Below are 1,153,433 nucleotides of genomic sequence, written 5' to 3' on the forward strand. Positions count from 1 at the left end.
TACTGGATCACAACATCTACTCAGCATTGTGTAAATACATTTCCTCACCTTGACATTTGTGACAGCAGACGAATCACCATGTCATCACCCACCCCAAACCATTATAATTCACAGTTTTGATTGAACAGTCTGATTTCTTTGCCTTCACTCACTGTATGAGCATGGCTGAGTGCCAACTGAACCACAACGATGCCCAAGACCCAGAGAGATTATGTGGATAAAGCACATACTGCAGCTGTGATGATATACAGGAAGGGGCTGGATCATGCTGAGAATCACTTCTGCCACACAGTAATTCAGTAGAATAAACAAATAACGCTTTATCTTAAGCTTTGTATGCCCAGTGCTTTCACAGATATGGAGGGAGTTGGGAGTCTTTTGAGGCTGTTGAGTTTGGTATGTTTTGTGCCTTTGCAAAAAAAGAGCTAAATCAGTTCATATAAAATGCCTGTCTGCATCATTTCTGAAAACATGGTTTGCAACAAAGAAGAAACTGCATTGTCAGCACAATTCTGCAAAGCTGTTTCAAACAAATTATCACTGTATCTTTCAAAGCTTCAAAACTTTTCAATTTCCACTGCCTTTTGTCTATTGCTATTACCTTCAGAAATGCATTCACACCCTGTTCTGAACAGGCATTTGCTGCTACTGTAAATTTGTAAGCAGCAAATGGTCAGAGTCAACCCTATGGGACAGATGCATTACACCATAGCTAATAAAATGAAAGCAAGGGGATTCTGAGTACAACAGCTACAGTGTCCAAGGGGGTTGATACATTGCTTATCTGAATCCAAGGCAATCTTTCTACTGACTACAAGTGGCTGCTGGCGCTTCTGAGCCAGCAGGCAAGAAGGAAGCTATCTACAGAGCAGCTACAGCATCAGAAATAAGTGCAAGATGTATCCACTGGCATTTAGGCTTAAGGAAAGACCATGAGAGGAAAAGATTTTCACAGTAGGACATTCATATCAAATGAGACTACTTTCAGAATTAGTGTTCGGCACAGCTGAGTGAAATGAAATATTCTTCAGAAAAAAGCCGTGATGTTATAGGCATTATGAACTGATGAAATGTATACTGCTGAGAGAAGGGAACAGCCTAATTTAGCTATTAAATTAAAAATTTAAAATTAAAAATTACTTATAAGAGAAACTAATTCATACAAAGGCTTGAAAATCCAAATAAAAATGTTTTTTAAATGAAAATGCATAATAATTCACCCATAAATGAACTTAGTATTAGATGAACTATGATGAACTATGAACTATATTTCTCAATCTCTGTTTTCACTAAGATTTGAAGAATTTCTCACATGTGATTTCCATCAGCTGGGTTAAAGCGGCTTCTCAGAAGCCACATACTTGTGTGCAACGTGGGATATTTGTACTAAAACTTAAGCACAGAGACTCTTTTGGGAAGAGAACTCATCTCTTGGATCTGTGTTTTGAAGTTCTCTGCTGCACCCAGCTTTGAACATTTAGTAGAATTAATGTACTGTACAAAGATACAAGGCTCCTACAGTAAGGAATTAAATGGCCACACTTTTACAACAACATTAATAGTACCTATCTGTGACTTAGACACGAACCTAAACATATTCAAATTGGCAGAGCACAGAAGGGTTAATGGGTAGCAATCAAATGCAGTGTATTATTAAAGAATGAAATTAAGCTCTTGTTTAAATGATAGTAGTCCATCAGTATATATTTTAAGTCAGCCAAAAATTCAGGGTACCTAGATATCTGGATTGCAGGATATTTGTAGACATTGGGTAACACAGCTGTGTGAAGGTGAGGTCAGAGATTTCCTGTTCAGGAACCATGAACACATTGTGACTGATAAAAAGCCTAATGAAGTCCTTGGAGACAGAAGGAGATGAGTGAGTGAGACAAATATTGGAATATGCACCTTTTTTCAGTGAATTCTCCATGGCAGATGTAGAAATGTTAGATACTAAATGGAAGATATGTTGGATGTGAGACAGTCTTTCACATTCACCTAGGTCAAGGCAAACATATGCACGAATGCAGGTTGGAAGGAGAAAGGACTGAGGGTAGATGTGGGGAGAAGGACTTGAGGATGATGGTAGATCAGAAGCTTAACATGAGCCATCAATGAGTGCTTGCAGCCCAGAAAGCCACCTCGGTCTTGGGCTGCATCAGAAGAAGTGTAGCCAACTGGACAAGGGAGGTGATTCTCCCCCTCTACTTATGAGACCCTACCTGGAGACTGCAACATAAGAAGGACATAGAGGTCCTGGAACGTGTCCAGAGGAGAGCCACTAAAATAATCAGAGGGCTGGAGCACCTCCCCTATGAAACCAGGCTGAGGAAGTTGGGGTTGTTCAGCCTGGAGAAGAGGAAGCTCTAAGGTGACCTTATTGTGGCTTTCCAGTACCTGAAGGGCTCCTACAAGAAAGCTGGGGTAGGGCTTTTTATATGGGTGTGTAGCGAGAGGACAAGGGGAAATGGCTTTAAACTTGAATAGAGGAGACTGAGGTTAGACATTAGGAAAAAATTCTTTCCTGTGAGGGTGGTGAGGTGCTGAAACAAGTTGCCCAGGGAAGACCCCCATCCTGGAAATGTTCAAGGGGGGGCTCTGAGCAACCTGATCTAGTGGGAGGTGTCCCTGCCCATGCAGGGGGATTGGAACTAGATGATCTTTAAGGTCCCTTCCAACCTAATGATTCATTGATTAATTTGTTTTCAAAAAGATTAAAATCTTATAACATCTGTGAAACCAAGAAAGTAAGGAAAGTGATCCTACTGAAGCTGCTGGTGAAAGGATGCAGGATGGGTTCAAGTGAAAGTAGGCTTTCAAGAATTCATATCACAAGGCCCTCTTGTTTCAGAAACTGGTGCAAAGTCAAGGGTAATACAAATGGTCAAGTACATGACAGAACATCTTCACTTCTAGTGCAGACCCCGAAGAGAGATTCTGATGAAGTTGAATAAATCATGTGCTATCAGTACATGTCCCCTAAAGTCTGCTAAATTTAATCACTTTTTGAAAAATGATATATTTCTTATATATCTCAAGGATTTGCCACAGAATTCAGCAATGACTGGCATACCTGACAGAGTTAAAAATATGTTGGATTTATATATATCTTGAACTGCATTTCAGGATAATATAAAAGGTTTCCTTGTTTTCTTCTCAGCCAGGAAGTAACTGCTACAAAGTGCTAGTGCTTCTTCACTTTCTTTGTTATTTCATCATGAACAAAACCTTGCTGCCCCAGTAACAATAATAACAATAACAGTAGTGATAATAATTATAGTCCAATAAGATTCAGCTGACAAGATGATAACCAAACTTTTTAACAATAGCAAAGATAATGTTTTCACTCCTCACTGTTATCTATAACAACATAAAATTGCTTTAAGTTTTTCCTTACCAATTTGCTTTCTCATATTGAATGCACACAATGGTTAGCTAGAGAAAAGCTGCTCATTAGTGCTGAACTGTTGGCAATGATCACTGGAGCATTTGTGTTTTTACTAAAATAAATAATTAGCTACTGTGCTGAAGATATTGGATGTAGGAGAAAACAGAACAAAGGAGGATCATGATGTTAAATTTTTGAGAAGCTCATACGCTGATGAATGACCTCCATAGCAGAATACCATTAATTGCCTTATAGTATAGTTTATATGGGTTGGGGCTTACACATCTGCTAGTGGAGAGAAAGGACTTTTAAGAAGACAGGAGCAGTACAAAGTCATAGACAAGTCCCCTTCCACATTAGGTATGTCATTAATTTGACAGTGCTTATTTTCTGTCATAAATGCCTATGTCCTATTTTCTGAGGTGATAGTAGTGTGTCTGAATTACTGTTTTTAAGATTAGCAAAACTCATTCCTTGAATTCATTTTCCAGAAAAATATCTGAGAAGCAAGTTGAAATCAGTGCTGAGCACAAGCACTGCTAAGCCTTAATCTTTATTTTATTTTTTATTTTTTTTAGATCTCGTGGGCTGAGGTAATTCTTCTGGATGTGCAGAAATGTAAATGTCTTTTCTTCAGCTGAAACCTAGACACTCCAACCTTTTATCCGTCTCTTTCCAGCTGACAAGAAACACAGTGTTCTCTGACTGTATTTTAATCACTGCAGCAATTTCCATCCACATCTCAGTTACAGGAGGCTTGGAAGACGATTATTGAATGATCACATGTATAATCTCTACATGAAAAAGGAATGGCAACATTTTTGGGATAATCCAAACTTGTTCAATGATTCATTTCCATTTGAAAGGGGGAGGAGAACATCAAGTAAATAATCTGATATATAGAAGCAAAAAGAGTAAATTAAGCAAAAGAGCTACTGGGGAGATAAAAAAGAAGAGGAAGGCTAAGAGGAAGGAAAAGAAAGAAAAGGGAAGGAAATAGCCTACCAAACATCTGTCAGTCCTTTATACAATGGAAAAACAATATTTGGAAACAAATTAATCCCTCCTTTCTTAGCTTTAGGTTTCTTAAACTTAGATTCTAGCATTTTATGGACTACTATGGTGACAGAATAAATATACCAAGTACACAAAACCTAGTAAGACTTTGTGTAAGTAACGTCTAAATAAGACAAGCAGATGTTTTGATCCCGTATGATACCACTTTCTAATTGTGGTTTAATACTAAAAAGTAAAAAAAAAAACAAAACAACCAAACCCCTCCACAAAAACAAAAAAATCCTCAAACAATCAAACAAAAACAGAGAGAAAGAGAGAGAGAAAAGAAAATTCATTCTCCAGGAGAGACCAGTGGGGCTTCTTGGCCATGACCTGCCTATCATTATCAAGTCTGTATGCAAGTGACATAAGAACCTCCTTTCCCTTCCCCCTCTTTCCTCTGCTGTGTCTCCTAGAAGCGAGATTACTGTGAACATAAAAGTCTCCTTTCCTTGCCTGAGAAGTCAGTGAACAGCTTCCTCTGAAGCTTATCAAGAGACTGGGTAGGAGACCAGTTTTGAGCTCTGAGCCAATCCTGACAGAGAAGCCTCAGAACTTGATTTTTGTAGCTGTAGGTCATCCCCAAGCACGCACATTCTGCCAGGCATGGGAGCAAGAGCCCAGAAGCCATGATTCTGCTGAACTCCCCTTCTCCTCCAAAGCAGTGCTGTTTGCCAAGCTGCAGTGCCAGCAGAGTCCCTTTCAGACAAACCGTAGTGTTCTCTCTGTCAGCTGCCAGTTCTCTGAATTCCTCATTATCTACATATGAAATCCAATGGGTGCCTAATGCCAGCTTGAACTATAAATCAGCACGTTCTTAGCAACAGGGTAAGTAGGTATCTTGAATGTATACAAACATGTCATCATAGGCAGGCATCTGCTCACACTTTTGTGCTGTTCTACTGTTTTTATCTCTGTTACATACACAGAAAGCTAGAGAGCCAGAGAAAACTAATTTTCTACCTACAAATTGACAGCTTGCCTGCTGCTACCCCTGCATAGGCATCACCAGTCACCCTATTTGTCTTCCAGACAGAAGCACCTTTCCCCAGTATTTTAATTAATTCTTATACTTCATATTCTTCAGGAGCTTTTGAAGTGTTTTAACTGAAATAAATGTGAAATGACCTCATTCTTTAACATAACCTTGCATGAGGACTTTCCATTGAAATGGTACCTATTCTTGTTCCTGTACATAAAGTTCCAATGCACGTTACTCCCCTGGGTCTCTCTCCAAACTGCATTTCAGCTCTTATCTCTAAAAGAGCAGAGGAGTGGGGTAGAATTACTCTCTGTGAAATATCTGTATTTCTTGCAATTTTATATTGTTCACAGATGCTCCCATTAATTATATGTCTTAAAAATACATTAAAACTCTGCATTAAACTGCAAAAATGTAGTTTACACACAAACACAAGGCTTCCCTTTACCAATAAAATAAACCAAAATCAATAAAATGCTGTATCTTGTGCCATGTTAGCAGTTAGCTAATGGGCACTTCACTGACTAACTGCTTTGAGAGTGATTTTGCTAGTCTCTGCTTCTCTTGCTTCCCTCTGTGTTTTACCTCATTTAAATTTTGTCTCTCTTTCTAAGCAGATTAAACTTAATCCTCTTCTATTATTTGTGCCAGAGCGTGCACAAAGACAGACCCATAAACTGTTTTGCTCTGGTATCCCCATTTTTCTCTCTCCCTTTTTACTGACAACTCTGGGATTCTTCTTAGGCATCTGAATAATACCATTGGAAATGGAGAAACCAGGGAATAATCTTTGCCACAGATACCTATGACACCAGAAAATTTATGACCTTTGTGACCTTATCCAACAAGTACCTATGCTTTTTAGGCCTTTTTCAATGCTAATTTCCAGGTTAGATACTAATGGTGCTTAGCTTTTCTTATGAGAGCAGCAAAAAGATGCCATGGTATGAATTATGAAGCAGTTAGGGCTGATAAAAGCCCTTCTAGCTCCATTTACAAAGCTCACTAGGCACTACAACAGACACAAAACCAAAGCAGGGAAAAAAGGGGAGCATCATTCCACTTACCTATTCCATGAGGAAGAGCTGTGTAGATAATCTGTAGCCTTTTTCCATGTTGCACAGTGAGCATGATAGCCATAGACAGTCTCCAACATGGGACAACTAACATAATGCATGTCAAAAAATAAGATAGATACATCTTGCTTTCATGGTGAAATTTTAATGTGTGCTTAACAGAGCAGATTTGTAAATGCTGATCTTCATCCCAGGATTTTTATATACTTGGGTGCTCAATAATCAACATACCCAAAATGAGTCATTGATGCCATTGTTTACTCAGTAGAAGTTCAGGAATTCACTTCTCATTGCATAAATTCCCCATTCACAGGCTTGTAAAGCATGCTTTCTCTATCCTGTGTAAGAGAACAAGCTAAGTAAATGAACAAACTAAGCAAATCTCTGGCTATGATTGTGGAAGCTTTCATATCTGGATTGAAGAAAAAACATCTGGATTTCAGATTTAGCCATTCAGATTGGGTAAGGATCATTAATTTGACTTGGAGTCAAAGGAGTGAGAATGACAAGACCTTCTTTAATGTGTTTTTCTGAGAAATGGTTGAAGTAACGTGGTGAGTACTGTTGCTACATTCACTCTCATCCCTTTCCTCATTACTTAGTAATGCTTCTCTCAAGAACCTTGTCCCAGATCTGTCTTTTTTTTTGCCAAAAGGAATAGGACAATCTTCCTTCCCAGTTCACCTTCTCTTAACCCACCCTCTAGTCCAACAGCCTTTTCCAGACCGTTTACTCCCACAACTTCATCCCACCCCTGGGCCTTGGAATCTGTGGCTTCTTTCCATTTCTCTTTCCCATTCCCTCTCCTGGAATCAAAAAAATCAAAAACCAAATTCTCATTAGCAGTCCTGGGACATCTAGAACCATTTCAGCCCCTGACAAAATAATGGGATATTCCCATTTACAATAACACACAAAACAGTTGGAAAGACTGCCCACATTCTGACCTCAATACACATTGCATTTTTCAGAAGAAAAAGTTACCATGTGGAGCTGCTAAGGGCATTTGATATTTTTTTCAGTCATGGCAAAACCTTAAAAATTAATATAAACTTAACTTTACCTTAATTTATTAATTTAATTAATTTATGCTTAATTAATTTAACCTTAATATTTTTCCTCTTTTATTTTTTTTTTAACTGTGGGGTGAGTAAGGTAACAGAGAAAAAATGGCATATTTTCTCTATTGATTTTTTTACAGAATCTGGATAATGTTCAGATTTCCATACATTAAGTGCTGCAGGGGTTCCTGTCTGGAATCTGTCATGTTTATAGCAATCATAGAAGTCTCTGAGGGTCTCCCTTGATGAATAATTTCCGTATCTCTTTCATTTAAAGCTTGTTTATATACAGATTCAAATTAACAAGAAACATGCCAATTACAATTCTATATCCTTTCCTCTAGTTCTACTTCAATAGGGTTCATTGAAAAAATGCATACACAACAGTTAAAGGCTACTTTTTATATCTGATGAAAGAATTAACTTTTGTTCTGAATTTTTCAGCAAATTACTGGAAAAATCATGAAAATCATTGCAAATATCCAGAGCTAATGGAAAAGTAAATGCATATAGTTTCTTGAAAAACATATAAACCCTCTTAAGAAACACTTCTAAAAGATCAAGAAGAACCCATAATATTTAAGCAATGGAGCTGGGAATAATAAAAGACATCCTTCAAATAGGCTGGGCCCTATTATTTAAAACACAAAACAAACAAACAAACAAAAAATCAAACTGAGATACTCAACAGAAACATGCAACAAAAACCAAATAATAAATCCTTCCTCCAACATATGAGGAATAAGAAACCAACAAAAAGCTTGTATGACCAATAAATGACAAAGCTATAAAAAGTGCACTCAGACAACATGCAAATATAGCAAAAAGAACACATCTATTTTTTACACCACCATTCACTATGGAAAATATTGCAGACTCCCATGCTGTAAATTCTTTTGCCTGGGAAACTTGTCAGAGGATCCATATGAAATTGAAATCATTGTAGAAACAGTCATGACACAAATGGAGAAAATGAACAGTAGGAGCTCACCAGGACCAGATGGTGTCCACCCGGGAGTTTCAAGGGAGCCCAAGGATGAAGCAGACAAATGATAGGTTATAAATTCCTGGCTAAAACTGTGCTGGTACCTGAAGATAAAAAATGTAATGCCATTTAAAAATAAAATGAGATGAAAGCAGGAAAAAGATGCCAATGGAACAAGATTGGAAGCCTGATATCTGCACAGGAGCAGGTAGTAAAAGCCTTAATAAGAGGCAGGATTAATAGAAACGTGGACAAACATGATGTATTTGCAAAAAGTCATTGCAACTTTTCAAAGGTCAAGCAATGCCTTTAAAACCTACTGAGGCTCTCAGTGCTGGATTTTAGAATGCATTTAGATAAAGATCATCAATTTAGACCTAGTTGGTCTTCAGAAAAAGTTTTTAATGCATTCTTCGCTTACATCCTTTGGAAAACAGATGACTATATGCAAGGGAAAAAAAATACTGGCTCGATAGTTGGCTTAATGATGGGAGAAAGAAGATGCAACATGACTGGGTCCCAAGAAAAGAAGCAAATCATCAATAGAATTTTACTGGGACGCCCCTTCACTTGTATATGGTCATAAATATAACCTCTCAAAGGCAGTGAGGTAGTGAGCTGACAGTTTTTTGATGATACTAAGTTATTAAAGTGGGAAGGACAAGACTCATGAAAAATTGCAGGAGGATCTTACGAGACTGAGGCCGAAAAATAAAATGTCAGATGTTGTTCAATATAGGTAAAAGTGCAGTTAGTAGGATGGAAGAAAAATAATCTCAATTCCACTTTTAAAGTGATGGCTGCTGAGCTGAGCATTACAGCTTCAGAACATGATCTTTGGATTTTGATCATCAGTTCCATAAAAACACCTGCTCACTGCTCAATAATAGCCAAAAAAAGACAAAACAGATGTTAAAGCCTTTTTCAAAATACGAGCAGGTAAAACTGAATAATTTCATTATGCCATTGTATAAATCCATGATACACCCAAATCCTGTTGTGTATTTATTAATCTTGGAACAGATATAGTAACATGAAATATGAGCAGAAAAGCAAAGGTGTAGGACAGTTTTGTACAGGGCACAGCTAAGTAACAACCTCTGGCATGGAAATTAAGTAACTGAGGTACCGTACAAGAAAAGTTTACAAAATCATGACTCGTATAAAAAGAGTGGGTAGGGATGAATTGTTTATTATCTCATCTATAGTATCAGAATTAGGGAGCATCAAATTAATATAGCAAGAGCCAGGCTCCATGCACAAAAAAGGAACTGCATCTGGGTTCAAGCAGAGAGAGCACAAAGAAGAGAAATCCACCAATGTCTAATACATAGAAGGAAATCAGACTTGGCACATAGAGTTCCCTGACCAAAACCAGTTCCTCAGTTGTAGAAGACTGTGTTACAGACTGCTATGGAGTCCAAATACAGCATTAGATGGACCTTTGGCCATACCCACTGCGACTGCCTTTATGAGTTTATAGTTTTAGGATATAAAGCAAGTGTCACCTGCATGGAATAAATGTATTACAAGTGAAGAATGTTATTTGTAACTTCCTCTTATACTCTTGGTACCCAGGTCTGTTCCATATCCAGAGTTCAACCAGAGGGAGAGCAGGCTCAATCTGCTGCAGCTGTTAATCTGATGTCTTTATGTCAGACATCATCCAGCAACCTTAATGACAGATCTCTTTAGTTTTTACTAGCATCAGGAGAAACACAAATATAATGTTATTTTTGTGTGGAGAATGTCAGAATATTTCCTTTCCTTTTGCTATGTAATGCAATGGCCATTTAGCACACTGCAAAGAAAGAAAATGTTGGAGATCACAGTTGAACTAGTTTTCGAAAAGAGATGGACAAATAAAATATTTATATTTAATAGATTTCACAGAGCCTGGGATTTGGCAGCAGGCATTACAAATCATGAGGAATATAGAGGTTGCAGAATTTAATTAACAGAGATAAAGATGGAAAAGAAAGCACCCTGAGATATGTAATATGGCTCTCAGTTTCAATATTCAGCAATAAAATAACAAGCCAATGCTTCCAAACCAATCTGAAATGAGTAAAAAACAGACGCCACATTGTTGGAAGGTTATATTTCAAAATGTAATTAGTGTCAGAATATTTCACAACTACTAAAAGCTAGTAAGTCACCAAGTTCAATGCAAAGGCAAGCACACATGACAAAGGAGTAATTTAGAGAAGGAAACATCCTCATTATTTTCAATATTTAAATCTAATAATCATCACATTAACTTAGAGAAAATTAAATGAAGGTAAAATACTACATCTTCATATTGCCAAATAATCGGTGTCAAAGAAATTTTAATTCATTGGAAACAATCCTTTCAGTGCAATTAAAGACAAAAAAAAACTATTACAAATGTTAAATAGCATCTTTCTCTGTAAAACATTATCCAAGGTTTAAATGAATGGCCACAGAACATTATTTCCTACATTTTATCTTCATGAAATTAAACAATACTCTGAATAAAGGCCTGCATGAGTATATTCAACAAGAAAACTGAATTTAAATTTATTTATAACTGTATACTAAGGGATCTTTTGGACAAAGCTAGTATTTTGTTGTGTGAAATATTGAGATGCACTTTCAAAAAAACACATGCTCCGGCACCACTGCTGGGTGGGTGATCACTTTAAATCAGAATCCAAATATTTCCACAATGTTCCCACAAATCCCTAACACAGAGCATTACCACGCTGTAATTTCTATAACCAAGCAAGAAGTACTCCCTCCTTTTGAATCTGATATGCAAAGTGGACACATCACCAAGCTTATGCAGACATCTGAGTATGATGAGGAAACACTGGCAACACCACATATGGCAATTTTCAGCACTCCCAGGCTAACATCCTCTGCAGAAACTTCACAGACACTTCAAAATGTTTTCAGAGATAGTGATGTTACTGGCAGCTTTCTCTTAACTGCTACAGGTTGAATACTCTGAAATGGAGATGGGCAAGTGTTCAGATATTAGATATGTGTCTGGATTCAGAGAAAAATGTTTCTTGTCTTGAAACATGTCTGGTGATAGGAAGAGGGACAAAATGACCTTCTTTCTTTCCAGTTATCCAGAAAATGTGCCATTTGTGCATTATGTTTCACCTGTTGTGTTGCAATCAGGAGCTACAGACAAATGTTTTATGTGTAAGAGTAAAAATAATAATATAGCAATTTGTATTGTTTTGTCCCTTCCAAATCAGAGCTTAGCTTGAGGTCTGTGCACAGTCAGACCAGTAGTTATGTTACCCTAACCAGTTCATCCATCCCTAATCAAGATGCTAGCAACCAGCTGTGTTGATCCTCTTGTATTCAGGGTACAGCCTTTCAGTGCTCTGCAGAAAAAAGATCTCACTTTAGACCCCACTCAGTCAAGAGGGTTTTTCCATTAGAAATCCACAGGAGCAAGCTTTCTGGCTTTGACTTGCTCTGCATGAAAGCTAATTGCATGCCCCTTGGATGACCATTCAGACCTGTTCCTCTTAACCTCAGCACCACTGAGAATAAGCATCATGTTTAGCACTATAGCACAGAACAGGAGTGAACTCACCTAATTATCCATCCACAGTTCCATCTATTGCGATGGCCTTTCGATGCACTGCTCCCTTCTTTGGCCTCAGCCTGACATCTTCCTTCTAACTACTTCTTCCTACCTCCACAAGGGAAATGAGGTCCCTTTTGCCAGTCAAAAAATTAATTGCACACTCCTTTCCTCAGGTCCCTCTTTTCTTAAACCATGGGTGGCTTTCTGGAATAATACTGGTTCCTATCCCTAAGGCTTCAGTCAATTATCCAAAGGAAAAGCATTAGCAGCTGGGAAGAAGTGGATGATGCAAGACCAGCAGGTCTACAGACAGCTAAGTGATTGTGTGAAGGAGCTGATCCCAATCAGCTGAATGGGATTTGGTATAGGGGAATATATGGGGCACACAAGGGCTGGGTGACACACGTGCACCACAGCATGTTCAAGGGTCCTGGTAATTCATCATGTAAGTGAGGACTTGAGCAGAGCACAGAGTGCCTACCATTCAGTCTGGATACCTTGTAGTTAGGATTCAAAACACCAATGTATACTGACCCAAGAGGGTGAAATTGTCCCTCCCCTTTACACTTCATTTAGGATAATCTGAGGAATCTGGATTTAATGTATTACCTGGTTACACTTAGCAGTAGAAGTTCATCGTGAATGTCAATTCTTTTTGGGGGCAAGTATGAGGTTTTTGCTTTGCTCTTGAATGCATGCAGTCCTCTGCAGAAAAGGAAAACAACCGGTCTTTAAACCAGGGATTCTTTTCTGGTTGCTGTCAGCAGACATGGCAAAGTAAAAGGTGACCATGCCCTCATCACACTTTCAATTACAAAAACAGATAAAAAGATTCACTACCCTTTGAAGGGAACTATGCCACAGAAATTAAATTTTTCTGGTTTGCATTGTTAGACTGCTGTAAAATTCACTAAAAATAAGGTTCCTCTTTCTTGGCACCTGTTAAGAAAATGTGACAAACTCACAAGATGGTAACAAACAAGAAGGAAATGAAGGAGTTGGCTGTGAGTGTATTTTAATATGTACATATTATATACATGCTATAATGTATATATATAATACAGGCAAAATTGCCAAACAACAATGGACTCAGTTCATCATTGCCTTTTTTTTTTTTTTTTTCCCTTATTATTAAGAAACCAGAAGGTAGTATTGTCCAGTTAATGCACTAATGAAGGGCACTACTGTGTTAGTGCCATAAAAGCAGAAAGAATGAAAAAAACAAGCAACCTCAAAGCTGCCTTGGGGCTACAGAAACTGAAAGCAGAAGTCTGCTGGGCGTTTTTCTGCAGCAGAGCCTAGCATGGCCCTACAGTTGTGTTTGATTTACCTGAATTTCATTTAGATGTCACAAGCATCCACTGCCCTTGAACAAGGGTCATGTCATGCACCAAACTGACAGCTTCCACGGGGGTGTCTGAAGTGTGTCTTGGAGCTTGGGCTCCTCCAGCAATTACATTGTGATAAGAAATCATACTTTGTAAACTTCAGCCCCAAGTAGCTGAGCATAGTCCATTTGTGACAGTGTTTGTTTTCCCTGCTGTAATTTTTGAGACAGTGTCATATTCAATTTACTCAGATTGCTCTGGCTTTTGGAAGACTTAATTTTCATTGATATTTTACTGTTCCAAGGTAATTCTACACTATTATTCAAATAATAGGTGCGTACGTTGTTTTTGTTATAAATGTATAGTCAGGCACATCTGCTATAATACTGACTCCTCTCAAATTAAGTTTTAGATATTTTTAATGGTAAAAATATCACTAAAGCATATTTATGGAAAGAAATACATAGCTCAGCCTCCACATATCTGAAATAACCTATTGTATATTCCTTAAAACTATAATTTCCCACAATTTCTATTAAATCACTCAATGTCTCTGCTCTGGGGATAGCTTTATTTCCCTTTGTTGGTTTGGTTTGGTTTTGTTTTTCTTTAATGTTGAGTAAACTCTGATATTTCAGTCAGTTTAACACAACACCAGTAGGTGGAGTAATGGTAAAGCAAATATCTGCTCCAGTTATTTATATTTATAAGCAGCCATTTTTAATATATTTTGCTGATATTTACATAAATCAGTTGGATACATGTCTGAAACACCTATAGATATAAATACATATTAGTTACATAAACATATTGATTAAAAGAACATACTTAATACCTAAGTTACGAAGCACTTCTAAATCTAACTGTACAGACAGTTTTCTTCAATTTCTCTAGATTGGATAACACATATTGTGCAAATTGTGCTAGAAGCCTGAAACTCTACCTCCTCATTCACTTAAAAAGAACTGATCAGCGCCTGAAGGGAGTAGGGACTCACTGGCAAGTTCCACTTTGCTATTGAGGTCAGATGAGATTTGAGAGACAGGTTTGGTTAATAGTGTCGTGCCCTTGCCAACCTAGCCTTGTGTAGCGTGCCCAAACCCTTCAGTACACTGGATAGGAGCATCATTAGCAAGACCTTTGTCCTGTATCAGGGTGGAGGGTGGTTGTTGAGGGTGAATGCACTTATGTAAAGAAAAATTTTATACGAATGCAGCTTCTATTCTTCCTACTCTCCACTGCCTAACATTTTGCTGTCTACTCATCTGGACTCCAGAGAGAACACCAGTAACTTCCAAGCATGCATATAGGCAAAAGAGGAGCGCCTTAACAAATGCATAACAGCTCAACATCACTGCAGCAACTTAGTCTTCTAAAGCAGCAGTTATAAGCTCAAATGTAAGTCATTCCCATATGTGCTATCAAAATATAGAAACTTTAGAAAATGAGACAGATACGCAGTGAAAGAAAACTCCTTTGGACTGCAGCTTGTAGTGGCTGTTCAAGTAAAATTCCTACCAGTCTGCTGCAATCTTGCTTTCTTTTTTTCTGATAAAGCAAGCAGACACAAGTCTCTTTGTCACTATAAGAAGCAAAATGACCAGTAAGTATTAATGTAATTATTGTAATTATTTCACTGCAGTGATATAAGGAGGAGTGTAAGTACACTTCTATATAGCTATCTCAGGCTGATGTCTGAACCATAATAATGACGATGCATTCCCTAGTTTCAGTGTTAATTTTATAAAAAACACAGTTGAAACTGAGCCTTGATTGTGTGCAAAAATTAAAAACTTGTTCAGGTTATCACCACAATTCTTTAGCTATGAGATTTGCAAGAAAATATATAAGTGCAGGAGCTTCAGTTAGCTCCTAGTAATCGTATTAAATTGCAAATACCAATACAAAGGTGAAAAAAAATGAAGAGGACAAGATTTCCTCTATAAAATTAATGTAGGTCTAAAGAACTCTAAACATCAGTCTCAATATATGCACTACTGAGTATAGGTAAGGTTATTTCCCCTATCACAATTTGTTTGATTCAGCTATCTGGAAATCATTAATATTAAAGAAACGCATTCTCCTCATCAAATTCACAAGTTCAAGAAAATAGTTCCTCCTATTAATTTTAAAACACTGAATCTATCTCTACTACTTTCTTCAAGACTGTTCAAGCCTATAATCATTTTACGACAATTCTGTTTGTAAATTACATTTGATAATACATTTGGTATTTTTTTGTCCTTTTTGAATGCAGTATTCAGTAAACCAAAAATATAAGTACTCTTTCTCTTGCTAGTACAAGCATTGCAGTTAGATCACCTTCCATCTCCCTGCTATTCTGTAGAAGAAAGAGGGAGATGTGTAGAATAACAGATATTCTGAACTAACCATCTATTTTCTGTCAGACAAAATATAGTCATATCCCCAAAAACAAACATAACCTCAACTTACACCAGAGAAAGCAAGTGAGCAAAAATGAGTCTAAAATATACCACAATCATTCAATGAAAAGAGCTGTAAGATTAAGGGAGTCAGGAATTAGCATGATCTCAAGAGATCACACTTGTAATATCTGGCATGTTTTGACACACTTGGGAAAGGTAAATGAGTTTTAAAGCTGAAGAAGAAAGGAACATTTTAACAGAGCTGATGCCTAATTACAGCCACATTCTTCGAGCTGCTGAGCATCTCCCACAGGCCCTGTGGCTTTGCCAACCAGGGGAGTGGGTGCTGGGGTGGTGAGGCAGCCCCTGGCACCAGCCCCATTTGGTAATCAACAAAGCAGAAGATGAGAGCCCTCCCAAAAGCTGAGGCAGCACAAGAAGGTGCAAGGCTGTGAGGAAGGAGCCATAGGAGAGGTGGGGGTGTTGCACATGGTCTGCATCTCAGAAGGTAACCCCAGTTTGCCCTCTGCCTCACTGGCTAGTACGTGGGCTGTTCATTTCTTCTTGCTTTGATACAGTAAAAAGCATGACTGTCTGGGGAAAAAAAGAAAAAAAAAAAAAAGAAAAAGAAAAAGAGAAGGAAAAAAAAAAAGAAGAGCCTTGCACCTTTTTTAGCAGCTGAGCATATGAAATTCAGTTCACATCTAAGCCTTTGGAAACAAGAGGTGTGGAGGGGAGCACGCTTGTATCTCTCACACAAGTCTTCATTCTTCTGCTCCCTTCCATCTCATACATCTGGCAGAAAAGGATCTACTACCTGAATTTCAGATTGTCTTTTCCAAAGGAGATAAAAACGGTTTCCTTTTCTTCAGTCTCTGTTTCTATCTTAATTGAAACCAAAATTATTTTCTGCAGAGGCTTTTATTTCCAACTAAGGAGGATTTAGACTGAACAGGAATTCCTCCAATTTTCACAATGATTGCTTACTGTTACTCAAACATTACAGGTTAAGAGCCCATGAAACAAAGATAATATTTTGGCAAAATAATTTTCTGCTCTAATTTTCTAATTAGGTTTTGGGTTTGGTTTTTTTTTTTTTTTTTCCTTCTTATGAGCATAGTTTAGGTTTTCACAGGCTGTTCAGGAATATGTCCCTTACTCCCTTCACTGCAGCCTTCTTTGTGCACACAAGGAATCCTGCCCATGGCAAATAAATATCCTGTAACACTTATGGCTAAGGCATACTTCACTGATCACAAAAAAGATGAACCAGGTCAGTTTTGCACTTGTTCTTAATCTGACTACACAGTTTTCAGATTAAGTGCTAGGTCGTCATTCACAGTTACCCACATTATAGGGCTGAGAGATCTGACATTAGGGGCTAGGGGAGGATTTAGTGCATGAACTTTCCCTTCTCATATATTTCTTGATATTTCTGAGTCTAGAGAGGCCATCTGCATAAATCTAATCTGATGCTTCCTAGAAAGGTAAGCTTACAATATAGTCTCTTTTGCTAGTATTAATTTATAAAACTGCATCCTGTTGCAGTGATTGCTGGGTTCAGCATCTCTGAGTTACACTTTGAATCATTTTACACATTAGACACTGGGCTCAGAGCCATGGAGAAGAGAGAGTTTGGAAAGCAAAAGCAGAAGGGGAAGTGAGTCTTAGTCAGATTTGCTATGAGGCAGAAAACAAGGGCAAGTCTGGAAGCCCTTGACAGAAAAGGAGACAAGAAACTAAAGTGGTGTCAGAGGGAAAAAATAAAAACAGACCACTTCTGAGAACTTGAATATACTGCAGGTGAAATACAGTATTTAGCTGAAATGTTTTGCTTCTCTAAAAGAACTGTAAAAAACTAACAGAGAGATCTGCATGCAAATGCTAGAATTATAGATTAATTCAGGTTGGAGGTGACCTTGGGAGGTCATCTACTCCGACCTCCTGCTCATAGCACTATTAGAGATGAATCTGTTCCTACTGTGCAGATGTGAACAGGCCTGTAATGAATACTTTACCCTCAACCAAGTGTCCTGCACTAAGAAAAAAATCAGGCATCGCCTCCTAAAATAGCTTGATACCTGAAAGGTGAAGGATATATCCAGCAGTAACTAACATAGGTATTCATTACACTATCACTTCAAAGCACAGACTTCACATATTAGCAGCAGCCTTGTTACAGCTTTGCGTTGTCTGCATTAGCACTAAATCTCAAGTAACATGCAGAAAAATGAACTATGGTGGTAGTAGTTCAGTGGCAGAGGGATCAGAGGAAACATAAAGAAAGATGTGAGGAAAACATCTTTAGAGCCTTCCTAAATTTTCTATATAAAACTGCAAAGCATGCTATAGCAAGAATAAGATCCCCACAGAGTTTCTGAAAATGAGATCTCTAAAAATGTATGCTAGGTACCAGAGGATTTGTTCCTTATTAAACTTGCACTGTGTTTACCTGTGTAGTGCAAGATTGAGGAAGACTTAATTGCACACTATGTCTTTGCCCTCTGACCTTCCTGTTAATTACATTTTGCTATAGTAAGAATTAGATGCACCATTTTCTCTTATTTCCCTAGGACTATGACAGTTATTAATTCCTAATAAGCTTGCTTTTTCCATCTGCAAGAGGCTATATTTTCTTTTCATTGCAAGCACAGTACTCCCAGAAGCTTTTAATTTGCATATATTGAAGATCACTTCACACATTTAACACTTTCAGAGTAAACGTGCTTAGAGCCACCATGTGACTGTGCTCTAAGGTTTAATCTCCTCCCGCTCAGTAGTCATAACATCCACAGAAATTAGCAAAATGAGAACATTTATATATATCTATGTATATGTATATATGTATATATATACTTTGTCACACCAATATTGTGAGTGCAAGTGTCCATGAGGCGCATAGCTGCCTGGTAGCTCCACTGAGATTCATTTTTTGAAGTGTTAAATGTAAAGACTGATCTTCAACATACTTCCCACTTTCTCTCTTATGGAGCTGTTATTGCCATATTGTACGGCTTAGTTTCCAAGAAAGACGAGGTTCTTTCCTGAATAAGTGATTATTTTTTTTAATCTTTGAGAATGTTCATTTTATTTCAGATGGGATATTAATTGAAATTATATTCTACTCCCATCCTCACCTCCTAGCTTAATAGTCATCACATTGCACAAATTATTTTTAATACCTTGAAAAATTCATTAAATGAACAAAAGATCCTGACATAAGTCATAAGATTTTTTCCTCAAATCTAAAGTTAATAATAAAGGACTCTAAAATATTAAGGTCTGCTTTTTAAGACATCTTTCTTCACATTTTAAAGAAGGGTCTTTCTTTCTATTTCCAGCAAATTTAGACACTTAGCTCTGACCAAGGATAATCATTAAACCAGAGGATTTTAACATGCATGAACCTTCCAGCAATAAAGGAGATTTTCAGAATAAGACTTGTTTTCTTTGTTACGAGACTGAGCACAGAATGCAGAAGTCTAGCCTGTTCTCAGATTCCAAGCGGGGTAAAAACTGGCATCTGTAAGAGGATTCCGTCATCAGAGAAATTTCTGCCACAGAGGCAAATTGGTATGGATATATTAGTATGGATAAAGAGGAAAGAAAAAGTATAGACTGTGAAAGAAAGAAAAGAAAGTATAGACTGTGAAAGAAAGTATAGACAGTGGAAGCATTGCACCCTACTGGAGAATGTGGAAGTGCTAGAAGGGCCAAAAATTATTTGATATCACAAGTAAAGCTCAATTTCTCTGGACTTTCAAGCATGAGGAATGTATCCTGTCTTCCTCAAAGTTCATGGATGTTCTCCGGTGCTGAGGCATTCATCTGGGATTATGTCCACATGTGTTCCATCTCCTCATCCCAATGAATGAGAGTATTATCAGGCTACCCTAGATAAGAAAGAATTCCTGACTTTTACTTCAACTTCTCTCACTATTCCACTCCCATGAAATTTGGAATTTCAAGGAATTGATCTGCTGAAAGCCTGCAATAACATGAATTTGGTGAGAGGGACAATTTCTGTTTTGTGGTTATCATCGAGAACAAAGAAGCAGAGTAATGGACAAATCCATCTATTCTCCCACAAACACATTTTCTCCAAGCCTTTCTAAGCTCAGAAAGCAATTTTAATAGTTTCCCTCTCCCTGCTCAGTGGCACTTCTCACACTGAAAGGATTTGTGGTCAGAGACAATCATCACACAGCAAACAGGAAGGCGCCTGGTACTCATTATTATTTTGTCCAGCAGGAAACAACTGGAGTGGCCAAGCTGTGCTCTGATATGGCATATCAGTTCAACCTTGGAGAAGAATCTTGTGAAAAAATAGCTAAGCCAAGAAAAAGAACAGGGGTAAGTCTCACCTAGGTTTCCCATGCACAGGATGCTCTTTGGCTTTGGAGCTGTGTTTAACAGATCTGGTCAGCCTCCCACTGAGGGGAGGCTGCCTCCCTAGGCAGACACCAGCCAGGCCTGGGGTGGCACTTGGGGGTGGCCAGGCTGTGACTGACTCTGTCACCATGCCCTGTCCCACACAGCTTGTCTTGCTTCGGGGCTGTGGGACAATACTGGCAAGAGAGGGAGGGAACCTCACCCGCAGGGCCCCATCAGCGGTGCACCCAGCATAGTCACAGCTCTGTGCACTATTCAAACCCACATTAGTTCATTTTAGTCATTTGAGAAATTACGGACATCAGGAATTTAGTGCGGGCTTAGTAGACTTACAAAAGTAAAAGATAAAAACCAACATTTTTTACAGAATTTTGTTTCTGTTTACAGTTAAGTTTGGATTTGCATATAGCATAAGTACCTAAACCTTCCCATGCCTGTTTGAAAGGCCTTTCTTTTCTACTTAGTTGAAAATTTCAAAGATTACTACATTGGTCAGAAGTCACCAGGAGCTCCATGGGTGGATGTAAGTCATTATGTCATATCTGCTTGTTAATTCTGATGCTATTTTTCTCAATTGTTCTAGATTCACTAGAATCTACTAGTGTACTTGACTGCTGTGTGAAATTATCCTTTCCAAGAAGTCCTGGACAACTGCAACAAAAAACTTCTCATTCTTTCCAAAACAATGCACTTTCAGTACATGCTTGACTTGAGTCTAGTGGGATTGACCATATGTTTAAATGCTGTTTTATGTGAACTTGCACCCTTGGTAGCTCTCAAATTTTCACGGGTATGTACTTAGCCGGCTGTGTAGAGCAGAAGTGGTGGGAGACTAAATAAACTGAAAACATCTGAAAGTTCTTTTCCTTTGTTGCATTTAATGGCAATAAAAAAACAAAAAAAACAAACTCCACTTCAATGTAATCAAGGCTTTCATAAAATAGTCTCTGGATGGCTGATTCTGACATTGCCATGAAAATCCTTCTACAGCTCATTTTAGCAAAGCACCATCTGTATTCAAGGTATTTATCCAACACTGCTAAACACCCCATCTTAACATAGATGGATAATTAACCAAAACCCTTTCTAATGTGGTTACACCCCAGCCATGCTCTAGTGGTAAGGAAACACATGATGCATTGCAAGACCCTGCAGAAGAGTTAATAGCTGTTCCTAAAGAGGTAACAAAAATAGCAAGTGTTGGCAATGAAAAGCTTTTAGACACATAGGGAGAAGGGAAGTGAAATACAGTAAAGTTTCTAGGGTTTCTACAGAGCTTACTGAGTAAAATAATCTACTTCAATAAAGCATGGTACCTTTCACTCATTGACAACTGCCTTTCAGAAATTTTCAAAGCATGTATACTTCCATTTAAATCTGTATTGACAATAAAATAAAGTAATTCTACAAGTCTTTGAACACATATGATGAATGTACAGGGGTTTTAATTTGTACTTGACTGTTGTATGTATATTTCACATTGTAGAGGACTATCTAGCAAGCTAATGGAAACCCAATTAGGTGATCCTGCTCTGGCAGGGGGGTTGGACTTGATGGATCTTTTGAGGTCTCTTACAGTCCTTAACATACTGTGATTCTGTGTGATTCAGTGATCTTGAAAACTAATTAAGTTCTTAGCCTTTCTACTCTGACTTTGTTATTGTCTAAAGCACTGATCATATTCTGATATGTCAATGAAGGAATTAACTTTTGTTTTACACTAAAACAAATGTCTGCATAGTTAATCAAAACAGGTACACACAAAGCAGTTTGTTTTATTTAGCCTGCCGTCCACAATGATGTGTGAAAGTTTAGATTTAAGAAATGGAAAATGAAGCTGAAGCTATCAGTTCAAATAGACAAGAGAATAACAGAAAGTTTGGTATTTGGTACAGCAGCATAGAAATTACTGAGCATGCAAACATACTGCTACCATTATAATCTAAGTCCTCCAGGCTTTTTGGGAGGGGTTGGATTGGTTTGGGTTTGTGGTTCTTTGTGGTTTTTGAAATTCATTCATGGATGGAATCACAGACTTTGCAGCTGGAGGCTTCAGCACCAGGATAAGAATTGCAAAATGTAATCAAAATTGTCTCTACCTTTGACATTTAGTGCACACAGTCTTAAATCTAAACAGGATTGTTAAAGATTAAAAGCAAAACAAATGGTCTTTTAAAGTCAGATAAGTTAAATTATTAAAAATTATACATGTCTTGCTTCAAAATCATTAATAGCTCTCAGAGTAAAAGATTAAAAGACAAAAATAACCTAATTAGAAAGGATTTACAGTGGGGAGTTGAATTATTTGTGCTCAGAGCAAGGCAGGATTGCAGCTGAAGCACAAGACCCAATGCATTGGCAGTGATGATGATCAGGAATGTTAACTAGTACAGCTCTGCCATAAGCCAGTCAAAATTGTGTGAAGAATCACAGAAACAATTCAGTATCTTGTTATCTGAAAATTTAGCCCACTTTGCATTCTGTGAATAAAAGGAATGGTTAATTATGAGCTTTCAGATATTGCTTCCATTACACCTGTAGTATGTAAAGTAGCTATTTTCAACAGCAATTTTAAACTAACGCATGTATATTTATAAGCAACCCTTACCTGGCATTTGTGAAGGGTATACTCAATAAAAGGTAGCTATACTACTGGGGTTGGATAATTTCTTATCCATCAGAGGGGAAACTTCATAATAATTTTAACTGAACTGAGCACTCAAGGGTAACTTCAGCTTTCAGTTACCCATGTGTAATACTGGTGATTTGCATTCAAGAAACTGAGTAGAATTTGGCCTCAAGGAAGTAGCTTGTGTTAGTGCCATAACCTTTGTTTTACAGGGAGTACATTAGGCCTGGAGGAGAAATACACCCCTTGTAAACCACGTAAGCAAATGGGAACAAACAAGCCATCACCAGCATAAATCAGAAATCATTTCATTTCTATTTAAAAGGAAACTAACACTGAACTAGAAACCTTTACATATTTTCTCAGATTCTGGTCTTACAGAAGGATTTTGTATTGCACTCCTTGGATGGGTGGCCCAGGGCATCTTCATTCGTATTCATTTGCGGTTTATCTATTAGATGCTGATGAGTGTAATCTAAAGAAATTTTTGCTAGATTTTCTTGGAGAATAAATTCCATAGTAATCTGCTTCACCCAAATATGGCTACAGCAGTGCTAATATCATCAATATCTCTGCTTTAGATAAAAATATGAGAATGGTGATAAAACTAGTCTCTTTCCTGAATCTTTTTAGCTCCTTTAGTGAAAGAAAAAAGGTTGTATTTTTTTGCAGAACAGTATATCTCCTGAGGGGAGGATCTTGGTCCAGGTACAGCTCACACCATAGTGAAGTACCTCCCTCCAACAAAAGGGAAAACATTCCATATGGGTCAGGGTTATGCATAGGGTACTCTATAACATCCAGCTGTGGATTTCAAGGTAGTTTCACTTTGAAAGAAGAACCTATATTGCACACTTAACTGCTATAGTAAGCAACATAACAAACTTTTGCTTAATTTGTATAGGATTTACATAAGACTATCATCAGCCTACCAGTAACGTCTTTGCCTAAAAATTATTTAAATGTGACACTGTCAAATAGAAAATCACAGGGAGCACATAACATATCCTTAAGATTAACACACTAAATTATCAATGCCAAAATTGTGTTCAGAATACATTTTTTTAATTCTAGTTTAGCTCAATATTGCTTACATTTCTGGTGGTGTCTAGATTTTCACCATTATTATTCTGTTCTGCATTTTCATAGGTTCAGTGGGTCATCTGCAGCCCAGCTTATCCCCACTGAGTAACACTAAGGTAATAAAAGACTTAAGAGCAAAGCTGAAGTTGCTCAGTGTACTCTTTGCCCCTGCCTAGAGCCAACTGGCAAAATAACTTGCTGGTCAGAGGACAGCCAAGCTGCATTAAATCTATTGTGTATTTTTATTGCTAGGTCTGGCCAGAAGGCAGTTTATGAAGATGACATCCATTGCCTTATTTAAGTGAAGCTCCATTAGGAATGAGTAACAGAAATACCCCTGTGGGCACACTTCCCCTTGCTAGCGCACTGCCTAAAATTCCAACTCAAAATTTAGCTGTTGTCACATGTTGAATGCAAATGAAATTCTTATCTATTCTAGCACCTCCTCCTTACTTCCTCTGGATAATTCATCTATAAGAAGGTAAATAATTCTCTGATCATTCTCTAGTCTTTCCTCTAACACTGCTAATCTGTGCAAGCATATCACTCAACTGTCACAAGGATTTTATGCAACCTTAAATGCTACTGCATGTATCTGTCTTCTTTCCCAACTCCTACCTGATTTACATGTAAGGCTTTAGGTACTAACACAAGGAATAAGATTGGAATCACAGGGAAAAGTGAAAATATTCCAAAGAGGTGTTAAGATTCAAACCAGTTTGAAAACAGTGAAAATAGATCTACAGCTATTGTAACTTTTTGATTTTAAAAAATATTTGGACAGCAAACAAATGAGCATTCTATCTGAACATGGCTGAGCAGCCATACAATGGAAAAATAAATAAAATCAGAAATCTTGATTTTATTGGAATCTCTAAACAAAAAAACCAAACCAAACCAAAACATAATCAATACTTCAATACTTCTACTGTCATGCTAGAGAAATAAAAATAGATTACTTTCAAGTTACACTAAAGGATACACCAAATTGACTTTGTTAAAGAAGCTTTAATACTTGCATCAATATATTCAAGAATGAATGAACTTAGGGCAAACAGAAATAAAGTTTGCATCTCAAGTTCTAAAGCAAAACTCACAAAAGAAATTTTTCATAAAATTCCAGCCTTAGAGCCTTACTAGATGCATACTCTTCTGCTAAGATTTTTTCCTAAGCCAAAGGCATATCTTGCTTTCAAACTTATGAATAAAACATTTTAATGACTTCAAATCATAACCATCCAGTCCTTGAGAATTAAGGAAGCATCAACTAGGCTTGTTTAGTCTATTCTAAAGCCATCATATTCCCACTCGAAGGGGATGCATCATCTGTAAAGAGATCATGTTGTCCCCAGTTAGTTAATCATTCAAAGACACGAGCAACCTTCCATTTGAATGAAGTTTCAGGTTCTCACACAAGCTGTGCAATGCACTTCTGTGAAAGAAAAGTTTGCCATCAAGATTTGTGTCCTACTGAAATGGTCATCTGCCCTCCACTAACAAGTTATCTTTGTACTGGCAGAGGAACATAATTTAGTAGGGTTTTTTTCCCCATTTGTAATTAGTACAATGCCATGTGCTTCACCACAAAGACTGGAAAACACAGTTGCACCTGACAAGGGGGGCTTCAGCTTGGGAGTCTGACTGGTTCCATCAGCACACAGCATTTATCTTTAAGCAGTCAAGTGTACATTTTGCCAAAAGAGCTTCTTTGTGTGCAAGGAAGATGAACAATGCACCCACTTTTTCCAAAGCACATTGAGATAACCATTTATGAGTCTGGGACAAGTGGATGCTGTCAACTCAAATGTGAGAAACCAAAAATGAATGATGAGATGAAGGCAACTTCATTAAATGTATTATGAATAGCCTCTTTCAGGTCACAGTCCTGAAAATCACTTTTGAAAACTGCATTTTGATGATTTTTAAGGACATTTATTTAACATTACAATTTAAAAAAATTGTTTTGGATTATTTTTCTGTTTTGTTAGTTTAACATTGCTTTTAGAAAACATCTCATCTTTGGTTGAGTTGCCTTTATCTCAACTATGTGACTCACACACTTGAACTCCCCTACATATATGCCAAAATTCTTGAAAAAATCAGTGCACTGTGAACAGACCTGCCTCCTCCTCAGGGTTCTATTCATGGTGCTGAAGAAGTACCACCCGCTGACCAGTGCACTGTGGGCCAGGCAGAGAGTTAGAGTTGTAGAAGTGTCTGCCAGCAAGCCAGTGGCAGCCAGTTGTCCCTGTCTTCCATTTATTGCTCAGTGCCCACCTTGAAAGCCCAGCCCTGGGGTGCATTTCCAGTTAGGAGGCAACCTGGGTGCCTGGTGTCTGGGATGGCACTGTGGGGACACATTTCACCTCAGCATTTTCCTTGCTGATCTTGAACCAAGGCAGATTAGCTCAAGCTGAGCTCTGGGAGGTTGTAGGTGACAGAGCTGGCTAATGTAAAGCCAGTGGAGGCAGCTCTGTCTTGCAGCCCACTCGGGCACCTGCAGCGCAGTTCTCTGCAGACAACTGTGGTTTTCAGGGTGACTGTTAGTTTTCTATTCTGGTCATTGATACTTAAATGAGAATTAAACATGAGACAAATCACTTCAAGACCAAAAAAGAAAGCTATATATCACTTTTATTCAATGCAATATATACAATTAAAAGAAGCTATTGCTGTCTCTCTTAGTTTTCCCTCATATAGATCAGCTGTCATTCTTTGAGCTTTAAAGTGCTTGAATAATAAACCTGCACAGAATTGAATTACTTCAGTAGCAAGTTGATTAGTTCCCACATCCAATAAAATGTCTGTGGTATCTCATATATTTGGCATTTAATGTCGTAATTAATAAGTCTTGATCATGTGCCTCTTACAGCCACAGGTCAGTGACAACAGTGACATTCCCTTTCTCAGAAGGAAATTGAGCCTCTAAGACATTTTCCTAACACACTTTCAATTATGATAAATTGTCAGATTTGCTTCAGTCATTTCAGTAATTTTGAAAACTACTTCAAGTGTATCTTCCCAGGTAAAAGGAGTATCAAGATACAGAGCAGCTTTTTACTTTGTGCAAGTCACATTTGGGGGCGTATCTCAAATTCTTTAGGGTCATTATAGATTCCCAAATGAAAGACATGCTTGGAAATGAGCTGATCTCAAGTACAAATCTTTCCAACTGAATCTAGCATTTCCAATAGAGGACCAAATACCAATTGCTTAAAATCTGTATAGCTCCACTGATCTCAACGGGTACATGTTTAACTTATTCCACAAGGGGATTTGTCCCTTTAATTTAAAATGCTTAAAAGGATATGTTACAAATATCAGGATTTAAATTGCTCCATTTTTTTTCATAATCATGTGGACAGTATGCAGGGCTCGGCTGATGATGAAAACTTTTGTGGACATAGAAGTGTGGAACAGGTAGTGGTACTTTTACGACTTATTACCTACAACAAGTGACATTTAATCTAGAAAAAAGGTTCATAAAAAAAGGAAAGCAAAAAGTAGCAATAACATGAAACCAACATTACTGTAATTACTTCTTTGGCACCCACAGTAAAGGTACACTGGATTTTCTTATTTGAGATATTACCAAGGTCACCTTGATTACACAAGTGAAGTTTTAAAATATTAACCCTGTATATAAAAAGAAAAACCAACAAACCAAAAGCAAAACTGAAGGTAATTAATCTCTAATTGCTAGTAAGAGTAAAAAATGTAATAGAAAGGGGGAGAAAACTCTGCACCTAACCACTCTGATGCAATATGCCAAGATAAGAAGCAGAGGGAGAGAAGGAAATAAAACATCCATAAGGTTTGTTTCTCGTATTTGGAACTTTTTCCAGTTACATTCTCTGACCAAGAAATGTTTTCTCTGACTTGAAGAACTGAACCTTTCTGTTTATGCATGTAATGCAGCCAAACCTGGTATTCACACAACCAGGGCTTAGTCTTCCAAGATATTACTCATTTAAGAAGTAACATAGTTTGGGTCCTCTTTTTTTGCCATTGTCCTCCAGTGAAGAAAGTAACTGGTTGACTTCAGTAATTCCATGACTTTCCACCTCCTCCATATTCTACAGTCCTGAGAGGCTGTCATTGTACTTTATAAGTGTGAACTGTAAATAATTTAGCAAATTAAAAAAAAAAAAAAAGTTAATGTGCTGCTACAACACTTTAAAAATAATTATATTTGTATTATGTATTAGTAGGAAAGAGTCAGAAAAAAAGTAGGGAGACGAAAACCAAACATCTCCTTGGAAACTATCAGTAAAGAACATGAACACAAACATTAAACAATTTGAAAGAAATTAAAACAACAAAAAACTTTATAATGACAATTGCAAAAATGATTAAAAAGGAAATGAGATAAATATCATAGAGTGGATACAATATAGACAGAGCATAAAGAGATGAAAGGCAAATGAGGAAAAGAGAACAATAACATGGAAAATATGCACTATAATAGCAGGAAAACATGAAGAAGATGCAAAATTTACTTTTCCACCCTAATCCTTGCAGGTAAACAACCTAACGGTGTTGATAAGATCCCACAGTTATTGTCTGCAGCAATGATATCCAAAGGTGTAATTAATGGAATTTCTATTCTTTGGCTTTATAATGTACATTCAAATCTGTATGATTCTTATTAAATTAATATGGCAATCTGACTTGTTTAATATCTTCTGTTTCTAACACACAGAACCTAGTAAATAATTCTTTATGTTATAAACTACAGAATCTAAGAGAATCTCCACCTTCTAACTCTCTAAATTTATTGGTTATTTGTTGTTTAAAAAAAAAAACCCAAACAACTCATCCACAAATGACAGGATTTCTTGAAAGTGAGGAAATGATCTTAACCAGATCTGGTTTCTGCATGCAGACAAGCTCATTAACTTATAACTCCTCAGAATTAAAAGAAATGTGGAAAGGTGGTACTTGAAAATGTGAGCAATCATAATTCTTGCTGATTGTGCACAAGAACTGCCCTTTGTTATACAAAAAAGCTATTCCTGGTGTCATTCAGGCATACATACTTCTCACAACAAACTTTGTCTACACAAAGTCATTTCACACCCATTTCACCCACATCAGAAATAGCCTTTGTCACATCAATCTTCACTCACTGTTTTGTCATAAAAATCCTGACTCATCCCTATTCATCTCACTTGTCTGACTCACTAACTAGCAGGGACTGGGAATTTTACTGTGACAAGCTCATTCGATGGATATCAAAGCATCTTGCTTAACCTACATGCTTCATGTAGAAAAATCTCTATTATGCCAGTGGTTTATGTTTTTGTTTTCAGGATGGAAGCAAGGCAGATCTGCTCTGGAGGACACTTCTGAAAGAAAGAATACAGCATTGTCTTTTTAAACCAAACCATGATAAACCAAACCATGACTTTGGAGGGGGGATGGGGCTGGATGCATCACTGTGTTCTCTGGAGCTCCAACAGTATCTCATGGGAGCAGCAGTTTGCTCCATCAAGAGCTCCCCTTTTCCTTGGAGGCACCTTTGTTAAACTACAGCTACATTTTCACACCACAGCATCCTCTCCAATTAAACTGCTAAATGCATCATCTGAGTTACAGGACTACACTGCCTGATGAAGGATGTATTTTGAGCCCAAACCTGAGCCAAAGGAGATAAAAAGCTGAATTTTGGTTTTCATAGAAGCACTGGCCCCACTCAGGCAGTGTAACATCCAGCCTAAACACTTCAGAAACTTCAAGGTTTTTTAGAATTTTCTATTCCAATTTATGGTTTTTCCCTCTCAATACGAAGGGAAAAAAAAACCACAGATTTTCAAACTCTTTTACACCACTTTGGTTACCATGCAACATTCTTGCCTCCACTGCCATTCACAATGCTCCTGAAGTCACTCATCCTTCTCTGTCCCTTCTGCCCTCCCAAAATCTACCCCTCCACTTCCCTTCCTCACTAGCAAGGCTCCCTGGGGGATGAAGCAGCCATGTTCATCCACTGCGACTGTCCCATGGCCTAAGTTAGGTCTTCAGGTCTAAGAGATTTCCAGATCTTGGTCCCAGTCTGCTGGGAGAGAAGGGAAAACTGTCTTTGTTGTCCACCCCCTCACTCCTCCACATTTTAGAAGATGAGTTGAACGAAGGAGCCAGAGTACAAGGCAACCTATTAGAGGTACTCTCACGATGAGGAAGCAGATGTCCTATGGACCTAACCTCAGCTGGTTGCAGCATGAAGAGAAACTGGCACAAAGAAGAGGCAGGAAGGATGAAGTAATTGCTGATCTTTACAAGCCCTATGTAAAATACCATTCATAATGGTGATGACAGTCACTTTCAGCACACAGGCACAAAGGGCTTTTTTCTTCCATGGCACTCTGACAGCTTAGGCAGGAAGAGAGAGGTGGCTAGTGGAAGTAAATTGTCAGTGATCTGTCAGTGAAGAGCAGATTGCTTTTCCCCTCCTGAATTTTCTCTCCTCAGTTAAGATTAGTCTCTATTGAAAGTTAGGGTTCTCTTCATCACTGGCCAGCACCCACAGAGATAAAATTTCTTTATCAGATCTCTCTAAATTACTAGTTGAAGCTCAAATCATTCTGACCTTAGGAAGAGGAGGAGCAGTTGTTGCCAAATACTGAAGAACAAAGCATGCTGTAAAATAAAGCTCCATAACTAAAAATCATTAAACTTATTTTTCTGCATGCAGGCTGCTGTAGTACAATTTAAAGCCAATGCAATCACAAAGGAATTAAGGCCAATAAAATTATCATAAATAAATTACTAGTCTTACAACTACTTCGATTAGTTTATATTTAGCCACAGGTACAATAACAGAAATTAATCTGAGTAGAAAAGATTCAGTTACACATGAAATGCTGCAGAGTACCAGGAGTTCCTGAAAGCAAGGGAAAGTCTCCTTTGTTTTATTTGACTTTGTTTTGATAATCACTTTGCTGTTTACCCAGGTATAATGTCATCTTCTTTGCAGAATACTAAGATCCATGAGGAAAACAGAAATGTCTGCTAATTATTTCCTTCTAAAAGCAAACAAGAGAATGAAATGCCTTGTATAATTGAATTTGGAAAATGCCAAGAAAGTTTTTCTCTTTACAGACAAAGTTAAAGAGAGCTATTTTGGTGAGGGCTGAAAGAGGGGATGGTGGGAACTCAAGTTTCCATTTAATTTACAAGATGAACACACATTTTGTCTTTAGTCATCAAAAGGCAGCCTTTCCATAGCAGGCTAAAATAAATAGATGAAAGAAGTAAAGCCTCTGTCACAGGGACTCTGCCTTTGTTCTGTATTTGTGCAATGCCCAGAACTCTGAAGCTCTGGCTTCTAAGCCAGATATAAATAAACATGGTAGGAAGTACAAGAATAACATAAGAGAAAAAAAATAGATGGGTAACTTGAAAGAAGAAATAAAAAGGTACTTATGCTGTTTAAAGCTTACTTGTCTAGCTCTTTAGCTACTTTAGACAAAAGTAATTTTATTACAAGTCAGCAACATTTGCAATAGTCTTCTTTACAGTACTTTAAAGATATCACCAATGAAACATTAAATACATATATATTTATATAGCAATCTCATTCTGTAACATAACAGCTCAATTTTTTCCCCATGGAGCATGGCCCACTTTTACACAGCAGAGTCCATGACAGCCCTGAGTTATATAGGTCAGCATGCTGAACTTCTCCCAGTATTGACAAGGAATCTTTGTCATTTTTTATTTCCAGGGAGTGTGGCAGTCTTTGATATAAACTTATAGGCTTCAGAACCACAAAAAGTCTACTTGATCTTTAGGACACAAATGAGAGCAAGGTGCCAGCCCACCTGTAGTAGAAATCTCTCCTGGTGGCCAATGAGGGTCAGTAGCCCCTGCTCTTCAGCCTCTACAAATGATGTGTCTCACTCACTAGTCCTTGGAAAGCTGAGTCAGAATCTTGCAGGATGGTGCAAATAGGAGACACCTTTCTACTAAAATATGCTGTTCCTGTGTCCTTCAACAGAGCAATAACAATAAGGAGAAAAAAAAAGGCGATAATAATCTTGAAATGAAAGACTCCAGAAGCAGCAACAGCATTCTCCGAAACAAGACCTAGCAAGGCTTGCCTAGCTGGCTGCTTTACAGAGGTGTTTGCCTGCTATGTAATAACACATGGCAATTGGATATATTTACATACAGATCTGTGTAACCAATGAACCATGATGTACTGTAATGAAGGAGGTAAAAATAGTTACACATACACTAACTCCATTTACATTTAACAAGGAATATTATAAACTTAGATGCAACACAGAAGAACAAATACTGCTGATCCAGTGAAGAGTTTGTGCTATGTATGATCAATGGATACACATGTAAAAAAGTACTATCTTTTTTGATTAGTACTTTTCAATGGGAAATAGCAGAAAGAATTCATGGGATGGCTGTGGTCCTCTGCATATTCTTGCATGTCAGTATCTTAAGCAGCAGCTCCAGATTTTGCTGTGCTTTAGCTGCTTTGCAAAAAGGGTAACGTGAAAATATAGACAAAAGAATGGAAGATGGCTGCATTCAAACAGCTTCATAGATGATTTTGTGAAAGCATGTCAAGAAAACTTTGTCAGTTCATTGTATCAATGTTGCTAAGGAGTAAAAATATATAGGTTTTGCTCTTTTACAATGCCATGTCCCCTGCTCCTTGACTAAGAATTGCATTCATGACAACACACAGAAGAGATGGAAAAAAAAAAAGAACAAGATAGAGCAATGTCTCTGATATCACCAGATGACTGGAAGCCTACAAAAAGGAAAGGTTAAAATGTCACAGTAGCATTTTTTTTTCCGCAGAAGAACCTGGCAGAGGAACTTTTGCTATTGGTACAATTGCTGATGTGATCTGGAAAAACTGACATGAGGTTCCAATGGAGTTATTCTCAAATCATCCATGTGCAAAGAGAGCATCTGTGTTCTTTTTTTCACTAGACCACAGTGATAGTAAGCTAAGCGCCAAGGAAAGGAAAAGCTGTAGCATCATCGTGCTACATTGAAGACAACAAGGTTATTTCAGAAAACAGCCAGCCTGATATTAGTTCATATTATAATCAAAACAAATCAAGCATGGACAATTTGGAACACCTAACCAAGCTTTATACACACAAGAGAAAAATTTGGTGGTAGCTATGATTGTGATGTGCTGTGCTGAATAGCTACATTTGTCATTTAGTATTCAGATTTCCCAATCTCAAATTCTGCAATGTCCTGTGACTGCTGATTGTTTCTATAGAAATGGTCAACAATTTAGCTAAATAAAGAGATTGTAATCCAGGAGTTTTTCAAGATTCAATTTGTATTGGATTTCAAGAATTTGGGATGGAAATCCCAACATGTTTGCTGCTGTTGCATTTGTTGAACAGTATAAATCAATAAAGAACAGTGTGACTTGTAACTATATAGCAACAACAGAAAGCAAAGTGTCGTATTTAAAAAAAAAAATGCAATTTGTTGCAGAAATATAAAACAGCCTAAAAATCCTGAATCATGAAACAGTACAACAGGCATAGTTACATAAACACAGACAAAAAAATCTTTTATACAGAAAGAAAAAGAGACATATTTTTATGTCTTTAATAAATGTAGGTCTCTGCATTGATCTCAAATTACAGCAAAGAGAATAAGCCAATTATTCTGGCCCTGTGGCTAGAAGGGGAGTATAACAAATGGCAATAAAATAATCTATACAAGAAAAAAATAGAACTAAGGAAAGAAATTAAGATAGACACATAAGAGATGAGATAAGAAGGTGATAAATGAAAGAAAGGGCAAATAGAAAACCTCCACATAGATCTTTTAGCTTAGCAAATTTAATGTATGTCTTTGGGTTTTCTGTATTTACCATGGAAACATTTCTGAACATCTGAGATGAAAAGGCTGCTAATTTGAACAGGGCAAGTGTATTAGAGGACTAAAGAGTTTGAAGGAAACAGCAGCGGAAGCCAACAGAAATCACCAAAATACACACAGAGTCCTGCTAGGAGCTTGTAAATGGAGCTGAACATGTGAGCTGATGGCCACAGCACAAAGGCCTTAATCCACATTTATTGATGCAAGCTTTAAATTCTGAGTGGTAGAGGCACGGATCATTTGTCTGGCTCTTGAAATTTTCCGTGCCAGGCTATGGGCCTCTGATCAACCAGGGGCATTTTTCCCTCTGAATAGCCTAAGCCAATAGCCTATCATAATGTCAGGGCTAGGGGGGGGGGCTGGTGCTGATGGAAGGTATGTCTGTTTGGATTAAAAAAACCAGCAATTTCCCCTCAAAATAGATACATTGGTCCAAATGTTCTGGCTAAGTGGAAGTACCGTTGCATTATGCCTAGCTCAATTTTCCCTGTGGTTTTAATTGAAAGCTATATTGCTTACTGTCCATCCTAAAATGTCAACTAATTCTGTCCTGCCTTGCTGGACAGCTGCTGTGTGATGGCCCAGAGGTAAGTGATGAACAGATCCCTCAATACCCCCCACTGGCTATTTCACTTGGGTACAGAATGTCTTACTTAATGCTTGTAAAGCACTTGGAAATCCTTAAATGAAAGGCATAGGAGCACAAAATACCATCATCATTAGCTATAAGGGCCACTGCAGAGCAATGGAAAATATTCCTTTTCCCTGCCCATCTGGGGTTTTGCACACTGCCTAAGCAGTGCTCCCATCCCCTGCCAGCTCAGAGAGCAAGAGATCAAATCTGTGCCTCTGGCATAATAGTGCAGAGTGCTAATTACAGAACTACCATAAAACATCTGCTGTAATGCATAACTATAATTCCTTGGCATGCACAAACACAGCACCTAGGTGCTCGGAGCATAGCTCTGTAAGCAAATCCTATGAACCAGACTGTAAGCAGCCCTCAAGTGAGTCTCATCCCAGATGAAAGGAGGCAGAAGAGCATGGAAAGGCACCAAGGCCTCATGCCCTCCTCTCATACAAAGGAGTTGCAGCTGCAGGATCTGCAGTCACAGAAATACAGGAGCAAAACCACTGAAGCTGTCATCTAGCTCCTAGAGTAAGGTCAACTACCTAAAAGGAAAGGAGGGCCGTACTCAAGAGCACAGATATGCACCTTCCTTTCATGGCTCAGGGTGACCCAGAATTAATTGTTCACGAAACACTGAAGTCTCAGCTCACCAGAGGCAGCTTCATACAGGTTATGTCTGAGACGTAGTTATCCCCAAGACACAACCTCTCCAAGAATTCCTGTCGGCAGGCACAGCTTTTCCCAGTGCTTCCTTGCTGCCATTGCAGAGCTGTGCATGAATGGGATGTCCACTCCAAGAAAGTGCTGGCACAAACAAACAGGACATTAAGAATTAAGTTTCTGTTCACACACATTTGGAAAGGGTCAATTCTCATTTATGCTTTGGCTGCAGTTACTGACTGCAGGAACCACTGTTCTCACACACCAAATATTACATTTTACTGTTCTTTAGGATTGAGAGGATGAAGATGCTGTCCTTCTAGCATGGTCTTAAAGGACTTGGGGTGGTCTGTCTAAAAAACCCATCCAATATATCCAGATTGTAAACTGGATTATAAACTTCATTAGGAGGGAGTTTCAAGGAAAGACAGCAAATGTTGCATCATTCCCAGCTGATGTGCATGGACTTAAAAAAGTGACACACAGAAAGTGTTTGTGCTCTGCACCAGGGTCAGAGTCACTACCTGCTGGAAACTTTTTGTTAGTGTGAAATTTCTTCATGTTGCTTTCTGATGTGTCACAAAATATGTTCTTCTGTGCCTGCAGGAAATATATGTCCTAGTCTATCAAATTTCTCTTTTCACCAAAGAGGAAACACTTGCAGTAATCACTGATATAATTTAAAAATATCACATTTTGAGCACCAACAGGGAAATAAACCCATACCAGAGACCAAATCCAGACCTTGATTTCAGGGAAGTAAGGTACAAATTAAGCCATTGATTCCATAATAACAATAAATGAGCTAATGTGACTAACCCTGAAGAAAATCAGGCCAAAATGAAGAAAAAAGGAAAAAAAAAAAAAAAAAAAAAAAAAAAAAAAAAAAAAAAAAAAAAAAAAAAAGAAAAGCCACTAAAAGGCTCTGCAGAAGTTTGATGAGCAAGATCTATGGAAATGCAAAAGTTCACTGAGCTGTCCTGCTAATACCCTTACCATAAAACTGAAATTGTAGATACTTGACTTATTCATCCCCAATGTTACTAGGAGAAATGCATGACTCTTCAGCCTGAAATGTATAAAGCAAGATGAAACACTCCTTTTGATGCAAGACTAATCGGAGAAGTTGAAAGCTTTTGTGCTGAGTTGCTAGGATTTGTTTTGTCTGCATAGAAGCAACTTTAGAAATGTCAATATAAAAATAAGCAGCTTTCATAATGCCAAAATTTAATATCAAACAAGACTGGCATGTACATTCTAATCTCTGTGCTGGCTGTATCATGTTCATCTGAAAAATCTAACTATAAAAATTCTGCCAACAAAATCTGAGGAGCATACCAGAGAGGTGAACAGACTCACAACTGCAGTACACCATTAGCACACCTAGAGGGGAGACACTGTAGGCAAGATAGGAAAATTCAGTAATATGTTGAAACTATATTTACAATGTAATCAATTAGGCAAAAAACAAGCTTTCTGTAGTTTGCTACATGATGTTTATTATTTTCATTTTCATTTCCATTTCTCTGACAAGATTTCTTAAGTGAAAGTAAATTTATCTTTTCTTTCTCTTTGCATGGGTCAAATATTCCTAAATACTGGAGACCTTAATCCAAAAAGAACTAAAGGTTGCTATTCAACATGTTTCTACCATCCAAATGAAAAGTATGCAGAAAAAATCAGGCACCATCTTTGTAACCGAAAAAAGCAGCTGTAACATTAATGAGTGTAGACAAAAACCAGTAAATTATAAATGCATTTTTCTACTTCCCTGAGAGAATTTCTGGTGTTTCCTGACCAGTTTATTCTGCTGACCCAAGGGTCTTTCCCTTTCATCTTTTAATATTAGATTTTGGGAGATTCAATTGACCACAATGCTCTGTTGCCTAAATCAGTCAGCAACCTAGCATGAAAGAAGTAAAGAGAAAAAAGTATTTTAAAAGGTGTTGCTTCCATAAAAGCCAGAATTAAAGAGATTTATTGCTTCTGTCCTCAACACTGACCTGATTCGATCGAAGACTGGATATGGTGGTACATGTGTGTACATGAGAAAAGTAAGCAAGCAAAAATATCTTGTCTTTGATAAATATTTGTGTAAGTATACAGAGAAAACACATTTGGAAACTAGGTCTGTATAAAAAGCCATTTGGGACTGTATGGATTTACAGATGTCACTATATAACTTACTTTTTAAAAATTAACAATGAAATTCATTATGTTCTTCCAAATGAAAGAGCATACATAAAAGAAATAAGAGCACCATATAAGATGGCTGTGTTAGAACAGAAAAAAAAAATCTGCTTAAAGATTATACCGTAGGATCTGTTGACACCATATTATGTCAAGGCATTAAGGCCATGGACCATGCTTTGCTTGAGGTCTTTTGTATTCATCCAGACACAAGGAATTTAAGCCTGCAGAAACTGCATATGCAGCTCAACTGTGAACCCTGTGAACTGCTGAGTATTAAGGAAGATCAGTATTTTTCTTAAAGTTACTTTTGTGCATTTTTAAATTTCTTTACAGAATATAGAACTAAAATGGTGTTTTTTAAAATACAGTTCTAGCCAGAAAGGAAAATCAGGTAAATAGGGATTAATTTGGGACAGGACAAAATAATAGGATTAACTGTTCTTAGAAAGGGAAACATTAGGAAAAACAACAAGATTATTAAATCAGTGATTTTCATGAAGGAGGGTAATATATTCGGAGAAGTGGTAGACCATCCCCTCACAGTGAAGAGCTAAGCCTAAAGAAATTTTGAAGACATAACAGTTCCTTAAAGAAATTATAACTAAGGCACAAAAGCAAACTAACCCTTTGTAAAAGAGGGACAGAAAATTTAATTAGACCCCCATTAGCTAAATCACAAGCTCTTCACTGACCTTCTTTTAGAGGAAGCCATTTAAGATTACTAAGGATGGGAATTAAAGAATAGCATTAGTATATAGGGTTGAAGCGAAGCAAAGCTTACTAACCAAGTTGTAAAAGATAACAAGAAATCAACCTAGATGTACACTAGTGTGAGTAAGGCTTAAAAAAAAAAAAAAAAAGAAAAAAATTTTAAAAAATTACCTCCTTTTCAGAGAGAAACGATGTACACAAAGTTGAAATACTGCATGCCTTCTTTTCTGTCAGTCTTCACTAGAAAAATTAAGTACAATTTATATCAGCAGCAAAAGTCTTAAATAGGAAATAAAAAACTCAGAAAGACATATGATTTGTTTTCAGACTACACAAGCCTGATAAAGTTCATTTTGGGAATATGAAACATCTGAAAGTTATTTCATATTAATGGCTGCTTTTGAGAATCACTGAGAAATGGGCAGAACTCTAGAAATCTGGAAGAACTACACTAAAAAAGTGTAATTGTAGAAATCATTAAACAGTTGCCTTTACCTAGTACCTGAAAAATTATCAGCATAATCAAACAGCTTTTAAAAACTAGAAAGGAAACAAGGACATGAGTAATTGTGAAGAATGATGTTTCTCAACTCTATCTTCTTATGGTGGGATAATCTGTCTTCTGACCTGAACGCTTTTTCTGAGAGAGAGACTGGCAAACAGCATGCACTGGTTCTTTGCTGGTCCTGAGGAAGTAGACAACAACAAGGAAAACACTTCCTGGGCTTTCTTCAGAGTACTTATCAGGTGTTAGATCTCAAAAATCAAACGATGCATCAGGATAAGTCCAATAGGTGCCAGTTTTGATATATTTTCATTAGTGATTTGAGTGATGAAACAGAACTGGTCTATTTGTTAAATAAAAAGGTTATCACCAACATGAGAGAGGCAGTGATCACAATACCAGAGACCGTGATTTTCAATTATTGGTTGGTTGGTTGGTTCTTGGTTTGTTTTGAGGATAGTACTCCAGACAGCCCACTATAGTTACCAAAAAAACCCCAAACAAACAAACCAAAAAAAACCCCAACCAATCAACCAAAAAAACCAAAAACCAACAGTTGCACAAGTACAGGCTGGAGCACCACTTGCTAAATCCAGACAAATACGTGGTATTACAGAGGGCCATAGAAAGAACATGAATCAACAGTGCCATTCTCTGGCAAAAAAAAAGGTAGACATGGAAGCAGGATTATACAACAGCATAGAGTGCACTGCTTCTGTGTTTCTTAGCGCTCATCCATTTTGCTGTAGTAACGGGTTCAGCTTTGGACATTACACACCAGAAACATAGTTGTTGTTTGCTGAGATTCCTGAGGATCACAGATCCAAGATAACCTGCAAGGAAAGGCTGAACAAATTGGGCTAGCTAACTGCAAGAGCCTTCAAGTGTATTAAAGGCTTTACAGAGACAGAAAGAGGAATAATGTCCTGCAACGTCCTCCATGTCCATGAAGGGAAGAACAAGAGATAATAGGCTGAAACTGCAGACAGGGAAATCCACTTTCCATCACCAGAATTTTTTAAGAATAGGCAAGATAAGCATTTTTAGTTTGTCTTGTCATTGTCTGCAGTGCCTTCCCTCAGGGTATCCTGAAATTCCTTTAAACCCTATAATCTGTGATTTGAAGACAGTTTGCTGCCCATACAAAATCTTTACTAAGTCACTATATTTCCTTTTACTACCCTGAAAAAATGTGGTGGAAATATTTTTGAAAAAGTTATACTTTTTGGTAACTGCTCTAGTTGTCTGATTTTCCTCTAGCTGATCCGATTGTCAGATATAAGACAATATTTTTAGGAAGCATAACTTAGGCTTGTGATCTCTTTGTGATGACACTTTCCATTTCTGAAGTGATATTTTCTAGTGGAGAAAAAGCCAAACTTTATAAAAATGAAAAAAAAAGCAAGCAACATCTTTGATCTCGGGATGCCTTTTGCTCTTTACAGACATAAAAACATTGGCCGTTTCACCTCCTGTAATGAAATATTTCATATCTATTGCAGGTAATAGTTTATAATCAACAGAATTTTTAATTTCTCTCATTATTTAAAAAAAGTTCTCCTAGTTCTCCTCCTGTGTTCCATCTTGTGGTAATATAGCCACAGAAGCATTTTTTATTTTTTTTTAAGAAATGCACAAACAGGCAGGTCTACCCTGAGCACACCACTACTAGTTATCCAGAGATCTGGTAAACAAAATAAAATCAAATTTAGAAGGAATGGAAAAAAAGGAATACACCATATGCCAAATAGTTTACTATACCACTTGCTACCATGTCCAGCTTCTAAATACCGGTTTTAATTATTAACTTATTGGTCTTTAACATTACCTTGCCCTTCCCCCAAAATTTGTCTTAATATGCATTGGTAAACATCTCAGGAGAGTTTATTCAATATATTCCTCATGTGAAAGAAGTAAAATTAAAGAGTTCTAAAAAGAATGGAGTCAGCTCTCTGGACAAGAAGAAGTGTCTTTCATACAAGCGCAGATATAATGCACACATACTTTTAAAGAATTCCTCATTTAAAATGTTCTGGAAAAGTTAGCACATCCAATGCTTTCTTAGAAGATAAATATTTAATCAGTAACATCAGCATGAAACTTCTTCCAATACCCTTCTGCCCCAAATGTTCTGTTTTAACAAAGTGACCTATTTTACCATGGCTTACCTATGAATACACACCATTTTTAAAAACATAGTACATTCATGTATTTGCAAAGTACTTTAAACTGTGTAATTCTAAAGATCTTCAAAAACACTTGAACAACAACAAAAAAATCCATTTAATTGCAGCAAAATCTCTGTTCAGCCCAAAGGAAATGTACTGATTGAACTGTCAGTCATTTAAAAATTTTGCTTTGGAGCTGGAGAGTGTGCAAAAGCACTGAAAAGGAAACTGTATTGTTCATATTCACAGCTACAAAGGTATCAGAGTGCAAATTCTGAAAATGTACCAGTGTCAAGAAGCTCTCAGGCAAGTATAGCAGCTGTCTTGAGTCATATAAGATGATTGCAAGATGGTGTTGACTATTGGAAGACTTCTTATCCTGCCTGTTATAGAAATATAGATATATGGGGAAGAGGTCTAGAAAAAGGTGCACTCCTACATGAAGAGGAGCTTCTGCTCCTATTTGTTAAATGAGTAGCTCTTCAGCTGGTTATTCCAGCCAGGACAAAAGGACTGCATCTCCTGCCTCTCAACACCCACAATGGTACTGTGCTGAGGATGTCTCTATCAGAAAGTCAGTTCAGCTGTCTTTATGTTCTTGTACCTTATTGCATCTTAAGGCACATGAAGGCTGCTGGAATGCAAAGACATGAAAAATCAGCAGGACAACAAAGGTGATGACAACCAGACTGGGATGAAACAATGTGAAAATTTGTGAAGCCAGTGAGCTGTGGTGGAACAACACTGGCAAATGCTGACAGAAGAACATATTTGATGAAAGGATATGCTTGCAGAAACAGTGAGTGACGGGACTGCCAAGGTGAGTTGGATGGCTGGGTCACTGACAGAACAGGAAAGTTTCATGGCTATAAGATTATGCATGACTAATGCTGAGACAGGAATGGAATTTGTTCAAGAGGAACAGCATTAAACTAGCAGGAAATTAAGGAGACAGCGATGGCACACACCTGTTCAAGTTGCAGGCTCAGAAAAACATCAACCAAGAATTTATTACTTGTTTATATAGTAGAAGAAGCCAAATAATAACCCGGAGGTACTCAGATTAAAATCAATTTGCAATGAGTTTCTAGTCTCAAGAAATTGTAGACAAGAAGAAAGAGATGAAGATTAATCTGCCTGCTTTAAGAATGAAGAAGTATTAAACAGAGAAGGGAGATCAAGAAATACCAGACTGTAACTGAAATAGCCTACATCCATCTTTGATATAAACCACTATTAGTTCTGCCAATGTCAGTGCACACTGGCTATGGTGCTCCATTGCCTCTTACTGCCCTGTTAAAAGTCCATCAGTCAGGCTCTTCTGCCAGTGGCTTCATGCGAGGAAGAAGCAAAGGTTCTGGTTTAGCTGCAAAAATTAGGCATATCAAAGACAGAAAGTATATAAAGAACCTGTACTTCCTTTGAGACACAGGAAATGAGAAAAGCTTTGAGCTGGGGCTTGTGCTAGTGCTAGAGGTGGTTTGCTTCATTAACCCCTCAATGATGGAAATGGTGGGCAATCATAGAAAATATGTAAGTTGAAACAGCTCAAGGAAAGAAGGCAAGAAATCAGAATTATGATGAAATGTGACAGGGAAGATTTCAGAGAAAGGAGAAAAATAGAGAAGGAGAAGATGCAAATAGGAACTGACAGCAAGGAACTGCTTGGGATCATAAATGAGCTCAGTGGAAAGCAGCGTGGCACTCACCAGGCTGGAATCACTGAATTACGAGATTATACCCCCAGAACTCAGCACCGCAGCATCCTCTCCCAAATACCTGAGCAGCTCTAGATTTATTATACTGTACAGCTCCCTGCCTCTCCTAGCCTGTCCTTGTAAAAGCACTGAAGTCAATGCTGAATGGAAAATTAACCAACCCCTCTCTCTTCTTGTCATTTAGTTTCTCATTAAATTAGAGGGAAAATGTAAATGTTATTTTCTCTCCCTCGGTCTGTCTCTTCACCAATTGTTGACATGTCAGGAGCTAACAGTGAAAAGATTTAATTCAGAGCTTTGTGCTCTTTCTTCAGAAGCCAGTGGCCTTCACAGGTACTAGTAGGAACTATTCAAACTGCAGCAGTTTTACTTTCAACTAGTGTTGTGACCCATGTCCATAAAACACAAAGGAAGAACTTAAAATGAAAGGTAACAGTGTGCTTATGAAGGCATTTCTTTCCAGGGTTCAGTAGTATTCTATGCTAATTTCACATAAGGGCAAACCTTTCCTCAGATAATTTCGTAAAACTATAACATGGAAACTCTGGAAACATAAATAGAAAATTCACAAGGCTGCAGATGGAGTTTGCACCACATCATTCAGGAAAAACATTGGTGAGCCTTTTTTTTTTTTTTTCCAAGGAGATGGGAAGAGGAGAGGGAGTTTGTCTTCTTTGGCTTTCAGTGGGTTTCTTTGTTTCAGTATTTATTACTGAGTTTGATTTTAAGAATCCAAAATAAAGATAGCAGTGGGTTTTTTTAGGTCCATATATTGAACACAAAACATGCAAGGGAAGATGAGGACCGACCATGCTTGCTTTTCTCTCATCTTATTTCTCCCTCTATTTCATCAGGTTTTTCCCTCAAAAAAATAAAAAGAATGGACGCCGCCTGTGTGGTTCTTCAGTTTTAATATATTACGTGACCAGGAAAACTAAATAGCATGAAATAGGTTTCATTCAGCTGGCTACTTGTATTTTCACCAAGGTGGGACCAGACCACATATTTGGGCATGTAATTTTGGACCAAGCATTCTCACATTCATTTATCATTTTAAGGAATCTAGGAATAATTCAATGTCATTACTTTCAGACTCAATATTGAGGTTTGTGTGATGTCCTGGCTCCTCCTCCTCCTTCTCCCAAAGGATCACATGCTACAAGATGTTTTAAAATAGAGGTAAAAACCTCATCTTTCCCAAAGCAACATTCAGCCCTTACAAAAAAGTGCTACATTTATTGGAATGCACTCTGAGATAGCCATGGGGCACAGATTTCCACAGCAACTTGGCTTTCAGCAGACACATCAGTTGGGTCTGCTGTCATCCTTCCTCTCTTCAAAGTGCTTGAAGTAATGCTGTATAGACTATGGCAAACCATACTTTTTGTTTCATGGCTTTTCAGGATGAAGCATCCCCACTCAGAATTCAGCAGAAGCCTTGGTGCCCACAAAGTTTCTACAAACAGAGCAGACCCAAAGCCTGTAGGGGCAGAGGATCCCGGTGTTGCCAAGGCAAGGCAGGTTGCCTTATCCTGGCTTTCATGAGCCCAGGTGAGACACCTGACCCCCTATTTTTTTGTCACAATTCATCACCCTCTCTGAGAGGAAAATACTGCCATGGAAACCCTGATTTTTTTAGAACTCAGTGTCCACTTTGAACAGCCTAGGATTTTGGTTCTTGTCTCTATCATGATGTTTGAAATAATGCCCCCTAGATAAGAAGAAAAAAGCCTCCTGATCCAGTTCTTCAGCAGCAAAGTTCCCAAGGTGATAGAGCTGGAAACAACTCAGCACTTCGCGTCTGACCCTACACCAGGCTGGGCACCTTTCCTAGATCTTATCCTGTCATTGCCTCGAAACTGTACAGTATTTTTCTCTGCTCTATATTTTCCCCTAAATTTATAAAACTTCTCTTCCCTCTTGATCTTCTGCAGAACTCTGGTAGGTTTGGGCCTATGCTGAAGCATGCATAGTGACATTCTGGTACTATGAATGTCAACAGCAAAACATTCAGTGGTTAATTAGAAGTCCCACATTCTCTTCAGTTTTATTTAATCTTTTGTTGTTTGGGGGTTTGGTTTGTAGCCTTTTGTTTGTTTCTTTGTTATGTTTTGGTTTGATGTGGAGGTTTTTTGGTTTTTTGGTTGGCTATTTGTTGTTGGTTTTTTAGGGGGGGTGTTCGTGAGGGCTTTTTTTTTGTTTTTTGCGGGGGTTTTTTTTGTCTGGTTTTTTTCCAGATTGAAAAGCCTCTTCTAAGTAATCATAAAAGCTCTTGAAGAGTGAGACCCTCTATCTTTCCACAGAATTAGTATAGCACAGGTTGCTTTGCTGTACAGCTGGAGGCATCCACTTACAAGTAGAAGACTGGTTCCTTCTCCTCAACTAGTCAGTTCTCAGCCAAGAATTTAACAAAGGGAAATAATTGTTGTGTTTATTTGAAATGTTATTCCTCACCCTGCTCCAGGGAAGTTAAAAATAATGTTTTAACACTTTTCCCTCTCCCTAGGAATTTCACACTACTTATTATAGAAAAACATATTAAAACTGCCAGGGTTTGAGCCTGGCCGATAACAAAGGACCATGCAGCCACTCATTCCCCCATTACAGGATAACAAGGAAGAAATCCATCTAGGACTTCAGGGGTCAAGAGAAGGGGTATGAGATTTTAACTCACCAATTGTGATCAAAACAGATTCAACTTGGGGAAACAATCAATTTAACTTATCATTAATAGAATCAAAACAGGGCAAAGAGAAAACATAAACCAATGCTTAAACACTTTCTGCACACCCCTCCCTTCTTCCTGACCTCCAAGTACTTTGTTCTTGATATCTCTACCTCCCTCCAGTGACACAGGGCACAGGGAATGGGGTTCACACTCCAGATGTCCTAGGCTGTTCTCTGCCACTCCTCCCTCCTCATGGAAAAGGATTCCTCACAGTCTTTCCCTACTCCAACATGGGGTCCCTCCTGTGGGAGAAAGTCTTTCATGAACCCCTCAAGCGTGAGTCCCTCCCTCCAGGTTCAGTCCCTCAGGAGCAAACCGCTCCAGCACAGGCAGCCCACAGAGCCATGGGCTACTTTGGGAACAATCCCCTCCATGGCTGCAGGCCCACAAAACCTGCTCCTCAATGGTCCCTCAGTGTCTCCTCCATTGGTGCAGGGGACAGGCTGCCATATCACCAAGGGATGTAGAGAAAAATCTTTTCAGGCACCTTCTTCCTCTACTTCCTCACCAGTCTTAGTCTCCTTGCTCCAGCATTGCTCCCTTATCCTGTTCTCTCTGGTGGTGCTCGCACTCTTGGTGTTGCTTTCTCTCACCTCCCCCTTCTCCTCTTCCCTGCTCTTAACTACCATGTGTTTACCTTTCTTGAATATGTTAGAGGCAGAGGCACATTTTTTTGTTCACTGATAGCTTAAGGCGGGCCAGGCATTTTGGAGTGGGGAGAGCTCATCAGCTACTTACACAAGCCACCTTGCTGGGGGACCCAAAAAATGGCACCTCATCAACACAAAACAAAGATCTTAATATTACAGAGGGGAATCAGGTTGAAGAATAATGCTTTTTCCACTCCCCACACAGCCTTTTCTTCTTCAGGGACAAGAACAGATACTACCATCTCTTGTTGATTGTGAAGAGGAAAGAAGGGATATAGGAGGGAAACAGTCTGGGGGATGAACACAGCTATGCTTTCTTCTCTGAGGTACAGAGGGGCTGCCATGGTCAAGAACTGTGAGGCAGCTACAGAGAAAACCATTTGCCAGAAGGTCCCTCCCTGACTCTGAGCACTCCTGAACCCAGTGTGAGAGCTGGTGCCTGAAGGCACACACAGATCACCAGCAGCATGGGAACAGAGGCAGCAAATCTGCAAGGAGCATGAGGGAAATCCTGTGGGAAAGCAAAGGTGAAGAAGAGATTTAGGGCAGGGGAAGGACAGCAACTGAAAAGAGCATTAAGTCTTTCAAAGTTAAGAGAGCAGAATGGACTGAGAATAGGGGGGAAAAAGATGAGAATAAGGATCTTGAAGACAAAATATGAGAGTTGGAAGAAGAAAATACAATAAAGCATACCAACAGATCATGAAAATATTTCTAAGAGTCCAAGAGCTTTCCATACTACCTACTCACCCTTTTTTTGCTTTATTTAAGAAGTCATTACAGGAGGAAAAGGACAACCTTTGGGAGACTGAGTAGGAGAAAACTAAATGCCACAACATAGAAGAAGCCGAAGTATGAAGGGTCAAAACATGGCTTTCATAAAGATGATAGTGAAAAATAAACTTGTGGACTGCATCAGTGGTCCAAGGGCTCTTTTTACATATGAACATTTCAGCAAAAATCACTCCACTGATACAAAGTGGTTTGTGTGATAGCTGATGTTATCTGCATTAAGGTCAAACACTTTAAGGCTAGCTAGTCAGCTGCAATCATGCAATGGATAGGAACTTATGTGGTTGGAGCAGTGACTTGAAAATGTTGAAAGTACAATGACAGACATCTTTATACCTATTTTCCTGCAGACTAAGTAGTTACATATAGCAGCAGCGGGGGATTTCTTTTCTAACTGGGCAAAGAAAAAGAAAACAACAAATAAAATCTGTAGGAAAAAATACTGTCCTGTACATTATCAGCTCTTCTTATTTTCAGAATAAAGGAGTAATAAAACACAGTCATTTCTGCTCTTCGGAACATCTTATAGTCAAACTCAATTCTGTCTCATGTTGAACAGTCACACAAGGGAAATCATTCTTGAGCTACTTGGCTTATCAGCATGTTTAAGAAGAGAAAAGACTACTTGCTTACTGCCCCTTTTGCTTCACCTCTCCAACTCACTGATGAAAGCAGCTGAGCAAACAGGATTTGGAAAGAAGTTTGCAATTTACATGGTAAATTCTTATCCTCTCCAAACAAGAAGAATGAGAAATTATTCAGAGAACTATCTAAATCACAGTGATTCCTTTGTAGTCACACAATGTTTCAGACTACCCCTAAAATGTAGCTCTTGCTTGCTGAGCATTTAGATCAGTTCCATTAATATTTTCTTGAACTGAGATAGATCTGTATGTTCTTTGATTTCCTGCGTCAGGCTATTACTGCCTATAAAGAAACTCTGTATAACTCAAAAGGCAATGAGTCTGAAGTTGTTATTGAGATGCCAGAAGTAACTAAAGTTACTAAGTCGGCATGTATCTTAGTCTTATTTTGAAAATGATAAGCAATTTCATTATGCTTTTTTGCAGCAATACATGTCAGCTCTCTGCTAAAAGGAATATTCACTCTTATTTTCCTTTTTTATTAATCTGCGATTGAACTTAACTGTCTCAAATTTGTAAATTCTTTCTGGATTAAATTTATTATTAACTCTATTAACAAAACATTCACTGTTACATGTTAACTGGTCAAACTAGGTTCAAAAATAAATTTGTGGAGCTTTGAGCTTTGGTGAATAAACAAGCAGATTTCCAAAAAAAAAAAAAAAAAACCCAAACCAAACAAAAAAAAACCTCTGCAAAATAGTTATCAATTGCAATTAAAAATATCAACTAGAACCAAAGTAATGAGCCTTCAGATCCAGCTAATGTATGCTGGGATTAATTCACAATATTTTTAGTATGCAGTGCAGTAGTTTGCTAATGCTTTGTGGTACATTTCAATACAAAAATATATATTGAGATGACAGATAAAAGTGTTACATGGTGTTTGTCCTTGGATTAAAGGTTCCTTATTTGTTTGCAAGGCGACAAGAAATAACAGCTTCTGAAAAACTGATAGAGCTTGTCATGTTGCAGGTCTATTGAAATTTTCCTCTATTCTCTAACTTTTAATAGAAATGGAAACATGAAATTGCATAAATCAAATCTTAGAAGCTTATCTTAAACCTTAAAAACAAAGCAGCTGACATAACTCTTGGTAAGTTTTTAGATCAGAGCAGAGAAATACATAATAAACAATGTTTTGAAACTTTTATTCAGTTTCTAAATGACTTGAAGGACAGTCCTATGATGTATACATTAACATTTAACCTTCAAGTAATAAAGGCATGAAGACTTATTATTCAAAATCAGCTTGGAGGGCAAGATGGTAGTTGTCATCTTGGAAGGCAAAAGTGGAAAAATTGATATATTAAGCATGCAGGATCTCCCACTCTTAATCAGTAAAAATATATGCTTAAATTTCCATTCACCCTCCCATGCTGGGAAAGAGCACTCCAACCTCATTAATGCTGACAGGAAAGATGAAAGACTAGTAGTGCCTAATCTGGAAGACCTACACACTGCAAAAGTATGGTATTTTCTTTTATGTAGGAAAAGAGTGCAAAAGAGTGGCATTTTCTTTTGTGTAGGAATACAGTAGTTCAAAAGGAAAAGTTAGGATACTGAATTTAAAGCCAAGAGCACTGAATTAATCTAAACAATTTATTGATATACCTGGAAGACCCTGTGAACAACATGTCCCATAACACAGAGAAATGTGAGACTGGAATTTATTAATCTAAATTGGAAGGACGACAAACACAGTCTTAATGGCTACTCATTTTGACTTTCTGACTTTTGTGCTTTTTGTTCCTCAGTCTTTGCTTTTCTAAACATCCAGAAAACTTAGGGCAGACATGTGGAACTGAAGGCAGGTGTGTTTTGGCTCAGTTCCAGGTATTTTCTTCTGTATTTGCTTGCAAGCCTCAGGAGTTGCCCAAAGCACTACTTCAGACCGCACAAATTAACTTTTGGCTACTTAATTATCTTTTGTCCAAACCCTCATCAGGACACTATTAAATTCCCTCTACCAGCCTAAATACAACAACTTGTATGCTCAAGTTTCATGTCTGTCCCTAAATGCTTCTACATTACATATGCCTCTAGCAAGAGAAATCTATTCTATTGTAGTATCTCAAGAGGGTATTTTGGGAGAGGTTGTGAAGAGTGAACCCTGCTCACAGCTGCTTTTGTAATCTCCCTGGAAGAAAAGAATATAAAGTAAGAGGTATCAGAAATGAATTGTTCCAATACAGCTAATGAAAGATCTGCACTAGCATTTGCAGGCATACAACAAACAAAAAATTAAATTAAAAAAAAAAAAAAAATCACCCACACCATATCTACATGTGCAAAAAAATTATTAAAGCGTGGCCATTTTGTCCCATAGCTGCTAAGTTAGCATAATCTTCTCCATCAGGCCATTCTATGTATTTGTAGAAGCAGGGAAAAGTAATTTAAAAAATGCAATTTAAAAATAGTATCTTTATCCAGGCAGATTCTTCTCAGTGATACAGCCACACAAAAAGGAGATGTGACATAGAACAACATTTTGCCAGCCTATCAGCTGGCAAAACAAAAATCCAAACTATAAATAAGAAAGGGAACAACTTCTTTTGATAATGGCAGACATAAAACTAAAATGATTTTGCTTTTAGTAGGGTAAATGTCAATACTCAAAATGACCACTCTGAAGTAGTGGGGGGAAGAAAGGGGGAAAACATGTAACAACAGTAGCTGGTACATTTGCATTTATTCCTGCAATACTTGCAATGCAATCAGACAGAAAATTCCTCTAAAATATTGGAGATAGTCTGAACTTTGTGTTCCATGAGCATCCACACACTAATTAAAAAAGACTGCAATTAGACAAACTATTCAATGAAAGTCAATCTGGAAATCAATTATAGGTAAAACAATATATTACTTAAGGAAAAATTACAACTTTGCACTGAGTTGTATATATTATACCTGGATTAATATCTTAGAATCGGAAGTTTCTTATTTCATAAGTTCACAAAAGCTCTTGTCAAAAAACCTTCTTCGATACTATAAACTGTGCTACACACTATAATGAAAAAATCCCAAAACAACTCCAAATAACCAAGATAAAGTGGAAAAAGCCCTCAGCAGTTTAAAATTCATTCTTGATTAAACAGACATTTTGGAGGTTCACTTATGTTGAAATTATAATTGAAATTTTTAGTCCCAGTTTGTCTAAAAATCACGCATGCAATTAAGTGCGTTGTTATGATACCAGAAGTTGCATTTTAGGTTTTAAAGATACAAAATTAAGTCAGAGTCTGGAAAAATAAACACAACAACAACAAACAAAACAAAACCAGAAAAACAAATACCCAGACTTATACTGAATGCTTATTTTTTTCATCTTGGTTGTATTCATTTTTGTTTCTTAAAACAAAGGTTGTGCTAGCTACATGAAATTTTCTAGAAAGAGAATGAAGAAATAAGGAAGAAAAAAATCAACAACAGAGTAAGCCCTGTTGAACATCTATTTATCAACCTGACCTAAGATAATATTACTCTCATATTCTCTCCTTTCCTTGTTGAAAGTTGTTGGGAATGGCTCTAGTTTGTGCCCAAATGTCAATGACCCCTAACAGATGTTTTAGTAACTGAGAACAGCAAGAGCACACTATGAAAGCGACCCAGTCATCCTCCCTGCTGGGGATGCTGATGAATGCTGATATAAAACTGCTTTAGTCCCACTTCATCTGAGCAGCACAGAACAACAATACTCTACAGACTGATCTCACTTTTCTACTTCCTGAGCTCATAATGCCCTTGCTTTATATTCCTGTGTTTTCGAAAGGGCAGAAACAAAAAACAAAGTGGGGGAGGAGGCAAGGTGCAGATAGAGCAGTGGACTAAGGAAATAAAAATATTACTCACTCAGACTCATGAAAGTCAGGACAAGACTTGAGAAAAAAAAGCTTGCTGAAGTTGGGGTTTGATGGCTGTGAGCTTTAAGCGTGCCCTTTGTATGAGGCACACAAAGTTTCCTGCTTAATCAATAAAATAGACTCAAGCAATGGGAAAGAATTTATTTGCTCAAATATTACCTGACTCTGAACAGTTTGTGCCAGAAAGGGTCTCCAAAGGTTTGCTCTCAGAATCAGTTTGCAAGGGCTATTTCTGCCACTCTCAGATGGCTGCTGCACTGACTTCTCTACCCAAGGGCTGCCTCTGCTGCTAGTATTTGTGACAGTATTTGGACTTCTATGACATCAGGACCCTCTTTGAACAGTTAGGGGACTGACAGGATGCCCCTGGCAAACCAAGGTGGGAATACCCTGGCTGAATTGGGAAATCCTGAGGGAGCCCAGAAGGGAAAATTAAATACAAAAAAGTCAGGTTGAGAGAGAGGCTCCAAGGGAAATATCAGCCGTATGCTGATATTGGATATGGGACAGGCAGAGCTTAGCTGGAACTGAAACAGATGAGAGCTGAGCAGGGCAACATGGAGAGGGTCTACAAGTACCTTGGCAGCAAAATCAAGACACAGGAAAACATGAAGCTGCCAAAATGGGGAGCTGACCTATATAGGAAAAGCATGGAAAAGACCAGGTGCTTAATGCCTGCTTTGCATTAGTCTTTACTGATGAGGTCTTGTCACAGTTCCAGTGTCAACTGGAGTAGACAGGAACTATCAGACAGAAGAGATTCAAATTATGAAATATCTGAGTAAGCCAAATGCATGGCCTGGAACAGGATAAAGAACACCCAAGCATGCTGGTCACTATCTAATCTTCAAAGGCTGTGCTGACTCACATGGTCCTCAAGGACTATAAAAAGGTAAATGTCATTGCTACCTTAAAAAACAACTCCCATCAGAACAGCAGGACTAGGATTCAGGGAACTACGAACTACTGAGGTACCCTGTAGTCCCTGGGAAAATTATTTATTCAGCAAGCCCTCATGAAAGGCACTTCAAGGCACTTCAATGCGTATGAAGGACAGGAAGGTAATCTGGAACAGTCAGCACAAATTTACAAAAAGGCAATTGAGCAATGTGATTACCTACTATGATGAAATGACTGGCTCTGTGAACCAAAGGACAGCTGATAGTGTTAAATACCTTCCCCTGTAAGCTGTATGACAGCCTGGACTGACCCCTCAGGCAGTTTGTGAATGGCACCAGAGGTGGACACACTGTAGTGCTGGTGTGACAAGTTTGGAGAAAGGACCAAAAAGAAAACTCAGGAGTTTTAACAAGAACAAAAGGAAATTTCTGCACCTGGGGCAGAATAAGCTGAGGCAACACTACAGGCTGGGGGCTGATGGGCTAGAAAGTGGCTTTCCAGTGGAGGCAACTTACCTTATTTAAAGCATACCAAGTTCTTCCATCTACTAGCAATAAAGCAGACCTACCTCATACAGCAAATTCAACTTTTCATTCAATTTCTCAGCCTAAAAATAAGTTGCGGTAATCTGAAAAGGTGTCAGAAGGAAAATGAACATCAGAAAGAAAATCTGTCATGGAATAGAACTAGGGCAATATACTTCTTAAGTTTTATTCTTGTCATAAATTCTGCACCTGGTCATCCAAACTAGTCAGAAAGGGGGACAAAAAAACCAAAACCAAACACAACCCCAAAAAATTGCAAGAAAATCTGATGACCCATGACAGTCAGAGAGACAATGAACATGATGTGCCAAGCACTAGACATCTCATACTTGTCTGAAAGAAGGATCCTGTCCTACTTTATTCCATTAATGTCACCACTTTTATAATTTGGCATTACTATTCAATAGTGATGTCTTTTACTTTTCTTCTGAGAAATTTAAATCAACTTTGATATTTAAAGAAAAAATACTGGGATAACCAGTTTCCCGTTCATAACATTTACTAGGTTTCAGTAGAAACTTTATATGAATTTATATCTCTCTTGCACTGAATTTTGCATGCTAGACAGATTGAGTTCATGTTCTGTAAGTATTCCAGAAAGCAGAACTAACATCAAAGTAAAATTGCCCAGCTTTCTGTTCGATTTGTAGTAGGTTCACATTTTCACATGATGTGCATAATATAAGTGAAAAAATGGATGAAGTCAGCCAGAATTATTTTTGTAAAACAGAAAATTATACATAGAATTTCCATTATAAGCAATAAGGAAAAAAAAAAAAAAAAGAAACCACAAACAAAGCAAATGACCAAAATGCAAAATGCAGGTTCCTGTGTTCTCTCTCCCAGCCTACACCCAGGGACCACCAAGAGAGATGCCAAACACCTCTGGCCCAAGGCTTGATCCTTGGCATGCCAATTGCCCAGCCTGGATCAACAACACAGACAGTAGTCGGGTGGGAGATATCAGCCCAGATGTTATCTGCTGCAACTCTGGGTTTCAAGGGACAACTGATCTTTTCTAAAGCATCAAATGCAGATTTCAGATATTTCTCCTGAGTAAACCTAGCAGAGTTTTTTTTCCCCTTATCACAGAATTCCTGTAGCTTCTCAATGAGTTGCTCATATTTAACTTACTTGGAGGAAAATCCTGTGGTTGTCCTAGGAACGACATATATCATGATGTGAAACTTAAATGCAGATACACACCTACACAGTAATCAGTCTTAAGCAGATGCAAAACCTTCAGTACAACTCCTAAAGTCAGAAGTTATATGCAGGTGAAGACAGGCTTTATTCACACAAAGCAGTCCATCCATTTGATGGGCAGCACTACTGGCTCTCCTCAGAAGTCCAATTTGGTTCAGTCTACTTGTATTTCATTTTGTATGTGTTGGGCCAAGTCACATTTAAAGCTTCAATTACTCATGTCAGTTTTTATTCATGTAGTCAAACGGCCCTTTTAACGAAAGGAAGGCTAGCAGTCCAGAACACACACTGAATATTTAACAGTCAGAATCAACTCAAGCAAAAGCATGAAAAACAATTGAGGAAGCATTGTAGATTCCCCTTATGTGAAGAACAGGAGTTAATAGGAGAGCAGCTAGAAAAGCTCTCCAGGCACCCCAGTTACATGCAAGCACAGAAGGCAGCAGAATGCCAATACCTCTGGGTGCCTGCCCCAGGGGCTCCACTTGTGAAACACACAGCTCAGATCATGGGAGGTGAAGCTTTCAGTAGGCAACCATGTCTTTTTCCAGAGTATCTTCTAGTCCCCAGAGACTCAACTTCTAAAACCCAGGTTTACACGGCCCAAGTAATGTTTACTGTATGACATCTTGGCTGCCTCGGCCTCAGGCCTGTTTATCTTTGTTTTCCTTTCTTGCCTAAGGAATTGGACTGAATACTTTCCCAGTAATGGGACTTCTGAGAGCTTGGTTTCAAACAAATAATAAAATTCAAAACGAGCTTTTCTGATTTCTTTCTTTGGTATAGTGTTCCTGCTTCAACTCCTGCCAAAGCTCCCCTCCCAAGGCAGACAAAAGTTTCTTCCAGAGTACCTTCCTCCCATATATTAATAAATCATTACTCCCAGGTCTGTACTTGCAGGCTTTTTGTTGTTGTTGTTGTTGTTCCACTGACCACAAGGTAATTCTATACAGATTTCCAGCCAAGCACTGTTGCTAGCTTAATTTTTGTTTTCTCTACCTAGGGAGATCAAATTCACAGAGGTTAAGCCATGCCTACCACATTAATACACACAGTACACTACAATTATTCTGCTAAAATTTAAGCAGCATTAGCATATTAAGCAGCATTGCTAATTATAATTAGCAATCTCTCATATTACCATGTTACAGAATTAGAAAACAATGTGTAATCTAAGAATTTTTTTTGTCTGGTTCTTTTCACCCTCTAGGTGTTACAATTAATTATGCCAGTGTTGTTTGTTTTGGGTTTGTTTTTTTTTTGTTGTTTTTTTTTTTAGTTAATGGTGATCAGTGTAGATAATTTTGTTAGATTCCCATTTTCTAGCTGAGGGGTATCACTTTCATTCTAAAGTGCTGATTGCTTCTTATCTAAGTTTGAAAATGAAATTAGATACATTTAAAATCATGTTTCTTATATTGTCTGACTATGTAGATTTGTATGGTAATTTAAAATCTGATAAGCTATGAGTTGCATAAGGCTGTGTAATAAAGCAATCACAACAGTTGACACTTCAGAGAGAATTAAATTGAGTTGCGTCAAAAGAGAGACAAAAAATTTGTACCACTGCACACTGGGGACCAGAGTGCTGGGGGAAACATTTAGGACTAGAGAGTCATTACTTAACTTACATGCAGTGCCCTCATTTTCTCTGCATGACTGGACAGGTGCATCCATTATATGTTATTTCAGGAGGAAGAATAAAGGAAATAAATGGTCAAATACCAGGAGCTTCCTTGACTGAGATTGACTTGCTGAGGATTTCTGTGATGGGACTTAGATTACAGGCTTCTCCTAATGCAGTTCTCTTTACTTACTTTTGCACAGGCATGGAGGGAAGAATAATAAGCTAGGAGTGACCCCAATCCAGTGGATGCAGGTTCTTCTAGAAAAAAATTCACATTCTCCTTACAGGTGGAGCAGAGCAAAAGAAACTCTTTTGCCTTCAGATTTTAATGTAGCTTCAAAAACAAAATTGGAAACGGAATTATGCATAAGAAATAAGAACTCTGAAGAGAAATGCCCTTTTCAGCACAAAAAATAAAAAAGGGAACCAAGAAGTGAATTGGGTGCTTTTAGGGAAGGATGATGCCCCTGGAGAGACTGTTAGGCAGCACTTGATTTTGTAGGATGGCAAGCTTCATGCTGATTTTCTTCATAAAAGAAGCCACCCTAATATACACTTCTAGATGGTAAGTCAGGGCTGTTACGAAACATGCAGAAACATGGTAGGACAGAAGAGGTGAAAAGCACAGTCTGTAGCACGCTAGGAGAAATTTCTCTAGAGCTCTCGCACACTTGAAAACACAATCTTGAAGCCTCCAACAACTACAGCAGGAGCTGCTCTAAATAGGTCTGGGCAGGTAGAGCAGAGGATCACCACTCCCAGACACTCCACAGGAACCATCCTCCCCTAACAGAGAACATGAACCCCTTTCTTCCCCTTTTAATTCTGCTTCTGAAAAAACTGCCTTTCATTATAAGCCAACTTCATTGATACACTTATGCTATAGCCAAAGCACCTCATTAGAGCTGGTGACTGGAGAAGACTTGAGAAGCAACATACACTCCTCCTGTAATACATATTAGTGGCATTTCAAAAATCTGTATTGTGATGGCATGGGTTGTGGCTTATACAAATGTGGCTTTTTTAACAAGACAAAGATATATATATATATGCTGAGACAATGCACATTTAAGAACAGATGAGCTTTTGTCTGAAAAGCAGAGCTGTGAGCTACTTGTTTTAGTCATACTATCCATACTTTATGGCTGGATCTTGATCAAACAGTATTATAACCATTGTTCTTGCAGATTTCGTACCTGAGTGGTAGACACTGCTGTATCATCAGACAGCAGAGCCACAACACAAGACACATCCCTTGCCTGGCTGCACAGCATTATTAGCTATCAGAAATAGGATGCAAGCCCTGGGTGAAAGGAGGCAGTAGAGAAACTTTACTCTGAAACAGGACCATCCTGAGTTAGCAAGCAGTGTTTCCACAGGAACCAAGAGATAATATTCTCCTGTGCTTTTAGAAGACAGACTTTAGCATTTCCTACTCTCCTTCTTTCATAAAGTCCTGTGCATGGCTGGAACAATTTGGAAATGGGCCTAGAACATGTTGCTGAACTACAAAAGAATTCATGAACTCTCTATTTCCTTTAACTGTATCAAAAATTGAGTATCACAAATACATCAAGTGGTAATTTTTTTAAAAATTAACAAATAGTGTCTTTTCCACATCTGAAAGGGTTTAAATGCTTCTGTGCTGCTATCTTCCATTAACCAGAATTTTCAGATGTGAATGCCTGCTGTTAAAAACAAACACACAATATTTTATTAGCAAATATTAGCTCTAATGGCTCAGATCAGCTGGTGAGAGTTTGCTTGGCAAATCATCTTCTTCTCGACTTCTGCACAACGCCCTTTCTTAGGCTGGGCTGTTAGCACAACTGTGCTTCTCCTTTCCTTGCTTTATTTTCTCTACTTCTGGCCACAGCTTGCTCTACACAGTCCACCTCCCTCCAGGCAGCTCAACTGGTCATCGGGGTGAAACAGCCTCCCACTTGCCCTCCAGAAACCATCCTGGTGACACAAAACACTGCAACCAGGCCAGAATTAGCACCAGGCACCTGCTTCTCACATTTGCATCTTCCCAAATCAGAAAGTGAAGCATGAGCAAATAAAAACAATATCTTCCCTCATTGTCCCGAATAGTTTGTGAGCAACCAAAATATAAGTGTTCTATCGGGAAACCCAGAACTGAGCAGCAAATGTTACCAAGAAAGGAATCAGCCTCAACCCTTAAATCACTTAATGCCTTCCTTGACATGGACTAGGGAAGCCAAATCTCATCTGCTTCAAGGGGTGAAGGCAAGGAGGGGTACTGCTGGCAGGACTTAACTTCTTATCATGCCCTTTTATCTTTAGTATTCCTTGTTTCTCATCTGACACCTCTCTGCTATAGACTGCAGCACATTTAATGCCAGAGATTCACGCTGGATTTTTTCCCATGTCAAACCTATAGCAACAGAGAATTCTGTCCATTTCTGTGAAATATTTCTCTATCTCCTTCTTCTCCATCAAAGTCTCTTTAACAGTATCAGTTTAATGAAGCTGCATAAGTCCAGTTTAATTCAACTGTTATTAATCTTGGAACTTTAACGTTATGTTTTCACACTGCTCTAACACAGCCAAGCATCAAGTAGTATCTGCTATTAAAATGCTTTTCTTGTGAGGTATTAGTAGAATATCTCTGCATAATCAAGAGCAAAAACAATTGCATCCCTTCTTTTGGCAAATGATCAGCTAGGCAAGATTCTTAGACTAACCAAGCAACTTATACTAACACCACATGCTCAAGAGTATTCATAATCATGCAAATATCTTTGGCCCATTGGCTGAGTTTCCACAAGTGAACAATTAGTTTCTCCTCTATAAATTTTAATAAGCATAGGGCAAACCATCTATGCTGTAGCTTTCTCCTCATCTCATTATTACAGAAAAAAAATGATTCGGCATTTGTCATCTTTCTCTACATATTCAGAAGAAAATTGTTCTTGGTATTTGTCAGCTTCCTCTTTTAATAAATTTTTGTAAACAAAACCACACATTCATTGCTCTTCAGATTTCTCTGTAGGACTTGAGAAGAGAAAGTTTTACTTGGCCAGTTGTCATTCTTCAGGATATTTTTCATAACCAAATTACTCACCATTCATCAGCTTTATGTGGATCTACTAAAAAAAGGAAGTGCTTGCTCCACTTTTCACTGATGCACAGATGCAACCTCATTATAGTCCAAGGATGAGCAACTCTAGATGCATAAACTCATACACAATTAGCATTATGGGTAGATCTTCTGTACATCAAAAATACAATTTGTGCAAGCAGCTAGGGAAGACTTCCCCATGGTTATTAATTAGAGTGGGTAATTAAGACTATTAATCTTACCATTTTTTTTCTCCTAATTTACTGCAATTTACTTGGTAATAAATAACTATGATCTTTTGGACGATTTGTCTTATAGCCCTGAACAAGAAATTCCCTTTCAGGAAAACAGCTAAGCATGGAAAGTGTATTCTCTGTAGCCAGTACAAACTACAAGTAGCAGAGGGAAACAAAGCCCAATTTAAGCATCTGAATCAAAGACAACTGAAGTAATTTAAATTACACCTGGACCAAGTGAGTAGCAAACTCTTCACTGCTCTCACACTCACACTTGTCCATTCAGTTGGTCACAGGACAGACAAAAGTGACAATGAGGAAGAAAGAGGAATTCCTTAATGTTGTCAAGGTAGAGAGGAATCTAGTGCATAAATACACTCTACTGCTCCTTTAGATTTGCAACTGCTGCACTGGCAAGAGCTTCCTAGTATTACACTGCTGACTGCTGTAGAGCTCTACTGCCAGTTTTCCAAGAGGCCAACCACTGTCTTGTCCCATATGGAGACAGGGCTATCGCAGCACCCAAAAGCAAAAATTTTTTTTTGCCGTCTGCAGTTAGCAAAATTTTCCATCTGATTTGTGATATTTTTCATACAAGCCTTGTACCTCTGTAATGTTTAATACTTTTCAGAAGCACACAAAGCACTGTCTGTCACAACCAGCTGTTTCATTCCTACACCTTCCCAAGAGAGCTCTGAAAGGGAATTTTATTAGCTGGCTCCAAATGCAATAGGCCAGGTGTGCAGAGATTATGACAGCAGACACTTTAACTAATTTAGAGAAACAAACAAAAAAATAAATTGGTGACAATGAAGACTTCTGAAGATAAGTTTAAGACTGCTGCTGCATAGGTAGGAGGGGTGGCACAGAGTGACCTGCAGCTCTGGGTCCATCACTCACTAAAAAAGGTTAGGATAACACATTTAGGTACTGGACCCTAATCATCCAGACTAGTTGTTTCCTAACTGTTTTGACTATTTCAGCTATCCTCCTCCATCATAATGTCCAAGTCCATTAAACAGATACAGCTCACTCTGGAGGTGATACAGATGAGACATCACAGGATCTGGATTCTTTCCTCTATATGGTTATTTATTACTAACCCGGAAGGTTCACAACCAAAGAAAACTACTCCGGTTGCAATGAAATCTTTGATGTGATACAAGATGTTTCAAAGTGAGAAAACCACACTAAGTATTTAATAATAAAGTGGGCTTCAGGACTCAGAGGAATCCCATGCTCAAGGACAACTTATGTGCAGATTTGGCCAATCTGCTCATACAGGCTGGACGTGAAGTTGTGGGTTCCATATGGCCTTGAGGTGACGGACAAGGTCCCTCTGTTCAGAGCTGTAGATGTAGCATGTACACTCATATACCATCAGGGTGGATGGCGGTTAGTTACCTGTAGATATTCCCAGTGCTTTATAGACACATATTAAGCCTGAGCTCCATCTCCATGGGTTTAGACTCTGAAAAGCATTTGAAGTTTTAAAATAGAATCCAATAGCCCTGAGTGAGGCTACTTAATTTTCCTTTCAAGGTGTTTTGAATTCATATTTAGTCCCCTTCTTAAAAGGCCATTTTTGACCCAATGGGCCATGATGGCTTCTTCAAAGCAAGCTACAGTTTAACAGTCAGCTTCTGTTTAGTTCACAGATCATTGACACAATGGGATTTAACAGCTGTTTGAGAGCTATTATAGTCTTTCATGTCAATCTGGTTGTCAAGGGTGTACAACAAATATCAAAAATCTTCAAGAATAGTTTTAATTGATATTTACTGACCATACACAAGTAAGCCTTTATGCTCTAGTTTTTCCTCCAAAGGGTAAAGCCAAAATACCCCACAACATGGGAATTAGAGCTGCCAGAACAAATTGGTCAACACAGTAAACATGAGATATACTCTTAAGCTGTAGGAGCTTAACAGCACATTTACTCAATAAATCCCTGCTCTTCGTTTCACTCCTATAAAGCTAGCTAAACTTGAAAAAGTTTAAAAAGGGAATACTTTTTATTAAGTCTTCACTCTGTTTTACTATAGGCCTGTTTTTACTATCAGCACTTAAAATCCTATCCTCAAAATGTCATGAATGCATGAAGCCTCAAGAACTAAAAAAAGTTGGGTTATGTAGAGGAGCCAGAAAAAAAATTTGTGAGGCCAGATGTATCATTCAAAGCATGAAATATAAATACATACATAATGTAATTACTGGGAAAGAGAAAATCTGAGTCAAATAGAAATGAAAAGTCATCCTTGAATATCTCAGATTGCATCCCTGAAATTCAGCTCTCAGAAATCACCTAAACTTGCAGAACTTTCTATGACAAAAAAGATCTTATTTTTTTAAATTACCTAAGTCCTAATCTTTCACATGATTGAAAATGCAAAGCCACAACTCCTTCTGAAGATGCCCCTTGCCAAGCAGCTGAACAAGTTCTTCTGCTCCTAAGAAAGCAGCCGCATTCCCATAAGCCCAGACTGCCTCTACCCCTTTTTCCCTGCAGATAGAAAACTCTCCCTCCATTCTGTGATGTAGTTTGGGCAGGTCCATTTTGTCACCACAGAGGGCAAAGGTAGATTGCCTAGACTCCACTTACTACTGTCACACAGAAAGTGAGCAGTGCAGGCATTGAGCAGGCTGGAGAGAAGCATGAGGAGGAGTCATCATAAAAAAGGTGAGAGAATGATGCAGCCCCAGGAAAGTCTCCTAGCTAACTGGCAAACACCAGCCTGGAATGAAGGGACATTCAGGGACACACATGGCATTTGCTTAGGAGGAGCAACTGAGGTTGTTTAGCCTGGAGAAAAGGAGACTGAGGAGAGATCTTATCACTCTCTAATCTATCACTAGCTGAAAGGAGGTTGTACCAAGATGGGGGTTGGCCTCTTCCTAGTAACAAGCATTAGGACAAGAGGAAATGGTCTCAAGTTGTGCTTGGAGAGGTTTAGATGAGATACTAGAAGAAACCTCTTCACTGAAAGGGTAATTAAAAACTGGAATAGGCTGCCTAGAGAGGTGGTTTGATCACCACCCCTGGAGGTGTTTAAAAGATGTGTAGATGTGATTTTTAGGAATATGGTTTAAGCTCTGGACTTGGTAAAGTTAGATTAATGGCTGGTAGACTCAGGGTAGTGGTTGGACTTGATGACTTTACAAGTCTTTTACAACCAGAACAATTCTGTGATTCCATGAAAAACATTCTGCATATTTCTGCTCAACAGATGGAGATCAGTGGAGGTTAAGAGGGGCAAAGAGAAGGGCTGGAACATGGAAACACGGGACAACAGATATCTTCCTCAGCTTTATCTATGTTAGAAGGTTAGAAGCCTTCAGAAACTAATTTTTAAAAAAGGTAGCCTCCATCTTGTTTTTTAAAAAATAAAGGGGTGTGGGGTAATTAGAAGAAAGAGTTGTACCAGACTAGTGGCTAAAAGACTCACAAAAAAATGCTTCTGCACCTTCCTTTTGAAAAACAAAACAAAGAAGTCCGCTGTTTCCCTAAAAAGTATCCTAATCACTAGGTTCTTGGCTTGGAGTCAGCTGAACCTGAGACACAAGCTGGAACACAATACTTGGAGTCACAGGAGAAAAAATTACAAAGATTACTTCATCTTTTAAGGCTCTTAAGAGATGAGCTTACATACATGTGTGTGCATGGGTAAATCCATCTGTACCTTGCAGTGGAGGAAGAGGAATACAATAATATCTTCTCAAAAGAGAGAAGATATTTCATGATATGTATCAAATGGCAACCACCACCTCGCCAGGGACCTAGGTCTTCCCACTTCCAAGAAATACTTTCCCATAGACTGACAGGGTTGTTTTTTTCCTGACCTAATGGATTTTGGAGATGCTTGGAAAGGAATTCAAAAGGAAGAGTTGCTATCAAAGTAGCATTGAGGTAAAGGGTAGACATCGGTTTTCATTCCCTCAGACAGAGGATGACAGCCCATGAAAACTCACTATTACTAGGGAGTAATACTATTCACATCTTCCTCTCCTCTTTGATAGATGCAAGTTAAAAGACATAAAATCTTATACAAGAGCTGTAAACTAAAGGAAATGGAACTTGGTGGTCTGTATATAGATCACTATCCTTGCTCTCTCAGACGTGCACATGACACAGAAGGGCTGGGACATAAGGGCTGATCATGTCTTCTGGGGCTTTCATTTGCTAGCAAAATGCAGCTGTGTGTCCAGCATCCCAATTTTAAGTGGCTCTAAGAAGCACAGCTTCCTCTGTGCATCGTACTTTGAATAAGGCAACCTTCTCAGATTCTACTATCCAGACACCCACCACAGAGGTCTAGACTATAAATTCAGAGCTGAGGAGAGGAGAACATGCTTTTTTTTAGGCATATCAGTTATTTATTTGATTTAGCCCTCTGTTCCTTTGCAAAGAAAAAAAAAAAAAAACAAGTCCTTGCTGGGAGACAGCACCCCTTGCAGAGAAATTGAAGATTAATTAGATAACTAGGCCAATTTATTAGGAGGAAACTGAAAGCTCAGTCAACATTGCCTAGATGAGAACTTAGTCTCGGAAGAATGAAATTAATTTGAGGCAAAAGAAAAGAGAGAAAAGGGGAAAAATTACAGGTTAGGCAGGAAGGCATTATATATGCTTGATACAAAAGAGTAACTAATAAATTGGGAAAAAAAAATTCTTAAATGCAATGTTTTTCTAGTTTCAATGTCTGAGTGGCTGTCCCTCTCCTTGAAGGGCAAAACTGAGATGAAGTACCTGAGCAATCATTGAAGATTAAGAAAGAATATAAACCCGCTTCAAAGCATGTCACTTAAAAATAATAAGACATTAGCTATTAAAAAAAAAACAAACCAAACTGTGGGTTTCTAGAAAAAGCTACCAAAGAGCTTATTCAAATAGTCAGATTGCCATGGATGCATCACAAAAATGTTGACCCATATTAATTCACATGTTCTCTTTCCAAAGTCAGAAAAACTGGGAATTTTTTCATGTAAATTTTTTTATTATTACCTTGCTGTGCTGCTACATCCCTCTTGATCTAGCAGGCAAGAGAAAATGTTTGCTTAAAAACTTGAGTGCTCTTCAAGCTTATTCATGCATACAGAAGTTTCACATATATCTAAAATGTCTAAGCTAAAAATAGAGATTCTTCTGAATCCAGAAACAAAAGATTGATCTTGCCAGTATCAAATCATGAGGAGAAATTAATAAGGAACAACAGCTGAAGACTGAGTAAAAACTTAGTATTCACATACCTGTGCACAAATGGATTGAAGCAACATTAAGTATCAGGTAGCTATTAGATCAGAGTTACCTGTAAGACATGCTAACCCTGTGAGAAAGCTGCAAAACATCCATTACTTTCAACTTCATGAAATCTACATCTTCCAAACTGGTTGAGCACCTACTTTCTGGCTTAGTAGTTTCTTTTAGAGATGAACTTCTGAATCGTTTCAAAATCAACAGGATGTTATCATTGTCCCACATTTGCATCTCATTTCCCCCTAAAGGAGCAATTGTCTGGGAGGAATCCAGGCCTTTTGTGTCAGCCCTTCATTCCACATTATCCTCTGCACTTGACAGGCAGGAAACAGCTTTGATTAAGTAACCTGTATTCCTTAGAGGTTTAATACTGCCTGGGCTCACACTGCAGCCCTCAAGCCCTGAATAGAAACATGTGAACAACTGAAAACAGTTCTGGCTGTTATTATGCCATTAAGGTACAATGATTGTCTTAGGAGTACAGAACAGCAGTGCACATTTCACTTGGGCAGCAAAGCCTTGGCTTCACGTTTCTCTGCACCAGAGAGAGCTCTGATGCGCACATAGAAATCCTCAGTAGGATGCCAAGTCCTAGACTCTTCGCAGTTTACGCATCTGTTACTCCCTTTTAACTTGCTCTCAGCTTTCAGAAATGCCCACCAAATGAAAACATTTAATTAGGGTTTTATAGCATGAACAAAACAAATAAAATGGGCTGGAGGAGCCAAAGTAGCAGCAAGAACAAGTTTCTACGTGAGCAAATGGAGAGGGGGCAATGTGTACTACAAAGGTATAACAAGACAAAGGGTCTATGCAGCCACCTAGGACTGGCTGTGGCTTGTAAAGCTGACTCTCCAGAAGTCCATCCTTCTCTCCTAAGGACTTCCTGTCCAAGTTAACCAGGTTAGACTTTTTTCTAGCTCACTGATGCTACTTCACTTTTCTGCATCCTTGCTGGTAACATGGCTGAGGATCATTGTAAACACATGTATGACTTTTTAAATAAAAAGGCAAGTAAATAACTGATAAAAATGTAGTTTTCTTTTTATCTTGTTGCTTAATTTACAGGTGCCCTTTGACAGAATTTAAATTTAACAGCAGAACAAGCAAATATGGTAATTTGATGAAGTGGATGAGTACCAGTGTGCCACTTCTATGCAGTACTATGTTTAACTAGTTTGAAACAAAAATCTAGAATTATTTCCAAAATGCCTTTTTTTCCTTATTCCTTTCCTTTTTGAACGGAGAAAATTATAAACTCCAAATACATTCAGGGCAATAGCTAATTCTGTAAGCAGTTAAAGGAAACTATGGGACAGAGAGTAGGATTTAGAAACTAACTAGGAAAACCTTGATAGGTTTCCCTGCAATACTTTTCAAAAGAAATTTCACATATGTCATTAGGCTCATTATTTCTTAAACACTACAGATATTAGCATCAGAATAATACCACCATTCAAACAGCCTCCTTTTTTCTATTTCTTTTCTAAATTTGCTATCCTCTTCAAAGCAAAGTTCTTGCACTTTAAAAAAAGATCCTTTTCTCTTGTCAGTAAAGCATTCTTATTCTTTCTTCAAATCCCTCCATATAACCTATATTTCACTAAGATTGGCAGTCGTGCTCTAAATGCTGTCAGCTTCCAAACCTATCTTAAATTTTACTCTTATCCTTTGCATCATATTCTTCTAAAATCAGATTCTGAATTGCTTAAAGATGCCTCTACTTTGCTATATCTTGATTAATTCAAAGGACCAAGTGCTTCCCATCCCAGCTGGTCAATTTGTAGTAGCTATGCCACTTTATAACAGCTAGAAAAACAGCATAGGTTACTCTACCCGTGAACTAGGAATCATCTGAGCACATAATACTCCATATTTTCTACTCCAATGTACAACATCATTGGCATGGGACTGGTTACATGGCATTTGGGAAGCAGATCAAGGTCAGTTTGTGTTATTCATTTTCAGAACGGAATCTTGACAGTGTTGTGGATCTGCTTGAATTTACTTCCAGTTTTGCAAGCTAACATTAAAAAAAACTAAACAAACAATGCAGTGACTTCTAATTACGGATCTCACATATATGATAATGTCCTTAAAATAACTGAAAAGGAAAAATTATAATCATAAAGTCCCAACAGCAAAGGATCTAAGCATGGCAAGTGAACCGAGACTCTGAAAAACAAGATGCTCTGTGATAAACAGGTGGTGAATATTTACAACAGCAGAGTACGGCAAGGACTAACTATTTAAGACTCTAAAATAGAGATCTTCAGAAATAAAAGAAAAAGAAAAAACAAAATTCAATGTTGATGTTTAGTGCAATAAAATGTTAAGCTTTTTAAGAAACAAAGGAAAAAACTTTCTTTGGTGCTAATTATATGGAGTTAATAGAACTTCTTCCTGTCAAAATACTAAACCCAATCCACCGCAGGGGTCCTGACTACCTAAAACATACATTTCTTTACTCTTTTGAAGTATCAGTACATACCAGCAAGCTTTCTAATTGACAATTTTTTTAAATATAGCAAGTCTTCAGAGTAGACTGAGCAGAGCTCAGTGGTGCACCAGTGAGGCTCCGTGCTCTTAACCAGACGCTTCCTGTTGGCACAGGGGACTGAAGCCCACGCATCAGCGCTGCTGGGAGCTGCTCTTTGACCCTGGGAGAACCACAGGCCAGAGAGCTGTGACCACTTCATGACACTGAGGTGGCACAGGCAAAATGGGAAATAAAATCTCTCTTCTTGTTTTCATAAATTGCAATTCAGAAGGAATAATCTATTGCTCTTTGCTTCGGAGGAAAAATACATGCCTAAATAGAAATTAGACCGCCATTTCTTTCATTTAAAAAGCACAGAAGAGGCAATTACAAAATAAACCAAACCAACCAACAAACAAAAAGACATCAGAAAAAAGAAGGGATATTACTTTCAACTTTCAGCTGGAGGGTCTTTGGTGAGGCCAATCAGCTGTTAAGGGCTGTGAAGGGCGCGGCCACCACACCGGAGAGAAGGTATTTAAGAGGTTTCCGGGAGCGCCAGCGACCCGGAGCGCGGCGAACAGGAAGGGACGCGGCAGTTTGCGAGGCAGTTCGCGCAGGCAAAGAAAGCAGGAGTAAGCACGTGGCAGCGCGGAGCAGAGAGGGGCAGCTAGCTTCCAGAGGGCAGGCACGTGGCTAGACAGGGAGCAACTAGTAGATAGATACATCATGGTCACAACGCGGACAAAAACCACAGTGAAAAAGAATGTGGGGACTCAGACGGAGCTCCCAAGCAGGCATGCAGCAGTGCAAGTCTCAAGCTGCAGTGAATGCCTGTGCCTGGCACTGGTATCAAATGGAACCGGTGACACCGAATGAGTGCGTTGTGAGCAAGTAAATGATCTCCTCAGGCAGGTGGTTAAACTGACAGAAGAGGTTGAGAGACTGAGAACCATTAGAGAATGTGAGAGGGAAATAGACTGGTGGAATCACACCCTGAGGCAGGGGCAGACGGGAGAGGTTGAGGAGATGATGGATCCCCACCCCTCCTGCCACCAGACAGAAGGAGAGGCCTTAAGAGACATGAATGAATGGAAGGAGGTCCGGCCTCGGAAGGGCAAGAAAAAATCCTCCCAACCCCCTCCTCCCTCCCAATTGCCCTTGAAGAATAGGTATGAGGCCTTGGAAATTCAGGGACATGAAAATGTAGTTACAGAGGTAGACTCACCTAGTGAACCACCTAGGACTCGTCAGTCATCCCGTGTCCTTAGGACTTCTTCAATCAAGAAGGAAAGGAGAGTATTTGTGGTGGGTGACTCCCTTCTGAGGGGGACAGAAGGGCCCATCTGTCGACCGGACCCATCCCACAGGGAGGTCTGCTGCCTCCCTGGGGCTCAGATTAGAGATGTTAAAAGGAAACTCCCTAATCTTGTGGGTCCCTCTGATTACTATCCACTGCTGATTTTTCAGACTGGCAGTGATGAAATTATCACAAGAAATGTAAGGGCAATGAAGAGTGACTTCAGGGCCCTGGGACGGCTAGTTAGGGGGTCTGGAGCACAAGTAGTGTTTGCCTCCATCCCTCCTGTAAGAATGGGTGGGGAGGTATATAGGAAGAGTCTACAGGTCAATGAGTGGCTAAGAGACTGGTGCCAAAGACAGGGTTTTGGTTTTTTTGATCATGGGATGCTATATGAGACACCTGGCCTGGTGGTGACAGGTGGGATGCACCTGTCCCAGAGGGGGAAGAGGCTTTTGGGGCAGGACTTAGCAGGGCTCATTGAGAGAGCTTTAAACTAGATGTGAAGGGGGAAGGGGAGAAAACTGGGTCTGTTAGGGACAAACACAAGAAGAACAAACCAGGGCCCAAAGGCAGTTGGTCTAGGAAGGATTTAGTCCCACCAGTGTGCTCTGTTTGTTTCCTGAAATGTCTGTATGCTAATGCACGCAGCATGGGGAATAAGCAAGAAGAGTTAGAGGTCAGTGTACGGGCTAAGGGTTATGATCTGGTAGCGATAACAGAGACATGGTGGGATAGGTCACATGACTGGAATGTGGCCATGGATGGCTATGTGCTTTTTCGGAAAGATAGGGCGGGGAAGCGAGGTGGTGGAGTTGCTCTTTATGTGAGAGAGCAACTAGAATGTGTTGAGTTTTGTGCAGGGGCTGATGAGGGGCAAGTTGAAAGTCTGTGGGTAAGAATTAAGGGGCAGGCTGGTGTGGGCGACACAGTTGTGGGGGTCTACTACAGACCTCCTGATCAAGGCGAAGAGGTTGATGAGGCCTTCTACAGGCAGCTGAAAGCAGCCTCACAACTTCAGTCCCTAGTCCTCATGGGGGATTTTAACTACCCCGATATCTGCTGGTTGACTCACACAGCCAGCCTTTCACAGTCTAGGAGGTTCCTCCAGTGCATTGATGATAACTTCTTAATGCAAATGGTGGACAAGCCGACTAGAAGAGGAGCGCTGCTGGATCTTATACTAACCAACAAGGAGGGCCTTGTCGAAGAAGTGGTGGTCAATGGCAGCCTTGGCTGCAGTGATCATGAGATGGTAGAGTTCAGGATCCTGTGTGGAAGGAACAGAATACCCAGTAGGACCAAAACCCTGGACTTCCACAGGGCAAACTTTGGCCTCCTCAATCAACTGTTAAGAGAAATCCCATGGGACAGGGTGTTAGAAGATAAAGGGGCTCAAGATAGCTGGTCAATATTCAAGGACCACTATTTGCAAGCACAGGATCAGAGCATCCCTATGGTTAGGAAATCTAGTAAGGGAGCTAAGAGGCCAGCATGGTTAAAAAAGGAACTGCTGGGAAAACTTAAGTGGAAAAGGAAAATCTACAGATCATGGAAGGGGGGGCTGGTCACTTGGGAGGAATACAGGACTGTCGTCAGAGGATGTAGGGAGGCAATTCGGAAAGCTAAGGCCTCCTTGGAACTTAACCTTGCAAGTCAGGTTAAGGATAATAGAAAGGGCTTTTTCAAATACATAGCTAGTAAAACTAACGCTAGAGGCAATATTGGCCCACTAAGGGATGAGATGGGAGCCCTGGTGACAGAGGATATAAAGAAGGCAGAGGTGCTGAACGCCTTCTTTGCCTCTGTCTTTACTCCTGCAGGGTTTCCACATGAGCCCCAGATTCATTTAGCCCCAGAAGTAGTCAAGATAGATAAGGAATTTGACGTAGTAGATGAGGATTGGGTTAGGGATCAGCTGAGTAATCTGGACATCCATAAGTCGATGGGTCCAGATGGAATGCATCCAAGGGTGCTGAGGGAGCTGGCGGAGGTCATTGCTAGGCCACTCTCCATCATCTTCAGTAAGTCATGGGTAACAGGAGAGGTGCCTGAGGACTGGAGAATAGCAAATGTCACTCCAGTCTACAAGAAGGGCAAGAAGAAGGACCCGGGTAACTATAGACCGGTCAGCCTCACCTCCATCCCTGGAAAGGTGATGGAACAACTTGTTCTTGTCACTATCTCTAGGCATATCAAGGACATGGGGGTCATCAAGAGCAGTCAGCATGGTTTTATCAAGGGTAAATCATGTTTGACTAACCTCATAGCCTTCTATGAGGAAATTACTAGGTGGATAGATGATGGAAGAGCGGTAGATGTGGTTTATCTTGATTTCAGTAAAGCATTTGACACCGTCTCTCACAGCATCCTTGTAGATAAGTTGACCAAGTATGGGTTTGGTGATCAGGTAGTGAGGTGGATCAGGAACTGGTTGAAAGGAAGGAGTCAGAGAGTTATAGTCAATGGGGCAGAATCTGGTTGGAGGTGTGTGACTAGTGGAGTCCCTCAGGGGTCGGTACTGGGACCGGTGTTGTTCAATATCTTCATCAACGACTTGGATGAGGGTATAGAGTGTACCCTCAGCAAGTTTGCTGATGACACTAAGCTGGGAGGAGTGGCTGACACACCGGAAGGCTGTGCTGCCATTCAGAGAGACTTAGACAGGCTGGAGAGTTGGGCAGAGAGAAACATGATGAAGTTCAACAAGGGGAAGTGTAGAGTTTTGCATTTGGGGAAGAACAACACAATGTCCCAGTATAGGTTGGGGGCTGACCTGCTGGAGAGCAGTGTAGGTGAAAGAGACCTGGGGGTCCTGGTAGACAAGAGGATGACCATGAGCCAGCAATGTGCCCTTGTGGCCAAGAAGGCCAATGGCATCCTGAGGTGCATTAGAAAGGGTGTGGTTAGTAGGTCAAGAGAGGTTCTCCTCCCCCTCTATTCTGCATTGGTGAGGCTGCACCTGGAATATTGTGTCCAGTTCTGGGCCCCTCAGTTCAAGAAGGACAGGGAAGTGCTTGAAAGAGTCCAGCGCAGAGCTACTAAGATGATTAAGGGAGTGGAACATCTCCCCTATGAGGAAAGGCTGAGGGAGCTGGGTCTCTTTAGTTTGGAGAAAAGGAGACTGAGGGGTGACCTCATCAATGTTTTCAAATATGTAAGGGGTGAGTGTCAGGGAGATGGAGTTAGGCTTTTCTCAGTGATGACCAGTGATAGGACAAGGGGTAATGGGTGTAAATTGGAGCACAGGAGGTTCAAGTTGAATATTCGAAAAAATTTTTTTACTGTAAGGGTGACAGAGCCCTGGAACAGGCTGCCCAGGGGGGTCATGGAGTCTCCTTCACTGGAGACATTCAAAACCCGCTTGGACACGTTCCTGCACGATGTACTCTAGGTGGCCCTGCTCTGGCAGGGGGGGTTGGACTAGAAGATCTTTCGAGGTCCCTTCTAACCCCTAGGATTCTATGATTCTATGATTCTATATAATAGGGACATGCTGTTGGGAGAGTAGCTGAAATGCTGCACATAGCAGTTAATACAGCAGCCTCAAAGCACCTGGGCAGCACAAGGCACTAGCAGCCTGTTGCCAGACAAGCAAAACATACACACCCCAATTTCCTGCTCTGTGTTCATCTCACACTGTACCTCACAGGAGAAGAGATTTAAAGCCTCAGCCCTCAAGAACTGCAAGCACTGAATACCAAATCTATTCACAGACACATGCTAACAAAGAGCATCTGCTCTGTTGTGGATGAACATGCAGCAGTAAATTTCATGTGCAAAAATACTGGAATACTGGAATATGGTCCACAAAAATATCACCTTGTTACAATTTTCCTATAGAATGCAAGACCTGCAAAGGATGTTTCAAGAACTAAAACATGTATCGATATATGAAGCTTGATATGCCCTTGAGATTAACTTGCTTGCCTGTGCTCATTTGCCCTTTTAATCATGTACTCCAGGCAAAGCTTCATTTCTACAGCACGGAGGCTTCAGCTTCTCGCTCTATGGGGGAGTTATGATTCTGCAAAGCACTTTTAATAGAAATATTGTAGCATAGGATAACAGTAAGAAAAAATCTAATCAAGACACTACATCTAAGATGAAAAATTATTGACCCTACAACAGAAAGCAAGTCAAGAAAGTTATGGTTTAACATTCTCTTTGATATGTGTATGACTTTGCCATTTAATTTCCTTAAGCTTGAAAAAGCTGGAGAAGGAAGAAAAAGTTTTATGAAAGAAAAGGTTCCACAGCAATCCAACTTCATTTGAGACTTCTGAAAAGCATTAACTTAATTACTATAAATCTGTCTCTCTTTGAGACTTTTCCCCTCAGTTTAACACAAAATGAGAAAAGATGTTTTATATCCATATGGCCCTTGAACTGCTAGATCATCATGTTATACAGGACATGTGCCTCACTAAGGTGAGATCCTTTTGAGTAAGGTTACTAATCAAAGCCTTAAAACTGCAAAATTTACACTTAAAATCATGTCTGTATTTGTGATTTTGAAACAAACGGGAAACTAATGCAAAATGGACTAATAGGGAACAATAGTAACAGCAAGCCCTTGAGATATACTGCAAACATTGCATAATAGATCTGGGTAGTGCACAACACTGGCCAGAGGATTTTCAATGATATACTGAGCAAAAGAATACATAGTAGCTTTACCAGTAGCCTGCATGTCAGAAGGATTTGGACATCTGCCTATGAAGGTATTGGGATGACCTCATGTTCCTGCTTGCAGCCAAGCTTGTGTAACACAGCTTTGGAACTGATGGAGCAACTTGAGAATGAGACCAAGGTCCCTCCAGCTTCTCCAGTACACCATCCTCTTGGGTGCAGACCCTGACAACACCCATCTTTCTTACTGCTTCGCCACTTGCCCTGAGCACTGATCAGCACCACAAACGGGGTTGGCTTTCTGCCCAAGAAATTATAAGAAGTCACCATAGGCAATGTGGTTGTGTGTAGCTGTGCTTTGCAAGCAGGGGTGTCTCAGAGGTGGCTCCTGTGAAAGGTTGCTGAAAACTCCCCTGGTTCCAATTCTTGCCCCACCTCTGCCCAAGGCCAAGCAGATATGGGAAGCTGGATGTGCCTCTGCGAGTAACATATTCAAAAACCAGAAAATAAAACTGAAAATATAAGAAAAAGATCCACAGAGCAGAGTAGAGGATGAAGTAAGAAAGAAAAGCCAGAGACAAGACACCAAGGTCAGTGAAGAAGGAGAGGGAAAGGTGCCTGAGCAGAGATTTCCACAGAGAGATTTCTGTGGTGAGATGGCAGCTGTGCCCCTGCAGCCTATGGAGAACAGTGGAGCAGTCCCTGCAGGACCACGATGGAGCAAATGTGTAATTATAGCCCCTGAAGTGTCACAGGTGGGCAGACATGAAGCAGCAGCCTGTGCAGGATCATGGATAGGGTCAGATGTGGGTCTGCAGCCAGGGAGGACCCCGTGTCAGAGGAGGTGACTGCTCCCGCAGCAGCAGTGACTCCGTGTGCAGCCCAGGCGGGAGCAGTCTGTGCCTGAGGGACTGCACCTGTGTGAGGGACTCGTGTCCCAGGGGTTCCTGAAGGACTCTCCCGGGAGAGGGACCCCGTGTTGGAGCAGGGGAAGAACATGACGAGTCCTCCCCCTGAGGAGGAAGGAGCGGCAGAAACACCATGTGGGAAACTGACCCTAAACCCCCCCTGCCTGTCCTCCTGTGCCCCTGAGTTTGTCTGTTCTTACCCATTACTGTAATTGGGAAATGCAAACCTCCCTAGCCTTGTCTTGATTAAAAAACCTTAAGGTGGATTTTCTCCTCCCTGCCCCACAGTGGGAGTTGGAGGTGAACAAGCAGAGACCTGGATCGTACCATCTGGGCCTGCACCATGACATTGTGCTTTCTCCCGACTGGTTTCCTTCAGTTTGTCCCTCAAGGCAAGTGGGATAAATTAGATATAATTCAGGAACTGGCCACTGCACAGTTTTGGGGCACTCCATTCTGGCACAGTCCCAGCATTGCGTACCTACTGCCTCCAGCGTAGTGCACAAGCAGCAGCTCTGCAGCTGTGACACTTTACTCTCTTTTACTAGACAACTTGACAGACAAAAATCACTAACCTGATTTTCTCTGCTGTTTCTTCAAATATCCTTTCTACGAACCTGATGCCATTACTAACCATAGGAAGGTGTCATTTGATCCCCCAAACTCCTTTGATCTCTTTTCTTCCTTCAACCTTCCAGGTAAAGAGTGCATCCTGAGATGTTATTGTGTGCAGGTTTTTTTCAGAGGAGTCAGTAAAAGCTGGTCCCATGGTCACATTGAAGGCCCCAATGTACTTCTTGTTAGAAGAGAATAAGAACTTTTTTTTGTGCTCTCTTCAGCCAAGTGCTCTCCTCCCAGGGCAATGTACTAAGTACCTGCCAGCTGTCTTCCAGCTAGCAGAGGCAGCTAAATGTCTTTTTGTAATGAAGGCCACTATATACATCTAAGCTATTAATTCAAAGACAAACAGGCACTTCTTTGATGAAAAGATCTGAGTCTGTGAGGTAGAAATGGGTTAATAAATGTGAAAATGAATCTTCTAAGGATAATGTGCCAGTGTCAAGTAGCAAAGCAGCTGAAGCACAGTTCTGACATCTCCTCAGGACACATAGTATTCTCATAAAATCTGGGCAGGGGAGAAACATTTTATGTCTGGACCTACCATTTATATTTTTAGAAGGCTACATAACAATACTCTGACACCCCCTGAGGTATCTAATGGTTCAACAGTCCTGTACAGCTAGGTTCTGCCTCCTTTCTGAGGCACACAAATCCATAAACCTTCACTGACCTATGGTGTCAGTATGTTCCTGCCTGCAGCCCTTTTTTTCTGCTGTGTTAGAAAGCCCGATGAGACTGCTTATTGAATTTCTTCCTTTCAACATCAAAGATATAGCAATGCTCTCCAATTATTTAATAGATTCTGCTACAGTGGAGATCACTGATTCATTTTCACTAGTGATATCCAGTTATAGTAAAGAGCAATTACATATAATAACAGTCTAGCAGTTCTCAAATGTTCTTTTATCAAATACACAGTCCAGTGATTACTGAGATGGGCAACAATCTGATATTGATACTAAAACTTAATGTCTTTGGTGTTAGCTTTACCAAAATATTAGCAGCTTTGCTCTGTGGACCCTGGCACTCAAAATGCAGAAAGACTGTTTGGAATGCCTTCTGCTTTAGCTGCTGTATTTATTTCATGGTCATTCCTTTTAAGTTTCACAGAAAGGTGCCTCTGATTTGTTTTTTTTATTTTTTGCTGCTTGGCAGTGCTGTCTGGAGGAATGACACAGGAAGATGGGAGATGCTGACTTCTGAAGATGACTCTGTCGCCAGGCAGCCTCGAGCAAGATGTTTTGTCTCAGTCTTCCCATCTGTAAAACTTTCCTACTTAACTGCACACAGGGGCTGAAGATCAATTTGTTAATGGCTGTGCATTAGCACTGTGCACAGTGCTTTGAACATGTAATACATCCTAAAAATACTAACCCTTTTTGCCCTTATTCACAGATTACTTTCCAAATCTACAGATTAAAGTATTCGTTTTCTAAAACTTTCTCTGAAATAGAAACTCAGTGATAGCTACTTACTGAGCCCTATCTTTCAATTGCTCTGAGATGAAAGTCCTCTACCTGAAGTAAAAACTTTTCCTAACCATTTTGCAATTGTGATAAAACTAGGAGCAAAATTAGACTGGTGAGGTTCACATGGCTTGCTTGACCTTGCAGCATAAGTTGCGAAGAACACAATTAGGGCACCCATCTTTTCCAGACTGGTTTTGAATCCAGGTAGGTGAAAAAGACTGCAGTGATGGAGATAATCAGAGTCATGAGCAGGTTTTACACCCCCATCGATAGCAGGCAGAGGAATGCATACAAGTTCCCAGCTCTAGAAAGCTATTATGTCCCACAGGCAGTTTTCATGCATTTCAAATAATCCTTCTTTTAGTTAGACAACATGGTCCTCTGCCTTTTATATCCTGTCCTTTCTCATTTGTAGGGCTCCCATAGATACAAGTTTCCCTTGACATGTTCTCGTTTTCTGCCTTAAAAGTCATATCCAGGCAGTCCACGGCCATTTGTCTGCTGTATAGGACATGAATACAGCTCCCACTGGGATAGGGATTGCAGCCATCGCAGATCCTGCCCACAGCATGTGCATAGGAAACCCTCAGAGCCATTTGCCATAAGGATAGCATGCTTGTGCAGTGCAATAAATTTACCTAGGGCACTTCAGCTGCCTAGAGCACTCACCATTCATTCACTGGATCTGGGAATTGCTGGATACCTCTCTTCAGGCTCTCCCAGGCAGATGCCTTAAGGCAACAAACTGACTGGAAGGTGCTAAGTACACACGTTAGCAGGGAATAAAGAAGAAGAGCTCTCCTGGGAAGAGTGGGTAGGGATGCATCTATTCTGTAGGTTAGTTCAGACCTAGCACTTAGTCCAGACCCCTACACAGTCTGCCGGCTGAACTTCCGTCTGCCTTAGGGCTGAGACAGGTCAACTCTTTCATGAAGTCATATGGGCACAGTGTGGGGGTTCCAACTCACATTATTCTGCCTGTAATGACAGCAAGTCTGTGGAGGAGGACCGAAGAACACATTATGGCTCTACAATCTTTGTAAAAAAATTCAGTCCCACAGATGAAGGAGACTATAGCATGACCACCAGACACCATTCTCCTTGTGGGCAGTCACTGCACAGGGCCATGCCCAGGGTTCGTGGGGGTTCAGGGACTGTGCCATGTTGCCAACTGAAGCACTCCTAGCCTCCATTTCAGCCCTGTTTTGGCAAAGTAATTGGCGTAGCTTACCTATATTACTATTGACTGCTACAGCTCTGCTTTTTAATTGGAATTCATATCCTGCAAAAACTAGAGCCTGCAGCTAACAGATACAGCAAATTTTTCAGCATTAACCAGCATAATCTGCACTGGTTTTCATGGTGCTGTTTCCCACTCCCCCCCAGTCATGCACAAGCTCTCTCTGTGGGCACAATGCAGCACATGTGGAGCAGCCACAACAGCTGTAATGGCATCTGGGGTGGGAAGGAATTCTGCATGTCCACATGGTCTCCCTACTTTATATTCTAACTCCACATTGTTTTTACTTTTTCCCCCACACCAGACAGCTGTGATGTTTTTTGTTAATACACCACCTGAAATCTATTTTCATCTAGCATTCAAAACATGAGTGTAAATGGTTTATTGTTGTCATACTTCTAGATTACTTTACCTTTCGGAGCACTGCCTTTATCCTTTTCATTTTTCCTGGCAATACACACTGTTTCTCTTCCCTGAAAGGTGAAAGATGTATAGACTGCTAGTTGTCAGTGCTTCCAAGTAGCCATTTAAAAGCAGATATTTTTTGTCAGCATTTTTATTTGTGAAGCTTCTATGACAGATTTGGAAATTGAAGCCCTTGATTTATCTCCAGGCTGAAAACTAGACAGAGGCAAGGACACCATGAGCCTTAGGAATGAAATTACAAACATGTCATTACCTCCTTTAATCTGCTCTTGTTTCTGTGAAATTGCTCCAAACAGCCCCAAAAATCCATGCTATGTTACAGCAACAACAAAAAAAAAATCCTCTTTTCAAACTATTTTCCATTTATATTGAGGCCACTCACTGCTCACTTATATAAAAACAGAGGCTAGTAAATATACTGCTTTTTAACATGTGTAGTGAGCTGAACCAAGAGATCCAACCAACATGCAAAATATTCATGTCTAAAATCACCCCCACCAACCCCTTTTTTTTTTTCCTTTTCTTTTATTAAATCTTGTTTGGCTTACAGGAGAAGATGGTTTGATGGTGAGTCACACTAGCACTGAGTTCAGTCCACATTTGGCATAACATAACATCACATCTGGCACATTGAAGCCATGACTGACAGACTCTGAGCAATATTCGTGTGATGGGAGTATCAGGGGTTATTGCAAAGCAGAAGTGAGAGGCATCAGAGGGCCTATAGTGAGAAAGTGGCAAAAAGCCCAACTCTCCTTAGCCTGACCAAGCATTTCTATTAGTTCTTATATTTCCACTACACTATAATCCTACACAGAAATTAGTAGAATGACTACATGTATTAGTTTGTTTTGCTACCCATGTGACAACATCCATGGATGACTGAAAAGGATCTACTGAGATGAGAAAGGCTTGAATAAGGGTGCAAATTGCTGTATAAAACATAGCCACTATCCTGAGCCAGCCTCTGAAGTTGATGCTGGCAGTAGCCATAACTCCTAAGCGAGCAATTCCAAGTGGAAAATTGCAGCTGCCCGAGCTGGGTGTATAAAACTTCCTTCTTGGCAGGCTGGTGTGTTCCCTGTGTGAGAAGTACTCTGGTCTCCCTTAAGCTATTTACCATGGAGATGGACATCCAATGCCAAGAGAATGGATGGCATTGTGCTTTGTACATTTTGCTGAGGTGGAGAACCAGTGTGTGACAGATCACATTTTTTCTCAAAAATCAGATAGAAAACTGCAGCAATGGTACCTTCACATCTTACATAGGTCTGCATGGGTAAAATAGTCACCTATTGTGATCATCTCATTTTGCTTCAGATCTGGAAGAAGGCCACTCCACTTGGGTAATTCAAGCCCACATTTTCCAGCACCTGTGCAGCTACCACATAGCTAAACCAGCAGCAGTGCAGGGAGGGAGGAGTTCATTTGCCACCTCCTTTGACTTTGCAGAAGAATGGGCTAGGTCCCTAGCTGTTAACCTCAAGAGTTATTCTTATCATCATTGACCCAGTAAAGTTATGATCTTATTCTTGCAAGAGTTGGCAGTGGTGACAAACAAACCCTGAATCAAGTGTGGGTGTTTCTGCAGCCACATCACTTTACAGGAAAGTACTCATGCCAGAACGCTAAATGCTGATGTTGGGGGACCATATAACCCCATTACCCTTCCCAGTGAATCTGCCATCTGATATGATTTCTGGAAGAGGTTCAGGTAAAAATGTTCCAGCACTGAGCCCAAATGTATAGTTGATTTATTATAGGCTCAGGTAGTTTGGCAAAGCTCCAGAGAAAGGTGGAAATTCAGACATATCCCTTTTGTAATGATCTACTGTTGTCTAACATTCCAGATTGATTTTATATATGTCTGTTTTCAGTGGGCTGAGGATCCACATCCTAGGCACCCAAATCCACTGACATTAATTTAAAGCAGAACTCTAGACTCTATGCTGACAGGTCAACACTGAAGGTTAGATACCACAAGGTTAATCCTTTCTAGTCCACTTGTCTGTATTCAGATTCCTCTCTGTGATATGAAACCACTACCCACCCTTTATCATAGATTTTTGTGAAAATAAAAGTAGCAATCTGAAAAATGTTGGATATTGCTCTGAACACAAATTATTTATACTTACTGCCATGATGCTCTGGGGCTGTTGTCTGTCTTCAGCTGTACTGTCTTCACTGGAAGTGGGGCAAAGTGAGTCAAGAAGGCAGAAAGTAAAAAGAAACTGAAAGAAAAAAAAAATAAACCCCAAGGACCCAGTAATGGTGTAAAAGCAAAAAAGACAGGGAAGAGGCTTTTCCTCTTGTAGAAGCCTGTAGTGAACTGCAGGTGAAAGGGAGGAGGCTGTAGGCAAAGGCAAGAAAGAAACAACTCCTTTTGCTCCCTTTTCTTTTCCCTCCCATACCTGCTTAAGACTCAGCAAGGGCAACAGCTGAAGTCAGTGATAGCCAGGTGCTGGGCAATAGCATGGCAAAGACAAAACCATGCCTCCTGATCAGAGAAACCAATCAGTCAAACAAGCAACTGATGGGCAAGTCCTGTGTGGGAGGAAGGCAGGACTAGGAAAGCAGTTACCAGTGAAGAGATACAATGCCCAAACTGTAAATTCCCCTACTTTAGAAATATTTAAGTGCTAACGATGGGTCAAGCTTCTTTTGGGAATTCTAATCTGTGGAATCATCAGGGGAAAAAAAAATTGTTAATAATCGAGGATTAGCAAAAGCCACACTAACATGAGACAGTGGGTCCTTCTTAATGATGTTTTCTGTTATTAGGTACTTAGGCTGGAAGTTGCTTTCCCACGTAAGTTCTGTCTTTGTGATGAATGTATCAATTTGCTTCATAACTTGACCAGAACAAAGCAGAATTCTAGCTGTAAATTATTGCTTTAATCTTTCATTTATGGCATAAATACTCTTCGCTGCATAATATGCATAGTTTTGCCTATTAACTATCTAGTGACATTTTACTATGGGCACATAATTTTGCCATTTAGATGGTATTTCATAGTCTTGGGGAACAGATAAATGCAAAACACATTGTTACATAATCCCCAGTTTGGAGGAACTCTTTTGAGATAAATACATCAGACTAATTTCAGTGCTTGGTGCTAAAACTGAAACTTCATCTGCTTTAAAGTATGGATTGTGAGTGTAGCAGAACCATTTTCATGTCAGTGAGATGAGAATTAAGTACACAGTATGGAAAAATTACTTAATCTGTGATTTTATTTTTTTTTTGTTCTAGAATTTGTGACTGACAGACTACCTTATTACTCTTCCTTTTTTTCTTAACTAAGAATATCTAATGAAATTAATCATAGCCTGGAGGAGACAGTTTGAAACTTGTTAAGAATTATATATGTCAATGCAAGCTTTAAAACTTGCTTGGACTAATTTGCTGCTAGAAAATATATCACTGTCATACACTTCTGTAAACTGCACTTGCAGTCTTTTGAACTAACCATACAAACTGAAGTACTAGTTTTATAGTCTACGAGTCTAAAAGAAGTCTTGATGCAAGGTTTCTAACTCGGCAGTAGCTCCAAAAAAGATGTATTGTTACATTCCTATGTTTTCTAGTAATACTTATTGTTTAGTCCATATGAGAGACACAGAGTAGGAAAAAATTATGTGACTGTTTCTAAATAAGGCAAGGAACAGTTAAAGTAAAAAAAAAAAAAAACAAACAGAGAAATGGCCTGTATTGGAACTCCTACTCTGTGCAACCATGCTGTACATTAGTATCAGGCAATATCTTGAAAAAAATTAGTATTATTTTTAATTAATTCACACATAAATTTATTTTTCTTGAGTGGGCAAAGAATTTTGCATTATGCTATACCCAGACAACCCAAACCTCTTATAGCAGCAGGAAAATCCGAGTAAAACCTTCAGTAGTTTTTGTCGGTTCAATACCTGCTGCTACTCAGAGTTCCCTCTAAATTATTGTTTTCTATTTGGAACAAATACTGGGAAGAATTTCTAATAGCAATTCTATGCTATTAGAACTCCTGTGCTAAGGAGAAACCTGAATTATGACTTTCTATTCTCTCGACCCATCTGACTGTCACACATCCTCTCTGTTTCCAAAGTTGTTTTACTTTACATTCCTGTAATTGCAGTAGATATTACACCAGGACATGAGTTTGCCTGTTGAGAACACACCTTTTCCAGTGTCAGGATTCAGAGATACCTGCTTATTTTTAGTCTAGGTACTACAGTTCCAGCTCTGTCAGATACCTAATTGTAGATCCTGCTGAGTATCAGCCACCATATCAAACATTCACAGACATTCACTTTCCTGATACCAACCTAACACAACTGTAAATCTAATGGAAAGTATAATGGGAGTTAAACTAACATATTAGTAAGAGGCTAATTCTTAGGACAACAATCTGAAAGGACTTTCTAAAACTGCCTTAAGTATTACCTTTATTTTATAGATGGGAAACATGAAGTGGATACCAGGCTTTCTCATAAACCCAGACCCCAGTGAAATCCAGGTGGTCTAAAACTGATTTTGCTCCTACCAGTTAAAGGGCTCTGAGGAAGAAAATACCTCCTAACATAACTCTTCCTCCCCCCCCAAAAAAACCCTATCAATAAAATACATTTGCACACATATACAAAGAGAGTCTCAAAGATTTTTTCAAAGATGCCTAGGGATTTGAATAAATATATTTAGACATATCAGTATATATATCTCAAATACATTGTGAGATCAAATCTGTTATCTGTATTCCTTAGTCATGCTGCCATGGTACTTCTGGTTAAAAAGAGGCACAGGCACATAAGTAAGTGAGGCAGATTTTGGCTTCATTCATCACAGCTCAGATGCTGTTTTGAAACATGTTTTTCAACTGTATGAATAGACTTTCTTATTCATTACTCTAGGAAGTAATGAGAAAACCAGGTTCTTCCAGATTTTATTGTTTTAAAAGCAAGCAAACAAACAAGCAACAGAAAATAAAACAAAGCAAAATTGTGCATGCCAGTTTTCTTAGGGTTCTGAATATCAGCTCTTTCCTAGAGAATGTTACCTGGTACAAATAAATTTAGAAACAAACAGTGATTATCAAGAAGCTAACCTCAAGGATTTTTTTTTTATTATTTTATTTTTTTTAAGTCTCTTGGAGATTGATGATTAGCAAAGGGACCTTTCACACAGAAGTCTTAGAGAGACAGTTTTTATTTCAGTTTGCACCCTGGTTCTCCACTACATAAATGCCACAGTAATCCTGTACTAGTCAGATGAAGTTGTTAGATCAGTCTCATAGTGCAAGATTTAGCTGGTTCTTTGTGCCAGGTCTGCACCAACAAAGGAGTTAGTTTTTCATAGCAAGCTGATAATCAGAATGGCTCTTTGGCCAGCAAGGAGCAAGGGGATATGGGTTAGTCACACTGTATTGGGCTATGTGTTCCTCAGAAATAAGTCATTTGTATTTCTTGGAGCTTAGCACAGCTACTGAAAGCAGCTCTGCCAAGTGAATTTTATGAGGACATTTAATTCCCAGACCTTTCCCTGCAGGCCCACAATTCTCTCCTATAACAACCTCTTCTTAGGAATATCTGCTCGTGTTTTTTCTCTGTCATATTTACTAAATTCTTCTGTAGTCTACCACAGCCTGCTTTTCTGTGACTTCCAGTATATATTTTCAGGTTGTTTTTTTTTTTTCCTTCTTTTTTTTTCCCCCCTGTCCAGCTGTAATTGCACATTTTATAACTTGAAAAATGGACAGTCTCTACTAGTATAGTACTGTGCCAGACACTCATCTTTCCCAATATCCTCCCACTCTCAATTCCTATGCATTAGCTTAGAAACAAGCTGTATAGATGTCTCTGCTTCTTGGAAAAGGTCAGTGCATTAACATGCTACTGTTTTTTTCAGAGGCGAGATGAGGTGTGGGGGCAGAGCCAGCAGGACTGTAACACTTTATGCACTTTTTTCGGATGTCTCTCATGGTGCCTAACAAGAACTTTGACATGAGGTAATTCAAATAGAAAAAAAAAAAACCCAAAACAGAACTAAACCTTTCTCTGTTCCTTGCCCCAGGATGACACTACATCCAGCTCTTTTCAAAAGCAGTAATTGGGTTCTGTGCTTACTTAGATTTACTTGAATAAGGAGTAATTTCAGAAACATCCAGGGAATAAGGCTGATTTTAAACGGACGCAGCTTTGATATAAATCAGATTTATTTCTGTTGTTCTGTTTCACCTTGTTTCATATGTATGTGATGTCTGCCAAGTCATTGTTGGTTTTTTTATTAGTAAAATTAAATAAAACTATAAATTAGTTCACTTGTGGGCTTATGGGACAGCGAGGGCTTTCCTTTATATTCATCTATAATGATCCCAGTTTCTGCAGTCTACTTGCAAGAGAATTTCATGACTGGTACAATGAACTCTGAGGCTAGTGAAACTCTGTCAATGATCTTCATTCTTTTGGTTAATTGTCACAAATTTCATTGTCTTGACACAAAAGAGATTATTTCTGGGAAGGCAGTTCCTGCCCAAGGTATACAAGAAGGTGAGAGATTGCCAAGATTTTTCTCTTGAGCATGTTAATAGTGCACCAAGGTTTAGCCTCTTTCAGTATGAATTTAAACAGGGGAGGTTAGAGTTCCTTTCAGCTGTAAAGAAGTGAGAATGCCTCTGCCATTGTCAGAGTGATTGTCTGTCTTTCTTATTGGCAAGCACCCCAGTAAGTGGGTGGCAGCTGGTGACAAAGGCTATGACTGAACTTGCCATTTTCTTCTTTCTGAAGCAGAGCATTGGACTGAAGCAACTGCTGCCGAGTTCCTTACGTCTCCAGTAGGGATAGGGAGGGGAGTTATGCAGATGTAAATATTTATAACAAATATGCTGGTTCCAGTTGAAGTTGCTAGTATACTTATACACCAAAAGAACAGGGAATGCTTTCGACAATGTTACCAAGTCCCTTCATTTCTGGAGAGGGGGGCTCTTGTGGCTATAGGAACCCCAAGCAATTGCCTTCTGCTTTATTGCCCACTACATACTGTATTCTGAAGGTGTTGCCTGTAGCCAACTTGCTCTCTCGGGCTCAGTGTGTGTTTTTAGCAGTACCCTGTGATCAGTTCGAAGGCCACATGTGAGTGACAGTGGAAGTCCTTTCTGTCGGGAACCTGATGTGATGCCTCCTCAGTCCCAGCTCAGGGGACTTTAAGGCATATCAGCAGTGCTGTGTGATGCTCTGTCAGTCTGCCATCATCTTATTTCTTAGGCACCTCTCTCTCTCTCTCTCTCCCTTTGCTTTGGAATTTCTATTTAATTCCCTTCCTGAGCCCTTAACAGTTTTTGTAGTCTTATCTGAATCTTTTGCTACATTCCCCTTCTTTAATTGTGAACCTCATGAGACTTAGAGTGCTGGGCGAAGTATTGCAGAGTTTCCTCCTGCCTACACTCTTCTTATTCTCACATTTGTTGTATTTCCTGTTCTTCTCCATAACATCCAGCCTGTAAAATTCTCTACCCCTTATTCCCAAGTCCAAGGAGCAGCTATTTGTTAGCTTTGTGCATTAAAGTAAAATACCACTCTGTTTTTGCCCTACAGCAAGGCAGGATGATCGTGATTCATTAGCTGAATCAAGGCCCCAGGGGCATTGAAACAAGCCACACGATTTCCTTCCCACTCTGAAAGAAATAAAGAATTATGTTGGCAGAGAAAAATATGTGATTTGGTGGTCAAATAATGCCCTGATTTGGTGCTCATGCTGACACAGACACTCTACTGAGCTGTAGCAGAGCCAAAAAGCAGTAACATGACCAAGAGTTTCCTCCCCTTCCTGGGTGCAGCCATCAGCAGCTTCAGGGACTAATGTTCAGGGACTCTCACTTCAGTGAATACAGCTGAGCTTTAGTCAGTACGGTGCGAAAATTCAGAATGTTTTCCCCCATCCCATTTGTATACATGTAGGCCTCTTCTAGAAAGTCTGAATATGCCTCCTGTTGAAAAACTTTCAATGAAAATTGGTGAGCAATGAGTAAACTTAAAGTCAGTTTACCTGTGCCACAGAAAGCATCATGGGCAGCTGTACAGATATAAATCAAACATGAAAAAAATGTGTCCTGATAGACTTTGGTAAAATCATGAGCTTGGAGTAGTAAAACACGTAGAAGATTGAGGTAAGAAGGAGGCATAGAAAAATACATAGAAATATATATGTGTGTGTATATTTCTGTGCATCTGTGTGCTTTGTGAGCTCCTATAACCTGAAAAATTAAAACCCCAAATTACAGCCCACTGCGATTTTCAAACAGAACCAGAACCATGCATTCATGTTTCAGTAACTTTTGATATTAGATGTGAATAGACTTCTTACAGCCTGTAAATCACCCATCAGAGAAGAAGCTTCTGATGTGCAAATGAGTCTCTGTAATGACCTAGTGACCCTTTTCCCTTCTATTCTGTGAAACAAGCTAGCTCTCAAAGAGGTTTTTGTGTGCTGCATAAGGGTTGCTGTAAAAGGGAAAGGTACTGACATCAGTTTTTCTGGCATGAAGCACCCAAGAAGTTCTGGAAGACCATACTTTCATCTTGCAGATGTCCAGGCCCATGGGATAACTCATCTCCTACATCAGCTTTGGTTTCCTCATGCAGACAGGAATCTGGGTGGTTAGATGGAAGAGGGCACCAATCCCAATTGTACTGAGTAATAACATTTAGGCATCAGTCTGCCTCTGGAAAATGCCAGCCACAGCCCTCAAAATGACACAGGAGCATTGCTGCCCTTTTCCACAGCAGCAACCATTATCATTGTTTTTCTTACCACTTTTAGGCAATAAAAGAATTTGAAGGTGGAGGCAGCAATGCATCTGTGTCACCACCCAGGTGGGCTACAGCAGTGCAGTATAGCTGGCCATAAAGAATGTCCTCAGGTACCCTCAAAGGCATGCAAAGCTTGGATGCACCTTCTTAGTAACAAGCAAGCCCCCCTGCTCCCTGCAGCCTACATTCAATTCTTACTTTTCAGAATTTAGTCCAAGGTCTTGGAGTTTATTTTAAAAGCCAGAGTTGAGAATAGCTGAAAGGCTCCCTAGAGCTCTTAAATGTAGACCATCATCAATAACTTTATTCCCCTATCACAATGAAGGTTTTATAGGGAGAATTTTCTAAAACTGGAACATTGAATCTCACAGGAAGAAGGGACCATCACAAACTGTATTGGGTTCTTCTCCAAGTATGAAGGGCATTTTTAATCTAAACTCCTTACATAAGCATAGGGGAAATACAAAAATAGATAAATGAATAAATAAATAAACCACAATGCTTCATTGCACTCACACTCCTCCACGGGGAGTGGATGAGAAAATAAATATGACAGCTCTTACTCATGTTGCTTACTGCTGTTCTGGAGGCTAATCTCATAGTATGTTGGTGAGTGCAATGTAATGAGGTACTTTAACTGGATCACATCATGGTATATGCACTTCTGTCTCAGAGGTTAGCATTAGATGCTCCAAAAAGAGTGAAAATGCACTGGAAAATTATAGAATTATATGAAATATGTTCTTTTTCCTGAGACAGTGCTGGCTAGTGCTCATACATAAGTAAAAGCTGTTGCAAAAGGGGTTTTTTTCCATTTTTCACTTGTACTTTCTATCCAGCTTCATCTGTCTAGGCCCAAATCCTGATCCGCTTGTTTCTTCTTTTTTTGTATCTTATAAATTCCAACTTCTTTATAAATTCAGCCAACTCAAAGCCTGTTTGCCAGGTGTTGGTATCAGGGTTTTAAAGAATGCTTCTTGCTGTTCAGTAGCTCAGTGATTCTGCTTGTTGGACAAGTTTCTTTTTGAAACCCTTGTAGCCAAAGCTCTAGAAGTGAATACAAACTGAAAATAAGACTAACAGGCTCCCCTGTGGTCCCACACCTAGGCAGGGATAAACCCATCTCCTCTGCTCCTGGCACATGCACAGCTTTTTCTCCTCTGTCTGCTCACTCCCTCTTTCACCCAGCCAGCTGCCACAATCAGGAGGATGTACTCCCCCCACCACACACCAAGCAGGGATGGTTACTTTCCTTACCAGCTGACATTAGTGCTAATTTCCTGTAAGTTGCCACAGAATAAAGAAGAGGCCTCTTTCTAAAAAATCTTTCCGGCTTGCTTAAAAACACTCTCTGTCTTCTTTTCTTCCTGCGTGCAGCTTACAGAATCAATAAGGCCCTTGCCTCTTAGCCTTGAGCAGCAGAGAAGCTATTGCTACCAACTCAGCAGGAGCAAGAGCTAGGGCAAGGAAGTAGCCCAGAGCTAATCAAAAGTGCCCTCCCGTGGCTCAGGATGTTGCCAAGTGCTTGAAGCAGAAGCAGAAGGCAATGTAGTATGACTCTTGTCAAGCAAGGAATCCTCTTCATTATCCCCACTTGATTAGCTTGGAATTTCACTAACAGCACTTACCTTTACCTTAAACTTAACAGCAGAGCTTGGCCAAATGTTGCTCTGTAACACTACTTTTGAAAAGGTGTATGCATCTTCATATAGGGGCCTGACGACTATTAAAGGGCTTCGGCAGACTCTCTTTCACAATAGTGTATAATGCAGTTACCACTGTGGTACAGAGGCTCTGTTGGTCAATGAAATTACTCTCAGTATTCAATGAAAAGTTCAAGGAGCCTTTACAGTTTAAAAAAAATCATGATTTTTTCCCCCCTTATAGTATTCCTATAGCAAAAGGACCCTCAACCAAACTAAAACAAGCAAACCCAAACAAACAATCCAGACAAAAAGGGACTGATGTCTTTTACTACTTACTAAAGTTGGGAGGAGTTTGTTGGCTATTGATGAAAGACATCTCATACCAGTGTATATAGATTTAGGATCATTTTTCAGAAAAGAACTATGTGAGTGACATACCTTGTTATGGAAGTCGCTGTAAAAATACACCTTAGCCAGGGAAAGGCAGAGAGCATTTAAAAAATTACAGCTTAACTGCAGAAAACTGTAGATCTAGTAGTGTATTGTGTCATTTTTTGTGCTGTGTCATTTTCATTTGGTACATTGTACATTTCTATCATGCTTTGCCCTAAATCATGGACATATAACTTCAATGATCTGGTGAATCATACATCATGGCTGTATTTAAAAAGTATGCTATTGCACATCAAAAAAGGCTTAAAGGGACATCTTTTGCTCTAGTGAAAAGGACTAAATAAAGAACAAATCCGTTGAATGTAGCAGTGCTGTCCATTTGTTGAATATGTGCTTCATAGAAAAGCTCTGCCATCATAGCATAGAAAAAGCATCAAAGCATAGAAAAAGCATCAAAGCATAGAAAAGCTCTGCCATCAGAGATGCACAACAACACTGGGGTATCATCTACAGGGATGTACCAAACTCTGTTGGAGTCTCTGCAGCTGGGACTTGCTTCTTTTTCATAAACACAAACCCTCTCAGAATTTCCTCTTCCTTGTGACATTTGTCTCTCTCCCTTTGAGACCAGTGACCTTCTTGTCCTTTATGAGACCAACTCAAGTGTGGCAAGACATATAGAAAACTTTCTGTGAATTTGCTAGCTCCTTCAGGAAGGCTAAGCCACCATTTAAGTCCCACAGGCTTCAATGCTTTTTCAGAACTTGACCTCTTCATAGGGATAAATTTCTGCTACAGTGAGAACAGCATCCAAAAGTTTCTACTTTGTCAGTCAGGAGAAACCATAAAGCAATACACAGTAAATAGTATATAAACATCAAATAAAATAATAGAATTTGTAATTATCTGTCAAATACCAGTATATTACAGATTTCTTCCTTGGATAACTGTTTAAAATATCAGAATTAATATTTGGAAAAGTAGATGATTATGACACTTCTACTAGAAACAGCAAAACCTGCTTAGTGAACTGTCTGTGAAGAGCCACCGGTCTAAATCAACTCCACTGCCAAACTGGCAAGCACCAGCAAATATATGAAATGAATAGACAATTCAGAAATGTCCAACAGATAACTAAAATTGAAATTTTATTTTTTTTCAATAATATTCATCAGACATTTTTCTGACAAGACTTTTCTGAAAGATGAAGTGCAAATGGGAACCCTGTAAGAATGTTTAGAAGAATTGTACATGACATTTTTTAAGCGCCACTAAGTACACATTGAATACTTTGTAAGTATATAGGCATAGCAACATGCAAGTGTCATGTACCTGACATTACAATATGCATTTTGTCTGCTTAAAGTTATTAAAGATGTCTTTAAAAGAAGAAAACGTGTCTCTTCATCAGTGCAATATGTTTAATTCCATGGATTTTGTTTACAGTTTAGCGGTTGCATTTCTGAACCATTCAAATACATCCTTCCCAAGGCCTTAAACTGCCAGTGTAAGAGCAGAGTACATTGGAGTTCCTGGGAGAATATTCTTACACTGACTATGAATAGATGTTGTTACAGGCCTTTTACAAATTATGCCATATTATTTATTCTAGGAAACTTCCTGCTGAACTGAAGGTTTTTTGTAATTAGAAAGTATCTAGGCTAAGAGTAAAGGATGCACAAGGAATGCTTTATAATTCTGTTGGAAAAGATCTAAATAGCAACTCAAACATGTGCCTTAAATGCTTGAGCCTTGTTCTTTTGAAATCAATAGGAGTATTGTACCAAACTTTCATGGAAGCAGGACATATATGAATCTAGTAATCCATGAGTTCACTCTCTTGGCTCACTGTTTGGGAAGATGATTGTAGGTCACATTTGCATATTTCTATGGAAGTTATATAAGGGATATAAAGAGATCTGCTTTCACTGAAAAAGGACAGCATGTGCAACTGCATATTTACTAACATTAATCAATATGCATAGCAAGGAGAGAAAAAGGAAGTGATAAAGAATTCAGTCCAGCAATTAAAGCTTTTCCTCTTTATAACAACATAGACAGTTGATGATGATCGTTATTATTTTCTTTACAAATCATTACTTTAAAACCCCTCCTTTTGAACCTATTATGAGAACCATTCAATGAATTCATCGTAGAATAAGACTACAGAAATCAGTATCTTTAGAAGAAAATAACTTCAGTGATTTTTCAGCACTATGCATAAAGGCAGAGTAGGTCTGTCTGTAGCTTGTACTGATATGCAAGCTCAGAGCTCACACACGAAACACTGCTGGCTTCACCCTGGACACAGGAAAAGTGCTAAACCCAACAGGCTTTGCTTTACATCTAAAATATTTCCTTTTTTTTTTTTTTTAAATAAATAATAATAATAAAAAAGTAAAGATCTTTGAACTTTTATTTAACAGTAACACAGACTGTGCCTTTTAGGGGAAAGATATTCTTAGATTTTTTTTCCTGCCTTCCTTCCAATTGGACTGCCTCTTTTAGCCCAGCAGAGAATAAATTATTTAAGACATAGAACATGGAGGGTAGATTTATAGTAAATACACAAGCCATGAAGATGTTTTTTTGCCATTTACTGAGAGGCTCTGGAAGCCCCTAGTACTGTGGGTACATTAAACGTTGCTGAAGAAAATGAACATAGCTTGGCAACAAGATGATTCCTAGATGCTGGAAGAATTCCCTTAAGGGCTGCTGGAAGCGCACAAAGCTTGGAGCATCCCAAGAACGTGAAGTGATACGGAAGTGTGCTGTTAAACCATGTTTATACCCTTATTTCCTCCTGAGTTAAAACAAGTGCAGAGTGCTGGGTTAGATTTATTGATAACAAGAAGGAACTGTGCTAGCTTCTCTTAATGCCAAGCAGACAACTCCATTTGCTGTAGAGGTACTACGTCCATTCTGGAAAAAAACATGTAGGAAGTCCCACTCTCAATTAGAGTTTCTGCTCTGCTCTGTTGATATCAAAGGCTGCTCGACCCATTGAATTTACTCTTATTGTTTGCAACAGTCCTTCCATGTCCCCCATGCATTAAGTGTTTTTAATGTAAACATGTCCTGGCAATATGTCTAAATAAGTAAGAGACATGTCAGAATACTTCAACAGTATTGATATTGCATATTTAGTTCAAAAGCTTGCATGTGCTTTTAAAAGTGTCTCTTCAAACTTTCATGCCTTACTGGAAAGAATCGTGATGCAGTTGGATTACACATCGTCATCTAGTGATGACTAAATATTGATGTGTTATAGCAGTTTATTTTTAAGATGTTTAGGATGAATCCCTAGCCAGTGTAAATTGGCCCACATTTAAGGCAACAGAGTGAAGCTGATTTATACCAGCTGAGGCTGTGTCCTTATGCCCTGTTTAAAGCTCAAACTATATCAAAATTATTAAAGAACAGGGCAATAACTATGAACCCAGGCAATATTTTTCCTATTTTTAACAGAAAAAAAAATACAGTGATCTGATTTCAAGACTACACCAAGGATTCAGTAGTATTCTAATATGTATACAAATATCTCATAGCTAATATTCAGACCAAGAGGTAGATGTCCTATTCTAGGAATAGTATAGTGTGGAATGATGCTAATGGTAGTTGCTAAACACATCTGTTTGCCTTTTACACAGGACACAAAGGAGGGGTATAGCAATGGCAACCACAAGAAAGCTTACAATATTTTTTTTTTTTTTTGCTATTCTATGTTATCTTTCTTTCAGTGCATTCCTTCTGGTAGGGTATGATGGAAAGGTAGCAAGTAAAATAATCAGTAATACAAAACTGCACATTTATAAACTGTTAGCTTTATCGTTAAAGGCATCCTCTGCATTTTGATGGAAGCATTTTGTACTTACAATTTAAGATTACCTGGTGTTACTGAGCAAGCAGTAGAAATTCCAGGTGAGGTGATTCAGCAAAATAGGGGTCAGAAGAATGCAGTTCGTTCTCTTTCTCTGCTGTTCATGCTAAAAATACCAGGACATATGGCAGCATATTTCAGCATCTTAACATACTAGGCTCCCTTGAGGACAGAAAAAAGAGGAAACTTGTGCTGTTGAGCCAGAAATAGATTAGAAAACACTGCTGCCAGACTTAGAGAGTGTTGGCAGCAGAGCCATTAATGGAGTCAGTGTCTTACTTTGCCTAAAGGTGTTTCAGTAATGGGCCTCAAAGAAATGGAAAGCAAAGCTAGTGAGAATGAGGAGTGGTATAAGCAGTCTTATAAATTAGTTTTCATTGCAAATAGAGGAATTACACATATTGCATTAGGATATCCACTGCTTGTACATGTACCTTCCAGTTTCTCCTTGTGACTGTTAGGGGTTGTCCCCCTGCTTGAAATAATCAAAATGCATATTATAATTACACGGTTTTCCAATATCCATACACAGAAAGTACAAGATACTTACATGTAAGTACACTGTATTTACCTATATTTTTGCATAGTTTTTAGTGTGTACTTTGTGCCACTTAATAAAAAGCATTACTTGTATTGTTGTTTGTTTTTCGCTGTTCGACAGCTTATTCAATTAAAGTTGAAGTAGCTGGATTTTTGGTTTGTTCATCACAGATTACCATTTCCTAGGGGTGTAGAGATTAGACACTTGGAAGAGTCTGGATAAGTGTTGGGGAAAGCTGCACTGTGAACATGAAGTTTTATATCACCTCCTTAATTAGCAAATGCAATATCAGATTTACGGTGCTAATTTCATAAATTTACCTTTAATTTCAATGGAATTGTAAAGGTAAGATCTCCTTTTTCCTTTTGGTAACACTTTACAATAAGTGGCACTAAATTACACTATAACTGCGATGTTACAGGGAATTACATGTAACTACACTGTAACTGTTGAAATAGCTACTGTACATGTGCGTACATGGTAAGTTCAGTGCTGTTACAATAATGAATTACATAATTACAGATGATTCTGTCCTTTCTTTTCATTGAATACTTATATATATATATTATACTGTAATGAAAATACACAAGATGGTAACTTTCATGTCTTATTTAGAAAAGTTGGTTTTCTTCACTTATTCCTTTATAGAAGGAGTCTCAGTGCAAGACGAACCATCCTTAAGTAATGTGGAAACTTTTTCCACTTTTTCCACTATTCTAGCTTAAATTCCAAGCCTCAAGTTAAACATCAGGTTCCTTAAACTGTTTCTTGGTTTGTCAGATGACAGTAAAAGAGCGGGAGGATGCACCCCTTGTCCTCTGATGCATCGCTTTCTTGCTCAAATCATGAGAATGTTCAAGCATTAAAAAAACCCCGAATACTTAAAAAAAAATCTACATCAAAAAGTTTAAAAATAATCAGCAACCAACACTGTAAACAGTACACTGGCAGAAACTAGCTACCTGGTCTTGAGAAAACTACTCTGCAAGTGTGTGTGGAAGAGGATGTCACACACATTTTAGTGAGGGTGGTTCCCATTCAGAGCCTCTGTTTTACACACTGGCTGGATACCTCACACAATAACCAAAGTGGTATTTCAGAATGGGATCATGGACAAAAGGAACAGATAACTGGCTTTTAACCTACAGAATGTCATTAGCGTTTAGCCACGGTTCTGCTCACAAAAAGAGGGTAAAGACCAGACAGGCCTGGAAAGTGCTATTCAGGCAGGAAGCCTGGTGTGGGTTTTTTCACACCCGGTTTGCACAGAGGAAAGGGACATCACCAGGTGCAAGATAATGGAAGATCAGCTTCATTAAAAGCAAGCACATGTGAGAAGTTTTAAACAAAAAACAATTCAATAACCTATGTTATCAGCACAACTTATATCTCTTTTTACCAAGTTTAAACATTGTTTCTATGCCACTGGAGAAAATGGTTTGAAATGATAACCCCCAAGGGCTACCTTGCTTTTGAAGGTCCTGCCTGACCTTGATTGGGCAGCAGTTCAAGTAACAACCCTACTATTCAAGCAAGCTGGAGTTAGAAAGAATGAGAAAATGGGTAAACATGATGCTGGTGGGGAATTCCACTTGACCAGATAAGGCTCTCATCCAGGGAAGAACTTATTTTTAAGTGAATGAATAGTGCCTTGTAGTCCCAGGGAACTTCTCCCGCAGCTGAAGCTTAAATGCTTAGCTGAACCAGGCCCTAGATCCTGAAATAAAACCTTGTCACATGTGATGTCTTTAAACTGCAAGAAGGTAGAATTAGGTTAGGCTTCAGTATGAGAGTGGTGAGACACTGTAACAGGTTGCCCAAGGAAGTTGTGGATGCCCCCTCCCTGTAAGTGTTCAAGGACAGGTTATACAGGACTTTGAGGAACCTGGTCTACTGGGAGATGTCCCTGGTCCCTTCCAATCCAAACCATTCTATGATTCTATGATTCTATATTGTTCTGTAGCTAATGTAACCTGCTGTTGTGACAAGAACCCATATTTTTGGTATTAAATTGAATTACTTCCTTTGCCAGCCTTTTTACATGTGTATGTTTTGAAAGACATGAATATCTTGTAAACCTATACTAGTTTTCAATGTGTCTAGTAGCACCTACCTGGTTCTCTCAAACTACCATATTATATTAACATATTATTGCATTTTTCCACAGATGGGTATGGAGTGAACTGTAAAAACAAGCATGCAATCACATCAATGCAGACTTATTTCTTTAAAATGTCATACTGTATATGATTTATTATGTTAACACTCAACCACATCATATTATTTGTCTGTATATTTCGAAAAAGTGCTGCTTTGATTGAAGTCACCTTTTTTTTCCTTAGAAATTAACAAGATAAATGTTCCAACAAAAACAATTAAAATACTCTAATATTGTCCTTAAAAGGTTTATACTCTTCTGATAAATAATATGACACAGCACCTTTGTCTTCCATTTTACCATACAACATGATGTCATATTCCAAACTCTCCCTTCCCCACACAAAAATAAAATCCCAGGAGAAAGTTCTTTACAGCAGACCATCATGCTTTTAGGCTTCACAAACACAGAAACCAGAGAGAAATACTCTTTTGTCAAAGGTGCAAAACTTCAGAGCAAGACAAGCTCTGGCTAGACTAACTTGCATTCTCCAGTGTAGAATCATTTCCAAGAGCTGTTATAGCAGCCTTTTTATTTCATTGGAAGAGGAAATAAGCCAATGGGCTTACAGTGTTTTGTTGTCATATTTAAGAGCATGTGATTTTCAGCTGTCAATTACACAAAAAAATTCAGAAATAATCCAAACAGAGACTTTCACTGTGGAGCTAAAAGCATGGCAGGAATTCTCTATCATTCACGGTGACATAAGTTTGTACCTCACAAAATGCATAGACAGGAATTTAATATAAAGAATTAGTCCATTTACTGTATACACAAAACATATATCTTTTGTTTTAACACTTCTATTTTTTAGGGTTTTTTTGTGGGTTTTTTCCTTTTTTTTTTCTTTTTTTCCTTTTTTTTTTTTTTTTTTTTTTTTTTTTGGCAAATCAACATAGACAAGCAGCTCTGGAACTGCCAAATTAAAAATTTGATAACTTTAGCAACTCAAAAGTATTTTTTAAGGATAGTAATCAAATGTGGTTGTAATTTAAAACCTGAGGCTGTGCACTGGTTGTTAGCTTAAAACTACCTTTCCATATAACATTGTGCTTCCATTGTATAACAAAGAAAAATTAACAAGAACTAGAAAAGTTTGCTGTTGAACAGTGCTAGGACATACAGACAAAAAGATACTAATACATGTTAACTACTCAGAATATTGATTTGAGTCATATCTAAAGGGATATAATGAACATTAGAAAATGTTTACGTGTGACTGACTTAGCTACTACCAAAAAAGTTAAATATGTATCAAATAATGCTTAACTGAATTTATTATATGCACTATATACAGATACTAAAATGCCTTGCAGTGTGCCCATGAACACTTCAAATTCGAGTAGGCAGGTGAGTTTATGTGAAGCAAATAAATTATGAAAACAGAAATTACTCAGAAAGTTCCCTAATCTTTGCAATTCCAAAAAGCAGTAAAGGGGCAGGACAAATTTTATCCAGATGAAGCACTATTATCTAACTTTGCAGAATCCGAATACCTATTTAGCATGGTTTTATCACTGAAACGTGGCACTGTTGTCAAGGTACCATTTAAAATATAACAAAACAAAGCAAAACAAAACAAAAAATTCAGTGGACAGATTTTTTTTTTTTCCTACCAAATACAAACATACAAGAGACTACACTAAAAAGATTTAATTTTGTGTTTTCTAGGGCATATGTTTCAAAAACAAGTTGTTTTTTGAATTATAGATAGACATGTATAAAACATTTTTTGTAAACCACTAATCTTAGACTTAAAATTTTATGTAAGTAAATTAGGTCCTTTACCTAACACTATTTGTTATGAATACTGTTCTATGACATACTCGTAGGGACATGATAAAAGAAAAAGGAAAAAAGAAGAAACCTGCATAACATTTAAAAGTGTAGAAAACTTGGATTAAGATGATGATTAACATTGTTAAGGCTGTATATTCAAGCACTGTATGTTAAGAGAGCAGTGGATATGAATTTTAGGCAATAGGAAATGTCCTGCTTTATGCATGAAACTGTAATTATAGAATGATGATGTCAAGAGCTGATTGTTGGCATAAACTGGCTACTTAGAGGAGGTGTGTGAGTTAATAAAGATAGCAGAAGATGGCAGAAATGAATTCTGAGAAATGATAGCCAGTTTTTTCCAGCAGTCAGCCTGATAAGTAAAACTCCAAGATTCTAGCTCTGCATCTAAATGAAATACTCCTTTTTCTCCTCTGCATTGACTTGGCTGCCTTCTGCATTGATAATGGCTGTGTCGGCATCAGGTGCATCTTCAGCTCCTTTTGCTTCATTTGTTAAATATGTTCCTACAGGAGTCAGTACAACAGGAAAAAAAAAAAAGAAAAAAAAATTAGGATTTTTTTAGTTTTATGGTGCATCATAGGATGTACATTTCTAACAGTGCTCCAATTGCTTCATGAATGGAGAAATATCTTTACAAAGTTTTAGTGTACATCATACAGGTATGCTCAACTTGCTAATTTTTCTCAGAAATATAGCATTAATACTAATAATGCACAGACACAAATTCAAGGATATCCACAGTACATTAAGGAAATATTTTAATAAAAGTCCACTTTATCTAACTGCGGTAATATGCAATGTATTTTGCAATTACAGAGTAACTGATGAAATCTTGGTTATTTCATGGAAGAGCTACCCATAAAAAACAAGCCAACTTTGAATACTTAGATATTCGTAAGTCCTTATTTTCTTAAAAAATGGCTTCTGATTATTTTTGTATTTCTACTTTTTCATTGTCATATCTATACTTTCATTTCACAGAATAATATCATAGTAATTTCCAAAAATTTACAAAATTGGGGTAGTTTTATTAACTGAACCAACACATTATACTATCACAGATATTTTTATGCTCAGGATATGAATAAAAAGAATTATGCCCAATATTCACCTTTCCCTTTGTGAAAACCATTATTTATATTGGCATAAGATGCGTAAGTGTTCATTCAGGGAAGTAAAGCAAATGAGACACCTTCACCGGCTCATTAAAAAAAAATTCTTTGTTTTCCCTTACACATTCCAATAAAATAAAAACATGCTTTTACCAGTTTATGTCTGCTATTATCTTAATGTTATCCTAGTTAGTATTGATTAATTGATTAATCCCCTCTTAATTTTTTTTCTTTTTTTTTTTTTTTTAATCAGGGTGAGGAAATCAACTGAGTTTTAACAACTGGTCTACAAGTCAATTAGAGGTTAAATTGTAAGAAATTATTTTGGAATTAACTGGGTCAAAAAAGAATCACACAGAAGCTTAATAACAAGTCACTGTCAGCATTATTATTACATATAATATCACATCATTATTTCTAGAGGCAGAGGTGACTGAAAATGAAGGAAGTGGAATTCTTAAGGTGAGAACTCTGAAGAAAGTAAAGCTTTACCTGGGAATGAAAGACTTATTCCACTGGGATCATTGGTAAGAGAGTCAAATATCTGAAAACTCATCAATGGCTTCTAATATTATCTTTGAAATAAATACTATTATCACACTTAAAAAAGAATAAAAATCTTGTTCACTCAGTGTATATATATTCTACTGAGTTGTTATGCTAGTGAAACTATGAAGTCATGTAATCAAGTTTCTAAAGCTACGGGCTAGAGACAAGGGCCAATCTTATTTCTCATTCTCTATAGATCACTGACTTACGATATGACCTTGGGCATATAACTAGATGTCCTTTGCCTTAGCCAGTCTGGAAATCTGTGTAAAACTTCCCTCACGAATGGAATGTGAACGGAGCTTTCTTGTCCAAATCACTTATCAGATGGGAGAAAATGAAAGGGAAACAGCACTCCCAAGTGAAATCATACCTTGTTTTCAAAAGTGACTGAACTTGTACTAAATCTGTCTTACCTTTATGTCTTGCCAGGTATCGACCAAGGAGAATTATAGAACATAGTGTTACAAAGACAACTACAGCCACAATTCCTCCTATAAGAGCGTGGTCAGGTCCAGTCTGTCCAGTCAAAGCATTTGGATCTAGAGGGAGAAACAAAAAACAAAATTGTCCTACACAGACAAAACTTGACAGGAAAATTCACAATACCAGATTTTACACCAATCATCCTGAAAATAGGGCATATCCCTCTTTAATATTCAGCATGGTTATTCCCACTTTTACTACCAGTATCTTATCAAGAACATAGTGCTGCTTATGTTCCCAGATTGTTAAGTCCCTGAGGACATTAAAGTTATGAAAAATACTACTCTATTCTTTTGCAGAGGTTATTAAATGGCAAAGGTTTCTGGTTTTGTCATTGTCATTTTACAACAGAAAACCTGGCCATAGCTATTTATAGATGGAAAAACAAGGCACCGAGAATTGGGGATCAGATAGCATCAGCAGAATAGTGTCTGCATAATACATAATTTATAGAACTGATTCTCAGTGGGGATCCCTTATATATTCTCTTCCTCTCATTCCTACCCTATTGCGCGAGAAATACAAAGGCAGATAAAGTGCAGTCATGCCAAGTTCCTCTGCACATGGCTGAGTCTGCATGAATTTGGTCAGATAAAGGTATCAGGCAACCGGAAAGATCATAATTCAGTTTTAAGCATCCGTTTGTGAATTTACGATGAACACTCAATTAACACCTAACATGAGCAATCTGTAATAGATATAACAATATATTCAAAGGTATGTTTTACTAACTCTGTGAAAAGCCCTAGGAATACTGTCAGATTCAAGCTTTCTGTGCTGGTCGTTTGCCTGTTCTGTTGCCTGGTGCTTCACAGAAGTTGCAAAGAGGCAATCACGGGAAGTGGCACTACTTAGGATTGAGTAATTCTTTGGAGCTTTTGAACAATGAACCAGCAATCTGTGATTGTTGACTTATCTGAAATATGCAAAAGAAGGTAAAAATCCAATCTAAGGATCATGGCAAGTTTTCTATTTTAATGAAAATACCTCTTCTATGAGGTAATAGTAATTCTCTCAAGATGCTATTAGCATGTACTGTATGCTGCAAGCAGAATACCTTCACTGCTTCAAGGGCATTTCCCTTCTAGGAGCTGTTTATAATCTACAAATAGCTTGTAAACAACTTTGCTTTGCAAAAGGGAAAGGCAGGAAAAATATTTACACAGAAGGAGGGCAAGTCTGTAAAGACTACAGAAGGGCCCCTGATAACGATGAGGAGGCATGATTCCATGATACCATAATTACATTCTGTTGACCAGGATCACTGTAGAGCAGTAAGATGTACAGATGCACCAACATAAAATCATAGAATCATAGAATCACAAAATCACAGAATCATATGGGTTGGAAAGTACCTCTGAGATCAAGTCCAACCCTTAATCCACTGCCACTGTGGTTCCCAGACCATGGCACTGAGTCACACATTCAATCTCTTCTTGAAAAGCTCCAGGGACACAGAACCCACCACCTGCCTGGGCAGCCCATCCTAATGCCTGATCACCCTCTCTGTAAAGAATTTTTTCCTAATATCCAACCTAAACCTCTCCTGGCAAAGCTTAAGTCCATGCCCTCTTGTATTACTGATGGCTGCCTGGGAGAAGAGACCAATGCCCCCCTGGCTACACCCTCCTTTCAGGGAGCTGTAGAGAGTGATGAGGTCTCCCCTGAGTCTCCTCTTCTCCAGACTGAACACCCCCAGCTCCCCCAGCCCTTCCTCACAGGACTTGTGCTGGATCCCTTCACAGCCTCCTTGCTCTTCTCTGGACCTGCTCCAGGACCTCCGTCTCCTTCCTGAACTGAGGGGCCCAGAACTGGACACAGGACTCAAGGTATGGTCTCACCAGTGCTGAGTACAGGGGAAGAATCCCTTCCCTGGACCTATTGGCCATACATACACACAAGGGTAAATAAATATAGCATTGTAGAGATGAAATACAAGAATCTTGTTTTCCCCTCCTTTTGTAAACTGTCAGGCATTCTGAAACTACACTTCAGGTTTGCTGGAGCAGAGTGATACAGCCACTGTCACAGGTACAGTTCTGCTTTTAATGGTCACCACACCTGTCAGGCCTGACTTTTTCATTCACTGCTGGCTTTATGGGCTCCCATATCTTTCTTTTCTGGCTGCTGAGAGGACTTTGAGGAAGCTGGCTAGAGCACTTCTGTGAAGATGATGGCAAATAGTAGATACTAACCTCAGAAAAGCTAGATATACCTTATAAAGGCAGCAGTGAGTGTCTTCTCCTCCATCTCCATGAACTTCCTGGCATGATGATAGTGTCGGCTGCACTAGACCAAGCATGCAGCATCAGTCCAAGGGGACAATGAGCATTATTTTGGTGAATAAAAACATCCCTGAGCTCTGTGTGCCAGCAGCCTCACAAGGAAAAGCAAGATGGCTGAAACCTCACCTTCCCAAATCAAGAGCTTGGAGCACACAGCCATGCTTTCCCATGCCTTGTAGAGGCTGTTTTCCGAGGGGTAAGGAGGAGGTGACTGCTCACTTGAGGAGATGGAAGGTGACAGCTTACTGCAGGATTGTCAGCCTGTTTGATCTGTCCAGGAAATCCCTTCTTCTCTGGAGCCTGTTGCAACGTCACCATAAACCTCCCCCCTGTAGCAAAAAAGGCAGCACCCATTTGGGCACTAAGGAGCAGCAATGTCCCCAGGTGCTGTGTGTGACCTGCAGGAGATGCTCTTCCCCAGCGCTGGGCCAGGAGCAGGATGAACATGTTTTCCCACTAAAAGCTACTCCTGCTAGTATATGAGCAGTAAAGTTTAAGAATAAAAGGAGATATGTTAAGGGATAATATACTCTCTGATGCAGAGTATAATCCAGAGCACAGCATTTTATCTAGAGGCATTTTTTTAAAAACTGATTTCAGCATACAGTCTCAGCTCACTACCCAGCTTTACAATATATCTCCTCTGTGAGCTTTAATAAACATTATAGATAAAAATCCTCACAATGCACTGAGATGACTACACTTCTGTGTTTCTATCCTCAGGTGATTTCATGTATATAGCTACTCACTTCTTTTCTGATATACCTGATATGACTGCATGAAGTGACCTAAAGCCAGCCTAAATGCAATGTCCTCACCTCTTAGTGTGGATTAATTCTACTTCCATTGGTTGAAAATTTAAATTTGAAATTAATGTAGGTGTTCATTAGAATGCACAGGTAGTACTTAATCTCTGCTGTAATCTCTTAACCTTGGTATCAAGGCCAGATTATACTAATAAGTATGACTAGGAAAGTTTGTCCATGAAAAAAACTTGTACATGACCTGCTACCATTATATTAGAACTCAATTGTTTCTTTGTTAAAAAGAAAAAAGCAAAGAAATGAGAGGAAGGAAGAAATGAAAGGGAGATAAATAAATATCCTCAAAAGTGCTCAGCATTTTCTTGGGAAACAAGCATTCTTTCATCTCAAAATGAAAATCTGAGCAACATAAACAATATTCTGACAAGGGAGTGTGCCTCACATAAATATCCTCTTCATAGAAAAATAATGTTAGCATTAAATATAAATATGCTTTCCATTATGCATACATAGTAACGTATTATTCTTTTGCCTTTCATGAGAGGACCTAAGCCCCAAGAGTGAATTCTAGATCTGAGGCTATCTATCATTGTATAAATAATGACTATGTCAAAATAAGCCTGAACAGTTTCTGAAAGATAGAAATACATGGGTTTGGAAGCTATGTAATTTTGTATCTTAGGTATTTATACAGTGAACATGTATAATTATCCAAGTGTTGTAGGCATTTATATTAGCAACTCCCATTAAAGTTCCTGAAAGTCCTAAGTTTCTATTTGTGCACTGACCATTCCTCATTTTTACTTTCCAAAAAAATAGAACATATTCAGATTATTTTTAGATTCCAGTTATAAGCTTCATGGGCTTTACCAGGTAAATCCTACCCTGCCGCACACATAACTCCAGCAAATGAAATGTTAAGTATGAATCTGTGCAAGAAATACTTACAATCCAGCTGATTCCACTGAAAAAAATATGAAATATTGGATTATTCTGTTCCTGTTTTAAATGTAGTCTGGTTTTTTTATTGTATGAGCACAGGTAGCTGCAGTAGAAACTAAAATTTTGTAATCAGACTAAATCTTCTTCAAGGATCAGGGTTTATTCTCTTTATTTCATCCTTTGATGAAACTAATGAACTCTTATAGCAACCTCCTAATTCTCTTTTCTTTGCCTTTGTCCTAAATTTGGGAAGCCTCTTTAAAGTACTACTTGCTGATGTTGTGAAGTTGCACCCATTTTCAACTTCTGGGATTTGCCTGTTACTGTTTGTTCACAAATGTACACACTTAAAATGACAAAATGGCAAAACAAACAAACAAATAAATAATTTATTAAGAAATGAAGCACATCAGATAAATTTTAGACCTACTGAATAAGTAGATATGTGCTTTTTATGACCTGGTAACAAAGTCTCAGTGTAGAATACCTTTACATGAATTCACACATTAGTTAAACTGAAAAATTCTGGAACACTTTTTAATGCTTTTGCATAAGGTATATGTTAATTATTCACCTAATTTCATTTTCTTCTTACATAAGTTTCCTTATTTATGCATAGTTGACTTGACTGAGCAGGCTGCAGGAAAGGTTCCTTTTCCTGAGCATCGGGAGAACAAGCACATTTGTGAATGCTGACATGGCATATTTGAGGGAATATATGCTGAATTAACCCCCTTTATTGCAGAGATCTATTAATAAAAGTGTGGTTTGGGCAAAAATTTTTTTTTTTTTTAAAAACTTCTCCAAACATGAGATGTACCCAGGTTTGATACTAAGAATTTGTTTTTATCATTTCTATTTAAAGACAAATTGGAAAGAAAAGTCCTAATTTGCTGTGGAGCTTAAACAGCATTCACAAATGAGGACATATTAAGCAGATGCATTATTCATAAATTACTGTTCTTTAAGGCTTGGAAAAGAGCAGAGATGTTCATTTCTCAGACAAGTACTGAAACCACCAGACTGCAGTCACTTTTACTGATTTAAAGAACAATCAGTTGCTGAGGCATATTAGAACTTCTCCAGCAAGGAATCCTAGGGCATGGGTCCACATTGCAATTTATGTGGCAGAAAAATACCTTCAAGTGGCTTCTGCTTCTTTTCCCATATCCAGGGACCTGTTATCACCCCCAGTATAACTTGCCAATATTTCATGCTTTTGCAAAAGGAATTGTTTAAAGTGCCTGGCTCAACATTGGATCAGTAAAAATCTATGTGCATTCTAGGGTGGGGAAACCCAAAACCCACAAAAGGTAAATAAAATAATCTGTCATATTTGAAGGGATGTTGAATTTCTGCAGATTAGGATAGGGTGAAAATGAGTGGTGGGAGCCAGTAAATAATTCTGGAGAAATCCTAGAGAGAAATCAGGGACCATGTTTTAAGTATCTTAGCCAGAGGAGAGAAAGTTGAAAAATAATGGGAAGCAAGTAGCTTTGGGTACTGTGAACTCCACCTGTGAATGTAAGTTAAATTAGAATTATTACTCATTAAAATTTCTCTGCATTTCAGCTTCATTTCCTGAGACAAAATAGCTTGTGTGATCATACTCTTTCAGGGTCCAAATTACTTAAGAACCATGGATTCATTACAAAGGATTTTAAAAGAGAGTAAAGATCTAAAGATTATTGTTGTCCTAGAACTCATCTGAGAGAACAGTTTGCTGCAGGAACTCAAACCTTATTAGACATCATAAAACCTAAAGGTTAGAAAAACAAGAGACAAAAACTTCAGTCAAAATCTGTGCCCAAGAATCAGTTTTCTATCAGAGGTTTCTCTCCATTGCAGCTACTTTTGTGTCCCATATGACATGTGAAGTTTTTCACGTGGTTAGGTGACATTTAAACCATCTGAACCCTTCCCACCACACCTTTTCCCTCTTGCCCCTATAACTACTCTTCCGTCTTTTCCTCCCTTCTGTCTCATAACAGCTCACACTGTAGTATGTGTGTAATTCAGTAAATAGGCAGTCAACCATGAAGCACAGTCTCATTGGAAACCAGATTTCTTTCTGCAGTTTATGGAACAAACTTGTTTTTTAAAATGTATTTAATTTGCCAGATTGAATCAGAGAGTCTATATAATTTTTAACTGTCCCATATAGGTAAACTCTGGGGAAAAACACAAAACAAAACAAAAATTATCTCCTCCTCCCCCCAGCCTCAATGATTTGTCTAACATCAGTATGGAAAAAGGGCTAAACCAGGAATTTACTCATAACAGGGATAGGAGATGGGACTTGAGTGATAAATGACAAGGTATTTGCTTTAGGAAATCTGGCAGTAGTGCTGTCTCTAATAAAAACTGGTAAGTAGAATTTACCCAGTTTATCATCTTAGTTTGAGCACCCCAGAGTTCAGTTTCCCTTACCTGGCCTGGAGTGATGAAACAGGTATTTTTAATCTCATTTTGTAATATACCACTAACTGTGAAAATACATGTACATGAAACTTGTGAAAGTATTGTTAAGCGAGGAAAAAAAGTTTCTGCACCTTCATTTAAATTGCAAAGTGTAGCTGCCCAAGGGGGCTGGTTGTGAAATTCCTTGAAAACGTGTTTTGTTATTAACCAACTCTGAATTTAAAATATGTGACAAGCATCTTTTTCCTTCTGTGCCTGAAGGAAAGAATAACAAAAGAGTGTACTAATATACAGCATAAATAAACTGCTGTTTTAATAGTAGGACATCATAAACCATAAAGAAGACACGTAGGAAAAAGTTTACTTGTAAACCTTCAAAAGAATTGATACCCTTCTTGTGTTACTGCAGTAGCATGCTAGGCACATTTTGCCTCTTAAGTGTTTATATATACATATATATGTGTATATATATATATATATATACATACACATTCCCACTAAGAGGAGCTCACATCCGAGGGGATAAAAGTCCGTGGCCAGTATTTCCACAGCTGAACCTAAAGCTCTTTTGAAGAGAATTTTTGTGAATCTAAGATGTCTTTCAGTGGTGAGAAAAATTCAAATGTCTTCTGATGTGTATTTGTGAGTAGGCAGCCCTTGTAATACAATACCCCTACCTATTTATCCTGTAAATATATTTTTTGCAATGCTAATAAGAGAGCTATATACCCACAACTTTAAATGAAAAGTTTAAAAATATTTTTCAGGGTCCTTAGAGCCTCGTTCCAGATTTTGTATCTTGTGTCATTGACACAGTTTTTCAGAAGTTGGGGTGTTTTTTTGCTTTTTTCCTTAATACTGCTGTAAAAGCTCTAGTTTCCTGAAGGGAACAGTTCCCCTAATTAGAGCACATGAAAGACTTCTTATTGACAACATTATATTTTTGTCCATCAATAAACTCATTATTTGCTTCAGATTTCGTCTTAGGAAAAAAGAACTAAAATCTGCAAATTTTTGTCTTCATCTTATTTTCTATAGAGAATAATTAAGTCAATTCAGGGTTTGAAAAAATACTTGCAGCTTATCCAGCTATAACTTCAACTTCAAGCTACTGGAACAGGAGGCTTTAGGGAAAGAGACAACTGGCACAGATGACTGTTGAATTTCCCTGTTAAGATTCTCTCCCCCAATGAGGTGACTGTGGGCTGCAGCCACAGGCAGGTAATAACTTTGCTTCCAGCATTGTAAATTTTGTCTTCTTGTAAAGTTCTAGAAGTCTCAGTGCCTTCAAAGCAGAAAGTAAAAGAAAGCGGATTGAAGTTTGGAAACTTCAGCCTATTAGAAACTTAAACAAAACAACCAACCAACAAAAGGAAGAACCCATCCCTACCTAGAAAATCAAGATGCATGACTCCCTGCTTTGTGAGAAAAAGCACGTTTTATAAGTGTCATCTTTCCCCTGTTAACTTCCTATCAATAACTATAGGAAAATTTCAGCTCTTCTTGATTTTCTTCATCAAAAAAAGGACCGGCACCAGCTGGAGTAGGTGTATATGTGTATACACACAATACTTTCTCCTGTCATCGGAAGTTAATTACCTAGACAAATTATGAATTATTTCTAATTAACAGAGAGGCTGGAGATGCCAATGTACTCTTGTCTTCCCTTTCTTGTAGCAACTATTAGTTGAGGGTTTTGGTCCTATAGCACTCCCTAGAGAGACTTCAATTTGCTAGAGAGAATATAAATGTGACCTTCTGGGAAAGGACCATGGACTGTGTGCTCAGAGTAGGCATCTCTTGCTGCCTGCCTTTGCAGGGCTTGGGGCCAGGCACTGCTGGTCTCTGACAGCCTTTAATATGCCTTGAGAAAGCAACACATTATCACCACCATGACCCATGGTGAGACTGCTTCGATACTAATCGCTCAAAGTGTAGAAGAAAGTTATCCTGCTAACCTTAAGGAAGTCTCAATATGTTGTGTCTATTAGAAAATAGAATAAATGTTTCTACTGTGACCTCTTTGACACTTTGTTTTTCCACTATCTGTTATACTTCCCAGATTGCTTCTCAGAGCTAATCAGTGCCACTGCAGAGCTCAAGTAATAAATACTACCTCAATTAGCAGTGCTGGAAAGACATGCTTTTGACTGAGAAATGGTATGAAAAAGATGAAGTGTAGAGATAGAGACAAAGCTGTTCCCAAGGGCAGATGCTAGGGAGAAGAAGGCTTTCTCACCAGTAAAGCACAGCCAGAGACCTAAAATTAGCCAAGAACATTCACGGTAGCATAAGGATCAGAGAAGCATTAACAGATTCACAGTTGCACAAGGTACATTGTACTGAATATGTTCATGAGATTTTTAAAACTAAGAAGGGCAGCCTTAATTTAATTGAGAACAGCTCTAATTAAAACTTAGTCTGTGATGGAAGAAAAGCTATTGTTCAAATGAATTCTTTATACTTGTCATACTAAATTTTTCTTACCAAATCAGATTAGAATAATTATAAGCCTATAATGACATCAAAACACCCCAGTAAACCATCCAATTACAGCCAGAATATGACACTTTATTCATGCTGAATAGCAATTTAATCTATTGTGGGACTACTCAGTATGAGTAATTGAAACAGAATTTCCTCTTCAGCAGTTAATAGCATATTCTATCTGTCAATATATCTCTAGATGATTTGCTAGGCATACTTGCAGTTAAAGTAACTGTTCCAAAAGAGGCTGTTGACTGACCCAGCTCATCTGCAAAACAGAGATGAGAGACAATAGCAGAGACAGTCTGTTGCACTGCACAGAGTAACAGAGAAGAAGAGTAAATTTTTGATAGGGTGGTAAGCACTCCTGGTAATATGTGAGGCATCTTTTATAGCTGGTTTAATTAGGGCATAAAATCTTATGTAAATTCTTTTGGACAATGGCAATCTCCATTAGTGAATTTTATGTCCAAGCAATAAAAATACCTTCAATTTGTTTGAATTTTTGCCCCTGGTCTAATTGAATGCTATCCATTCTTTATGCCAACTCTTTACTAATGGAAACATATATATTTTCCCCATTTAATAATGACATGCTTGATGGAATTCAATATCTTAACCAAATTCTCCTCTGGGAACATTAAGACTTTGTTGTTTTCAGATGCTTCAAAGTTAAATATCATCCAGATATCAGTAAGACCCTGTTTGCTCTTGATGTCACTGATTGGTAATGCATTTACTAAGAATAAGGCTGATCTTTACTTTCCTAAAGGCTTCTTGTATTCATTAAAAAAATAAATAAATAAATAAATAAATGCTATGCATTTTCTGGTCTATGGGCCTAAATTTTTTTTGAACTCAGCAGCAAGCTTTCATTTCCAACAGCACTCATGATCTTTATTTGTCAATATTGCTAGTTGCAATATATCCGGATTCTACCAAGGGGGTCACATCCATATGAGTTTGTAACTGACAGATTAATTTCCTACCTTCTCTTGAGACAGCAATGAGGACTGAAAAAATCAGAGGTCCACTGAAATGACTATATATATTTGAGATTAAATAAATGTGATAAAAGTCTCCATCTGGTTGTTGATCAAACATTCAGAGGCAGGCTGATTTTCAGTGACATATTACAATATGTCTCTTGTAACAGTCCCTAATGCCATCCTGTAAATTACTTACATTTGGGATTACATTGGGCAGGCAGAAGTATTACTCACTGCTTAAGTGCTGCCTACTGGGAGTATAGGAGACATGGTCTAATCTTAAAGTTGTTAAGCAAGGCATTAAGAAATAATGGGGGCATGTTTATTTTACTAAATGCCAATTGTTCTTGCACTATTTGAAGAAGGAAAACCCAATTTAACAGTAGCCTTAGCCTGTTCCTGATGCTGAAAAGCTGTAAAAAGTCTATTGCTGAGAAAATAAGTGTGACTGGTGTGCTGGAACAGTTCTTAAGAAGAATTTTAAAAGTTAGAAAAGTCTTGGAAAATATGTCAATAGTTTCAAATTATACTCTGACACTTATATCTGCTGAAAAAAAAAATGCAGGTCTCTCTCTGAATAGAAATTCAGGGCCTTTCATTAAAGAAAAGTCCCAACCAGCTACCAGAAAAAGAAACAATAGAAATCTCAAGAGAAAAACAGAAAATGATGCTGCCATTTCTCCATTTACTTTACATCTCTCCTTGCAGTGGTGGCTGCAGTATGTGGAGAGTCAAAACTTACTCCATTACTGAAGGTCTCTTAAAAAAGAAAGAAAGGTTGGGGAAAAGTATGTGTGGGATAGTCACAGAGCAACTAATTGTGGTTAAAAGGGCTGTTTTTATGATTTACAGCCCATTGAAGTTTACAGCTCACAGAACAAAACCAAAATCGAAAATACCAGTGCTTATTTTATAAAGAAGTTTTGTCCCCTTGCCAAACTATGGCTATATCTGGTCTACAGTATCATATTTGAACTTCTTGAACATTCATTCTGCCCAGAAAGTGTACCAGGACACTGTAATGGGCAGGTGCTGCCCATTAGGGAGAGTTGTGACCCTTTTAAGTTTTTTTTCCAAAGCCCATCAGAAAGCCCCTATTGCTCTACAGCTCCTAAAGGGACAGCATATTTCAATTCAGTGGTTAAAACTGGTTTTCTTCTAGTCATTAGTTTGGGAAAAGTTCTTCATAGTATGCACGAGCCTAGGAAACACCTCACGGTATTTTTTGCTCTATAAATATTCTGCTCATCTCCTGTTTATCACTCCAGCAAGTAAGTTTCTTTTCCTTTTCCTGTTTGGTTCTTCTTCTGTTTTAGCTGCATGAAATGTTCCATACAATCCCTTCACCCCCAGTTGTCTCATTAGCCTACCTCACTTGGCATCCACTCTTACTTAACTGAAGTGGTTCATTAAATGAAATTTCCTCTTGAAAGGCTGCTAAAACCTTAGTTTTTTCTTTAGTGAAGGATGAACACAGAATATGAAAGCAAAAAACAATATTCCAAACAAAGCTGGAATTAACTCTATTTTAAATGACACGGCTGAGCAACTTTTATCTCTTCCATTCTTCCCTTCTTTCCTATTAAATCTGATCCCTTTACATTATAGCCATGTAAGGGACATGGTGTTTATCTTTGAAGTATCTTATGTGCTTAAACTGATTAAAAATAAAGATGCTGTCCAAAAATATGATTCTGACCATTATGACATCAGTTTTGATGAAAAAGCTTTTTTTCAGTCAGCAAAATTTTAGTTACGACCATCTCACTATCAGCTGTAACAACAGCATTTGCAATATGAAGGTAGTAGATACTACAGTCAGCGGAAAAATAGATTCTTTCCAAAAGCTTGGTCATGTGGATAGTTCAACTTTGTGGTGTTACAGCCCTTACTTCAGTAAAACAAGAATGTGACAAATGAGTCTTAAGATCAGGTGCTTTTTTTTAGCTGGAACTGGATTGTTAGATTCCACGTTTAGTTGACAAGACATTGGCTACTGAACGAGACACAGATAATCAAAAGAAGGAGCTAGGATTCCTCTACCTAAAAGAAGCAGCAGTTTTAGCCTTCCTTGCCCTCTGGAAAGCTTTAGCTAGCTTCTTCTCCTCCTCCTCCTGCTAAGGTGGGATGAATGAATTTAGAGCCCGTTGCAACAGCTTCTCTTCAACACCAGCATGTCTGGGTCTGATGCCAGAAGATGAGCTGAGCCCACAGCACTGGGCAGCACATAATCAGAGTCCTCCTTGTTAATAGCATCCTCTTATCAAAGTGCTGCTCTTGTCACCTGGGCCAAGGAGGCCGCATGTGTCCTGTTCCTGAAAAACGTATTTCAGTACTTAAAGTGGAAAGCTTTTTTTTTCTTTTTACACTTTGCTGTCCAGCAAAATAATAAAAATGTACACTTGATCTTTCTAGTGGTGACAGTCTGTTCACAGCAACATCTAAGGCCTCGAGGCTGTTGAGGTGTCCATCCAGGACACCATCCTGGTAATACCCCTTGAGAGGAAGGTTAGTTTTTCCAGAGATAAGCACAGAAAATCAGGTTTAAATCCTTGTCATGCAGGAAATATGCAGGCATGCATGTTGGGAAAATGTTTTCTTTTCATGTGTCTCAGTTTCCCTAAAATAAATTAAGACTCATGAAAAATGAATGATCTTGACTCATAGAACAACTCAAAGAACATGGATGATTTCGACACACTTAAGCATAGGGGTAAGGCAGGTACTTCACCTGGCCTTATAGTAATCAATATAACAGTATTTTAAAACAGTATTTCAATTTTTATAACAGTGTTTTAAAACATTTTAAATGGCCTTTTGTGTATTTAATTTTTATTAAGCTTTTATTGAATTTTTTTTAAACTTTGGATAAAAGGAAACTGAGCATCTATTATGTGTTTGCATAATGAAGAAATTAATAGCTGGATGCCTTTATTTCTGAGAGACTGAACAAGATAGCCTTACACAGCTACATTACTAAAAGTTATTAACACTAGGTAGCAAATGAAGGCAAAAATAAGCAGAAATATGTGAATAAACCAGAAATAGGATTATTCTACTTCCAGATTATGGGAAAACCCCAGAAATATTAGGGAAATTGTTGAAAGTTTTTAAAGAGGTCAGCATGAACCACTGAGTTCACAAATAGCCTTGAATTAAACAGGACAAGTTACTCCACTTTAATAATAGAATTGTTGGAGGTGTAGGTCAGCTGATACAAGAAGTAGCAGAGACTTAATATTTAAAAAATGAACAACTAGTTTCATGGCTTCATGTTTCATTTTCATCCTTGTCTACCTTCTCTTAAGTGCTTATAATTTATGCATTACAATTAAACTAAAAAAAAATTATTAAAATATCTTTATGTTTAGTTATGCTAACTGTCTAAAATCTCAAGTGACCATTTAAAGGCTAGATCCTCTATCTGTATATTATTAAATACAACAATACCATTTGGAACTTCAAAAATTACACAAAGCAAGCAAATGTGCATCTAGCTGTCAAGGTTACAGTGAACAGTATTACAAAGTAATACTACAATTGTCATGACAACTGAGCAACAAAAGCAATCACAATAATCACTACAAAAATTCACGAAATGTTGTTTAAAAAAAAAAAACATGAACAGGTACAGTGATTTCTCTTAACTTCCGTAACTTCAAGAACATGAACATATTTGGTATTTCAAGAGACATTTGTGCCTTTCATTACTGTCACAGGGTATCAGTGGTTAACTCTTCATGGTACTATAGACCAGTATTGTTCAAAAAAGTCATGATGGCTCTGCAAATATAAGGCATAATACATTATATTATGGTTCATATATGTTATGACAGTCCAGGTAAATGATACACAAAAAATAAAAGACAGCAGCAAATTCACACCCTGAAGATATCAGCTATTAGTAGCTGCCCACACACACATCAAGGTGGTTGGAGTATGAAGCACATAGTGTATAAGAAGATGCTGAGAGAATTACTTTTTCTCAGTTTTGAGACAGCTAAGAGAGGAAATATCATTGCTATCTTCTGCTACTACAGGAAAAAGAGAAGAGATGACCAAGCCAGATTCTTCCTATAGGTATGCAGGGATGACAGGCAATGATCACAAGTTCAAACATGGGAAATTCAAACCAGGTTTTAAGAAATTCTTCTTGACCATAAGCATGGCCAAACACAGAAACAGGTTACTCAGGGATGCTCTGGTCTCCTCATCCTTGGACATAATAAAACTCACCAGAATGAGGTCCTGAGCAACCTGATGTATGGTGGCCCTTCTCTAAGCTGGGCTTGGACTGGATAATCTCTAGCGGTCCCTTACAATTTACATTATTCTACAGTTTAAGTAGTAAGTCACAAAATTAAAGATTATATGAAAAAAACAATAGATAAAGATGTATTCCAAATACATACAAATTTATGCATCTTAAAAAGAGTTAATAATAAACCAGCATCCTGCAAATGGACGCTTAAACCCTATTACTGCTTTAAGATGTATTGTTCTTTCTATCTTGACTTACATTGTTGCCATCACTTTTCCCCTATCTTCTCGTAATGGACACACTTGATTCAGGGAGCAGTAATTCACATACAACCTTTAAAATGATACAGCAGAAAGCAGCTTTATTTTGGCAGAGGAAAAACCTATCTGATATAAAGGGCCTTGTCTTCCTCTATTTTTTTTTCTTTAAATATTTTTTTCTTTATCTCAAAGACAGGGTCACAACAGCCATTCTGAAAAAAAAATTCCTTACCAAATTATTTCAAATTATGTTTTACAAATCATTATATGTAACAAGAATGTCAAGGATCAGAAAATTATTCCAATGGAGTTTACATCAAATTATGTTTACAACTTCCGAGAGGTTAGATTTACAAAGAAATAATGATAAAGAAATGACATTTCAGCATTGTGTGGCAACTGCAATATTTTCAGTCTGAGGATTTCAGTTTTATGGCCATCTTGAAAAAACTCATGTAATTCTGTTATTCTCACGTATAGATAGATTTATTTATAACAAGATCAGTGCAGTTGAAATGTTTTGTATCCCTTTACTCATTAGATAAATTGTCGTGCAAAAAAACCTGGGTGGTGTTTCTCTGAAATAGCAGGTGGTAAGAACCAAAAACCACATAAATTGCTTCTCTGTCTGTCAGACTCGATATTTAATACACAAAATATTTCATAGGTAAAAAATATACTTCATCTTATCTCCATGTAATAGCAGTGAGGATGCATCTTTCAAAGTACATTGTGGGCCCCAAACATGGCAGAGGCTCATATGTGACAGCTACACAGAAGCCCTCGTCTAACAATCTGACAGCTAAATATACGACCCGAAACTGCACAAACCTGAGGATGTAAAATCCTGGCGCAAAAATTCTGATCTGAAATTTCCCTCTACCCTCAAATTCTGGAGCTTATCAGCCATCTCTCTTTCCCTCCTGCTCTCCCCAATCCTTCCTCTCTGGTAATGTGACTTCAAGGGGAGGAGAATTTCTGAGCAAATCTGCTACTGATACAGTATCCCAGCTATATTTAGGAGTGTGTTTCCACATAGTTTTCTATGTCTCCTGCCTTCCATAGCTCTATTATCATCCTTCTATGTTACTTTTTCATTAAAGATGTTCATACAGCTTCAGCAAAACTGACATTTAAAATGACCTCCCCAGTGCCACACGCATCTGCATAAATCCTGTTATTGCCTTGCTATCTATTGCTCTATTTCTCCCTGGTATTGTTTTGGAAATTTAGTTTTCCTTGGTCCAAAAGTAGGTCCCCTGAGACTCCTTGCATTTTTTTTTTTATTCGTTGTTACTATGTACTGAGAATGACAACCAAATGTACAGTCAAATATGTTTAATACATCTTGGGTCAAATTTGAGCAACAAAGTCTTGAATTATGTTCATAAAAGCAGGGCTTAAGCCATTTAAAGGACAGGGAGACAAATGTGTCTCTGAACACATCCTTGGATAACTATTGTACTGTGCATGCCTAGAGGATGCACTGTTTTGGCTGAGCTGATCATCTGGTACCTGCCTGTCCCATAAAGTTGTTTAAAATTCACAGTGTAGTTGTCTCTAGCTCTCAATTGCCAAAAAATTCAGTGTCAGTGTCTCTAGCCCTATGTTGCCGAAGGGCCCAATTGATTTGTTTTACCTCAAGAATCTTAAACACATACTTGAAAACACTGGATTCAAATCAAATTGAACTAACCACAGACAATTTTATTCAAGATACAACACGAAAAGGAGTAGAATATTTATGTCTCACTAGGGATGTGGAGATTAACAGGGAATACTAAAATAAACTCTGGCATGCGCAAAAGAGGGTGAAACCCCCTGAAAATTGTAAGGACATCACCACAACAAAATTGCATTTCATGGCCATGAATATCTTCACACTATGAGACAGAATTTAAGTCAAGTCTCTGGAAGCTGATAGCTATGTTATCTGAGAGGTAAGGTTTTGTGACCTTAATTTATGAAAACACCACTTTTGAATGGAACTGTCTTGGAGCACAGGTAGAGTGAACACCTCGGTTATTGCACCCAAAGAACAGCTTGATATAACTAATCCAGTATTGACCTCGTCTTCTATAGCTGACGGCCTAACATTATGCACTGAGTATTAGATTGCCTTTTCTTTGGCCTTGCTCTCTGTTGACTAGGTGTCCTTAACAAGGTAAATTCCTCCTGGGCAAATAACTCAGAAGATGGATGCAGTGACACTCCTCTTGACTCACCTCCCTTTCACATCTGAGCAAGTGCATTCTGACCAGTAATGGTATCTTTTGGCCTTGGGCAAGATCAAAATGTTCCCACGTTCCTAATGAGATATAAACTACTCTCAGCTCAACAAGACCTCATCTGGAACTCTGTTTTGAATGCACCATAATTGAAGGGCATGGTGCCACTGATATGTTCTGCTGCTTTCTGTTTATGCTTTCAATAGAATGTAGACAGTTAAAATATCTCTCTTCATCTTACATCTCTACAGAGGCATGTAATTCTGACACAGGATTGATTAGGATACAATGCTTTTAAGCACATTTATATTTAGTTGATAGGATACATTACTCATTTGCGTTCATGACTATTCAATTTAAACAATTTCATTTTGGCATCTATGACAGGAATTTATAATTGTCTAATTTTCTATACTGTGAACATTTTTATGAGAACAGAGAAGAAAACAGTGCATGTGAAATTTTGAAAAGTTTTTTTTCTAAGCACTGCTTTTTTTACTGTTCTGGTTATGTTCTCGTTATTAATTAATGTTCTGGTTAGTAAAAGAAAACCTATAAAAGTTAAGAAGCACAGTTAAATGTACATCACACTGTCTAGTGTTGCTTAAATTCTCGCTTTGAAACAACTGCTTTATGTACCTGTCAGGTGATAGTCAGACAAATTACTGCAAGACTTTTTTTGCCAGCAGAGATGTCTGTCATTTCACAGAACAGATGCAGAGAAAATAAGTTGACTTGCCTTTTCCTGAAACATGCTGGAAACAAAACTTGCCCAAACAAAACAAATGCTTCAGTTTTCCAGTATTTCCATGAAGAATAACACTAGCCAAACCTTTAGACAAATATTATCATGACTAAGTCCCTCATCAGAGGCTTAACCATGACCAGTTTAACATTATCTATGCTTCATGCTTGCTTTACTTCAGTATCTAAGGATACAGTCTCCCATCTGGCTCAATGCACATTTCAAGCTTTTAAATATTTTAAACAACTTAGAACTACAAAGGATTGTTGGCTGACAGAAATATTTCTCAGCCAATACAGAGCACTTCTGGGACCTTCTTTGTGCACTGTGTGGTCAAAGATGTGTTTCTTCTTAATACAAAGAATACAGAAGCCATTATAAAAATCACAGAACAAGTATTTATCTTGTGCATGTCTACATTGTGGCCTGGAATGTATTTAAACACAGTGTTGTCAAGAAGACTTCTTGAACCAGATTTATAAACTTTAATAGAAGTCTGTCATATTATCTCAGAGCAGAGACCAAACTCAAGGAAATATGTGCAACCTGATGGGAACGAACAACCCTCGTTCTGGTGCAAATTATTTTGTAATTCAAATTGGATTTTTTTGAGTTATGTTTTTTTGTGGACTGGTGATTTTATAATTCAGGTACTAGAGAAATCATTGCTTTAAATGATGACATGAAAGAAAATACTAAATATTCAAATGTATTTTGTCCACAGACTCACACACACAGTCAAGTGCTGAGGGAAGAGCTAGAGAAAATCTCACCTTTTAACTCCCTCCCAGTTCTCAGATTCTGACTTCATATTATTCTACCTCTTCATATAGCACAAGCAATATAGATAGAATTATTTGACCAGTAAAATATGGTTTAAGAACTTAAGAACTCAAAAACTTAAGTATTGTCCTTTAAAGAAGCAAGGATATGTGTGGGGTCTATGACACACTGAAAGTAGCAGTTCAGGGGGTTGCTTAAAGCAAACAAAATTAATGTTGTGAAACACTCCAATACAACACTTTGAAATGTCACATATGTGCCCTTTGAAGAAGCAGAAAAAAACGGTGTCTGTGATTGCTTTCCATAGCTGACAACAGTGTTTTGATATCAGATCTTCCTTTTTGAGGTAGAACCTGTGTGAAACAAGCAGCTGTGCATCAAAACCAAAATATTCTTCCAAAGAGCTACAAGAAAGACTTGAAACATAAAAAGACCGATAATTATAACAGCACTGACATAATGAGCTCTGACTGTAATGATGGTGAGTTGAACTGTTCTTTTAAATAAAAAAAGCAAACTTTATTTACAAATTGTTTAGGAAGAATTATTCTAGTTCTAACACTTTAATAGTGTTTTTATACCTAAATTGTATGGTAATCTTTTATTCCTGGATCACCCTGAAAACCAGGTGATTCATTTCAATAGGTTACGCATCATGAAACATTTTAAACAAGCTTGAAAATCAATTAAAAAGGAAGAGATGTTATGTTAGTTGTGGAAATTTTGGAAAGAAGCAAAGCCATGCTTTTCTTTACAGTATTATGTGCTTATTAGCATCAGTGATACAAGAACATAAAATATTTTAAGTTATTTTAAAGAAACTGGAGAAGAGACTGGAAAGACTGGGAAAGGGGTAAAAGAATCTGCCCTACAAAAACAAATGCCTTTCCTTCCATTTCCCTAATTTCATTCACTTTTGTTCATAAACAGTATTGAATCAAAGAGATGCAGCCATACTCACTGATTTGTGGTACTTCTTATATGACAGAAAGATGCAAAATTCAGCAGAAACAGTTACTGTGCTTATGGATGAAACTAACCAGGACCAAGAACTACTGGACACTTTTATTCTCTCTATGTGGTAGGGATGGGAAAAAGAAAGGCAGATTTTCAGAGGTTCCTTGACAGAATAATGAAATAAAATAAGCATTCCCTCCTAATAGATATTGCTGTTGCTATTAGTAGCAGAAGTAGCAGTTTCATTTTAAATATATATTTTTCTTTATCACTTAGGGGTATTAGAATTAGTGTTATAAACTGGCCTTTTGCTTCCTTTCTCCAAATGCTGTCCCTTTACACACCACTTAAAAGAAACTGTTAGGGATTCTTTAAATAGCGATAGGAAATAAGAAACATCTTTTCACGGATAGCACTATTGCCCAGTTCTATTCTTATGGCATTCTTATAGCAACAGAGGAATAAAATACATATTTGCATATGCCTGTGCATCTTTTTTTTTCTACATGAACATCACTAAAGAAGACACTGAGCTTTAGGAAATGCTTGCGTGACCTTGATGGGTAAAACAGCCTACTGGGGCACAGAACTTCTGGTTCCCTGTCCCACATTTCAAGAGTTTGCTCCTTCTAGTAGGGAACCAGCTCTGAACTTAGCCCTGTTCATCACTCATAACAATTAAAACAGTGGTGTCACAACAGAGCTCACGGGTTCATATTTTGTCTGTGTTCCTGTGCATTTAATGTAGTCAAAAAGGGGATGTAGAGAAATGAAATGGCACCCTCTTCAAGAAGAGTAAGGAGAGGAATAGCTACTAAAGTGAAACTCAGCCATTACTAAGTCAGCAGTAAACACAAACTAGCAAAACCAGATTTCAAGCTAGAATATTAGCCAATGTTCTATTGCACCAAAGAATCAGAGGATCATTCTGGTTTCAAAAGACCTTTTAAAAAAGCAACCATTAGCCTAACTCGACCAAGTTCAGTGATAAGTCATGCCCCTAAGCACCCTATCTACATGTCTTATAAATACCCTCAGGGATGTTGATTCAATCACACCTCTCTGGGTAACCCGTTCCAGTGTTTGATAACCCTTTTGATGACAAAGTTTTTTCTGATGTCCAATCTAAATCTCCCCTGGCACAACTTGAGACTATTTCCTCCTGTCTTGTTGCTTTTTATTAGGGGGAAGAGACCAACTCTCACTTGGCTACTACCTCCTTTGAGGTAGTTTTAAAGAGAGATAAGGTGTTCCTCCTCCCCCCAAGCCTCCTTATCTCCAGGCTATACAGCACCACTTTCCTAAACCATTCTTCATAAGACTTGTTCTCCAGACCCTTCACTAGTTCAGCTGCCCTTCTATGGAGTTGGTCCAGCACCTTGAGGTCCTTCTTTTCGTGGGGGGGGCCCAAAACTGAACGGAGCATTCGAGGTGCAGCCTCACCAGTACCAGAGTACAGGGCACAATTACAATAAACAAAAACAGGAGAGGCAAACAATACAGACTTTAGGATGTTTTCCCCTTTCTTTCCTTCACCCAATTAGCTGGTTGTTTTTCCTTTGCTAAATTCCTTTTGTTTTCAAAGAATCTAATTTTCTGTCCACTGAAGCAAAACTAAAGAAAAGGAGTGAGAAAATGATGGAGCAACAAGGCAGGTAAAATCCTTGTAAATCCTACTTCGAACTGCTTAATATTCTGAAGCCATACTTCAGGGAGATAAAAACCCTGTTGGCATAGCCTGAGTTGCACTGATGTCTGAGCAGGAAGAGTTTAGTGTAGATTTGGAAGCTTGACTTGTTAAAAAAAGGAAAGAAAGAGCGAGAAATTAAGATTCCTCTGTTATGCTGGGATTTTCTACAACACAAGCCTCACTGATAAACAGAAATATAAACAAACAGAAATTAGAAGCATTACAAGTGGTCACAAACTGCGGAAGGTCTCCATTTAATTAGTATTCAAACTACTAGCAAACCATCCAGCTCATTTTGATTCATTATGAAACATTATTGGAGAAACAGAAAAATAACATAATTCCTAATGATTAAGACTGCCATTATGTATATTTGTATAGGCATCAGATTCTTTTCAAGTTGCTGGGATGGAGCCAGGATTCCAGTTTTTGCCTGAAGCAGCAAGAGACTGCTGAAATGAAACTTTAACATCCCTATTGCAAACAAAAGTATGCCTTGAGAGTGTGTGCTCAGTTCAATTGCCTGAATATCATAGAATCAGTCTTCTCTGCATCACCTGGTGGAAGAGAAGTGTTGTTATGTGTGCTATATATATTTAAAATACTTCAAGCGCTTTATACATTATTCCAGCTGTAGCACTGTATTTAGTTGCGAAATCACTTTTTGGGGTTGTTTTCCTTTAGCAAAAGAAGATATAATTAGGATATACTTAAGGGATGGGCCAGGAACTAACGCTGTGCCTTCCTCACACACCAACCCTAATTCCTCTGAGAAATCCAGCCCTGAATATTTCTTCACATATTCAGATGCAACATGCACAATATTTCTAACATGGAGTTACCAGGTTAGATTCACAGGGCTTGAGTACTTTAAGCTACTGTTATTTAAAAGCCTTCACTGATGTGCAGTAGCAGGAAGCCTGCTCAGGGTACCTAAAATGAGATCCTTGGGATGAAAATACCTACACAGATCATTAACTTCTACCCGTTGATGTCTCTCTAACTGCTTGCAAGTGAATCTTCTCTCACTCATAAATGGCTGAATACAAAGCAGAGTAAAATCCAGAACACTTTTAAGTTTTCAGGGTTAAAAGTAACTCTTTCTTATTTATAGATGGATACGATTTCACTGTACTTTCTCTTGCCTACTTATCAGAGAGAGTAGGATGCAGTGACCAGAATATCACAGAATCGGCTGGGTTGGAAGGGACCTCAGAGATCAAGTCCAACCCTTGATCCACTACTGCTGCGGTTACCAAACTATGGCACTGAGTGCCACATCCAGTCTCTTTTTAAATATCTCCAGGGATGGAGAATCCACTACTTCCCTGGGCATCTCTCAGCAGCTAGAGTTTGACACCCAGTATTTCAATAAAAGCAGAAACTGAGAAAGGCCATTGGGCTAGTGAGTGACAAGGGCTGAAGCAGCTTCAGTGCTGGTCTGCAATGGGGATACAACTTGGAACCTAGACAGCAGCAGTGCTCTCTCTGGGGAAAAAAAAAAGAAGACAGCTCAGCTGGGTTCAAATTTCCAGTGCTTACACTTTCAAGACAATAAACTTTTTATGAGCTCTGTTGCTGCACCTCAGGTCCAAACAGCATCACCTTTGCTGTATGATCTTCTTAGGAATGCTCAAAACCATGAAAATCAGCATGACTTTTATGCCTATCACCAGAAGAAAAAGAAAAAAGAAAACAAAACAACATCAAAACACAAAACCCCACCATATTAATTATCTTCCTTAATCCACTATAAAAGGATAACCATTTTTATGGCTTCATTAATGAAATTTGTAGCTTCTGAGTATAGAAACATGCTCAGGATTTTGGCTGGAAACACAATTATATTCACAATGTACTTCATGCTGATATAAATCTGTCCTCACTGGTGCTACATACAAATTTAGATTTGCGTAATGGTCACCAGCTTGTTCTGATTTCACAAGAACTGTATCAAATATTTTACCTATATTTGCTGTGGTAAATGAAGTCTGATATGCATAGCAGCACATTTACATGTTTTGTACATCAGGAGTGTTTTAGCAGCAAATTATATTGCTAGTAGATTTCCTTTAAGTACATTGGATCAAGGTAGAGGGTTATTATCATTGTGATTTAATCATCTTGCAATTTTTAGTATTTTTATCTGTGATTAAGAATCTGAACTTGTGTTACCCCTCTATATGCTTTATGTTCCCTATTCCTACTATTATTATAACATATGGTCTTCAGTAGCTTTTCCCTACTACTTTGATTAACTGTGAAACTATTACTGCTATTACAACTTTGAGCCACTCATACAATATTTCTTTACACATGTGGTATTTGAGACTTCTAGGTTTATAGAAGTATGATTGCCAATTAGTTTGATGGTCATTTTACCACTGAATTCACATAGTAGCCATGAAGAAACATTATTTTATCCTTATAGTAGTAAGAGTCACATCTGATGAGCATACTCTGTGATGTGGTATCTTCTTTTTTCAGATAAAGTAAATTTCATAGTAAATGTTTTTTTCATTTGTAATTTCTATCTGCAATATCAGGAAGGAGGAAAACCCATAACTTAGTCTTTATTATTTTATAATTTAATTGAAACTGTGGGACTTGGCAATGAAGAGGCTAAATATGTAATGAATTTTGTTAAGATGTACCACATCACTATTATTTGTGGCAATAACAGGGGGATTAAGCTGCACGTTCAAGCATCTCTGTTTCCATTAGACTTTCACTGGGGCTACTTACAAATAAAAACTTAAATTTAGGGGGAAAACTTGTTAATTCTGTAACAGTAAAAGCAAATCTTCTTTCTTGACGCCCAGTCCTCATATATTTATACACATTAATTAGATCCTCTCCCAGTCTTCTCCTCTCCAGACTAAAAAGCCCCAGGTCTCTCAGCCTTTCAGCATCAGTCAGGTGTCCCTTAATCATCCTCACAGCCCTCCATTATACTCTCAAGTAAATCCCTGTCCCTCCTGAACTGAGGAGCCCAGGACTGGATGCAGTACTCTAGATTAAAGTCTCACTTGTGCAGAGTAGATGGGGGAGGACAACCTCCCTCCATCAGCTGGTTATGAGTACATGTACAATAAATTGCTCATTCATTTTTATGTTTTCAAGGTTGAGGCCCAATTAAAATACACCATGGCACCTTAAAAAATATTTTCAGCTACAAAAAGTTTTAGTATCTGCTGTTTTTCACATGCCTTCAGAGTCACCCTTGCTCTAGCCTTTAAATTCTACAATGGTAAAAATAAAATAGTCTTTTATTTTTAAAAAGAATCCTTCAGAACACTGTAGATTACCTAAACAAGCTGGCATTTCTAGTTTATAGCAAGACACACTCCAGTTGAAACCATAACTGCTTTTCTTTGTACCAGGCAATAAGAGAGCAACAGTATTGGTTTAGACTTCCAAACAATGTACTCAAATCAGAGATACATTTACCAGGTAGAGCTAGAGCCACAGCTGGCAGGATGAGAAAACGGTTCCATGCTGCATAAAGATATTTCTCAAGCAGCTCTTTTTCCCTGCTAAACCTAATTTTGCCTCCAGAATGATAGGAAGCCTCTCCTAAACATACCACGAGTCAATACAAATTTCTGAATGGCCAGTTCATGAGAAAAACAGGGGCACAGTAGTTCTTGAAATTTTTTTCTGTAAGGATCACTAACTATGGTAAATAAACTCTGTTAAGGATAGCAGTATACGTATTTTGTTTGTACATCAATAAGGTTTGAACAGTAACTATATTTATAGAAAATTTAGTTTAACTGAATTGGATTAAGGTAGGGGCATATTGCAGTTATAAATGAGTAATTTTGTGATTTTTAGGATTCTTATGTGTGATCATTAACTTAAAATATTAAAATTTACTTTTCTTAACATTGCAACAAAAATATTCTTGTAGTCTGCAGTTATCTTAGTCAATAAACTAACAATAATGAAGATCTATTTTGATTAAACAATTATATTGTCTTAATAACAACTGTACCTATGATTTGAGGATGATATGTCTTTATTCAGTGAAATGATGTCAATATAAAATTTGTAATTTTTCTCCTGTGCAAAAGTACCCTTTGAACATAAGAATGGATTTACTAGATCAGAAAAGAGCACCAGCAAGTTCAATTTTGTTAACAACTGGATGAAAAATGTAATAATGAAGTTCTCCTTGATCACTCACCCATTTTCTGACTCCACAGTCTAGAAACTTTCTGCATTTTTGACTGTATTCACATCGTTCTCTTTTTTCATGGCATTTCTAACTTAATTACCACCTGTCTTTCCATCTATCTCTTATCCAAGTTGAAGATTGCTACTCTGTTTAATCTCTCTTAGCACAGACACCATTTTCAAGCATGAGCCATTCTTCTCACATTTGTTTTTTTTTCTCATTTCTATCATATCTTTTTGAGGCTGCAAAACCAAAATGACATGCAGTATTTCAAATGCAGAGGTGCAATATTAAGCATGTAAGGGCATGATAAGGTGCACTATTTAAGACATTCTGTAGTTTTATGCAATGATGATGGAGTAATGATTTACATATGGGTTTCTACTCCTCTGCTGCTGGTGCCATGATTGTACTTGCCTTTCTGTATCATCACTGAATCCTGACTTGTTTTTGAAGATGTCCTGGTTTGGGCCAGGATAAAGGTGATTTTCTGTCTTGTACTTTTTGCTTTTAGCTAAGTCTCTTGTAAGTAGTTTCATTTGCTGAAATTAACAGCAAGTTTCTCAGACAGTGTGTGCTTCTAGGATTGATAACACTTGATGTTTATAGTTACTGCTAGAGACTGGTATGCAGAGCCAAGGACACTGCTCAGCTCTGAGGAAAACATTTTACTGTCCAGGAGGATAAAGAGGTCCCACCTGAGCCCTCCTTTGGGGAGGAACAGACAAGATAGATGCCAGAATTGACCAAACAGAGTATTCCATCCCATATACATCACACTCAGTATAAATTTGAGGCATCACGAGGGCCGAGCCAGATCTTTTCCAGATTTCCAGATTTCCAGACTTCTGGATTTCCTGATATCCCTTCTTCCCTTCCTTCACCCGGCATCCTGGAAGGATCCCGTCCGTTTGTCTGCCTGTGGTCCTCATCCGTGCCAGCCCATATCTGTGTGTTCCTGCCTCCGGTTCCCGACTGCTGCCGACTCCAGGAGTCCAGCCTGGACTTTCCCAGGGCTGCCCTGCAGCCTCAGTGGTGACGTGAGAGTTATTGGGGGAAAGGAGGGAGGAATGTGGTTTCCATTTTCCTGTATATTTGTATATATTTAGTAATTTTTCCTATTTATCATTACTGTTCATTAAAGTTGTGTAGTTTAGTTTCCAACCCATAAGTCTCTCTCCCTTATTCTCTCTCCTTTCTTTATCAAGGAGGAGAGAGACATTAATAGAGAGTGTCTGTTATTCGGTTTAATTGCCGGGCCAGTGTTAAACCGTGACAGAAGAACTACCTGCAATGGCCTCCAACATGTCTTCACAAAGCACCTCACTCAGCCCTCACATTCACTGCTCAAGTGTGTACAGCTAAATCAGTTTTCTAGAACCGATGCATCACTTGCATTTAATGCTTTTAAAATTTTCATTAGATCACTTCTGCAGCTTTACGTTAGGATGCTACAAAATTTTTAAATTAGTTAAATTCCACATGCACTTTAAGGTTCACATCATTTTGTTTAGTGGCCTCTCCCTGCAGAATGCAATCCAGCTCATCCTCCTCCCTTCTCTGCTCCCTATCAAAGAGCAAGAGCTCTGTGGGGTCAAATGACAATGAATCAACAACTCAGGTTCTTATGACTTCTTTCTTGGTAGTGGAATAATTAGTATCACTTCAGATAACAAAAGAAAAAAACCAATAATTGTACTATTCAGTCTTGAAATGCCTCAAGCTTTTTTTTACAAGTAGCTTGGGAAAATAACATTACTGAGTAGGAGGGTAAGGGGGGGTATTCTCTCCTCAGTATGTGAAGGAAAAATATGCAAAAAACCTGAAAACCATAGAAGTGATTTCAAAGGTTATGTGAATTTCCAGCTAATTGTGTATTTTTGTTAAATACCCTTACTACATAAATGATCAGTGAAATGAGAATGGAGACCGTTCAGCATATTAATTCATATTTTTCATTTACTTTAAAGTTCTGTAATAAAAGCACAGTTGCACTCCTACTGTCTAGTAGCAGTAATATGTACCATTATGTACTATGGTAATGCAGATGTGCATATATATATATACATATATAAAATGAGTAAAAAATATGAAGTTCTATTACTTTTTCTTTCTTTGAAGCATGTTCTGTGGACACTTCAGACAGAAATTCGGTCTTATCTTAATATTCACACCTTATAGAAGTTGTGAAGTGTTATGTAAGATAAGCGAAAGAGTAAATGCTTGATAAGTGCTTAACAATATAAGTGCTTTAACTTTATCATGAAAATTATCTATAATAACACAGACTGAGTGCCAAAGAAAAAAGAACAAATAAAAAACCTTCATTTTTGTTCTACTTGTCTCAGTATGCAACAAATAATTGAAAAAAACCCATCAAATTAATGGAATACTTGAGCATAACCATGTTGCAATGCTTTTTACACTAATTCCCAAATAAACTTTTATTAAATGAAGCTCAAAGAATGAGTTTTTGCCCTAATATTAAACATGGTCCTAATCTCCAAAAGCCATGCATGCATTTGACTTAAAAGACAGATGCAGCTTCCCTGATTTCTATGGGATTGTTCATAAATGCATAAAGTGTGCAGGTAAGCTTCTGCAGGACTGAGCTGTTATCTACAGCCTGATTAATGACCAGGAGATAAGAAAGCACAGATCATAAGAAGGCATGTATCAAAGTGCTAATGTTAACAGCATACTGCGTGATTATGTAGCCATAAAACTAATTAAATGAACATGTAGTTATGTTTATTGTCATGTAAAACTGATGAAGAGTTACTGAGATTTTGGTACAGTCCTGACAAAAAAATCTCATCTGTAAAGTTTAGACTGAATAGCACACTGCTAGATGGCAGGCCCTATTCTTTCTAATGATTTTGCCCTACTAAGTATGTAAGTAGTGCTTCCAATGCAGCACAGCTCTGCTGCTGATACATCATTTTGGTTTTGATTGCTGAAAGAATAGCTGTGGAATGAAGTCAGGATTCATTCACATTCCTTCAATGGTTAGTTGTCATCATGTATTTTATAGAACGTAGTGCCACAATGTTAAAAAAACCCACTTTTTTCAGTGCTACATAGTTTTATTTCAATTTTTTTAACTGTATTTTTCTTTCACTATGATACAGTCAATGCAAAGACAGGAATTAATGTGAAATATCAGAGGACAAATATCAGAGGACAAAAAAGATCTTAAAATATAAGATGTTGGTGGAATAAATTTGACAAGGGTCAGTTAACTTAAAATTAAATAAAGAACAGGCTTTCCTGAAATAAAAGAGAACACATCCACTTTCATCATAATCACCCTGGAAAATGCTAACACATTTACTATATTTACTAATAAATGAATCATCCACATTTATTGTTAAACAAGTGCTCAAATTAGAAGTTAAGTTTTAGTTGCTGTTCAGGACTTATAAAGTTGATCGTTGGAACTCTCAAGGGACCAAGACTAACTGAGAACATCTGACTGCTAATTTTTTTTTTCCTCTTTCCAATAGACTTCCTTTTAGCATACCGTTAATATTTCAATATGACAAAAATAACTGCACTTTTTCAGCATTACTCCTTTGACCATACTATAAATTATAATATTCCAGCCCTTACAAAGAGAATTAAAATAGCTTTTTGAAGCACCGAGTTGCCATATATTAAAGGAATCCAGCAACCAGGGGGAAACCTGTGACTATAACACTTCTAAACGTTTGTATGTCTTTTAAAAAATTATATTATGTTCTTTTATAACTTGAATCCTTTGATTATAATTTATCTGGAAGAAAAGATGACCTAGATTTTCATTTGTGATATTAAGTGTAAAACTTCCATCTTTTCAGGGACCTATCTTGACCAGAGGTTTGCAAGTCCTAGCGCAACATCCGGTACCTGCTGATGTTGCAGGCATGGATTGAAGAATAATAAGGTAGGAGTGACCTCAATCAAGCTTCTTCTAGAAAAAAAATTCAAATTCTCCTCACAGGTCAGACATAGCAAAGGAAACTTTTGCCTTCAGTTTTTAAGGCAGCTGCTAAGACAAAATTGGAAACTGAATTATGCATAAGAAATACGAACTTTGCACAGAAATGCCCTTTTCAGCATACACAAAAGGGAGCCAGGAAGAACTTTTATGGAAAAATGATGCTCATGTGGACTGTTAGGTGGTATGTGATTTTATAATATGGGAAGCTATATGCTGATTTTCTTCAGGAAAGAAGTTGCCCTAGTATGCACTCCTAGATGTTAAGCAAGGGTTGTCATGTTGCTGTAGGAATTTGGAAGGATGGAAGAAGCAAAAAGCATGATCTGGAGCTGTGGATCCCATGATATATATCTCAAGGGAGAGTGGAATACAACAGAATGGAACAGAACAAGCAGAGCAGAAGAGAACAGAATAGAATAGAATAGCTGAGGTGGAAGGGGCCTACAGTGGTCATCTAGTCTAGCACTCCCTGAGTGCTTCAGGGCTCACTAGAAGTTAATGTGTGTTGCTGAGGGCATTGTCCAAATGCCCTAAACACTGTCAGGCTTGGGGCATTAACCACCTCTCTCTAGGTAAACCTGTTCCAGTGATTGACCACACTCTCAGTACAGAAATGCTGCCTAATGTCAAGTCTCAGCCTCCCCTGATGCAGCTTGGAACCATTCCCAGATGTCCTGTCATTGGATCCCAAGGAGAAGAAATCAGCATCTCCCTCTCCTCTTCCCCTCCCCAGGAAGCTGTAGCAAGCAGTGAGTCTACCTGTTAGACTCCTTAGCCTCCTTTTCTCCAAACTAGACAAATCCATAGTCCTTAGATATGCCTCAATTTGATGAAATAATGACAATCTAAGACTGTGAATAAACAGAGAAATTTAAATATGGGCATATATAAGCAATTTCAATATAGGCATCTCCCCAAGTAAATTAATTCCTTTTTAAAATTTGTTAAACCATATTAAAAGTGATATAAATAAAAAGTATGTGATAAAAATAAAAAGTGTGATAGAGAAACACTAGACTGAAACAGACAACTGTAAATAATCAATAGGGAATTAGGACAGATTAATATGCACAGAAGATTTTCATTAATATGAAGACACTCATATTATCTCCTTTTTCCAGCTTAATTTCTCAAGCTTCTTTTCTCTTATTGCCTTCCTCAACCATCTAGTTGGCCAAAGACCCATTCCATTTTAGACAGCTGTGATTTTAAGCACTCATTAAAAGTTTATCCAGGTTCTCCACTAACATTTGTGACAACATAAAGAATTATCGGCACCATTCTGTAGCCACCAACTTAAAAGAGGGAACGGTTCAAGATGAAACCAATCCTACAAAATCCTAATCATATGAGCCCTGAAGGAATTAAATCTGTATTGTAAATGATTTCTGTTTAAAGCACATGCCAACTTTTGAGCATATTTAACTTTCATTTACATTAAGATTAAAAATATGTGTTAGGCTTATGCTTAAATGCAGAACTAAGCTCAGATGCCATGTATCAACCACAGATTCATAGAATTTTTCAAGAAATGGTTTAATAGGTTAGGATATTGATAATTGTTCAGACAGACTAGAACCTGGGACAGTATAAACAGGATTAGTAGATGGCAACATGAGACAAATGTATTTTCAACAGTAAAACAAAAAGCTAGAAAAAACAAAACCTTAAAGTATTTTAGCAGCATACAATGCTCTAGAATCTGCTCCATGTGTTCTGACTTTAAAACAGCTTAACAGTTCATCACTTTTTTTCACAAAACAGACACATTAGAAAGTGTGCTTTAGACTGACCCACGTGTCATTCTTACTATGAACATTATTTATTCTGTTAGTTTTTTCTGATTTTACTATTTCCTGATATTTTTAATTGCTTGCTAATACAGTAAATACACCAAGAGCAAGATGTTTTGCACTGCATACAACCCATCAATTTTGTTATGGTACTGAAGGCAACCACATGCTACTGTCAACTTCTCTTGCATATTGACTATTCCCTGCTGTTTGTTTGGTTGAGAAAGGTTTTGAATTATATAAAAATCCTACCGTTCATTTGTATCTCTTACTAAATATAGAATAGCACATTCTGCACACAAAATCAAAACTAAAATCTCTGAGTGTCATGGTAGCTGTTTTCAGCAAGTTTTTCCACAGAAATGATTTAGTAAGAATCAATGAAGACTGCTCAAAAGCACCAGGAAGTAAAAAAGCAGACATTTCGATCACACAAAAACAATTAGCACACTTCCCAACAGCCACGTTCTGATACAGAAACTTAGTATAACAACACCAACAAAAAAGTCCCATAGGGATAAGAAATCTATAAAATCAGGCACAAAAAACTTGGCCAAAGTTCTTGTGGTGAAGAGCCAACCGATTGTAATAAAAACTGATTTCTACTTAATATTGCTATCTCCAGAAATATTGGGAATAGATTCTTCAGAGATGAAGTGGAAGGGAAAAATTAAGCAGTCTTTTACAACTTAAATAAATTTGGGTTTCTATGTTTTTATAAAACACACAATTTATCTTAAAAAAACTATACATAAAAGTCATCTCTTCTCTGTAGGGTGTTGAATACAGTTTATGACCAGATGTGTATACAGTAGAGACTTGTTAACCATGAGAAAAGAAAATGTATAGAATAAGTAGAATGAAGTCCTTAAATTGTCTGTTCCTTAAAGTGTCAGTCTTGGGGATTTGTCTTCAGGGAATTTTTTTTTAAATTTTATTTTATTACCTATAGTATATTCCCATAAAGTTTTATATTCTGGTCTTTCTCACCTAAGATCCTTGTCTCTTACCCTTTATGCTGGAAAAAAAAGGAAATAGCACATTAACATAAATTGCTACTCTTGATACTCCTTTCCCCTGACAGGAGGTTTTCTATTACAGGCTTGTGAGAATTCAGGCTGGAAAGAAACCCAAGCATCTTGATTGAAAGGATTTGATGTATTCCTTTCAAATTCATGCTATCTAAATCACAGCAGGATGACTTGTAATCAAAGTTTTTAAAAAATAACATAAATTTAGGGAAAAAGGAAAAGGCTATTCAGCCCATTGCAAGTCATCTTGGTTAACACAGTTTCTCCAGAATAGTATCTCCCTTCTTCTTTAATGACTGCAGTGCCTTCAATTCCAAACTTGGCTCAGTAGGCTATTGAAAAATTGTATTTCTCTCTGAGTGAAAAGTACTTCCTTGTGTTCATGCTGAATTTTATTTTTTCAGTCACTTCCATTCGTGCTTTCCTGTTCAGTCTTTTATACTCAGCCAAACAGTGAGTCAAGTGTTATTGAATGAGGTTTTCCACCTTGTATTTTTCAGGGTAGATGAGTATGTAATTCTGCCTCTTTCTCAATTTTTACAATGAAAAAAATGAACTCAGCTGTGATTAGGTACAGCCATTTGCGATACCATACACATTAAAGCAGACTTTTCTTCCTCTTCTTTCCTCTAAGGTGTTTTGAATCTAGTTTTTTAAAACACTGGTCTTCAATTTATTTCACTTTTTTTCACTTCGGCTTTGTCAACTTTTCTGCACCCGATGTGATGTCTCCACTGCAGTAAAATATTAGCTTTTAAAGATTTTTGGGTTGGAGTCTTAAAGTAATAGAACTGCAGCAATGCTCTCTTTGTCTTTCTAATCTCTCTCCTCTTAGTTGTAACAAGGAAATGCACTTTACCCCAGCTGTCAGAAATCCAATGAAGCTGAGATGCTCCACAGCCCCAGCAGGCCCCATATCTTGAGCATTTTGGAATGGTGCACTAACACATTTGGTGTTCTGGTCTAGAAACACACCTGGGTAGTGCCATTGATCACTTTGTACACCGTGCATGGAAAATAGCCCACAAAAAGTCCAACATCCTATGCAGGGGCCCCCAGATGGGTCTGAAAGAATATCAAAGTCAAGCACTAAACTGTACTGATGCTTCTGACAGCTCCTGAGAGAGCTGCTCCTCTGAAGAATACATGCAAGACAGCTGTGGCACCCGGTTTTCTCCATGGCATGGGCTCCAAAGTCAGCAGAAAATGCAAAAATATTACCTTAAGAATACATTTTTTTTATTATTCACTATCTAAATAACCTCACATACAAAAATTAATAGTTCAGATTCAATAATCTCTGAAGTCATTCTTGTTGATTTTGCTTTTATTTTATTGTTCTGGGGAATGCTGTAGCTTTGAGAATGGACAAGGTCATCTTTCATCCAAAAACTTAATATAATTAGTAACAATTCTGTACTTGGTGAGGCACACACTGGAAGTTATTAACTGTGTTTCAAGTGGAGTGTCAGAGAAACCAAGGGCAGACAGAGTAATTTTTTCAGCTTCAAAGGCACACTTCATGACTTCAGTTCACTGGTTAGTGAGAAAAGATGTGCATTTTTTATTAAAGCAAATTTGAAACTACAAGCATTTTTCTCTCTTTTACTTTCTTTTCCTCATTTTTAGAACTTGTAGTCTCCCTTTTAGGTTGTTGGTTTGTTTTAGTTTTTGGGTTTTTTTTAACACCCCACACCTCATGGAAACAATTTCTTTAGCTGCTCTTGTTGTTAACTGTAACATTATTTAGTTGGATACTTTTGCTTTTAACAGTGAAACACTTCATCAGTGTTCATCATCCTGACAGCACAGCACTTGCCAAAAAAGCCTCATTCAGTAACATCAGAAAATAAGATCTTGTTTTTTGCTGGTACAATCTTTAGATACCATAAATATCTCTCCTAAAAAAGGAAGACTCAGCCTTATGATTTGATAGAAATACAGCAAGAATGAAACATATTCAGTAAAGAATATCTGCCTTGTTATAAGAACTTTATTCTATTTCCCTTAAAACTCATCACTGGAGATGTGCTTGACAACACCTTTAAGACAAATCAAGCAAAAAAGTCTTAATAAGGTCCTAAGTATCATGGATTCAGTTCTTTCAAATAAGTCCAATAAAAAATTCTGAAGCTTATTTCCAGTCAATACTTTTGAGAAGAAAATACATATGAATCAAGAAACCTTTTTACTGGAGAAGGGTTTAACTAGAACCAATGAATGGTTGTTAACCTCAGAGAAATTTAACTGTGAAGCAAAGCTCAAGTTTGTCATAATAAGGATAGTTAACTCTTAAAGAAAAACACCAAGGCAAACCATGGATTCTCCATTTCCTTAGGTCCTAAATTAAGTTTACATATGTTCTAGTGGATGTTCTTTAATAACACATAGGTTTCTGTTCCTTGTTATAAATCTGTGAGAGTGGAATCAGTACAAAAATTTAGGCTAACTGACCTAGTGGGTCCCTCTGGATTTAGCAGATCACAGATTTTCTCTATGAATACCATACTAAATTACGTATAGTCTCACTGAAAATTAATGACCTTATGTATATGTAAGGTATTGCATAGAGGAAAGGATATTACAGCCTCTTCAACTATAAAGGAAATTCTTCATGCAACTGCAGATCATTTGCAAACTTCCCGGGCACTGCAGACAAAAGTGACAATACCCTAAAAATTGTGTCTTTTGGACTGGAAAATCCAGATTCATCCAAACCTCAAAATGACCTGTCAGCCAGATAAGATAAACTCATTTAACCCATTTGCAAGACAAACCACTTGTAGATCTGAAAATACTTGATTCCAAAAGTCTCTTGAAATCTGGAACCCTGGCTTTTAAAGCAGCAGGTACAAATGTCTAATGTTATTTTTTTAAATTTATTTTGAAAGACATGAAACTACTGAGTATGACTAGAGTATGAAATAAGTACAAATAATACAGGTGACATGTCTTGTTTACACTTGACTATTGAAAATGAATACACATCAATAAAGTGGAGGAAACATGACCGAGGTCACCACTCAACTAGAGCCCAGGTGAAAATGGTCAGTATGGTTATAGTCTTTAGTACATGTTGATTTTGATCTTACAGTTTACATAGAGCTGGTGATACTGATGCCTTCAGTCCTTTCCCTCTTCTTTCTTTGAAGGACCTGTATTTCTTTACTAGCTACGTGTGGAGACTGGGCAGATGGAGTGCTGATACCCTACAGCCTGTGGCACTTGAGGGAAAGTCTCAGGATTAATTCAGAGAAAAGGGGTTTCCTTGATAGGCACTGAGTGTGTTCCCAGCAGAAGGAACTCTTAATTTGTAAAATCTTGTACCGCCAGCTCACAATGAAGACTGTTTCACTGTATAATTCAGATGCAGTATTAAAAAAAAAAAACCAACAATGTGAGCAGAGCTCAGGTTAGAAATGTTTGAAATCTTGACACATTGCTGAAATCTCTCTGGAGCTCTGATGTTTAATGGAATCTTTATCAGACCATCAACCAATTGTGATTACTTATCTGTATAGCATTGCATTTTAGGCTAAGTGATAATCCATCAACAATGGAAGCCATTGTGTACTTTTAAAATTACATACTACATTACTGCAAGCTGACAGCTGGCTGGATTTGTCATCACTGGAAGTATTTGTTCCAGACACAAAGAGCAGGTTCCTAATATATGACATTATGATACTTCCTTACCTTTCATGTATTCAGAGTCATTCTGTTGTAATCTGTGTCTCATTTATGATGTTCATCTACATGGCAAACTATTCAGTGTGATATCTATCTTTATTTGTTCCAGAATGCAACAGCCTCATTTCACGAATAATATGACAGAATGACAAACAATAATGACGACAGTCTTCATCTTACGTCATAATATCTGTTAAACAAACTGCAGTTTTCTAAATTGCATACTTCTTTGCTTTAGCTTTTAAAAGATGAAAATGGAAAAGCTGAAGTACTGAAGCACCTTTTGTGGCAATCAAGGTAACTAGCGTGTTGCCAGAATTTTTATTTATAGCCATGCATGTCCACTTGAGGATATTAACTCTTCAATATTACAACTATGAAGTATAATTTTAAAAATACTGGAGAACTGAGAATTTCACATAGAAACACTTGGCTTTGATACTGGTCTGCTCACAATATAAATACAAGGATATTTCATTTTTCAGCATGCAAGTGATAATGGAGTTTCATAATTAGTTACACTGCATGAAAAGGTACTTCTTTTCATAACCACAGTGTGATGTTGCTTACTACCTGTTGTCCTATTTGCTCTGAGCCGCAGGAAGATATCTTCTCTGCATACAATATCCAAAATTTCTAGTCTTAACCTCAAATCATGTAGATTGTTTTCAAACCAGGTGTGTAAAGCCTCTTGAGTGAGCTTGCATGATTTTTGGTCTATGATTACTGTCGACGTGAGTATGTAGTTTGTCATGACTGATTCTCTGTGGACATACTTAGAAGCCTGTAGGAATCTAGCCAGTGAAGTAAGAAACTGCTTGAGTGAGGGGTGTTTGTGGAGGTGCTTTTGGTTGTATTTTGTTTGGTTTGGTGTTTTGGTTTTGTTTGCCTTTGTTGGTGTTTTTTTTTTTTTTTTTTTTTGGTTGCTATATGGAGAAAACCTTATGCTATGAGGCTAAAGCATAAGAGAATTCCTAACTGAGGATTCCTATTTTTTTTGTTTTTTCATTTAATAATTTTGTGTACATGGTCCACCACATTAACATTATCATAAGCCACTTTCATTGTACTATAAGAAAGCTTTTTCCTGGTTGTGTATCTATCAGACCTAAAAAACAAAGTGTTCTTTGAGTTAGAAGAGATGCTACAATTTTCTCTGTTGATCTAAATCTTATAAGTTTTGAGAATTTGCAGTGTTGATTGTACCACCAAGTATGAATAGTGGGATGAAACCCTAATTAGATATTGTTTACTGAAAGGAAAAAATACTCTTATTTTCTCTAAAATGGGCACTGCTTGATCCTAAAATCTTGCCATCTTGCTGTCCAAGCTCCAGGCCCACTGAATCTCTGCTTTGGGTTTGTTTTCCCTGTTGCAAAGAAGCCTAGAATTTGGCCCAAGGAGCCACATGCCTGCTGATGAGCTGAGGCCATACACTAATCACAGCTGTGGAGTTTTTGTTTCAATGTGAGAGCCTTTGGTAGTGGAGACTGCACAGAAAAGGAGGCAGACAGTCTTACAATCTTGCATCTTCCCTCTGCACCCTGGGCACCATTTATTTCCCTAGTCTCATGCATTTAGCCCATACAAGTGCCAAGGAATAGGAGGGCCCTTTCTATTCCTGGCTTCTTAATCAGCTGGTTGCAGATGCTGGCTAGGGAAGGCTTTCCAGCTACTACTCAGCTGCTGCTTGTGGATGTTTTACCTGGGTAACAGATAGCTCTTACCAGCAGCAGCCTTGGAGGTTTCAAAGCTTCAGGAAAGGGGCTTGTAGAATAGATTTGAGATTTTATCATCATCTACTGTAGGTTTGCCATGATTTATTAGCATACCTTCTAAACAGCTAGGAAACAAGAAGAATGAAAAATAAAGGTAATGAAAGAATTCCTTATAAAATCAAGAGATGTCAGTTTTTGCAAGATGGTGGCTAAAGGTTTACTTGAATGTCTGGGGGGGAAGGGGGGGGAAATAATCTACAGAACTGTTTGTTTGAATCTCAGGTAATCTGGCCTCTTGGGAAATCTAAAAGTTAGAGAAGCTAACTTTTAGTTAGATTAGTGCAAGAGAGGGGAAGATGAGAGAGAAGAAATAAAACCCAGAAAGTTGTAATTTTTTAACTGGTTTGAGTAAAACTAGACACAAATTAAATTTATTTAACTGCTGCAGATATAAAGTAGTACATAAACCAACTAGTTTTTAGCATGCTGTCATACTGAATTTTTTGAACATTAGACAACATTCATTTTATTATCAGATCTGAGTGCAAGTAAGCATACACAACTGTATTTAAGATATAAGTCTACTATTATGTCCCTTGTCCCTCTCAGATTCTATATAACTTTTCCTTGCCCTGTTATTTCTTTGCCTGTAAACATCATAGAGTGCCAAATTATTTTAATCAGATTATGTGAAAGAAAATATAAATCACAAGGAAAGAACTGGTAACAAAACATTTTTTTGGTACCAAAAAACCTGAGAATTACAAGTACAGTTCTAGGTAGTTTCTGCACTGAAACTGCCTATAATGAAATAGGTATTAAATTATTTTTCTTTTTTTCTCTTCTCATATAGACTCCAGAAGAAAAATGGACGAACAAGAAAGTGATGTCATTTTTTAGCTAAGATGGCTGAAACCTATGCTATTCACACTTAAATTAGATTCACAAGTTTTCAAAATTATGAAATCCTCCAACTTTTCCTTAACTCACTGTAAACTCTTCTAAATTTAGCTTCACAAATCTCCTTTAACAAACCTTTCTTTTATACCTGAGTCAAAACCAATGTAAACACAGTGGATTGTAATAAACCAGGGATTTCATTCATATACAAATATGCACATTTATTGGATTTCTGGTCACTCTGACTATTAAATAAACTTTTGAACTTCATAGCACTGTTGCCTGGTAGTGGCATCCTATCTCTGTTATATGCAATGACTTTTAGAGATGTTTCTAGGCGTTTCTATATACAGCTTTGAACATTCTGGCATAGTCATTATATAAGTGAGTCAGCTGAGACTGAATCACCCTGATATGCTCAGTCAAGCTGAATGTATCTATCTTTTGATTTTGGAATGCTTTTGCGATGTTACTTTTGTGTACCAAACTGGGGGGTGATCTTATTTCAATCTTCAATAACAAGAATATGTCAAAATCACCAAGTTTTAGAAATTCTCCAGCTTTTTTTTTTTTTTTTTTTCTTGACAGGAAAAGGATTCAAACTTTAAAAATTGCATGGTGTGTGTGTGTGTCATTAATATAATACCAGTCTGTGGGATGACTTTATGTACATATGCATGCACAAGGTTGTCTCCTTTTGAATCCAGAAACACAGCTGTTCTGACTTGAAGTGGCTTCTCCTAGACTGTTTATCACACTCCCTTGCTACCTATAGGACTTTGATGGACTGGCAAAGAACCATATAAGTTAACTTTATGCTAACTAAGAATTTCTCCCAGGATATCATTAATTTTTTTTAATACTGGGAGCAAATCCACAACTCTTTTGCATCCCTTCCCAGTCACAAAGGAGAACACTAGCCTGTATTCATGCACAGCTTTCACAAAAAGCATTACAGAAATCTGCTAGAAAGGAATCTGCTCATATAGTGTGTAATTATTCTTTCCATAGTCCTCTAGAATTGTTTCTTCTGATACATTTTATTGTCATTTTGTCACATATTCCTCACCATGGTTATTAGGCTTTAAGATACCCTTGACAAATATATAAAGGGCAATAGTCTTCACTGGCATCAAATTGTGTTTAGATTTTTTGAGTTAGTAGGTAATGTACCAGCAAAAGAATAATTAATTCCTGAAGGACTGAGCACAAAAGCAAGCATATGTTTGTCTGAGAGAGTGAAAAGTTTGACTAAACAGGATGTTTATAAATTATCATGCTGTCATCCAACAGGATCAGTAGCTTTTTTTCATGTTGTTTACGAAATGCCATATAAATTTAGACAGTGATGGGTCACAGAGTTCCAGAATTAACTGATGATGGTTTGAAGTTTTGTTTTTTCCCCATTAATCCAGGCTTTTGCTAATCATGAGGTACAATCCTCAAATGTAAAATGCCTTAGATTCACAGAATCTCCGGTCTTTTTGTATCCTGTATCAAATTCCTTTAAAGACATCTCTTGTGACTGGATATGAAGTCACATCTCCTCAAGGTGGACTATGTTTACATGCAGAATAGAGGAATATATTGTAAAATTTACCTGAGATGACTTGCAAGTATTGAGTCATAATTTTAGAATAAAAATAAAGGATATCCATCCAGCAAGACTATATGTCAGCACTTGGAAATCCAGTTTAAAGCTATTATTAATTAGTAAATACTACCCTACAAACACTACAAATTAGTAAATACTACCCTGGAAAAAAAAATCTGTTTCTTTAAGGCATGATCAAACAGTATTTGATAAAGTAAGATAAGGAAAAATGCTTCGTTCAATGTCTGAGGAAGCCAAAACACAACAGAAAAAAATAGTTTTGAAGGATGAAAATACATAAATAGCTTCTCAACTTTATGTCCTTATATACTACTTGTTGTCATAAATCTTACTGGAATAAGAAGTAGAAGTGTCAAAGAAAAACATGTTTATATGTATGTTTTTTGCTTGGCCAGATACAGATACAACTGAAAATCTTATCCATTCCAAAATGGTTCTTATGCAGCTTGTATCTCTGGTGTGTAGGTGCTCAGACAATCTAGATAACATTCAGTCCAGTATTTCAAAATGTCAGAACTCTGCCTTCATGACATTCACTGTAAATTTTAAAGTATTACTTGTTTATGGGTCCAAGAGAGGAAGACAGTTCTAGAGAGAGGATCATGTCCATTTCGCTCTGACATGCAAATCAAGCTTTTCTAAAGAAAGCAAGGATGAAGGACGTCATAGAACTTCAATAGCTACGCTGAGTCACTGCCTCCCATGCATTTAGAATGTTTACTCACTAAATGTCTTTGCCACTAATTCAGTGGATACCTGTTCCCCACTGAACTTAGAAAATAACTCTTTATTAGATTCATACTGACTTTTCCTTTTTAAAAGCAAAACCAAACAAACTGATGCCTTCAAATTCCTCACAGAGCATATTTCTGAACTCCCTGTCCTTTCTGTTCCACCTGAGAGTATTGGGGGAGCTGGGAGAGAAGCTCACCAAGCCTCTCTCCCATCATTTACCAGCAGTATTCCTTAACAGGAGAGGTCCCAGCTTACTGGAGGTTTGCTGATGAGATGACCATCTACACAAAGGACCAGAAGGAGAATCCAGGAAACTATAGGCTTGTCAGCCCAATGTCAGTGCCCAGAAAAATTATGGAGCAGCTCATATTGAGTGTGCCCACAGGGCAAGTGCAGGACAGCCAGGGGATTAGGCCCAGCCAGCATGGGTTCAGGAAAAGCAGGTCCTGGTTGACCAACCTGGTTTCATTCCCTGACCAGGTGACCCACCTAGTGGATGAGGGGAAGGCTGTGGAAGTTGTCTACCTGGTCTTCAGTAAAGTCTTTGAGACTGTCTCCCACAGTACTTGAGAGAAATTGGCAGCTCATGACATTGACATGTATACTCTTCACTGGGTTAAAAACTGGCTACATAGCAGTATATACTGATATACTCTATGACTTATCACAGTAATCCTCCCTTGTTTTCACATTTTTTTGGTTCTTGATTACTTAGATTGTAAGACGACTTAATTATTCCACTACATGTATCTTATTTTTCCTTTGTACTGGGACAGACTTTCATTTAACTTTCAATACAAGCTTTTCAAGAAACAGTCTTCCTACACTTCTTTGTCTCTCAGATTATCTGCCCCAAAGACCGTATCATAGAATCATAGAACGATTTGGGCTGGAAGGTACCTTGAACATCATCTAGTTCAACCCCCCCTGCATGGGCAGGGACAGCTCCCACTAGACAAGGTTACTCAAAGCCCCATCCAACCTAGCCTTGAACACTTCCAGTCATGGGGCCTACACAGATTCTCTGGGAAACTTGCTCCAGTGTCTCACCACCCTCATTCTTCCTAATGTCTAATTTAAATCTCCCCTTTCCCAGTTTTAAGCCATTGTGCCTTCTCCTCTTGACCTTGTCAGACGCTCCTCCCCAGCTTTCCTATAGGCCCCCTGCAGGTACTAGGAGGCCACCATAAGGTCTCCCTGGAGCCTCCTTTCCTCTAGATTGAACAACCACAGCTCAACCTGTCTTCACTGAAGAAGTGCTCCATCCCTCTGATCATCTTAGGGCTACCAGAACCTATCAGTTCCTTGAGGCTGAAGTGGTCTCATCTTCTGAGCCATTTTGCTGGATTCTTTTTTTTTTTTTTTTTTTCTGGAAAGGGTGAGTACTCATGATCACTTTCACCACAGTTCCTTCTTTTACTTTTACTTTCTCTAAAAGAAGTATCTCTTTGTTATGAAAGAATCAAATTGCACACTCTCATATGTATTAGAGCAGAAGCTCAGAAGAAGGTTCTCCTTTTCCAGATCTTTCTCTAAATGCTGGGCACACAAATGAGTAAAGGAAGAGGAGGTCCTAAACCACACTTAGGAGGTAACAGAGTGACTTAATAAGATTGGTACACTAAATATGCAATCACATCAGTGACATAGTTTAGTTATGACCACATAACAAGAAGAAAACAACTCATTAAGGACAACAAACACCAACATGGTACACCAGGCACTTTGTTCTTCCAGTATCCAAACCCTCAGAAATCTGGTAAGCTTCTGCTGCTTGACTCAAAACATTCTTTTATAAACACATGATCATTCCTATAATTCTGTTCCTTTTCAAGATGTTCCTCTTGCAGCTACTCAGACCCATAAGCACTGGGCTGTTTTCCATGGTCTATCCCTCTTTTTTTTTGTAAAGGGAAAGGACTACTGTAACTATGTCTTTTTCACTAAAACAACAATATTTTTCACACTGTAAGTAATATTAATGTTTTTAAAATGTTTTTCTAAAAATGTAATACTAAAGCTTTTAAAATTTCAGGTTTGATGTTTCTTTATTAACTGAAGGCGACGATATTAAAGTACCAACACCCTATGGAGGAAGCAGCTGGGTGACCTGATACTATCACAATTTTTATACAATGGACTTGCATTTAGTTCAGCTAACTCTTGCAAGTTAGGCAGGTCACTACAACTGACTCCTAATGATGCTTCCAGAAAGAAAAGATTTCATAACTCTATCTTAACTTTCCTGGTAGAATCACACCTCATCATGTCAATAGCTGCAGTGTGGTAAGTAATTTCTTCTCCCCTTGCATAATGAAAGCCTTTAACAGGCCACATAGGAACCTTCTGCCATTTCACACTCCATGAGAGATTGCTAACTACCAAGAAGTTGATAACCTGCAAAACCTGACACACACATCTGCACTATAGAACAGTTATCTGACCGGTCACTGAATACAATAGTAAAATCAAGCTTTATATTTTGTTCATAAGACAAAGCAAAGCATCACTAGAAACATTTAAAAAGCTATAACAGCCAAAAAACCCAATTGGGTGGGGACGGGGTGGGAAGAGTTTATTTACTCTAGTTCTGGTAAGATAAAGACACCTCAAATGAATTCCTTTAACTGTAAACAATATAACAAGGGTGGTGTAATGTAATGCCTTTTTTTTATCAAGCAAAACTGAATTAACAGTAATTCCAGTGCTCAGACACCTATCTTTTTTTAAACATTAGCACCCAAAATAACGAGTCTTAAAAGGTCATGTTTATTTAAAAATAGCTTGCCTGCATTTTACATTAAAGTTAATTTACTAACCTTAAAAAAATTAAATGCAAATGTATACAAATAATTTAAGCATCCTGTCAAAGTTCACATACACACTGCTAGAGCAACGAAAATATTCAAGGTCATATGAAAACTCTCTTAACCATGCACCATCATGTGGATTATTCTATTATATCTATTGAACTGAAGTGTTTGAACTCTCTCTTTAGCAATTTCTATCCTTTTTAAAAATTAAACCTATAATTTCCTATTTATAATGTGTTTTCCAGGCCATAATAAAGAAGCATACTGTACCTCTGGTGCTGATGGCTGTTGCCGATGTGGTTGTGCTGGCTGTTAAGGCTACAGTGGTTGGGACTGTTGCAGTGGTAAGGGAGGGGATGACAGTAGTGGGAAGCAAAGTGTTGAAAACATCTGGTGAGTGGAAAAAAAATATAAAATAAAATCATATCATGCAAACAAAGGAGAACCATAATAGTGGTTTAATTTGTAAATACAAGTATGTTGAAAATGACTAAATTAAAACATGATTAACATAAATTATTATAGGTACACTAGAGTACCTTTAAATTCTTGACATTATATCACTCTCAATATTTATAGTCAATCTTCAAGCATACAGAATTTAAAACACTGTTAAAATGACCAAGTTTCTATAGATCTGGAGAGTGACTGTTTAAGTGACAAGAATCCATTTCTTCATTGAGCCATTTAAAATGTCTCATATAGTAGAAACCATACACGGATGAAACATGCTGTGTCAGAGTGGGAGATGAAAAAAACAACACCATCATGCTAAAATAAACACACATATGTTAACAAGAAATGGCTGTATGTTAAAACACCCACTTTCAGACAGACTCAATGGAAGGAAAAAGGGGAGAAAATGCTACTAACGATAAGAGCTGCTCTTTCCGGATTGCTTTTCTTCTTCTCACACATGTGTTTAAGACACAGTTGTCTGCTGAGATCCAGAGCAGAGTATATTTCAAAATCTTTGCCCTAATTAGCAGGCACAGTAATCTTCCAGTCATCCTTAACACTTAAAATTTGTTGTTAATATGCACATTAGTATTTCTCTAAAACAGCTTAGAACTTAAAAGCAGAAATGCTAATAATATTACTAGTTAAAAACCTGTGCATATAAGTGAAAAAAAAAACAAAAAAACCCCATGGCTCTAATGACAGTATCCTAAAAATTCTTTCAGCTTTTGACCAAGTAATTGCAGGTATGCCAGGATTCAGTATGCTGCTGCTTCGTTGCAGAGGAACCAATAATGCCTGTTGCAAAATGCTTCAGTACAGAGCAGAACACCGCCAGATGTACAGATAGAAAATACTTTGATTACACTGCCAGAAGCAATAAAGACCAGTATCACTTTGCTTATAAGGTGATTGCAGGTTTTATAGAACAAACAAAAGGCCTGAAGAAAACTAAAAAAAAAAAAAAAGCACTTCCATAAGGACATAAAAAGTATCTGACATTTTTCAGATTATTTATCCCGCAGGTTTAAAAGGAAAGGACTAGTTTCTTAGCAGTTGATGGCAAGTAACCCATTCCATACTCTTTTCAATGAAAGTATTTCTGAAGGGTGCTATTCAATGCAATAAAAGAGTAAAAATCTGACCCACAATCTGTCTTCCCGTGCTGTGGAAAGAAATGCAATTGGTCTCTGAGTACCATCAATTCTGACTAAAATCGATGGAAGCTGAAGTAGCGCAGAGCTTTACAGTACCAGGCCCTGCAGAACACATTTCAGGCACAGTCCTTGAGTTCAGCACTGTATAATTACTTTCTTAAAACTTCAGCTTAACATGTTTACCTCATTTTTGTACTACATGACAGATTATTTTGCCACTCCAAAAGTTTCCTTGTCAGTCAAAACCCATGAGTCACCTACAATTTTCTGTATTATTCTTGTTTTGTCAACTCGCACTGTTCTCTCTGGAATATATACTTCAGGGATTTTCCACTTACACATCAGAAAGTGGCATGGGATCCCTCTTTCATCTGCTGTACTCTGACATGTAATCTGTTTCTCAGAACAAAATACTACCAGGCCAAAACAGGCTTTAACTTGTTCCCTTCTATCCCACAGTGTGGCCACATTAGTCACCAGGAAAAATAGTAACATTACCTAGAGTGTGAGTACAACAAAAATTAAACAGAAATGAGTATAATAAGCCTTATAAAAACCCAAAACATGTTAAAAAGATATGTCGCATTTACTGACCTATGCAATTGGTTTTTATAAAGGGAAACTCCTTCCCTGATTAGGATGTGCTAAAAATTAAATCAAACAGGAAAAAACCTACTTCATAAGGACAGCAAAGCCTTGTTTATTAGGAAAGCTTTACAAATTAGTCCTCTATGTAAAACCTAATTAGTGTGATCTACAGTTCCATTAATTAGCTTTCTTAAATATGCCATATACTTAAGACTATACAATGGCAAGTTAACTGCAACTGGCAAATACAGTTATGGTTTTATGACAGTGTTTTTCATTCTGCAAACACACTGTCTGCCTATTTTACCACATAGAGCTTAAATGAGTCACTGGTGAATTTACAAGCTCATTGCTTTCTGTTTTCTCTTCTGACTGAATTATTTCCAACAAGATTTCTTACTTTCAAAGAAAGGCTATCTAGAAAACAGTCTAGTTAACAAGAACTAAGATGTATCAGTGTTTTACTACAGATGTTATAGAGTTATCTCTTCTGATTAGGAATCTTTCTGATTCTTTTCAAGAATAATGAAAACTTTTACAGAAATTGGTCACAATTTCTGATGCCAATCACCAAAATGGCATCTTGTCAGAAGCCTCAGAGAAAAATGCATGTTCTATGCATGTTCTCAAAAGAAATGTAAATACAACCGATAGCATTGTCTTTGTTTCTGTGCTAGAAGAGGAAGGTGAAAATTGCCATGCAAATGATGGCAGTTGGTCTGCTTTGCTCACAGCACTACAATTACCTGCTCTCAAAGGCTGCAGTACCAGATAGCAACCAGGACTCAGCAGTCTGAAGAGCACTGCATTGCCCAAGCAATGAAATCTAAGTCTGCTCTGGACTCTAGAAATGCCTGGTTCATACCTGCTTAGATTTAAGAGTTTGCCAGATAGAGTTGCTTCTGTAATGGCATCAGAGGGTGCAAGGGAAAGAAATGTGAAAAATATCAAAATAGTTCACAGCTCTCACATGTTTTTGAACTCTTGGGCCATATTATGTCCTTAAATTCTACTTCAGACAGCCCAAATCTGTGCATAGGTGAGCATTCTGAAAAACACCCCTGCCCCATTTTCAAAAGACCTAGGTCTTTGAGCCCCCCAGTCCTACCAATTCTGACAGAAAGGCTCCTTGTAATTTCTTCCAAGGAGATTTACGGATTCTCATAAAAAACTTTACTATTCTTTGCCTTGAAAAGAGCATGTAGAACATGCACTTCAGAGACAAGAGATGTAAGGTGCAGTGCCTCTCATTCTCTCATCATGTATCTTAGGTATAGGAGGTAAGTGAGTTTGGTAGGTCCCAAAATCAGACAGACTAGAGCATAAACTGATATTCAACAGCACAGACTTCTGTTTAAGGCATGTGAATCACTGTGTTTTAAAGAGAGTGTACTGTTTCATTTGCATGCCTGAAATGGGAATTATGACTTCACTTATTATTAGGCCTGTAGCACTTTTTGGTCATTACTTTTACCGAAGGGCACACCTAATATTACTTGCAAGGCAGAAGTTACTTTATCTGGAGATCCCTGCTGGCAGTTGCTCAGAAACATACTACCAAAGGGACTACAGACATTTTCCTCTTTATCCCTCTGTCAAAAAGAATCTTAACACAATGGGTTTGCAGTGTTTTTTCCCAAGAAAGCTCTGTTGGAGTGAAACTTAATTCCATTTTTCTGGCTTTGCAGTTTCTGAATCTAGTTGGACACAACGTTCAGCTGAAAGCAATTTTTGTTTATGACTTTTACACCACTAAATACCACGATCATTATGACCAAGAGACCTTGCAGAATAGAACTTTTTTATTTCAAGTAGGCATGCACAAATCAATGCACCAGATCACTGTTTCAATAATACTAAAGTATTAAGCCTTAGCCTCCCATGAAGTGGAAAATAGCTATATTTTGCAGATGGGGAAGGAACCAAAGAGGAAGAAAAGCCATGCTCAGAGATCTAGAAGTCATCATCAATTTTGAAACCTCATTCCTAAAATGAACATTTGTTAACAGACAGACATTCAGTCAAAAATCCAATAATTTATTTCAGCTGGTACCTTGCTACCTCTGAAAAGCAAACATTTCACAGAGAACTAATTTTTTCCATAAAAGTTACTGGAAATAGAAAAAGACTTACACTTCATGCCAAGGGGAGTTGCTGAGTCCAGTCTCAGCTCTTTTTCATGTGTTCCCACAAGTTATACTGGTAGGATCTGAACTGGATTTTTGGTGAAAGAGAAGGGCTCCTAAAATCTCCATAGTGACCCAGAAAGCATTTAGCTGAGGCACAAATGCTCAGCCAAGAACTGCTTTTTTTCAGTGAGGACCTGTCATTATGTCACAGTTCAGTGGATGCAGAGAAAAGTGTGGGGAAGGTTTTAGAAAGGTGTTCTTCATGGCCACTACTTTCTGTTAGCTTTCCAGGCAGACAGCAGCATTAATTGATGGCTGATTGTGAGCAGACAGCAGAAAAAACAGGAGGAGAATGCAATGGTTGGCTTGGTCTGAAGGCTGCTCTTTAGAAGAGGCATAGATATAGTCTGAAGAGCAGATTAACATTGTACAAGACTGGCTCAAAACACTGGCAAGTTCTGCCTGATCAAAATTTCCTGTTTGTCGTTCCTTCTTTCTTGAACTGACGACACATTCTTCTTAGGAAGGCAAAAGACATTCATCCATTTAAGTGCAAGAGCTTGGACAATTTACTCTCACTGCCGATTTGCCCCTAAGCATTTTTAGTCTCCATTTCCGAAAGAAATGAGAAATGGTTCTGTTTGGTTTAGCAGGCTTATGTGAAAGATAGATCTGACCTATTGAAAATATTTGACTTGCTTGGTAAAAGCGAAACCGATATTCTGAAATGACTGAGCACAATTCAGACAACAATAGCTGCAGTTGATAAAAATGTAAAGGCTTTTGTTTCTAGCTTGACAAAGGCTGACAGAAAAATTAAAGAACAAAGTGATAATGATGGATGGCCCTTGCCGTATTTTGACTGCGAATGAAAGAAATTTTAAGTGGTAAACTGAACTGAGTGATGACCTACCTGGGAAACAATCTCACTACTCTGTGCAAAATTTAATCAGTCTGTGGTATGTAGTACTAAATAATTTAGCAAGGTTTTAAATTCAAAGGGAGCTGCATTTAGCCTTGATCCAAGAAAACAGGATTGAACAAAAAGATTGTTCAGCTTGAATATCATGTGCCAATAGCTCCTTAGTACTTAGACTAAATGATCATCAAGGCTCATGGACATGAGGTCAAGCGATTATTTTTACTAATTGATTCAGATTTATGAAACTCTGAAATGGCAATTATGTGCTTGACATTTTTGCTAGCAAATCAGATATAATTAAAAAATAACCAACCCTTTTAACAAAAGCTCCATGTACATCTAGATCCATAGTTAAAACCATTAGAGACTTCTGGTGAATGAGTTGATAAGGCAAGACATAAAGTTGGTCTAAAATGGCAAGGCAACATAGAAAGAAAAGAAAATAGACTCACATAGTCCCCTGATTCTAAAGCATTCATGGCCCTGTAGATAATATTAAATGCTACAAGATGTGGGACATCTCATTAAAGTTTGATTGAACAGTTTGGTTGCAGACAGAGGAAAAGAAATCAAGTGTTAAGAGACACTAGGATTTGAATCTCATTGGTCTATTTTCTGAAACGAGTAATGGAAAGAACAATAGTTCTCTCTGAAGTACTACAAAAGTACAGTCATAAAAAGGCATTATCTCCTTTTGTTTTCAAAGACCCAAAGAAAAAATTATTATCAACCATTTCAGCCCAAATTCTATCCTTAGAAAGTTAAAAATATAATTTAAAACAACAAAATCCATTTCAATGTTAGTACTTACCACTGGCAGCAAAGTGTCATCCTATATCACTTCATAAAAATGAGGACCTGATATCACATCATGGCACGTTTTACAGCACATGCTCTGATATCAATTGCTTATGATGAAATAAAAAATGTGATGAATATGAAAAAAAAAAGGTGTAGTTATTTGTGATTATGCCATCTCATTTGACATTGAAACATGAAGAAAACTTTAACTGCCCTTAATTCTCTTGAAACAGCTCCTTTATTGAATAGCTCATTAATTTTGTGCACCAGAGAAACAGCAGGACTAACAAAGACTATGGGTGTATGAGAGGCTGATTTTCCACCAGTAAAGTCAAGTCTGGCTCAGGAAAAATGTGTGAACTGTCAAAAAATCAAGAAGCTGTGGCTCTTAGGCAGGTGACAGAAAAACAATAGAGAAGTGTCTTAATGAGGTGCAAAGGACATGGCAAGGGAGGCCAAGTTCTGAGATGAGCTCAGTGACCAGGTCTGTGACTTCCCTTGCTGCCTTTCCCTACATCTTGTTGTTTGGGCTCAGGCCATCTGTCATGTAGTGTTTTGGGGTCATGGTTCAGTCAGACTGGGGTTGGGGTGGATGTTTAGATAAAATCCTCATATACCACCTTCCACAGGGACTCTAATAAGCAGAGCATGCTGAGCAGGAAAAGCTCCAGCAATCTTGAATTTCTACCCTTGCACAGAATGGTATTTGGGACTTAATGGGCACTGAGTTTTACAATCACAGAATCATAAAATAATTTTGGTTGGAAAAGACCTTGAAGATCATCATGTCCAACCATTAATCTAGAACTGCCAAGCTCACCACTAAACCATGGCCCTTAGTACCATACCTACATGTCCAAATGGTGAATTGATCACTTCTCTAGGCAGCCTATTGACAATGCTTTCTGTGAGCAAATTTTTCCTAATACCCAATCTAAACCTGCCCTGGCAAAACTTGAAGCCACTTCCTCTTCTTCTGTCACTTGATATCTAGGGAGAAGAGACCAAACTCCACCTCACTACAATCTCTTTCCAGGTAGCTGTAATGAGCAGTAAGGTCTCCCCCCTCAGCCTCCTCTTCTCAAAACTGAACAGCTCCAGTTCCCTCAGATACTCCTCATAAGACTTGTACTCTAGACAGTTTACCAGATTCCTTGTTCTTCTCTGGGCACGTTCCAAAAGCTAAATGTCTTTATTGTACTGAGGAGCCTAAAATTTAACACAGGATTCAAGGTGCAGCCTCACCCGTTCTGAGTAGAGGGGGACGATCACTTCCCTTCTTCAGCTGGCGACACTATTGCTGATACAACCCAGGATGCCATTGGCCTTCTTGCCCAGCTAGACACACTGCTGGTTCATATTCAGCAGCATTCACCAATCTTATTTAATAAGCCTCAGTCTATGGTTCCAGACTGTCCAGGTCCCTCTGGAGAGACTTTCTAGCCTCAGGCAGATCAACACACCCGCCAAGATTGGTCTCAAGTGCAAACTTACTGAAAGTGCACTCAAGCCTCTCTTTCAGGTCATTGGTAAAGATACTTAACAGAGCTGGCCCCAACACTGAGACCTGGGAGAACACCACTCATGGCCAGCTACCAGTTGGATTTAATTCCATTCAGCACAAGTTTCTGGAGCTGGCTGTACAACCAGCTTTTCACCCAATGAAAGTAGCCATAAGTAGCCATAAGTAGCCATATCTTCAGGAGAATGCAACGGGAAACAGTGTTGAAGGCTTTACAGAAGTCCAGGTAGACAGTATCACAGAATCACAAAAAGTTAGGGGTTGAGAAGGACCTTGAAAGATCATCTAGTCCAACCACCCCTGCCAAAGTAGGGTCACCCACAGGTGGTCACGTAGGAATGTCTCCAGATGGGCTTTGAATGTCTCCAGAGAAGGGACTCCACAGTCTCACTGGACAGCCTATTCAAATGCTCTGTCACCCTTACAGTGAAAAAGTTTTTCCTTATGTTTATGTGGAACCTCCTATGCTCCAGATTCTACACATTGCCCTTGTCCTATCATTGGACATCACTGAGAAGAGCCTGGCTCTGTCCTCCTGGCACTTGCCTCTTACATATTTATAAACATTGATGAGGTCACCCCTTATTCTCCTCTTCCCCAGGATGAAGAGATCCAGCTCCCTCAGCATTTCCTCAGAGGGGAGATGTTCCATTCCCTTCATTATCTTGGTGGCTTCATGCTGGACTCTTTCAAGCAGTTTCCTGTCCTTCATGAACTGAGGGGCCCAGAACTGGACACAATATTCCAGATGTGGCCTCACATCTAGAGGGGGAGGGGAATCTCTCTTGACCTCCTAACCACACCCCTTCTAATGCAACCCAGGATGCCATTGGCCTTCTTGGCCACATGGGCACATTGTTGGCTCATGGTCATCCTTCTGTCCACCAGGCTCCTTTCCCATTCACTGCTCTCCAGCAGCTCAGTCTCCAGCCTATACTGGCACTTGGGGTTGTTCTTTCCTGGATCCAAAACTCTACACTTGCCCTTCTTGTAATTAATTATATTTCTCCCTGCCCAATTATCTAATCTGTCTAGGTCCCTCTGAATGGCAGCACAGCCACAGCCTTTTGCTCCTCTGCTGAGGTCATCTTGTTACAGAAGGAGATCAGGTTATTCAAGCAGGATCTGCCTTTCATGAATCCATGATGACGGGGCCTAATTACCTGGTTGTCTTACACAACCTTCATAATGGCACTCAAGATGATCTGTTCCATAAGCTTCCCTGGTTATGCCCATGAGTACTTGCTAAAATTCAAAGACTAGCAGTAAACAGACACAAAAAAGGGAATTTTGCTTTCTTTCCTTTTCTGGATAGAAAAACACTACCTTTCTCCACAGTAAAGATGTTGTCACAAATATAGCTTTGTCACCAGAGACCAAGGTAGTCTGATGCACACACAGTTGGTGGAGTTGCAGAGTGGCACCACAGGAAACCTGAATGAAGTACTTCACAGGAAAGCACCTAACATGAACATTTAAATATTGCAGTAGTGGCTGGTAACTTTCAAAATGTTGGGTTTGACCTTTGAAGGCCTCAATGTTTACTTTAGGGATCATTTTGCTCCCTGTACCACTTCACTGAATTTGTGATCAGCAAAAGCACTCTAGCTGCAGCTCCCTTGAAACAGAAAGAGAAGTTTGCAATTAAGGACCTGAGATGCTGCAACACGCTCCCATTTCATTGTCCATCAAACTCATTGTTTGTCCCTCATCTAGTCACATAAAAAGATCACAGTTCTTGCTCTCAGTGAAGTAGATGAATAAAAGGTGACATAATGTAGTATCTCAAAATGCATTTACCTATTACTCTTCAGTTTTGGTGGGGCAGATCATATGAGTCACATTTGTAATGTGGAAAAGAAATATGTTGTAATGCATTATTTCTTAATTGCACTGAAACCACCTGATACACAGAAAACATACAAGGATAAGGCTGAGAAGATAGTAACTTGATCTGATAATTACATATTGAAAATTATCTTAGGACAAGGAAAATCTAAATTCTCAGCTATACATACTCCTTAATACTGAAGAATCTGTTTTCAAGTGCTCTAAGTTTTACTTTAATAATGGCTATTATTGCATGATGCACCACCAAGGACACATGAAAAAAGCATGTGATGAAAGATTCATCTTCCATGTTCTGGATTTGAATACAATATAGTCTCCTGATTACTCCAAAAGTAAACTATAAGACCTATTTTTCTGTAAGCTACTGTAAGTTTTGCTAGTAGTTAAAAAAGCCCTTTCCAATTTAATAGTAGTAACATTAATAAAGCCTATTATTTTAAGAGAGTCATTCTACCTTTTATAAAAGCCCATCTTTCTAATTAAAGTGGTTACAAATATTGGACTGAGTTAATCAGTGAAGCTTATACAACTTGCCTGAAAGAAATTAAGTAAAATTTGCAGAGCATGCAATAGGCCAAGAGAACAAATCTGGTAATTCAACATTTGAAATGAAAAGATAAAGTTTTAAAGCTTTGTTGGAGACTGGAGCCTCAAACAAAGTACCTTTTCTTACAATACATGTCTTAATTTTGGTCACAACTCTACATTAACAAATATATATGCAATAAAAAATGGATCGCCACCTTGAGGTTTTGTAAGATCATTATTAAGACAGTACAGAACAAATGTTAGGGAAAAGGAGGTAGTATTATTCCCATTTCACAGCTGGGGAAATGAACACAGAAGATTTAAACAGAATGTGTTATATTTTACAGACTTCTGAGCCTGACAGAAGAGTTCAGAACAGATCTCCTGACTTCCATTTTAATCCTCTTTAAAAAAAAAAAAAAAAAAAAAAAAAAGAAAGAAGAAAAAAGAAACCAACCAGAAACACAGAAGAAAACAGTATTTCTTAAAATTGTATTTTAAAAAAGCAGTTTTCCTAATACCTGCATGTAAGACAAAAAATTGTTACCACAAAACCCACCAAACACTCTATGCTTTGCCTAAGCAGGGGGGTTGGAACTAGATGATCCTAAAGGTCCCTTCCAACCCTGAAAATTCTGTGATTCTGTGAAATATCTTGTATTAATACAAGCCACCATTATTTTCCCTAGTAGCAGAGCATTCTGTCATTATTAATACAGTGTACTAGGCCCATTGGTATTGCTTAAAAATCACATTAAGGCTATGATGCTCATTTTTATTCTTTTTAAGTAAACAAACAAGCCATATTTCCTTGTTTCTTCAAGACATAAAATAGGAGTATTCAAATTAAATTAAGTAACAGCTGCTGGCCTTGAAAGCCTGTAAGAAAAAACTATGTACAATACAAACTCAGACACCAGCAGCCTTGGACAAAGATGACAACTTTCTCAGAATGACATTTGACTCCTTCTTGTGCAAACAAATTTCAGAAAGTGCAGACTGAACTGCACTAGGAAGAAAAAAGAGGCCAAACGGTATTTTCTAAATTTCCCTATTAAGGAGACGAGTGTTGAAACTAAATGGAAGTAAAACGATTGCTGACCTCTATTTTATTATGGTTGCTACTTTCATTTCTCTGAGAAATTCAGGACAAATCACAGAAATCATTTAAACAACTCAAAAATCACTGTAGTAATTTTTAGGTTAGGAAAAAGAGATAACAGAGAATGTTATTTATTTTAAATTACTTTACTTCAAAATAAAATCAAAGGGGTCTAACAGTAATCTGAAATGCTTTATCACAGTGGGATAGCTGTAACCCATTGAACACTACCTTGGACAAGTTAATGGCATCTTTGCAACCTAAAACATAGTTCATTGTACTTCTTGGCACTGTCTTTGACTAATACACTTAATTTTCACATTCTTATCACCATAGTGCACTACCTGAGAAGACAAGGCCCTATCTTTCTAGCTGTTTCTAGGTGTCAAGCTTTTATGCTTTTTTTTTTACCCCTCAAAAGAGCTCTTTGTATGTAGTTGAATTCCCCCCAGGTCTCTTTTATCTTTGTAGAATGCACTACTATGAATGGTGGGACACATGCAGTATAGTCAAGACTTAATTTCATTAAAATTATCCAGCTTCCCTTAAGGCATTCAGACTTTTGTTACCTTAACTTCTAAGACATCAAATAGGACAGTTCACCAATGGAATGCAACAGTAGTTGTTATAAGAAACACTTGGCAATATCTGTGAATTTATTTTAAGCAAAATTCAAAACACAGATGAAAAATACAAAAAAACCCAACCAACCAAACAAAAACAACACAAAAACCAAATCAGTATAAAGAGATTTCAGTTCCTGCATGTGAATGATGAAGTCCATCCAGAGTTCTCCTTAATCAAGCAGCAACACTAGGACTTCTGAATGTCAGTCTCCTCTAACTCTTTCCTCCCTCCTACCAGTTAAGGATCAGAAAATTTGCAGAAAATATAAATCACAGAAACCAGGGAGGAAAAACCAATCCATTAGAACAATGCCATACAGCAATATCTAAAGAACATAACACTTCACTCACTCCTACAGTTTTGCCCTGCTAAACTTTTTTCTGTCCTTCCCCCTCTCCTTTGGTTCATTTATTTCTTCACTTGCCGTGAGGATTAATATGTTTAGTTTCAGGTGAAAGATATGCCCTCCTCAGGCACAAGGTTACTATGCAATAGCAATTTTTTTCTTCAAGGGCATACTTGGGGAGTAAACAAGCTGTGTGGTTTGTGTGGCTTCCAGTGAAAGAAAAGTAATGGAAATGCATGCCAGAGTATAAAGTAGATAAAGAAAAAATAAATAAAAACTTCAATTTTTCTGTTGTCAGGCCTTCTAACAAAAGAAAAGTAATCCTTACTGAAAGTTGTTTGGACCACTCTTCTTGCAAATGCCACATCACCTTACACCATAATCTGAACTCCATCAGTTACAGCAGATATTTGGAGACCTGTTCACAAGCACTTGCCAGGTGAGTTTCTTTAAAAGGAGTTACAGCTTGTAAAAAGGGGTGCTAATGATAGGACCACAGCCTTGTGGAAGAAGTCAGGTTGTTGTGGGAGATCCCCACAGGGGACTGGCTATCCCAACCAACTCTATCAGCTTTGGTAGATCCATACTCATACTTGCTAGCATTTTTTTTGTGTTTTGTTGTTTTCTTAATTTTTTTTCTCCCTGCAACTTGAGAATGGTTTTGAGATATATCCGTATTGTCCTGGCTAGTTTTGGTTTCCCCCTTTCAGCAGAAATCAGCCTGAAAGATCAATGCAATGAGCTTTCTCAAAAACTGTCAAAACAGTTCTGAATCCTTGAGACAAAGTCAAAGTGATTCACAGTAAGACACAGCAAGACAGAGAAAGAGACAGTGAATATTTTTTTCCTTTAAACAGCATAGAAATGCAGGCTAAAATAAACTCCAGAAAAAGCTCACAAGTAACTGATAATAAAAATTACAAATAGCAAAAATAGAATAATTGGAACTAATAATTATTAACATCAAATTACAGTTGTTAGAATGGTTTGAGGTGAGCAAAAATTTAAGTATCTGTATCTTTCTGAGTCTCTATACTCACCTTCACATGTTATTAGAGACCTTAGATAAGAAGCTTTTCAAAACTCTCTCTGAAAGATGCTTATTTTTTACTGACGCTTTCCCTATCCCCTCTCAAACTCAGGATTATGTCTGAAAACTCCCCAAAGCATTTATATCTATCTCCATGATTTGTATCTATCTTCATTTCAGAACCAATGATTTGTGTTGGATCCTCAAGGTTTGTAACAAAACATGGTACTTACTGATGGATCACCAGGCCAGCATCACCAGTTGACACTTAAAGCAATAGCACAGAAAGCTTAAAGCATAGCACAGAACTGGAAGCCATCATGCAGCAGGAAAACTTTCATCACAGAAACGTGGTGGGATGACACAAATGGCTGGGCTGCCACAGTCATTAACTACAAGCTCTTCAGAAGGGATAGGCAAGGAAAGAGAGGTGGTGGGGATGGCCCTGTATGTTAGGAAGTATTATAAATGCCTCAAACTTAATGATAGTAAAACAAGGGTTGAGTGCTCAGGGGTGAAAATCAGGCAAAGGCCAACAAGCAGACATCTTGGTGGGAGTCTGTTACTAACTGCCCAAGCATGATGAAGAGACAGAAAAATATTCTATAGGCACCTAAGAGAACTTTTTCCATGTTGGAAGAGTTTTTGAAAGAAAACAGACATGTGAGTAATCCTTACTATTTAGCATTAGCCAGAGTGAGCTAAGGGCCTTGAGGCCCAGCTGCAAGGTTATTAAAAGATCAGCTACAGGCAAAAGATAAGGGAGTTGGCAACAGAAAAGAAGAATGACAGGATGGGAAAGCACCCCATAGACAGTGCATAAACAGTTGTATTGAACCAGATAGATAGTGCACTGTGGCATGTGAAAAATGTGGTGTACCAATCAACAATATGCTTATATTATGTTATCAGCCTGGCTGTGTATAAAAGGGCTACCACTACTCTCAATAAACGGCAATACTTCGATTACATTAATCTGTGTGTTGTCCACTGTCACTGGGGATCTCAACTTCCCAGGCATCTGCTGGAAACAATACAGCAGAGATGGAACAGTCCCAGAGGTTCCTGGAGTGTGTAGAGGTTAACTCCTTAACACAGCTGGGGAAGGAGCCAACTAGGAAAGGCTCCTGATGGACCTTCTGATTTTTAACAGAGATGGGCTTGTGAAGAACGTGATGGCTGGAAGTTGCCTTGTGACCATGAAATGGTAGAGTTGTTTGTTCATGGAGAAGTAAAGAGGAAGGGTCAGCAGGACTGCCACCAGGGAGACACCCACTTCTGGCAGGAATACTTTGACCGGTTTTGGACACTGATCGACAGAGTCCCTTGGGAGGCAGTCTTGAAGTTCAAAGGAGTCCAGGAAGTTCAAGAAGGAGCTTTAAAGGTGCAGGAGAAGGCTGTCTCCCTGTGCCATAAGATGAGTCAGTGGGGAAGAAGATTGACCTGACTGAACAGAGAGAACTGGTTGGAAATTCAAGGCCACACCTTGAATCCTGTGTTGTTTTAGGCCCTTCTCTACAAGAGCAAGACATTGAGCTTCTGGAATGTGTCCAGAGAAGTGCAATGAAGCTGGTGAACTGTCTAGAGTACAAGTCTTCGGAGGAGTATCTGAGGGAACTGGAGTTCAGTTTGGAGTGAAGGAGACCTACAGTTACCTTCATAGTGAAAGGACATTGTGTTGATATGGTGTTAGGTCTCTTTTCCCTTTTATCAAGTGATAGAACAAGAGTTGTGCCAGGGGAGGTTTAGATTAGAAATAAAAACAAATTTCCTCACTGAAAGGGTTGTCAGAAACTGGAACAGGCCTCTCAGCGAGGTTGTTTAGTCACTATCCATAGAGATGCTTAAAAGACGTGCAGAAGTTGTATTTAGGGATATAGGTTAGCACTGGGCACAGCCGAGCTAGGTTAATGGTTGGACTCAATGATGATAAAGGTCTTTTCCAACCAGAATGATTTTCCTTTCTGTGATTTTCCTTTCTTGTATCAAAAACTGAGCAACCTATTCTCAAAAGAAAGGTAAGATATAGAAGCACTGTATGGGATACACAGGAGCAGGACACCCTTATCTACATTCCAGAAAGCACCTAATGACACAGGAAAGATTTCAATTTAGGAAATTACTAAGTCACATTAATAATTTCTTTATGGTTTGGGTTGTGTGAATAATAAATTATCTAGATGGAAACAGAAGATGATTAGCAAGTGTTAGACTATAACTTTGTCATCAGTCTCAAGCAAAATTTTTCTGTTAACAGTCACATTTTCTTCATTAAGATTGCATCTGATATTCATAGACATAGTAATTTTGCTGACCCCTCAACCAAAAAAAAAGTTCAATTGAAATATAGTTCAAAAATAAGCAATAGCAAAGCCTGAAGTCCGGAAAAATTAAGGGGGCAAGCTGTGCTACTACAGCAAATCAGAGTGATAATAAACTCAACTGCACTACTTTAGAAATAGGCATCAGCTAAGATCAGGTAAAATGGTTCTTTTCAAAAGATTAACAGCTTTATAACTCATATATCTAGTTCAAGAAGTACTCTGTTGTAGGTATTCTACCCATATGCAAGTATCCAAAATAATGAGTTTATGCAATTAGTGTGCCTGGAGAAAAAAAGGTCATTATAATTCAAAAATAATATGCAATATTTTCCTTTACAGAAATCACATAAAGAATCCAAATGAAGAATTATCACATTAGCCAACTATATTTGAATATAGAAAATTAAATATTTTCAAGTGTTGTATGTTATTAAAGACATTATCCAAGGATACAGTTGTTGGGTTTTTTTTCTTCTTCTATTCAATTAGGAATAAGCTATATATGTTAGAATGTGTTGTTAAAGGTTAGACCTGGATAGAGCTTTTGCTGCATCCACCAGGAGAGAAAAAAGCAATATAAATTAAAACCAGGACAAATTCAGATCTAATTCAATTGAAATATTCTGAATTCAATAATTTCAGTAAGTACTCCAGTATGGAAGAAATGAATTAAAATCTTACATATGTTATCTAACCAAATTAGCATAACTTAAAAGTTCTTTATTATTATTTTTTTCATTAACGGCAGTATTTTAGTGTAAAAACGTATAAATGGCAGAGTCCCCAAAAGTGCTAATGTGACTCGCAATGTTATTTTCTTGCTTTCCAAAATAATTTTGATATCAACTGAAAAAGAAATTTCAAGTTATTTTTCTAAAGTCACCATAAATGAAGAAATATCAGCTCATGGAGTTCAACTATAGACCTAACTATTCAAGTATTTATCAACAAAAAGCAATTTCAAAGTAGCTGCCTTGCAAGTGTTCAGGGATAATAGCTGGACAATTCATCCATAAAATTAAGTCAACAATTCCACAATATGTTTCTTGACACACTCCTTATACCTGAAATTCCAACTAAATGTTATTCTTCTTTAGTCCAACAATAAAAGCTATTTTACACAATTGTTTCTTAGTTCATCTGATTGTGCAGTATTAATCTGTGTTGTGCTTTAAGGTCTGAGCCATCTCAATTAGAGTAAGCAAGAGCTGTCTGGAGAAGTTAAATTTAATGTTATAATAATGCTTTAATACCTTAATGTCACCTTAGATGTATACTCAACATCAAAAAAATTGGAACCTAGTTTGAAGGGCTATGCTTTGCAGAATAAGATGTAAATGAAATTCTCTCTGCGTTTAAAAAGCTGCCTTTAACTCAGGGTTATAATGAGCTACTTTCTTAGGTCTGCTACAGTGAAATCTCACTCTTCCACACATCAGCTTTTGCAAGAAAACAAGCCACTTGTGGATTTCAAGAGACCTCTTCCTGGATAAATTACCAGGTCCTTGCTTGTTTGTTTTTTTTTTGGTAAGTGTATGTATGTCTGGTCTGCGTCTGTGTGGACAGGAATACATACTGGGGAAAGAAGACAGAAAAAGGAATCAAAAAGATTGGGGGGGAAAGGCAGGATTTTGAGAAGGAGAACGTATTGAAGCGCATTCCTTTCTTTATTCATTTTTCAGCTGAAAGCTCAGGTTCCTCCACCTGTTGTTTTTTTCTGTACTTTTTAATGTTATTTTTACTTTTAACAACATGAGAACAAGAGAGACTTTTCACCTCTTTTTTTAAGGACTCAAAGCTGAGACTCCTTCTTTCTTCTAATTCAAATACAAATATCTCAAAACTAAAAAGCACGGAAACTCACATGCACAGAATTTGAAATTAAGTCCTAAGCAGTCTTCTGAACCTCATATTCCCAGTATTCCTTGATTGTTGTAAACACAAAACTTTTTTTTCTGTAGTTGTTAAAACCACACTCTGTTGTAGTTGTACAGGTTATTATTGTTCCATTACATCACAGGTCTGCTCAATATTCTTTTCCCAAAGCCCAAGCTTTGTTCAGTCAAAGGGTAGGATTTTCCCATTGGCAAGGAAAATATTTTCTCTGAGCTGTATGTGTAAATGAGATGATTAAGTACAGGAAGAATTCAGGAAGTACAGAGGACAAAACTTTAGAAGTTGTCCATCTGCACCAATGTAGTGTATCTTAACATCAAAACTGAAGAAGTTTAGATTACTGATCAACATTCTGCTCTATATGGATGCTGCTTCTGATCCTTCCAACCTCTCCTCTCACCCCTTAAATGAATCTTTGTGGTTTTTCAGACTTGTTTATGAGGCTAATATGTCCAAAACCAGTCACAAGATTTATCAGAGGCCTGTAGTGGAAATATTTGCAAACCAGGAGATATATTGCCTAACCAATGAGCTCAGTTTTCACAGAAAACAGAAAAAGAAATCTTACCTGCTTGGTTTTATTTCAAACTTCTGCTCTACTCAGTTTTTACTTTCATGAAAGACGTGCATGAAAGAATTACAGATATAAAAGAGAAGAGAACATCACAAAGGAAATGAAACATAATAAAAATGTGATAGTGGGCAACAGGACAGACAAAGATAAAGCAATCTAAAGCAGATAGAGGTAGCGGAGTTGGTTTCATTTCAGGTATGTTTTGCATTCTATAGACCTCCTACTCTTAAAAGGAAACCTACATATAGTAAAAGTGCATGACATTGGAATTGTGGGTGGCCACAGAAGGTGAACTTTTATAAATGTATTTGGAGGCAGGGACTAATAAACTAAGGTGTATGGTGCAAATTTGGCATAGTGCTGTTCCAGATCTGGAACATAGTTAATCACAGAGATTTATTACAAGACCAAAAATAAAGAAAAAAGTGAAAAAGAGACCATCAAATAAGGACAGTGGATGCAAGGGACAGGAATCCAGGAAATGCAGAGTATAAGATCATAATTAGTGAAGAAATTTGGATTGAGGTGGAAATACTTGAGAGGATGCAGCATGAAAATAAAGTGATTTTAACTGCAATGCAGCAATAAGACTGAATAATGGCAAAATGAAGGTTGGAATGAGAACATTATAGCAATAACAGCTGTGGGACTTAGAAGATACAAACCACTGGATTCAGGGGAAGAATTTATAACATGAGATGCATTGGGATCTGAAAGAAACTATGACAGGAATCGTAAGAGGGAGACAATACTGTCAGAATGCAAACAAGTGAGGTTTTCTATCCTTACAGCACAAACAGCAAAAGAGGCCAAATAGATTGGAAAGTTTGGAAGTTAAGAGATTAAGCAGAAGGCTTAAAAAAACAAAAGAGAATACTTTTCCCTCAAAGCACATAATTCAATTCAGAAACTTGTTGGCACAGGTTATTGTGAAAGCTAAGACGATAAATGTTTTGAAATGGGACTGGACAAGCAGGTGGAAGATAAATACATTATAATCCAAAGGAAAGGTGCAGTGGGACCTTTGGTCTTGCACATTGTAGTAGAACTGTTTGAAAACATGTTTAAAAATATTAGAAGAGATGTAACTCAGTCTTTCAGTCACCTTTGTTTGGGGAAAAAAGAAAAAAAAAAAAAGATTGGCCAAGATTATTATGTCATGCCACTTCTTATTCTGCAGAGATACTGAGTTACTGGCTCAATCAATTTTTAATGTATGTCTAAATGTAAGAACTGCCTTGACCATCTCCAGATGCTTATTCATGTTAATTCGCATACTCCTTTGATAGATTATTGATATTCAACACATTACAGCTCTGAATATTTCGTTCAATTTATCGAATGTATGTCTTTGGATTGGCAAATCTTTCAGGATCAGGATATTTCACTAAGGTACTTTATTTCAAATAGGTCTGCAAATTATTAAATTTCCCAATGATGTGGATTTCTGTCACCCTCTAGATATGAACTAAATCTTTAGCAGTGAGATCCAGAGGTTATGAACTGCTGCTACATACATAACAGCCATGTCTTCAGTTTGATGATGATAGACCACTTCCTTTCTCAGCTCCAGCTAAATCAATGTTATTACCTAAGCTCTATGAGTAGAATCTTTGTCTTTGGGTTGAACATTGTAAGTTTGACAGATAGCTCTGTTTACTGATGATTAATGACTAGCACTGGGACAAAGACAAACAAAAATTCTTAAATTGGAAGAGAGTGAAAATTGCTTGTGTCCCATTACCAAAGAAAAGGTGTAATATATCTAGCCAGCATGTGCACTTCTAAAGCACTAAGCTTGCCAATTAGAATACAGAAATGACAACAGCTACAGACATTTAAAGCACGTGGCTTTGTTACTGCATGAGGTAAATGTTTGAGCAAACTTGCCTTTGTCCTGTTGCCTGTAAACTCTGACTTTGTGCCCACCTTCCTGCTTCATGAAGTGTTTTCTTGGCATTTACTATTAATAATAAAAGTTAAGAAAAATGAAATTAGCAGCCATATTGATTCAGCAAAGCAGCATGAGCATATTTAATAGCTCATGCCTCTTACATGATTTAAATATATTTGATTTCTCTGAAGTTTTTATTCTTTAATTATTCTACAAATCTAAAAGGACTTTTCATGTTTTCAGCTGCTAATCACATTAGATTGTCATTTATCTGCTTATAGCGATATTTATTTCCACTGCGATCACTTAGCATCAAACTGGTATTACCTCATCACCATTTACATTGGAAAAAATGCCTCTGTAAAATTTTGTGTCTAGATTTGGTCAGTCAAAGGCATGAGACACTCCTTGCTTGGTTTATATAATGAATATATATAAATATTTATAATATATTAATTTCTAATGATGATAAACTATACCTTACATTTTAAGGTAAATTTCTTTCTATACTACAGCTGTCTAAATCTCTTCTGAGTTAGGAAGATAACTGCAGAAACTGGAGAAAATTAATAGATGGAGTACCAAGGAGAAGGGAATTTCATAGAGGAAAAAAGGAATAGAAGCCAGATGAAACTTTTGCAACCTTAATAAACATAAGGACAGATAATCTATTGAAGTAGAAGTGAAAAAAAGGGAAACAGCTGTAGAGGAAATCACAGTATGGATAAGAAAAGAAAAGCTATGAATCAAGTTACATTGCTCTGCCTCTGCAAAGGATACTTTCCATTAATGTTCTCTTGTCTTTATACGCCGACTTTCCTGGAAAAGCTGAATCAGTCTTAGTATCTCTCTAAACATGAGCACATGATTCATCATTCTTTTCCTCCATCACTGCAGCTCATCTAGGCTAGAGTTTTCTAGAAAGACTCTTAGTTGTTTAACAACCGTGGAGCTGGACTTCCAGAGGCTCCATTAAGGCAGAAGTCAGGGAACTTATGCATTACTCATTACAGATCTGGCAGGTCACTTTTCCTAGACCTTACTTTCTTGACCTGCAATTTAAAATAATTTCTTGTAAAGATATTCTCTCCTCTCACAGTTTCTTCTTTCATATCTTTGTGGACATAGTTCCCCTTATGTTAAATCTGGCATGTACTTGTATTAGAAGCCTAACATTCAAGGTAACAAGGCATACTGACATGATAAATCAGGTCTAACAAAGGAGCAGGACAAGAAAATTACAGCACTTTAGGCACAGGGGAAGGCATGAGAAATCAAAGGATGCTCCCAGATATATTTAGGAAGATGTGGAAAAAATACATCCTCTATTAAGTGGAAGAATGCATTTCAGAAAATTATGAAAAGTAGGTTGCTAGCCCCTAGAAAGAGAGAGAATGAGAGAAAAGAGAGATAGAATATTGTATAAATTGGGGAGGATTATGTTTCACCAGAAATACTCATGAATGTAATCAGCTATATATTGGGTAAGACATGGTCTAAATTGGTCTACACAACTTATTGTGCTACATAAATATAATTGTGTATTTTCTTTAGTTAAAAGAAACTTAAGAACTCTGAAATTCATTAAGTTGTTAAACTCTAAACATCATCACATACTCTGTCACACTACTCTCATTTTTGCAGAAACCTCAGAAGCACATGACATTTACCTTCTCTAGTTCTAACACTGGAATTGCAGAAATGCAATTAGAAAACTCTGGTACTCATAACAGAAAAGGTCAGCAATGTGCAAGCTAAACCTGATAACATGTCTAATGTGCTGCCAAACATAACAGAATGCCTTCCTGATAATGAATGATTTTACAGACTGCCATGAAGTTGTTGCAAGATAATCAGATCAACAGGGGGCATGCCACTGTGTGAAACACACATCAAAGATCTTGAAATATTCTCTGATAAAGGCCACCACCGATAGAAAAATCTACCATTATGAAAGACCTTGTTTTCAAAATTAATCACATAAATAAACTGAACAGAAAACACAAATGTTAGAATTTTCAACATTTTGGTAACTCAAGAAGCCATTACCTGATTAAAGGCAGTGCACTTTGTGCCTGCATCCAACAACCAATACAACACCACCTCCAGGATGTAAAAGACATTTCTTTTCTTGTAGTAATCAATGTAAGTAGAGGTTAGAGGGTTTAGTTTTGCTGTTTGTCTTTAATACAGAAATACTCACGCAGCAGTACAGGATCTGTGTTCCTCATGCAAAGACCTCCTCCTTACTTGTGCCACTAATCCTACATAAACTAACAGTGAACTTTAAGAAAAATGAAAAGTAAGCTAAGGGGTTCTTTTGATAAATGACATTTCATCAACAGTGCCAAAAAATAGCTCATTACTGAAAGCTGAAAGTTGCACGTATTAGAAATTTTCTGCCAAAAACCTAAAGGCAAGTTAAACCTTTAGTGAAAAATGTTTTTGAAACCTTACAAACATCAAAGAAACATATATGTGTTATACCCGAATTCATCTTGAGAAAATGAAATCTATATATTTCATATATCCATTTATAGACTATAATTTGTATTAGATTGTTCCATTTTATTTTGTTGTGGCTACAAGTTGCATTTTTTTATAAACTGGAGGGAAAGTACCACCATGAAGTGCAGTGGACATTTTGCCTCTGTATACACTTAGAATCTATCCTATATGCATCTGTAATAAAACAATATTATGTTTTGAGACTGCTAGATCCATATTGCAAAGCTGCATTAAAAGCAAATCCTCACTTTGTGTTATAGTTTCTCCTACACCCGAGCTATATCAATGTATCTCATGATCAATATAAAGCCAGCTGTTCTTTCCATGTGACATTCTTTCCATATTGTTGCCTAATTCATTAAAGAAAACAAATTAAATGTGAATCTTCCTTTTTTGTTTTTTTAAATTTTATTACAAGAAGCATCATGAGCTTAGGACATGACATATTTCTGAGGAATACCTGTAATGATAGATCAGATGATGACAAGCTAATTTGTATAAGCTCAACTTTCTCAGTAGCAGGCTATAATTTGTGTAAAGAAAAGTAACTGATGTCCTGTCTTTGGTGGTCTATAAAAATACAAAACAAAACAAAAAACTCAAGCACCTGTCTGCTATTTCTCCATTTCACTTCACATATCCCTTGATAACCAGCTTTATCTGAACAGTGCATGCCTGAGGCCAGCATACAGACATCACGCACAACATTTTTACAGCTGTTTATTTCGCAAAAAAGCGCAGAACTTAAGTGAGAATATTTTGTTTAAACTGTACAAAAAGAGGTGTGCTAGTAAGTAAACACACTACCCACAACTAGATGACAGAATCAATACAAATGCAATTATACTTCCTGCTTTTTCTTGCTGTTCTTTTGGTAATGATCCTAAGCAACTGATTGCATCTTCATGAAATGCTACATATGCCTATCATGCACCAAAAAATTAACAGCAACACACTCACCATGTACTATCAGGACATATTCTGTGCTGTTCCGGCCAATAGGATTTTTTGCTTCACACCGGTATGTGCCATTGTCTGTTTTGTTTAGGAAACTGATGCTTAGGACCCTGCCATTGACAACCATTCTCTCTGGATCCGGTAGTTCTCCACCATCCTTTGTCCACAGTACCGGTTCTGGCCTGTTGGATGCAAACCAATGCATTGAATCAGTCATGTGAAGCATGCATATGCAACGTAGAAGTGAGGAACAATAGCATCAGAAACTTAGAAATAGTAATCTGCCATCAAAGAATATTCAATGTTCATTTGACTTACAGGGTATAATGAACTGTCACTATTACAAATTCACCATCTCAGATCTGAGCTATTAAGGAAAGAACAAGCAGGGGAAATAAGAGAAACAAAAAAGTACATAGAATGGTACTGGAACAGGTCAAGATCTTTCCTAAATTAAAAATTAGTTCTCAGGAGGTTTCAGGGCCTACAGTTAAGCAAGATGCTTGGCAAGCTAAGTGAAAACAATTTTCCATTTGTGTGATAAACAACATGGTCCTCTGTGGCTGATAGGCACCAGAAGCCATGCAAGCAGGCTGAGGTAGATATAAGTGGCTTGTAAATTAATTCTAAAATTGTTTAGGCCACTCACATTCACAAGTGCATGTGCTGAGTGTTTTTCCTGAACCAGGTATAGCAGTCTCAAATTAGCACATCTTACAGGCAGTCTATATTTGTTTCTGTTGCTGCATTGTGTCACGCTCATCCCTTCCTCCACCCCTTCTGCATTCTTCCCTTAATTGTGTGTTACGCATTGCCACAAGCAGTATTAAGAGCTGACCCAAAAGACTGGATTTCTTTCTTTTGTGAAACCTTCCCTCTTGTGCCTCATGAACGCTGAAGGCAAAAGATTGTCAGCAATAACCCCCTAGACAACTCAATGACACTGCAAAGAAAGGATCTGAACATCTTCAAGATTCACATACACCTTCCCACTGGCAAGAGATACCTAATTCTTTCCTAAAGATTCTCAAGAAGCTTCACAGTTCATGAGATCTTCCTGACAGACAGTGGGACATTTCTATTGCTGGTATGCAGTCTTTACTCACATGTACTGATCTATTTTCAAACATACATGAGTGAAATCCCTCCAAAGACAGGTCTGTAACTGGGAATGAAAGGTTGGCTTACTGAATCCTGACTATGTCACAAACAGACAGAGCAGCTCAGGTTGGTAGATACTTGTCACTGAAGATAGCTATGTATAGGTTGGGGATTCACTGCTATGTCACTTGTATCCTGTAGCTTGGTACACTATAACCCAAATATCAACCCCTTTCTTTTGGTTGCACTACTTATGTAATTTCAGTCAGAAGTGGCTCCAGATTTGCATTTATTTGGTAGGAGAATGTTACATTATATTTTCCTATCAAAGTATGTGGTTTTGTGACTAAGTAATAAAACAAAACAGAAAATACTGTTACCAGTAGATATCATATTAGTTGCTACTGTTACTCAATAAACAAATGTATTAATTTGAGCAGGTGTTTAAAACTATTAAATTGAATAAGTGTTACGAAAAAGAACTAAACCTAAATAACTAAGGAGAGACACTGCCCATGGACACATATAGTCCCATGCACAGAAAAATAGTCCTAATGACTGCAGTGACATGTTTTTCTTGTAAGATAGATAAGACATGCTAAGAAATGGATTTTTTTCTTAACTGCACTTACAGCTATATAATTTATATTAGTTTCTAAAGTAAAAATACTATAACTTATGTTTCTCTCAAAAGCTGATGGAGACTTACACAGATTTTAGTAAATTTGGATGACACCTTGTTAAATTGTTGAACTTTTTACCTAGATTGGCTATTCTATGAAGTTATGATTTTTTTAGGAAATCATATAGTGAGGGAATAAAACAAGATTCACATAATTTTAAACCAAGGATTAAGAACTGTCACTATAATACGCCTTATTTGTACCTTACCATAAAAATATGTCCTGATACTCTTTCAAAGTGCGCTTTCAGGTACTGGCATCTAAATACACATGACACACAATATACACTCTTCCTTTCTACTTAATGCAAACAGGGAACCTAGATGTCCATGCTGTTGCAGAAACATTACCCTACGGAGTTCACCACATTAAGGAACAGTTTGCTTTGATATGTTAAGGTGGATTTGTTCAATTTTCTAGCAAACTCTTCATTGTTCCCCATTTACCAGCTTACTGTGAATCTGTAATCCCAGGAGTGGAAACTCTGAAACACTTCTGCTACCATGTGCACCATTACCTTAATAAATGGCATGTTAAAGCAACTTCTGTGGTAATTTATGGAACTTAAGTTTTAAATTGAAATTAGATGGCACATCCAAGGGGAAAACCCACAGGATAACAAATAAGAATGAAATGGAGACTTTGATATAAATTATTCAGTGAGCTTTGTCACACTGCAATATAAAAACTCTGGTCTTATAAACAGAAACTATGGTTTCAAAATGATAGTGCTGGAAAAAACATGCTTAGAGGGAGGCAGATCTACATACTTTGGGTATCAGGGAAGCTTCTAATTATCAATTAATATTAAGCCATCTTGTGCTGGCTTAGTGGCAGTAGCAGAGCAATTCTTGGGCAGCTGGCCCATGGTAAACACATCGTGGGTGCCCAGCACAGCTCTCACTCCACCTCTCTGCTCTCAGGAAGTATGATGCCTAAAGCAGCAATTCTGTCACAGACATGAAACTAAATTTCAGCTACACTGCTGGGAAGCTTTGAGACATTCTGTTCTAAACAATTCATTAGTTAGGCAGAAGTGAGCTAAGAACATGAGACATGCTCATGCACCCAGGCCATCCTGCTGATCTGGTCAGTGACAAGTGGAGCAGCTGTTTTAAAGAAAGCATGAGTGTGCCCATTTTCCATGGCCCAGTATCTGGCACACCCATTTTATCAAAGATGTTGGAGAGCACAACTCCTGTTCTCTTTTGTATCTACTTAGTATTTAAAAGCGTTATCTATGAATGCCTCCAATCTCTTTTTGAAACTGCTTGTACTTGCTCTACCCAGCCTCCTGTGGCAATGAATTCTGGAAGTCCCCTACCTACTGTGCAAAAAATGTATTTACTATTATCTGTCTTATACTGATCTCCTAGAAGTGGCAATGAATATTGCAGGATATGGTAAGTAACACTTCTGAATAATATAATGTTAATATAAGTTCTGATAGTTTTGTAGTTACTAGACCTCTCTCTCCCCCTCTTGCTCTGAATTTGATACTGTCTGAGATTATTGGCAGTGGAAAAAATCACAAGAAGAAGGGGGAAAAGAACTGTAAATTTAGAGCATACTGGCTATTCCCTGATAATTACTTTAGTATCTTCATTGTCCAAAACACAAATGCAGATCAGATGAAACACTGATGGGGAAGCTTTTCTGTAGCACAACGCACAGAGAACTGTGAGTTATCCAGAGTTTACCCTACTGAAATCTCTTCATGTGTGCAGATCCATTTAGAGGTTTCTTCTCTCCCCCAGTATTTTGAAAGGATTCTGGCTCAAATGACGGAAATTTAGGTTTGACATTCTAAAACACACAGAAAATATTCAAACTCCTAATATTGCACATTTTTCTCCATTGCATACATCTATAATATTGCAGATTTTCAGTTTTTCTTCACATACTAAAGAGTTGCCATAATGCTATCTATTGCTCTGTGCATTGGAACAAACAGGGTATCCCTGTGCCTTGCATTTGTGCTTACTTCAAGTTGAATCACACTTCCTAGTTTAATCCCCATTTTTCTCAGACAATCGTGAAAACATTTTTCTTGAAGCACTATAGCTATAAAGTCAGAACGAGTACTGTGTCCACTAATGCAATTGCACATTATTACCTTCACACATCTCAGGGTACAAACAAGCTCATGGGCCAGCTCTGTCTTAACAGGAGCATATAGCCTGAAAGTGCCAATGCAGTCACCCAGAGAACAAGTCTGTCCTACCACTTTTCCCATCTTGGATGAGAGGTTTCATCCCTGCCATGCTGATGCAGTTAAGTGGAAATGTTCTGTTCTGAGACCCATCATTGAGTTGAGGGAGGTAGCAGAGCTGAAGGAACAAGATGCTCTTTTCTATCTCAAAACTATGCCCCTGGTTTACCTATTCTGATTCACTCTGAGTGCAGCACCTTTTAAAACAACCAAACACATTAAGCTGTACTGAACAAACCCCAAAGACAGCTCAGCTGTGACATCCCATGCTATTTCTTTGGTTTGCATGTTTTACTGGGACTGTTATGGCTTTGCATGCAGCTACAACCAGTGGCACTATCAGGACTGCATTAAGCTGAAAGAAGCCAGAGATAATAACCACAAGCATATTAAAAATCCTTAATTATGACCAATGACTTCTCTGCCAGCCCCTCAAAAGAAATTTGAACTTTATACTCTCCCTGAGGAACTGCTAAGCAGACTTAAATTGTGGTACAGTTGATGTTTAATCCTAGTAGAAAGGCCCAGAAGCTTCCAGTAACTGACTTGCAAAAAGGAACTGTTTTTTGGTATAAAGAAGTGATTTTCTAAACTGCCTTTATGTTAGTCCCAAAACCTAGCATAAAAAGAAAAATAATTTGGTATTCTTTTCAGACAAACTGAAATGGAACTGCAATGATAATATAAAGGGATCCTGTTCCAGGATGATTCATCTTTTATACCGTGGAACAGGAGTTGTCTTGCAAGTAACTTAAAAAAGAATTTGTAAATAAAGTGAAATTATTTTTGAAGAAACATTTTCTTCAAAAAGAAGTCAGAGAGCAAGCTAAGGGCAAACTGGAATGTCTTGGGGAAAAAAAAAAAAAAAAAGGAGAAATTTAAAAAAACAGTTATTAGGAAAAAATACTTAGGTAAAGACTTTCCTTTCCAGCTAAGTGTTTATGTAACAAGAAAGTCACCATTAAAATCCACATTATTTTTTTTGTTTTTTAATTCTAGGCTTTTAAGAGTTATATGGTATTATTTTAAAACAAGTTCATCAATTTTGCATCCCTTTCTCAATCCTTAACCAAAACACTGTGATGTACAGTGCTTTTCTATAATTCTCCTTTCTAGAAATACCTTTACATCTAACCATTATTTTAAACTTAACTTAGCTTTTATTTTAAAATTAAATATAAAACTATTGTGCCACCTTTTCTTTCTGAACAAAGTGAATTTAAGCAATGCAATCCATTATCACTTTTATGTTCTTGGCTCTTGTAATTTTTTTTTTCTCTTTTCTTATCTTTGTGTACAGAAAGGTCATGTACAAAGTGTACAACATTGAAACCTTAGGAAAGAAAACTCAGATAGATTTATGGCCCATCATACTACCAAACAATTACCTTTTAATTTACATTACTTTTCAATTTACAAAAAAAACCCCACACCAACAACACTGACAACAGAAAAGTCTTGGCTTTTTACAAACTCAGTCTCATTAATCTACCTGGGCATCTAAGAATCCTGTCAAAATTTTGTAGCCAATGTGCATGAAAACAAGAAAGATGAAAAGAATTGTGCAACCCTAACAAGACAATTAAATTCAGTATTTTTAGTATGGCCCTCTTGGGCAATACTTATTACTTCTTCAAGCAGGGCCACTCTTATATTCTCCCAAGTCCATAAAACCATAAACCAGTGGAAATTCTCAAATGAGTAATGGAAAAGGTATCACTACATTTATCAGCCTGGTTTTTGTTGAAATCCTGGTGCAATGTTATAAGTCATCTAAAGGAATAATTGCTTCATTAACTTGAAACTTCTAGATTTTCTCTGTATCGAGAATCTGGAATTTTAGCTTTGTCAGTTAGTCATCCAGTTGAAAGTTTACATCCTAAGGGAGCTTCTTGTTTATATAAAGTCTCAGTCTGATGAGTCATGTTGGGATGAGCTGGTTTGGGAGCATTTAATCTATCAAAAACATCAACTCTCTGATTTTGTAGTTCTGCAAAGCTTGAGTAACCTTCATAGAGTGCTTTTCTCTTCAGAAGAATTAGTCAAGAATATCCTAAATATTTTTTATGAAGTTCACTATTTTTTAGAAGGAAGCTTTGAACATCTGAACTTACTATTATAATTGTCTAAACTTTTGTCTTTTAAGCATAAACCTAAGAATATTTATGATGTCCTATACCAATGTTTTTAAATGGTTAAGAATTAAATTATCAATATGTGTTAAGAAATAGATTTCTAATTTTTACAGTGTCAGGAACTGTCAGCTAAAAGACAACAGGAAATGCTGACAACAGTTGCAGTGAATCATCCCTTTGAAAAAGTTGCCTAAATGATAAAGATTTGACAAGAATCTCAGTGTTACTATTTACCATTTATAAAAAAAACCAAAATAAGCAAACATACTATATCTTCTGTTCTGGAAAGTCTTTCTTTTTTGTCCATCAGAAATACAGTTGGATGACAGGCTGCCTGTAGCTTGCTTTGGATGAATCTGGCAGATCTTTCACCTTCAGATTGGCTTTCTAGATTACAGATGCTAACCATGTTAATATGATAGACTAAGTCTGCAGTCATAAATCTATATCCCTCTGTAGTCTGTGAGAGTAACTGCTTAAAGAGACTCAACAAGGATTTTTCAAAGTAAAACTGGTTATTTTTTTGCCCAAAGGTACAAAGAATGTATGAAGAGGTCAAAGAGTAGTTTCTCACATTCATTTTTGTCCCTATCTACACCCTAATCTTTTATTGCAACCATTTTTAAGGTTCCTTGCAGGTCTGTTAACACCTACTTTTGCCTGTGAGAACCAGACTGTTCTCTTTCTGTCATAATTCCCTTTCCTTCTTTATCTCCCTCTCATCAGGCTGAAAACTCACTGCCCTTCATCCTTCAGTATCTTGAGCTAGATAGCTATTACTTAATAAATCACTAACCCATTAAAATGCTAGCTTCTTTGCAACTATTATCTGTGTGTTTTTTTTCTTTCTCAGAAAGACAAGGAAATATCAAACAAATATATCCTGACAAGTATGTAATCCATATGTATATATGAAGTTTCCTACCTAATTCTACTATTATTCACAGTCTTCCTGAGGAAGTATAAAAAAAACCCTGCTGTGAATATTGATTGGGAGACTGGCTTTCTTATAGTCATGACACAGATCAACAAGTGACAGCTCATCAGTGAACTGCATCAGAAATATTCCTTGAATTCTACTATTTTAAGCACTAGCGAAGCTAGAGATGGAGAAAAAGAAATTATCTTAAAAAAACCCTAAATTTGTGAGGGAGATTCCATAGGGATGTTGTCCAAAATTTGATTTAAACAAAGTCTAAATCCATTGTCAAATGAATGCAGATGCAGCTGGGCAGTCCCTTAAGCTTGTTCATGAAGTACCATCCTCTCCAAGGAAAGTTTAAAGGGGGAGAAAAAGAAAGGCACCAAATCAGTGTTGTCACTGCTGTGAATGATCAAAACTAGAAGTGAAAAGAATAGTTCAGAGAATTATAATTCGTTATCAATAGTCACTGTGTATGCACTGTGAGAGAAGCACTGTTTTGGTCGGGATTAATTTGGTTGTGCCAGCACTGTCAGATCTACAACTTCGAAGGAAATGCAAAAGCAAAGAATTCACAAGTGTGTAACATGGTTGATAGCTCAGTGTCAGAAAAAAGCTTCATCATGATATTGTACAATACATCAAAACTGAGGGCAGATCAGCACATTTTCTCATAGGAACCCATCTTGGCAGTGTCTGAAAACACAGTTACTTATTTAAGTGATTTCTTATGCCCCTAATACCAGAGCATGCAAATGGCCAACTCAGAATACATGCAGAGAGACATGAAATCCAACTGTGCTCAGTTGATTACTAATGCCATTTATCGCCACAAGTACCTCTAACAATTAAGTCAGGAAAAACACCTAAAAATGCATCTTCTTAAAAATCGTTGTTATGGAGATTTCTAAGTAAATACTGTAATCATTCAGGCTACATATTTTAATTTGACAGTTTCACCATTGTAGTCCCTGATGCTATTAAATTCTTTCAAGGTTTTTATCTGAACACTTACCTGCTCTGATAAGATTGTGCACTCTTTCTGATGGAGGAGGAGGAATCTCCTTTTTCGCTAAACTCACCTTGAAGTAAAATTACCATTGCATGCCATATAACAATGTGCTAACTTCTTACAAATATCATCTGTCTTTAAAGAATGCAGCCAAACTCTTTTGCCTTACATTTTTTAATAAGTTCTGATGGAGAGCTCTGTTAAAAGTTCCTTTATGTTGTCATCATAAACCAGAAAAAAAAAATTCTAAGCAAGACTTCTCTATCTGGAAGAGAAATACAGAAATACAGTCTATTCTGTATTTCTCAACTTCAGTGATCCCTTCCCCTCTCTCTAGCTTCCCTTCTCTCTTATTAGAAGCTACCCAGTGTGAGGTTAGGTTTGACTGTCAAATGAGCAAGAGAGAAGACAGCTGCAGAGTTCCTATTTCCCTCACAGCCCCTTATTACTTAGGCCAACACCATTAGCAAAGGTACCAGCAAATCCCGATCTACATTTCCATGGTGACAGACAGCTAAATCTTGTTCTAATAATGAAAGGATTGCAGAGAAGCTCAGAAAGTCAGATTTTCTAATTGATATTAACAATTTTAAATCCATATATCAATTTATTTGAATTGTACCATATAAAGTGAAAAGATTATTTTTTTCCTGATTAACATGAGAAACCCTATTATCTTCAATTTACATAAGAACTACAAACCTTTTTGCAAAGTTCATAGCCTCTACAAATCACACAGATCTCCTGTAGAGTGAATAAATTCAGATTTTATGTCTTAAAGAGCTTGATTACTCTTAAATGGAAATTAACTATAAACTCTTGAACTATTGACAAAAGGTCTTAACTGTGAGCCGTTGTGCAAAGATACATCAGGATTGACAGGTATCTGCTGTCACTTCAGGCTGAGTTCATGCTGACTATTTAAATTATTCAGCCTGTGTTTTTAAATAATCTTTCTATTTTCTACTTTCTTCCATCTTTCTGAAATTATAATTTCTGCAAACCATTTTCCTTTGAATATGATATATTGAAAAACTGTTTCAAAAATATTGAACCATACAGTGTGCTTTATGTCCTGAGTCTAGAACTTCCATGCCACAATGGTTCAGATTAAACATTAAAACATGCAAATGCATTAAAATCCCAGCCATCCAAATCAACTGTATGCTCACGAGTGAAGCCCTTTCTGATTCCTATGAATGATACTTAGTACATTGATCAGTGAATTATTCTGTCACTGTATTAATCAAGAATTAAACTGTTTCTACCATAATGACTCGAGAGTATTGAAATGGGTAAATGCTGTGTGTGACTATCTAAAAATTCTTAAAAAAGATATATTAAGTTTTCACTCAACATACTTTTTGTTAGTATTTAGCAACAGACCACATGCAGAATCCTTTGTGTTTGTAAGGTATTAAACTCAGAATTGTACTGAAACCCACTTTGACGATCAATATCACTACGAACAAAAGTCCTTCCATTTCCATGACAGTTGCCTGCTTCAGATACCACTACTGTAGTAATGCAAAAATGTAAAAAAATTCCAGTCCATAAAATATATTTTCTAAGAGCAACTTCTAGATAAAGCACATCTATGAAGTATTCTAAATATCTAATCTTTTCAACCTTGTATTGGATCAGACATCTGTGTTTGAGGATAAGTGGTAGCAAATTATTTTTAGCTCTCAGGGAACTTCAAAATGTTTTTCAGTTTTTACAGCTCTTTTAAGGATGTTTAATTGCTTACTGATTGCCAGTCTTATTTTGGTACAATGAAATCTCTGAATAATTTCAGACTTCCTTTCCAAGTTTGTGCTTTAAAACAAGAAATAAATCCAATTAATGCTCTTCTAAGACAGTAGTTTTACCACTTATACCTAAAAATAATTTTAAAATACTCCTCTTTTTATTCTTTTGATGAAAAATACTTTCCAGCTTGAGTTTCATCTTAATACCTCAGAAATCCTTTGTTTCTTCATTCTGGTTCTACTTTTAAACCAGTTCATTGTGATACTGAATATTTCTCCAAGAATACACCCAATATACTCTTCCAAGCCTAACACTTTTTTCTGTAGGCCTAATTTTATTTGGTTGTTTAATTCCATAATTATTTTTATTTTTATTTTTATTTCTTTTATACTATTTGAACTCTTCAGGTGCCTTATAAAATTTCCTATGGTCTTTAGGTGTTTTATTGTTTTTATTTTTATCGGTATCCAACTAATTTGCTAATTTCTCTAAGGGAACAACTTCATCAGATTAAGTGGTAGACCTTGGGGTTAATTTTCTTCAAGAAATTCAAATCACATTGTCTTCAGGAACAGATTTTTTTCCTTCATTTTTCCCCTTGATATTTAAAACTGACCACAAGTTTCCTTACACTTGCTAGGCCCTGGCAATATTTTGATGTGGCAGTACTTGTGGGCTGAGATCTTAAATTCAAAATTGCATGCTTTCTGAACAATCAGACTAATACCATAGAAATGGCTGCACTTTAATTAGCTGTGTGCATGATATATTATCCCATATGTTCACAATTTTTAGGTCAAGGCTGCCAGTTTCCATTCTACAGCAGCTTTTATTCACACACCAGTGGGATACAGTCAGTAAGCCTTTTAGCCCAGTCTGAAATATAAAAAGAAAAAGAGGGTGGGGGGAAAAAGTGTTGCAGATTTGTGTTTTTCTTCCACTGGAGCCGTGGGCTCCATTTTCCATACACAAAATGTTAGCAGTGAAAAAAGAATATAAAAATCTTGTGCTTATACCCTCCGCCTACTTGATACAAAATTAAGATTTAAAATATTGCATGCTTTCTAAGGGGCTGTTGATTTTCTCCACTCTTTCTCTTGGCCATCTGCCTCTGCTACTTCTTCAGTAAGAAAGTGGGACTACTGCAGATGTGCTAATTCTAATGGGCTTTCATAACAGTGAAAAATAAGTGCCTTCAGCCACCTGGTTTGTATAGTGTCCTTTTTATAACCTCACCTTCTGGTTCTCCATTTTGCCCAGATCTCTTCCACATTTGTTATATACTCTATATAATTTCAAACTTTTGGTGATTGAGTTCATCCCCCCTCCAATTTTATCTTTTGCTGAATCTGACAAGCTTCCCAAACAACAGATTGGGCATTTCTACTCCTTTATACTTTCTCAGATCTTTAGATGTTTCTGCAGGCAATTACTCCCATGAAAGGCAAAATTTGCTGAACTGCTTTATTTCTGCTTTCCATCAGTTGTGAATGCAGAAACACAAAATGGAGGAAGAGAAAAGAGGTTGCCATATTTCCAAACTTTTAAAGCCAGACCATCACTTAGGAATGATCAGGGAATGGAAGAATACAGGCATGCTGATGTGTACCATAAACAAAAAAGGTAAACCTCATTTAGATACACTTAGGAGGTCAGGGAATAGGTACTGACTTCATGTTTTTTCAGATTTATTCTGAAAGAGACCTGGATAGTTGAATGAATTTTTAGAAGTTAAAATAAAAAGTGTTTAGTGTTTTAGAACTTTTTTAGTAGTCAGCTATTAACCACACTTTTTACATCTATTTTAAAGGCTGAGGCTTAAAACATCTTAAGTTCAAAGAAAATACTGTAACTTCTATGTCTCACAAGTAGCTTTCATAAAAAGTGCACTTTAAAATCTGTCTGTAGAAAACAATGGTATGTATGGCTACATACATAGCATTGTATGGATACAATGCAGAGTAAAGAATTGTGTTTTGCCAGTTTATAAATAATTTCTATTTATTTAAAATTTTAAGCAGGAAAAATAAGTCCTCTGTGGAAGTGTAGCATCTCTTTCAAAAAGAGTCTCGAGACTAAAAAGGAAGAAGGATAGGAGTAAGCCAGTATAGCAGCAGAAAAAAAACCAAAACCCCAAAACAAACAAAAAAATCCACCAACCAAAAAAACCCCCAAAATTGCCACATTAAAATCTCTGATGTCTTAAATTTCACCTTACTTTCTGGGGAATGGAGGCCTTGCAGAAGTGACTGCCACAATCAGCTGACATTAGCTCAAGGACAAAGCAATAGGTAATACTTTGCAGAGAATATTTGTGGGTCATCCTTAACCACAGAGTAGATAAGGTGTTTTCCAATTTCCATAAAGAAGAAAAGATACTGCTTTTGTATCAGAAGTTTTGTATTGAAGGCTTGCTACGGACAGATTGCACAAGAATGAGATGACTGCCACTTAATAGCTCTCACAGGCATTTGGTAAGATATCCCTAATGACATATCCATAATTAAGGGCAAGTGACAGATTTGCTTTTAGGAGACCGTGCAAGACAGTGAAGGGGGAAGGGATATCTTCTCCATAAGGTGCTTCTTCCTTACTGCTGCAGGCAGAGGGAGAAGGCAGAGTTGGTGAAGCTGCCACCTCATCTGGAGAATAAAAAGCCAGGAGAGCTCAAGCTTCAGACTGACAGCCAGGTAATCTCACACAGGGAAAGAAGAGAGGTCCTCTCAAGACTACAGCAACATTCTTCCAATCAGAGGAATGGGTAAAAGGTGAAGCAGTGTTGCCCCAAAAGCTCCTTTTTTATACCCCAGAGCTGGAAGTACTTTGGATCATCACTGAAGCACACTGGTAATATAAGCCCTTCTCCTGCTCTGTCTGGGATCAGTGCCATATATTGATGTGCAAATTAGAAAGATATATTCCTTTCCTTTCAGCCTCATAAGATAAGACCTACAGTCTCAGATAAGAGTGAGGAGGAGAGCAAAAGGAGAGGAGAAACTATATACAGATAAGTGAGCAATCGGTATACCTTGTTTAAATATTTTATTGCTGTTTCTAGGGGCTTTTCCTTTTCTGTCAAAGTGCAGTTGAGATGATGATAAATGTCATGTAAGAATTTCATTCCCATGAAAAATTGTTGATTGAACACAGAAATTTGAATGCCTTGGTTTCACTATAATTCTGGCTCTATAGGTTTCTAATTATGCAGTCTGTGTTCAGACAGCTAAATCTTTGGGCTTTATATACTGCTGTTTACAACTTATTGATTCCTTCTTAACCTTTAAGAGCTATTGAGAAATTAGTAGTTATTCTTTTTCATCAGCTGTAAGTAAAGCATACCTAAGAACAAAGAACGATGGAAACTGCAGTGGATTAAATAGACAATATCTGAAAAAAAACTTATTTCAAAGACATGCAAATGTCAGCAGTATTAAGATAATATGGTGCTCAAGTGGATGCATCAGAATGGCTGCTGAAAATTACTGAGATTAACCAGGAACTATGCTACTAATGTTAATGAAGTACTGCTGGGGATAAAAGAGCAGCAGAAAGCATAATGATAGGATGCGCACACCTTAGTTACTTTGCATTGCATACAATAGAGGAAAATAACATCTCAACTAGCGTGTCTTCAGATCCATTTATAACATTGTGTTTCTTCACACAAGTTTACAAGCATACTGCATCTCCAGCTGGGAAACAAAAGCTGGGGAAAATACTGATTTATCACAATTAACAGAAAACTAGCAGAAAGAGATTCACCACCACTTATTTAAAATGTTTTTCATTTTCATACAGCAGGCTTAAAAAAAGTACATTTTCTGAAACTAGTTTGGCTCACATAGGCTCTACTGAAATGCCAGAGTTAAAATGGTGGAGACTGCCAGAATGAGGAGATGTAACTACCTTCACACCAGATTTTCAGTTCCTTCTTCTCTTTTTTGTTAATTGACATTCGGTCTGTAAGTGACATCCCCACCGCCAGCTGAAGCCTGAAGAGTATATCATGCTACTAATGAGAAGAGATTATTATGAGCTTTTTTTGCCTTTGATGAGTCAGGATTTTAGACTGCTTAGACATTTCAGCCTCAGACACTGATGGATATTCATGTGCCTAACTTGCACTGTTTTCAATAGGAACTCAGGCCCAACATTCATGAGAAAATCTTTTACTGTTACTACAGTAAGCTTAGATAAGAAACGCCAGCTGCATTTTTTGAGCTAAGGTCAAATGCTTGCTGGCATAAGATTTAAAGAGGAAAATGAAGAGTGGCTGTTTTGCTTCTACTTTTTTCATTAAGTCAATAGTCTAAAATATCACCCACAGCTACTTGGTTGTCCAAATATTACTTGTTTAAAATCATTTGCTGTTGATGTAAGACAAAGTCAAGGAGAAGCCCCAGGCTAAAATTCCTTCATGCATTTGAGGTGCAGTGACAACATTCAGAGAGCTGATAAAAGTATCGGTGCTGCAACTGGAATGACAAGTGCAGACTACACAAAGTTTTCAGTACCAATCCTCATTAATCAAGGCATGCACCTTTCAACTTTCAGTGCATGTAGGAACATCATGAAGCTCAGCATATGTAGCAGAATATTCTCTCTTCAGCAGATAACTTTAATAACTAGCCATAACAACTTTATAAGACCTTTAGTTGAATTATACATTCTCCTCAATCAGTAAGTGAATATTTTTGGGTTCTATAACAGTTTTAGGAGCATCAAAGGAATGGAAATATACCATACAATTTTTGTACCTCAGTTATATTTTTTCACCAGTGTCGAAAAAGCTGATGTTGAAGCACATTGTATGAGTTCATAATAAATAATAAAATGCTTCATGCTTTCAAGATAATATAGTGAAATCTTAATAACAATACACTGGAAATTTATTGTTGTTTATATTTCAGAGCTAAGTTTCATACCATAGACTGTGTCAGTTTCTTTTACATCTAAAAATAATTTATGAAACAGTAATACAATAAAGGAAAAAAAGAGACAGACATTATTTGGTTTCAAGAGTTTGCTTTTCTTCTCCCAAATGTATCATTATCTCCAGACAGAGGGGAGTGCTTTAGTTCACACAAACTTCTCTCTCACAGAAAATTATTCATTAGTACCTTCATGCTAATAATTTTAGCACTGTAAGGAGGTATCCTCAAGCTCTCAATGGGATCCAGCTCCATTAGCATCTAGTTCTAGCAAGTCTATGTTCGATGTTTAACAGCATAGAAACATCTGTCCTGGATCAGACTAAAGTTCAGCTAGCCCAGTGCCTTTTCACCAGTATCAGTGATAAGCAGATGTCTAGGGAACACGTCAAGCACAGGTGTTGCCTCCCCAAGCACACCTCTGACCTAAAATTATCTCAGGAACCTCTGACACCAAGCACAGTTCAAAAATATTTTGTAAGCTTTAAACATTTTTCATTCCATAAATTTATGTATTTTTCTTTTAAATTAACCTTGAATTTTTGCCATCTGCTATATCCATTGATAACAAATTCCCAAAGTTTATCAGTCACTGTATGAAAAATAAACCTCTTTGCTTTGCAACAAACATGTTTCTAACTAGCTTAATTTAACCTTAAAGATTTCTGTTTGAAGAGGGAATAAACCATCAGTTCCTAACAAATATCTCTTTGCTGTTTACAGTTTTGGAAACAGCTGTAATACTTCCCCTCGATATCAAATAGGCTACCACAAGGCATATTTGCTGTGCCCTTGAAGTAACTCTAATATGTTTATAAAATAGGATGCTCCTTTTGCAAGAGGGATTCCCCCCAGAAAGTTTGTTTTCATTCAGAGTTCTGTTATTTTTAGTTTTTTTTTTTTTTTTTTTTTTTTTCTATTTGTAAAGCCCAAATGTCACTTCTACAGACTTGCACATTCTGGGATCTCTCCTGAAGCCCTGTTATCCCAAGTTAGCAAGGTGGTTTTAAGCATGAAGTTTCCTGTCACTGTTCATAATTCATCAATCTCATCCTTGAATTCCCTTCAAATGCTAGGGTGAAACCATCTGGTCCTGCTGGCTTGTTACTGCTCATTTTGCCCATTTGTTCCACAGCCTCATCTACAGTCCATTTAAAAATATATCTTGCTGGTGAGCACCTCAGAAAAAAGAGAATCAATTTCCAATATACCCAGTTTCTTCCACAATAAGTACAGATTTAGCAAATTCATCTCTCTCCCCCTTATACTTTGATCCCGTTGATCTTAGAAATGTACTGGCACACTTCCTAATATATTTCAAGAAAGATTAGCTATTACTCTCAGTTCCCTTTGGTGGGAAAACAAATTTTCAAGCTTTTCAAATCATGGCTTCTCCAGTTTTATCTTGCTTTCTCTCCTTCTTAGTCTATCGGTTTTTCCTTCTGTTGACCCTGTGGTTCTAAACTTTTTTTTTTTTATTTTTCTAAAATAGTCTTCAGGCTACCTGGAAAGATTTAATTCTTTTAGCTGCCCCTTTTAGTTTCTTTTTACAAGATTCTTCATTTTTATGTAGTTCCTTTTTTTTGATGTTGACTTCCATTTAACTGTCTAGAGTTCGGGTTTTTTGCCTCTAGGTGCAAACTGCAAGTAAATACATTTTAAGGAATGAACTGAATGTAGATGGTGCTGAGTGCTCCCTCAGACTATCACTCCCCAGGACAAACTGACTCCATTTGGAGCATCCTAGAAACTGCACTATGAGGCAGGAAGATAGGCTAGAGCTGTTTGAGAGCAGTACAAAGTAAAAAACCAAAACAAAACTAAGCAAACCAACAAAATTACAGTTAAATAGCAATAATAAGTGGAAACACTGAAGTTCCACTTGTATCCCTCCTATCATTATCCCCAAGAAGCCCCACTCCATTGTGCCCCATCACCCTGCCCAGCTCTGGGGTGAGCCCTGCTGCCCACAGAGCTGCTGTGGCTCCTTCTCCCACTGTGGGGATATCACAGGCCACTGTAATAGCACTCCTTAGTCCTTGCTGAAATCTTTATAGTCTCACCTTAAAAGTGACCACTATAGTACTTCTAAGCAGCAATAAAACAAAGCAATGATGACAACCAACCACGTAAGGAAAACTGCCATGTTTGACGAACTGGATCCCTATTGCTCAGTTAATCAAAGAAAACTTGTGCACACACATGCCTGTGCAGCAGCCTTCAGCAAGGATTTAGCTGCTTGTCCCCAAGATCACTGAGAGGCTATATAGGCTATAGGTGGCCCAGTGCTGGCAGGGGCAGCAGGGACCCTGCAGGGAGTGACCAGAGCTGCCCCATGCCAGACACAGCTGGTTCCAGCCAGCTCCAGCTGGGCCCACACAGGAGCTGGTTTCATTTTTTGTCTTTGTTTTTCACCATCCAACTCTATTTTAACTTCCTATAAAATAAATGAGTTTTCCCCAAGCCAAGTCTGTCTTGCCTGTGACAATAACTGGTAAGCAATTTCCCCATCCTTATATTGATTCATTTTCTGCTGTGGAGCGTGAGTGTGAGGGTCCAAGGGGGCATCTGGAAGCAAGCCATGGTCATCCCACCACAGATGGTCATGTTTCAGCTCCTGCTAAACATAAACAGGTCCTTTACTAGGAAGTAGACATTTTTTCTATTTTCCAATGTGTAAACTCATAAATACTTTCATCTTGTTTGTATTAGTTTGATAATTAATAACCTGTGCTGTTCTTTCTTTGTACAAGACTGTTCCCTCAGGCCTCTGCTTCATGATGAACAAAACCAGGTATGCATATGAAATGATGAAATTTTCTATTTAGAGCCCCACCAGCCAAAATACAGTAGACTCATCATGCTCTCCTAGTTAGAGCATTCCCTGACAAGGTCATTCACTATTAAGAGCTCTGGCATGGCTGTTCAGTCTCTCAGCTACTTATAGCAGGTTCTTAAATGAGGGACAAAACATCAGCTATAAGAGTTTCTTGGCAGTTCTCTTCTCCTTGCAGTTCTGCACCCTTCCAGCCAGACATTTCTGCCTTCCTGTGCAAGACTACAAATCAGGCTCAATTTTTATTCAGGTCTTATAATACATAGTTTGGAAACAGTTTACAGTGGTACTTTAAATACTGAACCTTGAACCTGGAAATTTAATTTAAACTGGCCAAATTTAGGTCTGAGAAATCTCTGAAATTTTCCTTGCAATAGAAAGACAAAGACTATCAAAAACAAACAGTGAATAATTTGTATTTTACACTAATAGGAAATGGTGTTGTTACTCATTCTCTTACCTTTTTTCTACCAAGCCTGTCAGAACCACAATCCCACTTGCCTTGACACCTACCTTACTATTTGTTCTGGAGCTATGCTCACACACCATAGTGCTGCTTACATTTTCACACCTAAAAAAGTTGTTTGGATATTTTTTCCAACCTTTGTTTTCTGTCCCTTAGCAGGTGGCTTAATTGTCACAAAGGTGCTTGTGTGGAGAGAAATGCATTTCCTTCCATCCATACAAATACCATATATTTTACAAATAAGCCAACTATTTGGCATATTTGTCAAAATATGTGTCAGCACAACTGAGAACAATGCAATGCTGTGAAATTCAGTGGGTTTGTGAGCAATGCCTATTTAGTGGCAAGATAAAATCTCTTTCCTGTGCAGTGGAACAATTTAATCACCTTTCAAAACAGTGCTCTTGGGTTGTCCTGTAGCAAAGAGAACTGCTGCCTATATGGACTATGAGTCCCAGTTTTGTGAGCAAAGGAGAATTCCCAATATAGTCTTAGAAAACTGTGTAAGCAAGTACTGGATGTACTGAATGGGTGTCTCTGATGCAAGTGCAGTAGGAGTTCTAGGGCTCTATTAGGTAGGAATGGTGTGGCTATAGGCTTCAGTACTCACATTAAAAAAAAAAACAAAAAAACCACCAAACTAAAACACAACTCACTTGTGGCTGCATCTTTCACATATGAGACAGCCACTCCCAAATTACGCCAAAAGACCTGACTGTAATGTTATCCTCCCATAGTCACCCCATTTACTCCCTTTTAAAATTTGCAGACTGCCTGAGAATTTGTAACTCTGAATAAAGACAATCAGGCAGAAGGCTACAGCTGAGTTTATCAATTAAACCCTTTCTTCCAGTGTGAATTTTCTGCACCTCATTTCCACATTAATTGTACATAAGCCTCACCTTTGCAATGACTGGTAAACAGGACAAGACGTAGCAATTTTAAAAAAGGTTCTACTAAGCTTGAGTTCTGAATGTCAAGAGCATGAGGTCATAGTAAATGTACAGAGCTGATGTATAGAAATGTGACAGAAACCTACTTCTCCCTGTTTTCAGTGCTTTAAAAGTAGGAACACAAAGATAACAGTAATTTAAGGAAAAATATATCTTCCATAGTCCCAGAAAGCTAGGGAAGTATAAAAAATACAAGTAATTTTTGTATTGAAAATAATGAACTGAAAAAGGTGAAGTAACAGTGGAGAAAGAAACAATACAAAGTATTCTCAACTGAGGAAAAGTAGTTATTCCAAAATCAGTGTTCAGCTTCACATAGAGATGTTATGTCTTCAGAACAGGAGGTGAAGGGTTTTGAATGAAAGAATATCAAATACAAAGAAGAAATTAGAGCAACTGTTATGAAATCCTAATTTGATTCTAAGCTGCCCTCCTTAGGCTGTTCTTTAAACACACACTTCTTTAGAAGGATGGTGTTTTACCCTGCTATCTTACAGCCCACACGTGTTCTCAGGGTACTATGCCACTATAAATGTGGGATAAAAACGCAGGTAAGAAATGAGTTGGTGTTCTCCATGACACTGAGTGTTCCAGAACACATCTGCTATAAAGGGATAACATTTTGTTTCTCTAGTTGTGTATTCTGTAGTTGTGTAACAGAGGAAATACCATGATCATGAATTGCACTGAAGGAGTTATACCACTGTGTCTTCTTGTGTTCTGCTGCTAATGGCTGATTCAAGACTGCTGTAATTTTACCTGTGAGTGTAGCTCTTACCTATAGAAACTGAAGTATGTAAAAGACTGAGTATCATATCCTCTCCCAAAACTTTTTTCTCATAACTACCAGTCCAGTATTCAATTATAATTACCCATGCTGTATTTCAATTTTATCATTTATTCTATTCCATAAGCCTTTTTATTTTAGAATGTGTTCCCACCTGAGAGCAAGGAAAAGAATTATTTCAAAAGACATACACATACAAAATGGATTTAATGGGCGCTAAAAATGCCGCATCTAGTTCTTTTTCATGCTGTACTTTCTGCACCATTTTATGTGTAAACACTGTAGAAAAAGGACACTTTAAAAAAGAGGAAAAGCAATTATTGAATTGAGTCTATTAGGCAATGTGCTCACTTTACAGAACACTAAGGGGAAATACTTAAGCACTGCAGGAAGCTTTATTGCAAAGTGTAATTTTCAGAGAGGCACTAATGCTCTCACCTGCTTCTTTTTGTGCTTCAATTTATAACACCAATTTCCTTATTCCTTGCAAAATATTGGGGGGAAAAAAAAAAAAAAAAAAAAAAAGAACAACATAGAATGTCCCAGATTCAAAAAGCAGATAAAATCTTCCAGGTGACTGGGATGTTTAACACAAATCAAAAGTTAATCTATTAAATATACATGCTGTATCTCAACAAAAATGTTACCTGCCTCTTAATATGTTACTTGTTATATCACAGAATAATTCTATAGTGGGGGTGTAATGTCAATGAAATATTGGTGTAGAAGGTTACAAGCTGAATATTTACATAATCCTTTAAAATAATTGGTTTTCTCTACCAAAAACAAACTACCTGTCTGGAAAGTTTCAAGAGGCAGATTTTTTTCTACAATTCATATGACAGTCTTCATAAGATATTAGAACATGTTACTAAAAATGAGCCTCATTTGACATAGCATATAACAGATGTCTATTAAATCAAAGCAGGAGATATCATTAGGATGATTTTCTTCACAATGACAATAATTTAAAGATTAGTCAACTATTCAAAGAAAGCAAGTACAGCAATGATGTTAAAATTCTGGCAAACATTGCCAAGTTTGGCTTCAATAGAGACTTGGGTGGGCATTAATGACTATGAGCTAGAATTGTTTTAAAAATAAACCAAGCATAGAATTTAGATACTGAAAAGGTCCCCCAGTATTAACATTTCTGTATAATCCAATCTAAAAAATAGAGTCACAAGCTACATGATCAGTCTATGTTGCACATGACATATTTTCTCCTTATCTTCCTGACTGAAAGAGCTTGAAATGAAATGTTTAATATTGATAAGCTTTCTTTACATGTAAGCTCCTGCCTATTTGGGTGGAGAATTTAGATGCTTAACTTAACAAACCTGCTTGATTATAAGAAATTTCTGCATGGTTGATAATAACTATGGTGCAAAGAGTGATTAACATCAGAGGTTCACACTTCACACAGAAAAGAAAAGAGAGAGAGCCTAAATAGGATAAAAATACAAAGATGAAAAAGTATTTTTTTAAAAAAAGACATAGAAGCAGGAGTTGGTTCTATAGAACTGCTGAACCAGCCAAATGCAAATAATAACAACTTTGACTGAACAATACAGGAATGGGAGCACCTGTGAGCTCCTCTTAGAGTGAATCTCCAGTGGCAAGGAACACAGGGCTGAGAACTATGAGTAGAGGCTCTCACCTTTGTCCAAATATACATCAACAGTTACAGTACTTTGTCCTATATACATAAGGATTTAGTAAAAAAATACATTTTCACAATTTTTCCAGAGCCATGTGTGACATGTGCTCCAGGAAACAACTGTACAATCATAAATCTGATAAACAGAACAGTGAATGCTAGTTCTGGGATCAAGGCATTGGAAGCCACAGAGACTCCCAGTTTGGTAAATGTATAACAACACTGAGACAAAATTCAAACACATCCACTTCTCTGCTAAGAGAGGGATTTTCCAGATCTAAACATAGTGGAACTCTAGTATCTAACTGTCCTGATTTCTTTTCGCCTGCTTGATTTCCGTTGAAGGTAGTTCCTTTCAGAGAAACCTGGAGATAGACTTTTAGACTTCAGGATCTCTTATGAACAAAAATGTATGAAGTCTGTGGGAGAAATGCTTTGATACCACCTTTGTATTTTGCTAGAATAATAGCTCATCCTGGATAGCGAAAAATTGATGCAATTTTCCCAATAATTAATATTTATTGATATTGCCTGAGCATTCAGCTTGGGCTGAATTCATTCCACAATGCTTTTCCACATTCAGTGTGACAATTCATACAGGTGGAGCTGATAGGCTACTAGGTATTCATGGCACAAACCAGGTACTATTCCGCAGTGAATAAAAGTTACGCAGAAAATGATATCTTTTCTTACAGAACCTTCATCTCATCTGCTAAAGAAGCTGGGAAGCATATCATGTCACTGTAGGAAAGAAAGAATTGTACATGGACAAAAAGCTGGCTGTTAGACTAATGATTCAGAATCTAAACCTGCCATTATGTTGTAGTTTCAAAGCAATATTGGCAAACTACTTACACGAAAATGTTAACAGCTGAATGTCAAGTGGGTTTCTGCAATTTTCTCCACTAGTTTCTGATTTCATGCTCTTGATCATAGATTTGTAGATGTGCTGAGAACTCTTTGTTCCAATTCAAACAAGTGATGAGCTATCTCAAAATATGATGCTAAGTCATGTGAAATACTCTTGCTAGAATGGGGACTGTGTTCAGTGTTAGACATTTATGTGTTCTATTAGTCAATTTTCATTTTAGATTTTTTTTTTTCAATTCTCAGCTGTAAATTTAAGGCAAAGGAATATCCTAATTGTCCACAGGTGTGATAAAAATATGCAGTTTAATATTTGTCAGGTTCTCAGATAGTAGAAGGAAGAAACATATGAACATCTAGGAAGAAATTATTTCAATTCTCTGTTCTGGGGATATGCATCATATAAGACCTGAGTCATACAGATCATTCATAGCTGCCATTCACAATTACTATTCCACTTAAGGAGTCGTGAATTCCCTTCAAAGGTTATATCCTGCCCATAATGCCACAGTTTTCGGGAAGCAGAGTAATATGATGGTTCTCATCATATAATAAAAATCATGAAAAACAATTTAACCTTTTATTATTTCTCAAAATACCTTCCTTAGGTTCAAAAGTCTTTCCACTTTGAATTAGTTTGGACTAAGGTACCTATGCATCAGGGCAGATTTAAGTTTGATACCAGGAGAAACTTCTTTACAGAAAGGGTTGGTAAGCACTGGAAAAGGCTCCTCAGAGTGGTGGTTGAGTCACCATCCCTGAATGTGTTTAAAAAACATATGGATGTATCGTTTGATGACATGGTTTAGTGGTGGGTCATCAGGAATAGGGTTATAGGGTTCGAATGAGGTTTGACTCGATGATTTGGAAGGCCTTTTCCAGCCTAAGCAATACTATGATTCTTTCTATGATTCCATTCTGAGGAAGAGTTTTTCTAGTCTTTTCTTTACAATACATTTTATTCTTGAACCTATGACAAAATTATAAATTTAAGTTTCTATAATTCTCCAACTACCAAACATGTGAAAACTCCAAAGAAATTACAGGAACTGTAGACAAAAGAGGACTGTACGTTGTGCACCTTGACTTCAGCAAGCCTTCAGTCATTGTCTTCAATGGTATTCTTTGTATCGAGGCTGGGATGTTACCCTTGCCCTGGATGTGTGTACTACTAAATGGGTGAAAAACTAGCTAGACCATTAATGAGGCTGAAGGCACTAGTACTTGGTTCCAGTCAGACTTCTTCAGGAATCTGTCCTGGTTCCTGTTCTGTTTAATAACAAAGATCTTGCTGAGGTTGTGGAATGTGCTGCCGTTGAGGAGGCTGTTTACACCAAACTTTGGTCATCCCAAGTATACTTGAGGGGAAGGCCATTATTCACAAGGACCTCTCCAGGCTGGAGAAAAGGGCCTAGAGAGGCAGGAAAATACAGCAATGGCAGATGAAAAATTCAGCATCTAAGCTAAGAAGGGGAACCTGGCTGACAAGAGGTTAAACATGAGCCAGTATGAATCCAGCCTCTGCTGCTTTCAGGTGACTGATTCCTAGTTAACTCTCTTTAATAAGTTTTCTCTTTCCACCTAGAGCCCTGACAGGTCCTTCTCAAATGAGAACAATGAGTCACTGGGGTCACTGACAGAATTATGTTATTTATTTCTCTGTTATCATTGCTATAGTTCCATCAGCCTTTGCAAAATGTTTGTCTCACTCAAGGGAATCTTCATCTTCCAGAAATAGATACTACAAAAGATAGAATTTTCGGTGGTGATACCATGCAGATAGTGTACAATAGTTTATAGTGCAAGTTTGATTATTTGGTGTGCTGTCATTATTAAAACTAATCAATTTTTCTGATGTTAAAATATTTATTCAACTATATATTACTGAGTACATACATTAGTGTTTATAACTGATTATGCTTTTATCCATAACTTTTTCATGACCTTAAGAACAATGTTATTCTTATGAAATATCCATATATGACTGTTCTCCTGAAAAAAAATCTACCCTATGTATTTCAAACAAGGCCAAATATTCACTTTATATTAGTCAAATAACTATACTATAATTCCCCTGAGCTCCATGAAATGGAAAGACATTTCTCTAAAGCACACAGGAGACAGCCAACTCTCTCTTTGTTTCCTATGCCCTAATTATTCCATTATATTTTGACATCCTTTCTGCTGAAATGACACTGACTTAAAAAGCCCCATATCTCATGCATGCTTTGGTGAGAGCACTGACTACAAATATTAAATATTGAACCTTTCATTATGGAGCAGTTTTTAAGTTCACTTTTGGGTTACTCTTGAGTCAATAGACTATATTGTTAACACACAATAGTTGCTACAACTTGCAATTAGAAAACATTGGCCTTTCAAATCTTCTGTAAGCACAGAGGACTGTAAACGATCATTTTGTTCTTTGACTTTTATTTTTTTTTTACAGCTCTCTTGTTTATTTTAAAATACCTAACTACTGTCAAGGCAATTTGAATTCAGAAAAGTCTAGACAAGACACGTGGGCTTATAAAAAGGATGTCTATAATTTCGGAAGCTTGATTACGTTTCTTTCTTTGTAAAACCTGGGTAAAACAATACTATGGTCAAAAAGAAATAAATTAAAAAGAGCCATTGACACCTTACAGACATATTAGGCAAGTTCATTTACAAGAAATGTTATAGCCTGACAACTGCCTAGGCATCCAGCCAAAAATATTGGAAAAGACAAAATAACTCTTCAGGATTAAAAAGACAAGAGAATAATTTCAATTTGGTTTGAAACTATACAGGAATATCTCTAGAAGTGAAATGTTGCTGAATAGGATTGTGAACTAAAGAGTGTCTTGACTAAGTTATACACAGAAATGTCTAAATACTTTTATACTTAGAACATACAAAAACCCAAACCCTGAACATCAATATTATTAAAATTGTCAATAAGGAGAGCAAACCATCTACTGAGTCTTGTATAAGAAAACACTCAGCTGGCACAAACATACCTACTAAGTTTTTTCCAAAAGAAAAGTCTTAAATTTGGTTTACTGTGACATTGGTCAATCACAAAACGATCCTCATACATGTTACCTCAAGGTTCCTTAAACTCTTGCAGATAATAGGGTATGTTTCTCCAGGGAGTTTAAAAACAATCTCTGTGGTAAACTGGAAAATACATTTCCTCTTCTTACTTTACAAAAATTTTAATTGAAAATGCTATATCTTTATGCATACAGTATTACAAATACCAGCCTTCCACACTTGTTTATAATTCATGCCCCAAGTACTACACAAGTTGGATCAGAAACTGATTATATCTAGAGGTCTATATCCAGATTTTTTTTAGAGACTATTCCGTGCTATATCCTAGGCAATAAACTTAGCCTGAATTTTACATGAAAGCCAGAGATAGGCCTTTTGGAAGGCAAATTATGAAGAAGTCTCCTCCCCTCACCATCTTATTCCTCCCATTCTGGCTCAACACTGTGGTCACCATGTATTCCTATCATGTGGGATTGATGTCAGGACAGATGTCCTAGAAATTTCCCAGGGGCAAACCCAAGGACTGCTGGCAGTCTATAATGTTCTGTGACACTTCATTAATCCCTCACATAGACTGCGTCTGCAAAATCATCACAGAACAGGCATGAAACCTGGCCTGATCTTTTTATTGGTGTCACCACACTTGTATAGCAGCAATACATGCATACCCAGAAGAAAAGGTTGTGCCTCCAAAGTAATTCCCCCAGTATCAACAAATGCAGGATGATGACCAGAGTCAGAGCTATGCTCACAATGATGAGCAGAGGGATAAAACAAGGCACTTGCAGAATTTGTGCATCCCATCTTACACCCTCTCATTCTGCCTCACTGGATCATTCAAAATGGCTCAGCCACATTTCTATCTTCCTCTACATCCCCTTTCTTACTTCTCCCCTCCTCCCCCCCCCCCCCCTCACAGCTTTTTCTTCCCCCTTAGCCCACTCTCAGGACTACTTTTCCAACTTTGCTATCTCTGCACCAAGACCAGAAATGTGAGGTGACATGAACCCATTCATAGCAACTCTCAACCAATCAATGGGCTAATTCCAGCCCATCTCACATATTAAAACAATCGATGCTGCACACATGAAAGTGTCTGAGGCCATTTTTTCTCTGCCAAAAGTCATGCCCTTTGACTGATCAAGCCAAATCTTATAACCTATGATACGAAAATTTAGCAGGGCCTTAGATCTCCAGTTTTAAGATCTAGTAAAGAGTAATTTCTCATCTCTCTTCTGTATCTGTGGAGGATGGTCTTTCAGCAGGAAATGCAAAGGGCAGTTGATTTTCCAGTGGTGTTGGTCTAAACAAGGCAACTTCCCCATTCTATCTGCACGACACTAAGTTGGTAGGGATTTTCTTTAGGACTGAAACATGGAATCTGGTCTTCCATACTGTACATGGCTTAAGGGACAGAAACCCTGCAAAGACTGGCTTGGTGATGAAGCATAAGATAGGGCAAGTTCACTGAAATTTTAGCCTCATTGCACTCTTCCCTTTTGGGAAAGAATTACTCTGCAGCAGCTATCAGTATCATGAATGTCACCACAATCACAAACTGGCTTCATTCTTTTTCCATTTTCATCTCAAATGTAATTTTGAAGCTTCTGAAAATTGCTCTGGGATAAAGGAGAAATGTACCTGTAAGTATTCATTTGCTGGTATAGCCACTGCTGCCTACGGGAAACAGGAGATTGTTGTAACTGTGACATAAAGTTGACAGTGTATAGAAATTAACCCATGTTGTGTAAATGGCTATGAAGGAGCATGGCTGGCTCCGAGCTCTCCATGAAGCCCACAGTTCATCGCTTATCATCTGACACTGAGGTATTTGGGCTCTGTTGACCTCTCCAATTTCTCTCTCTGCCAGCCAGAAGGTAATCATAACGTAGGTTGGGAGCATAACATTACTCTTTCTCATGCGAAGCAATTCCAAACTGCTTCCAGAAGGATGCCTATTTATTACTGGCTCTGTGCCGTGAAAGAATGACCTAATGATGCTGGCAGTTCTCATGGCATAGACAATTAGAGGTGCATTATTTTGCAAGTACTTGTGCCCCTAAGGCTACCGCATACTGGTGCCCTGACTTGATAATTCCATGGTGTGGAGTTTTTATTTGGCTGCCCTTTCAAAAGCACATGCAAGGTTTGCATTTGAATCCGTTATGAATGTAACTGAGTTTTCTTTTAAAAAATAAATAAATCAGTAAACACCTCAATTGAACTTATATTTAATTATTACATTTTAGCTAGTGTCTCCTAACGGTAACATTTGAAGTATACCCACAATAGTACACATACCACAAAAGAAATATTGTGTATGACAAGATAAGCCATAACATTTGTATAGTTTTTTTACCACCTTCAGAAATTATTAACAAATACAGGGGTCTAGAGGAAAACGGAATACTTGAGAGGACTGCCTCTTTTTTTTTTTAGAGTTTAACAAGTTTGTCATGTAGTTATTTCCTATAGAAAAAGAACAAGATGCATCTGACCAAAATTAAAAATGGATATAAAATTCAATGTAAATTTCTAAATTTAGACATCAGTTTTTGCTATCCCAAAATATAGGGGTAGATATTGATAATACAAAAACTCTGGAGTATGCTTTGACACTGGAAGCAAAAGCCCTTTTCAAATGTCATGCAGAACCTCTAGTTCATGATGCCAGCTTTCCTGTCCCTGTTTTTCCCCTAACACTAAGAAGAATACTGTTTTTTTCACAATGAGAGCAATCAGCCATTGGAATAATCTTCTAGGGAAGTATTGGGTTCCCCAACATTGGACATCTCTAAGATTTAGCTGGACAGGGTGCTGGGCCATTTTGTCTGGATGGCACTTTTGCCATGAAAAGTTGGACCAGATGATTTTTGAGGTCCCTTCCAACCTGTTATTCTGTGATACCCTATCATATCCTATATCTGACTGAACTAACTGTCAAAAGTCCCTGTAGTTAGTGGAGCGAAAGTAGCAGAGGTATGATCTGGCTCTTTCTTCTGTAATCGTCTTATGTAGAACAGACCAGTTATGTCACAGTAGTGCCTAAATCTCTCCATTAAATTCCCAAGTGAGTGGCTTAGGTGTAAATATCCACTGTGCAGGTTTTTTAAGACAGATGAAATGGTTTCCACACACTCAGAAACTGAAAAGCACAGTGCCTCCTCATTGTAATACTCAGAGGTAGGTGAAATCATTGGAGGACTAGAAGCCCTAGTTGGTTTAATACAACTACTCCTCCTTCCTCCCCACATACCAATTACATCCATTATGTCAAATTATCCAGCTGTCTCACAAAACTAAAAAGAACAAAAAGAAGAAATCAACCCACAACCTTCAGACCTTATTATTTAAAGACCAAGGGCCAAACTATTTCCCCTAAAAAACAACAGGTAATTACAAATACATCATGACTGCCTTATTACTAATTTTTATCCCTGTGGTGAATGATAGACAAGTAGTGAAAATCAAGCACCTTGGGCTAGAATGCCTGAAGTCTGTATGACAAAGAGGGCACCTGGCATGTGACTGTTACCTGTTAAGTCACGAGGAAAACACTGGGATAGAGAAAAGCCTTAAGTATCACTTAGCCAACAGTGCACTGGGCAGTCCAAGCTGACCCTTCTCCTAAAATTAAGCACTTGCATATCTTCTGCTGAAATTGAAAATAATTGAGCAACAGACTCTATAACTCCCAATACCTAGGGGAATACTCAAGGGCTATTAGATGGATAATTCCTTCTGCAAGAAAATAATAAAAGTAAGAGATGGTTTATAACTGTTTTTTGTGAGTTATCTACAGAGGTATCTTCTGTAGAAACATGTATTACTTCAGAGGTACATAGGTACACAGAAGATGAAATGCATTGAGCACAACACAAGACTAATTGGATAGACTTCCAGTGTTCTGGTCTCAAGCCGGGTGCAAGTCTGATCTAGATATCAAGTTGCTCAGCCCAGTCAAGATCTGGACAAAGCAGTTGCTTTAAAATGGTACAGGCATATAATATGAAAAAGAAAAATACTTATGGAGTTTAAATGCTGCCATGCTAAACTCAGAAGAGCTTTTAAAAATAGAAATTCTGGAAGTCGATGCCTGACCTGACTGAAATTGGACTTCAGGTTCCTATAGCAAGCAGTTCAATGAAGTCACTAAAGTTAAACTAGTTAGAAATTCAGCTCTAAGTGATATGATTTTTGGTGTGTAATTTGCACCTTTTCTAGACCAAAAATGTTATTGCACTATCACTTGTAAGACCACTCTAAAGCTGTGTATCACCACGGCCTAAAACACTTTACATTAATCTTTTCAGCAGTAGGTAAATATTTTATAAAATTGATTCATGTTAACTTAATTTTAAGCAACTGGATTACTCTGTATCTTTAAGAGTACATATAGAACAGTTTAGCTGAGGAGACAGTGTTTTAAAGAGTGAAGCCTATTTAAACAGCAGATTCAGTGAAAGAGTTAATCTCTGCAGGTCTGTCTGTAAAAAGTACTGATGGCAGAGGTGTTAATTTCCAAGCAAAACAATTTATATTCGTAAAGCAGTCTACTTCTTTTCCAATTCTAGTTGAAACAGGCAGCCAACTTGCACATATCATTAAACTTCAAATTCCCCTGTAAATGACAGACAAAGCATCCAGAGAGTTCAATATTATCTTCTCTCAGGCTAGTTGACATAGAAGATTTTCATGAGACATTTTCTTCTATCATCAGTTCAGTGATGTAAACAGTGACTGATTAAGCCTGCACTCCTTGCAGGTTGATATACCTGACTGAAAAAAAAATAATCTCACAGCTGGAATTTTTCCGGAAAACTAAAACAAATGACAAAGTAAAAGATGAATCCTCTATAGACACTTCAATCCTCTATAACAGGCTTCAAGGGGCTTTCTATACCAGAGATTACTTTACACCCCAGGACGAGACAAAACCAGCAGATTTTTCCAGCTGAAGATTGCAATCACAGCAGAATAAGGAAAATAACAAAAACATATTACTTGTTAAATCACTTACACTGGTTTTCCTTTGGATTCACAAGTCAAAATTATAGATTGTCCTTCTTCAGGCCATGAATTGGAAGAAATGATTTTAACTAAAGGTGTATCTAGAAAGAAAAAGAATAGACATCTTGTTGATACACATAAAAAAGATTTATTATCTAAGAGCATATTCTTCTCTATTTAAAAAAGATTAAAAGAGATTATACTGTAGATTTAATTCCCATTTGGAGATGCTTTTATGTGGAGCCTTATGCAATTTCCATTGTCTTCAGGAAGGCAACAGAAATGACCAACGGAACTAAACTGGTAATGTTTATATGCCAAGGAACACAAATAGAAAGCAGATGTATACTCAGACTCAGAGAGTATAATTGTTTTCTTTCTGTATTCAGAACAAATACTCCATACAACTATTCCAAAGTCTGATATCCATCAACTAAATAAAAAATATTGAGCATGAATAACAAGTACTCTGTCCAGTTGTTTCTTAGTCTGATTATGGGCTGATATGATGGAATACTGCTCCTACAGGAATGAATGCAATACTATACATTTGAATAAGAACACATTTATTGCTGCAGAAGCTTGAAACTCATAAGAAATCTACAATGTTTTCTCAGGTAAAATACCTTGTTACAGGCATTTTACAGGATATTATTTCTGAAATACAATAATACTCCCCCTAAAATGGAACATTCTTTTTTTATTTTTAGACAAAATTTACAAAGAGAGCATTTTGAAATATCTGAAAAATCTGTCAGCTGCTGTAAAAAGGTAAAAATATTATTCCTATACATTGGAACTAAATGCATAGTTTTATTTGCAAAAAGATACACAATACAGCTACTGTTAATTCATGCAGAATAAAACATCTGTGCTAGACCTTTTCACTCTAAAAAACATCACCAGCTTGCTAGAAAGGATATGTTCTCATAATCAAAACATTTCGCATGAGCTGGAGGGGCACATCTCACAATTAAAAAAAAAAAAAAAGAAAAAAAAAAGGTCTATTCAAAACATGTTTTTTTTTCCTTAGGAAAAAAAAAAAAGAGTTCAAAGCCATAGAGAGAAGACCTTCCAGACTCAATAGGAAAGTATAAATCCTTGTTTCTTCCACAGTTTCACAATACAAAGAACATAGCATCCATCCATAGCAAAAAAAAATACTTTGATCTGAAATCTGGACTAAGATTTGTCTCATCCAATTTACAATTACTATTTTCAATAGCAAGGAGATAGCAGGGACTTCAGAGATAACCTACTATCGAGCAAATATGAAAGAGCATGACAATATGACCATGCAAAATCAAATGTAAAAAAATTATATGCTATAACAATATGATTTCTTATTGAGATGCTAATAGTCCTGTTGAACACTTAATGGCATATGAACAATTAAAAATGATGGAATCATTTTTCTAACATTAAGTCCTACTTTCGGTATATCATAATGTATCAGCATGGCACCATACAAGAAGAGGGAGAAATTTTGTGTGGACTTATCATAATTCCACTGAAAGCATTGCCAGCATAATTTAGCTTTCATAAATGCTGCACTTTACCTTACACCAGTAGCAAATATGTTCCACAAGTTCATATTTTTAAGAATCCTGCAAACCATTATGCAGGTGACTAATCCTTTGCAGGTCATTCCGGCATTTGCTTCACTTTTAGCACATGCTAAAGGCAATGACCTCAAGTGCCTTAATAAATCAGGGCATCAAGTACTTCTATGATTTCAGCAGTGCTATTGAAGATGAATAAATTACTCTCTTGACTATTGAACCAGAGGAACAAATGAGTATCAGATAGAAATACATGAAGAATTTAACTGAGAGAGGCAACTAATGCAATGAGATCAAGAGGTTTCGAGAGAAATATGAAACAGAGTTAAACTTTGACGGACGTAATCATGATAACCATAGGTGAAATTAAAGAAATTAAAAGCTCATCTATTGAGCATTACTGGCTTAAATATTTAAGAAATTATCAGCATTCTACGCATTGCTGCAAATGACCTGCATAATACAGAAGAGGGGACTTTCATTTTCATGGATCAATGAAGTGCTGTTTGCCCCATCTTAAAGTTTCCATTCCTACGTTATGTAATGCAATAAACAGCTCTCAGTTCTACACACTTCTAAACAGAGCATACTCTCACCAAATAGAAAAGGTCTTATATTCATATTTCTATCTCTAGTGCTCCATGAAAGAGTGTAGGAAATATATTCCCTTGTGGTTTTCCTTACCAGTTGGCTTGTACAGTGACTACTTGTTTCTTAAAAAGAGGAAACACAGGGATTAATTCAATATATAGTTTAGGGAAGCTTACAATTGACCTTTTTTATTTTTTATTAAGTCCTTTTTCAGAAATTATTTGATATTCTATTTTGTGTTCTTTATTCTCGGTGTTACTATTTCCACTTTATTTTCCTGCTGTGCTTGATGTCTCTCCTGAATTAAAGTGTACACACAATGGAAAACTTCTCAGACAAAACTTGTCATCCACTTTTGCATCCACATCAATATTTAAAATGAGAAGGAATCTTTAGAATAAACTAACTTAAACATGTTATTTTAACAAAGATAATAAAACCCGTCAGACTGGTATTTTTCTAGAACACAACATGGTTTCACCAAATACTACCTCCTACTAGGACTGTGCATTTTAGAAAAAACTGACAAGTATAAATGTACTCTTTCTACACTGTGAGCTTTAACCTGTCACCCTCAGAAATATCAATCATAACAACTGGAACATCATCTAATCGCCAGCAAACACCACCACTACTAGGAAACTAAATCCAAAGAAAGAAAAATATACTGAGAACAGTAATACAGTAGGGGAGGTTGATTTATTTTCAGATATCCTCACCAGCTTGTTAGAAGTAATGTAGATAGTGAAAAAAAATCTCTACTTTTACAAGCAAAACAAATAGAAGGAGTAGGATCAAGGATTTTTTTGTGGGTCAGATTTTCTTTTGCTCCTCCTTTGAAGTCAGTAGAAGTATATAAATTTACATCAGTTAAACTTTCAAGAACTTTAATAATTTGTGTCTTGTTTAGGATTTGGACAAGTAGTAATAAAATACTATTGATCAGTAATTTCAATCAGAATTGTTATGAATAAGGGACTAGTGATTAAATTTCTTTACAATACCTACAAATGTGCCACTAACCTAAGTTCCAAGGACACTATAGAGGAGAGAAATATCCAAAAAGAATAAGAGTTGGGAAAATATAATTTTCAAAAAAACCAACAGTGGTTGATGTGGCTGTAGGTAATAAAGCAAACCTTCACAGTAAAACACACTGGTTTCAAAACTCAGTGACTTATTTATTTACATGCAAGTCCAACAGTGCAAGAGCTGTTTGGTCTTTAGCTTGAATAATGAATTATGAGCTGAAATGGACTTTTGTCATCAATCTGAACTGAGACTCAAACCTGTCTACACATATATAGCAAGATGTCTTCACCCCCACATGCCAAGAATCTGCCCTTTTGCTGGAAATAACACCTAAGCAGAGGTTACAGATTAAAACTATGGCTTGTTTTTTTGTTTGGTTTTTTTTTTTTTTTTAATATATATATAACATTTCCTGTTTCAGCAGACTGAAAGCAAAAGTTCCACTGAGTAATTCTATTTCATCCATCTTTCTAGAATTTTGGTATATCTCATTACACAAGACCGGGGAAGTAATTTCAAAGCTTTGGGAAGATTTATCTATTTTGATAGAGCAATATCAGCTTTATTCAGCAACATACAAAATCAGTGAATGCATGTGGAAAATTGATTTCAGTTTATACCTGTAATTAATGTTATCTGATATATGAAGAAATTAAACACTTCAGCACATGATTTTTGTTGTACTTTTAGCTATAACTAGTGGCACTAGCTATAACTTGTGGAACAGCTTTGCTGATTGATTTAATCTCTTTGAAGCTATTTCCAGTTAAAGGTGGTTCTTGTCAGTCACCAGACCTCTGCTGTTAATCAAATCTTCAATGCTAAAAGGTGTGTGGGTTTTTTTCATATTCTCTTTCTATTTTTACATTGCTCAAAGTAAGAAAGATTCTATTATGTGTTTGTTATTTTCTTACCAAGCCCTTGTAATGTTACATTCAAAGATAAATTTCTTCATAGAAATGTCCTCACATAAATTTCCTCCCATAAAGTAATAACATGGAAGCTGCTGGAAGATTCCCAGTGATAAGTTATATTGAACTGTATGTGTTCACATTGAACCATGTGATAACCATGGTGTAAAAGTGGAAACTGAATTGATAGAAGTAAACAAATTTGCTTAAAGTTATAAAGCAGGTCACCAACAGAATAAGAAAATGAATCTCAACTAGATCCTTCTTAGTGCTGAGACTGTAAAGAAATTTGTCTTTTTTCTGGTCTGCTTTAGAAGCTCACGGACCCTTCAGTCCTTAACACACCAAATTACCAGAGCTTCTCTGGATAACTTTTCATGCTATTTCCAGCTACTGGTTGAGTAACCGTATTAGCATATGACCCCTATGCATCCTAGGGCACTAATCAACAAAACTTGTATGGAAATAACCATAATTCAGAAGAAACATGATTTTGTGAGTCAAAAGAATAACATTAGGATAAGGTTATGATTTCATTATGTTATCGTACAAAATAATCTCTCCCTAATGTAAGATCTTCAGTGAACTTGATTGCAATCCTAAAAACAAAAAATAAACCACCTCTTGGGGAGATGTCAGGGTGGGTGGAGTACATATGTCTTTTTGAAACTTTAAAGAATTTACTATTGGAAGTAGTAGACTCTTCAGGAGTAGAAACACCAGTGATCTCACAGTCGTTAGAATTCAACTAATGCTGGAAATGTATCTATCCAAAGATGCATGCCTCAGTCTTTCCTCTGGAGAACTGAGATATTTATATGTATGTTTATATGTAATATAAACAGTAGTTGGCACTAGACTTCTCTGCACATTTGGTTAAAAGGTAAGTCTTTATGTGGCTCAAAATTCAGCCTTCACTCAGATTCCAGTGAAATGAAGATTAACAGAAAAAGCCTTAGCAGTTCTCCTCTGCAGAAACTTACAAAGAATTATCATATCAGATTTAGAGATCAAAATCTGGGATTATAATTTTTCAAGTTCTCTGCTGAATTAGAGACATATATATTTTTAAAATAAATGCAATCACTTATTATGAAATTCAAAGCTAGCCCCCTCTAGCAGGGGGGGTTGGACTAGATGATCTTTCGAGGTCCCTTCCAACCCCTAGGATTCTATGATTCTATGAAAATATCTTCCAATAAGGCTAAAGATTCAGGAAGCAGAACGGAAGAACACCTTCCTTTTGCTTACAGAGATATTGTTATTAATCCCTGAAGAAGGGTCCTGTACTTCAGTATTCCGAATTTTAGAGGTCTTCTATCATTCCATGTCTTGGAAAACCATTTCTATACTCCCTTACATACAGGTCATTTTATTTTTATGAAGTGGTGATCAGCTCACTAAAACTAGTTCTTTAGACAAGTTATTAGAGTTTATGGAGGTATTTATGGAAAAAAGAGGTTTCTTACACAACTGTATTCACACTAAGTAGATCAGATGCAATAAAATACTTATTTGACAGTAATTCAGTGGTTAGAACACTCAACCCTTTGGAGTCTGTGGATCAAGGAGCTGTTGGCTGACCTCCCGTGCTACGGCAGTGGGCTACCAGGGTCCTAATGTTTGCTTTCCACTCAGGTTTTAACCAGGATTTCACTTTGAATTTGAAAAACTCTTTTCCTACCTATGTCCTAGTTTGGATAAATACGATTTTCTGACATACTAAAAAAGAACAGGTATTAGGAGATTCTTAATGCATTCCACATTATGAATTACATTTCCACAAGTAATTCAGTACTGTTTAAATCTTCTCTATTTACATTCAGTGCCACCATAACACAGAAGCTACCACTCAACTTATATTTTAAAAAGATTTCTCAAGCCAGATCACTATAGTCATAAAAAGAAGAACCTGTAAAACTTTGAAGATCCCTACTCATTTCCTATGACACTTAATTGAATGTTCTGTCAACACTTAGCATTAACTGTCTTTGGTACAACTATTTTTTGGATTACATATTACAAAATTACTGAAGAGTTTTCAGAGGGCTTTGAGCTGGTGCCCTCAGAGTATCATTCTTGCTTGTTGAAGATGGCAACATTTTTAATGTTTTTTAAAAATTAGAAATCCGTAAATGTAACCACAATGCCAGAATCAGATATTAGATATTTTACTAATACCATCCAAAACTTAAGAAGACATCTTTGGAAATGGTGATGAATATATTCATCTACTGTACTTATGCTTGCATATTATTATTTAATGTGAGTGCAATGCCCCTTCAAGTCTTTTGGGTTTTAAATGTGTTTATTGCAAGAAATCTGTAACTGCTACTGCTCAAAGAAAAATGGCACAAAAGAAGATGTTGGATTCTAAAAAATTGCAATGACAGTCTCCTGTAATAGTACCCATTCATGGTTTTGCATGTATACAGTGATTTTTGCAAAAATGTTTGAATCTTCTTTTTGTACATGTCTACCAGGTTTTTGTCATGATCAAAGCAGTCCAATAATAAATATAAAACAAGTTATTTGCTGTTTAAGTAGAAGTCCCCACTGAACTTACTGTTTGAGTGCAAATTATGTATATATATAGCAGGAAATACAACGATACAGAGAGGGACCAATACATCACATGTTGTGTTGGTCAGAAGCAGGAAGTGCTCATAATATATCAAGATGTGCTACAACTGTCACTCAAATCCCTCTTTCTAAAAACATTGATACAGCCTTCTTATTTAATCCTTTATGATGACGAGTAGATTTTTTTCATTACCTTTTGTCACTAGTAGTTTTCTTTTACACACAATGATTGGATCCTTTCCTTTTCTTGATTACCCTTCTCAGGTGGGAAGAGGTTATTGGGTGATAGAACAACTGACTAAAAAATAACAAGAAGGAATGTGTCTTATTAACTACTTGCTAGTTCAGAAAACATTCACTTGAGCTCCAGGCAGCCCACAGAACAAAATACATTGGCACTACCTATCGTGTATCCTCCATGTCATGGCTGCCAGATCATTTGGCAGAGCCACTGGGATGAAGTTTCTCTCCTCTAGGTGAAATTTTGTTGGGATTTCTCAGAATAGTAGAAGGATTCTCATCTTCTCAGCAAACAGGTTGTGCTTTGTTGCAGGATATGAAATCCTGCCTTGGTTGGTTGTTTGGTTGGCTGGTTGGTGAGGCTCACTGCACTTGTGTCTTGCCATACTCTGCTGTATTATTTCTTACAAGAGTCCCAAGAGCAATAGAACATACTACTGCTCAGATGAGTAGGTAGGTTTCTCTCCCTGTTACTGTTTCAAGCTGTCTGTATGGCCAGCAATTGTTACAGCCCAAGAGAACTTACAAATTTTCCTTTGTCAACAAAAGGGACAGAAATGTATTGGCCCCCCACATCCCTGCTGCTGCCCACTGACTGTTCCCAGACCAGTCTAAGTTCTGATGTAATCATCCAATTATGTACAGAAGAATCTCCTGACTCAAAAATCCAAGCATCCTGACTAAAAACCATTCCCCCTGTGTATGAGAGTTCAAATTAGTATGATTGATTCCTTACAACACATTTTCCTTCCTACAGGTTTTGCTAAATTATGAGCTACCAACAGCATGCCTTTATTATTTTATGACCACAAACTTTCTGAATATTGAAAACTCCATAAATTTCTCTGATATTGTTCACTCTGGCAGTGAACAAAAACAGTTTTAGTGCTATCATTTTAAAAAATGTTATAAAAATCTAAGTCTAATAATAAAGGATTATTGCTACCTGGTAATATATGACTGCCAGATGATAAGATTTAAAAAGTATTTTCTGAGAGACTAATTCATCTATTTTCTACCTGGTTTTATCTGTTTTTGCTAAAAGCATGTTTGTGAAATCTATTTATGTCACAGCTTTCTACATTTTTCATCATGTTTTTTCTCTCTTATTTCCTTGGAACCTTTCCATCATTTACAGATGCAAAGATAAAATAAGCAGATACCTCTGAAAATGATGATGTATATAGTTTCTAGGTTAATTAGCACTGGATAAGCATAGGATAGTTTAAAGTTTGGTTGTGGTTTGTTTTTTTCCAGAAACCATGAGAATTTTCATATATGAATAGTAATTACAAAAGTCCTTGAGAATTCTGTACTCATACACAACTTTATTCCTATTTGTAAAAAACATAAGTAATGAAGCGGAGAAAAAAAATTAAAGTAAATTCCAAGGACAAACAACTCTACCACGTACAAAAATAAACATCATATTGGATATCCCAAATGAGATCTGAAAGAAGAGAAAGGAGTACTGTAATCAGCTCTATGAAAGTGCTCACCAGAATAGCTTTTCCACTTAACAGCTGTGTGCATCTTACAGCTGTGAATCAGCATTCCCCCAGACTGGGTTTCTTTTGTAAATGACAAGTATCATGGCTTCTGCCTATCCCCTATTGCTTTGAATGAGCACACACAATGCAAGCCTCCATTGACAAACTTCATCAAATTACCCTGGGTGATACAGTAGGTTTGATGTTCTGCTTCAGAATATAATGAATTAATCATTGCTTAAAAAAGAGAGAAAAGCTCAGTATTGTATCTAACAAATTATTTCATTATTAGTATTTGGGGGTGAGATAAACACTAGATCAAATGATTAAGTCATGGTAATGGTATTTCATTTCAATAAATGTATTACACCATACTACACAAAGAAGCGTCATAGTATTTTTCAAATACCTAGCTTTGATAAAAGAGAATATTTGGCACCATAGCCACCTGGATATTCCTGTATCTTCTTTACACTCTCAAAAAAACTACTTTACAGTCAAGCAGGATCTGAAACAGCATATGGTCCCTTTGTTATCGGAGATTCTTTGCTATGTTATCCTTTATCTCCTCTCTTTTAATTTAAAAGCATGTTTATTGAAGAAAAAAAGTAATAAGAGTTTGTAGCAGAAGAGCATAAAAACACTCTCCTGGATGCAAAACAACTTACCAAATGCCACTGTGGGTGAAAAGAAGGATGAAATATTCCCCCCTAACACTCCTTATTTTTGAATGCCTGAATTCAAGAATAAGTCTTGAAGGAAACACTTTAAGTTACTAATCCTGTGAAGACCAATTATCTGGTGCTTTGTTAAAAATATTCATTGTACCTATTTCAACATATCACCTGTCAGTCTTAAAAGGCTCCTTCATCACAACTGCTAAAATAAAAATAAAAATAAAAATAAAAGTAAAAATAGAGTAATTAAAATGCTATAGTAGCTTGGGGTTTTGGGAAGGTGAAAACAGAGATGGAGGTACACTACCAAAGCTCCACAATTCCTCTCTGCTCCATTTAAAATGTTTTAAAACCATAACCTTCCTTTGTTATCTTATCTGGTCACTGATCATTCTTACCTACTTTATTGTTGGTCTTAAAACTAGCAGAGATAAATGCAAGCGTAGTGTTTAATGTATTGGTAGACCCTGATGAATTAAGTGGTAGACAGAGCGGCATTGTCACCACAGTTCTAAATGTGCCACTTCATGAAGATAGCAAGCACCAGATACAGGATTTCCCTTTAAATGACTTTGCAGAATGGGTCACCGGTGTCTTAGTTATCCATTAAGTCCCATGCATGCATGAATAACAGTAGAAATTATTTTATTTGTCAACTCAGTTCTGTTTTCTTCAATGATTCAAGTGATGAAGCTTAGTTTTACAACTTTTAGCTTAATTATTTCCATCATGCCACTTCTCCAGCCTAAGCAATCCCCATTTTGCCTGTCTTTGCAAATATGTAAACCTCTCTGTTCCATATAAAATCTCTGTTGCCTTACTCTGTGCTCTCTCCTACTTATTTATATTTTATCTCATTTTTGCCACGTCACCTCAAAGTGGTAAAGAAAAAAGGCAAGAGAGAAAAAAAAAAAAGAAAAAGCAAGAGAAAAAAAGTCTTCTGTCTAACTCATATTTGTTATCAAGAAACACCTAACTTAGTCCCTGCGTGACCTCTCAATGTAATTTTATCTTCTGTATCCTCAGTTTCTTTAGCTTAAAGCCTTCAGTTTCATGGTGTCTGGCAAATTGTTTTGAATATGGCTTGAAAACTGCAGCACATTCAAAAATGTTGAAGGAGTAAAAAGATATCTGGACACTCGGCATACCCAAACACCCCCTTGAGACTCTCTCTGCCATTCGTATCAGATATTGGACACCATAAAAGTTTAATCTATAAAAAAATAGCTAAGTAATGTTTCCAAGTCATGAAAATTGGAATAATTTATTATAAACATACACAACACCCTCATGAAGGGCAAACTATTCCTTGGTAAGTCATCCTCCTAACAATCGCTATATATGCTTTCCTCTAATCTGTCTCATCTGTTTGCTAGTCTTTAGTTTTGAAAATTAACAGCCCCCCAAATGTTCTATAGGGAAGGCCTGGAACAGCTCAGTCCTTCTGTCAATTTGCTGACTGGCCTAAGGTGACCAGATCTGTAACCTGGGGTGTGAAATAAACAGATTCCATAAATTTATGTTTCCTCCCAAGATGATATAATTTGAAATAGCATCAAAACTAGAGTAGTTATGTCATGTACCTGAAAAATTCTTGCTCCAATTGGAACCTCATATGGAACTTCTCAGACACTGAACTGTGCCACTCTGCTTTTATAGTTGTTAGTGCTACCCAATATAAAGTACTAATAAAAGGTACATTTTAAAACTTCCTTTCTAGTTTTCCTGTAAATTCAACTTCCCACTACAGTGGGGCAATCAGTCAGGCTTGGGGATGCTTCTGCCAGGCTGTTTGTACTAGATCATTATTTCTGAAACCTACCTCGGCATGCAGGGAAAAGTTTATCATTTCAGGGAATGAGTGGCACTGTCTTTTCTGCTCTACTATGCTAGTTTTCTGGTCTTTTCAGGTATATGAACTAACTTGTTCTTCTATATCCACCCAAGAATATCCTTCAGTGGCCTAAGTAGCACACTGTGGGGATTTCTCCTGATGACGCTGGCACGTGGCCAGTTGTGAGCAAATTAACTATGTGACCTCAGAAGCACACACTTAGATTTGAAAGTATCTGTCCCTAGCCTCCCTACCAGACAGAAAACAGTTGCTACTCCACTGGTGCTCATTAATTTGGAAACATCACCACAAGGACTGAAGATAGCATCTCCATGTGGCAAAACACTGTCTGGTTCAAACACATATTTGGAACAGGTTCAGGGATGACTTCACTGTGCACTGTTTACCACCATAGCCATGCCCTCTGTCTTTCCAGTCCTTTTACTACAGGTTGTCTTTTTCCTATGCCTAAAGGCTTATTCCTCTGAAGTGGAATTATATTTATTTTATGTTTATTTCCTAAACATCCTACTTTTAAAATTACACATTCCTTCCCAAAGTTCCTTTGAAACCTTGAGTCTTCTATTAAACACACAACAAGCAAATGCAATAACCTCCCTATACCATATTTTCAGGTTTTTCTGCAGAATAGACTAGAGACTCTATGGATTTTCCGACAAATTATTTTAGAAAGAAATAAATTATATTAGATTATATTTCACTTGTAAACCACACGAACATATGCCTCCAGATGGGAAAGGTCAGGATTTTACATTAACCCTTTGAACTAGATATCCCCTTTGAAAGATGAAAGTTTGGTAGTAAATGGACCCACAAGTTTTTGAATAATTTTTCATTTAAATAATGGATTTCTTATTTTCATCCATCATTAACTTAATTGATCTCATTTAAACATGCAAATTGTGGCACTGAACTTTCATGTTCACAGATATGATTCTTTACTGTTTACAGTAACCTTTATGTTTCATTTGTTTCAAGCATTCACTAATATGAAAAGCTTAAACAAGATAATTTTAGTTATTAACATGGCGTTTACATAATTATTGAGCTAAATAATTAAACAGAGTAACGTCTTATTTACTTTTCATTCAATCTGTAGAGGTGTACATGTACTGAAGCTGTATCTTTTAATTTGGATTCTTACCAGTACTATTTTTAAATGCATCTTACCCTGGCAAATATGGAAATATTCCTCCTTTAAGGGAGACAGAATGGAAAGCTGGTAAATGGAGTACTGAAATAACTTTGAGACATATTTATTACTCATATCATGGATCAGAAAACCCAAACAAAGCTGCTTTTGTAAAACACCAGCAGAGTATCTCAACACAAATGAGTCTTGGGTGGAAACCTGTACATATATAAACAGTAAATTTATCTCACAATATAACAGGGAATCAACAGGAAGACCTTGAAATTCTCTCATTCTCAAGGTCACAGCTGTCCAGCAGAACTTCATCTTCATTGAAAGAGAAAAGCAGGAACACCACTCAGAGAGTTGACCTCTAAATGACTGGAGCACAAGTCACAAGACATGGTGCCTCTCTGTCAGATTCAAGAAGCCATTTAAGAAAATATCCAGCTTTTCCTCATAAGCTTCTGGAGGATTTAAACAGCTGACAGATTTTCTCTTAAGTGAAGGAAATCCTTGCTTGCTTAGGCCCACAGAGAGAGGGAGGTTTTGTGAAGGACCAAGGTCCTGTCTGTACACCAGAAGGCTTCTTGTCTTTTAAGGAGGGGCAAAAAGTGCCTTTAATCACAAAATCATCTAAGTTGTGAGATAAACGTTGGGCAGAGAAACCTATTTGAAAAGCTGAGATGTAAGGATCTAAGGTCCAGGCTTCCTGTTCTGTAAAGATGGAGCAAACAGTACTGCTATAGCCAAGCCCAAGTGTGGTATACATGTGGAACTGAAAATATAAAATATGTCTCTCGGACCAGTTTTTTTTCCTTCACCCGGCTGGTAAATTACCATATGTTTATCTCAAGGAATGCCTGACAGACACCTGGTCGCCCAAACCTAGCAGGGTTCCAGGACACAAAGATAAGAAATGACTCATCCCAGGAAGCCTGGAGATATGTATATATCAGGGCCACCTTGAATGAAGTGACCCCCCCCCTTTCTTTTTGGGGGATAAATAACCCTAGGAAAAGATGGGAAAAGTGCGCGCTTCTTCGGCTCGACGTCTCCTCAGCTCGTCACCCCGATTTCCAGCTACGAAAAGACAGCAGCGACGCAACAGCGAAACCCAGGAGCAGCCCCAGCCCGAAGAACCAGGAGCAACTTTCCAGCCCGAGGCCTGGCCCTGCGCGGACGGTGATATTTTCTCTCTTTTGTTTCTCCTTTTGTAACTCTTAACGACCCTCGATTAAGGTGGTTACTTTATACAAAAGGTCTTATTGCTAGTATAACGGCTTTCCCTGTTTAGAAATAAACTTTGTAACTAATTTTAAATCCAGCAGTCGGGTTATTTGTCAATTCAAGCGTCGTCTCTGAGTCAGTGGCTGAATTTTCCTCGCAATCAAAATATAAATAATAACTCGGATCGTAACACCAAGTGACCAAGATGCTATGGATAAAAGACACATGCAAAAAAGAGTCCTGGGACAGGCCAATACTGGTGCAAAACCCAGCACTCTGGTGTCTGAAGCAGAGATTGCTCTTCCAGCACACACAGTCCCGACAAATCACTCAAAAAAAAAAAAAATTGTTCTGGGTTTCCCTCTTGAGGCCTATTATTCATACCTGGCTTTGTCAGATATGCTTAGCACAAGGACTGATAAGAGAGAATATCTTATAAACTTCCAAAAGGTTGGATCTAGGTAGCTATATGATGGTGACAGCAGACTTGTTTCCTCAAAAAAAAGAACACATACCCTAATTTTGCCTCATTCAGAGAGATGTCGAAGAACTGGTAAGAACAAAGCATTAAAGCCAACAAAAACATTAGGAATCTATCTGTTTGGAGAAAAACAATTCTGTTTCTTCAAAGGGAAATGTTCTTTGCCTTTTGCTACACAAAAGGATGGCTTGTGACAGAGAATATGTTGCTGCATCTGTGGCATCATCTTATTCTTGAAAGATGGCTTAAGCTTGAGCTACTGCCTACATTCCACAAGTTCCACAGGTCTCTGAGGTGTCACAGCTCCCAAACACTCAAACTATTCTAAGATTAAATGGTTAGAGCAAAAGAGAAAATTGTGCTATTTTGGGATAAGGAACTGCAAAGTCTTGGATGTGCAAATATCAAATAAATTCTTTCTTTTATGGCCCTAAAGAATTGTGCTCTTGGAAAATATGGGTCTTTTCACTGTATCAAAATTTATAGAGGAGTTGTGTACTTAAGCTTATTGACTAAAGATACAGTTAGATAAACATTTTCTCTCAGGGTAAAGCCAAAACAAGTTTCAGTTCTTATAAATGCTCCAGCTGTTTTCACTCTTGACTACCAGCCTATCTGTATCCATTTGAGATGGCTCAATATTTTTGGTGTCTGTTAAAAAATAAATGAAAATTGGAAGGCCGTGACACTTCACTATCCTAGTTAGTAAACCATTTCCTGACTTGGGGATACATCTCTTGCCAGACTGTCCATAGAAAGATCAAGGCAGTGTGTGATCATGCTAAATATTCCCAGATTTTACTTCTAGCCAATGTCTCATTGAGATTCTCATACAGAATACTAAAGCGATGGTCACAAGCAAAGAGAATGACCAATTATTTTGTTGACTAATCAGAAACCAAAAAACATACATATTAGTGAAGGATTAACTATCATATTTTCTTCACTTAGGAAAAACATGTTTTCTAGACAGTACAAGCTACTTCCATAAAAGGGAAATGTACCTTTGTTCCTAAAGCATGGGTACCGCTTAACTCTTTAGGAGAAATATCTCATGTAAAGAAAAAATAATAAAAACAAATAATTAAAAGAAATAATCCGAGATCAAGGAAAAAATGAGATATCTCATGACAAAGTGTAAGATTAAAATAGTTTTTTTAAGCACAAGCTGAGGAACATAAGTAAGTAAATGGAAATCACACTAAAAGAAACTTCAAATCTTATGTTGAACAACTTCAAAAACACAAAAGGTCTGCCTCAGCCACAAAGTTGAAAAAGAAAACTTTCCTTTGCCCCTCACGCTAGGAGGTGTCCAGTTCTCTATGGTTTTTTTGTAGGTACACATCTGACCCTTCTGAGCCAGAAATAGACAGGAAGTCCATGGTTGAGATAGTAATCTCAAGCAGTCAACTGCAGATATTTAAGCTTAAGAAAAATATCCTTTTTCCCCTTTAAATACTGTTCTGATGTATAGCTGTGTTTTAGGCATTCTCGATAGACAAAAGGTCATGCACGACCCTTTTCTTGCTTTTTAAAATAATGCCTTATTTCACACAATATTATATTAATGTATATTATAATATACACTATATTTCACATCTTAAATACTCACAGACACATATATATAATATTTTACATGTTTTCATTTTTTTTGTTCAGAAGTTATAATTTTAGAAATTGTCTTCTAACAAAAGCACAAAACCGGCCAAGTAAAAATATTGGACTAAACTCTCTTAGTCATCAAGAGGTAATATAGCTCTTTAATAAAATTACTCTGCTTTATTCCTGCAGAAATTCTTCCCCTGTCCTGTTGTCAGAGAAACCTCCATTTGTTAATTCATCAGAAATCACAGTAGCAACTGTTGGTACACACACACACAAACACACACAATTTTCTACATGTTTGCACAAGTTCATTGCTGATTTGCTCATCTGTAGTCTGCTTGCTGCATTTAAGTCATTTTGTTTACTTAATTCAAAATCAATAAGTTCATTTCCCAGACAATAGCTAACACTGTCTTGGAACAGCTGCCTAATTTTAAAGTCAAGTTTGGACATTTATTGCAAAAGACTCTAATACCAAACCCCAAATGAAGCAACAGCCTGTTACACAAACATTGCTGGAATAGCCTGCAGTGGATGGCTATAGGCTTGTCAGCCTGACAATTCACTGCACATCTGTGTCTGCCAATATAGAATTTACCCAAAATTGCCTCTCCAGACACTTCTTTACATAACACATATTTAGCTTATTAGTGCTGTCATTTGGGACTGTGGTCAGCTTTTGAGCAAAATCTCATGGAGTCTGCTAGCATGGATCATACCACCGCTGCCATTTTAGAATCATGATGATTAGGTTTGAAGTTCAAATGATTTGATTTCACTTTAAAGCTTCAAAAGCAACACTCAGGGCAGACTTACACAATTAATTTTTTTCTGAGGTCTGATGGGTAATTTACTGTAGTCAGAGAATCTTCACTAAGTAAAGTAATTACCACTGGGTAATTTTATGGCTTTCTGTACATAAAGAAGCAGCATGTTGAATGGTGTCTGCTCAGATAAGATCTAGAGGAAAGTGAAGACATGAAACAACATATGTCTGAGTAGGGCTGAGCAAAATTCACTCATTTCCCAGATATGGACCAGAAGTTGCACTTGTCCTCAAAATGTCTTTCCAGGAGTGCACAAAGACTTACAGTATACAATCCCCTAAATATGGCACTGAGAAACTTTCAAAATTGAATTACTGCACCTGTGTGATCCTTCAATAAAGGAACGAAGAACACATTCTTAGTTTAGTTTGAAGGCAGAAGTAAACAATGAAACAAAATAGCCCTTTGAGATTTGTATTTACCACTTACAAGAAGCACTTGCTAATAATCAGTGGCAGCTAGGCTGACAAGCAAACTTGAGAGTAAAGCCATGGGGGATCCAAGTCTATTCTAGGTTTACTGTTGACAGTAAGGGTCAGAGGAAAAATCATCTCAGCAAGCAGTGTCATGCTACCACAAACCTCTGCTGGCCGAGCAGAAACTAAATTACAGCCAAACCTTTCAGCACGACAGAAAGACCTGGGCAACCGGGCTGCCCCGCAGTGCACAGAGCACCACACAGGTCACACAGATAGGACATAACATAAAGTAGTGATAAATAATGCTCCAAAGATTGGACAAGTTAATTATCCCACAGTCTGGAGTGGGGTAGTATATGCTTACTCCAACAGCATCCTATTACTTTAATAACTGAAGTCTGCAAATCCTGGTGTAAACAAGGACTGGTTAGGGTCTCCGTCAAGATATACTTTTTTTTGGTCAAGCTACAATTAATATGGGTAATTTTTACTTCTGGACATACCATTAAAGGAGGAAAAAAAAAAATGAAAGAAAGAAAAAAAGGTAGCAGAAGGATGAAGGCATTCTATTTATAACAGACATGTATCTATATCAGAAGAAAATAAAACCTTTTTATCCTAAAATTTAGTCCTCATGTTCATTTCATGGACTGTAATTCTATTGGGGAAAGTTGATTTGATTGCTCTATCACACTAATAAAAGCTAAGATTTGTGAAAGGGGAAGAAGAGGGAATAAAATATATCCCATATTGATATTGCTGGTAAATGGCATTACTGGCTTTTGAGCTTTTGTTTTCTCAAGTTTACTCCCTAGTAAAGTTGATGATAAAAGCAGCTGTGTGGACTCATAAACACCTCTATCTACATCTCCCTATGGACTCATTACAAATATCTGTTTCATACAGTCTCATTGTCTAGGACAGATTTAATTTTATTCTCTTTCAATAAGCATAAATAAAAATCTGTCATTCCAACCGTTGTGTTGCTTTCCTTTTTCTCTACCTATCATCCACTGGATGCAAAAAAAGTCCTGTAATTCCTACTGTTATGTTGTTTTCCTTTTTTTTTTTTTTTTTTTTCTTTTGATTTTTCTTTTTTTTTTTGGTTGGTTGGTTTTGGGTTTTTTGGGGTTTTTTTTTGTTTGGTTTTTGTTTTTTTGTGTGTTTGGGTTTGGCTTTTTGTGTGTGGTTTTATTTTGTTTGTTTGTTTGTGTGTTTTTGTTTTTGATGAAGCCACGAAAGCTTTGTCCATTTTCAGGAGCTATTCGCTTGAAACAAAAAAGATTCCCTTTACTTTCAAGCCTAATTATACAGGGTAGAAATGGTTATTTATTATTGTACTGTTTCTCTAACCTGTGATGATACGCTGATGATTTGTAAAGAACATCTGTGTACCACAGATAAAATTCTTTAGATTTTACAAAGGTGTTTAAAAAGCAAGTGCAGTTCCAGTGGGTCATGCCTAATCACTGTGCATTTGTTCTCTCCCAAACAAATGCTCATTCTTGCTGTTCTGTTTGACCATTGTAAGGGACTCACTTATCATTCTCCCATAGCTCTCTGCTCTGATGAAATACCCCTGAGACATTCAGAACAAGTGCCCTGTGGAGCAATGCCACACTACTTCCTTGTGATTTTGGAGCCTACAGGTTGTCAGAATAACAAATCTTCCTGACTTTTCTCATGGGGTACCATAATTCATCTGTTTTGTCAGCACTATTTTTGAACTCCTGTCAGGTGGCATTGAGAATATATTGGGTCAGCTCACATTGGGTCCTGTGACTGCCTCTCATTAATACAAATAGGATGCTTCTTATACTTTTGAAGTCTTATGGATTGATGGAAAAAAACCAGCAAGTTTCAGTGACTGCAGCAAAACCCAGGAGGATGGTGAGCAGCACCAGGAGAATAAAATCAAGGGCCCCTTTTCCAGGGCTATGTACTCCACTCATAGTCTTTAGGATTTCTCTGGTAAATCATCCTTCTCCTCTTTTTACTTCAAGGCTCTCTTGAGTAGTTCCCTGAATCTTCTTATCTTTTTATGCAGTTTCCTTTAGAAATCTGGCCAGTATTAGACTTATGAGTATGTAGACCATGGAGATGGAAGTGGTAAGGAGGACAGTAATAGCCTGTTCTTAGTCTCCTTGTCACCAGTAATAAAATACTGCTTTCTCCATCATTTTAAATTATACTTTCACCCTTTCTTCTAAACTTGAGCTTCTTTGGGCACTTTTCCCGCTTATCTTTCCATGCATAATGACTATACTCATGCTGGAGAGTGGCAAATTGATTGGTGGAAAATTAAGAGCAACCAGCAACAACAGAGAATAAATATTTGTACATTGTGATTCTTGATACGCTGGCAGTCTTGGGGGGGAAGCAACATAAAGCACATTAGTAACCGTAGTTGGCCTGTGCAGTTAGAGAACTTTGCTGACTGCACAGAAGAGAGAAGAGTCTTGTTTGAAACATGAAGCAACAGGCATAGGGGAAGGTGCACCCTACAGCTATTTAGCAAAGAAGCATCTTGCTACCTAGGATGCAAATGAGAGGGAAACAAGCATTCAGTAAGCTTTATTTATGAGAGGCCACAGCAAGGATGCTTTGCCTTATGATCTTCTGGTGCTCATGCAAACCAGACCTGCCTTTACCTTGAATCACATTAGACTGCAGCCACTGTGACTAGGTTCAAACCTTGTGTAGCCAATCCTGTTTATGTATGTATCTACACAATTCAGTTCATCTACTATAGTGCCAATATCTTGAGCAGGGAGCTGGAGGAAAAGCAACCAATTTGAAAGGAATGCATGGGCCAGATCAGTGGCTGATGATTGTGGGATTTAGAATTAAAGGAAATAAAGCTCTTAAGGATTCATTTCTAGTACAGATGTCATTAGAACATGGTAGGGGAGGCAGGTGCTTCATAGCAATTTAGTGAAGAAAGGCTTTGATCTACTTCAGTAAAAGGATGTGTAGAATGTTTTAGAAAAGAGTTATTTCCAGTACATATTACTTGTGCATGCTAATCCACATCCTCCTAATTTTCAGACTTTTTTCAGATGGCATTTTTAGCAGTGCTGTCAGCTTTTACGCATGAAGTGCTGCTTTCGCCATTAGTACATTTTATGAGTGCTACAAGTCTTATATGCACACAGAAATATCCCCGTTTAGAAGCAAGTTTTATATACCAACAGTCCTTGACATGGTATCTCCTTAACAGACACACTTATCTGCTTTATAATGGGACCTAAGGCCTTTGATTTTACCTACCCTAGAAACAGATCCATGAAAGGTCTCTTCTCTTTACTTGGTCTGCCTATTTTGCAAATGTCTGTTTTTGCCAGCTGGCAATCAAAAGCACAGGTGTTCTGCAGAAATTCAAACAGCTGTACCCTAAAGAATGGTGAGTATAATGCAAGTGAATATGAAAATGTCATCTGGTGGTGAAAAGGCATTCTCCTGAGTATCTCACAGTTTGTAAGTGAAAAAAAAGCTGACTCAAAGACATCATGACTTTGGAGTAGGGTACACAGGCAGGTGCATTCAACACTGAAACAATACAATGAGCAAAAATATCAAGTTTACAGAAATCCTATATGAAAAAAATAACTCAGTATCTAAAGATAAAAAAAAAAAAAAAAAGTTTTGATTATCAAGATTAATATCCTGTATAATAAAAAATAATTCTAAAGGGTGTTTCTTCCTGGAGCTGTGTTACTAACACTATTACAGAGAGTTTCATCAGCAAGATTGAAAGCTACCATGGCAGTCTGCTGCAAAATTTGCTTCTTCATTGCCTTGTTTTAAATTTTTAGGAATTTTCAGGGAAAACTGTGAACCTGATTTTCAGAACTCTTTTGCAATGCTACAATGATAAACAAAACAAACAAATTCATTTCCTCTCTACCATTTCTTGAAGCAATCTCAAAAAAACCTGTCTCATTGTTTTCAGTGGTAAAGCTGTCACTATATGTTTCAGATTTATTCCTGTAAAAAACAAAAAATAAACCCCAGCCAAATACAAACCTGAGATGTTGGCTAAACAGAAGATGTGATCTATCTGCATAATACCATATATTTTTATCATTTTTCCACAACAGAATTTCTGAAACAATACAAAATTACAAAAGCGAGCACATATAACATGTTACTTACAGTGTATTTCTAGAACCTGCATTGCTATCTGAGGTGTAGAATTTAGGGACTCATGATCTACTCTGCAACTTACAACTGCACCATCATCATTGCGATCTGCTAGGAAATCCAGTGTGCTGCTGACTGTGAATGTTTTACGATTTGCATCTTCTTCTTTTAAATATTTAACATCTGAAAGAAAAAGTAAACAATTAATTACCAATATTTTTAGGAAAAGTAGTTGAGCGTTAGACAGCAAAATATTTCATCATGCCTATTGAAAAAACACACCTTTTATATATGTTTTGAGCTCTCTAAAAAAAAAAAATTAATTGGACTGTAGTTATTCCTCAGTTTGCTCCAGCTGTCAAAGTAGGAGATATATATTGAAAATTTCAAAATTAATTACATGATACTGTAGTGACAGGGAAACTCCTTTCATCATTACCTCCTGTATGTTTAGGTCTGAATTTGATATAAACTTTCTCTGCAGTTCATTAGAAAAATGTGGTGTCTTCCAACCTTCGCTTCCTTTCAGTGGTCACAGTGTTACTAAATATTAAATTTTCTAAGACCATGCCTAAAATATTTTAAAGTTGTGAAATACAGGGATATTACTGAAACCATGTGAACTAAGGGTTGCATGCATACAGTCTCATTAATGCCGTGCTTAGTTTACTCATTCCTTACTCTGTTGTTTTGCTAGAATTATACTGATTTATGAATCAAACTAAGCCAAAATATAAACAATCACAGAATCATAGAATGGTTTGGGTTGGAAGGGACCTCTAAAGGTCATCTAGTCCAACCCTCTCTGCAGTAAGAAGGGACATCCTCAACTAGATCAGATTACACAGAGCCTTGTCAAGTCTCACCTTGAATATCTCCAGGGATTATCTCCTAACATGCCATCTAAATCTACTCTAATTTAAAACCATTGCCCCTCATCCTATCACTACAGGCCCTTGCAAACAGTCCCTCTCCAGATTTACCATAGGCCCCCTAAAGGTACTGGGAGGTCACTATTAGGTCTCCCCAAGCTGAACAACCTCTGCTCTCAGCCTTTGTAGGAAAGGTGCTCCAGCCCCCTGATCACTTCTATGGCCCTCCTCTGGAATGGAACTGCTCTATCAGGTCCATGTCCTTCCTGTACTGAGGGCTCCAGAGCTGGAGGCATATATATAAATATATATATCAATTGTAATATACTACTGTGAACAGAGCACATCATAGTATTTATTGGACTCTACAGACAAGTCCAAAGAAGACTGGAAAAAAAAAATTACTTCAAAGACACTTTCCACTCACTGCTTTATATCATGCTAAACTGGCCTACTGCTTTTGTGCAGATTCAGTAAAAAATCTCTTTGATAGTTTTCAGCCCAGTATTAGAGCACAGGGAGCCTACAGCTATGCTTAAGAAGTATTCAACTCAGCTCAGGGTTAAGGTTCAGATTGAGAAAGGACACACACATCAGATCAGAACTGAAGATCCAAAAGGCTGAGCATTCATTTTAAAAAGTTTTAACGTATTAACTGCAACATGAGATCTTCTTTCACATACTTTAGAATTGTTTTACTTGGCTTTCAACTACTTATAAAACTTATTGAATTTAATTTATTTCAGAAATTAGTAAGCTTGTTATATTGATTTGTTACAAGGAAATCTTTAAAGGACATATATAAATATATAAACATATATGTATTAAATGACACTAAAATTGCATGTCCTCTGTGTCCTAAAAAAAAAAAACAAAAAAACCGAAAATATAGGAGTTTTCAGCTTTACAAAATATACTAAATCCCCTTAGAGAAGAAGGTGACCTAAATAAAATTTCCATGAAACTGCAGTTTTAGCAAGCAAATCTTAAATGGCTTAAGCTACATCTTTTTAGATTAAAAATATTGCTGAAATCACACAGGTGTTCTTTTTTGTTGTCCCCAGATAGATGAAGACACCACATAGTTATTTGATTTCCATTTTTCTCTAGGAAATCTTTATTTCTTGCATACAAACCATTTACTGCTGGTTGGTTGCTAAGCTTTAAGAGATTTCAATTTCTGTCATGGAGACTATTAATATTTAGGGATCAGCAGGTGAGAGATATATTGATAAGGGCTAGAGCCCTTATAATCAAACAACAATTGTCTTCACTAATATTTAAAGCAAATACATGAGAATTTGTTCTGAGAGTTCGGTTTCCAATTTTAATAGTAAGCACCTATATAGAAAGCCTTCTGCTTATAAATAATGTACACATCCCTTTGCTTACTCACTTCAGACAGAAGACAGATGTCTCCTGAAAACAACAATTTAATTTCAGTGAGAGGTTGCGGATGCTAACCTTTAGAAAAACAAAAGCAGTTTATTTCCTAAATGGATTTTTAGAAGCTTTTCTCTAGACATCTATCGCTTGGAAGAGTTTAGCACTTAGATTTAATTATCTCTATTAAAAAAAGATGGTGATGTTATTCTATAAATTGTTGACATCTTCATCAACAGAAATACTTGTCCATTTTATCATCTGTATTTTCTTAGATTTTTCTTCATAGAAAAATGAAGGTGTGGTTGTGCTATATGCTAACTGAATATAACCCCACTTGGATGTAAAGTGCAGTGAAGACCAGGTATTGAATATGGGATCACATTCAGAATATTTACCCAGGTTTTTTACAGAATTCTACCATTTTGAAAAAAAAAAAATTAAAATAAGATCCAATACAGAGGCATATTCTCTGGAAACAACTAGAAACAGGTTAGGGTTTGACTAGGTACAAAGTAGCTTTATAGAGAAGGAATTGTATATCTTGAGAATAGGTTAAATGTTAGTCAGTGTGCCTTTACAGGGTTGAAAACTAAAACCTGGCTGTCCTTCATTAACAATAGCACAACCAGCAAGCCAGGAAAAGTGACTTCTTCTCTGCTCAGCACTTGCATGGCTGTATCCAGAGCACTGGACCCAGTTTTTATCTTTCCAGTACAATGAAGTTGTCAAGAAACAATAGAAGGCAGAGGTGCTGAATGCCTTCTTTGCCTCTGTCTTTACTCCTGCAGGGTTTCCACATGAGCCCCAGATTCATTTAGCCCCAGAAGTAGTCAAGATAGATAAGGAATTTGACGTAGTAGATGAGGATTGGGTTAGGGATCAGCTGAGTAATCTGGACATCCATAAGTCGATGGGTCCAGATGGAATGCATCCAAGGGTGCTGAGGGAGCTGGCGGAGGTCATTGCTAGGCCACTCTCCATCATCTTCAGTAAGTCATGGGTAACAGGAGAGGTGCCTGAGGACTGGAGAATAGCAAATGTCACTCCAGTCTACAAGAAGAGCAAGAAGGAGGACCCGGGTAACTATAGACCGGTCAGCCTCACCTCCATCCCTGGAAAGGTGATGGAACAACTTGTTCTTGTCACTATCTCCAGGCATATCAAGGACATGGGGGTCATCAAGAGCAGTCAGCATGGTTTTATCAAGGGTAAATCATGTTTGACTAACCTCATAGCCTTCTATGAGGAAATTACTAGGTGGATAGATGATGGAAGAGCGGTAGATGTGGTTTATCTTGATTTCAGTAAAGCATTTGACACTGTCTCTCACAGCATCCTTGTAGATAAGTTGACCAAGTATGGGTTTGGTGATCAGGTAGTGAGGTGGATCAGGAACTGGTTGAAAGGAAGGAGTCAGAGAGTTGTAGTCAATGGGGCAGAATCTGGTTGGAGGTGTGTGACTAGTGGAGTCCCTCAGGGGTCGGTACTGGGACCGGTGTTGTTCAATATCTTCATCAACGACTTGGATGAGGGTATAGAATGTACCCTCAGCAAGTTTGCTGATGACACTAAGCTGGGAGGAGTGGCTGACACACCGGAAGGCTGTGCTGCCATTCAGAGAGACTTAGACAGGCTGGAGAGTTGGGCAGAGAGAAACATGATGAAGTTCAACAAGGGGAAGTGTAGAGTTTTGCATTTGGGGAAGAACAACACAATGTCCCAGTATAGGTTGGGGGCTGACCTGCTGGAGAGCAGTGTAGGTGAAAGAGACCTGGGGGTCCTGGTAGACAAGAGGATGACCATGAGCCAGCAATGTGCCCTTGTGGCCAAGAAGGCCAATGGCATCCTGGGGTGCATTAGAAAGGGTGTGGTTAGTAGGTCAAGAGAGGTTCTCCTCCCCCTCTATTCTGCATTGGTGAGGCCGCACCTGGAGTATTGTGTCCAGTTCTGGGCCCCTCAGTTCAAGAAGGACAGGGAAGTGCTTGAAAGAGTCCAGCGCAGAGCTACTAAGATGATTAAGGGAGTGGAACATCTCCCCTATGAGGAAAGGCTGAGGGAGCTGGGTCTCTTTAGTTTGGAGAAAAGGAGACTGAGGGGTGACCTCATCAATGTTTTCAAATATGTAAGGGGTGAGTGTCAGGGAGATGGAGTTAGGCTTTTCTCAGTGATGACCAGTGATAGGACAAGGGGTAATGGGTGTAAATTGGAGCACAGGAGGTTCAAGTTGAATATTCGAAAAAATTTTTTTACTGTAAGGGTGACAGAGCCCTGGAACAGGCTGCCCAGGGGGGTCGTGGAGTCTCCTTCACTGGAGACATTCAAAACCCGCTTGGACACGTTCCTGCACGATGTACTCTAGGTGGCCCTGCTCTGGCAGGGGGGGTTGGACTAGATGATCTTTCGAGGTCCCTTCTAACCCCTAGGATTCTATGAACTCAAGGTGGCTCAATCAAAAGCTGGACAGATGGTCAGTGGCTGGAGCATATGAAGTATAAGGAGAACTTAAAATAGTTGGGTTTGATCAGGAAGAGAAGACCAAAACCAGGACAAGCTGCTTGCTGTCTTCAAGTAACTAGTGCATGGTCATAGACAAGAGGTCAGAGCCCATTCAGGTTTACAGCAAAAGTTGAGAGGCAATGCACATAGATTACAGCAAGGTTTTGCATCATGAAATATCTACATACAATGAAAATTCTCCACCGTAAGGGCTGTCAAATACTGAAACATCTAGCCCAGAGAGAGTATGGAACCTCTGTCTTTTAAGAGTTTCCAAAATCGAACCGGAGACCTTTTAGCAACCTGATTTAGCCTTTCAACAGAGGATGGGCCATATGATTTCTAAGGCCCAACTCTGGGAATGCTTATATGACTATCAGATGAGCACACATATAGATATGCTCACATTAACTAATAATAGTTAATATCTCATAGGTATATATGTTTGATAGTGAAAATAATCAATGTAAATGATAGAATTTCCTATCATTCATTGTTCATTGTCAACTATTTATAAAACTTCATACATACGACATCCAGACAGAAACACTCATCTTTTAAAAATGTAGTTTTGCTGGTTTACAAGACATTAATATATTTTTTACATTTTACATTTACATTTTATATTTTTATTTTTATATTTATTTTATATTTTTACATTTATATTTTACATTAAAGTTCTGCCATGAAATTGTCTTGTTATCTAAAAATATTTCAACTAATTTTTAAAGGTGTATCAAGACAAAATGTTCAGTACCTCTATGACTCATTTGTTTATACTAAACATACATAAACTAAATCAAAAGGCCTTAATCTGTTGCAACAAAATTAATTGCTATTATCTTTTTTTATTACTGAAGCTAAATTTTGCTAGGGTGTGTGTGGGAGAGAATCCATTAAAATATATTCCTAAAATCTAAAATTCTTTTTGTATGTATTTCTTTTTTAAGCATAGTATTTTGGCTTTACGAAAATGTATTAAGCTTCTCCCATATTTTTGCTTTTAATAATTTTCAGAACTGTCACCTGAATATGAAACTGCAGATTGCGTTGTTAATTTGGTGCAGAGAACAATATGAGACAGAACACTTAAATAAAAGGTAAGGTACTCAGTGCTCCACATTCAGTTTCACTCATTACTAACACTTACCCTATCAAATAGTATTCCTATACTAGATGATGATTCCTTTTTTGAGTAATAGCAATGGAGCTACAATTTTAGAATGGCTTTTTCCCCTCTGGTGCAACTGTGAACTCATGCATCATTTATATTCTTTTGCACTAGGTATAATACACTGTAACACAATTGGATTTACTGGTGCTAGACAGACGAACTCCTAACCTTTAATGTCAGCTGCATTAGCATATAATTTCATATCTATTTTCTCTAGATTTATCATTTCACCTTTTACAGTGCACAAAGCTAATGTAAGTTCTGCTGATACCCCTGAAAACTGGTGAGGTTATTTTATTTCTAACCTTTGTGAAATGGCAATGTGCTCTTCAGAAGACCTAGAAAACTAAACTGAAATGAATGTACTCAGTAATTTCTCCTAATTTCTGGTTTTGTCTCTATTTTTCTCTTTACTATTCTTTTTCACACATCTTCTTTGTTCCTTCCCCATTCCCTTTTTTAAAAAGCATCCATTTAGGAACTGTTGAGATGAGAATTAATTTCAGAGTCAAATATAAAACTGCTTGCTTGGTTTCAATTATATGTCAACTGAAAGCAAGGCAAACATAATTTTAAAAATTACATATTTTCAGATGTGTTGTCTTGTTAGACCAACTGTACCAGTGATTCTCCTTAAGTATTGACACTGCTAAGTGTGATTTTCAATCTTTACATGTGTTGAATACATATATATTCATCCAGTCTGTGTCATATGTGTTAGTCATCTTTTTAATTACATTTGATGGGGTGCTAGTTTTGTTTCAGCAGTCTCCTCAAACTGGTATTGTTTCCTCACTTTCCATCCTTGTTACAAGAGTTCAAACACATTTCAAATTATTCAAGCCTAAAATTCCTGTTTTCTTCAACACTATGCTTTATCTCATCAGAAATGTAGAGAGGCTTCTAGAATACGCTCTGTATCTTGGAAAATCAACGGTAATCTCCTTTATTTACCTATTTTATATTACTGCTCTGGTTGTCTATATTAAATTGTGGTAGAGAATAGTAAAGTAAGATTAATGGATCCTCTTGCAATATACACAGAGGCAAAGAAGGTGTTTAGCAAATCTGCCTTCTTCATATCCTCTTTCACCATGGCACCCACCTCATTCAGCAGTGGGCCTACACTTACTCCAGTTTTAGTTTTATCTGCTATGTATTTGAAAAAGCCCTTTCTGGTGTCCATTACCTCTCTTGCTAGGTTTAATTCCAAGGAGGCTTTAGATTTCGTAGTTGCCTTTCTGCATTCTCAGATACCAGTCTTATATTCCTCCCTTTTACCTTTGTTTTAGTCACTAGATGATTTTTCAGTTACACCAGACTTTTTCCTCCTCCCCTGTCCCTGTGAATCCCCTTTGAAGTCCACCTTTCCCTGGCTCCTCACTGCACACTCTGTACCCTCAGATGCAGGTTCTCAGCTTCCCAACCACGACTCCTTCAATCCCTACATCCCAACTTTTCCCCACCAGAGCAGGCTCCGCAGCTCTCTCTCACAGTTCAGCTTATTATGATGAAAAGAGTTTACAATCCATTAATTACCTTTGTAGTATCACTGATTCATTTAACAATTAAACATGAGAAACTTTACAAAAAGAATGAAATATAGAATAATTTTAGAAGTAATCTAATAACAGAATAATATTTAGAAATAATTCTAAATAATGTAAAATTCTGACAATCGGACAAAATTATATCAAAGTCCTTTTAAATACCTTTAACTTCTTTGTCATTCTTGAACCATCTGATATCAGCTGCTGGTTTACTACCAGATGTCTTGCAAGTTAGCTGCATCCTTTCTCCCTCCATCACTGGTGAGGTAAATCCAGTAATTTGTGGTTTCTCAGGAACACCTAACAGGCAAACAAGCAAAATGTCTCTCATAGTGTCAGCTACTGCCACAAATATATGACCAACTTAAAGTTCACTTCTTTATATGCTCTACATTCTGGAAACAGAATAATGAGTTCCTTGCCTTCTATCAAAATTGAATGTCAGTGAATCCTGCTTCCTACTGCAAATAAACTGTCAATCTGAACTGTAATTGATTCTAAGGAATTAAAGAAAACAGAAATTATCTAGTTTTCTAAGGAAAATAGGCTGTATTTAAAATTTTTTTTTTTTACATATATTCCACACGCACATCTAATTTGACCTGGTATTATAAGTTTTAATCTGGTCTGCACAGCAAGCAGGGTGTCAAAGTATATTAGAAGTACAGTTGTGAAAATAAAAGGTTGCTGGCAACAAAAAGCCAGTTTGGATACAAATCCATAGAAAAGGAGGGCTGATAATAAATATCAGTTGTTTTTACAGAGAATACACAAGTAAAAAACTTACAGGCATAATCATAATTCCAGTGTCTATGGTTCATTCTTCAGCTGAATCAGGTTTTTTGTATGAACATGACATACTACACACATAATTCTAAATTTGGAAGTAGCTGTTTTTTAGTGAACCATATAAGATTTAAAAAAAAAAATTTAAAAATTAAGAGGATTTGGAAAAAAATGATCCCTACATCTATAAATCCATTTGACTTCCAAAACCAAAGAAAAAAATTATAATTTTAACCAGTTTTATAAGTTATACTGATTACTGCAATTTTAAATCTCTGAAAATGTCATTGTCATAACTTGCCTCTGCAGCCCTTTGATGCATTCATATTTAGTGGCTAGATAAAGGGATCAGTCACAGTAATTGATCCTGTGCCCTGTATTTCACAATGGTTTGTTTATTTTTCTTTTCCAAAATGACAGATCATGTACATAAAAACCAAGCAGCAGTACTTACCACATAGTACCTTTCTGTAATAAATCTGCTCCTCTTAGAGGACAGAAAATGTCTATAATACCTTAACACTTAAATCTATAACACACCAGTCAATGAAGAGATTATTAGTACACAAAAACATAGTTTATCTGATTAAAACATGTAATAAATTTCAATGGAAAATATCCCCTTCTCAGACAGAAAGTATTCCAAGGGTTTGTAATGTAATTTTGAAATAGAAAATTACAAATATTAAATGAAAAAAGGCATCTTCAACCTCGCAGCTTTCTTCCTTGGAAGGTAAGTGGCTGATGCTCAGAAAATTGCATTAAGCCCTCCCCCCACGAAGAAGATAAAACTAAAAGGACTTTTCTGTGTCTGTCTGCCACTGAGAAGGTATAACTGGTTTCTGTCGTTTAGATCATGAGATGCCCCTCTGTAGAAAAGAAAATTAACCACAGGCAGTTGTTATTCCAGAATATTCTGCTTTGATTGGATATTGTTTTGTCCTTAACAGCAAACTTGTGAAGATTTTTGTAAAACAGTCTCAGAAGGACTGAAAGGGAGATGTATTTCATTCCTATGCACAAAACCAATTCCCTGGCTGGATTAATGTGACTATTACTGGCACAGAGAACATCTTACATTAGTCCTATTAAATTCCACTGTCTTCCTGTCTACCTATAAAAATAAAACAAAAAGAAAGGAAAAGTCAAGTTCAGGGACAGAAATGGGAAAAAAGAATAAAAATCAATCTCTAAAACAATAAAACCTTTTAGGTACGCAGGTGTGTTTCAATGAACTATAGCAATTTCAGCTGATTGGGCTACTGACATTCATAGAATCATATACAGCTTCGAGCAGAAACTTTATTTTGTGGGCATCTCTCAAAATCTATTTCTTTTCTATGTGTATCTTTAACCTCTGGGGAAAACAGCAGAGCATTTTAGAGGCTAGAGCATAAATGAAGCAGCAAACCCAGTGAAAATATGCACATTACAGCCAAAAAGGAAAGCAGAATGAGCCAAGACAGTTCACAGCTGAGGAAAAATGACAAAGCCCTGAAGCCTGCTTGATTTCATGCTTTCTGATTTTCTCCCCTTTGCCCTATACAATACATTGTTAGGAGATGAACACATGCCCCTTCTTCACACTTCTGGTGCTTGGGATGTAGAGGTTGAGCCCATTTTATGGAGCCCTCATATTTGTGTGCTCCCTAATTCATTATCCTGCCACAGAACAAATGAAAAAAGGCATGTTATATTTCAGTACAGAAATACAAACAATCAACTACAGGAAAACAAGATCTGACATTTTCATGTATCTTCTTCCAGGCATTAGAAAAGTTCATTCTTATCACAATTTGCCAAAGCCTAAGAAGTTTAACACTTGTTCCTCTTGGCTCAGCTATTTATACTTACCGAGAACTGTAAGAAAAGCCTTGGAAGTTTTGACAGGCATAGTAAATAAAGAGCAGGTGTACTGCCCTTCATCCGACAGAGACACATCACTGACACTGATACTCAGTTCATGCCATGAAGCTCGGACCAGCTCAATTCTGTTGTCCCTCAGAGCTGAAAAACAAAAAATTCATGTTATAAGGTAGGAATTGGAACACTGACAAAGCATGGCATGTCATACAAGAGGTTCTATAAGGCAGGACAGTGAAATCACACCCTAGAATACAGGAATATCGACACAGCTGTCTTTAGGCATAGTAGTTTCTTCTCTCTGTGAAATAAAACACAGGCGTGCACGAAGTTTATGGATAGTGTACTGAGTGACTTACAATGCACATAAACCTATAAAGAAGGGATTTTAGTTACCTTTGATCTTCATTTGAAAAAAAAAAAAAATAACATTGACTATGATTTCTGCTCCCTAGCAGCTTTGCTCAGTACCTAAAATAGGTCCTTTCTAAAATTATTTTTTTCCGTGTAATAATAAATGTGGGCAAATATTGAGAATCCTCTTTCACTTCCTAGCAAACTGCATTTTCAGTTGAGAAGTCTAACACTGCATAGCTTGCCTACAGACTTTTTTTCCCGTCTATTACTACACATATTGAACAGGAATATCAGATTTCTTGAGTGTTGTAAGGGTATTTCTTATTACGAATATATTGAAATTTTCACTTCCACTTGAAAATGTAATACATTTAAAGTTTTTAGTGGCTTTATTTTTTTTAATCATGATTAAAGATCTCATTATCTATCAGAAAATACTTCCTAATAATATTTTTTTTTTGCATGAAATCACTGAGGGAAGAGCAGGAGGGAGATCTTCTTCAATCAAAAAAGTCACTTTAGCTGATGCTTTAAAAATTTAAATAATTTAAAGCTTATATTTAGATTAACCCACATTTTCTATTTATAAATGTCAAGAACATTCCCAGAAAACATTGCATTTCTCTGGAGTAAGGCTGTTTCAGAAAACTACACATATTAATTGACACTTTCTACAGCACAGAAATGCAAGTATCAGAAATAAGTAAGAAAAAGCAGTAAAAACATTGATTAGGCAGCATTTTCCTTATTGTCCTAAGTAAGCAATACAAAAGCCTAGATAACTCAGAAAGTTTTACTGTATACCTCTAAATTAAAAACTTTGACCTGGAAGTATTTGAATATTCAGTGAGTCTCATTTTACAGGAAGCCTCTGAAAGTCAAAAGGAAAATGGGACTACTCTAATTACTGGGAGAGATTTACTTTGATTTGTGAGAAGAACCAAGATGCTCAAGTCCCAGTTGCTGTTCTCATTCATCTCTTTCTGAAGTCCTCAAAGATTCTTGTATTTGTTTCTTCTAACATTTATGTCTTCCAGTGATAAAAATGAGCTTTACTGTGGTTCTTTATTACTAAAACTAGATGTTTCTGCCGCACTGTAAGGCTCTCCAAGTGTTGTCAATACAGGAAGATTTACACCAAAATAAGCAGCTGCAATGAAGATTCAGCAGAAATGTCACTTGAATTTGTTGTCTTTTAAAGCTGCCACTTAGGTTTTTTTTTTTGCAGCAATCTCAAGATGAATTTGGTTATTTCAGGGTAGGCCAGCTAAAGCTTGACTTATTCTCTGCAAGGTCTGATGCCTGAAAAGTGACAGCTTAGGCAGATCTACCATATAAGCGTGCCATGAGATGCTCCAAGGCACAGCAAAGTGCCTGAGATTGTGCATAACAGACACATTCCAAACATAACTGAGACATCTTCTGGCAAGGACAGCAATAAATAAACAATTATGTAGTATATAATGTAAAGTGCATACGGAAAATAGGTGCAATGTTAAAGCAAACAGGCAATCAAAACAAAAGCCACAAAATTAAAAGCTATGCTTATACAAATATGCTAACATAACAGCCAAGGAAAACAAGTTCAAGAAAACAAAAAGTCTATAAAAGCAAGCTTCTACCAACCCAGAATAGCAGGCAAAGCTAAAGACTGTGGCTTTACTAGCCAAAAGTCCTCAAAAAAAATGAAGCCACTCCTATCTCTTGATGAAGCAGAATTCATGCCTCAGCTATTCAATTCTAGTCAGATGCAAACTGAGCAGACATAAGAATGGTATTTTATTTCACATTAGTGACCTTTAAAAAAAAAAAATTTAAAAATGATCAAGGGCTTCCAAATGGTTTGACAATCACCACACCCATATATATAATTTGGAGGAGAATACAGGAAACACAAAGAAACCCTCAGCACCCCATCATTTGAAAGTAGTGATTTTTGCCTCCCCTTAATCAGAATTCCTTTTAAAAAATAATGCCGTTCATCACCTTACATCATATTTTATTTTGCTATAATTTTCAATTGCTACTGCTTCATGATAAAGATTTATGTAGCTGTTGAAATATTTTTCCTATAGTTGGGGCAATGTGAAGACTTTCATGCATGGAAAAGAACTGTAATGAACTCGACCAGGGCAGAAATGGTCTACAGACGATGCCAACATATTCTTTCAATCCTACCGGTAGAAAAAAAAAAAAAACAAACCCTAAAAAACACACGACCTTCCCCAACTACATCTCTATTGCTACCCTCTCTGATTTCCTCCCCTGCACACCTTTTTTAACCTTTGTATGACATAGAAACCTTAGCTCAGCCAGATTTCTGGAAAACTGGCAAAAACAACTAGTGATCAAGAGCTGAGATCAGATATTCTGTGTTTCAGCCTGGATTGAGTTTTTATTGAAAGAACAGGAAAAAAGAAAGAGCCCTGCAAAAAAACCTGCAAGTAGCACCAACATAATACTCCTTTGCAGAAAATCTGTCAGAAACATTTCTTTAAGTTTTAAGTCTAAATGCAATTATTATCTGTGCCAGTGATTTCAAACATAAGCATCTGTAAGCATTTCTCTCGATGTCAATTTGCAAACAAACCAAAACTACTGCTATTGCTCAGACAAGGTTAGCACCCACATGGAGTCTTGTTAGAACCTTTTTCTCAAACTTTATTCCTACATCTCTGACAATATGCTTATCTGTATCTCTTTAGAAAGACACCAATTCCTTCTATTAAATTTATACCTGCGATGGAGGCCAGAGCTGGTTTGTTTCCATTTTCTGTGTTAGGTATATTTTGCTAAAACAGTAAAAGTGGATGAGAGAAAACATGTCTGTCTAGCATCCTAGCCCTGGCTCCTGCACCCTGGTCAGGAGGAATCCTCTGGGAGCAAATGTGGCATTGGAGGTGCCAGAGGTACCTCTAGTAAGCTTGCAGTCTCTGGGTAAGAGACTGAGTGGAGCAGCAACGGGTGGCAGAGTAAGCCCTTGCCAAGCCTGGCAGATGGAGTAAAGAAGCTTGTGGAGCCTGAACAGAAGCCAGCTACTGAAAGGTATTAACTAGCAAGCAAAAGCTTAAAGGAGAACACATTCTCCTCAGGTGGATGGGAAGGAAAGTTATTTACTGTACTCTGTATTTTATCCTTCTAGCAGATCTGAGTTCCACTTGTTTATAAAGGGATCTCATCTGGTTCACTCTTCTCTATTTAAAGGACATGAGCTTTGAAAACTTACTCTAAGCTTCTTGATCTTTCTTTCTTTGAAGTCAGAATTGCCCCAAACAAGGCAATTTTACCACAAGGATCAAGCCAACTCGAGGTTCCACCACAGTAGTTTAAATAAAGCATCATAAAGTAAAATATAAAATGTTGTCTCTTGTTTAATTAATAGCTGAAAACAAAAAGTAGAAAATGTATGGAGACTTTCTGCATGAATATGGAGTTTGATACACATTAATAAACAGATTTCCTATATACTGAAATGCCCATGCATAGCTCAATGCAAATGTCAGTAAATAATTCCCAATAAATAATTTCCAACAAAAGAAAACGAGAAATACCAGGCTCCTCTTTCAAGTGCCTTGTACTGAAACACAGCTGCTGTGTTGTATTTGGGTGATAGTATTTATTCCCTCACTCCTAAAGAAGGTAGTACTAATAGCTCCATTTGTATTCCATGGGTAGTTTCTGAGTACTATTTATTAGTTGTTTTGTGGTAGAGAACAGACATTCTAGGAGAGCAAAGAAAGCTTTGTCCTTAAAAATTCTACAAGCTCCATCCTCACTTGACTGTCATGGTTCCCTAGCCCACTCAGAACGTTCTCTGGAAGCTTCCCCATTTTTCCATTTCACTTTGTTAGAACTTAATAAGAACTTTTTGGCCTCTTTCTGGGGTTTTTCACCTACGTTCCTGAGTTGTTACCTTATCATTAGTTTGCATAACTACATTTTTCATGATGCAGTGAGAGTAAACAAGCAGAATATGTATTCGGCTTCTGGGAAATAAGCCTGTGTGAAAACTGTAACTGTAAAGAAAATCACCACTGACACCTCCTCCCCAGGTTCTTATGTTGTAAGCACTTTAAAAATGCAACACGAAATACAATCACACAGTAAATTTCAATATAACCTAGTATGTTATTTCAGCTTTGTGTAATTTCCAGGCATATATGATGCAGTTAATTTGCAAAGTATGAAATAACTATACATAAAATACTTATTCCTAAGCAGACACACTTAGCTTACTTTATTTTTCATTTTTTTTTCCGTGGAGAAGATTTCCTTTCTGAAAGCTTTCTGACACAGAAACAAGCAACCTTGGCAATTTGCATAACATACATTATTAGGAGTAAAAGAGCAATGTATTTCAGCCACATTAATTAGAAATTTTTGAGATTATGACCATTGCAATAAACTGGTCACTTCTCTCACAATCATAAAAAGCTACATTTTTTGCACAAAACAATATAACGATCATGTGCAGGAATGTAGTGAAATCTTGCCATAGGTATTATATCAAAGAAACTTAGAAACTCACACTGTTCTGGGAGAAAATCCACATTTCATACTAAGTGGAAAACATAATAGCATCCCTAATCTTATTTCTGCAAATGACTGCATCTTAGTAGCATTTGGTGTCATACATTTGAAAAATAGGTAAAAAACAAACAAAACCCCTGAATCCTCTAGAGTAATTTGCATATGTTTTGACAATACTAACTTGACATAAGCTTCCATCCTGGGATTCACACAACAAATTTTTCTTCCTTATGTTAGAGTTGTTCCCTCTATCATGGGAATAATGTAACCAGTAGTTGGAACCAGGAAGATTTCTGATACTCTAGAGGTCAAGCTAAGCTCCCACAAATTTAATACTTATGAAACTGAAACAATCCCTCTGAATTTCAGATTCCAAGCTTCTGAATGCAGAATCATCAAATCCACAATAGATTTCAAGGGAGTTATATTTTGTCTCATATATACATATATATATATACACACACATGCTTAGATACCCTGTAGAAGGCTTTTTGCTTTGTTCCTGATTAATTTAATATACGAACATGCCTACAGGGACAATCTACAGCATTTGCCAACAGTTGTGCATCAAATCTGTCAGCTCACAGACTGCCACCGGGGAAAATAAAAAAAGAAAGGGAGTAAATGGGAAAAAGCCCCAAACCTATTACTGTGGTTTTGTGTCTACTCATCTCAGCCTTCATACTCTTTTTCAAGACATTTCAATTTTCTTTAAAGAAATAATGTACTCATTTGTCTGTTGGTGTATTAACAGCTTGCCCATTTACAGATGATATAGTTATTCTAGTGGAGCCTTACCTATCTAGTAGGTTCTTGCATGGTATCTGAACTCCTAGTATTTTAAAATCGATCAATTATTTGTATGTAGAAAGAAAGTTCTTTTTCTTCCCCTTTAATTTCCAGTCAGACAATTTTATTACTTTTGTACAAGGAGGGATAAAAGGCTAGGGTGGCAGTTTGGATATTTAGCAACCAGGTTGGCTATTTATGTGGTGAGGCCATTTTTTCTTTTCACTGGAAATGAACTGCTTAGAATTGTGTCTGTGAAACTGTGGCTTCTGCTCTTATTAGCTGGTCATGACTCCAATGCAGCCCAAAGGTCAGAAAGCCAGATTACCTTTTAATTAGTCTGGAGTCCTGACAGATTTATGAACTGGGACAGAAACATTGAAACTGAGTTAACTTTCACAGGTACTGCTAATATAGAGGGAAAAATACTTCCTAATATATCTGGCATTTCTATGCAACCTATTAGATTGATTGATGTGTACCACTGAACCCCTTTCAAGATGACATAATTCCCATGTAAAGTTAGCAGGAATAACAAAAATTGAAGGTCACAATACTGTGGACAGATCTTTTCTATCTGTGGAACAGTATTTTGGCCAATTTGAAGATATTTGGTGATTTTTTCATCATTAGGAAGTGATTAGTAGCACAGATGAGTTCAAATAGACATTTCAAACATCATATTTCACTGTTTTGTGTCAGCTGTGGATACTTCACTGAACTTTACAATCCATTCATGTACTTAATCAGTTCAGGGCATCACCGAGTTTTGTAGAAGGTGCTAAGTAAGGCTTTTGAAATGGAAGATGATAACAGTCCTTGGAGATTAGTTTTACTTTCATTCCAGTGCATTTCTATTTCTCTTTAAGCCCTTCTAAAGCACTTGGTAACCAAAAGGAAGAAACAATAGGGTCAATAGGAACACACTTCTACCTCTATTCATCTGGTCAGCTTGTACTTTGTGCTTCAGCTTGCATTCTGCTAAGAAAGGCTAGATGGTTTTCATCTGAGAAATTCTATCAAAATATTTGATTATCTTATATAGAGAACAATGCTGAACAGCAAGCCTTTCTCCTTGTTAAATTCTTCAATTTTTTTGCTTATTGGATAATGCATATTTCAAGGAGCAAAGCAAACTCCTGTCATCAGAAAAGGTACTGACAGTCTTACTAGCAAAGGCATCTTCTCTGTGCTTTCTTTACTGCTTTGAAAAGGCCAGAACTTGTTTGAACAGTGTTATCTATTATTTATCAGGGTGGGTTTTATTTAAAGAACAGCCTTAGATGCTTATGAGGAAAACCCTCACAGCAAGGTAATTTCTTCAGGGAAATTACAACAGTTCTGCATTTCTTGCAATTTCTATAAAACAAAAGCAGTTTAAGGTGACTTACGATGACTTAAAATCTTGAATACATCTGCAAGCAATCAAGAGAGGGCCACAATGATCATATGCCCACCATGAATTAAATAAATACACTAAAACCTTCCTGTGTGCCAGATTTTCTGCACTAAATGACATTTCTCTTACAATAATTTTCTGTATTTCTGTATAGTTTGTCTCTTTTTTTCAGGGCATTCAAGAAACAGGACAACATGCAAAAATAGAAGAACTTGCCTTCAATAGTTGTTTAAAATGCCTATTTCTGGTATTAAAGAGAAATTGTACTTGTCTTTTGATTATCAAAGGATGACATTTACTATCTTAGAGGGTGTGAGGGCTTCCTCACTTTTAAATCAGAAATTTAAGTTTCAAATCCTTCCAAAACATACAGGTTTTGAACTCTGAAGATGGGCATTTTATTGTGTTGGAATAATGTTTAATGGTAACTCCAAAAAATGAAACAAAATTCACATTAGCCAGGATAGTAAGTCCTTGTCTTACATGGACTAATCATCTGGTTCCATCTGCAATGAGGAATTGCAAGATCCACTACAATGCCAATGGAAATGGACATGGGCCACAGCATGGTAGTCTAAAAAAAAAACTTTAAAAAAATTATTTCTCAAATATGCAAATGCAAAAATTAAAATTGCAAAATTATCTGGCAAGGTTAGAATCACTGAGGTTGGAAAAGACCTCTAAGATCATCAAGCCATCATGAAGTCCAACCATCCACCCTACAACCTCTAACCACGAAGCCATTCACTGTAGCACCTCATCTTTTACCCTTCTTTTGAACACCCCCAAGGATGGTGCCACCACCACGTCCCTGGGCAGCTTGTTCCAATGCTTAACCACTCTTTCTGTGAAGAAACCTTTTCTAATATCCAACCTGAACCTCCCCTGGCAGAAAAGAGTTGGACAGAATTAAAGTTGGATGGAATTAAAATAAATGAGATTCAATAGTTAAAAGTAATTGGTAAAACTGTAATCTTATGTACCAAATTGGAGACTGATATTTTGAAAGCAGTAATGCAGGAAAGAAGCCCTGAGGATTATAGAGGAAATTATTTAACTAAAAGTTCAAATGCAGCAACACTCAAAAAGATGAATCCTATTCTGGGTTGTAATGATACTGGCAATTATGGTAAAAGCAAAAAAATAATGCTACAATATTCCAAAACTGCATATATCACACTGTGTCACATATTGTAAATTACAGATAGAAACAGGCCCTCAGTTGGGAAGGCAATTTCTGAAGGTCTACTAATGGAATACTGCTGCATAAGTAATAATAACAAAAATGAAAATAACATAATGGAGGCCTGTAATAACAGCCCACACCTACCTAAGAAAATACTAATAGAAGGTAGAAAGATATTTATTTTTCTTCAGTTTTTAGGGTAATACTGAAAATATGAAACAGTATGCTTCAAGCCAAATGAGAGTTCATTGTAAGAGAGAAACATTAGATAATTAAATTATTGAAGTAAAAGGAATAAATAAATCCTAAAGCTTTTGCAAACTAAGAAAAAGCACACTGATTTTCCAAATTTTTTCTCATAATACTGATACTATTATTTTGTTCACCGTACTTAAATGATTGCTGATCAAGGCAGAGTTGAGTTTAAGTAACAAACAGCACAGAGTTCTGCCAAGACAGTCTACATATTTTGAAGAAGATCAGTTACAGTATAGTCACTTTTTCCTCTTCAAAAGACTGCCTTTTCAGTCACTGTTGGTGACCCTTTGCATTTGCTTTCGCCAGCTTTGGATGCAAGTAATCCTGGAGGTCAAGGAACACAGAACATCTTGGAAAGATTTTACACTCTTAGCAGCACTGGAAATCCAGGTTCTCCATAAACCTGCCCATGTGCAGAGTGTTTTTCATATTCTTCTGCAGGTCACCATGTTTTAAGAAAGCTGCAGTAGTGCATTATGCCTGTATTTCTCTAACCTTGTAGATGGTGGCATTACAGTGCTGTTCATTCACTATGTTTCATGATTCCATCATAGTGAAAATGTTTTTAGTGGCAAGACTGAGTAATACTCAGGTAGAGTCATGTTTAAAATGTTTATAATATTGCCTCATATATAAATATATTAAATAATATAATAAATATAATGTTTATAATATTGCCTCATATTTCTTGGAAAGTTAGTCTTCTAAAGAGTGTGGTCCTGTTCATACAAATTATTCCAGCAGAATTTGGGGAGACTTTCTTACTTATAAATGATTTTTTATTATTTATGTCATTTATTAATGAGATCTCTATTTATGTGAGAGCAGCTATGAGATATCTGTGTTCTTTCTTTACATCTTGATCATTCAAGTAGCTACATAAATTAACATCATTCTTCCTGTAGCAGATGGCTACATTGGCTGGACATGCATCAGGAATACTCATGCATCCTAACTCTATCAAGAAGTCAGACTCCCTGAATTCCCACTGCAGTCAACAGCTTCCTTCAGAGGCCAATTAAGAACAGGTAACTTCCCCGAAAATATTAAAAAATCTAAACAAAACAGCAAAGAAATAATCAATAATTGATGAGTGTATCTGCAATCAATCTGGGAATTGGTTCCAGTACCAACATAAAGTCTAATACGAACATATATTTCACTATTGAAGATGTTAGTGCTGTTAGTGATGACTCACAGATTTCACCACTGAGGGAATTTAAATATGGAACAAAGTCTCAGGAGAGATAGGAGATGAGTCTAGTACAATTCCAGAGAGGATTCCCAAAAAGTTCTTTGGTGTTTTTAACATCTTATATGATAGAGCTCTTTAAATTTTTATTATGCCTCTCATATAGCCTAGCAGCAAGCAATCTGCTTCTCAGGCACAAGTACACAGATGTTTCCTCTTTTGTGGGATTTGTCTTAGTTTTCCAGAAGCAGGTGTGCTGGAAACTATTACTGAGAAATGCTCACAAAAACCCAGATAATTAAAGGATTTAAGAATCTCTCACACATAGAGAAGCTGAGAGACCTGGAATTGTTTAACGTGAAGAATAAGCAAATCATGCACTTAAGTTCATTGATAGCATTTACCCTTAATATCCAACATTTTTGGGGCCACTCACACAGACCTAATACACTGAGTATAGCAGAAGAAACTTGGCCATGCTTAACATAGATGTCTAGACAAAAAACAGCTGAAGGCATCCTGGCTTTTTCATTTTATAGAATCCTAGACTGGTTTGGGTGGAAGGGACCTTAAAGATCATCATGTTCCAACCCCCCCCTGTATGGGCATAGACACCTCCTACCAAACCAGGCTGCTCAAAGTCCCATCCAACTTGGCTTTAAACATTTCCAGGAAGGGGCATCCTCAACTTCCCTGGGCAACCTGTGCCAGTTTCACCACCCTCACAATGAAGAATTTCTTCCTAATGTCTAACCTAGGTCTATCCTCTTCCAGCTTAAAATAATTACCCCTTGTGCTACCACTACATACCCTTGCAAGCAAAAAGTACCTCTCCACCTTTCCTGTAGGCCCCTTCAGGTACTGGAAGGCTGCTATAAGGTCTCCCTGAAGCCTCCTTTTCTCTAGGCTGAACAACCCCAACACTCTTAGCCTCTCTTCATAGAAGAGGTGCTCCAGCCCTCTTATTGTCTGGACATCCTCTGGACTCTATCCAACAGCTCCACGTTCCTCCTGTATTGTGGGCTGGACACATTACTCAAGGTGGAGTCTCATGAGAGCAGAGTAGAGGAAAAGAATTACTTCCCTCGACCTGCTGGCCATGCTGCTTTTGACAGCCCAGGACATGATGCAAGCCTGATGCCATGTAGGCTGTCCCCTTATAAAAAACAAAACAAAACAAATAAATAAGCCATAAAACCCCAAAAAAACCCCCAAAACGCCCCCCCCCAAACCCAACAAAACAAAACAAAAAAAACAACCAAAAAGCCCCCCACAATATTTATTGCAGTAATTTTCTTTTTTTAAGATATGGGGATATCTACTCTTCTTGTTGCACCTTTCTGCAGTTCAAATTGCTGCAGCAGGTAAAGACATTAATCTGAAAAGCATATATAGAGAGTAGCTGGCATTTACAGCTACGTAGCTAGGGAGTGTTACTTACTGTTCACCCTGGCAAATGATTATTAATAATATTGGTTCTGACAGTGCACTTTTATTAACTGGTATGGTCTTAAAACTTACTCAGAAATGACCATAACTAACCTGTCTTCAGTTTATTACTTTTAAAGGATAAATCAGTATATCATTTTTGTCATATGAAAGGAAGCACTGAATATGTAAAAACAGTAAGGAATTGTTGCAGTGCACACTGTTTTCTGTGGATATTTTTATTAAACTGTAAATCAATTAATTATTGGATATACAGTCTAAGAAGAAATTTGGAATTTACTTTGTACTACTGAGTTGTATATAATGGTTCAAAAGTGACTTCTAGTTCTGCTTCACAAGCTGGCTGAGACACAGCACAAGCAAAGGAAGTATATGGCCTACAGGGCACTGAAAGTTACTATACTCTGTCTTGGGTTTGTCAATAAAGTGCCCGTCAAAGGACGTTAATTGCTCATTTGGATGATAATGTGTTCACAGGATCAGATATAATAAAGGGTGCTCTAGTAATAATCTGCAACACTTGACACATGAATGGTTTTGGTATCTAAACTATAATATCCCATTTTTAATTATACCATGTTCTTCACTCCTTCTCTCTCCTCTGTCCACTTGAAAGCTGATTCTCTTGAATTCTTTTTACCCAGCATTCAGCTACAATTTCCTCTTTTCCAGGCACAAAACTTAAGACCTCTTTTTTAAGAAGTATTGAGAAAAATTCAAAATCTGTTGTTTATACACCTGAATGTCCTTTTCCATCCTACTCAGCTCCTGGTAGACTCAGCAGTTCTGGAAAAAAAGTGCAGATAACAAACCCACTTCCTCTGGCACACAAAGTTTTAATACTACCACTTCTTTCTTCTGTTTTCGGTTTCACTTGTAAACTCAGTTTGCCAACTTCAATTTTTTTTCAGATACTCCTCTTGCTCTTCTTTAATAAGCAAGTTTCCAAGTTCTCCAACCAGAACTTGCTGATTTTATATTTAACTCTTTGCCTTTATTACACTCAATATATGCTTATCTTCCAATAAACAATATTTGTCCTGTGTCATTGATCCCATCCTTTCCTCATTCTTTATTCCTCTTACTCTTGATCCTTCTTTTTCTTTGAAATTTTTCATGACTGCACATATTTGTGCTTGTCACCAAAGCTTCAGATAAGTTGTCTTTGACTCTACTTGTTCCTCTTAGAATAACAGAATATTTTGGCTTAAAAGGGACCTTTAAACGTCATCTAGTCCAAGTCTCCTGCATTAAATAGGGACATCTTCAACTACATCAGGTTTTTCAGAGCCCTGTCCAACCTGCTCTTGAATGTTTCCAGGGATGAGGCTTCTACCACCTCTCTAGGCACCTCTCTCTCTCCTGCATTTAGTCTCTTCCTTTTATCCCCATCAATCTTTATTTGATTAAAAAAACTGTTGGCATCTCTCTTAGTAACACTTTTCCCATTTTCTGTAGTAAGTAATTTTGTTTCTTCTGTGTGATAGAAAATTTCTCCAGGAGAATGAGGCTGCTCAAAGAAATAAGAAAATAGGAATGGGCTAAACTAATTGCATATGAAACATCAGGAATACTGACTAGTAACTCTTTAAAAGTGAAGAGTACATGAAATTAATTTATTTTTTAATATTTACAAACATAAATTCCTAAGTACATTTTATCTGTTCACTAACAGAAGTGCAAAAATGTAAGAATTGCAAAAATGTAAGAACTGCAAAGTCAAATTACTTTACACTTATCAGCACCCTGAGCTGCATTAAGAAGAACACTGCTAGCAGGTCCAAGGAGATGATTCTTCCCCTCTGCTCAGCACTGCTGAGGGCATGTTGGAAGTACTGTGTCCAGTTCTGGGCTCAGACAGTAAAAGAGAGACAGGAACATATTGGCGTAAGCACAACATAGCCATAAAGGCAATTGGGGACTGGAACACTGGTTGTACATGGAGAGTCTGAGTGCTGGGACTGTTCGCCCTGTAGAAGTCTTAAGGGATATCAGTATTCATAAATACCTGATGAGGAAAGCAGAGAAGATGGAGCCACTGACACTGCACACTGACAGGCTGGGAGGCACTGGATACAAACTGAAATGTAGGAATACATCTTAACCATTAGAAAATACTGTGAGGGTGGTCAGACACCTGAACAGGTTGCCCATAGAGGTTGCAAATTCTGCATACTTGGAGATACTCAAAACCTGACCGGAGACAGTCTGATACAACCTGCCCTGTCTGAGCCATCTTGCACAAAGTGATGGGACAAGATGATCTCCAGAATTTCCTTCCAGACTCAGTTATTCTATGATTCTCTGATTCATACAGTTTTTACTTATATTATAATACTACAGAAAAAGAAACAAGCAAAAAAATCAAGCATTCCTTTTCTCTTTTTTGGCTTTTAAATTGTTTTCTTATAATGAACAACTGATATCCTGAATAGTATTCTGCCAAATTGTACTGAAAACAACTATTTGAGTCACAGTATCCATCCATAGAGATAAGTTATACCTCGCATTGTTAAAATGTTGACAAAATAATGTGATCTCCTCTGGAAATGAGTGCTGTGTTGAGTAAGCCCTTCCATGGACATGTCTTTCACCAGAAAAAAAAAAAAAATTGAACCCGTTGATTGCATGAGTGACAATGTTTCTAGTTAGGACACCAGAAAAGGAGGAGATGGAGAGAAGGGAGCCTGACAGATGTTTGCTCTGAGTACATATGGATGAGATCTTGAAAGCTCCAGGATTGTTTTCTAGGTGGCTCTGTACTTGTAAGATACCAAAAGCTTGAGTCCCCAAGAAAACCTTTTGAATAAACACTGCATTACAGCACCATGGTCAGAAATAACAATAACTATGGAGTTTTGGTATCTCTGGAGACTTAGATCTTTTGGAGTTAATGAAAAGACCAACAAATTACCTCTATACCTAGGGTTAATTTCCACATTGGAAAAGGAATTACTCAGTACTGCAATTTAAAATGTTTCTTCCTCAGACCAGCAATCCCATGGTACTATCAGGATTCAGTTGGAGGTAAAGAAATCTATTTAAGATAATTCCTAGTAGACAAAAAAATGAGTTCTATTATCCAGTTATCAAAGGTGCAGTCACAAAGTACCTGCAAATGCTGACTTACTGAATACACTTTTCAACCCTCCATGCTTTATAGACAAGTATCATACTGGATTACTTCATTTCTAATAAGTCCATTCTGAGAGTAGGAAAAAAAAATCCAAATCATATAGCACATACTAACACAGATTCACAGAATCTTGGTTGGAAAAGACCTTCAAGATCATCCAGTCCAACCATTAGCCTAAGATTGACAAGTCCTTAACTAAACCATGTCCCTGACTGCTATGTCTATAGGATCCTTAAATACCTCCAGGGATGGCTACTCCACCACTGCCCTGGGCAGTCTGCTAACCCTCAATAAAACTCTGAATTAAAAAACCCCACATAATAACTTTGTATGATAATGCTCATAGCTGATACTCTCCCTAGTGTTTCATAAATTTTCGACCTTCTTTGGAGATTTAATTTTCTATAGTTTAATCCTGGAAAGTAAGTGATTAAAACAAAGCAACCGTCCCTCACTGCCACCAAATGAAAAAGGAAAAAGAAAGAGGAAAAGAAAAGAACAATCAAACAGTTCTAGCACAGAAAACTACAATCCTATCAATTTAAGAATACCAGCAGATTTCATTTTAAAGCCAGGCAGAGGAGGGTAATCAGAGCTATACGGATTAATACTAACTCAAAGGCACAGCAAAGTTCTGTAGAAGACCATAGGGAAGCTCCTACTGTAAAATCTAGATCATGAGCTTTATATCAATAATTAGCAGAGTCTGCAACCAGACTGATCTCCCGGGGATGAAGATAAAACAAAATTCTCATATGCAAATCTGTCTTCCTAATTTTACCTACAGACATAAAACTTTTAGTGGTTAAAAGCCACAAAGGCAAAAAAAAACCTTTGTCTCTCTCCATAGCACTTTGGAGGATAAACTTCCTTGGAGACTGCTTAAATTCAGAGAAAGGGGAAGGAAAGACTGTGGAACTACTGGAACTACTTGAGGATCTAGCCCCAGTCTACCTATATCCAAGACAGAAAGCTACATATGAGCCTAGATATAACATTACTGACTGCGACAGACAAAGTAGAAGAGAATGATGATTATACTGCTCTGCAATGTGAACTGCTGCAGCCAAGTCATGTTCTGAAATATTCTACCAGTATAGTCACTGATCGTCCTTTTTAAAATTAAAGATATATTGTTCCCTGTGAAAATGAAATCAAAGAAAGACTTGACTCTGATCTGTACCCTTACGGAACAAATCAGATAATGGAAATCAAGTGTAATCTTGTAGTAAGGTGAGCTCTACTGGAATAAATTTGGCAGCTGAGACAGACTTGTCAAAAAGCCACTACAGCAACATCCAGGACGCTTGCTGGCACTCTTCATTGGTACTTGGTTTCTGATATTTCTGACAACTTATTAAGTAACAGTATCTAGCTCTACTTCTGCATGAACTACAGCAAACATCACAGGCATGAATCTTTGTCCCTAAGGAAAACCTTTGGGCACTGCTGAAACCTTTCAATTATGCAATCACAAGTACCTAGCCGAGTTGCTGTGCTCAAGTCTCCCAGGGTGTACAAATACATAAGGGCAAGTGCCTGAATTCTTCTGGGTCACTTAACTGCACAGGAAGTGGAGGGCACATCCTGTGTCTGCATAGGAGAAACTCTCAAACAAGGTGGTCCTCTTATTTATCAAACTGTAGTTTGATCATATGTTAAGAAGTCACCAACAAAAGCCAAGTGTTGACTCTTCAGTCTCCAACCACACCTACTTGACTATTTTCAAAAGCTAAACACCAGGCAAGATTCACTTTTATTTCAACATATAATAAGCAAAATAACTAAAGTTAGGTTCTGGGCACTAGGTATCAATGCACATTGCCATAGTCTATACAGATTACACAAGAGAGGTGTACAGAATGAACTTACCTAAATAAAGCTTTTTTGTTCTTGTTACTTGTAATGTTAATGCAATTGATACATTAATGTGCAAATTATGAAAAGTTCTGTATATAACAGAACTGATTATGTGAGGAAGAAGCTTATTTTTCTGTTTCCACTCTGGTGGTGTCACCGGGAAAAAGGGTGACAATTCCATGGCTGAAGTTAAAGACATCTCTCAGTCTGAAAAATTGATTCTAGCAACATCAACAATATACAATCTATATGGGTATGTGTATCAACTTAAAGGAAAAAAATGAGGAAAACAATCATTAAGACAAACAGCAGACTAAACTAAACTTGACAGGCTTGAGTGATGACATAATACCCTCTTACTCTGTGGTGGTGACACAGAAATGCCAAAGGACACAAAGCTGTCAGTCTTGTTGTTTATCTTCTATCTAAGACTAATAAAAGAAGGTTGGTGATTGACAGAACAGAAACAGGCACAGTCCTAGGCACACAGTTTGCACTCTGTTTGAAAAATGTATTGATGGTTTTGGGAGTGGCTTATTTCTTACTGCCTTTTTGGCATTACTTTCGCAATTTTTCACAAACTTTTAATATAACTTCTTTAAAGTAAGCATTGCTTTCTTAAATTAATTATTTAGAATGGCTGATAGAATGGCCCTAGAAATTTATTAACAGTATCAGTGTCTGGACAGGTGTCCAATTCAGTTACAAAGAAAACTAAGTTTTGCAAAATCCAATATCATGGTCAAAAATGGAATATTATCAAACATTTGTATTTTTAACTCTCTCAAAAAATAAAAACTAAATCCAACTATGTCAGCTCAGAACTACTAAAAATGGAAAACAACAGGTCTCTAGAGAGCACAACAATGAAGCAGCACCATTTAATTTTAGTACACAGATCTTGTAAGGCAGGTAAAGCTACAAAGAAAGCAAACAAGGAACAGCTTACATAGTGAAGCTCAAAGTGACTTATTTGGTTATTATTTGGTTATTGCCCCAATTATTCTGTAAGAAGCAGCTGGTAGAAAATATCCTGAAATGAACTAAATATGCTTCAGAGTTCTGCAGAATAATTCAGTGAGGAAGTCTGTGTTATTAAAATCATAGGAGGTAGCATTTTCTGAATATTTCCTTAAATAAGAGTGTGTGTGTTCACATGAGGATGCAATGCCTGTAAACCTCAAATTATTCTGCTTTATTACTCAAGAACCTTGAACAATTGAAGAAGGAACCCTAGAGTCACACTGCCCTGCAACTCATTCCTTTCTCTGGAGGAGCTACACAGGCCTGATTTACACTTCCTCTCATACAGAAAATAACACTGAGAGGCACAATACTGAGAAGCAATATGTGTTTCCTCCTAAGGCTACCCCGCTATCCTGCATAGACTGGTTGTATGGCTGAGAAACACATGATCTGCTTCTGCTTTGGGTCCAGGTTTGTTGTTTGACCCTGTCTGGAGTCACTTTAGCCCAGCAGGCCTATGCTTTCAAATCCCACACAGTGACTTTTCCTTCCAACTAACATTTGCTGTAAAGTACCACTAGGTACCTGAGAAAAATGGAGATTCAGTTCTCCTTCCAGAGTGGAAAATATTCCCTTTCTTGACACAGAAATATAACTTAGCTGAGTTTCTACTACTCCATTCATCTTGGAGTTACAGAGTGTTGGTGCAGCAGAAGCTGGGACAGAAAGAAAACCTTTGGCTGGAGCAGCTGAACGGAACTGGCATTTCTATATGCTTTTTAAGTCCCTCCATTTTAAGTCCACACAATTGCCACCATGGCATTTGATATAGAAGGTTCAATTCTGACCTTCTCACTGGCTACTAAAAAGTACAGCTTCCCTTCCCCTACTTGAGTGGCTTTGACTGATGACAAATATATTTTCCAAGTTTCAATAAATCATTTTGCTTTAAAGTTGAGCTTTGGCAGTATATTTAACACTGGTCAATGTAGGCACAATGAGTCATAAAGTGAAGAAAACTCCCCTCTCTTTCCTCTATTACAACTGCATTACAATGCATTTATATATATAATCATAAGACATGTGTCAGTGTACACCACTGTGCTACAGGCCCGTCATTCCTGCTGTTAAAATTATTTGTCTTTGGATCATTCCTCAGTACCTGAATCTGCCCCAAAACTCAGAAATGCACACCCTAGCACGTCTTATTGCTTTGGTAATATGGAAGACCGCTCTAGCCAGTGAACTTCACAGCACATTTCCAGTGATAACAGAGTATTTTATTGTTATTTCAGGTGCAGAAATCTGCCAATATTTCGGCCATCTTGTCTTCCTTGGGGCAGGATAAGAATAAAGTATGTGAATGAAGTACATGAGTGGAATAGAGGCTTTTTATATTTGCTGAAGTGTGCATTAGCTGAAATGCTTCTCCTTATCACAGTATAGCTCTTAGCTTTCTTAAAGAGATCAGTTCCTTTTAAGAGCACATCCTTAGAAATTTAATATAGAAGTAATTACATTTTATTATGAAAAACTGTCCTTTTGTCTGCATTTTTTGTTCTGAAAATAGAGACTTCTTGCCATTGTTAAAAGTATAAAAAAAATCTGATAACATTGCATTGTTTCAGCACGATATATTTAAAGTGGTAGCATGATACATATACTGTCATTTAAATGTACAGCCACAATACCATGTCATTACTCTCCATGTCACACTGTAGTGAAATCCAGCACAATTAAGGGGAGGCATTTAAACAAATTTATGGTTTCAAGGGCAGCCTAAAAACCTTGCAAGACAACCTGAAAGCACCATGTTCTTTATACCCTGATGTCAGCCTCCTGTCAAAGTAGTTTATTCCAGCTATGAAAGAATGTGATCTTGACCGAAGTAACAATGAAGGGAAGCACTCAGTCAGAACTGCTCAGCTGGAATTCCTACTCTAACACATTCTTTGTTGTAAACAGCTTCTCAGATGACATTGAATAAGTTAAGTTTCTACCTCAAAAATTTAAATTCTGAGCCAAAGTAACATCCTTATATCTTTACAACAGTAAAAATGGAAATCATGCTCACACAGCCACATGTCACACCCTGAAAAAAAGCACTGGGAAGAGCATAGCTCTTAGCTGGACTAAAAGGCTTTGAGAAAAATGAGGCATGAGCAAAATACCTAGGAGGCACAAACAGTAGATGATTATCTCAGAATTTATACCAGCCTCTTCTCAGCCTTTGATAAACCAGGTTAACTTTTTACCTTCTACTCCCATTTCAGAAATGCAGATGACACTTACAAGCAGCATGGAGATACTGAAATCAATAATATATAAGGTATTCAGTGGAAAAAGCTAAAGAACATAACTTCTCATTATATTCAGAAAAATAAGTGACATTCCTAATTCAGTTCTTAAAATTATAGTATCATTAATAAAAGCATTCATTTTGAACCAAATATACTACCAGTTCCAGAGCTAATCAGGAAAAAAATAACAGCATTACAACCATCTCAGAGCTCTATATCTTATTTTCTCACAGGTAAAAATATGAAGATGGAGGACAAAATATAGTTTAGCATATTTTAAGGATTAGTAAATCTATATTTTTTTCTAGTAAAACCTGGGACTAGTTTCCACATCCCAGAGTTTCTTGGGGAAAATCTAGAAACGTATATTCCATTTTTCAACATTCTGTGCCTGAACAGAGCAATATACTGCAACTGCCACAGATTTGCATGGTGTTCACAAACCTGAGCAATCCATCTGTACCCTGTGGACCAGCTGTCCTCTGCTCCCCAGCCATTAACAGCAACATCTCGTATAAACACAGCCCCAGAGAAGAGATTGCTTCTTAGTTTATACATACTTGGGATATGAAATCCACAATATTATGAGATGGTGCTGCCTCTGAAGGCACATCACCTGAGGAGCAGTTTATCATCGTAGACTTTCTTAGATGGCCAAAATATGTACCACCTCATGGTCTTCTATGGATACACATGGAGGACACACACTGCAAATGTGGAATCTCACTGAAAGTAGCTGATTGCCATTGTACTAAGCTGAACTAAAAAGAAAGTTAGACTAAGCTCTATCCAGAAGTAGAAACAGGATACAATACACAATGAACATGTGCTTCCATGTGCAAATATACTACTTGATAGTCACTGCTCAAAGTAGTGACTTCTTGAATAATCTCAAAGTAAAGCACCACAAAGCAAATGTTACAGTAAGGAATAGCAGTATAGTCACTACAAAAGGTCATTGTACAGCAGACAATATAGTACCACAAGAGGCACATTAGACCTATGATTCTATGAGCTAGCATGCATCTGATTGCATGGTGCAGAGGCATCTAAAACAAGTCCAGCTGCATTAGCTGGGCTCAGAAGCTGTAAAATAATCTCAGTCATATGGCTTTTACTAGTCATAGAATCACAGAATGACAGAAAGTTAGGGCTTGGAAAGGGCCCTTGAAAGATCATCCAATCCAACCCCCCTGCCAGAGCAGGGTCACCTACAGCAGCTAACACAGGAACGTGTCCAGGTGGGCTTTAAATATCTGCAGGGAAGGAGACCCTACAGCCTCCCTGTGCAGCCTGTGCCAGTGCTCTGTCATCCTCACAGGGAAAAAATTCTTCCTTATATTTATATGAAATCAACTATGCTCCAGTTTATAACCATTGCCCTTTGTCATGACATTAGTCACTCTGAGAAAAACTTATCTCTGTCCTCCTGGCTCTCTCCCTTTATGTATTTATAAACATTGTTGAGGTCACCCCTCATTCTCCTCTTCTCTAAGCTGAAGAGCCCCAGCTCCCTCAGCCTTTCCTCATAACGGAGATGTTCCACTCCCTTCATCATCTTGGTTGCTCTATGATTTACTCTTTCAGTTCCCAGTCCTGGAACTGAGAGGCCCAGAACTGGACACAAAATTCCAGATGTGGCCTCACCAGGGCAGAGCAGAGGGGGAGGAGAACCTCTCTCAATCTACCAGCCACCCCCTTCTAATGCACCCCAGGATGCCATTGGCCCTCTTGGCCACAAGGGCACATTGTTGGCTCATGGTCATCCTTCTGTCCACCAGCACTCCCAGGCCCCTTTCCTCTTCACTGCTCTTCAATAGCTCAGTCCTATACTGGTACCTATACTGGTACCTGGGGTTGTTCTTTCCCATATGTAAGACTTTACACTTGTCCTTGTTGTAACTCCTTAAATTTCTCCCTGCCCAACTCTCCAGTCTGTCTAGGTCCCTTGAAATGGCAGCGCAGCCTTCTGGGGTGTCCAGGGACCTATGCTGGTATTTCTGCACAATGCTTTGCTTGGCTGCATATCTCAGTCAATATCTTTGCTACTGAGATATAGATATTCTTCCAAGACTTGCTACGTTTTTGTTACCATAACACAGCAATGCTGAATTGACTATGGGAAATTTCCAAGTTTGTCCTATCTATTGAGTTGAGCCAGATTTTACTGGCACACTGATTGCTGTACAAAACCTTCAGAAAACAGGATTGTTTTATTCTTGCAATTAATAATGTGTAACCTTCAGGTTAAGGAAACCTTTATTTCTCAGATACTCTACTATGCCATTACAAAGTGGATAATAATAATTTGTCCAGCAGGACTAGCAAGAGTGCATCTGAATTCATAGTAACGATTTACAGGACCATTGATTGCCTAAATATTTGATCAGTCTGCATTATTCATCTATTGTAATATTTATTCTAGATTTAGGCAGTTTTCCTGTGCTCATTATCTCCACAAATCACATTGGGAGTTGTAGTTCTTTGAGTAAGTTTTTATAGCATAGGATAGAATAGAAAGTGGTTCTTAAGTCTATAAGCAGAAAAATAAAACAGTAACAATCTTCTATTTTTTTTTTTTTTGTTGTTGCAAAGTAATGTTTTCACTAATCAGAGAAACAGAATCAATGCACCATGAAAGATTGCTTGGCACAGAGAATATACATCATAGATAAACTTAATTACTTTTCAAAAGGGGAAGAAAACTGTTCTGTGAAATAGCAGACAGGTCTTATATTGACCTGACATAAGCAGACAGAGCTGATTGCTTCTGTACTGTAGCGCAGACATGGTTGTGTTTTGTAAAACTGATGTCAAGCACAAGCAAGTTACCTACCATAACAACTCTGGAATTAGTGGCTGTTTTCACAGGTGTCTCTTACTCTACACTGCTAGATCTAGTGCAAGAGAAGGATCAAAGCCCTCTTAAACTGATACTAGAAGCTTACAGTGAAACACTTTTAGTCAAGACCACGTATGTCACAACTGTATTCAAACTGATAAACACCTTAATTGGAAGTAAACTCCACTGCAATTATTAAGAAGCAATCCCTGCCTGTGGTTGCCTTTGGTCTGAGTACATCACAGTTTGACTCCGAGAGACACTTTCACTCACCTCCTGCTCCAAAGAGGAGGATGTAGTATTTCAGCAAACTTGTATTCACAAGGACTGGTAGCAGACCCCTGGTCATATCAGCACCATGTGCATGATTTTCCTTTTCTTAGCCTAAGGTAGCCTAGCTCACAGAGAAGCAGAGACAGGCCACACAGATTAGAAATAATAGATATGAGAGACTACGTAGCTCTTCATTTAACTGCCGAGATTATGTTCTCCTTTCTTGAGCCATAAGGAAGTGGAAAACATACTAATGACACTGTTTCATTTTTACTGACGTTAGGATAAGGGTATGGTATTAATGAGCTGTAATTAGCTTAACTGATGGACAAACAATTTGCAAGATCTGCCTAGTTTGTAACCAAGATGGAGACGTGTGCTGTAAATTTGAAGGGCCACTGAGGCAAGCAGTGCATGCTTGAGTCAGAAACCTCGGAGTAAATATGACATTATCTTCCAAATTGTAAGGCATGGTAGCTACACAGTCTCTCAGATGAGTATATATATATATGTATGTATATATATATATATACATAAAAACCCCACAAGTATTTGTAGGTGTACTCAAAACAACTTGTTTTCTTTAAATTAGTATCATGACTTCCATAGTTCGCATTAAATCTTGGTAGTACGGATTTTGAAAAAAAGATAATCCTCAAAACACATCTCAGAGGTATACAAGACTATATTACTTTCACTGAAAAGGAAGTTAGTAACATAAAATCTTTCATCATTCAATCCTTAGGGTAGTCCTGTTCTATTTCAATCCAATTTTTGCTGCTCAAAAGCTTTCAGACAACTTTCTCCTTGAATAATGATACCACTGCTTTTACCTTGCTCTTTGTGGCTTGCACAAAGATAAATCAAACACTAAAATTTTATGATTATTTCCATTGTTTCAAGATTCCTTTCCATATACGGCTTTCCTTACATTCTCTTTTCCTTTCTTATGATACTGTACCTCATGAAAGCACTTGGTTTTACAGAGTTTTACTAGTTTGCCTTTTTGTGCTGTCTCTTTATTACATTCTGCTTCTGTTATATCTTTTGTTTTCCCTTTATTTTCTTTCATGTCTCTGTATTGTTATGGTTTGCTGACGTACACAGCAGGAGCAAAGCTACCACACCTTCTAAAGAGGATATCTGAATTTAGAGGGGAAAGGAATCAGCTCAAACTTGGGTTCAGACTCTTTTTTTTTTTTTTTTTTTTTATAGTAACAGGGTAATTACTAAACGTGCTTCCAGATTCTAATTATATTAAGTATTGTTTCATTAGCCTTTTCTTTTTATTAACCAGTACAGCGTTTCAAAACTCTTTTGTACCATTGTACCCAATGCAACAATGGCCGTGGCTTACACACTCTCTTAAATAAATTTTAAACTGCTATTTGGACACACCAGGCTGAGAGGCAGATTAAGAGATAAGTGAAATAAGTAGCAAATGACTCTGTTTTCTAAGACACTTGCATTACATACTAAACACATTTGAAGAATGTATAACCTGTCATATCTGAGCTTCTCTTTCTCCTCATACTTTCCCATGCTCTTATTCCCTTTATTTCATTCCTTATATTGAAAATACAAATTAATGGAAACACTCTCTAACAACCAGCTAGCTGGAATTTAAAGTCTATGGCTTCAAATGTTAATCAAATCTCTTTCTGCATGTCATAGGAATGTTATGGAGCAATGCATTCAGAGCCATGCTGCCTGCATGAGGTGTAGTCACAGTCATGGCACAGAAAGAGAAGTTTTCCACTCTCCTGGTCCATGCAAGAGCACACAAATGGTAGGACCCCAATAGTTCTGCATTTTCTCTTTAAGAAATTTTAGATACTGTTACTTAAAAGAATTGCTTCCTAAACCTGCTTAATTTTCAGAATTTACAAAAGCCAACCACTACCTATTTGGCAACAAGAACAGCAGTACATGATTGCTTGGCAGGTATTTTAATGAATGTTTTCTCACTCCTGTTTTATTTCTTCCTATTTTATTCCTATCTTTCTTTCCCCCTCAAAAATATATATTTCTGTTGACTATTTTGTACCTATTCAAAATTTGCGTACCTGGAACTGAACTCATCTAGACATGAAGTGAAGATGGAGTGGAAAGTAATTCTGATATGTGATTTCATATTTACATACAAAGTAGCAGGGTGTTTGTTCCCTTTATATAATGACACCATCTCAGAGGTATAATTCTACAATGCATACTTAATCTAGCAAATAATGAAACAAAAATGTTTATTTATCAGTTTACAGAACCAGTTTGTGTTATTTTTTGACTACAGCTTCTTCACTATCATCTGCTTTTTTAATGATAATTGTTTTGGAATGCCATGAATCTATAGTTCCACCAGACTGCTAAATCACTGTGGGAGGCAAAATCCCAGTTCTCTCTCTCATTTAACTTTTTTTTCCAGACTTTGTAAAGTTATTCTTGAAATGTTAAGACAATTTACAAGTTTTCTTTTTCTGATGATACTTATTCTAGTAATCTAATTAGTTCTTCCTGTTCTATGATTGTTATGCAATTATATTATGTCATAAAAACAGCATGTTGTGTCAAATTGTTCTTTGTTTCTTCATAAAGTTTTAGTACATTAAAAAAAAGACAAGAAGCATTCTCTGTAACAAATCCATAAATAAGCCCCAGTATCACCAACCTTTTTTTTTTAAATATATCCATATATTTATAAAACTCTTATTAACAAAAAAGACCTTCAATTTACTGAAACATATTGAGTATATGAAAATAAAATCTTGCCTCATAACACACTATTTTGAAATATTCTGTGCCAATCATACCAGATTTTCTCATTGATTCAATAAGGCATAATTTAATCATAAATAAATTAACTTCCACTATCAGAGTAAAAATAAATGCTTGATTCATATTCATTCCTTTAAAATATTTGCTTGTATCCACAGTCATATAATGGTTAAGGGGCTCAGCAGGCCTTATGCTGAAGTGATGCCTTTTCAGCTTATCCTTTGGTCTATTTCACAGTATTTCAAAACATACAAGACATTATGTACAATAATGGATGTCTTTTTGGCTAATGACACTGAGATAGTATGAAATGGCCACCTGATAATATCTCTTTCACTGCAACTGTATCTCTATCTAAATGCCAGTTCTTTGTTTTAGCTAACCATAGCTAAAATGAAGACCATTTTCTTGGACAAACTACCAAGAACAGATGTTTTCCTAAAAAACCAAAGTGAGTTTGACAACAGAGTAGTTTCTTTACAAAAAATGGCAGATGACGCTTTGTGGGTAACTTTCAAAATTAAACTGAATAATACTGTATTCAATAGAGAACAATCCTGAACCAGAAGGGAAGTAATCTCCACTGAAGAAAGAGATTTATCTTCCATCTGAATATCAAAATGTTACATTCATGTGGGTAAAGTTTTCAGTCTCACCAAGACTGTCTGACAATAGCACGGTTTTTTGCCTTTGTCTAGCCTCACCTTATGCCACAGGCTGCTTAAGACCATCAAAGAGAATTATTCAACAGACTACATCTTTTCGTTGTGCCTAAGGCTCCTAAAGTCATGACCAGACTAAAAGTATAATCCATGAGAATAAGGTATGCTTGTAAATCAATATTTAGTCATTCTTTCAGATTAAACATGTAGCTGCCTCAGGTCATACAGAGTATGGTCACAGCAATCTCCATCAGACTCCTGGACTGGCTATTACAAGCAAATATATTACACAAATGCAGGAATGAGGGGGAGCCTCATATGAGATTAAAGAAAACACTGGAACTGCACAACACCAAATGAGCTGCTGTCCTCTAAAATCTTTTTGTGAAGAAACAGACTTGATTCATTCTATATCAGCAAAAATCGTCAAATGAATGACACACTTGGGCATTGAGCATTCATGCTTCACATTGCCAAATGAAAGAAGATGAAAAAGTCCATCTCCATACATTCAACTCTTTCTCTAATGGTTTATATAATGATAAGTATTATGCATCGAGCAGATGGGAGAATTTAAATAGAGGTGACATTTGATGCACTTGTTAGCATATCTTGTAAAAAGTGCTCCACAAAGTGGGAAGAGAAAGAATGAGTTGGTTTTGTTTACCCTAAATATAATTTCTATGTGAGAAATCTCTCATACAAGGACACTAAATGAACAGCTTATTTGATGGGGAAGACTATGATAATTTAGATATAGAAACTTGCAGCCACTTTCATAGATTCCCTTTAGCCAGTAACTTGGATGTCGTCCTTATCTCAAAACATTTTCCTAGGTCCCAAGGCCCAGAGATGCATAACCTTCCATGGATGCAAGACCTTTGAAAGACCTGATACTGTTGTCTCCCACAAAGTGTATAACCATGTTTTTTTGACTGCACTGAGAATTACAAAGTACAGACATGTGACTTGTATGTATTTATAAATACTGTGAATCCTATTTTTTGCTATTAGCAACCTAGAAAGAAAAAACATGTGATTTTCTCCTTAGCCTTTATAAAAACTAGAATAAATAGTGCAGGTAGGCTTGTAAATAAATAAAAGACGTGTTCTTTTTTATACTGCTTTCTTTCACAGAAACTAGGAGAGTTCACCAGCTAAGCTGTTTATCAATTACAATTTCAGTAGACTAACATTTGGTGGCTTAGTTCTCTGAGGCAATGAGAAGGCAGTTTTACAGGAATGCTTTCTTCCTCAGGTGCTCTCTCATACAGAGCCCAGTTCTCATTCACAACATCTATCAATCAATATATCTACATTTCCCTATGGAATGTGCATTTAAAGTGAGGGCAGGGGCATTTTACATGTATGACATTTAGTAAACCTTTAATATCTTGCTTAATTTAACAACTGCTGCAAAGTGCCTTACCTCTTCTTTGGAAGAGGGCCTGATTATATATACTTCCTGTCTTTGTAGCTTTTGTATTTTGTATTCAAAATTAATATTAGATTGTTTGAGTACCCATTAAGGTAGAATACCTGAGTCAATGTATAGTCCAACTGGATTTTTCTTATTTTTAAACTGTAACTGTATCAAAGTTTTGCATACCCGGTTGTTAGAAGCACACTTAATTTCTGTATAAATTAGGGTGAACAAGAGGGACAAATATAAGTTATTCCTATTTATCTGAATTTAGAAACAAAAATTTCTATTAGTACAATGGCTGCTACTTTTTAAAGACTTACTTAATCATGTAGGTTTTATTGACACAGAATGTAATTTTTTAAAAATCCTTACAGAAATTAAATTAATTATTCCTGAGTAATTCAGGGGCCACTATTTTCAGCTGAGGTACATTAGTGTCATTGATGCAATGGAAAAAATTAAGCTTTGAAAAAGCCTATGGAAGAGTCTTCATTTTTAATCTCAGGCAGCTGGGAAGCAGATTTTTTAACAGCTCTTAAATGGAAGACAATAAGGTCCAGACTTTCTAGGTACATCATGCAAAGATTTACTCATATGTATGGTACATAGGTTATAAAAAAAATAGTATTTCCATATATATATATGTAGACATTATTTAATGTTTAAAGTTTATTTAAGTTCATAAATTATTTAATTTCCTAATGAAATTATTATTTAAGTTACTAAAATGAATACACCACACATAAAATGAAAAAAAAAAGTATTTTTATAGAAAAATATTTGAAGATAGTATCCAGTATGACTTGTATGGCTCATTTAATAACCAGTGCTATCAGTCATATGGAGTTTAAAATGGCAACAAAACATAAGGAAATGTCACATTCAAGTGATTATTTTCCATGGCAGAAGAGAAAAAGATTCAGATAAAATAGCTTGTGAGCTCAGGAAAAGATAGGAACTGAGTCCTGCAACATGGCATAAGACATAAGCAATACTCTGAATTCTAGGTTTCAACCAACTTCCAAATTTCAGACAGTTTGCCATCTACCAGTCCTGGATGGGTGAAAGAACAAACTATTTTGTAATATTATTTCATTTTGATAGAGTCGGGTTGATAGAATGAAAAATGGCACCAAGAATATAGTAAATATCTCAAATTCTGAATACTGCTATAGTGCATCAGAAGAGACTGGAAATGGAGGCCAAGGTGTGAAGCTTTTGTTATAAGCTATGTAAAGGTAATCAAACGTAACTATCAGTCAGCTTAAGAATATTGTAAAGCCAAGTTAGAAGGACAGCTAAACCTCGAAGCCACCTGAGAAAGAAATCCTTCCCAAGATTAACACTTCTAGAGACAGAGACCCATGTTGCTTGCAGCTTTTACTTGTGGATTTTAACAAGGTCACAATCTACTTACAGCAGCAGCTGAGAGGACATTTCTCCTTTTAACCGTTTCTCTTTTAATTATCACTTTTATCACAGATGCTACTTTTCATTGTGGCAGTATATAAAAATAACATAAAATAAAACCCAAAACCCAAAAAACTAAAAAAGACCCCCACATAAGAATGAAATGGGTTAGTTTATCCAATGTTTAAAAAAATTCTTTTTGTAGTAGAAAATCTTCAGTATTATTTCATGCATACTGTATTCTAGCACCTTCAATCTGCCCATGTTTCTTTTTAAGCCAAAACCAAGACAACATCCCCCCTTAAAGACCTGATTATTTTGAAATAAGAATACTAGAAGCAATTCCTCTAGGTTGTACTGACAATTATTAGTAGGACCAAATATTGAAAGTGTGGAAGAAAAGAACTTTTCTAAAATGTCTGCTCTAATTCATTACTTTTTCAATGAGAGACATTGCTATTCTCATCACTGGTGATGCAGCAAGCTTGACTAAGCATGAATGCTGCCCTTCCTACTTTTGGATGCCCTATATATCCAAATCTTGTTGACTCTATCTTATTCAAAGTACTCATAAAATTCAAATTTTACCAGATGAAAAATGGAATTTTTCAATATAAGAAGGAAACACGCAACACATGTTTGAGTTTACTGAGCTTTCATCTCCCATGGACTTAACATTCTAGAGATCCCATTGAAAGAATACCATAAGCAGCAGCTGAAAATATCAAGTGCTGCTGTCAGCACAGAACTCTGATACTGTGGCAGTCACTGAAGTTAAATCAGTTCCTGACCATGGGCATAGCTAAATTATACCATATCAAACTCATCCATGAAATGATGTAGAGTATGTGCATTTACTCATTTCCTTTGCACTGTGCATCCCTGAGCACATCATTAACAGCCAGTGTGTACTGATTTAGAGGAAGGATACCAGCAGGGCTTTTAAAATTTTATTTATCTGTTTGTTTATTTATTAAATTTTATATTAACAAGGAGCAGCACTGAAGCATTGATGTTTAGTGCAAGTTTAAGAACTCTAAGTAATCACAGATTGCAGCTCTAAAAATTTAAACTCCAAGAACAGGCCTGAGGCTGGCAATTGCTGCTACCACAGTTTTGGCTGAATGAACAATCATTTGACCCTAAGGCACATGTCCAGCCAAAATATATTAAAGAATGGATAGCAACAGCTATTTCAGCAGTATTTTCAGACAATAACAAATCAAGAGTCAATAGTGAAAGTAATAAAAAAGGCTAAATTTTCTATTACAAATAAAAACCAAGAAAACCTTTCTGATCCCGTTTGTACAAGATACCTATGTAATGGCAAGGCTTAGAAGTGAAGGGGGAAAAATAAACTCCACACATTGTGACTCAAGACATGGACCTACTGGACCAGGTTCAGAGGGGGACTACAAAAATGGTCAGAGGGATGGAGCACCTCTCTTGTGAAGAAAGGGTATACTAAAAAGACAGTAGACTTCATATAAGGAAGAGTTTTTTTACATTGAGAGTGGTGAAACACTGGAACATGTTACCCCAACAGGTGCCCTACCCCTGGAAACATTCAAGACCATATTGAATGGGGCTCTGAACAACCTGATGTAGCTGAAAATGTCCCTGCTTAATGCAGGGGACTTAGACTATATGATCTTTAAAAGTATCCTCCAACCCAAAGTATTCTAGGTTTTAAATTATTAGCAACCTCAAAAGCATGCTGGAAAAAAATGCTAGAAAACCAATGAGCTAAAAAGGTCTTTCAGAAACACAATTGAAATTACATAATAAGAAGCACTCAGTCTCCTGTATTTTATCATTAGTTAATATTGAATTATTGAAATTGAGTGCTCACTGCAAAGTTGCACATGACAACCTAGTGTTGGCTGGACAATATGAAAATATTAGAATCAAAAATACCATAATGATTGGGTTATAAGTTATGGTTTTATATTTCAGAAATCTTAATTTCAAGTGTTTATGAAGAATTTTATTATAATTAGTTTAATCTGAGCAGTTTGCTGAGGAAACAAAAAGATTTCTCCACACAGTATTTTAAAGCAGTACAGTTGAATGTATCACTCCTTATATTCCCACATTACTTTTCAGACAAGACAAAAGTCTTATTTCTTCTAGATGTGGTTGGATTATACAATATTAAACCAATAACAAGAGTGGAATGAAAGACTTGTCCAACAGGGCTAACTATGTCCAAGCTTATCCATCTATTGCTGCATGCCACTGGATAAGGAAAAACAACTGCATGGACACTGAAGAGAATGGTTCTCTGACTACAATTTCCACCCTATGCTTCAGGTGCTAGATACATTCTTTTTTTTATACTTTTACTCAATGCAGTTATTAATGACTATGACATATATCTCTATTGCAATCTGAATGCAGGTCTGAGCTTGCACTGTGGTCCATATTTATTTAACCTTCAACATAACCGTTCCCAAGCACAAATCTTGAGATGAATCCTAGAAAAGAAAGCAAGCAGTAACTTGCTATCATGCTGTTGCTTAGCACAGAGACTCTTAGTTCCATAGGGGCATATAGCTGAAAGGGTTTGGCCTTGCCTTAGATTTTAGGAACACTCCAAAATCTTAACTAGCAGGATTCCCTAGTCCACTACCATTCAATTTGTTACCTTGTTGAGGTTTTTTTCCAGAAACACCCCAATTACTAATCTCCAACTATAAAACATTCAGTATTTAACTACCACTTGTTTGTCTCCATCAAACAGCAGTGCATCCCATCACCTAGTTTCTTTGCATGTGACCTGCAAATTTCTTCTTGCCTTAGGAAAAAATGTTTCGGTGTCTTTCAAAAAGGAAACACTGGCCCAATATGTAAACAAATAAGAAAAATCTCTGATGTGCAAGGAGCTGTGATCTTTTAACATACATTGCAAACACCAGAAGCAGTGCAATTAATAACTTTATCAATGCTGCATTAAAATAGCTACAAATTATTTATTCAATTTCATAAACAAAAGAGAATTTGTGCAACACACAGCCAAAAAAACACCCGCTCAGAAAAAGACAGCATGCTGTCAGGCCAATGTTACAGGCCCAATGAGCCCATTTAAAATTGAAAGGGGAAAAAGTAGAAAATTAAAAGTACTGTGACTGAACCTAGAAATCTTGCTGATAGAAAGTGATCACATTTCAAAAAGGCTATGATAGAGAAACTGTCATCAAGCAACACCTATGTGATATCAGGACACACTAGGAGTTAGTAACCTGGAATTAGTATTTTGAGAAGGAAATCTAAATGACAAGTACATAACGATATTTTTTTAAAATATTATTTATTTTTACTGTTATTTATAGAGTTATTGTTATTTTTTTCCTACTGCTACCTCTGGAGGAACATACACTGCTATTAAGCACTGTGCAGGTCACTCCCACGTGGCTGATTACCTCCTTATTTGATTTATAGGGCTGTTGCTAGACATATAATGAAAGCTACTGTGAATAATCAGTTCATTTCTAATAGAGTTGTCTGTTACAAAATGCTCTTGGGCTCTGGAAGCTACCAGAAGTTAACTAAATTTTATGGTAATAGTATGACTTCCTGAACATTTCTACACTCGAAATATTGGGTCTTAGAAAAATGTAGGTATTGTTCAGAATAAGTCAGTGATCGGAAACAGTGGCAATAATTTTATAGATGGTGTTGCGAAGGGAAAGGATATGATGGAAACTCATAAATTCACAAGAAAAGAAGGTTACTTGTGAAGTCTTGTATACGGAATAAAGAATATATCTTTTCTGACTCTAGCTACAGAAACATTGAAAGAACCTTCATAGGAAGCAAACCAATATTATTAAATTTGCTACAGGTTATCCAATATAGTACCCACTTTCCACTTGAATAAATCAAAGCAACCTGAAAGCCCACTTCTAGGAAAATAACAATTACTACTTGCTTGGTTATACAGCTACCTAGAATATATATCTTTAATTTAGGATCACTGTACACTAACAGAGATGAAGAGACCGTGCCTCCAAAGGTCTAATAAGTATACAAGGCAAAGAAGAGATAGAAGGGAAAACCTGTATTCTCTAGGGCAAAGGCAGCAAAGAGAAGCTGAGAAAGATTAATGGTCATATTTCCAATAGTGTTCCATTTGCCAAAATGGAAATGACACCTGAAGACGCTCTCCTTAAACATCCGTAGAGGCAGTGGTTCCTAAATAGCTATCTAGTCCCCATCCATGTGTTTATGCTGAAAACACATAAAAGTTTATGAAAACCCCTGAACAGTCATTCTCTCTGCACCACAATTTTATGAGGAACAGATGCAAAAGTACTTGTTACTGAAAACAGGCAAAATACTTTTTTCTTAAAGAACTGATAAATACCCTCATAAGCTTTTACCTGATTTTGGAGTCATCTAGACTGAAGATAACATTGAATATGAAATCATTGAGGAAGGAATTTTTTGATTCTTCTTTAATGTTCAAACAAGGGAAATGCTACAGAAATATGGCCAAGCAGTACAAGTGTCTATATTAAAACAAAAAAATGGGTGAGAGTTGAATACCTGATGCAAGGATCTTGTTTGCTTATGAGAGTGAGAGAGAGAGACTGGATACCCAGAAAACTTAAACTTGGTTTTGGATACTGGTAGGGATCAGCTGCTTTAGCTGAGGTATCTCAGGACATGAACAAATTTAGAAACCTACTGATCTTGTGAGCTTTCCAGTAAAAAAGGTGTGCACAAATCCAATTCCGGATATCTAAAATTTAATAAATGCTATTTCATGGTCCTGGTTAAGCCTTTCTAAACATTTAACTTGCTTAGGTGTCTCTCCTCTCTCTGAACCCAGATATTTTTAAAAAATTATATTCCATTTTACTTACCAAAGGTTACATAAGAAGCCTTTGATTGAAAGAGAAATTAAAACCACATTTCACAAACCCTAACCCAATGCCTTAAGCACAAAATTATTTTTCTGTAATTACCAGTTTCCCCAGAGCCAGTTCCTATCCCCAAAGTATCTTAAGACATTCTCTTACTGAATCCTAAAGTAGTTGAAACTAAATTAAGACAATATCTTTTCTTGTCCTGTAGTGTTCTCTTAGATGTTCTTCTGAGCTTCTTTGAAGCCATCTATGTTCCTTTTTATTCCTCAGTTCTTCTCTCAGATATGGCTTCTGCCTCCTTTGTCACTTTGAAATCATCACCTTCTACAGAGAGAACTGTACAGAAATCTCACCTCTTGCTGATACTCGAGGACTATTCAATCATTACTAAAAACCTTGAGTCCTACAGGAATCTTTAGTGAAACTATGAAAAATAAAGAGTAATAAGGAGTACAGAGACTTTCAGAGGATGCTAGATGTGAGATTAAAATTATATTTTTCCACCATGCAGTAGGCTAAATGGAGTTTAAAAAGAACCACCTTACAAAATGAGGCAAGAAAACTAGAGAATGTCAAGGGTCTAGTTCTAAGTCTATGCATTTGAACTTAAGTTACTTAGGAGCAGATCAGGGTGGGAACTGCTGGTCCTCATGAAGTGTCCTATCACTCTCACCACAAAACATGGCCTACCCAAAAGCACCTGATTATACCTAAAGAATGTCATGGACCTGTCACTTTCACAACAGAGCTAAGCAGTTCACTCACAGTTTTTTATCTTGATGACATTGGTTTTGTTCCAAGAACTTAGGAGGAATGTTGCATGTAAAGTTTGCATCATGTTATTGTTAGATAAATTTGAAGAATTCTGTTCCAGATGTACTATAAAAATGCACTGTAAATTGCATCATTATGCAAAGCTCATTGGTGACCTTTCTATCTTGCACCACATTCATTAGAGTAGCCTGGTTAGACACGAGCACTCTCATAGATCTGGAGAGAGGTTCGGTGATCAGAGGTTCTTTTAATCATCAACATCTGAATCAGTGACTCAGAGGTACACTCAGAAAAAGAAGCTGTGGGGGAGTTCCTTTAAAAAGAGCAAGCAAGCAAAATAGAGTAAGCAAAGCACAAAACTAATTAAACTTGATACAACAAAAAACTAAAGCATTTTTTATGCAATTTATTAAGGAGAAAAAGCTGTGAAATTAACAGCAATCAAAACCTAATTAAAGTTGATGCAATAGGAGCAGCCGAAGAATGCCTGATAACATTTATTGAACCAAAGAAACATGGCTGTCAAGTTAAAAGAAATCAACCAAACTTTGTTTTTGAATAGTAACGCAAAGATAATTATTCTCTGGGTGACACATACAGAATAAGATTCAAGTCATTACCTCAAAAGACAAAAAGACTGACATGCTGTGTTTAACTGCCTGTGAAAAAAAGAGCCTTAATACAGAAACTGTAAGAAATTTCTAGGTCTTGCATAAAAATATGACTCATCAATCAAAAACAATACCCTATTATTGTTAGATCAGTTACTGCTATAAACTAATATTTGACATTTAGGAGAACACCTTGTCTAACTGGGTGCTTACAAGCCAAAGACTCCCGTTGTTTTTATCTTAGCTTTGAAACTCATTGCCGCAGCACCTTGGGCTAGTGATTTACATCTAGGAGCCCATTTGTTTTAGGATTAGGATGCAAAACTCAATTCCTGATGTCAAGCATCATTTAAAGTATGGCCAACTGCCAGAATTTCTCCTCTACAGAAACTCTTAGTGGCAAACATGAAATGGGTCTGTCTGCAGTGAGCACAAAGCGTTTGTATTTTGTAGTTGTACATCTTTTGCATCATGGTCTCAGTTTTATAAAAATAATTCAGACAAAACCAGTTGTTCACCAAAATAGATCTTCATATAATCATAGAATCATAGAATTGACTGGGTTGGAAGGGACCTCTGAGATCATCAAGTCCAACCCTTGATCCACTACCGCTGCAGTTGCTAGACCATGGCACTGAGTGCCACATCCAGTCTCTTTTTAAATATCTCCAGGGATGGAGAATCCACTACTTCCCTGGGCAGCCCATTCCAATGCCTGATCACCCTCTCAGTAAAGAAATTCTTTCTAATGTCCAACCTAAACCTTCCCTGGCACAACTTGAGACCATGCCCTCTTGTCTTGCTGAGAGTTGCCTGGGAAAAGAGACCAACCCCCCCCGGCTACACCCTCCTTTCAGGGAGCTGTAGAGAGTGATGAGGTCTCCCCTGAGCCTCCTCTTCTCCAGGCTGAACAGCCCCAGCTCCCTCAGCCTCTCCTCATAGGGTCTGTGCTCGAGTCCTTTCACCAGCCTGGTTGCCCTCCTTTGGACCTGTTCCAGGACCTCAATATCCTTCTTGAACTGAGGGGCCCAGAACTGGACATAGGACTCGAGGTGTGGCCTCACCAGGGCTGAGTACAGGGGCAGAATCACTTCCTTGGACCTGCTGGCCACGCTGTTCCTGATACAGGCCAGGATGCCATTGGCCTCAAGTACTTCCTGTCAAAAAATCCTAAAGTACATTAAAAGCTTACCTTTAAACTAAAAATTCATCTTGTAACTTCTGTAGGAAGGCTCACAGTCAGAATTACAGTTAGGTTCATCTCATTCAAACTATTAATCTTCTAAAACCTTTATTGTGGAATCATGGTTTAAAAAACAATTTGGGGAATTCTTCCCAGTCTACCTCTAACATTACTATCATCCTACTAAATCACCATCACAAGGTTTCCATTTGTGCACTGAACAAATAAGTCTACCTTACAAAACATGATACCAGATCCCAAGCAAACAATCATGTTTATTTTAATCTTATAATTTCCTTAGATGAGAAGTGAAGTTTTCCACAATTAATTTTAATGCCTTTAAGTATCACTTATAAAAACCTACCTGTCTCTTGTGTACAGTACATAAAAATACTGCTGAAGCCTATTATTCAATGTCGAAGAGCTGCAATCTGGTATTACTAACATGCCTGAGGAAGATTTCCATGTCACAGTATTCCACTTCTTCATAAATCTGTTTTAAATCATACAATAGTAAGTTAGTCTGTTTAGTTGATTTTCTCCTTTACTTTTTACCCCCAAGGTATTTTTAGCATAGGGAAAGATCCTCATTACTCACACAGTCTTTCAGCTCTACTTTTTTTTTAAAATAAAAATGCTCACATTTCCATGATCAATACACCCATTTCACTTTGTGGATTCACTTTACATAACTAACATGGATATTTAGTGGATTATTTTTTCATACCCTGTTCAGAAATAGCTAAAAATTTCTGAACAAAAGTTTTTGTTCTCCATTTTTGTCTTCTTTACAGAGAGTCAAGGTTTTAGACTCCTTTTTACTTGAAAATAAATAATGGCTTGCAGTGAGCACTTTCTCATTTTCATTTCAACAGCAGACCAATAAAAGTTCCAGTTCAGTTCCAGTGAAGAGAACATTTTCATTCCACCTAGAATCAAGAGATCAAACTCCTTATATAAGAAAGTTTAGGTTACTGAACAGAGTTGTATCTGCTATACCACATTTGGCCTGTTACAGACAAAACCTGTCTACTATGCAACTGTTGGTATGTATTTATCCTTGGGACTGAGCTTGGAGTTCAAATTGCTAAAATTTTATTTCTGGAAAACATAAAATTTTTAAGGTGATTAATGACTATTTAGTAAGTTGTTGAGCAAAATTCTAGGTCAAGTCTGAAAAACCACACTAACAGTACACATTTCAAATTAAGAAATCAATCCTTTTCACCTTTACTACATCTTGAAAAATTATTCTGATCTACTGCCCCTTGATCAGTTTGACATAAAAACATAGCTCTTTATTGTCAGCAGTTAAAAGACAGGAGAAGAAATAGGATCTCAATAGAAAATATGACTGTCTAAAAATCTTTGTTCAAAATTGTTACAAATCACATAAACTGACTGCAAGCATTTTCATATCATTGCCACTTTTCCTTTGCTCTTTTCTCCTATGTTTGAAAACATAAGCATAGATGTAAGCTATCTGTCTTAGGAGAAAGGGGAAGGTTCCATCACAATCTGATAGAGATAATATGTATTAATAGGGGTGTGAATTTAAATGCAAAATGGGTTTATTACTGACCAGTGTGAGAAACATCCTCTTGGGAAGCTCAAATACACTGATAGATTGCATTCAGACTCTTTAACTTACTACATTACAAACTGACAACACCACTGCCAGCACATTTTGTTAAACACAGATGAGAACTGCACCTCTTAAATTCTTCAGCAGCAAGACTGACACTTTTTTGACAGCAAATCCTCTCATTTTTGAAAAAAAAGAAATGATACACACTTTAGGACACATCGATCTGGAGGATGAATCCAAGTTCATCCAGGCTTAAAAATCTGGAAAACAGCACAACCTGACCTGAGTTGCATTAGCTTTTCTGAATTCCTCTACAGGCTCTCAAAAGAAGTGGTTTGAACATAAGATGATAGGAAAGTGTTTATGACTCTCATTGGGAGTCTCAACATTGTGTGTTGATGCGGCACCGCATCAACTTGTGGTGATGAACTCCAGCTCAAGTAGCAGAGACAAAACAGAAAGAAATAACATTTGGAATGAACTCTTGTTACATCACCTTAACTGGAATACAGTCAGACAGAGAATAATGTGAGTAATGAAGCAAGGATGTAGTTTGCAAGACTGGGTAAATATGTCTTTCTGCTTAGCACACTTTCATCTGTAAATGGGTAAAATTATGCACCTCTTTGGTAACTTCAACACTAAGATAGATTTTGAAAGTCTAACATTACAAAACTGAGCTATTTTATAAAAAGTCACAACATGTTTTATACAATAATTCTAATTTCCTTAGAGCTTAGGAGTAGGAGAGTTAAGCAAAAGAGTAGAGCGTCAAAACAAAGATACATCTTTTTTTTTTCTTTCCTCCTATTTTAGAGCACAGATGTGACCTAAGTCCGTATCTGTAGCGATCAAGGAGAAATAAAGACTTGTAAAGTGTACCTTTCTTTGCCACTGATGTTGCTGCTTTTTTCTGGAAAGGAAAAAAAAAAGAAAGCAATGTTTCTGAAAAAAAATTAGGAAATTAGGATGTTCCAGTGAACAAACAGCAACCATCTTTTATGCTTCTTTTTCCACTAGGAACAAATCCCACCAGAAAATGACACAAAGAGAATCTGAAATGGTCTGGCTTTACTACTGCCAAACTTTTTCACAACATGAAGTGATGCTATTTAGCAACACACCACCTTGCAATGCCATCCCTTCACTATCTACAGACAGGTATTTACAAGTGTGCCCTAACCCTCCACAGCTCTGTGATCCAGTGAGAAACTGAGTTTCCAGCTCTCAAACCCAGCAGCTTCACCTCCCTTCTGTGAGAATTAGATGCTGTTCTGATGGTAAGGTTAATGCCTGTAAAGAAGAGCCATTCCAACAAAAAAGGGTTGAAAGGGTTGTTCTTCTGGCATTTTGCTCTATAGTGTCACAGTTCATGCCTTGCTCCTGTTTCCTGAAGGAATGAAATTCAGTTTTTTAGTCAACTCTTACACATATGAACCTGATTCTTGAAGTGGACCTTTCTACTGCTCCAACATACCATACCTCTCATGAGTGTGTGAAGTAAGTAATCTATATTAAATTTTGTTTCCAATTCAGAGCCAGTGAACAGAGAAAAAAAAAAAAAAGAAAAAATTGATTGATGCTTTATCAGTAATCCATGCAGATGAACTGATGAAGTCTTAACAAGACTAGAAAAAAACCCACATTGTCAAAAACATAGTATTAATTAAAAAAGAAACTAATTTACTGACCTAATAATGCCTCACTTTCCACTTTCTATTTTAAAAGAAAAATTAATTGTAATGATAGGATGGAAACATAGGTATAGAGATAATCTAGACAGAAATAGAGAAAATAGAAATTTTCATTTAAAAAGTAGTTTCCATTTCATATGTAAAGGAAAAAAAATATATATAAAGGGCTGAACTGAAATGAAAAAAATTCTTTAAGTTAAAAAAATTGTTTATGCTGGCTTTTCCCTAAAACTTTAAAAAATAAAAGTTTGATACTTGGTGTTGCATTTTTAAAAGAATATTAAAATGGTGACATTTCCTTCAAAATATCAAGTCCAGATCTCACTTTACTTAAGTTCTGAAGTAGGATAACTTTAAAAAAAAAGGTGAAGATTTCTTTATTAACACTCTACAGCTTCAGGAAAGAAGCTTGCAGTTCATGAATACACAGCTATGCTTCAAAGGCAAACAAAGGCCTGATGACTAAGGATGCCTGTTACAAAAGGTAGCAGTCTGGTACTTTTTTTTCCAAAACTTTCTTTTCTTCACTGTCAAAGATGTTTCCTTTTCACAGTCATTTACAGACATTAACTCAGATACTTATCCTCTGCTAGGTGAAAGATCAAGCATGCATCACACACCTGAAGCTTTGATATTTTGCTTATAACATAACTCATACTGCAACTAGTAAACAAAATTTTACCTGCAAAACATATATGGAGGACTGGCAGATGCAAGGAATCAGAACCCATGAACTTTCTCAAATGCTTTACTAAGAACAAGCGAATAGAAGCTGATGTAGGTATATAAGAACACCACAGAATGCACACACTTGGGTGTGCCTCTTGACTCAGATTAACAGCAGGCTGCATGATTTCAAGGTTCCTACTTGCCTCAGCTCTAAAGTGATCCTTCCAGTTGAGTGTGAGAACAATTTCAGTATGAAATTGGACCCTGCAACAAACAAAGGAGTAAATCTTCCCTTTTATTACTCCCCCACAATCCTATTCTAATAGAAGCTCATTTGCAGGAAGAGTCATATGTCCAAAAAAAAAAAAAAAAAAAAAAAAAAAAAATTACCAGGAAGCATCAAAGCACTGTGCATTGTGAGAAAGAAAATGATAAGATTTTTTTTTTTTGTATTATTAATAAGTGGATACTGAAGTCTTCAATGGGTCTGAAAATATACACGTCCTGGCTTATCTTCAGAGGGAGAAAATTCCATATATGTGAGTCACTTTTTAAGAAAGCTCTGACTAATGCAGATACAAGTCTGACTTAAATTGACATTTCTACTTTGCCAGTGGATCGGAACTGTCAGGAGAGTTGCCCAGGCAGACTGAAGGATTGCAGAGGAGAGTTATTCAGTAGCAGTCTAAGAGTGCTATGGTGGAATGAGGAATGGTTCTTTAAGAAACAGCCTTGGACTCTATTCCCAGACCTAGCAATTACCACTCCCAGAACACACTCAGAACAAAGGAACGGAATCAGAAGGAAACCAGCTGCAAATTTTCCTGTTTAGGGCAAGAGCTAATTCCCTTCTGCTGCTGCTTTCACAATGCCTCTAGCTAACATCTGTCAGTGGGGCAGGTCAGACATCTGGAGAAAGGAGCATTGAAAGTGTTGATACTAGATATACCAAGAGCTCAGCTGTCAGAGTCCCTACACTGCCCTCATGCCTCTTCTGGTTTTCTCACACGATGTGACTATAATAAACACATATTTTCAAAAATAAAAAATTATCAAAGATTTCTTTTATCAAATATATCAGCAGAATGCACTGTGCATCTGTAGAGTATTAAAATAGGGATTAAATATTAAATATTTTTTGCAAGGTAATGGATGAAAGAAGTATTTAAAGACAGCATTTGGCATGGGTTAATCACCTTTTTCATTAAAGAAAGGAATACGTACCGAGAGCATCTTTCTGCCACCTGATTAAGCAATGAGCCAATACAATTGTAAATCCTCCAGAAATTCCCTATGGTTGAACTCAATGGAGGCAATGATTTACTTCCCAGACCCTGTCCCTCATTTTCAGATGATCATTGCATTAACTGTGTACAAACACTTTCTATCATGCTGTTAAAAGAAATGGAATGTGACTGTTCTGTGATTCTCCTTAGGAACCTTTGACAATTAAGAGATCGAACTATTCATATATATTTTTAATGTTAATTTTTAATGGAGTTTGCTCACGACTCAATTGTTCAAACAGCAAGTAAAACCAAAAGTGATCGATTTTAGTACAAACACTGCAACTGTTCATTTTCTGCTGCTTTATTGGCTGGTACAATTTGTTCTATCCGTAACAGGGATAAAAAGGATTTGAGGCTACTACCCCTTTCCCACAATCCCATCCTATGAATTGCCTTGCGAGTCATTGTAATTTTTTTCTCCCTTTATATAAGGCAGATTTTAAGTCATGTCTGCACTTATTTGTACTATTTACAATTATTGTAAAAACTAGTTGTGTGTAATACCCGTATTATGTATAGTTTCATGCAAGTTCAATCATGTTTGGCGTATGCATTCAATATGGTTCAATTCAGACAGGGTTTTTTCCCCTGTGTTAGTAAGCAGCAGAACCATGGTATTAAAATAGAAATTATGGTATTTGTACTGAGACACATGATAATTTCATTCAAGATGGGAAAATTACAGATGACAGATGCTTTGTTTGAAGGCTGCAAAACTGACTAAAAAAAAATCTAAAGAATATCAGAAGGGAAAAGACGCCCTGTATGAAGTAAAATGAATACATGTGTGCTAGACATCACGTTCTGATGTACATTTTATAAACCAAGGTTTTGCTCACCAGTGTAAACTGAATCACCACCAGATAATCTATATGGGGAGAATGATCTAGTAAAATGTCATATTTTTTCCTCTAGATGTTATTTTAGATAACAAGAAATTATATTTAAGTTGGTTTTACTTTAATTTAACATAAATTTGAGCTGCCAGTGTACTTGTATGGTATTATTCTCCAAAGCTGATACTAGATAATAAAGATACAGATAGAAATAAAATAATAATAGCTTGTGACAGGCTACATTTAAAGTTTGATCAGGCTGATCAATGGGCCTTTTGCTTCAAAAGCTAGCTTGAGGTTCAAGGAAGGAAAAGATAATTGTTGTTCCAACAGCTTGCTCATATCACACTGAACTGAAAGGCATTTGGGTTGCAGTCCCAGCATTAATAAAGCTGCCACATACAAAAAATGCCTTTTTGCTCAGATGCCGTGATGGAAATTCGCATCTGTCTTTTCCTTTCAAAATATACTTCTGCTAGAGTACACGCACTTAACTTAGATCTTGGTTTTATTTAAAATTTTAGAAGCTCAATTTTTATTTGCAGTCTTCTAGCTATTTTACATTCTTTAAGTATCACTCTAAAAACCTGTTAATATTTGACAATTAATATATAGACAACAATTATCAGTCAGTTACTGTATATTAGCTGTTACAAGCATGTTTACTTATTTATTTATATCTATACAACATGCCTTCAGCTCACTGTGTGCTGCAGCTTTGTTGGGTTTCTTTCTTCTCCATTTACACAATTGTCTTTGGGTAAAAGAAGCTTGAGGAAACACAAAAACCATGAGTACATACCTCTGAAAATAATCTCATTCAAGTTGATTCAGTTCTCTTTTTTGTTCAATTTAAAGTTATTTTCTTTGGCTCACAGGAGAACATCACAGTCTTTCACTGAGTTATTGAGAATTTTCACCCCATATCAGCAGCTCATCAGCAATTACTTTTCTGCACACAGATCCTTAAAGATCCAGGACATGATGATTTGTTACACTTTCTGTGCTGAAACAATTGTGAATGGAAGCTCCTTAAACAAGTTGCTACCAGAAAGGAATTGGAGAGAATAGGGCTCCTAATAATAGTAGATCCTTCCCCTCCAACCCCAAAAAATGCAAATAGGTGCAATCACTATGGAAGTGTACATTTACCTCCTTTATTTAAATCTTTGGCTAAATTAAATTCCTTAGCTTGCTTATCCTTAATATTGTGGTATTCCTATAAAACAATCATCTAGCTTTAGGACTGGCTTCATAATGTCTAATGTTAGAACTCATCAAATTTGCCCTCGATTTGTTTCCCACTGTCAATGAAAATTTAAATACACTCATCTATTTTTAGTGAAATAATAAGATTTTTATTCGCATGATAAGGTGAGACCACAATGCATGGGACATATTAAAAAAATCATCTAGATTCAGGAAGCATTTTTACAAATTGTTTCAGTAGATATATTTGCATATTTTAATAATTTGTTTGGGGCTTGGCTTTTTTTGTTTCTTTTTTTACAAGCAGCTCTTCATCCTAAACAAAATTAGGATTTCCCATTTCATGCCCTTATATCACATGGTGCCACTAAACAAGGGCTTATTTTTTTAGGGTGCATATTTAAAAGATAAATGGCATTCTGTTTTACTGTAGGCTGTAAATATAAACAAGTCTTTTACCATTAAGTCTTCCTCTAGTATACAAAGCAGCTGAAAGTGAGTTTCTAGTAGTATCTTCTCCATTTTTAGGTTCAAGAAAAGCAAATTGATTTTCTTTTTTCATGCTACCAGTGGAAACAGACCCAAGCTACCTTCATCCTTGCTAAGCACGAAAATAGAAGTGAAGGAAAGCATACTGCAGAGACATTCACACTCACTGTATGCCAGTTAGCTCTAACTCAGAATTTATCAATCCCTGGCCAATAAACTCTTAAGCCCTGCTAAGGCAACATTACAGAGACTTGCCACCTTGGATCACAGATACCTTTGGGACTTCTCTGCCATGTTCGACTGAGCAATGCGGAAGTGCTCACACAATCTGGTAAACCTTCATCTTCTCAGAGAAGCTGTAATTTCAGATATCTGAGAGCTGAATTCCATAGGTACAATTTTGCTATCAAACCACCTTCTGGGAGGGGTTTGGAATACAATTGTCTCAACTATAGTTAATCCAGACTGGTATTTTTGATTCATGCCAATAGAAGAGGCTTTTCCTATTACTTTTCCATTATCTGACACAGTAGCCACTGTCCTTCAGTCATATCCTCCAGAGCTGATTGCCATCCATTTGGGTAAATTTCTAAAAATGTGTTGTTGAATCACTCTTCCGGACTACATTTCTCCTTGACCTGCTGTGTTTTTATTCCTCCAGCATTTGCTGACTGATAGTTAATCTCTGCATCACCACTTCTAAAAGGAGCTGGAATGGCACCTGCTGTTAATCTGGGGTTGTTGTGATTATATGGCATTCAATTCCAATTTCTGTTTCAAAGTCAGCTTTTGACTGATTGTTTCCAGGATCATGTTTAAACATTCATGCTTATAAACTATGTGGAAGCTGGACAGACCTACCAACAACATCTTAGCTAGTTTAAGTGCTAGATGCCTCTTCATAGCACTTTACTGTGCCGTGCAGATATTGTAAACCCCCTCAAAGGTTTCTCACTCATTAGAAGATTCTATGTCATTTAAAACAAAAATAGCCACCATTCTGAGCATCATGAAACTTCGTAACAGAAACTTCATATTGCATCTGTACTGACCAGAAATAACCCCAGTGAACTCAAGACAGCACAGGTATACAAAGAGACAGAATCTGGTCCAAAGAGAAACAAAACCCTTCCTACACAGATGTAAGACAGCAAAATAAAGAGACAATGACCCAATCTTTAAAAGATTATTCCTCTTTAACTACTGACCAGTTTTGCACTTGATGTATCTGGTGGTCACTGGATCCTGGTCAGGTCACTGAAACCCTGAGAAAGGGATTCCCCCATTGCACTTTCAAGGTCATCTTGCCAACAAGGAAGGACAGCTTAAATCAAAACCAGATTAAAATCAGATGTGATGACATCTTAGCACTGTCATCACATCAACTGTTTCACTTCAACATATTCCAATATATCAGCTTCATTCTCCATTTAGCTTGAGTGCTCACAAACTTAATTTCTGCACGTACCCACACTTCAGCACAATATAATGCAAACTCCTACACTTTCTAACCATCTCTATAATATGCTCACTTACTCCCTTAATACTGCTAAAAATGAAAAAAAGAAATGCTGTAAGTAGGAGTAGTTCTACTAATTTATTGCAATGAAATAATAATCTAATGCATTGTAATACATTTTTAAAATGTAATTTTCATATTCATACAGACAATAACTGTCAAGATATTTTAACAGAGTCCTCTTTTATCATGTTATCTTTTTTAAGATGGATGAACACAAGCATTCCAGCTTTCAAAAGTAGCAATCTGTTTTTAAAACCTTGGGTTTTAAGGATCAACTGAGACAGTTATTGATCTCAAAAGCTCCATGAGAACTTCTTTATATCTTTATGATCACTAAGCCACAACTATCCAAAATAATTTAAGCTTGTTTCATACCCATGGCTCAGAGGTAATATATAGTGGGTTGAGATCGAATTGCCTTCAGAGCAGCCTGGCTCGTACTGTGGTTTGGATTTGTGACCAAAAAAATAGTGATAAAACACCAGTGCTTTGGCTACTGCTGAGCAGTGATTGCAAAGAGTTAATGTTTTCTCTGTTTCTTACTCCATGAGTAGGATGAGGGTAGACAAGAGATTGAGAGGGAACATATTTGGAATGGCTGACCCCAGCTGATCAATGGGATATACCACACCATATGACACTGTGCTCAGGAATAAAACTTGTGAGTTGTTTTCCCAAAGTAGGATTGCCTGGGGACTGGCTGGGCATTAGTCTGCTGGTGAGAAGTGCTGAGTAATTGCCTTTGCATGACTTCTTTTTTGTTCTTTCTTCTTCCTTTATTTATTAAAAGTCTTAGCCTAGAACCAGTAATTTTTCTCAGTTTTGCCCTTCCAGCTCCCTCTGCCACTGCAGAGGAGTGAATGAGTGATGTTTGAGTGGGACATTATAATGTTATGATACTGATACAAGGACCTAGAGAGAGGGTATTTAGGATCCCATGGGATCTGAAGGGAAGAACAGAGAGGGGTCAGTATTCCTTAACATTTTGTGCCATACTCTTCAAAAGCCAGGAGGGTAGGAAGCCCAATCCCCTTCCTGATCCCTTCTTCCTTGCTGCTGCACTTGGGAACCCTCTCCCAGGTCAGCCCTGCTGCAAGGGACCCTCAGACACCTATCTCTGTGATCAAGACCCAATGGTGTATATTTGTACATATTTGCTCCTCATTCCGAGTGTTGCTCTTTCCCTGTTCCAGTAAAGCTGTTCCAGTTTTAATTTCCAACCTGTTAAGTCTTTTTCCTTTATTCCCCTTGTATCTTTCCTTGAGGGAGTGTGGAGGGGGGTAGCAGACAGCAATTCTGTGCTCTGTTTTTTTGTTCTCCCTAACTTCTAAACTGAGACAGTGAGAATAAAAACCCATTAGTAAGAAATGAAATTGCAGCTGAAAGATGTAACCCAGGTTATCTACCCCTGTATGTCATGCCATGGGCCTCAAGGAAAGATAAGACCTCCCCAGATATCTACTCATAGCCATGAAGCGTAATTATGAAATCAACAGATCTGACTGACACAAAATATTAAACTTAACCACAACTCTTCGAAGAACTATTCTAAAATATCATCATGGGAACCTCTCTGTGAAAATCAGATTTTTATCTCCTCTACTTTTTTCTAAATGATAGAAACCTCTTAAATATAAAGTATTTGCAAGCCATTTCTACTCAGTTCAGGGAAGAAAAAAAAAAAGAAAAAAAAAAAGAAAAAAAAAGAAAAAAGGAAAGCCTGTGTCTGCGTACTTTCCCTTCACCTTTCCCTGCTCTGAAGTCATACTTCAGTATTTGTATAGTTTTCCTGCATTTTAGAATTGCTTTTCATGCTAAGTCATAGGTTTACTACAAGCTATTATCTCGTTGGAAAGGTATATTAAACTCTAAGCAATAGTGAATCTCTAATTTATGTGTACCCTAGGATGTATTTAAGCTTGGTCATCATCTGCTGTCCGATACCATCTCTACTCAATTATGTAATAGGAAACAGAGCATGTGAAGGTATGCATTAAGTCCATTCAACATTGCTACTCAATTTCATATTACCTAAATGCTAATGCACTCAGTAGACTCAACAACACAGCTTGCCCACCACTGTGTCTGCCTAACTAAGTATTCTCTACTTTTCTTTCTATTGAAAAAAAATATTAAAAAAATTACTTTGTTTCTCTGACTTTTGTTTTGTACAAGCCTATTCCTTCTATGTGAGGATTATTTGTCCACATGTATATCAGCATTTAAATTCAGCTTCTTACTAGAATTAAATAATTCTGGAAGGATGTCCACCATTTCCCCTCATCAGAAATATTCTCAAATGATTTTTGTAACTCACAAGAGCCTCTGTTTGTTCAAGTAGATTGGAATTTTAAGCCTACACCAGAGTGGTGTAAGCTGGGTTTGAACTTAAATTCTATGTCTGGAGCCTGGTTTCCACAAAACAAGGCAATGGGTAAATACAGCTAAGCCCGGTGGAGCTGCATGTCTGCAACATCAGAAAGACTTTGTTTTCATGTCTAAAAGTTCCAGTCTTTTGTATGGCAATTATATCACCAATTAGTTTTGACAGCATTACAGTAAAATTCTCTGAACTAGTGACTCGTCAACTGGCATACATAATACTGTAATTAAAATCCTATATCTTGTTTACTGTGAATTTCAGTCTACCTCTAAATATCTTTATATAGAGAAAGAAAAAGGAGATGTTTTCATGGAGTTGATAATACAGCTTGGGGGGACAAAAAGCTTGATGTTTTGATTAGAGACATGTCTTTAAAGTCACACACAAGCTCTAATGTAATAGTGTCACCCCCAAAGGGGAGGAAATACAGAACCTTAGGGACAGCTGCAATACCCAACCATGTTTCCACAAGCGCAGCTGAGGCATCATGCCTATCAGGGAAGCACTGGGGAGCTCTGCAAGTACAGTGCTCTCTCATAACCCTTGACCAGTGAGCCAGTATCTTTGAAAGCTTTCAAGCTGATAGGGAGTTACATAAATGCCAAGTAGTCTTACATGTAAAAAATCAAAGGTCATCTAAAGAAGCACATTATGCTGCTGAGGGATGAATAATCCTGAGGTTGGAGTATGCTTTTTTATTTTTTTTGCGAGACATGAAAGTCCTACTACTTGATGAAAGCAAAAGCAACATAAACCCATTATGACTAGCATCAGACATACATCTTATCAAAATCTGGTGTGTTAGCTGGTGACAAACTTATCTTTATCAATGTAAACACAGCATTTGTTTTACTATCAACAGGCCTGCAAACATCTCTGTTAAGATGAAGAGCAGATATTTTACACTTGCACTTGCATGACAGAGAAAATCAGTTAGGTACGCATATAGCAGGTCCAAGTTTTCTTCTTTTTTATAGTCTGATTGCACAGTTTTATATTTATGAGATTAAGCACCTTTGACATCAACAGCCATCTTTCAGTTGTACACATCTCCTTTATAACTCAATATCCTGCTCAATACGTATCTGTATCCCCTACCAAAAGGGAGTATGAGGAGACAGGTGCTATAGCATGCTGAATGAAGATTCTTTTCAGCCTTCTCTTTATCAACCGTCTCTGTGATTCCATGCCATACCACTTTTGTTATACATCTGCATTCATATTTATGCTTCTCTGTGTTTATTGCTCTCTCAAAATCCTTAAGAAGCATCACTGGTGAAGATGAAATAAATAAACTATATTACTTTAACATTATATCTCCTTTTTCTACATTGTTACACATTGTGCTTCTTCCAAAGGCAGCTATCTAATTATAGGTACTTGGGTGCATAAAGCGATATGGAGGTTTCTACTGCAATTATTCATTTTAATTGAAAATTGTGTAGGGAAAAACCCATTTCATGTGCAGCATGCATTTTGCATTTGTTTCCAAAGAATCTGAACTTGCACAGGGTGAGCTGTGAATTCATATTTCCCAGCAAGACATAATCTTTAAAATTTTACTGGGGGGGGGGGTGGGAAGCCAAGGGGGTCTTATTAATGTTGTTAAGCCTACTTAAGAACATTTCACCATTTATGCAACTAGGTATTTTTATTCTTTTTTCAGGTGAAGATTTAATGCTTCCAATGAAAGAGGATGAGTTTAAAATTGAAATAATACACAATGTCCTTGAAGCTGCAAAGTAGAGGAATCAGAAAAAAAGTACCAGGACAGACAGCAGAGACAGCATGCTAAAGGAGACAGGACATCAATGAGACCTAATCCACAGCATCAAACGTTTGCATTTTCACATAATTTAGTGACTATGTCTTAAAATAATACTAAAGACAAAGCTAGTTCAAGCTTTAATATATTTTAGAGTGTCAAAATAAGAGTTGGAGGGAAGCAAGAGTTTTACCTTGTTTAGCTAATAAAATAAAGCTACAACTTATTTTCTTCTAGGAAAAAAACTTCTTTCTTTCCTCAGTGCCCATCACCACAATGAGTCAAACACATTTCATGCCTAAATTTACAACAAAAAATAAATCAACTACTTCAAGTGACAAGCATCTGAAAACAAAATCTAAACCATAGCTTCATAATCACTAAATATATAGCTTTGAAACAAATGCTATATGAAACAGAACTCTACTGATTTTCTACCTATATCATCAGAAGACTATATAGGCTAGGTGCTAAATTAGGTCTCAAATTAAAAACAGTCTTTGCTTCCTTCATAAATATGAAATTAATATTAAATTGGTGAAAGGGTGGGGGAGGAATTGTTCTTTATCAGATACAAAATCTTTCTGAGAAAAATCTGTACTTAAAACCATGTGGTTATAACAGCATCTGAGAAGAATCAGTAGAATGGTACTAGTGAGTTTGGCTCAATGCATTCCCATGCTTATTTAGAATATCTAAAACAGAAAAAAAGAATGAATGAATCTTAACTTGAAAGTCAATTATTCCATCACAGTTTCTAAGAAAGCCAAACAACATGAACATGCTTTTCATAATATATGTCATCCGTTTTGAATAAAATGGATACTAACTAAAAACCTCTTGTTGAAAGGTATGGCACTGGGCAGCAGATATTCCCTTGGTCTGACCTAGCAAACTTTTCCTGGACCACAGCAAGTTCTATTTTGGTCATAAAATGTTTTTGCAAGACAGGGGAATTAACTTACTTGAGGAAGAAGCATGAACACAAAACATGAACACTTCCAAGGACAATCTAGCAGCAGAGGGCTTTTTCCTGCATGGACACTCTGCTCTGGATTTGGCACCTGTTCTGCCATATGATGACAGCTGGTACCTCCCTCATCTACTGCTTCACTTAGGACACTCTTGATACTTGACTTCCTTCATTTTACTACCTGACTCATAATTATTAAAATATAGAGCAAGAAATAGAGAGGTTTCCTGATTTTTTTAATCCTTCCTGACATAAAATAAATATACTCTAATTCCTGCATGTCATTCCTATGAGTACATATATAGAAAACAACACTGAAGGAATTTAAAGGCATGCGAATTTGACTTACTTTTGAATGTGGTAACAGCCACAGTTTCTCAGTGGTGTACAAAGGCTACTCCTTGTGCTTTTCTTTTAAGGTTGTTTCCTACACAGTACTTTACACCATTGTGTACCCTACACCTGCTCAACAGTTTTAATGAATTTTCAGAAACACAGCTAATAAACAGCAATCTTCATGGTGCAAAAGGGAGAAATAAGATATGAAGTTGCTTTTGGCTAACATTAGGAGACAGGTTTGAAAAGACTGTCTAGGGCACTTCTCTCAAGAAATTAAATGTAACAACTGAAAATAATAGAAAGCTGCTTTTTATATAAATTTATAAATTGTATGCGTGGTTGGGAGAAATGGAGAAAAATCACGCCAACCAAACAAAGAACAACAAAAAAGAGGAAAACTTTGCAGTTGTGTTTGCAAATATTTACTGATAAAACCACCAAGATATCAGAGCTATAAATACCTCTCTCCATTTTGGCTCAAAAAATGTAAGCATCAAAGGAAAGGAAAGGAAATCTCTTTCTTACTTATGAGAAAACACACAGATACACATAGAAAAAATTGCTAATTAAAGCTATACTTTCATTTTCATAAATGGAAGAATGTTTTCCATGTAGAACTTGGATTCACTGCTCACTCCTCTCAGTATACTCAAGTCTGGAAATGCCACACAGAATGCAAAGCTCTGCCAGCATAAGACTAAATATCTCTGATAGAAAACCAATTTTTATTTCCTGTCTAACATGAACATTAATCCCTCATTAAAATGTATCATCAAGTATTCCTTGGGAATAAGGAATTGGGACAATTATTCCTTAAATGTCTTGGGACAAGCTAAAAGTTCAATAGAGTGTGGTCCTTTAAATTTATACAATTCATCTCCCCACCTTTCCTGTGGGGAATATAAATTGCTTCCAAGTACTTAATATGCTGTATGCCATTCAAATTCTGTTGCTTCAATTCATTATATTAAAAAGTAATACAAATTTGAATTATTAATTGTAAAAGTACAGATTTAGCTAAAGTACACAAAAAATTCAATTCATAGCAAAATGGCTACAAAGTTAAAATTAATCTATTTGCAGTCCTCCGATGTCCTTCTCAGAATCCTTTAAAATGCCACTTATTTTATAAAAAGTACAGATTTTGTGTGTATTGATGTGCTCTAGCAACAGAAAGGTTCTCTCTGCCTTCAGTTTTTTCTGACATTATTTACCCATTCCAAATCAATCATTGATTACAGCTAAAATAAAGGGGTCCATTTGAGTAAATGTTACAGGACTAGACTTACAGCTCAGAAGTTTGCACCTTGTAAGACTCTCATCTCCAATCCTACATTCAAAAGGTACTTATGATTTCAAAGAAATTGCAAATCAAATGATTAAACCCTACAGGAAATTAGATAAAAGAGAAAGGAACCACTTCAAAACCATAAAGAGATTCTATTCAGCTATTATACTAATAGCAAACCCCCATATTTTGATTGTAGCTTCTGCAGGTATAAAATGACAGGGTTTAGAATCTATTTTCATTGAAGTGCATAGATCCACAAAGCCTTTTCAGTCTCACAAGGTGTTTTAAAGTCTTGTAATTATTCAGCAAAGCATTTGGACAGCACTTCTTTAATTTTAAGCAGAGTAACTGCACTTGGTAAAATATGCTCTAGAGTTGTAGAATCTTTCAGAATAAAATTGAGCAGTAGAATTAAGTATAAAATGCTGCTGAACTTCTTTCGCCACTGAAATCAACACAAAAGCTTTTGCATTTTTAAATCAAGCTACTAATTCATTAATAATTAAACTCAGTTTTAGTTTATGGAATCTAATGTAATCTTGACATTAAATTCTATTACGCAAAACACAATGCTTTTTCATTGCAGATTAAGATAAATGTCTTAGAAATGTATCTTACTGCAGTAATAATGCTCTTCTTTTTGTAAGGAATAGACATTTTCAAATCTTTTTTTCCCCTCTAATTTAACTACGATTAAAAAATCTGCATATGATACAGTTCGAAAAATAAGGACACTAATACAGCATTTTTATTAGCTGTTACAGTAAGAACACCTAATACAGCAACTGCATATTGGACTAGCAGCCAAGCAAAACTACGGTACTCTTGAAGCAAATAGTGTGATTATACACACATATATATAAATATATAAAATATATACATACGTATATACACAAGCACACACACAAATAAAAGCAAGTCACAGTTTATGGACTACTTCCCTTGTCAGCCTCTCACCACCGTTCAATTATTCTTCCAAGATATTTTGCAATAATGTTTTCCAAATTAGATTGAAGCAGGGATTTGAAATATTCTTTTCCTTTAATAACATAATTTTATACACAAGAGTGCTTCAGTGAACCCCCTTCCAAAAAGGATTATCTAAAAATAATATCTGCATGCATATATTCCTACTAAATATTTTAATTTATTAAAAAAATTAAAGGGAAATTACTTTGAACATTGTTTTCTTAGAAAAAATAATGCAGAACCAAGAGTTCAGGAAATGACTTACCTTTCTTGTCATCAAAGTACAGTGTCTGTTGAGCTGGATTCGACCACTGGAGGGAGGTGTTATCATTTTGATCGACCCTGCAGGTCAAATTTGCTGTTCCCCCTTCAACAACAGTGACATTCTGTGTAAGTGGAAACTGTCCTTGGCTTCCTGAGAAGGAAGGGGGGGGGGGAGGGACGGAGAAGGATAAAGAGAAAAAAAAGAAAGATTTGAGAGAAAAAAATTAAAATATTTGAGTTGTAGAACTGAATTTACTGCAGCAACTTCCCACAGATGACAGTATAGATTCAATGTGATCTATTCTGAAAAAAAAAAAAAAAAAAAAAAAGTAGTAGAATAGATTAAAAAAATATTTTTGCAATATATTCTCTGTATCCATAAAACAGATAGATGAAGAAATAAGGGATTTTTTTCCCCCTCCTTCCCCCCCTGTAACTCATACTAGTTAGTTACAAGAAATAATTTTTATCTCCTCAGACATACCCGTATATCTATGATATGCCTCTGCAGAGGGCTCATGTATTACACACCTACCTACACAGATGTCTCAGCTGAGACAATATAGTTAAATGGTGGCTGAAACCATCACTCAAAGCATAACATAAAAATCTGAACAGGATTTTTAAAATTGAGGCACAAGGCAGCCTTGACTCCCTCTTTCTTTTTATGCTTATTAAAGATTTCTTAGGACCATGTTTTTCCTGCCAAGTTTAGGAAGCTGGTGGAGAGCAAACGTAGTGTGAATCTAATACTCAATGCACCTTCTGCTGAAGGAATATAACCCAATCTCATTTGGAAATGGAAGTGATGATGTAGGAGGTCTCTCTCACATCTATGATTCTATCCCAGAACATTATGAATCACATTAAGCACTTGCTGAAAAGTCACTGGGAAGATTTCCAAGTATACCTATACAATACTGGAGCAGTTTCACTCAGGCTCCCAATCACAAGCATTTTCAATGGCATAGTTAGACTGAAGTGTTTATGTAATGTGAGAACAGCACACACTTTGTCAAAAAACACAACACATTCTTACACAAAGTATTGCAACAAGGGAGCACAGTCTAACACGAGTCAGGAAAGAAATAATAAGCAAGGCCCTTAAAAATAAAAAGGCAAGTCTCTTGACCTGGGAGATATATTAATTTATTCACAGATACAATGCAAAAGAGAGACAATCTACAAGTCTAAATCAAAAATACCTTTCTTTGTTCTTCTTTTTTTGTAGGTTCTATTAATACAAGAAGTACTCAAGGGTAGATAGAGCTGCTAGCATAAGTGTAATACCAAGATTGACACGCAAGTGGGATGTGTCAGAAGTGAAAAATCTCTCTGCAGTCCCTACAGGAATGAACAATCTCATTGACATGTCATAAGTATATTAAGGAAATTATATATACAATATCCACTAATTATACTAATACAGAATCAAAAAATTGGCACAAAACCTTCATAGAAATGTCCTGCTGTAGTGGCTCATATCAGAGTTATTCTTAGGTAAGTAAAACTGAGGTCTGCCTCATGGAAGACATGATAATTTAGAAGTCTATCATCTAGTATACAGGTTTTCAGATGACCTGAGTAAGGTACTACTAAGTAAGGGATTAATAACTGAACAGCTATTTGACATATTGAAATTGCAATAAATGTAATTCTAGGTAGGATTTGATAGCTGTCCATTTTCCAGTGTGAAATTATTTTGACGGCCTTTTGCCCTAGCACATAAGCATCTCTGGCACTGAAACTATTAGCATTTAGGTAGTTTAAAATTCTCCACAGATACTCTACAGAAAACTACTCTATCACCTAAGTGCTTAAGAGGAAACTTCTCAACGAATGAAATTGAAATAAGTCTTTCACTTAAACAAAAATTCTTCCATGTCTTGGTTCAAAAAAAAAAAAAAAAAAATTCACATTGAATGCCAAATCTAAATAACTGGTATAATTTTTATACAAATATAAACTCCTTGTAGATGTCTTAAGATCAAAATTCAGTATGTTCTGATATTTCCTATAAGGGGGTATTTACTATTTACAGAATAACAGATTTATTAAATAAAAAATATGGAACAGTGAAACCACGACTGCTAATTTAAATGCTGCAAACAATAAATGCTAAAATGCTCATGAAATTCTCTGACACTTAATTAATCAAACCCTGCTTCTTGAAAACCACATGTTGAGAAATACTTGATGAGTGAAAAATAAGGCTAGGGAAAAAAAAAACAACAAAACCCCATCCCACCCACAACAGAAAAGATTTGTCATTTCCTTCTATTTCTCCTCTTTCAATTCCAATGTGTCAAAGAACCTCAAGATACTGCATAAATTTCTTATCACTTAAATTAGAATTTTAAAAATCCATAAAAATGCACACAGCCTGTTATTACTTCCACTAAATTACAGGCATCTTGCCAAAGAAATACCCTTCTAAAGTATGAGTTGTGGATAAGAGGCTATGGGGCTAAAATATTGTTTTCATACAAGAAGCATTAAACAGCGCCAGAGATATAACACAGCAAAATCTGTCATTCACATTAAAGAATGGAAGATAGTTTGATAAAAAAACAGCTTTAAAATTTTAGTACCCCATTAGCATGATGTAGGAAATTTCTTCCTGTATTTTCTTTCTGACATTGTAGTTCTCATTGTAGGAGAGAGTGATCAAGCATTGGAATGGGCTGCCCAGGGAAGTAGTGGATTCTCCGTCCCTGGAGATATTTAAAAAGAGACTGGATGTGGCACTCAGTGCCATGGTCTAGCAACTGCAACGGTGGTTCAAGGGTTGGACTCGATGATCTCTGAGGTCCCTTCCAACCCAGCCAATTCTATGATTCTATTATTCTATGATTCTTCTTATGAAGGCATCATTGTAGTCTATCAGTTGTGACTGTCAAGTCATGGACCCATCTGACCAGAAGAGTATATAGTAGGCAAACTACTGACCAATCATTTAAATTGAAACTGTACATGCCATGATCTGAAAAAGGTTAGGACTTTCTTTTCTCTGGCCACTCTATTGTATTCTGATGTTTGGAGCAAGAATTGATCTAGCATATAAGAGTGAAAGCAAAGCATTCATCCTACCCTGTACTAATATAGAAACTGTGTGGTTCTAGAGAAAAGACATATAGCTTCATAGAAAGCTAGGAGTGGAGAAAGGTGTACAGAGAAAATGAGTCATTTAATCTAGAAACTAGCCCAAATGGAAAGAAGGGAGCCATTGTGGAATAGGAATACTAAAAGAATGTACTCTGAATAATAAGGGATGGGAAAACTAAGAAAAGAAATATTTATGAAAGTGACCTAATTGTTTTGTATCAGTATATAACTTAGGTTATTGAAGTAGGAGCTTTGGGGCTGGAAGGGCCTGATAAGATTGTAAAAGCCTGCAGAAGACAGATGAGCATAACATCATGCCAGCATTGTGTCAGAGAAGAGTTCTTATGGTGCTGAGGATTAGATCTGGTTCTGGGGCAACTGATGGTAATTTGTGGGAGAGGACTCATTTCTGTTAAACAAGTAGGTAGCATGGTCCCATCAATGGGATGAGGAACACGGGCCATGGATGATAAAGATAAAGGTGTTCTCAGCTAGATCTAGGTGTCACCATAGAGTTAAGGGGGCAGAACAAGCTCTCACTGCAGCACAGTGAAGAATCACTGACTGGAATCACAACATCATTCCCTGAACTACTTGCTCTGGAAAACATACTTATACCTGGGATAACTTACCACCACTGCAATAAAGCAATCATATTCCCAGCATTGCCACATGAATAGTCCCATTAAATCAAGAATGTTGTGTGATGAGACTTCAATAAGCAGGCTCTGCCAGGATGTCAAAAGAAAGTTTTCATCAGCATTTCAATAACTGAGTGGAACTACTGTGGTTCTCTAGTATGAATGGTTCTTAAAATAGTTATTAAACTTGAATTTCTGAATTTCTTAATTTCTTCCTGTACTCTGAGAGTACAGATTGAACAAGGCGATGTACTCTAGCAAAAGCATTACACCTTGACTTAAGCAGTAGATGGAAAACTTCATGGCACCTTTGGTAACTTAATTCAGAGAGCAATGGTCAAAATTGTTTAAACAAGACAACAGGATTTTATTCCTGGTATGAATTTGTCTTATTGTATCACCTATTAACCACTGGATGTTTTTATATCTTTTTTTGTTGTTGTTGTTGGTTTTTTTCCTTCTCTGAAGAGCCCTCTGTTATCAAATTCATCTTTCTTTTTAGGTAGCTTGAGATTGTGATCATATCACCCATTAACCTTCTCTTTGATAATCTAAATAAATTGACCTCCTAAGTCTTTCTGTAGAAATCATGCTTTTCTAATCTTTTAATTAGTCTGTGTCTCTTCCCTGTGCCCTCTTCAATTTGTCATCTTTTTATCTGAAGCATGGAGCCAGACCTGGAAACTTCTCTGTAGCAATCACAAAAGTGACGCCACTTCTCCACCAGCACTTTATATTCCTTTTTGCACAGCTAAATGATTCCCCTTTGCCACAGAGTCAGACAGGGACCCAAATTTGATTGACAGACTTCAAGTGTCAGTGTTTTTTCTCAGACACCACTCCAAGGAAAGGTAACTCTTTCTATTTCTATAGAAAGACTATAGACTCCTCCTGTGACTCTTAGATGTATAACCCTATGTTTCACTGCACTGAAACATGTTTCTCTGAGTCCAGAATCTTATTTCATCATAATTGTCATCATTATTATAGAATGGTTTTGGTGAAAGGAACTTTAAAGATCATCTATTTCCAACCCTGCTGCATGAGCAGGGATACCTCCCACTAAACCAGGTTGCTCAAAACCCCATTCAACCTGGTCCTGAATGCTTCCAGGGATAAGGAATCCACAGCTTCTCTTGGAAACCTATTCCAGTGTCTCACCACCCTCACACCAATGAATTTCTTCCTGATGTCTAACCTAAATCTACTCTCTTCCAGTTTAAAAGCAGTACCCCTTCTCCTTCCACTGATGCTGGTGATGCCCTTGTTGATGCAGCCCAGCATCCTGTTGTCTTTTTTTGCCACTGCAGCACACCCTTCACTCATTGAGCTTGTTGTCCACCATGACACATAAGTCCCATTCCACAGAACAGCTCTTCAGCCCAGTGGACTCCAGTCTGCGCTGCATTCATGGGTTACATTTTCCCAGATACAAGACCTTACACTTGTTCTTGTTGGACTTCATAATATTCCTCTTAGCTCACTCTCAGCCTATCATGATCTTTCCTGCAGGATGGCTCATTCTAAAGCATCTACTTCACCACTTAGTTTGGTATCATTAGCAAACTTCGTCAGGGTGCATTTAATCCCATCCTCCAGAACACTGCATGTGACTTATCTGTCAATAATTATATGCTGAATTTCAACATCCAGTTCAAAACCTCTAAGCACTTCCCACATTTCTCATTAATGCATTAAGCACTTCCTAAATACATTATCTTTTAGACTGCATTTTGCTGGCTGGACAAATGAAGATGATTAATTTGCCTCTCAATGGATGGTCTCTCAATTTCCAGAGAACTTGGTAGCCTTTCTATTTCTTGAACTCGAGCAGTCCATAGATCTTATCAGTACATTGTATACTACTACTAGCAATTCCTTATTTCAGGCTGCAGGAATGGAGAAGATGCCTTAACTTGGTACTTTTACTAAAGGCCATATACTGAAACTTGCTTTAGGAGATGCATCAGGCGAAAAAGTATCATATGAGATTACATGATGATGATGGGAAATTGGGCTTGCAAAGTTAGGTTTCTCTTTGAAGCAGACACCAACATGCACCTCAGGCTTTTGATGTTTGTCAGCTTTTAGAGAATGCAGAAAAAAAATGTAAGGCTGATCAGCTTCAAGTATGTGGGAATCATCCCTGTTTATCTGAAGAAATAGAAGATAGTTTAAGTTGTGGGGGAGAGAGGAATAAGAAGGAAAGATGGGGCAGGGATGGGAGGGTGGAAGTTATATATTTCACATTAATTTAAATCTGCACCAAAGAGAATGCTACTCAAATGCCTCAAATGCTACTTAGCAAGCATTTAAGGGCCATTCTATTGAATTGATTCTATTCTATTCTATTCTAAATTGCCTCTCAAGGCAAGTCAAACAATTTTACTGTCTGTCTGAAGTATACTAATAAAGAAAGAAAGAAAAAAAGTACTGATGGACCACATTACAATTGCCTTGCATGTAAAGACAAAGTTTCATTGGAAAACACCACAAGGCTATACAGAGATAAACAACAAGCAATGAAGCTATTACAAAAGAAGGTGACATCTAGATTTGACTGCCAACATGCTGGTTTCTAGCCCTCTCCTTATTTTAGGAAGCTTTTATAGCAAAATTACTACAGCTATTTTGCCTAGATGGAGCTATAGTTCAGTACATTTTATCACAGGTTGGTTTTGTGGAAGCCCAATACTGTTTTCTAGTAGAACTGATGTGTTCATATCTCATTAGCCACAAGCTGTTTTCAGTTAAGAAAGGATTTTTCCCCCCTCCCCAGAAATTATGGCACAACTGCTTTTACATATTTTAAAACTGATTTTTATCTCATTATGTAACAAGATTATGCAGAATAATTGTCATTATTTGGTCCAGTTTGGAAACGTTCACATTTTAAATTTATTTCATGTTTATTTGTTCATGTTTGGAGGGATTTTTTGTAATTTTTGCAATTAAAATTAAAGATCTTTAACATTCAACACTTCCTTTGATGCTTAGATTATATATTCTAATCAATTTACCAGGCTAATTATAAATATGACTTGGTGTCTGTAAGCACCAAGAAAACATAATCCTCTCTTTACTTTTGTTTCTGCAGATGTCTATCTTTGTAGGAAACAGTCACATTATAAATTAAGACAATTTCACAGTATTATTGCAGAAATCTTGACTATTCACATCACTGTGTGTCAGAAACCCATAAAAAGTGATGGGTGTGGAAAGAGAGGAGGGAGTGGACAAAAGATGACAGCAATGAGTTAGCAATTTTTTGGCACACTGGCTCTATTTTCTGCAAGCCTGGCTGCCCAGGGTCCCTGTGAGGTAATTTAAGTTTATCACCATATGCAGGGGAAAAAATAGAGCCTATAGTTCTATTCATTCTCACACAGAAAGTCTATATCAGAGATTTATCCTTTTACAGTCTCGCACAGAACCAAAAGGCCTTTAATTTGACACCTTTATAGCATATCAGCCAAAACCAGAGCCCATAAACTATTCAAAAATCTACGAGAAGAAATCAAGAAAATAAATCTTGAGCAAATTATTTTTCAAATCAGTCAGATTTTTTAATTATGAGTTCTATAGGACCAAACCTCAAAGGAAAACAAACAAACAAACAAAACAGAATAAATATTTGGGTAAGGAGGCAAGCAACTTCAAACTTCTAATAGCAGCCTGAATTTGTAGGAACAATGCATTAATTTTGTCCTTCCTTCTTAGCAAAAGAACTAAAAGATTAGAAACAAAAGCCAGTATGATGAAACATCTAAATATACTGAATCAGCTTCCTGGCTTTCTCTCTTAATTTATATATGAAATCATGCAAACATCCCTCTGCTGAGATGAAGTGTTATTAGCTTGTCTTTATCTAATTTAAGGAAAAATGATACTGCGATCTACATTTCACATGAAAATGAAATGGCATGAAATGAGGTCTTCATTACTGTGCAATTAGTGTTTCCTCTAACTTTTCAAGAGGGATGAATTGCCTCCTTTATTCTTTCACAATGAATACCCTATAGAAGGTTAGTGTCCTGGAAAGTCTGAAACAGGAAACCACAAAATAAATTCATGGTCCTATTCTTTTATTTCATTTCTATGAATGGTTTTAAGAGCGTAAATATTGACTACAGACTAAAGAAGACAGTTTAGCTATTGATACATAACCACCTGCTTTATTTTATTCTAAAAGACAAGAAAGCAATGTAACTTGTGTGCTAAACTGTATTCATGCAGCAATTTTAAGGAAAGATAAATTTGCCTGAGCATAATTTGAAACATTGAGAGTCTCTGACTGGGTCTATTTGTCTTTTCTAACTTGCTGTCTTAAATGGCGTATCTGTATAGCATATACTTCTTAAGAGTTGATCCTCAGAGAAAACATCCTGTAAATTGTTTGCTCACTGAGGAAACATTGTTTAAAAGAGAAATAATGAAAAAACCAAAGAAAAAAAGCTCTGGTAACAATTAAATGATCCAGTAACAAGATCACTTGCAAACAAAATTGGGAGTTAATGACAATACTATGGAAATTTACTACAGAATGACAGATTTTTAGGAGAGAGAGAAGAAATAACTCAGAAAATAGCTGTTATCCCCAAACTGTGCATTCTGGGTGCATGTGGAGAAGAATATTCAGTGACTGATTGATTGATTGATTTAGAAAGGGGGAAAAGACATTCTCCTCCATCACTCTGAACTGCCAACAGAAGTTACAAATCCAAAAATAACTGATGTGAACTTTGTCTTCCCATGACTGTGGTAAAAGACTGCTTAATGTCTGATTCACAAATATGGTTTAGAACTTTCTGTCACTTTTCCCTTTAAGGTGCTGTTCTCAGTGTTTTTTACTTCAACAAACTGTAAAGCACATTTAGAAATGTAGGAAGGTATCCAGTTCTAACACGAATAAGTAACTGGGCACTTACAATTCTTTGGGGGTCTGGGGCTCATTGTTACCACATTTCCATTCCTAATCATTAAATGAGAATAATGGTATTTTCTTGCTTCACTTCAGCTTTCCAAGAAGAAAATTAAAAAAGAAAAAATAAAAAATTATTACATAGAAGCCAGATAATAGGGTAAATGGAAGAAATATACAAAGCTATGGTGGAGATAAATACTCATACACGTACTACCCTATCAAATCTATCTCTTACTACAAAGCTAGAACCTACCCTATGCTTTCTTCTCCCAAAATCCAAACATTTCATCAATCCAGAGCTTTTTGCAGTTAACATAAACAAACAAACAAAAAAGTAAAACACACCACCTCCGATAAAAATCACTCTAGAACTGCAATTAGTTTAAGATGGTATCAGGAACTTCATATGAATTACATAGTTGGCCATTTGTACAACTGAAGTTACTTTTTTGTTAAAATTTATTACTTGTATGTTCATCATTGTCTGAGTAACATGAAATGACGTTCTGAACACCTAATTTTAAGATAAAGACCTCTAAACACACCTTTCCACACTTGAAGGGACTCACCAGCAACCACATCACACAGAGGGTTTCAGGCTTTGACTTTGTGTGAATGCACGCTACTGCTTAGATGCAGGTTTTGGACACAGGTGACTTAGTGACAGAATCGAAGATAGGACTGAGTTTTCTAGAAACTGAAGAATGTATAAGGGGTCTAAGGAAAAAGTGCAGTTCATATTTGGAAGTGTAAAGCAGATCAACAGAAACAAATCAGACTTCATAAGCTAATAATGATGTTTCTACAGTAAGTAATGAAACTAATGCACATAAGAAATTTAACCTATATTTTTCCAGTATAAATATATATGACACTCAAGCAACATTAGCCCACCTCAAAAAAAAAAAAAAAGTGACTTTTGAAGAAAGTAGAAGAAAGCTGCCTCTCCCAGTGTAGGCCGTCCTCTAAAAAAACTAAAATAGGTAAACCAGTAACCAGTCAGTCCATACTGTTCCATTTGCTATGCCACAATTCCATATTCTAGTTGAGCATCATGAGTGGTTCATACAATCAGTTCTCCAGACTGCTTGTGATTTGGGGATCTCAAAAACTGACAACCACACTGCAACATAAAATGTGGAGGAACCATTCTGCCTGAACATTTATTTCTATCTTTTGCTTAATTGCTTATCTATGATAAATAATGAATCAAAAGTATAAAAGTATAAAATACTCTGCTTTAAATGCTCCTCTCTTTCACTGTGGAAAGTCCATAGTATAACAGCCAGGTACAAGGAACAACGAGCAGTTCGAAGCAAATTCTAGTTACGTGCACACAAATCTGAGCAGTTTAGTCAAAGGGCTTCCAAATGGAAGACAAGAACTTAATGTTGCCATTTATTTTTTTGGTATGACTGTGACAGAATCAGGGCTCTCCACACCCAGCATCTCATTAGTGAGCCAGCAGTTCTGCAGTGTGTACCAAAATAATTTTCACATCAATACTCTGATATGCAATGGGACAACAGAGAAACTTTCTGAGATCAAACATTTATCATGCAGATGTTTAGCAATTATAAAATTTTAAGTATACTGTCAGTGTAATTTGAATGCAGTGTATTAATAATACAAATGATGTAGTTCAGGGTTCTAAAATTGACTGCAGTGAAATGCAATCTAAACCACACAATTCTCACATATTTTCCATCCTGTCTCTAAGCGATAACTCATTGTAAGCCACAGCTGTTTGGCACTGTGATGACATGACCCAGCCTTTTGCCCTCAGTCTACTGCACTTCAAGAAGTGCAAAAAAAACCCAACAACCATGACAACAGAAAAGAATAAATAAATAATAAAAAAACAAACAACAAGCAAACATAAAGTGTTATGATGCACTCCAGCTTTGCATAGCTCAGTTCTGCTTTCAAGAAATGGTTTCAAGGCATATATGAATATTTTGTGTGAGAGATCTCTAGTTTTGTACATTCAAAATATTGAGAAAATGCTGATAAGCATTCAAAAACTTATATGTTTACCTGACTGTACTGCCAACTGTGCCTGCTCTTTAAAGAGAATACCATTATCATGTTATTAATGCTTTTTTTTTTCTTAAGCAAAAAGCCAAGAATCCTTTAAAATGAGCTCAATCTGCATCTGTAGGTATATCTTTTAATACTCTTAAAAACTTCTTTCAGTATCTAGACAGCAAATACTGGGAAAAGTGACCTGAAGGAATGCCCAAAGTTTATAGGAATACAGATAATCGTATTTCAAGAATGCTCCATCCAGAAGCCATTTTACAGGTAAATAAGGGAGGTAGAGAAGAAAATTATATTATCAGCCACAGTTCTGCAAGAATTATAAAATGGGGAATCTAATCATTCTCAAAGAAGGAATTACCAGAACACAGACACATAACATCAAGAATGTACCCAAAAGTAAATTATTACAGGCCCGCAAAAACTCTTTATCTTTCAGAATGTCATTTGAAAAGTTGGTAATCAAGAGAAGCAGATGTCTTTCTCTACCTTGGCAAGAAGAACAGCTGAAATGCAAGCACTTAAAAAGGAGAAAACTAAAGTAATATTTTAAGATGTACACAGGATTGATCCAATTATTTTTTCTCCTTATTTTGTCATAATTCCTTTCATAATTTCCTTGCTCCCATCTATGAAATATTTCAAATCTCTTAGCAAAAATGCTCTATCAGGATTTCCAGCTACTGAGGTATTATAAAAGCAAATATTCCTGCATCTCTACAGAAATACTGCTTTCCTTCTTCCTTATTTCTTAAAATAGATAATGGAGGTTTAAGTCCAACATACAGGTAACACATCTGGCAAGGATACAATTTTCGTCTTTGCACTTATCTATGATCTCTGGTCAATCACTCTTTCCATCAGAGCAACGCACAATCAAGGTTTTAAATCCTTCCACTTATAGCTTTGTGAAACTTCATCCAAGAGAGATATTAAAAGACAGCAGAGGACAAAGCTATACAGGTCAGCTCCAAGTAGTTCTGTCCTTTGAATGTTCGTGTCCTTAAAGAGTATTCAGGAATCTTCTAATTGCACCATTACTGAACTTCTGAGCCTTGTTTACAAACATCCCTGGCAATGACTCGTTCATCACTTTAAAACTTTTGCGTTTAAACAGAAGCTGAAATTTTTCACTGAGCAAAAATAAAAATGAAAACTGAATAGGGAAAACTATGAGTAGGGAAAATGTGGTCCCACTGCTGAATGGGGTGGGAGCCTTGATAAAAGAGGATGCAGAGAAGGCAGAGTTGATGAAGGCCTTTTTTTCTTCAGTCTTTACTCCTAGGAACAGCCCTGAACTCCAGACCCTGGATATAAGAGAGAAAGCGTGGAGGAGGGAAGACTCACCCCTGGTCAGTGAGGACTGGGTTAGAGATCAGTTATGCAAACTGAATGTACCCAAGTTCAGGGCCGTGATGGGATGCACCCAAGAGTGCTGAGAGAACTGGCTGATGTTATTGCCCTAACACTCTCCATTTCTGAAAGATCATGGCAAACAGCAGAGGCATCTGACAACTAGAGGAAAGCCACTGTCACTCCAGTATTTGAAAAGGGCAAGAAGGAAGATTCAGCCAACTACAGACCATTCAGCCTGATCTCCTAGAAAAATGATGTAGCAGCTTGTTCTGGAGGACATCTCTAATCACATGGAAGACAAGAAGGTTGTCAGGAGTAGTCAGCATGGATTTACTGAGGGGAAATAATGCTTGACTGATCAGATAGCCTTCTATGATGTTGTGACTGAATGGGTAGATGCAGGGAGATGAGTGGATGCAGTCTACCTTGACCTTAGCAAGGCTTTGGACACAGTCTCCCATAACATCCTTGTGAGCAAGCTCAGGAAATGTGGGATAGAAGAATCTGCAGTGAGATGGATTAAGAACTGGTTATACACGAGAGCCCAAAGAGTGATCAATGGTGCAGAGTCCAGCTGGAGACCTGTGAGTGGTGGAGTCCCCCAAGGATCAGTGCTGGGTCCAGTCCTGTTCAACATCATTATCAATGACCTTGCTGATGGGACAGAGTGTCTTCTCAGCAAGTTTGCTGCTGGCACAAAGCTGGGAGGAGTGGCTGACACCCCAGAAGGCTGTGCTGACATTCAGAGGGACCTGGACAGGCTGGAGAGTTGGGCAGGGAAAAAGTTAATGAATTGCAACAAGGGCAAGTGTAGAGTCTTCCATCTGGGTAGGAACTACCCCAGGTACCAGTGTAGGTTGGGGACTGAGCTGTTGGAGAGCAGTGTAGAGGAAAGGGACCTGGGGGTGCTGATGTATGGATGACCACGAGCCAGCAGTGTGCCCTTGTGGGCAAGAAGGCCAATGGCATCCTGGGGTAAATGCAGTACTGTCTTAAAGATGGGAAATAAAATGTCTGCAGATGGCTTTGATCTGAAAAGGCACTCTCCTAATGACTTTGTATTGATCAATATGCAGAGACATCCAGATCAACTGTGAACATTCTCTGAAGAAATAAGTTGATTCTCACAGTGAAGGCCTGAATGATTAAGAAAAGGTTTTCCACTTGTGATAATCTATATGTTCAAAATATGAAGTTCTTATTAGTGGTAATTTCATTCACCATATCAATACTAACCTTCTCTGATGGTTACCCTCTTTTTATAGAATAGAGAAGATTTCTGAAAAACAGCCCTGCTTAAGCAAAGTGAAGTCCCAATATGAAACAACAGCTTCAAACCTGAGTTAATGTTTTCCCCCTCTTTCAGTTTACATAATAAAATAATACCAGGAATTCCAAACAGTATGATGACTATATATGATTCTAGTAGCCCTTTTAAACCAAAGTTGCACCAAAATATAAACAACAAAATTATTTAGGACAAACTCCACTTTCAGGCACCAGAGACCAGACTTCAGCTAAAGAGGTGAAAGGCAGCTTACACCACATGGCTATGTATATTCTCTGTCCTCTAACCCTGGTTGCTTCAACACTTGTTCTTTTTCTCTGTTGTGTGTCTAATTTTGTGTGGCTCTAACTTTGTGCAATTTAGGTATCAGTTTATACAAAACTACACAAGATTTTGGTGTATTTTAAAAGAAAACCACCTACTCTACTGACTTTCTTTTTTCCTTCCCTACGGTCTATGAATTATCTATTGATATGGCAATGCTGATCTGCAGCAGTTGTCCCTCCTGACTTAAACCAGCAAGCTGCTCAGGAATCTAGCAGATGTTTCAGTTGTCTAGGTCAATGGAAACCTTATGGACCCTTTTTTCTTCATCTCCTCCCAGAAGCAAATGTTAGTACAGCAGATATCTGGATGTGTGCCATGTAGCAACAGAGACAGGAAAAAGCTGCTGTGGCTTCGCTAAGCATGGTGTTGTATACTGATTGCGTTTTTTCCAGTCCTCTCTAAGAGGGTTATTTACAAGTACCACACTCCTCATTCACTACCATACAATCAAATCAGTTGTTTTTAAGGTATCTCTAGACCTCCCCTGTTGTGCTCTTGAGCCTTGGATCATTAAACACATACAAATCAGAAAAATACATTAATTCATTATATGTTTTTTTCCCTGCCACTACAAATTTAGGGCCTAAATACAGTGCAAATTGCATTTAACACCATGTCCTCAAAGCGTTACAGAAACTGTCTCAAGGAAATTGTTAAGGGGATTTAGGCATATGAACAAATTCAAGTTTTTAGATTTAATTTAAAATAGATTAATTAAAAGGAAACTATATGCCTGAGTTCTCTAGCTGCCTTCAAAAATAACTATATGGAAAAGCATTTTTGTATTAGTTCTTGACCTTGCTTTCACAGTAGATGGATGAACAGTCACTTTTAAGGTTTAGTTATTCTAGAGTCAATTTCTCTAGTTTCTTCAGGTTTCTTATTATTATTTTTATTTTTTTATTGTGACCTTTGAGTCCCTTTTATTTGTGATAATTTAACATGGGGTCTGTCACTTCCTCTGGCCTATGAATAAAAAGCTTCATTCCAAATATCATATTTGCCTGAAATTCTTTTCTTTACTGTTCTTAAAGCTAATGAGTTAGTATAACAAAAGGAACCAGAAGAAAAACATTTTACAAATTTTTTCAGTTTATGCATTTACAAGATGCATCTTTAGAAAAAGGCATTTGTTGATCCTCTCATGAGACAGTTATATTCTGACTATCCAGAAGTCATGATGGGACAGGACAGGTGTACCTGTGTGAAGCCAATGGCAGAATAAGGAACTGATTTTTTTTAATTTTGGCAAGAGGCAGTAAAATATTATTATCTGGGCCAGTGCAACCTAGACTCAAATACTTGTCTGTTTTTTTAACTGAAAAAGTGTTTTGTATATCAATAGGCCATCAGAATAACTCTATTAATAGATTATTTTTGCTTAGAAAAATAGCATGTCTTAGGAAGTAATTCCAACTAATCAACAGAGAGGCAATGTTGGGAGATCACATCCTACAACAGGGATGACAATGAAACAATGCAAATTTTCTGTCTTGCTTCAAACTGTATTTTGGTATGTCCTCTTACACAAAGAAGCACTTACAGGTCTGAAACTGGAATCATAGTTTAATTTGATTTTTTCTTTCTTTTTTTTTTCCCCTTTAAATGCATTTAATTAATGAGCTGCATATAAACACTAATATTTTTACAGCTAAGTTATTATTAAAGATTTATTAAGTTCTCTTTAAAAAAAGGTAAACCTATGTAGCTACAATAGATGTATTATTGGTTTAGTACAGAAAAGTTTTAGTGAATGTTACAACATGTCAAACATAAGGGCGCTCTGAATTACCATTTTTTTAAAAATGCACTGAAATGTAAGAAATCATCAAGTATATTAATATATGCATTAAAGTAATTTTCTAGATCAGTGAATCAATCTCAGTAATGGTTGACTACATTTCTTATTTGGCTGTAAGAATACTTTAGTTGAAACCTTTTATTTTATAATTTACTAAATTATTCTAAAGATATTTGGTACCTAATAAAATGAATGAGCTTCTAGAAAACTATGAAAAACACTCATTCTTCACATGGTTGAGACAATGTTTGCTTCTGTCAAAATTTACAAATTTACAATAGCCAAAAATTCTGTTTTGGCTGGTCACATTGACGCTACCTTACTTCTTCCATTTTACACAATAAATTGACATAAATGCAGTTTGGGGCTTTTTGCCTGCTTAAACCACAGCATTATTTTCTCATGCTCAAGAGGCAGGAGAACTAGCATACATACCTTCAAAACTAAGCTGGAAAGTGGCTGTGGTGTGACCACATATCAGGAAAAAAGCATGGTGCAGATGGAGGTTTGCTTACTGAATTACAAGCATTTAGAACAAGCTGTAATCTTGCTGGCGTGGGTGTCAGTAGATCAGATGACATATTCACACATGGTTATTAACTAAATCAGAGCTATGCCCACGTGCTCATACGAAAATGAAACTCCAAGTTAGAAAGTAGAAGAAAAACAGCAAGTGAGGATAAGCAACCACCCCTTCTGTGGCTCATGAAACAAGAAGCAGAGACATTCACAAAAGGGACGGCATATGGGGCAACCACAGGTGTGCCATTTCTTTAATCACCCTGAAGGATGAAACATTTGAGAAACTAACAGAACTGCTGTTATGCAACTAGGGAATGCAAAGAAAAGAATTTCTCAATTGTACCTCTGATTACATAGCTGTCAGGTTAGCAAACTGGCAATTTGTGAACTGCACAATCATATCAACATTTATGTGGTTCTACACACAGTCAGTTCTACTCTGTGTTTGTTAATTACATTAGTATTAAGTGTTGATGGGTTTCAGTCATAAAAAGCAAACAGACCAAGTGCAATTTAAAATACCTTAAAATATATACAAACTCATTTTTTAAAATGTAGAGGGACTTGCCCATGCTCTGGTAGAAAGAGAAATCGCCCACTTAGTAAACATTTCATTATGTGGGACACCTGATAAAATTCACAAAACTGATTTATATTCTTCAACGTGGAGATTATTTTTTAAATCTCAGAAGTTACCACAACTAGTGTAAACACACACATACCTATATTAGACAAAAGTAAATTCCATAGAACACAGAGAAGGGCAGGAGAGGGGGAAGAAGACACAATGATGAACATCTGTTGCACGGATTGAGACAACCAGATTTTTCTGGACAGCAGAATATTTCTCCAGTGAAGAACTGTAAGAGCAATACACTGACAATGCAATTTAAATGTGAAGTTTTGAACTTCTGATTTTTAAAGTAAAGTTTTTAAAATACATTGCATACAACAAATGCTTGGGTTTAAGTCTTCAGAACGAGTGTAATCGTTTTATCAGCTTTCAATCACAGTATGTTTTATATCTGAGTAAAATAAGTAAACTTTTTCTAGCTGGTCTTTGTTGCTGTATTTTTTTGTAACCTAAACTGCAGAAAACGTAATACTCGTATTTCTAAATCTCGTCTCCTGATGACATTTAACTAATTTTCTTTCTCTTCATACAAAGCACCTCCTTGTCACTCGTCAACTCATCAACTGGTATCTCTGCCTGAAAGACTATATATGAGAGGAAGGTAAGAGGACAACTGATTTCCCTCACAATTCCCTTTGTTTTGAGTATCAAGGTTTCTGTATTCTCAAGACTGCTTAGGAAACTATTTTATTAACATCAGTACAGCGATTATTTTTACCTACACATATCTAAATGTTGGCTGCACAAATTCCTTTGACTGCAGCCAGAGTAGCTGTTTTTCTTCTAAGTAGTTAGCTAAGAATATAAAGATCTGCAAATTGTTTCTTTGGGAAGGAAAGCAGATAATGTGGGCATTTTCTGTTATGAAGTCATACCAGTTTAAAAAGAGTGCATAGAATTCTACATCTCTGATCACAGAGCACATGAAATAACAGAAAAGGTGACTTTGCCTGTGATTCAAATCTTCTCTCCGTTAACATTTAGCCTCAAGGCATTTGTCACAATTTTTTTCTAGTCTGTAGTCCAATGCTCACTTTCTCTTCAGAACAGGCTGTCAGAAGTAGCTAATTGCTATGGTACCAAGTCCTACAAGGGCTTGTTTATGCTGTATCTCCATTTGTCACTTAGAGCAAGCAGAGCTATCTCCTTACTATACCCCAGTCTGAAGTGAAAGCACCGGTTTATTGATCTTCCAGAGCTTCTTCCACAGAGCCACAAAAAATGAAACCATACTATTCCACCAACTAAATTATGCCTGTAAACTAAATTGTATCATCAATGTGTGTCTTCCGTGTCTCCCCTTTGGGTCAGGCAGTTGTAGAAGTAGAGACTGTGGGGGGTGAGGAGGGTAATAGGGCTGCCATCCAGCGTGACTTGGAAAGGTTGGAGAGTTGGGCAGTGAGAAACGTTTTGAAATTCAACAAGGATAAGTGTAGGGTGCTAAATCTAGGGAGGAATAACTTCATTTATCAGTTCAAGTTAGGGACTGACCTGCTTTGAAGCAGCTCTGTGGAAAAAGACCTGGGATTCTTGGTAGACAACAGGATGACCATGAGCAATCGATGTGACCTTGTGGCCAAGAAGGCCAATGGCATCCTGGGGTACACTGAGAAAAGCATGGCAAGCAGGCTGAGGAAGGTTATCCTTCCCCTCTACTCTGCTCTGCTGAGGCTGCATCTAGAATATTATGTCTAGTTCTGGGCTCCCTCAGTTCAAGAAGGAAAGGGAACTGCTAAAGACGGTACAGTAAAGAGCTACGAACATGATTAGGGGACTGGAGCACCTCTCTTATGAGAAAAGGATGAGGTACATGGGTCTTTTTAGTCTGGAGAAGACTTAGGAGTGGACATTAGCAATGCTTATGTATACTTAAAGGGTGGCTTTAGATGATGGGGCTGGTCATCTTTCAGTGCTGTGCAGTGACAGGACAAGAGGCAATGGGAACAAACTTGAACATAGGAAGTTCCATCTACAGAGGAATTTCTTTGCTTTGAGGGTGATTGAACAGGAGCCACTGGAACAGGCTGCTTTGAAAAGTGGTGGAGTCTCTGTCTTGATATATTCAAAACCCACCAGGATGCCATCCTGTGCAACCTGATGTAGGTGAACTAGCTCTGGTAGAGGGATAGGACTAGATTTCCAGAGGTCCCTTCCAATCCCTGACATTCTGCAATTCTGTGATTTCAAGAAGATACAGAAAAATCTGTAATAATATCTTTCTAAACCCTTAGCAAAAAACTAACTCTTCTATAGGCTTGTACCCTCCTGATATTACATGTGCTGTTCTACTAACTTTTGGATGTAGCTCCTGGTGGTTTACTGTAAGAACCAAACAGTAAAAAATCAAAGTAAAAAAGAGACACCTTTTTGCATCAACGATTTTATAAAAAGTCTGAGTGAGTTCTACTGAACACCATGGAATTACAGTCTATTACAAAGACATAAATCTTTCTTATATCATTTGTTGGACTTCCCATTCTTCACTTTTTTCCAGAACGCTGTATACAGATGAAAAAAGATTTCTCAACACAAAAATACCAATAAAATTCAAGTTACGAGAAATGTATCCCACTGTAAAATAATTCACTTCTAAAAATAATCAGAGACATAAAAGAAGATTTGATCTTCTCAGTTAATCAGATTCATAATTAAATCATGTCTAATTGAGATATTCTTCTATTTATCACTTATATTTTGTCATCAAAAGCAGTTGCCTTGAAGTTTTCTGGCAGGCAGGCTTCTCATAAGTCTACCTTACTTTTTCCTCTACGTCAAACTCCTGAAGATCTCTGCTGCTTTTCTCTAGATGCTTATTTCTCTTGCCAAGTTCTACTTACTTTGTCCTGTGTGCTGCTGTAGTGCTTCAGCTGTCAGGCTGTCCAGACCTTGAACTGAATCCAAGAAATGATCCAGTTTAAACAGTCCCAGGCTGGCAGGTGAACAGGTGAATCAGTGTAACCAAAGTCGTGAGGACTGGGAAGAACTATTCTGATATCAACTCACAAGAGAGAAAATTGGCACGAAATCACATTCCTATGATTTTTCGTCTACAAGAGAAACTCCTATGCAGGCAGATATACACACCAAATACGGGCTGGATAGCAATATGCCTATAAAAGATTACTTAAAGCCCAGCTGGAGACTTCTTTTACTTAACTTTACACTAAACTCACTTACACAAGCAATTTACAGTAATATTTCATGAAGTTCACATCTTTAAAAGACAAAGAATAATAAGCTGGCTTTTACTAAAACATTAATCTGCCCTGTGTTTTCAACAGAACAAGACCAGACAAATGCTTTGCTCCTTAAACAAGCCACTGTTATAGTATCTGTTCCCCTGAAAGACTATAACATTATTTACACTGCTTCTGGGCAATTATTTTGAAATAATAAATTAGCTGTAGCTAGGTCATCTCATTACCCATGCATGGAAGCCTCCCTTTCCAGGACTATATGCAGGTTCTTAGAATATTCCCTCTGTATAAACAGCTTTTAATGGCTTTGCTTTGGGGCAGCAGGGAAAAAAAAACAAAATGACAAACAAAACCAGACCCTGCTTAAGTTTCCATCAAGAACTGGTTACGTGCAGTTGTTGCAAATCTGCATTTGCCCACACAGAGAACTTTTTGTTATTCATCTAATTTTTACAAAAGATAGAATAGCTCCATCCAAATATACCATCAAGAAAAAAATGCTTAGAATAAGCAAACCTGCTCCAAGAGAGGATGAAAATAATAATTAAAAAAAAAAAAAAAAAAAAAAGGTAACGGAAATTATATCTAGGATCTGCATAAATATTTAGAATTCTTTAAGCAGTGCTGTATGGAAAAAAAATTATATAATTCCAAGACCTGGATTTTCAAATAAAAAAAGATAAAAATCACTATATCAAGCAACTTGTCACAGTACAGCAAGAAAAAACAACTCCCTTCTTCATATAAAAATGTAAATGTGAAAGAAACAATTGTGTCTTGCACCGCTGCTGCACTCTGATTCTTTTATTCCAAAAGCCACACTGAATCCATGAAGCTTGTAGGAGAGCAGAAAAAGAACAAAAGCTCTATGGCAGTCTGTAATTGAGCAATAGTGCAGGATACAGGGACACAGAAAACTCACTTGTTGCTTGCTCTAACTACTGCTGTCACAGAAACCTTTGCTTTGGGCTTCACATATACAGAAGGAAAACATCCCAGGAAAGAAAGGGGAAGGGAAAGAGAGAGAAAGGGGGAGGAAAAAGCAGAGGGAAAGAGAGAAAAGAGAGAAAAAGAGAATGAATTAAAAAAAAAAATAGACAGAAAGATGGAAAGAAAAAAAATTAAAAATCCTAGCAGCCACCCTCCCCCATCCCACCTGCTCCCCAAAGCAGTATCGCATTTGTATATGGGAAGTTCTGTTCCAAAAGACTGTAAGAAAATGAATAGCAAACACAGTGCTTGCAGAAAGGCCTCCAAGCCTGTGCAAAGCAGATGCTCAGCTCACATCCAGCCAACGCAAGGCTTCTGGGAAATGAGTACTATATTGCTTGTGAACTGGTCCTGCACATGCTTACTGTGCATGAATAGAAGGTCTGCTTGGGCCTCTTCCTGGCTCTGAAGTGAGATGCATGGCCTAGCCTTCAAGAAATGTCTAAAGTGAAGATATAGTGGGTAGGGGATTTCTTTTTTGCTGCCTAGAACACAGGAGAAAAATGTTCCAATACCTTCATTACAAAAATAGATTAAATAATATTTTTTGTTCCCAAATTACAGAAACCATAGTCATCTAATGAAAGATACTACAGTGTTGTAAGAGCTATGGTGAAACAGCTACAATAAGACGCTAAGGCTTTTCTCTTCCCCTTACTACTGCAAGCAACATTAGCACACTCTGCCAGCCACAAAAGTTAGCCAGAAAAAATATGGTTTTTCAGCCTCATATGCTCATAGATGATCAAAAGTATTAAAATACCAAGGAGGGGTAAAAAGTAGAAGGTACTCTTTCTAGTACTCATACAGCTTCCCTGTGTGGTTGTGCTGTTAAAAAGGACACAGAAAATCTGTATTTATCACTAAAAGGAAGTGCAGTCCTAATAAGCCAGAAAAGCTTTTGGTGGGATGTGATAATCCACAGATTCATGACTATAGAAGGTAAGTCAAAGAGACAGCAAAAGAGCTAGTTTTACTCCATTCTCTTACCTTGCATCTATGGTGTATATGTAGCCTTCATTTAATATCACTGAAAAACACCCAGGCGATCATATTGCATAAAAAAAATAAACATGCAGAACATTAAAGTACAACAACAGTAATTAAAGAGGGACTAAAATTATATGATGCATTTCAGCCAAGTCTACAGAAATGGAGTAAGAGTCAGAAGACTGGTATAGAGGGAAGAAAAAGGGAGCAACTGAACTGGATCGCAGACAGACAGAATACTTAAATCATTGCTTTGGGCAATATACCTGAAGATGACTGAAACACCAGGAAGCTGGAGAGAAAAAGCCTATGAAAAGATATCTGAACAGCAATGAGCAATATGCCTAATTTGATATGAATAAAAGAGACCTAGATTCTAAAGGGCAGATCTTAGTACTTGCTGAAAAATTGAAGACCACTAGCTGATTCTAAAATTTCTTGCTGAAATAGCTTGGAGGTGAGTAAGGCTTTTAAAAACAAAGAGTGGTAGTAGGTTGAAGTACAGTGAGAATTGGAAATAAAAATAAAAAAAAAAAGAAAAAGTGCAGAGAAAATTGGATTAACAGGGAAAAATGTGAAAGAGCAAACTCCATCAGAAAGCATTGGTATGGCAGCAGTGACACATTTCACAGAAATGCATCAATTCTGATGACATTCTGTTTGGAAAAAAATAACATGAGCCTTTGAAACAGCAGAGAGAAATACAGTGAATTTCTACTTAGAATTGCATTTTTGGTTGTTATTTTGTTTTCAAATATTGCCTTTTACATTTGATGCTGTTTAAAGTCAGGTATAAAGTATGTAAACAAACTAAAGACAAAGTATAAAAGAAAACATTAACATTTTAGCAAATCAAAGCATTTTAAAGAGGTTTTTTTTCTCCTGATACCTTACTGAATTTGAAAGATGGATTTTTTTTGTCTAACATGGATTAATTTAATGTGAAACTTGCCTCCAAAAATAAAGTTAGAGAATTTCAATTCATTTCATGTTCATTTACATTTATGCATGGTCTCTAGATGCATCACAGCATCAAAAGACAGATTCACAGAACATAAAGTCTATCTACATTGTCCTCTTACAGGTCACAAAAACCAACTGTAAATTCTTTAAGTAGAACTATAGAACAGATTATACTGAGGTTTCTAAACCAATTTTCATTCTACTTCAAGCTGGGTGTGGAGGGAATTGCTTAATAAAAAGTCTTACACACAAAATCCATTATAGAAAGGTTCATTTCCCCAAAAGTGGGTCAGAATCAATTTCAACCTTGTTAGCGGGATGTGAAAATGAAGTGTGTTGAAACAAGCAATGCAGGGAAGAGATTTTAGTGTCTTTGTTTTGTACCCAGCCTCTAAGTTTAACAAACAAATTTTAAGGGATCAAAGCTAGCCTATTATGAAGCATAAAACTACTTCTGCAGAAAACCATAAATTATGTATGGCATTATGTATGGCATATTTACTAGTGCTGCTAGTAACGCAGAACATCTCTGAATGAGCACTGACTGCTGAACGCCTCCTGTTTCTTTATGATGAAATATGCAGAAAGCTCCAGCTATGCTAAGGTGATAGAGTTCATGTACATGAGTGTTTCTGAGTCAATCAATAAGCAGGAGACAAAAATATTACCTTTTTCCTATTCTTCCTTTTGTCCAGCATTTTGTAAAAAGTAATTATTACTAATACAAGAGTTAATATATTGGAAAGTGTCAGATAAAATTATTGTGATATCCAACTCCCCTCCCTTTTTTTTTTTCTTTCTTTGTTCTTCCCCCCTTCATATTCCTTCTTTGAATGATGCAACTGCACAAAAGTAAGTACTGATTTGAGTGATGCATCAAATTCCATGAACAGAAACGGCATTTGAGAATATAACAGCCAGCATGCCAATTTGAATATTTCTTCCATCATGAACAGTTCTTTTCATTTACATGAAGATAAATTAAAACACTAGTGAAGTGTGGGGAATGTCTGTACTGCCCAATAAGGCACAATGCATCCCCTCTTCCCCCTGCCCATAAGGTAGTGACAACCAGAAGCCATCTGTTATGCTTCTACCAATATGCCTGGGTTGTTGGGTTGCATACCTATGCCCTAGCTACATACTCTTTCTGACTTAAGTCAGTATTTATTTCTGATAGCCTTGCTGAACTCTTTGAGCTGGTGTGTGCGCAAGGAATTTTATTAGACAGAGCTGAAATCAAAGCAGAACAAGTTCAGTTTTCCTCATCCAAATCTGGAGCACAGAAGGAGACAGTGGCCTGCTGTGGAGAAATATGTGAAGGGCAAAGAAGAATTCATTTGGCTTGTTCCAGAAGACCCATAAAGTCATTATGAGCCTGCTTGCTTACCCAATATAAGTGTGGACAGGCCACATGTGGGTGTAAACAGTTTACAATTTCCTAAAATGGAATTATAAAAATCTGGGGGGAAGCTATCAGATTCAACTGGAAATAAAGTGAAATATACTTCATATTCAATTGATCTTAATATACTACTGCAGGGACATAAAAAAAGCTAGTAAACAATGCAGATTTCTGATTCTAACAAAAATAAGAGAGTATATTTTAGGGTTTTTTTGGTATTTGCAGAATTCAATGCATTTTAAAATTAATTTAAACTTACAAAGAAGTAAAAATGCATAATTTTCTTACTCTTTTCAAACTGATGAAAATGGTTTAGCACACTGCAGTTTTTCACTTTTCATTTAAAGCAGAAGGTTTAATTTTCAGATCTTCAGGGAAAAATATCCATCTTGGGCTGAAAGTTTATCTGTCTCATTTCAGCAGAAAGGATTCATTTTTTACTCTTTAAGAACGTTATAAACCTCATCCTGAAGTCTTTGAAGATGAAATGTATTTTCCCTATGCTCCTAACTTCAGCAATGGCCTAGAGATTTAGCAGGAAACTAGGTCATTAGAGTCCCCAGTACTTTTTTTGACATAGCTAAATGACATCTCTTCTGGAATCCAAATGTCATTTTTGCCCTTTATTCTTAGAAAAATAGATGTCAATTCCCACTAGAAAACACTGTGATCATTACCTTTAGAAAGAAAATTTAAATCAGTTGGAAATAAAATAAGGCTGAGGTGCTGGTTCTTTACAGCTTCTGTTTCAGATCAATTTTCTAGGCTTCCTGAGCTGTGGAAGCTTCTCTCAGCATGGCAGTCTCTTCTGATTGAGAATGAATCTAGAGGTACACAAGGCAGTATCCATGTATTTGGAGACTGGCTCATGGAGTTCAGGATCAGAAAAATTCTGCTTCATTTCACACCGGTTTAGAGAAACTGCAAACCTTGTATTTTAGTGAACTTTCATGCTACCATCTGACTTCACACTGTAATGCATTCAACAGCAATACAAAGCAGAATGAATACATTACCATACTGTAGATAAGTGAATTGCAATGGGTGAAACACAAAGTTCAACTGGTTTTAAGATTAAATGGCTTATTCCAATCATAAGTCACACTACTTGTGAAAGCCTTGTCTATCCTTTTATTGGCATCCTCCTGACACCAGCCTAGATCTCTCACTCCTCCAACTCTTCCCTCTCCCTCCTCCTCTTCCAAGAATTCCCACCTCTCCCACATACATGCTAAGCACAACTTTAAATTTTACAGATTAATTGGCATTTTGTGTTTTTCTACCATGCTCCTCCAAGGCACACAATTTATTTCTAACAGAAGTACACATCATACAATCAAGGGAATAAAGCAGAAACACGGAAACAATGTGTTGCAAGATAATTTGCCCTGAACAGCCCAGCAAGTACCATTATGGAGAACTCTAGAGCCACAAGGCACACATTAAAAATGGGAAAAACAAACAAACCCTAAGGCCTGGTGGGAGGCCAGGGGATAGCCTACCAGGGAAAGGGATGAAATTCACTTCATTACAGAAGCTGAAAGATTTGAGTACATGCAAAATCTGGTTTTGCATTCAATTCAAAATCTGATTTTGTTTATTTCAGAAGTATCCTGAGTTCTTTCTTCCCATCATCTTTCACACAAGCCCAGAGTGTGTGTGTGTGTGTTTGTGTATATATATCTCTACTGTAACACATAAATAATATGTATACAAACATATAAAATAAATGTATATATTTCTGGTTTGCCTTGTTTTCTCTAACAGCTTTCAACCTCCAGCCCCACTATAGAGAAGTGAAACACTGGCACTAGAGGCTCTAACCAGGATCCAGGGAAGGGACTCAGAAAACCTCTTAACTCCCAGAAGCACAGAACTAAGTAGCTGCAAACCAGTGAACAAAATCCACATGGTCAGATGCCCTTTGCCTTCTGTGTAACTAGGATCCTGTTAATGAAAATGCAGGAAATTCCTTAAAATGCTTCTTCTTCTAAGCTCTCTCTTTAGGTTGATATATTCCATGTTCTAATGCTGAGCTACTAACTTTCTGGAAATTGGTATCTTCAGTCATCCCAAGAAGCTAAAGACATTAGGCCCACAGTTTCTCAAGGAAATGCCAAATTTGACATCAGCACAGCACATTCAAAGATCAGACTGAAATTTCAATGACCCATGTCAAAAGTGGCACTGCAAAAGTATTCAAGTGCTCTGTTTTGCTAAAAAACAAAACCTCCTCTCAGCTTTGACTGTATCACCTTTCAAGGAGACTATGAAATAAGATTAAAGAGTACTCCAAAGCAGCACCAAGCTCTTTGGTCAAGTGCATGTAGGGCTACAGTATTCCCTTGGCCAAGAAGTTCAAGGGTTTCAGCAGGCTCAGCTTGTGAGCAGCCTCCCATTATCACATCTGTGGGGTTTCAAATACTAAAACTTTAATGTGGTGAAAAGACTTTGGCAATCTGTGCACTTAGAGGATTTATTTTTCACTATGGACTTTTCACTCTGAGCTGTCTCTCCATAATAATTTAATTCTGTCAGTGTGTAGGATACCTTTTAAAGCTTTGTACCTGATTAACATTTTGCGATATGGGATAAATAATGATATCAAAATGAATGTAGGGCCTTAGTTTGCTTGACCAACATAGTCCTGTTGCAAATATTTTTTGCAATACAAACCCTTTCCTTCTTTCTGCATTTTATCTTCAGCTCTGATTGCAATAGATCAGTGAACACGTGGAAAGGAGAATGATACCTGACACCATTAAGACCTAGCAGTGCATGTGCCTGCTTCTGTGATGCATACCACATTATTTTTTTCTACAGAATTTTCTTAAATAAAAATATGGATACTTGTAAAATAATCTTCCTTCAGATCTAGTGACTGACTGGCCATCCATCTGCCCATGCTAAGAAAAAAAAAAAAAAAAAAAACAAAACAACTAAGACAGCATGTAAGGCATCTGTATAATTTCTGATTCACATTCACCTTTCTCCTTAATAGCTTTTATGTTATATTATTGCCATCATATATTAAAAGAAAGAAACTAGCTACACATACCAAACACAGATACTTGCAGATTCCTGAAATTTCACTTGTGGTCTGTTCCATCTTGAGGTGCAGAGTGGAAACATTATTACTGATAATCTGGCTCCATATACCTTTATACTTACAGTGATTTTTTAAAACCATTTGTATTTACCTACTTTTTTCCCTTGGTCATCTATTCTTTTTTTAATTTAGAAACAAAAGAGAGAAAGGAGATTCAAGCACAAAAAACCATCTCAACAGAAAAACATTGTAAAATGTTTAAGTTTATACAGTTTTTAAAGTATGGGGCAAATTTAATTCTTTTCAAGACAGCAAGGAGACTAAAAAAAAAAAAAAAAAGGAGAGAAAGAAAAATTATACCACATTTTTACATGTCCCATGAAAACCAGGAAGACATAGAATCTGTTTTTGTAGGAAGAAACTAGAAAAGAAACATTAGATAAATTCTAAGACATTAAAAGAAAAAAGGTTTAACGGCTAGCTATTAAATGGGACAAGTAGCCTTCAACTGTGTCAAAAAAAAGTAGGGGTATAAACCCAGGAAAAGTCTTGGGAGATATTTCCATAAATTCATTTAGCATAAGAGAGGAATGAACAAAAGAAACTGACAAAAAAGAGTACAGTTTAGAGTCATGTTTTGATGGCTTAATTCAAGTGCAGATTTCTCAAGAAGAGCATACTGTGGTTATCTTACAATCAGGCTATAAATCTGCTACTAGGTGACCAGGATTCCAGTTGTCACTAACAATGCCAATTTTGTCAAGACTACAGTACATAATTTTATGAGGCACAGGTGTTTGTTGCACCTTGGGCTAACAGAGAAAACTTTTGAGGGTCATTACAGGGCAGAAAAGACTTCGATGAATTCTACTTCTGCTGTCTGATAAAGTATTGAGATACACCCAAAGGTATGAGCTGCTTCTCTTTAGTGAGCCAAGAAAAATATCATTCAAGAAAAAAAGCAAAACAAAAAAAACCCAAACAAAAAAACCCCAAACCAAAACAAAAAACCCAAACAAAACCCCCTCCTTGAGCTACCTCTGCAATAAAATCTTGCACTGCATGGCTATTGGAAAGCACATCTAGCCACGAGGCTTCTACCAAATAAGTTTCAGGTAATCTTGTGCGAATTCTGATGCTAATTTGAAGGCACTCATACTACTGTTTGAGCCTCTGTTATTAACCCAACATTGTTATTAAGCTAATTATTATGAAGCATTTCAAAATAATTCTGTATTGTCCCCAAATTGGCCTGGTTTTATTTACAGAGGAACAATAAATCCCCCTCAGGAGTCCTATCTCTGTGGCCTTTTTTCTTTTTTTTTTTTAAAGCAGATAAACTCACCGTGAAGATAAATTTAAATACACAGGCGGACTCACTGACTTCAGGAGAATTACAGGCTTAACTTTAAGCACATAAGTAAATGTTTACAGGATCAAGTTTCAAACATATAATCTGTACAAGCTTGACGCTTCACTCCTTTACGTGAGAAAACTGACACCTTCTTCAAATGAAATTCTCTGCACAGTGTAGATGACTGCAGTGCCTTACAGAAGGAATTAGAGGTTTGTGCTAGAAGTTTAATGCTGAGAATGAGAAAGTATACATACCTTAGACATAAATACTGACAAACTTGTGTGTTAACACTAAATTCCTCACTTTTCATATGGAACTTGGTTCATGGTGCTGCAAGATAATATTTATACCAGAGATGTTTCCTAATTTATAATGCTTTCTGCTTTGTAATAAGTTTTTGAAAAGTTACGCAGTTTCCTTTCTGACAGAATTAAAACAATGAAGAAAAAACCATAGCTCTCCTAAGTTTACTATTTTTAACATGCAATAGTCAGCATTCCCCGCTACAAAAAACACTTTCCAAAACTTTATTATAGCTAGCAACCTCACCTCTCTGCACCCTTCCTCATGAAACCTCAAGTCTGTCAAAAGCCCACATCCTAAATCTTTCTCTGCCAGTTCTCTAACAAATATTTTACTGTACTGCAGAACTTCATTCATTTCCACCATCCTATCACAACCAACCAGCTCTCCCCGAAGGCAGGACTAATCCAATCTGTCATGTCTTACACAGACACATACCTACTTTCTAATTGTGCCCTATTCCTGCATCACTGTCATGCAACCAGCACCCATCACTGTAGCCCCGAGAATCCACATTCCTTGGAATCCACAGCCTTTCCACCCAGAACCTGCTGTGATTCCAAGTACCTTGCCACTGGCTTGTGGAGCTTCTTCTAAAGGCTTAGAGCAGGGACATTTTTGGGGACTTAACTTTTCATGCAACATACAAAGCATGATCTGCTGGCTGGACATGTCTGGCACTGGGACCTTGAGGCAGAAGAAAGGGAATCATGCTGTTCTGGAGACAGGATTTAGATTTCCCTAGAAGACATTTGCCCATAGCCCCCATGGGCCACTCAGTTTCCACTGTGTCACTTAATACTCTGCTCCCTGCCTCAGTTATGTGGCTTTGCCTCTTTTTAGTATTAATAAATCTGAGAGCACACAAGCATGTAGAGATCATTGAAGGTCATCCAGGGTGCCAGAAAGTCATCGATAACTCAAACTGCTGTTTGAACACCAATTCATCCACAAAACTATTTTCCATTTAGCAATCTCCATAAATCAAGGGACATACAAAATTCATCTGAAAAAACAAAACAAAAAACCCACCACCAAGCAAACAAACAAAAAAACGACCAACCAACCAAAAAAAAATGGCCTTGCTATTTTTATTATGTATATATTATGTTATATTATATTATTATACTATATTATTACATTATATTGTTAATGGTGGGCATTATAACAATATTAAATAACAATTATTTTAATATATAAACTATTATAGTATATTTATATATTTATGTTAATAATTTACTATTTTTATTTATTTTACACATTAACATGACTGATATACCAAAAGACTTTGAAACCTTACAAGCAGTGAAGTTTGGCATAAGTATGATCCTTTTTTTTGGACATATTAATCTCCTCCTTAGTTCCCATATCACCTGAGAGATTAAATCCTATTCATGGGGAAAGGAAAATGCTGGCAATTCATAAATGCATGCACTTACAGAGAAGCAATTCAGAAGGCTGACTGATACACTTTTGGTTATAAAATAGCTCGTAAAATATGGAGAATTTTATCAAGCAAGTGAAATTTATGCTCTTGTTTTCTAACAGAAGAGTATTCCTGCTTTACTTCAGAAGGAACCAGTGACATGTCCTTCTATAATCATTCATTTGACAGTTTTTAAATTTTTTTCCTATGCTTACACTTTAAGCTCTCAAGTAGTCACATAGCAGAAAGTAACACAGTTAAATGTAACAAACTATCACTATGAAAAGAGAAAAGGAGGAAAAAAAAAAGCCCACAAAACCAAAAAGATGTGTAAAGACTGAGAAATCTGTCATACTTCTTCGTGTTTTGTAAAGAAAATACAGAGAAGAAGCAAGGAATATAACAGAGGCAACCCACAACATTAAATGGCTCCAGGACTAGACAAATTAAAGTAAAATTTTGAATGCTTTTACTGGAAACACATCTCTATCTGAAAGGACAGAGTGACTTAAAATTGTTTGCTATTATTTAGGCTGAACTACTCATCAGGAAGCAATTCAGACTACAAAATTAAGTGGTTGGGAGATTCTGTGCAATCTCCAAATCTTGTTTTAGAACACAGAAAGAGGGAAGTAAGGACATCACAGTAAATTCAGATTTATCACTGTAGCAGTCTATACAGAAGAGAAAAACACTTTTAAAGGTAGGTATGAAGACTACTCAGATGCATGAGATTCTTGTGAACAGATGTTCTAATTCAATTAAGGGATAGGTAGGAAAAAAGTTAAATATTTACATGTTAATGAAAGGAATACGGACAGCAAAATGCAGGAACTGTATAAAAATGCTTCCTGTTACAGGAAGGAGAGAAGAAGGAACAGCAGTCATGGTTAGAATACCACAAGACCATGAGTTATTCATGAAAGATGAAAATAAAAGTAAAGTTAAGTTTGTCTTAGGGGTAACTGCATGGGAAAAAAAAAAAAAACAAAAAAATTAGAAATCAATCTGTACAAATCTTGCTGCAATGAGATATTTCAGAAAAAGCACATGGTTCTAACAATGGCAAGACCTTGGAGTACCTAGATGCTTAGAAGACTTCCTAAAACCAAAAGTGGGACTGATCAAGATGTTCCTAAAGCAAGGGGTTTTTTTTTCCACAGTTTCACCCTGTCAGTATTGCATTCAACACAGTAACAGAAGAAAGGAAGCACCAATGGATCTGTCTAGAAACTGCATTTAACATCTCCCGTGATGTGATATTTAAGATTTATTAACATTTTGTAATGAAGGCTGGTGACACCATTGTAAATCAACAGCTTTTCAGAGGGAAGAAGGATGCTCCAAGTAACCTCAGGAGTGCTGAATGCTGGTAGCAAATCTAAGGAAATAATTCTTATCATAAGGAAATTCTTATCTTCAGGAAATAAATAAAAATTCTTATAAAGACGTTCTTATTTATAAAGAACTACCCAGTGGATGTGCCAATAGTTTTCACTCTTGCCCTTATTTCTGCCTCAGGAATGGGGAAGATATTTTAAAAGTATTCTAAGCAGAAGATAGCCTATATCAAAGACCTATGAGAGAAAAAGACACAAAAGCTAGCTAAGCCAGCTCGTGTGGGTGTATATCTGTCCATCTTTTATATATAATATTTTTCAGTATTATATTATGTTTTCCTCTTTCATAACTTTGTTCCATAAGAGCAAAAATCTCTCTTTCTAAGTGAACATACCCTTCTACCTATAAGATTCCATTATGATAAGCTCAGTATGTGGTCTGACAAACAACATATTAATCACTCCCAACTACTGGGGCACTGGAAAAGGTGCTGAGCTCACCATGGCACCACACCAAATTATTGACAGAGTAATGTTTTCGAGCAGCTAGTCTGGTTGTGAGTGCACTGGACTTTTCAAGCAGTTCCCGGTCCTTCTGAAACGGAGGGGCCTAGAACTGGACACAAAATTGCAGATGTGGCCTCACCAGGGCAGAGTAGAGATTGGCACCCCAGGATGCTATTGGCCTTCTTGCCCACAAGGGCACATTGCTGGCTCGTGGTCATCCTTCCATCCACCAGCACCCCCCAGGTCCCTTTCCCCTTCACTGCTCTGCAACAGTCCCTAACCTATACTGGTACCTGGGGTAGTTCCTACCCAGATGGAAGACTCTACACTTGTCTGTTGCGGGAGGAGCCATTCTTGCTCCTGAAGCTCGACGAGCTGCTGGTCTCTTCCAGGACTCCAGCCACCACACAGCACTTCCAGGGTAGAAGTGTAGCGGGAAGAGCCTTTCTTGCTCCAGAGGCTCGACGAGCTGCTGGCCTCTCCATGCCTCACACCAGAGTTGAGCTGAGCTCCACTCTGTGGGTGTGTGTCCCACCTTTATTTGCTCCCTGGCCTTGCTCATGCCCAATAGGGGCCTGTCCTAATCAGGCACAGGTGGACTCACACCCACTCACTGGCAATTCAAGGCACCTGATTTATCTTATTTCTCTACACTTGTCCTTGTTGTAAATCATTAATTTTTTTTCCTGCCCAACTCTCCAGCCTGTCCAGGTCCCTCTGAATGGCAGCACAGCCTTCTGGGGTGTCTGCCACTCCTCCCAGCTTTGTGCCAGCAGCAAACTTGCTGAGAAGACACTCTGTCCCATCAGCAAGGTCATTGATAAAGATGTTGAACAGGACTGGACCCAGCACTGATCCTTGGGGGACTCCACCACTCACAGGTCTCCAGCTGGGCTCTGCACAATTGATCACTCTTTGGGCTCCCTTGTGTAGTCAGTTCTTAATCCATCTCACTACACATTCTTCTATCCCACATTTCCTGAGCTTGCTCACAAGGATGTTATGGGAGACTGTGTCCAAAGCCTTGCTAAGGTCAAGGTAAACTGCATCCACTCATCTCCCTGCATCTACCCATTCAGTCACAACATCATAGAAGGCTATCTGATCAGTCAAGCATTATTTCCCCTCAGTAAATCCATGCTGACTACTCCTGACAACCTTCTTGTCTTCCATGTGATTAGAGATGTCCTTCAGAATCAGGTGCTCTATCATTTTTATGGGCATGGAAAAATATGGCCAGCAGAAAATTATGAGAAGAAAGATGCATAAAGCCATAATATCCTATAAGGATATTATTATGTATGAAGTATACCTGTAACTTATATTAGACAATTCGTATCTTTTATTCTCACTGCTTGCTGTTTTATCATCACTGCACATCACTACATTACAAAATATCAGTTGTCTAGACTAAAAAATCCTAGGTAATAAAATGATGATCTTGTGAAGCTATATTGTGTAGATTGGCAATGATAATTGAATTTGTTCTCTGGAAATGATGACAAAGAACTGAAAGAAGGGATCATAAACAATAGTGTAGCCAACTGAGATCAGCAAATTAATAACAAAGCTAACAAACATAGGTCAACTGAGTCTAATCTGATTGCTGGCAAACCATAGAAATTTAGTACTTTAATCTTTCTTTAAATGGGCTAGAATGAGATGCCATGAACACAGCCTGTAAACTAGGCAGTAGACACCAGTGCAGGAAATGTGGGAAACATGATGAATTTGATACCAAGAAACAGAATCAATCTGGAGCTGAAAGGAAGAAGAGGAACTGGGGGAAGTCATTAATGTTTGGGCCTTTTTCAAGGACTCCTCTTCACTCTTTCTTTTTAATGTTAATAATAATTTTAGTAACAGCATGAGTAAGTTAAAAAAAAAATCTTTAAATGTAGCATTCAAACTGAAGAGGACTGGAACATCTCACAGAAAGTGGTAGGCAACTTTTAAGACTATGAAATGAAATGAAAAAAAATGTACATGGGGATTTATAATTGAAACTTCAGCTGTAAACTAGAATCTCATCAGCTGAGAAAAACTGACCTGGAAGAAGACACATTTTCTAATTTATCACTGCAAATGACCAATATGAAAGAGCCTGAAAGAAAGTAGCCATAAGACAAGCTAATTGAAGTATTTCTGGTATATGTGTGAAGGCTTGCTAGAAAGGATGGGGTGAACACCAGGTAAAATTCTGCTCACTTCATTCAACTCCAGTCAGTTAACACCACAACACACTGGAAAAGTATAATGTAACCCAGGACATCCTGGAAAGAGAAAAGACTGAAACATATCTATCTGTCTACAAAAAGGAAGACTGAAAGTGTACATGCTGATTATCTGTGTACTACTCACAAAGATAAAAAAGAAGGAAAAAGAAGATAATTAGTTTACTGTTAAAGATAATCTTGACATAAGAAATAGTTACATGAAAAATGGCCGGGGTAATGTGTGGTGCCTATATAAAGAGATGGGACTTAATGATCAAGAATATCTCATAGTTGTCCACAGTCCTGAATAACACACACAATTTACTTTTAAAAAGCAAAGGGCTAGAATACTGTACCTCAAAACTTCAAATTAATGTCCTTTGGTAAGCATGTAACATTCTCAGGTTTGTCAGGTAAGACTGACAAATTTCCAGCCAAAATTTCTGATATGACACCTTATTTTAAGGAATTGTCGTGGGAAATAATGCTCTGGTCTTCACAGAAGCACTAAATAAATTAACATTTATTTTTTTAAAGGTAAAGTTCTTAAAATAGTTGTCAACAACCTTCACAAAAGATTGCATGTATTTTGAAAGGTATTTAGATAAAATCAAGATGGTAGCTGAATATAGGAGAAGTAATAGTTGAAGATCATGAAACTGCCTGCTGGGTTACAGGGACATACCATAAAGACAATACTATGAGGCACACATTTTCTCCCAAGGCTCTGTAGAGAATAAAAGCCAAAGGTCAGAAGAATTTTATTATGCTTTCTCTGGAGAAGCATTTATTTTACTAGTCTGCCTCGTGGGGAACGTTTATAGTTGGAGTGGGCTGGGCAGTCCATTACAATAATCATTGCAAAAATTAAAATTCTGCAAGAGAAGCCTAACCACGAGAGGAAAGCCTATTCATCCTATTAATTTCTGTACATAACAGTATCTGAAAAGAATATTTAATTATTAACTCATTGGTTTTATACACTTGGAAATTACTAAAATGTAAATGGACGTCAATAGAGGGATTGATATTCTGCCTTCATTTCTGAGCTGCTACTTGTGAAGCATTAGCTGACATACTTTACACTTTCAGAAATCAGTGGCAAATAAACAGAGTAAGTACTATTCCTCAAAACAAATGAAAACAAATACATCTGAAAGAAAACTAAGGAAAGAAACAAAGAGATTGCAGATGACAGACAGCATGAATATGGCATGAAAAGCAAAAATTTCTACTCTGAGAAACATGGTTCTGCACAATTACTTCTCAATCCAATGACAATAAATCCTTTAAGTACTTCTCCTGATGCACAGCAAGCAACAACTATTAAGTGTGTATATAGAAATAACAATAATTATTAGAAAAAAGCCCCACATGAATAGAAAAGTCACCCATCACAAATGAAAAAAGGGTTGCAGTACTGTCAGCAACAACTAAAAATTCAAAAGGGAGCCTATGGGAAACCAGTTGTATGTATTGCATAGTGCACAGGCACTAGTATAAATCAGGAGTCTTTAGTAATATCTTTGCTTACACAATCTAAATCTACAAAGTTAGGAAAGGCAAAACTTGACAAACTTATAGTGACTTCTAGTAGCAGCTGTAAGGCACATTGGGACCTGCAAAGTCTAGGTAGAACCTCTGCTGCTGGCTGCTGCAAAGGCCCACTGGATTCATAGACACCATGTGTGATTCCTCCCCACTGCTCTCTTTCCAGTGTTTGCCTCCCTCTGATAGCTTCATGTAATTTTATTTTGAACTCCCGAATTCTCTTGCTCATCTCCCTTTCAAAGGCTACAACTTACAGCATTTTAAATTATTATATTTTAGAACTCTACAAATATAGAAGGTTGTTATGTTGGAATCGTGACTTAGTTTGTTATTAGCCCTTTATGCAGCCCATGACCAACATGAAAGGTCCAATATTTAGTGTTTTTTCCTTTATTACTAAACCTTTTATCATTTTCAGAGATATTAAAAGTGTTTTATTTCATTATGTGTTCACCATGAAAAAAGAAAATAAATTACATATCATCACAATAGCTTGTGATTTCATAGAATTAAACTCCTAAAAAGAAAATCCTAAGTTTTTTGTCCTTGCTTGGGTATTGCTACAGTTCCTATGCCTAGACAGAGAAATCAAGCCAGTCTTAATATAAAGCACCAAACAGTAGCAGAGCGAATTCAATGTGTAGAAACACCACGTATTTCACTGACCACTGTGAACTCAGGTAAAACAGATTCCCTGAAGATTTGATCTTACACAGAGCTTTAAAAAGCAGATCTTGAAAACTAAGCTAATATGGAGAAACAGTGTAAGTTCTGTTTTTCAAAAGAACATTAGAGGAAAAAAAAATTTTTTTATTTAAAATCACTCTTCCCCCCACTTTCTCTGGTTAAAAAAGCACATTTGAACAAAGCCACACCTGAAAGAAAAGCCTATGATTTAAGAAGCAACTTTAATTGTGATTGGAGAAGCAAAATCAATTATTATGGGTTTGTTGTAACCTATAACCCTGTCATTTCACTAATTTTAGGTATTATTTTATCAGAAAATATAATTTGTCTCAGAAGATGAAGAATTTAAATATTTGAGACAAAGAGAAATACACAGCCTGCTTCAGACCAGCAGCTCCATCCAGCTGCCAGATATTTGGAAATCTTGCCCACCAAGTCCCACGTGCATGAAAAATGGTGAGCATGTCTTGGGTACTCACGATATCCTTTTTATTGTGTCTAATTAAAAGTCTGGACTCTGAAGCAAAGTGTTTTGACTGTCTGGAATCTGAAAATTGATTTCATTGAGCCATCATACAGCGATATTTGTCTGTGTGTTTTGTGTTCACAATACTTCTGCATTTGAAATGCAGTGCACTGACTATAAAAATTCTTTGTAGATAGCCACAAGGGCCGGATGCTCTATAGCACAGCCAGATTTACAACAGTACATCCATTCAGATAGGAAATAAAGCAACTCAATTTCCAGCAGAGATCTATTCAAGTATGGCAAACTCCTATAATATGCAGCTTTTGACAGTCTGGTCCCAAATACTAAGTAACCAAAGGAAGGCAGACAAACTGAAAAAAAAACCCAACAAAACAATCAGAATTCCTACTATCCATTGGGAGGGAAGAGTTGCCTATCGGAAAGTTGGGGAATAAGAACTATTAAAATGCTTTAGTTGATGATAACTGGGTCCACCTCATAAGAGAACATCCTCCCCAGGATGTTTTCCTGATTCATTCTCCCTGAATCTTATCCCATAATTGTGTTACACTTCACAAAAATGAGAACAAACCTTATCTTACTCCATCTGAAACTCTTCTACAGTGGTTATTAAACTATTTAGTCAATAAATGACTGCCATGTTGGCTCAGGATAGTTGTCTCTCAAATGAAAAGGACATGTTCCCTTTGCTATTTCTGTGTTGCTAGAGTTGCTTTATTCCTACACGGTGACCAACAAACAGTTTTAATGAACACATTACTTTACAAAACCATTAACAATTGCTGTATTTATATCTATCCTGGAAAACATAGTAAAATAAAATGCATTTAAAACTGTAAGGAGGACATACAGGTTTGTATAAATGCCTTTTCCAGTGCTGCTAACGTAGTTGCTCAACCTAAGAAAGGAAAAGCTGATTCATAGCTTGGCAGTCTCCTTAGTATGCAGCAGAACTTGAGACTCTGAATGGCAGACAGATTCTGGCTGGAACTACAGCGATGTGCATTTGGACGGTGTACACACAATATTATGTGAAAATCTCATCTGCCTCAATATTGGAAAGATCTTACAGATGCTAGGGCCAAGTGTTTCCCAAATATAAGGAAATATTTGCAAAGGGAAAAAGGCAGCCAGAAACTTTGTGAAGTTATCATTACGACTCCAGCTTTCTCCCTCCAAGGATCAGCTAGAGCTGCTAAGGAGAAAAAAACAAAACAAAACAAAACAAAAAGCATATTTTATAAATCATGGGTATATGTAAAAACACAGGCACGTGCTTTCTTTTAAAAAACACTCCCTTAACAAAAGGCATATATCTTATACTGAATTAAATATTTATGATTTGAGATTGTAAGGTAAGTTTTCATGTTGAAATTATAATGTTTGGGACTTGATGATCTTAAAGCTGTTTTCCAACCTAAGTGATTCTGTGATTTCATATTATCTGACAGAAAACTGAAACTCTGAAATAACCTATTATCTTGACCTAACATGAAGTTTTGCACTTAGGAGGATTAAACCAAATCCCAGAAAAAAATATAAAAATGTGTTGGGTTTTGTGAGACTAACCATTACATTGAAAATTCCACATTATTTTCATGAAAACAGAACAAGAATTAAAGACACACAGTAGCAATTGCCTACTTAAATTCATTTCTCAAATATCTACTCCTGTGTTGTGTTGACGGCATGTATGCCTTCACAGTCCTTTTGCACTTTTAATATGGTCATGGTCATTTTCAAACCTTTTTCAAACCTTTTGCTTGCTTATTTGTTTTGTCTTTGTGTTTTTTGTTTTGGTTGGTTGGTTTTTGGTGTGGTTTTTTTTTTTTTTTTTTTTTTTTTTTTGTTCTGTATTGTTTTTACTTTTTCTGTGCTCTCTTCACAGACAAGAATCAAATTTTGTTCCTCAACACCACTTTCCAACTCTTCAGAATCACTGAGTATGAGAAAACCTTGGCCGTAAGTACCATGAGAAATCACAGAGGAAGAACAGACCTAGGAATGAAATCCAGACCTTCCAGACTCAGAGGTTTAGCCATTGGACATGATTTAATCAGCAGAGAAAAGCAATGGACCTCAGAGGTTATGTACTGGAAGCAGTGCCTAAACCACAAGAAAGGGAACATCTAAGAGACAATAAAGGAATCATGGCTTCATTAGCTTTGCTGTTCACTCCTAAAAGTACAGTCATTTATAAGTACCAAAGGTGATTTTACTACCTAAAAGTGACATGTAAAAATTCTAACTTTATAGGGTGAAATTCAATTTTAATAAAAAATATCAGGATAAGATTTTTTAAAAATAGGCTTTTTTTTTTTAAATTTCAGTAGCACTGAAATGCCTGAAAAATTTCAATCAGGCTTCAGATCATGTCCTGCTATTACAACAACCCTGGCAATTTTTTTGGTAATGACCTTGCATTAAAGGTGGAATCTGACAGGTGTTCATTTCTACATGTCTCAGTGCTGAAAGTATGTAAAAATAAATAGATGTTCTTTCAAACCCTAGGCTCTATATCAGATTCCAAATTTCAACATCTATGCACATCCACTACTTTGTATTTTTTGCCATGATGTTTCAGTGTGTCATTTTTACACAGATGATACCCTGATTTACCTGTTCCTCAATAAAGAAAAGTATGTGACAGCAAAGCTAATACCTGACTGATATTAATAACTGAATAGCTCAGAACTTTGTGAAGATAATGCAAATAAGACAAATAGCAGTATTTGGGTCTCCTTTGTGTACATTTATTTCATCCTGTTCCTAACATAGACAGCTGCTGTATTGTTTGATTTCAGGATAATTTTACTGTGAAAGTGAAATATGCTTGGCTAATTACATCTACTGAAAAAAGGATCTAAACCACAGATACTGGTGTCCCATACAGGGAATTCTGGTCAACACAGTGTACCCTGGTTTGTGCAGTTTTCAGTGAAACCAATGTGATGAATTAATCCTATTATTTTCCAAGGTGACAAATACTTTTGTCAACCCATGCAATAAAATTTATTGTAATTTATCACAAGAAAAATCAAAGAAGCTGGTTGTGTAGAACATGATCATTGATGAAGAACTGGGCAAATTTTGATATCCTGATTCCTAACTAAACAGTAATATGAATCATTGCACAGTTATCCAGGAAACAGTGTATTTGTACAACATTCTTCACATGATCCCTCTGGACTTAAATTTCAAATAAGCTGATACCTTCTCCATTGACATAATAAGAACAAACAAAATCAATCAAGTGAATAAAGTCCAGAGTCATCTTTGGATCTTAGATAAGATGCATTTTGACAGTATATCAACGGCTATGATGAATTATGTTAGAGATGCATGCTTTAGTAGCATTGTTAAAGCTAAATTTATCTTACATTTCTGAAGGAAAATCAGCCTTCTCGTTTAAAAGCAAAACAGAAACAACATACAACTACATTTGTAGATGATATGAAAGAAGAAAGTGGTTTTCAACAACTGGAAAAATAAAGGCAATTTATTTGGGACACAGATGCAAGAAAGTCAAGAAAAAGATGCATCTCAAAAATCTAGATCGACAACAGAAAATAGTAGTCTAAATATCAAAATTTGAGGAAAGTGGAATACTGTTGAGGCCATTTAAAGTACTTAGAAGTAGTATTAAGTCAGAAAAAATGTTTGAAGGTATCTCCCATCAACACAACATCACCTAGTACCCACAGAATTACAGTTTTTGTACCAGCTTTGGAAAGAGAATACAGCATTGTGTATATACAGGATGAGTAGGTGTAACAGTCATATTCTGCTATGAGAAGCAGTGGCTCTATGTTTTGAATATTATTCCTCCATGAGAAAACAAAAAAATAAAATTTCATAAATAGCTAAATAAAAAAAAGAAGAATGACAAATAGCTACCAATCCACTATGTTTTTATTTAGATTGGATAGTATGAAACCTGCAATGTTAAGGCAGGATTTTTGCCTCTGCAAAAAGTGTCTTCTTTGGAGTCTTCTTGGGACTTTGAACATTTCCAATCTGTGGATTTTGGGAATCTTAGGAACAGAAAGGAACGTTGACCTTCTCAACAGGCAGTCAATAAGAGATCTTTCTGGAGGACTTGCATTCTCCTCCTGCAATACATGTTGGTCTTCATAATCTCCTTTTTTTGGTTGGCATATCTATCCACATTGATCTCCACATGAAAAAAACAAAAAACAACAAACCAAAACCAAATAAAAAAACAAAACTCCAAACAAAAAAAAAACATCCCGAAAATTCCTATTTAAGCTTTGAAAGGTTATAAAGCTGAGTACCTAACTGCATGAGATTAGTAGGGCAGCTCTGGAAATAATTTTTTCTAGTAACACCTGACACAGAGTGTATCTGAGAAGTGAAAATGTAGAGCACAGAACTCCATTTCTCAACTAATTTCTCCTGAATGAAGACACTTGGTCTGTCTCTTTCACCCACTAACTGAAAACTGACACATCATTAGCAGCTCTGGTAAGACCACTGAGCCTGGAAACCATTCTTAACTGCAACCAAAGACACTTGCAACAATATTGTCAGCCTGAAGTCCCAACAGTTCTTAAGAGGTCAATGGTTTTAAAACTGGTGCTTTGATACAAGAAATGATGATTTATAGAGCTCAAGTGGAATAAATCTCATCTGGTGCACTAAGGAACAGCTCTTAAAATACTCGTGTGCTGAAACAACTCTGGACAGATAGTCTGAGATTTTCAGGTGGAATTTTTGATCTCTGCTTCATCAAACTGAGTGTTATAAATAACAATTTTAAGGTTTAATTTTATCCCTCTTTCAAATTCTTCTGAACTAGACTTCTTGGAAATATCATGAGTATTCTGTTCAGAACACAAGTATCATGTTGCAGCATCTGCCCAAGGTAGTCCTAAGCAAGATCCTTTTGGGACAATACTTCCTTTTAAACAAAATCCAAATCTTCAGCTTTCTGGAAAACACCAAAAATTTTCAGGCAGTTTCTTCAATAACTACAACGCAGTGCTAAAGACTGGGAGAAGAGTGTCTGGAGAGCAGTACAGTAGAGAGGGACCTGGGAGTACTTGCTGACAGTCTATTGAACATGACCCAGCAGTATGCTCAGGTGGCCTGGAAGGCCAATGGCATCCTGGTCTGTATCAGGAACAGTGTGGCCAAGAAGTAGAGGGTTGTAATTCTCCCACTGTACTCAGAATTGGTGAGGCCACACCTCACGTACTGCGTACAACTCTGAGCCCCTCACTTCAACAAAGATATTGAAGTGTTGGAGCAGGTCTAGAGGAGAGCAACAAGGCTGGTGAAGGGCCAAGAGGGAAAGTCTTATGAGGAGAGGCTGAGGAAGATGAGGTTGTCTAGCCTAGAGACAAGAAGACTCAGGGGTGACCTGGTCACACTCTTCAACTACCAGAAGGGAAGCTGTAATCAGGTGGTGGTTGGGCTCTTCTCCCAGGCAACTAACTAGTGACAGGATGAGAGGGCGTGAAGCTATGCCAGGGAAGGTTTAGGTTGGATATCAGAAAGCACTTCTTCAGTGAGAGGGTGATCAGGCATTGGAATGGACTACCCAGGGAAACGATGCAGTCACCATCCCTGGGAAGAGACTGGATGTGGCACTTAGTGCCACGGTCTAGCTGATGCAGTGGTGTTAGGTCATAGGCTGGACCTGATGACCTCAGAAGTCATTTCCAACCTCTGTGATTCTGTGATTCTAGGTAATGGAAAATATAAAAAAGACACAAGAAAACTACGGTAAAAGAAAGAAATATAGTGTAAATCTGAACTGGAGCTGTGGAATCTACCCTCTGAGATATACTTTGATTTGACTGGAAGACTCTGTGCTATCAGATATAAGTGGGCCTTACTTTCACAGTGGCTAGGTCCAAATGACCTGTCAACAAGACGACCTTCCAACCTAAATTGCTTCCAAGTACCACAAAGTAAGGGTAAACTCGAGTTCGACAGCTATTTTACAGCACTTAATACAAACAGTCTTTGAAAAAGTCTGAGAAAATACTTAAGAAAAAAAGCACTGAATGCAATGTTTCAGAACAAGAGCTGCCTGTGGACAATCCCCAAGGAGGGGGAAGTTGAAGGCTGATGAATTTTCTCATGCTAAGAAAGTGCAAACAGAATTTCAAGGCAGGTGGCCTCACTGAATTTCAGCTACTAACATGTTCTGGAAAGAGCATCAACTTCACTTCACCTTCCTGAAAATGCCACCAAAAATTCCAAACTTCAGAAAGGAAAGATGAAGATCCATAAATAGGAGCATAGACGTAAGCGTCCTGGATTTCAGGGAGGTAAATGCCAAAAAAGAAGCGTCTCAGCAAACCATTCCTTCATTTGTTAGTTCCCATTTCCAATTCAATATTAGACAACTGCTTGCCAGCTCTGCTAAATTGTCAAAAGGAGGAACATATGCTTCTTTATTACTTAGAAAAGGCATTGAGAAAAACAGTAAAATGTCAGATACTTTATGCCTTCCACCACAGGAGATTAGGAGATTGGTTCTAAGCTGAGAATTATTGCAGGACTTTGCAGAGAACTATTTGCAGGATATTGTGTACCTTCAACACAATGCTGTTCAGCACCAAAGGAAAAGCTGATGACTTCTTGAAGGCACTGTGCAACCGAGCAAGAGAACTCCAAAGATAATGCATACCTACAGATTATGAGATTTTTCTCTTAGCACAGTGTCAAACCCAGTTTACTATATATAGTTTCAGCTGTTTATTCGATACGCATGTGCACTTCTGAAATAAGGGTGTTTTAATGCTCACAGATGAGTGAGGCTCATTAATACCTCTGACTCATTTTATATCTCCTGTGGCCCCAGGGCAGTTCTGTTTGACAGGCAATATATTGGTACATGCAGTAATCACTGAATACTCATTATATTATTCTAATTCATGTTCAAAGTTTGCTTCCATGGATGTGCTTGCTTTTGTTTGGATTTGTTTTTTTTTTTTTTTTTTGTTTTGTTTGCTTGTTGTTTTTCTTTTTTATTATGAAGGTCTTAAACTCTTGATGAGTGCTACAGCACCACAGCCAAATATATGATAGTACAGAGAAAAGCAAACTTAGCAGCATGCATTGACAATCATGTGAATTGGACTTTATCCACTCCCCTTACTCATGACATCCAATGCATGCAAAGTTTCCAAGAAAAAGATTTTAGAAAAGGCCATGCAAGGGTATCAAAAAACTGAGCTGTATTTAAATTATTATTCTAATATATAAACACCATCAGTTTTCTGTGATTATTATTATACAATATCTTCAAGATAGACAATGTATAACAATAAACACTGTCAGAGTTCTTAACTTCCAAACTACATGTAACAAAGCATAAATTTGTTCCTTAAAATGATGTTCAACTTTATCTAGCAAAAATGGCAGCTAAATTTTAATAAAATATAACTAACTTTTCAGGATTTTATATGAAAATGCATATTCAGACATATACACACATGTATGCATATGTGTATATGCAAGTAAAAACACACTTTTCAGGTTATATTTGCTACATGACTGCTTCACTGAAATTTAGGAGTTTGAGGCACAACTGACCTTACATGATTATTTCTGAAAGGTTAACTTCTTTGTCACACTGATTTGTGGTAATCACCCTGCTTCTCTGAAGCCATAAATCTCAGAATAGATTATAGTTTGCTTCTGTATATTGGTATGCTATCAGAAACACTGCTAAAAAAACATTTTATACCAGTGTGAAAAGATGGGGGAAGCTTAGGATACACTTATGTTCATTGTTCTCTGTTCAGATATTTATGACTAAGTCTAGACATAAAAATTATAATTTACATTTACATATTTGTGAGCATTTTTATGTAATATCTCAATTTTTATTAAAATGCCATCAATATCCCTACATTGCTATAGTGCAAGTCAGAAATCTAACTTCAATGCATTTGGTTTTATCTTTTCCCTAAAAAACTCCCTAAATTAAAATAGTTTAAAAAATAGAGTATTTGTAAGTGATGAGTAATGAACAATGCAAATAGACTGCACTTAAGGAATGACAAAATTGTAGAAAATTAATCACACCATAAGATCTAAATATATCCTTCTTAGTTCTGAGAAGCAGAAAATAGGTGGGCTGCGGAACCATGCAATGCAAATTGAAGAGTGCAGGCACAAACTCACCTCTAGCTCTGTTCTTTGTAGCAGCCACTGGAAGCAAGGAAAAGATTGCACAAGAAGAAGAGAACAAAGATAGATTAGACAGAAGTCTGAGCAAGTAAGAATACAGAGAAACTTTATCACTATCGAGCCAAGGGTAAAAACACCATTTCTAGGATTATTTGACCTAGGATTATTTGACCTATTTGAGACACTATTGTTCTATGAGATAGATCAGATCAATGATTCTGTCAGAAGACCCACGTTGAGAGTATATCAGAAAACACACTAAAAAAGCATCTCAAGGAGATAAAAAAAAATTCACAAACAATTAATCACAAGTAGTTGAGAGCAGATATACAAATATTTGTGAATTCTAAAACATACAGCACAATTTGCCTTGCCAAAAGTACATTCAGTAGTACCTAGATCTTACATCATCCCCTTTCACCCATATCTTGAAACTTAATTCTCCTGTGAAGCTGACACAAATAAACATCAGGTAAACTGCATGTACTCCAATTATTTATACTCTATGCTATATTGCCATTGTTTTTCTTCATTGAAGCCTATGTAATCAGATTGCTCTTGTGGCCTGACAGAGCATGCAAAGCAGGAAGAGCAGACAATATTTTACCAAACAGTGATCAGTGTTCAAACTCAGAGAAAAAGCAGCACAGAAGGAGCAGACAACACAGACCTTCCTTTGGTATCCAGAAGCTGTTCTGGATACTGAACACGGTTTCATGCTGTTAGTTCTAAAGGAGTAACAGTCACAAAAACAATAGCAGCTTAAAACGTCCTGCTAACACCTGCCCTTGTTTCATGTTTTGTGAGGCTCATGGATAAACTTGCAGCTATACAATATTAATCAGAACGCAAAATGAAAACGGAATCGCTCCATTAGCTGTAAATTACACAAAAGATACTATCCACAAGCCTTGAAACTCCCAGATTCACTCTGAAAAAAGCATTCATTCAAGAGTACCTTAATGAAAGAAAAGCATCTCAGGAAAAAAAAAAAATAAAGTAATTCCTCTTCTGTTGGCCCTTGTTATAAGGCAGATTGACATTAATATATTTAAAGGCAGCTTAGCTTGTGACCTAAAGAGAGGGGAAAAAAAAAAAAAAAAAAAAAAAGAGAAAGACCAAAAGACTAAATCCTCTTTTTACCTGAGGGGTTTTAAGCTAGTGATTTTCCTGTTGGTTTGCTTTTCAATTCTTTCTTTTTTGTCTAGGTGTCCTCACCATCAGTCTTCACTAAGACAAGCAAGGAGACTATGGCAGTGAATGCCAAGTCATCACAAAGAAAGAAATTGTTGAAAAAAAAAAACCCAACAAACCTTAACTTGACAAATCCACAAAAAGTCATTTTTCTAGCATCTCTCTCTACTTTTTTTTGTTTTTTATAATTTGTACACTAATACCTCCCTCTATTTCTAAATGTATTTTTCTGCATTACTATCCTTCTCCAGGCAATGAAAACAAAAAAAAAATAAGGAGGCTGAAATCAGCATTACTCCATAGAGCACCTCTGCTTTGGTGAGATACAACAAATGCTTCTGCAGAACTCTTTCCATAAGTCTATTTACCAAGACATATTCACCTGTAAAACAGCCAGTAAATCTTATATGAACAAAAGATTATTCGTGTAGTAAACAAAATTAATGGTGCCATTCTAATTTCATAATAAGTGAGCAGTTTCCCCTTCATGCAAATAGAAATTGATAATGAATGCATTGACTTCATCAACCTATTCATTCTCTTATGCTTCCTTTTCTTTTTCATTCCTGAGAATTACATCTCCATGAACAGATTATCACTTTGAGACAGAATAATAATTTAAACTTAACAAAGTTCTGGAGGAAGCACACCTTGTAATCTAAGAGTAACAGAAGACTTTATGTTTACATTAATAATTCAGAATAAAAAGAGATGTGATTATGTATACATATATGAAAAATGACATGTTTTAATGAATATATATAATATAGATATATACACCTACATGCGTATGTAAATTATATATAATCTATGTGTATGGGTACATATATACATGTATATTAAAAGAATCCAACCATCCCATTATTAGACAACTTTTTTTCAAGCATGAGCATTAGATGCAGAATGACTACCCATCATGTATCAGTAAATAAAGAAAAGATATAATTAGGTTCTACATTATAATTGGAAGTAGGACAGGTTACTAAGCTTGTTAGACCAATTACAACTCTCTGCAAATCCACTAATAGATGACTAGATGACAGTAACCTTCTTAAAAATGTCATGTTCAATACTTCTAAGTTTTTCCATTGACAGCACGGTCCAATTACAAGTCAATTCGCAAAGTTCAAACTTCCCAACAGCCAAATTAGCTGAAAATGGTCTTTCAAAATAGAATTCTTCTTAGTGAAATAAACTAGCTGGAGCTGTTTCCATCAACAACTCATCTTTTTTATACCTAGCATGAAGAAAAATTTCCTTTCACTGTTATCACTGGGGTTAGCATTCCTTTTTCCAGAGGTGAAATTTTTTTTCACCCTCCTCTCTTTTCTCTACTTGTTCTTCTGCGTAAAGAGAAGACAATTTTCAACCCATATCCTGTATGTTTGAAAAATTTACCAACTTCTTATTACTGCATGGAAAGTCATAGGAGAGAAACAGATAAATGTTTCCAATGGCCATCAGAACTGAAAATTAGCAGAGGGTGGATGATCTCTTGGTTATAGCACCAGATACAGGACAACTCAGATTTTTATGCCTCTAAAGCCAGTGATGAAAGACCCTTGGGTTTCAATAATCAATGGTGAGGTGGAAAGACCTACGTTCACTTTGTGTTCTCATGCAAATCAGTTGATTTCTCTGCATTTCACATTCTCTTTTTCCCTTCCTTTCCCTTCCTTTTCCCTTTCCTGACTTTAACTTTGTTAGAATTTAAGACAGACAAAGAGGGAGAAAGAACATATTTTCAAAAATCAGGCTTAATGGCACGAGAGAACAACTAGTTCTAAGTTAGTCTGAAGGAAAAAAAATAATCCCTTCTGTTTATCCTTAGTTTTACCATGATGAAACAATGTTTAATTTTCTGAAGGCTCTTCTGGTCAGAGCACATTAAAAGGGTTGGCTTTTAGGGGAATATCTGGGAGTGAGGGAAAGAAGCAGCAAGAAGTAAAGGCCAGAATTCTCAGGGGAGTCCACCCTGGGGTACCAGGTAAGAGAAGGAAAATTGTGCCAAGTCTTGAATCAGTTAATTGTCACAGAACTATAGCTTTTAGGCCATTTCTAAATAAGAAAATACTTCTGCTGTAGCTGCTTTGCTGAAACAATGCTTTTTAAAAAAACTTTGCCCCAATAGAAAAAACTGAATTAAAATTTCAAAAAACCCAGTATACGCTTGCTCTCAAACACCAACAATATATTGTGTGTTATTTTTCTGTGATACATCTTTCAGACTTCTTGCTTTTTATATGCCAAAACCTGTTAAATTACATTCTTTGATAAATGGTGCCTACAAGTTCTTCAATATTTTCTCCACACTCAGCTGTCTTTATATTGTTCAATTTTGTGAACATTTTTAGACAGATTTGATATAGCATTTATTATATGTTTCTCTTATATGTGATTCATTATTAGATTTGGGGCTTTGTCTTTTGTCTTTGGGGAAAAAAAATGTCCAATTACTTCAGTATCTCAATAAAAATGGGACAGATTTGAGGCTAGTGTCTTGTTCTCATTTCACCTACTAGATGTACTAAGAACACAGGCAGAAGAAAATCAGTACAAAAATGTGTTTTATTGACTAAATAGGTCTTTACGAATGTGACTTTCAAATTTTCTGGAAAGTACAGTACACTGATTTTCTTCTGAATATAGTAACCAATGCTTCTAGAGGTCTCGTCTTCAATTAAAAAAATCAAATAAATAAATAAAAACATTTAGATATCAGCAGAGTACCGTATGGACATATTTCCTCAACTATATTTTTACTTAAAACCTTTTCTGATCATACCAAAACCTACCAGAGAAGAGACATACAATAAAGAAACCCAAATAAAACCAACTTTTGTTCTCTCACTAGTACCCTCAACATATAATGCAGATTCCCAGTATTCAAAAGAAAATTTTATTTTACACTTCTTAAATTTAGAATTTTCTTTTTAATTTGATTATTATGACAATGATCACAACTGTATTTTTTTCCTAAAGATACACTGATGGATTATCACTGGTCATTTAGGTCACCTAAATGCCAGCTCTGATTTTCTGACTGGAAAAACTCCTCTGTGTGACAGAAGGCTTAGCAGGATCATTTCCTCCAGAGAATAATGCAAATTAATAGGCTCTTGCAGACTAAGAGGCCCATTCAAAGCAAGGATACCCATATGTGCTGTAATGCAGCATGGTTCACCGCCTCCTTTCAACAGTGTTTTCCAAAAGGCACTGAAGGAGAAAGAAACCACTATCATCACCTGGAATTCTTAGTGGAATTTTAAAAGCCTTACACTGCTGCCTACCCTTGAAGAGGGGCCAGCAGATGACAGAGAACCTTGGAAGTTCTTTTAGATTAGGATACAGTTTAAAAAAACTAAATACATCCTCATAGCTAAATTTGTTTAGTTCTGATTTTCTGACTTCTCGTTTGATTGAATTTATTGAAACGCCTTTGCATTTTATAGTGGATATTCATTTTTATATGTAAGATCTGAACACTCTTCTCATGAAAATTTCTAAAATATCAGATAGTGGTACTTGCAGATGTAATCGGAATGAATACATTCTTACATAAGTCTTCATCTCTTTATTTGTATAACCATTACATATATGTGTAGTTGTGCATATATAGTTATATGGAATTAAAAAAATGCAGCCTTCTAGTATTTATACCTTTGAACATTCTAACCAGCTGTTCCTAAGATGATGAAAACCCAATGATTATAGGATAACCCAGTTGTTATTTCCCTCAGAAAGAAATAAATTTAACTTCCTCAATTCCTTGAGCAGTCAGAAAAAAACCCAAAACTTTTTGGTTCTGCAAGCATAACACATTTTTCTCCTCAAGTTTTGAGGAAAAAACCTACAAACTAGTTTATGAAAAAAAAAAAATTGCAGCTACAAGAATGGATTAATTTCTTTTATTGCAACTACAGCATTAAATGTGAATAAAATATAATTTTTTATTTTATATTTAGAAAAGCAAATATTTTTATATTTTATATTTAGAAAGTAAAATATGTTCCTGAAGATAAAATTAAAGAAGGGACAAAAATGCGAATGTGGAAGGGGTCAACTGCTGCATCCTCTGGGTTTGAAGCAGCATGAATTATGTTTGCTCCTCTCCTACAAGATTGCCTACCACATTGTTAAAACCTTTGATGAGAAGGACTCCAAAAACTCTCCAGGTAATCTGGTTTAGTGTACAGTTGTCCTCTCGATGGCAAATTGTTTTGCTGACATACAACCTATCATATGTAGGAGACTTGACAAATTACAGCCATTCACACATCTGCCATGAGTATAAACAGCAACAGAACACACTTCTTTAAGGGGATCCCCTCCATATTTGAACACTCCTTATTTCTCTTCTGTGCCTAAACAATCACTTTCTTCCGCTTTCTTAATGTATGGTTAATGTATTTTTTGTAATGTATCCAAATTCTTTTTTTTCCTGGATCTTCAACAATCTACACTGATCTAAAATGAGGCAGGATATTCAGAGGAGGTGGCTCTAGGGCAAAGTGGGTTACGTATTTTTGATGCCTTCCGCCTAGCTCTATGGCTGTGGACTCCAAAATACCACTTAGCTCAAATGGAACAGCAGCACAGTATCTATAGCACACAAACTATATAAACTTATGTGCAGATCCAAATGACAAAGTTCTGCTTTATACTACTGCATTTAGCAAATCTACAAACTGACCATACATACATCCTGGGTAACAAGAGTCAACTGTTATATTACTAAGTGACAAACACAAAATTAAAAGGCAAACACATCTGCCTTTAAAGCACACTTTTCTGAATAAAAAGTAGCAACTCTAAAAATCATATTATACTATATTTTACTTGGTGAAACTTTGAAAAACAATGTGATGAAGGAGTATAGGCTCTAGCATTCCCCCATCTTATCAGTCTAGAATTCAATGCCAGGAAATGACAGATTATTTTCTCGTTCTTAGAATCTTTATTTTTAACCCAATAGAATATGGATTTGTGAAATAGTAACTCCTGAGCCAGATAATGAGAAGCAATTCATAGACTGGAATGGAAAAGCTAAGTTTACTCTAAGTATCTTTGAAACTTCCTAATATGCTGCTAAAGACATTAAATATTTTAAAACTGCAACTAGATGATCACATGCAATGAATTTTATTATGTGATACTAATCACAAAATATTGAAGAACGTGCATCTGCATTTTCTTTCTGAAAAGTAGAAGCTAAAGATAGTAATTTTTTTCTCAATACTCATTATAACTGACATGATGGAGATCAGTAGAAGCATCTTATAGCCTAAGTATCACTAGATTTCAAGGTTCCAGCTGTAGCTGATTCACATTAGCAGCTGGAAACACACTAACATATTATATTACTGTATAGTGAAACTAGAAGATTAGCCTAATCATGCCCTAAAAGCTCCTTTTAAAGGCATCCAGATAACATGATTTGCCTGTCCCAAAATGACAGCTATCTGCATGTTATAGTATAGAGGAACATGTAGCTTCCTCAAGGAATGCAAGAAATGCAAGCAATTTTATCAAACTGGGTTTCCATAAAACTTCACACAAATTTCACTGGCAAAGAAATAATATAGTTTGTGAGAAGGAGTAAATAAAATTTTTATATTTCCTTTTATCAAGGTAACAGAATGTTTTAAGAAGTATGTACAGAAACAACTCCAAAGTAGTAGAATGAAAAACTCCATAAGGTTTCAGTGTGATTATGTCAGGCAGAGCTGCAAGAACAGAGTTCTGCTCTCAGAGCTCTTTCACAGATATTTCAAAAGCTTTGATATTCATTGAACACCTCAGACAAACTATCAAAATTGTTCATCATGCAAAATGTGTGCACCCACATATTTGCCTAACTCCCACATTTGTCAGGTATCCAGAAAGAGCAGAAAGGAAAAGATATTACTGGGATACACTTAGTAAACAACATAGGAATAAATCAGCTGTCATCATGTAACTAGTTTGAAACAAGTAGCTATAAGCAATGAGGTTTTTTCCTACACCTTCAGATTAATGCATGCAAAGCACCTCAGTTTATGCCTTGTCCATTTTGTTCAACCCAAGAGCAAATTGCAGGAGTCACGTCTCATGTAGGACTTTTTGTTTGGGGGATTTTTTTCAAACATATATACTATCCTACATTATTACAAATAGTCTACTATGCTTACATATATTATTTTCCACTCACAGCTCTGATAACCCACAAACTTTAAGAGTTCTTGTATTTGGAAAGAAGTCCTTACACAACCAACATGAAATCAGAAAAACTGTAATAGCAAGGAGGTGGGTAGGTAGACAAACAGCCAGGCTTCTCCTTATGTTACCTCTTCAAACAACTAATTATCTACTGTAAACAGTAAGAAGGGTTTTGAGAAGGCGACTGTCTTTTATCACATGATTATTTTCCTTATTTACTTATTTTTACTATCAAAGCCCATGGGATATCTATATAAAAAACGTTACATCACACCCATAACATTCCATCTGAATGAAAGGTTTTCTTAAGTTAAAGTATGTATTAAGGGTCATTTGGACAGCAATTGAAACACATGGAAACAAATACTTATCCTGAAGGACAAAAAATGAAACCTTGAACAGAAAAAAAATTACTTTATTCCCCAAATATGATCAATTTAGGCTTTACCAGACATTAGAAGACAAACTTGGGGAACTGATGAGACTAATGAAAAACTCCTATAATAAGTGTAGAGCTCAATCAAGAAATGAGTAAACTGTAGGACAAAAAATAACTAAGACTGCCTACTATATCTAAAGATACAATATTAGTAGCAGATTAATTACAGTCTAATCACAATAATGCCCCAAATTAGACTTTTTATTAATATCTGGCTTCACAAAAAAGGAGTCTGCTTCAGTGATGGAAATAGAAAAGACATTGCCACTCTATTTTGTCAGTCAGTATCCAATTTGCTGCATACTAGGTGCTGTTAAGGCAAGAAGTTGCCTTGGCAATATTTGTTAAGACAGACTTAATTTTGGTATCTTGAGTGATACATGAGAAATTATTTTTATAAAGATGCATTCTTCAGAGATAAGTTTCATCCTTACTATTATTCTTTATAATTTCATACCATCTTTCATTGCATGTTCGAAAATTCACCAATCTCTATTGAATTCACAATCAACTAATCATATTAAAAACTCATTACATTTCCTGTATATAGTTCTCTTCTCCTGCTATGGATTTAATGTGTTGACCACCATACAAACTAAGACAATAAAAGTTGTCAGTCATTCTACAAATTCCCAAAGTTATGAGAACTACATCTGAAAATTCACAAATTCAAACAATTCACAATTCCTACCTTAAGATATTACACCCACCACCCACTTCTTGTACAAACTGATAGTCCTCTGTAAAGAGAGATTAGAAGAATGAACACACAAAATTGACAAGCATATGCCTGAATACTCAAATCTGAAAATTCCCAGGCAGGAAATAAAACATTAAATTCATAATTTAAAACTTTAAAGAAGTTTAAAAAATAAAAATAGCTTTGGAGAGATATAATTGTTCAAAATTATAATTAGTATTGATCTGACCTCAAATTTTATTTGATGTGAGCATTGAAAACATTTCTATTTCTATTATTCCTTTAATTATATTGCTGTCCTACTGAAAATGCTAATAGGCAAGATTCATTTAAGAGCTGATATGCATTTAGAGCAGTTCCGGTTCTCCATATCACTCTCAGGTTACTACATGAAATAATATACCTAAAGTATTGGTATATAAAAAACTGGAAGCACTATAGTAGAATATATGTAATCTGGAACCTGTTTTTAGCAAGGAAAAAAAAAAAAAAGTGATTTTTAGCACTGGGAACTAAGCTGATGGGCTGAAAAGCTCCGCTTAGGTGGTCAGAAATTAACATTAAAAAATCACAGATATTTTAACTCTCTTCTGCTTGCATTTCACTTGAATTAGTTTAAAAAGAAGTGTGTCCCAGCTTGGCAGTCTAACAAGAACAGCCACAGACTGCTGACATGAGCTGTTGATTTGGTTGTTACAGCTTTGTCCTGTACTGAGGCCTTCCACCATCTGCCTTTTACTCTTGGCCTTCCTAAGTGCACGTTGGCCATACCTCCAAAACACACCAGATGCATTTAATGAACTGCTCAGTTATATCTGTGAGTCATCAATATAAGGATTTATTAGAGAATATCTTTTCCAGGGTGTGTGTACGCGAAGTACAGTGAGCATATGCAGCACCTGGCAAGCAGCCTGACTAATGATGGTGCAGCATCCACTGTAGAGACAGCACCAAATGAGAGTCTCCAAATGACTGCTAGAAATAACTGAAGGGAGGAAAACAACACTCGACAAGTTCTCCTGATTTGGAGGAATAAAAAAAGAAGATCCTGAAGCACTGTGGCCTGTAGGTAGCACAGAATCTTTAAAAATTGAGCCTAGGAAATGTAGCTAGTTAATATTTTTAAAAAGTGATAGATGAAAAAAGTTGTTTAAAATCACCAAAAAAGGAAAAAAAAATAATCAAGCAACCAACCAACAACCAAAAAAGAAAAAAACAAAACACCCACCCTAGAAAAAACAGAGATAAAAAGATGAAGCCAGAGAAAGGAAGTTAAAAGAAAACCAACAACAACCATCAGAAAAACAGGATTAAGTGAAAAGAAGAGGGGAAGATTAAATTGAGAGATCCACATCAGAAAGCTTGGAGAATCAAATGTCTATGAGACACACTAACTATTAAAAAAATCTCAAAAATTTGGACTCAGCTGTATTGTCAGCAATTCAATATTGAGAATTAGTTTCTTAAGTGACAGAAGATCTATAAGCAGACAGACTAAGACTATGAACTAACTTTGAGTGAATTCTTAGTAACAAAACAGGAAAGTTTTCATGTCTTAATAATTACTTCTTCATTGTCATTATTATGGTCTTTTTCTGTACTACTTCCTTCTAAGACTGATGCAAAGTCATTATATTCTTCACCTTAAAAACCTCAATAAACTAACAACTTATAGGTTGGAACATATTGGTTCCAACAAGATATAGGAAATAAGAATACTTCTTGTATTTCCCATATTTCTTTTTCCTTTCACATCAGTGAATAAACTCCCAGAGTTTAAAAGAATATTAATGTATACCTACATAATTTTTCATACACATATATTTCATAATATATATACACACTATATTTCATGAATACACTAAATTAACACATTCTTTTATATAAGATATCCATATTATATAAAGACCCATAGCTTTATATAATATATAGCATTCATTTTTCTATTCTACAAGAGGATATAAAAAGCAATATATGTGTGATGTATGTATTAATAGTATATTAAGATATATAAAAACATACATTGCTGTCTGTAAAATATATAACTATTACATATAAATAGATATATTATTTATATTTCTGTTTAAAGCAACTGTTTGCAGGAAACGATGCAGTTCTTGGGGGAATCATCTTATATATAAATTCTGAAGTAAAATAATCTTCATTCTCTTATGTTGAAAGAAGCTTTATACTAAATAAATTATGAACCCTGTATGCTTCTGAACTGTGCAACAACTGTATGTTGCACCTTTATATTATGGTGATTTATAATGAGAGTTTTATAGCATCATGGAAGACCATTCACGAGACAAATAGTTACCCAAAATATTTCAATGTATACTGAAAACCTCCTGAAATTAAAAACAACGAAACCAAAAACCAACCAACCAACCACAAAAAAACCCAAACCAACAAATGAAACCCCAAAATAAACAAAAAACACCACAAAACAAAACCCCAAACCAACCCCCCAAACTGTACACTTGCCTGCACTACAGAAAAGTTATTACTGGGTATTTTTAATACATTCCCTGACATGTCTGCAAACATGAATCTTCTAGACAACATCATTACACAATTACAATGAGCTAAACAAGCACACAAACTCCCTTTATAGCAGAAGTGTTTATACACAGTGTTGAGCTTCAATCATTGCTGGAATTGGAGGCAAGAGTTTGAAATGTCATCCCTTTGTTGCAGAAAAAAAGCCCCAATGAAACAAAGCAAATCCTCTACCGTTCTAAGTGAAAGAAAACAAGAAGGAGGGAGGTGTTGGTATTTTTGTTTTATTTTGTTGTGGGACCACAGCCAAGAGAAATTTGTAGTTCAGTGACTGAGTGGCAGAACAAGCTCCAGCTGGGAACATGTGCTCTGTAAGATTCAATCAGGTCCCTAGCAGCTAACTCACCAAATTACACTGACATGCTCTTGCCTTGCCCACCTCTTGGAGCATGCCAAAGCAGACAGTAACAACAGAGACATCCTTGTCCTTATCCTAGGACATCAAAGAAACTTTTCATGGCCATTCTTGAGAAGTTCATGCACACACATCTTTTATATTCAGTACAACTCTTGCAGTTTATAAGAGGTTTGCACATGTAGTCAGTCACAGTATAAACAAAACTGGCAACACAGGTTTGACTGCTCCTCCTTAAAAACCTCATATGCTTTCTTTTCAAAGAGATTTATGAATAATGAGATCTAAATAATTCATGGCACTGCAGATGCCAGTCCAAATAGCCTCTTATTTTTTGAGGTTTCAGTTTGTAGATATGTGATCAAAAGCCTTCATCAGTCATGATAGTGGCATTTGTACTCAGTCCAAACAAACCATATTTGCATCTGAATGTTTTTCATTGAGAGACACAATATGCAAGCCAAGTTCCAACTAAAAGGTGTTTTATGCTACTAGAATTCAGTCAAATTAAAGGCTGAATGCAACCTAAAAGGTCTACTCTCAGAACAGTAATTTGACACATCATGAATAACATTTCTTGGTTAGAGTACCACAGCAGTTGTCTGAAAATTTTACACATCTTAACAGTGCTGCCTCTTGAGGAATAAAGAAGTCCTGCACATAAAGTAAACAGAAACTTAACAGGCTCACAACAGATCAAAGTCATCATTTACTTGCAAACATTTACATAAACCAAGTACATAAAAGTAGTTGTACTGTGAAGGCAACAGTAACCTGGAAGAACTTGGTATTTTTTAGCAAAGAGCTACGAGTCTCATACATCAAATTCTTACTGTTTTATTAATCCTGCTTGTTAGTATGGTGAGGATTATTTACCACTGTACATTGCTCAGCTTTACACTACTATATTTACAAGTACTACAAGCAGTCCCTCAAAAAAATAACAAAGGAAAAAAAAAGTTCATAAAATTGTAAATTATTAAATGTGGAAGGAATCGAGAATCTCACCTTGGCAAGAGAAAAAGATGTAAAATCAGATTAAAATTCCTGTTCTTGCCAAGGAGAAATAAATACATACTCAATTGAACATAACAGTAATTTTAGAAAGACCCAAAAGATACTAAAATATCCTTTTCTCATGAACCTTGTTGAGTATATATAATTTTTAATTGTCATGAGGGTTTACTGTAAAACCCTTACTTTTAATCTTTAGAAAATCTAACTATTGTATTTAGCAATGATACTAGCTGCTAAAAGAATATATATATGCAAATTAGATACTATGTATGACCCTATATTGAAGCATATGACAGGTCAGTCTGCATATGAATTACCTCTGGATTGGGTTTTTTTGGGTTTCCTGTTTTTAAAAGTAAATTTTACATCAGTTTACTTTGCAGAAAAAAAAAAAAAGCTAATTAATTATCGAAAATATATTGAGTCTAAATTTTAAAGTCCTTTTATTTAATGAATTAGTATAAGCATCACTCTTGAGATAAACTATGATGATACCAATGATATTTATGCTCATGTATATAAATTCAACCTAAAAATTTGGAGGATACATGATTTTAAGGTATCACTGATTTTGACACACAAAGAGTTTGCATGACTAAAAGTTAATAAAAAAAAAGAGGAATGCATTCTAGAAAGCAAGGCTACCTCAGAGCATGAAGGTATTTCTCAGACTTCTCAGGAAAATAATAGGGAATGACTTAGACCAGCACAACACAGAACCATCCCTGTGAATACTAAGGAGCACAGCTGAGGAATCATGCTGGAGCACCATAGACTGGAAGAATACAGTGATGAGGGCAGATGTAGAGGAATGATTACCAACTTCAGCCCCCTAGAGCAGCATGACTGAAATCACATCCTTGTGTCCTGGGAAACAAAACAGGCGACTTGGATAGAAATAAAGACGGCCTTTAATTATCTAAAAGTAAATTGGGAGTAGCCCGTGATAATTCAGAAGTGGCATTATTATAGAACACAATGCAGAGTTAATTCAGAAATCAGTTTGCTCAAAAACATCAACAGCTGGGTTTAATAATAGACACAATGAATCAGAAATTAAGAAAAGCTTGAGACAGCAGATTATTGAGCAATTCCAATTACATCATTAGATTTACAAGTAAGCCGTGGCAAATAATCTGTATGTTAGAATTATTTAAATAAAGGAAAACAATAATTTATATTGATAAACTGCAAGAGTGTCAAAAAACAAATTTTACACCATAATTAAGTCTAGTTATGTTCAGGAATGTTTGGTTATGATTTTACCATGGCTAAAGGTAACTTTCCCATTCCTTCATTATTTTTCAAATAAAACAAACACTTTCTTGACACAGACCAAAATATGATTTGCATGAAAAAATACTTTAATTTTAAAAATAGGTTTAATTATACAGTGTTAGATTCTGATATTTCTGTGTATGTTCAGTAGGGCCTCCTGTAAATTCTCTCATTGTTTTCATAACTCCCATGGCATTTGATGCTTAAATTCATTACATTTGGGAAAGCCTGAGAAGAGCACAGTCAGACTATTAGATTATTAAAGCCAGTACTACTGGCAAAGCAAAAATAGTGTCTTACTGCAAGTTCAGTTTGAATAATTGGTATTTTATTTGCCAAATTAAAGTTTAACTTTGAACATCATGGGGTGAAATTTTACATATAAAAAATAAAAATGCAAAGTAAATATTGCAGTGCCATATCTTGTTCTGCAGACAGTAGAAATGAGTATTTTTAAAATTTTTGGTTTGTTTTGTTAGGGTTGTTTTGTTTTGTTTTGTTTTCAAGGGAAGAGAAAAAGCTGTGCTGTTTGTACAAATCTCAACAGCTTTACATCTTTCTAGTTAACCAACTAATCAGTAATATTTTCAGTTTTATTACCTTGAAAAATATTTTTCTGTATATATATAGCTTAGCTTTCATATGTCATCTTTGTTTTATTAGTTAGTGAAGTTCTTTGAAATAGCAAATAATAATGTCTTTCTTTAACTTTATAGGGTTTCTAATCAGAACTGTAACCTGGCATTCAATGAGAGAGGAAGAGGAAGGAAAAGTTTTGCCCTGTATAGCATGAGCAATCTTTAGCTTGCAATTGAAAAAATATTTTAAGCAAAAGATGCACATGCAAGAAACAACTCAGTCTGGCAGAAAAAAACAATCTAACACCCACTGAATATGACAGGAATATTTCTATTGACTTTAGTAGGCTATGAATCAAGCAATAATTATACCATTAGATTACTGAAAGAAAATAATAGTGATTTAGGGAAAATAAAGGGAAAAAAAGGAAACAGCCCTAGAATGAGCTGTATAATCTGATATCAACCTTGGCTAGGTGAAATTGCATTTTTCTACATCTTCTAATGCAGCAATTATAAGTAGTCACATGGATGAATTATGATATACTTATTAGCTAAGATGGATACTTAATGTTCTATATAAATGACTGATAAAATAAATTAACCAATAAATTTTATCAGAGAGCATACTCACAACAAATAAAAACACTTTCTTCAACACTTGCTACCCCAAAAACATGAGGACTTCCTTGTACAATACAAATTCATATGCAACCAATACTGCCATAGGAAACAGCTTCCTCATGAAATTAATCCAGTAAGGAAAAAAAAAAAAATATCTTAAGAAGCAGAGCAAACAGGCATAAAATAGTTTGGCTCTTGCCACGTGATGTGATTGGTTTGTTGTTCACATCAGGTGTTGAGAATCAGTTCAACTAAAAGGGAACTTCCAAGAAGGTGACAATTGACTCTAAATGACATATAACCTCTATTTTTCAGTCTAGATTTTTGAAAGGAGCAAACCATCTGCCACTGAATAATAAAGGGTCTTGTATACATATATAATTATATGCATACATATAGACAGATGAAGGTCCTCTGCAAGCTTAATGCCAAGCTGAGTGCACAGCCATCAAAAGTCTATGAAAAACTACATTTGCAATACCAAGAAATATAATTTAAAAACAGGAAATTCAGGGTACTGGAGAATACATTAATGACATAAAAGTAACAAAGAGAACTGTATATATAATCTTGACATGATACATATTTTTTAACACTAAGACTTTTTATACATGAATTATTGAATTTTAGAAAGACATTTAGGTTTATTTAGATTAAATTGTGAATTATCACCATAACTCTAGACTGAATGTTTCTGTTCTCTGCCCATCTACCACCTACTCACTCCCCTTCCACTCACTTTTATACCAGGAAAGTATGATTTCAGCTATGTGGAGAGTCAGATGAAGAAACTGATGCAGATAAAACTAATTTATTTGCATTGTTGAGTTTTGGACTCGGTTGTCTCGGTGGATCTACTTATAACATACGTTTCTTCTATGCATGTAACTATTACTGGTTTATACTCTACTCATAACAAAGGTACGCTGCCTTCCCTTCACATCTCTAGTATGCAAATATTATAAAACATGATTTACAGTTAAAATCAGGAATACTGAAGAGCCAGACATTATCTACACTGCATCTCATATACAAAAATTAATATTACCATGAGAAAAACGAAAATAGTACACAACTTGAAACTTTCAGCATCTGCAAAACAGAGATACTTAAGTGAAATTAATTAATCCAGTGAATATGCTAAATTTGACTGACATTTAACTGTAAATTTCTAGCTTTAAAAGCAAACCTCTAGACAAATCATAAATATACTAACAGTAATAATGCTACTTTATATAGATCGTAAGATTACTAACATTTTTAGGCTTATTACATACTTAATTTTGGACTGATGTGGTCCAAAAGAAGCTTAGGGGCTGGAAGGTATAGGAGGAAGCAGCCCATTTAATATATGCAATAACCCAATTAATTTACGTACTGGGAAAAAGTATAATAAAGTAACAAAGGGCATAGTGAAAACTAATGGATTTCTATTGAACCTTATTCCCTGAGTGTGGAAAATGTGCTACGATGAAAAGATACTAAACTTTCAACTGCAAAAAGAAGCCAAGAAGTTGGATAATTTTCTGATGATAACACTGGCAGATTTGTAAGCAAAGACAATGATTTAAGAGTTACGGAATCTCGTGCTTTGAGGTATAAGTAGAATCCCTCTTCCCCAATTACAGCATGAGCTATTATTAATAACGTTTTCTTCATACTATAGGCATGAAGGTAGGTAACTCTTAGGTGAATTATGTTATTAGTCTTGCTTCTTATTTGCCACTGCCATGAGCAGCATATGAGAGAAGAAAAATTCATGGACTGACTTGATGTGTCAGTACCTGGGTTGATATGTGAAGTGTTACAATTCCACCATGAAAGTAAATGCCGAACTAAATCGTCCTCCAGCTCTCTACTACCAAATACCCTTCCATCTAATATAACTCTAGAAAAGTAGACTGTCATCAGTATTCACATAATGTCAAGTTACTCATGATAAATAAAAGTGAGAATGAAAAACTGGGCAAGACAAGGAAATGCAGTCTGAATGAATTTTATATTGTGCAACTATCTTCTTGAAACACATATACTGTTATTTTTGATAGTATAACTGAGAAGATAGCCAAGGAAGAACATTATGCAAAAAAAAATAGTGTTGGACATGGAAAATGTACATTGCACACTTACCAAATACTTAAATTTAATTGCTAAAAAGAATTATAATTTTTTAACTTATTTGGGCAGTGCAACATGCATGCATTACTTCCTGTTGCAATATTTCTATGCCTTCTTCTGTGCACAAACACTTCAATAAGCTAAAAATTTAGAAAATGTGAATATAAGCCATCAGTACATAAAAAAATTCAAAGGGAAGAACGGTGGAAGAAAACACACATAAGTGGAAAGCCATTAAAAACATACATGAAGTTTGAGTCTCCTTTAATTTTTCAGATATTTAGCAGAAAACTTAAGGCTTTAGAAGAAGTTTTATCAAAGAAATATAATGTCAAATAGATTTATGCTTTGATCACTTTGTGGCACCAATTTATATGTGTGTGTATATATATCCACACACACACAGAAAAATATAAAATAGCTAAACTTAAGATATTTTTGGTAGAAGCTGTTTAGTAATGTTGCTTGAAACTACTGAGACCTATAAATATACCTTCCCACAAATGGCAAACATCATTAGTAAAGGAAATGCTGAGGAAAAGAACATTAAGCCAATAACATATGTAAAGTACAGGGTCATATTTCTCACTGAAAAAAAAAAATAAAAAAAAAATCACACTTTGCAATACAGTAATTCAGGACAGTCTGCAAAGAACTGCAACAGCAGCTCATTTACACCTGAAATCCAGGTAGCTGCATTATTGATTCTTTTCACATGCCACAAGTAAGGCACTCATCTTCAAGCAATCAAAACTAAAAATTCTTGATTGTCACTGGAATTTGTCATGGAGGCTGCTGAGAATGGGCTGCTGAGAAACTGCTGCTGCTGTTTTCTCTCTAATTACTGCAAAGAGCAGTGAGGAGAAACCAAGCTGCACTGCCCACAGCCCCAGCTCATTTCCAGAGCAAAAGCACTCGCTTCCTCAACCTCTCACACTCCTCTCCTCTCGCAAACAAGTGACAGTGGCAACACTGACTACAAACAGGTTGCAGAACCCTATAACAAGGACCTGAGTAAACGCATTTCAAGTTAGATCCAATATTCTCCCATGCCCTCAGGCTTTCAGGACGTGCCATCCACAGCCACATCAGTATAATGTGCTTTTCTGAGTTATTTTGTCTGCAGTTTCTGTACTCAGTGAATACAAGTTATTTCTGCATTCAGAGTTCAGGTAGTAATAAGAATACAAGCAGCTTCTTCCTTGACAATTTTCAACGCTGCTACATAAAAAATACAAAAGTGGAATACTAAACTATTGAGGGCTTTTTTGAAAGAGCTTTCTCTATTTTTAAATCCTGAAATAGAACTTGTTATGCACAATTAGAACCCCCCAAGTCAAACCCCCCCCTCTTTTGTTAACAGCTTTGTGTTAATAATGATAGATTTAGTTAAAATAGATTTAGAGTCATCCCATCCACTTGGGTATGAGAGGGATCTTCAGAATTACTAACAGGGCTATGATTATAGAAGACTGTTTTCAAGAAATACCCTTATTCAGAGATTTTTCACTTACTTTACCTGTTGGCAATTCATGAGCATGGTCAAAATATTTTCTGTTATACCAGCTGATTATTTCATTTTTTTCTAGGATTCTATTTATTGTTATAATTTTTATAATAGTAATTATTATTATTGTTGTTGCAGAAGGAAAACTACAGACATTTTTAATGTTTAAACTTAGCATTACCTCTGACAACAGCTTCACAACTTAATATGTTCTGACTAGGGGCTTAGGCCTGATGTCCTCCAGAGGTCTATGCAAATCTAAACTGTTCTGTGCTTCTGATTAATTCCTGTTACAATGCAAAATAACTTGTGGGAAGAGACAAAATCTTTTATTAAATCAGTTGGCAGGCATGGAAGAAGTAATACGAATTTACCTTGAAACAAACACTAGGAAATAAAAGTAGAGTGGTAAAGTGGATGTAGCTCAGAGTTTCCACTCTCTCTTCCAAAAGCTGAGAGGGCTGGAAAAAAATATTTACCAGTGTGCAGTCAGCATAGCGCAGTAGAATACCCAGGCTGCTCTGGGGCTCAGCAGAAACACTGACACTCATCTATCTTCACCTCGGCTTTATAACTCTTGCTAAAATTTGAACTTTATTTCTCTTGCACTGTATGATGACAGACATGCCAACTTCAAGCCTGGCACCTAACACACAAGGCTAGGAAGTCATTGTAGTGGAACAAAGCAATCAGACGCCTCTGATTACCGAGAAGTGGGTGTGAGCCGGTATCAAATCCACCTGTGCCCAATTAGGGCAGGCCCCGTATTAAGCATGTGCAAGACCAGGGGGCCAATAAAAGGTGAAACTCCAAGGTGAGGCTCTCTGTGGAGTCTCGAACCCTGGGCTTTCGGCATTGCAGTAGTGTGTCTTCACCAACTGCGCCATGAGAGCCTCACCTTGAAGGCGACGAGCGCTAGTGGCGCAATAAAGGTAATACAGTGCTTGAGAGTGAGCTAGTCTGTGGCTGTGAGTTTTTCCATTAGGGTAGTCAAACACTGGAAAAGGGTCCCAAGAGAAACTGAGGAATCTCAGTTTCTTGGAGATGTTCACAATTTGTTTAATTAAGGTCTTTGTAACACTACCTAACTTCAGAATTGCAACTGCTTAGCTCAGGGAGTTGATTACATGACCTTTAGAGGACCCTTCCAGCCTGTTACTCCATCATTCACTCCAAAATGAGTCACTAATGTTACATGCCAGAATCTCATCTTCAAGTCTGCAATCCTAAACTTCAGCTTTATCTTGTGTATTTTACAAAAATAGTATGTTGTGCACATTGAATGACCAAAAGGACTTGCAATCACAGTAGTAAAAAATGCTTCATCTCACCATAGAATTACACCTATAATATTTACTAATTGCCCTCATTCTTGGATCACCTAGAAAAAAAAGTTAAAACCATCCCTGAATTATATTAGGAGTTAGAGATGGAATTAAGATTTAAACTGGTGTGGCACCTCAAAAGGGGACAGATACAAAAGGAATAATAATTCCTTTTTTCCAGTGGTTGCAAATTAAGAATTTTAATAAGAAGAATCATAAAATCATCAAGATTGGAAAAGACCTCTAAGATCAAGTCCAACCATCCACCCTGCAAGCCCTAACCACTAAACCATGCACTGTAGCTCTTCATCTACCCATCTTTTCAACATCTCCAGAGATGGTGGCCCTAGGCAGCCTGTTCCAATGCCTCACTACTCTTCCTGAAGAAATGTTTTCTAATATATAGCCTGAACCTACCCTGCAAGAACTTTACCCCATTTCCTCTTGTCCTATCACTGATCACCAGTAAGAAAAGGCCAGCATCTGTCTCAGTACCACCTCCTTTAAGATAGTTGTAGAGAGCAATGAGGTCTCCCCTCAGCTTCCTCCAAGCTGAACATCCCCAGTTCCCTCAGCCTCTCCTCATAGGACCTGTTCTCCAGACCCCTAACAAGCTTGGCTGCCCTTCTCTGAACCACTTTGATGTCCTCATAATGCAGTGCTCAAAACTGCACACAGTACTAAAGGTGATGCTTCCTTAAGGATTAGTATAGGGACAGGATCACTTCCCTGGTCCTGCTGGTCAGATTGTTTCTTATGCAGGCCAGGATGGAGTTGGCCACCTGGGTACACCCCTGGCTCATTCTCATGTCTGTCAGTCAGCACCCCCAGGTCCCTCTCTGTTGGGCAGCTCACCAGCCACTCCTCCCCAAGCCTGTAGTGCTGCTGGGGGTGGCTGTGGCCAAAGTGCCAGACCTGACATTTGGCCTTGTTGAAACTCGTGCAGTTGGCCTCAGCCCTTCCATCGAGCCTGTCTAGGTCCCTCTGCAGAACTTCCCTAACCTCTGAAGGGAGAAAGAAACCTTTAATCTTGCATTACAAACAGGTTATTAATCTGGTAATACATAGTTGGAAACACTTAGGTAGATTATAATGAGAAGTTACTGTCTAATGTTTTGAATACTGGCCTAATCTAGCCAGTGTCTCAGACACACACACAGACCAACCCTCTCATTCCATACTGACTTGCAGCAGTCCAGAACAGAACATTGCTTAACAGTACTTTTGTTTAGCAATTTTGTAAGATGTTGTTATGCTCATCATCAAAAGCTTTTGTAATATATATAATACAGAGTACTTTTTTGTTGTTGTTGTTGTTGCTGTCAATACATTTCCTAAGATTCATCAATATACTTGATTTTCACAGCTACATACAAGGTGTATAGTATCCAACATGTAATGAATTCTCTGCCCTTTACTCCCTTCCCACCATAGGGCCAATTCATGTTCTCCCTAAGAAAGAACATTCAAGTTCCTAACCTTCAGGGCTGCGAACTGTATATTGCATCATGTCACAAGTTAGATTACAGGTGCTAAAACTGTGTTCATCTTTCCACATAACTGTAACTAAAAAAAAAAATACGTTTTTAAAGGAATTTATAAGAGCAAGTACAGTAAGATCAATATTTTCCATTTGAAGTTATTACATTTCTACTGAAGATCCTATTCATCAAAAACATCTACACATGTATTCTCCCCATTTTTAATCTCTTAAGACATGCATGGCATTATACCAATAAGTCAGAAAATCAAAGAAAAATATGCCTGCAAATGGTTATGGGTGTCAGTTTAACACTGGTATTGATTAAGCACCTTGAATATATTGGAACGTGATAGAAAAGGCTCCCAGCCCTAGAAATCAATGCAAGATGAATCTACTTAGACTTTCCTTTGCAGATTAGGGAACTTCTCTTTTGAGTGTAATGAGAGGCTCTCAGCTCTACCATGGGGAGGGAGTGCTCCTATGTGCATTACAAAGCAGGTGGATGCTCAGCACTGAGTGCACCCAAACGTGACTTCACAGTTCTGCTTCATCTTTCAGCTTCTTACACATCCCTGTGTAGCCCCACTCTGGCTGATGTGGAGCAGGATGCTCAGACTGGGCCTGTTTAGGTCCACAGTACAGAAAGAAAGGGAAAAGAGTGTTGAGTGATTATGGTACTCAAACTTAGTCTCATCACTGAGATGTCTCACTTCAAAAAAATGGACTTCATCAGTGGAAAAGCAGAGGGAGTATAAAGCATTTAGGTTAGGCTTCCTCTCTGACTTACTCTTTAGAAGAAAATCTCTTATTTATTATGGAACCTCTTAAAACAGGTGCTCATGGGTAGGTTACAGGTATTCCCCTACACATACTTCTGATGTTACATTTAAGATGTATTTTTAAAGATTCTACCATTCAATCACAATACATTTGCAAGAAGAGAAAACTTAGTCTGTTGCTTAGTATCAGTACTACTCCTGAAAATCTGACTGTACAAAACATGCATGCAGCTTAAGTAGCTACTTAAACTAGGTCACAACTTTTAAATTACCTTGAGAGCAGCAACAAATGGCTGGACTGTACACTGAGATTTGCACAAACACTTCGATGACCAGAACCAGAGTTCTGTAGGATTCTCCTATGGGTACAAACCTTACCATGTGGAGCACTATATAAACACTAAAACACATTACTTGTCCAGGGAACTGTTAAGCTGCTGGACAAGAGAACCAAATCAGCAAGGAAATTTCATAGGCCCTTAGCCATGTGTTGTATGGCTTTACAAGAAAGGAGAAGAATGCATGGCTGGTATAATGAGAAAGGTATTTCTGAGAAAAGGAGGAGTGGATAAGAGCAGAAGAATACTACAAAGCAAAGCAGAAAAACAAAAGCAGAGACAAGCAGAACAAAAGGAAGAATAACATAAGCAGGATAAATTAGACTAGAGGCTATTCTGGTAAAAGGATTAGAATGAAAAAAAGACTGCATAGTATTCAGATTCTATAGTGACAAAATAATGAGAGGAAAAATCCCTCCATGAAATCCTTGACTCATGTTAGTGTGAACAATGCCTGGAAGCTCCCTTCATGCTGAAACAGCTATCGCTCTACCTATGATTATGAAAAGTGTTAGACTGATCTGGGAGAAACTTAAAATCTTTTCTTTTTTCTTGGGAGGACCAGGGTAAGGAGGGTGGAAAACAGAGGTCAGAATAACAAGAAGCACAACTCCACACAGTTTCTACTTAACTTCCTGACAATGTCTTCAACTCTTATCAGAGGAAGTAAGGGCAGTAGTATCAAAGCATAAATATACCAATCATCTGTTAAAATATGACCTTTTCTCTGTGTTATTGCAGTGATTTGGACATACTGTACAAATTTTCTTAGAGAACACGGGTCATGATATTCCTGAAGCTTCTGGGAAATTGTGTAAAAATAATGGATACAAGTGTAAGTGATTGTGATTTCCCTGTTTTATAAATCAGTTTTTACCTGACTAGTGTCTTATAGTCTAAAACCAACCATAGCTAGTATGTATTTGGTTAGTTAGTATGCTACTACAAAATTATCAAAAGGAATACACCAGTTAGCTGATATTAATCTGCTGTTACAGAAATTCTTAGAAATTCATGCACTTTTTTATTATTTCTCCCCTGAAAGATGGATGTTGACTAGAAAACTCAAGAAGCAAGTTTACATGTACCTCTGTAGATGGTCTGTCTTACATAACAAATTTTTTCCTATAGGTTTGATTTAATCTGCAATTATTTTCAAAACAGTATGACATTAGCAAGGAAATAATACAATAAAACTATGTAATTCAAGACATAAGTAAAAAGCACGGTATAAGGAGAGATTAGAAAGAACAAGTTCTAGACTTACTGGGGAAAAGGGCCACAGTCACCTTTGTGGGAAAGGAAGCAGAGAGGTCACTATAGTCTTCCACTATAAATATCACTTCATCAATAGGTCCAATGTGTGCTCATCAGCAGGAAAAAAAAAACATCTCAGGAAGAATATACTCCTTTTCTGCTCATTTAAGAATATTCTTTTTAGGAAAACTGGGAGTATTATGCTTCAATGAGTTGCATTTAGATTTTGTAATTTTACTTAATGTATAAATAACTTTTATATCTCCATGTAATAAAAATTAAGAAATAAAAAGAAGATACAGTGTTATTTTCAGATGCTCAAAATTAGTTTTGGGCAAGGTTGGAATGGTTTGCATCTGATGCAAGCTGCTTTTTCTAATGTGGTTTTTATTCCTAATTTAGAGAGAAAGAAGTTTGCAAAAACATTCAAAAGAAAGGGGAGGAGGGGAAGGTATTATGCCAGTTCAATGAAACTATGGGGATTTTTTTCCAAGATAAACCTCCACGGTTGTTTTGCTGTACTATAAATGTTTGCATCACTTGGAAGCTTGAAGGTATATCCACATAATGAACCCAAACTATATGATCAAGCTGTTATGGAGTCAAAATTAGTATTGTTGACACGAACAATGTTTGTATATCAATGGCACCATGACTTCTGTTTGGTGGCATATGTACATATTTCTATCAGGTTAAGGAGGTAGAAGGAGCAAGTAGTACCTCCTTGCAATGGTTTAGACAGATGCACCTTTGGAAAGTTTCTACTCCCTGGATTAAGAATTATTAAATGTAAGTACACATCCATTTTGTTGGCTGTACTTTCCTTTACTGCACAGCTAGCCCAGAGGATAAAAATCCATACACACATGAATAAGCCTTAAGACAAAAAGAAAAAACAAAAAAACCCAACCAAAAACCAAAAAATGCTTGTTTTAGAAATACACAGCAGTTTATGTGGAAATTTAATTTAACCATTTGTTCTATCAAAAAAATAAATAGCTAGCAAAGCTTGGGATTTTCAAAGAGCTTTCCTTTTCCTTCAGCTGCATTATAAGGGTTTGTCAGTTTGTTATTGTATACTCACTCCTCTTAAGACTGTTAGTTGTGTTATTTAATTTTTCTGCTGGCCTGTAGATAACAAATCTGTTGTCAGCCTGTCTATATATGTCTGTCAAATATATACAGGGAATAAAATCACTAAAACAGGAGACAAAGGACTATTTCTTTAGTTCTGCCTGAGAAAAAGCAGATTTACTAGCAGCTGAGGCTATTTATACCTTGTATAGTGGTAGCAGGTTGAAGAACGTTTTCTATTTACAACAATTATGAGGCATGTATGAACAGACATTTCATGACAGATTTAACTGTATAGTCTTTAAAATAAGCTGTTGCATTTTTCAAAATGTAATTTGCAGATACTGATATTTTAGTCACCCACAAGGTGAAAAATAAAATAAACGTACAGAAAATAAAAAAGTTTATGAAAGAAAAAATGTAGAAAACCCCTTACATATTTTCCTTTTGCTGAAAGAGCATTCTCTTCAATGACTGCTTTGCAATGCATACAAAATGGGAGCATCTGAAATGTTTTGTTTTGTTGGTTGGTTTTTTTAAGGAAGAACAGACTATCACACAATGAAATCTATAGTACCTCCAGTGGCTAAAACTCTCATGTACTCATTAAATATCACTAGAACTTTACAAGTGGAAATGCCTCTCACTTCAACTGCAGCACTTAGCTGGCAAAATTAAATCAAAAGCTCACAAAAATATGCTTTCAGTCACATGGAGCTTTGTGGTCTTCTTCATTTCCCAAACTGATCAGCATTTGCAATGGACTTATGACTCTTCCATGAACACAACATATTGTAATAACATTGACCATGATCGATATTCCTTCATGTGTGCTTGTGATTAATAAAATTATTTATTATGTACTTCTAGAAAAAAAAAAACAAACACACAATTTCATGTATTAGCACCTCTAAATTATTTCCACATGCTGTAGTAATTATATTATGAAAAAATATTTAATATCTATACTTTGCCAACTCATTTTTTAATACTCAATACAAGCTGCAAAAGGTATGCTGAATTGGTTAACTCTGCTATCAACTATTTTGTTAGCAACAAAAACAAATACTGTAATTAAAAAGAGTATTCATAGCTGGGTTTAACCTGATGAATATATAACATTCACACACACTTTTATTGAGAAGTATCTAGAAAACAAGTGACAGGTATAAGTATGGGGGCAAATATCAAGGGATATTAACAAAGGCACTATCAGACTATTTATACCCAGAAAAAGGAACTAGTAGGACTAGTTATTTTCAGACTCACAATGTTTGCTATTTCAGTTAATTCTTACTTCCTTAAAACTGTGTGATTTATAATACATCTTCACCACTCATAAGTGAGAAACAAGGATATACTACTGTTTCAATAAATAGGAAAAATCTATTTCTGTCACAATAACTATAGACAGCAAACTTATGAAACCATCTTTTGGGCTGGAGAGAATGTCAAGGGCTTTTCATAAAAGAAAGAAAGAGTGAATTGAGTAGCTATCATCACAAGTACCAAATTCCATCATTTCATTATATATGCTCTTCTGAAAGAGCACAGAGCTCTTTCAGTATTAGCAGAAAAATGTAGAAACATTTTAAGTACATCATAGAGAAACAACATGAGGAAAGAAATAAACATTGGAATGAAAGAACCATCAACCTTAAAACAGTAGCAGGAACATCAGGAAAGCACAAAGCTAGTCAGAGAAGTAGTAGCCCACAGCCAGATGGAGACCAAGAGAAGCAGCTTTCAAAGATAACAGCCTGGAAGGATTTTAGAGGGGAAGGGAACGTGTGCCCCTCTCATGTCCAACAGACATGAGGTCCTCACGCAGATTTAGCGAAGAATTTAAGAAACAGTACCTTAAGCAGTGCTGACACCACCCCTCAGCCCATGCACTCAGTCAAGAGAAAGAGAAGAGCAAGAGCTGTTATGCAAAATCTGACTGATACATTTGCAAAACAATTTCTAGTCTCTGCTAAGAAAGCACGGGCAGAAGGGAGCTAAACACCACTGGAATTGAGCCCAGTGAGGAGAAGATGCTGGGGCCTGAGGTATCAGATTTAACAGCTGATATAGGAGAAACAGTCAGCAGCAATGCCCTGGAGCAGGAAAACAATTTGCTGCTCTTATCTGGAAGGCTTGGGACCCAGTTGTCCCACTGTGCTACAAAAACTAACCATAGGCCTAAGAACTGTCTGAGAACAAGGAATCAGAGGCAAGCTGAGAATTATAAAGATCCATGAAAGTTAAACCACTTCAGACATCATCTAAAGTTCTCTCTTCACTTAAGTGTTTGGACACTAAACAGTAGGATACAAAGGACTCAGTCCTTAAAAGAGGAAGACCTTGAGAAGAGACAAAATATTAAAGGCTTATCCTCCACAAAAAAAAATGATAAATTGATTAAGGAAAATTTTCTTTCCTGAAACTGTCATAACGTATCATGTCATACAGATGATATGACAATTCACATTTATATTAAAAGATGTAATCAATTTGGACTCCTTAGTATAAGCATTTCAAAGAGACCTCTGGAGTTTTTTTCCCCACTTTTGCTGGATTACAGTAGTCTCAATCCAACCGATTCTAAATTCCAGAGCAGTCTGTGGTGGAGAATGACCAAGGAGATGGATCAAAGAGACACATCAGACTTTACAGTCATGCAAGGCGTGCTCAGTGGAGAATATCACAGGCAGCAAAGTGGGGCACAAGTGACTACGTAGTAACAAGTTCACATCAATCACCCTCTGCCTAAATCTTCAGCCTAGCTCAGGTCTGCTGAAATCTGCACTCAGCTACACTACAGTGGCTTTTCGACCACCAGGGAGTTTGCAGGGGTGCAACACTGAGTCCACCATGCAACAAGGCCAAAACCAGTGTTGCCCGAGTTTAAGCAGCTGTTTGGATTCTTACATGGCATTTTAGCCTTATTTCAATATCTCCTAAGAAAAAATATTTTTTAAAGTTTGTTCTACTTTTGATTCTTTGTTCCAAATTGATTTTCAATGTGTTAAATATGAAAAATAGCTTCTCTGCATCCCTGAAAATAGGACACTGAGAATTTAGACAGGAAATTTTATGGGTCTTATGAAAGGAAGAATATTAATCAATATAATGATGACATTTATTCAAACAAATTACCATAACACAAAGCAAAGGTATTAGCTACCCTAACAAGTAAGACGAAGGACACCACTGAATAACCAAAGGTGCACTTGGTTCTTATATGTGACTGCAGGATCAATTATTCTCAAAGGAAAAGAGATGGAATTATTTTCCAAATTCTGACACTATGGACACCTTTTATACCCACTGGCTGAAGAATGGGTGTGGTGGGTTCACCCCAAGCAGCATTTAAGCCTGTCAATTCCTTTTCTCCCCCAGTGGGAAAGGGAAGATAAGAGGAAGAAAAAAGTAAAAAATGAAAAATAATAAAAAAAATGAGTTGAAATAAACCAATTTTAATAAGTAGGAAGTAAAAAATGAAATTGAACCAATCAAACAAAAAATCTCTAAATTAATCAGAAACAAGTGAAAAAAACCCAAAACAAACAAACAACAAAAAAAACAAATTGAAAAGGCTTTGTGTATTGAGCAGTTACCGACCACCAGCAGACAAATGCTCAGGCAGTCTCTTAGCAATGGCTGCCTCTGAAAATCTGCTTTTAGTGTTAAGTATCTCACTATATGGTATGGATTCTTAATGGAGAGATTACAAGAGTCTGCACCATAAAGACTTGTGTCCCCAGAACATACTTTTTGCCACTGTTTTCTCTGCCATTCAGTGACACAAAGAAGCCAGAAAGAATGACTGTTTTCCAATGGCAGTATCTACAGTCTAGTTACAAGACATCTCAATACAAAAATTTCTCCTTCTCTTAAGGGCAATGCCTCCTTCCAGGTGTAGGGAAACAGCTGTAACGTTAAATTCTAACCTTAAACTCCTAGTTAGGCTACAGATTTCTTTATTCAAGTAACCAACTTAATTTTGCCTCTGATAGCAGCTCCCTACTCAGATCTTCCCAGTACCTTCTGCCTAAGAGGTCCCACTATTCTCTTCTGCCTTTTCTTCAATGCTATCTACTTGTGCCTACACCATTACTCTTTCCCTTGGCACCACCGTGCTACACAGGCCTTTAAATTTTTCATGAAACCAAACATTTATGAGATCTAAAGAATTACATAATGTCTGTTTCAGACACGACTACCTTTCATCTTCCTGGTCACCAAAATTGTTGCTATTGATTCTTCTGCTAGTACCATGTCAGATATAAAAAAGAGACTTTTCTCCAGATGCTGCAACAGCAGCAGCAAGACAGAAGCCATAGCATACTGCACAGAATTTCTCCATGCATAAAATATGCAACAAGTTTATAGTTAATCAAAAGGTCATGTTAAATGGCTTCTGGCAAGGTAGCCTAGTATATAATTGATTATTTTGAAGGAGGCCCTAGCTTCACAGAAGGTTTTAATAATAATGTAAAAGTTTTGATGACTATCTGCACAAGATAACCACAGGATTTAACGAAGGCCACAATATTATAGTATTCTATAAATTACCTGAATTTTTCCCCAGTAAACTGACTACTGATATAAGAGCTCAAGTCACTTGATAGTTTCTTCTGTAATACATTTCCAAGAATACCAGTGCCGTCATGACCTAAATAAGCTTGCAATTAAGAAATTTAAAAAAAATAAAATTCTACTGGGTGTTATGAAAAGTTTCTTTAAGAAAAAGAAATACACTTAACCACTGCTACTCTCAGAATCTGAGTGAAGGAAATTTAAATTCCAATTTGCACTGGCCCTGTCATCTATGCTAGATACCAGGAAACCCAATTACATTTGAAGAAATAAAATCCCTCTCCACCAAAGAACCAATTTCTTTACATATTGTGTTAGTTTCTGCTGCGGCAGTCTTTTGCTAATAGCTATTAGAAGTCTGGATTCCAAAACATCAGGTGGACTGCTTAGAACATCTACAGAAAAGTTTGCTTTTTCTGACTTAAAAATCAAAAAGGCAACAGATTATTTGAGAAAGTTTGACGTTCTTTCTCAGGAATAAAAAGCAAACTTTTCAATAAAAAATACATTGATTGAGTATACCCTCAGGAAAAAAAATATCTATGAGTGACAGGAAGCTGACTGCTGAAAACAGGTATCACGCTCTCTTTAATCTATATACAAACATTTCAGAAGTTAGAGACAGGCTATGAAACCTAGTGGGGGTATTAATTTTCTGTTTTCTTCTGAAAACTAACTCCTCCTAGCAAGTATAAGATCATAAGCATACCTTTTTTCTGCTTGACGTAGGGTAGCCAGTGTATGGCTCATTGATTTCTTCCTCCAAGTTGGAGAAAATAATTTTCCTGGAGCCCAATGACAAAGGAAAAGAGAACTATGGGCAAAGGACTTGGGCAAAGATTTAGCCTCCCTCTTCAGTGCAGTGAAACATCGAATCACTGCAGTTACAAGAATGGTCTGTCTGTGAGATTGCTCTCTCTGTGTGAATGAGACTGGAAAAGGCATATTTTGAGGTATGTTAAACACACTCTGTTTTGGGACAGAAAAAAAAAATTGGAAAAATTCTGATATTTCCAGCTCCAGTAAGAAACAACCGGATATCATCAGAAAATTTTGACTTGCCCGAAGACAGCATTAGATTATGAAGTAATTTTCACGCTCCTGAGTCAAACTTACATTACAAACTGAAAAACAAATTAAAAGGAAAAAAAAAAAAAAAGTAAAGCCAGTAATTTTTGTGACCTAACAATATGGTAATAATGACCCTAAACTGCTAGAAGAGTTGGAAAGAAAACACTGTATTCGAGAAAGGGCAAGGTTCTTACTGGGGATAGTAACTCAAACAGGTTTTAACTATTTTGTAAAATAATTGAAAACTCAGAAATGTTTACCATTAACATACTAAGCCAAACAACTACTTAAACAGTAGGAAATCTGCACCAGCATTGAAGCAAAATTGTCTGCTGTCAAAAATCTCAGGTAAACAACTCTAGATGCAGTTATCTGACATGAAAAGGAATTCTCAGTTCTAAAAGCAGAAGTTTCAGAAAAACTGGATTTACATCATGCCAGCTGTACTGGAGTGGTTGAAAATATTCATCATAATCAAATTTGAAAAAATCATTTCTATTGCCTTTTCTGACAGGTGTTTTGGATACATTAAGACGAGTTTTTAAATTAAGTGTATAATAAAAAATTAATCACTGTCATACTTTAGAAATTTTACATTTATTCATTATTTCAATTTTGTCTCTGAAATTGTAATTTTTACATATCTGAGATATTGGAACTGAGAATGCTGAAACATTCACTTTAATGAGGAAAGTCATAGACCTGGCAAGTTGTTATTTTTCTGTAGTCTTTGTCTTTTAAATATGAGAGATTTTACACCTACAGTATGGTACATACCTATACATTGCCCTAAAATGAAGATTAGTAGTTACTAGATTTTAAGAACTTTCAGAATACTGAATGAGATGCAAATTCATACCTAGACCCTGACAGAATGCTTTGCAAAACAAAGTCTATAGTTCATTATTATTGAGGGGTTTTATCTGAACAAAGTATATTACAGAGTGAATGGAAAACAACAACAGATGAAAACATTTTTTTAACACTTGCTCAAATTATATTTAAAACACATTTTATATAGACTTATGCATAAATTGACAAAGCTTTGTGAAACTGAATTATAGAATGTTATTTAAAACACTAGCAGGGAAACAAGCAAATTTCCTATCAGTCATATCCAAGTTATTTAGAGGCATCCTTTTATTATACAAGCATGAGTCTTTGCAGCAGTAAGAATTGCTGCATATAAAATATGCTGCCAATAAAAATAGAAATGGAAATTTATTAGAGAAATACAAATATAAAAATCAATGATACTTTGCATTCTTAATTAAAAAAAATAACTTTCTGGATACATTCTGGCACATATTTAAAATCTATGCACGATTTTAAAAACATGAAAATTCCTCCTTAGTCCATAGAAAATTTAGTTTCTTGACAGGATCTTAAGTCCTTACAGATTTATCTTGCTCTTATTTTGAAGAATGCAGAAGGCCATGAAAGAGCTCCAAGGTCTGTCTCTGGTAAAGGATATTTTGTATTTGCAGTCTTCACAGAAAAGATTGAGGCAGCTATTCTCCTTTGGCTCTCTCCTCTCAAACTTTTATTTGTCCTTTCAAACTTTTTAAAGAACAAATTCAATACATTCTTAGTTGCACTGACTTAGGCCACTACTACATTTCCTATTTTAATTCCAGCTGTGACCCTCTGCTCTAGATTTCTGAGTCTAACTAATCTAAATTTCAGATTTTTGTTTTTTTAAACCTTGTATCCCTCTTGGTTTTTAAGGTCTTCTTTTTCTTGTGTGTACTAATTTTTCTTTCAGTGACCTTCAGCAATGCCTCTTGATTTCACAGCTCTCTAAGATTTGAGACCACTGCAGTTGACATAGGTCTCATGACTGCATAATCCCATCCACAAATTCTAATATGTTCATATAACACCTCTAATTTTCTGTTTTAGCAATCCCTTTATTCTAGTTCTGTTCTACCGTGTCAAAATTAAAATCCCATTAGCTTCTTCCTCTGTCTTTTCTTAATGATGTCTTGCTTACATCTAAGATATATTATGGCTCTTCATTCTGCACTCTCCCTTTCCCCCCTCTTCTGTTTTATTTATTCTCTTCCATGACTACTGCCTATAGTAATAAACACCTGAAACTCAGTCTTCTAAACTTGACTTAAATCAGTGTACTGATTATATCCCCTACTGAATCCTTCACCTTGTTGTTCCACAGATGCCTTTTGCATAGCATCTCTAAAATACAGGTCTTCTCATCTGTTTATAAGGAAAGAAAACTCATCCAGGCTTCTGCATGGCAGCACTCCTTGATGTGGCCCAGATATGTGGGGTTTTGCTTAAATCCATTCCAAATGTGGCTGCCACCAAAGAAAAGGTTTATCAATGCAGATAAGCATCCTGCACTACCCCATTAGCAACTGAGACAATAGGAACCCTCTGGATCACCTCAGAGAAGTAGCACACTGATGCACAACTTAAAAATATTTCCATCTCTTCATTCTGAACCCCAGTACAACTATATTAAGCCTCAAGGAAGCTCATCTTACTCTACCAGCACTTTTCTAAAGCCATTTGCATAATGGTCTTTATTGTATAAACTTGTTTCTTCATTTCCACAGCCCTCTTCGTCCTATCCCATCCTTTACCTCAAGATTAAGATATCAATCTCTACTTCTCAATCCACGCTGGGGACCTCCAATCCATTTAATCCTGAAGACACTATGAGCTGGCAAACCTAAATTGTCTTTTTGAAACAGCCCTTTAAAATTCACCTTCTGCATGCTGTCAGAATCACAACAAAGGCAGTTACTATACTGAAACTACAGCCCACTGTGCCAGCTGGGATCACGACACCATCCGACTGCATCTTATTACTGTTGGATTCTAGTTTTATTGCTTTCTAGTTAGCTTTTCTATTCTTGCAACACATGGACCTTCTTCCACCTCTGTGTTTACAGATCAAGAACTACAGTACAGAGTTATCACTTATGCATAAAAAATACTAATATAAATGAATTGCAATAAAAAAACCTTACTGTGGCTATAGCTTTTTAAAATCTCAATAAAAGGCACAGCCAGTCTGGGAAACAGCTAGAACATGATGTATGTTAGAACCACATTTTAAAAAATAAATATTTTATCAAAATCTTACATATATGAAGATTTGCAGGATGGGGCAAAGAGGGTAGAGGTTTTTTTTAAATCAGCATTATGCTGTAGTAAAATTACCCTCAAAGATTTTCATAGAAAAGCTGTGTCTAGCTGACAATGTAACCAACAGTTAGTATTTATGCTCATGCAAGAACTTTCTTTTCCAAGGAAAAAATCATCATAACGCAGTTTTTATTCTGGTCTCTTGATTATTTAGACATTCATCATCCATAAATGAGTAGTTTATCCATGAGATCATCTATGTGATACCAAGATTAATGGACCCTTGAGAAAACTCCTTCACAAAAAAAACCAAAAAAAAATTGATTTATATGCTTATACGTTGCTTAAAGCAAAGTTGACAAATGGCGCAAAAAAACCAAATGTCTCTTAAGGCCTCATATTTTATAACTCCATGGATAAAAGCAACACTGTGTATTTTTGGTAATTTAGCTGCTTCATAAAGTACTGATCATGAAGATACAAGTCTGTCTAGTATCAGTGATAAATATATTTTTTCAAATGTGGTAACTGAAAAGAAACCAAAACAACACAGAAGCTTAAAGCTTAAAACAGTAAAGGCTAAATTGTTTCATAAGCCATTGCCAAAATACTTCATCTTAATACATCAAGCCACAGTTCTCAGTTGCCAATGCTACCTACATGTAACCACATACAGAGATATTAACACATGTCTATCTTAAGCTAAACTGCTTCTCAAGTCAGTCATTTAAAACAGCAAATAAGCAAAGACAGCACACTTACCCTTTCAGCTTTTCCTAACTCTGCAGCCCAGTGTTTTCTATACCAAATAGCACATGGCTTCACTTTCAAACAGTACCCTTACTTATTCTTATCACTTTTCTGCAGATTTGCTGATAGAATTTATAACTAGCACTTCAAGCATTTTCTCCCCCTCGTCCACACTCGTTTAACTTCTTTATGATGGCAGATAATTGTTTTGGCCTTAGGCAAAGAATGTGCTCCCTGCTTAGGAGATGGCTGCACAGCATCTTTATAAAGAAGCAAAATGAGGAAAAATGAGATAGTTGTAGAACATTACATTTCTTTATCTTATCAATTATGGAAGAAAGACTTTTTTTATTTAATATGGTAAGAATACTAATGGGAGGTCAAAATATATAGGCTCTTGGTATTAATGGTGATAAGAGTAATGATGAACAATTTAAGAAACCCAACACATTATCTAATAAACACAATAGCAAGACTACAATTTAACTAAACTTAAACTACAATAAAACAAGCATTGCTATTAAAAGAATGAAAAGACATTAATCCAAGTACTTAAAGAACTCATGGAAGTCCATCTTCTGTAAAAGTTATATCCTCTTCTTTACTGAACCATGAATATATCTTCTTTTTATAACAGTTAGTGTAATCTGAGATGCTACAGCAAGGAAAAAAAATTAACACATATAACATGCATCTGTAGTTAAATATTATTTACTAAAATGGAAAACAATCAAATTGATTCTCCAAATTCTGTGTATCTGAAATGAGAGACAATTTTTCAACACAGGCTAATACATATCAGACAATTTCCCAGTCTAGATATAGACAAGAGAACAAGCAGCAGAAGAAGCAGATGCTTAAAACCTTCCTTCACAAATGAAACTGAATGTGGATTCTTGGAATGCTGAGGGCTCCAGGTGTGCTCGTCTGTATGTTACCCAAAATTGCATACTTCTTCATTTTGCTTCCTGGTTTATTATGATATTAATAATTACCAGACATGATGGACTTTTTTCATTTTTATTTTTTTAATTATTCTATTAAACCCAGAATGAGGAAGAGAAAATGTTGATCTCAAAGCTAACATATAGAAGAAGAAATTGCCTAAAAGATTAAGAGCACTGGAAAAGAAATAGAAGCAAAAATACTCCTTTTCATCACCTTAAGCAGTTCTATCACCACAGGTATTATTCTTTTTCCTTTTCCCCATAAAGATCAGCACCTCCCACAGACAGCAAATATCATTATAGGAATACTTGGGAGAAATCTCTCCACTGATACTAATGTTTTATTTCTGTAGTGGTAGCACCAAAAGCTAAACTTTACAATGGTATGTTGGAACATCTAAACCCTTTAAGTTTCCTCTATTTTGATCATATTGCTGTTCCTTTTTTTTTTCTTTTTTTCTTTTTCTTTTTTTTTCTCCATTCACTCAATATTTGGAGTCCTTAAAGTTACTAAAGAAAAAAACAGCAGTTTGAATGCAGTCATACTCACAGCACTACTATATATTTTAAAATTTAATTCCCAGTTTGTTAGAATTACTTTGTTAGAATTACTAGATGCTCATGAAAACATCAGCGACATTTTTTTTTGTACTGTCTAGTGTTTTAAATAGATGAGGCTATTCTTAAATTTCTCAGCTCCTTAGAAGCCTGCCCTTTTTGCTGGTATGTTTCCTGGTTTTAAAGCAGAAGTTTTTAAAAGAAGACAGCTTGATTTTATAGAGAATAGGACCCAATAACCAAACTGGTTATTGTTAAAATTGGTTCTTCCAGCATCCTCTCTGAACTTTCTCTTGTACAGTCATATTCAGAAACACCACACTAGCAGCACCTGACAAAGAAAACATGAGCTGTCCATTGGAGATTACTGCTGGCAGCCAACTGTTTGATCTATTTCCCACTAGTGCTAAGAATACAATAAGGCGGCAGCAAAACAAAAGATGAAAAAATATGGCTTAGCTGACATCTCATACTTTAGATTCAGTTTAGAAATTAGGATTTTTTTCCAAGGAAACTTTCTAACAAGTTTCACACATATTTAATCAAGTATCTCTGCTTTAGATAGAGAGAAAAAGATGCACAGAATTCATACAATTCAAAATTGTGGCATCTTCTCAGTCATATATATCAAAATTATAATATGCCTAGGATATTTTAATTAAGAAGAGTTTGCATGATTTTCATTAGTTCCTGAATAACTGGTAGGTCTAGTATTTAATAAAGGGATGCAATGATATCTAAGTGGCTGAGTGGCTGACATATAAACCTCCAGAGGACACACTATCCTGAGGCTGGCAAGCATCTTCTCTACTGCTTTGGCTGAATGACCTTTTACTTGACCTACAAAGATTACTATTGCTAAAGAATATCAATAAGAACTGCAAGTAGCCAACTCTCTACTACAGAGCTTCCCTGGTATTCCCTTCCACAGCTGGTACAGAAAGTAAAATTTAGGCTTTGCTTTTTGGATATCTGTATTTATTCTTCCTAAAAATTGAGAACTTTATCCCCTTATTTGTCCCTCCCTCACCCTATACCCCACCCCCCAGTCCAGTCTCCTTTTTAGAAGTTAGATTTTTCTAAAACTACTGCACAGAGAAACAAAATATTGACATGGCTGCCTGATTGCTGTGGAATTACTCCACAGAGGAGAATTCTGAATTAACATGAAACATCATTTTAGCTTTAACATTTTGTGATTCAGTCACTAGACCTTGCAGTTTATTGCTTCTGTGAACTGCATTTGCTCCTGCCAGAAAATAACCTTCTATTTAAGGCACCTGAGGTTGGGAAAAAATTATCCTCAAGCAGATTTCATTAATTCAGGCAAGAGAAAGTTAATATCCCATGACACAACTGATTTGTTTGTAGGGGTGTTAAATGCATCATTTCCCTAATAAACTAAACCACTAGAGGAATGGGTAGAGGTTGGTGTTCCTTCCCTCAACTCATAAAAAAGCAGCAGTGTGCCAGGTGAACTCTGAGGAAAAGTACAGAGTGGATCACATGGATAAACATTTCTAAGGAGGTATACGGATTTATGTACTTAACTCAATAAGAGAAAGAAAATAATTCTGTTTTGATTCTTTTGAGTTGTCTTTTCCCAGAATTCAGAAGCACCCCAAGTGCATATGCACCAACTTACAATATATTGTGCCCTCAAAAGAAAAAGCCTATTCTACCAATGTGGTACCTGCATTAGAGTTTGAGGACTGAGACATGGAACTACAAGTCCTTGCATTTCCATGTTTTTGGTAACCACTTGATAAAGAATGCTTATTTGTGTACATGAAATGAGAAATATGTCCTTTCATCTTCATATGCCCCACAATAAGAGATTAGGGTGTTATTCGATGTGTCCCATCCTAGATGCCACAGATCAACTCACTTCTGAACTATCTTTTCAAAGAGAGGTTTGAAAGACTGCAAAGATTTCAGAGGTTCCCAATCTCCTCCTCTGTCTTGTGGGAAGCAAGTGAAAAAAAAAACAAAACAACAAAAACCACAAATCAAAAACCATCCAGACTACGTCCATGCTGCTGTCCAAAACCACGGTGCCCAGACCTTTTAATTTAAACAGCCCCTTCTCATGATGGGAAGATCATAGTCCTTCAAAAAACTGAATAAATATAAGATGAAAATTAAGTTGTTTTGACATGTCAAGATATCTTTGAAACATATTATGCAAGACAATTGCCTAATAGATCACCATAATTTTAACATCATCACTCAAACATCTCTGCATACACGAGCAAGGAAAATATCAAGCTTCCTCATTTCTAGGGGAATATGGATGGAAAAACAATCAGCCCTCCTACAGTGTTCTGCAGACTGTTTTGATCTCTACTGAGAAACAAGACCCCTCCTTTTTTATTGAACAATAGATAAAATACAAATCTAGTTGCCTAGCAAATTCTTACGCACTTTGAAGAAGTACGTTCCACTGCAAATGCCTAAGAAGACCAAGATCTTGTGCTCTTGCATTGCTTCTCAGAGGAATACAAGGCTGGTCTCAAAGAAACCAGAGACATCATTTATACTAAAGAATTTTGTATTATGTAAGATTGGACTTGGAAATTGTTAGCATGTAGGCACTGGAATAGGCATATTCAATCAAGAGACTTTCATCCGTAAGATTATTAAGTTCTGCATGTTCAGACTCCTGGACCAATGTGCATTATAATAATCTGTACAGATTCAGGGAGATTGACTGCAAGTGCTTACAAGTGCAACAATAGAAAGCCAGATTCATAAAAGATCAAGTAAAACTATTAGAAACATTCCCATCCATTCCTTTTTAGCTGGTGCTTCAAAAATATTTCACATGGAATTACTGCATTACTTGTGAGACAGTCACAGTCAGCAATTTACTTCCACCAACATGCTGAGGCATATCACTGACTGCAGCATCAAATGTTCAACTTTAACTGTGAGGAATGGAGACTTAAGTGTGTCAAAATGTTCTTCAGTGGGCCAGTTTCATCCCAATGCTGAAACCTCCACAGATAGTACTGATACAATGTCCATATGCCCAGGAATCCAGTGACTGCTCAGGTGCCAGATAGCACCCCTCCCTGTACATGAGCAGAAGCACAATTTAACTCCATATCACTTTATTCAAATGTTAGGAAGTTCTTTGCATCATAGTGGTATTTCAGCCAAAATGCATAATGTAGTGCACAGATACTTCCTCTGCTGGGATGGTTTGGTCAGGAAAGTTCCAGCAACCTTGCTGCTCTGTGTCTGCCTTTTCACCATTTAAAGAACTTCATTTAAAACTTGCAGCAAGGTTCACAAAACAGGGATAAGTCCAGGAGCAACACAAGTATAGTTTCCCTTAGGATTTTAAACCATACAATGATATGGCAGGAGCTACTTCACCCAGGTACAGTTCATGCCACTTTTGAGAACTGAAGCCAATCAGCACAGAGACACCTCATGTCCTGTGGGATGACAAGGATCACAAGAAACAGTTTCTTGTGAAATAAAGATGGCATGACAGAACATTTTGCAGCAACAGTCTAATAGCCAGTTCACTTGGTCTGTGGAGTAACCAGGACAACCATAGCCCCAGCAGTACTTTCCAATGATATTGTGTGTTGAAGATGTGTATGTTAAGGTCAGATATGGAGGTGTCAGCATAGTACAGAGGGGAAGTGGAGCACATGAAAGGAGCTTGGCACATAGAGAAGCTAATCCCAGTCGCAAAAAGAGTAAGATATAGGAAGTGATCATAATGGAGAATATAGACACAAGTTGCTGTTTCAGTCCTCAATTACAGAATGTGTTTTCAGCAAAACTTGCAAAGCTCAACATATTAAAGAGAACCAGAAATTTTTGTTCATCATCCTGCAAGATATTTAATGGAACCAAGTGATTTTTTTAAACACATGATAGCAGGCACTGGAAGGATTCCTGAATCCACATGCTGAATAAAAATTTTGTTTTAAAAATATGTACTTAAATATGCACATTACAAACACTAGCTCTGATCTTGCATCTAATCTTACTTTATCTGTATTTAATTGTCATCAAATCAGGAGAACAAAAGAATAAATTTATCAACAGCGTTGCAAATCAAAACATGTTTTCAAGGGCATGGATTGCGCATCTTGAATCATTACATTGTTGCCCATGAACAATGTTTGACACAACTGTGTGATCCCCAGGGCAGAAATCCAACTTTTAATACTCCTGTGTTACCAAAGCGGTAAATATTTTGCTGTCAGTGTCAGTATTAACGTTAAGCATCGCTATAATTTCTGCCCTAACCTATGAACAGCTTTAAGTATTTTTTGTCTCTTAATATTTCAACTGCTGTAATTACAATTGTTTTTATGTGCGGATTCTACTATACAGTAAGACTCTTTCCCCAGAAAAAAACAAAACGAAAAACAACACAAAAAAAGGGTACTCAAAGTGCAAATGTGCAAATCGAAATTCCTACATAAATTAAGTAAATATTAATTACAAGACTCAGATGCACAATCAGAAGAGGACTATCAAAACTTGCAAATTATAGGTCAGCTTCATAATTATTTTAGTAACTACTATTTATCTGACAGACCACTACACTACTATAACCTGTATACTGTGTAAAGATAATCACAATTAAACAGGAAGCAACACATCATACCAACAAGCTTAATTGAAAGTGAGAAGATGGAAAAATCCAATTACCTCTGCAAACCAGTTTTCCCTTTGTTAATTACCTTAATTGTACTAGTGCAGTACAGGTTACAATCTCCACTAAAATTTGAATTGCGAGGACATGTCTGAAATCTCTGAAAGGAAAACTACTTCTACATGGTTTTTAATTATAGCAACATGTAGCATGAAGCAGCGTCACATCTGTTGAGATATAATGCTTCTAAGGTTAAAACCTCTTAAACTTTACCTACCTACTCAACTGGTGTAAATATTGGAAAATTGGAATGTCATTAGTGATTAGCATTTTAATGCAATATTTACAAATAGTTTAGTATTCACTAAAACTTAGTTGTTAACAGTAATCTAATTTCACAAAGAATTCACAATTAAACAATCTAACAGACAGGGAAAAGATACAAGGGATTTGGCAGGGCACTGCTGTAACAGTAGCTACCTGAGGGTCAGCAAGAACAGACGAGACCTTTTTGCAAGTACAACTTCATGGCTACAGCTACAGCTGGTGCTGATGATGGTTAATTTGCTGAAGAGGGACTCAGCTGACACTGTGAAGTACATATTGAAAATATGCTAGAATCAAAATAAGTCGGCGACTCAGAAAAAGAACTTGGAGCTGCACATCTGCATTACCTCTTCTATTTCAGAGGCTTGGCAAATGTAACTTAAGGATGGGAAATAAAAATGGCAGCCCAGTCTTGAGGAAAAGAAATTAAAGCACAAAGCAGTTATTTTTTTTCCAATTTCAACTCCTGACAGTCCCTCAAGTTGTTTCCTGCCTTTGAGTTTTCTTATTGCTGAGCAGCACTTACACAGCACCAAGGCCTTTTCTTCTTCTCACACTACCCTACCAACAATTGAGCTGAGGGTGCACAAGAGGTTGACAGGGGACACAGCTGGGACAGCTGACCCCAGTGTCCCAAGGGATATTCCATACCATGCTCAGCAATATAAGCTGGGGATGGGTACGGAAGGAGGGGGAACGGGGGTGTTGAGACTTGGGGCTTTTGTCTTCCCATATCACCATTACACATGATGGAGACCTGGTGTCCTGGGGATGCTTGAATACCTGCTTGCCAGTGGGGAAAGTGAATTAATTCCTTGTTTTGCTTTGCTTGAATGTGTGGCTTTTGCTTTACCTATTAAAGCGTCTTTATCTCAAGGCACAAGTTTTCTCACTCTGATTCTTTCCCACATCCCAGCCTGGGAGAGTGAGCGAGCAGCTGGGTAATGCTTAGTTGCCAGAGGAAGTAAAGCTATGACAAACATAATTTAAAAAAAAAAAAATCAACAGGTAATATATTCCTCTGTATTCAGTTATGTATTCCTATTCCTCCTGTCAAAATAATATCTTTTTGTTTTGACAAAAATATATTTTCATCAAAAGTTGCCTTTCTCACTGCAACACTTCTGAGCTAAAAAGGGAACTCCACAACCCTTAAGTGAAAACTCAGTTTTCTGTAACTAAAATAAGCCTTAACACCAACAGTTACAACAGATCTATTGCTTTCACATGGAAAAGATGGATAATTTTGTCTTGCTTCTTCCAGTAAGAACCTCAGCAAACAATTATGAAGTCTAATTTATCCCCTGCTAATTTTATTAATTCTATTAATTATTAATAACTATTAATAATAATTCTATTAATTACTAATAGCTATTAGTCTATTCCACTCTTCAGTTCCATGACAGAAAGGCTTCCTAAACAGTAGATGTAGGAAGACGAGAGAAGAAAATAACTGCAGGTTGGATCTGCAGGAGTAAAGGAATCAGGGAAGATAAGCATGGTGCAGTTCTTGATAGCTCAAGAAAAAGTAAATAAAGTTTTTGATAAAAACTATACAGCAGTTCATTTAATAGTCCATACAAGTTTGAAAGCCCAAGAGTAATGTTTAAGGCTACTGACATCCCCTAGAGAAAGGAAAATTTTATGGATTAAATACTTTATCTGAAAGAAATAGATCAGCTGCCATACCACAACCTTGCAGCCTGAGGCAGCAATACTCAATACATGAAATTGCAATATAAACAACCCATGTCTGAGAATAAAGTGGCCTAAAAACTCAAGGGAAAAAAAAAAACAAAACAACAAAACATCCACAGAAAAGAGCATCCATTTTTTCCTGAAGTTTACAGGAACATAGTGTGAAATTTATACTATACAAGGGATTCATTTGGCTTTCAGATATACAATGATGATTCATTTTTCTTTAGTTAGTGTTTCATACTTAGCATCTCAGAGCAGAACTGTGATCCCTAAATATCAGCATTTCTGCAATCCTTTATACCGTAATATTACTATATATTAAATTGTACTCTCATCTCACTAGTCTTGTGTTTAATTAAAGTGTACTTTTTATTTTTAAGATAGTGGCATAGCAGTTCCAAAAATTTAAGCACCTCACACTCTGTTTTGTATTGCTTCAAACCTTTTCTTTTTCTAATGAAGCTACTTCAAAAAAGTGAAGTTTTAAGGTATTTCAATGGGATTACTAATGTAGCCATTAAATTAATTCAGTGAAGCTCTCACCTGCAGTTACTTCTGTAGTAAATAAGACTGAAGTATAAAAGATGCATTAGAACGTGTTGGTCACAACGTAAGTGGGGAGATGACTACAGTCATCTAATCTCAAGGAGAAGACAAGGAAGACTGTAGCAAACTGCATACTGAAAAAAAAAAATATTTATTTTTGGCCCCACAGAGATTGGGGAAAAAAGAAAAAAATCTATCATTTTGCATTTGCTTTATGTAGCTAGGGGGATATCTATTAGGACATTTTAGACTCCAGCTATATTTATTTTTTCCTTGGGAACTCGAAGTTCAATAAGATGAAAGAACAAAATAAATGTTACCTGTTCCACAGAAAACAAAAAACCACAGCATTTCACAAATGAAACAAAGGCAAATGTCCCATAGCCAGCAGGTGGCAGAGGTGGAAAATGAACTCCAGCACTGTCAAGATCACGCTCCCCTTTTAACCTTGTCTGTATCATTACAGTGCAGGCACCAATTAGATAACTTACTTTATTACAGAACCACGTTCATAACCTTCACATTTTATTAATTCTTTAACAACACTGAAGCACTTTGTGAAGGGAGAAGAGTACTGGTAATGAAAAGTCAGATTGTCTGGCTCATATATATTCCAAATAAGTCTCTCAGCTGCTACTCACAACACATTTACTTCAGAGATAAAAAGTCTTCTCTTATACAGCATCTTTCACCGCAGTAACAGTGCTAGGGTATTGAAGTAGCCAAGTCCCATAAGCAATGATTCTCTTCCCTTGCTCGACTAATACAAATCAGTAGACTACATGTACAGAAGACACATTTCCCCTCCCCCATCATTTAAACTGCATAAACTGTAATTTTAGTAAATCAAGCAAAGAGCTAATCAAGTTTTGATTTGCTAATTACTTCTCAATTTGATTAGAGCTGGCAGCTAATCAGATCTGGAAATGTAAAGTCAATCTCACTCATATTTGCAAATCAGGACTTTAGTGTAAAGAAACTGGGATTCTGTGCTGTTTGCAGCTCTGGTATCACTGAGCATGGAATCCTTTTCTTCTGACTAAGCCTACCTAGTCTGAGCCATTGCTACTTCTCTCAATCTTTCCCAATATGCAAAGTAAGAAAGGAAGTCAACGATGAGCAAGTATGAGGCTCTCTCCAACTGCTGTGGGAGCCCAACATCTCTGCCATGCAGGCTGTGGTCCAGTCTCCTTCTAGACACCGTACACTCTAATGCCACGTCTGCAGCACTCTTTCTGGACCCATATCTTCCTTATCCCTAAGCTTTTATCCATAGAACAGTCTTTACTGCCTTTCCTGCATTTCTTCAGGCTTATATTTGATGCTTAAGGTGAGTACTGCAGCCACGAGACTGTCATTATTCAAGTCAACCACTGTCCTCAATGATTATTGCTCCAGAACCCCATCTCCCTGGCAATAGATTGTATCCAGTTCTTTGTGTTACTCAGACTGCCTTAAATTCCAGTATTACCCTGACACCTTGGGAGAGCACAAGCAAGAATGCAGAAGCAGAGAGAAATAAACAGCAGTCAAAGACACTGAGGGTTGCTTTAAAACATTTGGGAGACAATGCAGAGAAGGCTACAGATGGGTTTAGCGAAGTGAGCTTCCAACTATGGCTTTCCTCCTTTCTTTCCAGTTTCAGACTTTAACACCTGGAGATCTGCATTGTGACAGAGACCCACTGAAACATAACCACAGATGTAGGGAAACTGAGAAAGGACAAAGTGGTCTGAGATGACACTCCTTCAACTCAGATTAACAGGGAAGGGGACACGCCAACAGCCATTTATATCTAATTTACTAAAAACCAGTCTTGCCTACCTATCCCATTGATACAAGGACAGAAAGAATACAAACTTAGAAACAACTGAAGAGCTGTCTCAAAAGTACAGCTTAAGTTAAAAAAAACCAAACCAACATTGAATGGGCTAGTTTGAGAGAAATCATGTGACAGAAAAAACATGTTCAGCTGTTTATTGCCTCTCAAAAACTCTCATTTTACTTGGGGTTTTCCTACAAAACTTTGGGTTTTTTTGTTTTTTCATTTTTTTTTAACATTACTTCTCATTTAACATTTTTAAACAACTTGTGTGCTTTAGAGATTTTTGAAAGATAAGAGTTAACCAAGATATTTACTATGAAAAGAAATTCTAAATATTTCATTTATAAATGCCACCTGTATCTAGCAACCAAAAGTAGCCAGTAATAAAAAAGGATGTAAAAATTGTCTCTGTCTCTAATCTTTGTCTATAACAACTTTCTCAAATCTGTTGATATAATTGAATTACTACTAACACCCCACCCTCCCTTTTTTTTTTTTTTTTCCTAAAAAAGTCAGCCACTTATCCATTCTGACTAAGAAGAGTGAATATTAAAGACTCTGTTGAACAGTGTGACCAGTTCTTTGGTGTAAGAGATTTCAAATTGAGTACCACCTTTGCTTTACAGTATCTTATTACAAAAACGCTGATCATAACTGAAATTACTGTTAATTTTTCCAAATGTAGCATAAGGATAATAATTCCAGGAAACAATTAAAGATTTGCGACCGTAGCTTCAGCAATGTAGTATTTATTGCATTTTAAACTCTATTTGTTCTTTACCAATTGCTATGAAATCATAGAAAGCACATCCCTATTCACCATTCTTCAGCCTCCCCCTGTAAAATAGTTATGCATAAGATGTGTTCTAAATTATCCTGAAATTGGATTTGGGGCAAGAAACTAATAAAGGTAACTATGAAATGTTCTAAAACATGGAAATGCGGACTCTGACATTTGACATACCCCATACAATACCCTGCAGCAAAATACCAGCTGTCTCCCTGTTAAATAGTGCAAGAATATTTTTAAAATATCAAGAAACTAAAACTAAAGATTGTTTCTGTTGGAAATTCTGACACTACCATTCTTTTCCATCAAAAAGGAAAACAACTCTGCAATTCAGTTTGGGTAGTGAGCAACTGGGTGCCAAACACTCACTGCAAGATTTTTAAACACCAATGGTTCAAATCAGTCCATCCATTTGACCCCTGCAACTTTATTCCTCCTTTAGAAAAATGAAGGTCTTATGAAAACCAAAGAATTACAGACACACAATGAAATGGGAAAAAAAAAAAAAAAAAAAAGGAAAAGTAATCTGGTGGCAAACTAGCAAACGTAATAGGGCTTAAGTTTTTCTTTTAGAAAGCCAGAATAAAACAGAAAATCACAGGTTACATTTCCTGGGAAAACTAATTTTCCTAGGAAAGGACTTAAAACAAAAAAAACCCATAGAAGTCAAACACAATCAGTTTATGCAATAGCAATGAAATTTTTAACAATCAAGTTATCAGATTACAGTAAATTTGGACAGGGGTAAATTGACATTCTTGCTTTTGCTAGGTCATGGGTTTGAGGTTTTTTCCCTACACACAACAATTCCCACAACAAATAACAGGTTCTCTGTAGCAGGAAATTAGGAGAGTTTGAATACTTTTACTTCAGCTGTAGCAGTTCTCCCAATAAGACTTCATCTTGGTTTTGCTTACTTCTTAAAAGACATGGAAGAATATGGTGCTGTGATATTGAAAACAAACTAACAATCTCCTCCTTAAAAGAGGAGATCCTTAAAAAGAGATATTTACCTCTACAAAGTCATTTTTACCATACTTGCTAACATAAGCCATCTATTTCTTAGCAGTTGTATAAACCTCTTGCTCACACACACTAATGTTAATCTAATGTTATCCAGCAAGATGCCTTATGTCAAAACGATTCAATCATACAATTAATTCCTGATCAAAAGTATTATGGAAAAACATCACAAATATTTTAACTTGACAAAAATACCATGTCTTTATTTTCCATTTAACAAATGCACAAAGGTCTGTGCTACAGTAAAAACAACTGTTCTAATTAACATGTGACAAGATATTCTGAGTTGAAACCTGTTGTAATTATTCCTTTGTATAAAAACTATGTAAAAAATTAAGATATACATAAGGAGAAAAGGTTTTCTTATTCTGTACTGACACTGAACAAGAAGCTGTAACAATATCTGCTTCACTGTAAAATATATAGATCACCCAACCTCAGCATACTTGAAAACACAACAGTTAGAACATTCTCTTAAGAGAGCACAGATTCAGAGTTTTTAGTAGCTTTAGGAAAGTGAAACCTGAAATTGTTTTAAATTGTGCTGTCTAGTTGAGAAAAAATATCTTTCAATTAGTATAAAAAAATTAACTCTTAAAAAATGTTGTATAACTTTAAGACACAAATACAAACAAGACACAAAAGCAATTTTAAGCACAGGTTTCTTGCAGAATTAAAAAGAATTACAATATTGATGCTTCGATCAGTCTTACCATCTTACACTCCTTTCTCTTAGGTTTCCATATACATGGCTTCAATTAGAAAACTTGCAGGAGTCTGGAAAAACATTGGGTTCAGTGGACATGAAAATTTGAGGACAGATGTATAACCCCTATGAGTCAAGAAGTTGCACTGACAAAAAGGTATATACAGGTAGTTGGTGGAACTGAAGGATAAGCCAGGATGGTTTTTGCGTTTTTTTTTTGCTTTTTGTGGTCAGCTTCTGTGGTACTTCTAATGACTTTTTTCTTTGCTTGCACTGAAAAGGAGTTCATAGATTTGGAAGACTAAGTGTCTTAAAATATTGATGTGCATACAATGCTTGTAAACTATAAGACATAGCTTTTTCTGACTGTGTTTCGTGACAAGAGAGTACTACTGAGAAGACCCTGTGAAGATATTTCAGGCATGCCTAGAATTAGCCTGAAGCACAAGTAGTAACATGGCAAAAGAATAATGGAGACTTTTGGACATATCTGAAGAACCTAAAGATTAAGAAGTCAACATATATTATTTTTACATTGTCAGGGGTAGAAAGTCTCTAAACTGTGACTGTATATGATTTTGGAATAACTGATATGTACGCGTTCCACTGAGATAATTATATATAGTTTTGCAGTCTGCAAAATATTCTTAGTTGGGTATCTATTTCTTTTATTATGATTCAATATAATTTAATCAAAAAGTGAAGTGTATTCCAGTAGGAAGCTGAAAATGAATCTTGCTTATTCAAAGTTGTACTTGACATTGGACAAAAAGCAACAAATAACTATGTGAACAAAGACAGAAATTGGAACCTTGCTTTAACATCGAACATCAATTAAAATTGTCATAATCTACCTTGGAAATCCCAGAGAAGTTTCTATATTCAACAGAAGGAATTTAAGTGCCTTCATAAAATTTATCAAATACCACAACTGAATAGTGTAGTGATCTCAAAAGCCCACATTTTTCCCTTTATATTTGTGAACAGTATCTGAAAAAAGCTGCCACGTTCAATTAAAGGTTTAAAAGGTGAATGTTTTTCACTGGATAGCAATGCAAACACAATATTTAAAAATCTAACTACAATTATATAGCTCTTTCATGGACTTCCAGTGCAAATATTAACACTTATAAGCCACATAATCATCTTATATTTTTTACTGCCTTTTCTAAAAATGAGGTATTACCACTAATTTCTTCTGAGAAACATTTTTAGAGATTGTATAGAACATGAAGTGAATGTCTGTCATTCAGATGCTAGCACTGACTGTCATTCCAGGAACAGATCATGTGATGTGATCTCAATCAAACTAGTCTTGCAGGTGAAAAGATATTTCTTAGGTTTTTGTTTTTTGCTTTTTTTGTTGGTTTGGTTTTTTTTTTTTTAAATTGTGTAGCCTAGAGCTACACTGATGGCTTGATTGTTCAATGGCATAGCAGCCTCAAGTCAAAGTTGCTTTTTTTCTTATTGTCTCAGAAAACAGGAGAAAATGTTCCTCTACATCAACATGGTTTCCTGTATGGCACTACATAACACGTAGTGGGTGTGATCATACATACTAGGTAAATTAACAGAAAAAGGTGTTATAGCTTTGAGGCTTTATGAAAAAAAAAATAATTCACCATTTTAAAATAATGCTTATCTCTAAATACCCAGGACAAAATGAAACTGATATGAAATGGTTATGAAAAAAACTAGACAGGCAATTCAAGCTGGATGCACAGCATTTACTAAAAGACAAGAAGCACAAAAAAACCTGCAAATAAGTTAATAAAAGTATTCTCCAATGTACCTGCAAGTTCCAAAGGGACCCATCAATCTAAAAGATTTTTTTGAAGGAAATAATTTATTGTAAGAATGAGGCAACCATAGATTGCTTAAGTTTACTATGAGAGTCTTTTTTATATGTGCTGAATATTTGTCTGGACAATTAAGAAAAAAGCTTAAAAGCTACATCCATTATTATAATAAGTCTCCCAGTATTATTTTTAAAGTTCTCCTTAGCCAACATTTTAAAGAATGTTTTTAAAATGCTGAAATGTTTGTTTTGTCATATATAGAAGTAGTATCTGTTACTTTGCAAGTATGAAAAGAAAAATCTAGAATGGAGCAATAGTTGATAAAAGGAAAGAATTATCCTTTACGGGTGACATACTTGATTTATTCCAAGATACATTTCATTTGACTGTAAATTACACTGTTTAGTTCAATATTTTGAGCACCCAGTATTAGAGGTGACACTTGGGAAGACCTAGTAAGAGGGCTGCCAAAGAGACAGCAAGATCTTTCAGTGAATTCCACAAATTAAATACTATGTCTCTATTTGCATTGGGTGAGTTGTTAGTTTGACATCATCTCATCTCTTTAACCATTTCTGACCTGTTATTCCTAACAGCAGGCATGTTACAGGCATACGATTTCTTAGAGAATGTTTTATCAAGAATCTGTTTTTGTTGTATTTTTGAGTATTAGTTTTTGTTATAGAAGTTCAAGGTCAGTATTATCGAATACAATATTATCGAAAATACATCAAAATAAAGTCTGATATCAGGACCCTTCCTTCCGTTGATAGAAAAATAAAACCAACTAAATTAAGCTTCAATTTTTCCTTTCTCATACAAAAAACTGTATTATAAATTACATATGACAGCTTAACACCCTAAAGAATCTCTTTGGGTGCATGACAGCTTAGTTACATATTATCTAAATATGATATAATAAAGTGTCACTTTATATTACTTTCAATAAAACCGATGAATAGATTAAATTAAAAAAAAAGTAAAAAAAAATCACTGAAGTGTCCATCTAAATTGACCAAAGTAAAAAATGCAGTGCTGTGGATGGCGTTCTACTCATTTTGCAGTACTTAATGCTTCTAAATATTGCAAACAAGTTAAAAGTGAATAGCAAAACCATAAACCTAACATTGCCAGGTTCACCACTGAACCATGTTCCTTATCACGACATCTATGCATCCTTTAAGTATCTCCAGGCATGGAGATACTAAACGCTTCTCTGTGCAGCCTGTTGAGTGCCTGACAACCTTTTTGGGGAAGAATTTTTTCTTAATGTCCAACCTAAAGCTATTTCTTGCCCTTTCAATAATTATTGCCACACAGATCAATCATAATGCATGCCCAGAATGTTTGAAAAATTTTTTTAGCAATTTTTTAAGGACAACACAAATAATGTGCAAAATACTAGTAGTATCAGTGAAAGTTCTGAAAGCCATATGCTTTAGATACTCTGCATGGATTTTTTGTTCCTAGAAACACTGAAGGTGGCTGCTAGCACAAAATGTTTTGGTTGGAAAATTACATAACAACAAAAATAAGACTAGCAAGTTTGCAATACCTGGTTCTTCAGAGAAATAAGCAACTGGACTTCAGTGAAAACATATTTGATAACAATCCCTATATTCAAGAAGTTGTTTGGAATATAACATTACAGAGATAAATGAAATCTTTTCAGAAATAAGAATCTAACTAAAATAGGTCCAGACTGAATACCAGACTTTACTTGTTACTCAGCTGCTGCTGACAACCAGTGCAGAATATAAGGCTGGTATGTTTCAGCCATAAAATATATGGTTGTCATGCTACCAAATCATTTCATATGCAGTAATGACAAAGTTAGAACAACATGAGTTACTCCATGCTGCTTTTTAAAAGCTTAAGAGAGCACTCTGCCCTCTCACACACAGATGAAAGAAGTCAGATGAAATAGGGTTTTGCATCTCTTGGAAAGAATACAGTAAACACTTGGTGACCTTGTCTGTTGCTTCAAAAGTTACACACATCAGCCTAAGAGCTGCACTATGGGCAACAGTATCATCAAGAACATTAATGTGGTCACTTTGCCATTACCCATTAACAGATAAAAGCTCTTTGTGTTCCCAGAAGAATCTTCATACTGAATGTATAAGTTTTTAGATTTGGGCAGAGGTAAGGAGAATCACAGGAAACCTCTTCAATATCTCTCTCTCTCTCTCAAACAAGAAGAAAGTAAAAAAAAAAAAAGTTAAAAAAAAAAAAGTAAAAAACAAAAAAATAAAAAATTAAAAAATAAAGTAAACTTTGTTATAGCATGAGTATGCTGGAGAAGTCACAAGATGGGAAGATCTAACAGAACGAGTTTAAACTAGCTTTAATACATTCTTATACTGGGTAAGGTAATTAGAGGGGAGCTAATTTAACTGTTTAGATATGCAACATCATTCATGTTTGCAGAATTAAGAACAAGTTATGAAAAGCAGGCCATTACAGACATGGTCATCCAGTGGCTTTCAGTTTTCTTCAAATGCCTTCTAGAAAATCTATGTCTTCTGCTTTACACTTGTTGGAAATTGAGCTCTAAAACAGCTTGCAAATTTTAGATAAAGGAGATCACTGTTTTCTAGAATAAACATATATAGAAGGGGGGACAACAGGAGCCTTCTGATCTCTAAGGACTTGCCTAGCATTTGGCACAGAAGAAATCTCTCATAAGCATCACCTTACTCCTGGGGCAGACCTTGCTGTAGACTATATCTTACAATAACTATAGAATCTCATACAGAAAGATTTTAGGTTTTTCCATTTCTAACTGTAAACATGTAATGCATAGTTTTGTGTATTTACATTAAAGTTAATATCAACATCTCTCTAACATGTGATGATGAGCCAGCACAGTAAAGATTCTGGTGAAAAAGATGTGTTAAATTTATTAGCAGGAATTTATGAAGAGGTAGAAAGATAGAAAAGTGCAAAGAAGATACCTCTTTTTCTACTTTGAAGACAAAAATTGTATGCAAATTTTAGCCTGTCTAAATGCAACTATATTTGATACTTAGAAGCCAAAAGTAGAAAAAAGAGAACACCTCATCCTGTTAAAGTAAGTCTCTAAATATGATCTAGACATTGTCAATAACTTCACCTATTCTGACAGACTTCAAATATTCAAAATAGGACCTATGATCAAGTTGATGCTTGCAGTTTAACCAGCCTAGCTGAGAGAACATTTAGAGGGCACAGTAGTGCTAAATAATCAGAACAATTGAGAGATATTAAATGATTGTTAATACAATGATTTTCTTTGATGCAATGTATGTACCAATAAACCATTGCAAAAACTGTACGGTTGGAAACAATGTATTTATAACATAATCTACAACATAAATATCAAGGTAGATTGTGGACAAGAATTTTCAGTCTTTGGCTACTGGAGAGGTTAATTTGCTGTACTATTATTTTACTAGCAATAAACTACCAATTCTGGTGTTGCTTCTACTATACTGGAAACCCAATTGATGATTCTGATATGCAGCTGAATCCAAAACAGAAGTCTGGCCCGGTTGTACATGCAAGATACATACGTATAAGGAATAAACTCATACTAAGAAAGGACATATGTTTAAGCAAGAACCTTTAACTAGGAATTTTTCCCTACCTAATTTTACACAAAACTGTCACCTGTATGTAGAAGAACACCACCACCACCACCACCACCACCTTGGTCAAAAGTATATTCAGGCATACTATTTTATTTACAGAAGAAAAACAAAAGAAACAAGAACTCTGGAGGGGATCACCTACTACTATAATTAGATGTAAGTGTTCTGTTTGTCTGAAATATACAATAAAAGTAAAGACTTTTGTTTGTTTTCTGAGAAAGTACTGCTAAAATATGTATTAAGTTTACAGGGAGTGAGAAAGGCTCCTTCAAAAATAGCAAGTTTCCTATAACAACTGATAAGCATATGTAGGAAGTTAACGGAGCCAAAATCTACCAAAATTCCTATAATAAAAATACAGTCTGGAAAGCATAGGCCCAGACACAGCTAACCTGTGGTGCAGAGCACTGTAAACCAGCTGGTTTTGGGTATGTGACTGAAGGCAGTGGTGTCTTGGAGGCTACCTTAAATATAGCTACCATTCATTGAGACCTTTTTGTAGAATTTTTTTTTTTTGTCTCAATGCTTGTCAAGTTTCCCACAACCAGCTAAAACAGCACATATTATTGTCAGAAAGACCGCAAAGATAGGAATTTCATGAATTAAAGAGCATTTTGAAGCCACTACCACCAAGAACAATTGAACACAACAACTGAAATAATTAAAATTGGTGAAAGCTGCAATATAACTCGTAGGCCAGAAATAATAGCTAAAATACACATATTGCTACACACTCAGTGCACTTTTTAATTAGGCTGTTAAAGTTTGGGATTGAGCATAGTGAATCAGAAAATAGAAATTGTTCAACAAAACCATTTCAAATTCAGTAGGCTGACACTTGCATAAATCAAGACTTAATTGCTGAAATCAGATGGATTCTCAAAGTAGGGGAATGAGGATTAAATCAGCTTTCAATGTTCCTTATTTGTGGCTTGATGACTGTCTGTTACCATATGCAGCAAAATATGTACGTTCCCCTTCCATTTTGGCAGCTTTTTACTAACACAGAGCAGACATTTACTCTATGTGAGGTATATGGTTTTCCCTGAATAACATATAACACTATCTAAACATAAATGGGAAACCATACAGGAACAAGGTTTCAAAAGTTCACATAGGTCAAAAACTGTAACTCAAAGCAAAAGGCTAAAGGAAACCTGGTTTTTTTTGTCTCTCATCAAATGCTTGTCTTGTGCACTGATTGTAGGTTGCCAATATAGAAAGGGTTGTGAGAACAGATGGAGGACATGAAGAGATGGACTCAGTTTGCAGAGAAACATTCACAAGTTGACTATGAGGACAGCACAAAAAGGAAAATGTATATATAAAAGAAGCAATAGAAGAGATTATCTCAACCCAATGTGCAAGCTCTCTTATTGAATGTTCTTGAAAACCAACATACAGGTTCTGCACTGATATATATACGTAAGTAAACAGTTAAACCCTATCCAACCCTTTATTTTTGTGAATGAGGAAGAGTTTCAATGTTTGGAAAAAAAGCTCTGGCAATATCAGACATCCACCTGAATACCAATCCTTTTTGTTATAAGAAAAGTTAATGCTAATTAGCATTCTACCTATGGATATCAGTATTAAAAGATACAGTAAAATAAGATCATTATTACTATGGAAATGCAGATAGAGAATGCACATAACTTTGTTGGTTGTATTTAAATATTTTGCTGCTTTGCTTTGTTCCAAACTGAATTATCGGCACTGCAATTACATTGGGATTCTTTTTGTCTTTTAATTGCTCCATACTTTGCTTATTTCTCACCTTGTTGTTTACAGCATATAAAAAAAAAAACAAAACCAAAAAACAAACAAGAAAAAAGAAGCAGGTGTTGCACATAAGGCTGACACTCTGTCAGCCATAAGCTGCTCTCTGGTCAGCATCTGTTTTTATATAAGCATTAGAAGAGGTTTCCAAAGAAATTCTGAAGTAAATTAAAAAAGTTACCCAGCTGGTGAATTTAATACACAGGTAAAAATAATGAGAAAAAATAATCAGACACGGAACATCATTTCATTGGAAGTACTTTCTGATTTTTGTAAGCAAATAAAGCATGCATTTTTAAGGTTAAATAATAAAATGGTGTCCATCGTGAACTTAAAAGTAATTTACTGCTTCTTTGATCTAAAACACAGCACTCTTATAACCACACTGTGCTGAGGGTGGGGGAACATAACAAAAAACTAATTTCTATTGCATTCCTGTAGATGCCATTTCTAGAATACAAAGTATGTTCTACCAATAAATTGATAGGATGAAATTTATCAGAAATGTAATTAAAATAAGTCAAATGTGTAAAATTAATAAAAAGAAACACAAAATCTGTCCAAGCTCTTCTTCACCAAGTTAAACAGTGAAAAAAAGACCCAAACTGACTAGCATTTAGTATTATTGTTTGTATTTCCTGTGTAAGCATAGCATGAGTTACTTTTCATCTTGAGAATCCTTACTGCATTTAAATTGTGTCCTAGCACACAGCACCTTATTGAAGAAAAAAAGATGTGGGTTCCTAGTGGACAAGTCAAACAGAGCCAGCAGTGTGTCTCTGCAGCAAAGGAGGCCAGACAAAGCCCAGGCTGTGTGAGCAACAGTGCAGCTTGCTGCTTTAGGGGAAAGCATCTGCTTTCCTCTCTTAAGGCCTCATGAGGCCACATCTGGCTAACCAGGTTCCTCAGTACAAGACAGATATTTATGTAAGAGAATGAATCCAGTGGTGGGCCACCAAGTTGGTCAGGGTGCTAGAGAACCCCCTACTAGGGGATGCTGAGAGAACCGGTCCTGAAAAAGCGATGATCAGAGGATAAAGAGGAGATGCAGGGAGACTCTTCAAGTGACAGGACAAAAGGCAGTGAAGAAACTGAAATGTGGGAAATTCCAATTATATATTATGAAAAAAGGTATTAGGGTTTTCAGTTCATTTGTTTAAACCATGAGAGTGCTTAAATACTGGAACAGGTTTCCCAGAGAGGTGGTGTGATAACTTTTCTTGAAGGTGTTCAAGACTTGATTGAACAGGACCCTGAGCAACCTTACCTAGACATATCTGGAGGAGACACTTGCCTCACTCTGGCTGCAATATGTTAAAGGAGTCATGGCTGGCTTTCAGATCCGTGAGAACTCTGGACCAATGCACATGCTCTCCCTGGCATTCCCGTACTCCCATCTGAACAGGACGAGACCACAAGAAAGAGTTTGATGTGGGGAGGGCAAGAGAAAGCTCTGCTCCCCTCATTAAACTTCAATCGGTGCCTCAGCCCAGCAACACTGCGCTCCTGTTATTAACACAATCCACAGCATCAAGTTTTCTCTTTCTGTTTTGAAGGAGGAAGAGGAGAGAAACCACATTCCAAACATTTGGCACAACAAACTTCCTCAGCTATCCTCTGGGAACAAAAAGGGAGGAGGGGGGGAGGAAGGCTTGTCACCACACAATTTAACATGACCCTTCTTGTTGGATCTCACCAGTCACTACTGTAGCCTTCTGCTGTTGGTGCCCCAGGCTTGACTGTGGAAAAATCTGGAAGGGTTATGCCAAAGATGTCTGGTCTGACTGTTGCAGACATGACCCTAGTTGTTAAAGGGGTGTTTTCATGCCTCAGAAGCACACAATGTCGTGACTATGTCCTTTGTTCTTGTGGGGTCTCTGGCACCAGAAATGCTGGAGTGAAGTTCCTCTAAGCTTGGCTGGGTTTTTGGTTGCTCAGAATATTCTTGCAGGAGTTGCTGCAACATACAGGATTAAAATGACTGGTTTGCTGGGTTGGCTGGAAAGGGGAAGATAAAAAATAGAACAAGGTCACTGTGCTGTGTATGTTGCCTGATCCAGGATCATGGGCCAGTTTGGTTGCAGTGTTTGCCCGTTTGGTAGCAATGCCAGTGCTGAAAAGCTCTGTGCTTTGTCCCTGAGGGTCAGAGCATTTGGTGGCATTTTTGTGTGTGATCTGCTTCAGCTTCCTTTTTCTTTCACTCCTGTCAAAGGCCAAAACCAAATCCTTAGACACCAAGATTCGTCTTTCAAAATCAAGTTTGATCCAGAACCAGGAAAACAGGATTAACAAAACTGCTTTAAAAGTAAACAACCATTCAAACCAGATCACACAAAATGCTAACTTTAAACAAATAAGTTTTCTATAGTGTGGGCAGTAAAAGTCTCTGGGATTACAATAGGACTGAACAAATATAAGTTAATCAGCCTGCTGCAGACCAAAACATATACACATGGGGGAAACTGTGTTCTTCCTCTAGCACATTCATAATATTTCATACTTCTAGTTACATTTTTATATTTTCCATGACTGGCTGAACAGCACTTTATTTCTTCAGCATTCTGAAACTGCGTAAAACCATTTTTCTTAGAAATTATTCTCCATCAGGAAAGAGGGATACTCTCCAAGAGAACCACAAAATATCCATTTTGCTTTTAATCCTTATCTTGCATTCTTGCTGTTTCCTACATTGTTGGTACATTTCCTGGATTCCCAATTCAAAGAAAGCAAATTTTTAACTAATAAATTACATTAAAAACCCACTCTGTACAAGACACTCACTTGAATTTGTGACTGCCATTTCAAGACTGAGAACTGTTCACTGGACTGGAGATTAAAGTTGTTCAGACTTTTCAAAACAGCTTTTCTTTGCTTTCCCCAGAAGAGGGAAAGAGACACGGATAATTCATCTGGCAGCTGGTCTCCCTGTTGGCAGTGTGCTGCACAGACATTTCATCATCATGCTAAATAAATATATTTAACTTTCACATTATAAATTAAATGGCTACTTTAGGAATAACCAAAGTATAATATTATCTTATCTAATAAAAGCCTTAATCAAAAACCACAGAAGAAAAAAAAAATAATGAAAAAGCACTGAAAGTATTTGCACCATATTAGAAAAAATATATAGCCATAAACTTTTAACAAGTCTTGGTTTTCCTGACACAATATTTGACATATTGTTCTTTTAAGCTGCCTAAATTTACTTTTTTTTTAAAATCAGTATTTGCTTCTTCTCACAAGTTTGTCTCCATTTATTCCCTAGTACCACGACCATCCATTGCAATCTGCATGCATGATTACTTTCCCACCTATGCATACCACTAGTCAAAGAGGGAAAATAAGCAGATGAATCTTAGTATAAAAGAAAATAAGCTTTCTTTATACTCATCAGCAATATTGATTTAATGAAACTTTGGAGAAAATGAGCTAGAGTATTTTTATTATTTTTTTCAGCCATTAACAGCGATCTGTCCACTACAAAAAAAAAAATCTTCCGACATAACTTTTTTATTCTAATCTGAACAACACAAGAGTTGGGTAGTGGCTATTACCTAACAGACTTCACAGAAACTTTACCTCTGTAAAGATACTGTCTCTTTAGTATCCTTCTCATTCCACTGCCCTCTCAAATACTCTGTCAGCAAAACGAATAAGAATCATCAAGGTATGGTTGCCTGGTGAAGGTGATTCAAGGTAGAGTAGATTAAAAGTTATACTATCCTGCTTACTGTCTGCATCATGCATCACAAAATACAAATTAATCTTCTGGAACAATTGTCTAAATTATGCTTATTTTGCAATTAATAGAAGACTATGATTAAGCACTTTCAAATACAGTGAGACTTGACTAAATGCTTATTTCCAGTTCTAATTACTTGCAATGTTGTGGTTTTGTTTTTTTTTTTTAGTTTCTTAAAATGAATTGCTACTCAAAATCCTCTTTACATCCTTCTTTGTGCTATCATTGTTGTATTTGTATGCAGAAATCTACATATCATAAATGTATGTAACAGAGAAGAATAATACATTTTTCTATTCAGATGTTTTTCCTTTAGCACATTCAGACAAACTCTCCTGCTCTCAGGGGTAAGTAGGTAGACAGAAAAATAAGTTATGGCTTTCTCTACAATCATTATATTCAAGAGTCAGGTCACACCTCAAAAAATTCTCAGAAGCTAGTTATATTTAAATGCACTTTAAAAACAGTCGATTTTTTCATTATCGATTACTTATGAAACTGATCTAACAGTTAATATCTATTCACACAGGGTCTCCCCGTTCATCATCATTACACTTTTACTAGTTTAGAACATGGGTTCTTTAGAAGAAATGACTACATTAGAACTTAAATTACAAACAGTACCAAGAAAAAAATTGAACTGAGTCCATTTTTTACTTTGTAATATAGCTCTTCCTGAGCAATTTTTTCAAATCTTTGCAACCCATGGTGTTAAAATACAAATTTACATGATTTGAAAACAGCACGTAATATGTCATTATTTTATGCTGTACTGCAGGAAGATAAAGGATCTGAAACTACTATCTGCATGTACAAATGTTTTTTATGTTTTTTATTGATGGATTCCCATTATATTAAATTGTTGACCGTTACGACTCAGAGTCTCAACCCAGTGCTTGTTTTATTTTCATCTTGTTTTCCTGGAAAAAAAAAAAAAATTCTGGAAAAAGAAATAGATGCCTCATTAAAATAATGACAATGCCTAATACAGCATTACTGAAAATAATAAATAGTTTTAACTTTCAGATAAGAAAACTGCTACCAGATTCACCAGTAACTAATTGCCTCCTCTAGAGATGAAGAACAAAGGTGGTGGATACTATTTCTTTCTGTCCCTATGACTGGATGAGTTTTATTCTGTTATACTTCTTTCAAGTTTCTACAGCCACAGCTTCCTGCCTTTTTATGCATTTCATTCTGAATCTTAAGGAATAGAGATAAGAGATATGAAGTGGATACGAGACGAAAAAGAGGTTCCATGGGAGCAGAAGGGAAAGGGAAACTTTTGGGGTTAAAATATATTCTTGTCTGTAGTACTCAAAATATTGTACCTCTGGTTCAGTATGTATTATTTTCTCTTCTTTCTGCTGTTCTTCTATGAAGGTCATCCTCCAACTTCTGATTACATGAAAGAATGTATTCCTACATGGATGAACAGTGTCCCACCTAGAACTTGACTCTCAAGGAAGGGTCAGAGAAGTCAGAAAAGAATCTAAAGAGCTTAGCAGTTTTATATAGCAAGATCCATCTTTCATTAGAGACAATATTGGGAAAAACTCCCAGAAGATAAAGTCTGGCTTGCTTGGTTTTTTTATATTTTTTTCACAGATTTTCCTTTTTTTTTTTTTTTTAATCTAAACACTATAATCTGAAATTTCTAACATACACAATTAACACACAAACATAAACCTGTATATTTATAACCAACAAAAAACACTAATGAAGAAAATGGAAGTGATAGCTCTTCAGATCTTCAAAGCTGTTAAAGTTTTCAGTATAATGCCAAAGAGTAATAAGTATATATTTTTTTAACATATGTAAGAAAAGAAAGGAGTACACAGAGTTATGTGAAAGAGACACTAAAAGTGGCCATCCCTCTTCCAAATGTAATTTCCATATGTAGTAGCAATAGTAGCAGCCAGAAGCAACTTGGTATCAAGCTTCTTCTAACAAGATGCCCAGTGCATGATGTTTCTCCCATATGTTGCTAAATTTTCTTATAACAAGGGTATTAATTTCCTAAAATAAACACTGAGTACTAGTCAGAATGGAGTCAAAATACCATATTTCGAACTTATTTTTCTGGAGGCATTATAGATCATGCAAAACTTTATCTTCTTCCCCCTCTACTGCAGCCTTCATTTTCTCCCTCATAAATTGTCCAATATGTGCCAGCTCATCCCAATCCCCTGCTCTGCAGTTCAGAAAGAAGCTCTAATTTAATAGCATAGAAAGACCCTAACATAGTGGCTCTGGATAAAAAAGATGGATGTCCATCAGACACAATCATCAGGTTTTTCTGTGACTTTTTTCTCTGCCTTCCATAATCCTGATAAAATATCATCACCAGCTGCGAATAAAGTTCGAAAGACCATGAAGTATTTAGAGATTTGCAATGTGACCAGTGGAAAGGGCCAGAAATATAATCCAACATTGAAAAATCAGCTCATCAAATAACTTGATGTTAAAGTTGGTTCTTGCATCTTCCTTTGTTTCTGAGAATGTATAAAGTGTTAAGTGAAGCAAAAAAAAATTAAAATTAAGTGTTTGCCATTTCAGTTCTCATCTAAAACTTCTCATCCCCCTATGTAACCTTTCCTTACTTTATATGCAATTCAATCGTAGTGCAGCTATCGGCACTTCCTTCATAATAAATGATACTATTGCAGTGGTATAGATAGTCCAAATGTCAGGGGGCTTAAAGAGATTTTGGTCAAGACATGCTAAAGACCATTAGACATTGCAACAGAAATTGTGCAAACCCATATTGCCTATTTAGGATCCCACCTAGATAGTTTCCAATATACCAAGCAACCTGGAGTAAAAAAAATCTAAAGTAATATTTAAATTATCTGTTTAATAATACAACATTGACAGGTCTTTGCAATTTCACTGCTTATATTGATACTGATGGTGTTCCTGAAAAAAGGTGATGTGTAATTTTAAGCACTAGTAAAACAAGTTAGAAAATGTTTCTGATCAACAACCTATTGCATTCAGATTTTACAAAAGGAAAAAATACTTGCATTAATTGGTATAGAAATCAATACTTTCTGCATGAGATGAGTTTTTACATAAATTAATTTTCAAAAACACTCAAGTTACACCTCCTTTAAAAGCGAAGGCTTTAGAATATTAGTTACACTGACACCTGAAACAAACACTGCCTTTAACAAGCCTTCTCTGCACATATTTAATCTATTATCAAAATTTTACTTCATCAGATAAGAGCTAAAAGTAAGCATACATAGAAGATGTGAACTTATTTACCACTCTAGCCTTCCACTGATATTTTCATCCAAATTTGAACTATTTTCAATATGGATAAGCAGTATTCCTCAGTATTTTTAAAACTTCCTTGTCTAGCTTTGTCATAGAAGAGTTCTCAAAAAAGTCAGTTGAGTCAAACAAAAATAGGTAAAAAAACCCAGTTAATACTAAATGAATCTCACTGAAGAAAAATATATTGCTAACTCACCCAAATTTACATTTAAGGCTCCAAATATATGAGCAATGTAAGTTGGTTTCTCCTCGAAGACTTTTCCAGCTTCTCTTTCCTGTTTGCATGTACTCTTTATACGCTACGAAGATATGGAAATTTTAAAGAAATTTGAATCCTAACTTTCACAGTGATGACAGGAAAATGTCAGCAAATAATAGTCACAGTATTGCTCCCTGATAGCTAATCTGAAATATTTGCAGCTCTTGGAAGTTACCACTTGTAAACATGTGCAACTGCAATGCTAGATAGCTTGCAGCCTTCCCCTTGAAGGCTGAGAGATTGACTGTTGTGGTCTTATCTTGATCGAGATACTTCCTGATTGAGGCTGAGCCAGATCTCTGGCAGTTTCGACACAGTACATTATCCGGAATAAAACCCCTTCTCTTGCCAGAATACACTGTGCTACACTTCTTGCAGCTGTCTTATCTATTCCAGAGTATAAGAAGCCTTTTCATGAGTCAGGCAGGGTAGCAATTTGGAAGCTTTCTCAAAAGCTTGAACTTGTAGACCCACTAAATAAGGCTTAATGTTTATAAATGACATGTCTGAGTAACTCAAAGCCTCTGGAAGAAGCTTTCCTGTCTTTTTGTTAGAGAGACAGTAGCTTTTCAGAGCCTGGCTACAAAAAAAAAAAAAAAAAAAAAAAAAAAAGCAGCCATCAATTGACTTCACAATCTGGAATGGTTATGAAAGGGGTTTGCAGCACAAGACAAAACCCTCAAATATATGTTTCTTCTACATAAAAATCCCAGGTTTTTTTTCTCCGCTATGGTTGAGCTGAGGATAGTCATAAAAAAATAGAATACAATTCATCTGAAAATCATCACTCAAGTCAATGGCATATTCTGAGGACCCCTGACATTCAGCCATCTAACTCTGGAAAACAGTTTCCACGCTAATGTTATCAACAATAAAAAAATGGTACAGTAGAGCCACGGACAAGCTTAGTTCTGAATTTCTGTGAGAAAATCATTACAACTGCTTGCGTATTTCCTTTGATAAAAAGATAAAATGCTCTTTTCTATGTTCAAGGTAAACTTTCAGTATAGAAGTAGGTGGAACTACAGACTGCTGTGATTCAGTCAATTGTCATAATAACAACCTCAAAGTCTAATTTTTTTGTGTTCAACCTTATGTGACTGTGGGCCTACCTCTACAGTGCTCATACAAACCCCTGAGCCACAACATCAAATTCAAGCTGCTTATCAGACTTTCCAGTAAATAACCAATTCATGAACATTCTGATCCTCTGGCTTTAAGATGTATAACTTTTCTATTTGATTATACCATAATTCTAATCGGTATTTTATAAAACCCATGTTAAGAAAAATGCAACAAGTGATGAAAAATATTAATGAAAACTAAGCTCAGTGAGTAAAAATCATTGGTATACCATAATATATTGCAAATGCTTAGCCTTAATCAGCCAGCTTACAGTCACCGGTGTGCATTAGAAATTTACCTGGTGGTTTTGTCTAGATACATATTTTGAAAGAGATCCAGACAAAGCAGGTTGGTCTCTGATAAAGTATATGCTGTATTTTTTCAGTATGAGAGAGTACAATTTCCAGGACTTCTTCACTCCAACCTTTGCACTTGACATACTGAATATTTGTTCCCTAGTTTTACTATTACTAATGATATTCCATAGCTTCTACTTGTTAGCCCTGTAGAGTTGCGCTATATCGCATCAGACGTATTTTGCCCAAATTTCTAATGATGAATCTAATAGTGAATTATAATTGTGACTCTGCTTTTGCAAAACATCTTCCAGTTTTTCCTTCTTTTCTGTACTAAAACACATTCTCAAAAGTAATTTAGGAAATTATTTATCACCAGTTATTTGAGAGAGATTTCTTCATATAAGTACATCTGAAGAGATGTACTAAGCTGACCCAAGCTAGTTCAGTGGCTGACCAGTTATAGTTTAACACAGAAATTGAGTAATTACATAAAACAAACAAAAGATCCTGTGGTGAAAGTGTCACATGAACAAGACAGGCTTTTGTGGTTTGCCTAGGAGCAATGGGGAATAAATAAATAAAAGGAAGAGCTTGCTAGTGTCATGTACACAACTTTGCTCAAAGGAGTTCCCCTGTTCTGTTTTACGCATTTTCTGTTCGAGTAATGAAACTGGCTCCAGTCACGAATTTTGCAAGCAGCAAGGTCCTTTCTAGTCTGGGCAGGCAGACCTGTAGCTTTTAGCCATCAATGGCACTGAAATTCTGTTTAAGTCATCCTGGTTTTTCTGATGCTTTATGAAAGCCACTGTTGAAAAGAAGTAAGAGCCTGTAAAACAAAATGTCGGTCTATTGTAGTCTCCCTTCTTTTCCCTCTCACTTCACTTCTGCAAGTTATTTGATATAAATGTATTATTTGGATATTGGCATACAATAACTGTCAATTCAAAGATTAGAGAGTGATTAAAAACAGCACCTTATTGTTTTCTAAAAAGGAGGATAATGCTCTAAAGCAGGGTCCATTGCACAATGCCTATGCTTACCTCTAACAAGGACGTAAAAGTCAGAAGGCAGAGACCTTAGAAAGATTGAAATGTGAATGGTCTAAATGGCTATATCATAGCTGTACTTCTAGAAGACTTTCAAAAGATACACTCATGACAACAATATCCTATATTTTTTTGTTGCCAGCATCTAGATATTTTTTTACTCCCAGTAGGATTCTGTAAAGAAGGTAGTCATATAAAGTGTACCCAAGAGTATTAAAAACAAAACTTCCTTTTTTTGTGTTTGCATGACTTCAGCACTGGATAAATTCACCCCAGTTCTTGCCAGTGCAGGTCAGTCCATTATGAATGTTTTCTGCTATAGCTAGATGAATACTTGCATTCAAATAGCTCAGAACTGCATGATGATGCAGCTACCATACTTGAAATATCTCACAGGCACCCTTTTGTTGGCACCTATCCACATTTTTGAGCCCAGTTTTCAAAGGTCCTTTCCAAATTAGCAGTATTGAGAAAAATCTCAAACTTCACAATATTCAAGGTAGAAAACATCAAAAAACAGCTTCAAAAAAAGTAATCACATGCTTGTTACTTGTTTCATGGTTTACCTAAGCTTCAAAATAGACTGCAATAGTTGCAGACTAATGTACTCAGCAAGGCTTATAAAATATTTGTATTACTCCATCTGAGCAGATAAGCAATCTTCCCCTGATGTGCTTTGTTTCTTTGTGCTGAAACATTTCAAACAGCTAGGAAGTATAAGTATTCGTATAAAAGCAGAAATAAGTCATATTTAAGAAAAATTCTCAGTCCTATTTCTAAAGAGCTTACTAAATACATGTATTATAGAAATCAGAGAGTTACACTGTACAAACCAAAGGGTTAACTATCAACTTTAGGTTCTCTGAATATACAGTAGACTGTGAAATTATTCTCTATACTGAGGTTATAGTAGATAGTTAACTGAATTAGTTTCATGAATTCTGAAGTCTTAGCTTGCCACAACTTCTTTATTTTGAAGTTTCTTAATGCTTTAGCATTTTTAGCAGTTTTTGCAAGTACTTTAGTAACAAAAAAAGCCAAAGAACAGAAATAAAGCATTAGTGCACCCACAAATATTATGAAACTCAGAGAGGGACTGCATTGTTTTTTAACCAAGGGATTCTTCAGTCCCAGTATGATTCCAGCCTCAGCTTTCTGTAGCATGCTTCATTCACCATACATGCAGAATGCACTTTAATTTCATCCTTGGATTGTATACACATATCCCTGGTATTTTTAGTAGAACTTTAAAAGTATAAAATCTATTCCCTGTGCCCTCTTCAATTTGAAATTACCATTTTAAGGCTGATTAAATAAGGATTACTGCCAATGTTCCACTTATTAGTCTGTGTTTTCAACTGGAACTGATGATGTAGTATTTGTCAATAAACTAGTTCACAGCCTTAAACTCCACAAAACTAAACCTCTGCAAGACAGTCCATCTGTCAGAAGATTTTGTAGCAGGCTCCTGTGTAGAAGAAAACCATCTATTATAGGATGATACAAGCTTAAAGTGGCATGTATCACAGCTGTTTGATTACTACCAGGAAGATGACTTGCATTCCCCTTACAGCCCTGTATCAGAATCCAGCAGTGATGGATTGAATTTCCCTTGCTTTAGCATGATGATGGATTACCTCAGCAGCATGTGCAAGAAAGGTAAAGTCTGGTCCAAAATTAACATCATAACTAAAAGATGCTGGCCTAAATGGTAATTGCCAGCACATGTGAATAGTTAGAAAATTTTTTAAGACCTTTCAAAAGCCTAAATGATGATATAATCTGTGAATTCTCCATAGTGATAGAGATTCTTTCCTTATGCAGGTACCTGGAAGACATGAATCCAGCAGCAACTACAGATCAGTTGATCAGTTTGCAAAGTCTGAACTGAAACATGTTTTACTGTCCAGAATCACACCATTTCAAACACTTGCAAATAGTATGTTGCAACAAAGAAACCAGCAGAGTATGAACTGAGACCTAAATTATACCATTGGTCTACTGAGTGAAAAAAAAAAAAAAAAAAAAAAAAAAGTATGAAATACAATTTGTGTTACTATAGAATAAAAAAGAAACAAAAAAGCCCCAACCATTTAAATCTTGCACTGAAAAGTCTCTTTTCACCAAAAATCATGATGAATGCTAGTATTTGAAGCATAAATGCTACTTCTTCGGCACGTCCCTCAAACTCAAACACAATTTGGCCTGTGACATTCTAAAGCATTTGGGGTTTTTTCTTTACATTTTAGGGTTCTTGGTGCTATGAACCTACATACATTGTAGCACTAGAGAAAACTTTGACTGGACTCCCCTCACGGAGCACTTGTAAGTTGTTAAACGCAACTAGTTCATTTAAAGCCTTCTCTAAATTGTATTGCATTATATTTCATGTTGTAATTTGTCATACCATTTTATAGTAGTTAGCAAGGTAATTACATTTTGAGGCAAGGTTTGAAAAGCAGGAAACATAGCAACATTAATTAAAAGGTTCTTTAAATAACCAAATTTATTTAAATTCCCAACTGTACTCAGTTAAACAAACTTACCTTTTCATCTAGAGCAGGTGTATGCCTACATTTTAATCAAAGCCTAAATTGAAAATTTTGACCTGCAATTGCTTTTGTTTTTCAAATTTGAATTTACATAAAGAAGCTCAAAAGAAAAGGTCTGAAATTATGCCCTACTGACAATTTAACTTGGTAGGAGCTTGAGTGGAGAGGATTGTTTTGTTTTAGCTGGGTTCCAGTGTAGGTGAAATTTACCAACATTTCTTTCTGATTTCTTTAATGGATTTCTCTCTCTATAGGCGTGTGAATATGGAACTAGAGGAATTTAATTTAATGTGCCTTTTACTAAGGAATATTTTCATATGCAAAAGGTACCTTAACAGTTCTCAAAACTGCAGAAGATATCTTTAATAGTCATTGGTTCCCAAACTCCACTGAATCCAAACAACAATATCCAGGCACTAACACTCTTTGAGCTGGAAACGTTTTCCTCACAGTTCAGACAAGACAGCAGAAGCAGCCTACAACAGCCAGGAGCCATCTCCACATCTAAAAGGAAACACGTTGGTGAGCTTCAGGCCAGGTAATATTAATCTATGAAGTAGAAATCATAAAAGCATTATAAATCATCCTACTATTTGGTTTAATAAAAAATAAATTTTGTGGAGCGGGTATAGCAAAGGGAATGAACTTGTGCAATCCATCTCACTTCATTTTACAGGTTTTGATCAGACAGCTAAAGACTTTAGAGAGTCCAGGGAAAAAAAGGACAGCATTTTGGTTTCATCCATCTGACTTACTTTACTGCACAGTATTGGGATGACTTAGATGCTAAAAATGGTTGCTTTCTACTAAGTATTAAGGCCTGAATAATGAATCTACAGAAGGAAATGAGGAATGGTAATGAAGAATGTTCCCTGCTATCTCGACTACTATTCCATCAAACTATAGTGGATGGGCAAAACCCAAAATGTGGCTCAAGTGGAAACAATTAGAATGAAAACTTAAACAGGAGTTTAATTGGAAAACATTAAAAAAGACAAGGAACAGCCTAGCCTTACCACAGAGGCTGCAAACTGTGGCATACCTCAAGCTGTAAACAAATTGTTCAGACTTCAAAATTTACTGATTTAAGCACATTATAAAATATATTCTGAACCAGACACCTCTACAGAAAATTAATGCTAAAACCTGCATGAAATATGGTAACTCAGAGTTCTGAAGAGGAAATGCACTTGCTAAATCGTTGGTGTTCTCTGAAATTCATATATTCTTTTCTATTTCATCTCAAATCAAGAACTACCATTGAAAAGGATAGTCAGCTACATTGGGTATGCTGCTAAATGCATTTTCAGCATATTCCCAAGTCTGAAGAGAATGCTTAATACTTACAAATTATGTGCTATCTTGTATACTGCTGTGATTGGTTATCATAGCCCTGGGCTACTGCACTGTCATCAGATGTATCCAGGTATAGAAACTTGCTCTGGAAACATAACATACCAAAGTGACCTATGTCCCATTAACCAGGAGGTAGAAACAGGTAACAAAACCTAATGGACATTTCAAGTGTTCTGATAACATTCTACAAATCTTTCTGAAAAAGGAAAAAAAGTTAATGAGGAGAATACTACAGACAAATGGCATCCTTAAGTCCAAGAAAGTATTTTCTCATCTTTTAGGATTTTTAAATCCATGCGCAACTTGAACTAAGTATTCAGAAGAAATAATTTTGTAAGTAGCAAACCTAATGATTCCTGGTTGTCTATGCATTATAGTCTGTAACTCCAGATTACCAGACAGTAAACATCTTTTATCTCCGGTCAGACAATTTCTGCCATTCTTCATCTGCTGCATTAGAGGTAACAGCTTCATAAACAGTAGAAAGTTAATTTTAACAAGTCAGCTGATCTGCACATTCTCTTTTTTTTTTTTTTTCCACCCTCCGAAAAAGTTTTAACAGTCTTCTGACAAAACCTGCTCAATTTCAGTGCAGGTACAATTTTAGAAGGACAGCCTGCCACTGTGCACAATTTTAAGGACTGATACTATGGAGGTTTGCTTACTCCAGCCATTTGGTGGACAGAGAGCAATTCACCTTCTAGATGGCACAAAGCTGTTTATGGCAGAATGTCAGGTAACTCATGCCACCCCACTTGCCCTATCCCAGTCAGGAAACACCTGGTTTAAGTCACAGTAAAAGCAAGGTGGTTAAAGAACATATGGCTGTGCAAATACAATGAAGCACCTAACTGTCCAGATTTGAGCCAGGATAGAACCCATTTTCTATGCTTCTAGTAATGATAATGGTTGATGTTTATGCTTTTGGCTAGAAACTATATGCAGAACCAAGGCGACTGTTAGAAAAACATCTTATGCTTAGGACAAGGGCGTTAAGGGGTAACACCTGTGACATTTCCTTAGGGAGCAGTGGACCAGGCAGGTGGCCTAAACTTATCAAATTGAGTATTGCATTCAGTATGCATCATACACAGTATAAATTTGGGAGATCACAGGGGTCAAGCTCTTATTTGTCTGTGGCCAACATCCTGGAAGGATTCCATGCATTCATCTGCCTTTGATTCTGTGTCCTCATGAATCCATGTGTTCCTGCATCCAGCTTCCATCTGCCACTGGCTCTAGAAGCCCAGCCTGAACTTTTCTACCACCACACTGGTGATGTGAGTGTTACTGGGGCGAGGGAGGAGGAATTTAATATCGTTTTTGTATATATTTGTATGTATCTCATAATTTTCCTTTTCATCACTACTGTTTCATTAAAACTGTGCAGTCCAACCCATAATTGTCACTTGCTTATTCTCTCTCCCTTTCCTACATGAGATGGGAGAGGGGGTTAATGGAGAACATGTCTCATTCATTTAATTTCCAGCCCAGAGTTAAACTGTGACAATAACACACCATTTTTTTTTAGTTTTTGCATACTTTTCCTTACTTACAATTTTGATATGAGACAGGAGAACTGTCCCTGAGAAATCTGCATGCATTTCAGAAAATAGGCAAGACATATCAAACTTCTGATTTTTCTTGGCACCAACAGCCAAGACATATAAGCAATAAAGCAGTTAAGATCACTTTCCTAAAGAAAAACAGAACTGGAAGGACCCATCTTCCTCTTGTATATGATACTCCTCTTGTGTCATATGGAAAACAGTGACCATGTAGCATACGCTTACTGCTGAAATTAAGAATTTATGGGCACGTTTCATGGGGCAACTTAAATGTATTTTCCAGTAGCAATACAATTGTTAAGTTGGCTACATTCATATTACTGATAATTCTAACACAGGGAAAGATGATAAAAGTTGTCCCTGAAATTGGAAAAAGCTGTAAATGTTAAGTGCTACAATTTGATTTTTCCACATGCATAGCCAGCAAGACTTAGTCTTCAAAGCATGGTGAACATGTGAGCTTAAAGTGCATCTCAGTAAGCATAAAATACATGAGAGGTTCAAATCTTACTTTCATCTCTTAAGCGTGTTTTTGAAAACCAGGATGATTTATTTAAAAGTAATTTCCCTTGCACTTATTGAATACTTAAATTTCCAGGAAAGAAAAGAACTTGGCAGCTTATCTACCTTTATCTATGCTTTTCTCACTTCTATTTGACTTTTATTTCCATGCCTTCTTATACTCAGAAACTAAACTAGATGCATTTAGAATCCATCAATGCTTCATGATTCAGTAACCTTTCCAGTAATTTTTTCCCATAAATTTGTTACTTTATGTGTAAAAATGTTTCAGTTGAGCTGCCTTTTTCTCATTCTTTCCTAATCTGTTTCAATTTTCACCCCTCTTTCTTCCTGCAAGAATAAAGAGTCTATTTAACATTAGCCATCCTCTCCTGAAATATAAAAGTTTTGCTAAAATCACCATAAAATATATTCTTCTTTTTCAGTCAAAATAAGCTTCTTAATCTTTTTTCATAAATGAAACCTTTGAAGCCTGGTATTATTTTTGTTTCTCCTCTTTGACCACTTAGGAGAAATTATCTAAGAATCAGTACTGAAAACTTCAGCCTGGGATTTGGTCTAAACATTACTTCAAATAAATTAAGAATTCTGCCTTTTGAATATGTATAATGCTCAAAAGCATTTTTTTCCCTCTTACAGTGCTATGTTCTTTATATTGCTTTTGCACTGTACCAGGCGGGCAAAGAAAAACCCCATCATTTTCTTCAAAACTGCTACAGTCCATTGCTGCTCAGTTAAATATCTTACAGGAAAGAAAAATTCAAAAAAGGTTATTCAGTGTATTTGTCCCTATACCACCTTGCCAAAACAACATAAGAATTTTGTTCTTGTGGAGTCCTTCATTTTCAGCACTCCTTTCAGCTTTATTTCTTCTTCAAGGAAGTTGCTGCATTTCAAGTTTCATCCAAATAATTCAAATATTACTCTTTAAAAAGTCATAATACACTTCTGTTAATCTAGGAGCAGCCATAGTACGACATGTTTTCCCTGGAGCTTTAATTTGATTGCACTGTATTAGAAGTTCCAGTTGAGAAACAGTTAAAAGCAAAGAAACTCTGCTTATATTCCCATTAGTACAAGTTTTTGATCGTGATCAAGCCCGTGGGCACTACCATTATATAATATGTTAGATTGTATCCACAAAGAGATGGTTGCTAAGCAAAATACTCAAAAGAAGGCAAAGCCAGACTCAAGACATCCTATAAAATCCAGTTCTCATATTTATGATACGATTTCTAAATTAAACAGCAAAATATTACCTTTCATTGTCAGTTCTCCTGCATATTGCAATGGAAGATTTCACTGAGAACTTATTTTCATCCTTATGTTCATTGTATTGCCCTATAACTTAAAATACAAGCCAGTATCTAACTACTATCTGGTACATAAAATAATTGTTTTCTTTGTGAACATTTCTGCCTTATTTCACTGCTGTATTTAAGGACCACAGAAACACAACCAATTTATCTGCAAGCTCCCTTAACCTAATGAAATATTATTCTTAGTGTTACAGCCACATTCAAAGTCTCAGTGGCTTGCATGATGGAGGAGCAGCCACAGGGAAATTCACCTTAATCCTACATTCCCAAATCTAGACCTGTTCAGGACTGAAAGTCTCTTTTGGAAGCCATTGCCATCAAAACTAGAAATCCTACATGTTGGTGCTTATGAGACCTGCATGATTAACTGCTTATATATGTAGACTATCTCATTTTGTCTTCATTCATTCTCTCTCTCATTATTTAATTGCAATATCATGGATGAATTCGTCTTGTTTTAAATACCAGAAAACAAAATAATTTTGAACACAGAGCATTCAAAAAGTCTTACTGTGGAGCTCTTGTGAAGTTATCTTCTGAATAGTGCAAAGCATGTGTATATAAATTCACTCCCTGTTCAAGGACTGAAATATTTTTAAGCTTTATTGAATCACTTTACAAGACATGTCTATAGAGATAGTATATCACCCTTTAAAGCAAAGGCAAAAGAAGGATAAACACAAGTGATTGGTTTCCACATCATACCATTGTAATCAATATTACTTTAACATTTGTCTTTGCTTCAATCATACTTTGCAATGTAACAAACATTGAAATCTAGATAACAATTGTAAACTAAACAGATGCAAATTCCATAAAAAAGGATTAGATAGTATTTGACTACCCACTAAGAGTGTTAGGAATTCACAGATGTTTAAAACAAATGAAAATAAACTAAATAACATTACTTTTTAAAGCACAATGAACATACTAAAAGTATTCTCAACTTCCATTACTTCTTCCTCATAATTTTTTATATAGATTTTATATAGATTCTGAAGACTTCACTTGTGCAACTGAAGGTGGTAGCTGCTCTTGGCTCTTTTACAGAAAACTTGGACAGACATGACTGTCACAACTCTGCAGTCAGCAAAAGTAGATGTGAACCTACTTCTCTTTGGTATATTAAACTGTATTAGCCAGCGTGCTGCCCTCCATCAGTAAGCTCCAGGACAATTCTGCTAGCAGTAAACTGTGGCATTTCACATCATCATTGCTAAAGTTATCAGAAATCATGCTAGGATCTTTAGTCATGGTAACAATAGCTATGCTGAGTCACAATAACCTAACTGTGTGCTGGACTTGGAGAGTCTGGGGTCTATGATCACTTCCAATACAACTGCAGCCAGGTAGCCTTACTTCACTTTGCATTTGGTTTCTTCTCTGTCGCTTGGTCTGTCTTTGTAACTTAGATGGCTTCAGTTACTGAACAGTTATTGTTCTAGAAAACATTTTATGGAAATGTTTTAGTAATTAAAATGGATAAAAGCTGTACTGGGCGAAACCAGAAGTTTGGGTGATGAAGAGTCTTAGGAGGACCAACCGAGGTCGAGTTACTCCATGCCATCTGCAGCCAGCTCCAACACTGGGTCAAACAAACTAATGTGTCTAGAAATGATGCTCATGGAAACCTAGAACTCACAGGTGGGTGCCAGTGGCTACTACAGGGGCAAGAGACACATGAGGAGAGGTTCTTAGGTAGAAAACCTGAGCATACACTCAGAACAATGCTCTCTGATGCACACAGACAGAAAAACTTTGGTTAAAGGAGATACCTGGGGACATCTAAAAAATCCTGAGGTATGTAAGAGAACAAAAGAGACTCCCCAAAAAAAAGTGCCCAGGGGACCCTGTCACCATATATTCAAGCTGAACATATTACAACATGCTGATGCACCAAAATTCTCTTCAAGACCATTATCTTGCCTAAAGGGCACAGAAATCCTTTAGCTTGTAAAAGTGACCATATGTGATTAAAGTGTTTTGGCATCAGTCTCCACACTCTCAACGTGGTAAAAAGCCACAACAGCATAAATTCTGAAATACATGGAATCTCACCTTTTAGTATTGGTCAGATTATTTCTACAGGGCAAAAAATTTCACTGCCATCCTCATTACAAAAAAGGGGAAGATGTAAATTTCCCCCATTTAAATTACTTCTTCTTGAAATACAACACTACCTGTAGGGTTCATGCAGGTTTTATGCACTGAAAGGGTCTTGGCTCTGACATACAGATCATCCTGTTATCTTAAGGGCTTGGGGGTGTATTTCAGATAAAAACAAGCTGGCAAATTTCAGTTCTCATGACAGAGATCCTGCTGGCACTGTCATGCAGCTAACATGGATGCATTCCCTCTAGATTTCCAGTTGTCTCTGGAGACTGCTGTGCTTGTATGCTTCACTGTTTAGTATTATTACCTAGTGAGACTGACTTTTTGTGGACTCTTTCAGTCTGCCAGACCAAAATGTGAATATAGTGCCCCACCTAAAACAAGCTCTGGCTAAAGACTGCCTGCAGACTGTATTAGTTCAGACACAGAAGTTTAATGCTTTTCTCACAGAATATTATTTTATTTGAAGACTTAATTGGAAGAAATCCCATTCTTCCTAAGTACCTGTGAGTGACACACTAGAGAAGACCAATTTTAAACTTTCACCATGATTCTCCCCTCAAAGAGAAGCTTGGCCCAAAGCTACTGTCATGTGACATGTCTCTTACAGAGTCCTAGAAACAGAGGAAAAGTTTTCCACTACACTGAGGCACAAAGAAATAAGAAAGTATTTGAAAGGCCCTGAGGAATATCACTTACATAAGATGATCCCTGTGTCATCTATGACTTGGATCAAACCTGTCAAATCCAAGCTTCTGCCCCTGGGATAGGGAAACTGGGAGCAGTCAGTTCTCTCTTATCACACATTCTTTGCTTCCTATGGCCCCAGACTCTTGTTTTGGGCTAAAGCAAACACAGCCAAAAGCTTCTCCTTCCCTACCTCTATTCCTGCACTATGCAGAGTAACAGAATAGAGGGAAAGCACTTTGGCTTCATCTAGTGACCTTGCATTTGAGATTTTTTTACTTGTTCTGGGGGAAAGCAAACCAACCAAAAAAGCAAAACCAAACAAGGCAAAACCCTCAGCACATATTACACACAGCAAGATATTTTTGTTATTTTAATAGGAAAAGGGAAAAGAGAAGGGAAATTCAAGACTCAAAATGGAAAATGGTAGAAAGGATGAATATGTAAAGTCAGATTTTTACAAGTTGAGGATGCAAGAGGAAAGATACATGTTAGATTCTAGTTTACAGGAGGAGTTGTTCCCTAATTCTATCAATATTGTCAAAGTAAACCCCCCTGAATGTCTGAAATAGGTCTAACTACCATCAAGACAGTTTTCTGACAGCTGGAGCACCAGCAGATACATAAAGGGCAACAAATTCCAAAACCCAGAATAAGCCTCTCAAGTCAAAAATAGTTAAGTGACTTGTGCAAATCCAGGCTTACATCCTTTGTTATGAGCCTTCTCTGCTAATTGCTCTCAAAAAGCATGAAAAAGATCAGTGCAGTTCTTACAGAAGTGATATGTTCATCTAGATAAACTGAGAAAATGCTCTAGCTAGCAACTTTTCAGGTATATTTTCCCAGAACATACCTGATGCATCAATTCATGCTCCAATATTTACCCAATTACAAAAACTTGTTCCTTATTAGAATACAGAATTTGATTAGAATCAAATATCATATATACATGTTTCTGGGTGGGTCTTAAACAACCAGGTTATAGTTTAGCTTAGCAACACTTTCTTAAAATAAATATTCCTGCTTATAATGGTTTAGTTTAGATCTTACAGAAGTCTTGAAAGGCACAAATAGATTCTCTTAAGTTGAGATTAAATTAGACGTACTCCAAGAATACCTCTAGCACTCTCCAACCACCAACAGGTGCTCCAATCCACTAGACTAAGAGTTAACACAAAAACTGAGCTTTCAAATAGGCACACAGAATGGGTGTTGGGTTCTCAGCATCAGCTCTTGCAATCTATAGCTCCCTTCTTGCAATACCATACCACTAGATAATGCAGAGATGGCCCTTGATTTCACAAGAATAATGTGTGTATATATTCAGTTTGGTCTCTCCTATATGGTGCTGGAAATAAGCTTTCTAATATGCACCTCCTCACTTAAAATGCGTGCCCTACAGAGAGTTATTGAAGTACATAGTACTGGAAGAGCAGAGACATAGGCTTTGTGATCACCAAATAAAGACCCATTTCCCCAAAACTAAATCATGATATTATTCAAAATGAACTTACTAGTAAAACTAGCCCACCTTGGATTACATTAAAAAAACCTTTATTTCTATTCAGACACTTATTTCATAATACATTCAACACAATTCAATTGTTGCTAAATAGGACATTGGACAAGCTATGAAAATTAATCAGTTCAGCCTTTTCATCAAAACACATAAATAAAACATGAATTATTTTTAATAATTTAAATTCAACCAGATGAAGGTTTAGGAAATTGTGGAATATCTTAAATTCTAGAACACTCTCCAATTTCATCTAAGTGACTGTTTAACTATTTATGCCAGTTGCAACCTAAGAAAATTCTCTCATTTTCCTCCAGGAAGATCCAATAAAAACAGCTGCCCAGTGACAACCTTCCTGTTCCTGAACTAATTCATGTTAAAAAAACAAACAAACAAAACCAGTTTCTGTTGTCTGGAGTTCATAACTGAATTTTTGGATTTGAAATGGGCATGAATCAAATCATGCCCATCATTATGTTGAAATTATTATGCTGAAAATTGTAATTTCTTTAACCAGGAAGTGAAGAATTGTCAAGAAAAACAACAGCCCCACACCATAAGACTGAATGCACTGATTGTATTTAATAGGATAAGAAAGTAAATCTGAATATCTTCCTCATGCTTAGCAACCAGTATTGCTTTCATTCTCATGCATATTTTCATCAGAAAAACTAATTGCTTTTTCATTGATGATTTGGATACTTTCATTTCTATTGTTTTATAAACAAGAATTGACATTCTTTTGTAATTTGTTTTGCATTTGGATAAAGCAGAAACAAAAGTAAAATTTAGTAGAAATGTTCTCACCTGAAAGTTTTCCAGAGACTCACTATTACCTCCTATCATTCCTTACCATGTATAAACCTTAGAACAAAGATGCACTTTGCAACAGTCTAGAGTCAAAACAAATTTGCAGTTAATGGATATGGCAGACTTGACATCATGCCTACATTAAAAACACATCTGCATTTTGCTTTTTCATACAATACATGAAGAGATGATTTTCAGCTCATCATCTGACCTTTGTTGCTATGGTGTCAATCAAAGAAAGATTCTTGCTGGCTGAGATGCTTCCTATTTAAAATTTCAGGAGACACCTTGAAAACACAGCCTGGCTTCCAGTCACGGAGCTCATCTGATCTCCTTAGAAAACGTGGCTAAATAAAGATGTATTTATTACTTGTTTTTTTCATACTTACAGTGAAAAAAAGAAAATCTAGACACTGAGCAGGATTAGATATTTCTTGCAGACAGTCTATGAGTTTTCCATATACAAAAAAGTGACAACTCTATTTTACATTGCTTGTTTTTCTTAATTTTGCCTTATTCATACCAACATCTAATCCCTCATCTCTAGAAACATATCCATTTACTGCTTCAGGTTACGAACTGCTTAAATACTGCTCTTTAGGAATGCCTGTAAAAATCAAGCAGGAGGATGCAGCAAGCTCATGGCCATACAGTATGTACATCCTTTGGACACTGGATTTGAGAGTAAAGGCAGACAAATATTTGAAAACCTTCACCAAAAGTTCTAGCCAGAACAGTATTTATTTCTTCTTTAAGGCTCCGTTCTACATTTGCTAATCCACAATTGTATGGGAAAAAAATAGCATTCTCTCCATCTAGGTTGTCTAGTAAAGCATGACTGAGAAAAAAAAAGTATCTTCAGATGAACTCTCAACTCCATAGAGCCCTTTGAATAACGAAAACAGAGACTAGTCAAAATGGAAACAACTCAACAAGATGTGTTTATATACAGGCATCAGTAAAGCCCATCTTGCTAAGAAAATTTTGGTTTTCCTGCAGTTTATATTCCCATTGTACTATTAGACATTCTGGTAGATACACACAGCACACAGAACTGCGTTATTTGCCTCAATCTCCTCCCAGATGCATATGTTACTTTACTAAAATGCCTTTACTAGTATGCAGCTGTAGAATGGACAAACAATTGACAGGTAAGCAGCTTGTGAAGACAAAGATGCTTGCTTCAATGAACTGGGTTTCAAGGTATTCTGTGTGTGTCAAACTGGTTTCAGAGACAGAAGAAGGTAGCTGCACAATGGCTTGTTCTTTTTCCAGTAGTTTCTGTCCACATAAAATTTAGCAGTATTTGAGTATCTACATTACTAACTTAGCTTCTAGTTGGCCTCTGGGATTTCAGAAGTGAGAGGGTTACTACTTGGTTTCAGTTGACTATTGCAGCATTTTCTTTTTTATTTGAAGAGCTTTGTGATTGTTAAAAGCAGCATCTTGACTAAATTTCTTTTGAATACATTTACTTCCTCTCATAGAAAAAAGTTGTAAGATTCATAGCATTTTAATGAGCCACCTAGCATGTACACTGTGTACTTCTGAAGGACATGTTTTCAGGATCTTGGAGAACACTTTTTCATGCTCCTGAAACACACCTGTCACTACACACACAGGAAAAAAAACACCCACATGTTCTGTATATAAAGCAATAGTCTCCATAATTTCAAAACCTTAACATCTAGCTATTGTGGCCCTGTTATTTCAATTTCTGAAATACAGACTAAGTATGGAGGATAGAACACTTTCACTAGAAGTGGTTCTTTTAATTTTATATTTGACATTCTGCTGTCAGGGATAGAAATAACCATTTGTGTTTAACAGTGATGAGAACTAGATTAAGTGTCACAGCTTAAAACACACCCAGAACACCATTAGCATACTCTTAGATTGTCAATGCAGAACTCACTGCTCCAAAATCTTAAATCATCAACACTCATGTCATTAGGAAGAAAAATAAAAAAAACAACCAAACATCTCTTATACCTACAATTCCAAATTGATAAGATTGGCTTCAGTCTCTTTGTTTACACAGAACAGCATAATATTTAACTGAGCTTGGAGAAAAGCAGAACTTGAACAGGAGTGATGAAAAGGGATTCAACCTAGAAAATCCTGTGGGCCAGTAATGAAGACAGCCACCTCATGAGTGACACAGGTAAACAGAAATTTGCTCCATCCCAGACATGGGACCCAAGTTTGCCACAAAAATTTTCACCTTTCAGGAAAACACAATGAGTAACAGTACTCCAATGTGAGTCTTTGCATTTTACCAGAAAGCAAAACCAATTCTTTAGAACCTGCCAGTGAATGGGCACTTGATCTCTGCACCTACATTGCCTCTCTATCAGCTGAAACAGGAAAGCTGGAGATAAACCACAGCTGATCTTTCCCTTCAAACTCCTTTTTGGGGATGCTGCTAGCAAAACAGCTTCACTACATGACCGATGCTGGTTTATGGTCCTCAGGATGAAATTTTGATGGTATCAAGTAATTTTTACTACAAGGACACCAAGAAAGGGAAGCAGCAGCAGGTTCTAACCTCTCTTTGTACTAGGGCGTGCCAGGTACCCATACCAGAACTGCTGTGAACTACGACTGCCTGGGGACAGCAAGAGAAGAGAGAAACCATTAGTCTTTGCTGCAATGCATAGAAAACTCACCTGCAGTGCCTGACATCACTAGTATTGAAATAACGTTTTGGCATCAATATGTAAGAGTATCCACTACAATAACCCATCCTGAAAACAGGCATCCATTAACAATTCACAAAATGCATATTGTACTGACAAGTTCTGCTTTCATAGTTCCTGAAACTCCAGGCCTTCTTTGGCATGTCTTTCTATGTAGTGTTCATTCCAGTAGCATCTGTGGATTTTTTTTCTCCAAACCAGATTTTTCAATAAAATTTCTTAAGTGATCCATTTAATGCAAATCCCTTACCTTGTATATATATGGTACTAAATGTGTAAATAAATATATCACTAAAAAACCCCAAAACTTTCTGGTGTGAATTGTGACTACAGAAGAAAAAAAACTAGGCTACTGATGCCTATAATTTGATATTGTAGCTGAAAAAAAAAACAAAACACAAAACACAACCCCATAATATAATCTTAATATCTGAAACACAGAAAAAGGGTTCTGTGTGTACACAGAAATGTCTATGCTAAGGTAGGCAAGTTCAGAGAACTAAGAAAAGAAATAAATGCATACACAAGAGTCTTTATTAAGTAGAGCTAATCCCCAAGTTTTTTGTGGCACAGACAATTTTTTGAGTGTCAGTTCTCAAGGGAGTAAAAAAGACCAAGTTTTAAGGTGCACATACTGCATCCATGAAGGACATTAACCTTAAGAGTTCATGACCAGACCACATGCAGCATTAAGTTTCCTTTAAATTTTAAGGTCTTTTGCTTTCAGAACTGACAGCAGAACAGTTTCAGAAGGAAAGCTGAATAGATTTGTTAGTGCTGCTTGGCAGGTTTGAGTAGCATTTTTTTGTGCTTTTAAATCTCAGTAACTATATTCCTATAGCATACATATAATCATAGTGGGAGAAATCTGTTCTTCAGCACAGCAATTTTTCAACAGTTGTGCATAAGCGTAGCACTGCAAAAACATAAGCATTCAGGTAGAGCTGGTGCATTTATTATTTCTTCTCCCAATACCATAATTTCTTTCAGCATAAAGAGGCTAATTTGCCTCAAATAGGACTTCATTGTCATTCACATAACAAGCTAACTTGATTTAACAAACTCTGCTTAATCAAAAATTAAATTATTCAAAGGGCAAAAGAATATACAGTCTACAGGGTCTATTCCTACATAAGCAGCAACCTCACCTCCAACAAGGTCAGAGAAAACTGTTCCAGAAAAGAGAAGCTATGTGCTACACCATTTACTGGGAGGATACTGATTATTACAGATGTATTCAATGTTAATGAAGTGTCTGACAGCAAGTTGTTTCTTTCACCAGTGACACTGTCAGAAGTGGAAAGACAGTTTAATGAAACAGAATCACTGGGAAGAGCTCAAATTAAAAAGATGCTTTATATATATATATATATATATTTCTGTATTTATTTGGCCCTACTCCCATAAGCTTGTATGCTTAGAGCTTTCCTTCAGCTTTCCTTCCTTCCTCCTGTCTTTCACAGGAGAAAAGAGGCATGTGATGCATTTGGTAGGTATAAGACTCAGAGGATTTAAAATTCTTATTCCTTCTTCCCCTCCTGCCCCTCTGATCTTTTCTTGGCAAACATATATCTTGTTTGGCAGTTTATCACTGGTCAAAATAATAAAAACTTCTCACTGGCCAAGAAGGTCTTCAGTGATACTTGTGGCCCTATTTGCAACAGCGCATCTTGTGCAGACACAAATTCAAAATATTATAAAATTTAATCTGTTTTAGGAAGTCATCAATTTTTTCGTATTCTCTGTCACAGTGGCAGACCAGGACACAGATCAAAACTTTTCTTCTATGGGTTACAGTGCCTTACTTACTAAATATTTGTCCATTATAGGCAGGTTGCCCGCTCCTACTGTTGCGCCCTATGTTTCCTCATTTAACTGAAGTCAAATTTACAGACCTGTGTTCTCCTAAAAACAGATGAGGATACCCTTAGGATATCTGATGCTTAAGCCATTAGAATTTATTGCCACAACAACACAGTACAATAAAAAAGAAAGCAAGCAAAATCAACATCACTATGCCACACATGCACTAAAACCATGACACAGTAATGAGCTGTAAGTAACTACTAGACCTCACTTTCCCTGAGGCTCATTTTCTACTGCAGGGAAACAGTTGTCCATCTATTTGGAATTCATTGAAAGATTAGGGCCAAAACACTCCACAGGCAAGACAAGGATGCTAATTCAACTCAACTCATACCTCACACACAGTTAGCAATCATTTCTTCGGCTTTTGCAAACAGCTCTGGCTCGAAAAAATCAAAATTATTGAATGAAAAATGAAGAAAATTAGTTTCTGGCAAATATTTTAGCCTCATGAGATCTACTTTATCTTAAAAAAAAAATCAAATTTTAAAGACCACCTCTTTCCAAAAATTATTTGGTTCCTATGGAGGCAACAGACCCAGAGGGATGCCCTTGAAAGGACAAGACATACTGGTAGGGGTGAAGATACCATCTGTACGCTACATGAGACATTGTAAATGTCTTTCTGTTTAGTTATATATTTTACTACAGATACTTAAAATATTATGCAGGATATTAAGCCTACTGAAACAGAAGAACAATTATATTTTATTGTCATATCTTCAAAATATTCTGTTTTGCTTTCTCCAGAAATGCTCATACAAGCCACACTCCCCAAAAATCTAACAACAGCAACAAAAAAATTATATAAAGCTTTATCAGAAACTATGCATTCTACCTGAAACTATTTATTCTAGTTGAATAAATTAATTTCTATGATCTTTTACACAGATTTTACATCTGTTGAGATGAGACTTTACTTTTGCCTTTATACAGTGTTTGGACAGCAAGCACATAAACACAGAAGTTAGGAACAGTGAGAAGTGAATTACAAGGGACTATATATCTGGTAAGAAAGCAAATTCTAAGTGATCCATCTTCTTCCTTCCCACACACTCCACATAAGTTTGTTGACTCAAAGCCCAGAAGCACTGTACACACTCTAAGGCTTTCAATAATTCAGTATCTAGCTCCCAGGAAGACTTTACTGAGATTCATGAACTTGACATGTCCTACCCATCCCATTTGAAGAGTTCAGCCTGCAATGTGAAGACACTTTTTACAGGGCAACCTCAACAGGAGTTGTCCTACAAGCTGTAACAATTCTATTTAAACACTGCTATGGCCTGTTTGTCCACCTATTGAAATGCTCAATGTAAAAGAGATACCTAGATCTTGGAGCAGCAATAGAAAATCAGTTTCTCACCACTCTTGTTGCACCATTATAATAATTTTCCCTTCCTCCCCTCTGACCCAATGACCCTTGGATTCTGAGAAGGCACTTAGGTGGCCTCAGTCCAGGAATACCTGCAGCAGCTATCAAGGCTGGAATTCACCATCTACTGCTGGAACGCGCCAACTATTGCAACAAGAAGAGATGCAAAAACATTCTTCTTTCTGTTTAAGAAAAGCAACCGAGTAAACAAACCCTCAAATCATCAAAAGACACATAACCAGCTTGTCAAGGGAGGTCATTCTTCCCCTCTAATTCTGCTCTTGTGAGACCCCACCTGGCGTACTGTGTCCAATTCCAGAGTCCCCAACATAAGAATATAGAGCTCCTGGAACGTGTCCAGAGGAGAGAGACTAAAATGATCAGAGGCCTGGAGCACCTCCTCTACGAAGACAGGCTGAAGAAGTTGGGGTCTTTCAGCCTGGAGCAGAGAAGGCTCCAAGGTGACCTTAAAGAAGCTTTCTAATACCTGAAAGGGGCCTACAGGAAAGCTGGGGTAGGGACTTTTTGCATGTGTGTGCAGCAAGAGGAGAAGGCACAATGATTTATATCCCCACTGAAGAGGGGATATAAATCCTCCTTAAAGAGGGATTTAAATTAAATATTAGGAAGATATTCTTTACCATTAGGGTGCTGACATTGGAGCAGGCTGCCAATCTAGATGATCTTTAAGGACCCTTCCAACTCTAGCCATCCTGTGATTTTCCATTTTGACTTGTGCATAAGTCTTAATGTTATATACATTAGAGTATAAAACAGTAATTGCATTTTTTCAGTTCAGTTTGCATTAATTTTGAGATTTATTGTTTGAGCAAAAGGACATGTATTGTAATCTGTTTATACTTATAAACATATGAAGAAATATTTGTGAGTATGAATATAAAAGCAGGAAGTCAAAAGGAAAATTGCATCATTTTACTCTTGCTTTACAGCCTAAAAAGTTTTTCTTAACTTCCAGATTCTTCCCTGTTTTTCATCTTCCATGTCCCTCACTTTTCTACTAGATGTTCTTCTTGTATGTACAATAGAATTATCAGGTTCCAAGAGTGTTTGGGTAGCAGTTACTTCATGCTACATCTCAAGTTAGAGAACATCCAAATAAAAATTTTCTCTAGAAAATACATCTAATAGCGACTAGGAAAAGAATCATTTTGGACACCCTCTTTTAAACAATAGAAAAGTAGGATTCATCAATATAAGTTTCCAGTACAAGCTTAATCAGAACAAGCAGAGGGTGCCTAATTTCACCTTACTCACTATTTGTCTGGAAAAAGATAGATGGGGCAGAGCAAGGAGAAAGAACACAAGATGTTTAAGTCATTTACTGGCTGACATTGATAAGTGTACACATCCATTACATTATTTCAGGGAAAGGTTAGGGAGACTGAGAAGAGTGCAAGTTGAACGTATTTTCAAAATTTATTACCTCAGGAAGAATATAATAATTAAAGATGTTTTAATCAAGAAAAGAAAGTAGAATCTACAGGGTTGTTTTTTTTTTTAGTTTCAGAGCAAAGAAATTCCACACATTCTTCTGTGGAACTCCAATTCTAGTTTAGGCTACTTACACATACCGAAAATGAAAATTTTCATATAAAGTAAATGCTTCAGGATTTTCTTTCCTGTGTTTAGTGTATTCCAGTATATTTAAACAGAAATTCCATAAAGAACAAATTGTATCCATTAGCCGACTTTATTGGACATACTTGAAAGATAATATGATTGCTATAATTGATTTTTTTTTTTTGCATTGCTTCAATGCAAGCCAATTTAGTATTGCATTCTCACTAAAAGAATTTCCTTATTTTAATGGCACACACTCTGATAATTTTAAAACAAGTACTCATTAAGTCCATTTATCTAAGATTTTAATAAAATATGAGGGACCATATCAGCATGATTTATGTTCATTTTGTTAATTGGAAATTGCATTCTGGCCATGCAAGATTTACATTTATATTCAATAGAAAGTATATTGCAGAAAGCTGCTACCCACTCATCATAGAAATAGCCTTAGAACAGAATAAGTGATTAAAAACTGAAAAAATCTAGAGGGAAAAAAAAAAAAAAAACCAACAAACTTCAATCTTCTTCTATCCCTGACACTCAAGGTGGAAAAGTAGCATATTAATGAAACACGTGAAAAAAAAACAAAACAAAAAAACCCCCACACACAACCCAAAAAACATCACACAGAAAAATGCACTTTATGTCATATTTGTAATTTAAGTGTGTATTTTATACGCATTTTATTACAAAGTAAAGTTTTATCAACAAAACATGTCCTGTCTCCTTCAAAACTTCTCAAGAAATGAGCACAGAGGAAGAAATACCACTCATGCAATATCACTGTAATCCTAAGATCTCATGTTTCATATAGGGTAACCTTAGACAAGGAAGACATTATAACTAAAGTCAGTTTGATTTTTTTTCTCCTGTTCTAGCCATCACCACTTTGAAACCTCAGAAGTTCCCTGTGTTATAAAAAACATTCAACAGTGATCCTTTATTTGCAGGCTGGGTGGCAACCTAGTGAAGGATATAGTAAATAATGTAACCCTAAAAATTCAGGGCCAGAACTGTCACAGCTCAAAATAAAAAAGACAGGCAAAACAGAAGGAACCACAAAAGCAATTTAAGCACACATATAAGCATTGCTGCTTAGAATTGCGCAGGTCTACTGCCTTGCACATAATGTTTTTATTTGGTAACTTTGAGAATCTTACTGAGACTTATTTTATGTCATACCTCTGCTGAATTAGAGCTGGAGAAACATTCTACTCTCGTAATACTTAAAAGTGTAAGCAAGGCCAATTAAAAGGAAAATTAATTTATCCCAAAGTTAGATCAGTAGCTGAATGGCCTATAGCTGAGATGATAGCTGTCAATCTACATTCCTACATTGTTGGACATGAGACCAATCTCTTTAAACTTATCAAAGTTATCATAACTAATTTTCAGCTCCTACCACTTACACCCAGAGTTGGGTACTGGAGTGTAATAAATACCTTAAAATATCAGAGAGTAAAAAAAAACTTACTGAACTTACATGAACAATTGGTCAAACCATTAGCAATGTATTGATCATGCTAGCCCTTGAGCTTTTATAAAAAATAACTTCGAAAAGTTTATTTAAAAAAAAATTAACATCTAACACTATAAAATTTTAGGTGCTGCCTAGAAGGAAATAAACATTAAGTTCAGTTTTAATATACCTACAAATTCTTTAGCATAACAAGCAGCTTAAATGCTTGTGGGGTTTTTTGTTGTTTTGTGTTATTTTTTTTTCCTCTCCCCATGCAAGCCAGCTGAGGTCTGATTTATTCAAACATTCTTCTGTCTACTGTGACTATCAAAATCTTGAAGTGCAATACTAAACATTCAATTTCTGCATGACTTTCTCCCCCACCCTCCCCTTCCTTTCTTCTTTATACAGTTAATGATTACAGAAGCTGAAAAACACATTGAGTGAAACAAAATTAATTGACTTGCTTATTCACTCAATATCTTGCTGAGAAAAATGGTCTAAAATAATTACGTAGCAGATTACATTGTGTAAGTGCACACAGTTCTGATCAGGTTTATATTCTTGCAGTGCTAACAGATGTACAAACAGAGGTTTATACCCTGAATAGATTATAATCTGATGTAACAGCTATGTACAGCAAGCAGCCATAAATAAGCAGAGAGAATGAAGTAGTAAGGACAGGTAAGTGAGCAAGTACCAGCAAGGACAAGCAGTAACTATATATGCTTGTTTTACAAAGTAATTTTTCTTACAGTTCATTATGATATGAACATCTTGGCAGCTGATATGCATCAGCAACTCCCTCAGGGAAGTATCAGTTACCGCAAGTTTCTTTTAGAATTGCCACAGCTGCATTCGGGGAGGAGAGAAAAAAGGATGTGGCTGTGATGATGTGTTCACACATGGAATTATACCAAGGAAGAAAGGAAAGCCTAAAATAAGGGGGCTGAGGGGGGCGTGACATAGTCAGAAGGAAATACTATGAAAGCTAGTATTGGAAGCATTTCATATCTGACAAGATGTGCAAATGGACAACCAAGACAAAAAACTCGAGGCAGAGGCTGTAGAAATGAAGCGAAAGGACTTGAAACCTTGGCTACGAAGCAGAGAAGCTGAGACAGAACAAGAGAGTGAGGAAGTGCATGAAGACAGAAGGAGGGCCTCAAGCATGAAGCCCAAAATTTTATCATTTTTATTATTTTGTCAGGCTGTGGAAAAAGCCCCGTTTCAGAACATTTTCAGTTGTGCTGGCAAACTATGCTGCTCAACGTGACCAAAACCTTTTAGATTTAGTATTGGATCCCCATGAAGAGTTCTGGGGATAGCATAAGCCAGTGGGTGGCAGCTATTTTGATTCTGAATAATGCATGTGGCCCCCATGGAACATTATGTAATCATGGCCATTACTCAGAGCTACCCTCTAAAAAAGGCCATTTAAAAATACATGAGTTAGGAGAAATAGGCATAACAACCTGAAAGGGAGCACATGCATAGACACACACAAAAAAGTATTAGCAACCCAAAGCAATTGTTTTCATTTTCCTGCCCTCTTCGGCATGAAAGAACAGACTCTGCAAGCCCCTAGATCTTTGCAACAGGGAGGAGAAATATCACAGCTTAACAGAAATAGTTTCCACTTAGCTCTAACTCTGCATTCAAACATTGTGAGATTGGCAATCATCTATATTCAAGTATATGCTGCAAGATTAGTGCATACTTTGATTTTGAAAAGATGCTTTCCTTTATTTACAGATACCTCAAAACAACAGTCTTAATTAATTATGCATAATTTCAAAACAAAACTGCCAGTTACTTGTCAGGGTTGATATAAACCTTTCAGCCATTATAACATTTCAACTTTTATCAACCCCAGCTTGTTACAAGATTGCATGAAATCCAAATACTCAAAAATCACATTGCAAAACCATACAGCCAGTCCTGCTTTCTTCTCACTTTTTTCTCACAGACACTGTGTTTGTCAGCACTGACAGCCACAGCTATCTGTGCATACTGAGAATGACACCTAGGAAGGGAGAGGAAAAAAACTTTGTTGTCCTGTAAATTAGGCCTTTTATTTGCTAGATTAGTATTTTCGTTTATAGCCAATCATTTGATAGTTCACACACATCATCCATAGAAGGGGGTTAATTATATTAGTGCTATGCACAAGCTGAACACACAAGTTCTCTGCATCTCTAAATATACACCAATTAATATTTTCAACAAAATCCTTACCTTGATGTGTACTGCTCCTTCTAGCTTTATTCTTGGTATAAGTAATATGCATAAGTAATATGCTGCACATGCAACAGACAAGATAACTCCTACAGTATATAATTTAATCCTCTAATAACAAGCGTCTAGATCGTAATTGCCAGCACTGAAACATACAATAATGATGCCTTGCTAGTTTATCTCTGTACTGAAGAACTTTTTCTGCTCTCCTGGTAGAAATGAAATCCCTGTCTAATACAGTTAAAACAATGTCTATTAATAAAGACTAGTTTGTGCTTTTAATTTTCCTGTTTAATATAGTAAAAACATCAATACTATTCACCTATAACAAACACCCAAGTAACTCAAGTTACATGAAAACCACAGATGTGGATAATCAATCTTTAACAAGCTCATCAATTGCAGTAGGTACATTCAGCTAATTACCAAATGCAGGCCCATAGAAGAACAGAAAATACATGCCTCAAAATTCTTCTGCTTTCAGTGCTGCTGTATAAAAGTTTAATAGTATAAATTGCTTCAACCCACACACATTGTGGGTTTAACCATCTTACTTAAGAAGAAAAAAAGGTTCTATCCAAGTCTTACCTTTGGCAGTCATTTCTAAAATGAAACAAATGAAACAGAAACCCACTTCATTAATCTTTCAAGAGATGCTAAAGATTAAAACCCAGCTACAGATTTTGGTCCCTGTGAAAGTACTGCAAAAGCTTAGAAGAAAGACTCCCCCTTGTTCTTTGGGGAATGCTGTCCTATTTCACAAGAGTTTTGTGGATATGTTTTGGTTTTTTTTCTAAACTAAGGGGCACACACTGCTTCTTATCAAACAAATCATAGATAATTTTAAGTAAGTTATTTGTAATAATAAAGCTCTTACTTACACCATTACTAGTGGACACAGGCAGGCAAAAAAAAGGATGGACATCTATAACCAAATTTAATAAAACTGAAACTAGAAACAACAGTTTATGCTGAACTTGGCTTCTATGGGGAAGATACAATTCATAAAAAATAAATTGTGGAAGAGAGCGTAAATATTAACTAAGGAATGAAGAGCAGAGAATCTTAAAATCTATGCTTTCATCTCTTTGGTGTACAGACACCTAGGCTCCTTTCAGAATAGCTGGCTGCACTTGATTTTTTCCTCTCTGTAAAGAAGAACTTGTCTGATACCAGCAAGTAGAAAGCAAATACACAGGAGAAGAATGCAAGAAAGCATAGCTTCTAGTAGCTTCCACATAGTCTGATGTCTAAGGACTACTTGGAACAAAATGTGTTTTGGTTTTTTTACTGAGAAACCCTTCCTACTTTTCATTTCCATTCTGACTTATACTTTTGCAGGGCATCTAGATTTTTGCCATCCACAATATGTTATTGGAAGAGGTTGTAACAGTTCACTTGGAATAATGGGAAAAAGTATTCAATTTTTCTCCCTAAATTACAGGCTTCCTAATTTATCAACAGGCCACCATTCAGCACTTATCTATTGGTACTGTAAAATTTAATTCTAACACTATTACTTCTTTAGGACTCATTATTTTAACATCACTCTATTTTCATAGTCCTCCATGTTCAACTCTTGCCTCAGTCAACTTTAATTTCCAGTCTATTCAACAACAACAACAAAAAATATTTTCCAATATTTTCCCATTCTACAGCTTCCTCACCCATAAGCACACAATACATCTAAATCTATATTTCACTTACAAAGCATTTAACCTCCAGAACATACAGATTAATTGCAACAAAACCCTTAAAATTCAAAGTGGCTCAACTCTTACCCTAGCATACACAAAGCAGCGGTGAAAAGAAGTTAATGAACTTCTCTTAAGGGTGCATACACCTTTTTATACTAAGCACGTAAAGGCACTAAGTCCAAGGGCATAGTCCTCCCAGGTGTTTTATATCACATCATGATTCATCAAGCTGTTGTAACTCCCCACCACCATCTTGTCCTGGGAAGCTTCACACAGAAGTGGCTGAATTGCTCACAGGTGCTTTCCATTAACTCCAAGAGGCACAGAATTAAAACTGCAGGGACTTACTTGCCTTTTTATTTTGTCTTCATGTTGAGTTTTATTGAGCTACACATCCAGAAATGCCTATGACACCATTGGTGTTAGTGAAAGCTGGTTTTAGGATTCTGTCTGGGTAGTGTTGCCACACATGTTACAGAATTTCCACAGAGAAAGTTTCTGGGTTGTTTATTGGAGGGAGAGCTCTAGTCTAAGTGCAGTCAGCTTGAGACAATTGAAACCACTGTGAAGGCTACCTCAAATATCCAATTATTTCTTTCAGGCTCTACAGAGGGACTACTGTTCCAAGGTATCACTGCCGTGACTTAGCAGATAATCTATTAATTTAAGTTAAACCAAAACCAGATCTACTCCCTAAATATTTAAAACACACCACAGAATAGGATGGGGAAAATCCTAATAACAACCAGAATTGCAATGGGGGGAAAAAAACCAAAACAAAAAACCAAAAAACCACAAAACTGCAAACAGAGAGAAAAGGAAAACATTTGATTATGCAAGTTAATGATGTAATCATAAAAACAGTAATACCAAATGGTAACACTGGTTTCAAGTCACTAAGTTACTGTGCAGCTCTGTAACCCAGTAAAATTGTTGAGCCTGCTACAAACAGGTGACAAATTTTGTTCTAACTCTGCAAGGCCTCAAGATAGGGACTTTTCAGCTTTTGTCTAGACTTGTTTTAGCTAGCCTAGAGCATTATTTTGGCATAATAAGCTAAAAGGATGGTTGCTGTAGTAGCAATCATCTAATTATTAGGTAACTCTCACCTGACCTGATTTGTCTAGTTTTGTAGAACAGCCTGGTGCAGTGTAAACTAACCTGTTGTTAGAATTTTGATATATTTTCATAACTAATGGAAAACAGCAGCTAGACTTAACTCTGTATACAGCAGAGGCATTTAAAGTACAGACAGTAAGCCCAGGTTTGCAGAAAAATCTTCAGTGGTTACTACTGCTCGCTGAAGAATGCAACCCTGGGAGCCGGATCATAAGTGGAAAAAGAGCCAACACCCAACATGTGCAAAACATAACATCTCGTATGTAGTGTGGGGTTGCAAGCCAGTGAATAAAAAGCAAGGTGCTCTACATATTAGAATATGACAAAACATCCACAAAGGACCCCTGGAGTGAGGAGGGAATAAAGCATTTTTAACACACTCATCTTAGTAAAGAACTTAAGATGCTGATGACTCACTGTAAGCCAATTTAATTCCATTCCTGTGTGAGCATTACTGAAACTGCCAAAGCTCCAGAGAGAAACTGGAAGGTATATATATCATCAAAGCAAAGAGACAGGTATTAGGAAGGGTATGTAACAACTTTAAATGTAGTATTATCAAGACCTTTCCTGTATTGTCATTCTTCTACTTCGTTTGTAAGTAAAAGAGATCAAATAATAACTATTTGATTAGACTGTTCAGGTTTCAGTTAGATTAACAATAAAATCCTTGCTTTTCACACAAGAAGCATGGGGGTTTTGTCCACACAAGCTGCAAAAACTGCAATGCAAAACTCCTCCCAGAAATCAGAGGAGATTGAATTTCTTGAATTAGATGCCACAACTGCTAGCAACTAAAACAGAATTTCGCAGGCTTCCAAAAGTGGGATAAGTCTATTTCCTCCTTCCTCTCTACCTTTTAAACAGTTTTAGGTGTCTTACAAGTACATTAAACAAATGAGAACTGTAGGAGTTTTAGCACACACACAACCACTAAATGCTTAATTAGTCTGTAGAAAGCTCTCTGATCTGAATTTTTTTAGAGCACTGGTCTCTTTGCCATGCATTTGCCTTGCAGGTGAGCCATAGGCCTAGCATCTCAGATTGAATCAAGTATCTGTAACGTCAGCACACTCAATGCTTCAATTCCAATGAAAAGTAATGAAACAGAAAACTTTACACACAAGGGATACATTTGAGTGTCAGGATAGGTAAGCAATATTTTTGTTTTAATAGTATTATATAGATGTTCTGAGAAACACTGCCTGTATCTAACCATCATTTTAAAAATTCAGAATTAGACACATGTATTTTTTTAGCTTCATAGAGATTTTGCTTGTCATATATTGAGTAAGTGAAGTGAAATATATTTATGAGAAAAATGCAGAATATAACTCACTTCTTCTCACTGGTTACCCACTGTAGGGATAAACTGAAGCCATCTGTTTGTTACTATTCCTGCCATCATGAGACCACATACATACTATGTTGTTTCCTATGTACAAAAGCAAAAAATTTTCAGACACACTGCAGCAACAGTTTCTCCTTAGTAGAATATCAGGCAAGCAAGCAATGAAATTCTATATTAGAATGGGGCATGTCTGAGATCAGCAATGGAGAAACATAAGTACAGTTGTGCAGCCTGTGCCCTACCTGGCATGTGCAATGAAATGAGCCTTCGTTTTTCATCACTGATTTAATCTTCACAGGTTTAATTGCAGCATTCCTCACTAATGGTAAATACAAATTATACTCTGTTCTGCAAGACAAAGATAAGCTGGTTTTTATATTTTGACAAAAATGAATGTATAATTGGAATTAAAAAGATATTTATCCCAGCTTAAATATTAGCATTATATAGTAAGATTTAAAATACCTCCACAGAAACTGATTGTTCTTCAGATCAGCATTCTAACAATAATCTTATGAAACTGCAGTGGAGACAATGAAATACTTTTTCCTTTAGTTGCAATACTCTTTCAGGGCTACAAAAGATCAGACATGAATCATTTATACTGCTTTCTTTTCATTACAGTGTATCCTTGTGATACAGAAAATTATTGAAATTGCACCTCTCTGATATAATTTCCCATTACACAAACAATAGTTTCATGAAGTCTTCACTGTAATTTGAAAGTGTGTGTTAAAGACAAATAATGACAATCTATTTACAAGCTTAATTATTTGAATAGTTCACCTCATATTTTCTTGGTTAATTACTAACTTCTATACTTCTGTGTAATTGAAATGATAAAATGAAAAAAAAAATAAAATCCATAGTGTCTGAAATCACCATGTCAGAAATCAGAAGCCTTTTATACTTAAGATCAAGCAGCCTGTTCCTTAACAGGTTTTTTTAGAAACATCAAGAGTTTGCTACTGCAGACACAGCCAGCAAGAAAGAAACTTCTGAATTTGAAACTCAGGAGTGTCATGCTTCCTTCCAGTATTATTCAAATGGAGATTTGCCACAGTTTACAGTTTATAAACTAAATCCCAAGAAGTCCTACCTAATCCTCTTTTTTTTTTTTTTTTTTTCTCCTATAGCTAGCAAAACAAGTTTCAGTTGTGGTAATGTGGTTACAATCTATTTGTATATATTGTTTATCACAACAAATAGATTTATAACAATGCATAGAGCAAGAAAACTACATTTTGCACTAGTTTTATGTGTTTATTCTTGCTGAGACAGGGAGTAATTCACTCTGCCTCGCAGAACATTTAATCCTTTTCACCATTCAGATCCAACAGGATTTAAGAATGTACAACATGTCATGGGGCACGACCTGAGAGAATTCCAAAAAACCCCTCTCTTAACCAGCTTCTGGATTTATTTTATCTGTTCTTTTTCTAACAGATAATTACTTATGTTCACATACTTACTTCAAAAAGACTGCCAAACTTTGATTTTTTTTTTGTTTTGTTTTGTTTTTCCTAATAGTAGAACAACATAGGACTGTTCTGTACAAAAGACAGAATTTCTTCACACTGTAAGAGCTATATACACCTTATTTGGCCTCAGTATACTTATTCCTTCTTTCTCTGCATGTGAAATGCAAGTTTTTAAGGACGTAGACACACAGGCAAGGGAAGTGGTGCTTTAAAAAAACACCATCTAATGATAAAATCTGTCTGTGGGTCTGCTGCATTTGATGTGAACCACCTACTGTGTACCTCCTGTTTCAAACCTTTGGTACAGGTGTTAGTTAATTCTCTCTGTTGTGTGTACTTTTAGACAATATTCTATTTGAGTTTGATACTTGATTTTGTATTCAATTTTCTAAACCATAGCACTGAGTATATTTAATTTGTCTTTATTTTCATTCTATTAAGAGACAGGTGTCTAGTAGGCACAGGCTGTCTCACAAGGAGGGGCAAGGAGGACAGTCAAATTAGTTTTAGCTCCCTTGTTGAACTGAACAACAGAAAAAAAGAAGTAGGCTATAATATAGAGAAAAATCAAAGTAAAAATCCTAGTGTAACCTCAGTAAATCAGCAGGTGTTTAATTGCTTAAAAAGAATTAGGAGGTGACAGACAACAGATTTATACTAGACTTTCCCAGCATGGCACAGAATTTTGAAGAACACCTTTATCAAATCTCTTGTGTCAGGCAGGCCAATATTAAAAGGGAGAATGTTAAATTCTGAGCAGATGTAAGGAATACACAATCCCTACGCCTTCAAGATGTAGTTTTTTTCTATGAGACACACGCTGCTGCATCTCCATCCCATAGAGATTATCACATCCTATCCTAGCTAGCTTCATGTGTGGACCTTGTGGCATATTTGCTACTGGTGAGGGGAGCATGAGGAAGGAGGGCAGAAGACATCTGTCTGCCACCATGCAACAGGCTTGTGTCCTGCTGTTAGTCTTAAAAAATCATATTGTGCTTACTCTAAGATATAATAGCTTAGAACCAGAAATCTAGGAATTGCATATTTCCAGCCATTCATTCATCAATTGCTAAATATTTCATCTGAAAGGGTCCCAGTACACACTATTGACATTACATTGTACTTAAAGTCTTCCAGATTTTGATGCAGAAATCTGCTGGGGTTTGCAGAAATCTCTTTGGCTAAGAAGACTTCTAATTCCTACCTTCCTTTTTTAATTACTCATCACATTAAAATAACTATTTTTTTACACAGAAAGTCAAAAACAAAGCATAAAAGATATTTACATAATACTTTACATAACAAGCTCTTGAGCAATAAGAATATTAAAATTTCAAAAGTACAGTCACAGCAAGTGGTAGGCAAGCAACAAAGATAAATCAAATCCTATTTCTTGCCATGCTGTGAAAAGATGGCTGGCTTTTAATCATCATGATGTGCCATATGTAAATTCCATCAAAGAAGAAGTTTGGTAAATGTTATATTTCATAAGGACAGGGAAGGAAGCTATTTATAAACATCAATTAAATGATATAATATAGTCTAAAAATGTTAAAAATAAACTATTAATCTATGTAGATTACTCCTATGGAATAGTTTTTGAAACATACTTTTTCAAATGCATTTTTAACCAAGAAAATATTAATTTTTTTCTTCTTAAGATCATTCTAACCTGTCTCATAGTTTATTTTATGTGAGTATATTGTTCAAAAAAAATAATTGACTAAGCAATCATAAACATAGAATCACTTTCTCAAAAAAAATGAGAATCATCATCACCATTCAGTCATCACCTATGTTTATATGCAGTCAGAAATCTGTATATGTATGTATGAACCTTAAATGCTAAGTCCTGGGTTTTTTTGCCAGTCTCAGGAACCTCTGGAGGTGCAAATGTCTTCAGCAGGAGACAGCACTGAGGCCTAACACTGTAAGAAATATATTTGTAAGCCACAATCGAGTAAAGAACCCATCACATAGTAACAGTATTATACTAGAATTGTAGATTACTTGCATTGGAAGAAAGAAAACTAATTTGAATACATTAAAAATCCTTACTTTTCACAAAATTCCTAGGAATGCTGTAACCATCTATATCATAGTAAGTAAAGCTTTGGCATTAAATAGATTATTTGCCCAGTCCCAAATGAGTATGATGAACTGAGATTAGATCTTTAAGCTGTAAATAGTTGATCAACATTTTAAAACACTCTTGTTTCACACAGAAGAAGCTAAATACAACAGGTTTCAAACAGATATTCTACAGCAAAGCATGAAGGATGCCTAATGACAGCTGGAAGAAGCCTTCTTGTAGTAATGGAACTGACAGGCTAACCACCAGATGCCCCCGGGAAGACTCAAGGATACAGTACTTCACTTTTCTATGTAACAAAGACACAAAGGAATTTATTTCTTCTCTGTAGACACTAGGCTTCAGAAACCAAATTTCTAAAAGCCCACAGCAAAGCACACCATAAAAAAAAAAAACAAAACCAAAACCTAAAACCAACAAAAAGCAAAGCAAAACAAAACAAAAACAAAAAACACAATAAAACCCCAGAAAACCCCAAAACCAAACAAAAAAAGCCCCCCCACAAAAAAACCACAAATGCAAATACTCCCAGAAGATATTCTGTACTTCATCTATATTTTTCTCTATTAAAAAATCAAATCTAGTTCACAGTCTCACCAGAAAATTTAAAGAACTCTAACTGTTTTTCATGGCACAGGAATAAATGTTTTCAGTTACATGTTTAAAATCAAAGGTTTTATTTTAATGAGTTTTGTGAAGGGAGAAAAAATATCTCCATATTTTCAGCATACTCAGCAATGTCTGTGTGTATTAACTGAGACCTGTCACATCTGCAGTATGATTAGGAGAAAATTAACACTTCACCTTTGTAATGTTTGTTGTTTTAACTGGTTTTTAGATTGAATGGCAGGTGGCATTTCAAAAGATTTAAATGAGGTAAGGAATAAATCACATCCTTTTCCATAGAATAATGTTGTCTATATATAAAATGGAAGAGTCTGTAAATACAAAATGAAGTCAAAACAGCAGATGACATAATGAACTGCATTTCTTATACTTTAAAATGTATGTGTCTATATACATATAAACATGTCATAGAGTAATATGTATAAGCAATCATGGCATGGAGCTCCATATAGAAAACTAAGAGATGGTAAATTTACAGAACTACCAGCTCTGACAAGAATAAAGAATAAAACACTGCCTAAGCTGTATTAAAAAATACCACAGGAAAGTAGCAGTTAGATATATTGAACAGCAGGAGTTTTAAGGCTACAGGCTACAATGTTGCCAGTGTATGCAGTGAAACAAAATAAGCTTTTTTTGTTAGTCAGTTATTGAAAATCTATTTGCCTACAATTGGTTTACAGTGCAATAGGATTTAGCTACTGTAATTTGGTACTCTTGTCTACAAAAGAAAGGACAGTGGCTTATATATGATCTGAAGAGAGGTATAACTTTAATATTAAAGATACACTGTAAAGATGGAAAACAGGGACTCTAATATACAGTATGAATTCACATAAATACAGCAATTTTAGCCAGTTGGAGCCGAGCTGTAGTGCTAACTGCACAGTGCTCACTTTGCACAGGGGATTCAAGAATTGTCACTATTTTAATTCACATAGTTGCATACTTAGAAAAAGACAACATTCTATCTTCCAAAAGGAAAAGTAAAGTTAGGTAAAGAGGCTATTAAGTGCTACAGAAAGTTATAAAAATAAATAACATTTTTAGAAAGCAAGCTTTAGGCAGAGGAATAGTAAGACATGCCCACAGGTTACCTGCAGGAATCCTGGACTTTCAACACTTGAGACCTGAAATCAAATTCTCTATTATCTTAATTCCCTCTGGTAGCAAGTGCATTCACCAGTCATTGTGCATACACTCTATGCTAACAGGATGCTTAAAAGTAAGACTTGAGTATGCCCCATTAATCACCTGCTTTAAAAAGAAGCAATCTTCACATCCATCCTGGTGGCAGAAGAGCACTTTAGCCTGTTCCCCCTTTTTCTCAGTATTCCAAGAACACCACTGGTTTAGTAGTCTGAATACTCAATAAAGTTACAGCATGGATATATTCTCCTTGAGGATATATATTTGACACCCTCAGTCAACCAAAGCAGAGGAATAGCAAACACTGAGTAACCCCTTACTCCATTCTACAGTCTATCTGATCATACTACAACCTTAGACAGACATGTAGGCCAGTGCAGGAGTAAATGGCTTCTAAATCTCTACACCAGCCTGACATTCTTTTCCAGTTGTTCAGGATGTTGTGTGACGCAGTAGGTAAGGCGCTTGGAAGTTGAAGTCCATGCTTGCCTCTAAATGTAACCATTACTGTAAAGCATAACAGGTCCTCTCTCAAGAATGGTTACAGGACTGGGACCAAAATCAGTCTTGCACACAGCACTGTTTTTTTTTAAGGGTACTTTATGTGTGCATGTATAAGCATAAATCCATGTATGCTGTCCTGGTTTGGTCACGGTTTAACACTGGCCCGGCAATTAAACTGAGTCACATATGCACACACACGTATGTATAAGATTATTTAAGTATTAAAATAGTAGTTTGAAAATAGTAGCTGAATGGCCTAGCACTGAGGAATTTGCTTATCCATTTGAGCCAGACTGCCAGCTAATGCTTGGGGTCTTACAAACATTTTCTGCTTGGAAGCTCAAGAAAGGATCAGTATTTCTTTGATACAGAAATCATTGCTATTTACAAGAAGTCTATGACAAAAATCTTTGGAACACAATAGAGATCTTAGATTTGGACTTTAAAAACATGAGCCTATCAGAAGTATCACTTGAAGAACTCTTTTAATCTGCTTACAGTAATGTTAGAAGTGTTCCTGTGACACTTTGCCAGGCTTCCTTACAAAGTCTTTTCTACTTCTTCAGTATAATTTATATGTCTCCGTCAACATCTGCTTCTATGTTTTCATCCAATCTCACTATTATCTCCATGTTACATTTTCTCCAGTGGCTATTATTTCAGCTCTCTCCTCTACAGTGAATCTCAATTTCATTTCAGGTTTCTTCTCAATGAATAATGACTGGCTCTGTCTTCAAGGAGATATGAGAAATGTTTATTCTTTGTCTGTGTCTTTACTACTTCCTTCCTATTCCTATGAGTACTCACAACTTTGCATATTGCTTGCTCTCACAGAGTTAGTGGTCCTTGAAGACTTCAAATTTCTCTCATTTTTAAGCATCGGTATTCCACACATTTGCTTTTGAAAGCAATTTTTTTCCCTATTATTATTTTAATTCTTTCAAGAGATATGCAGCATCTCAAGTGTATCTCTATTAGTCCTGAGAAAAAGAGACATTTGGTGGAAAAAAGTGAGCGTAAACAGGAAGGACAGGGGGAGAAAAATAGTTATATGTCTGCACAGTGGGGATAGAAGCTACAACTCTATTAAAGTCTTAATAGAGGTGTTTCTATTAAAATACTCCTTTGAGTGAAATTTTGCACTAATCTATGTTACCTTAGACTTCCCCTGCCTCCTTTCTCTCATCCAACCAATGAACCCTGGGAAAAATTTTAACCTCCTGTAGTGTAGTCAGCAATCCATCCCATGACTGATTGGCCCATATCAGGACTGAAGCAGACCCTGGGGGTCAGTAGCATGTAGCAAGGGGAATGATGATACACTGAATCTGTGCTTGATAGGCAGACAAGAGAAAAAATTACAGACATGGTAACATAGACAACAGGCTTAGCTTCTATCACCTCTTCTTGTGAAGATTCCCAAACCAAAATATTGTTAGGAGTTCTTTTTCATGAATTAAATGTGAGATGGGGGGATAGATAAATTGTCAAAGTCTGAACAGCTCAACCTCCAACACTTTCTTCAACAGAAAAGCCTCAATGAGAAAATGAAGCAAACAGCCTTAGTTTTCTTAGCAAAAATCAAACTCACACTTCTTTTTTCCCCTCCTTCACCACAGTAACAGACATGCACACAAAGGGTGCTCATCAGTACCACCTATCCTGGTGTATAATAAAGGAGTGGAACATCTCCCTTATGAGGAAAGGCTGAGGGAGCCGGGGCTCTTCAGCTTGGAGAAGAAGAGAATGAGGGGTGACCTCATCAATGTTAATAATATATGTAAGGGATGAGCACCAGGAGGACAGAGTCAAACTTTTCTTAGGGGTGACTAACGATAGGACAAGGGGCAATGGTTATAAACTGGAACATAGGTGGTTCCATATAAATATTAGGAAGAATTTTTTTTACTGTGAGGGTGACAGAGCACTGGCACAGACAGCCCAGGGAGGCTGTGGAATCTCCTTCTCTGGAGATTTTCAAAACCCACCAGGACATGCTCCTACATGACCTCCTCTAGATGACCCTGCTCTGGAAGGGGATTAGGACTACATGATCATTTGAGGTCCCTTAAAAACCCTAACTTCCTATGGTTCTATGATATTCAAGTAGTTTAGACCCACAATGAAAAACAAAGGCCACTCAAGAACACACAACATTCATTTCCATTAGAGGACTTTTCACTGCAGGAATTACTTTGTTTTCATGAACAGACATGCTAAATCTACTATTACAAGGTCACATAATTTTTCCAAAGAACAAAGTTGCTGCTTAAGTTACTCACACCTATGTTTCTCTGATGGTTCACTTTCAATTTGCTTTTATCATTAAAGCTTGGTGTCAGCCTTAGCGCAGAAATAAATGACTTAATGGATGAGAGCTGAATGTTATTAAAACACGAAAGTATTCAGCTGTGGCAAAGAGGAATTCTTTAATTTACATGCACACTTCAGATCATGACAGTGCCACTTTTTCAGGCTTAGCTTGGTATCTGTCACTGGTGCAGACACAGTCTGACCAATAAAACACGTGAGCAAATGTTTGTGCACTTCTGCTTATTCATATGGGCACTTTATAACCAAAGAAAGAAACAAGCAGTAAAAGCAGCAAATTATAAAGCTTGTTTTCTTTGTAAACCATAAAAGTTCTATGGTCAAAAACAGGAATTGCAATGCACTAAATGCTCTGCATTTGAGTAATGAATCACTTCAGTATTTCCAAAAATCAAAGGATGTTCTGCATGTCACAAATAGAAAGCAACATAAACAACAAACAAGTCAGGAAACCAGAATGACAAGACAGGTGACCTCTATTAAAGCCAAACAAAAGTATTTACTAAAATCCTATATTATTAGCAAACTCTTGACAACTTCACTAATTTGAAAAATGCAAAAATTACACCTGTGAAACATGTGAGTAAAGCTTGTTTCTATAAATCTAAAACAGTTCTATGAATGTATATTTTCAACTATTTAACATAGAAAGAAATCATTAAACACATTAAACACTCTGGTTTTTATCAGGCTTTACATTTAGTTGCCTTACAACAGGCACTTAGCTATGAGGTACTGGCAAGTCCCAGTAAATTAGGATGCCCAAATTCCTTTCTTCAGAATTACATATCTGCAAACAAGAATGACTTAAATCCTTTATAATTTCTCAGAAATTACAACCCAATCTTCATCTTAATATATGCTTATCTTGTAGATGTTCATCATTTTAATAAATCACAATTTCTAGGCAATAATCTCAACTGAAAACAGTACAAGACACTCCATTTTTATATATTCATAACATGTAACCATTTCCTCACTGTTTATTGAATTAAGTATAACAAAGGAGCATGAGAAGAATCCTATGTATACTTAATTTTCAGGGTATTAAATTAAGGAGCTGTATTTTTGTCTACTGATCCCGTGATCAGAAGTTCTCAATACCCAGCATAATTTCAAATTAAGCATTTAAAACACTAGCACTATTAAGTGTATAGTAAGAAAAGTGATGCATCTTTTCCTGGAATGCTTTGGTCACAACTGGTGCTGCCACTCATTCTCCTGATTCATGCAAGCTGTGCCAATTAACACTAAATGGAATTTAGTGAAAAAAAGTGATAGGCACTTTAGGCAGAAGCAATAGCATTCAAAAAATCTACCAGGATTTTCTAAAATATATAAATAAGGTTTATGATTTTGTACTGAATGAAGAGACCTAGCAAAGATAACCAAATAGTAGTTTAAAAATTAAATTAAACATAATTAAACAAATTAAAATTAAACATACTACTTAAACAATGAATTTTTCTCTTAAAAGCTTCTAAATGAAAAGGATTCTTTACATTTTAAGTAGCACCTTAAGGGACAACAGCTGGCTTCGTAATTTAACTGTGTATGACACATATGACACTCTTACAATACACAAGTGTGTATATAGAGATTAAAAAAACCAAAAAAAGTTATTCTTTCAACAGACTTGCATACCCAGATCTCCCACTGTTCCCAAAGGCTCAATCCCTTTTTTAAGCCAGCTGCAGGTTTTGCAAATCTCCAGCTTTTGGCAGAGGTTCATTTTCTACACCAAGGAAGCTAAGGAGGAAAAAAAAAAAGAAAAAAAAGAAAAAAAAGAAATGGGAATTTTGAGATCTCCAAGGAAAAGCAGAGAGATGTCTGTGCCATGGGGAGCTGAACACTTGGGATACAGAGGGTCTCAGAGACACTGGTTTATAAATCAGTTAGGCACAGGGCCAAGTGCTGCTGCAGAGTTGTTCCCCTAAGATGACTGTGGATCTGGCACCACCCTTAGTTTCATCCTTCATTTGCAATAGAAAATTATGTGATAGTTGAGAATGTAAGTGCAAGGTAGAGTGTGATGGGTGACTAGACGGCTGAGCGGGAGATTCCCAAGTGGATTTCCTTATTTCCTTGCATCTGCATCTATAAACTGACCACCAATGAATCAAAGACAGAGGACACAAAATGCCCCATAAAGAGCCTGTACTAGTAATGCTAATGGTTAACCGAACATGCTGTTTTGTAGCATCCTAAATTTCAAATAAAATCACATATTATGTTGAAATGTCTTTCCAAAATCGGCATGCACAAAAAGACAATTTGTATTTCTTTGCCTTCTCCAGCTTAAGTTATTTTTCATTGCTGTTTCTTCCTACAGTTAAGTCTGAAAGTTATGGCGCTTTGCCAAAGTGCATATTACATCTAAATCCATTTAGATACATATTCTATCTAAATAGAGCACCTGAGGTATTTTGAGGTAGTTTCTTTACACAGAATATTCCTATTTGGAATCCATATGTGCTTGTGCAAACATGCTTAGAAGAAAACAGAAAAGATGTGGGGCAAAACAAAGACTTTATATGTGGGAACAAATGTGGATCTAATACATCACTCAGGAAAAAACATATTATTTGGTTTTTGGCATAGGCTTTTTTACTCATCTATAAAATAAATTTTCAAAAATAGTGTTAAAAACCATCTAAATATATGGATAAGGCCAGGTAATGGTAAAGAGAAGGACGTCTGATTATAGAATTATATATTGTCTTTTAAGTATTTTTTTTTATATCACAGAATACGCAATAGTGTTTACTATGAACAGCTGTCAGCCCCTGAGAGTTTGCATCACTGTAAAAAACTTCACTTCTATTTGTTATTATTAAACTGAGTCACAGCAAAATTAAAATTACAGAAAAAGACAGGTTTAAGGATGCAACAGGTAAACATCTGCTGGACTCACAGAATCATGGAATGTCAGGAGTTGGAAGAGACCTCTGAAGATGATTGAGTGTAACCCCCCCAGCCAGATCAGGACCAAAACTAGGGCAGGTCACTCGGAAATACATCCAGATGGGTCTTGAAAGTCTCCAGAAAACGAGAGTCCACAACCCCTCCGGGGAGCCTGTTGCAGGGTTCTGTAACCTTTACAGTAGAGAAATTCTTCCTTTTTACATGTAAAAAAACCTGACTGTTATACAAGCTAGGAACCACCATGACACGTACCCACATTACATGTCTAACCTGAATAGTTTCATCTCAGATCCAAGCCTTCACAGTGTCACCTATCCAGGACTATATTATCAATGTCCAACATAGCTAAAGTGCTAGAACACATTATATTTTTACACTGCACTCTGTCAAACCAAGTACTGGGAAGAAAAAGAAAAAAGAAAAAAATAAAGTATATTTGACAGTAATGGAATTTTTGAATAGTCAAATCAGGGGGAACAAAAAGAGCACTGATGAGAAGTTGAATGACTCAGATGAGGAAAAAGTTAGTTGACTGCGTTCCGCCAGAACTTCATTTTGGTTCAAAACCCTACGATCTGGAAAGGAACAAATTTGCATTTACTTTTTAATGCATTAGTAGCAGCTTAATTTTGAAGGCTTCTTGTTAAGTAACCTAGTTAAAAATTAATTGGTGTTTGATTGATATCAAAACAGTTTTGACTTAGCTTTCTAGCTTTATTTCTAATAAAACTGTATTATTTGCAAAGTCATGTATTTGTCTTTAATTATTGTCACAATAGTAGAGTAATTTTGCTGCCTTTTCTACTGAATAATTTGATTACTACAGAAATGAGTTTTGCTTCAGCTTGCTATTGATTTGTGTGTACATGCATTAAGATTTTATGGTCCGTCATTATAAGCTAAAATATGAGATCATAATATCAAGGACACTGAAATGTGGCATTGCTTTTGGAGTAATTCTGAAGGAAGCTTTTGAATTACTCTGCTAGTAACCTAATGACTAGGTAAATGATTTCAGATTGCTTTCCTCACAGCCTATATTTGCACTTTCATATCCTAATAATATTATTTACCACTACAGAAGATATTATGTTGCATAAGGGAAGGAGTAATGATTTATTAGAGCCCCATCATAATTGCTAAATATAATTTTTGGGATGTAATTATTTTTCACATTGTGCATGATGTAGGCAATTTGGAACTTGTTTTTTTCCCTTTTTAATTGTTTGTCAATTTAGAGATGAATTTAGGAATTTAGGAAACACAAACTACCATATAAAAATGGTAAATTTTGAAAAATAAAGGATAAGCAAAATATTGCAAAACCTAAATTTTTCTACATAATCTCTTATTTGATTCCACATGCATATTTAATACAAGTGCATGCTTTAACAATTTAATTTTATATTACTGTTACTGCATAACTCTCTCCTCATTCATGTCATTAGGCAGTTTAAGGGGGAAAAAATCAGTATGCTTTTAAACTGATAAATCTACTTAAAGTCCTAAATTTAATTTAAACCTTGAATTGGCAAGAAAACTCACTGACTGAAGGCACTTTATTTTACTAGTAAAGTCAAGTCTTCTATTCATTTACTTTTTCCAATACTAGGGATGCAGAGGTAAAAGGAAGGATTATCTATTATCCTTATGCATTTTATCACAAAGAGACCAACCTCCATCCACAATGGGTACAGACACTAAAATCCAATTTGCCCTAATGTAACCTCACGCTTAAAAAGGCTGCTTATAGCATCGTAGTTGTATGCGAAAATGATATGAAAAATCAAGAATCTCTGCAATTCATGTAATAATTTACCACACATACTGTTGTCACAACCTGAAACTGACTGAAAATTGCCTTGGAAATTATGGCTAATGGATTATAATAGCCTTTGCCACGAATTATTTAGAGTAGTTTTAGTTAAGCATTATGTAGCTTAATACAAACCCTATACTGCGTTAAAATGTTTATTATTAGCTATTTCATCAAACTGCTCAGAAATCTCTATTAATCTTAAGAGATCCAAATAAATGTAGCTCTTTAGAAATCTGAGAATGTCTCTTTCAATGTAGGTGTGCTGGATTTGGCTGTGGTAGAGTTAATTTTCTTCACAGTAGCTGGTAAGGGGCTATGTTTTGGATTTGTGCTGGAAACAATGCTGATAACACAAGGATGTTTTTGTTACTGCTGAGCGGTGCTTTACAGCAGTGTTAGGGCCTTTTCTGCTTCTCACTCTGTGCCACCAGTGAGGGGGCTGCAGGTGCACAAAAAGCTGGAAGGGGACACAGCAGGGAGAGTTGACCCCAGCTGATGACAAGGGTATCCCATGCTGTATGACATATCCCATGCTGTATGGCAGCATGCTCAGCAATAACACTACAGGGGAAGCTGATAGCGGGGCTGCTGCTCGTGGACTGGCTGGGCATTGGTCAGCTGGTGGTGAGCAATCTTTTTCATTTGCATCAATTGTCTTTCTCGGGCTTTATTTCTCTCTTTGTTATTTTCCTGTTGCTACTTCAATTATTCAACGGTTTTTATCTCGACCCCACTTTTACCCTGGAGCAGCTGTGTGGTGCTTAGTTTCTGGCTGGAGCTGAACAACACTAGATATGGTAGAGCACCATATGGTAAGCCCAAGAAACTAGACCTTATTACTTAAAGCACATAGGTACTTGACAGAGAAGCAGAGTAAATGTGGGTCAAAGAAATTTCCACGTGAAGCCAAATAAATTCTAGAATTTTCTACTTCTTCACAGAAACTTTAGAAAAATAAAAGTTTCAAAATAGGTATTGCAAATATACTGATGTGAAAATTCAGGGTGAAGCTAGAGACAGAAAAAGAAACTCCAATATTACTTTATACAATTTCCTGTGTTCTCTTTGGGTAAAACACAAGTAGAATTATTAATGCTAAAATCAGGAAAAAAAACTTCAGACTGCATGCTGGTTAAATTGCCACCAATATGCAAGCAAACATCTACAGCTACCCAATTTTTTTGTCTGTGTTTGTCTTAAGAATTTTAACAGTATTGAGCAGATGCTGTCATTATGTGAGATTCTGTTGATTGCTGCAGCTTTGTCACAGAAACCAGGATTTGCATACAAGTAATAGTATGCTGCTCCTTGAAAGAAACAGCACTCACAAGTGGACTTGTTAATACCAAGAAATATGGAATGCCTGCTGTGTAAACATATTTAAGAGCATTGCATTGTACAATATTCTGGTCTTAATATTCCAGTTTTAATATTCGTGAAGAATATTAAAGAAGCATTTTTAGCAAAATTTTTCCTTTGACTACAGAGATACTTGATGATACCACCATTTTATTAATGCACTTATATCAACTAAGAAACACTCACTGACTTAAAATTATCTTTGTCTAGATTGTTTGCCAGCCTGTTTACATGCAAAATCATGCTAAAAAATGCATGCAAAGACATGCAAAATCAAGCTACAGATTCCATGACCAGACATTTTTCTCATTATAACTCCTCATTTGGTGTGGCAGGTAAAAACACAGTGACAAACTTTGGGAAATGTCTTCTAGTTCTGTTAAGATAATGTTCATGCATTTTCATTCTTTCACCAGAGACAAAAAACCTTGGCTAACTAGAGGCACGGAGAGATAGGAGATAGGGAAGAGGTAAAAGAAAAAAAAGGAAAAAAAAGAGAAATTGCTCTACACGACACGAGCACGAATTGCTCTACAGACAGAAGAATTCTGTACTCCAACTTGTGGAATAAATCAGAAACCATTCTAACTGCCATCCATTCTAAACTTAATTATGTTTTGTACAATTTGCAGATATCAATTTGACCATGGTTTCAAAACCTTCACTGCAACTTTACGACTAGTCATCTGCTACATGTAAAATGCTCTAAGATTAAAACAAATAGCATGTTACATTTAAAATAAGAACATCTGCTGGAGGTACCTCACAGAACAACAGATGTTGCAATATGAAATAACTATCAATCTTTTGCTTATCTAATGTTACTGGCAAGACTTTCAAAAATGTAGCTGGACAAGGAGAGACACCCGTATCCCAATGTTATTCATGAGAGAATTCTGGGTGGTTTCAACTTCAGCTAATAATCTTGAAATCTCTGGACATCTTACAAAACTCTACCTTTACAAACCCATTTAGATGCATCACAGCATTCTGTCTAGCAGTGAAGTATTGACACTTTACTTGCCATTGTGTAGCTGTAGGATATTATGTATCCCAGTATCCAACAGCACATATACTGGCAATGGAAAATCTCAGTTGCTGAAATGTGAATACAACATTTTCAAGAATACACCAGCACTGCCATTCTTTCTAAATTTACATTTAAAAGATAGGATACATAAATGAAAGAAAGATGTCTATGAATGACCCGAGTGCTTTCAAAATGCTACATAATACTCTTGCTTGAAAACTACCATATCATGGACTGCAAAACTACCTGTTATTTGTGAGGAGGAAAAACGGGTATCAATTTTAATTAGTTTTTCCAGGAAAATCTGAAAAAGTTCTAGGTGACAGATATTCTAGTACTGAATCTTGGCGAAAACTACCACTGACTGCTTAACCAGAGGGAAGCCATGGTATTTTGCTTCAATAATCAGGCTGATAAATATTTTTCAGTTGTCTATTCAAAATACAAGACTCTTACAGGAGTTATATCACAATTCTAAACACCAAGGATGTAAAAGGAAACAAAGTTGTTTGGGTTTTTTAATAAACAAACAAATAAACAAACAAAACCTGAACTGGAAACAGCTGAACACAGAAAACACTAAGGAACACAAGAAAGAATCTGGCAATTCTTTTTTAACTGTGGTTTTTGTTTTGAGTTTTTTTGAGACTTAAGAGATTACAGCTTTTGCTAATAGAAATACTTCAGATGCTTGAGCACATTATTCTACACAGTATTGCAAATTATGCCAATCTGTATACTTAGCAAATTGCTGGCCTATATATACAATCTACAAGCAGAAGCAAGTATGAAGTATCCTGGCTATTTAAGAATCTTACTACTTTAATATTTAATACTGTGAACTACCTATGCTACTCTGTACTTTTTCAGCTTTTGCATCAGACTATTTTTCACTTTTTTCTTTATTTCTTAAAATTACTTCACAAAGTGACCATATTATTCACTTTGTCTTATTTTGCAAGCATACAAACATGCAAAATAGATCCAAGTATGGTAACAGCATGAATCAAATAGTTTTCACAGAAGTAAAGTAGCACATAACCTAAGGAAACTAATGGAAATCAAATCTTTTGATGATTCAGATATTTGTCATATGCAAGAGAATCTTATGTCCACATACATGCACACACAATTATAGTTCCATCATAGGCTTCAGATACCTGAAATCTGTTACCTTGATGTAGTCTGATTATATTGCGAAACCTGATATTCTCTTACCTAGAACAGAAAAAAGAAATAGTTTTAGGTTAATTCATAGCATTCTTGAAACCATTCATATTTTTGCAAATTAAAGAAGAACGAACTATATATACAAGTTAGGTATATTATTTAGTTGTAAAATGGTCTTTCATATTAATACAGTCCAAAAGATTTGACAGCATGTTCTAAAGCAGTCTTATAATTTCCATCCCTTAGATGACTCAAAACTGCATCTTTTCAGTCAAGTAAAGTTAAAAGCCCTATCTTGCAACAAAAATCCAAGATTCATGTTTTGTATGTTTTGGTATAATTCAAGTTCTTATCTTCCAAATTTTGTCTAATGTGCATGGAACACCACTTGTGCAAATGGACCTGCCTATACAATTTTTCTTGGAAAGTATAAATTCAAGGGTAGTTTTTATATTCCTCACACCAAACAGATTTTTTGTGTAATGATACTACACCAATGACTTGGTGTAATTTTGTCTTCCACTTTCTTTTCTAATAACCAGCCAGCAATGACAAATATACCATGAGATTTTTCTTCAGAGGTAGAAAGCATTTTGTAACTCAAAAGAATGTTAGCTCAAAGAATGTCTGAAGAAGTAGTGGCACCTTCCATTCATACAGTGTATGAACTAGAAAATATATGTATTTACCAACAAACTGACCTTTAAAGTATTCGCTTTCTTTTATGCAAATTAATTTTAACAATGTCAGCAACAGAGCAACTGCAAGTTACTTCAGCTGCTTGAACTATGGAATATATGGATTCTTAGGATAACTGAAACTTTGTCCCTACAAGTTGTCCATCTTTTGTGTGGATTACTGGGGCCTCAGGCAAGACTACAAAATAATTCACTTCTCACCAGAGGTCACCTTATGAGAAAAATAAAACTATGTATACTTTAATTTAGAGCTGTAGGCATAAACTATCAGGGCTCACTGTGCTAGAATATACACTTTAAGGTGAGGGAGATTGGTTACCAGAAACAGATTACAAAATATCACCACATTTATGTTTTTTTCAAAAATTTGCATGAAATGCTACCAAACTTTGAACTCAGTTTGACTTCTCACAGTAATTAATACATAAACAGACAGCTAAGTTATGTCTTCAGGACACAAATATTTAGATGATTTGAACACTACCAGATCTTCAAGAACCAAATGCTTATAGATAACTTGAAACCTACCACCACAACCTCTCCTCTCTCAGGTCAACAGAATTTGTTAGGAAAGCTACTTCAATTCTTTTGTTTTCATTCACATTGTCCTTGCCCTTCCATTTAAACTAACTTCACTGATGCTATGAAATCCTGTCCACCACTGCCTTGCTGCTGGTAGTTTTCAGTTCTGTTTACATCTCTTCTTTCTTATTATGTAGCTTCTCTGCCCACTTAAAGATACACAGAATGTCTTAACAAGCCATCATTTCTCACAGAAGGAATCTAAACTAATATTGACCAACTGCTTAGTCTGAAGGCTTTTAATACTTTTCTGTCCAACAGCATGATAGAAGTTTCCTTAACTATCCTGAGAAACTATTACTATTTCTTATTCAAACATGCTCTGTCACGGTTTAAGAGCACATAATAAAGTGTGGAGACTAAATGAACTCTGATACAAAAGTACCTTCATAACAGATATACATGCAATTTTACAAATTACATAACATCATATCCCACAGGAGAGACAGCAGTCCGGAAGGGATGTGGGTCAAAATAGAAGCTCTGGCAACACTTTGTGCAGCCCAGGGTAGGACCACAAGGTCCCCTGGCTGCCTCCTCCAGTGTCTCTCTTCTTGACAATTTGAGTTCTCCCTCATGTACCCCAGGAGTCTCTCATCTAACTCTCAAATCTCTCCCTAATGGGTTTCCAAGAGCATCCCCGTGAGTATCTACTTCACATGACTTACTAGAAGTCTCTCCTGCCACTAATGGCTGCTACTTGTCCTTCAGCATGTCTAAGCAGGTGCAGTATGGACACTCTGACTGGATGAAGCTTTGGCAGGTGATGAGGTGTTTACCTCTGTTACAGAGCCAGACGGGACTAGCACAAGGCAGTGCACTACTTTCTCCAGCACGAGTCACCAGCACAAGTCCCCTGCCACCCTCTCTATCATTAACATTCAATATTTCATACCTTCCCTGTATGAAACAAGTATTTTAAGGACTGTTTGAATGTATATCCTTTTTAAACTCTACTTTTGACATCATTACAATCTTAAATATTACATTTATTAAATTCCATCCTTTTCCCTAGGGCCAGATAACAGAAATTAACAATGTACAATGCACATAAACACTCAGATTACAGGGGTTATCATCACAGTTTGAACTTTTAGTCATTACCAACTCCACACCAGGGTCCTGCAGGTCAGGTTGGGTATTGTTCCTGACATGACCAGCCCAGCTCCTGTTGGCAATTTGCCCACCTGACAAATTAACACAGATTTTTGTTGCATTGGATGTGCTGCCCAGATGGGTTTAACACATTCCCATCTATGTTCTTCAATACCACATATCCTTCCCCACACAGCACTGTTCATAATCCAGTTCCATTTTGTTGCCACTTTGCACTGCAGCTTGAGCATGTCCAGCATCATCCCCGACTCTGACATCCTCACCACAATATCAGCCTCATGACTGCTCCTTTTATCTTTTGTGCTACTTACACACCCTTCTCAAATTACACTCTCCTGGTATGGGGCTGGGCTTCTGGGAGGGCTGTTGCTGGTGAAGACACCTCAGTCAGCTTTACCACTTTGTCCCACTCCCTCGCTCATGGCCCCTCCAGGGGATCCACCTGCCCTCCTCCTCTTGTTTTTCTTCTCACCCCCTAGAAAAAGAAACAAGTCCCCACCATCCTGGGAGGAGGAAACATCAGAAGTCCCAGAGCCTTTATGCCCAGATGGGAGCAATTCCATTGCTTCCCAGGTTTTCCAGTTTTTACACTTTTTGTAACACAACTCAAGCTGCAGAGGCACAACCCCACATTGAGGCCTATTATCTGGGGATAAGAGGATTCTTCTTCCTCCTCCTCTTTATTTTTGTGCCCCAAAACTTTGCTAAGTCTTGTCCAGACACTAACCACTCAGTCTTCGGGGCTCACCCCAGTGTTCAGGGCTATGAAGGCCCCCACCTCACCAACAGGATCGGGCTTACCCTGGGGATGACCAGGCCCTGGGGCAACAGCTTCCACAGGCACAGCCCCATTGTACCCCCAACCCTGGGACCTACAGCCTGCCCTCCCCCATGCTGCTACGTGGCTGAGGCACAGGGTGGCTTGGCCTCTTCACACCCCATTGCCCTGTGGCCCTGTCCACCAACCCTGGGCCAGGAAAAGCCTCCGATAGCAACAAGTCATTGCTCCAAGTCAACGCAACAAATAAGAGTTTCTATTTAGGAAACCACCAATTCATCAGGAAGAAAAGAGGATCCACTGCTCTCCTTGTTGTTGTACTTGAACACTGCCACTGGATTTCAAAGTGAAGGATTCAGTGAGGTAGCAATGCTGGGTTCAGACCAGCAGGGAGGCTGGGCAAGGGCACCCAGGCTGTTGGCCACCCCACTGCCCAGAATCTCTAACATAGCCATCAAGCATAGGTTGCCATTTCTTTCAACACCAGCAAATATGTATCAACTTATTTCTTTCTTCCCTCAAAAGATGCATTTTCTTCACACATTATTTATGTGAGCACACACTGACCCAAAACTGTTTGGTGACATTCCCCACTCTAAACGTTAATCACTTAAAAACTGTTTTGGTTTGGTTTGGTTTGGTTTTTAACTGGATCATGTAGACAGATCTGGGTTAGTTTCTAGTAATAGCAAAGCTTGAAATGGCACAAGAGAGAGTATGATAACTCTCAGTGGGGAAAGAAAACCAGCTTCGCTGGCAGAGGAACCCAACCTTTTCGTTAACCTAATTCTCTTTATTCATTAGGCAATCTAAATGATTTTGTCAGTAAATGGATGTGGGAGAGGAAAGTTAAATTCTCTCCTGTTATTTAAGCCTGTGGAACAGAACTTTCTTTAAAACCACTTCTTTCCCTGTTCCCTCTGTTGAATTCATAAATTTTTTTAATCACTACTGAAGGACTACTTGTTAGGAACATTTTTTTTTCTAAAGCTACTTTTTTATATTTTTCTTGATAATTGTGATTAAGAGGTCAGGGATAAGTGATGGTCCGGGGTGGCAGGAGGGGGAGAACAGGTAACTTTCACAACTGTTTCTGGTGTTTTTTCTATTATTTTATTCCAGACAAAGGCTGTTTGACTTCATCCACATAACTTTCAGTAAGAACTTTACTACACTGGAAGAGTTGTAGAATATTCTGACAAGAACATCAATTGTTAGGGTTTTTTTAAAACAATTAAGTATTTAGATTTTAAAATGTCAATGGATTTTATTTAGAGGTTGCTAAATACTATGAAAAGAGATAAAATAGTACAATAATCTGAAAACATTTCAAGATTTAAAAAATTCTAAAATATTTATTTTTCTCTCATACTATCATAGAGTGGTTTAGATTGTAAGTGGCCTTAAAGATAATCTTGTTCCAAAACCCATGAATGGGCAGGAACACTTCGTACTAGATCAGGCTGTTCAAAGCCCAATCCACCCGGGCCTTGAATAATTCCAGGGAGAAGGCATGATGGTGAGCCTCTAGATGCTGCTGTCAGTGACACCTCCTTACAGGGAACATCAAAGGGAATTTTCATGCTGGATTCATACCAGGGCAAGCAGCACAGGTTCTGAGAAAGGATGCTTTCATTACTCAAAAGTACTGATAACCTAAAGTGCTGTCACAACTCTAAACATCCTCCCTATTCAAACAGTGGTCATAGCATTTTTATAAGATGTAAAATACAGAAGCTCCAGAAAAATATTCTTTCTACCCTTCCTTTTGTACTCCTCCTATTAAATTGCAGAATCAAAAATCTTAGGTTTTACATGTATTATTCAATTCTAATTAATGACTATCACAACTGCAGTCATCTGCACTGTCACGTCACGTGAGAGAAATTTTTAAATGGTGTTTACAAAAGAGAAAGAGATTCTAAGAGTCTATGTGGGGATATATTACATAGAACTGAAATACAAAAACATCTGCAGCTTTTAGTAGCCAGGACACATTGTATAGCAAGAAAAAATAATTAAAGCATAGGATAGAGTATTATACCCTATATTTTCACCTGAGAAACTGAGCAGCAGATGTTGGTGAGCAGCAAGTAATTTAGACAAAATAATTAGTAAGGAAAGTGTTTTAGTGTGGGATACTAAAATGACAGTGACGTGCTCTTATTTGATACAGTCAAAGGGAGCAAAGAAAACTAAACCGAGGAAGAATTCTGTCTAATGTAGACTGAATAGGAAGGAAAGGGAAACATTAGAGATTTCTATAAAGATTTAGAGTTCAAGTCTTTACAATTTAGAGGGATCAGAGCTTTACAACTGAGATGTAAATTGAAAGTTAAAGGTTTTATGACCATATAGGAAAAAGATGAGATCAGTAAATATCTGACCAGTTAGCAATCAACATCAGTGCTTAGGGCATGGCACAGTATAAACTAGTAGTCATGAATAAACAAATATATTGTTCTTAAACCCATTTGGGAAAATCCTTTATAAAATACTCCACAGTAGCAAAACTAAACATCAGTTTAGTTGTTATCACCACTGATGAAGCAAACTACTACAATAAATCACAATCTACTCTAAATTACCTCCTCTTCACACAGATGCTTGAAGATCTTAAACCACATCATTTTAGATATAGAATGTTAGCAATCTCCTCCTTGATTTCTTACCATAGATTAGTACTTTGAGTTCTACCCCAGAAGACAAAAATAAATATTTACACCTTTACAACAGTTGTGCAGACTGCATAGATACCAGATTTGATCACAGTCCCTGGACTAATCAGGTCTGCTTTTATCATATGAATCCTCCTTGAGCTTGACTTTGGGTTGACTTTGAAATTTATGAGCTGAAAAGCAGCTAAATTAAGCAGAACAAAACAAGCAAATGACAGCTAAAGAAGCATTAGACCCAAGTCTATCCATTCAATTAATTTACAGCTATACCCACTCTTCTGTTTAAGTGCTTTGTTAAACTTTGACTGAAGAACCATACGACTGAATAAATGCTATGCAAAATAATGAGCTAAATGTCTGAAATAAAGACAAAATAGATAATTCTGCAAATGACACAGTCAAAAATAAAATCCCACTCAAACTCCTACCATTTAAGTTTTCTTTTCAATGTCTGCATTTGCCCTTTACTGGCAATTTTCAGCTTTGCTATTTTATAAAAAAAAATAAATCAAAGTAAGAATTATAAAGAGGCAGTAAACTACAGAAGAACTGAAATATGGAGTAAATGTATAAATTATAAAGGTCTTCAAGAGAAAAAGGCATTTGAACTGTGGGATATCGACAATTCTTCTGTCTCATTATTGTATCTGATAGAATTCATCAACCCAAATAACACATGAACTCAATTTTAATATATGAAATCAGTTCCAAACAGTATGTCTTTTCAATCTTTCAATTCACTTTTCCATTTTAAATATCATCTGAGATGTATTCTGATGAAAGAAGAACACCAAAGATCGGTATAAAGACTAAAGACTTTTTTTTTTCCATACTTTTCTAAAAATTATGGTGAATATATGTCATCAGTAGAGATAATAGCTACTGTAGCCACACAGTTCTAACAGAGAATCCACATTGAGAACCCACTTCTAACTTCACAAAGCTAGCTAAGAAAAAAGCTATGAAAAGAGTAAGATGAAATGTGTTCACAAAGTTTGAAGAAAATCATTGAAAGGCCTTTGGGAGTATGTTTATTTAGAAGAGTGTTGAGCAGTCTTGAGTCCTATAGAGACAAAGATACTTTGCTTTTACTTTATCAGAAAGATAGACTACAGTGCCTACACAGGATACACTTCAAATTTCCATAGTGCAGGAGGAACATTCAGCCATACTTCTGCAGCTGTATTACTATTGACAGAGTGAACACACACCACGGATCTGTCTTGCAGCTTCTTATAGCGAATAAAAAAGCGAATAAAAAAGAAGTTTGTGTTGTCTTTGTGCATCTTAGAAAAAAACAAACAAACATTATAACATTCTACTTAAGTCCCCACAGAGCTCCCTGCTGTTGAGGACAGATTCTTCCAGTAATCAAGCTAACTTAGTAAAAAAAATATAGCTTATAACTTTGTGAAAAACATAGCTGCAGCATTTTAGCTGCACTGCTGCCTCTAGCACAACTTAGCCATCTTTGTTGTCTGCTGAGTTGCTATGACTGAGTACACTTCACTTAGAACACAAAAATTAAAGATCTTGAGCTAAAGAACTTCCAAGAAACCCATCCAGATGCAGATTTTTTCAGAGGCATGTTTGTAGCAGGCCTGGACAAATACTTAGGGTGACAATAAAATGTCTTTTGATACAAATACAATCCCACTCTCAATCTCCAAATCATAGAAGCACTAGAAAAATTCAGAGAAAACAATAAGGGAAATATTGGCAATATTACTCCCGAATTAGCTGACTACACATTCTGATAATTGCATATTTTAATGGGATCACCGTGCTCCCATCAGGACGCTGAGCACTTCATGGACATAATGTTGCACAGCACATCCAATAACAAAATCTTATTTTCCGCAATTTAAATTTAAGTAGTGACAGACGTAATTCTTCTTTTGAAAATTATTTTCTGACAAGTTTTGAAAGCTCAAATGCAGATGTACTTATCTGTCCTCTAAAGCCAAGATAAACAACAGCACAAGCTTTTTTACATGCATGGTTGATTTTCAAATCATGCCTTGAAACAAAATAATAATTACATATAACTAGAAACAGAAAAATGTCCTTAATTCACATTACTGACTGGAAAACCATTGCCAATGACTAAATCTGCAGAATAGCAAAATATATCTAAAAAAAAAAAAAAAAAGAAAGAAAAGCAACAAAAACGTTGATGTATGCATAGTGAAAAATGTTTTGCACTTACAGCTTGTGTTCAGCTAAATTTCCATTACTTACAAAAAAACACCATTCGCTTAATAATCAACTTACTATGCCACAGTCTTATAAGACATTTTAGTGGATATCAAAGCGATATATATTTTGCTTAAAGGCTATAAAGAAAAAAGAATAAATTCAGAGTATATTTAAAGCATATGACAAGTTGGTGGGGTTTTTTGTGTCATTTTTTTTAAATGCTGAGGTCATACCAAAATATCTAATATGTCCAACACTATTGGGATTTTTCTCCATCCAAATTTTACTCTTTTTCTGTTACCCAGATTTTGTGTCCTGACAGATAGGCTTCTAGTCTTGTCTCTCAAAGCAAGAAAGGTCAAATGCATAGTCTAAATTGTAATTTAAGGTAACAGCCTAATTTACAACTTTACAGTAATCAAACGTTTGGAGTGGGATTCCTGATATTTTCATGCTTAGATAGTAAGATGGGCATATCAGGGAATGACAGGTTAAGAAAGCTCTGATACATTGACTAACCAATCATATATTGCACTCTTGTGCCATGAGTATCTTTTGAAACGTAAATAGTGAACATTATTGTGTCTCACCTCAAAACTAAAAAATATTTACTTTGATAAATGGTAGCTAAAAAGTCTGAATATTATTTCACATTGCAGACCATACTTTGTTTACTGTAATTGCAAACAATTGAAAAAAAAAAAAACCAAACAAAAAAAGCAGAAAAATGTGTGTGCTAGATACAGACCTGGATTGACATGCTACATCAAGACAAAAACAAAACAAAAACACAGAAAAACTGTGGTGGGTTGACCTTAGTTGGATGACAGACACCCAACTGCTCTCATTCACCTTCCTCAACAGGACAGACAGAAGAAAATAAGAACGCTCATTTGTATTTTGGCCACTGGTAAGACAGACTTGACTTGAGGAAAATTAAGTTATTACCAGTTAAAATAGATTTAGACAGTGAGAAACAAACATACAAACTGAAACATGTTCACTTCTTCATTCCCAGTTGCTCTGCCTCCCCCCTGTACCTGAGCACCTGAGTGGAAGAAGAGTGAGAAATGGGGTCTGTCTTCATTCCATAACAACCCTTTCTGCCATTCCTTCCTGCTCACACTTTCCCTCTGCTCCAGTGTGGGGTCATTTGTGGGTGCAGTGTGGATACCTGATCCTTTACAGTCTCTCCAGAGGCCACAGGGGATCCCTGTTCGGACACCTGGAACACCTCCTCCTCTCTCAATGCTCACAATGCTGTTTCTCACACTTTCCTCCTTAACACCAGGCAGTGTTTTTCCCTGCCTCACCCCAAGGCCCTGGCATGGTGGCTTCAGAACCCATCTGTACCCTGTGGGGGGTTGGTTGGAGCCAGTTGGAACCATCCATGACCGGCACTGGGCAGCCCTGGCCATGCCCACAGCGGCCCCTGCAGCACCAGGGCACCTACATCTGGTCAGCACCCACAAATTAGCTCTGTAACCTGGACTGTCAAAACTGCAGAGATCCCTTGGAAAGCTGGGGAACAAAGTCTATTGTAATCTGTAAATGGGCAGATGTGTCCCATCTCAATTTCTCTGTCAGCCTCTGTGCCCAATTCAGGTACTCTAAGTTAGTGCTGTGACTGATACTCCATCATGGAAGAAAGCTGAAGTTTGCTATTTATAAAGCATTTTTCTTTAACTAGACCTCTTTAACTGAGTGAATTACAAAAGTATGTGTATGTGAAATTTCTATCAATAATATTAAGAAGACAAAGGAAGAAGTCATACTACAGGCGACACAAAAGTGTTTTGTTAGTGATACACAAAATAATTGATTAGGTTTCTCAGCTTCTATTGCTAGAAATTCTGATGCATTCCACTTGGATTACTAGTTAGCTTTCATTTCCTTTCAACTTTTGCCTCTGGATAAGCTCAACTATTCTCAAGAAGAAACACTGATCAAGTACATTTGTCATGCGAACAACTATAATAAGGTAATTCATCATAGTCTGTCAGAGCCTTATTCCAGAAAGACTGCTACATTTTTATCCTTACTTAAAAATCTGCTGTCACTCCTGCTGAAAATTTTGGTAGACACTTTGGACATGTTTAAAAGCCCTTCCAAACTGATAGTGGCAGATAATTAAGTTATCAGCTATCAGTCTTTTTTCACTCTCTGCAATGTTTATGACACCATGAACCTTTCTGACTGGTTTAATCTGACCTGTTCAGAGTGTGTGATCCCTTGTTCTTTCCCTTTTCCCTTCTTAATGCTAGCCAGTGGCCAATGTAATTCACTACAACAAATGAAGCTCTTCTGGAAAGTTTAATTGAGCAATTTTGTTTTCTTCTCAAGGTCTGAACTCAACCACATCCTGCAATCCATTCTTCTGCACTGCAGTGGTAAAAGAGTGACTTGAAAGCAAGGCAAGCTAGATTTTAGTTTTCCAAGCAGAAGAATAAACCAACAGTGGATCAGAGCTGTGTGTGGGTGAAGGTGGGAGTTGTGATTTAGGCTGTCAGTAATACTTAACTTTTTTGTATATTCTCCAATCAAAATTGAACAATTTCTTTTTGTAAGCTTGGCACTTCACCACCATGTTGGGTGCAAAATTTTACAGATTCTAACTGTATTTTTGCTTACAGTTCTCTTACATTATCCTGTGGATATTAATATTATTTTCTAAAATAAAAAATCTGCTTTTTTTTTTAACAAAAAGTAAAAGGCATGCAGTTTTAGCACTGGTGAACAATCTCACAAATGGAAATGCACTGAAGGAAAAAAATACTGGAAAAGAAGCAGGTCCTATTTTCATCTTCCCAAACAGTATTAAGAACAGCAAGGAGAAAATGAACTCAATCTCTCAGATCTATTGCCTTGCATACAAACACAACGGGGTATAGTTTTAATCCTTGCACCTCATTCATCAGCATCTTTTATCTGAGACTTTTCAATATAGCAATGCAAGCCTAATGGCAAAGTGATCTTAAAAAGCTAGAATCAATTTCTACTTCAGTCACAGCTGTCAAAAAGGCAGGGACAGAATTAGATCTGGTAAGCAAAATCAAAAGCAACAACAGTTAAACATTCTAGTAGATACATGCAATAGACTTCTAGCAACACCATGCAATCTATGTGTAACTGGTTTATTAACAGCATTTCAATAATGAAAGACAAAGCAGAATAACACAAGCAGAGAGGCTTCATCAAGTGCAAAAGATGGAGATCCAGCATCAGAAGATAAATGAGCACTATTCCTCATATCATGGAAAACAGTTCTAGGTGAAGGAAGGAGCATTCTTAATCACTTCTATTACTAAGTCTTCTGTAGGTCCTAGATGAAAGTGACATGTATTACAACTAAAAAGTCTAGGCATGCAAGAAGCTAAATCAGTCTGCAAAATATTCCACCTTCCAAGCTGTGTATTTGTCTCATAGGGAAGAGATAAAAACAAAAACAAAAACAAAAAAACCAAACAAACAAACAAACAAAACCACAAAAAACAAACAAACAAAAAACCCCACAAACAAACAAGAAACCACAAGCAATCAAAAAAACCTGCAAATCCAGAAATAGACTCATACACTCAAAGATTTTCTTGTGATAGGAATTCAAAACATTTGTAACTATTTCACATGGATTTACAGCTTCTCAAGTTTGGTCACTGAGAAGATTTGAGGAAAGGGACACATAAAGGTTAAAAAAAACATTATTTTTAATATCAATATTTAAGCAGTATCATGCTTAGGTCCTTGTTCCCAAGCTTTTTACATAAGTTACACATAGGGTTGCTTCTAATTGTGACTGAAGAGCTACAGAAGCATTTCTAGTTAAGATCCTAAAGCAACTGCACATTGAAGAATGCGGCTCATGTTGCTTATATTAATTCTAAATCAATGTCAAATATAAATTACTTCATCCAGCACTTTAAAAGTTTGAGGGATAAACTTTTTATTTCAGGGCATCAGCAGAACTTAGTCTTTTCAGCCACGTATTTTTCTCTGTTCAGTTTCATTACCCTAAAGCAGTGCTAAAGTGTAAGAACCAAGAGGCCTCTTGGTTAGAATTTATCTGGCTGTGGAGAACCCAGCAGAGACAGATCTGCATCAGCAGCCAGGTGTGATTAGGTGCTCTCCACAATCAACTTCATCATCACTCGCCTTTGCCCACACAGCAAATGTGAAAAAGAGAGCTGCTTATATCTGATGTGTATGTATTGTATGCATTACTTAAGAACAGTAGTGTGACTTAGAAGACTGAGAGGGGATCTAATTAATGTGTAGAAAAATATGAGGACTGAACATCTAGAAGGAAGGGAAAACCTCTTCTCACTTGGGCCCTGCATTAGGATGAGGGGTCAATTCAAGACAGCACACAAAATTCCACTTCAACATGAGGAAGAATTTCTTTTCTGTAAGGGTTACAGAGCCCTGGAACAGGTTCCCCAGAGAGGTTTTGGAATCTCCAGAGCAAGAATCCTCTGGATGAATTTCTGAGTGATCTGCCCTAGTTTTGGTCCTAATCTGGCAGATCAGTTGGACTCAATGATCTCCAGAGGTACCTTTCAACCCTGTGATATTCTATGATTCTGTGACTGTCCAACTCTCGTGCTAACTTTTCTCCCACCACTGTCCATATTCTCCTGCCACAAACTCCACACCTGGACCACTGCTTGCCCATCCTGTGATTCCAGGCTTTAAGCAAACAGATCTGACAGACAAGCAGATGTTCTAGAAAACCTGGCTGTAAATTTCAGACTCTGGTTTTCAGGTCTCCCCAATCCCATGACAAAATGCACTCTCATACTTCTCTCCATGGGGCCACTCACTAGGTCAGGAAAAAGTTCAGAGGTTCAAATGAAAGCATCCACTGAGTCAGTGTAAATGGCCTTAGCCCAGTATTTTCCTTTAAAAAGGGCAGTGCATCTCATTTGCATTTCAGAGATTTTCTGGTTGCGTTTTAATCATCTAGCTCCCCTTTCCAGTCACAAATACCGTGTGCCACAGGCAGTGCTAAAAAACAGAATCAGTAATTTCAGGGAAAGATTTCAAAAGACTCTAAGAAGAGCTGAGTGATCATTTTCCACCTGAAGACAATATCTTATTCTAATTTATTCATATCCTGAATAGAAAATCTGGCTTCTACTATGTTGTAACTATTTAGTATTAGGAAAACCTTATTACTCAGATGGCTGTTATGAAAATTTGCCATGACTCAAATGAAGGAAAAGCTGCTGGAGTACATACAACGAGTCAGGACTGAGAAGAATCCCAATTTATGTTTTCAAATAACATTAACTTTTGGTGTAAAAGCCATATCAACATTACAGCAGAGCCAAGCATACTTCTTATTGCCAAAGGGATCTGGGGACCATGACAACAAATTTCAGGACACTGGATTTTAAATGGGAGGCACTCTTATCTCCAAACAATCATTCTATCCAGGGAGTTATAAAGACAGCCTAAACAATGTGAGGCCATAAAATGTTTGACCTCTTTCTTACAAACCAATAAATCAGGGTGCCAAAGAAGCACAACACTATCAAACTGATAAAACTATGAGACTGATGAGAAGGACTCCTAATACAACTGGGAAACATTTAATTTCATACTTCCAGGGGGAATTTTCAATACTACATAGATTGAATTCCTATTCAACATTTCTTTGTGTGTGGCCATCATTAGTTTTAATTATTTCTGACATTTTGTCTATCATACTGGGTCCTTGGAGAAAAGTAATGAGTCTCCTCATGTAAAAGGTGAAAAGAACGAAGATGATATTAGGATGCCAGAAATTATTAAACCACATGATCTTACTAACTATAAATGCCATGAAGGATCCATTAAACCACTTGCAACTATCAGTGTGACTGCAGAAATCTCCTCATTAGCTATAAAAGCCAATGAGAAGCATCTTAATTCTAGGATTTCAATTTCATTAGTTGATTGTGTATGCTTGTTCCAGATTTAATATCAGCAATTGTCCATTGTCTGATAATAACAAGTATGTCAGTAGCAGTCAATTAATGAGGATTACTTACCTGAGGACCTGAGCCCAGTAATTTCCTAACTGTTTTTTTTCTGGTGGTTGGGAAAGTATTTTGTTAAAAGATATTTTTAACCTTTTCCTGAAGGTCATGTTTGTACTGTACTAACTTACTCAGCTTTTTGGAAAGCGTATACCAATCAGTTCAAATCAAAAGCTTTGGTAAGTACAAATTACACTCTCCCTCTTCCCAGCTTACTGTGATAAACACTGTGTGATATTCTCAAGAAAAATTAAGGAAAGAAGTCGAAAAGTTTGTATTTTCTTATCTTAATAGAATTTTACAAGAGCAGTGAATGCTTCAGAAACCAAGGAGAAAAGCTAATTGGCAGAAGATTGCATTTCCATATTCAGCAAAATAAGTACAGATATTTTATTATTATATTAAAAACTATAATTCAATGGGAAGAGGCACAAGACTGAAAAAATAATTTTAAATATATTTCCTCTGAAAAACTTTGTTTTATGAAATATTAACATGTCAATAAATTTCATAAAAAACACTGGTACCTTAATGTTTTCTCACTATTTCTATACATAATGCATTTATTAGGCAACGTTGTAGCTATATGCACCCACCTGTATATGTGAAGTAGTATAAAATATGCAAATATGAACTCAGATTTCTACTTCATTAACTAAATTCTCTACCTTTCATTGGCAATGTTCATACAATATCTCTTTTCTAAGGTATTAATAAAGGTACATAAACACATATCTAAATGTGTTTAGATGACTATCTTTGAGCCATGCTACTGATTTTGGTACATTGAGTTGATCGTATCAGTCTCAGCTGATGAGTCTGATTACTTGCCTTGTCCCTGATATGACAACAGATTGATAAGAAATAAAATATCATAGTAAACATCTTGTATTTCTAGAAGACAAAAGCCTTAGAACCCAAAGAGTACTGAGTTCATTCTCCAGGCTCTTTTACCACTCATAAGTTCCTTAAGCCGTACTTCTGTGGACCTTTGTGTCAGAAGAATATATTAGGCAAATTAAATTGTTATATTTCTCCTGGGGCCACTAGTTATGCCATTTACAATAAAGGGGTGATTATGTTGCCATTTTGTTATTAACAGGTTTGGTATTAAAATTAAGCATTATTTGACATGTGCTTTCATAAATGTTGTTAAACTGAATTAAAATAATAGACTCTAAAATACATAGCAGTAGCTATAATACAAGCTAAAATACAAGCAGTAGCAGAGAAACTTCATGGGTGAATTGTGACTGCAGTTCTCTTATTGGTACCTATAATTGTAGTACATTTTTAAGATAAATTTTATTTCAACTTACTGGCATCAGAGACAACCTGGGATCAAATTTGGATGACCAGTTCATGTGAAAAACATGAAATAAACTCCAAGATACTTTGTAACTTCTTTGCTCTTCTCTTATTCACTGAAGTTGTCAGCAGACACTTGACTTAAGTGCTTAGAAGTAGCATAACTTAGCCAATACTGGAAGGAGCTTATAGCAATTTATACAGAGAGTTATAGAGTCTATAACTATGGAAATAAAAATAAATACTAAAATGTAATTAAAACAAAACCCAAACAAATAAACCCCCCAAAAACACAACAAACAAAACAACAAAGAATTCAGAGGAATCATTCTGAAAATTGTCAGGTAGAGGGCCATTGGAGCACTGCAGAGTAATTTTATTATCAAACTAGAAATGTGCAAATGATTTGTGTCTGTATAAATATTTCTGTCTGTGAGAAAATAACCATCATATATTCTTGTCAGCCAATTTCAGTAGACAGGCCAAACTAAGTAAAATGGGCAACTAAGCACAAAAATCTGAAGTTTATACTAAAATGTATACGTTTTCCTTTCAATGACCTTGAGAAACATTGAGAAGTAATATATATAAAATTAAAGATCTGCAAACAGGAAGCAAACAAGTCATTTTGGATTATCTTGGATTTTAATATCATGTGCAGTAATTGCTACAATGCTCATCAGATATTCTGACCGTAGTAAGAAGTGGTACAGTCACAAGCCCTGATTTTGCAAAATTGCCTTTTCAAGAAATTTACTGAAGCTAAATATACATTTTTTTCTTACTTCACACTGACATGAAACCATCCTCTGTGTTAGAAAGCACAGTTTTTCCACAAACCTCATAATTGCACAGCTCTTAAATCTCACTTTGAAGGAAGAGGGAACAGCTATTTCAAGACTGTTAAGGGAGGAATCACTGAATAAGGTGTTGGTGGCATGGCATATTTATTATAAATTCTCTCATCATGTATACATGCGCAAAACAATTAGCATTTTTATAATCTGCAGTTAACATTTACCATCATAGAAGTTAACACTTTTTCCTTAAAAAAAACCCCAACCTTCTCTTAATTTTTCTTTTTAAAGTTGCAGACACCTGAGAATTCCATTTTACTTATTAAGCTGCCCTTGTGTGACTTCTAAAAGATATAAACTGAAAACAAATAAATAAATTGACATTTTAAGCCCTTGTATATCAATATTTACAAAGGCAAGAAAAGCATTAGTTTTTTCCATCTTTGACACTTAGCATTAGGAGGTGCAATCTTCAGAAGAAAGCAAGAATAAAAAGAAGAGCATGCCCTAATTGTTGCAAAGTAATTATTAAAAGTACGCAATTATTTAGAAAGAACAGAAAGAAAACCTGCAACAGTTTATTTAGTACGAATGAACATGCAAAGTGATTCAATTAGAACAAAAAAAATTAAGTATTTCCAATCTCTATACTTTCTTCTTATCAAACAGGGCTTCAGAAGTAATATTCTTATTGAACTATATTTCAAGATCAGAAAGATCTTTATTATCCTAATTGCAATTTGAGACAGATCCACTTTGCCAGAAATTACCATTTTGTCTGTAAAGATATTGAACTCCAGAAATTATTCTAACCAATAGTAAACAGTTATTTTATGACCTATGCTCCCAGTATAGAAAGAGTAATACTGGTTCTTGAAAACAAATAATCTCATTAAAGACTTTACTGAAAATGGGTTAGTGGCCAGTGGGAAAATTGCATCATTACTGACTAATTCTTTGTTTCAGCTGTCAAGATATTAATTCAGCCATTTTTTAGGAACAATATTTAGTTGCTGCTGTAGTGATTAATAGAAAAGGGACCGTCTTTATATTCTGATGCTTGATTTATCCTCTCAAGTGCACTGAATTACCACAAGGGTTTCACTGCTTACTAAACTGAGAAGTGCCATCCTTTCACAGCACAGAAAATAAGATCACCATCTGTTTCTTTGCAAGTACTTTATCTGAAGAGAAGCAAAATAAGTTGTAGAAGCAAAATAAGTTCTGAGAATAAAATAGGAAAAATGTAATTTGAAATTGTAACAATAACAAAAAATAGAAGATGAAGATGGATGATGGGTGGTCTGACAGCCTGTCTGAAAACACATGGTTTGATCCCATGAATTTTCACCCAGAGTAGTTAGGAGTGGTTTCTGGTTTCCTAAAGAGACTGCAGTTCCAGCAAGGACCTATGTAAGTCATATTGGCAGAAACAGACTCATCTTGTTACCACTGCTTGTGGGTTGGGTGTGGGGTTTTTTTGGTTTCTTTTTTTTTTTTTTTTTTAATGGGAATGGAAGTTTGTTTTTCAAATATTGAGACATTTCCAAATACATTGTATGTTACCATAAATTCCAATTTATAGCAAAACAAACTGCTTCAAGCTGTGCTCAGTGTGGTAAATGGAAGCTGAATGTGTCTAAGGAGTAAATGAATGTCAGCTTGTTAGCTGAGGGAAGAGTGAGGCAATGAACGCTGTGAACCTGTATAATGAGAAGCTGGGTTTCAGGGAAGACTGAGAGATTCAAAAGGCATAAGAAAAAGGAGTAAAAGCAAAGGTAATTTGTGGTTTTGAGAGGGTCTGGACATATTAAGATAAAACAAGAGCTTACAGTAAGAAGCTGGGTTTATGGAGGCACTGACAGAGGGCAACTGGAGCTGTTGAGTCATTTGGCAGTAGCCAGAAAGAACAATGTGGAGGTGGTTTGGACATCAGACAATAAGAACTCATGGATAACCACCAGTACCAGATTGCCAGTCTGCAGGACAAGAAAATTTTCAGAGCCTTTTTAAGAGGAGGGGGAAAAAGGAAATGCTAACAATAGACTAATTACTAATAACTATTTTTAGTGTGAATGCTGAATCCTGGAGTAATGTTTCCCAAATTAACTCTTCAAAAGGAGTTGCTGCTTCTGTTTCTTCTTGCCCTCATAACACCACTTCCTTTGTATCAGTATGAGCACTCTCCAGCTGCACACTGAATACCAGGGAATTAATTTAGCTGAAAAACAACATTTGCATTCAGTTCATAATCTTGTCATGTAAATATTCATTCTAACTCAAGGCAAGGCATGATGCAGAGGTATCAATGCCTGAGGCAGCAAGCACTTTCCATGGGACATACATAGAGTGACAAGTGGGTGTGTAATGACTGGAGGAAGAGCCAAAAAAATCCTAAGGAGTCAAGCCTCCTCTGCTATCCAATAAAGATAGCATAGACTACACTGTTTTCAGGATTGAAATGTAAGTGATCACAGGGATTCAGTGATTGTCTTTTCTATTCAATATGATTTGCAATTTCAATATGATTAGGCCTTAGTTCATATAGATATAGATATATAGCTACATAGATTATATATAGATATAGATATATAGATATTTTCCCTCAACTTGAATTAAAAATATACTTTAGGTCTAAGGTGATAATTTTGTTAAAAGAAATGAACATTATCTTTGCCATGTGACCATTAACCAGTCAGTCAATCAACGGTGACCAGAACCCTCTTGGATTTTTGCCATAAATAAGTGCCAACTGTAACACAAGTTTACATTATAAAAGTGCTCTCTTGTTCCACAAGAGCAGATAGTGCTCAAAATGTGTATTTATTTAGACACCTAGATGTCCTTGCCACTTAGGCAAAGAAAAAAGTATCACTGCATTCGGTATTAATACTCCAGTGAATTAAATCATTGTGTTCACATTTTAAAAAGTGAGGTAGAGAAACACAAAATACCTGGCCTAAAGCTAAAATCCTAAATCCTTATGTTGTCAACCGCCTGTCAACAGACTGACTTCCTGCAGTTTGAGTTTGTTAAAATCCAGCCTGATTCATATCACAAATTCCCTTCCTCAGCCCTGACCCAAACAAACCCCAAACCTTTTAACTTTACCAGGTCTCTAATTACAGTGATTAATTCCAGCTACTTAAATTTTCACATCCTGACCAAAGCACTTTTAACATCATAGAGAGGTAGTGTGCATTATTAAATGAAATGCATGACACTGTCCTTCTTGGAAAGAAGGATGTAGAAGAATTAGTGTGTACATAATTAAAGCATGGAAGGAAGATCAAGAAAGAGGTCCTAGAATAGCAAGTCTATACAGCACTGCAGAAAATTATTCCTTCTGTTCTGGAAGCAGTCTGGCCACATTAACATGCTGCTGTGCTATGCCAATAAACATTTTGAGGCTAGACTGCCCTGAGTGTAACTGGATAATAAGTGACTCAGCTCAAGTTGGGAATAGACAAGCCTCAAACCTTGCATTTCTGAACACTGTTCCAGAGCTGAAACAAGTAGTTTAATTCCACTTTTGCCTGATGTTACTTGTAGTAAAGCTTTTCTGTGATCACAACTGGTTGCCCTGCTATGCCTGTATCCCAGATAGGATACATTTATTGCTAAGCTTCCCTAGTATGAAAAGAGATCAGACACAGTGTCTCACTTTAGTTTTTCTAGAAAAGGTTTTAGGATGACATTCTCTTGGGAAAGGATTCCACAAAGATTTGAGTGTTTACTTTCTTAAAGCATCAGGGAAAAATAAAACAAAAAAAGGCAATAGATTTTCTGTACTCTGTGTATTTACTTACAAGTCTCAGGTACCTAAGCACCACAGATCAGAGCTCCAAGTCTGTAGTTCACCTTTTACAAGCCTCAACTGAAGCAAAAGACAGTAATTTTCAGAACCGTTTATCTCAGTTATACTTAATCTAGCCCTAATAAGCAGATGTGGTCAAATCATATCACATCTGCACGTGCTTCCTTGGTGTCACTCATTACTCCTGACTGCAGTGTAATATGTGGTTAAAATCACTGTATTCATTCTCATCCTCTACATACAGATTCTGGCTCCTCTTCTAAGACAGGAGGCTCTCTTATCACCTGCAAATTTGTCCAGCATTTACCCTTCCCAAACTCTCTGTGTCCAGCCAATGTCAAATAACCAGGCAATCAGTTTTCTCAAAATGCCTTTTGTCAAAATACCAGATGATCTTTTAGCTGGTCACTGTCCCACTTGGCAAAGCTGTTGTCTTGCCTGGCCAACTTTTTTAATATATCCACTATACTGCCCAAGTGGACCCATTCAAATGCCAATGAGGCTATTTATCTTTTCACTGGCCCCAAGGAGTTATTGCCTATCATAAACAATGCCTATGGAAATGGAGAATACCACTGTAAAACATTAACCCTTGGAGGGTTAATGACGAATAAGAAGCAAGAAAAGAAGCAATGCATACACACACAAAATAATTATGTAATCCAATTTGTGTTATTTCATAAAATTAATGCAAAAACAAATAATATAGTTTTGAGACTTTGGTAACACTAAGGATAAAATCTGGTACTGTTATTCTTCTAAGAGAAAACCAGAAGGCTTTGTGTGCCTTAGAATAAAGGAACACATAAAACTTCTACATAAACTCTTGGGATACTATAAAAAAGCAAGTTTTCAATTTCTGACCCTGAACACTCTCGGTAAGTATGTCCCAATTGTTCAGCCTATAAATTTTCAAGGTTATTTGGAAAGTGAAGAACAAAAGAAGTGTTCCTCATGAGAAAAAACTCCTTCGTAGCAACAAGGAAGGATTTTTTTCTTTTGGAAATCCTCCAGGCATTGTTACTGATAGAACTTAAAAAGTTAAATAGGCTAAGGCATTAAATGTATAGTAATTTAAAAATACATTTAAAATTCAGTTGGATTAAACTCCAGCATGCAATATTTTGGAATAGAGACATAATTTCTCTTGCAGTTTTGAAAGATGTTGCTAGATATGAGCTATGGAACCAATTGGAGTACCAGTTCAGTCTGAGGAAAAATAAACCTTCATTAATAGAGTAGCTGTATCACATAAAAGAAAAAGCAGGCATACCCATAAACCCAATCTAAAACATCAACACAGATATGAAACTGGATTTTTAAGGAAATATGATATAGCCAAATGAAATAGTTGCAAACATATTGTGCAGAGGATTTTACACTAAGCATTTCAATTACCCAACACAGGCACTCCAGTAACTAGTTTACAGATGATGCACTACACAAAATATAACTGTACTATCTAGAACCGGTATAAAAATGAAATTAAATCTCTCAATTCCTTTCCCCCCCTTAGAGGATTCAAACCTTTCAAATAATTTATCTATACAGACTCTCTGCTTATATGTAACTCCGTTGAATGAAAAAGAGACAGTAGAAAAGAATGGAGACATGACTGAAACCAAAACTGTTCTTTTGTTTCTGAAAATACAAAAATATGATGGTGCTACAGTGAACACAAGAAACAAAATAATAATGGTGGTCTAAAACTGTTTAGACCAATTTTTATCGGAATATCTATTCTTAGTTCAATTACCATCTAGATCACTTCCCTCAGAGTAATGAAATATTATGCTGCACCTTTTGCTTTCATCAGTGGTAGCACTCCAGCATGCTACAAAGACAGCACATTGGTTTTCTAATATCTTCTTAATTTTTTCTTTTTTTTTTCTTTTTTTTTTCTTTTTTTTTTTTTTTTCCCTTCCATTTATAATCCTTCTGAGCTTGTTTTGAGGTACAACTCAGTTCACAAGGAGGGCTAATGACATCATTAGATTGCTCATAAGGGCAACTGGAATGAAAACTTGGCACAAGAATTCCAGTAGTTTTTTAATTAATTCAGTATTTTTCAGGAGACAAAATCAAACTACATTCAACCCTCTACCCACAATGCCACTTAAATAAAAACACAAAACACCTCCTTTTTTGTTGTCACTGTCTGAAACATTAAAAACAAAATCTCTTGCTTGTCTGTGTTGATCAGCGAGAATGAAAAAGGCTTTTACCAAGTTGGAAACAAGTCAAAACGCCCTTTCTGACTTGTTAATGAAATCCTTCTGATGTACAATAGGCATTTATTCACCACCTTAATAGTCTCACTGCAAGTAGATTTTATCTGACTAGAGACTCATTTATTTGAATGAGAAACTAATCTCTTTTGTGGGATTCACATAAAGGATTTGAATTTAAAAATAAATAAAAGGAATTGTTTACCTTCACATAGCTAATAATATCTTTGAAAATGCCATCTATGGATATTGACTGCTGAATCATGAAGCATTAGTCTGGCACATTTAAAAGACTTCACGCTATAAAAGTATAATGAGTCTATGCACTAGACCAGCACATAACAAATGAAGACTAAGTTAAAATTAGATTCCAACCACACTCAGGAAAATTAACAGAAAATATTTTTAGATAATGGTTTTGAAAATGTACAGAAAAAGCTCCTGCTTGAAGCTTTAGAAATTGCATTTGAAGGGACTGACCTGACATAAGGTTGGCAATGGATGCAACTGGAGCTTTAATTGAATAAGCTTGGACATCTGTCTCAGCTGTCAATCCTCCTAACAGTAAGATTGATAGATGCAAGCTAATCGCCAATTAGAGGCAGTTCTTTTAGATTCAGGCTGTGAGTCAAGGAGCTGGATGAACTCATGTGGAGGTGGATGAAGCAATTGTGCAGAAGAGAGAGTGAGATTTCTGTCTGTTTGTTTCCAGACAGAGACCAGGAGATCTTCTTAGACTCAATTCACAGAGCAAAGCGTCATCAGATGAATAACAAAGGAGAGGGAGAAACGTGGGCTCCACAACTGCATATCCAGCCTCCATCTCAAGAGAGTTTTAAGCAAGTACTCAGTACAGTTTTACTTACACAGTCATTAGCACCCCTTTCCTTTTGAAATTCAAAATATTTCAGCATTATATAGTAGAACTTCATTAGCTGTCTGCCTTTCTTCCTCTCCCACATACACACACATTATCTGGTCCTTGTATCTTTTCCACGTCCATCTTAAATGACTACTAGTTGTGATGAAAATCATTAGGATTTCTTTTGTTCCTAATATGTTTAAACATATTTTCAATTTTATGTCATTCCTAGTTTTGGATATATAGCCCTTCCTAGTTTAGAAACTGATTTTTCATTTTCATTAACCCAGACTTAAAATCTTGTTCTTCTCTCCCCTCTCTCTCCTCCAGACTGTGGAATTGCACTTTTGTGAACTCAGAATGTGGGGTCTTTTTTTAGTTTATAGTTAACAATGTTAATTTTCTTTTTAAACACTGTGTTCCCATCATTTTGGGATTCACATACAATGCCACCATAGTAAACCTTAAAAGCCCTTTAAATTACTATAACTATTCCTGGGACACAAGAGCAGCACAGGGAATTCATTCTCCTTCTCCCTCCAGCATTAAAAATTTGTTCTTCTCAAAGCAGAAGCTAGTTTTTTAAAATACCACTTTTGTAAGCACACCTGCACAACTAAGTGCTTTGATCTGGATTTATGTCCTTTTAGAGCAAAATTGATAATAAATATGGTGACTATTTGAAGCAAAAATTTGTTTCCAGTCTTTATCTCTCTATGCTAGCCTTCATGCTGATGGGAAATTGCTGGTGGGGGCAATAGTTGAGGTTATAATGCCAGGTTTCAGAAGCAACTGCTGCACAAAACCTCGAGTGTGCCAAAGAAAACTGCCTGCTCCTAGTTCAGTGTTATTTTCCTCAGCAAACCATAAATGGCTTCTGGCGAGATTTAGTCACCTGTACTAACAGGTAACTAGACACTAACAGGTATGCCAGTCTTTCCAGCTAGATCATGAGGATGATATTCCACTTTGACCACTGGAGCTGTACCTTTTCCAGTACCAAATGTTGTTTGGGTATTTCCCAATGTTTGGGTATTTCCAACCCAACATTACTCAAAATGTTGGGGTTTGGGTATTAGGTACATCCTATTTCCACTGTTCATTATAGCTCACAGAAAAATATCCTAATTTGTTATGCAGTGCTTAATGGGATAACAGTACATTTTTTTTTTTATTTTTTTTTTTTTTTTAGAGGAGGAGGGGGCTGAAGGGGAAAGTGAAAAAACTCAGGCTTCTATTTTTATATCTCAGTGGACAGAGCAGTTTTCACTTACCAAAAAGATCCATGAAGCAACCTCCATATATCTCTGTCTGTAGCAAATAAGTCCTATCTCTGGCACACAAATATTTTGGAGTGGAAATCAACCGCACTGCTATTTACTGGGAATGGAAAAGCCAGTTTTACTTGAAGTCCCCAGGGTTAAATCATTTCTACACCAATAATGACCAAACCATTAATTGTACATTAATGTTTAATTTCAGTTGTACTTAGTTCCATGCTTAATTGTCAAAACCACTTTGCTAAGAATATGCAAAGACATTATCTATTTCTCCTCATTTATGTAACATCTTCACCTCCAGATTTAGGACAGGGAGTTAAAACCACAAGGAAGCTATTTTAGTCACTTGTTCTGATAGTTCATTTTATCATGCGATAAGAACTAGGACTAAGCGCAGTTGTGACACCATCCAGTCTCCAACCCCACCCTTTCTTTTCACCCTATTTTTCACATTTTTCTCATGATCTATTCAAAAGAATTCCTCTACAATCACTTGGCCTTCTCACCAATGTTTTTTAGTTGATCCAGAGATATCTCTGCTGTCAAACCTCAGGCTTTCAAAATATGCTTGCATTCAAATCGCAGGACTAACTCAGAGCTAAAAATGGAAATTTGGAGTGTAATTTGTTTCAAACATAACATACTTTCAATGGCACTATTGAAAGTGCCCCTCTACTTCTCCAGAAGCTGTCAAGCCATTCACTGCATCCTGCAGTGTTGGAAACATCACGTACTCTGGCCGAATGAGTGACTACTCCATGTAGATCTTTTATCTAGAAGAGCTATACAGTTATGAAAAGCAGCAGGGGCTGGCACATCACATTTAAAAATAAAATAAAATAAAAAACTAGTTTATTTTTAATTAGCTTTCTTCTTTTTTGAAGAAAAGTGGCAGGTTTTTTGGTGAGTTTACTTTGTCAGGACATGCAGGGATGAAAGATATATAATTATACTACTTACTGGAAGATTTTAAAAGCTGGACAATTAGCAGTTACTGGAAGTAAAACTTTAAAAAATCAAACTCAGCCATTAGTAAAGAAAGGTGCAGAGGACTAAGTGCTAGGTGTGGTGAACAAACCCCAAGAGACATGCGACACAAAATGCAAGCCGAATAGTTGTTCCTTTGGGCAAAAAGGCTTAATTCACTGAGTAATAAAACCATTTTCCAATGATACATGCTAGAGGCCACACAGCCAGAGAGTGTTTTCACATACCTTTTTATAACTTGGCAGTGCAGCTCGCTGTTATAACTAAATACATTTTAATAGTGTAAATGAAGTTATTTGTCTGTCATTGGCAGAATTTCAACTTCACCAAAGTCTAATTGTTTAAGATACATTAGTTATTTTAGAGTTGCATATAGTATGTTCAAAACCAGCCTTAAAATTTAAAACAAAATACTGCTGCAGATGAGAAAAAAACAACAAAGATTAATCTTTTTCATTAAAGATTTACTGTTGAATGAGTCACAAAAAATGGTTTCATTCAGCTGGTTTAGAACTGTGATCGACTTTGGGCTGGTATCATGGAGGCTTTATGTATGTCTTAAAGGGATAATGAGAACATCATCCTCTTCCACCCTCACCCCCACCACACATACCTAAGGGAACAGCATGTGGGAAATGCTTCAAGTAGAACCATATTAAAGGGGAAAGTGGGAATAACCCAGCCCTAGAGTGCTTTTGTGATTATGGAAATGTTGTGCCTAAGAAAATCTGCTCATTCACTAATTCACTAACAGTACAGGGAAGATTTTTCAGGAATACTGAACTTTTCACACTTTCCTTTATGTTACTACATATATCTAACTGGTACAAGGGTACATTACCACGATCTTTTTCTTTTCAGCCTAAGACACAAAGAGAAATTAATGCAACAAAGAAACATATAATGATATGAATTATTCTCTCATTTGTTTTCTAATGTTCCTCTAAAGTAAAGCAGGCATGGAAAACAATATACTCCCATGTCACCCAAGTAATGCATAATTCCAATGGAAATACTTCTGAAAATTGTTATACAGTGTATCGAGAAACAGACTGCCCTATTTTGCCTGGAAATCACATACATGCAACTGAGCTTTGAGAAAATATGGCGCTCATTGCCCTCTTCTCAAAAAGAAACTTCCATCTCAGAATGTAAACAAAAGGCATCAGTTCTTGGCCAAGCTACTACATTTCAATATTTTATGTTTCCAACTTTCAAAAGAATGGATAGAAAGTTAGATGTGCCTCTCTGCATATCCTCAGATCTTTCATGTGTTTAACATTCCTAGTGAAGAGGTTAAAAAGCTAAAAAGGCAGACTTGTCACAAGTTATTAAGTTATTAGATAAAAAGTCAAAGGAACTGCTATGACGTTAGTGCCTGGACACTCAGACTTTTTTTTTCTTTTTCATTTTTTGGTAGTTTCTGAAATTTTTCAAAACACAAACTGTGTTATTTAAATGTCAGTAATACGAGCTTTGATTTCTTTTTTTTTTTTCAGGAGGATGCAGTTTTTTACTTTATAATACCTATTATTCAGAAGTCTAAATATAAATGTTTGGTTCCTAAGTCTTGGGACATACGTATTGTTATGTATTTACAAGTAGTATTTGTGAACAAAAAATAACATGTTCTCTGGGAAATTATAGTAAATTATTACTTCCTGTGAAATGCAGCTTACCTATTGTAACTCTAATAATGCAGGGAATGAATAATCAAAATTAAATAAAGCAGCAGGAAATGAAACAATAGTAACCTTCCCAATTTCCTCCACTGGCATCACACACACTTATATTTAGCAAATAAACAAATAAAGCAGAAAAACAGAAAAACAAACAAACAAACAAAAAAAGAAAGCAAGGATTGGTACACATCCTTTTTTTTATTTTATTTTTTAATCTGGAATGTAGTAAATGAAAATTAAAAAGCTGTCAAAGCTATTTACTTTTAAGTGACAAAATACATTGATGACCAAACTAAAATCATGATCACCCTATGTTGTATCCTATAAAGAGCTACTAGAGACGAACCCCTTTTTTATTTTAGCTACAGCTTAAGAACCTGAAAATGCCCCCTAAAAATTCACTTAATATGTAGATACATGTCTTTCTTGCTCACTGAGGAAGGAAAAGGGTCCTATGGTCTGAATTTTGCATGTCAATGAAGCTACACAAAAACACCTTTATGCAAAATAAACATAAACATTCATTGAAGTAGGACTGGGAATCACAATTCCTGTCACTCCCAAAGAGTCCTAATTCTCAGCATTATTTTCATATTTTTCCTATAAGACCTTCTGCAGAGTGGTTGGGATTCAGTAGTAGAAAGTAAAAAAGCCCAAACCCAGCCCCACTCAGCTACCCAGACTTCAGCTTAAGGTTAGGATACTCATTTGAATCTACACCCTGCTTGCAAATACTCATGTTATGAAAGACTTAATGAAAAAATGTCCAAACATACTCTGAAGTAAGAGGTAGATTTGAAAGGAGGGAGGATGACAAGGAACATAGCTGTGGTCTGCCATTGAGCCCTATACACAGGAGAATAGTAGTCATTTTGTAGCAACACCTCAACATGATTTCTTCTCCTTTTTCTTATCATTCTCTACTCTCTGCATTGTTATTCCCATCCTGAGCTTATACCAGTGATGGCTCAACAGCTGACTTCAGTAGCAATGATATTAAACTCAAGCTAACTGCTCTAAAAAACGTAAGTCTGGGAGCTCTGTGTAGATGCCCTCAAGCAAGCTAAACTGTGCCCTAGCCCCACACAGAAAAGGTTACAAAAACTATTTTTTTCCCTGTTCCCTTCACCTCATGTTCTCTTCAACACTCAGAAATATTAGTGTTATCCACTGACACTGAGATGTATTTTATTGCTTAATATGGTGCTTGCCTTGAATTTGATGCTGTACTGTCCAACTTCTCTGTTTAATGTGTAGGGAATTTAGCCCATCGTTACGTGGGAAAGTACAAATACATTTAATCCCAAAATTCTCTAATCCTAGACATGCACTTTAACCTTGAAATCTGCTTTTTTCTGATTTAAGATATAGCAGTGCAGAATATGAGTGAGTAAAAAGTGAGATCAGTGTTCAGAATAATCTCATGACAGCCTGAGACCTATCTCATCACCCATTCCAGTGCTTTCCCATGCACTTTAGTAACAGTCTCAGAAAACTAATCCATTGCGCAGCAGGAATGGTAAAGTAAAAAGAGAGGTCTGTGGCTACATAAAAAGGAAAGTTATTTCTAAAAGACTAAGATTTGTCACATTCTATACCTGTCCTAATAACACATACCGCAGTCCTGAAAACAGAGAGAATAGATGTGAGCAGAGAGTCAATCCTGCACACACAATATTTACAGCTCCTTGTACAGTTATCAATTTTAAAACACTATAAAATTTTTTCCAGTAATGAACAAGTAATACAGATCATGTGATACGTTCTCTACAATGAAGAGAACTCTACCGCTGCAGTAATATTGTAATACTTTTCTTACGGCAAATATAGATTGGCCTAAGTTCCTACTATTTTTAAGCTATATTCCCCTGCAGTTCATAGCACTATATCAGAATTAGGAAGGAAAAATAAAATAAGATAAATTAAATTAAAAAAAACACAAAATAACAAAAAAGCCCCAACCAAAAATAAAAAACCCAACCAAACAAAAAAAACAACACAAAAAACCCACAAGAAAAAATAATAAAAAAAAAAACCCAAACAAAACACAGCCAAAGCCTCTCCAACTCAACTCACAAGGTGAAGTTTGCATGGAAATGTAAAGGTTGCATTCGTTTATCCAACACTCAGCTATCTGCACATAAAGAAGAAATCTACAAATTACTTCCTCTAATAACACCAGATAATTCATGTGAGTTAAAAATTCCTGCAAGTAAAAATAGCAGCAGAGACCTTAGATCACTCATGCAGCCACACTGACAGAAGAAGAAAGCCTGGTCATGACCAGATTCATTGAAATACAGTTACAGCTCAATGTTCACAATATTTAACATTTCTTACAGATTCTTGTGAAGAGGAAAAAAAAAAAAAAAAAAAGGGAAGTTTGACCCAAGTGATTCTGGACATCTCATTCATAAAAGAAAAAAGTATGGTAGAATTACAGGGGGTAAATGGGTAAATATTTCTGACACAAAAAGCAGACAGGCCCAAAGCTACTGGTTTTTTTTCCAGTATGTTTTGTTACATTTATAAGATCAGGTCAAAACTTTACACACAGATTAAATTTTGTTGGTCTTTTTTTTCAGAAAAGACCCCTAGCTTTGAAAAGCAGACTTTTCTGACAAGAGCTACAAGGAACATATAGATACACAAACATGAAGCAAAACAAGACAAGAGATGTTTTGGAAAACAGTGGCTTCCTCCTTTTTGCCTCATATATTTGTAGTAATAATATCAATCTCCCCCTCAGGATATGATCTGCATCATCTTCTGCCTCTGCACAGTCAGGTTAGGATGGCTTTCTTTCTCATGTGTTTACCAAGAATATTCCAGTCAGTAGGAAGAATAAAGCTAACAACCCTTTTATTAATCACTGGTCAGTTTCTCTAACCCCAAACCTCCTCTTCTCTGTGTTTATAATTTGGTCTGTATGTAGGTACCACATTACCACATAGTAATATAGCTTGTAACGAAAGCCTTGATTTTGCTGCTTTATTTCAGGCAGCGGGCACAAAAGTGTCCAAACTGAATTAACAGTATTTCAGTACAACCACAAAATATAATTTCTCTCTAAAATCATCATAAAGCTCAAGGAGAGAGACTTTCTTTTTTGATTGATTGGTGTTGGGAATTAGAAAGGTATACTAGTCAAACGCAAGGAACCACAGTACATGTTTTCAAAAGCAAAAAAAGTGCATTGCAAAATGTAGTGCTACAAAGAACAAATCAAGATTTTAGGAGTTAAGTAGCTGGAGCTCTGAATAGATTTAGATTGAATGCCAGATAATTTCTCTTTAAATCAAAATTCTTCATCAAAATGAAGCTGTTGAGCATGCCTTTAATTTCTAAAGGCAATCTGAGTATAATTTCTGTTTGCCACATGACAAGAAGGAACAACCGTTAGCTACTCACTTGTAGCCTAATTTTTATTAAGCAGTTTTTTAATAGTAAAGGCTAGCAAGTTATCAGCTGAGCAGAGGTTAGTTTTCTTGCTCTTCTGAATCCTACACATATCTCCTTTCCACAGTAGATGGAGGAATTTCCAAAGCTGAAAGCTATTTTGAGCAGCTTCCAGAGCCTCTCTTTGTAACACCTTCTTAACTGTGATTTCCTAATCACTATGCAGAAGATTTCACTGACTAATTAAAGGACTGGTGCAGTGATGAAGATAAAGAATACAGAGCAGGGCTGCAAGCTAATCTACAAGCAAAACACAGGAGCTACTTGTCAAGAGTAAGGGCATATTTTATCGACAGCTGTGTCCAGTAAGGATGAGTTATGTAGTGAAGGTTTAATATTAATGTATTTCAGTCTTTCCCATTACTTACTCATTATACGTACCTAGGGCATTTCTAGTTCTCTCACTATTCCTTCTTATTGTAATGTAATTAACATTGTAACCCCTCTAAAAACTCTTGGGTTTACATCACTGCAGACTTTTACAGATTGTGCTCAACAGTAACGTTGGTCTCAGCAATTCAGTTTTTAGCCTGTAAGATACAGGTTGTGTGTGTAAGTCTTGGTGATGAGTGAGTCTGAAGGCCAAACCCACTATTTTCCCCTTTGAAATGCTATTTTCCTTTTTATGTCTCTCCCTATATACGCATATATGTCTAATTATATGTATCTAAGTACAAATGCCTAAGTATATATGTCTATTTATAACATTGCTTACCAAGGGGATATAAATATTGAAACAGCTACAGATGAATAATATTATACACCAAAGACATCACGTAGTGTTATATAAAACAGGTATTTTTAAAGAATATGCGGTTAACAGTTTAAACATTAGCATTATATTCCTTTATGCAAACATGTTTCAGCTCCCTTGAGAGCTGAGTGGCCTCCACTCAAGTCATCCATTCCTCCCACGAAATCCCACCCATTTACAGCAGAACTGCCACCTCAGAAAGACTCTTCCTGTACCATCCACATCACACTTAATCATCACACTCAAAGCTGCCTAGTGAGGAGGGAAGAGGCAATAACCATTGAAAAATAACCTTATGGCTGAAAATGGCAGGTCTATCCTAGCTACACACTGTACTCAAGAAGTGTTAAATCAAATTCTTTCTCATGGCTATTTGCCTGCTCTTTATTTGGGGGCAATTAATTTGAGACATCTGGGACATAATCTGCAGACACGGAGCATTCACAACAGCAACAAAAACAAGGGGAGTTCTGTTATCAGCACATAAACCTCTACAAGCCATGCCATAGGCGTGTCAAACTGAAGACCCACATGATGCTTTTATATTATAGGAGTTACATATCATGCCTGAGTTAGCCCTGTACAACTTAATAATAAAAGTAATATGACTTGTTTTCACACTAGTGTTTTAAATCTGAATTTGATAGTTTATAATTCATTATGGCTTAAATAGATAAAGGAACATATATTTTATAATAAAATTCTTTTTGCAGCAGGAAACTCAGGTCTGCTTCCACACCTGTTTTGAGGTACTCATGCTCTCTCACCTCCCTTTCTCACACTTTGAAGTTTTTCAGTGGGAACAGAGCAACCTGTCCGGACCCTGAGTGCATTCTGCCTCCTAGGGCCTTGGCTTGCTGGGCTCTGGGCCAGCTCAGAGCACAGCTGGTGACCTTGAAGGCTGTCACTGTGAAGAAAGTAAGAACAAAGCTCAGTCAGGGCTGCCCTCTGCTTCCCTTGCAATCTGCTTTTATGCTGATCCTCTCAGTCTGGATCCCTGCCCGAGCTCTGCTGCTCCTGTGCCATAGCCCTGCTGTTGCCTGGCATGAAATCCTGCTCAGCTGGACCCCAACCTGACCTGGCCTTGGCCCTCCTGGTTCTTACAGCCAAACCAGATGATCAAGACCCTTGGTTGAATGTGGCAACCATCACCCACTGACTGCCACAGGACAGGGCCATGCCCACTGAGGGCACTGCCTGCTGTGTTGCCCTCAGCATGGGACTGACACCCAGCGGTTAACCTCAACTCTAGCACCACGGGGCAAGACCCCAAAACTCTTTCTGACCCTACGCCCCAGTCCACAACCCCATGGCTACCCATAGCTCTGTTGTTGCCTGCCCTCCCACATACTGACTGCCACAATGCTGCAAGGTACATCCAGCCCAGTACAGGTTTGGCAGTGGTCTTTGGTGGTACCTGGCAAGTGTTGGCAAGGTCCCTATCTCAATATGACCTGGCTGGTAGTTACAAAATTATCCCCCAAAGGCTGTATTTGTGCATAGGAATGTTCACCCCCCAAAAAGGTGTCCCATTGCCTGAGTATCTAACTAAGAGCTAGCAGATAAGAGGTAAGCAAGAGGATGGTGGTTTTACCATCCCAACAGGAGAGAATCCAGAATCATCCTCCTTTCTAGGAGATATATAAAAAGACTGAAGGTAATCACCCCATATGTGTTTTTTGTCAATGAACCAGGATCAGCAGAAGCACCTGGGTTCAGACCTGACACATGCAAGCATCCCCTGTACAAACATCCATGGTCAATGAACAGTCAACCTGTGGCAGTGGTCGACTGCCTCCTGACTGCCATGTAGAGTACCAGGAGCTATTTCTAATCATGACAGAGTAAATTAGACTCATGCTGACAAGCCTTGACTACTGCAAGTATTCATCTCATCTAAATGAGCAGAGGATTCCCCATTCTGTACAGATGCCTGTAGCAGCAATACCCCAAGGTGTCAGTGAGCTGAAAAGGGAATTTAACTCAGCGTTTTACAAGCTAAGCTGAGAGTCAGACACCTACATATTAGGCATTAGAATGCTGAATAGCAAAATACCTTGTCCCTTTGTGGATCTAATGGTAAGATAAAACACATGAAAGATCTGGAAAAAGTACATGAGAAAATTAATATTTCTGTGTTCAGTGGGAGTGTGCTGTAAATACTACATGCAGTCATGAGCCAATGGTGAAGTCAGAAGGAAATACTGAATAGCAGCTCATTGGGTACTCAGAATAAATTAAAAGTTGTGCAGAAATACTAGTCTGTGAGCAGATAAGCAAAGAGTGTATTAGTGCACCTGCCTGCAGAGGACAGATCAGTGTTGCAGAGGTAGTCTTCATCACAAGAGTTTCCTAGGCTGCCAACTGCTTGCTTTGCAACTTTGAAGTAGCCTTAGTATGTGATAATTTTCATGCCTTTTAACGTTATAAACAATCCCTGTATTAAGGCTGACTCCAGATATTTGTATTAAAAAAAAAAAAAAACAACAAAAACATCCTCTTTGTTTTATGAAGGATGGATTATATCACCTTCCCTGATCAAAGGATGTAATCTAATTAAAGACTGAATTTTCTCAGGATTTTAACTAAATCTGTCACTTATCTTATGAGTTAAAATTAAACACAGGGTCTCACAAGAATAGTACTTCTGTGCCTGCTCACTTCTATCTAAGTCTTTTCACTAGCAAATTGCTAGTTTTCCATTGGTTGCAATCGCTGCATAATATAGACTTATTTTGAAATAATTAATGCACATGGGAAAATCATATTGTGCATAAAACCAATTTTTCCCCATTATACTCAGAATTTTGCCTTTTTAAGAAAAAATAGTTATTTTACTCATGTCCACAGTTGAGGAAGGCAATTGCTTGTCTAAAAGAAATTTTGTCAGGGTGCAGCATTTGTCCAACAGACAGTTTTGTCCTCTTAATTTCTAATAATAATTCAGAAGACGTGGAAGGTCTTTGGGAAAGATAGCTGCCTTTCCACTGAAGCTTAGTATTGTGCGTACACTATCAGTGAGGAGGAATGGCTGATATCCCCACTTTTCAGTGCCAGATTGCTCTGGAAAATGGCTTCCATTTCAAGAAGTCCCACTGAAGAGCTCAGTTATGAAAAGTTTCTTTCATTTCACAAAATAAATTATTTAATTAACATGGAACTGCTGAGATTTACTATGTGCTTCAAATAACATAAAATAAATGAATGCAATATCTGCCCTGGATACTTTCTTACTATGTGAATCACCTCTATTATTTCTCCATGCATTGTACAGAACTTTCAGCACATTTAACCCAGATAACCTCTCGCCCTAGATACTAGCTACCAGCAGGATAGCAGATGACCTTACTGCACCAAGGTGGATGTTCTGCTCCCTTGGCTGCTACTACTTCCCTTTAAAATCTCAAACAATCCAGGTATTTTATGGTTGATTATTTCAGCAATAGCAAAATGAAATTAAATTGTGACACAAGAAGGAAAAACCATACAAGTGTTTTCTCTAGTTTCAATAGAACAAGTAAAGAAAGAAAGGTTCAGAAGTACTAACTATATAGAACTTTTGCGCTATTAGTAAAAAAAAAACAAGTGATTTGGGTTGGAAGGGACCTCTAAAGGTCATCTAGTGCAACTCCCCCTACAGTAAGCAGAGACATCCTCAACTAGATAAGGTTGCTCAGAGTCTTGCCAAGCCTCACCTTTAATATCTCCAGGGACAAGGCCTCAACTGTCTCCCTGGGCAACCTGTTTCATTTTTCCACTATCTTCATAGTAAAGAAGTTTTTCTTGACGTCTAATCTAAATCTATTCCTCTCTAATATAAAACCATTGTCCCTCATGCCATCACTACAGGCCCTTGAAACAGTCCCTTTCCAGCCTTCCTGTAGGATCTCTTAAGATACTGGAAGGTCACTATTAGGTCTCTCCTGTTCTTATATCCTCACAATGAGTTAAAGTTTTGCTTAAAAACAAAAAAGTAAACAGACAAACAAACAAATTACTACCACGCATTAATCGCTACATTCTCAACCTGTGCATACTGTATAAATTCTAAAGATTTACCTGAGGCCTCCCCTCAGTCTCCTTTTCTCCAGACTAAACAACTCCAGTTCCCTCAGATATTCCCCATAAGATTGGTTCTCCAGACCCTTGATCAGCTTTGTTTCTCTATTCAGCCAGGATGGTGTTCCTCCCCACTGGCTCACCTTTCAGTATAAAGGAATGGTCTGCTCCTGTACATATAAGTCTTCCTTGAAGATCTCTACCCTTCGGGACTGTCTCCTAAGTGACTCCGTTGACCAGTCTCCAAAACAGGTCAAAGTCTCCCCACTGAAAATCCCAGGTGGCAGTTCTGCCAAACCCAGCATCATCACAACATCACACAAAGTATGCAATCAGAAAAATACCGAATTCTGAGTGTTAGAAAAAATATACCACTTTTAAAAAATAAAAATTATTCTTCTTTCAAGTACTGTCTTACTTCAGGAATACAGTTGATAAAAAAGTCATCCTCTATCTTATTTCTTATCTCTCTCCTATGATGAGCTAATGATGTTTTACAGAAACTGCTCTAACTTTTCCCTTACCTCTGCTAAAACAAGGACAAGCAGTGGAATGATAAAAAGTCCTTGCTTTCCTAAATCCTTATGCCTATTAAATAATATTTATTTCTTCAGCTTAAGAGTACAAACAATTTTCTATAATCTTCACATATGCTTACACATTTCCCTCCTTTCCCAATATAATTTCTTCTCATTTCCTTGAAATCGCTATTGCAAAACAAGAACAAAAGTTCCTGAGGCAAATTTATGATAGTTCAAAGCTTGGTCTTTCTTTTTTTCCTGACAGTCTATCTTTATGAAATTGGAAGAAATGTAATTACCTTGGATACCTCTAGCTTTCTGTGAAATCTGTCTCAAAACAGCCAATAGCTTTGGACATTTTCAGAGGAAGAGACCTACAAAGTGATAAACACTGAGTAATTGTACAACTCTTTTTTAAAAAACAAAACCAACCCTACTAAAAACAATAAACCAACCAAGCATACAAAACCAGTGTTAACAAATAAAACGGAAACTGTCTCATGTCTGAGCTACATTTCAGAAGTATGTATTTCAAAAATTGTCCTTTCTTCAGGATACAGTTTAATTTGAATTCATTCAATTTTAATGAGCGCTATGAAAAGACTATGAACAAGATTCATTTTCATAAACCAGTCTGAACTTCGAACATTTCCTTATGATATTCTATTAGTTTTTACGTATGTAATACTATTTTAATAGTCTTAAAAAAAAATCCTAACCCAAGCCCACTATTCTGCTAGCTTCTAAAACAAGACTGTGTGTAATTAATTTTCAAGGACTTTTTTTTTATAAATTTGAAGTTAAAATATTTTTGATGAAACTACCCCCAAGATGAACCTTTTTACCTTTTTTTTTTTTTTTCAAATCGTAGTACCTTATATAACAGAAATACCCTAAAATCTGCAAAGACAAATCTTGTCTTTGAAATTACTGAAAGCCTTCCCTAAGTCGTAATATATGCTGTCAGTTTTAAACTAAATAATAGATGAGATTTTAACATCATCAGGAGAAAACTGCTGGTACCTGCCTCTGTTACTGTCACAGTTAAATTGACATGGTAATTTAAAAATAACGCCTTCTCTAAGTCAGTTACAGATGGAGAAGCTCCCACCATTTAGAAAACTTTTTTCACATAAAGAAACACCTGACTATGAATTCACTGGTAGGAATGAGCAAATATCTTTTCTAGTGGTCTACCATGGGAGTAAAACTTGTGTGGCTGCTTTAGATAAACAAATAAATCTGAAAAAGTCATACATAAGATTTCTCTCTTGGAAAAATATTCTTTTTTTACAGTAATAATTTGCATATATTTTATTATTTGGTTTTTTTAATTCATGGCTGCATAGAAAAATATAATTTTAATTAAACGTGCTTTTGGGGATTAGACTGGTATATTGTGAGAAAAACCTAAAGTTAGTGGTCCACATACTGTGAGAAAGAAGACAGGATCATACAGGCAAGTAAACAGCAAGAGCCTGAGGTTACTCTCTGTATCATCTGGTATCCAAAAGGCCATGCATAGTTTATAAGGGAAACAAAAAATCCTGCTAATCTCCAGCCACTGTAGGAGTTCCAGCACACCTGCTGGTTTCAGCTGTGCTTCTCACCTTCTCTCCATAACAACATACAACCTAAGGAGAAGAAAAAATTGCTCTGGCTTCCTGAATGATGGATTCAGCTGTCTGCCATCACATCAGCCCAGCCTCTTTAGATCCCTCTGTGCTGGACTGGCTGAGTGTTGCCATGCAGAGCAAACATCATATCTGAATTCTTTACAGCAACACTGAGTAGTGTATGAGCTCATCTTTCTCTATGGAGTTTTCACCATCTCCATAAGTGAGCTCACCAGTTGATATCCCCATTTACCATTTCTCTTTCCATCCTCTGACACCTATTTAAAATAGTTCTGGCATTGCCTAGGTAAGAAATCAATGGCTGGCAGCTTCTAATGATGGCTGGGCTGGATCTCCATTGGCCTGAAGTACTCCTAAATTTGTCTTATACAACAAGTAAAAGCTTTTATCAAACATAGCATTGAAAAAGACTTCCTGCATTGAACTTATTGATGGCAAAATAAAGTGACCAAGTTGCAGTGAGAAAGGAGGCATGACACCAATGAAAGTTTGATTTAGAAGGTGCTGCAGGCACCTGTGGAAGGTCACCAGGCAATGGTTTCAAAGTCTAAGACAGACATGTTTTGTGCCTAGCAGCTGTCACTGATACAGACACATTTCACTATTTTAGCTGCAAAAAGGATTAAAATGGGATGTAATCATTTCAAGTACTTCAGAAGTAGCTCAGAGCACTAGTTGCTGGATCACTTGATAAGACTAGAGAAAATATTTGAACACTCACAGAAGGTAATAGCACTATGGATAATAAAATGCCATGACTCATAGTCCTCTAACAGAGTTTGGTTTTGTAAGATAAAACAAGAAATTTACAACTGAAAACACCTGCAAAGATTTCAACTCCTCTGGGTTGAGTCAAGCCTCCCCTGGCTATGTCTGTGGAACCTGACCAGACCTGGAAGTCCTCCCCTGGCTATGTCTATGGAACCTGACCAGACCTGGAAGTCTAGAAATTCTTTCAGGTCATGCAAATGCTCCAGACATTTAGGCATGAAGATATCTATATAAACAAAAAACCCCACAAAAACCCAACCAAACAAAACAAAACAAGAAAAAAAAAAAAAAAAAAAAAACAACCAAAAAAACCCAAAAAAACAAAAACCCCCCCACCAAAACAAAACAAAAAAAACTTCAAATAGAAACAAACTCCAGAGTCTATTTATGAAATGAAATTTATTTCTTCACCCTCCTGAGGATTTATGGGTGATGACAAAACATAGCATAGGCTCATTTCTCTCTTCAGCTTCCAAGGAAAATAAACAGGACTAACTAACTGGAAAGCAAAAAGAGAGTTGTAAGTCAAGCTGTAGGACAGAGGTGTAGTTATACACTTGTACCGAACTGTTCCATGAGCATAAGAAGCTAAACAAACCATTAATGACCAAGATTCCTCCATGATCAGAGGGCCATGCCATTCCCTTGTAGAGAAAAAAAACCACGCAACTCTAAGCACGCAACTCTTCATTGACTTGAATGATTGGAGAGATGGAAGAGAGAAAGCTGGTGTGCACATGTATCTTTGTGCATCTGTATTTGTGGGCACATGTGTGCATGAGTAGAGAAGCCTCAGATGCTTTATTTGTAATAAACTTTTATCCTAAATCTGTATGCAAAAGTGGAGTGAAGGCTCTTCTGTTCTTGTTGTTGCCTCCTTATAGTGAAGTCTTGATTACTGCTGTTGTTTCATGTCACATCTATCCATGTGGCACATACTGCACATATCCAGCATTAATGTTTCATGAATATTGGCAATGTGAGATACAATGCATACTTCAGATGACACATGACTGATGTGTTTTGAGATCTGGATTCATTATGTACTTGCAACATTCATCTACTACCAGAAAGCTGGTATTTCCCTCTATTGCACTGAGTAAAGTCAAAGAAGGAAAACAAATGTGCATTTTGAATATATCTGATCTTTTAGTGAAACAATGAATTAATGTACTGTCATGTTTGTTTTCTACTGTCTTTCCCCAAAGACAGAGATAAAAAACAACAACACAACTCTTTTATATTTGCTTCAAAATATGGAAGTTTCTTTTAAATAAATTTTTCATGCATGATACTGACACAAATAAATTAAAATTTATTTTAATATCACATTTTAAAAGTAGGAATTTTATAACAGAAATAATTTTATTCTTTCATTTTGTATCTCCAGTTCTCTAAAATGTGTCTTTATTCTCTTACTATCTCCAAATGATCAAGAAGTTCAAATTTAAAAGCAGTGACCTAGAATCTAGTTAGCAAATGGTTGTTGCTTGAGAAGATGTCTGGGCCATCTTAATGGCTTCTCACTGCAACCCAGTGTGCAGATGTGAGGAACTTCAAGGACTGAGACTGGAAAAGGCAGCCTGGGAAGAGGCAGTGCCTTCCACATCACTGACACACAAAGATTTCAAATACCTTTTTTATTTTTTTTTTAACAGCTTCTGGTTTATAGCTCATGAAAGCTATTCCCTGCTTGAGGTGAGTCCTGCAAGAGCTGCTGCCTCCTGGGTCTCCATGGTAGGGAGGAGTTGGATGGATGTGCTCTGTATGTTTGTGGAGCTGTGTGCCTTGCAGCTCCTCACCCACTAATAGCACTAGGAACCACTAAGTTCTGCCCCTATACAGAGTCTGCTGATCCTTAGATAGGAATTCACAAGAAGTTGCACAGGAAGTTTGATCTGTCTATGAGTTAATTTAAGAAGTTGATGAAAAAACTATGAAATCAGACTCCATCTCAAACTAGCTGCTGCTTTCAGGTAACAATTCAGAAGGTAATGCAGCTGTTCTATAGTCTCTCCACATTTTCACACTGCTAAGAGAAAATTTTACCACCTGCAGAGATGGTTACTTGGTAGAAAAATGTCTGGACCTTGATAAATTACTAAATGGAAAAAACTCTACCACAACTCAAACCCAAACATATTGCTAAGTCACCTGGTCTAATTGTGAAACTCCCTTACTAGTTTCTCAAGCTCAGCTGTTTCATATTCAGTGTCACCACTGGACATTACAGGTTCTGTACTTTCATTTTCAGGACTTATTTAAAGGGCATGCTTTGCAGAGTAGAAAACACTACTTTTCTTTTGACTTCTTCCTTCTTTTGGTAGATGTTGCAGAGAGGAAATCAGAAAGCATTTAACCTGCTTATAATTCCTTACATTTATTTATCGTATTTTAAGTACAGTGACTGCAATGAAAGAATTCTGTTACAAGGGGTAATGTTTCACAGTCAGATAAAAGAAAGGATCCAAATCAAATAATATAATTCATATTATGCACAGATTCTGCTGTAAAATCAAAATCGCAGCACTCAAAAAAAAAAAAAAAAAAAAGTTTCTTAATCTTTCCATAGCAGACTTAATAAAAGAATTGTGTGCATTGATAAACAAAAACAGATTTCAGAAAAAATACATGATATAGCTATCTGTTAGGAACTGCAGAGAAAAGTAAATTAGATATAACAGCTAATTCTAATTTTAAATGAGGCCTTAGGTGATAGGTTACCTAAATGCCTTCCTTTGTGGCAGCTGTTTGTTGACTGTGTTCGGTGGACAGTTCTGCACATCAAGGAGCCCATCACAGTTACTGCCTTTGCTGGCAGTCTTGGCAGAAGCCAAGAACTGAACAGCCATCTCTGCTCTCTCTGATGTGCAGCATGTTGAGGAGGTTTGCTCATGCTGGACTTACTTGTTCAGTGGTTCAAAAGTCAATTTCAGATCCTGCACTTTAGTATACAGCAAACTTACATTCCCTTGAAAATATATATTCTTATCTAATCTTGTCTGCCTCAATTAATCACTCTGGCTTTAGACAGCACCACAGTCCTTGAAACTGAAAATGGGAGATGAGCATCCACAAATCTCAATTCTTACCTCAGAAGTCACTTTTTTTTTTTATTTTATTTTTTTTTAAAAGACAATGTGGAATACCTAGCACATCATAAAAAGAGATGTGAAGATATTCTTCATCAAGAAAGGGCAATAATGAATCATCTGTAAACTAAAGTGTCATGACCATGCAGATTAAATAGTGTTTTCCTTAAGACAGATGCTGTAATATATAATGCAAACGCCCACAGATAATGGAAGAAGGAGAGAAAATTAAGGAAGATCATTATCTTATTTCAGGAATGGAACAGAAAGAACATTAGGGCTCAATCTAGAGACAAAAATCTGTTTAAAGGCTGACTGATCTCTCTTCCATATTGCTGTTACCACCACTTTAATATCTACACTTTTGTTTTCCTAAGTGGTAGCATGTAATCTTTTTCCTATACACAGTAATAAAATACTGTGTACATAGAGCCATACTATCCATACATACAGTAAAGAGCAGCATATGAAGAATTGTGTTATGGTCTTGAATAATAGTTATGAATTTTCTTGCCTTCCACTGAAATCCATCCTTGCCTTTCACCTCATTCTCCTTACACTGAAATCTCCAGCAGAAATCTAATTTATGTGTAAATATAAGAATGCTAGGTGACTCTGTTCTGTTAATAGGTGATTCCAAGCAATCGTTTTAAGGCATTTCTAATGTTCCCATTATCAGAAATATCCAGTCTACGCTGTTTGAAAAAAAGATATGAAATATAAGAAAAATATATTCTCCTGTGGTATGTCTCAAACTTCTCTCACAGAAGTAAAGAATAGCTCTCAGAATATATAAAAGAAGAAAAAGAAAAAAAAAGAAAAAGAAAGAAAAAGAAAAAAAGAAAAAAAAAGGAATCACATGTACTCATGTACATTTATTAAAGAGTAATGTTATTGGTCTCAAGACTTCACACATGGTAAATAGTAGTTGAAAAAATGCAGATTACCTCTCAGCTCTCATGCTTCTCATATAAGGATAACAGAATCTAAACACTCAAGAACAATGTGATAAAAACAACTAAGTTGTCACATTTGAATGCTTAAAATTTGTGAACTGGAATAATAAGTGGTTAGTATCAACCTGGTGAGAGTCCCAGTTTTCCATAAAGACAGCTCTGCGGTGTAATTTCTCATCAACAGTATATTTTAATTTCCTGTGATGGTTTTGGCTGTTGCTTTGTCAATTATTTTATGAAGTTTAAAGATTTCCCATGATAAGAATACTTCAATGTATTTTTAATCTTTTGGGTTTTGACCTTGCTCTGGCAGGGGGGGGTTGGACTAGATGATCTTTCGAGGTCCCTTCCTACCCCTAACTTTCCCCAGTTCTATGATTTTCTACATATTAACTTGGTCAGTTAACACTTCTAGTTATTGAACATCCAAGACTGTCACAGTTGTAAGCAAGTCCTCTCAAAGAAATTTAATTGGAAGAACAGAACAAAGACGTTCACTGGGAAAAAATGAGTCTGTTATTTTAATTACCTAATCTCTAACGTCCAACCACTACCATCAAGTTCGAGTAGGATTTAAGAACTAATTCAAGTTCAAATATAAATAAATTCAGTTTAAAATATCACCTTGGGAAAACTAAAGAAGCCTTTGAATCTGCAAAAACCAGTTTTAATGACATGGAAAATTACTACAAGGGTGCATTTCTGTATTCAGTGTGTGGGATCTCAATTTAGTGGCAGTAGTAGTCTGGAAAATAAACGCTAACAACTTTCAAAGGGCAAAGAAGTATATTTTAGGAGAACAGAAACAGACTAGAGGGCATGACTCAGATTCCCTGCTTCACCATAGCTAGAATTTTCTTTATGAGCAATGAAAAATTCCTTTTAACTTCCTATGCTTTTTTTTTTGTGGTGTTTTTTTGTTTCTTTGTTTGTTTGGGTTTGTTGTTGTTGTTTTTTGGTTGGTTTTTTGTGGGTTTGTTGTTTCTTTGTTTGTTCTTGTGTTTTAATCAGTCCTTTTCCCCTTCTCTGTTTTAAGACATTCACTAACCAACTTCTGTTGCTTTTTGCCATCTCTTCAATCATTATTGCAGATTAAAAAGTGAAATGCTTTCTTGTTTATTTGGTGAGATTTTGTTGTACCCTTCCCACCCCTCAGCTGAGAGAATTTTAATGAGACCTTCACTTTCTTGGCCACCTCTGTGGCATTACATAACCAAAGAGAGATGAAAGACTGCAGATTTAGCACTTCTGTTTGCAAAGCAGGGATCTCTGTCCAACTATTTATCTCCCTGCCAGAACTGGTTATGAATTTTCCACCGGCCAGTTGCACCACCAGCCCATGCAGGGCTGTCACACCTGAGCTGAGGCACCTTATTTGTCAAAATGTAATGCAGTGGGGGACCATTCAAACCATGACAGTTTTCGTCTCTGGCACTTTGATATGTCTGTCCAGACTGAGGAATTTGACTCCCCAGTGAACTAAAAATCCCCCACTTGAGCTGACAGCAACAGTGGAAGTCACCAACTCTCCAGCTCCAAGATTCAGACTGCGACTGACAGAAGCGCAGGCTTCCAAGGTTCACCAGTAGCCTCCCTGGGGCAGTCAGGAGCAGGGAATGACTTAATTTTCACAAATGGATTTCCTCTCCTCTGTCACGCTTTCCCCTATCTTCTAAGATTCTGAACCACAGGGATCAGTGGTTTTGGTTTTTTCTTTAAAATACAACTTTAAAACAAAACCATGCTGAGTGGCCCTGTGGCAATATATTCACAAGGAAGAACAGAGAAGCCTGGATGGAGAAGAAAACATTCTACACTGCACAGCTTTCCATGACACCTATTTACAGCTAGAAAGTGGTAGCCCTTTCACTAATAGTGGTAGCTCTTTCACCTCTACCTTGTTTCCACAGCCATGGTCTCAAGCACATGAAGTTGCTTTACTTTCACACATTTTTTAATAAATCCAAATGGCTGGCACATAATCAACCAGGTTGTTAAAATAGCAGGGCTAACAACAGAGATAACAAACTACCTCTCATTGGAGAAATCTCTGTATTCCCTCTGTCATGCAGAATCAACTTTATCAGTCATTAACCTTGTAACCTAAACTACTTACCACACCTGTGTGCTTTCAAACAGAATCAAAGGAGTTAGTTTTGACCTTTAGATGACTGGAAAAAATGAACTTGAGAGATATTTTCTCTGCTGTGTGATTGTGCTGCAGAGAAATTTGTGCTAGAGCTCTCTCTATTTAGTAAAGTGGGATCTCCTAGAAGGACATTCACTGTCAAGGCCCTTTGACCCTGAAATTGATGCCCCTTTAGCTTCCCAGCCTAGATTTTTTACTTCCCTGTAATGATATGGGGTTGCTTTCTCTACTAGAACACCGAAGGGCAACTGAACATTAAAATAGGGGTTTGTATTTTGAGCAGTGTAGTGAAGACTGTGATTCTTATAGGGAGTTGACTACTTGTAATGAACCTTTGTAATAACAAAATAAAGCATAGTAACATTTAATGTTATTCTTTCAGACTCCATAAGCACAAAATATTTATATACACTTAGAAAGAAGTTACCTAAGGTGAACAAAACTTTTCTTTGACTGTAAACATGGTATGATAGAGAAACAAGCCCAAAGCTACATGCTTTAAAGGAATTGAAGTAGGTTACATTGCAAGCTTGGATTTTGGGTCTAAAATGAGATGACAGGAACCACTGGGGAAACATGTATTAGTATCTGTCCCCTAGATACCTAAAAAACAAATGCCAGAACAAAATAGCTTAAAGAGCCAATTTCATGTCACTTATCATGTAAGTAAATTCTGCATCTGCAAGGCGAAAAGATGCAGGCAGGAACAAAAGGTGCAACCAGAAAGAAGAAACTCAAGCCAGATGAAGACAAAAATGCCTATTCTGCTAGCCAAGCTGCTGGAAGTTAAGCAAAACTTATCTCCCTAAAAAAAATAGTCTTATGTTCTTTCTCCCTGATTCCTAAAACAACCAGCCCAAAATCTGCCCACCAATTTGACAATACCACTCATTTTGGGATGAGAGAGCATTTGATTCCTACAGGCTAGCTTCCAATTAGCTTCCTGAAAACACAAAATATAATTTGGGTTAAAGAGGGTCCTCAAATATTTGTCATTTTAAGCTTTACTACTACTTTCGTTATGGTCTGCATTGGTATATCCACACTGTTGTTTCTGACATGATTAAGTGGCGGAGTTGTCAGTGTTAGATTTATGGTTGGACTTGATGATCCTAAAGGTCTTTACCAACCTAAATGATTCTATGAACACATTCAAAGTGACTTTAGGTGCATGTTTTAATTTGACAGCTGGAAAATTTTCTACTTAAAACTTACAATCTCTATCTGGAAAGCTAATTTGTGGTACCGTCTTAAAGACCATGAAAAGTGGAGGTAATGATGCAACTGCTTACTATTGCACAACAATATCCAAATTATATTTTGTCACTTTATAAACAATTATATTGAAAACTAATTAAAAAAATAAGGAAAACAACTTTATCTCTAAGAAACTTCTGCACCCTTAAATCTGCTTTTGCTTCAGTGATACATTTATACCTCTCAGATTGTCCTCCAAAATTAGAGACCATTAAATATTTTATATAATTCTCCAGATAGCTGCAAATACCTGTAACTTTACTTGATTAGCTAACTACTGTTAAAATTTCATAACTGCTTTAAGAAATCAACCAAAAAAGAAAAAAAATCTATGAGATGATCAGTTAAATTTAAAATTATTTGCCTTCCCCAAACAGATCTAATAAAACACACAGAAATAACTAGAAGCATTTAAAATATCTTTAGAGATCTTTCCAATCCAAGTCTGCTATCTTAAAAGTCTACCAAGAAACCTAAAATAAGCTCTGATGGTTTATTGTGAAAAAGATCAAGGAACTGGAAAATTATGGTAACTTCCTTACATATGGGCAAATCAGAAGATTTTTCTTTGTTTCAAAGTGTTTCCATTATGGAAGTACCTATGAAAAGAGACATTATAGTCATCTTTCCATTCCTCTTGCTTCCCTTTGACTGGATCACAACTAAAGTGTGGTGAAAAAAACCCAAAACATGGGCTGTTGTATCCACTGTCACTGAAACTTTACCTAAGCCAGCAATGATAACATTTACAGCTGGATAACAGGTTACAGCTGGATATTCTGTTGAAACATAGTTAGAGATTGGCTGAAATTCAACTGTTCCTTGCTATTTATTACCTTGCAAATAAAAAAAAAAAGAGAAAAACCCTTACAAATTATTCAGTCATTCAGAAAGTACTTCACTACAACATTTCACAGCGTTTCCTCACTGGCTCTAATTCCTCCTCATAGAAAGCCAGACAGATAAAATTCATAAGGATCTGCAAAGTCTTGAACCAGAAGAAACTTTGAAGTCAGTTTGAAACTGTAGCTTTAGGAAGGTCTCTGTTTAATAGTGTTTCATCTGCAACTGAACGGAAAAAAATTATTAATTTTTTTTACCAGATTAAAACAAGTTTTAAAAGTTCCATTTTTTTCCTTCTCACCCTAATCTGCCTTTGCAAAGTAAAGGCTTATCCTTTCCTAATATGTTCCAGTTGATAAAAATTAAATGTGAAAAATGAAAGCAAAGGCATTGAGGGTCTAGACTCCCAAAACTACAGAAAGATTATTTACAGTATCTCCAGGGCTGGAGAAATTAAACTGAAGAAATGAAAATCAGAGACAGGTTTTGAACTTACAGTTAAAATATCATCCACAAATACCACCTCTTGCTATTTTTCTCTTCTCATACCCCATGAAGAAATATTACTTTTATTCATCTCAACATGCATTTCACATCTCCCTCTCTCAAATGAGAAATCTCTGGTTTTAATACTGGCTCAGCACTAGATTTATCATTCCAAATGTGGACACTGGGAAACTGACTTGGTGAGAAGGTTGTGTTGTTGGCTGCTTATGAAGGTCAAAGTTTGTGAAGGAACATATTTTATACAAGATACATGTTTAGTGAAGAACCATCTCCAGCTTTCTCTAAAAGAAGAATGAATAAAAGTTAACCACAACTTCCAGACTTTCAAGATAGTCTTACCTTCTTTTATCAATAGTTTCCAGCAATCTGTGGGTTTAGCAACCTCTATATCAAAGTTACAATGGATATAAGCGTGAGCCTAGGAGGTTCCATATAAACACAAGAAGAAATTGTTTTTTATTGTGAGGGTGACAGGGCACTGGAACAACTGCACAGGGAGGTTGTGGAGTCTCCTTCTCTCAAGACATTCATAACCTGCCTGGACATGTTCCTGTGTGTTTGACCTCTTGTAGGTGACCCTGCTCTGGCAGGGGAATTTGACTACATGATCTTTTGAGGTCCCTTCCAACCCCTAACTTTCTGTGATTCTGTAATTTCATTCTTAAGTCTGCTCTAAGGACAAAATATAAATGACATTACATGCAACTGTCTCCCCTCGTCCAAGGCAGTCTCTCTCAACACTATCTTGGCATAGTTTACTTCTCCAGATATACTCCTGCCACAGCACAGAGCAACACATACTTTCACATTCATATTACAAAATAAAAATTTGGTTGATGCAAAAGAGCCCTGATATTTTATGCATTCTGCACTTTACCAAGAAAGAGCAGTTATATCTACAGACTCAGACATCTTAAAGGGCAGAGGAGAGCCACTGCAAAGTGACTTGTAATGTGAGCATGACCAGTGAGTCCCAGAGAGAGCTACTTACAACTGTTATAAATGTAGTACTGCTAGTGACATTGCCCCCAGGGCCTGGGATTGCTCCTTGACTTTTTTTATGTTGCAGTCAAGATTTCCCTTGGAGGGTTACCCAAGAACAGAAATTAATTGAAACAAAATACTCAAAATAAATGATCCTATAAATACTGGCTTACTCCAAGGCTCAAGCCAAAACTGTCTGCCAGCTCTGTTGGCTTCTTCAGCTGAGCAATAATTTTCCATGGAATATCCTTAGCTGGTGGGATCAAGCAATTGTGTTAATCACAGTCAAGGAAAGTGTAAAGTTCTCTCAGATTTCACAGATTAAACAAACCCAATGTTGTATAATAATGTGTCATTGTGGAAGACACCACACAGCATGTACACATGCTCATGTATCCATGAGAACACCGCATTAGTATCAAGCTGGGTTTAGCTATTTTTGCACATGAACTGTGAAAAAGGCACTGACTTTTGCAGAGAGTAGTCACCCTTCCACCACTGAGTACAGCAATACAGTTCTCACATTTCCAGTTTTAGATGGTCATTTTGCCTTTAACTGAGAGGTAAGTGACATTTCTGACAGTGCTTACTGATATTTATTGTTGATTTTAAAAGTAAACATATTTTCAGCTAGCAATCTACAAACAGTTTAAATGATTTTTTTGTTAAGTAAATGTATAACCTTTTTCTTAATGTTTTTTGGTTTTTGTTTTTTTTTTTTTTTCCCCACTGAAAAAATCTTTTTCAGGATCTATTCTTTGTATCATCAATTTGCTAGGATACCAGCCAGTTGTGACTCATTATTAGTCCTCACACAGGGCAACTAAATATAACACTGGAAATCTATTGAGAGCAAGTGCTCATAAATTCATCAATGGCATGCTACCATAGCATTATCTTGAAGCACAGACACAATGGAAGGATAAACTTCAACAGATTTAATTTTAAACAGTTCTTCTTAAGACTTTGTTAATAGTTTAATAACAGAGAGATTTTAGAAGAAGAAAGCTGTGGAAAATAAAATAAAGCTGTCCTTTAAGACTGAAAGCTCACAGAATTTTGAAGAGTTCAGCAGCTGTCAATGCCAAAAGAATTTCATGGAGTAGATACAAAGCTAAAGACCAAATCAATACCTAGGTGTTTGTGCTTCATTTCTTTGTAGTTGTCAAACCTTTGGAGTTGTTAAATAATGACTTATACACTAAGAATAGGTGTCTTCTTTGGCATTTCTTTAATGCCATGTCAAGAATCCAGTCACTCAGATGCAAAGAAAAAAAAATGTTCATATGATTAGGAGAATAACCTCAACCTCAGAACAATATGATGTGAAAGTTACCCTAAGTCTTAATATTGTCTTTATATCATGCAAACAAAATAATTTAAAGAAAAACAACTAATTGACACCTCCAGTGAAAAAAGATAATGCAACAACTTTCTCCCCACATAAAAACAAAAAACAGTTTAGTATGCAGGCACAGAGTAACAGAAGACCATTTTGTCTGCTTAAGTGGTTCTACAATACATAGCAGATCATTCTTTAGGGATTCTCTGTTGAAGTCCTTCTCTGAAGCACATCTCACTCAATCCTGTGAGTATGAACTAGCTCTTTAGTCAGTTAAGAGTGTAGTTGACTTTTACAAATCTCATGAAAAGCCACAGTCCCTCCACGAAACCCCAGAGCTCTCAAAGCTACAGGATGCAGACACTGCTGCTTCCCCAATAAGCACCCACTACCCTTCCACTGAGGCTGGTACAAGCTATGTACCAGCCTCCTTCAGAACTGGGAACTGGGATAGATGAATAGAAAACTAATTATGCTTTGTGAGGAAGCTATGGCTGAGAGCAGCCATGTGCTGTGGAGCTGGAGCAAGCCAACTCAATTGGTCATGACAGTTTTAAGACCTCTGTACAAAGGGAAGCCAGGGCAGAATAAGCCAGAAAGTAAATTAACCCTTTCTGCTAATTGCCAGGTGAGCATCTCTATGGCTCTGCTTCATGATCCTTGCCTGATTAAGCTGCAGCACTTCCCACCCCCTTCTGTGTGGCAGTCAAGTTAATCCAGCAGTTGGTAGGACTTTGTTTCTTCAACTGCTTCAGGTAAATCCTGCAGGGTTAGCGAATCAAACCTCTCAGGCACCACAGCTTGTCGTTTCGCACATTAAAATACATTGAAATTTCCTTTTGCTTATGTTAATGCTACAGAGGCTCTAGTGTAGAAATGTCACCATTTCACCATCCCCACTCATGGGGCAGAAGCTTCAAGCAGAGGAAGAGGGAAGACAGACACTGGCCAGATCTTCTGCAGCTGCCCAGCAGGAATCAGCAGAGCCCATGACTCAGAGCTCTTACTCTGACCCAGCCCTACCTTGCCTAGTTTGGGTTAATCGACTTTGTAACTGCAGCACAGTTGTCACACTTTAAATTCACATTCTAACTTATTTATGTATTCATCCCATTATGCAGAGATACATAAGTAAGTAACATTGTGTATTTCAAATTTACATCATTGTGATGTAAAATTTTACATCATTGTGATGTAAATTTGCATCATACTTAAGTCTTATATCTATTACTGTTTCTATTAGCACTTTAAAAAAAATATCCTTTTATATAGGTATTGTGCAAGAGTCTCAGAGGAAGGGAACAGAAATGATCATTCAACATCAACTCTGAACCATCCTGCAGAGTGGTAAAAGGTTAAAACCAGTTCCCTCATTCCTTCAAAAAAGAAAGGAAGCAGGGTAAAGAAACACAGCAAAACCTCTTTCTGGCTTTCTATGTGCATTTTATGCTTCTGGTAGAATCTGGTAACTCTCACAGACATTTTACTCCTTTATATATTTTTGGAAGAACTGAGAAGAACAGATAAGGCAGATTTATTTCCCTTCAAGGTCATTCCCTTTTTGATGTGAAGGTAAAGCAAAAGCTTGGACTTCCTGAGCTTTATTGCATTTGGATTATTTGGATATTTAAGGAATTTAATTGATTTTAATATAGACAAAAGAGACAGAATTTTGGAAGATGAAAATCCTGTTGGGAAACCAGTATCTTGGGACTGGAACTAATAAACATAGCCTGTGGTTTGTGTTCTCAGTACTGGATCTCCATGAGCAGTTAGGCTAGGCTAGAACTTCTTCGGGGGAATTCTGCAAGGAGTTAGTCAGTGATGGTCACAAGAAATTTATCATAATCATGTCTATGCTTTCTGCAGCTTATCTTATCTGGGTTTTCCTGAAAGTCTCTTACAGGGTTCAGTCAAAAGCACTGAAAATAGAATTGGCATAATAGAAATAAAACATGGGGCTAATTTTGTATTTTGAATGCTTGAGTTTCATTAGGACTACTCATTTTTCCATAGCAAGACATAATTAAAACAAACACTTCTAGACATTGCTTCACTGAAGGGCTGATGGTTTTTTTCCTGCCACTGAAGTCTCATTTTGTAGACATATAAACTGATGGGAAGGAGACTCCAGAGAATATTTTGTCTTCCAGTAACATGGAGGGATGAAATGACTTGCTGAGCAATGCCTTGTTAACTACTTTCAGGTTTTAAACAAAAATAGGAGGGGGTTTACTTGGCATATGCTTGGTTTAAGATGGTACTGTATAATCAAAACAAGATCTCCCACAGGAGAGATTCTTTAGTAGCAAAGGAAGAAAGGAAGGCATTACCTCAGATATTTGATATAGAGAGTATCACAAGAGGAAGAACAAAATAACAATTCAACACCACTTATTCTTCTTGCAGTCGTAAAAAATGTTTCTACAAGGAGTAGAAGGTAGATCAGAAACCACTGCTCCTGAAGCATCTACTTAAGCAAAGGTCAGAGGTAGGTGGTACAGGAGGTAACAGTTCCAAGGCATATCCTCATCCCATGCCACACACTGTTAGATGAAGCTCAGAAATAATCCAGTTTCTCAGCTGCTAAGAACGGGTGCCTATTCTGCTTCACTGTAAACAAATCTTATTTTTACTGCTATGAAAGCTTTGATCATTGAAGCACTTCTGCAATTTCATGAGTGTAGCTTCCAGAAAACACTCCAGTACAAATGATAATGTATATGCAATGATGCCCTGCTTCAGAAATAGGAACAGCCAGCTCAGGGTCACAAATGGTTAATCACATTTTCATTCTTTCTTTCTTCATGCTTTGTCACCAAGACCTTGCTTACCAGTGCCATTTTTTGGTGCCAGTCAAGAAAGAACATCTAAGAGCATGTGATGATCCACTTGACCGTTTAACTAATCCACCTTCATTTTTGCCCATTAGAGTCCTGCAAAAAGTCAACTGTCAAGAGAACGCACATGAAGAGAGTAAAGGAATGTAATTATACTAAAACTTGTACACATGATACTTAAAAAGTTCCACATTTTGGACATGCATGGGAAAAAGCACCCGCAGAGCCACTATTATCTTGCAGAAAGGATGAAACATTGGGAATATCCGGTTAGGCTGTCAGGCATCAAAAGCAAGGGAAGGATTTTGAGTCTTAAACTGATCTATAAAATGTTTGGTCATTGAAGGTATAAATCAAATCAAATAAAATTGAAACATTGTAAGCTAACTCATCTCTTGCTTTCACCATGGGCTAGTAGCCAGTTAATTACAGTGAATTAATTACGTACTAAATTATTTTTGCTGAGTCTCTTCACAATTTGCATTTCGTGCAAATATTCATTTTTTTATAGAAGCAGAAGCATCCATGCTTCTGCCAAAAGATAGAGTTATGATTTATCTTTATCTTACATCATTTACAAAGTGTGTAACTGCATAACACAGCGTGGCTTTATTTTATGGAAAAACAGCAACACAAGCAACTGTATAATGTCTCTGACAAATTTTAATTTGTGAAAAAACTATGTTTTAACTAACACATTTTAACATCCTTTTATAATGTCCCATATTAATCATATAACAATTTAAAAACAGAGGCATCTATAATTATACGTAGTATGCCATTGCAGGAAAAATCACCGGAATAGGCCAAAGGCTAAACAGTATTTTGGATAAGTGTGCCTCAGTGTGACTGGGGGCACTGAACTGGAAATATAACTGTCCTTGAGAAAAGTTTTTATGTATCTCCCTAAGGGGAGAAAAATGAGACTTACTGGAAACTCCAGTAGACTCTGAAGAAGTAAATAATTTAAGTTTCTAGAGAATTTGCTAAATAACAAATTAAAAGGGTTTTATCTCTCTGCTGTCCAGGGCTACATATCTTTTCTTACACAGTTATATGACATAATTTAGTTCCACAAATGAACACTTATTTCATTGTGGAATGTTAAAACATTTAATTTCTTACTAAAAATATCTAAAGAAAATGTATAATTTGAATATTTTAGAATTTCCAGTGACAGCAACCAAATTTTCAACCCTCTTTTTGCAGCAACTTTGGATGGGTATCAATTTTACTGTCATTGGTATTTGTTTCTTTCTCCTTTAAAAGCCTGAGCTAGCCCTGGTCCATCCCTACTTCACTCTTGCAGCCCCTCTATCTCCAGTCTGCTCACAAATCTGTTCATTCTCTCCCTGGTTCCCTTCCTTCTCCAGCCATAACCTCCTCTTAGCTGCAATGAAGTTGGCTGCTATCAGCAGACAAATCATTGCTCCGTGCAGCTCACCAGCTCTACACAATCTGATACCTCCAGCTGCCAAGCAGAAAACGTGAATTTGATGATGGCTTAAAGTGTCACAGTATTCTGCCTCTGAAGTAAAAGAGTGAATACTACCAGTCCTTCTGTTTGATTTTAATTTTGTGTGTGCTCAAAAGTCTCATTAAGCACTGCTGCACTTTTCCTTCATGAAGGATGCCTGTGAAATGTTTTTTCCTAAGGGTGCATGAAAATATACATGAATCACCTTTATTTGTGGTACTATCTGCAGAAAGCTCTTTTATACCTGTAAGTTTAGAACATAATTTATCTTTAATTTTGGCAGATCTGTATTCTACCTGACAAAAAGAGTAACATAAAAATCCATTGTTCGGCTACGTTATTTTGGGGTATTTTTTGTCACCCCTACATGTCATGAGAGACCTGTGCTCTTCTATGTAGGCCAAAACTTATGGTGATGTGTGAAGACATCTCTAAATATTAAGAAAGTGCTCAATATGATGACAAGTTTAAACAATGAAACAGAAGCTCTTTGGTAAGATAAGGTGGGTAGGTGACAACTGTAAAGAGACGAAGATTCCTTTAGTCCGTGCCAGCATAGAGACACTCTTGCATCAACTTAGTACTTCTGGTCTTTTTTGGGAATCAAGCCTCCACTTCTAGCTACTGGCTACTTCTCTGAAAGGCTTCCTGAAACTACATTTTCTGTGTTGAAGTAATACAGTGTGTTTCTTTCCAAGTCACTGCTCTAATTTTAAAAAGGGAAAAAAATGGTTTAAAAAAAAACAGTGTGTCAAACTGTAATTGGCTTTGAACCATAAAACTTAAATAAATTTCCCAAATAATCTAAAATAATATTACATATTATCTTGCCTGAAACAGATAATATGGAGAATCTTTTTCCAAAATCATCCAGGTTTCTTTTTTAAATAAATGCTTTTTAAACAAGCAAACGACTCTTGAAAGTCTGCATTTATTTGAAGTGATCCATGTGTCTGTCCCTGTGAACCCTCCAATTGAAGCATTTTTGGAATAATTTCCTTCCTATCTCTAATGACGAAAAAACCCCAACTTTGAAATTATGAGAATACAAACAGAAAGAGGGAAGGGAAGGAACAAAGAGAAGTGTCAAATAGCTTGTGTATCCACAAGGATCTCATTACTACATTAGAACTAATGTAAGCTTGCCAAGACTGGCATAAAATTAGTAATGCTATGTTCTTCCTAATAGTGGTAGCCACCACAAGTACAAGGTGACAAACTGGAAGCCTTCCCAGAATTTCATTTTTCTCAGGAAAGCACTCAGCAGATGATTCTATTAAGTTCAAAAATGTTGGCTATTAAGAATATAATCTCCATTTCAAATTGCTTGTCTGCATCCTTCCCTTCCCTTTTTTTTTTTCTCTCTCTCTTTTTTTTTTTTTTTTTTTTTTTAAATAGGGTAACACAGAAGAAGAAAAATGGCTTAAATGCCTGAGAACAGTCATTAAGGGTCTCAGGAGACAAAGAAGGAAATCTAGCAAATTTGAATCCAGCATTCTCTTTTGAAACTTTTTGAAAATCTCTATTCAGATCCAATTTGTTTAAGTGTGCACAATGAGGGTAACATCTGGCTAAAGCATGCAGCTTTTTATTAGAACTATGTCAAATAGCTTATTAATAAATGCAATACAATAGGAAACTCATTAATATGTGATATTAAAATAAAATTACATTTTAACAAGTCTCATATTTTAACTGCAAGATCTTCAACTGCTAATACTCTAGAAGGACTGAAGAATTGATTTTACTCCTAGGTTATAATTTTACCAGGTGGAAATAATTCAGATAGAATTTCCTGTAAACTAATGATAACTCCTCGATCTTTTTATCTTTATCTATTTGTGCTTGTAAGGTGCTTGGGAAATTTTTAGTAAAAAAAAGCTGAATGTAAATACAAAGTATATATCCTGAGTAAAGCACTGGTATATAATTCCATTGGCAGCAATAAGGTCTACAGTGATGTGAAGCAGTGGACCTTACCCATGAGGAGGCATGGGCTACTTGCATTATAAGCACTCAGTTATAGTTTGTATTTTGTAATGAAACACAAGATGAAGTTTCTTTAATTTCTGAGTTCAAGATTTTTGTGCCTGGGAACAAGAAGGAGAAGAAATTAATTTTTCTACATTAGCACATAGACACATCCCTACTAACAATAAGATGCTCACTTCCAAAAAAAAACAAAAAAACAACCAAACCATAACACCCAAACAAACAAACAAAACCTCCCCCATGATAAAACCCTAAAAGCCAAAAATTTTTACCTGACTAACATTCTAGGAAGTGTGGTTGGATTTGGTTTGGGTTTTTTCCCCCCAAACAAATCTACTGTTTTTTCAAACAAAAATCTGTTCCCTCTTTTCTCCCACAAAATTTTACTAACCTTCAGCTGAATGTAATTTCATTCACTCATGAAACTTTTTTTAATTAATTCATTCTGCAGTCATAATACATAAAAATAGATCTGTAATAGCCATATCTCCTAAAGAAATTAGGAGTTTGAGTACTAGCCTCATTGATATTCTTGAAGTATAAAATGACCTCACCGAGGAAAGAAAAATTGCAGATAGAGGAAGCAGACAGTGAAACAAAGGTATATTTTCATGTAACAAAACAACAAAAATGAAATCATATGGATATTTATTATATAATCAATATCACTCACATATGTATAAATGCATCATAAAAGGTATCTATGAAAGAAAATTTGTTTCTATAACCACACAAGAGTGTACCAAAGGCAAAGAAACTGCTTTCTGTTTCTTCAGTAACAAATACATTTAAGTTTTGAAAGCACATGCATGTTTCTAAAGTAACTTGCTTTCAGTAAGTGGACAGATTATTTTTTCAAAATAAATATACAGTAACAAATCGATAACTTGATTACATTTTTTAATCATGGTAGGAAAATGCCTTACTTAAATCCTGTTTCCAAACTCAATTTTAGGCATCATAAATGGAAATTCTGATTTGCAAAGGCACCAGGGAAGCAGATTTTTTGAGGGTGTTTCTGAAGAAAACACAAACATGTTTTAATCTAAAATAACTTTAAAAAATGCATATTATTAAATATATACTCTTTGTCTGTAGTGAACACCCCCCCCACTAAAAAAATGCATTAAGAGGAATACTGAGTATGTCTAGTTACTATGGTTACAGAAAAGATTATATATGACAGTAAAAGTGGTTCTTTATATTTTTCTATTCTTTGAAGCCTGATATTCTTACAAGCCTGATAAGATTTACTATTCAAACATGTAACTTTAGGGGCCTTTTCCCTTACTTTTATGCTTTATTGTTGCAAAATTTGTGTTCACGATGAGGACAGAAAAGAAACAGTATAATAATAAGAATGCCAGTGTTTCTGTTTGGCTGTAGCCCCTGCCAATATTGACTTCCCAAAACACTCTTCAGAGCAGTGAGTTGTCAAATAATGCTCAGCTCACAGAAATATAAATTTTGTCATTTCTTGCATATCTATTTTTTTTTTCAAAACTACAAGGGCTAGAGCAAGGCTTATTGTATGTATGAAACAAAGACCTGAAAGATCCCCAAATGTGCTATAAGAAAAATCTTCCTGTCTTAATATAAAGCAAGAATTTTGAGGATCAAATAATAAACTTCTTGTCTGTGTGGCACTTGGAGCTTACCAGCAGGAGTAAGGAAGAGGCAGAAATCACTTAAGAGTAAAATGATAAATCACTCTTCAGCAATACAAGTTGGTTTCAAAGCTGACTTCTGCTGGGCAGAGAAAAGTTTTCAATTTAATTCCTCCTAATCGCTTGCCTTAGTTAACACTGTTCCCTGACCCTTTACCATCAAAAATTGGAAAAAACAAGCCATCTTGCTGCCAGTGAGTAAAACACACTGTGCACAGCAGAATACCAATTCAGCCAGCAAAGCTGGTTCCTTTCCCATTTGTTGTCTTTTTCTTTTTCTGGTGAAGTACATCATTAATGAAGACTGTAGAAAAAGCACAGTAATTTGTTTTTCATATTAACCTCTTCAGCTCACTACTATGCACAGCAAGACAGACCTACAGCACTACTGGAATGCAGGCATCAAAATTACCCCATTTCCTTCAGGTCTACCCACTTTGACAAAAAATACTATGCAGTCAAACAATAAAGGTCATAATTTTGTAAAAATAATTAATAATTGAATCTAATGTCATTACAGTTTACTGGGAACTCATAGAGGTTTACAATCTTGATTAAATGTATTCACAGAAAGCTTCCCACAGCTAGAATCTCTGTTTAGCTTTGTAACAATCTGCAATCTTAGCCTACAAAGACCAATTCATTTGCTTTGTTGGAGACACAATGCTAAATTCACTTTATTCACTCACTTAAATTCACTTTTCCATAATAGTAAAAAATCACATGTATTAATTACCTAAGTAAAACTTATACATATTGCCCCAGTCTTGAAGCAGCTGATACTCTTTCCCCTGCTTAACACATAGCATATTTACTTTTCAATTTACCTAATAAATCCATTCTCCAATTCCTTAAGTAGCAGTATAATTCTGAACTGCCTTTAAAAAGTGGAAGCTCACTTAGCATTATCATTCCTTGATATCAAGGAGAGCACTTCTGGGAATGCTCTCAATATTATTTATCATTTTGTTTCCCCTTAGGTTGAAAAGTCGTTCTGGTTGATTTCTTTTTGAGTTGAATTCTTTCACACTCCTCCATCAAGCAGTGGCTGCTCCTGGAGTACTCCAAAGCCTAAGCTGGGAACTGACCTGCATCAGACACTCCAAGACCCGTCAAACCATCAATGAGACCTCCCTTGTCACAGCTGAAAGAGCTGTGGAATGAGGTTTCCTTCCTATCATTGCCACTGCCCTTTCTGCAGGCTGAAGAAGCAGATGGACTTTACTGGCCTCACAGTCTCAGATGGTCTTTTTTTGAGAACAGAATTTCTTCAGTGACAAGATTTTCTGGCGTCAGCCGCAGGGGCTGGGGGGTGTGCATGTGTGTGAAGGCAAAGACAGAAAGGTTGGTGGTGTGAAGGAACGACATCAAGTCTTAAAAATCAATCACAGAACTATTTTAAGGCTAACAACCACCCTGACTCAGAGATAAAAATAAGGTAATCAATGGGGCTTTATCAGATACATCTTTCCACACTTTGCCAAATAGGCAGAACAGATAAGGGAGGGTCCTGCTCCTCATGCCAGAATAAAATTTCTGTTTGTAATGATAACCTCAGGTACAAATACAATCTATTTTATAAATACAGTAAAGACCTACTGCAAGCATAAACCCTACGAAATCATCACTATGGGCTTTTCTAAATAATTTGTCAGTCCACACTTTGTAACTCCATACTATGGAGACCTGAGGTGCTGATGGAAACTGGAGCCAGAAAAATCATTCAGTTTGGGACTACTAACTACAATTACCACAACCACTACAATTACCACAACCAACTGGACATGAAGAATGCAGAATCAACAAAACTGTCAGAGGATATCAGGACAAAGGTAGTACCTAACGTGATGCAAATCCTTGCTGTCTCTCTGATGGAGAATACACACTTGCACTCAGAAACACAAATACGTACAGTCTTTTATAACCAAAGAAGCAGAAGGAAACATTTAGCATTACATGGCTTATTTTAAAACAAATTAGAAAATTAATAATGCATGTACTGAGTAGTGTTACTTCAAACCAGATTTGGGTCTTATTTCTCTCTCCTGAAAATAATAAAATAATATGGACGGATAGAGCAAGTTCTTACTTAATGTAAAAACTTAACATTATTACAAGAAGAAATAGCCTTCCAGTGAATGCTATTTCATCAATATTTTAATATAATAAGAAGGGAAAAGTTGAATATTTTAATTTTACATGAGAAACAAATGACAGTTTGAAGACGGAGAAAAATGGATCAGAAGAAAAAGTTTTAGGGAGGAAAAAAGCCCAAACTTTGGTATCAGTTATGCTTTATGGAACAGAAAAACAAATTTAGAGCACGAAGCGATATATTACCTGTAAAGGAGGGAGGGGTAACACATTACAAAGCTTTGAGAAAATAATAGCTGGATTGTAATAGACCCTCTGTTGTAGGAGACAGATAGTACTCAATGTATAAAAGATACCTGCCTTCAAAATATTTGTTCGAACCCAATTCCCGTTCATCAGACAACTACAATCATATGCACCTCCCCTTGCAGCAGCCGTGTTTTCAGGGGCTCAGAAAAGGCTTTCACAGTCAGCTATCTACAAGAACAGTGGAGTGGTCTTGCTCCACTAAGTTAAGTCAGATGATGTGTCACTTCTTATACTTCTTAACTGCCAGGTACATTTATTATGATTTCTAGGAATTCAGAAGTACTAGGTAATATGAAAATATTATTCAGACTATCTCTCACTTGCAAAAATAATAGTTTGGTTTTCACACTGCCAATTATTAAATGAACAACATCATTTAGGCAGCGTGAAAATTGCCTGCAAAACTCAAATATGTAAAGTGGATTATGACTTTAAAAAGTTTTGTTTTCACATAGATATTCTTGAACTGCTGTCTGATAGTAGAAGAGCACATCTTAGAGTTGATCCAACTTTCATAAATAAGTGATCCCTATCACAATGAGCATTATCAGCTCATTCACATTTAGTAGCCTGGTATGCCTTTATTCCATGATAGCACTGTTTTCCTTTACCAAAATAACCCTAGTTTTCTGAGAAATGCAGAAAAAAAAAATTAAAAGAATTTTTAAATTAACTCTGGGACTACACTTAAGTTAATGTTAGAACGACATGCTAAAGGCAATACTCCTGAAAAACATTAAAATTTATTCAATATTCTGGGAATTAAATTTCAGAGAAGAACATGCTCACTCAATGGCTTTAAAAAAATCATGAAGAAAATAACAATAACAGTGAAAAAAGGGAAGGCAGGACACTATTGTTGAGTCATTCTGGGCCTGGTTCTGCTGCCCAAATATCGGTGTCCTGTGCTGTACAAGAGACTCGGGGGTCTCTGCTGTCCAGTTGTTAATCCATGCAGTCTCAAGCCTCCCAGAGCTCTTGTCTGTAAACCCTGTGCAGATCTCCTGGATACATCAAGGCATCTTATATGGCACTAGATACCTATCTTTATACATCTGAATGAAGTTTAAAAAAATGCAGTAAAAGTAACGACATTTATTTTTCTTTCCAGGGGACTGTATATTTATCTATATTTACCATCTACTTTTCTTAAAAAGCAGATTGTTTTGTATTTACACATACTGCCTGTAATTTTACCTCCCAAACTGTAAAGGTTAATTTGTTGTTTGCTTTTGACAAGTCTTTTTTAAAGACTCTTGCAATTAGGAATAATTTGTTGTCAAAGGAGGCTTTCTCCTTGCTCCTGTTCTTGATACAATATTTCCTATTTCCTAAATTGGACACTGGATGTTTTTTGTTTCCAAACAGTTGTCTAACAGCTGACAACACTGGTTTGAAAATACTCATTTAAGATTAAATTTAATCTAGTAATATATGCACAGGTTCTTCATAATTAACAATAAATAAATAAAGAGCAGATATGAAATGCCTTGATTGCCATACAGCAAAAGAGAACAAAAGGACATTGCAAATCTAATAAATTCTTCAAAGTGCCAGATCTTATCCAAATCAAGAGAGTTGTAAAAGGGAATTTCTTGCCTATTCAGCAAGGATTTATTTCAAACTTGACTTGATCAAAATACAGAAAAGGAAGACAAGGAACAGAATAATATCTTGAATTGATTTATATCCTTACAGCCCCACTAAAGTGAAAACGCCAGACAAACAAACAAACAAACAAACAAAAATATGAACCCAAACAGATTTCACAGTATCTCAGGATTAGCCTTTAAGAGAACAAAACTTAACACACTTTTATCCCTGAAAAAAACCCCGCAACTTAGTACCTTTTCAACCTGCTCTGTTTGAGTTCCTAGTCATAAAACAGGTGCTCTGAATGTAGCACTGCTTCTAGAGAACTTTCTTGCAGCAAGCTGCTTTGTCTCCCCCAGTACTGGAATAGTTACATTGAAACAAATCAATTAATCAGAAAACTTTTTTTGTTTGGTTAGTTTTTGTTGGGTTTTTTGTCTGTTTTTTTATTTTTGTATTTGTTTTGTTTTGGGTTGATAACTCTCCAGTCATTACTTTGTTTCAAGGAACTTTATAGCTGGTTGGGAGGACATGCAAATTCTCCAATAAGATTGCACTGTAAATATTTTTTTACCTTTTCTGGAGGGCTACACAGACTAAATTACCAAAATAAAGTGTTGCTTGTGTTAGGATTAGATAACTTCTATCACATGAAATAATACTTTGTTCACAGGGAAATTTGCAGGGAGTCTGAGGCTTAACACCTGTACCATAAATTCCCTCTGATGATAGAAGTAGTACTGCTATGGCACATAAACCTATTCATATTTACTACATTATGTCCAGTGGAAAATATCTATGGGCAATGAAATGACCTTAACCATTTTTACTCTGGCTGTTGTGTAAAATCATTGTAGATCATGTTCGGAAAACACACAGGATTTTGGAGGTTTTTTTGTTACTTGTTTTTTTATTATTTCAGATATTTCCTTGATTATTTTCTTTTATTGCAGTTTTTTCTTTCCTAGTGTAATCCATAAATTCCCAGGAAAGCACACTTTCAGCTGAATGATCTAAACTGAGACAAGCCACACCAAGTCAGTGGTAGCTGTAGACAGAGGCAGAGAGTACTGACAAAAGCCAAAGACTAACTAATAATAAAAAGTAAGAAAAGGATTTCCTTACGCTTATTTTTTTCCCCTTCCCACATGATCACAAGCTGCTGGTGGTCTAGTTTACTCCTGCCCTGAATGCAGAGATCAATAAGCTAACTGATTAGACTGCTCCAGGGGAATGGTTGGTTTATTTCCCTACTGCAAGTCAATCCAAGTTAGTAGATTGCTGGTCCGTAGAGGATGTAGCACTTCACAGTTGTGTGGGCTGGAGGGAGAAAGAAAGAATCCTTTTTGAGTCCTTAGATTTTATTCCAACCTTATAATTTTTCCTGTGACAAAGAAAGATGCAGAGAAAAATCAGGGATTTTTACTCCAATAATCTGTCATTTTCCTGTTGAAAAGGTTTTGGGTTTTTTTGGTTTGGTTTGGTTTTTGGGGTTTTTAGTTAGTTTTCCCCTTTTTTTTTCCTTCCTTTTACTTAAGTTTGAACCCTTCTATTTTTAAATACCTTGAGTGTGTTTACTCTATCTTGCATAAATGCTTAATATCCTTCGCATGCATTTTGAGGCAAATGAAGCTAGTATATGCAAGAACTGGCAAACAAAAAACTAAATTTTAAAAATTAAAGTTAAAAGTTCCTATTTTGTTAGGAGAGGCTGGGAGTACTAAATTGAATAATAAAATAAACAATATTTTATTTATTTATAAACAATATTTATTTATTAAACAATAAAATAAATTGTTTAGTAGAGAAATTTTATGAGAAGTAATTGTGTGAATACTTATGCTCTCTATAAATAGATACTCTAATTGTGGGGCTTACAGAAGGCAGCTCCATTTCAACTGTCAGGTCTCCGACAGAGCTGTCCCTGGCACAATACCATAGGAGAAAATGCAAAGAAAGTCAACTTTGGGAAGGAATTTTTGGAGCTGTGACACATGATGCTCCTAAGCAACAGGCTGCAAATGCATAGACGGGGCACCCAGACAACACAGCTGCTTCAGTTTAGTTCTCAAACCAACATTTGCCACCTCTTCATGAAGAGCTCAAAGCTTTATAGATATAATAGTTAGAGAATGAGGCAAGCCACCTAAAAGGGAAGGGGATAACCCAGGGGCAGGAAGAGCAGCTGTAGCCACTGGCACTGCTGCATTACAGGCACAACATTTCATGTTTCCTGAAATGTCTGTATGCTAATGCACGCAGCATGGGGAATAAGCAAGAAGAGTTAGAGGTCAGTGTACGGGCTAAGGGTTATGATCTGGTAGCGATAACAGAGACATGGTGGGATAGGTCACACGACTGGAATGTGGCCATGGATGGCTATGTGCTTTTTCGGAAAGATAGGGCGGGGAAGCGAGGTGGTGGAGTTGCTCTTTATGTGAGAGAGCAACTAGAATGTGTTGAGTTTTGTGCAGGGGCTGATGAGGGGCAAGTTGAAAGTCTGTGGGTAAGAATTAAGGGGCAGGCTGGTGTGGGTGATACAGTTGTGGGGGTCTACTACAGACCTCCTGATCAAGGCGAGGAGGTTGATGAGGCCTTCTACAGGCAGCTGAAAGCAGCCTCACAACTTCAGTCCCTAGTCCTCATGGGGGATTTTAACTACCCCGATATCTGCTGGTTGACTCACACAGCCAGCCTTTCACAGTCTAGGAGGTTCCTCCAGTGCATTGATGATAACTTCTTAATGCAAATGGTGGACAAGCCGACTAGAAGAGGAGCGCTGTTGGATCTTGTACTAGCCAATAAGGAGGGCCTTGTTGAAGCAGTGGTGGTCAATGGCAGCCTTGGCTGCAGTGATCATGAGATGGTAGAGTTCAGGATCCTGTGTGGAAGGAACAGAATACCCAGTAGGATCAGAACCCTGGACTTCCACAGGGCAAACTTTGGCCTCCTCAATCAACTGTTAAGAGAAATCCCATGGGACAGGGCGTTAAGAGATAAAGGGGCTCAAGATAGCTGGTCAATATTCAAGGACCACTATTTGCAAGCACAGGATCAGAGCGTCCCTATGGTTAGGAAATCTAGTAAGGGAGCTAGGAGACCAGCATGGTTAAAAAAGGAACTGCTGGGAAAACTTAAGTGGAAAAGGAAAATCTACAGATCATGGAAGGGGGGGCTGGTCACTTGGGAGGAATACAGGACTGTTGTCAGAGGATGTAGGGAGGCAATTAGGAAAGCTAAGGCCTCCTTGGAACTTAACCTTGCAAGTCAGGTTAAGGATAATAGAAAGGGCTTTTTCAAATACATAGCTAGTAAAACTAACACTAGAGGCAATATTGGCCCACTAAGGAATGAGCTGGGAGCCCTGGTGACAGAGGATATAAAGAAGGCAGAGGTGCTGAACGCCTTCTTTGCCTCTGTCTTTACTCCTGCGGGGTTTCCGCATGAGCCCCAGATTCATTTAGCCCCAGAAGTAGTCGAGATAGATGAGGAGTTAGACATAGTAGATGAGGATTGGGTTAGGGATCAGCTGAGTAATCTGGACATCCATAAGTCGATGGGTCCAGATGGAATGCATCCAAGGGTGCTGAGGGAGCTGGCGGAAGTCATTGCTAGGCCACTCTCCATCATCTTCAGTAAGTCATGGGTAACAGGAGAGGTGCCTGAGGACTGGAGGATAGCAAATGTCACTCCAGTCTACAAGAAGGGCAAGAAGGAGGACCCGGGTAACTATAGACCGGTCAGCCTCACCTCCATCCCTGGAAAGGTGATGGAACAACTTGTTCTTGTCACTATCTCCAGGCATATCAAGGACATGGGGGTCATCAAGAGCAGTCAGCATGGTTTTATCAAGGGTAAATCATGTTTGACTAACCTCATAGCCTTCTATGAGGAAATTACTAGGTGGATAGATGATGGAAGAGCGGTAGATGTGGTTTATCTTGATTTCAGTAAAGCATTTGACACCGTTTCTCACAGCATCCTTGTAGATAAGTTGACCAAGTATGGGTTTGGTGATCAGGTAGTGAGGTGGATCAGGAACTGGTTGAAAGGAAGGAGTCAGAGAGTTGTAGTCAATGGGGCAGAATCTGGTTGGAGGTGTGTGACTAGTGGAGTCCCTCAGGGGTCGGTACTGGGACCGGTGTTGTTCAATATCTTCATCAACGACTTGGATGAGGGTATAGAATGTACCCTCAGCAAGTTTGCTGATGACACTAAGCTGGGAGGAGTGGCTGACACACCAGAAGGCTGTGCTGCCATTCAGAGAGACTTAGACAGGCTGGAGAGTTGGGCAGGGAGAAACATGATGAAATTCAACAAGGGGAAGTGTAGAGTCTTGCATTTGGGGAAGAACAACAAGATGTCCCAGTATAGGTTGGGGGCTGACCTGCTGGGGAGCACTGTAGATGAAAGAGACCTGGGGGTCCTGGTTGACAAGAAGATGACCATGAGCCAGCAATGTGCCCTTGTGGCCAAGAAGGCCAATGGCATCCTGGGGTGCATTAGAAAGGGTGTGGTTAGTAGGTCAAGAGAGGTTCTCCTCCCCCTCTATTCTGCATTGGTGAGGCCGCACCTGGAGTATTGTGTCCAGTTCTGGGCCCCTCAGTTCAAGAAGGACAGGGAAGTGCTTGAAAGAGTCCAGCGCAGAGCTACTAAGATGATTAAGGGAGTGGAACATCTCCCTTATGAGGAAAGGCTGAGGGAGCTGGGTCTCTTTAGTTTGGAGAAAAGGAGACTGAGGGGTGACCTCATCAATGTTTTCAAATATGTAAGGGGTGAGTGTCAGGGAGATGGAGTTAGGCTTTTCTCAGTAGTGACCAGTGATAGGACAAGGGGTAATGGGTGTAAATTGGAGCATAGGAGGTTCAAGTTGAATATTCGAAAAAATTTTTTTACTGTAAGGGTGACAGAGCCCTGGAACAGGCTGCCCAGGGAGGTTGTGGAGTCTCCTTCACTGGAGACATTCAAAACCCGTCTGGACACGTTCCTATGTGATGTACTCTAGGTGGCCCTGCTCTGGCAGGGGGGGTTGGACTAGATGATCTTTCGAGGTCCCTTCCAACCCCTAGGATTCTGTGATTCTGTGACAAGCAGCAGCATCTCTGCATGAGCAGTGCTCACACCTCTGCTTTGGGGGAGCTACCACTTGACACCAGGGCCAAACTGGGCCCTACGGGATCACCATTTTTGAAAGTAGATAGCTGTGGATCTCAGTATGGCTGCACTACTCATTGACAGTACTGACTCAATATTTCTTTCAAAAAAATCTTTCAAAAAGAGGTGGGCTTTGCCAGTTGGGTGTCCATCTTCTAGTTTAAGGCATGAGACTTGTGCTAGTAATGCCCAAATCTGACTGTGCTCCACTGTGTCAAGGTAAAAACTGCAAGACTTGACTTAGACTGATTCATAGATGCCTCCTTTCTTAGTTATTCTATAAAATATTTTTTTTCTCCTTTTAGAGAAATCAAGCAAAGGTCTTCATCAGACACCATTTGATGAGTCTGTTACAAACAACAGGTTAGTCTCAAAAGCATTTCTGGAAGTCATGAGGTTATCTCTTGACATAAGAAACACTGATATATGAAATTTAGTTATATGGGTTTTTTTGGGAACACTCAATATAAACAAAATTATTGGTCCCATTATGGTCTTCTTCCCTTCCTACAACTTTAAAAAACAAAACAGTCTTAAATCTTAGGTTTGTTTCCTTAGCTTGGCATGTCTTTATATGTGGATATTGCAGTTTATTGTATACTGTAAAAAGTTCAAAATCAGCCGTTTTAAAACGCTGTGAAACATATGAGTTTGATGAAGAACTTTTCCTGAATGTAAAAAGAGATATTAAAGTTTCTAAATATTAGAATAATTTTTGAGTTGCAGTAGACTACTGAACAACAAACAATTACAACAAAAACAGGAGCTGAAGAATGGGTTAAACAAAATCCCATTTTCAAAGTCTACAGCTAAGCCATGTTACTGCTTACTTTCTTTTACTGGTTACTTTCCTTTTTTTTTTTTGTACACCCAACTTGTACAAAGAAGAAAACTCATGGACTTCACTATGATACAAAAACCTAAAACGCATGAAGAAAGGAGTAGAAACATCAAAAAATATAAACACAAATCCTGAAAGCTACATGAAGGTTTGGTATCCTTGGTGCTCCATTTGCATCAAGCTTTTGTTTTCAATGCAGCTTTGTTTGTTTGTTTTTTGTTGTGGTTTTTGAATTCAGAAACAAAATATGTTTTCTCTGATTTCTAAGATAGTGCAAAATTCAGTTCAATGTAATCCTTTAAAAACACAGTTTAATATTTGAAATCATATTTTTATCTTTCTCCTTTATGCATTCTTTAAATTTAAAAAGACTACGAACTGAAGTAGTTAACAGCTGATCATGCATAAGACAGGAAATCCTATAATTCATTTTCTCGAATAGAAAGTGTTCAACTTTCAGAAATGAAAATACATAGACATATGATGCTACCTTAGATTTTACAGAATTTTGTTTCTTTATACGTAATTAAAAACAATCCAACAACCAACCACCCAAAACCCCTTTAATGTAACATTAAGTTTTATCTAGCACCATTGGCAAACTATTATTGCAGCTCCTGACTCAAAAACTACAATTTAAATAGAGGTTGTCTTTGTATTATAGAATTCCTTAGTCATTAGAAACTATAAGAATTCAGAAATAAGGTTTTCTGATTCTTTTGGTGTTTATACTGCTAAAGAGCATTACTCAGACCTTAAAATTTACAAGAAAACTGCATTTTGTCCTGCACATCCCAAATATGATAATGTTTATCTGGTTGAGGGAGAGCAAGATATGAGTTCCCTGTCTTGAGTTTACCTTCTTTCTGGAGGAAAAAAATAACAATATCAAAAATAAAGGTGGAGAATTTATTTTCAGAGGGCAAAATAAAACACATATAACTAAAACAGTTCAAAGCCAAGCTGTTTTTTGAAAGTACCCTATAACACAATGGGATGCATTTCTCCTCTGCTGTTTGAACATAAGTGATTTTTGTCACTGTCCACAACCTCCCAGAAATAATACTCCTCAACTCAAAAAGATAAAGCATTCTACGCAATTCCTTTGAAGAAAGAAATGTAAAAATATGTCTTTGATTTTGGGATTACCTGATTAATGGGATTACCTATGACATTTGTATGCTAATTTTGATTGTTTGTTTTCTAGTTAGTAGTTTATTTGACATAACTACAGATAGAATCACTTCCCCACCTGCAGTACCATTTGTACAGATTTTACAGCTTGTACATTAAGGACTTCCATAGGCCAAATTAGATGATACTCTATTCTATTTTGTTGAAATGTGGGCAGAACAGCCCTATACACTGAACTGTATCATGCTCAACATGGTGCTGCTGGACCCAATAATTGGCTATAAATTTGCCCAGGACTAACAGAATACTCTACTCCACTATACAAGCAATTATGCTGGATTTTTTTTGGCAGAAAAAAAAGAAACACCTGTTGTGCTCTTGTGTCTTCTTTCTATACATCAGGTCAGAGGATGACAAAACAGACTGGTGGGATATCAATATCAGTTAAAGCTCCTGAATGCCAGGGTATTCAGTTATTCACTTAAGGACAGAAAAATCTCATGACAGCATTTCATTTAAACTTCTAGTAGAAAATGCATAGGGGTTTCTAGCTGAGAAAGTGTACTGCCTTCTGTAAAATTAAAACTGAAGAGTAACCTCTGCCAGCTGGAAATAAAAGTATCCAAGTAATCAAACTTATGTTAATAGGAAAGCCAAAAGTTAAAACCAAATATAACTATTAAAAAAGAAAAAAACAAAACCAAACCAAACCAAACCAAAAAACAGAAAAAAGGAAGAAAAAACCCAACCGAAGAAAAACTCAAAACCAAAACACTATGATGAAAACCATTTAAAAAAATGTTTGATGTTTTAAACAAATACCTACCACAATGTGTCAGTATACTTAAAAATTATCACTCACAATTGTATCAGTGGACAGTAAGGACTGCAAGAATGAATGACCTTGAAAGCTACTGAACTGGATGTCTTTAACTGAACTAATATAGAAGATAAAACTAAACCACTTTCCAGATTTATTTGAGAGAAAATGGGAAAATGGATAAAAAAAAGTACCAAACAATAAAAAAACCCCCTCTATTTTACATACCTAAGTTCAGCACCAAGATTGTTTTGACACCTATACTGCATTTCTGCTTAAGAACATGTTCATAACTAACAGCTTAGCTGGTTGAGTGGTATTTGATTACTATTCTGATGCACATAGATTCTGAAAGAAATTATCAGAAACGAGTGATTTAGATTTACTACATTATTCTTTAGAGGCCTCATGTACCTTAATGGAGTTGTTATAATATATTTTTGATTGACTTCTTTTTTTTCACACATTTAGATGAAAATTTAAACTAGAGTTAAAAAAGTTATAACTTATACCAAAACCCCTCTAAAATTCTAGTATTGCCAGATTACGCAGACATTTTTTCAAGTCTTGGCTTCAAGTAAGATGATATCCTATCTTTTTCAGCTTATCCAAATTTTATGCAACATAGTTCATATACTCTTTACATAAAAGTTTAAATAAAATTGGCTACTAGTATAAAAATGTATTAATGTCTGAATTAATTTGTTAAGAAAACACTGTCTTCAGGTAAAATAGGAGGATTGTTATGATAATTTAATGACTTATGTTTCAGTTTTTGGATTAAAAAGTGGGAAAGTGGGGCTTTTTTTGTCTCCTTGGGATTTTTTAAAATTTTCTTTAACAGATAGATACATAATACAGAGAAGAGGAACAGGGTACATACTGATTTTGATGGCAAAAGGCTGCTTTAATGTCCTCTGATTATATCATTAAATGTGAAAATACAGCATTAATAATAAGTGCTTTTTAAAGGCTATAGATATTATCCACACAATGAAACTCTGAAGATAAATCCCAGCTAGAGAAGGTGGAAAAAAACTCCCTGCTTGTACAGAGACACAGAGTTAAGAGGGATCAAACATACTGAAAAGAGTTGAAAAGGCACTGTTAGTTTTAGAAAACAAAGTAAGCATCCAAATGCATTATATTTTTTGTAACAGCATAAAGGCTGGATGATTTCAGAGCAAGAGGATTTACAAGATTAAAAGAAGCGCACGTTCAAAGAAATTGTTATTAGACAGAAATTAAGCCAAACTAAAATATGTTCTTATTGAAATAAAAGATTCATTTAGCTATTAACTCCATCAACTACAGTTTTCACTTGGCATGAAAATAAAATTGTATTTTCTCCCTCAGCAACATTCCTAAATTATTTTCAAACATCTGTAACATTCTGGCTTATACTCAGAGATTAACTACATATATAAGAAAAGAGTTAAAAATCATTCCTGGTTCAGAATTGCCTAAGAGGTACAATAAATTAATAATCATTTGGGAAAAGTACTTTTTCCAGTGCTTTCTTCTAAAACCAGTGATACTTAAAAGCAGTACTGTGAAACAGGACAAGGATTCAGACTAAAGAGAGTATGAATAAAATGACTGAAACAGTATGAAGTATCAAGCACGTCTAGGATGAAAAAGGGCATTGTTTAAAGCATGCATTGCCACTTAAACTGGTAGTCTATCTTAAAGTACATAGACTTTATCTGAAATTGTAATAATGCTGAAATCATGTTTTGTAGCATTTTTCAGCATCTATACATTTTATAGGGTGAACTCTTTTCCTTCCCCTAGACTAACATCCATTTGAAACCAATTTACAACTCCCTTTACTGCTGGTGAAACAGTTCCTTCACAAAGATCACATCAAAAGGGACTGAGATTGATTGTTTCACAAAATATATGGTGACAAAAAGATTTACAGTTTTTCATCAGAGCTACTGGTACAGGCATAGGCATTCGGTGGCGTTACTTCTAAGACAGTGCACATTTTAAGATGAATTGGGTCCTAACAACGACCTCTGTTGAGATGCCAGGCTTAAAGTGTAAAGTTGCAATTTGTTCTGACACTCCTACATTGCAATAGCCTGGCTCTTCCTTTCATATTTATTTTTAAAGTGGATACTTACTTGCTATGGAGCCATGGAGCTTTTTCTGTTTTGTTTGTTGGTTAAAAAAGAAAAATAAAGAAAAACTAACAGGATCAAATTATGACTTTTTGCACTGAAAAAGCCAACTGTTCATTTTATAAAGGGGAAATATATAAAACTGAGATTGATAGCTACAGGATTAGCTCCTCAGAATTCTGTAGTTTTATTTCTGTATCAAACTCTACCTTTCTTTTGGCACAACTGTCAAAGGAACAAATGTAGCATGATGCTTTTGGAGAGTTCAGCTGGAAACCAAGCAGATCAAACTGATCTATGCCTTTCCTGTTTGTTTTGGGTTTTTTAAATGTAGAAATATTTTTTCTTTTTTTTCCTGATCCTCATCCATAATGGCTAAAGAAGTAATTATTTATCTTCAACCATTCCTCATCAGTCCTGGGCCAACATTTAATAATTCATTTATATTTCAGAGACACGTTCAGACTGCTAATTAGTTAAGACATGGATTTTATGCATAATAATTTGATGTGTGTCTATGTCAGACAGATGAGTACAGAGTTATAACATTTGCACCCTTAAGATTGTCATAGGCTCTAGCAGCTTCTCCTTAAACAGAATTAAATAAAATAAAAATAGAATCACAATAAATAAAGCCTTTTTCTTTTTCACTACAATTCAAAATAATTTACTTGAGAGTGCTTAGAAAGCCACTGAGGGCAAATGGACATATTTGAAAACTTAAAGACTGGAAAAAACCCAAAACACTCAAAATAGTTAATTTAAAATAATTGTTTTTTGTTTTTTTTTTTAAAAGTGATGATGAAAGTTCAGGAAGTTATTTAAAGTAACAGATGAGAATAGGTTATGATTTTTCTCTGAAGTGATGTAGTTTCCCACCTGTACTTATTTTACTCCCGAGTGGCCATCATCACACTGCAGTTAACAGTTGAATCACTTTCAGAATACACTTTTCAAATGATCATAGCCTACTTCTTTCCATAACCAAATTCTTTGGGGACAGAATGCTTCAAACACATTTTGTTCTCATGCATGCCTTTTTAGAGAGAATCACCTTCTTTGCACTTCTAATTAATTTTACACTCCCATATTCTTGTACTTTCTGTTTTTTCTCCTGTCAAATACCCATGCACCGTTTCAAGAGAAGCATGCATTTTCATGTATAGCAGCTGTCTTAACAACTGCCAGGAAGACAAATCTGAATGAATGTTATTATCTTGCTTTTTTATAATATTTTAGCTTTTCTATATGTATTTGTATCATGATTATCATGCATTTCGAATGAGCACAGTTTTTCAAATAACCTTTTCCCTTATCTTTGTTTTCTGCACTGATAGGTACAATCAATAATTCATCACTTTGTGAAATCATAACTGTGCTTTGTATTTTCTAATCTAATTTTTATTTTTTCTGACATAATTAAACGAATTCCTATCATTACAACCAGTGTTGAATCTGAATGCTTTCTTGCTTTCAGCTTTAAAGCATTACCCATGTACAGTAAGGGTCTCTTTGAGCAAGCTGTTAGTAGACTTCCAAGAAAGACTAGAGGAGATTACCAGTTATAAACAGAATATTAAACCTATTTCCTTAAAACTGTCCTGTCAGAATTTTTCAAGAAGCAAGTGAAAATTTTGAACAGAAGTGACAAAGATTTTGCAGAAATAATCAAATTCTATAAGTGAAGCATTAATTTCCTGACTTCTTCCTGGTTCAGCACAGCAAAAAGAAAAAACAGATCAAAATGTCCACACTTAAACTTGTAATAACAAAGCAAACAAAATCCACAGAGTGCAAAGGTTGCACAGAGTAACACTTCTGTCCTTGAAGAAAACAAACCCAACTCCACTACTGTATTGTTTCCAAGAAGCGCAGGGGTGGTGTGTGCCAAGGCCAGCAGCATGGCAGGAATGCAACAATGGTCACATGCAGAGAGCCTGGGGGTAGCTCAGACTCCCGGCTGCCTCCCAGCAGTGCAGTGACTAAAAGGAGATAAATTTATAGGATTAATAGTTTGTGATGCCACCCCTTCCAGGGTGTAATCCATACCACCACACAGGGTGGAAAGACCCTTGTACTTGTAAAAGAGGAGACTACTGAAGGTGATGCACCCCACATGAGAAAAGGCATCGAAGTTGTGGCAGGAGGGGGCAAACTTCGCACAGCCAGTGGCAGAGAGAAGGTTCATAATCCCAACTTGCTATCAAAATTCCCTTTTGTAACAGAACAAGACTTCATCTCATCAATTATAGGGTCACAGTAAATTGTGGCAGCAAACATGCTACTTATGTTTTCTTCTGATACTTCGCTTTTATTTTTCTCTTAGCTACTTAATGGGGTACGTGTTAATGTCACATAGTCACAGTGAGAGCAACATGAGTCCAGATAGAAAAATTGTGTGCCTTCATGTAATTGTGCAGGATCTAGCTTCATACACCCATGCAAAATTTGAATTTTGTTTAAGTGTTTTGATTTTAAGTTTATTCCTGTCTTAACAAATGTAAGTGGTGAAGAACAGAAAAATCAAATAAAAATGTAACATAATGTTTATGATCATCTTAATTGAAGATATGTGAATTCACATCATTGAAGACAGTTGAGGATACTGGGGTTTGTATTTGTGTTTTATAACTATTTTTCTGGTTTTAAAACCTTAAATGTTTAGAAATATTTTCAGACAGTTTTTGCCTCATTTCTTATATTTAGCTCCATGGCACCACTCACTAATGAATGAAGTTCAGTGGTTCAGTCTCACATCTTGTGAAAAAGTTAAAGGAGCAAATACACATTCAGCATGGCCCATGTAACCTTCCCATAAATGCAGTCACTAGAGACTAATGGAGACCTCTAGAGTTTCAGAGCACAAATCTTAACAGCACTGCTCTAACTACCGAAGGATGCTGACAATTTCTGTCCTCAGCCACCGAGGAAGAGACACAGTGATAAAGCAGGATGGGAAGCAACCACAGTCTCATTCAAAAGTTCAAAGAATATGCACTACTGTCATGAAGTTCTGATTTAAAGAGAAAGATTTCTGCAGTGGATTCACAAATTTCTGAACTCAAAAAACCTGCAGGGTCTCTCTGACTTTCAGCAGTTCACATGAACTAAACTTCAGGAGAAAATGAAGGATGGATAGCAATGTCAGATTCAGCTCACCTCAGAATTCTGCACTGCTTTACTTTTCAGAGACCAGAGGCGTAGAAACAAGAAATCCTGAAACACACTCTACCTGCTTTTCACATTCAATGTTCTTATGATCTAGTTCTGAATGCGTACCTAGCAATAACTGTTATTACTTTTAGAGGGCCTAAAGGTGTACTCAGCAATCATGGTTTATACTATGAGAGATGCTTGAAAAATCTTATGTTGTATGCTAAGCAGCCATCATGAAATAAAGCTTACTTCTTTTGACATTCATTTCAACAGCAAATGTTGACGCTGTAAGTTTTCTTCTTTGCCCCAGCACTAGATTATTGCAATTTTTTCTACCTGTTGAATTCCTGCTCCTAACTGATCCCTTTAAATCACCCAGTCAGTTTGGGGTAGTTCCTATCACAAAAGAATTCCAAATATTATAGCTCAGAATACCAAAGCCTGCATGTTTTCATAAAACTTCCACTGAACTTCCACTTCCTTTCCATTTTCTTTTTAAACCTAATGGTTGGTACTTTGTAAACGGTTAATACAGAAACCAGTGGATGAATACAAAGGCAATTAAAGTAAAACAAAATTATTGCATTATTCTATAAAGAACAAATGAGATACATAAAATTTATACACATTTCTAAATCCAACCCATGCATTTACAGGTAATTTACAAGATGCATAAACATGACAGCCTTTTTTTGCTTTAGGAAAAATTGTAGAAGAGAAATAACCTGGTATAGCTTTTATCTCTGAGCAAATTACTGAAGTATTCTATAATTTCCTACTCTGGATTAGGATGAGAAGGATTTTGCTGTGTTTTAAGCATCAAAATGATAAAAAAAAATTGAAAGGTAATGTTCTTGAGAATAATTACCAATAAAGATTCTGAAATTGCTCTAAAGCTGGAGTTCAGCTGCCTAAACAAGCATCTACCACCCTTTGATATATACAAGCCAGCCTGTGTTAGGCCTCTTGCCTGTGACAAAGGACAGCAGGAGGCTCTCCTCCTTCCAGAGAAGCAGCTGGAGTCCAGCTGCTGCTGCATTTAAAACTGCAATAGATCTCTATGTCTGAGCAATAAACTCCACCCTAAGAAATAAAACTGAAAATTATTATAACTATACACATATATGGTTGTATGTCCTCTTCTGGGAGTTTTTGACTGATGTATAATTTCATGAAAATAAGTCTGTAACATTTAATTCACCTTTAATACTTCTATCAGAAATGTTAAAAGCATCTCCACTGATACTGAGAAAGGGATTATTGTAAACTATCACTGGTGGGATAACTCCTACAACTGGACCATGGCAATAGATGCCTACAAGCTCTCTAGGAAGGACAGGAAGGGGAGAAGAGGAGGGGCTTTCACCCTCTCTCTATATTAATGACCAACTGGAGTCTATGGAGCTCCTGCTGGGGCTGGATGAGGAGATGACTGAGATCTTATGGGTCATATGTTCATTACTCTTAAAATGAATGCAACATACTCAAAGACACCACCACCTCTTTGCAGAAAATAACTGACAATCATTTTCCTAAGCTTTACATTAAACTTATTACTGCTTGAAATTCAAAGTGTAAGGATCAAAAAAGCTCCAAGCACACAACTCTTGTGTTACTTTTCAAAGGGAAAGGTTACCTTTCAAAGGGAAAGTTTGTAAACTTTGAGAAAGGAGACAAGATGATTGACAGATCATCTAAGAAAAGCTTATAAAAAGACTTATGGAGATGAGGGACATATTAATTCTAGCTATATTAGGTATATAACTACCTCTCTATCTCTGGATTTCAATTTCTCTACAATATTTTTGTAGAAAAAGGTAGTTACTTACAGTGTTGGTATCTATGCAAACTGGTTTGGGCTTCCTTGGAGGTTGGGTTTTGGAGGTTAAGCATTTTTTCTTCCTATAGGTGGTACCATCTTTCAAAAGCCATTTTTTTTTTTTCAGCTAACACATTCCTTTAGACAGTATCATGTAAATCCTAAACAAAAACTAGATTTGTTGAACATTTTTTCATAGTATTTAAGGGCCTGTAATCCAGACACAGCTGAACAGGAAAAAGTAAATTGTGATTTTACTGTGAGAGATGGGTGGTCAATACAGATCTGAAATTAGGAGGATTGCAGCACTTGGGGGAACAAAGGTTATGAATCAAAGGCAAACAAGTTACTATTGCTTCAGATTTTCTGGCAAGTCACCTGGAGCTCTGTAACTGACAGGATACAAGATCTCATTCTGTCTCAAATAAAAAATGTATTTAATTCAACAGTTAGAGCAAGCCCAAACAAAAGCACAATCACTACAGTGGACACTCAGTAATATGCAAAATTGCAGAAATTCTCATTTGCCTAGCACTGCTGAAGCAGCATGCCTCTCAGGAACATGGGAGATGATACCACTCTTAAATACAAGTCTAATACTGATATAAATAACAGTTGTCAGCTTGGAGTTAATCACATTTTTTGCTGAGATCACCTTTGTCTAAAATTAATGCATAATAACATTAAACCTGATGAATTGGGTTTTCAAATATAATCAAACATACTTCCTTTACACTTATCTTCATGTGATAAAGGCCTTTCATTTCAAAGGTTGGCATGCTTAACAGCTTTTTTATTTTATTTTTAAAGCATTTTTAATGCTGAATATAGCAAAGTATATCATTTTTACTACTGAACAACTAAGTAAGCAATTCAATATTGCTCACAATGCAAAACTATGAACCATTATATGAAATCATTAAATAATGGAGGGTGGGAACAAATCTTCTTTCTACACAGTGCGTAGCCCAACTCTTGCAAATCATTACCTTAGACAGCTCTGGATGATAAAACGATGTGCACAGATTACAGAAGAGAATGAGCTTAAATTCATGTCAGAAAAATCTCTCCAAAGACTGTGCAGCAAAAATTATGTCCTCTAGCTTGGGCAGATCCTAAACTGCAGTATTCCAGGAAACTGAGAACTTACACAGATGTGAATCTGACAGCTTATTTGCCTGGCTTTTTGCTCTTTTCCTAAGCATCCTGTACATTTGCCTACAGGTTTTACTCAAGTAAGGATATTTAGGAAACTATATATTTCAGGAGTATGAGGAAATGTTTAGCACCTGGTTTTGTTGGTAATTCGTAATACCTGCATGCACTTATGTTCACAAGTATGTGATTTTTTTTTCCCTCCTGAAGAGAACTCTTTTAAAGGAGAGTCTCCCTTCAGCAATTATATTTAAATTCAGAAGAACTATTAGTAGTTAATTTTCTTTTGGTTTTAACTATTTTGATTAGCCCTTAGATATGCATTCATGACAATACACAGCAATAGGCACCATAAATGCATAAATATTCTTCAAGATTAAATAATCTGAATCTAATTGAGAAAAAATATTCACTATAATGAAATACATTACGGATAACTAATTGATCACCATGAAAACTAGGATAGTGTTTAGACTTTACAGGCATGAACTGATCTCAGAGAATAGTAGCTGTTGGTTTTAACCAATACAAATCATGACCCTTTATTAGGAGGAGAAAAAAAATGCAACAGGCTTTTTTGTAGTCTCCTCGCACCACAGTAAAAATCCAAATTATGATGATAAGAGATGTGGCCCTCAAATATTAAATCACAACAAAAGAAGTGTTGACAAAAAATAAAATCTAGGCAAAGAAAAAAAAATCAGCACAAACAAGTGAAAGAAAAATCCTCCTTTATCTAATGTGATCCTGATAAACTCTTGCCATAACATTTAACAAATAAACAACAGTTTCTGTAATGTATTTGTAAGATATTTTCAGACAGCTTTGTTATTCTTATCTCTCTTCATCTCATTTCATTCTATTTACTATTTTATTTCCACCAGGAATCTTAAAAGGTACTGAGATCTCTGAACTGTTCAGTCTTTAAATTACTGTTTCTTCCACATAACACTTTGTCCAGTATATACTAAAGTTTTCTACCAATTTGACCAATGTCCAAGAACTCTAACAAGCCCTTAAAGATCTAATCTGTAACAATTTAAATCAGTCTATATTAAAAGACATCTCTAAGTGTTTTAAGTTCTTTTTTTGTGTCATGGATAAACTTGTGGATCCAGTTCCAAGATCTCATCACATTAAGCAGATGGAAATCTCTGTCAATACATTTGAACCTGCTGTTTCCTATATAAACCTACCAAATGATAGCACAGTACAAAAATGTCTTTGCATATAAAGACACAACTGGTAAAGCTAATTATACATTATGTATCTTTCTGAAAGTTGTTGACTGGCAGTTTTATCCAACATTTTTTTTTAACTAAAGGTATTTACATCAAAAAGGAGCTGTTTGGACAATGAGAGGTTCAAATAGCAAAGCGGGGAAAAAAAAAAGTCCCACTGAGGAACCCTTTCCAATTTGTATTCTGCTCATCCTGTGCCCAAAGCAGAATGTTTAAAATATTTAACAGAAAAGTAAAGTTCAGCACTGTTCCAAGGGTATCCTGGGGAGAAGAACTAGAAAAATGTAAGACAACACTGAAGAACTCTTCCTATTAAAAGGATACATCCTAGCATAAAACAGTAATAATATATCTTTACTCAAAAGAAAGACAGTAATGACTGAAGCATGGTCTTAGATCTATTGGAACAGGAAAAGAAATCAAGGTGTACTTGCAAAATAGACAGAAATTAATAAGAAAGGAAAGAGTCATTCTATAATTTACTCCCACAATCTTTACCAGATAAAGAAATGAGATAATATTCAAACACTATATAATATTCTCTATGCCTTGGCTTCTTTATGGAGTCACACAGAATGCTGTTATGCATGCAAAATGCAAGTATCATCTATAAAAAAATCTAAAAATTTATTTTATACCATTTAGAAGTTTGCCTGTCACCCAGTAGTTCTAAAAATGAAAACCATCTTTCCCCTCCTAATGGAACACATCAGGATGCCCATTCTCACAGAAAACAACCTAGGACTTCTCTGAGGTCTGTGATTAAATTCCACATGGACTGAAAGATCTGTTTATAAACAAATGATTCTATTTCTTGAAAACATAATAGCCACTATATTCTGGGGAATATGATAATCTCATCCTGGTAGCAATGCTTGTTAGAGAAAATGGACACATGGTTTAGTCACTGGGAAAATCTTTTTCATTTAGCTAGTAAACAGATATATTAGTTTTGCAATTTTATTATGTCTCTTTATCTGCATTTGCTTCGACCATTTTCTAAACTTATAAACCCCAATCATTAAACTTCCAGTCATCAACACTCAATAAATAAACATAACAGTCTTTTAATACTTGGTCATTGGGAAACTGCAATATTCTTTATATCAGCAAAGAAGAAAACATCTTAAGTCGATACTGTTTCTTTCACACAAGCTGAAAAAAGTGGTCTGTGTGATCACAGGCCTTCTACCACTTGAAAAGAAATTACTTCTGCTGTAGGAGTAGGCTGCATGTCAGTACATGTCCACAAGTGGGGGTACTCAACAAAGAGTAACTGGAGCTTCCTGACACTTCCCATTCACCTTCCGTCTAGGAAAAGATTCAGTGTAAAAATCTTAGATGTAGAGCATCATAGAACATTCTTAATCTATTCATAGTTGGTTTATTAGACAACCTACAATAATAAAGAGATTAAAAGAAATTCAGAAGATAGCTTGGGGGAAAAAATACTGAAAACATTTCAGAAACAGAATAAAAATGAAAACCTAAATAGAATTTTCTATATGCAAAGATTAATTGATTGTAAATAGCTCATAGTAAAAGTTTCTACTGATAAAATTTAGGTGCCTTGTATATAAAATTAAGACAATTTTATGTTAGTGACAGCTTAACAAAAATAGGCTTTCCTGTGATATTTTATTCCTCCTGCATGAAAGGCAGATTAAAAGCTAAGTTTTTCATCCACAAGTATTTTAAGTCCTTGTTTGCAATTTAGTCTATCACTTCAGAAGAACTTTGTGCCAGTTATCTCCTAACAGAGAGAAGATCAGAGATCATCCTATAGTAATCTTCCAGGTAACATCCAAAGCTTTGAATATCAAGTTTGTATCCTTTCTCCTTGCATTTGTAGTGGTTGGTTGCATGCTATTACTGTTAAGTGTACTCTCTAATGCTTTACTCATGCTTTATTATTCTTTATACAGAGTACCAACATATTTAAGGCAGTAAATATAATTCTCCTTTTTTTGCTATAAGTCTTGTATGAAGCAACAGGTTTCTAGAACTCTCTTCCTCAAAGAGAAAAAAATCCAGACCATAACCTGTTCATGGCATAACTTAGATGAGCAACTCAGTGGAGAAGAATCCAACTCACCACTGACTGAAGAGAGAGTAGGGCAGTGGTATTCTTTGAGGAAATGAGCCTCTGTAAATATATTCTTGCTTTTTCTTAAAGCTGGTTTTACAAATAATGTAAATCTTGCTAGAATGTGTGAATGCAAGCTGTTTGACAGCAAAAAGAGGAAAGCAGAGAACATATTTGTTACAAAACCTAAGAATTATATTTTCTAAAATTAGATTATGGTTTACAGATGTCAAGGAAAAGGCTACATTGCTTCTCAAGCTTGTATATGATGTGAGAACATTTCTTGGTAATGGAAGAGAACTCAGACTTATTTCTGTTGAAATAAGCTATCATTAAACAGCTGTTAAAATGTTAACACTTAACCCTTTGAAACTGAAGGAGTACTCTTGCATTCATAACAACACATGAATATAAAAAACATTTGTAATAATGTATCAGGTAAACAACGGCACTTATGAGTCCATTTTATCCTACACCTCTCTTTTGCAGTACTGTTCTGCTATACTTTGAGCTTCTAAAAAAAAAGAAAAAAGAAAAAAAAACAAACCCCTCGATTCTCTTTTTTTTTTTTTCCCTTCAACTAAATTCAGTTTTAAAAAAATATCAGAGACCACTCTATGGAACAAATCCAACTAGAAAAGCATACAACATTAAAGCAAGTTAAGAAATTAATTCTAAACTTTTCCATTTTAAGAAACAAATTACAGTATTTTTGTTCAATCCCTATTAGGAATATCTTAATAATGCTTTCAAGTAACACTGTAATTAATCTTCACCGTCATGTAGGTGTCAATTCATGTCACACAAAATCCTCTATACTCCATATCTCCTATTCCTTTCCTCCCAGAGACCACAATTTTATAGATAAATATGCATTATCTATGTGGTTAAACAATTCATCTGTAATCAGTTTAAAATAACTAGCTAAAAGAACATAGAACATATTCTGGAATATTTTAATCACCAAACTATGAATACTTGTAAATCAGCAATACTTTTAAGCAGTTACAACTTAAGAAAGGGGTAACTAAAATCAGAAAAAGGTACTTTTGACAAAGGTAATTTCATATCTGGGTATTTGATTCTCTGAGCTGATAGGGAAAGCCCTTATACTTTATAGCCCCATTACTGCTTAAATTCTGATGTCATAGACCTAATACCTCTGCATAACATTAAGTTCAGAAAGGTTTTGTGATGCTAGTTCTTAGCTTTTGATAAGAAGCTCAGCTCAGACAAGTTCTTACGATTAAAGATTCATTACCTTTTCTCTTTTGACATAACTACAGTGAAAATATCCGATGAAATCTCTTACTTTTTCTAGTATATAAATAAGGATCAGAGGAAAGTTAGAAGTCTGGACCTCTTCTGGGCAATAGTCATGAAAGACTAATTCTGCTGGGTTTTGCTCTCAAGACAAGCATTTTTAAAACTGAGAATTTTATAGACACCTTCATTAAAATATATAAAATGTACAACTGTCATTTTTATTCACACTGTTGGGTTTTTTTTGTTATAAGTTTTCCTTTTAAAATGAGATTCTATGTCAAAATGAAGTTTCAGACTATAAGACAAAAATTTCAACTTTTCCTATAAGTAGAATTGTATGATGGGCATGTGTTTATCATCTGTCTTCTAGATATACAGATGTAAACAATTTAATATTATGGCAAGCTGAATGTTGCAATGTTCTGTATGGGGACAGAAATGGAGGGGTTGCAAGGTTCACAAACACATGCATACAGGAGAAGCTCTGTATATAAAGCACCATAAGACACTTAAGTATATGAGACATTTTGAGTGTTTTCAAAAGAAGAGTCCATGGCAACAAATTACTAAAATTTTCCACTTCTACATTGTGGATGTGAGACATGGAGTTCAAGATTCTAAACTTGAGAAGCCTTAAGATTAACTTTATTACAGAAAAAAAAAAAAGACAGTTATTGAATATACTAATCTATACTTCTGTTGTACAAATGCTGAAAATGTAAGCTTAATCAGAAAGGAAAGTAAATAAAGTGCTGAAAGATATTTTTTTCTAAGTATATCCATTCATAGCCTGTCCAGTCCTACAATAACATGGTTTTAATTAATCTCAATCAACAAGATTAGTTTACCTGTGCTCTTGTCTATGGGAAATTAATATAAATATTACAGTATCACCTATGCATTTAAATCACAAGGCTCATAAAACTTCTGTTGGCAAGGTGAAAGATAAAAGCCACAGAAGGTCCTTCCCAGCCTCTGTCACTAATGATAAACAGCATTAACTGCTTCTGCAGACACTAATGCTGCTATCTGGGGAACACAGGCAGCCACCATGAGAACTTTACAGCTTCACTAATCATACTCTTGTTTGTCACAGAACACCAAATAAAATCTCAACAAGAAAAGGCAATAAATATTAACAGCTATGAACAAAAGAAGGTCACATTAATATGTAGATCTTTAAATATAAGATGCTTTCTTCATTAACTAAATAACTTGTTCATTATTATAGAGTGCCAAGGGGGTGTGAGGGAGGAAATGCATTAAAAAAAACAAACCCTGATTGAGAGCTCTAATATATTATCCACTCAACATTTTATATTTACAGAACTGAGAATTTTTGCTAGTTTCGCATTACTCAATAGCACCACATTTATGTGATCTTTCTGGTAAAAAATGAAATTATCAGAAGCTAGTGGCCTGTGAAGGGGACAACAGTCCTTCCATCATGGCTCAACAATACTCTTAGATATATAACCCCAGACTCAAATGCATGTGAGAAGCTTGAACATTAGCAGTTTTCAAGACATATGGTTAAAATGAAAAACGGTACTTAATGATCATTTTAATATCATACGAAAACGTCAGAATTCTTAAGATGCAAATACACTTAGGGATATATTCAAATTGATCTTCAGTTGAATGGTTGTTTCATATGTATTACTTTACTCAGAATAAATTAAATCAATTCTAATTGTATATTTCATACTGTAAACAAGTGATCTATTTATACTTAAAGGCTTAATTTATTTTAAAAGAATACTTACACTTTTGAATTATTACTGATTTATTACTGGTAAGTAGGGAACACAAGCCGATGTTAAGAGTGCAAAGAATTTTACCACCACTACAGATTGCTAGTGATATGGAAAAATTCTGGAATACACAACTGAAAGCATAAACAATGTAAGAATCAGAAATTAAAACTTTGAACTTGCAACAGGAAATCTTCAGAGGTGTTAAGAAAATAAATAGCTGGAATTTATTATTATGAGACCAGGCTCATCTACAAAATAAGCTGAAAACACATTCAACACTTGAATTTCACATTTATTTTACCTATTTGTGATTTAATTCCTTTCAGATTTCAAGTCCTACTAGGAGCTTTAAATGCATAAAACAAAAACACTTGTTTCTGTGGAAATTATTATAATTACCTGAAAAATTGCTTTAATAAACTGTTATCTACAGTATTATCTACAGAACAAGCTGCCCAGGGCAGTGGTGGAGTCACCATTCCTGGAGGATTTTAAGAGTTGTATAGACATAATACTTAGGGGTATGGCTTAGTTAAGGTCTTGTCAGTGTTAGGTTAATGGTTGGACTTGATAATCTTGAAAGTCTCTGTGATTATATAATGGAATGGGAAGCAGAAATTAATAACATGCATTGAGTAGGCTTATTTAGATCTCAGTATTTTCACACTTCTTCTGTAAAAAGTACAAAGAGTACTAATATATCAGTTAGATCAACACCAAAACATCTTTGATCTTACTTTAATAAAAATATAAACTATTTCATCCTGCAGTGCTTAAAAGACATGAGGAGTATCCACAAATTTACTTCATGTAATGATGTAGAAACAACTAGATCAAGTTATAAAGCTATGTATCATTAGTAGATGGGAGATGCTTAAAGACAAGCATGTGATCAGGACAAGTAAGTATTAAGCTTTGTCAGAATTTTCTGGTATCCTGCAGATAGCCATCATTCCAGGATTTTTCCTGAAATTTTTACTTTTTTTTTAATCTCTAATCCATATTTATTTTTAGCTTATGTAAACTTTTGGCACCTATGACATGTTGTGGCAAGGAGTTCCATAACCCAATGGTGTTGCAGTACAGAGACATTTCATCTGGAGCGCTGAAAACCTGGAAAGCAGAGGGAGATTCTTGAGGAGGAGCCTAGCTTAGATATTCCATTATCTTATAGCTGCTTCCCTGGTCTTTTTGCTGATTATAGACCCTAGCAGGCTTATGTTTTCTAGAATACATGTATACTTGATAAACCTGTTCTTCCTAGACTGTGTACATAATTCATTAACACATCACAGAGGTTTTCCACCACCACTGCTGAAGTGATGGACATTAATGGGGAAAGACAGCAAAGCCAGTCAGCCATTCATATAGACACCCAGCTCTTTCTTGAGATCATTTAAAGCCAAATTCAAATATAACAGCAGGATCCCAAAATGATACTTCAGACAAGACAGTTTCAAACAAGACTATTGTTTGACTTTAAAGCAAAATACTTTTAGAACTCATTCATCAAAAGATAAACAAACATGAGAGACCTTTTCACGCAGGTACAGCAGACATAACAGGAAAAGGAAAAAAATAAATAAGTCACACCTTTGACAAACTGGGAGATAAAAGTAGATAGCAAGAGGCAAACAGGGAGCCAGATTAAAGTCACTATATTGAGAACTTGTTTCAATTCAGATCTGTTTAGCAGAGATCTACTTCACAGCAAAATCTTCCTGGGATTTAAGAAAAAAACACATAAAAGCTGTCATCCTTAAACATATGGTCATGTCATAATTAAATGCCCTACCCTGTTATTCTATTAGGAACTAAGACTTTCAGTGAAGCAACAGGGAAGAAATTTACTTTCACTAGTTTGATTGTGAAGGAAGGAAGAGTAGGTCTCACTGTTGCAGGACAAAGGAGTAATAGAAAGGAACATGAAAGCAACCTAAAATCAAAACTTTTCCTGTTTTGAGCAAAATCAGATACCTGTAGTCAAAATTATATGCTTAGAATGCATTTGTTTCTCAAGAAAGAATGCCATTAAAAGTCATAATAATAATGGGTGAGACTGAAAGGGGCATTAGGATGAAAGTTATGTGCCTCTGAGATGCGGAGACAGATCAATAGCACCAGCATACTTATGTGGGACTTTGTTGGATCTTTCCTTAGTGAAGAGAGTCTGCACACCCTAGGATGTGAGTGAGAGAAATGAAGCACCTGTTTCAATTATTCCCCTAGAAAAAAACATTTCCCTCCTTCAAGGAAGCTTAGTAGTTAGCAAAGTTCAAAAATCAAGAAAACAAGCGTGGGAAGCCAAAGCCCAGGAATGTATGGATTCAATACAGTAAATGAGAACAAAAACGGTCTCCTAAATTCAACCAACATTGGTTTTTGATTGTAAATTCTGAGTTTGGACTTGGATGGAATGCTCAAAAGTACAAACTCTTATCCATAAGATCATGAAGTATCAGTGACATTTCCTGCAAGAAATTCTGTTAAGTATCATAAAGAATATCATGGCTCCAACTGAGAGATTTCTCTGTGTTTTTGAAAAGTGATGGGTCCTACTTTCTTACTCATACAGATCCAATAAACATTATGATAGATAAGTGTATTATTTCACCACCTTTCCAAGGGACCACATCCTTCTTAGTCATCTCAATGTTTTCACTTAGTGCACTGGTGTTCTGGAAGCAGGGACCAAAGGGCGGCTTCTGCAAGAAGCTGCTGGAAGGTCCCCAGGCTCCAATTCCAGCCCTGCCACTGCCCAAGGTCTGGCAGATATTGGAAGCTGGATGTGCCTCTCCTAGTAGCTTAATCAAGAAAGGGCAAACAGAACTGTTAAAAGACCCCACAGAGCAGAGGAGGCAGTGAGAGCACAATGCTGGCGTAGAGATACCAAGGTTGTTGAGGAAAGAAGTGTCTGAGCAGAGATTTCCCCACAGCCCTCAGTGAGATGGAAGGCTGTCCCCCTGCAGCCTGTGGAAGAGCAGGGTAGAGCAGCCTATGGAGGTCCACAGAGAAGCAGATTTGTATTTGTAGCCCCAGAAGGCTCGTGGTGGGCAGATGTAGAGCTGCTGCCAGGGAGTGTCAGGGGTGGGCATACGTGGAGCCACAGATTGTGCAGGATTATGGAGAGAGGCAGATGTGGATCTGCAGCTGTGGAGGACCCCACCCCAGGGAAGGTGACTATTCCTGAAGCAGCCCATGACTCTGTGAAGAGTCCTCCTCCTGAGAAGGAAAGAGAGGCAGAAATAATGAGTGGTGAATTGATTTGAAATCCCCACTTCTCATCCATCTGTGCCACTGAGGAGCCAGGAGCACTTTAGGCCCAAGAACAAGGCAGGGGTGGAGAAGAGAAATTAAGATCTGTTCATGGACAGATCCTGTTCTTTCTCCTGTTCTTATGGATTTTTTTTTCTCCCCCAGATCAGTCTTTCTGTTTTACTTGTACCATAACTGGGGGAATGAAAACCACCTAATCCTTGTTTCGATTAACAAGCCTTTATGTGGATTTTCTTCTCCCTATCGCACAGGGCGTGGTAGTCATGGTGTTGTGAGTAAGCAGAGGTCTGCTTGTTACCAGCTGGGCCTAAACCATGACATTTGGGATGCAAGAAATCATTTATATTCCCAAGCTGTGTCTGGCACATACTTTATGGAAATAACCAGCGTGACAAACAGCAGTTAATTTTAAAAGTTACAAAATCTCTTTTTAGTGGCCTTGTAGAGAAATATATCAGCTGTTGTACTACAGATTGGAAAGACTAGTGTAGGAAAAAAAATCTGAAGACAATCATCCAGCTGGATAGTATCTTTCAGGACTGAGTCCTGCACAATTTTTCTTCCCACAGTCATATATACTGAAGCCCAAAAAGGCCAGCAAAACTGTCTAGAGACCCTGTCAGGGTCTTTCTCTGTTTCAATACTCACCCTCAAAACACATTTACCCCTATTCTGTTTCAATATTCTCAGCTGAAAATTACTACAGAAAACATATTTGATCAGCTAATCACTGCCTTTGAAATTACATCACACCCTGGTGTTTAAATTGCCAATGTCCTGGCTGAGTAACTATCTCACACAGTTACTAAGGTGATGTCAAGAGCCATCAGAGGGATTCAGCCAGAACACAACACAGCTAGGTGATGGGAGAAGCTTTCACATCAGAAAGAACAACAGAGATGTAGTCAGAGGCAATTGTCCTGTGTCCAGCAGTTACACTACCACTGTGCCAGACGCAGTAAAAACTTCCTGTGGTAACAAAGCAGGAATCATCAACAGCTGCTTATGAGGTACCTTTGAAATCTGAAGCCAACAGACATGAAAAGCAATAACATGGGAAGAAATGACACTAGAAATTTGATATTGCCAAGTTTTACTAAAATGTTTAATTTCAGATATAGCTCCAGTAGAGTAAACTAGCTTACTCCTGTGCTTTAAATTAATTATCTGCATAAATATGTGTGGGTTAAAGATCAGAAACTGAATCTGTGAATTCTGTTTCAATGGGACACAATTTATCTGTATTTTTCATTAAACCGATTTCAGAGGAACCAGTCACCCCTTGGTAAGTGATGCAGTAACTTATGAAATCACTAGTCTAGAGGATAAGGACTACACTCTCATATTTGACAATACAATAGAAAACACTACTGGTCCTATTCTGCAACAACACTGTCACTCCTGTGTCACAAGCAGCTGAAATGGAGCAGTGTCTCCTCTGCAAAAATGTTCAGAAAATTATTTTACAAAGCTGCTTAAAAGCAACATTTAGAAGTGAGGCCATACAATAATTCACTCACACAACATTACAGATGCTGAAACAAGAATAGATAGCAGACACTTAACTGAGAGCTGTTTCTCTCCTTATCTTTTGGTACTGTCATTTTCCTATTCTCATTTGCTACACTATCCATTACTAAGAAGGATAATACAATATACTTCCCTTTCTATAAACAAGATGTGACTAATTTTATATTACCTCAAGTCAAATCCATGTATTAAGCAGATATTAATAGAGAATTTTAGTGCATTTTAATTTCATGTATAATCATGAGATGTTACACATCTCATGGCTGCACTTCATTTTTATTTCCTTTATCTTTAAACAGCAAATACAGGACCATTTCTTTCGAGTGAAATGATTATTTGGAGGTTCCAGATATTTTTCCCCTCTGGTACTATCATAAGTGATAAAATACAACAAATTGCAAGCCTAACGAAACAACACTTTAAACTGTATTGTCATATTTATTATAAAACTCCTGGTTCATTGCATTTTGGCATTTTATACAACTGGTTCTGACAGTGATTAACATGGTTTGGGCTTTTGCTGTTTCACCCAAGAGAAATAAAACACCAAAATCTCTGCAGGTGTGTAATGGGCCAGGGATTCACAATCTGTTCTGCAAAGTCAGACTTCAAAGACTTCAAAAACAAAAATCCTGAAGTTGGCATTGCCTCTGTAATCATTTAAAGCTTTTTGCATATTCCAAGGAATTCTAGTTTCAATGTTTTAATCAGCAGTGGTATTCAACATTTTTCTGTAACAATTTAACCAATTGCATGACAAATTCTCCATTAGCTTTGAGTTTCACAAACCAAATAACATAACAGAGTAGATGTGAGACCAAATAACAGAGCAAACTAAATTATTAAGCACTTTCATGAATAGGGTTTTTGCTTATTTGAAGCACGCTGTACAACTCAACTGATACGTATGGGTGGTTAGAATTATACAGTACGTGCAAAACAGCATTCAGACAGTTACACCTGCAATAAAAGATCCTCAGGACATCCCTAATTGTTTGTGACTACCTGTATAAAACTTACACATAAATTACTGAAGAAGAGTTGAATTTCAGGCTATAATTTCAAGAACTTTACAACTGAAAAAAGAATTAAAGATAAACTCCAAAATAATATTATACAAAACCTCTCTCTTTTGTGCTATAGAAATTTCAGAAACTTATTTTATGATTAAATCTCTCTTTTAAAAAGTGGAGAATACAATAACTTGTTTGTGTTTTGCTTTTCTTTTTCTTTTAAAGTGCATTTCTTTATATTCAGTATATTTGAACTATCAGAATTTTTTGCTCCCTACCCAAGTGGTATTTTTTATTACATTTGCCATTTAGTTCGAAATTCAACTCATTTTTTCTTCAAAAGTATAGTCTCTTAACTATGAGGCTAAATATTTCTGTCTTAAAACAAGATTTAAGTAGTACTATAGACAACAAATAAAAGTAATTTCTTTTTCATTTCACCTTAGATAGAAATTATGAACCGTACCTAACTGTTCACTTGTGAACCTAATAGTCACAGCTTCAAAATATTAATCACAACAATTACTAGTTCTAATACACCATAAATCAATGGAAACTATTCATAGCATTTTGCTATGAAAATACAGCCTTGATCATAATGAAGTAACATTTGTAGAAGGAATAAACCAAAGAAATCTACCATAAGAATAAGATTATAAGAGTTGAAGTCATATACAGGGTAAAGCATTTTCTTTACTAGATGAGGGTTAACTCACAAAAATGTCTACTAGATGCCTCTTCAATTCCCTAGCTGGTCATGATTTAGGGAGTTATGTTTGAATGAGCCATGCTGAAGAGCATCCTGTGCACTGTTATGGCTCCTGACTTCACTGAGTGGAACGGACTGCTGCCATCTTAATGCCTATACTTCTCTCTTAGCCATGTTATCAGCTTTTGTATCAGACCTTTGAGCTGGAGACGGAGGTGAAATAAGCAAATTGTCAGAGCAGATATGAGCAGAAGTCAGAGTTCTTGAATTTTGAGTCTTGTAAGTTAACTAGCTCAGCATTCACACTAATTTTTACAGCTGGGTTTGTTTGGTAGGTTGACTTCTCTTTTTATTTTGTGCATAAGCACAGAATGGAAGAAAATCATGAAACTGAATTAATTAAATACTTATGCCTATGATCAGCTTTTTGCTCCCCATGAGTCTTTATAGTGGCATAACATTACAACAGCCTAGATATGATAAAAGTGTTTTAATCCTTTCTTGCACTACCTTTAAGACTGAGATACAATTAAAAGCAGTATCTTCCACTAATGTCAAAAATAGGAGAAAGAAAAAAGAAGAAAACCCCACAGCATATTCTTTACTAACAATGCCATAATTATATTTTTTCCTTTAAAATTTTAGAAATTTGGTGCTCTGCATGACTTAGAATATTGTCAGCCTTAGGGAAATTAAGAGATAGCCAAGTAACACAGCAATTCTATTTGCTATTCCTGCAGACCTATGTGCTTCCCATAAAACTTTTTATTATGCTCCACATCAGGACTTCATTAAGACCAAGCAAGTAGTTCAGTTAAAATACAATACTAAACATGGCTGACATAAAAGTAGTGAATCTTTGGAGGGGGACTGTAAGATAGAAAAAGCACAGTAAAATAATGGTATAATAGGAAAAAAGTAAAAGTCATAACCTGCAGAAGAAAGGGTATTTAATAAAGAAAAGCCACCTACTAGGAGAATATAGGGAATACTTTTCAGTCTTCTGCAAAGAAAGAGATTGCACACAGATTCCTTGCAATGGGAATCTAAGAAACCTGATATGGAAAACTTCAAATGCTGATACAAACTTCGTGCATCTTTTAGATTACAGCTGGAAAGAGAATATGAATACAACATTCCAAAAGTAGGTTTTCAAGATATCATGTTAAATCAAATACTTTCTAGTCACTAATAATTTATAATCACCCATAGCAATGTTCTGGTTGTAATTAGTCATCATTATTCATGATTCTGAGGGAACATCACTTCAATGAACACTATATATCCATGATTGTATTGCATGGCCTCTGATGCACCTGTATTTGAAAGTCCAGAGGCACAACAAATAAAATCAGAACATGAAACATTGCCATTCACAATCAAATAATAGCAAAATAATGACATAATGTAATAGAATAAAGAGTAGAAGCCCAGGTGATGTCTGCTGTCAGTATGTCCTGTATCTACTTATAATATACTTGAAGAAGTAACATATGGAAAAAAAAAAACTTCAAAAGTGAGTTATTCAAATATTGAGAGCAGAAGTGGACAACCAGAATATATTAGAATATTCAAGTGCTGCAGATTCTATTATTGGAGAACGCAAAACATAGCAAAAATGATGCTAATTTCCCCCTGTTAAATAACAAAAAGATATTATTAGAATAATTATCAGCTAAACATTTGTGGTAAAATATTAATTGCCTTCCCTATTACATGGAAAGATATGAGCTATGTAGGAGCTCGATAAGGTATTAATATTGGCCATTCACAGAAGACTTGGATTTGGTGTGGGGTTTTTTTCTTATATTTTTTTTTCCTTTTTAAATCACTGGGGATCCAAACAAAGATAATAACGTTAGGTTCCCTTCTACTACTCATATTCCACAATTACAAAATTAAAGGCAACCTTTTAGAGGTTGTTTCTGTATATGCTTTTTCATATGTTAGTCTCCTGTTTCTAGGTCTATAACACTCTCAGTTTCTCTCTAACTTATAAGCATAGCATAGTATAAGGATGTTAACTTTGCACATTAATTCAAAGATTGTAATAAACTATTACCATGTCTCCTTGATATGGAGGTTCAGTGATATTATTCCTACAATTAATTCCTTTGGCACACACCCAGAATTATTTATACTGTATGTAAATTAATAAATTATGCAGCTAGCAGTGAATTAAAGTCACTCTTTCCAATTTCTGTTAATTAATAATGTGGCTGTCACATTAAACCAAAGGATTTGTGCAAAAAATCTCAAATCCTTATGGCAAAAAAAATGTAAAACTATTACCTATCAATCTGTAAAAATGTTAATCAATACTGTTAGCCTGAAGACACTTTTGGCCTCACCTGGCATCAGTTTTATCAAATAATTACTTTGTTTTATCTCAAAGACTTTCTCTGCAATGATCTGTTTTCAGAGAAAAGAAGAGGCTGAGAAGAACAAAGAATTCATGTAGAGAGTTGATTGTTTGGTATATACTAAATAATGTATGTATGATGTTGGGTAATGCAGAATTAATACTGCAGATACAAATGACTAAACTATCCAAAGGCTATAAACACTCTTGGTTGATAATGAGTTGTGTCCTTGAAAGTTTCATTTTGATGGGTACCTACAGAATTTTCTATTGCTACAAGTCTACTGAGAAAAGACAAGATCTGAATGTGCAGCTTCAGTAATCATTTTGATGCTTAACTATTATAAGTATTTTACATTTAAAATATGGGAATGTAAAATAAATGTAGCTTTACACTACGATCACTATTATACCTCCTTTTGAAATGCAAACATCAGAACTCCATTTGCTACAAGTAACCCTGGGGGCTACTATGTACCTCAGTTTTATGGGGGTTGAAGTTCCCTTCTTATGCAAAGTTAATTCAAGACTTCTCTGTAAGATACATTTTTAAAGTTTAAAACAGTCCTCCTCCTAAAAGAACAAATATTCTCCCTTCAAAAACAAGAAAACAAAAACCTCCAAAAATTTTTTACTGGGGAGTATGGAGAGGGGTGGCTGGGATTAGGTTAAAACCAGAAACATTCTAGTACTGAGTTTGGGTTTATGAGCATACTACTAAAAAGAGACATTTTTTTCCCCTTTGAAGTAACTGTACTCTTTCTATATCCTGCTAATTCTTAAAAAAAAGAAAAAGAAAAAAAAAGATGGCTATTCTTGATTAAAACTAGAAGATTTCATTTTAGAAATAAACTATAAATAGAAAATAAGATTTCATAGTTATCTTATGGATAGCATTATTGACATAATTAGATATATTATCCTATATCCTTCTGTTAGACTTCTCTCTTACTGCAATTCATACGGTATTGAATGGCATTGCTACCCTACAAAAAATGCTTTCCAAAGATCTGGAAATCATACATTTCCAGATGATGATGATGAATACTTATGTGGCACTCACAGTAGAAAGCATACTACTTTTCCTTGTCATCTTGCTCCTCTGCTAGTTCTGAATTTCTAAAAAATCTGAACCACTAGACAGACATCTGAAACTCTGGAGATGGTACCTAGTTAAACAGTCTTATAATGCAAGACCAGAAAAAGCTGTTAGCTAGGAGAATGTACAACGTGAGGCTGTTCCATATGGGTGCGTGAGCAAGCGGCTGCCTGCCCAGCGGGTCCCCTGCCCAGTGCTCTGCAAACGCAGCCCGGGCTCTTCGTGAGCAGAGGCGAAAAACCCCAGGGTTCACTGAATTGTGAATGTTCAGACAAAAACCAGCTGTGGTGGCTCTCACACATCCACATTTAGATTCAGTCTGTGACACTGTGTCAGCACAGCAGGTTTAATGAGAGTACACAGTGAACTCAGAAGAGCTATCTTACATATCTCATCAAGAGGAGCTGACCTGAGGCTACTGCAGCCCTACCAAAACAATCTTTAATCTGACTCAACAAGCATTCAGGATTTTCTAAGTCATATTTCTTAGCAAGTCAACAGCAGACATTCTAATGTAGCTCAACCTCTAGGATATGAAAGATGAAAAGAAACAAAGAAGAAAACATGTAGAAGAGTTCGTCATTTAAAATTGCTCTGATTAGCGCTACGTACACCAAAGGGATGGGAAGAGGGGAGCTAGATCATGTTATTTCTAAACTATCTAACACCAAAAGAAAACAACCAAAGTATTTCTTTGTTTAGTAAAATACGACCAATACTGTAATTTTACAAAGAGCCACAAATGTTCTTAATTCATATCTAGATTAGAGGGCAGCTATAAGACAAAAACATTATTTTGAAATTCTTAGTACTTCTGCCAAGGTCTCATAGATGGAAAATGTTGGCACAGAACCTGGTTAGGATTTGTATTTCTTCTTCAAGCTAAATCTTTTTGAAGTTTAGGCAGGCTTCTCTATAACCCTGAACTTGTACATGTTTTTCTAATACCTTCTGGTTTTTTCTGCCTCAGAAAAATCCTTGTTAACCATATGCATTGGTCATGGAGAGAATGAGAATTCATACAATACATGGTGGCATAAAGAAAAAAAAATCAGCCTCTGAATAACACAATGAAATTGAGTCTATTGGTGTTCATGGATCACAGACTTATTTTACATATATATATATATATATACACACACACAATTCTGGCAGAAAAATGTTTAACTACTTAAAATGTTTATTTATGCACCAGTCCAGTTATGCTTTTTAATATGTATCAGCTTAAGTCTCAGCTGTTTGTCTCAGGCAGCCTTTACATAGTCTCTGTATTGAAAAAACAGTATGTAATAAGTAGTAAACCCTAGGAAACAATGGCATACCAAACTTGGGAAGCTGATCAAATAAAATAGACAATGTGGCAAAAAAATCCTCTTTTTTTTTTTCACTTCATCTAAGAACAATCTTCCCTGCCCATCACCCCCCCACCTCCACTCAAATCAACTGGCTTTCTAATGTAATATTGTTATTCCTTTGCCTAATTTTAACGCTGTAAATGCCTACAGTAATTACTTAAGAACACCTGAACTATCACAGCAGTGAAAGTCCAGGAAAACGATTGCTCTAAGGAGAAACAATTGGATAATTCTGCCCAGAAGAAGTTCTTTATAAAGGACATAATTCTCCCCAGTGCTAAAATTTTACAGAAAGGGATGCATCGAGTTCTACAACAGATATGGCCATTGTCACAAGTCACTCTTAAGTCAAACCAAGATAAACTATAGTATCACAAACTAACCATAAGACCATCTAATGAAAGTTAAGATCTCATAATTTTATCTTTGTTCCAAACTGAAGACTGATGTATAGTCTTTTAGAACTTCTGACACAAGAATTTCGTGCATTACTTATTTGCTAACAGTGCAAAACCAGTATTAATGTCTATTATGAAAACCTTAACTGTAAATATTTTAGTGCTCATTCTCATTAAAAAGATAAAATATTTCTCATTCATTTATTATGTTCATTTCAACATGTGACACATTTTTTGAAAGCACTTCAAAAGAACTAAAAAGCCCTTCTAAGATAGCTTGGAACAAAGTGCATAAAAAACAAAATTTTAAAACGGTAAGATTTTAAGAAGTAGGTTTATTTAATCATTATTATCAATTACATTTCCAGCTTAAGCCCAGTTGAAGGAACTAAATAAAAACATTCTAATCAAAGAGAGAAATTACTGGTTCATTTTATGTCTCTTCAAAGCTGAAATAAATCCATAACATTTTCTATTGTAGATGAGAGATGTGAAGGCCTGAGAAAAAGAAAGGCATTTTGATCTTAATCCAGCAAATTACAAAGCATTTTGTCCTTTAAAGTGAAAAGCACACAGATTCAGGTTTTTTTAATTTAGTATCCAAGCAATATCCTTGAAACTAATAGGATAACTTGAAATAAAGCAGACAATTTTTTATTTAGTAAGTTATAAAATTGCTTGCAATTTCAATATAACACCTTTCAGCCAGCCTATATCTAAAAGCATCTTCTGCCATCATTGTCCTGCAGAAGAATAAGTCAATTATGAGAACTGCTTATGTGTGAGAATACATTGATCAAACCTCGAGCATCATAGAACATACAAACGCATCCAAGGATTTTATACTCACATTTTATCTGCCATGCAAAGAGAACACATCTTGGCATTTATTAGCCATTGTGTTTGAAATTAACAGTTCTGTGAAATATTTTGATTTCCATAAAATAACTTCTAAATAGTTATAAATGGCACCTCGAAGACATGGCTATATGTATACTCAAACCATTTCATGTAAGTTGGGAGAAAAATTTGAGCCTACCTTCTGCTTCAATATTTATTTTATACTTTAGAAAGTAAAATAACTTCCCTCTTCTTAATCCGAAAAACTTAATTCAAATCTAAGAATGAACCCTCTGCAATAAATTAACTCATAAAAATATTTTTCAACAGAATTATCCAGACAAAACCTCTTTGTCTTTTAATGAGGGATTTCAGGAATAAGAGTGAAGAAATTCTCAAGTTGCTTTTGATTCTTTATTTAAAAAGAAGCTTATTTTTTAGGTATTAAGTTTCATAATTCAGTTGAATCACTGAAAACTAACCTATAAACATACAAAATGCTGATTATCCTTTCCTGAAAGTACAGTTCTTTTGTTAATCTATTAACGTCTCAGTTTAATTGTTTTGATATCAAAGTCAAAAGATGTAAAAATTCTAAAGACTGAACTATATATTTGAGACAATTTTTTTACCAAAGTGAAGCAGTTTTGTGTATGATTTGCATCACATATACACTGCTAATTAATATCTGAAATAAATTCAGTAAAGAACTAGAGGGTATTAGGAATAAATTGAAGAGCCTCAACATTCCTGAAGAAGTGTGCAGGCAGAAATCCTGTCATAACTATGTATTTCTCCTGATACTAAGAGAATGGTGATGAGAATGTCAAACAAACCTGATTATTTATCCTTAATGAACAAAAAGTTACTCCCTTTACTTTTAGCTTTTTTAATCAACTTAAACAAGTGGCGGAGGGAGGAACGGTTGTTTGTTTTGTTTTGATTTTTAAAATAAAATTTTCTACTGAAGTCTTAGAAGATAACTCCTTAAAATATAAAATAAAAAATATTTAGGATAAAATGACATCTTATACTCAAGCAATTACTTTCTATTTTCCTTTTTTTTAATCGTTAAGGAAAAAAGAAGGTTTTGGCTTAACCAAAACATCAATCACACCCCAGCCTTTTATTTTTTTGTTCCATTGTAGAAGTACGGGTTGGAAAAAAAGTTCATTTTATACCACATTTTATTAAAAATAAAATAAAAAATCTAGGGGAAAGAAACAAAATTGAAAGAGGTTGAGAACTTGACAGTGAATTAAGGGTAGCTAAAATAGAGGCTGCAGGATATAAGAGTAACTAAGTCTTCATTTATTTATTTACCATTCATTTATATATTTACCATTCCACAATAGACTCTGATTTAGTGATTTCACTTAAAAGATGCATTTCATGTATAAATGCTTGTGTACTGATTAGTAGAAAAGAGGTTAAAACTTGGTCATCATATACATACTCTGAAATAGTTTAGGTTTCTATAGAATCATAGAATCATAGAATTGGCTGGATTGGAAGGGACCTCAGAGATCATCGAGTCCAACCCTTGAACCACCGTTGCGGTTGCTAGACTATGGCACTGAGTGCCACATCCAGTCTCTATCTTCACATGTGTATGTATACAGACAGACACATATTTTAAAGCTATATGCTGTCACCCCGACTTTTCTTGAAGCAAAAGGAACATTTAGGAATTTAATAAGTATTTCTTACAAATGTTACATTTTGTTATCAGCAAAATTAAAACTGCTGTTAGTGGCATCTGAGTAATATCTCTGACTTAATTTAATTAACCAAGAGATGCAGAAATAAATGTAGCAATTTTCTTCCTTTTGCTGTGCCAAACGGAAATCTGGTACTAAAAAAGAAAAGCCGGCAACTTCTTTGATATGTCACTGATTGTAAACTTACTTATTTAACACGTGAATGACTTGGCTAAGATAGTGAGATACTTTCACATGATGGAGTAGCACATTTAGAACTACAAGTCACTCATACCTAACCATTTGCCCTTTAACTGAATAAAACCATTTTGAAATACATAGAAAATGCACCTAGTACTACTTTAAATAAAAAGAATCTCTTCACCGTGGAGAGGCAGTAGTACTGAATTTAATTCGTAAATAAATTATTAATAATATTAATTAGGTTTGCATCAACCTTTAAGAATATGAAAATCTCTGTAGAAAAATACAGTTAATCCTCTTCGTTGAGGTGTGCCCAAATAACTTGATATGCAAGGGCAGTGACCCTGTAGTATGTGTTTCTTTGCACACACATGTGACCTTCCAGTGAAGAGACCTTTTTGGGAAGATGGTTCAGACTTCCTTTAGCTTTGACTTCTGCATGAGTCTCCCAATTAGAGAAGAACAAATGATGGTGTTTGGCGGTGACAATAAGTTCATGAACCAAAGCTGAAGACCAAAGTGTGGCTATTGGTTCTAAGCCAAGTAAAATCAGAAAACTTCACTAATTTCCAGAGATTGTTGAATAAAAACGAAGTGTATCTGTAAATGGCATCACCAAAGAGAGGGTATTGGCATTCTTAATATCTACATAAACCAGTAGATACTGACATCAGCTGAATCTTCATCCTGAACATTTTCAAATATTTCCACTCTTATCAATATTGCCCTTAATTTTTTTGCAAATTATTTGAAAAGAATTGGCCAAATCAATTAACATTCTTATTCAGTGCAGTTTTGGGCATTTTTGTCGTATAGCATCTTTTGTAATAAAGCAGTATATAGAAATACAGTAGCATAAAACCTTGTAAGTTACTAGGATACTCTGTTAGCTAGCCGTATTTCTCAAACTCTGACCCAGAAGGAAAATACATTGAATAAACAGGAGCTCTGTTCTTCATAGATTAATTTTCACCCAGGTTGTACAATTTTACATATTCCCATAGCAAATTAATTTTTTTCCCCAATTTTTTTCTCTGAAGTTTTGGTTACAAGGACAAAAACATTCAAAGTGTTCAGCCTTAAATTGATTTTGTGAAACCAGCTTTTCAGAATTTTTTCAAAGATACTTGACATTTATCATATTAGCTAAGATCATTCAAGAGAACTTTACTTAAAGTTGCATATTCTGTTGAATATATATATGCAAGGGGCAGAGGGAGAAGTTGTGAAATTAAAAATGGAAGAAAAAAACCCAGAAACACCAATGGTGTAATTCTTCACCTTTCTGAGAGTCTTAAAATGTATAATATTCTAATACAGATTCATACAATCACGTTTCCTTATACATAAGGAGAAAGCTGTTAAGTGGCCAGATAGTATTTGTAAAGGAATTAAAAAAAAAAAAAAATGTTCTTCATTAGTGTTTAAAGTTTTTGTTATGGCTTTATATATGACTGGGTGGACCACGAACAATCTGTTTCTTTTCTTGTCTTACCCTCTTGCTTCTTTTTCTCCTTTACAATTGCAAGTACCCAAGAACTGGACGAAATTATTCTGTTGTTCAGAGTAAAAATTTTCTTACTTCGGTCTTCAGTTTCACCATGGCTCCATTACTGATTCACTCTTTTTTACTCTTTGCATTATCCACAACCCTAAGGCTTAAGAAAAATCCTCATTCTCATGATCCCTCACAAATCCAGACCTGGGGAATGCAGCCCACTGTAACTGCTCAGGAGTGCAAATCAAGCATTTCACACCCAAAGCTATTACACAGAAATGACTGTCTGGGGTTGCATCATCAGCATTACTGCTGTAGCATGAAGGAGAAAAACAACACGAATATTAATGGAAGAGATGGAAGGACAGCAATGAACACATAAAGAAAGACTTGTTAAATTGTTGTTGCAGATTTTCTACTGCCTTCCTGTTTAAGGGAGCTATGCAAATGTATGACCAAAGTATTGAAATGCAGGTGTTTCATCTTGTATGTACTATCAAATTACCTATGAGATTTCAGAGGTTTGTCATACATGAGTGAGTCAGGTAATTAAACTATTTGTTGCAATTAAATAGCATGAATACTGTAGAATCTATTCCTTCTCTCCTTTTAACTTTATAACAGAATTTTTAAACTATTTTTAAGGTAAGGATTTGACCATCTTGCCCAACAGACTGCAAAAATTTTTACTGTTTTTCATTTAGAAGAGCTCAAGAACAGTCTTAACAAGCTGCAGTAAGATGTGTCTGACGTGCAGTAAACTCCTTCCTTCTTTTAGGCTAGATGACAGTGATTTCTGAAAAATATATTTAATAAAGTTATAGCTTTAATACATATATTAGACATGGAAGAGGTTCATGGAGGCACAGCTTTCCCTTTTTATTTCAGATTTGATTAATAAGGATTCCATAAAACTGGCAAAAGAGAATGCTTAGATCTTGTGGGGAAAAAATAAGCATTCAAAAAAGCGGTTTCAGTGAATGCTTATGACTTTTTTTTTTTTTAATGTTTTTTCCCAATAACTTTGACATTTTTAACATTATACTGTATTACAGTCTATTAGCCTAGAGCAATGATTGGGTAGATTAGATTTTTACTGAAACACAGAGTGAAAAATATGTGTAGAATTGAAATTACAAGCCTTAATAAAAGCAGGTACTTTTCAAAGAGTTTCCATGTTTTTTGTACAATGATGTTTATCAGTTTAAACCTCGCAGCACACGTTGCTGTAAATTGAAAGACATATCCAACACACGTTGATAATGAAGACATACTCTAGAAGAAAGCTCTATATAAGTAAATGTCAAAAAAATAATCTTTTTTTCTTCCTCTACGAGTTTTGATTTGGCTTATGGTTTTTATCCTTCTTTTTACATCCCTTTCCCTTTACATCCCTTTCTGCTCACCACATCTGCTCCAGCAGCAGCCCCAGGGCTGCTGAGCAGAGCTGAGCCCTCTACCTGCTCAGGTGATACTCAAGTAGCTCAGCCAGAGGAGCAAGGGGAAGCAAACCTCTGGTGCAGCCACAGCTCCTCCCTTGATAGGACACTCAGGAATGTTCCTTCTCTTCATGCTCTTGAAAATTTCAAAGTCCCAGCATATCAAGTTAACTTGCTGCCTTACCATCTTGAAGGGTTTTACAACTGGCTCATCCTCTTCAGAGGATATAGCAACTGAATTTTATGTTGCATTTCATGTTTATTATACTTGAATAAAACATGCTAAAATATTCAGCTATATGTACTACAAAGGAAATTAGAATAACACAAAGAAAACATTTTCTGACTGCTAAGAGAGAGCAGTAACAGTAGAAGTGCTTAAAAATATGTAATTTTTTAGGAACGTATCTGTGTCTTTTCTTGCATTGTGTGTCATTTTAATATGGGAAAATGAATCAGTAGTTGAAGTATAGATTACCACCAGAATGATGATAAGATGGGAATGATACAGCCACTGAACCGTGTCTCTACCATCTCATAACCATTTTCATTATAAAAGCAGACTTGCTTTAACTTCACAAGGGACATAACTGCTACTCTTTCTGGCAGAGTAAAAAGGAACTCTCATATTTTTTGAGCTCCAAGTTATAATCAGCATAGCTTAATTCAGCATGTTTATTCTTTTTAACTTGTAATCTAACAACTAAGTAAACCTACTTTCCACTGCAGAACAGCAACAATCCCTCTTAATTTCCAGAAGGTGGCTACAGAAACTCCATGTTTTCCTTTATTTTGAATTGCAAAAGAAAAGCAGTCAGCAAGGCAGCAGCCAGTACTCTCTCTGGTCATCAGTGTCAAAGCAAAGAGTCTGCCATGTTGAGTGGGAGATGGCAGATGGAAGTTCTGAAGTACTAAGTGGCAAATCTATATTTGCAAGAAGGATAATTTTTAAATCTTCTGCAATTTATGAATCTCTCTGTGTACAGTCACTAAAAAAAAAGGAAAAGGTGTTGGTTCATAGGTTTACATACAATAGTAAGAAAAAGGAACTTCCACAAAATTATTAAATATCAAATACAAATAAGACTTGGTTTGAGACGGATGAAAATTTTCCACTGAAAATATTTTTCAATTAAAAAAAAAGTGTATTCAGAAATGTGTGATTTGCATGTATATGAGCAGAAGCAATATAGCTGAATCAAATTTTCACAAGGATATCTAAAATTTAAAACAATTTTTTTTAAGTCTGGCTCAACAAAAAGAACATCACATGCTACTAACCTGCTACATTCTAAATAAAGGTTGCAATTTGAGGTCATGCTCCCAAAAGTCTTTGCTGGCTGGTATCTTGGGAGGTAAAAAAAATCCTCCCTCGGTGCACTCTGCCTATGGCATAGCACTGCAGGCTCCACACAGGACAGAGAAAAAAAAGCCATAAAGAAGAAATTAATACCTAAAGTAAAATATCCAAAAAGCACTGGTCTGAAAAACAAATAACAGATTTGAAAGTAACTTAAAAGTAAGGAGTTTGAATAAAAGACAGATTGCACTGTGAAGATCAGGTGACACAAATCACTGTAATTAGGCGTTTAGCAAGAAGCCCCATTCTACAATCAAAGGAAGCAGTACCTTCTAACTAAAGAGCCTGCCTTCCCCGAAATAGTCTTTAGTTCTGACTTTCACCTGAAATAGTTAGAAGGCATTCATAAAATTGGTTTTGCCACCTTGAACAACACTGAAAATGAATGGTCAAGATTTTTAACATTAGACCGTATTTTTCATAATTGCTTAAATTAATTTTAAATGCAGCTAGTCAAATTTAATCTGTTGCTTCATGGAGTACTTTTGGTTGGAGAAAATACTGCCCTACGAAACAAGGAAGAATCACTTTTATGTCATATTACTTCAGTGGTCTACCAAATTATCCATGACAGTAACTAAAGCCTTGCAGTGCAGTCTTACCTGTTTCTAATCTATAAAAATGTCCTTTATATATCTACCATAACCTCGAGTCTGACCTTCATTATAAATTTGTCCTCTTCTCCCTTTTCTCCTGTATTTACAAAATTATAATTCTCCCCACTCTGCAATTTCATTTATAACTTCCCTGCTGACTTATTTTTGCATTCCTCTAATTCTTGATTGAAGCACTTACCACTTTCAGCATCTTTATAGTATGAAGAATGCTGCTACTCTTTCCTTACAACAACAGATTGAGTTCTGAACTATGCTCACTCTGATTCTCTTCACTTGTCTCATACTCAATACTTATTTCTCTTTTCATATATTTCCACTGTTGTCAATACACAAATGCCTCCCTCTGGATATATGCCATCTGGAACAGCCTTTTTGCATTGCTTTGCCTCATAAGCTCCAGCTTCTATTAAAATCTCCTTAAAACTAGAATTTAAAAATATAAATATATTTAATATGAACATTACACTGTAATTAAAGCAATAAACTCTCTTTGCTTCTTGTCCAAAAACCATGCACTATTAATTTGAAAACCATGGCCAACTTTGAAGTGTTATGCCTAGTATTTTTTAAATTAGCACAGTCCACCAACAATAAAACCTAAAATAAAAATAAAACCATTTGTAAATATCACAAAAACATTACACATATATCTCTAAGTCATAGAGAAAAGCATTCTATGTCTTCGAAGAAATGGGAAGAAAGCCAACCAAAACCCCTACACAGATTTTAAATGTTAAATTTGTCTTAAACCTGTAGTGAATGCTGATAATTTGTTTTTGCAGTGGGCAATCTCCTGGTTTCAAGCCAGTGATTGGAACACTGCTTTACCTCTGACTGGAAGACAGAAGATGTCACTTGGACCACAGAAATTAGTATCAATGTTAAGAACATACAGACAAAAATTTACAGAACAGAATCAAGGTGACAGGAAAAAATTTGGAACAATCCAAAGGGTTACATGAAAAGGACAAGGTATTAAATATTTTAAATGCTATGAACTAATTTCAGCCTGTCAGAAAAAGGGGTTGCTATGTGTCTTTCAGTCCTAATCTGGAATGAATTATGTGCTGCAGAGTGAATTATTTAGATAACATTGTAGATTAAGATCATTCTCCCCATCATCTACATACTTCTCACCTGGAATATTTTCTAATACACTGTACTCTAAGTTTCACTGGATCTTCCTAAATACTAAGTGCACTCATCTCTAGCTGTGCACAAAACACTCTGCGCTCATACATATCTAAATAATACACTGAAAGCAGTGTACAGATATTTGCTTGCTTCGTTGGAGCAGGAGATTTATTTTTTTTTTCACAAATGCTTTTGCCATTGTCTATCATTCTTAGTAATATCTGTTAGATATTGTATCTTTACTCCATATTTTGCCATTTCAGCTGCTGTAGATAGGTTTCCAAGGAGAAAGAGGTTTGAAGATTAATGACTACCAGAGAAACCATTAATAATTTTAGCTATGCTATATATTAAACAAACTTCCTTTATAATACATGCAGTATTTCCTTTATAAGGTACTGGCATGGAAGATGTCTAATGAGATTTGTCTGACTAAGATTTTCATTAAAACAAAACACTGATAGTGTACTGAAATTATACTCAAATTCACTTTACAATATGGTACTGCTGGGTGGGGGAGAAGAAGCCCGATACATAAAAACATTCAAAAGATGTAAATAACTACAATTAATGGAGACCACTTGTTACTAGACACTTTCAGAACCCTTTTGGATTATCTTTTAATATACTCAACCAAAGTGTTATGGTGGCTCAGCATCACGGGACAGCATCAGAGTGCCAACTCTTCAGTCAGTGTGAAACGCTACTCTAACAAGGCTCCAGTTTGGGCTTCTCTGTAACTAAGATAATTTCAGGTTCCCAAAACACCAGAATAACCTTTGGAAAGTCATGAAAAAAATGCTTCACAAATCTCACTCATGGGTAGGTACAATTTCATTTCTCAGTTATCCTGTGTATGGTACCTCTCGGTTTCGGGTATTTCTATAGCTCAACCACATTAAACCACTTTATCTAGACTGTATCAAAAAAGAATTTTGAGATGAATTACAAGAGGAAACCTGGTGCCACAAATCCTTCAGCATGGCATACTGTTGGATCGACTGTATATTTATTTTATACAGCCCAACTTCCCACAGTAAACAGTACAATTTAGATGGAAAAGATATGTATGTTTATAGATTGATATAAACACAAAGCACATCTCACTCTCATTGGAAATCAAATATATTGATATTGTATCACATTATTAGACACAAAAGTATGCCTACAGAGACAGATGATTCTGCAAGTCACCTTTTTGTAAAATCACTCATTTAAATCAAAGGTGACATTATGATACAGCCTACCGGATTTCTGTCTTGTTGAGAAAAATCCAGACATTTTGTATCCCATGCAAATAATCCAATATACATGGTTCATGGAGTTCAGATTAATACTTCGAACAGGTTTATGACAAAAACTGTCTACTTATAAGAATAAGTGGAATTTTGTATATGTTCTTATTCATGTGCTCCTAATCAGGTATTTGAGACATCTAACTCATCTAAGTCTGCATCTGACTAAACACTACAGTTTAACCTGGCATCATAACAGCCCCAGACAAACATAGTAATAAGTAATGATAGTAATATAGCAATAAGTAGTCAGTAACAATTGTAACACTGTAGTTAGGCTGTTAAAGAAGAATAAGCCCCAGTAATTTGGGTGAATATCCACTGAATCATGCCCATGTGTACTATTCATATCATTCCTGTCAGTGCAGTAGAGAAAGCAGAACAGCAAAATCTGAGTTCAGCCTCATGGTACAGATCACACAGACAGCTACATCTTCACTAAAAGCAAAATCCAGCATATGCATGCAATATGGCCTTTTGAAGCCAAAAGATGTACTACAATTCTCTGCCTTTCTCCCCACCATATTGCCCCCAAAGCTCTAAGCATAGATAAAGAAAAAAAGCCTCCAGTCTGCTCTGAGTTCTCCATGACATGACCATATGATTATATATTTTTTTTCCTGTTTATTGAGTTCAGATATGGTATGAAATATCACATGGGAATAGAAGAGAGTTCCTTTTGATGTTTATTTTTTTCAATTTAGTAACATAGAGAAGCAACTGCAAACATACAAAAATACCCTTTTAGCCACTAGGGCACTGATCTATCTGTTTATTTTCACTTGATTTTTCTTACCCTGTTTTTTAAAACTATTTTTACAAACATTGTCTACTTATTCCATCTATAATGTGAATGCACAGTTCATTTTTTACTTCTATTTATACCTACAATAATGGACACTAAGTAAACATACATATCTCCAGAGCTAAAGCACATAATGTGATCACATCTTCTCTAAGGGATTGATCTTGTTTATTGGCTTTCTAATTCCTAAGTGATCCAATCCTTATCTGGCCAGTGAATTTTATCTTCATAGAGAAGACTATTTGTGTCAGAGGATAGGAGAATAATTATACAGTTTTGTGCCTTTAGTGATTTTTCTGACCAGTACTGTCTTTAATATTTACAAATTCATTTCCCTTTGTGTCTTTAATTTTTAAAAACAGAAAATAATCTCAAAGCATTTGGCTGTAAAAACATATGATTTCTACACTGACATGTGTGATATGAAAACTTCTATCTCCATAGTGCACCAAAGTTACTCACGTGTCTTTTCTCTGTGACTAACAGTATGTAGAGAAAAATAAATCTTTCTGAAGATATTTCAACCACATCACTGCCTGCTTGTGTGCCCTACCTGTGGCTCCTTTTTCAGTGGAATTGCCTTCACCAGACTTCTTGCCTTGAGCTATGTGGGAATTAATTAATTGGAAACAGGTAACAACTCCTTGATTATTCTGCAGTCATTGCAGGAGATACAGAGAAATGCAACCAGAACTCCAACCAACCTCTCCTAATGCTATCTTTAGCCTGCTTTACTGTTTCTCTTCTTGTGTATTGTGTAATTTTTACTGGCCAGTTGTATCAGTTTCACAAGAACTGGATTACCCTTGAAGAGGAAAATGGAAGGTTCTCTACCTCCTTCTGGGTGGAGTGGAGCAAATTCTCACTGCAAAGTGGAGGTCATCTCATCAATGTTAAGTAAGAACTTTCCATTCATAGGACCTTCTCACCTCAGTTAGTTATGAAAAATTCAAAAGAAAGCTTTCATTTGCTCCCCCCCCCCCAACTAAACAAAATTAAAAAGCGCAAGTGATTTTATTGGAAAAAGGTACAAACAATGCAACTCAGTTTATCTGCATAATCTACATCACTAGAAATCTGATTAATAACTTGTGGTAGTTCAACAGGGAACTTCTCTAATAATTACTTGCTCATGAGCTTCCCACCAGGAAATAACTATTTGTCTTAATTGACAGCATGTATTCCTCAAATACCTGAACCTTCCTGTTTTGCTAAATTAATTCCATTGATGAAGTCCTTGTAATTGTCTTACAGTAAATCCAGAAATAACACATCAATGGTATATTAAAACAAACAGCACTATATCCCAAAATAAAAATCATAACTGTCCAAAGCACACAAAAGCAAGTTAACGTACATCTTTATTTAGGAGCTATGGAATTTCTTAACATTAATTACCTCTTTCTTCTAGCTTTAATTCAGGGATAGCTTCTATTAAATTAGATTACTTTCCCTTGGGAGTTTTATGGCGAATATGCAGCTACAGAAATGAGCAGATTCTAAATGGAGGTGATAGAGGCAATGAGTACTTGTAATGAGGTCTGTATCAAAAAGAAAAGTGCTAAGCATTCCATTGAAAATACAGACATAAAAAAAATAGAAGACCGGCACATCTATCTGACCTGAGTGGTATCAACTTTGGGATACCAAGAAGAGTACAGGAGTTGTTAAAAATTCCACAACTAAAAGTTTCAATACCAAGAGAAAACAACTGTCAGAGGGTCTTATTTAGACAATACTTCTTTAATTGTTTGTGAAGCATCCCGCTAAACCCATCACCCTCTCAGAAGTAAAATATTTCAAGCACTTCTCAGGGCAAAACTTCATTATCATCTTGGAAAACTGTAAGAAAAGCTGTTAGGAAATACAAATGCAGAAAAAAGAGGCTGGCTACACATAAAATTTTATAAAATACATAATTGTAGACCAGTCTATTTCAAGATGTCCCTATGCTTAAATAAAAATATTTTTTTAACAGAAGCTACCCACAGATTAATGACTAGCAAGATTTTCTTATGGAATGTCAAGTCTCTGGCAGGAGAATTAGTACTAGTAAGTTAATTGAAAACACATATAGCATGTGAGCCTTAAGGCATTGTAGTATGATTCTTTTGTTTGAACATCTTTTCTTTAATAACAAGGTATAATAAAAAATACCAAACCAAACCAACCAACCAAAAAAAAAAAACCCGAAAAAACCCCAAACTTTTGGTACATTGTGCAGATCTCCACAGTACTGTGTATACTGTAATATGATAGATCTGTGACAAGTCCATGAGAAAAAAAACCCCTCTGACCAATGCCTTATGATGAAAGATTTTGTGTTTTTGTTCTCTGTGAATTATGTGAATTACCATTTAAAATCAGAAAATTGTCTGCTTTCTTGACATTGTTACAAATATTTAGCTATTAAATCTTTCTGATCTTTTCACAGAATCGCAGAATTGTCAGAGATGGAAAAGACCTGTAAGATCAACAAGTCCAAACATCAACCCAGAAAGAAACGATCATGCCCACCAGAGCATTTCCTGAAGTGCCATACCTACATGGTTTTTTAATACCTCCATAGATGATACCAGAATCACCCCCCAGGGTAGCTGGTTCCAGTGCCACGTTACCACCCGTCCCATACTATCCCACCTAGTCAGCTCTGCAATGCACTATTGTCTATAGTCTTTGTGCCTTGAGAAGGACTTTTCATTTTCTATTGTTTGTTCAGATGACATTTAATAGGATTCTTAAAAAAGCAATCCCCTGGATGTAATAGAAACCCACTACAGATAAGTGACCATAGAAAGCATTTTGGCATGACTAGTTCTACAGAAAGAGAAATTTATGTTCACAAAAGTAGACCACATCATAAAATGTGGAAGGAAGAGGAAAGAGAACAAAGCAGCAACAGGCAGTCACAAAAAATATCTGGAAAAAATAAAAACACCAATAATACTACTAGGATAGGAATTATAATTGAAAATAAAACTGTTTTTTCTTCCATCTTTTTCAAAAGGCTCTTTTCAAAAACACAGAAAATGACAGCTAGAAGTTCTAGGACTCAGTAGAAAGACAAGTAAACGGCTTGAAAAATCTGCTCATGAGAATTGTCCTTGAGTCTATGATAATAAACTTTAACTAAAAAAAAAAAAGCTTATTTGAATTTGAATCTCATGTGGAACTCTCCTTTAGTCTGATTAAAAAAAAAAAGTTGATAGCTTACCCATTTACCAAACTGACCATCTAGATTATTGATTTCACACTAAGATAATTCAAATTTCTAAATCACAGATCTACTAATGTAATTAAATAGCTAAAAAGGGACCAGAAAGATATGTAAATTCTTTAATTACTAACCAGTATAGATTCAGCACATTTCACATGAATGTACTTTTATTTTATTGATTTTCAAGCAGTTTGGAGAAGACATCTCACCTGAAGGCTCATGACAATATCTAGTTCGGACAGGAATTCTAAAGGACTTTCAAAATCCACAAGGATGGAGACAGTACTGGAAAAAAAATTAATTCATTCATTAACTAGCCTGCTAATCAGTGTACTTTTCTCACAGCTCAGCCTTCACTGTCCTTTCGGTCAAGCAGCAAGCTGCAAACAGGGAGAAAGAGGATGGTGTGAAAGTCAAAGATCTTTTAGTTGCAGGGTTGTTCTTCAAAACCACATTCAGCTCCAAAACATCCATGCCTAGTTCATCTGGGTTGTAAATTAAGTACACCACAGATGCTGAGATATTAGACCTGGCAGTTTGCAGAGGCATCTTTGGTCCAGCAGGATGCTTTAGATGCTTTAGCAGAGCCACAGACAGATTTCCAAGCCAGGTCAAAACGTGTAGCTGCTCATGGCAACGCTTCAGCCGTCCCCAGGGAGCTCCAGGTTCCTATTAGCCTCTACTTAATACCAGGCAAAACCTGGCCCTGCAAGGTGATGCACTTGAGCTAATAAGCCCCTTCTGGATCCAAAACACTGAGGAAACAAGGGGCCAAGCCAGCAGGAGCCAATCTAAGTCCTGCTGACACAAAACAGAGCCAGTTCTAATAAGCTGGTTCCACATGACAGCTTTCATGCTGTGCTGTGCTGTGCATCCCAACAGTATGGGTATTTTAAAGTTTTTTTGTATTATCCAGTGTTTTCTTGCTGACTGCCTGGCGTGCCTCCACATTAGCCTGCCTTTAAAACAACAATAATTTAGAGAGGTTGGGGGGGGGGGAATGTCTCCTGCACATATAATTTGATCTCTCCGGCATTAAGAAATAAGGATTTGGATGTAAAAACAAAACAAAACCCCCACCCATACACAAGGTTTCTTTCATTTTGTCCTGTGTTTGAGTCTTCTACAATTTTAAAAGATGTTTCTGCCTGTACTGTGTGGTTAATACTGTTTTAAAAATAAAATGTAATACTCCAGTGTTGGAAAACTGTGAATGGCATTTTCATTATATGTTGTGCTTAAAGTAATCCTCATGTGTAATGAATTTACATGAAATATGTTCTGGTGAGTTAAAACTTATGCCACAGGTACAGATCTGTGAGGAAAGATAGATTTTGTAGAAAGTTTATCACAATCCTCTTATTTCTCAATTATAAAATACTGTTAAAAACATGCCATAACTTCTGTTCTGATTTTTCTCTGGGGTAAAAAAGAAGACATTTACTGTCAATGGAATACAAATTTTGAGATAATTATATAAGACATGCCAATTCATCTTTTCAATCTTATAAGTTTCTAGCCAATCTATTATTTTTTTTATTTGTTTTGTGGTGGAGTTTGTTTCAAATAATGCCTGGAAATCCAATTCTTTTTCAAATAAATTTTAGAACCAGTACATTAGTTTTGTAAATAATATGCAGCCAAGTCCAAATTTACACTTTTTCCCAAAATAGAATTAATGCACTGCATGCTTCACTGCTCAGCACTCATATTTGCATCAGGGGGTGGTGCTTTGCTAACAAACAGTAGTTATATTTGACATGGCAATACTGCAACTGAAGATGAGCTAAACTCCTGTTGGGAATAGGAGCACATGGACAAATAGATTCTCTATAATAACCATATTGTTGAAACAGTTTTTGAAAAGTATGAACATAAATCAACTAAAGATACAACAAAAAATGAACTTTCAAAGGTTAAAAAAAGCCGAACAAACAACAACCCAAAACCAAAACTTTGTTTTTCCTTTTGAGTATTTTTGACTAAAGTAAAAGCTCACTAAAATCTTACATCCAGAGGACACAACTGAAGTCAACATTAATGCCATCACAGAATACATACCACAGTTGGTATAAAAGGGATGTTATGCCCCCCTCGCTTGATAAACTGTGTGCATGGAGTTTCTTTAGCATGGACAGATTAATTCATTTTCATTCCTGAAGTACCCTGGAAATATTTCTACTACCTCTCCAATTTCACAATGTTTTTTTATTTTTATTTGTTTGTTGTTTTGGGGAAGGGCTGAGGGCTGGATTTTTTTTTGTTTTGTTAAGGGCAGATACTAAAATTAGGTGCATTATGATATTGGCTGTTTTAGCAAAGTTAACTACAAAATCAATATTACTTGCTAATTTCCATCTGACATCCTTCAGCCTGTATATCATATAATTACAGTTGTGTCAGATTGTTACATTGTGTTGTCCAGCAGCAAGCTAACAACCTGCCTCATCACATGGAACTCCTTCTCAATTCTAAGGTGATGAGTAACCCTGCAAGGAAGGGAAAGACTACTTAGATACTGGACACGTTTCTTTCCTTTGCTGTTAACCTACACCATCCATAGGAAAATTAAGGACCTGACCTCTGGTTCTTAATTAAAATGTCAAGCTGAAAAGTTTAGATCTCCATTCAGGCCTTCTGTGTATCTTCTACCCCACTTTTCAGTTGCTATCCATTAGACTTGCACTGCGATGGCAATCATGTCTGTGTTGCCTCTCCTGTCTCGGCTGTTGTGAAAGGATTTACTCAGCTGGAACGAAATTGCAGAGCCACATATGACACCTCAGGGTTTGCCTAAAGAAAGCTGTGGAGCATCTGCCTACCTCATGTTCCTGCAGGACAGTTCTAATGTGTGTTCTTCAAATTTGAGCAGATCACTACAGCTTGTAAGAGATTGCATTCCAGTGCTTGGGTTTTTAGTTTTCAGAGGTACATATATAGATTGCTTTATTCAGATTCACTTTGTCCTTAAAGGCTGACAAAATTTCACATTATCCTGGGGCTTAAGCAACAGTAAAAATCTGCTATGGAAATTACTGATGACAAACCATCTGGGCCACGTGACCTATCTGTGATTCTATTTTCAGTACATGTTAATGCACTTTGCCTAGAAAGGCCAATCCAAGACTTTAATCTCTGTGACCAGAACAAATAACTTATTTGTGTCAAGGTTTCCAACTTCCATAGTTTTTTTCTTTTACTTTTCATTTGGGTTTATCCAGTTCTCAGCTTTACTATCTGTCAATATACAGAATTCAGGCTAAGTAAAAAATAATATTATTATATCAGTTGCTTTTTAAAAACTACTTTTGCCACAAATAAATGCAAGATAAAAGATCTTGATTCATATTTCGCTAGAAATGGTCCATTCTTTAAATGAAAATTGACAGAGTAAAAGTTTTACCTGTCTCTGATTATGCCAAAATCCCTCTAGACTACAGGAAACAATCCACTGGTAAAAAAAAAGCCAGTGATTACGAAGTAACAAAATGTATTTAGCCTTAGAGAAATAAAAATATTTTAAAAATTACCTTCACTTTCTGATATGCTAGAAGTATATACATACACACAAAACACAAAAATACTTTACCTGACTTATAAAACAATATTGTATAAAATTAGGAGCAAAAAACTGACTGAGGCTGCCTTTCAATTTTGATACAGCATATGTGGGAGACTCCTGCAGGGAGGAATTTGTAAGAAATTCCCATTACAGCCCATTGTGCAATGCTGTTCACGCAGAGGGTTTTCTTAGCTGACAAATAACTGCACTTACCTTTGGCTGCCACCAGGGCAAGTGCTAATTTAACATAAGTGATAATCTGTTTGTTTACTTTGTCAGAAAGGTATAGGCATATTACTGACACTATGAAATATAGGACTTACACTTCATTATTACACACAACCGAATATTTTAAGTAAAATGCTATTTTAAGTAAAAGCAAATGGAAAACACAAGCACAGAGGAAAGAATGTGCAACTGACTGAAACGTTTTCTTAACAGCAATTTCTCATTTGCAATCAATTATAACTTGTTGAAATGACCTCAGCATTGCAGAGTAGCTCGCAGATTTTTCCACCAGCTCAGTACATTTACATGAAACCACATTTTCCTCTTACATCAGTTAAGGGAAACCTGGATGAACGGAGCTTGACCACTGCCTGATGAATTCAAAATGCTAGATTCTGAAGAACAAGATTTGGTATATATGAACCATAATGGCAAGTCAGTAAGGTATCCACCATACTTTAAAGTAGGTCTTAATGATATTTGCAGAGAGGGGCATTGCAACAAAGCTATAACTGACGGTACTGCATGTTAGCCAAGACTTTCCCCCAGAGATTTTAATTTCATTTGTTCATTTCATTCATGTTATTTGTAGCCTTACATTGAAGAGTAAAACATTAATGTCAGTGCGAATGAGCATCGAAGACCAAAAAAAAAAAAAAAATTATTCATTTTTACCTAAAAATTTCTTTTGCCTGCCCTTCAGATGTTTGTAGACCATACGCTTCCTGTAACATGGAAAAACGTTAAGTCTTGTTATTCTGCCTTTATCTGGACCACTGAACTTTCACCACTGTGGCAAGCAATATATTAACAATGAAAGACCATTTGTCTACTAAATCTGCTTTTCTGGTGTGTAGATTATACTGCATGACAAATATCAAGTTTAAAATGTGATGCCTTCTAATTCCTTTTGGGATGATAGTTTAGTTTAAATTTTTCACAGAAATAATGGTCAGATACCAGAATAGTAAAGAAATGTTTCCTAATATCCAATCTAAACCTTCCCTGGTACAATGTGAGGCCATTTGCTCTACTTCTATGGCTTGTTACTAGGGAGGAGCGACCAACCCCTACCTCACTACAACCTCCTTTTAGGCAGTTCCAGAGAGTGGTAAGTTCTCCCCCCACCCTCCTTTTCTCCAGACCAATCAACCTCAGTTCTCTCAGGGTTTCCTCCCTAAGGCTTGTGCTCCAGACCCCTCACCAGCTTTGTTGTCCTTCCTCCTCCACAATACCTGTCCTCTCACAACAGGAAAGATTCCTTATCCTCTGAGATGCTGTGAAGCATACAGGTTTGACAGCATTCTTCATGGTTGCACTAAGCTCATCTCACAGAGAACACTAAGACATTTCAGTGTATATTTGCATATACACTAGATAGACAATCATTAGCACAACTACTCTTTGGCTGACCAGGTGAAAACATTTGAGAACAGCCCTGTCCCTGATGGGCATAATGTCCCTTTGGATCCTGGCAACAGTGTCGAAGACTCAAAGGGCATCAGGAAGTCAGTGGCAGAACAAACAGTGCACGGCTTCCTGACAGGAGCAGCCTGCAGAAACCCCAAGAGCTTTATAGAAAGACATAAATGGCAATTTTAGTGTACACTGTGAGGGGAAAGCTTCAGAATCAGCTCAGAGGACAGTGCAGACCTTGCTTCTGATTTCTCTTCTGAGGGATGCTATTAATATGGTAATTCACAGTACACAAATGACTTTTTGATACAACAAACAAGAATGAGTGCATAACACTGAAATCACAAGTGATATTCACCATCACCTAGTCATGTATTTTCCTTTTCTCAAACGCAGAAAGACAACAAAATATTTTAATAATTTGAGTTTGCATTACTACAATGTCTGGAAAACAAGCTACTCTGGTAATTTAACTGTTAACATTCAGGTGACAGAGGTGAGGATAATAAAGAATCTCTGCAGAATACAATGAGAGATTTGGCATGTAAAAATGGTGTAGCAAAACAGAGAAACTGACTCATTAAGAGAGTAGGGACTCTTCCACAAACCAAGTAGCTATTAAAGCAGTTGAGAAAACTCTGAGTAAGTTTAAGATCTGCCAACATAGGAATTTAGCACACTGACTTTCACTCCAAGATCCCCAATGGAAAAGCAAAATATGTCACTGAGGTCAATGATTACACATGTGCAAAGCAGCTGCACTATCATTCTTAATATTTGTTTCCTGGCATAGGAAATATTAAAAGTAATAGAAAAGCCCTGCAAACTGTAGGGTGTTAAAATTACAAAATGTCCATTGTTTTTAAAGCCAAAAACAATCAAACTGTTATTTCATTTTGAGTCTAGAAAAAACCCCTCTTAAGTTATTCCATATATATTTAAAAGAAATGTGATATTAATAATTATGAATGATTAGTATAAAAGCAGCAGCAATTATTATTATGTATCTCACTCTTCCCAAAATAATTTATGATGAAACCTAAGAATGAAAAGTAATAAATATGAGCTCATCTAATTTTGCGGATCAACGGCAATCAGGTAACTTGCTGTTATATGAGATACAATAAATATAACAGGAAATTTATATAGAAATGTTTACTGCTACTATGGGGTACTTCTGATATTTTTAATGTATAATTGGAATAATGATTCATTCACCTTTCATCATAAAAGCAGAAAGCTTCAGTTCTTGGACTTAACACTTCCAGATGTAAAAGCTATAACTCTGACACAACTTGAAGAAAGAAAAATTTTCCTGCCCATTTTAAAGAGACTTGAAACCACTCAAAAATACTACCCTATAAAAAATTATTCAAATTCAGAAGCATAGAGAGATATTTCAATGGTGTTACAAGCAAACGAATAAAATGCTGAGCACTAAATGAAAACATTATCTTATACTGTCTGTGCTGGAAAGATTTGAATAATATGGATTTTTACATTACACTTCACACCATGGACTCTATTAAGAAAGATATTTATGCATGTTTCTAATCTCATTAAAGGCTTACTCACTGATGAGTTCATTGTGTTTCAAGATGTGCTTTGTTTCCACAGCTATGATTGCTTTAGAGTTGTGCTTTACAGATAAAGTAAAAAAATTACAGTGTAAGCAGTAAGCAGTCTAGTAGGATGCTCCATCTGTGACACTGACAATGCAAGGTGTTTCAGAAAACATAAGAAAGCCTCAAGGGGACATTTCCTCTTAACAGGCAGTTAGCAGATGTCATTCTTTCTGTTCAAAACAAATCAAAGCCAAATTATCTAATTTCTAAATTAAAATAATCCATTCTTGCCTGTTTCCTTTTCCCTTTAAAACCATCCTTATTGAATATTTCTTTAAACCTAATCAAGCTCAAGTTCCATTATTTAGAACTGCTAGATTTAAAATAAAAAATAATTTAAAAAAACCTCCAACCAAACAACAAAAGCAATCCCCAAAGAACCCATAATATCAGGGTTTAAGGACAGCAGAAGAGGACAGAAAGAATCTACATTTGTCTGTTCCTTCTGGGAGGAAAAGGATTTGGACTCTCCATGGATCATAAATAGTCCTCATAAATAAAAGAGGGAAATGCTAGAAACTGTGTAATTTACTGGGTGGGCAGTATGTAAATTACAATTAGCAGGTAACAACTGTCTTAGCACTACTAAAAATAAAAAAAAAGTAAATTGAAAACTAGACTAAAGCCTACAAATGTTCTCCAATTCTTTCATATTATTTTTCAAACATGATCTTTAAAATCTTTTTTCTTTACAGACTCGTGTACTCTTTTCCTTCATAAATATAGGTGACTGATACTCAAAATTTTGTGCCAGCAAGCCACAGGTAAGCATAGAAATTTTTTTAGGACTATCAAAAGTTATCAACCTCTGTATTAAACACTCTAAATTTGAACATCATTCCTTGGATGTACTGAGAAGCTTTCACCAAAAATGTCCATGCTCCACCTACTGTGGAAACATATTCCTTATCAAATTTACAACAACATGCATTGATATAATCTTTTATATTGGCCCTGGATCTGGCTTTCCATACCAGTTCCAGTCCTGCTAGGTTTTTGGAAGGTATTAGGAATGCTATGACCTATGGAATTACCAGTACTACACAAAAAAAGAGGTGTGAGTTAAGGAACACAAGAAAAAAATAGTAACCACAAAAAATTAAATGAGCCCTAGGGACAGGGAATGCATAAAAAGAGGCACAGTAAAAGAAGCCAGGGCACAAAGAACATCTGCCCTTGGAAGCTGCGATGTCTCCCAAGCCTCACCTGGAAGCCCACATGAAGAATTTGAGTAAAAATCAAGAAAAGTCATTAATTCTAATTTTACCAACTTCATCTTCTGGTTAGCATTTAGTAATTGGCTGGAAAAAGTTTTATTACTTGCCCAGTAGATGCTCTTCAGGTAGGCTGACTGCTTTGGACTAATACCCTGCAACCATGGCAATATGTACCAAGTAATTTAGGAATACAAATCTCACTGTAATTTGAATCCAAGTACCTAATAGTTAGGTATTTTTAATAATCCCAAATGTTACATCATACTGCAGAAGATGATATGAAAAAGTTTCCATATAACTCCAAAGAACAGTAAGAAAACAAAAAAGAGAAACGTGGCTAGGCCTTTCTGCTTTTCATAGTAATCAATCATTTTAAAAGATACAGTAAAGATTTAGAGAGGGGGGGGAAGAAGATAAAGAACATAAATAAATCTAAAATCAACTGTAAGCATAGGTTTTAATTTTGGGTAAAACAGGCATTATTAGATATAGTCTGAAAAAATAAAAAATCTAATGGATAAAGAAAATCTAGGTAACAAATACTACAAAACACTGGAAACTCCAGCAAGCTAGACTTTTTCCTTTTGTAATGAGTAATGTTGAAGCAGAAACAATTTGCTGAAGTATAAAATGAAGTCCAACTGTTTGGCTCTGCAAACCTCAATCTGAATGAGTATCCTGAGGCATGCTATCAAGTCTGAAAACACTCTAGTATAGAAAGTTTCATTTGACCCCTGAGAAATAGTTCAGCTGAGAAATAACATTACAAAATATGTGCAGAAAGATATGTGGACACATTTCCTGAAGGTGGCTAATTGTTGATCTTTTCTCCACCAAGAATGTCCCCATGCTTAGTGAGGATGAACATCCTAAGACACCACAAGAAACTTTACGGCAAGCACATCAGTCTCAACAAGAAATCAATGACTAGTGGCAGTGTGGAAGCTACCTCCCATTAAGTGAATCAAGGCAGGCACCATTAACTGGCAAACCAGTAATTATATTTTTACACCAAGAAAAAGTAGAAATGCTGCAAAGCCAAATAAGTGAACTGTGATTCTGATGGCACCACTCATGAACTTTACATTTCAGTGAAGACTGATTTGATAATGGAAGGCTAACTGCACCCTTCCAGTTTCATTAAAGAATATAAAGAAAGGCTTCCCTGGAGATAGAGAAGTGTTTTCTACTGAATCCTACCCACAGCAAAGTTCTTATTGAGGCTGAGGATTTGAGGTCAATCCTCCAGTTTCAGGAAGTTAATTGAGTGATTAAACTTTGATTAGAAATTTCTGGGATAAAGTTCTTCCAACTGAGCTTAACCTCATCATGATGGAATTAAAATTTACTATATCCTCACTTCTCTGTAAGTCTTGTATTTGAAACAAAAGTGACTTTTGTCATCAACTTTACACCATATATAATTAGCACAACAACAAGTTAATCATATACAATTGTTTCTCCTTTTCTCAGTGGCTGTTGTACAATATTTGGGGGGATAAATAATTTAGAACCTGCTCTTGCAAATAAAAATGTAAACACCCAGCCCAGTTCTGTTTTGCTCCACAGAGATTCATACATGTGCACTCATCTACTCGCATGCATCCACCTGAAACCAAGGCCACTAATTATATACTAACTATGCCAGGAAATTTGAGTTTCAGTTACTGGTTGTGTCACAAATATGTGAATCACTTTAAAACTTTTGCCACCTTTTAGCCCAGAAGCGGGACCTTGCTCTTGGACTTGGTGACCCTCATGCAGTTTGCACTGGCCCACTTCTTCAGGTCCTCAGGTTTTAATCTATAATTTGTGTAAGAATGGCTCAAAGCAGAGAGTAGTAAGAAATGGTTCTGTCCACAACTCAGGCTGTTAAAAAAGAGTCATCTCACACACATAGTTAAAATTTTGATGTAGGAGTAGATTTTAAAAAAAATTTCAGATTACACAGGTATTGAAAAATGCCAAAACATCATTTTTACAAAACCAGAAATACCTGAAATGTATTTACATGTCTGTTGGTCACAAATGAAAAGCTTGTAGAGCTTGCTGAAAGCACAGTTCAATTGCAACTCTTGCAGCCAGGCTTGCCTAAGCCTGCTTGAAGAGACCTGAACAGAAGAATCAAACAAGGCTTTTTGTTTGCCTGCTTGTTTTGGGGTTTTTTTGTATGTTTTGCTTTTTTGGTTTGGGGATTTTTTTTTTCCTGCTTTTCTCTCATAACACAAAAAGCTAGACACTTCCTGTTTGGAGATTTGCAGTTAGTTTTAAAAATTAGATGAGCTGTTACTGTGCAATAGTCATAATTGCTGTAGAATGGTCTTACTCCACGTAACAGCTGAAGTGTCTGTGAATTGCAGTTGTTGTCTCTATGCCTTAGTGTCAATTGGCATTCAACTCCCAAGTGAGCACTGTAAGAATGGTCAGGCCAAAATGCAATGCCACTTTCAAGTGCTGCTGAGAGAGGTCAGTAAGTCTTGCTGTAGTGAGGCTACTTAGGTCAGGCTGTACACCAATAATTTAGCTTGAAGCTATGTCTGAAGCTATAAAGCCTCCAACTTCAAAGCTGTTTTGCAATGTGCAAGATTACTATATTAAGCTGTCCCACTGTTCAATCCCTGAGCCTCCTGGTGTAACTCCTAGCTGTGGCATCTGCCTATTAATATTTGACAGCAGCCCCAAACCCAAACTGTTTTAGGCCTCTAAGACCCATGCTGACATTACTTCTAATACACAAGAATTTCTGTCCCACGTGTTCTCTAGATTCACTGTGAAAGAAAACATGATATACATAGAACACGATAGAGCTTTACCTAATAACATGAAGAAATACAGAGATCTAGGAAAAAAATAATAACATGATGATCCCTTCCCCCCAAAAAAGAAAACCCCTAGGTAACTAGGGTTTTCCCACCCACCCTCTTCAACTAGGTTCTTTCCACCTGGTCTTAATATATATACCTTATCCCTGGTCTTAATACAACAAGAAGAAATGTTTAATGATGTTGATGTTTTTTTCTTAATATTTTATACTGCATTTCACTGCATCCTAACCTAAAATTCAGCTTAATCCACAATTAATTCTTTGAGGTTTTATATATCAGTTCACCAAGAAGAGAATGGAAAGACTAGACACATAAACAAAAATTTACTTTTATTTTTATATGTCCCATGGTCCTAAAGTAAAGCTGCACATGAAAACTTCACAAGTGATCTCTTCTGCTCTATGCTATTCTCTCAAGAAATAATCCACAAATAAAAGCTGATGTAAAGAGACAGTAAGCATTCTTTGTGTTCATTACCATATTCTCAAACAACACTTGCACAACCAAGCTAACAAAATTACAAAACTAAAAGCTTGGTTATGCATCACATAAAAGAACTTGGAAAGTTACATAATAACATGTTGACCCACTGACATCACCTTAAGAACAGACTGTAAGATTTAAGTGTTTATATTTTGATGTTTATTTGACATTTCTCCCAATAAAGTCTGTGGAATGCATAAGACACAGACAAGAACTTTGACTTAACACTAGGAAATAATTAAAACAAAAATTAATTGCCTATGTAAAAGCATTCCCTAATTGGAAAAACAAATAATAGCTGACAAATTATTTGTTTTAATATATGTGTAAATTATTTTTTGGCAGAGTTATCAATAAATATCCTTCCTTGGTTGTTTCAAATGCTATTTTATCATATAAGGCTTAGTGGTCTTTATTGGTAAGTTGCTGCTAGTAATCATCTTACAGCTCTCTTCTCCAAGTGCTGCTCAGCTACTGAGAAACAGAAAGGTTTTTTTTCTGTAAGCGATGAAGGAAGAGATACGGCTTACTAGCATCCTCAAAGTTATTAGTAAAGCCAGTATTTTAGGTTTTAATTAAAATCTATGGAGGTTCTGGTATTTTAATCATCTGCATCATGCTGTTCTGACACTGTATTATGAGGACTCCAAAGAACAGCAGCAGTATATGTAAGGTAAGTCCAGAAAGGTCAGCAAACCCTGTTACTGTTGTCATCTTGGCAGCCACCCAGTTTTTATTCACTATAAACAGACAAGCTACCAGAATGTAATGAATGTAATACATGTTGAAACAGAAGCCAATTTCCCTGATAGCAGTTGCACAGAACATAGGAGTGATTACACCTAAAAATGGGTAAAATAACTTGAATAAATTTTTTAGCATTATTAACAACCACACAGGAAAACACATCAATATCTAAGGTATCTTCTTTTCCTTTAAGTGATGAAGCCCAGTATCAAGTGTTTTTGTATTTTATAAAGACAGGATTATTAGATTAAAAAAGCAAAGCTTCTGTATAGATTATGTGTCCTACATCTGTGTCATTAAAAAAATACTAAAGCTGATATTTCTTGCAACATTATGAATAATGTTTTCAAAGGAGGCTAAAAGTTAAGTCAATTAAAAGCTTCAATCTGAAATGAGAAATGACTTCAAAGAAACGCCACTGGTACTGTAGTACAATACTATACATCTTTACTGATTGTTTTCAATATATGCCTAACATGCAAGAACTTACCTAAAAGGACACAGAATAAAATGAGGACATATTGAAGTTGTAGTCACTTATCCCCAGTTTCGAGATAAAGCACTGGTAGGAGTTGTTATTTATTATCACAAAATGTTCGCACTAAGAATGAAATATTTCTAAGAACCTAAGCAATTAACACATCTAAACACGAGTAAAAAATGGCACATTTAGTAAATGCATTTACTAAAAAGGCTGATGAAACAAGATACAGTGAGGCTACATCAGTCAAACAAGGAAGCAGAGAGCAGACCTGAACATGTCCAGCCAGCAGGACATTGTGCAGCTACTTGAGTGCCATAAGCATAGGGGAACATTGGTCTTGAGTGATTTCAGTGACATCCCATTTATCTAAGTAATATGCCTACACAGGTCTGCATCCAGTCATTCGGTTTTGGGGGAAAAGAAAAAAGGTGAGGGAGAGTGGGAAGTGGAAGAAGATGACAAAAAAGGCCAATTGTTCTGAAGAACACTGAGAAAAAAAATGAAAAAACACATTTAGATTCTGCTGTTATGTGGTCCAAACTCATGAGAATTGTACAAAATATAAATGCCACTGACCCGCAAACAAAATCCTGTAGAGCTCTGCAGAGTAAAAAAACAACATAAGGCAGAGTTTCTAAGCCACAGCATATGCCTTTTTTAAAAGGTTCACAACGTGGCAAAAATGCTTTTGTTGCCTACGGTCATACGTGGAGAAGGAGAGCAGGGCTACAGGAGTTGAGTCTTTCTCTAGTCATGTTACTGTTGAAGAGTAACTTGCATTACAAAGCATAAAATTTATGGCCAAAATTGAGATGCACAAAAGATAGCTGAAGTACTGAAAAATGAGAATACAGAAACACAATGACCATCAAACAAAAAAAGAAAAATGTTAGCAGATGACTGTAAAAGAAGCCAACAATGCAAAAATAATGTATTCAATGAAGAGATTATCAGTGGTCCCCCAACACCCAACTAAGGCTAAAACCTGCTATAATAGTGCCAGAATTATTCAAAAAATGTTAATAAATATTGTTAAATTGTTAATTTACTTTTTGGTCATCATATCTTCAAGATTAGTCTATGTTCCACTGTGCAGTTTGCTGGACTAGCAAGCCATACAAAAGAAAAAGAACTTAAATGATAAGTAATACTGAATAAAGAATGAGGTTGGGGTTTTTTTGTTTTTCGTTTTTGGTTTTTTTTTTTTCAATTGTACCCATAGGTCACCAAGAAGGAAAACAGTAGAATTCCAGATATTTTTTTTTAAAGAAGGTCAGCAAAATATGAGTAAAATATATTATAGTAATAACTGAAGAATAAATTTTAATAGAGAAGAAGTAGAGAAGAAAGTATTTTTCTCTGTGTTCTAAGATTTAAGTACTTTTAAAGTTCAATCTATTATTTATAGCTGTAACAATACCTATATGGCACAATATAAGATGAATCACTCCTAATTCAGGATACGAGTTTTCTTCTGATACATGAAATTATGCATGTCCTTGAAGGTTGCAAAGTTTAACTAGTTTATATTTTATTTAGTACTTATGATCCTGACAGAAAGGTGCCTTAGGCTTCATTTCTACTTAATTCAGAAAAAACAATATTCCTTATTCATGTAGTGTTTGATCAAAGACTTACATTTAGCACAACACACATTTGAAAAACCATGGTTTGCGTAGATTTCTTACAGCTAAATGAGAAACTGAGCCCAGCTCATGGAAAATGTATTAGTTCAGGTCATACTGCTTTTGCAGTTTGTGCACAAAGTTGCTATGCTAAATTTACAGCATTCAAAACAGAACAGAAAAAAAGGTATGGCATGATACAGATACATAAAGGTATAAATGAAGGCATAGCATTCACTGAATAAAAAAAAAAAAAAAAAAAAAGAGGTGAGGCTTCTTACTTTTCTTAAGTGGTTCCCATTTGTATTATTTGCATGCTGATTAAAAGCACTTTGGGAATAAAGGATTCCAGATATTCCCAAAACTGAATTAGTGGTGATGGATCTTTGGCCAGCAGCCATAAGAATGTGCAGTATGGAATGCCAATTAATTTGCCTTGAGTCTTATGGGCAGCCTGCTTGTATTTAGACAAGTCTGCATCTACCATCAGTCACCACTGATGGTACATAAAGTTCTACTTTAACCACTGGAGTAGAATAAGGTCAAGTCAATCACATTGCCTTTCTAGGATGTTTTAAATATCTGATAAAGTTGTTACAGCTACTGATAAAACAAGTAAGTTTTCTAACAGTTGCATAAGTACCTCTTAAACTACAATTTTTTCTTGAAATTTGGTGTGACAGTGTACGTGATCTTTGATATCCTTTCAAGAGTTTTTCAGTCAAGGTGTTCCAGCTCCCAGCAGTGCTCATGGTGAAGGTAAGGTAAAATACAACTTAAATCCCCCACCACAATAAGTTCTGGGTGGTCTTTTATTCATTTTGCTGTCCTGAAACTAATAAGCAGATGAACATTTATCTAGTCAAGATGCAACCATATGGAAGCGAACAGGTTATTTTAAGAACCTGTGAATTGACAGTGTTTATGGACTAGAATAATGTCATGGAGCTCAGGACAAGTACCATCCCAGATTATGGTGTTCTGGTGCCTGCTTTCTTTTATTTGTATTTCAGGTTTGTTATGATTGATAAACTGAATGGAATCAGAAACATTTTACTTCAGCTGCTGCAGAGGAGACAGGCAAAACAGCATTCAAAACAGCACTGAGCAAGGCTTCTTTGCTTAATTTCTTACCTCTGTTAAATATCTATTTGACCAAAAAGACAGGAAAATGGCATAATTTCTAAAGGTTTCATTTCACATGAGTAACGTGAATATATTTTTTTAAAATCCAATTCTTGCAACCATTTACATCTTCATTTTAATTTATGATAAAACCAGTCATTTTCTCCATTTTTAAATTTTTCCAACTTCCTGTTTAATAAAGAAGTATATCCACGGACAGTTTGCTGTCCACTCAAGAAAAAACAGCTAGAAGTTTTTGCTCTGAGACTTTCTCTTACTTAATCATTATCAGAGGGATCCTAGCACGATTTAAGCAACTTTATTTCTAGTATCTTTTAAGTGAGAAATCTGAAAGAGAAACACCTTGAAGGTAAACTATCATTTCATTCTTAGGGCCTGCCTTACAGGACTTCTAAAACAGATTTGTTTCCAGATTCCTGATAGCAGAACATGGAACACCTGTGTCCTCTTCTCCAGTTTAAAGAATGAGATCCATTTTGTTCCTGAATTACATAGCACACTTACTGGTTCTTTGACAGTTTTTCATTGGTTATGAGACTCCCTCTTTTTCCAATATGCAATATGTTACAGTATCAGTTCTACTATTTCACAAAGTTCATCTCACTCTTGCACACTACTATCACTTTCTTTCACTTTGTTCTGGAAACTAAGACAACAGAAATTCTATTATCAACAAAGTTTGATTTTTACACCTGTGAAACAGAAGACTTTAAGCTCCAGACAGTCTTATGACAGAGAAAAAGAAGAGGCTTTCTGAGCATTGGAGCTGATCTCAAATTTTTGAAATAACATTTATCTACAGAAGCAGCCTCCAAGTCAGCATTTCTAGCATTGCTTCTGGGTAAGGCAATTATTTTTAATTTTTTTTCATGCTTAAGTCCTTCTTTGTAATAATAACAACCTTGGATTCTGAACTGCTAATTCAGCTTCCCTTGCCCACAGCATGGGTGGCTCAGCACTCACGCAGAGCCAAGGAGCCTGGACAGGCTGGACATGGAGCACTGAAACTCCAACACTAGAGATGAGCATCAAGTGACTCATGCAAGATCCTCTCACTTTTTATCTTTCCTTATATATACCATATATCTTATTGAATATGTTTCTTTAGCTGCATAAGCCCCAGGTTGTGCCCTCTCAGGTATCTTCTCTAGTCTTGAATCAAGTTTTTAGATTTACTTCTCATTTCTACCCTTTATTATTCTGTTGTTTTACATGCTAATTGAAAACAAAATTAACTTTCTGGTTTGCTTTCTCAGTGAGGAAAATGGAATTCATCACCTCCACCTCAAATTAATATAATACAGCCAGAAAAAGTATTTTTATATCTACTTGGAAAACTTGTAACACACTTCATCTCACTTCTTGGTATATGAATAATTCACAGATTCAATTACTCCATGACAGAGTCACCATACAAACTGAAAAAATTAATCTGTTATTCTTAGTACAAGGGAGAATAGCCTCCTATATGCAGCATCCAAAATAGTTAAATAGTAGAAACAGGTACAGGGGGTTCTAGGGACAACAGAAAATCGAGCAAAGGAGGTTGTTTTCGTTCATGGTTCTGTGTTCCTGTCATTAAAGCTAAACGATTTAAGTTTAAGCAGTAGATGAATGTGTTGATTTTATTTTTATTTTAAATTCTTGAAAATGAGACATTTCAAAGCAATCAAATTAACAGTCAATGTCACAAATTACTATGTCTTTGCTAAGGCTGGGTTTCGTTTCTATAAAAGGTCTGCCAACACTTGGCAGAAGCTGAAGAGAGACTACAGCAGGGAAGGAAACCTCAGGCATATATTGGTGAGGAAGAAAATTTCTCTTCAAGGGGGAGAGGAAGCTGACACTATACCAGTCACTAGAAAGCAGGCAGTTTGGAGTGGAGTTGCTATATCCATTAAGTACTTTATGAATGGGCTCCAAGTCTTACAATATTATATGGACTTTGATTTTTCTACTTCCACAGCAAAAACACATTATCTTAAAACATTTAAACATTAGATATTAAGGACACAAGAAGAACCTCTTTCAAATCCAAAGAAGTTACTTGGGTTAATATCTAATTTAATGTTTATGAGAGAGACAGGACTTAGCATAGATATGGGAAAAAGGTAAGACAGTGAAATATTTACATCAAAGTAATAATAAGCCTATGGTGGTATTAAACTGCATATACAATAATTTTTTATCACACAAGGCTCCATGATTAAGCAAGTAAACCTGAATTTACATCAGCAAAATTATTAACCTCTTTGGAAAGACTTGCACTTCAATTTTTAACTTATTTTGTTTTTACCAAGCAAATATACAAAGCACTTGCTTTATTCTGATAAATGATTCAGTCTAATCACCTTGCCACAGGAAAGAAAAAGGTCAATCTAACTCAAAAACAAAAAAAATTTAGGTAGCTAATTGAAATTCCTAATGGGAAGGAATAGAAAAACAAAACAAAAAAACCCAAAACAAAACAAACAACAACAACAAAACCAAAAAACAACAAAAACCCAATCCCCCCAAAGAAAAAACACAACCTCCCCCCCCTCCCACCCAAAAAAAAGCCAATAACAAAAAAAACCCCAAACCAACCACCAAATAGAGCAGAAAGAAGCAGTTTTTTCCATGCTTGGCCTGAAGTCCCTGTTAGTTACTCTGATAGTGTGCCAAGGACATTTTACAAATTTTTTCTTTGATGATTAAACTCCACAAAACATTGCAGGTAGATTTGTATTTATTTTTTTAAATTACAGATAGTAATTCAATATATTCTACATGTCCAGTAGTGTGTTCTTCACTGAAAACTCAGTATTTATGTATAAGGAAATTTCCTTTCGGATTTAAATCCAGTTCTTTCTAAACTTCATTAACTTTGAGAGTATTGCAAAAGCTTTGAATCAAATGTTCAGTAATGGGATCTGAAGAAGCATCTGTTAAATAGTGAAATCTGTATTAAAATGAAAAGGGCAATTTTATTTTCAGGAAAGATATGAATGATAAGTATTCTATATGAATACCTTAAAATATGGACAAAGAGCATTCAAATTATAGTGACTCTTAAAGCCAGAAGTTTGCAGTCATGTGCCATGGAACCTTAAAGGGGTTTTGCTATTAACGTATTTAGTGAACTGCTTCTCAGTAGCTAAAAGCAACTGTTTCAAGAAAACATTTTTAATTGGCAACTGATCCTATAAGCTGCTGGAATAAATAGAAACATTTGCAAATGAAAAACAAATATTTCTTGAATAAATATTTTTTTATTAATGGAAAAGTTAGATGTAGCAACAAAACCAAATGCAAATATAAGTAATGCTTGCACCATTGCCAAGATTATTCAAAATTATTCAGGCTGTTTTCTAAAAGGTGATTTTGGTAGTGGTGATAAATTCAGCAGAAATGTGATGTATGCAAACTAGAATTAAATGAATTGGATTACCCGCAAATTGGAATACATCTTATTTGCTATTTCCTTGCATGCAAAAGCAAAGATAACGTTTTAAAAGGCATGGACAACATTACAATTTATTACTGCAGCACAATCATAACCTGCTGTATAAAGTAATTATGCAGCTGCAAAAAATGCCTGCATAATTATTCTTTTAGTTTAGGCTCCTTCAGAACTGTATTCCAGGATCTTAACCACATTATCTCCAAATTCTCTAGTCCATATGATGGAGACAATAATCTGCAAAGGGTCTGATTAGGTTTACAGTAATACCTGTGGAGGGCTGCAGACAGGCTGGCATAGCTATTCAGAGGTGTGAACTGAGGCTGATTTGTTAAAACATGTGCTAATGAAAAGGCAAAATTCTAACACTTTATAAGTCAGTGTTAATTGTTTCACTGCTGAACATTACAGGGGAAAAAACCACTACTGAATCTATTGTTATTAAATGCAGCAGCAAGGAGTGACATGGAGGATGGAAAAGACAGTATAATAGTTCTCCTAAAGGCTGCTGAAGGTGAGCTAAGAATAATTTCTCATGTAGGATTTAAAGTAATATCTGTCTTATTCTAAGAGAGGTGTGAGAGGAACAGACATAAATTTATGGAACTGTATCCTAGTGGCATCATAGCAACAAAGAAATTAATGAAACAAAGTCCTAGAGGAAAAAAGTACATCCTTTTAATTCTTATTTATCATACACTGATTATAAGATCATACCTGTACTGATTCCAGTGCTAGAGTGCAGCCCTAATCCAAGCATTATCTCCTTGGCACCTACAGGATAGTATCCAGGAGGTGGCAAACACTAACTACTGGCTAAAGACGATCAAACCAAACTTCCAGTCCTCCTCCTGGAAATCAGTGACTGAACAGCCTGTGCATAGCACGAAGTTAATTCACACAACATAGTTTCTTTCTAAAATGCTTTTCTGTCAGTGTGTTAACTATTATTTTGAAATTCCTCTATGTCTAGTTCTCAACTACTCCATAATAAAATTCACCACCAAGTGCTACTAACATTCAAATATCTCATTCAAATAAGCTGCTGTTTTCTTCTTTACAATAAAGTAAGCACAACATTACATAAGATCACAAAATTTGCTTTAGTTATTTTAAACTGATGAAATTTTTTTTTGTTTGAGAAGGCAATTTGTGCAGCATCTGTCTTCTGTAACCAAAATTCTTAGCTGAGACTACTCATTCCTTTCAAAAAATTGCATGATAAATCGCTAATTATAATCAATTAAGCCATACAACGTGAAGCAGTTTTGTTACACAGTTCTTTAAACCACAAGAAATGAGTAAATGCTATAAAACAACAAAACCTATAAAGAATTTTTTAAAGTATCAGCAAGCCTTGCATACAATTTATAAGTAATAAGAGATCTCCTAAAAAAGATATTGTCTTTACACTACAGCAATGATTAAAGTACACTTGATTGCCAGTTTCAGCTAGAAAATTTAAAAAAATGTCTTTTGTGTTAACTTTGAGAGTTAACTTTACCCCATATTGAAAAAAAAAGCCATCAAAATAAAAACTCCAACAACTAACAACAACGAAAAACACCAAACCCAAAACCCCTAAAAAACCTCTAATACAGGATTGCAACATACATAAAACTCAAAAAACCCAACCCACAACTAGAGTGTTCTCCTTTTTTTTTTTGTAGGGCAAAGAGAAAACAGATGTTGGCCTTTGTAGGAATAAGGTAGGCAACCTATATAATTGCCTTCTCTAGATGCTGGCCTCATACTTGCAGCATGTTAGTTGAAATCTAGTTTTACCACTAGTTCTCTAGACAGTTAACCACTAATATTTGGCTTACTTCTGTTTGATTTAAATGCAAAATTATATGGTTAACCATATCTTCTGGGGAAAAAAAAAAAAAAGCTAGGAAGAAAGACTGGAAGATTTTTACCACTGTAAGAGGAAATGGAGAATGGGCTAATCAGTCATGTTCAGTAAATAAATGATAGAACAACAAAGAACAACAATAATGAATCAAACAAATAACTATGCTAATTAATTCTGCCAAGTGTCTTTTCCATTAATAACAGGACATATCTCTCCAGTATGTCAATAAGTGTATGCAATATACCACCTTCAAGGAAGAGCAATCACTGCTTGTAAAAGCAGATCACTCTAATGATCCCTTGGTTTTGATGAAACACCCCACCACTGAAATAGGAATAATGACACTTCATTTCCCTGGCTCCCTCTTACCTGATGAGGCTAAAAGTAAGCTGCACTGAGACCTCAGGGCAGGAACAGCCTGGAATATTCTCTGAAGCATTCTCTATGGTTATGGACATCAACAAGGCTAGATGATTCTCATAAAAAACACAGCAAACAAAAGCAGAAGAGGAAAAAGACTGAAGGGTGCATACATCTCAGCCCAGCTTGGAGTCAAGGCACACACTTAAATACAGTCCAGCAAGTGTTTCTGGGTACCCAAGTGGAGTCTGGCTCTAGCTGCTTGAACTGAAGGGTGTGAATGCACTTACATATTTTCTCATGGAGCTGTCAAAAGGTTTAGATAATTAATATTTTAAAACTTGAAAATGATCAAAAAGTGACAAAAGACTTGCAGCAAAGTGACCTCGCAATTTTTAGTTGTTTAGAAACCTCACCTAATGAGCTCGATTTGATATATACTACAGGTGTGAGAAAAATACACTTCTGTCTTCAGAAATTGAGATGCGTATTCTATTTATCCCCTCAAAGATCATAAATCTATAATACTAGCACACACAAAAATATTTAAAATGAACACCATCTTCTGATCAAACTCTGATTTCATGCCCTAATATCAAAAACTGCTTTTGTTTTTATTTGCTTATGTCTATTCTATGGTGTAATATGTCAGTCCATAGACAGAAGACACCTGCAGTTTGAAGTTAAATGGAAAAAAAATATATATATAGATTTGCATTTATTTAATCACAAATAAAATCTGGTGCCTTTTACTGCAGTCTGGAACTACAGTTACCTTAATCATTAACAGAAGGCAAAAATTTAACAAATGTTTAAATAGAACCACTGAACCTTTGTTATTGATAGAGAGCACTCAGACAGACCCAGGTTTCAGTAGGATGCTAGACAGATTACTGAACTGCAACTAACAAAACTCACAACTGAAGTCAATCTCATTTTCAGCATTTTACAGGAGATGGAAATTTCTATTATTTTTTAAATATGTGTAGCTCAGAGAAGAAAATCGGATACACATTTATAAGTTCTGCTAGCAATTTCATGAGATATAAGTGTAACAAAGTCCTTACAATAACATCCCACAACCCAAAAAGCCTCAGTGGATACTACGTGTATAGAACCCATCAGAAGCAACAGACGTTCGGTTCCATTTCATTTAAACAACAGAGCTACAACAGGAGATGCTGTCTTTTGTGGCTGCATTTTATAGACAACATTGCTACGTAAACTGCTTTAGGATAAAATAATGGTTACTGTTCAGCCAGATCAATTTTCCAATACAATTCACCCTTAGTTTCACAAACAACTAATGCAGCACATGTTGCCTGGGTTATTGCTGCCTCTTTAAACACGCTCACTGAATGCACAGCTTCAAAATCAATGTAAATGCTGTTCCAACAACATGAGCTGCTTGGCTATGTCCCGAATAAGTAGTGTAGGCCAACTGGAAGTAGACACATAAAGAACAGACAAGTGGCAAAGATCTGCTGTCCACATTTCCACAAAATCTGCCTCTCTACAGATGATAAAACTAGAAAACCACACTGAGCACTACTAGAGAAATGCTTTAACTCACAGATTCTTGTTGCTGCAAGTCTAAACTTCCACTGGCTAGAAAGATTCTTTTGAACAGACAGAAGAAAAAATGGTTTCTAAAATACTTATGTGACAGATTCCCAAGTGAGTTTTTTCTAGTCTAGTGGAGTAAAAAAAAAAAAAAGTGTTACAAATAAGGAGAACCCAGAATTGTTGAAATAAGTGTTATTTTTGTGGAGTTCTGTGAGAGAAAGCAGCCAATGTGGGAAACATCCTATAACAAAGCTAAAAGGACAGTGAGAAACACCACTTCCATCAAGAAAATCATGAAGTCAACATGTGTGTGGAAGCAACTTTGTCAAGAGGACAAAAGATTTATTTAATTAATTTTAGACAGATGCAGTAAAAAGGAAGAAAGATAACAATTCAAAAGAAAGATAAATTTAAACAATTCAAATGGGGGGAGATGCTGTTTTAAATACAATTTAAAAGACTTGTATTTTTGTACATTGCGTACTGAAATTTCAAAAAGTAATTAGTTTTCCTAATGATAAGAATAAATCTCCAAGGAAAACATTTTTTAAGAATTTAGTAGTAATTATGTCACCATGACTCAATAAGCATTTATTATTCTGATATAGCTAGTGTTATATTTGAGTTACAGAAATACCCTGAGAATTGGTGTTTATTTGCTGCAGTATATGCACTAAATTGCTTTCATTCCCAAAGCTGCTCAATACTACTGTACTTTCCATTATTTATTTGTGATTTAAGATTCTGCCAGATATTTTCCATTGGTACTTTAAGAATAACAATTTCACAAAATTAAGTAAAAAAACCAGTATTAGCCTAGATTATCATATTTAATAGCAGCAACATTTGCATGATGTGGCCTTCAGAACTTCATGCGGGATACAAAGAAATAAGAAGGAAGAAAACCCATAATCAGATCATTTTAAACAACTACTCATTTTATGGCTGCTCCCCACTGCAGCATTTACCTGGTACCTGCCTGGTGACTGTTAAACTTTAAAATTTCCAATTTAGCCCCTGAAAGCCAAACCCACAGCCCTAGGGGCTCACAGGCTACTCCAGTTGCTGTCTTCCTCCTTTGCCACCCTTTTATATGGCTTATGCACATTTGGATTGCATTTGATTATCAATCCTACTTTCATATTTCTTTCTAGGCAATGGCTTCCAACTTTCTTTAAGTATGTCATCCATCTTCAAAATTCTCCTCATGAGATCTAACTGGGCTGCATTTTCTTAAAGCTGAAGCCTACTGTGGTACTTCTGCCAGTATTTCTAATCTCTCTGTAGGCCTTGTACAATTTTTGGAGGTTTTTTTAAGTCTCAAGTATTTCTATCCCTTCACAATTTAGTATCACATGCTAATTTTATTAGCATGTTGTTAACACTCTCTCCCAGATCATTAATAAAGATGTTAAAAATGACTGGTTCTAGCAGTGATCCCTGTGGTATCCTCAAGACACCCTTTGTTTGTGCCAAGCTTTTAATCCACATGACAGTGCTCTTATCCAAGCCAATTTGAATTAATTTTGTAAAGAAGGCTTAGCAAGGCAATAGCCAACCTTTTGCAAAAATCCAAAATTACTACATAGATTCACCCCCCATGTGCCAAGCACTCTCCCAAATTTTGTAGGTTTTTGAATGAATTAAAATAGCAAGCTTAATTTGCCAGATTCATTGACTACAATGACTACATGCTTGTTGTATCTATCCTTTAGATATTCTATTTTATATATGTATATATATATATTACATCTGCTTTCTTTATGCATTTTAAGTCTTTCATAGTTTGTGGTATTTCAAAAGTAACAGGCAATGTTGTAATATAAGCTACCTTTCTAAATATTGATCTGATTACTAAAAAATGGTAAGAAACACTTCATGCTCTACACAGAAAATAAAAAGTAGGTTTTATTTTAAATTAATCTGTATGTTTATATATTTTATTTCAGTGCTCTATTGGAATCCAACTTTATTCTCTTCCTTGCTCCCTCTATTTTATTTTCCTCTTAAAAGTGCCTGTTTCAAGACTGTACTGCTACATAGTGCCAAGCGCTACTCAGTCGTCATGATCTTGCACAAATAAGAGCAGTTTGAAAGGACGAAGGAATGGAAATAATACATGAACACAGGCAGCAGGGTGTTAGAGGTGTGATGCCACCAGATTGACAATCTTCCTGGTCTTATCCTTTACAGACCTGCTGGGTCTGATGACTGTGCTCCATCTGGAAGAGGGAACCTGGGTGGACTGAGAAGACCAGGATAATCTGGGTCTTGAAGATTCTTCTACTTCTGTATGACTACATCATCCACATCTTTGCCACTCAGTGAAAGGGAGGAAACAAGTAGCTGCCCCTATTTTGCTCTCCTGCTTTTGATTCTGATTAATCAGAAATTCATATGCATACCTATGTTTCCCTCTAACAAAATTAAGTGGTTCAAAATCCTCACCTTCAAAAGTTCCTCTTTCTTTCCCAGCCTATTCTATATCAAAACTATATTCTTGTACACATTTAGAAGCAAAAATTACATGATAGACTGTAATATCTGTCATTCACACAGTAAGTATTTTTACATAGGTCTCACATTCAAATTGCAGGGATTTTTGTTGAGCAATTTATGTAGGTACAAGCTCCTTAAAGTGTCCTTTGGGGACATCTGTCTTCCCAATTTCATAATTTCAAGTGAATATAACACTAGTGTCCCCAGGTAAAAGTCGTGATACAATTCTATCAGACAGTTGCTGTACTTTGCTCAGTGTGGGTGTGAGAGCTAATTTTGTCCTTAGATTCAGAGGCTTCATTAACAGTCTTAACACATTCAGTGAAGCTTTCTAAATCCTTTCAGGCTTTAACACTTAAGATACTATGAGAAAAAAAAGTTCATATATAGAAAATATTATTTCTCTAACACAAATAAAGCAAGTTTTACATAATGCTAAATGTCATGCTACAGTAACATCATCCTAGGAAAATGAAATTTATGAGAAATTAATTATAGCTAGTAAAGGTTGTTAAAACACTTTTTTTGGACAGTTTCTCATGATATAAAATATGCAGAACTCTGAATTGAGATTGATTAAAAAAAAGAGTGGAAATTAGGTGTCAATTATAGGCATATGAACACCAACATAAAATATAGCACCACTTTGCTACTGTAAGTTATTATTCAGATAATTTAATCATGTACAGTATGTTGATCATAACATTCAGTAATTAAAATATGTGGAAAAAACCCCCCACTTTTTCTTCCTTTACAGATGGGTATTTTTTCAAACTTTAAAATGTTCCACACAGTAGGGCAAATTTTATCTATGTTCAATAAAAAAAAATAAAATCAAACAACAAAGGAAAAAAAAACCAATTATCTTAAACTCTAAATAATATTTTTCCAGTATATGTAATTTACAGGATTACAGAAAATATAACTTTGTCCTTTAAGATGGGTCATGTAAAGCTTCTGTACAGAAGACTATATTAATCAATTGATATGTGTTGCATAGGTAAACCTGTCTACTCATTGGTATTTTCTTAAAAGCTGTCCATGGCAACATATAGTAATACAGATAATAATACATATAATTAACTACACATATAATAATACAGATATTACACGCTGCTGTTTGGAAGCTATGAGAATTAAAATTCCTCATGTAAATTATATAGAGTCAAGCTTATAGCTATCCTTAAAACTTCTGCAAGAAAAGAAAATCTTGATCTACTTGCCAATCAATTTCTATTCCTTTTTATGCTCACTAAGACTAATGCAAAGTATGTTTCTTTATCATTAAAATAATATAAGGAATTTTAAATTATGGATGGGTTTCATTTCAGGTAGACTTGCTCCACAACATTACTTTCAACAGTTGTTCTAAATATTTCGATAAAACTTTCTTTTCAACTTCAGTGAGGGATGGCTGGAGTATGAATGACCTGTGGAAATTTTGCTTTCCACAGACAAGTGTTAATCTGGAGAGGTATTTCCCAATAGCCACTCCTTATTTTTTCAAACTGATCCAGAAGGCTTTTTACAGAACAAAGACACTCAAGATGGCTGAAGAACCAAGGCCATCAACTGGGCTACATTAGACATGAAAAAATACAATTTTTTTTTTTGTATTTACAGTAAAATTATTTTTTTCTAAAAGGGCCCACGTTACTCCTTAGCTGCAACAATTGAAAAACAATTCTATGTAAAAGCTTTGTTTCAGAATCTAAAGGCTCTTGCTTACCATGTGTCATGTCCATTCATACGCTTAATTTGTCAATACATTAAGCAAGAACAAAATTGTTTGTTCTTGCGCAAGCAGCAAATATTCTGGGAGGAAAAAAAAAAAGGAAACAAACAAACTACAAACAAACCAAAAAGCTTTCGAAGACAACATGAAGCAGGAAAACAAGACACAAAGATTGGCAAGGTGAAATTCTTTCTTGCTAAATAAGAAGTATACAGAGAGGAGAGAGGGATGACTAAGGAAAATGCAATTTGCTTTTCATGACACAAAGTACTAAGCCTGTATGGAGTGAAACCTGGGAAGGAGAAAGGAAATTGCTAATTTTTCCTGCTAGTCTTAAGAAGTACGTTTTCATACTTCTTTTCCAGTAAGTTTTCATTATTTTATTTTCCTCTGAAGAAAGATCTACACTGACCTCTGTCCTGCAAGGTTTGAAAAATTATTTCCTCTTCCTTAAGAACCAGGTATCTGTAAGGACTACCTGTTACACGTGACCTGTCTGTTCTGAGGATGTACCTGTAATTCAGTGATGGCGGATTTCAGCACAGGATACAGGTTCTCATACTCTGTTGACCTGCTGAAATGGTCTAAATGTTATGTTTCCCTGCATATCAGATTTTCTTTTGATAGAGAGATAGGTTAAAGCCTGATTATTTTTTTTTAATTAAGGTTATATAAAAATAATAAACTTCGAGGAACTAATCTTTGCTTAAGCAGAGGAATATTTTTGAGTGTGTATAATACAAAACATACTGATGAACAGATCTTATACACCTTTCCTCACATTCACTGCAATTATGTTTATTGCCAAAACAGCAATATTTTGTGGAATAAGCTTTGCAAATATATTTCTAAAATTACATATTCTGTGATATGGCTTTCAATATTTATAAGGTTTTTGGTCACACAAAATATAGTAGCAATTACTGAGCTAACATTTAATAAAAAGAAGCATCCCTTTCAGGGATGGATTACTCTAGCTAGGGTAAACATGAATATGAACGTAACAATGCTTTTTGTGACTATTTTCTCACTTGAATTTATGGAAAAAATGAATGTAAGAAAAGTTGACAGCTCTCACAGTAACATGAGAATATAAAAAGCAGAGACATTAATATTGCTGGAAAAACTGCCTGTAAGAATGCAGTCCCAGGATTTATATTACTCAATGACAGTATTTTCTTTTGCTTTATTTGGTTTGGATTTTTTTGGGTTTTGTTTTTTTTTTCTTTTGAGAAGTATTTCTAATGTTGCTTCTCATGCCACAGTCTGCAGTCATCTTAAACCTTTTTCCCTGTCTCAGCTGGTCTCTTAAAGAGGGAAGGTTAAGATAACAGTGAAAAGGAAAGTGAACTGGTCTGTTTGGAGGCTTTTCTTCTCTCCAACACTTTCTGGGGAAAAGACAAGAGCTTAGTAAAACATGACAAGTGAAAAGCCAAGTGACAGGTTTCCAATGGGAGCTTCCTATTTCTCCACAAAGCAGTGAAGTATGGTGGCTGATTGGCAAAGTGATGGGTAAGCTAATCTGGTTTACTCCAGCTTGCAGAGAAAGACGAGGGGAAAAGTAAATTCATAGTACAGACTTAAGCTTTGTTGTCCAGTATCGACTGAATTCAGCTACTGAAGAAACATGAATTTACAGCCCTAAAGTGTTTGAAAGAAGAACCATCATCTAAACAAGTGAATTCAGGGGTATTTTTTCTCCATAAAGGACAGCTTTAGCCAGACATGGGGGATCAAGAAGTCAGACTAGGAAACAGTGAAGTCCACATACATTGATATGAACCTGATAAACAGTATTTTTGACCTGTCATTGAAAAATTACAAGTCTAACTCAGCAATAATTTAGAGATCTTAAAATGAAGATAACATGAAAAATATTCTGGACTCACACTGATTTATCAAAAATCAGTATGATACAAAGCAAATACTCTGGTAAAGCCACTCTTTAAACTGAAACTGAAAGGAAGAAATCTACATAAGGCAAAAATGAAAATGAGGCATATGGGGAAAGAGGACTTTGGGCGAGTATCAACTAAGGGAGAATCACAGGACTAAGTAACATGGAGAAAAAATTGTTGCTTAAAGAACTCATCCACATGTATTTTAAATACTTGCAGAAACTAGAGACAAGTCTAACTGTTTAAGAGAGCAAAAATGACAAAAATAACCAGAATATTATCTTCTAAATAAAACAGTGAGTCGCAGTGTCAGAGTTGTTCATACTTCCAATTTCAATTTTAGTATTATTGCCTGTGTAGCTCTAAGTTTGGCAGGAAAAGGCTGCCATCCCTTTAAAACTGCAGAGTTGACAAATGTTTGATTCCACAAAACTTCCACTGTCTTAGCACTGGTCAATGAGACCAACCAGTCAATGAGATCATTTGGATGGATTAGCACAGACTTTGCCCGCTTGCCAGCTGATGTGAGACTTCCCACTTGTCTTGATGTGGGCACCCTTTGCAATCATATGGGACACATTTCTACCCTTCCCCTTACTCTTCTGGCAAGAAGATAAAGCACATTTGCCAGTTCTTCTCAGAATATTGATTCTTTGCCAAAAGTTTAGCAATATTAAGGAGAAAAGCACTATTGCTTTCTGATAGTTACTATGAAAAGCCTTCTTTCACTTCAAAGCTTTTCTAGTAGGAAAGCAATGACAATCGCTGCATTATCATTGAACTCTCCAGATAAAAAGTGCTAAGCACTCTCAAATGAAAAGAGATAGGTAAATCATAAAACAATACAGGGTGAAATTCCACTTCAGTAGATGACTACATATAAAGACAGAAGTTTTATCAAGTCATCTTTCAGAAGACTTGTTTAGCTCCCTCAGTGTTTACAGTATCTAGTGTCAAGCACTTCCACAACTAATAAAAAATAATAAAAAATCAGTCTACATGAATGGCAACTACATATACATCTTCTAACTGAAGATGTACTTTCTAAGTATTCATCTTCTAGTGATGCTGATTTGCAATGGGAACAAGAGAGTAAAAACTGTCTCAGAGAGGAATAGTGGTACTCAGGATAATAAAATAAAATTAAAATGTCATAAACTTAAAATAATGAAGGTTCAGTCACTATGGTTAAGATTTAGGATATAAATCTAAATGTAAAAAAAAAAAAGAAAGAAAAAATAATTGATCATGCAACTAACATCTAAGAGTAAGTAAAGATACCATAGAAAATCAAAAGAAAGCAAATAATCAGATTGTCAGAAGTTTATCTGTAAAACAGGAAAAAAGAAACTTATCTTTAAGTCATCTAATACTGCAAAATAGATGAGAAATGCTAGCACTATATAAAAAGTGCATCCTGATCACTAGAGCAATACTTGCAACAGCTTGCACTGGAATAAGCTTTGCAGGCAGCAGTTCAGGTGGGAAAACATAATTCCTAGACCTCCCATATCCTTCTTTAAAGGAGAGATGATGCATCACTGGTATCCTGGTTTGGGCCAGGATAAAGGTGATTTTCTGTCTTGTACTTTTGCTTTTGGCTAAGTCTCTTGTAAGTAGTGGCACTTGCTGAAATTAACAGCAAGTTTCTCAGACAGTGTCTGCTTCTAGGACTGGTAACACTCGTTTATAGTTACTGCTAGAGACTGGTGTGCAGAGCCAAGGATACTGCTCAGCTCTGAGGAACATTTTACCCTCCAGGAGTAAAGAGGTCCCACCTAAGCCCTCCTTTGGGGAGGAACGGACAAGATAGATGCCAGAATTGACCAAACAGAGTATTCCATCCCATATATGTCATACTCAGTATAAATTTGAGGGATCACAAGGGCCAAGCCAGATTTCCTGCTTTTCCCTGCTTCTCTTCCTTCACCTGGCATCCTGGAAGGATTCCATCTGTTTGCCTGCCTGTGATCCTGATCCGTGCCAGCCCATATCTGTGTGTTCCTGCCTCCAGTTCCTGACTGCTGCCAACTCCAGGAGTCCAGCCTGGACTTTCCCAAGGCTGCCCTGCAGCCTCAGTGGTGACGTGAGAGTTACTGGGGAAAGAGGGGGGAGGGACGTGGTATCCATTTTATATATTTAGTAATTTTTCCTATTTATCATTACTGTTTCATTAAAGTTGTGTAGTTTAGTTTCCAACCCATAAGTCTCTCTCCCTTATTCTCTCTCCTTTCTCTATCAGGGAGATGCTCTATTAGAGAGCATCTGTTACTTGGTTTAATTGCCAGGCCAGTGTTAAACTGTGACAACTGGCTATAGGGTCAGTTTAGCAAAAACATCCCGTTGTTCACTAGATACAGACGTGATAGGAGCGCACCACTCTCCATCAGGGTAAATGGTAAAGAGAGTAGGACTCTCCACCACTCCACAGTTCTAAATCCTCCCTATATTAGTCCTGAGGCAACACAGCAAGCCATCCCTACCCTTAACTTCAAATCCGAGCCTTCCCCACACACTATATCAAGACCACAGTTAAACTATGTTAGTGTAGAGATGAACAAATATCCAGGAAGTTGGATAAAGTTAACCATCTTGGTGTAACAAGGTTAAGATGATGAAGATCCAAAAGAACAGAACTCAATCTGACAGTTTTCTATTGTGATTAAAATTTGAGAAATAAAAAGAGGCAAATCAATTTAATTATAATACAGCTATATAACTGCTTGAATTATATATGAGGGAAAATAGTATTTAAAAAGTAAATTAAAGATGACAGAAATGAAAAAACCCCTGCTCCAGTTACTGAAGTTATTTCTGAACTGTAGTTACATACATTGCAAACTCAAGTTATCATTTGACATCTGATTATCATTATGCATATTTATTTAACCACTGCAACTCCATAAGCACATCAGTGACCCTGTCACATTCCCAGACTGGTGTAAATTAGTCTTCGAAATGATCTTCACTCCTTATAAGCTGAAAGAATAATGAAGTGTGTGGCTTAAACTTTAGCTTCACGGCCTGATTTTTTTGGTATCTTGGCTTGATCTGGTTATTCATATTTTTTTCACAATGAAAAAAATTATTTCTAAGGTATTATACATGGAAAAAAAATCTGCAACTATTCAGCTATTCCCATCAAGACCTTCTAGCTATAGTTTTTAGATGAGCAAAACAATCAAGCTAGTATTTGGTACATCATGTTAAGGAAGTTCCATTCATCTCTTGTGTGTCTTCCCCTACACACCCACTGAGATAATAAGTACATCAGAAAGGCAAATCAGAAATCACAGGAGGAGTCAAAAGGTCAAAAAAGTCCCCTACATCTAATGCTGAGCATATGAAGGAATATCAGAAAGCTTACACATTTTCTTCTGTGATGACTACAAATTTGTACTATCTTTTATTCAGGAGCACTATGGATCTTTCTGCAGATTATGAACTCATAAGAAGCCATTTTCAGCTTTTAGAAGTGAAAATGCATTCTCTAAAATATACATTCATAACTCAACTTGAAAGTCAGTCTAACAATTGCTAGAAATTTAAGATGAAGTAAATAAATAAGGACTCTAATAAATTTTATACATAAATGCTCAATTTCAAAACTGCTGAAGTGGCTACTGCACAAAGTATGGAATTAAAGTTCCACCTATCAGTATAGTTTACTTCAGTAACTTCTTGATACTAATATCTTTTTACATTAATCAGGAGCCCAATAAAGATACATTCATTGCAGTAGCAGTATGAGTTACATAGAAGGATATATAATATAATTTGAGATTTTAAGCATATGGAATGCAGACAAATTGTCTCTAACGGAGAAACAAATGAACTGGAGCACTTCTCCAGTTTTCTGTGCTGTATGTATTTTCTCAGAAAGTTTGTCCTAGTTATAACTTTTTATCTCTATATCCTTATGAAACAACTGAAATCTATCATCAGTCTCTCTATTAGCATAAACAAATGCTTAAATTGCTATTAGAATACACTTAAAGTATCTACTCAGGGATGACCGATCCTGCCAATTGTACACAATTATTTTTGACATCTTAAGTGCCATCAGATCATTATTGGAATTATCGGCACCCTGGATTTCATATTTAGAAAGTTTAAGCATGCATTTCACACCTTGGTATACAATTTCAGTTCTTAAAAAATCCAAGTTGTTTCAAAAAGTAAAGATCTTGGTGCAAATTGCATGAACTTGGTATACAATACTTAACTTCTAAACATCAGCAGCTTTATCATCCACTGTATACCACTAAACTGTTAGCACTGTCAGGATGGGCTTTGCTTCTGTATAGCACCTCTCTCTCAAAATATGGCTTTTTCAAATTCTGAACATTCTCTTTGTGTGCTATTATTAAACAGTCTTGCAATAGCAGTATTTCTGAACAAAGCATTCTTATCACAGGGTAGCTGACATTGGTGAGGGTTAGATGACCTTGGTAGTGCTGCAACATTTGCAATTCCTCAGCACAATCAATTATCTCATGATAATGTCTTTTGTCAGAATATTGTAATGCAATGAGGACTTGATTTTTTCCTGTGAAAGAAAATACCTGCTTTGACTGATATACAGAAGCCTTTCTACATGGGTCAGTGACTGACAAGGGAATTGTAAATTACTAAGTAATAAAAATAATAGTAGACATTTATATAGCACTGTACCTCACACATAATGACCTCTGGGCTCATTATAGTAAGTATTATTTGTCAAAAAAAAAAAATCCAGAGACAATAATATCTTACAATACATTCTACTTTAAAATAGTACATGGAGAAAATTATAACTTTCAAATCTTTGAGAGATAGCCTAGCGTATTTCAGCAGCTATACTCACCACTCTCTGTAAAAAAAAAGTAGCAATAAGAAAAAAAAGATTGAAATTAAAGCATCGTAAAACTTGGATCACGAACCTTCTGTTTCAAGTTTCACAAATTTTTAGCACAGGAGAAAGAGCTGCAATGCATACGCATGCACAAACATATGTATTACTATACATATAGTACATACTATATATACACATATACACATTACTATACTGACAAATCCTGGTGTTATTAAACTTGCACTCAATCCCACTGTTGCCAACAAAGATGTTGAAGAGCACCAGTCCCAGTAGTGACCCTTTAAGAACTCATCCCTGGTCATACTGGGCATAAAAACTCATTAATATCAGGATGAAGCCTTAATTATAACATCCTATTTCAAGGAGTAAATGATAAATTTATTTAAGAATAAGGTGGTCCCAGGTAAGTGAAAGTCAACCAACCAATTTTGTGTGCAAAAGCTTTAAATCATAGATATTCAGACATAACATTTCAAGTTTACTAACTTGGTAACACTAAAATCTGAAATAATGGAAGATTGGTTATCCAAAAACAAAACCAAAAAAGACATATGCAAAACCTCAATATATGCTTTGAAAGATGATTGTCTGGGGAAAAAAAAAAAAAAAAAAAAAAAAAAGCAGAAAGCACAGTATGACTAATAATTAAATATTGATTTGAGTAATAAGAATTATTACCTTCAATTTAACAAGAAAGAACAAACATTTGTCAAACTGTTGAGTGTTGCTATAGTTAAATGACAGTAACACCTGAGAAAAATAATGACTAATGAACAACTTATCTACTAGATATCTGATGTTTGACTGGCACTGCTTCTGGAGAGTTAGTTTCTAAACTTCTAACACATATGCCTGAAGATGACCTAGGGCCTGACACACAAGATACCATTGTCAACAGCATAAATGCACAAATTACATAAGTAATGCTAGGACCATCTTCAAATATTCTGAAGATATATTTTATTGAGGTTAAAAAAAAAATCACCTTGTACAATCTGCCGGCTATTTAGGCAATAGGCAACAATATATATGCAAATATATACACTAACATGGGTGTCTGTTCAGATGCAGAAAAAGATTTATAACAGAGTCAAAGAGTGACTTTTTGAAAAATATTTATGAAGCTGTTTTAATCCATCTCCTCTTTCCTTTTTTCTTCAAAAATTGTATGAACAAACCTAACAAACCTCTGTAGTTTAGATTTTCTTGCTATAAATATATTTCAAATCCTTCACACAATAAAAAAAAAAAAAAAAATTGAAAAAAGGATTGACGAAGTTCTCATGTGAAATTCATTCTAAATAAAAGTCAATCATACAGGTTAATCAAATTAAAAGCAGAAGTCTGGCTTTTCTCCTAAGGATGCTGTCCACCCGCTGTAGCACAAACAGGCTGCATATGCTTAAATCCAATATAACTTGGTAAGAAAGGACATGTACTCTGTCATTTCTCCAGCACTTACTTGACCAGGTCAATTTTCCCTCATTAAAAGGAAAAATAAGAACAATTTAACTAAATTGTTAAAGGGGGAAAATCTAACATACAAACACTAAGCAAGATTTAAACATAAAACTGAACAGAGTTTAATGCTTTCATAAAAACAGGTCCTCAGTAATTTACCTAGAGTTACAAATCAGTTTTCTGTCAGGAGAAAAAATTCCTGTTTTTAATTAGTTACCTACTAACACCAAACAATTATTTTCAGCTTCTGAAACTCAAATTTTTCTCATCTGTAGTTGTATATTCATCATATTCTTGTATCTTAGAGATGATTAATATATTTTTTACTCCTGTCACTTAAGTTTAATCTCAAAAGTACATTACAGTAAGACTCAAGCATTCCATGCTAACCGGCTATATGGTAAACACTACAGATGTAAATAGCACATATAATGTCTAAATTATGAAGTTTTACCTGTATGCATATTAACTGTATGACTGTAAAAAGCTGTAGAACTGTATGACTTAAAGTCAAGTACTTAAAAACACAGTACACTGTGCTGAACAATAGTAAACAAGTTTATATGATAGATCAATTAATAACTGGCATATATTAGTAAGCCATGGACTTCTTTAGCTCCATCCATAGGGGAACCAAACTGGTAACTATCAAAGAGCTCTCAATATATAAACGATACAGGAATAGATTCATTCATAAGATTCATTCAAGGAATATAAGCATCAAAATCCATCATGCAAGCAGCACAACGGGTTTGACTGGAATTTCCTCCAAATCTAGTAAAATACAAAGGAATAGAAAATATGTAGCAAATCATCTGGTTATAAACAGAAAAAAGATTGGGAAAACCTTGTAAAGACTCAAAAATTAGTTTTAATACAGAAATACAACTTTGCAGGAAAAAAAAAAATCTTACATATCAGAGTAAAGAGCTTAGATGATAGTTAAACAAATGCTGTCCTATTTTTAGGACAAAAATAAAATAGAGACCAAACTTTAGGCAAAGACGGATACCCTCTTTTAATATGCTTAAAGGCAATGGTTCATTCAGCACATGTTCAGATAAATTATACTGTGCATTACTTTTTATTAATCTATATTTATGCCACTTTATAATGAGAAGCGTTCCTGCTTTAAAGACTGAAATTTCTGCAAATAAATCTGGTATACTGTCAAAACTGACCACTTTTATTATTTCCATGCAGTTAGTGTATCTCACCACAAAGTCAGTCATGCATCTGCCTTGCTCTTAACCTATGTGAAAGGCTGTTCCCTTTGAACTCTATAAATCAAAGGATGATCATACCTCTTTATTCTTTGATAGCTCCTATAGAAGATTAACATGCCTAAACCTCTCCTGTTGGGTGAGCTATTCAGGCTTGGAACAGATTTCTCAGTCTATTATTATATGCAAAACAATTTAACCAAACCTTACCTCTTCCCTTCTCAAAAAGCTGTTACTGAATGAATCTTGTATTCTACCATTCAAATCACACAATCCACTTTTTAATTGCTCCCTAGCTTCCCAAACCTCCACTTCCTTCCTGAAATGGAGTTTTTGTCACCCATGTTCTGTACATAGACCGTACCAGACTTGCATATTGAGTAACTTTCTTTTGATATTTTTCATAGGAATCTCCCTAATGCTTAATTTTCCTTACCTGTTTTGCTTTAAAAGTAAATGTTCTGTGTTTGTATACATATCTGTATCCCCACTCATCAAATAATTTCTCCTTTCCCACTTGCCACCTGGGGTCAATCTCAGATCTCTTACAAGAAAGCTCTAAAGAGAAGCCTTTCCTCTTGATATTATTACCCCTCTCGTATTTCTCTTTTGTTTTGCTTATAAGCTGTTTGTGATAGGATGGAGATAATTCTGCAGTTGTTTCAAGTATCTTTCAAACCCACGGTATCAATATACTTTTAAGAGGCAATTACTGGTTCTATGTAAATATTCATTAATAAAAATAAGATATTGCTCTGCACTGAAGTACACTGATGTGAATCACTTAGGTTGGAAGCATCAATAATTTAATAATATTGACAACCTATAACTATCCTGGGGTGCATTAAGAAGTGCCAGTGTGTCCAGAAGATTGAGGGAAGTTCTTCTCCCCCTCTTCTCTGCCCTAGTGAGACCACACAGAATTGCATGCATACTGGCTCCCCTGGGGGATATGAGCATGATCTTCACATTCCTATATCATGGGATTAAAAAATTAAGCTTCCTATTATGGGGACTACTTCATGGCAAAAGCACACCAAAAAAGTGTCCTGTTTCTTTGACCCAGTTAAAAAAAAAAAAAAAAAAAAAAAAAAAAAAAAAGTGATAATTGGAAAAAAAGAAGATAAAAGAGAAAAGATACAGAAAAGAAAGATAATCATTATGATTCTTTCAGATTGAAAACTCTGCTGCCAAAATAAACAAAAGCCCTATAATCACTTTATACTCACAAAATAAACAGGTTCATGGTGGATACTAAAAGCTTTCATGTAGCTACTAGGGAAATAAAAAAACTGCACAACTACATAAAGCATAAGGTGCAATTAGGTATTTAGTGACATGTTATTGTTACTGAATGGGCCACTTTGTCATAAATCACAAGCAACCCACAATAGGCTGTGCCTAACAGGCTTACATAAAACCTGTATGTGTTGTGTGCATACACGTATGTACATATACATATCTACAGAAATAGCAATTTTCAATTTTCCTCCTTATCATTCTTAATTAAAACTGAAATGGAATTCACTATCTAAAAGGAAATTTCCAATTGTATTTAAAGAAATGTGGAAGACATTCTTCCAGTTGGATATTTTGATAAATCAATTTATATTTTCATAACTAGATGGTTACCTTGCTTTCCCATCCCATGTTTATTTTTTGAAAAGGCAAGACACTCCGGCTGAAGACTATGAAACTGACATTTCTGGAAACCAAAGCCTTCTCTTGATCCTCAAGGCAGCCAGAGGTTGGAAAACTGCAGAAGTTTCCTCAAACAACTCCAGAATATCTCAGCAGTGTCCTGCAGTGCTGGGCTGTCCTTGACCTCTGCAGAGACTGCTGAAACCAGTGCCAATTACTGTCAGTTTTGTTGTTTTATTCTGCAGGGTAGACACCTGTAGACCATGAAATGAAACAAGATTGCAATTGTTTTCACACAGGTCACCCTGTAGCCATCAGCTGGTAACAACTGTCACTCATTACCTATTGAAAATGTAATCAGATTGACAGCACAAAGATGAAAGTTGCTTTTTTTCCTCCTCATGAATCTAAAGTATTCATTCCTTCCATTGAAAGGAGTCCATCCCTCCTTCACAAGTTTATACTGTTACCCAAATCCATTAAAAAAGGCCACAAAATATATGTCTATAGTGTATTAAGCAAGTAGAAAAACAAAGCAATTTGTCAAGACAATGAGCTTTCTTACCCACTTGTTCCCAGACAGAGAATGAAGTGAACATATATATGTGCTGGGCAGGAGAAAACAGGGGGAAAAGAATAAAATGGTGTTTCTACTGTTCTCACTGCTGACCAATTTGAATGCTGGCAGAGTAATGACAGGAAAGAGCTCTAAGCCAGATGTCCCTCACACTTGAATCCTGCCATCAAAATTTTTCTAGTTATTTTATGAAAGCTGCATCTCAGCCATCTCTGCTGATACAAGGTCCAGAAATACTTAAGTAGAACAGCAAGTATTTTAGGTAACAATCATTATGTAAACTGATTTAAAGAAAAAAAAAAAAAGAAAGAAAAAAAAAGGAATGGCAAGTCCTATCAAGAGAGTATTCTAGTAGTCTAATTTCCAAAAAACAACTATGTGGACCAGATGTCCCTCTAAGAGAAGTTTAACACACATCAAGACATGGTGTGCAAGGGGGAAGCATTCCAGCTAAGTATCCAATCAGATAGTATAATCAACATACGAGTAGTCTAATAAATGCCTAATAAATGAAGATAGTCTAGGAGAAAATAGATTAATAAAAAATGAAACCTCAATATGAAAAACATTTACAAGCCAAGTAACTAAAATATAAAAAATAAAAGAGATTATAGTTAGTGGAGGTCATCTGACAAGGCAAGAGATGTTTTTACCACCTTACAAACAGATAAAAACAGATAAAGTTCAGCTCTTGAAGAAGGAAATATCCGCCAGAGGGATCTTCCCTCAAACCAAGGAACAGGATATACTTTAGCAAGAGCAACACTGTTCAGATCAAGTTGTTAATCCTCTGAACAATAGATTTTTAACAATGATTTTGCTAATAGCCTTTTTCTACCCCCTCTCCAGGAAAAAAAAAAAAAAAAAAAAAAAAAAAAAAATCACAAGAGCAGCCACCTCGATTCAGCCAAAAAGAACTCCCTTCTGCCCTTCTCCAGGCAAAACCAGGCAAATTGGAGAATTTGATAAGTCTGTCTGTCCTCTCATTTCTGTATTTCAAAACATTATTTTTTTTCCCATTGAAAGATTATTCCATGTAGTTTCTCAATTCAGGTTTACTTTAAGACTGTGATACTCCTTCTGGTCATTATCAGTAACAGACACATTGTATTCAGAATATCACAATGCGTTATCTGTCAATGAAAGCTATTAAAATGATGAAAAAGCTAATATCACAATGAGAACAAATTCAGTCTTGCTTCTCTTCCTGCTCTGCCATCCAAAATCAGATAATTAAGTAATTTACAAGAAATCCAGAAGACAGAAATCTTTTGGAAAGGAGAGTCAGTATTTGTTATTATTGGTTAAATATATTTAACAGTCACAAATTTTTGTGATTTTGGATAAACTTTGTCACTTTGCTTCTTCACAGTATGAAACTCATTTCTTTACATGGATACCTTAACCAAACACTGCTACAGGTCTGCATTTTTGTGAATGGCCTTGGAAATAAGACAAACTTGTTATTTAAGAAATCTATTAGCACAATATTACAAAATGAATTAATGTACTGTTTTCATTTCACTTGTGTTCAGTTACTTAGTAAGAGCTTTTAATTCTAATATTCTCCAGCTTTATCTAGTATTTAAAATTAAGAACAGAAAACATGGAGTAGGAATGGAAAAACAAATAGCTTTTCCTCTCTTACTGTTAGCAGCTCCAATTATTCTTGAATAGCTCTTTAAGATATCAAATCACTCCAGTTGTTACTTGTACACTGAAAAAAATTTAGTGAGTTGATTCTTTGTATTTCAAGCTGATCAACATTAGGTCAGGAATCTCACCCATCCTTATTTTTCTATTATGCTTCCTTCTTCAACATATCTTGCTATTTCAGTAATACTTACATTGATGGAAACTATGAAACATTTAAAGGAAGCTATTGAATAATAATAAAAAAAAAAAACAAAACCCAAGAAACTCAAACAAAAATATCTGTAATATAATCTAGTGGTCCTAACTATATTTTGGTTGTTTTAACAAGCAATAGGTGCCTTTTCCACAAATTAGTCTTACACCTTATGAACCTTCCGCAGAGTAGCCTTTACTAAAACAATTTGGAAAAAACAAACAAAAGCCCCACAAATATATATATATATGATGTAGACAGGTATTATTTAAAAAAAAAAATAAATCAAACATCATGTATACACCTGGCTAATGTACTAGTTACTATTACTGCATTGCCACTTTAGCATTCATATTACACCTTCAACAAATACTTTCTCTCATAGCCATAATTCATTAGAATGCTAAAAAGGCTTCTGCTTCTCAGCCCTCATTTTACACTTTTAATAATTCCTTCTCATGTAGATGTTAGATACAGTTCCTAATTAGATTTAAGATACTAATTTCTTTAATTCCACACACATCCACAAGCGTGTATACACAAATACAGTAACATACAACAAAATTTGTGGAACTATATAGTGAATAATTTTTACATAATGATCATTCATATGATTTGTCTATATAATGATTTAAGTGATCTTTACAAAATTAAGATTCATGTAAGGATATACACAAATTTTACTCCCAAAGCAGAAACAGTAAGTTGTTTACACTTATATCTGTGAAATGCACTTTGTCAAGTTAGCCACTGAGTTACCAGGAACTTATTACCTTGCACTAAATTCCAGTGTAGCTCCTGAGAACATATCTATGTAACAGTATAATTTTAACTATCACTGCAGTAATTCTATTGTCTTTGAGCCTCTAAAGATAACAAAAGAAAACTTGTATTTTAAAACTCCTGTTCTATTTAGGTATAGAGAATAAACTTAAATATCTTTAGTTCTGAGACAAGAATTCTGAAAAGAATGTTGAGAAACAGTTTTTTACTGTAACACAACTAGTTCTGCAAAAAATGAGAATTTTTAAAAGAAAATTCCTTCCTTTGGACATCTGTAATTATAGGCTATATTATAAATATTGTTTGCTTGCTTTAGCCTGAACCTGAACAGAAACATTATAATTTTCAATTAAAATTGAGAGAAGAAACCCTAGAAGTCAAACATGAAAGCATGAAAATAAAGGTTTCAAAGCTAAAGAACAAATATTAACAATTAAACAGAAACAAGCAGTACACAAATCAGACAAAGCTGGAATCTTTCTGACTTAAAGCCAGGATCAAAAACTGTATTTAAAATCAGGCAAACAGATAGTCACACTTTGATCTTTAGATGGGCAAGAAAAATTTGAATGAAACAGAGAGCATAAAAATCTCTGCTAGAAAACATACCAACAAACCAAATTATGCAAAGTGTTGATATCCTTTACAATTTTTATCATCTTTTGTTCCTCTGCTCTACCCTTGTGAGACCCCACTTGGAATACTTCACCCAGTTCTGGAGCCCCCAGCACAAGAAGGGCACAGAGCTGTTGGAGTGTGTCCAGAGGAGAGCCATGAAGTTACGAGTGCTGGAGTAGCTCTCCTATGAGGACAGGCTGAGAGGGTTGGGGTTGTTCAGCCTGGGAAAAAGGCAGCACCAGTGAGACCTCGTAGCTCAGGTTTCCCGTAGCTGAAGGGGACCTACAGAAAAGCTGATGAGGGACTTGTTAAAAGTCAAAGTAGCGACAGGACAAGGGGTTATAGCTTTTAACTTCCTCCCTGGATGTGTTCAAGGCTGGGTTGGATGAGGTTCTAAGCAATTTGGTCTAGAGGGAAGTTTCCCTGCCCCTGAAGGGAGGTTATAACAAGATGATGTTAAAGGTCCCTTCCAACCCAAACATTCAGTGATTCAGTTATTATAAAACAATGGAAGAAAAGGAAAAGACCATAAGACACAGCTTAACTAATTCCACTGAAAAAAATAGTCCCAAATAAATCAACAAATCTGAATTATCTCAAGGGATATTTCAGCCTCAGAGTAGTATCACCAATGAAAAATTGCCAATTTTTTTTTACGGTTTACAACCTTCTCAGCTTAAAAGCAATCTTTTGGTGTAAAAATGTCTCTTCCCACTGCCTGCAATCTTCTTTTGTAATTTTGCTTCTGTCCTCTGCCTCTTAGTGAAAAAGGGTAAATAAAGTTGGGGTTTAGGGATTTTTGGTGATGGTGGGTTTAGGTTTCTTTTATTTATTTTTTTAATCATTTTTATAATATTGAGTTGGCTTTCTGTTCTATTTATACACCAACTCACACCTTCATCCTTCTACTGCAAAAGTGTCCAAAATTGATGGATATCTGAAGTGTGACTCACAGAAATTCTAATTCTCAGTTGTAGCAATCACCACTGCTTTTATTATAATGAACGCTCCTGACTTCAGGCTAATAAAACTACTTTCAATTAATAGCAACTTAATATTTTGGAAATAATGGAAGCACATTGAAAAAAGGTGAACATTTATATTATTTTTATTGCAATTCTTGAATCAGGAACAGCAAATTTTTATATATGTTACTTCAGCAGCTGTTCCAATTGTTCTTTTATATGCCATTTGCTTTCAGTTGTTGTGACTCTAAGTCTTTGTGTTTCTCATTCTTTTACAAATTTTCACAAAGTCCAGTCTTTTGAACAACTCTCAAGTATAAATAATTAATACCAAAGCACCATGAAAATTGAACATGAAATTCCCAGCAGGAAACCATAATGACACTACTTTAGAATTACCGTACATTGAACTTCGGAAGGTCGCATAGTAAAGTTTCTAAATGATTAATTTAGCACACTAATTGTTGCAATGATGATTGCAGAGGCAAGGTACAAACATATGTAGAATACCTAAGTGTCTTCTGACTGATAGGTGTGAAGAAAATTTAAGTGAATCCTGACATATCCAAAGAAAGAAGAGTATGAACTGCTACAACTGAAATGTAGGTTTATTTTCTTGGTTTTCTTTCCTTCCAATAAGGCCAAACAAGAAATGTGGAACTGTATGATTTGTGTATGACCATTCATTCCACCACTCAAAATGTTTTACTTTACATCAGAGCTACTGCCTGCAGTTTCTTCCTTTGTACTATCACTACTGTAGTTATCAAATAAAGTTAATTTCCACATTAAATATTTTCATGATTGCTCTGCAAAGGATAAGCTTCATCTAACCACAATTTCCAAAGTGGATCTCCGTATTTGTTCAACTTTCTCTTTATTATGTGTGAGTTCTGATCTAAGCCTAAAGCACGAAAGCAATCAGCACTGATGAATGACTAGAAATAGTTTCTTTATTCCACTCCTCACTGAATAGAGAGTTTCCATTATCTCCCTCAACATCTTCACTCTATCAATTTGACAGGGGCATGCAGTTCTACACTCCACTGCCTTCACTCTAGAACTGTACACAGCTTTTTTATCTTTTTCTAATATAAAAGAAAAATGATAAATGACAGATTGCTTGTCTTCCCTCATAAGTGTCGTCTTGTTCTTTTAATTGTTCTACACTGCATTAAAATGCATATTCGAGTAAATATCCAGTTTCAGTCAAAATATATATACATAAAATACAAAGCTTATTCAGACAAGCAGAAAAAGAGATCATTACAGCACAATAAATGCTAATCTAGTTGAGTCAGCATGCTAGGCACCTGCAACAAAATTTATATTGTAACATCCTAGTGTTTTTTTGAGTGATCATTATACCTGCAAAATGTTTGTCTTACAGGGAAGAATTATTTAAGATGCATTGCTCAAAGATAATTGGAACAAAATGACAAACAGAAAAATGTTCATTCAGCTAAACAGAATATTATCAAGCTTGACAATAGTATAATGACACACTGCTAATTGTAAAGCAAAGTACACCAATATCCAGGAAAGCACTCCAACTGACAGAGTTCCCTATCTTCACTGAGATGGTTCTGGTAGAATTGATCCTCCCCTGCAGTGCAGTGTTTGGTTCTTCCTCAGATGATCCCTGATTTATCTAACAAGGATGGTGCTTCTGAAGTGACCCTTAATTTCCAGTTCTCCTTAACTTGCTGTTACACTGCTGGCTTTCAGGCTTTAAAGGAAACAAAGTTCATGGTAGAGTGCTGATGAGCTGTGATATGGTCTGGCTACGTGTTCTGCCAGTCATCTTAAACCCATCACTTTTTAAAAGGTTTGGTCATTATGAGTTCCTTGAGGACTTAAGTTTCCCATATCAAAGTTTGTGCAAACTCAAAAAAACCAACCAAAATCAGACTTTAGTTATACTTTTTCCCCTGCCCTCCGTAATAACTCACAAATTTGTACATCTTGCTAATATCCTTCTGGTGAAGTTCTGGGGTAGCATGGATGTGGCTTCAATCCCCCCTTCAGGCCTCACTGGAGGAGAAAAGGAATGATGAAAGTAAAGGCTTCACCAAACACTGTACTGAAAAGTACAGCGGGGAATCTTTTCTACCATTCACCTCTCCTTCATTAAAACATCTCCTGTTCCAACTCACCTCCTCTCTTTATCTCCTTCCCACCTCAGGTGTCACCAGTCCTACGAACCCACAACAGCTTTAGTGGGAAAAAGCACTGTGGAAAAGACAGGGGGCAAAAGACACACAGCAGCCACAGGCAGGCAACTATTTGAGAGTGTGGTGATAACCCTCCAGCCTTTCCTCCTCCACCCCCAAATTTTCACAAATTGCTGCAATTACTCTAGCTTGGACTAGAAAAAAGGACTAAGATGCAAAAGACTAGGTTGGGCCTGACAGTGGTAATTTAAGCCCAAGATTAGCACTGCAGTCCTCTCAAAACTGCAAAGACAAACAGAATTCTTAAGTGATTTAAAATAGCATACTTTAACAATTATGCCAGTGTTATTGACATGTTTCCCAGAGCTTTTTCAAATAAGCCACTTTATATTAAATTATCCCTAAATGTGAACTAAATTTGTATCAACTTTATTACCTCATTATAAAAGAAAAAAAAAATACATGCCTCATCATCTTGTTCTACATTCTATCAAGCCATTGACAAGTACAGACAGAAAATTCCACAAGTTTCAGACAAAAAAATTGAATTTAGATACTTTGTTTTTTCTAGTACTCTCCAGAGGTTTTCTAAAGAAATCAAACTGTTAATCAGCTAACAGATACTAGAAAGCAACTGCTTTCTGTTGTGGCTCCAGTTCTCTACTTTCTTTACCTTTAATATAGCCTCAGATAATGGGAGGTGAACACAAGCAAAGTCTCTCCAAAACCAAACCTTTCTGTGACCTTATTTACCTGTGCTGCATTCTCACTTTATCCACTTCACTGTACTGCCTAATACTCTAACACTGCATATCCAGTGCATGTTGGTTACTTAAAGCACTCACACAATAACTGGACTGAGAAACTCAGGAAAGATGAAAAGAAGAAATACAAGAAAATAAGCCACTTACTCTGCACCTGAATTATGGAATAAGGTATTACTCAATTTTATAAAGAAATAAATTAAGTTTAAGTTCACTTTTGCTGCCATCATTTTTTTCCAAGTGCTTAGTATATGTGTCTTCCATTTACCATATTAAACAGAGGACATTTTTGTAGTCACTACCTCAAAACTTTACAGGATCTACATTAATTTTAATTATATACATGTATATATATAATTATATACATATACATGTAAAACTGAACTTCAAAATATGTGTTGGGTTAAGAAAAACAAAAATAAATTTGAGTTTATGATGAAACATAACAAGTTATGTTTCCCAAGGGAAATTATTTAATAGGGCCAGTGCTAATAGAGGTGGCTAGTGTTTATTTAATTATTCCATTTTCATTTCAAGTTTGGGCTTTATTTCTCATACATCATTGTCATCACATACCAGGTTACAACAAAAAGTTGTTTCAGTGCTGCAGTGCAGACTGTATTCCCTTATTGAACTCTCTGCCCTTTCCTACCTGTCCTTCCTCCCTCCCATCTTCAAATGAGAAGTACAGCTTGATCTTTTCCTTGATCTTTCTGTAAAAAGCAATCTATAATATTGACCTCTAAGAGGTTCCTAGCAATTAGATTTCCCAAGAGGCTACCAGAGTGCAGCCAGTGTTAGATGATTCAGGAATTGTAAGTTTCCCAGGGACTTTTCTGAATAAAACTTCTTCACCTGGTACAGGCGGGAAAATGTTATAGCTGAGCAAGAGACTCGGGCAGTGGTGCTACTCCCCAGGTTACCTTCAAACTAATTCCCTCCGCATTGCAAGCTGTCAGTACATCCTGGAGGAGCCCTCAGTTCCTGCAGGAACAATCCATCCGCCAAAATTTCTACTGCTCATAAGAGCTTTGTACATCCAAAACACCAGCCATCTCCTATAGATGCAGTGACTTGCAGTTTTCCTTTGCCTTTCATACTGATAAAAAAGTGAACAGCTAAAGGACACCACTGATACGGGGGCATCAAAGAAACAGTTGCTAGTGCTGCCCTACGGGATTTTGTTGATGTCTGGAGGGGCTGTCTTGGCCAAAGTTGCTCCTGGCTCTGCCCAGGTCTTTTCGGTCACTGTTGCAGAGCTGTGGGCTGCTGGCAGCTCTCCTGGCTCCTCCTGAGAATTCTCCAGTTCAGGACACTCTCCCATGCACCATACTGGAGCTCCGCAGCGGATTGTGCCAGCACCAGAGCCACCTGGCTCAGTAGAGTTAGAACTTTTTTTTCCTTCAACTTTTTCAATACAGCATTTGCAAAACCATCCAACTTCCCTCTCTCTTTTTTATTAAATAAAAAAAAAAAGTTAAAAAAAGCAAACAACTAATAATAGAAGAGCTAGTGTAAATTTAGACCACATTAGGAATGAAAGAGACTCAAAAATCATCTCTCAAAAATATGCTTTATATAATACATTGTGTAGGTACGTACCGTGTAGGTATGTACCATGTATATGTGTTAAAAATGCTTCTGCTTTTGAAGACAAAAGGAAAAAAAACAGCACACACTTAAAAGGTTTTTTACCACTGATGGACAAGCTTAATTTTACAATTATCTGAATTAAGAGTACGTTTCCCTCACACTTCCAAATACAGTAGAATTGCAAAAAAAGTGTGGCATAAGTAATGAATCCAGGGATGAAAGAGTAATTTGTTTGCCCAACATGAATATGGATTTTAAACTACATGTAAACACAAAAAAGAAAAAAAAAATCAATTAATCTACACTGGCTTCAGTAAGACAGACCAAAAATTACAGAAAAATACAACCTTTCTTGCCATTCAGTCAGCTTTTGGGATTTAAGGAACAATTGTGTTGTCTTTGACACTTCTGTCCTAGTCCAGATCAAACAAACCATAGAAAGGGATATGGAGGTTTTCAAAGCACTTGAAGCTTCTATTGATTTCTGCTCTGCTTTCTGAAAATGATCTGTAGTGTAACAGCAGCATTTTCTCAGATTTTTGTTGATTTTTTATTTTTTTTTACCCATCTTTCATTGCTTGACTGTGTTTCTGAAAAGGATTTTGATTTAGCTAGTCAAGACTTTCTATTGCAACACTGTCGTGAGTCAACGAGCAAAAAGCCCCCAAAAAATCAATGAATAAGGGCACAGAAAGATGAATTCTGGCACAGCCAGCTGGAACGATTGAAAACTTACTGCAGCAGATGCTCTTTACTGACTCTGGTCATTTCAGTAAAGTTATTTGGATTTGCTAGGAGCAATACTGTGATTTCAATAACAACATTTAGACAACACATTAACTTATCTGCTAAGGTGGTAATTACTGGGTAAGGTGGCAACTACTTTAAACAGCTACATTTACTGCTAGAGAAATAATTAGTTTGTACCCTATAGTGGATTGATCATGGCAAGTGTGTACCTTAGCTTTTATGGGTGTCATAACCCACATTCTAATCTTTGCAACTTAAAAGCATCATCTGCAAATAGGTCAGTGCACCATCACAGAAACAAAATTATTCATCAGAAGCAGTAACAAAAGTTTCTCAATCATTTTCATGTTTTTCATCCAAAAGTCCGTCAAGACAGACTTAAGTTAAAAAAATAAAAACAGAAAATTGGTAGAAACAAAGAAATAGTAGAAGCTTTTCATATTAGACTTTGACTTGTCAAGTGTCTGAATATTTTTGTTGCAGCTAAAGTGTATTTTTAAATTTAATTTTTAAAAAAGTATATTGGCTGCTGCCATTGGACCAAGTAAGTTAAAATTAACTTCTTAATTATTTGTGTAGCCATGATTAACATTTTAGCACTACTAAATGCATGAATTAAGTGAAATATTACACAGCTTTATTTTGTACTATGTCACTTTTGGCCTTAAAAAAATGAGAGAATTGCTTGCCATAGGATCACAGTCTAAATTACTTTTTCCTGCAAGAAAAAAATAAAACTAAAACTGTATGGAAAGGAAAATTTACATTTGTACAGAGAGCAAAGAGGAGTAAATAGTAAAAAGGTAATTGTTAAAAAGCCTAAAAGGCAATGAAGTGGAAACCAAAAAGTCAGAAAAGAACATGACAGAATTTTTAGAGAGAAAAGACAGCAAAAGCAGAAAATACGTTCAGTCAATTGTAATTTTCCCATTAAGGGTTCCTATTGATAGATTATGGGCCCTGGATTAAGATGCTACAGCATGTGACAAGAACCTATAATTGCATTACATAAATTTATAATACTGCACCCAGTACAGTAATTTCATTTTAAGGACAAAAAAATGTGTCTAATGAAGAGCAATGTAATAGGCTATAACTAGCATAATTTAAGTTACGAGGAGGGGTAATACTAATTCACTTAGAGAAAAATAACCCCCTCCAACCACTAAGAATTTTAAGTGCATAATGTAAAATCACCCAAAATAACAACAAATTAGATCCACACATCCTCACTTAGCTTTTTGCACGCATCTCTGATAAAAACCTCACAAGTAAAGGCATCTGCCTGTACTTCAATGCTTTTATCGAACAAGATGAAGTTCAGAACAATTTACCTGAATATATTCACAATCAGAGAGTAACATTTTATTAATAAACCACACACAATACCATCAAAAAGGGGATTGGTTTTCCTTCTGTTTAATAGACTATATATTACACAGACAACATTCACATCTAAAACATGTTATTACCTCTCTAAAAGAGCAGTAAGTTAAATGATCCCATTCATTCAGCTTGTTGGGTGTGCGAAAAAAAGAAGTCAGTAAAGCCACCTGGCACAATAAAACAAAATCAAGGAAAATAACAACAAAAAAAGAAACAAAAAAAAACCCCAAAACAAACAGAAAATAAAAACATATGACCCAACCCCCTCCACACACACAAAAAGAGCAAACCTAGATCAGAGACAAACTCTTGAACCAAACCAGGTTCGTAGCACATAAATAAAAGAGGCCTCTGCTTTTTCTTAATATTGGGTAGTAATTTTCATTTTTCCCCTTTCCTGGAAGCTATAGAGACCTAAATACTAACTTACATACCAACAAAATTATGTCACTGATTTGACAATAAATTAAAGTTCTTGTCACTGACTCCATTTATACAGTCATGCTTATCTTCTAGACTTTAACTAGGTACTTAGGATAAGATACTAAAAACCTAACTGCCTGTTAGAAGAAATTATGAATAAGAAATCAGGGACCTGGATGACATCAATCCAAGAGAACTAAGTTGCTTATTGTTTTCTACTTTTAGCTCATAGTCACAAGCCTGCAAAAAATGTAGGCAAGTGCAAATGATATGGAAAAGTCTGAAATTTTCTTACAATAAAAAATATGAAAGAACTTTTCTGATGTTAGAAATCTAAGAGATACACAATACTGGACATTCTTTATCTGAAGTATAGGAGGAAAGGACAATAAAACTCCATGTGGAGTTTTACCAGAACTGTTGAAATTGTTGAGAATGGAATAAATAATCAGCTTTCCAGAAAACAAAACGAGAACAAGCAACAAAGGAGTAATAAAAAGTACCATGTACTCAAGTGTAATAATTCTTACTGCTGTTAATCTTATTTTGGAAAACGTAACAGTTCTGAAAATATTTCCCTGATCCAAATGAGATTCAGTCAATCTCTGTCCAAAACCACTGAAAATGCTACACCACACTGACATTATCAGCCCATTGCTTATGATCCTCATCTTGCATTTAGAAGAACCATTCCTTGGCTCCTCTTTGGTTTGACACAGAAGTAGTATTTGAATCTCAGATCTCCATACACACACAAGTTGCCTGACACTCCTGAGTATTTTCCAGAAAGCCCCTTCGTTTCCTGTCGAATCATTTGGAACCTCATAAAACAGTATTTGTCTCAAAATTTCCACACACAGTGCAAATAAGAAAATTTCTCATTTATCTCATCCATCCTTCTCCATGATCTTACTCAGTATAAACTGTTTATGCAAAATAGATAAAATTGCTTGACAGAAATATCCAGAATAAGTATTTTTCATTCCTTGCAGAAGAGAGTAATTTGTACTAAATAATCCATATAAAGTACAGTATGTGAGGCAGTTGAGAAGGGAAAAAATGGGCTTCCCTGGATGAAAGTTATAAAATTGCAGAACAGAAAGAGCCTGGAGTGAGGAATGTGAGAAGTAATAACAGCTCACTCACAGAAGTGACCATCACTGTGATGTGCATCTAACTAGCACAGTTCTGCAAATCAGCCAGTTCTGTTTTGTGTTTGTCTCAACAGAAAAAAAGTATGAGCATAATGGAATGGAGCATCCAGAGAGCCAGAGAAGCTGTCCAAACTGGTGACTTCATAATTTAACAGTTTGCATTCTGTCTCAATTTCTGCATAGTACAACCTGGACTAGAGTTTATCTGCAAAAATTGCAAACTTCAAGATATTCTTATGGTGGCATTTCAATTGCCCAGCTACCTTTCCTGAGCTAACCTCGACAGAACATTACGTGCTGTCTTCTGGAAAATGTCTATCTTCTGAAGTGAAAAAAACCATGCAGATATATTCCTTTAACATCAAACCAAGAGCCTTGATACAAGCATGGTGGTTTACCTCCCAGTAAATACCATCTTGGTGTGCTTATGTTCCCTCCCCGCATCCCCCTCATTATTACCGTATTCCTCCTGCACAGTACTGTATCTTGCAATGTGAATGGAGGATAAAATATTTTATTTCTATTGGAAGTTGCATAGCATATTTTCTGTGCTATAAGTAATAAAACAAAAACATAACAAGATGTTCAATTAAATTACAGATCACAGACGAAGTAAATCATGCCCCTAGCAACAGCTTCCATTCACTGCATAGAAATACGATGTAGACATGACAAATCTTTGTGAAGTTTCTCTTAGTAATTACTCTGCTTAATGCAGGTTGTCATTACATAGTGGCTTTGATATGGAAAAACATTTAGCCTCATATACCTGTATACAAAAGTTCTAGCAATAAACACGAACTCTCTCAGAGTTGTCATAAATCCCATACTATGAATTTTCTTCTTTAAACTTGAACTCTGCATACTCAGTGTCTTTCCCTGGCCCACGTGGCCAACCAGCTGAAGATTATCCCATGCTGCTGTGCATTTAAGAACATTACACTGAACTTCTGAGAAGGCAGTTATTACAAACAAAAAAAAAAACCCAACAAAATCTTTTAAAGAAAACTGTAAAAGAAAAGGTTTTGTTTAGGGATACTGAAGGTATTTCCATAATTGGTGCAAAAAATTGTCCCCTACAAAGCAAATACATTCACAAGCTCCAAATCAAACTTACTTTCACAAGATATTTGCAGATAATATTAAATAAATGGTGAGATCTCAAAAGTGCTCCACATGTACTTCCATGTACAAGATAATTAAATCTAGCAAGTCTGAAGCACTCAGCTTCCTATTTTATTGTCTCTTCTTTGAAGTACAATAAAGGCTTTCTAAAGGATTAATTTGTCCTAGAATAAAAGAGTAAGAAACAGTCTTCTTTTAAAAATTAGAATGCATGTTCACCTGGAAAGAAAGAAAAAGCAAAACCCAAATAAAACCAAAACAACACAAGAATAAAAAAACAACCAAACAACAAAAAAGCAACCACCAAAACACAGCTCCAAGAAGGAGAGGATAAGTGATTATCAAAACACTAGACTATTTATTTCTTTAGTTTATTCTACCTTCAGTGAGAAGAAAGAAACGCACAGTCATAGTGCTCAAAAAAGACTACCAAATTCATACTTCATCTCAAACTGGGGCAAACAATGTGGTATTAAAGTTACCTGCAGATGAGGGAAAATCCTTTATCAACCTGTATTTTACACTGGTTTTTCATTAGACACGATCCTGACTGCTCGAGTTGTTGAGGTACTTCAGAAATTGTATAGTTTGTCTGAACCTTGACTTTGCAGCTGCAGGAAAGACAGCATGAATGCAAAGCTTCTGGGTTTTGATACGAAGTGCAATGCCTGCTTTTTTGTCAGTTGAATTTTAAACCTTTTCATTAAAGCATTTGGGAAGATGTTCCTGTTTTCAGCAGTTACTTTTAGATTCATGCAGTTTATGGTTCAATTACCACTAGGAGACAATCTCAAAGAGCTGGGGGAGGAGAGATGGAACAGCAGGACAGAAGGACAGATATGCTTTGCTTTCTTCTTACAGAACTGTCGATCAAATCAGTTTTAATTAGAAACTAGAGGAGAGCTCATATCAAGTTTTATGTGAATCAAAAAGAAACACCAACCTGGCTATGAAAATGGAAGTTACAACTAACCTTTTTAAAAAGCAAGCTGCAATAAAAAGTCTCCAATATTTACAGAAGCAAGCATTTCCTATTACTACTGTAGTTACTAACGCAAGCCTATGAAAAGAAATATAGGAACACTAATATGAACACAAAATATCGACCTAACCTCCCTTGCATCTTTTGCAGGGGTTGATTTTTAGTTTTTAAAGAAAAAGTGTAAGAGATTAACCTCAGTGTAACAACCAGGGACTTGACAAACAATGTTATAGCCAAAATAAGGATGCCATAATAAACTGACTGGCAGACATCCTGAATCAGCCTCATTCACTGTATTTTTAATAGAAAATTTCTGTCTTGAGTCTTTAATGACTGATGCATGATTATTAAAAGATTTTTGTATTCATGTATTCTTTGAACATGACATGCATCATCTAGTACTATTCAGCAGTCTTAACACAAATTTTTTCTTAATTTTTCATGTTTCAAAAAACAGCTCAAAATTCTAATTTCTCAAAAGTTTGCTACTTTCACATTATATGAATATTACAGCCTACGTGATATTGAATAAACCTATACTTTCTAGTTTGACCATATAAAGCAGGAAAGCTTTACTCATAGAATACACATGACCAGGAGAATCTAAAAGAACAGTATATAAGGTATATTTTAAACTCTTCATTCCTTCTAAAAGCATGTAAACCAACTAAGCATCTGATAATCTAAGCATCCACATTCACACCACACTGTTAATTTCAGAAAAAAGAATCACTAAGTTAACACCACAGACCTAAAAAAATCAATCTCAGAAACTAAAGATTTTAATTAGCATTCAAATAATGTGATGTCAGAACTGAAGCTTTCACAGGCTTGAGGCATCTTAATATATTTACGTATAGCTATGTTTCAATTAGTTTTATTTTCCCATTGCTATGAAAGACATTTTCAATAGAAATAACTGTGGCAATTGGAGATGCTGGTAATATTGTTCAATACATTCCTGTAGGCTTGAGATTACAAAAAAGAAAAAAAAAAAGCCTTTACTTGTTTTTCTGATCATTACGTTTTAAAAGGCTTTCAGAAAACAGGATTCTTTCCCATTTATAACAAATATATAAAGATGGAAATGACAACTAGTGAGTAAATAATAACTAAAAACTATTTCATTTACAAAAATTTCCCTAAAAAGTTCTGCAGAAACAGTAACACCAAAATATAGTATTAACAGAAGTCAAAATGACACATTTATTCATAATTGTACTAGCCACAAGCACAAAACAGTTTTTAAATCTGTGAAATAATTTACTAAATTGATTTGTACAACTGGAATTTTTAGTCTACTTTCAAATACACTTTTCCCTTTAGAAATCAAAGTTTTCACATCTACAAGCTTCTCAAAGTTGGAAGTTCTCTACCCTGAATATATAATTCAAATGACAAAAGGACAGAGAAAGAAGAAAATTCAATAAAACTGAAAAACACCTACCATCAAAGCTTCTCCATATAAAATACCTTTTCAATTCTGTTGAAGGCTTTTACATACTCTTAATATAGCAGCTGATTGAGACTGATTAAAACAGTATTACAGAAGGTATAAGCAATTATTGATTTATGCTTATGTGCTCAATAAAAAAAAACAAGTACAAAATATTTAATTTTTTTTCTTACTTACCCACAGCACACTATAGATAAGCATTAGCATGCTTGACAACCAGGAATTCTGTTAACCTTCAGTTACTCACCTAGGAAAAAAGAGAAAATGCATAAGCACTCTTTATATGGAGGAAAAGGGCAATTTGAATTTGTAATTTAAGCAATGTAATTTCTATGTTTATGAACTTGAAGTAAAATATTTTATCTTTAAATCCACGTTAAAAGCAAGGAGTTGGAAATACTTCACACAGCAAGGTAGATCACAAAACAATAGTTTAGTAGTCATCACATTTTTTGGTAAAATCCAACCAGTCTGTTAATAAGTAGCACTGATACAATACTGTTCAGCTACCACAAGAGGAGCCTCAAAATCTTCTAAAACCAAAATAAAGATTCTGTGTTCAGAATACACTTCCTAAAGCAACATTTTAACAGAACAGTTACAAAACTAAATTTTGCGACTACCATAATCGCTTTCAAGGTTTCCCATGAAGTCTGGTGGGTGATCCAACGTTTTGCCTGATAAAATTAGACAACTTTTCTGAACTGATATGTTTTTATGTTTTTATCTTATTGTCTAAGAAAATAGTGAACATTCTGTACTTTAGGTAATGCCAAGTAAGTATGCACAACGGTATGTTCTTCCTGGGATTTAATGAACTCAGCATTTCTTCTTCAGGAGTATGAATGGAAAACAATGGTGAACATCATAAGAAAAGGTTTCCTCAGTAATGTGTATGCATAAGCCATATTTGATAATAATAATTAAAAAAGATCAGCTCTCAAATGTTTAAAACAAATAAGGGAAAAAAACACGAACAATAAAAGCAAATTATTTGAACCTTTACTGGGGAACCTGACACTTTTCTGTAATATATGAAACAAAAATTGCATAAGCTTCTAAAGATTTTGCCAGTGAATTACAGATAATGTAATTACTTGGTCGCTGGAAACGAAGCATAAATGAAAGAAACCTAACTACTTGCTAGTCCTCTATGTAAGTGAAAAAAATTTCCAAGCAATGTGATTTTAATTTTTTTTTGTAGTTTTAAATAGTAGTTTTAAAATGTCCATGTAATTTTTTTTTCAATGTGATTTACTTTGGTTTTTAATGCTGTCATAGAAAGTACTACAAATTACTTAGGCCCTTGAATGCTGCTAATACCCTCTTCTGTTAAGGCTTTTGTGTGTCATTCATTAAGGGGGCAATGTGCACAGTCATAACTAAACAATGTAAAACAGTTCTTTGGAAATGTAACAAAACATCCCAGGTATTGTCTCAGAGGTGACAGTAGTGACACATTGCCACATTTCAGTTGCAGGGACAGCCCGCACTGCATCTCACAAACCTCACCTTAGAACTCTGAGTGCTAGACCCAGACTGCTTAACCAAGAATGAGGAGCAGAACCGTGCAGGCTTACTAAGCAGGCAACCCAGCTGCTTTACATAATCCACAAGAACTGCAGCCATTTCTAGTGTGCGGTACTATTAAAACTGCTTCTGTTATACCCCTGGCAATCTTCTTTGTAGAAATATAGAAAGTTCTCCTACAGAAGTACTCCAGCAAATAATTTAAAGTATCATAATGCCTAGAAGGTCAGACAGGCTTACGGAGGGTAACAAATAAAACTTTATACTATAGCACCTCTTAGATGTCATTGTAGGCTTTTACACACATCCAAGGCTTAGATGAATCCATTTTTATTTTGTTTTTCTAGAGTGCAACTGCTTATTTGAACACTCTTTACACTTTTCTAAAAGAGCATGTAACAGTTTTGATACTATCTACAGAGAACAAAACACTTTCCAAAACAGAATTTTAAATACTCTTGCAAGATGATCATTACTTTTCATTAATGAAGTTCAATATGATCCATTTCATCTTGTGGGACTTATGACCATGACTGAAAGTCTAGAATATAGATCAGGTCCTCCCTCTCTCACCCTTTAAGAAAAGACTGCAGACTAAATGTATAGCTGAAAATCCATGAGAGTCATTAAAATATAATACTTTACATAGAAATACCCAAACATTTCACTTTAACAGGAAATCCACCTGTGTCCCAAACCTGGCCCTGTTCACACTGAGCAAGGATTTATTCCAGTGGCTGCTGGCTCTGAAACTTTCCCAGTGTATAAGGTGACCAACTCTACTACTGTAAACAATCTATTCAGGTTTTATAACTTGTTTAATACTATATGTAAGATGTCCTTCAAACGTGCTCAGTAGCAGTACAATTCTGATCTCCCCCAGTTTATGTTCCCAAGCAGCAGCATTCTGAGGTCAAGTTAGCAAGGGGAAGACTTAGCTCTAGAAAACATAAAATTCACAGCAGAAGTATAAAACACTCCAGCCAGACAAAGCTCCTTCCTAAATAAGCAGCAGAAAATTAATATCAACAGCCTTTGAAGTATTTATCATTATTGTGTTGTTTAATGAAATACATCACATTTCTACTAAGAAACCAAACCATGAAGTATATCACTCTATATCCAGTTTCCATGAAGACAAACTACAAAACCATATATATATATTTAAACCTAATAATGTAAAAGTTAGGATTCTCACATTTTATTGCTTCTAAACTACGTCTAGCTACAGTTTCCTACTGTGATACTCAATAACCAAGACCAATAAAAAGTAAATCCTATTGTTATTAAAGTGATTAGAGCAGAAAGGTATAAGAAGTGCATAAAAAACAATACATAAGCACAGCATTGGAAGGTATGTAGCTCTTCTTTGCTGCAACTTTGGTCAACACTAGACAGTTATTAGGGGCTTTTTGGTGGTTTTTTTGTTTGCTGGTTTGTGGGTGGTTTTTGTACACCTAAGCAATCTGTATACCTAAACTTTGCTTTATGCAAAGTGGCAGCAACAGTAGTCATGAAGGCACTGGGGTACTTTCTGTAAGAATCTGTTCCATGCAGAAGACAGAAAAATTACCTGCTCAATTACCTATATAAAAGAGAAGATATTATTTATTACATAGGCTTCAACTGCAGAAAATCTAGATTTAAAGTTGGGTTCTACACCTAAGGCCAGGATTCAGCTATCTGTGAAAAATAACAGGACTATTGGATTTTAATAGCAGAAGTTAATTTCTGATAACTTTTTGCCTAATTAAGTATTTAAGGAATCATTTAAGTAATTGAAGTGAGGTTTTTGTAAGACTACAAAAAATTAGAGATTTCTTTTCTAATTATCTTTGTACATACTCTTCAAACTTTCAGTGCAATTAACCTTAATGAAAACTCAAAGATAAATGAGCATCATTTTGGTTCTTAGATAACCTATATCCCTCACAAAAGGCTGAGCAGTGACATTCTTTATACAACCTTCCATACACTAATGCTCTTCCAAAATGGATGACATCTCTTAGCATCTCATCTCAGTTCAAGTGTAACCTAACTACCAGTTGCATTTGCCTGTAATATTAATTTTTAAGAAAACAAGCAGCAAGGATTCAGCTTTTTCATTAAGTACCAAGTATTTTCTGTCACACATTAAATGTTTGTGGTTTTTTTTTAGTAAATAACAGGTATTTGCCATTATAGGTGTATTAATTCTTTCACTCATGCAAGAAACCTAGTAAAAGACCAACAGAAACATACAATGGATGAACTGTCATATTTTGTTTAAAATTTTAAATCCTTGAAATATACCATCAGTACAGATGATGAAACAGTGCTCTGAGACACAGGAGACCTCCTCAAGCAGGGCTTGGGTACCATAAGTCAGAGATTGCTGTAGGCAGACAAAGTAGCTTCATCTTAGTTATGATCTCAGGAAACAAGAAGCTTCTGACTTAGTAAAGGCAGCTCAATAAATGTAAACTCATCATTTAGTTATAACCTCTGGGCAACTCAACTAGTACTTACAAGGTGGTAAGACAAATCAACACAAACACTCTGCAGTGTAATTCTAGTTGAAAACAACCTATAGTGTAAAGTTTTGAATTTGAGCTACATAGAACTCACTTTCTAAACATAAAAACTCCCTTCAGCAACTACTTAAAAGCAATAAAAAATGTTTAGAAATACAATTTTGTGAATAGTTAGCATATATTTTGCATAATATTACTCAGAGATACAAGGCCTTTTTTGTGCTGTTGCGCTTTTCCAACCACAATGTGCTTCTTTCATCTATACAGAATATGGATGAGTATACTATAAAGCAATTATCAAAAGATCAAATGTATGATAAAGCTGAAGTATTGGATCAAAGCTTTCAAATTTTTATCAAGTACATTTGGAAACATGCTCTATTATTTAGGAGTACAAAACAGCTCATGTAAATTCAGAGACAGGTGAACATGCATACACAATACTATAGAGACACTCCTGAAAACTTATTAGATCTGATACTTGAAAGTTTACGCTCATATTCTAAGATCTTACTATCACTGAACCAATTTTCTCAATATAGTGACAATCACAGTAACATCAGCATCACACCAAAAGGAACACACAAATTTGTCAGTTTCTGCTTTTTGAACGTTGGTTGGCTGCACTTAAATTCAAAGATCATAAGGTTTTCTCTGGGTTTTTTCGCAAGTTTAACATTTAGCATATTAAATTTCAAATCCAGACAAAGAAATAAAACATGCTAAATATATGGCTGTTGGTGATTTAGGTATCATCAAGAGCTTTATTTTTGACACATCTGTAACTAAACCAACATACCTATTTAGCAAATCCTATGTTAACTGGAGGCCTGACGTGTGACAATTAAATAAGCTTATCTAAGATGAGCTTTGCCTAGACATTACTAAAAGTCACAACCAGTAAGTAGCTTGCAAATGATATATTAAATCTTTATGCTTACTGCCTTATAAACTGAGACCAGCATCTTAAGAAAATGAGATCCTGAGATAACGCATCATGATCTTATAATGAACTGAACCATCTGTACGTAAAAGCTACTTTTTTTGAAGTTACATAGAATGTTTTCAGTGGGAAGAGACCTTAATGATCATCTAGTTTCAAACCCCCTGCCATGGGCAGGGACACCTCCAACTAAAGCAGGTTGCTCAAAGCCACAACCAACCTGACTTTGAACGCTTCCAGGGAGGGAGCATCCACAACTTCCCTGCACAATCTGCGCAAGTGTCTCACCACCCTAAAGAATTTCATCCTAATGCCCAACCTAAATCTACCCTCTTCCACCATAAAGCCCTTATCCCCCCTTGGGGTACTGTAGATGCCCTTGAAAGTTGTTCCTCTCCAGCATTCCTGTAGCCCCTTCCGGTACTGGAAGACTGCTATAAGGTTTCCCTGGAGATTTCTCTCCAGGCTGAACAACCCCAACCCTCCCAGCCTGCTCTTCACAGGAGAGATGCACCAGCCCTCTTACCATCTTTGTGGCCCTTTTCTGGATTCACTCCAACAGCTCCATGTCCTTCTTGTGTTGGGGGCTATGAAACTGGACACAGAACTCTGGGTGGGATATAATGAGAGCAGAGTAGAGAGGGCAGAGATTCACTTCCCTTTAACTGCTGGCTATGCTTCTTTTATGCAACCCAGTTTGGAAGTACTGTATTAATTTTCAAATTGTAGGTATTCAAAATTATTTTTTTAATATAAACCTAACAAGCCCTCTCTATTTTTACAGTATTGAAAAGTCAAAAGAGAGACATATTGACTTTAGAAAGGATTTTTTAAAAGGACTATTCTACTTTCAACTTCTGAAACGAGATAAAGTTAGGTGGTATGATAATCTTATAGATACCAATAATGTCTCTCTCTCTCTCTTTAAGACTCATGTTGGCCACGATATAATTTGGCACACACTGCAGACTGCTTTGTGGTGGACCTATATGATACTGTATGTCAGATTCAGCTATATCCACTACCACTGCTACAATGTTGGTCTTTTCTGTCTCTGGACATTGGATCTGCAGGGGGAATGCAACTTCATTCACTGTCAGACTTCTCAGGCTTCTCCTGGCTTAGCTGCTGAACAACGTCCTATTCATCGCACTAGCACAGATCAACAATTGAAAAAAACAAAGTTTTTTATGTATTTAAAGTGTTCTATACATATTTAGTGTTGACCTATTACTGTAAAAACCTAAAAATACAGATTGCTATTTTTGCCTATTGTTTTCCACGGTACTTTAAGCTACAGAAAGATGAGCAAGATCAATGACGTGCAATAAAGGGAAACAAGATCATATTTTAAAATATGGTTTACATGCCAAAAGGGGTATGTCTGCATTCAGCTTTAGATGTAACCCACAAGAAAAATACTCATAGCATGTACAGCAGTTGCCTAATTTATCTATTTATTAATTTAAAAAAGACAACCTTTTAAAATCTTTGCTGTTGCTTCCAAATTTCACAGTTTTAGGATCTATCTTAAATTACATGGAAAAAAGAGGAATTTGCTTCTCACCATGCTAAACAGTTTTCCTGTAATGGAAAGCTATCCAGCGATGCCTAGGAATGTTATTTTTAAGTTACACACAACGTGCTTGTTGTTACAAATGCTCCTAGCACCTGGTAAAATCTGCATCTGAGAATGCCTAACAATTTAAAAATAACCAAATCACAGCTTATTTTTAATTTCAAATAATCACCTGTATTTAGTTTTCCACATATTTAGACAAGCTGCCTGTCTCTGTTCCCAACCATCTCTTACCTTCTGTCATCTCAAACCTGACATTTTTCAAATCCAAATATGTTGATTTTTTTTTCCCTTGGATGACTTGTCATTAAAGCTGTCAAAAACTATAATTATTTATGTATACCTATTTATTATTAATCTAGCAAAATCTTCACAGACATCATACTGTTACTGTTTTCTCATGTCATTCTGCTGCCAGCCCTGCTGGTTTGATGCTTTTTTGCACATATCAGTCCCATTTCCCCTGGTGACTGTTTCCCTAGCACAGGAAGCCCAGACATGTTAGCTTTTTTCAAGTTGTGTTTCTTTTTCAAACATTTTATAAGGTTAACACTTATTAAAACATTTTAACGAAGGCCACCAAAATTACAAAAACAAGTTCTATAATTTTTTTTTCTGTGGATAACTAGCTCTGATAGATCCAAGTTATGGGGGTTTTCCCACTTATGTGAAAATAGCCCACAACTCAAACTTCGAGGTTCTTACTTTCAAATGTTTTCACATATGAATGTTTCAGCTATGTGTAAAGTCTTGCAAACACAGGACTAAATGCATCTATCCAGGGTTTAATTAAAATGAAAAAGGAAGGAAAATTAAGGAAAAATCCTCCTGTGTCTCTGTTGATTGTCTGCTGTCTACATTTTGGCAAGCCAGCTAGTGAAAAAGCAGGTTTGTCTTCATGATTTTCACTTTAACTTCTACTATTTATTAATCAATTTAAAGCACTCTCCAGAGTCCAAACTATTGACATATCTGATATATCCTCTCCCAGTGATTTCTCCTTCCTACCCCCACCTCTCTGTGCTCCTATTGTTAAAATTTGGTTCCAAATTACTGGCCAGATTAATTATACTTTTCTTTAAATGTTGTTCAATTGAAAATCTTAACTGATGAAATGTAAGTATGAATAAAACTGAGTTTTCATTAAGAACCACCCCAGACTGTACATGACAATTGTACACTTGCATCACCTGTGAATTAAAAAAAAAAAAAAAAAGAAAAAAAAATCCACAATCAATAAATTGCACTAGTGCAAAGAGATGTAAATACATTAGGAACACCAGAAAGATCTACAAATTGAACACATCTTGAAGCAAAAAGAATAGAATCACAGAACTGCTCAGGCTGCAAAAGACCTTTAGGATCATCAAGTCCAACCACATCCTAACCCTATTACCAAATTAAAATGACACACTGTAAATTTTAGATTCTTAAAGGGACCTTTTAAAGATCTTAATTCAAAACTGGCATAAGCCAGTTAAAATACTTAAACAGTTAAAATACTTTTAAAACTAGTTATGAGAATTCTGACAATAAAATTTTAGTCAGATGTATTTGTTGAGATTAAGAAAATACTGTAAAATAATTCAAATTCTTACGAGGATCCAATTTTTCTCATCTTGTTTTCAAGTATCTAAGATATGTATTCTTCTATGATAGATTCAGAGACATCTGTGTCAGAGCACTGATCTGAAGCTGAAAACTTCTCAACTTCTCATAAATTATACTTTTGCACCAACACCCATCATTAAAATATACTCAGTTCCAAGATTATTTGTGCAATAGCATTTGTAAATGACAATGAATGACTTAGTAGTCAAGACCTTTTCACTACATTAAAACCTACAGCATGATTTCTGAACTAAGTTTTATGGAGATATTCCTTTCCTTCCTCCCCCCCCGCCCCCCCTTTTTTTTTTTCATCCCCCCCAGTTTATTTTAAACATTGGTGCTGACAGATTTGGAAGCACTTGACTCATGATATGTGATTGAGTCAATGGCTGGACTGTTAGAGAACAGTTAGAGAAGCAAAACCCATTAATATGTTGGGCAGAATAATATTATGCCATTGATTACTTGGGTCATTCATAGTTTTACCATTATAAAACCATACAGCATGTAAACGAGAAGTTAATTCCTCACATGTGGACATTTCTTCTGTATAGATCAATAATAGAAAGTTGTTTCTTCAGTGCAGAACAGTTTCGGGAGTTTCATTTCTGGGTTTGGGGTTTTTTTGCATTTTGTGCCGTTTCATTTTAAGGAAGTTGGTATTGCCTGAATTGCCTTAATTACCATTGGCAGACTAGGGAATAGACTCTTTATTAGATTGTTTAGTGCCAAATTAAATAAGACTGTTCCATTGGCATTTGTACCCATTAATCTTGGACAAAAAAACAAGGTAATTATACTTTCAAAATACATTAATTGAAAATTTAACATGAATTTATTGTCTAGCACTTTGTGTTGGATTTTTTCAAAAATATAAAGAACTATATTTATATGCATATATACCGCTTTTTATCAGTTCATAGCTTTTTTTGTGAACAATTAGGAATGTTCATTTTGTGAAAGACATTTTGGAGCAGAACCATGGTGTGACATGATATTGACTGGATAATACAATTATGAACAAAATCCTACATACTGAAAAAAATTTTTTACAGTTTTCTACGTGAGGGACATGGCTATTTATGTACAGTCTTCATTTTAATGAATGATTCTGCTATGGAAAATAAAAATGTGTCTATGGTTCAATAAATGAGTCTGTTGATTAACCATATCTGACAGTTTTTAACCACTAATGTTTTAATCTTCCTTTCATTATAGTGTGATTTCTACTAACCAAATATTTAAACCTGAAAATCTTCTTTTTGTTTACATCATCTGGAAAATGAGTTTTAAAGATTACCTTTTGCAAACCACATCACATTAAAAATTGACACAAAAAAATCGAAACCATGTATTCCAGCTACTAGTCTATATAATCCAACTGAATTTTTAAATAGGAATGCATTACACCTTCTAATTATCAGTTCAAGAAAATATTATCCTGCCTTCAGGAATGCATATACCTACTGATTCTTATCCCCGACACAAGGGAATTTGCATGCATACAAAAAAATGCATGCACATAAATTCCTTCATGCTGATGAATCTTAAAAATTTTAACTTTACTTTGCAATTTTCAACTTGAAAGACAGGAAAGAACAAGAAAATATTTTTTCCTCATCTATCACATCACATCTGCTATTGGTAGTAAGTATGCAAGCAATAGGATTGTTATTTTATTAGAAATACAAAATAGAACTAATTTTAAATACAGATTTGTCTTATTACAAGAGAGGTACCACCATAACAATTCAGGACGAAACCTGGAGCACAATAAAACTGGTGAGTGCATCTACCACTTTGAAGACCTTGAAATGCAGTTAAATATCCAAATCCTACTAAGCTGTACTAAACTGCACAAGTTTCCTTCTACAATAAGGCAAGGTAATTTTTAAGAATTTATAGCAAAAAAACCCTGGTATTTTACTTGCTTTTCAGACAGAATAGTTTGTCTCTCTCTAACAGATCGCAAGAATACATACTTATATTTTCTTAGCATTACTATAGTAACCCAAGCTAATACCATAGATGCTACAACATTAAAAAAACCATACTGCCTACTTCTTTTTAATAGTATACTTCCAGCTAAAAAGCCTTACAATGTTCCTGTATTTTAAGCTTTTTCATCACTTAACCAGGCAAATGTTCATTTTTTCACACTCGTATTTTAGGCTTCATAAAAACGATCAGATTAACGAAATACGAATGCAAAAAATGAGCACATTTTTCAGGGAAAAGAAAGCTATTTTTAAGTAGATTAAAATCCTGCTTGAGATCTGTAGAAGCTAAATATATAAAGATTAGTTAAAAAACGAGTGATTACAGATACCTATGTCTCGTCAATACCCAAGCTCCAGACTGGTGGTTCTTTCTCCTGTGAGCTCTGCCCTGCATCAGCACACAAAATCAACTGCATCCAGGTAAGTTTGTACGATGTATATTATACAGTTGAGAAAATATTTTGAAGAGCTGATTTCATAGATGAATAGAAAGATGCAGAGACAATCACAAAAACACAAGATTCATAGAGCAGTTGATCTTACTCTGTTTTTTATATAAACCTTCAACTCGGTATCAGTCAACTAGATGGGTACAGAAACCAAACACTTCTCTTCACCTCTTCATCTCTACCTGAGAAAAACTTATTTCCAATTATTATTTTGTGAATTTACAAAGTTATTTTTTCAGTTCTTCCTTCTACTGCATGTGTAAGTAGTATAAAACCTACCAGACACCTATTGAGTACAAGAAGTGTGCTTTTAAGGCTCATTAAGTAATATTTTGAAGACTGACAGTTCTGCTCAGCAGGTTAAGTGAATAATGATGTTTATATTAATCTCCAAATATTTTTTTACCTCAGTTGTGCTAAAAAAAGATACACATTTTGTTAATAAAGCTACCTACATTTCTAGCCAATGTCTTCTCCTGACTTATACAGACTTTTTAGTATTTATATTTGTTTTCAATAAAACTTCATATCCAGAAGGAAAGCCATTGACTCAGTTATGAAAATTAAAAAAAAAAAATATGGTCAGGTAGGATAAGAGAAAGGTTCAGTAAAAACTGAACAGCTACACTACTACAGTCTTGGGAGAAGCCTGAAGCTTTCAACTTGGGAATTTAAGTTTTTCTTTGACTTTCTTGATCTTCCTAGAGAGAAAATTCAAGCAACATAATTCTAAAAAACTGTAGATATTTAATAATGGTCATATTTTGATTTTGAACAGCTTCCAATATATAATAAATGGTCAAAGTATGGGTGAGCTGGGAATTTAAGAGAAACACTCATTCTTCTTGAGTAGCTCATTCTCCTCTACAAGGAATATATAACCAGCTGAAAACCAGTCTACATGTAACTGGAGATTTGGCCTCCACTGAGAGCCACAGAACAAATAAAAATATATCTTTTACGACAGGGGCTCTGTATTACCCCCTCTTCTAAGAACCCACAGTTTAGGTACACTGAGTTACACATATGTAGTCTGAAAGGTTGATCATTTGGTAGATGTGTCATGCTGTGCAATAGCTTCCTGAGTTCATGTCTGGGCAACTCTAGTATCCCAAATGCATTCAGTTCACAGCAATTACTTCATTTGTGAATAGCCAGTTTTTTAATTTTAAGCCAGTTTTGAGACTTCCATTTTATTGAAGTCAAGTTGTGGATAGTATTTGTTCCTCTTTTTCATGTTTTCATGCAGTTGTATACTACCATGTTTTACCCTTCTTAGTTGTCTCCCTTCCAGGTCATAGTGCACTACAATATATTTAATCTCACCTCAAATGGAAACCTATCCAAAATTATAATCTTTGTTATCCTGCTGAGTAACCTCCTTATTAACTTACAACTCATAATTTATAAGACAGTGTGGCTCATGCATTTCAAACTACATACTGATCTTCTCTCCTGTTCTTGATCCCATTTCCCTTCTGATACTCAATTAGTAGCTAAACACTAGGTTTTCTTTTACAGATGCAAACCTACTGTTAGGGTTTTTCCCTCAAAAGTAACAGTGGCTTATTTAGAGACTGACATTACTACAGTGGCAATGTTTTTTTTTTACATCAGTAATACTTTTTAAACTCCAGTCTCAGAAACACAGTAAGTGGAGACCATATTAAGTTAAGAGGACAGCATAGTTCATAGGTACAGTTTGTGAGCTTCTCACAGTCTAAGAATAATTTCTGAGACCCATCTGGTAGGTAATCTAAGTTAACTGTAAATAAATTCCTTGGAAGTACCTGTCCATATCATGGGGTGTGGTGAGTTAACTTCGGACCCAAGGTGCCTAAAAAACTTCTGCCACTCTCCCTCCTCAACTGGACACAGGGAGAAAAATATGATAGAAGGTTTGTGGGTAAAGATAAAGATAAGGAGGTAACTCTACAATGACAGTAACAGGCAAAACAGGCTCAACTTCCATAATGATGGAATTAATTGTCCCTATCAAATTGGAATAAAGAGCAATAAAAACTGATTTTAAAACACCTTCCCTCACTGCTTCTTTCTTCCCAGGCTCAACTTCACTCTCAATTTCTCTACCTCCTATCTGACCCCACCAAGTGGCACAGGGGGCTGTAGAATGTGGGTTAAGTTCATCACACCTTGTCTCTGTGGCTCCTTCTCTCTTCCTTTGCCCCAGTGCAAGTTCTCACCCATGGGAAACAGCCTCCACAAACCTCTCTGGTATGAGTGCTTCCTACAGGCTGCAGTTCCCCATGAACTGCTCCAGCACAGGTTCTTCCCAAGTGATGCAGCCTTCAGGAACAGACTGCTACAGCACGCATCACCCAGAAGGTCACAAGTCCTGTCAACAAACCTGCTCCAGCATGTTTGCTTTCTGCATGGGGCCAGAGGTCCTGCCAGGACCCTGCTTTGGCACTGGGTCTCCACAGGGTCACAGACTCCTTTGGGCATCCACCTCCTCCAGTAAGGGGATCTGCCATGGGCTGCAGGCAATATCTGCTTCATCACAGACTTTAATGTGCTTCCAGAGGACAACCTGCCTCACCAGTCTTCACCACAGGCTGAAGAGGCATTTCTGCTTTGGTGCCTGCAACACCTCCCTCCCCCTCCCCCTGCTCTCCCTCCTTTCTTCACTGCCCTTGGTTCTCTCACATATTCTCACTCTTTTGGCAGCAACTTTTCCCCTCTTCTTGAACATGTTATTCCAGAGGTGCTACCACCATCACTGATGGACATGGGGCTGGTCAGTGGTGGGTCCATCCTGGAGCTGGTTGACATTGGCTCTGTCAGATATGGGGAGGATTCTAGGAGCTTCTCACAGAAGACACATCTGTGGCTCCCCTGCTACCAAAACCTGGCCAGGCAAGCCAAATACACAGGTGGGGCAAGGAGAGGGAAGTATCATGCTTTACTACAAACAATCTCTGTTGGTCTATTCTATAGCAAGGCCTGGGGCTAAAGCAGCATGAAAATTGAATTTCTCAAATGTGCATGCTGTACTTGAATTTCCATTATTTGTACATTGCAACTCTGCATTTAAAGTTCTGCTTATGTGTAATTGCATGCTGTATGATCAGCTGGAGAATCAGCAACTCTTTGCTCCAAAATTAGGCTTAAGGGCTGCACAGCTCAGAAAAAAACTATTGAGCACATGCACATTGTTCGTCCATTAGTAATAAAAAACTTCAGTATACCCCTAGCCCGATACTTCTGTAGCTTTCATAATATTTTAACTTCCTATTAGACTAACAGTGATAGAAAAACCCAGTGTTTTCAATTCTGTAAGTTCTCAGTGCCATGTCCATTTTTTTCATTATCCAGCCTTAAGGCTTTACTGTATACCCAAGGTCTCAACACTAGCAATATTTATCTTAGAATGAAACAGTTTTCCCTTTAGGCTTCAAAATTGTAGTATTTGGAAAGAAACTCTCTGGTTAAAAAGATCAGAGCAGTTGTGCCTGTAATTGACCATTTCCCTTGAAGATTACAATTCAAACACACTTTGAAAAGAGATGCCTCTGCATTTGACACAGTGAGAGAGATGGAAAATCCTTTTCCAGGACCACAGGTGGAATCTCATTCAGGGATCCCTGGTACCTGCAGGTTACCTCTCACCCACTTTGCCTAAATTCCACCCTGCTGAGTAACACAGTCAAACACTTCTTGGTCTTTATTTGGAGTTAACTAGCAGGGGAATATATAATGGAGAAGTAGACCTCAGGAAACTTAATTTTCTGTGTAGGCCTATTTTGCATGAAACCAGACCTTATGTAAATCACGTTGTACTTATGAGCTCCTGTCATAACTAAGGGTCCCTCTGGTAAATCTGAAGAAAGAAAATTAGAAGCGCTTTTGAATATCTCTTTTATGAAACCAATTCCTAGGAAATTAAGCATCTCAAAACAAGGAAAAATTACTCTGAAACACATAAAGAAAACATTAATTACGAAGCAACAAGGAAAAAGTAATTCAAAATCAATTTAAGGAAGATTAAACAAAAAAACCTATTGAAACATCAGTGTTGTAATGATACTGTTCTAGAAGGATTTAATTTAAAAAAATAATCTAGTTCCCAACATGAGCTGCTTTTAAGTCAGCAGAGTGTTATGCTAATGTACAAATGATTGGCAGTGCCTGACTTAAAATAAATAATAAACCCATGTAACACAAGAAAAGGTGAAGACTGAATAATTATTATAGCTCCATTTCTGCAGTGCTATCTATGCAAGCAGATGCCTGCCACAATTCTACGGATGTCAATTTTGTTCCCCAGTGGCTCATGGCTCTTACAAGAATGGTGGAGACCAAATTTGGCATTATCAATCCCTACTGCGCCTGTTACCTCAGCACAGAAGATGACTGATCTTGCAAGTTTTTAACTAGATATGGGCAGAACTATTTCAATACCTACTGCCCCATTTATTTTGCAACAACAAGAGATGAATCTGCCTCCCATGTGTTTCAAGTTCAGAATTTTAAAAACATTTTTAAAGTGAAGCTTAAAAGCTATCTGATTTAACCACACAACACAATTTCAGCATTGTGACTCCTGTTGTGGAAATAAGGGATATACCATGAAATAATTTTACTAGCTAAGTTCTTTGATTGTAGAATATATACAGAGTAGGTATTACATATTTTCTTCTAAGAAAGAGTAACAAGGATTTTGTGTTCTTACAAAACAAAATATTTTTTCTTTATCACACTTGGAAATACGGGCTATGGAAAGGTAATTAACTTAAAACAGGAAGAAGAGAAATCCATCACAATTCCATTACGAATTTGAATACCTCATTCATGCCTGAGTTTAAACAAAAACCCAACAAACAAATTCAACAAATAAACACACAAACAAGTACATACCCATGTAATTTCAACATCTTGAAGCCCCAGAGAAACAAAGTATACACTTTTTATAGTCTTATTAAAACAACAATAGAGCAAAATATGTTGTGAAAGCTACTACACTAAAAATTATTAAAGAGGAAGATTTAAAAAAAAACCTCACTATGTACAACAGGATATTCTTGTATTTCCCATTATGTTTGATGAACTGTATGCAGCAAGTATAAGTGCATTTAACTACTGCTTCTGCCTGGTATGGATTTCTCTGTGTTCCTATTGTACATGTGAAATGGTTTTTAAAAGATACTGAAAGGAAATAAAGTCAAATAAGATATACCATGTTCTATGAACACAACAGACACACAGTTTCTCAAACAAAGCCTATTTGTGTCAGGAATCCTTTTATATTCAGTAAAATACTGTTCATAAATTCAAACCACATAGCTGCAAATGGTTCAAATCTTTCATTGTCTTGAACACCACACAGACAGAATAGTACAGATGCAGTTTAACTTAAATAAGGTACCACACAGAAACAGCAATCAATAAATAGCCCACAGCTAATCCATTTCAGCAAGAATTCTTTCTATCCTTTTCCACACTTCCTCTGTCCCACTTTGATAGAGGAACTAACAACAGGTCAACACTAATGCATACAGAATTAGTACTAATTTTGTAGGTGTCTTCAACCCGACAGTCAGGGGAGTACAAAAAGTAACTGCTGTCTTTATAACATTTATAAAAGGTGTAGCTTCAGTAGAAACAAAGTATCCAAATGGGTTTGAATGTGAAGTGTCACCATACTGGAAGGAGCCTCCAGTTTAGCATTATGAAGAGCAGTCCTTCCCACTGGCAGGTTTACTGCACTGCTAACTAAAGCTCACCAGGCTTCAAGCATTTTCAAGGATCTTCATGCACCAAAGCCTCATATTATAAGAAAAGAAGGAGGCAGTAAGTAATCTTACCTCCCAGCATATGAACTATGCCTACTACAAAATCCAAAATATGTGGTGTCAACCAACCTTTCAAAATTAGCACAGGTTTAGAAATTCTCCTACTGAATGAACAGCACACTTAGTTTGCTTTTAAAGGCAAAGAACTGGGGCTTATTCTCAACATTTTACTGTGAATTCACATTTCTCATATAAATGCTCTACCGGATCAAGACACCGCCTTACTTAACCCAGTTCTGTCAGCAGAGCTAAACACTTTAGTTAAAGTATACAAAGTGACTATCTTTCTAGAGTTCATTTCTCTTAATTGCTCAACTAAAGATGCTAGGTGTCCTAGAAGGTATATCCCTGCCTAGACCTTTAGGTATCCTTTTGTACTCATTGACCACAAATTCATCTTTTTTTTTTTAACATTCTTGTACCATCTCCCACAAAACTCCCATGGCAGTAACTTCCATCTAGAATAAAGAAATCATTTCCTTTTACCTATTTTACACAGTTCTGCTCATTTGACCAGATGTCCCTAATACTGGCATTGTTAGTTTTCCATTTGCCTGACCTCTTATACAAATCTGTAAACTTCACTCATATCCTTCATACTCTTCAGACTGAAATGTTGATGCTCTGTTAATCTCTTCACTGACAGATGCTCCACACCCTTGGTAACATTACCAGCTTTTCTCCCCATCTTCTCTAATTTCACCAAATCTCTTTGGAAATTAAGATGATAGTATTGCACACTGTGCTGAAGAGGATGTTGCAGGATTTTTTAAATAGAATCACAAAACAGTGCACCATGTATTTTTCATATATATATATATATATATATTTAAGACCAAAAAAAAAAAAAAGCCACACTTTCAAAAAGGTAATCTAATTTGACAAGTGTTGTCACTGACTGTCAGGGATAATTGGGGACAAAAGACTCAGAGTTCATATGAACCATATGATAGGAGAGAAGGTTACTTTAGCTATATGGCTTTCTGGCTTCCAAGGCCTAATAGTCTCTGAGGTTTGGAAGATGGGAGAGTCCTCTTTTATTTTAAAAACAGTAAAAATTTTTTTTCATTACATCTAAAATAAGACTAACATCACTGCTCAAGAGCATGTAAACTTAAGAAAATCCTACCACTCCAAGTTATTCCAGTTCCACCACTATGGCTCAAATCAATGTCACACACTTTATTATGACTACTGAACATCACCTGCACAATAAAAACCTAAAATGCAGCGTTTTTAGAATTTTCACTTTGTCATATCATTAAATTTTGTAATAATTGACATCTGTTTTCCATTAGTACAATATTTGAAAGACTAATTCTCATGCTTTATGAAGTAGTGTTTGATAAAGCAAATGGCTTTCTATGTTTACTATACGACCTAAAAAGATAATAAAGTACATTGTGTAGGGACAAAACATTACCAATCCACAACACATAGTAAGGCAGGTAAGTTATTATACTGCTTCTATTGCAATGCGACCTCTATTTACCAGGCAGGTATTTACATTAAGATACCAATTGGCTGGTTGGTTGGTCTATTTGTTTTCATTCTTACTTCCTGTTGGTTTTTTTTTCCAATCACAACTTTGGACACAAATATTTAAGGCCCACAGAGCTTCACACCTACACTAAAGGCTATTCAGCTAACATAATGTAAAAAGCAAGAAAAAAAATTCTAACCACACTCCTTTAATACAACCCCAGGATGCCACTGGCCTTCTTGGCCACAAGGGCACATTGTTGGCTCATGGTCATCTTTCTGCCCACCAGCACCCCCAGGTCCCTTTATACAACACTGGTCTCCAACAGCTCAGTCCCCAACCTATACAGGTACCTGGTTCTTTGCCAGATGCAAGATTCTACACTTGCCCTTGTCCATGCCATGAGCAGGGACCTCTCCCACCAGATCAGGTTGCTCAGAGCCCTGCCCAACCTGGCCTTAAAAACTTCCAGGGATGGGGCTTCTACCACCTCTCTGGGCAACCTGTGCCAGTGTCTCACCACCCTCATGATGAAGAACTTCTTCCTAACTTCCAATCTAAATGTTCCCTCCTATACTTTGAATACATACCCCCAGTCCTATCACTACCTGACATTCTAAAAAGTCCCTCCCCAGCTTTCTTGTAGCCCCCTTCAGATACTGGAAGGTTACAGTAAGGTCTCTTCAGAGTCTTCTCCTCTCCAGACTGAATAACCCCAACTCTCAGTCTGTCTTCATAGGAGAGGTGCTCCAGCCCTCTGATTAACCTCGTGGCCCTTCTCTGGACACGGCCCAGAACATCCATTTCCCTCCTGTAAAAGGGACTCCAGAACTGGACACAGTACTCCAGGTGAAAATACAAATGGACACATACATGCTTAGTCAGCAGGCCAAATACAGCAGATTACTGCAACCTCTGTCTGCGGTGGTACTACTGGGAGTTCCTCCTTTCCTCTGAATTCATACCAGTTCGCAAGGTGGTCAAAACTTACAACAAAAAATACTTATAAAAATTAATAAGGGAGAGGTAGCAACTCACAAATGGATGGATTGTATAAACTTCACTTCCAGAAGTGAAGGTACATAAGGATAAAAAAAAAAATAAAAAAAAAAATCTAAAGACTCGCTTAAAGTAAAAAAGAAAATATAATATGGACAGCTATAGTTTGACACTTTTACCTTAAGGAATCCTGAATATTACCAAGCAAAAAAACAAAACCAAAACCAAACAAAAACCCAACCTAAAGTAACCCTAAAAATTTCAGAAGTGTTATTTATGTATTTAGTACTTTATCCTGTTTACTGGATTGGTAATTTGGTCTTCATGAGCTGTAATCTGACCACAAATACAGAAAAATTCTCAGAATCACATATAGAATTACTATGAGATTATGCTGGATCTGTACAAGAAAAAAAAAAACAAAACAAACTAATAAAACCCTTAGCAAAAACAGAAAATTCTACCTCTGACATATTTGGAAAAAAATTTATAGCTATTCCTTATTAAAACAGATACTATTAAAAGAAAAACAAAACACGCCTGTCATTTTATGAAAACCTCAATTTCAGAAAGCCAGGAGTCAATTCCCAGTACAAACTCGCATACAATTCAATGCTAGATCAGCATCTCAAATGTATTTTATAGCTTTATGACTGAAGGGTAGTTGAATTGATTTTCAATTCAAGTGAAAAATCAAGTTAACCTCAACCTCCCAGCAGAGAGGTACATTCCAGTAGAATATGAGCAAATGCCTAAATTTTTCTGTGGTTACCACAAAATCCAATTGCTAATCTAACAAAAAAAAAAAAAAAACACCTTAAAAGTCCAATCTTCCTTCCAAAGAGTCTCCAAAGATCACATTTCTTGGGTAGAATCATAGAACGGTTGGAGTTGAAAGGGACCTTTAGAGGTCATCGAGTCAAAAGCCATGAGAGATAAGTGTCCTTTCCCACTTGATGAGCATATAGCTACAACATATTTGTTACTTCCAGACCCTAGTGCTGTAATTTAGAGAAACTGCAAACAAAGCAGTTACTTCTGACTTCTTAAGAGTACCATCACATCCATCCTTAATGGGCTGCCTCAACAGAACCACAACACATTGGTCTGACTCTCAGACAGTGCAAGGACATATGCTTCAGGCCTGAACTACAATTCAGTTTCCCTTTTTGGTATTTCTCTAGGGCTCAGCAAACAAACAGCTAAAAGGGTGAAAACCAAACCACAAAATATTGAGAAATACGTAGGAAACACTGATGCTATTGTGGTAATAAATTGTGTCTGTGGATCAAAGAATATAAATGAAACCTTACAAATGAAAAGTAATTACTTCCAAATACAATGAGGAAATGTATTTTCATACAACCTACCCAAAAGAGTGGCAGATTTTTAGTATATACTTTTTCCTTTTCTTTCCACACATCTGAGGGAGAACAGCATTGACAGCAAATGGGAACTTCAATTACAGGTCAAATTTACTTCAGAAGTGTGAAGATCACACTGAAAAATGGTAGGTATTTCTATGCAAAAATTATATACACAGAATAAATGCTCTCAATTTTATAATGGCTAGACAGAGTATGAAAACCCTTTCAAGGCCAGGCTATTCAAAATATTAAGGTTCAGAAAATCCAAAGGATTACTGGGCTTTCCAATATATTATTACTATTCCTGTTATTTACCTAAGGGTTTTACTTCTCTTGAGAAAATAAAAAAGTGGGCTGGGGCTGATCCACTTAACATTTCCCATGCTGGGAGGTCAAACCTCTGCTCAGAACTAAGGTTTCCACACTGGGAAAAAAACAGCTAGGAAGAAGCCTTGGATTATCAGTCACATATCTCTGCAGAATTGCCTGAATATTTCAGAAATAAAAACTGTAAGACAATGGATTGCTGAACAGAAATGAATAAAGTAGTAGAAAAGAGTGAGATTCATACATCATACTGTTTAGTAAAGGAGGATGATAGACTCTAACTTTAAAATATAGGATAAATGCTTACAATTATAAAGCTTCCTAATTTACCATGATAGAATCTAAATAAACACGGGAATAAACATTTTCTCTTTTTCTCCTAATTTGAACAACTAGTTTTATTTGCTAGCAGTTAAAATTTAAGAGACTGTCCATGAATGAAAACTTATACAGATGAATACTGCACAGAGTAAGTTTTAAAGAAGTGTTCTGAGAAGGGTTTAAGTACTCACTGACCAACACTCATTCTAGTTTAGAGTAAAAAAAATTGGTTAATTATTGAGTAAACATATTAAAGCCACACTTATGTATGTTAAAATGTATATTTTGTTTCTGAAACAAGTATGATTTCTGGTAAAATCAGTTCCTTGAAAAGAAATATTATGTCTATCACAATTTGTCTTAACATACACAAATACCACCCAGTGCAAGACTATATTTTTTACTTAAAATGAGTATCTTAGAGACAACCAGAAATACTGCATTGCTATATTCTCAGGAAGGGTTTTGGGCTTGTGTTTCTTAAGCCAATGTGTTAATTATTTAAAGCAGGTAGAAATGAAGGAAGAACTAAAGAGAATGAATTTCATTGAAGAACAAATTCACAGGATTAACTACTTAAATAGTTTTTCCCCCGCTCCCTAAACAAAATATACAAACCACAGAAATCCAGTTAATTTCAGAAATCTGGAAACACTAACCTATAACTGAACGAAAAGAAGAACACTAAAACCAAAAACAAAACCTCAAACAAATTAAGCAAGAAAAACAAACAAACAAAACAAACAACCCTACCCCCCCAAAAAACCCACCCCAAAACAACCCAAAAAAACAAACAAAAAAAAGCAAAAAAAAACCCGATAAGGAATTGAATCATTGAAAGACTTTTTTTATGGTATATTTGAATGCCTGACACAAATTTAGACTTTCCTGCATTTTAACGCTTACTTAGGAGATTAACTACTTCAGAAGTGTCTGACATTTACTCCCAAATCAGGGAAGAAAGGCCTCTAAAGAGGCATACTTCTAGACCAGCACTTATCCACTTTCATGGATAAGTATTTGATTTTTGTGTACAGACCCCATCCGAAGCCATGCACAGTACTGATTATATATAAGCAGATATCATATCCTTAAATTACAAGTTATAATGACAATCAGTTTATAATCTAATATTTAAGCACAGAACCATTAACAAAACCTCACAGGAAAGGACAGTTGAACCCAACATTCATTCATAGTGTTACCTATTGGTTTATTTCATTACAATGTGTTCTATCACTACACCTGGCAAATAATATCAAAAGAAAGGTGTGTACACGTAAACAATATCTGTTCTAAAATATCTGCTCTTCAATATCTGAAGTTTCACCTTTTACGAAAAACTGAGGCATTTTTCTTACCTGCCACCTAGGGATGTCCTTGACTACAACTTTATTCTGAAACATGAGATAGGGTCTTTTGATCTGGACTGGATTTTGTAAGCATCTACAGCAACTACATAAAAATTGCTTCTAATATTTGCATAGACACCCATTTCATTAAGTGTACAATCAGTACTGTATGATTTATGTGCAAACCTTTGGGATTATACAAATTTGGAAAATGTGGTTTACTGCTTTTGTTGACAGTACAACTCTATGCAGAAACAAGTACACAATGATAGAACTGATTGTTTCTGTGTAATTTCTCCAGCTGTTTTGCAGATCTCTTTACATTAATCCCTTAAAAGCTGCTAAGAAAAATATCACCCTCAAACTCTGAGTTGTTTTAGACAAAACAGAAGTATAAACTACAACTCTGCAGACTTCTGCACACGCAGCCTGGTGGTTGTCCGTTCAGTCTCCTGCTGTGATAAGAATATTTCAGTTAAATGTTGTAAATCAGTTCCTTAAAAATAAGGACATGATTTCTATTGGGAATCATACAAGAACTGCCGTCCCTTTTTACATAAGTAGTATGATGTTCAGTAGCAATATAGGTCTGTGGCAGAAACAGGATGCTCTCTCAGCCTACTGCCTCTACAGTTACTGTTTGGCTAACACTGTCTGATATAATACCTCAGCTACCTCATTTTCATCTCTGTGTGATACAGCCTGCAGGACACCAAAGGGATTTAAAAAATTACATATACTTTTTCATTTAAAAATATATATTTATCAAAATTTGTTTGTTCATAACAGTTTGAAAACCTTTTCTATCTGCTAAGTTTCAAATCACTTCATTGGGATTCCTATTAAAATTTTACTTTTCTATTTCTCTTTGACTTCCTCTGTATTTCAATCTATAGCATTTTGAATATTTATCAAAATGATCAAACATCAGTTTGTCAAAAAGCCTTCAATACACCCAAAATTAAATTAGGGTGTGTTATTTCTGTGATAAATATAACTTTTCATTCTCAATTGGAGTGAAAATTAAACAGCACAGTTTCCAATACAAAAGTAATTCTTTTCCAAGTGATTATGAAAGAAACAAACTGGAAGAATTAGAGTTCTCTTTACATCCATCTAAATCTATTTCCCAGATGCTCATTCCTGTCATCTGCACGCCATCCTTGACTATATTCTTGAGATTCTCTGAATCTCCCAGGTGCATACATATTTTAAAATTTGATTTTTTGGTCTGTGGCAACCACAGTCTTAGACCTCTGTGGCTAAATGCTCCTTTATTATCCATCATTTTCACATCCTTAATTATGTACATGAGACAGCAATTTTGCCATCTTACAAAGTGATGTCAGTTGATTTTGGTTATTGCTGAAAGATTTCATGCTAAGTTACCCAAGAGAGTGAAGTAGCAGCTGTTTCTTTACCTAAAAAAAACAAGTAAAACACCAAACTACCAGACAGAATATAGACATATATATATATATAATAGCATAAAAGTTAGCATTGATGTTTACCAAACACCATTTTAGTTACAGGTATAATTAGCAGAGAAAATGAAGTAGTTTTCCTGTTTGTCTGCTAAAGAAGACAGAAAAGATGAATTTACATCAAAAGGTGCCAAGCAAATGTATACAACAGAAAAAAAAAATTAGCTAATTATACTGTGAATACTTCTCAGTTCCAAGAAGAAACTGATTCAGTTGTTACAGCTACATACAATAGCTGCTGAATTCAAGGTATGTGAAGAAGTGAGGAGAGTTAAACGAATTCCTCAGCACAAAACCAGCGGCAGTTACATGTTGATATGCAGCGTAGTTACTGGAGGGTAATAAAGAGGCACGCTCTTTAATGTGCAGTATAGACATACCTTACAAAAAAACCTCACAGCAAAGTTGAAAATTGGCTTTTTTCCCAGATATACCTGAAATGACCTTGTGTAAGCTGCCAGTCAGCCTGGGTGAATGATGTATCCCAAGGCTGGAAACCCTGCCTTATAATAAGGTTTGTTAATAACAATATGTGTGAGATCTGGGACTACTGTACATAACCTTTAGATGCAATGTTCACTGAATCTTGCAGTAGACTACAACCACAGTAGGGAAGAGCTTGTGTCTCCCCCAGATCATATGAATACTAGAATGCTTTTTCTGATAATTATTTTAAGATTGCTGGTATGACTGAAGTGTCCATGACTTCACTATGTGCTGAAGATGGCAACACTAAACGCACAACAGACCTGATTTCAGAAGGCTACTCAGCTGAAGTATTCACATTTAAGACAATGTTACATAAAATCAGCAGTGCACTTTTCTTCATTCACACTTATAGCCCCTTGTTCACTTTATGTACATTTACATTTGACATATAAAAGTCCAGAAAGGACCAATAGATCTGTCACTCTAAACTGCTGACCAGAGGGCACGAAGTTTCACATAAACTGGGTTTATCTAAGCCAAAAGGAAAGAATGAACATAAAATTTCAGCACCTGGCACATTACACCTTCATTACAGCCAGGGCATAGTGCAGAGCAAGGCTTGTCTCCTCAATCTGAGGACCCAGTGGCCATATATAGAAGCCCATCCATCTTCTCCCTTCTTAATTCTGGCTGCTTCTTTTTTCCCTACCCTTAGTCCCAAGTCCAATTCACTTTTAATTGCCCACAAGTATTGTTTTTGCTGATGTGTAACCTGCTACCAGCTGCTTTCATTTTCTGGCTGCACAGTGGACAGAAAGTTTGATACTTCATGCATAACCCGTTAGCACTCCTCAGATTCACTCTGGGACTCCAGACAAAAGAACCTTTCCCAAGCCTGAACAGCTTACAGTTTGGTGTAGCCTGCACATAAACCAACTGTGAGCTGTGTGTATGTAAACTATTATTCGGTTTCACTCTCACCTACCTCAGTATTCTTCTCATGTACAAGTACACACAGAGCATTGTAGCCTTGTGGTCAGCCAGCATCAGAGCCTCTGGTGGCCAGATGAGCAACACACACATCGCTTCAGCCAGAACACAAGCTCAAATATCTTGTGCAACTTTCCAAGCTCTGCTTGGAAAGTAGAATTAAAAGGTCCATTGGACACCCTATTCCTTACAACCATAGTCTTCCACCTATGTGCAGCTGTTTATAGATCCTATTTGCCCATCTTCCCTCTGAGAAGATGAGTTTAGTAAGTTAGAATCTTAAAACCAAACACCGAGTTTCACCAAGGCTAAAGTGATTTTCATAAAGTCTGCACACAGCCTCCAGACACCCTCTGGCTTCCTGCTGCAGAGCTGACCCTGCTGGCCACCAAGGCTCACAGCTACAAGGCGGTGTGGGCTGATTAACATACAAGGTCCATTCTCACCCTGCTCCTGCATTTAGGGCACTCTGACCCCTTCTGCGCTGCGCTGCAAAGCCCTGGCTCTGACACATCAGTGCCTCTTGCAGGTTTGAACTCTAAAAAGCAAGTCTACCACTGACACTTCACCATGTAGGAAAGTGCAGGAGAGTAGTGCTCATTCACCTCCTTTGCCTGTAGCTACGCCTGGACGTTCCTCAGTTGGGACTAAACAAGAGCTAACAACACTACCTGCTATCTGATCTATCAGCAGCATACATTCTCTCTTCATCCTTCTTTTTCTTGTTGAAGGCACATGATTTCCATGTTCTGTATGAAGGTGGTTTTTTTTTTTTTTTTTTTTTTTTTAGCTCAACACTATTGACAAATTCATACTTACATATGCTAAATGAAGAAGCGACACATAGCAGCTAAAACAGAGGTTTGGCTCTGTTTCTTTTGTTTTGAAGTAGATACTTGGATTGACACCTTGGGCAAGCCACTTTATCTCCCCCCCCAGCATAAAATCCCCATCTGGGAAATATAATGGTCTGGGAATGTTTTGAGTAGTGTTTAATTAATTAACAATTTAAGGCTCTCAGCAGGCTTTAATAATAATAATGCCATGTTTCATTTTTTTCAAGAAATGTTGAAAGATGAAACTCGTATTAAAAATTAAAACAGATCCAATATGAAAGTATACTATTGCTTGACTAATCTTGATTTTCCTGGACTGAAATAACTATCAGAAAAAGCTATGAGTAAGAGAAACACCTGGAACACAAAATTCCTTGCACATATACTTGTGCTGTTTGTCTAATACTGTACTTATGAGAGGAGGGAGATCTATTTGAAAGCATTGATTTTAAGAAAGAAAAGAGAAAGGAACTTAAAAGAAATTAAAGGAATTAACCTAGCCTCAGTGTTTGATAACCAAGATCCAAAAGACTACCAGTGCAAACTCCTCAAAGAAGTAATGTAAAAGAACAGATTTTTATAGTTTGCTTAGGTTCCATAGTGGACCTACACACTGGCAGAAGCTCAAGGCAAACTTAAGTCTACTTCTTATGACTTGAATACTTCACGACGGCTGAAGTAAAAGCACTGAATACCTCCAGAGCAGCCCATTCCAGTCCCTGACTCCTCTTTCAGTACAGTTGATAGAACTCTGTCCCACTTGAAAGGGACCGTGGAATGCTATGAAAAAGGAATCATCAAGACGCTCCTTTCATTCCATCAGTCTATGAATGTTCTAGAACTCAGAAATAACCTTGTCCTGTTATGAACTCATCCTCAGGGCTTATTAATTAGATTTCAGTGATTTGGTATACATGTTCCACAAAATGTGTGTTGAATGAAGGAACTATGCTGCTCACGTTTTCCAGTCCATTAGAGCTATCTTTTTAACTTCTTATTCAGAAAAAGGAAAATCTTCAATCATGAAATCATTACTTAAAACAATGCACAGCACAGGAAAGATACAGGTTTGACACAGTATGGCAGTAAGGGAACAGAACCAAGATTTGGCATCAGCTCTGCTAAAGCACTGCTAGAGTCTTAGGTTTCCCTCACCTATTCTTAAGTTAAGCATCTAACCCTAAAAAAAGAACGGATCAATTTGCTAACATGACTGTCTTGCAAATGAATGAATTAATGTTCACAAATCCTTCTGAGGAACATAAGAGAATTCAATGAAGCAAATTTAAAATGCATTACCATATTTGCATATACTCAAGCTTCTTCACACTTATTCATACATTTGCTACAGTGCTTCTGCAGTCTTTTACAGCTTCCCCAAATTGGAGTACTAAAAGGTTATAAGGCCTCCTTCAAGTGAGAAATTGTTTGCCATAAATTGATAACATGTCAAAATTAAAAGCAACATACTAGAACCTATTTTTGCAATGGAATAGTTTAAATAATTACTTGTTTTAGTCAATATCCATAATATTCAATTAAAGAATTCACTAAATTACTTCATTATTCAAACAGATAACTCAGCTAAAGGAAATAAATGCTAAAGCTAACAAATGTCAAAGATATTTGTTGATTAAAAAAAATAATAATAATCAAAGGCTCTGAAGGGTTGGGAGGAAGGACTGCTAGGAAATGACTTAAAAACTGCCACTTCTCATCAGGATAAAGACATGAAATGCTGTTACTTCTTGTTCATTGTAATTTCTAGTAGCTGTGTCACAGTGGCCACAAAGGACATCATGGAACGAACAGACTGCATACACAGCATTGGAAAAATTCAGGTAGAATATTTTAGTAAATCATGGAATCATAAAACACCAGGTTGGAAGGGACCTCAAGGATCCTCTGGTCCAACCTACGTAGAATGAATTTTAGATTTCCTTTTCTTAGAATGAACTTTACATTTCTTGCTTAAAAATTCCTGGGCTGTTTTGCTACTCACTGAATCAAAGTTCTACACAGAACACTTAAGTACCCTTTCAACACTTAAACTGGTTTGAGTATACTGTAGAAAGAAAAGTTAACTCACAGATCTGGCTTAGTAAAGAAAGGAGAGAAAGAGTAAGGAAATACAATGAGTTTCTACCTATTTTCAAAAAGTGGGAAACAAAATAAGTTTTGATTGTTTTTACTGTTCTAGTACCTGAACTTATGGCATTAACAGCATCTAAATTTCATTAGCGTAGAAGGTTTCAGAGTGTAGGCATCCAATTCAGCTACCATGCTGAGGACTGGGTATACTTTAATAGCTACTATAATAGGTTTCATACACTAAAGAAAAAAAAATCTTTACCAATTATTGAATAGAGGTCAGAGTATTCTTACATATTTTCAATTTTGTGGGCATTTTACCAGTCTAGGTACTCTTGCAATGAAGCAATATATATCCATTTATTCACGTAAAGATTATGGTCAACTATTACCAACAGAAGTAGCTGCTTCTGTTGCCTTCTAATTAATTTTTATAATAAATTTTCACGGGACTATAAAATCCAATATTCACAAATGTTTCTAAGCTGGAGACAAAGCATTTCCATTTACCAGCCTTAATCTTCATTTAAAGCTGTTCTTCACTACAGTTTTGTGAACCTTCCACCTCAGCTACCTAGAGGTGTTCTTTTTGAGACATAATTAGATCACTATAAATCATTCTGTTGGCTTAGTACTGCATATGTTCCAAGTCAATGAAAATCCTCTTTACCACCCCTGCTTTCTTCTTCCTTCCCATTTTTGGGGGTTTATTTTGGTTTTTTTTTGTTTCTTGTTCTGTTAACTTGTTGTTGTTGTTTGTTGTGGGCTTTATTTATTTAAATAAAAAATTATATTTAATATATATTTTATTTAAAGTATCAATTTTAGGCAATCTACATTTCCCAGCAGACCAACATGAACATACCTTTAAAATCTTCTTTAACCACTGCATGCTTCTATGAGCAATACAGCATCACAACACCCTCTCATTTTATTTTTAAAGAGTGCATAACAGATTCTGATGCTTCTCAGAATAATAAATGAAAGTTTATGCAGTGTGTTACAATAAACTTCTAAGAATATGTTCAACAATTAATAGAGGCAAAACAGTAAGTATAAATGAGAAGACTCTCTCTTCAAGCAAATGACATAATAAAAATAGTATAACATACATAAAAATGCTGGTAAATGGAGCTAGCCATGCAGTTTTGAGGCTCATTCTGCTTGTATGCATTAGGAGGACAGACTGCCTGCTGGAAAAATTATCCATACACTAATTTCATCCTCATTTACTCATTTTTTTGCAGCTTCTGTCCAATGCAAGCCCTTCTGATAACCATTACCTTGCATTTCAGAACAATATGTGGAACATGTTTGGTAGAAGATTTTTTTTTTTAGTAACCTGAATATAATTCCTATGCTGTTATCTTACTGGCAATGCTAACTTCATTTATCATGGTCAATGAAAGTCCAACTAAGAACCAGGAACCTGAAATGTTTCTGGTTGTACTAAAACACAAGGCATATGCTAAGTGAGAAAACTGGCTTGATATACTCAGCTTAAATTAAAATGTTTCTTCATCTACACTGTCTGGAAAGTGCATTACTCAAAAAAAGTAGTTATCAGTGACCACATACAGTGGCACAGGACTACAGAGGAAATACAGATCTTTCTTTATGAAAAAGACTGTCATGGTTGCAAGAATCTGAAAACTGTTTACAGTTGCTTACATGAAGATGAAATTAAAAGCCTTTTGACCTGGGCATAAATATGATTAAATGTAATGTCATTTAAAAAAATGGTAAGATTATTTCTATAGCATTTGGTTGCAATAATTGATTTTTAAAAACCATAAAAATAACACTTAAAGACAGCTTGATACAAGTTACTGAGGTTCCTAGAAATACCATAAATTCTTCTTTGTCTAGTTAGAATTATTATCTGTAACTAAATAAGTCAGACATCTGCATGGCATCACCTAGAAAGTCTTATGTTTTTCTACCGAAGACACTGTTCTGCAGAACACAGCAAATGTTTGAGGGCAGCTGATAACTCAGGAAGCTGCACACTCTTGTCTCAAAACTTCAGCCAATACGTGGTAATAGATAAAAATAATTTAACAGAATTTCAGGAAAGCATCTTTACGCAACAAAGAAAACGTGAGGCTGTGGATCACTTTGCTGTCCATTTCTAGCACACCAGCTTTTAGTACATTTCTAAAAGAAAAAGCAGATAGGCATTTAATTTTTATGCTTGGCTCTAGGGGGAACTTGTCATAAACATATTGAGCTTAGTGCTTCAACTTTTTTTTTTTTCCCCCACCCCCCTCCCCTCTCCAAGCGCTTCATTTTACTCTCATTTATGTCAGAGGAGCTGCCTGCTGAAACATCACCTGTTTTGAAGCACAAGAGCTGCTGTCAGCCCTACTAAAAAACAGTCTACACATGCTTGGTACTTGCTTTGATTTTTGTCAATCTAAATGCAACAAATCCTGTAACTGCTGACGATGTTACTCAGATGATGAAGGGAGTGGAACATCTCCCTTATGAGGAAAGGCTGAGGGAGCTGGGGCTCTTCAGCTTGGAGAAGAGGAGAATGAGGGGTGACCTCATCAATGTTTATAAATATGTAAGGAGTGAATACCAGGAGAACAGAGTCAAGCTCTTCTCATAGGACAAGAGGCAATGGTTATAAACTGGAGCGTAGGTGGTTCCATATAAATATTAGGAAGAATTTTTTCCCTGTGAGGGTGACAGAGCACTGGCACAGGCTGCACAGGGAGGTTGTGGAGTCTCCTTCCCCGGAGACATTCAAAACCCACCTGGACATGTTCATGTGCAACTTGTTGCAGATGACCCTCCTCTGGCAGGGGGAGTTGGACTCCGTGATCTTTCAAGGTCCCTTCCAAGCCCTAACTTTCTATGATTCTATGTTCTTAAAGACAGGTCACGCAGAATTTTTTCCAATGGGGATATGGACATAGAAGCAAGTATCTGAATAAAGACAAACAAACATCTAAAGATGATAAGACTTGTTTTGAAAGGAAAAACAGTAGTTAAGGAGGAGGATTATATATAAATTCACACAGCCTTATTTTGAGCAAATTATAATATTTTAACTATACTGAAAAACTAACTAGAAATACAGGATATAGTACAGAAGCTACAGAAAGCATTTTGAGTAAAGGAAAGATGATGACTGGACTCCAGTTCTCCATAATTAATAATTTATGTGTATATGTGTCACAGGTTATGTAAGTAATACTTGCATAAGTACCAAAAATGTCTAAGCTGCTTCTTAAGTTGAAATATTCTTAGGTATCTGCAGTGCATTCTGCCTCTGATTACCACACAGTCCCATCCAGATTTACACAAGACAATTTCGGTCTGGAAATCATATGACAGAATGACCACACTCCAACTAATTGTCTCCCTTCCTGGGACAGTAAACACAGCCCAATGTTATGCTTTCCTGGAGAGTACAGCTTCTGCACTGGACTTACATTCCATATGAATGGTTTGTAACATATATGCAATGGTCTAGCTCCATGATAAACTAAAAGCTGGTATGAAATTCAACTAAACAGTTTTCAAAATAAACCTAGAATGGCAGTTTCAAAGGCAGCACTATCCAGCATTTATGTGTTCCAACCTTCTCTTTTAAAGTATGAACTAGAGACAGGTCAGAAATAAAAAAAAAAAAAATGCAGCAGCTGACATTGCAAAAATGTCACAACTTTGCAGATGAACATGCTTTGCTGGCTAATAATACACATTGCTCCTAGTACTTCAGGGAGAATAGCTACCTACACAAAATCTGAGACTCAGCCTAGAAGAAAGCCAGCAGCAGCAGCAGTACGTATGGGAATTCAACAAAGGTTCTGTCACATTGTTAACTAGGAAGAAAAAATGCACTGAAAAGGGAATCTTCAAAAACCAAATAGTACTGAATTTGTGAATGCTAGAAAAACAAGCCTTCCCAGAATCAATGCCCCAATTTATTCCCCACTAATGGCTGTGTACTTATTGCACAAGGAAAGTAATAGTGATTTTAACATGTGACAACAAATATAAAATATTATTGGGCTTTAACTTCAGAACAGCAAGGAATTTTAAAATCATACATTCTTTGACTATGTCTCCATATTTCAATACTCAAAATATCTTAAGGGCAATAATCTTTACCCTCCAAAAAGCCTGAGATAAATAAAATTTCTGAAAAACAATGGCAAGGGAGTCGAAATTGGATGATATTTGAGGTCTCTCCCAACCAAACTATTCCCTGATTCTGAGATGCTTTTTTCCACACAATTAGGACATTTTTATAAAACCTTACCTTTTAATATATTCTCTCACATTTAATGAGATGCACAACTAGAGCATTTGCTCCACCTAGACTGAGTTGCACTGAAGTATGAACTCATGATGAATCCATTCCTTCACAAGGCACACTACCTAAACAACCCTTACTTATATTCTTGAGACTTAGAATAGAATTGTTTAGATGGGAAAAGACCTTTTCAGATCATCGGATCCAACTATTAATCTAACTTTACCAATCCAGTGCTAAGCCACATCCCTAAGCACCATATCTATGTGTCTTCTTGACACTTCCAGGGACAGTGACTCCACCACCTCCCTAGACAGCCTGTTCTGGTGTTTAATAACCCTTTTAGTGAATAATTTTTCCTAATATCCAATCTCAACCTCCCCTGGCACAAGTTGAGGCCATTTCCTCTTGTTCTATCACTTGTCACTTGGGAGAAGAGACCAACACCCGCCTCTCACCACAGCCTCCTTTCAGGTACCTGTAGAGAGCAAGAAGGTCTCTCTCAGCCTCCTTTTCTCCAAAATAAACAACCCCCCATTTCCTCAGCTTCTTTGCCCTTCTCTGGGCTTCTCCTCTCATTTTTTTCTAGGGGAAAAAAACATTTATTAGTCTCTAGTTTATAAATATGAAAAATGTGGCAACCTATATAGGGGTGGGAGGGATTTATTTAGGAAAATGTAAGCCGTTTAATACCTGTTGGTGGATAAGAGGAGCAATTTGCAAAGGACAAATCTAGATAAACTTCCCAAAACAAACCTTATGAAATCCAAGGATACATGTGATTGCCTGTTAGTGTGTGACAGTCTTAAGACAGAAAAATCTGATTTTATATCAGAAGTATCCACTTTCCAGAAATTCAGGTATAAAAATTACAGCATGTAATGATACTTGCTTTCAGAACCAGAACTCAAGTCTTTCAAAATTCCATTACATTGACTACGTATTTTTCCAAATATTTTTGGCTTTGCTTCACCAACATAGTTTGATGACTTAAGGATAGTAGCATTCAAAAATAAAATATTGCTATTTTTTTAATGGCACCCTATGGCTGTTTTTTTTCTGGAATAGTCACTACCACATGGTTGCTGTTGCTTACCAGAACAGACACCAAAAAGGAATTGTAGTGCAGCAAGCTGTATCTAACACAAAAGACAGTTAAGAATTATTGATTTCTACTTCAAAATCAGTCAATATTTTTCTTAACCAATACTGGCTCACTTTACTCACAGGAAAAACTGAAACATTTCAACTTCTTCATAACAGAGACCTGTTTTTCTGAGTCAAAGAAAAGTCATTTATCCTCAAATATTTTCTTACATTTTACTTTCTTCATAGATTTCCAATCAATTAAAATTAAAAAAACCCCTACTTTAAAACCTATTTTTTACTAATTAAATTTGCTATTCTATTTCTCTTAACACTTCAATTTCTGCAATTGTAACATCCACATAAATCCTTGTCTCTTCCTGAAATGCACTGTTACAGAGATAGAGCCTCTTTACCTAATGTTTCTCTCCTTTCAGAGCCTGCTTAAGCATATGCCCAACCCTATACAGCAAAACCTAAGAATGCAAATTGGCAAGAGCCCTTCTCTTTCCTTTGCAAACCTATTTTCTTCTCATGTGACATGTCTTTTATATGCTAGATATCTGGTTAGATATCTGGTCCAGTTTGTTGTCCCTGTGATAGCAGAAATCTCATTTTATCCACTCAGCTTTTTAAAAAGCTGTCTTTAGCATGAGAATCCTGCTGCCTTCCTATAGAAGGATGGAAAAAAAAAAAAACAAACCCAACCACCAAACACACCACACAAAGCTTCCCCCTTTTATGGCTTACATTGCTATACCATTTGAGAACCTCCAGATTTTTGCAGGTACTTTAGTGTCTCTGAGTTCTAACATATATCATTTGCCAATAATACTGAAGAAAAGTCATTCTGCATCTCAGCTTAGTATATAGTTTCTTTTGAATGGGAAATCTAGTACTAATTCATTAATATATTCATATAATGTGTAATTTAATTTAGTATATAATATTTATTAACATTATATTATGAAAATATAATAATGTAACAATAAATGACAATAACCACGATATCTGCATCAAGGCATTTTATCTACTGAACTAACTCTTCAAGAGAACAGCAACAAGAGCAGCAAAAAAAAATCCAAGCTTCTTCATGATAAGCTACATTCTAATGAATCACCAGAATGTTACATATGGAAATGTTAAATTAAAGCTTTTTCAAATATCAGTACTATGGTTGAACAAAGCACACATCAGATCAGATTGAAGAGAATGCTAATGGTCTAAGTTCTAAATAGAAAATGATCCCGACATCTTCAGTACTTTATGGAAATACTAAAAAAATTTTAAGAGGTAAATACATTAAATGTTCCATCAGCCCGGAGTAGAACAAGCTAGGTACAGAAAGATAATGTGATTTCTGTGCAGAAAAAAAAAATCTTTAAGAGACTGTATGAGCTGCTAAAGCTTTAAGGAGCAGGAGTGGCAAAAGTACACTCAAGAGGTCTTTATGCTTGGAAGAAAATTACTGGACTGGGAAACCATCATCTAACTAGTGAAGGTCTATCATATTTTATTCTGGTATTGCAAAGCTTCTTTATATAAAGGCTAATGAAATAATCATCGGTAGCATCAACAAATTGAAAACCAACCTGATGTAGGTGAGGCAGAAAGGGTTTTTCTAGATGACGTGTAAAAGTCCTTGCCATTATTGCATATCCCAAGATAAAGCTAATACCAAAAAAAAAAAAAAAAAAGAAAGAAAAAAAAGGCAGTATTTCTATTATCAGCTAACTAATAACATTTTAAAACTGGGAAAAGTTTTGTTTGGAAATAACGATACTTTTGAGGTTACAGTTGAACAACCTGAAAGAAAACATTGTTGATACTTTTAAATTCCATTTGAATCACAAAGTTTTAAATTAAATAAAACAAAGGACACATCTACTGGACATAGCTGCACAAAGAAACTGATAATGTCTTAGAAACAACTTTCTCACAGATAAATAACACCAAAATGATGGAAAGCAGGGTAACTGAAGAGAGAATAGTGTTTTTTATTGGATTTCAAGGCAAAACTCCCCACCAATCCAAAAACTTCAGCTTCTGCCCTTTTATACTCTCCATAATTACCAAAATAACTAAATTATGACTAAAGTAGTTTTTCATTGTTGTAACAAAAACAGTTGCAGGAAGGGTTATCTAAATGTCACAGTCAAAGCAGTACCAAGTGTAAAATTTAATCAGTAAGCCATTGCAAATATCCATTCATCAGCAAGAAAGAATTTAACCATGGATAATTCTGATGTTTCATATTTAGAGACTGAGTTTTCCAAATTTGAAACTATTACTTAATTTGTTGGTTTTTTCATGCCTAAGATTTTTTTTTTAAGTAATTGTTAGTACCTTATTTTTATGATGCTTTAATGAAAACTACTTAATAATTAGCAGCTAGCCTCTTATTTAGTATTTTCCCTATTTATTTTATTTTATCCCTATTTATTTTTCTCCATCATTAACAGCTAACGGTGCTAATAAAAAAAACAAGTGTATTAAAAAACGCACACTGATAAATTGATATAAGAGTTATTGGCTGTTTTGCTTGCTACACAAATATGAGAGGAAAAAATTACCTATCAGAAATCAGAGTGCTTCAAAACATATATCCACATTTACCCATATTATAATTGCATAGTTGTATACAGTTGAAAGCTCTGCTACTCAAGACCAATGAAATTCTCTTCCACTAAACTCATGCCTGTTCAGTTCACTTTAACTGGTACCCAGGAACTGAAGTTAGAATGCACTATTTAAATGTGGAACAAATAAACACCACAAAAAAAAAAAAAAAAAAAATCCATGCAGTTTTGACAAAGTTATGGGGCAAAAATAAAAAGGGGGAAAAAAAAAAAAAAGATATGAATAACAGCAACGGCTAACATGAGCCAAAATATCCATTTATTTCAAAACAACGAGGAATGATTTGGCAACATTAAGCAAGGTGGACGAAAGCCATCTGGAAGCAACAAAGCAGGCACGATAAACGTGAGATGCACCATAGACCTGGAAATGACATTTAACCCAATATGTAGCCCAATTGAGCTGTGCTAGGAAGGCACTGCTGAGATGTCTTTTAGAACTATGGCAGTTCCAGAGACTGATGCATATTAAAATAGGAAATTAAAATCTAGGTTAAATAATATCTGAAGCTAGATCCTTTTTAAAGATCTCATGTAATCTCAATTTACCTCATAATATTATTTATGAAATAAGAGCATTATTTAATGAGAAAAAACTGGTTACTGATTCTATAAGTGATAGAAAATGAACCCATTCTCATTTGAAATAATTTGCAGAGGATTTCTCAATTTCTTATTAAAAGCATAGATCTTTAAAGGCATAGAAAACAGAGGATCTAACTAGCAAGCAAGAAACCTCCAGTCGCTACAAACATTAAGTAAGAAACTGGTTAATAGCACTTGGCTCTCAGAAAAATTTAATGGTGTCATTATGCAAGAAAAAAAAATATACAAAAAACCCAAACAAACCAAATAACAACCAAAAAAAAAAAAAACATAGAACAGGCCAACAATTAAAGGAGAAACTGAACTTTGAGCAAAACTGAACTGCAAATAAAGCTGTATCAGAGAATTACTCTGCCTCACTGAGACTAAAGAGGGTCCAGCTTATAAATACAGCCCTTCTTCCATAGATCTTCAGTCTCTTAAAGTTTACTTCTCCAAATAAATGTCTGTTTTCCCCTCATCTTAGTAAACTGAGTCATAGCAATCTTTGGTCAGTAATCACGATGTTTGCTTCCCACACATGATGTCGATGAAAGCGAAGATTCCCTGTAAGTATCTTGAATGGCAATAAGCCATAAGCATCAGTACTAGAATACCAGCCGTGCTGTGCTTCTGCACTCACTCTCTTAGGCAGATGTGAGGTGACTGCAAAGTAACTTTTTTTCATGCACTGTTCAGATATTATTCCACACCTGATTGTGTTTTTACAATCTTACAAGTACTTTATTTATATGAATAATTTTGAAGAATAAGAGGTATTTTTAGGGCTAACATCTTCACGTGACTCCTCACGTGATCATTTTTTAACCATTCTGTAAACTACCCATTACTAAAACAACATCTTCCATCTTCCTGTGATTTCATAGATTATGCTGGTTGATCACATCACTCAATAGCTCTCTTAAAAAAAAATTCAGAGTGCCTCAAACTACAGACAACAAATGAACTGATATTCTTTCCCTTTTAAGCTGGTGATTAAACACAAAGCTAGCACCTAAATTAAAAAATAGGTCAGATATATTTATCAAAGAAGCATTAGGTTTCTTTGATGTGCATCTGAAGGCACTTCAGCTTTAAGGATAAGACAGATTTTTGAATTTTAAAGTAACAGACCAATATGTGTGTAGGAAAAACTATACATAAACCAAGAAATAACAAAATGGTAAAAGTCTTTGTATATTCAGAACCTAAATTAATTTTGCCTTTTATAGTTTTGTACAGTAACTATATCAATGCCAGATAAATCATACAGAATCACAGAAGAGATGCATAGAATGGTTTGTGTAGGAAGGGACCTTAAAGATCACCTCATTCCAACCTCCTTGCATGGGTAGAGACACCTCCCACTAGACCAGGCTGCTCCATGCCCCATCCAACCTGGCAATGAAAACTGCCAGGAAGGGGCAGCCACAGCATCCCTGGGCAACCTGTGCCTCATGTATAGATTTGCATGCAACTGCTACTTTTGCTATGTAAAAAACAGTGAATCGTTATACCTGTTTTGAATACTTGTATTTTCAAATTAATCTAATAGACAATTTTAGGAGAATAATCATACATCTAATATCTCCACAATGCCTCCTTTGTTGTTGACATTTTACTATCTCTACACATATATCCTACAAAGAAATCACTAAACAAAAATGTTCTATTTTCTCATGAGGAAGACAACTTAAAATGGTGAGAATCTTCCTTGACAAGAATAAGAAACTTTTCAGCAAGAGGAATGCTGAATAATCTTTTCTCCCCAAGTAATACTATCCAGAGTATGCTCATCTGATAGAAAACTATGAAGTGTTAACAAGTGCTCCACTGAGATAAAAAAAACCTTTTTCAGCTCTGTTACTGGTAAAATATTATTCCAATATAATAGAGCTTTGTTAACATGGTATGAGGTAGAACTGTATTAGAGTAATATAGCAAGCTATCTTTCAAATTTTTTGGTTTAACAGCCATTCTTGAGTAAGAAAGGAAAAATAGGCAAGTATATATTCATTTTCAATGAAAGCGAAGTTATCTGATAATAAATGACCCATTAGTTTGTTCATAATTCTGTCACAGTTATTACAGTTTTTAGGTTCTGAATTACTGTAATTTACTATAATTGCTTTGCAGGACAAGAGATAAATTTGACTTGCTCATTTGCAGATTCACTAAAATAATTCTGAACACTAAAAATTACTTTAGAACATAAAGGTCATAGAAAAAAAAATCTAACAAAACAAAGAATGTTAGAGGAAATATTACAATTTAGTTTTTAAAAGCAGATTGGTTACTGAAAATTAACAATGTTCCTCAAAGTTATTCCCAATGTTGCATAGATTTTGCATTGTACATAGATTTTCCCAGAATCAATCTTTACATTAAAGTTTAAAAGGCAAAGGTAGTTAAGATATACCTTAGATAGTTCTATATGCACTGCGTGGATACAAAGATCTACTGAACATTTAAACTTCCTCATACTTATGTTGGACATGAAAATACTACAGTACAGGGAGAAAATTGAAGTTCATATGGAAACTTATAAACCATTTCTTTCTTCTTAGGCTGCAACATTTATCCAACTTTCAAAAGTCTTTCAAACCTTGAAACCAGAATTGATTTGGTTTTGTTTGCTGGTCCTAATATAAACTAAGAAATTGAAAGCAATATGAGAACTACTGTGGTACAGAGATTAATTAGGAGTTTACAAATCTTCTACTGTAAAATTTCCCTTTATATTTATTCTTACCACTTTTTGACAAAACTGTAGTGACTACTCTGATTTTTTAAAGTGTGAAATGTGATAACTTTGCTGCCTTGACCTCCCTTCTGTCTACTAGCTATTCAGAAAGGAAAAGTAATGCAGCCTGAATGTTTATTTTTCTTTCAGAATCACAAAGATCTTCAGTTCCAATTTTTGTGCTCTAATAACTATGATAACTTAAATCAAACAACTATAATTCATTTAAGTATAGCATTGTTTTTCTTAGTTGGAATATCAATTGTTCTGGTCTCAACTAATTATAAGTTTTCTCCTGTGTGTAGTGCTCTCAATGTATCCTGGTGTCAGAAAACTTTGGCAAAGGAAGGTAAATATACCTAGTGGCAAGCTGTCTTTAACAGGTGGTGCAGCAAAAAGGCTAAAACTAAGTTTCAGGTCAAGAATTACAGTCTGATTTCCATGGACAGTTAACAGTTTGTTATTGTGAGCCACAGATGCTGAGAGTTTGTTCTTCAAACAATAAGAGTTTGCTCATCCAGCTGATGAGCACATTCAAAATAACAAGGACCAAATTATTTCTGCAGAAGAAATTTAGTTAAATGTAGTATGACCTTTCAGCTTGGAAAAGACATGATAGGTCAAGGAAGATAATTTTGGAGTTCAACCCTACAGAGTGAATAATAGATCAATAAAAAAGAGTGAGGGTAAGTAAAATACCTTCAAATAAAGAGTCCTTCAGCAACCATAATATGCAGAGCATTTTTTCACTGGGAGAACTCTAAAAAAAAAACAAAAAACAAAAAAACCCACAACACCCCAGCACCTAGAAATACATATTACACTGTGGGAAGTGACATAGAACCCTTTCCACCTCCCCTAGAACTGCATCAGATTCTGCTGCACTAATGAGGATGCATGTCTGAAAAGTCCAAATGGAAACTGTTGTGCAGGCAACAGAAGTTCCAATGCCCTGTGTTACCAGCTGTGCAGAAACCACGGGTGATCTGCACGTACACAATGTCATTACTTGTCCAGGGTTTCTAGTTACCTGGGCCAACTGCTCAAAAAAAGCTAAAACACAAGAAATCCCCAAGAAGTCATGCTTATACAGACACAAATTTTTCGGTAAAGGCACACAAAGTCTGAGGGCTGCCATATTTGCTGTGCACATATTTGACAGAGCATATGAACGTATTATTCCTTGGTGAAAATAAAATAAGAAAGTCATAAGCAAAACTGCAGCTCCTTTTCTAGAATCCACTCCGTTTAGGCTAACATCAACTGTTGAAATTTGTTCATACGTAAATAACAACATTATCACTTTGAAATAATGTAAATTATTTAAAAGGCAACTCTAAACAAACAGAAATAAGAATTAAAAAGTAATACTAAAAGAAGGCAAATGTTTAACTCGGATTTTAACATTCAAAAATATCAGGTTCCAAGTGCACTATACCCAACAGGAAGAAAGCCGAACAGGAATTGATTAACAACTCAGCTAAAGGTCATCCTCAAGAATTCTAAACTTTAATAATTGAGCAATTAGAGTTAGTGTAATAATTTTAAATTCACATTCAATTTCTTTTTTATTAGTCTGCTTTTGTCTCTCTAGTAATCTTACAGGAAAATTGAGTTTTCAGAAGCTGAATTTCTAGAAAAACATAAATGCAGTAATGAGGAAAAAATGGAAGACAAGACAAGACAAGAGCACAAGACAGAGAATTGTGAGATAGAAAACATGTTCTAGTTCTGTTAAAAAGAGTTTTTCTAAAAATAAAGTAATTTTGAGGAAAATTTGCAAGCAAAAAATATCCAGTTTATTTCTCCCACAAGGGAAAAAAAGAAGAATTTTAGTTAACTTTGCCTTTAATTATGTCAAAAAGGAAAAAGAATGCAATGACAAAGAGAAAATGCAGCATTCTGCTAGGGTTTGTGTTTCTTTTTTACAATAAAGACAAATAACCAAGCCTTATTACCCACTGTAAAAATTTTACTCTTTAAGTCTAAATTTACAGAAGTTCTTAAAAAGAAAAAAGGCGTTTCACTCACTACATGTTTTCCATTTCCACAGTAAATTACAGCAAAAACCCTAGAGACAACAGCTTCATTACCGTACAGTCGTCATTCATTCTCCAAATATCATCCACCCTATGCATTAAACTGAGTAAGACTCTAGTGAAAGACAGTGTGTGAACATGTAATTAAAGACAATTATAATACATACTCACAGGGAGAATGGAGGGCAAATTAAAATTGAAGAAGTAGCATGGATTCTGGCATTCCTAACTGATACAAGATTGTAACCTACAGCAGATGTGTGAACCAGTGAGAGAGAAATGAAGCACACATTTTCTGTTACTGGATTTCATGGCCACTTGCCAACACCAAATGAAGTCTGAGACTCAGGAATTCTGGATTTGTTTCCAGACACTTCAAGTAGTTCAAGACCTCTTTTGCACCTGCCTCTACTAATAAAGCTTATCGCTCCCAATTAATCTTCTTGGTTCAGTTCCTTGTGGTTTGCTCCCTTTTATATCATGTTCCCTATTTCTCACTTCAGGTAGGAATAACAGGCTCATCTTTCACTCATATCCAGCCAACTGATTGTGCCAAGCTACACTTTTATCACTCAGCTGGATTTCAAATATTAAAGCATACTTCACACCCCATTTCAGTCCAGTTTTCTCCTCTGTTGAATGTACAGCTCAAATATGGCTGGATTTCTTTACAGCAAACAAACGTGGCACCTTTTGAGAATCTCAGTACTGTTTAACTATTCAGAACAAGCCACAAGCCAGCCCTAAAAACAAGAGGTTGCTGGAAAATATAATGCCATCTCCTCCTGTGTCATGAATTGTGAAAGGTAAACACATCATCTTATGCAATCAAAAAAATTCAATTTTTTTTTTTTTTTTTAAACTTAAAAATACCTTAAAGGCACAATAGAGATAAATATACAATCTCAGGCCTCAGATTACAGGAAGCATCCTTACCTACATGCATGATTACAGGAGGACTTCTGCTACATTTAACAGCAGCTGCTCCTTTCTTCATTTACTTGTGCTATTAAAGTTCATAAAATACAGATCAGAATCCTACTACTATGCCTACTACATTAACAAGTATCTACCCTAAAAAAGATAAAAGAGATCATGCCTGAGGAGTGAATAGAAAGAACAGAACAGCATGTCAGTGTAATTTCACGGAAGCTGGCTGAAGAGTTAATGACTTGAAACAAGTCAAGACTGTCTTTCCAGGAATCACTGGCAAAGGATAGTACTTATCTACAACTGATAGTGGTACTGTGAAGCAAATACCTCATGTTAATAGAGAGCGGCTCACACATCTGAGGAACAGTGCAGGAGAAACTTTGTAAGTGCTAACAAATAGGTAATGGAAGCTGGCTTATAGTTTAGAAGAGTAAGAGAAACTTTCTCCTGTGCTGTCCTCTTCCATGTAAGATCTCCCCTCAGGAATTTTCAAAACCAAAAGGAGTCATGTTTAATCTGATACTACAGGCAGAGACCCATCCCTCACACAGTTTGTAAAATAATATCATGACAGTTCTAATCCCAGTTTATTTTTCTGTTCAACCAAATGCTGAACCAATTTATAGACAGCAGTAAATATAAATACACATAAACCACGTGGAAAAGGGGCATAAAGGAATGAGTTGGTTAAGGAGGACCGCAGAATTGACATCTCCAGTTCTTCTTGTGTTGCTAGGCTACATAAAAATATAGGAAAAAAGAATCAAAAAATCTGTTAAAGGTTCCTATTATTAGCTCAGTAAAACAGAAGTTTAAGCTCACAAACAGTTCAAAAAACAAGTGGTAGTGATGAGGCATGGTTTCTCAGACAAATCTGTCACAGTGCATTTCTAATCCAGTAATTATACTTCAGCTGGATCGTGATCACAAAGATTCAGGGGAAAAAAAAGACACACATAAGAACTGCTCATTCTCCAAAGATAAAAGCTACTTTTAGTATCTAATGCTTCACTTTATTTACCAGTATTACTTCTTGTAGTGGATGATTTTAAAAAAAATTCTTGTATCCTAAAATTTAAAACAGGGAAACCAGAAACAGACAACAATGGTCTATTTCACTCAAAATTCAGTGCATGCTTCTCACTTTTTAACTCAGTCCCTTGCCTCAAATGCAATGCAATTTATAATAGGGTTTTATCTGTAGGTATAATACTATAGTAACTTTTTCTGGGGGTATTTTCTACTAATCCTTGAATTAATTCAAGAAATTTGTCCTTTCTTTATGCTTAGAATTTCTTGACCTAAATTCAGTATCTAGTATGAAGCAATATAGTTAATTTGGGGATGTTTCCTTCTTAGTGGCTCAGTTATGATCTTTTGAGTATTATCTAATCACAGATGACATCTTATTCTGAAGTGAAAAAAGTAAGACTGTGACCTCTTGCCCACCTTTTCCAACCGAGACAAATGAGTTCATTACTCTGAGTTTAGCTTTAAAACGTACACATTGCATCAGTTTTGCTGCAACAGTCATCAGAAAATGGTGCATTCTTTCTTCCCACTTTCTTACCCTTTTCTCTTACTTCTCTATCTTCTTTTCCTCTCTCCCTCTTTTGCCAGGCTCTATCATTTTGCTTGTGTCAACTGCCAAATAAAAGTCTACTTGCACCTGACCCTTCTACGGTTCGACTTTGTTTTATGGATAAAAAAAAATAAAATTGAATTCTACATCAGGCTGTGACACTCTGCAAATTAAGTCTACAACTATAAATAGTATACTATAAAACCCTATACAAAAAATTTAAGAAAAATTTTTACTTGAAAGCTGATTTTGTGGAATTGGACTGGTTTGGTTTTTCATCATTTTTAGTTCAGTAAAACAATGACACACATCCTATTGTGAAGCTACTCTCCAGTATGCTGCATCCCATCAGAGGCTTTGTTATACAGAAACCCATGCTCATCATTTCCCTTGGCATGACTCACTAAAATTTCAGATGAAGCAGCAACTCACTGCCTGCCTCTACATATCAATTATGTGATATTCACTGTAGTTGCTGAACATACCAGTGCTAGCACTACTGATCTCATTTTCACTGCAGCGCAGATGTACAGATTACACAGAGGATGTTATCTGCATCACTGAGGATTAAACAAAGTTTCTCTGTATTTTTCAACTATTCTCTATTTTCAGTTGCTTGCTAACTACTGCTGCAGTGTTAGCAGTCAACAAATCCGATGTGTCCCTGAGCTTGAAGTACAGCCAACACTTAGCTGAAGGCTGTTGGTTATCCTTCAGACATTCAGTATCCACACTGACCGCCACTGTTAATGTTCAAGATTTAGAGGGTTTACACCACTAGCTAAAGTTCTCTGATTTGGTAAACCACATCTAAATCTCAATTCCATAGATCAGCAGTATATTCTGTTCTACTGCTTCATGAAAGTAATCCCTCATTCAGCATATTCTCTTTTACAATATTATCTTCACAGGGAAGTTATTTTTTGACACCCCTTATAGCTGTAAGCTACTGGCATTTCTTCTACTGATTATTGTCATTTCAGGAATTAATCATTCACATTTTTGCACTTAAGAACTTATTCCCAACAACGAAAGCAGTAATTTGGGCATCTGAACACTGTTCTTCTGAAGCAGCCAATATATGACCACACATTAAAGCCTTTTTTGTTTCCCCAACTCACACTGCTACCTTGCTCAACCCTTCTCTTTTGAATCACTTCATTCCAATTTCGAAATATTTCTGATAAATTACAGAAATTAATTGGTATCTCACCTGTTTTTTCATTGCTCACTCTCTTCCCCCTTTTTAGTACTTCTACTTGGTTCTTTCACAGTACTGAATTTTTTAAAAAAATTGTTTTTCAACCGTTGATGAAAACTATCCATCTGTATTTATATTAAGACACATAATGGATAATACTTGTGAAAAATAGTCACATGATCAAATGCAGGTATGGAAAGCTAATTTGTTCAGATACTATTGCCTAAAACCACCAAAAAAATGCCAAAATACCCTAACTGGAATGAAACAAAAATCCCTTCTTCCTTTATTCACATTACTGCAAAAATATTTTCAAGAACCACCAAAATGAAGTAGTCTTACAAATTTCCTTTATGCCTTGATGAACTAGAGAGAAATTAAGCTTGAGTAATGACTGACACCACGCATGTGAATACATGCCCCTAAAATGTCATTGTCCTAAATTTGGACTTACAGAAAAATTCAGATCCAAATGTATATTCTTCTTTCTTGAAATGTTTGTGCAATATTCAGAAGACTGCAATAAAACATTTTTTACTATTATCATCTGGTGTTTTATGTGTTTATTATTATTGTTCCCTGTCAAGACAAATAACTGTTTAAAGCTGTGGAACAGATGGGTTAATTGGGAAAACTTGAAGTTCTAATTTTTCTGCTAGAGACTTTTAGTTTTCTTCTCTTCCTTTATACAAACTACACTTTGCTAGAATAAAAGTAATCTAGTATTAAGATAAATTATCTGAAAGTATACATACCTTGAAATACAGTTGCAAGCATTTCAGTAACCTAGCTGTCTCTGAGTAACATTGTCCAAGAACATTGTACAGACCTAAAAAGCAATCAAGGAATGCACAGAGGGCATACAACCCTTTGCAGAGCAATAAAGAAACCAACAGCTTTAACTTCAGTCAAAGCAACTGGGTCAGTCAGCGTAAAACTTCAAGGTCCATACAAATCCCTCCCCTTGATCACTGTCCCCTTCAAGGCTGTTCCCACTTCTGCTATGTCAGCTTGGGAAGTTCCTATTGGATTCACAGCACCTTAAGCCCTATTAGGCCTTGTCCTCAAGCTTAGAAGCAGCTCCCACTCTGAAGCTCAGCCCTCCCTCATCTTCTGTGGTAAGCATAATGCAGAACCACCAATAACTTCCTTGATGGACATGGAAGTTACTACAAGAAATTGATTAATTTTTTTTATGATATTAACAAGGTTAGGCCGTAAAACCCCAACATTTAATATTTCTTATATCAAAATTAATTCAAGAAAGAAACAAAATATCTCCTGTGTTATACATTTTAAATATATCTTCGTTTTGGAGGCTTAATGATAAGATAAACAATTCATCCTTTCTTACATTGACATTTCTGCACAATCTTCAGCACAATATTTCTCTTTCCTACCAGAAACATGGGGAACTTTAATAATTTATCAGAATAAAATCATTTCACACAAGAGCACAGACATCCATTTCAGTGACTTCAAACTTTGCTGATGTGCTTCCTGAGTGAACTAAAATGAAATACTAGGGTTTAACTGAGACCAGAAGATACACTCCTATGAAGAAGCATCTGATTAAAAATCACACATTAAAATCCAGCTAAATGAGCGAGTGAAGAAGGACTGAATACTCATCAGCGACATAGTTTGAGTCTAGATTTTTTAGCTCCATAACTGCCTACTCTTCTATCAAATATGGATGTCTTCTGCAGCTGTCAAGCTGTTGCTATGTGCAATAGCACAAGCTATCCTTTGTTACATTCATAAATTTGCAACAGAGTCTAGAATCTCTTCATTCACTGAGCCTCAGCACACAAATGCATCATATAAATTTCAAGATAAACCTCACTAAATAAGCTGCAAACTGGAGACAGCCATTCAATTACCACATCAAAACCAGCTCCAGTGTTGCTTTTCTGATACATGAATCATACAATATGGAGTTGGAAGGAACCCATCAGGATCTGAGTCCAGCTCCTGTCCCTGTGCAGGGCATCCCCAGAATCATACCGCGTGCCTGAGGCTGTCATCCAAACACTTCTTGAACTCAGGCAGGCTTGGTCCTGCGATCACTTCCCTGGAGAGCTTGTTCCATTGCTCAACTGCCCTCTGGGTGCAAAACTTTCACCTGATATCTAACCTAAACTTCCCTTGATTCTGCTTCCTACCATTTCCCGAAGTCCTGTCATAGAATCATAGAATTGGCTGTGTTGGAAGGGACCTCAGAGATCATCAAGTCCAACCCTTGATCCACTACCGCTGCAGTTACCAGACCACGGCACTGAGTGCCACATCCAGTCTCTTTTTAAATATCTCCAGGGATGGAGAATCCACTACTTCCCTGTCTTCAGTCAAAGGAGTGAAAAAATGAGTACCAGTCCTGTCCTAGTTCCATTAGGACTACTGGTTTTGGGGATATGGTTAATAACTTGGGTTTTTGGGTTTTTCTGTTTGGTTGTTTTTTTCGGTTTTTTGCATTGAGGGTTTTCCTCCTTTTAATTAGATAGTTTGGATTATTAGACTGTTAAAAAGATTAACTGGACTAACAATAAGTACTTGGCCCTGTATACATATGGAGGGTTCCCTTTTACCTGCAAAAAAGAGAGAACACTACAGAAATGGGAAAAGAAATCCTTTTGAACTTCAACATCATGTGGGTACTTTTGAAATTTTAATTTGTGATTAATGATTCAGGTTAAACACTGCAGAGAAGTATGCCAACTGTATAAAACTGATAGACAAGGATAACTTCTGTTCATTGCAAAGCTTGAAATCGGATAGTCATGGAAAGGCTCTCAATCCCAGACTTCCTTTGGAAGGTTAGAGTTAGAAATGTAATTTCGTAATGAAAGCAAACTCCAACTTACGATGCGAGGAATACCTTCTGTCACAATGAGTTTTTGGCAGAAAGTTGAGAGGTAACATTTTATAGTTTTATGAACTATACTATGGTGTCGTTGATGCATTCTCTAAACTAGAAAGCTGCAATAAGATAATAATTGCCTCTTTCTTTTTCCTCCCTTAAGGTTTAAGTCTATTTGAGGATCCAAATTATTTTTTTAAAATATCGATTTACTAAGTTTAGTACAGCAACTAAAGAAATTAGATTCTCAGAATTCACCATTTAAGTTAGATCTCCATTCTACTAATGTAACTATCTTTTTTAACTAATTCAGACAAAAGTAGTATGAGAGTGTACAGAAAAACCACCACCTATGGTCAACAACATAAGAAACAATTCTCATCGTTCATACTCCCTTCTTACAGAATCTTTTAGACTTAAAAAGAAAACAAATAACTAGCCAAAAAAAATACCACCAACAACCAAAAAGAACCACACCACTAAATCTAAAGGCCTTTTCTCCTTAAAAAGGCAGCACCCACTAAGAACAAAAAATTAAAATCTCTTATTGCTTGAATTTTATCACAACTCAGATTGAATAATAAGAGACATTCCTTACTAAATTTCACATTCTGCTGCTTCTGAAGTTAAAAGATGATTCAGAAACTGCATGATAAATGGGGCCAACCTGTTAATATTGTGTTCAGCAATCCTTTGTATACATGAGGAAACAACATCTTAGCATTTATTTGGTCAGACAGAATTTAGGTTCCACACTATGTCAGAATTCCACTTATCCATTATTCCAAGAAAACATCAACAAGAACCTCTCATAAGTAGAAAAGATTTTGGAATGTACAACAGATCTACTCAATTTATGCTTCAGGAATGCTGTAAATACTGTTAGCAGGACTGAAGATTAACATCTAACACATGGCTCTTAGCAGAGGGTTACATTTGACATCTTTAACAATAATCACCAAAGTCATCAAGAGAAAATTTTTTGTAATTTTTTTTTTTATAAAACTCATTCAGGAGTTTTATTAAAACTCATAGGGACCATATACAGCATCATGAATTATGAAAGCCTGTAACCCAAATACCTTTTTAAAAGCAGCTGATGCTCCACATCATCATATGATATATAAATGATATATAAATATAATAATGTTAGACACTAATATAAAATATATATTTATATAAAATATATATTTAAAATATAAATTTATATGTATTATAAATATATATAAATTTATTTATATTATAAATTTATATGATTAATATAATTAATATTAATATATTATTAATTTATTTATACTATAAATATAATATTAGATTATATTTATATATTATATAAGTATATTAATTTATATTATAAAATATATATTTATATAAAATATTAAACGTTAGACACTTTTGGAAGCAATTCCTGAACAGCACAGTTCCTTCTCAAATAGCAGCCCACTGGCTTTCACAGACTTAAAACTTAAGAAAGTTACCATTAATACAGTAAGGACCACAAACAGCCCACCAGCCTGGAATTTACCAATCTATTCAATCTCAAATTTAGAAAAACTTGGGAAATTCCAACAAGTACATCTCCTCAGTAATGCAAGTAACACAAGCTGGTAAAAATACATTCACTTTATAGCTCAGAGCTATAAAGATCTGTCAAACTTAGACAGTAAGACAGATGTGTCAACCTTCATCCAGGATTGACCTAAAAACTGCATAAAATGCCCTCCAAAGCTTTTGTGAAAATGCAGTAATAAACTAATTTTTGCCACAAAACTACTCCTTTAGGACAAAACGAGTCAGAATCAGAGGAATGTTTTTAGGATTCCTCTTTATGAGGGTAGATAGACTCATGATTACTACCAGTACTGTATCAGCTTCCAATCCAAAGTATATTTAATGACCTTTTCTTCATGAACTAAAATCCACATATTTACAGCACATACAAAGGCAGTTAGAACTCCAAAGGTAAAATTCTTATCGTTCTGCACCACGTTAGTTCTGCATTTATAGAAGTACCATATCAGCTCCATTACCTAGCAAATCTGTTGCTGGCTCTAAGGGAACAAGTTCTAAAATTAAGTGAAACCAACAAATGAAGTATACAACATCAAAAAGACGCATGTGTGTTTTGCTCAAAGCTATAAATGAAGCAGAATACATGGAAACCTTTCAGAAGTGTAGTCTACCATAAGCCTATTTTTTGTTTGCTTTGGGGTTTTTTTCCCCCCTGCTATTAGTTATTAATGAGTTCACCTGTATGTTTTATACTACCTAGACATTTTTATAAAACTGATACGAATTGTAAGCAGGATTAAAATATTTATCCATCCATTACTTTCCCCACAAGGTATTAGGAATTCTGAAAAAAAGTTCACAGCAAACAGTAAAATATTAGCTTTTATTATTGCTAATTGAGTAGCTTTTAGACTCAGCCGAAAATAAATGCTTATTTCTCAACTACCTGTGAGTTATACAACTCCTGGTTTATATTAGCTGTATCAGCACGGTCGTATAAATTACCCAGCAAAAATAGCAATGTGTCAAGTATCTTAAAAGATATTAGATCCATTATTTCACATGCTCCAGCAAAATTAATTTTTAAACACCCTGAAAATTACAAAAACTGTAATACATTTAACATTCCCTAATGATTCTGTAAGCCTTAGAAAGTCAGTGTGCATGTCAGCTCTCCAGAATTACTCACAAACAAGAGAGACCTTTCACACTAAGGAGCTTGTTTCAAATCCCAGCACTGACAATCTGCCAGAATTGAAAACAGCAGGACAAATAATAATTGGGTATCTGTTTGCATATTAATGACCAATATTCTGTCTGAAAAAATGAAACCATGTTATTTCAATCCCAATGGTAGATAAAGATATAGTATTTTTAAAGCCTGACAATTTTAGCAGCTGCAGAACAGGATGAACACTACCGACAGTACAGAGCATGCCAAAACAGAGCATTCTGACAGGCACAGCTAAGGATTACTTTGGAAGCTCACGAAACATTTCTAGATCACAACATATATTTTCTTTCTGCTAATTCAAACTGCTGGCTCTCACCGATATTTAGCTTTGCCAATGCCATGTTAAAGAACTACAAGTGACCACAGGAAAGCTCTGCTTTAACATTCTAGTCAGAAGTAAGAGTAAACAAACACAAGAACATACACACACATACACACTGGTGCTTTAAGATTTGCAAATCTTCAAAGACAGTGTTTCACTTTTATGCAACACAGAACAACATTCCAATAACAAGAGTATTCTACAGAGTATATGATGCATTTTTCTCTTAATAGAGACAGAAATTTCATCAGTAGCAATGAAAACAAGCAAACACTAATTTGAAAAGAATATAAACTTGATCTGGAGACTGGTTCTCTTTCAGTAAAACTGGAAATATTACCAGTATTAGATCTAAGCAGACAGCATGGAGTTGATTTTGTTACAGACTAGGGGAAGAGGTGTCCTATTTATGGTAAGCTTCTAGACTTGAGAGGAATGGCTACCACAAAATCTCCTGTTAAGCTTCTGCCAGAGTAAAATTCAAAGTATATTAACCATTGGGGAAGTACCTGCCAACTGCTGTCATTTCTCTGACCATGAGCAATCTGGCAGGAAAGAAAAAGACAGTGAAGTTACAGGCCTCGTGTGGTACCCAAAAGCAAGTGAACTCCTCTATTTTCTTTCTGTGGTGTTGAGGCTATAAAAGCTGTTTCTTAAAGCTAAAGATATGGTATTTTGCAATTATTACATACTACTGAGGGTTTCAAAGGAACCAGTGGATGGATATAATTAATTTTTTATATTAATTTATTTTTGACTGACATGCTCAAGAGAAATAGTTTCTACAAGCTGAAAGGAAGCCATTTTTTATCATTCCCATTAGGTTGCAATAGATATTCTTTCCCACCTATTTAGAAGAAAGTATGAAATAGGCATTTCAGCTTTTCAGTAGGTAACACTCAATTATCTTTTGCTTATACCATAAACATGTTTTGCAAGCAATTTAGTTTCAGTGACCTAAGGACGTTCACCCTCATCTCTACCCCTCTTCTTCATAATGCAGAGTCAGTAAAGAATGCACAGTATTTTCCAAAATGTTACTAAGCATGACAGAAAAGCCTGCATTTCATCAGACACAGTACAAATTAATCACATAAAGGAAGATGTTGAGGGTGCAGATTCAGCAGTCTACTTACCTTGGAATTCCTTCTATCTATGCAGAGCCAATGCATGCATCAAATTATTTAGCTACATCCAATATAATATGTGTAACACAGAATGCTATGAAGACAACTGAAAAAGCACAAATTATGTACGATAAAACTAAAAAAAAAAGTTAATATCCAGCTGTGTCCAGTTCTGAAGTCTCTATATAAGAAGGACAAAGAACTAAAGAAATGTGTCCAGAGGAGAGCCACCAAAATGATCAGAGGGCTGGAGTACCTCCCCTATGAAGACAGGCTAAAGAAGTTGGGGTTGTTCAGCCTGGAGAAGAGGAGGCTCTGAGGTGACCTTATAACAACATTCCAGTATCTGAAGGGGGACTACAATAAATCTGGGGTAGGGCTTTTTACACAGGTATGTAGCGAGAGGAGAAAGAGAAATGTTTTCAAACCTGAAGAGGGGAGATTTAGGTTAGACATTAGGAAGAAATTCTTCAATTTGAGGCTGGTGAGATGCTGGAACAGGTTGCCCAAGGAAGTTGTGGCTGTTGCCTCCCTGGAACTGTTCAAGGCCAGGTTGGATGGGTCCTTGAGAAACTTGATCTATTGAATGATGTCCCTGCCTATGCAGGGGGTTTGGAACTAGATGAACTTCAAGGTGCCTTCAAATCCTAGCAATTCTATGATGATTCTTAAATCACTCAGTTGTACTTTTCACAGCTTAAAGTACGTAACAGCTACAAAGAATACTAGAAAATATATTCGGAGAAATAAAAAGATCTGGATACGATGAATTAGATTCAGATTACCCTCCCATCCCTTGCAATTTCCCTTCCCTTACTGCACGATAAGGTATTAGAAAACTGGGATCCCTAAAAGAACAGCAAATACATATAAGGACTGATGCAGATGAGTAATAAAGTCCATTGATTCCTTTCAGATGCTTATTAGCATTCCAAACAGAGCATAGGAATCCCCAGCTTGAGCTGTGTTGCTTTTATAATCCTGTAAAAGAAAGCAGTCACTATTTCAAGTCTTTCCAAACGCTAAGATTATAACCAAATATGTCAAATACCTTAACAAATCTTTCAGCTCCATATGAAAATTCTTCTCAAGGGTGCATACAGTAAGTAGAACAAAACAACAGTTAAAGGTTGAAGGGTTTTTTGTTTGCTTGTTTTCTTCTCAAGGCAGTAATTTTTTTCCCTTTTATGATTTTTTTCTCTCTCTTTGCAAATTAAGCCTATGATCTAAAAGCTAAAGAATCAAAAGCTTCAGATTTTTAAATTGGGCCTTCTTACAAACATCTACTTAGAAAAAAATAAGGTACTATTTGTTTGACACAATACAAGCTTTCAAAAGAAAATTGTAACATTTCCGAACAGGTTAAAAAAATTGGTAACACCATTCCGAGTTCTGAAGAGTCAGGAAGAAGTCTAAAAATAAGAAAATTGACCTTAAAGCCTTTTGAGGGCTCAATTAGTGTGGAGACAAAGCACACCAAAGGCAGTGCAGCAATGTAACTGTCACATCCGAGTCAGATTAAGACTCCTGACAACTGAAATGTCTCTTAAAACATAACAGGCCAACACTTCAATGTATCTTCTTTACATGAATTAATGTTTTCAGTGATGTTATGTATCAGGAAAACCAAAGCAAATTCATGTTATAGCAAAAACTATTTGTAATCTATAGGAGCTTTGAAAATTATTGAAAAGCTATTTCCTTTCCAGAAAGCAAACTGATAAAAGACAAAAATGAGTATTAATTGTGGTATTTACATGATGATGCAGGTGATGCTCTTTACTAACTGGATTTAGATGACTAACTCATTTCATGTAGGCCATTGGACAGATGGTCACAACTTTCAATCATGTCCAGCCTCATGGCAGTTCAAACTCCTGACCAAGAAGTAAAAAGCTTTGTATGCCATTAATAATCTCCACGCCATCTGTTCTCTGTAAATGGAGACATTCTAGGACAATTCCCAATATATTTTGAATGATAATATTTATGTCAAATCTTTCCAGAAGCTTACTATTTACCTAATCAAGTTGTCCTCATCTGGCAAATTTTTTCCTGATTTGAGTTACATAAGAAGCCATACAAGTCATATCTATTTAACAAACTTTAGCTGGCATAAGATCCTAAAAGTGAATTGCCTTTTGCATGCCTTATTTAGAAGTACATATTAGTCAAGAGTTTCTTTATTATTTAAAAAACCACATTGAAACACATCTTACACATAGGATGCGCAGAAGGAGTTTGAATTCACTAATTACAGTAATGGAATTCAAAAGCTTTAATTTTGAAGTTAGAAAAATTTTGTTGACCTCACAGTCAGGTTACACTTGAACACACAAACTCTGAAAATGCTTGAGCAGAAAAATAATTGAAACCCAAGTAAACAATTGTGCTGAATATCCTCAACAGCACTCATGGATGTCAGCCTCCTGGTCATGGTGGCCAGTGGCCAGACACCTGCCCGGCTGCTCTCTCACCTCCCCTTCTCACCAGTGGAAGCAAATGGGTCAGGATGAAGACATGGGAGATAGCTTACCAGTTATCATTAGAGGCTAAACAGATTTCACTTGGGCAAAACTAATATAATGTACTGCCAATTATAATAAAGTTGGATAGCAAAAAAGACAAAAACTACAACACCTTCACTCCTTCATTCCTCTGTGAGTGGTGTGGACAGCAGCAGTCTGTGGTCAGTCCTCACTTCCTCTTAGATGCTCCTTCCTTCTCACACTTTTTCCCCTGCTACTTTTTCCCTGCTCCAGCATGGGCCCCTCACAAAGGCTGCGATCCCTGAGGATAAGTCTGCTCCAGCAGGGGCTCTGTGCAGGCTGTGGTGTGGTATTTGCTCTGCCATGTTCCTCTCCTCTGGCTGCCAGGAGGTGCCTGCCCACACTGAGGTCTCTTTGGAAGCTGCAAGAGAACCCCTGCTCTGGCACCTCATCACCTCCTGCTCCTCCTACCCTCACTTCAGTGCTCACAGAGCTGTTACTCACACTGTCCCCTCACTCTCAGGCCGTGTTTTGCCCTCCCTGACCCAGGCTTTCCCCCAGGCCATGGTGTCTGAGGAACTGGGCCGTGCCCTGCAGAGGGTTGGTTGGAGCCAGACGGAACCAGATGGGTCTGGATGGGTCTGGATGGCCCTAGATGCTGCCCACAGGGACCCTGCAGCCCCTGACAGCACTGAGGCACCCACACTCCTATCTTAAAGGTCTGTTCAAAACACAATGATTCTATGGCAGCCCACCACTACTGCTCTGGAGAGGCAGGTCCCCCCTCGGCATGCTGGCAAGCACCCAGCCCGACACCTTCAGTTCTCCGAATGACCCAAGGACAAGGGATGGATGGCAACGCGGCTCTAGTGTGTGCAGGCTCCTTTGAACTAAACAGTAACAAGTTTTAACTCCACCTTTTCCTCTCTTCTTCTCTAGTCCTTAGATAAGAGGCTGGCAGATCCAAGCGCCATCCCCCACCAGTGCAGCAGCAAAAGCAGAAGTAGAGCTTTTAGGAACAAGCAGCCGAGGTATGGCTTCTGGGTCTGCACAAGAGTTTAAATGAGGCATGATTCTCATTCCATACTTGCCTTTTTCTTTTTGTTTCATGTCATTTCTTGGAGAAGTTATTTTCCAACAAATCAAAATCACTGAAAAATAACAATCTACTTCAAGAACTGACAGAAGAAAAAAAATAAACCCTCAAACACTGCATCTAGTTGCATGTTGCACAATGAAGTACAAACAGGGTGAAAAACTCCCCACCGTGGAGCAGCTGGGAAAAAGACAAAGAGGGTTTTTTCTGATTCAAAGACAGAAAAGAATTTAATCACAATTACCTTACTGTGACCAAAAGCAACTGTCCAGTGTCAATCAACTTACATAAAAATATTTCCCTGAGGACTGAAATATTCTTTGCCCCATGATGCCCAATAATACTCAACTGAAAAGACAGGGCAACTATAAAGAGTGAGACACTAAACTTTAAGGAATGCATTTGTTCCTCAAGTAACTTTGCCAATTTTAAGTTAAGTTCCTGATCTCCTTTGCCTTACCAGCTTCCCAGAGATCAACTGACAGAGCCTGCATGGAACAATAAAGTTAATACAATCTTGCTTATGTGGGAGATGAGGGGGAGTGGTAAAAGACATCACCAAAAAGAACAGTGTGAAGAAAAAAATACCACAAATCAAACACTAAACTTATTTAATTCCCTATAAAGAAAAGTAGATATAATAGCTTCCTTGAGTTTCAAAGTGAAGGACTGTGAAATGTGACTCAACTGCTCGCACATTAGATTACTTCTGCTTTTCAGAAAAGCTAAGGCACATGATAAACCTTAACACTTTTTATGTAAAATCCAGACATAATAATTTGTTCCAATTTCTGCTCCTTTTTTGCAATGAATAATAGAGATTCTTACAAAAAACTATATTTAAAACACTGTTAATAATGTTTTAGAAACATAACATTTTCGAAAATGCTGAAAAAATGAGAAAAAGAAACAGTCATGATAAAGAGCAGGGGCTATAGAATGTCTTCACAGTTACCTATATCGTTGTCTTCCTATGCAGAAGGAATGGAAAATAGGACTGACACTACTTCCTCATTAATCCACCTTCAGATTGTCACTTGATCTTCCCAGCAGCAGCCATGGAAACAGTGAGCCTATTTCTGATCTTCCTTTCTGTTACAGATTCAAGTATTCATATCTGGAGTTCCAACATAATTACTAGGAAGTTGTGTGCATTGCATACTTTCAGAGTAGATGCATCTATAGTTCAGGGTGTGTTACAATCTTTTAGTCAAAAAAAATTATTACTATGGGCTGTTGGGTTTTTCATGCACTCCTATCACCACCACCACCTTTTCCAGCCTCCTTTCACTTTGTTTTTAAAGACTTTCTCCCACTACTAATAGTCACAGAAGATCTTTCTTCTTATTATCCTCATGGAACTCACCTACACAGAAACATACAAGCTACAAATAGGCAAAGAATCATAGAATCATCATAGAATATTTAAGGTTGGAAGGGACCTTAAAAATAATCCAGTTCTGCTTGGGCGGGGACACCTTTCACTAGACTGGGTTGCTCAAGGCAACACAGAATAAAACTTATCAAAAACTCTTATCTCCTCAGTGCCTCCAAAACTGTAAAATATAAAGTACAAGGGCTATAGTTAATATTCCTTCAATATGATCCCTGAATTACAAGTCTGTTTGAAAACAATCCTCAGCAATCTCACTTTCCATCTTCAAAAAGAATTCTCTGTCTCTAAATGTTTTTCAAACCATACATCCTATCTCAACTTTAGATCAAAACTACTGCTGTATTTAGTATTTCAAATACAATTCTTCAAGTCAGCAGCACATAGGAAGATTCCAGCTACTAATACACATGCTCCGAAAGCAAGAAATACATAAGGAGTACACAAGTCTAGGTCAACTTTAAAGACTTTTTCAAGTATAGCTAAATTGCTAGGAGTTGCAAGAACAACTCTGTGTGATACAACTCATTGGCAGAAGTGGCAATGTAGACAATACTAGAAGCTGTATTGTCAGCAATTAATTACAATCACTTTTAGTGGCAAAAGATAGACTCTTCACCTGGCAAAAGCTTAAAGTATCTTTGCCAGCAAATCTTTAAAGGCAGATAACAGCAAGGCTAAACAAGGAAAATAATGAAAAAGGGAGGGAGGTCAATGCTTTCAAGCAGAGCCAGCAAGAGAAAAAAATGTTACAATACTATCTGATAAGCTTCTTAAAGTACTAACACTTTCACCAAAAAAGAAGGAGCAACAGACACAAGTTCAATACTAAGCATGCCTAAACGTGAACCTCATTTTAAATGCTGTGTATTAGCTAGTTGTGGGCTTCTAAGCTATATTTACAATTTGAAGAAAGTTAATTCTGATAGCAAACAGCATTTTAATTTTCAAGCTGCTTTGACCACATAAACCAGCAGCTCCTGTTGTTCTCTTCAACATGTATACACTTATATTTTCCAAGGACTACCACAGAAGCATTATATCACTTCAGAAAGTCCCCAAACCCCTTTTACTTAAGAAACCAAAACAAGAAACAAAACAAAGCAGCAAAACCACCCCCACACCTCTAGATTTATGGAGCAATAGAACATTTAATATGAAAATGTCCTGATGTTTCAATTCCTCCCATTGCACAGCAAGATACAATACAAGTACCTAGCTGCTGTATTCAAGGACCAAAACCTACAACATGTTGAGCACCTGGAGCAAGTTCAAACAACACTTGACCAGTTAGGAGAGGCTGAGGAACTGGGACTTTCTCTGCCTTGAGAAGCAACAACCTGGGTGGTGAGGACAATCCAGCAGCCTCCGTGTGTCTGTAGTAAGGTAATCAAAGAAACTGAGCCAGGGTCCTCAGTAGTGGGTGGTGTGAGCACAAGAGCCAGCTGCCACTGTGCCACTTAAACCACAACACAGAAGGTTCAAGACTGGCTATAAGGAGAAATTTTCTCCTTCTGAGGGCAGGCAGGCAGTGGTGCAGATTGCCTCCAAAACCTGTGTCCTCAAAGCCTGTCTCAGTCCTCAGAGATCTTTCAAGACCCAGCTGGATCAAGACCTGAGCAACTCACCTGACCTTACAGCTGATCCTCTTTTCAGAGCACTAGGGTGGATTAAAAGCCTCCCAAGGTCCCTTGCAATTGCAATTGTATCCTATCCCTACCTTGTGCTGGCATTTTAGAAATGGTACGTATAAAAGATGTTTTTCTCAACTGAATATCATCTATCCATCAATTTCCATCTAGGTCTACTGCAATACCTGTGAAGTAGCATATTTTAGATATGAATAAACACAGTAATTTCTTATGTAGGAGTATTACATAAACTGAAACTACTGACTAACATAAGGAGGTGACATTCTCTTCAAGTTAGTGTCATTGAGGCAGTGGAAAATAATAACATTTCTTCAGAATGGGTCATGAACAAGAATTAGTTGCCTTCTAATATTTTCTAAATCTAGATTTAAAAAAAAAAAAAGTATTTGCAAATCAACATAACCAGGCTAACCTAAACTTCAAATTTCCCAATGCTTGAAATCAATTAAAGTATTTTTTTGTAATTAAACAGATTACAGTAGAAACATCTGCTTCAACTGGATGCTTGCCAAAATATTTAAAATTCAAATTTGGCTGCATTGTTTAAAGAAAAGTAGAAATAATAAAATAAAATCCCTCAACAGTAATCAAAGAAGAACATGAGACTAAAGACTTAGGTCTTTACTTATGCCTGAGCAAGTTAAAAATAAAAATTTAACTGCAAGAAGGTATTAAGAAGGTATTAGCTGTTCAAACAGTATCTTCAGCTGATGTTTGAAGTTCAAAATGGTCAGCTGCCCTTCCCAGAAAAAAAGGTATTTCTTCAAAATCTCCAAGAACAGAAAGAAATAAAGTTATAAAGTTAAATGTAATCCATTATCTTATTTCAAAAGCATTGAGATGGCAGTTAACCCCCTTTCAGGTGGACTTCACTGTTCCCATTACTTTGATATTTCACATCAGTTTAAACACTGGAAGGAACCAAAGAAAATAACTTTCTGTTTCTCTGTATTCCCATATTCCTCAGTCTCACTACTCAGCCATCTACACTCTTACTGCTGGCCTCTGGACTGTGGAAGGGACTGAAACACTAAATAACCTAGCAGAATGATTATTTTTAACCTGCAAATTCCTAAATCCCATATCACCAAATAATGCTCTGACAATGAGGGTGGAAAAAGTGTGTAACCAAAAATCGTCCAGAAAAAACCCCTCCACTTTAATTTAAAAGTAGTAATTTTTCTCTTCCAACACTTGATACTCAAAATACTTTAGTCACCATGCTTATACAGTCTAAGAGATCTAAAGCAAGTATCCTGGAATAAAAAAAAAAGAAAAAAAACCCCAACCAAACAACCAAACAACAGAAACAACCAGCAATGTCAGGTTTAAAGACCTCCAGAGAAATATGCAGGACAAAGGGAAGAATTGTACATGTTTAGTATAACCATGCAGTTAAACTAAACTTGGACTGAGACACAATCTTCAAAGAGAGTAATTATAGCACAACATTTCAATGACAGTGAAGAAAAAATATGAAATAATTTCATAGAAGATAATTTTTCTTCAAGGCAAGACTACCAGATTCTATATTTAAGAAAAACTTGAACCCAGTACCAAAGTCAAATATGCATCTAAATGAGACTCAGGAGCAGCAATATGCATGTAAAAGTCATAATTACATAGTTACAGTATTAGTACATTTGAAGGTCTGAGATAAATATTTATCTACAGATCTCACTACAGAAAAGAAGCAGTCTGTATTATTGCATACCTCCATGTATATTCTGAATTGTTCAAGGCTTCACCACACATCCATTGAAATGCCCATCATTAAAGTGAGAAGTTTAATAAACTTACGGAAACACAAGACAACCGTATATGAAATAATCTATATATGTAACTATATAAAAAACAAATACAGCTCCACTGAGCACTGGCTGTACATAGAGTTTACTCATTAGCTGAATAATGACTACCATTGCTTTAAACCTAAAGAGTTTCAAGAAAAATATTTGGTAATATAATACAGTATTTTTAAAATCCTTATTTCTCATTATTAAAAAAATATTTCCTTCAGACAGGATTTTTCAGTTGTAAGGAGGAAAAAAAGAAAGAGATAATAAAAAGGAGTTGACAATATAATAGAGTTCATTGCATCTTAGTGTTTAATAAAATGTAATTCTTTCCTTAAGAATAAAAGTTTCCTTCATCTTCCATTGGCCTTCTAGCAGAACAAACATTTTGTTTGGTGAATGAGTGGTAGCAATACCAGTTTAACTTCAGTTCCTGCTGGCAACAGAACTGGTACAGGAAAACTTTGAGCAGAAGTGACATCAATGCAATGGGAAGGTCTGACAACTACATGTGGAAGAAAACAAATGAAGAAAAGTAAATCTACTATTATAAGTAATCCATTTTAAGTAATCCAACCGGAAGCTGCGCAAAGACTTCATTAGAAAGTGATGTGAATGGCACTAAAATGAGACCTTTTTTTTTACAGACTAGTTTTTACAAGTAGAAACAGATATCTGTATTAAAGTTTTAATGCTATTTCTTACTAGCCTTAGCACATTTATTTTCAGAATATTTATATTTATTCCCTTAAGAAGCACTCATTTCCTCTATTTCAGGCCAAATAGTCTCGGGTAACAATGCTTGAAAAGACAGTAAAAAAAAATCTTTTCTGTGATACTGTTTTTTTACTGCTTGTGGCAGTTTTCAGACATCCTCCAAAACAATGTTTTCAAAAAGATCAACGATACGCTAAACATAAAACTCAATTTCTGGCATCTCCTCAATTAAGGCATCTACCTTAAACAATGGTAAGGCTATAGGGTTGTAGTAACCTAAACTGATTTACTACCTTTAAGAACACCATAAGAAGCTTGCTCAGTTGACAAGAAAAGATTAAGTTATTTTTAGCTTGCAGTCCCACAAACTTAAACCTGGATATTCAATTAGCAGTATTCTGCATTATTCACTGTAAGAAGTTCTTACTGAGAAACTACTTTGCTGCTGCTGCATGAGAAACTACACTCTACAACGAGCTCCTTCAAACACAACTCAACAGGCATATCAGTGATGCACACATTCACCTGGTAACAGATATAAAACGCTGTTCACAGAGATACAGCTTTTATTTGGCAGAGAGGGCAGTATCACAGAAACAGCCATGGAAAAATCTTGGTACCAAGATGAAGTAGTAGATTCTCCCTAAAATGAATTAGACCTAGATAGGCCTTAGAAAACCCAGGAAAAAGTATTAAGTTAAACACTAAATATGTAGGAGATAGGTAAAAAGAAACATTCTCTTTCAGTTTTTCCATCTTCCATGGGTTTAATTACCTTTCATCCTACCTTAATTCAATTCCTGACGTTTGTTTATCTAAGCTGCTTAAAACAGCACGTTTGTATCTTTTAAGCAGCAGTAACTTTTTCTTTGCACCTGTATGCTCTTGCTAAAATTTTCTGAGCAGGGATCACAAAGCAGAACACAAGCTTTTTTTAAATTATTGCGCAATACAAAAAGTTATACTCTTTTTTTACCTATGCATAGAGGACTTTCACAACATACTCAAAACAGTTAAGACTAAAGTAGTTTTTTGTAAGGCAGATGTGAGAAAACTATTTGCTCTGAAAGAGTCAGCTCTGCCCACTGAAAATACTGGCAGCATTGAACCCAAAGCTGTAATTCTTGCTAAAAGACAGGATGCATCATCTGAAATGTGCATAGCTTACAGCTGACACTAAGAACAGAAAGCAAATTTTGTGTCTGCCCATAATATATCTCGTTTACCTATACAATACTATATTATGAACAGATCAATTCATTTGCTTAAGAAAAAAAGATATATTTACATAACTTATCCTATAAATTAAGAAAACTAGTGTTGTAAGCCACTAAAGCCCTTGCCAATGTCTTTAGAAAGAGGCAAACAGTCCTTACACTGCACTGTCAGAATGCCCCCAGGTAGAACTGGAGGTATTACCTAGGTTGTATGAGTGGCTCTGCTAACCTGCTCTCCATAATGGGCACTGTTGCATCTCTTATTCTCACTACTCGGCTATCAGGACTACATGAATCATAGAATGGTTTAGATTGGAAAGGACCTTAAAAGACCATGTAGTTCTAAGTCCCCTGCATCACACCTTCCTGATTCTGCTTTTCCCACATCAGGTAAGCATAGCTTACCAATAGCGAAAACCTTTTCTGTAACTACTGATCTCTCCAGATGTGTCATGCAAGACTCAAAAAAAGATAGAGAAAAATGTAAAATTAACATCTAAAATACTTTTGTCTTTCTCCACCAAAATTAGTCTTTTCATTTGTGTAACAAGCAGAACATGCAAAAATAGACAATGAAAGGAAGAAAATTAAGACAGCAAAATTAACAAACTCATTTGTACTGCTCCTTGAAAATGTGGGTATATAATACATTTTCAGTTAAATTTCTAAAAAAAAGTAAGCTAATTTTTAACAATGCTCCAGTTAATAGAACATCTGCATACCAGGGCTCCATAGCAAAAATTTAAAGTGGAGTAAGCTTCAGTATCTGCATCTTGGAGGTAAACTAAGGAAGACAGACTAATGAGATCACAGGATACAGAATACTATGCCACTGCTTCTTATTTTCAATATGTACCACATCTTTACTTAAAAAATAAATTTAAAAAAGGAAAAAAACCACCACCACCAAGCACTTACTATTCACTGTCTCATCCCTGATAACTAGAAGAAACAATCTGTAATAATGGTTCAGTTACTTGAAATCTTAACCCTTAAATCTAAAAAATTCACCAACCTCACTTTCAAGTAGCAGCAAAAGAAGGGCTACTTTGCAAGCAGGCAGCCATGGACAGCCCCAGCACAAGCGATGCCACTTCAGCCGACAGCCCTGAGGTATAAGAGCAGGGTGAGCAAATGTCTCACCAGCAGGTCCCAGGGAGCAGCAGCCAAAGGAACAAGCTAAAACTGACTGGGAAATCCCACTGCCAATTCAAGACCAGGTCCAGGTGGTCAAGAAGAATCAGGTGCTCAGTCTGAACTTAAATGGAGCTCCAGGGACAATCAGCAGAAGGTGCGGGCCAAGGATGCAGGTGTTGCTGGGCAGAGCAGTTAAGGTTTCTTAGTGCCCTCAGGGCCTTCACAATCAGCATGATCTTTTTAATTCACAGAATCATTTTGGCAGTAAAAGACCCTTAAGATCATCAAGTCCAACCATCAGCCATTAATAGACTTGGCCCCAGCACTGAGCCGTGAGGAACATCCCTTGGGACTGGCTGCCAGCTGGATATAATTCCATTTGCCACAACTCTGAGGGCCTGACCAGCCAGACACTTTTTTACCCAGTGAAGCGTACACCCATCCAAGCAATAATCAGCCAATTTCTCCAGGTGAATGCTTGTGGGAAACAGTGTCAAAGGCTTTACTAAACTCTAGGCAGACAATAATCACAGCCTTTCCCTCCTCCACCAAGTGGGTCACCCCATCACAGAAAATCAGGTCATTCAAGCAGAACCTGCTTTTCATAAACCCATGCTGACTGGGCCTGGTCATCTGGTTGTCCTGCATGTACCATGTATAGCACTCAAGATTATTTGTTCCATAACTCTGACACCAAGGGATCTTCCTTCTGGCTCTTCTTGCTGATGGGGGTCACATCTGTGAACCCCCAGTCAAATGGATGAGGCTGCATCTGCAGTATTGTGTCCAGCTCTGGGCTCATCAGTTCAAGAAGGACAAGCAAATGCTTGAGAGTCCAGCACAGAGCCACAATCTCCCTTATGAGGAAAGGCTGAGGGAGCTGGGTCTCTTTAGCCTGGAGAAGAGGAGAATGAGGGGCAATCTCAGTAATGGTTACAAACAAAGGTTCCTTCCAATCCCTAGCATTCTGTGATTCTGTGATTTGTAGTCCCCCTGACCTTCCTGCCCCTTCTTCTAAAAATCATAAACTTCCCTTTTTCTCCCAAGTTCCAACCAAAGCTATCTATATAGCCAACCCAGTCTTCTTTCTGGCTAGCTCATCTTTTGGCACAAGGAGATGGCCTGCTCCTGTGCCTTTAAGATTTCCTTCTTAAAGAGCTTCCAGCCTTTCTGGACTCCTTTGCCTTTCATGGCTGCTTCCCAAGGACTCACCACCAACTGAAAATAAGTTTTCATAACATTTCTTAAAAAGGGTACTTTTCTGTCCCACAGGATTTAATTCAGTTTGGAATAAAATGTCATTTGAATACCTGAAAAAGCTTTAAGCAGCTGAACTACAAGGCTTAATACTAAAAAAATATTCTACGTACATCTTTCTAAGTCTTATATTAACAATTTTCCTGGGTTTTATGGCTGTTGTGCTTATTTTCAAAGACTACTACGTAAAAATAAGGATACTTATTTTATATAAATAATTTATATAAGGATACTTATTTGTTATTTTTTAAAATGCTGAAAGGAAGTTCAAATGTATTTTTCTTTTCAGACAGTATAGAGACAAAGAAAAACTCAAACAATATGAAAGGGTAAAAACCAATTAATATCATTTACAAAAGATGACTTAAGAATGCACAAAAAGATTCTTGGCAGCAGGGTAAAGTTGACAGCAGAAACAAAGAATTCTTCTGTATTATTTTGTGACAAGTTCTACAACTCTGGAGATGACTCCTATGTTGCTTGAACTGTCTGGAAACAACCTTTTCTGATATCTGCAAAGTCAGTACACCATGAACTTTCCTTTCTAAAGCAGATTTTTTTTCTTCCATTGCTTACTGGGATTAGGTACATGCATCGCACATTTCACTGTATTATACCTTAAGCTTGTTAGAACAGCCTAAAGCTACTACATTAGGTAGTGGGCTACTTTTAAAAATCATATTTAGCCAAGAACATGTAAATGTTCTAATTGGCACCAGCAATTAATAATGGATTCAAGGTAGTCTCAACCATATTTTGGTTTGGACTTGTCCCTCCAACAAAATATATTCCTTGCTGTGTAATACTTCACAGCTGACATGCTAAACTTGCATTTAAAATTATCTTCCTATCTTTGAAATAGAAACAACAGTTCTTTAAAAAAATTAAATAATTTAAAAAAAAAAACCATGGTCCTTTAGCTTAAGGAAACCACAGGCCCATGTGACTGATCCTTACATTGAACAAAAACAGACTTTAAGACTGAATAGAGAAGTAGAATGTGTGGACAAATATGCAATTAGATTGGTAGAATCAACATGGTTTTTGGGGGGAAAGAAGCCTGGGAATGAATTGCAATTCTGTGAGGAACAACAAGCACATGGTTAATGATTTTCCATCTAAAGAACTTAAAAAGATTTTCAAAGTGCTTTCAAACAAAGCCAAAAATAATTCACTATGGGTTTTGGGTTTGTTTTGTTTTAAAAGGAAATTGAACAACCACCTGATAACAAGAAAGACATAAGCCATAGATTGCAAATCCTTGCAATTCATTTCAAAACATGTAAAAAAGGTCAGTCAGCAGGAGTCAACATGAATTTACAAAAGCAAATCCTTCTCAACCAACCTAATTTACCCCTCTGACAAACTGACTGTCTATGGAGATAAGGGAAGAGTAGTGAATGCAATATACATTGACTTTTGGAAAGCTTTTGACCATTTCACACAGGATTCAGATTTGAAACCTGAGGAAGCCTTCCAGTTGAGTAAAAACACTGAATTAAAGTGACTCACAAGGGATTCTTCTGGCATTATGAATGAAGCACAGAGGCATGAAAAATATTCTGTACTGTTTGAACATTTGAACAACACATTTATTATGTTAGATACAATGTCAAACATTCTGAGCTTTCAAAATAAAGCACAATGGCGCAATGACAAAAAGCATACACATGGCAGGAAAAAAAGCAAATAACTAGGTATTAATTTGAGCATTAAAAGGCTGTTCCGGAATTGCAATCTAGTTCAGTAATTGTATTAACAGGCACTATTATCTCTCTCGCCTTTCTAAAATCCTTCTTCTCACTTATTAGCAGTATCTACTTAGTTTGGTGGGGGGTTTTGTTAGTTTGAATTGTTTGCTAATTCTCTGGAATTGAGGAAGAACATGGTTGGTTGTTTCTGTCTGACAATTTACAAGAACCGAGGAAGTGTCAGGAAGAATCATGGCTAGCAAGGCAACTACATCAAATAGTAAGCAACCTGATTACCAATGTTTTGACAGACCTGAAATATGTTTTCTTTTGAGCATTTGTCTCTGGAGAATTTTCCATTTTCATCTGGAATGGAAAAAATAAAAACAACACTTTCCCATAGGGGGAAAACAAAAAAAGAAAAAAAAAAAGTAAGCTTTGACTAGGTCTCTAATCAGATTACTCAGCAGTGAATTAAAATTATACATACGATATCTCATCTACATCTCCTACTTCACCACACTGTCAAAAGGAAGATAAATTATCTGTACCACTTTTGTACCACTTGCCCTGCAGTCCCTCTGAAGCTCCCTTTCAAGAACTTTTATTCATCCCAGTTGTGTAGACAGCCTGGTATACTGGTGTCTAGTAGTCAGTTCTCCTGAGTCATCGTTCTCATAGTTGTTTTACTTTGTTTTCTCATAAATTAATTGTTTACACACAATATTAGCCTTTTCTAGTGGTAAGCACAGTTCCTACTTTCATAGCTAAATAGAGTTATTCTAGGCTTTGCCAAAAAGCTACAGTATGCTATTCAGTAAAATTAGAACAAACAGGAAAATTTGTCATCACATAAAATGCAGCACTAATTCATTTTTCATGACTGGAAAAATATAATTATAGAGCATTTCTAATATAAAAGACTCTGCTGCATAAACTTAACACCCATTTTGAAAGTTCCAAGTAATTAAAAAAATACTTAAAAAGTGAATGGTTTTAGAATGTTGCATGAATAAAGGATGTGAGAAGAGCGACAGAATATTCATTCATACTTATTTTTAATCAACCAACTGGGACACAAATATAGTTTATGAGGTTTCTGAATATATCAAGATCAAATAGAATTACATAACATAAATGAAAAAATAAATATAACTCTAAAGCCATTTCAGTAAATTACTGAAATTCACTATTATGAACACTTAACAAGACTAGAGTTAAGATTCAGTTAAATTATCTGAATCGAAACATAAATACTTACTGATAATTAAATATTCTCTGAAAACAAGAAAGTAAAAAACAGAGCAATAATGAAAATACCCTCTAACCAGCCTTCTGGGCTTAGTTCAGAAACCCACTGACTGCTTCTTTTATCTAAATGCCTTAGCCAGAGAGGCTGTTTGTGTAATCATCAGTCTAGAAGACTCAATATGATAAGAAGAGAAGGAACAATTCCCAAAGTAATTCTTTCAGTGGAAGTTCAAATGCACTCTTCATTTAAGCAAGTGCAGTTCAATATCTGTCCACTGTGTCCAAACCAGGACAAACAGGTAACCTGTAAAGAATGCAAGTCTGGAATAATGGAGAATTAAACAGAAATGCCACTTAACTCTGTTTTGTTAATTTTGGGCTCCTAGTATCTATTAAAATAATACCACTACAAGCAAATTTATCAAAACTATTATGCTCAAATGGGTTAATCATTCAGCACAGTACGCCTGGAACCTTCACTTTCATGGTAAGAAGAAAAGTATTGCACTCTTGGGCTATGTGCATAATTAATCTGTTTTTCACAATACATCCCAGCTGTGGACTGAATTTTCAAATGCCATTCAGAGATGCCAATATCATAATTCCTAATTTCTTTTGTTTCTCTCATTGTACTAGTCTTACGTGGGGTTTGCACTGAACTGAGCCAATTTTTTATTCTTGCACTGATGAGTAATCATACCACTTACTTGGCAGGTACTAGCTTTTTCAGAAAAAAAAAACAACCCAAACTAAATTCTGGAGACCATCTTTCATACAATCATAGACTGGTTTGGGTTGGTAAGGACCTCAAAGATCATCCAAATCCAAACCCCCTGCCATAACTCACTAGATTAGGTTGTTCAAGCCCCATCCAACCTGGCCTTGAACACTTTCAGGGTGGGGCAGCCTCGCCTTTCCTGGGCAACTAATAGAGTCAGATAAACTGCAGTATTTCACAGTAATGATACTCAGCATTTACATTGCAATTATTTAACAGAAAAAGCAGTTTAAGAGGAGAATACAATTTCAATATGGTGAGCAGGAAAACGTAAGTTGTGAACACTTCATTCCACACCTGTGAGAGGCTTAAGCATCTTACTTAAGAATCTTATATTGTCAGATAAACATGCTGAGACATTCAAGTAGTAATCCTTTTTCATGTATGATGAGAGATCTCTTGGAAGTTAATTTAGTACACACTTATTTTCATTCAGACTATATCTAGGCTCTTAGGTAAATAACTAGATCATCCTTCAGATATCCTCCTTCCTACATGCTCTAGGAATCTGGGCTTTCATTTCTTGCCCAGAAACTGAAGAAAGTAAGCTAAGCCAAAAGTATACTCATCATTTCCTGATGGCTTTCACCTGCCAAGAAAGATACTTACCCAACCCAGACAGTCAAGAATTTCTATAGTAATATGTAGTGAGACATTGAAAGATGTTGGCTGTTATCTTCTCCCCTCTACATTAACTTTTTTTTTTAAAGTAGCAATAAATACCATTTATAATAGTGAACTGGCATTTACACACTTTGAAAAGAGGAAAGACTGGTTATGACAGCAAACTAACAGTCTCTTCATAGCCAAAATGCAAGTGTAATACAGAAAAATCAAGCAAAAAATGTGATTTTTTTTTCCTTATGAAGAGCCCCAACATTATACTTTTAAAACTCAGTTGTCCTCTATCAATCCAGATGTTCTGTTACTGAACTCTGATTCTTTTCTCCCTCATGTCAATTCAGCAATAAACACAAAATACTAGAGAAGTAAAAAAAACCCAAAACAACAAACAAAAGAAAGATACTTGAGATCCACTTTATGTATAATCTAACAAAAACATCAGGCTACCAGGGCAGCTGTTCAGCCAGGTTTTCTTTCGCCTCCTCACTTTTTTCCTAAAAAGCTCCTTAGAGTTCTTTCAGGTTCTAAAATATCAAACATTAGAAAAGGTGAAGGACCATCAAGGTTACTAAATAAGAAAACTTAATACACAGCGAAACAAAGCTTTGGGCTTATCTTTTCCTAACGGAGATTAGGAATACAAATGCATACTAATACAGAAAACTTCACTGCTTCTTTGTAAGGACAAGAATTAACTGTATGATCCACCACAGAACATTTGCTTTTTGTAGCTACAACATATTTTAGTTTCTTTCAGACAATAAAGTAAAAAATATAATACAATTTATAGTGCACTTCAGAGAGACAGATTAGTATCTGATATTACACAGCTGTAATATGCTCCATTTTCAATATTGATTCTTAAATAGACTCATTATTTTTAATGGAATTTTGGAACATGTTAAATACTATCAGAGATGATTAACTGTTTATGAAACAGGGTGCACTACCTGGAGATATTAGCTCCCACTGCCTGCAGCTTTAGGACAGACTGCCATGGTGTCAGTGATTCTATAAAGATGCAGGTGAATCGGCAGGGAACACCCAGCTTTCCACCTCTCCTTTCTCTTGGAGCACAGGTTTCAAGAACTCTGGGAGTGCTCCTGCCCAAGAAATGCACACGAAAGCTTTCTAGAGCACAGATAGCTATGAACAAACTGCCTTAAAAATCTACAAACTCTTCAGTGTATCGTTTTTGTCTCATCTGTTGCACAACTACTAGTCATTAAAATACTCATTAGTTTTAGCAATGTGAAACAGACAACAGCATGAAGTATAACAGTCGTTTCTGATCTAGAGGTTTGGGGGGTTGTGTGTTTTTTATTAAGCTAGGGATTTTTTTAAATATTCAGGCATTTTCCATAATACTTTTTTCAATCTTTACTGGGTTTTTTTGTGGTTTTTTTATCCATCAAGTAAATGTGGGGAAAAATTGTTTTACTCCCAATAGGAAAAAAACAACCAACCAAACACCTTTCAAGATCAACTACTTACAGATTTTCACATATTTCCTGTGAAATTAACATCCAATACCTCTGATGAGGCACAGTTAAGTAAAGAAAATTGAAGAAAATTCCTGAGATCTTCACCTTTCCCCTCCCATCTCCTAAACTGAAGACAGGAAACTTTGTTTATCCCTTCTCTGACTGCTCTCTCTGTACTAAAAAATTTGTCAGGTTTTAGGACCAGGACATAGAAGTCTTTCTGGCCTGAGTGAAAACATGGACAGCATGTTATCCATAAAATCTGTCTGCAACCTGTGTCTCCTTATCATGCTCTGTCCAAAAGAGATTAATGATATATGTCCTCTCTGTCTGCTGCTCAGTGTCTTTCTTTTTTATTCCAAGTTTTTATTTAAATCATTAAAAGCACTGGGGTAGAATTAATACAAATCAGTTAAAACAAACTAAACCTCTATTTTTTCATTGTTTGTGCATGGAAAATATGTTGATGTGTTATATTACGTTTCATTAGTAAAAGGAAAAAAATTAATGAGCATATTTAATACTTCTGCTTTTCTTTTTTTTAATATCTTTTATTCTTAATCTAAGATGCAGATCAACTTATTTGAGTAGTTTTGGTTTTTTTTTTTCCCCTTAGGAATTCTTAGAGTACCTACACATTTTCTCAATACTTAGGACTGAAAGCAATTCTTAGGACTGAAAGCATAAGGATGAGGGACTGGCTAGGAGTCTTCCACTGGGAAGACAAAAAATTTAACCTTGCTTATTAAATGCCATAAACATTCAAACCATCAACTGAAAATATGATATAGCAATAAGTACTACATACAAACATAAAAATCCAGAATCTTGGGAAAGTGGAGAGTGAGGGAAGGAAAACTACTACATACTTCCAAATTTGCAGAGCACAGAACTGCAGAGTTCAAGCTCAAGCAATGGCTTATCCTTTCCACAGCAGATTAGTAGAGATCAGATTTAAATCTGCTTTACTGCTTTTCCCAAAGACTCTCAACACCCAGCAGCAGCTGGAGGGTGCCGTTGTAATTCTTTGCACATCTTTTGACCACGGGCATCCTCAATACTCCAGTCTTCTCAGGTCTTCTGACTTCATAGCCTCTAAGACAGGTATGCTGCAGAAATCGGTATTTACAACATTGGTATTCTAACAATGTATTTTTTTCCCCAAAGACATTTTAGCTGTTATTTAGCAAAGACTGGCAAGTAATGTAGGCATTCTCTCTGTTCCCAGAAATAGGTTTGTCAACTCTGTTCTTTCCAAACAGGTTCCTCACAGCCCAATAGTGAAATTCAGTACAACAAGCTATAGTCTTGAAGCTGATCCAAATCTTAGTGAGAACTTCAGTAATCAAGTATTATGCATGGGTTTCACTGATTTTATTTATTTTGATGTTTAGGTTGGTAACATCAGAGGGGATTTAAAATTCTTATCAGTATAAAAATCCACATATTCTGCACTTATTTTTATAAAGATGTCAGCACTACTCTCATATTTAACATATCAATATTAGTTTACACAAAAAAACCCACATCTGTCCTTTAACTCCCCACCCTGAACATGCTTTCAAATAATTCCAGCTCCATAGCACTCCAATCTTATTTTCTCCAAGCTTTATGTTAATCTCAAGTGCAGAATGATGTTTGATTTGTATTTCAGGGCCCCAAAATGTAAGCAACTTTCTTTCAAAAATGTACTCTTGGATACAGGAACTAGCCAGAAGAAAAGTGATGCTAAATAAATTACAATTTCTATTTCATTTTAACAGTAGACATATCCAACCATTACAAGCATTCAAAAGCTTAAAAGAAACAATACTTAACAACAGACCTATTTAGATACCCACTATACAAAACCTATTTGCTACAACATCAGACATATTCAGAAATAATAGCTTTCTTTCCATTTAGGTTCCAAAATGAACAGACTTAGAGATGAAAATGCACACTTGTCAGGATGATCTCCCCAGTATGAATGTTAATTTTATGGAACATAGCTCTATATGCAATAGAGATTAAAAAACAGTTTTTCAGGGTCAAGAGAGATTTCAGGGCAAAATCTACATTTACCTTGTCTGAATAAAAGATAAAGAATAGAAATACATTAACACAGCAAGAAGATACACATTACATCCGTTTTCAGTAGGCTTGACTAATCCAGACTCTGTTTCTCTAGCTATTTAATGCTAGTGAAGAAATAAATGGCAGATTAGACAGAACCATGTTTATATCTGCACTGCAAAGGACAAGAAAAAAAAAAAGGTTAGTGAAATTGCAGAAGTAGTAAAAATGAGGTAAGAAAAACTAACAAGAAATTAAGTTGCTAGGATACTGAGATTTAATGTGAAATCAGATATAACAATTAAACTACACTTTCAGGATGCAAGAACAAAACAATTTATTAGTCTGAGCTAAGTAATTAAATGGAATATTGAAAACATAAGTGCATGTAAGAAAGAAGTTCAAAATACTACATAGTCAATTTGGAATCAAAAGTTTGAAGATCAGTGGATACACCATTACAAAGACAGATACCAGTTTTGACAGTAGGAAGTACAGATTAGAGCCTACATTTTCATTTATACCATTAACATGATCTTCTGTTTTGGAAAGTTGTAGTTTAAAATTTTTCTCAGTAGTACTGAGAAGCTAGTGGTAGCACTACCTGTAACCCCTTATTTTCTAAACTAAACTTGGTTTAGATTTCTAAATGAACACTCCATCTTATTAGGGTGTATAACAATACCTGACCTACTCTCCTCATTTAGCAGTACCAAACTAAAATGCATTCATCAACAAATTTGGATACAGCCATGTGAGTTATAGAATGACTAAGCAAACCCTCAGCAAACTACCAAAGTCATTGCTTCCCACACAAGACAGAAATCATGTCTTAAGGTGAATTCTGAGAATGACTGATTGAATTTTTCATTACCATTTTGTCTTTAACATACAAACTAAATTCCAACTAAAAAAAGTGGCTTATCTCTTCCCTTACTTCATAAATACTGCAGTTCAATATGCCTACATTTAAAATTAATTTGAAGTACACTTTGATGCTCAAAATCTTCCGAAGAAAAAGTTCAATATGAGAAATTATCTTTCCCTCCATGCAAATTATCTGTGGTTCCTTGAAACAAATGAGCCACACATAATAAGGGAACTCAAAATGCTTTCTACATGCCCACATCTACAAGAAGAAACATACTGATAAAGGTACGTCAGAATATTCTCCAATTTAACACCACCCTTTAAAATGTATGCTAGCTCCACCTTTACAATAAAACTTTCAACATGATTCTGATGGTTGGAAAATTATTACAAGAAAAAGATCATGAAAAACTTTATGTTTATGACCAACATTTTAAGTCATCCAGACATTCCAAATCGGTAGCTGCATTAAAAATAAGTTATCATGACTTCAAACATTAATGTTTTTAGCACACCAGTGAATTGATACCTATGAAGAGAGCCTACAAGTTCAGAAAATGAAGTGATCTACTTAGAGGCACCAGAGGAGACTTAGCGTTTAATTAATTAGCTTCACAGATCCTAAAAGCCACAGGCAAACTTGCTGTTCCCATCACATTACACAACAAACACATGCTGAATACAGTTATGAAAAAAAAATTCTACTTCATAACAGAGAAAACTGACAAAGAATATGCCAACTAAAGGTACAGACATGGGCAAACATGAAACAGCTCAGTCTTACTTGCAATTTTAAGCACTACAACACAGTGGTAATAATCACACCTTGATTATTGAATTTTTTCTCTCATAATTTTAACATGATCCCCAATGTATGATAATTTTATTAGTAGAGATCAGAAACAGCTCTGTGTTTCTATCTCTTTTGGATGTTTCTATTAATATGTAACCACAATATTCTCTCTCTATAATTAAATTTACCTTTAGAAATATGTAATATCTCATTATGAAGCCATGGCAGTCTGGTGAAGCTCCATCTGACTGCCAATAAGGAAACATAACCCCCATTTTCAAAACTAGAAAAAAAGAAGACCCAGAGAACTATAAGCCAGTCAGTCTCACCTCTGTGCCTGGCAAGATCATGGAGCAGATCCTCCTGAAGGCTCTGCTCAGGCATGCAGATAACAAAGGGGTGATTGGTGACAGCCAACACAGCTTCACTAAGGGCAAGCCCTGCCTGACTAGTTTGGTGGCCTTTTATGATAGAGTCACAGCCTCGGTGGACAAAGGCAGAGCAACAGATGTCATTTACCTGGACCTGTGCAAAGCATCTGACGCTGCCCTGCACAACATTCTGATCTCTAAACTGGAATGATACAGATTCAATGGATGGAGCACTCCTTGGATAAGGAACTGTCTGGATGGCTGCACCCAAAGAGTTGTGATCAATGGCTCAGTGTCCACATGGAGATGTGTGACGAGTGGTGCTCCTCAAGGGTTGGTACTCAGACCAGTGCTGTTTAACATCTTTGTCAGTGACATGGACAGTGGAATTGAACACATCCTCAGCAAGTTTGCTGATGACACCGAACTGTGTGGTAAAGTTAACAGAACCTCAACATGAGCTATCAGTGTGCACTTGAAGCTCACAAAGTCAACTGGGTCCCAGGTTTCATCAGAAGAAGCCAGTCGAGGAAGGTGATTCTCTGCCTCTCTGCTCTTGTGAGCCCCCACCTGGAGTATTGTGTCCACCTCTGGATTCCCAGCAAAAGGACATATAGCTCCAGGAACATGTCCAGAGGAGAGCAACTAAAATGATCAGAGGGCTGGAGCAACCCCCTATGAAGTTGTGGCTGCCTTCTCTCTGGAAGTGTTCAGGGCCAGGTTGGATGCAACCTGATCCAGTGGGAGGTGTCCCTGCCCATGCAGGGGGATTGGAACTAGATGATCTTCAAGGTCTTTTCCAACCGTAGCCATTCTATGATCACATAAAACTACTGTGTAGCAAATTTACTGTGCAAAGAAATATTGCTATAAACGAAAAAACCTATTTGAGAGCTTTCAAACCAAGTAAACACTCGTCATCAGATTGAAAAGCAACATTAAAATAGGACCATTTCATAAATATAAGTTATAGAATTGCTGAATCCTGAAGCCCTGACACTGAATAAAATATTTACATTTATTTCTACATAGAATCTTTAAGATACTAACTATCTTCCAGTAGGCTTGCAAATGACTGATTCAGAGATTTTGATGACAGAACTTGCCAAGTTACTTTTCACTGTTTAAGAGCCAGTACTCTGAAAGAATGAGCTCTCAGTGGAATCCACTAGCCTTTCTTCTTCTCAGCTACAAGTCCCTCAAAGGCCCTGCTCCCTTATATCTATTGCATTAAAAAAACATTCACAATGCTGTACATGTCCAGCACACAACATTCTCCCCATCCAATAACAGGCTCAGCCTTGGACTGCCACTGAATCAGAGAGGCAGCTCTTATAACCCAAGAGAACTTGCAAGCTTGTTTATGTCCAACAAGACAGGCCATAAATTTGGAGGCAGCTAAGGTATAAAACTGGCAAAGTACTTCTGATAATCCAGGAGGAAACTGCATTCACAAAGGGATCCAGTAAAGTGTCCTCTGTTCCCATTCAAACACCCCACTGGGAGATGAGGGAGAAAGCAGACATTTCGAATGGTCTGGCCAAAGCGGGATGGGGGCTGGAGAGGAGGGAAAAAAAAAAAAGGCTTGCTTTGACTTACTTTCATGTATAGAAAAGCATGCCCCTCCACTATTCTAGTTTTCACTTTCACCTGAAAGACCTAAGACATCCAAAAAGGAGGAGGGATGTGCAAGTATTAGCTTTGTCCTTTTGTTTTGGAGTGGGCTTTTTTAAAAAGTTCTAAATTCAATGGACAAACACTAAGGATGGATAACAAAAGTGCATTCCTGGCTCATGCAATAGCTAGACATGAAGCTGAGAAAAGAGCTAGACAAAAGTAGAGAACTATTTCCACTCTGAAAATGGAAATAATCCAACTTTCTTATTTTTACTTGCATGCACTCAAGTTATAAATTATTCCTTTTTCTGAACTTAAAAACTGTTCTAAAAGACAGGATAATATGAAAAACATAGCATTTTCTTATTAATGATTCATGTCCCAATTTCCAGAGGAAAGGGAAGAATGTCAGCCCCTCCTGCACAAGTTGGGCAGCTATGCAGCAAATGCAGCTCTCATACATTTGCCCTCTTACCAAGCTGATCACATCCAGCCGCTTTTCAGTTCCCTAAACTCACTAAAGAAAAACAGCCCTTTTCTCCATTTTCAGTGTGACTGCATTCTCTATCTCTCTTCACTTATTCCTCCTTCTCCCATATTCAGAAAAAGAAACCTCATTTCTGGGTAGGCTGTGGAGAATAACCTTTTCAAAAATACTTTTTGAATATGCAAATTTCCCTCTGTGAACATAAAGTTATGTAAGCTTTATGAACTTGTGGCCAAGATGAGGAGAAATAATGACATGGCTTCCTAATTACAAAGATACCTCTGATGTTAAGAACAAGCAAAATCAACAGCTTTTTTCTTATGTGCTTGAAATCTAGAAATTGAGTTAGAAGCCTTTTTTGGCATGTACAAAGAAAGCCTAAGCAGAGAAGCCAAACTAATGTACATTGCAGCTCAATGGACACAGTTAACATGAACTAATATAAATCATACATAACGTAGCCAGCATGGAGCCAATTAAAAAGAAAAAAAAAAAGGTAAGCCTCCCCTAACCTCCAACACTTAAAAAGATTTAGTTAAGGATTGATGCAACAGAATTTAACTGAAATATTTTTAGAAAGTGCTTAAAAGGGTAAATAAGCTATTTATATTCCTTCTTTTTTTTTCTCCGAAGTGCTGATTAAGTTGGAGTCCAGCCCAAGAAGTTCCAAAGCTTGTTAAAGTCAGAAACACTCATTAAGGTCAGGTATTATCATCAACAGAATCAAGTATAATAAGCAACAGCACTACACAAAAACTTATGTAAGAGGTAGTGTCATGAAGGCTCCTGTCTTGAAACTGTCAGAATACCGGTCCAATATCAGAAAAACCAACATTTTAGTATGCCAATTGGAGCACTGGAATTTTAAGAAAGTCATCATGACATTAGGGTAAAGATCAGGGGAATTCCACTGACTAAATTTCTTAGGAATATCCTGCATTACAGATTTCAAAGTGAATTGCTGATGTTTGTTAATGGAATATGCCTTTAGACTATCACGTTGAAAGCTTGCTGTGACAGGAGTCTTTTAAATGCTTATGGGTGGATAAATATTCAATAAACATGAAGACCTCACAAGGTTCAAGGAGATCAGACCGAGCAAGTCAGAGTCTGCCTCCCTTCCTTTCACATCTGTGGAAAATGGAGGGGAAGCAAAAAAAATTTTGCATTGAAAACAAAACAAAACAACTAAAAAAACCCCAGTAAAATACATCATAATTAAACCAAGAACAAAATGCTTAAATCTTATTTATGGTTTTATCAAAAGAGAGGAGGAAAACATTCATCACTAGCTAGGTGGACTGTTTAACTGACTTTAACCTAGAAAGAAAGTTATGAATTCAGTCAGCTCTTCCTGATCTTTGCTGGATGACTATCAAAAAACCCAGGTCTGTTGTATAGTTAGAACAACATGATTTCGTATAAATAAATATGTACATAATTGCTTTAGTATATTTAATATAGCAAAAAAAACATCCCTCTTCTTATGAAGTCTTTCAAAATAGTATATCTATATTTAAAACATTTGGTTCTTTTTTTTCTGACTCACACATACTTGGCACATTGCACCTTGAACAGTTAAGGTATTAATAATGGTTACCAAAGCTAAGCATCATACTACCAAAGAACAGTGTCAATATGCCAAAAATATTTTAGAGTTAATATAACAGTCTGAATCAAATTATACATCTAGTTTGCCTTTTTTTTTTTTTTTTTTAATTTTGTAGTGCAGGTAGAGTCAAAGCAGCACAATTTGAAATAACAAAAAGAATATACATAGATATTGAACGGGTTTATCGTTTGTCATTATGAAATATTTTTAAAACTAATGCATATGTAAAACAAGTTCTCTGACATGATCAAACCTGCTAATGTTGGCAGCTGTAAAAGTGTTCTAGGTAGCACAAGAGACAACCTAAGAGGTCTTAAAATTGGAACAAAATAATCTTAGTGACCCAGAATGCTATCCAAGTGCAAAGATATACACAAGTCAACAAGAACTACAGGTGTGTCCTGAACTCCAAGTTCATATATTTAACCTTCAACAGTGCCAGGAGCATCTGGTTATATTGCTACATCACTAAAAGGGACAAATAATACATCTCTTTATTTGTATGTGTTCTTGCTTGAACCATTTTAATGTTGATTATTATAATAGTATAAAAACACAGCAAGGAAATAGGGTAATTCTAAGTACATAGTCTGACTGGCTTCTTGCACTGCCTCTAAAGAACCCACGGCCATTGTTTTCTTCTCCCTTCATTGCCCACACTCCATAGACCCTTGTCTCCTCACCACACAGTGCCCAAGTCTCTCTTCCCTCTTGCTCTTCCATGACTTCCTCACTCCTCTCTGTCAGGCACAACTGTTCCCTCACCAGTCTCTAATCCATACAACCTCTCTAATAACCTTCACTCCTCCCTGAAGGTCATTGTGCCACCTCTTGCTGTGGCTCTATCCCTGTGGTGGAGCACAGAACCAACCACAGGTACCCACTCACCCATGGAGCTACCCTCTGATAATACCTCTGGAGCCTCTCCACTTTCTCAGAGCTGCCAGGCACACAAAGGACACCACAATGAAAACCCTTGTTGAGGCACATGCCCAAAGGCAAAAGCTGAGCAACACTCTACCTATCACCCTCAGAAAGCCTGCTGGAGGACACAGAGGCTGAGGATGCTGACTAAAACTGCCATCCACCTAACCTGCAATTTTCAGAGCATTTAAAGTATATATAACAGCTTTAAGTTGCATCCTGGCTAAGTCAGAAATGATGAAAAATCTGGTCATTTTTCCAAGCAAAAATATTTAGAAACAACGTAGGAGGATAGTGATCTTTCTGGCAACCGATACTGTTAAAATAAATGATGATTCACTCTTTTAATTTGTCAGCCCCAGTCTATTAATTTATGTAAGTTAAATAACTTTTTTAATGTGCATCTGTATTTAGTAGGACTTTAACAGATGTCCCTTGTTGTAAACACAGCAACTAACCAAAATTTTGAACTTTTTAAATTATTACTTTCTAATCTGCTCCAACACTAAAGTGAACTTTGAAAATGGTCTGCTGAAAGTGGATCAGTTTCTTCCTTCAGTAACTTGGGTGGAAAAAAACTTCTCTAACCACTGTGTTGGTGCTTACTGAAAGAACATAATTTTAAATTGACTTGAAGATTTTTAAGAACCTGCCTGAATACAATACAATACAATACAATTTCATAAGGTGCCTAACTTCCCTTAAGCACTTTGTGGTTTCTGATTAAATTTTTCAAAAGATTTGCTCTAATATGCTCTGCAAAGGGAGGACTTCAGAAGGTTTTCCAAGCAAAGGAGAAACTGAAGACTGTTCCTGAACACCTGCTAGAGTAAATGCTCAATAATATACTTATTAAATATTCTGGGAGAGTTTACATTTAAATGTGCAGAGTATTTGCACACTTAATGTCTGTATTCTTACTTATATTATATATCTAAGCTATAGAGAAACCTGCATTATTTAAGTCCACTATTACATTCTAAAAGTTACTCTTAATCAACATTGAATGATACAGATGAAAATTCTTCAGGTAAAAGCATACACACACATTAATGCAATTCCTGTCATAAGAAGCTTTTCTAAATTTAGAACTTGCATTTGTTTAGATGGTCAAGAATCCATTCCAAAACTACATGCACAAATAATCAGCAAAGTCATGTTAAGTTAATGCAATGCCAATTTACTGTTCTCAGGTGAAAAACATCTTTAGTTTAGTAAAAATATTAACATTATATTAAGCCATAATTCCTTTATACTACTGTCAAGTAACTTGACATGCTATTCCAAAGTAGTATGAAATTCCTGCAAGTCTGCAAAGGCCGTGTTTATCAATATTAGTCAAAGGCAAGAGTAAATGTTTGTGAGCAGTTGAATAGTAGAAATAAAATGCCATCTGCTTTCTCTCTCTTGTGATTTTAACCTGCAGAAGAAGTTTGGAATTCCTGGAGGAAATGCTCCTTTTTAAGTTCAGTTTCTATTGGCAGCTTAGTGATTTTGGTCTGTAGGCATACAATAACAGAAGTTAACTGATTTTCTGAGGTTTTGATTTTCCAGATATACATTCAAGTATACACAGTACCAGTATTGGGAATAAAGAAATATTATTGAGATGTGATTTGTGACTTTCTTCCATTAAGTGTCAACTAGACATTATGTTATCTTACACACTGTTTAGCTAATTAGTACGGAATATAACCCTGGACTGAAGAATCAGAAAGCATTTCAGATTTAGCTAGCCTAAACCAAACTAGATAAAACAAGCCTGAAATAAAACATTTTCATTTCAGAAGAAAAAAATTAAGTATAAAGCATCTGCACCAAGCCCACTCAAATGTGGAAGATAACTTCACATGAGTTTGCCTGGAAACTGCATCTCAATCAAAGTGAAGAAACCCAATAATGCGTTGGAGAAGTTTCTGATTTACTGAATAGATAGCTATATCAAGAGACTACTCTGATCAGTTTTCAACTAATTTTATTCAAAACAAGGATGCTTACAAAAAACGCATAAAAACAAAGCAAGATAAGAGTACATTCATGCTTAGAAGGAGAATAAAAAAAATCTATCAACAAGTAAAGCTGTGCAAAAAATACATAAAGAATACTGAAGAAGGAAAAACATTTACACATTTACATCTTTATAATTTTAATGCAAAGCAAATTGAGTTGTGATTAAAAAGTAAAGCCAATTTCAAATTCTCCATCAGAACCTGTAGAAAATTTTAAGCGTGTTAATAGCTATATGGAATACATTTAAAAAAAAACAAACACAAACAAACAAAACAAAAAATATATATTTTTAGGTCCTTTTGTCCCAAGACAATAAATATTGCATATACCATATAAAAATTGATCATACTATATTTCTGGAGAGACTCAGATATTCCTTCCTTTAACATTCTCATAAACAACATTTTCATATGGGTAAGAATGTGCTAATTAAATTCACAGCTGATGAACTTAGAAAGAAAAATCAGTATAGAGAGAAAGCACAGTTTAACATGTAGGAAAAAATAATTTCTTAAAGCAATGGAGTAATAAATGAATCTAAAATTAGAAATGGCAGCTATTCTGTCCTTTTGCATCTGCTCTAAACCAGTATCGTAAGACTTGGAGGCAAAGCAAAAAAAAATATATTGAAAAATAGAAGTGTGTGCTCCAAATGCGACAGTGGCTGTAAATAACAAATGCAGAAGTTCAGTAGCAGTGGCCATTAAAACCAAGGCAGGATTAGTAATGGAAAATTCCTCATCTTATTTAAAAATTAACTCTTGGATCATAAAAGGGACTATACTATGTGGCAGCTTAAAACAGCAGATTAGTGCTGATGTATTCTTCAAACTATTAGTATATGATCTGTTTATAGAGGGATATTGGTCCTCTGGATTGAGACTAGTCAAGCACACAGCATTTGGAACAGAAGTATGAAATACTTTTGCAACTGAATTGAGGAAGTCACTAAGTTGCTTTTCTGAAATCAAATTTGGGAAGAATCAGAGAGAGACACAAGTGAATCATTACTATGAGAGGTCCCCTATAGGGGAAAAAAGAAAGAAAAAAAAACACAAAAAAAGAAAATAACATAACAAACCTGTATTTAATGTTTCATCGTAAACTATATTTTATTCTTTTATTACAAAAAATGTATGGAGACAAAGCTTGTGCAAAACATGTAGTTTCTTAATTCTAATCTAACTTAGTTGAATGCGGCCTTGAGCAACCTGATCTAATGGAAGATGTCCCTGCCCATGCAGGGGGGCTTGGAACTGGTTGATCTTTAAGCTCCCTTCCAACTCAAACCATTCTATGATTAAGATTAAACTGTTTATTGAGGAGAAACTAGCTACACATGGCAGGGATCTTTGGATTTCTTTTATCTGAAACTGCTCATATTTTCCTGTACCTTAAAGAAGGATATTCTCTCTATCTCCCTTCTATTATATCATTGTTCCTTACTTCTATCCCCCTCCTTTCCACTCAGAACTCTTTGCATTTTCCTATTTTCTAAACTCATCATAATATCTTCAATTATCATGTGACCGCAGCTACCAAGGAATAAAAAGCAGGCTGAACATCAGCTAATGCTAATCTGTTTTAGGCTTTTGTCTATGATCTGGCCAAGGAACAACAGCAAGTGCCAAAAATATATTTACATGAGCAGTATCAAATGCATATTTCTTTTACAGAACTTCTTTTGGGCTTTTTCCATGCTGAAACTTTGTTTTGGAAGTAAATCAAGTTGTTCCTATGTCTATCTAGGTAATTTACTGAAGATTTGGAATTTTAAGATATTGGGTTGACAAAAACAAAAATGCCACTGGGCCAAACTGAAGCTAGGAAACGTTGACCAGCTCTACTACATTTTTTTCCGCATCTCATTTTTGGGGGGGGGTTTGGCAAACTAATTCTTGAATTTTCAATTATTTGCTACTGTTTGCAAGAAGGATAAATCTGCTTATTCAGTTTAGTCACAGCTTGTTTGTCTGCCCGCTATCTCAGTATTTCTCTCAAATCTCCTCTCAGCTGACAGGGAAGAACTCGTCAGAAACACCAACATGTTTTGTTTAGCTGAGTGTTGTTAGGAATATGCAAGAGTTGGATATAAATAAATCTTCAGCCATATTCTAAAATTACAAGCTGTGAGAGCCCAACCAGCAACTTAAATTTCACATTAAGTAGTATGTCTCCGAATTTACAACTACCTGACTACAGAGGCAAAATAGTGAAGACTTCAGGAATCAACAGATTAAAATAAAAACCAAAACAAACCACCTCTCCAAAAACCCACACACCACCCACAACCTCTCCATATAGCTAACTGTATCTGGAAAGGTGGGGATCTACACTAAGTTCAGTGTGATTATAGGAGGTGCTTTGGCTAAATGGTCTCTTAGAAACTGCAACACACATACAAAGCCATTCTTCCAAAAAGCAAAAGAAATGAGGTGTTTTGCCATACAGAAAAAAAGGTTTTAAGGAGACAAGGAACTATCCATGACAAGCTACATTAGAAGTTGCAGTTCAACCTCAAAATCACAGTAGTCAAACCGAAATTACAAGAGTACATGAACTATTTTGTGACAACACAGTGCTGGACCTCAGATGAAAGTCACACTTAGAGCTGAGATTGTGTATGAAATTCCATTGCCAGATTTACAGTTTATATGAAAATAGAAAGGAAAGACAAAAAAGATATTTTTTTTCTCCCATAAGATGACTTTCCAAATGCTTCTAGGATGCCATCATGAATTTAAGCAAGCTCCCATTTCAATTGCTCTTCCAAACACACATGTAAACTAATCCAACATATGTTGTGGCTTATTTTTAATGTAAAGAAGCTGCTGCTACAAAAACATCCTGCTTTCAATTAATATCTTCAGTAAAACACTGGGGAAGAAAGTGCAAACTTGAAGCATCTTCTTTATACTTTTAGTGTTCATGGTGGAGAGTAGTTAAAAGACAGAGACAGTAGATTAATAAAAGGGGTTTTGTACAGAAGCCTAAATAAAACTGATTTTATGATTGCTTTTTTTATTGCATCCAACTCTTAAATCCCTTCATTTTTCATACAGAAGCTAGGAACAACTGGTAACAATCACATAGATGCCACAGATAACATGGTATCATCTGAGGAAATGGTCCTAAATTCAAGATTCTCAGGAAGAGAAACAAGTTCAGAAGTATTAGAGAATTAAAAACACTATTACACTCGCAAGTCCTGTCTGTATCAAAGTCCTTCTGTATCAAACAGTTTTTCTACTTGTTTTCTGGTGTTTTGTTTGTTTGTTTGTTTGTTTAATATATATTACTACCGTTAGTATATTTAAGATTTTTCCAGTTAACTATTAGCAATGAAGCAGATTTCTATGGAGGTTTTCAGAAAAAATATTTGTCATTTCTTAGAAAGTCCTAATACTTTCTAAGTTCTTTAAAGAGAAAAAAGTCCTTATCTCACAAGGATCAGAGAAAGAGTGTTCATGTTAACTTAACTCGTGTTAAGCTCAACTAACTACCATTTGTCACTATCTGCTGAGACTTGTACAGTCTGGAAGAATGACCAGGATTTGAGATGCATTTATTCTGAAGCCCCACATTACTACACTGGTGTCTTATAGCCTTGCAAATATTGTCCTCTCCAGATGCCTACACTATGCACACTCAGATTTTTACATTATCAACATTAGTCTTTAAACTTGTATTTGCAAGTAGTATTTGCAAATAGTATTTGCAAGGTACATTTAGAAGATCTGGTTTGGCAGCTCTCCTCATTTGAGGCTCAGGATGCCAACAATAAAAATGGTATGCCTGCCACTGAAAATTCAGTGCATGTCCTTCAAATGCATAGTAAAACTCATTCTGTAATATTTTATTAGATACATTACCTTTTGACCTTGCTAGTAAATAGCCTAATATTTTACAGGAGAATTACTTCTTAAAGAAATCTAAAAGAAAGAAAGAAAACATTTATTAAACCAATTGTGGTGTAAAAGTAGAGGTATTTCAAGTAACCTCCTGATGTTGTAATATTGGGATGTGTGAAAAGAGAAACTCACATTAACAGTTGTGTTTGATACGATTTCAAACTACTGTTTTTTAGGGTTCACAATATCAAACCACTTGCAAGAAAAGAATTGAAAAACCTGGAAGTACTGCAAGTATTTGTACTAAGCTGAAAAAATGGAAACAAAAGGGCCTATGAGTATAATAAATTCACAGTCATAACTGTAACATATGAAATTCAGCTACAAACAATAAAGAATCGAACAGAAATTAACTAAAACTGTTCCCTGCAAAGTTGCACCTCAAAAAAAAGATGGTAAGCAGTCATCCACCAGTTTCATAGAAACTAATTTTATCTCTTCAATGAAAAGCTTCTGTTTCATGACAATAGAACAAAGGCAGAAATGTAGTGCAGCCTTTCACATCCAGCATTAATGAGATGACCCACGATGACCTGGAAGAACTCTGACTCTAACCAACTAACTAGTAACAGGTCTAACTAGTAACTAGTCTTCCATAATCCAGTTCTGTTGACATCAGCAATATAAAATAAAATAAAAAATAAAAATAAATAAAATATTTTTTTTAAAGTTATTCATTGACAGAGAGCAAAAATAGGCATGTTCAGAAGTGTTTGCTCTTTCACTTTCAGCTTTAGCTGTTACATTTAAGTTGTTTTCAGTTCTGCACTCTCATCAGAAGATAACTCATGCACCAACACCTAGATGATTAACTTTGAATACAGTTTAAATCAAATTATGAGACATCCAAAGCATGTTAAAATATGCTTACTCAATAAATGCAGACTACCCACCATTCATTTAGATAATAAAAGATAACCTGGTTTTAAATTTCTGCACGTTCATTTCCACTGACCACAATGGGTACTGCACTTTTGTAAGCTGGCCTACATCTCACTCAGAACTCTTTTTCAGCATTCATTTTTAGCATCATGCTATATCACTTTATGACAAATATAAATAGGAATGAAGACTGATGTCAAGATTGACTTAGTACAGCAACAGCATGATTAGCTAATAACAAATTTCACTGAGAGGGGTCACAGACTAACAAAAAGTTAAATGGTTGTGTTAGTAGGAACAAAAATAAGAAAAAAAAGTCCACTGAAAATGGACTACACACTCAGCCATTGGCCAGTGATGTCTTGTTTTCCTGTTTAGAGATCTCTACTTTCAGCTGCACAACCTAGATATGCTTTAGGCTGATTAACTACTTGAAAGATACACTTTCTGTGGAATAAGAGAGGCTCAACTCAAGAGTTAGTGCAGAATAAACTACTACACTTTACAAAATATAATGAGACAAAGTATGAAGTAATGAAAAAGTCCAAAAATGAAAATATTAAAATATGCTTGCCAGCAGACCCAGCAATAACACTAAGGATTTAAAGGACTAATCAACATCATTTAGCCAACTTTTTAGGTGGCTAAAAGCTCTGTATGTTGTTTCACTTCAATGAATATAATTTAGTACTTGCACAAGCTCAAGAGTGGTTTTTTTGTTTTGGTTTGTTTTAAATTGTGGAGGGAAAAAAGAGGTTTTTATTTGCTGAAGTCATCATAAAATTTAAAAGCATGCACAAAAGCAAACTGCAAAATTGTAGTACTTATTTAACATATCCATTCTGGGATGTATGTGCTGACAAACAAGCAATAGATGAAATGGTTCTATTATATGTATGAGGTTTCTATAAAGCAATTACCTAGGATACACAGTTTATGCACTTGGCAAATTGAAAAAAATGCCAAGACTCTTGTGTGACTGAATGCCTGTTCACATACTGTGACTACATCTTTGAATTTTGAGAAACAGGTATACAGCATGCACATGGATTATACCTACAATTCAAACCGCAATGGCAAAATTACAGACAACACACAAATAATTCCATAGCGGTAACAAAATCTTGATTTTAACTGAGCATTGACACCAACATTAATGTATCTCACAATGAAAATGAACAGAATTGCAAATAATGCAGTTGCCCTAGATGAAAAGAGACAATCATCTTTGATTCAGTTTAGATACCTGCTTTCATGGAATAAGAGTTGGAGTTTAGAGTTTTGTTTTTAAATGTTGACAGTGAAGATTTAAATTTAAATAAAATTCCTCAGGACCAGAGTTGAGAGTGGATGGCAACAAAACCCAGACAACTTGTTTCCTGGATATTGGAAATACTTACATACCATAAACTAAATAACTGAATTAGGCTAATCAAACAGCATGCAATAATTACCTTATCTTCTTGATCATTTATTTTCAGCTTTGATACAGGCTGATATACACAAACAAAATTCTGTATCTTATAATTTCCATTTAATTCCCCTTTGTTTGCAATGTTATACACAAATAGAGGTTTTCAATGGAAATTAATCCTGACAAACACTATGAAACAACTTTCAAAAAAACATCTGTACTATTACCATAAGCCTGGATAACCTTAAAGCTCAGATAAATTAGACTTAATGAACCCTTGTTAAAAAGTTAAACCCAATGTTTCGGAGATCCCATAATGGAAAAGAAGGGGATATATGTAAGCATAAAATATTTCATTTAAATTACATATTTAGAAGAAAGATTTCAGGGGTTTCTTCCCTTTGAGTTTAACAGCAAGTTAAAATTCTCTATACATATCTGCATAGTTTCAATCTGAACAAGTGCAGGTTGTGGTTTTACTGAAGGATCAAACCAAAGGGATACTCTATGCCGAAGTTACACTGAGGATTTTTAGTTTATACAGCATTTGAGTAAACTTTTAACTGAAGAGTGCAACTTGTAACTGGTAAGCTCCATGTAAACGTTTCCAGCTACTTTTCTGCAGTGAAGTTGGAGCTATTCTTCTGGGGCTTTAATCCCTCGAGTGAAACATGCCCAAGGTCAGCATGAAACTTTGTATCTCAATGGCCATGAAGACTTCAGCCATTGAGCAGACAAAAGAGGGAGGAAACACTTGCAACAGCGTTTGTCAAGAACATCACCTGTGGAAGAGTAGTGAAGTGAACTTGAAGTACAGGGACCCTACCCAAAGGACCACCTGTAACCACCTGAGAACCCTGTGCATGAGGTTTTGTTTTGCAACATTAAAATTATGCAAATGTAGCAGAGAGGTGGGATTTTTTGTGATGTATAAGGCTACATGGGCTGGAGATGTAATTTCAGTGTGTAAGTTTTGTGAGCAATGGCACATTTGGTTTGGGAAATGTTCTCCAAGTGACTGATTCTGTGCACAATTGAATAAAGTAATGCCTGCTTTTAATACTTCAAGGGGTATTAGAGAGTGGTATTATTTTCTTTACGGCTTTCAGTGACAGTCACATTAAAAGCAAAGTATGAAAAACAAGGTAATTCTCTATTGTACCCTTCTCACTACCTGTTTTCCTTCCATAGGTACACAATGGAACTACAGTTGTTTGTAACTGTCTCATCTTGCATCTCTATTACCCTTACCCAAATCCAAACAAGCATATAAAACAAATCCCACAAAACTTCACTTTGTCTTATGTTCTAGATAAGGAAATCCTGGGTTGAAGTTTCAGATAAGAGAGGGTTCCTTATGTTTTGTCCCAAAATTGATGATAATTTCATATCTATTCAGACTTCCTCTTCTTCAACTGACAATATATAAAATCTTATATCAGTATGCTCTCATAAGTAAAACAAAACCTTAAAAGCTTAAACAATAAAAGAAGAAATTAAAGAACAAATTAAAGGAGAATAAAATCTGAAAATGGAATACAAAGTCTAGGAGACCTTGGAAATAAAATATTTTTCACTTTGATTTGTGAGAAAATTATTTTTCTTTTTTTTATTTTTTTTAATAATTTTTTGTTGTCTTTACATTGTGGTATATTCTTGGTTTAGAAAAGTAACCTTATATATGGTGTTAGCTTCCATTTCAGGTATCAATTATTCATTGCAATGTAAGCCAAGGGGAAAAGTCCACTGCTGATCTAAATAATCTCCAACAGAAAAGTTACCTAAAACTCAGTACCTAGTGCAGATCTCTCCCAATACAGGCAATACTCAGGAGTGGGGAAAAAAAACAAAAGAACTCCATATTACTTTAATGTACTCTGAAAGAAATCTTCCTTACTGATACTTACAGATGTCCTGTGTTTCTGAGAATCTATGCAGAAGAGATGATAAAAAAACCCAACAAAAAAACAAAACAAAAACCAGCTTTATTTCTTGTTTCCTCTGCTTTGAAATAATAAAAACCCTCTCCTCCTCAGATTTGAGGATTGATTAACCTTCATTTTCTATACATTTCCTTGGAATGTTTTAGAAGTCACAAGACATTTTCAGTGCAACCAGCTCCAATTTGATTCTTAAATAGCACCTGTAATTTAGAAAAATCTCTCAGTAAAACACCAGTACCTCTGACTCTTAACACCTCACTCCTTCACATGTTCATACTTAGCTGTTTAGAAAGGAGTGGGCTGCTGCAGCAAGACTTAGAAGTGATCCTTCATTTATCTATTAACAGCTCAGAGCCAGCTAGGATACAGCACACAAACTGTAGATTTTTATTTTATTTGAATCAGAAAAATTGAAAAGTAATGGTTTGAAATTCTTCTCTCTCCTTCCAGCAATATGCTTTCTTAAGAGGACCCTTCCATTTAGAGGGACTTGATTCAGGAGTTCAATGCTTTCCAGAAAAAGAGGAAAATATTTTAAAAATGCAGTACTTCAAATATTCATGAGTTTGTAGTCAAACTGTATGTTATGGGACAATGCAGAAATTTCATAAGGTAGATAGTTCTATAATTTTCAATTCATAATATGCATTCAGAAATATGCACTGTTATACTCAATTGCAGTTAGCAATGCATGATCTTTTAACAAACCCCTTTTAAAAGTAAATAGCCTGCTAACACTTGAAAAATAGAGCCACCATCTCCAATATACAATGCTATAATAATCAAATGCTAAATACTGAATTAACTGTGGGATTAACTGTGGGATTTTTCACATATGAAAAATGTGGGTTTTCATTAGTAGTTTTCCATGGTACACATTAAAATATAAAGTGTCTATATAAAGTACAAAGTCTTTTGTATATATACTATAAATATACTATATATATACTATATACTATTTTGTGTAATATAACATATAGTATATTATACTATATATATATACACTATATTTAGTATATTATACTATATAACATACAGTATATTACTCAAATGTGGCTTCTGCTTCAGTGCAAAGAATGCATGAATGTCAGGAATGAAAAGGAATTTTTTTTGTATGAATTATTTGTGAAATATTTTTTAATAATTATGTTTCCAGTCTCCAAAAAAACCCAAACCTTTTACTACTTTTTCAAACACTGCAACAACAAGAACTACAGCTGTGAAACTGAAATCTTAAAAAGCCAACATAAAATAAATTATTGCTTTTGATGCCAGTATATATTAATTTGCAGTACACTATGGGGTTCATTTGTATATTTTCTTTGTATATACTTGTTTGCATATTTGTATATAGATTTAAAAATCTCAGATTAATCTGAGTCAAGTAAAAGCATTTTATGCTTACTCATGAACAATCAGAGAGTAAAAACCAAACTTTCTGTTTTAGATTTCCCTCCGTATTACAGCATTTCAGAAAGAGCAGGGGAAAGATACTGCCGGAAAAAGTGTTTTCTCACTCTCCCATTTTTGGCTATGAACAGTTACAGCCTATTTTTTGAGTAAGTAATAACCTGCTTGGAGCGAACACCAAGTTTGACCTATCTAGAGAACATTTTCATCACTTTTTTAGTACAGAAGTACATCTTCCCCCTATTTCTTTATCTTCCATCTGTTCTTTCAACATTCCTCTTTAAGCAGTGGCCAATGAGAGGTTACATACTGAAGTTGGATTCTAATTAGACATTTATTATTCTGCTGCAACACTGAAGATTGATATAACAAATCTACCTAGATCCCAGGCAGTTCATTATATTCTAGCTTCACTATTTCTTACCACAGCATTAATGACACTGAGACAAGACAGTGATTAAAACTTTATTTTTTTTAAAGGGAAGAAAAAGTTAATAAATTGGTTTTCTTGCTTAATTAACTGCAGTTTATGTACTGCTACTACACAGTTAAAACAAATTTCTTCCAGCTAATATCGATGATCCCATTGCGCAAAAGGAATCCAACAGTGGAAAAGGAATAGCAGAATCGTGCATTTAATCATGCTAAACTGATGGAACAAAAAAAGAATCCTGAATATACAGTCAAGTGAAGAATAATAAAAATTAAAAAAGTAAAAAAAAAAAATTCACTCTGAAGTAATTACTGAGATTAAAAAGTAAGTTTATCAACATGCTGAATAAAATAAAACCATTTATTGGATGAAAATAGTTCTTCTGCATAAGAACTTTCTTATTTGGGGTTGTATTCTGCATCTAGTAGCTCTCAAAGTAGTACTCTCAATGAAATCAGAAATAATAACATCTTCAGACTTTTAAGACAGCAAAATTCATTCTGGAGAAGTGGTAGCCTGGTGTTCTCAGTCCAAACTTAAGAATTCAGCTAAGCTACAAAGATGAAAGAACAGCACCACCTAGTTCTCTGTTTAAAAGTTTTCAAATATTATCATCCATTGATTTATTGTGTAATCTATATTAGCATATGTGTGTGTGCTCTGCAATGAAATCTGTCACGTTTCCATACAAAGCAATACTAACAAGTTTACCAGGAGTTACTAAAGCATCTGATGTAGATACTATATAAGTGCATTCTGTGGAGGAAAAAAAAGAAAGCTTGCATATGCAAGAATACTAGAGACTTATAATAATAAAAATTCTGTCTGAAGCACCATTAACACTGAGTGGATTGCTCATCCTTTCCTAATACTACTTCTGGGATCATTTCTCTAATTTAGCCAAAACGTTGTATTTGTATTGATTCCCCTGTGCAGTAGTCTGATAATAATATGCATATGTGTTAAAGATGTAAAAAATCTGTTCATGATGCAGATGTAACAAGAGCCTCAGTAACATTTAAAAAAACCTAATTTTAGCTTACACAACTTTTTTTATATTTACTTTTCTACTCTGCCTTTCAGATGTGGTAGACATTTTAGTTCTTACTTAGACTGGAAGTTTCCATGTCAAGAACTGCCCTGCTGGAGAGTGAGATTCCTATTTAACAATCCAGTTTGCCATGACACAAGAGCAGCACCTAAGAAGCTGCCCGCTTCTACCACGCAGACTTCTGTAACTGATGCACCTGGAAGGAGTCAGATCCCACTGCCATGGACTGAATCCCACTGGCTTCCCTCCTTATGTTTACCAGTGCACATCTGAGGAAGGTATAGAAAAGTAAGAGGAAGAAAATAATAATTTTAAAAAATAAAATAAATATATCTAAGTTTCCTGAAACATCTATCCCATCTATCTCCAAGGTAAAAATGGCTTTTCATAGCTTCCACAGAATGCATTTGTCCTAAAACCTTCAGTTGTTTCATTTCATTTCCTGGGGAAAGGAAGAGGTAGAGTGTCATAGCAGGAGAAAGATGAAAAGGTATGTCATATCCTGCAAGACCAAATGGTGGTTTGATCTTCATTTATGTCTTTCACAGCAAAGGTTTTTGTGGTAACCCTGGAGGGGATGTTTTAGTCCTAGAGAAAATACTCATCCCTTGTCCTCCATCTATCCACATATCCATGAAGGCCACTTACGTGTTGGCATGCCATAGCTCAATTCTCTCAAAATTGATACATTAATTGAAATACATTATATAAGTTCCAAATTTGAGACCTTTATCCTCATGACCTTCAGAAAGGAAATCCCTTCACATACACCGTTTCCCCACTCCAAGTCTTGCAACAGCAAACAGAAGAAACAGTTTTGTTTCCTTGACAGGTAACCTAGAAAGACAAGGCCTGCAGGGAGATAACTCTGTATTTATCTCTTTTTAAATCTTATTCTAGAGGTATTTCCTTTCTAGAAGTAGTTCAATCGTGAAGAGTTTTTAATGGGAAATTAAAAGACAAAAAGCCTGTGATATTAACAATTCATTAAACAACAAACTTCATTTGTTCACTTTAAAGTATAGAGACTACCAGGCTTCTATTGTCCTGTTGGGATTTATAGTTTGCAACAGATATAATCTAATAAACATTAAATGCAACTGCACTTTCAAATCCTACAATACAGATGCCACAGTAAATTAAGATTACCCCTTATAGAACATTTTCCACTGCCTTCTTTATCCAGATTTCCTGTTACTCCACTTTGCATGAGACTAAGTAAAAAATGTGGTTTTGTAGAACAGAAGCATCACTTGCTTTTCTAGCAGACAAAAGCAAATCTGTACAAATTCTGGAAAAAATTTCCTCAAAATCTAAACCTAGTTTGGAAAATTCTGCAATTACATAATTTTAAATGGCACACACACACACACGCCACCAACCCAAGTATTGCCTGCACAAAATATATTTAAGTCTAGTCTTATACTCAAAGCTATTTTGACATTACATTAATCTTGTGTGCTGAACACATGTGAACCTCCCATGCACAAGTCTGTAAGCCATTTGAGGTTTTTATCTACCATAAGACAAAAGACCAAGATATTTCTATTGATGACATGCCTTCCCCACCACCTCCAAGATTCACCACTCGGAGCCCAGCAAAGCAATAATAATTTATCATTCAAAAAGCAAAGCCAAATTAGGAAGCAGAAAATATTTAAATTTGATTAAATTCTAAAACTCAAACTATTTTGTGGCAAACACACTGAAATTATGTGAGCTCCAGACCATTTTTTAAGGAGTGAATGAGAGTCAGTCTAAGAATGGCACCCACAAACGTTACATTTAGTGACAAGAGATATGCCAAATCCTTTACAAAAAAAATTCCAAATAAGGCAAGGAGAACATTCTAAAGAAGCTAGGTAAATAGTCTGGTCCATACCTACTAATACACTGCATATGTTCAAATACACATCATGTATTGTTTGTAGAAGCAGCAATCAAGATACATCCTAAGATCATAACACGTTTGAAGAAGGTCTCCAGGCTTTAGAGAAAGCACAGTCTATAAAGCGAAGTCATTGGTAGTTTTAAAACTTTTTTTAAATAGGAAAATATGAGACACACTGTCTTTTAACATGTAATGTCCTAGTTCTTGTTAGACTAGTTTATTCAAGTTCTGAAAAGCTCCTCCCTATTAGGTGTTTCTATCTTTGCTACGATTTGTTTTACTTTAAAATTAAAGGGATCCCCATTAGACTGTACTGATACTATTTTCCATTAACAAAAAAGATCAATAAACAAGATAGTGCTTGTAGCTTACTCCATATTAGTCCAAATCTCACCTATTTTTTGTAGTATTACAAGGCCACTCTATACAAGTCTGGAGACACCAAGAGCAGCATTAGAAATCTGCAATTGCAATAGAAAAGTTAAAAAAATTGTAAAGTAAGAGAAAACTGCAATGCCACACTTACTATGATGAACAAGATACTTCACACATCACTTAAACTCATGAAAAAATCGAAATCAGAATCTTTGTTTAAGGTTTCCTCCAAATGTACAGAAAAGTTCTTTTGCTTTTTCACTACTGTTATTTTAGATATTAACAAAAGAATTCATATGAAGGAAATATACAAAATATGCTGTGATATGATACCATTTTATGACCTGTTACATATTTGAGATACTTTGTCAATCCTTGATTAGTAATCAGTTTAGTGAGTAACATTGCTAATCACTGCATTTATTTTCAAATCTGAAAATAGCTGCAGTTTGACATTTTTGTATATCAAAAGCTATAAAAGTTTCTTTTAGTTGGTGACCTGGAGCAAGGACAAGTGTTTTCAGATTTCTAAACAAGTTTTACTTTTCCTGTATAAACTGTGCAAGCCAATGGAGATTTCTTGACTGCTCTCCAATTCACAGCCATTAATCACAATGCATCACAATGAAGCATCATCATATCCAGATTTAAACTTCACGTATGAAAAATATACCAACACTCAAGGAAGAAGGAAAAAAAAAGCCTTTGAATATAAAATGAACTTCGCACTGGAATACATTTTATACCATAATTTAATTAAAGGAATGTTTTAATATTAAACAGTAGCTTGATTTTGTCCATACCATGTCATTGCATTTGCTTGATATTTTGTTAAGGAACAGAAATCAGTATATAATAAATTTGTATTGCAAAGTAACGTTTTTTCTGTAGCAAATCCAGTGACCTTAAACCCTACATCATTCTGAATATTTATTTCATCTGCTTCAACTAGCACAGCTTTTCCCCTTGTTAGGGACTAACTGACAGAGCCTCTCTGCCTGGTAACATAGCAGGAATAAAAGCAGGTCAAATTACACTGTTAATCCAGCAGATGTAGGTCAGTTTGGGATAAATATTGGAACAAATGGAAAATACCAAAGTGCCTGCTACAACTGCTGCTGTGAAGTAATTTGGCCTTATTCTCTTCAGAACTGTCACTCAGTTGCAGTAGTGGAGTTTCATGTGCTGAACTTTGAAAAGCCAGAGTTTTTAAGACTTAGATGGGTTAATACAGCTGTGCTGAGCTATTCAGCTTCTGCCAGGAAAAGTAGCTGTAGCACAATGTGTTAGATGATATTCAGAAAGATGTAACCATATTTTTATATGTGGTTACAAATTATTTTGGCATATAATAGCATATTCTGAATAATTCAGCTAAGATTTTGCAATTGAATTTACTATATTTAGTGTCAATGTTTGATTAATATTGTGGTATGTAAGTTTAGAATGTAACCAGAATATTTTTCACCTCTAACATAAGAGAACAGTGTCTTCTCCCACTGCCCTTCCCATCCTACAAAGAAAAGGATGGGTAGTCAACAAACTGTTTACAGAAAGATGACCACAGAGGGAATATCAAAACTATGCAGACAACCATTATACTGCACATACAATGATATGTGCTGTTCAGTAAATAACCTAAACCTTGCCAACTTCACAGAACAAAGAATACACTGGAGAGGAGTTCAGTTATGTATTTCTATGTGAACAAAACTTTGTATCTGTATACATAACATTCATATGTACACATATGTATACAAACACAGAACGTTCACCTCTGAAAAAGCTTTAGGGATTCAAATGGAGCAACACACATTTTATACTAACTATTTCTCTAAACTGAGGAGTAGCTGCCTATGGTGATTTAATATTCTTTAAGGTATATAAAAAAAAATCCTAAATTGAGTATTACAAAGTAGGGAAAGTGTTTTATTATTTTATTTATTAATTTACAGTAATGTAAAACTATATTAGAGGTGACTTGATGCTACTTAAAACATCAAACCTGTGAAAGTATTCACACTTTCCAAGACCCATTTGATTAAACTAGAAAGAGACAGATACAACTCAAATCAGTTAGGAAGAAATTGTCTTTCCCTCAAAAATCCCAAACATTAAAGAAAAAACACTCCTGCATAATGCTCATATAGGTTCCATCATCTGTTTTGGAAATTAAAAGATGGCAAAGGAATCAAGTACAATTTTATTTTTCACATTTACAGATCTTAGGGAAAGGAGACAGGATGACAGGTATGCAGACATTGTTAGAGGAAGAAAGCAGAACCTTCCAGTTCATCTACTATAAAAATAACTACCCACACTCTTCACTTAATCCTATTTGCTTGTTCCAAATTCTCCATGTTAAAAAGCCCTATAAGTAAAATATTAGTGTTGAAAAAAAAAAAAAAAAAAAAAAAGTACTGGAAGATGCGAAACACTGCCTCCAGCATAAGCGCTGTTTCATCATGGACATAAATGTTCCCTTCTTCTTCTTCTCCCCCCTTAAAAAGCTATTATGTTACTGTACTAAGTATTGACATTTAAAGCACCCATCCTGATCTTACTATGTAATATAAGAGAAACTGTACATTTGGACTTTGGGTTTGATTTGTACTTATTAAATGAAGGGAAAAAGATTCTCAAACAGGCTCATAATAAAAACTAAACTAAATAAACAAGCAAGCAAGAACACCAAAAAAGCCAATGAAAAAAGCAAAAAACAACCCACAAACAAAAAAACCCTTCACAACATTAAGAACCTCTGCAAAGACATCTACATTCATTTCTCAAAAAAATTCTTTTCAAAATGCTTTCATTGTGTAGAAAACTAAGTTCTTCAGGGGCAGATTCCTGAGAGAAATAATAGTTTTCCAAGTTACTCCTTGTCACTGTAATTTGACATTTGCCTACCTTCCTTCCAAACATACCTCAAAAACTCCTTGGGAAGAAGGGATATGCTCATTAAGATCATACTTAATATTGATGCAACCCCAGAGGAGACACCTACTAAACTTATGTGTAATAGTTTTTACTGTTCCACATTTATTTTGGAACTTATATTGTAAAAACCATGTCACTGGCATTCTCCCTAGAGAAGACCCTCCATTGCTTTGAAAGAATCTAACAGAGTTAGCCGGCTGTCACGGCTTAACGCCGGTTGTTAGACTCATGTTTTAAAACAAAATTCATTATTCCTTCTTTCTCTTGAACAGGGAATTGGGAGGACAATGACAGCATCTTTTGTTCCTACTTCTTAAATAATAGATGAAGAGGCAATCATCATTCTAACACAGTCAGCCACACTCTGGTTACACTAATACTCTCTTGGCAACTATCTGATGCCCAGGTCCATGTCATTACCATACATAAAGTTGTTTTCTGTTACTTAATCACCATTTGTGTTGGATATGTAAAAAAACTGTCAAAATCTAACCCAGTCTTTACATAGCAACATTAAAGGCTTAATTCTTTGTTGGAAAGAGTTAGGGCAATCCCAGTCAGCACAGTTTGTCAACAGAAGGATCAGGCCAGAGTAATGAGAATGATAATTATGAGAACTAAGACCTCTATAATAGGAAACTATGGCTTAAAGACATTTATAGTACATTATAATGGAACTGTAACTGACAAATAAATTTAAAAACAGAAACAGAGTCACTATTTTACATTTCTGAAGTTAAAAAAAAAAAATAAAAAAAAAATAAAGTGGACATGAAAAATGTGTTTCCAGGGAGGTAGGTACTTTTCTCGATCAACATTTCCATAGACTTTCTTCTTCAGCGAGAAACTTCAAAACTTTCTAGTATTAAACTGATGATAGAATCTCAGTAAAATATTTTGAGTGTAAGAGTAATAAATATTAGGAGAGTGAATGATTCCTATATACCTCAGGGAAGTGAGGTCATCAGTGGGAATTTGGATTGTTTAGCAATTTCATGTTCTAAAACTGACAGTGAACTGCTTTGTCATGACTATCAGTAAAAATACATGAAGAAATCAAGCAAAAAACATCATAAAATATGAACTAACCTTATGCAGCTAATCATTATACTAACTCTTGCTGATATTGTTGGAAGTCTAGACAATTACCATAAAGTAGAGTGGTTCACTTTATGTTTCAACTTGTCTGTAAAATACTCCAAATAAAGACTGCATAAAAAATATGGTCTTCTGCTCTGTAATTGTCTATACTCTCACTGAATTACAACATGCTTTTGACCTGCTCTACACCATATTAGCGTTACAAAATTTAGCTTTCAAGACAATCCTTATGCATACAGCATTGGGTTGCCAAGATTTTGCTAACAGAAATCCTACTGAAATTTTAAAATGATGTCTAGAATGTGGATACACTAGATAGTGAGTAATGTTTGACAACTGTCTTAAAGTAGATGACCTGAGAAGTAGAGATTTTCTTATTCACTATTTTTATTTTTTTTATTTCTGCTTGTAATAGATCTGAGTTTATTAAAAAAAAAGGCCTCACCCGTAAGCAATTATCTGTCTTCACTGATTTGTTGCATCAGTGATCACAGATTCAGATAAATTACAGTGTCCCTACATTATTTTCATTTCTATGCAGGTTGCAAGCACTTGAAGTGTCTGAAGAAACCATACTAGAAAGATTTGCCTGGTGTTGGCAGAGAACTGAAAGTAGATCATTTGCTACCACATACAGCACTGTCCAAGTGTCTTCTCAGAGGCAGAGCACATTAAGGCATTAGATGCCATTTACATTATCACACAGCAGGGGGCTACAGCAGCTACAGTTCCAGGATAATCTTAACCCGTATCTGTATTCTGTGAATCCAACAAGACTATTTTTAGTATTACAGTTTCTCATGTGATAACCTTTTACAATAAGCTTACTTTTCAGGTTGCATAAAAACGGCTTGGATGATGTACTTGAGTTATTTTAATATATGTTGTCCTCCAACTTTTGTCTAAGGAAGCCTAAATTCATGACGCAGTAAAAAAAAAAATCAGAATGAAACAAAAATCTAAGGGCAACTGGGTGACTGTAAACGTATGTAACAGTTTAATCCTTTGGGACATCATTTAAGTACTCCAGAATCATTACAGTGCACAACCTAAGAACAACAGCAGCCAGAGATCCTACTATTTTCACAGCAAACGCTGGAGAGGGCAGAGCAAACTATTATCATACTCAAACTCAGCTGACAAACCACTTCTCAGCTCAACATGTTATTACACCCTCCTCCACCTCCATCGCTCCCCTTTCACAGCAAGCAGTTGACACTGGGCTCTTTTACTTCTTCTTTGCCTCCTTTCCGAAGAGACTGCTTGCTGTTAATGTTATTCCAGGCAGAAGCTGAGAAGCATTACTCTATGTCCTCTTTCCTCAGCTGATGATTCTTCATCAATAATCAGCACAGATTCCTTAAGCAAGTCTCTCCACAGATCATACCAGAAAGGCACACTTCCACACACGACATAAGACACCCTGATTTTGTCACCTTGTCTTTAAACTTAATTAGCTTCAGTTCCACTAACAGGAGCCATCTCAAGTTACAATCCAGAAGTGCTTTGAACCCTCAGAACAAAGATCTTACTCGCATACAGAGCTGTCAAAAACCCTCTGAATCCCATGGCCCACAAACAGAAAATTGGAGGAATCTAATAAATCCGTTGAGCCACTTCACAATACAGTTTGGGGAAGCAAACCAAGCCAACAGGAAAAACTACTTTTAAACACAGGTATAAAACTGCCTAAGCTGTCTAGTATAATTGCATCTGCTGGTTGAGCACAAATGAATGGCAGAAACTGAGAAAACATTTGTGAAGTAGCACCGTGAGATGGACCAAAATAATTTTATGTTAAGTGCAGTCAATATTCAGGATAGCCTTCTCCAGGAAGATATTTATCCATCTTCTTTTCTATTCTCCTTCACTTTAGGAGAAAAGGATAGTAGAAATTATTTCCTCTTGGTCCTGTCTGAGGTTTACAGGTTCTTTACATCCTCTTTTTTTTCTTTTTTTAATAGTGCCCAAGCAAGGACTGCCTCCTGAAACAGCACTCTGCTGGAGTGCCTAAGTATTTCTAATTGTGGTTTTAATCAAAAGCTGAAAAAAAAAAAAATTGCATGAGAAGCTGAAAAGAAGAGGGTGTTTTATACACACTGAGGGCAAGCTGGGTAAGATGTTAAGCATTGCTTTTCCCCATCTGCAAGGGCAGGCCAAATCTAGTTATTTTCACACAGTCACAGTCAGATTTGTATTACGCCCCTGTTCTCGCAACATGTTTTTTACCTGATGCAGTTCACAGAGTTACATTTTGCCTGGCACACTCCCTAAACTGCTGTGAAAGACATGACTGTTTTTAATCACTGGTTTACTCTCAAAACTGCGATGTGCTGAATGCAGCTGATTGCACCCAAGGAAAGATCAAATCCTCCTCCTACAGCAGCAGCCCCGATTTTATTGGTGACAGAAAGTCAGTCCAGGCTCCAACCTCCCCCCCCCCCCAACCCCTCTCCTGCTTTGCGGGGCAATGAATTGACAATTCACAGGGAAATGTAAAAGGCAGAGAGAAGCCAACCCCCAGGTGCAGCCCGCCACACATGCCCCAATAAATAATCTTGTATAGCACCAACACAGCAGCTCCTTGTGCACTGACGTACAGGGTAACTTAAACATCGGTAAAGAATACAAATAATCTGCCCGATGTAACTGCCCTTCGCAGTTGCCAAGCGCACCCCCCTCCTCTTCATTCTCGCCTCCACCACCGGCAATTTCCTCGGGAGGTGGCGCGGGGGCACAGGGAGGTTTCTGACTGATGCGGAGGGGGGGAAGAGGATGGGGTAAGGGGGGGGGGGGGTGGGGAGGTGAGGCTCATGTGTTTCGGGCACCCGGGTTGCTGCGCTGCCTCCGCTCCCGCTGCGGGCTGCCAGCCGCTGCTCCCTCCGGAGATCGCCCGAAACATGACGCAGCCGAGGGAAACGCGAAATATATTAAACTTGACGCGAAATGGCACGACGGCGGCAAGAGAATGCAGCGGGAGGGAAATAAAAAGAAAAGAAAAAAAAAAAAAAAAAGAAAAGAGGGGGTAAAAAAATTATCTTACAAGGTCACTAAGCTTAATCATCTCTTGGCGTCTCCCTCCCAAACTGAAACACCCCGCACGCCGAGCGAGGGACTGACAGAGAGAGGCCCCGCCGCCTCCTCCCCCCCCCCACCCCGCAGCCGCCCTGAGGACTCGGTGCCCGCCAGCGGCGGGTGCTCGGTGCTCCCTGACCCCGTTTACTCCCGCCGGGGCGGCTCCTGCCGCTGCCGCCTTGCCCGACCCTGCCGCCCGGCTGTTAACCGCCCCGCCCCAGCCCGCCCGGGCCCCGCAGGGCCGAGGGAGGTGGGGGGGCTGTGCCGCCATCCTGCCGCCGCTGAGGGGGCAAACTCTGGGTGGCAGCGCAATGCCCCCGGCTTGGATGCCTTCCCCTCGAGTGGGAGACGCGAGGGGAAGATCTCCCGCAGGCAGACGCGGCGGTCACTGGCACGACAGCAGCGTGCCGAGGATTTCCCTCCGGGGCGGCCGCTACCTTTGCCTTGGACGGATAACCTTAATTAGGTGTACGGCGGGCGAGAAGGCGGCGGTGGGGCGGAGAGAGAGGAATACATCCAGTCTGGAAACTAGCTGCAGGATGAGCCGCCTGAAGCAGGGATCCGCTTCCGAACCCCGGGCTCACCCGATTACCCTACGTATATATTCTATACCTTACATACAGACACGCATTCCTGGCGGAGGAGGCAACGAGGCACGGACAACCCCTTCCCCCCCTCCTCGCCACCCCCTCCCGTACCCCCGCAGGGGAGGCACGACTGGAGCCCACACGTTTCCCCGGGATGTTGTTGCAACAGCTCACACGCTGCGGCTGCACTCGCACTTTCGAAGACGCGTTTGCGGCGGGCGAGCGGGGAGGTGACGGGGAGTTTAAGGGGTGGCTGCAGGGCATGGCGAGCGACTGGCGGCGGCGTGGGGGGTGGGAGTGGGAGCGGAGGGCGAACGAGGGCGGGAAGCGGCTGACAGAGGAAGGGCAGGAAGGGTTAACAACCGTGCGGCGCTTTAGCGCTGGATAGCGCTACCCGAGCGAGAGGCTGGGGGCGCCCGGAGAGGAGCGGGTGGCGGAGGGGGAGGGGGTGGACGGGAGCCGGTAGAGCGGCGAGGGAGGGAGAGGGTCAGGAGCGGGGCGGAGGGGGGGAGGGGCGGGGAGTGGGCAGGGGGCCGAGGATGCCCCGGGCCGCGGCGGTGCCCCCCGGGTCCCACCCTCCCTCCCCGTGCGCGGGGCAGGGGTGGGGAGAAGGCGGTACCTTGTACGAGGATCCCGCAGAGGCTGTAGAAGCGCAGGAGCGCGCCGGGCTTCAGCCGCATCCTGGGGGCTCCCCTCGGGCTGGGTGGGCGCCAGGCACGCAGATCCGCAGCCTCCCGCCGCTCCGCTCTCCGGGCGCTTCCTTCCCCCCGCAGGAGCCGCCGCCGCCGCCGCCGCCGCCTCCGCCGCAGTGTCTCCCTCGCTGTATCCAGTGGGGTGAGGAGGAGAAGGAGGACCAGGGTCGCGGGGGTGGATTGGGGAGGGAGGAGGAGGATGAGGAAGGGGGAGCGGCTCTCTCCGCTGCCTCCGGCGCTGCTGGGCAGGTTCAGGTTCCCCCCGCGGAGCGGTGCCGGGTGCCCCCTCTGGCTCCCCTTGCTGCTGCCGGCGTGTCCGTCCGTCCGTCGGCTCGCTTCGCCTCTCCCGTCCCGTCCCGTCCCGTCCCGCTGGCGGGCGGGGGGGGGAGGGCTGCCGCGGCGCACGGGGAGGCTGCTCCTCTTCTCTCCGCTCCCAGCCGCTTCCCGGCTCGAGACACAAGGGCAATCTCTGCTTGCGAGGCTCCCCTGGCCTCGCCCCGCCCCCGTCGCCCGCCCCGTCCCTTTCTGCCGGGAGCCGCGCCCCCGTCCCCGCCCCTGTCGCCACACCCCGGCCCTCCCTGTGCCTTGGCCCCACCCCCACCGGCCCGGACCGCCCCCGGACAGCCGGACCGCCCCCTCAGGTGGGCGTGTGACCAGCGGAGGGGGGGTCCCCTCCAATAGAAAGTCCCCGGGTTGGGCCGCACAGCCAATGAGACGGTGGCAGGGGAGGCGCCAGACGCCAGGTTACAAAACAAAGGGGCGTTCCTCAGCCAGGTGCCAGACCTTGCCGCCCGCCTCGCTGAGTGGCATCCGCCGCGGGCCAATCGTCGGGAGACCCGGCTCCGCGACGGCTTCTCCAGCCAATGGGCGGTGAGCGAGCGGGGAGAGGCGGGGGCGGGCGTCGAGGCGCTGTCCAGTCCCGGTCCTGAAGTAGCAGCCGGCGGCGCACCCGGGGAAACGCGGGGGTTGCCCGGCGGCAGCGGGAGCCTGAGGGGAAGCGTCACCGCGCCGGGGCGGCGGGCGGGGAGATGCTCGGGTTCCCGGGAGGGAGCGGCAGGTGTGCCTCGCCGGCCACCCCGGCCCCTAGAGCCCCGGAAGCCGGCCCGGGCGTGACCGCTAACGGCCGATTGCGCTCTGCGGGAGAGACCCGGGAACGGCGGGGCCCGGAGCCTTCGGGCAGGCGGTGCCGGGCAGCGGAGGCGAGGTACAGCGGTGGCGGGGTCGTGGGACGAGCACGTTAGCGCACATCCAGAGTCCTCACCGGCTGCCGCGGAGCCGCGGGCAGCTCGCCGGGGACGGAGGAAGGGTGCTCGGCCCTCACCACCGTGGCAGGCGTCCCGCCCGCCCTGCTCAGATCACAGGCGGTCACCGCGCCGCTCCTCCGTACGGCCGGCTGGGAAAAAAGGGGGTGAAGTACCGGCGAGCTGGGGTCGGGGTTAGAGAGCTGTGGAAAGGACGCAGCCGGTTTGCTCCGGTCCTTGCAAGAGAGCTGTAAAGCAACTTCTCGTCCTTCTGCTTTTACTCTCGTCTCCCTGAAAGCAGCAGATGGAAGGAAAGAATTGCTGAATCGCCTGTATCCTCAGAGCTTAAGACGTAGAGATTCCTTCACCACAGTAGCAGTAAGACCAGCTCCCCTTGAGTTACCCAAACAATGGCGATCAGGAACTGTCTGGAATTGTTGCAGTGTTGCCTGGACTCTAAATGGCCTGGGGAAAAGTTTTTGTTGTTTTGTTGTTTACGTTTTTTTCATTTGAAAGCTTTCTTTGTGAGGGTTTGTAGCTGGTAGTCCTCAATTGCTTGAGTCCAAAAGGTAAAACACTGAATGTAAGACGTCTAAGGGGGCAAGCTACTTCTTCAGGTTTGGTTATTCGGTGTTTGGCATGATATCATTCACCCTTTGCCAAAACCTCTTAGTGAAATCAGAACACTTTAAGTTACTGGACCTGTCTGTATTATCACTACAGAATGAATTGTGTTGCCTCATCTTAGAGAAAACAGGAATCCCCTGCACCCAAATGCTTACAATGATCAAGTCTTTCTCCATTTCTAGTTCTCTTTTGTTTCTGTTTGTTCTCCAGCATGATGCAGTATGTTTTCCATGGTACATCTCTGAATTTCCACCTTGATGTCCTGTTCTATAACACCAAAGAACTTTACTGTCATAAACAAGTGATAAATAGTCTTACATACCTATAGGAGAGGAAAGCTCTTTAAAAGCTCCTTTCTTCAAAGGGTGCAAAGTCTCAGATCATTAAGGAAGTGCTAACAGTTGTCAACTTTACCTTAATGAACTTGCACTAGAGGGGAATCTGGGAAGTTACGTATTCTGCAGCTGTATCTTCCACTTCATTTGATAGCAGGTAATGATTATGCCTAGCATCAGTTGAGAATGCATCAGAATTTACAATGAGTTCTCCCCCTCCATCTCAAAAAAAATGTCCAAGCACAGTACAGAATCAAATTACAGCATTACATTTTAAAGTTATATTGTTTGTATGATTTTTATCCAATAAACATCATGTACATTAAAGAGCAATTCTGGCAAAATAAGTAATTTAAACCCTTCACTAAAACAGGACTGAAATTCAACCTGAAGTGCTTTTGAATTAATTATAAGTGACAGCTCTGCACTTTTGACAAAACATACTTAGTTGTGTTCTTGTTACAGGAAGCATTATAGGAAAGATACAAGTGTCTTCCCAGGTTAGTGATTAGAAGCTGTGAAAAGAGGTCCCCTGGCAAGTGTAGGGATTAAGCTCCTGTCTGTACATCACGAGGGGTTCCAAGTCTTGGCCCCATTAATACATTTGGAAAAGCTGCTCTGCATGTTTGGAAACACCAGCTAACATTTTCCTCCCAAGAACCCAGTAACATGGACATTACATCACTCACCATGTAAAAAGCATAACCAGAAATGCTGGTTCTCAGCCAATTTCTCTTGGCTTAAGTGGATCTGTAATGAGCAAGTGGCATGTTGGTAGGAAGCAGGTTTGCAGGAGAGAGTTGTGCTACTCCTCTTCATTACACAGCAAAAATTTTAAGTAAACCTTAGAAAATTAAACCCAGGGTTCAAGCTCCACCAATAAAATGCTGCAGTGGATTATAAGTTTTTTTGCTGTATGTGCTGAAATGAATTATCTGTCCGTTTTTCAAAAAGAAAAAAACCCACTCTGAAGCCCCTGTTTTATTTGAACAAATATAAATCTGAAAGATATGTTTAAAATCATTAGAGCTGCCAGATATGATGTCATGCTTCTTTCGATTATTGCAGCTGTGATAATTTGACAGCTTGTGTAAATGTAGAATCACATTTTATGACATTTAGTGTCAGCTCACAGCTAAACCAAACATAAATGGAACAGAACTTTGTAATTGGTCTGTGGAGCTGGAGCTCACACACAGAATGGCCAAAAGCTTCATTATTTCTAGACCATTATTTCTAGGGCACATGGACACTTCAGAAAGTACAATTCAGAACCAAGTAGAAAGTACTACCCTAAAATATAACCTGATCAACACTGAAAACCAGATGTATGATGTAAACATTTTATCAGAACCAGAAAAATGCTGTTCTCTTATCTTGATATCTATCAAGGTGATACTTAGAAAAATCCCAAATGCTAAAGAAAGGAAAACAATCTAATCTGCTAGTAAGATTCAGAAAGAGTAAAAAAACCTTTTCTCTTTCTGAATTGGTAAATAGCAAGTTGTCCAGCTTTCCCTACACTTGCAGCATAGATATTACATTGTATTCTCCCACCTCATACTTTATTTCTTCTCTGTGTTTACACAAAAGCTAACATATCAAACCCTTCACCTAGAAGAGAAGAGAGCTTGCTTAGTAGTTTTCTCTGAATTATTTCCTGTTCATCCTTTTCTAGACAGCATACATTTCACCTGTGTCAGTGAAGAGTTAATGGAACTGTGGCAGCCTTAATAGAGAGCTCAGATCAGTAACTGCTTCATGCCCTGGTCCACCACATGGTCTGTTAATTTGCTTGTGCTCTTTTATTCTCCTGATCAAAAAAACCCCAGGCTTCTTCCTGAAAAGCTAAACTCCATGTCCTCTGCAAGCATCCATCTATGTTGGTTTGGGTCAATCTACCTCTAAAGTTTGCCTTGAAAGACAAGTAAAATCTAAAGGGACAATAATGATTTTAATTATGCTCTTTAGTAGCATCAGTGGTCAGTGCTTATTTTTTATAATGTGTATTTTAAAGTAAATTTTGTATAATCTAGGGGGTAGTCAAGGAGTAGGCAAAATATGACTGCAGAGTTCTAACCACAGCCAAAAGCCTTGCAGGAAAGAAGGTATGGAGAAGGCAAGTTGTGACAGAAGTTAGAGACTTATTCTATCATGACTTGCAATACCGATAGGCATTCACCATCACATTTAAAATAGTAATTTGGAAACTTACTTATTTATTTAGTAATTTGGAGATTTATTTACATGCTGCAGTTCAAAAGCATTGTGATAAACCCCTGATGCAGCTGCCACTCAGCCTTGAACAAATACTTGTTTGGATAACAGCCATCTCTTGCAGTAGCAAGTCCTTAATTTTTGTATTGGCCACCTTCAACCTGAAAGTGGCAGAATGCCTTCCCTGGGATTCAGAAAGCAACATGTATCATCAGAGAAAGTGCATTTCCCTGCCCAGTGCACTACTACTCGCCTATGTGGAAACCAGAGATCAGAGATACCTTGACCAGAGCCTGTGTATTTGCACTTTACATTACCCCTTTACCATACCTCAGCAACTAGAATAGAAGAGTTTGAGTTCTGTTTATTTTGGTTGAGAAATTTTGTGTGGTAGAGGTGAGTTGCTGTTGTTTTAAATGATGTGGGTCTGGTTGAAGCTGATTCCTAAAAAAAAAAATAATAAAATTGGTTAACAATCACTCGCCAGATGCCAGCAAAAATGCATTGCTTTGAACAAATACTGTAACTACTAATTTAGTTAAGTCTATCCAACTGTGAAAATATATTGGCATGAATAAAAATGTATAGACATGGAACGCATTGCTTTTTTTTTTGTTTGAAAAAAAAAATTGGCTTTGGTAAAGAGCAATTGAAGTTTGAAAATATGCTCCTGAGAAGAAATGTGTTCATTTCCATAAAACATATTGGTGTGTAAATATACAGTATGTATCAGTTCCAGAGCAACATTATGAATTCAGTGAAATTTTGTTCTATGTTAGTAAGATGAACCAAGCAAAAGGAATTGCATGCTGCTATTACTACATATAAAATATGTGTGGCATGAAGTCCCATTTATAAAGCAATTATAAATGTGAGATATTTTGCTGGCTTTTGGAGGAGGAAAAAGTCTATAAAACAACACTGTTAATGCAATGCTGGTGAAAAGCGAGCCAAGGTCAAACAAAACTGGTATCATTCTTATTGAAAAGTACCTAATGTATGCTTTGAGTTGGCAAAAATAATTCCAGGAGAGAATTACCAGGTGAGTGGAAGCAGGATGTCTTGTTCATAACCTGACCTCTCATCTATATAAACTGTTGAATGAAGATACAGCCGAAATGGTGCTGGTAACATGATTCTCCATACATTCTGATTAGGTCTTCCTCTTCCTAAGTCTTTGATAATTAGCAAAATTGTGTGCTTTCCTGTGTTTTCTAACCATCAGCTAAGAACCAACTACTCTGAGAAATTTTTCACTTGCTTACCCCAAACCACAAAGTTCCTGAGCTACACAACTTTAACACCTCTTATACCTTTAGCTACTTAAGATGTAAGTACATACAATGTACATTACAGTTTGCCATAAAAACTTTTAACTTCATGGAACTAATTTGAGAGTAATTGTGTTTTAGGGATGGTTGGACTAACATATTCACAAAGTTTAGAATACATGCTAGATAACATCTTTGAAATATTTATCCACTTATTTACTGGTTTGTTGTTTCTTATGCTTTGTAATTTTTTAATTGCTTTGTGTTTTATTACTTATGCACAGGTTATGTGATGTGTTGGAAACAACCTCTCTTGAACCCAGCTGAGGTGACAAAGAAATATTCAGCAACTCAATAAAAAAGTTGTTCATTCTATAGACTATGATGTAATCCATTTTACTTTCTTAAAAGCACCCTCAACTACTCACACCAAGATGCTTACAATTATTTCCTCACACATTCTGGTAGTTTAAAAAGGAGACTGTAAGCATTTGCATTCAACATTCTTTTATATTCAGACTTAAGTTTTCCCATTAGTGCATCTTTCATTGAAAATATTTTCAAATAAAAGCAAAAGTATTTTAGCTGATCCAGAGTAAGATTCAAAAAACTCAGCAAATACTTTTTTTTCCTATACTAAATATTCCTTAGATATTTGCTCTAGAATATCCATGCTTTAAAAAAAAAAAAGGTTTTAACACTTGACAGGGGTTTTCTGTCAGAATATTTCTTTTGCCATTTCTTTGAAAATCAGCCCAAGACATAAGTCCCAGGGCAAAAAAGTGCATACAACTGACTTATTAGATCATAGTGTTTAAAATTTGTACAAATTCTGTCTCTACACAACATTCCTCTAAGAGTTAGATGATCTAGCAGTGAAATGCAGTCATCCAGCCAGACTGGATTACTATTGCTATTTCTAGCAATGAGAACAAGATTGCAGATTTATCAGATTGCATAATGATATATACCCTAGTTAGGACCAGAAAGTGTAGACTCTGCTTTGGTTTGTGTCTAAACAGATCTGATGCCACATTTGTCTACTTGATTGTACTCCAAAATTCTTTTTAGCAAGGAAACAGGGAATATGGGAATTTGTATACTACAGTTTTTGTCTTGACATTCAGTCAGGATGCTGAGAGCTTTAATAAGCCTTAGCAACCTTTACCAGCCTCTCCTGGGGTCTCCACCCTCAGCCATGGGCATGGACTCTATTTAGGCTAAGTTGTGCAAGAGAAGTGCAGGTCTCTGGCTTAGTCCTACTCTTACTTTGTCATGGAATGCTGTGATCCAGAGTTCAATTAATGGCTTGGTTATAGCCTCTCTTCTCTTATAGGCCTGCCTAGTGATCACTGAATCTAATCCTAACTTTGCAGGTTGACTTCACTAAGTTGCTTCATTACCGTGATATTGTCTTATGTTCTGGAATCTTGGTTGGAATTTGCTACAACCCCTGAGTCTGTCCTGGCTTGAGTACTATGGGTCTGGGCTAAGGTTGGTGAGGCCTCTGTCCTGATGGTCTGGGCATCCCTGTGTTCCTGGCTCACCTTGTGTTAGAGAGCAGCACTGCTCCTGATGTTCCATAACAGATGTGGTGTGAGAGAAGAGAGTACACAAAAAGTAGCAAATAGATCCAGGTCCTTGGTTTCAAAGATGTGTCTTTTAATCTGCTGACACCAGGCAGAATTGAAAGCATGTCACCTGACCCAAAATAAAAGTAGGAAAAAATATATTCAGACAAATATTTTTGTGAAAGTAGCTCTAGAAAAACTAAAGCTGTGATGGGAGGCCAGGGTTAAAATAGGACTCGTTGTTGAATGGATAAAAAGGCTGGGATAACACTGACACTGAAACCTGATAAATTGTTGATAAGAAAAAGCAAATCAATGGAAACATGTTGATGAGACCCCAGGAGGAATGGAGGGTGTGATCATTCAGCAGACTATAATTTGGGAAATAAGAAACATAAGATAAATCTGAAAACAGAGTAGAGCTTCAGAGAAAACTAGGCAGTCCTTGAGCACAGAAACTGGACCAAGGAACCACAAGATGGGGAGCATGAGAAAAAAAGCTAGAGAAGAGGTAAAAAAAAGGAAACTGTGTCATGATAAAGAACTAAAAAACAAATTCTGACAGTAAAAATGGTGAAAGCAGGGAAAAAACCCAAACAAGCAAAAAACCAAACCAAGAGAGAAGGCCATAAAGCATGCAAAAAGAAAATCAATACAAGCATTATAACTGATACAGCATGAGCTGAGAAGGCAGGGGAATGGAAAAGGCAATTGTAAAAGTAGCTATTGGTGGATGAGAGAACTAGGAGAGTAACCTCAGCTTTTAAGACAAGAACAAATGTCTGTATTCAAATTGCTTTATAGGGCCTGAAACTCAATGTACCACAGTTTCATAATATAACTGCCTTTAGTAAATTTCTGAGATTCTTGGTGTATATATATATATATATATATATGAAGTTGCTGTCTCATCCAGGGGATTTACCATAATATTCCAGCTCAAATGAAAAGGTGTAAGGTTGGTCTAAAGACTCCAAGCCTTCTCGTGATCTCTGTGGATATCAAAAGGGTATCTTTTTTTCCCCTCATTAACTTTAATAAATTTTAGGGGCATACATGAATGTAATGGTCTTACAGTTACAGGATGTTCATAATGAAAGAAATGAACCTGTTGGTTATACAACATTTATATTGCTTTTGTATTTTTATATGGTGAGTTCTTACTATGTGACAGCCCTTCTTCTGTCTTCTGCACCTTGTCCATCTGCCATCCTGTTCCACCCCTCTTCCTTTTAACTCAGAGCCTTGGTCTCATTCAGCCGAAGGAGTAGCTTTAGGGATGATTCATGGTTTTGAGGAGAGACAAGACATTGACAGATAGAATCTCTAATTCATTAGCTGAAAAAAAAATCGAAAATATGTAATCAATATGGTGGAGGACTGAAAGAAGAGGAAAAGGCAGCTTTAGAATAGTTGAATAATGCCTTTGAAAATTGGATTATGTTTCACTTTGCCACAGAGTTCCTCTGTGATGCTAGGTAAGTCACTTAAATCAAATGTTTTTACAGAGGTAATAAATTGATATTGATGCTCATTTTCTCAGTCTCTAACTTCATACCAAGGTGTCATATCTGCAGAAATGTGAAGTACTGTAGACATCCTAAAACCAGTGTGAACTGGACTAGGAACATGCAGAGCCGTCTAGTGAAAATTGGCCACTTGGAATTAGTGGTTACCTTTGACATTAATCTTAATTAAATACTTCATTATAATGTATCTGCAGAACGAGGACAAATTAAGGTTTCATTGGCAGTTCTGGATCCTGGCACTTCTTAAGTCCTTGAGTTTTCAGTTTAAGTGACGTTAATGTGACTTTGTATACCTGTGTGCTCATTTACTACAGTTCAGTTATTCAATTTTCTTTCTTTTTGTATTAGCTTATTAGCTTTGATTTAGTTACTCTTTGGAAATATTCACCTAACGTTTTTGAAATATTTTATATCTCAGAAATATAATCATCACAAATGAACTCAGTAAAAGTTTCAGAATTTTTTTTCCTCCCTGAAGACTAAGAATCTCTTGTGTTGCGCCCATAAATCACAAATAAAGACAGAGATTATAATTACTAAGATAAATAATTACTTATATTTCTACTTATTATTGGCTCAAAATATGGAACTGACCTCACCCATCTTTGTAAGAAAACAGTGGAAGTATAATTGGAAAGAAACAAAACCAAAGGAATTATGCAAAATACAGCAACTTATTAGTCTCTCTTGAACTACTTGTTTTAGAGTAGGTGAGAGAAAGCAAAGTGAACATGGCATGCTTTTTAATGTTCCTCTTCTACATAAAGATGCAGTGTTTCATTATGTCCCTTGCCATTGTGATAGGATGATCAAGTCAAACAGTTTGGTGCTGGGTGGAAAATAGAATTAAGAATAAAAGAAAATATATCCTGCAGTATCTGGAGCCATTAGGAGATGCATTATTTGCTTTCCCATTGAAAAATTATAATGCAGAAGATTTAATGGGTTAGCATTCATAATTCATTTGCATTTCCAGCTTAGTGTAATGCGAGGAAAATATATCTGAGTGAAGAGTACAAGAAACTATAAAGGGTTTTCAAGGTGCTTGTACTTGTTAAAGCAAATCTAAGTTCTCTGATAATCACAAAAGTGTTTTGTTACAAGTGCATTTGGTAGCCAATAATACTTCAGTTGTTAGATGATGGTACTAACAGCACTTCAGAATAGCCATATGAGAAGTAGGATTTTTACCTCTTATGAGTCTAAGCTATTTCTTGAGTTTTTTATTAATATCAGGACTGTGTTGTAGCCTATTGTCAGCAATTTTTAAAGTGACAGACGATAAGAGTGAAATTGGCCTGACTGAAAATCAGTCCTTGCTAGAGGCTGTGTATGGAAATAGTGTTAAGTAAAGACACACACAAAATTTCACTTTAAAAATTGTTTTTCTGGGTTTCGGTTTTCTGAGATGTTTCACTTAAACAGATTCTTCCACTCTTCCTGAATTAATTGGTTTATGCCATGTCTCATATTTTAAGATCAGAATGATTTTTAGAGTACCAAATGATGGAATATTGCTACATACAACTACACTGCATGTGTGCTCTTACTTTTTACTGTGAAAGTATGAAGACTGAAGCTAACAAATTATATCTGAGCAGCATGCTATTCACTGGAGGCTAGTTTCTTGCCTACAGCAGAATTCAATTAGATTTCCTTCTGTATTTATAGATTTTGCATTTTATAGAGGGCAAAATAGGTTAATTATATAATTAAAATGTTTCACTTTAGCAGTATACAATTACTATTTATTATCTAACAGGTATGTCAAAGAGAAAAAATAAGAAACATCATTTATCTTCAGTTCATGCATTTTGTTACACACCTGCTACATGAGAAATATGGAAGGTAAGGATGGATACTTTTTCACTGTTGACACTCCAAAGTATGTCTTTCTATATGAAAATGCTTCAGCATATCAAAATAATTATCATATCATCATGGAATCATAGAATGGTTTGGGTTGGAAGGGACATCAAACATCATCTACTTTCAACACCCGTGCATAGGTACTGGACCAGGTTGCTCAGAGTACCATCTGACCTGACCTTGAATGGTCTTAGGGATCAGGCATCCATAACTCCCCTGGGCAACCTGCTCTGAAATACATGCCTATCTTTAAAAAAAAAAAAAAAAAAAAAGAAAAATGAAAAAATCTTGATTTCTTTCTCAGATATTTAAAGAAGATTAAACTTACAAGTAGGGATCCTCTTTGTTCTTCATAACTGTTGCACATGTTGATGATGGACTGGAAATGGGCACCAAGTTTACTAAGGGATTCAACAGAATCTGGGAAGATGCAATTCATTCCTTTCATGTCTCCTATATGCAAGCATGCTCTGAGGTTGTTAATTGTGCCTGTATATGAGACAATTTTAAGTCTGGAGTAACTGCAGTACGTAGTGTTATTGTTCCTCCATTTATGTTAAAAATTAGTTACTTTTCTTATGTGTTGTTCAGGTGTAGTTGAGTGTACCCCAATACTGCTGAAGAAATTTTACAGCTTCTTGATTGTTGAAGTATTTGGTTTTACTCCCTGCACTTCAAGTAGGTTTCTAACGCTGTGGAATCCACTACAAGAGCAATCTTCCCTCAGGAATGAGCCTGATCTGTAATTGCAATAGGATTTGTGCACATGCATTTGTGGAGGACAAGCTGATAGGGTATTACTTGTGGAAATTATTGGTACAAAGAATTTGGAGGGATTCCATTACCTAAAATTCTTGTACAACTTGTTTGGAAGCCAAGCTGCCCATGCATCTTACTGTTGCTAAACATTTCAGACTTTTCAATGGACAATACATATAATAGTTGGCTATTTGAGCAATGGACCTTTCCTCCATACCCAAAAAAATGGTCAGTGAGTATAGCCATCATCTTTAATTTCCTTTATAGCTGACCAACATAGTACAGTAGTAAATTAAGACCAAAATCTCAGTTGCTTCAAGATGACCTTGAAGCCACAGCAAATGAAGATTCTAGACCAACATGGAACAACTGCTACACAACTATGTTTTCCTGTGACTGTTAGGTCCAGTTTTCTATCCAACCTTAAGTGTGTTCATGAACTTTATGACCTTCATTACAGTATCTTTACCTAAGTATAACTTCTGATCTTAAGTTTTTATGCAGGTTATTGCATCCAGCAGTTTTACATAGTTTAATATAAATATGTCATCCATTAATCTTTTACACCAAAATTAGTACCAAAATTAGAAAGGCAGAGGAGTTTTCAGGATTTTTAACTTAGCCTTGTGAGAACTATGCCTTCCAGTATATTTTAGTTTGGTTTTCTCCAGGGATTTTAGGGAAATGCTTGCTGTATGCTGTTTTGCAGTTCATACTGTTTCTAAGGAATCATTTTATCTTCTCTAACTTATGGACATTAGACTTCACCATTCCTTTGAGAGGTTAGGCAGTCATTTTTGTTAAAAATACATGAGATCTTCAAGACAGTCATTTTGACAGTATTCTGATAAGATTCAGTCAGTACATTGCAAGTTCTAGTGAGCGTTACATATTTGACTAATACTGTGCAACCATTGGTTTACATTTATCTTATACATTTGTCTGCACTGCAATAACATATAAAGTCAGCTTAGTTGAAATTCTGGTTGTTATTGACAGTCATTCACTGTTGGTTAAAGTCATGAATAAAGCTGAACATTTACCATTTTTATTGTGCTATATGATCCTGAAGTCAAGTATCTGACACTTTGATTTGTTTCAATATGAGTGTTATGTTTGTCATCATAGAACATAAATTGCAGTCCCAAATAGGACCACAAAATAGTTCTTTCTCAGTCTTCTTTCTTTTTGGTGCTTTTACAGTTTTATAGTCTGGCTATATGGATTGGTAGCATGGCTTAGCAGAGTTGAAGATATATTCTGTGCTTACAGACATTTTCTATAAAGATGTTACCCTTTTAAATCTATAGGATAGATTACTTGATTATACTCCCTGATGTCCATGCTAGTGTGTACGAGTTTATGAATGATGAAAATAATGAGAAGTAGAAAAAAAAAACTTATCCCATTCCATGAGTTTCTTGAAATTCAAATTTATCAATGTTTTGTGTTTTAAACAGATTTTGGTATGTTGTACAAAAGCAAGATAATCCACAGGATTTGTAGGAACAGAAAATATTGACATTGTTGAGTGACCTTCAGAAAACCATTAGTATTTTTCAATCAGTCATTCTAACTGGTTACAGAACTGATGGTACTAAATGAATAGTCATGTTTTTGAAAGAAGATGGGGAGGATGTGCAATATTCTTTTTCTTTAAGACATCTGTCAACGCAAGTTTTTCCACACTAAGGGAAACAAATAGCTAGATAAATGAACTATCTACATAAATATTAAGAAACTGCAGGATGTTCCTGAGTTCCAGAACATATAATTTAGGTTAAAAATAAACATGGATTTGCAATGTAAAAGCCATTTTCATTGAATGATTCTGGGTTGTGTTCTAGCAAATCACACAGATTTCAAGGTATATAATCTTAACCAAGTTCATGACCTTAAGAGCCTTCTGTCAAAACCGTTGGCACCATTCCTGCACTTAAACCTATGCAGGCACTTAATTATTTTTCTAAATTCTGACTGTATGGAAACTTTAAGGTTTACTTACATTGGTTTGTTTTATTTTTGATCCCATATGCTGTTACAGTAAATCTCCAGATCATACGCATGTACTGTTCTTTGCATAGCATCATGGAGTGGTCTTGGAGGTGCACAAGCTGGATTTCTTCTGTATGAATCATAATACAAGCATAGGAATATAGTTTATGAACATCCCCCTCTTATGGGCATTTCATACACAAGGATTACAATTAGCCTAAAGAACCTCTACCAACCAAAATGGTAATGCTAACAGTAAAACAAAAACAAAAACAAGAAACCAAAACAGTTTTTGTTTGTTAATATGTATTTATATATAAATGTAATATTTATTTATTTATATATACATAATAAATATATTTTTATTCTTTGTTTGTTTGTTTGTTTATATATAGCCTTACCTACAAGGAGTTCCTCAAATTAATTGAATGGTATCAATTTCATGAGTGAAAGCATAAAGGAATTTTGGTGCTTTTCAGAAATACAGGGCAGGTAGTAGATTTGCAATGATTTTTGTGGAATTTTCCTCCTTCACTTACAACTGAACTTTTCCTCTCAAGAGTTACTCGTGCTAAAAGACATTGCTTTCAAAAAACATTATTCTGTAGCTTTGATTTTTTGCAGACTGTAGTATTTTGTAAATGAGTTAACTTTTCCTTTATTTTCAACACAGGATAATCAAGAACTATCAAATCCTGGATTTTCCAAGTAATAATTCAAACTCATTTCAGTCTCAGTAGGAAAAAACAAGTGTTTTGCTCCTACTGAAAGTAGCCTAAGCTTTTCTCCTTTTCTCACTCTGATGCTTGGGCCATCACTACCTGAGAAGACCTCTTCTGTTGTCACATCCAAGTTGTGACTAAATTCTACTTGAGACCCTGTTGGAAAAGACTGTCATTTGACCAGAAGATTGATTAAAGTGCTGCAGACTGGTACAGTGTATTAAGACCAGCATGCAGAAACACCAGGAACAAGATAAAATTGTAATAAATATAATTTAGAGCAAAAAATAATAGATTTATAGATATAATAGCTTAATAGAGGGTGAATTTAAGGCTAACAGTTAAGCATTAAATGTTCATAAGAAAAATGAGTTCCTTGATGGTTTTTTCCTCTGCAGCATCCTCCAGAGGAGAACAGCCTCATTGAAACTTATGAGATAGAAGTCTTGGTATTGTGGCACTGAGTGGTTTAGACAAAATGTTTTTTCTTTAGTTTCCCTTTGAATGGAGAAAAGCACTGTTTCAGTTATAATAGGAATTTTGTGTTCCTTTAGTTTGGAACCTCTTATTTCCTGAAAACAGTATCAGACTGGATCACAGGTGGTGCTTCGTTCCCCTTCCCCCTTTGAGTGTTTCACCTTTCTCTTTCATTGCTGTAGAAATTGTGGCAATCCCCAGAACAGAGTTGAAGACTGACACTCCACTGACTTAGCAATTTGGCAAGAGATTGCTAGGGTACATTTTCTCTTCCTGATTCCAAATTCAGTACTCTTCTTAACTCAAGTTTCCCCACCCACTTTACTTGTAGTGGAACAGCTAACACTACTAAGTTATTTGCCATTTATTTGTCATTTAAATTTCACTTCAGTGATAATCGGAACAAATAAAGAAAAATTTCTATCTATAAGAAGCAAAATTATTATATGATAATAGGGATATGGATAATGAGACAGTTTAAAGCTCAGTTTTATTCAAGATTCAGTCCTTTCCTGCCTAAAACTTCATTCACAAAGCTAGGCAAACTCAGAAGTAGTCAAGCTCATATAAGTATATGTATGATACAGCCTTTTTTTTTCCCCCCAAATCCTTTTCTATGAAATCAAAATGAGCTTTGTTAAATTAACAAGATAATAAAATCTGATTACATTGTAATTTTTAGAATAATTTTCATAAATCAAGACAGGTAATGCTTTTTCCTTTACTGAGGAAAGTACAGATTTCTCTTGAAGAAAATATAGCATTTAAATGCTCATGTAACTATCTCCATTTCTTTCTACTTTTCAAATTTACAAAAGCATAAATTTTGACATAAAAATGCTCATACAGTAGCATGAAGTAAATAATTTGTCTTGAAATATATTGACCTGATTCTACTTTGTAATTTCTTCTGATATAAGTTGATTGATGAACTTTCCATACAATAAAGTAATATTGTTACACTTGAGATATTTTAATTTTTACATTCAGTATAAAATAATATTAATACACATTTAGTGCATAATTGTCCACAGTTTAGCAGTTGATTTGTCCTGTATTTAACTGATGCTACTCCCCATTTATGTAAGCTTATGCACAAGACAATAAGTCTAAGCGCATGATTTATTTTTTTTTTGTGAAGGAAATAATTGGGATGGAAGATGTGTTTCTCTTTTCAAATGTTTAGCATTTAGATTTTTAGTTGCATAAGGTATTTATTACTGTTCATTATTTCAAAACTGGACTGTGAAATTCAACCTTTTGGCTATTTTATTGATGGACTAAGTATTTCTCTACATTGTTTTAAGAACCCTCCTTTCCAAATGATGCCTGTGTGATCCTTTGTTATGGAAGAGTGTTATTAAAGCCTGTCCTGAATATATCAGTTGTATAACACAGCTGACATTTAGTATCTATCCCACTTGAAAAAGGCTTAGCAATATAGTCTGCAATGCCCCATGAATTATCCACCTTCCACATGGCATTACTGAAGTTTATGCTGAAACAATGAGAAATTTCTCTGAAATCCTTATCTTTTTTTTTATTATTATTAATAGTTTGTCCATGGACGAGCTGTATTTCATCCTTTTTCTATGATAATGCTCTTCTGTAATTTTAGAATTTCTGTGCTTTCCATTTGAGAAGCTCAGCATGGGGAGAGAACGTGTTGTGTTCAAATTTTGAAACTGCTAATGCTTATTAGACAAACTTCTGGCAGTCTAAAAATTCCATGTCAGGAAACTAATCTTTATAGCATTCAATGATAAAAGTTTCTGTTCATTTTGGCATAGATATTATTTTCCAGAAATTAGAATAATAAACTCTGGGATTTCTAAAATAGGTAGGCAATGTTTCCAGCTTCAGGAGTCCTAGGAGTATAAGTGAGCTCCTCAAAGAGCAAGCATTTCCTAAAAGTCATAGCCAATGTCATGGAAATTAAGCATCCCCAATGCCATTTTTGTTCCTCAAGAGTCTCTAGCTCACAGAATTTCAGCATTTCTTGATTTTTAGATTTCTTTCCTAAGACCTAAATTTTCTTGCCTATTTGAATGGAAAATAATTCTGATTCTCTGCATTGTGGTGGTTTCCTTCACAAGTTCTTAGTTCTAGGGAAAGGTATAAGGGCTATACAAAATATCCAAACACAGTTTTGCTATAATAATACTACAGAGGAATTTCTTATGCCTTATATGTGAGGCATCCATTTATCCAATTCTTAATTCATTGAATAGTATTCTGAAAGGTTTAAAACTTTATGCATTGCTTCCTGAGAACTTCGTCTTGTTTAGTGTTGTGGAACATATTACTGTAGAGAGTGTATAATAGCTGTTCTTTTTTTCCTTTTTTATTTTGGCCCTGGGTTTGTTGTCTTACACTTCTATACACTTAATTGTGTGTCATTACTGCTAGTTTTTCCAGCACTTTCTGAATTATTTTGTCTTTTTTTTCATGTTGCTTGACCTTTGTTCATTCTGTGCTTTGTTATCAACATGTTTCAGTGACTTATCTTTCATATCGATGGAACAAAAGAGACTAATGCTCTTGTGACACTCTTTTAGTAACCTCTTTCCAACTCAAGCTGTTTTCCCAACATATATTAATTCAGTTGCTGCATGTGTTTAACTATATAGTCTTTTGAAGCTAGCAAAATAAAAGAATTTTGTTTTATAATGGGGAAAAATGTACTCAAATCAAAACTTTGCTGAAGTCTTTAACATGTTCTTTCTGTATCCATATGTGCTACAGCAAGTATCTTTCATCCAGAGATAAGCTTCTTTTTCCAAATAGCTGCTTTTTTTTGCACTTTGTGCTTCTTATTCTTACAAATAAACTTAATATAAAACAGTAAAGCTAGCATCATAATTTTCCTAATTATTGGATAAATACTGAGGATGCTTTCTTGGTGTCTTTGTGAAAGTCTATTGTCCCGGTGTCCTTTTTATATCTCCTCAGCACTATGCAAAAATTCCTGGCTAGTGAAGCTTTCAAAGGCACTAAATAGGTAAAAAATGTAGCATGTGTTCAAATGTAAATTTTTTAATGATGCCATTAACTCCTGTGGCCTTTACATGAATTGTGTCATTGAGGTGGAGTTACACCCCTTTGCTGTTCCATGTGAGTGGATGTTGTGGTCCATGTGGGATAATATGATGGATTAGGAGTTATGCAAGTTTATTCTTTAGCTGGAACCTGCTGAAATACCTGCTTTGTTACTCATCCCTTGAATAATAAAAAGAACAATATGAGGGAATAGTGTTTGCTGTTCTGTGTACAGAAATAATAGATCTATATTTTTCATCTCTTTGTATTGAATGTTGCTCTCTTTACAGAAAAGGAAAATGCTAGAGATGTGTGCTGGCTGTGGACTGTTTCAAATATTGATGTGTTAAGCTCTTTACAGCTAGCAACCCAGTATGTAGACTGTCTTCATCTGAATGGAGGCTCTAGCTGGCTGTTGTATGCTATCAGTGCTTGGACTGATTATACAGAGAATCTGGCATAAATATTTACACTGCCTCTCAGCAAACCTGTAATTCACATTTAGAAAAATAAATTACTTTAACAGTAAGACCATACTCTCAACTTCTTAAAACAAGAAGTTCCATCAAGTGGTAGGAGATAGGAAAAGTAGATAAAAAATTAAATTTTGAGTTGATCATTTATTTTCCTACTTCCCCAGGTCATAATACTGAATAGCCAAGAAAAATGGAGAAAATAAGTTTACATTTAAAACTGTATCAAATCACAAAAATCAGATTACCTCATCGTTCAGTCACCTTGCTTAGACTTGGAGATACAAATTGAAATGGGACGATTTGAAGCTTTAACTTTTTGCAGATTAAATTTTTGCACAAGTGTTAGTCACTATTTAATTTCCTACTACTTAGGACTTTCATATGGATTGTCTCAAACAGTATTTTTCATGTTGTAGTTAAAAAAAAAAATAAAGCAGAAAAAAATGGTGAGAAAATAAGTATATAAGTTTGCCCAATATAAGCAATTTGAATTTGTTTCCTGGAGAGGTGTAGATGATTTGTAGTGCTGAGTTCCAAATTAGAACAATTTATGACCAATCTTTCTCATCCTCCTTAAAGAACAGGAGACCATTTAAACTGGGAAAGCAGTGCCCATTCTAGGTTTGTTTTCCTTTCTTCATATTTTCTAACATTGCTTTGTTGCTACACAGTGTTCCCATAGAAAACCAGACACTCAGTGATGCCTGAATGGAGATTGTTTAACCCTGTGCATTTGTGTACATGTTGGGGGAAAGTGAAGAAAGGGTCTGTGTACCTAGTATCTAATATATACTATATAGTATGGGGGTGTGTGTGTGTTTGTTTCTGTTACACATAAATTCTTCTGCATTTACTGATACTGAATTTAGTTTTCCATTTTTACCATTCTATTTTATATGAGATTCTTCTGTAACTTGTAGAAATCTCTTCCAATATTTACTCTACTGACTAATTTTGCATCACCAAGGGTTTTGTCACATCATTATTCACCCATCCAGTCCTCTCTAAGTAAATCACAATAATGGTTGTGTTCCAGTTAAAGTATTCCACTTTCCAAGGCTGCTTTGTTTCTATTACAATACTGTTTTTCCTGGGAATTCTTACTGCCTTCCACTGTTGTTTACCTGATTTTTCTTAGTATATTTGTATTTGGTATTATAAACAGTATTTTATTCATTAAAAAAATAAATTCTCAAGCCACATCTTTTATGGCTTGCTTAATATTGTGATAAGTCTTCTGAGATACTGCGGTTTATATTAGTTGAATGACATATTCTTTTATCTCATGACACTTAACTCACATTTATTTTTTTTGTTTTACAACAGGATCCCCATGGAAGTGGTCATGTTATCAAGCTTATCAGAGTCCAAGGACTGGGCAATTTTCTCAGTCATACAACGTAGATTTACGTAGCCTTCAGAGGATGAGAGAGTTGGACTCCATGATTTTTATGGCTCCTTTCCAACTCGAGGTGGTCTATGATTTTATGTTTTATTTTACTAAAGTTTTGAATGCAAGGCAGCAACATATTTTAATTTGGACTTCAGCAACGCTTTTCAGAAAATAAACACTGAAATTATTTACCAGTAGTTTTGAAGGGGGACCTCCCAAATCTACAGTCAACATTATTAAAATGAGGAACACTTTCATACCAAGGCTGAATAAACATCTGTGGTTCTATATCTCGTGTTATATAGAAATGCTTTCTCAATGAGTTTCAGTAATGTAGGAAAAAGATTATTTGTGACTTTTTTTCCCCTTTACTTGTCTAATAGTAATTTTAAGTGCATAATATGCATTATATAACCTTATATAATCACTGCTGGAGAAACAAAGGAAATATAGTCAGCATTTTGAGCGTATAAAAAGATGTTACCTTAAAGAATGCTTTTATTTACATTAAGATATTGCAAATCACCTTATTGTATGTATTGAGAATAAATTGTTGCTAGAGCATGCTTCCACTTTTACTTATTTTTCTGTTATGCTGTTTTGCATATTTATTAGCTTCTTATCAGAGATGCTTTGACTATATTTTTAAAATAGGAAAATAAATATTTTCCTACTTTTTCTATCATGATAGATATAAAGGAGCATCTTTTATGCATGTTGTACAGGGAGCTAGGCATGCAATTTCCACTAATAATGAACCAGGCAGAAAATTCACCCTTAAGATGTACATGTATAGGCATCACAAACATTAATCATTAAAGTTGTCCATCATCCCTGAACTACATTTTTTTTTTTTTTCCAAAAAGTATAAGATACGTATGAATTTAATTTCACATTGAAATGATTTTAATTCATCTGATTCATCTTGCATAAAAAAATGTTTACAAAGTCAAGGGGGCTATCTTCTCTGCCTTGGAGTTTAGTGGACAGATAGACCCTGCCACTCAATTTACATATGCAACTTGTTCTGTGCTAGGGTTTACTTTAAGATGTCATACACGTGCTTTTCAAGAAAGTTCTAAGCCTATAATTTTTTGCTGTCAGAAAACAGGTCTGGTGGCTTATTAGGGACCCTATAAAACTTGGATCTGTCACTTCATATGTGAACTACTTCTCTTTTCTCAGGAATTTTGTAGAATAGGTCACAACTTTCTGTACCCATGTGTAAGTGCAGGGGTGCTTGTTTTCTTCTTTCTTTGACTAATAAGCTATCCCTCTGCATAATTAGGCAAATGCCTAAATGTATCCTGTAAATATCAATGTATTTTCTTTCCACTATAAGAAGTGTTCCTATGTTCAATAGGAGGTACAGCAATAATATTGAGACTAAATGTCAAAATTTTAAGGACTAGAGCCTTTGGATTTTAGTAGATGGGAAAGGTCTGTGAGAAAATCCTGAGAATTTGTTGGAAAATGCTGTTTTCTTTTGATTTATCACATTTGTATATGTCCCTTTAATAGGCTCAAGTATAAAGAAAATATGAACAGCTTTTTTTAGGTGAAAATATCTCAAGACAATTTGAACACCTAATTGAAAATAGTAGAACATATTATGTTTCAAAATGTCTGCATACTATGTTTAAAGCAAAGCCAGTATCTGCAGTGTCTGGAAAGACAGAGTAATCAGAAATTAGTTTATGAAGCCATGTTCTTCATCCATATTAGTCTTGCTCTCTTCCCAGAGGCAAAAGGAAGATAAATACAAATAAACTTTTCTTTGAACGTGTATTAAAAACTGGGCTTTCATTGCATTTTATGTGGCCTTGCATTAAAATTTAGTTCTGGCTGGTAACTGAAGCTTTTGAAAAAGCTTACCATTAATGTTAATATTTCTTTAATTATAACATGCAAACTTGGGGGTTTATACTTTATAATCTATCCTAATGACATAAAAATTTATATTTTACTTACAAACTATGGATTCTGTATTAGATCTCTGTCCTGGGTTATTGTTTGGGAAGTGGGGGGGGGTGACACGGTGTGGCTCCTGTAAGAAGCTGCTGGAAGCTCCCCCAGTTCCAGCCCTGGCCCCAGCTTTACCCAAGGACAAGCAGATAGGGGAAGCTGGATGTGTCTCCGTGAGTAACATATTCAAGAAAGGGAAAATGAAACTGGAAAAAAAAAAAAAAAAAAGAAAAAAATAAATACTTGCAGAGAACAGGAGAGGAAGTGAGAGCAATGGGGGAAAAAAAGGCTGGCTACTCAGGAAATGTTTGGGAATATAGCTAGGTCATGTAGAAAGAAACTTAGTGAGACAAAGGCATGATTTGAACTCGATCTTGCCACTTCCATTAAGGATAACAAAAAGTCCTTCTACAGATACATCAAGGGCAAAAGGAGGGGCAGGGAAAACCTCCATTCTTTGTTGGGCATGGGAGGAAACATTGTTACCAAAGATGAAAAAAAGGCTGAGTTATTTAACATCTTCCCTGCCTCAGTTTTAACAGTAAGACAGGTTGTCCTGAGGGCTTCTGGGGCTTGTAGAGAGAAATAGGAAGCTGAGTAGCTCCCCTGTAATCGTGGAGGGAAGAGTTAGTTACCTGCTGAGCCACTTGGATCCTCACAAGTTAATGGGACATAGGGGGTCCACCCCGGGGTGATGAGGGAGCTGGCAGAAAAGCTCACCAAGCTGCTCTCCATCATCTACCAACAGTCCTGGCTCACTGGGGAGGCCCCAGATGATTGGAAGTTGGCAAATGTCACACCAATCCACTAAAAGGGACAAAAGAAGAACCCCAGAAACTCCAGGCCTGTCAGCCTGACCTCATTGCCTGGCAGGGTTATGGAGCAGATCATCCTGGGGGCAATCACACAGGACCTACAGGATGGACAGGGGGTCAGACCCAGCCAGCATGGGTTTAGGAAGGGCAGGTCCTGTCTGACCAACCTGATCTCCTTTTATGCTCAGGTGACCCTCCTGATGGATGAGGGGAAGGCTGTGGTTGGAGTCTACTTGGACTTCAGCAAAGCCTTTGACACCCTCTCCCACAGCATTCTCCTGGAAAAGCTGTCAGCCCAAGGCTCAGACAGGAGCACTCTGTGCTGGGTTAGGAACTGCTGGAGGCCCCCAGAGAGTGGTGCTGAACAGTGCTGATCCAATTGGTGGCTGCTTACCAGTGGTGTCCTCCAGGGATCGGTGCTGCGTCCAGTTCTGTTTAATATCTTCATTGATGATTTAGATGAGGGGATTGAGCCTACCACTAGCAAATTAACAAATGACGCCAAACTGGGGGGAGTGTGAGTCAGCTGGAAGGCAGGAGGGCTCTGCAGAGGGACCTGGACAGCCTGGAGAGTTGGGCTGATTCCAATGGATGAGGTTCAACACAGCCAAGTGCCGGGTCCTGCACTTTGGCCACAACAACCCCATGGGGAGCTCCAGGCTGGGCACAGAGTGGCTGAGAGCAGCCAGACAGAAAGGGACCTGGGAGTCTGGATTGACAGGAAGCTGAACATGAGCCAGCAGTGTGCCCAGGTGGCCAAGAAGGCCAATGGCATCCTGGCCTGTATCAGGAACAGCCTGGCCAGCAGGTGCAGGGAAGTGATTCTGCCCCTGTACTCAGCCCTGGTGAGGCCACACCTTGAGTACTGTGTCCAGTTCTGGGCCCCTCAGCTCAGGAAGGAGATTGAGGTGCTGGAGCAGGTCCAGAGAAGAGCAAGGAGGCTGTGAAGGGATCCAGTCCAAGTCCTGTGAGGAAGGGCTGAGAGAGCTGGAGGTGTTCAGTCTGGAGAAGAGGAGGCTCAGGGGAGACCTCATCACTCTACAACTCCCTGAAAGGAGGGTGTAGCCAGGGGGCGGTCGGTCTCTTCTCCCAGGCAGTCATCAGTAAGACAAGAGGGCATGGACTTAAGCTCTGCCAAGGGAGGTTTAGGTTGGATATTATGAAGAAATTCTTTATGGAGAGGGTGATCAGGCATTGGAATAGGCTGCCCAGGAAGGTGGTGGATTTTGTGTCTCTGAAGGTTTTTAAGAAGAGACTGAATGTGGCACTCAGTGCCATGGTCTGGTAACCACACTGGCAGTGGATTAAGGATTGGATTTGATGATCCCAGAGGTCCTTTCCAACCCAGATGATTCTGAGATTCTGTAACACCAGAGCAAAGACAACAAGGTCAGTAAGGATAAGAGGAGGAGAAGGTCCCTGAGAAGAGTTTTCCTTGCAGCCTGTGGTGAGATGGCAGCTGTGCCCCTGCAACCCATGGAGGAGCATGGTGGAGCAGTCCCTGAAGGATCATGGAGAGGGTCAGATGTGGATCTGCAGCCAGGGAGGACCCCGTGTCAGAGGAGGTGACTGCTCCCGCAGCAGCCGTGACTCTGTGTGCAGCCCAGGCGGGAGCAGTCTGTGCCTGAGGGACTGCACCTGTGGGAGGGACTCGTGTCCCAGGGGTTCCTGAAGGACTCTCCCGGGAGAGGGACCCCTTGTGTGAGGAGTCCTCCCCCTGAGGAGGAAGAAGCAGCAGAAACTCCATGTGGGGAACTGACCCTAAACCCCCCCTGCCCCTGCCCTGTGCCCTGAGAGGGAGGCAGCAGGGAAGGGATCCGGGACCGGGAAGGTAAGGGGGAGGTGGGGAGTACGTATTAAGATCTGGTCATGTTTTCTCTTTCTCCTGGTAGATTAATTTTTTTCTTCCCAAGCTGAGTCTGTCTGTTTTTTGCTCGAGTGAAAACTTCCCTGTCCGTCTCTCAATGAAGGAGCATTTGGGTGGATTTTCTCCTCCCTGTCCCACAGTGGGGTTGTGGGGTGAGTGAGCAGAGGCCCGGCTGGTACTGGCTGGGCCTAAACTGTGACAACCACATAGTTTGATTGGCTGATATCTTGAAAAGGAACAACGTTTCAGATTTTTTGCAATATTTTACACAACTGGTAGGAGTATTCAAGTAGGGAAAAAGGTATTTAAGAGCGGATTTTTTAAAAATTGTTTTTTCAGTTTGAAAAAACAAAACAAAACCTGTAAACATTCTTAGGTGAGAAGGGTGCAACATTTTCTATATATATCCTTGATTTTTAGGGATCTAGCTTTTAGAATTTTGCTTCAGAATTTAAAGAATAAAAACTTATAAAAAATATGTTGGGTTTGAATGCATCCTTTTCTTCTTACAATGTTGCTTCTTTCCCTCCCATTTGGGTTGGTGTTGTTGAGCTAGCTTGAATAGGTTAGCACAGGAGCACACAGTTGCTTGAAGAAGGCATCAGTGTTTTTGGAGAACTCCCTCAGGAAAAATATCATGATGAGGTGAATTGATCTCAAGCACTTAAGACTTGACCTTAACCAGTATATCCTTTATGGGTAGTGCTTTCTTCATACCACAAGAGCAGACACATTTGGAATGAGTTATGCCATGTAAGTTCCTAAATTCTGAACTGGCCATAACTGGAGGGTCAAGAAATAGCAGTAACCCTAAGTAACATCATTCTCAGTTTTTCAGAGACTTATTTAGGAAAAAAATGACAAAATAATACTTTTTCTCTGATAGGAAACTGGTTTGAATACTGTACCTCCTATTTCAGTGAGTTACAGAACACTACCCATGCTCCAGTGAGTCTCAGTGAACAGAAGGGAGAACTAAAAAAGACAGGCAAATAACATTTAGCAGTTTAACTGCCTATAATCTTACACAGTTCTAACAGATGGCTTTCATAGTGCTACTGTGCATTGCTAAAAAGCTGGCATATAACCTCAGTGCTCTTAAATTCCAGTGTTGCATTAAATACATGGTATATTCACTACGTGGGAGTGTGTATATAAACATATTACCTGCCTGGAAGATACATCATATGAAGAGTCAGCACTGACAATTCTTGTGGTAACAAAACTCTCTTGGTACTGAACAGGAGTGTACCTGCCATTCATTCTTACAACTGCTTGCTTTAAGCATGCACCCCCCCCTTCATACCCCTGCCCATTAGATCCCAAGACAGGCTTGTTTCAGAGACACAATAGGAAAAAATCCTTGAAGAGACCCACCTTTCTACTAGCTGTAATGCTGCTTGTATTTGTGCTTCCTGTAAGATGTGTAGTTTAATACATAAAGGCTTAAAGACTGGCCTGTCGACAGCAGGTTGTGTTTTGTGGTCACACAGTGGAGGAGAGGGAATAGAAGGGGCAATTATGTGCAAGTTAGTGCAATCATACTGGTTACAGATGTTTAAAGCTTCCCGTAGGTGGAATCTTTAACTTCTATTATGGCTTCCAAAAGTGGAACTAGAGGCAGTAGGTAAAAGTAGAGGAAAAGGTAATAGCTATCTACCTATAGAAGAGTAGAAAGAAGAAAGGAAGAGTATCTCATGCTGTAATACTGTATTTCAGACTGAGGGAATAAGAAATGTAGACAATAGAAAAACAAATGTGATGGCTGTGGAGATCAGAAAGACATACTGCATTCTTGCTACATATTGTTTAGTTTGTAATAAATATGTATTTTCCTACTTTTTAATTATATTTGTTTCACTCAGACAACATAATTAACTATACAGAGTTATCAGTGTATTTGAGTATGGGAAAGCCTAGGAAATGCATTGGAGACTTCCAGCCCCTCTCTGGCTGATTTGAGAGAGTGGTTCAAACTCTGAAACTATAGCAGAAGAATAAAGGATAAGCCTGAAGGATTCTCTTTCAAGGAATTGCATTGGAAATGTCTCCCAGACTTTTGACGTCTAGGTGCTTTCCTCCAGCTTTACAGCAAGCCGGTCCTGGCAACCCTTCCTACAAATCTGGCATTGTTGAGAGGCATTGTCACAGAATGTTACTTCTGTAAACAGTTTTCAGCTGACATTATGCACAGAAATTGCAACTCTGCTATCTTTTAAAGGTGTAACTGAGGTTGTCTTGGAAGACAGTAGTCATTTTCCACTGTTTCCCTTAAAACTGAAACTAGATTTCCAGTATTATATTCTGTTTCAAAAATTGGAGACTGAACAGAAGAGATAAAAAATGTCATGGCCAGGGAAATTTGGCAGAAAAAAATGAGTCAAAGAGGGATTATGTGGGAGTTTAAACACACTGTAAAAACACCAGGAGAAAAACTGAAGAAGGACATCATGAGTTCTGTTGCTGTTTATACTGCTTTCTATTCATCTGTTTGCGTCTCTTAATTTCTTCTCAGACTTTCCCACTTAGTTTCTGAAGCACAGAAAGCCATGACAACTTCCCTGGCTGCCATCTTAATTTTGATACAGTGAATGTAATGAAAGTAATATCCAATGAGTTGAAAAACAAGTACAGGTCCAAAGGCAATGCTAATACCACTGGGGCTTGGTGTATGCAGAGAATTCATTGCATGAAGTTCAGAAAAGGATTAGGACTAAAATAATTAGTTAGGCTGACTTGGAGAATATGGAAAATTATTCTGCAATGTCCCAATTTTTATGGAGTTCTCTCTGTGAAATTGCATATAAGCAGGGAGTCAAGTTATTTGTAAGACTAGATAATTTTTATATTACTGGGACACTTCAATCAAAAATATCATCTTTGTGAGAGACTTTGTAAGTACAGTGAAATCACCAAGAGAAGAAAGAGCAGAAGATGCAATGTTACACTTTTTAAATGTGTTAAAATTCTTAAAACAAATACTTCGCTATTGGTGAAAAAAATGAATCTAAAATAGTTAAGAATTCCTACTTTCATTAATTTTAAATATTTGTGTAATTAGAAATTCCACTAAGTAAAAAAGACTTTGACATAGATCAAGCAAAGAAGGAGGCAAGCAAAAGCAAGGATTCATATAAGGAAAGACAGTAGGAAAAAAGAGGAATAACATATTTATCTATTGTTGAAAATCTTGTTTGGTGTTTTTGATAATTCAGTTGTCCACATGTGAATTCTTACCTTTTGCCAACAATGTGAGAGAGAAGATGAGAAGCATTGTTAGTAATGAAAAGAAAGCATTATTCATTCCAAACTGACTAGAAAACAGCAAGAATAAATCAGACAAATCAAGCATTATGGTAACTGTTTCACAGTGTTATGCTTCTTTACACCTATTATTAATTGAATGACAATTCCTGTTCACGGTGGGATACACAGGTAATTTGGATTAAAAATTGAAGAGGCTTGTGGTAGAGGAGTTCAAGATAAGTGGTTGAGAACTGGCTACTAATTTAAGGAATAACTTATTGCTGGAATCAGAAAGCTAGTTGCTCTTTCATTCTGATTTTCTTCTGGTCTTCCTTTCTGACTTTCTTTCGTATTCAAAACGAACAAATTAATCTTAATTTCCACCAGGGATTTAAGCTGCCATGGTAGCTGAAATCCCAGATCACATTGACATCTTGATCACAGCAGAAGTGTCACAATGGGGGACCTTTGCTCAAAGGTTTGAAATTACTAACACACATTCTGGTGAACAAATATACCTGTGGTGACATTTATGAGTATAATCTATTGAACATGAAAATTATCCAACTATGTTATTAGTATGGCTGACAGAACTTGAATAGTAGTTATAAGCCTATGTATCTTTGATTTCATTAAGCTTAAATCTTGAAGGATTTGCCATTTTGTAACACATTGTTTGAAGTTATCATAAGTTTAGATATTACATTAAATGTTCCTTTCTCTGTTGTATGTGGTGTACTTGCTCTATGCACACTATACAGTCTATTGGTAAGAATTATATGCATTTATAGAACATTAACTTTGACTTTCAACATAATACCCAGACAAAATAATCCTTCACTCAGCTGCATGATCATCATATTCCAGAGAACCTGCTATATAAGCAAGAATAAAGCATTAATTATGATTTATAGGAAACCTACTATTAATCCATTTCTTTATTTTTGCTGTCCTGAAGACAAGTCATGCTACGGCAAACACTTGTTTCTCTTAACTTTTTGATTCACTTGGATTTAGGCTGTGTGTTGATTCTTCTGTTCACTCTGGATGACTGCTGTTCTCACTGAACTGATTGTTTTGGTACCATCCTTCTCTGCACATAGATTTGTTTGTGATCTGTTTTCCTCTAGAGGAAGGATCTTACCTGTGGTACTACAAGAAATTTTCATTTTGTGGATAGGTGCTCCTATTTGAAATTTTCATAAAAGGGAGATTGCTATCTCTACTAGTTTTACATATGAAAAGAAAATAAAGAAGAGAAATTTCCCTTGGTGACTTGCTCTTCTGTAGCAATTCACTGCTGAGTATTATGTCATCCCAACAGCAAAGATAAGCAATATCAGGACTTTAGGACCACATATAGGTTTGTATCATTAAATAAATTCAGACTTTGGGCACATGACTGGAATACTGAAACTGAGAAACACGAAAGATGAGTAAGCACTGACTATTACACCATTTAAAGGTGCAAAACTGGAGGTAAGTTACTGATTTATGAAAAATATATTTAAGTTACAAGTAATGTGTTAGGAGGCAAATTTACAAACTTTGTTCATTGTTGTACAGAAACAAATTTCACAAGCCTAAAAGGAACTTTAGTCCTTCATTAGTGATTTGATCATAAAAAAACCCAAAACTGAAAGGACACAAAAATTGTATTTTAAAATCAACTATATCCTCCATTTGAATATAAAGCTAAGAAGTGAGAAAATCATCAGTATCAGAGACAAAAGTCTAAATATATTAAAAGAAATGCCTTGTGAAAATATAAATCCTTAAACTGAAAGAATATATACCATATACATATACCAACATCTGAATTACTTTTGGGAGTTATCATTGTAATATGGGACTCAAAATTACTTCAAGTCCATTAAATGGCAAGAAATTAGGTATATCTAACCTTTACCTTTTGGGTTTTTTTTTTCCCAAGTACCAAACTTTTTCTGTTTTTTCAACATTTATTGTTATCAAATATCCCTCACAATGTCCCTTGCTATAAATGAAAATTATTTCATGTTGATCTTCCCTATTTTCCTGAAAAATGGTTGATTCTGAATCTGGTATAGTGACATTTTTGTATTTAAAAGCAAGTCCTCCTTGAAATCTTCTCTTTCTTAAAGGACTAAAAAACCCTTTTTTTTTCACTTTATTCACAACCATTTATTTTTCAGCTGACTCTCAGTGACAGATTTGCTCAGTAGTGAAAGCATACACTAATCTCTAAAGCCTCTGAAATTATTTTATATATTGTGTAACAACTAATATTTCTTTGCATAGTAACAAATACTGTGATATATATTGGAAGTTATTGGATTAATGGGATTTTATAAGGTGAAAAATCTTCCTTAAGGCTAACATGTTCACATATTTTCTTAAAGCTAGGGAGAAGGAGATTAAATTTAAAATACTGTAGTGATGGAAACTCTGAAAAGTAATTATAAAGGATATGAATTCCAATTCTCCAAATTTCCTCACTTCTATGATATTTTAAGCCTTTAGAAATTTGGAAAACAGGACTGTAGTAATATCTTATGAAGTAGGATCCTAACAAAATAACCAGTTCTGGGATTTACTTTATTTACCTCAAAGTATATGAAGTATTTTGAAGTCAGTGATACGGAAGCATGTAGATGAAGATATTAATCCTACATTCAGTGCTTACTTTTTACACAACATGAAGGATAACGGTAAGAAAAATTTAGGAGGTTATGCATGAAGAGACAATGAAGTTTACCAAACCACAGGATGCACAAACTGCTGAAGTTCTAGGCATTTCCATTAATTGAATATTGACACTGTGGCAAATGTCAAACCTTACAGTACAAATTCATGTCACTAGGCATTTTTACTCTCTCACAAAATATTTGACATATTGTGCATATACTGGAAAATCTATTGATTATTTTTCTTTGATCTTGCTCTCTGTTGCTACCTCTTTCCTAAAATGTTTTTGATGTTTTTTATTCCCACTTACTTTTTTCTGAGTATAGATTCATCTGTATATTGCAAATACAATGTTTTTTAGGTGGTGCTAGTGCGGTGTTTTTTGAAAAGTAAAAAAAAAAAACCCTTCTACAGATGAGTTGCAAAGGGCATTTACAGGAATCAGCAGCTGCCAAGTGACATGTTGCAGGCTGGCAGGCGGCCTCACTAATCCAGCTTCATTTGCCAGTACATCACTTGGTCATCTTATCCAGTGCATATAATAAACTGAATGTCTTATCACTCAGCTTTTAGTGGTGGTTGTAGTATTTGTACAATGGTATATTATTAAGGCATTTGGAGATGCAAAAAATCACTTTCTTTCCCGTATTTTTGTTTGCAATAGCTATTACTGAGATACTCAATTTGGACCCTTCAGCTTTCTGGTCTTCTCCTTATTTGTACTTTGTGCAGGAAACATTTTTTTTCTGTGGTTGTTTTTGTCAGAAGGAGGTGGTGCAGTCTAAGCTGGCTGCTGTTTATTCCACATTGCTCCTTCCCTTTATCACATCCGCAAATCTATTTGCTGTAGCACCCTAGTGATTGTGTGCTTTTCCCAGAGTAATTACAATTTGGCCAGCTCTGTGCCTTTTTGATACTCTGTGTTATCCCTGCAGCGATGGTGTTTGCCTTATGCATTTCTCCCCTGCGTCCTGTGGCTGCTGTGTGTGCACAACCAGCCTCACTTGACCCCTGGCCTACTGTCTCAGAGGTCTTGCCAAGCTCCATCTGCATCACCCTGAAGGAAAGCTGTTGCACTGAGCACCTATGGCTATCCTAAACACCTGAAGTGATTTTGTTTCTCCAGTGAATCTGGAACTGGTTTGAACGACTTTTTGGTTTGTAGTGTTTGGGTTGGTTTTTTTTGATTGGTTGGGTGCGTGGCTTTTTTTGTTGTTTGGTTTGGTTTTAATAGAATTAATTCTGGAAATGAATCCGCTTGTGCCTTTTTCAATAAATGATTCCTATTCACACTCTTGTATGGTACCAACTAAAATAATTTTGACAGCTATTTGGGTGATGTAGTTTCAGATTTTACCTGCAGTGAGTTTAGTTGATGTTAGTATCACCTCTCGTCTGGTTTTACCTAGAAACTGATATAATTCAGTGCCACCTCAGTCCTGCCTGGCTTTCCAGCAGTCCCCCTGCCTTGTTCTCTATACAGGTCTCTGGAAGGATGTCAGTCTTCCTCGCTGTCTGAGTATTGGGACTGAATTGTATTTCTTGCCCAATAGTGTCTGCCTATATTCAATTGTTTCTGGTTTATTTATGTACCTTCTTTTTTGCAAATAGGAACTTGTTTTCTTTAAATTTATAGAGATTAATTTACTAATCACTTGCTAATACAATGATAATTGATTAATCAATGATAATTAAGCAGGTCATAACATTAAATATTAATCATTCACATACATGAATGGTCTTTTATTATCTAGAGTAGATGAATTATCTGTGGTCTTTACTGCTAACTCATATAATTTGTACACTACTTTTCTCTAAAATGTATTCATAATTTGAAATGATTTACCTATATCTTTTTAATTCATTCTGAGTCAATTTCTCTTTTGAGCTGCAGCATAGATACTTTTGAAATGTAACTGCTTTCCTTATGGTTTTTTTGTTTTGTTTTGTTGCTTTGTGGTTGTTTTTTGGGGTTTTTTTTCTGCTACTGCTTAACATCCTGTGTGTGTGTTGGCTTACCACAGCTCAGCATTAGCTGTCCACTTTTCTGAGACACTCCTCTTTTACTCTTTTCAGCTTCTAGAGAAGGCACACTGAAAAGTAGATGTTTGACTTTTGATACACTTAAAATTCAGGCTGTGAACTTCTTTCACAACAAGTACACCTTCCTTCTTTTTGCTGTCTTTAAGAGTACTTTCGTCACTGACTTGCTTCTTCTTCACTGATTCATATTTGTTAAAATGAATAACAGTTAATATTATGCTATTTCTTTCCCTCTTCCCTCCTATGTTTTTCTTTTCAGACCTATAATACCTGCAGTGGTGTATGACATCCTTTTGTTTTGAATCTTTCGACCTTCATATTATAATATTGGGCCTCAGTGATTCAAAACCACCTCTTATATTGGAAAAGATAGGCTGGGTACTGCTGTACACTTTTTTGGAACTGCTGAAGCTCTTGGCACGCCGCTAGGTCTAGTGAGGATACGCTGACATTTCTGCTTTAGGGAAAACATTTATTCTTCCAACACTTTGTCAAAATCTCTAGCTATCATGCTATAGATAGAACAATTTAATTTCTTCCTGTGGCTTTTTTGTCTCTTGCTGCTCCCTGAAGCTTTTTCCCCCATTGATAGAACTTCCACAGCACCTTGTTTCTCATTCTGTCATGTTCTCTTTTGCCCTTTCTGCTTATATCAGAACCAGTTCCATGACCCTGGCTTTGATCCTTCTCTGGCTGAGGCTCTAGAAGAAGTCTTGCAACAAATCCCTCTATAATGTTTTTTATCTGCTAGGTTTGTGTGATTTATGTACAATGCTGTTCTCTTCCTAGTCCTGCTGTCATCATATGCCTCAATAGCATGGTTATGACGATAAATGCTATTATTAATCTGATATGCTTGCATAGTAAGGAACCATTATCATCTCTGTGGATGAAAGGAAACTGAATGAGTCAAACATATGGGTTTCAGAGGAAGAGGTCTATGAGTCACAGTACTTTATTCTTATGGCTATAGCTTCTTAGCCCAACCCTCCCCGTGTAAACTATCTTATGAAGTTTCCATGCTGCTGTTCCTATTGATTTGTGACATGAAATTATTCCTTGAATAGTTCAAACAGTTGTATCCAAGATTCTCTTTGTTAAAAATCAAATTATAAAACTTAATCCATGTTAGTTACTGTGATCGAAAGATAATAGCTCTAAATCATATATCAGTTCTCCTGAGGTTGGCTTCTCATGTGGCTTCTCATTTTGACTGCTTAATTCCTTTAGAGCGAATTTCCTCAGATGGATGACATATTTTAGTTCTGAAACAATTTAAGTATAGTATATATTTAATCTAAATACATATTACATACTATATTTTATATATATTACATATATTGGGGTAAAAAAAGTAAGCACTCTTTCTGGAACACAGAAATAGGAACAGGACATTTTATTACTAAAATATTAATTCATCATATAGGTAGTTATATTCTTACACTTGCTTAATTCTGCATAAGTAATATCCTATATCAAAATTATGCAAGTGACAATGTCCTTTAAAGAATATATTACCAGGAATTTCTTTACCAGCCTCTGAGTTTTATCAGATTGAGTGCTAATGAAAGTTTGCCTCAATTACCAATGTTAAGCCAGATACATAAAAAATCAATGAAGCAAAAGCCAAAAAACCCCCACAACCCAACCAAAAAAAAACCCAAAAAACCAAACCAAAAAAATCAAACCAAAAAAACCCAAACCAAAACCAAAGAGTTTGGGACACACTTGAAAAAACACTAGAATGTGTCTAGCAGTTTATTTAGAGAATAAGAGATGTGTTTTGAGGCACTTCTAAGATTCAACATATTTAGGTTGGGAAAACCACAAAATTAGTTTTAGTTACTGTGAAGGTGGAATTGTTCAGTACAAGTTCTTTGGAAGACAGCAATGTTTTCCCAGTTGAGGAAGCACACCTCATCAGTAAAGTACACTAGCATAACTGTGTGGGATGATATCCAATAAATTGGGATACTGGGGCAAGAGAAGCATCTGGGAGGGCAAGTGTGGTAAGAGCAGCAACCCAGAAAGAATAGAGCAGCTTAGGTGTGGAGCCTTGGGTGGTGAAGACCACAGCAGCGAGAGCAAACTTAGGGGAGAAAACAAATTGGAGAATTTGTTCGGAAAAGAGTGACTGTGCTTCTGTGGGGTATATGCTATAGAAAAGAACTGTGATGTAGTACACTACAAAGTCCACATTTCTTGCATTCTAGTCACAGGAGTAGGTGGCTTTTTCAATTATTTTTTTTTAATCATTCCCTTGATTAAATTGGATGTTTATGTAATACAAAGACAACGATCATCCATTCAGTTTTATGGTTTGAGAGGGCACAGGCTAATTTTATGATATCAATACAAGGACCTAGTGAGTGTGTCTTCAGGATCCTGAGGCAGAACAGAGAGAGGCAGAACAGAGAGCATTACCTCGCATTTCTTGCCATACTCTATAAAAGCCAGGATAGGAATTCTGCCCTTTCCTTCTCCCTTCTTCCTTGCAGCTTTGCTGCTGCGCTCGGAGGTCTCAGAGATGCTCCTGCTTTTTCATTAGCTTACCATGTGCTCTGCAGCATCCAAATCCACTGGGTGCTGGGAAGAGCTATGGACCTCTTTCCCAAGTTGGCTCTGCTGCAGGGAACCCTCAGACACATATCACCAAGAGTACATTTGGCATATATGTATATATATTTCTTCTTCATCCTTCATCCCATCCTTATCCTGTATTCCCCTTTTATCTTCCCTTGGGAGGGTAGAGGGGGTAACAGAGAGCAAATCTTTTTTCTGTTTTTTTGTTCATCCTGGCCACTAAATTGAGACATTCAGTTATAACTGATTTACAGACGACCTGAAAAGACTATTCATAATGCCTACTTTTTAAATTGTTAATAGTGTTTTTAATAATGAGTAAATTTCTCCAAGCCTTAAGTCCACCCACATCTCTGCTTCTGTGGTTTTTGCAATCTTGTGTTAGGTAGCATTGGTACTTCTGATATTCCCTTCCTATTTTACATACACTTGTTAATTTCTTCTTAAAATGGAATATAAAATTTTTGATTCTATAGATATGCACTGTGAAAAGGATTACTAGTAGCATGAACTTCCAATATGGACTTTACCTTGTAACAACATGGACAGCTGTGCTTCAATTGAGAATCCTGATTTTCTTAGAGGTGGAACTGTAGAACTGGAGGCTAGTTCAGCTTGGAAAAGGACTGAGGAGTTCTCAGGTTCAATAATGTGCTAAGAGGTCTGAATTGCTGGGTGGAAAGCACATTTAATTAAAAATGTACACTCCTCCATCCCACTTGTCTGTATGTATTTTCTAGCATCAGAAATTAGAAGCTTGGAATTTACTTTTGTAATAATAAAACAATGTAACAAGCAGAGACTATAAACTTCATTTTCATTCAAAAGTCATTGCCTTTTCCTAAAATCAACTTTGCCAATGTAACTAATGAATTGACAAAAAAAGGGGGCTCCATGAGCCTACACTTCATTATTAAGTATTGAACGGATGAAAAAAGTGCATGGTGACTTAGTTTATTTCTAGTTAGGTTTTTTTTTTAAAGCTGTGTAGCTGAACCTGAGAAACAACAGATTGTTCCTGGCCCAGATGAATACCCACAGGAGTGAAGAAGGTGAAAAGGGATCTGTTGCCACCTGTAGGCATGACACCACTTTATGCTGGTTCCCCTTTGATGTTATGGTTGGTTTGACATATAGGGAAGAGCTTGCTAAAATACCAGGGTGTGATAGTAGAAGCACACAACCTAAAGACCACTGTGAACTCCTACAGAAATCAGGAAGTTTTGTGTTTTCCCACAAGCAAATGTTATTCCATACCACCTCCATTGTAGTCCAGTGTCACAATCTGGCTCTTTTACTTAAAATTCTGAACAAGTTACTTCTTGTTCCTCCTGAAATTCATGCCTTGCATACATGTACTCTTGTGAACTGTTGGACTCAGATTTGGACTCTGTGGGTGATCTTTCACCACAACAGGTCATTGTACATTTTGTAAAACACTGTGGAACTGATAAAAGAGAAAAAGGGGATCCAGACGAATTGCTAGAAGCAGCCCCCAGGTTTCATGAGCCTCCTGAAAATAAGATATATAAAGAAGAATATCCTTTCATCACCTGATGATAGTGTATTATTGTGTGACTACTTGAAACTCACAACATTCTATATTTTCAGCATTAGTCTCTTTCATTTAAAAATAACTCTTAATTAGGAGAATATTGTGGGAAGCCTATTAAATAAAAACACTGTCCTTGTCAAAATCCATAGTTACATTCCTACTTACCTAAACAGTGATCTGTGTGAACTCAAATGGCTTTCATGTAGTATAAGAAACTCTGTAGTAGATAAACATCTAAATGCATAGATAAACTTATGAATTTATAAAAATGTTTATTCCTAAATAGATTCTTCCATGAAGAAAATCTTATTTCAAACATACCTCATAAGTAAATTGACAAAAGAAAAAAAAAAAGCAAACTGCAACTCCAAAACCAGACATTAAAATAAATACAGGAGAAAGAAAGTGCTCTGTCACCTGGAGAATATTTCAAATGTTGATTCTTGGGTAGGATTTTGTGTGATGCTTCTAATTTAGTCTCAGATATAAAATTTTGTTAAAATTTTGCTGATCTCATTGAAAGATTATTCGCCCTTGTAAGGAATACTTTACTGGAATGACTTCAGTTCTGTTTTTGCAAGTTATTATGTAGATCGAAATACTCAGGTAAGAAATGTTTTTTTTATTTAAATGGAAATAGCTTGCTTGAGTAAATCACTGCATGGTTAGACCAATTGTCCCTCTGTTTTCTTAGTCTTTCACTCTGTCTGCAAATCAGATGTGCATCTGTTCACTCTTACATGACTAGAGAAAGAAAAAAGTTTTGTACTTTAAACCTGCTGACACATATTTTTCATCTGACAGATTACTACCTCGTTCAATGTGATTTCCAAATTCATGAAAATTCAATATCAAGTCAAGTTCTGAGGACTAAGGTCATTACTGAAAAGAAAACAAAAACTTGTAACTCCCTAATAAGGGCTTAATTTTACTTAATCTGTATACCAGGAATTTAAAATATTTTCTGCTTTCCTTCCTGTCCCCTTGCTCAACCTTTCTGGATTGTTTTAGGTGATAAAACATTGTTAGGGCTCCATAGTTAGTGATGCTTCACCTAGTCCCTTAAGAATATATTCTTGAGTGAGCAATAATAAAGGTGGACTGGTTAGAAAGGGGAGATTACTGGTAAAAAGAAATGTCTGCTGAAAAATACTGCTGGAGGAAGGCCTTCCAGCATGGAAATTGGAGCTTAGTGAACCAGAAACATCCTTGAGAAGTACATCTGACATCTTTGAAGTGCAACTGGGTGATGTAGAAATCAAACTGAGATTCCACAAACAGGTGCAAAAACAATGAAGCGAAATGGTGAGTTATCATCTGAGAAGGTGGAAGACAAAATATTTTTCCTGTGCTGTCATGCCCTGATGACATATGACATTAAAACAGATATTTTTCTGGAACTGGTTTGAATGAAAGAGTTATAACCTTGCACTGGGACATCATTTGAATGTTCACCACCATGCCACTTCTCTTTTGGGATGCTGAGTTAAGCTGTTATGTTAAATCCATTCTTAGACTCCATATATAGTTTTAGGGAGACATCCAGCAATATAATCACTTACTTTTTCATAGATGTCCATTTTTAAAATACTAATGGTTTTATTTTTTCCACTAACAAGGTATTTCCTTTTGATGCAAGAAAGTACAGTGAGGTTATTAACAGCATTATACACGTTAAAGAAATGACAGGCTGAGAGAGTTGGGGCTGTTGAGCCTGGAGAAGAGAAGGCTCTGGGGAGTCTTACAGCAGTCTTCCAGTACCTGAAGGAGCCTACAGAAAAGCTGAGGTGGAGCTTTCCACCGAGAGGGTAGTGATAGGACAAGGGTAAACTTGGTTTAAAACTGAAAGAAGGTAGATTTAGGTTAGTTATCAGGATGAAATTCTTCACCATGAATGTAGTAATATACTGGAATAGATTGCCTAGGATGTTTTTGCTGCCCTTCCCTGGAGGTATTTAAGGCCAGGCTGAGTGAGGCCCTGTGCAGCCTGGTCTGGTGAGAGGTGTCCCTGCTCGAGGAGGGGGGTTGGATCTTGATGATCTTTATGGTCCCTCCCAACCCTAACCATTCTATGAATCTATGATTTAATTTGGTAATACTGGGAATGAAATCTAATCAGTGGAAAGAATTTTAAGAACTTGTGTTGCAAGTGGATCATCAGAGTGAAAATGTGAATAGGAACAAAACTATAAAATCTAGGCTTGCTTTTCAGACCTTCTGTTGAATTAGAGACATATTTTAAAGTCAACGTGAGTGTCCCCTGACTATTAAAAGAGCCTTTCAGTCTGGGAGCTGTGGTGGTCTGTAGGGGCATTCAGCTCACCTCTGTGGACCCACTCTTACTGAAAGGTCTTCAGAGTAAGGGCTTCAATTTGCCTTTGGCAGATTACATTTCTTTTTCCATTACACTTCAACCCTCTTACTTTCACCATACTATTTTCATATCTATGATTTTTGACCTATGAAAGGAACCAGCATTAACTGTAAACCTTATTTGTGACTAAATCTTTCCTTTCTTTGAATTGGTCTAATCTCCACTTTGCTGTGAAAAGCAAAGAAATTGCTTTTCAAGTCTCTATAAATATCCATGTTAATATTAATCCTTATTTTTCAGCCTTGAACTGTAAGACTCACTGTGACTCACTCCACTTAACTTCGGATCTGCTGCACTTTCTGTCTTTTTTATGTTTTTTCTGGCTGCTGTGGACACACCTTCTTCTATGACTTTCCTTTAATCATCTTCAAATTTCCTTTTAGGCAAATGGCTGGGAAGCTATGGGTAATGATAACCATGGACTCTGATTTGATGTAGAGAGGATATACTACAAGAAACTTCTGAACCATCTTTTCAAATAGCAATGAAATTTAGCACAAGATATGTCTTTCCAGCCTAAGTATGTTATGTGGTAAGCTAAAAGATCTTACAAAGCAGTTTTTCAGAAAAGTAATGTAAGATTTCTGCAGAGCCAAACAGATGATTCAGTGTCTAGTCTTCAATTTTCTTATGTGTCTTAGAAAATTATTCTCTTTGTCAGGACCTTTGTGGGCAAAAAAGACTAGAAATTATATCAGAAAAGTTCTCAAGATATATGTTTTTAGAAGCTCCTTTAAAAGAAAAATTCCTGCTGGGTTGAAGAAAAATAGTTAATGTTCCAAGAGCTCTTATCCTTCTATCATTTAGTGCCTTGAGAGTGTTATTATATTTCCCCATGTTCTTAATCCCTGTATCTTCTCTGATTTGGATTTACAAGGTTGAAATGGAAAGCATTTACAAACATGACCTCATGTCAGATGAAAAGTCTGAAAAGAAGATTTTAATCATTTCACATTTAGTCTAGCAAATAATAAGAATGACTAAGCACAAAGCATTTTCCAGTGTCAATCATTCTTTTATTCTGAAACATCCTTTAACTATTCACATTAATGAGCTAGTGAAAATCAGAACTTTAAATGACACCTCGTACCTAAGCATTAAGATTTTCATTTTAAATATCTAAAAATGGAAAATTTTATCTGATTCCTGTTGATTTAAAGAAAGAAATATCAGAGCCAAAAGTCAAGATTATTCAGCAAATAATCTTGATTTATTATCATTGAGGTACTTAGATAATAACAATATAAATAGTATACATTTCTGTGTGTATTTGAATATTTTTTCCTGAAAGTAGGTTCTATATTTTTTGAAAGGTATTCTCTCTAAAAATCTGATCTAACTGCTCTATTGAAAGGCACTGGACTAACAGCTGTGGAAAGCATAATTCACCACTTAATTAGTACACAGAACGCAGAGTAATGACTCTTTGGGGTTTCTTGTACACTCTTATACTAGAGAGTCCCAGCTCTCTCTGGGATAACCATCTATATCTCAAGAATTATGATTTATCTATGTATATCTGCAAGTTATACATCAAGTTATATATATCCTTTTCCCCAAAGGGAGAAAAGAATTTACACAGAAGTTAGCAGGGCTCATTAGTAGAGCTTTAAACTAGGATTTTTAGGGAAGGGGGATAAAATCAGCTTCCTAGAAACAAACTTGCCAGTGGCATGCAGTATCCGTGGGACAGTGTGCAGGAGAAGTCCTTCAGTCTGATTGTCTCCGTGGAGGTAGAAGATGAGGATCTGTACAGTGGCAAAGTGCACATAAGGTGCACTGAAAGCACCTGAGAAATGATCAGCTAGGATCAGGGCTTGTCACCCCAGAAGGTGATGGGATAACTCAACTCAGCTGTATCTTCATCAATGCACACATCATGGGCAACAAACAGGAGAGCTGGAAGTCATCATGCTCCTGCAGGAAAACTGTGATAGGGTTACCATCATAGAAACATGGTGGGTGACTCACACAGCTGAGTTGCTGCCATAGATGGCTACAAACTCCAGAAGAAATAAGCAAGAAGGAGAGTGGTGGGCTGGTCCTGTACATTAATGATGTTTTGATTGCCTAGAGTTTAATGATGGTGATTATCAGGCTGAAATGTTTACAAGTAGGAATCAGGGAGAAGGCCAATAAGGCAGCTATCATTGGTGGTAGCCTGTTATAGATCACCAACCAGGCTGAAGAATCAGACAAAATTTCTATAAGCAGATGTGAGAAGTCTCAAAATTGCTTACCCTTGTTCTCATGAGGGACTTCAGTATCACCAATCTCTGTGGGAAATACAATACATAGAGAAGAAACAGTCTAGAAGGTTCCTGGAGTGTGTGTAAGATGCATTCCTGAGACAGGTGGTGAGTGAGTAAAGGTGCCCAGCTGGACCAGTTGGCTTGTGAACTGTGTGGAATTTGTGTGTGATGTGATGGCTGGAGGCTGTCTTGAGCATAACAATCATGAAATTATAGATTCCAGTTCTTGGAGAAGTGAGAAGGGGGGCTCAGCCACCTTGGACTTCTGGATGACAGACTTTGACATATTTTAGAGGACTGGTTGACAGAGCATCTTAGAAAGCAGTCCTGAGTGGTAAAGAAGTCCAGGAAGGCTGGGTACACCTTAAGAAGGAAATCCTGAAGGTGCAGGAGAAGGCTGTCCCCTTGTGCTGAAAGCTGAGCTGAAGGGCAATAAAACTGGCCTGGCTGAACAGAGAGCTTTGATTGGAAGTTGGGAGAAAAAGGAGAGTTTGTTACTTTTGGAAGGAGGGTGAGAAACTCAGGGGGATTACAAAGAAGACATAAGGCTATCTATACAGGAAGAAAATTGTAGGGTCAAAGCCCAATTTAAATCAATCTGGCTACTGCTGCAAAAGACAAGAAAAATGTTTATATAATAATATTAGCAAGTGAAGAGGCTAGGGAGAATCTTCATGTTTTTTGGATGCTAAGGGAAAAAAATGACAAAGGCTGAGGAAAAATTTGAAATACTTATTGGTCTTTTCTACCCAATCTTTAATAGTTGCTCTCCAGGTACCCATGCCAGGGAGCAGAACAAAGCCCCAGTAATCCGAGGAGAAATGGTTAGTGACCTGCTACACCACATATATATACACACAAGTCTATGAGGCCTTATGCAAGTCACCCAAGGATATGGACAGAGCTGGTGGAAGGGCTCATCAAACTCATTTTTATCATTTACCAGAAGTCCTGGCTAACAGTCTCAGTTGGCTAGAGGTGAAATGTGACCCTCATGTATCAGAAGGCCTGAAAGGAGGATCTGGGAAATTACACGCCTGTCATCCTGACCTGTGCCAGAAAACGTTGTAGAGCAGATAATCTTGAGTGCCATCACACAACATATGAAGGACAACCAGGTAATCTGGCCCAGTCAGCATGGATTGATGAAAGGCAGGTCCTGCTTGAGTAACCTGATCTCCTTCTATGATAAGGTGACCTGCTTGGGTGAAGAAAAAGCTGTAGACAGGTGTACACTTTGCTGGGTAAAAAAACTGGGTGGATGACTGTGTCCAAAGAGTTGTGGTCAATGCAGTTTAATTGTTGGCCAGTCACAAGTGGTGGTCCATAGTGCTTAGTATCGGGGCCAGTTCTCTTTAAAATCTTTACAAATTATGCAGAAGAGAGGATCAAATACACCCTGAGAGAGTTTAGAAATGACACCAAATTGAGCAGAAGTGTTGATCTGCCCGAGAAAAGGAAGACTCTGCAGAGGGACCCTTAACAGGCTGGATCAATTGGCTGAGGCTGATTCAACAAGGCCAAGGTATGAAAAAGCCAAATGTTGGGTCCTGCACTTGGGTCACAACAACACCATGCACAATTACAGGCCTTGGGAAGAGTGTTGGAAAAGCTTCCTGGCAGAAAATGACCTGGGGGTCCCTGTTGACAGCTGGGTGAATATGAGGCACAAGTGTGCACAGGTGGCCAAGAAGGCCAACAACATCCTGGCTTGTATCAGAAATAGTATGGCCAGCAGGAGAAAGGAAGTGATGGTGCCCCTGTGCTTGGCACTGGTGAGGCCTCACGTTGAATACTGTGTTCAGTTCTGGGCCCCTCACTACAAGGACATTGAGTTTCTGGAACAAGTCCAGAGAAGGGTGAAAAAGCTAAATGAAAGGTCTTGGGTAAGAGTCCTATGAGGAGCATCTGAGGGAACTGGGATTGTTCCATCTAGTGAAAAGAAGGCTGAGGGGAGACCTTATTGCTCTTTACAACTACCTGAAAGAAGGTTTAAGTGGGGTGGGTGTTGGCCTTTTCTCCCAAGTAACTGGTGGTAGGACAAGAGAAAACTAAATTTTAAGTTTCATCAAGAGAGATTTAGGTTGGATATAAGGAAGTAGTCCTTCACTACTGACTGTTCAGTTAGGGTTGTCAGGCACTGGAACAGGCTGCTCAGTGAAGTGCTGAAGTCACCATCCTTGGAGATGACATGTAGATGTGGTGCTTTAGGGCCGTGGCTTAGTGGTGGACTTGGCAATGGTAGGTTAATATTTGGACTTTATGATCTTAAAGTTTTTTTTCCAGCAAAACCAATTCTATGTGTCTGTCATTCCATCATTCTAAGTTACAATCAACTTTAACTTTGCCAGTGAAGCCAAAGTGGTGAATATCTCTAAAGATAAATTGCTCTGCAGTTTTGGCTTCATTAATGAAAAGGCACAGAAGTCACAAGTTTGGGCTTTGCATAAGTTTGGGTTTTTTTACCAAGGCAAAGATTTAACACGGTTACAAAACAGGTGTTAGAAGACTATCCTGGTTAAAGATGTCGTTTAATTTTGGGTTCGTTTATTTGAAATATCATTATAGTGACAACCAACAGGATTTACATTTTCCTACAAAGAATGATGGAGACACTGAAGACTATTTCATATGATTCAGATGGTTTGGATGCATATGGTATACTGTGTAGTAATTGGTGTACATTTCTTTTTTATAGTCATTATCTTTGATGTTCTCACCATTTCATTAACCAAGTTCTTTCTCATTTTAAATGTAATATGCATAGCAGTCTTTCCAGTTCTGTGGATATGCTTTCTACCTTTATTTAATCAACATAGTTTTTACAAATAAATCTTAAGTTTGAAATTAAGAAAAAGGCAGTCTAACATTTCTTGTTTATATGTAGGCAGAAATGCCTGGTTTTTTTTATAATGTTGTTTGCAAGCTCTGGAGATACTCATGCTAATTTCATCTCTGTTATACTCCTGGATAATCTGTTCTGTGGCTTTGTGCATTGCTGACATACAACGTTCAGAGAGTTTCTCCCTCAGTGAAACCTGTTGTTCAGTTTTGTTATCACTAAAGCTTGTTATCATTTATCCTGCTCATTCAGCTGCAAGGTTCAATCCCTGTCCATCAAGTTTCCATAATGCTCCCTGTCTTTACTTGCCTGAAAATGTTATAACTTCCTAATTTTATTTAGTAGTATAATCTGCTTTTAGCTTAGAAAGATAATAGCTGATCAAGTGTGTGTGAACATTTGTAACTTGCTTTGTGTTATGGTGTATTGTTTAGTATTTAGGAGACTGAAAAATGAAGTGCCAGGGTACAACAAAAAGAGAAAATTGTTGAACAGAATGGAACAGGGATATGGGAGAATAAGAAACTTTTTTATCAAACTGCATGAACTACCTCAACTACCCTGTCATGCAGGAGTGAGTACATGCCATGTAGTCATTCTCTCATCTTTAAGAGGATGGACAAGCCAACTCTCTTTACTCCATGAATCATATGGATCAGAACAGCTGAAGAGAGATCAAGAAGTATTAGGTTATGCAATAGTGTGAATTGGAAGCAAAATTATATATTGATATCAAATGATAGCTTTTCGGAAGTCTTTTCAGTGTCTTTTGAGTCATCAGGACCATGAGCTGCTGACAACACATTTCAGCAACAATATTCCATTCCACGTTTTCTTAGAAATAGTTGATGGTACCAAGTGTGCAAAGTAGATATTGCACCCTTTAAATTATTTTTATTTCTAAGGAAGAAAGAGGCAGTTATGTCAACATTAGGCCTGTTCAGTACACACTGGTCTACAAAATCTACCTCTTGAATGAGGTACTGCATAGCAGAAATAGGAAGGGTCCGATCAGGTGCTCAGCTTAAAATGCCTTTTTTTTTTTTTTTTTTTTAAACCAGAAAGCTGATCTGAGCTTGGAGGCCTGCCCAAAACTGTATCAGTGCATACAAATGTGGTATTTGTATATGAAATCATTCCATATGTACCTACCATTTTCAGGAGACACTAGTCAGCCTCCAATTTCTTGAATATAATCCTTAATACAATGTTCCAATGTATATGCTCTTTGGAAAGAATGAAAATTTCTAATAATTTTTCAAGCTGAGCATTTGCTTCAAATCCTTTGCTAAAATGGATTTTTAAACAAAAACATGTGGCAAGATTGTCACTATGACTAGATTCTGACTTAATTTTGAAAAAAGACTAGAAAACAGGTGTTTGAGAAAATGAGCTTTGTAAACTCTCAATACAGAAAAGAAACTGGCATTCCTAAAATGGAAATTATAGGTTTTACGCTGTGTTTATCCCAAATTTATATTTAGTGGTATGCCTTCATTCATAAAAATCTTTCAGATATCTTTTCTGTAAAGATGTTTCATAATGGCCAGATTATTTTCTGCCATATTTCACCTTTAATTTCAGTGGTAATAACTGTTGATTATGTGTCCTTTTCTTTACAAAAAAGTATGTCTGGAAAGTACTTAGGGTTTTAGATTTTCATAAAGAGGCAGGAGTTTTGCTGTGCTGTAGCTATGATGATCCATATGACCAAAAATGACTGCCACTAGGAATTGAAGTGTTGTCCCAGTTTAGTCCTTGGCATTCTTAGGTTAAATTTCATGTAAAAATCTCACATAGCTTTCAGGCTGGAAATCTTCGTTGCTAGCACTTAATATTTCATTAAGCAATTAGGCTATGGCTCTTGAGCTCACCATTGGCCCACATAGACACTTATTGGCCCTTTGCCCCTGTCATGCTTCTTATCTGAAAAACTAATTTATGAATGTTAGAGGAAGATGGCATTGATAATATCAGTGATAATGCTTATGATAAAGATTTTCTGTCCATTATCTCATGATAACTTTTGTGTGATACTGAGGGGATGATAAATAATTATAGTATTTTTTAAAAAATACCAATATTAATTCCAGTTATTGTACTTTCTGCACATTCAGAATTTCTGTTCTGTAGTTAAATCCAAGACGATCTAAGATTCTGAAGCTTTTTGATGCTTATTACATGCTAACAGCAGAAATAACTGCATTTTTAGTCATAAAGACTTTTGTTGTTGGTCAGCTGGTAAAGGACTCATATGAGAATTGCCATGCAAATGTGACTTGTGACTCAACTATTGAACTAAAATGTCATTAGTTGCTATGGAAGTTGCACCATATAAAAGAAGTAAAATAGAAAACAAGGAAGAACATGATACATAGGATGTGTCCTTTCTATGACAAGATAGATTTACTTTTAGTAAGCTTTTTGAGATAACACATTGCTGGTAAAACTAAGCATTTTGTGCTATTGACAACCTACCTCTTTCCCCAAGTGTAATAAATGTTTGGATAGTTTTCACACAGCACTCTACTGTCTATGTTCCTGTTAATGCAACTTAGAGTGCTGGAGGCCTTTTTCACTGTCAGGGCATACTGTTGGCTCATGTTGAGCTTGCTGCATATCAAGATGTCACGGTTTAACACTGGCCCGGCAATTAAACCGAATAACAGACGCTCTCTATTAATCTCTCTCTCCTTGATAAAGAAAGGAGAGAGAATAAGGGAGAGAGACTTATGGGTTGGAAACTAAACTACACAACTTTAATGAAACAGTAATGATAAATAGGTAAAATTACTAAATATATACAAATATACAGGAAAATGGATACCACATTCCTCCCCCCTCTTCCCCAATAACTCTCACGTCACCACTGAGGCTGTAGGGCAGCCCTGGGAAAGTCCAGGCTGGACTCCTGGAGTCGGCAGCAGTTGGGAACCGGAGGCGAACACACAGATATGGGCTGGCATGGATCAGGAGCACAGGCAGATGAACAGACAGGATCCTTCCAGGATGCCAGGTGAAGGAAGGGAAGCAGGAAATCCAGAAAAGATCTGGCTCGGCCCTCGTGATGCCTCAAATTATACTGAGTGTGATGTATATGGGATGGAATACTCTGTTTGGTCAATTCTGGCATCTATCTTGTCTGTTCCTCCCCAAAGGAGGGCTCAGGTGGGACCTCTTTATCCTCCTGGACGGTAAAATGTTTTCCTCAGAGCTGAGCAGTGTCCTTGGCTCTGCACACCAGTCTCTAGCAGTAACTATAAACATCAAGTGTTATCAATCCTAGAAGCACACACTGTCTGAGAAACTTGCTGTTAATTTCAGAGAGACTTAGCTAAAAGTAAAAGTACAAAACAGAAAATCACCTTTATCCTGGCCCAAACCAGGACACAAGACCTTAAAGTCTTTTTTTGGTATTCTTTATTGTCTCTGTAGGTGCCATGGTTTGGAGTAAATTCTGTCCAGAAGAGTTAGAGCATTAGGCTGCACTGCAAACAGGAGTTAGTAGGAAAGTAACATTCAGTTCAGTCTTCCTCTACATCCCATGAGCTTCCTCCCTTATGCTGATTTTTCTGGAGTAATTTTATTATTTGACAGAGATGACAAATGACAGCTTTTATTATTATAGAGGATAATGATTTTCCTATTTACTAGATAGAGTGAATGCTTGGGCCTCATTCACCTATTTTTTATTTATACTGTCTCTGGGATAAGACAGGGAGATGTCATTTAAGAGCAAAATGCCTAAAAGAATCTGTATTGGCAGAAAGAAGGGGAAGTATTGGCATGAGAGAAAGTCTGGCCATCTTATGCTTATGGCTTCTATTAACTTAAGGGTTTAAAGTTCGTAATAAAGGAACAGCGTTGTGAGAAAATTTTCTTTAAAAAACCCCAAACACAAAAAATCCCTCCCTGTCTACAATATGGAAAGTATTACCTACCTCACACAGCTATTAAAGAAGGAAAATAAGCAATCTTAATAATAACACCAATTAATTTGCTACAAAAACCTGTGTGCTTTCAAAAAAAGTGCTCAATTTCCATTATTTTTGAAAGCCAGTATTCAAAATATGGGACACCTTGTAATTTTCTAATTATTTTTTCCTTAATATTTCTATGACTTTCATGTTCATATGTAATAAATGCCCAACTCTGTTTTGGAAATCAGTTACTTTCTTTCCTCAAATCTCTCAGAAGCTTGACAGAACGTATCTATAGCACATCACAGTACTGAAAAAATGACAACTAACATCCTTCCCACAAAAGACAAATTGTAAATAGAATCCGAGCTTACTCTGAAACTGCTTGGAAGAGCAAAACTGGCAGTAAAGTGCGTATGAATTTGCACTATTTTGACCTTGATGCAGCACCCCTGAGAGGCATAAACTGTGAAATGTAGATGGCCAGAAAATGCCTGTATAAGATGTGGTGTTGGAAGAAGACATTATATCTTTATGTGAATGATTTCAAGAACTTTATTTAATAATGTGTGAAGAAATAGACTACAATATTTGTAGTCTTTCAATTGAACAATACCAATTTTTAAAATTTGTTGAGTTTTATATTTGATTTATAGGGTTTTTTGCTGTTGCTCTTTTCTTAATATTGATACACATTTTAGCTGCCCTCATGAAATATCTCATAGTTCTCTTAAAAAAGCACTTTATGGTTTCCACAGAAAGAGCCAGAATCAGTAATAATTGGCTTATCTTCATCCAGGTAAGTAATTCCAAATGAAAGAAGCAGCACTATATATGCCTTCTCATGATTCAAAGCTTCAGAGCATTAAGATGCACAGAGTAATTCAGGATACATATTTATGTAAAATCAGTTATGTTGAAATGACCACTCTTCTTAGTGAATCAAAATGCATAAATCTCCTCTGTGTTCATTTGTTTACTCTCCCTTAAAGTGAAAGCCAGTTGCTGATGAACTCTAATCTAGATAGAAGACTTAAGACTGAAAGCATTTGTTCGAAATAGTACTTGACATAGAAGGATAGATATGAAGGACCAAAAGGAAAGATGAGTATCCGTCCCTTCATCTGTCCACCCATCCATCCTTCATCCATCTATCCATCTGCTGCTTCCTTCTGCCCTTTTCCTGGCATGCTCAAATATTTTAAATCTTTTTTTCAAGTTCGCTACTTCTGGAATGATTAAGGAATAGTGTATTTTAAAAACACATTCTGCAAAAAAATGACAGCTTCTTTGCAGTCCATGAAAACAACTTATTGCAGATTGATTGTTAACTTTTTTCTTGCAAGCAGTTTTACTGCACAGTAGGATCTTCTCCCTCCTGTACTACTTGAAGTTTAAAAATAAACTGTTGTTATTTTATTTTCTCTTAGCATTTGACTGATGTTCACAGTTTTATTTTTTTTCTCTTAGCATGGACTGATGATTTGGAAAAATTCATAAAATTGCCCCTTTTATTTTTTTTCAAACTTCTTTTTATAAGGAGAATACATTAATTATTTTATTCTTCATTTTCTACGGTTTTTTGTCTTTCAATACTTTTTTATAAACCTATTTGAGATATCAAAGAGAAACATTTGCATACCTGCCACTCATCTTATCTTGCTATGCTCAATTATATGATAAAATAAACTAACCCGCTTGTGCTGACATATTTTGATGATCTTTTTCTTTTAACGGAGCCTTAAGCTGTTAACCATTCAACTATTCTAGCTGAAGGCAGCTTTGTGGCATTTTCAATCTGCCGGCAATAGTGGTGATTATCTTATTCTGTGCTGCTGCTTATCCAGGCCCAGTGTGTTAATTTATTTGTTGATAGGGAAAAAACTCAAATGTTATTACACCTTTTAGAACATAACAAAACTATGAAGTTTTTGACTACAAGGTTTAACAAATAAAAACAGTAGTATGACTATCACACTCAATTTAAAAAAAAAATATTTTGAATTAACATTCACATTTCTGTGAAATACATAGGAACCAGAAAATTTCTGGAAATAGTTTCAAGTAAACCTCCAGATCCATGCTGTTAAAGAGTATTCCGTCATTCAGAAAGAACTAAGCCTGCAATGATTAGGAATTAGTACCAACCAATAATGAAGGCAATTGGATTTCAGAAGGCTGCATGCATTAAATAAATTATGTAGAAGATAGAGCATGTCATTAAAGGCTATGTATCTATAATCAAGTTTTTATTCTTCCTTATTATGGATCTTTGTATGATCCTTGTTGAAAAAAAATGTCTCTAAGACACTTTAGTTTGTTACAGGCTTAGAGAGGAAGGTTTAATGATAATTTATCCAATAACTTTACTTCATTGGTCTGCTGAACACAGCAGCTAGGCTACTTACAGTATGAATGGCACATAATATCTTTCAAGTACCTTCTCAGTCCTCTGTAATCTGTTGTGTAGATGCATGCTATCTTAAGATATTTGAGACCATATATTCCTTATGAGAATGTAGGCAGTCCAATTGACTGACCATACAACATGTATTCTCTTTACATGTATCAGGTCTGTGAAACACCATGAAACACACCATGCCTTCAGCTGTTATGGAAATACCAGCCCCTTAGTTTAGACTAGATTAGCAACTTATAGAGTCCTTTTTGACCATCAATATTTATGATAAAATTGGGTAAACTATTTTCTTAGGTATTTCACTATTGGTTTTATAGATTACCCTGTTCACAAATCTGGCACTAAGGAGAGTTCAAGGAGCCATCAATAAAAGCTCTATCCAGTAATCAGCACTGTCAACCAGGCAGACACTGTTGGTAAGCAGTGAATTTTGGTGTGAAACAACAACTTCCTCTTAATAGATTGGTGCCATGGGTGGTGCAAACATTTATTTCCCTGGTTTTGGAACAGTAGGTATAACTGAAATTGGAGTCTTAGTAATTATACTGAAACAAAAATCTTGCAAGCAAAACAGACAGGAAGGCCCATCTTCTACCCACACTGACACCTGGTTGGGTATGTAAGATTATATTAACTTAACTGAGTAAACAGTGTTTATAATTACCAAAAAAAGCATGAAACTGAAGCAGTTTTAACTGCAGGGCTGCATAGGATTTAAATTGCATAGATACATAACATCCTTCATGTTATCCTAAGCCTGAATAACAAAAGCTATTTTAATGTGCTTAACCAATGTATGTTATTGTAATGCCGTTTAGTAACAGAGCTATAGTGACACATTTAGAGCTTCTCTGCAGTCTCTGCAATAACCTCTCCATTGCCCCTCTTGACACTGTTTTCAACCCCACATTTGGTACAGTGTCTGATCAGTAAGGTACAGAGAAGCTGAAGTTGTTCTGGTGAGAGACTGACATGTTGCAGATGTACAAAAGCTATGTGACCTATGAAAAGAGACAGCGAAGCCCATTATCACTGGTTTTACCCAACAGTGTTTCAGGGGATCTTATGTCCCTGAAATTAGTCTATATGAAAAGGAAACCTTCCTTGATACAGCTCTAAGAAATGAGTTTGAAGTATTTGCCTCTTCTTCAGAGTGCTCCCTTCCCTGCATTTGAATTAATACAGTTTAAGAAATGAGCTTCATACTTACTGGCACCATTTTGGACCCTAAGATCTTTGGAAAAGTCCTAATGCCTTCTAAATACTAACTTCATTTAAAACTACTTGCATAGATTCTTCTTATTATTATTACAGTGGGAAGAGACTTCTAAGATCACTCCTTTAAATTCCTCTGTCAATCTTTTAGTTTTTATGAATACTTTCCATGTAGCTGGCTTTCACTTGGTACCTGCAGGATCAAAATTTAAAAAAAAAAAATTTTTTTTCCACAAGAAACAAAACAATTCACTTTAGAAGTCAAATAATAGTCTTTATCTCATTATGATGTATCAAGGGGGAAACAATTTGATCTCTTCGGAAATGAGAATAAAAAAAAGAGGTCTGAACTTGCTTTCTTCCATGGAAAACTTGAGATTGATAAAAAATATGTTTTCTGTGAGCGGCACCACGATTATAATTTCCTTTTTATGATGATGCAGCTGCTAACATAAATTAATTAACTCATCAATGTCTTCCCATTAAAATTGTTATTTATTTTCTCTGAGTTCCAAGTACTTACCGTAAAGATTTTAAAAAAAATGCAACTATAAGATCTTGAAAAATGCTTACATTAGAGTAGGGACAAAACATGTATCATCAATTGAGGAAAAAAAAAGTTGCTTTGTTAATCTTAAGCATGGAAACCATGCTCTTACCTACTGTATAGATATTGCAGTAGTGACCAGGGTTCTTGGAGCCAAAGCTTGGGCTTGTATAACTAACAGTAACTCTGCTTGTGCTGGTAGTGTAAAGTTGGAGCTAATTACTGGAGTAATAACATTTGAATGTAATCTGATCTTTCATTATCAGCAATTAAATATACACTTATTGCTAATTCTAAGGGCCATCTATCTAGAACTTTTTTATTTTTTCCAGAAGTCTCTGTTCTGCTACATGGATTCAGATGTTTTCCTATGGCTTCAGCAGAGATAGCCTTTCAGGATGACCAGAAACAGAGTAATAAAATGCCTCTCATCTACAAATATTTACTTAGGATGGTAGCTCCTTTTGCCAGATATGACTGGCTAGAGCATCACCTGTAACAAAATATAGTAGCTTGCTGTACCTCCAGGTTTGTTTCTAATCGTATGTGCTGCCTGCAGACTCTTATCTGTGTCTTTACGCTCAGTTATGATGAGAAAGCTTTGATCTTAGATATCCTTTTTTGCCAGAAACATCCTTTATGGAATTTTCAGAGAGTGTTTCTTTTTGAAGAATTATGTTTTGAAATATAATTGAAGATCTGCAGGAATCATCTTCTTCCTGTTTGGAAAGGATGTTCAGGGCTCTTTCATTTTTTTCATAGATCTTTCTTATGTTCTATTACATTGTCTTCTGTACTTTTATTTTTAGAAGAATTTGTGATCCTCTGTGACTTGTACGTGGTGCATAAGATGTCATTTTTCTTATCACTCTGGTCAGTTACTTCACATCAGTATGGATGTATCTCCACATTCTATTTTCTAATTAAAATTAACACAAATTCAGACCTGCTGTAAGTAAGTATTGTATGCTAATTTCAGTGGACACAATAGTCCCCATGATGCACCAGAGGTTTTTTCATATGACAGAAATATTTTCACATTTTTTAATGCACAAAAAATTCAGCACTGTATTGCTGCAGTTGGTTTAACTGCTCAGTATCTAAGATAGAAATGATCTTATCTAGTCAGAAATAAAGGGTTAAAGAAGCCTGAATTATTATTATATGCGTTGTTAGTATTACATAACATAAACATCTCAAATCTAACACCTAGCTTCTTAGCCGGATACTTCTTGTAGAGCAGCTGAAAATAATTCTTAGTGAAACTGATAAATCTGTTTCTGATCAGGCGAGTTAAGCATTTCATTCTTCCTCTCTAGTGGCCAAACTCTACTCCAAGTAGTAATCCCTTCTTTATAAGAAGAGATATCAAATCCCCTCCAACTGTTCTCAGTTGAGAAAAAGCTGCAGGCAGCCTCCTGCATTCCATACATGATTTAAGATCTCAGATTCTAATTTCTTCAGGCGTTTTGGAAGCAATGCATTACTTGTATTATTCTGTACCTGGTTTGGATTGTTCTCTCCTCTGTCTCATTACCTTTCCTGGACAAATTATAGCCCAATGACTTGTGTATATTTTTTGTCATCTAATTAGAACAGATCTCAAATATTTTCTCTCTTCCTTCTCTAAAATGTAATTACCACCTACGGTGAACATGGATTATACACAGGAGCTCTACATTCTCAAATGGCAAATAACTTCAATGCTCAGAAAGCACAGCACAAATGCTTGGCACAAATACTAATATTAAGGTTAAGTTTATGGCCAGGTCCTTTATTCACCTCTGACAACGAGGAGAAAGATGACACATCACAAAGGTGCATAGATGTGATGCATACAAAGCAGATGTCAGTGAAACTTTGGAGAAAAACATTTTTTGTTCTTGCTGTGATGCTAGAAAGTAAAAGCCAACTAATTAAACAACATTACCAAGAATTAAGGTCTAATTATTTTATTTTGTCTGAGAATAACTGCACTTTTTAAATCAATGCATCCGTTCCTAAGATTATGTGGAGGTTAAGATTTTATATACTCAAAGGCTAGACATAAAAGTAAAATCAATCGATTATAGAATACAGAAAAAGTCCTTATCTGTTGTTTGTTTGTTTGTTTTCCCACATTCCTGTCTCTATGATACCTTAGAAGTCCAATAATATTAAAGACAAAATTTGAGGTATGCTATTTTTTTCTAAATTGTTACAAAAAATAAAATGCTGGATTATTTGCCTAACAAAGAATTATCATGGCTTCAGCAAATAAAATGTCTCGGAGAATGTAAAATTTCCTTACTTGTGCTATACACAGAAAAAAATTGATACTTGTGCTGACTTTCTCTTAGTTATTCTGATACACAGCAGTTCACTGAGTTACACTCATGTACTTCATGACTCTTCATTTCTAGAGCAGGTTAGGAAAGCCAGGTTTGATAATTCATCCTCATGTTGAATACCTGCTCAGTGCTGAATGTTTTCTGGAAGATTAAAGAAATTAACATGGATGATACATTGAAAGAAGAACCTACAGCTGTGGGGTAGTCAGTCCTAATTTATGGAAAAGGAAAAAAAATTAAATAACATTTAAAATGAGATTCAGTATTTTCCTAGGGTACTTACAGAATCAGCACACTACTGGTAAATTGAGTTTTTCTGGTCATCAGTGATCTCTGGCAGAGACTTCTTTCTTCATGTTTTTTTCTACAGATGATGGGTAAAGAAACCCCTTTTGTAGTTGATTTCATGTTTCTGTTCAATCTTCTTCTCCTTTGAAGTCAGAATTGTCTAATTTCTCAGTTAAATCAAATGTCAGTTCCTGTTTTTATATTAAAAGAACTGTATAAGACCCACTATATATTCAATGCTTCAATAGAGTGCTTATCTTTAAGTCTCATTGATTTTGTAGACAGTTTTCTCTTCCCTTCAATGTCCTTTTTTGCAATTCCTCCTATGTTGTGGTGTAGTTTTTTTCACAAGGCCAAAATAGTATCTTGGCAAGCTTTAAGATGTGCACTTTATAATAATAGGGAAACGTGTCTCTATCATGTATGTAATTTTGGATTTTGTCTTAGAAGGATAATGCCACCTGAGAATGGAGGTCAGATCAAATGTACCATATCAAACCTGCAGAGAGAATGCCTTAACTTTGTCTGGTTTTGAAATGAAACAGCCTGTTGATTGAATGAACTGGAATGCCAAATAAAAAATGCTTTTTCAAGGAACCATAGATAATGAAGCTGAATTTCTGCACTGAAGATGCAGACGCAGTACCAACAGAAATCTCACTAGCCTAAAGCCCCAGACTACACTTTACCATGCTGTATCTTATACAATGAATACTCTCTCATTCTTTGGAGCTGTCACTGCTAAGGTACTTACTTAGGGTATTTTGTGATTCAGAAGTCACTGATTGTCACGGTTTAACACTGGCCCAGCAATTAAACCGAGTAACAGACACTCTCTATTAATCTCTCTCTCCTCCTTGATAAAGAAAGGAAAGAGAATAAGGGAGAGACACTTATGGGTTGGAAACTAAACTACACAACTTTAATGATAAACAGTATATGATAATGATAAACAGTAATGATAAATAGGAAAAATTACTAAATATATACAAATATACAGGAAAATGGAAACCACATTCCTCCCCCCTTTTCCCCCAATAACTCTTACGTCACCACTGAGGCTGCAGGGCAGCCCTGGGAAAGTCCAGGCTGGACTCCTGGAGTTGGCAGCAGTCGGGAACTGGAGGCAGGAACACACAGATATGGGCTGGCACGGATCAGGACCACAGGCAGACAAATGGATGGAATCCTTCCAGGATTCCGGGTGAAGGAAGGGAAGCAGGAAAATCAGGAAGGGCAGGCAGCCGGAAGCTGGAAGCAGGAAATCTGGCTTGGCCCTCGTGATGCCTCAAATTTATACTGAGTGTGACGTGTATGGGATGGAATATTCTGTTTGGTGAATTCTGGCATCTATCTTGTCTGTTCCTCCCCAAAGGAGGGCTCAGGTGGGACCTCTTTATCCTCCTGGACGGTAAAATGTTTTCCTCAGAGCTGAGCAGTGTCCCTGGCCCTGCACACCAGTCTCTAGCAGCAACTATAAGCATCAAGTGTTATCAATCCTAGAAGCACACACTGTCTGAGAAACTTGCTGTTAATTTCAGCAAGTGCAACTACTTAAGGAGACTTAGCTAAAAGCAAAAGTACAAGACAGAAAATCACCTTTGTCCTGGCCCAAACCATGAAACTGATGAACCAGGACTCTTCACAATGGACTCTTTCACGTCACCCAAAATACACGAGTGTTTGATCCATAAACAAAACTATAATCCTTAGTTTCATCATTTCCTGAACTAACAACTGAATCAAGAAAACAAGCTCACTGGTGAGTCAGGATGTTAATGAAAAAATTGAACACAACCTTCAGTGTTTTTTAATTAGGTTGAAAATGCCATTTCCAGTCACTCAAAGAAAACTGTGCTTCTCCCTCATTTCATAAATGAACTGCTGCAGTATACCAAGAATAATGTTGCTCAGGCTCGTGACACAGGGTAGGGTGGACTTCTGGGTTTTGCAGGGGACCTAGCTGACTTTGGACACATTGGCCCCAAATTCCTTTCAACTTGAAATACGAAAATTTAAAGGAGAACATTTGAAGATGCTGAAGTCTTTCAAAGGATTTAACATAAAGACAATTTAAAAAAAATACTGCAATGCAAACGTGGCACAGAAGTGTATTAGTATAGCACAACATATTATGTTGAAACTGACTGGGGGAAAAAAAAAAGGAACCTGAATACTAAGTGTTTTTGTCTTTAAATCATAAGAAAAAAATATCAGATCACCAACCTGATATTAGATGAAAATAACTTTCAGAGGCTAAAGCTTCGGAATCTGGGGTTACATTTTGATTCAGTCTAACTATAAATGTATGAGTGTCATGAAGGATCTATCAGTCTCTTGACCTTTATCTTACATCTTCACTTTAAGTTAGTGGTTTTACTAAAGACTTTGGTATTCAAATCCAACAAGTTAGTGATACTTAGCTAATAATATGAGAGTGCATCTATGATTGGATATTAGTGTACTATCAAGGTGGATGGGAAAAACCTCAGGTATCTCAGAGCCTTTAAATTAATCTGGCAACCCAGAAGCAGTAGATTGAAGCAGGTATCAGGTGAGCAGTGCACTGTTACTTGTGAAGTGATATACTTCGTGATCACTTCAGCAACACAAAGCATGCTGATAATCATCTAGCTAACTATATTTATTTTAAATAACTCTGGAAGTGTTTATCTTTATAGACAGTGTTAATTATACTTCAGCAGATCAATCGGTAAACTACAGTGTTGCTTTAGAGATGAAGTACAGTTTAAATTTTACTTTACGTTTACTTTCATTTTTGTTGTTTGTTTTTTTTTTTTTTTTTTTTACAGCTAAGATTACATAGCAAGCCAGGGAGACAATAAACCTTCCTTTGGTGAGGAATTTTGTGTGCTATGGTGTGAAGGGAGAGCAATGTAAATTTTAACTAACGTTTTAACAAGATTAGAAAAAAGCACAAGTAAATGGTCAGAGGCTGGAGCGCCTCTCCTATGCAGACAGGATGAGAGAGTTGGGGTTGTTCAGCATGGAGGAGGCTCTGGGGAGACCTTATTGTGATCCTTCAATACTAAAAGGGTACTTAGAAGAAAGATGGAGACAGACATTTTACCAGGACCTGGGGTGGCGGGTTAAAAGACAACAGTTTTAAACTAAAAAAAGTTAGGTTTAGATTGGACATAGGGAAGAAATTTTTTATGACTATAGTGGTGAGACACTTAATAGGTTGCCAAGAGAGGCTGTGGATGCCCCATCGTTGGAAATGTTCAAGGTCAGGTTAAATGGAGCTCTGAGAAACCTGATCAAGATGTTCTGCCCATGGCAGGGGGAGTGGACCAGATGATATTTTAAGGTCCATTCCAATAAAAACTGGTTTGTGATTCTATGATATATACTGCCTGTATGATCTCATATATTAGATACTATGTTGAGAGATGACTGAACCATGAAGATAAATTCCTTTCTTTCTCGATGTATAAAAATATGCTTTATAAAAGATGCAGGTGATGAGAGTGATGTGATATCTTTTTAACAGATGTAACAAGCCCTCAATTTATAGCTTCAACTAAGGATATTTCAGAGAAGATGTCTTGATCTAAAATATTAAAATTAATAATGAAATATACTGAAGTGTCTTCTTCAGTGAGAACAAAAAATGGTATTTTTACATAAAAAACCCCCCATAGCCTATTTACAGCACTTCTAGAAAATTACTCTTGTGGCTAAATTTTCTATATTTGGAGAAATTTTGTATATTTTCAAACCAATAAAGTGTAAGAAAATGACCTTGCAAAAAGCTCAGAATGCATCTCAGGAGGATGGTGCTACTTTGTCTGCAAGCCCTTAGAACTGTGACCTGTAGCATAGCATGCTATAATCAATAGCATCATGACTTCAGCAGGGGATAATCATGTAAGAATTTTTTTTTAAATGGAAAGTCTCTTTGTTTCTAACCATCTTGGGGGAAGACACTTTTCCCAGAAAAGCTTGTAAAGCACCCGTTGTGCTAAATTGAAAAATTACTATTGATCTGAATGTGAATGAGATCAGCCCCATACTGGGAAAAATGACGCACATACTTATATGATAGTTAACGAAGGAAAGCAATTAGCTTCTTGCTTAATAATTTGGTATAAATTTAGAAATTAATCACTAACAATTAGTGAAGAAATTTTTTTCTAGAATTCTATTCTATCTTTTAAAGGTATCTCTGAGCCTGTATATATTACATGTAATTATTTTTTTTTTCATGAAATGAAAATGAATTCTACAAAATGTTATTTTTCTTTTATATACTTTAAGTCTTTAATGAATCACATTAAGAGTTAGAAAAATAAGGAATTACAAGCCTCCCTAAAAAAAAAAATTAAAAAAAAATTACACTGTGCTTGGACCAAAAGGATAATGCATTACAAATGTAAGGACATCACCTTAATCAAATGCTAGATGTTGCAAAGGTGGCTGGAGAAGTTACTGTTGGAACTTTCAACTGTTGCAACTTTCCAAGTTACTACTTGGAATGCCTGAGTAGTAATAAATTGTCTGAAGCCAGCTGTAGCTCCATATCTCTCTGGTAACCAAACAGTGAGCTTGAAATGCAATGAACATTGCCATACTGGTTGAAAATTAACTTGCTAAAGAAGCATGCAATTCTTGCAGATGCAACAGTTTTTAAACAACATAGTCTTCCTGTGTCTAGCTTTGCAATAATGAATAAAATTAATTTCTGGAAGAAACACTAAGCCATAAAAAATATGGTAAGGTATAAATCATCACTGAATGGGTATAATCTTTTATTTTGAGAGGTGCTTTCTGAAACTGTGCTTCTTGAATCTGAAAATAATTTATGCACTGTGTTAGGCCTAGAAAAGAAGAGATAAGCCTATATAACAGGAGCTGGATGTCTTAAAATCTGAGAGGTTTCTTATTCTGGTAGACTTCAGTGGACATATGGGGAAAAAGGCCTCCTGTCTTCTGTATGTGCTGAACAGATAGAGAACAGATTGTTCTGCTAGTAGCAATATCTGCTTCACATAATCTCACATATGAGCTGTGACCAGTCAATCATCAGTACCATGTTCCAACAGCCGAATAATAAAAAGATGGATTGAGAAGGCCCATATTAACTTAATTATTGTCACCCACTCACATGACTTTTAAATCGTTGCTATGATTCCAGCTGACTGCTACACAGGCCACTACTCAGCTTGATCAAAATTTGTCACAGCTGATATTTGACATTATGGCAGTAAGTGAAGAAAAATATAATGCAGGGTAAATTATAAGGAACTGTGTGCTCAAAACCATTCCATGTTTTGTCTAAAGCTGAAATTGTCTTTTATGACACCAATAATGAGGAGACTGTCAAGATTCATGTGATTATTTAGGCAAATTATTGACTTTTATCTGGGAACTTTTGGCACTGGTTTATCATGAATGATGATGCCATGCAACTTCAGATGAAAAAGAAACAGAATGAAGTCTTCCTTGGCTGGACTCTATTACCAGTAAGCTGACTTACAGAAATCTTTGACATACGGCCTAATCACATTAGCCAAGAGGAAAGATTAGTCATGAAATCCTAATGCTGACAAACTGCAGATATGAGCAGATGAAAGCCATGCACACTAGCTCCTTGCTGATCTTCTTGCTCAATATGTTACATGACAATAGTGATCAAGAAGAGAGACAAAACCACAAAAATCACAGATTGTGGAAGTATAAAAAGGTATTGTACCTTTCAGCATGTCCTCATTGTCAACCCATCTATTTCCCGAGGTGTGCAAGATCATGAAATATGTATTTTCGCCTTAGGTAAGCTGCTAAGTATATGCAAAATGAAAAGTGCAGTTATGTCCATCTGGATCGCAAGGCAACCAGTTTAGAAAACATTTTTTAAAAAGCAAACAACAAAGCCAAAGAACTCCATTGAGTGATTGTCCCACCATTTTTTGCAGGTTTTCTTCTTGTTGTGTGCTGGAATTAACTCTGCTGAATGGATTAGGTAGGTGCTCTGTATACTGATGAAGGTGGACTTGTAGCAAATGCCTATAGTGATATTTTTTTTATTCTTAAGTTGCATCGCTTATGATAGAGACAATGCATGAGCTCTGCTGTACATTTCTTTCAGCAAAAGATTACTGGAAGCTATTTCTGTACCAGTAGGTAACATGACCAATTGCTGTCCCTGACAAGTGACATGACACAGCTTGCATCCATATAGCTCTTTTCCCTTCTAAAATAGGATTTTATTACCTACATTATTTATCAAAATCCTGAATACATCCCCGGGGCTGTACAACCTTTCTTCAGAGAACTGTGGGAAAGAGCTGTGTCCCCCCTTCCTTTGGAGCCTGTGCTGAAGTTCAGGTTCTCAACCTTGGCTTCCACCTGAGCAACCCTGCAGTCTTGCCAGTTCCTGGCCATGAACTCACACCCTGGCTCAATTCTCCATTTTGACCAGGGATCTCTCCCATCACTATGATCTTGCCTGATGAGCACTGAGCTGTTGGCTGACCCTGCCACTAGATCCTCTGTTTTCATCTTGCTTGGGTGTTACTAGATCTCACCTTGCTGGTCACATCCCTATCCTGTCCCTGTTTTGCTGTCATGATGGCCTCCCAGCTCACTTTCCTCTATGGAGCAGCTGGTATGGCACGAACAGTGAAATTCTAGCCCACTCCTACACATTCAAAAAGTGTATTTTTCTTAGTTTTGCATTGGAATTCAGACAAAATACCTAAATATAATTTTTTTCCCCCGTATATCTCATAAAAACGATGCCAGCATGTAAGTTGCTTAGGAACATGCTAGTTAAACAAACACCGAATTTCACGATAGATTTTATACTTTTCCTATTTGAAAGTAATCTCAAAAAGGTCCTCCTTCTACTCTGCATATTGAAATTGTGTTGAATACAAACTTGAACTCTCTTCTTCTTCACTATGTAAAATGTAACTCACAATTTCTTTTTAGAGTGCCTTCTAGCTGATGTCAATACTGTTGCTTCATGCTGTAGAAATTGAAGATAGAGAGGCTTTGCATATAATTTAAAAAGTCTTCCATCTTCAATGGATAGTTTCTGTCACAAGAGATTAACAGCTCTTTCCAAGGTCTTTGTGGTATCCAGGAGAGCTCAGTTACACCTGAAGTTTTCTAATATTTTTTTTTTAATTTATCAGGCATTGCTCTACTGAAGAGTTAGAAGGGTTTTTTCATTGCTATATGCTATTTAATATTTTAGCAACTAATTAGAAGAAAGTATTATTACTGATAACATTTTTGAATTGCACAGGGATTACAGAACTAAAATGCAGTGAGAAGAACAAAAGTTTTGTTGTTAGTAACATGGCTGCAAAGAAACAATCTACTTTTGTAGCATGACCAAGTGTAAAATCATATTATTAAGAATAAAAAATGCAGCCATTCTTGCATACTTGAAAGATAGAATCTCTGCAAAAGATTTGGATAAATAATCATTTGAATCCAATTTGCAGTGTAACACCATTTTTTATATATATATTTTGGAAGAGGGATGTTGCATAAAAACCATCTTAACTGTGTTGTTTGTGTCTTTTTGTTGTTGTTGTCATTTGGTTGGCTGGGTTTTTTTGCCCTTTTTTTCCCCAGTTATTGTTTATTTCTGTGTTTTGGCACTGAAGTAATTACTTTAGGAATGCTACGTTCACTTCTCACTAATTCTAGTTCAAAAAAAGTCAGTAGACTGGAGAACTTTCAAAGAAGCTAAGACAGTTATTTAAGAAATGGAATATATATCTTATAATGGAAGAAACCAGAAATGTAATTTATATATTTTTCTGAAAGAGAAGTTAAGTGGTAATATTGTTAAACAATTTATTAATTGAAAATGCAGGACTTCTAGGATTGGATTCATAGGACACTGTGGGAATGTGTCCCATTGGAAGTGAGATGACTGGTTTATTCATTCAGATGTGGCTGTATACAATGTGCCTTTTTTGTTATTTTTTTAGGCTTTAAGAAGAGCTGTTGGCATGAGTATATGTGATTATCCAAGCAAATTAAAAAGTGTCAGAGGACCTTCTTGATTTCTGGAATTTCAGCTGACTGTACTATTTGTAACATTCCCCTTCCATGGGTTTGGTCCAGTCCATCTAGCATGGTCCTGAGAAATACCCATGCACAGCTCAGGCATCAGCCTAGGCCAGAGAACATTTTCAAATGACCCTTTGGAGGCAGCCACATTGTTGTGGAGGGTGGGAACCTCTAAAAAATGCATCAGAGTCTGCTCTATTCCAGTTAGCATTACTGCTGAAAAAACAGTTTCAAAGATACATAAATTACTGATAGATGAGTTTGTATTGCCAAGGCCTCAGGCCTGAAATATCTTCAGATCAGCTATCCATTTTTTGACATTCTTCTGTTTTTACCATATTATTATACAGGTAGAAATACCTAATGATTAATTAAAATTGTCATCAACTAGTAAATTGTCTAAGTACTAGAGTTAGCAGGCAGAATTAGTCTCCATTATACATCATAAATATCTAAAAACTGAAGAGGAGACATTTCATACTCTAAGTATTTTAAAGACAAAGACAATTCTGAATCTCTGAATGTTTGGTTTTTATTTTATCAGACTTGGGACCAGGTAAAGAACTTTTTAAAAAAGAGAAACCTTTTAAGAATTCCTCTTACAGCAGGTCAGAGCTGGAAATTCTTAGTCCAACAAAATGAAGCTGACCTAAGTAGTTATCATATTTGATTGTGCATATCAAATAGTATTGTTCCCCTAAGATGAATCTGATACTGTTAGGATAGATACTGCTGTTACAGCTGTTGGTAGCTGTATTCATTCTAGCATAATTCTTAAATAGATAACTGGATGAACACTGCATTCCTAGCTAATCTATAAGGCATATTGCTCATATAACGAGCAGCACTTTAGGTCTGGATTAATTAAAAATGCACCTATCATTAGGAATCACTTGACACCATTTAACTCCAGCATATTTTGCATGATACAAAGACAAATTCACAGCTTTTTTAGAAAATGCCAAAAAAAAAAAAAAAGTGTTAAAATTCAGTATTGTCTATTAAAATTAACATATACTTTTATTATGATAAAGCTTTTGACCAACAAAACAGTTTTAAAGTATTGGACTGAAAGCAATAGAACTCTTATTTTTGTACTGAGATACATGTCCCTTGACTGGTGACTGTTTAGGACAAGACTGGCAAGATAAAAGTGATTTAGTTAACAAATTGTTCAGCTAAAATGATTTAGCAAACCACATGTACATTGAAATATTGAAACTGTTGTGTAATAATCTTTGTGATCTGGAAAAACAGAGAAATGCACTGAGTCTAAGTGCTTCTGAGCCACCCTTTACATTCCAGGCAGACCAATCTGACATCATGCTGAATTGCTAGGAAAATAAAAAAAGTCCTGAAGAATGATTGTCACAGGCTATTTTAGAAGTAGAAACACTTCTTTAGAATTAGACCAACAATATAATTATTTCTTCTATTTGAACTGAAAAATGGTGTCTCTTTGTTACTTTGCCAGAGTTGACTTATCTGAGCTTTTACCTCTTATGGGAATATTATGATGGCTAATATTAATATATAATAAATTATATATAGTTATACCACACAAGTGGATTTCATGATCAAAATACATGTAGATATTTCACCAATGCTTCTAAGTACCATGCTTTAGAAATTTGTGAGGTTTAAAAGAAATGTTTCACTACTTCTTGAGATGTCAATGTTTGCTGTTTTCCCAGAGGTTTCTGTTAGGCTTTAATAAATATTTAATGGCAACTTGTAAAGGTTTTCATGAAAAAGTACTTAATTACTTGCTTAAAATACTTGGATTAATTTCTCCGTTTATAGCTTCATATTCATTCAGCCATCCTTTGGTGTTATTATCATGCACTTTTGACCAAAGATATTGTATGCAATCTGTTTATAATATTTAATCAAGAAACACACACAAAAAAGTGAATATTTGCAAAATGCATATCATAGCATTCACAATATTATTACTATTCCAAAGAAACAAATTTTTCTCTCAGTGAAAGCAATAGAGGAGGCTAAAAAAAAGGTAACAGCAACTCTCCCTCAGGGTGTAAATCACAGCTGTGATGAGGCAGACCTTATTAATTTTTTCTGAAAGAAACGACGCTTTTTGTAATATTGTGAGGGTCCAGGCAGATTTACTCCTTCTCAATAAAGTGATGTGTATAGTAGAGGAGCTAAACCATTGTTAGGGCAGTAAACTGCTGCGATGGGTTAAAGATTGGCACTCTGGAGCTCTCTGTGTGAGATGGCCCAGGAAGGATGGACCAGAAAGAAGGAGATGCCATGAGGAGAGCACAGGACTGGCAGAAGCCTTGCCCTCCCTCCTCAAATGGCCCCAGCAAGGTGAGACAGGGCCAGGGATGATGACTGGAGTTGGTCACAACCTGTTCAGGCCCAGGCACCACTGGTTTATGTGTCAGCAAATACCAAATTCAGAGTTAATTTTTATGCTATTCACAGAGAAGTTCTAACTGCTTTGGCAAACAAATGATGCCTGATACAGTGATGTCTGTTGTTATCACATTGGGTTTAGGAAGATACCTCCCATAGACTTCTGTTACCTTCCCAAAGTCTTGCTTTAACTTCTGTCTCTAAGAGCAAATGGCTCTTAGAGTGAGCAGGTCTGTGCCCCACCATGCCAGGACTTCTGCATCATCTGTCCCAAACTAAGGTGGAGGAGATGAGCCAGGGCTGGGACTCACTATCCACCAGCAGAAGAAAGCACTCTTTCTTGTTTCCCAGCTTTGTGCCTGAGGCCTCTGGCAAGGAAGGAAGTGCCCAATCTTTAATCACAGATACTTTTAATCAGTGAAGCTGAGTGAAAGCCTCAGGCCCAGACAACTGCACAGCTCATCCTCTGCAGGAACTGACGTGTGCATAAGAAGAAAGGTGCTTTAGGTACTGTGAGTAACTTGCCAAGGAACCAAAGGAAAGTACATGAAGGTTCGCATAAATCAAGCTCAGAAGTAAACGCATAGGTTTCTATTTTGCTTTCTTTGTTCCTATCATTTAATCCATCATGTGAATTACATCAATTCAGGCTCCTGAGGCCTCATTCTTGTTTATAAGAAGGGCACTTCTCATCACTCTGCTAGTAAAAAGAGGCATTAAAATGGGAATAATTTATATTTGCACTGTTTTTATGGCTGTGTTGCTATTAGAATGGTGTAAAAGGGAATTAAGAGAAACCACTATCTGGCTCTTTAGGGCTTTTACTTCCAGATGCCCAGGGATTACTATTCAGAGCCTTAATGACAGAGAGATACTGTAAGTAAGCACATCCAAGAAAGGCGTTTGTGACATAAGATACATATAGAAAGGCTAGGAAGAAGTAGTAGTTTAAGTTTACTAAACTCACTCATAAACACCTGGTATGTAAGATATGCTGTACAAGTGCTATTGCATTATTTGGAAACTGTTAAATGCTTTCACAAGTCCAATACTGAAAAAAATGTTGGCAACATTAGAAGACTCTTCACCAGCCAACATGAAGTAAATAAATTTGGGATAAATATATTTCTTGCAGGAAGTATAGTTATTTTATCATAACACCACAGAATCTCAGAAAAATTGTCAATGATTTATTATATACAGAATATTAATGAACTCTTTCTGCTGAATTGGGGCGTAAAGATGGAATAATGTTGCAAATTTCTATCCTCCTTTTATGCATATCTTCTGAATGTTTGTATAAATCCAGTATACTCACAAATGCTATATATTTTTAAATAAATTTATGAAAGTGACCTACCTGTGCACTTTTGTTTTCTTATTAGTAATATCTTAACACTGAGAATTAATTGTCTGGATCTCAATAATTGCTAAAATCTGTAAACTCTCTGTCATTTTCATATTGTTGGCAGTTTCACATTGTTGACAGCTTCTTTTGTTCTTCTGAACAAAAAATCTTACATAAGCCAACCACTTCTACCTCTAACTTGTAGCTTTTAGTTACATGAAAAAACCTTATTAAAACAGAATTAAGAAAATTAAATCAAAGAAAATCCTCTTGTTCCTGCAGCTTGTTCTTATCATCTCATTCAGTCTCTCTGCAACTTATTTTCTCTCAGTATGTTTTAAGCTTCTTAGGACCAAATTTTTCATTGTTTGCAGATGCTCCTTCTCCAATCTGTATCCGTCACTTTGCAGCTTACTATCCATGTCTTCATGAGTATTTTCTGTCCCTCCAGCTTCTGTGACTAGAAAAGAAATGGGAAAAAACTAAAATAAACAAACAAGAAAGTAAACAAAAAAAACCCACCAAAAAACAAGCCCACACCCAAAACTAAAAACAAAAAAACCACAACAACAACAACAAACAAAAAAGAAAGAAAGAAAGAAAGAAAGAAAGAAAGAAAGAAAGAAAGAAAGAAAGAAAGAAAGAAAGAAAGAAAGAAAGAAAGAAAGAAAGAAAGAAAGAAAGAAAGAAAGAAAGAAAGAGAGAAAGAAAGAGGAAAGAAAATAAGTAAAACAAGCAGGATGCAAAGAACAGTTCAATGATGAGGATTTGGTTTACTTAAAGTCTCCAAATCAAAACACACAAAGCCCCCTTCTTGAAGTCCCCAAAAATAACTGGATTTTGATATAACTGCATGAATGGTCATTGAGGAAAAATAAATCTCCCCTTTCATCAAAAGGTATCCTCATCCTCTGACTGTATAGGTGCATGGATCATACCTGTAATTCATGAGCAATAATTAAACCATTTAAAAAAACCCAAACTCACCAATCTATTTAATAATAAACACAGTAGTCTGAGATGGGCAAACTTTCTATAAAATGTTGAAACCAAATCATATAGCCATCAGTTGCTTACTCACATTTCACAGATATCAGAAACATACCAACACACCTATGAAAGAGCAACTGTAGATGTTTTGATATTTCTTGAATGTTTCTAGTGGTTTTATGGACAGCTTTCGGTTATATGGAGGTCAGTACATTTCTGTATTTGAATAATTTTCATTAACCATTCCTATACTACACAAAGACAACTGGAAAAATGGAAAAGCCAGTCTCTGCTGGTACTAGAACTAAGCAAATCTTGGCTGCTCACAGCTCCTTCCAGAAGGGGTAGCCAGAGTGGTTTCTGTGTGTTCAGTTGTTTTGCAACATAGATTATGTTCTGCAGCCTGATGTGTACCATTGGTGGGACTGCTGCTGTTGGCTCACCTGTGGGAGGTAAAGACAACTATTCTTTCCTCAGAAAGAAGATAAGGATGCTGTGGTCCTAAATGCAATTAGGATTTGGACTTCCTTAGGTTCCCTAGTGCTGCTGAAAGGAACAAACTCGCTTGAGACTTGGGGAGCAGTCTAATCCTCCAGCCCTTGAACCTCTAGCTTCCAGGATTATAAGCAATAAGCAGGCACATAAAGCACGCTGCTACACTTCAAGGGGGAAAAACTTCATGACGAATTCTTTCATTTTAAACTGTTGCAAGAAGTGCTATTTGTCACTTTTCTACTCATTGGAAACTCTTAATGTAACAAAACTGTTACAGCAAAAACTATTCCATCTCAGCTGGACAATTAATAAACTTGCTCAACTTTTTTGTTTTCAATCACCATTCTCCAAGGAAGTCTTGGACTATTCTACTATTCTCAGATTAAAAATTTAGGACAATAAAGAACTGCAAGTAAAGTTTATATGCCTCTTGGGAGCAAGTAGCCGGAGATTGTTGTGTCCATCAAATCTGTGCTCACATCAATAGACAGTTGAATGATCTAAAAGTAGCAGAAATTGCATTAGCTTTGTTCATATCAGTGTTTATTTCAGCTTCACAGTCCAAGGCCAACAGCAAATGATCACTTAAGCATCCGTCATCCACAGTGGTTCTTACAGTATGTAATCTCAACTTCAGCACAAAGATCTTTCATTTGAGACTCCAGAGGCTGGTAAATTCATAACATAATGCCTGCTATTATTGATTCATATGAAAGTAATTTCCAGCAAAGTATGGTAATAAGTACTTGCTGCATGTTTTCCTAAATAATTTAAAACAATTTTTAGCAAAACAAATCTCTTTTTTTCCCCTGGAATTTAGTAATATATCATATAAATTTACCTATCTACACATAAATGTATATGATTGAATTAGCTCAGAAAAACTGATAAGAAGGTAAGATTGCATGCTCAAGAGTTGTGACAGTGTATTTTATATACTTTCTTCAGCTACTTGCTGTAGCAGCAGTCTGTATCAAGCCCGTAGGAGCTGTATTTTCCCTGTGTGTTGTTTCCAAGGTAGCATTTTCCCCTTTTTTTTTTTTTTTTTTTTTTTTTAATTATTAGAATACAATTTCACCTATATTGGTACCAGCATAACAGTTTTCTGCTACCCAAAGGAGAAGATATAACTCCTTTTTCCTTTTCTGTTCTGGCTCTTGGTATGCTTGACCCTTTTCCTCAGCTGCTGTGACTTACTAAACGAGTAGAAGAACATTTTTTTTCCTTCCCTGTGTTTGTTTTTTGCCATTTTGGTGAGCTGAATAGACCGGTGAAGCACTATGACAAAGTCCATAATCAGCAGAAGGTAAACAATGGGTAAGCAATGACAATTTTTCAGTTTTCCAGCAGTTTTGAGACATGGTATATTACTGTATCTGATAAAATTCTGTAGAAAAGCTCTGATGATAGGCATTAGCACAAGTGTCAGAAAAGTGGATTATAAATTTCATTGCTAATCTGAATATTTGAGAAAATAACAGTTGAACTGATTTGAAGCTTTTTCTTTTAGTTTAAAATTTTGATGTTTGTCTGAACTATTTCTATTATAACTAAGAGTCCAAAGCTTTGCTATATTTTGGTATATATTAAATATTCTTCAAGTTATTTCAAAGTTTGAGGTAAAATAAAATAAAAACTACTTTTCAAAATTTTCAAAATTTAAATGGAAAGCTATTATTTATTTGTTGCCCTCACCCTTTTCTTTGCAAATCTGAACCCAAATATTTTGAATAGTCTGGATCCTTTGTACTTTTCATTTTCAGTTTATTTATTAATTGATCTAAAAATAAGTACCCACCTTTTGTCATTATAGTTTAAAATTTTGCCAGGCAGCTGTGTGTATTTCTGTGATAACATATATGTGTGGTTTTGTAGGAAAGGGGAAGGGGAAGGGGAAGGGGAAGGGGAAGGGAAGGGAAGGGAAGGGAAGGGAAGGGAAGGGAAGGGAAGGGAAGGGAAGGGAAGGGAAGGGAAGGGAAGGGAAGGGAAGGGAAGGGAAGGGAAGGGAAGGGAAGGAAAGGAAAGGAAAGGAAAGGAAGGAAAGGAAAGGAAAGGAAAGGAAAGGAAAGGAAAGGAAAGGAAAGGAAAGGAAAGGAAAGGAAAGGAAAGGAAAGGAAAGGAAAGGAAAGGAAAGGAAAGGAAAGGAAAGGAAAGGAAAGGAAAGGAAAGGAAAGGAAAGGAGTTTAAGCCATCCAAACCATTTTGCTAGTATCAGATTTTTGTAAAATCCTTTTTTTGAAGCGTGTTTTTTTGGCTTTGTAGTTAGAACCCAGAAATTGGCAGGAGAATAGTCATTGGGTCAAAGAGACTTTTTCTGTCTCAAAGAAAATTCCTCTCAGTTTGGTCAGGGCATAAACCTCTGAAAATGATTGTTTACCTATGCTCAGTAGAGCACAGTCAGGCCCCTGATAAGATCTTCATGAGTGCTGTATCACCTCTGAAGCTGCTCTGGTACCAAAGGCTTTGGTAGATGCCAGGTTCTGAGAGCACACTGCCAATCTCTGCTAGGCTTCCCATAAAGTCTGTGCACAGCTAAATTTTCAGAAAGGGCATACTGTCTCTCCAACTGTTATCCGAATATTCTCTTGGTTAAGAAAATGGAATATTCTAGTCTTATACTTAAAATTCAGGAATTAGGTAGGTACAACCTCCTGCTGCCCTAATTTACTGAGAATTAAAGTGAAAACTTGATGAATTTATCCATCAAACATAATTCTGGTGTGTAGGGACTCCTCCCAAAGTATCTCTCCTTGACTGTGTTGACTATAATTCCTGAATGTGACTCATTTACCTACAGTGTTATGTATTTACAAAGTAGAGCAACTGAGGCCTGCATTGCTACACTTAATTCTAATATTTGTTAGACTTATCTGTCTTAACCTCTTATGTTTTGTTATTTAAAAATTGTTTTAAAAAGGATTTTAAATAATTTTTTTTGCAAAGGTGTTGAGAAAACATATGTCCACTTCTAATGGTAAAGCAAATTTCAGCCTGGCAGTACTAATCATCTAGACTATGTTCAATCCATATCAATTTATAGGTTTCCCTGTTGTTAAGGGACAATGGAGTTGGGTGGCTTTATATTCCATTTGCTTTTCCGTGAAATTAGAACAATGGTATTAAAACTAAATAAAACAGACATTAGGGATTTCTAGCATTTTCATTTCCTATAAACAGCATATATTTTCCAACTAAATAGTTCTGTTTAAAATGACATCTAATTCTCTAGATACATTTTAGTTCTGAAGAGTTTCTCAGAGACTTTCCAAGTATATGAGTGTGGGAATTTAAGATAAGCTTGTTCTGGATAATAGGCCTCCTTCTCAGAAATTCAGACACCCAACTCACTTCTCTCTCCAGAATGATTTGTTCTTCTGTACTGTGGAAATTTTTTCTCCTTGTTGTTACATTTAAATTAGTTTCAACGTCTGATTCATGGGGATGGACCCTCATGTGGTAAAAAGAAACCTCATTTGATGGATTGCTGGGAGCTACTTCAATTTTCAATAATGAATCTGGTCGAAAATGTTCCTTTTCCGGTCTCTTGCTTAAGTAACATTCAGAGAGAAACAGAGTGTGTTTCATATGCTGGCTGCTCCTCTAAAGTCAAATCAATGTCTTGGAATTTTAACTAAATTGTCATTTAAAGCCTACTAACATATCAGATCATCTACAATGATGGCTTTGCTGCAGGTAGATATTGTGGTGGCTCTCACAAAGTTATGTTGACATTTTCTGGAACTGGTTTTAAAAGGAAATACCAAATATCTGTTTGTGAGGAGAAGCTCAGTCAGAAAGTGAAAAGACAGAGGCATTTTGTAAGACAGGAGGAATCATAGAATCATAGAATTGGCTGGGTTGGAAGGGACCTCAGAGATCATTGAGTCCAACCCTTGATCCACTACTGCTGCAGTTACTAGACCATGGCACTGAGTACCACATCCAGTCTCTTTTTAAATATCTCCAGGGATGGAGAATCCACTACTTCCCGGGGCAGCCCATTCCAATGTCTGATCAAGGAGGTTCAGCTGTCAGTGCTTAGGATGAATAACATAGTGTACTTCAACAACAGAATGTCAAAAAAGTAAAGTTACCCTTGATTCATTCTCATTTTAAGATTTTCCTGTTAAATAATTTTGCTGAACTGCTCTTAAGAATTCTTCATTTGGAATAGAGTTAGTACATTTAACTTAGTGGATGAACTCATTTTAAATCTTACTTCCCCTGCACCCCCTGCCCCCCGAAACCCCCTCCAACAGTCAAGATGTCAATAGATCTTTTTCTAGTGTTTGTTCAAACAATAAACAGATTCATAGCTTTTATACAACTATAAACAGTTTAGTATGACAACACCACTGTTAGTGAAAGCAATCTAATTCTGTTATCTCTTACTCAAATTTTACATGTCCTTCTTAAAGATACTTGTAATTGCTGGCAAGAAAAGAAGTAAATACTTTGAAAAAAGAAAAAGAAGTCCTTCTCTCTGGATTTTCTACAAGGTTTACAATGAGCATATAGTAATGACTGGTTCCTATTTCTCTTTTCTTTATTTGAGCCTGATGTTTGAATCAAAGTCCACTTAAAGCACAAAATACCATTATCACACTGTGCAACAATACACCTGAGTACTGTAATTGAAATTAGCTTTCAATAACTACAGTTTGTGAATCAGTAATTTTAAAAGGCTCCCCCAGTTTTTCCATGTAAAAAAAATCTACTCCCTGCTCCCAAACATGGAAGACAGCATAGGCATTCTTTAAACAGTTTTAACTATTGAGACAGAAAATATCATGCCAAATATATTAATGAATGAATTTACAGCTGATATGAACTTGATCTTTATTCTGGATGCTTCATAAGTAATGTTTTTCTCTGGATTTCAGAAAACAAGATAAAATCATATCTTAATATATTTACTGTCAGATAAAAAAAAATAATTTAGTAACAGATTTCTTGATACTATAGGATCAGGAAAAAAGACATGAATTGCTATATCACCTATTGGGTCAGTCCAATTTAAACAAAGTAATAGTATCGTCTACATATTTCATGTGTGACTTCAAAGTAGGTAAAGCCACAACCAAATTTGAAAACACAGATTAAAAACGAGGAAATAAAGGAGACAGATATATTATCGATTTATTTGCTTAATATGTCAAACATCACATATTCTCTTTCAGTCACTGGATAAATTACCAGTCTGTATTTTGTTCTGTATGCATGGGAGAGAGGAAGATGAAACTTTTACAGAATCAGAGAACGGTTTGGGTTGGAAGGGACCTCAAAGATCATCTATTTCCAACTCCCCTGCATGGGCAGGGACACCTCTCACTAGACCAGGTTGGTCAAAGCCCCATCAGCCTGCCCATCCAACTCTCTCATCCTGTCTTCATAGGAGAGGTGCTCCATCTCTCTGATCATCTTTGTGGTCCTCCTCTGGACTCAGTCCAACATTTCCATGTCCTTCCTGTGTTGAGGGCTCCAGACCTGGACACAGTACTCCAGGTGGGATCTTATGAGACTGGAAAGTAGAGGAGGAGAATCACTTCTCTTGACCTGCTGGACACATTTCTTTTGATGCAGCCCAGGATAGTGGTTTTTTGAGCTACAACACATATTACTGGCTCATGTTGAGCTTCTCATTAACCAACACACCCAAGTCCTTCTCCTCAGGGCTGTTCTCAATCCATTCTCCACCCAGCCTGTAATTGTGCTTGGGATTGCCCTGACCCAGGTGTGGGACTTTACACTTGACCACGTCTCAAACCTCTCAAAGCCCTCCTGGATGGCTTCCCTTCCCTCCAGTATGTCGATCAAACCGCACAGCTTGGTGTCATCAGTGAATCTGCTTAGGGCACAATTCCACTTTCTATGCCTCTGAGGAAGATGCTAAACAGCACTGGTCCCAGCACCAACACTTGAGGAACTCCACTCATCACTGGTCTCCATTAGCACATCAAGACATTGACCACTGCTATTTGAGCATGATCATACAGCCAATTCTTCAACCATGAAGGGGTCCATCCATCAGATCTATATTTAACCAATTTAAAAACCAGAATGTTGTGTGGAAACATGTCAAATGTTTTGCACAAGAAATGTTTTCCATGCACTTATAGTTGTTGAACCTGACTTCCAGATTTGGGGTGAGAGGATGGTATTCTTAAAATAATTTACCTGAATTGAGGGTTTGGTTTGGGCCCAGTCACAAAATTGAACTGCTAATATATGTTTAACTGGACTAGACACATCAAAACACCACTCAAATTATCATAATTTAAAAAGTCCCACAGCTAAATTTCTGTATTTGCAAGAAAGACAACACATCAAAAATAAAAAAGTACTCCATTGTAAGATTTCTTTAGTGGTGATCCGTGTTTTATCTGCATAGCTACAAAATGTTTACACTGGGGTTTCCAGTTCATAAATCCTTAGTTTTATGCAAGCTTAATGACAGCTAGTCTTGCCAAAGCTTGCATTTATTATCCATTTCGAAAAATTGTTCATGACAAATACTACTTTGTTCTGAGACAACAAATTTCCCTTCCTTCATTGTTTATTCTCCTGTTTATAGAAATGCTAGGCTTCAATACAGAGTAAAGTTTTAATAATTCATTGTTGATTAATTAAGGGCTGTTTTTTGACACCTATACACTTGTGGAGAAAAAACTTGTATCTGAGAAGTTCTATGACTTCACAGTGTTACTCCCAGAATAAAGTGCTAATCAATAAGATGAAGGGCATCAGATCTAAAAAATTATCTGTGCTAAGTAGGGAAAATAACTGTATGATGCTCTTTGTCTTTTTCTGTCTTTAAATGAGGGAAAAAAGAGACAGAAAAGCATGTAAGGTGTGCCAATCTTGAATGAGTTTTCCCTTCTTTAACTTTTCTGATCATCATCTCAAGAAGTTTAGTGTAGCTAATTTATCTAAGATGACATTTTTTCCTTATTTCTATCCTTCTTTTTACTAATTCTTTTTGGTACAACTCACATTTTCTGCAAATTTTCTTTCATAGGATTAAACAGGCCCGTCTGTGCTTATAGGAGCTTTCATCATTAGGGCTCGATGCCTCTCTGGCAAATCAGGTAAACCTGTACTTGTACAGTCTCAGCTAGTGTCAACAAGCTCCATGGTTAATTGGAAATTAGGGACTAATTTGGCTGGTGTTTAAGAGATACTGTCGTTACATAAAAGTAATTTCTGTTTTTCTGATCCTTCAATTTTTCATGCCCATATAATTACACTCCTTGGGTTATTTTATTAACTTTCTTTTTTCCCTGTCTTTATTTTTTGTTCTGGCTGGATTTTTTTCATCATAATGCTTTTTCAAACAGTCCTCTGTAATGAGTCTGTACATCTCAGTACAATCAATCTTTCATTAGTCATTTGCCAGACTGAGGATCCCTGATTTGTTGGCTGAGGCCAACAAATAAATCCCCTTTCCCTCTGAACGTACAACACTTGAAGGAAACAAACCAGTAATGATAAGAACACTAATTCCTACTGATTTATAAGACCTCTAATTCCCATTAATTTGTTGGGACAAACAATTACTTCACCATGTATCTTCAGATGGCTATTCTATCAGGTAGTATTGACTGGAGTAGTTAGATGACTGGGTAGATGGTTCTTCAAGAAAGTGTTCTTTATAATGGTTATTGTTAAGCAAATTTAGATTAGGATTTATGTATGTGTAATCAGTGTCTTATATACCTGTTTTGTAAGCTTAGCATAGTGTGTGAGGTTTCCCAGACAGGTCAACTTGCTAAGATGTCAGTCGTGACTGGAAGAAAGATGTTGTCTTATTACTGGCAGCATGGAGCTTGCTTGATAGAATTTACCCACTTTCAGCAATTTTCAGGTGCTGTACCTCAAAAACACCCCTAGAAGTAAACTAAGTCCTGTCCCATTGGGAAGAGGAGAGAGGAGAAAAATTACATTTCTGTGGGAAAATACACATAGTTAGGAAAAGGATCATTGAATTAAAGAAAATGAAGAGAAAAAGAAACTCTTCCAACATTGGTGAGTGTTTACATTCTGAACAGAAAAGCCTTGACAGGCAAGTCAGAGTAAGATTTTAGCTGACTGCATTAAATATGTATCCTTGATGTGGGCCATGAAATAAACCTATGCTTGTTTAAACAATGTTTCATCTTCTGCATTGCACAAAACACAGTGATTAGATATCACAGGGACATCTGTAAGCACCTAGGATTGATGGGGACAATATTCAAGTTGTGATATATATTAAACTATTGAGAAGCTACTTTAATGAAGGATGAGCAAAATGAGAAAGTCAGTGTTAATTACATTCACATATAATGCTATAATAAGTTATTGCAGAATTTCTTGTATGCTGTCCCTCAGCTCTGCTACAATCCTCATTAGACCTGTTTTACTGTGTATTTCATTTTAAAGTGGTCTTTTGCTTATGAGAAAAACATAATTATATCAGCCCAAAGCAATATGTTCCTTGCTGCCTCACCCTCCTCTCTGTTGTACTTATGTGACCTTCCTAGTGCCAGGTGGCAGATAGGTTGGGTGGGTACTACGGTCTTTTCATGGAGTGTTCACCAGAAAGGGAAGAAGAACAATTGGTGTCTTCATATCAGATTCCTTAGATGAATTTTTTCTTTTTTTATTTGTTTTTTTTTAAACAGCAAAGTTTATAAATTCATGCTCACTTGTGAGGTTCTTTGCGAAAACAGGCTTCCCCTGTTCTTGTAAAGTTGGCTAATTTCCCTTTCATTAAACATGTTTGACATTCTTCAGTGTTATATCACAAACTGATTGTAAGAAAGAATTCTGCTGAGATGACGAACACGCACACACAAAAATATATAAGGAATTTGAATTTAAAAGAGAGAAACTAAAAGTAGAGTTTCTAATATGAAAAGACATAGTATCTATTGTTTCTTGATCCTCTCCTAATCATTCTGATCCTCTCTTCTGTCCTGTAATTCCATTTCTAGTATTTGTAGAGACATTATTTGAGCAGTTGGTGTTTGTAACTTCATGAAAACATTCTGCCAAACCGAGCATACTGGTAAGTATTTCTTTGATTTCACTCCAAAACATTGGCCCATCCTAAGTTCAAAAGATAATAGAGGATAATTTTTGATAGAAAACATATATTGAAAACAGAAATATTCTGTAGAGATTTTTTAACAGAATCTTGGATTTAAAATCTTTGTTTTGATACAATGTTGATTTTTTTTTTTAATTTTCTTGTAGAACTTTGATGCAGAATTATGGTTCTTCAAAACCTATGCAGAACCTATAGAGACCTGTCTCATGTTGTGCATGACAAATCAGATGCTGAGTTCTCAAAAAAAAAAGGTCTTTTTGAACTTGCAATTCCTGAATGATCAGTAAACTCAAAACAATACTGCTTGGAAAAGGAAGCACAGTGTTGTTAATACAGCCCAATGATTACTTTAGTAAAGATCTGCCCTAGGCTGTCTGAGGGGTAATTTAGAAAGAAGCCTAGAAAGGACAGAGATGAAAAAAGTAAGAAAATTTAAGGGAAGAAAAGAGAAGATTGAGAATATGACCATACTATAAAGTAGTTATAGGATCTTCATGAACCTGAACAAAGACTGTAGAAGTTATGTGAGAAGACAAGCCTATTCTCCAGTGATTAGCCTTCCCAGAGCTCCAGATCACAGGCTAGAAAAACAAACCATAGCTGAGACATAATGTAGTATGAAGGAAAACTGGGGAAAATGCTGAATAATTCAGAAGGAAAAGTAAGAGACCAGCTGCGTTGAAGTAAATTCCCACTTTCTGAGAAGGGAGAGCAAAAAAATTGTTTCTTTAACTGCCTTCTCAGCTCAGCAATGTTCACTGTTCAGGAAAGAACAGTGGGATATCTCTAAAAACTGAGAGTTGAAGACACCAGAATGTACACGCTTTCAGCAAAGTGTGAAGCTGGGATTCATAAAATAAACAAAACTAGAAAACATCCCATTCTTAAAAGCATATGAGGCACTGAAAGCTGAAGGAAAAGTGCTGATTGGAAGGAAATTAAAGTAAGCAATTTATTTAATTTTAAATGGCCAAAACCAATCACAACCTCATAAGGTGCCTGATTGTGATCATAATGCTTTTAACTGCACTGTATATGCTCTTGTTGGATGCATAAGAATAAGGCTCCCTTTGAAGGTGTCTCTGAATTGCTGTGGTTTGATTCCTTTTTACTGTTCAAACCTTATATCATTATAGAAATACCATACTAATAATCAAATGGGAATTTTTAATTCCTCTCCTCCCTTGTTATCAAGGATCCATAGACAAGTGCCTGTGTTGAGTTTCTAAAGAACAGTTTTTGATATTTATCACATTCTTATTTCATTGACTCAGACAAGTGCATATTTTTTTATCTGTCAGCTTGCAACCATTACTCAGTGCCATAGTGACAAAGAGATGTTAAAAAATCATTTGGCTTTCACATTCTACAATTTAAAGCTGTCAATGAATAGAGTAAATCATAGAATCATAGAATCATAGAATTGGCTGGGTTGGAAGGGACCTCAGAGATCATCGAGTCCAACCCTTGAACCACCGTTGCGGTTGCTAGACCATCCAGTCTTTTTTTAAATATCTCCAGGGACGGAGAATCCACCACTTCAGTGGGCAGCCCATTCCAATGACGGATCACTCTTTCCGTAAAGAAATTCTTTCTAATATCTAACCTAAACTTCCCCTGGCACAACTTAAGTCCATGCCCTCTTGTCTTGTTGAAAGTCGTTTGGTAAAAGAGCCCAACCCCCACCTGGCTACACCCTCCTTTCAGGTAGTTGTAGAGAGCGATGAGGTCTCCCCTGAGCCGCCTCTTCTTTAGGCTGAACAACCCCAGTTCTCTCAGCCTCTCCTCGTAGGGTCTATGCTCGAGTCCCTTCACCAGCCTGGTTGCCCTCCTTTGGACCTGCTCCAGGACCTCGATATCCTTCCTGAACTGGGGGGCCCAGAACTGGACACAGTACTCCAGGTGTGGCCTCACGAGGGCTGAGTACAGGGGCAGAATCACTTCCTTGGACCTGCTGGCAATGCTGTTCCGGATACAGGCCAGGATGCCATTGGCTTTCTTGGCCACCTGGGCACACTGCTGGCTCATGTTCAGCTTCTTGTCGATCCAGACTCCCAGGTCCTTTTCTGCCTGGCTGCTCTCCAGCCACTCTGTCCCCAGCCTGTAGCGCTGCATGGGGTTGTTGTGGCCAAAGTGCAGGACCCGGCACTTGGCCGTGTTAAACCTCATCCCGTTGGAATCAGCCCAACTCTCCAGTCTGTCCAGGTCCCTCTGCAGAGCCCTCCTGCCTTCTAGTTGATCAACACTCCCCCCCAGCTTAGTGTCGTCTGCGAATTTGCTGATGATGGACTCAATCCCCTCATCTAAATCATCAATGAAGATGTTGAACAGAACTGGGCCCAACACTGATCCCTGGGGGACACCACTAGTGACCGGCCGCCAACTGGATGCAGCCCCGTTCAGCACCACTCTCTGGGCTCGGCCCTCCAGCCAGTTCCTGACCCAGCACAGGGTGCTCCTGTCCAAGCTGCGGGCTGACAGTTTTTTCAGGAGGATGCTGTGGGAGACGGTGTCAAAGGCTTTGCTGAAGTCTAGGTAGACCACATCCACAGCCCTCCCCTCATCCACCAGTCGGGTCACCTGATCATAAAAGGAGATCAGGTTGGTCAGGCATGACCTGCCCTTCCTAAAACCGTGCTGGCTGGGTCTGATCCCTTGCCCATCCTGCAGGTGCTGTGTGATTGCACCGGGGATGATCTGTTCCATGACCCTGCCAGGCACTGAGGTCAGGCTGACGGGCCTGTAGTTTCCTGGGTCCTCTTTCCGGCCCTTTCTGTGGATTGGCGTGACATTCGCCAATTTCCAATCATCTGGGATGTCCCCAGTGAGCCAGGACTGTTGATAGATGATAGCGAGAGGCTTGGCGAGCTCTTCTGCCAGCTCCTTCATTACCCTTGGGTGGATCCCATCTGGTCCCATAGACTTGTGGGGATCCAAGCATCGCAGTAGGTCACAGACTGTGTCCTTCAGGATTACAGGGGGGCTGTTTAGATTCATGTCACTTTCTATGAGCTCCAGAAGCCATCCGTCTTCAGGGTAACCTGTCTTTCCGCTGAAAACTGAGGTAAAGAAGGTGTTAAATACCTCAGCCTTTTCTTCATCTTTAACAACTATATTCCCACTCGTGTCTAGTATAGAATGGATATTTTCCTTGCCCCTTCTTTTGCTGCTAATGTATCTGTAGAAGGACTTTTTGTTATCCTTCACAGCATGTACATCTCCTTTAAAATACTCATAGTAATTTGTTCTTAAAATCAAAACTAAACTCTTTAACAGCAAGGTATATGGACACCTAATATTTTTGCCTGTGTCAGCAAATTTAGATTTGCATTTTGTAACTTTTGTCCCCTAAAATTATGCTTTCTCACTGAGCAGAGCGCATTTATTTATCAGCTTAAAATAGGAGAAAAAAGGGGGAAAAAATGCATATCATAATCTAAATTCAGTAATCAGTTGACTTTGTATCCTTAATTTGTATTACTGCATCTTTTTCATGCTTTTACTGTAAAATCATTGCATCATACTCAATTTTTCATTACCCACTTTTGCCCAGTTAGGTCAGAACTTCCATTTTCTCACTATAAGTAATTTGTTATTACTATTTGCTTCTTTACCAATAGCTTTTTCTGTTCTGGGCAAATTTCACATTTTTTCCCATTTTACCAAAATTTGCAAAAGCAAGAGGTCTTCATCTTTTGATTCATCTTCCCTAACAATGAAAAACACTGGGGTCAAGAATGATGCAATAGTAAAATTTGGTGCTTATCTGAAATCAGTGACAATTGCTATACAGAGTAATAGATAACACTGTTCATGTGAACTCTGTTAAAAATTTAAGGGCTGGATTTTCTGCAAAATTTCTATAATGCATACTTAATTCCACTGAGAGATCATTAAAATATGCATTTTACATTGCTGAAGTTCATCAATGTAATAGAGTTCCAAAGAACTTGTCCTCTGGCAGAGTAGAAATAGGCAGGATCTAGCCCTGTCAAATTAACAAGGACTGAAATTCAAGGCTATTTATGACCAGGAGGTGTCAGACTAGTAGATAAAAGTTTCCACTTCCTAAATCCTAGTGAATTATTCCTATTTAGTGTCACAAAGGTATCAGATTTTAGCTCCTAGAGAAAAAAGGATCCTGATCTGTTTTAGTGTTCTTCCACAACCCACTATGTGGGGCTGAACTGATAAAGTTCACCGTGTAGTTGCATGTAATGTAGCTCTGTTGTAGCTTAGAGGAGGTTTTACATTTTAATTTTGTTGAGCTTCACTAACACCAAAGTTCACTTTAAGATATGCTGTAACATCGCAGAAATCCAGTGAGCTGGAATTCAAAAGGGCCTTTAGTAACACATGACAAAGAGGTAATGAAAGATGGGTTGTTAAATCAGTCATTGGGGTTCCCAATTTTCTTAGGAATTTAGATTCCCTTCCATTTCCCGCTCCAAATTTATGAGGTCTTCTTTTAGTCATCTTGGCTCCTCGGAGATGCTCAAAGTCGCTGTAGTGTACTTTTTGTGTGGCTACATAAAATGACATACCAGAGTCCTTATTCTGTTCGTTCTCCAGAGCACTAGAATGTAAACTGCTCCTTTCCCTCATAGGCTACCCAATCTTTTTCATTTCTTGAGACCACAGTTCTTTATTCCTGCCTTCCTTATTTATCCTCACACTCCTCTTGCTCTACAGTGCTTCTGTATTTCCCATGTTTTGTGGTTTTTTAAAATGTTCTGTTTTGAAGTATATTGTCACTTCCAGTGTGAAGAAGTATCTTATTTAACCCTTCCATCCCAGCCTTCAACCCTCTGTTCTCAATCTCTCCTCATCCAATGTTTTAATTGCAAGGAATGACAGTTTTGTTGAATCTTTGAGAATAGTTCCTCTTCATGTGCCTTGCCTTTCAGTTAATAATTGTTACTAAGTTACTTTAGCTTTACAGGTTTTGTCCTGTTTGTGAAGCCTACTGCTACTGCTACCTATAGCCTGCCTATATCAGCAGGAAAACACACCCTCAAGTAAGGATATTCAGTTCATATTTTATTTCTTTTTTTAAAAAGTACTGCTTCATGTGAGGTTTTTTTTTTCATATGGACCTTTGTGCTACTCCTCAGTTACAGTGCAAATGCTAATGACTTGTCAAATTCATTTACAGGACTTAAAAGGATCAAAAGTGTAAACCTTTATGAGTATTTTGAAATATGCCATATAGAAAACTATTGCATGTTATATGAAAAGATTACTAAGGTGAAGGGATGAATATTGATTGTCTTCTACTGTCCCAGAAACATAACAGAGATTGAAGAGGGCTTTTTATAATGTTGTTAAAGAGATTGCCATTGAACTCTTGAAATATGTGGTATTTGAAAATCAAATATATCTACTCATCTATGTTTAGATGCAAGATTAATTGAAAAATGTACAAAGCATTCTGCTCATCATTGAGTATTTCCCTGACTTTTAAACTGTTAAGAGGTTAAAAAGATATTAATTCCTGTACTGCAGTCTTCTGAGACACATATTTTCAATAAATATCAATACAAAAATCATTATAATGTGTGTTAAGTGAAAACTGATTAGTGAAAAGCCTGGGCACTGTGAAAGTAGATCCTGAATTTCTGTAAATAAGGAGCAGGGCTTCAGAGTCTCTATCAGTCCTTTGCCAGGTGGTAGAGCAGCTTGCTGCAGCAGTTAAAAGTCAGAGCCATATGGCTCTGATCCACTGCAACTGCTACAATAGAAAGAAAAGTTTGGAAAACAGAAAAAAAAAGATGAATGAATGAGTGAAGAAGTAGTCAGTTACTTTGACAAATGTGACAAGGGCTGCTCTGAAAAACAAAATAGTCTCAATCTGTAGAGTTTGATAAGCATCTACTTTGAAAAGAATAAACAAACAGTATCTTCCAGCTCCAGAAAGACATTTAGGCAGATGGACCCTTATGCCTGTGTGACTCCTCATCAAAATTGATGGGCACATAAACACAGAGGTTCACAAGTCCTGATACTTCAGTCTATCACAGGGAACTGGAACAGCATGGAATGTGTGGAGGCTGTGGTAAGATTCTGTGTGTGGCAGAGGTAATGATGAATAGGAGAACCGAACCAGCTAATCGAATTGTACTTGCTGGCTGGATTCAAGGGAAGTCAAAAGAATTATGCTGTTTACATTAAATAAAGATCTGGCTAAGATTCAGTGTTTGTGCTTGAGTTTCATAGATGGGTAAAGTTTAATGTTAGTAGCTTCCTTCTTCCCACTCCTCCCAAAGCTCTTACAAATAATAATTTAACTGAGGACTATCTCTATGATATCTTGCACAATTATAACAGTTTTCTGAAGCTTTTAGCAAATAGGTTTAGAGTATTTGGCCTCTTGCATTTCTATTATGAAAGCTGTGGTCTGCTTAACAAAGTGGAAAGTAAGGTTAAAACATTATATAAAGAAAACCACATAAATTTTCGAAAATGCCACTTAACAAGACAGTAAATTTGCCATTGTTTTGAGATGAATGCAACTAGACCCCTAGGTCCCTAAGGAAGATGAAAAAGATTTTAAAACCACTGAGACAGGTGTTCTTATATAAAGTAGGGTGTCTGTCTTTTAAATCTTAAACTGGCCAGATCAGAGTAAAATGGGTTCATACACACCTCCCCTTCAGCCCCCTGAATCTCCTTGTGGGTCCCCCGGTACTGCTGCTTTCTGCATAGGAGCTAATTCTGAGTCTTGGCTTTCTTCACTGACAGTTTTGAGTTCTGCACATTGTAAACTCCGAAAAATTATCTTATAGCATGTTTCCATTGCTGTCCAAGGGTCTTTTAAAGGATTTCACCCAGTCAGATTCTTCCCCAAAAGACATAACAGAAAAATAAGGATAAACTGAGGAAATTAATATAGTCTGTACTACAGTAGCTTAATTGTTTTTTCAGTGCTCAAATTTGCTAGAATTCCCCTATGTATTTTTTTTCTCAGAAAAGTTTATTTCTGATTTCTATGTAAGAATTCATCCTAGAAATACCTGTGTGCATAATATTGGACACTGAATGCTGTTATTGTCTCCATCCACTAGTTTCAAAAAATATCAGTGTCACCAAAAATTTAATGGTCAAATAAATTTGAGTATAAATATTCAGATTAAATGCTTGTAAGATTTTTAAGAAATAAATGCAGATTATTCCATTATATTTTAAGTTGTATTGAATGTTTTATATTTTTTAAATTATAAGTTACTTAGTTTAATATCACACAAAGTTTTCTACATAAAGTAGAAAACAAGAATAGAAAGTGTGATATCTGTCCTATGCATTGGGATTGCATTTTATGAAAGTAGCTTTAAATTGGTGCCATCATATATCCAGAGTTGAGATGCAGTACTTACAATAAATTTTAGAAACTTTTAGAGAACAAATTGATTTTTTTCAGCCTGTATGGCTTATGCCCCTTTTCACCCAACTAGTGGTATAAATATAAAGAAGCATGAGTCTCAAAAAGACTTCCAGCATCTTAAAAACAATCCGGTGTACAGCTGTGCTTTTCTTACACTAATTATATTATCAGATTTTTAGATCCAGTAGTTAATAAAGATACTGTACTATTTATGTTCAAAACTAGTACTGATCTTCAGAACAAGCTGAGGTGATAAGTATCCATGTGGTTTTATGTCTGTTGTATCTATTATGCTTTCATTACTAATCCACAAAAATAAGAGAGAAGAAGGGAAAATACGTTTGATAAAGTTTACTTTTTAGGAGACGTGATCATCTTTTTTAGAAAAGTTCAATATGATTGCATGCATCTTCTAGGAATGATCTACTTGCAATTATCATAAAAGGCATTTTTAGAAGCCTGGTGTGGAAATATCTATGTAGGTCTGCTTTGGTTTTGTTGTGCCCAGCTATATTTTTTTTTCCCTTTTTTTTACTGTAATTTTACTCCAAACCTCAGTTTCAGATTAGAACTGATAGATGATACTTCAAATCATTGACTTGGAGACTGAATGCATCTGAAGTTGGATTTACTTTCACATCATACTAGAGAATTTTGTGAACTAATACTGTATATTGTTGTTACATTGCCCACCCTACACTCATTTACTTTCTTACCTGCTTTTGACAACAAAACCAAAAGATACATAAACATTAAAAATACAAGAAAGTACTATGTTTCTCAAAAGCTAGAACATACATTTATTTTTCTTTTAGAGACTGAATGTGTTGCATCCTTACACCATACCCAGGGTGCCACAAATGAAGTTAGAGGAGAGTCTGGTGTCCCCTCAGGTTTTCCCAGTCTGAATACTGAAATTAAATTAGTTTCTGTGGTCTAGATCATAACTGGTTTCTTTAATTTTTTGTTCTATTTTTTTTCTTTTTCACTTTTTTACTTTCCTTTTTTTTCCCTGACCCTCTTCTGCTACAAAGATGATTCACCAAAGAAGTGTAGTTGTTATAATCTAACTGATTACTCAAGTAATTGCAGAAAGTTTTAAAATATTTGTAAGAGAAACCATTCTGAGTGTTTGCCTTTCCACACTAGTTTTCACTCATGCTGTGAAATATGCTCATATGTCTTAAAATTAATACATTCAAATAGCAGGGTATCTGACAGATACTGAAAAAAAGGGAAGAGAGAAAAACGTACTTATTTAAGATATCAAAATAACCCTTATTAGTTTGGATCTGTCATTGCAACTAAGAAGCTAGACATTTAATACACAATACTTCATGCTTACAGGTATTTTCACCACCAGCATATTTGTTGGTATTCCGACTTCTTTTTAAGGAAGTGATCAGACATGGAGCTATGAAGTATCAGTCTTTCTTTAAATGACTTGATAACCTTGAGGATAAAAATCATCCCGCATGTTCTTTATTTTTATGGTTTTGTCCATGGCTCATTTAATGCTGAAGTACCCTTTCCAATGCCTTTGGGGAAATCAGGAGTAAACTGGTCCTGGATACATAACTATTGCCTGCTGAGCATGATTTGGTCATCTTTAGGCTATCATAAATTTTTCTTCTAAATTCTCTTATCTGAAAAGACATTTAGGGACTATGTGCCAAGGACCCTGAAAGGTTTTAGTATTTTAAAAGTAAAACCAAAAAGAGCTATTAGCTACATTTGAAGCAACTGAGAAATCTTTTAAGTGAAAAGACTTACCACTGTTGTCTTAGATATTTACAGGAAGTGAGATTTTATATTTTACAGAAATGTATTTTGCCAAGAGCTAGCAACATCATCATGCATTCAAAACTCCTAGCTAACAAAAATTTTGGACTGTAATGAATTTTATTGTAGTCCCAGAATAATAACAAACTGGTAATTTTCTAATCAAGACGTCCATCAACTCTTGAAGAACTCTCCACAGGAAAACCAAACCAACACAACACAACACAACACAACATAACACAAAGAAGGTGAATTACTGTATAAAATGAAATGGTTAACATGTAGAAATGATCAGCATTCCCATATGTGCTATTTCTCCTCTGTAGTATTCCACAAGCAGCAGGTTTTTAAAAGTTTCAATCCAGGATTTTTTTATACCAGAAATTAAAAAATTAATCCAAAGTTACACAAATTGGGCTTTTTACAAAGTCATCATCTTGATAATATTATCTCATTAATGTTGCATTCATTTTGTAATTGTAGCTCTTTGTTTTATGCTTTGGTTCAAAACTTGTACTGCACTAAGCAGACTCAGATCCATAAAAAAAAATAAGCTCTTCTATGAACATATAAAAATGCTGATTGAATAGGTTCTTAACTGTTGGTTTTAATATTTGCATAATAATAATTATTGCAAGAAAAAAAACTGCAAGAAATTGAAAGAAAAAAAGATTTTTTTCTCTATCACAAAAATACCTCAATCAAATTTTTCAAGAATCCATCAATAATCTATTGGGCCAACATGAGAAAAAAATATTTTTAGGTAAAAATGTGTTAGACAGGAAATGTGCTAATATACTGATGATATAATCACTATATTCACACTGTTGAAAATCTCATACACATGAATAGTTTTGTTCAAATAAGAAATTAATTCAAATACAAAGGCATGTCCTTGTGAGAAATTATAGCAACTGGAAGTTGCTGTAACAGGTTCTTTAGGGCCTGAAGACTGGGTAATATCTAAGGCTCTTATTTTACAGATCCCTGTCTAGTGAGTGAGCATGGGTCAGAAAACTGATACTGAATATTCCAGGTACTTTCAGATGTTCAAGTTAAATAAGGTGTTCAAGCATGCAAAATAATAGATTTTTTAATAATTATTTTTTCAAATGTTACTCACTATCAACTTTAAACTGCTTGTATTAACATACAATAATGTTAATGGTACACTTACATTTTCTATTAAGTGGACCAAAAACTTTCCCTCTTTTGTCTGTGTTCTTATAGCATTTGATTAGCATAGCATTTGATTCTCCATATGAAGATGAAATGAGAAAGTATGCCTCTAGACAGCTTTAGTGTACTTCATTGATATTTTTCTTGATATGATTATTATGCATTTCTTAATCTTTTCAGTGTAGTGCAACCCTTCAATTGTCAAAAGAAAGGAAAGTTGGATGAGTTATCCTGTTGCTTTTGTTAGAGAAATATTCACTTCAACTGATATTTAGATGAAGATTGGGATATATGACCTATACTTGATGTTTTAATATTCAGCACAGGAGAAACTTATGTACTTTGAAGGGCAGACAATGACATTAGTATGTTATGCAAAATGCAGTTTGAGAGTAAATTAATTCACTTAACGTTTTGGTAGAAATCTTTTTTGGCCAACAAGAGAAGGAATATTTGCTTCTTTCTAGGATTTATACAAGCTTTTTCTCTTTCTCTTCTGGTCAGCTGCCTGACTAAATAAATGTACTTTTATAAAGCAAGGTGGCAGCAAGAATCTTCTGACAGAAAAAAATAGTCTACTATGCTCATTTTTCATGAATGCAGCAAAAAGATGCTAGCCATTATCACTTTCTACTTCAGTTTCTTCTTTCTACATATTGCACCCACATTTATCCAGGAGTAATTATTTTCTGAGTTTGTACAAAAATTATCAGTTTTTGTGAAATTCATCAGTGTTTTGTACTGAAGCATTTTAGCTTGGGTGCTGAAAACCCCATGGTTTATATAGCTTTCAATAACTTGTCTTGTGCAAGATTTAAGCATGTGCCCGGGGATCTATTTGTAGAGGGTAGAATGGTTCCTCTTTTTGATGTCCACCTATTGTTGTTCAGTACATATTTTCTTTTTAAATAAACTAATTTTTATCTGCTGGTCTTTCTGGAAACAGTGGACTCTGATGGAGCTTTAGTAAGAACATGGATTCTCTTTTAACCATGGATTCCAGTTTATAGGAATTGCTTTCCTTGATATATTAGACTTTTCTAAAAACAATGTAGAAGCAAAAAACCTCCAAGAAACATCCTGAAAATAAAACCTTTCCACCTTTGACTGCTAGAGAGGTATTAAGCAATCTTTAATTTTTTAAATTTTTATTTTTTTAAATAAAAATAAACAAAAAACCTGGCACTCCTAACTTATTTACAGGGGAAAAAAAAGTGTCTTTTTAAATGTCTTTAGTCTTAACTTGCTTTATACATATGGCTACTTACTTCAATCTGTTTTAGAAACCTGTATGTCCTTTAAGAATTTTTGGCTCCTCCTAATTAAATTCTTCAGTGAAGGTACAAGTATTTACACACATCAAGGATTTTGTGAAATTTGATTTGCTAGTGATATTTTAAATTCTTCAGCTTTCTTACCTTTTGAATTTATTTATTCATTTATTTTCCACAGGAATCTAATAGTTTTTCTACTAGATTCTGCTTTGTTCTGTAACTGACCTCTTGAAACTTCCATTGTGTTTCCCTCTTCCCCAAAAACTTATGCATCTGGGATCCAATGTTGAGACCTAGAGGACTATTAGCTCTCAGATTATCCTGAAAATCTTCTTTTAAATTATAAAACCTTGTCTCGACTTAAGTCTAGAATTACTGTTATAAATGTGCTAGTTGACTAATTCTGATGAGTCCTTTCATATCACCTTAGGAAAAGGGTGTTTGGTAATATTTTCCTGCATTTTTTATAATAATTGTGGGTTTAATAGTCCTTTCATTTGTGTGCAACAATTTGTATGAAAAGACATATATGCCATTTCTATTCATTCACATGCATCATCTATTTTGCACAAATCTATAAGGTTACTGCAAGGAGATGAGTAATTAAATCCCTGTGTTTTTGTATGTATGTGTAGAACATAATTGATCTCTGAAAATAAGACCAATAAAATTGCTATTTTGAGGGAAATTTGGCACTTCATTTCTGGTTTGATAGAAAATAAACCATGATTAGAAGGGGAAAAGTTTTTTAGAATGTTTGGAAACAATGCATAAGTCAAAATTATAGTATTACCAAAATAATTTTGATGTGGGACAATATGGACTTAACTAAAAATCCAATTACCAGTAATACTGAAAGTGTATATTTCAAGCATACAGATATAATTTTGATATCCCAACAGGAATATTCCGTATGCTCAGAATTCTGACTGGGAACCTGGATTCCTAAAGAACTATTCAAATCCAGTTCCACTTGGGAAAGGAAGAAAAAAACATAGAAAGAACGGGAGACAGAAAGAAGAGAGAATTTATGAATTTCTGGACAGAATTTTATGTATCTTAACATGTACAGGCAAAATTAGATAAAGTAAAATCATTTTATGCTACACTTTGAAAATTAAACCTAAAAATGTTAAAACTATCTTTTTATTTGGAATACATATATTTAGTCTTACGCCAGAAGATATAAGCACTTACATGTGACAGTAGCAAGAAGGTAAGCGGGATGGGAGGGGAAGAAGTGAGGAGGGCTTCCTGAAAAGTAAAAAGAGTCTTCTTTTGCATCTCCTCTACATTGCAGAGAAGACTGTGTTATAAGGCAACACATTGTCTGGGAAGGGCCAGGGAGCTGGCTGTAACACCTTCCTTTTTCTTACATTTTCATATAGGTTATAGCCTTATTACTGAGGTTCCTAGTCCACTAGTGGTTAATATTCATGACCTAACATTGCTGACTTGACAGAGCAGAGCTATATGCTGCCCTGGTTACACTGCTCCAAAATGCATAGTCCAAGGCACTGAGCCATTCTCTGCATGCCAGCCTTGCCAGCTTTGTGCCACTGGAAGAAATAACAAACTGGTAATACAAAAGGTCTGGCATGAGTCATGGAATCTGTCTCTAGGGGACTTCAGAGTCTGTTCATCATTACCTGTAGCTTTAACAGTACAACTTTTCTACAGATCTTGTATAAACTGATGGAATTCACTATCTTGTTTATGCTGCTCATAGAGTACACCTAATGATGATGTGCAAAGGTGGAAAGCAGACTAGTACCACAATAGAAAAAAATATTTGAAAGTGAATTTGAAACTTGGAAGTAGAAAGGCATTCACTGCACTTTCTTTTCTTTATTTATTTTGTAGTCAAAGAGAAGTTGCCAGGGAACACATTCTGCCAGGACCCTACATGAATCTACTCTGACTTGGTTTTGGCACAAACACAAAACCTCACAAGAGGCCTTGCTACAGCAAAGACTGTCACTCATTCCAACCTGCAAATTTCAAGCCATCTTCCTCCCCTTCCTCCACCAGACAAATTAACTAAATAATAGTAAAAAAATCCCACTTGGGAAAAAGCCAGACTGTGAAAAACAGTATGTGTTTTAGCTGTTCCTTACATAAAAGGTGGTTGGCTACTTTTGGGATCATGATACTGAGAATTTTTGATTGACATTTTTGTTATTTTATGCCATTTTTTCCACTGAACAGATTTGTATATGCAGAAACCATTAGAATGTAAATTCTGAAATTACTCACTGCAGTTATATGCAAAAGCAAAGTGGCAAAAACCTGATATACCAGTCAGTTATCTGTGCTTTCTTTTGATATAATCATAATTAATTTGTTTAAGTACTGAATGATAATATAATCAAGACATTGACACTGGGGGTAATACTCCAGTGGCCAAATTACTTCCAGAATTTTTGTCTTTTATAAACTGCTTGAATTCTGGTCCTTGGAGGTAGCATGTTCTTACAAAGAAAAGGGACATATTTTTGCATGTGTCCAACAATACTAAATCCACCATGGTGTTGCAACTGCTTTTCAGGCTGACAGAAGGAAGAAGCAAAGTTAGGCAATCCAGGAAATGGTCTAATTCAGTATTGCTTTTTATCAGTTTATTTTGACAGAGATTCTTTAAAAAGTATTTAAACTCCTCTCTGTTGGATATGTGTCAGAAAAGAAAAGAAGTTATTATAAAACAAATCCTTCAAGCTGAGATGAATCCTCCCTGCTTTTTGGTACAGCTGTAATCCTATAATTCTGCACAAACTGGTATTATCATAGTAATAATGCAAAGTACTTAAAATATATCACATTTAGTTTATTAGAATTTGGTAAGGAATGATGGTGTCACATGAATGATTCTATCATAATGAATATCAGTGTATGTAGCAAGATTAACCCAGAAAGCAGTGACAAATACTGCCCAGCTGACATTGGCTTCCACTTCAGAGAATGTATTCATAATTTTTTTGTGTGTACCCAAGGCCAAAGGCAATGAGTTGTACTCCATGCAGTGGCTCATGATGTTCTTAAGTGACTCTTGGGTCAAAGAGTTTGGTAGGTGTAGGGTCATTCCTGTTGTGCAGGTCACAGTATGTGAGACATGGATGCTGAAAGATTCAGTTTGAGGACTGCTTTACTGAGATTTTTCTTTAGTAATTTTAAAAATTTTTAGGAAAACTTTTTAGTAGTTTTTTCTCTTCTTTGAGTGAATATACTGTCTTTCAGAAGAGCTTGAATCTGCAAATTCTTTTAATCAAGAAATCTCCCTATCCTGCCTATGGGTGAACTCTTTAATAACAGCTGAGAACTGGAAGTAAGACTGCATATTAGGTGAGATTAATATGATGGGACCCAGAAGGATTTCATTAACAGACTCTTGAAGCACATCTTTGATACAGTGATAGCTGCCTCAAGAATAAAAATCAATGAAAATTTGAGTGCTGTCAACATGGAGCTTTATGCCACCACAGCTAATTCTCTAAGTACCTGAGATTGCCATGAAGTTTTGGACCAGGCTAGAAACAGCTGTTGCTCCACAGATATACTCTGAAATTGGGAGCTCTGGATGGCCAGCTATGTGTTAAGAGTTCTGTGAACTCCATGTCCTCTACCTTCTCTCCCAACTCTCCTCCCCTCCTCTCTCAGTTCAGTATCTATTGGAAAGAAACCCTGGGGTGCAAGAACAGATCATCTAGCTGCAAGAGGCAAGATAATAACACAGCCCATGTCTCTGTATCTGTATATTAGGAGCAGCTGATAGACTGTATGGAAGATGCTATATTTATGGAAGATATGGTATATCTTCTTACTGATGCCACAACCAATTTTCATTTGTTTCTTAAAATACTCCTTACTTTTTCATATAGATTTATTTTTCATTTAATATTCAAACTTTCTTAGAATCTAGATAGCCTAAAATGCCTTTCTTTGTGCAAGTATGTAGCTGAAAATTGAAGTGTTGCTGCATTTTTATATTTAATTGAAAATAAATACATAAAGCTGCCAGTTGTTCTGTCTTTTTCCTGATGAAAGGTCATTGTTAATCTTTTTTTATAGTTAATGGAATGCACCATTGTGATTACACTGAAATCTGAATGTCTTCAGAAAGTTTGAAAACTAAACAATTGTATGTGAGATAACAGAGAAAAATAATTTCCTTTGGAGAATGACCTTTCAAAAGTGACTAGTCCATATCTTTTCAGTGATGCCAACATGTCAGTTTCACATTGTGTACAAAGCTCCCTGTCTTTGCCATATGCAAATATCCTTACTAAAATGGTAAAATAATACTACACATTGTAATATTTATTTTTTCGCAAATGTTCATCAGATAATAGCTTTTAAGTGTCTTTGAATACAGAACACTGCATGTGCTGTCAGCTTATCCACTTGATTTTGTTTACAAAATGTCATCATTTCCTTTTTTCTGAAAAGGACAGATGATAGTGTCTTCTGAAGATGGGAACCTCAGGTCAGCTCCCAGCTAACACCATCACCAGTGACCCCTATTTTCTTATTCACAGTACATCAATAACAAAAGGTAATTGTTACAAATACAGGAAAAGAGAAATGTACAAGAATGCCAAGATAAAGAAAATGATCTTATACTACATTATAGTTTTCTAACAAAAGATTGTGCTATATTTATACGTAAAATATCTTCAGAAATCCTTAAATTCAATTATGATCAAATAATAAGTTAGAATGAAACTGAGGATAGGCAACCTTAAAGCCTTTCCTTTAGATGAATGATTTAGGGACACTAAAGCTTAGAGTTAGAAATTATAAAATATGAAAGAAAAATATTTAAGAAAGTATTCCTAAAGCATCTTAAAGACTAGTCAGCACAGACTCTTCACTAATTAAAAAAAAACAACACAAATGTGCATAGTTCATGAAATAACAGTACCCTGTGATTAATCTATATAGCCAGTTACAATATATCAAGCATTAGGTGATCATGGTGTTGTCCTAGACTGAACTTTCCCTTTGGAACCATATTGTTTTCTAGTTCCATTCATGTAAGGTATTTATGCAGAGAAATTGGTTTATATTAGCCAAAAGCTTAATCTATTGCTAGGTGCCAGGTGATCTGGGGGACTGCTTTTGGTGTTAATTATGACATAAGATAATTTAGAAATTTTTAACTGATTCATTATGATAAACTTATTATCACAGTCTTACTTCCTCTCAGCAACATCTTCAGTGTCTGAAATCCTAAGATTTTGAACGAGAAGAAGTAATATATATCACACTTTACCTCTTTATGTTAGTTCACAGTCATTATCTAATCCAGCCCCATGCTTTCTTATTTGAGAAGATTTTCTATTTCTTCTTGTATACCTACTGCTTTTTTCAACTTCAGGCAACAGCAATTCTTCTGTACCTTTGTTAATAACATAGAAGTATGAGTCACATTTTAGGAACTCCTGCATTATTTCAATGTATTTAATTATATTATATATGTGTCTCTGGATTCATATTTTATTTGAATAACTTTCAAGATCCCTACCTAATCTCAAAAGAATAATTGTCATAATTTTTCACTTCCTGTGATTCTAGACTCAATGTCTATAGGTAAAAAGGTACATCCTAATAATATATTATAATTGGTCCCTTTGCACAATTAATAAGTCAAGTGATGTCAACTGGTGACTTTCTGTATGTGTAGCAAATGCTGCAAAAATTGTGCAGACAGAAAACTTAACTTTGAAAGAAACTCTGAAGTCAAGTGGAAAGAATGGTTTACGATTTGAGATTTTTCTTCATTACTTTTGAGGCAAGATCCAATTCACAGAACTGTATTTAACTACTTTGAATTGATCACGTGAGCCATCAGCTGCTGAACAAAAAGCAAACAACTACTAGAGCTGTGAGCAGCAAAAGAGGAGCATTGGTAACCAATGCTACTGAGCTGCTTTGCATGGTAAGTAGTCAGTGAAAGTAGCAGCCTTTAATATCTTGGAAAAACTCTCAGTACAGTAGAACCAGGATAACTGCTTCCAATGTAAGAGTGCAGCAGTAACTTCAGCATTTCTTGACAAAACATATTCTGAGGAAGGCCACTGCAATGAGGTGCAACATACAGCTGTCTTTGAACTACCTGAGATGGTCTAGGTTGAAGTTAAATAGCATGTGTGTGAAGGAGAGTTGGGAAACTGTAATTCCCCATGCAGCATTAGGAGTGCTAATGTTCTGCTCATCCAGGCAAAGAAGAGTAGAGGGACTGCTCTGAGTAGGTGCTGCTCTGCTGGGCTTAATCAGTAGCAGTTTCCCTCCCTTCTTTTCCACCACCTAGGATGGATGAGGAGGAAGTGGCTTATCCACACCAAACACAGACATGATTATTTCTTTCTAGCCTTCTTCCAGCATAATGCATTCAGGAGCCAGCTAAGACAATCTCATTTATTCTCTGTTGCTGAACAACTGGCTTTCAGATGCAGAAACTGACCTTTCTTAAGCACCCCATGAGAAAAAAAACATGGAAGTAGTTGCTAAATAAGTCAAGTGAGGTTTGGAATGACTGTATAAAATAGGTAAGAGGAATCTTCCACAGTGACTGAAGAAATGGTAGCAGTGCAACTGCCTCTTTTACTTCTGCCCTTGAGGTTTCATCTGAAGATGCTGCATTTCTGGAAGTTGTCACTATGGAAGGGTATCCCATTTTGAACAGACATCATGTTATGGCATCCAGCAAGCATGCAGGAGCTGGTCTATAGCATTTCTTATGGATTAAATAATTGAGGATAGCTTTTGGGGAGGAGAAGGAGAACACAAGCATATAAAATTAAAAAAAATAAGAATGAAAATAAGGTATTATGACAACGCCAACAACAAATCACATATTAAAATTTTCTGGCTTGTTTTTTTCTCCTTTGCATTGCCAAGGACATTAAGTAGGACAGACACTTATCCTGCTGTTTTGTTCTGGAATTCATGATCTTTCTATGGAGCATCCTAGTAATTATCACAGCAACTATTTTTTTGTATAATAGGCCAGTAAACGAATGAAACATCACTTTCAGGACACTGAACTTAATGAAAGAAAAAAGCAGGTCTTCTGAACAGTGGTACACAGAATCAAGTTTTTTTTAAAAAAATGGTAGTGAATGCTTTGCTTAGAAGAACATACCTATTTATATACCTTTTAAATTACTGCTTTTCTGCTGGTGTATTTAAGAAAGATAAGCATGAGAAATAAAATCTGATTCCAAACATATTTCAGACTTTGATTTAGATTTGCAATATCTTCATTGAGGATGTTTGTGGTTTTTTTCATAACCGAAATGCTTATGTAACACAGGAATATAGAATCCATCTTGGAATCTGCAACAATAAATGACATAATGTTTCCTTCCTGATGGCACAGGACAAACCTTATCGTATAGTTATAAAGAAAAAGATAGATGAACAACGGGAAAACCCATTAATGCAACTTCAATCTCTCAGCTCTGAGTCTTATACATAAGAAATATACCATCTTAAAATTTAATACTCTGTTCCGAAGATTTAAAGCAACTCATGGGCTAAACATCTGGAACAATTTATGTTTCAAATGTAGTTTACTGACATAACAAAGTAACTGCATATCAGCCATAAATTCTTACCTTGTTTTTTCAGGGACGAACAAAGCAAGGTGATTTTAATTCCATAATATACACGGTATCATTAAGCAGGACTGATCACTCAATTAAGAAGGGTACAGCTCTTTTCCAGTGCATTAGAGAGTTAATTTGATCACACAGCCAGATAAGCTACATATTTACAGGAGCTAATAATGCATTTGCTAAAATATTTATGGAGTTAAATTATTCTAGAAATTGTACTGTACTTCACTGAGATTGTTTAATATTAATATGGACAAACTATGCCAGAGATCCTAAAAATGTTGAACTTCAAACACATAACACATTTCTTGATTATTGTGATTTATAGCAGTGCTTGTTGGTTTAGGGCATGTTCAGTGAAAGATAAAAGGAAAAATTTCTTCATATATCTTAAAGTGATAGGTGAACAAAGTGAAGACCTATATAGAAATAGGTCACGAACTATCACTTGCATAAAATAAATGTTTTAATTTAGGTTGCTGATGCTGTAAAATGCTGTTTGCAGTGTCTTTGCAGGGTAGTTCAGTTTAAGATAGCTTTAGAATAGGAAAACTAAAGTGACATTTTCTGGCAGTTTTCTTTGAAAGAAGCATTTATCATTTTAAATAAAAGATAATCAGTGTCATACAAATCATATAGAGGATATAAGACCATTCCTAAAATGTGACCATCCCACACATTCTTCATTTTGTCATTCTTTTTCTTTTTGCAGGTGTTGTTAAAAAATGCAAAAGCTTCCACTTGCCAAGATGCATGTGTACTTAGCTATTTACAGCTTTAAATGAGGAAATAGGCCTTGAAAAAATGTTAAACTTGTTTTACCCAGCTGGAGAGTGGTGTTTGCTTAATTTTTTTAGAAATATACCTACGTCAGAATGTTCTTCAGTTTTATGGAAGGAAACTGTGCTGCTTATTATGGAGTTCAATGGAAGAAAAGAGGACTAACTTTGCTTTTGGCAAATGCTACATCCACCTGATGGTTGAAATAGACAGTGATTTTGAATACAATTATTCCTGTGGAGTGAAAAGGTTGACTAAGTAGTGAATCTTAGAGACTTCTCCATGACCTTTTTTGGGTATTCCCAACAGTTGTGAATGAAAGGTGACCTTTCCTCTGAAATATTTTGGCACTAAACTCCTGAGCTTGCTATTTGGACTCGTATGACTTCATGACCATAATGCATAGAGAATATAAGAAATTTTTTCTGCAGCTTAAGTATCTGGGCTGTTTTTCTTTTTTAGAATATCTTGTGTGTGAGCATGTCCCAGTAAAAATGAGATTCAGACAACCTAGACATATTTAAGAAGCTGACTGTCTCTCAAAGTGGCACCTTTTATTCCTTTTGTTTTCCTTTCAGTATGCAAATGCATTAATAGGGGGTCATGATGAAAGCTGAAAAAAAATGCATAGTTCCAATTCTTTTTCCATCATTAGTTGCTTTTTTATTCCACTCTGTGCCCACATACATTCACATTTTTTAAAAGATTACTTTGCATCAGTCTTCTGGCCTATGAGATAGGCTTTGCTCTTGAGATATGCATGATCTGACATAATCTAAAGTGGTATGCGCTTACCTGTGCTGATATGAGATAAATAAATTAATATGGGAAGCTGTGATTTAATCTTTTCAGTTGAAGTAATTTTGGTATAATCTTCTACATTTTCCTGTTACAGGTTTTCTATACTGGAAGAACATTTTAAAATTCTGAAGCTAAGCTCCTGTAAAATCCATCATGTACCTTTTCAGACCTTTTAGATAATGGCACATAAACGTGGTGGTCTTGTCTTCCCTTTACCTCTAGAATTTTAATTACACTGACTTCATTAACAATAAATACAGTATTCCATAACATTTCATAAAATGATTCTGCTTTTTACTTACAACAAATCTAGATAAATTCTTAAAATATTTGCAATTTAACAATTAAAATCTTATCTTGACATAATTACACACAGAGATAGCAACTCCTTTAATCTTTTTTTCCCCTCTGTCACGGTTTAACACTGGCCCGGCAATTAAACCGAATAACAGACGCTCTCTATTAATCTCTCTCTCCTTGATAAAGAAAGGAGAGAGAATAAGGGAGAGAGACTTATGGGTTGGAAACTAAACTACACAACTTTAATGAAACAGTAATGATAAATAGGTAAAATTACTAAATATATACAAATATACAGGAAAATGGAAACCACATTCCTCCCCCTTTTCCCAATAACTCTCACGTCACCACCGAGGCTGTAGGGCAGCCCTGGGAAAGTCCAGGCTGGACTCCTGGAGTCGGCAGCAGTCGGGAACTGGAGGCAGGAACACACAGATATGGGCTGGCACGGATCAGGAGCACAGGCAAACGAACGGACGGGATCCTTCCAGGATGCCGGATGAAGGAAGGGAAGCAGGAAATCAGGAAAAGATCTGGCTCGGCCCTCGTGATGCCTCAAATTTATACTGAGTGTGACGTATATGGGATGGAATACTCTGTTTGGTTAATTCTGGCGTCTATCTTGTCTGTTCCTCCCCAAAGGAGGGCTCAGGCGGGACCTCTGTATCCTCCTGGACGGTAAAATGTTTTCCTCAGAGCTGAGCAGTGTCCTTGGCTCTGCATACCAGTCTCTAGCAGTAACTATAAACATCAAGTGTTATCAGTCCTAGAAGCACATACACTGCATGAGAAACTTGCTGTTAATTTCAGCAAATGCAACTACTTACAAGGGGCTTAGCTAAAAGCAAAAGTACAGAAACAGAAAACCACCTTTATCCTGGCCCAAACCAGGACACCCTCTTTCCACTGGAAAAGTTTTCCTGTAATTTCACTTATCCTGTGATTTCTCCTCCGCTGGGTCTCTATCCATAATGTAAGAAGTAACTCAGCAGAAGTTGTATGCTGTCATATTCAAAGAATGCTACTGTTTGTGCACCTAAGACAAAGTCTAACGTCTACAAAAGGGAGGAGGTTTTCCTAGTGGAGAGTGGCAGATGGAACAAGCTTCAAACTTTCTGTCACACTCATAACATTTAACTTTTCATACTTCAGATATTATAGGGATGCCGTGCTATAGCAGCAGCAGTGTCATCTTCTAACCAAAAGCAGTCTTCAGGTGTTCCTGAACTTTTGACCACAAAACCCAACATCTGATCACCGTCTCCATAGTATGATCAACTAGTACAATGATATAGCCTACAAGTCATCAGAATAAATATTAATCTATTTAAGTCTCTCCCAAGGCTCTTAAAGCCTAAACTCTGAACTGTCAAATTGATTATCATCTGAACTCCCTCCAGATGGAATTATGTGAGACCCTGATTTGGTACCACAACTGACCACTGCCAAAAGGGGAATATTTCTTCCTTTCTGCTCTTCAGGAGCAACTCCTCCTCCCTCTTTCCACATGGTTTGGTTCTGCTCCTTTTTAGCCTCTACTCAAGATCATCACTGAAAATACTGATTGCACTAACCCAGGAGAGAAACCACCTGAAATTGCCTCATGGAGAGAGCTGATATATGTTACAGCTAAAGCAAGGTAAACAGTGACAGCATGCTGTACAGAACAGTGACAAGGTGTTAGATTGGCTCAAGCTGTCTTGTGTAATTTTGTTTTTGAAAGTGAAATGACACAGTTTCTGTAGCTTGGGTATGAAAAGCAGTGTTAGGTCTTTGCAGTGCTGTGGGGTTTTTTTGCTTGTTTGTTTTGGGTTTTTAGTTTTGGTTTGGTTTTTTTGGGGGGAGGGTGGTTGCTTCTTTTCAGCAATATATCAGTGCTAGTACTTAGCATCCATCCCAAAAACATAATTTAAGTTTAAAAACATTCAGGAAATTTGGTTGAAAAGAGCTACTAAAATGTTAGTGAGGTTTTTTAATGTGATTTTACAACTTCTGTTATCACTCAGCCTAAGCTGGCCAAAAGTCTATGTTTAGCTCTGTCTCCATTCCACTATAAAATTAATTACTAAAGATCAAAGGTTTGCTAAATATTTTCTAATATTTTTAATAGAGTGTCCTTGCTTACAGGAAACAATTTTCAAGGTCCAGCAAACTATTCCCTGGTCCCTTTTATTCCCAAGCATCTCTTCATGTCCCATTCAAGGCGTTGTTGGTACAAGCATCCTGGTGTAATTCTGCTTTGCCATTTGGTCTCTGAATTTTCCTCCCAGTGAACAGCTCTCTCCAGGTTGTCTTGTTGTCAATTTAGAAATGTATAGAAATAGATGAGAAGTAGCAGCAAACAAAATTAAACTCCAAAACACAATAATCATCACATGCACATTTAAATAATTTGAGCTGTACACATAATTGTCTTTTGTTACTGATGGTCATCACTATGTATCTTTAAAATTTTTATGTAAAAAGCATAATTTCTATGTCTGTTTTTATATTGCTGTTGAACTGAAAATCTGACAAATTAATTTTGAGGATAAAAAAACCTCCAAAAAACCTTTAAAATAAAGGAAAATAAATCTTCCATTGGTAGAAATTTCCATCTTTTCTTCTTCCTTCTTTTACCCTAAAAAAAAAATATTTTAAATAAATATGAAACTTTTTGAGGATGATTCTTTATCTCTTTTGGTGAAAAAACCATGATTTAGTAAAATCATGTCATGTATTACTAATGATTCTGGCAAATGCTTTCATTAAAAGAACTTAGACTAAATATTGAACTAGTTAAACTTGTCATATAAGTCTATATATTTTAACACATGGACTAGCACCTGTTTAGGTCAGAATCAGAAGTTGCTCTACAGCAATGAAAAACAAAAAAGAAACCAATCTGAACTCAAATAAAAATATAACAAAACACTTATAAAAAAAAACAAGAACACTGATAAAAAAAAACCAAAACTAAAGCAAAATGAAGTCTTTGCAGAAAAGGTGAGTACATATTTTTTTATTAAAAATTGACAAAGATTTTTTTTCTATGATTCTACAAGTAATTATGCTATCAGCAGGGAAAAAAACCCCACAACATTAAACTAGCAAAAAGGAATTGTCTATCTTCCTCCACATTTTATCTATGTTGACAGCAGTTATTCAGTCTTTTGGAACAAAAGATCTCTGCAAAATTATTTCTAATAGGTTAGGTCTTATTTATCTTAATCTTATCTGAGATCATTGACTTTAATCAAGTTAATTCCAGGAGAAACTGCATAATTTTTCCGCTTCCTGCTGGTCTGCTGAACCTTTTGATTTTTTTTTTTTACTTCAAAAATCAGCTGGAATCCTTTTCTATGGCCATTCTAGTTGATGATGTGAAGGACTGTGAGAAAACTGTTTAATGTTATTCACATAGAATCTTTGCTATCCATTATGTCAGCATCCCTCAAACTACATGCAAAGATTCCAGCACGGAATAAGAACACATTCTACAATGAAATAGCAAGACAAGAGGGCATGGTCTCAAGTTGTGCCAGGGGAGGTTTAGGTTGGACATTAGAAAGAATTTCTTTATGGAGAGAGTGATCCGGCATTGGAATGGGCTGCCCAGGGAAGTAGTGGATTCTCCATCCCTGGAGCTATTTAAAAAGAGACTGGATGTGGCACTCAGTGCCATGGGCTGGGAACTGCAGCGATTGTTGATCAAGGGTTGGACTCGATGATCTCTGAGGTCCCTTCCAACCCAGCCAATTCTATGATTCTATGATTCTATGATTCTATGACACAAAGATGTGATTGCCCTAAATCAGTCTTACTATTCCTAAAAGCACAGCAGCATTTTCCACAACTGATTCAACACAGAATTCACCCTGATTTCTAATCATATACATATATGTTGCTGCCAATATATTTTACAATGTTCCAGACAAAAACTCCTTTTAACTTATTGAGCTTTGCATGCAAACACTTACATAATAGTTTAAATGGAAGAAAACCAAAATGCTTGTCCTGTGCTTTAAAACCCTACCTTACTGTAGCTTATGGCAGTGAAATACTTTCTGTACGGTGTTAAACTAGTACAGCAAATCTGCTTACAATTTCTTGCTATGCATTAAATTGGAAAACGATTTAGAGCTGTGTTCAAGCTTTAAAATACAAGGTTGTGGATATTTTCTTTTTTATGTGATCTGCTATAATGAATCAACAAGCTACCCATGTTGCTTGTCATGCAAGGCTTACTATATAATAAATTCTTCTTTAAGATAAACTTCTCTAACACCAAAGTAGCTCATTATTTTCTCAGGAGTATTAAGGACTGTCTTTTCAGCAACTGCACATCTTCTTTCTTTGACTAACTTCCTAAATCTGATAGTCAAATTCAAACAAATGCAAGCTGAATCTCCTCCTCTAGTTTACACCACAGTGAATTCAACCATTTCACCACATTTTTGGAGACTATCCTTGGGAGCTCTTTCAGAATGCACTGCCTATGATAACTACCTTCGTTGATACTTCTATTAAATCCTGAAGGTCAGGAGCAGAGTCTGGATTGGTGGCAAAACTGTGGGGCATGGAAAGATTGCAACACAGCTGCAGTGGATCTCAGCTGGAGCCACCCTTGAGAGCCTCCTCTTAAAAGCAGCCCCCAGGGGATGGGTGGGTCCTCTTTGTCAGGCCTTCAGCAGCTTTATTTTCTTGGATACATCTGTGCTCCTTCCCAATTAGCCCTGACCCCAGGTCGATAGAACCTGATTGAGGCTGCAGTGAAGGCCAGGCTTCTGTGCACTTTGTATTCAGGTACTGTATCTGCATGAAATAAGATTGGAAAGATAACAGCTGAATGATTAGAGTAGATTGCCCTACAGGTTTGGGTAACTGCAGCTAGAATTATAGAGTTTCTTGTGGTTCAAAGTTTGTAAGAAAAAGCTGTGACTGTGCCTGGGGATTTGCTCTGGATGCAAACTGCTGTGAACTTGTCATCTGGAAGAAAGACAAATCTGTGACAACAGAAGTAAAAAGTTTTGCTGGGCATGTATTTCTATTCATAGAAGCATCCTTGCTTGCTACTTTTTGTGGTTTTCTTTCTTTCAGTTTTTAAATTTCTTTTAGGTCTGAGCTGTGTGTGCTTATTCTTAGTGTTTTAACATTTTATTAAATAGTAGTTAGAGGTCATTAATTTGTTTAGAAGGAGGCCAATTCTGCATTTTACTCATTATAATTTTCAAATTGTGACGACTTACTCTTTCTCCTCTTTTCTTCCTCTTTATCCACGTTCTTCACAATACTTACAATGAGGTTGGTATTTCTACTCGTGGTGCCTTCAGAGCTGGCTGCAAGTTTCAAGTGTGAGCTTTTCAAAATAACCATAGTAGTTATAACAATAAAGAACTTCCTTGCAAGTGAGACCGATTTCATTGCATTAGTCCATCCATACCTCTTTTGGGGAGGACTTAGTTTCTTCGGTACTAGCTGAGGAGTATCATATTCCCCCCAATGCATTTTAGAATGTTTGATGAGCTCCAACTGACAATATTGGTTTAGAATCTGAATCTCTTCCAAATGTGAACTTGACAGTGTGGGCTGTTAATCTGCAGTACTTCAGCTGTGCCAAGTGATGGTGACTTTTGCCTAAATTACTCTGCCTTATTATTTCAACTTTATTCTATAAAAAACAGCCAGAGTTTTGTGCCATATGCTGGTGACTTACTTGGGTTATTTTGTGCCTCAAAGCAACTACCATAAGCATCATTCTTCTCTATTAAATTTACTGAAAAAACAAATGCCCTCCAGTTGTTGAGTTGACACTGCAGAACTGTTTTGGGATTGGATCCCAGTGGAGCCTCTCACATATATATATAATTTAAAATTTAACATTGCATTTTGCCTCAATTGTTCTGTGTGTATTTTTTTCTCCTTTTTTACCAAAATGTTCAACCTCCTATTTCTGTCCCAATGCATCTGCCATCCTACTTAGCAAAGAGGCTCAGCTTGTTTCTGAAGAACTCCTTTTAAATGCTGAGTACACAGACTGTAACATAATAATAATCATTAGCATATGAAAATTATACCAGAAGTGGAACTGTACTGTCCTTTCCTGCTCAAGAAATTAACAAAGCAGATTTTGGGAGCTTGTACTAAACCAAAGTACTGTGCTTTGTACAGCACAGCTTTGGAACCTACTTGTACAGGTTAATACCTACTCTTATTTGTCGCAGTCTGGAAAACTGTGGTTCCCAGCTCCTCTGATCCTGATCCTGTGATAATAGATGTGTAAAGTCTATCCCCTTGCCTATGTGTTTAAATGATAACACAGAATTTTATTTGTGACCACAGTTTATTTGCTTTTACTGTTGAATGAAAACTGCAGATTCTCTTCAACAAAAACAGCAAAACCCCAAAAAGCCCCACAACACAACAAACTGGAGCTAAACTGTTAAGTCCTGGGAACTGCTGCTATTTGACAAATGATACATACATCCTAGTAATTTATCAAGTCTTCCTTATTAGTTATCAAATAATAAAGCAGAGATTTTAATCTGTGTGAAGTACAAAGATCATAAATGCTAGGAGATCCCACTTGGACATTGATATCATGGTAAAATAGTAAGTAGCAGGTGAGAATATCTCCCTGCCCTACAGAGTAAGAACAATTCCCCTTTGCCATCTGGAATAAAAAACCCCACAGTAGCTAAAAAACTAGCAGGAACAAAAAAACCAAAAATATAAATCCATGTTACCCACTGGTATAGCCAAATTCTCTGGTATTTCTAGCTTAGTGTGCTTGCCTGTCAGGTTGATCAAATGAGCTGTGCTAGTGGAGCAAGTTTGAGTGAGAATACTTATCCTAAAAGAAATGTCCTTGGCTAGCAGTGTCTATGTTCTGTTTGTTACTGTTGAAGATTTGTGCTTTAATCCACCAGCAAAGCTCACAGCCTATCCCCACAGCTTATTTTCTGCTTGATCCTTTGGTTAAGTCATAATCCTATGTGGGGCATCACAGTCATGAAAATTATGTCACAAATCCAGCAAAATGTTTTTTCCTGTGGGATGAAGCGGTAAAAGGAAAGGAGCTGAGAGAGGGACGATATCATTTATTATAGAGAACTCTGATAAATATTTCTTAATTATCTTTGAATTTTTAAAGATCATTCTTATGCAGTGCACAGACTCTAGAACTGTTACAGCAAAAAAAGACTTTTAGTCTTCTAGGGTTCCTCTTATTTTTTTTTTCTCAGTATCACATTTCCTTGAGTTTAGGAAGAATGTATTTTAGAATAATAACTTCATAATTACAATATTATGGAACAAAATTATAAATGCTAGCATATCAGCTGGAGGACCAAACTGGGACTTGGGAGCTCTGATTCAATGTATAATAACTTTTCAACCTTGTCTATTAATACATGAGATTATTTTGCATTAGGTGCTATCTCTCCTCATGTGTATTTACAGTACATAGTATAGTGGGACCTTTTTATAAGACATTGACTGTAAGTGCTACTATAAAAATGTAAACATGACATAGCTTATAAGCAAGGCTGAAAACTTCTCTGTGTTCAAATCTGCATAGTTCATGAGAAAGGTAATTTTTTTTCATGTTTAAGATTTTCCTTTTATGTACCGCTTTCTTTATAGAGACTTCTTAGGTGTTTATAATCACATTTTTTTAATATTTAAATGCTAAATACTTTTTAGACAGCCTCAGAGAAGGATAATAAGTAATTTAGAATGCTCAGTTCTGCAAGTTTTAGCGTGAAGACTGTATATGTTAAAGTACTTTAAAAGTTCATTTGAGTTAAATCAAAGGAGAATCTGGCCCACACTTGTTCTGCACTAAGTTACTGATTAACATCAGATGACATCAGTAGAATGACCACTAGTGGATCCTTCAGTTATTCATCTTTCAATGAAGAAAAAAAAAGGAAGTAACACAAATTCATTGTTTAAATTTCCAAGGAATGATCTTAATATCTGGTGATTTAGATGCATTATGGAACTGAGAGAATGAAATGTTTCCATAACAAAGGTCCTCTCTTCTACTTTGATAGCTGGGATTATCTCTAGCTGCAATAAATAGATTTCCAAAAGGAGTGACTTTATTTACTGTATTTTGATGTAGTGGAAGAATTATCTTCTATAATCTGTTTTTACTTCAACTGCATATTATAATTGGAGGCACATGTGGCTCTGTTGTAACAAAACGAAAATCCAAAGTCTACTAAGCAAATTTTGCTTCTAACATTTAAATATTTCTCAAAGTGCTGCCCCCAAGACCTTGTATATTTAGGGATTTATACAGCAGCTAAGCAATTTATTTTTTTATTTTTAATAAATTACCCTTAAGGCACTTTGGACACAGTAGAATTAGCACTTTGGTCACATTTAAAATGTTTCCTCTGAGCAGCAGTAACATAACCTTGTTATTTCATTATGAAATAATATCTAGGCTTCATGTGCATCTTGTTAGGCTGCAGTGCAAAAAATAAAATAATCTCATGGTGGTGACCTTTGCTAATGTACTGTGACCCCTCCTATTTTCAGATTGGCTCTGAAGTACTCCCTTAATTCAGCAATAGTAAAATAGTCCAAAGAACCTTTTATAATAAAAATCAAATTCTGTGATAACTCCAGGAATTTTTGTGAAGAAATCTATGGTGTAGGGGAGGTCCTTGTGTGTGTTAGGTTTGTTATATGATCTCAGAGATCCATGAGATTTTAGTACTCTGTGTGTAACTGGCCATTCTTGTAAAGGTCTAAATGTAGGATGGCCTATATTGTGCTTCACATACTAATATCAAATGCATTTTTTTGGTTTGTTTGTATGTCATATGCTATTACGTAATTGGTCAAAAGAGCCATGTTTTCATCTTTCTTCTTTCTGGGCCTAAGGTGATGGTAAACGAAGGATGGCTTTCATCATTTCAGCAAGTTCACAATCAGTGTAAACAAAATCAGGTGTTTAAAGTTTTCCTTTTTCTGCTGTAATCTGACATGTGTGATTTATACTCTTGGGTCCTGTCACGGTTTAACACTGGCCCGGCAATTAAACCGAACAACAGACGCTCTCTATTAATCTCTCTCTCTCCTTGATAGAGAAAGGAGAGAGAATAAGGGAGAGAGACTTATGGGTTGGAAACTAAACTACACAACTTTAATGAAACAGTAATGATAAATAGGTAAAATTACTAAATATATACAAATATACAGGAAAATGGAAACCACATTCCTCCCCCCTCTCCCCCAATAACTCTCACGTCACCACTGAGGCTGTAGGGCAGCCCTGGGAAAGTCCAGGCTGGACTCCTGGAGTCGGCAGCAGTTGGGAACCGAAGGCAGGAACACACAGATATGGGCTGGCACGGATCAGGACCACAGGCAGATGAACGGACGGGATCCTTCCAGGATGCCGGGTGAAGGAAGGGAAGCAGGAAAAGATCTGGCTCGGCCCACGTGATGCCTCAAATTTATACTGAGTGTGACGTATATGGGATGGAATACTCTGTTTGGTTAATTCTGGCGTCTATCTTGTCTGTTCCTCCCCAAAGGAGGGCTCAGGTGGGGCCTCTGTATCCTCCTGGACGGTAAAATGTTTTCCTCAGAGCTAAGCAGTGTCCTTGGCTCTGCATACCAGTCTCTGGCAGTAACTATAAACATCAAGTGTTATCAGTCCTAGAAGCACACACACTGCATGAGAAACTTGCTGTTAATTTCAGCAAATGCAACTACTTACAAGGGACTTAGCTAAAAGCAAAAGTACAGAAACAGAAAACCACCTTTATCCTGGCCCAAACCAGGACAGGTCCAATTTTCTAATTTTTTTTTTTTTGGGGGGGGGAGGGAGTTGTCAAGTTTTCTCTCAACTGTTACCTGTGGTGTCCTGTGTATCATGGTATTTTCAATGTTTTTGAAAGCATTCAGAGCACAGAAGATTCTGTCTGGGAGTCTTCTTGCTCTATATTGCTTGTTCTAGGAAATATGGGGAGAAAGCTGATGAAAGACAATTTTACTTTTCATAAAGAATTCTATTAATGAGGAAATTCTAGGGTTGCACCTATAATAATCTTATCTGTCATTTCTAGAGACCCAGACAATATAGGATCTTGCTTTCTTGATCACAGAATAATAAAATGGCTTGGGTTGAAAATCAGCTATATGACTTTGAAAGTCATATAGTTGAACCTTTTTTCTATAGACAGGGACATCTTTTACTAGATCAGGTTGCTCAAAGCTCTATCTGACCTGACTTTGAAAATATCCAGTGATGGGGTATCCACAGATTCTCTGGATAACCAGGTAGGTGCCTCACTGTCCTCATTGTGGAAAAAAAATTCTTCACTACATTAAGAACAAATGTACTCTGCTTCAGTTAATAACTATTGCCCCTGAGTCCCATAATACAATTCAGACTGGAAAAAATAAGAGAAGAAGCAGGATAATGAAATTTAAACATATATATATATATATGCATATGTATATAAAAATATAAATCCTGTACTGGAGATCATTTAAGCTACTAGATTTGTAGGCTGATATGAAAAGGGAACTTGCAAAACATTTAAAAAACCCTTCAATGTCACTTCATTATTGTTCATAGGAAGCTCAGATTAAAGGAAAATTGTCCTCTATATTCTTATCAATTACTTGATAGTAATTATCAAGTCCACCTAAATTATACAACATTATAAAGAAATATTCATGAAAGTTCCAACACCAGTAGCTTTTAGGAGTTGAGGCTGCCACAGTATAATAAGTTTAGCATCCTGGGGCATAAATTGTGTGTATGCATAAAAACTACCTGGCAATATGACATTGGATGTTCAAGAAGAAAAATGAGTAAACAGATCTAACCTTAATAAGCTATATGTAACCTACTACATCTAACCTCCAGCAGACCCTTAATAAATAGGCTTTAAATTGAAACGTGTAAAACTAGAAATCCTTAGATTTGAGAAGGTTAAGCCTGTCATCTGTCAGAGATGATACAGATCTGATCAAAACTGGAGAAAGAATAAAAATATATATAATGTTGTTAAATGGCAAGCTTCAAAAGATAACTTGCTTCATGTACATTGTATATATAATATTTAGCAAAGCGGTGGGCAAAACCTGTAGTTCTATTGTGAGAATTTGAGTAGGAAGTACTCAAACATAAAATAAACTTTGTCCTGCCATGGCATGCTAGGTGAATAAAAAATGAAGAAAATTGAGACTGAGTAGGAAAAAGAAAATTAAATTGATGATGTGTTGAAACTTGTATACTCAACCGAATTAGGAAGAGCTACTGCTTAGGTGGCAAGATGAGATAGCAACATAAAAAATGGGAAATAACCTGTAAAACAAAAGGGGTCAGTAGCCTGACAGAATTGCTAACTAAAATATGGTTAAAGAAAATCAGGTGAAGGAAAAATAGTGCTCAGGTAGGGGAGCCGTAGGCAGGAAGGACATGGAAAGGGGAAAGGGTAATAATATGAGGGTAGCAAATCACGTGGTAGAGTGTTGTAGTGAAATGAGGCAACCAGGTGCCACTAATTGCCAGGGAGTGAGCATGATCTTGTGTCAAGCCCACCTGTGCCTGATTAGGGTGGGCCCCCACTGCACATGAGCAGGACCAGGGGGCCAATAAAAGGTGAGGCTCAAACTCACAAACTCAGCTCAGTCCTGAGCTAGCCAGCAGAGAGGTCAGTCACTCTTGGAGCAAGCACCGATCCAGGCTAGTCAACCCTCAGGGCTATAGGCTTAGAGCACTACTCGTGAGTCTCTGCTGGAACACCTGGTTGGACCTTGAAGCGCCGTTCCCTAAAAGAGGTTCGTCTTGCTACAGAGAGTGAATTGAGGGATGCCTGCCAAGCAGTGCACTAGCTGCACTGCAACAGGACAAGGATCTGCTGTTTTCATAATATGCACCTGTCTGTCTGTCTGTCTGACTCATGCAGCCAGGAGGATTCGGGGTGCTTTTCCAGTACTGGCCTTGGAACATCTGGAATAAAAAGACTGAACACATTGTGTCCCTAACAAATCCTTGTAATTCTGAAAGATGTTCACTACAAGTAAACTTTATGTTTTTGAACAATAAATATTTTAATTTTGAACTTGCAAAGGATCTTCTGAGGCCCTTTCAATTGGTTCCTTATGACAGCAAGCTTCCTCAGGTAAGTCTTTATTCATAATTCATCTAAAGAAAGATTTAGATTGCCTTCCCTGCCTAAGAAGGTGATTGAATGGTGTTTACTGATTTTCTGAGAGTGGTTACTAGTAATCGGAGTCTACAGGTGAATATTCAGATACCACACCTAACTCAGATGGAATATTTCATGTTCATTTGAAATTTTGCCACTTGTCTAAAAGTATCTTGTGCAGGATAAATCCCAGTTGCTACCGCTGTTCAGTAATCAGCCTGAGTTTTATCTTGTCTCCTGGGACAAAGTAACATCAGCTTTTTTGAGACCTACATTTATGATACCTGGTGAAGAGATCATATGTGGCAGGTGAAGATATTGCTTCAGACTAGCTAACTAGTGTCCATTACTTTATTTTGCAAATTAATGATCTGAGAATAGCCATTTGTGCTTGGAGCATCAGAGACAAGGCATGCTATAGTGCTGATCACTCTGAATGCCAACAGTAATTTCTGCTTCAGATTTGGAACTCTGCTCTTGTCAAATGCATTCCTTATGTTACAATTAAAGAAATAGATGCAAACTTCTAACATTGCTCCTCTACTATTAGGACTTACCTGCAAAGAGAGGCAATGGTTTGTCTGTGAGAGTTGTCTGATAAATATGACTTTTGTAGTCAGTAGCCCCAGGCTGCAGGCTTTGTGCTGACCCAACAGCACAGGCCATGCCCCACTTGCTATGGCCTCTGCTGGCTTTATAATGGTTTAGCAGCTCTTAGGGGATGAGTGACTGTTGTCCATTCTCTGTGAGTGCCAATATGGGGATGGGCCTGATAACCTCAGACAGATTCTCCATGACAAACATCTGCCTGTGAACACAGGAAGAGTACAGGACAGATTTGGGCTGAGATCACCAGGAACAGTGAAGAGAGAGGAGACGGGGGTGAGAAGGCACAGAGAAATAGATTTGAGCATATTCAAGCCTCAAGAATAAACCATAATTAAACGATCAAAAGAAAGAATCATCCACAGTGCACACGCTTCTGCTCCTCATGAAGTGTTCTGTTAATTGCTCCCTTGCCCTAACAACCCCTCTTGAGAAAGACTGAAGCTATCAAGGAGGGCCTTAGGAGATAGAAGCATGTGGGAAGGGCAAAGCTAACATCAGAGGAAAGGGATGGATATTAAGAAGCTCTCATTCATGTCAATGAGACTCCTATGTGTTAATTAGACTGTTAAGACCAGTAAACTCTTAAAGTACGTACTGAACTATAAGTAAACTGTAACTCCATATATATGCTGTATTCCCTTTTAACAGGAAGCCTATATTGAAACAACCAGGACAGGCCTCTTGCTCTTTCCTGGTCAATATAATTCTGAGTTAATGATGAAGATATGGACATTATAGCCCGTACTTTGTTCCTCACTCTACTGTCTATTGATACAATAGTTAAAGGTATAATTTTTTTTATTGCTGTTCAGGCATATTTTAATCCAGATCAGTAGGTTTAAGTAGAACATGACTTAAGTCTGGGGATGGTCAGGGATTCCCTCTGAGTAGTGCCTATGATTTTGGTTCATCTTAAAAAATGGTGATGGGCTACAATCTGCATGATTCCTCTCCCAAACACAAAAATACTATGTGAGAGATTGGAAGAGACTTTAAGTATATGGAGCTGGATTTTTGTGTGTATGTGTGTGCACATGTACTTGCACACATACATGAATGACTTCGACAGCAGCTCCTGCAGAAGACATAAAAGTACCTGTTTTTAAAGCATAACAAATGTAGCTTTTATTTGTGCTTTAGAGATACTCTATAAAAATCTATCAATATAATCCCATGTTTGTCTTAAAAAATAATTTACTTGATCTTTCAAACCATTTCAGAGTTAATTCTTTACATACGACTATTCAGGGAAGATTGTCAAAGAGTGAGGAGTAAATTAATGGTAATGATTAAAAATTAGGGATTAATAGCAAAAGCCAGACAATGTGAGTGTAAATCAAGTCTTTCATTTGTCCAAAGGCTAACAGTTATTATTTTTCTGTGTCAAATTTTCTACAGATAAATATATGGCATGTAAAAAGGGAAGAAAGGACCTTGGAGAAGCAAAATTTGTAGCTGACACCAAATTACTAATGCTAGTCAGGGATAATGAAGCCTGAAAACATTCTGAAGTAAATAATGTTAGATGAATAGGTGGTAGGATGTGTAATATGATTTGTTCCTAACATGTAAGGAAAGGCTAACTGGAACAAGTGATTGGAGTTATTCATACCTATGGCATCAAAAAGTAATTGCAGCCACTGAGGAAATAAATCCTAATGACATTTGCCTTTACTTACAACAGAACAAAACCACAAATACACAGACAAATTATTTTCACTTCAGACTACACATACTTGATATCAAACTCAGTGAGAGATGAGGGAGTAAAGAGAAGATCTGCCAGGGTGCAGCTGGTCCAGGGACAGTCCAGTGAGCCTGGGCCCTGACCCCTGCCCCTTCCATCCCCATCCCACAGCCACTAGTGAGCCAGGCTGGGCCACAGCCCATCCCCAGGTCCTTGGACATGGACCTTGGACACTCCTGGAGAGGCTGGGGCTGGTTGAGCTGGACCTGCCCCAGCTACCAAAGCCTGGCTGGGGGCTGCAAGGAGAACCTGGTGCTGGGATTTCCAGGTGCCCTTGCAGGCAATGGGGAATTTGATTAACGGAGGAAAAATCTTTTTCAATCTTTGTTTCTCAGTCACCTTCACTCAGTTAATGTGCTCTCTGCATTAGAAACCCTGTCCTTCACTTTACATTTGGTTGCAAGAAGCTTTGGAGCTAAAATTAAACACTTTGAGTGTGATTTAAATATTTTCAAATGCTGTGTAGATACTCTACAGAAATGTCAAGAGGAGTTTTTGTCCAGAGAGACTCAGGAGCATGCATCACTTTTTTACTCAATCCCAATTTTTCAATTGCCTAATTTAAATAAAATTTTTGCCACTGATTTTTTACAGATCCAAAATTGAAAAGTTTGCGGTCTCTGCTATAAATGAGAGACATTTCTACAACCCAATTATGTAAATCTCTAGTATGTTTCCATTGCAGTGATAACTTATATTAACTTAAAAAATTTTGGGACAGATCTTCAACTATTTTAAATTAGCATACAAAAACTGAAACAGCTGCATTTGTACTGATTAACTGGGAATCTAGCTAGAGTTTGGGTCCTTAATCATTAAGTTCATAGTTGGTTTTCAAGCTCAGTGAACTGAGTTAAACCTCACAGATTCCGTTTTTAAGTTAGTCAAATCGTTCTGTAGTGGATTTACCCTACAGCTTTGACATATAATTTGAGTTCTTTTATTTTTACATGAGAAACATGAAGATTCATGACATCAAAGGAAATTCAGTAAGAAAATAAAACTTTGAGTGTTTCACTTAAGGTTGGAATCCTTAAAGTGACCTTAAGGACTTAAGGTGACCTTATAGAAACCTTCCAATATCTGAAGGGGGCTTACAAGCAAGCTGGGGTAGGACTTTTTACACAGGTATGTAGTGAGAGGACAAAGAAATAGTTTAAAAGCTGAAGAGGATAGACTTAGGTCAGACATTAGGAAGAAACGCTTTCCTATGAGGGTGGTGAAATACTAGAACAGGTTGCCCAAGGAAGTTGTGGCTGTCCCTTCCCTGGAATTGTTCAAAGCCAGGTTGGATGGGGCCTTGAGCAACCTGGTCTTGTGGGAGGTGTCCCTGCACATGCAAGGGGGTTGGAACTAGATGGTATTTAAGGTCACTTCCACCCAAATCATTCTGTGATTCTATGAATTTGTGGTCAAAAAAAGACAAAGATAATAGAAAATCACATAACATTCCGCCTGTGATGTACATTTACTTTGATGTACCAAATGGATTTCAGTTTCTGGAGAGAGAATTGATCCCAGTGAACTGAAACTATGTCTTCTGTTCTCATAGCGATGCATAGGTTGTTGTTTTCTTCAGTCCTTGCTGCTGTAGACATTTTTCTTTCATATAAATACAGCCATATTGACGTTCTCATGGACTAGAATACGATCCATTTCAAATGGCCAGGGTTTCAGTTGTGGTGTTGCATGTCCAGCCTGGAAACGAAACTGAGAAAACCATTTTGCATGTCTAAAGATGAAAAAATACGGTATATCTAATATATGTTTATTATCTTCCATCAGACAACTAATGCTATATTCAACAGAGTTACTATTTATATATCTGAACAATATATTGCTAATACAAATAAAATTTGGACAAGATAATATTTTAGGGGAAACCACTGTAACCTCAAATATATTTTCTACTGAAGAGTGAAAACTTATAGAACCATTCTTAGCTCATCAAAATCATACTACAAAGCACATTTAACTCAGTGGGATTTTTTTTTAAAGAACTATTTATCTCTTCAAATTATAAAATTTATTTCAGGGGTGTATGTGCTTGTTTTGTTGACTCCAACTTTCTGTTTTGAGTAGGGATTTTTGATCAAGGCAAGGTAAAAATTCTACAGATATAGAAGGGACAAAGTATATACAAATTTAAAATTGTGGGGGTTTTTTGTTGTTTTTTTGTTTGGGTTTTTTTGTTTTTTTTTTTTTTTGTTCTGCTCTATTTTCACAGGAGACAAACAATCCAACCTTTGCAACTCATCTTGCACCAAATCTGGACATAACTGGATGTTAATAACTGGATTTTCCATACCTGGTAGCCCATTGCACTGAAGGAACAATCTGTTAAATCACAAAATACTTAATAAAACATTTAAGATTATACATGCTCATAGGAATTTTGTTCCAATCAAAATAATGTTGTGCTTAAAGTGCTTGATTAAGGTGCTGCTATTAAAGTTGTAACACTCAGCAATGAGCAGAACAGCCCAAAGTAAACATCCATGAACATGCATGAAGGAAAAAGCCAAAACCAAAACAGTACAGTTTGTGCACTGCCTACAGAAAATAAAGAACTGGTTAGATGTACCAATTTATTCTTTGGCTTCAGATCCCAAAATTTGTTTTGTGTTTTATCAAGCTTTGTTAGAGCAGAATTTGCATACAGAGGCCAAGTGGATAGGAATCTCAATATATACCCTCTAGTCAATTCCATGGAACAGCTTCTGTTAAGACCAGACTAGGGAACTCCTCCTGTTCATACCACTGAGCAGATAGTACTGGAAGTTGTTCCTTTGATTTTGTTGGCACCATGTGCACATTTTCCACCAGTGCCCAAGAGTTTATAATTTGTTCTAAAGCAATGAGTAATAGATCTGTCCATGTCAAATAACTGGGTATGTGTCTTCTCTATCATCACTGGGTTTTCACATATTTATGTTTTTCCTTAATAGGAAGTGTCTTCCCTAACAGTTAATTCTTGCCCACAGAAAACATTCAATAGCCAGAGTTCCATAAATATATGGAACTGTTTCCATTTCTTGTGTGTTTTGTTGTTTTGGATTTTTAATTATTTTTATTTTTTTTATCAGATAAATATGATTATCTTAGCTCATTTAGGTCACATTTTAACAGCCTGCCATCCATCCTGAAGATAATTACTTAGCCAAAGATAAACATTTAAAGTTGTTTTCTTTATGCTAAATTTTGCTTGCTGTATTTCTAGCTGACAACCACAGCCTGATAAATGAAAGCAAATGTAATCCTAATGACTCTGAAAAATTTGTAATGATTAATTTATTCATTATGTCGTCAAAGTTCTCCAGTCACAAGAGAAAATATATTTTAAGTAGAGTTAAAATATGTTGCTATTATGGCGGCTGAGGAAAGCAATTTATAAGGAGTAACAAATGCCAGTGATAAAAATCAAATGCTCTGGCTATCCACAGAACAAAACACTAACCTAACAAAAAGTTCATTTAACACCATTCCAGATGGCTAAAATTTTCCACATCTTTTGCGATCAGTGTTACAAACATATGTACTTCCTCTCTACTAAAATTACGACTCAAATTATTCCTATACAATTTGCAGATCAAAACCTTGATCCTAAGTTATTCTATCAACAAGAATATTTCTTCTTCTTGTCTATAACTAGAGAGAAATCAAAATGTAATATAAAAGCAGTTGTAATATATCATAATCTAACATGAAATTTATAAAGAACTGTTGAATGGAACTTGATCTATGAATTTTGTGTGCAATCTTTCTGGAAAGTGGCTAATTTGTTAATGTGTTAATTTGCTAGTTTTATCTCTTTGTATTGGATATTCTGCATGAAAGCGAAACCCATTTTTTTTAACAACAGAGATTCTGTTTCAGTGCTTCTGAGATGGAATGAAAAAGTTATTCAAGTGATCATATGTTATGAAGCATGCTGTAACTCAATTAAAGTATCAAGTAAATCTGAACATCTTTTTGAGGGAAAGGACAGGTATATTAATTTTTTTAAGAACTAGATTTCAGACATATTTAGGGGTCTTAATTACTATTCCAATGGATATTAAAAAGTATCTAAAATTTAAGAAAATTCACCCAAGTCAGTATTGACTACAGGGAAAACTGTAGACTTCTGTATTTCTAGTAAGTGTTTTCCATCATAACATATGTTTCATAACATGTATTTCCTAGGCTTACAGCCTCTGAGCTAACACCAAATGACTGTGGATATTAACTAACAGTTGGAAACGCTGAATCAAGGTAGCCAGACTGCAACTTGTTCAAGATATTTCAAATGACAATAGAAAGGAATATTAAATTTCTTCTGATACAACGTTGATTTAATCAACTTGAGGTCTGAATTTCATCGTGAAAAGTGACATTGGCCTGTAGTTTCAAAATCACCCTTATCTTCAAAACCATGCTCTATAGTTTCTTTTATCCACGTATTCTTAAAGAAAAGGAAAATACAATTTTACTACTAGAACTGTTTTTTTCCAGCAAATATTTTCTGTCTCAACTTGTGCATTTATTCCCATAATACATTTTAATGCAATTTGATACTTATAAGTGAACTAAAAAAATCAGTGACATATAGAAATCATGGTAGGTCTGTATCAAGATACTAGTAGTGTGTTACTTACAGATTAAATGTTCTGGATGACACAGCCATATTTTTCAATGAAGTAGTAACCAATAGTTGATTTTGATTTCCTCATCCACTATTTTCTGGTTCCAGTTCTAACTTGTGAAAAAAAGGGCCTGCAGTCCAGCAGTTGCCTACCATTATTCTGCACTGATTATGGTGATGTCCGCTATATTGTACTGTCAATTGGTGACACAGGTAAGATCAGCTTTCCAGTCTGTATCTGCCTATTTTTATTATGCCAAATGGAAATCTAAATGGTTGGAAAATGCTTTAAAGTTTATAGGTGTCAACTTCAGTGGGGAAAAAAAAAGTCAGTCTCCCTCCAACCCTGGAAAGAACTATGTTGTGTGCTTAATATTGTAATCACATTCTAAGGTTTTACTTACAGATATGCTTCGATTTTAAAAGGAGCATTTTATAACAGGGTGTGAATAGTACAGCTGTAAGCAAGATATTTCTAGTGCAGGTAAAAATAAGACTATGTTGCTGGCTTGGAGTAGCATGGTAATGATTATTTGCTGTATTGTTTAAAATATTATAGTATAGTGTGCATAGAAGGTTACTTTGAGATTAAATATTTGAGTTTAAAAGTAATATTAAACATAATAGTGTTTTTCTGAGTTTTTTAGACATCACCGAGGCATTTCAATTTCCCACTTTCTTTTTTATGACTTAAAATGGTAACTAAATCCTACAGTGAATGCCTCAGCTATATGGATTGAAGTACTGAGCTCCATTTAGTGCGGAAATTGTTGTGAAGGAATCATGATTCAGTCATATCCTCATTGAACAGAAATATGAACATGTTTCCTTTTCTTGTTTGTAATCTGCAAATAAAAACTTTCTAAAACTTGTCAAGTTTCAGTCAAAAAAAGATGTATTAGTGGATTTTTGTGCACATCTGCATTTCTGTATGTATTTTTTAACAAAAGAAATTAGGAGAAAAAAGCTCTTAGAGTCTTCATACTCTATTTTACATGGAATAACTTACTGCTTCAAGTAGAGATTGCTGACAAAGTGCCAAGTGACAGGAGAAAAGGTAGCTGAATGCAGTCTCTTAGTAATTAGCAATACTTGTCAAAAAGACTTTCTCAAGGAGTAGGAATCATTTGAAATGAACAGTATTAACTTCATTTTTGAGACAGTTAACTTGAATTTTTAGTGAGAAACTGCAATGAGGAACAGTAAGAGGCTGAGGTTTGTTAGTACTTTTCAGATGATAGAGGTAGAAGTCAGAGAACTGAATATGTCGTCCTAGACAGTTCTGAAGCTTTTTGCCTTATGTTGTGACATGTTACTGAGAAGCATATATAATTTAAGAGTCAGGGAGTGCTTTCATTAAAAACTTTATGAAATAATGTATTTTTTTAAATCTTGAATCTGGTAGCGCTCCAGATTTGCATCCACTTGAGTTGCATTGGATTTTGAGCCCTCCACAGCAAGAAGTTGACTATGACAATGTATTTAATGAAGATTTTGGGTCAGAATCTGTGCCTTGCAGAACTGCATCACAGTATAAACTGTGGATATTCTAAACAAAATTCTGTTCTTGCAATTTACGATGCTATATCACTACTGTTCCTTCTGAGACTGTGAGGTATTTTAGTGAAAAAGAAAGGGAGAAAAGAGAGAAAAATATTGTTCTTGCCTACATATTGACCACCCAGCAGTACTATGTATTCTGAGCAGGTTAAGCAATGTGCCTACTGTATTAGCATATCTTAATTAACTATTAAACCACTATACTTTCCTAAGGAAAAACATCTCCCTGTGCTCCCTATGTTCAGGCACAATTAAGCCTGAACATTTTTAGTAGCTTTGTAGATTATCACAAGGCATTCAAAACCATTTAGACATGTCTAGCAGCAGGTAGATAAGATTAGAATAAACTCTCATAAATATGTTGGTTAAGTTGAATTTAAAAAAAATTAGGCCACTCATGAAGTATTTTCCTTGCTTCAAAACCATTTGTTTTCCTTAACACATTTCTAACATTCTTTGATTTTGGATTTTAAATGACTTTTCAAAAATTACTGGATTATCTAATTGGCCTGATTCTAAAAAAAACCTGAGCTCATGTCTACATTAAGTGCTCTTTCTAAATGTCTCCCTTAAAATCTACTCTGTGAATGCTCTGGGCATTTTAACCTTTATAATGCCAATTTCCCTGTCTCCAAAGTATTTTTACAGTAGCTAGCTATCTACTAGTTTGGTGTTGTGTTGCTCTGAATTCAGAGTGTTATTTCCTTTTCAAGTCCTAGAAAGCAGGTTGTCATTTTGTTCACTATCCCATCACCTCTTTACACGCCCAGCCAGGCAAGTAATGTATTTTTATGCTACTTCTGTAATGACTGAGACCTCTTTGGATGAGTAGATTCATAGAAGTAATCTGTTTGATGGGCCTGAAAACATAATGGACAAAATCAGAATATGTTTTCAGAACCCATGTAACACAGAACAATCACTTGGAGCCCACTGATAAAGTTCATGTAAGGTCAGTTGTGTTTCATGCTTTTCAGAAATATGGATTCTGACCCACCTACTCTTCAAGTAAACCTCTTGAAACTATTGGGATACTGTGCCAAAAATAGAAGTGTTTGTAGCAGCTGTTGAATTGAATGAGTTGAAGTGCCTGTTGGGAGAAGCATGAAGCAGTTAGATAGACAAAAATCAGAACAGCTGAGACGAACAACCAGAACAGTCTAAGAGTCCTGGGGTGTATGAAGAGGCAAAATTGCTGGATACATTACAAAAGACACATTATGAGACACCAGCGAATAGAAATCTATCCTGTTAGAATTATTAGGACCAATTGCAGTATAAAGTGCTTGTTTAACATGCACCAGCTGCTGCTCTTTCGCCGACTGCATGGCATGACACATTCTGGGACAATCAAATTTCCTCTCAGTCTTGTCCTTGTCAATACCTCCTTTCTGACCAAGTGCTCTGGGATTTATCTTTGCTTTTCATAACCTGTATGAGATCCTTCATTTGATTTCATTGGTTATGTTTTTAAAACTAGCTCCTTCTGCTCTTCTCAGGAGTCAACTTGACAGTCATTATTCACCTTATCAGCTTCAATGGGTGATTTAGGATGTACAGTTAGTGTTAGGCAGTGAACTTGGTCTTAAAAAAAACCCTAAGCTTATTTATTTTGTAATGCATTTTAATCAATCAGTTACAATTTAGAGGCCTTACATGCAGAAATATTTGTGCAGTGGATTCATCATTAGAAAACCAGATGGCAAAGAAGAAATTGGAAATACAACAGATGGACAATGAATGATATGCAAATTAAATAAGATTTGAAGGATCTTGGGGTCTAATTGTAATTGTAAAGAGGGGGATGCCCATTAAATTAATTTTATACTTTTCATACCATATTATCTCAATTTATTTATTTATTTTTATTTTATTCAACTTTCTGCTGCTCTTGCCCTGTAGTTTGGGACTTTTAAAAAATATATTTAACTGAACCAACATCACAAAATATGGATCCTGTGTTATTATGCAATTTCATTGAGGACAGACTCGAAGCCTAGATTCTTCTTGTGCATAAGGACTTATTGTTGTTCTTTTTAGGTAAAAATATCTGTTTGGAGCTTTGTTTTGTTTTGTGGTTTTGGTTTTTTTTCAATTTATCAATAAATACAAGGTATTAGGAAGAAATTATTATCTTAGGAATTTGTTCATTTTAACCTCTGTACCTATAATATCTGTAGAGAAAAGTAACTACTATCCATATTTTCCCCACATACCTTGCACTTACTGTAAAATGACCTGAATAATGCATTATGGCAGATGATAGATTTGCTGTGGAGTTTTCCTTACGTTACTTTTGAAGTTATTTAAGTAAAAAATCTGTTTAAGAAAGAGTGAAGTTGATTTCTTTACATGATATACTTGTTTTTTCTTTTTCTAACAACAGGGTACATATCACAGCAAAGATATTAGCTTCTATTTCTGCAGAGAGAAAGAGATTAGCCAGCAAATGAAAATGGACAGCTTTGACTATTTAGAAAAAAACAACTCACAAGACAGAAAAAACCCCCCACCTTCCTCTTGAATCTAAACTTTGAGACTGTTCTCCAAGACACTGACTCACAGAAATCCACTTTTGAATGCATGTAAAGTTAAAAAAATACTAAAATTAAAATAAAAAAATACACCTCGAGATGTAACACACATAAGTTGTCATTTTTAAACTCTCAAAACCTGGTGGTGAAAAGGTTTCTCTCCTACACCAGCATGTCTATGGCCTCTACTTAAAAGTGACAAAAACGTGGTATTTTTTGAGAAGCTTTCTAAGAACTCCATTAGTTTTGGGCTTAGATTACACAGACATGCAAATGTAAAATATGGAACTAATGGAATATATTTAAGCAAAAAGGACTGCTCACTAGTGTCAGGTTTACCCAAAGTTACCTCAGGAGTTTTATAACCTCACTTGCATCTGTAAAGGCACATAAAGGTAGATGGGTAAAAATCAATCTCTAATATAGTGGTACTCTAGGATTGCTTAAATGGTATAATAAAGAAAGGTATTGAGAAACCCTTTAAATACCACATGTGTAGTATCAAGCTCAACGATTACTGTCAAGCACTGATATCACTGCCTAAAATAAAAATGAAAGTAATTTGCTTCTCTTTAAGGTCCCTTCCAGATGTGAGGTGGTGCAGTTCCTCAAAGATGTTATTTCAATCTTCTCTTTTCTTTTTGGTGAAAGGAGGAGTGAATAAGCAGCAGCGTCTGCAGCAGAAACAGTAAGAGGTTTTTGTTTTCCACAAATTTGTATCTGGGTGGAAAACCAGCTGCAGAACTTGATGAGAGAAGACTTTGGGATGCGGGTTTCTGCTTGCCCTGGCTAGTAGGTAGTTGAATACGTAGGATGAAAAGTTCAGAGAGTTAGGACACACACTGATTTTTCCCCACCTTCTTTTACCAACACCTTTGAAATGCTATCACATTAAAACACTTTATGAAGCTTGTCTTGCAGGGTATGAAATCTTGCTGCAACCAATTTATGACAGTCTTATAATTTTTTTATAGTATGCCAATATTCATCACAAAATGTCATCTATACTAGCTGTGTCTTGTCAGAAAGTACTTCAGATAATGAGGACAATTGTAAATGTGGGGTTTTTAAAAAGTCTTTTTTCTTAAAACCTTCTAATTGTCAACATATTTATAATTTTTTTAAGTTTTATCAAACTTCTGGCTGTTCATAATTTTTCATTATGCTATAAGCCATCCCACTAATGTTTTTATATACAGTTGCTAAATTAATATGTAGCTATTGCAATCTCAGAAATTGCTAGAAAAATCAGATTTTTAACATTTAGATAAAAGGAGAAGGAAATTTTCAGGGATCTTAATGTTGTAAGGCCAAAAAAATTCAACTTCATGTTTCAAAAAAATCTTTCACAATAATGAATATGCATAAGTATAGAAAGGACTAATTTTGCTGGGAAGGTGATATCATAATCACAGCTCAAAAAGGGTTAGATTACTAACAGAATGGTCTGGACACGTTCTGGTATGTAATTTTTAAATTATTCCATTATCTACTTCACTCTTGGCATTCTTACCTGAATAAGAGTCTTCAGAAAAGACAATTCCTTCCAATTTGTCTCATTTTATTAAAACAGAATGGAAATACATTTTTGCATAATGCAAGATTAAATTAAAGAACTCTTTGGCCCAGAATGTGGTGTGTCAAAGTGCACTTTAAGAATTATGAAATTAAATAATGGAATAAGGTCCTTTTTAAAAATCCAGGCACATGGTAAAGATGTTCTTTTAGCACACAAACATAAAAAATGATCCCTGTGCCTCAGGTAGTCAGGGTGAGAGGCTGTCATTAAAGGAAGTATCACTATATTCAGGTTTATTCTCTATTCAAATGGTTTTTTATTAGTCAAATCATCATTATTAGTAATTTCCAGAGACAGTATCCTAGACTGAATGGATCTTCAGTCTTGAAGTATTACTCATTCTCTCACTCATGCAGAGGGGATGCCTAGCATCTTACGTTTTTGTACCATATATAGATATTAGTACCGACTTGATGATCATAAATACAAAAGGCTGCGGTTTCTCTTTCTCACTTTCTGTCTTAACCAGCAAAAGTGTGAGCTGTGGTATAGCTTTTTGCCATCCACTCCCGTTCTCCAGACATAGAGTTGGTTAAACTGGTGGTAATGGTAGACTGCCAGGTCCTGAAGCTGTTACTCACCTGTGTAGCCTGTGCCCTTCTTGTGTTAGCCAGTATTATTCCCTGCCCCCCTTTCTTCCTTTATCCTTATCCTCAGTCAGACATAAGGAAAACTGAGCATTTTTCACAACTGCTTTCTTGTGCTGATCCCAGAGGCCCTGCTCTGGTCATGTTTTGCTAAGCTTTAGCTGGCAATCATCATTAACACTCCAGTCTTCAGGGAGATTTGATGCCTGAGTTGACATGACTGGTAACATGTTCCTATCCTGCAGCATCAGCCAGTCCAGCCACATCGTGTGAAGGAGAGGTTTGATGCTGGGAAAACTCCTGGAACCTCTGCTTCCTGCAGAAAATGAGACTCCTGAGGTCTCTTTTGGCTTCAGGGACCCCCTCTATGTTGCTAAGACATTTTTGCTCTCTTTTACAGTTATGTTGCCCACTGAGTGCTATGCGTGGCTGTGATTGCACTGAATTGCAGGGCTGCTTTAGGAGGACTGTCCCAAACTGTAGGATTCTTTTCCTTCAATGTTGTCTGCATGAAGCATAACATGAGGTAACCTCAGTCTTGCTAAGTTTTCTTTCAAAAGGAGTTAAATGCTCTCTGCAAATGAAAACTTTGGAGGGAACTAGAATGCATGCAGTGTGGAATATCAGAGAAGTGAGATCAAAGACTAAAATGAGGCATAAGTGAAATTGATGGTGTAGACATGGGTATAATTTAGAGAATTTAAAAATTAATGAATATTTTGTATCTTCTAGCAACAGCACCCATTGTTAAAATCTTGTGCCTTCTCACTCAGTGAATCTCACAAAACAATACTACAGATAATTATGATAATTATAATAAAAATTAATAATACTTGCCCTTTTTTCAGCAGATTTTAAAGTGCTTTTCAACATTGACTAATTAAGTTTAACAATATGCTACGAGGTGGGTAGTAGGTGTTTATTCACCTCTCTGGATCATATTACCCACCATAGTAATACAGCTGCTTCTGCTTAAGTCTCATTGACTTCTAAATTATCATCATGAATGTCAGTAGAGAATTTTCCTCCATTCTCTGCATACTGTGTAGAAAAATGGAAGCCCTTTCTTAGGGGCTTGTGGCTAAACTGGTCATGGCTACATGGAGCATGATAGGAACGTAAGGCTGTGAAGCCATGTGAACTCAGTCATGTTTGTCACATAAAAAGCGCAGAGTATTTTAGAAGGGAGGCATGAAGAAACCCTAGACTAACCAAGAAGTTCACCTGTTAGATTACTCATCTAGATAATGCTGAGTAATAGGAAGAAGTATTTCCAGACTGGTTCCCCAGGAAAACATTTTATTCCAGGTTCTGATGATGCTTTTATGTACACATAGAAAAAACCTCATATGGCATCAGAGAAAATAAGTTTCCCTTTTTCAGTATCTTTCCTTTTCTCTTTTCACCTCCTCCTTTTAACATGTATGCATGGTGCATTTATTTTATTTTTAGAAATTAACTGAGAGATTATTCATACTGAGACAAGCTAATCTAGGATGCAACCTGTTCCTCCTAGCAATCATGGTGTAATCTGGACTCTTCAAAGCAAAATAAAGGGTTTTGACAAGGATATGAAATGACAGATGCTTAATTAAATTTTTAAAGTGTAAAGAGGAGGATGTAGGATAAATGTTCTGAACAGCATACAGAAGACTCAACACAAATCCCATTATTAGTTTACAAGATATGTGGGTGTTAAGCAATAACAGAATTCCTACACAGACTTTTCTAGTATACTGCTGTGCAAATTTACACCCATTACACATTTAATAGGTTTAGACACTGAAAACTGGATTCAGTCTTTCAGTTCTTCTACACTATCAAAATAAATCGTATTCTTAATTTACTGAAGTAGAACAGCATGATTTTTAAGAATAGCACCACATAAAAGGACAAGTTCTAACTCTGGCCTTCAGGAAATTAATGATGACAGATGATACATAATGAACTTTGAATATGGACAGCATATCAGGGCCATTTTATGCCAAATCAGCCAAGTATCTTTGCCCAGGAGAGCGCTTAAGCATCTATCAAGTTAGAAAGCACTGAAATCAGATAGTATGTAAATGAAAGCTGTCCTGAACAGGGTGAATTTAAGCGTGTATATAAAATTTCTTCTGAACTGAGTGTTCGTACAATCATATGACAGATTTTTCCTCCTCATAAGTACTGAAAGATGGAGAATGAGCGAAAAACAAATCCTCCTCAGCAGCCAATCAAGGAACAAAAATGCTAAAAGAATATCTGGGTAATTTTGAGCCACCATGTTTCCTGAGATTATAGATCAGACAAGCAGCTGGCATCTCAAATGGAGATAAAACAGTGCATGGTAATTAACAGAAAGATGTAATGGAATATCAGTTAATTAAGAAGTGGAAATCAAGTGTCTCTGGATAGTATTAATCAAATTGTAAGGATTAGAGATTAATAGATATGATATAGGTGAACACCAACACCTTTATAATGAATTTTTAAAATCTTTACAGGTTGTGTATATATACCCAAAACTCTGAAAAGGCTCAGACTACCAACAAATCTAGATCTGGATAAGTATTTAAAAATATAGTTTATAAGTAGGTGTACTAAATTGTTAACACGCTATGAATTATTTAGCTCACTTAAACTGATACTACATTTAAAATAAAATACACTTCTGGAACTGTATATAGCTTTCAACTATAATGTTAAAGCACAGTACCTAGTAGAATGATATAGTAAACTGAAATCCATCCCATTTATTAGTCTAATATTTATTGAAAGAAAGTGACAGTTACTAGTACTTACAAAATAAACTACTTTATCTGCAGTTCCATAACCATAACGTTGTCTGTTACTTTAAGATGTGCATAGTAAATATCTTATGGAAACCAACTCCTGTCTTTCAATGTGGCTATAGTGGGGTATTAGAATCATAGAATCATATAATTGGCTGGGTTGGAAGGGACCTGAGAGATCATCGAGTCAGGGACTGTGAGCAGAGAGAATTAGTTTAAAATTTATTTAAAAACAAACACACAAGCAACCCACCAAAACCCAGCCAAACAAGAAAACCCAACCAAAGACACAACCCAAAACAACCAACAGCAATATAAGCAGAATTGTACCTAGTGTCCTGTGATTTCAGAGAGTTTCTGCCTTCATACTTGATTAGTGTTACTGGAATTCACTTTGACTTTCAGAAGAAGAAAAAGGTTAAGAGAGAAGGCCCACGATGATGGCTTTGGCAAGTTCTTGAACTAGGAGAGTTCCATTCTAATTCAAAGTATAGAATTCAAATAATAAAAAAACCCTGTTTATCTGTTTCTACATACTTGAAAAAAAGTTAGAAGCATAAGACCTTTCTGATAGCAACAGTAAATAATATCTGATTTGAGATTCTTTACTCCTCAGAAGTTCTAAATTTTCTGTCAGTTGCTGGTTGCAGAGCACCGGGAGGCTTCTTTCCAGACATACTGTATTTTTGAATCAATATGACATATCTAGTATTTCCCTTGTATATAACACTCTTTCATGTACAATAAATGGCCTGAGCACTGACTTGTGAATGCATCCCAGTTGTGAGCAACTCTTAAAGCATTTGCTTAATGTTCTGCATAGGAGTGGATTCAAGCATATGCTTATGAGATTTCAGAATTCAGGCTTGGTATCCAGCCTAATACCTGAAAGAATAAAACTCCATGTGTCATTAAACTTCCTATCCTACTCCCATAAAAAAAATAAATAAGGAGATATAACTGATCAGTTTAAATTTTGGTGACTGCCAAATGATATAGAAATAGAAATTAAGCCAACGTCAGGTTTACTGCTAGAAACAATGTAAATCACACAAAGTTTTAGCAGAGTTATGATACATTCTGCTAGAGGAGATCGTAATAGCAATGCTTGAATAGAGGACTGAAGTATACTTTTTCAGTTAGCTGTTCTGTCCCCTTTATTAAAAGAAGTTATGTAAGCAATCTCTGATTCTTTAAAAAGTGTCAGAATGCAAAAAGATAAATATTGATTTAGAAGGCAGAAGTTTGCATAAGAACATAACTTATTTTAGTCTGTGAAAAATATACAGCCAGCCTGAAACAGCCACATAGAGCTGGGTGACTTGTTTGAGCAAGTTACTGCATAATAGGATTTCAGATGTAATACAGAGCTGGGGAGATATTAGTTGTACTATTAATCTCTTTCTTGCATTAGCTTGTACTACCATCTTATCCAAATCAAATGAAGATTAATTTAAACTAGGAAATGTAATTCGTTACATTTTTTATTTAAAGCTGAATAATGCAGGACATATGTCCAAAGATGTGGCAGGACTTTACCAGAATATATTAAGTGAGAAATTATGTTTTACTGAATATATATGTAAACAATTATGTAAATGCCTTTATGGACTAATTAAAACATTGGTGAGAAGTTGTTTTTTTTCTTGTTTTTTTTTTTTCTTTTAGATTTGATTTAAGCTTGACTTAAGAAGTAGTTTAATACTTTTAAAATGTTTATTTCAGAATTTCCTATTAATATGCAATGTTTACAATGTACTGCCAAATATGACATTTTAAATATTTATTTTCTTTATTACTTATCTGTTTTTATTTTGCATTGATATCTATACATTTATGAAATAGTAATATCTGTCTTTGCTTAATGTAAAAGTCCTATCCATCTCAGTCACTTTTTCTACTTTTCCTCAAATATTTTTCTTGTTTCAGTGTATCTTGTTGTTAGTTGCCACTGATAATAACTACATCTTTCATATGTGAGGACATGAACTGTTTTGCAGCATTCACTACTGAAGCAGGCATATAACAGGAGATGCATCAAGCACACACCTAGCATTACCTAAACACACACACCTAGCATTACCTAAACAAAGAATAAATGTAAGGGCAATAGGAGCTAAACTGTTGATAAGGTAGCACATCATCTTGTAGTCTAGCCTTGTAAACAGGCATCTATCTAACCCTTTGCTGTCCATCCATGAGAAAACAGGAATCTCAGAGCATCTTAACCTTTTGCTTTCACAGCCTTTTGTACCCCCTGAGTATGACTTTCCCGTAGATGCTTTCCAGCCTCTGTCTGGGCCTATCCTGACCTTTTGAGTTGCCTCATTTCCTTCAGTAACTTGGTGCATTTGTTTTCATTTTAGAAATCTCTATTCCTTTAGGAAAGCTAACCAAAAAAACTCAAACAAAACTAAGCCTAAACACCAAAAATCCTAAACCTTTACTGTAAAAACAGATGAGAAATTCAAGTACCACGTCTATATTATTTGTCTTGAAGGATGCTGTTTATTTGGACTTCTGCTTATCTCTACTCTGATAGATAAAGCAATTAGCCAAAGAAAGAATTTTACTAGTAGTGTAACCAGACAGCAGTGTTTTATTGGTGTCAATGACAGTACTCCATGATAGAGCATTGTTTGGTCCTCTTATTCTTTCTGTTTTGAATTCATAAAAATGGAGACCATATAGATTTATTATGATTTATGGCGACAGTCTGCATAATAAAGCTATCTGCTTTTGCATTATTACCCCAATATTGGGTTCAATAACTTGTACACAGCAATTCCACATTTTGTAGGACAGGTTTTAGACTTTATTGGAAATCATCATGGAGGGAAAAATCCATCATTTTGCATAGTATCTTACTCTGATGCATAATTATCCAACCACAGCTTCTTGGTATGACCCTTTTATTAGAATCAAAAGTTAATTCTTGTCTATCGTTTTCCCTTGGTAGGAGTTTATAACCAATCATCCATCTTTCAATGTTGTCATCAGTGTTTTCTTTCACATAAATGTATGACACTGAGCTTTCTAATACATATAAGAAATTTTTTTTGGTTGTCATTTATGTGACATACATTCAACATTTTCAGTGTTCATTTTGAAATCTTGGCAGGCAAAACTGGACATAATCTTTCATTGTTACATTCACCACCATTATTTCTGAAGATAAAATTGCTCAACTAATTCTACTCATCATTGATCTGTTTATACAGCAGAAGATTGGATTAGATTTATTTTTATTTTTTATGTCAGCAGTTTTTGTTGTAATGTTTAAAGTTATAAAATTGTGCTAAATGAGTGGTTCCTTTTAAAATCTAATCAATTTTCAGAGTACTTCGTTCTGTTTCTGGTTTTGCTTTTGTTTTTTTTTTTAATAAAAAAAATTATTCACTTTCTTGACTGGGTTCATCTTACAGACTAATTCGCAGACCGAAGCAATTGCTGTTAGGAATATATTGACAATAGAATACTGTAGTCTATAAGATTTTTTAAATTATGTTTCTTTAAATATTTCTCATATGGATGTTCTGGAAAATAATTTCCCCTTATCTGTCTTTATAAGATACCTGAGATTAAATCTATCTATTCTCCAATTTATTATTATTATTATTATTTATTATTATTATTATTATTATTATTATTATTTTAGTATGTCTGTTCTCAGATGCATCTGTATTTTTAGAAGAGAAGTAGAAATGCATTTTGCATTTCAATGGTTGTATTAAATTTTGATCTAGTCCCTACTGCTATTTCCATTCACTTCGTGGAAATTCTGAGAAATTGTATGTGGGGAAATGCTATAGCAATATAACCAAAATTCAGGGCATCTACTTTGGAATCAACCACAGATGGGTATGTATGAACCTTGAGTATTTTTTCTGCAATGCTGGAGGAGAAAAGTGTGTCATATCTAGACTTTTATTTCCTACTTGTTATGACAGAACAGCTCAACCACTAGATAGGCAAGTCTTTCTTGAGAAACATCCTGTATTCTATGCAACATGGAACATGAAAACAAGTAAACTTTGTACAAGTGTTTGAAAATACACTGGAAATAACATCATGTTGCTTGGAGACTTTCCATAAACAAGGGCTAAATATGTCCTTAAAGATAATTAGTTAGATGCTAGAACTCTGTCTTGCAGATCTAAATGACTGCATAGAATTTGTGGTTATGCCTGTGCAAATGGGTACATTACAGCAAGAGCAGTTCCTCTTTTGTTAACTGGTGGCAGCAGAAAGCTTGCTAATAGTTCTCACTTATCAGTAGCTATGTCATCTGGTATAGCTTGAACTTTGCACTTGAATAGAGAAGTTTGCCATCTTTCCATACGTCTAATTAGAAATACTAATTCATATCTATAATTCCTTTCATTTTCATGTGTTTTGTTTCTAAGTGCATAGGTTCTTCTCCATCACTGTACCGGTCATCTTTATGATGGTAACAGCATCCTCTATCACAACATAGTTGTATGGAACTGATAAACAAGACTTAAGTTGCAGAAGATACCCTGAAGTGAATAAAATCTGGAACTATGACTTATTACAGACTATTTCATTTTCAATCTATTTTTCATGCCAAATTGCAGTCAGAGATGAGATAACAATATACACAAGCTTCATATTTCACAACTTCTACATTAATAGAATGTAATTTGCATATTGCAGACAATAAAAATAATGTGGGTTTTTTGCAAATATATTTGCACTTCACAATGTTGCACTGACAACTGCCACTAGAGCTTCTTTTATTTCTTTTAAAATATTATTATAATATTTTCAACAGTGTTTTTCAGCCAAATTGCCTGCACAATATTTTGTATGGAGTGGAATATAACAATTAGATGTGGAGTTTTGACATAAATTAGGAAAAAAAATCTTTAATACATTCTTCACTGTTAATTCACTATTTTAATTTTTTTATGGTAGTGTACATTTGTGCTTAGTTTATAAAGATATTTCAATAAAGCAAATAACATAAACAAGAACATAACAAAGCATATTCAAAGAAAGTACTTGGGAAAATGCACTGGAGAGTCATAAGCTCAATAGTGTATCCTAACTGAATTCTGATATCATCAAAGAAAGATGAACCTAAAATTCTGTGGATTTAAGTATGGGGCTTGACCAGTCATATAAGCTGTACAAGTGGGAGCTGCAGAAGTCAGCTGTTACCTCAATGAATGAAAAAACCATCAGGTTTTACAGGAAACCAAATAATTTAGTCCGAAAATGTCAACATAAAAAAATAACATAATTTTTCTAGGCCTTTAGTAGTTTTAACCCAAACTTGTAGCCATTCCTTGCTATCATTTAATTCCTCAGCTGTTTGGGTTTTTTTGAGTTCATGTTTGTTTAATTTCTCTGGTATGGAATGTAACCATTTGTAGAAACATGAGACAAAAGGGTCAGCAACCAAATACAATAAACGAAGTCTCTGTGCTAATGAAATATTTCCTTCAATAATTCATAAAGTCAGTAAGAAACCAATGCACATCTTGCTTTCTTCCAAGGTAGCATATCAAAACAATGGGCATGTTTAATCCAGTGCCTTCAGTCTAAACTACCCTTACACAGCCCTCATCCATAGCAACTGCAGTGAGCCTGAGCTTGATAAATAGTCAACATCAAGGGCCAAATAGCAGCATAAAAAGTTGGGACTCCTGAATGTATTAGTATGTTACAGCAAATACTTAAGTATTTGCATTTTTTTTTTTTTTTAAAAAAAGCTTTATTTTAAAAAAGCTCTTCATATGACCGAAAAAATAATTTGGCCCATTTGAAAGAGTTTGGCAATTTGTAGAGATGATCTGTGGACACGAAAGCAAGAAATGTTCTTTTCACATATATTTATGACTGAATTTAAAGCTCCATTTCCTGGCATCCTATATAAGGTACTTATTCCATTTCATAGTGATCATTGCATTACAAGTATGACTAAATTTGATAGCATTTAGCACCTGTTTTGCATAAAATAAAAGGTTTTCCAGATGGAACTGATAGAAAATCAATCTGAAAGGCAAAATGATTCATTATTGAAATTAATTTATGGTGCTGTTTGATGTCACAGCTAAGCTAGTGTCTAACAGCTGCCAGAAGGAGTCATTCTGATCCTCACTCCTCACCTCTGGCCACCCAATTGTCCCCTTCCCTGTGCTTCAACAGCATCAGGGCTCAGAGCCTTCTGTTAAGATAGTAAATCAGGAGAAAATAATTCATGGTATGTATTTTTTTCCAAACACGTTTGTAGATTTTTGGATGACACATTTTCTTCCAGTGGCAGCTGGCTGCTAAATTGCCTAGCAAACTGTGTCCTTGGTCTGGATCAGTAATTGTCTATCTGACCATAGCAAAGTGAATACTGTGTGTTTGGAACATGTGAAACACCTAAATAAAACCATAAAATCAAGCAAAATGCTTACTTTTATATGATTGTAAAAGAGCTCTTATTTGATACTATGAAAACTGTTTTGTACCTGGATCTGTGTGTTACCTCTACCACATGCTGCAGAACCCACACAGCTAAATCTTGTCCATGCAAAAAAAATATGTCCAACCAGACTTTTCAAAACTTTATATGAAAGTTAAGACTTCACTCAGACTCAAAGAAAATGGCTATATAATTAATATTTCCAATGAACTGCCATAAGAATTAAGGGAACAACCATGAAAAAAATTTTTGATCTGAAATTGTCTGTATTTTAATTTTTTTTCTTTTGCTCATCAATGTTCTGTAAAGAGTATAGCTATGCACCATTTGTTGCAGTAAACACAAGCATCATTTAATACCAGGAAATCTGAATATTGACATTCTTTTGTTTAAGCACATGAGCAATTGCATGTAATAAACAATAAATCTCATTACTTTTTAAAGAGAGTTAACTTTTAATTAAGAGGTAAATTAAACTTGTTATCAAGTAGAGTTATAGCACCAATATCAATATTTCCTGATATTTTTCTACAGAATGGCAAAATGGACATACAGGTATTTGAAACTGGATTGTAAAGATCCAAAGACAGAAGAGAAATGAAAAGCAGGTAGCTCTCCCCAGCTGAGCAGTAGGCTTCTTTGAACACTCACCCCATGAAATAATGAGTGCTTTGGCTATCCACTCTATGAATTCCACTTCCTTTGAAGGAAAGACAAATTGCTATCTTGCATCAATTAACAGCAAAATGCCCTATTCTTTTCTTTCTAAATCAATGGGTATTTTGTTAATATTTTTTATTAATTTCAAAGACAGAAAAAACAAGGTTTGACCATAATCGATTTGAGCTGGTATACAGTGCCCTGGAGCAATTCTGGTAACAAACCAGAGATACTGCTGTGACAAATAAGCACAGGTAGCAGGTGTTAGAAGAGCATTTTGTCTGGGTTAGGTTTGGGCCTAATTGCATTGGAGTATCTCTCCTGATATTTGGCTCAAACAGGATTTTTGTTTTTATTTTTTAACTTAATGTTTGAGCATTTTTTCTTATTTCGCCTATTAGCCAGATTTTTCTTGCCATTTGTTTCTATAGGTGACAGCACAAATATTCCATTTGTTTCATCAGAGAAAATATGCAAGTTCATGAATTTATTATCCTATCATTTTTTGATGTTACTTTAGATCATTAAGTGCCAGTACATTTTGCTGATAAAATTCTGATATTTCCTATCTCAGGTCTGGGGTTTTTTTGGTCATATATACTCTGCAGAATAGTGATTGCAATCTTACCTTTGTAGAAATTTAAGGTTAAGAAAATTTGGAAACTGGAACAGACAGCAGAATAAGGTTAATACAAATATTTTGTATGAGATCCACGAGGGCTTGAACGAGACCCAGTGCACATTTACTAAATTAATTTTGCCATATTTGAGTTAGCAAATCTTGCTGTTTTACGCAAGTAATAAAAGAGTCAAGTTCTTTGTTCTTTTCAGGTCACCAAGTCATAGACCTTTTTTCAGTATTAGATATATTAGGACATAATTAATAAAATCAGTAAAAATAATAATCTGACTATGCATTTACTGAGGTATTGAAATCAAACTATATTCAGAAATGCTACCTCAATTAACCACCACGACATGCAATTTCTTCAGCACAGAAGATTTTAAGTATCCTCATCAGTAAAAGGTTAACAGCATTCCTGTGAAAAACTGCCTCCCACAGGATCCTCCCACACAAAATAATACAGTTTCTCAGGATGTAGGTTTGAGTCTTCTGTTAAATAGAAAGATCTCATAAAGCTTTTTCCTATATGATGTCTGCAGCAGCTGCTAACACATTGGTCTTTTCCAGTAGCAAAACTACCTCCTGCAAGTTATCTGAAATTCACTGAATCTGTTGGAAAGATTTCTCATTGAAATCTGAGCAAAATACTGGCACATTCACTTCTTTATCTTGCTGCTACAGGAAAATAATAAGAACACTGAATAGTAAGTTGCAAAGAGGTAATGGATATATTGTCAAATCCATTACAAGCATTTTTTTATTAAAGGCTTTGCTTTGACATTACTAACATGTGTGGTCCCAGAGAATCGGGAAAAAGGCAGGGCAAACCCTAACAACACTGTCCTTTAGTTACACACAGGATGACTCTCAGTATTTTATTCACATTAGATTAATGTTCCCTGTCTTAGGAGACAATCTAATTTTGACAAGCAAAATAGCTATAATGACTTGCAATAAGAGAAGAAAAAATGAGAGCAATAGGGAACACAAGGAATAAATGCTGCTTTCTTCACCTAATTGCATGTTTCTTTACCAACATGGATTTATCATCTTTAAAGGCAATTGAGTCAAGTATCTCCTTTGTAAGTAAATTAAATTTAAAGAATATTATTCTCTGAAATCCATGTATCTTATCTTCTTATGTCTTAGACAATTTCACACAAACTATTCAAGGGCAAAAGGGCTTTGTTTAATGGTTGAAGATTTCTCTTGAGCTTATACTGAATAACACAGTGTATAGGTGGACTAGTGAGCAGTCTTACCAAGTGTACTGTAACCAAATAAAGTATTTAGACCAATTAATTAAAAGAAGTCATTAAAGGTGTATACTTGCAACAGTAATTATTGAATAGATAATAGCCTTAAAATGTAATTAAGTTCAACCGTATTTCACTGTTTGTCACAATTAATTTATGTCTCCTTGTCAGGATAATGTAAATGAAAGATTTTTAATTTGACACTGTACTTTAAGACACAATTATTGTCTTAAATTTCTAATCATAACAGAATTTCTATTTCCCATAAATTTATTATAAGAAGAAGTGAAATTCCATTTCTTAAGTTATGCTTTATTTTTTTTTCACCAGTGAATGGTATAAACAGGGTGACTTTTTTAGTGTCGGAAAATGAAATCTGAAACTTAATTTTGGTTCAGTTAATGCTGAATCTAAGATACTCATGCTGAATAGCAGAAGCATTTTAATTTTGAAAATATTGTCCTCGTAATGAATTATGCAAGTTATGTGCTTTTCAGCAGTATTTATACTTAGCTACTGTTGTATAACTGTGGTGTTATCCTTAATAATTTAATAGAAAGATTTGGAACAGGTTTGAAGCCTATTGAGCCTTTGAGATTCAGTGGGTGTGTTGCTGGTTAGGTTTTTTCAGTGGGAAGGTTTTGCATAAAGCAGCACTGTTTTAGTCCAGAAAACCATCAAGTTTCTTCTCTCCTCACCTAGCTTAACAAGCCAGAACAACAAAAACTTAAGTATGTGAAAACATCAAGACATAAGCATAATACATAATTCCTGAAAGCCTATAAGAAATTGTCTCAGATTAAGATTGAAAGGAGCGAACGATAAAAAAATAATTAAATAAAAATGTAGGAAATGGACAATGCAACAGAGAAGTGAAAGTCTGAGGTATGATCTAAAGAATTTGTTGTCTGGGATGAGAGTACCGAAACACCCTTTTTGCACCCTCCTCAGCAGCACTGGTAATGTTTTAAGGTGTTCTAATATGTGAAATATCTTTGCTTATTTGTAATATATTGTAAAAAAAACAGTGTTCCTGAGTAATAAATACCTACCATTACCCCAGTTCTCTTGCTCATTCCCATCTTTGAAGATAAGGCAGGTGCAGAGCAATGTGAAACATTGCCGGGGTCTCACTGTGACTCGGATGTGAGCCAGCAGTGGCTGAGTGGAAACATAGGCTGTAGACATGCTGATACTATAGAGTCTTCTGGTTTCTTAGTTTGGAGAAGGTTTTTTTCTTTTTTCCCCCTATAATTTTAGGTGCAAGTATAAGCAGCTGTGATGCTTTCACAGGCTTGGTAGTTCTGTGACAAAGTATTGCAAGCATACTTGGATTTGTGAAGAGGTAAACCTCAAGTATCCCTTTCCTCTTAGGAGATGGAACTGTAGAAATGTCTTTATTTACAGTTTCACCTATTATCGTGTTAAGGACATTTACTGTGATGATTGATTACTTCAATTTTTTTTAGAATTCATAAAAAGCTATTTAAATCTAAAAAGTTTACTTGGTCTGAAAATAATCTTTTTGAACTAAAGATGCTATAAACAGTTATCAGCTCTACAAAGTAATTTAGGAAGCCATTTTTTTTCTTAACATTTGTTTGTTGTGTTCTGTTCTTCTTGCTTTGGCACTAAGCTACTTACATGTTTTAAAATACGTAATTAACTTCATAATTAAGGTAAATACTATATACTGAAACAGCTTCTTTAAACTTATAACCAGCTATAATGTGGCCATTGTTTTACATATGAGAATGTAAAATATTTCAGTGTTTGTTTATCTAAATTTAACTACAAAATGTTCCTAAGTGTATCAATTGAGAGGTTTATAATATCTTTGAATATTTAAGTGGTTTTAATTATTTCACCATTTAAGAGAAAACATAAATTTGCAATGACCAAAACACCTCCCAAAAATAAGACTTCCTCTAATGTAAAACAAAAAGAGACTGTACAGTGACATTCAAATAAGATTTTCCCTGTAATATGATGATTCATATGCCTGTTTTAGGATAAAATGTTGTAAACTTCCAAGTATAGAGAAAGAAACCCTGCTTTTACAATATTGTTCATGGCTATATTGTTCATATATTACCCAATACTTGCTTGAATATTCACAAGTACTCTTGTATTCAACTTGAAATAAAACTACTGGATAACTGTAAAAGAGAGAAGGTGGGATTTTTTAATAGTTTTGCAAAATATATTCTCATTTTTCTCCCTCTCTTTTGACAAAAAGCTCTTAGGATCATGTACTACTACTTAATATAATTTACAATTTTCTTTGAAGGATTTAATGTCAAATGTTCATTAAAAGTAACATGATTGGAAGTTAGGTATTTCAGAACACAGCATCTAAAATGTTATATAATGTTATAGAGCAATAGAGACTAGAAGGCGTATTTTATTTCCTTTGTAAACAACTTTAGACCAAAGAATATACAATTTAATGCTCAAAGGGAGTTTATTTCCCTTTTAGATGATGGAAATCTCCCAGGTTGAAAGCAAGTATGTCCCAAAACTTATTGTAATTATCTCAATGACTACAGATAATAAAATAAGCCTCCCAATAGACAAGACTCTATTTTTCCCTCGGCAGCCATCTTAGATACAAAATTAACTGCACTCACTTCTTAACACTTGGTAAAATACAAACAAATATGTATTAACGTGCTGCTAAACAGCTGGTTAAGACTTATTCAATATAGTTATTAAAGTACTTTCTGGTAAAATTTTGGAGTGTATAGTAAGAGGAAATAACATTTTAGATAATGATAATTGATATATTGATCATAAATCTAAGGAAATCTAGATTGATTTTAATTTAAAATGTTTAGGTGCTCAGTCATGTGGACATAATGTGAAGTGGTAATGCATCTGCTATACTAGATCATACTACTGAAGAGGTTATAATCCTTATATTATTTGTCTTATCCAGTAAATTTACACAGTTTTCTCACCCTGGGAATTGAATTTCTGTTTAATTAGGTGTAAGTTAATCACATGCTGTGTAGCTTCTCCAGTTAAGACTGAAATGTTCCACTCTAGTTATTTTATCAGCACTGCTTACATCCAAGTGGTGGGTCCTTATTATGTAGCATACCAGGCATAAAATCTTCAAAGCCAAGGTAAAGGATGATCTGACAGTACCTGACTCTTTTTTCTCCATTTGTTGACACCCTGAGCAAACACCATCTATGGGAGAACACCTTACAGCACAAGCACCACCTCAGCTGACATCTGCATTTCCATTTTGATCACATATAATTAGGGCATAACATATGTTTCATTAACTGTCAATTTCTTATATCCCAAGGCACTAAAAATAAAAATCCAATATACACTTAAAACAACAATTTTGAAAATAATGCAGAAAATTTCCATTTTGTATCCTACAAAGAGTTATGTGTTTATGTCTGAATTGAAACAATCCAAATGATGGGCAAGGACACTTCCAGGACCTGTAAAAAGTGGTTGAATTCACAACATCCCAACCAAAAGCCAGTTTTATATTCCGAATCTGCTAGTCTATTGTCCTGGTTTGGGCCAGGATAAAGGTGATTTTCTGTCTTGTACTTTTGCTTTTAGCTAAGTCTCTTTAAGTAGTTGCACTTGCTGAAATTAACAGCAAGTCTCTCAGACAGTGTGTGTTTCTAGGATTGATAACACTTGATGTTTATAGTTACTGCTAGAGACTGGTGTGCAGAGTCAAGGACACTGCTCAGCTCTGAGGAAAACATTTTACCCTCCAGAAGGAGTAAAGAGGTCCCACCTGAGCCCTCCTTTGGGGAGGAACAGACAAGATAGATGCCAGAATTGACCAAACAGAGTATTCCATCCCATACACGTCATACTCAGTATAAATTTGAGGCATCACGAGGGCCGAGCCAGACTTCTGGATTTCTGGATTTCCTGATTTCCTGCTTCCCTTCCTTCACCCAACATCCTGGAAGGATTCCGTCCGTTCATCTGCCTGTGGTCCTGATCCGTGCCAGCCCATATCTGTGTGTTCCTGCCTCCAGTTCCCGACTGCTGCCGACTCCAGGAGTCCAGCCTGGACTTTCCCAGGGCTGCCCTGGGAGAGTTATTGAGGGAAAGGGGGAAGGAATGTGGTTTCCATTTTCCTGTATATTTGTATATATTTAGTAATTTTTCCTATTTATCATTACTGTTTGATTAAAGTTGTGTAGCTTAGTTTCCAACCCATAAGTCTCTCTCCCTTATTCTCTCTCCTTTCTTTATCAAGGAGGAGAGAGAGATTAATAGAGAGCGTCTGTTATTCGGTTTAATTGCCCGGCCAGTGTTAAACCGTGACAGATTTATCACCTTTATCCTGGCCCAAACCAGGACATCTATGCAGCCCTATTTTCTATGAAATCTGACTTTGGCAAGAAATTGTATTCCAATGAAAATGCATTTCAGTTGAGATTTCTCTAACAGGTACACTAAGCTGAGGCTGCTAAGCTCTTTTAGCATTTTAAGATAAAATTAATTGCACAAAAATGTGGAAAATTAGTTATTTCCCCTGATAATGTGTATATATATATGTATCATCTTCTCTTTTAAGTTTTAATTACCATATTAAATTACCTTGCTAACTGCCATTTTTATAACCATTCACTTAAGTAGTATATATTTTTTATAATGATTAAGACCAATTTACTGAGCAGACAGATAAAACTTAGTTTATCACCACAGTAATTTCTTGAATCTTCAAAATATGGCCAGAACTCTAAAATAAAAAATATTTCTGTCTTTATATGTAAACTATATGTATAATTTATAATTAATTTATAAACAAATGCATATTATAGTGTATATAATTAATGTATGACACATAGGCCTAGAATAATAATCATCATGTATTATAATACACCTATATAATGGCCAGATACATCAGAGAAATTCCTCAAAGAAGGATCTAGGCAGCAAGTTGACTATAGCATTTTTTTGAATGCAGATGGTGATACACAATTTTAATGTTGCATTTGTTGGTTTTATTGTGATACAAATCTACCAGCAATAAGATAGAATATGATGACACCAAAAATTATGAAGAAATATTTCACTTTATGCATAATGAAAAAACTTGTTGAGCTGATGTGTTAGAAATGCACGATTCACAGTAAAAGTATTTGTTATTTGTAACTTATTTGGGCTGTGTGGCTTAAGTTTAGGAAAAAATCAGTCAATTCAGTTACTAGCATTCAGGTTAACTTTAGCAGTGAGCACTTCTGTTCTTGTGTGCAGCAGTTTGTTGATATTGAGTAGAGAATATAGAGATTTAATTTCCTAAATTTTAAATATTCCAACTCAAGTGATAAAGAAAAACTATATATTCACGGAAAGACCTAGAAGTATGATTACATGGCATGTTTCCAATGAACTGGTACTCAAAGAACTCATTTGGCCAGTACACGATGGCCCCCCACCAATATTTCCTTTTCTCTTGCATCACATCTTTTACATTAGCTTACGCAGTAACATTTCATACAAATTCTTTTGATATTTTGTGCTGAGACATTAAGAAAATTCATTAGGCTTCTCTTCCAATGCTATCTTGTATAGCAGCAGTTCAGCTTTGTTTGCCAACAGAAAAAATGTGAACTTCTCATACTTTATATGAGAAAAACTGGGGAAAGATTCATGCTGATGATCTGGGATCAATTAAATCATCTGCCTGCTTCTCCAGTTGGCCATCGAGGCAGTAGAATGTTATACAGAAAGCTAATGAGATTTCTACTCATCTTCTTCAATGAGAGATGCAATACATGGTTATCTGTGACAATGACCAAACCAGGAGAAGATATCTTGATTTTACTGTTTAGAAAACTCTACAATGAATTTGCCATTGTCAAGGGGCTAGTATTATATCTTTTTTTTTTTTTTTTAAATTTTTTTTTTGGTCATGCTTGACTCCAGAATGAGATTTCTGAAGTTTCAGAATATGCTCTAATGATGAATTAGTGGTATAGTTAGCCCTTACTATAATAATAATAAGAAGAATAAGAATAAGAATAAAGAAGAATAATGATGACAATGATGATGTTTTGCCTATAAACTGCTTTCTCCTACAGCTTTTTCATATTATAGTTAAACCTCAGTCCCTAACTTTTTATACAGGTTGCTAAACTCTGAGAAATGGCTGAGTATCTTATATGACAGTCAATCTTTGCTGGCAGATTGACATTTTAAAAAGAAGGTTAAAAAAAGTAATGAGTCCAGGGAAAGAACACTGCATTCAGGCTTTCCAAAAAACCACAAGTATGTTGTGGTTTGTATTTACAGAGCAGGTATATGTTGGGTGAAGAGGAGACTGCACATAGTGTTATCTTGTTTAAACAGTCTCCTGAAATCCCTGAACCTGCAAAAAGGTCTTGCAGATACTTTTCTCCTTCAGGAAACGTTGTTGCATGATGATAGCCATGGTACAAAGGAGGAACTGTACAGCTGTGTCCTGCATGATGCTGGAAAGAAAAATAAATGGAGACAAGAAAAACATAAATCTCTTTTATACTCTTTACCATTCATCCCCTGTCTCCCAAAGGGTGTAGCCATCCCTCCCTGTGCACTCCCAAAGAATAATAGAGTTGCTTCTGCCATCCTCAACCTTAAAGCAGAGCTTTAAGGAAACATTCTCTACAGAGATCTAGAGTTCCTTTTGTCTTCCAAGAAAACCCTCATTCACAGTCTGTCACATAGTCATTCATTGTATTAAATCTGTATTCTAAACTTCTGCATTTAACTTATAAAGCCACTTTTGTGCAGCTAGATTGTTATACTCAAAAGTGGAAGCGTAAGCTCCTACTCTCTTCTTTTTGCTTGAGATGCAAAGATAGCACCTTAAAAATATCCAAACCCAGGGAATCAAATGCCCAGCTGAGACAGACTGCTATCTAACAGACTGCATGAGGAGAATGAACAACATTGCATTTCCTGCATGAGATTCACCCCAGGGATTGGATCCTGTAGGTGTACTCAGAGCATGTAAAACACCACAGAAAGGGCAAGGCTCTCATGGAACAGCATGGCAGCTTTCGTGTTTGTTGAAAAACATGGCTAGAATAGTACACGATACTTGTTTTCAACCCTTTCTTTTCATCTTTAATACCAGTGGGACACCTGGATGCTTTTCTATTCTTTTCCTGAATATTTGACTATTTAAAGCTCATACTGTAGACCATGCTAATCACCAGCTTATGGGCAAGCCCTGCATGTCAGAATATGTTTTCACAGGCTTTCCTTTGAAAGTACCTCTCTTTCCAGAAAATAATTTAAAGATTCAGAGTTAAAACAATAGAGAAAAGGAAGGAAAAAAGTAGGTGAAGAGCACAGGGCTGAGGAGATATAAAGATTATCTCAGGAGCAGAGACTGATTTTTTTGGAGCAAGCTTTGCTGGAACAATCATTGTGGGTGAGGAGAACAGGAATATAACAACCTGATCAACACACCAAGCTCTGATCAACTCTCCAGATCAAGCCAAAAGCAAATTTTTTTAGTGTTTGAACAACTATAAAATTCAGACCAGAATGATCATTGGACATAATGTGTCTTCGGGTACAGACAGAGGTTTGTTATTGATCTCGGTAACTGATATGGAGAAAGCAGCTGAAAATTGTAACTATATGTATTAATCCTCCTAAGTCTTGTTACAAAACTAATCCGCAAATCTATGCCCTAAATGTTTTCCATGTGTATAAACATGCAAAACTAATATAAAGTGTTTCTTGTTGTTGGTTTTTAAAATACAGTGTAGAAAAGTGCCAATAAAAGACATTTTGGTATGACACATCAGTTGTATTTTGTTTCACAGTGCACATTCTATCTCATTTATCCAGTAATATATACAAAATATATTATTTGCTAATATGCATCAAAAGTATTGAAAAAAATATTTTCAATTTTATGTAAGCAAAAAGCACACACATAGCCATTTTTTCAGAAGCCAGTTCTAAAAACCATACTTGCTATTTTCTCAGTCCCCTTAGAGGTAGTCTACATAAACAGTTGTCAACATTTTTCCCCCATTATTATTTTTTTAGTTGAAAAAATGTCATTTATTTAATTTAAAGCTTCTTTTGCAGAAAAATACAGTTAATGATGAAGTAGGAGAGTGAGGGTTTCTTACATTCAAGATGGAATTTCTGCTTAGAATGGGAAAGAAGGAGAGACAACTATACTGCAGAAATGAGCTAGTGTTTGGGATAGTGACTTAGTACTTGAAATGAAGATGAACACTACTCAGGCTAGAATTAATATCATGCTTTCTAGAACAGAACTACCTGAAATATTTTTCTACAACTCTGTCAATAAATATTGATTGATTGGGAATAATTCTGAAGCCTAATTAACTTGCACTGTTATAAAGATTTGGCAAAAAATTATAAAATATTCATTCTGATTAAAAACTGGGTCTGATCCTCAACTTCACACATTTCAGATGGATTCCATAGACTGCATAAGCATAAAGTTATGGAGAACACTGGTTTTTTTTCCCCCTCCTCTCCTAATTTGCCTTTTTGGGTTGGAATATTTAGGCTAAAATGTTTTTTGGGATGGTTTGTTTTTTTGTTTTTGTTTGTTTGCTTGGGGAGTTTTGCTTGGGTTTTGGTGGTTTTTGTTTGGTTTTGGTTTGGCTCTGTTTTTTAGTTTTTTTTTTTCTTTTGATAAATGCATTGATAAATGCTAGTATTTTAGGACGGTTTAGCACTGACTTTGGTGTCAGTGAGTCAACTTCAGAAAGGTCCTGATGAATGTAGAGATGCATAAAGATAAACCAACCAAACTACCCTTGAGGAAAAAAACACTAATACCTTTTTTAGAGCATAAATGAAAAATAGCAGCCAATGAAAACTAGAGACTGCATGATCCCAATTGCTGAGAGAATGAATTATTTGTCTATGGTACCCAAGGAGGCAGAAAGCTGAGGAGTGGGTAGATACGTGAGTAACAAAAGACAACTTTACAGTGCATCAGCTCAGAGAGTTTAATGCACTTGTATCAAAGCATGAGTGTGTGGAGGCGTATGCAATGACAGGCAAAGAGAGCTGTGTGTGTTATGCAAGTGGAATAAAGCCAAGCACAGAAGCTAGGGATTTTTTGTTGCCACAGACTTCAAACTCTCAGGGTACACACAGCTTATAAAGGTGAATTTTCACTTCAGCTAGCAGCTCCTTCTTGCACAGTAACAGAAGTATACACTAAACTAAAGTAAATGATCTTAGTATTTAGTAATTGTATTCTTTTTTTTTTTTTTTTTACCTTGCAAAGGATGCACTTGCCTTCATCACCTTCGTCCTCACTTCTGCAGCAAGGATCACTTTCCAGCCTTGTCATTTTTCATCAGATTAATTGTCAGAACTCCACATTTCTAGTCCAGCTCACCCTTCTTAACATGTCAGATTCTGTGTTTTGATTTTACTTTCAATACTCTTTATTCTCTTCCTATAACCTGGTTTTCCAGTGCTGGGAAATTACTTTTGGTCCCCAGCTGGTAAATGGTACTAATTGCCATTTCTTCTCTGCTAAGCTTCCAAACAAACCCTTTCGTAATCTTTCTGATGCCCCCCAAGTGCAGCAGACTATTTTTATGAAGTTGAGCAACTCCACAAAAGTCTCCTTTGCCATTCTGTCCACAAAATGCTCCATATGTGTTTGCTAGGACCATTGAAATGTGTGAGTCCCTCAACTTCATGCTACAGATGAAAGGCTCTAGTGGAGATCTGTGTTGTGGCTGGTTTTGATTAGACAGGACCTGCCTTCTCTGGTCTTTTTCACTGTAGCTTAGACACTTTACTGTGTTCCTTTGAGTGTTTAAGATGTGTGAGAAAACTGTCTTCACATTTTTTTTTGCTTATTAGAAAAAAAGACTTAAACCACACAATCAAACATCAGTTTCTTGCACCTATCTTTGCAATATGCAAGAATATTATTTTTGTCAGTAAAAATGAAATGTATTCAGTACTTCAAATGGTGCAATAGAAATTGCGAAGATATTTATACAGGCTTGAGACTACTGCAATTCATTAGGTTTCTCAAAGAAAAAAACTACAAAGAAAATAACTGAGTCTTCATTTAGCCTGACTGCTAAAAGAAAGTACACCAACTAGAAATAGGTGCAAAACATAGTAAAAGTGACAAAAGCTTCAGACAATATATTGTTGATAAATAGATCAAAAACTAGAATAAAAGCATCTCTGAGAACGATGAGATGAAATACAAGCTACAGAAGTCATATGGAGGAGAAAGCAGTAGTGCACACAGCTGTAATATCTAGAGCAGCTTTTTCTCATTTCCTTTCCTCTGCACCCCATTAGCATCAGCAGCAGGAGCAGCAACTTCCAGGATCATAATTCAATGAAGAAATTATTTCCCTTATAGTCTTCTGTGGCTCTGATTCTGTTGCTAACTGTCAGATTATCTCAAAGAGTGAATAGTATTGACAGTTTCTTCCCACTTAGTTAAAAACAGCCTGCTTAGGTTATGTGAAAGTCTTGCAGTCATAGGGTTGGTTGAGGTCATGATGCTAGTTCTACAAAGACAGTACAGACAGACAAAAAATCAAAGGTAAAATGGAAATGAACTCTGTAGCATAGATATAGTAGGAGCATTATTAAAAGGAAAGAGTAAAGTAGAAGAAAGGAAATTGTAAATTTTCTCATGAATTTTATTGTTTTCAAGTTTTTTTCAGTGTGCGTAACCAGAGACCCATTTCAGCCCTGGGGAAAAAAACAAAAAAACTAAGACTAATTAGAGGGGGTTTTGTTTCTGTTGCTTTTTTGTTTTGTTTTTTAACCTGGTTCCACAATGGAATACAAAGAGACATTGAGTTGCTTGGCTTCTATGAAGACTGCATGAAGAGTTAGACACCAAAATATGACTCATAATTTATGTTCACAGTAACAAAATCAGTCAATGAGTCAATGTCAGAAACTGGAAAAAGAGAAGTCACTTATATTTCTCCATCTTCAAGGCTCATTCTTCTGCTGGCTTATGTACCAAATCCCCTTCTGGAAGGCTAGACCAAATTTCACTTGTGTACAAGTAGAGCTTTATTTGTTCCTTTAAAAGGAGATAAAGATAGTTCATTCTCTACTGAAGGCAAAGTAGGAGCCAAGTGGAAAAATATTGGAGAGCTCAAAGGACACAGTTTCCATCTTTCCTACCTTTATGTCTTTCACTTAAAAAAAACCCACCAATAATTCAGGGGACTGAACATACAGCAAAAAAGATGAAAGGCCCTTGGTGTTGGTCATAAAGATCTGTTTGAATAGAAAAGCTCCAGTGGCTTTATTGTGACCTGATTCATTCATTTTACCTCTAAAATACATTCCAAATAGAAGAAAGTCTATTTAGAGACCTATAACAGGCCTTGACCCAATTGTTTAAGTCTGCCAAGACTCTACAAAACTTTAGGTTTCTGAGGAACTACAAAAATCAAGTTAAGGTACCTAGATGAATCTGCCTATCTCAAAGAACAGATAGCAAGTATATAGATACTTTCTTGTCTGCCTTTTTATTTTTTTACCTGCAATATCTACAGTCTGAAAGAAATTCCTACTTTCCATGTAAGGTAGTGATTTTGGGATTTTGAGAGGGGGGGAAAGTCCTGCCTTTCATGTAAGGTAGTGATTTCATTTAGCCCCAGAAGTAGTCGAGATAGATGAGGAGTTAGACATAGTAGATGACGATTGGGTTAGGGATCAGCTGAGTAATCTGGACATCCATAAGTCGATGGGTCCAGATGGAATGCATCCAAGGGTGCTGAGGGAGCTGGCGGAGGTCATTGCTAGGCCACTCTCCATCATCTTCAGTAAGTCATGGGTAACAGGAGAGGTGCCTGAGGACTGGAGAATAGCAAATGTCACTCCAGTCTACAAGAAGGGCAAGAAGGAGGACCCGGGTAACTATAGACTGGTCAGCCTCACCTCCATCCCTGGAAAGGTGATGGAACAACTTGTTCTTGTCACTATCTCCAGGCATATCAAGGACATGGGAGTCATCAAGAGCAGTCAGCATGGTTTTATCAAGGGTAAATCATGTTTGACTAACCTCATAGCCTTCTATGAGGAAATTACTAGGTGGATAGATGATGGAAGAGCAGTAGATGTGGTTTATCTTGATTTCAGTAAAGCATTTGACACCGTCTCTCACAGCATCCTTGTAGATAAGTTGATCAATTATGGGTTTGGTGATCAGGTAGTGGTTGAAAGGAAGGAGTCAGAGAGTTGTAGTCAATGGGGCAGAATCTGGTTGGAGGTGTGTGACTAGTGGAGTCCCTCAGGGGTCGGTGCTGGGACCGGTGTTGTTTAATATCTTCATCAACGACTTGGATGAGGGTATAGAATGTACCCTCAGCAAGTTTGCTGATGACACTAAGCTGGGAGGAGTGGCTGACACACCAGAAGGCTGTGCTGCCATTCAGAGAGACTTAGACAGGCTGGAGAGTTGGGCAGGGAGAAACATGATGAAATTCAACAAGGGGAAGTGTAGAGTCTTGCATTTGGGGAAGAACAACAAGATGTCCCAGTATAGGTTGGGGGCTGACCTGCTGGGGAGCAGTGTAGGTGAAAGAGACCTGGGGGTCCTGGTTGACAAGAAGATGACCATGAGCCAGCAATGTGCCCTTGTGGCCAAGAAGGCCAATGGCATCCTGGGGTGCATTAGAAAGGGTGTGGTTAGTAGGTCAAGAGAGGTTCTCCTCCCCCTCTATTCTGCATTGGTGAGGCCGCACCTGGAGTATTGTGTCCAGTTCTGGGCCCCTCAGTTCAAGAAGGACAGGGAAGTGCTTGAAAGAGTCCAGCGCAGAGCTACTAAGATGATTAAGGGAGTGGAACATCTCCCTTATGAGGAAAGGCTGAGGGAGCTGGGTCTCTTTAGTTTGGAGAAAAGGAGACTGAGGGGTGACCTCATCAATGTTTTCAAATATGTAAGGGGTGAGTGTCAGGGAGATGGAGTTAGACTCTTCTCAGTAGTGACCAGTGATAGGACAAGGGGTAATGGGTGTAAATTGGAGCACAGGAGGTTCAAGTTGAATATTCGAAAAAATTTTTTTACTGTAAGGGTGACAGAGCCCTGGAACAGGCTGCCCAGGGGGGTCGTGGAGTCTCCTTCACTGGAGACATTCAAAACCCGCTTGGACACGTTCCTATGTGATGTACTCTAGGTGGCCCTGCTCTGGCAGGGGGGGTTGGACTAGATGATCTTTCGAGGTCCCTTCCAACCCCTAGGATTCTGTGATTCTGTGATTTTTGAGTTCTGAGTTTGAGGACTTTCTGGGGAAAGTCCTGCTTTTCATGTAAGGTAGTGATTTTTGAGTTCTGAGAGGTGGGGTTTCTTTGTGTTCATAATGTTTCAATCAACTGAAGTAGATCATAAAAACTTGTCTTTTATAACTATAGGCTTTGTAATCATACGGCTGTGGCTAGTACTATTTACTTACTCTTTAAGAAAGAGATTTAAAAAGTAACTAAAGCCCATGTCATGTGAAATTATCCAGTTTTAAGTTTCTGCTCCTTCTGCTTGCTTTGCTAAATAACACTCTGAAAACCTGTTATGTTCTATAACATCTAATTCTATCAAATATTAAAAAATCATCATCTCATTAAATTCATGACACATTTTAGTAATCCCAACTCTGAAAATCTGTTAGGGATCCTAAAGATGACATTTTTCTGGTTTTCCTACAGGAGGTAAAAGACTTGTTTGAGTATCATATAAGAGGCAAATTTAGAGTTACTGCTTCAAATCTGTTGCACTTTTGAAGCTTCTTCCTCATATGTTGCACCTGTAAAAAAGAGTGAAAAATAGTGCTTATTTTTTCACTAAACATATTAAGTGGACTCATAAGAAATACCACTATATGAAATATAAGAAATGACCCTATAAACCTTGAATCATATGTAATATTAGATTAAAAGAGCTACAAAAATCTTAGTATGGGAAAATCTGAATGCTTTAAGAGCATCGTAAGAGCTAACATGCCTGTTTTTAACACATATTTTATATATTATATATCTGACACACATGGATTACATAAGAATTTGTGTGCATAATATAAAACCATGTATCACATACTATGTACTTTATACAATTCATTCAAAATATACAAATGTATACAGATACGTACTCTACTTCCATACAAACAACTCCAATCTTAGATGTATAAGCTATAAAAAAATTAATTTGCATGTCCTTGATAAACATAAGAAGGGAGAGGAAAATAAAAGCACAGTAGAATAATGAGGAAACTGAGACACGATATTCTTTATCTTTGGACTATGAGGTTGCCTTTGTTCTGAGTTTAATTTTTCACACCTGTTTCCAATTCATTCAGGATAATCTAGATCACATGATGCTTTAATTTATAATAGTATCAGATTATAATATGCAGCTGTTCTTTCTGTTCCTTTAGATAGGTGATAACATGAAAAGTAGAGGCCTTTGAAATGTGAAGAACTTGAATATTTCTTGATTTTAAACTTGTAGGTGTTCAGAGATGTTATCTAATTGTTAATTTGGACGACTATGACTTACTAGTACATGAACCTGATTGAAAAGAAGACAATCTCTTCCTTCCAATTGGAGGTAGAGCTCTTCAATCTGTAGTATTTAAGTAGGTTTGTTATAATGATTATCCCTGTGATAGTTTCAAGGTTTATGTCTAGAATAAGAAATAAGTCTGGTTTCAGCCCTCCACCCCTTTTTCCAGTTCAAGTAATGAACTATAATCTCATTTTTTTTAAACATCACTTTTTATGTAAAATTTTCTTGAACTGCTCTGCTTTTATTTTGTTGCTAAATAATATTCTCACTTATTGAAGGTTTCATCACTTCTCGGTTTTCAAATCCTGATGGTCATAAAACAGCTTGTAGGTTTTTTCCCTCTCCTTTTGTTTTTTTTTTTTTTAATGGTAGAAATGTTTTTCCATTCATAATCACCAAATGTGTTAAAAGTCCTGTGAACTTTTCTGACAGATGTGAAAATTTCATTGATTCTTGGCATGGATGTATTTTCCCCCACTGAAGGGGTTTAATTTAATCATTTGTTTTCCCTTCCTTAGGGAACAATCTGATATGAGAGAGAGGAGGAGAAGAAAACCTACCACAGATTCAGAAATGTGTAAATATATCCCATCTCTCACTTGAGTGTTAAGAGAAACACAAACAGACTAATTGTGCTGACATTGGCAATGTGAGCTAAGTATTTATAAGCCCATTGATTTTTTTTATAGTGCAGAGGAACAAAAAAAGACTTTTTAGTGAGGTTAATTGTTGGAGTAACAGGTTGAGCTGGTCTCATACAGCCTATGTACTGAGAAATATTGAATATTGTGATCTTTACCACTGTGTGAATGAAAAAGCAGTACCATGAAATAACTGGCAATATTTTAAACCCACTTTAAAAGAAGGTGTCCCAGAGGGCCTAAAACCTCAAAGCTTCTGAGAAAGGGATTGTTTTACAGTTCTTCAAACTAAGAAGAAAAAAAAACAACTGTCCAGAAAGAATTTAGAAAAGCCAGCAAGGGGCTTCCCATGGACAGGCCAGATTTATTTAAAGAACTGTCCACTTGAAATTCTTATGAAACATTAAAAGCTGGAATTAAGTTCTACCACATAGTCAAAATTTGCTCTTGTGATTTATAGTAACTTTGGGTGAAGCTTTTCTGTGGTGATCTCCTGGAATCCCCATTACCCTGCAAACTCCTTCACTTAGTGAGTGAGCTCGCTGGACAGTCTTGACTAAATCCTACCTTTTCTTTGTCTTCCTGGTTTCTGCATCAGATGTTATGCAGATGCCATTTTGGTTAAAATGGCCTGTGTTTAAATAAAAAAAGCAAAGAAAGTGTACAGAATGGACAATAATAACTGGTTTTTTTACTGTATGTTTGGTTGCATTTAGCCAGCCATATTCTGAAAGAAGCAGCTTCTTTGGAGAGACATAAATCTTCCTGCAGGGTTTCAGAACAAATAATAGTTTCTCCTTTCTTTCTGTGATGGGCCTAACTGAAGGTAGGAACATTGTCACATTGGGGAGAACAGGAAAAAGGGCCCCTCCCTTGCAAGAGCTGTAAGGGGGAAAAAAAAACCCCACACATTGTTATTTGTTGGTACTTGTCCCTTTTCCTCTCCACAGTAGTTTACTTACTCCACCCATCTCCAGACCTTATCAGTATAAACTGAGAGGCTAGAAAAAAGTGTATGAATAGTAAACACATTCAATGACAAGTAGAGAAATAACCAATGTCAGAGCAATGATGGCAGGTTTGCTGGACCTAGTGCAGTCTCCCTTTCTATTTCTCCAAAGCTAGGGTCTGTGTCTCCAGTGCAGAAACATTTTAACTCCCTACAGAATTTATGGGGAAAATGAGCAGACAGTAAGTTCTTTAACACAAGAAAAAGAAACTGATTTCTCTCTTGAGATACTGCCAAACTGTTTTTAATTAATTTTTTGAAAAATCTACCAGATGAAGCTAACACCAGCATGAGAATTTCAGTCCATATGGTTAAATTTGGTGAAATCAGTGACAGATAAGCAGGTGTAATTGTGGAATACAGGCACTTGTCTTCTCTGGTGGCTGAAGTAGCAGAGAAAGGTTAAAACCGCTGCTTCTAAAGAGAAGCTTAACAAAATGCTGCGTTAATGAACTAAAATTGGAGTCTGCATTTAATTATCACCTATCCCAGCACTTGATATTTAATTTCATTTTGTAACCTTTGACATACTTACCTGATGCATTTAGATGGACCTTGAAAGGTATTACTACTATAGTCACAGATGGAGATGTCAATATCCATAAGAAGTTAAATGCCATAGCATGAATTTACTGGCATGGTTTTGGCTTCTGCTAGATTCAGTGAACTTGAATTCAGGTCCATGACATATATATGTCTTTATATGTGGAAAATGTCACTTTTCAGTGATTGATGATGGTCTTTCACTGATATGCATATGCAGAGTCCATAGAGTCTGGTCCATATTGAGATTGCCTTGGATATGATTAGTATGAAATAATAAGTAACAATGCCTCTCAGAAATCATAAGATTCATTGTTCATATTTCAATATAAAGTAGGCTTATTTCTAGGTAATGTTAATGTACAAATTTTTCAACAGCAGAAAAGACATCGTACAGTACCAGAGATGGCAATCTCAGTAAATCTGAATAGATTTTGGAGATAAAACTAATTTTCCTCAGGCAACCTGGACTGAGATACAATAAGAGGTTAAGGTTCATAGTACTGTCACAATTGAGATTTTACTGTTTTGTAAACAAAATGGAACTCATCCATCAGAGGAACATCTTTCACAAATGCTACATGCATAAAAAGTTTGGGAAAAAGTTCTAAAAAAAAAAAAAAAAAAAAAAAATGTAGTGGTTACAATGATATGCCTTTTGGCAGTGTGAGTTTCTTTATTCTGCAGTACAATAGAAAATGGACTGGGTGGCTATCAAGAATGTTAGATATTTAACACTTGCACTGAAATACCCAGGGGTTGTAGTTGTGTGGGAACAAGAACTTAAAAGTAAAGATATTTGATAATTAAGGCTGCATCCATTTTGGAACACTGATGAGTACAATCTACCTCTGTGTTTGGAGGCTATGGGGAATTTTTCTTTTGATGGAAAAAGGCTAACAACAGAAAAATAAAAGTAGAAAGGACCTTATAGAATAAATATGGGTGGGAAGTGAAGAATTTTTAATATAGAGCAAAATGTATTCTCTTTGACATATGTACATCTGTTCATTATTTGTATGAATATGCACATACATTTACTGATTTGCATTCCTGGTGTACCTTACATGTGGGGATTTCAGTGCTTCACAGTTAAACAATAAAACATGACTCATAAAATCATAAAATGTTTGGGTTGGAAGGGACCATAAAGATCATCTAATTCCAGCATCTCTGCATAGGCAGGAATGCCTCCCACTAAACCAGCTTACTGAAAGCTCCATCCTGCCTGGCCTTTAACACTTCCAGGAAGGGGGCAACTACAACTTCTTTGAGAAACATGTTTCTCACCACCCTCACAATGAAGAATTTCTTCCTTATGTCTAACCTAAATCTGTTTTCTTTCGGTTTAAAGCATTTAACACTTGCTACATGCCCTTGTACAAAGTCCCTCTCCACCTGTCCTGTAGGCCCCTTCAGGCACTGGAAGGCTGCTATAAGGTCTTACTGGAGTCTTCTCTTCTCCAGCCTGAAAAACTCCAGTTCTCACCCTGTCATCATAGGTGAGGTGCTCCAGCCTTTTGATCATCTTCATAGCCCTCTTCTAGTTTTGCTCCAAGACTTCGTTGTCTTTCTTGTGTTTTTGGAAGCCATGCTGGTTGCCCCCAACCACTGCCATATTTGCCATGTGCCTTAACAGAGTCATCAGGAGTATCTGCTCCATGATCCTGCCAGGCACAGAGGTGAGGCTGACTTGCCTGCAGATCCACAGGTCTTCCTCTTTTCCCTTTTGAAAATGGGAGTTATGTTTCCCCTTTTCCAGTCAGTGTGAATTTCACTGAACTGCCACAACTTTTCAAATATGATGGAAAGCCGGTTTGCAACATCTTCTGTCAGATCTCTCAGGAGCTGTGAAAGGATCTTTTCAGGACCCACAGACTTGTGTTCTTTCAGGTTCTTTAATTGGTCTTGAACCTGCTCTTCTCCTACAGTGGGCAGATCTTCTTTCTCTCAGTCCCTGTCTTTGCCTTCTGCAACCTAAGTGGTGTGGCCAGACCCATTGCTGGTGAAGAAGGGCAAAAAGTAATTGAATATCTCAGCCTTCTCCATATTCCATGTGACCAGGTCCCCTGTTTCATTCTGGAGAGGGCTTGCATTTTCCCTAGTCTGCCTCTTACCACTGATGTTCCTGAATAAGTTTTTCTTGTTACCCTTGATATGCCTGGCCATATTTAATTCTATCTGAGCTTTAACTTTCCTAACCTGGTCTCTGGCTGCTCCAAGAATTTCTCTGTATTGTTACCAGGCTACCTGTCCTTGATTCCACCCTCTGAAGACTTTTTTTTTTTACATCTAATGCTTTCCAAGAGCTCCTGTTCATTCACACAGGTCTTCTGGAATTCTTGCTTGGCATTCTCTTTATTAGGCAGCAATACTGCTGGGCGCTTGGAGGAGGTGATTGACCAGCCCTCTTGGGCTTCTCTCCTTTCCAGGATTTTATCCCATGATAACCTACCAAGCAAATCTCTGTGCTCAAAGTGGTCAAAGTTTGTCATCCAGGGTAGTGAGCTTTCTTCATACCCTTCTTGTTGGCCTAAGGATCCTGCATGTCACCATTTTAAGGCTGCCCCTTAAGCTTCATGTGGCTCACCAGCCCATCTTTGTTGGTGACAACAAGGTCTAGCAAAGCACCTTTTCTCAGTGGTTCTTCTAACACTTGGAGAAGGAAGTTTTTGTCAATAAATTACAGAAACCTCTTGGATTGTTGGTGCACTGCTGTGTTTGTCTCTCCAACAGATATCGGGGTGGTTTTATTCCCTCATGAGGATCAGAGCTCGTCATTGCAAAGCAGCTCCTATCTGCCAAAAGAAGGACTTATCATTTCAGTGAATGTGAGCAATAATGTATTATTTTTGTATATTTTTAAATTATAGTTCAAGACACATATCCATTCCTTCAAAGAAAGCAAACCAGTTCAGCTCTTTGTCAGTCATAACAGAGTTTGCTTAACTTCTGAAAAACATTTGACCTAACTCAGTTCAAGTGGAGCAGCAGCTGAGGTATTTTTCTCCTGGTTCCTTCCCTGGCAGTTTAGATAGTTTATTCAGAAAAAAAGAATATTCTCTTTCTCCTTCTCTCTTAAAACACAGCTGGCCACAAACTGTTTAATATGCAAAAGCAGAACCTTCTCTAAGCAGTGTCATAATCTCGTCAGCTAGATTCCTTTCAGCAGTATTTCCAATGGATCCAATGGATTTTTTCTGCATTTAATTTTTGCCTAAATATATACTCACTCTTCAGAAGCATGACAAGACATAAGGAAATGCAAATGTTTTATGGTTTTGTTTGTATAGTCAGGAAATAACAGACCCATGAAAGCCATCTCTGACACTCAAGTTTTGTGTTCAAGGTTATAGTTTCTTTAACATGACTCTGAAACTGAACAAGGAAACAGACTGTGTATTCTGAACATAATTAATTTACATTTTACACTCCATTTATCAAAATATTTTTTGCTGGTACAAAATTCACCTTTTATACCAACTGCTTTGTAAATCTATTTTATTGCATCTCAGACAATATATTATTATTATTTACTATGGAAGACATTTGTCTTACAATTAGAATTTTTAGAAGCTATTGCCATTTCTCTCCTTTGCAAGAAGAAAAAAATAAACGTGTTTTAATATTATTGCACGTCCTGGGTATGTTCACAGCATTACAGAACAGCAAGGAGAATTCGCTACACATACACATTCTCCAGTTTTAAACACTTGTATATGTTAGTCATGTAAAATTTTTGATTCCTTTAATCTATGCCTTAGTAGCTGTAGGCCTTCCTTGGTAGTCTGACTGTCCTGCTTAATGTAGTGTAGCAAAATTCTGATTTTTAAATGTTAGGATCTATTTTACACTCATTACTCTGTAAAGAACTTGGAAAATGTCCGTTTTTAAAAGCTAGGCATAGCTTTTTAAAGCTACAGACATTTAGCATATAACTATACGCTATATAGCATATGCTCCTCATAATTTCTTGTTTGACTTTTAATGAAAGGGGAACTGAGAGGGTGGAAGGCTTCCCTGTGGTCCAGTAGTGTCAGTCTCTTAATCCCTAGTGTGTACCTAGAGCCAACAGTAAGCTAGTGCAGTGGGAGGGGTGAAATATTTTGAATAAAGAGTGAACTCTGGAAGCAATTAGAGATTTAGAAAATGGTTTAAAAATAAAAAACACATATTGCATGACTTGCAGTTCTGCAGATTTTGCTTCTTTGCACTTCATTGGCTTAAGACTCAAACTTCAGAAAGTACTAGTGAGTAAAATAGAAAATGTGACCTACTCCCACATAATTTAAAAGTTTTGTTTGACTAGCTTGTATAAGTTTGTTCAATATATTAATACTGTGGACAAACTCAAAGGAATTAGTGACCTGTGGCCCATTTTCCCTGACAACTGGAGTGATGTGACTTCTGTGTCACTTATTGCAACTGTAATATAGAAGACTAATAGATGGGTTTACAGTGGGTTTTAAACATGAAAAATCTAATAACTTAAGGAAGTTAAGAATTTTTACAACCTAAGAATCTGTGTTGGTAGGAAAAAATATTGAGCTGTTAGCTAACTGTTAAATCACTGCAGAGTATGTGGAGAGGCATGTGATGGGTTCTGTATAGAATAAATGGATTTCTGAAACTGATTTATGGAATTTAAACATTAGGGCTTCATAGAATTTTACTCTCCTTTCTTTTCCTCTCCATTTTCCTTTCCCTTCTTTTTATTTTGTCAAGTATTTAATGTATGAGCATCATTCACAAATAGTGTGTGAAGAGTGAAGGCAGATATTCCCCCCCACCCCAAATTATTCAATGTGAAATTTAGGCTTTTGATTTTCTATTTTTTCATCTATGGCTGTCTACCAAAGTGTTTGGAAATGATGAAAAAGTCTAAAAGAATTAAACTCAGAGAATACCATCCATTCAACATAGAAAAGGCTATACTTCTAAAAACTGACTAATATCCTTTAACTGTAGCTGTGATACTTCATTTTTAAACACACCTGCAGACCTAAATAACTGGTGTTTCCAAAGAGTGATAAAATGTGCAGGCTTAAGTTTCCACTGATTTTTCTTAAAAATAAATGAAAAAAGAAGGGGAAAGGAGATACAATTTTCAAACGTGGTGATTTCAGTTTCACAGTTCCAACATTTATTTAAATCCTGGAACATATCTCACATATTAAATGTTAAAAGCACATTTTTAAATGTTATGTCACCTAGAGAGGCTTAATAAATCAATATGCATAGCAAAGCTTGCATGGAATGGGTGAGGAGTAATGGGCTGGGAGACAGAATAACATTTGCTCTCCTTAAAAATGCAGGGCACTAGACATGGCTGATACATGGTACAGTAATGAAAAGGTGAAATAAAGGTAGTTACAGGAATATGTTACAGGTTAGTACCTACTATGAGCACTTTGGTTGCTTTAAGTACTTGTGAATCAAGGCAAGCATACTTTATTTTCGGTTCATACATACACTACCTTGTAAAACCAAGATGTGAAATGATTCTTTCAGATGAGAAGTTTATCCCATTGGTATTTAACAGCTGAGAAACTATACTAGTTCAGTTTTTTTCTTTGTTTGCTTTGTTTTCTTGTCTGTGAGCATCTTGCATATTGAATTTGTTAAAATCATGGAAAATCTCACCTTAAATGTTTCTCATTCATTTTTCCTTTCTATCTTATTTTATGGAATTTAACTAAGAAATTAAATACGAACTTTGGGTAAGGAAATCTCTAGTTTAGAGCTAAAATACTTGTTAATACTTGACACCATTAAACATGAAGTAGATTTATTACTGAAAATACCAGGTATATGATGTAGATCATTATATGTATTACATAAAATCAAGTTACAAACATTAATCTTCATAATTTGTTTTTCTTCATTAAGTGGAAGATTTATACTACTCTGCCTTGAAAGTCTGTTTATAATAATAGATTTTTTTTCCTCTTTTAAATAAACAGTAGAGTTTGAAACATGCAGAAAAGTTAAGATAAATGAACAAACACTTGCACTGTGAACTAAATTATTTTCTAGTTAAAGCTTCCACTCAGAGATTTAACATGCTGACATTACACATATTAGTTTAGCACATTTAATGGGATTATCCCAACTTTTGTGAGTACAGAGAAAGTTCCTGATTACAGATATCCTAGTATGCCAAATAAAGACTCATTAAAATATTGTAGAGGTTTGTTTGAACCAATGTGGGACAAGGTTCTGGATTCCCAGATGTATATACATCCCTAAATCATTTATGAAGGCCTTTCATAAGTCTGTGTCAAACTCATTCTAGCTTGTCTTGGACAGATAACTTGCCTATTAATATTGAGCTTGGATTTGTTTCTGATTTAGCTGCATGTTCATGATTTATCATGATGATGTATTCATTATATGTTCATGATTTAGCTGCATAATGATTTGATATATGCTATTCACATCTTCATTTTTATTGTTTTTTTTCTATTCTGTTAGTCCACTTAAGCCTTTCTGTTCAGTTTCTTTTCAGGCAGAAGTATTTATGTATTAATAAATTTGTGCATAATACTCATGCCCCACTGTCCAGATATGGAGATGATACACATTAGCAAAAATATGACATGTATTCTGTAGATTAAATTCAATCTGTTTGCCATGTCCCAACTGTAATTTTCATAAAGCTTCATATATTACTGAGCTCTGTAAGTATTTTACTTATTGAAAACTATGTTAATAGTGAATGTCCTTTTTTCTGATTAGTACTCTTTTACCAGATCTAAACTTTGACCTGGCATGTTTAATGAAGACTGGTTGAGGATTGATGGTTTCCTGACAGTAGCTGCTACTTGTTCTCCTGTTTATTACTTTTGATATGTATTTGAGTAGCCATTCTCCCTGGTAGATGGGCCATATCTGTTTATATGTGATCCCTGTTCTACTGGGTATTTAAAAGAGCATTGACATCAGCTCAGCCTTTATGAGAAATATATTTTATTGCTGCAGATCAGACTCATTCAAAGTAAAACAAATGGTGAGAATCAATACTAACACTATTAAAAAATAAGCAACTTACCATTTCCTAAAGTTATCAGGCAGCTTGTGCAAGACAGCATATTCAATGTATTTAGCATAGAAAAAGTTGTCATCAGTCTTCTGTGGCATTTCTTAGATACTGTTGTAATTTTTAAGAGTGCTTGCTATATGGTTGTAAATGTAGACTTTTAGAATCTAATGTGTGGATGAGGATTTTCTTCTGAAGTGTTTTATTCCAGGTACTTAATGTAGTCATTCATTTCAACTGACTAAGCTTGCAGTGTGCCTATTTTTCCTTTTCTTTTCTTTCACTTATTTTGTTATCCGGCATGTACATTTTTTTAGTTACCAGATGAAGGTTCAAATTGTATAACACTGGTCTGGCACATGTTCAGGGTTCCAAAATCTCAACTGCAGTCATGTATTGTAAATATTAGAACATCATTAAATATAGGTTACTTATAAACAGAGGCAAAGTTGGCCTTTCTGTTCATCTTGTACAGTCCAAATGTAGAGGACGCAGCCATCACAATATTACAGTCAGAGTTTTCTGAAAACTTTGGAAGAAATTATCTAGGCAACAGTAGAAGCTCCTCTTATTTCAAGTGATAAAGTTACAAATACTTTCCATACAAACCTGAACAAATAAACACTGAATACCTGATTTTTAAGAGAGTTTCTGCATTAATGATTTCTGTGGTAAGTATGCTCACTTAGGAAAAAGGTTTTGCAGGTATATGACAGTCTTGAGGCAACAAGTGAAGTGATGGATTTCTGTTAAGTCAGTATTCAGCAAACTTTTTTCTTCAGCCATTTATTCCTGATTTCTATTTCCTACCCACACCCTTTGTCTCTCATAGCCCAAGGCCAGCTGCTAGTTTTTCCTGATTACAGAAATCCTTAACGCTTTGAAGGCAGTGGCTTTGCTTTATTTTCTGTTCATGACTATGACCTCCTTTAAGACTTTTTCATCTATTTAATGCCCTTACCACAGATATGGATGAAAATCTAGTCTGCTTCTATTAGCAGGATGAATGGAATCGTTCTTCAGTTGTACCCATGCACTTCTATATTAGATCAAACTGCTTCATGGTTAGCAGGACTCTCATTTTTTTTTCCTCCGTCTATCATAGGAATTACTCATAGCTCAAATAGAGAAAGAAGTCTACTGAAGCTGCTATTTTTTTTCCTGCAGTTTGGCTTGTTGATACCTAAGTGAATGAATGATACATTACTTTTTTTTTAGGTGAAATTGTGGCATTTGATTTTTAAAATGTCAGCATGGGTATAGATGGGAATTCATTATAGAATTCTCATCAGCTCCTATCAGCTGTTTGATAGTAGTTTACCTTATAAAAAAAGGTCTTCCTGTTTTGTGCTGTCTGTATGCTAGTTTTTCTAAGACTCTGATACTCTAGTATTCTAAGAGATTTCACGCAGGCAGCCTCCTCTGACCTTTATAGAAATGTTAAAAAGAGTCATAGATCATCTGAACCATATGTCTTGCCCCTGCAAAGCTTTCATTGCTTTATAAACTTTACCCATTTGGGGCATTTACTTCCTTCTTTAGCCTGTCATTTATGTGATTCTCTCTGAACACTTCCACATCTACTTAGGGCAGGAAACTCAGCTATTTCATGAAAGGAAACATAAAAGAAAGCCCATTTGCTAGCAATCAACCTGGACAAATCTCCCAGACGTGAGAGATTTTCTGTTTCAGAATTGTGCTTTCTGCAAGGAACAATATCATTCAATGTATTTACCCAGAGGCAGCTTTCTTCATTCTGCCCCATAAACATAAAGCCACAGTGTATTGGGTAATGAATGGCAAGATCAGTTTTAACACCATGTACATTTCTATAGCAAATTTATCAAAGTTGTACAATATATGATTAGTTATAATTTAAAACTCCTCTTTATTTAATGGATTGATTTCCTTATTTCCAAAAAAAGGTAAGCATTCTGAATTCCAGGTGCATCCTGAATTGCCAGTTCTCATTTCACTGGAATAGTGGGAGAATATTTCAATATGCAGTTAATTAAAAACAAATATAGTCATGCTGCTATAGAATTTTTGGTACGAAGTAAGGAAAAGCAAGCGTATGTCACTGCCAGTTTCTTTTCTTTTATTTCAAGAGATCCTGAATTCAGAGAATTAAAGCCTGTTTTCTACTCTTTTTTAAAGTGAGCTCAAATCTTCAAACACATGGTAAAAGTTATGCTTAAAATTAGAAAAAAAAATCAAACAAAAATCTGCCAAAAGCAGAATGTATTCTCATTACTCTGATAGTAAAATGTAGACACAGTTTGAGATTCACAGTTTTACAAATTTTTGACAACTTGATAGTTGTTGAAGGCTTGTCTATTGCTATTTAATTTTCTTCTAAGTGTTTTCTTGCTTTTACCATGCAATACAAATTTGTAAACAAATTAGAAATCCAGCTAGAGATGACAGTAACAACATGACTATGAATTCATTCGTAAATAGATAACTACTTAGGTAGACAGAGTCAGATGAACAGAAATAGTAATTTTAAAAAAACCAAAACTCGGTAGAGTAAACTAAGATTTCTCTATTTTTAAATAAGCAAAACCGAGAAGCAGAGTTATATATGTGAAATCACATTTGCTGCAGCATGGGGTAATAAAATATGTATCCATTTTTATTTATATAAAAAGATATGTGGGTTTAGCATGCAGAAAGCCTAAGAATTCTGATGTCTTTTTGTTTCCTTTCTGCTACTTGTATGTGACTGGATGATGCAAGGATATGACAAAAAAACTGCACTGCTACCACTTAACAGAATTACAGGATTTTCAAATTAATTTGGGGGGTCTTTGCAGAATGGTGTAATGATCCAAATGAATTACAGCCATGGACATGTGATTGGTATTGAGTGAGGGCTTTGTCTTTCAAGATGAAGGAAATGAAATCCTCAGCATTTGAGGTATTTTTGTTATTGTCCTTGTAGGATTTGACTTTCATGGTATGTGTGAAAGCATCCCTTAGGCTAATCACTTAATGTGCTAAAAAAAAAAAGCATACTTGGAATCAAATTATAGTATCATGATCTTTTTCATAGTATGCCTTTTGAGGAAGAACAGAGGGGGTAAGAAAGAGCAATTGGCCCAAGGAGGAAAAAAAGATCATTATTATGAAAAGGGCTCTCATGTTTCTTGGTTCTGTTTGCCTTTTTTTGTAGTGATATACTATAGTCCAACAAAAATGTTACTGAGTAATACCAAGGATACATTGTATTCCACCTCCTACTAGCTATTTAACCATGCACATGTAAAAAGGAAAATAGTAAGATCTGGTGTTGAGTCAGCTAAAAGATTTGTTCAAAGAAGTGCCATCCCTTCACATTTATTCGAGGCCAAGTAAATTTGCCCTACATTTTAGCTTATGGCCAGCTTATGGCCAGTTTTTGAAAAAATAGAAAAACAAACATTCACACACACAAAACAGACAAAAAACTAACAAAAAAACCAACAAAAAAACCCCCAACACATCACCCAAACCCCTTTTGATGGTCAGTCAATCAACAAAGAATTGGTGTCACATGAAATATAGTATATCCTGTATCAGAAACCTTAGGAAAAAAACTCCAAAACCTATAGATACCATGTTTGTCATACACTGGGCTCATCTAGTTTGGAGAAAAAAGAGTCTGAGGTGCAACCTCACTGTTCTTTACAGGTTCCTGAGGAAGCAAAGGTGAGGAAGGTGCTGATTTTTTTTAACTGGGATCCAGTGACATAACATGTGGAATGGTTCAAAGACATATCAGGGGAGGTTTAAACAGGACAGTAGGAAGCATTTCTTTGCTAAGAGTGTGGTCAAACATCAGAACAGGCTTCTGAGAGAGGTCGTTGATACCTCTAACCTGTCTGTGTGTAAGAGGCATTTGAACAATGCCCTTAACAGCATGCTTTAACATTTGGTCAGACCTGAAGTGGTCAGGCAGTTGGACTCAAAGATTGTTGTAGATCCCCATCACCTCTTCTCTCTTCTCTTCTCTTCTCTTCTCTTCTCTTCTCTTCTCTTCTCTTCTCTTCTCTTCTCTTCTCTTCTCTTCTCTTCTCTTCTCTTCTCTTCTCTTCTCTTCTCTTCTCTTCTCTTCTCTTCTCTTCTCTTCTCTTCTCTTCTCTTCTCTTCTCTTCTCTTCTCTTTCTCTTCTGCTTCTCTTCTCTTCTCTTCTCTTCTCTTCTCTTCTCTTCTCTTCTCTTCTCTTTCTCTTCTCTTCTCTTCTCTTCTCTCTTCTCTTCTCTTCTCTTCTCTTCTCTTCTCTTCTCTTCTCTTCTCTTCTCTTCTCTTCTCTTCTCTTCTCTTCTCTTCTCTTTTCTCTTCTCTTCTCTTCTCTTCTCTTCACTTCATGCCATCAATATTTTCTCCCCTTTTTATCTGATCATTTTGCATTCACATGCTTCTGTTCTGCATGTTGTTCAGTTCACTCAAATCACATTTTGTTTGCGTTCACATCTTCCCCTCCCCAGTTTATGGCAGACTCAAACAATGTTTTAATCTACAAGCAAAGTTCCCTATGATATGTTTGTATATGCTAGCCATCAGCAGGTGGCTATACAAGTATTTTCACACCGGTTACTACCCATAAAAGTTGTCTTTGATAAATTTTCTCAGTAAAGGTTGTCCTTATTTTCTGTATGAAAAAATTCATAATGCTTGTGAATGAAGAAAACAGAAATGAAATCAGTTTATTAAAAGTACTGCTATGCTTGATTCCTTTAACCTATCAACACAATGAGTTGCTGAGAAATTAAAAACTTACAGCTAAATCATTGGCCTGTAATCCAATGATTTAACTAGATTATTATTTTTTCTCATGTGACAACTATATCAGTGAATCTGTTCCATTGAAAAGATGAGTATTTTGAAATTAAAAAAAATGCTTCCTTTCCTCAAGATTTGTTGTATATGAGAGATTTTCCAGTCACTGTAAAATGTTTTCTCCACTGATATGGTTGAAGAAAGTGTCAACTGAGAACAATTAATAAGCCTTAATTAAAAGCATTAAAGTTATATTAAAAAAAAAAAACCAAAAAAACCAGAGAGACTCAGTTTACTGTTAATGCTTACTTGGAAGAAAAGTGGTTTATTGTCTGCATTTTTTTGGTAGGATTATTATTGTAACTTCACTTTTATTGCTTTCTTTTAACACCCTTTTGTACATCCATGTTCATTTAATCCCTATTCATTTCATCCATGTTCATTTCATCTGCTCTTTAAGAAATTTCAGAAAATGTTTCAAACAGTTATAGAAAAAATGCAAGGTGTTGGTTTATCTCTGAACTGGTTCTGGAATCCAGAAAAATGTTATAAATAAGCAGTAATACCTAGAAATTAAAAGTAAATTGGGATGTGAGGATGGTCTCCAGAAATAGGCTGATGTAATCTCCAAATTCCTACAGTTTTTGACTGTACTTCCAGATATTTCAAAACAGTTAATTATGCAAAATAACTTCATATTCTGGCTAGCATGCTGACTCATTAATAGAAAATTGGAAAATGGGAATTGAAGTTATGTGTAAAACTGAGAGTTCAGTAGCACACTCCATACCTGCAATAATAATCATTTATCTCTTTGGCTTATCTGAAAGATTCAGAAACAATTTTTCCAGAGATAGTATTTTGAATGACCTTACCAAATCAAGCTTACAATAATTAAAATTTGAGGAAACCTGAAGGAATACAGTCTATGTAAGAAGTAAAATGGATAAATTTAAGTTCTTTTATTAATCCGGGGACAGAGGTAGTTACCCAAATTTCAAAGTCAGGGACAATTGCACAAACACACAGTCTTTTTGCTGAAAACCACAAGTCTGGCCAAGTAGCTTAGAGTACATGTCTTATTTTGATAGTTAAGTTAGGGAAGATGAGAATCATTGTTTATTATCTATATCGTCAATGTATACTCTAAATTTGATGTTAATCTAGAATGGGATTCTCTGTAAATTTTGTTTGGGGGAATATCTTGATTTTATTCTACTGAGGAATAAGATGCTTTTTAAACTGTGAAAATATTTGAAGAATGTGTAAAAATATTTTAGCCCAATTTATATTATTTTAACATGAGTGTTTTGTGTATATATCAGGTGTATATAGAGAGAGTGTATGTAAAATTATATATACATATTATGAGTAATTTTTTATTTTGCAATATCAAGTCACATTAATTTTTGATTTGTTCTCTTCACTGAGACTAATTGTTCCCTATTTAGACTAATTCATTAGACCAATGTTTTTTTGAGCTGGAGAGTCAAATACATGCATCATTTGTTTATGGCAGTATAGCTAGTTGTCCTTGCTCTAAGAGGCCCTTCTGGAAAACATCACGTTTAAATAATTGCTGTTAGTGCTACAAAAATAAATTGTGTAGAATGAAATTAATTGTGTTCTTAGTGATTTTGTTTCAGATGTCACTTATCCACATGACAGTGAAACTCCATTATGATGATGATCTGTTCAGAGTAATTCACACATCAGTACTTTAAAACTGGATTTGTAAAATAACAGTATCTGAGGCTTCACAACTACATACCTACCAGTAAAACTGCTGCTAAGTCTCATTCACATCTTTATTAGAAAGAGTCCAGCTATGTTTTACTTCTACACTGAGAATGTGAACCTTAATTCAGTAGAACAATTACTAGTTGTTTGCTCTCTGTGCATGCCATTGAAAGGCTTCATTGAAAAACAGCCCAACTACTCAGATAGTAAGTAATCCTTTATATCATAACATAAATACAATTGTACCGATGAGGAATGTCTGTGTAAAAATATACACAGACTTACACATGAAAGTACATATGAGAATGTGATAATCTGCCTATATCTCTATTTTTTTGTTTGGACTTCTAAGAAAATTGAGACACTGAGCATCTCAGCAGAAGGGAGCTACTTTTGACTAAATCACAGAAGCTTAGAAAATTTTAATAATGACTGGTAAATTGTGTAATAGCTTATTTTAAAAAAGGCTTAAAATGTAAATAGTTAAGCTTCATCTAAATTCTTGTGTTAAAATCCTGGTTTGGGTTTGATTGTAATCTAAACATATGCTTGTAGCGGGAGGAGCCATTCTTGCTCCTAAAGCTCGACGAGCTGCTGGTCTCTTCCAGGACTCCAGCCACCACACAGCGCTTCCAGGGTAGAAGTGTAGTGGGAAGAGCCTTTCTTGCTCCAGAGGCTCGACGAGCTGCTGGCCTCTCCATGCCTCGCACCAGAGTGAGCTGAGCTTTCTTCTGTGGGTGTGTGTCCCACCTTTATTGGCCCCCTGGTCTTGCTCATGCCCAATAGGGGCCTATCCTAATCAGGCACAGGTGGACTCACACCCACTCTTTGGCAACTCAAGGCACCTGGTTCGACAATGTTTCTCTACTATGCTTTGAAATCAAACATGCCCGTTTGTGGTTACTTTGTACAATGAGCTGTTATTTAATTAATTTCAATTTTCTTTCTTTCTTTTTACCTTAGCATTCTCTCACCCCATCTGCATCTTTAGTACATGGAACAAACAAAAATTTTGAAGTAGAAAGGAAAGTAATGGAAGGCCTATGCATACACAACTAAAGTTAAGGTTCCAAGTTTTATTCCAACTATTTCTAAAGCCATAAACAAGAAAAGATATAAAATTTATATATGGTTTCCATAAAGTGCCTTTACTGCATAGATGAAATACAGTATACTGCCAAAATACATTTAGATGTTGTAACTCAAGATATAGGGAATAACAATAGCACTAAAAACAATATAAGACAACAAATATTTTTGTGTAGTGATACACAGACATAGTAAACAATACTACTGTGTTAATGAAGGAAGATGAAGGCTGTTTATTGTGCTTACAGTTACAAGGTAAGGTATCTGTATTTGCTTTATACAATTCAGTTTTTACAAAAATTTCATATTCTTGATCATAGAAGCAGAGTACATTGAACTGTGCCATGTATGGGTCTTTCACAACAGAATTTTAAACATAGATTTATTTTGACTGTGATGCTTAAATACAGTGATACGAGCCACATTAATAAATTTTCTTATTATGTTTTTCCTACTACTATAAGGCTGTCTTCAAGATCTACACCTTAGTGACTGCTAAAGATACTTTGCAGTCATAGGAGATTTAAAAGTCATTGCTTAGAAGCCAGCTCATAATGATTTCCAGTTTATGGCTCTCCATTTTTCACATCTGCAGGTAGATACACCTGGATCACTTAAGCTTGTATTTATTTCTAATAATTTTTAGACCAAACAAACAAAAAAACCCCAAAATCAACCAACCAAAAAACCCCATAAAAACACAAATGTGAAACTTGTATTTTAAGTTTGTTTCAGAACAACGTACTCTCTCTTAAATAATCTTTTGGTTGAACTATAGTCGTAGTAATTTACTGGAAGGAACACTTTACTCTAAAATACAAAATTCTGAACTAGTACTCATGGTTATAATTAGCTGTAAATCTTTCTTACTCTGTCTGTGTTTTCCTCAGTTCTAGAAAGGGAATTAGCTGCTGTCTTCGGGATATACTCCCTACAAAAGAATTAAGTATCCATATATCCTCCTCATCTTTGTCAGTTTCCCCCACACCCCAGCATCTTTTTTTCTAGGCAATCTCTTCTTCTTAGAGATCCAGCACATTTCCACAAACGGCTGATGAGATTTTAGATGTAGCAGAGGTCTATTTGCCCCCAGTGCCATAAAACAAGTTATGCTGCAAAGATGCAGTGCAGGCAGCACTACCTCTATGTGCCATTGTCTGCTTCCTCCCATCTGCTGTTAATAGCATCATCGCGTTCCATCAATCAGGGCAGAAAGGCCTGCTATATAAAATAAAAAAAAAAACAAAACAATGTCCACCAGCACTTTTATGTCTACAGTAGTCTTTATTTTTTATAGCTCTCTCCATTTTAGAACTTCAGTGTCATAAAGATTATTTAAATCTGTCAATATCCTTTATAAGTCCTTATATTATTTTTCCCATGGATAAGCAACTTAAAATGGCTGTCCCAAGAAACCTAGACAGCTATAAGGGACAAAGTGAAGGATACTCACTCAGGAAATACTGATGTGAGCACAAGAATAAGTTTTATCTTTCATAGTCTAATTACAGGTTAAACATGAATTAGTTTGTGGGAATGACAGGAAAAATATGTCTCGGTTATTTTCTTCCAGTCAAGCACAAGCTAATGAACTGAAGTTTGAAAATTTAGCATAACTTTTTCATTTCAGCTTATTATTTCTATCATTATTTAAGGACAAACAAACCAATAAAAACAATACCTTCCCAACTCTCAAAACCCAGTGCAGTTTTACTATTGTATGGAAATGTCACCTCTTTTAGTGTGCAGTGTGCATATTTACTACTGGTACTAACATAAGAGCAATTCACAGTGCAGGTCAAATAAACAAAATGACTTAATGCTACTGCAACTATCTCACTTTGAGAGTCACACCATTGAAATATGTTTCCCTTCCTGAATGCTACAGAGCATGGATTTTATTAAGTTTTTTATGCCATGTGCAGATTCCTCAGACTTTTTCACTTACCTGATTGGACAGCCACTTAATAACAACCTGAGAGGAAGAACAAATCTGCAAGAAGAAATACAGTCAAAGATGTTTGAAACTTCCAGGAAAAAAAAAAAAAAAAAAAGATAATATAATTCAAGTGGCACTTTACAGCTGTGGGTATCTTACTACAGTGGAATGTGAAACTGGAAATGAAGTATTTGAATTAGAATTCTACCAGAAGAAAAATTTATTTTCCATGTGAGGTAAGCTCAGAAATTGAACAAAACTTACATGAGGAATCAATGTCCATTCACTTAAATGATCTTGGAAGAGTTCTTTAGGATATTAGTGTCCAAGAGAATAAAAGATCCTAAGGCATATACACAGTAGAGGTGTGACAGTGTAAAATTCCTATTGATATCTGCCGAGTGTAACCATCTCACGGTTTTCTACAAATGTTTTAGAATATATTCTGGTATAAGATAGCCAAGGCAAGGTATGTACTATGACTGGCAGAGATGGCAAACTTGGCTTTGTGATGGACTGCTCAGAGATTTGAGGGAACTGGAAACGAACATGTTTATAAAGAAATTTCACAAGTGTTTCCAAAGGCAATTAAGTCTTTCAGGAAGAGAATAAGAGAAGAAAGAAAAACTGGAGCTGACTATATAAATATATAGAATTATATATAGAAAAATGTGCTGAAAGAGTATTGCCTAAGTGTGTTTTAAAATTTTTGCTGAAAGGGAGCTCTGAGAATGTACAAATAAGCAGCTTTACCATGTGTCACAGTTTAATGCTGGGCTGGCTATTAGACAAATGACAGATGCTCTCTATTAACCCCTCTAAAAGGAAAGGAGAGAGATTAAAGGAGAGAGATGAGTTGGAAACTAAACTACCCAGCTTTAATGAAATAGTAATGATGTAAGGAAAATAATGAAATATATGCAAATATACACAAAACCACTCTCAAGTTCTCCCCAGTAATGCTCACATCGCCACTGAGACTGAAGGGCAGGCCCTGGAAAAGTCCCAGACTCAACTCCTAGAATCAGTGGCAAACAGGGGGTAGATACTGGAAATCAGAGGCTGGGTTTAAAGGCAGATGAATGCATGGAACCCCCTCAGGTTTCCAGCCATGAATTAAGAGAGCTTGACCCTCATGATCCTTCAAATGGATCTTATACTGAGTAGTATGCATATGGGAAAGAATACTTAATCTGGGCAATTTTGGTCACATGTATGGTCTGCTCCTCCCCAGAGGAGTGTCACAGGTGTGACCTCTTTTCTTTCCTTTTGTTTCCAGAGAATAAGATGTTTAGCAGAATCATGCAGTGACCTTGGTTCTCCATAACGTTCTCTAGCAGCAAATATAAACATCAAGAGTTATCAGTCCTAGAAGCAGACTCTCACTGAGAAACATGCTGTTAATTTCAGCAAGTGCAGCTACTTAGAATATAATTTGTAGTGCAATGCCATAAAATTTTTAGTGCATAGTAATTTTGTGCGTTGAAAATCTACATTTAAAAACATAATCCCCTTTAATCTCATACTTGCGTATTCAAAAAAACTTCTGTTCAGTATTTCTGTTTGTGTTCTAGGCTGATGTGGTGCTGTAGCTTCTGAATAGCTCTCCCTGCTCCAAAACACCTGGCCCTGCCTCAGGCCAGCAGGTACACAAAAGATATTTGCCTCTGTGATTAATATGTTCAACAAGGGGAAAGACCCAGTGATTAAGAGCAGGGCAGAGGAGAAGGGGAGGTGAGAGAAAGCAAGGAGTGAAGAGAGAGCACACCACCAGAAGAAGAGAACCACATCAGAGGAGAGCAATGCCAGAGCAGAGAGACCAAAGTCAGTGAGGAAGGAGAGAGAGAAGGTTGCTCTTCAGAGCATTTTTCCTCACATCCCATGGTGAGATGTCAGCCTCTCCCCTGCAGACCTGAAGCACCATAGTGGAGCAGTGGCTGTGGACCAGCCAGTCATGAAGCATACCTCTGGAGCAGTTGTGGACCCATGGAAGATCACAGAGCAGATGCTGTGGACCCCATGTGGTCATGGAGCAAATATGATAGACTTGCAGCCATGGAGGGGACTGTTCCCAAAGTAGCCCGTGGCTCTGTGGGCTGCCTGTGCTGGAGCAGTCTGATCCTGAGGGTTTTTAACTCAAAAAATGTCAACAGATATCTCTTCAGCAAATCTACTTATGAGATCTAAATCTTGCAGAACACTTTTTTTAGTATTATTGAAGATATTATATGGGGGCTTTGTCTATATGGTCATCTAAACAGTCACTGAATACTTCAATGAAAGAAAACAGTACACAGATACTAAAAATAAAAGGAAATATGGAAATGCAAAAGACAAAGAGGACAAAAGTGCCCTTGCCATTTCTTCCACATGTATGAAGAAAACCTGACTTTACTAATTACAGTGTGTAGGTAAAGAAAATATTTTGCATATAATTAACTGACTTCAACTTCAGGCTGACACTGTGTTGGATCTGAAGCTCTAGAAGAAAACATTCTGAAACTTTTAAAGAAAACCTCTTTTGCTTTAGCCTAGTATTACCCTTCCCTGACTGCTCTTTGTACTGCACAAGTCACATCCTGGGGTGGAATAGATCACGGCTGAGCTGCAACCACTCCGTCATTCCATAATTCCCAACTGTTAAAATCCTCTGCAACCCTTAGGCATTTTTTAAGGAATTATTCCCTTGTCATACTCATGGTTTAACAGTTCTGTTTTTTGTAACAATACTCTCTATTCCTATACTTCATAGCAGGCAGACTGTTTACTAAACAGATTAAAAACAAGACAGAGAAAAATAACCCAAATTTTTAGTCTATAATTATAAATATTTTTCTAAAGGTGAATCTTAAATGGATTCACAAATAAAATGGAAACTATGAGGGCTAAAAATCAAATGAAAGCTGCTAAGTACAAAGGGATCACCTCATAATAAGGAATCCTTTGCAGTGCTGGCAGTTGCAGAAATACCCTGGAAAAATATCACTCAGTTTTTGATCTGTTCTGAAGGACACCACTTAGGGCCACTGCTGGAGAGAATTCAGGGCAGAATGGTCTGGTTTCTTTGACCATTCCTATGGTTTCTCTTATAACTATATATTCTTACACAAAATTAAACATGATTGTTTGTTGAATTGTAATTTTTGTTGTGTTTTATTATATTTATTATATTAGCAGGAAAAGGGAATGTCTTCAATTCCAACACAAGTTCAGTTCTGTAACTGTATGTCATTATACCAGATTTTAGTTGCCTTAATGTAAGAATCTTGCAGATTCTGACTTCTAGTATTAAGATGTTCTAAAAAAAATTACATTGATGCTACAGTGAAATACTTAAATAATACTTAAATAATCCCAGTGTATAAAATTATTAGTAGACCTAAATTTTCAGGCAGTTTGAATCACAGTAAAAAAAAAAAAAAAAAAAAAAAAGATCTCCTATACTAATATCTTCAAAAGTGTTTGTGTTTGAGTTGCCTGTGCTGATGATACCAGGTATTACTTCCGCAAGGAAAATCAAGAGGTGTCACGGTTTAACCCTTATCCTGGCCCAAACCAGGACAAGAGGAACTAATTTTTTAATCTATGAAAAATCCCAGCAAGTTTTAGGAACAAATTCAAAGGTGGGGAAAGTATTACTGCCCATCTAGAAGTTAACTGTATTTGGTGGCTGAAGACAGAGTGAATAATTCAAGATGTTTTGAGAAATCACTGCAATGAACTTATAAATCCAGTTGGATAATTATGTTTTCAAAGACAACTCCACAAAAGCCAGTTTAACAATCTGGAGAAGGAAATAAAACCTCTGAAAAAGAAGCTTCCTGCACAGTAATGTGTGGGGCAGCATTCATATATTGAGTAAAACAAATAATCCACTAAGTCTTTTACATAATCTGTTCTGAAGTGAACACCTGCAAATCACCCTTTGTGTAGATCTTGTTTTGTCCCTACAGTGAAAAGAGGCAGTATTCTGTTGCAAAGCATGTTGTACAACTATGTAAAAATCAATAATGTTCTACAAGTATATCTAGGCACTATTCTTTGAAATTCTTTGATCTAGACTTCCCATGTTTACTTCATTGTACCCTACACTCAGCCATTGCACCATCAAACCACAGCTGAGGAAAGCTGACCATTGTTGAACCCCTGAAAAAAGATTGAATAGTTCACTACAAGGTTGCTCAACACAGGTGTTCATGTAATTATGATATATTAGGAAAATTCTTTGTTCAGTGGCCTTCAAGCTGCCTAGAGAGTAAATTCCAGAACAAGCAGATTGTTTAACAAAGATGAATACATGTGAGCAAGATTGCAGCAATCACTTTTTACTGGGAATATGGACATCTTACTTTCCCAGGTCAAGGCAGCACTTGCTTGAAAGTAGTTCTTGCATGCCAAGTAATAGACACTATGGCAACTTTCTCCACCTCCTTCATTAGCAGGCAAGTCAGAAAAGAGCACTCGAAACAGGCTTAGTACTTGAGCAAATGCTGCAGAAAGAGGCAGTGAAAAATGCTGCAAATGCTCCAGTAATGAAGAACGTCTTTGAGACTGTACAATCAGGATCTGTTATATCTCTGCTACGGGCAGGGAAACAGGAGTCTGAAAAAAGTTTGCACTAAATTCTCCTGAGAATAGCAGGATTTTATCTATAAAATAGCAGCAATTTATCTATAATAAAATGCAGTTGGATTGTGATTTTATAGATTTCTGCATATTTACCCAGAGGCTGGTCCAAAGAGGACTTTAACAGCACTCCCCTTAATAGATACAAATTATGAAGTGTAGACTGAACATGCCAATACAATTTCACCCAGTGTCATTCCTCCTTAGAAATCACTATAACTATATGAAACTGTCTCCACGTTACTTAGAGGACATATAAAATCATTTAATCATAAGAAAATGTCAGAGTATTTTTGCAATCAAAGCAAGATCCTGAAACCTGTGTACCCTTAAGAGTCTTTAAGGACATCACAGAAAATCTCAAATCACAAAATGCTTCCAGAGTAAGACTGGTATGTATTATTAGCCCCATTTCATGATGAGAAGCAGAAGTGCAGAAACAAGAAATAAACCACAAAAGATCATAAAAGCACCTTGACTGAAACTTTCATCTAGTCTCTCTGCTTCTGACACATGAGAAACTATAGAGTGGCACCTCTCTGGGATTTTCTTCTGCCTTTCCACACGCTGCTTCTAAGCTAGAGGCTGTGATTTAGTAGGGGAGGAGCAGTATATCAAGGCCTCTTTTCCATGATGTATGCTATTTTGATTTCAAACCCCTTTCAGATCCAAGCATTATATGGCAAAGACTCCAGAAGGCTCTAATTTTACTTAAAAAAATATTTATTTTTGTTTTGCTGCTTCTCTCTACTTCGCATGTCTTAATTCTGTCATAAAAATACATAAATAATCATTCTTTGTTATCTGCTCATTAATTTAAATACCTGAGTTCGCTTTTCCAAGCCAGTGTGTCAGAGGCTGTTTAGTATTATTCTTTTTCACCCCCTGTGCATAACCTTACCTTTCTCAACAGTAACATTCATTTACTCCCTGTCCCTTAGCAGTCACTTTTAATCATTATTACTTTGAAGAATTTCCTATCAACAGAACACTTAGACACCTCATTATTCACTTCCTTTTCTAGATCTTTTTTGCTGAAAAGTAGATATCCCAGCAGAACTCTCCAAGGGATTCCACTGTTAAATCTCTACTTTTGTTGAACCTGATCACTTAATCCTACTACTTAAGCTATATAGTAATTCATTATAAGACCTCCCCTTTTGTCCCATGACAGCTGAATTAGTGATGAGTCAAGATTTTATCCAAGGCCATTTTGGCTTTTAATTTTTTTGCAGCCACTGCAGCAAAGCAATTCAATAACTAATAAAAAAATTCAAGGTTTATATACAAAAATATTGGAAAAAAAAAAGGAAAAAAAATTTACCACCACAGCTGTCAATGCTAGAAATACATTTATATTGCAAGCCTGGTAAGATTATAAGTTAAAATTGATTTAAGTAAATTACATGCACCATGAAGAGTCGCTTGGCTCTACTCCTTGGCTATTTCTGTGTTTTAAATGGGACATTTTTCTGCAAAGTAGTGATGCAATAAATTAAAACAGGAAGTCACCAGGCTGAACTTTTACTGATAGTTTGCTTCTGTTGAACTGAGGAGTTAATTTTTAAAAACCCAATTTACTGTTCTTAAAAGCCTGGCTGTAATAAGATAATTGATGTAATACCATTTAGTCCCACTTGAGAGAGAAAATTAATATTAAAATATTTTTGACTGACAGCATCGCCATTTATCTTCCTTGCAGGACTCAGGTGAGAGAAAATCATTAGAAAAACTCTTTGTGCTCTCTCCATATCAGCTGCCATCACACTTAACAACAATTGATACGAATAACCACAATAATATTTCTTGTGTTGTCTCAGATATGGAGATAGTTTAGGATATGACTACCCACAGTGGAATTCAAATAAACTGATAGGATCTGAGAAGTTCTCTGGGTCTGGCACTTTGTGGACTAGAGAGAAAAAACCCCACAATTTTAGTCATCCCAGGTGCCATCAATTCAATCACCAAAATTAGATGGCTCTTATGTAAATTATGCAAATATATGACTCAACCTCTTCATTCCTATTTGAGAAATGAAATATTTAATGATGTTGACATTTTTAATTATCATCAGACCTCTGAGTTAACTCCTAAGTGGGACCAATGTTATTACAGGATCTCTGCAGACTTTAGCGGACATCTCTGCATCACATCAAACATTTTTGCAGCCATATGCATTATCTGTATTTGAAGACCTGGGAAGCTGGATAATATGGAAAAAGTATTTTAAAAAGCATGAAAAAGATAAATTAATAGGTGCTATGAAATGGGTCTGTTCTTTGACAGTGGTCAGAACCTGACCACAATAAAATGAATGTTTTTTCCCGTATCTTTTCTCATACCCCAAAATTACTTCTGATGAAGGCTCCAAACAAATATTGCCAAACTACACTATTGTGATGGAAATATTATGAAAAGAGAAATATTATGACTGCAAGCTTTTTAATTTAAATATATTTGTCTCATGGCATTAAACCATATTGTTCCTTAGCTTTACCTAGCAGACATAAAATAAGAGTCAAAGAGGTCATTCTTAAAATTTAATTTCAGCACAGTGCTTGACATGCCTCACAATCATTTTCTGATAGTTAAAACCTCAGCTTTTCCATCAGCAAAAAAGGGATCATGGTGCTTAGCTAAGTTAGGGAAACAGTGGTTATTATTGCTGTTGTTTGTCCTGTTTTCTAAGTAGATTAATCATCTGTGTTAAACAGAATTTTCTAACATGAATCCACTTACCTAAGTAGAGATCTTAAAATTCTGAGGATTAATGAATTTATGTTTGCATAGTTCTTTGAAGCTGTGGAGCATATATAATGCACCTTTCCTCTCCTGCTCCCTGTTCCTTCTTGAGAAGGAATTCTAGACACAAAATCTGTAAGAGAGTTTAGGGTACAGTTCAAATAGTACCAACCTGGGTGATTAAGAGTGTGGGGCATGCAGTGTCACACACCTATCACTAAGAACAGGTTTGGTCATCAGTGATGTTCCTTGTTTAAAAGCAAGAAATAAGAATGATTGTCAACTGTGTGTGACAGAAGATACCAAGTAATCCCCCAGTAGCCTTGAAACAAGGGATATGTGGAAATGATCACATAACACAACCCAGAAACCTCAGGGTGGGGTTGAAAAATTGTTTCCAACATTTCTAAGGAAAGTAGAATGAAAAAAGATTTTTTTTCCAAAGGAGGGCTGGTGCACTCAACTGTAGTTCCCTTTGCTGCAAACTGAGCAACTGCACTTTATCATCAGTGGTTACAAAGCAATTCACAAAATCTCTTCTGCTAATTATGACATGAATTTTCCTCTCAGATTTCTTCACAGGGGCATGCAATAACCCTCTATCAATGCTACTTATATATAAGAAACTAAGGTAAGTAGTCTTTGGCTGCTAATACTGCTCTCCTTTAGGATCATTTTCTGACATATTGAAGACCCAGATTTCTTGGGTCATAAATTTCCTTCCTCTGATTTACAAAAAAATTCAGGTTAAAGATGTGCCTTGTATAAGACTAAAAAAACAGCCCCTAGCATCCTGCTTAAATTGAGTGTTTCTATCACACCCTTTCAAAAATACACTAAAGTGTAGTTCAATCTGGTAAAAATGGAATTTGACCATGGATGGTACAGTGTGAAGGGTATCCTGAAAGTTTTGTTTGCTCCCCATTTTATCAATCTTGGTGGGGCAGATTAGAGGCTTTACAGATGACAGTCAGTCTTCACATTAGCTGTCTAGCAAGGAAGTCTGTTCTAGAAACTTGAAGGGCTCCTTATCTGCTCCTGTAACTCAACTTTCTTCTCTTACTACAAAATTAAGGAGACTCCACTGAATTCGTATGAAGTAAGACAGAAGAGGAAGGACCTTTATGGGTTCTGTAATAACTCTCGGGACAATTGTTATCACATATGTTATGTGACTCCACTGATGTTTTCAGAATTAGGATTTAGTTTAACAACAGAAAAAGCTTGAACTACATCTGTTTAAGCAACTACTATGGGATAATGCTTGTCATATGATAAGTACTGATCCAGGCTGAAATAAGTGATCCATATTCTAAAATATATTGTCCTTAGTTAAATTCACAAAATATTTATTTTCATATTAGAATTTGCATCATTTACTTGTATTGGATTTGCATGGGCAGGTTTTGTTAGTGAGGGGGAGCTACAGAAGTGGCTTCTGGGAAGCTCCTAGAAGCTTTCCCCACGTCCCAGGGGGCCACTGTCAGCTGGCTCCAAGATGGACCCACTGCTGGCCAAGTCTGAGCTCATCAGCAATGGTGGTACCACCGCTGAGATAATGTACTTAAGAAGGCAGAAAAAGCTGCTGCAAAACACCAATTACAGCTGCAGAAAACAACCAGAATATGTGAGAGGAACAACTCTGCAGACTGAAGTCAGTGAACAAGGAAGGGAGAGGAGGTGCTCTCAGGAGGTGGAGTAGAGTTTCCCCTGAAGCCTGTGGTGAATACCATGGTGAGGCAGGCTGTCCCCTTGTAGCCCCTGGAAGTCAACAGTGGAGTGAATATTCATCTGTAGCTCCTGGAACACCCTGTACAGGAGCAAGTGGATTTTCAAAGGAGGATGTGACCCCGAGGGGAATCTGAAAGTTCTGGGTTGATGCAGTGCCATTTCTGGTAGCAGGGAAGGGGTCTCCTCCCCCAAAGATGGCTCATGCAAGTAGCTGGAATGGCTCTCCCTGCCCGAAGATGCCTGGTCCCACCTTATGCCATAAGTAAGCAAAAAGATTTTTGCCTCTGTGATCAACATATTCAAGAAGGGGACATACATGGTAGTTTAGAGCAGAGGAGAGGAGAAGGGGCAGAACATAGAAAGCAACACGTGGAGAGAGAAAACAACACCAGAGGAGAGCAATGTTGGAGCAGAGAGACCAAGGACAGTGAGGAAGGAGAGGGAGAAGGCCTGAAGAGATTTTTCTTTACATCCCATGGTGAGATGTCAGCCTGTCCCCTGCAGCCCTGAAGGACCACAATGCAGCAGTGGTTGTGGACCTGCCAGCCATGAAGGATCCCAGTGGAGCAGCTGTGGGCCTGTGGCCTTGAAAGATCACAGAGCAGATGTCATGGACTTGCAGCCATGGGGGCGACTGTTCCCAGGACTGGGCAGCCCACACTGGAGCTTTTTGAGGAGTTCTCTGCCTGAAAAAGAAGCAGCAGAGACAACGTGTGATGAACTGACTGCAGCTTCCATTCCCTGTCCTCTGCGTCACTGAAGTGGAGAAGGAAGGGGATTTAAAAGTGAAGTTGAACCTGTAAAGAAGGAGGAGTGGAGTGAAGGTACTTTAAAATTTGGTTTTATTCCTCATAGTCCTCTCTGATTTGATTGGTAATAAGCTAATTTTCCCAAGGTGGAGTCTGGTTTGACTGTAATGGTAACCAGTGAGTGATCTCCCTTTCCTTATCTGGACCCTTGATCCTTTTGTTTCTATCCCCTGTCCAGATGAGGAGCAGAGTGATAGAGCAGCTTGGTGGGCACCTGTCATTAATGAATAAAAGAATAATAATGAAAAGTAACTAGAAAAAATATGTATTTTTTGTCTGTTTTTTTTCTCTTCTACTTTCTGGTAACCTGGAGGTTACAGTGACAAATCAGTACTCAGCAAGTAGATGTCTGTTTCTTTGCTGGTACTCATCCTCCTACAGTGATAACTAAATTATTCATTTCTTTTCTGAAATAGATGGAAGCTTTTATTGTGGTTGGGTTTAAACATTCATATATATACACTCATCCTGGTGTTTTGTGTTTGTTTTGTGGGTTTTCCCCCCCCCTCAAATCCTTATTTTGATAGATTACTATTCAGTATAATATTCAAAAATGTCTACACCCACATTTAGCAAACCTGCTGACAATTTACAAATCTAGCTAGTGTTTCTAGTGAAGCCTAATGGTAATGTCAATTATACCAATGTTATAAAAAAAGTGATCCATAGATTTCTTATCTTTTAAAATCCCTTTAGCTTTATTTATTTTATCTGTGGCTTCTCACCACCACCTTATCTACCTGGCATGTTTTCCTAATATCAATAATTGTGAATGTTTATACTAGCAGGTTCCAGATTCAAACTGCAATTTCAACAGAGTTTTTATATGCTTTTATGTTGACTTTTTGATTTTTTTCCACTGTCATTTCTGTTTTGAAGCTGAATTGCACTGTTAAAAAAAAACATTCTGTTCAGAAAGAACATTATTGAGGTAATACAGCTAGATTCTTATAAGAGTCATATGTTATAAAATAGTGCCCTGTGATTACTAACTCTGAATAACCTCATTCAAGTCCAAGGCATTGGATGGAAACATGGATCATATATCTGAGTACAGCATTGCAGTGATCAGTAAAAGGCTGACTGGTTTGTGCCTCAAAGCCTATGGTTTCAATAGATGTCTTTCATTCAAATGAATTTTAGGTCAGATCCACTGCAGCTGCACAAATACTGGAAAATCAATAACATTTTTTAACTAGACTGAGTAGCCTGCTTAAGGTGATGAAGTATCATAGAGACTGTAACTAAATCTGTAAAAAATGCCTGGGTTTTGTTGCCTGTTTAAATAAAATCAAAAGTAACTCAAAAGAAATCAAAGGGGTGGAAAGCTGTCTGAAACTTCCTGAATCTGTTAAGAGTAAAACTGAAGACATCAGTGTCATTTTTATCACTGAAGTAGAAATTGTGGGTTATTTGTAATACTGTTTCTATACTTCAAGAACACACACCTTATTAAGTTTTCTGCTCGATCACAGGTCTTTTTATGAAAGATTCATGTTGTCCTGGTTCAAGAGGACCAGGATAAAAACTTCCTGTGTTCCTCCTGACCTGAGACCCCCTGGGGCCCCATAGCTGTGGCAGTGGGGGGGCATTGATGGCTGTGGGGAGGAGAGGGTGGACCAGGTGACCTGAATGGGTCAATCACAGCACTCCTGCCCATGGTGCTCAGCATAAAAGGGTTCCTCAGGAAGTTCTTTCCCGGCCCCTTTTGTGGTTTGGGTTTTCTGCTTTGTCGCCTGTGCCTGTGCCTGTGCCTGTGCCTGTGCCTGTGCCTGTGCCTGTGCCTGTGCCTGTGCCTGTGCCTGTGCCTGTGCCTGTGCCTGTGCCTGTGCCTGTGCCGCTCCTGGTGCTGTTTTCTCATTAAGGAAGAACATTTTTCTATGAGAAAGGTCACCTTCCTCAGCCTCCTTGAGTAGGACTGGGTTGGCCACTCCAAGATTTCTGTGACCTGTTGCTGGGATCCTGGCTCAAGCACCCCCCATCTGCTGCTGAGTCTAGTTTGAGACTTTTCTGGCTGAGACGTAATTACTAGCTGAGGAGTGGGGCTTCCATATGTGCAGATTCATCTATGTCTTTGAATATATGTATGTATTTGAATATATTTGGATATAAGTTACCATCTTTATTATAGTTATTCACTGTTTCCTTAAACCTATTTTAGGTTTTTTTTTCTCCACCTTAAAGTCTCCCTCCCTTATTTTCCTTTTGTCTTCCCCTGGGATGTTAGTGGATGTCTAACAGAGACCATCTGTCACCTGTGTTTTGGCTAAGAGCATGGCACACATGTATTTTATTATATATTTCATTTTGCTGCATAAAGAAAAGCATAGGATAGGGGGTGCAGGGGAGAAATCTTCCTAATGACATCCCTTCCTTAACTCCACTTACAGCATTATCTGTGGGCCTCAATTGCTTTGGACATCCTTTTTTCCATCAATTCCTTTATTCTTACTCCTTAATAACACCTCTGTCCTTGACTGCATTTCTGTCTTGGGAATCTCTACTTCCTTCTGTGGTCTAAAGGCCTGCTTTGTTCATGTTACTTGCTTTTCTATAATATTTTTGTGTCAGCAAGCCTAGAAGAAATGATAAAACTTTGTCTTTGGGGGAAGCTCTGAGTTCTTAGAACTGACCCTATGAAGAGAATATCAAAGTCAGAGAGAGACTAAATGAGTAAAGAAGATAAGTGGAACAGGCCTGCTTTGATAGAATACTATCAAAAGGGAAATAGAAGTTGAACCAAGTACAAAACTCTTGCCAGAAAGGTTTGAAAAATCCAAAACTTGGTTTCTTAGAACATTACTTAAATCACCTTTCATATTTCTTTATAGGTTTCTAAAACTTTATAATGATTCTAATTTTGCTGCTGATCTTCAAGAATGAGCAAGCTGCTTTTGACTGTGATAGAGTTAATTTTCTTTGTAGTAGCTAGTAAGGGCTGAGGTTTGGATTTGTAATGGAAACAGTGTTGATAACAGGCGTGATATATATTGCTGAGCAGCAATCCCACAGCATCAAAGCCTTTTTTTGCTTCTCTAACTGGCACAACAGAGAGGAGGCTGGGGGTGCACAAGAGTTTGTGAAGAAACACTGGTGGCTGCTGACTCCAAATATCCAAAGGTCCATGCTATGCTATATGATGTCATACTCTGCATATGAAGCTGGTGGAAGGAGGAAGGGTTGGCATGATGGTGTTTGTCTTCCCAGGTCACCCTTGTGTGATGCAGCCCTGTTGTCCTGGAGATGGCTGAACACCTGCCTGCCCATTGGTAATAGTGCATGAATTAATTGTTTTGCCTTGCTTCTGTGCTTGGCTTTTGTCTCAACCCACGAGTTTTCTTTTGCCCTTCTGATTCACTTCCTCATCCCACTGAGGGGGCAGTGGGTCAGTGGCTGCACAGGGTTTAGTTGCTGGCTGGTGTTAAACCATTCCAATGAGGAAGCCTGGCACATTCTTCTGTGCTGCATACCATTGTGCCACTGGTATGGTGGGTTTTAAGAGGGTTGATGTTTTAAGAGGGTTGATGTTCTTTCCTACACTTTAAATTTTTTAGTCTGTAAGAAATACTGAAGAAAATCTGGGGATAAAGGGACTTTAAAATCAAGGTTTTGAGTCCTCTATAAGGATGGTGTCAAAGACAGCTAATAACCTAAAAAAGCAATGCCCCATCATTTGTCTGCAACAGCTCCCATGAAAACCATGTCTATGCAAGGTGGAAAAGTTTGGAGTTTTGCACTCAGGTGAAAAAAGAAGACTTAAAAGAGTAATCTTTCAGGAAGACAGACCTGTTTCCCTAACAGAGCTTCCACCCTCACCCAGTTTTACTTAGAAGCAGAAGGTACATCTTTCCCCAGACAGCCAACGGTGAGGCTGCAGTTCATTTTGCAAAGGCAGAAATGAAAGTGAACAATGATCATATCATTAAAGAAATGAACTCTGCAGCACAGAAGTGAGACAGTGAGGCTGGCTCTTCACAGGAGTGGATTTCAGGGTTTGCAGACTGTATAAAGACCTCAGATCTCAACATGACTAATCGAAACCAGGACTAGACCAAGCTCACTCTAAACACAGAGCACTTATTAGCAGAAGTGAAGGATCAAGGGATGCTCCCTCAGATCCAATATATGCTGGAGCAAAAGCAGTCAGAACCAACATGATTTCCCTATTACTGATGCTTGACTCATTAAGAAAAGAAGCATCTCCAAGCCCTACCAAGAGAGAAGAGAGCTCCTATAGTCCTGCAGCCAGACCTGCCAGCCAGATCAGGTGTATTACTAAACTATTGAGTTAGAGTAGAGAAAACAGAATGAAGAATTGCATAAACATTGTAATTGCTTAGGGGAAAAAGAGCACAACTAGGTGTTCAGTCATGGTATGAGAAATGGGTGAACTCAAGTTTGGATCCATCCTCTTTCCCAAATTTCTTATACGCTCTACTTTACACCTTCTTTAAACCTCTATCTGAGGACAGATAGCAACTTTTTGCATGTGAGCAAGTATGTTCGTAATTATAAAATGTTCAGAAAAGAAGACAGTGACAAAAGTGTTAAATTATTTTGCATGAGTTTTTTGGTACTGTAGCATGCGGAACACTCATATCCAAATTCTGAAGAGTTGACATCATGGGTTTTTTCCTTAAAGTGTGTTTCTTGACCTCAGAATTTAGAATTCTGCCTCCAGTAGATCTGGAATCACACACAGAAATCTTTAGGGAATGAGCATCCAATAATGTTTATTTAAAAAGCCCAAAACATTATCCTGACTCATCTGTCTGTATTTTTTCTCCTAAAGCTGTGACAGGGAGATATACTTAGAGCTCTGTGCTTTTTACATCCTGTGAATATTTTTCTAATTTGAGGAGAGGAAATCTGCTTTTTAAGCTACTATTTAAGCTCCCTCCAAAAGATGGCTCCTACAGTGAAAAACACCAGGCTCTGAAGATTTTATTTCTTGGTTCTGCAGAAATTAATCCAGATTCATATGGTTTAATCTGTCTACTTTTAGCTCTTGAGGAGTGATGCTTTTTTTTTTTTTTTAAATAAGTTCTTCCTTGCTGCAATTACTCTGTTCTCTCTCAAGAGAGAGAACTTTGTTTTTGCAGTTGCTCACAATAAGGATCAAAATTATTGGTGTTTATTTTGACTTTTAATAACTGAATTTTTGTCTTAAAAAAAATCTAATACGAGTGGCCATTCCATACCAGGCATGGCTAATAACAACTCCCCACTGAAATCAATGACCTATGACTAAAAAACCATGATAACAGGATCCAAGTTGGCTTAGGTTAGAATATTCTATGACAGACTATTGTGATACAATAGAATAAACCAGTTCTGGACATTAGCTTCAAAGAAACATCATATTTATGATTTATTAGTGACAGGGTTTCATGGTCTTTACCAGATTAAAGGGAATAATCTAAGAAAATGTATACAACCAGATTTGTAGAAATAAATATTCTCCTCATTCTAAGAGTGTGTCCCTTGTTCCTGATGCTCCAAAGTGATTCTGTGTGCCTTCACAATAAAACATTAGCGATAAGCATGAAACTGTGAAGGAAGGTTGAGCCATACTACATTGTCTTCTATTGCTGTTGATTAAGAGTATAGACAAAACAGGGAGCAATATTACTTGACCATGCAGGCGAGTCCTGAGCAGCACAAATATGACAAAAGTTTGTGTATTTTTGCCAAATAAAGCTTTTGGATATCAGCAGTTCCTAGAGCCCTCTGTCACTGATACAATAGCATATAGAAGATACACTTTGAATTATGTAAACAACTGTCTCCCCCAAAAGTGAGAGGCTGAGGATAAAATTCTTTCTCTTTTTACCTGTGTCTCATGCTAAAATTGGATTGAGTTGCCAAGTATTAGTGCCTTTGCATTTGTTGACCAATAAACTACATGATAAGCTTTTATTCTAATGTTAATCTCTTCATTATATTTTCTTTTACCTTTCCATCCTTGATTCATAACTGCATAAAAAAAAATTTCTGAGCTTTTTTACACTTATAATAGAGAATTCTGGAAAATGAAATCCCACCTTAAAAAAGAGAATGTTTTTATTACTTTAAAAAAAGAAAAATATGTTTACAACTTCCAAGAGACAGTTCTTGAAAGTAATTGAAGAGCACTTATAAGTTCAGGAAGATTATTAAAAAATGACTGCTGAAGTTTCCTCTGACTCAAGCTACCTTCTGTTTATCTGCAATATAAACGTGCTTTAATTAACCTGTTTGAAATCAATAGAGAAATAGCAGGGAAACCCAGTGCCAATTTAATAACTAATATCCCTATTATCCTTGCCTGTAGGAAAGCCTGTGGGAGAAAGGAAAAGCACTAGGCATTATGTAATGTTCACCTTGCAAAGCTTTGTATCCCCAAGTCTTATGTATTCAAAAAACTCTCATGCAAAAATGATGCACATATCTATTTTGCATAGGATAGATAACCTTAGTGTTTGGTAGATCTAGGGCAACTTCCAGGAAAACATAATTTAATTGGAAAATGCCATTTCATTGAACCCACAGTATTTTCCTCCAGGTTATTACAGCTGAGCAAATATCCAGTGCTCTTAATGAATCTGACAAGGACATCAGTTTCACTGAAAACCGTAGGGTTTGAGAAGGTTTGAAGAAAATAATATGCTTTTTTTCTCCCCACCCCACCCCAAGAATGAGAAATGCTGCATTTCAGCCCAGTCTGACCATTGGAAGAAGGATCATCTATCACCTGCCTTTTACTTTCTTTCATGGCTACCATGGGTCCATATTTGTAACTACTGTGCTCCCCACACAGTAGCAAAATGCTAGAAGCTAGAAATTACTTAAATGAAGAAAACATCTACAACAAATAAGATGGAGTGGTGTATAATTAATAGGGTCTTGATGGAGTAGAGGAAAAGACATTTTCTGTTCTCTTTTTTTATAGGTGTCACATAGATATCAGCATTTTTTTTTTTTTTGGTGTATAAAAGCTGAGGGTGTATAGCATAACAAAAAAATGGACTCAGTCCTGAATCAGACTCCAATTATCAGAAATTTTGCACCTATGGAGCAATTAAAGAAATAAACTTTTAGATTTTGTTCAAGGAGTGTCACTGAGGAAAACCTTACAAAAAGTTTATTTCCTAATACCTAATGATGCTTAAATAAGAAGCCTTTATAAAGGTTTGCCAATTTGCTTTCTTTATGGGTAGATCTGTCCAGACATAATATTAAAATCTTGAGTGACTTTATATCAGGATTAGAATCTGAGTTGGAAATAATTACTAGGAAATAATGAGATGGGGAAAGTAAGGCAAGATAAAAAAAAAGAGAGCGGAAAGAGGGCAAACATGCGCCTGTTATGCCATAAGGCACTAGATTACACTAAAGAGTTTTAGAGGGTGGAAATCTGAATCTGATAATTGAATTCCTTCAAACACTAAAAACAAATCAGAAAATTATTTTATGGAAAGATAAAAATAATATTTTTTATTTTATAAAAGAATTAAAAATAGAATTAAATTTTAATTAATTCAAAATTCAATGCTACCTTTTAGAATATTCTTAAATATTTAGACTTAAAATGGACAGTGATGTAAAGAAATGAAATCAATGCTATCTAGAAATATGAGTAAATCCTTAAATCTTACAGAAGTTACACAGTAAAATCCAACAGTTTAGAATAAGGAGAGACTCAGGTGTAAACTCATTTGGAATGAGAGTGTCCTTGCATATCTGTAAAACAAAGACTGCAATGACTCCTTACCTTAAAATTTTTTTGAAAAATAATAATAAAAAAAAGCTGGTGTAGGATCACAAAGATAAAAGAACTTTACAGCTGAGATAGCTACATCCTAATCGTTAATTGTGCTATGTATATTCTGTACTGACATCTCTCCTTGTACACCTCAGGCTTCATTACACTTGGATTTCCAGGGAAAAGAAGTTCCCAGGTATTCTAGAAACCACTTGAGGGAAACAGAGCTGTTCCAAGAGTGAAGACTGGGTTTTAAAAAAAAATTCTAGAGAGATAAGTTTCTCAGTAATTTGTAGACTTTGCAGGAGAATATGTAGCCTTCAGACTTCTTTTGAACAACTGTAATCTGATCCTTAACTAAGATAAAAAATATTATATGTAGTAAGGTGCAATAGAGTTACTGGTTTCATGCACTTCTAAATAAAATAATCTCATTAAGCCTTTCAGACAATTTCATCTTTGTGAATATTAAGGACAGTTTTGTTTGATTGTCCTTATTGCTCTATTGCTAATATTTTTCAAGATGGATTAAATACCTTTATGAGATATGTGTTCTTCAATTGGAAATACAGAGAGTTCTGTTGAGGTACGAGCTACACAAAGTACAGGAGGTGTCAACAGTACCTGTTGTAGAATTAATTAATTTTTAGAATGTTGTAGAAGTAATTAATTATTGAATAATCTGTGTTTGTACAAACAGGTTCTGATGATGCCCTGAGAACAGTGAGCTCTTGCAGAGGTTTTGAAGAGCCTTTATCTGTAGTGGTGGCCCTTTGAGACAAATAACAGACTGTGAGAGAGGAGAAGTGTTTTCTCTCAATTTATGCCCAGTTAGATTAAGTTGAAATATATAGGAAGTATAAAATAATTTACTGTGTGTTTGCCAGAGATTAGTTAACTAAAAATGCTGAAAATGTTTATTGAAAAAGGTTATAACACAGATGTCCTGCCACACCACGGTTCATTTTCTTGTGAATCTTCTGCACCAAAGATTTAATATGTATATCCATAAAACCTGCATGAATTTAATGATCTTTCTCATCATGTAGAACACCCTTGCATCCTACTTTATTGTAACTGAGGTTTGGTAAGGCTTCAGGCTGAAAGATTAACTTAGAGAAAACTCAGGAGTGATACCTCCCTTCACTCCACACAGCTATTGTTATATAGATATACATATATATTTACTTGTATTCTCATTTAAATATTTATATATGAATACATACACACAAATTACCTCTTTTCCCAGATCATGAGTTCCTTGCACAGCATACATTTCTCATCTGGATTTCTGTGGGGGGAATAAGGATCACCACTGGGGTTTTTTTGACCTATAAATCTCAGCCAGTTCTACACTGAGAAAAGGCTCCTGTTTACCGGAAAATATTCCTCTTGTAAGGAGCCCTTCTGTATCAAATGAACCTGTGAGACAAATTCATACCTTTCTTACAATTTGTCCATGTTGCCAATACAAAAACTACTTGATTTTTAAAGTAACCCCCTTTCAGTGATGCATTTTTTTTTCTTAAGGTATTAAAAAATGGGTGGGAAAATCCTCCTTCCTAGATTAAAGGATAATCCAAATACTTTCATGTTGGAAAAAAAGCCCCAAACTGGTTTTTTTTATTATTATTCATTCAGAAAGATAACATCAAAATATTCACTTTTTACATTAAAATAAAGGGGAAAAATCTTTTGACTATGCTATCATGAGGATATTGGCTATTAATCCACAGTAATTCATAACTAAAAACATCAAGACATCTTAATGAACCAGAAATATTTATTTAACTTTGTAAATGTTCCAAGTATTTGAAATTTGATTCAAAATTTCACATTATATATTTGGGTTGCTTCCATTTTGAGAAGATTAATTCCAAATTGTATCAAGGTTTGCAGACAAAACTTGCAACCACCACAATTAGAAAATAAATTCGAAGATTCATTGACAAACATGTACAACAAGACCCTGTTATTTTTGTTTGACACCTTTTTAAATCCAATATAAAAATATAGCTAACAGCGCATTTAAAAATATTAACAAACATAATATACTTATTTAGCAGTTGTTCCTTTTCTTTCAGTTTTATTGCATATTTCTGTTGGGATGGAAGTTTCAAAAGTGGAAAACATTTTACAAATCATTCCTGGAAAAAAAAAAATGCTGAGAAGTTAATAGAAATTGATTCCTGGCAAAGGCAGTGTCTAGGTAAGTGGAGTTCAATGTTGCAATAATTTGGCAAAAACAGTCCCTCTTTTGTTTTACCATAGGAAAAAAAAATAATTGATAAAAATTGGGTAATAGACTGTTGAAATTGCTTTTTGCATTTTTTTAAAAAAATGATTTATTATGCAACATAGGGCATAAAAACATGCTATCATAAGATAAAGGGACCTCAGAAAGTCTCTTGTCCAACTTAGTGCTTGTGCCAGATCAGCGAGGTTGCGAGGGGCCTGATCCAGTCAGATCTTTAAACCTTCCAGAAGAAGAGGCTGCACAATGGCTTGGGGCAGTGTTCTCCATTGCTTTGTTGTCCTTATGGAGAAACAGCAGTTCCTCCTTATATCCAGTTGGATATAAATATTTTAAAATTTTACATACATTTCAGACTTCCAGAACTCATTTTTCATTGACTGATCACAAAAAATATTGCACACGAAAACTATTTATGTAACAGAACTCTTATTTTTGTAGATATATTTTGTACTGCTTTTGACACTTGTTTTTTTGTATTGGTATTGACACCTTGTGTTGCAAGTGTGCTTAAGACAACATAATATCAAGAGAATAAATATACTATTATTGTTTTTAGGTATCTTGAGTAGTGGACTGGAGCAATTAAAAGCTTCTCTGGTGTTGAAACTCTCTAAACAAGGAAGGCAGCTTAAGCAAATTCACGTGATGTTCCTCTCAAAGTGTGAGCTGTTAATAAGACAAAAAACATTCACTGGGCAGATTTATTTTTGACATGAGCTGTTTTTGATGATGTTGAATTTCTTATAAGTTTGATGGATTTTGAAGAGGAGCCAGGCAGAGATGATTACTTTTGAAACAGTAGTAAAGGCATCCTAGGAATGTTAAGAGTTATACTGGACTCCACAGAAGGATGAAACATATGAGCAAATCGGCATTACTTGCAAATGTTCCAGGTGGAAACTCAAAAACTTGCAATCCATCTCAGGAAGAAAGGCTGAGATTTAGTGGTTTTTTGGCAAGGAGGCTAACAGCAGCTCTGCTGGATTGTAACACACAAACAGTGCATATGTGTAGCAGGAGGAGCCATTCTTGCTCCTGATGCTCGACGAGCTGCTGGTCTCTTCCAGGACTCCAGCCACCACACAGCGCTTCCAGGGTAGAAGTGTAGTGGGAAGAGCCTTTCTTGCTCCAGAGGCTCGACGAGCTGCTGGCCTCTCCATGCCTCGCACCAGAGTGAGCTGAGCTCCTCTCTGTGGGTGTGTGTTCCACCTTTATTGGCCCCCTGGCCTTGCTCATGCCCAATAGGGGCCTGTCCTAATCAGGCACAGGTGGACTCACACCCACTCTTTGGCAACTCAAGGCACCTGGTTTGTCTTCTCTACACATATGACTTTGTCTAGAACCAAATACCTAGAGAAAATTGTGAGAGCAAGATAACCCTATAGTATTAAACCTGAGAATTTTTTCATAGCCTCAAAAAATTGTTGATTCTGAGGCTTTCTCAGTCAGACTTGCTTTGTTTTATGCAGCCTGCTTATATTTTTCTTCCCTTCATTTGTACTAACAACCTTTGAAGGCTTGTAAGCTCTCAGCATTCAGATCATCACAAGTAAAGAGATATTATCTTTACATATCATGTGAAAACTTGCCACCTAGTTTGTCTTGCTGATGCATGCAAGGATATAACAGCTGCTATACAGTGGTTCTTCAAAGGTAGCCTTTTGAATGTAGTCCCAGGCTTGAGAACATCTCCTTTGAAAAGCCAAATGGGATTGTTATGCTTGAAGCAGACAACATCACAGTTTTTTTCTTTATATTGTGATGGTGCTTTTTCAGTTTTCATTGTAGAATGTATCTTTATCTTGCTCAAAAGAGCCATATAGCTGAGTACTAGGTTGTCATATTTCTGGCTTTAAAGCCAATTCACACTAACATCATCTTAGAAATTGGCCAAAAGGCTTTCAATAGGAATTGTATGTGATTTATTTCTGTCTATATCTGATCTTAAAAAAAAAAATTACAAATATAAATCCCTTACTTGGAACATAATGTCATAAAGAGGAGATGAGATTATACTGAAAATGTATTTTCCATCCAAAAGTATAAATCAAGTCAGCTACTCAGCACTAGGAATTTCAGAAATTTACAAAATGTCATGCCCAAGGAAATACATTTTATGGCAGATTCTATGACACATGTAAACATTTGGGCTCAATGTCATTAACTAAATACAAGTATTTCCTACTGTATTAGATCCCCTATGATACCCTAGAAATCTTCAAGAAGATGGCAAATATCCACACTGGACCTATGGGGACTCTTCAGGACAGGAACCCTGAGGTTAGATGATATACCATAAAGAATCCTAGTGATGTTAAATTCCTACATTTAGGCAATTTAGGGATATCCAGGAACCACCACGCTGAACTGTATTTTTCAGTAGCAGTCCTTTAAGCAATGGCACTGGGACTATCTGTCCTAGGAGGTTCTAGAAGCAGTCACTAAAATCAAGCCCTAAAAACTGACTAGCAAATTAAAGGATGTTATACCCATGAATGGTTACTAAAGGAAATATGGAGGAATATACCCTCTAAATTCCACATAAATCAGTGGATTTTAAATCCTAATACTCCCTAACACTTACTTGTTCTTTCCTTTGTTAAGGAGCAAGCATTGGTTTCAGTGGACTGTTGATCTTATGAGCTAAGAAACCTCTCATGTTCTTCTATCAATAAAGCATTCTACTCGAGTGTAGGAGAGAAAGAGAGAACTGAGTAACGGGGAGATTATTTGAACATTACTTTACCTTTTGTAACTTTGATCCACAACTAGAGTTGTGGATCCCTTTTTTTCCCGCCTGCCAAAACTTTTTGTCTTTGTTATCTCTGGACTACTCAGTATAATCCTGGTTTTTAAGTCAGATTACTTTCAGTCTTTCACCAAAAAGAATTCCCTTCTGTTGATAAAGCTTATCCCTGTGCAATTATCTCACATATGATGTGGACAAATTATTGGCATTTAACTGAAAAATCCCTTTAATAAAACCATATTCATTCAGCAATGTTCAGTGATTAAGTTAACCAAATGCTTCCAATTAATTTTCCTCTTAATTTGCAATGAACTTCAATAAATAGAGAGCTACGCACTTAGAAGAAAGATTTTGTATTTTCACTCAGCACGAAGGAGAAAAGTGATAAAAATATATGACCAAATTGATGTTAACTTTAGTATAGTTATACAAGTTCCTTCTGGCTGAGCCATAGCTCTTAACAAAAAGAATTATTGAGACTCACTAGTCAGTGGCATAACTGACATTTGGAGGCTTCAAAAGGCCATGAACACAGATAATAGTTTTGGGCAGTTCCAAAGCATTAATCATGATCAATGTGCAATATTAAATAAGGCTCCCTCAAAATGAATATATATTAAAACTGCAATTCCATCTCAGCCTTCTGGTGACATGAGGAAACACTTGAGTTTCACTCTTATGGTTTATGATGTCCCCGGAAGCATTTGATGGAATTATAACATTATTAAGTACAGTTGGGGTACATTATTCCCTAAATTATTGCAACTAAAAGTCATTATTCCCTCTAGAACTTAAAACTTGTTCTACTTCCATCAACCACGTAATCTTGAAGTAGGCTGGGGAGAATTTCATTATGAGAGGGTTTTTAATTTCTTTCACTACTACATATGCAGAACTTGGTAAGGTTGTTAAAATTAATATTAACAGCCCTCACACTTTTTTTTTATTTTCCATAACACTATTTGCAACAACATTCAGTCATCACACGTATTTATATAGTGTTTGATAGGAGATTTCAAATCAATTTTTCAGCATTTTTTACATTAGGTCATCTAAATAGTAAAGGAATAAGATAAAATTTAAAAAGACAGATGATGAGGAGGGCATACAGAAAAACTTTTTGAAAGGCATGATACAAGCATTTCAGGAAAGACATATTCAATCATATCCTGAAAAGGTAAAAAAATGATCTGTAGTTCCTCAAAATAACTCAAGTCTCCACCTGAAGTTCAAAAGCACAAAATGAGACTTTTTTTTGTTCCAGTCTGTAACATGGTTAAAAGCAAGATCCGTTCTGCATCAGGCAGGGTGACAAGCAGACCATGGCCCAGAAGATGACTGCTTCTGGGGGTAGCTGGGAATCTGGAGAGGCTGCAGCTGCTCTGGGATCTTTGCTGGCTCAGGGTGATGGACAGATCTCTCAGCCAGAGCTGTTCAAACAAAAACCTATTTAATTTATACTACCAAGATCAAATTTGGTATTTTTATCAATAACAGGAGCAGCATATGTAGTGCACGCTAAATATTTTTATTGTGGGCAGGTCTAACTTGGCATACGATGTGTGTAAGTTCTGTAGCATTTCTTAGCTAAAAGGAATGAAGCAGTCTGTAAAGAATGTGTGCTTTTTCTAAAGAACACTCCCATGATGAGAAGTTTTCTTCTCTCCTGATTGTTTCAATCATCACAGCCTTAGCAGTTTAGTTAGCTTTGTGTATTAGCTTCTTCCAACAGTTTTCATGCTGCCTAGGCTTTTAAGTAGTGGTATTATTCAATGCCACATACTGAAAATAAAACATGTTAAAGAAAATCCCCAGCTGTAGCACATGTATCATTAAGCCTGAAAGTGTTCAGAGCTTTTATTTTCTCTTTTTCTTTTTTTTTTCTTTTTTTTTTTCTTCTGTTGATTTTTTTTTCTTTCCTAAGTTATTTTGAGGAATGTATCATCTAGAAAGATTTCTGCACCCTGTTCTGCCACAACTATTCATTTTGTAGGAAAAAAAAATCTACTTATAGCTGAGAAACAATAAACCTTGTCACCACATTGCATAATTCATGTTGAGTATAAAATTAATGAACTTTTTGATTTTTTTTATTTAAAGAGATGTTACTTGGGGTTGTGATTTCTGATTTTTTTTTTTTTTAAATTCACATTGAAGGCTTTCTGTTATATAAAAGGTGGCATGAAATGTTATAAAAGTACATGGAATTGGACTGCTTTTTAAAATCGTTGAATGTTTTGCAGATCCTTGGAGACTATGGATGGTTAACTCAGTAAAAAAAGATGTGTCATGGCTACTATTAAAATCACACTGAAAGACAGAGAAGTGCAACACAGAAATTAGCACATCTCTATGGTGATGTAAGGCTTCATCTTCTTCAATTAAGAAAAGACAAATGTGATGAACAGAATTTTTCCAATTTGTATAACTCAAAAGTATTTTAGTTCTCAACAATCAAAAAATGCTGGGGTAATGCCATAACTGTAGCTAATGTGTAAAATCCTGAAAGTAATGATCCATATTAAATTCCATGTGGCAGTTATAAGTATCAGCAATGACAGAGAAAAAAAACATGTTTTATTGGTTCCAATTTTTTTAGTCTAATTATGTGCTGTTTACTATTAGTATTAAATAATTATGCTTTTCAAGACTTATACATTTTAGATTTAAAGCCCACCCCCAGCACACACCAAGATAACAGGAAGTACATAAAAGGAACTTTTCTATTTACAATAGTATTTTATTTTAAAATGCAATTAATATGGTAATGAATTAAAGATATAAATACAATCATATGTTCAAGATGCATCTTGAATAACAATATAGAAGTCAATTATAATTGGACAGGCAGAGAACATCCTGAAAGAGATACTCACAAGAGTGATGTTGATAGCTGCCCCAGATAACTTTTTCAAGAGATAATTAGGATTATATGCTTTTCACAGCCCTACTTGTCTAAGTTTATCCCCGGCTCTGAAATTCCATTAAACTAACTTATAGATCTGTGTAAAAAAATCTTCACTTTTCCAAGCTAAGAAAAGTTTTTTAAAAAAAAAAACCAGCAAAACAAACAAAAACAGAAACCACAAAACCTTGTGATAAACCAGCAAAAGAGGTTTGTTCTGGAGCAAGTAAGGTCACCATGAGATGAACATTACCAGAGACGAAACTTTGTTTTCTGGTCTCAAATATGTGGCCAGGCTACAAAGTTATTTGCTTTTAAACTCTACAACTTGGAGAGTTGTAGTAAAACACCAAGTTACTCTTAGTGTAGTCTGGCAGGATTTATGAGATTTATTGCTAAGTAACTTCTTTAGGAAGGTGATTTAAATGATGGATGGATGAGTTCCAGTAACAGCAATCCCACAGGGCTGTCTTGCCACCTTTCCCTGTTATCTAAATGTTCAGCTTTCACTAAAACCTACCTCACCTTTTCATTCCAAAAGAAAGGTAATCTCTATTATACTGAAATCTGCTTCTTCCAGGCACTGACCTGAAAGTGGTGCTGAGGACTTCTTTCCTGCCCATGTTCTTGCAGTCTCTACTTTCTTTTGTGCCATTAACAATGAACAGATTTCTTAGTTTTTAAGTGCCAAGAATTGCGTGTTTTGGCAAGGCAAAAGAAGATGTCACTTGGTTTTACATTCCTGGAGTGTTACTGGGTTCCTAAAGAGCTGCAGCTTTCCAGGAGTACTTAGCACCTAATTCATACTTTTATGGTGATATATTATGGCAAATCAATTTCCAAAGGCCCTTTTCATCATCAACATTTCATTACAACCTGGTAGTCTTCAACTGTACTTATTTTGTAATGTAAAGACACAGAATAAAACCCCCACCTCTGATTCAACGGGGTGGTTTGCTTTCTTGTGTGAGTAGTGTGTTGCAATTCTATTCCCCTGATTTGTGCTGAAGTATAGATATGAAAATATGATATTTAGACATTGCAATACAGACGTGCAGGGTATGAGCTTAACATCTTGCATATTACAAAAGTGAATTTGAAACATTTGGTGAAACTCAGGCATAGTGATAGAATTATGCATTTTATTTCTTTTCTAATTAAGCATATGGTTGCATATGAGCACAGTAAGCAATTTTCAATTTTTTCACTAAATTAAGACAAATTAAAAAATTTAGGCATTACAAAATTAAAGCTGAAATTGCTTCTTGGCAATTTAAAAAACATATTTCACAATAGTGAGATTTTGAAAGCTTCTCAGATAGTCACCCATTTCCTCCCCTTCCTGTGCTGTGGGCTCTCAGCTGAAGAAAAACCCTACAAAATCTTACTTTTTGTCCAGTGTCACCAGGAAGGTACACAGCTGGAAAGTAGTAATTCTGTTTGAAACATGAACTGGAAGAGGCTGATTTTCTGGAATTTTGGTTCAAGTATTTTCAGTCTGAGAACCTATATGCCTGTACCTCTTCTTTAAAATATGTGCTAATGGTTAGTTTATACTAATACATCTTCAATTTATATATATCTCCACTGGACCTAAATGTATGATTCTATGTATGAGATACACATGTATATAAGCAAATATAGAAGAATTATTTCACTAATTTATCTTCAATTACTGACCTTCAGCCACCTCTGTAGCCCAAGTATCCATTCAATAAGTTGTAGAAATGAAGAATATTTGAAGAGACTGACATTTTTTTCACAATTTTAAGGGTGATAAATCCTTCAGGGTGATAAATCAATGTGAATATTGATATGATATGACATCAAATTTTTAATGTAATTATTTGATATTTATATGCATATTTATATTTTGTTAATGTTAATATTAATACTAATGGCCAGTTCTTAGCTTTTTTCTTTAGGAGAGACATCACTGAAATAAGGAACCCCAAAAGTGACATCAACATTGGTGCATCACCATCATCTTGAAGAGAAGCATAGGCTGTATGTACATTTAAGCAACTCAAAGGGTTGGATTTGTGAATTAAAGTGTCTCTATGAGTACACAGTGCATGCAGACCCATTTTATATGGGTGGTCTATCTTGTGAATATACACCTGTTTGTCTTCCAAAAAAGTACAGCAAAAGTGAAGATAAAAAGCAGGCACAGAAATTTAGCAACTTGAGGGGAAACTAGAAGACACAGTGGCTATCTACAGCACTTGTGACAATTTGTACTTTTAATTATCTGCCTCATTTGTAAAAACTCGTGATTCTGAAAAGAAAGACTAAACATTTTAAGTCCAAGTTAGCAGGGAAGATATAAAAGTTGATATTGCTACCATTCCTTGGGAGTTAAAAAAAAACTATTTTACAAATATCCACATTAATGAATTAATGTGAAGGACTGAAGAAGAGAAATACTAACACAGTTGAACATCACAGTTTCTGTGAGCCCTAGCAAATGTACAGGTCTTAAAAAAGTTTCATGGCAGTAAAATTACTGTGGATAGACTTGTCCATCTACTAATAATCTCTTTATAGTATCTTTTTGTTTTAAAGAAAATGCTAAAAGTTATGTTTTACATATGACATTGATTTGACATCTTAAATAATTAAATTAGATTAACAGAGTGGAGGGACTGTTTGGTGGTTTGGTTGGGTTTTTTTATATGAGTTATAATACTTCTCTACCTGGACACACAGGTCATCAAATCTTGGAAGAAGATTAAGGTCTTTCATGTGGATGAGCAATATAAAGACTAGATCTGGATAAGACATGCCTTTATTTGTGTATTTATTGATGTGTGATCATGGGGTAGAATAGTGGAAACTTTTAAAAGTGAAATTTAGAACAAACAGTTATGGGGTAGAAGACTACACACAGGTCTGTTTATCCCCTGAGCTGCCATTTTCATGTGCTCAGTTACTGCTGAGTCCTTTCTTCCCCTATAAAGCTGAAACTTTTGCATTAGGAAAAAAAAAAAAAAAAAAAAAAAGCAATGTAAGCATTCTACTCAGTATATTTTAGAAAAGTTTTGGGATATAGTTTATTTTATGAGATTAAAATGTAAAAATGTAAATTTAACCTAATGAGAATGATTATAATAGCTCTGAAAAAGCAGGGATATTGCATGACATAACATTACATTACATCATATTTTGAACATCTAAAGTTCTTTGTTATGGATTCTGTCAGCATGGGATCTAATGTTAAGCAATATGTTTTAAGAGAGTTGTTGTTTTGCAGCTCTAATGGGGAGATGATAGAATTATAATTAGTGTAATCCTGCCTCTATTACAGAAAATGAAAAAACTGTAAATTACTACAATTGGAACAATAAAAGTATGCTGTCATAATTAACCTCCATCCTTCTTTCCAACTTTCTCCTCTCAAATGACCAGAGAACACTTTACAGTTGGTAGCAGAGATTAGAGACAGATGAAACAAACCAAAAGAAGCAGATTTAGTTGATAACATTAAAAGTGCAACTCTAACATAAGATCTAACATAGGATCCTCAGGAAAGAAGGTTAGAAAATAGGATAAAATGTACTGAACAAGAAAGGGTAATATCCCTTTTTGCATCCAGGTCTGTAGTATCATTTACGAATTGTACTGGTAAAATTTTCACAAAGATTTTTTTCTGTGTTGCTGGAGTCAGCGGAAGAATTTTTTGAAAATTTTAATGGATGGGGAGTGACGCTGCTGAATAATAATAAAAAGAAAAAAATAAAAAGAAGTGAGACACTATTATTCATCATTATGGCAATATTACTACCCTTGCGCTAAAGATAACAGGCTTAGAAACCCCTATTCTGGAGGGGGTAGAAGCAAAGTTATAGCTTGCTTTCTCTGTCCATGTTTAGGGGAAAAAAGTTTGTAAACATAACAGCAAAGTTAGGAATTTAACTTCAATTTTACCATCAGTTGTTAATCCAGGAAACTAAATTTCTTGTAATTCACAAAATTAACTGCCTCCTGCAGAAAATACAGTAAATACTCGATGTATTTAGTGACTGTGAGCACTGATTTTGTCTTCATTTCACTGACAGGAACACATTTTCTCTCATGTGTTTGCTTTTTCTTTATTTGGATCTCCCTGTAATTTGATCAATTTCTTAAAATTCCCAAAGTGTTCTTGGGAATCTTCCAAAATTCCCAAAATTTTGGAAGTGCAATATCCTTCTGGGATGGAATAACTAAAGATGTATAAAAGAAAAAAGTACCTGTAAATCCATATGAATTTTATCTTTTGTCAAAACCCAATTTAAATAAGAAGCAAACTTATAAGTTTAAATAAGAAGTGACCAAAGCAGTAACCTCTTAAACTTCATCACTAGAGAAATTGTGAGGTCAAGTCACACGTTGTCAAGAAAATGAAACATGGTTTTCACTTGAGGATGAGAGTGGAGAGTCTCAACACCAATTAATATTTATGCATTTTGTACAATTAATATAGGATATGAACATTCATTAGTGCAGGAGCTGGAACCCCAATTTCCCTCATTCTTTGTAAACATTCAAATAGACTCCAAGATCATATCCAATCCTCAGGATAGGCAATGAATATTTCACTATACCACACAAAGTGTAACAACTTCTGTAGCAGGGAAAAAGGGATCTGCACTATTTTGAAAACTAAACCCCCTAAATTTGCACTTTTAAAAAAGTTTTTGTTTCCAAAACATTTGGCCTTTTATGTTTCTGCTCATAATTTGAATATTTACAATATAAGTGTTAAAATTACATGTATCTTTTATATTTTGTTTAGCTACTCAATGTCATTATTATTTAAGTATAAAAATATATGAACCTTTCATATGTATATATATAAAATTTGATTATATTTTTTAACATGTTCAATATATAGTCTTGGCAGCATGGCTACAGTATGACTATGAATTCATTAAAAAATGAATTAGTTCCCTCAGCAGCTTCATTCTTTCTGAACAAACAGTGTGGGCAGAAGTGCACCTGATTATGGGGCCACTGTAATTGCACATTGAGGGAATTAATATTCTTCTTGCCTTTTTGCAGAATCTTATATACACAAAAATTAGCAGTGACTTTCTGCAGATCACCACTATTTTGCAGTAACCTTGGCTGAGTTACTCCTCTGGAATATTTTATTGCTATGTTTCAAGATAAAAACTTCAGGTTACTTCATATATTATATTCTAGATCTTATGGTATTTGATGAGTATTTCAGCTTTAGTATACTTAACAAAGGAAATAATCATGCAATAGGTTATCTCCGTTTTAGTAGCCATGAATTAAATTATGGAAATAGAGACTAGATTTCTCTTATAACTTTGTCTTTTCCTTTTACAATTTTGGGATCCTTATTTGTTATTGCTTCTTTGGACATAAAAACATCCAGACATCTTGGAAACATTGTAACAATGCTTATGAAAAAGTTGCCATTGAAAATTTATTTATGAAAATATGCATGCACAACTCCATTACTGCATGATAGTATTGATGCATAGATTTAGATACTGAAATAAATTAGAATAAAAATAGTAAACAGTGTTTTCAGTTTTCTATTTGCACTCATGAAAACTCATATTAACCCTGCTTCTTGATGGAAATTACATAGGGATAAAATGTTTTGCACACAATAATTTGGGACTACTCCATCTGTTTCCTTTTCTAGTTCTAAAGCTGTTAGAGAACTTAAAATGCAAAATGTGCATGTGCCTCCTCTTTGACTTCTCTTTGTAATGTTGTAAGAAGCCTTGATTTTGCTATTTCTAATCTAGTCAATACAGAGGAGTAATGGAAATTTTACGAGTGTCTTTCATTAAATTAATCTCCTTTTTCGTTTTCTAGTTCAAAAGTTTGCTTTTCAGATCTGGCGCCTATTATTATTTATTCCAAAACTCATGAGTGTTGTCCAATTACCTATTCTTCCACTTGAATAGGAACTGAGTTGTGCTTAAGGACTCTTATGTGTTGTTTGAATAAGCCTGATGGAGCTCTGCAGCATTTCTCAAGGACAGTAACAATGTACTGTGCCAGTGAGAGCGCTCTACAGGTTAAAAATTATGAACCATATTTTATCCAAATGCCATAGACAGGTGGAAGGTAAGTACCTGATTCTCCTTAAACCTGCTTTAAATCAGTGATTTTTCTTGCTTGTATATCAAAACAGAATCAGGACCTTTGTGTTGTGTGGTTGAGAGAGCAAACTCTTCTGAGATTTACAGGTGAAATCAAATTCTCTCCACACAAACCCCATAGAAATGTGAGATAATAACATGATATGGTTCTTTGCAACACTGCAAGTTGGTTGCATTGTTTTCTCTTCCAGTTTTCCTATGTAAACAACTCTTAACCAGCTCCACATTTTCTTCTTGCCTCACAGTAGTTACACTAACTGTTGCAGGATTAAACTCTGTATCAGAAACCAACCCTGTCTATTGTCTCAGAAAGGGTCATTAAATATGTACTAAAATGTTTTAGATGCCATTTCTCATGGAAGTTGGACATGAGTTTATTTTGCTTTTGGCTCTAAAATCATAGTGCTAAAAATCTTTGGTTTTCTACTGGTCTTTTGACACCAGACATGATGTCCAACAGCATATGTGCTGTCAATCAGTCTTACATAGAAATTGTCAGCTTTCTTCCACAGTGAGATCAGTGACCTTTCACTGTGTGAAGGGTGCTGACAAGACAACATGACTTCTATAATTTCTCACAGTATGTACTTTTTACTGCTACAAACATGGTGACCTCCTAATCATACAGACATGAGACTGTTTACAGTGTAACCAGCTTAGTATTTTTGTTTCCCATTGTCCTTTAAAAAATCATAATTTATTATTTAATTTCACATATTTATATATATGCATTATACTGCCATTGTTTCATATCTGGCTGTACATTTATTTCTTAGAGAAAACATGAGAAGGATATTTTAATATTAATTAATGATGTTAACTTAGAGAATAAGACTAAAAAATATTAAATAGTTTTATCAGTGTGGCAAAAAATGTCTATTAATCCAATTCTGTTATTTATTTCTATAATTTATGCTATAAGATTATTAATAATCATCCATATGTGTAGCTCTTTCTGTAGTCATCATGTATTGGTTAGTCCTACTAATGCATTCCCAGCTGGTCAATTTGCTATTCGGGTCTTTAGCCCACCTGCAAAAATTAGGTGTGCAGATTTTGCATCACTAGCTCTGATTTTTAGTCAAGAGAATTGTTAGCAGGAATGGCTGATATATATTACTTTAACCAACATATGTTTATAGTTCTGGAAGCAGCATTTAGATTCTCTTGACTGACCACTGATTTTTCATTTATAATCTGCCATTTATCAAATATTTCATAATTTTTTTTGACAAGATGTCTTATGACACAAGAGAATCTAATGACACAGAATGAGAAATGACACTCACTTTGTATGAAATGAAGTTCATTTTGTAACGTTCCATTGTAATGCTTTTGACTGGGATAGAGTTAAGTTTCTTCATAATAGTATGGGTCTAAGTTCTGTGTTTGTGTTGAAAACTTTTGGTAATGCAACATCTGCAGCAATGCTTTTGTCTGTCCGAGTCGCCTTTATGGGTGATGGAGTTCTGCAGTCCTTAGGACAGCTGAACATCTGCCTACCTGCTAGGAACACTGAACGAACTCTTCATTTTCCTTTGCTGTAAGTGTGCTGCTTTACTTTAGCTATTCTTCTTCAACCCAGTCCTTTCACTTTTACCCTTCTAATTTTCTTCTCCATCCCACTCCAGGGGAATAATTGATCAGCTGGGTATGGCTGAGCTGCCTCCTGGAATTAAACCGTGACAACCATAAAGATATCCCAAAACATTAACTGGTGCCTTTTTTTCATTTTCTTGGGTGTCCCGTGTTAGTCCACTGTGTTAGTTTTGAAGTGAGGAAGCCACAGAGGTGGTTCTTGTGAGAAGCTGCTGGAAGCTCCCGCAGTTCCGAGCCCGACCCCACCTCTGCCCGAGGCTGAGCAGATAGAGGAAGCAGGGTGCGCCTCTTTGAGTAACAAATTCAGCAAAGGGAAAATGAAACGGAAAAAAAATGATTCAAAAAAGACCCGCAGAGCAGAGGAGAGAAGGAGGTGAAAGCAATGCCAAAGTAAAGACACCAAGGTCAATGAGGAATGAAGGGGAAGAAGGTGCCCGAGCAGAGATTTCCCCACAGCCCGTGGTGAGATGGCAGCTGTGCCCCTGCAGCCCATGGAGGAGCACGGTTGGAGCCGTCCCTGAAGCAGCACGGTGAGGCAGTCATTGAAAGATCACGGTGGGGCAGACATGGAACTGCTGCCAAGGGGCGTCATCACAGGGCGGCATATGTGAAGCAGCAGCCTGTGCAGGATCATGAAGAGGGTCAGATGTGGCTCTGCAGCCAGGGAGGACCCCGTGTCAGAGGAGGTGACTGCTCCCGCAGCAGCCGTGACTCTGTGTGCAGCCCAGGCGGGAGCAGTCTGTGCCTGAGGGACTGCACCTGTGGGAGGGACTCGTGTCCCAGGGGTTCCTGAAGGACTCTCCCGGGAGAGGGACCCCTTGTGTGAGGAGTCCTCCCCCTGAGGAGGAAGGAGCGGCAGAAACACCGTGTGGGGAACTGACCCTAAATCCCCCTGCCTCTGCCCTGAGGGGGAGGCAGCAGGGAAGGGATCCGGGACCGGGGAGATGGGAGGGGTGGGGGGAATGTATTTTCTCTTTCTCCTGGTAAATTAAATTAGTATTTCTTTCTTCCTCAGTTGAACCTATCAGTTTTTACTCATTACTGCAATTGGGGTATGCAAACCTGTCCCTGCCTCAGTTAATGAGCCTTTTCTCCTCCTTGCCCTACACTGGGAGTGGTGGGTGTGTGAGCAGAGGCCTGGTTGATACCAGCTGGGCCTGAACCATGACATTGAGAAATTTATTTGTCATCTGATGCATTTAAAGCCACTCACATTTTTGCCAGGTTTTGCTAGAGCCAGCAAAATTTCCAGGTGCTCTTGTTTCCAACCAAGCTGCTGTATTTCAAGGAGGAACAGTAAATGCACAGTTGTATGCTGGAGAATCTGTCATATGTAAGATACAAGCTATGGTCTCTTTTCTGGTGTGTAAACATCCCTTATTAAATATTACGCGTTATCAGGATTTATTTTGTTTGGTTAGGTTTTGGGGACAATGGAGGAGGGCAGCTTTTATCAGCCATCAATTTTCCTTAAAAAGCTTTATCCTCATTAGAACTAAAGCTTCTTTATTCCTCTACAGCTCTGTAGAAGTTTCTTAACATAAGAGACAGTCCTGTTTTCAATTTATTGTTCCTGTGCTATATACTATTGATTTTTCTCTTATATTAAACTTTTTTTTTTTTTTTCCTTGAGTGCAAAGTCATTTTTTCAGCTTCTGGGAGCAATTTAGCCAAACAGATTTTGAAGAATAATTTTTTTCTGAACTTGTCTGTAGCACATTAGCATATTTTTTTAAAATTCTCCATTATTTCTTCATAGAAAGCATATAGCGTTATGGGAAACCTGGAGTTCAAGATGGAATAATAGTGAATACTTGTCTTTGTTCAGCTACTTTCAGCTGTGACTATTTGTACAATTATTATGGGCCTAACAAACTCTGATTTTACTATACCCTAAATTTTTTTTTCTTTCTTTTTTTTTTTTTTTTTTATTATTTTATTTTTTAAAGATGGGGACTTTGAGGCATATATGATCTACCCATTTTTGGTTTTCTTCAACAGCATAATTATAGATATAGACTTACAATTCATCTAATTCTAGCATGTTAATAGAGTGAATTATCACATTAAAAAGAGTATATATTGTTGGGCTATTTCCATTGTAGGTATACTCCTACTAGAAATAATCTCCATGAGTTTTGACAGTTTATTATAAGATAGTTCATAAGTCTTCAGATTTTTTTTATACTGTAGAAAAAATATGATATGTCTTCCAATAAATACACAGAATACTAATGAATATACATTGTGTCTCATATAAACAGCAGTGTATACATGTGTGTATGAGTATGCAACACCTGAAAAAAATCAGATAACACTGATGATAAGCTTTGGTTTGCTTGGTTTCAGTGCTTTCAGAGATGCACTATAAAATTTTGTACTTTTAAAAATTAGCCTTAAAAACCTCCTCTTTTCATTAAAAATAGTGTTATAATTTCAGGCAGAGGTGGTGAAGTGTTTTCTGAGTGGTGGGGCTTCAGAACTACTTTCATTACAAACTTGAGACAATCCTAAATAACTGTACAACAACAGACTCAGTAGAAGCAATTAATCCACTGATACTGTCAGTAGTCAGGTCTTTTAAAATGGATCCCAGACCTCCAAAGAAATAAATGTCAATATGTGTCAATATTTTATACTCTTTCATCCTACACTAATACATTTCCCGTTTTTAAAAAAAAAAAAAAAAAAAAAAAAAAAAGAGGAAAGAAAAAAGGTAGGATTACATGAATTGGTATGTGAGTCAAATTCAGACTAGCAAACTCATACAAATTTCTCATTAAGCCTACCAGCTTTCAGGATTGGGACACTATAGCAGTTTCATTTGGTAGGTAGGTTGGATTAACTTTGTCCAGTTACCAGCTTTTTTCCCCCTAGTGAATGAATCTGTTTTTTCCTTTTTCAACTTTATCAAGATTTCCTTTGTAATACAGCTGAAGTCTGCTTAACCACAAGGAAACTGGCCCAGTTTTGACAATGATAACTAAGTGACTGAGCCTGTCCTATGTATGCTGTAGATAACCTTAAAGGCAACATGTCAGAGGACTTTGTCAAGTTTAGATGCTTAGAGGAATGTAAAAAAACTATTAGGAAAAAGCAGCCTAGCAGCAGCAGTCTACTACTATGGATCTTGCTGCCTCTATTCCAGTTTGTTTCTTTGAGGAGGTTTTCAGAGTGTCTTTGCTTTAACAGTGCAGACATTGAGCCATTTTCAGTCTTGCTTTCCAGTTCCCAGAGCTGCATGTGAAGCAGCTGGGCAGACAGAGGATAGGAGAAACACTTGTACCATCAGTAACTCCTCTCTCATCTGGTGACTTTCTTACGGACATATTTTGTGCATCTCTGGAGCTGGACTATGAAAAGGTAAGAGTGAATGATTTGGTGTCACATGCCTTTACAAAATATTTTCTGTGAACATTTCCAAAGACCTGTTTTTACATGCTATCTGAAATCATTGGATTTTTAGCATATCCTTCCATTGCTCCATTCCCAGAACAGATTTGTTATTGGGCTTTAAAAGAGCTTGCAAGCAGATAGGGTTTGCAGTATGCCATTTGAACAGAATCCTCAGCCATTCATTATTGAGAGGCTGAAGCACTGATGCTGCTACTTGTTTTCTGAGCTATAACTTATTTTTTCTATCCTATGTCTCTTAGAGCTTTTGTGCAACCTCCTGAAGTAGACTTGAATACAATAGCTTCAGCTGAAACAATATTACTATGAGCATGAAAAAGGAAGCATCAGAGCTGAAACAAAGTGGGACAAAAAAAATTTATTCAACTAAAGGGTATATGTATTTGAACTTAGGTTCTTAAAGGGATTCTTAGAGGCTCATTTCTTCCTTTGATACTGTAAAATACACATCTTAGACTTAGAAATACTCAGATACTGAACAATCATAACCACCAGATACCTTGAATGGACTGCAAATAACTATTTAACTGATTCTTTAAATCCTGCTGATTTTAAAATATTGTTAGCAAGAGAAGGCTGAGATATTTGTATAACATCTATGTGTTTGAGAATTTCATTTGTATTTCGTGGTCTTTCATACTGCTAGTTAAAACCAACACAAACAGAAAAGAAGAATACAGCAAAAATAGGAGAATTCTGTCTGTGCAGTGTAGAATAATGAAAGCAATTTAGATACATCTGGGATAATGCCCCATTAACTGCATTAGTGAAACCTTTTCTCCCATAACGTAATCTGTCAGTAGTCTTCTGTAACTGACAGAATAAAACTTCTTGCAGTTTTATTTTTTCATATCCCATGTTCTCTAACAATATCAAATTTATGCACTACATCACAACCTGCACTAATTCCTTCACCATGCATATGTAGTGAGTTTTTCTATACATGCCTCTATGACTTGCTTTGAGAGATAGACAGAATTACTGTTACTCTAGTGGGAGAAAATATGAGCGTTGCAGATGTAAATTTATAAAGATGCCTGACTACTGGAAAGAGGAATAAAAATAGATACCAGGTTATAGCTTTTTCTTTCCTGTTAGCAGGCTGGCTGGAAAGCCAAGGACAACATATTACATCCCTTGTATAAAACCTCCAGCTGTACTCTGGAGCCATGGCTGGAAACAGCTAACATAAATATTTTCAGAAGCAGGGGGTCAAGTTTTCTGTGCCATCCAGAGATGCACTGGATAGCTGTATCTGAAGCAAAGAAGGACTCAGAGAGAAGTCACAAGCTGGGACCAGGCTGAGGAACGCTACCTCTTCATAAGCTCTGAAAATCTGCCTTTAGGGTCCTTAAAGACTTTGAGTTCTTTGTCAGAAATGCATTGAGGCCAACTACTGACATTCACTCATAAACTACATCTAGTGGCTTTGGAGAATCCTTGCAGACAACTGTAAAAATAGCAGGCTGGTAGAATCTGAAAAGCTGAGTCTCTTCTGCCTTTTTCAGTGATATTACACTGTAAAAGCAGTACTGGCAATCCCAGTTCATCAGACAAGTATTGCTTACAGAGAGTTCCTGTCTTTCTCATACATCTTCTTGACCTTTAGAACACATATGCCTATTGCTATAAATAAATAATAAAAAGTCATGTAAATGGTACAGATCTACAGAAATATTAGCCAAAATTGGGATGTCATACCAGTTAGTTCTTCCAGTAATATGTTTGCAACACAACCAGTGTGAGACATGCCCTGAAAAAGAGCATAAAATGCTATGCATCAAGAAAATGCCATTGGGAAAGATCTGCAGCTGTGAGCAGTAATTGGTAAAGTGCTATCATCAAACCCCACATGGTCACATATGCAGAGGGAGACTCATAGCACATCAAGTGTAAAATGAAAGCTGTGATACAGGCAGACATCAAGCCAAAGCAATATCGGTCAATATGCTGAAGCTGTTGGCCAAAGACAGATCTGTTCAGCAGTCCTCAAAATGTTTGCAACTATGAAAATAAAAGAAGAAAACTGGAAAAAAAAAAAAAGGAAAACAGTTGTTCTAGTTAGTGGAAAAAGCTGATGTAGAGAAATATTCCACAGAAATGAGGTGCAGATGCAGGAAAAGTAGATCATTATCAATGAATAATACTATGGTGTCAGTGCTCTCACAAGCATGAAAATGATATACATCATCACTAATCCCTATGGTTTTATTATGTCACATGGTCAGTCTCCATTCCTCAGTCTCCATCAGGCAAATGCTGTGGACGATGACCAATAAAACTGATGTCCTTCAGTCACAGTGAATGGATGAATGAGAAACACAGATCAGTAACATCATGGAGCATAATGGTGGATTTTTAGGCTAAGACACATGAAATATGTGATGGTATAAAATATTAAACTAATTATGAAGAGTGGTTCTGCACAGCCAACACCAGATGCTTTGATTCTGGCTACTAATCTGTTTGAAACACAAGGCTACGTCATGTCTAAGTGCAGCCCTGCACATTGGCAGAGTGCCCAGAGGTAGTGAACCTGTGGTAAAACGATGAGTGAGAATTTCTCACTCTCTTTCTCAGCTTAAAATAGTAGTCACAGATATTTCCTTTTCTCTTAATTGAACTAAACTAAGTCTCTATGCCTAAAAGAAAAGAGTTACTTGTGTGAAGAGAGGAAGGGAAAAGGTCTTATGTACCAACTGGTCCTCTGGCATTTCGGCATCCCATCAGAGAGAGGGAAGTAAGATTTTGAAGATATATGGAAATCCTTAAGTGGCTTTAGGTAGGGCCCATTCTTCCTTAGTAGTTCCTTGGCTGAGTCAAGGAATGAATATTAGCTGAATGTCTTGAAATTCTCTGGTTCAGTGATAGTGAGTATAGTTTTCTAGTCTGCCAGTTCTCTTCAACAGTGACCAACTACTTGGGAATTTTTATATTTAGGCATAAATCAGCATGGTGTGACTTTTGGAAACATCTTGCTACACAGAAAGAGAATCCAGCTACTTGAAAGTACAAATACTCTGGTTCACCATGGTTCTTCCTTGAAGAGGTATTGCACTACTTATTCAAGGCTTCCTGAAGTCAAAACCAATTACATTTGCATGTTTTTGTAGGCAAAGACTAGGATGGCATTTCTAGTATCACCTAAATGAATTAGACACTCAGCCATGATAAGCACTGAAGACTCTTCAAATGATAGGGTTTTTTACCTTGTTCCAAAACTGTACTCTGGAGGAAAACATCCACCACTGCTATTAAATAAAGCAAAAGTTTTAACTTTGTAGAGTCACGTGAAAGCAATGGTGAGTGCAGTACTGGATCACATTCCACAAAGGCTCCTGCTTGGATCTAAGATGATTAAAATATATTACACTGTTACCTGAATACAGCATCCTTTTCCCTTTCCACTTTTCTTTTGAATACTTCTCACATTTTATAATCTTAGTTGTTTTACCTCCTGCAGGGAATTAAGACAGAATGCATTTTTGTCTCTGGTATTATATCAGATGAAGTGTTCCATTAAGTGTTCTGAAAGCCCTGGGTTCACCCTTTTGCAGGTGACCAGAACAGGGATTGGACATCTTGTTTTGATGATTTACTTGAAAAGAGCTGAGCTTTGTATTTGGGTGAATGTCAACCTTTCTCTTTTACCTTGATACTTCTTTACACTTGCATGGCAAGCAACAAAAGGAACAAAAAGAATGTGAGAGATTTGACCTATATGTTTGAAAAGCAACTGAACCTAAAAACAAGAACCTTCTGATTCTGCCTTAGAGCACTTCTTCCACTAGCTCTGTGAAGTCCAATTAAACAAAAAAAACCAAAAGATAAAATTGAGGAATCTGCAGCTTGTTTGAATTAAGCCCATTGTCTGATAAGAAGTTCTGACTAAGGAATTTGTAGGAATACAGGATGCATTTAAGTAAGAAAGATGGTTCTCTTGTTAATTAATCAAGTGAAAGTTTCATGGTTCAATTACTCTGTACTTGTTTTCCTATGATTTGCAAAAAGATGATCATAAAAGGATATTTTTCCCTAAAGAATCTGCCTACTAGCTTACATTTGCAATTTTTTTTTTTATTTAACCACAATTCATCACCATTTCCTCCGCAGGATGTACCGTGTCAAGAATTTCAGGTCATACTCAGTTTTTCTTGTATATCTACTATGATACATGTGCAAAGTCTGTCTGATTTTTGGAGTAGTGGTTTGATTGTATGTTACATGTTCTACATAATTTTAGGCATTTCAGTGTCGTTGTAAGGTTCATTAAACTTTTCAAAGTGAATTCTGATGTAGATTGCTAGTCTGTATCTTCCCTGATTTTATTTCTTTACCCTCATGTTTTTGATAATTCTGAGCATTTACAGGGGAGTGGAGCAGTTATTTGCTTTCTAAAGTGCTGTTAATGTAACTGTGTTAATTTGAACCACTTCTGTTTGTATTCCCCAAAGCAATCTTCCTCACGTTTGTTTCTCTTCCTTACTCTTTTCTTTTTCTCTGAATGCTGCTTCTTATTGCCAGCCATAACACACACAATATATAATTTCTTTAAATCCAGTTTATTTTACATGACTTCACTGATGATCTGACTTGTCTAGTACTTGCTAATCTTCTCAGGTCTAGGTTTCATTTCCTCCTGGTAGCACTGGAGGAGGGGAGGGACGGGACTGCAGGGTTTGAGAGATGAGCAAGAAATCTGTCTGGGTCTGAGGTGACAAGGACAAGGTTGCAATCCAGCTGAGTTGTTTTGGAGAGCCAGATTTTTTACTTACATCTTGTGCTCTGTTAGGATGATCCAGACAAAAGTCAATGATCACATCCAGCTTTTTCTCAAGAACCCATTGCAGTCAGTACTTAGGGTAAAACTTTTATGTGGATTAATCAGGGCAAGAAGGCCATTATTCATCCAAAGACCTAGAATGCTTTGTTGCTGGAGAACCTTGGATGAGGCAAGAGATTGCAGGAAGTAAAGGAAGGCCTCACTGTGAATGCAGCTGGATCTTGCCTTGTGAAACTGGAGTTTATTCCTATCTGTGACATGGAATGTTATTTTGTGCTATCAAAACACTTCAGCACAACATTATTCACGTGCTTTTAAGGTTCTTCACTTTTCCAGTGTCTTATGTGCAGAACTGTTTATAAGCCAGAACTAAAATCATAGTCTACAAAGCCATACTTTGAACATCAAAATGCTATCTAATGCTAGGAATGCTGAAAAATTAGTTTCTAGCTGCCTTTCAAACTTGACTTGCAAAATCATTTGTTATTTTTGACCTTAAACTCTCTGTGATTTTGTAACCCCACTTCAGAATATATATATAGTATCAAATATATCCCCATCATTTGAAAGGGGTGAAAAGTTGGGAAAATAAATGGGTATTTGGGAAGCCAGCACAGAGTAGAAATGTATGAGTCACATTTCTGGCTTTAGAACAGTATTTGAACATTGTACAGCTAATAATACCTGGAACTACACATAGAAATTAAAAAGAAATAAAAAATTGAAATTTTTAATAAATTATTTTCATACAAGACATTTATTGAGTGAGTATGTAGGGAAGGTGTTAGCTTTTTATCCTTGTGATCATACTGTTTAAAGGAGTATCAAAAGCATGAGGACGAAATTCATTATGAGTATGTACATATGGATTCAGGCCCATGTGTGTATGTTGACAGGCTCAGTTACAAATTGTACTCAACTATTAGCAAATACCTGTTCAGGATTCTGAAACACTATTACGTGTCTCAGGGATACCTTGATATTGCCAGACTTTGGCTTTTCAGGTAACTGGGGAAGATTTCTTTCTATTAGTTTTCGGCTTTAATAACATAGCTGGAAGTAGAATTTTATCTGCCATCAACATGTAATTTACATCAATTGTGCAAAATTGTTGTTAAATGACCTTGTTAATATGGCAAATCAGATGTAAGAGAAGCTATTTAAATGAGATCTAAATGTTTAAATAGCTTCAAATCTTAGGATTAATAACATTCAAAATGTTGACTGTGCTACTTGAGTCTTATAACCTTTCTCAAATGGATCCTTAGTTAATTATCTCTAAAACCGGCCTTTTAAAACAGTATGCTCTGTCTAGAGATTGATATTTAACTTTTTTTTTTTTTTTTTTTCTATTAATTGTGTTTAGTTTTAAGATTTGGAAAGGTAGTCCTCTAAGGTTCATCTGACATTTAAACAATTATGTTGAGACTTTGTGCTGATGTATTTTGGTTGCTTAACCCTTCTTGTCAGCAGTTTTATATTTTATGCAGACCTTGCTGGTGTGACACTGGCATTTATAGTAGAGTGCATTTATTTTAATAGAGCAAGTCCTGTCCTTGTAGTTATAGGGGTTATGATTATTATCCTAAAACAAAAGAGTCTGAAGCTGTAGTTCATCTACAGGACACAGTTTCACATGCAGACATATGCATATCTCTTGTGAAAACTGATGCTGATATGTATTAAACTGCAGACTTTGTATTATGAAAACATTATAAGGCTTCCCAAATTAAAAAAGGAAAGAAAGAAAAAAAAAAGCCACAACAAAAGCCCTTTATGTCAAAGCCCTCTAAGTCATTTTTCAAAGCTTGACAGCGTAGGCTTAGTGCTGAGTAAAAAAAAAACAAAAAACAACTGTGTAAGTTACTCCATGATTTTTGCTGTTGAATGCTACAGGAAGAAATCTCACATGATATGGATTAAGGAAGCTAAGGCTATTGAAGCTCAAGCAATCCATCTGTCATTCTGTTGCTTATTGCTTCTTCCAGGACTGAAGAGTTTATATTCTGGCTCCATCCTAACTCACTGTTTCTTAAAGTAATAATTTTTTAAAGGAGGGGAAAATTATGTACATTAATTTACAGGAGATATGGTACCTGGATATTAGTCTCTTTAATCATACTGGTATTTGACTGTAAGGCTGGAGTGTCATGTGCTTTCAGTGTGACACTGCCATTTAAACAGCAATACATGTCCCTTCTCCATTTCTATGCAGCAGTGCAAACATTTGATGGCTCTGTCATGCACTGGAACTAACCTAGCATAAAATAAAATAGAAAGGTAAAATGAAATTTCTCAATTAATTGGCAATGGACAGAGGGAGAAGGAACTGTTTGTTCAGTGGAGGTGTTGGTTTCAATTCATCAACTTCTACTCTTATTTTTTTCAGTGATCAGAAGAAATGGACTGAAAAATCCTCATTTATATTTAAAACCATTCTACAATTAATTAACATTTTAATGGCTCTGAACTTTGGGAAATAATAATCTGTAGATAATATATAGAACATTTAATTGCCTTTTTAAGATTACTCACTTTTTCAAGTATTGTCCTCAGAATTTTTAAATAAAGGTCATTTATGAAGAATTCATGTGACCATTCAAAGCTAATAAACAACCTGATGTGGTATGGATTACCATCTGCTCCCTATTTGCCAGAAAGCAAGACGGTACCTTTCAATATCTGTGTCACAATGCTGTTTATCACATTTGAGTTCAATTCCCTCTTTATGGAGGAGAACCTAAACAAGAGGGTATCCAAATTACTATCTACTATGTGTTCTGCCCCCAGAAGCTTTGTCTTGCATGTTTCTGTCTAATCTGTGTCTTTTTCATCTGTAGGAAGGGCCAAATGCATCCTCCTTCTAGCTGATGTCTCTTTCTGTGAATGCATAGGTTGATGTGATGTTCAGTAGGCCCAGAGGGAACGCCTACAACACATCCAACAGAAAGCATAATACAGCTTTGCAATATTTATATAAAATGTGCCTGGCTGCACAGGCACAGGTTGGGATTCTCACTGCTGCTGCTGCCACTACTGATGGGAAGCTCAGGTTGGGCTCAGTGGCATGTGCTCAGCTCAGTGGTAGAATTTGTCCCCAGCCTCTCCTACTTCCTAGCAGTCTCTTCCCTTCCATCCCAAATACAAGATCATCCTTTATATTGCCGTTCCTTTCCTTTCCCTGTACCCACCACCAAACTGTGCCTGCCCTGTCCTCTGAGCCCTGTGGGTTCCCCTTCACCAGGAGAGCAGCGTGGGTGAGGGGCTGTTGTATGAAGGCAGCCTGTTCCACGGGTGGGAGCTGCTGCCCACATGGCGTGTACATGAACACGTGTGTGTGAGCAGGTGGCAGCCTCCCACTGGGACAGGAGGAGGGATCCTGAAATCTGTATCCAGTTCCCAGGCTGGCCATTTTTTGGGGGTTATTTAGAATAACAAAATAATCTTGTCCTATATTAGTGTCATAAATGACTGATGTTTTTGTGACTTGAAACGTGAGATTTCTGAGGCCGTGCCAGGTTGCGTTTAGAGGCACCGGAGAAGAACCTGTCCTTTTATGGTTCTCACAAATTCAATATTTGGTATATACTGTGCTGTATATATAGTGTTGGTATATACTTTTGAAAACAGTAAATTTCTAAATTTATGCTAGGTGAGTGAGAAAGAATGTAGGGAGCTGAAATATAGAAGAGGTGCCAGGATTACTCATCCTCTTCCCACTCTCTGTTGGTTATACTTTCCTTTAACTGCAGAAGCCAACAGTAAATTTTAATGACTTTTTTCCTTCCAAATTTCTATTTTTGGATTTATAGGTAGAAGACACTAGTGAATATTTTTAAGTTTTAAAAAAGTTCCATATTACCAAGATATACGAGAATAAAATTTGTAGCTGATCGGTATAAATTTCAGGCTGCTATGTTGTGCTTCATACCTGGTGTTATTCCCCTTGTATAAATGTTTCTGCTGAGACTACCAGTAAAAGTATTGATTAATGTTAACAGTTTTATGGTGTGGACTCTTGTACATTGAAAACTATGCTAAGACCATTTATTCACCTTATCTGGTGTTCAGCATAGTCAAATGGACTGGGTTTATTGTGGTTTTGTTTGTTGGTTGTAGTTTTGTAGTTCTGTTGGTTTTGTAGATTGATCCAATTGATCCCTCCGTCCTTTAACATCCAAAATTACTTTTTCCTATGGACAGAACTGATTCTGGTGACACATAATGCATTTATTATGCACAGTATGAAAGAAAACGTACTGTTGATAGACTGCCATGCTTGTAAGATTCTAGATTTCCAGATTACCAAACATCCTCAATTACATTGTGCATGTACTTTGTGAACGTGTGATAAAATGCAAGGGTTGGATGCAGCTACTCAAGCAATTCCATCTGTGCTTGTTTTCAGATAGTGCTTGATATTTTAATGTACTTTTGGGGGAACAAAAATTCCTGTTTTCACCTGAATTGATGAAATCTTTAGCGAGAAAAAAATTGTTCTGTCAAGATCTGAATTTTTAAAACAAAAGTTTTACTTGGAATTGCTTTGTGAGTTTTCAGATGATCTATGTTGAGGATAGTTGTTTTTATTCTCATTTCTTATATCCTGTTGTGCCTATACAAACCAAATTTACAGGTGGTGACCCACCTGCCCAGTCAACATTGGAAATTCTTGGTGGGAGATGCTGTACAATCACATGGGGAAGCCCCATTACTGCTAGCATAGTGCTAGCAAGGACTTGTAATCCAAGATAAAACAAGCCTGCAAGTGTGACAAACTATGTGGAAAAGCATGGACAGCCATAATAAAAACACATTACAAGCTCAATTTGATAGCTTTGAATCATTTAAATGTATGGGGTTTACTTCTGTGTCCGACCTTGTCGTGATTAATGCTCAGGTCTAGAACTACAAATAATATTCCCCTCTACTCCACAGGAGGCTTCTTCTGCTTCAGTTTTGGAGGGCATGTGCTAACCAGTGCATAATTTCAAATGGGATGTCGTTTGATCTAGTGACTTAGACATACTTCTGGCATTGAAGTCCATCTGCTATTCAGAGAGCGTAGGAAAAGAGGCAGGAAGCCAGATGTCATGTATTAAAGACCTTGTCTCACTTTGGATGACAACTCTGGAATGCAGCATTTGGCACATTTCTTGCATCAGTAAAAGGATAATAGGAGTACAGTGTGATCTTCCGATAGCTCATATTACATCCTGACTTTAGGGAGGACAAACAATTGCTGAGCAGGTCACGGTGTTAACAACCTTGCATTTTTGGGGGGTTAAGTGATTTATTTCAAAATGCTAAGGGAAACAGTGAAAGATACCAAACATGCTTATTGGTTAACAGTACCTGAATCAGTTTCTGAGTCCTCGGAGAGGATGTATGCCTGTGTAAGCGCATAATTTGAACACAAATTAAATCTGTCTAGAAGTAAGACTAATTTATACTTTCCTCTATAGTTCAGGTTCTGGATATCATATAATTTGTAATAATGAGTCCATCTAACTACAATACATGGAGTGAGCAAGCATACATTCATAAAATAGCCTACTGAGTTTTCCTTTCTTAAGGGTACCCTAGCTGTCTGCACAATGTGCAGTCTCTGCTAAACATATGACATTCCCAGCTAAACATACAACAAAATCCACCATTCCTAAAGAAAAACAATCCTACCTTACCCCAAACCAACAGCTCACAATAACAGATGTCTCTCTAGAGAAATTTTGATTACTGATTGTTTCACCACAGCCAGAAACGGAGTCCCTGCTTTGTTTAGAGGTGGGATTTCCCCTTAAGGCAAACTGAGATACTTCATTAGAAAGTAAGGTTTGAATTTGTTTTCTCTATCCTGTGATCCCAAAAACATGCAGTACACCTTTATGCTCTATATTCTGTCTCCAAAGACAATTCAAATCATAGGAAAATTTAAAGAAAAAGGGTTGCAGTTTTCTTACTTAAGTTACAGCCTGTTGGATATTTCACATCTAGAAGCTTGGCACTACAGAGATCTTTTGCAAATGCATATTTTTAAAAACTACCTTAGTACTAATTTTCATTCCTAAAGTCAGTTTGTTTAATCATGAAAGGGCAGGTTCATTATTCATTTATCGATATTGCACTTATTCATATTGCTATCCATATTGCAGTAATATGGGGCAACTACCAAAGATTTCGGTAACAATATTGTATTTTTGAAACACTGTTGGTCTAGGGAAATGTTTTGCCATAGTAGACAAAATACTTAAGGTGTTATAAACAACTCCTCCACTTTTATCTCATGTTATTTGTGCTATTCAAAATACTGTCCAAAAAAATATTTTAATTCCTCTATAACTTGTTAAATTAAAAAAAATTAAAATCCAACAATTCTGTGTGATTCATTTTTATAGTGCTTTTCCAAATAATGTGTTCTAGCTGTTCAAGCATTTTAGTGTAAGAGCTGAGGCTTCATTAAAAGAATGTACTTTGTCTGACTTTCAATTTCATGCTTAAACTTCTGTGAAAGCTGACAGATTCCTACAACTAAATTCTACTTAAAATTAAACAATATAATGGGTGTCCATAAAAATTTGCTAATTATTAAGTTTTATATTCCAAATACATTATTTTTAATCAGTAATGTCATGTTCCTCCTTTTTTTTTTTTTTTTTTTAATAATTCTTCATAATTGAATCATACAGTGGTAGGTTTATTTGGCTGGCTGACAGATGCCCACCCAGCTGTTCTCTCACTGCCCCTCCTCAACAGAACTTGAAAAGAAAATGGGATGGAAAAGCTTGTGGCTGGAGTTAAAGGCAGGAAAATCGCTTACCAATTATCATAATAAATAAAACAGACTTGAGTTGGGGAAAATAAAGGTAATTTATGGTCAATATAGATCTATATGTGAGAAACAAAGACAAAAACCCCACAATACGCTTCTCACTTACAGCTTTTTTCCAGGTTCAACTTCACTCCTGCCTTCCCAACTCCTCTCCCTACTCCCTCACAGCAGGATGATTGAAGCTGCAAGGCTGTAGGCCAGAACAGCTCCTCTCTGCCTCTCCTTCCTCTGCTTTTCCACTGCTCTAGCATGGGTCCTTCCCTTGGGTTGCTGTCTTTCAGGATAAACCTTCTCCTGCATGGGTTATCCAGCTTCCTTCAGGTGTGGGGATCTTCACAGGATGCAGTGTGGATATTTGCTTCAGGACCTGCAGCACCTCCTTCCTCTGCTTCTCCCACCTTGTGCTTAAAATGTTGGTTTTCTGGAGGGAGTTTTTGTCTTTTTTTTTTTTTTTTTTTTTTTTTTTTAATCTCCCACTCACTCCTCACACATTATGCAGTGTTTTGCCCTTTCTTAAGTGTGTTTTGCTGGAGTTGCCACCAGCAGGGCTGATACATTAAGCTGTGTCCAGAAGTGGGTGTGTTGTGGAACTTGATGCATTCAGCATGGGTTAGTGCCTGTTGCCTCCTCTCACAAGGGCCACCCCTGCGGCACTCCTGCTTAAAACAACTTGACAACAACACCCAGTACAAATATACTTGATTCAAAACAAAGATCTTTACAGTTTTCTTTTTCACTAATGTAAGAATGAGATAGATATTTTCTTCTTTCCTGTCCATAATTTGCTGGTTTTCAAACTCTGAGAACTCCGTGCCAAATTCTGATTAGCTGTGCCTCTTCTTTTGGTAACTGCCTGAATACTGTCTGTTCCATCAGACAGTATTTGAAAGCTATTTAAAAATCGACCTTCCTTCTCTGTTCTGTTAATATGTTATGTCAAGCAGTTATTGTGTGTATTTCAGGAGTGAGGGAAGAAGTGTAGAACAGAGATCCAAGCAGCTGCCACCCCTGTAGCCACTTGCAGTTACTGTCACCTTTCTCTGACACTCTCCTGGGTCAGAACTGGCACTGGGCTGGCAGTCCTCGTCTCAGCTTGACACAGGCAAAAGTGTAGTTAAATGATTTTGGCAGCTATTCTTTGCACAAATGCAGAGTGGGTGTTAGCGTTGCAGGGGGCAATAGCTCCTGTAGTGGATAAATTTCTGATGAGAATAATGTGTGTGGTAAAAGTGTAAGAGCACTTGGTAATGGGAAAGTGGGTAAATGCATGATTGTGTTAAATGGTGAGTGGAAAGTGGCAGACTGACTTTCTGAGTGTCTAAATCTGGAGCCAACTCCTGTTGCTCCAGAGACTGGAGCACGCTGGAAACAGCCCACAATTAAAATCTTTGCTTGTCATCCCCTGAAATAGCAACAGCTCTGTGGTATCATGTGAGATCTGTTCTTAACTAATATTCAACATAATTTTAGTCTCATTTTTTTGTTAAGTGCTGCTGACATTTTTTCAGCTTTTTCACTGTTGCATACCAGTATAGATTTCCTTCCTCCCCAAGCTGCTAAGATTCTGACCACTTTTACCTACTTATAAATAACTTTTTGCACCCTTTCTTGTCTTTTAGAATTGCAAAGATTTTATTTGGATTTCATGCTTTTGGGAAATAATAAAATTAGACATAAATGGCAAAAAAATCTCACCGTATAATTACCCAACCTTATTATAATTGCAAAATAGGCAATAAGTGCATTATTTGCTAGCTAGGAGAGTATAAAATGTGAAATTAAAATCTGAAATGAAATTGAACAATATGCAAGGTCTAGTAAAATACTGTTCCATGCATTTTATGTGTTATGGATTTCCATCAGGAAAACCAGACTACCCTTTACTCTTTAATGCTTACAATACATATGATTCTGCACTATGGTTGCTACTTCCCAGAGTAATAATATCATAGAGCATTTGCATGAAAACAAAATTCCTTGTAAAAAAAAAGAAAAATACTGAATTTCTTCATGCCTGAACTGTCTTGAAATCAGTGGAAATACCAAAGGATAAATTTAGCTTGAGAGATATGTAAAAAAACCCACTAATTATCCAGACATGAAGAGAAAGCATGTCTTTATCACTGACTTTTTTTTAAAGTGTTTTACAAATGAACACAAAGTCCCTTTTGAAATCCATAATCCAAAATACCAGATTTAGATCTATTGTGGGTGACTCAACAGTGGAGATGAATTGGCAATGAATTATGCTTGAATAGTGCTGTGCCATGGTTGTTTAACCTAACTCAAAAATACCTGCAAGAGAATGACTGTTCTTCATTTTAATATGATTTAATTAAAAAATTAAATTGTGGTGAAATGTTTAATAGTGAGATACACATATTTTGATGGTCACATGTAACTCATTTGCATTCTGTAGTGTCAAGGTGCTGCTACTTCACTGCTAATATTAGGTGTCATTTTATGTGAGAATACAGAAAAAAAAACCAACAAAAAACCCCATCATTGCCTTCGAACATTTCCATTACTATTAATAGTAAATAATAATTTTCTGTCTTTAGGTGTCACTAAGGATGTGTATTTGACAAGTCTTTTGTTTAAAGTATTGCCATGCTATGAAACCTACAATCCATTATCAATTCAGCTACTGTTGACTTTCTAGTTAAACCTTATAAAATGGTTTTAACTTTCATATATTTTTTAACTTTCATGTATTTCTTTCTTTAAAATTCTGCTGGTTCACTTACTGGTCAACACAGATTCTTAGCCTTCAAAATACACAAGGCTGTGCTATTTTATGTAGGCTTACAAACTGTGATACAGTGTTTCTTGAATCCATCCTCCAACAGAAAACTCTTTAATCTTCAGATAAACGTAGAAGGTCAGATTTCTTAGTATCACATTAAATATAATTGTGTTGATTTCAAATTTTCCAAAGCTATATATATTTTTTTTAATGGAAAATGGTGATTTGCTGAAAGTAAAGCATTCCTAGGAAATATTTAAATTTTGGCAGATTTTGTTTTCAGATTTTGTTCAACATCATTTAAGGCTAAAACTTTTCATTTAACTTTTTCAGAATGGATTATCTTGATTCTTTTCTCTTCAATAATGTCTTGTTAATTATTTTGATTCTACAAGAGTTTTAAAATGCTCTAGTAGCCTTTGAGAAGTCTGAATCACAATGAATATTTACTGTTTATTTCTTTTCTGGAAAGTATAATGTCAGAATTAAATACTATATTCATCTCGTTTTTATTTAATAACGTTTTTTATTTTGTTTTCATTCTGAGCAGGGATTAAACTTCTTAGGGCCCAACATTTACAAAGACTCCTAATTTGAGGAGTCTGCTGCAAGGCTGTGGATGGTATCTGTGAAAGGCTAGAATTCTGATCTTTGTGGAAAGCTTTTGTGCACATCACTTCGTGGTTCAACAGGATGAAGTAAAACTGTGAGCTGGTGGGAGTAAGCATATATTGAAGATAGGAAAAATACTGTCTCAAGCTTACTGAGTAATTTTCTAACGTGCAGTCCCACAGAGAGAAATATTTCAGTGAGTGATGTCCTTTGTCCTTCTCTGTTTTAAATGGAGCTGAGCATTTGCTTGCCTAATGCTGTGGACAAATTAATAGCATGCTTGAGAGATGAAGATAATTGTGGTGCCCATTCCTGCCATCATAGAGGTCTTAAAGTGAGAATTCCAAGTAATTTGAATCATACCACACCTTTTCTGCATACTGCTTATATTTGTTGTCATCTTCTTTTGTCCCAATGTGCTATACAAGTACCTACCTTTTCAGTTCATTTATTTGGAGTGTCCAGCTTCTTCTTTTTATCTCTAATTTCAACATAAATGAAGAGGACTTAGCATCTGAAAGGATCAAGATATGCTAAATTTGCAGCTTTTCATGCAAATGACAATTACCAGTATCCAATGGAGTGAACCTGTGTGGTCCTTTCATTCTATACTGGGATTGAGCCCTGTGGGATTTGCTTAATTCTGAGGTGAGATACTGAAGAAGAGAGATTAAATCTTGTGGAAGATTTTGGTTGCTAAGTTAATTTAAGCATAAAAGTTCCTTTCCCTTTTCCGGGAGGAAAAGTGCATAATAGCTAATTAGGCCCTTAGGGATCAATTTTCAAAACAGTGTGCAGGAAGTGTAAGAACAAACCTTATTTGTTAATGGGTTTTTTGAACATACCTCCTGTGATTTTTAGAAATGTGGAAGAACAAAACAGCAACCTTATTGGAGAAGCATATTTAAATATATAGAATATAGTATCCTTTTCTTCTGGGCATTAGATAGATGACATATGCTAAGACCACAGGGTGTTTCTGTGGTTATAATGTTTTACTTTCTCAGATACGTAAACATAAAATAGTCTCTGCTGCCCGGTAGAAGAAATCAGTCACACAGTCCTTACTTGCCTCCTCTTTGCTTAAAGGAGGAGTAGAAACCAAAAGATTAATCTTTAATTATGGTAATGAAAAAAATAATAAAATTTAAAAGAAACATTATTAAACATTTCAATGTAAAGATTGTGCAAAGTATTAATATTGAATTAACAGTGAACATACAGAAAAATTCCACAATATCTGATCTAATTTTGCATTTCACACATAATTAAACAGAATAGCCACAGTTAGTAAAGACCTCTTAGATCCCTGCATCCAGCTGTCAACATCTTCCCCCCTCAATACAAAATATATACCAATATATATATCAGTGTATATCATCATCCACTAGAGCATGTCCTGAAATGCTTCATCTACATATTTTCTTAAATACTTCCAGGGATGGTGATTCCACCACCTCCCTGGGCAACCTGTTCCAGGGCAATCCCCTGACTGCTCCCTGCATGGGGTTGTGACCAAAGTGTGGGACCCAGTACTCGGCCTTGTTAAACCTCACTTTACTTTACTGATCTTGGTGCACTGGTCCAGCCTATCCAGGTCCCTTTCTACCCTCGAGAAGATCAACACTCCAACTCAGCTTGGTATCATCTGCATACTTACTGAGGAAGCACTCAATCCCTTCACTCAGGTGACTGGCCCCAAAATTGAGCCCTGGGGTGCACCACAGGTGACTGGACAACAATAGGGTGTAGCTCCATTGACAACAATTCTCTATGCCTGGCCATGCAGGCAGTTTTTAATCCAGCAAAGAGTATATGTGTCTATGCCATGAGCCACCAGCTTCTCTAGGAGAATGCTATGGGGAATGGTGTCAAAGGCTTTACTAAAGTCCAGGTAGACAACATCCACATCCTTCCCGTTGTCCACTAGGTGGGTCATTTGGTCAGAGAACAAGACCACGTTGGTCAAGCAGAACCTGCTTTTCCTGACCTCATCCTGTCTGTGCCTGATCCCCTGGCTGTGCTGTGCTTGCCATGTGAGTGCTGACAGGCCTATAGTTCTCTGGATTCTCCTTCTGGCCCTTCTTGTAGCTAAGTGTCACATTGTCAAGCCTCCAGTAATCTGGGACCTCCCCTGTTAACCAGGATCTTGGTAAGTGATGGAGAGAGGCTTGGTGAGCTCCTCTGCCAACTCCTTCAATACTCTCAGGTGAATCCCATCAGGCCCCATGGACTTGTGGGTGTCCAGGTGCCATAGCAGGTGATAAACTGCTTCCTCCTGGATTATGGGGGCCTTGTGCTGCTCTGTCTTTGTCTTCTAGCTCAGGTAGGTGATCTGACTAATAAAGACAGAGGCAAAGGTGGCATTAAGTGTTTCAGTGTTGTCCTCATCCTTGGTTGCTGTGTTTCCACCCACATCCAGTAAAGGATGGAGATTCTCCTGGGCTGTTGTCTTGTTACTGGTGCATTTGTAAAACTTTTTTTGTTGTCCTTTATGGTAGTAACCAGATTTAAACTGTTAAGTTCCTTATCACTACATTATGATATGCTATACTTACATGTTATTTTTCAAGAGTGGTAAACAGAAGGAAAAAGAAGGTGCTCCCTGAAATATGGGAGCATTAAAGTACATTAATAGAAGTGATTATTATAATTCATAGTAAAATTGAAGGTCATGACTGCAAGAATGGATTGGTGGATACAGCTGGAGAAAGGGCAAAGCTTATTCAGGGGACATATAGCTGTAAATTAAATGCATAGCAGACCTGTTTGGATGCCCTGTAGCCTTATGCAGATCTCTGTTCTGAGAAGTCCAGGTGTCTAATTTCTGGGCAGGTCAGAATGTAGGCAGATGAACTCAGGCTCATTTCCACCATTCTATTTCACTGTGTCTTAAAAGCTGATGTGAGGATATGGATCCATGTTCCAGATACTACTAACACATATGTACATCTAGAAGTATAGACATCAAGTCTTGCATGTGGAAAATTAATTTTACTTATGTGGTATATATCTGTATTAATTATACACTATACATATATGAGATATGAGATTCTATTTCTGTTTTACTCACCCCCCCCAAAAAAAGATTTTTTAAAAATTGAGTTCATCAATGAAATTTTGCCATTGATTTTCAGTAGAATTGGGATTTTGTCTTCAATGACAACTAATGAGCAATCACACAATGCCAATCCACCCTTCTTAATAAATCTTTTGGTTTCAAGTACTTGCAGCTTCTGTAAATGACAACCGTTTCTGTCTTGAGCAGGAAAAGATCTGTCATCTTAAATATTTCATTGCTCAACTGGCATCTACTATATAAAAAAAAATTAGATTTCCCAGAGAATATAAAAGATATTTAAAAATATGTGAGTGTAGATAATTACCATAGATTGGTGATTTTATTTCTTAATATTACTGGACAGTAGCTTAATGTGGTAAGTTTCATTACACAAGAATATAGATTAGACTGAAGTGTCCCATTTTTTTCTTCAGCGCACATTTAATGGAGAAGTACAATGGTTTCACAATATTTATATTGTGGTATGTGATTGGAAAGTTGAGAATGTGTATTTATTGCAGTTATATTGGTTTATTACTAAATATTGAAGTTCCAGCTTTCAGAATACCCATTTTAAATTATTTGTTATGTGTACATATACATCCATTTGGTATACCAGATTAAGAAAGGTTTATTAGTAATAACTAAAAATTATGTGCTTAAGTGCTTCATTTGAAATCTTCTGCTTTCAAATACAAATTTTTATCTCACAAATCCCCTACATTTCCAGAAAAGATTATCTGGTATGTCAATTATTATACTGATACCATAAGATCATGTACTCCAGTTTAAAGGAGATTTTATTATAAGGATTGATTGCTTGAGCTCTAAATTTGCTTGGTATCTCAATTAATTATTTTTTTAAATCTGTGTATTTTGCATTTGGATAACTTCCATATATAATCTTATAATTAATATATTCTTAGTTCTTTCCGCTTTGACTCCTTGACTTCAGGCACTGAAAGGTAATCCCCTCTCTTAGGTACATACAAACATACGAAGACTGTAATTATTGAACTATCTAGGGTTATGGAAGCAGTCCATGTGGAATAGCTATTCAATAATGTATCTTTCATGTGGACATTCCTGTTTCAAGGTGGAAGAAATATTTTTCCTATTATAATTACGCATTTTTAAACTGTATTTGGTTTAGCAAATGGCAGCTAGCCGCCTTCAAAAATCAGAGTTCTTACATGGTCATCTTTGCAGAAAAAGTATTGCAATTTAAATTTTTTCCTTGTCTTTGGAAGAATCACACCATAAAGACAAGGATAGTCCTTCCCTTCCCATCTGTGCTTCTGTTAGTTAAGGATACACACCAGTTTCTACTCTTTTCATACAATTCAGCATAGCATACGAATGCATACTTGAAATTAATAGAAACAAAAATATTTCAATGTTCAAAGCGATTTGTCAATAGATGACTGATATGGGCTTAGTTTCCTCTCAAAAACTGAGATTATTGTTCCTTTATGTTACCCATTTTCTCTTACCGGTTGTTTATAGAGCCCAACAGCATGATCTCCACACCTTCATGTTTCTCATTACTAACAGTAATCCTATTGCATAGTCTGATGTTTTCTTACATTTAATTTATCCAAAACTAAAATGGGAAAAAAAAATCATCTCAACTTTTGTATGCCTTGTTCCCTACTGACTTCTTTTTAAGCCATTTTCACCATCCTTTGGTATTACTCTGGATACGAGAGACAATCCCTGTATTCTCTGTCTGTATCTGAATACCCACAGAAAATCTTTCTGGTCATTAATGTTTTCCTTCTTCACTATTAGAAACTTGATCCATTTTTACTACAGTTCTACTCTGATGAAAATGAGCTGCCAAATCCACTACCATGTTAATTCATTAAGTCCTTCCACCAATGAGCTTTTTTTCCATACTAGTGGTCCCTTGCCTCCATACCAGTTCTCTAATTGTCACATCTGATCACTTTGTCTGCTTTCTATCTCGTCTGAGATGCCCATATTGCTTCTCCGTTTACCATATTTTGTTGAGGTTTTCTACATGACTCTGTATGCCATAAGGGCCCTTCAGCAAAACCCATCCTTTCCTACCACCTTTGCCACATGCCAGCATTGAGCTGGATGTTTTACTGTGCTTGTTTAAAAACCTGGTTATACTACATACTGTTAATCAATTATTTCTTAAGACCTCCAAGAATTTCTCATGATCTGCATATTCTAAAGGGTTCGTAATTTCCTAAAGTGACTGTCAAGCTTCCTGTCCCTTTTTGAAGCACTCTTGATGATGATTTTTCAAGTTCCTACCTTAACTTATGATCAGAAGTACATTAGGAAAAGTGGTAAGTGCACTCAGGCACTTGTATGAAGGTACCAATGTAAAAATGCTGTGACTGTGTATGACAAGAGCTGCAATGATAGGATTTCTGAGTTGTTGTTACCACAGGAATCTCACTATCTTTCAAAGAAATACAGAAAGTAAAATGAGCAATAGGTCATTTTAATAGGTCATAGGTAGTTGGCGAATGTCACGCCAATCCACAAAAAGGGCCGGAAAGAGGACCCAGGAAACTACAGGTCCATCAGCCTGACCTCAGTGCCTGGCAGGGTCATGGAACAGATCATCCTCAGTGCAATCACACAGCACCTGCAGGATGGGCAAGGGATCAGACCAAGCCAGCACGGGTTTAGGAAGGGCAGGTCATGCCTGACCAACCTGATCTCCTTTTATGATCAGGTGACCCGACTGGTGGATGAGGGGAAGGCTGTGGATGTGGTCTACCTGGACTTCAGCAAGGCCTTTGACACCATCCCCCACAGCATCCTCCTGAAAAAGCTATCAGCCCGTGGCTTGGACAGGAGCACCCTGTGCTGGGTTAAGAACTGGCTGGAGGGCTGGGCCCAGAGAGTGGTGCTGAATGGCGCTGCATCCAGTTGGCAGCCGGTCACTAGTGGTGTCCCCCAAGGATCAGTGTTGGGCCCGGTTCTGTTCAATATCTTCATTGATGATCTAGATGAGGGGATTGAGTCCATCATCAGCAAATTCGCAGACGACACTAAGCTGGGGGGAAGTGTTGATCAACTGGACGGCAGGAGGGCTCTGCAGAGGGACCTGGACAGACTGGAGAGTTGGGCTGATTCCAATGGGATGAGGTTCAACACGGCCAAGTGCCGGGTCCTGCACTTTGGCCACAACAACCCCATGCAGCGCTACAGGCTGGGGACAGAGTGGTTGGAGAGCAGCCAGGCAGAAAGGGACCTGGGAGTCTGGATTGACAGGAAGCTGAACATGAGCCAGCAGTGTGCCCAGGTGGCCAAGAAGGCCGATGGCATCCTGGCCTGTATCAGGAACAGCGTGGCCAGCAGGTCCAAGGAAGTGATTCTGCCCCTGTACTCAGCCCTGGTGAGGCCACACCTCGAGTACTGTGTCCAGTTCTGGGCCCCTCAGTTCAGGAAGGATATCGAGGTCCTGGAGCAGGTCCAAAGGAGGGCAACCAGGCTGGTGAAGGGACTCGAGCACAGACCCTATGAGGAGAGGCTGAGGGAACTGGGGCTGTTCAGTCTGGAGAAGAGGCAGCTCAGGGGAGACCTCATCACTCTCTACAACTCCCTGAAAGGAGGGTGTAGCCGGGTGGACGTTGGTCTCTTTTCCCAGACGACTTTCAACAAGACAAGAGGGCATGGTCTTAAGTTGTGCCAGGGGAAATTTAGGTTAGATATTAGAAAGAATTTCTTTACGGAGAGAGTGATCCGGCATTGGAATGGGCTGCCCAGGGAAGTAGTGGATTCTCCGTCCCTGGAGATATTTAAAAAGAGACTGGATGTGGCACTCAGTGCCATAGTCTAGCAACCGCAACGGTGGGTCAAGGGTTGGACTCGATGATCTCTGAGGTCCCTTCCAACCCAGCCAATTCTATGATTCTATGATTCTATGATTCATAAAAAATGCTCGAACATGCTAATCATGGATTTTGACAGGCTGAACAGATGAAAGTCAGGTTCAAAATTATCCTCCTAAATCAGCTTTCCTTATTACAGGGACACTGTACATTTGGCCTATGTTTATTTATTAGAAATGTTTGGGATAAATGAGACCCAGAAGCATTAATTTGTGATGTATTATAGTGACTGTAGCACCTTGGTGCTGATGTGTATTGATTATTTTGCCCTTCTAGGAAAACACCTTTGATCAATTAATCACCTAGCTAAGATATTACTCCATAAATTACAATCATATTTGAATGAAACCTGGTAATTATCACAGATGAAAACTGCATATTTGTCTAGTGACCTCAGATATCTAATTTATAGAAATGGTACTAATGCATTTCTCCCACTAGAGTTTCATGGTACATACAAAGAGCAATAAGGCTAGGAAAATATCACAAATAAAAAGAAGTCAAAATTTTTTCCATAGCAGCTCCTCAGATTTATTGTATGACTGAATGTGGCATCTCAGTCTTCATTCATCAACTAGACTTACTGGCAATAAAATCATTATCTAATTGATATACTAGAGAGTTGTTTAGGAGACAAAACTTGATGGTTTATAGCTTTTAAAGTAGACATAATTTGAGGACCTAACTAAAGAAATGGTTGGATCCTCCCCAATTATTTTAATTCTTATGCAACTATTTTTTTTTTCTCAGCATGGATGTTATAGAATGTACCTTTCAGAGTTATAGATAAGCTATGCTTCCAATGAAGTATGGTGAAAATTACTGTGTTTAGGGTCGAAGTACTGTGTGGATATGGAGGTATATTTCACCATTAGAGAATAGGATATGTAAAGAAAAGGAAGAGTGGAGAAGAGTAGAAGGAAAGCACAATCTTTCAGGGAAATAAACTTCTAAAAATAATAACCCTTTTAAATTTTCCACAAAGAAGAAAACACGCACAATCTGTCTAAAAGTATAGTTTGCACAGAAGATATAAAAAATGTGAGGGGAATTACCTGAGTCATTTCCCTTATAGAGTTTACACTCCTCCTCTTAAAAAATCACAAGGAGGTTTTAATTACAAAAAGCAATGTCAGCATCACTTTGGGACTTTCGGGACCACTTTTGTTTTGTTTTTTCTGAAAAATCTCTGTTTAAAAACCTCTGTATGTGTCATTATGCACAGAGTACGTTAGATTTTACTTAATGTATTTAAAGGAGTAGTTAAAAACTTAGAATCCTTTTTATGAATAAGTAATGAGTGAAAGCTGAATTTTGGCCTATTAGAATTTATTTTCTTATTCATTCCACTCTTTCATATGTCATCTTCTGTGAGAATACCCCAAGGCACAGGAAAAGACTTGAAGAAAGTTGTCTTCATGAAAGATGCCCTCTCATTCTTCAGTTACTTGATGTAGACCTGGATAGTTTACTCCTCAGATTATTTTTGTCTCCTGGGGGCAACCTCAAGAAAAATGCATTGAATGCTGTAAATTGCTTTTTAGAGGACGAATTTCCCACTTCAGAAATGAAGTCTTTAAGTAAAGGTGAGGGAGATGTGGGTTTGCATGACTTGGGCCAAATGTATATGAATCAAACCAAAAAGTTTTGGTGTACAAAGATTTGTCCTTTTTCCTAGAGTTGATCTCCAAGAAGACAAATCACTCTTGACCTAGTAAAGCAGCGGCCGTATTTGTTGTCAGAGGGATGGGAAGTTTAACATGCCTTTTAAATTTTAGATTGCTCTTGCTTCATGCAGAATTTTGAGCTGCAGAACAGTGAAATGACAAAAATGGCATGAAGTCCTGATATCTTCATCTGAAAGGATGGAGATAATTGAGTTGGTCTGAGTTGCCGGAAGCTTGGCATTTCAGTGCATTTTGCAGCAAAATTAATATGCGGGCAGAAATCTATGCATCCTGACAAAACCACGCACTTTTCTAACACTATAAATCTAAGCAGTTCCAAGGAAGCTTTCAATCAGGACTAGCTCATCATACAGCATTTTAAAGTCATGCATTTGAGTATGCATATACACACATGTATGGAGAGATTAAAAAGATTGATGGTAATGTAAACTGTAATGTAGGAAGGATTCTAGGAAGTCTGTCTTTGAGATGAAGCTCTTGGAATAGGAGAAGGAGCCATGCAACATGTGCCTAAGGAGGTTCTCATTCCACAGTCAAGCCCCCAGCCACCACAGCAATACAGGTGCAGAACAGGCACTCCAAGATGAGGCTCATAATTGGCCACTGACCCCAGATGATAAAAGAGGGAGTAAAAAAAAAACAACTTAAGGAGCTTTAATCTTGTTCAAATCAGTATTATTTTTCTTTGCAAGAATTAGTTTGTAATATCAGAAAGACACACTAGTTAACTGGGTTTGGATTTAACTTTGAAAAACAAAATAACATTACAAACATTGGGACTGATGTTGGATAAAATGAATATGAGATGAGACTCAGGTCTTGCAACTACCTGCCTTTGTAGAAATTACTCACTGGAATAATATGAATAGCTGAAAATTCTTTTGCTCTGTTGTAGGGAAAGGTGAAATATAATTATCAGACTGTGGTAGCTGCTGCTGGAATGGAGTAATTAATCTGTAACTAAAGACTTGGAGAAAACAGATAGATCTCTCTTTTCTCACATTTGAATCAGGCAGGCATTGTCAAACGCCTTCAGACTGCGTAGGGGATGATGGTTTGAAGCTATGTCATGCTAAGTAAACACCCACATGATGGTACGTATGAGAAATATCCTACACACAGAGTTCTGGCAATCTTGAGAAAATTTTAGCAGCTCCTGCAGTCAAAACCAGGAAACCTGTCACAGGTTATACCTACACAGCAATGACTGTGATACAGTGAAAAGCTACCTTTAAAGTGTGTACACTGGGTAGAGGTAACAGTTTAGGCGGAGTAGCATGAAGTTTAGCATGAAGCACTTCAGCATGAAGATCTTTAGGGCAGAGCTACACATTGCTAATTGATTAACTGCAGTATTTGAAATATATCAAATATTTCAGGTATTTCAAGTGACATATTTAAAATCAAACCAAACAAAAGCAAAGAAATTCCCAAACCAAAACAAACAAAACCCACCACCACCCCAAAAAACCCCAATCAAACAAAAAACAATCAACAAAAAAACCCTCAGAAATAAAGACTTTTCTAACAACCCTTAGGGGAGGTTCTGAAAGAAACTGATTGACTTCCAGACTCCTGATGAAAAAATCCATTTATTTTTATGAGGTTGGTCTAGAAACTTCTAGCTTATACCAGATCAGAATCCAGTGCTTTTCTCAGCCATATGACCAACAGAAAAACATACACAACAGGATCCACAGCAGTGATTTAAAGAGGGATGTTTCTTACTGAGGAAAAAGTGTATCTGGGGAAGTTACACACCAGGAAACTATTTTCATAAGGCCTGTACTTGATATATCATTCTCAAAAATGTAGTATCTTGCAATATTTTTCTAGGGTTCATTATGTAAAATATCTATAATCTATAGATTAATTCCATATGATGTTGCAATCCACATCAGCATATAATTTCCTTTTCAATCTGAGATTTTTGTGCAACCTAGATAACTGTGAAAAACTTCTTTCAGATATATAGAACATGATGTGTGAGGAGGAAAGTGTATGGGGAAAAAAGCATGAGTTACCAGGAACAACAACATTCCACCTAAACAGCTAGTGGTTTGAAAAGAGTATGGTAAAAAAAAAAACCAAAAAAACCCACCAAACCCCAAAGAAACAATGTCACATACTGGATTTGCATTTGATACAGAACTTAAAATGATGGATCATTCTTTGGTTCTCCCATAAAAGAAAAATGTAGACATAATTAAGTATATGCATGGTATCACCATTAACATAAGAGTAAGTTAAGTGGTTCTGGATCAGGAAATGAGATTATAATGAACTCAATGCGATTTCATTGAGGTAAAAGAAATTTAAACTTGATAACTATTCATAAGAAGAATAGGTACTGTGTTAGCATTCTGTTTCCCTGGAGGTGAAAGATCCTTGACAGGGTTGTTTCTCTCATTAAAAAGCTGACATGACTTTGTCCTATAGGATTTGCTGGCTTCAGTAGAAAATTCGCAGTCATCTGACACACGTTCTTCTATTCCTAATGGATGAACAAGTCTAATTTAGTGTATATGTATACAATTAATCTCTCTATGGTTCTGTTTGAGTGGAAGTTTGCTAAACTGTTTTTAAGATAGATTTAAATCAGAACTGTTGTGCATAGGACCTTATAATTCAAATTACCTATTTCTAAAGGGAAATGTCAAGATACTCCATCAGTTTTGAAAAGGGAGAAAGTACAGGATAATAACACACACTGGGCCAGATCCAAACACACTATAAATGTACCAAGTCTTTTTATTATTGAAAAGGCTCTAAATTATTTGATGAAGCTGTTGCAAATTGGATTCTACCTAGACTTGACAGTTAAAAATATTCCTAATAATTTAATTTAATTTTGCTCCTCTTTCCAATGAAATAAGACCTATATTGACATTAAAAACTGAGGTAATCCATGCTAAGTAGATTTGCATATAGAGCTGTGGACAACTATTACTGTGTCTAAAATTAAGTAATCTGGAGTGGTTTGAAAATAATTATTAGAACATTTGATTTTAATTCATATATATGGAAAAATTCTTTTTGGCCTTAAAGTATGTGTTAAAAGTTAATATTACTGTAAATAAAAAAAATCCAGTAATTTTCTCATGTATTTATGTTTCTGTGCTCCCATAGATGACCTTTCCATGGCTCAAAGCAATTTCTTGGGAGGATATTTGGAATGCTTTCTAGGTGATCATCTACTCTAAACATATGACTAGACAAACAGGAAAAAAAAATTCAAGCATTTTGACAAAAAATTTGAGAAACATTTGAAGATCAGATATAATTAGAAAGATCTGACCTTCTGCAAATTGTGAATACTTTCCAAGTTTGCAATTTCTATGAAGTCTTATAAAGTCAGCTTTAGCTAGAATTTTCCAATATTATTAATCATCTGCCCAAAGCTCAGGGGCATGATAGAGGGTACTTTGATATGATAGAGGATATTTTCCCTTTCATTATAAGGACGTTTTACTAGCTGGTTCTACTTGCACTAGGACTTATTATTATAATGTGTTCTAAGCATCATTCATGAATAGCACAAATGTTTCTAGGGAATGGCTGAAGGTTCATTCAGTTCTTGGAAACTATTGGTTATTCTTCTCATTGGTGTCAGTTTTTACTGAGTGAGGCTTGTGTCCAGTTGGGTCACTGGACATCCATCAGACATCAAATTTATGTGAAGTTTCAGGGACAAGAGGACACAGGAAGGAAATGGATTTTCTTCTTTACTCTTTTGTGTTCTCTTCAGTGCTTCCCTACATGTAACAGAAAGCCGAGTCAGATCTCATGTTCCCTTTGAGTCATTACAACACAAGGTCACACCACCTTTTATAATATGAAACTTCCCCTATTAGGAGAGGTGCACCACATCCTTTTGGGACGCTACAGGATAAATATACTATTCAGAAATGTAAATTTAAGGTCATGCTTAGATCTAGTCCAAAGCAAAACTATTTGTTGTGGTGTTTCTACATTACTAATGTTATCCATGTTTTGTTTCGAATCAATTGTTTGGCTGGGTTTTTTTTGTTGGATAATTGTTTTTCATACTTTTTTTGTTTATTTATCTGTTCTCTTTTTTTCAATCCAAGACCTGGTATATGAATTTCCTAACAAATTTTATTCAGTAATTTCTAAACAATTTACTAATCAACACCTATATGCCGGGTGAACATCCTTCCAAACTTATGATGATCATGAAGCCTATTTTATTGCAGCATTCCTGTTTAAGGCTTTTCAGAAATACTTTTCATAATTTTCAGTATTATTTTTCAATTCCTTCCAGGATGTTCCTGTTCCAGTGGTATAGTTCCATTTTCCAGCATCTGCATGCTCTTACTTTATTCTAGTGTGGAGGCAGAGATTTTAAAGGAGGTTTTGGGATGTTGATTTGTTAGCATAGACTTTCGTAATAAGTAACCTAATTTTAAATTATCACAACTCATTTTGGGTAGAACTCATTAATCATCTATTCCAGGGAAAGCACCAAGGTCTTAAAAAATGTTTGCTCTGGTCTGGTCTTAGGTATTAACATTAAATTATATATCCAAGTTTTCCAAAATCACTCAGGGACACCCAGGATTTGCAGTTTTTCCAAAACTAGAAGAGTTCCCAGGACTGACTGAAGATAGTAGAAGTACTGAAGCCTAGGGTTTCAGATCTCATCTTCACTCAGCTGCCCTACCAATTAGGATGTGTTCTAAACCCTGCTGCCAAAAATGAAAGGAAGTTATAACAAATAAAAGTTTAAGTTTGTAATTATTACTGAATGTCATATTTGCCAGGGCACTGTACTTTGTACATTAATTTGTAATCCTTTGACGTTGCTCAGCATGTTATTCCCTAAGGGAAGTAAAAAAGCCCTCATCATTTGAAAACTGCATTTTAATGAATTAAATATTTTCATGGCATCAACTAGATTTATCTTTTTTTTCTTTAACTTCATTATCAGAATTTTAGGCTTCATTATTTCAGTACAAGTGAAGATTTTGTGCACTAGCACATAGGCCAAACTGGTACTTACTACATGAGTAAAACAGGTGGTAAGGTGGTAACTTTGCAATGGTATAGAGGGACAAGTAACATGATCAACAGTATCTTTTTTCACCTGTTGGTTCTGTTGTGATGTTATTCTACTATACTGGCACAGCACAAGGTCTGGACAATTCCAATTTTTCTTTTTCTTGTAGCAAATCTGTCATGTAGAGAACAATCAATCCACTTTCACGCTGTGCCTGACAGACTTGATACAGTCGCATCTTGCATGTGCCTGTTCTGACCTCCAAGCTTCTGCCTCATAATATTTCATTATAGGCCTGAGTCCTTGCATAAGCAAAGTTATTTTCTAGAGCCCTGCCTGTATTTAAAACAGTTTCCTCTGTATAAAATTCCACTGCCTATGTCTTTGCTGCCTGAAGGGCACTGTAGATCTGATTCAGCTCCCAAAGTCAGCAATGTCCTTCCTGTAACTTTTGCATAGATGAGAAAAATAACTGCAGATAATGATATATGCATTATATTGTATCAGTGTCAGCTTATCTAAGTTGTCTTCCTTGCATATAAACTGGACACATACAGGCTGTTCCCTTTGCAACAGTGAAATGGGTAATGTGATGCATCCAGGAGCCTGGCTCTGGAAGCGTACCAAAAATACGTATGTGGAAGCATTTGTTAGAGTACTTGCCATCAGTAGAGTGACAGTGAAGTGGCAATTTTAATGATTTTGAAATTTGCACATAAATATACTTGTCCATTAGATGTAGCATTTGAATGTGGAAAAGAAGTATCATTTCTAGAAATACAGAAATGTAGGGGAAAAAAAAACACCCTAGAATCTATTTCTAGAAACGTTTTCAGCATAATGAGGCTATTGCACTCTTTTAACCATAACATGTTATCTATTTAATAATCATATCTGGTTATACCAACTTATAGAGACTATAATAGAGACTACGATTTTCCAAACTATAAGGATGGTGCATTTTATAGGTTCTGTAGCTGACTGATTTAAATAAGGTATGTTCATGATAAGGAGTTTTGAATATCTGGCAGTATGGACATATTCCAAATCATCAGGTAAACAGAAGCAGCAGTGAAGCATCTTACCAAGGAGAAATTTCTGTTTCAGTGAGTGGCCACTTCCGAGTATGCTGAGGGGAGGATAGTTCAGAGAATGGCTTTTCTAAGTTCTTTAATTTAGATTAAACCTACAGTCAAGTGCCCAAGTGTTGTGGTAATGCAGAGATGATGACGATGTCCAAAGCATTCTAGCTGGGTTGTGACAGAGATAGAAACAGTACTTTGAATCGTTCACATTGTTGAGTAAATGAAAAACAATGTGTATCTCTCAAACATGTCTATGGTTTATATGTACTCATATATAATTTTACATAGGAGTTACATGTACTTTTAATATTTACACATATACACACGTGTGCAATTATATGTAATCATGATGTGGGTAGGTGCATACAAAGAGAACTCTGTATGAACATATACTTCCTATAGATCTTTAAAGTTAAATATAACAGTATATTTAAATATATATAATATGTCTGAACATAATAAACTCCTCTCAAATTTTCTTTCAAAATTTTTAATATAAAAATATTATCTTTCTCTATAACATATTTCTGACATATGAAAAATTTTACATTGAAAAAAATAGAAATAGAAGTAATATAATTCTAAGTTTAAATTCTACATACATGTATAATCTTTTTTTAGCTGATGAGGGAGCAGGGTATATAGAAACTTTTAAATGAAACTTAAAGAGTATTTTCTAAAGAGTGAAAATACTTTAAAATAGAGGCAGTCTTTCAGTAATAGTGAGTTGTTTGATTGTTATGCTGTGCATCTTACTGTGGAACTTTTTCTGCAGTAAAAGGTTAATTAGTTGGGAAATGAAATACAGAAGCGTATCATGAATGAGATGGCATTAAGTCTTCCTTTTTCTGCCTTTCTCCCTATCTTTTTCTAGAATACAGCCTCAGAAAGGGCAAAGGTGGCCATGTAATTGGACATTCCTCGGCATACTGCACTGTCTTGATTCATACGCACAGTGGGAAGTAAATGGACTTCATTTCCCTATAGAATATTACAAGCTTCAGTGGGTCTTTATTTTTTTTCTTATTTATTTTTTCTTTATGAGAATAGTGCAATTGCTCTGTAGTTAAAGTTTTCTAAAGTTGTTGGTAGAAGTGTGTGGGTGTAAATCATAGCCTTTACTGGCTGCTCTTGAGTAGGTTTTACTGAGAGGGCACTTTCTCGCTCTACAAGCTCCATCACAGGAACTGATCAGAGGGAAGCAGGTAATCAGCGTTAGCACATAGTGGTTTATACTGAATCAAGGCCATTGCAGTCCTAGAAGATGTAGTATGTACCCCTTTTCTTTAGTATTCAGTTAAAGTTTCATCACTTTATAGTCATATGCAACTAACCTGAGACAAATCTCTGTTACATGTGATGAAAATGATGAAATTATGAAAGCACTCATAACAGATGACTTACATAATACCATCCAAAGTTAGGTTAAAGTTGTCAGAGCTAATATCCACTCAGATTTATGTCAAAAGCAATGTCTTTGTATGTACAGATGTACAGAAGCACACAACTGTCATTTTTATGTAAATATTAGGCAATTTGAGTTTTAAACTCTTATGCATGTGTATTCTTAATACTCTGAAATTCTTCATTCCAAGTGTTATTTTCTTCCAACAAAGGAGCAGAAATGACTATATTTAATCACAATTCAGCTTGATTTGTCAATATTGAATGTTTGTAATTAAAGCTTCTAAACAATTTATAGAGCTACTAATAATTACAGGAATTAATTTGTTTTTCTCTAAATAAAAATAATATTGGCCAATAACTACTTTCTCCTGAAAAGTTTAACAGAATTTGAAACAAAGTTTTATAAACTATTCAATGCCTCAAACATTTCAGTTCCTTCGTTGTATGTATGGCAGCAAAATATTGATTGTAGCAAGATAATTTTTAGCTCAATACATTTATATTCTGTACTTTCACATATATTCATCAGAGAAAGATGGGCAGAAGTATTAAGACATGTCTTATTATCTCTTTCTTACATTTTGAGAAAAGCAGAATTTCAGTCTAAAAGCAGCCTTGGAAAAGGGACTTTTTATTTTGCATATTTGCTTTTCATATACGGAAGCAGAAATGTATAGTGCAGCGAAGGGCTCAAGCCTGCGCCAGGCACATATTTTGTTAGGAAAATATAGGACTAGCCAAGGAAGGTGACTCTCCTGTTACTTTAGAATACAACCGTAAGAAACACTAACCAGTAATTCTAAAAAGACTGTGTTAAAAACCCGAACCCACATCACGAAATATAGCTCCTTGTTTGACATTATTGCGTTTTATTTTTCAAGAAAAGACCTTTCAATCTAGAATACAATGAACTCACAAATATAGCCCAAACACATTCAAACTCTCTGCTGTGTAATTTTGATGTGTATTTGTACAGGAAGTCAGGAAATGTTCTTGAGTTACCAAGTGAGACAAGGTTAATTAGTGACTAGAATATCTCCAGTATTTATTTCTGTTACCCCATTATATTTTACCATATGTTCTTTTTATTCCCAGTATAAGATTTTCCAGTTTTAAGATAAGGAGGGGGAAACTGTTGCTTTCCACAATTTAAGTAATTAATGACTGTATACTATACAGAGTGAGCTGGGGCCCAAAAGGGATGGCAGGTGCTGCAGATGCCCACATCTGCACGGGCCTCTGCTATTCACTGTCAGCCCGGTTAGCATTAGTCCTTCTATTTGTAATTATTATATCGATATATAGGAAAAATCCCTTTCTGTCTAGAGATAACTGTATCTTTATTAATCTTTTGATTTCTAAATGAAGATCTGCTGGCCCAAACTTTTGCAGTCACCTGCTGTTAATTAATAAAATCCAACCCTTAGGGAAAGTTTAGAGTATTTTATTGTTTTGTTACTCAGGGTATTGGATAGACATTGATCTTCTTCGTAAGGGAGTGAGGCCAGGGTGCTGTTCCCAGCAGAATTGTTGCACATACACTTTGCTCCTCCAAAGTGCTTTTCTAATGAACACATTTAAAGAAGGGAACACAATTGTTATTGTTCAATTAACTTGTAGCAATTATCAGGTGGTGTCTTGCAATCTCCTTTACTATGGTCTTAAAAATCAATGAGATTTCCAGACTTTTGCTCCCATTTTACTTTGGTTTATAGGAAGAAATAAGGCACTGACTCTCATACGAGAAGCGTATGGGCTAAGTAAATTTAAAAATTAGTATTGTTACTGTGAAGGTCTTTTTATTTGTGTCGGTGTAATGTAACCTTACAGAGCTTTCTGTATTTGTTTTTATATAGGAAAAAAAAATTAAACCTCTTATATATATTTGAGTATATCCAGTTTTCTATATATGCAAATTTGAGGTCCTCAATATAGAACTTATTTTAAAATTAAAAATAACCTCTGGTTTATAATTTTAATTTTATTTCAAAATGTAGCACAAGTATCTGCATAATATTCTGTGCCTGAGCCTATGTCTATGGGTATACTTATCTAATCTAGCTAGTGTTAAATGCTGCAGTATGTCCTTTTTTTATAAAATCATGCCATAATTGAGGTTCAAAGGGATCTCAAAGTCATATAGTTCACCCTCTGACATTACAGAACTCCAGCTTCTCTGTTTTTTCTCAGAACTCTCAGATTAAGGCTTGAGCTTATTATTGTTGCAGCAATTCAACAGTTGTCTCCCATCCGTTGTGGAACAGATTTTCTACCCAAAATTTAAAAAAGGAGTGCTTTATCTCAACTTGAAACCTTTCCTATAATGCAGTCTGTTAAAAAAATAAACCTAAACCAAGATGTAAATGTGAAAACCTGATTTAGATATTTTCAAATAAAAGAGATTTATTTGAGACTGCTGAGGTGGTTAATCTACTTATGCTGGGTTTTGCAGCTAAGCTTTTCTGTTCTTACCAGTCTGATTTCCTTTTTCTGGTACACTATTAATAAATAATACATGCTGTATTCAAGAATTCAGATAAGTGGCTTTCCTACTAAAGAAAATAAATAAATAAAAATTTAACTGCAGTATTCAGTCTTTCATAGAATGTAGTTTGTAAACTGGGAGCAACAATTGTTCTCTCTGCACTTTCTTCATAGCCTAATCCACTGAAGGCTGTTACCAGAACATATCCCAGAATTTAATCCAAAGCAGAAGGGCGCTCAAGCTCTATTACAAAATTTCCACACATGGAAGTACTACAGAAATGCCTACCATTGTCTGCTGCAACCACCCACCACAACCAGCTCTCTGCCACCAAGTCTCCCCTGGCTAACTCTCCACTGGAGGCTTCTAAACCACCAAATCTCCACCAGGACAGCTCTGTGCAGATGTGTACAGGGCACACAGAGCTGATCTGCTCTTTCATGTGCCACTCCTGCTGTTGATGGATGCTGTACCTCCAGTCCTCCCAGCAGTAGAATTGTCTACTCCCCATCTTCTGAGCAAAACCCTCCTGTAGTTCTCTCCACCCACCTTCTAGCCTACTTGCATATTTGTTGGCCATAATCTTAATTTCTCTGTTTTGAAACAAGGCCTGTACACAAAAGAGCAGGCTCTCCTGACAGGCAGTGCTCAGCTGTCTGGCTTTCCCTCCCCACCCCCTCTGTCTTTCCCTTCTCTCCCCACTGCTCACCTGTGTGATTCGTCCTTCTCCCCCTAATCCAATCTGTACTGCTGGCAGGGCAGGAATGAGCTTGTAAATGATCCCCCTCTCCCTCATGTGAAAGACCACTTGTTTCCAGGCTCTTGGAACATCTCACAGCTCTGTACAGATCCCCTGCTCATGTCCAAGGGCTTTGTGGAGCTCGCTGTGCACAAAGAGGGCTGGTGGCACAGTGCTGCACACTGTGCTGCTGCCCTGCTTTGAGCAGTGCAGTGCCAGGTGTCAGGGAGTGGCGGTCCTTGGAGAAGCAGTGCCCTGATGTGGCAGGGAGGACCAGTGCAGTGCCATGCAGCATCTGCCTGTCTCTGTGGGGTTGTCTTGGAGGAGGGTCAGTGGTGTGGAAGTGTCTGGTGGAGAGTTTGTTCTAGCTGGCAGTGGACAGTTGTCCTAGAAGAGGTACTTAGAATCATAGAATCGGCTGGGTTGGAAGGGACCTCAGAGATCATCGAGTCCAACCCTTGATCCACTACCGCCGTGGTTCCCAGCCCATGGCACTGAGTGCCACATCCAGTCTCTTTTTAAACATCTCCAGGGATGGAGAATCCACTACTTCCCTGGGCAGCCCATTCCAGTGTTAGTTCACCCTCTCTGTAAAGAAATTCTAATATCTAACCTAAATCTCCCCTGGCACAACTTGGGACCATGCCCTCTTGTCCTACTGAGATCTGCCTGGGAAAAGAGACCAAACCCCCCCTGGCTACACCCTCCTTTCAGGTAGTTGTAGAGAGTGATGAGGTCTCCCCTGAGCCTCCTCTTCTTCAGGCTGAACAGCCCCAGCTCCCTCAGCCTCACCTCATAGGACTTGTGCTGGAGTCCCTTCACCAGCCTGGTTGCCCTCCTTTGGACCTGCTCCAGAACCTCAATATCCTTCCTGAACTGAGGGGCCACTTCACTCATTTTCTCTCAGTAGACAACAATGAAGTGTAACAAGCATGGAGATGCCTACCTGAAGCTGCAGAGTCAAGGCAGTAGATGCTAAGGTAGTGTTAATGTGTTGCTCATTGATCATTATGCCTGTGTAAGCAGTGCTGTTACTCCTCATCAGTGAAAGGAGAGAGCACTTGCAGCCTCTGCACCATCGGCTCATCTTGTTGCTATGGATGACAACTGCAAATTACTAATACTTTCTTTCATTTTGTATCCTACACAGTTCTGTCTTCCAATTAGTCTGTTCTTCTTCAGTCAAGGAAAAAAGAAAATCAAAGATCTCTTTGCCACTCAGGATCTCATAAAGAGCTTCAGAAATGAAAAAAAGAAACACTCTGAAAACATTGATGTTTATGTTTTGGATGCTGCAGCATTCATGACAACAAGTAGGAGCTTGCTAAAGAAATTTGGTTAGTCAAAGATCCATGTAATAATATTAGCTACTCCAATAGCTGTTTTACACAATCAGCCCAGACTTCATTAATATATATGACAAACAGTGAATTAATTAATTTTAAAAGCACTGTTAAGAATAGGAAAATGCTTAAAAATCTTTGGGTAAGGTTCAGAAAATTTACCTCATACCGAAAGGCTTCTGTAGTTCTTTTTTAGTACAGAGAAAATTAAGGGAAGAGTTGAGTACAGATTAAAAATATCTATCATGGAATATGATATTGACTACTGGATGCTAAATAAACCGAGAGAAAAAGTGAAAAAAACAAAACCAAAGCTGAGACATTAAATTTGGAAACAATAACATTAGGGATAATATAAACTGTAAAAAATGAAGGTTATATTCCACCTAACCAGGTTACCAAGGAAGTAATTAGCCTGGTTTTTTACAATTAAGATTTTATATGTTTTGAAGATATACTCTAGTTTACCTACAAGTTACTGAATGTTGTATCTCCCACTAACATGGAGAGAAGAACTATATTCTCTCTGTGACAACTGTTGAAAAACTGTGGCCTACTTTATACAGAAAGATTACTCCTGGTTTTAAAATCTTTGTGGTGCCAAACACCTAAAACTAATAGAATGCATATGAAAATATTTTAGAAAATGCATAGCTAACATCCATTTTGCCTGGACAAACCTTTCCTTTGTTGTATGATTATTTTAGAACAATGTTTGCTCAAAAGAATTATAACCAATAGACTTAGAGAAAACAGATAAAAAATACCATGAGAATAAAATGCATCCACGAGCTCAGTACAATTTTTTTATTAGGTAATTTCTTTATACTTTGCATGATTTAGTTTGTTTTCCTAAAAAAAAGTATATATAATATAATGAAAGATTTGAATGCCACTCATAAATTTTAGATGAAGTTCCAATTCTTAAATTTTGTATTTATTCTGTATTTCATTATAATAGGGTACTCGTTTCATTATATTGAATCATCTCAGTGCTTTAATGAAAACCATTAATTTTTTAAAATCAGCATGAGTATAAACAAAAAGAAAAAAAATCATGCCACTCAAACTTGATTGCTTTTTTGATAGACTTACAAAATTAGTGGATGAAGTATATGCAGAAGATATATTTGCATTTTAGTAAAGCATGATCATGCCTTTGAAAAACTTACAAAAAGGATCTACATTCACTTGAATATGATTGCTATTACATGGAGGAATAACTAGATGAAAGACAATAAATAAAGTGAACTTTAATGTGGAGTGAAGTGTTGATAGATACTCAAAACATATGCATTAAAATTCATTTAATTCAATGCATTCTGCCCTGATCTGGAAGAGGGAGGAAACAGCAAAGATGAATTTGCAAATGGTAGTCAGCTGGAGAGTAAAATTTAATCAAGATAGGCTGGATTAATAGAAAATGCTGCCTTTTGTCCCAGTTTTATGAATGGGTCATCATGTTACTGTGACATCCAAAACAGCATCCATTAAATGTACTGTGGGTGAACTGTGGTCTCCAAAGAAAAATGAGAGAAGCTAAACTGAGCAAGTATTAGAAAATTTGTTTACTCCATGGTTCTCTACTGAATACCCAAATAATGCCACATTTTCTGGTTTGAAATAAGTCTAATATTTATTATCTTCCCATTTTATGAGTCCTTAATGATTTATTAAGAAATATTACCCTGTACATTGCACAAAAAAGAGCACGAGACTGCTAACTTTTGCCTGCGCTGGGATAGAACAAAATTACATGTTGAGTTTTTTGATAGAAGAAGTAAAAAAGCTCTCAGACTTTTATAGAATAACAAATTTGCACTCCATGAACTACTTAAGGATACAATCCATTTACCTGTTTTGATTACTAAGCGAGGGGAGAGTCTCTGGCTCTATTTTCTCAACTTAAGTAAGAAATATAGAAGTTATAGCTCTAGTGTTGAGAGAGTGAAAGAAATTTGTATTTCTTCACCTCCTGCCTCTTCTTAACTGCAGGCAAATCTGGAAAATGGTGGTGATTGAAAGTGGCTGTACCCACAGCTGCCTGCTGTGGAGCACAGATGAGAATCTACGATGCCCTGATGGGGCAACTTCAGGAACAACTTAATCCCTATGGGTAGTAATGGGAGACACCATGGGAAGTCTTGGACTATAAAGAACCTTTTCACAATAGCTTCTGTAGATGGTGTTTATTTAAACTATTTTTTTATTTTGTTATTCAGTCTTGAGACTATCAAAACAGTGGCTGTGTGGCCCAGTAAATACAATTTTACTGTAATTAGCAAAAAGTTGTAGGATTTGTACTGAAGGACCAGGAAACCACTTTAAAACAATTCCAAGTGGACTAAGGTTTAAAGAAACTCAGAGTCTTGACATTGCATACCTGCCAGTAAAGATCTTGGGATGCTGCTGGTAAACTGTTTCCAAGTCCCTCCCTTTAAGTTCCTTCCTCTCTTCAAGGGAGGCTGAAACTTAGGACCCAGAGGCAGATGGGGAAAGTGAGTCTAGAACCAGAATAAAAAGGATAAAAGTTTAACATGGCAATTTTGTTTGTCTTACCAATAAAGTTTTTCTGTATTAATTAATTATTTTGGCAATTAGACTGTTATTATTTCCATGTATCTGTGGTGTCTTCCTTTTTCACTCCCCAAAAAATCTGAGCAGAATTCTTGTTGCAGCGTATGACAGTTGTGAAAGAGAGTACATCTATGCATAAAAAAACCCCAAAACAAAACATATGTTTTAATTAACATCAGACATGTATGATATCTCTGATAAAAGAATGTTTAAAACATTTTATAAGGAATATTGTTTAGCTACATTTATATACTGAGAATCCCAAAAACTTAATAGAGAGAGGAGGTGATTTTTTTTTCCCCCTATTTCTAAATCCCTTCAGAAAGACTTTTCTTTGTCAGCTTTACCCTGAATGCTCTCATCATTTTGAAAGCATTACTTCCATTCCTGGGAAAGCTCTCATCACAAAAAACCCCAAACAATTGTGAGGTTTTCTTGAGTTCTCAGAAGATTTATGCTCTGTGTCCCTAGAAATGTGAAGTATTCCATGTTATAATCTCAAGAATGACAAAGATACAGAAAATAGATAATACATATATATATATCTGCAGTTTGATAGTGAGATCTTACACTCCCTTTAATAGATCAGTAAAAAAAGTCATATAAGCCAGACTATATTATCTTACTCATAATGAGTAGCCCATTGAAGATTATAGAGTTTCTCACAAACCAGGATACTTCTTTGTTTCATTAAAAGTGATTGATGAAGGCATCTGGTACTTTGATTTTCCTTCTGATAGTGTTAAGAGATATATTAATTTTCTAGGTTGTCTTTAGGTCAAGTTCACTGTTCTGACTCCGAGTGTCTTATGTGACGTCTTTATGTGACCTATAGAATCAATCTGACTGCAGTGTCCAGTTGAGGCAGAACCTACTACTACTCTACTAATGAGATCTACTGATTCTGGACATCTCAGGGTCACCACACATATGATGAGAATGCAAGCATGGTTCTGTCTGTGAATTATAAGGTAGAAGTGCACCAATCCTATTAGGTCTAATGTTGACAGAGCTTTCACTCAGTTAATACTATGGCAAAATTAAAAAGGGCAGGGAGGGGAAGACCTGCTATAAAAATAGAGAAAATAATTGCAGCAGTGTTCACTAAGGAATAATAGGTTGTCTTTTCACACAACTAATTTATCTTGCTGCCTCTACTAACAGCCTTTGAATTCCACCTAATTGTACCCCTTCATTCCTTTGGCAGAGCACATTGTCATGTCTGCTTCTCTGTCTGTCTTTTGCTCTCTTCTCAGTCTATTCACAAATGAGGAGATGCTGAAGTATGAAGAAATGCAAACTGCATTGTATAAAGTCTTCAGATCACTCAAATTGGCCAGTTGGCTGTGGAAAACTTTTCTTCTATTTGTTGTTCCATTACTGAGAAACTAAAGGATTTATAAGGGTCTAGTCAAAGGTAGTATTATACACAGTGGCTAAGATTTTTGTCTCTCGGATTTTCAGAAAAGAAAAATAGACTTTTCCTTTTATCTCCTTCTGTTATATCTCAAACTTTTTCTAGGGTAAGAAAAATGGATTATAGCAGTCATATTCTTCCCCCTCCCTCCTTTCTTTTTTGTACATAATTCCTATTTCAGATTTAAATTTACCAAACACTCAGTACTTTTATTGCTTGTACCCTCAGGACTAGTACTAGTTAATAAATTTTAGAAGTAACTAGTATGTGTTCAAAGTAATAGTTCTATAAACTTCAAGACTTTTCAAAGAGAGAACAGCCAACTATGACTCAGTATTTTCATATTTCATTTATTAGACACGACAACACTGTGTGACTAAACTTGAAATGAAGAAAATGTTTTTTGATTGATTTACAGTAAATTTAATCTTTGATTAACATTCCAAAAGAAGGAAAAACAAATGAACATGCTCTAAAACATGCTAATGAAGATCATAATGATAATTGAGAATGTTCCTAAAATAGATAATATCATAATGAAGACATCAAGAATTTATGTAGATTTCCCTCCTGTAGGTTTTCTGACAGGCAGAAAAATTCTACTCATTGAAAAATTGTATTTCATTTTAAAACCCTTCTGACAAAAAAAGGCAACATATTCCTTGCAAATTTTAAATTTACATTAATTATTATGCTGCTTTGTTCCTTGGCTCTTTCTGTGTATGTAAATTCATTTTCCTTGACATTAGGCTTTCCATTTACTACTAATAAATTTCTGCCATTGGCCAAAAATCTCACATCCCAAACTTCTCTTTATCATTTATCTTTAGCCTCTATTATTTTATTTGCTGCTCTCTGTAAACTGTGGTCGCAGCTGAATAATTACTCCAAAGTTGCCAGCACCAGATGTGGAGCTGGTATTGCAAGCACAGGAAAAGAGAAACAGTGTGGGGATTTCATTTTATTTGGTGTTGAAATAACTTGAAAACTTCTAAAAGTCATTACTGAGGTATGACTCCTAAAAAAACTCCTCACTATACACAGACCAATGATTTCCTTAAAAAAACAAAGAAATGCTCTCTGTGCCTCCAGTGATGCATACATGAAAGCCTGAGAACTATATCTTAAATGAAATGGACGTGATATAGATAAACCTTTCTTTTCTAGATCATTGATAGGAGTATGAGAATATAAAATGGTGAGTAATGGTTCATTATGAAATGAATCTCATACATAATAAAGTAATTCCAGTTCAGATTGTGCATCTGGGCCCAATCATAATTTGGTCAGAAAATCTGTTCTAAAGTGGGAGAGGAAAAAAAGGACATAAGAGTTAGGTACTTAGCAGGATTTTGAAAGTATTTAACTTATGTCCATCATGACAATTAGTACAACTGAGCCATCTAGCAGCCCATGAAAAAACCTCATCTCAACTTCTACCAGATTTCACAGAGCCACCACTCCTGTCCCCAAAGGCTGAAACTTCGTCTCACTTTTTCTCTTGGACTGTCTTTTGCCACCCTAAGGCTCTTAGCTATGAGCTATTCTTTATCAGCTATAAGCTTCTTGCTCTGAAAGCTCAAACATAACAAAAAAGCTTCAGTGTCATTCAGGAGAACCCAGTATTTTACTAAGTAGTCAGGTATATGTATCCTAGAGGCCTAACTAAGTTGTCACAAGGCAAGGAATTTTTTTTTAAACTTACTAAATCTTCCCTTCTCCTAATATCCCTGGATGAACCTTTCTGCCTGCAGGTATAGTTGCTTCTCATTTAACCAAACGTTTCTCAGCTCTTCAAAGGGCAGATGCTCCCCGCTAAGTCATTCAGTCTTAATGGAGAAGAAACTCATCAGCTTCTGGTACAGCTGTATAAATCAGGCAGGATGTGAATTAGGAAGAAGGAAACAGCCTTCTTCAGAAAAGTCTCTGACTCCAGCTGTCTGGAATTGGTTAATGGAGAGGTGCTACAAAGCAAAGGCTGTAGGTTAAGTTTCATCTCTTGCTGCTCAATACTCTTGATGGAGTTAAAACAGACTTCTGTTACTAGAGGCTTGGAGCACTAATTTTTCTTGATGTAAGTCTTCATAGAATTTCTAACAATATAATCCAAAAGCAATCCACTTGCTGCTTTTAAAACATGGGTTTGAAAAGATTGTTGCTGTGGGTTCTTTTTGACTGCAGGCTTCTTATTTGAAACACTTCATCCAGGAGGTGGGATAAGTATCCTAAATCTTGGGGTGTGAATGTAGGGCTGTGGCTCCCGTAAGATATATAGGCTTCTGCTTTAAGTATGAGGCTATAAACTTACTTGAGAGAAAAGAGGGCAATTACTTCTTTTATGTGGTTTTTATCTTTCTCTTACCATCTTCTAGTGTATTAAGAACAGCCAAAAGGTTTGGATCTGCAGGTAGGTGAGCCTGGGGTGCATGACCTTTGAAAAGAAAAGATTGAGGAGTTATAACCCCTTGTTTTGAGAGTATTTGTGCTTTTGGCCACTGACTGAGAACTGGCTGTTAGAGGTGTTCATAATATTTTCTAAGGTGAGGTGGTAACTTCATTGCTGTTAATTGCTTAATACTTACCAGGTCCTTCTCCTAGCTGAACAGCATTTTCTCTCCTTGTATTTTGTGTTCATCTCTGTGTGTACCTGTATCTTTTAGACAAGAATACATCATGACAACTGATACCAAATTATATTGGCAGGCTTTATTGAACATAATTGCTCTTCAGAGACTGGCATGAATCAAGCCTCATAAAATTAATCTGTCACTTTCTGATGTGCCACATTTAGTATAGAAGAGGTGGAAAGAAACTTCTCTAGGGAAGTACGAATACCTCCATTTTATCAGTAACCTTTTATTTCATATTGAATTATTGATGAACTTTGTTCAATTGAAAATTATCATAAATATTTATCAGTTAACACAATGAAAATAAAGATGGGAAAACTCAGCGGTGACATTTAGTTTGTCTCTTCTGCGGTGTAGCAAGCATCATGAACTCCCATTAAGATTAGTGGATTCCCTGAATATTGTCACAGATTAAGTTCTCTGCCAGTATAAAGTTCAGGGTGTAGTGATGTATTAAAAGTCTTATATTGTTTTGAGTGGTGGTGGGGTTTGGTTGGTTGGTTGGTTTTTTTACTGCTTGCACACAACTATGAGATTATACCATGTTTATGGTACCTCTAAGTATCATGCCAATCTGGAAAATGGCAAGTTATGAGCTTTTCAGGGTTTACCAAAAAAATGTGTAGGTTAATATATACTATCTGATTCCAAAGGATACATTTTACAGAGATGTCTGATTTGCAAGTGTTCCTCATAAGCTCAACCAAAATTCTTCGAGTAGATAAAGGGACATCTATCAACTATTGGTAACATCATATCTTTTAGTTAGAATCCTTTCATATTTCTTGCTTTAAACAAGTGTTTCCCTAGCTGAGAATGCTTCCTTTTAGTTTTTTAGGGGATATCTTTTCTCCATCTGGAATGGAGAGATTTTCCAGAGCCTTTTTTCCTTACCTTTGTCACCTCAGCCCCTTTCTGTGGGCTGGAGTCAAACCATCAGTTAGCAAAAATGATGGGAGGTAGGAGCAAGAACAAAATTAGAGGTAATTGGCTTAGGTAAACCTGTTTTATTTTTCTTGCATGGGAATAGTGGAAAATTTATGGAGTGATCACTTCTTTCACTTTTGAAGTTTCAGTTGCCTCATAAGGTCTACAATCTGTGTTGCATATAAAGTGGGTGGAGGGTACTCAAAACTGCTTCTAAGCCTTCAGAGAGTGGTCAAGGAAGATGAGCACTTTAAATGGTCTGTGAGCTCAAACTGAGCTGTGAGTATAGGCCTAACAATTTGCTTCTGACCAGCCAAATAAATAAACAGCCAGATGTAGCATATCTGACTGTACCATGACTTTTCACAGTTAGAAGTGCTTCCTGATGTTTAGAAAGCATCTCCTGTACTTCAGCTTGTGCTCGTTGCTTCTTGTCTTGTAACTAGGGACAACAAGACAGAGCCTGGCTCCATCTACTTTACACTTCCTTCAGGCATTATATACGTTGATAAGATTTCCTGCCCTGAGGCTTCTTCCTCTACTCTGTATCTCCCTTTTATTGAATAGCTCAGACCTGTACTCTCTACTCCAAGTGTAGCCTTTCCAGCTCTGAGTATTAGGGAAGAATCTCCTCCCTTGACCTGCTGGCATCACTCCCCTGAATGCAGACCAGGATAGCAATAGCTGTCCTTGTGGCAATGCTGCATAGTTTTCTCATGTTCAACTTCTTGTCTATCAGGACTCCAATACTGATACATGGTATTGCTCCTACCAAACTTTGCTCTTTCCCTTGCTGAACTTTAGGAGCTTCCTGTCACCCAGCTTCTCCCTGTTTGACTGGCAGAACTCTCTGATTTATCAGTCACTCCTTTTAGTTTTGTGTAGCCAGCAAACTTGCTGAGGGTGTACACCCTCATCATTCAGATCATTAATGAAAGTGTTGAACAGTATTATTTCCAATAATGAACTCTGGAGTATGATCTATTGGCCTGCAACTAGACTTTATTGCACTGATCACCAAGCTCTGGGGGAGGGTCTCTCGGGCAGTTCTCAGCTTCTTCAGAAACTTATGAGAGCCTTGCCATTGATGTCAACATAAGCAAAACAACGTAACAAACTTTTAATAGTTTCTGATGAAAGATAACATAATAAAATGACAGAGCTGGAACAGAAAGTGAGCTATACAGAGGGCTTAGAAAAGAAAATGTGTAATAGACAACAGAATTTAACTTGGTACTGGATGTCTTTAAGCTCTGTTTACTGACCAGCTATCAACATACCTCCTCACTTCATTTTAATAAAATGCTTAGCAGAAGATTTAATCTCTCCAGTTCTATGGGTAACAAAACAAAATAGAATCACAGAGTCACAGAATAGTCATGGTTGAAAATGACCTCTGATATCACTGGGTCCAACCACACAGACATAACAAGAAAAAAAAAAACCCAAACCCCTACAATTTCAGCCACTGGAATGTTCCCTGAAGTGCCACATCTACATGTTCTTTAAATACCTCCAGGGATGGTGATTCATCCACCACCCTGGGCAGGCTGTTCCAGTGCCTGACCACTCTTTCCATCAATAAATTCTTCCTAATATCTAATCTAAACCTCCCCTGCTGCAATTTTAGACCATTTCTTCTGGTCCTGCTATTCACCTGGGAGAAGAGGCCAATACTCACCTTCCTACATCCTCCTTTCAGGTAGCTGTAGAGGGCAATGAGGTCCCTCCTCAGTCTCCTCTCAACCCAACTAAATATGCCCAGTTTCTTTAGCTGCTCCTCATATGACTTGTTCTCTAGACCCCTCACCAGCTTGGTAAATGTTTAGCTCCTCTTAACACTGAATATTAAAAACAGTTTAGACATTGAGGAGGGTGTTTCATGACCCCTATATTCGCTTTTCTTTTTTTTTTTTTCTTGAAGAGAAATTGGCTTAGTTTGCTGATTCAGTTAACTCAAGATACCAATCCCATGATGTAACTTAAAATACGACATTAATTTGGTAACTTTTATGAAAGCAGTAGATATTGATCTAATCCTGAATATCCAGCACCGCTTCACAGTAGGACTTAAAAAATTCCCTGTTCAAATAAATTTTAAGTTCTCTACCTAACTCTAGAACTACTTCTGTCTGCAGTACTTTAAAAGCGTAATCAAGACGTTTCTGTGTTTCCCACAATATGTCTAGAAGTTGAGGGGTTTGTGTATGTTCAGAATATATTATATGCTAGGAAAACCAAATCCTAGGAAAAAAAAAAGAGGTTGGTGATGTTGAGGACACAATTTCTCTTCAGAAGATACATACTTCTTCTCACATTAGTTGCTAAATTTATTCAGCAATGAGTGATTTTAGGTCATCTTTAAGCAATTTGTGGGTAATGTGTTTCAGTTCCTTGTTGTCTTTGTATTTTATCTCATTCAATAGGAATTACTTTATCCATTTTTACCGCATGTTCAGCCCATCACTTCTTGGCCTCTATAACTAAGGCTTCAGCTGATATGCAGTCACTGTGTTAAACTTCCATTTCTATTCAGACTGTTAAGCCAATTCATTTGGAATTGTCTTCAAAAATTACTAACACTTTTCATTCTTAATGAAACACAGTTCCACTTCTGATGGTTAAGACCTATCATTTTAATACCAGTTAAACTTGTGAGACTTTATCACAAAAAGTACACTCCCAGATTTGTTAGGGTTTGGTTTTGCTTTTTTTGTTTGTTTGTTTGGGGGTTTTTTGTTTGGGTTTTGTTTTGGGTTTTTTGTTGGTTGGTAGAGGGTCTGTTGGGTGGTTATTTTGGTTGGTTGTTTTTTTTGCCTGTCCTGTCCTTTTATCTGTAGGTTGGTTGTGTTGGTCTTTTATTATTATTTTTTTAATCCTCCAACTTCTAATATGCAGAGCAATATCACCTCTTGTTTTTTCTGTTGCTAGGCTACATAAGTCATTATCACTTAAGATACCTTAGAATCATCATAGAATCATAGAATTAGCCGGGTTGGAAGGGACCTCAGAGATCATCTAGTCCAACCCTTGACCCACCGGAGCAGTTGCTAGACCATGGCACTGAGTGCCACATCCAGTCTTTTTTAAATGTCTCCAGGGACGGAGAATCTACCACCTCACCGGGCAGTCCATTCCATAGCCTAATCACCCTCTCCGTGAAGAAATTCTTTCTAATATCTAACCTAAACCTCCCCTGGCACAACTTAAGACTGTGTCCTCTTGTCTTGTTGAAGGTCGTCTGTGAAAAGAGTCCAGTTCCCACCTCGCTACAGCCTCCTTTCAGGTAGTTGTAGACAGCAATGAGGTCTCCCCTGAGCCTCCTCTTCTTCAGGCTCAACAGCCCCAGCTCTCTCAGCCTCTCCTCATAGGGCCTGTGCTTGAGTCCCTTCACCAGCCTGGTTGCCCTCCTTTGGACCTGTTCCAGGACCTCTACATCCTTCTTAAACTGAGGGGCCCAGAACTGGACACAGTACTCGAGGTGTGGCCTAACCAGCGCTGAGTACAGGGGAAGAATCACCTCCCTGGACCTGCTGGTGACGCTGTTTTTGATACAGGCCAGGATGCCATTGGCCTTCTTGGCCACCTTCATATGACATAAAATAGTACTTTACAGAAATGCCCCGCTAGATTGCTGTGAGATACTTCAGGGTACTGGAAGCACTGTTGTCACAGCATTGAAATGTTCTATCCAGTCTAAATAACCCCACAGAGTAATTATTTCTTTAGCTAATGTAACTACCTATGTAAGTCATTACAGTTCATGTATGATCTTAAGATGACTTTGGTGGCCTTTATCTATAGATACTCTGTACATCTTTTGAGTAGAATTTATTGTAACTTGTTCCAGTTTGATAACTTTTATCTTGAACACTTACAATTAAAAACATCCAATAAAACTGGAAGCATATCTCTTCTGGAAATTAAAGCTCCAGACAAATATGCTTTCAATGTAAGGTTAAAGAATCTAAGCCTTTCATATGTGCAGCTCCCTTGACCTGTGCATATACCTTGTTGTGAGGTTCCTTCTCAGAGTTATTTCTTTTTGTGAAAATATTAATGAAATTTCCTCAAAGTGGTTTTCAGGGGTTTGAAGTACATAGGGGCTGATTAATCACTTTTAAGTATTTTCAACAACGTACCAAACAGAATTCAAGATTGTGGCCAAGACAGGATTTAAAAAAAGTATTTATGTTCTCCAACCTGATTAGCTTTTCCAACAATGCATTAAGGAGCACAAGTAAACATCTGCCATTTGTGTCATTCTGCCTTTCTCTTCACAACTAAAAAGCATTCAAAGTGTTCCTACAAAAAGATTACTTCTTTTATTCCTTTTTTTTTTATGTATTTTTGCTTATTTATGTACTTAATTAAAAAGAGAATATGAGGAGTAAATACATCTTTAAAGAGATGTTATGTGAGTCTTAGTTGCATTCTGTTTGCCATCCAGTGTGACACAATGTTATTTTTGTTCATGTCAAAATGACTTTTATCTATTTGATTATAAATAAACTCAACAATACTATCGCAGTCTTATCCAGTTGAGCAAATGGAGTGTACATTACAAATATACAAATGATTTGAATTAAATTGCCATATAAAGAGGATTAGAATTCTAAAATGGACCCTTAGTGATTTGAGGAAAACTCTTTTGAATGATATCCACACAGCAAGTCCACATTCACAAATGGAAAATTCTATCCATAGATGCAGAATATTAATCTTCCCCTACTGCAGAACTCTCAAAGAATATCCCACAAACAGTGCTGACTTGAGAGCAAACTTCTTGTGTGCTTAAGCATGGCCTGAGACAATTGCTAGCTGAAAACCTGTTGTGCAGGCAGGAAAATTTCTGTAGTCTGAGCAGGGCAGGTAGCAAAGAATGCCTACAGAAATCCTGTGGGGAAAAAAAAAAAATAGGAAGAAACTTTAAAGAAGGTCACATTTCACTTTCAGTCCACGGAAGATTCAGGTCTCCCAATTTTATTCCTAATGCATATTTATCTATCTGGTTCTAAATATAAGAATAGAAATTCTGCTGCCTCCCCAGGCAATCTCATCCTGTACTTAGCCATCTGTAGAGCTATGTGATTCACCTGAAAGTCACTTGTTGCTATTAAACCCACTACTGCTTCCCTTATCTTCACCAGATATGAAGAAGCATATATTCTCTCCTGTTTAATATTTTAATGTGTAAAAGATAGAAAAGCTGTTCGACTAAGTAATATGATTTCCTTTCAACCCTGGTCATTCTTGTTACTCTTCAAATTCCCACCCCTCTAATTGCAAGTGTTCTATGAATCACATAACCCCCCCAAAAAAACCAGTGCTTGCTTGCAAACTTTACTAGCACCTAATGCTCCTGAGGAATTTCCTCATGCACATTTCAGCATACTACTTTATGGTTTCTAGTATAGCAACTGAACAGAGCAGAGAGACTTGATCGCTTTGGATTTACAAGTAGAAAGTGTTCTTATTTATTTTCTAGGACATCATACAGGAATTATAAAAGGGAAGATGTTATTTCCAATTAACTTGGCACAACACTTTCTGAAAAATAGATTGTTTCTGATAGTTTCTAAATTTTTATGTCGACTAAATGAGTTTTGGAAAACTGTGACCAACAGAAAGTTTCTGTTTCATTTATGATGCTGTGATACATCTTGAGCAAAAAAAAATGTTTTAGGAGATGCCACAGCAGTCCTAGAATTGTGTTTATTTTAGAGGTTCTCAGATTAGGCTGAGCTACCGTATCTCTGAAAGACACAGGTCATGGTTGGAAAAAATTTTCCCATGTAGTAACATAGGGGAGCATAGGTGCCCTATCAAAGTTTTAGTAATTCTAGGTGGCATGGCTAGCTTCACCATATGAAAAGTTGTACTGTGCAACGTCACCACCATGTAGCTACTTACATTACATAGAGCCATAGGGCCAAAAGCTGTAGCACTTAAAAATTGACATCCAGTATATGCCTCTCCTGTGCTGTTCTGGTCTTTCAAGCTGGTCATTCAAAAGATGGAGAAAAGACTAAATAGAATTGGGGGAGGTGAAAAAATTCTCTACACTAATTCAATTGCATAAGATACAGACTGCTTTCTGCTGGAAAGAGATATTTTGCTTCTGTAGACAGCATCTGAAAGTAGAAAGCTTACACTTCTCCCTTCTTCCGTTTTCCCCTCCTTTTCCCTCCTATCCACTTCTAGTGGAATGACAGGAATAATGACTTGGTGTTTGGCTTTTGTGAGTCATAGCCCTGGCAGCAGAATTGCCATAATTATCTCATTGCTACTATCACAGCATAGTAAATATTAAATGCAAACCCCCCATATTGCAATAGCCTTGAGGTTTTGACACTTTCTGAGAAAAGGGAGGGAGTTCATAGTTAACATTTCATTTCTTCAGTACTTTTTAGTACACTTCTGCTTTATAACCCACAGATTCCCATTATTAGTAGAATAGCCACCTCTAAGTCCATCTCCATGCTGCCGGTTTCAGTCTGTTGTAAACCATACTACAGGATTCACCTAGCAGAAATTATTTTCTGATAGGCTTTCACTGCATGCCTTCTGTGTAATAAGACTTCTAAGAACTAGAATAAGCCTTCAAATTTGCTTGTGTAATAAGGTGAATACGTACTTTAGCTTCAGCTGCAATACAAGGAAAGCTGAGATTTTTATTGAGGCCCTATGGTTTATTTCATGGAAAAGTGCATGCTCATAGCTGTATTACTGTAAGGGTATTATAAAATGAGAAGTGGAGAAAAGAGTCCTTAGGTTTATCTGAATTTGTTGATGTTTGGAAAAAAAAAAAAAAAAAAAGGTGATTTTTGTAATAATCTTAGAAGAACTTGGTAGTACCACTATTTGGATATTGTCTGTTGTTCTGAACTTAGTTAAGAGACATTTCTGGCCTACTCTGAAGAAAGCACCTAACCTATGCTTCTTAATTGCACTGCCACTCCTGATTTCAGTGTTTTCCGTGTGGTTGTTATACTGTACATTTTTCCTTTTAATGCGATTAATTCCACTCAGAAACATTCATGGTGATGTCTAGAGCAAGGTGTGGAGACATTTGTGGTGGCCTAAGAAGGAGTATGTTAGGACCCTCCTCTGACACTTAGGGTTTTCAGGATATATTTCTTTGCTTATTCTACTGTTCTTATGGTGAAACATGGGGGCTACTGCATAATATGCTTTTATATGCAGAAGAGCCTTAAATTTTCTGCAGCTTGGGATCTGAAGAACTACATTAAATGAAAAACTGCTAAGTAATATCCTTAGGCAAGGAAAATGAGCTGAGGAAGAGATACTCCTTTTCTATTGTGAGTACTTGTATTTAATCAAAGGTTAATTCTGAAGGATTATGCTGTCTTTGTGTGTTTATTTAGAACAAGATTAGGACAAATGTTTAGTTTATTATTTAAATGTTCTACACACAATTTTCCAAAGCACACTTCATATTTGACCTACTTAAATATTTGTAAACAAAGTGCTTCTTCTGACTGAGGCTAAATTGCTAAAATTAACTACAGCATAAGGTCTCAAAATGTGTTTATTGGTCTACCAAAGTGTTTTCATCTGTGGTATTTTTGATATTTGTGGTTAGTCTTAGTCTTAAACTATATTTTCTATTCAAGACTAACCAGATGATGATTCTAATTTTTGCTGTTCAGCATACTGGTAGTAGGGAGTTTTTTTTATGGATGTTCCATCTGCTCTTTGTATTGCACACATTTATTTACTTTTTATTATTACTTCTGTTTTCAAAAATCTAGCAGATGCCTACCCAGGCATGGCTTAAATACCAGGCTTTACATTACACAACAGAGTAGGAGTTTAATTGAAGAATATAGCTGACAAAATGACAGTCACAAACTTTAATGTAATCTATATATTATTGAAGGACACTTTTCAAAATAATAGATTTATTTAAAAAGTGATGTATGTCAATGATTCTTACAAACAAAACCTCGAAAATATTTACTACTGATTTTATGTAATCTAAAGTGTTCATAGATTGTGGAAGAAAAATATTTTTATTCCTTTTTTTTCAGAGTTGTTCTGTTATCTCTACAAGACAGTTTATTTTTTCTTCTTTCCCTGTATTTTCTTAGTTGAAGCTTATTAAAGCTTTCATTATGTGGCCTTCGTTGCCTGAAAAAATGACAAATGTCATTAGTACATAGACAGAGGAAGTGGAAGGAGCGCCAAACCAAACATGTCAAACATTTTTTTAGCATCTAATGACAGAGTTGTAGTTTAGGGAAAAAATAAGAAAGTGACTCAGACTATTGACTGGCTGGAAGCAAGGGGCAGATAAAAACAGCAAAGGAAGCTATAACAAATTCTCTTTTAAAAATATATTAAACCTCTGTTTAGAGTTAAACTAAGGAGGGTTTTCCACTGAAAAGTCAAGAATAAATCTAAGCTTGTTGCTGAACCATGAGATAGTATATTTTTAAGATTAATCTTCTAAAACTTAGACTGATTAATAAAGAATGTCTTTTAGTTCTTTCAGGGTAGTTCTTTAAGAATAACAGAGGAATAAACAATTAAATATAAGGCAGAGGACAAGTGTATCAGCCATTTCAGATTATTGAGTTTGGGAATGACTAATCTGAAGTGTATTTTCCATAGATCTTGTAACACTGAGAGAAGTAATGTACTATTCTTGTTTAAATCGAGTTTTCTGTACTGTTTCTTGAAAATAAATCAAAATAGCATTTAGAAATAGATCGTGATATTTAATTGAAAAAAAAAAAAAAAAGTCTAGCCAGTTCTGGAAAAACATATCAGAACTGGCTAGGACACTATGAGATAATGAATTCCACATTTGCCTTCCATTGCAATTATTAGGCAGTATCAGCTAGTGTGGAGGATAACTGACTGTGGGTCTAAAATAATCACATGGATGAGGCTGAAGCACAGGGCTCCACCAGCTGCCACGGTTGAATCTCCTTGCCTATAGTCACATCAGAACTTCCTGAATTGAACATGTAAATGTGGATGTGTTACTTGTCTGCATTCACTAAATAATATAAATTGGAGCTGCTAGTATGCTGGTGTTTTATAGTGGGCCTGTAACAATCTGTGATACCTTAGTGGCCAAAAGGCCCTGGCTAAGTATCCCCTTCCTGATACTTCCTCCTCCTCCTCCATTCACTACCACCTGCTTCTCCAAAGTAGTTGGCTAAAGTTGGCATTGTGGGAAATTCAGTTTTGTTGGTATTGGACACAATTTTTTTCTGTAACAACTGAGGACTTTTCTAAAGTTTGTGAATTACATTATGAGCTTGAATGGGAAATGGCAGAATATTCATTGAGAATGCCAGAGAAGGGAAGAGTTCTTGCTTCTCTTTACTCTCCACAGGTTATAAGTGCAAGAGAAATCTTTGTCTAACCTTCATTTTCAGTTCAGCTTTTCTAAAAATGGGATCTTGTTTCTGTTTTTTCTATATTTAATTGTTTTTTTCTTGTTTGCTTGTTTGTTTGTTTTTCTTAAACTCATTGGTTTCCCAAAGTCCATTTGCAGGTTACTACTGCTTTCTTCCCTTGCATACAGATGACAAACACAGCATGTAGAATCATCCTTATTGAAAACTTTTGCTGCTTTACAAACCCATGAAGTTTATGATCTTTCTACTCCATTGCCAGAACTATATGCTCTATTACTCTATATGCTATATTACTGATGTATAGTCATGTAAGAGCTCCTCTTGTACACGCATTTTACAAAAATTACTTTTAGTTTGATGTTCACTTTCTATGAACAATAGATGTGGTACTAAGATGTACGTGACAGATGTAATGGGATCTTTCAAGGAAGAAAGATCACTTGGATAAAGCACCCATAGTTCTTTGTAGGCTTACACAGTTGTAATTCCTAGTTACCTCTATTTAAATTTATATAAATTATCCTTTGCTTTGCAGCATAGGATGCTCTGATGCCTAGGAATTTTACTGGAATGAACATTCTACCTCTAAAACCAAATCCTACAGAATTTTATTTATGTGAGTGCTTAGACAGTAGAAATAGTTCAAGAACAGATCACATGAAAATTTTATTAACCTAAAGTTCTCTGGAACTGAATGACAGAATAATTTTCTTGCAATATTCTCATAGTTACTTCGCAGAGTTCCTAACTTTAGTATTCTAAAGTAATTATTAACAACCCATGTGATTAAAAATAATTCTTCTTTATTCTTTTATATTTATGTCTGCTCTGATGAATCTTGATATTTTACCTCCTTTCCAGAAGAATAACTGGAAATTTTCAGGGCTGGTATTTTTGGTTAGCTTTGTTGGGTTTTTTTTATCTCTATTGCCACACAGCAGATACTTTTCTGCAAGATGATAGAATTCTGTCCTTCATTCTCTTATACCTCTTTTGGACTTGGTGCAGGTAGTAAAGGGGAAATGAAGAGATATCTAAGTCATTCACTAAGAACCTAGATAGTTCTTGAACACAAAAGGGTGAACTTACAAAGTCAGAATTTTATTGTGTTGGATGAAGAAAACAGCTTCCAAAATTAGAGCAATTGTGTATAGCTAATGTAACAATTCATTGACAATTTTCACAATTATATCCTTTGAGTAATCTTAAAAGCAACTTTGATATTTAGAACTAATTTTATTTTTCCTTTCCCAAACCCATTTGTTTTATTTTTTATTTATTTTATTCGGTCTCTTCAGTGTAACTAAACTGTAAAATCAATAGAAACTTGACTAAGACACTGTGGGCCCTTGTGTGCCACCCAGAATAAATACTAAATTTGTGTTCAACTTGTACAGTCTATTCACTTCAAGTCACGGGTTGCTGCTTCTGCCTCTCCCTCCCTTTTAATGCCATCTTTCCATCAATCCTGTGTAACCAAAACAGGACATCTCTGAGGTTCTACTACAGAATTTCTTGTGTGACGTGCTCCATCTCTGTTATGGTTTGAGGTAACATCAAAATTTATTTTTGTTTTGGATCCATGAAACAAAGTTCAATCACAAAAAGGTCAGGTGCAAGACTTTATTTGACAACTTTATTCACAGGCCTTTTGATCTGGATTAGAGAATTAACAAATTGCAGGGGAAAGCAACACATTCTCCCTTTCCAGATTCCAAGAATTTTAACCTCTTGGCATGGGGGTGGTTTCTTTTCTTCAGGGATTTGCATATCCAGTGAAGTTGAATGTTCAATGATCCCATCCTAAGTGTCCTGTGCAGGAGAAACTTCAGATACTTCAATTAATTTGTCAGTTTGCTGGTGAAACTCCACCTTTTCAGGAGTAGTGGCTGATGCCATCTCTTTAGCTAGTGAAGAATGAGTATTTACCACTGTATTAACCTCTTTCTTCTAATTTTTAGTGAGCCTCCCTGTCAACTCCCATCCTCCAGCACCGCACCCACTATTATATTTGGACGGAGTCAGTTTTCCCTGCAGATGCACTCCTGTGCAGTGGGAGGCACAGATGGATTGATTAAATCAACATAGGGATCATTTGCCAATTCATCTTTTCCAGTGCAAGCACCTGGGAGCACCAGCCAGTGGTCTACAATTTTTTGTAAGAACTGCCTTGGTTGCCCATGATCTCCTGGGGAATTCCATTTCATAAGCCCTCTAGCTTACACTGGGGGGAGGTATTTCCATGTAAATCTGGGGTTTGGGTTCTGCAGATACCCCTTGCCTCTCCCTTGTCCACAGGCCCAAATTTCCTGCCATAATTGATTAGCTCTTGAGCTACTTCACCCCAAGTCCAAATCTTTCATTCATTTGCACAGCAAGGGTTAACCACATGCTCTAATGCAGCTATCAAATAGTCTTGGGGGGTGATAGCTCTGATTTGGCCCTGCAGTTGGATACCCATAGGTTTTAATGACTCCAGCAGACCCCATATCAAGGGTGTCATCTGTTCTGGACCCAGTGGCAGCAGCATGGGGGATGAGTATTTCATATCCATCTTACAGTCATTCATAATCTGTAGGGATGCGGCCTTTTGAACACTTTCTACCAACTGATCTACTCCTCCCTTAATGGCCAAGGGGTCTCCCCACTCTAATGGGCTGAGCCCACTGGCTCAATAGGCAACCTGCTGAGTCAAGGACCAAGGAGCATGCTTATCTCCCGTGTTAGGAAGACACCAGACCCCCAGAAGACTAAAGAAAGTGGGAAGAAAGAATGAGAGAGAGAAAGAGAGGGAGAGTCACCACCAGGGGCTCAGCTGTCCAGTGAGTTTGTTCAAGATGGCACTGATCCTGGACAGGGCCCAATGCAAGATGGCGGTGCGTCAAGAGATGACAAAACAGCCACAGCATGGACAGCCATATATACTCTTGAGTTCCTTTTGTTCCGAAGGGGCAGCTGTCAGTCAGCTGCCACAGAAGCCAGGGACATTGGCATCAGAGCCATTGCAGGTACAGGATGCCTGGAAGTGGGGGAGGCTTCCAGCACACAGCTCTTATCTTTTTCCAGGTGCCACTCCCCACCACGGTACCCGCTCTGTACCACCTCAGCCAGACCCATCAGCATCGCTACAATCCAGGTGGCTTCCTCCACCCCGGCCAGGATAATCATTCCTGGAGGGACGTCCCAGCATTGAAGGCCGTCAGAAAAGGGGAGCAGTCTCCACCCAGCCCTTAGTTCTTTGTTCTTATCTCTTTCTGGGTGTCACCCCCTGCTCAGCTCTGGCCAGGCCAGGTACATTCCAACCTAGCCAGGGCTATTCACTTTAAAATTGCTCTTTTGAGACAATCTCAAATTGGTGAGATCAGACTCTCACAATCTGTTATAGACCCATCAAGTGTGGTGGGCCTTTCATACTCAGTTACTTGTAGACTAAGTCTGTCTGGCCCGTGAAGGATTAATTTCTCTCTAAAACTCATACCACTTGTTCTTTCTTACCCTGGGAATGGATCAGTCATAACTAATTAAATAATTTTTTTTTTTAACATGAGTTAATCCACTTCTTTTGAGATACAACAGTTGGTATTTTAGGCCTAGTAAGGTCTCCTGCATGTAAATACTACTTAGACTGCTTGCCTCCCATAAGGAGAAAGGCTTTACTGGGCTTAAATGTATGACTTTACAGCGAGCAGCCTCTGTGCCACGTCAAACACGTATGTGGTATAAGTAAAGACAACTCATTACTGAGCCTCTGATGAAACCATATGCAGCAATAATTAAGCACTTGTGGGGATGACTAACCCCTAGTGGCTTTTTCTTAAGCATACTGTAACAAAAATCTTTGAAGTAAAAATTATTTTTCAGCTCCAGAAAAAAAAGCAAGATTTCTGTATCCCAGATTCCTCCTCTTTCTCCTCCCTGATTTGCAGTTGAATGAAAATTTTTCTTTTCTTTAATAGAAGAAAAAATAGTTATTCATATTGTGAATAGAAGTGTTTCACTAAAAGCGACTTAGTTCTTCAATCTTTCTTATAAAATTGGAATATCCAGGCAAGCGTGTGCTGCAGTGCTAACAGTAATTCTCACTCTGAAGGGAAGAATAAGTGTTTTATGACTTATTTTCTTGGTATCTGGGCTCCAAGCATGCCACCCTCTGCTAGGCGGACCTCAAGGTCATCTCCTTCCCTTAGGAGTGCAGTCTGAGCTCTGGCAGCCAAGGTCTCCCTTCATGCCTGGAGCTGCCCGAGACCCTGCTGAGCCCTGTGTAGGGGCTCTCTTCCTGGCTGGGCTGTGGCCAAGCCTCTTCTCTGTCTCTGGCCCAGATGGGTTCTGGCCCCAGCCTGGCAGGTCCTTGCAGGATGGCACTGCTCAGGGCATAGTGCTCCCTGATACCCTGCACCCCACTGGTGTGGCCATGCCCAGCCAGGTGGCTGATCCCTGTTGGAAAAGAGGCCAAATGGCAATATTTGGAAAGGTGAGGGCATGTGTTTTTTATATGCCGGTTTTCTTTTAAATCACTGCTGCAGAAGGGGAAAACGAAGCACCAAAAAGAAAGGAGCTGAACAGAAGTTTCAGCACAGGCCTTGTGCTGAGCTCTTGATTGCTGCTTTGTGAGAGAAAGAAAGCGCCCTGCTTCCCGACCACGGGTATTCCTGGTGGTAGCAGTGTTCCCTCATGGATGATGCGACAGCTAAAAAGTCTGGGGTTCGTGTCCCTGTCCTGAGTCCATGTGCCAGAGGCACTGGGCCGGGGGCGATGGGGGAAGGGGTTTTCCTTTTCTCTGCTCAGCAGTTGTCCCTAAGATGGTGACACACTTTTGTCACGCAGCAGGTAGAGTGCTCAAGGTCCTGCCCTGGATCATGCCTCAAGTTCACTTTCAGAAAGTGGAGTCACTGAAAAGCAGGGAGAGTGAGCAGGGTGCTGGCAATGAGCTGTAGGCTGGTAAGCGAGGCATTTACCAACTCAGCCAGAGTTAATCAAAACGTCATTTTCTGCAGTAAGAGGTCAATTTTAGGTGAATTGTATGCCTCTGTGTGTGCTTGCAGGAAAATGTGGGATATCTGCCATAAACTGAACCTTCTGTTTAAATGTGCAAAGCTTTTGACCTTAGTGTTCGACTCCCTAGCCCCCTTTTTTTTGCCACATGTATTGTTCTGGGGGAAGTTGTTACTGAGTAATATTTTCTACCTTTTACTCAGCACTGATTTGTATGTGTCTTTTAAGCTGTAAACAAGAGGGATGGGGGGAAAAAAAGCCTCCGCAGAGATGCAACATATTGATGTCTATTCCATCTAGTTTCTTTGCACAAGAAAACCTCAGAATTGAAGTGTGGTTTTGTAAGGTGATCAGCCTTCATGTTTCAAAAAAAAAAAAAAAAAAAAAAAGCTCCTTGATAGGACATCAAGAAAATGAGAAGAGAAGCAAGAATTATCTGATCAAAGAACATTATGGGACAATTCTGATTCCTTTCAAGCAAAGAGATGATAAAGATATAGACAGAACCTAAAGAACTAAAATAGGGCTCTGATCATTCACCCTTTCAATATTAAGAAATTGTAGGTACTCATTTGAAGAGTTCAGATTGGTCCTAAAACACTAAAAATATTCCACTCACTGACTAACAAGCAGAGAGCCTTGACATTTAGATTAATTTGAAAATTATACCTCTGGATTTATCTTGTGTATTCTTAAAACATTAGCAAACCAAATTTATCCAGACCTTGTAAAGAAATCAAGAAACTGGGAAAGAGTTTCTGTATTTTATTAACTGTGAAGCTGACAGTAAAGCAAAATCATCCTGTAACAACAAAATTAAATATAAAGCAGCAGCCACCTTCTGACACTTAGAAAATCAGAGCCATCAGAGCTAATATTATCAAAATCTCCTTCAATGTTAGTATTCAGAAAATAGGTTAAACCTTTTACATTAGATAAAGTATAAAATCATCACCTTGTCCACTGGTCCTTTTAATCTTTTTTTCTCTATCTTACCTACAAAAGCATCTTTATTAATAGTGCTATAGAAGTTTAGCCAGCAGGTTTTCTTAGATCTTTTAATAACCCTCTGAATTTAAGCTTTTATGCTTTCTTTTTATGATCTACCAAGTAAAAAAAACTTTAGGGATGCTCTAACTTTACTAAAAGCCTTCTTTTTTTATTTTGACCACCATATAAGGATGAAAATTTCATACAGAAAAAAGGTGCTTCTTTTCTACTTGATTATCCTGAGCCAAAAATCTACATTTGTCATTAGCAATAGTTTCAAAGTGAGAGACACAGTTGCTGACTAGTGGGCTTGTTCCTGACTTGTTCTCAGAACAAGTTGGCTGAAAATCAAATAGGAATCCTTTTTTTAATTGCCAAAAATTAATTGTTCCAATGTGATATTTCTCTAGAAGTAGATCTAACAATCAAAAAAATAAAAAATCACCAACAAATAGGAGAAGGAAAGAAATATGTTTTCAAATAAGAAGAGTATCTTAATTTCAGAAACTATATATAAACTTGATATTCATATATGAAAGTAATCTTGAATTTGGTTTAACAGAATAAAACTGTAGACCTTTAGTCTTAATGACTGTCTTTTAATTACTCTTTTAATTGTATGGATGAATAGACAATAGTAGCCCTGAAGGAGAAAAAACTAATCTTTAAATGACATTTGTTATTGCTATTTCATTAATAGATAGATATTGATCTACTCCATGACAGGTTACCTGCCTCACACCTTTCCCCATAGAATAACACATACTTCTTTGCCCTTGGCATCAATACCTCTGATTCGGGGCTTGTTTATTACCATGTGCTTTTCAAGCTAGCAAGAGGCTAGCAGGTCTGACAGGAATGCCTATGTGCTGATCTCCTTACCAATCTTTCCTCCCATGAAAGCAGGTAGAATCTCTAATCCTTCTTCTGTTTCTGCTGATGACAGCATCTGGATGCACTACTGCTGCGGGAGGGAGGGGGGGAGGCTCTACCATGCTCTAGTACAGCTCCCCTTTTTTTCAGAGCTAGAGAATCTGCTTCCCTCCTGCCAGCACCCTCTCTTTGCTTTCTCACTGTTTCTCACCAGCTCCAGGCTCAGGAGGTAGTGCTAGGACAGTGCTTCCTTTGTCACCTTGGGAGACAGCTCCACAAGTCAGCAAGCTGCTTGGGTCTTCTGCTAGACAGGCTTCAGAGAGACTCTGGAAGTGAGAGAAAGGTGTGTACTGTTATGCTGTAATGTCACAGTTCAGGTCTTTGGGATATGTCTGACCTTTCCTTGTTCTAAAGATAGCATGTTTTCACATAAAGATGTGATTGCCCTTGCTGGTCTTTTTTTGCTGCTCACAGTTGGTCTCTTGCATACAGTAAGGAACCACTGTGAGAAGAGTAGTTTTAGGTAGCCACTAATAAATATCACATGGTCAGATCAGAAGTATTTGTCTAAAGTCATATTTAAACTTCCAGGGGAAGTTTAGGTTAGATATTAGAAAGAATTTCTTTACGGAAAGAGTGATCCGTCATTGGAATGGGCTGCCCACTGAAGTGGTGGATTCTCCGTCCCTGGAGATATTTAAAAAGAGACTGGATGTGGCACTCAGTGCCATGGTCTAGCAACCGCAACGGTGGTTCAAGGGTTGGACTCGATGATCTCTGAGGTCCCTTCCAACCCAGCCAATTCTATGATTCTATGATTCTATGATTTTAAAGGCTGGAGATGTAAGAGATGAGACTACACCTGAACTTAGTTTAGTATCAAGTTACTCTCTTATCTTGACTGAATCTGGAAATCTGGAAGACAACTGGCCATTAAGAATCTATGTCAGGAACAGTAGGGTAATAATTTTCTTTACAGTTTGCATTTTAAGTTAAATACTGATGTGCTAAATAGTACTGTATGTCTTGATTAAAGTATATCAGAAACTTTGTTTTTCAGACTCCACACTGAACACAGTACTTTTCATTCTTTACTTGTTATCAAGAAAAAGGATTTGGGCTTTGTTTGAGTCTTGGAGTTCTCCAGATGAACTGGTTGCTTGAAACAGTGAGGTTTAAAATCTTGACTATTTCTGTTAATATTAGGTAATTTCTTCTGTGTTATTACTTTTCAGAATGCGTGACATTTTTATTTTCCACTTTTTATATCTATCGACCTGCACTGCTAAATTTTCACCTAACTCCATAGGAATACATGTATATTTGTATGTATTTTAGTTTCTACTTTTTTACTAAGATTTTACTAGGATCATAGTTTCATAGAATGTTTTGGATTGAAAGGGACCTTCCAACCCCACTGCATGGACTCCTGCCACTAGATCAGGTTGCTCCAAGTCCCATCCAACCTGTCCTTGAACACTGCCATGGAGGGGGTATCCACAGTTTCTCTGGCCAACCTGTTCCAGGAGTCTGACTTTCACAGAAAATTTTCAAATAATTTCTTCTTAATGTCTAATTTAAATCTACCCTCTTTCAGCTCAAAACACTTACTCCTTTTCTCTCTCACTATAGGCCCTTGTAAAACATACCTTCTCAGCTTTCTTGTAAGCACCCTTCAGGCTCTGGAAGTCTGCTATGAGGTCTTCTCTGAGCCTTCTCTTCTCCATGTAGCTTTTTATTTGAGTACTGGAACACTAGAACTGTTTCAACTATGCCAGAAAAGGAGATGATTTTACTTATATGTCTTTGTTAAAATAGCTATGGATAATGGCTTCTAAAAATTATCTAACCTAAGCACTGTATATGCTGTATGTAATGTAATAAGAAAATAAATTAGATTTTGGTCTGAGCTAGGGTTGAGGTATTGCAACTGTTAGTAATGATAAGATAAACAATCAAAATACCGTGCAGTCTTTTCAGTTTTAAAATATTTATATTGTGATTGCACTTGAAGCTCCGGTGAGCACATGCTGCCTCCCCAACCTTTCATTCAGTTCACTTTATTAGTACAAAAAAATGGTAAATATAGATTTGTGTGGCTGAAAGAAGTTCTGTTGTTGTATTTGAATTACAACATGTAAAGCTACTTTACCTTGCTAGACAATTAAATATATATAGAGGACTGAAAAAAGAAAAATTACTAAACTTATTATTTTGGGGTTTTTTTGGGGTTGTACATGAGTGCTGTTCCAGGCACACTCTAACAGAGTTGTTGAAGTGGTGGAGAGAGGGGCTTGGTGGCCCAAGTTGAGCCTGGGCAAGAGGAGAAAGTGTTTGAGTCAATGCTTAATTGCTTTTGCTCTCTTTTTCCTCAGTATCAGGATGCATAATTAGAAGCATCTGTTAACTGGTAGTAAATTAAATAATTTTAAAATTTCCCAAGTTGAGAGTTTTTCTCACAATATATGCTAACAGTTAAACTTGTTGAATTTTTTGTAATTTTTATTTGATTTATTTATGTAAGTACTTAAGAAGATTAGAAACTTGGTCAGCAGATGAAATTTCTTATCTTGCAGTACGATGCTTTCTCAACTCATATAATTTAAGAAACAAAAATGCCTTATAGTTACAGAAGCTGGCAGAAGAGTGGATGTTAAATTGATCCAGTGCAATTGATAGATTGCTGTTTTATTTTGAAAGTGGATGCATTACTTTTAGCTATAATTTATTGTAGCTGAAAAATTTTATGAGTAAGGTCTGATTGAGAAACTTAATTTTCCATGAGAAGATAAAATTTTCTCCCTCATCAATTATAGTATTCTATCAGGTTTTTCTCAGCTTTTATGATTTAATGTTAAGTTACAGAGAAAAGATAGTGTGGTTTGGTGAAAATGTTTCCTTTTCAAAGTATTTAAAACAGACCTGCATCTTCCAGATATTGGTGTAAAATTCTTTGCAAACATCTCCAAACTAGAGCCTCATCTTTCTCAGCAGACAACTGGGCATGGTTTAGCCTAACACCACCACATGTGTTTGCTTTCTTACCTCTCCTTGGATATGGTTCCCCAAATATCCAACAGCTCTTTGTTAATCTTGGAAAGAAAGGGTAGGGGGAGTATTATATGTTGTCACTGGGACATACTGAGCTGCTTTCAGTGTATAGCATTAATGATTCAAAGTTAACCTGTCCTAAACTGGAGAATCCAGCTTGAAGTCCTGAAACATGACCTCAAAATTTATTTCTAGGGAATTGATGGATGGATTGGAAACCGCTGACTGATCTCGACTGCAGTCTTGTGTTTCTGCTATGGATTCAAGGCTTTGGTAGCGTTAAAACTTTTGCTATGTTCCAATGCTATTTCCTCTGAAATGCCGTTTTTGCTGAAGTAGTGTTTATTACTTAGAGGTCATGTTTCCTCACATGTATTGCTAAAAAAAAAAAAAAAAAAAAAAAATGGAGTAAATGAGACAGAGGCCTTAGATTGTATTGCATAAGAGGCATATCTGGTACAAATTCTATCCTGACAGGGACTTAGTTTACCTACATATCTGTATTTATTCCAGCTGTACGAAGTGTTCTTACCTAAAACTTCATTTGTATCAGGGAAGAAGGGGTTCAGGAAGATTAGCACTCTACAGCATTTAACTTAGGAATTCTTATAAAGACAATTCAAAGGAGCAAATACGTAATCACTAGAAACTATCATGATAAGATTTATAGATCTTTACAGAAAATTTTTAACCTCCAAGTTACTTTTTGGTGTTTTCTTCAAAGCTTTAGAAACTCAGGTATTTGGTTATAGAAAGGCAAGGAAATTATTCAAAGTGCTTTGCCTCATCTTAGAAAGTGCAAGGGCTATGAGAAACCATCCCTAATTTTTTAATGTTATGAAAAGTAATGCTATTGTATGTTGGGGGATCCTAAAAATTTTATAGTGAAAAGCAGCAACATTATGTCCTCTAGAAAATCAGAAATTTCTGAGCAGAACTGCAAAATGTCTGAGATTACTCCGAGGATTTTAGTATTTTTTTTCTTCCCTTCCTCACCTGCCATTGCTTTTGTAATTAGCATATATTATAGAATATTGCTCAAAATAATTTCATATACTATATTCTAATAAAATAATTATATGAGCTCAGGGGCCAAGTAAACCAGTAGAAAGGACTAAAATCTTTTTACTCAAGTGAATTATTAAAATAATCTTTATCATAGCCTGAGTGCAAACCACAACAAAGTGAATATGCATAATGCAGTCATCATAATGTGCTGTCCTATATTATTTATTTGCATATTTTTTATTTTTTTCATGGTACGTATTTTACAGATAATATAGGTATTGCAGATAAGTTACAGTATGGAAGACTAGCCTTGACATGAATTCACTTTATAGTTCATAGGATGTTGTAGAAAAGCTAGTTAGACTTTCTGGTCATCTACTGCATTAGTAAAGAATTGCCAACTAATATAGCTCCCAAAAAGTAAAATAACATAACTATGCCCTGGCATAAGTTGTGCTTTCAAATACTTCTACCTTGGTTTTGTTCATAATAAGGCTTCAACAAGGACATTAAAAGATACCGAGACTATAATTTTTGGAAATATGATGGTGTCCTATTTTTTTGAGTATGTGCACTAGACTATCTGGATCTTGCTTTTGTTGACCACAACTGTATCTCTAACCCTGGACAACAAGACTACATTATGTAATGCTTGTCTTCTCATGTTGAGATGCACACTGCTGCTTTCAGCAAATCTTTAGGATCAATGAGGTCCTGGGTTCTTTTTTATCTGATAACTAGGGATGCTCCACATAATTTGGCAATTAAATAAAATGGTGCTCTTGGGAAAGGAACAGCTGAAAATATATTTAGTAACATAGAAGTTAGTAACACTAAGGGAATTATTAAGACTAAATGGAGCAAGAGCAGAAGGAAAGTGTTTTTGCCTCCACTTTCCAGGAACTGGGAGAAGTTTTTCAAATGAGAGAAGTTTTATTTGCCTATTAGTATCTGTGTTTAGAGCCTCTGTCAGTACAGGGGGAAGTAGGGAAACATGGGAGGATGTAAACTGAAGTTAAAACAAGAGGGTAGCAATTTGTTTCTTTGATTTAAGGCCAAACTAAGTAATTAAAGGCCTAAGCAGCTAAGACATAGTAGCAGTATGAAGGAAGCGACCTGTGATAACTAGTGACGACTCCTGTGTTCCCAGTTTAAAATTCCTATTTAAGATAAGGCTTTAAGATGTTTCACTGTGGTTTGATTTTTTGATCTCACATGAGAGCGTGATTCCAAAACGGACTTTTTGCTTTGTTTTGTTTTGTTTTCCTTTGAATCTGTGGCACATCAGAGACATAAGCTGCTCAGAGAACATCCTCAAAAGACCTGCCTGCTAACAGTTACCTCCAGTCAAGAACTCAGATGCAACTCTTTGAGCTACCAGAAAAGTGATACTATAACCCTCTGTCAAAGCAGACATTTATTTAACAGAACTTCTAACAGGTTTGGGCAACCAGTGTCACAATTAATTCATACAACAATGTCCCTGTTTGTTTCCTGCCCTTGCTGCTCTGACCTCATCCAGCAGCTCAGTGGCGTTACTGAGGATACTCCCCTAGCTACCCAAACAAGTCAATTGTCTAAACCATCTTGTATTCAGAAGTTTAATTATAGGAGGGAACCACTTCATCACGGAATATGATTTCAATGTGTTGTTTTTTTCCCTGATGGGACTGAGAGCTCCTGGTAATACAGAAGAAAGGGGCTGACACCAACTGTTTGTTTCTTCTCTAAATTTTTGAGAAAGTTGTAGCATACACATGCCACTACCCACACACTGACAAAGTGAAAACGCTTTGCCAGCATTTTTAGTATATTTTTGAATTTGAGGAGGCACTTGCACAAGGTGGGTTTGAGGGCTCTCCTCTTGCCATCCAAACTGGTTATTTTTCTGCAAGTCTTTCACAGCTCTTTTGATTGAGAGAATCCTTTATGTTTGAAGTAGCAAGGAAATGGATTGCACCAAATGCAATGAATTAACTGTTTTTACCACCCCCACCCCCCACCCAATATTTGTTGAATTGTTGGTATTTGTTTTTTTCTGCAATTCTGACATGGCAAAATATAGGCCTATTCTCACTCTATTTATGAGATCTTTGTATTGAATTGTAATTTGTAATGATAAAAAAAATTCCACAATACAATGTCTGCATTTTTATTGCTTGTAACACTAGCAGGTGAAGTAGAACTTCTTTTGCTTCCTAGACATCAAGTAGAGGTGATATGTTATTTTTTTGCTGACTGTTGAAATGGAGGCATAGTGCTTTGTTATATATTGACGGGTCTATTATGGTAGAATACACTTCTCTGTGGGGAGGTGAAGTTAGCAAAGGAGACAAAAGATTTTGTGATTTGAGAGGAGGATAATCTGGTTAGCTTTTAGGAACAGTTTTTACTACCTTGCAGAAGTTAGAAAAAAGGTTCGTATTTCAGTGCTTACCTTTTGCATCTGTTATGAAATGATGGTTAGCACATTCTAACAGGACCTTCATTGTTGTGTGTTGTCCATTATATTGCACAGGCAAGAAGTCTTTGTAGAACTCTGTGTTCTGGCCTAATTAAATGAACTGGTCTCTGTTTCTTTAAACAGCATGTCCTTTTTGCCTGAAATATAATTAAATGCTCAAACGAGCTCTTAAACCATGACAGAAGGACTTGTATTTGTCCCTCCATTCTGTTTGGCATTCAGTAGTCTGCCACTTAGCATCCTAAAGCACTCCTGATGCTAGTAGAAACTAGTAGTTTTTCCTTTCCCTTTAGATGAATATTCTCACTTATCCAGTGCTCATCTTTGGGTTACAGCATTCTTATTTTCTGGCATCCTTCCCCCTCCCTCTTCCCCATTCAGTATAGTAGCTAACGTTCAGTATAGTAGCTAATGTTCATTAGCCAGAACAAAAGAGCCTGCATTTTCAATACGATATTCAGCTCTCTGAAGTAAGACAAAAGAACAAAAATAAGGCTATGCCAAAAATTAAATGGTCACCAACAAAATACAGTCTGTGCATTGTATCCGCACAAAACTCAGCAGTGTAGCAATATCATATCTGTATTTAGCAGTATTTGAATTGCTGCCAATAAGCAATGAAGTAAAAAACAATCTATCTTATCCTAACATATAGTAAAATTTAGCCCACTTTATCCCATTGTTATTTATCAGGTGCCTTTGTAGTTTTAATGTCTTTTTATTTAAGAAATATACTTGGTTTCAAACTAAAAAACTGCTGGACCAAAAGCAGCAAAAGAGTATTACTTTCTACACTTGTTTTACACACATTCAGTAAGGCATCTGGGGAGTATTTCAGATGTATTGAAATCATTGTAACATTTGGAGCTCATAGAGATATCTGTACATTCTTTACTGGTCACTTTCAGACGTAACTTTTATTGCTGTCACAGTTTAACATTGGGCCGACAACTAGACAAATGACAGATACTTTCTGATAACCCCTCTCCTGTAGGTAAAGAAGGGTGAATACAGGACAGAGGCTTAGAGGCTGGAAACTACACTACACATCTTTCATGAAGCAGCAATGATGAAAAAGAAAATTATGAAAAATATATATATATGAACATAAAAATATAAAAAAATATATACTTTTCTCCCTGCTTCCCCCAGTAATGCTCATGCCACCACTGAGGCTGCAGGGTAGCCCTGGCAAAGTCCCAGGCTGGGGTTCTGAATTCAGCAGCGGATGGGAGTTGGATGCAGGAACTCACAGAATCAGGGATGCATGGATTGGGATCAAAGGCAGACAAATGGTTGGAATCTTCCCAGGATGCCAGCCACAGGTGAAAAGACCTTGACCCTTGTGATACCTCAGATTTATACTGAGTATGATGCGTACAGGATGGAATGCTCAATTTTGTCATATGTCTGATTGGCTTTTCCCCAAGGGAAGGTTGCTGGTGTGACCTCTTAAGTGGCTTTTTCTTTCCAGAGAATAAGATGTTTTTCAGAACCATGACGTGTCCTTGGTTCTGCATACCATTCTCTAGCTGCAACTGTAAACAGCAAGTGCTGTCAGTCCTACGAGCAAACACTGTGAAACATACTGTTAATTTCAGCAAGTGCAGCTACTTAGAAGGGATTTAACTGAAAAGCAAAAGTACTGGAAAGGAAATTGGTTCTATACTGGCTCAAACTATGACAGTTGCTATTTTTATTAAGTGGTTGACAAACTTCTCTGTGAGATATTTTTTTTACATAGACAAAAGGAAGAAGAGGGAAGGTTTTCTTAATGATTATTCATTTTGGATCAGTCAATTAGTGCAGCTAAACAAGAGAGAAGGATGCATCTTGACTATGGTAACTAATAAGATAAAGTGGGAGATGGAGAGTCTATATTTATATGGTTCTGCAACTCTTCTATTCAGAATTGTATTCCAATGTGCATATAATTGAATTTTATATTCACTTAAGACCTATTTTATCCTATTCAAGAGAAAAATATTATTAAAGTTCCCAGGTCTTTATCCTAACATGTAACCTTCAGATATATATTTTTTTCTCTTGTGTTGCTCAACTTAATCTGATGGGATTTTTATCATGCAGTCCACTGTGTAGTTAGTCTGATCAGTCCCTTTATAGTACAATATGAATGTCAGTACCCAACTGTATTTGCAAGGGTGATTCTGTCTTTAACAACAATAACCATAAAATTAATTCTTCTTAGCTTATGTGGATTTACAGTTAGATTATGAAATGCACATTAAAAAAATTCTTAAAACACCTAGGAGAAAACAGCAAAACAGTTAACTTGCATAATTTTTTGGAATTTTTTTTAAAGTGTGCAAATGCCACTGTCTTTGTAGTCCGTGTTATACTTAAACTTCTGAAGCATTATGAGCATATCTTTTTCACTTACTACCACCTGAATACCACAGGACTGTTTGGGTCAATTGCAAGAAAGAGTCACACAGTGGCTCCAGGTGTCTACTGGAAATCCTATGATGAGCACAGTTGGATGCCATTGTGGTGCCTTTTCAGAATTAGCTGTGCTTAAAAGGTCTGTCTTTCATGTTAAGATCCAGTTGAGCTGATGGTCATTTTCATGCTCATTTTCACATGAGCATGCCCAACCAAACTCTTCAGGAAGAGTTCATAGCTATAGAAGTGTGGCTATGCCTTAAGGAAAAAAAAAAAAGGAGGAGGGAATAACTTCCTCAGTTATTTGATCTTGGCTTCAGCTGCGGTACAGATACATGGGAAATACATCTGTGCATGTAAAACTGATTTCAGGCATAAGAACGTCATTAAGGTGTCTTTAATGAGTTACTTTCATATAGAAAAATTATACTTGATTTTAAGAATAACCTACTTTGAAGGTAAGTTTGTGATATGGTATAGAGGTATTTAGCTGAGAGAATTTCTTTAATTCTTCTTTGTTCTGGAATTTTTAATGGGTCTCTAGCTCTAAAATGTATTCTTGGAACCTAAATTATAAAGCTGAAATGAAAGAAAAAAAGCAGCAAAACAGATGGATAGTGGAAGCTGCAAAGGCCTAACTATGCCCTTTTTTCACCTTCTGTAGCAGATAAATTGAAGAGATTGATGCAACTTGTAATTTTCATATCCAGACTTTCAATGCTAGAACTTCAGACTGTTAGCTGCTTTGTTTTGAACTGAAGAACAGCTAATCCTCCCTAAACATTTTTTCTATTGTTCAGTCCACAGATAACTCAAAACCAATTGATGTTAGTTGAGAAGATCTAGGTACATCAGGCAAGCATCCTTAAAATATTTTAGACCTTCTTTCTTCTTGGTCTTCTTCTTTGGAAGCTTCGTTTAGCTAAACTGTGGAGCATCTGACAGATGCTACACATTTTCATCACACACACATTCTGTGAAGGTTGCCTACTATCATGGGCACACACGTGGGAGTAGAGATGCAGAGACATATGCATCATATTTAGATCTCTACATGTGCAAGTCTAATTATAATCACAGAGGCATAGTACATTTTAAACTATTTTTTCCCTTTGCTATTGCATTCCCCTCAGATACATCTGTTGGAAGGAAATTTCTGCGAGCAGAGGAATATTTTAGAATACAGAGCAAGAGAATAAGCATTGAGCAAAGCTTCTGACTCTGTAATGGTATGGCAGTTTCCTTAATGTAAGTCTACTACATGATGCCTTTTCAGACTGTCAAGCGATGACTAAACAAAAGAGACTATGAAGAATATGTTTTTAATTTAAAACCTGAGGCCAGTGTAAAACGGACAAAATTTTGCTATCTCCAATATTGTTGAGCTGTAACTTAGCACTACAAAATCTATAAAGAAGAAAGTGGAGGAGGATGGATGGCAATATTCATTATAAAATAATAATGAAGAACAAAAGGGACTTATTTTATTAACAGTAACAACATGCTATAACTGCCATTTTTTGCTTTGTCAGCATCAACTCCTTTTTGTCTGTTTTGATAATTTTATTTTTCTTGGTTTCCTCTGTAGCAAGACGAACCTCTCTTAGGGAACGGCGTTTCAAGGTCCAACCAGGTGTTCCAGCAGAGACTCACGAGCAATGCTCTAAGCCTATGGCTCTCAGAGTTGACTAGCCCAGATCGGTGCTGCTGCTCCAAGAGCAACTGACCTCTCTGCTGGCTTGCTCAGGACTGAGCTCCACCTGTGCTTCAAGCCTCACCTTTTATTTGCCCCCTGGTCCTGCTCATGCGCAGTGGGGGCCCACCCTAATCAGGCACAGGTGGGCTTGACACAAGCTCATGCTCACTCCCTGGCAATTAGTGGCACCTGGTTGCCTCATTTCACTACATTCCTCTGTGCAGCCTACTTTCTATTTTTTTCCATACTCATTTCTGCCTTATTTATTGCTGGTCGCAGAATCCCATCATTCTTGGAAAAGGCCTCTAAGATCACAAAGCCAAACTATCCAGCCAGGAAAAAAAAAAAAAAAAAAAAAAAAATAGAAAACAAACGACCACCATGCCCACTAGAGCATGTCCTAAAGTGCCACATCTACACATTTTTTTAATACCTCTAGGGATTGTGATTCCACCACCTCCCCGGGAAACCCATTTCAGTTTCTGACTGTCAGGTAGTTGTAGAGAGAAATGAGGTCTTTCCTCAGCCTCTTCTTCTCCAAACTAAACATTCCCAGTTCCCTCAGCCTCTCCTCACAGAACTTGTTCTCCAGACTTTCTACCAGGTTGGTCGCCCCTTTCTGAACTCAACTCCAGCACTTCTTGTAGTGAAGGGCCCCAAACCTAACACAGCATTCAAAGTGTGGCATCACCAGTGCTGAATACAGGGGCACCATCACTTCCCTTCTCCTAGTGACCACACCGTTCTTGATACAAGCCAGGATACTCTTGTCCTTCTTGGCCACCAAGGCACACAGTTGGCTCATATGCAGCTGGGTGTCAACCAATACACCCAGGTCCTTTTCCACCACGCAGCTTTTCAGCCACTGTTCCCCAAGCCTGTAGTATAGCCTGCAGTTGTGACTGAAATGCAGGACCTGGCAATTGGTTTTTTTAAACCTCATACAGCTGGCCTCAGCCCATCAATTCATCCTGTCCAGATCCCTCTGTAGAGCCTTCATACCTTTGAGCAGATCAACACTCCCGCCCAACTTGGTGATGTCTGCAAACTTGCTGAGGATGCACTCAATTCGCTCATCTAGATCACTGATAAAGATATTGAACAAGACTGACCCCAGAAGTGGCTGCCAACTGGATTCAGTTACATTTGTTACTACTCTCTGTCTGGGGCCAGAGTATATACCAGTATATTACCTTGCTGCTTCCCCTACTTCCATTGGTATCCCTGAATTGTTTCAGTTTGCCCTTTCTACTTTGAACTTTTTTTGTGTTTCTTGAAAGGAATGGCTTGTTCTAGAGTTCTGGATGACATTAAGCTTTATTATGGTAATATAACATGTAACTTAAATATTGTCTATTTCTACCAGTAGCTATGAAACTGCTAATTCAACTCCTTAATCTATTAAATAGTGTTTGAAAAAAAAAGACAAACCAAAGCCACTGTTAAGCCTCCTACTTGGTATTAGGCAAACATATTCCAATTAAAGTTTGGTGATTTCATGTTTACATTCCTGATATTCATTTGAATTCTCCAGTTTTGCCCAAGTTTCTTATACAGTCTATTCTGTAAAGAGCTGTATCTTTCAATCAATCTCTCTTGGAATCTTTTGAAGCTCTTCAGCGTAGAGGTTCATGTAACAGTATCCCCTGTAGGACTAAACTCATCACTTTGTCACAGTTTAAATGCAGCAATGCCTTTTTAAAGTTGCTATGTTTGCATTTCTAGAGATCTGATATAATGAAAATCTGTTTTTTTTCTCTTTTTTCATCTTTTCCCCCCTTATTTTAAAGGGAAAGGACAGAGGGAAAATGACCTTGTAATATAATGAATGGCTACTCCTGAACTAGCACTGTACTCTGTCTGGTTTTGCTGTATGCACGCTTTGCAGACTGTGCTCTGAATCTCACATACAAAAAAGTATCAGCTGTCTTCTGCTCTGCTTTGCTCATGGTGAATGTGGTCCCTTGATAGCCCTCAGTACATCACGTACTATTGAACTTGTTCAGGCTCACTGTTCTTCAGAAGACTACATACAAAATCTGTAGTGTCTCTGCACTGCTTAGATGATAGCATCTGGGTATAGAAGAGTCTTTCAGCAAAGCTGAGCATATTCCTGTCTCTGTGGGAAAGCTTTAGAATCATGAAAACTTAATAAATTCAGATTTATATTGCAGAGCAGTGTGAAATAGAACTAGAATTTTATCAGATATGTTCTGAATGTAGTAAGATAGCATTTTGCTTAGAATTCATCCACTGAAGCTGTTAACCTGATTAATCAAATAATTGAGCAGTTACAGATGAAGGAAACACATTTGTTTTGTACTGCCTATTATCAACACATCGGGAAGTGTTGCTTTTCACCTTTCCAATGAGAGGATTCTCACTTTGCTCAGTGGTTGGTAGACTGAATTTGTTTTCACAAGGCAAGGAACAAAAGGTTGTAAGTCTGGTTAAACAGAGAAAAAAAACCTTCCCTCAATATTTATTCCTTTCTGTTTGTTCAGTACTGGTAGTAACACTTTCAGATGTAGCTTGAAAGGGAAGTGTGGCATCTCTTATTACCAACTGTTTGCTGAAGGAGACAATAAGAGAAGTGGATTTGAAAGAGAGTGTTCAGCATAACCTACTTGATACAAGGGAAGGCAGAAGAAATTCGAAAGGCTCTTCAGAAATACATCACAGGCATTGTGCCCTCCTCAGAAGCTAAACTTTGATATGAATAACCCAGCTGATACGAATAACAAGTATATTCATCCATAAAATGGAATATTATCCATTTCTTACCAACTTTCCTTTGATATATCATTAGATGTGTCTTGGCCAACTGGTAGTTAAATTCATCTGGGCTTACATGCTGGGCTCTGTATCACTTTCAAATAAATAAGAGTTTCAGCCTAGCTGGTTAATAAGGTCTGATCCATATCATAGCAGAAATGGGGAATGCATTTGCCTGTAAAACTGTTTAGCTGTTAAATTTCTTTAGATAATTTGAATATTAATATACGCTGTGACAAAATATCTGTACTTCCATATTTGTGTGTGTGTATTTGAGGGGGTTTTTTTCTTTGTTTGTTGTAAGTCTTGGGTCATGTAATAATGAGCTTTTTAATCTGATTACTCAAACCAGACCAAGATTTTGGCATGTGTTTCTGCTGCTGTCTAGTGCTGCCCAGTAATGGTGCATGAAGAAGGATGACTACCAAATGAGAGGGAAAATCCCCCAACCTCGGCTTCAAAAATTACTTACCTACAGAGATGGACAAACCCTATCTATTCCATCATGAGATGAAATGTAAGGCTGATATGTTTTTCATGTATTAGAATAATGTAACATTAGAATAAAGTAACAGTATGCTTCTGAGGTTCCACTTGCAATCCTCTATAATTGCTTTAGCATTTTGGCTAGCATCTGTTGCTAGTTTGAACTTAATGCCTTTTATTACTTAAACTTTATTACTTCCTCTGTGGGACTGAGAGCTATTAATTCTAATGCCAAAGCTTCAGATCTTGAGACTAGTACTGAATTTAATATTAGCCTAAATTTCTAAAGACCTCCATTGCTTTTAAGTCTGTGTGTGTGGAGGATGAAGGGGTGGAAGAGGGGGAACTTCATTGATATAAGCAGCAAGTCAGTTGAAAATGCTAATCTTTATCTGCTAATTTTAGAATTGTTTTTGCTTTCTTGCAGCAGGCACAGCAATTTCTCTTCTTTTCACATAAATTCTACTGTATGTTATCTTCCTTCTGTGTGCTAGTTTAAGTGGCCATACCATATACCAGAAGCTAACAATGTTCATGCTTCAAGATTAGTGTTGCCTGAGAACCTGAAACAAAAAAGTTACAAAGCATATGTTTATCCCTGTTAGAAGCTGGCTGCACAATTTTCAAAGGCAGAGATTGTTATAAGGAAATTTATTAAATTACATATCTGTATATTCACATATAGCAATGTTTCTTCTTTTTTCAGTATAAATAGGTTAGAAAAAGGTAAGTTATGAACAGCTGAAATGGGTTAATTATTTTTCACGTTTTTTATGCATAAATTTAAAACCTCAGCATCATTCAACAGCCTTATTCAATTAAATCTTCAGGAACTTAACATTCTTATTGGTCCCTAATTAAATTAGGGAAATTACTGGCAAAGTGAATCGGAACTTATCTGTATTGAGGGACAACTTGAATAAGGTCCCTCATCAGTATAGCAACTTACATATTGCTGCCTTAAATCTACCCCTGTGATGTTTCTATCTCAGTTGATCTTTTCCATGGTTTTAATTTTGTTTCCTTCTCCTGAATCCTATATTCATGGCTCCCAAAGAAGGAATGAGTAATTGCTAGTCTCAGAGACAAAAGTAAATTTCTCTTTTTTTGTATCACTGTTAGGGTCTTCCTCTGCGACCATCTGGTTCTTAGCTCTCCAGGAAAATTGTAGTGTCTTCTAAGCTACAGAAAACCCTAGAAGACATAAATAAAAAAGTCAAGAGAAAACCTGACAAAACAAAGGATGTAATTAGGAATTTGAGTACTATATTTAACAGTGGAATGGCAGGGTGGTTTTTTAAAATTTTCTCCTATCACATACACTGACAAAAGGATATACTTCCACCAACAAAACATTAAACAATTTTTCTTTTTTCCTTTAGGCTAATACATGGAATAAAAATTTGGAGATCTACTGATCAAGATAATTCATACTTCTCCTATATGCTGGATTTAATAGTTCTTTTCTGTATGGATTTCTTCTTTTCTTCATAAGAAATAAATTATCATGGAGTTATATTCCAGGATCAGAAATTATATAACTTAATGCTAAACAGTTATTACTTAAACCACAAGGGAATTTAGTTTAAATGTTAATGAGATCCATAAACAGTCTTGATTGTTGCCATTATGTGCATGCTAGAAACAGGAAAGCAAAGACTCCAGAAAAATCACCTCATTTTTACACCCAGGTTGCTCTTTTTGCATTTCTGCTGCTATAGTATTGTAGATGTATGCCTGTGTTTGAAAAGCTGACAAATGGCTTTCTTCCAAAGCTTCCTGTCTCTATAAATTAATGCTTGCCAGAAGACATAATTGGATGGCACAAAAGCATTGTCCAGTGAGAGACCTCTCAAGAACTGAGTAGTTCTGGCTCTTATATATCAAATCTAGTGGTATACGTTAATTAATTATAAAGCAGTCCATTGTTGTTTCTTGCCAGACATAGTATTTTGTATGTCCATGTCAATAGCATCATATTTGTTCAGGGGGGGGAACACCCATTTCATAGGAAATGGTATCTAGAGGAAGATCAATTACTCTGCTAGTCAAAATAATGACACTTAATGTTTCATAGTATATTTTATTTGTATACCTAAGCAGGTATTATTGCTTCTATTTTATCTCGTATCATTTTCAAATGTCATAAGACAAAATAGGATTGATTTTTCTTAAATTTATTTTTTTTCTTTGACTAGGAAAATATTAGGATTCTTCAGTCAAAATGCAACCTCAACTTTTTTTTTTTTTTTAATTCTGATTTTTTAAATATTTTTTTTTATTAAGAGTATCTAAATGACATTTTAAACTAGGAATGATGAGGAGGGAAGAGAGTTACAAGCAGCCCTGTAGGAGTGTGATGGACAGGGCTGTCAAGAAAAGTTCCTGGAGTAGTGTCACAGAAAGGAATCACAAATGGAAGAAAATGGGGCTTAGGAAGGGTTATCTCTGGCATTTGTATGTAAGCAAGGAAGTGTCTACAATACATCATTTTGGAGAAAGTCCCAGATCCTCTGTGAAGTGCTTGCACACTAGTGGATGCTGTATGGGGAATAAACATGATGGGTGGGTGTCATATACCTGACTTCAGTAAAGCTTTTGAAGCTGTCTCTTATAACATCCTCATAGGAAAACTCAATAAATGGGGGGACAGATGGTTGGATTGTGAGGTAGATTGGTAAGTGGCTCAACAAAAGAGTTCAAAGGGTTGTGATCAGTGGTACAGTCAGGTTGGAGGCCTGTGGCCAGTGGTGTACCCCAGGTATCAGTACTGGGTCCAGCTTTGTTCAATATCTTCATCAGTGACCTGGATGAGGGAATAGACCATACCCTTAACAAGTTCACTGACGATAGGAAGCTGGGAGGGGTGGCTGACACACCAGAAGGCTGTGTTGTTATTCAATGAGTTCTTGACAGGCTGGACAGCTGAGCAAAGGTGAACTTCATTGAAGTTCAATAAAGACAAGTGTAGAGTCCTGCATCTGGGGAGGAAAAACACCAACCGCCCGTATGGATTATGGGTCGTCCTACTGCAAAGCAGCTCCATGGAGAGAGACCTTGGAGTCCTAGTGAACAGTCCTTTCTCCATGTAACAGCAATGTCTTTGTGGCCAAGAGGGCCAGCGGTATCCTGGGGTGCATTTAGAGGTTCTCCTCCCCCTCTACTCTGCCCTGGTGAGATCACACCTGGAATAGTGTATCCAGTTTTTGGCTCCCCAGTTCATGAGAGACAGTATGTGAATAAAAAGAAAGCAGACAAAAAACACCACCTAACCCAAAAAGTTAATTATATTTGAAGATAAGTGGGAAGGAGTTGCATTTGGCCCATAATCTTTCTGAATGAGCAAGAAGCTGAAGCCTGAGTCTGTCTCCTAATGTCCACAAACTCCTGGGCCCTGTCAGGACTGTGCATTGGTACAAAACTTTGATTTGCACATCTGGCTTTCTCTTGGCATGATATCTCTCTACTGTGTGTATAGTTTGTGTGCTGTATTAGTACTGAAAGCAAATGTCAGGAAGCAGAATATTTAGCATGGGATGGACTTTCCCATTTGGTAAAGCTTGTTAGTCTTTGTTAGTGCCTCCTGTGTGAATCAATCTGCATATGTTCTGGATACTGAAAATAAATTTTAGAACACGGAGCAGGCAAGAATGGATTAATGTCAGAAGGATTTGGGCTTTTTGGTTTTAAGCATATGTTCTAAAAGCATATATCGTAGAATCATAGAACGGCTAGGGTTGGAAGGGACCTTAAAGTTCCAGCCCCTCTTCCATGAGCAGGAACGTCTACCACTAGATCAGGTTGCTCAAGGCCCTACACAACATGGTCGTGAACACTTTCAGGGAGAGGGGCATCCACAGGTTCCCTGGGCAACCTGTTCCCGTGTTTTACGACCCTCACAGTAAATAATTTCTCCGTTTGGACACTGAGCCATTGATCACAACTCTTTAGGTTTCTCTTTTCCTGGGTCTGATAGAAAAGTCTGGTGATTCTCTGACAATATCCTGAATAATAATTATATGCTTTTAACCTGCCACTGAAGACACTTTTTAAGAAGATAATTTCCAACTCACTGTACCTTCCCAGTGGTATTGGAAATGATGGACTACAAACCCAATTCTTGATATGGCTGGCAGCTTTGAGACTTGCTGGAAACATCAGAGTTTTGCAGAGGAGATGGTGACAGTGGCTCTCCACAGGTCAATATCACTCCGTGAAAAGATGGAATGAAAATGATCCCTGGGTGACTCAGCTATCAGTCTTGTCTGACCTTTCTGGCTGGCTTGTTCAGATCACTGGACTGATGAATTGCCAGTGGAGCATGGTTCTGCTGTTGCTTATGTCATGGGAGGCCAGAGGCCAGCACAGGGAACTTATTCAAATCATCAAATTGCATGCATCTCTTAAGCAATAGATTCACAGATACAGACTACTTCATTAGAACTGTGAAGTGGTTTCAAAAAATATGGAAATTTTTTAATATCAAAATATATCTAGGGCATGTCTTTACATGAATACAAGGAATGTGCTTGGTCATTGACAGATTTTTAAAAACAAATTTTATATAAAACTGAGTAAGGATGTGTTGGTTTTTTAGGTGTCAGTGACAAGATTATGGGCTATGTGTTGGCATGTAGTAAATTATGGTAATGGATGAAACTGTTTCCACTATGAAGGGCTGCAGAAGGGATTGAACCATATATAAGCACTTGTTCTTACCTTGCAATCAAGATTTACCAGTGAAAACTGATTCAAAAAAGGCCTGGAGCACCACAGCCTTTTTCCTAGTGCTTGTTACTAGATACACTGCCTCACTGAATGCTGCTCTCCTTAGTTCCCCTTTTGCTAGCAATGTACATACAGAAACACTTCCTCCTGCCCTTCATCTCCTTTGCCGGTTTGAACTCCAGCTACATATTGCTGACTGATTATTACCTGTGCAGGCAGTGCCTGGGTATTTCTCCCAGATAGCTGCCCCTGCTTTCAGTTCTTATGTCCTTCCCTTTCATGCCTGAATTCAGTCAGAAGCTCGTTTGTATGTATTGGCCTTTTGCTGTGCTTGCTTGACTTTCTACAAAGTGGGTTGAACTATTCTTGTGCTCTGACCTTGAATATTAGACAGCTCTCCTGGGTCCCTTTACCCTCCCAGGCAGTTTCCCATGGGATTCTGCCAAGCAGGTCCCTGCAGAGGCTAAAATATTCTCTTTGAATTCCAGGACTATAATAGTATTGTTGGTCCTGGTCATTCCTCTCAGTACCTTTAAAACTCCTATCTCACAGTCACTCTTCACAGACTCTTGTCAAGGCTATCCTTGCTAATGTCCAGATGTTTCTGTTTAAGTGACAGGTGTGACACAGAATCTCCCTTAGTTGTTTCGTTAATCACATGTATCAAGAAATCTGTATTTCTTCTGTACAGTTGTGTTGACTATTCAGCTGATACCAGGTTGGCTACAGGCACCCATAAGAGACAGATCCTGTGGATATGAGGCTTTCTTCAGCTGCTTAAAGCAGGCTTCACCTGTCTCCTCTTCTTCATTAGATCTGTAAGTGATGCTATGGTAGGTCTGCTGTGTAGGCCTGCCCTCTAATTCATACCCATAATCCCTATAAAGTCTCAAGGTTTCCATCTCCAGTCCTACAGGAAAGCTCCATGGAAAGTCCTTTCATTTAACTGGAGCACAGTTTTTCCCCTATACCTCCCTACACTTTTCTGAAGAGCCTGTATCCCTCCCTTGCAGCTCCAATCCCATTGTGTCTCTGTAATCTCATTGAGGCTATAGAATTTGTGCATAGCTGTAGACTATTCCATCTTGTTACCCATGCTATGGGCACTGGCATACTGTTGTTTGATATGAGGTTGAAGTTACGTTGTTTTCACAGGGAGACTCCTTGTTCTGCTGTTCTCAACACATCTGCTCCACAGTTTCTTCTGAGGAGGAAATTTGTTCACATCTCTTCAGGTTATATTAACTCTGTGTCAACATATGTACTTTGAAACCCTTGTCAGTAGAGTTTTAGTAAAAATTTTAATGTACCTCTTTGTCAAATGATCTCTTCTGTACTTAGTAGCTCTTGCTCCAGAGGTTCTCTGGTCATAGAAGCCATATTCCTTCCTACAACACCAGCAGCCAGGCATTAATCTGCTCTTTTGCTCAAGCCTTCCACTTTCAGGACTGAGAAATGCACCACCTGGGCCCCATTTTTCCTTGCCTCCAGAGTGTGCTGCTTTTGACTCCAGAGCAGATGAACATGCCTTTTCTAGTTGCTTTGATTCTGAGGTAAAGAATGAAAATGGGAACAATTTTATAATTTCATAGTGCATTTCCATGGAACAGGATTGATATTGACACACATAGACATGGTGACACTATTTTTTTTTCTTTTCCTTTTTTTCGTCTCACAAGATTCTTTCTCCTTTGTGCACTATATGGCAGGAGTTCATATACATGTATGTCTCAGAGTATTCTAAAATAATAAGTACTTGGGGTTAAGAGGGAGAAGTAGCAGGTAATCTTGGAGTCTTTCATCACAGAAGCTTTGAGGGTCCTTGTAACATAAAACTACTTGTACTTGACATAGTATAGAACATATAGTAAATGTAATGTTCCTTCAGGTAGAAGTGACTGGGAAACTTGTCTCACTCTATCACTTAGGCAGCTGCTCAACTGCAGAGGAAGGAATTGGAGGGGGAGTTGGTGTGATTAGCACATTAGCTTAAAATCTTGAACAGCAAAATCCTCATTTTCTCACTCTTGTCTTTTCTTGTCTAACTTGACAAGTCTCTGTGAGATTGTCTTTGCAGTGTTTTAAATAGTAGTAATCTTCCTTAGTTCTGAATATTTGCTTCAGCTGCAGAATGTACAAATAGGTTCTGCCTTAATGTGTCTGAATACACTTTTTTTTTTGCTTATTTTTTCCTTCAGGGATTCAGATCCACAACTTTCAATCCTTTCTTCTTCATATTTCTGTCTCTGAAATCATCATCATCTCTTTAAGTATCTTCACTTCCTCCTCAGGCAGTTTGTCATGAGGTATTTTTCCTGGTCTGTGAATTCCCTCTAAGCTGAATTTCTCTTTCTTTGCCTAAGTTCTTTTTTTCCTCTTATTTTATGCTCAGTTCCACATCAGCTCCCTTGGTACAGTCTTGACACTTTTGTGATGCTGCTGTTTGAAAAACTAAAATGAACTTTTTCACTTTTCCTAACAATTGTCTTGTATTCTAGCAATTGGGAAATGGAGTTTGTTTAAAGGAAGTAATTTTTTAGAGGCCAAGACACTGAAATTGCAGATAGATTTTTCTCCTTTGAAATTTAAAGCATTATAATAGTCTCATAGCACTGGATAGTATAACTGGCATGCTAGTGTTAGACATGTGTACAGTGCTTGCAGGATCAGGACCTTCATTTTTTTCCTAAAAAACTCATCAGGCTTTTCTAATTATTTTCATATAAACAGGAAAGAATAGATACAGAAGAAATTGCATAAATTGAAGGATTTTTCCTTGAAAATTGTTAGGATATATGAAGTGACACTAGTTTTGGTATAATTTCACACGTCCTTCAGGTTTTAGAGATATATTCCTCTAATAAGAAAATATTTCTCTGTCTATACATTAATAACCTGAAACACACACCTCCACTTTTCTATCTGGTAATTTGTTTCAGTAAGAAAGGGTTTAAAACTACTTTTTTGCTCTAACAGTACAATCACGGTATAAGTGACTAGGCAAGGTAAAAAGTGGTAATGAAGTAATATTTTTTTAGAACACCTGCTTTTCTTCATTCTTCCAGATCACAGTTTTCTATCACTCACTAGAGTGTTCCACTTCCTTTGTATTACACTAGGGTCAGAGTATACTGCCAACAGTTTGGACTTTATTCTTTTTTTTCTAGTTTCAGAATGACACTTTTTCAGGAATATTTAAGTGCCTCAGTGCAGTCCCTCTCCTTCACTAGACATGATAAAACGCTGTCCTAAAACTCAAATAAGTAGCTTATATCTGAGTTGATTGTTATTTAGATGTGTTTGTCACACAGGTTAGGCTCCTCTGACAGGAAACGAAATCAACAAATGTTATACAAAACAGTTGATAAGTATTTTGGAACAGCTTTCAAGTAGTGAATACCAAACTGACTGATTTCAGGCAATGTTAAGGAGTGAAAAATTGTTGGTGTTCTCTACTTAACAGCTGATTGTTTGCTTTTATTCCTAGACACCTGCTTACTGAATTTTCTATCCAGTATTATAAAATACTGCAAGTAGCAAGAGCTACTGTCCAGTATTATAAAATACTGAGTTTGTTATCATCAGATCAAAGTGATTTTGACTGTCACAACTAACATCTTGGGAGGAGCTGGATACCATAATATTGCTTTAATATCAGGTTAAAAATACTGGTTTTCTCTAAGTGGTAGCTGTAAGAGTGTTATGTTTCTTATTTTGATTATTATTTTTTATTTTGTGATACATGATTAGAAGTACTGTTTAACACCTGCTTATTTTCTGCTTGGTCAAGGATACTCCATTTTCTTAGTTTGCACTTTTCTTTTTTTTTTTTTCTATATTTCAATGTCAACTCACAGTAGTGGTTTTGCCAATGCAGAATATTATTAGTAAACACAAACTGAATAAAAGCCATGCAGTATCTGTAAATTCATCTTTGGGCGAAGGACATACACAGAACTGTAAAAAACCAAGGGTGTCCTGGTTTGAGAGGACCCGGATAAAAAACTACCAGTGATTATACTGACCTGGGACATTCTGGGACATCACCATTAACTGCTAGCCTGTTGATGGGGCATTTACAATGGGGGATGATCCTTTTAAGTTAAGGTTCTTCCAATCTTAAATGTGCTCTCCTTTATTACCTTTTTATCTTCCCCTGAAAGGGTAGTGGGGGAATAACAGAGAACATCTGTCACCTCATTATTAGCTAAAACTGCGGCAGAGGGAAATAGAAATGGGAACGGAGTTTTAAATGAAACTAATACATAGCATGAGTAGCCAAATGAGAGGAGGAGTCTTTTCATGGACAGGGTTGGAAGCAAAGAGTACAGAGAATGCTGTGCTGTGGTATTGTCTGTATGCCAAAGTTATAAATGTGCAAATATGATAAACAAATGGGAAAAATCTGTGATAAGAAAATTCATCAAAGTCCCTAAACACAGACATGCCACCTTCCATTTGCGAAGGCTGTCTTTTGGAAGTTCTGGAAGTAATTTCCTTGTGGTTGTTTTGTTTACTTCCCCAGCTAATCTCTATAGTTTCCCTCAAGAGACAGCATACAGGGCTAGATGGCTTTTTGATATGACTCTTATGTCTATTCTTGCATCTCTTCATTTTCTTATTTATATAGGTAATAAATTGTGGTCTCTAGCCCCCTCATCTCAGTGTTTTGGTAAACCTCAGTTTGAGATACCTGGTCTCCACAGGCTTTTCCTCCACAGGCCAGTGGAGGAAAGGCTTCAGCTCTATTGAAATTTGGTGCTAATTCTGGAGTGGGAGGGCAACTGAAACTTTTCCTGACTTTTCAATGGCAACAGGGGCAGCATAAAGGGTTTAGTTTCCTTATACTAATGCACTCTGTGACTATCCACCCTGGTAGTTCCCCAAGTTGCTTACAATTTAATTTTAAGCCATGCATAAAAATTGACTGTAACAAACAAATGGGAGGAAAAATGAGAAATCGAAGAACTGAGGAAGCTGTAGTAAAATCATTACATTGTTCCAAGAGCAGAATTGTGAGCAGAATAAAGCATTTAAAGCAAAGCAGTATGAAATGAAACATTCCAGCATATTTGAAAGCACTGTGGGAATGCTGACTCTCTCATTCAGATGTTGACTTTCTGAAGGATGGTTATATCTGTGCTGAACCTTATAAAACAAAATGTTTTAAAATATCTGTCTTGTTATATTCCAAGGTCAATAGGTTTTTTCTAGAGTCTAAATATTAACAAAGCACCCATTTCACTATGAATGCTTCTTTTTATTACAACTCTCAGTTCTAGTGCATGGTACTGCTATCTATTCTGCAGTTCTCAAAGAAAAAAAAATCCCCAGCAAACAGAACAACCTTGAATAAACTGATTCTCTCCTATGTTGCTGGACTGAGTTACTCAGAGAGCATTAAAAAAATGGACCACTAGAGTTAAAGAGCAGGCTTGCTCTTCTCTACATCTTTTCTCTCTGCATGTGCATGTATACATACATAGAGTCTTCCTATGGCAGGAGTGGGAATCTATGTTTTGGCTCCCTTTCTAATATGGAAATGAGAATATTCTTTCTCTATAGCCTCAGTGTGATACTAATAATTTCCAGATCTTCAAATTGTACTTAATTATAGACTCTTTCTCAGTACTTCACTCAGAGAAAGTACAGCAAAGTGTCCTTTTTAGTTGTTCTTTTTAGTTTGAATGCTGTATAACCTGGGAATATTTCTTCAATGTTTATTTGGGTTGAAGTTACATTGAGGAACTTCAGGAAGAGGAAGCTCAAAGTGTGTTCCTTGTCCCTTAAAAAAGAAAGAAAGAAAGAAAGAAAAAAAAAAGTGAAATAAAGTCTAATACCCAGTCATAGACAGAGAAAATATTTTATATGCAAATCTATATGATCTGTACATACATAGTTACATATACAAGTGAATATACTGGAAAGATGGAGCAGATTGCTTAGATCTTAGGAAGAAGGGGAAACTGCTGAGGGTTTATTGCTGCAGTTTTGTTTTGCTGAGCATTGCAGATTTGGAATGTTGAAAGAAGAGCTAATAAGAGGATAGCCATTGGCATAAGAAGCTCATATTTAGGAACAGTTTCAATTAGAGCTAGACACCATACTAACAAAAGCTACGGTAAATGTGAGAATCAAAGAAGTGACTTGATTTACAATTATCTTTGTGCCACTGATGTATTTATTAAACAATTCAGAAACAGTAATGAGTAAAAACATTAATGTGAAAGGAGCAGCCTGATGCAATCTACCTCCCACGCAAAGTGTACAAATACTACATGAGAAAGCAATCAATACTAAATACTAATAAATGAGGAAGGAAAGAATAGGGTATGGAAAGAATGGAAAACTTGTGTAAGATAAAAACAAATGCTGTAATTTAGAGTCAGTGTTCAGATTCACAATGGAGGAGATGATGGAAAGAGTGTTACTGTGAGGTGATATCAGGTCTTCACTTCTAGAATCTAATCATAAATATTTCTCTGCTCTTAAGCAGCAAACTAACTAGGGTAAAAAACTGAAGGTATAATCAAGACAAATTGGAACACAGGCAATGCAATTGCAACACGTAATTCTACAAAGATCAGAGAAAGTTATACAAGGGATAACTTCCACTGTTTGTGGCTATTTTTTTCAGCATATGAAAGATTGCTATATTGTATCCACTGAAAATATCTCTAGTGTGAGGCATGCAGCAGATAAATCTGAATGTTTTTGAAATAAAGCATAAGGAAGATTCTCTTGGTGAGACATGAAGGTTGCCATCTTTGTGTTTCTTCTTGCTCTTTATCTTTGGAAGAGGGCAAAAAAATATAAGGCATAGAAGATACTGAGTAATTTCAAAAGACACTATGTGAACATCATACTAGTGATATTTGCTAAGGATAAATATTCACTTCTGTGGATTGTTCTGTGCTATCTGTGTGAGTCTTATTTGTAGGAGACAGGAAGGTTTGTAAATTAGGAGACAGTAAACTGCAACTCTGATGCTGGAAGTAGGTGCTTTGGCAACTCCCCTTTGCTATACAATGTGTGTTGTTATCTATGTTTATTACCTTGTTTGGATGACTCTTCCACCTGGCTTCCCTTCAGCAAATCTTTAGTGCCAAAATCCTTCCAAAAGAGACTTACAGGTTGTGACAGGCTTGCCTGGTTTTCTTGGCCACGCATTTCATATGGTGGCTTCCAACACAGATGAAAATGAATAGAGTAACTACATGCTGTTTGGAGATGTTTACAGCATTGCGTTGGCTGCTAGAGAGAAAATGTGAATTTGGAGTGAAATGAATAAACCTTCTAGGATGCGTAATTAGGAAATGACATTTAGCTGGTCTTGAACAAGTCCTAAGGCACACCTTCTGGTTTGGAAATAAAAAAAATAAAATTCAGCATTAACAAATGGTGTGGGGTAAACCTTATCAAGTTTAGTAATCTAAGATTTTTTGAGATTGAAAGCTGTTCAATTAGCTAAACTTTGGTATGTTGTACCTGTTTAGGAACTGTAGGGTAACTGGCTTGTCTCCAAGCTGCTTGTCTCAGAAGGGAGCAGTTGTGCTGTAGCTCTGTCATTTGGCAACAGCCTTATGCTGGAGTCCCAGATAACTAAAGTGGCATTAGTCACAACCAGCAACAACAGAACTTAATAGTGAATGCAGAACTGGTTATACAACAGAACTTAATAATAAGGCTCCAAATTCCTAGCATGCCTATGTATTTTTTTGGGTGTGTTTGTGATATCTAGTAAGTAACATTTTTGACACAGTATTCTGTATACTTGTATGTGAGCTGCTAGAAATCCCCATTCCAACATTTTAATATATCAGTTTAGGATTATTTTTTTTTTTAAGAGCAGGACATTCACAAAACCTGTTTACAAGTTTTATATAAGATGCTTACCTTGGAAACAGCTTTGTAAATTCTATTTCCATCAGAACGTTAGCGCACTGTCCTACTTTTGCATTTTCCTGAGATTTTTGCCTCTGCCTTGTCATTTGTGATTACGTCCTCTATTCATGGAGGGTTTTGATGAAACTGTTAAATGTAGTTTACCTTGTCTGTAAAAGGAGAGAATCGGGATATGGTCTTCAGAAAAACCAACAGTTTTTTGGAACTTATGCACCTTAGTCAGTTTTAGGTGATCTTTGAAACTATTGCCATTTTATCAAAAGCCATAAGAAAATTATAAGGAAAGACAAGAAAATTAACTTGGTTTTCATTTGAGAATATCTTCAATATTCTGTGTGGATTTTTAAAAAATGTATATTATCAAAATTCCTTTCAACTAAAGCCATCTTTTGTGATGTCACATATTCTTTACTGCTTCTAATTCATCAATATATGATTAAACTCTCCTCCACTTTTTCTTTCCCTTTCAATTATGAAAATTAATGTTTGCATTAGTTCCTGAGTTGCAAGGAAATATAGTCAGGCACATTATCTTAGTTTTGTTACACTGCATAAGATGCCATAGGGAAGCAGGAAGAGACACCAAGAAAGCAATCATTAAAATAATTCTGAGACTGAAGTAGAAACAAAGGTGCTTGAAAATGATAAATATAGGGATAGAAAAGTAGAAAGACAAGTTGCAAAATTATCTATAAGTATCTGGGGTTCATTTTTCTCTCTACCTCATCCTTTCTATGTTATTTGATTTTAGTTTGAAATATTTTCTAGTGTGTTTTTTTTCAAAATCCTTTCATTGGTGTTTGATAATCTGAAAATCACAGACTTCACAGCATGAAGTGAAGTTTCACGAACCATCTTTCTATTAATTATAGACATGATGGCTTTTCATTATTGTTCTGGTTGAATAAAACACTGTACTATATCATAGGTAGCAAGCCATAAGAAGAGATAAGATTAAAAGAACAAAGTTCTAGAGTCAAATTCCCCCAGAGCATACCTGGGAAAGAGATTAAGGACTATTCTCTCCTACCCCCATCAAATTCCTACTATTTATTCTTGACAAAGAAATTCAGTGTCGGTTCCTCATCTCTTCACTGAGATTTAAAACATTCAGCCCTTCCAAAGATGTGCATTTGATATATGCTTAGACAACTGTAGAAAAGATGTAAGTATTCTTTACAATACCATAGAAAGGAACACCCTCACAGCAACAGTCAAAAAAATACAGATCAGTCAATGCCAAGGATACGTTGTAGGTGACATAGTTGGAAGTGTACTCTGTAATGGTATCTTTATGTGAAATCTCTATGTAAAGCAATAAAAATACTCCCGTAAAAAAATAAATTCACTGTTTCTTTTTATTTCCCTGGAACATTTCTCTATTTTTTTGTACCCTCTGAAATAAACTACCATGAACCTGTTTTGTTTATTTTACTCTAAAATATTCTTTACATAGCTGGAGGACCTGCATATACTTGATTATTTTTTTTTTTTAGTTCTTTGAACTCTAAAAGTGCTATGTAAGATTTTGATCTTTCCAAAGCCTGATGTTTGTCATTTTTTGGTTTTAGTCATTAGAATACTATTCTAATTTAAGAATAGAAGTCAATAAAATAATTTTTGAGATGGCTAAAAATTAAAATGAATGGCTAAACAATTAAAAAGATGTTTTTATTGGTCTCAAATTATCTACAGAAGTTGAGACTTGGTACTTGATTCTTGCAATATTGTAGAATTGGGAAGAAATGTAATGCTCATTTTTATTTTTATTTTAGTTTGAAGAATCAGCTAAAAAGAGAAGCGGGGAGAAGTGTTTGAAGAGCAGGATCTCTAATAGCAGCTTTCTTGCATGGTGCTATTTGTTGCTGTAGAAATAAGGTAAGAAGACAGCTGTTTATGCAAATAAAATGGCTCACAAATTCACATGAGAAGGTGTGCACAGCACTTATAAGAAAGAAATGTTCCCTCGTGCCCATACTGCGTCTGTTTTCTGAATAAATCCCACACCAGCCTAAATTCTTGTCTGCCAACTTATGTTTATGAATATGGAACTTGCTGAAGAGACAAAGCATAATGAAAAAAATGAAAGAAAAAAAAAAAGAGAAAAAGCATAAACATTGCTTTTAGTTTGGAATGAATGCATGACTAATCCAAGTAAGATATACAGCACTGCCCATTTTAAAGGGCAGGCTCTCTGGCTGGCTTTGGTTCTTTCTTTGCTTGCTCTAAAGAGAAAAACAGAAATTCAGTGAAAACTTTGTTGAATGCAGTGTAAAAGGGGAGAGAAAAAGGTAGAACTCGATTATTAAAATAGTAAAAAAGTATACTATGCAGGTACAGTTCATTGTTTCAAAGTCCATCTAAAATAATTCAGTTTCTTGGAAAGCAAAGTACTTCTGACAGAGGAACATGCGTGGAGATAGCATTAGGTTTGTTGGGTGTTGTTTTTTTCAAGGATTGATCATACAGTAATTTTATTTGTGAGCAATACATTCTAGCTACTTTTTGTCTACCTAATTTCAAGTATGTTCAAATAATAAAAAAATAAGTATAATTCCTTCTAACTGGCTTCCATATAGACAGAAAGGAAAGCAAAAATAAACATTTCTGTGAGAGACATTGCCAAAAGGACTGAAGACCTTATGATGGTAGAGTATACAAAAACTTTTAACTAGGTGAGTAGATGTAGCCATAGTTGCACTGTTTCCTATGTCTGTGAAGTTCCCTGGTTTATGTAAGTAAAAGAAAGACAAGTTTGTTGGACTTTGATAGATCGCTTGTATCTTTTTTTTTTTTTAAAATACAAGATATACAAGATAGATATACAAGATATAGATAGATACAAGATAGATATACAAGATATAGAAGGAACTGCTATTCCTTTTACTTAATCTGAGTGAATCCTAATACAGATTTGCACATGGAAAAACACAAGGCTGAATATTAACTCTTACTTGCTAAATATCTGTAAATAGCATTGAACATTATTTCATGATGCTTTGTAGTGTCTGTAGTTCCCCCTCTTAGAAAATGGATGAGAAATCTGATGGCAGTTCTCATCAACTTGGTGTTGAGTTGAACAGTATGGAAAATGAGACTGCAATCTAGGAAAAAAAAAAAGAAAAAGCTTATACTTGCATCTGAATTCCTTATCAGTTGGAACCTAAGCAATTATGTCTTGTCTTACATAGCGTTTACATTTTCTATAAATGACATGGTGGTTTAAAATTAAATAAATATAATTTTAAAGGTGCAAAAACCAGAAAAAAAAAACAAAACAAAACCAAAAATCCAGCTTCACAGACAATATATATATGGGGAAGAAAATCGTGTAGAGCTCTGAGTACAAGACTTTCTTTGAACACTCAAATATGTGTTATTTCATTGCTTAGGAAAGCAAACTAATCCCTCCTAGAAATTCTATTATGTGGAACCTTTTTGCTACTGATACAAGCCAACAATTTTGTAACTGTGGAAACCTGTAATATTTATTTCTGTCATCATGTTCCAACCGACTGACAGCAGTAGTAGTAGTCAGTCCTTTTCATGGGCTAGACACTATAATAAAGGTGAAAGATAAACTGTGAAACCTATTGACAAACTATTTGCAACAGAAAATAGAACTCAAGGCTTTGGTTTTCTTTCCACCTTCCTCTAGTGACCTAAGCTCTGCCTCTTTCTTCCATAGAAGTGATGACTGTTTTTAAAAGTTACATTATTCTTCCTTTGCCATTCCAGAAGAATAGGGGAAAAACATGCAAAAAAGAATCATAGAGATAGCATTCTTGTTTTAAGTTCCAGTGCTGGTGTTACAGAAGCTGACGGAATTGGTCTCTGTTAATTTTACGGACAGTACTACTGAGATCCTACAGATCTAAGACAGAGCAGATATAAATTTGATAGGATTTTAAGGAATTTTTTTTTCTGCTAAACAAAGAAAAGGAAATCTCATTAGCACATGAGAATTGATTTTTTTTTTCCCAAGTCTTTATTTGGTCAGCTATGGCAAATAACTCTGTGCTGAACTTTGAAGATTTTCCAGTGTTAATATTACAGAAAAATATGGTAAAGCTTTCACAGGCTTATTTCACAGGCTTATTGCAACTATGTTACTATTATTTTTGGAAGGCAGTTCCTAACTTTCATTCTTAAAGATAAGGGCTATATAGAAAAATCCAAACTGCAAGAAGAAAACCCACAAAAAACCAAACCAAAACAAAACAAACCCCAACATTAATTTCTATTGAAAATTTAGTGGTAAAGAAAGGTAATAATTAAATAAAGTCAGATCAGTCCCCTCTGAGAGTTGGTGAACTTTCATCTACATTTTGCTGTTAAAGATAGTACTTTTAGCAGTCTCTCTGATCATCTGTTCCTAGAAGTTCTTTTAAACATAGATTTATGCAGACTTTCAATGGACATGAGAGTGTCTAATAAGAATGTGTGTAGGTAGGTACCAGGATAACAGGAAAATTTATCAGATTACGGTTGTAGCTAAATTCTGATTCAAAGTAAACCAAACGGAAACAATGCCTAACCATATTCTTAAGGCTGTGAAAAGGCTACTTGTTATCAGCTGAGGTTAGCTAAAGACTGGAATGTCAAGGTTTTAGGGTTTTAAGTTTCCTCCTACCTCCCACTGATCAAAATCTGATGCTCATTTACTCAGCAGTTTGGGATGACAATTACTGGCTATTGCTTCTCAAAGGGAAGGAAAGCAAAGAATATCAGCACTTCAGGGAAAATTACAAAGTTCCTGTGAACCAGTAAAAAAAAGGCCCCTTAATGAAACTTCATGGACACTTAAGCACTAGCAAAATATACATTTGGAAACCAACATAATCTTGAAGCAGAGCTTTACTGTGGCATATGAAAAAACTCCAACAAGAAATCATGAAGAACTGGAGCTTATGAATGTTTCACAGTGTGCCTCATCAGATGGTGACTTGCACAGTTTGAACAGTGGTGTTTGCACATCCAGCTACCTCACCTGGCTGAGTAAGATAAGGAAACAGGGACAGCCAGAAGCCAGTATCTTTCTTATGGGTATCTCTATAGTTATGTCAGAAAAGGAAGATCAAATAAAATGTAACCTCTCTGATGAAAGCAATTGGCAAACTGGTAAAAATGGATGAGGAGAAGCCTGACAAACTGAATTTTTATTTTTTTTGGTTTTATCAGTCTTGACTGGTAGCTTCTTTTCTCACACCTGTTGAGTGAATGGACTGAAAGGTAGGGACTCAGGTCATAAAGTCCCTCCCACCATGAGGAAAGATCAAGTTTGTGACCACCTAAGGAATGTGCATATATATAAGTCTATGGGGCCTGGTCACATCTCTCTGCATCACAGAGTCCTGAGGATTGGCTGATGTAGTTACCAAGCCACTTTCCATGATAGTCGAAAAGTCATGACAACCTGATGAAGTCCTTGGTGACTGGAAGAAGGGGCTGAACATGGCACCCATTTTTAAAAAGGGGTAGAAAGGGTGAGTCTTGTACCAAAAAACCTGTCAGCCTCACCCCTGTGCCTTGGAAGATCATAGAACATATACTCCTGGAAGTTTTGCTTAAGAACATGGAGGGCAGGTAGTGATTAGGGATATCCAGCATGGCTTCACCATGGGCAACACTTGCCTGAGCAACTTAGTTGCCTTCTATGTTGATTTGACTACATCCATGGACAAGGGACAAGCTACAGCTGTCATCTGCCTGGAATTCTGTACGACCTTCGATTTAATCTCCCACAACATCCTTCTCTCTCCCCGGTTTCTCTCTAAATTGGAGATGGATGAATTTGATGGATGCTCTGTTAATTAGATGAGGATTTGATTTGGCTGAATAGTTGGATCCAGAACATAGTTTTCCCCCTCTAGTCTGCTCTAATGAGATCCCACATAGAGTACTGTGTCCAGCTCTGAAGTCCTCAATAACGGAAAGACATGGATCTGCTAGAGCAGGTGCAGAGAAGGGCCCAAAAATGACCAGAAGAATGGAACACATCTCTTACCAAAAAAAGGCTGAGAGTTGGGGTTGTTCAGCCTGGAGAAAAGATACCAGTGAGAGCTTATTGTAGCCCCACAAAATTAAAGGGGATTTTTAAAAAAGATGGTGTGCTGGTTTTGGCTGGAGTAGAGATAATTTTCTTCACAGTAGCTGGTAAGGGGATGTGTTTACAGTTTGTGCTGGAAAATGTGTTGCTAACACAGGGGTGGGTTTTTATTGCTGAGCAGAGTTCATATAAAGTCAAGGCCTTTTTTGCTTCTCACACTGTACTACCAGAACATGGGCTGAGGGGGCACAAAAAGCTGGAATGGGACAGAGTGGGGACAGCTGTCACTAACTGATCAAAGATATATTGCATACCATGTGATGTCGTGCCTAGCATAAAAATCTAGGTGAAGAAGAAGGAAATGAGGTCACATTCAAAGTGGTGGAATTAGCCTTCCCAAATCACCATTATGTGTAGCCCTGCTGTCCTGGAGATGGCTGAATACCTGCCTGCCAATGTGACATAGTGAATGAATTCCTTGTTTTGATTTGGTTGTCTGAGCAACCTGATCTAGTGGAAGAGGGGATAGACTAGATGGCTTTTAGAAGTCCCTTCCAACCCAAACCATTCCATGATTCTTATGCTTCTGGTAGCCTGGTAGCTGTGTCACGTTGATCTGGGCATTTAGAGTAGGAAAGAAAAGAGGATGTCTCTTCCGTCTCCAGTCCCAAATCTGCTGCCTAAAGGTGGATTGTCCAATAGGAGATAACTGTTCCTAATACTTGGCAGACCTCTTTTTTTACAGAATCTGGAGGAGTTCCCCACAAGCTGGCCTGTGCTCCTGAGCATGCTGGGTCTGCCCTGATGGAGGGAAAAGTTACAAGGAGGGCACTAGGTCCACGTATTTTTTGTTTGGTTTTGGTGTTGTTTTTTTTTTTTTTTGCTTGGGGTTTTTTTCTTCTTCAGTTAGGAATAGGTCCATGGCAATATTAACTAACAGAAAGCTTTAGTTTTTATCCTTTTTTCATTAATCCCAGCTGTTAGCACTGCAAAACTTTCAGGTCCATCAGTAAAACTTTTAGAGGCTTGTGTACACTACTCAGATTGATGGCTTAGTAGTGAGATTCAAGCAAGTCTTTGTGTTAATGATTCCCTGCACTGCAACAGCTGCTGCAAACCATGGAATCCATATAAAATTTTCACTTCATTTTTTTGTATGAAGGATCCTGCTCTTTCTTGGAGGAGAATATTGCCTTTTCTCTCTGATTCCTCTCTTCCTAGAGAGGAACACTACCGAAAAGCTATTTTAAGATCTGCTCTTTACTTTTGACTGACTAAAACCCTTGGGGTGGAATGTGACTCACTGATTAAATCCCTACAAAGGAATGAGGCTCAGTGGAGAGGGGCAAAGGTGAAGTTCACATTAAGCTCAAGAAGTAAGGCCAAAAAGCTCATTGTATGTCATCGCAAAGGGGATCAGAGAGTAGCCTTTGTTTTAGATAAACAACTTCCAACAGCTGAATGGATCTGGTGGTGTAAATGTCTCCCTGAGTCAGCCAGACTGGCACGCAGGGAGCAAACACATGTTCAGCCCAACCTAGAGTATAAAAACAGAAGAGACAGTAATATAACTTGGAATAAAGGAGCAGTTATACCTGGCTTCATTCAAATATGCTTTCCTGGGAAACAGGGATATTAAATGTTGAACCTTCCATGTGTGGAATATCTGAAAGAAGCTGTTGAGGGAGTATAGGACTCTGGCAGCACTAGAGGTGGATAATTGCTGAAGGAGGCTGGAGCTGTCTCAGGAAATCAGAACCGTGATTTGACAGAGGGACCATCAGCAGATTCCTCCAGCTGTAGAATTACAGATTTTACAGTTGGTCTCCTTATGTGTGCACTGTGTTGCCTAGGACTGTAAAATGCCTCAGCAATTTCTTAGAATTATGGAGAGATTTTTTCATGACTTGTAAGTGTCTGTAAGTATCGGGATTGCCACCTGGGTACACAATTCTGTGTAGTGCCAGTCACACTGTATATTATGGTAAAGGAAGCCAACATTCTAGTCACCCACTGAGATACTTCTTTAGCTTAAGCATTGCAAAGTGTGTATAGGAATATACAGAGATTCTGTATTTGGGCTGCAGAAAGGGTATCCTTTTTGGAGGGAACCAATTTGTGCTGCTGCCTGGCAAAGGATCTATCCTATCCCCTAAGAGTCCCTGTAAGAGGTTTTTCGGCCTGGCTTGCTTTCTATGTGTAATCATCACCATGACATCTCTATTGAAAAAACCCTATAGAAAAGAAGTAAATAAGCAGATGATACAGGGGTCTGAGGATGGCAACTCTAACTTTTTCTTACTGAAAGCAGAATCTTTTCAAAGAAGTCATTTTTTAATGTCAGCCTATCATATTTCTCACTTTGGACAGGAATGCCAATGGTGCAGAGTTAAACCTGTTGTTCCCCAAGAGGTGTATGTGTGTGGGGGTTTGGGGCAGTAAGCTTGTTCTATATAGTATTCCTGAGGAATAGAATATATTCAGTCATTAATGAAGAGAATTTAGCAGTTAAATGAGTAGCTGTCAGTTACTAGATGATTTTCTGTAAATGGATCACTTATTTGTCAAAGGTGTGTGGCTTATTTGTCACCCAGGTGTCACATGTAAAAGTATTTAGTAGTGAACACATTGGCAAATAAGGTTTTTTAACCATATGTTGGAAACTATTTTCAGATTATTTTAACTAGTCAGCTAATTCCTAATACACCAGAGCTGTTCTTTTTGCAATGTTTTTTTGTTCTCTTTATTTCCTTACAAGACTGTCCAGGAATAGTACATATTCTTAAATGTATTGATTTGGTCATTGTATTTCAACTTTTTTTGCAGACATTTGTAAGTATATTCATGTAATAATGTCAGTGTCTGCTTCTCAGACCGGTAAAGCTTGACATTTATAATTACTACTGGAGAATGGTATGCAGAACCAAGACATAATAAAACTAAATATAAATCTAAATCTGAGGGTTCATGAGAGTCAAGCTTTCTTTGTCCATGGCCAGAGTCATGGGAGGACTCCATTCGTTCATCTACCTTTGATCCCTATCCATGCATCCATATGTACCTGCATCCATCTCCTGTCTGCCACTGACCCCAGCAATCCGGTCTGGCAGATTCATTCATTCATTCATTCATTTAATATTTTACTTTGAAGATTGCTTGTAAAACAGGGAAAAATATTTTTTTATCATGTATAAGAAAATTTAAATAAATATTTTGCCCAAGAATTATTTCAGTCATTATATTGACAAGTGTAGGAATTGTTGATACTGCCTGGAACTGCTGAAGAGTACTACAGTAATAGTGAAATAGAGTATCATGTCTGGAAAGGTTCTGTAAGTCAACTACTTGCTTTTTGTCTGTGTGTCTTAGAAACAAGAAATACTTTAATAATATGCATATTCTTTCTCTGGGAAGATCTAAACAATTTTTTATCATCTAAAGGAGAATTAAAATCAAATGAAAATGTTTCAGTTCACAGTCCTTCAGTGTTTGAAATTTTGAGTCTCCTTTAATATGCTGATTTGGAATAGAAAATTTTTGTTCAGGTCCTCATAGACTAAGAACATTGCTAACTGCCTACATTGAGTTTGAATGAACTAATTGGAGTTTTATTTTTAAGAGATGAAGTTCAACCACACGTTGAGTCTGGATCAAAAGTCATCCAAGCATCAAAATCTGACTGTAGTAGTCTCTGGGGTTTGTTTTGCTTTTTTCTGAAAAAGATATTCCTGTCTTAATCTTCAGTGTTATATCTTCACTATGCAATTACTGCATGTTGTTCTTCAGCTGTGCATGTGTTCAACATTTCCAAACACAGTTAGAACATTTGTTGCAAGCAATCCAAGCCAGGCTTCGAAATCATCTTGGGCTGAGTACTTTGTGTTAGGGAACTGATCTTACAGCATGCTCCGTGCTTTTCCCCCAGTGTTTACTTTGCATCCAACTAATAATGGCAACATTTCTATAGATACTCGAGCTTCCTTTTCTCTGCTCCATTGCAACTGAGAACAGAGTAGACCAGCCTCCAAGAGATAACAAGGTTATATTTGCAGTTTGTAAGGACAACCGACTCATCTTACTGCACTTATCCATCTAATTTGCTTAGTGATAAAAGTATAACTGTGGCACAGCAGAGTGTGGTGTGGCTGACCAAGCCTACCTGTGAAGCTGCCTAAGCAGCAGCGGGATTAACCTCTCCTGAGGTCAATGCTGCATGGTTTCTTTTACCCTCCCAGTCATCCCTGTTCCTGTAAAGGAAAAGACTCTTGGTGCAGGCAGAAGCAGGAACTTTCACCTCTAATATTTCTTTTCTAGTTGTTGATTGCGTTTCTATCACTCTTTCATACAGAGTTGAAAAGCTGCTTTTTACTTCTGCTCCTTCTGCAGAACACCCCATGAAATGTTTCTCAACATGAAACTGATGCATTTCTTCAGTTGTATTTCTATAAGCCATGAAGTTAGCTTGTTCCAGTTGAGCTATATCATGGCTTCCACCTGGCACCCTATCCCAGAGCACAGACCTCATCAGCCACACATCATAACTGAATATATTTATAATGTCCATCTGAACATTCTTGGAAATGTTGTGTGAATGCTTACCTCCACAGAAGCACATTGCTGCTACTTAAGTCCCATGGGCAAACTAAAGGGAGATGAAGAACTCTAAAATAAAGTTGCTTTATTCTACAGTTGCTAAATATAACTTAATATTCTGCACCTCGGAAAAAATACTGCATTAAATCAGAATATTTTTGGAGCACAAGTTTTTTACTTGGGTGGGTGAAGTTCAGCAAACTTAATCACCTCAAAGAAGTTATTTCATGTAGAAGTCAGTTAAGCATAGTCCACATTGGGAAAATATAACTGGTTCTCAGAATCCTAGCTTACTGAACTTTTAGATTGTGTTCTCTATGCATGGTAATTCTGGTAAAAAAAACCAACTTACTAAACAACCACTTCAAACAAATGCAACATGTGTGATTCCAGTGAGCTGGTGATTTGCTTCCCAGAAAGCAGAAATCATTCCTTCAAATATACCTCCTCTGCTGTTAATGCTAGCAGTGTTGGTTCTTTTTTGAGGATAAAACTGTGACCAGATCCTCTTCCAGAAGTTCCCTCTGCTAAATTTATAGAACATGGTTTCTTTTTTTTTTTTTTTTTTTTTAATCAAAACTAAACCATTTTTGTCACTTTAGTTGATTCTTTTTCTCCCTCCAGAAATACTCTGCACCCTTTCACCAGGGAATCAGAATTATCATCACTATTTATTATAAGCAAAGCATTATAAAAGTGTTCAGAATTATCATGCAATTACCATGTACACAAGTTTATTTGGGGGCAGAGGATTGTACAGATTTGAAAATGAAGTCTTCAGACAAATTCATGGGTCAAATGACTCTCAATGGTCCTGGAACAGCAAATGGAGCAGTAGGAATTGAGCTCTGTCTTCATGCAGCCAATGGCATTTATGTATTTCTCTGATGTGGAGACATCAGATCCAGTGATCTGAGTTTTCTCCTTTGCTGCTGCTAGGCTGGTGGGCAGGGGGTTTGAAGGCTGTGGGATGCAGCCCTTGCAGTACTTTGTCTTGTGGTGTTATTCATGCTGTCAATTTTCTGCTGTGATGCTGCTCTGTCAGGTGTTGGTGGCATTTGGTCCATTGCACTGTAGGTCTCAATTTGGATGTCAGTGGGTAGTGACTTGGGATCCATGAAGACAGATGAAACTGGCTTTCTAGAGATCTAGAGTTAAAGTAAGAGTTAATCAAGCATTTTCTGATAAAGTGTTGTTTCTGACAGAAAATGGTGAGTTCACTGAAATTAAAAGACTGGTTAAAATAGTCTGTTGATTTTTCTGTTTTGAAAAACATTTTTACTTTCTCAAAAAGGAGCTTTCTGATTTTTGTTTCCAAGACTTGCTGGACTAAACCATGAAAATATTAAACATTGAATTGAATATTTTCTCTGATTAAATAAGTAACGTTTTATTGATCAAAACTATATTTTTGTTTTTGAGAATACTGGTTTAGTATTATGCTGAAATTCATTGTTTGACCAAGACTGTCAGTTTGTCTATATTTTTAGTAAAGTTAACCTTTAAAAAAACCCAAAAGTTTCCAGCCAACATTCATTAAGCATAAACTGACTCCAGTCAGTCTGAAAAGGCTGATTTAAAACCCTTCCTCTACTCCATATATTTTCTTTGCTCAGACTTTCACTTTGCTCATTCTTAAAGCCTCTTTATTCTATATGTGCCTGTTTATTTCCTTAGAAAATTAGGACTGGACTTATCAAGAAAGGGTGAAGAACTTGTCTATAAGGAGTCAAGGCTGGTCGTGTACAGTGTCTCTGTGATTTTAAAACACAGTGGTGGTTCCACAGTAATTGTCCATGTGAACAGGCTTCTTATTTAATATAGTTTCGACTGACTATAGCTTTCCACTGCCTACCACCATGCTGCAAATGAAGTATACACTGTCCTTCAGTATCATTCTCAGGCAGACAAGCACTCAAAATCATTTACCATGGGAGACAAGTCAGCAGAAAGTAAGTTGCCCTAGAGTCCTCGAAAGGTCAAAAAAAAAACCAAAAAACAACCCAACACTTCAGGGGATATAAGCCATTGAATCAAACTCACTGAAGCAGTATTATGGCCTTTACTCAAGGAATATAGAATCACAGGAAATTAACACTTTGCTGACTGTACTTATTTCCAGGAATTTTAGTGAGATTATTTACTTAATGGTTAAAAATCCTTTTCCTGTACCTAATCAAAGATCAGTACAAACATTTAATGATAAGCAAATAAGCAAGCAGTTACCCAAACATTTGGATACAAATCTTCTGAGGACTCTCTGTGTATATATATATATGTGTACATATTAAATGAAACATTATTTTTAAATAGCTTCTATTTATTGCTGCAGTATTTGTGGTCACCAAAGCTATGACTGGAGCCAAGTCAGTTAGCTAGAGGCTCATATTCTTTAAAGGAAATGTGTATGGGCACCTGTCAATAGTAATTGTCATTGAGAAGAGAGCTTTAGGGCTGGCCAGTTACATTTATCCCCATTGCTACAACTGAGTCTACATCTTCTTTTGTTTTTTGGGAAATAGCTGTAATTCTTAGGATGTAGCTCTTAATCATTGGATGTGGGGGTTGGTTTTGTAAAGTATTTATTTTTATGTGCATATATTTGAAAATAGTTAACTGATGTAGTGCTACCAAACAGATTTTGAATTTCATACACTTGAGAAGTAGAAGGTTTTTTTCTTTACTATCATGCTATCAGATTGTTTTCACATAACAACCGGAATACTTCTGTTTGAAGCATTTTTGTTTCCCTTTGATGATGTCTAGGCAAACATAACATTTTCATTTTTATTTTCTGAATTCCTCATTGTAAGGAAATGCTAAGTTACATGCTTGTGATAATCAGTAAGAGTATTTGTTGGCTTTGCCTACCGCACACCTCTCTCTGGCTTGGATCTCAATCACTTAAGAGGCCTCCTATGCAAGCATATGAACATAAAATAAATAAGATGAATGTTTCAAACCAATAGCTTACCTTTATTTTTGATTCAACCATCCATTATAAACATGCATTATGCTGCAGCTCCTGTTGAGATGAGCACTGCAGGAGTCATGAGCAGAGCAGACCTGACTGCCGTCCTGATTAGATCACCAACTGAGAAGCAGTGATTTAAACAAAATTGGCTGGGCAATGGTTGCTGATGTGCTATTGTTTTTTAAGCCATGGATGCATTGTGAAATGGTCTGAGTGTGAGTCTGGAAACTGAAGATTTTGGTCTTTGTTCCTACTGTAGGAAAGTCTCATTTGTGACCCTCATTAAGTAACTTCTCCTTACTCAGAAGTTGAGATAAAATGCTTATTTCTGACAGCTGGAAGGTTCTTTCTGCCTTTCAAAAAGCCAAGGAATGTTACATTGACAGATAATTGAATGATAGAATTTGCAATTATATATTTTAGTTGGGTTGTTCATACCCCATAAATGGAAACTGTAAAATGGTATTGTTTGGAAGATGATTGCATGATATTTCAAAAAGAAGACATGCTTTTTCTGCTCAGAAAGGCTGATCAATGATATTTTTAGTTCACTGCTTATTGTAGCAGTGAGAATGGGAGGAAGATTAATTTCTGTGAATGGCTCTATGGGGTAACAAGCTACTCCTGGTTGCATGTCAGAGAACTATGAAAATCTAGGACTGTAAAAATACAAGGAAACAGGGATTTCTTAAGCAAAGTGGTGCAATAAGTTTAGCTTACAGATATTGTAAAGTGTGTGGCATTCCTAGCTTTTGTGAGCTCATTACTGGGTTTGCTTATAAAGGAGACTACCAAAATAACAAAATGCTGCTTGAATGTTATCCCTGCAGGACACCACTACTATTTGCAGGCTTTTTTTTATTGTGCGTAACCAATTAAAAGCTGATTTCTGCTGTTATTTACTTATGCAGAAAGGAAGAGTAATGATGTGTGTTAACTTTTAGGAATTCAGTAAGCAGATGAAAAAACTTCCCATACCATCTCCCTCTCCTTGAATCTCTTGCCTCAATGCAGCTTCTAGCCCTTACACTGAAACAAGACCTACTTTAATGCTTAGGTGAGAGGTGGGTAATGGCTATTGACTCAAGCTCCTGATGGAAAGGAGTTTTATTAGTGCCACTGAATAACAAACGTCCTTTCTGTGAAACAACTGGCTGTGATAGCATCTGTTTAAAAAATAAATAAATCAAAATTTTTGTTCTTCCAGCACTTTATAAAATAAAACATGAAACTCTTTTTCAGAGATGTGCTTTATGCACACATTTCCTCAGCTGTCCATAATTCATGTCAGAGTTTAGAGATGTTTTCTGTGAAAGAGACTGACTAACTTGATTGGCTCCAAATAATAAAATTTGTAGATATTGTGTGTGGGAATGGTTTGAAGGAAACCCACACAAGAAAGAAAAAGCAACTATTATGCAGAACATTGTCTCTCCCCACAGAAGATATGCAGTAAACATAACTTCTAGTTAAGTGGTGGATTCCTGGAGGTATTGCATAGGATATTGTCCCCTGAAGAGATTAATGCATGTTTCTCCTCTTTCTTTTGCAAAAAATTCTGCAGACAAAACATTATAGGTCGGAAGTTTCTGTCAGTAGTTTGTTTTTCATCCTAGGCAGTGCAAATGATAGTCAAATCTGACAATGCATGAGTAGTTTGCCTTTTGCCATCTCTTAAGTGACCATTATTACTTGCTTTGGTTATAATTATTTTGATGTTTTGGTTTTTCTCTACTTTCTAGAAAGGCAAGATTCTATTTGAAGCACAACTTGGGTTTAATTTTTCATTATTAATGTGAATGATCTTTCTGGTATCTTCAAGGATGATTAGAGGTGCATATTCTGCTTTTACTTATACACATTCCAGTATTTTTTACTATTATTTCTATTTGAAAAAAAACCAACCCTGAACTTGCCCTCAATAAGAAAAGTGGGGGAAAAACATGGAAATACATGGAGTATCATATTACAACTGATAAGAAAACATCTTGCCATTTTTACATGTAAATGTTCATGAACTGTCAACTCAATTTCATTTTCTGGAAATAATCTAGCAATGGAGATTATTCATTCTTTTAAAGATGCAGGAGCTAGATGGTTAATCTTTAAGAAACGGCTTTAAAGTTTTTAGCAGTGTGCTTATAAAATCTTTTTATTTAAAGATTTTTTGTTAATCAGGTGATTATTTTAAAATATTCCTTTCTAGCATCCAGGGTCTGCTAAAAGGATTTTATATTAGCTTTATATTGTACTAGGTCTTCAAAGTATTCTCTGACTTTTGAATGTTGAGTTAAACAAATGAAGCATTTTTTACATTTAAAACTTGGTTGCAAGGCACCTCTTTACTGAGGTGTACAACAATTATATTTTTTTTCTGAAATGCATTATAAGAAGAAATACTTTTCAGACAGGTACTTTTGCTCTCAGAATCTAGAAAACAAGACTTGTCTTGAAGGTCTAGATCCTGTATATGTATGTTACGTTTGATCTGAGCAACTTCTCAGCTGTATCACAAAGAGCTGAATTAAAGAAAAAAGAAGAAAAGATAATTAAAAAATTAAGATAATTTTAAAAAATCCTCAATTCAGACCCTAAGCTTGAAAAATTAAATTTCTACCAACATCTTCTAATAACAGTTAAATTTTGAGTTGTTTCAGAACTGTATTTACATATATATTCACTTTTATATTAACTATGACATCTTAATAATTACTTTTTCTTAAACAGATAGGTACTGACTATTTCTTAATCCCCATCTTTTTTTTATTTTTTTAGTTTAAGGTTATAGAATATCTACACAAAGTGCAAAAAACTCTTAGTACATCCAAGTGAATATTTTCTAGCTTAAGAGAATTTTAAGTATTTCCATCCTGAGGCTGAAACAGATCCTGCTTTCAGCCTTGAAGCTGAAACATTGGGTTCTATTTCTTCTGTTCCTTCTATAAGGATTTTCTGTACTATTGCTAAAAAACATTGGATGGAACTGATTTACTCTAACGACTTATATCTATTGAATGAGCCTTAGACTTACCCTTTGCATATATGTCCTCTGCATTTGTATGCTTCGGTCTCAAGAGTTTAAAAATTAAAATGGATCCATCCTAAGAGTCATTATGTTAAGTGGGTCCATCCTAACTGAATATGGCAGTTTAAAATTAAAGAATAAACTATCTGCTAATATTAACTAGGACCCTGGGGGCATGCAACATGTAATTTGTGTTGCAAGTCTTAAAAAAATCCAGCCAAATAGGGGAGACGAAAAACAAAATCTCTTTTCAGTAGCAGTTGGTTTAAAATTTTTGACTTCTGTGTAGTAATGTAGAATCTTCCTTGCTTTAATAAATATCTGTCAAGATCTGGAATAGTCTGTGTTTTGGAGCTGGGATGACGTTAACATAGGCAGATTAAAGGCAGAAGGTTGGAGATATATTTTTGCAAGCCCGCTAGGCACTATAATCCTATTACTGAAAAAAAAAAAAAAAGGAAAAAGAAAAAGATATTTTTTCCAAACAGCAGGGGTGCAAAATAAACCAGCCAGGAGCAGGAGTAGTTTTTATAGTCACACATCATTTCAGCAAGTGCCTCACCTCTCAATTTTTGAGCATAAGCCTTTCCAAGTAGGTATATCTGTTTACATATCTTTATAAATATGCACACACAAAACACATAAATTATCTTTAAAATTACTACAAAAATGTGTTGTTGTGAATCTCACGGTTTAACAAACATATTCTGAAGTCCAGCCAACTTCCAATGTAGAGTATTTTGTTAAAGTAAAAATCCTCTGAAAACAAACAAATCCTGTAATTTGTAAAGAGTCTTTGGGCAGTGTTGGTTTTTTTAATGGGTGCATAATTTAAAACTTAGCCTTCACCATCTGTTCTACCCTCTTCAAAAACAGAAAAAGAACATAATTCACAACTGTATCATAACATGAAAGTGATTTAAATACATCTCCTATTCAATACAGTTTGCAACTCTTATGGTTTTTTTTCTTATATATTGTGGGAAAACTGGAAGACTGCTGTACCCTGGAAGATTTTTCTAGTTGTCTTACAGCAACTAAAAACTCTGAGTCAGATTTATTGGGTATGTTCAAGCCTGTTGGCACAACAGAGTTGTCATAAATGGTGGTGGGGGAGAACGTCAATAAAACAAAACAACCACAGAACTGGCTAGAGAATTCAAGTTCTATCAGAGAGCAGGAGAGGTTAGGAAGGTAATTGTTCCCTGTGAGAACCCTATTCTTCTCACTAGCATTTTAGAAGTTCTCAGTGTCTGTGTGTCCTGATAGGGACTTTATACCATATTTGATGGGAGGGAGTATTAATTCTTGCTTGATATCAACTCTGCCTTCGTTTGTGGGTTGTGTTTTTTGGTTGTATTTGGTTGGTTGGTTTTGGTCGGTTGTGTTTTTGTATTTTTTTCTTTTTATTGCTGGCTGGTTTTTGTTGTTTCTCTAATACAGGTTTTGGGTTTTTTTATTTTTTGTCAGGTTGCCACTGAGAGAATTAGGTCTGCAATATATGCAACATAGGCATCTAAGTACCAAGAACTAAAACCTGTTCAGAAGCTCTTCTTCCCCAGAGCAACTCTCCAGCTGCTATAGGTAGGGCAGGGCAGATGCAGGCATTTGCCTGTTAGTGAATAGGATCAATGTGGTCACTTCAGTCCCCTGGATTACCTGGAATTTGTTGAAGGTACTGTCTTCATCATTTTACTTGAGATTATGTTACATAGCCTTAAGAGATCATGAATAGAGACATAAATTAGACATTCCTCGTTCAGGGAAAACTCTAAGGATTGTGCCTAGAGTCACATCAACATGTTCAGTAATAAAGTATGACAGTTCATGTCTAAGCTTTCAGGGTAAACATGTGCTGGGAATGTAAATATGAAAAGGTAAAGAAATTCACTTTTGAAAGAAAAAAAGTAAGTTTATTGCTTAGGGAATCTAAAACATCTAACATCTAAAACATCTAAAACTCTAAAAACATCCACACAGTCACCGTGTGTGTGTGAGAGTTCAGAGAATCAAAAACTATTTCTAAAATGAACTGAATTTCTCACTTGTGAAAGCACTGCAGAATTGGAGCCTACGAACATAAATTTTGTTTTTGCAAAACTTAAAAAATATGAAAAAATTAAGTTTGATTGTTCAGTCTGAAAAGAAATGATGCGTGGAAATAGGAGATACAGCCTGTATAATTCCAGCCACTTTTCTATATTTTAATATATACTGTAACTATGGACAGAGCCATGAATATCAGATACTTGCATTTAAAAAAATATTCTATTTGCTATTTTAAATAATTTATTAAGTGTGCATTTGCTCAGTAGTCTGGATGTTCTGTTTATAAAAGTTCTGGAGCTGTGTGCAAAATGCTGAATTTAAAGAGAAATTTGTTAAGCTGAAACTTAGGGAAAAAAGTTAAAAAAAGAAAAGACAAGAAAAAAAAACTGCCACAAAAACCAAACTAAACCAAACCATTCCTGCTTTGAAATTCAGGAAGATGTGTATGAGAAAGAAAATGTCCTGGAGATGAGGCTGGCAGTACTATGCTCTATGCTCCTTATTTCTTAAGGAAGGAAGGATCATAGATTCATACTAAAGAATTAAGTGCTTCATTGCTAAGACAATTTTTATTTATAAATAACTCTTGACCCATTACACATAATCCTCAAATGTGTTTTTAGACAGTTTTATGAAATGCATTCTTAATAAAATCACAGGATTATTTCATCTGACTTGACAAGACCACGTATGAGAAGAGGACAAAGAATACATTTATTTCATAGAAGGGGGTATATCTGCATTCAAGCTGATTTAATTAGATTTTCTGTGTAATTATTTTTAGAGCTTTTTTTTCATGTGTTCTCTTTCCCCCCACCGATCTAAAAACCACACAAATTAGCCATCCAAAACTGAACATCATTAGAATCTCTTCTGATCTGCATTAACAAAAACTTGTCACAAATCTGACTCTACAGTCAAAGTGGTGGAAATAGCACAGATGGATTTACAGGATATCAATAAAAGCTTTTATATAACATCCCTAGAGACAAGTCTTTTATATACTGAGATGCATAAATCACTGACAAGTCTGCCTGGCAAGCTTGTTTAGGAATTTGATTTATTAACCAAGTCAGTTTAACAGTTTACAGACTTGTTCATTCTAACTTGTTAAAGATGTTCTCTGCACATTTAAAACCACTAAATATGTGTGTGTGCCAGTAAGTGATAACTAATTATCAGCTTACACGTTCCTCCCATTCCCTTGAACTTCATGTAGTATGCTAGAAATGTTATTCTTGTGCTATAGCATCTTCTCTGAGAATTTTGTTTTGAATATAATTTTTAAGGAACTTCTCAAGGACTATGAACATCTCAGAAACATATCTTCATTACCAAAAAAGAGCTTTTTTATAATGGTTAAATCATCAATGTTTCATTCTTCCTCTGAAATTTCTCTATGATTCTTTCTTATATGGAGCAAATGGATCAGAATTACTGTTTACATATGGACCCCTATGTTCATCTCTGTCAAATAGACATTTTCTATCTTAATAATTCGGCCCAGTTTAGTGAAAATAACCTCTCTGCAGTGAGGCTGGCACAAAAGAAGTCTTGTTCCCCCTGTTCTGAACAGTTTTATCCACCTTTTTCAATATGATGTTAGCAGTTGTCTATATGAGATTTTATTAGCCAAGCAGGAGGGAAAAGTATTCTTGTTATGATAGACTGAAACTGCAGCATTTGAATGGTACTGAACAAGGGAAAAAGGTGAGGAAAACTGAAGTCCAGAAGTGGTCTACCTGAACTGATGGTGGACCTCAGTAGGTTCCATCAGTAGTGGTTCAAGGGTTGGACTTGATGATCTCTGAGGTCCCTTCCAACCCAGCCGATTCTGTGATCAGCTTCGCCTCCTGGTAGGTTATGTGACTGTAGGCATTATAACAGAATGAATGCACACGTCCAGCACAATAACATTCCGTTTACTCCTGTATGGAATAAACATAATTAGGAGATGGGGGCATATATTTACACTTAAAGCTTGAAGCTTGTGTATGTAAAGCAAGCATGAAAATATGAATCCTTGCTCTCAAAATACCAGAGCCTGTACACATAAACTGGTACAGTCTTTACTCAGACTGCTCTTTTAAAATGTGGGGCAATGTGGTGTGCTGGGTTTTTTTGTGTTATTGTTTGCAGTGATGCAACTTAAGTTTGCCTTTGTGATCTTATTAGAATGCTGACCTTAGTGGACTTTCTGCTTCACAGCCCACTATTTACTCTCTCAGATACTCTTTAAATGTAGGAATTGCTAGAGAAGAACTTGAATAAAAACTTGTAGCATTTTGAGGCTTCATAAGAACTGAGAGGCAATCTGTAAGACTGAGGGTAAATTAACACCAGATTTGTATCCAATAAATGTTCTCTAAATTAATCGCACACATTAATTAATACATAGCTAAGTATCTCTTTAATGAATGAGCGAACTGTCTTGTAGTATCATGCACTCAGGATAAAAAGCAAGAAAGTGTTGTTAACAGAAGGCTTCTTCCTCTGCTGTGAATTTGGGAAATCCTCTCCCTGCTTTGCCACCCACTCTCAAGAAGTGCTGTGACTGTGGCTGGCAGAAAGAAAAGCAAACATTGCCGAGCCAGCTATTCGCAGCTGTATATGTGTCTCAGCTGTGCTGATCCATCTGCAGCAGTTGCCATCTGCCAATTACTTTAGTTGGGGAGCATCTGGAAGGTGAGCCATTTCAAAGAGAATCTGTTGAGCAACAAAAGAAACAATTCGCTCCTTTCCTCTTCTTTCTTTTTAATCTTGCTTCCTTCTTCTTTTTTTGTTTCCTGTGAGTTGTGTATGCAGGGGGAATGGTGTCATTTGTTAAGTGCACCCTGCCATTCATATAATTTATAGTTTTAGTCAATACCTGAACACTAATAATATACTGAGAAACATATCATTCCTTCCAGTATCCCGTGGAAAAAGGAGAGTAATCAGGGTATGTGTGATGAAGACAGCACAATGAGATGCCCTTGTCCTTCACTATTGTAATTCATTAGAGGATTCCTTGTAGGAATGCTGTGTTTTACCGGACATGGTATGTCCATTTGTTTCCATTTCTTTGTGTTTCTGAAGTATTAGTAGGTAATAAGTTATCTGTACAGATTCGGCTTCAAGGAATTTAGCTTTAATGATCTAGCTCTTCTGTTTTATTTTCAGTTACAAAATATACATAGAGACAAACATCTTGTGCTCTAGGCATCTCACATATAACATGATGTGCATATAACAATGCAGAAGGACTTGCTATGAATGAACAAGAACACTCTCTGCCTCATAAATTTGTGTTTAAAAAACAAGTAAACACACAAAAACCCCACCAAAACCTGAAGAAACTGATCTGGAAATCTGAGAGCTCTTTGCAAGGAATGATAATCCAGCAACCTTTTCTTGCTTGTGTAAGTTTTGTTTTTATTAATGCCTTATGAAGAAAGATTGAAGTCCCATTTTTCTCCTTATTTTGTGTTGCACTTTTTTTAATGAACTGAGAAAAACTGAAATTTAGACTCCTGATTTTGAGTGGATTTTACCCTGTTCAAGACTGCTTTGCCTTTTATTTAGTGCCACGAATGCTGGATAACAAAATTGTCTATGCCCTCTGATATTCTGCTCTGTGGGGGGTTTTTTGTTTGGGTTTCCCAAAAATACCCACCTTTAAGTTTCCCCCCTCTGCAAAAACAGAGGATATACAAAACAGAGATATAAAAAAAAACCTCCTCACCCATCCTTAAATACTCATGTTTTCTTGGAATCAAAGTTAGGATTTAACAGTGACACTACCAAGAGGGATGTTAATTTTTTTTGGAAGCAATGGGAAACAAATAAACTATAATACCTGTTTACTTCTTTGCATCCTCATCCATGCTGTGCTTGAGGCAACATCAGGGTGTGATGCCTTTTCACAAGTCATCTACATAAGCAGCTATAAGCAGAAGAAAGGATTTTGTCAGAATAAAATAAAAATATTGGGAACTTCTATCAACTTCATTTTCTGGTTCTGTGGGCTTCCCTTAGATTAAATACAGCTATTTAAAAAACAAACAAACAAAAACCAAACCAAAAAACAAAAAAATCCTCTGTAAAATTATCCCTGCTTGTATATTAGCTTTTTATTTACAGTTGCTTCTGAGTTGGAGGTTGTCGTTCCTACATTGTATTTTATTTCAACCTGTAAATTAAGTGTTTTGAAAGTGAACTTTCTTCTTTTTGCTTTGTATTGGTTCAGTAGGCAAGTGGTATTGTAGGACTCTGGTCCTTGGCTATGAATCTTGGATTCTTACCAATTGTTCCTGTTCTGGGTTTGGTGGCTTCAGCTCATTAATCCAATGTTCTATAACTTCCTGCTGCTAATCGTAGTTTTTAGGCCATGCATTCATTAAGTGCAAATAATCTCTAATGACAAGATACATATGAAGCACAGCCTTGCTCCCCAGGCAGCCCTTATGGCTTCAGGAGGATCACTCTGATTTGAAGTGCTGATCAGTAAGGGTGAATCTATCCTTTATAAATGCCATGACTTGTTAGTGTTCAGAGGAAGCTTTCCAAACTTTCTTTTTTCTTGTTCTTGCTGAGTAAAAGCAGTGAGATAGTGTCTATCTGTGTGTCACTAACTGGTGGACTGACAGCATGAAGCTTGGCCTGTGGTTAGGTGGAAAAGAGGAGGTAAAGTTGCAGAGAGCCTTCTTTCCTCTATCTAAGATCAAGGCATTTTTTTATCTTGTGAACTGAATGTAAACTGGCTTCTGGCTAATGACTGAGACTAACAGTTTAAAAAGGGCAAGGATTCCAATTTTTTTTTTCATCCTTTAAAAGATAAAATAGAACTCATCTTCCTACAACACACCAAGTATTACAGGAGGTATTAGTAATGCTCCTTTTCAGGGAGCATCCAGACCACCAACAGCTATGCAAAGCTAAGAAGCAACAAGTTTTCTGTGCTCTCCTTTTATTTCTCACCCCAATTTTTCCTGTTTGTAATGTTATTTTTTTATAAGCCGTCACGTCCTGATGAAAAGCCAGTAAGTATTTTTAGTTGCTGGAATAGTCCCCTTTAAAATTTTGAGGTTGGTTTAATTAAATTAAACTAAATTTAATTTAATTAAATGTTTGTACTTGCTTATATAACCTCAATTGTGTGGTGAGCCACTACTCAGCAAAGAGGGAGAGATACTGATTACTCTGCAAAGGCTGAAGGTTCTACCAACTCATCGAGTTATCTTTGTTACGGAGATCATTTACTGACATAACTGATAGCAGTGATTAAGGAGCCAGGCAGCAGCTTACAACAACCCCATGCAGTGCTACAGGCTGGGGACAGAGTGGTTGGAGAGCAGCCAGGCAGAAAGGGACCTGGGAGTCTGGATTGACAGGAAGCTGAACATGAGCCAGCAGTGTGCCCAGGTGGCCAAGAAGGCCAATGGCATCCTGGCATGTATCAGAAACAGCGTCGCCAGCAGGTCCAAGGAGGTGATTCTGCCCCTATACTCAGCCCTGGTAAGGCCACACCTTGAGTACTGTGTTCAGTTCTGGGCCCCTCAGTTCAAGAAGGATATTGAGGTCCTGGAACAGGTCCAAAGGAGAGCAACCAAGCTGGTGAAGGGACTCGAACACAGATCCTATGAGGAGAGGCTGAGGGAGCTGGGGCTGTTCAGCCTGAAGAAGAGGAGGCTCAGGGGAGACCTCATTGCTCTCTACAACTACCTGAAAGGAGGATGGAGCCAGGCGGGGGTTGGTCTCTTTTCCCAGGCAACTCTCAGTAAGACAAGAGGGCATGGTCTCAAGTTGTGCCGGGAGAAGTTCAGATTGGATATTAGAAAGAATTTTTTCACGGAAAGGGTGATCAGACATTGGAACGGGCTGCCTGGGGAGGTGGTGGACTCTTCGTCCCTGGAGACATTTAAAAAGCGACTCGATATGGCACTCAGTGCCATAGTCTAGTGACTGTGGCGGTAGTTGATCAAGGGTTGGACTCGATGATCTCTGAGGTCCCTTCCAACCCAGCCTATTCTATGATTCTATGATTCTATGAATTGAGAAGGAAGGTGGCAACGTATCTAGGTTTGATAGGACCTCTGGTTGTTCTCAGACATGTCAGTCTGTAATTTTTTTACTGCAAAGTGAGAGCCAAAACTGGTCAGAGTAGTTCAGCTAAGTCTTTACCTGTGACAAGATGAATACCAAGATTACTTCAACAGTCTTGCTGCAAGAAAAAAAAATTTTGTATGGTACATGTTAGGGGCCCCAGGAAGTTTGATTTTAAGTTACAGCAAAATTATTTGAATATTTGAATACTTGAATACAGGTTGAATACTATGGGGAAAAGAAAGATGTCATGGTGAGGAACTGGAGATCTGCAACAGATTTCCTGGCAAATTCTAGTTTGTCTACCATGAGATGCTTTGAAAACAAGTTTACATAAAAATAGGTCAGGAATGAAAAAGTGTAGTGAAACTGCCTTTAGTGTAAGAGAAGGACCTGAATGATCTTTCTAGAACCTTCTAGTCCTGTGAATTGTTTTAAGAAAATAATAAATGAAATTGCTCAGAATCTGTTTTACCTCTTCTCTGTGCCATTTTTCCTCTCATCTAGAGATGAGCTATATCTTAAATTTTGAGCTCTGCAACTAATAATCTTAAATGCATCTTTGCACACTATTAAAGAAAACCTTGAAGTAAGAGGGTTGATTTGTCAGCCCCATTTGTTTGCAGAAAAAACCTCTACCAATCAGTGAAATTCTAATGGTTCTGTCTTAACAGAACATTGTGAATAATGAATACAGGGAATTTTGCCCAGTTTTACCCAGACTGGCTACAAAATGCTTGAGGCAAATTTGTGCTGCAAGCTGAAATCATTAAAGAGAGTGAATTTGCTAGAATAAAAATAATGATAATAATAAAGCAATATCTCAGTATAGGGAATCACTCACATTCTGAGCAGCATATTGGAAAATATGGTGTTCTTAACTGCAATTCATAGTGAGTTGCATTTTTTGTATGTCATTCTTGACATGAATCCCGGGAATGATTACAGAGAATAATGTGATGTGCACATTGATATGAATAGGCTTAACACTGCATCTCGCTGACACCTCATGCCTACAAAATTCAGAAAGATTACTGTACTAGAAGCAATGAAAGCAATCTTTAAAACACCAGATATAATGCTTTAGTTTGCAGAATTTTATGAGTCTTGTAAACATGAGTGAAATATTGGTGTTTTTGAGAAGAAGTGAGCTGTGGATATTTAAACATTTTCATCTCTATGAATTACTTTGCAAGACAGTTCCTTCCTGAAGCTAGAAATTAAAATTAAATTTTCATCAAACTGATTATTTCTTATGATACAGAGACTCAACAGTTTTCATTGTAAAGCAATCTATAAATTTACATTAACTTTGACCCACGTTTACACAGGCCAGAAAGAAATAGAACAAGGTAAATTAATTACAGGTCTATACTGTATCATCAAGGAGGTTCAATAATTTGCTATGTGTGTTTAATACTTTGCTATTGTATTTTTATTCACAATACCTTTCCTAGATCTGTTAAGCATTTCATTACTGGTCAAACATATTTTAATGGTGATCAATTACTGGAACAGGCTTCCTAGAGAAGTGATTGATACTGAAGTCTGTCAGTGTTTAGGGATTATTTGGACAATGCCCTCAATAGCATTCTTTAGCTTTTGGTCAGCCCTGAAGTTGTCAGGCAGTTGGAAAAGATGAGTGTTGTGTGTCTTTTCTAACTGAAATATTCTGTTCTATTCTAAGACTGACTGAATGAGCAAATCTTTTAAAATGAGAACATCCTTAGGTGGCATTCAACTGAAAAAAAAAACAATCTAGATTGCTTTAACAAGGCAAGTTACTTTGTTTCTCTGAGTTTTGAGCTCAGATTTGTGTAAAGTCATGGGAAGTTCTGCTTGGAATTTATGAATTACTCTCACTAGGTAAAGACTGAGCTGAGAAAACACATCTTATTAAAACAAACAAAAAAGGATATTTCTTAGTTCCCTGCTCACTTCTATGAAACAGACCTAATATATGTCTCTAACAGGAGTCTCAGGAAGCCATTGCCTACCCCTTTAGCCCACAATCTTTTCAACATTTTTATTACTTTCAAGTAGTTCCTATATATTTTTGTTTCTTCCTGCTGATGTGGAACTTTATGTGTTGGGAATAGAACTGATTAAATGTAAAAAACCAAAACAAAACAAACCACAAAAACCAAAACAAAACAAAAAACCAAAAACAAAACAAAAAAAATATTTATTTATCTTGTCCTTTTATCTTTCCTTAAGTATCTTTACAAGACCAGAAAGAGGAATGGTAAGTGTCCTGTTTTCCACAATGTCCATAAAGTGTACCAGTCTGCAAGGTGGATAAAGAAGGTCCTCCTGTTGAGTCATGAGTTTCAGACTGGACTCCCCTCCCCTCTTCTGAGCGGTCTGGTGCAACTTGAGGCAATTCTCAGACTTAGTCAGTGGTTTATGTCCAGAGGATCATCTGTGTGCATACCTAGTAGAGCCAGTGTTGCCTGCTTCAGAGTGTTGCAAGGGACTTGCACTGAGGCAGATGTGCAAAGTTGTAAAGAAAGAGAATTTATTTAGGTGACGAACATAACAAGTTCAGAGTTACAATTGATAGATGGATTTACTGCAAAAATTCAAGCTTCAATAATTCTTGGGTAAACATCCAACACAGTCATGCACAAAGATTTCCAAAGAAATGTCTCTCTTTTAGGGGGAGGAGAGGATGCAGGTATATCAACCCATCTAGGGAGTTGGCATTCTCTTCCAACAGAAACTAAGGATTCTAAAAACTAATTTATACCTATTGGCAAGGTGGGACTAGGTCATACATCATGTGTTGATTGGTTCTCGTCAGGCTTATTAATTAAGAGAAGGGTGGTAAAATCCAGTGCTTATCTCAATCCAAATTTCCCTCATCTCATCGCTGGTCTTTAATTGTGGCTTGCTGCTACAATCCCTTACCACAGAACCTTCATTCCATTTCAGAAGGAGTTCCAATTGCTGACCATCAAGTCTGCAGGCAAGCCATCCCACTTCTGACACCTGGGTTATATCTCAGTTTAGCTAAGCAAATGGGCTATTTCTGCCATCCCTTCTCCTTGTTTAGTGTAAGATAAGTACACCAAATTAGTCTGCTGTCCCTTCCAAGGCTGTGTGCAAGATAAATATCCTCAAGTTTTTCTTGAAAGAATTAAGGCATCTATTTTCCCATATACAGATATGTGTCTTTTGCTTGACCTCTCCAGCCTACTGATGTGCTCCACTTGTTCAGTGTAGACCTGAGCTCACAGACCATGTTCTTTTGAGATTTGCAAGAAAGGAGGTCATAATTACAATAATGTCATGGTTTAACACTGGCCTGGCAATTAAACCGAATAACAGATGCTCTCTATTAATCTCTCTCTCCTCCTTGATAAAGAAAGGAGAAAGAATAAGGGAGAGAGACTTATGGGTTGGAAACTAAACTACACAACTTTAATGAAACAGTAATGATAAATAGGAAAAATTACTAAATATATACAAATATACAGGAAAATAGAAACCACATTCCTCCCCACTTTTCCCCCAATAACTCTCACGTCACCACCGAGGCTGCAGGGCAGCCCTGGGAAAGTCCAGGCTGGACTCCTGGAGTCGGCAGCAGTCAGGAACTGGAGGCAGGAACACACAGATATGGGCTGGCACGGATCAGGACCACAGGCAGGTGAACGGACGGAATCCTTCCAGGATGTTGGGTGAAGGAAGGAAAGCAGGAAAATCAGGAAGGGCAGGCAGCCGGAAGCTGGAAGCAGGAAATCAATGGCTTGACCCTCGTGATCCCTCAAATTTATACTGAGTGTGACGTATATGGGATGGAATACTCTGTTTGGTCAATTCTGGCATCTATCTTGTCCATTCCTCCCCAAAGGAGGGCTGCAGGTGGGACCTCTTTACTCCTTCTGGAGGGTAAAAGTTTTCCTCAGAGCTGAGCAGTGTCCTTGGCTCTGCATGCCAGTCTCTAGCAGTAACTATAAACATCAAGTGTTATCAGTCCTAGAAGCAGACACTGTCTGAGAAACTTGCTGTTAATTTCAGCAAGTGAAACTACTTACAAGAGACTCAGCTAAAAGCAAAAGTACAAGACAGAAAATCACCTTTATCCTGGCCCAAACCAGGACAAATAAATAAATAGATAAATAAAATATAAATATAATGGATTTCTACCCTATTTTCTTATTTTCCTCAGATAAGATTTGTTCAGACCAAAATGGGTTGCTCAGAAGCTGAGGTCAATCTAGTTGCAGCAGATTTTAAACTGATATAATTAGGGGTTCATGACTCCATTTTGGTTGTGCTCAGAGAAAAAAAAGAAAAAAAAAAAAAAAAGGAGAATTAAGAAGACTCTTAGCTGACCTAAATAATGAGGTTTAAGCGAAAATCCTGTGATCTACAGTGCAGAGAGGGTAGTATATTGCACTGATTGCCTGTTCTCTTGACAGTTCAAATATGCCATGACTGCTTCTACCAGGGGTCTTGTGTGATTAAAACAAGGTCCTTATTTATTTCCTCTTCTTAATAAAAAACAAACAAACAGCCAAACACTGCTTCAATACTGTCACAATCCAAAGGCTGGAAACATGAAGGTTCTTGTTGGATCCCACCAGGACAAAGTAAAGATAACATGATCCTGGAGAATGCTGATGTGGGGTGGTAGAGGATGGGGAGAAGAATCAGAAGCAACATCATCTGTACATTTCTACTTGGAGGATCCGTGAGGGGGATGTTGAGAACATAGCAAAGAGAGACAGAGGTAAATCTTCTTAAATGTTTATATACATAGCTTTATAATTGTTTTCTCCCTAGTCTATATGAACCATATGAGCCAGCTGAACATGAGCTAACAGTGTGCCCAGGTTGCCAAGAAGGCAAACAGAATCCTAGCCTGTATTGGGAATGTATGACCAGCAGGGCCAGGGAGGTGATCTTACCCTTGTACTCAGCCTTGGTGAGGCCACTCCTAGAGTACTGTGGGCAGTTTTGGGCACCACAGTATAGGAAGGACATTGAGGTACTGGAAAGGGTGTGGAGAAGGGCAACCCATCTGGTTGGGGGTCTGGAGAACAGGTCCTGTGAGTCCCTAGTGACTAGTGATGGTACAGCAGGTAATGGGTTTACGTTGCACCTGGGGAGGCTCAGGTTAGATATTAGAAAAAAATTTCTTCACTGAAAGAGTGGTTAAGCATTGGAAAAGGTTGTCCAGGTAGGTGGTGGAGTCACCATCCCTGGAGGTATTAAAAATACAGATAGGTGTGGCACTTTGGGAGATGTTTTAGTGGTTAAGGTGGTGTATGACTGTTGCACTAAATGATCTTGAAGGTTATTTCCAACTATGATGATTCTATTGTTCTATGGTTCTCTAAAATATAGGTGCTAACTAGAATTATACAGTCTGAGCTTGGATAATATTTTATATACTGAAAGGTTTGTCATACATTGATTTTGAAGAATAAGATAGAATACAAGATAAAAAATACGAGCCCCAGCCTTCACTGGTAAATGGGAATAGGAACTGAGTCTATCTTAACTTGGATGAATATTTCATGCTTATTATTTTCATTTGGATATCACCCACACGATGTGTTTTAGAAACTGGGCCCAAAATGATGCATACACTTAGGCATATTGAAAGGTGTATATAAGCAATCACTTTTCTTGACCATCAGATTTTCTTCTGTTCCATGATGGTTCTCTAACACTGAAATTAGAACTCTGGACTTCAGTTGTAATTAAAATTTAAAGTGTAAAAATTTGAATTATTTTTGAAAAGCAAGTTCTGTTTAAAAAATCTTCTAAATTTCTAGAGTATGATTCCTGAAAGGTAAGCTAATAATAGTAAATGAAACAATCTACTGGAAACAATTGCAGTCTTTTATGCAGGCATTATTATGTCAACATTTATTATTTTTTTTTAGGTTAAAAAAATATTAGTGTCTGAGTGCTTTTTAATTCCCACTTTTTAGCTTTTAAACTGCATTCTCTGGGCTTGTAGGATAAAAATTTGCAAGCTTCTTTGCGTTATTCTTATTGCTGTCTTTTTTTTTAACTCAGACTGTGTTAAAATGAATTGATTTCTACAATGTGCTGTCTTTCTTAATGTATGGCAATTTTTGAAATTACAAGCATTTCTTTATTTGCACCTATGCAGTGGGATATCTTTAGGAGAGGCATCAAATTCAGTAAGAAATCAAGTTGCTCTAGATTTGGATATTATTTGGCTTATGGCACAACAACTCCAGGTAAAGATACTGTGTGTAATACTGTAAAATTGTGCTGACGAAGTTGCCTTTGAGTCCAGTGACTCCAGAGTGGTTTTGTTCTAAAGTTTCAATATGTGACTGTGTATACTGTTCATCATTCAAATATTTTGCTTTTTTAAATTGTTTCTGTTGCTTGTATGACACTACAAGCTGTTGTACAATCTCTAACCCACGTGCATCATAGTAAAAGCATTTTTACTAGCTTTCATTAATTTTAGATTCTGATCACATGGTCTTCTAGTAAAGATGTATAATGAAAAGATAAAGAAATCCACTAAAGTGCATATGGTAGAGAACCTGGTGTCACATGAGATTTGGTACTAGGATAACAGCTATGAAGAGAAAAAAAACAGTGCTGCTGAGACTTGTTTCTCAATACAGGTGAGGGTTTGTATGCCACCCTCTGTTGCATAGTGACAAGATTAGGCACGACACTGGGAAACAGGACAGAGTGTAGCAGCTGGCAGAGCAGAATGGGAAGACAGATAAGGAGCATTAGACCTTAGCATAAGGTGGGGAGGATGTGGTTGGTGAACGATCTGAGGCTTTGTCCAGAGCAGTAGCCTCAGCTACTGCAAGATTTACCTTTGGAAATGCCTCTTTCATCCCTCATCCATGACTTAGGTGCTTCCTCTCCTGTGTTGAAATATACCAGTCATCCATTTGGCTTGTGAACCTATCCTCTAGGTGATATTGCAGAAAAGTAAATGTGTGCTGGTCGAAGGTCACTTGCAGTGGCCACTGTTCTGCCAGGTTTCCATCTCTAGTTATAACTAGCCTGTCTTCTTGACATATAATGCCTGTGCATTTTTTTTTTTTTTTTTTTTTTTTTTGTAGATTTGCTGTACCAAACATTCTTTTCCCATTTTGCAATGCCTCATCTGAGGGATTTTCCTTCTTTTCCTATCCTGCGCTAACAGGGGCTTGAACCCTCCTCTGTATGCATCTCTGAACTGTGCACTCTTTTGATTAAAATGCAGCAAAAGAAGGACTCAAACTCACCCTCATACTGGAGAGGGACTTGAACCTCCTACAGTATTTTCTTCAAATCTACTTAGGGAATTTTAACAGTCACCCTTTGAAACCTTCTGCTCCCACATGAACTCACCCTCTGCCAGCAGACTGATGTGTGGAACTGTAAGGACCTGAAGGTGATGGCCTAGAATCATATTCGGGTTGCAAAACTATTAAAAGAGAAATTGCAGCTTGAGCAGTCACCCAACATTCAAGGAGACACACACGCACACACACACAACCAGAATCTTTCCAGCAGGCAACTCCAGCAAGCTGATTTGTTCCCCTTTTTACTTTGCTCAGACACATTCTTACTCTTGGGCACACTTCATCCTTCTTCAGGCTCAACTATAAATTTCCCACAGCAGTCTCAGATGACTGATTTAAAAAAACAATTAATAAAAATGAGTAATTTTATTGAAAGAAACAGCAGCAGGGGCAGCAGGTTGAGCTGGGTGCTCCACAGAGGGACCTCATATGAAGAAATCCCTGGACAACTATACCATTGTGGACTGTATACATGCTCTTTGTGCACAGTTCATATATCTTCCAGTACAATGGTGGTTTTCAGTCTGGGGTCTTCTAACTTCTCATTTCACTATTCTTATATGTCCAGGTAGGCAGGCCATTTACTGCTGTTACTTTTTGATTTGCAGTCTGTGCTTACAGTTGTAGCTTCCTTATATTCTAGTTTAGGCTTCTTTTGCACCCGTGTTTATTAGCAGAACAGGGGAAACTGACTTTTTAGACTTATGAAATACATTTCTTAACAGCAACAAAAACATCAGTGTGCTACCATATTTTTACTCATACTAGAAAGACAAAAACAGCACTGAACAAGCTACTAGCAAAATCACTATGAAAATTAACTGTGTTGCAGCCTAGGGTTTCAGCAAATCTAGGTACTCATGCTAAGTAAGTAAAGCTAGGCAAACAGCATACTAAATCACATAATATTATAAATCTAACTTATTCTAATTAAAAATTATGTATTTAAGCTAAGCAACTAGTATCTCTCAACATAAAAATAGTTGATATCTGACTGGGAGACCTCATCCATGCAAAGGTATAAAACATTCTGTTGCTGAATAACTAAGTGAAGAGAGAGAGAGAGGCTTAGGAGAAGCTAATATCTGTGTCCAAATATATTTATTAAAGATAATTTCATAATTTTTGCAGAAGTATGCAGAAGTATGAATACCAGGCCCAGGCTATTTTTTTGTTTTCTTCCTGCTTAGCAATCTCTCGACATAAATTGGCTCCACCTTTTTAGTCTTCTCATCAATTCTTAAGCTGTTTTGCCACATGGCTGTGAAGTAAATGCCATTGTTCTATCACATCACAGATGTGCCTCATGAAGTATGTGACTCATTCTTTTGTTTTGAAGTAGAGCAGAGGACATAGATACCACATATTAGTGCAAAACATTATACTAAAATTACATTTGAAGTCTTCAATACAACGAATCTCAGTGGTCTCTTTTTGCCTTAGAGGCAACTGTAGGAAAATGTGGAACATAAAAATGAGAATTTTAACTGCAGTTCTGCTTTATATTATCTAATGCCTCATGGCATAATGCTGAGAGAGACATACCTCTGTGAATCCTGCACCAGGACTGACTAGTAATGAGATACAGGTGATGATAAAGGTAAGTTCATCCAAACAGGCAAATCTCTTCTCATCCTTCATATATTCTTCTTTTTTTTTCTTCAAGATTTTTTTGGTTTTGTTTTTATTTCTTGCACTATATTTTCTGACACCCACTTTTAAATATTGTGCGAAGTACCCTCAGGAAACTTGCAAGTCTAAAGCTTTTAATGAACTACTGCCAATTACCCTACTAAATAAAAAACAAGTATTTTTTACTCAAATTTATGACTGGCATGATTGTTGGTTTCAAGAGTTTTACACATGAATTACTTTTGTCCTTAACATTCTGAATTAAGAAGCTTTTCAAAGTAGAAAAACATTGGCAAAAATATGCAGCTCAATTCTATATATATTATATAGGTGATTAGAGAGGTAAACACTTTCTTCAAAGTTCTACTGAAATACTAGAAAAACTGTTATATTTATAGTATTATCTCTGACTGATATGCCTTCAGCCTAGAATTGGGTGGTGTTACAGAATCATAGAATATGCCAAGTAGGAAAGGACCCATCTGGATCATCAAGTTCAACTCCTGTGTCTGTGTAGGGCACCCCCAGGATAACCTTAATGGAAGCTTGTATCTTTTCTTATAACACTTGAAACCTTCTCTGTAAAAAAACCCAAAAGCTAAAACAACAAAAGAAGTGAAATGGAAGCAGTATTTCAAAAAATATTTCAGTAATTTTAAAATAACTTTACTTTTATTGCCCTGATGTGAAAACTGGGAAAAAACCCTGTGTTTAAAAGTACTTAGCAGTGTTTATGTAGCATTGCTTTTTATTTCACTTCACTTAATGCAGCACAAGTAGTGCACTGAAAGCAAAGCCAAATACTATTTTTAAAAAACACAACCAATGACAAATAAACCCCCAAACAACAACAAAGCCTCCGGGATGGATATGGTTTAGGATAGAAGGAGTTAGTAGCTTTGCATATAAGTGGTGGGGCCATTTACAATTCATACTTTAAAGTCCATAAACATTTAATGCTCTTGTGAGAAGCGTGAAAAGGGAATAATGAAAGTATCAAGTATTCTTATTTTTTCCTTTCTTATTTCAGTTAACAGAATCTGCAGCTTCTTTGGAGTTATCAGTTGAACGTAAGACAAGAAAGCTTCATAACAATTCTTTTGGAGTTATAAAGTTTAGAACTCTGGCACTCATTTTTTTTCCATAAGGACACCTACATACTGTAGTATAATCTCACAGTAATTTGGCAGCTCCTGGTAGTAAAGAAATATAGAGAGAATTTTACACAGGAGTGCTGCAAGGGAAAAGGAGAATGTCAAGGGAGCATGGTGAGAAGTCTTCTAAGACTTGGAAACATGGATTTTTAATTTATTTTCTTTTTCCTGTAAAAGAAGATATCACTCTGAAAAAGACTCAGAAATCTAGTATTTTTTTATGCGTTGTTTTCCCCATGGACATTCACACCTCTTTCAGGAAAGATAAAGACACTTTGTTCATCATGTTAGCAAGAACATGGTGGGATATGTTGCTTAGCAAGATGCCCATCTTCAAATATGTAAGAGCAGATGCAGTTTGTAGGCAGTACCTCAATGTTAGTGCACTACCAATCCAAGTGATCACCAGTTTGAAAATAATGTATATAAAAAGAGAGTAAAATAAGAGTATGTTGATTTGTACTCATTTAATTTGCACCCTGTCTCTCTCATATTGCACTTTTTAGCCAAGATGAAGTTTTAAAATACGAAGCACGGAGGGTAATGAAATGGGAAAGCATCACTGTGTGAACATGTGTACGCACACAGAGGTTTAATGACTGCTGCTCATCAGAAGTACAGCCTCAACAGGTTAACTTCAGCAAAATACTGTGAAGAAATCTACAAAAGGCAAAGCTAGGTTCTGGAGAAATACAAAATACTACTGATTTCAATCTGATTTGATTATGCCCATCTGCCAAAAAGTACATGCTGAATTTTGATTTGTGAATGAGTAATCATTCATTTGGTTTCTTTGAAAAGGCGTGTAAATCTAGTAAAAGATTATGTGCAAAGAGCCTTATCATAATGTACTAGAGTCTTAAAGGAGGTCACTTATGCATGGGCTAAGTTCTCCTTAGATAGATCAAGAAATATGTGACTAGAAGTTGTGAAGAACTGCTCATGAAATGAATTTTGGTGACTGTTAAAGCAGTCATTCTGAAGTACTAATGTGGAGTGGCTTCAGTGGTAAAGCTGAGATAGCTCTGAATTTTACAGGTGGGATTAGTTCTTTATTATTATTTTTTTTATCTGTAAGAAAGTCAGATAACTAGCTAGACACTTGCAGAGAGACAAACAGCACTCAAGGGAAGTGTTGTTTTGATGGGATTTTGTGTGTGTGGTTTTTCTATTTGTTGGTTTGGGTTGGAGTTTTGTTTGTTTGCTTTTTGTTGTTTAACTAGTTATTTTGCTTTCCTGATAAGAGACAAACAACAGCTGGGTTTTTATTTTCCTGCAAAGCCACAATGCAGTGATAACCAGTTTCCTCTACTTCACCACTGGAGGAAAATATGTTCAGCAAGTTTACACATGGAACCTGGAACTTTTGTAAATTAATTTGTAAATTAAATTCAGATATATGTCCAACAGTTTTTTAGTAGAACGAGGACATAAGGCTTTTTATTTAAGTTAAAAGAAGAAATAGATCATCCTGAAAGTATCGGGTTTTTTTAGCTGTTCAGGAGCTTACCCTAATGGGAAGTAATGACCCACAAGAAACATTCCCATACTACAAGATAACCACTGTGCTGAAAGTATGGGGCAAGGAAGTGCAGCTGTGCTGCCTTTATGTATTTCAAAGGGATGAATGCAGGACAAATATTTTAAACATTAGTATTTAAATGTGAAGATGATGGAAAAGATTATGAAATAGTAATGGAGAAGTTTGATGAATATTTTATCCCCAGATGAAGCACAATTTATGAGACCACATTTCTACTGGAAGAGCTATAAGCTTAGGGAAAAAAGGAAGGCTGGTCTGGCAGGAGTTAAGGCAGATCTGAGAATGATAAACAGGAGTACATTAAGGACAACTGCATTGTTGTTTTCTTAAATGCAAAAGCTTCTTACCATGTAATAATTATAGGTAGCTAATACAGCTAGTGAAAAATAGTTTACAAGTTAGTCACGGGAAAATAAATCATTAGTACATTCAATAAGAACACGAAAGGCAAGGAATTAATGTTTACAAATATTTTTTTAGAAACATGCACATGAGGAAAACTAATGAAATATGTCAAGGGTAAGTGCAGAGTCTTGCATCTGGGAAAGAACAACCCCAGGTGCCAGTATAGGTTGGGGACTGAGCTGTTGGAGAGCAGCATAGAGGAAAGGGACCTGGGGTCACAAGTGGACAGAAGGATGACCATGATTAGCAATGTGCCCTTGTGGCCAAGAAGGCCAATGGCATCCTCATGTTTATTAGAAGCGGTGTGGTTAGTAGGTCAAGAGAGATTCTCCTCCCCCTCTAATCTGCCCTGGTGAAGCCATATGTGGAATATCGTGTCCATTTCTGGGACCCACAGTTCCAGAAGGACAGGGAACTGCTTGAAAGAGTCCAGCACAGAATGACTAAGATGATTAAGGGTGTGGAACATCTCTCTTATGAGGAAAGGCTGAGGGAGCTGGGTCTCTTTAGTTTGGAGAAAAATGAGGGGAAACCACATTCATGTTTATAAATATGGAAAGGGTATGTGTCAGGAGGATGGATCCAGGCTTTTCTAAGTGATGTCCAATGATAGCACAAGGGGTAACGGGTGAAAGCTGGAGCATAGGAGGTTCTGCATAAATAAGGAAAGCTGAGGGTGACAGAGCACTGGAACAGGCTGCTCAGTGAGGTTGTGGACTCTCCTTCTCTGGAGACATTCAAAAGCTGCCTGGATGTGTTCCTGTGTGACCTAAACTAGGTTATTCTGTTCTGACAGGGGGGTTGGACTTAATGCTTTTTCAAGGTCCCTTCCAACCTCTAGCATTCTGTGGTTCTGTATGTGAAAAGCAACATATGCCTTACAGTAGCATATTTTGCAGTCATTAGCCATATGAGAGTAAATGAAATTGGGAAAAATAACAGTATAGTTCAAAAGACATCTGAGGATTAGTTGTTACTGTCCACATTACTTTAGCTAGTCAGTGGAGCTGAATCAGATTTTACATGCATTCATAATTATACCTTATTTTTGTTGAAATAGGAAAAACCAGTAGGGTTAATTTTTCTCTGATGATGGTGTGTTTTTTTTAAAAAAGCTGCACTCTAAATGTATGTGAATTCACTTTTTGTCAAAATCTAATAGTTTTCATTTGCATGTGTATGCCATCTGTGCACCTTTACTAGATGGCTTATTCCTTTCCAGGTTAGAGGCATTAAACACAGTCATCCTTAATCTATAGTATTGACTCAGTATAGAAAGCGAGAGGTGTCCAAAGGATTGTCCTACAAATTGGGTTAAGGGTCTAAATGTTATTCCAAATATGGTGAAACTGAACAGTCAAAGGTGAGACCCTTATGTGTAGTTGGCTTCATGAGGAGAAATATTAGGATGAAAGAGTAGGTGTAGACTCCTGGAACAGGAAATAAGGATATGGAATAAGCCTCTTTCAAAAATGAACAGTGATGATGGAATACCTCAGTCAAGAGGAGAAAACTGTGTATGACCAGGGGCAGAGCAGGGTCATGGGAGACAACCTCTGCAATGCTGACAGCTGGGATGAGATTGGTGAAATTATCATGTTTGCAGGCTGATCCAAACTGAGCAGACACAATTTCATTACAGTCAGCTGAAGAATAAATATACTGCAAAAAAGAATTTTAATCTGCTTGATATAGACCTCCCCCCAAAAAAGTGTAAATGTGATTTGAAAGTGTAAGTTGTTTGAAAATGGGGAAATACTATTTTCTAGGTTAAGGACACATGCAACATGCCATGTGAGATTCATAAACCACTATTTATTTTAGAATATTCTTATTTATCTACCTGTATTAGCTTTCACCTTTCCTCAGGTGAAGTTTACTGTGAAGTATGTTGAGTGAATGGTCTCAGTCCTGGCTATGCTTTCTAAACTGGAACTGTAAAGCCAAACTGTGGTGCACACCAGTAAACTGAAGAAATTTTGACCCCTAAAAAATCCCACAAGCAGCACAAAGCAGAAGAGGCCTCACTTGATAGAATTATCTCAATTTTTTTCAACTGCCTTTCTAATGGTAGCAATTTTTCTATTGGATTCTAATCCTTCCTGCCTTTCACCTTTACCCTTCCAGTTTTCCTAGCTAGCTCAGTTTATTAAATTTTACTTAACTCTGCCTTCTGAGCTGGCACTGTCCACTTGGAATGGTTCATTGCTAGCCTTGGCATAATAAATACACAAGAGGAAGAATGAAGGCTGTGCCATTGTATTGCATTATCATCTGGAGATTTGAATTCCAGCATTTTTATGCATGCTTTGCAGCTGTTGTTATTTGTGTTTGGTGTCAGCCTACTGAATAGTGGAAAGATTAGTTGAGCAAGTTGGCAGAGACATAAGCTGCATTGGTGAGGCTGATAACAGAGATGCTCTGCTTGCCTGTTCTTTCATCTTCACTTGTGTTAAACTTCAACACACTGCACAAATTTTTGCCCATTTTCCCCCTTTTGATCTGGCCCTCTTTTCTCTCCATTTGGCACTGCTTTCTACAGGAAGCAGATTATTGTGGCACATAAAAAAAGAGAGCCAGTAGCAGTTTCAGCAGATGTTGCCCAGCATGCTTGAATTGCAAAAGCATTCCCTCTAACAGGAAAATAGCAAAGTTGATACCTAATACTTTGTCAGTACCAGGGGGTCAGACATGCTCAGGACTGTCTGACTATACCAACAAATTTATAACTTGGCACTTCTCTCAAATGAAACTTGGAAAAAGTTCATCTTGGTGATCTCAGTGAAAGAGTGATTCAGTCATTCCTTGGTTGATGTTTAATTAAGATTAAATGAAATATTTATGATAGAGGCTTGCCAGTTCCTGAAGATTTAGAAAAGTAGGAGGGGGTGAGGAGAGGGGAGGGGGTTGTAGAGGAAAACACAGTTTTCATTGAGTGTTGCTTTGTGCATGTGATGAAATGTAGAGTAGTTCTTTAATGTGTAGTTGGGAGCTCCCAAACAAAATACTTGGGAGATTAATGAGTCTGCTGCTGCAAGGCATTCTTCCAAGGGAAGAAGGTACTTTGCTATTTTATCTTTTAGCCACAGGTGTATATTTGGTGTTAATAGCGCTCTTGAGATCATCAAGAGGGAAATGCCAGAGGCACGGCAGGATTTGGAATGGCTAGTCATTTATTATCCTCCTATACAGTCACTGTGAGAGAAACATGTTAAATTGTCTAGAGTATAGTGAGGGTGGGGAATAGGATCTAAAGCTTGCTGAGAACACTACCAGCTGTGACAGAAACAACTCAATTTATTTACAAAGGAACGGGCATAAGTCCAACTTCAGATGAGGAGGTGTTAATAAAGAATTAGTGAAAAAGCTGCTACTTCAGGAATGATTTTCAGTGCCCATCATACTGAACTTCTGAAAAATACTATAGCTTTTGAACAAAGTCCCACAAAGTGAAAAGGCCTGTTCCTGGAACCAGTACAAGAGCCAGCTTCTAACAGAGGGAAACAAATCATCTGTAAAATCATCCATCTTGACCTCATGACTTCCTGAAACAACAGCTGTTTACAGGTGTTGATGCCAGAGGGTAAGGATTATAAGACACCCCACTGAAATATCATGGACAGCAGCAGAAACCATCTGTGGACTGACTCAGGATCAGTTTACTCATCCAAAAGAGTGTCTTTTTGCTGTACTAGTGTATAGGGTGAAAATCAGATATATAAATTACCATTAAAGTCTTCTATTCGCTAAGAACCCTGGATCAACAGTGAAGGCCTTGAAACACGCAGGCATTACGACAAAGGACAAATTAATCATTATTGCTTGATTGCACAGTAACAAGCCATGTGGTTTCCAGACTTCTTGCTGTTCAGAGAGTGTCTGAACACCCAGGGAGTGTGAATTGATACCAATTTCAGTGACACAGATCAAATCCTGATTTTAGCTCTGTGATTTTTATGTAGGAAACAAGATCAATGCAAGTAGTATTGCTCATAGTTGATGAAATGGAGTTTAATAAAAGAGCTCTGCATGGTTGAAACTAATACCATGACAGATTCAAAAGGAGTGACAAACGTGATTTTGGCATACTAACCCAGAAGGAGGAGGATTGAGATCTTGTCCTTCTGTGATTATTGTTGTTATTTTGATGTGTTTATTAGAGAATATAGAAGAAATTGTAACTTACTATCTTACTGAGGAAGCATCTAGTTCCTGAAACATAGTTTGAATTCTCTTTTATGAGCTTCTATTTATTCCATTTAAAGAGGCACAGATAAACTTGACTAGGAGTGGCTTTCCTGACCTATCCCTGTAGCAGAAGAAACAAACATAAACCCCATGTAAGTTGATGGTTTTACCACTCAGTCTTTTGGGCAAAGACGTGGGCACCACTGATGTTTTCTCTGGGTGTGTTTTGAAGTGAGTGCACTATGCTGTCTGTCCTCCTGGCAGGCCCTGCAGAGAGGCTCATAACAGAGAATTAAAACTGCAGTTCAGGAACCCCGTTCATCTTTGATTTGCTGAACAATCCAAACCTAGCTGCTTCTAGTTGTACAAGAAAGGAAAGCTCAATAAATACTAGTAAGAAATGGTAATATACTAGTATATTATATATAGCTCAATATATACTAGTAAGAAATGGTAAAACACTCCCTGTGTTAAATGTGTCTAGTGAATGAAGAATAGGTATTTCAGATTTAGGTATGTAAATGCTCCTGTGGAGTTATCTGTTGGCTCTCAGATCTTTAAGGACTTAATCAGTTATAATACAGAATCTGGAAAAGCCTGATGACTCAATATATGTGAAATAAAAGAAACCAAATATAGCTATAGTTGAAAACAGTTTTGAGTACTTCTTAGAATCATAGTATAGCTGGGGTTGGAAAAACCTGAAAAATCAACTTGTTCCAACCCTCCTGAATGGGACGGAACACCTTCCATCAGATGAGAGATAAGAGACAAAGTAGTCACCTTGGCCTTCTCTACATCTTGGATGACCAGCTCTCCTGGAGTAGTCCCACATTTTCCATAGTCTTCCTATTATCACTGACATACCTATAGAAACTTCTCTTTTTGCCCTTAACTTCCCTTTCAATATATAGTTTTCTCTGTGCTTTTGCTTTCCTATCCTGATCTCTTGCTTTTCTGACTGCTTCTCTGTACTTCTCTCAGGGTATTTGTCCTTGCTTCCATCCTCTGTAAACTTTTTTTTTGACACCTGTGTTGAGGAGTTCCTTACTCATCCATGCAGGCCTCTTGGCACTCCTGACACACTTCCTCTCCATTGGGGCATACTGATCCTGGATGTGAACGAGGTGATCCTTGAATAGGGACCAGCATTATTAGGCTCCCTTCCCACCTAGGGCCTTGTCCCATTCTGGCCTACCAAGCAAATCCTTGAAGAGACCAAAGTCTGTCCTTCTAAAATCAAGCACTGCCAGCTTACTTCACACTTTTCTCACTGCCCTAAGGGTCTTGAATTTTACAGTATTGTGGCTCATTGATGTAGATGGCAACACCCCCTCTTCTTTTGTCCTTCCCGTCCTCCCTAAACTCTTTATACCCATCCATGCCCACGCTCCAGTCATAGGAGCCATCCCACTGTGTCTTGGTGATACCAATAGCATCACAGCTCTGCAGGCATGCAGACATGTGCCACTCCTTTTCTTTATTCCCCATACTTTGTGCATTTTCACAGAGGCATTTGAGATGTGTCCCCTTCAAAGCAGTCTCACTAGCAGGGCTTGTACCTATGGGTGAACACACTTTCCTCTTGGCCTGTGATTCTATTCCTGAGCCAGAGCATCTGTCAGTGGCTCTGTCCTCAACATGGTGGGTGTAGAATGAACTCAGGATCCCTTCCCCCAGCACTCCTGGTTTGTAGCCTTCATAACCAGCCAACCTGTGGCCAAAGGCACTTTCCCCTTTCTCTGAGAGGTGGACTCCATCAGTCCTCAGCAGACCAAGTTTATCCAACTTAGCCTTATGGTCTAGGTAGCCAAAGCCCTGATTATGGCACCACTCCTTCAACCATTCATTGACTTTTTCAATTCTATCAGCCCTTTTCTGCTCTTTTCCTGTGACTGGGAAGACAGATAAGAACACTACATATGCTCCCAAGTCCTTCAGTGCTGCTCCCAGCACTCTGTAGTCCTTCCTTATAGTTTTCAGATGGGTATTATTGGCATTCACATGAAGTAGAATAAGAGGATAATAGTTGAATGTATGAGTTTAGGCAAGCTTTCACTTATGTCCTTGAAACAGCTTTGCCACATTTCGTCCTTCACATTTTGAAAGCCCAGTATCATAAAGACACTGGGACATAAAATAATTTGGGACAACCTTATAAAAAACCATCTTGCTTATCTACATTTTGTCACGACATAATACGGTTTTGCTGTGGCTAAATAGTTTTTTTGTATTCTGATTTTTTGTATGCACACGTGTGCACTCAAATAAGATGATCCAGTTCTAATTATAAGAAATTATCCAATAATAAATATACTCTAGACTGTCTGTTAGACACCTGTCACATAGTAGCGATTCCTGAGTTTGAAACAAATTCCATCTATTTTCAAATTTATTTATTTATTAATAAATGTATATATAAATACATAAAAAAACAACTGGATACACAAGTATCTATACAGTTTTTTGAATTTTATGTGATAAAATACAAGCATCTCATTTAATAAAAAAAAGCAAAAAGGCAACAAGATAGAAAATATGCTGCTGAAATTCTTTCAGCATTTTCAAAAACCAGAAAGCTTTTGAAGGTCACTTAGCTTCATGTAATAAAGTGTACTGTGGATACCAGCTTCTGTATCTTAATTTTTTTAACACCATTTAGACATATATAAGAAATCACAAATGCTTTTGGCAGTACAGTAACAAAGACCAATATATAATCTCCCATTTCAGAGCAGTGAAAAGCTATTATGCTTGTCTTGACAAATATTAAAACCTACTTTATGTAAAACTGTTATATAATCTTCAGAGCTTTAATAGCTTTTTTTTTTTTAGCTATTAAAGAAAATAAAAATAACACCCAAAACAGGTTCTTTTTTTTAGTAAGATGCCAGCCCTCAGACACTCCTGGAGATGACCAAAACTGGACTAGAGAAATTGTCTCCATAGCAGACACGGAAATACTGGAGGCATTGAAGACTTCACTTTCCTGTAAAGCTGTGGGTGAAAGTAGTTTTCCCCCTTGGATTTTAGAGAACTGTTAAGGCTCAAATGAATCTGTTTTTAAAAGAAATTTAGAGAGTCTGCAAGGACTTACTATTTTTTTCTGTTTCCTCACACATAGGATTGAAAAGTGCTTTTAAAGAAAAAGATCTATCAGAGAGTATCAACTAGAGTCAGAGTGTAAATGAACTGAATTTCTTTATAGCATGCAAGCTGCAAATACCAACAAAATTGTTTTTCATAGCAGGATTGCTGTCATAAGGACATTTTTCAAAGACTAAATTAACAGTAGAGAATATCTTAATAATAAGTTCAACTAGCAGGTCTTTTATTCTCCAGGATTCTGTCCCCACAATAAGACAGTAATTTATTTTTGTGAGGAGTACTGTAAACACATTTTTAGTGACAGAAGTCGGTGACAAGTGTGTGCATTAGAAAGAAGGCAGTAGATAGCTAGACATGTCCAGATGTTTGTATTTACAATTTATGTACAAAATGGAATTCATGTACTTATAGTTACTTGGTAGCCTCAGAAGTATTCCTTTAGGTTATGAAACGTGTCCATTCTGGGTATCCATCTTCTGCTTCCTTCCTAAAAAGCAGTCTTACTTGAAAAGTAAGGCTGGACACATATGCAGAGTTCTGTGTCACAGAACTTTAAGTGCTACTTTTTTACTATTAGATAGTTCTAAAGAAAGTTCTTAGTAACTGTATGTGCAATTTGAGGTCAAAGCTTTTGTCATCTGGGATGCAACTCTATCATTCTAAAATAATTAGGTAGCTACACGGGACTTGACAGATTGCTAACTTTTGGCAAGACAAACATCAGGGGTCAAACAATATCTTATCATCTGTCAGAGTTTTACATGTAACAGTACTCAGCATTTCTATTGAATCTGGGAATAGGACAAATGTAGGTGCCCTGATAAGTTTAAAAATGCAGATTGAGATTTTAGCTAACTGTATTAATTTAGATCCAGCAGCAAGGTGTACATTTCCTTGGATTTTGTCAAAGAAGCTAAGAAAATAGTATTGTACCCTTTATTAATCTTGTAACAGCAAAGAAAAAAAGCCATTCAGGATAGTATTTTTGGCTGCTACTAAAAATACATTTCTCCATAATTTAGATGATGCCACATCTAGCATTGGTGAGATGTAAGGTTCAACACTCTTGTCTCAAAATAAGAGCGGAGAGAAGGAACTCATATTTTTTAATATATACTTCTCCTCATAGAACTGAATGAACTTTCAAAATCAGTAAAATTAGACTGATTCTCTCATGGAATGTAAGGCAATATCTTCAAGACAGAAGTCTGAACAAAAGTATCAGGTGAATGTATGTCTCAGAATATAGGGAAGGAATAATTTCAGGTGGTTTTTGAAATATTATTTGAAATCCTTATTTCTTTTTGCAGTAATGTTCTCCCTAGGTACCTTATGTAAGCTCTATCCACTATAGTGATCCAAACTGCAGTCCTATTTTGTAGCAATCTATATAGATTGCCGTTTTGAAAAGTACATTTCTCAGCCTTCACAGCTTTCCTGTGGAAACCCACTGAAGACTTTAAATTGCATTGATTTCCCATGAAACTTTGATTTCTAGTTATTCAGATAGTTATTCACAAAATAAATCTATTTTTCCCAATACACATACTATTTGTGTGTCATCCTGATCTAAATTAGAATACTCAATACATCAGATAACCCCAATGTTTGGACTTCCCAAATGATAACAACATATGTTGTTCGGATGCCTTGCTGTAGTTTTGCTGTTATTCTCTGCTCAACTACCTCTTCCAAACTGCAGTACAATCACTTATATAGTGAGTGTCTAAAATTAAGGGCAAGACTCAGGGAATTTTCTGTGTAGTGGTATAATTTTTAATTTTTTCTTGAAAATATACTCAAAATAATTTATTTTTTATTTTTCCCTTCCTTCTTTTCCTGATGGCTTCTACTGAAATTATATTTCAAAATACCTGATGTTCCTAGGCAGAGAATTCCTGTCATTCATGAGGTGTAAGTAGTCCTAATTTGAGATTTCTTTTGTAAAGAAATTTGGTAGGATATGTCTCTGTTATAGCAAGGCTGACTAGCGTGCAGATTATGATTTTTCTGTGTTATGCAAGCTGTAGCTCAAAATATTACTTTCTGTGAATGTGTGGGATGCTCCTAGTTATGCAGTTTTTGGACAGGATACAAAATGATGTTGTCTTAAGTGCAGTACAAAGAGGAATATTCTGAAACAGTCAATCCTCTTTCTATGGTGCTGGTATATTTGTTTGGAACTGATCATATTTGTTCTTTGTTCTTGAATTCTTATTCAGGATGCCTTGGTTAAGGTTCTTGTTCCTATTCATTGAATAAAAAAGAAAATATTAAAAAAAGTCTTAAGGGATGAACTAAAATAAAGTGTAGCCCAGTGCTGTGACAAGTAAAGGTACATTAGTGGGTTTAGTATTGGCAATAATGTGGGCTCAGATAGGTAAAAACTCCCAAAACTTACTGAAAAAGGAAAACAAGAATAAGATATGTTTCTAACTTAAGAGTTTCAGCAATCAAAGGTCTGATTTTAATGTAATGTTCATTTTATGTGAAAAATGTGCCTGGTGTGCCTTTAGAATATGATTGGACAGAAGTGGCAACAGTAATATTTTTATGACTTTTGGCTAATTATACATAAGTTCAACAAAAATGTTTATACATAGCCAGAAGTACAAAAGACAATGAAACTCATCACTGTAGTGATAAATATCTCCATTCCAGATTATCTTCTCAGACAGTACTGCAAGCATATCAGAGTAAATATTTGACTATAATTCTGTAATGTTACTTTTTTTCTTAATTATAGGCCTTCAAGAAGGGGCTGTATATGCAAATCAGAAATTTGTAGCAGAAGTAGCTGGAACTAGCTTGAGTTAATAATTGACAGCATTGAATTCTGCAGTTCAAAGTACTGGTAATTTTGTTCAGTTATCCCATGGAATAAATTGCAATTCCCTTGAAAGCCTTGAAGTCAAATTCAGCCATTATGTAAATAATGGCTTAAGCTGACCATAAAAATGGGTGCATTTAGAAATACATCTAAGATTCATTTAGCATTCAGTAGGTCTGTGAAATGGATACAGCAGCAGAGGCAGACAACACGAAAGAGTAACATAAATCAGGCACTTGCCTGCTTAATGTATACTTCTGCCATTCCTAACAGCCTGACAGAATATCAAATCAGTGGAAGTTGCCATATACTCAATTTAAAGTGTCGACTGTATGCTGAATCAGTATAATTTAGTGTACACTTGTTACACTACTTTGGTTTCCTCTAAAATATGTCACATATTTAGCATGCAAAGAATAAGAACTAATTTCAGTAATGTATGTTGATTAGGCTCTTGTTAGGCATAAATAAAGGTTATCTTGTGCTATACAGTACATTATCTTGTAACTTTAATAGGCACATAGCTTTCTCTGTCTTCTTCCATTTCCACCCACAGATATTTAGACAACGAGCAGAAGATAAAACATAATATAAATCTTTTAGATATGAGCAAAGCCTGATACAAGAAGTGGCAATGTACTTATTGATGACTTACATTGTTTTGACACTGTAAAAACATTGAAGAAAACAAGGGTACAGAGATTTAGAAACTTAACACTGCCTCTTCAGTGCAAATGTATGAGTTTTTCACTAAAATGTACACAATATATGTGGAATATATAGCTGATAACTTAAAAGGATGAAAAAAAGTAACTCATTATGCGTTACTGAAGATTTTTTTCCTGGCAAGAGGGAAAGAGCATTTTGATGGAATGTGTTAGGCTTATTGCTATGAGTACAACCAGAAAGTAAAGGCAAAAATAAAAGCACTATTAGAAGGTAGATGAGCAAGGAATAGTATATCTGAGTAGGACTTTTCTGATGTTGATACAGTTTTCAAATACCACTTAGAAGGTAGGAGATATTTAATTATCTAAAAAACCACCCAGGAAGGTGCTCAGGTAAGATAAAAAGTTGGAGAAAGAAATTTTCCACTCTGTCAAATGGACTAGATAAAATGAGAGGGTAAGAACAGAGGAATAAAATTGAGAGTTCAGGAATTAATGTGTGCATAGGTACTCATGCAAATAAAAAACCTGCTCAAGTACAGAGCAAAGAGAAATTGGAAGGCATCTGGAGAGGGAGCAGTGACTAGAAAAATTCTTTTTTCTGAGATCAGTGGAAAATTGATATTTCAAAGAAACAGACTGAATGCAGTCATATTTTACATTCAAGAAGATCAAATCAGACTTCTTATCTAAGAAACAATTATTAATAACTTACCATTATTGCTACTGGAGAGTTAAAATATGGCTGGTATGCTCACTGAACATGTCTATCTATGCTGTTTAAGATTATCTCCATGTTTTAAAGACATTGTAAACATGTCTGGAAATGACACACTCCCACGGTTTCTATACAGCACAACATGATGAAACCAGCCACCAAAAAATATTACATTTTCCACTTGCATTCATACCAGCTTACAGAATAACATCCATGTGATATAGAACTAGGCATTTCAAAAGTCTTTAAAGGACCTGAAAATCAAGAAACCATGGTTCTTCCTAACATTCTTCAATAAATACAACACTTCTATGGGATGTGCAAAGGAGAGGAAAAATGCAGTGATACAGAATATTAGGTTCTTTTTTTCATTGTTCTTCGTGCATATTTTCTACTTTGTTTCAAGCAGGATGCTAGACAATTCTTGTCTAAAATATGAATACTCAGAGTCAGCTAAGAGATCACTAAAGTGTGATTATTTTTTGCTTCGGCAAACCATAGATCTCTAACCCAGTTCTGTCACTTCAGTGTTAGCATTTTGAGGCATGGTCTGTGGAATCAGTATTATTTCTTTTCATGTTTAGGGTATTCTTATTTTAGTAGCACTTTCAAGAAGTTTTACCTTAGTGCTTTTACAAATCTCTCAACAATGACTGCCATGCACATGTAATTTTTTGGTGATGCTGGGTTAAAATGAAGTAGTGCTGATACTTTCAATGCTGTTGACTTCCACTGAAAGCAAATAAGCAACTGAAAGGTAATAACATGATCGAATAATTATTTTCAAGATTACTGATTTTTTTTTTCAAAATACACTGCATATAATGAATAACAACATTTGAGTATGTTCTAGTGATGGCTCAGACAGGTGGAACAGGTTTCATTCCAATAGACCTGCACCATAGAGCTTTTATATGTCTTGCATTTATTTGCAGATGTATTAGATGTAAGTACGTGGTCATTTCTGACACGTAATGCAAATTATTCCATGAAAAGCATTTATATTAACACTTTTAAAATGCAAACAATTTTAATGTGCTGGAGGTACCTGGCAACTCTGACAGTAGTAATAAAACTGACATCCCTAAAGAACTCTGAAGTCAGGAAAAAATCCATCAAGTTTTGTAAACAGTAATCACCTTACTTATGACCAAAAGAGAATTCAAGCATTTAAATAATCTTGATAAAGAAAGCAAACATTTAAGAATGACATGGAATTTAAGCATACCACTGAACACGTTATCAAGGAAACAAGCAGGGACATCCTGAGGAAAGATAGTCAAAGCCCAATAGATGTATATATTTTGTACAGTCATGTAGTGTCAGTGTAAAGCAAGAAATACCCATTTGCTTTCAAAACATCTTATGAGGATTGGACAAAAAAACCCTCAAAAAGCTTTCTGCATCATGGTTTATGTTAGTACTGAGACATTTTCTCAGAAAATCTCCAAACCACTCAAATCCTAGTTCAGTACACTCAGTTGACTGCAACAAAACCAAAAGGAAAATCATTAATTTGAAAAAGCAATGAACAACTCTCTTTGCTTAAAATGAGCACAAATGCATACTAGCATAGGTGATGATGAAACCTCTAAAGATGGATTAATCTTTAGATTAACATGGATGCTAACTGCAGGACTGTATACCTGTATCTATATCTTTGAAAAGGAAATAAGGACTAGTAAAATCTTGTATTCTGTATTACACAGTAGACACAGATAGAAATGATTATTTGAGTAGACATAACACTAGGAAAGATTTTCCAAGAAATTGAGGTGTGCTGAGAATGAGGATTCCATTGATTTTTCTCTCTTTCTCTTGGGCATTTGAAATCTCTTTTATTATTGTTAACAAAAAGCAACTCTTCTCAAGTACAAAATAGGTCTGAATGCTACTTTTATCAGTTAAAGAATGCTTGATAAGTCATTGCAGAAAACATTGGTTATGTTTGCACACCAGGATTCTGAACTGAGGAAGTGTTGTTGAAGGACATCAAGGGGCATAACAGAACCATAAAATCAGATACACAGAAAGCAAGAAGTAGGAGCTTGTTAGGCAGACAGTGGTCTGACCTAACTTATTTTCAATTACTTGGGTTGATTTTGCATTAAAGACATAGTTTAAACAATGTATTCACAAAGAGAAACCAGAAAGTTGACTGTTCCAATGCTTGACATCTAGGAAGCAAATTTTTGTGTAGTTTAATATAAAACATGTATTAAACCATCCATCTTTAGTAGTGGCTCATAATAGTACATGATGAGTAACAAGATGGTAAATGGTTCATCTTCACAGGAAGTTTGTTTAGCAGAATTTTCCTGAAGTTAATAATTTCTGTTTCCAATATTACTCCTTCCATAAAGTTTCCATGATTATTACTAACTGAAAGTGCTGGAAAATAAGGTGACTTTTCAAATTCTCATGTTTTGCAAGAGTCTGATGGTTTTGTCTTTTGTACATTAGGCAAACATTACACTCATGCTAGTCCCTAACCCTAGCCCTAACCCTGAAGAAAATACCAAATATATTGTAGCTTTAATAAAATTATGTGAGTTAGCAGCAGTGTGCATATAGTTATGTTTTCTAGTTATTTAGGCAGCCTGGAGAAAGAATTTGGTTTACTTTTGTCTCAAACAAAAATTTAATTTATAGTAATAACAATAATAAGTAGGAAATGCATTTTCTTGGTCAGCTTTGTGTTCTATAAGCCATCTAAGACAAAGTCACACAAACATAACAGTATAAACTTGCTGTATTTCTGCACTTCATGTGTGCAATTAATACCAAGTCCAAATGTAATTCTCATTTTTCTTCACGTGAGAATTCTTCTGCTTACAAACCTGCATTCTAATCTGAGGAAGCAGGAAAGCGTAATCAGATATTTTAGTTAAAAAATAAAAAATACTAAAATTTAGAATTGTTTTTTGACTAAATTTCACTTTCTCAACACAGATTTGCACCAAGGGTTCCCTTATGGGCTTGTCAATTTTTACTGGTTTATCTGATGTTCCTATTCCTGTACCTACACTGACTATTAAAAGGAGAATTATTTTGTTTCCCCAGCAGCAGTTTTATCAGAATACATGTGATAGCTAACAGACACAGACATGTATCTAGATCTTGCATGTCACAAAGATACCTTGAAGCTATTATAGATGTTCATGGTGACTCTGATGTATTTTGGATGTGTATGTTGATTTGGCATACAATAGCTGGGATAGCAAAAAACTTTCTCAGAGTTACTGCATATAAGCAAAAAGAAGTTTCCTTAGTGATGGACCTGTCCAAGAGAGGGACTTCCCAGGAAAACCAGTATTACAATTATCACTATAGTAATAAATGCACCTGCAACTGAGTGAATTACATAATAAATGGCTTTAGGTATACATTGAATTTAGTGCTTTAATTCAACGAATACACTGTTAAAAGAAATATCTGTAGTTAATCTAATGCTTTATATTCATATTTGCAATACTTTTCTGCTTCTGAACTTGAACTCTTTGTTATATGAGCCACTGAAGTTTTGAATGTTTTCTCAGCTCAGGAATTGGAAATGCATTTTTAATGACAGCCAAAGCTTAATGCAGTGATAATTCTGGTAGCAATGTTAAAACAATATATTCAGACAGGGGAAGAGTGAGAAAAAGGATTCCAAGAGAAGAGGCCTTAGGGAATATATGTATAACCTCTTTGCAGCAGCGACCAAAATGAAATCAATGTGCTGTGTTGTGTTTTATTCATATTACTTCCAGTACAACATCGCTATTCTGGTAAAAGATTCTAGGAAAAAGTAGACCAAAGAGCTTTTTAGTGATTATTCTGTATCCTGAGTATGCAGGGTCATATGTTGTTTCCAAATGCAATTTGTGTGCATTAGGAACCTATAATTTTTTTCCTCCCTGAAATCAAGTAATAGCAATAGCAGGATTACATTTATTAAGCTGCAGTTAATGAGATTTGGAAGTGTTTAATGTAAAAATGTGGCATCATATATATTTTACTTAATTTGAAAAATCTGTAAGAAAAAAGGACAAGACTATTCACTGATTAAAACCAAAACCATCCTGCTAACCTCCAGAATGAGGACACCAACCCACAGAGAAAAGCAATAATTTAGTCACCTATCATGCAAAACACCCCCATAAACTATAATGAACATGAAGAAACATAAACCACAGAAATCTTGAGACTGCTTGAAACTCCAGCAGAACTTCCAGATCACTCTGGAAAAATTATCAGGCCTATATGAATGTCTAAGAGGACATGTATGCATGTTCACATTCCTTGAAGTCGTGCAGTAAGAATAGTGGTTTTATTCTTAAGTCCTTTTTGGTTACTGCTATTTATACATAGTAAACATATTTAGGTTTGTCACTGCTCTATACAGCTTCCTAAGTAGAGCAAGTGGAGAAGGAGATGCTGATCTCTTCAGCCTGGTATCCAGTCATAGGACATGACATGGCTCAGGGGAGACCTCATCGCTCTGTACAACTACCTGAAGGGAGGTTGTAGCCAGGTGGGGGTTGGTCTCTTTTCCCAGACGACTTTCAACAAGACAAGAGGGCATGGTCTTAAGTTGTGCCAGGGGAAGTTTAGGTTAGGTATTAGAAAGAATTTCTTTACAGAGAGAGTGATCAGGCATTGGAATGGGCTGCCCAGGGAAGTAGTGGATTCTCCATCCCTGGAGATATTTAAAAAGAGACTGGATGTGGCACTCAGTGCCATGGTCTGGTAACTGCAGCGGTGGTTCAAGGGTTGGACTCGATGATCTCTGAGGTCCCTTCCAACCCAGCCAATTCTATGATTCTATGATTCTACGATTCTATGATTCTATGATTCTATGACATGTCAGAATGGTTCAAAGCTACACCAGGTGAAATTTTAATGTGGCATTAGGCAGCATTTCTTCACTGGGAGGGTGATGGAACACTGAAACAGGCTTCCAAGAGAGCAGTGGTTGATAGCCCAAACCTGTCAGTGTTTATGAGCCGGTTGGACAATGCCCTTAGCAGCATGCTTTAACGTTTAATTTCGTTTTTTTAACTTCAGCCCTCAAGTGGTCAGGAAAATTTGTGTAGGTGAACATTTTAGGTCCCTTTCACTGAGCTCTTTTCTCTTCTCTTCTTTTCTCTTCTCTTCTCTTCTCTTCTCTTCTCTTCTCTTCTCTTCTCTTCTCTTCTCTTCTCTTCTCTTCTCTTCTCTTCTCTTTCTATTCTATTCTATTCTATCCTATTTTATTCTATTCTACTCTACTCTACTCTACTCTACTCTACTCTACTCTACTCTACTCTACTCTGTCCTATCCTATCCTATCCTATCCTATCCTATCCTATCTTATATATTTTACCAAGTAGTAAACATTAATGTGAAATGTTCTTTAGAAACAGTTGACCAGGTATGCTGGAGACCTGCAATCCACACCAACCACTTCTATTTTTATTTATCTGCTTGCTTGTTTGGTTGACTTTAGCTTTGAATGAGGCCTAATAAAGTTTCATGGACTGAACGAAGTATACTTGGGGGTGCTTTCAGAGCGCATCTTCCAGCTCTTTTTCTTCTGGAAGGTTTCCAAATCATGTGCTTTGAAATCATTCCACAGAGAATACCAAAGTACAGAAACCCATCTACAATCAAGGTCCAGAGTGACCTTTGCAGGCTTGAGAGGTGGGTCCATGCAAGCAGCATGAAGTTCACCAAGGCCAGGTTCAAGGCCCTGCACATGGATAGGGGCAATCACAAGCAGAAATACAGGCTGGATGGACAGTGAATTGAGAAAAGGACTTGCGAATGTTCATTAATGAGAAGCTCAACACAAGCTGGCAATGTGGTTTTTTCAGCCCAGAAAGCCTGGGCTGTATCCTGGGCTGTATCAAAGGAAGTGTGGTCAGCTCTTTGAGGGAGGTGTTTCTACCCCTCTTCTCTGCTCTCATGAGACTCCATGTGGAGAACTGTGTCCAGTTCTGGTGTCTCCAACATAAGAAAGACATGGAGCTGCTCTTTTGGAGCAAGTCCAGAGGTGGACCACAAAGATGACCAGAGGGCCGGAGCACCTCTCTTATGGGGACAGCCTAAGAACACTGGGGTTGTTCAGCTTGGTGAAGAGGAGGCTACAGGAAGATCTTAAAAAAAACCTTCCTGTACCTGAAGAGGGCCTACAGAAAAGCTGGAGTGGGATTTTTTTGCAAGGGCATTTAGCTTGAGGATGAGGGGTAATGGCTTTAAACTGAAAGAGTATAGATTTAGCCGAGATATTAAGAAGAAACTCTTCAGCTTGTGGGTGGTGAGGCACAGGAAAAGGTTCCCCAGAGGAACTGTGGATGCCCCTTTCCTAGAAATGTTCAAGGCCAGACTGGATGGTTGTTTTGAGCAATATGGTGTCCCTGCTCATGGCAGTAGGGTTTGAAGTAGATGACCTTTAAGGTCTGTTCCAACCCAAACAATTCTATGATTGTATGAAAATGAAGATGATCATGCCATTTTTTTCAAAAACACCTTTGAACCAAGCTAGTAAAACTACAGGTACACTCCATATGACTTGGCATCTTTTTAGAACAAACACAGTGGGGTTTTTTTTCTATTTTACTTATCCCCCATTTATGAACAGATTTGAAAGCTTTGAAAATAAGTCTAATACAGAAAAGAAAATTAATACATAAATTGCCCCCACCTACTCTACTCCAAAACTGTGAAAAAATGCTTGGTTTTTTCTTTGAGACAGGGAAATAAAATATATGGATTTAATATGTGCTCATTTTTGATTCCCCTTATCTTGTTATTCATAAAGCTGATGAAGTCAAGGTGAAGCATTGAAGAAGGAAGTAAAAGTTTCAACAGTATTCCCTAGGTTTACCTATTTTGGAATTATTCTCATCTTTTGCTCTTTTTTTCAAGTGCCCTTGTAGGAATTATAGTATAATTTTATTCTAATATGATTTCAGATGATTTTTAATGCGTACAAGTTCATAAATCTTATTTTTAAAACTCCCTTTTTAGTTGCAAATCTACTTTATTTGGTTTAAGTTAATAATTTTTCTTAAGGATGTGTGCATACTGAAATATTACACCATAATTGATTGAATATGATAATGAGGGCATGATGACAAAGTCAAAGCAGAAACTGAAAACAAGTAATCAGACTATTTTTTAACAATCAGAATTCTGACTTAATAGAGGCTGGAGAGGAATCTCTACAAATGTGGTTTGCTTTATGTGAGTTTCAGAGTGTAAATTCCATGGGCCTAATTCTGGGAGATTATGTTGTATCTATTTTTTGTTTTCTGTACTAAAACTGGTACATTTGGCTATAGAAAAGTAGAGTATCCAGGGTCTTATGATTCTAGGACAGACTCTTTTGTGGAGTGTAGGCCTTGATTCTGTGTGTTAGAAAACAGGATCTTACCTTGCCAATTGTAAGGGATCATGTACCACCTAACCTGGAGTACTGAGAAGCAGGCCTGCCAGACCTTCTCCTAGAGTAATGCTTCTGCTGGATATTGTACACACAAATAAAAAGAACTACTTGGGGATGTGGAGGCTGAGAGTAGCCTTTGTTGTGGTGACCATGACACAGTGGAGTTCAGGGTCCTTAGAGGATGGAGCCGGTCAAAAAGCAGCATCACAGCACTCAACATCAAGAGAGCAGACTGGCCTTCTCAGCACTCTTTAACCTCTTCTTAATGACCTGGATGATGGAGACAATGCACCCTCTCATGTGAGGGCATGCTGAGAGAACTTGGAATTGTGCAGGCTGGAGCAGAGAAGGCTCAAGAGGGTTTTATCAATGTATATAAATACCTGGTAGAAGGAACTAAAGAAGACAGCCTGAAAATTCAGGTGAATGGAAAAGTGACAGTGGGCACAAATTGGAATGCAGGAAATTCTATTTAAATATAAGAAAAAGCTTATTGATTGAGGATGATAGAATACTGGAACAGGTTGCCCAGGTACCTCTCCATCCTTGGAGACACTCAAAACCTGACTGGATGCAATCCTAAGAAAACTCCCCTAGCTGACCCTGTTCTGAGCAGGGTGTTGATCTAAGCAGTCTCCAGATATGCCTTCTGGCATTGACATATTGACTGTTCTGTGACTATTCCTGACCACTGTGGTGGGGGGCTGAGCATGAAGAAAGTTCCTGGCACTGACAGTGATATCTGCCTCAAACCTCTCTGTTTTCTTCTGTCTAAAGTGAGGGATTTGTAATACTGAACACCTACCCAAGGACAGTCTAGTTAGCAGCCATATAACCTAACCCAGGCAAGGAAGTGCTCCTGAAATACTCACAAGATACATGCAAGATACATAGGTTGCAAATTCCTCACTGTTGTATCTGAAAGCGTTTTTATTAAAGTAGATCCCTATTTTGTACCGCTGAGACAGTACCAGTCTTTTGCAATAGTTTATGTCTTGAAACTCCAAATTCTTCCCAGACTGAGAGGTTCTACAAAGAGAAGAAAGTTAAAATAAATTTTATTAAAATAAAATAAATAAAATAAAATAAATAATAAAAAGTATTAAAATAAATTTTATTTCTCCTTCTAACTTCCTTTCTCACTCTTTTTGCATCTTACATTGTGTTAACCCTATTCTTATAGCTGCTTGTCAGTATGTTAAGGATGAAAAAGTACATGTTCTGTTACCTCAGTTTTCTCCTCTCCTCACAGTTATCCTCGACTTTACTTTTACTGTATTACTTCTAATGTCTGGTTGACAGAGCTATCTTAGTTATTTGAACACTTGGGGATTAAAGTTGCCACCATCATGTATTTACAAAGAACATTCTTATTCCTGTAGACTGCAAAGCCTGGAACAGGCTCACAGACCTGCCATTGCTTTGCTCTCTCTATTTTTTATTTTTATTTTTTTTTTCAGTAAAAATACAAACTGTACGTTCCTGAGGTTTAAACAGTCTCAGATATGCAGTTTCATAAACAAAAGACTTGATGCTGCAGCTTTAAACCTAATGAAGCACTTAACCAAGTTACATATCTGTCATTTTATTCCCTTTTCATATAAGATATGTAAAAAAAAGAAAGTCTTATTTTAGTCTCTACTTCACACTGTTCTTCCGCTAATGTGAGTTTCTAAAGGCCTCTTTCTGCATATATTTACAAATACTATTTATACCTCAAGCTACATACTGTGAGCGAAATGAATGGCTGGCTGCCTTAACCCTGTGGAATTTGTATGGGATGAAAGGAGCAATATTATTAGGAAGTCAGCTTTTCTTTAGGAAAAAAACCTCAGTATGATTTTGGGGTTATGTATACTATGTATACTTAGCAGTGACCCTTAAAAAGTGATATTTTGAAATGAGAAATCTACCAAATAAAAATAGTGGAACATGAATCACGGAGCTTTATGTTGTATATCAAAATATACCATCAGCAGAAAGACTCAGGAGAGCTGGATTATCGCAGAAGAAAAAAACCCCACAAAACAGAACTAAACACTTGCCTTATTTTTACTCCAGTAATTCTATGTGGGTAAGCAATTAAAACATGAAAGGACTTACTAAAATGACTTACTTTTAAAATTCAGGCTTTTTAAAAATTTTCATGCTAACACTTCTAATTTAATTGCAGATAACCAAATTACAGGCATGTAAATTGAGAATAATCTTGCCTTGTGTTACAAATATTAATTTGGTAAATAAATAAATCATGAGCCTATGTTTAGTCAGAAATATAGCATGTAAAAAATTAGGAATTAATTCTCAGACAAAAATATTTTCCAGGACTTCTTTCTTAAACTATTTTTAGTGAAGAGTTCTTGATGCTATTCCTGTCTTTTACACTTACTCTAAAATATTTTCAAGGTATCCCTTTTTTTTTTTTTTTTTTTTTTTTTTGTGTGTGTGTGTGTGTGTGGTCAATAGAGTAAAATTAACAAGATAAACCCATAACTCATGAATACTAAATTGTGTCTGTAATATTTCATCTGAAAACCAATCTGTCCAGCATGCATTTGAACTAAACTTGGGGTGTGAAATCTTTGGAGTCATAGAATGTACAATGAAGGATTTCTGCAGAATGGACAAAACCAGAATGGAGACAATATCACGTCTGTGTGTGTAGTGATGGGTGGATTGGATTAACATCTTGAGAAATTAATGTGGAAAAAAGGTCAGTAAGTGAGAGAGAAAGGAAAAGAAGAGCATTTGAGGGGTGTAGTGCTGGAGTTTGAAGTGGGCAATGAGAAAAGAGACACCAGATACAATGTGCATTGTTTTATGGAAACAACAGTTTGATACTTCCATTTAAAGCTTGCCACAGTTTAACTCTGGCCTGGCAATTAACCAAAAGACAGATGCTCTCTATTGATTCCCTTCTCCTCCCTGAAAAAGAAATGAGGGAAAATAAGGTAGTTACTTACAGGCTGGAAACTAAACTACACAGCTTTAATAAAACTGTAATGATAACAAAAAGAAAGTAAATATTAAATATATACGAATATACAAAAAAACTATATCATGTTCCTTCCCCCTCTGCCCCCAGTAACTCTCACGTCACCACCGAGGCTGCAGGGCAGCCCTGGGAAAGTCCAGGCTGGACTCCTGGAATTGGCAGCAGTCGGGATCTGGAGGCAGGAACACACAGATTCAGGCTGGTACAGACTGGGGCCACAGGCAGAAGAATGGATGGAATCCCCCCAGGATGCCAAAGCAAACAGGGACAGATGAAGAAGGGCTGAAGAGAGGGGTGAAGGGATTTGAATTTTGGGGTCCCTCAAATTTATACTGAGTATAAATACGTGGGGGATGGAATACTCCATTTGGTCCATTTTGGTCACCTGTCTTGTCTGCTCCTCCCTAAAGGAGGGTTGCAGGTGTGACCCTTTTACTCCCTTTCTCTTTACAGATCATAAGATGTTCCTCAGAACCAAGCAGTGGCCTTGTTTCTGCATAAAATTCTCTAGTTGTAACTATAAACAGCAAGCATTATCAGTCCCAGAAGCAAACACTGACTTAGAAATTTGCTATTAATTTCAGCAAGTATAGTTACTTACAAGAGACTTAACTAAAAGCAAAATTACAAGACAGAAGATTCATTCTATCCTGGCTCAAACCAGGACAAACCTGGTGTAAAATACTTGAGATCACAATAAGTGAAAATACCATTACAAGTAACGTTGTAATTTCAATCATACAGTGTGCATTTGTAGTACTTCACTGATACTGCTTAGGTCTGAGACATAGTCTGTCGATAGAATCATGGTGTTAAGCATTTATAAACATCTTATCTGGTAAACAAGCTTAAATAAGTAAATATATAAACACACCCCAAGTTTATAAATTTCTTCAGAGGTTTCTTTGTCATTGAAAAAGACTCTAAAGTGTTCTCCACTTTAGAGGTCCATTCCCTTTCTTCATGTTTGAGGAGTACCAGTAGCTTAAAAAACAAACAAACAAACAAACAAAAAAAACGAAAAAAAGGAAAGAAGAAACAAAATCCAACAGCAACAACAATATAAAAATCACAAACCAAAAAATTTACAATGCCATAAAACCAACTGTGGTGGTCTGAGGGAGCAAGCTTTTCACTTACCCCATGTACACACGGGAAGGAATTGAATTCTACCTGCTCCTTTTCTTCTTGCCAATATCTGGCACTAATTTGATGGGACATATGCTCAGTCTGCACTCCTCTCAGTTCACTTTAGGAGAAAACTGTCAACCTGTGTTTAGCTCAAACCACTTTTTTCTATTGTCAATTTAAAAAAAGAAATTGAGGTGAGTTGGGTGAGTTGGGCATGGCCAGCTGCTGGGCACCCACCTGGCTGCTCTCACTCCCCTTCATCAAAGGGGTAGGGAAAGAAAGTAAGAGAAAAAACTTAAGCGTCAAGATAGAGATAGGGAGAGCACTTACAAAAATTCATCACAGGCCAAACAGACTCAGCTTGTGGTGGTTTTACACTGTAAGAGATCACTTGCTGACAGGCACTGGAGGCCCAACCCCCTCCACCACACAGAGCCCTGGATGATGTTCAAGAGCTCAGTGTGTGCAGGAAGGACCAGTGGCTCGGTGCTGCTGGGTCAAGAGGACCAGAGTGATGCTGAGTGGCAGGAAGAAGCAGTGTGGTATCAGGTGGCAGGGAGGATTGGCACAGCACTGTGTGGTTTCTGCTGATCTGCAGGGTTGTCCTGGTGGAGAGCAGGCAGTGTAGAAGCATCCGGTGAAGTGTTGGTAGGGGTAGAATTAGGTTGGTTGTGGTGGACAGTTGTTGGTGCATAATTGTCCTTTTCTGCCCTCTGGAAGTATTGGTTGAGCCAGTGTGAATGAGATGTGTCTGGCAGGGGTAGTCCCAGCTGCTCCCCACAAAAGCCCCATAAAGTCCCTGCTGCCACGGCCTAGGTATAGCAATATAAAAGGCTTTTAAAGTGAATTGTGTTTGTGGGCTGAAACAAAAAAGGTCTGGATAAGATTCAGATAGTAACACAGCCTTTGTGGATTCAAGAAAAGGATTTCAGCAATACTAACACGAATAAAATTAAATATGCTTTATTTTATGAAATAAAATATTTATTTTCTTTTTCAGCTGGAAGGCAGGAGGGCTCTGCAGAGGGACCTGAACAGCCTGGAGAGTTGGGCTGATTCCAACGGGATGAGGTTCAACACAGCCAAGTGCCGGGTCCTGCACTTTGGCCACAACAACCCCATGGGGAGCTCCAGGCTGGGGACAGAGTGGCTGAGAGCAGCCAGGCAGAAAGGGACCTGGGAGTCTGGATTGACAGGAAGCTGAACATGAGCCAGCAGTGTGCCCAGGTGGCCAAGAAGGCCAATGGCATCCTGGCCTGTATCAGGAACAGTGTGGCCAGCAGGTCCAAGGAAGTGATTCTGCCCCTGTACTCAGCCCTGGTGAGGCCACACCTCGAGTACTGTGTCCAGTTCTGGGCCCCTCAGCTCAGGAAGGAGGTTGAGGTGCTGGAACAGGTTCAGAGAAGAGCAAGGAGGCTGTGAAGGGATCCAGCACAAGTCCTGTGAGGAAGGGCTGAGGGAGCTGGGGGTGTTCAGCCTGGAGAAGAGGCGGCTCAGGGGAGACCTCATTGCTCTCTACAACTCCCTGAAAGGAGGGGGTAGCCAGGGGGGGGTTGGTCTCTTCTCCCAGGCAGCTATCAGGAAAACAAGAGGGCATGGACTTAAGCTCTGCCAGGGGAGGGTTAGGTTGGATACTAGGAAGAAATTCTTTACAGAGAGGGTGATCAGGCATTGGAATGGGCTGCCCAGGTAGGTGGTGGATTCTGCGTCCCTGGAGGTTTTTAAGAAGAGACTGATGTGGCACTCAGTGTCATGGTCTGGGAACCACAGTGGTTACCTAGTGGATCAAGGGTTGGATTTGATGATCTCAGAGGTCCCTTCTAACCTGGCTGATTCTATGATTCTATTCTATGGTTCTATGAAGCAGCAGCAAACCTTCAAAAAAGGCTTACAGGACTTTGTAGAAGTAAGAATACAACCCGTTATTTCCCCTACAAGAACTGAGAATGAATTGTCTACTTTTCAAACATGAAGCATGTTCAGAATAAATAGACAAGGAAGACAAGAACTTCTAACTTAAAAAAAAAAAACCAAAAAACCAAAAAACCCAAAACCAAAGAGGAGCACAGCCCAAGCCACTTTGTTGATGAATGTTTTTTCAGAATTACTACAGCCTTGTTTCTTTCAGTAGAGAATCTATTTGACCTCCCAAAAAATATACTTGATGTCATTTCTGCTGTAATAACCTGCACGAGGCACCAAAGTCATGTGTTTTCTAGGGAGAAAATAAAGCAAATATAGGTGTACCAGAATGACAGTGCAAGTTTTTTTTTGAATGAAAGAAATAATTTTTAATATTCCTTAATCTCTTTAGCCTTTATCCAGGTTAGATAATTTTTTATATTTATAAAATATATCTATTTGTTTGTTTGTGTTACAAGTCCCTGAATACTGGTTGTCTGAGAGACAAGTAATGGAAGTAATGGAAGATGTTAGGAGCAGTTCTGAGACTTGGTGCCCACTTCTCATAAGTCATTTCATTGCAGAAATCACTGCATTAATTAATAATAGGCCTTCATCAGCATTCAGGAATTGTTAATAAACACATATCGATTGTAAATCTCTCTTCCTTTTTTTCCCCTCTGAGAAGCAATTGCCTTCATGACTCTGTATCTGAACTTTCCATCTAATATCTGTGTTTCTGTTTCTGAACCTTGATCTCATTCTATCACTCTACACAAGTCCAAAGATTAAATATGATTTAATTTTGAAAAGAGCGATAGTTCTTTGAAGAGAGGAAGTATGACTAAGCCTCCTGTATCTCATCTAATCTTGTTATGCACGCATCACTGGTATCTGAAATACTTTCTCAGGAAACCGTAGGGAAGGCAGGTATAGCAGATACTTAGCTTGAAGGGGAGGAAACTGCTTCACAGGACTGATCACAACCAGAGATGGTGTGTTCTGTGAATGTAGGTGGGTAGGAATTTCTGAGGTCAGCAACAACGATAAGCAAAACACAGTATTGCACAGATAGCCTACTTTCTCTGTTCCTCACTTACATGTTCAAAGCTGAGATGTAAGCAGGGAACAATCATGATTCTCTGAAAAGATGACTATCATTTGAAATGCTTTGAACTCGTGATGTTGAGGTGCTTGAGACTCTGAGACTGTACATGTATGACAGAAACTGGCATCCATGAAAGGATTTTTTTCTTTCATTGACAGAAAGGAAATAATGTATTTAAAAACAGAAAGAAAAAAAATTGCAAGACAGTTATTAGGTGATATAGGCATGTGTTTTATTAGGGGTTTTTTGGGGGGTTTTTGTTTGGGTTTTTTTCAGAGTAAGTTAAGTTTCCACAACACTTCTGTGGGACATGTATTTTAAGAACAAAATTAACTGTAAGGTAAAACGCAATGATCTTGCAACCCCAGTTTGGCTGTCAAGTCAAGTATTGTCAAATATTATTGTTCAAAGAACTTTCAAAAGCAGCATAATAAAACAGATACTTTTTGTTGCCTCTTATACTACTGAGCTTTACAGCCAAATGTTCAAAAAAAAAAAACCACAAAAACCCAAACCCAACAAACTGGAAATAGGATAAGTAGGATAAGTCTGTCTTTTGACATGCAATATTATTGTTCAAGGTGTGTTCTTGTGTTCCTGGACAAAATCTTAGAGTTTCTGGGTTTTTTCACCATGGAGTTCCATCTTTCCTTACTGTGCTCTATGTTAATTTTGAATGGTCTCATGATATTTAGTTTTGCTTTTCCTGGGCTTTATTATCGGCAGCTTGCTTTTCAACGTCCTATAATTTTGTTGTTGAGCTGTATGGCTTAAGAATAATAAAAAAAACCTCTGCAAGTATATAGGAAAGGAAGAGGAAAGCACTGCAATTACAGATTAACATTTTTCCACCTAACAAAAAAAAAGGGGATAACAGTGAAGAAACAAGACTTGATCTCTGGGAAGGCACATCTATTTGCTTACCTGTGCAATCAGGAAGGAACTACACAAAGCAGCACAAGCTCCAGGTGGATATTCCTGAAATTCTAAACATTACAGCAAATATAAAAGATACTGATCTGGTTGTGTATGTGGAGTAGAATACATATGATTTGTGCAGGTGTTGGGAAGCAATAGAAATTATGTGAAAACCAACATGTGGCAGAAGTAGTGGGTGCCGAGATAACAACTACATGTGCAACTTCTTCTCTCTTGCTCCTCAGTTCCCCGTGCAGGCAGAGCTGACATTGGGAGTAGAAGAGCTGCATTTGACAGGTGCCAAGGAATATGTACCTCTCTTCTGTCAGATCCTTGCACTATTTGGTCACCTGTGTTATCTGACCTGTTTTAGGTGTGTTACCCATCATATGGCTTGCAGGAGAGAATGATTCCGTAGCAATGAGTGGCTCAGCAATTGGACAACACTGTCACTCTCAATTGTATGCATTACTGCTGTGACATATGATGTACAGTCTGTGGGGTGAGGGGGAATAAATAATAAAATAAAAAAAAAGAAAAAGGATTTATGCCAAGTAATTCAAACAAATTATTAAAATAACACTTTTCAAACCACGGGAGGTATATTTTCTGGCACTGACTTAATCAGTTTATTCATAGAAAGCTTGGAATTTTCATCACCGTTAATGGAGCTAGTTAAAGCGCCAATGTTTATTCGTATGGGTGATTTAACTCCTTCATTTAAAAATAAGAAATAGTAGTAGTATTTCTACAGATAGATATATTGTATTTGTCAAGGTAGAAGGTGAAATTGCAAATGCAACTGTGCTTCCTTGAAGTGACACAAGCTAAAATAAGACAAATCTTGACCAAAGCTATCTTTCCAGTGTAGCTCTGAATACAGACAGTATTTTATTGAGAATGGTCCTGTTACCTAATACAAGGCAGCAACTTGTATAGATTTATAGGCAAGTCACTTCAGAAATAATAATGGTGCCCAAAAATTACAAATCGAGTGGTTGTTTTCATGCCCAAGCACATGCCACACCTTCGTCTCCTGAAGAAGAGAAGGAATCCAGGCTGTGTGCTGCAACTGCATTGTATACACTTGGGCATTTAAAATGGAACCCAAAACTTGTGTTTAAGTACATGAATCACTCCTTTGGTATAAGAGTCAATATTGTGTTTCTAGTTCAAAATCAATAACATGTGAGATAATTTACAATGTTTTGCCCTTAGCTCTTGTTATCTGGCGAATCTTCAATATTCTATTATTATCTTTACAAACTATTATATAATCATCATAAAAAGGAGATGTATTTTCTTTCTCTTTTTAATTTTTTTTGGGGGGAAGGTAAATTAAATGATATCTGATCGAAAAAAAAAACAGTTGGATGATGCTATACATTAAATGGAGCTGACTCTCTATTAAATTTCTGTGGCAGATGTTTAGTGACTCTCTTTCATTGGGTTTATGCAGCTGATGTTGAACATCTACATATAAATGAATCTCCAACAGAATTAAACTGAAAGTTATTGTTGGTAGCAGCTTGGCATAGTAGATTTTTTGGTAGATGATCAAAATTAAAAAGGCTAAGTTAAATAGCAACCCTCAAAACCCTCAAAGCTAAAGGAATTTTTATAAGCTCTTTCTCAGTGACTCCTGCCCTTTCTAACTTTTTATTTTTTTAATTTTTTTTTAAGGACCCTATTGTTCACCCCCATTTACTTTTGCCTTTGATGCTTCCATATGTACACATTTTCTCTGGTACTTCTATTCTTAAACATTTCTGAGATTCTGTGACCATTTGTCTTGCTGTGGATACTTTAATGATGAGAAAACGATGATGATCTCTGTTTCCTGTGGCTGATGTTACCGGTTTTGTTTCCTATAAATACTTCATTGTTGGGTGTAACTTAACTATACATTTCAGATAGTCTTTTATAGTACTTCTTGCTGATATTTTATATTGGAATCATTAATTGCCAAAGGAAATGAGCCAGATTGTTTGAACATTTTTCTTTTTTTTTTTTTCCTTACAAACAGCATACCAGGCTTTAGAACTAGATGACTGCTTCTGACATGTGAGGTCTATGACAAACTTTTTCACCTCACATTTTTCTCTCTCTACAACTGGATGTTGCATATGTATAAACATATTCTGAAAAACTTTTATCACAGGATTTGAAAATCCTGATAAATTTCTATTTTGATCAAAACGTTGATATTTATTTTAGCCTTACAATGATTAATAAAGGGAGATTCTGCAGGCTGAAATTCGGAGGAAGAATCTGTAAGAAATGAGGCTTGAATTCCTGATAGATCCTAAATGCAGTATCCTTTTAAAAATGCCTTAAACATATTCATTCATATTCATAAAAAAAGAAAACCTCAAATCTGTATATAGCAGGACTTCTCTCTCTTGAAGAGAAAGATGGTGATGGTGTGAACATCTTGTGATCCAGCAAATGCACATACAACTAAATATTCATTTCACTGGACCCCTGCAGAAGCATAGGTGCATTAACTGTACTTTCATAGTATATGTGGACAAACATTTGGGGTAAATTATATATTAGTAACCATAGCACAACACTGTCACCACTATATTTACTATGTTCTTGAAGTTTTGAACTATTTTAAAATGTACATTATATTTCTGTGTTTTACTTTAGTCAATCATGGAGTGTATATGGACACAGTATATTATTAATTGGTTTTCTAAGGAATAAGTATTATTTTTGTTAATCCTTCTTATTGTTAATCTTTCTTATTGTAATTTATTATTAGATCTATCATTAGGGTTTATGTATTTACTTGCAAGTTTATTAGACTGAAGTGCAGTGAGTTCATTGTGTTCTTTCAGTTGGGCTCCAGAGTCTTTACTTCTGAAAAAACCCCTCCTTAACTCACCCTGGAAAATATTTGCTAATAATGTAACAGTGACCATGCAGCTTACGATTTGTTTCTGTCATCTGGCAAGGGAACTGTTTGAAGGAAAGCAATTAAAATATCACTGCCCACAAACTGCTCATAAGTGTAAACAGTAGCACTGTGCAATATCTCTACCTCAATTAAGTGACAAATTTCAATTATTGCTTACATGGACAGACCATCACTAGATATTTACTGACCCATACAAAGCTGGGCTGCAGCTTTGTTGTCTTGCATAAGACCAGACTAGACTTAGAAATTACCTAAATGAGACTTTTATAGACTGAAAGATAAACCAAAATATCTATGGCTTCAGCTACTGATTTTCAGAAATTATTACTGGGATGTGTAATCAGTGAAGTTTTATCGATCCCTGTGTCTGCCTCCCTCTTTATCCATTCCATTTTATAGTCCTGTAGCTCTATGATAACTCACACACCGGCAAAGGGGATAGTTTTAAATTAAAATTCCTTTCTTGGACACTGAGGAAAAAGTGGCTTAAGATGTTTATTCAGAAGAGATTTGTGAGAGATGAAGGACAAGGAGGAGCAGAAACTGGCCCAGTATTTCTAACTGGTAGGATTTCTAACTGATACAGAGGCTTTACTTTGGGATATCTATTCTATAAATACCAAAAGCAGAAAATATGTTAAAGTATAAGTAGAGAAGATGAAGAGAGTGGGAGAGACAGCAGAGGTAAACAAAGGTAAGGTCAAGGAGCAGAAAATCACCATTTAAAATAAAGCCTGAATTACAGTCAGATCTTCCAAGTCCCTGTATCATAGATGCTGAAATCTCTGTTTTAACTGCTGAGTTTATCAGTGTTCAGAAACAAAGTAATTTGTAGAGGGAAGGTAGCCCATTAATAACAGATGGGAAGATGAGATCAGCTATATTTGAAAAAAAAAATGCTGAATTACTAGATCTGGTTTAAACTTCATCATTTAACTAGATACCTGAAAAAATGTTTTGAGCAAAGTATAAATAATGAGCTCGAAAGTACCTCTGTTGGCAAAATGCAATAAACCAAACAAATTTTAATATACAACATATAGATCCATGTGCAGAAATAGGCAGCAACTATACAGGTGATGTACTTACTGAAATAGTAGGAGCTTATCATTAAAAATAAGAGAAGTTAATATCAGTCCATCAAAAGACTTTCTGTCCCCAAGAGAGACCCCAGCCTCCCCACCTGCCATCATCCTGTGCAGGCCATGCTCATGGCCAGGGCTTGTGATCTCTGATTTCATAGAATCATAGAATCATAGAATAGGCTGGGTTGGAAGGGACCTCAGAGATCATCGAGTCCAACCCTTGATCAACTACCGCCACAGTCACTAGACTATGGCACTGAGTGCCATATCGAGTCGCTTTTTAAATGTCTCCAGGGACGAAGAGTCCACCACCTCCCCAGGCAGCCCGTTCCAATGTCTGATCACCCTTTCCGTGAAAAAATTCTTTCTAATGTCCAATCTGAACTTCCCCCGGCACAATTTAAGACCATGCCCTCTTGTCTTACTGAGAGTTGCCTGGGAAAAGAGACCAACCCCCGCCTGGCTCCATCTTCCTTTCAGGTAGTTGTAGAGAGCAATGAGGTCTCCCCTGAGCCTCCTCTTCTTCAGGCTGAACAGCCCCAGCTCCCTCAGCCTCTCCTCATAGGATCTGTGTTCGAGTCCCTTCACCAGCTTGGTTGCCCTTCTGTTACCTGCTAAAATCCAGTCTTAAAAGCCAACGTGGAAGCGTGTCTCAGTTCCTGGAAACCAAAGTGCTGATGGCTGGTGAAGGTATTTTGTCTGAAATTCATTGTCCCTGAGGTTTAGAAATGTGGAAGATGCAGCTTATTATCACTTAAAAAATCAGTAATGTTGAGACAAAAGTAAGAAGCTGTTTTCATTGCTATATTTGATTAAATGCTTTGTCATAGCATGCTAATTCAGCATTTTATTTTGTTATGTGATTTTTATCTGCACTATGTTTTATCTTTAACAAGTTTAGTGCTGCTGCGAGGTGTTGGGAATTCTGTATAAAAAGAAGAAGCTTATATTGCTGATTTTCCTTCCCTTAACAATGACATATCCATAGGATAGGATTTACATATTCTAACAGAAGGTCTACAGCTCAGGGAGGATGTTAAAATCAGGTGTGAGAATGACTGCTCTTAAGCTCACTCAACGGACCTGGATGTGTGGTCAGAGTGGATTCCGGATGAATCAAAATCTCTTGTTTATTGCCTCCTCCATCAGATCAAACTGTACCTGAATTTCCAGAGAAAAAACACCGTTATAGTCCTTTGCAGTGTGTGCACAGTGATTCCTCCGCAATATTGCTCAGGAGGAAGAGAGAGACAGGTTTGTCCATACCTTTTCCACCTGTCTGCTAAAAGCTTTGAGAAGGGAAGACTGCACTGGAAATGCTTCATTTGTCTGCAAGCAGCACAGTGGATCTGAAAGGCTGGACTCCAAATTTTAAACACGTGCCACAGCAAAGAAACATATAAAGCTGTTGCTTTTAAAGAGCTGACTTTGATTCTCCACCTGTTGGCTATGTAGGCAAAATTTAGTCAGGTTGAATAGTGGTGTTCTGTAGTGAAATGAGGCAACCAGGTGCCACTAATTGCCAGGTAGTGGGCATGAGCTTGTGTCAAGCCCACCTGTGCCTGATTAGGGTGGGCCCCCACTGCGCATGAGCAGGACCAGGGGGCAAATAAACAGCGTACCTTTTACTGGCCCCCTTTTACTGGCTAACCGGCTGTTTATTTAGTGGTACCTGGTTGCCTCATTTCACTACAGGGTTCTCTGCATTTGGCCACAAAGAAATAATCTAGCTTCTTCTTTTATTTATATTTGAAACATAACAGGATTTGTAAATCAGCATTTAGCTGAAAAGGTGACCAGAAAGCATGGATGGGATTGATATGTCTACTTTATGCTCCTGGCAGTTTTTTCTGCAGGATAGACACTAGGGTATGGTCTCTAAAACCCATGATTTGTATCTGTTTGGGAAGATATTCTGGCACTGCATGTTTTATTCTCAGGTAAGTGTAAAAACTTGTTATTGAAAAGTTGGAAAACACCAATTTTGTGCTAAGTAGCAACTGTTAACCTAAGTTCTGTAGACAGCTATGTAGGATTTACTCTTTATAAATCCCACTTTTATACGGCCATTAGCTGCAATGACTATAATAGAGGTTTTGTCAGAAGTGGTTGATTTCACTAAGGTCAGACTTCAAAGTATTTACCCGACCTACATAATTTTAGCCATTGAACTAAAAATGCCAACATTCATGAATCATTTCATCAAATAACCAGCAAGATTTCTTCAATGATTTTGTTGGCTTTTTTTTTTTTTTTTTTTTTTGCGACTGAGTTCCTAATGTAGAAACCCAGACTACTGAGTGTCCTGAGGCCATGCAGAGCAGTTTGTCTAGCTTTTTTTTTAAAAAAAAAGCATTTTGCATTATACTTTTAAGTTCCAAGAATAATGACAAATTGTACATACTCTCAATGCCTACATTTCCATTTTAAGACTGAAATATATGAGGGGAAAAAAATCGCTAAATATTATTTTTCATATACTAAATTCTTATTTTTCAAAAATAAATAAGCAAATTCTCTGAATTCTAACCAACTAATAAAAAAAATTATTTAAGTAGTTCAGGGGATACATAAAGCAGGAGGAAGATTGCTACCTGCCTAAAGGCTGAGAAATACAGATTTTGATGACCATAAGAGCTCAATTACAACTTCTATAGTTTGTGTATCAGATTTGTTCTGCATTTGCTATAAAGATTAGTACCTTTATGTGCTATACTTAGAGCAAGGGAGAAAGAAAGGGGGATAATTTAAGATGATTATGAACAGAAAACTATCATTTACATTCATTATTCTAATGCTTTGTTCTTAAGTGCCATGCTAAAATGTACAACCTATATAAAAATTGTCTGAATCAGTTGGTTATATCTGTGACCCATTCTAAGAGCACCAGTAAAAAGCTTTGTTTGCTGAAAAAAGCCCCCACCTTTCCCTGTCAAAACCACCTCCCAGAGATATCCAGAGAAGCTATTTCTATAAAAATATCACGCTTTACTGTATGAACTGACTCCTCAAGAAATCTTCTACTGAATCAGTGTAAAATACCACCTAGACCAGTGCCCTGCTGTGGAATAATTTCAGTGATTGCTAGAAATGACCCAGACTACATTTGTACTTCTTAATTAAAGCTACAGCATTCAGAGCTGGTGGAATGTGGCCAGTGTACTGTAACTACCCTAGATGTTGCCATTATCAGGGATGCTCAGTGTGCTGACTCCAAGAGAAATTGCATGGAGGGTGGAGAGGAGTGGAGACACTGCAACCATGCTCTGAGGCAATGATACCACTTAACTGCACTTTTGGGGTACCCTAGGCCAACAACTTATCCCCCTTTGACAAATACTGCTCTTGAAGTGTACTTTTACTCATTATAATCTCATTTTAATGTAATAAAGACACCTTCATTCCTAAAGTTACCCACCCTCAAGATGCTACGACCCCTCACTGAGCCTGAACTCTGAAAGATCTCTAGCCTATACTTTTAAATGCAGAGAGAGAACTTTCCACCATTCACTTTAGAGATATACTTAACTGGAGTCACACAAGCTCCACCTGTCAGGTAAAAGAGTATAAAAATAGCCAGTGGGGGAAAGGAAAGATACCACTTCAGGGAAGACACACCATTGCAGGGGCATCCCTGACCCCTACGACCAGTTGATCACTCGAGCGTCTCTTACCATTGGCACACCACTGGGTAAGATTCTAACACTTGAGTGGGTCCCTCCCTTTCTTTTCCCCTTAATTTTGTAGAGCTTCTTAATAGTATAAATCTCTATACCAGCAGGTTTTGGCCAGGTTGTGCCCCCGTGGGAAATCTCTAGACTACTCATAGCCTAGGTATTTTGTTTGTGCGTCTTTTGTAGACAGTACATTTATCACTGGCAATCCAAAAGAACTTGAATACTGTTGCTTTAATAAATCACACTGCTTATGAATCTGATGGTAAGAAACCTCATTTAGAGAGACCAAATTCCAGCACGTGTCCATGATAATTTCTTTACTAGTGTGGTGTTAATAGTGCATGTGGATCATTGTTTTCTGGCCTACTAAAGGTGAATTGGCTATCACTCAGAACCCAAGCTGCCCCCAGCTCCTCTAATATCTGAGGATCAGCTGGATTGCAAGGGGGTTTACTTCCTGCCAAATTTCTTTACTCTCTTTAATGCAGCACCTGCCTCCAAGAATGTTTAGCAAACACCAAGGCAAGAGTAGGAACTAGACAGTCAGATATGGGACTTCTTCCTGTGTTTTTTCCAAATTTATTTATTTTCAATGTCCTAAAAGTTTTTCTAAACCAACCATGTTTCTGTGTTGAACAAATCTCAGTAGCTTTTTCTTCCAAGTGTCACTTCAGCTCTAGAGCACATACAAATTCTAGTAGTCACCATATGTATTGGGGGAAAAAAAACTAAAGAAAGTTTTGCAGCTGGAACCCTTTGCACAGGGGAAAACAACCCAGCCCTAACCCCGAATTTCCATATTAGTCTTTGAACTGTACTCTGGCCTCTGCTAGCTTCTTTTGATTCTTAGCTTCTCCTCTTTTGGTGCTTACTTTCTCATTTCATGCAAAACAAACAGATAATCCTTAGCCAGTCTTTGCTGTAGCCTAGTTCTTACATGTGTTTTGCAGTAGCTTAATTTGATAAGTCTGCCATTCATTTCTGGATAGTGAAGTGACATTACACAAAAATCAACTTGTGCTTGAAGTTACCAGGTACTTTTGCAAACTTCAGAAATTTTGGAGATACTGAAATCAGTGGGGAAATACCTCATTAGGGTCAGGATTCCCTGGGGGATTGTGTCTGATTCATAAACATCTAGAGATCAAACTAAAAGATCTCTTTCTTCAACACTTTATCAGAGCTAGTGCAAGGACAATCCGAACACATTTTTTTCTGAATGCTTTGTAGTTTGAAGGCAGCAGATACTACCTCTGCCTTGCTCCTTCATGGTCATATTACCATAATGTAGGTGAATTAGCTAAACCAATTGGTCTAATGAAGTGCAATACAATATATCCAGGAGCTCTAGCCTGTTGCCTAATGAAGTGTCAGTATGTTTCAAATGGTCCAGCAAATGATTTAAAGAAATTGTCAGATTTAAACAAAGAAGCCTCCAATGATTCGCACTATTGCATATAACTCGTAATCATTTAACTATAGGAGTGTCTCAAATCTCTCATCGTTTTTTCAGCTACTTATCCTGATGCATGTACTACTGTCTAATTTGCTAATTAGAGGAAGAAGACTGCAGTGCTTTGGCAGGCAAGGCCAAAAAAGTGTTCTGCACATAAAAGTCACAAAGGTAGCAAAGACAATTCACAAAGGAGGAAATTAGATGTAAATAAGGCAATCAGTTGCAAGACTGGGATTTTACAATTAGTCATCATTTACTATAACAGACTAAAATGAATGCAGAATCATGGCAAATGCAAGCAAATTCAGAGGAAAATCCTAACAGGTTAACAAAACACTTCACAGAAATTCCTTCCCATAGAGGTTTTAATAGGTTCTCTTGTTAAACAATTTTCTTAACAAAATTGCTCTCATTATATAATCTGTCTTAGGAGGAAGTGCTAGGAATTCTTTACTCATTACTTCAGAGTAAACTTAAAGTGAAGGACAAGACATAATGAAAGGCTACCAGAACAACTGTTAACAAAACAGGAACATAAAGAAAGGAAAGTGAGGACCATCTTAAAAGTCTCACAGAATTTTGTTAAAAGACCTGAAAAGTCAGAAACAAGTCATTAGCTAGAGAATGTATGACTTTTTTTCTATGACTATTTTAATTTTATAAAAGCCCACAAATTCTGGCAGATAAACTTTAATAATTGCAGAACGAGCCATAACTTTGTTAATTTCCTCTGTCTCATGCTATATAACCAAAAATATACTCTGTGGTGTGAGAAGCCCAGATAGAGTCCAGTTTAACATAGGTGGATGTTGTGTTGTGATGACTTTGTGTTATATTACTTTACCAGTATTCACCAAAATTAACATTCTGTGAAGTACACAAGCATAGGAAAAGTGACTTGGCTGGTAAGAGCTCTCAAATATAGGCTAATCCCTGATTTTTAAAAAGACTCAATAAAAAGTTTTACTTCCTGTGCTGTCTGAGAAGTCCAGTCCTGATTTTTTTGCTTTCAAATTTTCTATAAGGACCCTATGATCATCTAGATAAATAGGAAGAGAGAGATAGATTTTTATTTATTAAAATTCTATAGACACAAACAAAAAAAAATCTTAACCTCTGTTCCTTCCTATGAACTTACACATACCACTTACTACATTTTTTAAACTACATTCTCACTTGCTTTGAGTGGAGAACTCAGAGTTATAATCATTCCAACCCCTGCTGAATTTTGTGTGTTTCTTTGATCATATACAAATGCCATAAAGGATAAATAAATAAGCCTTCTGGCTTGAGAGGACCAGGACAGAATCACCCTGCCTGAGCATCCCCAGCCCCTGGCAGCCTCTGGCGCTCCAGCTGTAATGGGGACCAGCTGAGCCTATGGGAGGAGAGCATGGGTCATGTGACCCAAACAGACCAATCACATTATTCCTTCCCATGGAGCTCAGTATAAAATGGATCCCAAAAGAGCCCTCTGGGTGCTGTGCTGCTTGGGTTAAGGTCTTCCTGCTGCTACCTGGTTCACCCTTGTTTCTTCACAGGAGAAAGACAGCATTAGCCAAGACAGGTCAGCTTCTACCTACTCGAAGTTTTTCAACTTTAAAGTCTCTCTTTTTACCTTCTTCCCTCTGAGAGGGAATTGGGAATAACAAAGAACATCTGTCACTGCCAAGCCACTGTCCAGTCCTTGACAGATTTATTGGCACCTGACATGGGGCTCAAATAACTTTTTAGGTTTATACTTCGGTATATTCATATTTTGTTCACCTACCCTCTCCCACCTTGGGACAGGGAGGAGAAAATCCACCTTAAGGTTTGATAATCAAGACAAGGATAGGGAGGTTTGCATCCCCAGTTACGGTTACAGGCAAAAAATGAACAGGTTCAACTTGGGAAGGAAAAAAAAAACTAATCTAATCTACAAAGACAGAAAATATAGCCAGGTCTTAATATCTCCTCCCCCCACCCCAGGCTCATTTCTCTCAGCCTGGATTGCTTCATTCCTGCCTCCCCCTCAGAGGGTCAGTTCCCCACATGGTGTTTCTGCCACTCCTTCCTCCTCGGGAGGAGGTAGACTCCTCACATTCTTCCCCTGCTTCAACACAGGGTCCCTCTCACAGGAGAGAGTCACTCACAAACCCCTCTGACAAGAGGTCCCTCCCATCGGTGCCGTCCCTCAGGCACATACTGTTCTAGCCTGGGCTGCACAGAGTCCCAGACTGGTTTGGGAACAGCCACCTCCTCCAGCACAAGATCATCCATGGCTGTAGTTATATATCTACCTCTCTCAGCAATCCTGCCCAGGCTGCTTCTTCACATCAGCCCACCTGTGACACTTCAGGGGCTACCAATCTGTATTTCCCCACCATGCTCCTCCATGGGCTGCAGGGGGACAGCCTGTTATCTTATCATGAGCTGCAAGGAAATCTCTGCTTGGGCACCTCTTCCCCTCCTTCTTCACTGACCTCTATATCTTTTCTCTGACATTTCTCTCTCACTTAATCCTCTCCTCTTCTCTGCAAGTCCTTTTCTTATATTTCTTCAGGTTTGTTTTCCCTTTCTTGAATATGTTACTCCCAGAGGCACATCCAGCTTCCCATATCTGCTCAGCCTTGGACAGAGGTGGGGCAGGGACTGGAAGCGGAGGAGCTTCCAGCAGCTTCTCACAGGAGCCACCGCTGTCGCCCCCCTGCTTCCAAAACACCAATGCACTAACCCAAGACAGTACTACAATCTAACCCTTTCCTTGGTAATAATATCTCTTAATTCACTCACTATAGAAAGAGAATGTGCAAGAAATGAAGCTGAATACTCAAGTGTCAGTTTGTAAGTGAGACCTAAGGGGCCTCCTCCTTACTCATGATGCTTGTGTCCTGGGCACACTGTCAGTACAGTAGTGAAGTTTCTTTTCTCTTGTGTCTCTTTTCTCTTCTGTCACCACTAGAGAGGGTGAATATCTCTTTCCTGGAGGGCTTTCTGTGTGGAAGTTCAGAAATCACAACAGTCTGTCATGTTGTCCACTGAATTCCCCAGATTATTACAGACATGTTTGAAAACAAATTTCTTTGTCAGGTAAAGAGAAATCTTGTCTTGAAGTGTGGCCACTCTTCATGAGAATTCTGATCTTCCAGGAGCTGTCATTTTGCAGTGTTCATTGTCAGCATCATTGCTATTCAACAGACAATTTGAGACAGCAAACCAAAAAGCTAAGGCTCTGAAAGAGTAGACAAATCACTCTGCTGTGCACAGATGATCTTTTTGTGCATAACATTATCAGTACTGCAGGAAAAAACTGGTAAGTATAGTCAGGTTGTTGCAGATGGTGAGGTCTTTCAAGTGTATTTTATCAGGTGCTCTCTATCTCAAGGTATAAAAAGCATATGTTAGGATTACCTAAGATATCTTTTTTCACCCAAACAACAAATAAAACCTCACCCAAATAAAATGACCAAGTGAATAAAAGCTATCCCTAACTTGCCAGCCAGACAAAAGCCTTTAGTCTGATTTCTATTCATTTTTTATGTATACGGTGAACACAAATACAACACTTCAGCTACTTAGCTCCTGTTTTCTCTCTCTTTATTAATGTAGCTAAAGCAATTTATATGGAAAGAAGAAGTTCAGATGTAAACCATGCAACTTAGAGCTCACCTGAATAACATTTAAAAAATTGTGTGAAATAGTTTATTTCCAAGTTTTGTCCTTGATTTACTTTCTATGTACTTCATTCTTTTCTATCTTATAATCAATGGTGAAATGGAGGCCTAGTGGATTATGACAGAAATCACATGCTACCAATTTCAATTTTTTTAAATTAATTACTTTATTCTTACTGGTAGGATTCTTACACTTTTCAGTCTCAGGGAAAAAAAAAACCCATCTATTGTCAGGTTCCAATATTAAGGTTCAAGGTGTTAATAATTGCGACTCCTCTTTAAGATTGATATTAACATAACTAATTTACAAGTTATAATTAACTTGTGTCTCACAGTCAGTCAGAGACAAGAAGATGATATATGAATGATTCTGAGATGGCCATAAAATGATAGAAAAGTTTGACCTTTTGTAGAAGCAAAGCTCTGACTCCTAGGACGTGTTCTCTGAATTCCAACTGCATCAGGTGGCCTCATACTGACTGCATTTACAATGGACCTGAATAGGTTACGTGGAATATTTCAGGACAGATTCATGCCTTTTCCCTAGAGTACAGCTGAGGTGGAGACACCAATGTCTGAAGCTAATTGCTCAGCTAGAGCAGCTAAATGCCACTGACATACAAAAATGTTGATTTATATCACACAAAGGCAGCATGGAAAGCAAGCACCTGGGTCAAGTGTGTTTTTCATTTTTTTCCTTTTCTTTCTTTCTGGGTTTAGTCACAAGAAATGATACAGAGCCAGCCTGAATGTTTGTGGGAAGACTGTCAATTTTAAAGCAGACTCAGGTGTAAGATCTAACAGCCGTATCAGAAAAGACTTTCTCTTCTCTCACAGCTGAACCAGCTATTGCTACTCCAAATAATCCTAGAGGCAGTAGAAAAACAGCAAAGCACAAACAGCAAAAGCTGTGGCTATTATACATTAGTAAGAAAACTTAGGACAGACATTTTCCTTCATCAGGACACTCAGTACTTTCCTGACAAAAGGAATGAAAGAATAATTAGAAGAGGGCACATTACTCATTCAGATGTTCTGTAAGTACTGTCACAGTTTATGGCATTGAAACTACAGACTTCGCAAAATTTCTTTTCTCACACTTTTCACATAGTTTCCATCACAGGGCTGGAATATCTACATTTAACATCTTGTATGATCAGCCCCTGACATGTCAGTAAGCCTGAAAAGTGTAACAGAGATGTCTTGTGTTACAACTATGGTAACATCTGCTGTCACATTGGGAAGAAAGATGTGAAAACCCAGACATGAGAATATCAAAAAACTTAGATGGAGGGGGAAAAAATATACTTTAACTGTAGAAAACTCTTCTTGGTCTTGTTTTGTAATGAAGTTGCCAAATGAAGTATGGCCAAATTCATCCATACATGGATCAAAGGTCTCCCCCTACTTAGGTTTAGAACAGGTCAATGGGATTAAAGAACATCTTGATTCTTGAGGGATGAAGATATGCACGTGCCCGTGTCTTTAATTTAGTAGTGAAACTCTTCACCATCATTGTCTTGACCCAGGAGATTTTATGCAGATTTCCTCCTCCCCATGCTGAAATGGGGGAGTGGGAGTGAGCGGCTGTGTGTTCCTGGTACTGGCTGGGCTTAAGCCATGGCAGTTAAAACCATTGAAGAAATTCCCAGACCATGGGAATTGACTGCACCACCAAATATTATATAGAAAATAAGTAGGATTAGTGTTTACTTGAATATCTATGACCCTAGCAGTGTATTATTTTAATTGTATTTTATAGTCTTTTTGAGTCAGGAAAATAGTATGCACATTTAGAAAAGGAATAACCAGTGGCTGTGAATTATAAGCCATTAAGAGACATTGAACTTGTGCCTTTGAAATACCACAGTTGTTATACATGCCCAGTTGGGTTCATTTTCAGAGTACATCTTACAGCCTGTAGGATGTATGTAGCTTACTATCTAAAATTTAGAGAAACTTTAGAAAAGCCTTTTAATCTTATTTACTTCATAAACTTTATTGACATTCATAAAATATTTTCACATTGATATAAAAATTAAACAAGGAAGGGGGGGGCAAGTAGGATTTCTGTCACCTATGTTGAAAGCCTCCACCGAGGAAATTAATTTTATCCTTAGAAAAAAGAATCTAAGATAAATGGCAGAAAAACACTGTTTGGAGGTAACTCTCTTTCATCATTGATTAACACAGGAGCCTATATGACTCTTTTAGAGTATGTGCCTTTTACACTGCAAAAGGTAAATGAGGTGCCCTTTAATTGCCAGAAGCTGAGAAAGAACATTGAAAAATATCTCATTAACTCAACATGTGCTGCATTAACATAGTGCTGCAATATCCAAATTTGTTACTATCACTGTCTGGAATTTACTGAGATTAGAAAAATAAGAGTAACACATAAATAATCACAAATGGACATCCTAATAATTTGTGTTCTTTCCATATAAAGCAGACAAAGCCTATGGTTGTGCTTATATCCAGATTTGAGAATGTTCTTGTTACTTTCTTGTAGCAGATGCATGAGAATACTTATTCAATACACCAACTGTATGAAAAAAGATGTGGCTGATATGCCTGGAAAAGTATTAATTAGGGTTATTTCAACTGCAAAGTTTCTACATTCTAATTTCCATTTCTCAAGATGATATAGAAGTTTTATAATACTGACAGTATCAATAGTCAAATGTCAAGCAGTGAGGGCAGAAACTAAAGTTAAAGGATGGTGGGTTAGATGATGGAACTCTATATTGAAAAAGGCTTTCCACCTCATTATATGGCTGGGATTTATTGTATTTCATATTGGTTTAATGATGTTATAAGACTGGTATTAGAAAAGAAATGCCTACTTTTATCTATGCAGTACTTCATAATAACACTGGAAGATAATGAATAAGACATAAATATGAAATGGGGAGAGTCCTTTTAATGTGAAATGTCTTTTTTCTGACAGAAGCTTGCAGTTTTGTTGTTTATGAGAGACTCCTTTGATTTGAAGAAATACTGAAGCAAAGGGATATACTCTGGGCCTTCCTAAGTCCTCAAACTATTAGATATAGTTCAGAACAGATACTGCAAGCTTGTAGTAGTAGTTCTGGTGGAAAGCTAAGAAATTAGAACTAACAGACAAAAGTACTTTGTGTGTAGAAATATTCAAAAAAAGATGAAGCAGAAGCCAGGACACTATCACAACCTTAACAAAAAAGTCACCACCCTTGTTATCCTCCAGTAAGGGTAATCATGACCCTTGAGACATTGGCTTCCTCAGCCTTCTCCAGGAAATAAATTGATTACTGAATTGATACTGTAATAACTTGGGCTGTTCTGCTTATTTAACTTTGGAGGGAAGATTTTGAAAACTAAGGGGGGCAAGTAAAATTCTCAGTTGTTACCTGTTGCAATTAATACATTCATTTATAAAAATCAGTATTTTAAAGTTTACCTAAGTTCCTTTAATTTTTGTAAAATATAACCGTCTACATTTAATTCTGAAAGAACTAAAAACTATGAAGGTGCGGTAGGTGCTTTATATTGAGCTTATGTATTAAGGCAATTTTATCTAGTTGGAGGACATGAAGGTGTATGTTCTAAACTTATTGTCAAGCATTTTCTTACCATTCCCACAGGACAGTGTAATCACCTGATCAATGAATGTAGCATTGCATAATGTCAATAATGGGAAGTCTTAAAGGTGCAGGAGCACACTGTCCCCATGTGCTGAAACACAAGCTGGTGGGGTGTGAGACTAATTTGGCTGAACAGAGAGTTTTGGTTGAAACTCAAGGGGAAAAGGAGTGTGTATGATGTTTGGAAGGGAGGGCAGGCCGCACAGGAGTTTTAAAAAGATGTTGTGGGGTTTCTTCACAGAGGAAATTAGAAGGGATGAAGCTCAACTAGAACTTTATCTGTTACTGCTATAAAATCTGTTCCTTCTATTACAATAAAAAATATTTCTATAAATACATTGTAAAGAAAATGAGGGCTAAGGATATTCTCCATCCTTTTTTAGATGCACGGAGAAATACACTGACAAAGGCATAGGAAAAGGCTGAGGTACTTAATGCTTTCCTTGCCTCAGTCTTTAGTAGAAAGGCCACTTGTTTCCTGGGTACCCAGTACCTGTATTGGAAGACAGTGATGGAAAAAAGTGCCCAGAATCCAAGGAGTAATGCTACAGTACTTAGATGTACACAGATCTATGGGCTGGATGAGATCCTCCAAGAGGGCTGAGGGAGCTGGCAGAAGTGCTCATCAAGACACTGTCCATCATTTACCAGAAGTCCTGGCTCACCAGAAAGGTCTCAGTTGGATGGAGTTTAGTAAATGGGACCCCCACCTACAAAGGGGCTGAAAGAAGAATCCGGTGAACTACATCCTGATCTCAGTGCCAGAGAAGGTTATGGAGCAGATCCTCTGGAGTGTCAGCACACAGCACATGCAGGACAACCAGGTGATGAGGCCCAGTCGACATGAGTTCATGATGGCAGGTCCTCCTTGACCAACCTAATCCCTCTCTGTGACAGGGTGATTGACACCATTTCCCATGGTGTTTTCTTGGAGAAACTGGCTTCTCATGACTTGGACAGGCCTACGGTTTGCCAGGTCAAAAAAACTGGCTGGATGATTGGACCCAAAGAGCTGTGTTGAATGGAGTTAAATCCTGCTGGACACTAATCATGATGGATGTTCCCCAGGGCTCCGTGTAGGGGCCAGTTCTATTTAATATTTTTATTAAAGATCCGGAGAAGGGGATCAAGTGCACCCTCCCCATATTTGCAGATTACAACAAGTTAGGCAAGATTGTCTATCTGCTTTAGAGTAGGAAGGCTCTGGACAGTCTGGATTGATGGGCTGAGGCCAGTTGTATGAGATTCAGGAAGAAGAAGGGCTGGGTCCTGCACTTGAGTCACAAACCCATGCAACACTACAGGCTTGCAGAAGAGTGACTGGAAAACTACCCAGAGGAAAGGGACTTGGGGGTGTTGGTCAACAGTTTGGCTGAATATGAGCCAGCAGTGTGCCCAGGTGGACAAGAAGGCCAACAGTGTGACCAGCAGGACTAGGGAAGTGATTATGCCCCTGTACCAGATACTGGTGAAGTTGCACCTCAAATGCTGTGTTCAATTTTGGGTCACTGAGGTGCTGAAATGTGTCCCAAAAAGGCCAATGTAACTGGTGAAGGGTCTAGAGGACATATGTGGAATATCTGAAAGAACTGCAATTGTTTAACTTGGAGGAGACTGAGGGGAGACCTTCTCACACTACAACTACCTGAAAGAAGGTTGCAGTGAAGTGGGATTTGATCTTTTTTTCCTAAGTAATAAGTGATAGAACAAGAGGAAATGGCCTCTGGTTTTTTTAGGGGAGGCTTAGATAGGACATTGGGATAAGTTTCTTCACTTAAAGGATTGCCAAGCATTGGAACAAGCTGCCCAGGGAAGTGGTTTACTAATGAGCCTGGGAGGTATTTAAAAGATGTGTACATGTCATGCTTAGGGACATGGCTTAGTGGTGGATTTGGCAGTGCTAGATTAATGTTTGGATTTGGTAAAATTAAAGGTCTTTTCCAATCAGAATTATTCTATGATTCTGTGAATGTGTATTCCAAGCTGCATAGCTTAAATGTATGTTCTAAGCTTTCAATGTTGGTTATTTCCTCCCTTTCATATATGGAATATTAATCACATTAATTCTTCCTAGCATTCTTTCGGGTGCAAACAATGCACAGTCTGAATAAGATATATGCTAGTCTAATTAAAACCATCTATCATGGATGAAAATGAGGGTATAGAAATCAGATTTGAGTTCCTTTCTTGAGTTTTTTTCTGGGTATTATTAAGACTTTGGGAGGGAAGAAAATAGTAGAAAGTAGGTTTTAGATTTATTATAGATGTGAATCACATCCCCAGAAGATATATATACTATAATATTTTTCTGGAATGACAATGAACACGATCACCTTAAGAGGCTTCCTTTGAGGCAAGTATTTAAAATGATAAGTGAATGATGTGTTCAGAATAAAATAGAACTACAGGTGGTGTTTTTGTTTTTCTGTCCCACACTTCGAGTACTGAGAATAAATTAATGGATAAATGAAAAAAAAAATCCATACAAACTTTGGAAAAGGCTGTATGAATTGCTAAAATGTTTAGTTTTTTGGTTTGACCCTGAATTAAAAACTTCAAATTGTAAATCAAATCTCTCAAAAAAAACCTAAGTTTTAAGTTAAACATTAACAAGTGTTTAATATCTGTCATTGTGGGTTTGCTTTCAAATAATGGTAGTGCCAAGACAGCTTGAGAAGTGTTTAAAATTCTGGCATAAATTAATAGATTTAATAAATGCGTTCCACTGGTTTACTAAGGACATTTGTTCATTTGTTCAGGTGCAGCATTCCCTTTATTGTTAATATTTTCATGATCATATCACTTATGTGTCTGGTTAAGCTCCCAGACAATTGCCAAGGCAGGTGTAACTTGTGCAGCTGGAGCCTTGCAGCTGTGGGGAAGGTCTCAACACCAGCAGGGTTCAGCTTGTTTGACAAAGCTGCTCTGTGTGCTTCTCTATGAAAGACTGAGACTAATTTTACAAGTCAGACAAATGACAAGCAGGAGAGTGTACTATCCTCCCCACTGTGCCAGTGTGGCACTGATAAGTGAGGAGAACAGATGACTTAGCCGAGACTGGGAAGAAAATACGTGGCAAAGTTGATTACTGGCGTGAGTACAGTGCAATACAGCAGCTGCAAAATGCACGAGTGCTCGATGTTCTGTAGCCTTCTCCTTAAACTGGAAACTATCTGCCTCTCTTTTGTTAAGGCTGAAAGATTGGTATTCTTGGCTTCTGCAGAAATGGGTGTCAGCTGAGCTGAGCGGTGCCTGGCAGTGTCTCCTGCCTGGACTCTTGGTGCAGTCACTGCAGACCTGACTGATGACCTCCTGGAAAAAACGTGGTGCTCAGAAACCTGATTGAGAGTTCCTTGTTTGGTAACTGAAGAGCTGTAACACTGTGTCACTAGCTTGACAAGGCAAGCACTCATTAAAATGATTATTGTCACGTAATGATTACGGTTAATCAGGGTTTTCAGGGACTGTGAGATGTCTTGCTGCAGCTTGGATATAGGAAAGAAAATATATGAAAGGAAGCCTTGCTAAATAAAAAAGTTGAGTTCAAAATAGTGTATAGAGGAGAAAAAACTGCATTTATGCAAAAAGCAATAAATTTAGTGTGTAGAGGTGAAAAAGATATGAAGATGGATGAAAATAAATATTAGAATTGCTTCTGAAGAAATGTTAAGGTACAGTAGCATCTATATTGATTGTAACAACACTATTCATCTTTTAAGAGTTCCATTTGTTTTATTTTCATATAGTTGTATATCCTTTTCTAGTATGAAATGCTATTTTTTTCCTCATTTCTCGTAACAAAGCATTTGCCATGGTTTTTATAAGATAATAGTAACTTTCTGACAGTATATCCCTCTCACTCTTCTCCATGTTTTCTGAGTGCTTTATTTCCTCTTGAATATTTCTGATAGGTGGATTGAGACCAGAATGGCAAATTTGCATAATTCAAAAGGGAAGGTCATGTAGAGAGGGACTCTCTTCTTTGAACTGCATGCAGATTTGAGAGATGTTTTTGTAACTCTCAAACCATTTTAGTCCCTTAAAGGTGCATCCTGAATGAGTTCTTCAAATTTGAAAAATAATGTCATCAAGTTATTGGATAGACTAAAGGATTTGAACAACAGACAGCCACTTCTTTTTCAAATGTTCTGTAATGAAAAGTTTCAAATATAAAATAACAGCATGTTATGCCCTTTATTATGCATTTGTGTAGAGGTGGGAAATTATCAGAGGAGAGAGAAAGCCAAGGCTTTGATCCGAAATAGGAGGAATGCTGAGAAAAAAAAATGTTCCTGAATATTCAAATACTTGCTGTTACCTGAGTAACAAGTTAAAATCTTAATTTTGTTGAGAAAAATGATGTGATGACAGGCTGAAGAGTCATTGCAGCCAAACAGGCCAACTACAACAGCAATAATTGGTAGACAGTACATCTACACCAAAAGTTGATCTCAGGTCCACTCCTTAGCCTCCTTATAGTTTGCACTACTCATCTCCAGAATCTAGGTCAAGTTGTCTGTTCTTAGTTTTTTATGTCCAACATAGCTGCTGAATTGGAAACATACAATATGGAAGGATGGATCAAAAGAGGAGGTGTTGCTGTTTCCTTAAACACAGTAGATATTAGTATTGGGTTTGTGAATGCTCCCTACTTCGTTCCAAGTCAAGCAGGGCCTTCCATAATTATACAAGTTGTTTTGAGATTATTCCAGGCTCTTTCAAATGAGTGTTTGAAAGCACTGGTTGATGTGCTGATTGCATGTTCTACTATTTTAATAAGTAGATTCATTTTCTACTCTTATATTCAGAGCAGTGTTGTCTCTGTGATGGTAAAATATTCGTGACTTTTGACTTCAGGAAAAAATATTTTTAGGTGCTGGTTGACTTTAGAAATCTATTCTTTGCTTTATATAGTACAAGACAAGCTTTTTCACTTCCTTTAAAACTTTCATTGACTAACAAATTAGCAGAAGTAAAGTAAAGTAACTGTAAATGATGGATTCTTATGTAACCCACGGGGTAAAATCCTGGATGTGTTGAAATCAATGACAGAAGTCCAATAATCTCTAATGGAAACAGTTTCGTAATAATATTTCATTATCTTAACTAAACATTACGCTATCATTGACTTAAACCATCCCTCACTGAACTGAATTAGAATTAATGTGAGTAGGAACATTAACAAACTGCTACTTAAAAAAAAAAAAGATTCCTTCAGTGGGAAATTATCGATGTGGTCTCATGCATTTTATGGGTTATGCTTACATAACAATTTATTACCAGTAGAAATAAGGGTGGTGGAATGGCCACCAAAATTATTAGTATGTTACTCATTTTATTACTGTAAGTAGTTTGGTTGATTCCAGAATAGCCAAAGTTAATGGAGCTGCTCGTATAAGTAGAGAGCACAATTTAGTTCTTCACGCATACATATTTATGTATTGTTATTTTGTGGAGCACTAGTTCAAGCCATGATTATTCTATTAAGATCTCACATTCATTCAAATTTTTCACATGCTGCTTCTATTTACAAAATGTTATCCAGGCCTTGCAAGACCCTAATGAATTTTTAATTGTGAGCCAATGATACAGATTTCTGTTAACACTCTGAAGTCATCCATCATTAAATGCATTTTACAAAAGAATTCCCTTTCCCTTGCTTGAATCTTACCCTCCTCTTTGTAACCTTATAATCTGTCTTCATTAAAATATGAGATTATTTACCCAGCTTTTGAAGGAAGTTTTGAGAGTGAATGCTCATTAACATACACTAAAAGCTTGATTTGATTGTTATCTTGTTATTTGTTGGGGAAAACTGAATGCATATTAATTTTAATACTTTGGGCTCATTTGTTTTGGTATTTTTTAACTTGGAAAATACACAAAGACATGCTGTGAATAAGAAATTGTTTTGTTGCATTGCCTAATTTATTATGAAAATCAAATCATTGATACTGTCTTCAACGTACTAAAAAATATTGGGGTTTTTTGTCTGGTTGAAATATCTATGTGAAATTTTGTGTGTGTGTGTGTCTGAATACAGTGATAGTTTTCTCTATCACTGAGGATCCTTTTTGTATTTTGAAAGAATAACTGAACTAGCTAAATCTGGACTGCAGCTCCAGTATGTACATTCATGGTTGGGATTATAAAGGAAATTTATAAGAAGTGAGATATTACTTCTGAAATTTTAGCAAAATGTAACCACAGTCTCCTGGGCAGATTTTTGATCTGAATAACTCAGTAAACCTGACATTTTCAAGGGACTTAAGAATTTTCAAGATAGAGCAATAAAATCAATAATGTATTTTGATATACAATGCTGGGATCCCTAGAGTAACCAAGAAATCATTATTCTATAACTCTGAAGAACTGTCTATTTAAAATTCAGAAAAGGATTAGAAACTATAATAAAGTATGCTTCACAACACTGAATTTTGTACATACTACATCAGAAATAGAATTTTCAAACGTGTTTTTTATTCAATGCAAAAATATTTATCTAATTCTAAACATATGTTAGCAATATGCATCAAAAGGTATAATTTTTGCATAAGAAAAAGTGGGGAGGATGCTCCCCTTTGTCCCCAGAGTCCTTTGGCTGGAGCTTATATTGTGATGTTCATAAGTAGCTACTTATAATGGGCAAATCTTCTTTACAGAGAAAAACAGTGGGTAAATTAAATAACAGAAAAAGAAGCTTAATGTTTTTGACCATGTTACACAGTGTAGTGAAAAGTGATACTGTTGCCATGCAAGATGTTAGGTGGCTTTAACAGCAGAAAATTATAGCCTTCCCACACATTCAGTTGGTTTTGAAATTTATGTATAGAACCCCTGCTGAAATGCCTGTTACATTCCTTAAATTTTTTCAAGTAGGCAAGTTTGAGAATATGATTTAACTATTTTAATCAGCTTTTCAAAATGAAAATGCAAGCCAGTGACTTCTTGGCATTTGCAGAAAACAAAACATAGTAATTTTGTTTGTTTAATATTACCAGCAACTTTTGTAACTGAAGAAGTCTTAGAATTTGAAAGAGCATTTTTTTTTTTTTTTAGAAAAACTGCTTAATGTTGAAGGAGTAAATTGGTATATACCAACCATTATTTATCATTCTCAGAAACTATGAATTATAGGCTTCATTAAAGGAATTAAATCGGTTTTTTCAGCTAAATTTTTATGTGAGTCATGAGCTAACGTTTCTAATTAATTGGAATGAATGTACAAAATCTTCTTTACAAGATAAAGTGCATGACCTGATGCTTATAATATTGACTGACATTTTGTAGTTCAAGGATCCTATAAAACACATCAGCAGTTTTGTTTTCCTTTATTTTTATAAACACCTGTGAAACAATCCACTGATATTCTGGGAGCTGTGTTCTAGGATAACATGATGTAGTACAGAGACTCAGGAAAATGTTTTATTGCAGCCGATAGGCTCTTCACAGGTATATCTGAGCTGGAGTGCATTAAGCAGAAGCAATCCTGTAGCAAAATAGTGGGGATATAAAATAAAAAAATGTATTTTGGGATGCATTAGAAAAACAGTAAAACAGGTCAACAAAGGACCACAGTGCCTGAAAAGACCTCTCCTTTGGGTACTCAGTCAGAAGAATGACTGTACTCCAAGGTTTTGCCTTTCTCTTTTGTTGATCTTTCAGGGGAGAAATCTCACAGCTGTTGTCAGCTGGATAGATCCATTAACAGAAAACAAGAAGATAAAATGAAATTAAACATTAAAAAAGTTGCTTGTTTTGAGATATGGAGTAAGACTGCTGATTTAGACACCTTTCTTCTTTATTTACGCTATCTGGAAGGTCTTTCTTCATTCAATCTTTGCAGGGATTCCGTTGGGTTTTGTTTTTAGCCTCCAAAAGTTTGGAGAGTTTTCTTTCCATTTTGCTGGCTGCTGTTACATTCTTTGCACTCTGAAGATCTTGCCATATATTGGGAGGCAGATTCAGCTAGATTACCTTCCTTTTTTTCTGTGTTCTGAACTCTGATACAGACTTTTTCATGCGCTATTCAAAACACAACATGAAAATCTGTCCAATTTTCAAATATTGAATGAATCCATGTTTTATTTTCCTAGTGACTTTTGAACATGAATATTGAATTACAGAAGATGAGGGTCAAGAATTTAAAAATAAAAATTCCTAGCCCTTTCCTGCATTGCTGTGAATAAAAGAACTGCTTTATTTTTATTTATAGTGTTTCCACTTAAGACAGTAACCATGCCTGTAGGCATGTTGTTGAAAAATGAATTCTGTTGAGCAACCTTTGCTGGTCTAACTGTTAATTTTCATAGAATTAAAGTGCTGTTAGGCATAATGTTGTGCAGGAGCTTTTAGAAACCCATGGAACCTAGCAAGAAAAAAATTAATGTTGTTGTCTTTTTATTCTTTCAATCACCTGTCCTCCCATCTCCTGCACCACACTCCAGAGATTTTAAGAGCTATATTTGCCGAAGATGATTTCAGCTGAGTGCCTGAGTCTTTGAAGGCACCAGTCCTCAAACAGCAAGATAAATCTTTGTTTTCCTAAAACTGGTAACCCACATAAAACTACCAACCAAGCAAAATACTAAATGACTTAAAGTTCTTTGTGGTAAAAGGGATTTTCCAATGACATATTGGTAATGGCTTTGTCCTTTTTATTTCTCTGTGGAGATTACATTTTTCAGCATGCTCCAAAAGATATTTTGTGAAAAATCCACAGAAGCAAGTGGCTATCTGACATCCCAATCATTGCTGGAAACATCCATCATGCACCTAGAAATTTCACTACAGAAATCACCTGTGGGTACCTGTTTCATCTAGCTAACTTCATAAGATGCATCGAGGCAGCATCAGGGTTAATTCACAAAACTTTTTAGCTATAATTTTCCTCCTGAGCAAAAACATTATTTTGAACAGTTTCCTGCAAAGTGTAAGATAGGGAGTAGTATAGTATTACACTGAGAAGACCCTCTGTTACATTCTGTAACTTTTAAAGTCAGTTTTACTGATTTAAAGGTATACCAGTGATTTAGTTAAGGTTTGAACCTCCTGTTCTTTGAAATGACTGTTTCACAATTTTAATAGCTGCAGCATTTTAGATATTTTTATTTCTTTTTTTAAAGAATCTATATGGATGGCAATTTTCAACTGTTTGAAGTATAGGCAATTTAAAAGTCACTTTTTCAGGAAAATGTCTTGTTTTAGATAGTCTGTTAGAAATGGCAGAGTTATCCAAATTCAATATGCAAATATGAAAGAAAAATAGGAATTATCTTCCAGAAAATGATAGGAGAAATAGACTAATTTTCTCTCTTTTTTTTTTTTTTTTTTTTTTTTTTCTTACAAAGGAGGTTATTTCTGCTTTACTAAACAGGAAAATCTATTTCTGAGGAAAAAGAATCTAGTTTTTAATGTATTTAGTAGAAATTTGTCTGACATTGTGTAAAATGGGAGGAAAATTAGTAAAAACTAAATGACACCTTTTTACCCTGGACTGGTTTTATTACTAGATAAGTATATAATTCACTTAAATTTGATATTTTTAAATATTTATAAAATTTATTTTTGACAAGGTTCAGAAACAAAGTGCTGAGCAGTGGAGTTGCATTATGGAGACTGCATACTGGCTTCCACCAGTATTTCAACTAGTATTATGCAAATACAGTTTTCTGTAAATGACTACAGAATAATTACTATTTTAGTGCTAAAACTGATGAGGACAACTGTGTTTTCTCAGGAATCTGATCTCAAATATTGGCTCTTAGGGTTGACCCTGTATGTAACTAGTGACAGAAAAAAACTTGATCAGCAGGTAAATTTTCTGGCATGAAGAGACTCTGTGAAGGGCTGAGGCCTGCCAACACATATCTGTGTCAGTGAATCTGTCAATTAATATGACTGCTTCAGTAATTTAACAACCTGGAAAAGTGTCCATCTGTGGAAAGTTCATGAAAATGATAACAACGTGAGTAAAATGTGATGAACAAGAAGTGTAGCACAAATAACTTGCAACAAGATCCAATGTGAAACTCAAAAGCAGAATAATTTTATTGCGGAATAGTCTGTGTTGCAAATTCTATCACCAAGAGAAGTGAAGCCCTAATGGACAAGTGGAAATTTAGCAGGTGTAAACTACAGTATACTGTGTGTGATATTTTTCTTTTTTTCAGAACTCTCATATTCCTGGTAATGTATATTGATGTTAGATTCTTGCATGCAGAAAAAAAACAAGTCTTCAGCAGGAATTTTATAAAAATTTAAATAGCGTATTTCTTTTTGATGATACTTATGTTACCTTTCTAAATTATGCAGTCTTTGTGACAGAATCTGAATTTTTCAGTATACAAGTAATATGTAGCAATATCACAATGGAAGTAATGATTTGATTCTTCCTTTTTATTAAACTAAAACTTTGTTCTTAAAAATTACAGAATAATATAAAATACTGAAATTTTCAAGGTATTTAAAAGCTTGAATGCTTAAAATGCTGAATCCTTATTGATCAAGAATTTGTTGCATTAGAGTTGTTGCACTAGAACTTGGAATTAATTTTTCTGCATTTTAAATTACTTTTTTTTTTTTTTTAATATTTTCTTGATTGAGCAATCAGCTTTTATAACTCAGCAGTATTGATAAATTTCTTAACCTAGAATAGATGATAGTCTGTACTGGTTGACAGAACTCTAAAATGTCGTTATCTTTCAGTAATCTTAAATACTTGTGTAATTTAGGCTAGCTTCAATTTATGTAGTTTACTGAACACCCACTTTTTCAATGGTTTTTCAAGATTGCACTCCTGGCATGCATTTGCCCTTGAGCTTCAATTTGTGACATGTAGAGAGAAGTATAGAAAGAACTGGTTTGGGTTAGATTTCCAGAGAACCTTTTCCTTTGCTATTCCTCAAATTACATAGAACTACTGCTATGACATGCTGTGTGTGTCTTATTTTCAGTTGGATTTCATAGTGTGTTACAGTATGCTAGCAGACTCAAAAGTGTATCCTAAGAGTGCAAAGGGAGGAAGAAAACATCAGAGTAATCTAGAGCTCCTGTGACCTGTGTATATAAGTCAAAGATATCAAAAGGGAAAAAAACAGAAAAATACACAGCTTTACAGATACCACTAGGTATTCCCCAGTTGCCTAAGTTATCAAAGCTCCTTTTACCCAATTATATTTTTTCCTCACTTTTCCTTACATACCTCACTTTGTCAGTAGAGACAAAATATACTTTTTCTTGCTTACAGCACTGATTACATTTTGCTAGTGTTTCCTTAAATGTTCAAAGTGCACTAGACCCTTCCAGTATACAAAGATAGTTATTGCGGATGCTTAATTTTATATCACTTTTTATCTGTATTGAGTTTAAAAAAATAAACCTCTTGAAAAATCCCAGTAATAACTTAAAAGATTAAAAGAGTCATTTTATCAACCACTGGAAAGCCACAAGGAGCTTCATGAATCTGCTTAGCTTTCCAAGGGAAAACTACTTTGTTTTCCTATATATAATATATATATCTAAAAGGTGCATGCTGTGTGCCAGGCATGGAGAATAGCTGCTTTCCTTACAGCTAATATTAAACTCCACAAGGTTCTTTTTTGTTTCTGTTGTCATTTGTTTACTTTTCAAATTATTGAAAAATTTTCTGTAGTCAGTCTGGGTACAAGACTGAATACAATCATGGGACTGAAAAGGGGTTTTGATTATATACTCAAAGTATTGTCATGTCACAGGGATGGCAACCGTTCATGATTTGTTATAGTATAAGAAAGGATCAACCTCAGCAGTGAACTGATGAACAGGATAATTCAAGGAAGAATTGACATTGCTTGAGGCCAAAATGCTGAAATAATCTTCAATAGAATTATAAGAACAAGAGAGAATTTTGGAGAATTGATAAAGGTCATCTGGTCCATCAAGACATATTCTTTTTAGTAGTCTGTTTCCCCAGGGATGATACCTAATTGTTTCTTGAATGACACTGGCTCTTTTTGCCTTGACAACTGCCTGAAGGCAATTTTGAGTATTAATTATTCTCTATGTGAAAAGGTGCTTTCTGTTATATATATGCTGAATTTATTTTTTAATTTCCAGTTATGCTCTCTTGTTCTATTATCTATGCTGGAATGGAAATAATAATTTGAGTTGACATTATCTGTGGCAGTAACCACAACTGCATATCAGTTTGTGTCAGGGGTCTTCCTTAGATGATTCACATCAAAATCAGTCTACTTCCCTAAATGTGTTTTGCTGATGTTGCTGATGCTCTTTCCCCCCGTTGACCAAAAACTTGCCCAATGTAGGACATCTGATGACACTTAATGTCTTTTTTAATGTCAGCTGAAGGAAAAACAAAAGTGAGATGTACTTTAAACTTTTTGCAACAGTCAGAAGAGTGAGAGGAAATAGCTAGGGAAATATCAGTAAAAGTTCACTAACTCCTCCTTTGTACTTTTTTCAAAACACTTCAGTCTTTTGTTCTGGATGATATATATAAAAAAAATTGTATTGCCTACACTGCTTAACTTTTTATAGCATCAGATTAGAAATATTGTCCTTAAAGGAGGTCTGCCTAACCTTCCTGAGTCTTTAAGGTTTTTGCCCAGGACTGGCCAGGTGGCCTAAGTAGCTGGCTAGGCAAGTCAGTCATAGAATCATAGAATTGGCTGGGTTGGAAGGGACCTCAGAGATCATCGAGTCCAACCCTTGAACCACCGTTGCGGTTGCTAGACTATGGCACTGAGTGCCACATCCAGTCTCTTTTTAAATAGCTCCAGGGACAGAGAATCCACTACTTCCCTGGGCAGCCCATTCCAATGCCTGATCACCCTCTCCGTAAAGAAATTTCTTCTAATATCTAACCTAAACTTCCCCTGGCACAACTTAAGACCATTCCCTCTTTTCTTGTTGAAAGTTGTCTGGGAAAAGAGACCAACTCCCCCCAGCTACAACCTCCTTTCAGGTAGTTGTAGAGAGTGATGAGGTCTCCCCTGAGCCGCCTCTTCTTCAGACTGAACAGCCCCAGTTCCCTCAGCCTCTCCTCATAGGGTCTGTGCTCGAGTCCCTTCACCAGCCTGGTTGCCCTCCTTTGGACCTGCTCCAGGACCTTGATATCCTTCCTAAACTGAGGGGCCCAGAACACAGTACTCAAGGTGTGGCCTCACCAGGGCTGAGTACAGGGGCAGAATCACTTCCCTGCACCTGCTGGCCAGGCTGTTCCTGATACAGGCCAGGATGCCATTGGCCTTCTTGGCCACCTGGGCACACTGCTGGCTCATGTTCAGCTTCCTGTCAATCCAAACTCTCAGGTCCCTTTCTGCCTAGCTGCTCTCAGCCACTCTGTGCCCAGCCTGGAGTTCCCCATGGGGTTGTTGTGGCCAAAGTGCAGGACCTGTCACTTGGCCGTGTTGAATCTCATCCCGTTGGAATCAGCCCAACTCTCCAGGCTGTCCAGGTCCCTCTGCAGAGCCCTCCTGCCTTTCAGCTGATCCACACTCCCCCCCAGCTTAGTGTCATCTGCGAATTTGTCTGTGTCAGGCTCTTGAAAACCAAGTAAGACACTGTTTAGTTGTAGGTACCAGAAACTATTGCTAAAACAGCAACATACTCTCCACATGACATTTCCTTTTTGCCTGGAGGCAGAGAAATTGAAGGGTCTTCCTCTCTCATTGTTTCCCATCCAATCCCACTGCCCTAGTTCAATACATAGCTATTTTTTAGCAGCAGAAGACTTTTATCTGGCCTGAGATAGCCCAAGCCTTGACACAAAAAAAAATAATCAGTTTTCTCACATTTCTGAGAAGCTTCCTGAAAGTTTACACCAAAATTTTCATATTGAAAATAGCCACAGGACTATGTTATGCATGTTCCACTCTTAGATGCTGTCATGGTTTTAGGTCCAGCTGGTATCAGCCGGGTCTTTTCTAGCTCAGCCTCTACCCTCACTGTGAAACAGGGAGAAGAAAATCCACCCGAATGCTCATTAATCAAGATAAGGACAGGGAGGTTTTCACTCCCCAGTTATGGCATGGGCAAAACAGACTCAACGTGGGGAGAAAAAAAAAAGAATTTAATCTATCAGAACAAGTGAAAGAGAAAACACAACTAGATCTTAAAATGCCTTGTGCCCACCCCTCCATGCTTCCCAGGTCTGAATTGGTTCACATCTCCTCCCCCTCAGCAGTATGAGGGAAGAGGAGTGGGCATTAAACCTGATCTTAAAGGTGGGTTCACCACACATTGATTCTGCCACTCTTCTGTATTCATGGGGAGGACTCCTCACGTTCTTCCCCTGCTCCAAGGCAGGGTCCCTCTCCCGGGAGAGTCCTTCAGGAACCCCTGGGACACGAGTCCCTCCCACAGGTGCAGTCCCTCAGGCACAGACTGCTCCCGCCTGGGCTGCACACAGAGTCACAGCTGCTGCGGGAGCAGTCACCTCCTCTGACACGGGGTCCTCCCTGGCTGCAGATCCCTCTCTGTCCCACTGTGGTCCTCCATGGCTGCACATCCATATCTGACCCATCATGGCCTGTCATGGACTGTTCTACTGTGCTCATCCGTGGGTTGCAGGGGCACAGCTGCCATCTCAACAAGCGCTGCTGGGGAATCTCTGCCAGGAACCTCCTCTGCCTCATTCCTCACTAACCTTGTTATCTCTGCTCTGGCACTGCTCTCATCTCCTCCTCTGCTCTGCAGACCTTTTTTCCAGTTCTGTTTTGCCCTTCGTGAATGTGTTACTATTAGAGGCACATCCAGCTTCCCATATCTTCTTGGCCTCGGCTAGAGGCAGGGCCGGTCTTGGAGCTGGAGAAGCTTCCAGTAACGTCTTCCAGGAGCCTCCTTCTTCCTGTTCCTCCCCCCCAAACCCTGCTGCGCTAACCCAAAACAGATGGACACAATTACTGCCTGTGCCATAAAAGTTGGAAGATAAATATCCATTAAATTTAGTCTTCTCATTACTGAAAACATGTGATCATTATGCTTCTAATGGCCAGTATCTCTTGATCAAGGTTTATAATATGGAACTTTTGGAAATCAGTTCTGCCAGTGCTTTTGATGAAAAAGGTTGGTTTCCAACCATCCCCTCTACCAGGGAATGCAGTTTCAGGCAAACTAGTGAGGGCAGGGCTAGATCACTGATGGTAAGAACTGATCTGTACAATAAATAATAATGGTATTGACTGACAGTGTACACTGGCATCATAGTAGGCCTGTGATTGACTTTAAGGGGATAATGGAAAACCCTGCCCACTGTTCTTGAGATTAGCAGAGAAGCTGAGTTGCTCCATGCAGTCTTCTTACTGCATCTGTGGTAAGACTTAGATGGGTGAAAGGACAAGGCAGCCTATATGTATCTTTCCAACCATCTTGCTAGAGCTTTCTCAATGTAACTGAAAATCAGGTAGCACAAATGGTATTAATATGGTGGTAACTTTAGTACAAAATGGGAAAATTATAGATTGGGTAAAACTGGGAGGGTAACTACAGAGATAAATTACCTAATGTTAGCTAGCAAGTAGTGTTTAAAAAAAAAAAATCTGTGTAGTTACTTTTATTTAAACTCTATATTAGTATCATAGCACAAAAGAGACCATTTTACCTCCTATCTGTGTTTTCAGAGAATCTGTATATCTTTCCTATGAAAGAGTAATTGAATTTGAGTAAATCAATAGTTCACATATATCTGGAGGACACATTTTATCTGCTTTCAGCTTAGCCATATTAATAGCTATAAACCAGTTTTGCTAATCAGACCAGAAATTACTCCTCTGTCGTTGTTAAAAGAAAACATCGTTAAAAGAAAATACATTGATAAGATTTATCCAGAAACTGTATATGACATGTTTGTTGCATCCTGAAATTATGTTTGCCGTACTACTTCATTAAGTCTAATATTTAGAATTCCTTAATTTACTTAAATGCAATTCTTTATTTTCTTAAGTTTAACTTTTCTTTTGATAAACTTAAAAAAAAAAACATAAAATGAGATGCTATTTCAAAATAAAATTTTATGAAATATGTTTATGCTTAATGGATCACAAGAGTTTGTAACAAGTTACCTAACTAATATTTTTGTTTAATATTGTCTTACTTTACCTTCAGGTAAATTGGAAAACTAGTGTAGATTTCACCCGGCATAAAATAATTTTCTCAGCTGGATAGAGCAGATTATTACAAGGTAATTTAAAATATATATAGAAAGTGGGGAAAAGTTGTTTACAGTAAATGTATTTGTTAACCCTATGATAATTGCCTACTGTGTTTTGAAGATACAAGCATAAATATGCCATATGAATTTATGCATGAATTTCATCTTGGATTTGTCCTAATAACTAGCAATATATTTTCTAAAGCAAATAGTTATCTGGGAGTAAATTGCATGTAGGCTTCCTACTTCTTCCTGCAGTTACTACTATATCTCTAGCTGCTCTTTCTTCTTTCTGGGTTTTCCTTTTTGAGCAAACACATTTACCAGCTGTGGAAACAAGCAGGGCACACTTGGCAGAAGAAAGGACCAGATGCAAAACTCTGCAATGCTTGTTCTAGCATCAGCATGTGTGGCTCTTGCTAACTCCTTGGTGTCACCTTTGCTGGATCTTTTTTCAGTTTTGATACTGGCAGGCAACAGAGGTGCATCTGAAGATGTTGTCAGGGTCATGCAGCTGTGAGGCTGTCTTGGCTTCTGTGTCCGTATTTCTCTTTTATATGTAAATGTTATATTTGCATGCAACACTATTAATTACTTGAACATAACTAATGTTTCTTTCCGTTCTCATGGAGATGTGGGAAGCAAAGTGTCTCTTTTCTGTATAAGTAGATGGTTTCTGTAGTTGATCCTTGTCTTCAATTTGGGGGAGATTTGGTTCCTCTTCAAAAGGGTGCAAACATTTCCTAATTCCTGGATGGCATTGCTGATGCTTTCTGAGAATCTGAGGTATTTTGGTTAGACTGTGCCTGGTCGTGATATGGGATCACATCAGTGTGTGGAGAGAGGAGAAGGTGCATGGGGTAAACAGGTTCTACTATGGCCTTATTCACCACTGCTTTTGCTTGAAATTAAAAGACATCCTAAAGAGTTACAGAGAGTACCTAAGTCCAGATCCTGTTAATAGCTTATTAAAGAAATCTAGAATCCCAGAGACAAAAGAGAAGATAGGAAGCTGAAGGGAGGAGAATGCATTATCCTAGATGAAGCATGCTGGGGAGTATATCCTTGGCAAAGACGAGATTCTGAACTTGGATCATAATGCTGTAGGCTTCCTCATTTATAATCACATGTAAAAGGAAACTTAGATGTTTATGGCTTCAATATCTTGCTATCATTTGCTGCTGTTATGTGAGTAGCACTAGGTCTTATTTGGATATTAATAATTCATTATCATCCACTAGAAACCATCAACCATCAGTGGCAATCAAGAACTCAGGCTCTGTCATAGCCAGGGCTGATGATAAAAATTATGTGATTCTCCTGAGTTGGGGTGGTGGTGGTAGCTTCTGCCTGCCACCAGGTAGGTCTTGATGAAGCCTAAAAACAACATATGTGGTTCAGCATAAATTGAGAACAAACCACAGGAAGACACTAAACATAGAGGATGTGTGCTTCACATGGGTGAGATGAGTTTATGTGCTGGGCCTTAAGAAGGGCAATGAAAGAATCCATCAGAAAAAAAAAATGTGATGCACGTGATTCTCATATAGCGTTTATGACATGCATCAGCAAAGTACTAAAAAGCATAGAAGTGAGATGCTGGATCACTTAATATGTCAGTTTGCTATCATTTTAGTAGTATTATAGAAAGTGTTGATTTACAGTGCATTTGGAACCAGGTTAGATGTCAAACTCTTTTCCCACAATAGGTTAATGACTACAGGGACCAAACCATCTGGGAAATACAAAATCAGCCAGGTGATTGAAATGCAAAAAAAAAAAGAAAAAAAAGCCACCTTAGGAATTTTCTCAGCTTCAAAGCTGAGATGGGTAATCAAAAAAATATTCCAAGTATATTAATTTCTAATTTTTCCTTAAAATCATTCCAGTTACAAAGATTTATCTTTTCTAAGGCCTTTCTTGAGAACAGACACTTGCCTACTATTAATTGAGAAACCCCCCCTACCTAAAATTATACAGAATATACCCTGTTCATCCCATCAAATAAGTCTTGATGTTACTCATGCATCAAATATGATATTTTTTGTGAGAAGTGACAAAGAGTTTGGAAAATCTATCTGTGCTTGGTGCTTATTTATCAACTTGAGACAATTGTTGATAGGCCACATTTTAGTGTGTTTTTGGTGAAATTCTTTTTCAAGTTTCCTTATATTTAGGCATGGGACTTGATCAGCAAGAGGAATGTGCTTGCATGAGGAAAGACATAGATACTATCTGTCCTGGATATATTATGATGAAAACAGATGTGGCGTTTGTAGCATAGGGGACAAGGATGTACTGCACACCTAGGTAGTAATCTGGAGAGTAGAAATTAGAAAAATGAGGAAATGGGAAATGAAAATAAAAACTGGACTAAAAGAGTTGAGTCCACAATGGAGATGCTCTGTAGGCAGCTGAATTTAAAACAAGATTAAAGCCAGTCAGCAAAGAACGGAATCAAATGAAAGTGGTTTTGGAAAACATTCTTAACTAACTAGATGTGGTGCTGAATAGCATGCTCAGTAAGTCAAAAGAAGGTACAAATGCTCCATAACTCACTCTATAAGAAATAAAAAACTTGCACTGTGGAAACATGCAAAAGAGAAAAAGCACTCAAAGTAATGCTGTTTCACAATACTTCTAAATATGTACTGTTGTTCATTCTGTTGTGATAATACAGTTTGTGTTATGATTGCAGATAAACATATTTTTAAGAAAAAATTTAAAATGGAATGTAAATTTACATTCTCAGGAAAGCATATTAAATTACTAGAAAATGGATAGTTCTCACTCAGCTCTACTGTCAGGATGAAGTGGGTGTATATATAATAAGAACTAATTAAAACTGTCTATTCTTCAACACGGGTTTCTATTGAGGTAAATAGAAAATAACGTAGTCATCACCAACAGGTGTACAAAAATCATAAAAACAGCTATGTAATTTGTGTAGCTTAGAATTATAGAATTGTCTAGTTCCACCCCCCCTGCACAGGAAGGGACACCTTCCACTAGGATCAGGTTGCTCAAGGCCCCATCCAACCTACCTTGAACACTTCCAGGGAAGTAGTAGCCACAACGTCCCTAGGAAAACTGTTCCAGGATCTCTCCACCCTCCTATGAAACAATTTCTTCCTAATGTCTAACATAAAGCTCCCCCTTCAAGTTTTAAACCATTTCCCCTTGTCTTCTCCCTACATACCCATGCAAAAATCCTTATCCCCCTTCAGGTACTGGAAAGCTGATAGAAGGTCACCTTGGAGCCTCCTCTTGTCCAGGCTCAACAGCCCCATCTTCCTCAACCTATCTACGTAGGGGAGGTGCTACAGGCCTCTGATCACTTTTGTGGCTCTCCTCTGGAGAAGTTCCAGGGGCTCTATGTCCTTCTTATGTTGGGAACTCAAGAGCTGGACACAGTACTCCAGGTGGGGTCTCACAAGAGCAGTGCAGAGGGGGAGAATCACCTCCCTTGACTGGCTGTCTGCAATTCCTTTCATGCAGGCCAGGACCCATCTGGCTTTCTGAGCTGCAAGCGCACATTGATGGCTCCTGTTAGAGTTCTGGTCCACCACCAGACCCAAGTTCTTCTCAGGGCTGTCCTCAGTCCTTTCTCCTCCCATCCTGCATTTGTTCATGGAATTGCCTCGACTCAGGTGCAGAACCTTGCACTTGGTGTTGTTGAACTTCATGCAGTTTACATGAGCCCACTTTTTGAGCCTATCAGGGTCCCTTTGGATGGCATCCTTTCCCTCCAGCATGTTGACTTTACCACACAGTTTGGTGTTATCAGCAAACTTGCTGAGGATGTGTTCAATTCCACTGTCCATGTCACTGACAAAGATGTTGAACAGCACTGGTCTGAGTGCTGACCCTCAGGGAGTACCACTCATCACACATCTCCATGTGGACACTGAGCCATTGATCACAACCCTTTGGGTGTGATCATACAGCCAGTTTCTTATCCAATGATTGATCCATCCATTGAATCTGCATCATTCCAGTTTAGAGATCAGAATGTTGTGCAGGGCAGCATCAAATGCTTTTTACAGGTCCAGGTAGATGGAGTCTGTTGCTCTGCCTTTGTCCACTGAGGCTGTGACCCCACTGTAAAAGACCACCAAGTTAGTCAGGCAGGACTTGCTCTTGGTGAAGCTGTGTTGGCTGTCACCACTCACACCTTGGTTATCCATGTGCCTTAGCAGAGCCTTCAGGAGAATCTGCTCCTATTTCTTTCTGGAGTGGTCCCATATTTTCTCTAGTCTTCCTCTTGTCATTAACGTACACATAGAATTTTTTCTTGTTGCCATTAAAACTTTTTTTTTGTTTGTTTGATCTGAGACATTCTTTTAAAAAAAGTGTTTACATTCATTTCAGTTAATAATAGTGCTTGGCTTCATAGATAATATAGTTTAGTGGAATTTATTTCAATAGCTTTCTTTATAGGACACATAATAGAGAACAGTTTCTCTTTGATTTCCAGTCCTCTAAAAAGTGAACTGTCATCTGAGTGGGCTGAAGACTCAGTGTGTAGTGACAGGATTTTTCGGTACAGTGACACATGCACTGGAAAAAGTGATTTCAGTTCTGAATACATTGTTAGTCCTAAATACATAGAGATTTTAATTTGGCTTTGAAAATATCTCTTTAGTCTTTGAGAATTTAAGATTTGTGTTCACCTTTTCATAACCGTAATTAAGAATTCAGGATTTGTACATCAGATTTTTTTTTCCGTAAATCAAAATAAATGGATGATCCATAAACACATATTTACACATGAGGAACAGAAGTATACAAGTATTTAGGAAATTTGTTTCAAACATGAAACGTACTGAAAATGCTGTCCAGTGGTGTCCTCTGTGCACAAATAGAGCATTTGTATAAAAACTTACTAATGCTTATATGGCCACTGACTTGTGTATGTCAGCAGAAATTTTGAAGAGAGGGGTGAAAATAAAGAGATATTGTAAAGTATTTGGCATTTGTCATTATCTTGACAATAAACCTGTACACCATGAAAAAACAGTCATAAACCAATTTGCAAATAAGAATGATTGAATTTACTGAATGATTAAGAATTGTACACCAAGGACTGCAAATAAGAACAGATGGGCTGGATGTGAAGCCACTGACACTTAAGAAATGAGAGCAGGTATTAAAAATCTCAGGAACTGCCCAATAATATAGAAATGAAGAGCAAAACTCATAATGAAATTATAGGGCTGAAAACTTCCATCAATGTGAATGGCAAGCAACAAAAATGTGCGATATAATCTTATTGAACATTTTTTAGTAGGCTAATACAATAAAGTTTTCAGTTTGGATCAAGATTCATAAATTATTTTGACAAAGTCTTTAATCTTATGTGATTACCATGTGTTTGGTATCTTCTCTACAGAAATTGTTAGCAGATTAAGATATAAGATTATTACTTAAATCACTGTGATTACTTTGTTTAAGTGGAATTGCATCTGTAGAAAGAAGGATGTTGTAGAATAGCTATGCGGACAGTTTTGTGCGCTCTTTAAATAGATTGCTATAGCACTCTGTATCCCAGTCACAGACCACCTGTAGCATGTCATACGAGCTTTGCTTCATGTTATTCCAAGATAATAATTTGGGACCAGTTTTTCATACTTCAGTGGCAGTTCTTCCAGCTGTTCAGATCCTCTTGTCATGTATTTTTTCCCTTTGAGTAAATGTGGCGGATTATAGTTCCTCTTGAACTTGCCTACTAGCCTTTCTTCCATACAATTGCCATATGAACAACAACAACAAAAATAATTAAATATTGTGAGATTCCAGTCAGTGGAATTTTCTTTGCCTTGAAAGACAATTTTAATGTGAATAAAGTTGGCTGTAGTGGAGCTAGCTGCTGGCTCCTCGAAGGAGATAAGATGTGATAAGCAGGTGGAGGTGAGTCTGCCTTCAGTGGTCCTCTTGATGTGGCAAACAGACCTTTCTATATCTCAGAGGTGAGAGAAACAAATATCTTTGTCAAACAAATCTTTCTTTTTAGGAAAATCAAGCTATGATGTTCATCAAGCTATTTGGTTCATTCAATGGTGTAAGTTACTGTTAATTTCTATAGAGATTTTAAAAATGATATTTTGCTCTATATAAAGTAAATCACACTCCACGGTCCTTCAGTTTAAGATAAGGGCAATTAACCATTGAAGACATTTGTTCGACTTTTGGTTACTATTGCTGATGAACTGTTAGTGGTAGATATCTCTGACTGGAGGAGAGGGGAAGGCAGCTGAACAGTACAGTTAATTTGAAGAGCACTTCCAGAAAATCATGAAAGCTGTGTTATCCAAGAGAAAGCTTCATGATCACAGTAGTCTATACTGGCCATTGTAGTGAATAGCTGTAAGCCATATTGCTGAGCATTTGGGGCCATTTTTTTTCTTTTAAGTTTGTAGTCTGATACAGGAAATGTGCTAAGCTCCATTTCTCTTTCAGAGTCTTCCAGTAGATGTATATTCTTCCACATACGAAAGTGATGTGGTAGAAAATGGAAAGGGAAATTTTAGTCATTACAGTCGTGTCCAGCGTTAAATGGATGCATTCTTACTGTATTGAATTAGAGATGTCTTAACTTCCTGTTTCCCATATTCATTTTATATTCATCATGGTGAGGTGAGTGGAAAGATACATGATCCATTATGCACTTGGAGTAATGTGGTCCTTAATCCCATACCTATCTTCTGCCTTACATTTATTGGAAATGTTCGTATTAATTTATGACTGGAATTTCATGTGTATGCAACAACTGCTTCTCCTAGAAAATTACTGTGCAAGAAAAATGAACTGGCATTTTGATAACTTTGGGGTGGTGGTAATAGTTTCTGACAGTGCTTGATAGAAATGCAGAGACTTCTGATAATGAAGTAGGAGAGTTAGAAAAATTATTAGTACAGTATCACTCTGTACTCAAATGAAGTGGGGGGGAAAGAAAAATTAGTGAGCATTACCATTAGAGGCCGAGAATGTATGATTTATGTGAATGTTACATTAGTTTTAAAGATGATCAATGCAAATGTTTTAGCTAATGTCTAAAAGTAGGTTTATTCAGCAAACAATAAAGAATATGTTTGTACTATATTGTAGTAGACAGCAACTGAACCATTTAGGAAGGGTTGGTTAATTTAAAAAAAATAGAAAAAAGCAACTGTCAAGTTTTATTTAAAATTCTGATCATAACAGTAGAAATTTGCTTTTGGATACATTTAAAATATTGGCCAAAGTTCTGTCATGGGCTTGATGTGAAAAAAAAAAAATTATTAAATTTCAAATTAATGCCATATAAAGCATTTTTATACACAGTATTGTCTAGCCCATTCAATTTCTATTATTTGTCAGAGGGTGCAAGTCTACATTTGTGGATACCTTCTGTTAACAGTTGTGCTTCTCCGAAGACATAATAAAGCTGAATTAATGCAAAAGCAAATAAGTAACTCACCACGAATTAACTGCTCTGGAGCAAATATCATACACTGATACAGAAATTTGCAGAAATGGATCTTTCTTTAGTCTTAGTTCCAAATTACCTAGTGAGGATTGCTGGTGTCCTGAAGATTTTTTCACTTGGGAATTTGGGCTAAAATTCTTGCTGTTAATATTGCAATACAGTAAAAACACTGCTAGAAAGAGTGAGTTGTTTTTAGTTTAGTTTGTTTTTAATGAACTAATGACTGTTTTTAATGAACAGTCTCATGGTTTGCAAAATGATTAAAGTGTACACTGATTTTTTTTGAGCACATTACTTCTACAACATCTTGAAGTTAGTGACTGTTAGCTTTTGTCCGAAGCAGTACGAAAGCCAAATAAAAATAAGGGAAATAAGTTGAACTTAAGGTAGCACATTTGTTTAAAAAAAAACCAAACAAAACAAAACAAACCAAAAAGGCGCACCACAAAAAGCTACTTTCATGCGTTTTCAAATTCTCTTTTTGTTTCAACAGAGAGGAAGCACCACAATCTTGGAAATACAATTTATAATGTTGAAAATGATGTTCTTGCATCTTCAGATACCTTTTCCCTTTCAAAGTGTTTCAAAATATCTATTTGTTCTTGAGACTTTCAAATTACAAAATCCATTAAACTGGAGGTGGAATTGCTGGAGAGAGTGTCACTAATGGTCCACAGCTCTTTTTGCTCTCCTGGAGGAGGAATTCAATAACCAGAGCTCTCAGGTGGATCTGCCTACCCTTTCTTTATCCTCACAGTGAAAATCCCCAGAACATTATGAGCGGTTTTAATCTGCAATGCTTTTAGTAAAAAATGAACTGTGACATGGTAATGTTCTACATGAAGAGAATTCAGAGTGACACAGACCTTTTTGGAAGGAAGTCTTTATATAAATTTTTATTTATTTATTTATTTTAATCTGACTACTGCGTCCCCTGTGGGACTGAAGCATTTAACTCTCATACGGGCACCATGTCTTAGTAGCTTGGAGTTGTGGCATCCTTCTTCAGGTCCTTAAGAGGTTTTTTCCTTCCGTCAGCTCTGATGCCTTGCTCATGTCTATTCCTATCTCTTCTCTGTAGAGCCCTCCTCTCCAGCTCTTCCACTAACTCCCTGCTTTGCAAACTTTCTTGTGCCTTCCACAAGCTTTTCACAGCCCTGTACGATCAGTTTCTCCAAAGTAAGGGAAAAAAAACTTTTGTCCTCCAGGGCTTTTACCATCTTGAAGCAATTTACCTCCTTGCTTTCAGCCTCTAGTTTTTCCCCAAACAGGATGCTGGGGAAAAACAAAACCTAGGACTCTCTTGTGGGAACAAAGACTGACGAGTCCTTCACCTTGAGAGAGTGAGAGCATTTCTAAATTTAGAAAATCAGACCTGTTCTATTATGAAATACCTTGACTATGTTGTTTAGGGTTTTTTAGATATGTGTACCAAGTATCACTTGAAGGTGATACTTGATACCAGAGAAAGTGAGAGAAACTGAAAATATTTATCAAAGAAATGTCAAGTTTGTTTAGGTTCCATTTTCAAAAGCAACTTGCAAGTAATATTAATGAAACTTTATACATCTTAATTATTGATATTGAGAAAAGCAGTTAAAATTTTTCCACCTGGGATTTCATCTCGAACTCAGTTCTGTTCTCTTCCCCGTTCCTTCTTACAATTTCTCATTGCAATTGACAATTTTTGGGATAGGTTGATGAAAGTGAAGTTCTCTAGTTTTTATTGATTACTTAGTGTCTCATCTCTGTATGCTTTACATAATGATAAAAATTATTTACGACTTGAGAAATGTCACTAAATTACTGTAAGTAAACAATATTGTATAAGAAATGGAAAAAAGGTTGGAAGTTTAAAGAGCTCTTTTCACACAGAGAAACATCATCATGTGTGATGATTTTCCACTGCATTTGTAATGAATTGTGTGAGTCTGCTGACCTCACTGATTGGAATTTGTCTCAAAAGGACAATTTTAAAGTGAATACCCCTGGCTAGGGTGGAATGTACCTGGCCTGACCAGAGCTGAGCAGGGGGTGACACCTGGAAAGAGATAAGAACTAAGAACTTATCTTAGGATGGAGAGTGCTCCCCTTTTCTGAGGGCCTTCAATGCTGGCATATCCCTCCAGGCACGATTATCCTGGCTGGGATGGAGAAAGCCACCTGGATTGTGTCTGGAATCCACCTGGATTGTGGCTCTGGCTGGAATGGAGTGGGGAGGAACTCGGGGGTATATCTGGGACTGTCCATGCTGTGGCTGTTTGGTTGTTTCTTGAGCCACTGCCATCTTGCATTGGACCCTGTCCAGGATCAGCGACATCTCAAAGAAACTCTCTGGGCAGCTTGACCCCTGGTGGTGACTCTCTCTTTCTCCCTCTATCTCTCCCTCTCCCTCTCTCTCTCTCTCATTCTTTCTTCCCACTTTCTTACCCCTTTTTCTCTCTTACTTCTCTCTTGCTCTCTCTCTTATATCTTTTCCTCTCTCCCTCTTTTGCTTGACTCTATCATTTTGCTGTGTCAATTGTCAAATAAAAGTCTGGTTGTACCCGACCCTTTCAAGGTTGGACTTTGTTTCATGGATCCAAAACAAATTTTAATGTTAACCAGGACCATAACAAGTTGACACTGAACATGCAATGCTGTTGCACGAACATCTTTTTGAGATTCTGGTCTGGAACACCTGGTCTTAAATGCTTAGTAAAGGTAGTGTTAATTAGATTTCAAGGAATCAGGAAACATGACTATATCTAGATCACAAACGTTTCTAAATCAAAATATGGACTTTATATTCAGAATCATGGGAAATGAAATGTTGCCTTCTATTAAGGATTCTTTTCAACGCCTTAAAAGGCTGTAGTTCTTCAAAGCACTTTTATCCTTGGACACTTTATACTTCCTTTTTATTTGCTATATGCTGTTCTTCTGAACACCTCAAAGTATCTTATAAATAATGAATTAAGCTTTACAGGAATTTCTATCTTGTATAGACAGTATTGCAACCAATTTGCCAGGGAATAAGGTGAAATATAAAGAGAGTTAACACTGTATCTAGTTTTTGAAGAGGCAGAAAGGAGAAAAAGGAAAAATTAGAAATAGAACCATAACCATATGACAACTAACATTCTTTATCTATATTTTAGCAATCAAAAGAGTAGCATTAGCTTCCCCTCCCCCATAAAAAAAACCCTTAATAATATTTGCTATGTACACATTCATATCCCAATCCATGTTTTGATCTTCAACTTTACCTATAAAAGTATACTAATATTTGACCATTCATTTAAATTCTTAAATACTGTGTTTGTCTGTCATGTTCATGTTGTTTATAAGTTACCACAACTATGTGTGAATGGAATGATCAGTGTGCATTAGGTATGTGCATCAGGAACTGACACTTTATTATTTTTTATCTTTTTTTTTCTGAAGAGATAGCTGAAATTTTAGCATATGATCTGGGTGGAAACAGTTGATCTGATTGGTTTTGAAGAAATTAATTCCCAGAACTTTCCATAATACCTATGGGACATCCTTGCTGTTTAATTATGAAAATGTTTGAAGTGTTTGTGGATAGTTCTGTCATTTTATTAAGCATATAATTATTCATAAATAATGACAAATGTCTGTTTGTTTAATTTTTGAGTAAATAACACTTCTTAGTGAGTTTTTTGTATTTATATCAGTGGTCCTTATCTAAAACTGTTGGATGATTTTCATTGAAGTTACAGCAACAGTCCTTGAACAATGACTCTTGAAAAAAAAAACCTGATAAGGTGAGCTCTGCCTATTCCGTGAATAGTACGTTAGGACCTGTATTTTTCTGAAACTGAAGATTGTGATAAGCCATGCACTGTCTTACTTTGCCCTGAGACTTTTTTATTGAAAAAGTAGTAGTAAGCAGCACTCTTAATGTTTTATTTGTATTTCAATCAAAGCTGCTGTTCTTTATGCTGGTTGTTAAGCTATGATTCTAATGTAAAAGTAGGAAAAAGATGACACATTCATTGTTCTGCATGGCAGTACAATAGGAAAGGTAAGAAGCTCATTACAAACACTGGGCCACTCCATGGATTACCTAACAGCCAGTGTTTCTAAACCCTGGCATGTTTCCCGGGAACTCAACTGTTCCAACTCAGTGTCCTCTTGTTCTCATCTGAATACAGTGACTGGGGATGATCAGTCACTCTCCAACTGCACCTGGAACTTCTGGTGCCTAGGAAACATACCTGAGACCCCTCCTGCCCAGATCATAAGCCCACTTTGAAAGTTCTCAAAGATGGCCTCTTGCAGATTGTGTTCATCATGGTAACATACTGACCAAAGTCAGTGCCCTTGTAAAAATCAGTCCTGAAATGAGGCATTTTGGAGGCCTCCAGGATCGCAGCAAACTGCTGCCCCATGTCTCAAGAAGAAAGTTGGCCGACCTGATGGTAAAGAGTAAGTAGTTGGCTACCTCTCCTGTATGCAGTGAATAAATCAAATTATATTAATTTATTATAATTTGATCCAGCAGATTGATTGGCTTTATTTCATTGCAACTTATTTTTGTGGAGTTTGGGGATCATTAGGTACCAAAGCATAACATCTTAACATAGGTTAACCCCTATATCTGCATGTGTATGCATGCAATTTAGTTTAGAAACTTTGTTAAATCTTTAACTGTACTTGATTGTAACAAATTATTGCTTATTGATTTCGTGCTGCTAGAAAATCTTACAATAGAAAATTGTTATGTCGATCAACTTCAATTGCTATTCCATATTACAACAAACTATAATTATGTGTTAAAGCATCACAATAAAAATGCTAATACCAAAATCGTTTAGTCAAAAATCATTGACCAAGTCTGGGACTAGAAGTGGATTCAGCTGCACCCAAACTCTGATCTGAGAAGGAGTTTAGAAATAGGAGTACCTTCCTCATTTCTTTCCCTGATTTTTGGGCAAATCACTCCAACCCATTGCTGACTCAGCTTCTCCTATCACTACATAAACGATTTCCTCTGACTCCCATGTAAGTCACTGTAATCCGATTCCAACCCCTGCACATCCCTTCCACATAGTGAGTAATACAGTGAAACTTGCCATCAAATTCTGTTAAGCTGAAATTTCATAAATCTATACTAAAATCACCTTATCATTGTATCTTTGTCAGTGATTCCTTAAGCAACCTTAAGACCTTGCATTCCCATTAATTACACTGTATCACATTCATGAAAGGCAAATACGAAGAAATCAACCCCCAGTTACTGCAGAAGCACGGTAGGGTCTGATTTGGCACAATGAGTGGCATTTATACAATAAAGTTTAAGAAGTTCAGGCCTGAGACCAAAGAATTTTTTAAGATATTCTACATTTCTTTTTTTTTTTTTTTTTAATTTCCCTGTTGTTTACATCTTTTCAGTTGCTCTGTGTGAGCCATGGAGAAATAAATCTTAATGGTACCCAAAAAACCCCTTTAAAATTGTAAAATCCTGTTTTTTTAATGTGTATTATAGTACCCTTAAAAGCTTCTATGTTAAACAGATAAAACTAGGCTTATTTCTATTAGAGCTCTTGATCCTCCTTTTCTTTCCTCCATTTCCACCCTGACAGGTCAAAAGATATCAGTCTTAGACTTGTCAGAGGAGCTGGATTGCATATTGCTGTTTCTGGGCTTCAGGCCAGGGTAAATTTCAAAGTAGAGGGAAAAGTGAACCTTTTGCAGGCAACCTGGATCGTATGGTTCTTCTTTTGTTTTACTAATTCTTGGTTGCTTAAGTTACTCAAATTCCTATATTTGGTGAAGGAAATTCTGGAAGATTTAAGGCAGAGCAAGAATGTGCATGTAATGAAATTCAGTTTATCCTTCGGCAGTGATTTATGAATCATAGATAACAGGAAGACATAGTTCATTAATTATTAACTGCACACTGAACTGATTAAAACAAAATAAAAATTTCATTTTGTTGTTCTTATTCATTTGTTTCATACATTGTCTGATGTATGCCAATAGTCCTTAAAAGTCTTGAGTTTATTTCCTCTCTGTGTTATCCAAAGGAAGAGAGAAAACAGTAATGTTTTCGCTTCTGCTACTCAAATGCTATTTCCCCTTTGTATTTTGATTTTTTTGATAGCTAATGATTTTTTTTTTTAACCAAATTAGACTTCTTAAAATAAATAGAATTATTAAATAAAACGTTTTCTTTAATTCTTTTATTTTGTGGGGGCATGTTTTTGTGTGCTTTTGCTTTGTTTTATTAGATATATGGGAGACATCCAGGATGGTTTACTTTATCAGTTTTCCTCCAGTTGTGCAAAATTTTCAAAACATAGCAAGCTATTTAATTTCTGTTTAGATTATTTTTATTAAAATATCTGATTTTTAACCCTAATTGGGTTTTTTCCCTATAACTGGGAAAAAAACCCCCAACCCAAACAAAAAACAAACAAACAAACAAAAAAACCCAAGGAAACACCAGATCAAAGTTTGCACACATATTTACAGGAGTTTCAGGGTGGGGAGTGGTGGTGGGCTGGGGAAGGTTGTGCCAACTAGTACAACAGTAGATTTTTTTTTAAGCTAAATTCTACAGCAGTGTATCCCCCATTGTTGTTGTTTTGGAGAAAGCTTGTATTGACAAGACATCTAGAGTTGTTTAAAAATATCATCTATATCATGAATTTACTAAATTTTTCTGTAAAATATTTACCATTCCTTCTGGCAATTCTGTCTCTAGATTACAATTTTTTTATAGATAACTACAGCCTGTAACAGATTTTCTGACTTTTTTTGGTAAAAGATCAATGACCAAGTGCAATGCAATAAAGGCTGTTGTCTTTGCACTTTGGGTCAAGCCCATACCAAACTGTCTACAGCTATATTTTTGCAACTGTGCCTAGACAACTTTTGTCATGTTTTGATAAATAGATCACTGTTTCCAGTGCCTTACATCACACTTTTCCCCTCTCTAAGTTATAAAATAATGGTCCCATGAGGCAGATTGTCTTTGTTATACTTTGGTATGTGTTAAAATTGTTTTATGACTGTGCTTCTAAAATATGTTTTAGAATTCTTTTGCTATAATTTTCTTTTTCCCTTGAAAAATGCTGTAATACTTTATGGCCATGCATATTTTTATTATCAGGCTTTTTTTTGGTGCAGGAACAAGGCTCCTGTTTCATGTGGGATCATGAGATGTTTGTCACAAAAATCCTGCTAAAATTAAGCAACTTTGTACTGGTTTTAACCAAGAAGAAAATACACGCTAAACAAGTTTTGATTTTTGATATTGTAATGATCTCAAATCCAAAATTGATTTTTCTTCTTCCCATAACATCCATAATTTTTTCTATATTTTACTGCCAATTTAATCTTCTTGACTAAAGTTGTAGGAAAGCAATAACGCAATTTGATTGCTACTGTCCATTATACAATTTCCTGCTCAAAACCTCTGGATCGTTTGTGCCAGACACATTCCTGTTATGTTTTTGGTAGGTATTTCAACAGGAGACAAAATGTTTCTTGTTCACTTATTTAACACACATGCCAATATTCATTAGATTGCATCATGACAGGAAAGAATCATGCAAGGGTTCTCCCCCTGTAGCTGCCTTTAAATATGGGTTATTCTCATTTCACATGTCAGTGTAAAGAAACTAATAGGTCTTTCCCTTTATCTGTGCTGAGGTCAGCATCTCTGATGCTGAATTGTGAATGGCCTGGGCTGCTGCAGAATGTTCATAGACAAACATCCCCCTCCCCTTCCCTTGGAAAATGGAAGTAATTCTAATTGAAATAACACAGCAGCAGAAGGACAATTTGCCTGAGGGCCATAAAAACCCTCAAATATTACTTTAAAAATATAGCTGCATTTGTGGTGTCTCCCTGTATTTCAATTACTCAGCTATGTAGCCCGAATTTAGCTCATTTAATATTTTTAGCACAGGTTGCATTTAATTCAGTATGTAAGTTGCCAAACTACAAAGGGGATATCTCTCTGATTCACCTGTCAGCTCAAAATTTAGTCAAATCTTCGGTGTGGATATCCTCTGGTTACATTAAAAAATTTCACTTTCTCCCTTGAGGTCATCTAAGGGAAAAATTGAGCTAGTGCAGAAGATGATCAACATTCAACCTGCATTTCTAACCTGCATTTTCAACAACACACTGCTGCTCTGGCTGCTTCTTAATGTTGGCTCCTCTTCTTAGAATTTTTATTTTAGAGTCAGGGCTGGTATTCCTCTGAAGACCTTAGATAGTGAGGAATGCTCAGGATAGCTGAAATACTTAACCTAGCTCTCCAGCTGAGACATCCACTGGTGCAAGGGAAATCCCTAAGTGACATGAAAACCAATGAAACTTTTCTCAGCTTACTTAAGACGGGTGAAAAAGTGCATGGCACCAAAGCACCATGGCTGGCAGTTCCTAATTATCATGCTTGCACTAGGTCTTCAGTGCATCAACCAGTTAGGTCAAAAGCTCACTTTAGTTTAATTTTTCCTCCTTAGCCTCCTAGAACTATGTATTCGCTTCTGACTCCCCCCTTTTTTTATTAGATTAATGAGACACCTACTTAAAGTTTTGAAATCCTATAATCCTGAGACATAATTTCTCCTGATGTCCTAGGAGCTTGACTACATACCAGGATTTGCTGTCTGGGAAAGAGAACTCTCAAATATTAGGGTCAATGCCTGATTTGTCTCTTATCCATCTGAAAGTCCTAAAGACAGAAATAAGTCAAAAGAAAACAGACAGATATAGTGTGGTTTAGTGTAATTTTGACTTCATATGATTTCATATTCTATTTTTTTTATGTCTGTGTTTGCACATATGCATGCACTGGTGTCCACAGGAGTCCATCAGTCATCTCTCTTAATGCAAGAAACCTTGCCAGCTCGGGTTTGCAAACACATTAAGCTATGTTTTTAGTAGTTCTCGTATTTCTACCTCCCCAGTTCTAGTAGGAGACCCTGGTGATCCATTGCATCTTTGAGCACTGCATGTGTGTATGTGTCTGTATGTATCCATCTTTAAAGATCATCTGGGTAAAGTGAACACACACAATTCCATGGGCCCTGATGGGATGTACCCATGAGTGCTGAGAGAGCTGACCAATGTTTTTACTTTACCACTCTCCATCATTTTTGATAGTGGGAAAAAGGAAAGCCGCCTGAGGACTCAAAACCAATGTCACTACAATCTTCAAAAAGGGCAAGAATTAAAATCTAGGAAACTACAGACCAGTCCACCTTACCTCTATCCTTGGAAAAGGGATGAGGCAGCTCATTTTGGAGGTAATCTCTAAGCATATGGAAAAAAAGTTATCAGAGTAGCCAGCATGGATTCACTAAGGGTGAATCATGTTTGACAAATCTGATAGTCTTTTATGATGGTGTGACTGAATGGTTAGATGCAGTGGATGTTGTCCTTGACTTTAGCAAGGCTTTTGACACTGTCTCCCTTAACATCCTTGTGCATAAGCTCAGAAAGTGCGGGTTACAGGAGTGGAAGCGTAGAGTCCTGCATCTGGGGAGGAATAACACCATGAACCATGGTTAGGCATTGACCTGCTGGAATGCAGCTTCATGGAGAAGGACCTGGTGGAAAATAAATTATCTATGAGAAAGCAATGTGTCCTTTTGGCCGAAAAGGTAAATGTGTCCAGCAGGTCAAGGGAGGTTCTCCTCCCCCCGTGCCCTAGTGAGACCACATCTGGAGTAGAGTATCCAGTTCTGTGCTCCTCAGTCCAAGAGGGGCAGAGACAGACTTGGAAGACTACAAAGGAGGGTTGTGAGAATGTCCATGGGACTGAAATGTCTGTCTCGTGAGGAAAGGCTGTGAAAGCTGGGGCTGTTTAGACTGGAGAAGACTGAGAGGGGATCTTATTAATGTTTTTAAGTATCTGAAGGGTGGATGTCAAGAAGAAGGGGACAGTCGTTTTTTCAGTGATGCATTGTGATAGGACAAGGGGCAATAGACATAAACTGGAACGCAGGAATTTCCACCTCAGTATGAGGAAAACCTTTTTTACTGTAAGGGTGGTGGAGCCCTGGAACAGGCTTCCCAGAGAGGTTGTGAAACCTCTTTGTCCAGAGACTTTCAAGACCTGTCTGGATACATTTCTCTGTGACCTGGCTTAGATGATCCTGCTTTGGTTTGGCAGGGGGGTTGCACTCAATGATCTCCAGAGGTCTCTTCCAACCCCGAACATTCTTTGATTTTATGATCTGTAGCACTGGCCAGGGTTAGGTACGGAGAACACATGCTGCCCACAGCAACTCTCCATGAGCATCAAGGGGCAACTTCCTGGCTGGTCAGGTATTCCCACCTCCTAGCAATGGTGTATTTGATTTCTTTGTTGTGAAAAGTTTATTCTCTTACTCTTTGTACCCCTAAGTTTGTACTTAGGCTAAGACAGTTACCTTGCATAGAATCCATGGCTCGGAGACTGGTCATTCCTTGACTCATTCTTTACCTCATCTAATAAACTGGTTTTTGCTATTAATTTTTTTTTCCTTTTTTTACAATCAGTAAGAAGTTCTAGAGAGAACTTCTCATCTAGAGCCTCCAGTAATGACTACTTATCAAGTGCAAGCCTGTAGGCAGTGTAAAGGAATCACCTCTGAGCCCTTGTCTCAGAAAACCTCAAGTTCTTTTGATCCTTAAATTACCGTAATTGTGTTTCTTGCAGTTGCAGTATTTTCATGCTAATGTTGTAATTTGCTCTTTTATTTTTTGGCTGGTTTGCTGACTTGCCCTTTATTTCCTTTAAATAAGCTGGAAGGAGGTGGGGTTTTTTTGTTGATCAGATGGTGTTTTTTCATTGATTGGTTGATGTTTTTTCCTTCTCTCAGGTGACAACTGAACCAGTTTTGGAAACAAATCTTTCCCTGTGTCACATCTAATGGGTTGTTAGTGGAAGCCTCTTTTTGAAATGGCCATTAAGTTGTAAGGATTTAAAGGCAAGATTTTCCAGTTTGTAAAATTTGAGATAAGCTCCTTTCTCCTTAACATCCATGATTAGTACAAATGTACTTTTCAGTTCTGTTAACTTTTTTGAGATCTAAGTGGATTTATTTAGAGGTTTTTATTGAAAATGTATAAGATAGAGCCCTTTGCATTAATATTTGCCTAGTGAAAATTAGGTAAAGATGTTGAATTTATCTGTGTTAAAAAAAAAAAAAAGGAGAAAAACCTGTCGTTTTCAGACTTGGCCCAGGTACAGCAGAAATATTTTCATTTATTATCCAAGTGCTTAGAGGATTATTTATCTCAAATTCAGCAGCACTGAAATCTCTCATCATAATTTATTACATAATAGGATTACCTTAAAAGAGAGCTAGATGGTACAGCTGGTCAGTACAGTAGGATACATTTCTGTAGGTCTGAGCTTAAATCTGAACCAGGGGCACAAATGCATTGTGTTTGCTGGTCTAAACATAAGTCCAAGTAGATGTTTGTTTATATTCCATACAATCTGCCATTACTCTATGCAGCTGGCAGCCTGTTCAGTAAAGACCCAAGACTCAACTAGCAGTTTTGGACAGAGAAACACTGGCACAGCTGTTTGGAGAACCTGATTTAGCATGTCTGAACTGTTCTTGGCTTTATCCAATATGAGTAGTTTTTCACTTCCCTGACTGCTGAAATTTATCAAATTCACACAATAAATTAGTACAAAACGAAGAACAGTGCCACTGGAATTCATCTGAGCTATGTTGTCTAGTTGTTATTCCTACTTATAATTGGGATAGAAAAACTGGCTTAAATGAAATCTATTAATAAAACCCTGTGTTGCAGTATTCAAGTAGCTTAGTCATCGCTCAGAATTAGCAAATAAGAAAGAATAAAATTCCAGTAACATCATTAACCTTGCAGTGTTGGATATTATAGGCCTGCTTTTTGACTACTTTTTATTAATGTCTACACCTCTCCAAAGTAGCAAGAAATGCTCTGAATGAAGACAGCAGCATTTTATGCAGGTGCAAACAAGTGCATAACATGTAAGAAAATCAGAGTGTTGGTACTCTGGATTCTGTGAGAACCACAATGTATTATCCTATGCATTTAATGAAGACATGAGGATAGGGAAGGCTTCTATTTGTCTGGAAGGTACATTAAAAGATAAATTTTTGTTAGGTAGTACAATGGAAAAATAGGTGGCAAAAAGCCTACTGTTGCCTGTAAGTGTCCATACCATTGTGCCTTCCTGATTCATTCTCTCTGGTTCGGCCTCTCTTTTCTGGAGTCTAATTGATGTTGTATAGCTGTGAGGACCTGCCTCTTTTTATTTTTTTATTTCTAGCATTTCCAAACCTGTACTTGTTTTAAAGTCCTCTTTGATCATAAAGAATTGCTATGTGCATAGATTTCAGAAGAATCAGTTCTGAGTTTTTAAGACACAATCTATAATTACAGTAATTGGCTGAGAAAAATCTGTTTAACTTTGTGCTAGATATAGTTTAATTATATTTTCTTTCTCTGTTACTTCATCTAGTAGTAATTTCTGAAATAAGTTATGTGGATATTAGAATAAAGTACACCATCTAGAATAAAAATAAGCAAGGAGAATAATTTTGAGACATAACAATACCAAAACTTTTTCTGCAGGAATGCAAAAATGTTTTCATTTTTCACTGTTGCCATAAATATGAAAATTCCTGAAAATTGGCCCCTCAGTTCAAGAAGGACAGGGAACTACTTGGGAGAGTCCATCACAGAGCCTCCAAGATGATTTAGGGAGTGGAACTTCTCGCTTATGAGGAAAGGCTGAGGGAGCTGGGGCTCTTCAGCTCCTCTTGGAGAAGAGGAGAATGAGGGGTGATCTCACTAATGTTTATATATGTGTAAAGGGCAAGAGGCAGGAGTATGGAGTAAAGCTCTTCTCAGTGATTTCCAGTGATAGGGCAAGGGGCAATGGGTACAAGCTTGAGCATAGGGGGTTCCATTTAAAAATAAGGAAAATCTTTTTCCCTGTGAGGGTGACAGAGCACTGGAACAGGCTGTCCAGGGAGGTTGTGGAGTCTCTTTCTCTGGAGACATTTGAAACCCACTTGGACATGTTTCTTTGTGACCTTCTGTAGTTGACCCTGCTCTGGCAGGGGGGGTTGGACTACAGGATGGTTTGAGGTCCCTTCCAGCCTCTGACTTTCTGTGATTTCTCTGAGGTAACAGAATTCGTACAACCAAATTTTAATGCTTTATTCTGACATTGGGCTTCACCTTCTATAGAATGAAGTGAGAGCACTGTTTTTATCAGATGAATATTTAATGTCAAGCTGACTAAAAAAATTTGTTTCTTTGTGTTATATAAGTTGAAATTTCTCACCTTTTCTAAAACAAAGGTTGTATTATCATTTCTTACAAGAAGAAATTCTAGTTTGTATGTCCTCCCCAAAAGCAAAAACATCATATGGTAGCAAAGTGAACTGAAGCTACAGAGAAAGCTCAAATTGTTAAAACTTTAAAATATAAAGAATTAAAGCAGTTTACCTGGTAACAAATAAGCTCTGTCATCACTTTACAGTTCTCAAAAAAAAAAAAAAATAGTAAAAGGAATGAAGAAGACAAAAGGACTAAAATAGCACATCTGGATTCTGAGTTTCTAAGTGCAAAAAATAGAAACTCAAACTCTCTTAGCCTGAAATAATACATATCTATTTTGCTAGAGGAAGAGTAACAGACTGTTACCTTATGGTAAACACTCTTACCCAGCAGCACGAGAAACTTCAACTCCAAGTCAAAGATCACACAAATCAGAACTGAGCTCTCCTCTGGCCCAGCCAGCCTTCAGCCTTGCTCAGACTTTGAAAAGGACTCACTCCCTCCATGGTGTAGGGAAGGAGCCATGAATCCTGGTTTGTACTTGCCAGTCACCTAAAAAGAAAAAAGCACTCACATTTTTTTCATATGTTCACAGTATTTTCTACTGTCTCCTTGAGGAGCTTTTTTTCATTTGCTGGCTTCTGTGACTCCTCTTCATGTATTTTTAGTTTGTTGATGTGTAACTAATGTACTGTGAATAAGTCATTAATCCATAGAAATGTAAACATTAAGTACTTTTAATATTTCCACTGTGAACATCTTTCTAAATATTTGAGTGAATTTGGGCAGTAGGTCTGTATTTTCATAACAGTTTCTGAATAAGATTATCTGATGTGTAATATGTGGGTGAAATGATAGAGCCCTTTAGATTAAAAAAACCAAACATAAAATCTACAGATGTTGAAATGTGTGGTTCTTAAGGATAGATTTGCCACATATATGACATTTGTATTGAAAAAAAAAGTCTAATATTGCTGCTTTATAAAAGATTTTAAAAATGCAAGTAATAAGCTCTATAGTATCACTAACTTTCACATATACCACAGCTTCAGATACTGTTAGATACCTTGGTGCATTGCACAAATCAAGTGCTATTAGATAAAAAAAGGTGGTGCTGAGTCTCCATTATTTAAGAAACCTCTAGGAATTGTTTGAGGTCAAAATTTGAGCTAGCATTTGATAGCTCTTGTAGTTTTATTTCCAATAAGCAAATTTATTTTTTTTTACAAAAAAATTGTAAAGCAAGTGAAGAAAATAAGTGTCTGTAAACTATATATATATGTGCATAGGTATGTGAGTGTATATATGCTTTCCTCCTTTCAGAGGGAAGCTACAGAAACAGAAAAATCTATGAACATTTGGATTTTGACTTGTAAAAACATACTTTTAGGAACTGCTATGATTGCACTTTTGCTGGAACATATGTTTATTTATTATTCCCCCAAGTGTCTGTGCACTAATGAAGGACCTACCCCTGTATAAACAACACAGGAGCATAGGAAACGTGACAATGAATGTTATGTTAGATAGACAGAAGAATTAGTAAGGTATTTGGGCTAGTTTATTTGTTGTTTACTTTTGGGTTTTTTTATTCACAAAAAAAAAAAGTCATATTTTTTAATTTCTTAGCTGGGATATGATCTCATCTTGGAAATCCAACCATGATCAGGTTTTCAGTATGTTGTGTTGACCCTATACAATTTCTAGTGTGTATGCAATGAAAAATAACATTTATTAAAAATCATTCAAATATTGGGCAGCTCACAGTAACAGCAATTGTGCAGATTTTTAGAAAATGTAGTCCTTAATTATTGCAAATTTAGTTTTATTTATTTGGAATTTTGAACCTTTGGGGTTTTTTTATAAAATAACCCATAAGTATTAACTGATCATCAGCTTACGTAAAAAGCAGTTCCTTGGGGAACACTGGAAAATGAGGATATGGTGTTGATCAGAGCCTGCTTGTCTGAGAGGCCTCTTTGTGTGGCAGAGATCATGTACTGCATTAGAAAGTGCTAATAGTCAAACCATGATATTCCCTCACCCCATTAAGCCTGAAGGAGTATCAGGAATTGCCATCTGTCTCTCCATGTGCACCATTTTTGTCAAATTCACTCTGTCCTCCTAGTTTTTCATCCTTCTTTTTTTTCTTGGTTTTGTTGCCACCACCAACAGTCCTTTCATCCTTCCTCCCTTTGGAACGGAAATCTTCATTTTAGCTAGTGATGCTTTTCTCCCTTCTGCTTCTGCATGCCCACAGATGCTAACAGCAGCTCTTTAGGTTGATGACAAGTCTCTGCAAAAATCGGGCAGCAGCAGTGCTAAAAAACCAAGCAGATCCTGGTAGCAGCCTCCAATTTTTTTCTCTCCTCCCTTTCTCCACATCAGTTACCACCTGCCCTCCCTCTGCAGAACTCTGTGAATGTACTGATGCTCATCTAAAGAATGGACCTAGCAGAGGCAGTTTTCAGCAGTGTGTGGATAAGTGTCCTAAAGTACTAAAGTAATTAAAATTTGATTTATTTTAATTTATGAGACTAATGTAGATAAATATTCTGCTGCTGTTCAGTGTAGCTAAAATGCCTGATGTGATATGTGTAACAAGATTGACTTATGTCATGTTAAACATAGAATATTGAAATAAGTAAATAAAATGCTACGCTATATATTTTGGGTGAAAATGCAATAAATATTCTAATTCATAAGGCAACACATTCTCAGACTGAGTGAAGATGAAAATAAGTAATTTTCTATGCTTGAATGTCTGTGCAATATTGCAGAGAAAAGGTGAATAAGTAGAGTTTGTTTTTATTGCGAAGACAAGATTTGGATACTGTATGCTGTGCAGGAAAATCAAATAAGATGTTCTGTCAGAAAGATAAAAAATAAATAGCATTAGTTCTCCAGGCTGATTCAAAGCTATCAAAAATATGTCCAGTCTAACATAGATGGCATTTAGATATAGCACAGATGAATATTTAGCAACATTCTACAGAGACTGAAAGGATGGCTTTTGTTTTACTAAAAACTTGAAGACATGATGTTCAAAATGTTTCCTTTGTTTGGCATCAGAAAGTATTATGATCATTTTGCCAAATAACATACACACAAAACTATCAGGGGATGGACCCTACTGACAGGCTTTGAGTTAGAAGATTAGTTTTGAATGAACAAAACTTCAAGTAATTTGCTAGGTCTTTCAGTCAAATGTAGAGCAGATGCTTTCCAAATATAGTGTAATATATACTATAGTAAGTGGCCTTAAGGATTTTAAGGTGAAAGAAAAACCTATTTTAGGGGCAATTGGCAGGTGGTAACAACTGAAATATGAATGAAATTGAAAACCTGTTTTTCAAAACAAAAACAAGTGTGATTTAGATTGGTAATGAATGAACAGTCTTAATGAGGCAATTGCATTAAAAGCAGCAGTGTGTATGTTCACAAGCAATAGAGTGCAAATTTGATTAGTCCTTCACAGTGTCTTTACCAAGGGGTGCCAGAATAGGAGATATCGTCCTTTATGAATCAATACTCATTATACTGGCATGACGCACCTGTGGGTCGCTTTATAAAGGTACCAGAATTTGTTCCTCATCTCTTATGTGATTCTGTTTGCATCTACACTGGGAGAGTTGTATGCTGTGAAGATCATGTTCAGCACAGTGGTCACAAGGTACAAGAGAAATATGGAGTAAAGCAGACTTCTGTCAAACTCCTGGGTATGAGAGATTAACAGAGTGCAGGATATACTATATTGACTGCACCAAGCTTGTTACAGAAAGGCAACTTTACAGCACAGACAAGACCTCGGGGTATGCTGATTGTGCAGTTAAGAATGCAGTGATACCTCCCTCCCTTGTCACTACTTTATCCCACTGTGTGTTTTGAGCACTGACTCTGAGTCATCAAAGAGTCTGAGCACATGAGAAACAGACTGTCTTTATTATTCAGTTTAAAAGCATATGGTTGCAGTCTCTGTTGAATCAGGACTTACCTGTTAAAACTGACACTGGTATGGAAAATTACGTGGCTTTGCAAACAGATGAAGAAGAGTACTGTTATACAAGTGATATTAAAAACAGCATTGACAAAAAAAAAAAAAAGAATAGAAGAAAGGGTTCTTGAAAAACTCCAGCATGCCATGAACAGGAGGGAGTACAGAGTCATAAGAAAAATATTAGTTTTTACATCAGATAAATTGTGCACCAGAATCTCTGTTCATTTAACAGGAAAGTAACTTTCTGGTTGATAAGAATGCGAAGAATATCTTGAAAGTGTGAACCGGATGGTGAGTAATGTACTTTGTTAGGCTTCATCAGTAAAGCCTGAAAACCACAACATTTGTATATTTTAACAACCCATTCATTTCCATGCTGCATTCATCTAGCTACCAAATGATAACTCTTAAAAATGTACACCACTGTTTGACTCTAACTCAGCAACAGCTAGAAGCAAAGAGACAACTGGTTACAATACAAAGAGAATGTATCTGCTAAGAGTTAGTTCTTTGTTGTCACACAGGATGACAGGAGATTTGGAAATTATAAAGAAATACCACTTCTTTTCTTCTCTGTTTAGGGAGAAATACAGCCCAAGATTCTTGGTAAGATTAAGCTTTTCATTCTGTTTTAATAAACCCAGCGAAACACACAAAGAGAAAAAGTAACATTCAAGTATATTGAGTCAAGTCCATCAGAACAAAGCAATGTTACTACTTCTGTCACACATATCTTTAAGTTCTACTAATTGGAGTTGAAGTTTGACATTCAAAGTCAGCAAAGCTGGAAAATCATCCTTAGTGGTTTTTTCCATTCTATGCCTCATGATTAATATTCAGTAATATTTCTTATGGCAATTTCTTTCCTCTTGTCACCCTTTATAATACCTGTTGTTTACAAGCTCTTAAAAGGTCTATGGAGGGCCACTCTTGTGTGTCCATGACTCAAAGCTACAGCTGTCTGTGTGTATAGATTGTTTGTCTAGCTATGCACTTGCAGAGCCAGAACAAAATATGGAGTAAGACAGGCTGTTGGTTAAATCATTAACCTCTTGTTGGTTAAATCATTAACCTCTTACCTTACCACAGTCATGCTGGTTCCTACCTTGATCTGTTTTAGTAATGTGTGGGGATATAACCATCTCTGAAAGCTTCAGAGAAGGACTAGAATATACTTTTATAATATGTAGTACTTATTTTCCCACCATATTCTTTATCTAACTTCAAATAAATTTAGTTTAGGCTGTGGTGTCCAAACGTGGTTGTTGTGGTCCTTTCTTCTCTTGTATTTCTACTTGGAATTGGAAATATAAATCAGTAAAGAAATAACAGAATTTGGGATCTAATGTTTTAAGCTTTCAATTTGAATATGTAGGACTTCTAGAATGATTTATTGTCTCTTGTTGCTGTTCAATATACAGTGTTTCTGAATGTGTAAAATTCTCCCTTTGTAATAATATCGTTCAGCAATGCAGTCAATCTGGAAAAAAAAATTTTAAAAAAAGCAGCTTTGATTACAAGTTTTAAGGATAGTCTTTGGAAAAGTAAAATATTACCTTCTATACCTTGATTATGAAGAAGGCCAAAAAAGAGTAAGATTAGAACTCCTATGAGTATCCTAGCAACAGCACACACAAAAAGTGAGGGGCAGAAAATGGTATGGGAGGGACAGGCAAGTTAGAGAAGGCTGTCACCTGAGTATTGCCACAATACTTGCTATAAAGTTTGAATTTTTTGTTGAAAAAAAATTGAATCAACTATTCTAACCCTTCCCAATGTTTGTTTTCAGCTGAAAATATGTGGATTTGGCATAACTGCCAACTAATTTTTCAGCAAAACATTATTAACCAAACTATGTTCTGTCAGTCTATTCTAGATTAATGTAAAGTGCCTACATTTTATATATGTGTGTATTCCTATATAAATGTATTTTAAAACAAGGAAGGAACTTGTCAGAAATTTAACATCTTGCATATTCAGTCTTTACATGATAAAATAAATCAAATGTTACAAGGGAAATAACTGCATATCTTCTTCACAGTTGCATGGTAAATATTTTATGCCACAAAAGATGTTCTGAGATATCAGCAATATTTCTTTTATAACAAGAAAACAAAGAATCATTTTGAGTACAGTCAAAAGAACAAGTGTGGTGTTGTGTTGCTTTATCATCTGTGCTCTGTGTAATACATTCTTGACCTTTCAAGGAACATCTTTCTTCTTTCAAGTGTAGTTTCTTTTTTTTAGGAGTGTGTATATCTATGGGTCAAGGAGGGGGCAATGGAATATTGCAGTAAATTGACCAACAGACAACAATGCCACTGTCTGGGCAATTGAATCAGAGTTGTGCAACAATATATGCTTTATAATAAAATAGCTAAAGACTGTGCTTTGCTTCAAGCAGTAGGAAGCAGGATTTCCACAAAGTGAAGGTTAAATTCTAACTGGTTTTTTCCAAGTGTATATCATAACCCGTGATAGTTCAAGCATGAAAATGACAGATTTTTTTTTACAGAACTTTTTCTGTTGCTTGTGAGAAAGGTCAGGTAGGAATTAGAGCCCATACCCATAAAAAAGGTGTTGAGATCATACAACTGTACTTTGTCGGGGGCTACAGGCACTTCATCAGGGACACAACTCAAATATCTTTATGCAAACAACTGTAGCATGGGCAATAAAGAGGAGGAGCTGGAGAAGCTTGTATTCTGCACCACTGTGACCTGACTGCCATCACATAGATATGGTGAAACGACTCCTATGATTGGTGTGTTGCTGTCACGGTTTAACACTGGCCCGGCAATTAAACCGAATAACAGACGCTCTCTATTAATCTCTCTCTCTCCTTGATAGAGAAAGGAGAGAGAATAAGGGAGAGAGACTTATGGGTTGGAAACTAAACTACACAACTTTAATGAAACAGTAGTGATAAATAGGTAAAATTACTAAATATATACAAATATACAGGAAAATGGATACCACATTCCTCCCTCCTTTCCCCCAATAACTCTCACGTCACCACCGAGGCTGTAGGGCAGCCCTGGGAAAGTCCAGGCTGGACTCCTGGAGTCGGCAGCAGTCGGGAACCGGAGGCAGGAACACACAGATATGGGCTGGCACGGATCAGGACCACAGGTAGATGAACAGACAGGATCCTTCCAGGATGCCGGGTGAAGGAAGGGAAGCAGGAAAAGATCTGGCTCGGCCCTCGTGATGCCTTAAATTTATACTGAGTGTGACGTATATGGGATGGAATACTCTGTTTGGTCAATTCTGGCATCTATCTTGTCTGTTCCTCCCTAAAGGAGGGTTCAGGTGGGACCTCTGTATCCTCCCCCGGACGGTAAAATGTTTTCCCTCAGAGCTGAGCAGTGTCCTTGGCTCTGCATACCAGTCTCTAGCAGTAACTATAAACATCAAGTGTTATCAATCCTAGGAACACACACTGCCTGAGAAACTTACTGTTAATTTCAGCAAGTGCAACTACTTACAAGAGACTTAGCTAAAAGCAAAAGTACAGAAACAGAAAACCACCTTTATCCTGGCCCAAACCAGGACAGTTGCATTAGAAAAGTATGAGCTCTTCAGAAAGAACAGGCAAGGGAGACAGGGAAGGGGTGCCCTCTATGTCAATGTACAATGAGAATGCACGGAGCTCCACCTGGTTAGTGATAAAGACCGAGTGCCTATGGGCAAGGGTGACAGGAAGGGAAGGGGACATTACAGTGGGGTCTGCTACAGGCCAATTGACCAAGAGGACGAAGAGGACAAGGTCCTTCATAGACAGATAATTGTTACTGCTTTCTTACAAACCTTGGTCATCATGGGGGACTTTCACCACCCTGATATCAGTCGGAGAGAAAACACAAGCAGGGCAAAACCAATCCAGGAGATTCCTTGGATGCATCAATGATAAATTCCTTCTCCAAGCCAATGAGAAGTGTTATGTTAGACCTTGTACTAACAACAAGGAAGGGCTGGTGGGGAATGTCAAGTACAGGGGTAGTCTTGGCTGCAGTGGCCATGAGATGGCGGAGTTCAAGATTCTCAGGGCAGCAAAGAAGGGGATGTTCAGCAAGCTTGAAACCCTCAACTTCAGAAGGGCCAATTTTGGCCTCTTCAGGAGCCTCCTTGGTAGGATACTATGGGGCAAGAACCAGGAGGGGTTGGGAGCCCAGGAAAGCTGGTTGACCTCCTTCAAGCCCAGTGGTAGTCCCATCAAAAGCAGTTTCTCAATGCATGCCAAAAGATCAAAGTACAAGATAATTTTGGTAAAGTTTGCTAGTGTTTTATTCACTTGTTTTTCTAGGAAAGTGAAACAGCATAAAGTGAAAAGTGAAAATGAAAAGAGTCTCCCTACTTTGGTATCCACTTTTGCTGCTTTAACATCTCTTGGCTCATTGTCATGTGGGAATTAATATTCAGATACTTCTTCAATGCTTTACGTGTCAGTCTGTGGCATTCACTAAATGTTAACTTGGAGAGAAAAAAAAAAACAAATCAGTTTTTCCTTGAATGTATGAGTTCAGAATTTGAGGGAGCTTTAGAATAAAAAATGGAAGAAAAGTTATTCCGGTTAGGAAAATACTGCTCTTGAAGTTGCAGGCTTCCTTTCCTTTTTCCTTATTCAACAGAACTCCAAGATAGGGTTTGTTTCTGATGTTGAATTACTCTAACTGATGGAAGCCAGTTTCCTTTAGGAAAACACTGGAAATGTTAGTCAGATAAGCATTTATTATTTGCCTTTGGTGCTAAGCATGATTCATATACAGATGCACTTTTTTTAAGATGTGATGCCTTTTTCCACTTAAGTAACCATAAAGTTGCAAATGAGAATATTGACTGTGATATCAAGCAGCCCAGTCATGGTGCTGACACATCACTGTACTAATTAGAAGGTCCTAAACTTAATTATTAACTTTTCATTCCTCTCCTCCCTTTTATTACTTTCTTATAGTTAGGTGATACACATGAGTCAAAGTGTATTGTACTTAGTGGTCTTCTTGTCCTGGTGTAAGAATAGCCCTAAGAATAAGAAAGAGAATGTGGATCCTCATCCAGCAGGCATTTCAGTGAGGAATTGTTTTGGTATCTTCCCCTGCTGCTTCCCCCATCAATTTCAAATGCAATTTGCTTCCTAGCTAATGAAAAGCAAGGAAACAGAGAACAAGAAGTGAAAGTCACTCTATCTTGATTCTCCATAATTTTTTTTTTTTCGATATTACATTTAAAAAATTGGTCCTTGTGGGTCTATAATAACCTAGGCTGTATTAGGAGCCACTTTTTAGCTGGCAATGCTAATGCCAAGTAGGGAAAAAAAAAATAAAAGCTAGGTGTTACATCAATATTACTTATGCTTAATTAGAAAAAAACTTTCTCACTTTCTCTTGTTAAGATATTTGCTACTGCTATAGCATCAAGTAAATTGGAGTCATTATCAGCATATAAACACCACTGTAGCAGACAGCTATAGTATCCAAAAATGCCCTATATATATATATATTTATATATATATATATATTTATATATATATAAAAATGTCCCTACCCCAAGGCTTTCTTTACCCACAAACATTATTACTTTACCTGTAGCAGGTATAGTTTAAGGGGATACTCTTGCACATCTGTATCCTGCCCACTTGGCTTACACATATACAGTCATTTAATAAATTTACACTACTGTATCCCATACAGGAAAATGTGTAAACAGTATTATTACAGGCTACCTATTCAAAGCTTACCTAAATTCATGTTAGTAGTTATTCTAGCACAGTTAGAGAATAGCTTTGTTTTGTGTACAATTTTTTAAGTGCCAAAAAATTACACAGGGCCATGTGGGTCAGTGCAGTCACTGGAATATAGCAATATTTTCCTACTTCTATAAGTCAAAATCCAGGTCTCCTTTTCTGTGTTCCTGAGAGTTTTGGCCCATCGAGCATGCGTATGCCAACCCACATCTTCCTGCATGCCATGGGATAGTTTAACAGCATGGTATAGAGAGAAAGGGGAACAAAGTTTCTATCTCTTGAAAATAAAGTAAGTGACAATTAAAATTTGAAGCTGTCAGAATGGAAGATATCTTCTGAAACATTTTTAAATTTAAAATGTAGAAATACACTGTGCTCTGGTTCTGAATGCCACTTTCATTTTGGCTGTTTTGATGGCTCCTACACTGGAGAAAATTCAAAATTCCTATCATGTCAGAAAACTGATTTTTGCTGTTTTCTTTTAGGTTCACTTGCCCCAGTATGTCCAGCTGAATCATTCAAATTTGTGTTGAAGCCTTCCAGACAGGTGACAGGAGGTTTGTGAGCCTAGGGGATACTTGTACTACCAATTCATAGGCACTGTGAGCAGCTCACTGTACCTTCAGGTAACATTATTTATTGATTTTATTTAATATGTTGTTCCCTAGGAAAAACCTTACAAGGTGCACAACAGATTTTCTTATGGCTTGAATAGCCATCCCTTTAGTACAAGTAAAAGTGATACAGTAGCAGGTATCATAGCACTGCAAAGTTTTCAATATCAACAAACTTTTTTAAACAAAACCTTTAGTGTTGTGGTCTTTGAAAACCAGTGGGTGAATTACTGTTTTTATTCCTACTTAAGAGAAACACAGAATGCCATTAAGCTGACTGAAAAGCAGCTGAGGAGTTGGAAAGCTAAAATGAATTTAATTTCTTATTGTTAGACCAAGTACTGCAAATTTTATAAACTTTTTTCCACCTTTTACAGAGCACTTGCTCTGTAAAATACAGGGAGATACTGAGGATAGATGTTAGTTTCCAGAGACACTGAGATTTGTGGTGAATAGGTCCCTGTGAGTCTTGATGTAGCCTCTGAGAAGATGCCATTTCCAAATTTTTGTCCTTATCCTTTGTGGAACTTACCTTCTGTGATGTAAAGCTCTAACAGAGGTGACAGAAGAGGATATTTGCCTCTACTTTTTCTGCTTTTTTTCAAGCAAGTAAAGACACTGGACTTTGAACTGGACTGGATGGGACAGAGAAAGGGCTCTTTTTTACCCACTCTGTCATGGTTAGCAGCTTCAAGCGAAAGGGTGAGAATTAAGAAACTGGAAAAATACCTACATTTTGAATCCTCATGGCTGGGGGGTTCAGGGACAAGGGCCAATGCCTCTGAGTGTCATAAACAATGAAATTAATAAATTCTTTGCTTTAGAGTTGGCAGCTTCACCGGGTCCCCTCCTGGCATGATATAAGCTAGAGAGTGTTTCCATCTCACTTCAGGTTGATGGAAAAAAACAGCCACTGGCAGGAAGCCAGTAACTCAAAGCAAGCTTTTTGGGCTGTATTCTTAGTATTCAGCTCAAGGAATGCACATAGTGGAGTTCTACCACCCTAGATTTGTAGTGATGATGGATTAACACTGAGATTAAATTTCTCCTCATGTGAGTCCAGAGAGAAGTAATCTGAAGCAGAACTTTAGTCTTTCACACATCAATTTTCTGCACTAACCTAGCACTTGCTTGCAAATGAGTACTGTAACAGTAGTCCTAAGTGTTAATGTAACACTAGTATTAAGTCTTACCATAAATTATTTTTTCTTGTATAGCTATGCACTTCTCTGACATTATGATTTTTTAAATACCTGGGCCTGTTTGGGAATGGTATTTACTTGGGGTTTTTTTAGTTTTTTAAAAATAAGTTTCTTTTAATGGGAAAGGAGAAAGTGAATACCAAAGAAATATTTCCTGCTTACCGGCTCAAAAAAGCTGGTAAGATACAGCACAGATAGAGCATACAGCTGTCCAAAGTGTGATGAGGCATTGATAATTGAAGTGGCAGCCTTAGAACTAAAGGAAGATTCTCATTTGAATCTGTTCTTAGTGAGCTGCATACATTATACTTTTAAATATATGTATATACATGAGCATATAATTGAGATGGATGTACATGCGGTATACTTCAAGAAAGAGTCAGAAAAAGAGATTAAGGTTAAATATCTATTTAAAAGTGGGATTTTAGAAATGCTTATTTTTCCTACATTCAAATTCAGGTGTTTTGAGAAGTTAAATAGAATTCAGTTGTTCGAGGATTACTTTGTGTACAACTTGGATTTAAATCACAAGGCATTTCAGATCAGCTACTGTGTTCAAAGCAGTTGCTCTTAATGGATTTATACATGATATTGTTTCCAAGGTATTAGTATAGAAGGTCTTCTTCTAGCTGAATTTGAAGTAGAATGTAGATTTTATATTGCCCTTGTCTAGTGGGTATTTTTTAGCAATCTTGATCTACTGTTTAAATATATTAATTGGTTCAAAATTATTGGCATCATTTAGATAATTTTAAGTAGAGGAATGGAGTTAAGCTATGTGAAGTCATGCTTTCTATTTATTTGTTAAAGAGAAAAAATAAAGTCACTAAAGTGAAAGAGGTATTTAGAACCATCCATTCAGTGCTTTATTTGTTAAAGAAACCTGTAGGTGATACTTCACTGAGGGTAATGTTAGTGTCTTGCATTATCATTATGTAGCATTTTTCCAACAAGATAAAAAGAACATAGAATATTTGTATTGGGGGGAGGTGGGGGAGAGGGAAAGAGAAGATTTTGGTAAGCTTTTTAAGCAAAGTCAAAAGAAAAAGAAACATGCTTACAGTATTTCACCCACAAACAGATGGCCAAACATAACAAATCAATAGTATGTAAATAACAGTGTTAAGAAGATCTGTTGCAATGCATGAAAAATGACTGGTTTCTTGGCTACTACCTTCATACAGACTAAACCTTCACAGAGATGAGTAGGATATATGTGTTTTTTTCAGAGAAACAGATGTAGTGTCTCAAAGTTGCCATCTTAATTTAGCAGTCAGGTTTTTTTTTAACAAGTCCAATTCAAAATCAATAGATGACCTCTACAACTTGTAAAGGTAACTAAAGAAAGAGGCAGTGCTGAATGTTCTGAAAGTCAAAAGCAACAGAAGGAAATGCTGTTCTGTTTTCATGAGAAATGTGAATCCCCTGCACATATGTAAATCTATAACAGAGAAGTTGTGCTGGGAACACTTGAACATTTGAGCAGAATTGTTACAGGAGACAGATTGTGAAATAGTGAACTGCGTGTTCTGAGGCATGCAATCATAAGAGCATTGGTACAAATATGTGGCTTCCTTTTTAAATCCACAGAAAAAAACATGGGTCCAGATTCTATCTCAGTATGATACTCCTGGAAGTACAATTTATTCAGTACCTTCAAGACCTACTGTCATTTTCAGGTGTGATGCAAATAGTATCTCTAGATATATTTTGCCCCTAAAGTACACCAAGAAAGTTTGCCCATTCAAATGACATGGGAGATCACTTGGGAGATTGATTGTAATTTTAAAAAAAAAAGGATCATGCAAGTGACTTGATTTATGACATCAGGCTATTGATTTTAAATCTCTGACAGTAGATTCCCTTTTGTGGAATGTGATGGTGATGTTTACTTCCCTATTTTAGTGCAGCATTTCGAGTTCCTTGGATTACGAACTTTTCTCTGGCCTCAGTTCTGTACAGCACCGTATAAAGTACAAATCAAACTTTATAAAATACAAGATGCACATAGAGACAACAGTTTTAAATTGAGATTCTTCTGCTCATTACTTTAGAGGAATCACAGAAATGTGCTATAGAGTTCTAAAAATAAAAAGGTAGGGTAGAGTGAGTATTGATCATTTATACACTTACTAACTAGTGGATCCCAGTCTGAGCTACATTCTCAGACTGTGTTCCCGGGTGCAAGACCTTGCTCTTCTCCACATTGAACACCTATTCAGTCTGTCTAAGTTATCCTGGAGGGTGGCTCTCCTTTCTGGGGTGTCAGTTTCTCCATTCATCTTGGTGTCACCAGCAAACTTCGTCAGGGTGCTCTTCTTCTCATTATCCACATCATTTATGAAGATGTTGAATAGCATTGGGCCTAATATTGATCCCTGGAGGACCCAACTTGTGACCTGTCTCCAATTGGAGGAGAAATTATTTACTATTATCGTCTGGATCCAGTCTGTCAACCAGTTACCCACCCACAGTCTAGACTACTTGTCCAGGCCATGATAAGTCAGTCTCCCCAGGAGGATGTTGTGGGATACCATATCAAAGGCCTTAGAAAAGTCCAGGTAGATGATGTCCACCACTCATCCTGCAGCAACTAAGCAGGTTACTTTGTCATAGAAGGCAATTAGTTGTCTTAGGCATGATTTGCCCCTGATAAAGCCATGCTGGCTTTTCCTAGTAACATGCTTCAATTGACTTACGATAGCCCCCAGGAGGCTATCCACTCCATAACATTCCCAGGGAAAGATGTAACTGAATGTCTGTAACTGAGGTGTAAAAAGAAGAATAATGTCATGAATGAAAATACTGTTTTGAAATAAAAGCTGAAGTACTCTCATATTTGTCAGCATTTGTATTTCAGTCGTAGGAGGCCATAAGAAATACATTTATGCTCATCTCAGTTTCAATGTCACATAGCCACATCTCTTAATTTAATTCAGTTTCTTTCTTTAGTTCCTTCAGGTGTTATCTGGGTTGGGTTTTGAGACTTTGACTTGCCTGCACTGCCTGTTCATACTTTGCCAGCTTTCCTTGTAGGGAGTTGAAAATGCGTTACAGATCATTAATATGACTAATCTCAAAGTACTTGTACCATAAACATTGCTAGTTCTAACAAGATAGAGCTTTCCCCCCTGTATGTTGTAAAACTGTAGTATTAATGTCTTAATTCTCTTGCTATCAAATTCTCTTCCATCGCCTCTTCATTTGACTTTACTGTGTGAAATGTACTTTAACTCCAACGGGACCACAGTCTGGTAGAAGAAATTGTTTTGCCCACCAGAGTGTGTCATCGAAGTTCATGATGAGAGTGTTAGATGTTTGCTGGAAAGAAAAAAAAAAAAGCAGCAGGTGGTAGAAAAATTGAATTAACAACATAAACATCAGTACAACAGTTTTGTAATGAAAATAACTGATAATATTTATATTTATAGTGCAAAGTGTAACAAATAGTGGTCTGGAAATATCCAGTCTGGATACATTAATTTTATATGAAGAGAAACAGAGGAACATTATTATAATAATAATTTGTTACTTGGACAATTTAATAATGAACATTTCCTGGTGACAAGCTGGTTAATAAGACCAGGCAGTCAGAACTGAATATGCTTAGAGAGCAAATGGTAGTTTTCATTCCTGTGAGTTCAGTTTCAAATTCCTCCTCTTTTTCTGCAAATAGAAAATTGAGAAAGTATCCAGTCGCAATTGTGAAACATTCCCCCCTCCTGTCTTTTTCAACCACTTATCCAGTTTCTTGTTGCAGGAACAATTTACAGATTACTCAGTTTTGAATGAGAAAAGTTATTATTTAGTTTTTCCTTAACAGATACAGGCTTCTGTATTGTCTTCCTGCAGTGCTGGCTTGTTGTGTTAATCTTTTTTATTTTCCTTTTCCCCCCCCTGTTTTTTAACTTTGTGGATGTCAAAATCTATATTTGTTGCATTGGGTTTACTGGTAATAAAGCTCCCATTGTTGTACTCCTGTTCCACGTCCTCCCTATTCTGGTGGTCCAGTGCATGATTCCTCGTTAATATCTTCTGTCATATGGAAATGCCTACCCTAACAGCTACCTGAACTGAGAAAATATGGCTTGGCATAAAACTCCACATGTTAATGAAAAGGGATTTATGGTGTTCTATGAACAGCAAACACTACTGTGGGGTTAAAAAAGGTCATAGGGAAACCTCAGTGCTAAACTTGCTAGGAATTGTTACCATAATAATCTATGAGCCGTTTAATTTTTCTGATGTTACTATTTGGACTTTTTTTTACTTAGAAGCTTGTTTCATGTTTTCCTGGAAAGGCTCAGATTTCAACTCTTAGCAGTTTTTATCCAGCTGAATTACAATAACACCCACTATGTGAGTGGCACATTCCAAGCATAAAAAAATACATCTTTTGCTCGGAGGGTTTATGATGCATATTACTGAATCAGTGAAATTATGCCAGTTTATGCCATCTGAAGATTTGGCTCTCAGTATTACACAATATTCTATTTTCAAGGACCATTACTCAAATAAAATAACCTAATCAAATATCTGCTGTGCCAAAATTTGGAACAGAAATTTCTTTTCTTCAATTGCTGTGATAGAAAACAAAAGTGCAGATAGATGAGTAGTATAAAAAATATGTGATACTTCTTTTCCTCACTTCAACAAGGTATCCCTTAGGGTCCTGTGGAAGTATGATGTGACTTTCAAAACGGAGAATTCTTTGCTTTATCTGGAATGACATGTTAAAATTTCTGATTTTAATGATGGCTGCTATGTAAATTTTGGTTCTCCAGAACTTACACTCTCACATGTAAGCAGGCAGAGATCTCTGGCTCCCAAAGGATCCCTATGGCTCTCTGTTGTCTGCACTGTGATAGCTGCACATGTCAGATTATGAAGGAGACTTGCTGTTAAAATGGCACAATTTCTGTTACTAATATTACCAAAAAAGAATGTTCAAGTAAGAGAATGGAAAAATACAGAAAAGTTAAAATAGAGGACTTATGAACTACATTTGCCATTGCTAAGTCAAAACAAGGAATAAAAGTCTTGTTTCCATTTCTATTCTGTTAAGGCATGCACCAGAAATGACAACAATAATAGAGTACTGTTTTGATTATGTTGCACTCATACAGATCCCACTCATACTACAAAGATTTTTTTTTCGAGTCACAACCTGCCTTGCTTTGAGCACTGCCAAAACACTGATGCCAGCATTTAACAGGAAGACAGCCAAATATGTGGAGTCCAGGGGAATGGACTTTTCAAACTGCATGTGAGACAGTGCATTTTTTCCATGAAGTATTGTACTGGGAGAGAGATGTTCTATGAGATCATTAGAGCAAGAGAAAAATGAAAAAAAAACCACCTTGACAAATAATTTTTCTTTTTTGAAATTAAGATTAATTAAGAAACAGCATCCAAGATTTTCAATTTTATTTTAATGTAGCCTTCATTTTACTCAATGAAGTATGTGCTGGATATTTTCTAATTTGTTACATAAATGAGTAGTTAAGAATGTCTGGAATATTGTAATCTCATTTTAGATCTGTCTGACCTTCTGATAACTTAAAAAGTTTAGGATAGCTTGGGATGATAAGAGGTAAAAAAAAAAAAGGACAATTTAAGGGAATTCAAATTGGCAATACAACGGGATGGAGTAAGTTGTCCATCTGTATCTCCTATCACACTTACTGCCAACTGGTTAAAGCAAAACCCAAGAATATATCTCCTTGATATCACAATGACAGTTTAAGTAGTTTCTTTCCATGACCATATCTTCTATTGCCAGGTGCCTGAAAATTGCTTGTGAGAGTGTGAAGTGCATCAAATAAGATCAGGGAAGTGATTTAGATTAAAAATAAAACCACCTCCTCCTCAACTTTCTATTTTTTATCCTGTTTCATTCCCTGGCCTATGCTGACTTTTGTGTTAGTGCAGCATGGTGCAAATAATGGGCAGGAGGGAACCAGCAGCAGCCAGGGGCAGGAGGTGGGCACAGGATGGTACTGAACACCTCTTGTTGAACCCTGGCCTGCATACTGGCACATTGAATATCTAAAGTCAGGTTTGCCATCAGAAGAGGAAGGAAAATTTCAGGAGACTTTAATTGGTCTGCAAGTAAATGAGAAAAATACCAGTCAGGAATAGGGAGCAGTCGTATGAAGTACCTTGGCAAAGTACCTGAAACCTATTGTGTGAAACTTGTTTTAAACTAGTTTTCCCAGGAAATATAAAACTTGTTTTAAGTAGAGGCAGGAAGTAACACAGAATCAGGACTGAATTTTTCAATCTTTTGTTTCCCAAATAATTAGGAGTCATAAAGTACTAAGTACTTGTCTTATTGCAAGAGCCCCTCAAGCATACACAAAGTAGATCTCCAGGGAGTTAAAACTTCCGCAGTTTTTCAAGTGACACTTTTCCTGCAGAAGGGTGCAACTTCATTTGATTTGATAGAGTTGACCCAATTATTTACAATTTTATGTTACTACTAATACATTTTAACAGGACCTTGTATTCTTGTATAATTTATTTCTAATGAACATATGTGGACTTTTCAGTTTGTGAACCGTCATAAACATATTGCTGGCTGTTTCAGAATTACTAAAAAGTATCTGATAATTCAGGTAAGATATTTCAAGATCAATGAAAAAAATGTGCTATTCACATGTTTTAGGCATTTTTTTTTCTTGTAAGTTCTCATAAATGCTGCTGGAAATCTGAATTAATGTGATTTTTTTTTTCCCCCCTAGTATTTCACTTCTGTTGCAATCTATGATTATTTAAAGTACTTGAATTAAATTAATCTGTGAACTGAGTTACTTGTGTGTGTACATATGTTTACATAAATATATACACATATGCATGTTATAAATAAACATGTATATATATGGCTTAATTAAGCTATTACCTGTGAGTGCAAAGAGGTTTTTGCAATATCTTTTAGATAAGTAATTAAACTGCATACATCTGGAAAAGTTTGAGCCAAATTGACTGTACAATATTTGTTAGCTTGTATCCACTGCACTTTGTTGCTAGCATCCAGTTAATCATTTAACTTGCCAACTTATTGATCCCATGTATTTATACAGAGCTGTGCTCACTTTTAAAATCAATTTACTCAGAGAGAATACAAATATATTTAGTTTTGTTTTGTGAGCCATATGTTCAAGAGCTGCTACTACTTTCATGTTTCAACTTTATTTGCCTTTTTCTGCCTTTCCAGCATTCCAGAAATTCACTAATAAAGTCTAAATACAGCACTGTAATATACCACTAAAAAAGTTTCCTGTGAAATGTAGTTTTATCATGAATTCACATTTCTTTAGTTTTATTTTTGTATCTCATATTGCTCAGTTCTTCTTTAAAAATGCATTCTTCTTTATGTATATTTTGTGGGTCAGCTTTTACAAATGAATTATTGTTCATTCCTTTTGTCTCAGCTCCAACACGGAGGGTTTCCTATAGGATTACTTTATGGGGATTTTTCTTTAGAGTGTTTCTGGCAACCAGAATGTTGTGAAAGTGTCTTCATTGAATGCTGACTATATTTTCCTTTATGTAATATTCAGTTTGTAGTTATATACCCACTTTCATGACTGAAAAGTTGATGAAAGTTTATGATTCAATTTCATCATGACAAGGAAGTAGTACCTTCAGGGATGAGAGTAAGAGCAAGTGAAACCCCAGGAGCAAATGTACAGGAGAGGCCAGCAGTGGCTAAAATGATGCAATCAGACTGGATGATAGTTTAAACTTGCTAGCAGTGGGTATAAGCTACAATATTTGCTTCAGGGAAATAGGGAAGAGGTGAAAGTGCCCTCATTTCATGAAAGAGAAGAAAAGTCCTAAAACTATAGGAGAAGAAAGGAAAAGGGGCAGAATCTATCCATGTCTTGGCTTTACCTTGACTTTTTTTTGTCCTGAGAGCTACATGTGTTAAATCTCAGTAAATCTAACCTGGGACATAACCAAAAGTACAGAACTACAATTTCCAATTTTTTTATCTGCAGATTTTGATTGATGCTTAAGTATCAGATGTACAGTGAACATTTTAAATACTAAGAAATAAAAATCCAGTTTCCTTAGGAACTCAGAAGATGCCTTTACTAACTGGCATTAAAGCTGTAGTTCATATTGATGATTCAGGTCTAAAACACTTATTGTGCAGATCTCATTTCCTTTCTACTGAAATGATTTCCTGGACTATAAACTTGAGTTACAGAATGGATGGTCCTCATTTCTTGTTCCACTGGAACACTTTGGCCTTGAATCCAAAGATCTGGTTACTGTCTTGTAGCGAATTCATCAGGTGATACCTGTGGCAACATACATGTAGTTCCAAACAGTCCTCTACTCTGCTTTGTTATTTTGGCATCTTGTTCACTGGAATCTCTTTCTCCCTCCATCCCCATTTCCATTACTTGATATTTTAAATCTAGTAAATGTTTTACATATATCATTACTATCAAGGTTCTCAAAATTCCATGATATATTGCATATCAGTAAATATCAATCCTGACTTGAGAGATTTTGGCAAGCATTTGCTGCATCATGAGGTGGGGAAAACCAGTATCAAAATTCTCAGTCTTAGCATTACATAGTCTGAATGAAATTAAAAGCTGAATCAATTTTTTTATATTATTTATAACTGAAGCAAAAGTAACTTTCTTGTTAACATTTTTGTGGTTTGTCCACTAGTCAATATTGTGCCAGCTTCCCTCTAGACAAACTATTTTGGAATCAGTAATCGCATGGAAGATCACATACACTTTTGTAATTGAGATAACTAAATACCTTTTGATGAAACTATATTTCACTGAATGTACAGTCTTCTTAAAATGAAAATACAGTTTTCTTAGGTATATAATGTTGGAATTACTGGATTTTATTTTAATTCAAAGTTAATTTTATCTTCAGAATTCTGAACTTATTTGAAAAAAAGTATCTCGTTTTAGTTTTTTGAAGATACAGAGGAGGTCATGAGTCATTTGAATACAACGGGCAATGTAGCCTCAGCCCCTCAATAAATCAAAATCTTAGTGAACCCCAACTGTTGTGACCTTAACTGTATTTAGAAACGGAGTCAGAATTCTAATGCCAACAGAAAAAAAATGCAGACTATGTAAGCACAGAGTGTCAATTTTAAGAATGGAAAGCTCCTGAATTTTAATAGACATCTCTCTAGAGGTTCTTTTTGTTTTTTTTTTTAAATCACAGTATAAGGCTCTTTATCTTTTATTAATTTATTTCTTTCAACTTTATTGGGTTTTCATCATTCAGTTAATAACTATTGACATTACAATGCTTTGATAATGGTTTACAAAACAGAAGTCTAAACATTAAGAGGAGAAATTTCGTCTTTAAGCAATGGGAGCATGCCAAAGTTTTCCATAATTTTATTCCTGAAAATCAGTACTCAAAAAGCTCAAATATATATATATGGTTTCTGTTCCAACAGCATTATTGTTTTAGATTGATTCATTTACTTTAATTTATGAGTAAATTAGTATAGAGTGCTGTAGACACTCACTTTCTCAGCTATTGTGTTCCTGAAGTACTAGGGGTGTGTTCCTGAAGTACCAGGGGTGTGTTTAATTTGCTGAATACGTAGCATATATGATGTAATGACTTGCAGTGTGTCTCTTGTGAGGAAAGGTAATGGCAGATAATTGCATTTATGTTCATGAACCTATTTTTCTTCACAGAAAATTCTTTATATTAATTCAATAAAGAGTAATGGGCCTGTTAAAATTAGTTCCTTTCAAAACTCAGTATTTATTGCCATAAACACCCCAGCTTTCTTCAGAAGCAGAGGAAAGATCAGGGTCTTAGTTTTCTCCACAGAAAATGTCTTGGCTGCAAAATTGTTCACATTAAACATGCAGCTCTCTAGACATGTTTTGTAGAACTATATAAAAATCATTCACATTGTTTCAATTATGGTGTAACTGGGTGCCAAAGCCTTTGAGTTTTAGCTCAATGTGAGCACTATACAGGTTATGGAAGGACAGTATAAATGAAAAATAACTTACCCTTACACAAAGGATACAGACAGTGTTGTTCTGTATCCAGTTCTTTACTGTGCAGTAGTATGCAAAGCCTATTAGACTCGTTTTATAGTTGCAGATGCTGTTCCAGGACATTTGTCACACATCTTGAACAAGCAAGTGGAAATAACCAGTTGCATATTATACACTGGGTTCTCAAGACAACAGCCCTTTCCCTAACTAGGGGAATGCATTTTCATAGCAATATTGATTTTTTTATCATTATTCTTCCTCTCTGACTAAGAACCCAGTTTTACAATTATCTGTTGTCCTTAAAATTGTTCGTCTTTTAAGACGTAAATGTGTTTTTTAACCAAATAGGTGAAAGAGTTGTGCTGGCCTGTGAGCAAAGACCCTAATTTTGCAGGTCAGCCCCCACCAGGACGTTCCACTTTCGACTTCTGCTGCCAGACTGCTGGAAGAATCTACAAAAAGACATTACTTTTTTCAAATGTTACTCAAAAGCTTTTACTCAGGCAAAAGACTTCTGAACAAAAGTTCTCTCCTGCAGATCCTCGGTTTGATTTGTTGTAACTTCTGTACCTCAAACATATATAAAAACTAAACTGAAATGGCTGCCAAAACGCTAATTAGATATGCTATTTACAACTTTAAGAGAAGGAATAAAAAAACTTTGTGTTTAAAGTTTCTTTTAAAAGTGTATGTGGATGAATTTCCCATACACAATAACAAATCTAAAAATCCAAGAGGGGCCTACAAACTGCCCTCAGCTGCCTTCAGTGCAAAGACACCTTTGAGTAAAGTATTGAAGCTCAGTCTCCTTGAAAGTGTTTTGATTTAACTATGACTTTGCTAAGTACATGTAAATGATTTTTTTAACAGTGTTGCTGTAAATGTGCTTTGTGATGAGAGCAAACACAGAATTTTGAGCAATGTATTTAGCAGGTAGTGACTCATTTGAAGCTTCCTATTTATGTGGTTGTAACAACTTTGTTATCCCACTCTCTTTCAAATCCCTCTCACTTTAAATTCAAATAAGGTCCTGTCTAAATATTCCCAGTGTGACAAATCTTTATTTTTTTCCTCAAAGTATATTCACATAGATTCCACTATTCCATGGGAACAATCTGTGCAGATGAAGGCAAGTGTACATCAAAATAAGATGGAAAAAACATTACAAGTAGGACCTTTTTAGGTTTTTGTTCTTTTTATAGTTACCATTAATCTTATCTTTATTTTTTAGTTAGAATGTTACCTTCCAAATGTGTTTAAGAAATAGATACATAGGAACTTAATAGGGTCATTTAGCAAGTTCCAGCAGTAGATTTAATTTCCAAAAAAGATATCCTATATGAGGTTACTTTTAATTCTAGACATGAATTTTCTACTTTTTAGATGTTAGCTTCACTGCAATGTGTTTTAAAAAAACATTCTGGCCTCTATATCAACAGCATAAGCAAAAAGAATTGTTCTAGGAACTTTACATGTATATTCATAAGACAACATGTAATTTATGACATCTTTGATCACAGCCTTTTTAATTGGGAACATGTTGCATCTGCTTAACATTGCTATTGTTATATTACAAAAGATTTTCTGTATCAATTAATCTAGTATTATCCCTAAGCAAGCTGAAATTGTTGAAGAAGATGGAAATTGGCTGATGGATGTATTGGTCACTTCAGAGGCATGTTCAAATCTATCTTCTTGCTGTCCTAATGAATATGGAAGCCTGCCCAGCATGTGATTGGATTTTAATGACTACAAGGTCAGGGACTTTGCAAGGTGTGAAGCTGCTTGCAAGGTCACTAGTGGCAAACAATGCATGGATCTGAAAATAAACAAGGAGCTCTCACAGATATTAGCTTTTTGCAAAAAACCTTTGGGATGAAAAGGTTAACAGGTGATCGCATTGTAACTTGTTTTGGAACTCAAAATGAGCTCTAGAGATATGTGCATTACACTTCATTACACGTTGCATGTGAAACAGTATTAATCCATAATGCAGTTAATGTTTGATTATTGTAGTACCCTAGCTTATCAAAAGCTTGCATTTAACACTGTATAAACTGGTCCATAAAATCAACCTACAGTACAAATACAGAGATTTTAAAGATGCAGGTGAAATTACCTAGTCTTAACTGCCCATGAAACTGTAAGTATATTTGTCTCCCATAGGTAACACAGACTAGAAATTGCCCATAGAAATTCAGGTTACATGCAGAGCATTTATGCCCTATATTAATTTGTGATTCTGCAGAGATGTTTCAAGTTACAAAAAAAAAGAAATAATAGCAAATTAGTTTCAAAGTATTAAGAAAGTTCAAAATGTCTTGTCATAATATACCTGACTTGTGATAAAACAGCACAGAAATTACTCCTGCCTAAGGAAAATATAAAGAAAATCTGCAGTGGAGAAGTCAAAGAGGCAATGACACTTTACTGCTAGGATGAAATATTAATTTTCTAAGAACAAAAATCAGAATGGTTTAACAATTATTTCTTATTGTTTGGGGCATTGAGTAGCTTCAGGCATGGCTACAATGGCTGCAGTTTCTCTCAAGCTGTACATACAGATAGGAGGCTTCAAGGCACTTGGTCTGCTCAGCCTGGAGAAGAGGAGGCTCAGGGGAGACCTCACCCCAGCTCACTGCTTCCTCACTAGAGAAGGAGCAGGTGCTGACCTCTTCTCTCTGGTGACTGATGATAGGGCCTGAGGGAATGGTAGGAAGAGGTGCTGGGGGAAGTTTAGGTTAGGTATAAGGAAGAAGTTTTTCACCCAGAGGGTGGCTGAGCAGTGGACCAAGCTCCCTAGGGAAGTGGTCACAGGACCAAGCCTGCCTGAGTTCAAGAAGGGTTTGGATGAATCTCTCACCTGGTGTGATTCTTGGGGTGCCCTACACAGGGACAGGAGTTGGACATGATGGTCCTGATGGGTCCTTTCTGACTTGACAGATTCTATGATTCTATGTTCAAGCAACAATCTAACTTAATAGTGTAGAATGGAGTTAAATATCAACTCTTTCCTGTCATTGGGAAGTCTAAAGCCCTAGTGATTGAAGAGCCAGAAAAAGAACAGAACAAATATTCCACAGCTTTGGGTCAAAACTCAACTTTACCTCAGTCCAAAGGGATCCTGTAATTTTCCTTTTCTTTTTTCTACAGAAAGTATATGTACACATACATGCATATACATATATATTTGGATACAGTTCTTCATATGTCTTCTATTCCCCATCTGTAAATGTGATACCTACGCACTGCTCATAGTGCTTTCTATTGTACAAATCAGTCATGATTTCATGATTACACTATATATCAGTTATACCAGTTCTTAATGTTATTCAAAACAAGATCCTTAAAAACATATTGTACTTGAGCCAACGTTCTATTAATAGTAAATAACCTGAATAATACTTAGTGTTTTCATGCTTCATAGTGTAGCATAGCCAGTCCTAGAGTGCTGTGGAAGAGATACAGCAGTAGAATTTTTTCAAGACAGAAGATTTACTTGGTTCTGAATTTCCTGCAGATGCACTGGCTGTAGTCTTCTATGGTATGTTACTGTTTCATTGATTTCATTTTCTGAATGCTCATGTTTATATTGCTGTTTCTGGAGTATGGCTCAAAGAGAAAGGTAGTTTGTTTTCATTTGCCTAAGCATAGAGCCGCCTTTTCTTCCTCACTCTATCTACCTACAAAAAAGAGAGGTCATCAACTGCTTTTTAATCTTATTTTAAATTGACCATGGTTTGAAAGCAAAAAGACTTTTAGTTTTAATATTTTTTAAGATAATTGAAAATGTTAATACTAAGTATTCTTTTAAAATGTCTAATATACAGGATTTTGGAAAAAGGATTAGCTCAAAAGTAATAGTCTGCTTCAGTTTAATTGTAAAAACAGAAAACCTCTGAGTCTTACCTTTGGAAGTTTTTATTTTTTAATGCATAATTCTAATGATTAGAGTATCTAAATGTTTATTCTTAGATTTGGTCATAACAAGCTTTCTTTTGTTTGCATAATTTGTAGTACTTTTGTAGGAATTTGAAATTAACTTACATCTTTTCACCCACTTGATGCAGAGTTGCTGCAGGCAAATTCTTCAGGGTTCTGAAAAGCATTTTTTAAATTAAAAACCTTCATACACTAAACTTTTGTTAGGTACTGTTATATTATCTCATATATTAATGCCATTGTATATATGAACTCATTAGCATCCTGTTCTATCGATTGTGCTGCTATTTTCAATTTTTGAGGTTCCAAATTGCAGGCAATTTGACAGCCTCTCCCGTATAGGCATACTCTGCTTTTGGCCTACATATTGCCTCTAACAGAAATAAACTAACAAATCCCCCTCTGTTCTTCTGTTCTTCTTGCACTCTAACAAAATGTTATCATACTCTAGGTATAATTTATTGTAACTTTAAATTTCACTGGTTTAAACAGTCAATTTTTTTCATTTGTCTCTTTCCATTGACTATCTATGTATTTTGATTGCAATAAGGTAAAATATCTGGAATTCCAGATATTTAGTCAGGCTTGGTAAAGCAATATCTTGAGATTTTAAATAATTCGACTGTTATCCATTTAGATAATTGTCTGTTTCATTTTGTCTGATACTGATACAGACAGTTGTTCTTATTTCAGTTTCTGTGTTTTAGGGACACACATCAATGCTCAGTGAATGGTGTAATTATAATGCAGAATTATATTTTGGAGTTCCATATAAACAAATCTGCAGTATGTAAAATGCCAATCCTAGATACAAATGACTTTTTTCATAAAAAAGATCTGCTAATTTTCTGCAAATTACACCTAATTACTCATTCAACAGTACTAATGCATGCGACTTTGGATATGAGAAACAGCTCATCTTCAGTGAAGTTCTGCTCTATGTACAAACTCTGGCCACACACTGCAGACTGCAGAGCTAGAAACAGTGACAATGAATCAAAGAAACCACTGGCCTCTTTCATTCTATTTTTAGTATCTTCCCCATTGCAAACAGAACCTTTGTTGTGAAAACAACGTTTGATTTTTCTGAAAATATGACGAATAGTAATTTTTAAAACCACAGCCTATAAGGTGAATAATCTAAGGGCATCAGAGCTAGAGTCAGCGATAATGGATAATTAGCAAGCCATCATGAGACAGTTCTGCTTGCATGAGTATTAAACATTTATACCAATGGTAAGAGATTGGGCTCGCTCTCCATCCCAGGATGAGAACAAGAGGCCACCAGCTTCCTCCATCAAGGAGACCTCTAAGGAAAGAGAGACAGAGGGAAAGATGAAGATCAGCTCAGTTGTGCAAAGAACTTTTCTCCTTTTTTAGTTTTCACTTGAAAAAAGTGGCAGAGGTTCCTTAAAAGCAAGGATTGGTGAAGATATTGGGGTGTGGGGGAAAAGAAGGAAGGTTGTTACTGGAAATCAAATTAGGAAGCAGATGCAGAGAAAGCTGACACATTAAGGAGTGTGGAAAAAAGAATGCACTCCTGCTAAACTGTGTAAGAGGAAAGTCAATCAAATGTAAAATCAGCTGTGAGAAGAATAGAGGAATGAGATCAGTTCTATCAGAGTACATGGCTGAAACATCCTGTAGTTTCTTTGCAGCTATTGAGCCTTTCAAACCTCACGCTTCTGATGTGGTGATACACTTCATAGGACAATGGCTTCTGTCAATTCCTGCTCTCTTCCAGAAAAGGGAGCTTTAATTTTCATTATGTCTGCACTGAGAGAGTGATTCTTAGCAGTTGTTGGCTTTATAATTGTCTAAAAATCAAAGAACTGAAGAGATGATTTGTAAAAACAAGTGGCAAAACAACAAAGTAGTGAAGATACATATCTAAACAAGTCTGTTCATGTTGGATATTCCATTGCTGTGTGCTTGACTTGCTTGTTTATTTTTGTAAGCTCTGGAGGAAAAATACTGTGTTATCTATGTGTATGGATCCCCATGATGCAAAGTTGAAAAATTTTTTTGGTGTTGGAGCATATTTGGAACACAAGCTCAAAATAAAAACCATAGCACAGACAATCCTGCAAGCAGAATAACTTGGGTGAAAAGGCAGGCTTTCTGGAAGTGGTTCTGCAAGCTACAGGCTCTCTCCCTGTACCACTAGTCATTTGGTGGCTGAATTAGCACTGCCAGATGGGAAATGTAAGCTTCATTCATAACCAATGTAAAAAAAATAATCTACTGGCCTTGTAAAATTTCCTGTGGCAGGTGGATGGTGATGGAGAATATTTTAGAACACTGCATTTATATTCTTTTACTTCTTCTCTCCCCTTCTCCAGAAGGCTTTCACTGAAAATAAACTGCAGTCCAGAGGGGTGTTCTGTTTTTCTTCTAACAGGTTTAGCAGCCGTTTGGCCATTTGCAGGATTTTGTCTTCAGTACAGGAATAAAAAAAAAAACAAAACAACAAAAAACCAAAAAAACCAGAACAACATACTACATACTTCAGGGCTTTTAGGAGATGTAAGAGTAAGCCTTCCCTGAGTGAACTGGCTGTCCATCAGTTACACCATGAAATAAGGGAGTTTGGCATCTCATGGAGCAAATATATGCTTTTGGAGAAGTGTTTAACTTATATTCCATTTCCCACTGCACAAGAAAAGTTTAAGCTGCTGAATGGAAAGGAGCATTATTACAATTTTTAAATTTAGTAGTCCTTTTTAAGGGCTGTGCCACTGAGGTTGTCTAAGCTAGGACAGAGAACAAGGGTTCATGAGAACCACTCTATCAGATTTGCTTCACTATTTAATAGAAATTCTTGGATACTTAATGTCAAGGTTCAAAAAATTTAAGAATTCTAGACTGTATTCATCTCATCTAATTCTGGATACTTATATATGAGCTTTATGTTTTGACTCCCTTTATTGTCGATGGAGAGAACTAGGAGAGTTCCTAGGAGAGGAACTGGAGAGAACTAAGCCGGCGGGGAAGACGACCGGCCTGGCTGAATTGGGAGACTCTGAAAGAAATTAGGGTTAAGAGGAGGGCCTACCAATTATGGAAAAAAGGGATAACTACTGAGGAAGAATTTAGGAATATTGTTAAGTCATGTCGAAAGAAAATCAGAGACACAAAAGCACAATGTGAACGGAATCTCGCCACCTCTGTGAAGGATAACAAAAAGTCCTTCTACAGATACATTAGCAGCAAAAGAAGGGGCAAGGAAAATATCCATTCTATACTAGACACGAGTGGGAATATAGTTGTTAAAGATGAAGAAAAGGCTGAGGTATTTAACACCTTCTTTACCTCAGTTTTCAGCGGAAAGACAGGTTACCCTGAAGACGGATGGCTTCTGGAGCTCATAGAAAGTGACATGGATCTAAACAGCCCCCCTGTAATCCTGAAGGACACAGTCTGTGACCTACTACGATGCTTGGATCCCCACAAGTCTATGGGACCAGATGGGATCCACCCAAGGGTAATGAAGGAGCTGGCAGAAGAGCTCGCCAAGCCTCTCGCTATCATCTACCAACAGTCCTGGCTCACTGGGGACATCCCAGATGATTGGAAATTGACGAATGTCACGCCAATCCACAAAAAGGGCCGGAAAGAGGACCCAGGAAACTACAGGCCCGTCAGCCTGACCTCAGTGCCTGGCAGGGTCATGGAACAGATCATCCTCAGTGCAATCACACAGCACCTGCAGGATGGGCAAGGGATCAGACCCAGCCAGCACGGTTTTAGGAAGGGCAGGTCATGCCTGACCAACCTGATCTCCTTTTATGATCAGGTGACCCGGCTGGTGGATGAGGGGAGGGCTGTGGATGTGGTCTACCTAGACTTCAGCAAAGCCTTTGACACCGTCTCCCACAGCATCCTCCTGAAAAAACTGTCAGCCCGCAGCTTGGACAGGAGCACCCTGTGCTGGGTTAGGAACTGGCTGGAGGGCCGGGCCCAGAGAGTGGTGCTGAACGGGGCTGCATCCAGTTGGCGGCCGGTCACTAGTGGTGTCCCCCAGGGATCAGTGTTGGGCCCAGTTCTGTTCAACATCTTCATTGATGATTTAGATGAGGGGATTGAGTCCATCATCAGCAAATTCGCAGACGACACTAAGCTGGGGGGGAGTGTTGATCAACTAGAAGGCAGGAGGGCTCTGCAGAGGGACCTGGACAGACTGGAGAGTTGGGCTGATTCCAACGGGATGAGGTTCAACACGGCCAAGTGCCGGGTCCTGCACTTTGGCCACAACAACCCCATGCAGCGCTACAGGCTGGGGACAGAGTGGCTGGAGAGCAGCCAGGCAGAAAAGGACCTGGGAGTCTGGATCGACAAGAAGCTGAACATGAGCCAGCAGTGTGCCCAGGTGGCCAAGAAAGCCAATGGCATCCTGGCCTGTATCCGGAACAGCATTGCCAGCAGGTCCAAGGAAGTGATTCTGCCCCTGTACTCAGCCCTCGTGAGGCCACACCTTGAGTACTGTGTCCAGTTCTGGGCCCCCCAGTTCAGGAAGGATATCGAGGTTCTGGAGCAGGTCCAAAGGAGGGCAACCAGGCTGGTGAAGGGACTCGAGCATAGACCCTACGAGGAGAGGCTGAGAGAACTGGGGTTGTTCAGCCTAAAGAAGAGGCGGCTCAGGGGAGACCTCATCGCTCTCTACAACTACCTGAAAGGAGGGTGTAGCCAGGTGGGGGTTGGGCTCTTTTACCAAACAACTTTCAACAAGACAAGAGGGCATGGACTTAAGTTGTGCCAGGGGAAGTTTAGGTTAGATATTAGAAAGAATTTCTTTACGGAAAGAGTGATCCGTCATTGGAATGGGCTGCCCACTGAAGTGGTGGATTCTCCGTCCCTGGAGATATTTAAAAAAAGACTGGATGTGGCACTCAGTGCCATGGTCTAGCAACCGCAACGGTGGTTCAAGGGTTGGACTCGATGATCTCTGAGGTCCCTTCCAACCCAGCCAATTCTATGATTCTATGATTCTATGATTCTATGATAAGTTCCTATTACCTCTCTGTATATTACTCTCTAGCTTAGACATAAGCAGAGAGAATCCCATCCTGAATCCTAATTCTTGTAAATGCTGACAGTTTCATTCAAACATGGGAGCTTCTCTGATATGAAAAATATATACCTTGGCATCAAGCTAGCACCCAAAATAAGATTGCCTAAATGTTATATTTATATATGACTCAGTTTCCCATCTGTGAAATATTCACAGAGAGCTTCCTCACTTCAAAAGACATGCTAAAGATTTTTAGCAAATAGTAAGAGAACCTTATTGAGTTGCTAAATTATTCTATATAGCAATATAAATTACCATTAAAACTGTGCTTCAGCAAAAAGAATTAGGCTAATGTCACACCCATCAGAGAAATATAATAAAAAAAAAATAAAAAAAAAAAGGGGGGGGGGAGGGGAATTAAATAGGAGAAAAGAAGAAACTGAACAAAAATACCTTTCTCTGAATATTGCTTATTATTCTCTGTATCGAATGTGACAAAAAATCTGTAGATGTTAGTATATGTTATCACATTGCCAAACTTTATTATGAACAAGAGGCTAGAAATAAAATTGCGTAATCTGAGTTTGAGATTTTTTCATATTTTAGTTCTTAACTTTGCTGTCTTAATGCTTTTTTTTAATGAAGCATTATATTTAGTTTAGAGCTTGTTTAAAAAAATTGGCAAATACTTGTGAACACAATTTCAAAATTTAATTACTCATTAGAATTATGCATAATTATTCCTTTAAACTTTTTTTCTATGAGAACATGGAAAATCTTTTTCTGAATTTGAAAGAATACTGGTTGTCCTTCAAACATTCATTTTCATGGGCAGACAACAGCAGTCGTGACAAAAAAGAATGCTCATTGTTTGCTATGCAGTTAGTATTTGCTATACATTTGACTCACTTTTTCTTATTAACAATAATGTGTTCCCCTAGCATACAAAAATCGCTGCTGTGGTTACTTGTAAGTCTTAAATTATAAATTACTTTTGTACTCACTCTGTCTAGATATTACAATGCCTAATCCTCATAAAACTATGAGCAATAGGAAATTTTGTCATCCCTGTTTTACAGACTGGGGATTGAGGGTTGCTCAGATAAAACTGAGCATGGTCAGAAGGGAGGAGGTCAGAAGACAACAGCTGAAACTTGATTCATTGTGCCTCTGATCAGAAATTTATCAGCAAGCACATCTCCCTTCAGTTTTTGTGCATCATGAAAATGATGCTGGATGTAGGATATTGGTATCTGCAAATCCACCATCACAGCACTTCTCAAAGCTAGGATTTGCCTTTGGATGTCTATCCCCACACTTTTGAATTTAAGAACTTAGGCCAGGTTGGATGGAACTTGGAACGAGATGATCTTTAAATTCCTTTTCATAGAATCATAGAATTGGCCAGTCTATTATTCTAAAATATTTTCTGTGCACTTTTTGTTTAGGTGTAAATTGGGTACAAAGCAAGACCTTTTTCCCCTGTCCAGGCTTTCACAGTTGTCACCTGTATCTTAGGGGCTCTCAACCTCCTGTTATAGTTGGGAGACCAGTGCAGCTTGTGCCACCATGATCTATCAGCTCTGTGCAAAGGCAGCCCTGAGCCAGGTGAACCGAGGCAGCTGAGTTTAAGAGGAAGCAATGCCTGCTGCAGCTGACAGGGGTGAGAGGTGTTGCCACAGACTGTTCTACCAAGCAGCACTACAGGTCTGGCAGAGAACAGTTTGATAATTTCTTCCATCTCATACTGGTCTATTCATCCTTTCGCTCCCTGGTGCATGCATGCATACACACATGCACAAAACTCATTCCAGACTCAGTTTGCAATAACATAAAACTGTGGTTTGTACAGACATTTTCATTAACACAGAAATAAAAATAAATTAGAGAAATTTCCACTGATTTGCGGGTAAGATTTTCCTGTGGGCTAAACAGCTAGAGTAGCATGAACAAAACATTACTCAGGCTTAAGGGGCACATGTTCTGCCCAAGGCATAACTGATTTCTGTTGAAAAGTAGGAGTGATTAATAATTATTTTTTTCTTATGAGACTACAGATATAAGATAGCCAAGGTCCTCTTGAGCAGTCAGTCACAGATCTGTCATGTCATGTTTTAATCATAAGAGCCAAATCTTGAAAATTATTATTTTTGCCTTCTTTTTCCGCTGTTTCTACTAGAAAGTAGTTATAGCATGGCTTGCCCAATGGTTTGAAGCCCTCTTTCAATATTCATTCTGAATTTATTCTTGTTCTGTTCACATGTATTTGTTCTAATTCCAATGTTGCTAATACTGTTGCTGGGGTGAAATAGCTCATTTCCCTCCTTTGTATTTAGGGAGAACAATTATATGCCTTCTGGCTCTTCATTTTGTTCAAGTAAATACTTCAAACTCTTTTACTCTCCTTTTGTGAAACAAGTTTTTCACTTTTCAGCTTATGAGAGGCCATCACAAAAAAAAGAACTTTGTAACTTGAAACAAAACTAGCATGTCAATAATGTAAAGTTGTGCTTGCAGGATTTTTGGTGGCTATTATATCAGGTTGGAGACCATGCCATGAGGTGGATATATTGGGAGTCAGAGGGACTATGGCTACTTTAGTCTCTGAAGTACTGCATCTTTATCTCAAAGTCTGGGAAAAATTGTTGTGAGTGGATTCTATAACTCAGAGCTGATAGTTATCTCACTGAGTCAATACAAGTTCACCCATTTAGAGAAGCTGAATATCAATCTGATATATTTATTTTTCTAAGTTTATCTGTGTTTACCCTTAAACCTCTTATATACAGTCTAAACATCCTCACTACTGCTCATTGTAACAGAAAACAGAAGAAAAGTTATGGTAAAATACATTTTGACCTATCTTAATATGTATTTAGCTATACTCTATTGCTGATTACAGTCACAGTATTTTTAAAAACCATAATCTGGCATCTTCACTGGAAAAAAAAGGAAAAATATTCTGTCACTTCCTATATTTTATTATCATCAATGAAATATTAAAGTCTTTTACTATGAAGGAGTTTAATGTATTATAACTAAAACTTTACACTGTATCTCTATAACTTCTAGCTGAGTTGCTTTCTTTCTCCTGTCTTGTGCAAGTGAATTTTGGAATCCAAGTTTGACAAAAATATTTCAGTTTCCAGAATGAAGTGGGTTTGTGTTCTGTTTTTTTGTTTTGTTTGATTTTTTATTTTTTTTCCCCTGCTACTATTTGTTTTTGTTTTGTTTTGTTCATTTTAATCTAATTTTTGTTAGCTGAAATCCTATTTGAATTTTTTTTAGAGTGATGTACAACAACTCCAGGCCTCCCAGAGGTTACAACAATATACAGTATTTGTTTAAATCAAGTTTTTTAGTCCTCTGTCTAAACTTTGACTATTGTATGTGTTGGCTACTGTGGTTATAGAAACCTGGGGATGTATTTCTGAGTGCTTAGATATCTTTGGTCCCCCTACTGAAACTGTTGCTTGTCCAAACAACTTCTGCACAGTCAAAGGTTATGTACGAGGGGAATCCTAATTGTGGATCCTTCATCTTACATTCACAAGCTTATAAACTCAAATCTGGAGACTGTGTTTTAAATCAAAGCCTTTTAAATTTCTTTATCTTTCTTGATACTTTTATGTTTGAGATTGTAATGCATAATATTTGAATTATTCATTTTAATTTAAATTTATTATGAGAATTAATTAAAAGACATGCAACTGGTTGCTGGCAAAGAAGTCATACTGCACAAAACACCACTTAGTAGTGTTCATCCTTAAAATCATGTTGATTTTAGAAATTATATTATTTAAATAATAAGAGGGTATAATTAATTCTGTATAAGATTATGGAAATTCACTACTTCTTATCAAAAAAACAAACCAGCAAACAAACAAAAAACCAAAATGCCTGAACAGTGTTTTCAGTTTTTGGAAAAGTATGGATTCCTTTTTTATCTAAAGCTCTCTGTGACAGCTGAAAATACAGCATTATAAATCTAAATAAGATTTATAATGACCTCCTATTACTTTATTTTCCTGATGCTGTAAAGTGGAATTCATCTCCTTTCCTTCCCTTCCCATTTCATTATTCTTCCCTGGATATTTTGGGAATATACAAAGAATCATAATGAATAAATCAGCTTTAGAAGATAAGCACCGAAACTGATCCTCTGGATCACTGACTCCAGGAAGTTTCTTCTTGCTATTGTAGCCAACATGATTACCAAAGTCATCCAGTTTCATCTCAGGAATAGGTAGATTGTTGCCTTCATTATTATTAGTCAAGAGATTGCTTCAGATTCTCCCTATTCTTATAATTGAAAACCCTCAAATTTCCAGTCTAAATGTATTAATTGCCAGTACATGCTCATTTTCTTTGAAAAGCTCTTTATCTGATCTCAATTTGTGACTTGATGACTAATTTTGAGAGCTATGATCTGAATCCATTATCAACTGTTCAGAGAAATGCTCTCAATACATTGCCTAATTTCCAGTACATGAAATAGAGTGTCACTGTTTCTATTCTCTGTCTAGTTGAGGTTGTTGAAAGGAAAAAAAAACCTGAAAGAAATATTTAAAGAATGAATTTTAGGTGGTTTAGCTTAAGACCTGAGCAGTGATTTCAACAGGATTGATAGATGCTAGGGACTCTAAGAGATGAATTTAATAGCTGAAGCTGACATAAGATGCACTTACCTCTGTTTATAGTAAAGATATCACACTGAAGGTAAACAGATTGTGCAGAGAAGAATAAATGAGACATTCTCTGAAAAAAACAGCCATCCTATGTCTTAATTTAGTTGAGATTTTTCTACTGCGTCTATTCTTCTGAGGAAGTTTGGATTTTTGACTAGGTAAGATTGTTGTTTGTTTGTTTGTTTTCCCCTGAAGTGTGGTGAGCTTCCTGGAACTCTTATTTAATTGTCTTTTCTTTGAAATTAAATTCTATCAGTGTCAGATGGAAGTTGAATTATATTCTACATCCATCCTGAGAATCAATTTCTCAAAATAAAAGCCTTTTCAAACATGGAAATGCTTTCAGTGTTGGACATATCTGTTTTACACATCCAGGCTAAAAAGCTCAAGGACAGAAAGGGTCCTGTCTGTTGTTGTTAGGGAAATATTAGTTGGGATCTTGGAATCCTTACAGAAAAATTAATTTTAAAGGGTTTGACATCAATCATGATGTTCACCTCCATTATTTTTTCAAAGTAAAGATCTGTTCTCACATTTAATACCATAAAAAGCATGTAGAACTTCCTTGTAACCCATCTCCCTCATATGCATTTTTCCCTCTATATGGAATGAACTGTGTTGGAAACATTTCCTAAACAGTGACAAACTCTGACTCAAGTTTTCATGGTGTCAAAAAATTTCTTCTCAAGCAGCATGGAAAGGTGCTGCCCTCCAAAAGATGAGTGGCATAGTAAAGACACCCTGTAACAGTTTCTGCTAGGGTCCAGGGTAAGCTGGGACAAAAGTGTCAAAATGCCAAGAATTTTTGGATAAGAAAGAAACTATAGGTTAACATAGCTGCGTACTCCCCAGCAAGCAAAAAGAGTGAAAGAAAGGAAGAAATAACTTTTTAGCTTTAGGCAGTTGTGAGTAGAAGACCTAAGAAATTAAGAAAGACTCTATAAAAACTGTAGTGATGCCAAAGAACAGTCCTGTGAAGATCAAAAAAACCCAAACAGAAAGACCCCTGAATCCTTGTCTTCTCTTTGTATTGTTGGGTGAAAGTTACAGTGATCCACACATCACAAAATCAATAAACTTCTCTCACTCTGGAAAGTGGGGTTGGGGGATGTTTTGCTTCTATGTTTCTGCTGTTAGGTTACAAGAATAGTAGGTGGTTTTATGTTTCCTTTCAGCATTAGTAAATGGATTTGAAGCAGCACCATTCCTTTAAAAAGGACTGTAACAAATTGAGAAGCCCAGCAGTCTTTAAATTAAAAAAGAAGAGTAAATTTTCATGTCCCCAGAAGTACTTAAACTGTCTTTGTGACTTAATTTTCTTACATCCAGAGAGACTCCTCTATTAGTAACTGTTGTGTTGCCACTGATTAAAAGTGTAAGTGTAAGCAACTGAAATATCCAATAAGGTCTGCCTTTATAACAAATGTTTTCATTGACTTGGAGATGGTTAGAGCATGAGATTTTAATTTCTAACTTATCTACACTAATTAACCATGTTCTACTGATGGTTATTTATTATTTAATTAAAACATATGCAGGGGATAAAAAGCTTAATAAGATAAAGCATCCTGTCAAAAACAAAAAAGTTGCAATGAAGTTTGAGCATGGAAATACCTACTGCTGGTTTCTGTATATTTATTCCCACGGTCTGGTAGCAAGATGCAGAGAAACAGAATGTTACTCTAAAGTAATCACCTGCTTCAACAAAATAGCTTGAATTACTTACCCAGCAAGCCTAACCAGAAAAATGTACCTTCAAGAACTAGTATGCTGTGACATTAAGTATCACACCATCAGTTAGGAAGCAGTTTTCTTTCCAGTCCTGGTTCAGTATGTGTGAGGCAGAACTGATTAAAAAGAAAAGGTTCTGCCAGTTAGAAATAGCAATAGGTTTCACAGGAAATGTATCTGTTCATACATATACCTAATAGATTAACCTATCTTTGTAGAGAAAACTGCAAATGCATTTTCTTCAAAGGTGCATTGATAGTTTTGAAACTTAAGTTCATTAATCTCTGAATTTTTACACTTAGTATGGTTTGAAATGCTTGCCCTGATCCATCAGCTGAGAATGTTAATCTGTTTTAATTTATACTGAATAATATCACCATGAGATGTGAAAAATTGCATATGTAACTTCAGAATACCAAGAAAAGTTAAACAAAAGTAAATAAAAACATGTACTGGGATGTTTGAGTGAAAACATTCATTTTTTTTATAAATAATTGTAGTTTTAATTAAAGGTGGATTGATTAAATTCCAATATGTGACTCATGGTTTCTGCATGTTTTTTCTTACCATTCTGGTGTAACTATTCCATTCTCATTGCATGTTCTTGAAAGGTCCAGAAATTTCACAAAAACAAAGCCTCTTGACATATCGGTTCCTGGACTTGTCTGTGTTTCAAATCAGTGATTTTTACATTCTTTCTACATTACCCCTTTTCCAGGATGAGGTACATATGGGAAGGGTCACTGTAGGATGGTTTTTATGTCTGTGATAATCCACAGACTACGGTTTCTTGATAAGTTAGAACAGCTCAATCACGTCTCTAAATTGTCCTTAACTGAAGTGGAAGCAGGGGTATGTACCAAAGCCAAGAATCTTTGGAGAGCAGTGTGCTTTGATTAGGCCCTGTTTGTCCCTTGGCAAAGCTTGTATGTTTGTATGTGTTATGCATGTATATGGCCTTTCTGACAACTGGTGCTGGGCTTTCCATGCCAGAAATATTTCTATTAGGTATCCACACCTTCCTGGTGCTGGAGTGGCACAGAGAGAGTAGATTGTGACAGGGTAATTTTCTGGTATCTTTAGATAACTATTAGGATATTTTATGTGAAGGAATTCTGCATGCTGCCTTTATTTCAAGGAAACATTTTACTCTACTGATATAATTTTTTTAAAGACTGCAAGTTCTATGACACATCTAGAGCATGGGTCAACTTGTCATTGCCTGAGCAGAGTTGCCTAATTCAGGAGTATGAATTTTCACAGAACCACAGAATTTCTTTTGTTAGAAAAGACTTTCCAGATCATCAAGTCCAGTCATTAATTTAACACTAACAAATCCTTATCTAAGCCATATCCCTAAGTACTACGTCTATATGACTCTTAAATACGTCCAGGGTCTATATGACTCTTAAATACACCCACCACTCTTCTGGGCAGCCTGTTACAGTGCCTGATAACAACTTGAAGCCATTATCTCTTGTCTTCTCTCTTCACTGATCAGACCAATCCCCATCTCTTTACAATGTCCCTGAAATTAATCGTAAAAAGTGATAAGGTCTTCTTGCAGCCACCTTTTCTCCAGGCTGACCAACCCCAGTTCTTTCAGCAGGTCCTCCCAAGACATAAGGTCCAAATCCTTCATCAGCTTCACTGCTCTTCTTTAAACATGCTCTAGTAGTAGCTCAATGTCTTCTCTGTGGTGAGGGGCCTAAAACTGGACACAGGTCTCGAGGTGGGGCCTCACCAGTGCTGAATACAGGGGTAAGATCACCTCCCTGGTCCTGCTGGCCACACTATTGCTTGTATGGGCCAGGATGCCACTGGCCCTCTTGGCCACCTGGGCACGCTGCTGGCTCACATTCAGCCAGGTGTCAGTCAGCACCCCCAGGTCCCACTCTGCTGGGCAGCTTTCCAGCCACTGTTCCCCAAGCCTGTAGTGCTGCTGGGGGTTGTTGTGCCTGAAGTGGGTCAGGCTGGTGGGGACTGAGGCAAAGCAAGGCTGTCCTGTTTGTAGCAAGGGTGCTTAGGGTCTTCTGGAAGTTTTACCTAAAAATCCCCAGTTAGAGAAAAGAGTATGCTTTATGGCAGTGCAGTTGACACTGCCCTTCTGTGTCAAATTATAATTGTGAACTTGTGACCTTTATTAAAATTTTCAAGAGTCAAGGTATTACAAACTGCTAAATTATTCATACTGCATTGAGTATGGTGGTGCAGATGCTTTATAGAATCCCTTTGCGTATGTGTCCCCAGTCATGAGACACTGAGCTCAATGAGGTTTTCTGATCCTTTGTACTTACTAATGTTACTTGTCTGTTGAGTGGAGAGAAAAACAGGCACATGTAACCATTCAAATACTGAATTACTTTCTTAGGTTTTCTCCTACTGACAGTACAAGGAATAAAGAACTCAAATGTGATCATTAGAGTCTAAAACCAGTTGGACCTTGGTGCCCAAATCTAATTTTTTTACCTAAGCATTGGCCATTTGGCTAAAAAGAAGCTATTGAAAGCTTCGCCTCCCAGTTTCAAAGTAAGAATTGCAATCTAAGGCCTCACACACCTAAACACCTGCCTCTTGTGTCCATCTCTTGATGTTTCCTGAGACCACGATGGTGGTCTTGTCTTAAGCATCTGGTTACACATGTAAGCAGAATTGCTACTTAGAAGAATCAGATACCACTCTGTCTCTGAAGTATCAATATAATGTCTTTAAAAACCTCACTTTGTTCCTTTGGATAAAATGTCTTTACTGTGGAGTTTTGTTATATTTTGTTGAAAATACTGAGGGATTCAAAATAAGTGTTGCATGCTGCAAGTGTATTGTTCATAATGCAGCATCTTAAAGCAGGCATCACAAATAAAAAGTATACAGTGGCCATTCTCTTAAGTAAATGTGCTTGTTTTTTCTAATTCAGAATTCAGATTGTCATGTTCTTCCAAAAGGATTTTAGAAATAGCTGTTTAAAAAAGAATCTACAGTAGAATAAAGGCATCTGTTCAATTTCCATTTTACTTCCCCACACTGGATAATGTTGAAAACAAAGATGTTATTTTCCCCCTTGTTTGTCGTCAGACAGGAAAAAAACCTCATTAGTTTTTAATTTAATCATTGTTGCTCTGTAATCAAAAGAGAAACAATGTTAAAATTAAGAGCTTCAACACTCCCTTCATGACTCACAGGGCTCTACAAAGCTGGTGTTTTGCTGAGTAGTTACTTTAAAACAAGGAGTCATTAGACTTCCCTCCCCACACACACTGCCTAGGAAACAAAGTCTCCTAGTACATAACTACTAGTGAAAGTAATAATCGCCTTGCAGGTTTGTTGTTTGTTTTTTTTTTCCTTTTAGTGAAATTTTTGTACAGGTGCCCAGGAAACTGTGAATTACTGAATATTTGTGCATGCTGATATTAGTTTAGAATCACACAACCATAGACTGTTCAGGTTGGAAGGGACCTTTAATGGTAACTTGGTCTAACCTCCTGCCATGGGCAGGAAAATTTTCCATTAGGTCAGGTTGCTCAAAGCCCCATCCGAGTTAACCTTGAACACATCTGATGATGGGACATTCCCAGTACCTCTAGGCAACTTAGTCTTACTACCCATAGTGCCTTACTACCCATATCATATCTTTTTTTCCTTATGAGCAATCTATACCTACCCTCTTTCAGTTTAAAATCATTCCCCTTCGTCACTACAGGCCTTGGTAAGAAAATATCTCTCTTTCTAATAAGCTCACTTTGTATATTGGAAGTCTGCAATAAGTTACCTCTGGAGAATTTTTAGGCTTAACAGCCTCAGATCTCTCAGTGTTTCTTCACAGGATAAATTTTCCAGTTTAATACCTATACTTTTTGGGTTTTAATCATGACAAATTTTCTGGACCATCACATGTATCATAATGCTATGCCAAATAACACCTACCTAACTGCTGTTCCACCACAGCTCCAGTGCTCATATACTCAACCAGTAAACTTCCTTTGATTGAATCTCCCAGCAACAGATATCACTCAGAAGTTCACATTTCTACAAGAACTGTGAAACAAACTGTTATAGAGTATTGTTTTATCTTTATTTTACCTTCAATGATAAAATATATCAGAACATTTCTCTAGTTCTCTACTTCATTGTTCAAAGGTCTCCCAAGGCCAGGACTTCAGACTGACCAAATAGTGTTCTAGAATTTTTCAAGATTGGATAGGAAAGGCTGGAGTTCAACAGAAAACTTTAGTTCACTTTTTCTTTCACCAAGTTGCCACATGAAGAGAACAAATAGGAAAAAAAATCCACAGCCATAGCAATGCTGCCACATTTAGTTTTCAAGATCAGTGTGAACAACCTGCTGTGAAATTTCTAACTGCTTTATGTGTTACTTTGAAAAAAAGCAGAGCCTTCTTAACATTACATTTTTGCCCTGATGGTGACCAGTCCTGGATGTTTAGAAATCAAGATATGTGAATATAACAACAGAAGAATAGAGTGATCATTCTTTGGTATGCAAGATGTCTCTGACTATTTTAAATCAGCTTTATTTCTGTCTGTTGTCTCCTTTATGAGCTGAAGTCTACTTACATTTATGATCATTATGATAAACACCTTTGATAATCTTTACAGATTTACACTTCTTTAATTATTTATTTGTTTTATTTTGTCATAACCTTTTGGAGACGGGCTGACTAGGCTAGTATATGATACTCAGAATGGTTAGTGCACACTGTGTTTATGAAATGTCATCTACTGGTTTTGTCTATTTGTAGTAATTCCTAACATCCTGCCTGACCACAGCTGCATGTTGAGCTGGTGTTGTTTGAGAAGTATTTACAGGGACTCTGTAAGTACTTCTCAGAAATATTAGTAAGAAGACTTTTTATTGATATCTTTCTCTCTCTTTTGTCTTCTACAGCTATTCTTACCTGTAGTTTTTGTAAATTTGGTTGGCACAGAAGTTGGATCTACTGGTCTTTTAAGTATCAGGCTTATAGATTGTGGGAGTTTGAAGGACTACTCATAGGTAATACCACTATCTGCTTCTCCACTTGTTAACGAGCTTTTCCCTTACATTCTCTCATATTCTTCCTGGGGCATTCCCTGTTACACAACTGGAGGTAGGATGAGGGCCTAGGTGTACTAAGTTTGGTTCAAGGTCCAGCACTTCAGACTTGTGTACTTGAAATGCCATGAGCAGGTATTGTTTTGAGAAATCTACTTACTGCTGCAGAGGATACTTTTATTAATGATTTCAAGGATTTCCAGTATTCAATTTCTGATGCATTAGAACTGCTGTGTATTCTCTTGACTCTAGTCTTGACTCTACCACATTTTTGGATGCAGTTTCATTATTCTCAGTTCGTGTAGAGGGACTTTCATTCACATCACAAACTCAATTACAGCATTATATTTTCTCTTATGCTTAACTAAATAATTATTCAAAGTGGATGGCTTCTAAACATATTCTAATTTATGTGTTGGAAAAGAAGTTATTTACACCCAGATTAACAAGAAACTTGGACATTGTTAGACTAAACACAGCAATGCAAGAACTCAGACCTATAAATTTACCAAGCCAGCCTAGGCAGCTCATATGCATATACAGTGAATAAGGAAAGTTTGATGCCTTTGGCTGTGTGCCACAATAGCCATCACACTGATCCTCACACCTGTCAAAAATGTCAATGCTGAAATAAAAGACTGAAATCCTATCTCCAGGCCTAGACCAACCAGATTAATCTACACACTGAATTCAGAATGTTTGTATGTGTATTTTATATATATATGTACAGACCGGTTTATGTCCATGACTGGGCTAATTCATAGTGTTATGTTATATGAAATTCATTTTCAAAAAGAATGCTAGAGTTTACTAACCACTAAAAAGATAACTTTATATTTACCTGTGACCTAATAATAGTTTGGGTAGACAGATTTCTCATAATAATAAGCTGATGGCTGTCAAGTTTGAATACCACATGTTTATTTCTAGACTATGTAGTCCTGTATGGCATGTAGGACTGGATAGCCATGCTTCAGAGGAATTCTTCTGTTAGCACCCTTTGTTAAAGGGAAAGGCAAATAATGGTCATAGGTCAAAGTCTTAGAAACTAAGGGGATAACCCTCAAAAAGACCTACTTCTGCAACAAGTGAACCTGGCCTTTATGCTCTATCTAATTAATAGGAAGCTTGCAATGTTATTTCAGACCTAATGCTTCAGACCTAATGCTGGAGAGAGATGGCCATTAGTCATAAAAATCAGCAAGGGGTTATAAGGCAGGTCACCCACTTGCACTGTGATGGAAAATTCATTTTATTCCAGCCCTCTTGCCAGGCACTGGAAATTCCCAAGTGGATTCAGTGCAAGGCCAACTTATCTCATTAATGGGAGATCACATGACTTTTTGTACCTTGTTATAGATGCTAAAATGTCCTCAGCAAAGCTAGAGTATTTTAGTGGTGATAGTAGTATATGGGTTTTTATAGGTATCTGTAGCAAGACGAACCTCTTTTAGGGAACGGCGCTTCAAGGTCCAACCAGGTGTTCCAGCAGAGACTCAAGAACAAGTGCTCCGAGCCTATAGCCCTCAGAGTTGACTAGCCTGGATCGGTGCTGTTGCTCTAAGAGCGACTGACCTCTCTGCTGGCTTGCTCAGGACCGAACTGAGCCTGTGGTTTTGAGCGTCATCTTTTATTGGCCCCCTAATCCTGCTCATGTGCAGTGGGGGCCCACCCTAATCAGGCACAAGTGGGTTTAACACAAGCTCGCATCCACTACCTGGCAATTAGTGGCACCTAGTTGCCTCATTTTACTACAGGTATCCTTTGTTCTTCCTCATGGAAGAGGCAAAATCAGCATCTGACAATTATCAGTAAAGTGGGAGCAGGCTCAGCTCCATTGGATTTACAGAAAGAGAAAACTGTGACTATTCCAAGTACTGATAGGCATTTTGAATTATATCTACTGCTTTGTACATACAAGGTAATCTCGCTTAATACTTGTTATGGTGTCTTAACCATGCTGTAATATTTCTGATGCATATTTGGCACTGGAGAAGACAGAGCGTATATATATTTCACAGCTGCATGTGTTCCAAGATTCTCGTAAAAAATGCAGATCTGCAAAATACAGATTCAAAATTAATTTTTTCTAAATACTGCTCTTTCTGAAGCAG

The 1,153,433-nt window shown here is 36.6% G+C and overlaps 1 protein-coding gene and 1 long non-coding RNA gene across 2 annotated transcripts; one reads left to right on the forward strand and one right to left on the reverse strand.

Moving 5' to 3' along the window:
* Positions 1 to 95,296: 95,296 nt before the first annotated feature.
* On the reverse strand, positions 95,297 to 701,134 carry CADM2 (cell adhesion molecule 2). The gene is made up of 10 exons (XM_030466429.1): positions 701,040 to 701,134; positions 324,923 to 324,949; positions 279,652 to 279,801; positions 226,116 to 226,268; positions 223,638 to 223,775; positions 216,010 to 216,180; positions 195,230 to 195,320; positions 164,857 to 165,035; positions 98,300 to 98,425; positions 95,297 to 96,725 (listed from the first exon to the last, which is right to left on the reverse strand). Exons 1-10 carry the CDS (start codon positions 701,098 to 701,100, stop codon positions 96,607 to 96,609), a joined length of 1,215 nt encoding a protein of 404 aa, XP_030322289.1. The 5' UTR covers positions 701,101 to 701,134; the 3' UTR covers positions 95,297 to 96,606.
* Positions 701,135 to 701,948: 814 nt separating this feature from the next.
* LOC115599512 lies at positions 701,949 to 720,652 on the forward strand. The gene is made up of 3 exons (XR_003988486.1): positions 701,949 to 701,982; positions 711,666 to 711,751; positions 720,567 to 720,652. It is a non-coding gene; the product is annotated as an uncharacterized LOC115599512 (long non-coding RNA).
* The last annotated feature ends 432,781 nt before the right edge of the window (positions 720,653 to 1,153,433 follow it).

The sequence above is a fragment of the Calypte anna genome, chromosome 1 (genome assembly GCF_003957555.1).
Source record: "Calypte anna isolate BGI_N300 chromosome 1, bCalAnn1_v1.p, whole genome shotgun sequence".
Lineage (NCBI taxonomy): Eukaryota > Metazoa > Chordata > Aves > Apodiformes > Trochilidae > Calypte > Calypte anna.

Bases quoted from the DNA above. Each gene is read 5' to 3' on its own strand.
- CADM2 (XM_030466429.1), bottom strand. From the start codon at position 701,100: ATGCGGCTGAAGCCCGGCGCGCTCCTGCGCTTCTACAGCCTCTGCGGG. The intron at 195,321-216,009 runs GTAAGTAACATG...TTTTCTTTCTAG, and splicing joins GCAGGTTCTAGAAATACACT to ATACACCTTTAGTTAAAATC. The intron at 96,726-98,299 runs GTAAGACAGATT...TGACTCCTGTAG, and splicing joins ATACCTGGCAAGACATAAAG to GAACATATTTAACAAATGAA.